The 1,153,433-nt window shown below is 44.5% G+C and overlaps 5 protein-coding genes and 6 pseudogenes across 14 annotated transcripts in view; 6 read left to right on the forward strand and 5 right to left on the reverse strand.

Annotated features, from left to right (window-relative positions):
• Positions 1-255,174: 255,174 nt before the first annotated feature.
• On the reverse strand, positions 255,175-312,795 carry LOC134966285 (myb-related transcription factor, partner of profilin-like). 4 transcript variants are annotated; one of them, XR_010188615.1, is made up of 7 exons: positions 312,729-312,795; positions 312,222-312,353; positions 258,690-258,876; positions 258,003-258,521; positions 257,241-257,920; positions 256,074-257,166; positions 255,175-255,212 (listed from the first exon to the last, which is right to left on the reverse strand). XR_010188615.1 is itself a non-coding variant. In XM_063942900.1 (5 exons), exons 3-5 carry the CDS (start codon positions 258,723-258,725, stop codon positions 257,684-257,686), a joined length of 792 nt encoding a protein of 263 aa, XP_063798970.1. In that variant the 5' UTR covers positions 258,726-258,876; positions 312,222-312,353; positions 312,702-312,776; the 3' UTR covers positions 257,185-257,683. The 4 variants fall into 4 exon arrangements, 1 of the variants encoding a protein (XP_063798970.1); XR_010188613.1 differs by having other exon boundaries at positions 312,702-312,776; XR_010188614.1 differs by lacking the exon at positions 312,729-312,795 and having other exon boundaries at positions 312,222-312,660.
• On the reverse strand, positions 267,048-267,166 carry LOC134967054 (5S ribosomal RNA; annotated as a pseudogene).
• On the reverse strand, positions 272,906-273,024 carry LOC134967082 (5S ribosomal RNA; annotated as a pseudogene).
• Positions 273,133-273,251, reverse strand: LOC134967065 (5S ribosomal RNA; annotated as a pseudogene).
• Positions 292,611-294,032, forward strand: LOC134965243 (paraneoplastic antigen Ma1 homolog). Its single transcript, XM_063941741.1, has one exon. It carries the CDS (start codon positions 292,611-292,613, stop codon positions 294,030-294,032), a length of 1,422 nt encoding a protein of 473 aa, XP_063797811.1.
• A 6-nt stretch (positions 312,796-312,801) lies between the features above and the next one.
• On the forward strand, positions 312,802-347,108 carry LOC134966287 (uncharacterized). Of its 5 annotated transcripts, none has more exons than XM_063942901.1 (4): positions 312,802-312,889; positions 317,716-317,983; positions 318,524-318,628; positions 345,852-347,108. In XM_063942901.1, the coding sequence occupies exons 3-4, from the start codon at positions 318,617-318,619 to the stop codon at positions 346,620-346,622; spliced, it is 783 nt and encodes a 260-aa protein (XP_063798971.1). In that variant the 5' UTR covers positions 312,802-312,889; positions 317,716-317,983; positions 318,524-318,616; the 3' UTR covers positions 346,623-347,108. The 5 variants fall into 5 exon arrangements, 2 of the variants coding, with proteins under 2 accessions (XP_063798971.1, XP_063798972.1); XR_010188616.1 differs by lacking the exons at positions 312,802-312,889; positions 317,716-317,983 and adding exons at positions 321,719-321,792; positions 323,674-323,785 and having other exon boundaries at positions 317,995-318,628; XM_063942902.1 differs by lacking the exon at positions 317,716-317,983 and having other exon boundaries at positions 312,807-312,889.
• A 74,819-nt stretch (positions 347,109-421,927) lies between these two features.
• On the forward strand, positions 421,928-899,628 carry NLRX1 (NLR family member X1). 3 transcript variants are annotated; one of them, XM_063942903.1, is made up of 8 exons: positions 422,386-422,472; positions 519,001-519,175; positions 524,910-524,998; positions 565,682-566,298; positions 597,841-599,228; positions 761,492-761,578; positions 802,176-802,427; positions 899,111-899,628. In XM_063942903.1, the coding sequence occupies exons 2-8, from the start codon at positions 519,042-519,044 to the stop codon at positions 899,415-899,417; spliced, it is 2,874 nt and encodes a 957-aa protein (XP_063798973.1). In that variant the 5' UTR covers positions 422,386-422,472; positions 519,001-519,041; the 3' UTR covers positions 899,418-899,628. The 3 variants fall into 3 exon arrangements, with proteins under 3 accessions (XP_063798974.1, XP_063798973.1, XP_063798975.1); XM_063942904.1 differs by lacking the exons at positions 519,001-519,175; positions 524,910-524,998 and having other exon boundaries at positions 421,928-422,472; XM_063942905.1 differs by lacking the exons at positions 422,386-422,472; positions 519,001-519,175; positions 524,910-524,998 and adding an exon at positions 564,881-564,990.
• Positions 819,329-819,447, forward strand: LOC134968148 (5S ribosomal RNA; annotated as a pseudogene).
• On the forward strand, positions 837,146-837,264 carry LOC134967142 (5S ribosomal RNA; annotated as a pseudogene).
• Positions 899,629-1,011,083: 111,455 nt separating the features above from the next.
• Positions 1,011,084-1,011,202, reverse strand: LOC134968085 (5S ribosomal RNA; annotated as a pseudogene).
• A 117,826-nt stretch (positions 1,011,203-1,129,028) lies between these two features.
• NHERF4 (NHERF family PDZ scaffold protein 4) overlaps positions 1,129,029-1,153,433 on the forward strand; it is a 564,596-nt gene continuing 540,191 nt past the window's right edge. Inside the window, exon 1 of the mRNA XM_063941742.1 lies at positions 1,129,029-1,129,393. Within this exon, the coding sequence (XP_063797812.1) occupies positions 1,129,029-1,129,393 (365 nt within the window). The remainder of the gene's footprint in view (positions 1,129,394-1,153,433) is intronic.

The following is a 1,153,433-nucleotide window of genomic DNA, read 5'->3' on the forward strand; positions in this document are numbered from 1 at the left end:
TATAAAGCAGTACGGTACAGTAGTCCACTGCTCTACCTCTGTGTCATCTAGTATACTATGCATCCATACCTGTGCTGCATTTTAGTTGTGCGCAGTATACAGTAGGAGGACAGTGCAGAATTTTGCTGACCACCAGTATATATATATATATATATATATAACAGTACGGTACAGTAGTCCACTGCTCTACCTCTGTGTCATCAAGTATACTGTGCATCCATACCTGTGCTGCATTTTAGTTGTGCACAGTATATAGTAGGAGGACAGAGCAGAATTTTTTCTGACCACCAGTATTTATATATATATATATATATATATATATATATGTATATATATATACCAGAACGGTACAGAAGTCCACTGCTCTACCTCTTTGTCGTCAAGTATACTATGCTTCCATACCTGTGCTGCATTTTAGTTGTGTGCAGTATATACTAGGAGGAGAGTGCAGAATGTTGCTGACCACCAGTATATATATATATATATATATAGCAGTACGGTACAGAAGTCTACTGCTCTACCTCTTTGTCATCAAGTATACTATGCATCCATACCTGTGCTGCATTTTAGTTGTGCGCAGTATATAGTAGGAGGACAGTGCAGAATTTTGCGGACCATCAGTATATATATAGCAGTACAGTACAGTAGTCCACTGCTCTACCTCTGTGTCATCAAGTATACTGGGCATCCATACCTGTGCTGCATTTTAGTTGTGCACAGTTTATAGTAGGAGGACAGAGCAGAATTTTGCTGACCACCAGTATATATATAGCAGTATGGTACAGTAGTCCACTGCTCTACCTCTGTGTCGTCAAGTATACTACGCATCCATACCTGTGCTGCATTTTAGTCGTGCGCAGTATATAGTAGGAGGACAGTGCAGAATTTTGCGGACCACCAGTATATATATAGCAGTACAGTACAGTAGTCCACTGCTCTACCTCTGTGTCATCAAGTATACTGTGCATCCATACCTGTGCTGCATTTTAGTTGTGCACAGTTTATAGTAGGAGGACAGTGCAGAATTTTGCTGACCATCAGTATATATATAGCAGAATGGTACAGTAGTCCACTGCTCTACCTCTGTGTCGTCAAGTATATTATGCATCCATACCTGTGCTGCATTTTAGCTGTGCGCAGTATAAAGTAGGAGGACAGTGCAGAATTTTGCTGACCACCAGTGTATATATAGCAGTATGGTACAGTAGTCCACTGCTCTACCTCTGAGTCGTCAAGTATATTATGCATCCATACCTGAGCAGCATTTTAGTTGTGCGCAGTATATAGTAGGAGAACAGTGCAGAATTTTGCTGACCACCAGTATATATATACATAGCAGTACGGTACAGCAGTCCACTGCTGTACCTCTGTGTCGTCAAGTATACTATGCATCCATACCTGTGCTGCATTTTAGCTGTTTGCAGTATAAATTAGGAGGACAGTGCAGAATTTTGCTGACCACCAGTGTATATATAGCAGTATCGTATAGTAGTCCACTGCTCTACCTCTGTGTCGTCAAGTATACTATGCATTTATACCTGTGTTGCATTTTAGTTGTGCGCAGTATATTGTAGGAGGACAGTGCAGAATTTTGCTGACCACCAGTATATATATATATATATATATATATATATAGCAGTACGGTACAGTAGTCCACTACTCTTCCTCTGTGTCATCAAGTATACTATGCATCCATACCTGTGCTGCATTTTAATTGTGCGCAGTATATAGTAGGAGGACAGTGCAGAATTTTGCTGACCACCAGTGTATATATAGCAGTACGGTACAGTAGTCCACTGCTCTACCTCTGTGTCGTCAAGTATACTATGCATCCATACCTGTGCTACATTTTAGTTGTGCGCAGTATATAGTAGCAGTACAGTGAAGAATTTTGCTGACCACTAGTTTATATAAAGCAGTACGGTACAGTAGTCCACTGCTCTACCTCTGTGTCATCTAGTATACTATGCATCCATACCTGTGCTGCATTTTAGTTGTGCGCAGTATACAGTAGGAGGACAGTGCAGAATTTTGCTGACCACCAGTATATATATATATAGCAGTACGGTACAGTAGTCCACTGCTCTACCTCTGTGTCATCAAGTATACTGTGCATCCATACCTGTGCTGCATTTTAGTTGTGCACAGTATATAGTAGGAGGACAGAGCAGAATTTTTTCTGACCACCAGTATTTATATATATATATATATATATATATATATATATATATACCAGTACGGTACAGAAGTCCACTGCTGTACCTCTGTGTCGTCAAGTATACTATGCTTCCATACCTGTGCTGCATTTTAGTTGTGTGCAGTATATACTAGGAGGAGAGTGCAGAATATTGCTGACCACCAGTATATATATATATATATATATATAGCAGTACGGTACAGAAGTCTACTGCTCTACCTCTTTGTCGTCAAGTATACTATGCATCCATACCTGTGCTGCATTTTAGTTGTGCGCAGTATATAGTAGGAGGACAGTGCAGAATTTTGCGGACCACCAGTATATATATAGCAGTACAGTACAGTAGTCCACTGCTCTACCTCTGTGTCATCAAGTATACTGTGCATCCATACCTGTGCTGCATTTTAGTTGTGCACAGATTATAGTAGGAGGACAGAGCAGAATTTTGCTGACCACCAGTATATATATAGCAGTATGGTACAGTAGTCCACTGCTCTACCTCTGTGTCATCAAGTATACTACGCATCCATACCTGTGCTGCATTTTAGTTGTGCACAGTATATAGTAGGAGGACAGTGCAGAATTTTGCGGACCACCAGTATATATATAGCAGTATAGTACAGTAGTCCACTGCTCTACCTCTGTGTCATCAAGTATACTGTGCATCCATACCTGTGCTGCATTTTAGTTGTGCACAGTTTATAGTAGGAGGACAGTGCAGAATTTTGCTGACCATCAGTATATATATAGCAGAATGGTACAGTAGTCCACTGCTCTACCTCTGTGTCGTCAAGTTTATTATGCATCCATACCTGTGCTGCATTTTAGCTGTGCGCAGTATACAGTAGGAGGAAAGTGCAGAATTTTGCTGACCACCAGTGTATATATAGCAGTATGGTACAGTGTTCCACTGCTCTACCTCTGTGTCGTCAAGTATATTATGCATCCATACCTGTGCTGCATTTTAGTTGTGCGCAGTATATAGAAGGAGGACACTGCAGAATTTTGCTGACCACCAGTATATATATATATATATATATATATATATAGCAGTACGGTACAGTAGTCCACTACTCTTCCTCTGTGTCGTCAAGTATACTATGCATCCATACCTGAGCAGCATTTTAGTTGTGCGCAGCATATAGTAGGAGAACAGTGCAGAATTTTGCTGACCACCAGTATATATATACATAGCAGTACGGTACAGCAGTCCACTGCTGTACCTCTGTGTCGTCAAGTATACTATGCATCCATACCTGTGCTGCATTTTAGCTGTTTGCAGTATAAATTAGGAGGACAGTGCAGAATTTTGCTGACCACCAGTGTATATATAGCAGTATCGTACAGTAGTCCACTGCTCTACCTCTGTGTCGTCAAGTATACTATGCATTTATACCTGTGTTGCATTTTAGTTGTGCGCAGTATATAGTAGGATGACAGTGCAGAATTTTGCTGACAACCAGTATATATATAGCAGTATGGTACAGTAGTCCACTGCTCTACCTCTGTGTCGTCAAGTATACTATGCATCCATACCTGTGCTGCATTTTAGTTGTGCACAGTATATAGAAGGAGGACAGTGCAAAATTTTGCTGACCACCAGTATATATATATATATATATATATATATATATATAGCAGTACGGTACAGTAGTCCACTACTCTTCCTCTGTGTCATCAAGTATACTATGCATCCATACCTGTGCTGCATTTTAATTGTGCGCAGTATATAGTAGGAGGACAGTGCAGAATTTTGCTGACCAAAAGTTTATATATAGCAGTACGGTACAGTAGTCCACTGCTCTACCTCTGTGTCGTCAAGTATACTATGCATCCATACCTGTGCTACATTTTAGTTGTGCGCAGTATATAGTAGCAGTACAGTGAAGAATTTTGCTGACCACCAGTATATATATAGCAGTACGGTACAGTAATCCACTGCTCTACCTCTGTGTCGTCAAGTATACTATGCATCTTTACCTGTGCTGCATTTTAGTTGTGCGCAGTATATAGTAGGAGGACAGTGCAGAATTTTCCTGACCACCGGTATATATATACATAGCAGTACGGTACAGTAGTCCACTACTCTACCTCTGTATCTTCAAGTATACTATGCATCCATACCTGTGCTGCATTTTAATTGTGCGCATTATATAGTAGGAGGACAGTGCAGAATTTTGCTGACCACCAGTATATATATATAGCAGTACGGTACAGTAGTCCACTGCTCTACCCCTGTGTCATCAAGTATACTGTGCATCCATACCTGTGCTGCATTTTAGTTGTGCACAGTATATAGTAGGAGGACAGAGCAGAATTTTTTTTGACCACCAGTATATATAAATATATATATATATATATGTATATATATATATAGCAGTACGGTACAGATGTCCACTGCTGTACCTCTTTGTCGTCAAGTATACTATGCTTCCATACCTGTGCTGCATTTTAGTTGTGTGCAGTATATACTAGGAGGAGAGTGCAGAATTTTGCTGACCACCAGTATGTATATATATATATATATATATATATATATATATAGCAGTACGGTACAGTAGTCCACTACTCTTCCTCTGTGTCATCAAGTACACTATGCATCCATACCTGTGCTGCATTTTAATTGTGCGCAGTATATAGTAGGAGGACAGTGCAGAATTTTGCTGACCACCAGTTTATATATAGCAGTACAGTACAGTAGTCCACTGCTCTACCTCTGTGTCGTCAAGTATACTATGCATAGATACCTGTGCTGCATTTTAGTTGTGCGCAGTATATAGTAGGAGGACAGTGCAGAATTTTGCTGACCACCAGTATATATATAGCAGTACGGTACAGTAGTCCACTGCTCTACCTCTGTGTCGTCAAGTATACTATGCATACATACCTGTGCTGCATTTTAATTGTGCGCATTATATAGTAGGAGGACAGTGCAGAATTTTGCTGACCACCAGTATATATATATATATAGCAGTACGGTACAGTAGTCCACTGCTCTACCTCTGTGTCATCAAGTATACTGTGCATCCATACCTGTGCTGCATTTAAGTTGTGCACAGTATATAGTAGGAGGACAGAGCAGAATTTTTTTTGACCACCAGTATATATAAATATATATATATATATATGTATATATATATAGCAGTACGGTACAGAAGTCCACTGCTGTACCTCTTTGTCGTCAAGTATACTATGCTTCCATACCTGTGCTGCATTTTAGTTGTGTGCAGTATATACTAGGAGGAGAGTGCAGAATTTTGCTGACCACCAGTATGTATATATATATATATATATATATAGCAGTACGGTACAGTAGTCCACTACTCTTCCTCTGTGTCATCAAGTATACTATGCATCCATACCTGTGCTGCATTTTAATTGTGCGCAGTATATAGTAGGAGGACAGTGCAGAATTTTGCTGACCACCAGTTTATATAAAGCAGTACGGTACAGTAGTCCACTGCTCTACCTCTGTGTCGTCAAGTATACTATGCATCCATACCTGTGCTGCATTTTAATTGTGCGCAGTATATAGTAGCAGTACAGTGAAGAATTTTGCTGACCACCAGTATATATATAGCAGTACGGTACAGTAGTCCACTGCTCTACCTCTGTGTCATCAAGTATACTGTGCATCCATACCTGTGCTGCATTTTAGTTGTGCACAGTTTATAGTAGGAGGACAGAGCAGAATTTTGCTGACCACCAGTATATATATATATATATATATATATCTGTATATATATATAGCAGTACGGTACAGCAGTCCACTGCTGTACCTCTGTGTCGTCAAGTATACTATGCATCCATACCTGTGCTGCATTTTAGTTGTGTGCAGTATATACTAGGAGGAGAGTGCAGAATTTTGCAGACCACCAGTATATATATATATATATATATATATATATATAGCAGTACGGTACAGTAGTCCACTGCTCTACCTCTGTGTCGTCAAGTATACTATGCATACATACCTGTGCTGCATTTTAATTGTGCGCAGTATATAGTTGGAGGACAGTGCAGAATTTTGCTGACCATCAGTTTATATATAGCAGTACGGTACAGTAGTCAACTGTTCTACCTCTGTGTCATCAAGTATACTATGCATCCATACCTGTACTGCATTTTAGTTGTGCGTAGTATGTAGCAGGAGGACAGTGAAGAATTTTGCTGACCACCAGTATATATATAGCAGTACGGTACTGTAGTCCACTGCTCTACCTCTGTGTCGTCAAGTATACTATGCACCAATACCTGTGCTGCATTTTAGTTGTGCGCAGTAAACAGTAGGAGGACAGTGCAGAATTTTGCTGACCACCAGTATATATATATATAGCAGTACGGTACAGTAGTCCACTGCTCTACCTCTGTGTCGTCAAGTATACTATGCATCCATACCTGTGCTGCATTTTAGTTGTGCGCAGTATATAGTAGGAGGACAGTGCAGAATTTTGCTGACCACCAGTATATATATAGCAGTACGGTATAGTAGTCCACTGCTCTACCTCTGTGTCGTCAAGTATACTATGCATCCATACCTGTGCTGCATTTTAGTTGTGCGCAGTATATAGTTGGAGGATAGTGCAGAATTTTGCTGACCACCAGTGTATATATACATAGCCGTACGGTACAGTAGTCCACTGCTTTACCTCTGTGTCGTCAAGTGTACTGTGCATCCATACCTGTGCTGCATTTTAGTTGTGCACAGTATATAGTAGGAGAACAGAGCAGAATTTTGCTGACCACCAGTATATATATAGCAGTATGGTACAGTAGTCCACTGCTCTACCTCTGTGTCGTCAAGTATACTACGCATCCATACCTGTGCTGCATTTTAGTTGTGTGCAGTATATAGTAGGAGGAGAGTGCAGAATTTTGCTGACCACCAGTATATATATATTTATATATATATATATATATAGCAGTACGGTACAGATGTCCACTGCTCTACCTCTTTGTCGTAAAGTATACTATGCATCCATAACTGTGCTGCATTTTAATTGTGCGCAGTATATAGTAGGAGAACAGTGCAGAATTTTGCTGACCACCAGTGTATATATACATAGCAGTACGGTACAGCAGTCCACTGCTGTACCTCTGTGTCGTCAAGTATACTATGCATCCTTACCTGTGCTGCATTTTAGCTGTTTGCAGTATAAATTAGGAGGACAGTGCAGAATTTTGCTGACCACCAGTGTATATATAGCAGTATGGTACAGTAGTCCACTGCTCTACCTCTGTGTCGTCAAGTATGCTATGCATTTATACCTGTGTTGCATTTTAGTTGTGCGCAGTATATAGTAGGAGGACAGTGCAGAATTTTGCTGACAACCAGCATTTATATAGCAGTATGGTACAGTAGTCCACTGCTCTACCTCTGTGTCGTCAAGTATACTATGCATCTATACCTGTGCTGCATTTTAGCTGTTTGCAGTATAAATTAGGAGGACAGTGCAGAATTTTGCTGACCACCAGTGTATATATAGCAGTATGATACAGTAGTCCACTGCTCTACCTCTGTGTCGTCAAGTATACTATGCATCCATACCTGTGCTGCATTTTAGTTGTGCGCAGTATATAGAAGGAGGACAGTGCAGAATTTTGCTGACCACCAGTATATATATATATATATATATATAGCAGTACGGTACAGTAGTCCACTACTCTTCCTCTGTGTCATCAAGTATACTATGCATCCATACCTGTGCTGCATTTTAATTGTGCGCAGTATATAGTAGGAGGACAGTGCAGAATTTTGCTGACCACCAGTTTATATATAGCAGTACGGTACAATAGTCCACTGCTCTACCTCTGTGTCGTCAAGTATACTATGCATCCATACCTGTGCTGCATTTTAGTAGTGCGCAGTATATAGTAGCAGTACAGTGAAGAATTTTGCTGACCACTAGTTTATATAAAGCAGTACGGTACAGTAGTCCACTGCTCTACCTCTGTGTCATCTAGTATACTATGCATCCATACCTGTGCTGCATTTTAGTTGTGCGCAGTATACAGTAGGAGGACAGTGCAGAATTTTTCTGACCACCAGTATATATATATAGCAGTACGGTACAGTAGTCCACTGCTCTACCTCTGTGTCATCAAGTATACTGTGCATCCATACCTGTGCTGCATTTTAGTTGTGCACAGTATATAGTAGGAGGACAGAGCAGAATTTTTTCTGACCACCAGTATTTATATATATATATATATATAAATATATATATATATATGTATATATATATACCAGTACAGTACAGAAGTCCACTGCTGTACCTCTGTGTCGTCAAGTATACTATGCTTCCATACCTGTGCTGCATTTTAGTTGTGTGCAGTATATACTAGGAGGAGAGTGCAGAATGTTGCTGACCACCAGTATATATATATATATATATATATATATCAGTACGGTACAGAAGTCTACTGCTCTTCTTCTTTGTCGTCAAGTATACTATGCATCCATACCTGTGCTGCATTTTAGTTGTGCGCAGTATATAGTAGGAGGACAGTGCAGAATTTTGCGGACCACCAGTATATATATAGCAGTACAGTACAGTAGTCCACTGCTCTACCTCTGTGTCATCAAGTATACTGTGCATCCATACCTGTGCTGCATTTTAGTTGTGCACAGTTTATAGTAGGAGGACAGAGCAGAATTTTGCTGACCACCAGTATATATATAGCAGTTTGGTACAGTAGTCCACTGCTCTACCTCTGTGTCGTCAAGTATACTACGCATCCATACCTGTGCTGCATTTTAGTTGTGCGCAGTATATAGTAGGAGGACAGTGCAGAATTTTGCGGACCACCAGTATATATATAGCAGTACAGTACAGTACTCCACTGCTCTACCTGTGTCATCAAGTATACTGTGCATCCATACCTGTGCTGCATTTTAGTTGTGCACAGTTTATAGTAGGAGGACAGTGCAGAATTTTGCTGACCATCAGTATATATATAGCAGAATGGTACAGTAGTCCACTGCTCTACCTCTGTGTCGTCAAGTATATTATGCATCCATACCTGTGCTGCATTTTAGCTGTGCGCAGTATAAAGTAGGAGGACAGTGCAGAATTTTGCTGACCACCAGTGTATATATAGCAGTATGGTACAGTAGTCCACTGCTCTACCTCTGTGTCGTCAAGTATATTATGCATCCATACCTGTGCTGCATTTTAGTTGTGCACAGTATATAGAAGGAGGACACTGCAGAATTTTGCTGACCACCAGTATATATATATATATATATATATATATATATAGCAGCACGGTACAGTAGTCCACTACTCTTCCTCTGTGTCGTCAAGTATACTATGCATCCATACCTGAGCAGCATTTTAGTTGTGCGCATTATATAGTAGGAGAAAAGTGCAGAATTTTGCTGACCACCAGTATATATATACATAGCAGTACGGTACAGCAGTCCACTGCTGTACCTCTGTGTCGTCAAGTATACTATGCATCCATACCTGTGCTGCATTTTAGCTGTTTGCAGTATAAATTAGGAGGACAGTGCAGAATTTTGCTGACCACCAGTGTATATATAGCAGTATGGTACAGTAGTCCACTGCTCTACCTCTGTGTCGTCAAGTATGCTATGCATTTATACCTGTGTTGCATTTTAGTTGTGCGCAGTATATAGTAGGAGGACAGTGCAGAATTTTGCTGACAACCAGCATTTATATAGCAGTATGGTACAGTAGTCCACTGCTCTACCTCTGTGTCGTCAAGTATACTATGCATCTATACCTGTGCTGCATTTTAGCTGTTTGCAGTATAAATTAGGAGGACAGTGCAGAATTTTGCTGACCACCAGTGTATATATAGCAGTATGATACAGTAGTCCACTGCTCTACCTCTGTGTCGTCAAGTATACTATGCATCCATAACTGTGCTGCATTTTAGCTGTGCGCAGTATATAGAAGGAGGACAGTGCAGAATTTTGCTGACCACCAGTATATATATATATATATATATATATATATATAGCAGTACGGTACAGTAGTCCACTACTCTTCCTCTGTGTCATCAAGTATACTATGCATCCATACCTGTGCTGCATTTTAATTGTGCGCAGTATATAGTAGGAGGACAGTGCAGAATTTTGCTGACCACCAGTTTATATATAGCAGTACGGTACAATAGTCCACTGCTCTACCTCTGTGTCGTCAAGTATACTATGCATCCATACCTGTGCTGCATTTTAGTTGTGCGCAGTATATAGTAGCAGTACAGTGAAGAATTTTGCTGACCACTAGTTTATATAAAGCAGTACGGTACAGTAGTCCACTGCTCTACCTCTGTGTCATCTAGTATACTATGCATCCATACCTGTGCTGCATTTTAGTTGTGCGCAGTATACAGTAGGAGGACAGTGCAGAATTTTGCTGACCACCAGTATATATATATAGCAGTACGGTACAGTAGTCCACTGCTCTACCTCTGTGTCATCAAGTATACTGTGCATCCATACCTGTGCTGCATTTTAGTTGTGCACAGTATATAGTAGGAGGACAGAGTAGAATTTTTTCTGACCACCAGTATTTATATATATATATATATATATATATATATATATGTATATATATATACCAGTACAGTACAGAAGTCCACTGCTGTACCTCTGTGTCGTCAAGTATACTATGCTTCCATACCTGTGCTGCATTTTAGTTGTGTGCAGTATATACTAGGAGGAGAGTGCAGAATGTTGCTGACCACCAGTATATATATATATATATATATATATATATAGCAGTACGGTACAGAAGTCTACTGCTCTACCTCTTTGTCGTCAAGTATACTATGCATCCATACCTGTGCTGCATTTTAGTTATGCGCAGTATATAGTAGGAGGACAGTGCAGAATTTTGCGGACCACCAGTATATATATAGCAGTACAGTACAGTAGTCCACTGCTCTACCTCTGTGTCATCAAGTATACTGTGCATCCATACCTGTGCTGCATTTTAGTTGTGCACAGTTTATAGTAGGAGGACAGAGCAGAATTTTGCTGACCACCAGTATATATATAGCAGTATGGTACAGTAGTCCACTGCTCTACATCTGTGTCGTCAAGTATACTACGCATCCATACCTGTGCTGCATTTTAGTTGTGCGCAGTATATAGTAGGAGGACAGTGCAGAATTTTGCGGACCACCAGTATATATATAGCAGTACAGTACAGTACTCCACTGCTCTACCTCTGTGTCATCAAGTATACTGTGCATCGATACCTGTGCTGCATTTTAGTTGTGCACAGTTTATAGTAGGAGGACAGTGCAGAATTTTGCTAACCATCAGTATATATATAGCAGAATGGTACAGTAGTACACTGCTCTACCTCTGTGTCGTCAAGTATATTATGCATCCATACCTGTGCTGCATTTTAGCTGTGCGCAGTATAAAGTAGGAGGACAGTGCAGAATTTTGCTGACCACCAGTGTATATATAGCAGTATGGTACAGTAGTCCACTGCTCTACCTCTGTGTCGTCAAGTATATTATGCATCCATACCTGTGCTGCATTTTAGTTGTGCACAGTATATAGAAGGAGGACACTGCAGAATTTTGCTGACCACCAGTATATATATATATATATATATATATATAGCAGTACGGTACAGTAGTCCACTACTCTTCCTCTGTGTCGTCAAGTATACTATGCATCCATACCTGAGCAGCATTTTAGTTGTGCGCAATATATAGTAGGAGAACAGTGCTGAATTTTGCTGACCACCAGTATATATATACATAGCAGTACGGTACAGTAGTCCACTACTCTTCCTCTGTGTCATCAAGTATACTATGCATCCATACCTGTGCTGCATTTTAATTGTGCGCAGTATATAGTAGGAGGACAGTGCAGAATTTTGCTGACCACCAGTTTATATATAGCAGTACGGTACAGTAGTCCACTGCTCTACCTCTGTGTCGTCAAGTATACTATGCATCCATACCTGTGCTACATTTTAGTTGTGCGCAGTATATAGTAGCAGTACAGTGAAGAATTTTGCTGACCACCAGTATATATATAGCAGTATGGTACAGTAGTCCACTGCTCTACCTCTGTGTCGTCAAGTATACTATGCATCCTTACCTGTGCTGCATTTTAGTTGTGCGCAGTATATAGTAGGAGGACAGTGCAGAATTTTCCTGACCACCGGTATATATATACATAGCAGTACGGTACAGTAGTCCACTGCTCTACCTCTGTATCTTCAAGTATACTATGCATCCATACCTGTGCTGCATTTTAATTGTGCGCATTATATAGTAGGAGGACAGTGCAGAATTTTGCTGACCACCAGTATATATATATAGCAGTACGGTACAGTAGTCCACTGCTCTACCTCTGTGTCATCAAGTATACTGTGCATCCATACCTGTGCTGCATTTTAGTTGTGCACAGTATATAGTAGGAGGACAGAGCAGAATTTTGCTGACCACCAGTATATATATAGCAGTACGGTACAGTAGTCCACTGCTCTACCTCTGTGTCGTCAAGTATACTATGCATCCTTACCTGTGCTGCATTTTAGTTGTGCGCAGTATATAGTAGGAGGACAGTGCAGAATTTTGCTGACCACCAGTATATATATACATAGCAGTACGGTACAGTAGTCCACTACTCTACCTCTGTATCTTCAAGTATACTATGCATCCATACCTGTGCTGCATTTTAATTGTGCGCATTATATAGTAGGAGGACAGTGCAGAATTTTGCTGACCACCAGTTTATATAAAGCAGTACGGTACAGTAGTCCACTGCTCTACCTCTGTGTCATCTAGTATACTATGCATCCATACCTGTGCTGCATTTTAGATGTGTGCAGTATACAGTAGGAGGACAGTGCAGAATTTTGCTGACCACCAGTATATATATATATATATATATAGCAGTACGGTACAGTAGTCCACTGCTCTACCTCTGTGTCATCAAGTATACTGTGCATCCATACCTGTGCTGCATTTTAGTTGTGCACAGTATATAGTAGGAGGACAGAGCAGAATTTTTTTTGACCACCAGTATATATAAATATATATATATATGTATATATATATAGCAGTACGGTACAGAAGTCCACTGCTGTACCTCTTTGTCGTCAAGTATACTATGCTTCTATACCTGTGCTGCATTTTAGTTGTGTGCAGTATATACTAGGAGGAGAGTGCAGAATTTTGCTGACCACCAGTATGTGTGTATATATATATATATATATATATATATATATATATAGCAGTATGGAACAGAAGTCCACTGCTCTACCTCTTTGTCGTCAAGTATACTATGTTTCCATACCTGTGCTGCATTTTAGTTGTGTGCAGTATATACTAGGAGGAGAGTGCAGAATTTTGCTGACCACCAGTATGTATATATATATATATATATATAGCAGTATGGAACAGAAGTCCACTGCTCTACCTCTTTGTCGTCAAGTATACTATGCATCCTTACCTGTGCTGCATTTTAGTTGTGCGCAGTATATAGTAGGAGGACAGTGCAGAATTTTGCTGACCACCAGTATATATATACATAGCAGTACGGTACAGTAGTCCACTACTCTACCTCTGTATCTTCAAGTATACTATGCATCCATACCTGTGCTGCATTTTAATTGTGCGCATTATATAGTAGGAGGACAGTGCAGAATTTTGCTGACCACCAGTTTATATAAAGCAGTACGGTACAGTAGTCCACTGCTCTACCTCTGTGTCATCTAGTATACTATGCATCCATACCTGTGCTGCATTTTAGATGTGTGCAGTATACAGTAGGAGGACAGTGCAGATTTTTGCTGACCACCAGTTTATATATAGCAGTACGGTACAGTAGTCCACTGCTCTACCTCTGTGTCGTCAAGTATACTATGCATCCATACCTGTGCTGCATTTTAGTTGTGCGCAGTATATAGTAGTAGTACAGTGAAGAATTTTGCTGACCACCAGTATATATATAGCAGTACGGTACAGTAGTCCACTGCTCTACCTCTGTGTCGTCAAGTATACTATGCATCCTTACCTGTGCTGCATTTTAGTTGTGCACAGTATATAGTAGGAGGACAGAGCAGAATTTTTTTTGACCACCAGTATATATAAATATATATATATATATATGTATATATATATAGCAGTACGGTACAGAAGTCCACTGCTGTACCTCTTTGTTGTCAAGTATACTATGCTTCTATACCTGTGCTGCATTTTAGTTGTGTGCAGTATATACTAGGAGGAGAGTGCAGAATTTTGCTGACCACCAGTATGTATATATATATATATATATATATATAGCAGTATGGAACAGAAGTCCACTGCTCTACCTCTTTGTCGTCAAGTATACTATGCTTCCATACCTGTGCTGCATTTTAGTTGTGTGCAGTATATACTAGGAGGAGAGTGCAGAATTTTGCTGACCACCAGTATGTATATATATATATATATATATATATATATATAGCAGTATGGAACAGAAGTCCACTGCTCTACCTCTTTGTCGTCAAGTATACTATGCATCCTTACCTGTGCTGCATTTTAGTTGTGCGCAGTATATAGTAGGAGGACAGTGCAGAATTTTGCTGACCACCAGTATATATATACATAGCAGTACGGTACAGTAGTCCACTACTCTACCTCTGTCTGTATCTTCAAGTATACTATGCATCCATACCTGTGCTGCATTTTAATTGTGCGCATTATATAGTAGGAGGACAGTGCAGAATTTTGCTGACCACCAGTTTATATAAAGCAGTACGGTACAGTAGTCCACTGCTCTACCTCTGTGTCATCTAGTATACTATGCATCCATACCTGTGCTGCATTTTAGATGTGTGCAGTATACAGTAGGAGGACAGTGCAGAATTTTGCTGACCACCAGTATATATATATAGCAGTACGGTACAGTAGTCCACTGCTCTACCTCTGTGTCATCAAGTATACTGTGCATCCATACCTGTGCTGCATTTTAGTTGTGCACAGTATATAGTAGGAGGACAGAGCAGAATTTTTTTTGACCACCAGTATATATAAATATATATATATATGTATATATATATATAGCAGTACGGTACAGAAGTCCACTGCTGTACCTCTTTGTCGTCAAGTATACTATGCTTCCATACCTGTGCTGCATTTTAGTTGTGTGCAGTATATACTAGGAGGAGAGTGCAGAATTTTGTGGACCACCAGTATATATATAGCAGTACAGTACAGTAGTCCACTGCTCTACCTCTGTGTCATCAAGTATACTGTGCATCCATACCTGTGCTGCATTTTAGTTGTGCACAGTTTATAGTAGGAGGACAGAGCAGAATTTTGCTGACCACCAGTATATATATAGCAGTATGGTACAGTAGTCCACTGCTCTACCTCTGTGTCGTCAAGTATACTACGCATCCATACCTGTGCTGCATTTAGTTGTGCACAGTATATAGTAGGAGGACAGTGCAGATTTTTTTCTTTCCACCAGTATATATATATATATATATATCTGTATATATATATATAGCAGTACGGTACAGCAGTCCACTGCTGTACCTCTGTGTCGTCAAGTATACTATGCATCCATACCTGTGCTGCATTTTAGTTGTGTGCAGTATATACTAGGAGGAGAGTGCAGAATTTTGCGGACCACCAGTATATATATATATATATATATATAGCAGTACAGTACAGTAGTCTACTGCTCTACCTCTGTGTCATCAAGTATACTATGCATACATACCTGTGCTGCATTTTGGTTGTGCGCAGTATATAGTAGGAGGACAGTGCAGAATTTTGCTGACCACCAGTATATATATACATAGCCGTACGGTACAGTAGTCCACTACTCTACATCTGTGTCGTCAAGTATACTATGCATCCATACCTGTGCTGCATTTTAATTGTGCGCAGTATATAGTAGGAGGACAGTGCAGAATTTTGCTGACCATCAGTTTATATATAGCAGTACGGTACAGTATTCAACTGTTCTACCTCTGTGTCATCAAGTATACTATGCATCCATACCTGTACTGCATTTTAGTTGTGCGCAGTATGTAGCAGGAGGACAGTGAAGAATATTGCTGACCACCAGTATATATATAGCAGTACGTTACTGTAGTCCACTGCTCTACCTCTGTGTCGTCAAGTATACTATGCACCCATACCTGTGCTGCATTTTAGTTGTGCGCAGTAAACAGTAGGAGGACAGTGCAGAATTTTGCTGACCACCAGTATATATATATAGCAGTACGGTACAGTAGTCCACTGCTCTACCTCTGTGTCGTCAAGTATACTATGCACCCATACCTGTGCTGCATTTTAGTTGTGCGCATTATATAGTAGGAGGAGAGTGCAGAATTTTGCTGACCACCAGTATATATATAGTTTTATATATATATATATATATATACATATAGCAGTACGGTACAGATGTCCACTGCTCTACCTCTTTGTCGTAAAGTATACTATGCATCCATAACTGTGCTGCATTTTAATTGTGCGCAGTATATAGTAGGAGGACAGTGCAGAATTTTTCTGACCACCAGTATATATATATATATATATATAGCAGTACGGTACAGCAGTCCACTGCTGTACCTCTGTGTTGTCAAGTATACTATGCATCCATACCTGTGCTGCATTTTAGTTCTGTGCAGTATATAGTAGGAGGAGAGTGCAGAATTTTGCTGACCACCAGTATATATATATATATATATATATATATATATAGCAGTACGGTACAGAAGTCCACTGCTCTACCTCTTTGTCGTAAAGTATACTATGCATCCATACCTGTGCTGCATTTTAATTGTGCGCAGTATATAGTAGGAGGACAGTGCAGAATTTTTCTGACCACCAGTATATATATAGCAGTACGGTACAGTATTTCACTGCTGTACCTCTGTGTCATCAAGTATACTATGCATCCTTACATGCGCTGCATTTTAGTTGTGCGCAGTATATAGTAGGAGGACAGTGCAGAATTTTGCTGACCACCAGTATATATATATAGCAGTATGGTGCAGTAGTCCAGTGCTCTACCTCTGTGTCGTCTAGTATACTATGCATCTATACCTGTGCTGCATTTTAGTTATGCGCAGTATATAGTAGGAGGACAGTGCAGAATTTTGCTGACAACCAGTATATATATAGCAGTATGGTACAGTAGTCCACTGCTCTACCTCTGTGTCGTCAAGTATACTATGCATTCATACCTGTGCTGCATTTTAGTTGTGCGCAGTATATAGAAGGAGGACAGCGCCGAATTTCACTGACCATCAGTATATATATAGCAGAATGGTACAGTAGTCCACTGCTCTACCTCTGTGTCGTCAAGTATACTATGCATCCATACCTGTGCTGCATTTTAGTTGTGCACAGTATATAGTAGGAGGACAGTGCAGAATTTTGCTGACCTCCAGTATATATATATATATATATATATATATATATAGCAGTACAGTACAGTAGTCCACTGCTCTACCTCTGTGTCTTCAAGTATACTACGCATCCATACCTGTACTGCATTTTATTTGTGCGCAGTATATAGTAGGAGGACAGTGCAGAATTTTGCTGTCCACCAGTATATATATACATAGCAGTACGGTACAGCAGTCAACTGCTGTACCTCTGTGTCGTCAAGTATAGTACGCATCCATACCTGTGCTGCATTTTAGTTGTGCGCTGTATATAGTAGGAGGACAGTGCAGAATTTTGCTGACCACCAGTATATATATACATAGCAGTACGGTACAGTAGTCCACTGCTCTACCTCTGTGTCATCAAGTATACTGTGCATCCATACCTGTGCTGCATTTTAGTTGTGCACAGTGTATAGTAGGACAGAGCAGAATTTTTTTTGACCACCAGTATATATAAATATATATATGTATATATATATATATAGCAGTACGGTACAGAAGTCCACTGCTGTACCTCTTTGTCATCAAGTATACTATGCTTCCATACCTGTGCTGCATTTTAGTTGTGTGCAGTATATACTAGGAGGAGAGTGCAGAATTTTGCTGACCACCAGTATGTATATATATATATATATATATATAGCAGTACGGTACAGTAGTCCACTACTCTTCCTCTGTGTCATCAAGTATACTATGCATCCATACCTGTGCTGCATTTTAATTGTGCGCAGTATATAGTAGGAGGACAGTGCAGAATTTTGCTGACCACCAGTTTATATATAGCAGTACGGTACAGTAGTCCACTGCTCTACCTCTGTGTCGTCAAGTATACTATGCATCCATTCCTGTGCTGCATTTTAATTGTGCGCATTATATAGTAGGAGGACAGTGCAGAATTTTGCTGACCACCAGTTTATATAAAGCAGTACGGTACAGTAGTCCACTGCTCTACCTCTGTGTCATCTAGTATACTATGCATCCATACCTGTGCTGCATTTTAGATGTGTGCAGTATACAGTAGGAGGACAGTGCAGAATTTTGCTGACCACCAGTATATATATATAGCAGTACGGTACAGTAGTCCACTGCTCTACCTCTGTGTCATCAAGTATACTGTGCATCCATACCTGTGCTGCATTTTAGTTGTGCACAGTATATAGTAGGAGGACAGAGCAGAATTTTTTTTGACCACCAGTATATATAAATATATATATATATATATATATATATATATGTGTGTATATATATATAGCAGTACGGTACAGAAGTCCACTGCTGTACCTCTTTGTCGTCAAGTATACTATGCTTCCATACCTCTGCTGCATTTTAGTTGTGTGCAGTATATACTAGGAAGAGAGTGCAGAATTTTGCTGACCACCAGTATGTATATATATATATATATATATATATATATATAGCAGTATGGAACAGAAGTCCACTGCTCTACCTCTTTGTCGTTAAGTATACTATGCATCCATACCTGTGCTGCATTTTAGTTGTGTGCAGTATATAGTAGGAGGACAGTGCAGAATTTTGCGGACCACCATTATATATATAGCAGTACAGTACAGTAGTCCACTGCTCTACCTCTGTGTCATCAAGTATACTGTGCATCCATACCTGTGCTGCATTTTAGTTGTGCACAGTTTATAGTAGGAGGACAGAGCAGAATTTTGCTGACCACCAGTATATATATAGCAGTATGGTACAGTAGTCCACTGCTCTACCTCTGTGTCGTCAAGTATACTACGCATCCATACCTGTGCTGCATTTAGTTGTGCACAGTATATAGTAGGAGGACAGTGCAGATTTTTTTCTGACCACCAGTATATATATATATATATATATATATATATCTGTATATATATATAGCAGTACGGTACAGTAGTCCACTGCTGTACCTCTGTGTCATCAAGTATACTATGCATCCATACCTGTGCTGCATTTTGGTTGTGCGCAGTATATAGTAGGAGGACAGTGCAGAATTTTGCTGACCACCAGTATATATATACATAGCCGTACGGTACAGTAGTCCACTACTCTACATCTGTGTCGTCAAGTATACTATGCATCCATACCTGTGCTGCATTTTAATTGTGCGCAGTATATAGTTGGAGGACAGTGCAGAATTTTGCTGACCATCAGTTTATATATAGCAGTACGGTACAGCAGTCCACTGCTCTACCTCTGTGTCATCTAGTATACTATGCATCCATACCTGTGCTGCATTTTAGATGTGTGCAGTATACAGTAGGAGGACAGTGCAGAATTTTGCTGACCACCAGTATATATATATAGCAGTACGGTACAGTAGTCCACTGCTCTACCTCTGTGTCATCAAGTATACTGTGCATCCATACCTGTGCTGCATTTTAGTTGTGCACAGTATATAGTAGGAGGACAGAGCAGAATTTTTTTTGACCACCAGTATATATAAATATATATATATATATGTGTATATATATATAGCAGTACGGTACAGAAGTCCACTGCTGTACCTCTTTGTCGTCAAGTATACTATGCTTCCATACCTCTGCTGCATTTTAGTTGTGTGCAGTATATACTAGGAAGAGAGTGCAGAATTTTGCTGACCACCAGTATGTATATATATATATATATATATATATAGCAGTATGGAACAGAAGTCCACTGCTCTACCTCTTTGTCGTTAAGTATACTATGCATCCATACCTGTGCTGCATTTTAGTTGTGCGCAGTATATAGTAGGAGGACAGTGCAGAATTTTGCGGACCACCATTATATATATAGCAGTACAGTACAGTAGTCCACTGCTCTACCTCTGTGTCATCAAGTATACTGTGCATCCATACCTGTGCTGCATTTTAGTTGTGCACAGTATATAGTAGGAGGACAGAGCAGAATTTTGCTGACCACCAGTATATATATAGCAGTATGGTACAGTAGTCCACTGCTCTACCTCTGTGTCGTCAAGTATACTACGCATTCATACCTGTGCTGCATTTAGTTGTGCACAGTATATAGTAGGAGGACAGTGCAGATTTTTTTCTGACCACCTGTATATATATATATATATCTGTATATATATATAGCAGTACGGTACAGCAGTCCACTGCTGTACCTCTGTGTCGTCAAGTATACTATGCATCCATACCTGTGCTGCAATTTAGTTGTGTGCAGTATATACTAGGAGGAGAGTGCAGAATTTTGCGGACCACCAGTATATATATATATATATATATATATATAGCAGTACGGTACAGTAGTCCACTGCTCTACCTCTGTGTCGTCAAGTATACTATGCATACATACCTGTGCTGCATTTTGGTTGTGCGCAGTATATAGTAGGAGGACAGTGCAGAATTTTGCTGACCACCAGTATATATATACATAGCCGTACGGTACAGTAGTCCACTACTCTACATCTGTGTCGTCAAGTATACTATGCATCCATACCTGTGCTGCATTTTAATTGTGCGCAGTATATAGTTGGAGGACAGTGCAGAATTTTGCTGACCATCAGTTTATATATAGCAGTACGGTACAGCAGTCAACTGTTCTACCTCTGTGTCATCAAGTATACTATGCATCCATACCTGTACTGCATTTTAGTTGTGCGCAGTATGTAGCAGGAGGACAGTGAAGAATTTTGCTGACCACCGGTATATATATAGCAGTACGGTACTGTAGTCCACTGCTCTACCTCTGTGTCGTCAAGTATACTATGCACCCATACCTGTGCTGCATTTTAGTTGTGCGCAGTAAACAGTAGGAGGACAGTGCAGAATTTCCCTGACCACCAGTTTATATATATAGCAGTACGGTACAGTAGTCCACTGCTCTACCTCTGTGTCGTCAAGTATACTATGCATCCATACCTGTGCTGCATTTTAGTTGTGCGCAGTATATAGTAGGAGGACAGTGCAGAATTTTGCTGACCACCAGTATATATATAGCAGTACGGTATAGTAGTCCACTGCTCTACCTCTGTGTCGTCAAGTATACTATGCATCCATACCTGTGCTGCATTTTAGTTGTGCGCGGTATATAGTTGGAGGATAGTGCAGAATTTTGCTGACCACCAGTATATATATACATAGCCGTACGGTACAGTAGTCCACTGCTCTACCTCTGTGTCGTCAAGTATACTGTGCATCCATACCTGTGCTGCATTTTAGTTGTGCACAGTATATAGTAGGAGGACAGAGCAGAATTTTGCTGACCACCAGTATATATATAGCAGTATGGTACAGTAGTCCACTGCTCTACCTCTGTGTCGTCAAGTATACTACGCATCCATACCTGTGCTGCATTTTAGTTGTGTGCAGTATATAGTAGGAGGAGAGTGCAGAATTTTGCTGACCACCAGTACATATATATTTATATATATATATATATATATATATATATATATAGCAGTACGGTACAGATGTCCACTGCTCTACCTCTTTGTCGTAAAGTATACTATGCATCCATAACTGTGCTGCATTTTAATTGTGCGCAGTATATAGTAGGAGAACAGTGCAGATTTTTTTCTGACCACCAGTATATATATATATATATATATATATATATATGTATATGTATATATATATATATAGCAGTACGGTACAGCAGTCCACTGCTGTACCTCTGTGTCATCAAGTATACTATGCATCCATACCTGTGCTGCATTTTGGTTGTGCGCAGTATATAGTAGGAGGACAGTGCAGAATTTTGCTGACCACCAGTATATGTATACATAGCCGTACGGTACAGTAGTCCACTACTCTACATCTGTGTCGTCAAGTATACTATGCATCCATACCTGTGCTGCATTTTAATTGTGCGCAGTATATAGTAGGAGGACAGTGCAGAATTTTGCTGACCACCAGTTTATATAAAGCAGTACGGTACAGTAGTCCACTGCTCTACCTCTGTGTCATCTAGTATACTATGCATCCATACCTGTGCTGCATTTTAGATGTGTGCAGTATACAGTAGGAGGACAGTGCAGAATTTTGCTGACCACCAGTATATATATATAGCAGTACGGTACAGTAGTCCACTGCTCTACCTCTGTGTCATCAAGTATACTGTGCATCCATACCTGTGCTGCATTTTAGTTGTGCACAGTATATAGTAGGAGGACAGAGCAGAATTTTTTTTGACCACCAGTATATATAAATATATATATATATATATGTGTATATATATATAGCAGTACGGTACAGAAGTCCACTGCTGTACCTCTTTGTCGTCAAGTATACTATGCTTCCATACCTCTGCTGCATTTTAGTTGTGTGCAGTATATACTAGGAAGAGAGTGCAGAATTTTGCTGACCACCAGTATGTATATATATATATATATATATATATATATAGCAGTATGGAACAGAAGTCCACTGCTCTACCTCTTTGTCGTTAAGTATACTATGCATCCATACCTGTGCTGCATTTTAGTTGTGCGCAGTATATAGTAGGAGGACAGTGCAGAATTTTGCGGACCACCATTATATATATAGCAGTACAGTACAGTAGTCCACTGCTCTACCTCTGTGTCATCAAGTATACTGTGCATCCATACCTGTGCTGCATTTTAGTTGTGCACAGTATATAGTAGGAGGACAGAGCAGAATTTTGCTGACCACCAGTATATATATAGCAGTATGGTACAGTAGTCCACTGCTCTACCTCTGTGTCGTCAAGTATACTACGCATTCATACCTGTGCTGCATTTAGTTGTGCACAGTATATAGTAGGAGGACAGTGCAGATTTTTTTCTGACCACCTGTATATATATATATATATATCTGTATATATATATATAGCAGTACGGTACAGCAGTCCACTGCTGTACCTCTGTGTCGTCAAGTATACTATGCATCCATACCTGTGCTGCAATTTAGTTGTGTGCAGTATATACTAGGAGGAGAGTGCAGAATTTTGCGGACCACCAGTATATATATATATATATATATATATATAGCAGTACGGTACAGTAGTCCACTGCTCTACCTCTGTGTCGTCAAGTATACTATGCATACATACCTGTGCTGCATTTTGGTTGTGCGCAGTATATAGTAGGAGGACAGTGCAGAATTTTGCTGACCACCAGTATATATATACATAGCCGTACGGTACAGTAGTCCACTACTCTACATCTGTGTCGTCAAGTATACTATGCATCCATACCTGTGCTGCATTTTAATTGTGCGCAGTATATAGTTGGAGGACAGTGCAGAATTTTGCTGACCATCAGTTTATATATAGCAGTACGGTACAGCAGTCAACTGTTCTACCTCTGTGTCATCAAGTATACTATGCATCCATACCTGTACTGCATTTTAGTTGTGCGCAGTATGTAGCAGGAGGACAGTGAAGAATTTTGCTGACCACCAGTATATATATAGCAGTACGGTACTGTAGTCCACTGCTCTACCTCTGTGTCGTCAAGTATACTATGCACCCATACCTGTGCTGCATTTTAGTTGTGCGCAGTAAACAGTAGGAGGACAGTGCAGAATTTCCCTGACCACCAGTTTATATATATAGCAGTACGGTACAGTAGTCCACTGCTCTACCTCTGTGTCGTCAAGTATACTATGCATCCATACCTGTGCTGCATTTTAGATGTGTGCAGTATACAGTAGGAGGACAGTGCAGAATTTTGCTGACCACCAGTATATATATATAGCAGTACGGTACAGTAGTCCACTGCTCTACCTCTGTGTCATCAAGTATACTGTGCATCCATACCTGTGCTGCATTTTAGTTGTGCACAGTATATAGTAGGAGGACAGAGCAGAATTTTTTTTGACCACCAGTATATATAAATATATATATATATATATGTGTATATATATATAGCAGTACGGTACAGAAGTCCACTGCTGTACCTCTTTGTCGTCAAGTATACTATGCTTCCATACCTCTGCTGCATTTTAGTTGTGTGCAGTATATACTAGGAAGAGAGTGCAGAATTTTGCTGACCACCAGTATGTATATATATATATATATATATATATAGCAGTATGGAACAGAAGTCCACTGCTCTACCTCTTTGTCGTTAAGTATACTATGCATCCATACCTGTGCTGCATTTTAGTTGTGCGCAGTATATAGTAGGAGGACAGTGCAGAATTTTGCGGACCACCATTATATATATAGCAGTACAGTACAGTAGTCCACTGCTCTACCTCTGTGTCATCAAGTATACTGTGCATCCATACCTGTGCTGCATTTTAGTTGTGCACAGTATATAGTAGGAGGACAGAGCAGAATTTTGCTGACCACCAGTATATATATAGCAGTATGGTACAGTAGTCCACTGCTCTACCTCTGTGTCGTCAAGTATACTACGCATTCATACCTGTGCTGCATTTAGTTGTGCACAGTATATAGTAGGAGGACAGTGCAGATTTTTTTCTGACCACCTGTATATATATATATATATCTGTATATATATATAGCAGTACGGTACAGCAGTCCACTGCTGTACCTCTGTGTCGTCAAGTATACTATGCATCCATACCTGTGCTGCAATTTAGTTGTGTGCAGTATATACTAGGAGGAGAGTGCAGAATTTTGCGGACCACCAGTATATATATATATATATATATATATATATATAGCAGTACGGTACAGTAGTCCACTGCTCTACCTCTGTGTCGTCAAGTATACTATGCATACATACCTGTGCTGCATTTTGGTTGTGCGCAGTATATAGTAGGAGGACAGTGCAGAATTTTGCTGACCACCAGTATATATATACATAGCCGTACGGTACAGTAGTCCACTACTCTACATCTGTGTCGTCAAGTATACTATGCATCCATACCTGTGCTGCATTTTAATTGTGCGCAGTATATAGTTGGAGGACAGTGCAGAATTTTGCTGACCATCAGTTTATATATAGCAGTACGGTACAGCAGTCAACTGTTCTACCTCTGTGTCATCAAGTATACTATGCATCCATACCTGTACTGCATTTTAGTTGTGCGCAGTATGTAGCAGGAGGACAGTGAAGAATTTTGCTGACCACCAGTATATATATAGCAGTACGGTACTGTAGTCCACTGCTCTACCTCTGTGTCGTCAAGTATACTATGCACCCATACCTGTGCTGCATTTTAGTTGTGCGCAGTAAACAGTAGGAGGACAGTGCAGAATTTCCCTGACCACCAGTTTATATATATAGCAGTACGGTACAGTAGTCCACTGCTCTACCTCTGTGTCGTCAAGTATACTATGCATCCATACCTGTGCTGCATTTTAGTTGTGCGCAGTATATAGTAGGAGGACAGTGCAGAATTTTGCTGACCACCAGTATATATATAGCAGTACGGTATAGTAGTCCACTGCTCTACCTCTGTGTCGTCAAGTATACTATGCATCCATACCTGTGCTGCATTTTAGTTGTGCGCGGTATATAGTTGGAGGATAGTGCAGAATTTTGCTGACCACCAGTATATATATACATAGCCGTACGGTACAGTAGTCCACTGCTCTACCTCTGTGTCGTCAAGTATACTGTGCATCCATACCTGTGCTGCATTTTAGTTGTGCACAGTATATAGTAGGAGGACAGAGCAGAATTTTGCTGACCACCAGTATATATATAGCAGTATGGTACAGTAGTCCACTGCTCTACCTCTGTGTCGTCAAGTATACTACGCATCCATACCTGTGCTGCATTTTAGTTGTGTGCAGTATATAGTAGGAGGAGAGTGCAGAATTTTGCTGACCACCAGTACATATATATTTATATATATATATATATATATATATATATATATATATATATATATATATATAGCAGTACGGTACAGATGTCCACTGCTCTACCTCTTTGTCGTAAAGTATACTATGCATCCATAACTGTGCTGCATTTTAATTGTGCGCAGTATATAGTAGGAGGACAGTGCAGAATTTTTCTGACCACCAGTATATATATATATATATATATATATATATATATATAGCAGTACCGTCCAGCAGTCCACTGCTGTACCTCAGTGTTGTCAAGTATACTATGCATCCATACCTGTGCTGCATTTTAGTTGTGTGCAGTATATAGTAAGAGGAGAGTGCAGAATTTTGCTGACCATCAGTATATATATATTTATATATATATATATATATATATATAGCAGTACGGTACAGAAGTCCACTGCTCTACCTCTTTGTAGTGAAGTATACTATGCATCCATACCTGTGCTGCATTTTAATTGTGCGCAGTATATAGTAGGAGGACAGTGCAGAATTTTTCTGACCACCAGTATATATATAGCAGTACGGTACAGTAGTCCACTGCTCTACCTCTGTGTCGTCAAGTATACTATGCATCCATACCAGAGCTGCATTTTAGTTGTGCGCAGTATATAGTAGGAGGACAGTGCAGAATTTTGCTGACCACCAGTATATATATATTTATATAGCAGTATGGTGCAGTAGTCCACTGCTCTACCTCTGTGTCGTCTAGTATACTATGCATCTATACCTGTGCTGCATTTTAGTTATGCGCAGTATATAGTAGGAGGACAGTGCAGAACAACCTGAGGACGAAGAATAAACTTCGAAACGTTGTTGCTGCAATCTGCTGTTTTGTACCTTTTGTGACCAGTGTGCCGCCTACAGTGGACTGTTATATGTATATATATATATATATATATATATATATATAGCAGTATGGTACAGAAGTCCACTGCTCTACCTCTTTGTCGTCAAGTATACTATGCATCCATACCTGTGCTGCATTTTAGTTGTGCGCAGTATATAGTAGGAGGACAGTGCAGAATTTTGCGGACCACCAGTAAATATATAGCAGTACAGTACAGTAGTCCACTGCTCTACCTCTGTGTCATCAAGTATACTGTGCATCCATACCTGTGCTGCATTTTAGTTGTGCACAGTATATAGTAGGAGGACAGAGCAGAATTTTGCTGACCACCAGTATATATATAGCAGTATGGTACAGTAGTCCACTGCTCTACCTCTGTGTCATCAAGTATACTACGCATCCATACCTGTGCTGCATTTTAGTTGTGCACAGTATATAGTAGGAGAACAGTGCAGATTTTTTTCTGACCACCAGTATATATATATATATATATATATATATGTATGTATATGTATATATATATATATAGCAGTACGGTACAGCAGTCCACTGCTGTACCTCTGTGTCATCAAGTATACTATGCATCCATACCTGTGCTGCATTTTGGTTGTGCGCAGTATATAGTAGGAGGACAGTGCAGAATTTTGCTGACCACCAGTATATGTATACATAGCCGTACGGTACAGTAGTCCACTACTCTACATCTGTGTCGTCAAGTATACTATGCATCCATACCTGTGCTGCATTTTAATTGTGCGCAGTATATAGTAGGAGGACAGTGCAGAATTTTGCTGACCATCAGTTTATATATAGCAGTACGGTACAGTAGTCAACTGTTCTACCTCTGTGTCATCAAGTATACTATGCATCCATACCTGTACTGCATTTTAGTTGTGCGCAGTATGTAGCAGGAGGACAGTGAAGAATTTTGCTGACCACCAGTATATATATAGCAGTACAGTACTGTAGTCCACTGCTCTACCTCTGTGTCGTCAAGTATACTATGCACCCATACCTGTGCTGCATTTTAGTTGTGCGCAGTAAACAGTAGGAGGACAGTGCAGAATTTTGCTGACCACCAGTATATATATATAGCAGTACGGTACAGTGGTCCACTGCTCTACCTCTGTGTCGTCAAGTATACTATGCACCCATACCTGTGCTGCATTTTAGTTGTGCGCAGTATATAGTAGGAGGACAGTGCAGAATTTTGCTGACCACCAGCATATATATAGCAGTACGGTACAGTAGTCCACTGCTCTACCTCTGTGTCGTCAAGTATACTATGCATCCATACCTGTGCTGCATTTTAGTTGTGCGCAGTGTATAGTAGGAGGAGAGTGCAGAATTTTGCTGACTACCTGTATATATATATTTATATATATATATATATATGTATATATAGCAGTACGGTACAGATGTCCACTGCTCTACCTCTTTGTCGTAAAGTATACTATGCATCCATAACTGTGCTGCATTTTAATTGTGCGCAGTATATAGTAGGAGGACAGTGCAGAATTTTTCTGACCACCAGTATATATATATTTATATATATATATATATATATATATATATATAGCAGTACGGTACAGAAGTCCACTGCTCTACCTCTTTGTCGTGAAGTATACTATGCATCCATACCTGTGCTGCATTTTAATTGTGCGCAGTATATAGTAGGAGGACAGTGCAGAATTTTTCTGACCACCAGTATATATATAGCAGTACGGTACAGTAGTCCACTGCTCTACCTCTGTGTCGTCAAGTATACTATGCATCCATACCTGAGCTGCATTTTAGTTGTGCGCAGTATATAGCAGGAGGACAGTGCAGAATTTTGCTGACAACCAGTATATATATAGCAGTATGGTACAGTAGTCCACTGCTCTACCTCTGTGTCATCAAGTATACTGTGCATCCATACCTGTGCTGCATTTTAGTTGTGCACAGTATATAGTAGGAGGACAGAGCAGAATTTTGCTGACCATAAGTATATATATAGCAGTATGGTACAGTAGTCCACTGCTCTACCTCTGTGTCGTCAAGTATACTACGCATCCATACCTGTGCTGCATTTTAGTTGTGTGCAGTATATAGTAGGAGGAGAGTGCAGAATTTTGCTGACCACCAGTATATATATATATTTATATATATATATATATATATATATATATATAGCAGTACGGTACAGATGTCCACTGCTCTACCTCTTTGTCGTAAAGTATACTATGCATCCATAACTGTGCTGCATTTTAATTGTGCGCAGTATATAGTAGGAGGACAGTGCAGAATTTTTCTGACCACCAGTATATATATATATATATATATAAATATATAGCAGTACGGTACAGCAGTCCACTGCTGTACCTCTGTGTTGTCAAGTATACTATGCATCCATACCTGTGCTGCATTTTAGTTGTGTGCAGTATATAGTAGGAGGAGAGTGCAGAATTTTACTGACCATCAGTATATATATAGCAGAATGGTACTGTAGTCCACTGCTCTACCTCTGTGTCGTCAAGTATACTATGCATCCATACCTGTACTGCATTTTATTTGTGCGCAATATATAGTAGGAGGACAGTGCAGAATTTTGCTGACCACCAGTATATATATACATAGCAGTACGGTACAGCAGTCAACTGCTGTACCTCTGTGTCGTCAAGTATACTACGCATCCATACCTGTGCTGCATTTTAGTTGTGCGCAGTATATAGTAGGAGGACAGTGCAGAATTTTGCTGACCACCAGTATATATATACATAGCAGTACGGTACAGCAGTCCACTGCTGTACCTATGTGTCGTCAATTATACTACGCATCCATACCTGTGCTGCATTTTAGTTGTGCGCAGTATATAGTAGGAGGACAGTGCAGAATTTTGCTGACCACCAGTATTTATATAGCAGTACGGTACAGTAGTCCACTGCTCTACCTCTGTGTCATCAAGTATACTATGCATCCTTACATGCGCTGCATTTTAGTTGTGCGCAGTATATAGTAGGAGGACAGTGCAGAATTTTGCTGACCACCAGTATATATATATAGCAGTATGATGCAGTAGTCCACTGCTCTACCTCTGTGTCGTCTAGTATACTATGCATCTATACCTGTGCTGCATTTTAGTTATGCGCAGTATATAGTAGGAGGACAGTGCAGAATTTTGCTGACAACCAGTATATATATAGCAGTATGGTACAGTAGTCCACTGCTCTACCTCTGTGTCGTCAAGTATACTATGCATTCATACCTGTGCTGCATTTTAGTTGTGCACAGTATATAGTAGGAGGACAGAGCAGAATTTTGCTGACCACCAGTATATATATAGCAGTATGGTACAGTAGTCCACTGCTCTACCTCTGTGTCATCAAGTATACTATGCATCCTTACATGCGCTGCATTTTAGTTGTGCGCAGTATAAAGTAGGAGGACAGTGCAGAATTTTGCGGACCACCAGTATATATATATATAGCCGTACGGTACAGTAGTCCACTGCTCTACCTCTGTGTCATCAAGTATACTGTGCATCCATACCTGTGCTGCATTTTAGTTGTGCACAGTATATAGTAGGAGGACAGAGCAGAATTTTGCTGACCACCAGTATATATATAGCAGTATGGTACAGTAGTCCACTGCTCTACCTCTGTGTCGTCAAGTATACTACGCATCCATACCTGTGCTGCATTTTAGTTGTGTGCAGTATATAGTAGGAGGAGAGTGCAGAATTTTGCTGACCACCAGTATATATATATTTATATATATATATATATATATATATATATATATAGCAGTACGGTACAGATGTCCACTGCTCTACCTCTTTGTCGTAAAGTATACTATGCATCCATAACTGTGCTGCATTTTAATTGTGCGCAGTATACAGTAGGAGGACAGTGCAGAATTTTTCTGACCACCAGTATATATATATATATATATATATATATATAGCAGTACGGTACAGCAGTCCACTGCTGTACCTCAGTGTTGTCAAGTATACTATGCATCCATACCTGTGCTGCATTTTAGTTGTGTGCAGTATATAGTAAGAGGAGAGTGCAGAATTTTGCTGACCACCAGTATATATATATATATATATATATATATATATAGCAGTACGGTACAGAAGTCCACTGCTCTACCTCTTTGTCGTGAAGTATACTATGCATCCATACCTGTGCTGCATTTTAATTGTGCGCAGTATATAGTAGGAGGACAGTGCAGAATTTTTCTGACCACCAGTATATATATAGCAGTACGGTACAGTAGTCCACTGCTCTACCTCTGTGTCGTCAAGTATACTATGCATCCATACCTGAGCTGCATTTTAGTTGTGCGCAGTATATAGTAGGAGGACAGTGCAGAATTTTGCTGACCACCAGTATATATATATATTTATATAGCAGTATGGTGCAGTAGTCCACTGCTCTACCTCTGTGTCGTCTAGTATACTATGCATCTATACCTGTGCTGCATTTTAGTTATGCGCAGTATATAGTAGGAGGACAGTGCAGAATAACATGAGGACGAAGAATAAACTTCGAAACGTTGTTGCTGCAATCTGCTGTTTTGTACCTTTTGTGACCAGTGTGCTTCCTACAGTGGACTGTTATATGTATATATATATATATATATATATAGCAGTATGGTACAGAAGTCCACTGCTCTACCTCTTTGTCGTCAAGTATACTATGCATCCATACCTGTGCTGCATTTTAGTTGTGCGCAGTATATAGTAGGAGGACAGTGCAGAATTTTGCGGACCACCAGTAAATATATAGCAGTACAGTACAGTAGTCCACTGCTCTACCTCTGTGTCGTCAAGTATACTACGCATCCATACCTGTGCTGCATTTTAGTTGTGCACAGTATATAGTAGGAGAACAGTGCAGATTTTTTTCTGACCACCAGTATATATATATATATATATATATATCTCTCTATATGTATATGTATATATATATAGCAGTACGGTACAGCAGTCCACTGCTGTACCTCTGTGTCGTCAAGTATACTATGCATCCATACCTGTGCTGCATTTTAATTATGCGCAGTATATAGTAGGAGGACAGTGCAGAATTTTTCTGACCACCAGTATATATATATATATATATATATATAGCAGTACCGTCCAGCAGTCCACTGCTGTACCTCAGTGTTGTCAAGTATACTGTGCATCCATACCTGTGCTGCATTTTAGTTGTGTGCAGTATATAGTAAGAGGAGAGTGCAGAATTTTGCTGACCATCAGTATATATATATTTATATATATATATATATATATATATATATAGCAGTACGGTACAGAAGTCCACTGCTCTACCTCTTTGTAGTGAAGTATACTATGCATCCATACCTGTGCTGCATTTTAATTGTGCGCAGTATATAGTAGGAGGACAGTGCAGAATTTTTCTGACCACCAGTATATATATAGCAGTACGGTACAGTAGTCCACTGCTCTACCTCTGTGTCGTCAAGTATACTATGCATCCATACCTGAGCTGCATTTTAGTTGTGCGCAGTATATAGTAGGAGGACAGTGCAGAATTTTGCTGACCACCAGTATATATATATATAGCCGTACGGTACAGTAGTCCACTGCTCTACCTCTGTGTCATCAAGTATACTGTGCATCCATACCTGTGCTGCATTTTAGTTGTGCACAGTATATAGTAGGAGGACAGAGCAGAATTTTGCTGACCACCAGTATATATATAGCAGTATGGTACAGTAGTCCACTGCTCTACCTCTGTGTCGTCAAGTATACTACGCATCCATACCTGTGCTGCATTTTAGTTGTGTGCAGTATATAGTAGGAGGAGAGTGCAGAATTTTGCTGACCACCAGTATATATATATTTATATATATATATATATATATATATATATAGCAGTACGGTACAGATGTCCACTGCTCTACCTCTTTGTCGTAAAGTATACTATGCATCCATAACTGTGCTGCATTTTAATTGTGCGCAGTATACAGTAGGAGGACAGTGCAGAATTTTTCTGACCACCAGTATATATATATATATATAGCAGTACGGTACAGCAGTCCACTGCTGTACCTCAGTGTTGTCAAGTATACTATGCATCCATACCTGTGCTGCATTTTAGTTGTGTGCAGTATATAGTAAGAGGAGAGTGCAGAATTTTGCTGACCACCAGTATATATATATATATATATATATATATATATAGCAGTACGGTACAGAAGTCCACTGCTCTACCTCTTTGTCGTGAAGTATACTATGCATCCATACCTGTGCTGCATTTTAATTGTGCGCAGTATATAGTAGGAGGACAGTGCAGAATTTTTCTGACCACCAGTATATATATAGCAGTACGGTACAGTAGTCCACTGCTCTACCTCTGTGTCGTCAAGTATACTATGCATCCATACCTGAGCTGCATTTTAGTTGTGCGCAGTATATAGTAGGAGGACAGTGCAGAATTTTGCTGACCACCAGTATATATATATATTTATATAGCAGTATGGTGCAGTAGTCCACTGCTCTACCTCTGTGTCGTCTAGTATACTATGCATCTATACCTGTGCTGCATTTTAGTTATGCGCAGTATATAGTAGGAGGACAGTGCAGAATAACATGAGGACGAAGAATAAACTTCGAAACGTTGTTGCTGCAATCTGCTGTTTTGTACCTTTTGTGACCAGTGTGCTTCCTACAGTGGACTGTTATATGTATATATATATATATATATATATAGCAGTATGGTACAGAAGTCCACTGCTCTACCTCTTTGTCGTCAAGTATACTATGCATCCATACCTGTGCTGCATTTTAGTTGTGCGCAGTATATAGTAGGAGGACAGTGCAGAATTTTGCGGACCACCAGTAAATATATAGCAGTACAGTACAGTAGTCCACTGCTCTACCTCTGTGTCGTCAAGTATACTACGCATCCATACCTGTGCTGCATTTTAGTTGTGCACAGTATATAGTAGGAGAACAGTGCAGATTTTTTTCTGACCACCAGTATATATATATATATATATATATATATCTCTCTATATGTATATGTATATATATATAGCAGTACGGTACAGCAGTCCACTGCTGTACCTCTGTGTCGTCAAGTATACTATGCATCCATACCTGTGCTGCATTTTAATTATGCGCAGTATATAGTAGGAGGACAGTGCAGAATTTTTCTGACCACCAGTATATATATATATATATATATATATAGCAGTACCGTCCAGCAGTCCACTGCTGTACCTCAGTGTTGTCAAGTATACTGTGCATCCATACCTGTGCTGCATTTTAGTTGTGTGCAGTATATAGTAAGAGGAGAGTGCAGAATTTTGCTGACCATCAGTATATATATATTTATATATATATATATATATATATATATATATAGCAGTACGGTACAGAAGTCCACTGCTCTACCTCTTTGTAGTGAAGTATACTATGCATCCATACCTGTGCTGCATTTTAATTGTGCGCAGTATATAGTAGGAGGACAGTGCAGAATTTTTCTGACCACCAGTATATATATAGCAGTACGGTACAGTAGTCCACTGCTCTACCTCTGTGTCGTCAAGTATACTATGCATCCATACCTGAGCTGCATTTTAGTTGTGCGCAGTATATAGTAGGAGGACAGTGCAGAATTTTGCTGACCACCAGTATATATATATTTATATAGCAGTATGGTGCAGTAGTCCACTGCTCTACCTCTGTGTCGTCTAGTATACTATGCATCTATACCTGTGCTGCATTTTAGTTATGCGCAGTATATAGTAGGAGGACAGTGCAGAACAACCTGAGGACGAAGAATAAACTTCGAAACGTTGTTGCTGCAATCTGCTGTTTTGTACCTTTTGTGACCAGTGTGCCGCCTACAGTGGACTGTTATATGTATATATATATATATATATATATATATATATAGCAGTATGGTACAGAAGTCCACTGCTCTACCTCTTTGTCGTCAAGTATACTATGCATCCATACCTGTGCTGCATTTTAGTTGTGCGCAGTATATAGTAGGAGGACAGTGCAGAATTTTGCGGACCACCAGTAAATATATAGCAGTACAGTACAGTAGTCCACTGCTCTACCTCTGTGTCATCAAGTATACTGTGCATCCATACCTGTGCTGCATTTTAGTTGTGCACAGTATATAGTAGGAGGACAGAGCAGAATTTTGCTGACCACCAGTATATATATAGCAGTATGGTACAGTAGTCCACTGCTCTACCTCTGTGTCGTCAAGTATACTACGCATCCATACCTGTGCTGCATTTTAGTTGTGCACAGTATATAGTAGGAGAACAGTGCAGATTTTTTTCTGACCACCAGTATATATATATATATATATATATATATATATATGTATGTATATGTATATATATATATATAGCAGTACGGTACAGCAGTCCACTGCTGTACCTCTGTGTCATCAAGTATACTATGCATCCATACCTGTGCTGCATTTTGGTTGTGCGCAGTATATAGTAGGAGGACAGTGCAGAATTTTGCTGACCACCAGTATATGTATACATAGCCGTACGGTACAGTAGTCCACTACTCTACATCTGTGTCGTCAAGTATACTATGCATCCATACCTGTGCTGCATTTTAATTGTGCGCAGTATATAGTAGGAGGACAGTGCAGAATTTTGCTGACCATCAGTTTATATATAGCAGTACGGTACAGTAGTCAACTGTTCTACCTCTGTGTCATCAAGTATACTATGCATCCATACCTGTACTGCATTTTAGTTGTGCGCAGTATGTAGCAGGAGGACAGTGAAGAATTTTGCTGACCACCAGTATATATATAGCAGTACAGTACTGTAGTCCACTGCTCTACCTCTGTGTCGTCAAGTATACTATGCACCCATACCTGTGCTGCATTTTAGTTGTGCGCAGTAAACAGTAGGAGGACAGTGCAGAATTTTGCTGACCACCAGTATATATATATAGCAGTACGGTACAGTGGTCCACTGCTCTACCTCTGTGTCGTCAAGTATACTATGCACCCATACCTGTGCTGCATTTTAGTTGTGCGCAGTATATAGTAGGAGGACAGTGCAGAATTTTGCTGACCACCAGCATATATATAGCAGTACGGTACAGTAGTCCACTGCTCTACCTCTGTGTCGTCAAGTATACTATGCATCCATACCTGTGCTGCATTTTAGTTGTGCGCAGTGTATAGTAGGAGGAGAGTGCAGAATTTTGCTGACTACCTGTATATATATATTTATATATATATATATATATATATGTATATATAGCAGTACGGTACAGATGTCCACTGCTCTACCTCTTTGTCGTAAAGTATACTATGCATCCATAACTGTGCTGCATTTTAATTGTGCGCAGTATATAGTAGGAGGACAGTGCAGAATTTTTCTGACCACCAGTATATATATATATTTATATATATATATATATATATATAGCAGTACGGTACAGAAGTCCACTGCTCTACCTCTTTGTCGTGAAGTATACTATGCATCCATACCTGTGCTGCATTTTAATTGTGCGCAGTATATAGTAGGAGGACAGTGCAGAATTTTTCTGACCACCAGTATATATATAGCAGTACGGTACAGTAGTCCACTGCTCTACCTCTGTGTCGTCAAGTATACTATGCATCCATACCTGAGCTGCATTTTAGTTGTGCGCAGTATATAGCAGGAGGACAGTGCAGAATTTTGCTGACAACCAGTATATATATAGCAGTATGGTACAGTAGTCCACTGCTCTACCTCTGTGTCATCAAGTATACTGTGCATCCATACCTGTGCTGCATTTTAGTTGTGCACAGTATATAGTCGGAGGACAGAGCAGAATTTTGCTGACCATAAGTATATATATAGCAGTATGGTACAGTAGTCCACTGCTCTACCTCTGTGTCGTCAAGTATACTACGCATCCATACCTGTGCTGCATTTTAGTTGTGTGCAGTATATAGTAGGAGGAGAGTGCAGAATTTTGCTGACCACCAGTATATATATATATTTATATATATATATATATATATATATATATATATATAGCAGTACGGTACAGATGTCCACTGCTCTACCTCTTTGTCGTAAAGTATACTATGCATCCATAACTGTGCTGCATTTTAATTGTGCGCAGTATATAGTAGGAGGACAGTGCAGAATTTTTCTGACCACCAGTATATATATATATATATATATATATATATATATAAATATATAGCAGTACGGTACAGCAGTCCACTGCTGTACCTCTGTGTTGTCAAGTATACTATGCATCCATACCTGTGCTGCATTTTAGTTGTGTGCAGTATATAGTAGGAGGAGAGTGCAGAATTTTACTGACCATCAGTATATATATAGCAGAATGGTACTGTAGTCCACTGCTCTACCTCTGTGTCGTCAAGTATACTATGCATCCATACCTGTACTGCATTTTATTTGTGCGCAATATATAGTAGGAGGACAGTGCAGAATTTTGCTGACCACCAGTATATATATACATAGCAGTACGGTACAGCAGTCAACTGCTGTACCTCTGTGTCGTCAAGTATACTACGCATCCATACCTGTGCTGCATTTTAGTTGTGCGCAGTATATAGTAGGAGGACAGTGCAGAATTTTGCTGACCACCAGTATATATATACATAGCAGTACGGTACAGCAGTCCACTGCTGTACCTATGTGTCGTCAATTATACTACGCATCCATACCTGTGCTGCATTTTAGTTGTGCGCAGTATATAGTAGGAGGACAGTGCAGAATTTTGCTGACCACCAGTATTTATATAGCAGTACGGTACAGTAGTCCACTGCTCTACCTCTGTGTCATCAAGTATACTATGCATCCTTACATGCGCTGCATTTTAGTTGTGCGCAGTATATAGTAGGAGGACAGTGCAGAATTTTGCTGACCACCAGTATATATATATAGCAGTATGATGCAGTAGTCCACTGCTCTACCTCTGTGTCGTCTAGTATACTATGCATCTATACCTGTGCTGCATTTTAGTTATGCGCAGTATATAGTAGGAGGACAGTGCAGAATTTTGCTGACAACCAGTATATATATAGCAGTATGGTACAGTAGTCCACTGCTCTACCTCTGTGTCGTCAAGTATACTATGCATTCATACCTGTGCTGCATTTTAGTTGTGCACAGTATATAGTAGGAGGACAGAGCAGAATTTTGCTGACCACCAGTATATATATAGCAGTATGGTACAGTAGTCCACTGCTCTACCTCTGTGTCATCAAGTATACTATGCATCCTTACATGCGCTGCATTTTAGTTGTGCGCAGTATAAAGTAGGAGGACAGTGCAGAATTTTGCGGACCACCAGTATATATATATATAGCCGTACGGTACAGTAGTCCACTGCTCTACCTCTGTGTCATCAAGTATACTGTGCATCCATACCTGTGCTGCATTTTAGTTGTGCACAGTATATAGTAGGAGGACAGAGCAGAATTTTGCTGACCACCAGTATATATATAGCAGTATGGTACAGTAGTCCACTGCTCTACCTCTGTGTCGTCAAGTATACTACGCATCCATACCTGTGCTGCATTTTAGTTGTGTGCAGTATATAGTAGGAGGAGAGTGCAGAATTTTGCTGACCACCAGTATATATATATTTATATATATATATATATATATATAGCAGTACGGTACAGATGTCCACTGCTCTACCTCTTTGTCGTAAAGTATACTATGCATCCATAACTGTGCTGCATTTTAATTGTGCGCAGTATATAGTAGGAGGACAGTGCAGAATTTTTCTGACCACCAGTATATATATATATATATATATATATATATAGCAGTACGGTACAGCAGTCCACTGCTGTACCTCAGTGTTGTCAAGTATACTATGCATCCATACCTGTGCTGCATTTTAGTTGTGTGCAGTATATAGTAAGAGGAGAGTGCAGAATTTTGCTGACCACCAGTATATATATATATATATATATATATATATATAGCAGTACGGTACAGAAGTCCACTGCTCTACCTCTTTGTCGTGAAGTATACTATGCATCCATACCTGTGCTGCATTTTAATTGTGCGCAGTATATAGTAGGAGGACAGTGCAGAATTTTTCTGACCACCAGTATATATATAGCAGTACGGTACAGTAGTCCACTGCTCTACCTCTGTGTCGTCAAGTATACTATGCATCCATACCTGAGCTGCATTTTAGTTGTGCGCAGTATATAGTAGGAGGACAGTGCAGAATTTTGCTGACCACCAGTATATATATATATTTATATAGCAGTATGGTGCAGTAGTCCACTGCTCTACCTCTGTGTCGTCTAGTATACTATGCATCTATACCTGTGCTGCATTTTAGTTATGCGCAGTATATAGTAGGAGGACAGTGCAGAATAACATGAGGACGAAGAATAAACTTCGAAACGTTGTTGCTGCAATCTGCTGTTTTGTACCTTTTGTGACCAGTGTGCTTCCTACAGTGGACTGTTATATGTATATATATATATATATATATATATAGCAGTATGGTACAGAAGTCCACTGCTCTACCTCTTTGTCGTCAAGTATACTATGCATCCATACCTGTGCTGCATTTTAGTTGTGCGCAGTATATAGTAGGAGGACAGTGCAGAATTTTGCGGACCACCAGTAAATATATAGCAGTACAGTACAGTAGTCCACTGCTCTACCTCTGTGTCATCAAGTATACTGTGCATCCATACCTGTGCTGCATTTTAGTTGTGCACAGTATATAGTAGGAGGACAGAGCAGAATTTTGCTGACCACCAGTATATATATAGCAGTATGGTACAGTAGTCCACTGCTCTACCTCTGTGTCGTCAAGTATACTACGCATCCATACCTGTGCTGCATTTTAGTTGTGCACAGTATATAGTAGGAGAACAGTGCAGATTTTTTTCTGACCACCAGTATATATATATATATATATATATCTCTCTATATGTATATGTATATATATATAGCAGTACGGTACAGCAGTCCACTGCTGTACCTCTGTGTCGTCAAGTATACTATGCATCCATACCTGTGCTGCATTTTAATTATGCGCAGTATATAGTAGGAGGACAGTGCAGATTTTTTCTGACCACCAGTATATATATATATATATATATATATATAGCAGTACCGTCCAGCAGTCCACTGCTGTACCTCAGTGTTGTCAAGTATACTGTGCATCCATACCTGTGCTGCATTTTAGTTGTGTGCAGTATATAGTAAGAGGAGAGTGCAGAATTTTGCTGACCATCAGTATATATATATTTATATATATATATATAGCAGTACGGTACAGAAGTCCACTGCTCTACCTCTTTGTAGTGAAGTATACTATGCATCCATACCTGTGCTGCATTTTAATTGTGCGCAGTATATAGTAGGAGGACAGTGCAGAATTTTTCTGACCACCAGTATATATATAGCAGTACGGTACAGTAGTCCACTGCTCTACCTCTGTGTCGTCAAGTATACTATGCATCCATACCTGAGCTGCATTTTAGTTGTGCGCAGTATATAGTAGGAGGACAGTGCAGAATTTTGCTGACCACCAGTATATATATATTTATATAGCAGTATGGTGCAGTAGTCCACTGCTCTACCTCAGTGTCGTCTAGTATACTATGCATCTATACCTGTGCTGCATTTTAGTTATGCGCAGTATATAGTAGGAGGACAGTGCAGAATAACCTGAGGACGAAGAATAAACTTCGAAACGTTGTTGCTGCAATCTGCTGTTTTGTACCTTTTGTGACCAGTGTGCCGCCTACAGTGGACTGTTATATGTATATATATATATATATATATATATATATAGCAGTATGGTACAGAAGTCCACTGCTCTACCTCTTTGTCGTCAAGTATACTATGCATCCATACCTGTGCTGCATTTTAGTTGTGCGCAGTATATAGTAGGAGGACAGTGCAGAATTTTGCGGACCACCAGTAAATATATAGCAGTACAGTACAGTAGTCCACTGCTCTACCTCTGTGTCATCAAGTATACTGTGCATCCATACCTGTGCTGCATTTTAGTTGTGCACAGTATATAGTAGGAGGACAGAGCAGAATTTTGCTGACCACCAGTATATATATAGCAGTATGGTACAGTAGTCCACTGCTCTACCTCTGTGTCGTCAAGTATACTACGCATCCATACCTGTGCTGCATTTTAGTTGTGCACAATATATAGTAGGAGAACAGTGCAGATTTTTTTCTGACCACCAGTATATATATATATATATATATATATGTATATGTATATATATATAGCAGTACGGTACAGCAGTCCACTGCTGTACCTCTGTGTCATCAAGTATACTATGCATCCATACCTGTGCTGCATTTTGGTTGTGCGCAGTATATAGTAGGAGGACAGTGCAGAATTTTGCTGACCACCAGTATATGTATACATAGCCGTACGGTACAGTAGTCCACTACTCTACATCTGTGTCGTCAAGTATACTATGCATCCATACCTGTGCTGCATTTTAATTGTGCGCAGTATATAGTAGGAGGACAGTGCAGAATTTTGCTGACCATCAGTTTCTATATAGCAGTACGGTACAGTAGTCAACTGTTCTACCTCTGTGTCATCAAGTATACTATGCATCCATACCTGTACTGCATTTTAGTTGTGCGCAGTATGTAGCAGGAGGACAGTGAAGAATTTTGCTGACCACCAGTATATATATAGCAGTACAGTACTGTAGTCCACTGCTCTACCTCTGTGTCGTCAAGTATACTATGCACCCATACCTGTGCTGCATTTTAGTTGTGCGCAGTAAACAGTAGGAGGACAGTGCAGAATTTTGCTGACCACCAGTATATATATATAGCAGTACGGTACAGTGGTCCACTGCTCTACCTCTGTGTCGTCAAGTATACTATGCACCCATACCTGTGCTGCATTTTAGTTGTGCGCAGTATATAGTAGGAGGACAGTGCAGAATTTTGCTGACCACCAGCATATATATAGCAGTACGGTACAGTAGTCCACTGCTCTACCTCTGTGTCGTCAAGTATACTATGCATCCATACCTGTGCTGCATTTTAGTTGTGCGCAGTGTATAGTAGGAGGAGAGTGCAGAATTTTGCTGACTACCTGTATATATATATTTATATATATATATATATATATATATGTATATATAGCAGTACGATACAGATGTCCACTGCTCTACCTCTTTGTCGTAAAGTATACTATGCATCCATAACTGTGCTGCATTTTAATTGTGCGCAGTATATAGTAGGAGGACAGTGCAGAATTTTTCTGACCACCAGTATATATATATATATATTTATATATATATATATAAAAATATATATATATAGCAGTACGGTACAGAAGTCCACTGCTCTACCTCTTTGTCGTGAAGTATACTATGCATCCATACCTGTGCTGCATTTTAATTGTGCGCAGTATATAGTAGGAGGACAGTGCAGAATTTTTCTGACCACCAGTATATATATAGCAGTACGGTACAGTAGTCCACTGCTCTACCTCTGTGTCGTCAAGTATACTATGCATCCATACCTGAGCTGCATTTTAGTTGTGCGCAGTATATAGCAGGAGGACAGTGCAGAATTTTGCTGACAACCAGTATATATATAGCAGTATGGTACAGTAGTCCACTGCTCTACCTCTGTGTCATCAAGTATACTGTGCATCCATACCTGTGCTGCATTTTAGTTGTGCACAGTATATAGTAGGAGGACAGAGCAGAATTTTGCTGACCATAAGTATATATATAGCAGTATGGTACAGTAGTCCACTGCTCTACCTCTGTGTCGTCAAGTATACTACGCATCCATACCTGTGCTGCATTTTAGTTGTGTGCAGTATATAGTAGGAGGAGAGTGCAGAATTTTGCTGACCACCAGTATATATATATATTTATATATATATATATATATATATATATAGCAGTACGGTACAGATGTCCACTGCTCTACCTCTTTGTCGTAAAGTATACTATGCATCCATAACTGTGCTGCATTTTAATTGTGCGCAGTATATAGTAGGAGGACAGTGCAGAATTTTTCTGACCACCAGTATATATATATATATATATATATATATATATATATATATAAATATATAGCAGTATGGTACAGCAGTCCACTGCTGTACCTCTGTGTTGTCAAGTATACTATGCATCCATACCTGTGCTGCATTTTAGTTGTGTGCAGTATATAGTAGGAGGAGAGTGCAGAATTTTACTGACCATCAGTATATATATAGCAGAATGGTACTGTAGTCCACTGCTCTACCTCTGTGTCGTCAAGTATACTATGCATCCATACCTGTACTGCATTTTATTTGTGCGCAATATATAGTAGGAGGACAGTGCAGAATTTTGCTGACCACCAGTATATATATACATAGCAGTACGGTACAGCAGTCAACTGCTGTACCTCTGTGTCGTCAAGTATACTACGCATCCATACCTGTGCTGCATTTTAGTTGTGCGCAGTATATAGTAGGAGGACAGTGCAGAATTTTGCTGACCACCAGTATATATATACATAGCAGTACGGTACAGCAGTCCACTGCTGTACCTATGTGTCGTCAATTATACTACGCATCCATACCTGTGCTGCATTTTAGTTGTGCGCAGTATATAGTAGGAGGACAGTGCAGAATTTTGCTGACCACCAGTATTTATATAGCAGTACGGTACAGTAGTCCACTGCTCTACCTCTGTGTCATCAAGTATACTATGCATCCTTACATGCGCTGCATTTTAGTTGTGCGCAGTATATAGTAGGAGGACAGTGCAGAATTTTGCTAACCACCAGTATATATATATAGCAGTATGATGCAGTAGTCCACTGCTCTACCTCTGTGTCGTCTAGTATACTATGCATCTATACCTGTGCTGCATTTTAGTTATGCGCAGTATATAGTAGGAGGACAGTGCAGAATTTTGCAGACAACCAGTATATATATAGCAGTATGGTACAGTAGTCCACTGCTCTACCTCTGTGTCGTCAAGTATACTATGTATTCATACCTGTGCTGCATTTTAGTTGTGCACAGTATATAGTAGGAGGACAGAGCAGAATTTTGCTGACCACCAGTATATATATAGCAGTATGGTACAGTAGTCCACTGCTCTACCTCTGTGTCATCAAGTATACTATGCATCCTTACATGCGCTGCATTTTAGTTGTGCGCAGTATAAAGTAGGAGGACAGTGCAGAATTTTGCTGACCACCAGTATATATATATATAGCCGTACGGTACAGTAGTCCACTGCTCTACCTCTGTGTCATCAAGTATACTGTGCATCCATACCTGTGCTGCATTTTAGTTGTGCACAGTATATAGTAGGAGGACAGAGCAGAATTTTGCTGACCACCAGTATATATATAGCAGTATGGTACAGTAGTCCACTGCTCTACCTCTGTGTCGTCAAGTATACTACGCATCCATACCTGTGCTGCATTTTAGTTGTGTGCAGTATATAGTAGGAGGAGAGTGCAGAATTTTGCTGACCACCAGTATATATATATTTATATATATATATATAGCAGTACGGTACAGATGTCCACTGCTCTACCTCTTTGTCGTAAAGTATACTATGCATCCATAACTGTGCTGCATTTTAATTGTGCGCAGTATATAGTAGGAGGACAGTGCAGAATTTTTTCTGACCACCAGTATATATATATATATATATATATATATATATATACAGTATATATAGCAGTACGGTACAGCAGTCCACTGCTGTACCTCAGTGTTGTCAAGTATACTATGCATCCATACCTGTGCTGCATTTTAGTTGTGTGCAGTATATAGTAAGAGGAGAGTGCAGAATTTTGCTGACCACCAGTATATATATATATATATATATATATATAGCAGTACGGTACAGAAGTCCACTGCTCTACCTCTTTGTCGTGAAGTATACTATGCATCCATACCTGTGCTGCATTTTAATTGTGCGCAGTATATAGTAGGAGGACAGTGCAGAATTTTTCTGACCACCAGTATATATATAGCAGTACGGTACAGTAGTCCACTGCTCTACCTCTGTGTCGTCAAGTATACTATGCATCCATACCTGAGCTGCATTTTAGTTGTGCGCAGTATATAGTAGGAGGACAGTGCAGAATTTTGCTGACCACCAGTATATATATATTTATATAGCAGTATGGTGCAGTAGTCCACTGCTCTACCTCTTTGTCGTAAAGCATACTATGCATCCATACCTGTGCTGCATTTTAATTGTGCGCAGTATATAGTAGGAGGACAGTGCAGAATTTTTCTGACCACCAGTATATATATATATAGCAGTACGGTACAGTAGTCCTCTGCTCTACCTCTGTGTCATCAAGTATACTATGCATCCTTACATGCGCTGCATTTTAGTTGTGCGCAGTATATAGTAGGAGGACAGTGCAGAATTTTGCTGACCACCAGTATATATATATAGCAGTATGGTGCAGTAGTCCACTGCTCTACCTCTGTGTCGTCTAGTATACTATGCATCTATACCTGTGCTGCATTTTAGTTATGCGCAGTATATAGTAGGAGGACAGTGCAGAATTTTGCTGACAACCAGTATATATATAGCAGTATGGTACAGTAGTCCACTGCTCTACCTCTGTGTCGTCAAGTATACTATGCATTCATACCTGTGCTGCATTTTAGTTGTGCGCAGTATATAGAAGGAGGACAGCGCAGAATTTCACTGACCATCAGTATATATATAGCAGAATAGTACAGTAGTCCACTGCTCTACCTCTGTGTCGTCAAGTATACTATGCATCCATACCTGTGCTGCATTTTAGTTGTGCGCAGTATATAGTAGGAGGACAGTGCAGAATTTTGCTGACCACCAGTATATATATATAGCAGTACACACTGCTCTACCTCTGTGTCATCAAGTATACTATGCATCCATACCTGTGCTGCATTTTAGTTGTGCGCAGTATATAGTAGGAGGACAGTGCAGAATTTTGCTGACTACCAGCATATATATAGCAGTATGGTACAGTAGTCCACTGTTCTACCTCTGTGTCATCAAGTATACTATGCATCCATACCTATGCTGCATTTTAGTTGTGCGCAGTATATAGTAGGAGGACAGTGCAGAATTTTGCTGACCACCAGTGTATATATAGCACTACGGTACAGTAGTCCACTGCTCTACCCCTGTGTCGTAAAGTATACTATGCATCCATACCTGTGCTGCATTTTAGTTGTGCGCAGTATATAGTGGGAGGACATTGCAGATTTTTGCTGACCACCAGTATATATATAGCACATTGCAGATTTTTGCTGACCACCAGTATATATATAGCAGTACGGTACAGTAGTCCACTGCTCTACCTCTGTGTCGTCAAGTATACTACGCATCTATACCTGTGCTGCATTTTAGTTGTGCGCAGTATATAGTAGGAGGACAGTGCAGAATTTTGCTGACCACCAGTATATATATATATAGCAGTACGGTACAGTAGTCCACTACTCTACCTCTGTGTCATCAAGTATACTATTCATCCATACCTGTGCTGCATTTTAGTTGTGCGCAGTATATAGTAGGATGACAGTGCAGAATTTTGCTGACCACCAGTATATATATAGCAGTACGGTACAGTAGTCCACTGCTCTACCTCTGTGTCATCAAGTATACTATGCATCCATACCTGTGCTGCATTTTAGTTGTGCGCAGTATATAGTAGGAGGACAGTGCAGAATTTGCTGACCACCAGTATATATAAATAGCAGTACGGTACAGTAGTCCACTACTCTACCTCTGTGTCATTAAGTATACTATGAATCCATACCTGTGCTGCATTTTAGTTGTGTGCAGTATATAGTAGGAGAACAGTGCAGAATTTTGCTGACCACCAGCATATATATAGCAGTACGGTACAGTAGTCCACTATTCTACCTCTGTGTCATCAAGTATACTATGCATCCATACCTGTGCTGCATTTTAGTTGTGTGCAGTATATAGTAGGAGGACAGTGCAGAATTTTCCTGACCACCAGCATATATATAGCAGTACGGTACAGTAGTCCACTGTTCTACCTCTGTGTCATCAAGTATACTATGCATCCATACCTGTGCTGCATTTTAGTTGTGCGCAGTATATAGTAGGAGGACAGTGCAGAATTTTGCTGACCACCAGTATATATATAGCAGTACTGTACAGTAGTCCACTGCTCTACCTCTGTGTCGTCAAGTATACTATGAATCCATACATGTGCTGCATTTTTGTTGTGCGCAGTATATAGTAGGAGGACAGTGAATAATTTTGCTGACCACCAGTATATATATAGCAGTATGGTACAGTAGTCCACTGCTCTACCTCTGTGTCGTCAAGTATACTATGCATCCATACCTGTGCTGCATTTTAGTTGTGCGCAGTATATAGTAGGAGGACAGTGCAGAATTTTGCTGACCACCAGTATATATATAGCAGTACGGTACAGTAGTCCACTGCTCTACCTCTGTGTCATCAAGTATACTACGCATCCATACCTGTGCTGCATTTTAGTTGTGCGCAGTATATAGTAGGAGGACAGTGCAGAATTTTGCTGACCACCAGTATATATATATAGCAGTACAGTACTGTAGTCCACTGCTCTACCTCTGTGTCATCAAGTATACTATGCATCCATACCTGTGCTGCATTTTAGTTGTGCGCAGTATATAGTAGGAGGACAGTGCAGAATTTTGCTGACCACCAGCATATATATAGCAGTACGGTACAGTAGTCCACTGTTCTACCTCTGTGTCATCAAGTATACTATGCATCCATACCTATGCTGCATTTTAGTTGTGCGCAGTATATAGTAGGAGGACAGTGCAGAATTGTGCTGACCACCAGTGTATATATAGCACTACGGTACAGTAGTCCACTGCTCTACCCCTGTGCCGTCAAATATACTATGCATCCATACCTGTGCTGCATTTTTGTTGTGCGCAATATATAGTGGGAGGACATTGCAGATTTTTGCTGACCACCAGTATATATATAGTACATTGCAGATTTTTGCTGACCACCAGTATATATATAGCAGTACGGTACAGTAGTCCACTGCTCTACCTCTGTGTCGTCAAGTATACTACGCATCCATACCTGTGCTGCATTTTAGTTGTGCGCAGTATATAGTAGGAGGACAGTGCAGAATTTTGCTGACCACCAGTATATATATATATATAGCAGTACGGTACAGTAGTCCACTGCTCTACCTCTGTGTCGTCAAGTATACTATGCATCCATACCTGTGCTGCATTTTAGTTGTGCGCAATATATAGTAGGAGGACAGTGCAGAATTTTGCTGACCACCAGTATATATATATATAGCAGTACAGTACTGTAGTCCACTGCTCTACCTCTGTATCATCAAGTATACTATGCATCCATACCTGTGCTGCATTTTAGTTGTGCGCAGTATATAGTAGGAGGACAGTGCAGAATTTTTCTGACCACCAGCATATATATAGCAGTACGGTACAGTAGTCCACTGTTCTACCTCTGTGTCATCAAGTATACTATGCATCCATACCTATGCTGCATTTTAGTTGTGTGCAGTATATAGTAGGAGGACAGTGCAGAATTTTGCTGACCACCAGTGTATATATAGCACTACGGTACAGTAGTCCACTGCTCTACCCCTGTGTCGTCAAGTATACTATGCATCCATACCTGTGCTGCATTTTAGTTGTGCGCAGTATATAGTGGGAGGACATTGCAGATTTTTGCTGACCACCAGTATATATATAGCACATTGCAGATTTTTGCTGACCACCAGTATATATATAGCAGTACGGTACAGTAGTTCACTACTCTACCTCTGTGTCATCAAGTATACTATTCATCCATACCTGTGCTGCATTTTAGTTGTGCGCAGTATATAGTAGGAGGACAGTGCAGAATTTTGCTGACCACCAGTATATATATAGCAGTACGGTACAGTAGTCCACTGCTCTACCTCTGTGTCATCAAGTATACTATGCATCCATACCTGTGCTGCATTTTAGTTGTGCGCAGTATATAGTAGGAGGACAGTGCAGAATTTTGCTGACCACCAGTATATATAAATAGCAGTACGGTACAGTAGTCCACTACTCTACCTCTGTGTCATTAAGTATACTATGCATCCATACCTGTGCTGCATTTTAGTGGTGTGCAGTATATAGTAGGAGAACAGTGCAGAATTTTGCTGACCACCAGCATATATATAGCAGTACGGTACAGTAGTCCACTATTCTACCTCTGTGTCATCAAGTATACTATGCATCCATACCTGTGCTGCATTTTAGTTGTGCGCAGTATATAGTAGGAGGACAGTGCAGAATTTTGCTGACCACCAGCATATATATAGCAGTACGGTACAGTAGTCCACTGTTCTACCTCTGTGTCATCTAGTATACTATGCATCCATACCTGTGCTGCATTTTAGTTGTGCGCAGTATATAGTAGGAGGACAGTGCAGAATTTTGCTGACCACCAGTATATATATAGCAGTACGGTACAGTAGTCCACTGCTCTACCTCTGTGTCGTCAAGTATACTATGAATCCATACATGTGCTGCATTTTTGTTGTGCGCAGTATATAGTTGGAGGACAGTGAATAATTTTGCTGACCACCAGTATATATATATAGCAGTACGGTGCAGTAGTCCACTGCTCTACCTCTGTGTCGTCAAGTATACTATGCATCCATACCTATGCGGCATTTTAGTTGTGCGCAGTATATAGTAGGAGGACAGTGCAGAATTTTGCTGACCACCAGTGTATATATATATAGCAGTACGGTACATTAGTCCACTGCTTTACCTCTGTGCCGTCAAGTGTACTATGTGTAACGACACAGCCAACGCGCGTGTCGCACAGTCGTAAAATACATGCGGTTACTTTCCTAGCCCTGGTCCTACCCATGGACTCCACTAATTGCTAATATGTTATTCATTATATGCTAGGCAATATTGTATCGTGTTATTATATTGTACAGTTATATTTTATCTGTTATATTGGAAACATGTATTTTATTTGGTTATACTGTGTTCAATGTGTGTAATTATTAACAGGAATAAGTCTATGCCAGAGTGTTATTTAACATGGTAAACAATTCATTGTAATGTAGTCCCCTAGCTGTACAATCAGATGTGATTAGGATGAGTAGGTTCAGTAGTAAACAGGTTATGTATGGAGCCTGCAGGTAATCTGATCACATACACCCCATTGTGTACAGGAGCCCAGACACCTCGTCTCCTCTGTGACCTCCTGACTGACTAGCTTGTGTGATGAATAGACAGGGGAGGGTATAACAAGAGTGAGCTCTTCTGGTGAGGGGGAGATCTACACAGAAGGTCAGAGAGAGTGGATGTACCTCTGGAGTGGAGACACTGACTAGGCATTGCGGTGCCGTCAGTGGCAAAGGGCACTGTGTGAGCTGGTATCCCAGACCAGGGGACTCAGAACTACTGCTGGCATGTGACATCAGGAGACTGTAATTCTAAACTACTGTGGGGACTTAGTAAGTAAGATACCATCCTGGCATGGAATAGTTACTGTTTTGTGTACTGTGTGTGTATTTTTACAATAAAGGGCATTTGCCACTTTACTAAACTGTTTACCTGAGTGATCTGAGAATCCGTATCCTCACAATTGGTGGCAGCAGTGGGATCACTCAATCCCAGTTTACCCTGGGTAAGGCTGCGAGAGGTGTCAGCGGAGGGCACCTAAGAGCCTTGTAAACAGTTTGGCACACAGTAGCCAGGTATCTTGCTGAAAAGTTGTTGGTACGTTTGGAAAGTCAGCAGTATGGAGGCAGAAACAGAGGTGTACAAAAACCTCAACAAGAGATTCCTACATATGGTCTGTCGAGCGCGCGGTATTAAGGTGACCGTAACTAATGTAAAGGAATCCCTAATTGCAAGATTGGTTCTATGGGATCGAGAACACCCTGATAATGAGGAGGAGGACTCTGAGGAGTCGGACGACGAGGAACAAATGACGGAATGGTTGAGACCTTCAGCCGGGACATTCGATGCCAGTAACCGCAGGGAGAGCGGAGGATCGGAGGTGGTATCCCGAGGGTTAGTACAACCCCGTCTGAAAGCCCTTGGAGAGGGGAAGGTTGGAAAAACGTTTGAAAGGACACCGGAGGTATTACAGGCCCATCTAGAAGCGCTGGGAGATGGCACGACACCCGAAGATCGGATGTGGGTAATAAAGGAGGTGCTGGGATTACCAGACGACAGTCCTACAGTGCGGACTCTTGCACCAGAAGCCACCATTCTACAGACTGCCCTGTCCCATCAGGATGTGCCCCTGAGAAGTTGTCAGCGACGCAACCTGGCGCCTGAAGTTTCATAAAGAGGAGATTCGCAGAGCCAGCGACTGGGTCAGAGGATTGATAGCTCCAGCAGTCAGCTGATGGAATCCACACTGAGATGGTGTGAGCAGACCAGCAAGCAGGTCATGCTGGACTACCCCAGGAGACAGTGGTGTCTGGGTCATACCGAGCAGGTAAGTGTAGTGAATGCTACCCTGCACTACCATATACCAGGAAATTCTGAGGAAATTATGAGTTGTGTATCTGTTGGGCTTTTAGCTGTCCCATGTGCTATACTGGGGGAGGCTACTGAAAATGAGAAGAAAGTGGGGTCTGTCATTCAGACACCCCAGGAGAAGATGCACTATGCCTTCCCATTTGCAGAGGTGGAAGATGGGGATCTAATAACCAGCTGTGAAGAGAGTTACAAGGACTGTGTGGAAGAGGAGATCTCTGTGAGGGCAGCAATAGTTGATAATGTCCCAGCTATAAGCATGGCTAGTGTAGACAGTGTCTCACTTCAGGCTGATCAGCATATTCAGCTGAGGGAGGCCTATTGTGAAGCAATGTCCATGGCTGCCCCAGTTATTTTATCAGGAAAGGATGTTCAGGAAGTGCCCAGTGTATCCTCAGCTACTGTATCTTTCCCAGAAGATTCTGGAGGTCTGTTCCCATTCAGTGAACTTGATGATAAGGAGCTGCAGTCTGAATGCCAGAACCTGTCCTGTGACTCAGAGAGAATCCAGGTATCAGAGATGGTGAAAATAACATCAGCACAAGAGCTGGAAGGGAACATGTTGCTGTACTCTAAGGCACCTAAATGTGTTTTGGACTGGCATTGTGTGCAAGGTGAAATGACTGACTCTAACCAGGACAATGATGTTCAGCCAGGACATGTAACAGTGAATGCAGTGAATGCAGAAGATAATGCCACTGTCCCTGTGAACCTACAGCCATGTTCCAGTACAACCGTGGTCAAGTTGGTGGGTACACACAAGGGAGCTGAGCAGATTGTACTCCAGGTCAAAGCATACAAGACTCAGAGAGGAATCCCACAAGTTATCCAGCCAGCAAGGCTGGAGGAGGCATTTACCCAGGATAGCACAGATGAAATTTCTGGCATGGAGGAATCCCCATTGTGCCTTGACAATAACCATACCTGTGGTTCATATTTGGGGGAGGTAAGCCACAGTCCTGATGCACCAGAGGTGATGGAAGTGTGGTTCCCAGGGAATACTTTGGGGAGGGAGAGTGAGGGCCCCAGATATCTGATTTTGTTTATGGAGGAAAACTGCGTCGATCTGAAATATGAGGTTACTCAGTTGGGTGTAGGGGAATTATTAAGTCCCCAGGTGCAGTTATTGGACCTGCTGAAATACACTGTTGCACAGGCTGTTAGCCCTACCCAGCGGCTGTCTCCAAATAAGACTTTGATTAATGTATTTGGATGGGGCACCGGGGGGAAATACAAGAACTATGGACTGCTGATCACTTTTCCACCGGACCCTGGTAAGACTCTATTGATTTATGTACTGTGGCCCACGCACCTGCCAGACCGGGGAAAGAAATCCTTACACCAGCCTTGTGACAATGGCTATGGGTTTTATACATGGAACGCTTGTGGGCTCTATACCAACAGTAAAATGCCAGCCCAAAACCACCAGACCCACAAGATAATCTAGTCAAACAGTACAGTTTCAGCCATCACTTTGCTCAGCTTGTTCTTAATAGTGCTGTTCATTCTCTCTACCTTCGTGCTGGCCTGTCACCGGTATGGACTATGCAGCTTACTATTAATACCCATCAGTTTGCACATGACCTGAAAGACTTCACCTGTAAAATGGGTACCCCTATCACTTTCAATCATTCTAGGGATACCATAGCTACACACAAATATCCTGCACAATTTTCTGTGCAGTGAACACGGCAGTATTTGTGGCAGCGGGGAATGCTTCTGCCCAGTTTGAAAAGACATCGGTTCTTACTAATACATTGCAATAATTCCTACAGGGTGGTAACTGTATGAAGTTGATTTGTATTACCTGGAAAGGTCCATCTGTAGGAGGGATATGTGATGGCTCCGTTGGTATTGTCTTACCAATATTCTTCCTCAAGCAAGTAAGACATGTCATTGCTTTCTTACCAGCATGAGTAGTAAACCCTGGAGCACTCCAGTAGGCTCTTACCAATTTGCACATACATTCCTTGCCCAGATGAGTCAGACCGATGCCTCCTCAGCTAGGCTTGGGAGATATGCCCTGGGGCCCACTGGCTTACCGTGTCCATCTCTCCAAAGTCCTGAGGAGTCCTGACCATATCCCTTCACCTTCCAGACTGCCTTCTCCTGTAGGGAACACAAATTTTGCATTTCGATTTAATTGTTGTGTATTTGTTGTGTGTGGTAAAAACATCTCTAGAGGAGAGAGAAGAGAAAAAAAAAAGAACTGTAATCGGGTCCATGTATTGTACCCTCCTGTAGGTGAACATAAAAGGTGAAGAAACTGTGAAGAAAAACAGAATAGAGGTTGGTAACACATAAGTTTTGTAGAGGTGAAGAGGATTTTATTAAAATGACTTTATTAAAATGACAGCTGGATTGGGCACTACAGGGAATTGATTCTCTACTTGGTCTACTCCCATTTAAAGTTTGTGTTTGTTGTATCACTACTGGGACTATCCCAGCCTTCAATCCAGTGTCCTGTCCATCCTAAGTTCATAGGGAACCCGGTATTTTGCAAGATAATTTCATTTAACTGTGATGGATATGAATCTAGAACAGTGGAATGCAACATTTGTCTTTGAGGGTATCTAACATACCTTGTACTTCCTGAGCGGGAGCACAATATATGTATTTCACATTTAACAAAATCTCTGTAGATTAAGTTAGTCAGGGGCCACTGCTGCTAGGAAAAAAAGAAAAGGGTTAGCATAATAGATGCCCAATCGTAACTTCAGCAGGTTTTGTCAAAGGGTAATGTTGCACTTGTCTTGTTCTTCCCTTTTGCCGAATTAGAGTTTTCTATATGACTTTAAAGTCTTACTATATGTCCCATGGTCCCATCTATGTGTTTGATAACGTGGCTCGTGTTCTTCGTCTAGGGGGTCTATATTTACTATGTGTCCCATTACTCCTACAATCCCTAGCAAGATGCCCCTCCTTTCTACAAACATATTCATGCTCATTTACAGTCTTTAGGGGCCTCGGACCTTGGTTGATTGGACATCCCTTTAAGTGCCTGTAAGTTTACCGTCCTCTACCACTCCTCCTGCTGTTCTCTGCGTCTGGAGATATTCCTGTCATGCTCAATAGCAGACTCCCTGAGAGTATCTACTGTGACCCCTCTCCAATTAGGCAAAGAAGTCTGTACCCTGACTTTCAATGCTTTATTGAGCCCGTCCATTAGCACAGAGACAGCCACCTCCATGTAATTTGCATCGTTCCTTATATCCGATACCCCAGTGTACTTGGCCATAGTTTGTAAAGCTCTACGGAAATACTTAATGCAGTCTCATTTTCCCTCTGTTTGATTGAGAAAACTTTGCTCCATTTTTCGATTGTGGGGAAATGTAATTCTAGTTGTTCATTGATTAGTTTCATGTTTTCCTGATTGTATTCGTCAGTCAAAGTATCGTCTGAAAGTATCTTACAATCCGTGATAAATTTTTGAGTGTCAATATTAGGGGGTAGGCACGCTTTCAAAAGTGTCCGCCAATCTTTGTTTGTAGGTTCATGGGCATTACCCAGATCCTTAATAAACTTCTGACATCTGGCTAAATGTCTCCGGGGATCAGGGAATTCTGAAATGATTGACCGCAGTTCTGATCTGGTCCACAGGCAATACATTACAGTATTCCTGATGACGGTACCTCCCTGGTTATCGGTTTTCCCATTGGGAGTTGCTATTACCATGCAGGATGTAACCCAACCATCCTGTTTCTAATTGGCTCACTGTGAGGTATTACCGTCTCTGCGTAATGAACAGTCTCACACTTACCGGTGGCTGTGATCTCACCCGTCCCTTTAGTGGGAGACACCGTCACTGTTCCTACTGGTTGGGCCGTGCCCACCTTAGTTTCCTGCAAGATGGCTGCTTCGATGAGGGCTGAGATTAAGCTGGATCCATCATCTTCCTCCGACCTATAACCTTGGAGAGAACTTAAGACAGGGTGCAATATGCATGGGTTAGGGTTAATACAAGTTACATGAATGTACCTATCATTTATCGATGTACCATTGGTTGTAGCTGTTTTCTCCCCATTGACATGTGTCATGATGGTGTGCTTGCAATCACATTCCTGTGAGGTTTGGAACTTGCTGTGCAAGCCAGCTCCCTTTGCACATCTCCCTCTTGTTGCCATATATTTAAACAGTTGTTATGTCTGATCCTTTGTTCATTAGACTAGATCAGACATATTGTATGCCTTACGTTCTGCAGTACCTCTGGTTTAAAACTACCCATCCTAGGAAATGATGCCTTATCCCCCACAGTCATACATCTCCATTCATCACAAAAAGCCTCTACGTGTGGACCATACTTACCACACATTACTAACCTTGCTAACCCTTTAGGGCCTACTTCCTCTTCAGCCTGAACCCTGACTGCTGAATGCCTCTCACTTGTCCACTTGGCTCCCATTGTGGGCCTTTTTTCACAAACACCAAATGAACAATGCAAGCAGACGGTGAAAGTTCTTATTGATTGCTTTCACTCACTCCAGTCTCTGCTGGCCTGTACTCTGACCGACTCCAACAGTGGAAACCCCGGTGTACCCAAATTTCGGACTGCTATCAGACCCTTCAGCACCGTAATTTCTTTCGGTGGAGGTTCTGTTGGAATATTTTCCTGAGAGGGCCAGCGAACAATTCCTTTTCGGTATCTTTCCACTGGAATTTTTGTAGGGTGAGAAACATACTATCGATCACCCTTTCCAGTGAATGTCTACCAGTGTGATTTCCTGAAAAACATCAGTGAAAAACCCCATGTTTACACAATCACATCTGTGTATGCTTTACAAAGCGCCTATGACACACCTGCATAAAATAACGCAAATAGTATCACATTGTGCTGTGCATAACACATGGACATGCGGTGCAATCACACGGCCTATAGATACTAGTTATCTATATGCCCAACGATCATGGGAGTTGATTTTAAGCCATGCTCCTCACCCGGAGCGTAACACTAAAACACTTCACAAATCACAAACTGTTACACTCCTCCAACACGTTGTAGTATGTGCCAAACTTCGTTAAATGCGCTAGGTTGCGACCCTTTCTCACAGCTGAGCCCCTTCTAGCTCAGGCGTTTTGTACATGGAATCCAGTTTTTCGAGGTTCAATACGTCCACTCCTACTTTCTGCCCACACAAATACACAATGTTTTTCTGTACAGAAAAATATCACTCCCTTTAATTGATAGCCTGTTCCAGAGGTAGTACACTTTAAACAAAATTTGATAGTTATGTGCTATAGTATGAATGTATTCTATCCCATCTTTAATTGAATTGCTATTGTGTGGTTATAACTTGCACTCGCAACTCTATGCAACCTTGCGTAAATACGCGACCGTGCATGTTCCTACGCACGTGCGCGCTCCTGTACGCTGTCCTAGCGTACCGCACCACGTGTACAAACGTGCGTTCACAACTCACTAATCCACACTATATCATGATAAATGTGAGCAACAAAATACTATTGCTCACTAACACAACACACAATTGTTCCTTACATTCGCCGGAAGTCACCCACAAAGATGATCCTCTTTTGAATGTATACCTAAACGTTTAGGCTGGAACTGCATTTCATGTTTTTATAATTACTCCCTTAACACACTAATTCAAATATGTATATATATATATATATATAGAGAGAGAGAGAGAGCAAATAAATGTATCTGATTTCACACAGATCTATAATGACTATTATAACACATGGCAACAATATGTGAGAATGTATGCAAAGTATTGGTACGCTTTGTGTATACTTTGTGTACGCTTTCACGCCAAAAGTTACACAAAAATAATAAACAGCTTTTTTTTCCTGTTTGTCCCTTGGTTCACACCAGCACCTCTAAGACTATACAGCACAGACTTGGTCTAACAACACAAAATAGTTTTGAACACAATGCAAGGTTACTTAAGATGCGTCTCCACCCTTTGTTGCTAGATCAAAGTCTGTGTGGCTTGCAAGTCTATAAGCATGTGGTGAACTGGACAGAGCCCCCAATTGTTAAGTTCGTTTAACATACAGGAAGACAAAGCAATACCTTAAATACAGAAATGTTCAGGATGCTGCAACCTCTAAGCGTGTGTGGGTTAAACCTCTATGAAATGCGTACACGTTGTGTAAGCACACCATCACGCTGTAAGCACAAAATAGCTACACGTGCGGCCTATACACTTTAACCCCTAACAGGAAAGGAAATGCGACACCAATTGTATATGCAATGTTGTGGTCCAACGCAGCAACAAATATTTACTTAAAAAGGGGTACAAAAGAAATACAATTACACAAGAGAAAAGCTACAACCAATGGATACATACGTTTGTTCTAAAAGATCAGAAGAAAAAAAATCCATGTAGTGGGCACACACGGACTGATATACTTTCTTAAAGCCAAATATCTTTCTGAGAGATGACCACAAATTCTAAAATATAGCTTTTATTGAAATCGTTAAAACATAAGCGAAATATGGTGCATGTGAAATTAATCGTGAAAAAAAATAAATAAAGTGAATTAAAAAGCTTAGCCACTGTGGTTATATATTTCTTGCCTGTCTCCAGTATCTTTAAATGATGTTTCAATATTTTGTAGCAATGCTAGTTACCAGGTGTCTTGTAATGATACATATGTATCCAGGTGTAAATAGCTCCTGAGTGTGATTTTATTATACCACCACTAATAAAATGTACTATCATGTTTGCAGTGTGCGCATCACTGACTAATAATACACTTCTGTTATAAATACTTATGTGGTTTTTCGTGACACATTCATCAAACAGCTTTTATTCACTATTAATATTAGGACAGTTGTTTACTCAATATGGTGTTTAGCACACATTTTTGGATGTGTGTGATAGCACAGTGTGTTTTAGCTGTGAAACTGCATTTATAATGCAGTTCACACACCCACAATATAACTGGGACCTTTATGTATCCTCTCAGTATGGTGCTACTCGCACACTGTGTACCCGTTTCTCAGGGCCCCCACGTTTTAATATAACACAATAGTGATGCCCTGGAGCGGCATTAACCTCGGCTCTCTCACGCCACGAGTATCAGCGGAAAGCCGTTGACCATGGCTCTCGTGTGTGAGACCACCCGCATGGCTAGGTGTACTAAATAGAGGCCGTCTCCAATGGTGTATGTGGGCAATAGCACCCACAGTGGCTGCAGCTTGTATTATGAGCAGAGCACTTATAATAAAAGACACTATTACTAGACAAACAATACAATTAAACAGTGGCTAAGCTGGATAATAGATAGGGCACATGGTATCTGCGTCCGATCTCCTAACAATTGTTTCACATCTGCTTAATCATAGGAAACCTGATTTCTGGGTTTGAGGGAACTATATCCCCTATCTCAGTCCCTCATTCGTCATTCATTTGGATTGACAGGTCCAGTCACCTATCAACATATTTATGTGTAAAAATCCAATATTCTATTTATATTTTAATTGCTGATTGCAATATTAAAGTTGCAGAGACATAATATCCTCAGGAAAATGTTCTCTCTGTTGTAGCAGTTATCATCTATGTTTTATAATGACCTGCCAGATATTAGTTCATTATACAATTTTCAATATTTAAATATTATTATTAAAATTAATATTAAATAATGCCAGTATTTTAGAGTGTAATCAGGAGGTCTAATAGTTTTCCATAATTTTTTTAAAGATTTTAGTCTTCTTGCCAAGGAGTTTGATAGATTATGAATTATAATCTTTTTATCTTATATTTTAATTTGTGTCTTTATGTATGGACAGTGATGGACTATTCTTAATTTATATTTATATTTTTGTGTAAATTTCATTAACTAAGTCATTGTACAAAAATCATAATTTTTCATTAATACAGATTATCCCAAATTTTGTGGGGAACCGTATTATTCTAGAAATGGTTTGGTATTGTATGGGTTTGGCATAGCCTAATCTCAAGGAAGACCATGATTTATAACCATAATGTTCTTCTATATACTACTCTATATTCGTTATTCCAAACTTTCCCCTTGGAGTTAGTTTTATACCAGGGATATTTGTAATGACGCATAGCCTTACATGTCTCTACTCAGGATATTACACCTCTCTTTTCATCGTAATTGTCTCTTTTTCTCTATCTAAAATTGCTTCAATATCTTGTCCAGATATCTCTTAAGCCTTTTGCTTTTATTCTATCTCTTTTCTGTTGTGATGGTGGACTCATAGGGAAATTGTTTCTATTAAAGTTATTATTGGTGAATTTACATCTTGTGGTTCCTGGGCTATGAATATCTAATGTTGGAAGTGTGTCCCTGGCAGAATCCTTATTTTTCTTACATTTGGGTTTGTGTTACTAAATAATGTGGTAATGGAATTTGTGAATAATCTAAATCATACATAAATTGGTGCTATGTGTGTACCCCTGTGAGGTAAATAATGTGTTAGTTATGCAAAATGCATATCCTGTGACATATCTCAGGTGATATGGTGATTCTTATAATAGTTATATGAATTTGTAACCAATATATGTCATATTTTTTCCAAATGTGTTCTGATATATATATATTGTTATACTTCAAGACTGTGATACAGTGTGACAGTGAAATCCAAACCAACCTGAAGTGAAAGTGCAATCTAAACAAAAATTAAAATAAAATTAAAATTAAAGTATCAATGTGTAAATATCTTTTACAGTGGAGACCGATTTAAAGTGATCATCCCTGCCAGATTCTTTTCTTTTCGATCTAGAAGTCTTTTCTCCTGCACATTAACCATCCACATGATTTTCTCAATGATTGTTCCCTATAGTCCTATCCATCCAAAAATGCTGCAAAATTGATATGTTCATTGAGTCCATTAGGTTGAAGTCCACCGGCTTTCCCTTTTCAGCAGTTCTTGGGTCAGGCTGCCTCCCCTTATCCTCAATTGGACTCATTCAATTCCGAAAGCTTTTAAGTCTGTTGTATTGCCCGCATGTCTCTCATAGAAGTCCTTGGCCACTGTTGTTAATTGTTTAAATATATTGTGGTCTTTCTTACAGTTTCTAATGGAACCTACATGTTCCAGCACTCTCTGTTTTAGGGGTCTGGTCGTCATTCCGACGTACCTTTTCCCGCAGGTGCAGGTGAGGCAGTATATTACTACTGATGTCTTGCAATTTATGTAATCCTTGATTTTGTGTGTTTTACAGTATTTATCCCTGAATTCAGTGTTTTTTTCCATGAATTCACATGCCTTACACTCCTCACACCTGTATGACCCTGTGACAGCTTTCGCTTTTCTTGTCATTTAATTCTTTGGGCTATAATGACTGTGAACTACTTTATCTCTTAGATTATTTGCCCTCCTCCAACTCATGGATGGTTTGGGTCCCAGTTCTTTGGCCAGATCCGGATCTAATTTCAAAATTGACCAATGTTTATTCAGGATTCCCTGTATTTTTTCCCACTCTGAGCAAAAATCCCCCACAAATCTGATCACTTCAGGTTTTTTGATCTCATTCTTATTTGGATACAGGAGTTGGTTCCTATTCAGCTGTTTCGCTTGGTATCTTGCTTTTTTTATTGCTCTTTTTGAATATCCCCTTTTGAGGAGTCTCTCGCTGAGTTCCATCGCTTTCTGATCGAATTCCCCTGTCCCGGGGCAATTTCTTCTCATCCTCGGAAATTCCCCTTTGGGGATTCCTTTAAGTACCAGGGGAAAATGTGCGCTGGATATATGTAAGACACTGTTGGTCACTGTGTGTTTTCTGTATAAGTCTGTGCCAATTCGACCATCCTCCATCTTCTTCACTCTTAGGTCTAAAAAGGTTACCTCCGAGTCACTGATCTCATACGTAAGTTTAAGATTAAGTGTGTTATTGTTTAGTATGTTAATAAACTCTTTAAACTTATCCTTGGGACCATTCCACAGTATCAGCAGGTCATCTATGTATCTTAACCAGATCAAGACGTATTGGGTGTAATTATGCATTGTTTCATGAAATACATGGGTCTCTTCCCACCATCCCAGATAAATATTTGCATAGGTGGGGGCACAAGCCGCCCCCATAGCTGTGCCCCAGACCTGCAAATAATATCTGTCATCAAAAACAAAAACGTTTTTCTGAAGGACAAATGTCAATAATTGCAATAGACACTCCCCAAATTGAGTGTTTCCTTCTTTCTGAAGAAAATAGTTGACCGAAGATATGCCCTCCTTATGTTGTATGCTCGTGTATATTGATTCTACGTCACAAGTTGCGAGGAAGGTTTGTTCATCCACATGTATTTCATTCAATTTACATAAGACATCTGTTGTGTCTTTGGTGTATGATGGAAGTGTAGTCACAAATTTTCATAAATGAGTGTCCAAATATCTACTGGCTTGTTCTGTCAGTCCATCAATCCCTGACACTATAGGATGGCCTGGTGGTGTCTGTTCATACTTATGGACTTTTGGAAGTAGATAGAATGTGGGGGTCTTAGGTTCCTTCACCTCAAGAAATTCTAATTCAGTTTTATTTATGATGCCTGTATCATATGCTGTTGTTATCATACGGTCATATTGTTTTTTATATGTCTCCATAGGGTTTGATGGTAAACATTTATAACACAGTGCATCATTAAGTTGTTTTTTAGCATCTTTAAGGTACAGATCTTTGTCCCAAAGAACTATATTGCCTCCTTTGTCAGAAGGTTTAATTTGGACGGTGTCCCAAGTTTCAATTTCATGGAGGGCTTTCCTTTCCTCTTTGGTCATATTGTCATTCACATGGCACCCTGACTTCTTTGTTTTCCACAGTATATCCAAATCTTTTGATACCAACTCCATAAAGGTACCTACTTTGGGACAAATATTCCCTTCTGGGAAGAAAGTTCCTTTTCTCTTGCATATGGGTCTGGCCATTTATCTATGACTTCCATCCTGATCCATAAGTTCTTGCAAGATCTGAATGGCATCAGAAACCTCTGCTGTTAATTCTAGATCACTATGTATATCATTTAAATCTCAGTCTTGTTCAATGTTACATTTTTTTATTTTTTTAAGGAGCAGAACTTCTTCAGTAACAATTTCCTTCCAAACAAATAGAGATCTTTCTCCCATTTAAATCTGTCGAAATTCCTCCTTGGGGAGAAGGTTAGGCCTTTTCTTAATACGGAAATATGTGATTCATTCAGAACAATATCTGAGCCTATCCTCCTCCATTGTGTTGTCCCCTATTTTTTCCTCTGTGTCTTTTTCTAATAACGAGGTGGGCCTTGATTGTTCCATCGTCCTCGGATCCGGGTGTTTTTTGCTTCTCCTAATCTTCCTCCTGTGTTGTCCCCTGATGTTCCTGGGCCTGAATCTAAAAAAATCCCTATTTGAATGTAAGGGTAAATTTTCTTTCAGTTGGAAGGATTGATTACCATCCTCTGCCTCTGAAGAATCTAAATCCGTAGACGTATAACTATGTGACGGTCTTCTTTTGGAATTTTGATATAAGGAACCCTTTTTCCAATTCCATTTAAATACCTGGTTCTGGGCATAATCCTGCCTATCCCTTGCAAATGAAGTTTTTTTGCGTTCAATTATCTCAGTTTCCAACTTACTGAGTTCTACCTTGTATTTCTCAAATGTTTGCTGAATTTGAGCTTCCTGCTCATAAGATTTTAATTTATCGGTCAGGGTTTCAATTTCTTTACTATAATGTTCCAAAAGCAGGTTATCATGCTTTACTAATGTCAACATTAAGGCATGTGAACATTTCTTTAAAATTTCTTCCCATTCTGATTTTAGATTCTCAGTAACCAGTTCATATGCTGGGAATAGTCTCGATAGTAAGCCCCTAGGGGTAATTTTATGTTTGATGTAGTTATCAAAGGTGGTCATCTCCTACCATGTCTTCATTTGTTTAGTCAGCAGGTATTTAAGAGACTGGAGATCTTCATTCCAGTCACAACTATGTCTGGAGGAACTGTCCCCCTTATCAGAGAAGACCGTGTCGACTTCACTATGCCACTTCTCCCTTCTACTGAGTAATTCAGCTGTGAGACTGAAACTGGACATATTTAAGTTCCCTCTCTTTCTCTTACATTTTCTATACACAAATGTATTGATGTTATATTGGTCGTACTGACCAGTTGGTCGTGCTGACTCTGAATCTGAGGTTAGACCTCAGTGAACTATATTTACAGGGTAGGTGAAGAGTCGCACAGACACCTATTTTCGTTTTTATATTTTCATGTATAGTATGTGTCCTTTCCCTTATATTTAATAGTACAGGTATGTACCTTATGCATGTTGGGAGGTGCTCCAAGGAATGAAATAGATATAAAAGATCAGAAGAAAAAAGATTCCCTATAGTGGGCACACAAGGACTGATATACTTTCTTAAAGTCAAATATCTTTCTGATAGATATTTGACTTTAAGAAAGTATATCAGTCCGTGTGCGCCCACTACAGGGAATCTTTTTTCTTCTGATCTTTTATATCTATTTAATTCCTTGGAGCACCTCCCAACATGCATAAGGTACATACCTGTACTATTGAATCTAAGGGAAAGTACACATACTATACATGAGAATATAAAACGAAAAATAGGTGTCTGTGTGACTCTTCACCTACCCTGTACACATACGTTTGTTCGCCTGCACCACCCGGTTCCGGTCCTCAGTCAATCTGGAAAGGTGACCTTCAGAGAAAAGACTGAGGCCGGCCAGGAGGCTTGGTTTTTTTATACAATGGTCCAAAGTATGAAACAAAGGAAACTTTAATCTCTTCATCCATAGGTCAAAGAGCTTGTCATTCACAGTATGTGAGGGGTCATAGGTTGGTTTGAACAGGTGGGCGATGCTTAGTCCAGGTGTACTTGCAGATGTCTTCCACTAGGTTCCTGACAAATATCAGGAGTACAGTACATACAGTGAGATATGAATATTGTATTCCTGCGCATAACTATGCGCAGGAGCATGCTACTTTCTGCAAACTGCCATCAGAATATTGCCCTTGAAATACTACACAGCTGGATACCAAACACTATGTTCTGACCTACTTCTGTCCCCTCACATCCTGTAAAGTTGAATATCTTTATTGTTTTACTTCCAAAGTAAATGTAACTTGCTGGTGTGGTGCGTGTAGGCTATGTGTAAATTATGCACTATGTGGATTAAATATCAGATATGTCTTTGTGGCTTTTCCATGCAAATGCGTATGCTACCGTATTTACTCATACCACGCATTAATACACAGGACTTCGTGAGCCAATGTACGCAGCGTGCGGGCATGTGCACGCACGGCAGAACAAGCACACGCACGGAGGCCACTCTGTGTGGTGTTTGTACTTGATGCATGTGGGTATAATATTTTCGACTTCGACAATATTTACAAGGGTGATTACATGTTTTTTCTATGCATTTTAATAAGTGAAAACGTATGGTAACAGATTATGGCGGAACTTTCTATTTCTACTTTTATTCTATATATTAAGGTGTGCTGTCACCTCTAACTTGTCTCTCTTATACGATCGCATGGTGTGTACGCTCCTGCGAACCAGACAAAGCTTGCCGCAGCTAGTCACTGATGCGATGCGGCTGCTTGCGGGTAGGATGAATGCAGCCACGTGTATTTGTAGCAGGGCACCGAACACCCTAGCATTGGGCCTGGTCGGTGGTATGAAGAGATGTGCTGCAGAAATTTAATTGCCATGCGCCGTCCACCCGCCCAGGAAAACCACACTATTACAGCTCTGAGTACTTTCTCCGAGTACCAAACCTCCTCTGTGGGCTCACTCTAAAACAAAGGGATAGCTGCAGCACACAGACAGTATCTAGCGTGTGACAGGCTGCCGCCTTTTCCTAAATAAGAGAGGAGGCACTACTTATACTCCAAATATATGGTAAATGACAGTCGGGGAGGATGGCTCTCCGTAGCTTATAGTCGGTATATGAATGTTTAATCCACACTTGGATTTAGAGTATTTTATTTATTCTAGCAAAGCTATTTTTTAGGCCTCTTCTCTCACCCTCCCTGTAACTCCCCCCTCAGTGCCTCTGCTGTCACCGTCCCTCTAACACTTCATCAGCGTCCATGCCCTCACCCTCCCTGTAACTCCCCGTTAGCGTCCCTGCTCTCACCCTCCATGTAGCTCCCCGTCAGCGTCCCTGCCCTCACCCTCCATGTAGCTCCCCCTCAGTGTGCACTCACCCTCCTTCTATCTCCCCCATCAGCATCACTACTCTCACCCTTCCTCTAACTCCCCTCTCAGCGTCACAGACCTCACCCTCCCTGTAACTCCCCATGCAGTGCCCCTGTCCTCACCCTCCCTGTAGCTCCCCCCTCAGTGTGCCCTCACCCTCCCTCTTACTCCCCCCTCAGCGTCCCAGCACTTACCCTCCCTCTAACTCTGCTGTCAGCATCCCTGCCATCACCCTCCTTGTAACTTCCCCCTCAGCATCCCTGCACTTACCCTCCCTGTAACTCCCCATCAGCATCCCTGCCCTCACCCTCCCTGTAACTCCCCCTCAGCATCCCTGTCTTCACCCTCCCTGTAACTCCCCCTCAGCATCCCTGCCCTCACCCTCCCTTTAACTCCCCCTCAGCGTGCACTCACCCTCCTTCTAACTCCCCCCTCAGCATCCCTACTATCACCCTCCCTGTATCTCCCCACTCAGGGTCCCAGCCCTTACCCTCCCTCTAACTCCCCTGTCAGCATCCCTGGCCTCACCCTCCCTGTATCTCCCTTCTCAGTGCCCCTCACACTCCATCTAGCTCCCTGTCAGCATCCATGTCCTCACTCTCCCTGTAACTCCCCCCTCAGTGCTCCTCACACTCCATCTAGCTCCCTGTCAGCATCTATGCCCTTACTCTCCCTGTAACTCCTCCTCAGCATCCCTGTCATCGCCCTCCCTATAACTCCCATGGCCACTACAATCAGTCACCTCGGCGCCAGCACTGCACTGGTCACTCTAGTGCTTATCTACTCTCCCTGATACATGGGGCACGTGGTGGGAAACTAGAGTGACATGGGAGAGCTGAAGTGACATCATACAATCAGACATTCTGGTCTCTAATTACAGATGTTGCCATGATGCAGATGCATGGTCATATGCATCGCGGCAAGCTGCAGTGTATGCCGTGCTGCAACTAGTCACAGCTGGTGATTGCACCATTGAAGTCTATGGTGTGCATGCCATAGATGCAGAAACTCTAGCCACGCCATCCATGTCGTGATGATGAGCGTGGTTACATCTGTACATGAGGCAGCCAAAAAAATAGTATGCTTTCTGGTGTGGGAATTTAGTGTGGATCTGGCCTTCTCGATGTATATTATGTGTATCTGGCCTTTAGCAATTCAGCAATTTAGGGGTGCCAAAATGAGATTATATCTTGCCCCCCAACCTAAAAACATTCTGACGCCCCTGCTGCCAGGCACTAAGCGGCATCTCATTGGGGCCCCTCTGATCCTTGGGGCCTGGAACAGATGTCCCCTTTGACCCCCCCTGTAGCCGACCCTGGTGCTGAGGATGCTGTGGTCTGCGGTGCGGTGGATGAGGAGGCTGTGGTTGGCATGGTGCGGAGGAGGCAGACGTGCAGATAAGGACTGAGGGCGGCGGCAGAGCGGCTGAGGGCCACGGCACGGATAAGGGTAGTGGCGGTATAGCGAGGAAGAGGCAGAGGGTGGCGGCAGTGCAAGGAGGAGGAGGCTGTGATCGGCGGCACTGCGGCTCCTATGACCGAAGCGCTACTATTTCTTATCTGCTGTGGACTAGCAGCCAATCAAGAGTGGCCGCGTGGCAGATTTGAAATGTGTGTGCTAAATGTGTGTGCTTTAATCTGCGGCAGATTTGAATTGTGTGTGCTAAATGTGTGTGCTATAATCTGCCGCGGACCGCAGTGGACAGTGTATGCTACACTGATCCTTTGTTGTGAGGAGTGAGCTACAGCTTGTCGTGTCCCTCCATGCCCGCACAATGTCTCAGTGCAGCCAGGCCCCTACAGTGTAACTCCATGTTGCCACACTTACTTGTCTTCTGCTGCAGCTCCTCTGCTACATTGGGTGTGGGCAGTGTGGCACTCAGTGACGTCATGCGCCACAATAAAAACATTATTGCACCGGCCACTGCCGCTGCCTGTGCAATAAGTACATCGGCTCCGGCTCTCGGAACGGACCCCGTAGCTGCCGTGCTGATTATACTGCAGTCCACGCAGCAGTCTCAGCTAGGTTTGCCCGCCGCCGAGGCCCCCTATAACCTTGGGGCCCATCACATCTGTACCCTTAGTCTGCCCCTGTCGCCCGGCATGGATGGGAAAGGGGACTTCACCAGATCCCTGCCGGCAGCTGTCAGTTGACTTCTATGACAGCCTGCTGTCAAGGAAGTATGCACACATGCACCAGCTAACCGCTTTGGCCCCATAGTGGTGGTAAATCCACTAAGAAACACCGCCCCCGCCACTAATTCCCATTAGACTGCCGCTGCCAATGCACAAGAAGTCAGGGGAGCAGAGGCCACCAGGGTCTCACCAGCAGAAGTGCAGAGGGTCTGGCCGGAGGAATGGAAGTGGGACTGAGAGGTGTGGCGTGTAGTCACGGCGACCGGAGCATATGCATTTTATACCCCCCTCCCCAGTGTGCATGTGGTGTTAAATTAAAGGAGTGTCTACCCATGGCTGCCTCCCCCTGTATCTCCCCAATACTGCCTCCCCCCTGTATTGCCCCAAGATTGCTTCCCATTGTATCTCCCTAAGACTACCTCCACTGTGTATCGCCCCAAGACTGCCTCCCCCCTGTGTATCCCCATGCCTGCCTCCCCACTTTATGTCCCCATGTCTGCCTCCCCCTTAAGGTCCCCAAGGTTGCCTCCCCCCTGTGTATTCCCAAGGTTGCCCCCTCCCCACTGTGTGTCCGTATGGCTGACCCCCCTGAGTCCCCGCATGGCTGCCTCTCTCCCCTGTGTCCCCATGACTGATTTCCCCGTCCCGCCCATGTCTGGTCTCCGGCCCTCCTTTTATGTCTGTGATCTCTGCTGGGGTCACCGGGGAAAACATTCATCATGCCTCCCGTCCCACAGCGTGGCTGCCGAACTTAGTGAGATGCGCAGCGTGTAGCTACTAGTGATGAGCGGGTTCGGATCCTCGGAATCCGACCCGCCCGAACTTCACCTTTTTTTTACACGGGTCCGAGCGACTCGGATCCTCCCGCCTTGCTCGGTTAACCCGAGCGCGCCCGAACGTCATCATCCCGCTGTCGGATTCTCGCGAGACTCGGATTCTATATAAGGAGCCGCGCGTCGCCGCCATTTTCACACGTGCATTGAGATTGATAGGGAGAGGACGTGGCTGGCGTCCTCTCCGTTATAGTAGAACACAGAGTGACTTAGTTAGTTATAATTGTGGGGAGGATTGGGGACGGGGAGCAGCTGTTAGGGAGTACAGTGCAGGGTTTTGATTATACCACCAGTGAGTTTAATCCTTTGTTTCTCTGCCTGAAAAAAACGCTCCGACCACCATATCTGTGCTCACTCAGTGTGCTGCACTGCTGCATGATATATCTGTGCTGAGTGCACTGCTCTGCTCACACTGCCTAATTGTGGGGACTGGGGAGCAGTTATAGCAGGAGTACAGTGCACAGTTTTGCTGACAGTGACCACCAGTCCAGTATACGTTTGTCTGCCTGAAAAACACTCCTGTGTTTTTTTTTTTCTTCATACTAGTTTAGCAGTCTGCTGACAGTGTCCACCAGGTCCGTTATACAGTATATTATATATATAAGCAGCAGTACGGTAGGCCACGGCTGTACCTACCTCTGTGTCGTCAGTGCACTCGTCGTCCATAAGTAATATAATACTATACTATCCATCCATCTACATTGTATACCTACCTGTGTTGTTTTTTTTTCTTCATACTAGTTTAGCAGTCTGCTGACAGTGTCCACCAGGTCCGTTATACAGTATATTATATATATAAGCAGCAGTACGGTAGGCCACGGCTGTACCTACCTCTGTGTCGTCAGTGCACTCGTCGTCCATAAGTAATATAATACTATACTATCCATCCATCTACATTGTATACCTGTGTTGTTGTTTTTTTCTTCATACTAGTTTAGCAGTCTGCTGACAGTGTCCACCAGGTCCGTTATACAGTATATTATATATATAAGCAGCAGTACGGTAGGCCACGGCTGTACCTACCTCTGTGTCGTCAGTGCACTCGTCGTCCATAAGTAATATAAAACTATACTATCCATCCATCTACATTGTATACCTGTGGTTTTTTTTTTTCTTCATACTAGTTTAGCAGTCTGCTGACAGTGTCCACCAGGTCCGTTATACAGTATATTATATATATAAGCAGCAGTACGGTAGGCCACGGCTGTACCTACCTCTGTGTCATCAGTGCACTCGTCGTCCATAAGTAATATAATACTATACTTTCCATCCATCTACATTATATACCTGTGTTGTTGTTTTTTTCTTCATACTAGTTTAGCAGTCTGCTGACAGTGTCCACCAGGTCTGTTATACAGTATATTATATATATAAGCAGCAGTACGGTAGGCCACGGCTGTACCTACCTCTGTGTCATCAGTGCACTCGTCGTCCATAAGTAATATAATACTATACTATCCATCCATCTACATTGTATACCTGTGGTGGTTTTTTTTTTCTTCATACTAGTTTAGCAGTCTGCTGACAGTGTCCACCAGGTCCGTTATTATTATTCTGTATATATTATATATATAGCAGTACGGTAGGCAACGGATGTACCTACCTTTGTGTCATCACTCGTCGTCCATAAGTATAAGTAATAATAGTATACTATCCACCCATCTACATTGTATACCTGTGGTGGCTTTTAGTTGTGCGCAAAATATGGAGAACAAAATGTGGAGGTTTAAAAAAATAGGGAAAGATCAAGATCCACTTCCACCTCGTGCTGAAGCTGCTGCCACTAGTCATGGCCGAGACGATGAAATGCCATCAACGTCGTCTGCCAAGGCCGATGCCCAATGTCATAGTACAGAGCATGTAAAATCCAAAACACAAAAGATCAGTAAAAAAATGACCCAAAAATCAAAATTAAAAGCGTCTGAGGAGAAGCGTAAACTTGCCAATATGCCATTTACGACACGGAGTGGCAAGGAACGGCTGAGGCCCTGGCCTATGTTCATGGCTAGTGGTTCAGCTTCACATGAGGATGGAAGCACTCATTCTCTCGCTAGAAAAAAGAAAAGACTTGCGGCAAAAGCACAGCAAAGAAACTGTGCGTTCTTCGAAATCACAAATCCCAAAGGAGAGTCCAATTGTGTCGGTTGCGATGCCTGACCTTCCCAACACTGGACGGGAAGAGCTTGCGCCTTACAGCATTTGCACGCCCCCTGCAAGTGTTGAAAGGAGCACCCGCAGTCCAGTTCCTGATAGTGAAATTGAAGATAAAACAAAATATGTATGGTCACCAATGCGCTAATCACACATGTTCTTTAACAAGATCAAAATATCTTACATCAAACGATGTATCAGAAATAATCAGTCTCTATTCCAATGTTCCTCCCAGAATGGTCAGGGCACCGTGCGGAAGAGGACCTTGATTTAGAAAATATCCTCTTATCCTCACATATGTAGCTCCACCAGGGGATAGATGTTACCTTTAAATTTTCAAAGATAAACACAAATAGTGCAAGTACAGTCAAATGCAAAAGTTAAATTGATGTTTTAATAAATTGCACTCACAATAAACAAATTGATAAAAAACATGTAACCACTATTGTGGGTTAGGACATTTGCCAGGCATTCGTGAAGTTACCCTCCCAGGTCTCAAATGGGATGATGTGGATCAGTGGTCCGGATACACTGAACCCACTTGCAGGAAACTGTCACCGCCGGTGATAGTCCAAAAAACACCAGTCACCACGCCTGGCCAGTAAATCCCTTCCTCTTGTAACCAAGCTCGCGTAAACCACACCACCAACTCCCTCAGTGTCAATTTCCTCCTTACCCAGGAAAGCCAATAGTCCTGCAGGCCATGTCACTGGCAAGTCTGACGAGTCCTCTCCTGCCTGGGATTCCTCCGATGCATCCTTGAGTGTAACGCCTACTGCTGCTGGCGCTGCTGTTGTTGCTGCTGGGAGTCGATCGTCATCCCAGAGGGGAAGTCGGAAGACCACTTGTACTACTTCCAGTAAGCAATTGACTGTCCAACAGTCCTTTGCGAGGAAGATGAAATATCACAGCAGTCATCCTGTTGCAAAGCGGATAACTGAGGCCTTGACAACTATGTTGGTGTTAGACGTGCGTCCAGCATCCGCCGCTAGTTCACGGGGAACTAGACAATTGCTTGAGGTAGTGTGCCCCCGTTACCAAATACCATCTAGGTTCCACTTCTCTAGGCAGGCGATACCGAGAATGTACACGGACGTCAGAAAAAGAGTCACCAGTGTCCTAAAAAATGCAGTTGTACCCAATGTCCACTTAACCACGGACATGTGGACAAGTGGAGCAGGCAGACTCAGGACTACATGACTTTGACAGCCCACTGGGTAGATGTATTGCCTCCCGCTGCAAGAACAGCAGCGGCGGCACCAGTGGCAGCATCTCGCAAACGCCAACTCGTTCCTAGGCAGGCTACGCTTTGTATCACAGCTTTCCAGAATACGCACACAGCTGAAAACCTCTTACGGCAACTGAGGAAGATCATCGCAGAATGGCTTACCCCAATTGGACTCTCCTGGGGATTTGTGGCATCGGACAACACCAGCAATATTGTGCGTGCATTACATCTGTGCAAATTCCAGCACGTCCCATGTTTTGCACATACCTTGAATTTGGTGGTGCAGAATTATTTAAAAAACGACAGGGGCGTGCAAGAGATGCTGTCGGTGGCCAGAAGAATTGCGGGACACTTTCGGTGTACAGGCACCGCGTACAGAAGACTGGAGCACCACCAAAAACACCTGAACCTGCCCTGCCATCATCTGAAGCAAGAGGTGGTAACGAGGTGGAATTCAACCCTCTATATGCTTCAGAGGATGGAGGAGCAGCAAAAGGCCATTCAAGCCTATACATCTGGCCACGATATAGGCAAAGGAGGTGGAATGCACCTGTCTCAAGCGCAGTGGAGAATGATTTCAACGTTGTGCAAGGTTCTGCAACCTTTTGAACTTGCCACACGTGAAGTCAGTTCAGACACTGCCAGCCTGAGTCAGGTCATTCCCCTCATCAGGCTTTTGCAGAAGAAGCTGGAGGGATTGAAGGAGGAGCTAAAACAGAGCGATTCCGCTAGGCATGTGGGACTTGTGGATGGAGCCCTTCATTCGCTTAACCAGGATTCACGGGTGGTCAATCTGTTGAAATCAGAGCACTACATTTTGGCCACCGTGCTCGATCCTAGATTTAAAACCTACGTTGGATCTCTCTTTCCGGCAGACACAAGTCTGCAGAGGTCCAAAGAACTGCTGGTGAGAAAATTGTCACGTCAAGCGACACGCGACCGGTCAACATCTCCTCCATCACATTCTCCCGCAACTGGGGGTGCGAGGAAAATGCTACGAATTCCGAGCCCACCCGCTGGCGGTGATGCAGGGCAGTCTGGAGCGACTGCTGATGCTGACATCTGGTCCGGACTGAAGGACCTGCCAACGATTACTGACATGTCGTCTACTGTCACTGCATATGATTCTCTCACCATTGAAAGAATGGTGGAGGATTATATGAGTGACCGCATCCAAGTAGGCACGTCAGACAGTCCGTACGTATACTGGCAGGAAAAAGAGGCAATTTGGAGGCCCTTGCACAAACTGGCTTTTGTCACGAACCGGTCTCTTACCTCTGCGGGTTCTGGGGTTCATCCGTTGCCAGTGCGGTTGCTCGCGGTGCTGTGCGCCCGTGTGGGGACACGGCGTGATCAATGGCACAGGTAATGCAGAGTCTGGGAACTGTGAGTGCGGGGACCAAATGGCCTAAGGCATTGCGGTGTGTCTGCTGTATAGGAGGTGGCCATGTTGGAGACCAAATAGCTAATACAGAGCACTTGTGAAAACACCTGTGGGCAGGTGTAAGCCAATCCCGTGCTTGTGCTGCCTTTAAGTAGGCTGGGATTATGTTACTCTGGGCCAGTGCTTTGTTGTATAAAAGCTGTGCTCTAGCTCTGAGCTCTCTCCGTGCATTCCTGTGTGATTCCCGTGGTCCAGATATCGCCTCCGTTCCCAGAGGTCCGTCTGCAGCCTTCACTGCTGAAAGATCCACCGGCTCTCTGCTGTGCTGTCAGTTAATTGCACTCCTATTGGAAATAGTTGGATTCCCAGTGTCCTGCATGAGGTTACCTTGTCAGTCTGCCTATCATTCAAAGTCTGGAGGATTCTGTTTCTCTCAGCTGTTCGTTTGTTCAACTCTGCATTTAACCCATTCATCACCTTGTCTTCTACTACAGTTTCACAGTGATCTCCGGAACCCGCAAGTAACCCAATTCAGTACTTTTATTTGCTATGTTGTCATTACAAGGATAATTCATCACAGTCTCTCAGTTAACTCTCAAAGCTCCATTGCCAATTCTTACAGTTAATTCTCCATGTCTGCATTAACCAGTTAAACACAATCTGCAGTTCAGCATCAAAGCTTGTTTATATTTGCTATGTTGTCATAACAAGGATAATTCTTCACAGTCTCTCAGTTAACTCTCAAAACTCCATTGCAAATCCTTACAGTTATCTCTTCATGTCTGCATTATCCAGTTAATCATATTCTGCAGTTCAGCATCAAAGCTCGTTTATATTTGGACAATCCAACATTTATTCATCAGCTTGTTTTGCATATGTTTCCATGAACATTTCTTTTATGTATTTTTGAGTTTTCTTTTGCATATTATTCCTGCAATACTTCAGTATAATATGATGATTAACAACTTGTCAGTTAACTCTTTACTGAATTGTTATTTTGAATAAATATATGAATCGGAACTTTCTTCGTCCTCCCTGCTTTCTTCATAGCCCAGCACCTACACTTGTGGTTGGTCCCGGGTTAACGGATTCACAAAAACACCCGGACCTGACAGCTTTATTCTACCTAAGTTGCCCTCGCTCCAGTGTGTACTCCGAAAGAGTGTTTAGTGCCGCCGCTCATCTTGTCAGCAATCGGCATACGAGGTTACTTCCAGAAAATGTGGAGAAGATGATGTTCATTAAAATGAATTATAATCAATTCCTCCTTGGAGACATTCACCAGCAGCAATTGCCTCCAGAAAGTACACAGGGACCTGAGATGGTGGATTCCGGTGGGGACGAATTAATAATCTGTGAGGAGGGGGATGTACACAGTGAAAGGGGTGATGAATCGGACGATGATGATGAGGTGGACATCTTGCCTCTGTAGAGCCAGTTTGTGCAAGGAGAGATTGATTGCTTCTTTTTTAGTGGGGGCCCAAACCAACCAGTCATTTCAGTCACAATCGTGTGGCAGACCCTGTCGCTGAAATGATGGGTTCGTTAAAGTGTGCATGTCCTGTTTTTACAACATAAGGGTGGGTGGGAGGTCCCAGTTTTTACAACATAAGGGTGGGTGGGAGGTCCCAAGGACAATTCCATCTCGCACCTCTTTTTTCTTTCTTTTTTCTTTGCGTCATGTGCTGTTTGGGGAGTATTTTTTGGAAGGGCCATCCTGCGTGACACTGCAGTGCCACTCCTAGATGGGCCAGGTGTTTGTGTCGGCCACTAGGGTCGCTTAGCTTAGTCGTCACACAGCTACCTCATTGCGCCTCTTTTTTTTTTTGCGTCATGTGCTGGTTGGGGAGTATTTTTTGGAAGGGCCATCCTGCATGACACTGCAGTGCCACTCCTAGATGGGCCAGGTGTTTGTGTCGGCCACTTGGGTCGCTTAGCTTAGTCACACAACGACTTTGGTGCAGCTCTTTTTTTCTTTGCATCATGTGCTGTTTGGGGACTATTTTTTTAAGTGCCATCCTGTCTGACACTGCAGTGCCACTCCTAGATGGGCCAGGTGTTTGTGTCGGCCACTTGTGTCGCTTAGCTTAGTCACACAGCGACCTTGGTGCGCCTCTTTTTTTCTTTGCATCATGTGCTGTTTGGGGACTATTTATTTGAAGTGCCATCCTGCCTGACACTGCAGTGCCACTCCTAGATGGGCCAGGTGTTTGTGTCGGCCACTTGTGTCGCTTAGCTTAGCCATCCAGTGACCTCGGTGCAAATTTTAGGACTAAAAATAATATTGTGAGGTGTGAGGTGTTCAGAATAGACTGAAAATGAGTGGAAATTATGGTTATTGAGGTTAATAATACTATGGGATCAAAATGACCCCCAAATTCTATGATTTAAGCTGTTTTTTAGGGTTTTTTGTAAAAAACACCCGAATCCAAAACACACCCGTATCCGACAAAAAAAATTCGGTGAGGTTTTGCCAAAACGCGTTCGAACCCAAAACACGGCCACGGAACCGAACCCAAAACCAAAACACAAAACCCGAAAAATTTCAGGTGCACATCACTAGTAGCTACTGACCGGCGGGACTGCGGCACCCTTGCCAGAGACAAGCATGTGGAGCATGAGCTCCACTGACGCCACTGGCGGGACTCAAATATGGAGTAAAGCTGCAGGCTGGTGATCAGACAGCAAAAGTGGGCTGGACCCCAGGGTGATCTCAGGATCTGGTGTCCAATCATATTTGCACCAGTTACAGGTGCGTGCTTTCATATGTGCTGAAAGCACGCCCCTGTCACTGAGGCACTTATACTAGTGCTGATTATACTTCTTTTTCTACTGCGGGGTACACTGGGCTCCACAAGGATTAACATCGGGGTGTAGAGTAGGATCTTGATCCGAGGCACCAACAGGCTCAAAGCTTTGACTGTTCCCAAGATGCACAGCGCTGCCTCCTCTATAACCCCACCTCCGTGCACAGGAGCTCAGTTTGTAAGTTGGTGCCATGCAGTAAGCAGGCAATCAACAGGAGGGCTGTTCCTGCAGCCCATTTTATAAGCTAATATCACAAGAAATTTGAAGACTTCAAGGGCTGCAGCTTTAATGAATGTCAGTCAGAAATCCTTTGCTGCAGCTTCATCACTCCCCCCGTGGCGCTGTACATTCCCGCGCCCTGGTTGCCGGGTAACTACAGCGGAGGCTCCAGTGTACTTCTGGTCAATAACACACACTCGCCGCTATCCTCCGGGATCGTGTGGCCGCAGGTACAAGTGGAGGTAAGGGGTCTCTTTGGCGCGCTGCAAATCGCGATCCGGCGCGGCCGTGGGAGGGTGGGCCGCACGCGCTGGCATGGACACTGTAAAGGGCAGCCATTCCACTAGCCATCGGGACACAGGGCACAGGTAGGGGTTTTTCTCTATAAAACCCTGTTTTTATTACAGCCCCCAGTGCCCAGTGGGGAAGCCAGCAGGGGAATAAGGCCTGATCTGTAGCCCCTCCCCCAGGGCGCCATTTGGGTAAATGTTCCCACCCTGGAGCTGCATATCTCTCCCTCACTCCCTGTCAGCCGCCATCACACGGAGCTGCGCTGTTCCTGGAACTGCTGGGGCAAATCCTCCTCTGTAAAGCCGCCTGGTCGCCAGCGCTGTGCATTTTACAGGATACTTAAGTATTCTACCTATCGAGGGACAGTGTTAGTTAAGAAAAAGTGCATACAGTCAGGGTTGTGTGGTACTAACACCCCGTGATATACATCCAATATTTACTGTGTTTAGTTCTATCTACCATTTACATATATAGCTATAATGAGTTTTACTTTGTATTGCTAGTCCAGTGCAGTTTTATGGTTTAGTATAAATTCTGCATTGTGTGTGTGTGTGTGTGTGTGTGTGTGTGTGTGTGTGTGTGTGTGTGTGTGTGTGTGTGTGTGTGTGTGTGTGTCTGCCATCTCGAGTATTTCACTCAGCTTGCTACTCCTATATTCTGTAACCTGAGGGAGCTAAGTGCATCAGGTTTATTAACTGATATAGGTATTTCACAAGATATACTTGCTGTGTATGTTTCTTTGTGATTTATAGTCACCATACAGTATATCTCTTGGATTCCCGGTTTGTGCTGACAGGAAAGTCACACTACACTGGGAGTTCTTGTTACGGTATATCGCTGCTAAGATTGTACTTGGTTGCAGGGACGGTGCAAGGTTTCACAGCACCCAAGGCAAATCTTCAGTAGCCAGCCCCCCTTCAATAGCCAGTCCCTCAGGTGAAAAGGTGTGGAGGCTGCGCCTGATAAGCTCCACTGCAACTGCCTGATAAATGAGTTAGTGCCGCGCCAAAGAATATTTTCCTCACATAGAAGTTGACGGCAGATAAGAGCCATATGGCTTATCCAATGTGCCCCATAGACTAGAGTATTTGGGATAGGTTAGAGGTCAGGGTTAGTTACTGGATTGGGTTAGGCTATAAGGGTTATTTTAGCGGTTTGAGTTAGGATATTAGGGTATGTATGGGGGATGGGGTTATGGTATTATGGTTGGTATTATGGTTGGTTAATCAGTTTGGGTTAAGGTATTAGGGGTTATGATTAGGGAGACATTAATAGATAGATACTGTATACTCCTGTACTAATTGGCGGCACTCCGCCGATTTAAAAAAAAGTATGCACATACGCAGAAAAAGCTTACAATGTTTCAGATGCTTTAATATTGCATCTTTAATATTGCGTCTTTTGTCCCAAGATACAATATTAAAGCATTTGAAATGTTAAAAAGCTATCTCTGTATAAGTGAATATTTCTGTGAAATCCGTGGAGTGCGCCCATAAGTACAGGAGAATGTTTGGAATTGACAATTCCAGGGAGGGCACCCATGTACATGCAAAAGCTTATGTGTCAGTTGTTTCTACTTTATTATACAGCACAGACTATACAGCATTATATATATATATATATATATATATGTGTACCAAAGAAGCCGTCAGCGCCACAGATGCAGTATCTCTAATAATGACACTAGTATCAGGACCAAAGAATGAAATAAAAAAAGATCCTAGCATGTCCACATACTATTAGTGTTGGGCATCCAGCTAAGTGTTATATATTAAGGAATTCAATTAGTAAACATGTGGTGCCCCTATATTTATTTATCCATCTTATATCCATTCTATATATTTGCCCCCCTTTTTTAACTATTGTGTCATATCTGCTGATTCTACCTTCTATTATATTTTTTATGTATCCATGCTTGAATATGGAGCTGTGATAATCCGAGAGCCGAGGACTAAAATCAAAGAATAAACTTTACTCGGGGAATAGTCTCAGGCATTTAATCCTGACTCCAATAACATGGCCGCGGTGAATTTAGAACACATAGGAACTGTAATAGCAGGAACTAACAGACGGAGGATCTTGTTTCCTGCTTCATAAATGAAAGAAAAGGGTCCGCCGCAATAAAGATCCCTATCACGAGAACGGACGTGTCCCGCTGTACGGAGCACGCGCATGCGCACTCTGCAGAATCCCACCGTAACCAAGACTACCAATACTAGAACAGACGCGTCCCGCTACGAAGAGCGCGCGCATGCGCACTCTGCAGAAACGGATACCGGATGTGGGGCGGATGTGAGGTCATACAATGCCCGGACCGGAAGTCGCGGCTACACGATACGCTTCATGCCTTTACACATGCTTTTATTATATTTCTTAAACATTATCTTTTAATATATGATGCCCAGATATGTATAAGTTTTTGTTGATGTCCTAGAATGCTTTATGGCCGTTTTTTGAATAATCTAAGTAATTAACCACAGGAAGTGATGTAAGCACCATTTCCTGTACAGGATGAGTATATATAGTAGTGCTGTCTCTAGTCTCAAATCACCCCTTGATGAAGTCCACACAGGACGAAACGCGTTGGGTGCTACCTTGATCTAACCTCAAACACTAAGTTAAGATTTTTACTCCTCTTTTCTTTGAAATTTGACTGCTTTTATTCCTATAGATTTTATGTCCTATTTTTTATGTTCCTTTTCCATTGAAGTTTTTTATGAGCATTATATGCGTTTTTATGTGTGTATTTTTCCTATATTGATTCCCACCTTTTTAAGACCTGGGTTTGTTTTAGTGCTTCATAAATAAATGTTGTTCCTTTTTTAAAAAAACTGCCTAACTTTTATAATACTATTTGGCACCAGTGGTCGCCTTCAGTACCTCATTCCCTGTCCACACATATATATATATATATATATATATATATATAAAGTTCCAACAAAGAATGGCACTCAGAGACAAAATTGCAACAAAAGGCTATTCATTTCCAAAGTCAACGTTTTGAGGCTCAAAGCCTCGTCGTCAGGACATACAGCAACAGTACAGACATATATATTCACACATTACTGTTTAGGCATGCCAGTCAAATGGATGATGATCAGCTGAGGTGCGAGGCACTGACCGTGGTTGTCCTGGCTGTTGGTCTGTATAAAGGAGGAAAGCGGATGCTACCATTGAAGATGTAATCCTGCATGGTGTAGTGACTGCTGGACTTGGACTCCCCGTCGCAGCCGCCGGTCACTGCTAGCTGGGAGATCAGCTTGTGGTTGAGGATGTCCTTGCCGCCCGGCTAAAGGTGCCACCCCCAGGTCATGACCTCCTCTTCGGCAACAACTTGCGTGGCTTGCGGTCCAGACATAGGCGGCTCTTAACCTCAGTCATCGGGTCGGGGGAAGGAAGGGGTGGAGCGCAGGGGGGGGGGGGAGGTGGGGGGGGACCCAGACATGCGGCTCCACTCCAGCACCCGCTCATTAGATCCGACATCGGATGAGAATGGAGCAACAAGCGCAACACAGTCCTAGCGGTCATACCCACCCGGCGAGTGCAATATAGTCCTGGCTGTCATACCCTACCAGCGAGCGCAACACAGTCCTAGCTTTCATACCCTCCTGGCGAGCGCAACACAGGCCTGGCTGTCATATCCTTCATTATTTTGTTCCACTCAGCGTCGCCGCCCCTCAAGTGCTGCCGCCCATAGGCAGCTGCCTAAAGCTGCCTAGTGGTGGCACCGGCCCTGCTTGGTTGCCTGATATTGTGCTTATCATTATGTCAGCTACACGAGGCAACAGAACTGGGGCTTCTCCCACACTGCGTGGTGGTGATGCTGCAGTCACTTTTGTGGATAACATGGCAGCAGAGAGTTCAGGTTCCGGGGGTTCCTTACCCTCCAGTGGGTCTGTAGCACCGGGGATAACTAATGACCCACTTTGGGCTACCTTCTCCATGTTGTTGAATACGCTGGTAGCTAAACTTACGCCCCCCTGTGGGACCTCCCATGCCACTGCAGCAATTTATGGTCCCTACAGTCAATCCGCCGTGGGCTGATCAAATCTCAACACAGTTACAGCACTTGAACCGATCACTGACAAAAAATAAGTCTCACTCTCGCCCACCTAAGACTAAGACGTCTTCTAAACGGGCCGCTACATCCTCACAATCCACTGCTTTCCCGGACACATACTCTGAGGAGGATGGTGCATATACTGACCCCTCAGACACTGACTCTGATACTTCTAGTGGGTAAGGGAAGTCACTGGTGTATGTCCCTGATTTGATTGAGGCTATCAGGCTCATTCTTTAGGTCTCTGATGAACCTGAGCCTGCGGCTGTTTCTAAAAATCCGGACAGATTTAAACGTAAGAAGGTGGTTAAACAAGTTTTACCTCATTCTCAACACCTGGCTGACATACGTCAGGAATCCTGGGAAAAAGCGGGAACCAAATTCACACCGCATAAGAGACTGTTGGCTCGCTATCCTCTCTCTGTGGATCTATGTAAAAATTGGGAAACTCCTCCGCCTGTAGATTCTTATGTGGCACGCATGGTAGTTTCCTTAGCTCTGCCAGTAACTTTCGTCACCTCTGAAGGAACCGACGGATAGACGTGTGGAGGGTTGTTTGAAAGCAATTTACACCCTAACGGGGGCTGTGCATAGACCAATCATTGCTGCTGAAGCTGTTGAAGCATAGGCTCAGGAGCTGGAGGCGGAGCCGCCTTCCAACACTGCTGATCATGCTAGACAATGTCTCTCATATATTGACACGGCTTCTCTGTACCTTAAGGAGGCAGCTTAAGATGCCGGGGTGCTGGCGGCCAAGGCTGCCACTTCGTCGATCTTGGCTCGCCATATCCTTTGGTTGAGATCCTGGTCGGTGGATATGGATTCTAAGAAAACCCTGGAGGTGCTTCCTTTTAAAGAAGACATTCTTTTTGGCGAAGACCTAAATAAGATTGTGGTGATCTGGCTACTGCTAAAACAGCTTGCCTACCTAGTACGTCTCCTTCCGCAAAGAAGACTAAACGTACTTTCCCTCGGCCCTTTCATCCTCCAGGTAAAGCAAAAGGTCAGGCGTACCCGAGGCAAGCTCGTGTTTCCAAATCTGCCAAGCCCAGCCCTAAGCGGGCCTGGGCTGCCCGTCAGCCTACTTCCAAAACTGACAAGCCTGCCGCATGACGGGGCGGGCCTCCCTCTGGAGGATTCCAGGGTGGGGGGCCGACTTCTAGGTTTTGCTTAGGAATGGTTGAAGACCACTTCAGATACCTGGGTAAGGGAAGTCGTCACTCGAGGTTACGCTGTACCCTTCCCTTCAAGAACCGCCCCCCTCATTGAATTTGCCTGACAGATGTCCCTTTGGACCCAATGAAGGCAACCACTCTTCATTCGGTGGTACATTCCCTCCTGACCATGGGAGTGGTATTATGGGTGCCTCTGGCTCAATGAGGCAAAGGGTTCTATTCGCCGCTGTTTCTAGTCCCGAAAACGAACGGGTCCACGCGGCCCATTGTCAATCTCAAGTCTTTGAACAAGTCTGTGAGGGTCTCCAAGTTTTGTATGGAAACTGTATGCTCTATTGTTCTGGCCTTGGAGCCTGGGGACTATATGGTCTCCCTGGACATGCAGGATGCCTACCTGCATATTCCTATTGCAGTGTCTCATCACCAGATCCTGAGGTTTGCGGTGGGCAACCTTTATTACCAATTTTGGGCATTACCCTTTAGTTTGACAATGGCTTCCCAAGTTTTCACCAAAGTAATGGCAGTCATGACGGCTACAATCCGCCGTCAAGGGGTCAGGATCCTACCTACCTAGATGATTTGTTGATCCTGGCAAATTCCCCAGAAATTCTCCTGTGTCATCTAGATCTGACTGTCCAGGTCATGACAGCCCACAGGTGGCTTGTCAAGTGGAAGAAATCATCCCTGGTTCCTGCTCGGAGCATGGTACACCGGGGAGCGTTATTGGACACTCACAACCAGTGGTTGTTTTTGTCTCAGGAGAAGGTCCTGAAGCTTCAGGACAGGATTCGATGCTTCCTATCTCGTCCACAAGTGTCGATTCATTCGTCAATGCAAGTGCTAGGTCTCATGGTGTCGGCTTTCGACATGGTGGAGTATGCTCAATTCCATTCTCGCCCTCTGCAGAAGTTAATTCTGACCAAGTGGTACGGCCTGCCTCACCGGATCAGATCTCACATGATCTCCTTGTCTCTGGAGGTGTTATGCACACCAGTGCCTGCAGGAAAGTACTAGTGTCAGAACTGTTATGCACTCCAGTGTCTGCAGGAATGTACTGGTGTTTGAACTGTTATGCAAAAACAAATGGACTCACAGACAAACTGGGGAATATGACATAACGTACACAGAAGGTGATAGGGTAACAAAATACACACACAGTGAACAGAGAAGCCCAGAGGCTAAGGAACTGGGCATCTCCCTTGTATTAGAACTGCTCAGATGTAAAAAGCAAGATGTTGTGTTTTAATACGTAGAGAACCCGAAATGCTGTTGCTAAGGGCAACAGCAAAACCCTAAAGGGTTACCAACGGGTGTGGCAGTAAACTCCTTGGTCAGAGATGGAATGATAGACACAAGGAGAGCCTCCACAATCCTGATTCTCACTTGCAGTGCACAGGTTTAAGCTTACTGCCACTAAACTGACCCCTGACACCTAGCACAGTGAGACAGGATTAGACAGGCAAGTGTTAGAATACAGCCGCAAACTTGCTAAGTTCACAGAGTAATAACAGAACCCCAGCAAGCTAAACGACTGACTCCAGTCTTACTGCTAGGTCTGGATTGGCAGAGTGTAATACCAAATCCCCAGGCCTATTTGCAGTAAGCAACAAACAAATACAAAGCTACACAGTACTGGCTAACTTTCATGAACTGACTAACCAACAGAGATTCAGCAGCATCTGCTTACCCTGAAAAGAGGCCTTATAAAGCAGGTGCTGTCCACGCCCCACTCAGACCTCACAGACTGTGAGCACAAAAACCAGCACCGGATCCCCTGCCGTGCACAGAGCCTATAACCACTGCACAGCAAAAGACCCGAACCGGAGTATCAGCTGCGCTCAGGTTACTCCACTAGCACTTGTCTCCCGGTTGCCATGACGACGTGGCAGCACAGGGCAGGAGACCCTAACAGGAGGTCAGTATGTCACTGAGCTGCTGGCTTCAGGACCATCAATTGAGCAGGGGCCATCCCTTCTGGATATCCAACTGGGTCCTGCTGACAACAGATGCCAGTCTGAGAGGTTGGGGTGCGGTGTTGGAACAACACTCCATTCAGGGTTGGTGGACTGAGGAGGAGTCCCTACTCCCGATAAATATTCTGGAACTACGGGCAGTTGACAATGGCCCTGAATTTGATACAGAACAGACCTGTTCAAGTACAATCGGACAACGCCACCACGGTGGTGTACATCAATCATCATGGTGGCACTCAAAACTGCATGGCAATGAGGGAAGTATCAAGGATTCTTCAGTGGGCAGAGCGCCATCTGCCAGCCATATCCGCAGTGTTCATTCTGGGGGTCCTAAACTGGGAAGCGGACTTTCTCAGTCGTCAGGATGTACAAGCCGGAGTATGGAGCCTTCATCCAGCGGTGTTTCAACTTCTCATGGACAAGTGGGGCCTTCCAGATGTAGACCTGATGGCATCTCGACACAATCACAAGGTTCCGGTCTTCAGAGCAAGGACAAGGGATCCTCAAGCAGCCTTCGTGCATGCTCTGGCAATTCCATTGAACTTTCGGCTGCCATACGTGTTCCCTCCAGTGTCACTCTGGCCCAGAGTAAAACGGAAGTTCAAGCAAGAAGGAGGATACCTACTTCTGGTAGCTTTAGCTTGGCCCAGGCGGCACTGGTTCTCCGATCTACATAGCCTCTCGTTGGATCGTCCCCTTCTACTGTTCAGGGCCCTTGTGTTTACCAGGACTTGGACCATCTGGATTTGACGGAGTGGCTCTTGAAGCTTCCGTCTTGAGGGCCAAGGGGCGGTCGTTCAAACTATGTTGAAGGCCCGTGAGCCGGCTTCTGCTCAGATTTATCATAGGGTCTGGAATGCTTACTTTACTTGGTGTGCATCTCAGAATCAGAAAGTTTTTAAGTTTAGTACGGCCAAACTGTTCCTACAACAGGGCCTTGTAAATGCCAAATTGCTTTCTAACAAATATTTAAAATGCCCGCTCTAATATATACTGCGGACGCCAGGCGCATCTTATTGCCATATACGATAAATGTGCGCTGTACGTCGCAAAACACTACATCCCTTAAGAGAAAACAATACACCCACACATTGTCTGAGTTCCAAAGCTCATTGATGTATATATTTGTTATTAAAAGGATATGTATTCAATATATCACAATGTACAGTATCTATATAGTTACATGGTTACAATGTATACAGTAAGCAGTTAATACAAACTAAATCAAATACATACAGTTACAGGCCAGCGATACAATTACATATTTGCTCAATGCTTTCTACGCTCTAGTTCCTCCATCTTTAGCTCTCAACTCTAGCTAACAGAAGCAAAATATTGCCAACACTCCGTCTCGCTAAGGACCCAGGGGAAAAAGGACTTCTGTGTGTCTCATCAGCAATGTACTATGTAGTTTGGGGGAGTGCACAGACTAGTCTAAAGGAGGGAACTTTCTCATTCATGATGAGTCACTGGTCAATTCATATGCAAATGAGGTTCAGCCTTGATGGACAAATTACAGGAGATAGCCACTGGTCAAGTATGCTGTCTTCCAGGAAATCCATTGTTCTAACAAGAGTGACTTTAGCTTTCATACATTTAATCATATCTACTTGTTGCAATGTGCTACAACTTAATAACAGGCATACACATTAATCTGGTTGCTTTAATACCAAACACGACATGTCTATCTTGCTTCGTTCCAATAATACACATACATGACGTTACTCCAGTAAATACATTTAAAACATTATGATGTCTGGCACTTGATATGTTCAAATTATGTGCTGTATGAATATGTGTCGAATCTATCTCTGTGGCATGTCTGTGTAAATGCGTATGGTACCGTATATTGCTGTGCTCGCTGCACGTATTTGCAAGCTTAGCGACTCATGTGTGTGGAGTCTGTATGTTCTCTCTATGTAATATTTTTGACTTCGACAGTCCACCCTTTGGCAGTAAACAATAACTGCCATCAATTATTAACATAAGAAAAAAAATATTTCAGACAATAATCGGTGACCTAGACACACGTATGTATTCATTTCGCAAATCAGACACTTGACTATATTTGGGGAAGACAGGGAGGAGGACGAGACATCCTCTATATAAACTCTGTTGTCACGGCACCACTGGTTGGGTGTGGGACAACATTCAACCTATAGAGTATGCTGGGACAGAGCTTTGGACTATAATGTATGATTTGGACGAACATTTCACACATACATGTACCTACGTCTTTGTACACTGATGTTCGGATTCGATTGAGGTTCTGCTGGGTAGATGAAGAAGACACAAACAAATCGTGAAAGTGACATATAAAAATCTCATGATTTACATATTCCTATCATTTTCTGAACATTGTTTCCATTTCTGGAACGTATGCTAGGTCTGTTTAATCATTGAACAAGGGTTATAAGTAGTGTCCTTCCTAAATAACATAAACCTTCGGAGTTCGGGGAGAGCCACTCATCAATGTGTGAAAAGCCATTGTCTGATTGTTCCTGATTACCTCCCAATTTCCAGAAATTGGTGATATTTAAACATACCAAGGATTTATCTATGGTACTGGTGGATCTTAAGGCTAGGGGGTTTAGTTATATTATATTCTTTGTCCACCGGTCCCCTCCCCCTTCCCATGTAATTCAAGTACCTCAGCTAACTCTAAAAAAAATATGGCACTAATCCTGCAACTTTTCATCTTAGAGGTACCTGTGAGCACATACAACATTCCGTTTGGTTTAGGACCTTTACCCACTAGTGAGTGGTAATCACTCAAGGGATGTCTGTCACCTTATTGCTAGACTAACATCTCTGGATGCTCTCATCTTCAAATATGGGGTCACAATAAATACAAAATACAGTATTCCTCAGACAATAGCCTATCACGTTACCTCCGAACTCCATAACTACTAGAACTTTGATTTTTCTCTGGCTTTAACAAACTGATCGGCTAATCCTGGGATCCTATAAGCAAATCACTCCTTCCTCCAGAACCAGTTCCAGTCCCACACTCAATACCTCATGAAAAACCTCGCAAACATAGAATGTCCTGAAAAAAAATGTCAGCGGGAAAGAGAGAAAAGAGAAATAGAACAAAACAACTCTTGTTCATAGCAAATCAATTACAACGACTGGTCTTTCTGTTATCCTTTAGCACGCTCAGGTAGTGTTCAACAGTGCCACCTCTCAGTCTTCACGGAACAGACTCTCTGGTGATACTTTTGTGATCTCACTCCATTTACGAGTTCCTTCCGGACTACCGACTTTCCTGCAATGGGAATCGTGGACCCAAGTCTCTCGGCTACTTTCACTGGGATAGTGCTATCAACAAAACTTGGTATGGTCCTTCCCACCTATTAGGCAACCTGAACGTAAGAACAATCACACAGTCTCAAGTTCACAATCAAGACAGTTAGTATTTGGCATACCAGAATTCAACAGTTTCAAGTTTTTTTGTCAAGTTCTCAAATGCTGGCTCATCTCGATAAGGTACTGTACTGTCTCCTCATTGGTGTATTTCTGATCATTGTGCGGATCAATCATGACCTGAGGTTGTCTTCCAAAAATAACAAAAAACAAAACAAAAACAAAAACAAATTTTGAAGAGGGTGATTCATTAAGTGAAGATCTGGGAGTGGTTCCGATGCTACAAAATACTAGTGGCAGTATCTATGATCACAATAGTCCATTTCAAAGCTTTACTCCTACTTCTAGGGGTACCATTATCTACACACAAATTTCTGCGCAATTTTTATTTGCGGTAAACACAGCAGCATCCGTGGTGGCAGGAAATGCCTCTACCCAGTTTGAGAAAACATCAGTGCACACCAATACATAACAATAATTCCTAAAGGGTGTTAACTGTACAAAACTGTTGTGTGTTTGCAATGTAGAGTATCATGAGAATAACTCAAAAAAAAAAGAAAGAAAAAAAAACATCTCTAAAGGGGAGAAAGAAGAAGAAAATTAAAAAGAAAATGTCAGGTTTGCCATTCACCAACAGGCATATCAGTGGCACACTGCATTAATACTGGTGTTATCGTGCTGGTGAGATATACTAGGTTCGGGCAGAACTCTGAAGGACCAATTAGGCATGTAGTGTTTGAACTGTAATTGGGTCCATGTATTGTACCACCCTGTGTGACCGCAAAAGATGAAGAGGAAGCTGTGGAGAAACAGAATAGAGGTTGGTGACAGATGAGTTTGTAGGGTAAAGAAGATGTTATAAAAATTTGACAACTGGATTGGGCACTACGGGGAAGGGATTCTCTACTTGGTCTACTCCCCTTAAAAAAATTCTGTGTTTGTTGTATCGCTATTGGGACTATCCCAGCCATCAATCCAGTGTCCTGTCCATCCTAAGTTCATAGGGAACCCGGTATCTGTGAGATAATTTCCTCTACCTGTGATGGACATGCATCTAGAACAGTGAAATGTAATATTAGTCTTTGAGGGTGTCTAACATACTTTGTACTTCCTGAGCGGGAGCACATTATATGTATATCATATCTAACAAGGCTCCTGTTAAGTTAATCAGGGGCCATTTCTGCTAGGAAAAAGAAGCAAAAGTTTATAGGCCCTATCTTAACCACAGCAAGTTTTGTCAAAGGGTAATGTTGCATTTATGTTGTTCTTCCCATTAGCCGAATCTGTGTTTTCTATATGGCTTGTGATTCCTTACTATATGTCCCTTGGTCCCATCTATGTGTTTAATAATGTTGCTTATGTTTTCTGTCTAGGGGGCATATATTGACTATGTGGCCTACTACTCCTACAATCTCTGGCAAAATACCCTTCCTTCCTACAAGTGTAACATATTATTGACCTTGACTTACCATTAGGGATCTGGGGTTTGGACTGATGGGTCTTTCCTGTATGTGCCTGTATACTTACCGTCCCCAACCTTTCCACCTGTTGTTCTCTGCGCCTAGCAATATTCTTGTGATGTTCAATAGCGCACTCTCTAAGATTAGCTACTGTGGGCCCTTTCCAATTTGGCAAAGAAGTCTGCACCCTGACCCTCAATGCCTTATTGAGCATGTCCATTAGCACAGAGACAGCCACCTCCCATTTGCAGAATTAGTGTTTTCAAGTGATCTTATCCAGACGGAGAGTTTTCTATTACAGTTCCACTGGTCTCAGCCACTTCCCCCGCAGGCTACTGCTCTTCTTTTACCAGTTGGATACTCCTCTAAGTGCATGAGAAATGGCTGAAACCAATCAGGTCTCCTTCTCCTCCTAAGTAAAACTTCAACATTCATTAGTACATATATAGGTTACAGTCATATTTTTCATATTTTTATTATTTTCTATAATTTGTATGCTGGCCATAACTGCTTCCACATCTACATATGGCGGTGTACTTGCTTTCTCTTTTTCTTCTGACTTGTTTATTGTTGCTACAAGTTCAAACAGTTCTTATATTTCTATTCTTGTCTTATATGACTTTGGTTAGACATACCATCTGCAATACCTTAGGCTCAAACTCACTAACCCCTCTTGCTGCCACAGGTTTAAACAATTTGTATGTCTGACCCTTTGTTTTCTAGATTTGATCAGGCATATTCTACTACCTACATTCTGCAGTACCTCTGGTTCAAAGCTGCCCATCCTAGGGAATGATGCCCTGTCATTAGCAGTCATACGTACCCATTCATTGCAAAAAGCCTCCGTGTGTGAGCCATATAACTCACACATAATAAACCTTGCTGACCCTCTCGGCCACAATTCTGAACTTTTCGGTCTCAACTCTTCAGCCTGAACCCTAGCTACCAAACGCCTACTGCTTGTGCAATTGGATCCCATCGTGGACTTTTTGCCTATAAACACAATGCGTATGCTCTACAAAGCGCTAATGATACCGCAATTTTATGCAAAAGCTCGTAAAGGGGTATCAAGTTGCGCTATGTATCATACCAACAAATATGCGGTCCAATCGCACAGCGTATAGGTACTTGTTACCTATCCGCCCTACGACCACTGGAATCGAATCACAAGCTGCAAAATCTCAGCCGGAGCGTAATACAAAACCTTTAAACTTCAATTCACAATTTCTATACTTCTGCACAATGCACAATTCTATATTATGCTCCTCTACAAATCTCCTCACGATTTGCATATTATCTCTATCTATATTAACGTGAGTCAGCCGCCTCACGCCACCAAGCCTCCCCTTACTTGGTGTACCAATGATGGGATCCCGAATTCCGGGGTTCAAATCCACTCACTCCTATTTTCACTCACTCAAATACACCTTGTTTTTCTTTTCTGTACAGAAAATTTTTACTCCCTTAGGTCGGCCGCTTTACCCCAGAGGTACTTACAGTTTTTAAACTAAATTTTTAAGGTAACCTGTTTTTGAAATCAGATAGTTATGTGCTATTGTATTAAATGTATACTATCCCGCCTTTAATTGAACAAATATCGTGTAATTTGTACTTAGCGTCCGTATTCTTATGCAACCTTGCATAAACACGCGACCATGCATGCCTTTTACACTGTGTGCGTGGTACTGTACTTTGTCCGAGCCACGTGTACAAAATGTGCGTCTGCAATAACACAAATCACACAACCTCTATAAATGTGAGCAATACAAACTATAATCGCTCACTAGCAAAACCCACACTTGTTCTGTGTAACCCTTTATGACTGTGCCAGAACTGCATTTTGTGTTTTTATAATTATTCCCTTAACACACTAATTCAAATTTATCTATATAGCAACAAATGTATCCGATTTCATACAGATCTAAAATGACTAATAACCTATAATTTAAATGCCATGATTCAGATTGGATAGCTATCTTGCAGAACATACACTGATATAAATATACACATAATTATAATAATATTATATATATGTATAATTTACTGGCCTCCTATGAGACACCTTACCTCTTCACTTTCTCTAATTTGCATATCAAAGATATTTGCTGTTCACTACTAAAAAAAAGTAGTTACACAGGTCAATTTGCATTTCAATGGCTATACTCCACAAGTCTTGGAAGAAAAGAAAGAAAAAAAACTATTTTTTTTTTCTTTTTCACAGACAAGAAGGAAAAGAAATTCACTTATCTCACCATTTACTCTTACTAGGCCCAATTGAAACTATTTGTAATTGACTATGGCATGGGTTAAATAAATTCATTGGTAACTCATAAATGGTGCTGGATGTGACATAGGAAACTGATTGTTCTGAGCACACTGAAAATCAGCTATTTAGAAAGTGATCTTCCTAAAATGGCAACTGCTCCTCCCCCTTCCACATCCATGAGGTTTACACAAGATGGTGGACAGGCCATGTGGTTAGTCAAAAATGGAGGACAGACCATGTGGCTTCCTTGTTACAAAGAAATCACACTCCACACTGGCACCAAAGTTACTAGAGGCCTGAGTTAAAAAAAAAAAGCTATATCAAGGCAATGCAGCAACTTTTAAATGTACTTTTAAATCTACTTAACAGATAAACAATCCAATCTGAATCAAACACAATATGACTTATTTGAACTTTGTGTTGCAACAATAAAAATACTCTGTAGCATCTTAAATATTATGAGATACACATTGTCCCTTGAATTTCATATCATCGGCTTACTGGTAACACAACAATACACGCGGATGTGATTTGTCAGCATCACGATGCGTCCACCGTTAGCTGTTCGACCACAGCGTCGCGTTTGTAATGTCAAGTGTATCATTAAGACCGTGATATCGCGGACGCGGCCCCCATTTGTAAATTCCAAATTGCTTTCTAACAAATATTTAAAATGCCCGCTCTAATATATACTACGGACGCAGGCGCATCTTATTACCATATACGATAAAAGTGATAAAAGTGCGCTGTACGTCACAAAACACTACATCCCTTAAGAGAAAACAATGCACCCACACATTGTCTGAGTTCCAAAGCTCATTGATGTATATATTTTTTTATTAAAAGGATATGTATTCAATATATCACAATGTACAGTATATATATAGTAACATAGTAACATAGTATCTGAGGTTGAAAAAAGACATTTGTCCATCGAGTTCAACCTATTTGTGGTCTCCTATGCATGGTGATTTGTCTAAAAATTTTTGACTGATGCTGATGTCAGCCATTGCATCTTATCCCTTTTTGTAGTAACTATAATGCGTGACTATGCACCATATCCCTGGATATCCTTATCCATTTGGAATTTATCTAACCCATTCTTAAAGGTGTTGACAGATTCCGCCATTACAACTCCCTCAGGCAGGGAATTCCAAACACGTATTGTCCTTACCGTGAAAAAGCCTTTACAACGTATTGTGTGGAATCTCCTCTCCTCTAACCTGAGCGAGTGTCCACGAGTCCTATGTGTTGATCTGGCCAAAAACAGGTCCCGCGCAATCTCTGTGTATTGTCCCCTTATATATTTGTATATGTTGATCATATCCCCTCTTAGTCTGTCCTCTTTTCCAATGTAAACATGCCTAGTCTTTCAAGCCTTTCCTTGTATTCCATAGTCTCCATGCCCTTAATTAGTTTAGTCGCCCTCCTCTGAACCTTTTCTAGCTCCAGGATATCCTTTTTGTAGTACGGTGCCCTGAATTGTACACAGTATTCAAGGTGCGGCCTCACTAGTGATTTATAGGGAGTATAACACCCTCGTCCCTTGCATCAATTCCCCGTTTTATGCATGCTAGTATCTTATTAGCCATTTTTGCTGCCATCCTACTTTGGGAACTGCTGCTTAGTTTGCTATCAATGAGAACACCTAGGTATTTTTCCAGTACAGTTTCCCCTAATGTTTCCCCATTCAGTTTGTAAGTGTTATTTTTTTTTTTCTTGCTACCACAGTGCATTACCTTACACTTGTCTGTGTTGAAGTGCTTTCTCCATTTGGCTGCCCATGCTTCTAATTTAATTAAGTCGTTCTGAAGAGACTCAGCATCCTCCTCTGTATTTATAGCCTTACACAATTTGGTATCATCTGCAAAAAAAGACACCATGCTCTCTAGACCTTCTGTTAGGTCGTTAATGAAAATTTTGAACAATAGCGGTTCTAATACCGAGCCTTCTGGCACACCACTTAACACTTTAGTCCAATTTGTAAGAGATCCATTAACCAAAACTCGCTGCTCTCTGTTATCTAACCAATTCTTGACCCAAGTGCATATATTGACCTATTTCTTGTAGCTTATAGATAAGTCGCATGTGTGGTACTGTGTCGAAAGCTTTGGCAAAGTCTAAAAATATTACATCCACGATTTTACCCTGATCGAGGTTTGCACTTACTGTTTCGTAAAAACCAAGTAAGTTGGTTTGACAGGATCTGTCCTTCACGAATCCATGTTGATTCCTTTTAATGATTTTATTGGCTTCAAGGAACTTCTGAATACTATCCCTTAGAATACCTTCCAGTACTTTCCCCACAGTAGATGTAAGACTATCTGGTCTATAGTTACCCAGTTCAGCTTTACTTCCCTTTTTGAATATAGGCACTACTTCCGCTATACGCCAGTCTTTGGGAACCATACCTGATATAACTGAATCCTTAAAGATCAAAAATAGCGGTTTTGCCAGTTCAGAGTGAAGCTCCATTAGAACCCTTGGGTGAATTCCATCAGGAACCGGTGACTTATTAATCTTTAAATGTTTTAATCAGTCACAGACTACCTCCTCACTTAAATAAGTACCTATCAGTGGGATATTCTCATTATTGAGATTGTGTGTCAGTCCCTGAATTGGGTCCTCTCTAGTAAATACTGTTGAAAAAAATTCATTAAGTATGTCTGCTATGTCATTATCATTTTTTATTTAGACTCCCGACTTGTCTTTTACAATACTCTCCTTCTTTAATCTCTTGCTATTAATGTATTTAAATATTTTTTGGGGATTTGATTTGCTTTCCTTAGCTACTCGTTTTTCTGTTTCTGCTTTAGCTGCTCTTATTTCTTTTTTGCCTATTTTGTTATAGTCTTTATAGTGCTGGAACGATTCCGCATTCCCATCAGATTTGCATTTTTTAAATGCTCGCCTTTTCTTTCCGATAACTTCCTTTATTTTTTTATTAAGCCACATCGGTTTATTATTATTAATCCTTTTTTACTATGACATAGTAACATGGTTACAATTTATACAGTAAGCAGTTAATGCAAACTAAATCAAATACATACAGTTACAGGCCAGTGATACAATTACCATATTTGCTCAATGCTTTCTACGCTCCAGTTCCTCCATATTTAGCTCTCAACTTCAGCTAACAGAAGCAAAATATTACCACACTCCATCTCACTCAGGACCCAGGGGAAAAAGGACAGAGACTTCTGTGTGTCTCATCAGCAATGTACTATGTAGTTTGGGGGAGTGCACAGACTAGGCTAAGGGAGGGAACTTTCTCATTCATGATGAGCTATTGGTCAATTCATATGCAAACGAGGTTCAGCCTTGATGGACAAATTACAGGAGATAGCCACTGGTCAAGCATGCTGTCTTCCAGGAAATCCATTGTTCTAATAAGAGTGACTTTAGCGTTCATACATTTAATCAAATCTACTTGTTGAAATGAGCTACAACTTAATATCAGGCATCCAATTGATATACACATTAATCTGGTTGCTTTAATACCAAACACGACATGTCTACCTTGCTTCGTTCCAATAATACACATACATGACGTTACTCCATTAAATACATTTAAAACATTATGATGTGATATGTTCAAATTATGTGCTGTATGAAATATATGTCAAATCTATCTCTGTGGCATGTCTTTGTAAATGCATATGGTACCGTATATTGCTGTGCTCGCTGCGCGTATTTGCAAGCTTAGCGACTCATATGTGTGGAGTCTGTATGTTCTCTATATGTAATATTTTTTACTTCGACTGTCTGGACTTAGGCCTTCGTCTGGACTCCCTCAAGGTTCACATTTCTGCCTTGTCGGTTTGGTTTCAGAGAAAGATTGCTGCCCTACCTGATGTTCCTAAATTCACTCAGGGCGTATTGCGGATTCAGCATCCTTTTGTACCATCTGTGGCCCCTTGGGATCTGTCGGTGGTTCTGGAGGCCTTGCAAGAGTCTCCATTTGAGCCTCTTGCATCTGCGGACCTTAAGTGGCTTTCCCTTAAGGTTTTATTTTTGCTGGCTATGGCTTCACCGTGACCGGGCGGTTCTTAGAACGCGTCCGGGTTATTTACCCAAGGTGGTGTCTTCCTTCCACCTCAACCAGGAGATTGTGGTACCGGCCTTTAATTCTCCTAAATTGTCATCTAATGAGTGGTCTTTGTTGTCGTACGGGCTCTCCGTATCTATGTGAAGAGAACCTCCTCCATTAGGAAATCTAATTCTCTTTTTGTACTGTTTGGTTTTCACAAACGTGTCTGGCCTGCTCACAAGCAGACCTTGGCCAGATGGATTAGAATGGTGATTGCACATGCTTATGTGCATGCTGGGCTTCCAGCTCCTGTTACCATTAAAACCCATTCTACTCAGTCTGTAGGACCTTCTTGGGTGGCCCGCTGTTTTGCGACCCTTGAACAATAGTGCAAGGCGGCTACGTGGTCCTCAGTGAACACGTTCATAAGGTTCAATGCCTTCGATATTCTGTCTCCCAGGATGATTCCTTTGGATGCCGGGTTCTTGTGCCCACTGCAGTGCATCACCTCCCATAAGGAACTGCTTTAGGACATCCCCAATGTTAATCCTTGTGGAGCCCAGTGTACCCCACAGCAGAAAATTAGATTTATGGTAAGAACTTACCGTTGTTAAATCTCTTTCTGCAAGGTACACTGGGCTCCACAAGGTGCCCACCCTGACGCACTTAGCTTCTTTGGGTTGGTATGGCATTAGCTGCTGACACCCTCCCCTGTGGTGAGTGTGTGGTTTATGTGTCTACTCATGTTTGTCGTCTCTGGTACCTGCTACTGCATTGGGCTGTTTAATGAAACTGAGCTCCTGTGCACGGAGGCAGAGTTATAGAGGAGGCGGCGCTGTGCATCTTGGGAACAGTCAAACTTTTAAGCCTGTTGGCGCCTTGGAGCAAGATCCTACTCTACACTCCGATGTTAATCCTCGTGGAGCCCAGTGTACCTCGCAGAAAGAAATTTAACAACGGTAAGTTCTTACCATAAATCTCATTTTTTAATGGGCTTTTCCAGCCCTCTCCTTGGTCCCTTTGACCTTTGACAAAGTCACGTGGAGCGTGACGAAACGCGTTAGGACTCCGCCTCCAGCTCACCTCTACTCCGGTGTCATTACCAACACACCATCTGCATTGCTCCGGTGTGAGTGAGCTCAAGCTCCTCCATTACCGCTGGCCGCGGCTCTACAATACAACGCTGGCACCATCCTGAACATTCGGGTGATCATCTTTATCTCCATCGCGCTGCATAGCGCAAGTGGGCACTGCAGGACATCAGGCCGAGGACGCTCGGCCCATCGCCAGCCCACATGAGAAGTAAAACAGTCACCTTGAACCAGGTGATTTGAAACAATTATAACTCTGGGATCACAGCCCTTTATTCATTTGCCAGCTGTTTTATTTTCACAAACGTAGCTTGCTACACTCCGGGACTGCATCTATATCTTCATTGCCGGCTACTTGCCCAGCATTCATCAGTGTTATATAAATTATGGACATCTTCTTCATCCATTATAATATGAATTTATGCTCAACTGATGTTTAGAAACGGAGTATCTAGAGGTGTTTTTTAATCCATTCTTTCTAGGTTTTACATGTAGTTTTTATCATCAATAAATTTGCATTAATTCTTATTGGTTGGCTCTCATCGTTTTACTCATCTCCTGGAATTCAGCGCTTCCGTATTTTTTTTCTTTTTTTTTTCTTTTCTTTTCTCTCCTTAGTCCCGCCCCCCGATTCCGTCCTTTTGTCATTAGCCACAGGAGGCAGCGCTCTCGGTGCCTCTAACACAAATTTAAACTTGTTTTATCATGTAAAAATGATTACAATAATATAAAGAAGATACTTATGACATAATATGTGTCATAAGTATCTTCTTTATATTATTGTAATCATTAATGACAGGGACTGCCTTCCCTGACTGCACGTCCCTGGTGCAGATACAACATCTGCAGAGAGAGTTAGATTTGGGTAAGTTATATTGTTTCTGTGCAGGGTAAATACTGGCTGCTTTATTTTTACACTGCAATTTAGATTTCAGTTTGAACGCACCCCATCTAAATCTAACTCTCTCTGCACATGTTATATCTGCCCCCCTGCAGTGCACATGGTTTTGCCCATTTGCTAATAAATTTGCTGCTGTGATCAGATCTGAATTAGGCTTCCATGTGAAATGAAGCTGTTGCACATTGCCTATCGATAAGTGACGTATGTTTCAGCTTTGACATGAATGTACATTATATAGGCAGACAACGATGCATGCTTGGTTTCAGCTACTAAATTTCCCGAGGACCCTAGTAACCTTTAGGTTCCAAATATACATCTCAAATGAAGCAATTAGTCAAAATGCTTCTTATATTATGAGCAGAAGTGGCTGATAAAAATGTGGGGACTCGGTGCAGGAGCCATTGAAAAGGCTGGATACATGGCTCCTGCAATTAAGCAATTATATAGTACTCAGTAAGCAAATTCATTTTTAGCAGATGACAATCCTATCGAAAGCATGGGGTGTGAGTGTGTATAGCGGTTGGTTATACAGTTGTGCTCATAAGTTTACATACCCTAGCAGAATTTGTGATTTTCTGGCCATTTGTCAGAGAATATGAATGATAACTCACAACTGTGTTTACTCTTTTTAAATCATAATGACAACAGAAACTGCCTAAATGACCCTGATCAAAAGTTTGCATACCCTGAAGATTTTGGCCTGATAACATGCACACAAGTTGACACAAATGGGTTTGAATGGCTACTAAAGGTAACCATCCTCACCTGTGATCTGTTGGCTTGTAATCAGTGTGTGTGTATAAAAGGTTAGTGAGTTTCTGGACTCCTGAAAGACACTTGCATCTTTCATCCAGTGCTGCACTGATGTGTCTGGATTCTGAGTCATGGGGAAAGCAAAATAATTGTCAAAGGATCTGCGGGAACTGTATAAAACAGGAAAGGGATATAAATAGAGATGAGTGGGTTCAATTCGTAGAGATCCGAACCCCCCCGAACGTCACCTATTTTACACGGGTTCAGGGCAGCCTTGAATCTTCCCGCCTTGCTCGGTTAACCCTAATGAGGCCAAATGTCATCATCCCGCTGTCGGATTCTTGCGAGATTCGTATTCCATATAAAGAGCTGTGCGTCACCGCCATTTTCACTCGTGCATTGGAGATTGAACGGAGAGAACATGGCTATGTTCTCTGCCTGAAAAGCTCCATATCTGTGCTCAGTGTGCTGCAAATATCTGTGCTCAGTGTGCTGCAAATATCTACGTTATCTGCCCGAAAAGCTCCATATCTGTGCTCAGTGTGCTGCCAATATCTGTGCTCAGTGTGCTGCATTGTTGGGACCACCAGTATATAATTATAGTAGTACAGTACAGTAGGCCATTGCTGTATCTTGCAGCTCCGTGTCAGACTCAGTTCTAGACAGTATCCTGATCATCAGTGCTCAATATCGGCTGCATTGTTGTGTGACAAGTATATACTATATATATATATATATATATATATATATATATATATATATAGTAGTACAGTACAGCATTTTGGTGACCACCAGTATAGTAGTACAGTACAGTAGGCCATTGCTGTATCTTGCAGCTCCGTGTCACTTCAAGTATCCATATCTGTGCTGCATTGTTGTGAGCAGTATATATAGTAGTAAGTAGTACAGTGCAGCATTTTGGTGACCAACAGTATATAGTTGTACAGTACAGTAGGCCATTGCTGTATCTTGCATCTCCGCTGAGTCACTTCAAGTATCCATATCTGTGCTTTATTGTTGTGAGCAGTATATATATATATATATATATATATATATAGTAGTACAGTGCAGCATTGTGGTGACCAGTATACTACAGTACAATAGTCCAGTGCTGTTCTCGCTGCTCAGTGTCAGTTCTCCGTACTATCATCAGTGCTCAGTATAATCAGTGATTGATCAGTATAATCAGTTTTCAGTATAATCAGTGTGCTGTTCGATATGCACCCGCTTTCCGCCATCAGTGCATTGGGATTTAGACAATTGATGAAGTTATTGTGTCCCTGGTACAAAATCCCATCTAGATTCCATTTCACTAGGCAGGCGATAGCAAGATTTTACCAATTAATATCAGTGATTTATAATTAATTATTAATCACAGTGATCTTGCCAAATGATTCCAGTGATTTTGTAATTTTCTTCCAGTGATTTGGACCAATAATACCATTGATTAGAATGAATAATTTCTGTGATTTTGTCATTTTCTTCCAGTGATTTGGACCAATAATACCATTGATTAGAACAAATAATTCCTGTGATTTTGTCATTATCTTCCAGTGATTTGGACCAATAATACCATTGATTAGAACGAATAATTACTGTGATTTTGTCATTTTCTTCCAGCGATTTGGACCAATAATACCATTGATTAGAACGAATAATTCCTGTGATATTGAGGTGTTTGTGTCGCTTAGCTTAGCCCTCCAGCGACCACACTGCACCTCTTTTTCTCTTTTCTTTGCATCATGTGCTGTTTGGGGACAATTTTTTTAAGTGCCATCCTGTCTGACACTGCAGTGCCACTCCTAGATGGGCCAGGTGTTTGTGCCGCCCTGTTGGGTCGCTTAGCTTAGTCATCCAGCGACCTCGGTGGAAATTTTAGGACTAAAAATAGTATTGTGAGGTGTTCAGAATACACTGGAAATGAGTGGAAATTATGGTTATTGACGTTAATAATACTATAGGATCAAAATTACCCCCAAAATCTATGATTTAAGCTGTTTTTGAGGGGTCTTTGGAAAAAACACCTGAATCCAAAACACACCCGAATATGACAAAAAAATTTAAGGGAGGTTTTGCCAAAACAAGGCCGCGGAACCAAATCCAAAACCAAAACACAAAACCCGAAAAAATTTCCGGTGCACATCTCTAGATATAAAAAAATATCCAAGCAATTGAAAATGCCAATCAGCAGTGTTCAAACTCTAATTAAGAAGTAGAAATGAGGGATTCTGTGGAAACCAAATCACGGTCAAATATACCAACAAATATTTCAGCCACAACTGCCAGGAAAATTGTTTGGGATGTAAAGAAATATCCACAAATAACTTCAGCTGAAATACAGGACTCTCTGAAAAAAAGTGGTGTGGTTGTTTTAAGATGCACAATAAGGAGGCATTTGAAAAAAAATGGGCTGCATGGTCGAGTCACCAGAAGAAAGCCATTACTAAGCAAATGCCAAAAAGCATCCTGCTTACAATACTCCAAACAGCACAGAGACAAGCCTCAAAGCTTCTGGAACAAAGTCATTGGAATGATGAGACCAAAATTTAACTTTTTGTCCACAACCATAAACGTTACATTTGGAGAGGAGTCAACAAGGAATATGATGAAAGGAACACCATTCCCATTGCCAAATTAAGCCATTGGGGTGCCCGGGGAACTTAAGACAGGAAGGCCATGGCGGAGAGAAAATGTGAAAGCATTCTGTTAGGCCTTAATCTACACTGCATAGCCCTGAATTTACCAATGTGTATGTCCTTGCAAAAGAAAGATATTGGCAAGGAAAAGCTGTCCTGTACATTTGCATTTTTCTCCCAAACTAAGGACACTAGAGAGAAAATGTGAAAGTATTCAGTTAGGCCTTACTCTACACTGCATAGCCCTGAATTTACCAATGTGTATGTCCTTGCACAAGAAAGATATTGGCAACGAAAAGCTGTCCTGGTCATTTGCATTTTTCTCCCAAACTAAGGACATTAGAAAGAAAATTTTAAAGTCAACTGTTAGTCCTTAATCTACACTGCATAGCCCTGAATTACCAATGTGTATGTCATTGCAAAAGAAAGATATTCACAATGAAAAGCTGTCCTGTACATTTGCATTTTTCTCCCAAACTAAGGACACTAGAGAGAAAATGTTAAAGCGTACTGTTAGGCCATCATCTACTCTGCATAGCCCTCAATTTACCAATGTGTATATCCTAACAAAAGAAAGATATTGGCAAGGAAAAGCTGTCTTGTACATTTGCATTTTTCTCCCAAACTAAGGACACTAGAGAGAAAACTTTAAAGCCTACTGTTAGGCCTTATTCTACACTGCATAGCCCTGAATTTACCAATGTGTATATCCTTGCAAAAGAAAGATATTATCAAGGAAAAGCTGTCTTGTACATTTGCATTTTTCTCCCAAACTAAGGACACTAGAGAGAAAATTTTAAAGCATACTGTTAGGCCTTAGTCTACACTGCATAGCCCTGAATTAACTAATTTGTATATCCTTGCAAAAGAAAGATATTGGCAAGGAAAAAATTTATTGTACATTTGCATTTTTCTCCCAAACTAAGGACACTAGAGAGAAAATTTGAAAGCCTACTGTTAGGTCTTAATCTACTCTGCATAGCCCTGAATTTACCAGTGTGTATATCATTGCAAAAGAAAGATATTGGCAAGGAAAAGCTGTTTGAACATTTGCATTTTTCTCCCAAACTAAGGACACTAGAGAGAACATTTTAAAGCATACTGTTAGGCCTTAATCTACACTGCATAGCCCTGAATTTACCAATGTGTATATCCTTGCAAAAGAAAGATATTGGAAAGGGAAAGATGTCTTGTACATTTGGATTTTTCTCCCAAACTAAGGACACTAGAGAGAAAATTTTAAAGCATACTGTTAGGCCTTAGTCTACACTGCATAGCCCTGAATTTACCAGTATGTATATCATTGCAAAAGAAATATATTGGCAAGGAAAAGCTGTCTTGAACATTTGCATTTTTCTCCCAAACTAAGGAAACTAGAGAGAAAATATTAAAGCATACTTTTAGGCCTTAATCTACACTGCATAGCCCTGAATTTACTAATGTGTATATCCTTGCAAAAGAAAAATATTGGCAAGGTAAAGCTGTCTTGTACATTTGCATTTTTCTCCCAAACTAAGGACACTAGAGAGAACATTTTTAAACCGAATGTTAGGTCTTAATCTACACTGCATAGCCCTGAATTTACCAATGTGTATGTCCTTGCAAAAGAAAGATATTGGCAAGGAAAAGCTGTCTTGAACATTTGCATTTTTCTCCCAAACTAAGGACACTAGAGAGAAAATTTTAAAGCCTACTGTTAGGCCTTAATCTACACTGCATAGCCCTGAATTTACCAATGTATATATCCTTGCATAAGAAAGATATTGGCAAGGAAAAGCTGTCTTGTACATTTGAATTTTACTCCCAAACTAAGGACACTAGAGAGAAAATTTTAAAGCCTACTGTTAGGCCTTATTCTACACTGCATAGCCCTGAATTTACCAATGTGTATATCCTTGCAAAAGAAAGATATTATCAAGGAAAAGCTGTCTTGTACATTTGGATTTTTCTCCCAAACTAAGGACACTAGAGAGAAAATTTTAAAGCATACTGTTAGGCCTTAGTCTACACTGCATAGCCCTGAATTTACCAGTATGTATATCATTGCAAAAGAAATATATTGGCAAGGAAAAGCTGTGTTGAACATTTGCATTTTTCTCCCAAACTAAGGACACTAGAGAGAAAATTTTAAAGCATACTGTTAGGCCTTAGTCTACACTGCATAGCCCTGAATTTACCAGTATGTATATCATTGCAAAAGAAATATATTGGCAAGGAAAAGCTGTCTTGAACATTTGCATTTTTCTCCCAAACTAAGGAAACTAGAGAGAAAATATTAAAGCATACTTTTAGGCCTTAATCTACACTGCATAGCCCTGAATTTACTAATGTGTATATCCTTGCAAAAGAAAAATATTGGCAAGGAAAAGCTGTCTTGTACATTTGCATTTTTCTCCCAAACTAAGGACACTAGAGAGAACATTTTTAAACCGAATATTAGGTCTTAATCTACACTGCATAGCCCTGAATTTACCAATGTGTATGTCCTTGCAAAAGAAAGATATTGGCAAGGAAAAGCTGTCTTGAACATTTGCATTTTTCTCCCAAACTAAGGACACTAGAGAGAAAATTTTAAAGCCTACTGTTAGGCCTTAATCTACACTGCATAGCCCTGAATTTAGCAATGTATATATCCTTGCAAAAGAAAGATATTGGCAAGGAAAAGCTGTCTTGAACATTTGCATTTTTCTCCCAAACTAAGGAAACTAGAGAGAAAATATTAAAGCATACTGTTAGGCCTTAATCTACACTGCATAGCCCTGAATTAACTAATTTGTATATCCTTGCAAAAGAAAAATATTGGCATGGAAAAGCTGTCTTGTACATTTGCATTTTTCATCCAAACTAAGGACACTAGAGAGAAAATTTTAAAGCATACTGTTAAGCCTTAGTCTACACTGCATAGCCCTGAATTAACTAATTTGTATATCCTTGCAAAAGAAAGATATTGACAAGGAAAAGCTGTCTTGTACATTTGCATTTTTTTCCCAAACTAAGGACACTAGAGAGAAAATTTTAAAGCCTACTGTTAGGCCTTAATCTACTCTGCATAGCCCTGAATTTACCAGTGTGTATATCATTGCAAAAGAAAGATATTGGCAAGGAAAAGCTGTCTTGAACATTTGCATTTTTCTCCCAAACTAAGGACACTAGAGAGAAAATTTTAAAGCATACTGTTAGGCCTTAATCTACACTGCAAACCCTGAATTTACCAATGTATATATCCTTGCATAAGAAAGATATTGGCAAGGAAAAGCTGTCTTGTACATTTGCATTTTTCTCCCAAACTAAGGACACTAGAGAGAAAATTTTAAAGCCTACTGTTAGGCCTTAATCTACTCTGCATAGCCCTGAATTTACCAATGTATATATCCTTGCAAAAGAAAGATATTATCAAGGAAAAGCTGTCTTGTACATTTGCATTTTTCTCCCAAACTAAGGACACTAGAGAGAAAATTTTAAAGCCTACTGTTAGGCCTTAATCTACTCTGCATAGCCCTGAATTTACCAGAGTGTATATCATTGCAAAAGAAAGATATTGGCAAGGAAAAGCTGTCTTGAACATTTGCATTTTTTTCCCAAACTAAGGACACTAGAGAGAAAATTTTAAAGCCTACTGTTAGGCCTTAATCTACTCTGCATAGCCCTGAATTTACCAGTGTGTATATCATTGCAAAAGAAAGATATTGGCAAGGAAAAGCTGTCTTGAACATTTGTATTTTTCTCCCAAACTAAGGACACTAGAGAGAACATTTTAAAGCCTACTGTTAGGCCTTAATCTACACCGCATAGCCCTGAATTTACCAATGTGTATATCCTTGCAAAAGAAAGATATTGGAAAGGAAAAGATGTCTTGTACATTTGGATTTTTCTCCCAAACTAAGGACACTAGAGAAAAATTTTTAATGCATACTGTTAGGCCTTAGTCTATACTGCATAGCCCTGAATTTACCAGTGTGTATATCATTGCAAAAGAAAGATATTGGCAAGGAAAAGCTGTCTTGAACATTTGCATTTTTCTCCTAAACTAAGGAAACTAGAGAGAAAATATTAAAGCATACTGTTAGGCCTTAATCTACACTGCATAGCCCTGAATTAACTAATTTGTATATCCTTGCAAAAGAAAAATATTGGCATGGAAAAGCTGTCTTGTACATTTGCATTTTTCTTCCAAACTAAGGACACTAGAGAGAAAATTTTAAAGCATAAGCATACTGTTAGGCCTTAGTCTACACTGCATAGCCCTGAATTAACTAATTTGTATATCCTTGCAAAAGAAAGATATTGGCAAGGAAAAGCTGTCTTGTACATTTGCATTTTTTTCCCAAACTAAGGACACTAGAGAGAAAATTTTAAAGCCTACTGTTAGGTCTTAATCTACTCTGCATAGCCCTGAATTTACCAGTGTGTATATCATTGCAAAAGAAAGATATTGGCAAGGAAAAGCTGTCTTGAACATTTGCATTTTTCTCCCAAACTAAGGACACTAGAGAGAAAATTTTAAAGCCTACTGTTAGGCCTTAATCTACACTGCATAGCCCTGAATTTACCAATGTGTATATCCTTGCAAAAGAAAGATATTGGAAAGGAAAAGATGTCTTGTACATTTGGATTTTTCTCCCAAACTAAGGACACTAGAGAGAAAATTTTAAAGCATACTGTTAGGCCTTAGTCTACACTGCATAGCCCTGAATTTACCAGTGTGTATATCATTGCAAAAGAAAGATATTGGCAAGAAAAAGATATCCTGAACATTTGCATTTTTCTCCCAAACTAAGGAAACTAGAGAGAAAATATTAAAGCATACTTTTAGGCCTTAATCTACACTGCATAGCCCTGAATTTACTAATTTGTATATCCTTGCAAAAGAAACATATTGGCATGGAAAAGCTGTCTTGTACATTTGCATTTTTCTCCCAAACTAAGGACACTAGAGAGAACATTTTAAAGCCTACTGTTAGGCCTTAATCTACACTGCATATCCCTGAATTTACCAATGTGTATATCCTTGCAAAAGAAAGATATTGGAAAGGAAAAAATGTCTTGTACATTTGCATTTTTCTCCCAAACTAAGGACACTAGAGAGAAAATTTTAAAGCCTACTGTTAGGCCTTATTCTACACTGCATAGCCCTGAATTTACCAATTTGTATATCCTTGCAAAAGAAAGATATTGGCAAGGAAATGCTGTCTTGAACATTTGCATTTTTCTCCCAAACTAAGGACACTAGAGAGAAATTTTTAAAGCATACTGTTAGGCCTTAATCTACACTGCATAGCCCTGAATTTACCAATTTGTATATCCTTGCAAAAGAAAGATATTGGCAAGGAAAAGCTGTTTTGTACATTTGCATTTATCTTCCAAACTAAGGACACTAGAGAGAAAATTTTAAAGCCTACTGTTAGGCCTTATTCTACACTGCATAGCCCTGAATTTACCAATGTGTATATCCTTGCAAAAGAAAGATATTGGCAAGTAAAAGCTGTCTTGTACATTTGCATTTTTCTCCCAAACTAAGGACACTAGAGAGATCATATTGAAGCCTCCTGTTAGGCCATAATCTTATCTGCATAGCCCTGAATTTACCAATGTGTATGTCCTTGCAAAAGAAAGATATTGGCAAGGAAAAGCTGTCTTGTACATTTGCAATTTTCTCCCAAACTAAGGACACTAGAGAGAAAATTATTTTAAAGCCTACTGTTAGGCCTTAATCTACACTGCATAGCCCTGAATTAACTAATTTGTATATCCTTGCAAAAGAAAAATATTGGCAAGGAAAAGCTGTCTTGTACATTTGCATTTTTCTCCCAAACTAAGGACACTAGAGAGAAAATTTTAAAGCATACTGTTAGGCCTTAGTCTACACTGCATAGCCCTGAATTAACTAATTTGTATATCCTTGCAAAAGAAAGATATTGGCAAGGAAAAGCTATCTTGTACATTTGCATTTTTTCTCCCAAACTAAGGACACTAGAGAGAAAATTTTAAAGCCTACTGTTAGGCCTTAATCTACTCTGCATAGCCCTGAATTTACCAGTGTGTATATCATTGCAAAAGAAAGATATTGGCAAGGAAAAGCTGTCTTGAACATTTGCATTTTTCTCCCAAACTAAGGACACTATAGAGAAAATTTTAAAGCATACTGTTAGGCCTTAGTCTACACTGCATAGCCCTGAATTAACTAATTTGTATATCCTTGCAAAAGAAAGATATTGGCAAGGAAAAGCTGTCTTGTACATTTGCATTTTTTTCCCAAACTAAGGACACTAGAGAGAAAATTTTAAAGCCTACTGTTAGGCCTTAATCTACTCTGCATAGCCCTGAATTTACCAGTGTGTATATCATTGCAAAAGAAAGATATTGGCAAGAAAAAGCTGTCTTGAACATTTGCATTTTTCTCCCAAACTAAGGACACTAGAGAGAAAATTTTAAAGCCTACTGTTAGGCCTTAATCTACACTGCATAGGCCTGAATTTACCAATGTGTATATCCTTGCAAAAGAAAGATATTGGAAAGGAAAAGATGTATTGTACATTTGGATTTTTCTCCCAAACTAAGGACACTAGAGAGAAAATTTTAAAGCATACTGTTAGGCCTTAGTCTACACTGCATAGCCCTGAATTTACCAGTGTGTATATCATTGCAAAAGAAAGATATTGGCAAGGAAAAGCTATCTTAAACATTTGCATTTTTCTCCCAAACTAAGGAAACTAGAGAGAAAATATTAAAGCATACTTTTAGGCCTTAATCTACACTGCATAGCCCTGAATTTACTAATTTGTATATCCTTGCAAAAGAAACATATTGGCATGGAAAAGCTGTCTTGTACATTTGCATTTTTCTCCCAAACTAAGGACACTAGAGAGAACATTTTAAAGCCTACTGTTAGGCCTTAATCTACACTGCATATCCCTGAATTTACCAATGTGTATATCCTTGCAAAAGAAAGATATTGGAAAGGAAAAAATGTCTTGTACATTTGCATTTTTCTCCCAAACTAAGGACACTAGAGAGAAAATTTTAAAGCCTACTGTTAGGCCTTATTCTACACTGCATAGCCCTGAATTTACCAATTTGTATATCCTTGCAAAAGAAAGATATTGGCAAGGAAATGCTGTCTTGAACATTTGCATTTTTCTCCCAAACTAAGGACACTAGAGAGAAAATTTTAAAGCCTACTGTTAGGCCTTAATCTACTCTGCATAGCCCTGAATTTACCAGTGTGTATATCATTGCAAAAGAAAGATATTGGCAAGGAAAAGCTGTCTTGAACATTTGCATTTTTCTCCCAAACTAAGGAAACTAGAGAGAACATTTTAAAGCCTACTGTTAGGCCTTAATCTACACCGCATAGCCCTGAATTTACCAATGTGTATATCCTTGCAAAAGAAAGATATTGGAAAGGAAAAGATGTCTTGTACATTTGGATTTTTCTCCCAAACTAAGGACACTAGAGAGAAAATTTTAAAGCATACTGTTAGGCCTTAGTCTATACTGCATAGCCCTGAATTTACCAGTGTGTATATCATTGCAAAAGAAAGATATTGGCAAGGAAAAGCTGTCTTGAACATTTGCATTTTTCTCCTAAACTAAGGAAACTAGAGAGAAAATATTAAAGCATACTGTTAGGCCTTAATCTACTCTGCATAGCCCTGAATTAACTAATTTGTATATCCTTGCAAAAGAAAAATATTGGCATGGAAAAGCTGTCTTGTACATTTGCATTTTTCTTCCAAACTAAGGACACTAGAGAGAAAATTTTAAAGCATAAGCATACTGTTAGGCCTTAGTCTACACTGCATAGCCCTGAATTAACTAATTTGTATATCCTTGCAAAAGAAAGATATTGGCAAGGAAAAGCTGTCTTGTACATTTGCATTTTTTCCCCAAACTAAGGACACTAGAGAGAAAATTTTAAAGCCTACTGTTAGGCCTTAATCTACTCTGCATAGCCCTGAATTTACCAGTGTGTATATCATTGCAAAAGAAAGATATTGGCAAGGAAAAGCTGTCTTGAACATTTGCATTTTTCTCCCAAACTAAGGACACTAGAGAGAAAATTATTTTAAAGCCTACTGTTAGGCCTTAATCTACACTGCATAGCCCTGAATTAACTAATTTGTATATCCTTGCAAAAGAAAAATATTGGCAAGGAAAAGCTGTCTTGTACATTTGCATTTTTCTCCGAAACTAAGGACACTAGAGAGAAAATTTTAAAGCATACTGTTAGGCCTTATTCTACACTGCATAGCCCTGAATTAACTAATTTGTATATCCTTGCAAAAGAAAGATATTGGCAAGGAAAAGCTATCTTGTACATTTGCATTTTTTCTCCCAAACTAAGGACACTAGAGAGAAAATTTTAAAGCCTACTGTTAGGCCTTAATCTACTCTGCATAGCCCTGAATTTACCAGTGTGTATATCATTGCAAAAGAAAGATATTGGCAAGGAAAAGCTGTCTTGAACATTTGCATTTTTCTCCCAAACTAAGGACACTAGAGAGAAAATTTTAAAGCATACTGTTAGGCCTTAGTCTACACTGCATAGCCCTGAATTAACTAATTTGTATATCCTTGCAAAAGAAAGATATTGGCAAGGAAAAGCTGTCTTGTACATTTGCATTTTTCTCCCAAACTAAGGACACTAGAGAGAAAATTTTAAAGCCTACTGTTAGGCCTTAATCTACACTGCATAGCCCTAAATTTACCAATGTATATATCCTTGCATAAGAAAGATATTGGCAAGGAAAAGCTGTCTTGTACATTTGCATTTTTCTCCCAAACTAAGGACACTAGAGAGAAAATTTTAAAGCCTACTGTTAGGCCTTAATCTATTCTGCATTGCCCTGAATTTACCAATGTATATATCCTTGCAAAAGAAAGATATTATCAAGGAAAAGCTGTCTTGTACATTTGCATTTTTCTCCCAAACTAAGGACACTAGAGAGAAAATTTTAAAGCATACTGTTAGGCCTTAGTCTACACTGCATAGCCCTGAATTAACTAATTTGTATATCATTGCAAAAGAAAGATATTGACAAGGAAAAGCTGTCTTGAACATTTGCATTTTTCTCCCAAACTAAGGACACTAGAGAGAAAATTTTAAAGCCTACTGTTAGGCCTTACTCTACTCTGCATAGCCCTGAATTTACCAGTGTGTATATCATTGCAAAAGAAAGATATTGGCAAGGAAAAGCTGTCTTGAACATTTGCATTTTTCTCCCAAACTAAGGAAACTAGAGAGAAAATATTAAAGCCTACTGTTAGGCCTTAATCTACAACGCATAGCCCTGAATTTACCAATGTGTATATCCTTGCAAAAGAAACATATTGGCATGGAAAAGCTGTCTTGTACATTTGCATTTTTCTCCCAAACTAAGGACACTAGAGATAAAATTTTAAAGCCTACTGTTAGGCCTTATTCTACACTGCATAGCCCTGAATTTACCAATTTGTATATCCTTGCAAAAGAAAGATATTGACAAGGAAATGCTGTCTTGTACATTTGCATTTTTCTCCCAAACTAAGGACACTAGAGAGAACATTTTAAAGCCTACTGTTAGGCCTTAATCTAATCTGCATAGCCCTGAATTTACCAATGTATATATCCTTGCAAAAAAAAGATATTGGCAAGGAAAAGCTGTCTTGTACATTTGCATTTTTCTCCCAAACTAAGGACACTAGAGAGAAAATTTTAAAGCCTACTATTAGGCCTTATTAAACACTGCATAGCCCTAAATTTACCAATGTGTATATCCTTGCAAAAGATAGATATTGGCAAGGAAAAGCTGTCTTGTACATTTGTATTTTTCTCCCAAACTAAGGACACTAGAGAGAAAATTTTAAAGCCTACTGTTAGGCCTTAGTCTACACTGCATAGCCCTGAATTTACCAGTGTGTATATCATTGCAAAAGAAAGATATTGGCAAGGAAAAGCTGTCTTGTACATTTGCATTTTTCTCCCAAACTAAGGACACTAGAGAGAACATTTTAAAGCCTTCTGTTAGGCCTTAATCTACTCTGCATAGCCCTGAATTTACCAATGTGTATATCCTTGCAAAAGAAAGATATTGACAAGGAAATGCTGTCTTGTACATTTGCATTTTTCTCCCAAACTAAGGACACTAGAGAGAACATTTTAAAGCCTTCTGTTAGGCCTTAATCTACTCTGCATAGCCCTGAATTTACCAATGTGTATATCCTTGCAAAAGAAAGATATTGGAAAGGAAAAGCTGTCTTGTACATTTGGATTTTTCTCCCAAACTAAGGACACTAGAGAGAAAATTTTAAAGCATACTGTTAGGCCTTAGTCTACACTGCATAGCCCTGAATTTACCAGTATGTATATAATTGCAAAAGAAATATATTGGCAAGGAAAAGCTGTCTTGAACATTTGCATTTTTCTCCCAAACTAAGGAAACTAGAGAGAAAATTTTAAAGCCTACTATTAGGCCTTATTATACACTGCATAGCCCTGAATTTACCAATGTGTATATCCTTGCAAAAGATAGATATTGGCAAGGAAAAGCTGTCTTGTACATTTGCATTTTTCTCCCAAACTAAGGACACTAGAGAGAAAATTTTAAAGCCTACTGTTAGGCCTTATTCTACACTGCATAGCCCTGAATTTACCAATGTGTAAGAAAGATATTGGCAAGGAAAAGTTGTCTTGTACATTTGCATTTTTCTCCCAAACTAAGGACACTAGAGAAAAAATTTTGAAGCCTACTGTTAGGCCATAATTTTATCTGCATAGCCCTGATATTTACCAATGTGTATGTCCTTGCAAAAGAAAGATATTGGCAAGGAAAAGCTGTCTTGTACATTTGCATTTTTCTCCCAAACTAAGGACACTAGAGATAAAATTTTAAAGCCTACTGTTAGGCCTTAATCTACTCTGCATAGCCATGAAATAACTAATTTGTATATCCTTGCAAAAGAAAGATATTGGCTAGGAAAAGCTGTCTTGTACATTTGCATTTTTCTCCCAAACTAAGGACACTAGAGAGAAAATTTTAAAGCCTACTGTTAGGCCTTAATCTACTCTGCATAGCCCTGAATTTACCAGTGTGTATATCATTGCAAAAGAAAGATATTGGCAAGGAAAAGCTGTCTTGAACATTTGCATTTTTCTCCCAAACTAAGGACACTAGAGAGAACATTTTAAAGCCTACTGTTAGGCCTTAATCTACACAGCATAGCCCTGAATTTACCAATGTGTATATCCTTGCAAAAGAAAGATATTGGAAAGGAAAAGCTGTCTTGTACATTTGGATTTTTCTCCCAAACTAAGGACACTAGAGAGAAAATTTTAAAGCATACTGTTAGGCCTTAGTCTACACTGCATAGCCCTGAATTTACCAATGTGTATATCCTTGCAAAAGAAAGATATTGGAAAGGAAAAGCTGTCTTGTACATTTGGATTTTTCTCCCAAACTAAGGACACTAGAGAGAAAATTTTAAAGCCTACTGTTAGGCCTTAGTCTACACTGCATAGCCCTGAATTTACCAGTGTGTATATCATTGCAAAAGAAAGATATTGGCAAGGAAAAGCTGTCTTGAACATTTGCATTTTTCTCCCAAACTAAGGAAACTAGAGAGAAAATATTAAAGCATACTGTTAGGCCTTAATCTACACTGCATAGCCCTGAATTAACTAATTTGTATATCCTTGCAAAAGAAAAATATTGGCATGGAAAAGCTGTCTTGTACATTTGCATTTTTCTTCCAAACTAAGGACACTAGAGAGAAATTTTTAAAGCCTACTGTTAGGCCTTATTCTACACTGCATAGCCCTGAATTTACCAATTTGTATATCCTTGCAAAAGAAAGATATTGACAAGGAAATGCTGTCTTGTACATTTGCATTTTTCTCCCAAACTAAGGACACTAGAAAGAACATTTTAAAGCCTACTGTTAGGCCTTAATCTACTCTGCATAGCCCTGAATTTACCAGTGTGTATATCATTGCAAAAGAAAGATATTGGCAAGGAAAAGCTGTCTTGAACATTTGCATTTTTCTCCCAAACTAAGGAAACTAGAGAGAAAATATTAAAGCATACTGTTAGGCCTTAATCTACACTGCATAGCCCTGAATTAACTAATTTGTATATCCTTGCAAAAGAAAAATATTGGCATGGAAAAGCTGTCTTGTACATTTGCATTTTTCTTCCAAACTAAGGACACTAGAGAGAAATTTTTAAAGCCTACTGTTAGGCCTTATTCTACACTGCATAGCCCTGAATTTACCAATTTGTATATCCTTGCAAAAGAAAGATATTGACAAGGAAATGCTGTCTTGTACATTTGCATTTTTCTCCCAAACTAAAGACACTAGAGAGAACATTTTAAAGCCTACTGTTAGGCCTTAATCTACTCTGCATAGCCCTGAATTTACCAATGTATATATCCTTGCAAAAAAAAGATATTGGCAAGGAAAAGCTGTCTTGTACATTTGCATTTTTCTCCCAAACTAAGGACACTAGAGAGAAAATTTTAAAGCCTACTATTAGGCCTTATTATACACTGCATAGCCCTGAATTTACCAATGTGTATATCCTTGCAAAAGATAGACATTGGCAAGGAAAAGCTGTCTTGTACATTTGCATTTTTCTCCCAAACTAAGGACACTAGAGAGAAAATTTTAAAGCCTACTGTTAGGCCTTATTCTACACTGCATAGCCCTGAATTTACCAATGTGTATATCCTTGCAAAAGAAAGATATTATCAAGGAAAAGTTGTCTTGTACATTTGCATTTTTCTCCCAAACTAAGGACACTAGAGAGAAAATTTTGAAGCCTACTGTTAGGCCATAATTTTATCTGCATAGCCCTGATATTTACCAATGTGTATGTCCTTGCAAAAGAAAGATATTGGCAAGGAAAAGCTGTCTTGTACATTTGCATTTTTCTCCCAAACTAAGGACACTAGAGATAAAATTTTAAAGCCTACTGTTAGGCCTTAATCTACTCAGCATAGCCATGAATTAACTAATTTGTATATCCTTGCAAAAGAAAGATATTGGCAAGGAAAAGCTATCTTGTACATTTGCATTTTTCTCCCAAACTAAGGACACTAGAGAGAAAATTTTAAAGCCTACTGTTAGGCCTTAATCTACTCTGCATAGCCCTGAATTTACCAGTGTGTATATCATTGCAAAAGAAAGATATTGGCAAGGAAAAGCTGTCTTGAACATTTGCATTTTTCTCCCAAACTAAGGACACTAGAGAGAACATTTTAAAGCCTACTGTTAGGCCTTAATCTACACTGCATAGCCCTGAATTTACCAATGTGTATATCCTTGCAAAAGAAAGATATTGGAAAGGAAAAGCTGTCTTGTACATTTGGATTTTTCTCCCAAACTAAGGACACTAGAGAGAAAATTTTAAAGCATACTGTTAGGCCTTAGTCTACACTGCATAGCCCTGAATTTACCAGTGTGTATATCATTGCAAAAGAAAGATATTGGCAAGGAAAAGCTGTCTTGAACATTTGCATTTTTCTCCCAAACTAAGGAAACTAGAGAGAAAATATTAAAGCATACTGTTAGGCCTTAATCTACACTGCATAGCCCTGAATTAACTAATTTGTATATCCTTGCAAAAGAAAAATATTGGCATGGAAAAGCTGTCTTGCACATTTGCATTTTTCTTCCAAACTAAGGACACTAGAGAGAAAAGTTTAAAGCATACTGTTAGGCCTTAGTCTACACTGCAAAGCCCTGAATTAACTAATTTGTATATCCTTGCAAAAGAAAGATATTGGCAAGGAAAAGCTGTCTTGTACATTTGCATTTTTTTCCCAAACTAAGGACACTAGAGAGAAAATTTTAAAGCCTACTGTTAGGCCTTAATCTACTCTGCATAGCCCTGAATTTACCAGTGTGTATATCATTGCAAAAGAAAGATATTGGCAAGGAAAAGCTGTCTTGAACATTTGCATTTTTCTCCCAAACTAAGGACACTAGAGAGAAAATTTTAAAGCCTACTGTTAGGCCTTAATCTACACTGCATAGCCCTGAATTTACCAATGTGAATATCCTTGCAAAAGAAAGATATTGGAAAGGAAAAGCTGTCTTGTACATTTGGATTTTTCTCCCAAACTAAGGACACTAGAGAGAAAATTTTAAAGCATACTGTTAGGCCTTAGTCTACACTGCATAGCCCTGAATTTACCAGTAGGTATATCATTGCAAAAGAAATATATTGGCAATGAAAAGCTGTCTTGAACATTTGCATTTTTCTCCCAAACTAAGGAAACTAGAGAGAAAATATTAAAGCATACTTTTAGGCCTTAATCTACACTGCATAGCCCTGAATTTACTAATTTGTATATCCTTGCAAAAGAAACATATTGGCATGGAAAAGCTGTCTTGTACATTTGCATTTTTCTCCCAAACTAAGGACACTAGAGATAAAATTTTAAAGCCTACTGTTAGGCCTTATTCTACACTGCATAGCCCTGAATTTACCAATTTGTATATCCTTGCAAAAGAAAGATATTAACAAGGAAATGCTGTCTTGTACATTTGCATTTTTCTCCCAAACTAAGGACACTAGAGAGAACATTTTAAAGCCTTCTGTTAGGCCTTAATCTACTCTGCATAGCCCTGAATTTACCAATGTGTATATCCTTGCAAAAGAAAGATATTGGAAAGGAAAAGCTGTCTTGTACATTTGGATTTTTCTCCCAAACTAAGGACACTAGAGAGAAAATTTTAAAGCATACTGTTAGGCCTTAGTCTACACTGCATAGCCCTGAATTTACCAGTAGGTATATCATTGCAAAAGAAATATATTGGCAATGAAAAGCTGTCTTGAACATTTGCATTTTTCTCCCAAACTAAGGAAACTAGAGAGAAAATATTAAAGCATACTTTTAGGCCTTAATCTACACTGCATAGCCCTGAATTTACTAATTTGTATATCCTTGCAAAAGAAACATATTGGCATGGAAAAGCTGTCTTGTACATTTGCATTTTTCTCCCAAACTAAGGACACTAGAGATAAAATTTTAAAGCCTACTGTTAGGCCTTATTCTACACTGCATAGCCCTGAATTTACCAATTTGTATATCCTTGCAAAAGAAAGATATTAACAAGGAAATGCTGTCTTGTACATTTGCATTTTTCTCCCAAACTAAGGACACTAGAGAGAACATTTTAAAGCCTTCTGTTAGGCCTTAATCTACTCTGCATAGCCCTGAATTTACCAATGTGTATATCCTTGCAAAAGAAAGATATTGGAAAGGAAAAGCTGTCTTGTACATTTGGATTTTTCTCCCAAACTAAGGACACTAGAGAGAAAATTTTAAAGCATACTGTTAGGCCTTAGTCTACACTGCATAGCCCTGAATTTACCAGTATGTATATCATTGCAAAAGAAATATATTGGCAAGGAAAAGCTGTCTTGAACATTTGCATTTTTCTCCCAAACTAAGGAAACTAGAGAGAAAATATTAAAGCATACTTTTAGGCCTTAATCTACACTGCATAGCCCTGAATTTACTAATTTGTATATCCTTGCAAAAGAAACATATTGGCATTGAAAAGCTGTCTTGTACATTTGCATTTTTCTCCCAAACTAAGGACACTAGAGAGAAAATTTTAAAGCCTACTGTTAGGCCTTATTCTACACTGCATAGCCCTGAATTTACCAATTTGTATATCCTTGCAAAAGAAAGATATTGACAAGAAAATGCTGTCTTGTACATTTGCATTTTTCTCCCAAACTAAGGACACTAGAGAGAACATTTTAAAGCCTACTGTTAGGCCTTAATCTACTCTGCATAGCCCTGAATTTACCAATGTATATATCCTTGCAAAAAAAAAGATATTGGCAAGGAAAAGCTGTCTTGTACATTTGGATTTTTCTCCCAAACTAAGGACACTAGAGAGAAAATATTAAAGCATACTGTTAGGCCTTAATCTACACTGCATAGCCCTGAATTAACTAATGTGTATATCCATGCAAAAGAAAAATATTGGCATGGAAAAGCTGTCTTGTACATTTGCATTTTTCTTCAATACTAAGGACACTAGAGAGAAAATTTTAAAGCATACTGTTAGGCCTTAGTCTACACTGCAAAGCCCTGAATTAACTAATTTGTATATCCTTGCAAAAGAAAGATATTGGCAAGGAAAAGCTGTCTTGTACATTTGCATTTTTCTCCCAAACTAAGGACACTAGAGATAAAATTTTAAAGCCTACTGTTAGGCCTTAATCTACTCTGCATAGCCATGAATTAAATAATTTGTATATCCTTGCAAAAGAAAGATATTGGCAAGGAAAAGCTGTCTTGTACATTTGCATTTTTCTCCCAAACTAAGGACACTAGAGAGAAAATGTTAAAGCCTACTGTTAGGCCTTAATCTACTCTGCATAGCCCTGAATTTACCAGTGTGTATATCATTGCAAAAGAAAGATATTGGCAAGGAAAAGCTGTCTTGAACATTTGCATTTTTCTCCCAAACTAAGGACACTAGAGAGAACATTTTAAAGCCTACTGTTAGGCCTTAATCTACACTGCATAGCCCTGAATTTACCAATGTGTATATCCTTGCAAAAGAAAGATATTGGAAAGGAAAAGCTGTCTTGTACATTTGGATTTTTCTCCCAAACTAAGGACACTAGAGAGAAAATTTTAAAGCATACTGTTAGGCCTTAGTCTACACTGCATAGCCCTGAATTTACCAGTGTGTATATCATTGCAAAAGAAAGATATTGGCAAGGAAAAGCTGTCTTGAACATTTGCATTTTTCTCCAAAACTAAGGACACTAGAGAGAAAATTTTAAAGCCTACTGTTAGGCCTTATTCTACACTGCATAGCCCTGAATTTACCAATGTGTATATCCTTGCAAAAGAAAGATATTATCAAGGAAAAGCTGTCTTGTACATTTGCATTTTTCTCCCAAACTAAGGACACTAGAGAGAAAATTTTAAAGCCTACTGTTAGGCCTTAATCTTCTCTGCATAGCCCTGAATTTACCAATGTATATATCCTTGCAAAAGAAAGATATTATCAAGGAAAAGCTGTCTTGTACATTTGCATTTTTCTCCCAAACTAAGGACACTAGAGAGAAAATTTTAAAGCATACTGTTAGGCCTTAGTCTACACTGCATAGCCCTGAACTAACTAATTTGTATATCCTTGCAAAAGAAAGATATTGACAAGGAAAAGCTGTCTTGTACATTTGCATTTTTCTCCCAAACTAAGGACACTAGAGAGAAAATTTTAAAGCCTACTGTTAGGCCTTAATCTACTCTGCATAGCCCTGAATTTACCAGTGTGTATATCATTGCAAAAGAAAGATATTGGCAAGGAAAAGCTGTCTTGAACATTTGCATTTTTCTCCCAAACTAAGGAAACTAGAGAGAAAATATTAAAGCCTACTGTTAGGCCTTAATCTACACCGCATAGCCCTGAATTTACCAATGTGTATATCCTTGCAAAAGAAACATATTGGCATGGAAAAGCTGTCTTGTACATTTGCATTTTTCTCCCAAACTAAGGACACTAGAGATAAAATTTTAAAGCCTACTGTTAGGCCTTATTCTACACTGCATAGCCCTGAATTTACCAATTTGTATATCCTTGCAAAAGAAAGATATTGACAAGGAAATGCTGTCTTGTACATTTGCATTTTTCTCCCAAACTAAGGACACTAGAGAGAACATTTTAAAGCCTTCTGTTAGGCCTTAATCTACTCTGCATAGCCCTGAATTTACCAATGTGTATATCCTTGCAAAAGAAAGATATTGGAAAGGAAAAGCTGTCTTGTACATTTGGATTTTTCTCCCAAACTAAGGACACTAGAGAGAAAATTTTAAAGCATACTGTTAGGCCTTAGTCTACACTGCATAGCCCTGAATTTACCAGTATGTATATCATTGCAAAAGAAATATATTGGCAAGGAAAAGCTGTCTTGAACATTTGCATTTTTCTCCCAAACTAAGGAAACTAGAGAGAAAATATTAAAGCATACTTTTAGGCCTTAATCTACACTGCATAGCCCTGAATTTACTAATTTGTATATCCTTGCAAAAGAAACATATTGGCATGGAAAAGCTGTCTTGTACATTTGCATTTTACTCCCAAACTAAGGACACTAGAGATACAATTTTAAAGCCTACTGTTAGGCCTTATTCTACACTGCATAGCCCTGAATTTACCAATTTGTATATCCTTGCAAAAGAAAGATATTGACAAGGAAATGCTGTCTTGTACATTTGCATTTTTCTCCCAAACTAAGGACACTAGAGAGAACATTTTAAAGCCTACTGTTAGGCCTTAATCTACTCTGCATAGCCCTGAATTTACCAATGTATATATCCTTGCAAAAAAAAGATATTGGCAAGGAAAAGCTTTCTTGTACATTTGCATTTTTCTCCCAAACTAAGGACACTAGAGAGAAAATTTTAAAGCCTACTATTAGGCCTTATTATACACTGCATAGCCCTTAATTTACCAATGTGTATATCCTTGCAAAAGATAGATATTGGCAAGGAAAAGCTGTCTTGTACATTTGCATTTTTCTCCCAAACTAAGGACACTAGAGAGAAAATTTTAAAGCCTACTGTTAGGCCTTATTCTACACTGCATAGCCCTGAATTTACCAATGTGTATATCCTTGCAAAAGAAAGATATTGGCAAGGAAAAGTTGTCTTGTACATTTGCATTTTTCTCCCAAACTAAGGACACTAGAGAGAAAATTTTGAAGCCTACTGTTAGGCCATAATTTTATCTGCATAGCCCTTAATTTACCAATGTGTATGTCCTTGCAAAAGAAAGATATTGACAAGGAAAAGCTGTCTTGTACATTTGCATTTTTCTCCCAAACTAAGGACACTAGAGATAAAATTTTAAAGCCTACTGTTAGGCCTTAATCTACTCTGCATAGCCATGAATTAACTAATTTGTATATCCTTGCAAAAGAAAGATATTGGCTAGGAAAAGCTGTCTTGTACATTTGCATTTTTCTCCCAAACTAAGGACACTAGAGAGAAAATTTTAAAGCCTACTGTTAGGCCTTAATCTACACAGCATAGCCCTGAATTTACCAATGTGTATATCCTTGCAAAAGAAAGATATTGGAAAGGAAAAGCTGTCTTGTACATTTGGATTTTTCTCCCAAACTAAGGACACTAGAGAGAAAATTTTAAAGCATACTGTTAGGCCTTAGTCTACACTGCATAGCCCTGAATTTACCAATGTGTATATCCTTGCAAAAGAAAGATATTGGAAAGGAAAAGCTGTCTTGTACATTTGGATTTTTCTCCCAAACTAAGGACACTAGAGAGAAAATTTTAAAGCCTACTGTTAGGCCTTAGTCTACACTGCATAGCCCTGAATTTACCAGTGTGTATATCATTGCAAAAGAAAGATATTGGCAAGGAAAAGCTGTCTTGAACATTTGCATTTTTCTCCCAAACTAAGGAAACTAGAGAGAAAATATTAAAGCATACTGTTAGGCCTTAATCTACACTGCATAGCCCTGAATTAACTAATTTGTATATCCTTGCAAAAGAAAAATATTGGCATGGAAAAGCTGTCTTGTACATTTGCATTTTTCTTCCAAACTAAGGACACTAGAGAGAAATTTTTAAAGCCTACTGTTAGGCCTTATTCTACACTGCATAGCCCTGAATTTACCAATTTGTATATCCTTGCAAAAGAAAGATATTGACAAGGAAATGCTGTCTTGTACATTTGCATTTTTCTCCCAAACTAAAGACACTAGAGAGAACATTTTAAAGCCTACTGTTAGGCCTTAATCTACTCTGCATAGCCCTGAATTTACCAATGTATATATCCTTGCAAAAAAAAGATATTGGCAAGGAAAAGCTGTCTTGTACATTTGCATTTTTCTCCCAAACTAAGGACACTAGAGAGAAAATTTTAAAGCCTACTGTTAGGCCTTATTCTACACTGCATAGCCCTGAATTTACCAATGTGTATATCCTTGCAAAAGAAAGATATTGGCAAGGAAAAGTTCTCTTGTACATTTGCATTTTTCTCCCAAACTAAGGACACTAGAGAGAAAATTTTGAAGCCTACTGTTAGGATATAATTTTATCTGCATAGCCCTGATATTTACCAATGTGTATGTCCTTGCAAAAGAAAGATATTGGCAAGGAAAAGCTGTCTTGTACATTTGCATTTTTCTCCCAAACTAAGGACACTAGAGATAAAATTTTAAAGCCTACTGTTAGGCCTTAATCTACTCTGCATAGCCATGAATTAACTAATTTGTATATCCTTGCAAAAGAAAGATATTGGCAAGGAAAAGCTGTCATGTACATTTGCATTTTTCTCCCAAACTAAGGACACTAGAGAGAAAATTTTAAAGCCTACTGTTAGGCCTTAATCTACTCTGCATAGCCCTGAATTTACCAGTGTGTATATCATTGCAAAAGAAAGATATTGGCAAGGAAAAGCTGTCTTGAACATTTGCATTTTTCTCCCAAACTAAGGACACTAGAGAGAACATTTTAAAGCCTACTGTTAGGCCTTAATCTACACTGCATAGCCCTGAATTTACCAATGTGTATATCCTTGCAAAAGAAAGATATTGGAAAGGAAAAGCTGTCTTGTACATTTGGATTTTTCTCCCAAACTAAGGACACTAGAGAGAAAATTTTAAAGCATACTGTTAGGCCTTAGTCTACACTGCATAGCCCTGAATTTACCAGTGTGTATATCATTGCAAAAGAAAGATATTGGCAAGGAAAAGCTGTCTTGAACATTTGCATTTTTCTCCCAAACTAAGGAAACTAGAGAGAAAATATTAAAGCATACTGTTAGGCCTTAATCTACACTGCATAGCCCTGAATTAACTAATTTGTATATCCTTGCAAAAGAAAAATATTGGCATGGAAAAGCTGTCTTGCACATTTGCATTTTTCTTCCAAACTAAGGACACTAGAGAGAAAAGTTTAAAGCATACTGTTAGGCCTTAGTCTACACTGCAAAGCCCTGAATTAACTAATTTGTATATCATTGCAAAAGAAAGATATTGGCAAGGAAAAGCTGTCTTGAACATTTGCATTTTTCTCCCAAACTAAGGACACTAGAGAGAAAATTTTAAAGCCTACTGTTAGGCCTTAATCTACACTGCATAGCCCTGAATTTACCAATGTGAATATCCTTGCAAAAGAAAGATATTGGAAAGGAAAAGCTGTCTTGTACATTTGGATTTTTCTCCCAAACTAAGGACACTAGAGAGAAAATTTTAAAGCATACTGTTAGGCCTTAGTCTACACTGCATAGCCCTGAATTTACCAGTAGGTATATCATTGCAAAAGAAATATATTGGCAATGAAAAGCTGTCTTGAACATTTGCATTTTTCTCCCAAACTAAGGAAACTAGAGAGAAAATATTAAAGCATACTTTTAGGCCTTAATCTACACTGCATAGCCCTGAGTTTACTAATTTGTATATCCTTGCAAAAGAAAGATATTAACAAGGAAATGCTGTCTTGTACATTTGCATTTTTCTCCCAAACTAAGGACACTAGAGAGAACATTTTAAAGCCTTCTGTTAGGCCTTAATCTACTCTGCATAGCCCTGAATTTACCAATGTGTATATCCTTGCAAAAGAAAGATATTGGAAAGGAAAAGCTGTCTTGTACATTTGGATTTTTCTCCCAAACTAAGGACACTAGAGAGAAAATTTTAAAGCATACTGTTAGGCCTTAGTCTACACTGCATAGCCCTGAATTTACCAGTAGGTATATCATTGCAAAAGAAATATATTGGCAATGAAAAGCTGTCTTGAACATTTGCATTTTTCTCCCAAACTAAGGAAACTAGAGAGAAAATATTAAAGCATACTTTTAGGCCTTAATCTACACTGCATAGCCCTGAATTTACTAATTTGTATATCCTTGCAAAAGAAACATATTGGCATGGAAAAGCTGTCTTGTACATTTGCATTTTTCTTCCAAACTAAGGACACTAGAGATAAAATTTTAAAGCCTACTGTTAGGCCTTATTCTACACTGCATAGCCCTGAATTTACCAATTTGTATATCCTTGCAAAAGAAAGATATTAACAAGGAAATGCTGTCTTGTACATTTGCATTTTTCTCCCAAACTAAGGACACTAGAGAGAACATTTTAAAGCCTTCTGTTAGGCCTTAATCTACTCTGCATAGCCCTGAATTTACCAATGTGTATATCCTTGCAAAAGAAAGATATTGGAAAGGAAAAGCTGTCTTGTACATTTGGATTTTTCTCCCAAACTAAGGACACTAGAGAGAAAATTTTAAAGCATACTGTTAGGCCTTAGTCTACACTGCATAGCCCTGAATTTACCAGTATGTATATCATTGCAAAAGAAATATATTGGCAAGGAAAAGCTGTCTTGAACATTTGCATTTTTCTCCCAAACTAAGGAAACTAGAGAGAAAATATTAAAGCATACTTTTAGGCCTTAATCTACACTGCATAGCCCTGAATTTACTAATTTGTATATCCTTGCAAAAGAAACATATTGGCATTGAAAAGCTGTCTTGTACATTTGCATTTTTCTCCCAAACTAAGGACACTAGAGAGAAAATTTTAAAGCCTACTGTTAGGCCTTATTCTACACTGCATAGCCCTGAATTTACCAATTTGTATATCCTTGCAAAAGAAAGATATTGACAAGGAAATGCTGTCTTGTACATTTGCATTTTTCTCCCAAACTAAGGACACTAGAGAGAACATTTTAAAGCCTACTGTTAGGCCTTAATCTACTCTGCATAGCCCTGAATTTACCAATGTATATATCCTTGCAAAAAAAAGATATTGGCAAGGAAAAGCTGTCTTGTACATTTGGATTTTTCTCCCAAACTAAGGACACTAGAGAGAAAATATTAAAGCATACTGTTAGGCCTTAATCTACACTGCATAGCCCTGAATTAACTAATGTGTATATCCATGCAAAAGAAAAATATTGGCATGGAAAAGCTGTCTTGTACATTTGCATTTTTCTTCCAAACTAAGGACACTAGAGAGAAAATTTTAAAGCATACTGTTAGGCCTTAGTCTACACTGCAAAGCCCTGAATTAACTAATTTGTATATCCTTGCAAAAGAAAGATATTGGCAAGGAAAAGCTGTCTTGTACATTTGCATTTTTTTCCCAAACTAAGGACACTAGAGAGAAAATTTTAAAGCCTACTGTTAGGCCTTAATCTACTCTGCATAGCCCTGAATTTACCAGTGTGTATATCATTGCAAAAGATAGATATTGGCAAGGAAAAGCTGTCTTGAACAATTGCATTTTTCTCCCAAACTAAGGACACTAGAGAGAAAATTTTAAAGCCTACTGTTAGGTCTTAATCTACACTGCATAGCCCTGAATTTACCAATGTGAATATCCTTGCAAAAGAAAGATATTGGAAAGGAAAAGCTGTCTTGTACATTTGGATTTTTCTCCCAAACTAAGGACACTAGAGAGAAAATTTTAAAGCATACTGTTAGGCCTTAGTCTACACTGCATAGCCCTGAATTTGCCAGTATGTATATCATTGCAAAAGAAATATATTGGCAAGGAAAAGCTGTCTTGAACATTTGCATTTTTCTCCCAAACTAAGGAAACTAGAGAGAAAATATTAAAGCATACTTTTAGGCCTTAATCTACACTGCATAGCCCTGAATTTACTAATTTGTATATCCTTGCAAAAGAAACATATTGGCATGGAAAAGCTGTCTTGTACATTTGCATTTTTCTCCCAAACTAAGGACACTAGAGAGAAAATTTTAAAGCCTACTGTTAGGCCTTATTCTACACTGCATAGCCCTGAATTTACCAATGTGTATATCCTTGCAAAAGAAAGATATTGGCAAGGAAAAGTTGTCTTGTACATTTGCATTTTTCTCCCAAACTAAGGACACTAGAGAGAAAATTTTGAAGCCTACTGTTAGGCCATAATTTTATCTGCATAGCCCTGATATTTACCAATGTGTATGTCCTTGCAAAAGAAAGATATTGGCAAGGAAAAGCTGTCTTGTACATTTGCATTTTTCTCCCAAACTAAGGACACTAGAGATAAAATTTTAAAGCCTACTGTTAGGCCTTAATCTACTCTGCATAGCCATGAATTAACTAATTTGTATATCCTTGCAAAAGAAAGATATTGGCTAGGAAAAGCTGTCTTGTACATTTGCATTTTTCTCCCAAACTAAGGACACTAGAGAGAAAATTTTAAAGCCTACTGTTAGGCCTTAATCTACACAGCATAGCCCTGAATTTACCAATGTGTATATCCTTGCAAAAGAAAGATATTGGAAAGGAAAAGCTGTCTTGTACATTTGGATTTTTCTCCCAAACTAAGGACACTAGAGAGAAAATTTTAAAGCCTACTGTTAGGCCTTAGTCTACACTGCATAGCCCTGAATTTACCAGTGTGTATATCATTGCAAAAGAAAGATATTGGCAAGGAAAAGCTGTCTTGAACATTTGCATTTTTCTCCCAAACTAAGGAAACTAGAGAGAAAATATTAAAGCATACTGTTAGGCCTTAATCTACACTGCATAGCCCTGAATTAACTAATTTGTATATCCTTGCAAAAGAAAAATATTGGCATGGAAAAGCTGTCTTGTACATTTGCATTTTTCTTCCAAACTAAGGACACTAGAGAGAAAATTTTAAAGCCTACTATTAGGCCTTATTATACACTGCATAGCCCTGAATTTACCAATGTGTATATCCTTGCAAAAGATAGACATTGGCAAGGAAAAGCTGTCTTGTACATTTGCATTTTTCTCCCAAACTAAGGACACTAGAGAGAAAATTTTAAAGCCTACTGTTAGGCCTTATTCTACACTGCATAGCCCTGAATTTACCAATGTGTATATCCTTGCAAAAGAAAGATATTGGCAAGGAAAAGTTGTCTTGTACGTTTGCATTTTTCTCCCAAACTAAGGACACTAGAGAGAAAATTTTGAAGCCTACTGTTAGGCCATAATTTTATCTGCATAGCCCTGATATTTACCAATGTGTATGTCCTTGCAAAAGAAAGATATTGGCAAGGAAAAGCTGTCTTGTACATTTGCATTTTTCTCCCAAACTAAGGACACTAGAGATAAAATTTTAAAGCCTACTGTTAGGCCTTAATCTACTCTGCATAGCCATGAATTAACTAATTTGTATATCCTTGCAAAAGAAAGATATTGGCAAGGAAAAGCTGTCTTGTACATTTGCATTTTTCTCCCAAACTAAGGACACTAGAGAGAAAATTTTAAAGCCTACTCTTAGGCCTTAATCTACTCTGCATAGCCCTGAATTTACCAGTGTGTATATCATTGCAAAAGAAAGATATTGGCAAGGAAAAGCTGTCTTGAACATTTGCATTTTTCTCCCAAACTAAGGACACTAGAGAGAACATTTTAAAGCCTACTGTTAGGCCTTAATCTACACTGCATAGCCCTGAATTTACCAATGTGTATATCCTTGCAAAAGAAAGATATTGGAAAGGAAAAGCTGTCTTGTACATTTGGATTTTTCTCCCAAACTAAGGACACTAGAGAGAAAATTTTAAAGCATACTGTTAGGCCTTAGTCTACACTGCATAGCCCTGAATTTACCAGTGTGTATATCATTGCAAAAGAAAGATATTGGCAAGGAAAAGCTGTCTTGAACATTTGCATTTTTCTCCCAAACTAAGGAAACTAGAGAGAAAATATTAAAGCATACTGTTAGGCCTTAATCTACACTGCATAGCCCTGAATTAACTAATTTGTATATCCTTGCAAAAGAAAAATATTGGCATGGAAAAGCTGTCTTGCACATTTGCATTTTTCTTCCAAACTAAGGACACTAGAGAGAAAAGTTTAAAGCATACTGTTAGGCCTTAGTCTACACTGCAAAGCCCTGAATTAACTAATTTGTATATCCTTGCAAAAGAAAGATATTGGCAAGGAAAAGCTGTCTTGTACATTTGCATTTTTTTCCCAAACTAAGGACACTAGAGAGAAAATTTTAAAGCCTACTGTTAGGCCTTAATCTACTCTGCATAGCCCTGAATTTACCAGTGTGTATATCATTGCAAAAGAAAGATATTGGCAAGGAAAAGCTGTCTTGAACATTTGCATTTTTCTCCCAAACTAAGGACACTAGAGAGAAAATTTTAAAGCCTACTGTTAGGCCTTAATCTACACTGCATAGCCCTGAATTTACCAATGTGAATATCCTTGCAAAAGAAAGATATTGGAAAGGAAAAGCTGTCTTGTACATTTGGATTTTTCTCCCAAACTAAGGACACTAGAGAGAAAATTTTAAAGCATACTGTTAGGCCTTAGTCTACACTGCATAGCCCTGAATTTGCCAGTATGTATATCATTGCAAAAGAAATATATTGGCAAGGAAAAGCTGTCTTGAACATTTGCATTTTTCTCCCAAACTAAGGAAACTAGAGAGAAAATATTAAAGCATACTTTTAGGCCTTAATCTACACTGCATAGCCCTGAATTTACTAATTTGTATATCCTTGCAAAAGAAACATATTGGCATGGAAAAGCTGTCTTGTACATTTGCATTTTTCTCCCAAACTAAGGACACTAGAGAGAAAATTTTAAAGCCTACTGTTAGGCCTTATTCTACACTGCATAGCCCTGAATTTACCAATGTGTATATCCTTGCAAAAGAAAGATATTGGCAAGGAAAAGTTGTCTTGTACATTTGCATTTTTCTCCCAAACTAAGGACACTAGAGAGAAAATTTTGAAGCCTACTGTTAGGCCATAATTTTATCTGCATAGCCCTGATATTTACCAATGTGTATGTCCTTGCAAAAGAAAGATATTGGCAAGGAAAAGCTGTCTTGTACATTTGCATTTTTCTCCCAAACTAAGGACACTAGAGATAAAATTTTAAAGCCTACTGTTAGGCCTTAATCTACTCTGCATAGCCATGAATTAACTAATTTGTATATCCTTGCAAAAGAAAGATATTGGCTAGGAAAAGCTGTCTTGTACATTTGCATTTTTCTCCCAAACTAAGGAAACTAGAGAGAAAATTTTAAAGCCTACTGTTAGGCCTTAATCTACACAGCATAGCCCTGAATTTACCAATGTGTATATCCTTGCAAAAGAAAGATATTGGAAAGGAAAAGCTGTCTTGTACATTTGGATTTTTCTCCCAAACTAAGGACACTAGAGAGAAAATTTTAAAGCCTGCTGTTAGGCCTTAGTCTACACTGCATAGCCCTGAATTTACCAGTGTGTATATCATTGCAAAAGAAAGATATTGGCAAGGAAAAGCTGTCTTGAACATTTGCATTTTTCTCCCAAACTAAGGAAACTAGAGAGAAAATATTAAAGCATACTGTTAGGCCTTAATCTACACTGCATAGCCCTGAATTAACTAATTTGTATATCCTTGCAAAAGAAAAATATTGGCATGGAAAAGCTGTCTTGTACATTTGCATTTTTCTTCCAAACTAAGGACACTAGAGAGAAAATTTTAAAGCCTACTATTAGGCCTTATTATACACTGCATAGCCCTGAATTTACCAATGTGTATATCCTTGCAAAAGATAGACATTGGCAAGGAAAAGCTGTCTTGTACATTTGCATTTTTCTCCCAAACTAAGGACACTAGAGAGAAAATTTTAAAGCCTACTGTTAGGCCTTATTCTACACTGCATAGCCCTGAATTTACCAATGTGTATATCCTTGCAAAAGAAAGATATTGGCAAGGAAAAGTTGTCTTGTACGTTTGCATTTTTCTCCCAAACTAAGGACACTAGAGAGAAAATTTTGAAGCCTACTGTTAGGCCATAATTTTATCTGCATAGCCCTGATATTTACCAATGTGTATGTCCTTGCAAAAGAAAGATATTGGCAAGGAAAAGCTGTCTTGTACATTTGCATTTTTCTCCCAAACTAAGGACACTAGAGATAAAATTTTAAAGCCTACTGTTAGGCCTTAATCTACTCTGCATAGCCATGAATTAACTAATTTGTATATCCTTGCAAAAGAAAGATATTGGCAAGGAAAAGCTGTCTTGTACATTTGCATTTTTCTCCCAAACTAAGGACACTAGAGAGAAAATTTTAAAGCCTACTGTTAGGCCTTAATCTACTCTGCATAGCCCTGAATTTACCAGTGTGTATATCATTGCAAAAGAAAGATATTGGCAAGGAAAAGCTGTCTTGAACATTTGCATTTTTCTCCCAAACTAAGGACACTAGAGAGAACATTTTAAAGCCTACTGTTAGGCCTTAATCTACACTGCATAGCCCTGAATTTACCAATGTGTATATCCTTGCAAAAGAAAGATATTGGAAAGGAAAAGCTGTCTTGTACATTTGGATTTTTCTCCCAAACTAAGGACACTAGAGAGAAAATTTTAAAGCATACTGTTAGGCCTTAGTCTACACTGCATAGCCCTGAATTTACCAGTGTGTATATCATTGCAAAAGAAAGATATTGGCAAGGAAAAGCTGTCTTGAACATTTGCATTTTTCTCCCAAACTAAGGAAACTAGAGAGAAAATATTAAAGCATACTGTTAGGCCTTAATCTACACTGCATAGCCCTGAATTAACTAATTTGTATATCCTTGCAAAAGAAAAATATTGGCATGGAAAAGCTGTCTTGCACATTTGCATTTTTCTTCCAAACTAAGGACACTAGAGAGAAAAGTTTAAAGCATACTGTTAGGCCTTAGTCTACACTGCAAAGCCCTGAATTAACTAATTTGTATATCCTTGCAAAAGAAAGATATTGGCAAGGAAAAGCTGTCTTGTACATTTGCATTTTTTTCCCAAACTAAGGACACTAGAGAGAAAATTTTAAAGCCTACTGTTAGGCCTTAATCTACTCTGCATAGCCCTGAATTTACCAGTGTGTATATCATTGCAAAAGAAAGATATTGGCAAGGAAAAGCTGTCTTGAACATTTGCATTTTTCTCCCAAACTAAGGACACTAGAGAGAAAATTTTAAAGCCTACTGTTAGGCCTTAATCTACACTGCATAGCCCTGAATTTACCAATGTGAATATCCTTGCAAAAGAAAGATATTGGAAAGGAAAAGCTGTCTTGTACATTTGGATTTTTCTCCCAAACTAAGGACACTAGAGAGAAAATTTTAAAGCATACTGTTAGGCCTTAGTCTACACTGCATAGCCCTGAATTTACCAGTAGGTATATCATTGCAAAAGAAATATATTGGCAATGAAAAGCTGTCTTGAACATTTGCATTTTTCTCCCAAACTAAGGAAACTAGAGAGAAAATATTAAAGCATACTTTTAGGCCTTAATCTACACTGCATAGCCCTGAATTTACTAATTTGTATATCCTTGCAAAAGAAACATATTGGCATGGAAAAGCTGTCTTGTACATTTGCATTTTTCTCCCAAACTAAGGACACTAGAGATAAAATTTTAAAGCCTACTGTTAGGCCTTATTCTACACTGCATAGCCCTGAATTTACCAATTTGTATATCCTTGCAAAAGAAAGATATTAACAAGGAAATGCTGTCTTGTACATTTGCATTTTTCTCCCAAACTAAGGACACTAGAGAGAACATTTTAAAGCCTTCTGTTAGGCCTTAATCTACTCTGCATAGCCCTGAATTTACCAATGTGTATATCCTTGCAAAAGAAAGATATTGGAAAGGAAAAGCTGTCTTGTACATTTGGATTTTTCTCCCAAACTAAGGACACTAGAGAGAAAATTTTAAAGCATACTGTTAGGCCTTAGTCTACACTGCATAGCCCTGAATTTACCAGTAGGTATATCATTGCAAAAGAAATATATTGGCAATGAAAAGCTGTCTTGAACATTTGCATTTTTCTCCCAAACTAAGGAAACTAGAGAGAAAATATTAAAGCATACTTTTAGGCCTTAATCTACACTGCATAGCCCTGAATTTACTAATTTGTATATCCTTGCAAAAGAAACATATTGGCATGGAAAAGCTGTCTTGTACATTTGCATTTTTCTCCCAAACTAAGGACACTAGAGATAAAATTTTAAAGCCTACTGTTAGGCCTTATTCTACACTGCATAGCCCTGAATTTACCAATTTGTATATCCTTGCAAAAGAAAGATATTAACAAGGAAATGCTGTCTTGTACATTTGCATTTTTCTCCCAAACTAAGGACACTAGAGAGAACATTTTAAAGCCTTCTGTTAGGCCTTAATCTACTCTGCATAGCCCTGAATTTACCAATGTGTATATCCTTGCAAAAGAAAGATATTGGAAAGGAAAAGCTGTCTTGTACATTTGGATTTTTCTCCCAAACTAAGGACACTAGAGAGAAAATTTTAAAGCATACTGTTAGGCCTTAGTCTACACTGCATAGCCCTGAATTTACCAGTATGTATATCATTGCAAAAGAAATATATTGGCAAGGAAAAGCTGTCTTGAACATTTGCATTTTTCTCCCAAACTAAGGAAACTAGAGAGAAAATATTAAAGCATACTTTTAGGCCTTAATCTACACTGCATAGCCCTGAATTTACTAATTTGTATATCCTTGCAAAAGAAACATATTGGCATTGAAAAGCTGTCTTGTACATTTGCATTTTTCTCCCAAACTAAGGACACTAGAGAGAAAATTTTAAAGCCTACTGTTAGGCCTTATTCTACACTGCATAGCCCTGAATTTACCAATTTGTATATCCTTGCAAAAGAAAGATATTGACAAGGAAATGCTGTCTTGTACATTTGCATTTTTCTCCCAAACTAAGGACACTAGAGAGAACATTTTAAAGCCTACTGTTAGGCCTTAATCTACTCTGCATAGCCCTGAATTTACCAATGTATATATCCTTGCAAAAAAAAGATATTGGCAAGGAAAAGCTGTCTTGTACATTTGGATTTTTCTCCCAAACTAAGGACACTAGAGAGAAAATATTAAAGCATACTGTTAGGCCTTAATCTACACTGCATAGCCCTGAATTAACTAATGTGTATATCCATGCAAAAGAAAAATATTGGCATGGAAAAGCTGTCTTGTACATTTGCATTTTTCTTCCAAACTAAGGACACTAGAGAGAAAATTTTAAAGCATACTGTTAGGCCTTAGTCTACACTGCAAAGCCCTGAATTAACTAATTTGTATATCCTTGCAAAAGAAAGATATTGGCAAGGAAAAGCTGTCTTGTACATTTGCATTTTTTTCCCAAACTAAGGACACTAGAGAGAAAATTTTAAAGCCTACTGTTAGGCCTTAATCTACTCTGCATAGCCCTGAATTTACCAGTGTGTATATCATTGCAAAAGATAGATATTGGCAAGGAAAAGCTGTCTTGAACAATTGCATTTTTCTCCCAAACTAAGGACACTAGAGAGAAAATTTTAAAGCCTACTGTTAGGCCTTAATCTACACTGCATAGCCCTGAATTTACCAATGTGAATATCCTTGCAAAAGAAAGATATTGGAAAGGAAAAGCTGTCTTGTACATTTGGATTTTTCTCCCAAACTAAGGACACTAGAGAGAAAATTTTAAAGCATACTGTTAGGCCTTAGTCTACACTGCATAGCCCTGAATTTGCCAGTATGTATATCATTGCAAAAGAAATATATTGGCAAGGAAAAGCTGTCTTGAACATTTGCATTTTTCTCCCAAACTAAGGAAACTAGAGAGAAAATATTAAAGCATACTTTTAGGCCTTAATCTACACTGCATAGCCCTGAATTTACCAATGTGTATATCCTTGCAAAAGAAAGATATTGGAAAGGAAAAGCTGTCTTGTACATTTGGATTTTTCTCCCAAACTAAGGACACTAGAGAGAAAATTTTAAAGCATACTGTTAGGCCTTAGTCTACACTGCATAGCCCTGAATTTACCAGTAGGTATATCATTGCAAAAGAAATATATTGGCAATGAAAAGCTGTCTTGAACATTTGCATTTTTCTCCCAAACTAAGGAAACTAGAGAGAAAATATTAAAGCATACTTTTAGGCCTTAATCTACACTGCATAGCCCTGAATTTACTAATTTGTATATCCTTGCAAAAGAAACATATTGGCATGGAAAAGCTGTCTTGTACATTTGCATTTTTCTCCCAAACTAAGACACTAGAGATAAAATTTTAAAGCCTACTGTTAGGCCTTATTCTACACTGCATAGCCCTGAATTTACCAATTTGTATATCCTTGCAAAAGAAAGATATTAACAAGGAAATGCTGTCTTGTACATTTGCATTTTTCTCCCAAACTAAGGACACTAGAGAGAACATTTTAAAGCCTTCTGTTAGGCCTTAATCTACTCTGCATAGCCCTGAATTTACCAATGTGTATATCCTTGCAAAAGAAAGATATTGGAAAGGAAAAGCTGTCTTGTACATTTGGATTTTTCTCCCAAACTAAGGACACTAGAGAGAAAATTTTAAAGCATACTGTTAGGCCTTAGTCTACACTGCATAGCCCTGAATTTACCAGTATGTATATCATTGCAAAAGAAATATATTGGCAAGGAAAAGCTGTCTTGAACATTTGCATTTTTCTCCCAAACTAAGGAAACTAGAGAGAAAATATTAAAGCATACTTTTAGGCCTTAATCTACACTGCATAGCCCTGAATTTACTAATTTGTATATCCTTGCAAAAGAAACATATTGGCATTGAAAAGCTGTCTTGTACATTTGCATTTTTCTCCCAAACTAAGGACACTAGAGATAAAATTTTAAAGCCTACTGTTAGGCCTTATTCTACACTGCATAGCCCTGAATTTACCAATTTGTATATCCTTGCAAAAGAAAGATATTGACAAGGAAATGCTGTCTTGTACATTTGCATTTTTCTCCCAAACTAAGGACACTAGAGAGAACATTTTAAAGCCTACTGTTAGGCCTTAATCTACTCTGCATAGCCCTGAATTTACCAATGTATATATCCTTGCAAAAAAAAGATATTGGCAAGGAAAAGCTGTCTTGTACATTTGGATTTTTCTCCCAAACTAAGGACACTAGAGAGAAAATATTAAAGCATACTGTTAGGCCTTAATCTACACTGCATAGCCCTGAATTAACTAATGTGTATATCCATGCAAAAGAAAAATATTGGCATGGAAAAGCTGTCTTGTACATTTGCATTTTTCTTCCAAACTAAGGACACTAGAGAGAAAATTTTAAAGCATACTGTTAGGCCTTAGTCTACACTGCAAAGCCCTGAATTAACTAATTTGTATATCCTTGCAAAAGAAAGATATTGGCAAGGAAAAGCTGTCTTGTACATTTGCATTTTTTTCCCAAACTAAGGACACTAGAGAGAAAATTTTAAAGCCTACTGTTAGGCCTTAATCTACTCTGCATAGCCCTGAATTTACCAGTGTGTATATCATTGCAAAAGATAGATATTGGCAAGGAAAAGCTGTCTTGAACAATTGCATTTTTCTCCCAAACTAAGGACACTAGAGAGAAAATTTTAAAGCCTACTGTTAGGCCTTAATCTACACTGCATAGCCCTGAATTTACCAATGTGAATATCCTTGCAAAAGAAAGATATTGGAAAGGAAAAGCTGTCTTGTACATTTGGATTTTTCTCCCAAACTAAGGACACTAGAGAGAAAATTTTAAAGCATACTGTTAGGCCTTAGTCTACACTGCATAGCCCTGAATTTGCCAGTATGTATATCATTGCAAAAGAAATATATTGGCAAGGAAAAGCTGTCTTGAACATTTGCATTTTTCTCCCAAACTAAGGAAACTAGAGAGAAAATATTAAAGCATACTTTTAGGCCTTAATCTACACTGCATAGCCCTGAATTTACTAATTTGTATATCCTTGCAAAAGAAACATATTGGCATGGAAAAGCTGTCTTGTACATTTGCATTTTTCTCCCAAACTAAGGAAACTAGAGAGAAAATATTAAAGCATACTTTTAGGCCTTAATCTACACTGCATAGCCCTGAATTTACTAATTTGTATATCCTTGCAAAAGAAACATATTGGCATGGAAAAGCTGTCTTGTACATTTGCATTTTTCTCCCAAACTAAGGACACTAGAGATAAAATTTTAAAGCCTACTGTTAGGCCTTATTCTACACTGCATAGCCCTGAATTTACCAATTTGTATATCCTTGCAAAAGAAAGATATTGACAAGGAAATGCTGTCTTGTACATTTGCATTTTTCTCCCAAACTAAGGACACTAGAGAGAACATTTTAAAGCCTACTGTTAGGCCTTAATCTACTCTGCATAGCCCTGAATTTACCAATGTATATATCCTTGCAAAAAAAAGATATTGGCAAGGAAAAGCTGTCTTGTACATTTGCATTTTTCTCCCAAACTAAGGACACTAGAGAGAAAATTTGAAAGCCTACTATTAGGCCTTATTATACACTGCATAGCCCTGAATTTACCAATGTGTATATCCTTGCAAAAGAAAGATATTGGCAAGGAAAAGCTGTCTTGTACATTTGCATTTTTCTCCCAAACTAAGGACACTAGAGAGAAAATTTTGAAGCCTACTGTTAGGCCATAATTTTATCTGCATAGCCCTGATATTTACCAATGTGTATGTCCTTGCAAAAGAAAGATATTGGCAAGGAAAAGCTGTCTTGTACATTTGCATTTTTCTCCCAAACTAAGGACACTAGAGATAAAATTTTAAAGCCTACTGTTAGGCCTTAATCTACTCTACATAGCCATGAATTAACTAATTTGTATATCCTTGCAAAAAAAAGATATTGGCAAGGAAAAGCTGTCTTGTACATTTGCATTTTTCTCCCAAACTAAGGACACTAGAGAGAAAATTTTAAAGCCTACTGTTAGGCCTTAATCTACTCTGCATAGCCCTGAATTTACCAGTGTGTATATCATTGCAAAAGAAAGATATTGGCAAGGAAAAGCTGTCTTGAACATTTGCATTTTTCTCCCAAACTAAGGACACTAGAGAGAACATTTTAAAGCCTACTGTTAGGCCTTAATCTACACTGCATAGCCCTGAATTTACCAATGTATATATCCTTGCAAAAGAAAGATATTGGAAAGGAAAAGCTGTCTTGTACATTTGGATTTTTCTCCCAAACTAAGGACACTAGAGAGAAAATTTGAAAGCATACTGTTAGGCCTTAGTCAACACTGCATAGCCCTGAATTTACCAATGTGTATATCCTTGCAAAAGAAAGATATTGGAAAGGAAAAGCTGTCTTGTACATTTGGATTTTTCTCCCAAACTAAGGACACTAGAGAGAAAATTTTAAAGCCTACTGTTAGGCCTTAGTCTACACTGCATAGCCCTGAATTTACCAGTGTGTATATCATTGCAAAAGAAAGATATTGGCAAGGAAAAGCTGTCTTGAACATTTGCATTTTTCTCCCAAACTAAGGAAACTAGAGAGAAAATATTAAAGCATACTGTTAGGCCTTAATCTACGCTGCATAGCCCTGAATTAACTAATTTGTATATCCTTGCAAAAGAAAAATATTGGCATAGAAAAGCTGTCTTGTACATTTGCATTTTTCTTCCAAACTAAGGACACTAGAGAGAAAATTTTAAAGCCTACTGTTAGGCCTTATTCTACACTGCATAGCCCTGAATTTACCAATTTGTATATCCTTGCAAAAGAAAGATATTGACAAGGAAATGCTGTCTTGTACATTTGCATTTTTCTCCCAAACTAAGGACACTAGAGAGAACATTTTAAAGCCTACTGTTAGGCCTTAATCTACTCTGCATAGCCCTGAATTTACCAATGTATATATCCTAGCAAAAAAAAGATATTGGCAAGGAAAAGCTGTCTTGTACATTTGCATTTTTCTCCCAAACTAAGGACACTAGAGAGAAAATTTTAAAGCCTACTATTAGGCCTTATTATACACTGCATAGCCCTGAATTTACCAATGTGTATATCCTTGCAAAAGATAGATATTGGCAAGGAAAAGCTGTCTTGTACATTTGCATTTTTCTCCCAAACTAAGGACACTAGAGAGAAAATTTTAAAGCCTACTGTTAGGCCTTATTCTACACTGCATAGCCCTGAATTTACCAATGTGTATATCCTTGCAAAAGAAAGATATTGGCAAGGAAAAGTTGTCTTGTACATTTGCATTTTTCTCCCAAACTAAGGACACTAGAGAGAAAATTTTGAAGCCTACTGTTAGGCCATAATTTTATCTGCATAGCCCTGATATTTACCAATGTGTATGTCCTTGCAAAAGAAAGATATTGGCAAGGAAAAGCTGTCTTGTACATTTGCATTTTTCTCCCAAACTAAGGACACTAGAGATAAAATTTTAAAGCCTACTGTTAGGCCTTAATCTACTCTGCATAGCCATGAATTAACTAATTTGTATATCCTTGCAAAAGAAAGATATTGGCAAGGAAAAGCTGTCTTGTACATTTGCATTTTTCTCCCAAACTAAGGACACTAGAGAGAAAATTTTAAAGCCTACTGTTAGGCCTTAATCTACTCTGCATAGCCCTGAATTTACCAGTGTGTATATCATTGCAAAAGAAAGATATTGGCAAGGAAAAGCTGTCTTGAACATTTGCATTTTTCTCCCAAACTAAGGACACTAGAGAGAAAATTTTAAAGCCTACTGTTAGGCCTTATTCTACACTGCATAGCCCTGAATTTACCAATGTGTATATCCTTGCAAAAGAAAGATATTGGCAAGGAAAAGTTGTCTTGTACATTTGCATTTTTCTCCCAAACTAAGGACACTAGAGAGGAAATTTTGAAGCCTACTGTTAGGCCATAATTTTATCTGCATAGCCCTGATATTTACCAATGTGTATGTCCTTGCAAAAGAAAGATATTGGCAAGGAAAAGCTGTCTTGTACATTTGCATTTTTCTCCCAAACTAAGGACACTAGAGATACAATTTTAAAGCTTACTGTTAGGCCTTAATCTACTCTGCATAGCCATGAATTAACTAATTTGTATATCCTTGCAAAAGAAAGATATTGGCAAGGAAAAGCTGTCTTGTACATTTGCATTTTTCTCCCAAACTAAGGACACTAGAGAGAAAATTTTAAAGCCTACTGTTAGGCCTTAATCTACTCTGCATAGCCCTGAATTTACCAGTGTGTATATCATTGCAAAAGAAAGATATTGGCAAGGAAAAGCTGTCTTGAACATTTGCATTTTTCTCCCAAACTAAGGACACTAGAGAGAACATTTTAAAGCCTACTGTTAGGCCTTAATCTACACTGCATAGCCCTGAATTTACCAATGTGTATATCCTTGCAAAAGAAAGATATTGGAAAGGAAAAGCTGTCTTGTACATTTGGATTTTTCTCCCAAACTAAGGACACTAGAGAGAAAATTTTAAAGCATACTGTTAGGCCTTAGTCTACACTGCATAGCCCTGAATTTACCAGTGTGTATATCATTGCAAAAGAAAGATATTGGCAAGGAAAAGCTGTCTTGAACATTTGCATTTTTCTCCCAAACTAAGGACACTAGAGAGAAAATATTAAAGCATACTGTTAGGCCTTAATCTACACTGCATAGCCCCGAATTAACTAATTTGTATATCCTTGCAAAAGAAAAATATTGGCATGGAAAAGCTGTCTTGTACATTTGCATTTTTCTTCCAAACTAAGGACACTAGAGAGAAAATTTTAAAGCATACTGTTAGGCCTTAGTCTACACTGCAAAGCCCTGAATTAACTAATTTGTATATCCTTGCAAAAGAAAGATATTGGCAAGGAAAAGCTGTCTTGTACATTTGCATTTTTTTTCCCAAACTAAGGACACTAGAGAGAAAATTTTAAAGCCTACTGTTAGGCCTTAATCTACTCTGCATAGCCCTGAATTTACCAGTGTGTATATCATTGCAAAAGAAAGATATTGGCAAGGAAAAGCTGTCTTGAACATTTGCATTTTTCTCCCAAACTAAGGACACTAGAGAGAAAATTTTAAAGCCTACTGTTAGGCCTTATTATACACTGCATAGCCCTGAATTTACCAATGTGTATATCCTTGCAAAAGAAAGATATTGGAAAGGAAAAGCTGTCTTGTACATTTGGATTTTTCTCCCAAACTAAGGACACTAGAGAGAAAATTTTAAAGCATACTGTTAGGCCTTAGTCTACACTGCATAGCTCTGAATTTACCAGTATGTATATCATTGCAAAAGAAATACATTGGCAAGGAAAAGCTGTCTTGAACATTTGCATTTTTCTTCCAAACTAAGGAAACTAGAGAGAAAATTTTAAAGCATACTGCTAGGCCTTAGTCTACACTGCAAAGCCCTGAATTAACTAATTTATATATCCTTGCAAAAGAAAGATATTGGCAAGGAAAAGCTGTCTTGTACATTTGCATTTTTTTCCCAAACTAAGGACACTAGAGAGAACATTTTAAAGCCTACTGTTAGGCCTTAATCTACTCTGCATAGCCCTGAATTTACCAATGTATATATCCTTGCAAAAAAAAGATATTGGCATGGAAAAGCTGTCTTGTACATTTGCATTTTTCTCCCAAACTAAGGACACTAGAGAGAAAATTTTAAAGCCTGCTATTAGGCCTTATTATACACTGCATAGCCCTGAATTTACCAATGTGTATATCCTTGCAAAAGATAGATATTGGCAAGGAAAAGCTGTCTTGTACATTTGCATTTTTCTCCCAAACTAAGGATACTAGAGAGAAAATTTTAAAGCCTGCTGTTAGGCCTTATTCTACACTGCATAGCCCTGAATTTACCAATGTGTATATCCTTGCAAAAGAAAGATATTGGCAAGGAAAAGTTGTCTTGTACATTTGCATTTTTCTCCCAAACTAAGGACACTAGAGAGAAAATTTTAAAGCCTACTGTTAGGCCTTAATCTACTCTGCATAGCCTTGAATTTACCAATGTGTATATCCTTGCAAAAGAAAGATATTGGCAAGGAAAAGTTGTCTTGTACATTTGCATTTTTCTCCCAAACTAAGGACACTAGAGAGAAAATTTTAAAGCCTACTGTTAGGCCTTATTCTACACTGCATAGCCCTGAATTTACCAATGTGTATATCCTTGCAAAAGAAAGATATTGGCAAGGAAAAGCTGTCTTGAACATTTGCATTTTTCTCCCAAACTAAGGACACTAGAGAGAACATTTTAAAGCCTACTATTAGGCCTTATTATACACTGCATAGCCCTGAATTTACCAATGTGTATATCCTTGCAAAAGATAGATATTGGCAAGGAAAAGCTGTCTTGTACATTTGCATTTTTCTCCCAAACTAAGGACACTAGAGAGAAAATATTAAAGCATACTGTTCGGCCTTAATCTACACTGCATAGCCCTGAATTTACTAATTTGTATATCCTTGCAAAAGAAACATATTGGCATGGAAAAGCTGTCTTGTACATTTGCATTTTTCTCCCAAACTAAGGAAACTAGAGAGAAAATATTAAAGCATACTTTTAGGCCTTAATCTACACTGCATAGCCCTGAATTTACTAATTTGTATATCCTTGCAAAAGAAACATATTGGCATGGAAAAGCTGTCTTGTACATTTGCATTTTTCTCCCAAACTAAGGAAACTAGAGAGAAAATATTAAAGCATACTTTTAGGCCTTAATCTACACTGCATAGCCCTGAATTTACTAATTTGTATATCCTTGCAAAAGAAACATATTGGCATGGAAAAGCTGTCTTGTACATTTGCATTTTTCTCCCAAACTAAGGACACTAGAGATAAAATTTTAAAGCCTACTGTTAGGCCTTATTCTACACTGCATAGCCCTGAATTTACCAATTTGTATATCCTTGCAAAAGAAAGATATTGACAAGGAAATGCTGTCTTGTACATTTGCATTTTTCTCCCAAACTAAGGACACTAGAGAGAACATTTTAAAGCCTACTGTTAGGCCTTAATCTACTCTGCATAGCCCTGAATTTACCAATGTATATATCCTTGCAAAAAAAAGATATTGGCAAGGAAAAGCTGTCTTGTACATTTGCATTTTTCTCCCAAACTAAGGACACTAGAGAGAAAATTTGAAAGCTTACTATTAGGCCTTATTATACACTGCATAGCCCTGAATTTACCAATGTGTATATCCTTGCAAAAGATAGATATTGGCAAGGAAAAGCTGTCTTGTACATTTGCATTTTTCTCCCAAACTAAGGACACTAGAGAGAAAATTTTGAAGCCTACTGTTAGGCCATAATTTTATCTGCATAGCCCTGATATTTACCAATGTGTATGTCCTTGCAAAAGAAAGATATTGGCAAGGAAAAGCTGTCTTGTACATTTGCATTTTTCTCCCAAACTAAGGACACTAGAGATAAAATTTTAAAGCCTACTGTTAGGCCTTAATCTACTCTACATAGCCATGAATTAACTAATTTGTATATCCTTGCAAAAAAAAGATATTGGCAAGGAAAAGCTGTCTTGTACATTTGCATTTTTCTCCCAAACTAAGGACACTAGAGAGAAAATTTTAAAGCCTACTGTTAGGCCTTAATCTACTCTGCATAGCCCTGAATTTACCAGTGTGTATATCATTGCAAAAGAAAGATATTGGCAAGGAAAAGCTGTCTTGAACATTTGCATTTTTCTCCCAAACTAAGGACACTAGAGAGAACATTTTAAAGCCTACTGTTAGGCCTTAATCTACACTGCATAGCCCTGAATTTACCAATGTGTATATCCTTGCAAAAGAAAGATATTGGAAAGGAAAAGCTGTCTTGTACATTTGGATTTTTCTCCCAAACTAAGGACACTAGAGAGAAAATTTTAAAGCATACTGTTAGGCCTTAGTCTACACTGCATAGCCCTGAATTTACCAATGTGTATATCCTTGCAAAAGAAAGATATTGGAAAGGAAAAGCTGTCTTGTACATTTGGATTTTTCTCCCAAACTAAGGACACTAGAGAGAAAATTTTAAAGCCTACTGTTAGGCCTTAGTCTACACTGCATAGCCCTGAATTTACCAGTGTGTATATCATTGCAAAAGAAAGATATTGGCATGGAAAAGCTGTCTTGAACATTTGCATTTTTCTCCCAAACTAAGGAAACTAGAGAGAAAATATTAAAGCATACTGTTCGGCCTTAATCTACGCTGCATAGCCCTGAATTAACTAATTTGTATATCCTTGCAAAAGAAAAATATTGGCATGGAAAAGCTGTCTTGTACATTTGCATTTTTCTTCCAAACTAAGGACACTAGAGAGAAAATTTTAAAGCCTACTGTTAGGCCTTATTCTACACTGCATAGCCCTGAATTTACCAATGTGTATATCCTTGCAAAAGAAAGATATTGGCAAGGAAAAGTTGTCTTGTACATTTGCATTTTTCTCCCAAACTAAGGACACTAGAGAGAAAATTTTGAAGCCTACTGTTAGGCCATAATTTTATCTGCATAGCCCTGATATTTACCAATGTGTATGTCCTTGCAAAAGAAAGATATTGGCAAGGAAAAGCTGTCTTGTACATTTGCATTTTTCTCCCAAACTAAGGACACTAGAGATAAAATTTTAAAGCCTACTGTTAGGCCTTAATCTACTCTACATAGCCATGAATTAACTAATTTGTATATCCTTGCAAAAAAAAGATATTGGCAAGGAAAAGCTGTCTTGTACATTTGCATTTTTCTCCCAAACTAAGGACACTAGAGAGAAAATTTTAAAGCCTACTGTTAGGCCTTAATCTACTCTGGATAGCCCTGAATTTACCAGTGTGTATATCATTGCAAAAGAAAGATATTGGCAAGGAAAAGCTGTCTTGAACATTTGCATTTTTCTCCCAAACTAAGGACACTAGAGAGAACATTTTAAAGCCTACTGTTAGGCCTTAATCTACACTGCATAGCCCTGAATTTACCAATGTATATATCCTTGCAAAAGAAAGATATTGGAAAGGAAAAGCTGTCTTGTACATTTGGATTTTTCTCCCAAACTAAGGACACTAGAGAGAAAATTTTAAAGCATACTGTTAGGCCTTAGTCAACACTGCATAGCCCTGAATTTACCAATGTGTATATCCTTGCAAAAGAAAGATATTGGAAAGGAAAAGCTGTCTTGTACATTTGGATTTTTCTCCCAAACTAAGGACACTAGAGAGAAAATTTTAAAGCCTACTGTTAGGCCTTAGTCTACACTGCATAGCCCTGAATTTACCAGTGTGTATATCATTGCAAAAGAAAGATATTGGCAAGGAAAAGCTGTCTTGAACATTTGCATTTTTCTCCCAAACTAAGGAAACTAGAGAGAAAATATTAAAGCATACTGTTAGGCCTTAATCTACTCTGCATAGCCCTGAATTTACCAATGTATATATCCTTGCAAAAAAAAGATATTGGCAAGGAAAAGCTGTCTTGTACATTTGCATTTTTCTCCCAAACTAAGGACACTAGAGAGAAAATTTTAAAGCCTACTATTAGGCCTTATTATACACTGCATAGCCCTGAATTTACCAATGTGTATATCCTTGCAAAAGATAGATATTGGCAAGGAAAAGCTGTCTTGTACATTTGCATTTTTCTCCCAAACTAAGGACACTAGAGAGAAAATTTTAAAGCCTACTGTTAGGCCTTATTCTACACTGCATAGCCCTGAATTTACCAATGTGTATATCCTTGCAAAAGAAAGATATTGGCAAGGAAAAGTTGTCTTGTACATTTGCATTTTTCTCCCAAACTAAGGACACTAGAGAGAAAATTTTGAAGCCTACTGTTAGGCCATAATTTTATCTGCATAGCCCTGATATTTACCAATGTGTATGTCCTTGCAAAAGAAAGATATTGGCAAGGAAAAGCTGTCTTGAACATTTGCATTTTTCTCCCAAACTAAGGACACTAGAGATAAAATTTTAAAGCCTACTGTTAGGCCTTAATCTACTCTGCATAGCCATGAATTAACTAATTTGTATATCCTTGCAAAAGAAAGATATTGGCAAGGAAAAGCTGTCTTGTACATTTGCATTTTTCTCCCAAACTAAGGACACTAGAGAGAAAATTTTAAAGCCTACTGTTAGGCCTTAATCTACTCTGCATAGCCCTGAATTTACCAGTGTGTATATTATTGCAAAAGAAAGATATTGGCAAGGAAAAGCTGTCTTGAACATTTGCATTTTTCTCCCAAACTAAGGACACTAGAGAGAACATTTTAAAGCCTACTGTTAGGCCTTAATCTACACTGCATAGCCCTGAATTTACCAATGTGTATATCCTTGCAAAAGAAAGATATTGGAAAGGAAAAGCTGTCTTGTACATTTGGATTTTTCTCCCAAACTAAGGACACTAGAGAGAAAATTTTAAAGCATACTGTTAGGCCTTAGTCTACACTGCATAGCCCTGAATTTACCAGTGTGTATATCATTGCAAAAGAAAGATATTGGCAAGGAAAAGCTGTCTTGAACATTTGCATTTTTCTCCCAAACTAAGGACACTAGAGAGAACATTTTAAAGCCTACTGTTAGGCCTTAATCTACACTGCATAGCCCTGAATTTACCAATGTGTATATCCTTGCAAAAGAAAGATATTGGAAAGGAAAAGCTGTCTTGTACATTTGCATTTTTCTTCCAAACTAAGGACACTAGAGAGAAAATTTTAAAGCATACTGTTAGGCCTTAGTCTACACTGCAAAGCCCTGAATTAACTAATTTGTATATCCTTGCAAAAGAAAGATATTGGCAAGGAAAAGCTGTCTTGTACATTTGCATTTTTTTTCCCAAACTAAGGACACTAGAGAGAAAATTTTAAAGCCTACTGTTAGGCCTTAATCTACTCTGCATAGCCCTGAATTTACCAGTGTGTATATCATTGCAAAAGAAAGATATTGGCAAGGAAAAGCTGTCTTGAACATTTGCATTTTTCTCCCAAACTAAGGACACTAGAGAGAAAATTTTAAAGCCTACTGTTAGGCCTTATTCTACACTGCATAGCCCTGAATTTACCAATGTGTATATCCTTGCAAAAGAAAGATATTGGCAAGGAAAAGTTGTCTTGTACATTTGCATTTTTCTCCCAAACTAAGGACACTAGAGAGAAAATTTTGAAGCCTACTGTTAGGCCATAATTTTATCTGCATAGCCCTGATATTTACCAATGTGTATGTCCTTGCAAAAGAAAGATATTGGCAAGGAAAAGCTGTCTTGTACATTTGCATTTTTCTCCCAAACTAAGGACACTAGAGATAAAATTTTAAAGCTTACTGTTAGGCCTTAATCTACTCTGCATAGCCATGAATTAACTAATTTGTATATCCTTGCAAAAGAAAGATATTGGCAAGGAAAAGCTGTCTTGTACATTTGCATTTTTCTCCCAAACTAAGGACACTAGAGAGAAAATTTTAAAGCCTACTGTTAGGCCTTAATCTACTCTGCATAGCCCTGAATTTACCAGTGTGTATATCATTGCAAAAGAAAGATATTGGCAAGGAAAAGCTGTCTTGAACATTTGCATTTTTCTCCCAAACTAAGGACACTAGAGAGAACATTTTAAAGCCTACTGTTAGGCCTTAATCTACACTGCATAGCCCTGAATTTACCAATGTGTATATCCTTGCAAAAGAAAGATATTGGAAAGGAAAAGCTGTCTTGTACATTTGGATTTTTCTCCCAAACTAAGGACACTAGAGAGAAAATTTTAAAGCATACTGTTAGGCCTTAGTCTACACTGCATAGCCCTGAATTTACCAGTGTGTATATCATTGCAAAAGAAAGATATTGGCAAGGAAAAGCTGTCTTGAACATTTGCATTTTTCTCCCAAACTAAGGACACTAGAGAGAAAATATTAAAGCATACTGTTAGGCCTTAATCTACACTGCATAGCCCCGAATTAACTAATTTGTATATCCTTGCAAAAGAAAAATATTGGCATGGAAAAGCTGTCTTGTACATTTGCATTTTTCTTCCAAACTAAGGACACTAGAGAGAAAATTTTAAAGCATACTGTTAGGCCTTAGTCTACACTGCAAAGCCCTGAATTAACTAATTTGTATATCCTTGCAAAAGAAAGATATTGGCAAGGAAAAGCTGTCTTGTACATTTGCATTTTTTTTCCCAAACTAAGGACACTAGAGAGAAAATTTTAAAGCCTACTGTTAGGCCTTAATCTACTCTGCATAGCCCTGAATTTACCAGTGTGTATATCATTGCAAAAGAAAGATATTGGCAAGGAAAAGCTGTCTTGAACATTTGCATTTTTCTCCCAAACTAAGGACACTAGAGAGAAAATTTTAAAGCCTACTGTTAGGCCTTATTATACACTGCATAGCCCTGAATTTACCAATGTGTATATCCTTGCAAAAGAAAGATATTGGAAAGGAAAAGCTGTCTTGTACATTTGGATTTTTCTCCCAAACTAAGGACACTAGAGAGAAAATTTTAAAGCATACTGTTAGGCCTTAGTCTACACTGCATAGCTCTGAATTTACCAGTATGTATATCATTGCAAAAGAAATACATTGGCAAGGAAAAGCTGTCTTGAACATTTGCATTTTTCTCCCAAACTAAGGAAACTAGAGAGAAAATTTTAAAGCATACTGCTAGGCCTTAGTCTACACTGCAAAGCCCTGAATTAACTAATTTATATATCCTTGCAAAAGAAAGATATTGGCAAGGAAAAGCTGTCTTGTACATTTGCATTTTTTTCCCAAACTAAGGACACTAGAGAGAACATTTTAAAGCCTACTGTTAGGCCTTAATCTACTCTGCATAGCCCTGAATTTACCAATGTATATATCCTTGCAAAAAAAAGATATTGGCATGGAAAAGCTGTCTTGTACATTTGCATTTTTCTCCCAAACTAAGGACACTAGAGAGAAAATTTTAAAGCCTGCTATTAGGCCTTATTATACACTGCATAGCCCTGAATTTACCAATGTGTATATCCTTGCAAAAGATAGATATTGGCAAGGAAAAGCTGTCTTGTACATTTGCATTTTTCTCCCAAACTAAGGATACTAGAGAGAAAATTTTAAAGCCTGCTGTTAGGCCTTATTCTACACTGCATAGCCCTGAATTTACCAATGTGTATATCCTTGCAAAAGAAAGATATTGGCAAGGAAAAGTTGTCTTGTACATTTGCATTTTTCTCCCAAACTAAGGACACTAGAGAGAAAATTTTAAAGCCTACTGTTAGGCCTTAATCTACTCTGCATAGCCTTGAATTTACCAATGTGTATATCCTTGCAAAAGAAAGATATTGGCAAGGAAAAGTTGTCTTGTACATTTGCATTTTTCTCCCAAACTAAGGACACTAGAGAGAAAATTTTAAAGCCTACTGTTAGGCCTTATTCTACACTGCATAGCCCTGAATTTACCAATGTGTATATCCTTGCAAAAGAAAGATATTGGCAAGGAAAAGCTGTCTTGTACATTTGCATTTTTTTCCCAAACTAAGGACACTAGAGAGAACATTTTAAAGCCTACTGTTAGGCCTTAATCTACTCTGCATAGCCCTGAATTTACCAATGTATATATCCTTGCAAAAAAAAGATATTGGCATGGAAAAGCTGTCTTGTACATTTGCATTTTTCTCCCAAACTAAGGACACTAGAGAGAAAATTTTAAAGCCTACTATTAGGCCTTATTATACACTGCATAGCCCTGAATTTACCAATGTGTATATCCTTGCAAAAGATAGATATTGGCAAGGAAAAGCTGTCTTGTACATTTGCATTTTTCTCCCAAACTAAGGATACTAGAGAGAAAATTTTAAAGCCTACTGTTAGGCCTTATTCTACACTGCATAGCCCTGAATTTACCAATGTGTATATCCTTGCAAAAGAAAGATATTGGCAAGGAAAAGTTGTCTTGTACATTTGCATTTTTCTCCCAAACTAAGGACACTAGAGAGAAAATTTTAAAGCCTACTGTTAGGCCTTAATCTACTCTGCATAGCCTTGAATTTACCAATGTGTATATCCTTGCAAAAGAAAGATATTGGCAAGGAAAAGTTGTCTTGTACATTTGCATTTTTCTCCCAAACTAAGGACACTAGAGAGAAAATTTTAAAGCCTACTGTTAGGCCTTATTCTACACTGCATAGCCCTGAATTTACCAATGTGTATATCCTTGCAAAAGATAGATATTGGCAAGGAAAAGCTGTCTTGTACATTTGCATTTTTCTCCCAAACTAAGGATACTAGAGAGAAAATTTTAAAGCCTACTGTTAGGCCTTATTCTACACTGCATAGCCATGAATTTACCAATGTGTATATCCTTGCAAAAGAAAGATATTGGCAAGGAAAAGTTGTCTTGTACATTTGCATTTTTCTCCCAAACTAAGGACACTAGAGAGAGAATTTTGAAGCCTACTGTTAGGCCATAATTTTATCTGCATAGCCCTGATATTTACCAATGGGTATGTCCTTGCAAAAGAAAGATATTGGCAAGGAAAAGCTGTCTTGTACATTTGCATTTTTCTCCCAAACTAAGGACACTAGAGATAAAATTTTAAAGCCTACTGTTAGGCCTTAATCTACTCTGCATAGCCATGAATTGACTAATTTGTATATCCTTGCAAAAGAAAGATATTGGCAAGGAAAAGCTGTCTTGTACATTTGCATTTTTCTCCCAAACTAAGGACACTAGAGAGAAAATTTTAAAGCCTACAGTTAGGCCTTAATCTACTCTGCATAGCCCTGAATTTACCAGTGTGTATATCATTGCAAAAGAAAGATATTGGCAAGGAAAAGCTGTCTTGAACATTTGCATTTTTCTCCCAAACTAAGGACACTAGAGAGAACATTTTAAAGCCTACTGTTAGGCCTTAATCTACACTGCATAGCCCTGAATTTACCAATGTGTATATCCTTGCAAAAGAAAGATATTGGAAAGGAAAAGCTGTCTTGTACATTTGGATTTTTCTCCCAAACTAAGGACACTAGAGAAAATTTTTTAAAGCATACTGTTAGGCCTTAGTCTACACTGCATAGCCCTGAATTTACCAGTGTGTATATCATTGCAAAAGAAAGATATTGGCAAGGAAAAGCTGTCTTGAACATTTGCATTTTTCTCCCAAACTAAGGAAACTAGAGAGAAAATATTAAAGCATACTGTTAGGCCTTAATCTACACTGCATAGCCCTGAATTAACTAATTTGTATATCCTTGCAAAAGAAAAATATTGCCATGGAAAAGCTGTCTTGTACATTTGATTTTTCTTCCAAACTAAGGACACTAGAGAGAAAATTTTAAAGCATACTGTTAGGCCTTAGTCTACACTGCAAAGCCCTGAATTAACTAATTTGTATATCCTTGCAAAAGAAAGATATTGGCAAGGAAAAGCTGTCTTGTACATTTGAATTTTTTTTCCCAAACTAAGGACACTAGAGAGAAAATTTTAAAGCCTACTGTTAGGCCTTAATCTACTCTGCATAGCCCTGAATTTACCAGTGTGTATATCATTGCAAAAGAAAGATATTGGCAAGGAAAAGCTGTCTTGAACATTTGCATTTTTCTCCCAAACTAAGGACACTAGAGAGAAAATTTTAAATCCTACTGTTAGGCCTTAATCTACACTGCATAGCCCTGAATTTACCAATGTGTATATCCTTGCAAAAGAAAGATATTGGAAAGGAAAAGCTGTCTTGTACATTTGGATTTTTCTCCCAAACTAAGGACACTAGAGAGAAAATTTTAAAGCATACTGTTAGGCCTTAGTCTACACTGCATAGCCCTGAATTTACCAGTATGTATATCATTGCAAAAGAAATACATTGGCAAGGAAAAGCTGTCTTGAACATTTGCATTTTTCTCCCAAACTAAGGAAACTAGAGAGACAATTTTAAAGCTTACTGTTAGGCCTTAGTCTACACTGCAAAGCCCTGAATTAACTAATTTGTATATCCTTGCAAAAGAAAGATATTGGCAAGGAAAAGCTGTCTTGTACATTTGCATTTTTTTCCCAAACTAAGGACACTAGAGAGAACATTTTAAAGCCTACTGTTAGACCTTAATCTACTCTGCATAGCCCTGCATTTACCAATGTATATATCCTTGCAAAAAAAAGATATTGGCAAGGAAAAGCTGTCTTGTACATTTGCATTTTTCTCCCAAACTAAGGACACTAGAGAGAAAATTTTAAAGCCTACTATTAGGCCTTATTATACACTGCATAGCCCTGAATTTACCAATGTGTATATCCTTGCAAAAGATAGATATTGGCAAGGAAAAGCTGTCTTGTACATTTGCATTTTTCTCCCAAACTAAGGACACTAGAGAGAAAATTTTAAAGCCTACTGTTAGGCCTTATTCTACACTGCATAGCCCTGAATTTACCAATGTGTATATCCTTGCAAAAGAAAGATATTGGCAAGGAAAAGTTGTCTTGTACATTTGCATTTTTCTCCCAAACTAAGGACAGTAGAGAGAAAATTTTAAAGCCTACTGTTAGGCCTTAATCTACTCTGCATAGCCCTGAATTTACCAGTGTGTATATCATTGCAAAAGAAAGATATTGGCAAGGAAAAGCTGTCTTGAACATTTGCATTTTTCTCCCAAACTAAGGACACTAGAGAGAACATTTTAAAGCCTACTGTTAGGCCTTAATCTACACTGCATAGCCCTGAATTTACCAATGTGTATATCCTTGCAAAAGAAAGATATTGGAAAGGAAAAGCTGTCTTGTACATTTGGATTTTTCTCCCAAACTAAGGACACTAGAGAGAAAATTTTAAAGCATACTGTGAGGCCTTAGTCTACACTGCATAGCCCTGAATTTACCAGTATGTATATCATTGCAAAAGAAATACATTGGCAAGGAAAAGCTGCCTTGAACATTTGCATTTTTCTCCCAAACTAAGGAAACTAGAGAGAAAATTTTAAAGCATACTGTTAGGCCTAAGTCTACACTGCAAAGCCCTGAATTAACTAATTTGTATATCCTTGCAAAAGAAAGATATTGGCAAGGAAAAGCTGTCTTGTACATTTGCATTTTTTTCCCAAACTAAGGACACTAGAGAGAACATTTTAAAGCCTACTGTTAGGCCTTAATCTACTCTGCATAGCCCTGAATTTACCAATGTATATATCCTTGCAAAAAAAAAGATATTGGCAAGGAAAAGCTGTCTTGTACATTTGCATTTTTCTCCCAAACTAAGGACACTAGAGAGAAAATTTTAAAGCCTACTATTAGGCCTTATTATACACTGCATTGCCCTGAATATACCAATGTGGATATCCTTGCAAAAGATAGATATTGGCAAGGAAAAGCTGTCTTGTACATTTGCATTTTTCTCCCAAACTAAGGACACTAGAGAGAAAAATTTAAAGCCTACTGTTAGGCCTTATTCTACACTGCATAGCCCTGAATTTACCAGTGTGTATATCATTGCAAAAGAAAGATATTGGCAAGGAAAAGCTGTCTTGAACATTTGCATTTTTCTCCCAAACTAAGGAAACTAGAGAGAAAATATTAAAGCATACTGTTAGGCCTTAATCTACACTGCATAGCCCTGAATTAACTAATTTGTATATCCTTGCAAAAGAAAAATATTGGCATGGAAAAGCTGTATTGTACATTTGCATTTTTCTTCCAAACTAAGGACACTAGAGAGAAAATTTTAAAGCATACTGTTAGGCCTTAGTCTACACTGCAAATCCCTGAATTAACTAATTTGTATATCCTTGCAAAAGAAAGATATTGGCAAGGAAAAGCTGTCTTGTACATTTGCATTTTTTTCCCAAACTAAGGACACTAGAGAGAAAATTTTAAAGCCTACTGTTAGGCCTTAATCTACTCTGCATAGCCCTGAATTTACCAGTGTGTATATCATTGCAAAAGAAAGATATTGGCAAGGAAAAGCTGTCTTGAACATTTGCATTTTTCTCCCAAACTAAGGACACTAGAGAGAACATTTTAAAGCCTACTGTTAGGCCTTAATCTACACTGCATAGCCCTGAATTTACCAATGTGTATATCCTTGCAAAAGAAAGATATTGGAAAGGAAAAGCTGTCTTGTACATTTGGATTTTTCTCCCAAACTAAGGACACTAGAGAGAAAATTTTAAAGCATACTGTTAGGCCTTAGTCTACACTGCATAGCCCTGAATTTACCAGTATGTATATCATTGCAAAAGAAATACATTGGCAAGGAAAAGCTGTCTTGAACATTTGCATTTTTCTCCCAAACTAAGGAAACTAGAGAGAAAATTTTAAAGCATACTGTTAGGCCTTAGTCTACACTGCATAGCCCTGAATTAACTAATTTGTATATCCTTGCAAAAGAAAGATATTGGCAAGGAAAAGCTGTCTTGTACATTTGCATTTTTTTCCCAAACTAAGGACACTAGAGAGAACATTTTAAAGCCTACTGTTAGGCCTTAATCTACTCTGCATAGCCCTGAATTTACCAATGTATATATCCTTGCAAAAAAAAGATATTGGCAAGGAAAAGCTGTCTTGTACATTTGCATTTTTCTCCCAAACTAAGGACACTAGAGAGAAAATTTTAAAGCCTACTATTAGGCCTTATTATACACTGCATAGCCCTGAATTTACCAATGTGTATATCCTTGCAAAAGATAGATATTGGCAAGGAAAAGCTGTCTTGTACATTTGCATTTTTCTCCCAAACTAAGGACACTAGAGAGAAAATTTTAAAGCCTACTGTTAGGCCTTATTCTACACTGCATAGCCCTGAATTTACCAATGTGTATATCCTTGCAAAAAAAAGATATTGGCAAGGAAAAGTTGTCTTGTACATTTGCATTTTTCTCCCAAACTAAGGACACTAGAGAGAAAATTTTGAAGCCTACAGTTAGGCCATAATTTTATCTGCATAGCCCTGATATTTACCAATGTGTATGTCCTTGCAAAAGAAAGATATTGTCAAGGAAAAGCTGTCTTGTACATTTGCATTTTTCTCCCAAACTAAGGACACTAGAGAGAAAATTTTAAAGCCTACTGTTAGGCCTTAATCTACTCTGCATAGCCCTGAATTTACCAGTGTGTATATCATTGCAAAAGAAAGATATTGGCAAGGAAAAGCTGTCTTGAACATTTGCATTTTTCTCCCAAACTAAGGACACTAGAGAGAAAATTTTAAAGCCTACTGTTAGGCCTTAATCTACACTGCATAGCCCTGAATTTACCAATGTGTATATCCTTGCAAAAGAAAGATATTGGAAAGGAAAAGCTGTCTTGTACGTTTGGATTTTTCTCCCAAACTAAGGACACTAGAGAGAAAATTTTAAAGCATACTGTTAGGCCTTAGTCTACACTGCATAGCCCTGAATTTACCAGTATGTATATCATTGCAAAATAAATACATTGGCAAGGAAAAGCTGTCTTGAACATTTGCATTTTTCTCCCAAACTAAGGAAACTAGAGAGAAAATATTAAAGCATACTTTTAGGCCTTAATCTACACTGCATAGCCCTGAATTTACTAATTTGTATATCCTTGCAAAAGAAACATATTGGCATGGAAAAGCTGTCTTGTACATTTGCATTTTTCTCCCAAACTAAGGACACTAGAGATAAAATTTTAAAGCCTACTGTTAGGCCTTATTCTACACTGCATAGCCCTGAATTTACCAATTTGTATATCCTTGCAAAAGAAAGATATTGACAAGGAAATGCTGTCTTGTACATTTGCATTTTTCTCCCAAACTAAGGACACTAGAGAGAACATTTTAAAGCCTACTGTTAGGCCTTAATCTACTCTGCATAGCCCTAAATTTACCAATGTATATATCCTTGCAAAAAAAAGATATTGGCAAGGAAAAGCTGTCTTGTACATTTGCATTTTTCTCCCAAACTAAGGACACTAGAGAGAAAATTTTAAAGCCTACTATTAGGCCTTATTATACACTGCATAGCCTTGAATTTACCAATGTGAATATCCTTGCAAAAGATAGATATTGGCAAGGAAAAGCTGTCTTGTACATTTGCATTTTTCTCCCAAACTAAGGACACTAGAGAGAAAATTTTAAGCCTACTGTTAGGCCTTATTCTACACTGCATAGCCCTGAATTTACCAATGTGTATATCCTTGCAAAAGAAAGATATTGGCAAGGAAAAGTTGTCTTGAACATTTGCATTTTTCTCCCAAACTAAGGACACTAGAGAGAAAATTTTGAAGCCTACTGTTAGGCCATAATTTTATCTGCATAGCCCTGATATTTACCAATGTGTATGTCCTTGCAAAAGAAAGATATTGGCAAGGAAAAGCTGTCTTGTACATTTGCATTTTTCTCCCAAACTAAGGACACTAGAGATAAAATTTTAAAGCCTACTGTTAGGCCTTAATCTACTCTGCATAGCCCTGAATTAACTAATTTGTATATCCTTGCAAAAGAAAGATATTGGCAAGGAAAAGCTGTCTTGTACATTTGCATTTTTCTCCCAAACTAAGGACACTAGAGAGAAAATTTTAAAGCCTACTTTTAGGCCTTAATCTACTCTGCATAGCCCTGAATTTACCAGTGTGTATATCATTGCAAAAGAAAGATATTGGCAAGGAAAAGCTGTCTTGAACATTTGCATTTTTCTCCCAAACTAAGGACACTAGAGAGAAAATTTTAAAGCCTACTGTTAGGCCTTAATCTACACTGCATAGCCCTGAATTTACCAATGTGTATATCCTTGCAAAAGAAAGATATTGGAAAGGAAAAGCTGTCTTGTACATTTGGATTTTTCTCCCAAACTAAGGACACTAGAGAGAAAATTTTAAAGCATACTGTTAGGCCTTAGTCTACACTGCATAGCCCTGAATTTACCAGTGTGTATATCATTGCAAAAGAAAGATATTGGCAAGGAAAAGCTGTCTTGAACATTTGCATTTTTCTCCCAAACTAAGGAAACTAGAGAGAAAATATTAAAGCATACTGTTAGGCCTTAATCTACACTGCATAGCCCTGAATTAACTAATTTGTATATCCTTGCAAAAGAAAAATATTGGCATGGAAAAGCTGTCTTGTACATTTGCATTTTTCTTCCAAACTAAGGACACTAGAGAGAAAATTTTAAAGCATACTGTTAGGCCTTAGTCTACACTGCAAACCCCTGAATTAACTAATTTGTATATCCTTGCAAAAGAAAGATATTGGCAAGGAAAAGCTGTCTTGTACATTTGCTTTTTTTTCCCAAACTAAGGACACTAGAGAGAAAATTTTAAAGCCTACTGTTAGGCCTTAATCTACTCTGCATAGCCCTGAATTTACCAGTGTGTATATCATTGCAAAAGAAAGATATTGGCAAGGAAAAGCTGTCTTGAACATTTGCATTTTTCTCCCAAACTAAGGACACTAGAGAGAAAATTTTAAAGCCTACTGTTAGGCCTTAATCTACACTGCATAGCCCTGAATTTACCAATGTGTATATCCTTGCAAAAGAAAGATATTGGAAAGGAAAAGCTGTCTTGTACATTTGGATTTTTCTCCCAAACTAAGGACACTAGAGAGAAAATTTTAAAGCATACTGTTAGGCCTTAGTCTACACTGCATAGCCCTGAATTTACCAGTATGTATATCATTGCAAAAGAAATACATTGGCAAGGAAAAGCTATCTTGAACATTTGCATTTTTCTCCCAAACTAAGGACACTAGAGAGAAAATTTTAAAGCCTACTGTTAGGCCTTAATCTACACTGCATAGCCCTGAATTTACCAATGTGTATATCCTTGCAAAAGAAAGATATTGGAAAGGAAAAGCTGTCTTGTACATTTGGATTTTTCTCCCAAACTAAGGACACTAGAGAGAAAATTTTAAAGCATACTGTTAGGCCTTAGTCTACACTGCATAGCCCTGAATTTACCAGTATGTATATCATTGCAAAAGAAATACATTGGCAAGGAAAAGCTATCTTGAACATTTGCATTTTTCTCCCAAACTAAGGAAACTAGAGAGAAAATATTAAAGCATACTTTTAGGCCTTAATCTACACTGCATAGCCCAGAATTTACTAATTTTTATATCCTTGAAAAAGAAACATATTGGCATGGAAAAGCTGTCTTGTACATTTGCATTTTTCTCCCAAACTAAGGACACTAGAGATAAAATTTTAAAGCCTACTGTTAGGCCTTGTTCTACACTGCATAGCCCTGAATTTACCAATTTGTATATCCTTGCAAAAGTAAGATATTGACAAGGAAATGCTGTCTTGTACATTTGCATTTTTCTCCCAAACTAAGGACACTAGAGAGAACATTTTAAAGCCTACTGTTAGGCCTTAATCTACTCTGCATAGCCCTGAATTTACCAATGTATATATCCTTGCAAAAAAAAGATATTGGCAAGGAAAAGCTGTCTTGTACATTTGCATTTTTCTCCCAAACTAAGGACACTAGAGAGAAAATTTTAAAGCCTACTATTAGGCCTTATTATACACTGCATAGCCCTGAATTTACCAATGTGTATATCCTTGCAAAAGATAGATATTGGCAAGGAAAAGCTGTCTTGTACATTTGCATTTTTCTCCCAAACTAAGGACACTAGAGAGAACATTTTAAAGCCTACTGTTAGGCCTTATTCTACACTGCATAGCCCTGAATTTACCAATGTGTATATCCTTGCAAAAGAAAGATATTGGCAAGGAAAAGCTGTCTTGAACATTTGCATTTTTCTCCCAAACTAAGGACACTAGAGAGAAAATTTTAAAGCATACTGTTAGGCCTTAGTCTACACTGCATAGCCCTGAATTAACTAATTTGTATATCCTTGCAAAAGAAAGATATTGGCAAGGAAAAGCTGTCTTGTACATTTGCATTTTTTTCCCAAACTAAGGACACTAGAGAGAAAATTTTAAAGCCTACTGTTAGGCCTTAATCTACTCTGCATAGCCCTGAATTTACCAGTGTGTATATCCTTGCAAAAGAAAGATATTGGAAAGGAAAAGCTGTCTTGTACATTTTGATTTTTCTCCCAAACTAAGGACACTAGAGAGAAAATTTTAAAGCCTACTGTTAGGCCTTAATCTACTCTGCATAGCCCTGAATTTACCAGTGTGTATATCATTGCAAAAGAAAGATATTGGCAAGGAAAAGCTGTCTTGAACATTTGCATTTTTCTCCCAAACTAAGGACACTAGAGAGAAAATTTTAAAGCCTACTGTTAGGCCTTAATCTACACTGCATAGCCCTGAATTTACCAATGTGTATATCCTTGCAAAAGAAAGATATTGGAAAGGAAAAGCTGTCTTGTACATTTGGATTTTTCTCCCAAACTAAGGACACTAGAGAGAAAATTTTAAAGCATACTGTTAGGCCTTAGTCTACACTGCATAGCCCTGAATTTACCAGTATGTATATCATTGCAAAAGAAATACATTGGCAAGGAAAAGCTATCTTGAACATTTGCATTTTTCTCCCAAACTAAGGACACTAGAGAGAAAATTTTAAAGCCTACTGTTAGGCCTTAATCTACACTGCATAGCCCTGAATTTACCAATGTGTATATCCTTGCAAAAGAAAGATATTGGAAAGGAAAAGCTGTCTTGTACATTTGGATTTTTCTCCCAAACTAAGGACACTAGAGAGAAAATTTTAAAGCATACTGTTAGGCCTTAGTCTACACTGCATAGCCCTGAATTTACCAGTATGTATATCATTGCAAAAGAAATACATTGGCAAGGAAAAGCTATCTTGAACATTTGCATTTTTCTCCCAAACTAAGGAAACAAGAGAGAAAATATTAAAGCATACTTTTAGGCCTTAATCTACACTGCATAGCCCAGAATTTACTAATTTTTATATCCTTGAAAAAGAAACATATTGGCATGGAAAAGCTGTCTTGTACATTTGCATTTTTCTCCCAAACTAAGGACACTAGAGATAAAATTTTAAAGCCTACTGTTAGGCCTTGTTCTACACTGCATAGCCCTGAATTTACCAATTTGTATATCCTTGCAAAAGTAAGATATTGACAAGGAAATGCTGTCTTGTACATTTGCATTTTTCTCCCAAACTAAGGACACTAGAGAGAACATTTTAAAGCCTACTGTTAGGCCTTAATCTACTCTGCATAGCCCTGAATTTACCAATGTATATATCCTTGCAAAAAAAAGATATTGGCAAGGAAAAGCTGTCTTGTACATTTGCATTTTTCTCCCAAACTAAGGACACTAGAGAGAACATTTTAAAGCCTACTGTTAGGCCTTATTCTACACTGCATAGCCCTGAATTTACCAATGTGTATATCCTTGCAAAAGAAAGATATTGGCAAGGAAAAGCTGTCTTGAACATTTGCATTTTTCTCCCAAACTAAGGACACTAGAGAGAAAATTTTAAAGCCTACTATTAGGCCTTATTATACACTGCATAGCCCTGAATTTACCAATGTGTATATCCTTGCAAAAGATAGATATTGGCAAGGAAAAGCTGTCTTGTACATTTGCATTTTTCTCCCAAACTAAGGACACTAGAGAGAACATTTTAAAGCCTACTGTTAGGCCTTATTCTACACTGCATAGCCCTGAATTTACCAATGTGTATATCCTTGCAAAAGAAAGATATTGGCAAGGAAAAGCTGTCTTGAACATTTGCATTTTTCTCCCAAACTAAGGACACTAGAGAGAAAATTTTAAAGCATACTGTTAGGCCTTAGTCTACACTGCATAGCCCTGAATTAACTAATTTGTATATCCTTGCAAAAGAAAGATATTGGCAAGGAAAAGCTGTCTTGTACATTTGCATTTTTTTCCCAAACTAAGGACACTAGAGAGAAAATTTTAAAGCCTACTGTTAGGCCTTAATCTACTCTGCATAGCCCTGAATTTACCAGTGTGTATATCCTTGCAAAAGAAAGATATTGGAAAGGAAAAGCTGTCTTGTACATTTTGATTTTTCTCCCAAACTAAGGACACTAGAGAGAAAATTTTAAAGCATACTGTTAGGCCTTAGTCTACACTGCATAGCCCTGAATTTACCAGTATGTATATCATTGCAAAAGAAATATATTGGCAAGGAAAAGCTGTCTTGAACATTTGCATTTTTCTCCCAAACTAAGGAAACTAGAGAGAAAATATTAAAGCATACTTTTAGGCCTTAATCTACACTGCATAGCCCTGAATTTACTAATTTGTATATCCTTGCAAAAGAAACATATTGGCATGGAAAAGCTGTCTTGTACATTTGCATTTTTCTCCCAAACTAAGGACACTAGAGATAAAATTTTAAAGCCTACTGTTAGGCCTTATTCTACACTGCATAGCCCGGAATTTACCAATTTGTATATCCTTGCAAAAGAAAGATATTGACAAGGAAATGCTGTCTTGTACATTTGCATTTTTCTCCCAAACTAAGGACACTAGAGAGAACATTTTAAAGCTTACTGTTAGGCCTTAATCTACTCTGCATAGCCCTGAATTTACCAATGTATATATCCTTGCAAAAAAAAGATATTGGCAAGGAAAAGCTGTCTTGTACATTTGCATTTTTCTCCCAAACTAAGGACACTAGAGAGAAAATTTTAAAGCCTACTATTAGGCCTTATTATACACTGCATAGCCTTGAATTTACCAATGTGTATATCCTTGCAAAAGATAGATATTGGCAAGGAAAAGCTGTCTTGTACATTTGCATTTTTCTCCCAAACTAAGGACACTAGAGAGAAAATTTTAAAGCCTACTGTTAGGCCTTATTCTACACTGCATAGCCCTGAATTTACCAATGTGTATATCCTTGCAAAAGAAAGATATTGGCAAGGAAAAGTTGTCTTGAACATTTGCATTTTTCTCCCAAACTAAGGACACTAGAGAGAAAATTTTGAAGCCTACTGTTAGGCCATAATTTTATCTGCATAGCCCTGATATTTACCAATGTGTATGTCCTTGCAAAAGAAAGATATTGGCAAGGAAAAGCTGTCTTGTACATTTGCATTTTTCTCCCAAACTAAGGACACTAGAGAGAAAATTTTAAAGCCTACTATTAGGCCTTATTATACACTGCATAGCCTTGAATTTACCAATGTGAATATCCTTGCAAAAGATAGATATTGGCAAGGAAAAGCTGTCTTGTACATTTGCATTTTTCTCCCAAACTAAGGACACTAGAGAGAAAATTTTAAAGCCTACTGTTAGGCCTTATTCTACACTGCATAGCCCTGAATTTACCAATGTGTATATCCTTGCAAAAGAAAGATATTGGCAAGGAAAAGTTGTCTTGAACATTTGCATTTTTCTCCCAAACTAAGGACACTAGAGAGAAAATTTTGAAGCCTACTGTTAGGCCATAATTTTATCTGCATAGCCCTGATATTTACCAATGTGTATGTCCTTGCAAAAGAAAGATATTGGCAAGGAAAAGCTGTCTTGTACATTTGCATTTTTCTCCCAAACTAAGGACACTAGAGATAAAATTTTAAAGCCTACTGTTAGGCCTTAATCTACTCTGCATAGCCCTGAATTAACTAATTTGTATATCCTTGCAAAAGAAAGATATTGGCAAGGAAAAGCTGTCTTGTACATTTGCATTTTTCTCCCAAACTAAGGACACTAGAGAGAAAATTTTAAAGCCTACTGTTAGGCCTTAATCTACTCTGCATAGCCCTGAATTTACCAGTGTGTATATCATTGCAAAAGAAAGATATTGGCAAGGAAAAGCTGTCTTGAACATTTGCATTTTTCTCCCAAACTAAGGACACTAGAGAGAAAATTTTAAAGCATACTGTTAGGCCTTAATCTACACTGCATAGCCCTGAATTTACCAATGTGTATATCCTTGCAAAAAAAAGATATTGGAAAGGAAAAGCTGTCTTGTACATTTGGATTTTTCTCCCAAACTAAGGACACTAGAGAGAAAATTTTAAAGCATACTGTTAGGCCTTAGTCTACACTGCATAGCCCTGAATTTACCAGTGTGTATATCATTGCAAAAGAAAGATATTGGCAAGGAAAAGCTGTCTTGAACATTTGCATTTTTCTCCCAAACTAAGGAAACTAGAGAGAAAATAGTAAAGCATACTGTTAGGCCTTAATCTACACTGCATAGCCCTGAATTAACTAATTTGTATATCCTTGCAAAAGAAAGACATTGGAAAGGAAAAGCTGTCTTGTACATTTGGATTTTTCTCCCAAACTAAGGACACTAGAGAGAAAATTTTAAAGCATACTGTTAGGCCTTAGTCTACACTGCATAGCCCTGAATTTACCAGTATGTATTTCATTGCAAAAGAAATACATTGGCAAGGAAAAGCTATCTTGAACATTTGCATTTTTCTCCCAAACTAAGGAAACTAGAGAGAAAATATTAAAGCATACTTTTAGGCCTTAATCTACACTGCATAGCCCTGAATTTACTAATTTGTATATCCTTGCAAAAGAAACATATTGGCATGGAAAAGCTGTCTTGTACATTTGCATTTTTCTCCCAAACTAAGGACACTAGAGATAAAATTTTAAAGCCTACTGTTAGGCCTTATTCTACACTGCATAGCCCTGAATTTACCAATTTGTATATCCTTGCAAAAGAAAGATATTGACAAGGAAATGCTGTCTTGTACATTTGCATTTTTCTCCCAAACTAAGGACACTAGAGAGAACATTTTAAAGCCTACTGTTAGGCCTTAATCTACTCTGCATAGCCCTGAATTTACCAATGTATATATCCTTGCAAAAAAAAGATATTGGCAAGGAAAAGCTGTCTTGTACATTTGCATTTTTCTCCCAAACTAAGGACACTAGAGAGAAAATTTTAAAGCCTACTATTAGGCCTTATTATACACTGCATAGCCTTGAATTTACCAATGTGTATATCCTTGCAAAAGATAGATATTGGCAAGGAAAAGCTGTCTTGTACATTTGCATTTTTCTCCCAAACTAAGGACACTAGAGAGAAAATTTTAAAGCCTACTGTTAGGCCTTATTCTACACTGCATAGCCCTGAATTTACCAATGTGTATATCCTTGCAAAAGAAAGATATTGGCAAGGAAAAGTTGTCTTGAACATTTGCATTTTTCTCCCAAACTAAGGACACTAGAGAGAAAATTTTGAAGCCTACTGTTAGGCCATAATTTTATCTGCATAGCCCTGATATTTACCAATGTGTATGTCCTTGCAAAAGAAAGATATTGGCAAGGAAAAGCTGTCTTGTACATTTGCATTTTTCTCCCAAACTAAGGACACTAGAGATAAAATTTTAAAGCCTACTGTTAGGCCTTAATCTACTCTGCATAGCCCTGAATTAACTAATTTGTATATCCTTGCAAAAGAAAGATATTGGCAAGGAAAAGCTGTCTTGTACATTTGTATTTTTCTCCCAAACTAAGGACACTAGAGAGAAAATTTTAAAGCCTACTGTTAGGCCTTAATCTACTCTGCATAGCCCTGAATTTACCAGTGTGTATATCATTGCAAAAGAAAGATATTGGCAAGGAAAAGCTGTCTTGAACATTTGCATTTTTCTCCCAAACTAAGGACACTAGAGAGAACATTTTAAAGCCTACTGTTAGGCCTTAATCTACACTGCATAGCCCTGAATTTACCAATGTGTATATCCTTGCAAAAGAAAGATATTGGAAAGGAAAAGCTGTCTTGTACATTTGGATTTTTCTCCCAAACTAAGGACACTAGAGAGAAAATTTTAAAGCATACTGTTAGGCCTTAGTCTACACTGCATAGCCCTGAATTTACCAGTGTGTATATCATTGCAAAAGAAAGATATTGGCAAGGAAAAGCTGTCTTGAACATTTGCATTTTTCTCCCAAACTAAGGAAACTAGAGAGAAAATATTAAAGCATACTGTTAGGCCTTAATCTACACTGCATAGCCCTGAATTAACTAATTTGTATATCCTTGCAAAAGAAAAATATTGGCATGGAAAAGCTGTCTTGTACATTTGCATTTTTCTTCCAAACTAAGGACACTAGAGAGAAAATTTTAAAGCATACTGTTAGGCCTTAGTCTACACTGCAAAGCCCTGAATTAACTAATTTGTATATCCTTGCAAAAGAAAGATATTGGCAAGGAAAAGCTGTCTTGTACATTTGCATTTTTTTCCCAAACTAAGGACACTAGAGAGAAAATTTTAAAGCCTACTGTTAGGCCTTAATCTACTCTGCATAGCCCTGAATTTACCAGTGTGTATATCATTGCAAAAGAAAGATATTGGCAAGGAAAAGCTGTCTTGAACATTTGCATTTTTCTCCCAAACTAAGGACACTAGAGAGAACATTTTAAAGCCTACTGTTAGGCCTTAATCTACACTGCATAGCCCTGAATTTACCAATGTGTATATCCTTGCAAAAGAAAGATATTGGAAAGGAAAAGCTGTCTTGTACATTTGGATTTTTCTCCCAAACTAAGGACACTAGAGAGAAAATTTTAAAGCATACTGTTAGGCCTTAGTCTACACTGCATAGCCCTGAATTTACCAGTGTGTATATCATTGCAAAAGAAAGATATTGGCAAGGAAAAGCTGTCTTGAACATTTGCATTTTTCTCCCAAACTAAGGAAACTAGAGAGAAAATATTAAAGCATACTGTTAGGCCTTAATCTACACTGCATAGCCCTGAATTAACTAATTTGTATATCCTTGCAAAAGAAAAATATTGGCATGGAAAAGCTGTCTTGTACATTTGCATTTTTCTTCCAAACTAAGGACACTAGAGAGAAAATTTTAAAGCATACTGTTAGGCCTTAGTCTACACTGCAAAGCCCTGAATTAACTAATTTGTATATCCTTGCAAAAGAAAGATATTGGCAAGGAAAAGCTGTCTTGTACATTTGCATTTTTTTCCCAAACTAAGGACACTAGAGAGAAAATTTTAAAGCCTACTGTTAGGCCTTAATCTACTCTGCATAGCCCTGAATTTACCAGTGTGTATATCATTGCAAAAGAAAGATATTGGCAAGGAAAAGCTGTCTTGAACATTTGCATTTTTCTCCCAAACTAAGGACACTAGAGAGAAAATTTTAAAGCCTACTGTTAGGCCTTAATCTACACTGCATAGCCCTGAATTTACCAATGTGTATATCCTTGCAAAAGAAAGATATTGGAAAGGAAAAGCTGTCTTGTACATTTGGATTTTTCTCCCAAACTAAGGACACTAGAGAGAAAATTTTAAAGCATACTGTTAGGCCTTAGTCTACACTGCATAGCCCTGAATTTACCAGTATGTATATCATTGCAAAAGAAATACATTGGCAAGGAAAAGCTATCTTGAACATTTGCATTTTTCTCCCAAACTAAGGAAACTAGAGAGAAAATATTAAAGCATACTTTTAGGCCTTAATCTACACTGCATAGCCCAGAATTTACTAATTTTTATATCCTTGAAAAAGAAACATATTGGCATGGAAAAGCTGTCTTGTACATTTGCATTTTTCTCCCAAACTAAGGACACTAGAGATAAAATTTTAAAGCCTACTGTTAGGCCTTGTTCTACACTGCATAGCCCTGAATTTACCAATTTGTATATCCTTGCAAAAGTAAGATATTGACAAGGAAATGCTGTCTTGTACATTTGCATTTTTCTCCCAAACTAAGGACACTAGAGAGAACATTTTAAAGCCTACTGTTAGGCCTTAATCTACTCTGCATAGCCCTGAATTTACCAATGTATATATCCTTGCAAAAAAAAGATATTGGCAAGGAAAAGCTGTCTTGTACATTTGCATTTTTCTCCCAAACTAAGGACACTAGAGAGAAAATTTTAAAGCCTACTATTAGGCCTTATTATACACTGCATAGCCCTGAATTTACCAATGTGTATATCCTTGCAAAAGATAGATATTGGCAAGGAAAAGCTGTCTTGTACATTTGCATTTTTCTCCCAAACTAAGGACACTAGAGAGAACATTTTAAAGCCTACTGTTAGGCCTTATTCTACACTGCATAGCCCTGAATTTACCAATGTGTATATCCTTGCAAAAGAAAGATATTGGCAAGGAAAAGCTGTCTTGAACATTTGCATTTTTCTCCCAAACTAAGGACACTAGAGAGAAAATTTTAAAGCATACTGTTAGGCCTTAGTCTACACTGCATAGCCCTGAATTAACTAATTTGTATATCCTTGCAAAAGAAAGATATTGGCAAGGAAAAGCTGTCTTGTACATTTGCATTTTTTCCCCAAACTAAGGACACTAGAGAGAAAATTTTAAAGCCTACTGTTAGGCCTTAATCTACTCTGCATAGCCCTGAATTTACCAGTGTGTATATCCTTGCAAAAGAAAGATATTGGAAAGGAAAAGCTGTCTTGTACATTTGGATTTTTCTCCCAAACTAAGGACACTAGAGAGAAAATTTTAAAGCATACTGTTAGGCCTTAGTCTACACTGCATAGCCCTGAATTTACCAGTATGTATATCATTGCAAAAGAAATATATTGGCAAGGAAAAGCTGTCTTGAACATTTGCATTTTTCTCCCAAACTAAGGAAACTAGAGAGAAAATATTAAAGCATACTTTTAGGCCTTAATCTACACTGCATAGCCCTGAATTTACTAATTTGTATATCCTTGCAAAAGAAACATATTGGCATGGAAAAGCTGTCTTGTACATTTGCATTTTTCTCCCAAACTAAGGACACTAGAGATAAAATTTTAAAGCCTACTGTTAGGCCTTATTCTACACTGCATAGCCCTGAATTTACCAATTTGTATATCCTTGCAAAAGAAAGATATTGACAAGGAAATGCTGTCTTGTACATTTGCATTTTTCTCCCAAACTAAGGACACTAGAGAGAACATTTTAAAGCCTACTGTTAGGCCTTAATCTACTCTGCATAGCCCTGAATTTACCAATGTATATATCCTTGCAAAAAAAAGATATTGGCAAGGAAAAGCTGTCTTGTACATTTGCATTTTTCTCCCAAACTAAGGACACTAGAGAGAAAATTTTAAAGCCTACTATTAGGCCTTATTATACACTGCATAGCCTTGAATTTACCAATGTGTATATCCTTGCAAAAGATAGATATTGGCAAGGAAAAGCTGTCTTGTACATTTGCATTTTTCTCCCAAACTAAGGACACTAGAGAGAAAATTTTAAAGCCTACTGTTAGGCCTTATTCTACACTGCATAGCCCTGAATTTACCAATGTGTATATCCTTGCAAAAGAAAGATATTGGCAAGGAAAAGTTGTCTTGAACATTTGCATTTTTCTCCCAAACTAAGGACACTAGAGAGAAAATTTTGAAGCCTACTGTTAGGCCATAATTTTATCTGCATAGCCCTGATATTTACCAATGTGTATGTCCTTGCAAAAGAAAGATATTGGCAAGGAAAAGCTGTCTTGTACATTTGCATTTTTCTCCCAAACTAAGGACACTAGAGAGAAAATTTTAAAGCCTACTGTTAGGCCTTAATCTACTCTGCATAGCCCTAAATTTACCAATGTATATATCCTTGCAAAAAAAAGATATTGGCAAGGAAAAGCTGTCTTGTACATTTGCATTTTTCTCCCAAACTAAGGACACTAGAGAGAAAATTTTAAAGCCTACTATTAGGCCTTATTATACACTGCATAGCCTTGAATTTACCAATGTGAATATCCTTGCAAAAGATAGATATTGGCAAGGAAAAGCTGTCTTGTACATTTGCATTTTTCTCCCAAACTAAGGACACTAGAGAGAAAATTTTAAAGCCTACTGTTAGGCCTTATTCTACACTGCATAGCCCTGAATTTACCAATGTGTATATCCTTGCAAAAGAAAGATATTGGCAAGGAAAAGTTGTCTTGAACATTTGCATTTTTCTCCCAAACTAAGGACACTAGAGAGAAAATTTTGAAGCCTACTGTTAGGCCATAATTTTATCTGCATAGCCCTGATATTTACCAATGTGTATGTCCTTGCAAAAGAAAGATATTGGCAAGGAAAAGCTGTCTTGTACATTTGCATTTTTCTCCCAAACTAAGGACACTAGAGATAAAATTTTAAAGCCTACTGTTAGGCCTTAATCTACTCTGCATAGCCCTGAATTAACTAATTTGTATATCCTTGCAAAAGAAAGATATTGGCAAGGAAAAGCTGTCTTGTACATTTGCATTTTTCTCCCAAACTAAGGACACTAGAGAGAAAATTTTAAAGCCTACTGTTAGGCCTTAATCTACTCTGCATAGCCCTGAATTTACCAGTGTGTATATCATTGCAAAAGAAAGATATTGGCAAGGAAAAGCTGTCTTGAACATTTGCATTTTTCTCCCAAACTAAGGACACTAGAGAGAAAATTTTAAAGCATACTGTTAGGCCTTAATCTACACTGCATAGCCCTGAATTTACCAATGTGTATATCCTTGCAAAAAAAAGATATTGGAAAGGAAAAGCTGTCTTGTACATTTGGATTTTTCTCCCAAACTAAGGACACTAGAGAGAAAATTTTAAAGCATACTGTTAGGCCTTAGTCTACACTGCATAGCCCTGAATTTACCAGTGTGTATATCATTGCAAAAGAAAGATATTGGCAAGGAAAAGCTGTCTTGAACATTTGCATTTTTCTCCCAAACTAAGGAAACTAGAAAGAAAATATTAAAGCATACTGTTAGGCCTTAATCTACACTGCATAGCCCTGAATTAACTAATTTGTATATCCTTGCAAAAGAAAAATATTGGCATGGAAAAGCTGTCTTGTACATTTGCATTTTTCTTCCAAACTAAGGACACTAGAGAGAAAATTTTAAAGCATACTGTTAGGCCTTAGTCTACACTGCAAAGCCCTGAATTAACTAATTTGTATATCCTTGCAAAAGAAAGATATTGGCAAGGAAAAGCTGTCTTGTACATTTGCATTTTTCCCCCCAAACTAAGGACACTAGAGAGAACATTTTAAAGCCTACTGTTAGGCCTTAATCTACACTGCATAGCCCTGAATTTACCAATGTGTATATCCTTGCAAAAGAAAGATATTGGAAAGGAAAAGCTGTCTTGTACATTTGCATTTTTCTCCCAAACTAAGGACACTAGAGAGAAAATTTTAAAGCCTACTGTTAGGCCTTATTCTACACTGCATAGCCCTGAATTTACCAATGTGTATATCCTTGCAAAAGAAAGATATTGGCAAGGAAAAGTTGTCTTGAACATTTGCATTTTTCTCCCAAACTAAGGACACTAGAGAGAAAATTTTGAAGCCTACTGTTAGGCCATAATTTTATCTGCATAGCCCTGATATTTACCAATGTGTATGTCCTTGCAAAAGAAAGATATTGGCAAGGAAAAGCTGTCTTGTACATTTGCATTTTTCTCCCAAACTAAGGACACTAGAGATAAAATTTTAAAGCCTACTGTTAGGCCTTAATCTACTCTGCATAGCCCTGAATTAACTAATTTGTATATCCTTGCAAAAGAAAGATATTGGCAAGGAAAAGCTGTCTTGTACATTTGCATTTTTCTCCCAAACTAAGGACACTAGAGAGAAAATTTTAAAGCCTACTGTTAGGCCTTAATCTACTCTGCATAGCCCTGAATTTACCAGTGTGTATATCATTGCAAAAGAAAGATATTGGCAAGGAAAAGCTGTCTTGAACATTTGCATTTTTCTCCCAAACTAAGGACACTAGAGAGAACATTTTAAAGCCTACTGTTAGGCCTTAATCTACACTGCATAGCCCTGAATTTACCAATGTGTATATCCTTGCAAAAGAAAGATATTGGAAAGGAAAAGCTGTCTTGTACATTTGGATTTTTCTCCCAAACTAAGGACACTAGAGAGAAAATTTTAAAGCATACTGTTAGGCCTTAGTCTACACTGCACAGCCCTGAATTTACCAGTGTGTATATCATTGCAAAAGAAAGATATTGGCAAGGAAAAGCTGTCTTGAACATTTGCATTTTTCTCCCAAACTAAGGAAACTAGAGAGAAAATATTAAAGCATACTGTTAGGCCTTAATCTACACTGCATAGCCCTGAATTAACTAATTTGTATATCCTTGCAAAAGAAAAAATATTGGCATGGAAAAGCTGTCTTGTACATTTGCATTTTTCTTCCAAACTAAGGACACTAGAGAGAAAATTTTAAAGCATACTGTTAGGCCTTAGTCTACACTGCAAAGCCCTGAATTAACTAATTTGTATATCCTTGCAAAAGAAAGATATTGGCAAGGAAAAGCTGTCTTGTACATGTGCATTTTTTTTCCCAAACTAAGGACACTAGAGAGAAAATTTTAAAGCCTACTGTTAGGCCTTAATCTACTCTGCATAGCCCTGAATTTACCAGTGTGTATATCATTGCAAAAGAAAGATATTGGCAAGGAAAAGCTGTCTTGAACATTTGCATTTTTCTCCCAAACTAAGGACACTAGAGAGAAAATTTTAAAGCCTACTGTTAGGCCTTAATCTACACTGCATAGCCCTGAATTTACCAATGTGTATATCCTTGCAAAAGAAAGATATTGGAAAGGAAAAGCTGTCTTGTACATTTGGATTTTTCTCCCAAACTAAGGACACTAGAGAGAAAATTTTAAAGCATACTGTTAGGCCTTAGTCTACACTGCATAGCCCTGAATTTACCAGTATGTATATCATTGCAAAAGAAATACATTGGCAAGGAAAAGCTATCTTGAACATTTGCATTTTTCTCACAAACTAAGGAAACTAGAGAGAAAATATTAAAGCATACTTTTAGGCCTTAATCTACACTGCATAGCCCTGAATTTACTAATTTTTATATCCTTGAAAAAGAAACATATTGGCATGGAAAAGCTGTCTTGTACATTTGCATTTTTCTCCCAAACTAAGGACACTAGAGATAAAATTTTAAAGCCTACTGTTAGGCCTTGTTCTACACTGCATAGCCCTGAATTTACCAATTTGTATATCCTTGCAAAAGTAAGATATTGACAAGGAAATGCTGTCTTGTACATTTGCATTTTTCTCCCAAACTAAGGACACTAGAGAGAACATTTTAAAGCCTACTGTTAGGCCTTAATCTACTCTGCATAGCCCTGAATTTACCAATGTATATATCCTTGCAAAAAAAAGATATTGGCAAGGAAAAGCTGTCTTGTACATTTGCATTTTTCTCCCAAACTAAGGACACTAGAGAGAAAATTTTAAAGCCTACTATTAGGCCTTATTATACACTGCATAGCCCTGAATTTACCAATGTGTATATCCTTGCAAAAGATAGATATTGGCAAGGAAAAGCTGTCTTGTACATTTGCATTTTTCTCCCAAACTAAGGACACTAGAGAGAACATTTTAAAGCCTAATGTTAGGCCTTATTCTACACTGCATAGCCCTGAATTTACCAATGTGTATATCCTTGCAAAAGAAAGATATTGGCAAGGAAAAGCTGTCTTGAACATTTGCATTTTTCTCCCAAACTAAGGACACTAGAGAGAAAATGTTAAAGCATACTGTTAGGCCTTAGTCTACACTGCATAGCCCTGAATTAACTAATTTGTATATCCTTGCAAAAGAAAGATATTGGCAAGGAAAAGCTGTCTTGTACATTTGCATTTTTTTCCCAAACTAAGGACACTAGAGAGAAAATTTTAAAGCCTACTGTTAGGCCTTAATCTACTCTGCATAGCCCTGAATTTACCAGTGTGTATATCCTTGCAAAAGAAAGATATTGGAAAGGAAAAGCTGTCTTGTACATTTGGATTTTTCTCCCAAACTAAGGACACTAGAGAGAAAATTTTAAAGCATACTGTTAGGCCTTAGTCTACACTGCATAGCCCTGAATTTACCAGTATGTATATCATTGCAAAAGAAATATATTGGCAAGGAAAAGCTGTCTTGAACATTTGCATTTTTCTCCCAAACTAAGGAAACTAGAGAGAAAATATTAAAGCATACTTTTAGGCCTTAATCTACACTGCATAGCCCTGAATTTACTAATTTGTATATCCTTGAAAAAGAAACATATTGGCATGGAAAAGCTGTCTTGTACATTTGCATTTTTCTCCCAAACTAAGGACACTAGAGATAAAATTTTAAAGCCTACTGTTAGGCCTTATTCTACACTGCATAGCCCTGAATTTACCAATTTGTATATCCTTGCAAAAGAAAGATATTGACAAGGAAATGCTGTCTTGTACATTTGCATTTTTCTCCCAAACTAAGGACACTAGAGAGAACATTTTAAAGCCTACTGTTAGGCCTTAATCTACTCTGCATAGCCCTGAATTTACCAATGTATATATCCTTGCAAAAAAAAGATATTGGCAAGGAAAAGCTGTCTTGTACATTTGCATTTTTCTCCCAAACTAAGGACACTAGAGAGAAAATTTTAAAGCCTACTATTAGGCCTTATTATACACTGCATAGCCTTGAATTTACCAATGTGTATATCCTTGCAAAAGATAGATATTGGCAAGGAAAAGCTGTCTTGTACATTTGCATTTTTCTCCCAAACTAAGGACACTAGAGAGAAAATTTTAAAGCCTACTGTTAGGCCTTATTCTACACTGCATAGCCCTGAATTTACCAATGTGTATATCCTTGCAAAAGAAAGATATTGGCAAGGAAAAGTTGTCTTGAACATTTGCATTTTTCTCCCAAACTAAGGACACTAGAGAGAAAATTTTGAAGCCTACTGTTAGGCCATAATTTTATCTGCATAGCCCTGATATTTACCAATGTGTATGTCCTTGCAAAAGAAAGATATTGGCAAGGAAAAGCTGTCTTGTACATTTGCATTTTTCTCCCAAACTAAGGACACTAGAGATAAAATTTTAAAGCCTACTGTTAGGCCTTAATCTACTCTGCATAGCCCTGAATTAACTAATTTGTATATCCTTGCAAAAGAAAGATATTGGCAAGGAAAAGCTGTCTTGTACATTTGCATTTTTCTCCCAAACTAAGGACACTAGAGAGAAAATTTTAAAGCCTACTGTTAGGCCTTAATCTACTCTGCATAGCCCTGAATTTACCAGTGTGTATATCATTGCAAAAGAAAGATATTGGCAAGGAAAAGCTGTCTTGAACATTTGCATTTTTCTCCCAAACTAAGGACACTAGAGAGAACATTTTAAAGCCTACTGTTAGGCCTTAATCTACACTGCATAGCCCTGAATTTACCAATGTGTATATCCTTGCAAAAGAAAGATATTGGAAACGAAAAGCTGTCTTGTACATTTGGATTTTTCTCCCAAACTAAGGACACTAGAGAGAAAATTTTAAAGCCTACTGTTAGGCCTTGTTCTACACTGCATAGCCCTGAATTTACCAATTTGTATATCCTTGCAAAAGAAAGATATTGACAAGGAAATGCTGTCTTGTACATTTGCATTTTTCTCCCAAACTAAGGACACTAGAGAGAACATTTTAAAGCCTACTGTTAGGCCTTAATCTACTCTGCATAGCCCTGAATTTACCAATGTATATATCCTTGCAAAAGAAAGATATTGGCAAGGAAAAGCTGTCTTGTACATTTGCATTTTTCTCCCAAACTAAGGACACTAGAGAGAAAATTTTAAAGCCTACTATTAGGCCTTATTATACACTGCATAGCCCTGAATTTACCAATGTGTACATCCTTGCAAAAGATAGATATTGGCAAGGAAAAGCTGTCTTGTACATTTGCATTTTTCTCCCAAACTAAGGACACTAGAGAGAACATTTTAAAGCCTACTGTTAGGCCTTATTCTACACTGCATAGCCCTGAATTTACCAATGTGTATATCCTTGCAAAAGAAAGATATTGGCAAGGAAAAGCTGTCTTGAACATTTGCATTTTTCTCCCAAACTAAGGACACTAGAGAGAAAATTTTAAAGCATACTGTTAGGCCTTAGTCTACACTGCATAGCCCTGAATTAACTAATTTGTATATCCTTGCAAAAGAAAGATATTGGCAAGGAAAAGCTGTCTTGTACATTTGCATTTTTTTCCCAAACTAAGGACACTAGAGAGAAAATTTTAAAGCCTACTGTTAGGCCTTAATCTACTCTGCATAGCCCTGAATTTACCAGTGTATATATCCTTGCAAAAGAAAGATATTGGAAAGGAAAAGCTGTCTTGTACATTTGGATTTTTCTCCCAAACTAAGGACACTAGAGAGAAAATTTTAAAGCATACTGTTAGGCCTTAGTCTACACTGCATAGCCCTGAATTTACCAGTATGTATATCATTGCAAAAGAAATATATTGGCAAGGAAAAGCTGTCTTGAACATTTGCATTTTTCTCCCAAACTAAGGAAACTAGAGAGAAAATATTAAAGCATACTTTTAGGCCTTAATCTACACTGCATAGCCCTGAATTTACTAATTTGTATATCCTTGCAAAAGAAACATATTGGCATGGAAAAGCTGTCTTGTACATTTGCATTTTTCTCCCAAACTAAGGACACTAGAGATACAATTTTAAAGCCTACTGTTAGGGCTTATTCTACACTGCATAGCCCTGAATTTACCAATTTGTATATCCTTGCAAAAGAAAGATATTGACAAGGAAATGCTGTCTTGTACATTTGCATTTTTCTCCCAAACTAAGGACACTAGAGAGAACATTTTAAAGCCTACTGTTAGGCCTTAATCTACTCTGCATAGCCCTGAATTTACCAATGTATATATCCTTGCAAAAAAAAGATATTGGCAAGGAAAAGCTGTCTTGTACATTTGCATTTTTCTCCCAAACTAAGGACACTAGAGAGAAAATTTTAAAGCCTACTATTAGGCCTTATTATACACTGCATAGCCTTGAATTTACCAATGTGTATATCCTTGCAAAAGATAGATATTGGCAAGGAAAAGCTGTCTTGTACATTTGCATTTTTCTCCCAAACTAAGGACACTAGAGAGAAAATTTTAAAGCCTACTGTTAGGCCTTATTCTACACTGCATAGCCCTGAATTTACCAATGTGTATATCCTTGCAAAAGAAAGATATTGGCAAGGAAAAGTTGTCTTGAACATTTGCATTTTTCTCCCAAACTAAGGACACTAGAGAGAAAATTTTAAAGCCTACTGTTAGGCCATAATTTTATCTGCATAGCCCTGATATTTACCAATGTGTATGTCCTTGCAAAAGAAAGATATTGGCAAGGAAAAGCTGTCTTGTACATTTGCATTTTTCTCCCAAACTAAGGACACTAGAGATAAAATTTTAAAGCCTACTGTTAGGCCTTAATCTACTCTGCATAGCCCTGAATTAACTAATTTGTATATCCTTGCAAAAGAAAGATATTGGCAAGGAAAAGCTGTCTTGTACATTTGCATTTTTCTCCCAAACTAAGGACACTAGAGAGAAAATTTTAAAGCCTACTGTTAGGCCTTAATCTACTCTGCATAGCCCTGAATTTACCAGTGTGTATATCATTGCAAAAGAAAGATATTGGCAAGGAAAAGCTGTCTTGAACATTTGCATTTTTCTCCCAAACTAAGGACACTAGAGAGAACATTTTAAAGCCTACTGTTAGGCCTTAATCTACACTGCATAGCCCTGAATTTACCAATGTGTATATCCTTGCAAAAGAAAGATATTGGAAAGGAAAAGCTGTCTTGTACATTTGGATTTTTCTCCCAAACTAAGGACACTAGAGAGAAAATTTTAAAGCATACTGTTAGGCCTTAGTCTACACTGCATAGCCCTGAATTTACCAGTGTGTATATCATTGCAAAAGAAAGATATTGGCAAGGAAAAGCTGTCTTGAACATTTGCATTTTTCTCCCAAACTAAGGAAACTAGAGAGAAAATATTAAAGCATACTGTTAGGCCTTAATCTACACTGCATAGCCCTGAATTAACTAATTTGTATATCCTTGCAAAAGAAAAATATTGGCATGGAAAAGCTGTCTTGTACATTTGCATTTTTCTTCCAAACTAAGGACACTAGAGAGAAAATTTTAAAGCATACTGTTAGGCCTTAGTCTACACTGCATAGCCCTGAATTTACCAGTGTGTATATCATTGCAAAAGAAAGATATTGGCAAGTAAAAGCTATCTTGAACATTTGCATTTTTCTCCCAAACTAAGGAAACTAGAGAGAAAATATTAAAGCATACTTTTAGGCCTTAATCTACACTGCATAGCCCTGAATTTACTAATTTGTATATCCTTGCAAAAGAAACATATTGGCATGGAAAAGCTGTCTTGTACATTTGCATTTTTCTCCCAAACTAAGGACACTAGAGAGAACATTTTAAAGCCTACTGTTAGGCCTTATTCTACACTGCATATCCCTGAATTTACCAATGTGTATATCCTTGCAAAAGAAAGATATTGGAAAGGAAAAAATGTCTTGTACATTTGCATTTTTCTCCCAAACTAAGGACACTAGAGAGAAAATTTTAAAGCCTACTGTTAGGCCTTATTCTACACTGCATAGCCCTGAATTTACCAATTTGTATATCCTTGCAAAAGAAAGATATTGGCAAGGAAATGCTGTCTTGAACATTTGCATTTTTCTCCCAAACTAAGGACACTAGAGAGAAAATTTTAAAGCCTACTGTTAGGCCTTAATCTACTCTGCATAGCCCTGAATTTACCAGTGTGTATATCATTGCAAAAGAAAGATATTGGCAAGGAAAAGCTGTCTTGAACATTTGCATTTTTCTCCCAAACTAAGGACACTAGAGAGAACATTTTAAAGCCTACTGTTAGGCCTTAATCTACACCGCATAGCCCTGAATTTACCAATGTGTATATCCTTGCAAAAGAAAGATATTGGAAAGGAAAAGATGTCTTGTACATTTGGATTTTTCTCCCAAACTAAGGACACTAGAGAGAAAATTTTAAAGCATACTGTTAGGCCTTAGTCTATACTGCATAGCCCTGAATTTACCAGTGTGTATATCATTGCAAAAGAAAGATATTGGCAAGGAAAAGCTGTCTTGAACATTTGCATTTTTCTCCTAAACTAAGGAAACTAGAGAGAAAATATTAAAGCATACTGTTAGGCCTTAATCTACACTGCATAGCCCTGAATTAACTAATTTGTATATCCTTGCAAAAGAAAAATATTGGCATGGAAAAGCTGTCTTGTACATTTGCATTTTTCTTCCAAACTAAGGACACTAGAGAGAAAATTTTAAAGCATAAGCATACTGTTAGGCCTTAGTCTACACTGCATAGCCCTGAATTAACTAATTTGTATATCCTTGCAAAAGAAAGATATTGGCAAGGAAAAGCTGTCTTGTACATTTGCATTTTTTTCCCAAACTAAGGACACTAGAGAGAAAATTTTAAAGCCTACTGTTAGGCCTTAATCTACTCTGCATAGCCCTGAATTTACCAGTGTGTATATCATTGCAAAAGAAAGATATTGGCAAGGAAAAGCTGTCTTAAACATTTGCATTTTTCTCCCAAACTAAGGACACTAGAGAGAAAATTATTTTAAAGCCTACTGTTAGGCCTTAATCTACACTGCATAGCCCTGAATTAACTAATTTGTATATCCTTGCAAAAGAAAAATATTGGCAAGGAAAAGCTGTCTTGTACATTTGCATTTTTCTCCGAAACTAAGGACACTAGAGAGAAAATTTTAAAGCATACTGTTAGGCCTTATTCTACACTGCATAGCCCTGAATTGACTAATTTGTATATCCTTGCAAAAGAAAGATATTGGCAAGGAAAAGCTATCTTGTACATTTGCATTTTTTCTCCCAAACTAAGGACACTAGAGAGAAAATTTTAAAGCCTACTGTTAGGCCTTAATCTACTCTGCATAGCCCTGAATTTACCAGTGTGTATATCATTGCAAAAGAAAGATATTGGCAAGGAAAAGCTGTCTTGAACATTTGCATTTTTCTCCCAAACTAAGGACACTAGAGAGAAAATTTTAAAGCATACTGTTAGGCCTTAGTCTACACTGCATAGCCCTGAATTAACTAATTTGTATATCCTTGCAAAAGAAAGATATTGGCAAGGAAAAGCTGTCTTGTACATTTGCATTTTTCTCCCAAACTAAGGACACTAGAGAGAAAATTTTAAAGCCTACTGTTAGGCCTTAATCTACACTGCATAGCCCTGAATTTACCAATGTATATATCCTTGCATAAGAAAGATATTGGCAAGGAAAAGCTGTCTTGTACATTTGCATTTTACTCCCAAACTTAGGACACTAGAGAGAAAATTTTAAAGCCTACTGTTAGGCCTTAGTCTACACTGCATAGCCCTGAATTTACCAATGTGTATATCCTTGCAAAAGAAAGATATTATCAAGGAAAAGCTGTCTTGTACATTTGCATTTTTCTCCCAAACTAAGGACACTAGAGAGAAAATTTGAAAGCCTACTGTTAGGCCTTAATCTACTCTGCATAGCCCTGAATTTACCAATGTATATATCCTTGCAAAAGAAAGATATTATCAAGGAAAAGCTGTCTTGTACATTTGCATTTTTCTCCCAAACTAAGGACACTAGAGAGAAAATTTTAAAGCATACTGTTAGGCCTTAGTCTACACTGCATAGCCCTGAATTAACTAATTTGTATATCCTTGCAAAAGAAAGATATTGACAAGGAAAAGCTGTCTTGTACATTTGCATTTTTCTCCCAAACTAAGGACACTAGAGAGAAAATTTTAAAGCCTACTGTTAGGCCTTAATCTACTCTGCATAGCCCTGAATTTACCAGTGTGTATATCATTGCAAAAGAAAGATATTGGCAAGGAAAAGCTGTCTTGAACATTTGCATTTTTCTCCCAAACTAAGGAAACTAGAGAGAAAATATTAAAGCCTACTGTTAGGCCTTAATCTACACCGCATAGCCCTGAATTTACCAATGTGTATATCCTTGCAAAAGAAACATATTGGCATGGAAAAGCTGTCTTGTACATTTGCATTTTTCTCCCAAACTAAGGACACTAGAGATAAAATTTTAAAGCCTACTGTTAGGCCTTATTCTACACTGCATAGCCCTGAATTTACCAATTTGTATATCCTTGAAAAAGAAAGATATTGACAAGGAAATGCTGTCTTCTACATTTGCATTTTTCTCCCAAACTAAGGACACTAGAGAGAACATTTTAAAGCCTACTGTTAGGCCTTAATCTAATCTGCATAGCCCTGAATTTACCAATGTATATATCCTTGCAAAAAAAAGATATTGGCAAGGAAAAGCTGTCTTGTACATTTGCATTTTTCTCCCAAACTAAGGACACTAGAGAGAAAATTTTAAAGCCTACTATTAGGCCTTATTAAACACTGCATAGCCCTAAATTTACCAATGTGTATATCCTTGCAAAAGATAGATATTGGCAAGGAAAAGCTGTCTTGTACATTTGCATTTTTCTCCCAAACTAAGGACACTAGAGAGAAAATTTTAAAGCCTACTGTTAGGCCTTATTCTTCACTGCATAGCCCTGAATTAACTAATTTGTATATCCTTGCAAAAGAAAGATATTGGCAAGGAAAAGCTGTCTTGTACATTTGTATTTTTCTCCCAAACTAAGGACACTAGAGAGAAAATTTTAAAGCCTACTGTTAGGCCTTAATCTACTCTGCATAGCCCTGAATTTACCAGTGTGTATATCATTGCAAAAATAAGATATTGGCAAGGAAAAGCTGTATTGAACATTTGCATTTTTCTCCCAAACTAAGGACACTAGAGAGAACATTTTAAAGCCTACTGTTAGGCCTTAATCTACACTGCATAGCCCTGAATTTACCAATGTGTATATCCTTGCAAAAGAAAGATATTGGCAAGGAAAAGCTGTCTTGTACATTTGTATTTTTCTCCCAAACTAAGGACACTAGAGAGAAAATTTTAAAGCCTACTGTTAGGCCTTAGTCTACACTGCATAGCCCTGAATTTACCAGTGTGTATATCATTGCAAAAGAAAGATATTGGCAAGGAAAAGCTGTCTTGAACATTTGCATTTTTCTCCCAAACTAAGGAAACTAGAGAGAAAATATTAAAGCATACTTTTAGGCCTTAATCTACACTGCATAGCCCTGAATTTACTAATTTGTATATCCTTGCAAAAGAAACATATTGGCATTGAAAAGCTGTCTTGTACATTTGCATTTTTCTCCCAAACTAAGGACACTAGAGAGAAAATTTTAAAGCCTACTGTTAGGCCTTATTCTACACTGCATAGTCCTGAATTTACCAATTTGTATATCCTTGCAAAAGAAAGATATTGACAAGGAAATGCTGTCTTGTACATTTGCATTTTTCTCCCAAACTAAGGACACTAGAGAGAACATTTTAAAGCCTACTGTTAGGCCTTAATCTACTCTGCATAGCCCTGAATTTACCAATGTATATATCCTTGCAAAAAAAAGATATTGGCAAGGAAAAGCTGTCTTGTACATTTGCATTTTTCTCCCAAACTAAGGACACTAGAGAGAAAATATTAAAGCATACTGTTAGGCCTTAATCTACACTGCATAGCCCTGAATTAACTAATGTGTATATCCTTGCAAAAGAAAAATATTGGCATGGAAAAGCTGTCTTGTACATTTGCATTTTTCTTCCAAACTAAGGACACTAAAGAGAAAATTTTAAAGCATACTGTTAGGCCTTAGTCTACACTGCAAAGCCCTGAATTAACTAATTTGTATATCCTTGCAAAAGAAAGATATTGGCAAGGAAAAGCTGTCTTGTACATTTGCATTTTTTTCCCAAACTAAGGACACTAGAGAGAACATTTTAAAGCCTACTGTTAGGCCTTAATCTACTCTGCATAGCCCTGAATTTACCAGTGTGTATATCATTGCAAAAGAAAGATATTGGCAAGGAAAAGCTGTCTTGAACATTTGCATTTTTCTCCCAAACTAAGGACACTAGAGAGAAAATTTTAAAGCCTACTGTTAGGCCTTAATCTACACTGCATAGCCCTGAATTTACCAATGTGAATATCCTTGCAAAAGAAAGATATTGGAAAGGAAAAGCTGTCTTGTACATTTGGATTTTTCTCCCAAACTAAGGACACTAGAGAGAAAATTTTAAAGCATACTGTTAGGCCTTAGTCTACACTGCATAGCCCTGAATTTACCAGTATGTATATCATTGCAAAAGAAATATATTGGCAAGGAAAAGCTGTCTTGAACATTTGCATTTTTCTCCCAAACTAAGGAAACTAGAGAGAAAATATTAAAGCATACTTTTAGGCCTTAATCTACACTGCATAGCCCTGAATTTACTAATTTGTATATCCTTGCAAAAGAAACATATTGGCATGGAAAAGCTGTCTTGTACATTTGCATTTTTCTCCCAAACTAAGGAAACTAGAGAGAAAATATTAAAGCATACTTTTAGGCCTTAATCTACACTGCATAGCCCTGAATTTACTAATTTGTATATCCTTGCAAAAGAAACATATTGGCATGGAAAAGCTGTCTTGTACATTTGCATTTTTCTCCCAAACTAAGGACACTAGAGATAAAATTTTAAAGCCTACTGTTAGGCCTTATTCTACACTGCATAGCCCTGAATTTACCAATTTGTATATCCTTGCAAAAGAAAGATATTGACAAGGAAATGCTGTCTTGTACATTTGCATTTTTCTCCCAAACTAAGGACACTAGAGAGAACATTTTAAAGCCTACTGTTAGGCCTTAATCTACTCTGCATAGCCCTGAATTTACCAATGTATATATCCTTGCAAAAAAAAGATATTGGCAAGGAAAAGCTGTCTTGTACATTTGCATTTTTCTCCCAAACTAAGGACACTAGAGAGAAAATTTTAAAGCCTACTATTAGGCCTTATTATACACTGCATAGCCCTGAATTTACCAATGTGTATATCCTTGCAAAAGATAGATATTGGCAAGGAAAAGCTGTCTTGTACATTTGCATTTTTCTCCCAAACTAAGGACACTAGAGAGAAAATTTTAAAGCCTACTGTTAGGCCTTATTCTACACTGCATAGCCCTGAATTTACCAATGTGTATATCCTTGCAAAAGAAAGATATTGGCAAGGAAAAGTTGTCTTGTACATTTGCATTTTTCTCCCAAACTAAGGACACTAGAGAGAAAATTTTGAAGCCTACTGTTAGGCCATAATTTTATCTGCATAGCCCTGATATTTACCAATGTGTATGTCCTTGCAAAAGAAAGATATTGGCAAGGAAAAGCTGTCTTGTACATTTGCATTTTTCTCCCAAACTAAGGACACTAGAGAGAAAATTTTAAAGCCTACTGTTAGGCCTTAATCTACTCTGCATAGCCCTGAATTTACCAGTGTGTATATCATTGCAAAAGAAAGATATTGGCAAGGAAAAGCTGTCTTGAACATTTGCATTTTTCTCCCAAACTAAGGACACTAGAGAGAACATTTTAAAGCCTACTGTTAGGCCTTAATCTACACTGCATAGCCCTGAATTTACCAATGTGTATATCCTTGCAAAAGAAAGATATTGGAAAGGAAAAGCTGTCTTGTACATTTGGATTTTTCTCCCAAACTAAGGACACTAGAGAGAAAATTTTAAAGCATACTGTTAGGCCTTAGTCTACACTGCATAGCCCTGAATTTACCAATGTGTATATCCTTGCAAAAGAAAGATATTGGAAAGGAAAAGCTGTCTTGTACATTTGGATTTTTCTCCCAAACTAAGGACACTAGAGAGAAAATTTTAAAGCCTACTGTTAGGCCTTAGTCTACACTGCATAGCCCTGAATTTACCAGTGTGTATATCATTGCAAAAGAAAGATATTGGCAAGGAAAAGCTGTCTTGAACATTTGCATTTTTCTCCCAAACTAAGGAAACTAGAGAGAAAATATTAAAGCATACTGTTAGGCCTTAATCTACGCTGCATAGCCCTGAATTAACTAATTTGTATATCCTTGCAAAAGAAAAATATTGGCATGGAAAAGCTGTCTTGTACATTTGCATTTTTCTTCCAAACTAAGGACACTAGAGAGAAAATTTTAAAGCCTACTGTTAGGCCTTATTCTACACTGCATAGCCCTGAATTTACCAATTTGTATATCCTTGCAAAAGAAAGATATTGACAAGGAAATGCTGTCTTGTACATTTGCATTTTTCTCCCAAACTAAGGACACTAGAGAGAACATTTTAAAGCCTACTGTTAGGCCTTAATCTACTCTGCATAGCCCTGAATTTACCAATGTATATATCCTTGCAAAAAAAAGATATTGGCAAGGAAAAGCTGTCTTGTACATTTGCATTTTTCTCCCAAACTAAGGACACTAGAGAGAAAATTTTAAAGCCTACTATTAGGCCTTATTATACACTGCATAGCCCTGAATTTACCAATGTGTATATCCTTGCAAAAGATAGATATTGGCAAGGAAAAGCTGTCTTGTACATTTGCATTTTTCTCCCAAACTAAGGACACTAGAGAGAAAATTTTAAAGCCTACTGTTAGGCCTTATTCTACACTGCATAGCCCTGAATTTACCAATGTGTATATCCTTGCAAAAGAAAGATATTGGCAAGGAAAAGTTGTCTTGTACATTTGCATTTTTCTCCCAAACTAAGGACACTAGAGAGAAAATTTTGAAGCCTACTGTTAGGCCATAATTTTATCTGCGTAGCCCTGATATTTACCAATGTGTATGTCCTTGCAAAAGAAAGATATTGGCATGGAAAAGCTGTCTTGTACATTTGCATTTTTCTCCCAAACTAAGGACACTAGAGATAAAATTTTAAAGCATACTGTTAGGCCTTAATCTACTCTGCATAGCCATGAATTAACTAATTTGTATATCCTTGCAAAAGAAAGATATTGGCAAGGAAAAGCTGTCTTGTACATTTGCATTTTTCTCCCAAACTAAGGACACTAGAGAGAAAATTTTAAAGCCTACTGTTAGGCCTTAATCTACTCTGCATAGCCCTGAATTTACCAGTGTGTATATCATTGCAAAAGAAAGATATTGGCAAGGAAAAGCTGTCTTGAACATTTGCATTTTTCTCCCAAACTAAGGACACTAGAGAGAACATTTTAAAGCCTACTGTTAGGCCTTAATCTACACTGCATAGCCCTGAATTTACCAATGTGTATATCCTTGCAAAAGAAAGATATTGGAAAGGAAAAGCTGTCTTGTACATTTGGATTTTTCTCCCAAACTAAGGACACTAGAGAGAAAATTTTAAAGCATACTGTTAGGCCTTAGTCTACACTGCATAGCCCTGAATTTACCAGTGTGTATATCATTGCAAAAGAAAGATATTGGCAAGGAAAAGCTGTCTTGAACATTTGCATTTTTCTCCCAAACTAAGGAAACTAGAGAGAAAATATTAAAGCATACTGTTAGGCCTTAATCTACACTGCATAGCCCTGAATTAACTAATTTGTATATCCTTGCAAAAGAAAAATATTGGCATGGAAAAGCTGTCTTGTACATTTGCATTTTTCTTCCAAACTAAGGACACTGGAGAGAAAATTTTAAAGCATACTGTTAGACCTTAGTCTACACTGCAAAGCCCTGAATTAACTAATTTGTATATCCTTGCAAAAGAAAGATATTGGCAAGGAAAAGCTGTCTTGTACATTTGCATTTTTTTCCCCAAACTAAGGACACTAGAGAGAAAATTTTAAAGCCTACTGTTAGGCCTTAATCTACTCTGCATAGCCCTGAATTTACCAGTGTGTATATCATTGCAAAAGAAAGATATTGGCAAGGAAAAGCTGTCTTGAACATTTGCATTTTTCTCCCAAACTAAGGACACTAGAGAGAAAATTTTAAAGCCTACTGTTAGGCCTTATTATACACTGCATAGCCCTGAATTTACCAATGTGTATATCCTTGCAAAAGAAAGATATTGGAAAGGAAAAGCTGTCTTGTACATTTGGATTTTTCTCCCAAACTAAGGACACTAGAGAGAAAATTTTAAAGCATACTGTTAGGCCTTAGTCTACACTGCATAGCCCTGAATTTACCAGTATGTATATCATTGCAAAAGAAATACATTGGCAAGGAAAAGCTGTCTTGAACATTTGCATTTTTCTCCCAAACTAAGGAAACTAGAGAGAAAATTTTAAAGCATACTGCTAGGCCTTAGTCTACACTGCAAAGCCCTGAATTAACTAATTTGTATATCCTTGCAAAAGAAAGATATTGGCAAGGAAAAGCTGTCTTCTACATTTGCATTTTTTTCCCAAACTAAGGACACTAGAGAGAACATTTTAAAGCCTACTGTTAGGCCTTAATCTACTCTGCATAGCCCTGAATTTACCAATGTATATATCCTTGCAAAAAAAAGATATTGGCATGGAAAAGCTGTCTTGTACATTTGCATTTTTCTCCCAAACTAAGGACACTAGAGAGAAAATTTTAAAGCCTACTATTAGGCCTTATTATACACTGCATAGCCCTGAATTTACCAATGTGTATATCCTTGCAAAAGATAGATATTGGCAAGGAAAAGCTGTCTTGTACATTTGCATTTTTCTCCCAAACTAAGGATACTAGAGAGAAAATTTTAAAGCCTACTGTTAGGCCTTATTCTACACTGCATAGCCCTGAATTTACCAATGTGTATATCCTTGCAAAAGAAAGATATTGGCAAGGAAAAGTTGTCTTGTACATTTGCATTTTTCTCCCAAACTAAGGACACTAGAGAGAAAATTTTAAAGCCTACTGTTAGGCCTTAATCTACTCTGCATAGCCCTGAATTTACCAATGTGTATATCCTTGCAAAAGAAAGATATTGGCAAGGAAAAGTTGTCTTGTACATTTGCATTTTTCTCCCAAACTAAGGACACTAGAGAGAAAATTTTAAAGCCTACTGTTAGGCCTTATTCTACACTGCATAGCCCTGAATTTACCAATGTGTATATCCTTGCAAAAGATAGATATTGGCAAGGAAAAGCTGTCTTGTACATTTGCATTTTTCTCCCAAACTAAGGATACTAGAGAGAAAATTTTAAAGCCTACTGTTAGGTCTTATTCTACACTGCATAGCCATGAATTTACCAATGTGTATATCCTTGCAAAAGAAAGATATTGGCAAGGAAAAGTTGTCTTGTACATTTGCATTTTTCTCCCAAACTAAGGACACTAGAGAGAAAATTTTGAAGCCTACTGTTAAGCCATAATTTTATCTGCATAGCCCTGATATTTACCAATGTGTATGTCCTTGCAAAAGAAAGATATTGGCAAGGAAAAGCTGTCTTGTACATTTGCATTTTTCTCCCAAACTAAGGACACTAGAGATAAAATTTTAAAGCCTACTGTTAGGCCTTAATCTACTCTGCATAGCCATGAATTAACTAATTTGTATATCCTTGCAAAAGAAAGATATTGGCAATGAAAAGCTGTCTTGTACATTTGCATTTTTCTCCCAAACTAAGGACACTAGAGAGAAAAGTTTAAAGCCTACTATTAGGCCTTAATCTACTCTGCATAGCCCTGAATTTACCAGTGTGTATATCATTGCAAAAGAAAGATATTGGCAAGGAAAAGCTGTCTTGAACATTTGCATTTTTCTCCCAAACTAAGGACACTAGAGAGAACATTTTAAAGCCTACTGTTAGGCCTTAATCTACACTGCATAGCCCTGAATTTACCAATGTGTATATCCTTGCAAAAGAAAGATATTGGAAAGGAAAAGCTGTCTTGTACATTTGCATTTTTCTCCCAAACTAAGGACACTAGAGAGAAAATTTTAAAGCATACTGTTAGGCCTTAGTCTACACTGCATAGCCCTGAATTTACCAGTGTGTATATCATTGCAAAAGAAAGATATTGGCAAGGAAAAGCTGTCTTGAACATTTGCATTTTTCTCCCAAACTAAGGAAACTAGAGAGAAAATATTAAAGCATACTGTTAGGCCTTAATCTACACTGCATAGCCCTGAATTAACTAATTTGTATATCCTTGCAAAAGAAAAATATTGGCATGGAAAAGCTGTCTTGTACATTTGCATTTTTCTTCCAAACTAAGGACACTAGAGAGAAAATTTTAAAGCATACTGTTAGGCCTTAGTCTACACTGCAAAGCCCTGAATTAACTAATTTGTATATCCTTGCAAAAGAAAGATATTGGCAAGGAAAAGCTGTCTTGTACATTTGCATTTTTTTTCCCAAACTAAGGACACTAGAGAGAAAATTTTAAAGCCTACTGTTAGGCCTTAATCTACTCTGCATAGCCCTGAATTTACCAGTGTGTATATCATTGCAAACGAAAGATATTGGCAAGGAAAAGCTGTCTTGAACATTTGCATTTTTCTCCCAAACTAAGGACACTAGAGATAAAATTTTAAAGCCTACTGTTAGGCCTTATTCTACACTGCATAGCCCTGAATTTACCAATTTGTATATCCTTGCAAAAGAAAGATATTGACAAGGAAATGCTGTCTTGTACATTTGCATTTTTCTCCCAAACTAAGGACACTAGAGAGAACATTTTAAAGCCTACTGTTAGGCCTTAATCTACTCTGCATAGCCCTGAATTTACCAATGTATATATCCTTGCAAAAAAAAGATATTGGCAAGGAAAAGCTGTCTTGTACATTTGCATTTTTCTCCCAAACTAAGGACACTAGAGAGAAAATTTTAAAGCCTACTATTAGGCCTTATTATACACTGCATAGCCCTGAATTTACCAATGTGTATATCCTTGCAAAAGATAGATATTGGCAAGGAAAAGCTGTCTTGTACATTTGCATTTTTCTCCCAAACTAAGGACACTAGAGAGAAAATTTTAAAGCCTACTGTTAGGCCTTATTCTACACTGCATAGCCCTGAATTTACCAATGTGTATATCCTTGCAAAAGAAAGATATTGGCAAGGAAAAGTTGTCTTGTACATTTGCATTTTTCTCCCAAACTAAGGACACTAGAGAGAAAATTTTGAAGCCTACTGTTAGGCCATAATTTTATCTGCATAGCCCTGATATTTACCAATGTGTATGTCCTTGCAAAAGAAAGATATTGGCAAGGAAAAGCTGTCTTGTACATTTGCATTTTTCTCCCAAACTAAGGACACTAGAGATAAAATTTTAAAGCCTACTGTTAGGCCTTAATCTACTCTACATAGCCATGAATTAACTAATTTGTATATCATTGCAAAAAAAAGATATTGGCAAGGAAAAGCTGTCTTGTACATTTGCATTTTTCTCCCAAACTAAGGACACTAGAGAGAAAATTTTAAAGCCTACTGCTAGGCCTTAATCTACTCTGCATAGCCCTGAATTTACCAGTGTGTATATCATTGCAAAAGAAAGATATTGGCAAGGAAAAGCTGTCTTGAACATTTGCATTTTTCTCCCAAACTAAGGACACTAGAGAGAACATTTTAAAGCCTACTGTTAGGCCTTAATCTACACTGCATAGCCCTGAATTTACCAATGTGTATATCCTTGCAAAAGAAAGATATTGGAAAGGAAAAGCTGTCTTGTACATTTGGATTTTTCTCCCAAACTAAGGACACTAGAGAGAAAATTTTAAAGCATACTGTTAGGCCTTAGTCTACACTGCATAGCCCTGAATTTACCAATGTGTATATCCTTGCAAAAGAAAGATATTGGAAAGGAAAAGCTGTCTTGTACATTTGGATTTTTCTCCCAAACTAAGGACACTAGAGAGAAAATTTTAAAGCCTACTGTTAGGCCTTAGTCTACACTGCATAGCCCTGAATTTACCAGTGTGTATATCATTGCAAAAGAAAGATATTGGCAAGGAAAAGCTGTCTTGAACATTTGCATTTTTCTCCCAAACTAAGGAAACTAGAGAGAAAATATTAAAGCATACTGTTAGGCCTTAATCTACGCTGCATAGCCCTGAATTAACTAATTTGTATATCCTTGCAAAAGAAAAATATTGGCATGGAAAAGCTGTCTTGTACATTTGCATTTTTCTTCCAAACTAAGGACACTAGAGAGAAAATTTTAAAGCCTACTGTTAGGCCTTATTCTACACTGCATAGCCCTGAATTTACCAATTTGTATATCCTTGCAAAAGAAAGATATTGACAAGGAAATGCTGTCTTGTACATTTGCATTTTTCTCCCAAACTAAGGACACTAGAGAGAAAATTTTGAAGCCTACTGTTAGGCCATAATTTTATCTGCATAGCCCTGATATTTACCAATGTGTATGTCCTTGCAAAAGAAAGATATTGGCATGGAAAAGCTGTCTTGTACATTTGCATTTTTCTCCCAAACTAAGGACACTAGAGATAAAATTTTAAAGCCTACTGTTAGGCCTTAATCTACTCTGCAAAGCCATGAATTAACTAATTTGTATATCCTTGCAAAAGAAAGATATTGGCAAGGAAAAGCTGTCTTGTACATTTGCATTTTTCTCCCAAACTAAGGACACTAGAGAGAAAATTTTAAAGCCTACTGTTAGGCCTTAATCTACTCTGCATAGCCCTGAATTTACCAGTGTGTATATCATTGCAAAAGAAAGATATTGGCAAGGAAAAGCTGTCTTGAACATTTGCATTTTTCTCCCAAACTAAGGACACTAGAGAGAACATTTTAAAGCCTACTGTTAGGCCTTAATCTACACTGCATAGCCCTGAATTTACCAATGTGTATATCCTTGCAAAAGAAAGATATTGGAAAGGAAAAGCTGTCTTGTACATTTGGATTTTTCTCCCAAACTAAGGACACTAGAGAGAAAATTTTAAAGCATACTGTTAGGCCTTAGTCTACACTGCATAGCCCTGAATTTACCAGTGTGTATATCATTGCAAAAGAAAGATATTGGCAAGGAAAAGCTGTCTTGAACATTTGCATTTTTCTCCCAAACTAAGGAAACTAGAGAGAAAATATTAAAGCATACTGTTAGGCCTTAATCTACACTGCATAGCCCTGAATTAACTAATTTGTATATCCTTGCAAAAGAAAAATATTGGCATGGAAAAGCTGTCTTGTACATTTTACATTTTTCTTCCAAACTAAGGACACTAGAGAGAAAATTTTAAAGCATACTGTTAGGCCTTAGTCTACACTGCAAAGCCCTGAATTAACTAATTTGTATATCCTTGCAAAAGAAAGATATTGGCAAGGAAAAGCTGTCTTGTACATTTGCATTTTTTTCCCCAAACTAAGGACACTAGAGAGAAAATTTTAAAGCCTACTGTTAGGCCTTAATTTACTCTGCATAGCCCTGAATTTACCAGTGTGTATATCATTGCAAAAGAAAGATATTGGCAAGGAAAAGCTGTCTTGAACATTTGCATTTTTCTCCCAAACTAAGGACACTAGAGAGAAAATTTTAAAGCCTACTGTTAGGCCTTATTGTACACTGCATAGCCCTGAATTTACCAATGTGTATATCCTTGCAAAAGAAAGATATTGGAAAGGAAAAGCTGTCTTGTACATTTGGATTTTTCTCCCAAACTAAGGACACTAGAGAGAAAATTTTAAAGCATACTGTTAGGCCTTAGTCTACACTGCATAGCCCTGAATTTACCAATGTGTATATCCTTGCAAAAGAAAGATATTGGAAAGGAAAAGCTGTCTTGTACATTTGGATTTTTCTCCCAAACTAAGGACACTAGAGAGAAAATTTTAAAGCCTACTGTTAGGCCTTAGTCTACACTGCATAGCCCTGAATTTACCAGTGTGTATATCATTGCAAAAGAAAGATATTGGCAAGGAAAAGCTGTCTTGAACATTTGCATTTTTCTCCCAAACTAAGGAAACTAGAGAGAAAATATTAAAGCATACTGTTAGGCCTTAATCTACGCTGCATAGCCCTGAATTAACTAATTTGTATATCCTTGCAAAAGAAAAATATTGGCATGGAAAAGCTGTCTTGTACATTTGCATTTTTCTTCCAAACTAAGGACACTAGAGAGAAAATTTTAAAGCCTACTGTTAGGCCTTATTCTACACTGCATAGCCCTGAATTTACCAATTTGTATATCCTTGCAAAAGAAAGATATTGACAAGGAAATGCTGTCTTGTACATTTGCATTTTTCTCCCAAACTAAGGACACTAGAGAGAACATTTTAAAGCCTACTGTTAGGCCTTAATCTACTCTGCATAGCCCTGAATTTACCAATGTATATATCCTTGCAAAAAAAAGATATTGGCAAGGAAAAGCTGTCTTGTACATTTGCATTTTTCTCCCAAACTAAGGACACTAGAGAGAAAATTTTAAAGCCTACTATTAGGCCTTATTATACACTGCATAGCCCTGAATTTACCAATGTGTATATCCTTGCAAAAGATAGATATTTGCAAGGAAAAGCTGTCTTGTACATTTGCATTTTTCTCCCAAACTAAGGACACTAGAGAGAAAATTTTAAAGCCTACTGTTAGGCCTTATTCTACACTGCATAGCCCTGAATTTACCAATGTGTATATCCTTGCAAAAGAAAGATATTGGCAAGGAAAAGTTGTCTTGTACATTTGCATTTTTCTCCCAAACTAAGGACACTAGAGAGAAAATTTTGAAGCCTACTGTTAGGCCATAATTTTATCTGCGTAGCCCTGATATTTACCAATGTGTATGTCCTTGCAAAAGAAAGATATTGGCATGGAAAAGCTGTCTTGTACATTTGCATTTTTCTCCCAAACTAAGGACACTAGAGATAAAATTTTAAAGCATACTGTTAGGCCTTAATCTACTCTGCATAGCCATGAATTAACTAATTTGTATATCCTTGCAAAAGAAAGATATTGGCAAGGAAAAGCTGTCTTGTACATTTGCATTTTTCTCCCAAACTAAGGACACTAGAGAGAAAATTTTAAAGCCTACTGTTAGGCCTTAATCTACTCTGCATAGCCCTGAATTTACCAGTGTGTATATCATTGCAAAAGAAAGATATTGGCAAGGAAAAGCTGTCTTGAACATTTGCATTTTTCTCCCAAACTAAGGACACTAGAGAGAACATTTTAAAGCCTACTGTTAGGCCTTAATCTACACTGCATAGCCCTGAATTTACCAATGTGTATATCCTTGCAAAAGAAAGATATTGGAAAGGAAAAGCTGTCTTGTACATTTGGATTTTTCTCCCAAACTAAGGACACTAGAGAGAAAATTTTAAAGCATACTGTTAGGCCTTAGTCTACACTGCATAGCCCTGAATTTACCAGTGTGTATATCATTGCAAAAGAAAGATATTGGCAAGGAAAAGCTGTCTTGAACATTTGCATTTTTCTCCCAAACTAAGGAAACTAGAGAGAAAATATTAAAGCATACTGTTAGGCCTTAATCTACACTGCATAGCCCTGAATTAACTAATTTGTATATCCTTGCAAAAGAAAAATATTGGCATGGAAAAGCTGTCTTGTACATTTGCATTTTTCTTCCAAACTAAGGACACTGGAGAGAAAATTTTAAAGCATACTGTTAGGCCTTAGTCTACACTGCAAAGCCCTGAATTAACTAATTTGTATATCCTTGCAAAAGAAAGATATTGGCAAGGAAAAGCTGTCTTGTACATTTGCATTTTTTTCCCCAAACTAAGGACACTAGAGAGAAAATTTTAAAGCCTACTGTTAGGCCTTAATCTACTCTGCATAGCCCTGAATTTACCAGTGTGTATATCATTGCAAAAGAAAGATATTGGCAAGGAAAAGCTGTCTTGAACATTTGCATTTTTCTCCCAAACTAAGGACACTAGAGAGAAAATTTTAAAGCCTACTGTTAGGCCTTATTATACACTGCATAGCCCTGAATTTACCAATGTGTATATCCTTGCAAAAGAAAGATATTGGAAAGGAAAAGCTGTCTTGTACATTTGGATTTTTCTCCCAAACAAAGGACACTAGAGAGAAAATTTTAAAGCATACTGTTAGGCCTTAGTCTACACTGCATAGCCCTGAATTTACCAGTATGTATATCATTGCAAAAGAAATACATTGGCAAGGAAAAGCTGTCTTGAACATTTGCATTTTTCTCCCAAACTAAGGAAACTAGAGAGAAAATTTTAAAGCATACTGCTAGGCCTTAGTCTACACTGCAAAGCCCTGAATTAACTAATTTGTATATCCTTGCAAAAGAAAGATATTGGCAAGGAAAAGCTGTCTTCTACATTTGCATTTTTTTCCCAAACTAAGGACACTAGAGAGAACATTTTAAAGCCTACTGTTAGGCCTTAATCTACTCTGCATAGCACTGAATTTACCAATGTATATATCCTTGCAAAAAAAAGATATTGGCATGGAAAAGCTGTCTTGTACATTTGCATTTTTCTCCCAAACTAAGGACACTAGAGAGAAAATTTTAAAGCCTACTATTAGGCCTTATTATACACTGCATAGCCCTGAATTTACCAATGTGTATATCCTTGCAATAGATAGATATTGGCAAGGAAAAGCTGTCTTGTACATTTGCATTTTTCTCCCAAACTAAGGATACTAGAGAGAAAATTTTAAAGCCTACTGTTAGGCCTTATTCTACACTGCATAGCCCTGAATTTACCAATGTGTATATCCTTGCAAAAGAAAGATATTGGCAAGGAAAAGTTGTCTTGTACATTTGCATTTTTCTCCCAAACTAAGGACACTAGAGAGAAAATTTTAAAGCCTACTGTTAGGCCTTAATCTACTCTGCATAGCCCTGAATTTACCAATGTGTATATCCTTGCAAAAGAAAGATATTGGCAAGGAAAAGTTGTCTTGTACATTTGCATTTTTCTCCCAAACTAAGGACACTAGAGAGAAAATTTTAAAGCCTACTGTTAGGCCTTATTCTACACTGCATAGCCCTGAATTTACCAATGTGTATATCCTTGCAAAAGATAGATATTGGCAAGGAAAAGCTGTCTTGTACATTTGCATTTTTCTCCCAAACTAAGGATACTAGAGAGAAAATTTTAAAGCCTACTGTTAGGTCTTATTCTACACTGCATAGCCATGAATTTACCAATGTGTATATCCTTGCAAAAGAAAGATATTGGCAAGGAAAAGTTGTCTTGTACATTTGCATTTTTCTCCCAAACTAAGGACACTAGAGAGAAAATTTTGAAGCCTACTGTTAGGCCATAATTTTATCTGCATAGCCCTGATATTTACCAATGTGTATGTCCTTGCAAAAGAAAGATATTGGCAAGGAAAAGCTGTCTTGTACATTTGCATTTTTCTCCCAAACTAAGGACACTAGAGATAAAATTTTAAAGCCTACTGTTAGGCCTTAATCTACTCTGCATAGCCATGAATTAACTAATTTGTATATCCTTGCAAAAGAAAGATATTGGCAATGAAAAGCTGTCTTGTACATTTGCATTTTTCTCCCAAACTAAGGACACTAGAGAGAAAAGTTTAAAGCCTACTATTAGGCCTTAATCTACTCTGCATAGCCCTGAATTTACCAGTGTGTATATCATTGCAAAAGAAAGATATTGGCAAGGAAAAGCTGTCTTGAACATTTGCATTTTTCTCCCAAACTAAGGACACTAGAGAGAACATTTTAAAGCCTACTGTTAGGCCTTAATCTACACTGCATAGCCCTGAATTTACCAATGTGTATATCCTTGCAAAAGAAAGATATTGGAAAGGAAAAGCTGTCTTGTACATTTGCATTTTTCTCCCAAACTAAGGACACTAGAGAGAAAATTTTAAAGCATACTGTTAGGCCTTAGTCTACACTGCATAGCCCTGAATTTACCAGTGTGTATATCATTGCAAAAGAAAGATATTGGCAAGGAAAAGCTGTCTTGAACATTTGCATTTTTCTCCCAAACTAAGGAAACTAGAGAGAAAATATTAAAGCATACTGTTAGGCCTTAATCTACACTGCATAGCCCTGAATTAACTAATTTGTATATCCTTGCAAAAGAAAAATATTGGCATGGAAAAGCTGTCTTGTACATTTGCATTTTTCTTCCAAACTAAGGACACTAGAGAGAAAATTTTAAAGCATACTGTTAGGCCTTAGTCTACACTGCAAAGCCCTGAATTAACTAATTTGTATATCCTTGCAAAAGAAAGATATTGGCAAGGAAAAGCTGTCTTGTACATTTGCATTTTTTTTCCCAAACTAAGGACACTAGAGAGAAAATTTTAAAGCCTACTGTTAGGCCTTAATCTACTCTGCATAGCCCTGAATTTACCAGTGTGTATATCATTGCAAACGAAAGATATTGGCAAGGAAAAGCTGTCTTGAACATTTGCATTTTTCTCCCAAACTAAGGACACTAGAGATAAAATTTTAAAGCCTACTGTTAGGCCTTATTCTACACTGCATAGCCCTGAATTTACCAATTTGTATATCCTTGCAAAAGAAAGATATTGACAAGGAAATGCTGTCTTGTACATTTGCATTTTTCTCCCAAACTAAGGACACTAGAGAGAACATTTTAAAGCCTACTGTTAGGCCTTAATCTACTCTGCATAGCCCTGAATTTACCAATGTATATATCCTTGCAAAAAAAAGATATTGGCAAGGAAAAGCTGTCTTGTACATTTGCATTTTTCTCCCAAACTAAGGACACTAGAGAGAAAATTTTAAAGCCTACTATTAGGCCTTATTATACACTGCATAGCCCTGAATTTACCAATGTGTATATCCTTGCAAAAGATAGATATTGGCAAGGAAAAGCTGTCTTGTACATTTGCATTTTTCTCCCAAACTAAGGACACTAGAGAGAAAATTTTAAAGCCTACTGTTAGGCCTTATTCTACACTGCATAGCCCTGAATTTACCAATGTGTATATCCTTGCAAAAGAAAGATATTGGCAAGGAAAAGTTGTCTTGTACATTTGCATTTTTCTCCCAAACTAAGGACACTAGAGAGAAAATTTTGAAGCCTACTGTTAGGCCATAATTTTATCTGCATAGCCCTGATATTTACCAATGTGTATGTCCTTGCAAAAGAAAGATATTGGCAAGGAAAAGCTGTCTTGTACATTTGCATTTTTCTCCCAAACTAAGGACACTAGAGAGAAAATTTTAAAGCCTACTGCTAGGCCTTAATCTACTCTGCATAGCCCTGAATTTACCAGTGTGTATATCATTGCAAAAGAAAGATATTGGCAAGGAAAAGCTGTCTTGAACATTTGCATTTTTCTCCCAAACTAAGGACACTAGAGAGAACATTTTAAAGCCTACTGTTAGGCCTTAATCTACACTGCATAGCCCTGAATTTACCAATGTGTATATCCTTGCAAAAGAAAGATATTGGAAAGGAAAAGCTGTCTTGTACATTTGGATTTTTCTCCCAAACTAAGGACACTAGAGAGAAAATTTTAAAGCATACTGTTAGGCCTTAGTCTACACTGCATAGCCCTGAATTTACCAATGTGTATATCCTTGCAAAAGAAAGATATTGGAAAGGAAAAGCTGTCTTGTACATTTGGATTTTTCTCCCAAACTAAGGACACTAGAGAGAAAATTTTAAAGCCTACTGTTAGGCCTTAGTCTACACTGCATAGCCCTGAATTTACCAGTGTGTATATCATTGCAAAAGAAAGATATTGGCAAGGAAAAGCTGTCTTGAACATTTGCATTTTTCTCCCAAACTAAGGAAACTAGAGAGAAAATATTAAAGCATACTGTTAGGCCTTAATCTACGCTGCATAGCCCTGAATTAACTAATTTGTATATCCTTGCAAAAGAAAAATATTGGCATGGAAAAGCTGTCTTGTACATTTGCATTTTTCTTCCAAACTAAGGACACTAGAGAGAAAATTTTAAAGCCTACTGTTAGGCCTTATTCTACACTGCATAGCCCTGAATTTACCAATTTGTATATCCTTGCAAAAGAAAGATATTGACAAGGAAATGCTGTCTTGTACATTTGCATTTTTCTCCCAAACTAAGGACACTAGAGAGAACATTTTAAAGCCTACTGTTAGGCCTTAATCTACTCTGCATAGCCCTGAATTTACCAATGTATATATCCTTGCAAAAAAAAGATATTGGCAAGGAAAAGCTGTCTTGTACATTTGCATTTTTCTCCCAAACTAAGGACACTAGAGAGAAAATTTTAAAGCCTACTGTTAGGCCTTATTCTACACTGCATAGCCCTGAATTTACCAATGTGTATATCCTTGCAAAAGAAAGATATTGGCAAGGAAAAGTTGTCTTGTACATTTGCATTTTTCTCCCAAACTAAGGACACTAGAGAGAAAATTTTGAAGCCTACTGTTAGGCCATAATTTTATCTGCATAGCCCTGATATTTACCAATGTGTATGTCCTTGCAAAAGAAAGATATTGGCATGGAAAAGCTGTCTTGTACATTTGCATTTTTCTCCCAAACTAAGGACACTAGAGATAAAATTTTAAAGCCTACTGTTAGGCCTTAATCTACTCTGCAAAGCCATGAATTAACTAATTTGTATATCATTGCAAAAGAAAGATATTGGCAAGGAAAAGCTGTCTTGTACATTTGCATTTTTCTCCCAAACTAAGGACACTAGAGAGAAAATTTTAAAGCCTACTGTTAGGCCTTAATCTACTCTGCATAGCCCTGAATTTACCAGTGTGTATATCATTGCAAAAGAAAGATATTGGCAAGGAAAAGCTGTCTTGAACATTTGCATTTTTCTCCCAAACTAAGGACACTAGAGAGAACATTTTAAAGCCTACTGTTAGGCCTTAATCTACACTGCATAGCCCTGAATTTACCAATGTGTATATCCTTGCAAAAGAAAGATATTGGAAAGGAAAAGCTGTCTTGTACATTTGGATTTTTCTCCCAAACTAAGGACACTAGAGAGAAAATTTTAAAGCATACTGTTAGGCCTTAGTCTACACTGCATAGCCCTGAATTTACCAGTGTGTATATCATTGCAAAAGAAAGATATTGGCAAGGAAAAGCTGTCTTGAACATTTGCATTTTTCTCCCAAACTAAGGAAACTAGAGAGAAAATATTAAAGCATACTGTTAGGCCTTAATCTACACTGCATAGCCCTGAATTAACTAATTTGTATATCCTTGCAAAAGAAAAATATTGGCATGGAAAAGCTGTCTTGTACATTTGCATTTTTCTTCCAAACTAAGGACACTAGAGAGAAAATTTAAAGCCTACTGTTAGGCCTTATTGTACACTGCATAGCCCTGAATTTACCAATGTGTATATCCTTGCAAAAGAAAGATATTGGAAAGGAAAAGCTGTCTTGTACATTTGGATTTTTCTCCCAAACTAAGGACACTAGAGAGAAAATTTTAAAGCATACTGTTAGGCCTTAGTCTACACTGCATAGCCCTGAATTTACCAATGTGTATATCCTTGCAAAAGAAAGATATTGGAAAGGAAAAGCTGTCTTGTACATTTGGATTTTTCTCCCAAACTAAGGACACTAGAGAGAAAATTTTAAAGCCTACTGTTAGGCCTTAGTTTACACTGCATAGCCCTGAATTTACCAGTGTGTATATCATTGCAAAAGAAAGATATTGGCAAGGAAAAGCTGTCTTGAACATTTGCATTTTTCTCCCAAACTAAGGAAACTAGAGAGAAAATATTAAAGCATACTGTTAGGCCTTAATCTACGCTGCATAGCCCTGAATTAACTAATTTGTATATCCTTGCAAAAGAAAAATATTGGCATGGAAAAGCTGTCTTGTACATTTGCATTTTTCTTCCAAACTAAGGACACTAGAGAGAAAATTTTAAAGCCTACTGTTAGGCCTTATTCTACACTGCATAGCCCTGAATTTACCAATTTGTATATCCTTGCAAAAGAAAGATATTGACAAGGAAATGCTGTCTTGTACATTTGCATTTTTCTCCCAAACTAAGGACACTAGAGAGAACATTTTAAAGCCTACTGTTAGGCCTTAATCTACTCTGCATAGCCCTGAATTTACCAATGTATATATCCTTGCAAAAAAAAGATATTGGCAAGGAAAAGCTGTCTTGTACATTTGCATTTTTCTCCCAAACTAAGGACACTAGAGAGAAAATTTTAAAGCCTACTATTAGGCCTTATTATACACTGCATAGCCCTGAATTTACCAATGTGTATATCCTTGCAAAAGATAGATATTGGCAAGGAAAAGCTGTCTTGTACATTTGCATTTTTCTCCCAAACTAAGGACACTAGAGAGAAAATTTTAAAGCCTACTGTTAGGCCTTATTCTACACTGCATAGCCCTGAATTTACCAATGTGTATATCCTTGCAAAAGAAAGATATTGGCAAGGAAAAGTTGTCTTGTACATTTGCATTTTTCTCCCAAACTAAGGACACTAGAGAGAAAATTTTGAAGCCTACTGTTAGGCCATAATTTTATCTGCGTAGCCCTGATATTTACCAATGTGTATGTCCTTGCAAAAGAAAGATATTGGCATGGAAAAGCTGTCTTGTACATTTGCATTTTTCTCCCAAACTAAGGACACTAGAGATAACATTTTAAAGCATACTGTTAGGCCTTAATCTACTCTGCATAGCCATGAATTAACTAATTTGTATATCCTTGCAAAAGAAAGATATTGGCAAGGAAAAGCTGTCTTGTACATTTGCATTTTTCTCCCAAACTAAGGACACTAGAGAGAAAATTTTAAAGCCTACTGTTAGGCCTTAATCTACTCTGCATAGCCCTGAATTTACCAGTGTGTATATCATTGCAAAAGAAAGATATTGGCAAGGAAAAGCTGTCTTGAACATTTGCATTTTTCTCCCAAACTAAGGACACTAGAGAGAACATTTTAAAGCCTACTGTTAGGCCTTAATCTACACTGCATAGCCCTGAATTTACCAATGTGTATATCCTTGCAAAAGAAAGATATTGGAAAGGAAAAGCTGTCTTGTACATTTGGATTTTTCTCCCAAACTAAGGACACTAGAGAGAAAATTTTAAAGCATACTGTTAGGCCTTAGTCTACACTGCATAGCCCTGAATTTACCAGTGTGTATATCATTGCAAAAGAAAGATATTGGCAAGGAAAAGCTGTCTTGAACATTTGCATTTTTCTCCCAAACTAAGGAAACTAGAGAGAAAATATTAAAGCATACTGTTAGGCCTTAATCTACACTGCATAGCCCTGAATTAACTAATTTGTATATCCTTGCAAAAGAAAAATATTGGCATGGAAAAGCTGTCTTGTACATTTGCATTTTTCTTCCAAACTAAGGACACTGGAGAGAAAATTTTAAAGCATACTGTTAGGCCTTAGTCTACACTGCAAAGCCCTGAATTAACTAATTTGTATATCCTTGCAAAAGAAAGATATTGGCAAGGAAAAGCTGTCTTGTACATTTGCATTTTTTTCCCCAAACTAAGGACACTAGAGAGAAAATTTTAAAGCCTACTGTTAGGCCTTAATCTACTCTGCATAGCCCTGAATTTACCAGTGTGTATATCATTGCAAAAGAAAGATATTGGCAAGGAAAAGCTGTCTTGAACATTTGCATTTTTCTCCCAAACTAAGGACACTAGAGAGAAAATTTTAAAGCCTACTGTTAGGCCTTATTATACACTGCATAGCCCTGAATTTACCAATGTGTATATCCTTGCAAAAGAAAGATATTGGAAAGGAAAAGCTGTCTTGTACATTTGGATTTTTCTCCCAAACTAAGGACACTAGAGAGAAAATTTTAAAGCATACTGTTAGGCCTTAGTCTACACTGCATAGCCCTGAATTTACCAGTATGTATATCATTGCAAAAGAAATACATTGGCAAGGAAAAGCTGTCTTGAACATTTGCATTTTTCTCCCAAACTAAGGAAACTAGAGAGAAAATTTTAAAGCATACTACTAGGCCTTAGTCTACACTGCAAAGCCCTGAATTAACTAATTTGTATATCCTTGCAAAAGAAAGATATTGGCAAGGAAAAGCTGTCTTCTACATTTGCATTTTTTTCCCAAACTAAGGACACTAGAGAGAACATTTTAAAGCCTACTGTTAGGCCTTAATCTACTCTGCATAGCCCTGAATTTACCAATGTATATATCCTTGCAAAAAAAAGATATTGGCATGGAAAAGCTGTCTTGTACATTTGCATTTTTCTCCCAAACTAAGGACACTAGAGAGAAAATTTTAAAGCCTACTATTAGGCCTTATTATACACTGCATAGCCCTGAATTTACCAATGTGTATATCCTTGCAAAAGATAGATATTGGCAAGGAAAAGCTGTCTTGTACATTTGCATTTTTCTCCCAAACTAAGGATACTAGAGAGAAAATTTTAAAGCCTACTGTTAGGCCTTATTCTACACTGCATAGCCCTGAATTTACCAATGTGTATATCCTTGCAAAAGAAAGATATTGGCAAGGAAAAGTTGTCTTGTACATTTGCATTTTTCTCCCAAACTAAGGACACTAGAGAGAAAATTTTAAAGCCTACTGTTAGGCCTTAATCTACTCTGCATAGCCCTGAATTTACCAATGTGTATATCCTTGCAAAAGAAAGATATTGGCAAGGAAAAGTTGTCTTGTACATTTGCATTTTTCTCCCAAACTAAGGACACTAGAGAGAAAATTTTAAAGCCTACTGTTAGGCCTTATTCTACACTGCATAGCCCTGAATTTACCAATGTGTATATCCTTGCAAAAGATAGATATTGGCAAGGAAAAGCTGTCTTGTACATTTGCATTTTTCTCCCAAACTAAGGATACTAGAGAGAAAATTTTAAAGCCTACTGTTAGGTCTTATTCTACACTGCATAGCCATGAATTTACCAATGTGTATATCCTTGCAAAAGAAAGATATTGGCAAGGAAAAGTTGTCTTGTACATTTGCATTTTTCTCCCAAACTAAGGACACTAGAGAGAAAATTTTGAAGCCTACTGTTAGGCCATAATTTTATCTGCATAGCCCTGATATTTACCAATGTGTATGTCCTTGCAAAAGAAAGATATTGGCAAGGAAAAGCTGTCTTGTACATTTGCATTTTTCTCCCAAACTAAGGACACTAGAGATAAAATTTTAAAGCCTACTGTTAGGCCTTAATCTACTCTGCATAGCCATGAATTAACTAATTTGTATATCCTTGCAAAAGAAAGATATTGGCAATGAAAAGCTGTCTTGTACATTTGCATTTTTCTCCCAAACTAAGGACACTAGAGAGAAAAGTTTAAAGCCTACTATTAGGCCTTAATCTACTCTGCATAGCCCTGAATTTACCAGTGTGTATATCATTGCAAAAGAAAGATATTGGCAATGAAAAGCTGTCTTGAACATTTGCATTTTTCTCCCAAACTAAGGACACTAGAGAGAACATTTTAAAGCCTACTGTTAGGCCTTAATCTACACTGCATAGCCCTGAATTTACCAATGTGTATATCCTTGCAAAAGAAAGATATTGGAAAGGAAAAGCTGTCTTGTACATTTGCATTTTTCTCCCAAACTAAGGACACTAGAGAGAAAATTTTAAAGCATACTGTTAGGCCTTAGTCTTCACTGCATAGCCCTGAATTTACCAGTGTGTATATCATTGCAAAAGAAAGATATTGGCAAGGAAAAGCTGTCTTGAACATTTGCATTTTTCTCCCAAACTAAGGAAACTAGAGAGAAAATATTAAAGCATACTGTTAGGCCTTAATCTACACTGCATAGCCCTGAATTAACTAATTTGTATATCCTTGCAAAAGAAAAATATTGGCATGGAAAAGCTGTCTTGTACATTTGCATTTTTCTTCCAAACTAAGGACACTAGAGAGAAAATTTTAAAGCATACTGTTAGGCCTTAGTCTACACTGCAAAGCCCTGAATTAACTAATTTGTATATCCTTGCAAAAGAAAGATATTGGCAAGGAAAAGCTGTCTTGTACATTTGCATTTTTTTTCCCAAACTAAGGACACTAGAGAGAAAATTTTAAAGCCTACTGTTAGGCCTTAATCTACTCTGCATAGCCCTGAATTTACCAGTGTGTATATCATTGCAAACGAAAGATATTGGCAAGGAAAAGCTGTCTTGAACATTTGCATTTTTCTCCCAAACTAAGGACACTAGAGATAAAATTTTAAAGCCTACTGTTAGGCCTTATTCTACACTGCATAGCCCTGAATTTACCAATTTGTATATCCTTGCAAAAGAAAGATATTGACAAGGAAATGCTGTCTTGTACATTTGCATTTTTCTCCCAAACTAAGGACACTAGAGAGAACATTTTAAAGCCTACTGTTAGGCCTTAATCTACTCTGCATAGCCCTGAATTTACCAATGTATATATCCTTGCAAAAAAAAGATATTGGCAAGGAAAAGCTGTCTTGTACATTTGCATTTTTCTCCCAAACTAAGGACACTAGAGAGAAAATTTTAAAGCCTACTATTAGGCCTTATTATACACTGCATAGCCCTGAATTTACCAATGTGTATATCCTTGCAAAAGATAGATATTGGCAAGGAAAAGCTGTCTTGTACATTTGCATTTTTCTCCCAAACTAACGACACTAGAGAGAAAATTTTAAAGCCTACTGTTAGGCCTTATTCTACACTGCATAGCCCTGAATTTACCAATGTGTATATCCTTGCAAAAGAAAGATATTGGCAAGGAAAAGTTGTCTTGTACATTTGCATTTTTCTCCCAAACTAAGGACACTAGAGAGAAAATTTTGAAGCCTACTGTTAGGCCATAATTTTATCTGCATAGCCCTGATATTTACCAATGTGTATGTCCTTGCAAAAGAAAGATATTGGCAAGGAAAAGCTGTCTTGTACATTTGCATTTTTCTCCCAAACTAAGGACACTAGAGATAAAATTTTAAAGCCTACTGTTAGGCCTTAATCTACTCTACATAGCCATGAATTAACTAATTTGTATATCATTGTAAAAAAAAGATATTGGCAAGGAAAAGCTGTCTTGTACATTTGCATTTTTCTCCCAAACTAAGGACACTAGAGAGAAAATTTTAAAGCCTACTGCTAGGCCTTAATCTACTCTGCATAGCCCTGAATTTACCAGTGTGTATATCATTGCAAAAGAAAGATATTGGCAAGGAAAAGCTGTCTTGAACATTTGCATTTTTCTCCCAAACTAAGGACACTAGAGAGAACATTTTAAAGCCTACTGTTAGGCCTTAATCTACACTGCATAGCCCTGAATTTACCAATGTGTATATCCTTGCAAAAGAAAGATATTGGAAAGGAAAAGCTGTCTTGTACATTTGGATTTTTCTCCCAAACTAAGGACACTAGAGAGAAAATTTTAAAGCATACTGTTAGGCCTTAGTCTACACTGCATAGCCTTGAATTTACCAATGTGTATATCCTTGCAAAAGAAAGATATTGGAAAGGAAAAGCTGTCTTGTACATTTGGATTTTTCTCCCAAACTAAGGACACTAGAGAGAAAATTTTAAAGCCTACTGTTAGGCCTTAGTCTACACTGCATAGCCCTGAATTTACCAGTGTGTATATCATTGCAAAAGAAAGATATTGGCAAGGAAAAGCTGTCTTGAACATTTGCATTTTTCTCCCAAACTAAGGAAACTAGAGAGAAAATATTAAAGCATACTGTTAGGCCTTAATCTACGCTGCATAGCCCTGAATTAACTAATTTGTATATCCTTGCAAAAGAAAAATATTGGCATGGAAAAGCTGTCTTGTACATTTGCATTTTTCTTCCAAACTAAGGACACTAGAGAGAAAATTTTAAAGCCTACTGTTAGGCCTTATTCTACACTGCATAGCCCTGAATTTACCAATTTGTATATCCTTGCAAAAGAAAGATATTGACAAGGAAATGCTGTCTTGTACATTTGCATTTTTCTCCCAAACTAAGGACACTAGAGAGAACATTTTAAAGCCTACTGTTAGGCCTTAATCTACTCTGCATAGCCCTGAATTTACCAATGTATATATCCTTGCAAAAAAAAGATATTGGCAAGGAAAAGCTGTCTTGTACATTTGCATTTTTCTCCCAAACTAAGGACACTAGAGAGAAAATTTTAAAGCCTACTGTTAGGCCTTATTCTACACTGCATAGCCCTGAATTTACCAATGTGTATATCCTTGCAAAAGAAAGATATTGGCAAGGAAAAGTTGTCTTGTACATTTGCATTTTTCTCCCAAACTAAGGACACTAGAGAGAAAATTTTGAAGCCTACTGTTAGGCCATAATTTTATCTGCATAGCCCTGATATTTACCAATGTGTATGTCCTTGCAAAAGAAAGATATTGGCATGGAAAAGCTGTCTTGTACATTTGCATTTTTCTCCCAAACTAAGGACACTAGAGATAAAATTTTAAAGCCTACTGTTAGGCCTTAATCTACTCTGCAAAGCCATGAATTAACTAATTTGTATATCCTTGCAAAAGAAAGATATTGGCAAGGAAAAGCTGTCTTGTACATTTGCATTTTTCTCCCAAACTAAGGACACTAGAGAGAAAATTTTAAAGCCTACTGTTAGGCCTTAATCTACTCTGCATAGCCCTGAATTTACCAGTGTGTATATCATTGCAAAAGAAAGATATTGGCAAGGAAAAGCTGTCTTGAACATTTGCATTTTTCTCCCAAACTAAGGACACTAGAGAGAACATTTTAAAGCCTACTGTTAGGCCTTAATCTACACTGCATAGCCCTGAATTTACCAATGTGTATATCCTTGCAAAAGAAAGATATTGGAAAGGAAAAGCTGTCTTGTACATTTGGATTTTTCTCCCAAACTAAGGACACTAGAGAGAAAATTTTAAAGCATACTGTTAGGCCTTAGTCTACACTGCATAGCCCTGAATTTACCAGTGTGTATATCATTGCAAAAGAAAGATATTGGCAAGGAAAAGCTGTCTTGAACATTTGCATTTTTCTCCCAAACTAAGGAAACTAGAGAGAAAATATTAAAGCATACTGTTAGGCCTTAATCTACACTGCATAGCCCTGAATTAACTAATTTGTATATCCTTGCAAAAGAAAAATATTGGCATGGAAAAGCTGTCTTGTACATTTGCATTTTTCTTCCAAACTAAGGACACTAGAGAGAAAATTTTAAAGCATACTGTTAGGCCTTAGTCTACACTGCAAAGCCCTGAATTAACTAATTTGTATATCCTTGCAAAAGAAAGATATTGGCAAGGAAAAGCTGTCTTGTACATTTGCATTTTTTTCCCCAAACTAAGGACACTAGAGAGAAAATTTTAAAGCCTACTGTTAGGCCTTAATCTACTCTGCATAGCCCTGAATTTACCAGTGTGTATATCATTGCAAAAGAAAGATATTGGCAAGGAAAAGCTGTCTTGAACATTTGCATTTTTCTCCCAAACTAAGGACACTAGAGAGAAAATTTTAAAGCCTACTGTTAGGCCTTATTGTACACTGCATAGCCCTGAATTTACCAATGTGTATATCCTTGCAAAAGAAAGATATTGGAAAGGAAAAGCTGTCTTGTACATTTGGATTTTTCTCCCAAACTAAGGACACTAGAGAGAAAATTTTAAAGCATACTGTTAGGCCTTAGTCTACACTGCATAGCCCTGAATTTACCAGTATGTATATCATTGCAAAAGAAATACATTGGCAAGGAAAAGCTGTCTTGAACATTTGCATTTTTCTCCCAAATTAAGGAAACTAGAGAGAACATTTTAAAGCCTACTGTTAGGCCTTAATCTACTCTGCATAGCCCTGAATTTACCAATGTATATATCCTTGCAAAAAAAAGATATTGGCATGGAAAAGCTGTCTTGTACATTTGCATTTTTCTCCCAAACTAAGGACACTAGAGAGAAAATTGTAAAGCCTACTATTAGGCCTTATTATACACTGCATAGCCCTGAATTTACCAATGTGTATATCCTTGCAAAAGATAGATATTGGCAAGGAAAAGCTGTCTTGTACATTTGCATTTTTCTCCCAAACTAAGGATACTAGAGAGAAAATTTTAAAGCCTACTGTTAGGCCTTATTCTACACTGCATAGCCCTGAATTTACCAATGTGTATATCCTTGCAAAAGAAAGATATTGGCAAGGAAAAGTTGTCTTGTACATTTGCATTTTTCTCCCAAACTAAGGACACTAGAGAGAAAATTTTAAAGCCTACTGTTAGGCCTTAATCTACTCTGCATAGCCCTGAATTTACCAATGTGTATATCCTTGCAAAAGAAAGATATTGGCAAGGAAAAGTTGTCTTGTACATTTGCATTTTTCTCCCAAACTAAGGACACTAGAGAGAAAATTTTAAAGCCTACTGTTAGGCCTTATTCTACACTGCATAGCCCTGAATTTACCAATGTGTATATCCTTGCAAAAGATAGATATTGGCAAGGAAAAGCTGTCTTGTACATTTGCATTTTTCTCCCAAACTAAGGATACTAGAGAGAAAATTTTAAAGCCTACTGTTAGGTCTTATTCTACACTGCATAGCCATGAATTTACCAATGTGTATATCCTTGCAAAAGAAAGATATTGGCAAGGAAAAGTTGTCTTGTACATTTGCATTTTTCTCCCAAACTAAGGACACTAGAGAGAAAATTTTGAAGCCTACTGTTAGGCCATAATTTTATCTGCATAGCCCTGATATTTACCAATGTGTATGTCCTTGCAAAAGAAAGATATTGGCAAGGAAAAGCTGTCTTGTACATTTGCATTTTTCTCCCAAACTAAGGACACTAGAGATAAAATTTTAAAGCCTACTGTTAGGCCTTAATCTACTCTGCATAGCCATGAATTAACTAATTTGTATATCCTTGCAAAAGAAAGATATTGGCAAGGAAAAGCTGTCTTGTACATTTGCATTTTTCTCCCAAACTAAGGACACTAGAGAGAAAAGTTTAAAGCCTACTATTAGGCCTTAATCTACTCTGCATAGCCCTGAATTTACCAGTGTGTATATCATTGCAAAAGAAAGATATTGGCAAGGAAAAGCTGTCTTGAACATTTGCATTTTTCTCCCAAACTAAGGACACTAGAGAGAACATTTTAAAGCCTACTGTTAGGCCTTAATCTACACTGCATAGCCCTGAATTTACCAATGTGTATATCCTTGCAAAAGAAAGATATTGGAAAGGAAAAGCTGTCTTGTACATTTGGATTTTTCTCCCAAACTAAGGACACTAGAGAGAAAATTTTAAAGCATACTGTTAGGCCTTAGTCTACACTGCATAGCCCTGAATTTACCAGTGTGTATATCATTGCAAAAGAAAGATATTGGCAAGGAAAAGCTGTCTTGAGCATTTGCATTTTTCTCCCAAACTAAGGACACTAGAGAGAACATTTTAAAGCCTACTGTTAGGCCTTAATCTACACTGCATAGCCCTGAATTTACCAATGTGTATATCCTTGCAAAAGAAAGATATTGGAAAGGAAAAGCTGTCTTGTACATTTGGATTTTTCTCCCAAACTAAGGACACTAGAGAGAAAATTTTAAAGCATACTGTTAGGCCTTAGTCTACACTGCATAGCCCTGAATTTACCAGTGTGTATATCATTGCAAAAGAAAGATATTGGCAAGGAAAAGCTGTCTTGAGCATTTGCATTTTTCTCCCAAACTAAGGACACTAGAGAGAACATTTTAAAGCCTACTGTTAGGCCTTAATCTACACTGCATAGCCCTGAATTTACCAATGTGTATATCCTTGCAAAAGAAAGATATTGGAAAGGAAAAGCTGTCTTGTACATTTGGATTTTTCTCCCAAACTAAGGACACTAGAGAGAAAATTTTAAAGCATACTGTTAGGCCTTAGTCTACACTGCATAGCCCTGAATTTACCAGTATGTATATCATTGCAAAAGAAATACATTGGCAAGGAAAAGCTGTCTTGAACATTTGCATTTTTCTCCCAAACTAAGGAAACTAGAGAGAAAATTTTAAAGCATACTGTTAGGCCTTAGTCTACACTGCATAGCCCTGAATTTACCAGTGTGTATATCATTGCAAAAGAAAGATATTGGCAAGGAAAAGCTGTCTTGAGCATTTGCATTTTTCTCCCAAACTAAGGACACTAGAGAGAACATTTTAAAGCCTACTGTTAGGCCTTAATCTACACTGCATAGCCCTGAATTTACCAATGTGTATATCCTTGCAAAAGAAAGATATTGGCAAGGAAAAGCTGTCTTGTACATTTGCATTTTTTTCCCAAACTAAGGACACTAGAGAGAACATTTTAAAGCCTACTGTTAGGCCTTAATCTACTCTGCATAGCCCTGAATTTACCAATGTATATATCCTTGCAAAAAAAAGATATTGGCAAGGAAAAGCTGTCTTGTACATTTGCATTTTTCTCCCAAACTAAGGACACTAGAGAGAAAATTTTAAAGCCTACTATTAGGCCTTATTATACACTGCATAGCCCTGAATTTACCAATGTGTATATCCTTGCAAAAGATAGATATTGGCAAGGAAAAGCTGTCTTGTACATTTGCATTTTTCTCCCAAACTAAGGACACTAGAGAGAAAATTTTAAAGCCTACTGTTAGGCCTTATTCTACACTGCATAGCCCTGAATTTACCAATGTGTATATCCTTGCAAAAGAAAGATATTGGCAAGGAAAAGTTGTCTTGTACATTTGCATTTTTCTCCCAAACTAAGGACAGTAGAGAGAAAATTTTAAAGCCTACTGTTAGGCCTTAATCTACTCTGCATAGCCCTGAATTTACCAGTGTGTATATCATTGCAAAAGAAAGATATTGGCAAGGAAAAGCTGTCTTGAACATTTGCATTTTTCTCCCAAACTAAGGACACTAGAGAGAACATTTTAAAGCCTACTGTTAGGCCTTAATCTACACTGCATAGCCCTGAATTTACCAATGTGTATATCCTTGCAAAAGAAAGATATTGGAAAGGAAAAGCTGTCTTGTACATTTGGATTTTTCTCCCAAACTAAGGACACTAGAGAGAAAATTTTAAAGCATACTGTTAGGCCTTAGTCTACACTGCATAGCCCTGAATTTACCAGTGTGTATATCATTGCAAAAGAAAGATATTGGCAAGGAAAAGCTGTCTTGAACATTTGCATTTTTCTCCCAAACTAAGGAAACTAGAGAGAAAATATTAAAGCATACTGTTAGGCCTTAATCTACACTGCATAGCCCTGAATTAACTAATTTGTATATCCTTGCAAAAGAAAAATATTGGCAAGGAAAAGCTGTCTTGTACATTTGCATTTTTCTTCCAAACTAAGGACACTAGAGAGAAAATTTTAAAGCATACTGTTAGGCCTTAGTCTACACTGCAAAGCCCTGAATTAACTAATTTGTATATTCTTGCAAAAGAAAGATATTGGCAAGGAAAAGCTGTCTTGTACATTTGCATTTTTTTCCCAAACTAAGGACACTAGAGAGAAAATTTTAAAGCCTACTGTTAGGCCTTAATCTACTCTGCATAGCCCTGAATTTACCAGTGTGTATTTCATTGCAAAAGAAAGATATTGGCAAGGAAAAGCTGTCTTGAACATTTGCATTTTTCTCCCAAACTAAGGACACTAGAGAGAAAATTTTAAAGCCTACTGTTAGGCCTTAATCTACACTGCATAGCCCTGAATTTACCAATGTGTATATCCTTGCAAAAGAAAGATATTGGAAAGGAAAAGCTGTCTTGTACATTTGGATTTTTCTCCCAAACTAAGGAAACTAGAGAGAAAATGTTAAAGCATACTGTTAGGCCTTAGTCTACACTGCATAGCCCTGAATTTACCAGTATGTATATCATTGCAAAAGAAATACATTGGCAAGGAAAAGCTGTCTTGAACATTTGCATTTTTCTCCCAAACTAAGGAAACTAGAGAGACAATTTTAAAGCATACTGTTAGGCCTTAGTCTACACTGCAAAGCCCTGAATTAACTAATTTGTATATCCTTGCAAAAGAAAGATATTGGCAAGGAAAAGCTGTCTTGTACATTTGCATTTTTTTCCCAAACTAAGGACACTAGAGAGAACATTTTAAAGCCTACTGTTATGCCTTAATCTACTCTGCATAGCCCTGAATTTACCAATGTATATATCCTTGCAAAAAAAAGATATTGGCAAGGAAAAGCTGTCTTGTACATTTGCATTTTTCTCCCAAACTAAGGACACTAGAGAGAAAATTTTAAAGCCTACTATTAGGCCTTATTATACACTGCATAGCCCTGAATTTACCAATGTGTATATCCTTGCAAAAGATAGATATTGGCAAGGAAAAGCTGTCTTGTACATTTGCATTTTTCTCCCAAACTAAGGACACTAGAGAGAAAATTTTAAAGCCTACTGTTAGGCCTTATTCTACACTGCATAGCCCTGAATTTACCAATGTGTATATCCTTGCAAAAGAAAGATATTGGCAAGGAAAAGTTGTCTTGTACATTTGCATTTTTCTCCCAAACTAAGGACAGTAGAGAGAAAATTTTAAAGCCTACTGTTAGGCCTTAATCTACTCTGCATAGCCCTGAATTTACCAGTGTGTATATCATTGCAAAAGAAAGATATTGGCAAGGAAAAGCTGTCTTGAACATTTGCATTTTTCTCCCAAACTAAGGACACTAGAGAGAACATTTTAAAGCCTACTGTTAGGCCTTAATCTACACTGCATAGCCCTGAATTTACCCATGTGTATATCCTTGCAAAAGAAAGATATTGGCAAGGAAAAGTTGTCTTGTACATTTGCATTTTTCTCCCAAACTAAGGACACTAGAGAGAAAATTTTGAAGCCTACTGTTAGGCCATAATTTTATCTGCATAGCCCTGATATTTACCAATGTGTATGTCCTTGCAAAAGAAAGATATTGGCAAGGAAAAGCTGTCTTGTACATTTGCATTTTTCTCCCAAACTAAGGACACTAGAGAGAAAATTTTAAAGCCTACTATTAGGCCTTATTATACACTGCATAGCCCTGAATTTACCAATGTGTATATCCTTGCAAAAGATAGATATTGGCAAGGAAAAGCTGTCTTGTACATTTGCATTTTTCTCCCAAACTAAGGACACTAGAGAGAAAATTTTAAAGCCTACTGTTAGGCCTTATTCTACACTGCATAGCCCTGAATTTACCAATGTGTATATCCTTGCAAAAAAAAGATATTGGCAAGGAAAAGTTGTCTTGTACATTTGCATTTTTCTCCCAAACTAAGGACACTAGAGAGAAAATGTTGAAGCCTACAGTTAGGCCATAATTTTATCTGCATAGCCCTGATATTTACCAATGTGTATGTCCTTGCAAAAGAAAGATATTGGCAAGGAAAAGCTGTCTTGTACATTTGCATTTTTCTCCCAAACTAAGGACACTAGAGAGAAAATTTTAAAGCCTACTGTTAGGCCTTAATCTACTCTGCATAGCCCTGAATTTACCAGTGTGTATATCATTGCAAAAGAAAGATATTGGCAAGGAAAAGCTGTCTTGAACATTTGCATTTTTCTCCCAAACTAAGGACACTAGAGAGAAAATTTTAAAGCCTACTGTTAGGCCTTAATCTACACTGCATAGCCCTGAATTTACCAATGTGTATATCCTTGCAAAAGAAAGATATTGGAAAGGAAAAGCTGTCTTGTACATTTGGATTTTTCTCCCAAACTAAGGACACTAGAGAGAAAATTTTAAAGCATACTGTTAGGCCTTAGTCTACACTGCATAGCCCTGAATTTACCAGTATGTATATCATTGCAAAATAAATACATTGGCAAGGAAAAGCTGTCTTGAACATTTGCATTTTTCTCCCAAACTAAGGAAACTAGAGAGAAAATATTAAAGCATACTTTTAGGCCTTATTCTACACTGCATAGCCCTGAATTTACCAATTTGTATATCCTTGCAAAAGAAAGATATTGACAAGGAAATGCTGTCTTGTACATTTGCATTTTTCTTCCAAACTAAGGACACTAGAGAGAAAATTTTAAAGCATACTGTTAGGCCTTAGTCTACACTGCATAGCCCTGAATTAACTAATTTGTATATCCTTGCAAAAGAAAGATATTGGCAAGGAAAAGCTGTCTTGTACATTTGCATTTTTTTCCCAAACTAAGGACACTAGAGAGAAAATTTTAAAGCCTACTGTTAGGCCTTAATCTACTCTGCATAGCCCTGAATTTACCAGTGTGTATATCCTTGCAAAAGAAAGATATTGGAAAGGAAAAGCTGTCTTGTACATTTGGATTTTTCTCCCAAACTAAGGACACTAGAGAGAAAATTTTAAAGCCTACTGTTAGGCCTTAATCTACTCTGCATAGCCCTGAATTTACCAGTATGTATATCATTGCAAAAGAAATATATTGGCAAGGAAAAGCTGTCTTGAACATTTGCATTTTTCTCCCAAACTAAGGAAACTAGAGAGAAAATATTAAAGCATACTTTTAGGCCTTAATCTACACTGCATAGCCCTGAATTTACTAATTTGTATATCCTTGCAAAAGAAAGATATTGACAAGGAAATGCTGTCTTGTACATTTGCATTTTTCTCCCAAACTAAGGACACTAGAGAGAACATTTTAAAGCCTACTGTTAGGCCTTAATCTACTCTGCATAGCCCTGAATTTACCAATGTATATATCCTTGCAAAAAAAAGATATTGGCAAGGAAAAGCTGTCTTGTACATTTGCATTTTTCTCCCAAACTAAGGACACTAGAGAGAAAATTTTAAAGCCTACTATTAGGCCTTATTATACACTGCATAGCCTTGAATTTACCAATGTGTATATCCTTGCAAAAGATAGATATTGGCAAGGAAAAGCTGTCTTGTACATTTGCATTTTTCTCCCAAACTAAGGACACTAGAGAGAAAATTTTAAAGCCTACTGTTAGGCCTTATTCTACACTGCATAGCCCTGAATTTACCAATGTGTATATCCTTGCAAAAGAAAGATATTGGCAAGGAAAAGTTGTCTTGAACATTTGCATTTTTCTCCCAAACTAAGGACACTAGAGAGAAAATTTTGAAGCCTACTGTTAGGCCATAATTTTATCTGCATAGCCCTGATATTTACCAATGTGTATGTCCTTGCAAAAGAAAGATATTGGCAAGGAAAAGCTGTCTTGTACATTTGCATTTTTCTCCCAAACTAAGGACACTAGAGAGAAAATTTTAAAGCCTACTGTTAGGCCTTAATCTACTCTGCATAGCCCTGAATTTACCAGTGTGTATATCATTGCAAAAGAAAGATATTGGCAAGGAAAAGCTGTCTTGAACATTTGCATTTTTCTCCCAAACTAAGGACACTAGAGAGAAAATTTTAAAGCCTACTGTTAGGCCTTAATCTACACTGCATAGCCCTGAATTTACCAATGTGTATATCCTTGCAAAAGAAAGATATTGGAAAGGAAAAGCTGTCTTGTACATTTGGATTTTTCTCCCAAACTAAGGACACTAGAGAGAAAATTTTAAAGCATACTGTTAGGCCTTAGTCTACACTGCATAGCCCTGAATTTACCAGTGTGTATATCATTGCAAAAGAAAGATATTGGCAAGGAAAAGCTGTCTTGAACATTTGCATTTTTCTCCCAAACTAAGGAAACTAGAGAGAAAATATTAAAGCATACTGTTAGGCCTTAATCTACACTGCATAGCCCTGAATTAACTAATTTGTATATCCTTGCAAAAGAAAAATATTGGCATGGAAAAGCTGTCTTGTACATTTGCATTTTTCTTCCAAACTAAGGACACTAGAGAGAAAATTTTAAAGCATACTGTTAGGCCTTAGTCTACACTGCAAAGCCCTGAATTAACTAATTTGTATATCCTTGCAAAAGAAAGATATTGGCAAGGAAAAGCTGTCTTGTACATTTGCATTTTTTTCCCAAACTAAGGACACTAGAGAGAAAATTTTAAAGCCTACTGTTAGGCCTTAATCTACTCTGCATAGCCCTGAATTTACCAGTGTGTATATCATTGCAAAAGAAAGATATTGGCAAGGAAAAGCTGTCTTGAACATTTGCATTTTTCTCCCAAACTAAGGACACTAGAGAGAAAATTTTAAAGCCTACTGTTAGGCCTTAATCTACACTGCATAGCCCTGAATTTACCAATGTGTATATCCTTGCAAAAGAAAGATATTGGAAAGGAAAAGCTGTCTTGTACATTTGGATTTTTCTCCCAAACTAAGGACACTAGAGAGAAAATTTTAAAGCATACTGTTAGGCCTTAGTCTACACTGCATAGCCCTGAATTTACCAGTATGTATATCATTGCAAAAGAAATACATTGGCAAGGAAAAGCTATCTTGAATATTTGCATTTTTCTCCCAAACTAAGGAAACTAGAGAGAAAATATTAAAGCATACTTTTTGGCCTTAATCTACACTGCATAGCCCTGAATTTACTAATTTTTATATCCTTGAAAAAGAAACATATTGGCATGGAAAAGCTGTCTTGTACATTTGCATTTTTCTCCCAAACTAAGGACACTAGAGATAAAATTTTAAAGCCTACTGTTAGGCCTTGTTCTACACTGCATAGCCCTGAATTTACCAATTTGTATATCCTTGCAAAAGAAAGATATTGACAAGGAAATGCTGTCTTGTACATTTGCATTTTTCTCCCACACTAAGGACACTAGAGAGAACATTTTAAAGCCTACTGTTAGGCCTTAATCTACTCTGCATAGCCCTGAATTTACCAATGTATATATCCTTGCAAAAAAAAGATATTGGCAAGGAAAAGCTGTCTTGTACATTTGCATTTTTCTCCCAAACTAAGGACACTAGAGAGAAAATTTTAAAGCCTACTATTAGGCCTTATTATACACTGCATAGCCCTGAATTTACCAATTTGTATATCCTTGCAAAAGAAAGATATTGACAAGGAAAAGCTGTCTGGTACATTTGCATTTTTCTCCCAAACTAAGGACACTAGAGAGAACATTTTAAAGCCTACTGTTAGGCCTTATTCTACACTGCATAGCCCTGAATTTACCAATGTGTATATCCTTGCAAAAGAAAGATATTGGCAAGGAAAAGTTGTCTTGTACATTTGCATTTTTCTCCCAAACTAAGGACACTAGAGAGAAAATTTTGAAGCCTACTGTTAGGCCATAATTTTATCTGCATAGCCCTGAATTTACCAATGTGTATGTCCTTGCAAAAGAAAGATATTGGCAAGGAAAAGCTGTCTTGTACATTTGCATTTTTCTCCCAAACTAAGGACACTAGAGATAAAATTTTAAAGCCTACTGTTAGGCCTTAATCTACTCTGCATAGCCCTGAATTAACTAATTTGTATATCCTTGCAAAAGAAAGATATTGGCAAGAAAAAGCTGTCTTGAACATTTGCATTTTTCTCCCAAACTAAGGACACTAGAGAGAAAATATTAAAGCATACTGTTAGGCCTTAATCTACACTGCATAGCCCTGAATAAACTAATTTGTATATCCTTGCAAAAGAAAAATATTGGCATGGAAAAGCTGTCTTGTACATTTGCATTTTTCTTCCAAACTAAGGACACTAGAGAGAAAATTTTAAAGCATACTGTTAGGCCTTAGTCTACACTGCAAAGCCCTGAATTAACTAATTTGTATATCCTTGCAAAAGAAAGATATTGGCAAGGAAAAGCTGTCTTGAACATTTGCATTTTTCTCCCAAACTAAGGACACTAGAGAGAAAATTTTAAAGTCTACTGTTAGGCCTTAATCTACACTGCATAGCCCTGAATTTACCAATGTGTATATCCTTGCAAAAGAAAGATATTGGCAAGGAAAAGCTGTCTTGTACATTTGCATTTTTTTCCCAAACTAAGGACACTAGAGAGAAAATTTTAAAGCCTACTGTTAGGCCTTAATCTACTCTGCATAGCCCTGAATTTACCAGTGTGTATATCATTGCAAAAGAAAGATATTGGCAAGGAAAAGCTGTCTTGAACATTTGCATTTTTCTCCCAAACTAAGGACACTAGAGAGAAAATTTTAAAGCCTACTGTTAGGCCTTAATCTACACTGCATAGCCCTGAATTTACCAATGTGTATATCCTTGCAAAAGAAAGATATTGGAAAGGAAAAGCTGTCTTGTACATTTGGATTTTTCTCCCAAACTAAGGACACTAGAAAGAAAATTTTAAAGCATACTGTTAGGCCTTAGTCTACACTGCATAGCCCTGAATTTACCAGTATGTATATCATTGCAAAAGAAATACATTGGCAAGGAAAAGCTGTCTTGAACATTTGCATTTTTCTCCCAAACTAAGGAAACTAGAGAGACAATTTTAAAGCATACTGTTAGGCCTTAGTCTACACTGCAAAGCCCTGAATTAACTAATTTGTATATCCTTGCAAAAGAAAGATATTGGCAAGGAAAAGCTGTCTTGTACATTTGCATTTTTTTCCCAAACTAAGGACACTAGAGAGAACATTTTAAAGCCTACTGTTAGGCCTTAATCTACTCTGCATAGCCCTGAATTTACCAATGTATATATCCTTGCAAAAAAAAGATATTGGCAAGGAAAAGCTGTCTTGTACATTTGCATTTTTCTCCCAAACTAAGGACACTAGAGAGAAAATTTTAAAGCCTACTATTAGGCCTTATTATACACTGCATAGCCCTGAATTTACCAATGTGTATATCCTTGCAAAAGATAGATATTGGCAAGGAAAAGCTGTCTTGTACATTTGCATTTCTCTCCCAAACTAAGGACACTAGAGAGAAAATTTTAAAGCCTACTGTTAGGCCTTATTCTACACTGCATAGCCCTGAATTTACCAATGTGTATATCCTTGCAAAAGAAAGATATTGGCAAGGAAAAGTTGTCTTGTACATTTGCATTTTTCTCCCAAACTAAGGACAGTAGAGAGAAAATTTTAAAGCCTACTGTTAGGCCTTAATCTACTCTGCATAGCCCTGAATTTACCAGTGTGTATATCATTGCAAAAGAAAGATATTGGCAAGGAAAAGCTGTCTTGAACATTTGCATTTTTCTCCCAAACTAAGGACACTAGAGAGAACATTTTAAAGCCTACTGTTAGGCCTTAATCTACACTGCATAGCCCTGAATTTACCAATGTGTATATCCTTGCAAAAGAAAGATATTGGAAAGGAAAAGCTGTCTTGTACATTTGGATTTTTCTCCCAAACTAAGGACACTAGAGAGAAAATTTTAAAGCATACTGTTAGGCCTTAGTCTACACTGCATAGCCCTGAATTTACCAGTGTGTATATCATTGCAAAAGAAAGATATTGGCAAGGAAAAGCTGTCTTGAACATTTGCATTTTTCTCCCAAACTAAGGAAACTAGAGAGAAAATATTAAAGCATACTGTTAGGCCTTAATCTACACTGCATAGCCCTGAATTAACTAATTTGTATATCCTTGCAAAAGAAAAATATTGGCAAGGAAAAGCTGTCTTGTACATTTGCATTTTTCTTCCAAACTAAGGACACTAGAGAGAAAATTTTAAAGCATACTGTTAGGCCTTAGTCTACACTGCAAAGCCCTGAATTAACTAATTTGTATATTCTTGCAAAAGAAAGATATTGGCAAGGAAAAGCTGTCTTGTACATTTGCATTTTTTTCCCAAACTAAGGACACTAGAGAGAAAATTTTAAAGCCTACTGTTAGGCCTTAATCTACTCTGCATAGCCCTGAATTTACCAGTGTGTATATCATTGCAAAAGAAAGATATTGGCAAGGAAAAGCTGTCTTGAACATTTGCATTTTTCTCCCAAACTAAGGACACTAGAGAGAAAATTTTAAAGCCTACTGTTAGGCCTTAATCTACACTGCATAGCCCTGAATTTACCAATGTGTATATCCTTGCAAAAGAAAGATATTGGAAAGGAAAAGCTGTCTTGTACATTTGGATTTTTCTCCCAAACTAAGGAAACTAGAGAGAAAATGTTAAAGCATACTGTTAGGCCTTAGTCTACACTGCATAGCCCTGAATTTACCAGTATGTATATCATTGCAAAAGAAATACATTGGCAAGGAAAAGCTGTCTTGAACATTTGCATTTTTCTCCCAAACTAAGGAAACTAGAGAGACAATTTTAAAGCATACTGTTAGGCCTTAGTCTACACTGCAAAGCCCTGAATTAACTAATTTGTATATCCTTGCAAAAGAAAGATATTGGCAAGGAAAAGCTGTCTTGTACATTTGCATTTTTTTCCCAAACTAAGGACACTAGAGAGAACATTTTAAAGCCTACTGTTAGGCCTTAATCTACTCTGCATAGCCCTGAATTTACCAATGTATATATCCTTGCAAAAAAAAGATATTGGCAAGGAAAAGCTGTCTTGTACATTTGCATTTTTCTCCCAAACTAAGGACACTAGAGAGAAAATTTTAAAGCCTACTATTAGGCCTTATTATACACTGCATAGCCCTGAATTTACCAATGTGTATATCCTTGCAAAAGATAGATATTGGCAAGGAAAAGCTGTCTTGTACATTTGCATTTTTCTCCCAAACTAAGGACACTAGAGAGAAAATTTTAAAGCCTACTGTTAGGCCTTATTCTACACTGCATAGCCCTGAATTTACCAATGTGTATATCCTTGCAAAAGAAAGATATTGGCAAGGAAAAGTTGTCTTGTACATTTGCATTTTTCTCCCAAACTAAGGACAGTAGAGAGAAAATTTTAAAGCCTACTGTTAGGCCTTAATCTACTCTGCATAGCCCTGAATTTACCAGTGTGTATATCATTGCAAAAGAAAGATATTGGCAAGGAAAAGCTGTCTTGAACATTTGCATTTTTCTCCCAAACTAAGGACACTAGAGAGAACATTTTAAAGCCTACTGTTAGGCCTTAATCTACACTGCATAGCCCTGAATTTACCCATGTGTATATCCTTGCAAAAGAAAGATATTGGCAAGGAAAAGTTGTCTTGTACATTTGCATTTTTCTCCCAAACTAAGGACACTAGAGAGAAAATTTTGAAGCCTACTGTTAGGCCATAATTTTATCTGCATAGCCCTGATATTTACCAATGTGTATGTCCTTGCAAAAGAAAGATATTGGCAAGGAAAAGCTGTCTTGTACATTTGCATTTTTCTCCCAAACTAAGGACACTAGAGAGAAAATTTTAAAGCCTACTGTTAGGCCTTAATCAACTCTGCATAGCCCTGAATTTACCAGTGTGTATATCATTGCAAAAGAAAGATATTGGCAAGGAAAAGCTGTCTTGAACATTTGCATTTTTCTCCAAAACTAAGGACACTAGAGAGAACATTTTAAAGCCTACTGTTAGGCCTTAATCTACACTGCATAGCCCTGAATTTACCAATGTGTATATCCTTGCAAAAGAAAGATATTGGAAAGGAAAAGCTGTCTTGTACATTTGGATTTTTCTCCCAAACTAAGGACACTAGAGATAAAATTTTAAAGCATACTGTTAGGCCTTAGTCTACACTGCATAGCCCTGAATTTACCAGTATGTATATCATTGCAAAAGAAAGATATTGGCAAGGAAAAGCTGTCTTGAACATTTGCATTTTTCTCCCAAACTAAGGAAACTAGAGAGAAAATATTAAAGCATACTGTTAGGCCTTAATCTACACTGCATAGCCCTGAATTAACTAATTTGTATATCCTTGCAAAAGAAAAATATTGGCATGGAAAAGCTGTCTTGTACATTTGCATTTTTCTTCCAAACTAAGGACACTAGAGAGAAAATTTTAAAGCCTACTGTTAGGCCTTAGTCTACACTGCAAAGCCCTGAATTAACTAATTTGTATATCCTTGCAAAAGAAAGATATTGGCAAGGAAAAGCTGTCTTGTACATTTGCATTTTTTTCCCAAACTAAGGACACTAGAGAGAAAATTTTAAAGCCTACTGTTAGGCCTTAATCTACTCTGCATAGCCCTGAATTTACCAGTGTGTATATCATTGCAAAAGAAAGATATTGGCAAGGAAAAGCTGTCTTGAACATTTGCATTTTTCTCCCAAACTAAGGACACTAGAGAGAAAATTTTAAAGCCTACTGTTAGGCCTTAATCTACACTGCATAGCCCTGAATTTACCAATGTGTATATCCTTGCAAAAGAAAGATATTGGAAAGGAAAAGCTGTCTTGTACATTTAGATTAGATTTTTCTCCCAAACTAAGGACACTAGAGAGAAAATTTTAAAGCATACTGTTAGGCCTTAGTCTACACTGCATAGCCCTGAATTTACCAGTATGTATATCATTGCAAAAGAAATACATTGGCAAGGAAAAGCTGTCTTGAACATTTGCATTTTTCTCCCAAACTAAGGAAACTAGAGAGAAAATTTTAAAGCATACTGTTAGGCCTTAGTCTACACTGCAAAGCCCTGAATTAACTAATTTGTATATCCTTGCAAAAGAAAGATATTGGCAAGGAAAAGCTGTCTTGTACATTTGCATTTTTTTCCCAAACTAAGGACACTAGAGAGAACATTTTAAAGCCTACTGTTAGGCCTTAATCTACTCTGCATAGCCCTGAATTTACCAATGTATATATCCTTGCAAAAAAAAGATATTGGCAAGGAAAAGCTGTCTTGTACATTTGCATTTTTCTCCCAAACTAAGGACACTAGAGAGAAAATTTTAAAGCCTACTATTAGGCCTTATTATACACTGCATAGCCCTGAATTTACCAATGTGTATATCCTTGCAAAAGATAGATATTGGCAAGGAAAAGCTGTCTTGTACATTTGCATTTTTCTCCCAAACTAAGGACACTAGAGAGAAAATTTTAAAGCCTACTGTTAGGCCTTATTCTACACTGCATAGCCCTGAATTTACCAATGTGTATATCCTTGCAAAAAAAAGATATTGGCAAGGAAAAGTTGTCTTGTACATTTGCATTTTTCTCCCAAACTAAGGACACTAGAGAGAAAATTTTGAAGCCTACAGTTAGGCCATAATTTTATCTGCATAGCCCTGATATTTACCAATGTGTATGTCCTTGCAAAAGAAAGATATTGGCAAGGAAAAGCTGTCTTGTACATTTGCATTTTTCTCCCAAACTAAGGACACTAGAGAGAAAATTTTAAAGCCTACTGTTAGGCCTTAATCTACTCTGCATAGCCCTGAATTTACCAGTGTGTATATCATTGCAAAAGAAAGATATTGGCAAGGAAAAGCTGTCTTGAACATTTGCATTTTTCTCCCAAACTAAGGACACTAGAGAGAAAATTTTAAAGCCTACTGTTAGGCCTTAATCTACACTGCATAGCCCTGAATTTACCAATGTGTATATCCTTGCAAAAGAAAGATATTGGAAAGGAAAAGCTGTCTTGTACATTTGGATTTTTCTCCCAAACTAAGGACACTAGAGAGAAAATTTTAAAGCATACTGTTAGGCCTTAGTCTACACTGCATAGCCCTGAATTTACCAGTATGTATATCATTGCAAAAGAAATACATTGGCAAGGAAAAGCTATCTTGAACATTTGCATTTTTCTCCCAAACTAAGGAAACTAGAGAGAAAATATTAAAGCATACTTTTTGGCCTTAATCTACACTGCATAGCCCTGAATTTACTAATTTTTATATCCTTGAAAAAGAAACATATTGGCATGGAAAAGCTGTCTTGTACATTTGCATTTTTCTCCCAAACTAAGGACACTAGAGATAAAATTTTAAAGCCTACTGTTAGGCCTTGTTCTACACTGCATAGCCCTGAATTTACCAATTTGTATATCCTTGCAAAAGAAAGATATTGAAAAGGAAATGCTGTCTTGTACATTTGCATTTTTCTCCCACACTAAGGACACTAGAGAGAACATTTTAAAGCCTACTGTTAGGCCTTAATCTACTCTGCATAGCCCTGAATTTACCAATGTATATATCCTTGCAAAAAAAAGATATTGGCAAGGAAAAGCTGTCTTGTACATTTGCATTTTTCTCCCAAACTAAGGACACTAGAGAGAAAATTTTAAAGCCTACTATTAGGCCTTATTATACACTGCATAGCCCTGAATTTACCAATTTGTATATCCTTGCAAAAGAAAGATATTGACAAGGAAAAGCTGTCTGGTACATTTGCATTTTTCTCCCAAACTAAGGACACTAGAGAGAACATTTTAAAGCCTACTGTTAGGCCTTATTCTACACTGCATAGCCCTGAATTTACCAATGTGTATATCCTTGCAAAAGAAAGATATTGGCAAGGAAAAGTTGTCTTGTACATTTGCATTTTTCTCCCAAACTAAGGACACTAGAGAGAAAATTTTGAAGCCTACTGTTAGGCCATAATTTTATCTGCATAGCCCTGAATTTACCAATGTGTATGTCCTTGCAAAAGAAAGATATTGGCAAGGAAAAGCTGTCTTGTACATTTGCATTTTTCTCCCAAACTAAGGACACTAGAGATAAAATTTTAAAGCCTACTGTTAGGCCTTAATCTACTCTGCATAGCCCTGAATTAACTAATTTGTATATCCTTGCAAAAGAAAGATATTGGCAAGAAAAAGCTGTCTTGAACATTTGCATTTTTCTCCCAAACTAAGGACACTAGAGAGAAAATATTAAAGCATACTGTTAGGCCTTAATCTACACTGCATAGCCCTGAATTAACTAATTTGTATATCCTTGCAAAAGAAAAATATTGGCATGGAAAAGCTGTCTTGTACATTTGCATTTTTCTTCCAAACTAAGGACACTAGAGAGAAAATTTTAAAGCATACTGTTAGGCCTTAGTCTACACTGCAAAGCCCTGAATTAACTAATTTGTATATCCTTGCAAAAGAAAGATATTGGCAAGGAAAAGCTGTCTTGAACATTTGCATTTTTCTCCCAAACTAAGGACACTAGAGAGAAAATTTTAAAGTCTACTGTTAGGCCTTAATCTACACTGCATAGCCCTGAATTTACCAATGTGTATATCCTTGCAAAAGAAAGATATTGGCAAGGAAAAGCTGTCTTGTACATTTGCATTTTTTTCCCAAACTAAGGACACTAGAGAGAAAATTTTAAAGCCTACTGTTAGGCCTTAATCTACTCTGCATAGCCCTGAATTTACCAGTGTGTATATCATTGCAAAAGAAAGATATTGGCAAGGAAAAGCTGTCTTGAACATTTGCATTTTTCTCCCAAACTAAGGACACTAGAGAGAAAATTTTAAAGCCTACTGTTAGGCCTTAATCTACACTGCATAGCCCTGAATTTACCAATGTGTATATCCTTGCAAAAGAAAGATATTGGAAAGGAAAAGCTGTCTTGTACATTTGGATTTTTCTCCCAAACTAAGGACACTAGAAAGAAAATTTTAAAGCATACTGTTAGGCCTTAGTCTACACTGCATAGCCCTGAATTTACCAGTATGTATATCATTGCAAAAGAAATACATTGGCAAAGAAAAGCTGTCTTGAACATTTGCATTTTTCTCCCAAACTAAGGAAACTAGAGAGAAAATATTAAAGCATACTTTTAGGCCTTAATCTACACTGCATAGCCCTGAATTTACTAATTTGTATATCCTTGCAAAAGAAACATATTGGCATGGAAAAGCTGTCTTGTACATTTGCATTTTTCTCCCAAACTAAGGACACTAGAGATAAAATTTTAAAGCCTACTGTTAGGCCTTATTCTACACTGCATAGCCCTGAATTTACCAATTTGTATATCCTTGCAAAAGAAAGATATTGACAAGGAAATGCTGTCTTGTACATTTGCATTTTTCTCCCAAACTAAGGACACTAGAGAGAACATTTTAAAGCCTACTGTTAGGCCTTAATCTACTCTGCATAGCCCTGAATTTACCAATGTATATATCCTTGCAAAAAAAAGATATTGGCAAGGAAAAGCTGTATTGTACATTTGCATTTTTCTCCCAAACTAAGGACACTAGAGAGAAAATTTTAAAGCCTACTATTAGGCCTTATTATACACTGCATAGCCCTGAATTTACCAATGTGTATATCCTTGCAAAAGATAGATATTGGCAAGGAAAAGCTGTCTTGTACATTTGCATTTTTCTCCCAAACTAAGGACACTAGAGAGAACATTTTAAAGCCTACTGTTAGGCCTTATTCTACACTGCATAGCCCTGAATTTACCAATGTGTATCCTTGCAAAAGAAAGATATTGGCAAGGAAAAGTTGTCTTGTACATTTGCATTTTTCTCCCAAACTAAGGACACTAGAGAGAAAATTTTGAAGCCTACTGTTAGGCCTTAATCTACTCTGCATAGCCCTGAATTAACTAATTTGTATATCCTTGCAAAAGAAAGATATTGGCAAGAAAAAGCTGTCTTGAACATTTGCATTTTTCTCCCAAACTAAGGACACTAGAGAGAAAATATTAAAGCATACTGTTAGGCCTTAATCTACACTGCATAGCCCTGAATTAACTAATTTGTATATCCTTGCAAAAGAAAAATATTGGCATGGAAAAGCTGTCTTGTACATTTGCATTTTTCTTCCAAACTAAGGACACTAGAGAGAAAATTTTAAAGCATACTGTTAGGCCTTAGTCTACACTGCAAAGCCCTGAATTAACTAATTTGTATATCCTTGCAAAAGAAAGATATTTGCAAGGAAAAGCTGTCTTGTACATTTGCATTTTTTTCCCAAACTAAGGACACTAGAGAGAAAATTTTAAAGAATACTGTTAGGCCTTAATGTACTCTGCATAGCCCTGAATTTACCAGTGTGTATATCATTGCAAAATAAAGATATTGGCAAGGAAAAGCTGTCTTGAACATTTGCATTTTTCTCCCAAACTAAGGACACTAGAGAGAAAATTTTAAAGCCTACTGTTAGGCTTTAATCTACACTGCATAGCCCTGAATTTACCAATGTGTATATCCTTGCAAAAGAAAGATATTGGAAAGGAAAAGCTGTCTTGTACATTTGGATTTTTCTCCCAAACTAAGGACACTAGAGAGAAAATTTTAAAGCATACTGTTAGGCCTTAGTCTACACTGCATAGCCCTGAATTTACCAGTATGTATATCATTGCAAAAGAAATACATTGGCAAGGAAAAGCTGTCTTGAACATTTGCATTTTTCTCCCAAACTAAGGTAACTAGAGAGAAAATATTAAAGCATACTATTAGGCCTTAATCTACACTGCATAGCCCTGAATTTACTAATTTGTATATCCTTGCAAAAGAAACATATTGGCATGGAAAAGCTGTCTTGTACATTTGCATTTTTCTCCCAAACTAAGGACACTAGAGATAAAATTTTAAAGCCTACTGTTAGGCCTTATTCTACACTGCATAGCCCTGAATTTACCAATTTGTATATCCTTGCAAAAGAAAGATATTGACAAGGAAATGCTGTCTTGTACATTTGCATTTTTCTCCCAAACTAAGGACACTAGAGAGAACATTTTAAAGCCTATTGTTAGGCCTTAATCTACTCTGCATAGCCCTGAATTTACCAATGTGTATATCCTTGCAAAAGAAAGATATTGGAAAGGAAAAGCTGTCTTGTACATTTGGATTTTTCTCCCAAACTAAGGACACTAGAGAGAAAATTTTAAAGCATACTGTTAGGCCTTAGTCTACACTGCATAGCCCTGAATTTACCAGTGTGTATATCATTGCAAAAGAAAGATATTGGCAAGGAAAAGCTGTCTTGAACATTTGCATTTTTCTCCCAAACTAAGGAAACTAGAGAGAAAATATTAAAGCATACTGTTAGGCCTTAATCTACACTGCATAGCCCTGAATTAACTAATTTGTATATCCTTGCAAAAGAAAAATATTGGCATGGAAAAGCTGTCTTGTACATTTGCATTTTTCTTCCAAACTAAGGACACTAGAGAGAAAATTTTAAAGCATACTGTTAGGCCTTAGTCTACACTGCAAAGCCCTGAATTAACTAATTTGTATATCCTTGCAAAAGAAAGATATTGGCAAGGAAAAGCTGTCTTGTACATTTGCATTTTTTCCCCAAACTAAGGACACTAGAGAGAAAATTTTAAAGCCTACTGTTAGGCCTTAATCTACTCTGCATAGCCCTGAATTTACCAGTGTGTATATCATTGCAAAAGAAAGATATTGGCAAGGAAAAGCTGTCTTGAACATTTGCATTTTTCTCCCAAACTAAGGACACTAGAGAGAAAATTTTAAAGCCTACTGTTAGGCCTTAATCTACACTGCATAGCCCTGAATTTACCAATGTGTATATCCTTGCAAAAGAAAGATATTGGAAAGGAAAAGCTGTCTTGTACATTTGGATTTTTCTCCCAAACTAAGGACACTAGAGAGAAAATTTTAAAGCATACTGTTAGGCCTTAGTCTACACTGCATAGCCCTGAATTTACCAGTATGTATATCATTGCAAAAGAAATACATTGGCAAGGAAAAGCTATCTTGAACATTTGCATTTTTCTCCCAAACTAAGCAAACTAGAGAGAAAATATTAAAGCATACTTTTAGGCCTTAATCTACACTGCATAGCCCTGAATTTACTAATTTTTATATCCTTGAAAAAGAAACATATTGGCATGGAAAAGCTGTCTTGTACATTTGCATTTTTCTCCCAAACTAAGGACACTAGAGATAAAATTTTAAAGCCTACTGTTAGGCCTTGTTCTACACTGCATAGCCCTGAATTTACCAATTTGTATATCCTTGCAAAAGAAAGATATTGACAAGGAAATGCTGTCTTGTACATTTGCATTTTTCTCCCACACTAAGGACACTAGAGAGAACATTTTAAAGCCTACTGTTAGGCCTTAATCTACTCTGCATAGCCCTGAATTTACCAATGTATATATCCTTGCAAAAAAAAGATATTGGCAAGGAAAAGCTGTCTTGTACATTTGCATTTTTCTCCCAAACTAAGGACACTAGAGAGAAAATTTTAAAGCCTACTATTAGGCCTTATTATACACTGCATAGCCCTGAATTTACCAATTTGTATATCCTTGCAAAAGAAAGATATTGACAAGGAAAAGCTGTCTTGTACATTTGCATTTTTCTCCCAAACTAAGGACACTAGAGAGAACATTTTAAAGCCTACTGTTAGGCCTTATTCTACACTGCATAGCCCTGAATTTACCAATGTGTATATCCTTGCAAAAGAAAGATATTGGCAAGGAAAAGTTGTCTTGTACATTTGCATTTTTCTCCCAAACTAAGGACACTAGAGAGAAAATTTTGAAGCCTACTGTTAGGCCATAATTTTATCTGCATAGCCCTGAATTTACCAATGTGTATGTCCTTGCAAAAGAAAGATATTGGCAAGGAAAAGCTGTCTTGTACATTTGCATTTTTCTCCCAAACTAAGGACACTAGAGATAAAATTTTAAAGCCTACTGTTAGGCCTTAATCTACTCTGCATAGCCCTGAATTAACTAATTTGTATATCCTTGCAAAAGAAAGATATTGGCAAGAAAAAGCTGTCTTGAACATTTGCATTTTTCTCCCAAACTAAGGACACTAGAGAGAAAATATTAAAGCATACTGTTAGGCCTTAATCTACACTGCATAGCCCTGAATTAACTAATTTGTATATCCTTGCAAAAGAAAAATATTGGCATGGAAAAGCTGTCTTGTACATTTGCATTTTTCTTCCAAACTAAGGACACTAGAGAGAAAATTTTAAAGCATACTGTTAGGCCTTAGTCTACACTGCAAAGCCCTGAATTAACTAATTTGTATATCCTTGCAAAAGAAAGATATTGGCAAGGAAAAGCTGTCTTGTACATTAGCATTTTTTTCCCAAACTAAGGACACTAGAGAGAAAATTTTAAAGCCTACTGTTAGGCCTTAATCTACTCTGCATAGCCCTGAATTTACCAGTGTGTATATCATTGCAAAAGAAAGATATTGGCAAGGAAAAGCTGTCTTGAACATTTGCATTTTTCTCCCAAACTAAGGACACTAGAGAGAAAATTTTAAAGCCTACTGTTAGGCCTTAATCTACACTGCATAGCCCTGAATTTACCAATGTGTATATCCTTGCAAAAGAAAGATATTGGCAAGGAAAAGCTGTCTTGTACATTTGCATTTTTTTCCCAAACTAAGGACACTAGAGAGAAAATTTTAAAGCCTACTGTTAGGCCTTAATCTACTCTGCATAGCCCTGAATTTACCAGTGTGTATATCATTGCAAAAGAAAGATATTGGCAAGGAAAAGCTGTCTTGAACATTTGCATTTTTCTCCCAAACTAAGGACACTAGAGAGAAAATTTTAAAGCCTACTGTTAGGCCTTAATCTACACTGCATAGCCCTGAATTTACCAATGTGTATATCCTTGCAAAAGAAAGATATTGGAAAGGAAAAGCTGTCTTGTACATTTGGATTTTTCTCCCAAACTAAGGACACTAGAGAGAAAATTTTAAAGCATACTGTTAGGCCTTAGTCTACACTGCATAGCCCTGAATTTACCAGTATGTATATCATTGCAAAAGAAATACATTGGCAAAGAAAAGCTGTCTTGAACATTTGCATTTTTCTCCCAAACTAAGGAAACTAGAGAGAAAATATTAAAGCATACTTTTAGGCCTTAATCTACACTGCATAGCCCTGAATTTACTAATTTGTATATCCTTGCAAAAGAAACATATTGGCATGGAAAAGCTGTCTTGTACATTTGCATTTTTCTCCCAAACTAAGGACACTAGAGATAAAATTTTAAAGCCTACTGTTAGGCCTTATTCTACACTGCATAGCCCTGAATTTACCAATTTGTATATCCTTGCAAAAGAAAGATATTGACAAGGAAATGCTGTCTTGTACATTTGCATTTTTCTCCCAAACTAAGGACACTAGAGAGAACATTTTAAAGCCTACTGTTAGGCCTTAATCTACTCTGCATAGCCCTGAATTTACCAATGTGTATATCCTTGCAAAAGAAAGATATTGGAAAGGAAAAGCTGTTTTGTACATTTGGATTTTTCTCCCAAACTAAGGACACTAGAGAGAAAATTTTAAAGCATACTGTTAGGCCTTAGTCTACACTGCATAGCCCTGAATTTACCAGTATGTATATCATTGCAAAAGAAATACATTGGCAAAGAAAAGCTGTCTTGAACATTTGCATTTTTCTCCCAAACTAAGGAAACTAGAGAGAAAATATTAAAGCATACTTTTAGGCCTTAATCTACACTGCATAGCCCTGAATTTACTAATTTGTATATCCTTGCAAAAGAAACATATTGGCATGGAAAAGCTGTCTTGAACATTTGCATTTTTCTCCCAAACTAAGGAAACTAGAGAGAAAATTTTAAAGCATACTGTTAGGCCTTATTCTACACTGCATAGCCCTGAATTTACCAATTTGTATATCCTTGCAAAAGAAAGATATTGACAAGGAAATACTGTCTTGTACATTTGCATTTTTCTCCCAAACTAAGGACACTAGAGAGAACATTTTAAAGCCTACTGTAGGCCTTAATCTACTCTGCATAGCCCTGAATTTACCAATGTATATATCCTTGCAAAAAAAAGATATTGGCAAGGAAAAGCTGTCTTGTACATTTGCATTTTTCTCCCAAACTAAGGACACTAGAGAGAAAATTTTAAAGCCTACTATTAGGCCTTATTATACACTGCATAGCCCTGAATTTACCAATGTGTATATCCTTGCAAAAGATAGATATTGGCAAGGAAAAGCTGTCTTGTACATTTGGATTTTTCTCCCAAACTAAGGACACTAGAGAGAAAATTTTAAAACATACTGTTAGGCCTTAGTCTACACTGCATAGCCCTGAATTTACCAGTATGTATATCATTGCAAAAGAAATACATTGGCAAAGAAAAGCTGTCTTGAACATTTGCATTTTTCTCCCAAACTAAGGAAACTAGAGAGAAAATATTAAAGCATACTTTTAGGCCTTAATCTACACTGCATAGCCCTGAATTTACTAATTTGTATATCCTTGCAAAAGAAACATATTGGCATGGAAAAGCTGTCTTGTACATTTGCATTTTTCTCCCAAACTAAGGACACTAGAGATAAAATTTTAAAGCCTACTGTTAGGCCTTATTCTACGCTGCATAGCCCTGAATTTACCAATTTGTATATCCTTGCAAAAGAAAGATATTGACAAGGAAATGCTGTCTTGTACATTTGCATTTTTCTCCCAAACTAAGGACACTAGAGAGAACATTTTAAAGCCTACTGTTAGGCCTTAATCTACTCTGCATAGCCCTGAATTTACCAATGTATATATCCTTGCAAAAAAAAGATATTGGCAAGGAAAAGCTGTCTTGTACATTTGCATTTTTCTCCCAAACTAAGGACACTAGAGAGAAAATTTTAAAGCCTACTATTAGGCCTTATTATACACTGCATAGCCCTGAATTTACCAATGTGTATATCCTTGCAAAAGATAGATATTGGCAAGGAAAAGCTGTCTTGTACATTTGCATTTTTCTCCCAAACTAAGGACACTAGAGAGAACATTTTAAAGCCTACTGTTAGGCCTTATTCTACACTGCATAGCCCTGAATTTACCAATGTGTATGTCCTTGCAAAAGAAAGATATTGGCAAGGAAAAGCTGTCTTGTACATTTGCATTTTTCTCCCAAACTAAGGAAACTAGAGAGAAAATTTTAAAGCATACTGTTAGGCCTTATTCTACACTGCATAGCCCTGAATTTACCAATTTGTATATCCTTGCAAAAGAAAGATATTGACAAGGAAATGCTGTCTTGTACATTTGCATTTTTCTCCCAAACTAAGGACACTAGAGAGAACATTTTAAAGCCTACTGTTAGGCCTTAATCTACTCTGCATAGCCCTGAATTTACCAATGTATATATCCTTGCAAAAAAAAGATATTGGCAAGGAAAAGCTGTCTTGTACATTTGCATTTTTCTCCCAAACTAAGGACACTAGAGAGAAAATTTTAAAGCCTACTATTAGGCCTTATTATACACTGCATAGCCCTGAATTTACCAATGTGTATATCCTTGCAAAAGATAGATATTGGCAAGGAAAAGCTGTCTTGTACATTTGGATTTTTCTCCCAAACTAAGGACACTAGAGAGAAAATTTTAAAACATACTGTTAGGCCTTAGTCTACACTGCATAGCCCTGAATTTACCAGTATGTATATCATTGCAAAAGAAATACATTGGCAAAGAAAAGCTGTCTTGAACATTTGCATTTTTCTCCCAAACTAAGGAAACTAGAGAGAAAATATTAAAGCATACTTTTAGGCCTTAATCTACACTGCATAGCCCTGAATTAACTAATTTGTATATCCTTGCAAAAGAAAAATATTGGCATGGAAAAGCTGTCTTGTACATTTGCATTTTTCTTCCAAACTAAGGACACTAGAGAGAAAATTTTAAAGTATACTGTTAGGCCTTAGTCTACACTGCAAAGCCCAGAATTAACTAATTTGTATATCCTTGCAAAAGAAAGATATTGGCAAGGAAAAGCTGTCTTGTACATTTGCATTTTTTTCCCAAACTAAGGACACTAGAGAGAAAATTTTAAAGCCTACTGTTAGGCCTTAATCTACTCTGCATAGCCCTGAATTTACCAGTGTGTATATCATTGCAAAAGAAAGATATTGGCAAGGAAAAGCTGTCTTGAACATTTGCATTTTTCTCCCAAACTAAGGACACTAGAGAGAAAATTTTAAAGCCTACTGTTAGGCCTTAATCTACACTGCATAGCCCTGAATTTACCAATGTGTATATCCTTGCAAAAGAAAGATATTGGCAAGGAAAAGCTGTCTTGTACATTTGCATTTTTTTCCCAAACTAAGGACACTAGAGAGAAAATTTTAAAGCCTACTGTTAGGCCTTAATCTACTCTGCATAGCCCTGAATTTACCAGTGTGTATATCATTGCAAAAGAAAGATATTGGCAAGGAAAAGCTGTCTTGAACATTTGCATTTTTCTCCCAAACTAAGGACACTAGAGAGAAAATTTTAAAGCCTACTGTTAGGCCTTAATCTACACTGCATAGCCCTGAATTTACCAATGTGTATATCCTTGCAAAAGAAAGATATTGGAAAGGAAAAGCTGTCTTGTACATTTGGATTTTTCTCCCAAACTAAGGACACTAGAGAGAAAATTTTAAAGCATACTTTTAGGCCTTAATCTACACTGCATAGCCCTGAATTTACTAATTTGTATATCCTTGCAAAAGAAACATATTGGCATGGAAAAGCTGTCTTGTACATTTGCATTTTTCTCCCAAACTAAGGACACTAGAGATAAAATTTTAAAGCCTACTGTTAGGCCTTATTCTACACTGCATAGCCCTGAATTTACCAATTTGTATATCCTTGCAAAAGAAAGATATTGACAAGGAAATGCTGTCTTGTACATTTGCATTTTTCTCCCAAACTAAGGACACTAGAGAGAACATTTTAAAGCCTACTGTTAGGCCTTAATCTACTCTGCATAGCCCTGAATTTACCAATGTGTATATCCTTGCAAAAGAAAGATATTGGAAAGGAAAAGCTGTCTTGAACATTTGCATTTTTCTCCCAAACTAAGGACACTAGAGAGAAAATTTTAAAGCCTACTGTTAGGCTTTAATCTACACTGCATAGCCCTGAATTTACCAATGTGTATATCCTTGCAAAAGAAAGATATTGGAAAGGAAAAGCTGTCTTGTACATTTGGATTTTTCTCCCAAACTAAGGACACTAGAGAGAAAATTTTAAAGCATACTGTTAGGCCTTAGTCTACACTGCATAGCCCTGAATTTACCAGTATGTATATCATTGCAAAAGAAATACATTGGCAAGGAAAAGCTGTCTTGAACATTTGCATTTTTCTCCCAAACTAAGGAAACTAGAGAGAAAATATTAAAGCATACTTTTAGGCCTTAATCTACACTGCATAGCCCTGAATTTACTAATTTGTATATCCTTGCAAAAGAAACATATTGGCATGGAAAAGCTGTCTTGTACATTTGCATTTTTCTCCCAAACTAAGGACACTAGAGATAAAATTTTAAAGCCTACTGTTAGGCCTTATTCTACACTGCATAGCCCTGAATTTACCAATTTGTATATCCTTGCAAAAGAAAGATATTGACAAGGAAATGCTGTCTTGTACATTTGCATTTTTCTCCCAAACTAAGGACACTAGAGAGAACATTTTAAAGCCTACTGTTAGGCCTTAATCTACACTGCATAGCCCTGAATTTACCAATGTGTATATCCTTGCAAAAGAAAGATATTGGAAAGGAAAAGCTGTCTTGTACATTTGGATTTTTCTCCCAAACTAAGGACACTAGAGAGAAAATTTTAAAGCATACTGTTAGGCCTTAGTCTACACTGCATAGCCCTGAATTTACCAGTATGTATATCATTGCAAAAGAAATACATTGGCAAAGAAAAGCTGTCTTGAACATTTGCATTTTTCTCCCAAACTAAGGAAACTAGAGAGAAAATATTAAAGCATACTTTTAGGCCTTAATCTACACTGCATAGCCCTGAATTTACTAATTTGTATATCCTTGCAAAAGAAACATATTGGCATGGAAAAGCTGTCTTGAACATTTGCATTTTTCTCCCAAACTAAGGAAACTAGAGAGAAAATTTTAAAGCATACTGTTAGGCCTTATTCTACACTGCATAGCCCTGAATTTACCAATTTGTATATCCTTGCAAAAGAAAGATATTGACAAGGAAATGCTGTCTTGTACATTTGCATTTTTCTCCCAAACTAAGGACACTAGAGAGAACATTTTAAAGCCTACTGTTAGGCCTTAATCTACTCTGCATAGCCCTGAATTTACCAATGTATATATCCTTGCAAAAAAAAGATATTGGCAAGGAAAAGCTGTCTTGTACATTTGCATTTTTCTCCCAAACTAAGGACACTAGAGAGAAAATTTTAAAGCCTACTATTAGGCCTTATTATACACTGCATAGCCCTGAATTTACCAATGTGTATATCCTTGCAAAAGATAGATATTGGCAAGGAAAAGCTGTCTTGTACATTTGGATTTTTCTCCCAAACTAAGGACACTAGAGAGAAAATTTTAAAACATACTGTTAGGCCTTAGTCTACACTGCATAGCCCTGAATTTACCAGTATGTATATCATTGCAAAAGAAATACATTGGCAAAGAAAAGCTGTCTTGAACATTTGCATTTTTCTCCCAAACTAAGGAAACTAGAGAGAAAATATTAAAGCATACTTTTAGGCCTTAATCTACACTGCATAGCCCTGAATTTACTAATTTGTATATCCTTGCAAAAGAAACATATTGGCATGGAAAAGCTGTCTTGTACATTTGCATTTTTCTCCCAAACTAAGGACACTAGAGATAAAATTTTAAAGCCTACTGTTAGGCCTTATTCTACACTGCATAGCCCTGAATTTACCAATTTGTATATCCTTGCAAAAGAAAGATATTGACAAGGAAATGCTGTCTTGTACATTTGCATTTTTCTCCCAAACTAAGGACACTAGAGAGAACATTTTAAAGCCTACTGTTAGGCCTTAATCTACTCTGCATAGCCCTGAATTTACCAATGTATATATCCTTGCAAAAAAAAGATATTGGCAAGGAAAAGCTGTCTTGTACATTTGCATTTTTCTCCCAAACTAAGGACACTAGAGAGAAAATTTTAAAGCCTACTATTAGGCCTTATTATACACTGCATAGCCCTGAATTTACCAATGTGTATATCCTTGCAAAAGATAGATATTGGCAAGGAAAAGCTGTCTTGTACATTTGCATTTTTCTCCCAAACTAAGGACACTAGAGAGAACATTTTAAAGCCTACTGTTAGGCCTTATTCTACACTGCATAGCCCTGAATTTACCAATGTGTATGTCCTTGCAAAAGAAAGATATTGGCAAGGAAAAGCTGTCTTGTACATTTGCATTTTTCTCCCAAACTAAGGACACTAGAGATAAAATTTTAAAGCCTACTGTTAGGCCTTAATCTACTCTGCATAGCCCTGAATTAACTAATTTGTATATCCTTGCAAAAGAAAGATATTGGCAAGAAAAAGCTGTCTTGAACATTTGCATTTTTCTCCCAAACTAAGGACACTAGAGAGAAAATATTAAAGCATACTGTTAGGCCTTAATCTACACTGCATAGCCCTGAATTAACTAATTTGTATATCCTTGCAAAAGAAAAATATTGGCATGGAAAAGCTGTCTTGTACATTTGCATTTTTCTTCCAAACTAAGGACACTAGAGAGAAAATTTTAAAGCATACTGTTAGGCCTTAGTCTACACTGCAAAGCCCTGAATTAACTAATTTGTATATCCTTGCAAAAGAAAGATATTGGCAAGGAAAAGCTGTCTTGTACATTTGCATTTTTTTCCCAAACTAAGGACACTAGAGAGAAAATTTTAAAGAATACTGTTAGGCCTTAATCTACTCTGCATAGCCCTGAATTTACCAGTGTGTATATCATTGCAAAAGAAAGATATTGGCAAGGAAAAGCTGTCTTGAACATTTGCATTTTTCTCCCAAACTAAGGACACTAGAGAGAAAATTTTAAAGCCTACTGTTAGGCTTTAATCTACACTGCATAGCCCTGAATTTACCAATGTGTATATCCTTGCAAAAGAAAGATATTGGAAAGGAAAAGCTGTCTTGTACATTTGGATTTTTCTCCCAAACTAAGGACACTAGAGAGAAAATTTTAAAGCATACTGTTAGGCCTTAGTCTACACTGCATAGCCCTGAATTTACCAGTATGTATATCATTGCAAAAGAAATACATTGGCAAGGAAAAGCTGTCTTGAACATTTGCATTTTTCTCCCAAACTAAGGAAACTAGAGAGAAAATATTAAAGCATACTTTTAGGCCTTAATCTACACTGCATAGCCCTGAATTTACTAATTTGTATATCCTTGCAAAAGAAACATATTGGCATGGAAAAGCTGTCTTGTACATTTGCATTTTTCTCCCAAACTAAGGACACTAGAGATAAAATTTTAAAGCCTACTGTTAGGCCTTATTCTACACTGCATAGCCCTGAATTTACCAATTTGTATATCCTTGCAAAAGAAAGATATTGACAAGGAAATGCTGTCTTGTACATTTGCATTTTTCTCCCAAACTAAGGACACTAGAGAGAACATTTTAAAGCCTACTGTTAGGCCTTAATCTACTCTGCATAGCCCTGAATTTACCAATGTGTTTATCCTTGCAAAAGAAAGATATTGGAAAGGAAAAGCTGTCTTGTACATTTGGATTTTTCTCCCAAACTAAGGACACTAGAGAGAAAATTTTAAAGCATACTGTTAGGCCTTAGTCTACACTGCATAGCCCTGAATTTACCAGTATGTATATCATTGCAAAAGAAATACATTGGCAAGGAAAAGCTGTCTTGAACATTTGCATTTTTCTCCCAAACTAAGGAAACTAGAGAGAAAATATTAAAGCATACTTTTAGGCCTTAATCTACACTGCATAGCCCTGAATTTACTAATTTGTATATCCTTGCAAAAGAAACATATTGGCATGGAAAAGCTGTCTTGTACATTTGCATTTTTCTCCCAAACTAAGGACACTAGAGATAAAATTTTAAAGCCTACTGTTAGGCCTTATTCTACACTGCATAGCCCTGAATTTACCAATTTGTATATCCTTGCAAAAGAAAGATATTGACAAGGAAATGCTGTCTTGTACATTTGCATTTTTCTCCCAAACTAAGGACACTAGAGAGAACATTTTAAAGCCTACTGTTAGGCCTTAATCTACTCTGCATAGCCCTGAATTTACCAATGTGTTTATCCTTGCAAAAGAAAGATATTGGAAAGGAAAAGCTGTCTTGTACATTTGGATTTTTCTCCCAAACTAAGGACACTAGAGAGAAAATTTTAAAGCATACTGTTAGGCCTTAGTCTACACTGCATAGCCCTGAATTTACCAGTATGTATATCATTGCAAAAGAAATACATTGGCAAAGAAAAGCTGTCTTGAACATTTGCATTTTTCTCCCAAACTAAGGAAACTAGAGAGAAAATATTAAAGCATACTTTTAGGCCTTAATCTACACTGCATAGCCCTGAATTTACTAATTTGTATATCCTTGCAAAAGAAACATATTGGCATGGAAAAGCTGTCTTGAACATTTGCATTTTTCTCCCAAACTAAGGAAACTAGAGAGAAAATTTTAAAGCATACTGTTAGGCCTTATTCTACACTGCATAGCCCTGAATTTACCAATTTGTATATCCTTGCAAAAGAAAGATATTGACAAGGAAATGCTGTCTTGTACATTTGCATTTTTCTCCCAAACTAAGGACACTAGAGAGAACATTTTAAAGCCTACTGTTAGGTCTTAATCTACTCTGCATAGCCCTGAATTTACCAATGTATATATCAATGCAAAAAAAAAGATATTGGCAAGGAAAAGCTGTCTTGTACATTTGCATTTTTCTCCCAAACTAAGGACACTAGAGAGAAAATTTTAAAGCCTACTATTAGGCCTTATTATACACTGCATAGCCCTGAATTTACCAATGTGTATATCCTTGCAAAAGATAGATATTGGCAAGGAAAAGCTGTCTTGTACATTTGCATTTTTCTCCCAAACTAAGGACACTAGAGAGAACATTATAAAGCCTACTGTTAGGCCTTATTCTACACTGCATAGCCCTGAATTTACCAATGTGTATATCCTTGCAAAAGAAAGATATTGGCAAGGAAAAGTTGTCTTGTACATTTGCATTTTTCTCCCAAACTAAGGACACTAGAGAGAAAATTTTGAAGCCTACTGTTAGGCCATAATTTTATCTGCATAGCCCTGAATTTACCAATGTGTATGTCCTTGCAAAAGAAAGATATTGGCAAGGAAAAGCTGTCTTGTACATTTGCATTTTTCTCCCAAACTAAGGACACTAGAGATAAAATTTTAAAGCCTACTGTTAGGCCTTAATCTACTCTGCATAGCCCTGAATTAACTAATTTGTATATCCTTGCAAAAGAAAGATATTGGCAAGAAAAAGCTGTCTTGAACATTTGCATTTTTCTCCCAAACTAAGGACACTAGAGAGAAAATATTAAAGCATACTGTTAGGCCTTAATCTACACCGCATAGCCCTGAATTAACTAATTTGTATATCCTTGCAAAAGAAAAATATTGGCATGGAAAAGCTGTCTTGTACATTTGCATTTTTCTTCCAAACTAAGGACACTAGAGAGAAAATTTTAAAGCATACTGTTAGGCCTTAGTCTACACTGCAAAGCCCTGAATTAACTAATTTGTATATCCTTGCAAAAGAAAGATATTGGCAAGGAAAAGCTGTCTTGTACATTTGCAATTTTTTCCCAAACTAAGGACACTAGAGAGAAAATTTTAAAGAATACTGTTAGGCCTTAATCTACTCTGCATAGCCCTGAATTTACCAGTGTGTATATCATTGCAAAAGAAAGATATTGGCAAGGAAAAGCTGTCTTGAACATTTGCATTTTTCTCCCAAACTAAGGACACTAGAGAGAAAATTTTAAAGCCTACTGTTAGGCTTTAATCTACACTGCATAGCCCTGAATTTACCAATGTGTATATCCTTGCAAAAGAAAGATATTGGAAAGGAAAAGCTGTCTTGTACATTTGGATTTTTCTCCCAAACTAAGGACACTAGAGAGAAAATTTTAAAGCATACTGTTAGGCCTTAGTCTACACTGCATAGCCCTGAATTTACCAGTATGTATATCATTGCAAAAGAAATACATTGGCAAGGAAAAGCTGTCTTGAACATTTGCATTTTTCTCCCAAACTAAGGAAACTAGAGAGAAAATATTAAAGCATACTTTTAGGCCTTAATCTACACTGCATAGCCCTGAATTTACTAATTTGTATATCCTTGCAAAAGAAACATATTGGCATGGAAAAGCTGTCTTGTACATTTGCATTTTTCTCCCAAACTAAGGACACTAGAGATAAAATTTTAAAGCCTACTGTTAGGCCTTATTCTACACTGCATAGCCCTGAATTTACCAATTTGTATATCCTTGCAAAAGAAAGATATTGACAAGGAAATGCTGTCTTGTACATTTGCATTTTTCTCCCAAACTAAGGACACTAGAGAGAACATTTTAAAGCCTACTGTTAGGCCTTAATCTACTCTGCATAGCCCTGAATTTACCAATGTGTATATCCTTGCAAAAGAAAGATATTGGAAAGGAAAAGCTGTCTTGTACATTTGGATTTTTCTCCCAAACTAAGGACACTAGAGAGAAAATTTTAAAGCATACTGTTAGGCCTTAGTCTACACTGCATAGCCCTGAATTTATCAGTATGTATATCATTGCAAAAGAAATACATTGGCAAGAAAAAGCTGTCTTGAACATTTGCATTTTTCTCCCAAACTAAGGAAACTAGAGAGAAAATATTAAAGCATACTTTTAGGCCTTAATCTACACTGCATAGCCCTGAATTTACTAATTTGTATATCCTTGCAAAAGAAACATATTGGCATGGAAAAGCTGTCTTGTACATTTGCATTTTTCTCCCAAACTAAGGACACTAGAGATAAAATTTTAAAGCCTACTGTTAGGCCTTATTCTACACTGCATAGCCCTGAATTTACCAATTTGTATATCCTTGCAAAAGAAAGATGCACTTGAAAAAGGATAACAATCCGAAACGCGTTGTGCTTGGAGTGGGACCCACAACCTTTCTTGGACTCCTACTGCTGTTTTTGCTGTCTCCATCTGCAATTGGGCTAAACGTGTGGTGTGGTGCTGGGCTGCTCAGCTGGAACCCTTTTACATCAAGGCACACACCACATACCCTGAACGGTATGAGTCAGAAGTCTCACCTTGCTAACTAATTTGCACAAAGACTGTCCTTTAATGTTTTACTGCTAACGTTTACAAAATAAGGGTCTGTGCAATACATCTTTTATAATCAGCTTTTAATTATATGTTTTTGTATGTTTGTACCATGATATATGCACTGTGTCACTTTAATATCATGGATGTTTTAGAATAAAACAATTGTCCTATTTGTCATAAACCAGACTGTTTTATGATTATTGTCACTTCCTTGGGAAAACCAGCGCACATCATAGATACCATTCTTCTTTTTTCAAAATTTGGTACCCGACATATGGTGTTTGTATGTCCTCTGGCATTCTAAGTGTGCAGCTTTTTTTTCCCTGAGTGCGCAAAAGTCCACCTTACCCATTTTTTCTCAAAAGAAAGATATTGACAAGGAAATGCTGTCTTGTACATTTGCATTTTTCTCCCAAACTAAGGACACTAGAGAGAACATTTTTAAAGCCTACTGTTAGGCCTTAATCTACTCTGCATAGCCCTGAATTTACCAATGTATATATCCTTGCAAAAAAAAGATATTGGCAAGGAAAAGCTGTCTTGTACATTTGCATTTTTCTCCCAAACTAAGGACACTAGAGAGAAAATTTTAAAGCCTACTATTAGGCCTTATTATACACTGCATAGCCCTGAATTTACCAATGTGTATATCCTTGCAAAAGATAGATATTGGCAAGGAAAAGCTGTCTTGTACATTTGCATTTTTCTCCCAAACTAAGGACACTAGAGAGAAAATTTTAAAGCCTACTGTTAGGCCTTATTCTACACTGCATAGCCCTGAATTTACCAATGTGTATATCCTTGCAAAAGAAAGATATTGGCAAGGAAAAGTTGTCTTGTACATTTGCATTTTTCTCCCAAACTAAGGACACTAGAGAGAAAATTTTGAAGCCTACTGTTAGGCCATAATTTTATCTGCATAGCCCTGAATTTACCAATGTGTATGTCCTTGCAAAAGAAAGATATTGGCAAGGAAAAGCTGTCTTGTACATTTGCATTTTTCTCCCAAACTAAGGACACTAGAGATAAAATTTTAAAGCCTACTGTTAGGCCTTAATCTACTCTGCATAGCCCTGAATTAACTAATTTGTATATCCTTGCAAAAGAAAGATATTGGCAAGAAAAAGCTGTCTTGAACATTTGCATTTTTCTCCCAAACTAAGGACACTAGAGAGAAAATATTAAAGCATACTGTTAGGCCTTAATCTACACTGCATAGCCCTGAATTAACTAATTTGTATATCCTTGCAAAAGAAAAATATTGGCATGGAAAAGCTGTCTTGTACATTTGCATTTTTCTTCCAAACTAAGGACACTAGAGAGAAAATTTTAAAGCATACTGTTAGGCCTTAGTCTACACTGCAAAGCCCTGAATTAACTAATTTGTATATCCTTGCAAAAGAAAGATATTGGCAAGGAAAAGCTGTCTTGTACATTTGCAATTTTTTCCCAAACTAAGGACACTAGAGAGAAAATTTTAAAGAATACTGTTAGGCCTTAATCTACTCTGCATAGCCCTGAATTTACCAGTGTGTATATCATTGCAAAAGAAAGATATTGGCAAGGAAAAGCTGTCTTGAACATTTGCATTTTTCTCCCAAACTAAGGACACTAGAGAGAAAATTTTAAAGCCTACTGTTAGGCTTTAATCTACACTGCGTAGCCCTGAATTTACCAATGTGTATATCCTTGCAAAAGAAAGATATTGGAAAGGAAAAGCTGTCTTGTACATTTGGATTTTTCTCCCAAACTAAGGACACTAGAGAGAAAATTTTAAAGCATACTGTTAGGCCTTAGTCTACACTGCATAGCCCTGAATTTACCAGTATGTATATCATTGCAAAAGAAATACATTGGCAAGGAAAAGCTGTCTTGAACATTTGCATTTTTCTCCCAAACTAAGGAAACTAGAGAGAAAATATTAAAGCATACTTTTAGGCCTTAATCTACACTGCATAGCCCTGAATTTACTAATTTGTATATCCTTGCAAAAGAAACATATTGGCATGGAAAAGCTGTCTTGTACATTTGCATTTTTCTCCCAAACTAAGGACACTAGAGATAAAATTTTAAAGCCTACTGTTAGGCCTTATTCTACACTGCATAGCCCTGAATTTACCAATTTGTATATCCTTGCAAAAGAAAGATATTGACAAGGAAATGCTGTCTTGTACATTTGCATTTTTCTCCCAAACTAAGGACACTAGAGAGAACATTTTAAAGCCTACTGTTAGGCCTTAATCTACTCTGCATAGCCCTGAATTTACCAATGTGTATATCCTTGCAAAAGAAAGATATTGGAAAGGAAAAGCTGTCTTGTACATTTGGATTTTTCTCCCAAACTAAGGACACTAGAGAGAAAATTTTAAAGCATACTGTTAGGCCTTAGTCTACACTGCATAGCCCTGAATTTATCAGTATGTATATCATTGCAAAAGAAATACATTGGCAAGAAAAAGCTGTCTTGAACATTTGCATTTTTCTCCCAAACTAAGGAAACTAGAGAGAAAATATTAAAGCATACTTTTAGGCCTTAATCTACACTGCATAGCCCTGAATTTACTAATTTGTATATCCTTGCAAAAGAAACATATTGGCATGGAAAAGCTGTCTTGTACATTTGCATTTTTCTCCCAAACTAAGGACACTAGAGATAAAATTTTAAAGCCTACTGTTAGGCCTTATTCTACACTGCATAGCCCTGAATTTACCAATTTGTATATCCTTGCAAAAGAAAGATGCACTTGAAAAAGGATAACAATCCGAAACGCGTTGTGCTTGGAGTGGGACCCACAACCTTTCTTGGACTCCTACTGCTGTTTTTGCTGTCTCCATCTGCAATTGGGCTAAACGTGTGGTGTGGTGCTGGGCTGCTCAGCTGGAACCCTTTTACATCAAGGCACACACCACATACCCTGAACGGTATGAGTCAGAAGTCTCACCTTGCTAACTAATTTGCACAAAGACTGTCCTTTAATGTTTTACTGCTAACGTTTACAAAATAAGGGTCTGTGCAATACATCTTTTATAATCAGCTTTTAATTATATGTTTTTGTATGTTTGTACCATGATATATGCACTGTGTCACTTTAATATCATGGATGTTTTAGAATAAAACAATTGTCCTATTTGTCATAAACCAGACTGTTTTATGATTATTGTCACTTCCTTGGGAAAACCAGCGCACATCATAGATACCATTCTTCTTTTTTCAAAATTTGGTACCCGACATATGGTGTTTGTATGTCCTCTGGCATTCTAAGTGTGCAGCTTTTTTTTCCCTGAGTGCGCAAAAGTCCACCTTACCCATTTTTTCTCAAAAGAAAGATATTGACAAGGAAATGCTGTCTTGTACATTTGCATTTTTCTCCCAAACTAAGGACACTAGAGAGAACATTTTTAAAGCCTACTGTTAGGCCTTAATCTACTCTGCATAGCCCTGAATTTACCAATGTATATATCCTTGCAAAAAAAAGATATTGGCAAGGAAAAGCTGTCTTGTACATTTGCATTTTTCTCCCAAACTAAGGACACTAGAGAGAAAATTTTAAAGCCTACTATTAGGCCTTATTATACACTGCATAGCCCTGAATTTACCAATGTGTATATCCTTGCAAAAGATAGATATTGGCAAGGAAAAGCTGTCTTGTACATTTGCATTTTTCTCCCAAACTAAGGACACTAGAGAGAACATTTTAAAGCCTACTGCTAGGCCTTATTCTACACTGCATAGCCCTGAATTTACCAATGTGTATATCCTTGCAAAAGAAAGATATTGGCAAGGAAAAGTTGTCTTGTACATTTGCATTTTTCTCCCAAACTAAGGACACTAGAGAGAAAATTTTGAAGCCTACTGTTAGGCCATAATTTTATCTGCATAGCCCTGAATTTACCAATGTGTATGTCCTTGCAAAAGAAAGATATTGGCAAGGAAAAGCTGTCTTGTACATTTGCATTTTTCTCCCAAACTAAGGACACTAGAGATAAAATTTTAAAGCCTACTGTTAGGCCTTAATCTACTCTGCATAGCCCTGAATTAACTAATTTGTATATCCTTGCAAAAGAAAGATATTGGCAAGAAAAAGCTGTCTTGAACATTTGCATTTTTCTCCCAAACTAAGGACACTAGAGAGAAAATTATTTTAAAGCCTACTGTTAGGCCTTAATCTACACTGCATAGCCCTGAATGAACTAATTTGTATATCCTTGCAAAAGAAACCACTAGTACCAGCATGCGGGGGGAAACAGGCACGCTGGTACCTGTAGTTCTACTGTAAAAAAATTACAAAAACACAATACCTGGCGCTGTGATTGATTACAGATGGATGCAGCGATCCCAAAAGGGTTTTTGGTTTTAACCCTTAATGCAAAAGACTATAAAAACAAAAAGGCTGGGACTGCGCAAATCAATCTGATGTGGATATTTATTTTTACATAAAATTACTTTCTACACATATACATATACATACTTGATACCGGCCAGCATCACATAAAAAACTACTACATAAAATATAATTAGTATAATACTAAAAAAAAATTATATATTTCCACTCCAAATCAAGTGGCTAATATAATCTCCGTTCATACACTTTTAAATGAGCTTCTTTAGAAACCTCTCCGACGATATTAGCAATATCACTAAGATAAATACAATCAGAATTTAAAATGTCCAGTATTCTTTGATTAATTTCATACCACCATGTGGAATTCTTTTTCCCTTAAGGTGTTAATATTTCATCCAAGTATACGTAATTTTAATTCCTTGGTCCCAGACGAAACTTTTTCACCCGCACTTGATTAATCACTTAGGCTTGCTTTGTGTAAAATAAGGCTTCTGCTGTTTAACTGTGCAGATTATGCGTGATTAAAGACCTTTTATAATGCAATTTTGTAACATTCACTCTTTCAAGATGTGATACATTGCCTGTATAATGTCCTGAACGCCACCCCTCCCGGCTATTGATAGCCTTATCTGGAGCCTCCGGGTTCTTTCTACGGCGTATCCTCCCCCGACAGCAGTGGGGTTTCTTATGCCTGTCTTGAACATTTGCATTTTTCTCCCAAACTAAGGACACTAGAGAGAAAATTATTTTAAAGCCTACTGTTAGGCCTTAATCTACACTGCATAGCCCTGAATGAACTAATTTGTATATCCTTGCAAAAGAAACCACTAGTACCAGCATGCGGGGGGAAACAGGCCCGCTGGTACCTGTAGTTCTACTGTAAAAAAAATACCCATGAGCTTGTGTACAGTATCTGTCATGAGGTGTTTTTTTCACTGACACTATTATTTTTTTCTATTGTAATATACAGAGGCGGCAAACTAGCCAAACGGGAATAATCAGCTTCTGCTGAATAAAATGAGATGCTACAGTACATGCCTATATTCTGTGTGTGACTGCGGCTCTATGAAATGAAATCTGAAAATTTAAATATGAAATGCATTACTAATGTGCGGCATTATGTGTATAAGGTGTGTTACAATATTTTCTGGCGTAACATAAGGAAATGGCACTACTGCATGGTCTAATGCAGTGGTTCTAAAACTCGGTCCTCAGGACCCCACACAGTGCATGTTTTGCAGGTAAACCAGCAAGTGCACAGGTGTACTGTATTCATTACTCACTGACACATTTAAAAGGTCCATACAGTAGGTGGAGCTAATTATTTCACTTGTGACTCTGTGAGACCTGCAAAACATGCACTGTGTGGGGTCCTGAGGACTGAGTTTGAGAACCTGTGGTCTAATGTAAATAAAGATCAATGTGGTGGGGTGTAATGTGAATAAGGGGCAATACTGTTAGGAGTAATGTGGTACTATCATATGATGTAACGAGAATAAGAGACACTACTGCATGATATAATGTGAATAAAGTTGCAGTACTGTGTTGTGTCATTTCATCTGGGTATATTATTGTTTTACCATGCCCCTTCCCAGCAAGAACATGCACTGTTTTGGGCTGGCACTAAATGTGCACATTGTTCCTATTTAAATTATAGGGGGTTGGAGCGCCAAAATGGGTGATGGTGCTGGGAAAGGGGTGCAGGGTTAGAGGCGGAACTAGCATCTGTGCAAGAGGGCATCAGCCAAACTCTAGTCTAGGGCATCATGTTGGTCAGGTATGGCTCTGATAATACTGTATACTGTACTCTTACTGTACTTTGCATTCAATAGAGATACTGTTTGCACACAGGTTTTACATGAATCATTGGCAATGCTGCAGGAGTGTCTCATTAGGCAATCTAAAATATAATACGACTATGGGTGGGGATACAGTAGGTAAGTTCTGTCACCATAAACTGTCTGCTGTTTATAGCCGATTTCCATCTTGGATGCATTTGTGTGTTTGTAATAAGAAAAAAACATTTTACTGTACATTTAGTGTATACAGTATTTCTCCTCCATAACGGCACATCATACTGTACAGTTACCCCCATGTACTGTACCGTACCATACTGTATAATGGAATATTTCTTGGAAAAAAATCAATATTAATGTAAAAAAAGTATTTATTACAACATCCGATAGCATGTAATGTACTGATCAAAATGTACAGTACTCTTATTCAGGACTTATAAAACAGAAAATAACTGTTCATACACATCAATAACATTACTACTGTATAATATTCTACATTAGTTTATGCAATAATCAGACAAAGGCAATTTTCTAAACATGTATAATAATGCACCAATTTTAAATTTTAAACAGAAAATACAGTACAGAACTACATATTTGTGGCTTGACTATTTCTTTTGACTATAACAGGTAATACTTTATACAGGTGATTTATATAATTATTACAATGCTCAGGTGTGATTACTTCTAGCCAAAATTTCTTTATCCCATCCAACAGCTGCTGTTTTGTTGTTGGCTTCGCAACACTCCTAATGTACCTCTTCAATTGAGCCCACACTAATTCAATTGGATTCATGTCTGGTGATCTATAATTAAAAAAAAAAAAGAGTATAGAAAAAAGTTAGTCAATTAATGACATTAAATAGAGAAAATTAAACATACGGTATTGTACTGTTTATTAAACAAAAAAATATATTTACAGTACTAGAGTGCTATCCAAAATTTTACTTGTACACTGTTGAAAGAATACTCACTCTGGTGGTGTGCGTTCCCAATTCATACCTTTTTCTTTCATTAATTTGGCTGAGGCGGAGTGTTTAGGATCATTGTCTTGGAATATCCTATGGTGAGTTGGGTAATATTTATTCACAAATGGCACCATACATCCCTCTACTATTGTTTCTTGGAAAAATTTACACCTTATACACATAATGCCGCACATTAGTAATGCATTTCATATTTAACTTTTCAGATTTCATTTCATAGAGCCGCAGTCACACACAGAATATAGGCATGTACTGTAGCATCTCATTTTATTCAGCAGAAGCTGATTATTCCCATTTGGCTAGTTTGCCGCCTCTGTATATTACAATAGAAAAAAATATTAGTGTCAGTGAAAAAAATACCTCATGACAGATACTGTACACAAGCTCATGGGTATTTTTTTTGCAGTAGAACTACAGGTACCAGCGGGCCCGTTTCCCCCCGCATGCTGGTACTTGTGGTTCTCCAAGTACCAGCTTGCGGGGAGGCTTGCTGGGACTTGTAGTTGTGCTGCAAAAAACAATATATTTTTTTTTTTACACAAGGCTATCAGCCCCCCATCCGCAGCCCATGGATGGGGGCGACAGCCTCGGGCTTCACCCCTGGCCCTTGGGTGGCTGGAGGGGGGGGGACCCCTTGATTTAAGGGTTCCCCACTCCTCCAGGGTACCCCGGCCAGGGGTGACTAGTTGGGGATTTAATGCCAGGGCCGCAGGGACCAGTATAAAAGTGTCCCCCGGCTGTGGCATTATCTCTCCAGGTAGTGGAGCCCGGTGCTGGTGTTAAAAATACGGGGGACCCCTACATCTTTTGTCCCCCATATTTTTTGCACCAGGACCGGACGCAGAGCCCGGTGATGGTTCTAAAAATACGGGGGATCCCCTGTCAATTTTTTCCCCTTATTTTTACTACCAGGACCGACTCAAAGAGCCGAGGCTGGTTATGCTTAGGAGGGGGGACCCCACGCAATTTTTTTTTCATGATTTTAACCCATTCCCACCCCTTCCCACTGAAAACCATGCTCTCTCTATTTTAGTCAGTTCAAAAAAAAATATTCTTTTAAAAAATATATAAATAATACTTGTGTCTCCTAATAGACAAACCAAGTACATATCCCTTCTAATATAAATAGATATGCTATTAGCAATAAAAAAAACACAAAAAAACATTTTTTTTACATTTTTTATTAGATTCCGCCAGCAAAGTGAGGCGAAATGAAATTGACGAAATTACTGTCGAAAAGCACTGTTGTCGAATCGACATCCTTCAATTGAATTGTCAAAAAGCCGCATTTTTACCACTGCAAACACGTCGAATTTTAAAAATGTGGAATTTTATAAATGTCGAATTGCAAAAAAGTTGAATCTGAAACGTCCGTTGTTTGGTCGAAAAGTACTGTATTGCATTGTCGAATCCAATTCAACATGGTTTTTTTTGTTGAAAATGCCCCGTTTTTCGACTTTTGCGGCAATTCGACCGCAATTGCATATACTCACTACCTAGGGGACTTGGCCGCTGACTTACTGTACTGTACCACATCCCTGACTTTAATGAACCACACTGTTGCTTAAGCTCCTTGTTTTGGGTCTGTATACTGTACATTACACAGCATTTATTATTTGATCATTCTTCGGGACCTCATTGCCTCTGTGTACTGTTATTTTAGCGAGGGGATTGTGACGCTCCTTCAGCATTGCCCCGTAGCCTTCAAGACTACTGCTATCACTCACTCCATCTCCGAGCGCTGCCTGCCACGTGGTGGGGGTTCAGGGGCGACGGCCATTTTGACAGTGTGCTATGCGATCGAGTCTGGTGTACCGTAATGATAGACCTCGCTTATCCCTATCGCTTCTATGTATTTTAGCGAGGGGATTGTGACGCTCCTTCAGCATTGCCCCGTAGCCTTCAAGACTACTGCTATCTCTCACTCCATCTCCGAGCGCTGCCTGCCACGTGGTGGGGGTTCAGGGGCAACGGCCATTTTGACAGTGTGCTATGCGATCAAGTCCGGTGTACCTTAATGTGCATAGACCTTGCTTATTCCTATCACCCCTATGTATTTTAGCAAAGGGATTGTGACGCACCTTCAGCACTGCCCCGTTGTCCGCAAAATCTATGTCATCACTCGCTCCATAGCTGAGGGCCTCCATGGGGCAAGGAGTCACAGGCAGTAGCCATTTCGATTGAGTCTGCCCTGCTACAGAATTGTATGTGTACCGTATGGTGCATAGAACTTTAACAGTACATCTGCTCCTGCAGCTTTGCCCTGGTTTATGTGAATAAAAAAAATTATAAAGTGTCTGGAAAAAACTAACATGCGTTCATACTGTACAGTACTTTAGGAATCGAACACGGGACTCTGAGTATAGGAACACTTCACCACTTCGCCGCAGACAGATGAATAAATCCATTAGTTTTGATTAAGCCATAATGGCTACGGGATTAGGATGCTAGCCTACTGTACAATATTCCTAATATCATTAGGCAATCATGAACTTCTAACACGTTCATTTGCGTCAGTGTACACTACTGGTTTTGTGTTGCTTTGTCTGCGGGATTCAGCGTAACGAGACACACTAGTTAAGTAGTCCTTACTATACAGTATACAGTACAGTATTTCAGTATTTTATGGGAGCCCACACGCATGCGCAGTGGTGATTGTAAAAAGCGACATCTGGTGGATGATCGCAGGTATTACACGTAAAGGTAACGCCAAACGCCTGTCTCCGTGCGATTAAATAGCCTCTCTGTGACTAGGCGCGCCTCCCTACGCACCAGTATGCTGCGTATGCTCGATCGGGACAAACGCCTCAGCCACTCAAGATAAAGGTCGCTACATCTGTACTAAGCAGTGATAAAAGTGGAGAAGCGAGGCAGTGGAGAAGTTGCCCAAGGCAACCAATCAGCACTGATGTAACATTTCTAATTTGCATATTTTGAAAGTATACAGAGCAGCTGATTGGTTGCTATGGGTAACTTCTTTTTGTGGGCATTGTTTTGTGTCCAGACCGGTGGCAGGTGGTGTGCATTTGCTGGGAAGGCAGGGAAGACCTCAGATATGCTGCATCCCCTGATATGTGTCTCCCTCAAGTGGCTGTCAGCAAGCAAATGCATGCTAGACACCCCATTCCAAGCTGATTGTGACATCAAAGAACACGCATCGTAGAACAGGTGTGCTAGACCATGTGTCTTCAACCTGCGGCCCTCCAGCTGCTGTGGAACTACACTTCCCAGCATGCCCTGCCTCAGTTTTAGCATGGTCTCCATGGAGGAATTTATTATAATTCATTTTGATGAACATCATTTTCTCCACATTTTCTGGAAGTAACCTCTTACGCCGATCACTGACAAGGTGACCGGCTGCACTAAACACTCTTTCGTAGTACACACTGGAGGTGGGGCAACTTATGTAAAATAAAGCCAGTTTGTGCAAGGGCCTCCAAATTGTCTTTTTTTTCCTGCCAGTATACGTATGTACTGTCTGACATGCCTACTTGGATGCGGTCACTAATATAATCCTCCACCATTCTCTCAATGGTGACAGAATCATATGCAGTGACAGTAGACGACATGTCAGTAATCGTTGGCAGGTTCTTCAGTCCAGACCAGATGTCAGCAGTTGCTCCTGACTGCCCTGCATCACCGCCAGTGGGTGGTTTTAGAAATTTTAGCCTTTTATTGGCAGCTCCGGTGGTGGTAGAAAATGAAGGAGGAGCTGTTGGCAGGTCACGTTCCGCTTGACTTGACAATTGTCTTACCAGCAGGTCTTTGAACATCTGCAGACTTGTGTCTGCCGGAAAGAGAGATCCAACGTAGGCTTTAAACCTAGGAATGAGCACGGTGGCCAAAATGTAGTGCTCTGATTTTAACAGATTGACCACCCGTGAATCCTGGTTAATCAAATGAAGGGCTCCATCCACAAGTCCCTCATGCCTAGTGGAATCACTCCATTTTAGCTACTCCTCCATCCTCTGAAGCATATAGAGGGTTAAATTCCACCTCGTTACCACCTCTTGCTTCAGCTGATGGCAGGGTATGTTTATGAGTGTTTGCTGGCGCTCCAGTCTTCGGCACACGGTGGCTGAATGCCTAAAGTGGCCTGCAATTTTTCGGGCCACCGACAGCATCTCCTGCATGCCCCTGTCGTTTTTCAGAAAATTATGCACCACCAAATTAATTGTATGTCCAAAACATGGGACATGCTGGAATTTGCCGACATGTAATGCACGCACAATATTGGTGGCGTTGTCCGATATCACAAATCCCTAGGAGAGTCCAATTGGGGTAAGCCAATCTGCGATGATGTTTCCGTAAGAGGTTGTCAGCTGTGTGCCTCTTATGGAAAGCGGTGATACAAAGCGTAGCCTGCCTAGGAACGAGTTGGCATTTGCAAGATGCTGCTACTGGTGCCGCTGCTGTTGTTGCTGCGGGAGGCAATACATCTACCCAGTGGGCTGTCACAGTCATATAATCCTTAGTCTGCCCTGCTCCACTTGTCCACATGTCCGTGGTTAAGTGGACAGTGGGTACAACTGCATATTTTTAGGACAGTGAGGACACTTTTTCTGATGTCTGTGTACATTCTCGGTATTGCCTGCCTAGAGAACTGGAACTAAGATGGGATTTGGCACCAGGGACACACTACCTCAAGCAATTCTCTAAGTCCCTTTGAACTAATGGTGGATACCGGACGCACGTCTGTCACCAACATAGCTGTCAAGGCCTCAGTTATCCGTTTTGCATCAGGATGACTGCTGTGATATTTCATCTTCCTCGCAAAGGACTGTTGGACAGTCAATTGCTTACTGGAAGTAGTACAAGTGGTCTTCCGAGTTCCCCTCTGAGATGACGATCGACTCCCAGCAGCAACAACAGCAGCAACAGCAGCAGTAGGCGTTACACTCAAGGATCCATTGGAGGAATCCCAGTTAGGAGAGGACTCGTCAGACTGGCCAATGACATGGCCTGCAGGACTATTGGCATTCCTGTTTAAGGAGGAAATTGACATTGAGGGAGTTGGTGGTGTGGTTTGCAGGAGCTTGGGTACAAGAGAAAGAAGGGATTTAGTTGTCAGTGGACTGCTTCTGCTGTCACCCAAAAATTTTTAACTTGTCAATGACTTCTGATGAATGCGCTGCAGGTGACGTATAAGGGAGGATGTTCCTAGGTGGTTAACGTCCTTACCCCATCTTATTACAGCTTGACAAAGGCAACACGGTTTGACACCAGTTGTCCACATTTCTGTTAAAATAATTCCACACCAAAGAGGTGATTTTTTTTCATATTTTGACCAGGCATGTCAATGGTCTTATTCATCCCACAGACAACAGGTGTCTCCCCAGGTGCCTGACTTAAACAAACCACCTCACCATCAGAATCCTCATCAATTTACTCCTCAGTACTAGCAACACCACAAACCTGAGGTACTGCTGATGAGAGACTGCAATAGGAATATGCAGGTAGGCATCCTGTATGTCCAGGGAGACCATATAGTTCCCAGGCTCCAAGGACAGAACAATAGAGTGCAGAGTTTCCATATGAAACTTGGAGACCCACACATACTTGTTCAAGGACTTCAGATTGAGAATGGGCCACGAGGACCCGTCCAGTTTTGGGACTAGAAACAGCGGTGAATAGTACCCCTTGCCTCTCTGAGCCAGAGGCACCTGTACTACCAATCCTGTGGTCAGGAGGGAATGTACCACCGAATGCAGAGTGTTTGCCTTTGCCGGGTCCAGAGGAACATCTGTAAGGCAAAATTGATGAGGGTGACGATTCTTGAAGGGCGTAACCTCAAGTGACGACTTCCCTTACCCAGGCATCCGAAGTGGTCTTCAACCACTCCTGGGCCAAACCTAGAAGTCGGACCCCCACCCTGGGATCCCCCAGAGGGAGGCCCACCCCATCATGTGGCATGCTTGTCAGTTTTGGAAGCAGGCTGATGGGCAGCCCAGGCTCGCTTCGGTCTGGGCTAGGCAGGTCTGGAAGCAAGAGCTTGCTTTGGGTATGCCTGACCTTTTGCTTTACCTGGAGGATGAAAGGGCCAAGGGAAAGTACTTTTAGCCTTCTGCGTAGTAGGAGCCATACTAGGTAGGCAAGCAGTTTTAGCAGTAGCCAGATCAGCTACAATCTTATTGAGGTCTTCTCCAAAGAGAATGTCTACCTTGAAAAAAAGTACCTCCAGGGTTTTCTTGGAATCCATATCCACCGACCAGGATTTCAACCAGCTGTATAAAGTATTACCTTGGAACTGTTTCTCCACTCCCCATTATCCTGGCTTTCCTCCACCAGTGTCCAGACTCGCTTGCTGACGCTCGGCCACTTCTTCCTTGCTTCCTAGCAGCCGGCTCCTGGATCACTGGGCAGCAGAGGTGCTTGGGAGCCGGGAAGGTGCGGAGCAATCAGGCAGGCAGCTGCAGTGCTGCCCGGCTATCTGCGGTGTGAGAAGAAGCTAGGGGCACCCCACCTCAGGCAGTGCTGCAGCTAGCGGTGGTGGCGGTGAGGCTGCCCGGCTGGGTTTTGAAAATGGTGGAAAGAAGGGTGTTACAGCATGGAATGTACAAACTGCCAGCCTCCGCTGGCAGCCCCTTTGTCTATTTAGTAGGAAGGGCACAGAACGGGCGGGGGGGGGGGGGGGGCGATGGAGGAAGACCCTTTAGGGCTGGAGCCCGGCGGCAAGTGACTCCGGGGTATATGCAATTGAGGTCGAATTGACACGAAAGTCAAAAAACAAGACATTTTCGACAAAAAAAACATGTCGAATTGGATTCGTCAATGCAATACAGTACTTTTCGACAAAATACCTGCCGTTTCAGATTCGACTTTTTGCAAATCGACATTTTCAAAATTCGACATGTCTGCAATGGTCAAAATGCGGCTTTTCGACAAAAGTATATTCAATTGAAGAATGTCGATTCGACATCAGTGCTTTTCGACAGCAATATCATCATTATCAGTCCGCCTCACTTTGCTGGCGGGATATAATAATTTTTTTTTTTTTTTTTTTTGCTTTTTGGATTGCTAATAGCATATCTATTTATATTTGAAGGGATTATCTACTTGGTTTGTCTTTTTTTTACTCACAAGCATTATGTAATGATTTTTTAAAATAATATTGTTTTCTTCACTCTGCTGAGGGAAATGTACCCATGATTAAACAGTTTTACCCAGGATACACTTCTGCAAAGCCCCTCCTCTATCCTCACTCCCGGGTTTGAGACTTCAGGGAGACGAGCAGCCATTACACAGTCAGCTCTCTTGTGGAATCGTTTTTTTAGGACAATCCCTGCGTTTTAACTCATTTATATCCTATTTTTGTACTGACTACAAAAATGGAGCCTTTTTCTGACCAGATTGTGATGTTCATGCTGGCTGCAAGCATGGAGGAAGAAAGGTCTGGTGAACATCAGGATCAAAGTCAGCAAATGTCTGCATTGGGTTAGTCAGTATTGCGTGTTTCATTTCCACGTCCACGCCAGTATCGCACTAGGCGTGAACTGGAGGATCTCAGCGAGTTCGAGGTGATTCAAAATTATCGCTTATCGACTCGCGACATATATTCGCTGTACGCTCTGTTGGAGGCCGACCTGGAACCTCGGGCACTGACCAATCACGCAGTCAGCGGTTTCCAGAAACTGCTGGCTACGTTACATTTTTTGGGGTCAGGCACATTCCAGCCTACTTTGTATCAAACATGCGGTTTTTCACAGTCGACACTGTCGCGCTGTATAACCCAGGTCATTAGGGCTTTCCGCAAATTGACGATCCAGTTTATCACATTTCCAGATACGGACAGCGGATGTCGTGAGATCAAATAGCGTTTTTTTACGAAATACAATTTTTCCAATGTTCTGGGCGCGTTTGACTGTACCCACGTGCAGATCAGACCGCCACGGAATTCGGAAGAATGTTTTCGGAACCGAAAACATTTCCATTCCATGAATGTACTGTGATGTCAACATGAAATTTTTGAATATTTTTGTGGGATTTTCTGGTTCGAAACAGGAAACATGCCGGGTGGCTGGTTGTTAGGTATTTATTTTAATTGTTTTTATTTTATTTTTATTTTTTTTTATTATTTTTTTTATTTTTTTTTATATTACCCACCATTTTTTTCATTTCCATAGGCGATGCGGGTTATCCCAACAAATCGTGGCTCTTGACCCCATTGTCTAATCCTGTTGGTAGAGCAGAAAAACGTTACCAAGAGACACACAAAGCATCGAGGCAAATAATTGAGCGTGCCTTGTGTGTGTACTTAAAAGCCGGTTTAGATGTTTAGACACTTCCGGTGGTGCTATTTTGTACTCACCAGCAAAGGTTTGAGGCATGGTAAATGCATGTTGTATTTTACACAACACATGCATTGCAAACCGTTTGCCGGTGACTCTTCGTTGCAGTGCTTTCCGACATGGGAACCGTTCTTCTGCTCTACCAGTGGGTGGGAAGGAGATGATTCCTGATGGACATTGATCCAAAGCTTTTTTTCCACTGCCTGTGAGTATACTTGTAACATTTGTATTATCGTGTAAACTGAGATTGTAATATTCTAAAAAAAATCTTTATTTATGTATTTCAGAGTTTTACGTCCTGTTGACTCACCTTCCCAGGCCTGTTTTACAAGTTTCGTCCTGTTGATGACCTGTTACCCCCTGTTTTTTCCTGTTGTTGGGTTGTTGCAAATATTGGACCCGTTTATCCAACTCTACCATGGGCGACCTACTTGTGAAGTTGACCTGAACCTCCGCCATGTAGCAGACAACCCCCCGCAGGTGAGATGCATTGCCAAAAACTCCCTCTTGTCCAAGTCACCCCGGCATGTCCAAAGTGCAGCACTCCGGCATTTGCAAAACTGCACATCCAATCATGCCCTGACAGCAATGCTTACGCTGCGTCAGGGAATGTTTGGATGTGTAGTTACTCAAGTGCCGGAGGGCTGCATTTGGGATAAAGGCCGCTGTAACCTGCTTGTGTCAAAAAGTGTTGCTTGTACCTTTTCTTTTCCATACAAGGGTGACACGATTACCAATAGTTGGAACCTCATACTATTCTCTTCCACAGGTATTGCGGAGTATCCTTCCCAAGTGGTGTGGATGTGAAGAGACACGACAGTTCTTCTGATGTACCATGGCATGGGCAAACTACTTGTGATGTTGACCTGAACCTCCGCCATGTAGCAGACAACCCCCCTCAGGTGAGATGCATTGCCCAAAACTCCCTCTTGTCCAAGTCACCCTGGCATGTCCAAAGTGCAGCCTTCCGGCATTTGCAAAACTGCACATCCAATCATGCCCTGACAGCAATGCTTGCACTGCGTCAGGGAATGTTTGGATGTGTGCCGGAGGGCTGCATTTGGGACAAAGGCTGCTGTAACCTGCTTGTGTCAAAAAGTGTTGCTTGTACCTTTTCTTTTCCATACAAGTGTGACACTATTACCAATAGCTGGAACCTCATACTATTCTCTTCCACTGGTCTTGCGGAGTATCCTTCCCAAGTTGCTTGAATCATCATGGATGAAAAGGGACACGACCTAACACAATACCACTGCATCTCATATTTTACATTTTATTTACTAATAATTTAAAGAAAAACCACACAAAACTTCTCATTTTTTAAATTTATTGAAGAAATATATAATTGTATTTTATTTTGGAATAAAAAATAAAATGTAATAAAACAAAAAAAGTAGTGTTTGTTCTTCTTTACATTCTTTTCTTGTGTAGATATCTGTGTGAAAAAAACCATATTAAGTAAAGACACTAATGATGTCATGTTCATTCCTTTCCCAAGAACATTTGTGGAACCACACAGCCCAGCATGACCCATTGCTGGGCTGTGTGGTTCCACAAGGGCAGGCTGTCCAAAGTGGAATAGTGGTGTCAGTGGTCAGCACTTTGACACGCCTGCACTCGTGGAGCCACACAGCCCAGCATGACCCATTGCTGGGCTGTGTGGTTCCACAAGAGCAGGCGGTCCAAAGTGGAATAGTGGGGTCAGTGGTCAGCACTTTGACACGCCTGCACTCGTGGAACCACACAGCTCAGCATGACCCATTGCTGGGCTGTGTGGTTCCACAAGGGCAGGCGGTCCAAAGTGGAATAGTGGGGTCAGTGGTCAGCACTTTGACACACCTGCACTCGTGGAACCACACAGCCCAGCATGACCCATTGCTGGGCTGTGTGGTTCCACAAGGGTAGGCGGTCCAAAGTGGAATAGTGGTGTCAGTGGTCAGCACTTTGACACGCCTGCACTCGTGGAACCACACAGCTCAACATGACCCATTGCTGGGCTGTGTGATTCCACAAGGGCAGGCGGTCCAAAGTGGAATAGTGGTGTCAGTGGTCAGCACTTTGACACGCCTGCACTCGTGGAACCACACAGCTCAGCATGACCCATTGCTGGGCTGTGTGGTTCCACAAGGGCAGGCGGTCAAAAGTGGAACAGTGGTGTTAGTGGTCAGCACTTTGACACGCCTGCACTCGTGAAACCACACAGCCCAGAATGACCTATTGCTGGGCTGTGTGGTTCCACAAGGGCAGGCGGTCCAAAGTGGATTGAATATATACATTGAAACATGGCTTTACTCACCTTGGTACGCACAACACGAACTACGCCGTCCACTTCAATTTTCCACCCAATCCTATGAATAAGCCAAAAATAAACACTAGTGAATAGTAAAATCACACAACAGTGAAAGCCTATTGTACACCAATACAAAAAGGAGTTTTTTTGGTAAAAAAAAAAGTGGTATCAGAATAGCTCTTTGGCCCATCATACATGTAGCCACAAGGAGCTTTCATCCGTTACCACACGCGCCCGCATACATGCCTGCGCATGTATGCCCAGACATAAAGCTCCTTGGTAGTATCCGGTCGAGAGTGGGGGAGCCCAACACAAACATATTATTAAGAAAAATAAAAACTAATGGGAGGGGGAGAAAGGGAAACATGAAAAACATAAGAGTAAATAATAAAACAATACGACCGGGCTTATGGTGGTTGTCCGTCTGGATCCTCTTCTTCCTCCTGATGGGGCGTCAATGCCCTGGGCTGCTGTGGAGTGCGTTGACTTGGCATCGGTGGCCGTGCGGGTGTAGATGATGCGGCCGGTGTTGGTGGTGGAGGCAACTGGTGGGTGTGGTACATTCCTGTATATCCTTGGTACAGCTGTGACCGTCCATACCAGGATGGTGGTGGAGGAAGGGAAGGAGGCGTCCGTGTGGCTTGTGATGGCGGAAGTGGTGGTTCACCAGAGTGTTGATGAGCTGGCTCTGGGAGCTTATCATACATCATCTGCAGTGTGGTTGCGATGATCTGTTGGCTGGATGCCGAATGTCGTTGGCTCTTTGACATGTTGTCAACGCTGTGTGCCAGGCATGATGTGTTCTCCACCAGCCGGTTGATGGATGTGGCCAGAATGTGAAGGATGTCCATAGTCTCCCTGTGATCTTCTCGTCTGGTCTTTTGCATTTCGGCCGTGCTGTCGGCATGAGCCTTTTGCATTTCAACCAGACCGTTTGCCATCTTCTCCATTGTCTTCTCAATGGCGTCCAGTCTGGTTCCAACGACATTCGTGTAAGTATCCTGGAGGGAAGTCATCTCGGCTGCCAGGGTGTGTACCCTCTGAAGATTTGAGGGATCCTGCCCTTCCTGTACGTCTGCCACCAATTGCATTTGTGCAGCTGAAAAGAAAATTAGAACTTAGTATACACATTCATACATTTGTTTGAAGGCTCACAATTCGATATTTACTCACACATGGATGTAGAAACAGCAGGCTGCTGCACTTCCACCTCGTCGTCCGACGAATCCTGTAGGAGATCCGGCCTGAAGCAGGGACCAATCCCCGATGCAAGTCCGCTGCTGGTCCGTGGCACCTCTGTTTGCAAAAGAAAACAAAAAATTAAACTTAATAAACTATACAAAATGGCGCCCCCCCCCAAAAAATAAAAAAAATAAAATCCTTCTCCATCCGGTGGTGCCGCTGCTCCAGGAGCTTCACTTGTCCTCAATTCTGGAGACTTTTCAAGGGTCTGGCTGGATACTTCTGCACGGCTGTCTTCAAACCCAAGAAAAGTTTTGTCCGTTAACCCTGTAGACTCAAACAGTTCGGGTGATGGGTCCACAAGGGTAGTGTCTTGTTGAGGCTCTTTGGTCACAGTCCCAGAGCTCCTGGAGAGATGACGAGCTGGTGATGGCCTACGCGCAGGAGATGTAGTTTGGCGCCCAGCTGGTGGTGTGGTCGCCGACGTGATGTTCTGTGCGCTGATGTCTGGCGCGCAGGTGATGGTCTGCGTGCTGACGATGTCTGGCGCGCAGGTGACTTTCTGCGCGCTGACGATGTGTGGCGTGCAGGTGATGATTGCTGCACAGGTGATGGTCCGCGCGCTGCTGCCTATCTCCTGCGCGCAGGTGATGTCCTCTGGGCAGGCGTGTCTGGGGAAAAAGAACAAACACATTAGCAAATAAAAAATAAAAAAAAAAAAGATTAGTGCAGCTCATCTGAATGTTTTCTTACCATCAGGCCTCCTTTTGGACTGCTTGTCTCCCGCTGTCTTCCGTCTTCTGGGCGGTTCTTCTTCCTCGGGAAAGCCAGCAGACGGCTAGAGTCCACACCTCCGCGAACTCCTTGGACCATGGCAGGGTTCATGCGCCTTTTGATAACTTCCACCCAGGGTAGCCACTTCAGATTGAGAGCCGGACCACCTCCCGTAGCTGTCTCATGTCGGCGCTGAATCCCCATCTTCTTCTTGGTCTGTCTGCGGCAATCACTGTACCGCTTCATGCAGTTTCTGATGCTCCGGCGGTTTCCAGATACTGCAGTGACTTGTCTCGCGATGGCATCCCAGATGTTTTGCTTGGTCTTAGCTGCTGTGGTCTGTGCCCTTGGTCCATACAGAATGTCGTAGGACCTGTCGATGCCATCCACTAGGGCACAGTTTTCTGCCTCAGTGTATCTGGGTCCACGTGGCTTCTTCGGTCCTGCGTCTTCACCAGAGGCTTCCTCCTCCGACTGCTCCTCTGGCTGGCTTCTTGCCTTTAGGGATTAAAAAAAAAAACATGCATTTAATAAGATCGGTATGTACCTGTGAGTGTCAGTATCCCTGGCAGTGCGCAAAGATACCTGTAGGTGTGCATGGCAGTGCGCAAACTAGGGTGTGTCAAGTTGGATGCTATTGTGTCTGCAGGTGTTGTCAGTTTTTACCTTTCTAGGCTTTGTCTTTTTCTTTGACTTCTCCATTTGGTCCCTTGACGACCGCGGCTGGTCACTGCATGCCTGGTCGGTCGTATCCTCCTCCTGGGTCGGCTCCCACTCCTCATTGCTATGCAGGGAAAGTTCTTCTGAGGGGTGGGGGGAAGGGGGGATCGGGGCCGCTTGTCCCTGGACATCTCTGTTGTAAAAAGAAAAAATATATATTTTTACAAATTTAACACACATTACAAAATTACATGCAACCACACGTCATGCTGCTGGGACCCCAGTGCTCAAGCAGGACCAAACAAGAAAAAAAAAATGAAAATTAAAAAAAACCCACAGCCAAACAAGCCAAAACCCCAGTACAAGCATCCCTGCACATGCTGGAGGTCAACCAGTGCTAAAGTAGGAGCAAAAAACATGTTTTGGAAACAAACGACAACACATGTCGACCACATGTCGGATACCAACACACTCTAAAATCACCCCAAACAAGCCAAAAAGCATCCCTGCACTTGCTGGAGGTCTACCAGTGCTAAAGCAGGAGCAAAAAACATGTTTTGGAAACAATCTACACCACATGTTGGCCACATGGCAGATACCGACACGGTCAAAGTCAGCCCAAACAAGCCAAAAAGTACCTCCAGCATGTGCAGGCATGCACCAGTGCTAAAATATGAGCAAAAAAACATGTTTTGGGAACAAACGACAACACATGTCGACCACATGTCGGATACCAACACACTCTAAAATCACCCCAAACAAGCCAAAAAGCATCCCTGCACTTGCTGGAGGTCTACCAGTGCTAAAGCAGGAGCAAAAAACATGTTTTGGAAACAATCTACACCACATGTTGGCCACATGGCAGATACCGACACGGTCAAAGTCAGCCCAAACAAGCCAAAAAGTACCTCCAGCATGTGCAGGCATGCACCAGTGCTAAAATATGAGCAAAAAAACATGTTTTGGGAACAAACGACATCACATGTCGACCACATGTTAGATACCAACACGGTCAAAGTCAGCCCAAACAAGCCAAAAAGTACCTCCAGCATGTGCAGGCATGCACCAGTGCTAAAATTATGGTACTTTTTGGCATGTTTGGGCTGACTTTGACCGTGTCGGTATCTGCCATGTGGCCAACATGTGGTGTAGATTGTTTCCAAAACATGTTTTTTGCTCCTGCTTTAGCACTGGTAGACCTCCAGAAAGTGCAGGGATGCTTTTTGGCTTGTTTGGGGTGATTTTAGAGTGCGTTGGTATCTGACATGTGGTCGACATGTGATGTCGTTTGTTCCCAAAACATGTTTTTTGCTCTTATTTTAGTAAAAGATGAGCAAAAAAACATGTTTTGGGAACAAACAACATCACATGTCGACCACATGTCGGATACCAACACACTTTAAAATCACCCCAAACAAGCCAAAAAGCATTCCTGCACATGCTGAAGGTACACCAATGCAAAAGCACGACCCAAAAACCACTTTCTGAAAAAAAAAACGTGAAACACTTAGAGATGAGCGGGTTCGGTTTCTTTGAATCCGAACCCGCACGAACTTCACTTTTTTTTCCACGGGTCCGAGCGACTCGGATCTTCCCGCCTTGCTCGGTTAACCCGAGCGCGCCCGAACGTCATCATGACGCTGTCGGATTCTCGCGAGGCTCGGATTCTATCGCGAGACTCGGATTCTATATAAGGAGCCGCGCGTCGCCGCCATTTTCACTCGTGCATTGAGATTGATAGGGAGAGGACGTGTCTGGCGTCCTCTCCATTAGAATAGAGATAGATAGATTAGATAGAGAGAGATTGTGCAGAGTCGCAGACAGAGTTAGTTTACCACAGTCAGTGACCAGTGCAGTTGCTAGTTAACTTTTATTTAATATAATATATCCGTTCACTTCTCTCTGCTATATCCGTTCTCTGCCTGAAAAAAAAAACGATACACAGCACAGTCAGTCACACAGTGTGACTCAGTCTGTGTGCACTCAGCTCAGCCCAGTGTGCTGCACAGTCATCAATGTATAAATTAAAAGCTTATAATTAATTGTGGGGGAGACTGGGGAGCACTGCAGGTTGTTAGCAGGAGCCAGGAGTACAATTATATTAATTAACAGTGCACACTTTTGCTGCAGGAGTGGTGACCAGTGCCTGACCACCAGTATAGTATTGTTGTATACTACTAATATCTCTTTAAATATCAACCAGTCTATATTAGCAGCAGACACAGTACAGTGCGGTAGTTCACGGCTGTGGCTACCTCTGTGTCGGCACACGGCAGGCAGTCCGTCCGACCAGAATTGTATTATTTATTATTATATACCTACCACCTAACCGTGGTTTTTTTTTCATTCTTTATACCGTCATAGTGTCATCCTAATTGTTACGAGTATACTACTATCTCTTTATCAACCAGTGTACAGTGCGGTAGTTCACGGCTGTGGCTACCTCTGTGTCGGCACACGGCAGGCAGTCCGTCCGACCAGAATTGTATTATTTATTATTATATACCTACCACCTAACCGTGGTTTTTTTTTCATTCTTTATACCGTCATAGTGTCATCCTAATTGTTACGAGTATACTACTATCTCTTTATCAACCAGTGTACAGTGCGGTAGTTCACGGCTGTGGCTACCTCTGTGTCGGCACTCGGCAGCCCGTCCATAATTGTATATACCAGTGACCTAACCGTGGTTTTTTTTTCTTTCTTTATACATACATACTAGTTACGAGTATACTATCTCTTTATCAACCAGTCTATATATTAGCAGCAGACACAGTACAGTGCGGTAGTTCATGGCTGTGGCTACCTCTGTGTCGGCACTCGGCAGCCCGTCCATAATTGTATATACCACCTAACCGTGGTTTTTTTTTCTTTCTTTATACATACATACTAGTTACGAGTATACTATCTCTTTATCAACCAGTCTATATATTAGCAGCAGACACAGTACAGTGCGGTAGTTCACGGCTGTGGCTACCTCTGTGTCGGCACTCGGCAGCCCGTCCATAATTGTATATACCACCTAACCGTGGTTTTTTTTTCTTTCTTTATACATACATACTAGTTACGAGTATACTATCTCTTTATCAACCAGTCTATATATTAGCAGCAGACACAGTACAGTGCGGTAGTTCACGGCTGTGGCTACCTCTGTGTCGGCACTCGGCAGCCCGTCCATAATTGTATATACCACCTAACCGTGGTTTTTTTTTCTTTCTTTATACATACATACTAGTTACGAGTATACTATCTCTTTATCAACCAGTCTATATATTAGCAGCAGACACAGTACAGTGCGGTAGTTCACGGCTGTGGCTACCTCTGTGTCGGCACTCGGCAGCCCGTCCATAATTGTATATACCAGTGACCTAACCGTGGTTTTTTTTTCTTTCTTTATACATACATACTAGTTACGAGTATACTATCTCTTTATCAACCAGTCTATATATTAGCAGCAGACACAGTACAGTGCGGTAGTTCACGGCTGTGGCTACCTCTGTGTCGGCACTCGGCAGCCCGTCCATAATTGTATACTAGTATCCAATCCATCCATCTCCATTGTTTACCTGAGGTGCCTTTTAGTTGTGCCTATTAAAATATGGAGAACAAAAATGTTGAGGTTCCAAAATTAGGGAAAGATCAAGATCCACTTCCACCTCGTGCTGAAGCTGCTGCCACTAGTCATGGCCGAGACGATGAAATGCCAGCAACGTCGTCTGCCAAGGCCGATGCCCAATGTCATAGTACAGAGCATGTCAAATCCAAAACACCAAATATCAGTAAAAAAAGGACTCCAAAACCTAAAATAAAATTGTCGGAGGAGAAGCGTAAACTTGCCAATATGCCATTTACCACACGGAGTGGCAAGGAACGGCTGAGGCCCTGGCCTATGTTCATGGCTAGTGGTTCAGGTTTTTTGGAAGGGACATCCTGCGTGACACTGCAGTGCCACTCCTAGATGGGCCCGGTGTTTGTGTCGGCCACTAGGGTCGCTAATCTTACTCACACAGCTACCTCATTGCGCCTCTTTTTTTCTTTGCGTCATGTGCTGTTTGGGGAGGGTTTTTTGGAAGGGACATCCTGCGTGACACTGCAGTGCCACTCCTAGATGGGCCCGGTGTTTGTGTCGGCCACTAGGGTCGCTTATCTTACTCACACAGCGACCTCGGTGCAAATTTTAGGACTAAAAATAATATTGTGAGGTGTGAGGTATTCAGAATAGACTGAAAATGAGTGTAAATTATGGTTTTTGAGGTTAATAATACTTTGGGATCAAAATGACCCCCAAATTCTATGATTTAAGCTGTTTTTTAGTGTTTTTTGAAAAAAACACCCGAATCCAAAACACACCCGAATCCGACAAAAAAAATTCGGTGAGGTTTTGCCAAAACGCGTTCGAACCCAAAACACGGCCGAGGAACCGAACCCAAAACCAAAACACAAAACCCGAAAAATTTCAGGCAACAAACAAACAAACAACTCCCAAAAAAACATGCAGCAATACAAGCAGGAGCTAGATACACATACCTGCACACATATACATACCCCAAACACCCCAAAGCAACGCCACATGTACACCTCATGGCCCCCCCCCCCCCTCCCGCCACTACACAAACACATACATGCAACGCCATACCACATGTACTTACCTACAAATGTAGAAATCGCTCCTAAAATGACTCTCCTCCGGGGTAACAGGTCTCCTGTCCGTCCTGGATTAAAGCCTGCTGGGTGTCCAAATGAAAACCACAGCAAACAACACCAATTTTCTAGCTCTGTAGCACCTCCACACACCTCTCTGCAGGTTCACAAAATGGCTGCTGAGCACGCAGCAAACAAGCCCTATAAAGGGATCAAAACGTCGGAAAGTCGAATCCAGGATGCCCACTACTCGACGATTGGTCCGTTATTCGACAAGGGGAGTGTCGAATGCATTTTGTATTGCATATGTCGAATTCATGGTCCCGGGCGGAGGGTTTCGCTGTCGAGTACAGTCGAATCCTAAAACGGACGAAAAAAAGACGCAATTCGCCCTGAATTGCATATACCCCTCCGTAGTCTCTGGCAGTTCCGCCCCTGGACTAGAGGAATGGTCAAGAACATGGCAACATTTAATGCCAAAAAATGCAAAATCATACACGTCTCAAAAATGCAAAGGCTAACTATAATATTAGGGGTATTATAATGGCAAGTACTGAGGAGGAAAGCGATCTAAGTATTACTATTTCAGGTGAGCAATGTAACAAAGCTATAGGAAAGGCAAGTCAGATGCTTGTTTGCATAGAGAAAGGAACCAGTAGCAGAAAGAAGTAATAATGCCACTGTATAGGTTCTTGGTACTGCCACATTTAGAATCCTGTGTTCAGTTCCGGAAGCCACATCTCCAGAAGGCTATAAATACATTAGGGCAACTAAAATGGTGCATGGCCTACATCACAAAACTTACCTGGAAATACTAAAAGATGTTGATGTGCATAGTTTGGAGCAGAGAAGGGAAGAGGGAACATACAGCAATAGAAACATTGAAATATATAGGGAGGAATGTAATACGGTGTGAGAATAAGAAAGTGAGAGATTTTGTGAGAGTTTTCCTGTTTTTTTTTTACTCTGGCAATCATTTACATGGCAAAACCAGGTTGATTTTGCCATGTACAGGATTGCCACTTTAAAAAATCAGGAAAAATCTAACTTTCTGATTGTCACACCTATTACATTCCCCCATCCAGTTTTTAACAAGGTACAGGAAGGTGCAAATGTGCTTTAAGAGGGGATGGGGCCCGTGTACAGGCTCCAATTGGGCCCCCTCCTCTCTGGAGATGCAGTAAACTCTGTCATTGCACCACAGTCTACCATGCATCTGCAGGTCTCCAGAAACAGGGACACCATATTGCGTTCCCGGGGACATTTCTATTGTGTATGCTCAAATCACCAGAAAATGGCCATGGAGGCCATTTTCCCAGTGATTTATGCAACTCTGCAAATGGCGTCAGGCCAATGGAGCAGTAAGTATACTTAAATGGGTGAAGGGTGTGCAGTGGGTGTACCCAGGGGCCTGTGTGCACCACACACTTTTCACCTGTTATAGATACACCAGTGGGAGGGTGACATTTTCAAAGGAAGAGAAGTATTACACAGTTAAGTGACTTTATTGACTAACCGCTTCAGAGCCCCTTACTCAGTATGGTTCGCTGAGCTGTCCTTTTAGACAGGTCTGGTATCTCGCAGGTTCATTTTGGCGGTGATCTGCTCAACTGTAGCATGTCAGTTGGCCCTCATGCACCTTTGTAGCCGACATTCACCTCTCACATCAATGGCAAATAGTGCTCAGCAGTTTCCATATTGGTTATTTGCAATTGTGCCATTTGTCCAGTCACAAAACACCTTCACCACAGCAGCACATGAATAGTTCCCAACTGCGCTGTTTCAGAAATACTGCCACCCTTGGCCCGAAAGCCATAATAAATTCCTTCTTGCAACTCTGATAAATCGCCCCTTTTAACATGACAACAACGAGTGATATATGTGCAGATGGCCTATCATCACACCCCTTATATACCTACCAAGCCAGAGCACCACACGTGACATACATCATGGGCTACACGCTGCCGACTTCAAATATAGGTAGTGGTCATAATAATGTGACTCAACTGTGTAATACACAAGGACATGCACTGAGCCTGGAGGCAGAGGCGTCACTCATCTCTGTAACACCCGGTGTGGCAGCAAGAGAAAAGGTGCAGGGCTTCACGGAGATGTGCAATTCTTAAATAGAGGGGCAGGGCTTCACAGCAGCACCCGTTTTTAGCTCATTGAAGGCACGAAAAGGGGGCAGGGATTTGCGGGAGGGGCAGAGCTGCGTGTCCCGACACCTCATTTTTTTTTGTCACTGAGAGGTGAGGGCTGACTCCCAGGGGTGCTGTCCCTGCAGTACTGGCTCCTACACAGTGACAGGAGCTGAGTGTTGCACATAATATAAGTGCTGTACTCGGCTCCTGTCACTATGCAGGAGCAGGCATTTTGGTGTCACCCCTCGGTGGGTGACACCCGGGAGTGGGCCGCACCCCCCGCTCCCCCCTTGTGACACCACTGCCTGGAGGGATATAGGGAGAAAGTGAGGAAAAATTACTTCACAGAAAGTGTAGTGGATAAGTGGAATAGCTTTCCTAAGAGGTGGTAGAAGCTGATACAATAAAGCAATCTAAACATGCCTGGGGTAGACATAAGGATATCCTAACAAAGAACCAAGTATCAGATAGGGTTTGATGTTATAATTTTACCCAGAGCCAGCGCTACCTGCTCAGCAGAGTCTGCAAAGCAGGGAGGTGCTGGGTTAGAGAGGCGCTCTCCGTGCTCTGTGACTCTGCTGCTGTGCGCTGCTGCTGGCTCCGCTGCACCTGTCAGACTCTGTGACAGTCAGCGCTTAAGCGGTGCAGGCAGAATGAAGCTCCAGTCAAGACCACCCACTGATCTCCCCTCCATTCCTCCCTCCCAGTAGAATAGAGCACTCAGCGGCAGGAGCGGTTACATAACAGTCTGAAACTCTGTCCCTCTGCACTTGGGTTTTTGAGCCCTTCCCCCTCTAAATGCTGATGTACGAAGCTTGTCTGTGTTAAGGCCAGCCCAACACAGCAGTGAGTTTAACTCTTTGAAACCTTGTTCTCTACAGGAATTTTATGAATTCTTATGTTGCAAGTGTGTGCTTCCAATTTTTTCAGAATAATTTTTTGAAGTGGCACTGCTACCGGGGCACGTTTTTTCTGCCACGCCTGCATTTTTTCCAAGCACTCCCTGAAAACGGTCAGTTGACACCCAGAAACGCCCTCTTTCTGTCAATCTCCTTGTGGCCGGCTGTGCGATTGGAATCATCTCTAGAATCAGTGCAAAACCACAATGGACTTTGTACACGTACGATGCGCGTGCGCATTACGGAGCATACGCATGCGCAGATTAGCTGTTTTTTTCCACTGATCACTACACAGCGAACAACGGGAGCTAGCGATCAACTCGGAATGACCCCCTATATACATAGAAACATTGATTTTTACTGCAGGCATTAGGGTTAGTTAAGGTTATGGGTTAGAGTCAGGGCCAGCAACAGAAATCTTGGGGCCCAGTACACTGATATCTCTGAGGCCCCCTCAACCCCCCTTAACTTGGCAGAGGGATCTTTAAAAAAAAATGGAGCCTTTGACTCAGACAGTCAGTGAGCCCGGCAGGTGGTTTTCATATTGTGCTATCCAGCTCTTCGGTGGAGGTGGCAGGGACATACATAAAAGCGCCAGCGCAGCGACATGCCTAATGATGGCAATACAGTATGGAGTTTAAAAATGTAATGTATCAAGAAAACGGTGCTGGGTGTTAAAACACCTACAGCATCTGGTATTCCCAAGCGGTCTACCATCCATGTATTAACCAAGCCCAATACTGCTTTGCTTCCTAGATCAGATGAGATTGGGCATATCCAGTGTGGTGTGGCTGTAGATTTGCTTGGTAGTTTCTGTTAGAGCTCTTCTACTTCTAACTACTGGTTACATAAATGAATAAGTTTAAAAATGGAATGTATCAAGAAAACGGTACTGGTGGTATAAAAACACATACAGCACCTGGTATTCCCAGGTGGTTTCCCATCCAAGAACTAACCAGGTCCAAAACTACTTAGCTTCCAACATCAGACGAGATTGGACATATCCAGTGTGATGCTGCCGTAGATAATTATTGCTCTTTCTGTTAGAGATATTCTACTTCTAACTACTGGTACATAAATTAAAAAGTATCAAAATGGAATGCATAAAAAGAACGGTGTTGGTAGTATAAAACTACCTACAGCACCTGGTATTCCCAGGTGGTCTCAGATGCAAGAACTAACCAGGCCCAACACTGCTTCGCTTCTAACATAGATGAGATTGGGCATATCCAGTGTGGTGTGGCTGTAGATGAGCTGGTGATTTCTGTTAGGAGTTCTTATACTTCTAACTACTGGTACATAAATGAATAGGTTTAAAAATGGAATGTATCAAGAAAACAGTGTTGGTAGCATAAAAAAAGGAAAAGCTGTCCTGTTCAAGTGCATTTTACTCCCAAACTAAAGAGACTAGAAAGATATTTTAAAGTATTCTGTTAGGCCTTAATCTACAAAGCATTGCCCTGAGTTTACCACTGTGTATGTCATTGCAGAGGCAAGATATTGGAAAGGAAAAGATGTCCTGTTCAAGTACATTTTTCTCCCAAGGAAAAGCTGTCCTGTTCAAGTGCATTACTGTTTAAGCACCCAAAAGCATCAGGTTTAGACATGAAAGAGGTTAAATCCACTAAAATACCACCCACAACACTTAAAGTACTGTTTTGGTGCAGAAGAGATAGTGGGTGACTGAGGCAGGGGTGCCAGCAATAGTGGGTGACTGAGGCAGGGGGTGGCAGAGATAGTGGGTGACTGAGGCAGGGGGTGACAGGGAGATAGTGGGTTAATGAGGGAGAGGTGATAGGAAGGGGTTGGGGAAGTAAGTGGGTGACTGAGGTAGGGATGAAAGGGATAGTAAATGACTGGGGCAGGGGTGATAAGGAGATAGTGGGTGAGTGTGGCAGGGGTGACAGGGACAGTGGGTGACTGAGGCAGGGGTGACAGGGATAGTGGGTGACTGAGGCAGGGGTGACAGGGAGGTAGTGGGTGACTGAGGCAGCGGTGATAGAGATAGTGGGTGACTGAGGCAGGGGTAATAGGGAGATGGTAGGTGACTAAGGAAGGGGTAACAGGGATAGTGGGTGACTGAGAAAGGAGTGATAGGGAGACTGTATGTGACTGAGGCAGGGGTGAAAGGGATAGTGGGTGTTTGTGGCAGGGGTGACAGATATAGTGGGTGACTAAGGCAGGGGTGATATGGAGATAGTGGTTGACTGAGGCAGGGGTGACAGAAATCCTGGTTGACTGAAGCAGGGGTGACTGGTATAGTGGGTGACTGAGGCAGGGGTGACTGGTATAGTGGTTGACAGAGGCAGCGGTGACTGGGAGATAGTGGGTAACTGAGGCCGGGGGACAGGGAAAGTGGATGACTCAGGCAGGGGTGATAGGGAGATAGTGGGCAGCACATACCCACCTCACTGACAGCAGAACATCCCCACCTCACTGACAGCAGCACATCCCTGCCTCACTCACAGCAGCACATCCCTGCCTCACTGGCAGCAGCACATCCCTGCCTCACTCACAGCAGCAGATCACTGCTTCACTACCAGCAGCACATCCCTGCTTCACTACCAACAGCACATCCCTGCCTCAGTGGCAGCAGCACATCCCTGCCTCACTGGCAGCAGCACATCCCTGCCTTACTGACAGCTGTATGTAGGTCCTAATTCAGACCTGATCTCTGCTGTGCATATTCACACAACGTGCGATAAGGTCTGAACTGCGCATGCGCTGGTGCCGCAGTGCGCTGGTGTATGCAAGAGATGCGATCGGCATCTCTGCCCAGTGATCGCCTCTGCCTGATTGACAGGCAGAGGCAGTCACTGGGTGGGAGGGGTAGGGCCGGCGGCATTGTGCCGCAGTTTTGGGGTGCGGTCCGTGCAACACAGACGAGCCCGGACCATGTGGGGGCGGGCCGCGGCGGCTGCATGACCCGGACAGCAGTAGCTGCTCTGGTAGGGAGCTACTCATCAAGTACAAAAGCACTGCCGCTGTGCGATGCTTTTGTACTTGTGCCAGTGGGGAGGGGGGCTAGGGCCTGATATGCTGGGCATCCCCCCACTTGTTTGAGTAACTGATCGTAGCCGTGCAAAATTTTGCATGGCTACGATCAGGTCTGAATTAGGCCCATAGATAGATATATAAAATAGTAAAGTAAAGTGCACACTACTGAGTATATATAAAAACTTTACTCCACAATAAATGCTCACTTACATCATAGATTCAAATAACTTGGAGCGGTGTCTGATGTTACCACGTCACCTTTGGAAGCTGCACCCAACATGTTTTGTTGTTAACCTGACTTCGTTGCCAGGTTGTTTAATCTGTCAGAACATACAGAGTATAAATAGCATAACAACTCATACTGTACAGGTTCTATATGGTCACCCACTGGAACACTAATGGAACACGGTGAGATATTTTCTTATGATTTTGACTATATAGTCAAAATCGTAAGAAAAGTTAGTGCAGATCGCAAGGTGAAAGTCACCTTGCCATCCCGATTCGATGCCAATGCGCGGTCCCGGCATCACAAGCCTAGATAGACTGTGCAGGCAAGACAATTTTGACTATCTCAATAGAAGAGATAGTCAAAATTGACACTTAGCCAAAATCGCACATAGGGGGTAATTCCAAATTGATCGCAGCAGGAAATTTTTTAGCAGTTGGGCAAAACCATGTGCACTTCAGGGGGAGAGATAGATTTGGGTGTGGTGAATTCAATCTGCAATCTAAATTGCAGTGTAAAAATAAAGCAGCCAGTATTTACCCTGCACAGAAACAAAATGACCCACCCAAATCTAACTCTCTCTGCAAATGTTATATCTGCCCCCCCTGCAGTGCACATGGTTTTGCCCAACTGCTAAAAAATTTCCTGCTGCAATCATCTTGGAATTACCCCCATAGTCAGTATTGCAAGCACACTCATTATGTGCTTGCGATGCCGACCTAGCCCCTGTCACATAGTGAGAATCGGGCATAGCCCAAATCTCACTGTGTGTCTTTAGTTCAACAACAGCATGGGACCAGTTAGTGTGTTTTGACCACTGCACAGCACCTGGTGTTATATAGTAAGCACCACTATGGCATAGTATACAGCATTATGGGCCTGATATGAGTGTGACCAGCGGTGATGTTGGACGCAGTAGAAGGTGCTGTTTAGTAAGCAACACTTCTATATTCACCATGCAGTATATTGTGTGAATATAGAAGTGATAGCTGTGTTATGTATTAGAGTAATTATTGCAGCTCCCAGCTAAATTGCAACAATGTAATTTAGTGACAGGCTGCAGACATTAACCCTTTCCTTTAGCCTTGACAACTATGTTAGTGATAGACGTGCGTCCGGTTTCCACCATTAGTTCACAAGGACTTAGAGAATTGCTTGAGGTAGTGTGTCCCCGGTACCAAATCCCATCTAGGTTCCACTTCTCTAGGCAGGCGATACCGAGAATGTACACAGACGTCAGAAAAAGTGTCCTCAGTGTCCTAAAAAATGCAGTTGTACCCACTATCCACTTAACCACGGACATGTGGACAAGTGGAGCAGGGCAGACTCGGGACTATATGACTGTGACAGCCCACTGGGTAGATGTATTGCCTCCCGCAGCAACAACAGCAGCGGCACCAGTAGCAGCATCTCACAAATGCCAACTCGTTCCTAGAAGGCTACGCTTTGTATCACCACTTTCCATAAGAGGCACACAGCTGACAACCCCTTACGGAAACTGAGGAACATCATCGCAGATTGACTTACCCCAATTGGACTCTCCTAGGGATTTGAGATATCGGACAATGCCACCAATATTGTGCGTGCATTACATGTGGGCAAATTCCAGCACGTCAGATGTTTTGCACATACAATTAATTTGGTGGTACATAATTTTCTGAAAAACAACAGGGGCGCGTAGAAGATGCTGTTGGTGGCCCGAAAATTTGCGGGACACTTTTGGCATTCAGCCACCACGTGCCGAAGACTGGAGCGCCAGCAAACACTCATGAACTTGCCCTGCCATCAACTGAAGCAAGAGGTGGTAACGAGGATGGAGGAGTAGCAAAAGGCCATTCAAGCCTATACATCTGCCTAAGATATAGGCAAATGAGAGAGGGAATGCACCTGACTCAAGCACAGTGGAGAATGATTTCCATGTTGTGCAATGTTCTCCAACACTTTGAACTTGCCACAGGTGAAGTCAGTTTAGACACTGCCAGCCTAAGTCAGGTCATTCCCCTCATCAGGCTTTTGCAGAAGCAGCTGGAGAGATTGAAGGAGGAACTAAAACGGAGCAATTCTGCTAGGCATGTGGGACATGTGGATGGAGCCCTTCATTCGCTTAACCAGGATTCACTTGTGGTCAATCTGTTAAAATCAGAGCACTACATTTTCGCCACCGTGCTCGATCCTAGGTTTAAAGCCTATGTTGTATCTCTCTTTCCAGCAGACACAAGTGCAGATGTTCAAAGACCTGCTGGTAAGACAATTGTCAAGTCAAGCGGAACGTGACCTGCCAAAAGGCTAAAATTTCCAAAACCACCTGCTGGCGGTGATGCAGGGCAGTCAGGAGCAAGTGCTGACATCTGGTCCAGACTTAAGAACCTGCCAACGAATACTGACATGTCGTCTACTGTCACTGCATGTGATTCCATCACCATTAAAAGAATGGTGGAGGATTATATGAGTGACAGCATCCAAGTAGGTATGTCAGACAGTCCGTACGTATACTGGCAGGAAAAAGAGTCAATTTGGAGGCCCTTGCACAAACTGGCTTTATTTTACATAAGTTGCCCCCCCTCCAGTGTGTACTCCGAAAGAGTGTTTAGTGCAGCCGGTCACTTTGTCAGCGATCAGCGTAGGAGGTTACTTACAGAAAATGTGGAGTAGATGATGAGCATCAAAATTAATTATAATAAATTCATCCATGGAGACAATGCTAAAACTGAGGCAGGGCATGCTGGGAAGTGTAGTTCCACAGCAGCTGGATGTCCGCAGGTTGAAGACCCAATCTCTAGCATGCCTGTTCTATGATGGGTGTTGTGTGATGTCACAATCAGCTTGGAATGGGGTGTCTAGCATGCATTTGCTTGCTGACAGCCCCTTGAGGGAGACACACATCAGGAGATGCAGCATATCTGAGGTCTTCCCTGCCTTCCCAGCAAATGCACTCCACCTGCCACCGGTCTGGACACAAAACAATGCCCACAAAACGAAGTTACCCATGGCAACCAATCAGCTGCTCTGTATACTTCTAAAGTATGCAAATTAGAAATGTTACATCATTGCTGATTGGTTGCCTTGGGCAACTTCTCCACTGCCTCGCTTCTCCACTTTTATCACTGCTTAGTACATGTACCCCACAGTTAGTTTGCAAGAACATTCAAATTCAGACCTGAGGCCTGGGTAGGCCTCACTTCATGGCAGGCCCCTCATTTAAAAATGCCTTGATTAGAGGTAGGGAATTAAATGTAGATAAGAAGTAGACAAAATAAGACTCCACAGAGTTTAAACATGGAATGTATCAAGAAAACGGTGTTGGTAGTATAAAAACACCTACAGCATCTGGTATTCCCAAGTGGTCTACCATCCATGTATTAACCAAGCCCAATACTGCTTTTCTTCCTAGATCAGATGAGATTGGGCATATCCAGTGTGGTGTGGCTGTAGATTTGCTTGGTAGTTTCTGTTAGAGCTCTTCTACTTCTAACTACTGGATACATAAATGAATAAGTTTAAAAATGGAATGTATCAAGAAAACGGTACTGGTAGTATAAAAACACATACAGCACCTGGTATTCCCAGGTGGTTTTCCATCCAAGAACTAACCAGGCCCAACACTGCTTAGCTTCCAACATCAGATGAGATTGGACATATCCAGTGTGATGCTGCCATAGATGATTTTGCTCTGTTAGAGTTATTCTACTTCTAACTACTGGTACATAAATGAATACGTTTAAAAATGGAATGTATCAAGAAAACGGTGTTGGTAGCATAAAAAAGGAAAAGCTGTCCTGTTCAAGTGCATTTTTCTCCCAAACTAAAGAGACTAAAAAGATAATTTAAAGTATTCTGTTAGGCCTTAATCTACAGAGCATTGCTTTGAGTTTACCACTGTGTATGTCATTGAAGAGACAAGATATTGGAAAGGAAAAGATGTCCTGTTTAAGTACATTTTTCTTTCAAGGAAAAGCTGTCCTGTTCAAGTGCATTACTGTTTAAGCACCCAAAAGCATCAGGTTTAGACATGAAAGAGGTTAAATCCAACTAAAATACCACCCACAACACTTAAAGTACTGTTTTGGTGCTGAAATAGGACACTGCACATTTCTGCTTACCACCTCAGGAGGCCGCCAGCAGAAATGTCTGCTCCGGTGTCAGTAGGTGACTGAGGCAGGTATGACTGGGAGATAGTGGGTGACTGAGGCCGGGGTGACTGGGAGATAGTCGATGACTGAGGCAGGGGTGACTGGGAGATAGTGGGTGACGGAGGCAGGGGTGACATTGATAGTGTGCGACTGAGGCAGGGGGTGACTGAGGCTGGGGGTGACAGGGAGATAGTGGGTTACTGAGGGAGGGGTGATAGGAAGGGGTTGGGTAAGTATGGGAAGAAAGTGGTTGACTGAGGCAGAGATGACAGGGATAGTAAATGACTGAGGCAGGGGTGATAGGGAGATAGTGGGTGACTGAGGCAGGGGTAATAGGGAGATGGTTGGTGACTGTGGCAGGGGTGACTGGTATAGTGGTTGACTGAGACAGGGGTGACAGGGAAAGTGGGTGACTCAGACAGGGGTGTTCGGGAGATAGTGGGCAGCACATCCCCACCTCACTGACAGCAGCACATCCCTGCCTCATTGACAGCAGCACATCCCTGCCTCACTGACAGCAGCACATCCCTGCCTCACTGGCAGCAGCACATCACTGCCTCACTGGCAGCAGCACATCCCTGCCTCACTGGCAGCAGCACATCCCTGCCTCACTGGCAGCAGCACATCCCTGCCTCACTGGCAGCAGCACATCCCTGCCTCACTGGCAGCAGCACATCCCTGCCTCACTGGCAGCAGCACATCCCTGCTTCACTGACAGCAGCACATCCCTGCCTCACTGGCAGCAGCACATCCCTGCCTCACTGGCAGCTGTATATAGGGCCTAATTCAGACCTGATCTCTGCTGTGAATATTCACAAAACAGGCGATAAGGTCTGAACTGCGCATGCGCTGGTGCTGCAGTGCTGATTGACAGGCAGAGGCGGTCACTGGGTGGTAGGGATTGGGCCAGCGGCATTGTGCCATCATTTTGGGGGCGCGGTCCATGCAACACAGACATGCCTGGACCATGTGGGGGCGGGCCGCGGTGGCTGCGTGACCCGGACCGTAGTAGATGCGCTAGTAGGGAGCTACTCGTCAAGTACAAAAGCATTGCCGCTGTGCGATGCTTTTGTACTTATGCCGGGATGGAGAGGGGTGCTAGGGCCTGACATGCTGGGTATCCCCCCGCTTGTTTGAGTAACTGATCGTAGCCGTGCAAAATTTTGCATGGCAACGATCATGTCTGAATTAGTTTCATAGATAGATATATAAAAGAGTAAAATGAAGTGCACACTACTGAGTATATATAAAAGCTTTACTCCACAATAAATGCTCACTTACATCATAGATTCTAATCAATCGGATTAGTGTCTGATGTTACCACGTCACCTTCGGCAAGCCGCACCCAACATGATTTGTTGTTAATCCGACTTCGTTGCAGGGGTGTTTAATCTGTCAGAACATACAGAGTATAAATAGTATAACAACCCATACTGTACAGTTGCCCCCCACACATTCTATATGGTCACCCACTGGAACACTCAGTTCCCCACTGGAACAATAATGGTGTGTACACACGGTGAGATATTTTCTTATGATTTTTACTATATAGTCAAAATCGTAAGAAAAGTTAGTGCAGATCGCAAGGTGAAAGTCACCTTGCCATCCCGATTCAATGCTGATGCGCGGTCCCGGCATCACAAGCCTAGATACAGGTTGAGTCTCCCTTATCCAAAATGCTTGGGACCAGAGGTATTTTGGATATGGGATTTTTCCGTATTTTTGAATAATTGCATACCATAATGAGATATCATGGTGATGGGACCTAAATCTAAGCACAGAATGCATTTATGTTACATATACACCTTATACACACAGCCTGAATGTAATTTTAGCCAATATTTTTTATAACTTTGTGCATTAAACAAAGTGTGTGTACATTCACACAATTCATTTATGTTTCATATACACCTTATACACACAGCCTGAGGGTCATTCAATACAATATTTTTAATAACTTTGTGTATTAAACAAAGTTTGTGTACATTGAGCCATCAAAAAACAAAGGTTTCACTATCTCACTCTCACTCAAAAAAGTCCGTATTTCGGAATATTCCGTATTTCGGAATATTTGGATATGGGATACTCAACCTGTAGTCAAAATTGTCTTGTCTGCACAGTCTATCTCTATAGAAGAGATAGTCAAAATTGACACTTAGCCAAAATCGCACATAGTCAGTATCGCAAGCACACTCATTATGTGCTTGCGATGCCGACCTAGCCCATGTCGCATATTGAGAATCGGGCATAGCCCGAATCTCACCATGTGTATAGGCCTTTAGTTCAACAACAGCATGGGACCAGTTAGTGTGTTTTGACCACCGCACAGCACCTGGTGTTATATAGTAAGCACCACTATGACATAGTATACAGCATTATGGGCCTGATATGAGTGTGACCAGCGGTGATTTGGAATGCAGTAGGAGGTGCTGTTTAGTAAGCACCACTTCTATATTCACCATGCAGTATATTGTGTGAATATAGAAGTGTTGGCTGTGTTATGTATTAGAGTAATTATTGCAGCTCCCAGCTAAAATTGCAACAATGTAACTTAGTGACAAGCTGCAGAGATTAACCCTTTCTGTGGCTGCTACACAACCTCTATTCATATCGCTGAATTCAATTAGGGAGATATTCTCACCCCGCGAGCAAGCGCAGGTATATGCCACACTTATGGTAACGTTGGATTTGCAGATATTTTCTTGCAGGGCTGTTTCTAAACAATTTGGCTTCAAATGCGAGATTTAAAAATGCGTGCCCCCCGCCACCATTGACATTAAAAATTGTGCCCCTCCCCCATAGATATAAAAAAAACGATATTTGCGTGAGCGCTCCCAACGGGATGGGGGGGCGTGACCTCGCAAAAATGGGCATGGTCTGCATAAAATGGGCGTAGCCTTACAGGAAAAGACTACCTTACACCCCAGTTTTTGACCCTGCACCAACAGACCTTGGCCACCACAGGGAAAAAAGTACAGTAATTTCCACCATGTTAATCCCCACACATTAATGCCCTTTGGAACATATTATGTCACACACCACACTATCTGTGATACACTATGCCCTACAGTAAAGCTTCTAATAACTTTTACAATAACTGTTAGATGCCAAGAGTATCACGTGCTGGGTGTCATGCTCATTGCCAGGGGTTTCACCCTCTGGGTGTCATGCTCATTGCCAGGGGGAACGCAGTAGGAGGTGTTATATAGTAAGCACCACTATGGCATAGTATATAGCATTATATCCTGATCTGATTGTGAGCACTGGTGATGTTGAGTGCAGTAGAGGTTGTTTTCCATTTGAGTTGCGTGGCTGATACATCCCAATGGGGATCATACAGAGGCGCAGTACAGATTCTGACAGTGGGTGCCTCAGTCCTTGGACATTAGGACGCACAGATGTACACCAGGGAAGGGCTGTGCAGTGCTGGATTTCCCATTAGGAACGTGAAGCACCTCCTGGGGGCAGCACACCAGGCCGTTGTCCGTACCACCTTACAAAAGCGGACTTCCCACCAAGCACAAGTGGGTGCTTAGGGCCCAATGGGTCTTTGTAGGTACACAGAAAGGCTACCGCTGATATAGAGTCTCTGCACACCAAATATTGTTGCACCGCCAGTTAGTTTAGTACCTGATTTATAGGGACAGCATCGGCTCTCCTCTCCAGCCTGCACGTGCCGCTCTGTCTCACGAGTGCTGAGTGCTGCATGTGACTTGCTATGTCAAATGCAGAGAGAGGAGCTGTGGAGAAAGGGGGATGCCAATGTGTGCACAGTGCTGCCATTGAAGGTAAGCAGAGCACACTGGAAGGGAGTGTCCATCACTTGCATCCATGTCATGTGACCTCTGTACAGCACAGGGAGATCACAAGGCCCATGCAATCAGGAAAGTAGAAGTAAGAGGAATGTGTTGCAAAGGTCCTCAGAAGGTTCATGTAGGTGTGTGTGTGTGTGTGTGTGTGTGTGTGTGTGTGTGTGTGTGTGTGTGTTGGGGGGGGGGGGGAGAGACGGACAATATTGTTGTGCCCAGGGGCGGCAAGACCCATAAATCCACCACTGGGGCTGTTTGGTGACATTAGCATGTTGTTGCAGGCCCAACTGCAGCAAAAGACCCTGGCCCATTAGGTTCCAGATATTTCTCCAGTTGGTTTTCCATCCTAATCCACTCCTATACCTGTGACTAGGCCCTCCTTTACTCCCACATATAGAAAGAGTAAATATGTTTTAGGAAGGGCCAAAGAGTTGCCTCAGATGGCTTACATACTATTTACCAGCGGGTGGGATGCTGGCTGTCAAGATCCCGACAGCGGCATTCCACACACCAGAATGCCTGCAGTAAGGGCAAGTGCTAAGAGTTCCCTTGCAGGATCGCTGTACCCGCTACAGGTTCTATTCTCACTCTATGGGTGTCATGGACACTCACGAGTGGGAATAGCCCCTGTATGCTAGGAATACGGCTGTCGGCATTGTTGGCAGTCAGGATTCCAGCATTAGTATCCTGACCGCCGGGATCCTGACAGCCAACAAATTGATTGCATCCCCCTCAGATATATAACATGGGATTAAAATCTTAAAATCATTAACCAAATAGGTTTAAAAAGGTTACATAAAAGCTACTTCATGTATTTATTCATTAAAGTTTTTAAGTTGTATTTTACAACCATACAATTGTAGCATAGACATTATCTACTTATCTCACACATTTGTGGAGGAATATTAGGTACGTCTCATTGCTAGGAATTTGGCATATGAGTGAAATGTGTTAGGTGCCGCGGTCCATGGCGCCGCTCGGTCTGTTTCCGAGCGACAACCGCGGCCGCTGCACCTTCCTCCCTGCCCGCCCGGCGCCTAGCAACTGGGGACACCGTGCGCGCTGAGCCGCCGGGTCCCTAGCAACGCTAGGACACCGTGCGCGCCAAGCCGCCGGGTCCATAGCAACGGGGACGCCACAGGCGGACCGCGTTCCCCGTTGCAGTAATAAATTATGCACACATGTTTTCTCTGATCGTGCAGCAAGGCAGCTGCGCAACATTTTGTGTAATTAGGCTCTGTACTCTGATTGGAGGGTTCCCTGTTATATGCCTCCTCAGTGCCTCACACAAACGCCGGTGATAGCTTCCTGTTTGCTGTTCCTGCCTTGCAGAACTCTGTTCCTGTCAGCTGTATTTAGTGGATCTTGTTCCATGGCCTTTTGAACCTAGGAGATCCGAAGCCGGTGCTGGGAATCCTTCTAGTCCTTGAGAACCTGTTGCTGTCATCTGGGGTTCTCGCCCGGTTTCGTGAGTAGCGGCATCTGCCGCGTGTTGCGGCCTATGCCGCTTAGGATTTACTTCTTTGAATTGGTGCATTTGCGGAGGTTTCCGCTTTCACTGTCCTCCCCGGAACTCGGCGGTGCCGTGTGGGGGAGTGGACGGTGGTTTTCTTTGTAGTTCTCTTCCTTTGGCGGCGTGCCGCGCATACTTTAGTTTTAGGTTTGCCAGTAGCCCCTGGCCTTGTTGTTTCAGTTAGAGGGCCCCTTGTTATTACCCTGTCTCAGTTCACTCTTTGTCTCTCCTTAAGACCTGAGGGGGCATCGGAGTTGGGCAGACTTAATCCGCCATTCAAACGCGGCTGCCATGGGCCCAAGAAACCATAGTCTCGCAAGAGTGAATTGACAGCACGGTTAAAACAACGGAGGTAGGGTGCCAGGGGCTATTCTCATTCCGTTTCCCTTTCCCAGCATTACGTCCTGGTACTCAGGTCTCACCGTATAAGACCTCCCTTGACCTGAGTATCAGGATCATAACATTATCACCGGCCCAAAACATAAAAAAAAAAGGGGTTTAATTTTTTCCATTTCGTTTTGGTGAGTCTAAAAATTCGGCTTCATGAATCCGGCAGGTTTAGGGCCAAATCCCAGTCAGCTTTTGGTTAACCAAATTCAAGAACTAACTCAGATGGTTCAGGACCTTACTCTTCGGGTGAGATCGCAGGAAAATCTTTTGCGAGCCTCCCCGAGTATGGTCCCAGAACCAAAAATCCATTTACCTGACCGTTTTTTGGGTAACCGAAAAGATTTTTTTAATTTTAAGGAAGCTTGTAAGCTTTATTTTCGTTTAAGGCCCCGTTCCTCTGGTACTGAGTCTCAGCGGGTTGGGATTGTTATGTCGTTGCTCCAGGGTGATCCACAGACCTGGGCGTTTGGGTTAAGAACAGATGATCCTGCCTTGTTATCAGTAGACGCCTTTTTTAAATCTTTAGGCCTGCTATATGATGACCCAGATAGAGAGGCGTCAGCTGAGAGTCACCTGCGTGCCCTTAAACAAGGTAAAAATCCAGCAGAGGTGTATTGTACCGAATTTCGCTGTTGGTCGAACGACTGTGGCTGGAATGACCCGGCCCTGCGCAGTCAGTTTCGCCTCGGTTTGTCTGAACTTATTAAAGACAGTCTCCTTCAGTACCCCGCTCCTGAGACTCTCGACAAACTCATGGAGCTTGCTATTAAACTAGATCGTCGTCTCCGAGAGCGGAGGGCTGAAAGAGGAACAACTTTTAGGCCTAATCCTTGTGTTTATACCTTTCCTGAGGACGTCGAGGAGCCTATGCAAATGGGTCTCTCCCGGCTGTCCCCAGAGGAAAGAACCAGAAGATTAAGTTCTGGTCTTTGTTTGTATTGTGGTGGTAAGGGACATATTGCTCGCAACTGCCCGAACAAGTCGGGAAACGCTCTGACCAAGTGAATTGTGAGGGGGTTCACTTGGGTCTGCAGCTAATCTCCTCTAATGATTCTCTATTAGTTCCTGTTAAGATTTCCTTTGGCAGCCTCAGTTTGTTGGTGTCGGCCTTCGTCGACAGTGGAGCTGCAGGAAATTTTATGGACTTAGCTTGGGCTAAGGCTTTAGGCATTCCACAGATACCCTTAGATAAACGTATCACCATGCACGGCTTGGATGGGGGTCCGCTTTCCAATGGGATAATTACTCACCGCACACCTCCAGTATTGCTGACAGTGGGGGCCCTACATTCAGAAGACATAAAATTTTACCTTACACATTCTCCGGCAGTTCCAGTAGTTTTGGGTCACCCCTGGCTTGCCTTTCATAATCCCACCATTGATTGGCGGTCTGGGGAGATTTCCCAATGGGGTCCTTTTTGCGTTAAGGAATGTATTTCCCATCCAGTCCGGGTTGCGGCAGTCGTCCCAGAACTTATTCCCGTGGAATATCAGGATTTTGCCGATGTTTTCTCAAAAGGCAATGCGGACGTTCTGCCTCCCCATCGGTCCTATGACTGTGCGATAGGTAAAGTGGCACCTGGAGCTAAATCTAAGGGGAGATTATATGCCCTGTCTGGGCCAGAAACCACGGCCATGGATAATTACATTCAGGAGAGCTTGAAAAAAGGCTTTATTAGGCCTTCGGAATCTCCATTGAGTGCAGGTTTTTTCTTTGTTGAGAAAAAAGATGGGTCGCTCAGACCATGTATTGATTTTCGGGCTCTGAATAAAATTTCTGTTAAGAACACTTACCCTTTGCCATTGATTTCAGTACTTTTTGATCAGTAACGCTCCACCGTGATCTTCTCAAAAATCGATCTTAGGGGAGCTTACAACCTCATCCGAATAAGATCTGGGGATGAGTGGAAGACGGCTTTCAGCACTCAGTCGGGTCACTATGTATACCTGGTGATGCCGTTTGGGCTGTCAAATGCTCCTGCGGTATTTCAAGACCTCATCAATGATGTTCTCCGTGACTTCCTTGGGAAGTTCGTAGTCGTTTAGTTAGACGACATTTTGATATACTCTGAGTCTATGGAACAACATATTACCCAGGTGCGTCTGGTTCTTCAAAAACTACGGGAGAATCATTTATACGCTAAGCTTGAGAAATGTGATTTTCACATCACAGAAGTGTCCTTCTTGGGGTACATTATTTCTCCCCAGGGATTTTTCATGGAACCGAAAAAACTCCAGGCCATCCTTAATTGGGCACAACCCACTAATTTAAAAGCAATTCAGCGCTTTTTAGGGTTTGCAAATTATTATAGGCGGTTCATTCATACCTTTTCTGATCTGGTCGCTCCTATAGTAGCATTGACTAAAAAAGGTGCGGATCCTTAAAATTGGTCGCCTGAAGCTGAGTCTGCCTTTCGGGCCTTGAAGCAGGCCTTTGTCTCGGCTCCTGTCCTCAGACACCCTAATCCGGAGCTCCCCTTTATTGTTGAGGTTGATGCCTCAGAGGTTGCAGTGGGGGCTATCCTTTCTCAGGAAGATCCGGAGTCTCAGGAATTACATCCTTGTGCCTTCATGTCCAGGAAATTCTCCTCCGCAGAATCCAACTATGACGTTGGTAATCGAGAATTAGTGGCAGTAAAATGGGCTTTTGAGGAGTGGAGGCATTGGCTGGAGGGAGCTAGGCATACTATTACAGTATTTACTGACCATAAGAACCTGCAATATATTGAGTCAGCTAAACGGCTTAATGCTCGGCAGGCACGTTGGGCATTGTTTTTTACTCGTTTCAGGTTTATTATCACCTTCAGGCCTGGTTCCAAGAATACGAAAGCTGATGCCCTGTCACGTTGCTTTCTTCCGGTTCACAATAGCAATCCTGTTACTACCCCCATAGTTCCATCATCAGTCATCCGGGCAGGCCTCACACAGGATTTGTTTACTCAGTTAAACCAGCTTCAACAGCAGGCTCCTAGACTTACTCCTGCTGGTCGTCTTTTTGTCCCTGAATTTTTGAGAGGCACTGTTTTAGCTGAGTTTTATGACAACAAAGTCTCTGGTCATCCAGGTATCACTAAAACCTTGGAGTTAGTCTCTCGCTCGGTGTGGTGGCCTAGTCTTTCTAAAGACGTAAGGGAATTTGTCCATTTCTGTCAGGTTTGTGCACAGCATAAGGTCCCTCGTTCGTTGCCGATCGGGCAACTCATACCTTTAGCCGTTCCTCTCAGGCCATGGTCTCATATATCCATGGATTTCGTGGTGGACCTTCCCCTTTCAGCCGGATTTCGAGTCATTTGGGTGGTAGTGGACCGTTTTAGTAAGATGGCTCATTTCATTGCTCTTCCCCGATTGCCCTCTGCTCAAGGGTTGGCAGTCTTGTTTCTTCGTCATGTGTTCAGGCTCCAGGGGTTGCCCAGGGATATTGTCTCTGATCGGGGTCCGCAATTCATTGCCCGTTTCTGGAAACGTTTTTGTGCCTCTTTAAATATGAAACTCTCTTTAACATCTGGGTACCATCCACAATCTAACGGGCAAACCGAACGAGTCAACCAGTCATTAAAACAATATTTACGCCTGTATTCGGCTAAACTCCAGAATGATAGCTCTGAATTTCTTCCTTTAGCCGAATTTGCTTATAATAACTCTTGTCATTCTTCCACCAAGGAGTCCCCATTCTTTTCAGTCTTTGGTTTTCATCCTAGAGCCAACTCTTTTTTCCATCATTCTTCAGTCTCCTCGTTGACCTTAACCTCCCATCTCAGAACAATTTGGAGAAAAGTGCACCTTGCCCTGAGAAAAGCTGCCTTCCGAGAAAATAAATTTTCTGACAGGCTCCGACGTCCTTGCACTTTTAAGGTGGGAGATAAGGTATGGTTGTCAACTCGCAACATCAAGCTCCGACAACCCTCGGCTAGATTGGGACCCAAATTTATTGGACCATTCCTTATCATTAAGAAGGTCAACCCAGTTGCTTTTCGGCTACGCTTGCCGAGATCTCTCAGAATTGGCAATACATTTCACTGTTCCCTTTTGAAACAGTATTTTTCTTCCAGGAGATTTCCTCGGAGGACTTCCCAGGGTAGATCTCCGGTGGATGTTCAGGGGCAACAAGAGTTCTTGGTGGAAAAGGTTTTAGATTCAAAAGTTTCCCGGGGCCGGCTTTATTTTTTGGTTCACTGGAAAGGCTATGGTCCGGAGGAAAGGTCTTGGGTCCTGGATAAGGATCTACATGCCCCTAAACTCAAGAGATTATTCTTTCAGGAATTTCCTCAGAAACCTGGCTTTAGGGGTTCTTTAACCCCTCCTCAAGGGGGGGGTACTGTTAGGTGCCGCGGTCCATGGCGCCGCTCGGTCTGTTTCCGAGCGACAACCGCGGCCGCTGCACCTTCCTCCCTGCCTGCCCGGCGCCTAGCAACTGGGGATGTCGTGCGCGCTGAGCCGCCGGGTCCCTAGCAACGCTAGGACGCCGTGCGCACCGAGCCGCCGGGTCCATAGCAACGGGGACGCCACAGGCGGACCGCGTTCCCCGTTGCAGTAATAAATTATGCACACATGTTTTCTCTGATCGTGCAGCAAGGCAGCTGCACGACATTTTCTGTAATTAGGCTCTGTACTCTGATTGGAGGGTTCCCTGTTATATGCCTCCTCAGTGCCTCACACAAATGCCGGTGATAGCTTCCTGTTTGCTGTTCCTGCCTTGCAGAACTCTGTTCCTGTCAGCTGTATTTAGTGGATCTTGTTCCATGCCCTTTTGAACCTAGGAGATCCGAAGCCGGTGCTGAGAATCCTTCTAGTCCTTGAGAACCTGTTGCTATCATCTGGGGTTCTCGCCCGGTTTCGTGAGTAGCGGCATCTGCCACGTGTTGCGGCCTATGCCGCTTAGGATTTACTTCTTTGAATTGGTGTATTTTCGGAGGTTTCCGCTTTCACTGTCCTTCCCGGAACTCGGCGGTGCCGTGTAGGGGAGTGGACGGTGGTTTTCTTTGTAGTTCTCTTCCTTTGGCGGCGTGCCGCGCATACTTTAGTTTTAGGTTTGCCAGTAGCCCCTGGCCTTGTTGTTTCAGTTAGAGGGCCCCTTGTTATTACCCTGTCTCAGTTCACTCTTTGTCTCTCCTTAAGACCTGAGGGGGCATCGGAGTTGGGCAGACTTAATCCGCCATTCAAACGCGGCTGCCATGGGCCCAAGAAACCATAGTCTCGCAAGAGTGAATTGACAGCACGGGTAAAACAACGGAGGTAGGGTGCCAGGGGCTATTCTCATTCCCTTTCCCTTTCCCAGCATTACGTCCTGATACTCAGGTCTCACCGTATAAGACCTCCCCTGACCTGAGTATCAGGATCATAACAAAATGATTAATGTGCCTATGTGTATAGTTAATCTAAATCTGTACTCAGTTATTTATATTTATTTAAAACCAGTGAATATAGTTGAATAAGTATACTTTGGAGGTATATAGCTGTGTAATATACATGGTGTGGTATAGAGGTGCAAACTTATTGAGGTACTATGGAACTTTGTGTGGGTATTCCCATATGCATCATAAATGTAAGGTGACCATGTTCCATTGAACTAGATTGAAAGCGCTTCTCACCTGATTGGAGGACAGGTGCCCTGAGGTGAAGCTGGGCACATGTATATGCAGGTGACTCGCGCGACCTCGGCGGGAAGGACCCGCGTCGCGCGACTAGACCCTGGAATATAAATAAGGGAGCCTTCGGCTGAGAGGGGGTCTTTCTCGAGTGCGCAGCCTCTGGAGCTGTTTCCCCTTCTCCAGCGCCGCTATTTGAGCTGTAAACTCTTGGCGGTTGCTGGGGTTGAGGGGGAGGCAACAGCGGGCGGTAGTGCACTGTTCTAGGAGCCGCTGGCCAAGCCTATGAGAGAGGTGCGGTCAGCTGAAGAGGCGGTGCCCGAGGTGGAGTGGCGGCTTGGGGGAGTGACGGAGAAGCGGCTCAGGTGCCGGGCTGCAGCGAGAAGTGACCCGGTGAAGTGCCAGTGCAGCCTCCTCCATTATTTCAAGGTGTCAGATGAACATACTCATCCCCTCAGATGAACATACTTACCATCTATAACGGGTCGCTATAGCGAAGCATAGCCGGGATGCCGACGCTGCTACCTGTATGATCCTAAAGATTGAAGGTCTGCCAATCAGAGCGCCCGGGGGGCGTGGCTCCTACGGATAACCTCGCGCAATTGGCTGGAGCTGATTGAGAAGCCATCAGAGGTCTGTGAAACTCTGCACACAATCACTATAGGTCAGCACTTATTAATACTAATACAGCTGCAGCACACAGGATTCCTACACCTATTATATTAGAAAAAACCCACCTCTAATGAGACTAGAGTTTTACAAGGCTGCTGAGCTTATCCCCCATATTGACTGTTCGTAAGGAGAGAGATACATATACTATCTATTAAATCCAGTATCTGCCAAATGACTCATAACAGAGAGGGGTATTATCAGCAATAAATTGTTTATTGACACTTGATAATAGCGTACATAATAGTCAAGGAGAGCTATTATTAACAGTGGTAAGAGCAGACAGTAATTAACAGTTTCCACATTATGGTAGAGACTATGCTGCTACTTCTATAAGCTCCATCTGGAAAGTTTACTTGTAGTGACATCTAGTGGATAGACTTGGTATTCTCAGTTATTATTCATTCACCTCAGGATTTCAACAGTGGATACCAGTTGGATACAATAATACTTATGTATCATTAAGAGGATACGTTTCTTAGTACAAGTAACTAATTTGTCTCAACAACTCTAATAGGCAGGAAAAAGGATACTTTTTGAGTCAATTCTGGATTAACAGACAGATAGATCCCATTCTTAACTGAGGATCAGCTTCTCCACTAATATAGGAGTAAAGCAAATATAGAAACATATATATGCATATATATATCTCCCATAAAGACTACTATACTAATAAGTTGTAAATATTATGACTTATTATAATACAGCTAGAGAATATAAGTTAATAAAATTGCTATAGTAATGATTGTAAATGCAATACAGTTTACCGTTAAAATATTATTATAATAGTAATTGAAATACTATTTGTGGGGTAGTAACTGGTCAATAATATTTACCTTGTATAGGATTGTTATACCTTACCGTTAATAGTGACATGATGTAAATTATAGGCCGTGTCATATCGAAGGTTGAAGCCATGTGTAATATGATGCTAATGAGCAAATCTTTGAAACAGTAAATACTTTAATATACACAGGCATTGTGGTACTGTGTTTCACTTACCTGGAAGTCAAGAAAAGTGACAGGAATCCAGAGAATACAGGTAAACCTTTATAGGTACAGCAGTAATTGTATGACATATATATATGGGTTTTCCCAAACGTACCCAAATACTATACATATATATATATATATATATATATATATATATTGTGACAAGAACACTGGGATAGTGTTTGAGGGCAGGTATATTTGTCCCAGGTTCTTGTCTTACATGTTTTAGAAAATGTTAACTTCTAGGAAAAATGCTTTTTGTTTTGTCTGAACCTTTTCAGTTTGCTGTAAAAGCTGGGTAAAGGCTCTGAGAGAGAGATAAGGCGAGTTCTAGACATTGGGCCCAGTTCGGGTCTTTGGCCTCACAGAGGGCTAATCAGGGTTTCAGCTGTGTAAGAGTGATATAGTGCTTCTAACCTGATTAGTATGGGCAGACTGCCTGGGAAGGCTGCAGGATCTGTGTGTGAGAGACACGCTTTCTGATGCAAGTAAGCTATACAGTATGTACTGAAGAACTCTGTGTTTTGTTTAGTGACAGTTAGGAACATCTTATGTTTAGTTAGTGCCGGACAGGCAAGGTATTTTTATTTTGGGGTTTGTTTTATTTTCTGTTTCAATAAAACTGGCCGGGGTCAGTTGTACCAGAAACTGGACTTGTGTTGTTCCTCAGCTGCTGCGTGCTGCCATATTCCCCAGGAAAAGGCACCTTGCACCCCTACAGTGTTACAACTTGGTGGAGAATGCGAGCAGGCCGTTCTGCGCATAAGTGAAAGCAGCAGCTTTGTGATGCCTGCAGAAAACGGTGGTTTATGCAGATACAGCCCAGTGTGAAGTTACTGAGACTCACCCCTGAGGGTTTGATATATGTCCTGGGTGAAAGCAGCTGCAAAGCCGCCTGAAAAATCTGTTGACATGGAGGATCTGCTTAAAGCCTTGCTGCAAGCTACAGCGGCTCAGCAGGAGGCCAACCGACAGCAGCAGGTGGCAATGGAGGAAAATTGGAGACTACAGCGTCAGGATAGAGAGGCCTTAGCAGAAGTGGTGCAGAGACTTGCAGCTCGGGTTGGAGATGTGGCCGTCAGTGCTCCAACCAGCTCTAGTTCTATACGAGCCAGTCACTTCCTGCAGAAAATGACAGAGGCTGATGATGTGGAGGCCTATCTGACCACGTTTGAAAGGACTGCCGAGCGTGAGAACTGGCCGAAAGCACAGTGGGCCAGTCTGCTGGCACCTTTCCTGTCAGGTGAGCCCCAAAAAGCTTACTTTGATTTAAGCCCTGCTGAGGCTCGGGACTATGATAAACTAAAGACTGAGATCCTGACCCGCCTGGGAGTCACGCTGTCAGTACGAGCACAATGGGTGCACCGTTGGCTGTACGCCATGGAGAAGCCTCCGCGCTCCCAGATGCACGACCTTATTCAGCTAACAAAAAAATGGCTGCAGCCAGAGACATTAACTGGTCCCCAGATGGTGGAAAGAGTCGTCATGGACCGCTACTTGAGATCTTTGCCCATGGTCCTGCGCAAGTGGGTGAGCCATGGAAACCCGGGTACTGCTGACCAATTAGTGGACATGGTAGAGAGGTATTTGGCAGCAGAGGAACTACTGATGACCACCCAGCAACCCATAGATCCTCGACAGCGCCCTTCAGTAAAGACTGGTAAGACTGTTCCGTGGGAAAACGTTGCTGGGCGGTTAAGAGAACGCAAGGCTGGAGAGACTGTAAACACTGGCCCTGGAAACAGGCCAATGGGGCTAGAACGGTCTATGCTGCCCAAATGGGTTGATAATCGTGTGGTTAAATGTTTTAGGTGTGGTATGCCAGGTCATGTTATTGCCAATTGCCCAGTCACGCAAGAACCCATGCAATGTGATGCTGCCTTTGAATGTCGCAGAATGTCTTTCTTTGCTAGGTTAGCCTGTACTGTGGTACCTTCACCTGAGCTGGAAAAACAAATGTGTGATGTGTTCTTAGAAGGTAACCGGGTAGAGGCCTTGCTAGATTCAGGAAGTTTAGTTACCCTCGTGAAAGCTGGGTTAGTGAACCCCTTAAAGGTCCAGCAAATACCTATTGGGGTAACTTGCATACATGGGGATACCCAATATTATGCCACTGCTGAGGTGAATATAGAAACTTGTTGTGGGTCAGCAATGGTTAAAGTGGGACTGGTCCCTACCTTGGTGCATGAGGCCATAATAGGGAGGGATTTTCCTCATTTTTGGAAACTGTGGGAATCACGGTTATCAACAGATGTGAGAAGTAAAAAGCCAGTTGATAATACCGGTGATTTTTTGGATGTACGTGGGTCTTCGGAACTTTCTGGCCCTTTGCCTTTTGCTAGTTTGGCTGGGGAAGTGACAGATGGGGAGTCCAGTGAGGACCCTCTTGCCGGGAACAGAGACATAGTAGTTAGAACTGAAAGCGTGCCTGACCTGGAGGTAAAGAAGGATCTGTTTGCGTCTGAACAGTTAAAGGATCCTACCTTAATAAAGGCTAGAGAGAATGTTAAGATTGTTAATGGGGAACCTGTGGTACCAGGTGACAGGGTTACGTATCCCCACATGGCCATCTGTAATGAGCTCTTGTACCACATTGTCAAAAGGGGTGAGGATGTGGTGGAACAGCTGGTAGTTCCCCAGCCTTATCGGAGAACGGTACTAGATTTAGCTCATAGTCACGTTACCGCAGGACATTTAGGGGCAGAAAAAACCACTGAAAGAGTTTTACAAAGGTTCTTTTGGCCAGGGGTTTATAAAGAAGTGTCTGAATATTGTTCTTCCTGTCCTGAATGCCAGTATCATGCCCCTAGACCCCATTTCAGGAGCCCACTAGTTCCCATGCCTATTATAGAGGTCCCGTTTGACAGAATAGCCATGGATCTCGTGGGGCCCTTGTTAAAGTCTGCTCGGGGCCATCAGTATATCCTGGTAATTATGGACTATGCCACTCGATATCCTGAGGCTGTCCCTTTACGCACTATCACAACCAAGGCGATAGCTAGGGAGCTGGTGCAGGTATTTAGTAGAGTGGGAATACCAAAAGAAATTTTGACTGACCAAGGTACTCCATTTATGTCAAGGATCATGAAAGAATTATGCAAGTTATTTAAGGTCACTCACCTCAGGACGTCCATCTACCATCCCCAAACTGACGGGTTGGTGGAAAGGTTTAATAAAACATTAAAAAGTATGTTAAAAAAGGTTGTTGAGAGAGATGGGAAAAACTGGGATTGTTTGTTGCCCTACTTGTTAATGGCCATCAGAGAAGTTCCTCAGTCCTCTACGGGGTTTTCTCCATTTGATTTGTTGTATGGTAGACACCCCAGAGGGCTGTTGGATGTTGCCAAAGAGACGTGGGAAGGACAGCCCACTCCTTATAGAAGCGTTATTGAGCATGTAACACAAATGCAGGATAGGATTGCAGCCGTGGTACCTGTTGTCAGAGAGCACATGGAACAGGCCCAAAGTGCTCAACAGAGGGTCTATAACCGGAGTGCCAAGATACGGGAATTTGCTCCTGGAGATAGAGTTCTTGTTTTGGTACCCACTGTGGAAAGCAAATTCCTAGCTAAATGGCAGGGTCCATTTGAGATTAGGGAAAAAGTGAATGAGGTTAATTACAAAGTATACCAGCCGGGAAAGAGAAAACCCGAACAGATCTACCATGTTAACTTAATCAAACCCTGGAAAGATAGGTTGTCTCTGTCAGCGGAGCCTTGCCCTTCGGTGTCTTCACCCCGGTTGCTTCCCGCAGTGAAGGTGTCAGAGACATTATCAGCTGATCAGAACAATCAGGTTAAAGAATTTCTCATCCAAAATAGGGAGGTATTTTCAGAGCTGCCTGGCCGAACGACCATAATAAAACATGACATTGTCACAGAACCAGGGGTCAGGGTTCATTTAAAGCCATATAGGATTCCTGAAGCTCAGCGAGAAGCTATTTCTAAGGAAGTTAAAACCATGTTAGAACTTGGAGTCATAGAGGAGTCTAACAGTGAGTGGTCCAGTCCCATAGTGCTCATCCCGAAGCCCGACGGTAGCATACGCTTCTGTAATGACTTTCGTAAGTTAAATGAGGTGTCCAAGTTTGACGCATACCCCATGCCCCGTGTGGATGAGCTTGTAGAAAGGCTGGGAACAGCCAGGTTTCTCACCACATTGGACCTGACCAAAGGTTACTGGCAAATACCTTTATCTGATAGCGCCAAAGAAAAAACAGCCTTTTCGGTTCCGGAGGGGCTGTACCAGTATAAGATGTTACCCTTTGGGTTGCATGGGGCTCCAGCAACCTTTCAACGGGCGATGGATAAAATTTTGAGGCCCCATAGAAAATATGCAGCTGCCTATTTGGATGATGTGGTAATTCACAGTACAGACTGGGGGTCACATTTGGTTAAAGTACAAGCAGTACTGGACTCAATCAGAGAGGCAGGGTTAACTGCTAACCCAAAGAAGTGCTGCCTCGCAATGGAGGAGGTCAAATACTTGGGCTTCACCATAGGCAGAGGTCTGATTAGGCCCCAATTGAATAAAGTTGATGCTATTCAAAACTGGCCTCGTCCAGTGAATAAAAAACAGGTAAGGGCTTTTTTGGGAATTACTGGGTACTATAGACGGTTTATTCCTAATTTTGCGACCACAGCGGTGCCGTTGTCAGACCTTACCAAAGGGAAGCAGTCAAATGTGGTGAAATGGAACCCTGATGCAGAAAAGGCGTTCCAAGCGTTAAAAGTGGCTTTGTGTTCACAACCGGTGTTGATAACACCAGATTTTTCAAAAGAATTTGTGGTACAGACAGATGCCTCAGAGGTAGGGATAGGTGCTGTGCTGTCCCAAACCAGAGATGGGGACGAACACCCTATCATTTATTTGAGTAGGAAACTCAATGAGCATGAAAAAAGGTATGCCATTGTGGAAAAGGAGGCTTTGGCCATTAAGTGGGCACTAGATACCTTGAGATATTACCTCTTGGGTAGACAATTCAGACTAGTGACAGACCATGCCCCTTTAAAATGGATGTATGTAAATAGAGGCAAGAATGCTCGTGTAACTAGATGGTTTCTAGCGTTGCAGGACTTTAAGTTTACTGTCGAACATAGACCGGGAACACAATTGGCCAACGCAGATGCATTGTCTCGCATCTTCTGTTTGGGGGCTACAAGTGTTCCGGCCCCTAGGTCGAAACAGGGGAGGGGGATATGTGACAAGAACACTGGGATAGTGTTTGAGGGCAGGTATATTTGTCCCAGGTTCTTGTCTTACATGTTTTAGAAAATGTTAACTTCTAGGAAAAATGCTTTTTGTTTTGTCTGAACCTTTTCAGTTTGCTGTAAAAGCTGGGTAAAGGCTCTGAGAGAGAGATAAGGCGAGTTCTAGACATTGGGCCCAGTTCGGGTCTTTGGCCTCACAGAGGGCTAATCAGGGTTTCAGCTGTGTAAGAGTGATATAGTGCTTCTAACCTGATTAGTATGGGCAGACTGCCTGGGAAGGCTGCAGGATCTGTGTGTGAGAGACACGCTTTCTGATGCAAGTAAGCTATACAGTATGTACTGAAGAACTCTGTGTTTTGTTTAGTGACAGTTAGGAACATCTTATGTTTAGTTAGTGCCGGACAGGCAAGGTATTTTTATTTTGGGGTTTGTTTTATTTTCTGTTTCAATAAAACTGGCCGGGGTCAGTTGTACCAGAAACTGGACTTGTGTTGTTCCTCAGCTGCTGCGTGCTGCCATATTCCCCAGGAAAAGGCACCTTGCACCCCTACAGTGTTACAATATATATATATATTATATTACAGTCAATAAATTTGGGTGGAGGCACTTAACTTACCTGAAACGTTAGTTCTCTGAAGAAAGGTAAACAGGGGTTACATTTGGAGGCACCGCATGAGATCATTTTGTAAGTTACTCAGGGATAGGTGAAGCACAGTAGCAGAATGACCCAATATACAAGGAGTGACGCCTTTGATTGGTGTATAAGGAAGGGAGTAATTCCTGAAAGGAGTTTTGTATTGATAGGGGATCTCACAGACACCACGGATGGTACTATTATGACAGAGATGTTATTTCTTTTTGGGATAAAGCAACCACGGATTGCTGATAAACAGTTTAGAGAAAGTGGAGAGATGAGTGCTGTATTAATAACTACTAGTCATGATTTAGAGTCTGAGTTGCTTCCAAAAGTGGTGGCTGTGAGGTCTAACCCTGAGCGCAGGTGGAACATTTTATGGCCTGAAAAGGACAGCAGTGAAAGGGCTGCTGAACCATTAAGGGTGGGTGACATGTCTTATCCAGCTAGTGGAGATCCCTCTGCAGCTGTGGGAGAAGGTAGTCAATTGCAGGGCCTTGAGGAAAAGCTAGGAAATCAGTTAGAGGTTATAGCTAATAAAGTAGTACATCAATTAGAATGGTGGCACTATGAGGGTAGCTATAGGCGATTGAGGCTTTTTTCGGGAATACTTCCTGTGCCTGTAGGCGAGGAATCTTATGAGGCGTGGAGAGAGGCAGCCATACAACAGTCTGAGGAGTGGCATTGTCCTGATCATATAAAGAAACAAAGAATAGTGGAAAGTCTACGGGGACCCGCTATGGGAATTATTCAGGCTACTAGAAAAAGTAATCCCGAAACTGCGGTAGCTGACTACTTCCAGGCCTTAGATTACACATATGGGACATTGGAGGATGTAGGTGATTTGGTTGCCAGATTTCACCATACCTATCAGGAGACAGGGGAAAAGTTATCGCAGTATGTGTATAGACTAAATAAATTAATCCATAAAATTATAGATAAAGGAGGGTTAGCTCCTGCTGAAGTTAATAGCAGCCGATTGAAACAGTTAATTAGGGGAGCGTTAACAACTGACCCTGTAGCTCAACGGTTGCGTTGTACAGCTTTATTATTAGGAAGTCCTACCCTTAATGATTTAATTAAGGAGATTACTCAGGAGGAAGCTTTAATTGCTACTAGAGAAAAGACTCATGCCAAGGCTGTAAAAGTGGTGGTACCCTCCCCTGAGGGCCAAGGGTCACGGGAGGATAAGTTAGTTTCCGTGGTAATGGAACAAAACAAGAAAATAGACCAGCTTATTCTTGCCCTAAATCAAAGGGTGGTACCCTCCAACGTTACCTCCAGTAATTCCCCTCGGGGAAGTAACAGTGGTAGAAGAAATTTTAGGAGAGGTGGAAGCTTTATAAATAGAGGGTGTTTCCGATGCGGGCAGCTAGGACATAGAGCAATGGAATGTTCCTTAGGATGGGAAATAACTGAAGAAGGAACTAATGTTCAGTTAGATAATTCTCTTCATCAGGGAAACGATGGTGGGAGATCGGCGGGCCCCTCGCCGTCTCCCAGAAATTAGATGTAGATTCAATGGGGAGCACCCAGTGGAGTAGTTCTATTCCGGATGGTATGATAGGACCTGCTCCATGGGTGGTCGTTAAATTAAATGGACATCCATGCCCTGTTTTGTTGGACAGTGGGTCCCAGGTGTCCATTATATTCAAGCATTGGTATAAACATTATCTATCTGATGTCCCTATCATGCCCCTGGAAGGACTGGTAATATGGGGATTAAGTGAACAGAAATACCCTTATTTAGGTTATGTGGTAGTTAATATAGAGATTCCGGAGGGATTCATGGGTGTGTCAGAGCCATTACCTCTAATTGCTCTGGTATGCCCAGAATCCCCAGGTGATGAAACTGTAATGCCAGTGATCATCGGGACTAATGCTCATTTATTCAGGGTCCTCAGTGATTGGTGTTTAAAAATGTGTAGGGAAGCCACCGTTATTACTATGTCGACTTGCCATGAGAAATACAGGGAAGGGGAGTCTGAGCACAGATAGTCCTCTCTGGTTCGGGGTCTGTCCCTGGAAGATTTAACTCCATGTTTCCAGGGGAGTGACATTGGGTTGGCAGAACGAAATACTTTATGTGAGGAATTGATGGAACGAGAGCATGTCTTCTCTCTTGGCGAATGGGATCTGGGAAAAGCAGAAGGAGTGGAACACTGTATAAAACTGACTGATGAGACTCCTTTCAGTGAGAGGTCACGCAGACTTGCTCCTGCAGATTACGATGATGTCAGACAGCATCTTCAAACTCTCTTGGAAACAGAAGTTATTCAACACTCTGAAAGTCCATATGCATCCCCTATCGTAGTGGCCCGTAAAAAAAATGGCAAAATTCGAATGTGTATTGATTATCGCACACTTAACCAACGCACTGTGCCTGATCAGTACACTGTTCCTAGGATAGAGGAGGCATTGGACTGTTTGCAGGGGAGTCAGTGGTTCACTGTGTTGGACCTGCGGAGTGGGTATTACCAAATACCTATGAGTCACCAGGATAGAGAGAAGACTGCTTTCATTTGTCCTTTGGGTTTCTTTGAATTTTTAAAGATGCCTCAGGGAATCAAGGGTGCCCCGGCCACCTTTCAGAGAACCATGGAGCAGACGGTGGGTGATATGAATTATCGTGAGGTATTAGTTTACCTTGATGATATTATCGTTTTTGGGTCCTCACTGCAGGAACATAACCACCGTCTGCTCAAGGTACTGGATAGATTATTGAAGAAAGGCTTTAAACTTTCTGTGGACAAATGTAAGTTCTGCCTGCCCTCTGTGACTTACTTGGGACATGTGGTCAGTTGACAGGGTATTTCTACCGATCCAACTAAAGTTGAAGCTGTGAACGGGTGGCCTAGACCCACGAAATTAAAGGAGTTAAGATCATTCCTTGGGTTTTGTGGGTACTATCGCCGCTTTGTGCCCTATTATTCTGTAATATGTCGCCCTCTCACTGATTTGACCAAGGGGTATCCGCCAGTTGGTAAAACCACAAAGGTCTCATCATGTAAAAAGGAGAGATATTTTAAACCATCTGAAGAGTTTGGAGATAGATGGACACATGAGTGTGAAGAGGCCTTCCTTAAATTAAAATGGAGTCTTACCAATGCTCCTGTATTGGCCTATGTTGACCCCACTCTGCCTTATACATTACATGTGGATGCATCCCTTGATGGTCTAGGGGCAGTGTTGTACCAAACTCATGAAGGAAAGTTACAACCGGTATCTTATATCAGCCGGGGATTGTCCAGTAGTGAGAGGAGATATCCTGTACACAAATTGGAGTTCCTTGCTCTTAAATGGGCTGTTGCTGATAGATTTCATGAGTACCTGTATGGGGCAAGTTTTGAGGTGTTCACTGACAATAAACCCCTGACCTATGTGCTTACCACCGCTAAATTAGATGCCACAGGGCACAGGTGGTTAGCTGCTTTGTCTATCTATGATTTCAAGATTAAATATCGCCCAGGCATCAACAACATAGATGCAGATTCTTTGTCTAGATTATCTAGAATCGAGAGTGAAATAGATGGATCTGAGTGCATTGAAGTTCCTGCAACCACCATTAAGGGATTGTGTTTTAACATCCCATGTGTAATGGCAGAAAGTGGGGAATGCATTAGTGCCCTTGGAGCCTCTGACAATGCTTTACCTCTGGCCTATTGTTGGTTAAGCCAACTAGAATTAGGGGGCTTGCCACATATAGGTCAGGGAAAGATCCGTATGGAACAACGGAGTGATCCTGATATCTCCATTGCTATACTCTGTCTTGAGTCTGGTCGTGCTGAACGTGATATGAGTTCTCTAACACATGCCTCCAAGTTACTGATGCGGCAAATAAAGCAATTAACTCTAAAGAATGGAATACTGTACCGTGAATTAGTTAAATCCAATGGGAAATTCAAATTACAATTAGTTACTCCACGGTGTTATAGAAAAACTATTTTGAAAGCATTACATGATCAGCACGGCCATCTCGGGGTAGAAAAGACAAAGGGACTGATAACTGATTGGTTTTACTGGCCCTTGATGGAACAGGATATTGAAAACTACTGTAGGACCTGTGGTAGCTGTATTTTGAGGAAGACTCTCCCCACCAAGTCCGCTTCTCTTGTTAATCTTCAGAGCCATGGTCCCATGGATCTAGTATGCATTGATTATTTATCATTGGAAACGTCACCTGGGAAGGAATGTAACATACTTGTAGTAACGGATCACTTCACCCGTTATGCCCAGGCTTATGTTACTTCTGATCAAAGGGCCGTTACCGTAGCCAAAACTTTATGGGAAAGGTTCTTTGTTCACTATGGTTTACCAGCCCGATTGCACTCCGACCAGGGGCGGGATTTTGAAGGAAGAGTTATTCGGGAGCTCTGTCTGTGCTGTGGGATTAAGAAATCCCGGACTACTCCTTACCACCCACAGGGTAATCCTCAGCCAGAGCGGTTTAACCGCACCCTGCTTGATATGATGGGCACCTTGGACCCCATGTGCCAAACACAGTGGAGTAGAAGGATATGTCACCTAGTGCATGCCTATAATTGCACTAGGAATGAATCCACTGGGTACTCCCCATATGAATTAATGTTTGGGCGGGAAGCCCGACTGCCCATAGATGTCTCATTAGGACTTCCCTCCCGGGATGCTGATGGACAAACTCATTCTCAATATATAATTAAATTACGAAAAGAGCTTAAATATGCATATAAAATAGCTCAGGAAGTTTCCAGAAAAGCGGGGGCCAAAACAGAGATCAAACATGACTTACGCGTAAAGGAAAATGTATTAAGGGTAGGAGATCGAGTACTAGTACAGCAACTGGGACTCCCCAGATGACGAAAATTAGCATATTGATGGAGGCCTGATCCATATGTGGTGATAGATCAATTACCCAACATACCCGTTTATAAACTACGGCCAGAGTCGGGGGAGGGAACAGTTCTCACATACCACTGACAGCATCTCTTGCCTATATCACAAAATCTTCATCTTCCTGAGGTTGTTGAAGCAACACCAGTGAGACGATCTAATTGGAAAAATAGTGGAAAAATGAGATCTACAGATAGCCAAAAACAAATAGAAGAAAGACCTGGTGAAAATAATGATGAGACCAATTACACTGATGAAGGTGCGGGATATTTTTATTATGATAATAATAAGTCAAGCAATGTCTCCCAGCATAACAAGTGTGACCCACACCAGGTTTTAGAGGAGAGTCCTTTGGGAAAGGAATATGTTATGTCCTCCAGAAATAGTAAAGGGAGTGGTATAGAGTTAGAAAGGGAACTGGTCTCAGAATGTGAGTCTAATGACTCAGTGGGTATTCCAATAAGTGACCTTTACGATGAGCCAGTAACTCTAGATGCAGGTGAGGAGATAGGGGGTAGGTATAGGATATCCAGAGAACGAAGGCCTCCATTAATTTTAATTTATCCGGAATTAGGTAATCCTGTATACTTACCTCAAGTAATACACTCAAGTATAGTATTCACCTGGCCATACTTTGAGTATAAACCATTGAAAGGAGAGCATATGTGGTGATCTGAGTAAAGGGGTATGAAGAATTATGCAGATCACCAGGGGGAGAATGTAGCATAGACATTATCTACTTATCTCACACATTTGTGGACGTATATTAGGTACGTCTCATTGCTAGGAATTTGGCATATAAGTGAAATGATTAATGTGCCTATGTGTATAGTTAATCTAAATCTGTACTTAGTTATTTATATTTATTTAAAACCAGTGAATATAGTTGAATAAGTATACATTGGAGGTATATAGCTGTGTAATATACATGGTGTGGTATAGAGGTGCAAACTTATTGAGGTACTATGGAACTTTGTGTGGGTATTCCCATATGCATCATAAATGTGAGGTGACCATGTTCCATTGAACTAGATTGAAAGCGCTTCTCACCTGATTGGAGGACAGGTGCCCTGAGGTGAAGCTGGGCACATGTATATGCAGGTGACTCGCGCGACCTAGGCGGGAAGGAACCGCGTCGCGCGACTAGACCCTGGAATATAAATAAGGGAGCCTTCGGCTGAGAGGGGGTCTTTCTCGAGTGCGCAGCCTCTGGAGCTGTTTCCCCTTCTCCAGCGCCGCTATTTGAGCTGTAAACTCTTGGCGGTTGCTGGGGTTGAGGGGGAGGCAACAGCGGGCGGTAGTGCACTGTTCTAGGAGCCGCTGGCCATGCCTATGAGAGAGGTGCGGTCAGCTGAAGAGGCGGTGCCCGAGGTGGAGTGGCGGCTTGGGGGAGTGACGGAGAAGCGGCTCAGGTGCCGGGCTGCAGCGAGAAGTGACCCGGTGAAGTGCCAGCGCAGACTCCTCCATTATTTCAAGGTGTCAGAGAGAGCCGGCCATCCCCTCAGATGAACATACTTACCATCTATAATGGGTCGCTATAGCGAAGCATAGCCGGGATGCCGACGCTGCTACCTGTATGATCCTAAAGATTGAAGGTCTGCCAATCAGAGCGCCCGGGGGGCGTGGCTACTACGAATAACCTCGCGCAATTGCCTGGAGCTGATTGAGAAGCCATCAGAGGTCTGTGAAACTCTGCACACAATCACTATAGGTCAGCACTTATTAATACTAATACAGCTGCAGCACACAGGATTCCTACACCTATTATATTAGAAAAAAACCACCTCTAATGAGACTAGAGTTTTACAAGGCTGCTGAGCTTATCCCCCATATTGACTATTCGTAAGGAGAGAGATATATATATATATATATATACTATCTATTAAATCCAGTATCTGCCAAATGACTCATAACAGAGAGGGGTATTATCAGCAATAAATTGTTTATTGACACTTGATAATAGCGTACATAATAGTCAAGGAGAGCTATTATTAACAGTGGTAAGAGCAGACAGTAATTAACAGTTTCCACATTACGGTAGAGACTATGCTGCTACTTCTATAAGCTCCATTTGGAAAGTTTACTTGTAGTGACATCTAGTGGATAGACTTGGTATTCTCAGTTATTATTCATTCACCTCAGGATTTCAACAGTGGATACCAGTTGGATACAATAACACTTATGTATCATTAAGAGGATACGTTTCTTAGTACAAGTAACTAATTTGTCTCAACAACTCTAATAGGCAGGAAAAAGGATACTTTTTGAGTCAATTCTGGATTAACAGACAGATAGATCCCATTCTTAACTGAGGATCAGCTTCTCCACTAATATAGGAGTAAAGCAAATATAGAAACATATATATGCATATATATATATCTCCCATAAAGACTACTATACTAATAAGTTGTAAATATTATGAATTATTATAATACAGCTAGAGAATATAAGTTAATAAAATTGCTATAGTAATGATTGTAAATGCAATACAGTTTACCGTTAAAATATTATTATAATAGTAATTGAAATACTATTTGTGGGGTAGTAACTGGTCAATAATATTTACCTTGTATAGGATTGTTATACCTTACCGTTAATAGTGACATGATGTAAATTATAGGCCGTGTCATATCGAAGGTTGAAGCCATGTGTAATATGATGCTAATGAGCAAATCTTTGAAACAGTAAATACTTTAAAATATACAGGCATTGTGGTACTGTGTTTCACTTACCTGGAAGTCAAGAAAAGTGACAGGAATCCAGAGAATACAGGTAAACCTTTATAGGTACAGCAGTAATTGTATGACATATATATGGGTTTTCCCAAACTTACCCAAGTACTATATATATATATATATATATATATATATATATATATATATATATAAATATTATATTACAGTCAATAAGTTTGGGTGGAGGCACTTAACTTACCTGAAACGTTAGTTCCCTGAAGAAAGGTAAACAGGGGTTACACAATGATATGATATATAATGTATCATATAATGCATTACATAATGTTGATGGCATTGAATTGTCTCTGCCTTGACTAGTGGCAGCATCTTCAGCACTAGGTGGAAGTGGATCTTGATCTTTTCCTATTTTACCCTCTACCTTTTTGATCTCCATTTTTTAATGTGTGGAATTATATGCCAGTAATATATCTGGAATTAGACGGTGGTAATGTCTGGAATTAGATACCACTAGATAGATACCAGATACCACTGTGACTGGAATGATGATGACCTATGCACAGTGACAGGACACTACCACAGCACCCTACAGCAGCCATATGCGGCACAAGACACTGGACTATTAGTAATGTACTGTAGTATACTGAGCACCACAATGCAGCACAAGACAATGGCCCTCATACCGAGTTGTTTGCTCGCTAGCTGCTTTTAGCAGCATTGCACACGCTAAGCCGCCGCCCTCTGGGAGTGTATCTTAGCATAGCAGAATTGCGAATGAAAGATTCGCAAAAATGCGAATAGAAATTTCTTAGCAGTTTCTGAGTAGCTCGACACTTACTCTGCCACTGCGATCAGTTCAGTCAGTTTCGTTCCTGGTTTGACGTCACAAACACACCCAGCGTTTGCCCAGGCACTCCCCCGTTTCTCCAGCCACTCCCATTTTCCCCAGAAACGGCAGCGTTTTTTCACACACACCCATAAAACGGCCAGTTTCCGCCCAGAAACACCCACTTCCTGTCAATCACACTCCGAACACCAGAACGAAGAAACTTCCTCGTAATTCCGTGAGTAAAATACCTAACTTTTGAGTAACATAACTAACCGCATGCGCTATGCGAACCTTGCGCATGTGCAGTAAGCGACTAATCGCAATATAGCGAAACTCAGCAACGAGCGAACAACTCGGAATGAGGGCCAATGAGCAGTGATACGGAGCACTGATGAAGATACTAGAACTGACACTGAGCAGCAAGATGCAGCACTGGACTATTAGTAATGTACTGTAGTATACTGAGCACCACAATGCAGCACAAGACAAAGAGCAGTGATACTGAGCACTGATGAGGATACTACTGAGAACTGACACTGAGCAGGAGAGACACACTACAATTTCATCTTGCACCTCTTTTTTAATTTATCTTTGCATCATGTGCTGTTTGGGGACTATGTTTTTAAGTGCCATCTTGTCTGACACTGCAGTGCCACTCCTAGATGGGCCAGGTGTTTGTGCCGCCCACTTGGGTCGCTTAGCTTAGTCATACAGCCACCTCGGTGCAAATTTTAGGACTAAAAATAATATTGTGAGGTGTGAGGTATTCAGAATAGACTGGATAGGAGTAGAAATTATGGTTATTGAGCTTAATAATACTATAGGATCAAAATTACCCCAAAATTCTATGATTTTAGTTGTTTGAGGTTTTTAAAAAAAATCACCCGAATCCAGAACCTGAAAGGGTGGTTTTGCCAAAATGCGTCCGTATCCAAAACACGACTGTGGATCCGAATCCAAAACCAAAACACGAAAAATGCCAGCTGCACATCTCTAGTTAGGGGAGAGGCATGTAGCCTTGTAGACTATGCACAGGTATATCTAGAAAAATATACGATCTAGTCTTTAACCAACCAATGCAAGAAAGTATTCAATGTGAAAATACGAAACACTAGACTAATTGGAGGTGCGCCCTAAAGCAAATTACAATGTTAGGATTAGGGGGTTCGGAAAGACCTATAGTGTATACACCAGGGACGTGCAGTCAGGGGAGGCAGGGGAGGCAGTGCCTCCCCTGTCTTCAATGATTAATATAATATAAAGAAAATACTTATGACACATAGTCTGTGTCATAAGTAATTTCTTTATATTAAGCTATACATTTCAGAGCTTAAAAGTGCTTTGGGAGGCACTGATAGCAGTGCCTCCCGTTTACAATAGGAACAGGCTAAAGCGGGGGGGCGGGGCAAAGCACAGGGCTGTAAAAGCCCATTAAAACCAGAGGGGAAAGCGGCACTTCTGCAAGTGCCTCGTTGACAGGGGAAACCGCCCCTGTCAGCGAGGCAGATGTGATTGGACAGCGGATCCAGTGCTGGATCCGCTAGTCCAATCACCCATATGCTGCGGGGAGCTGCTCTGTCTGTCAGAAAAAAAGAGACATTCTTCTACTATATGATACAGAAGGCGCCCCTTTCTGCACTGCACATACCGTGGTGTGTATCGTAACAGCAGCGCTGGCCACCCGCTTGTAATGATTACGGAAGTTCCCCCACACTCACACTGAAGCAGCACAGGAGGAGCTTTGGCGTCCACGGCAACAAACTACAAGCCAGATGCCAGCTAGAAGCTCCGGGAGTTATTGCAGCAGTAACGAATGTCAAAAGGTCACTCTCCTCTGCGTTTCCCTACCCTACAGTATAAGATAGCATCCCAGCACACAGCACCACAGTGTGAGTACTAACGACAGCCAGCAGACACTTGTTAACTATTTCCTGCCTTGCTGAATCCACATACAGTACTGCTGCAATTCCCTGCAGTCTGTAGCAATACTGCATCACAGACTGTTTATATTGAATGGGAGCTTGATCTGAATTGCTCTGGTGATCAACTTATGGGAGACCTTGGGGTAGATGTATTATACCCGAACATATCGTGTTGGTATAGCAATTCCTGCTTCGCCTCTTTACTGAGGCGAAGCAGAAAGAGGTAGCGACAACATGTATGAACATCTCGGCTGCCGCAGACCCCAGACCCCCCAGCACTAGGCTGATGCGCTGTGTCTCACCCCAGCCGGTTCACTGGACATGCACGAGATCTCGCTATTATCACGAGATCTCACATGCAGCCCAGAGCCGGCAACCACCACAGCCAGGGACAGAGCTGTCCCTGCTGTGGTGATGGGACAACAACACCTGCAGCTGTCAAATTCGATTGCTGCAGGTATCGGAACGGTCAGTGCCACTGACCATTTATACGTTGCTGTTATGCACACCAGTGCCAGCAGGAATGTACTGGTGTCTGAACGGAGAGGGATGCAAAACAAATGAACTCACAGACAGACTGGGGAATATGACATTACATACACAGAAGGTGATAGGGTAACAAAATAAACACAAAGTGAACAGAGAAGCCCAAAGGCTAAGAAACTGGGTGTCTCCCTAGTATTAGGAATGCTCAGATGGAAAGAAGCGAGATGTTGTGATTTAATACGTAGAGAACCCGAAATGCTGTTGCTAAGGGCAACAGCAAAACCCTAAAGGGTTACCAACGGGTGTGGCAGTAAACTCCATGGTCAGAGATGGAATAATAGACACAAGGAGAGTCTCCACAATCCTAGTCCTCACTTGCAGTGCACTGGTTCAGTTTACTGCCACTAAACTGACACCTGAACACCTTGCACAGTGAGAAAGGATTTTGGCAGGCAAGTCTGAGAATACAGCCGCAAACTTGCTGGGTTCACAGAGTAGCAAAAGAATCCCAGCAGGTTAAACGACTGACTCCAGTCTTACTGCTAGGTCTGGATTGGCAGAGTGTAATACCAAATCCCAAGGCCTATTTGCAGTAAGCAACAAACAAATACAAAGTTTACACAGTACTAGCTAGCTTTCAGGAACTGACTAACCAACAAAGATTCAGCAGCATCTGCCTAACCTGAGAAGAGGGTTTATATAGCAGGTGCTGTCCACGCCCCACTCAGACCTCACAGACTGTGAGCACAAAAACCAGCACCGGATCCCCTGCCGTGCACAGAGCCTGTAACCACTGCACAGCAAAAGACCCGAACCGGAGTATCAGCTACGCTCAGGTTACTCCGCTAGCACTTGTCTCCCAGTTGCCATGACGACGTGGCAGCACAGAGCAGGAGACCCTAACAGTACCCCCCCTCTGACGAGGGGTCAAAGAACCCCTACCACCGGGTTTATCGGGGAACTGCGAGAAGAAAGAGCGTAACAGTCTGGGGGCATGAAGATCACAACTGCGCACCCACGACCGGTCCTCCGGGCCATACCCCTTCCAGTGCACCAAAAATGACAGCCGACCCCGAACCATCTTGGAGTCAAGAATCCTTTCAACAACAAACTCCCTCTGGCCACGTATCAGAAGAGGGGAAGGTCTTCCACCGGAAGAAGGATTACTAATCGCCCGTTTTAAAAGGGAACAATGAAATGTTTTATTGATACCCAAAGAACGGAGTAGATCTAACTGAAATGCCACCGGATTGATAACCCTAGTGATCTTATAAGGACCGATGAACCGGGGGCCTAACTTATGAGATGGCTGTCTCAACTTCAAATTCTTGGTAGACAACCAGACGAAGTCTCCTAATTTGAAGCTGCAGGGTCTTTTCCGCTTATCAAAAACCCTTTTGGTCCCTAATGACACAGACACAAGGGCTTTCTTCACTTTCCTCCAAATACCTCTAAGGACCGAAACCATAGAGGAACCACCAGGCGTGGAGTCCAGGGGGTCAAAAGAATTGGCCTTAGGATGATGCCCATACACACAAAGGAAGGGAGAGATCCCTGTAGCAGAGTGAGCCGCGTTGTTATAGGCAAACTCCGCCATGGACAGATGAGCAACCCAGTCAGTCTGACACTTGGAGACATAACACCTGAGGAACTGCTCCAAGGACTGGTTCACCCTTTCAGTCTGCCCATTAGACTGCGGATGGTAGCCTGACGACAAGCTGACAGAAATCTGGAGATCGGAACAAAATGCCCTCCAGAATTTGGCCACAAACTGGGATCCGCGGTCAGAGACCACATCAAGTGGCAACCCGTGGAGGCGCACAACATGCAGCATAAATAATTCAGACAGGCGTCTTGCCGATGGAGGCCCAACCAATGGAACGAAGTGCGACATCTTCGAAAACCTGTCAGCGACAACCCAGATGGCTGTCATCCCCGAGGATTTGGGCAAGTCCACCACAAAATCCATTGAAATGTGGGTCCATGGCTTAGATGGAATAGAGAGTGGATGTAATGGGCCAACAGGAACCCCTCTAGGAGTCTTATTTCGGGCACAGATGTCACATGCCCAAACCCACTGATCCACATCCCTAGCCACCGAGGGCCACCACACCGCCCTAGATAGCAACTCCCGAGTTCTGGCAATACCCGGGTGACCTGCCGACTTCTTGGCATGGAATTCCAGGAACACTCACTGTCTTAACCTAGGAGGCACAAACAAAAGACCTACCGGAAGGTCTGGAGGAGCCTGCTCCTGTGCTCTATGGACTAATGACAAGAGGTCCTGGGTAATGCCCACTTTAATACATGATGGGGACACAATGGGCAATGGCTCCTCGGTGGTCTCCTGGATTGGAGCAAAACTCTGCGAGAGTGCATCAGCCTTGATGTTTTTTGACCAAGGGCGATATGTTATCAAAAAATTAAAGCGAGCAAAAAACAAAGCCCATCGTGCCTGCCTGGCATTGAGGCGCTTCGCTGACTCTAAATATGCCAAATTCTTATGGTCGGTGAGAATTGAGACCACAAACTTAGCCCCCTCAAGCCACTCCTCGAGTGCATCCTTAATAGCCAACAATTCCCGGTTACCCACGTCATAATTCATCTCGGCAGGCGAAAATTTACGGGAAAAGTAAGCACAGGGATGAAGGCGATTATCAGACACCCCCATCTGAGAGAGCACTGCCCCAATACCCATCTCAGAGGCATCCACCTCCACCACAAAAGGACACTCTGGATCTGGGTGTCGCAGCACCTTGGCCGAGACAAATGCCCTTTTGAGACTGGCAAAAGCCGCTTTGGCCTCACAAGACCAGTGAGCAACATCCGCCCCTTTCTTAGTGAGTGCCACCAAGGGCGCCACTATAGACGAAAATCCAGCGATAAATCGTCTATAAAAATTCGCAAAGCCCAGAAAACGCTGAAGCGCCTTCAAACTAGTGGGCTGCACCCAATCCAGGACTGCCTGTACCTTGGAACCCTCCATTTGGAAACCTTCTGGGGAGATAATATATCCTAGAAATGCGATTTGCTGAACTTCAAATTCGCACTTCTCCAGCTTCGCCCCAAGCCGGTGGTCTCTGAGTTTCTGGAGGACTAAGCGTACATGCTTCCGATGTTCCTCCAGGGAATGGGAGAAGATTAGGATGTCATCTAAGTATACAACTAAGAATCTATCCAAATATTCCCTGAGCACATCGTTCATGAAGTCCTGGAAGACTGCCGGGGCATTACAGAGCCCAAAAGGCATCACCAAATATTCATAATGCCCTGAGTGGGTATTAAAGGCAGTCTTCCATTCATCCCCCTCTCTTATTCGGATTAGATTGTACGCACCGCGTAGGTCAATCTTAGAAAAAATGGTGGCAGTACGAAGCTGGTCAAACAAGACCGAAATGAGAGGCAGTGGGTATGAGTTTTTAATCGTGATACGGTTCAATTCCCTGAAGTCGATGCAGGGTCGCAACGAACCGTCCTTTTTACCCACGAAGAAGAACCCCGACCCAACTGGAGACTGTGAAGGTCTGATAAATCCCTTAGCCAAGTTCTCCTGAATGTACTCTGCCATAGCCTGAGTCTCAGGACGTGACAGGGAGTACAACCTGCTCTTGGGAAGCTTAGCATTCGGCAACAAATCAATGGCACAGTCATAGGGGCGATGGGGAGGTAGTACCTCTGCAACTCTTTTGGAGAACACGTCCGCAAAATCTGCATAACATCCTGGCAATCCTGGCAAACTTAGCTGCGAAAGCCTGACTGGAAGGCTCAAGCAACTCCTGAAACAATCAGTACCCCAACTAAGAATCTCCCCAGAGACCCAGTCAAATTGAGGATTGTGGGCCCTTAACCAGGGTAACCCCAACACCAATGGGGCAAAAGTACAGACAGTTACATAAAAGGACAATTTTTCAGAGTGTGTGGCTCCAATAAACAAAGAAATCAGGCTAGTGCAAGAGGTAATTTTACCCTGGGATAATGGTTCCCCGTTTAACCCACAAATCTCAATTTCCGATGCCAAGGGTACTAAGGGAACAGAGTGTTTCAGGGCGAATTGGCGGTCCATAAAAACCCCGTCGGCCCCACTGTCCACAAAGGCCTCAGTCTTGACAGTTTGACCGAGGATCTTCAAGGTCACCGGAATGATAAAAGTCTTCTTGGGAAAATCTGACTTCTGGCCTGACAGGATATTTCCCATCACCCTCAGGCCCTGAAGTTTTCCGGCTTTTCTGGGCATGATACTACCACATGACCTTTATTCCCACAGTACAAACATAACCCCTGCTGTCTCCTCCGCGTCTTCTCACGCGAGGAGAGGCGGGTAGCCCCAATCTGCATAGGCTCCTCGGAAAATTCCTCAGAGTCTGAGGTTCCCTTGGGAAAGAAGGAAACCTCGGTCTCCCTTTCAAGCCTGCGCTCTCTCAGCCGTCTATCCACCCGAATGGATAACTGCATGAGCTGATCCAAGCTATCAGGCAAGGGATATTGTACCAGTTGGTCTTTTAACTGGTTAGAAAGACCTCTTCGGTACTGGTGTCTCAGGGCTGGGTCATTACACTGGGTATCATGGGCCAACCTCCGAAACTCCGTACAATAAACCTCAACTGGCCTACGCCCTTGCTTAAGGATCGAAATCTGAGCCTCGGCTGAGGCCGTCTTGTCAGGGTCATCATACAACATGCCCAGTGCCGTAAAAAAAGCATCAACACTTTTAAGCGACGGACAGTCAGGCTGCAACCCATATGCCCAGACCTGTGGGTCTCCTTGTAGCAAGGAAATCACTATGCCCACCCGCTGAATCTCCGACCCAGAAGACTGAGGCCTAAGTTGGAAATATAGCTTGCAGCTCTCCTTGAAACAAAAGAACTGCGAGCGATCTCCAGAAAAACGATCCGGGAGATTTACTTTCGGCTCCTTAACCCCTGAAAGTACTGCTGCTGCGGGAGCTCCGGCAGCGGCCTGCGAGGTGTGCATTTTAATGGACAAATCATTAAATTGTCGAGTCAGGACCTGCACCTGATCGACCACCTGTTGCAAAGTATTTTGAGGGGTATGCTCCATATTCCCACAAAATTTCAACAGGAGTATTTGGCTGCTGAATATGTTATGCACACCAGTGCCAGCAGGAATGTACTGGTGTCTGAGCGGAGAGGGATGCAAAACAAATGAACTCACAGACAGACTGGGGAATATGACATTACATACACAGAAGGTGATAGGGTAACAAAATAAACACAAAGTGAACAGAGAAGCCCAAAGGCTAAGAAACTGGGTGTCTCCCTAGTATTAGGAATGCTCAGATGGAAAGAAGCGAGATGTTGTGATTTAATACGTAGAGAACCCGAAATGCTGTTGCTAAGGGCAACAGCAAAACCCTAAAGGGTTACCAACGGGTGTGGCAGTAAACTCCTTGGTCAGAGATGGAATAATAGACACAAGGAGAGTCTCCAAAATCCTAGTCCTCACTTGCAGTGCACTGGTTCAGTTTACTGCCACTAAACTGACACCTGAACACCTTGCACAGTGAGAAAGGATTTTGGCAGGCAAGTCTGAGAATACAGCCGCAAACTTGCTAGGTTCACAGAGTAGCAAAAGAACCCCAGCAGGTTAAATGACTGACTCCAGTCTTACTGCTAGGTCTGGATTGGCAGAGTGTAATACCAAATCCCAAGGCCTATTTGCAGTAAGCAACAAACAAATACAAAGTTTACACAGTACTAGCTAGCTTTCAGGAACTGACTAACCAACAAAGATTCAGCAGCATCTGCCTAACCTGAGAAGAGGGTTTATATAGCAGGTGCTGTCCACGCCCCACTCAGACCTCACAGACTGTGAGCACAAAAACCAGCACCGGATCCCCTGCCGTGCACAGAGCCTGTAACCACTGCACAGCAAAAGACCCGAACCGGAGTATCAGCTACGCTCAGGTTACTCCGCTAGCACTTGTCTCCCGGTTGCCATGACGACGTGGCAGCACAGAGCAGGAGACCCTAACAGTTGCCTTGCATATTGGCGTGCTATCTTGTAGATAGCAGTGCTGATAATGAGTGCCACTGTCATTTACCACACTTTCCCACAGACCAGTTTGATCCCAAGGGGCATTGCTTGTACAGATCACACACTAGGGACACTATAAGAGCTACTTCTGTATGGTGTAACGTGAATAAGGGGTACTTATGTGTGGTGTAACGCGAACTGGGCAGGCGCCAAATTACTGCCTTGCCCAGGGTGATGGAAATACTAGTTTCGGCCCTGCTGTGGAGCTGTCACTACAGCAGCGGCAGCCCAGGAGCCAGGGGGACCTGGCGTTACTGATGTGGACCTGTCACTACAGCAGCGGCAGCCCCGGAGCCAGCGGGACCCGGCGTTACTGAAGTGAAGATGTCACTACAGCAGTGGCAGCCCCGGAGCCAATGGGAAACCCAGAGATGGAGAGCGTGCAGTGGCGACCTCTCCCTCCTCCTCATCTTCCCTCCTATGCAGCAGCATCACTGCCGGTGATTCACCGGCACCTACACTCTCCCTTGACCTTGGGCCCAGGACCACCCAGGTCAGAAAGGTGTGGTGGGGGCAGTTGGACTGGGTGGGAAGTGACTAGGCAGCTCACCCCCAGAACACTTGGGCTGCAGGGACAGGGAGGTGCAATATATATATATATATATATATATATATAAAAAGAAGCAAAGTGGCCGGCACTCCCCTTGCTGGTGCAGCATCTGCTTCGGTGCCCTCCATGAGATGTAGACATCCAATCATAAAGAAGAAGATCTGGCGGCACTCAGGAGACTTTATCAACCAATGTAGATTTTTATTGGAACAACATCCAATGTTGTTCCAATAAAAATCTACATTGGTTGATAAAGTCTCCTGAGTGCCGCCAGATCTTCTTCTTTATATATATATATATATATATATATATATATATATATATATATATCTCAGTGCCTCCCCAGCCAATTACCTCACCGCACGCCACTGGTATACACTGTATATACATTTTAAGATAGGAAGTTACAAATTACATATTCACATTGCATCTATGGGCTGGATTCAAATGCCCCCCCCCCCCCCTTTCCTCCCTCAATCGTGCCCATCAGCAGCTATTCTAATGTTGCTGCCAATGGGTGCGACACATTTATTTCAGCTCGCTACCCCCAGGGGTAACAAGCTGAAATGTGCGCAAAGAGACCCATTTGGGCACCCAAACGGTGTCTTTTCACGATCGCGCCCATTACTTTATTCAGGTTTAGGTGCTTTGTGCACCTAAACACGAGTGTAATGTGCGCTATAATTGGGGGCATTTGAATTTCCCTTATATGTGTGTGTGTGATATACACACACACATACTGTATTTCTTTATATAATGGACACCTCAGTTTCCATCCATTCATGTTCTGCCCCCTACTCTGTCAGACCCCTTCCCCTCTACTTTTCTGACCCCAAACGCCACTCATTCTTGTTGAGTGCTGGTGGGCCCATTCAGAATTTTGCTATGGGGCCCACAAAGGTCTAGTTACACCCCTGGGCAGGGTTATAGAGGAGGCAGTGCAAGGCATCCTGGGAACAGTCAAAGCTTTAGCCTGTTGGTGCCTTGGATCAAGATCCAACTCTACACCCCGATGTTAGTGTAGTGCCTTTTGGGGTTAAGGTTTTTCAGAAAGTTACAGGTTTTTTTAATTTAGAAAAATATGCCCCATTTTAAAGATAGGGCATTTAAATGTGTTGCACCTGTGCAGTACATAGCAGCCTGCAGGGCATGTACAGTGGCTTCATTTGGGTGCACATACATTGCCGGCTCCTGGTCGCAAACTGAAATTATTGTGTGTAAGTGGAATTAGCGGTGTTTATGTCATACAGGGGGGTGGGGGAGTTTTGTGGTTGGTGGGGGGCACGCTGTGTGATTATTAGCCTGCATCTATACATACATGCTCTGACACCTGGACATACACTGATGTACCCACACCTAACATCTATACATACACATGCTGACACCTGGACGTCTACAGACGTACCCACATTAGCATCCATACATACACGCGCTGACACCTGGACATACACCAACATTCCCACACCTGCATCTATACATATACATGCTGAAACCTGGACATACACCGACGTACAAGCACCTGCATCTATACATACACGCAGTGGCGTAAGTTCGTCCCAGTCGCCCGGAGGCATGATAAATGTTGGTGCCCCCCTACATATACACACACATACCATATGTTACTATCCGGCACTAAGGTTGAACAGTAGCAGCGTGCTCAGGTACCTTTCCCAATAGTAATATAGATACACATACAAAGGGGACGCACTCCAAGTCAGTCATTACAATAAAATAGACACCAGCATACCTTTATAGTACACCTACACAAAGCAGTTTAACACCTGGAGGTGGGCGGAAACGGGGCGTCAACGCAAACGCAGCGGCCCAAAACACGGTGGGTAGCTGTCTGCCTTTGCAGGCTGCATAGGCAGAGGACTACTCAAACCATGCAAAAGCACCACCGCTGTGTGATGCTTTCGCATGTCTGCGTGCGGGGAAGGGCCGGAGGGGGGGTGGCAGGACCCGGCATGCGGGGTAGACTTGCCCTGTGCTTGGCGTCCTTCCGCATGTCAGAGAAAATGATCGCAGATGTGTGTTTTTTCGCACATCTACTATCAGGTCTGAATTACCCCCTTGATTACATATTGCCAACGTAATGAGCAACTGTATTGGCCATCAATAACAAAATAAAAATAAAAACTAATTGCAGCCAATACTTACTAATAAAAATGGATGCTGCCAATGTAATTGCTATTAATTGCCCATGAAGGCATGTATGCAATAGTGATCCTTTTTACCATGCCCCCTGCCCCCCCCCCCCCCCCCCTCCCCCTCCCTCCCCTCTGTGTCCTCTTACCTTCCTGGATGGGACTTTTCCTGCTGCACTTGCAGACAGTGTTCAGCAAGGCACAGTACACCTTCCACCTGCCCCCATACTATCCAATCAGATCGTCTTCCATCTTCAGATCCTCATCTCCCAGCACACTGTCTGAAGCAGATGAAGGGGGAAGTTAACCCTGCAGTGCCAGGCCCAGCTACAGCAGCCCTTTAATTACTGTGTGTGTATGCAGAACATGCGGGGGTCTGGTGTGTTACATAAATAAATCAGGTGCACTGACACAATCCCTAGGGCTGATGACTCCCACCACATACAGTATCAGTTCCTGTGCTCCCACCCTGGGCCCTGGCTATAGGAATGGCAGTAAACAAACAGTTAACAGCAGAAGCTGCAGGAGGGGGAGTTGAATAGGCAGTGGGCTGCACACAACACGGATCGACTGTGGCCTCGCAGATCAGATGTCAGTGAGTGTGCAGATGTCCCGAGACAGTGAATTACCTTATGCTGGTGATTAAGCAGCTTCACCTCTGACCACCCTGGCAGCTCTGTCCGGCCCCTACACAGGAAATGGCAGTGGAAACAGGTGTGCCTGTCACATCGTTTCCACTAACACACAGCTCGAGCCCAGCAGCCGCACACACTGCTCCCGGCTAACGGCACCCGGAAGTGGCAGCAGGACGGAGCAGGTAATAGGTTCTGTGTTGTGTTCCAGCTGCTGGAACGCAAACCCGAAAGCGTGGAGGCCAGCAGCAAGCTGCAGGGACTCGCATGGTGTCCTGCTGGACCAATCCGCCGGCCCCCTCCGTCTGCAAGAATGATTTACACGAAAAAAAAAAAGTAGCAGCGGGAGACAGTGGAGAAGCGCCCCCTTGAGGCCAGGAGCCCGGCGGCAGCCGACTCCACTGCCTCCCACAGTTCCGCCCCTGCATACACGCACTGACAAATGGACATACACCGACGTACCCACACTTGCATCTATACATACATGCACTGACATCTGGACATACAAGCACCTGCATCTATACATACACGCGCTGACACCTGGACCTACATTGACATTCCCACACCTGCATCTATACATACACATTCTGACACCTGGACATACACAGACGTACCCACACCTGCATCTATACATACACGCGTTGACACCTGGACGTACACTGACATACACACACCTACATCTAGACATGCATGGATGCAAATGTGGGTACGTCTGTATACGTCCAGGTGTTAGCATGTGTATGTATAGATGTTAGGTGTGGGTACATCAGTGTATGTCCAGGTGTCAGCGCGTGTATGTATAGATGCACATGTGGGTAAGCCGGTGTACGTCCAGGTGTCAGCATGTGTAGGTATAGATGCAGGTGTGGGTACGTTGGTGTACGTTTAGGGGTCAGCGTGTTTATGTATAGATGTTGGTGTGTGTATGTCAGTGTACGTACAGATATAGATGTATGTATGTATGTATATGTATAGAGGAAGGTGTGATACATACATATAACACATACATGATAGATACATACATATATCACATACACGATAGATAGATAGATAGATAGAACACATACATACAAGATAGATACATACATACATACATACATACATAATAGATAGATATATACACACACACACGATAGATAGATAGATAGATAGATAGATAGATAGATACATACAGTATATATATCACAAACATATATGATTCATACATATATCACACACACATACATTATACATACATGAGACAGACCTGGGACGGTGATGAGGACCGGGCCCCCTACTGATGTTGCGTTGAGGAAGGCAGTGTTCCAGGGTGGAGGCCAGTCGGGGAGAGTGCCGCGCAGCCTGGGAGAAATACTGCTGAGGAGCTAAATCTGGAAGAGCCCCAGGGAGGGAGAGCGCCACATGCCCCATCCTGCGCGGCACACTCTGCAGGCCTGCACATGGGGAGGGAGGTCTCTGGCCACACATACTCACCCTGCTGCTGAAGCCCCGCTGCTGTCCCCATCAGCGCTCTCCAGCGGGGCCGGGATGTGTATGGACGGCACCCCAGCCCTGCTGCTTGTGCGGTCAGAGTGTGGTCTATAATAGGCTTTGAGGCAGCAGTGGGAGCAGAAATGAATGGGCGGACACGACGGTATACTGCCGCCGCGTCCGCCCATTCATTCCCGCTTCTGCCTTAGAGCCTATTATAGACCACACTCAGACTACACAAGCAGCGGAAGCTAAGCAGTGTTGGGCCTGGTTATTTCTTAGATAGGAGACCACCTGGGAATACTAGGTGCTGTAGGTGTTTTTATACTACCAATACCGTTCTCTTGATGCATTCCATTTTTAAACGTACTCATTTATGTACCAGTAGTTAGTAGTAGAAGAGCTCTAACAGTAATCACCAGCTCATGTACGGTGGGTGGGATGCTATATATATAAATATAAAATAGTCCAGTCAGCAGCACTCCTCTCTCAACAAAAGAACATATTTGAAAATAGCTAGTGCCCTCCAATAACAAAAGCTATGCAGATGTCATTAGATACCATTACCCATTTGGCGGCAGTCATAGCCTCATGATGAAAAATAGACCACACAGCATCTTTAAATCTTAAAGATGCTGTGAGTACAGCTGAATGGGTAATTGTGTGTGTGTGTGTGTGTGTGTGTGTGTGTGTGTGTGTGTGTGTGTGTGTGTGTGTGTGTGTGTGTGTATAAATCCATCATTATTCAGACAGGCTGTAGCATGTGGGCGCCTGTAACCCTATAAAAGTGATGGATTGGATGACTATTACAATACCCACTGTTGCTGTCTGAAAAATTATGGATTTATAGATTGCTCTGCTGAGACATGGTTTTTTATGAATTGTGCTGGCTACCCGTGCATCATAACCGTTAGGTTTTGGAGAGCATGGACTATATGTTGTATTATTAATAAGCACTGGCACCCACATTATGGATCAGAGAAGGCGTGTGTGGTTCTATCAAGCTATCTTTATATATATATATATATATATATATATATATATATTTATGGCTTGGTGCATGGATTGGCACTCCCTCTCCATCTCACAATTGGCTCTTGTAGTACGGCAACAAAAAAAAACACAGCGGCACTCAGAGATTTAAAGAATATAGATAAGAAGTAGACACAAAATAAGACTCCACAGAGCAGTTTTCTGGTGTCTTTATCAATTGTTGCATTTAAAAAAGTCAAGCAATTTGGGAACACATTGTTGCGAAAATGTAACCCTATTTGCAAAATAGTACTAAATAAGTTTGTCAATGTAAGACGTTTGCAAAGGCACATCCAAAACACACTGAAAAATGCAACTGAATCTATTTTGGGAGGATAGACTAGCAAAAGTGCACCGGTCCTGCAGGTACTGAAAGCTCTTCTTCCATCTCCCTTTTTTAAAAAGCCATTTAATATATGGCCCCCAGATAGGTGACATATCAGATTTTGGCTTTCAAAAGCAGCAAATATAATACCACTACTATTGCCATCAAAGATGAACATTGATTGTTTTCAGATCTTAACTACACTTGATTTTAACCAAAAAGCCTAAACCTTAGCCATAGGCCAAAATGCGGTGGAGGAAAGCACAGTCCACCAAAAAATTAGCTGCCACAATCAGGGAGAATGCACCACCATACGTGCTCTTCTATCTAGATTTTGCAATCCTACTCTTGTCCCCTCCAGCTGTTCCATATAGATTTGATGTCTGCAATGGAGCATAACCCACTGACAAGCAGGCACACTCCTGCATGAGTTTTCTCTCTCGCTGGCTGGATGATGCACAATCATTTGCATGTGCTCCACCTCCAACACACCATCCACCCAAACACCCAGTCACCAGAGCCACCCACAAGCCAACTGGCTCCGTGATTTAATTTACACAGTGCAGTCAACCAGGCAGCATGTCCTTCTCAATGGAAGGATCTCTGGTTCCATGGATCCTTCCGCATGGGAATACTGCGGAAAAAAAAAGAAATTAAACTGGCAGCTACTGTAGATAGCATTCGATGTACCTGTGGCTTGGCTATAGCACATGGGTCTTCAACCTGTGGCCCTCCAGCCCTGACACAGTTATGCTATTAAGGTATGATAAAACTGAGGCAGGGCATGCTGGGAAGTGTAGTTCCACAGCAGCTGGAGGGCCGCAGGTTGAAGACCCATGCTCTAGCATGCCTGTTCTATGATGCGTGTTGTGTGATGTCACAATCAGCTTGGAATGGGGTGACTAGCATGCATTTGCATGCTGACTGCCACTTGAGGGAGACACACATCAGGAGATGCAGCATATCTGAGGTCTTCCCTGCCTTCCCAGCAAATGCACTCCACCTGCCACCGGTCTGGACACAAAACAATAACCACAAAAAGAAGTTACCCATGGCAACCAATCAGCTGCTCTGTATACTTCTAAAGTATGCAAATTAGAAATGTTACATCATTGCTGATTGGTTGCCTTGGGCAACTTATCCACTGCCTTGCTTCTCCACTTGTATCCCTGCTTAGTACATGTACCCCACAGTTAGTTCGCAAGAACATTCAAATTCAGACCTGAGTCCTGGGTAGGCCTCGCATCATGGCAGGCCCCCAGTATTTAAAAATGCCTTGATTAGAGGTAGGGAATTAAATGTAGATAAGAAGTAGTCAAAATAAGACTCCACAGAGTTTAAACATGGAATGTATCAAGAAAACGGTGTTGGTAGTATAAAAACACCTACAGCATCTGGTATTCCCAAGCGGTTACCATCCATGTATTAACCAAGCCCAATACTGCTTTGCTTCCTAGATCAGATGAGATTGGGCATATCCAGTGTGGTGTGGCTGTAGATGAACTTGGTAGTTCCTGTTAGAGCTCTTCTACTTCTAACTACTGGTTACATAAATGAATAAGTTTAAACATGGAATGTATCAAGAAAACGGTACTGGTGGTATAAAAACACATACAGCACCTGGTATTCCTTGGTGGTTTCCCATCCAAGAACTAACCAGGCCCAACACTGCTTAGCTTCCAACATCAGATGAGATAGAATTTATCCAGTGTGATGCCACCGTAGATGATTTCTGCTCTTTCTGTTAGAGTTATTCTACTTCTAACTAATGGTACATAAATTAAAAAGTTTCAAAATGGAATGCATAAAGAGAACGGTGTTGGTAGTATAAAACTACCTACAGCATCTGGTATTCACAGGTGGTCTCACATGCAAGAACTAACCAGGCCCAACACTGCTCAGCTTCTAACATCAGATTAGATTGGGCATATCCAGTGTGGTGTGGCTGTAGATGAGCTGGTGATTTCTGTTAGAGTGCTTCTAACTACTGGTACATAAATGAATACGTTTAAAAATGGAATGTATTAAGAAAACAGTGTTGGTAGCATAAAAAAGTAAAAGCTGTCCTATTCGAGTGCATTTTTCTCCCAAACTAGAGAGACTAGAAAGATAATTTAAAGTATTCTGTTAGGCCTTAATCTACAAAGCATTGCCCTGAGTTTACCACTGTGTATGTCATTGCAGAGGCAAGATATTGGAAAGGAAAAGATGTCCTGTTCAAGTACATTTTTCTTTCAAGGAAAAGCTGTCCTGTTCAACTGTATTACTGTTTAAGCACCCAAAAGCATCAGGTTTACACATGAAAGAGGTTAAATCCAACTAAAATACCATCCACAACACTTAAAGTATTGTTTTGGTTCTGGAACAGGACACTTGAAAGGATTTGCCCTTATACCTTAACCCTCGATGTGATGGCCTCTTAGACGTCTGGAGTGTAAACTTTAACCACAAGGTACATGCACAACACAAGCAGTAAAAATTCACACTGTTTATTATGAAGTTAACAAAAGTATATATGACAATGCATATGGGTGTAACTGACATGTCGTTACACTCCCATTGGTTCGTTAATAGTTACCAGGCAGAACAGAAAAAGGCGGATGTCCATATATGGGTTTTCTACAAGTTTCTCAAACATTTAACAAAGTTTTTGTAACACAGTATATTTGGGTAGAAAGAACGAGTTTCATCTGGTATGGAACTGACCTTGGATGCCAGACCCACACAGGCCTGGTATCTGTATGAGAGACAAAGGCACCTAGCACAGGGCAGCACGCATCCATGCAAACACATAAGAGTTCATATAGCATGTTTTAACCCTTCACTAGGGAAATAGAAATATTCACTTTTACACTGTAACTATTATAAGGAAATTGATCATATAAAAAGTAATATTTACAAAGACAGAAGAGGTAACCCTTCAATCCCCTCTTAGAATCATGATTATTATATGACATGATTCTTGAGTGAGGCTCCTTTCTTGTTCCTCCAGTTCTTGAGATATTGGACATAATCGTCGGGTCCCTTACTATCAGAGGAGGTGACAGGACTGGTGGTTATATCATAGTACATCAGGGCCTTATCAATGCCTTTGGAGGTAAGTTTCTTTCCACAGGGGATTACACAATAAACTATAATGCCTACAAGAATTAAAGTTACAAGTATGAATATGCTTATTTGCACAATACCCTGGTGGGAAGGTTTTTAAATTTCTCCCTGTGGTGGTGTTAGATGTATAACAAGTGTAGTTTCCAGGATATATAGTTATGGTGCTTCCTGGGTTGGGATTTTTTGACAATATGGGATATTCCCTTTTCCACATTTCGCACTGACTGTCATTTGTTTTGGTGTCATTAAAAAGGCTGAAAAAAAAACAATTTTCCTGTTCTAGGGGTATATTAAGGGGCACTGTACCTAGGTGGGGCCTAGATTTGCCACAGACATAACAGTTGCTTTTATTGTGTTTGTTAGCACTATACTTCATCCATTCCAACCAAAAATTAATGTCAGGGAAACCAGTTTCAATAGCTAGGGTGTCTTCAAAGGTAGGGTTAGTAATAGCCACCATATCTTTAGAAGTGGCAATATGGGGCTTTAAAGGTTTGTTTTGGGTTTTTATACATGTCCCACAAATAAAACATTTGCCTTGCACTATAGTACCCTGCTTGCCACCATATACCAAGTACATAAGTCTCATTGTCGCTTCTGCTAGGGTTCACTATGTTTAGTCTAAACCTGTATGAATTTGGGCCTTCATCCATCTTATGAATGGATAGTCTAGAAAGTAGGGGTACTCCATATTTGCTCCATCTATTTTTTTTGCAAATGATGGGCCATATTTCCAATCTACTCCTGTATTCCACCCCACATATTCCCAGGAATTACAATTAGATCCATAATATCTAATGTCATAGTACCATTCGTCAGTAACACAAATATATACTGTCTCAGACATTCCTGATTTCCTTCTTTGTTGTATATAACATAAAATAGTCAAGGATATATGTGGCTACGTGTGTGTTAGAGGAATTATACCACAAGGTGGGGATCCCATTAGTGTGTGTAATATCAACCTCACATATTGTGTGGTGAGTGAGGGCCAGTAGGGCTATCAAGGTAGTCCCCAGGATAAAGATAGGGGACAGGTTCCTCATCTTCTTCTGTTCTTCTTTCTTCGCTAGGTGGGAGGTCAGGGCTGTCTGCCCCGGTTCGTACCTCACTGGAATCACTTGCTTCCCTCTCTAGGTCTGGTCTAGGAACCTTTTTTACTCGGGATGCATGGATCCAGGCAGGACTTTCCTCTGTCAGGACTGCTGTTCGGGTAACTGCTACGACCTCTGTCTCTGGACCATAGGTGAAGTCTCCTGGGCTCTTGTTCCTGGGGAGCACCTTCACCACGACTCTGTCTCTGACTTTAAAGGGGTGTGTAGGTTCCTGTGGATTCAAAGGGTTTTTACAAACAACCTCATGTTCAATTTCATTCAGTTTTGTTATCAGGGACCTGACATACTCTTCTCTGATGAGTTCTAGATCTCCTTCCTGTATTACTAGTGGTTTCTTAGCCCAGGGTGTAGGAAAAGGGTCTGCCCATTAGTATTTCAAATGGGGAGTAACCTAGAGTCTTTTGTGGGGTATTCAAGATGCTGGTGTTTAGCTTTATTAGGGTTGTTCCTGAGGCAAGTGATGCATCTGCTAACATACTGGTCCACAAGTGATTTGGCATTAGTAACATAAAAATCATTGGTTAGTAGGAGGAGTGTTGTGGCTTCACCACGGTGACCAACACCACGGCACTGGGCAACGAGCAAAGGGGCACTGGACTGGGGTATACAGGGTTTCCCCTCTTTGCAGATTAATCCTGATTTAGGATTTTTTTCTGCAGAATTGGGTAAGTCCAGTCGGAGAGATCAGCATTAGTCGCAGCAGCTTGAAGTTGAGTGAGCAGATGGACGTTGTCAAGGGAGGGACATGCTCTAGTGAGTGCAACGAGTTCTGCAGCTTGCGCGGACTGATAAGGTATTGGTAGGGTTTCCAACACAGTATCAGGGAGGGTGACAATGGCATAGCCAGCCTGGTATGTATTGTCATTGGGCCTACTACATGAGCCGTCAACAAAAACTACGTCTGCGCCTGGTATGGGAACGGGAGACATGTCAAGTCTGGGAGAAGTTTCAGCTTCAATGGAAGCAGCACAGTCATGTAGGTCGGGTGGTTCATCCTCGGGACCTTTCAAGCCTAAAAGGGCATTGAGAATGGGTGCAGGGCCAGAAGAACTAGCAGTGTACTTAATGGTAAGGGTAGGGTTACTCAAAAGGAGTACTTCATATCCACTAAGGCGTTGTGCTGACATGTACTGTGTGTGTAAGCCTTTAAGTATTGCCAGGACATCATGTGTGGTGTGGAGTACTGTGATGTGGCCTAAAGTGAGGGTAGTGGCCATTTCTGCAACCATTGCACAGGCTGCCAAAGCCCTGAGGCAGGCAGGCATACCTTGCACAGACACTGGCATGACTTTGGAAAAAAAATGCACGGGGCGCAACTTCCCTCCATGAAACTGTGTGAGCACCCCCGCCATGGTTTTACAATTGTCCCTTGCATATAGATGGAAAGGTAGTACATAATTGGGGAGGCCAAGTGCCGGACTTTTCATCAACATACATTTTAAACTTTCATATGCAGTTAACATTTCTTGTGACCATTGTACAGTTTTAGGTTTGTCCTTCAGTGTGGCTTGTCTCAAAATGTTATCATAATAAGAGCAATCAGATATCCACTGTCTGCAGTAATTTACCATACCCAGGAAGGACAGTAGTTCCTTCTGGGTAGTTGGGGTGACCAGGCCCAATACAGACTGTATGCGCTGTGGACTGACTTTCCTCTCTCCCTGAGTGAGCACAAAACCTAAGTAATCAACATGCTTTTTACACCATTGCATTTTTATTTTGGACACCTTGTGTCCACATTCACAAAGCCAGTTTAGTAATGAAACACCATCCTCTCGGCAGGCCTCCTCAGTTTTACTACAGAGCAGCAGATCATCTGCATACTGTAGCAGGACTGAACCATGGTGAGGTTGCCAGGGCCTCAATGTGGCCTGGAGACAACAGGTGCGTCAATAATCTGCACCAGGTAAGTTGTTTACCCTCAAAAGAAAAGGCAAAAAGTAATTGTGTCTGTGAATCTACAGGTATGCTGAAAAAAAGGCATTCTTCAAATCAATTACAGAGAAGAACGCAGCATCTGCAGGGATTGCAGAAATGAGTGAGTTTACATCTGGAACAATTGGTGCAATTGGGACAATTAACTGATTGATCGCTCTGTGATCCTGTACAAATCTTATACTACCATCAGCTTTGGCAACAGGGTTCACAGGAGTACAGTATGGTGATACAATATGTCTGAGAATACCCTGTTGTAAGAATTGCTGTATCATGGGGCGGAGACCTTCTATCTTTTCTGGTGAGAGGGGATACTGCATAAGTCAGAACACAAAACACTGGTTGTTGCACCGCTGTCCACTAAAAAGGGAATTTTACTTCCATTTATAATAAGTGGCAGCAGAGGTGAATCTTTACTATGACGGGAGAGTTGAATAAAGGCTGGGATACCCTCCTCCGGGCCCCGTCAGTGCGCGGGGTCTTTGGAATCTTCCCTGACTGCGGGGTTGGCTCTGTCTGTCAAAGCGTCCGGAGCTCTGATAGGCATGAGTGGGTGGGGAAATGAGTAAGCTTTCTGAGTTAAGCAAAGGTAAGCCAGCGTCATCTGTCCAGCAGTCCTTAAACCTTTTCCAAAACGCAGTAACAGACTATGAAGGTTTCTGTTTACAAGCCACAGCGACAGGCAAAAAAAAAAAAAGCACAGGCAAAGGAGCACGGGTTTTAAAGACCTCCTTCATATGTGTATAGCTGCGTCCTTTGCAAGCTTTGCGCAAATAAGATATACAGCCATCGAGGGTAATGGTGGGCTTGGGACAGTGTTTTACTATTATCTAAACTCTGGGTTATTGGTGCTAGGGATAGAGCTAGTGGACGCACCCTCCAGCAGTGAAGTTGGAGGCGATCCCATCTAGTGTGAAAGGGTTACTGCTGCCAAGAGATTTGTGTCTCTGAGCGCAGGATACATTGGAATGCAAGGGGGGGAGGCGAGAGGGATTTTAAAAGATTTACAGTTCTCTGCAGTTTCGCTTCTGTGCTAAACTGACATTTTTTCTTAAATCTCCATATAGAAAGGGTAATTACTGCCTTCCCGTAGGAATGGGTCCTGTCCTGCTTTCTCTGTCCATCCCGCTAAATTATCCACCCATGGGTTAACTAAGTAATACTCTGAGGTAGAGTTGCGGGCGACATACATCTTGCATGTCTCACCAGGGAGGGGCGGGGGATAAATGACTGTCTTACTCTGACCCCCTCCCATAGTAAATGCAATCTACACCAGCTTTCTACGCAATTTCCACAACAACTTACAACAACTGTCTATGCAATATCACAACAAAAATGCAGTTTACAAAAAAAAAAAAACCTTCTATGCAATTTCACAACAAAAAATGCAATTTACAAAAACTTTCTATGCATGCATTAGCTAACACCAGTTAATTAGTCATTGACAATATCACAATATTATCTGTATAATGAGAACATGAAATCTTTTGACGGGTACGCTTACCATTCGTACAAGATGTCAGAAAAATACAGCGTTTTAAACAGGAAGCAAGAAAAGTGTTTGAGTAAAGATATCTGGCAGACGAAAACTTACCAGCCGTCTGAACCAAATATAAGAACTTATCTCACTACAACATACAAGAATATATATATAGACGATCAGATCGAGGTATAATCTACGTTATGTATAGACCCCAGGTCTATTTTTTTTTTTAAGTATCCCAGATACTAACGTCTTTGGAGAATTGCGCTTGGACGCCTGGTCCTTTCTCAGACGTATCTTTAAGTCCCAGACATTAAAGATTCTATGGTATCCCTGATACCTGTTTTATGCTTTTACATAAAACTTCGTAATATTAAGTCCCGGACTTAAATATTACCTTGTCACGTGTTCCCGGAACACTGACACGGATTCAGCTTCAGTGTATGACCGCAATCCTGTATGGCAAAGACAGACAATAAATTCTCTATTTTTACCATTCAGGGACGATCACTGAATTCCGGACATAGCCCCCAGCTGAAAGGATTTGCCCTTATACCTTAACCCTCGATGTGATGGCCTCTTAGACGTCTGGAGTGTAAACTTTAACCACAAGGTACATGCACAACACAAGCAGTAAAAATTCACACTGTTTATTATGAAGTTAACAAAAGTATATATGACAATGCATATGGGTGTAACTGACATGTCGTTACACTCCCATTGGTTCGTTAATAGTTACCAGGCAGAACAGAAAAAGGCGGATGTCCATATATGGGTTTTCTACAAGTTTCTCAAACATTTAACAAAGTTTTTGTAACACAGTATATTTGGGTAGAAAGAACGAGTTTCATCTGGTATGGAACTGACCTTGGATGCCAGACCCACACAGGCCTGGTATCTGTATGAGAGACAAAGGCACCTAGCACAGGGCAGCACGCATCCATGCAAACACATAAGAGTTCATATAGCATGTTTTAACCCTTCACTAGGGAAATAGAAATATTCACTTTTACACTGTAACTATTATAAGGAAATTGATCATATAAAAAGTAATATTTACAAAGACAGAAGAGGTAACCCTTCAACACTGCACATTTCAGCTTACCCCGTCAGGAGGCCGCAAGCAGAAATGTGTGCACCAGTGTCAGTAGGTGACTGAGGCAGGGATGACTGGGAGATAGTGGGTGACTGAAGCATGTATGAGTGGGAAATAGTGGGTGACTGAGGCCGCGGTGACTGGAAGATAGTGGGTTAATGAGGGAGGGGTGATAGGAAGGGGTTGGGTAAGTATGGGAAGAAAGTGGGTGACTGAGGCAAGGATGACAGGGATAGTAAATGACTGAGGCAGGGGTGATAGAGAGATAGTGGGTGAGTGTGGCGGGGGTGACAGGGACAGTGGGTAACTGAGGCAGGGGTTATAGGGAGATAGAGGGTGACTGAGGCAGGGGCAATAGGGAGATGGTTGGTGACTAAGGCAGTGGTGACAGGGACAGTGGGTGACTGGTATGGGGGGTGACTGAGGCAGGGGTGACAGGTATAATGGCTTACTGAGGCAGCGGTGACTGGGAGATACTGGGTTACTGAGGCAGGGGTGACAGGGAATGTGGGAGACTCAGGCAGGGGTGGTAGGGAGATAGTGGGCAGCACATCCCTGCCTCACCGACAGCAGCAGATCACTGCCTTGCTGACAGCAGCACATCCCTGCCTCACTGACAGCAGCACATCCCTGCCTCACTGACAGCAGCACATCCCTGCCTCACTGGCAGCTGTATATAGGGCCTAATTCAGACCTAATCTCTGCTGTGCATATTCACACAACGGGCGATCAGGTCTGAACTGCACATGTGCTGGTGCCGCAGTGCGCCTGCACATGCCAGAGATGCGATCGGCATCTCTGCCCAGTGATCGCCTCTGCCTGATTGGGCCGGCGGCGTTGTGCCGCTGTTTTGGGGGTGCGGTCCGTGCAACGCAGACGTGCCCGGACCGTGTGGGGGCGGGCCGTGACGGCTGCGTGACCCGGACAGCAGGAGCTGCGCTGGTAGGAAGCTACTTGTCAAGTACAAAAGCATTGCCTCTGTGCGATGTTTTTGTACTTGTGCTGGGGAAGGAAAGGGGGTAGGGCCAGACAATCTGGCATCCCCCTACTTGTTTGAGTAACTGATCGTAGCCATGCAAAATTTTGCATGGCTACGATCAGGTCTGAATTAGGCCCATAGATAGATATATAAAAGAGTAAAGTGAAGTGTGCACTACTGAGTATATTTAAAAGCTTTACTCCACAATAAATGCTCACTTACATCATAGATTGAAATCACTCGGAGCGGTGTCTGATGTTACCACGTCACCTTCGGAAGCTGCACCCAACATGTTTGGCTGTTAATCCGACTTTGTTGCAGTGGTGTTTAATCTGGCAGAACATACAGAGTATAAATAGCATAACAACACATACTGTACAGGTGCCCCCCACACATTCTATATGGTCACCCACTGGAACACTAATAGTGTGTACACACGGTTAGATATTTTCTAACGATTTTGACTATATAGTCAAAATCGTAAGAAAAGTTAGTGCAAATCGCAAGATAGTCAAAATTGACACTTAGCCAAAATCGCACATAGTCAGTATCGCAAGCACACTCATTGGGGGAGATTCAAATGTTTGAAAAGTCGGTTGGGTGTCTGTTTTTTCCTGTCTATTAGATATGAAAAACAGGCTCCCAACTGACTTTTCAAACATTTGAATCTCCCCCGTTATGTGCTTGCGATGCCGACCTAGCCCCTGTTGCATATTGAGAATCGAGCATAGCCTGAATCTCACCGTGTGTATAGGCCTTTAGTTCAACAACAGCATGGGACCAGTTAGTGTGTTTTGACCACTGCACAGCACCTGGTGTTATATAGTAAGTACCACTATGGTATAGTATACAGTATTTTGGGCCTGATATGAGTGTGACCAGCGGTGATGTGGTACGCAGTAAGAGGTGCTGTTTAGTAAGCACCACTTCTATATTCACCATGCAGTATATTGTGTGAATATAGAAGTGTTGGCTGTGTTATGTATTAGAGTAATTATTGCAGCTCCCAGCTAAAATTGCAACAATGTAACTTAGTGACAAGCTGCAGAGATTAACCCTTTCTGTGGCTGCTGCACAACCTCTATTCATATCGCTGAATTCAATTAGGGAGATGTTCTCACCCCGCGAGCAAGCGCAGGTATATGCCACACTTATGGTAACGTTGGACTTGCAGATATTTTCTTGCAGGGCTGTTTCTAAACAATTTGGCTTCAAATGCGAAATTTAAAAATGCGTGCACCCCGCCATCATTGGCATTAAAAATTGTGCCCCTCCCCATAGATATAAAAAAAACTATATTTGTGTGAGCGCTCCCGACGGGATGAGGGGGCGTGACCTACCAAAAATGGGCATGGTCTCTATGAAATGGGCGTAGCCTTGCAGGAAAAAACTACCTTACACCCCAGTTTTTGACCCTGCACCAACAGACCTCGGCCACCACAGGAAAAAATAAGAATTTACTTACCGATAATTCTATTTCTCGTAGTCCGTAGTGGATGCTGGGGACTCCGTCAGGACCATGGGGAATAGCGGCTCCGCAGGAGACAGGGCACAAAAGTAAAAGCTTTAGGATCAGGTGGTGTGCACTGGCTCCTCCCCCTATGACCCTCCTCCAAGCCTCAGTTAGGATACTGTGCCCGGACGAGCGTACACAATAAGGAAGTATTTGAATCCCGGGTAAGACTCATACCAGCTACACCAATCACACTGTACAACCTGTGATCTGAACCCAGTTAACAGCATGATAACAGCGGAGCCTCTGAAAAGATGGCTCACAACAATAATAACCCGATTTTTGTAACAATAACTATGTACAAGTATTGCAGACAATCCGCACTTGGGATGGGCGCCCAGCATCCACTACGGACTACGAGAAATAGAATTATCGTAAGTAAATTCTTATTTTCTCTGACGTCCTAAGTGGATGCTGGGGACTCCGTCAGGACCATGGGGATTATACCAAAGCTCCCAAACGGGCGGGAGAGTGCGGATGACTCTGCAGCACCGAGTGAGAGAACTCCAGGTCCTCCTCAGCCAGGGTGTGCCCCTGACCAAGTAGCAGCTCGGCAAAGTTGTAAAGCCGAGACCCCTCGGGCAGCCGCCCAAGATGAGCCCACCTTCCTTGTGGAATGGGCATTTACATATTTTGGCTGTGGCAGGCCTGCCACAGAATGTGCAAGCTGAATTGTACTACACATCCAACTAGCAATCGTCTGCTTAGAAGCAAGAGCACCCAGTTTGTTGGGTGCATACATGATAACAGCAAGTCAGTTTTCCTGACTCCAGCCGTCCTGGAAACCTATATTTTCAGGGCCCTGACAACATCTAGCAACTTGGAGTCCTCCAAGTCCCTAGTAGCCGCAGGTACCACAATAAGCTGGTTCAGGTGAAACGCTGACACCACTTTAGGGAGAAACTGGGGACGAGTCCGCAGCTCTGCCCTGTCCGAATGGACAATCAGATATGGGCTTTTGTGAGACAAAGCCGCCAATTCTGACACGCGCCTGGCCGAGGCCAGGGCCAACATCATGGTCACTTTCCATGTGAGATATTTCAAAACCACAGATTTGAGCGGTTTAAACCAATGTGATTTGAGGAATCCCAGAACTACGTTGAGATCCCACAGTGCCACTGGAGGCACAAAAGGGGGTTGTATATGCAGTACTCCCTTGACAACTTCTGGACTTCAGGAACTGAAGCCAATTCTTTCTGGAAGAAAATCGACAGGGCCGAAATTTGAACCTTAATGGACCCCAATTTGAGGCCCATAGACACTCCTGTTTGCAGGAAATGCAGGAATCGACCGAGTTGAAATTTCTTCGTGGGGCCTCCCTGGCCTTACACCACGCAACATATTTTCGCCACATGTGGTGATAATGTTGTGCGGTCACCTCCTTCCTGGCTTTGACCAGGGTAGGAATGACCTCTTCCGGAATGCCTTTTTCCCTTAGGATCCGGCGTTCAACCGCCATGCCGTCAAACGCAGCCGCGGTAAGTCTTGGAACAGACATGGTACTTGCTGAAGCAAGTCCCTTCTTAGCGGCAGAGGCCATGAGTCCTCTGTGAGCATCTCTTGAAGTTCCGGGTACCAAGTCCTTCTTGGCCAATCCGGAGCCACGAGTATAGTTCTTACTCCTCTACGTCTTATAATTCTCAGTACCTTAGGTATGAGAAGCAGAGGAGGGAACACATACACCGACTGGTACACCCACGGTGTTACCAGAACGTCCACAGCTATTGCCTGAGGGTCTCTTGACCTGGCGCAATACCTGTCCAGTTTTTTGTTCAGGCGGGACGCCATCATGTCCACCTTTGGTCTTACCCAACGGTTCACAATCATGTGGAAGACTTCCCGATGAAGTCCCCACTCTCCCGGGTGGAGGTCGTGCTGAGGAAGTCTGCTTCCCAGTTGTCCACTCCCGGAATGAACACTGCTGACAGTGCTATCACATGATTTTCCGCCCAGCGAAGAATCCTTGCAGTTTCTGCCATTGTCCTCCTGCTTCTTGTGCCGCCCTGTCTGTTTACGTGGGCGACTGCCGTGATGTTGTCCCACTGGATCAATACCGGCTGACCTTGAAGCAGAGGTCTTGCTAAGCTTAGAGCATTGTAAATTGCTCTTAGCTCCAGTATATTTATGTGGAGAGAAGTCTCCAAACTTGATCACACTCCCTGGAAATTTTTTCCTTGTGTGACTGCTCCCCAGCCTTTTAGGCTGGCATCCGTGGTCACCAGGACCCAGTCCTGAATGCCGAATCTGTGGCCCTTTAGTAGATGAGCACTCTGCAGCCACCACAGAAGAGACCCCCTTGTCCTTGGAGACAGGGTTATCCGCTGATGCATCTGAAGATGCGATCCGGACCATTTTCCCAGCAGATCCCACTGAAAAGTTCTTGCGTGAAATCTGCCGAATGGAATCGCTTCGTAAGAAGCCACCATTTTTCCCAGGACCCTTGTGCACTGACACTTTTCCTGGTTTTAGGAGGTTCCTGACTAGCTCGGATAACTCCCTGGCTTTCTCCTCCGGGAGAAACACCTTTTTCTGGACTGTGTCCAGAATCATCCCTAGGAACAGCAGACGTGTCGTCGGAGACAGCTGCGGTTTTGGAATATTTAGAATCCACCCGTGCTGTCATAGAAACTACTTGAGATAGTGCTACTCCGACCTCCAACTGTTCTCTGGACCTTGCCCTTATCAGGAGATCGTCCAAGTAAGGGATAATTAAGACGCCTTTTCTTTGAAGAAGAATCATCATTTCGGCCATTACCTTGGTAAAGACCCGGAGTGCCGTGGACAATCCAAACGGCAGCGTCTGAAACTGATAGTGACAGTTTTGTACCACGAACCTGAGGTACCCTTGGTGAGAAGGGCAAATTGGGACATGGAGGTAAGCATCCTTGATGTCCAGGGACACCATATAGTCCCCTTCTTCCTGGTTCGCTATCACTGCTCTGAGTGACTCCATCTTGATTTGAACCTTTGTATGTAAGTGTTCAAATATTTCAGATTTAGAATAGGTCTCACCGAGCCGTCTGGCTTCAGTACCACAACATAGTGTGGAATAATACCCCTTTCCTTGTTGTAGGAGGGGTACTTTGAATATCACCTGCTGGGAATACAGCTTGTGAATTGTTTCCAATACTGCCTCCCTGTCGGAGGGAGACGTTGGTAAAGCAAACTTCAGGAACCTGCGAGGGGGAGACGTCTCGAATTTCCAATCTGTACCCCTGGGATACTACTTGTAGGATCCAGGGGTCCACTTGCGAGTAAGCCCACTGCGTGCTGAAACTCTTGAGACGACCCCCCACCGCACCTGTTTGTACGGCCCCAGCGTCATGCTGAGGACTTGGCAGAAGCGGTGGAAGGCTTCTGTTCCTGGGAATGGGCTGCCTGCTGCAGTCTTCTTCCCTTATGGGGACGAAAGGACTGAGGCTGAAAAGACGATGTCTTTTTCTGCTGAGATGTGACTTGGGGTAAAAAAGGTGGATTTTCCAGCTGTTGCCGTGGCCACCAGATCCGATGGACCGACCCCAAATAACTCCTCCCCTTTATACGGCAATACTTCCATGTGCCGTTTGGAATCTGCATCACCTGACCACTGTCGTGTCCATAAACATCTTCTGGCAGATATGGACATCGCACTTACTCTTGATGCCAGAGTGCAAATATCCCTCTGTGCATCTCGCATATATAGAAATGCATCCTTTAAATGCTCTATAGTCAATAAAATACTGTCCCTGTCAAGGGTATCAATATTTCCAGTCAGGGAATCCGACCAAGCCACCCCAGCGCTGCCCATCCAGGCTGAGGCGATCGCTGGTCGCAGTATAACACCAGTATGTGTGTATATACTTTTTAGGATATTTTCCAGCCTCCTATCAGTTGGCTCCTTGAGGGCGGCCGTATCTGGAGACGGTAACGCCACTTGTTTTGATAAGCGTGTGAGCGCCTTATCCACCCTAAGGGGTGTTTCCCAACGCGCCATAACTTCTGGCGGGAAAGGGTATACCGCCAATAATTTTCTATCGGGGGAAACCCACGCATCATCACACACTTCCTTTAATTTATCTGATTCAGGAAAAACCACATGTAGTTTTTTCACACTCCACATAATACCCTTTTTTGTGGTACTTGTAGTATCAGAAATATGTAACATCTCCTTCATTGCCCTTAACAAGTAACGTGTGGCCCTAAAGGAAAATACGTTTGTTTCTTCACCGTCGACACTGGAGTCAGTGTCCGTGTCTGTGTCTGTGTCGACCGACTGAGGTAAAAGGACGTTTTAACGCCCCTGACGGTGTTTGAGACGCCTGGACAGGTACTAATTGGTTTGCCGGCCGTCTCATGTCGTCAACCGACCTTGCAGCGTGTTGACATTATCACGTAATTCCTTAAATAAGCCATCCATTCCGGTGTCGACTCCCTAGAGAGTGACATCACCATTACAGGCAATTGCTCCGCCTCCTCACCAACATCGTCCTCATACATGTCGACACACACGTACCGACACACAGCACACACACAGGGAATGCTCTGATAGAGGACAGGACCCCACTAGCCCTTTGGGGAGACAGAGGGAGAGTTTGCCAGCACACACCAAAAACGCTATAATTATACAGGGACAACCTTTATATAAGTGTTTTTCCCTTATAGCATTTTAATATATGTAGTCATATCGCCAAATAAGTGCCCCCCCTCTCTGTTTTAACCCTGTTTCTGTAGTGCAGTGCAGGGGAGAGCCTGGGAGCCTTCCCACCAGCATTTCTGTGAGGGAAAATGGCGCTGTGTGCTGAGGAGAATAGGCCCCGCCCCCTTTTCGGCGGGCTTCTTCTCCCGTTTTTCTGAGACCTGGCAGGGGTTAAATACATCCATATAGCCCCCAGGGGCTATATGTGATGTATTTTTAGCCAGAATAAGGTACTATCATTGCTGCCCAGGGCGCCCCCCCCAACGCCCTGCACCCTCAGTGACCGTTGCTATGAAGTGTGCTGACAACAATGGCGCACAGCTGCAGTGCTGTGCGCTACCTTATGAAGACTGAAAAGTCTTCTGCCGCCGGTTTCTGGACCTCTTCACTTTTCGGCATCTGCAAGGGGGTCGGCGGCGCGGCTCCGGGACGAACCCCAGGGTGAGACCTGTGTTCCGACTCCCTCTGGAGCTAATGGTGTCCAGTAGCCTAAGAAGCCAATCCATCCTGCACGCAGGTGAGTTCACTTCTCTCCCCTAAGTCCCTCGATGCAGTGAGCCTGTTGCCAGCAGGACTCACTGAAAATAAAAAAACCTAACAAAACTTTTACTCTAAGCAGCTCTTTAGGAGAGCCACCTAGATTGCACCCTTCTCGGCCGGGCACAAAAATCTAACTGAGGCTTGGAGGAGGGTCATAGGGGGAGGAGCCAGTGCACACCACCTGATCCTAAAGCTTTTACTTTTGTGCCCTGTCTCCTGCGGAGCCGCTATTCCCCATGGTCCTGACGGAGTCCCCAGCATCCACTTAGGACGTCAGAGAAATAGTAATTCCACCATGTTAAACCCCACACATTAATGTCCTTTGGAACATATTATGCCACACACCACAATATCTGTGATACATTATGCCCTACAGTTAAGCTTCTAATTACTTTTACAATAACTGCTCAATGCCTAGAGTTTCACGTGGTGGGTGTCATGCTCGTTGCTAGGGGTTTCACCCTCTGGGTGTCATGCTCATTGCCAGTGGGAATGCAGTAGGAGGTGTTATATAGTAAGCACCACTATGGCATAGTATACAGCATTATGGCCTGATCTGATTGTGAGCACTGGTGATGTTGAGTGCAGTAGAGGTTGTTTTCCATTTGAGTTGCGTCGCAGATACATCCCAATGTGGATCATACAGAGGCGCAGTACAGATTCTGACAGTTGGTGCAGTAAAGATTCTGACAGTGGGTGCATCAGTCCTTGAACATTAGGACGCACAGATGTTCACCAGGGAAGGGCTGTGCAGTGCTCGATTTCCCATTAGGAACGTGAGGCACCTCCTGGGGGCGGCACACCAGGCCATTGTCCATACCACCTTACAGAAGCGGACTTCCCACCAAGCAGCACAAGTGTGTGCTTAGGGCCCAATGGGTCTTCGTAGGCACACAGAAAGGCTGCCGCTGAAATAGAGTCTCTGCACACCAAATATTGTTGCACCGCCAGTTAGTTCAGTACCTGATTTATGGGGACAGCATCGGCTCTCCTCTCCAGCTTGCGCGTGCCGCTCTGTCTCACAAGTGCTGAATGCTGCGTGTGACTTGCTATGTCAAACGCAGTGAGAGGAGCGGTGGAGAAAGGGGGATGCCGATGTGTGCACAGTGCTGCCATTGAAGGTAAGCAAAGCACACTGGAATGGTGGAAGGGAGTAATCATCACTTGCATCCATGTCATGTGACCACAGGGAGATCACAAGGCCCAAACAATCAGGAAAGTAGAAGTAAGAGGAATGTGTTGCAAAGGTCCCCAGAAGGTGCATGTAGGTGTGTGTGTGTGTGTGTGTGGGTGTGTGTGTGTGTGTGTGTGTGTGTGGGGGGGGGGGGAAGAGATGGCCAATAATGTTGTGCCTAGGGGTGGCCAGACCCCTAAATCTGCCACTGGGGCTGCGTGGTGATATTAGCATGTTGTTACAGGTCCAACTGCAGCAAAAGACCCCGGCCCATTAGGGCTGCTTCCAGACATTTCTCGAGCTGGTTTTCCATCCTAATCCACCCCTATATCTGCTGTGACTAGGGCCGCCTTTACTCCCACATATAGAAAGAGTAAATAGGTTTTAGGAAGGGCCAAAGAGTTGCCTCAAATGGCTTATACACCTTTCACACTGCAAACCCGGGCCCGACCCAGTATTTTGAACCCAGGTCAGACCATTTCACACTACACTTTCAACCCGGGTTATTGCAGGGTTGGCTCCTTTTAACTCAACCCAGGTCAGCAATTACAATACCATGGATTTCATTAAACATAGCTACTGTATGTTTTTATATACAATTGCATCTTTAACTGCTCCAGTAACATACCTCCCAACTGTCCCGATTTTCGCGGGACTGTCCCACCCGCGACCCACATTTTCCCGCGGTGGTGGTGGTGGGGGGCTAGTGTCACTGCTGCACTGCTTAGCAGGTGACAGAGGGAGAGGGGGCATGCCAGAAGCTCAGAGAGCACTGGGCATGCCCCCTCAGTGATGGTACAAGGGGGGCATGACTCGCGATCGCAGCTCTGCCACAAGACCATGCCTCTTTCATATAGGCTGTGCCCCCTTTTTGGGCATGCCCCAAAGTCCCTCTTTGTACTTTTAATAAGTTGGGAGGTATGCAGTAAGCTGCCTAGCAATCTCTGCCTCACCCCTAATTCTTAACAGCTCTAATTCTTAATGCTCTCTGTTCTTTCCTGTGTAGCAGGGGTCAGGCTGCTGACATCATCAAGGCACACAAAGAACAGCCAATCAGCACTTTTACATGAATGCAGGGTTGAATAACCCGGGTTGGACACATTAGAGTTAAATTCACCTGGGACCAACCCGTGTATAACACTGCTTTTATACCGGGTTGAAATGCAGGGTTACTCGAACCGGTATATTTAAAAATGGTGCTTTTAGACTGCACCTTGACCCAGGTTGAGCTAGCTCAACCCGGAAATATCCCAGATTATACTTGCGGTGTGAAAGGAGTATTACATACTATTTACCAGCGGGTGGGATGCTGGCTGTCAAAATCCCAACAGCGGCATTCCGCCCGCCAGAATGATGGCAGTAAGGGCAAGCGCTAAGAATTCCCATGCGTGATCGCTGCACCCACTACAGGTTCTATTTTCACTCTATGGGTGTCGTGGACACTCACGAGTGGGAATAACCCCTGACATAACAGTCTGAAACTCAGTCCCTCCGCACTTGGGTTTTTGAGCCCTTCCCCCTCTACATGCTAATGCACTAAGCTTGTCTGTGTTCAGGGCAGCCCAACACAACAGTGAGTTTAACTCTTTGAAAAGTTGTTGCAAGAGTGTGCTTCCAATTTTTTCAGACTAATTTTTTTTAAGCGGCACTTCTACCGTGTGCATGTGTATAAGTGGCACTGCTACTGTGGGCATGTATATAAGCGGCACAGATACCATGGGTATGTGTATAAGTGTCACTGCTACTGTGGGTATTTATATAAGCAGTACAGATACTATGGGCATGTAAATAAGTGGCACTGCTATCGTGGGCATGCATATAAGTGGCACTGCTGCCATGGGTATGTATATAACCGGCACTGCTACCGTGGGCATGTATGTAAGCAGCACTGCTACCGTGGGCATGAATATAAGTGGCACTGCTACCATGGGCATGTATATAAGCGGCAGAGATAAAGCGGCACTGCTACTGTGGGCATATGTATAAGCGGCACTGCTACCGTGGGCATGTATATAAGTGGCACTGCTACCGTGAGCATGTATATAAGGGGCACTGCTACCGTGGGCATGTGTATAAATGGAACTGCTACCGTGGGCATGTATATCAGGCGGAAATGCTAACGTGGGCATGTGTATAAGTGGCACTGCTACCATGGGCATGTGTATAAGCGGCACTGCTACTGTTGGCATTAGTATGTGTATAAGCGGCACTGATATGGTGGGTATGTGTATAAAGGGCACTTCTACTGTGGGCATTATTATTATTATTATTACATGCAGTGTACTGACAAGACAGTGCTACTGTGTGGCGTACTTTGAATTGGGGTGCTATTGTGTGGGGGTGTAGTACGGTTTGCCGGCGGTCGGGCTCCCGGCGACCAGCATACCGGCGCCAGGAGCCTGACCGCCAGCTTACCGACAGTGTGGCGAGCGCAAATGAGCCCCTTGTGGGCTCGCTGCGCTCGCTACGCTACAGGCACGATGGCGTTCTACGCGCGCCACACTATTTTATTCTCCCTCCAGAGGGGTTGTGGGAGAATAAGTGTCGGTATGCCAGCTGTCGGGATCCCGGCGCCGGTATACTGTGCGCAGGGATCCCGACAGCCGGCATACTGAAGACCACCCATTGTGTGTCCATGCCCCTTCCTTGTGATACCACACCTTTTTTAAGGCACGCACTGTCCCTTTTTTAAGTATTGGAGAGAGGGCGCAAATTTATAGTTTGCAGGGAGGTGCCAAACACCCTAGCACCGGCCCTGTGGTAGGGGACAGGATTTGCTTCTGTTTGTGCACATATGTTATGATTGCCAGCCAACAGCACTGGTTTTGCCTATAACACTAACTATAAATATTCTGAATTGGTCCTGGACCACCAATCCAAGGCACCCCTGCAAGTGTCCTGAAGCACCCCAGGGTGCAGTTTGAGAGCCACTGGTCTAGTGTGTACCCAGCATAATTATTGCAGCTGGTCTGTGGGTAACAGCTCCCAGATCCACTTCTGGAAAAAATGCAACAAAGTAATTTGAGTGACAAACTGCAGAGATTAACACTTTCTGTGACTGCTGCACAGGGATCACACAACCTCTATTCATAGGGCTGACTTCACTTAGGGGAGACGTTCTCACCCCGAAAAGAAGTGCAAGTATATACCGCACTTAGGGTACCATTGGAATCGCAGATATTTTCTTGCAATACACCATGGGGGTCGTTCCGAGTTGGTCACTCGCTAGCAGTTTTTAGCAGCCACGCAAACATTAATAGCAAGAGATTAAAGAAGGAGAGTATAGGCCCTTTAAAAGACAAGTTGGGAGTCTTAAGCAAAAATTATAATGACATAGCGGACACACTAAATTAGTTTTTTTCAACAGTATTTACTAGAGAGGACCCAATTCAGGGACTAACACATAATCTCAATAATGAGAATATCCCACTGATAGATACTTATTTAAGCGAGGAAGTAGTCTGTGACCGATTAAAACATTTAAAGATTAATAGGTCACCAGGTCCCGATGGTATTCACCCAAGGGCTCTAATGGAGCTTCACTCTGAACTTGCAAAACTGCTATTTTTGATCTTTAAGGATTCAGTAATATCAGGTATGGTTCCCAAAGACTGGCGTATAGCGGAAGTAGTGCCTATATTCAAAAAGGGAAGTAAAGCTGAACCAGGTAATTATAGACCAGTTAGTCTTACATCTATAGTGGGGAAAGTATTGGAAGGTATTCTAAGAGATAGTATTCAGAAGTTCCTTGAAGTCAATAAGGTCATTAAAAGGAATCAACATGGGTTTATGAAGGACAGATCCTGTCAAACCAACTTACTTGGCTTTTATGAAACAGTAAGCACAAACCTAGATCAGGGTAAAGAGGTGGATATAATCTTTTTAGATTTTGCGAAAGCGTTCGACACTGTACCACACATGAGACTTATCTACAAGCTACAAGAATCAGGGCTAGGAAGCACAATATGCACTTGGGTCAAAAACTGGTTAGATAATAGGGAGCAGCGCGTTGTAGTTAATGGATCTTTTTCAACTTGGACTGAAGTGCTAAGTGGTGTGCCGCAAGGCTCAGTATTAGGACCGCTATTGTTCAATATTTTCATTAACGACCTAACAGAAGGTCTAGAGAGCATGGTGTAAATTTTTGCAGATGATACCAAATTGTGTAAAGTTATAAATGCGGAGAGGGATGCTGAGTTGCTTCAGAATTACTTAGTTAAATTAGAAGCTTGGGCAGCTAAATGGAGAATGTGTTACAATACAGTGTAAGGTAATGCACTGTGGTAACAAGAACAAAAATAACACCTACCTACTAAATGGGGTAAAATTAGGGGATTCTGTACTGGAAAAGGACTTAGATGTCCTCATAGATAGCAAACTAAGCAGTAGTACCCAAAGTAGGACTGCAGCAAAGAAGGCTAATAAGATATTAGCATGCATAAAACGGGGAATTGATGCTAGGGACGAGAGTATTATACTCCCGTTATATAAATCACTTGTGAGGCCACACCTTGAATACTGTGTACAATTCTGTGCACCTTACTACAAAAAGGATATCCTGGAGCTAGAAAAGGTTCAAAGGCGGGCGACCAAACTAACTAAGGGTATGGAGACGCTGGAATACGAGGAAAGGCTTGCAAGACTAGGCATGTTTACACTGGAAAAGAGGAGATTAAGAGGGGACATGATCAACATTTACAAATATATAAGGGGACAATATACAGATCTTGCGCAGGACCTGTTTTAGGTTAGATCAACACAGAGAACTCGTGGACACTCGCTCAGGTTAGAGGAGGAGATTCCATACAATACGGCGTAAAGGCTTTTTTACGGTAAGGACGATACGTGTTTGGAATTCCCTGCCTGAGGGAGTTGTAATGGCCAACTCAGTCAACACCTTTAAGAATGGGTTAGATAAATTCCTAATGGATAAGGGTATCCAGGGTTACGGGGCATAGTCACGCACTATGGTTATTATAAAAAAGAGGGGTTAATCGGAATGGCAGTCAGCAACTTCAGTCAAAATTTTATACAAAATAATCGTGCATAGGAGAACACAAATAGGTTGAACCCGATGGACAATTGTCTTTTTTCAACCTTAGATACTATGTTACTATGTAATATGGGTCCCCGGTTCCATCAACCTGCACCAAGTTGCATGTGTGAATTTTGCCCCTGCCTGCGGTGCCACTCCACGTTGTAGTATCAAAATGCACCACATCTGTTGCTATATATATATCAAGGTCAGCATTCCCATTTGAGAAACGTCTAAAAATGACTATACCTTTTTTTAAATATGTAGCAAACATGGCTGAACTTTTGCAAACAGTATAAATTTTTCATGATGCACATGAAATTGCTTTGAAAAAATATGTTCTTTTTATTTCAAGAAATATGTGGCCGACATGGCTAGATGTCAGCAAATAGTATTAAGTTTTCACGATGCACCACATGTGCATCTGTTAGGGTCTCCTGCTCTGTGCTGCCACGTCGTCATGGCAACCGGGAGACAAGTGCTAGCGGAGTAACCTGAGCGTAGCTGATACTCCGGTTCGGGTCTTTTGCTGTGCAGTGGTTACAGGCTCTGTGCACGGCAGGGGATCCGGTGCTGGTTTTTGTGCTCACAGTCTGTGAGGTCTGAGTGGGGCGTGGACAGCACCTGCTATATAAACCCTCTTCTCAGGTTAGGCAGATGCTGCTGAATCTTTGTTGGTTAGTCAGTTCCTGAAAGCTAGCTAGTACTGTGTAAACTTTGTATTTATTTGTTGCTTACTGCAAATAGGCCTTGGGATTTGGTATTACACTCTGCCAATCCAGACCTAGCAGTAAGACTGGAGTCAGTCGTTTAACCTGCTGGGGTTCTTTTGCTACTCTGTGAACCTAGCAAGTTTGCGGCTGTATTCTCAGACTTGCCTGCCAAAATCCTTTCTCACTGTGCAAGGTGTTCAGGTGTCAGTTTAGTGGCAGTAAGCTGAACCAGTGCACTGCAAGTGAGGACTAGGATTGTGGAGACTCTCCTTGTGTCTATTATTCCATCTCTGACCAAGGAGTTTACTGCCACACCCGTTGGTAACCCTTTAGGGTTTTGCTGTTGCCCTTAGCAACAGCATTTCGGGTTCTCTACGTATTAAATCACTACATCTCGCTTCTTTCCATATGAGCATTCCTAATACTAGGGAGACACCCAGTTTCTTAGCCTTTGGGCTTCTCTGTTCACTTTGTGTTTATTTTGTTACCCTATCACCTTCTGTGTATGTAATGTCATATTCCCCAGTCTGTCTGTGAGTTCATTTGTTTTGCATCCCTCTCCGTTCAGACACCAGTACATTCCTGCTGGCACTGGTGTGCATAACATATTCAGCAGCCCAATACTCCTGTTGAAATCTTGTGGGAATATGGAGCATACCCCCTCAAAATACTTTGCAACAGGTGGTCGATCAGGTGCAGGTCCTGACTCGACAATTTAATGATTTGTCCATTAAAATGCACACCTCACAGGCCGCTGGCGGAGCTCCCGCAGCAGCAGTACCTTCAGGGGTTAAGGAGCCGAAAGTAAATTTCCCGGATCGTTTTTCTGGAGATCGCTCGCAGTTCTTTTGTTTCAAGGAGAGCTGCAAGCTATATTTCCAGCTTAGGCCTCAGTCTTCTGGGTCGGAGATTCAGCGGGTGGGCATAGTGATTTCCTTGCTTCAAGGAGACCCACAGGTCTGGGCATATGGGTTGCAGCCTGACTGTCCGTCGCTTAAAAGTGTTGATGCTTTTTTTACGGCACTGGGCATGTTGTATGATGACCCTGACAAGACGGCCTCAGCCGAAGCTCAGATTTCGATCCTTAAGCAAGGACGAAGGCCAGTTGAGGTTTATTGTACGGAGTTTCGGAGGTTGGCCCATGATACCCAGTGGAATGACCCAGCCCTGAGACACCAGTACCGAAGAGGTCTTTCTAACCAGTTAAAAGACCAACTGGTACAATATCCCTTGCCTGATAGCTTGGATCAGCTCATGCAGTTATCCATTCAGGTGGATAGACGGCTGAGAGAGCGCAGGCTTGAAAGGGAGACCGAGGTTTCCTTCTTTCCCAAGGGAACCTCAGACTCTGAGGAATTTTCCGAGGAGCCTATGCAGATTGGGGCTACCCGCCTCTCCTCGCGTGAGAAGACGCGGAGGAGACAGCAGGGGTTATGTTTGTACTGTGGGAATAAAGGTCATGTGGTAGTATCATGCCCAGAAAAGCCAGAAAACTTCAGGGCCTGAGGGTGATGGGAAATATCCTGTCAGGCCAGAAGTCAGAATTTCCCAAGAAGACTTTTATCATTCCGGTGACCTTGAAGATCCTCGGTCAAACTGTCAAGACTGAGGCCTTTGTGGACAGTGGGGCCGACGGGGTTTTTATGGACCGCCAATTCGCCCTGAAACACTCTGTTCCCTTAGTACCCTTGGCATCGGAAATTGAGATTTGTGGGTTAAACGGGGAACCATTATCCCAGGGTAAAATTACCTCTTGCACTAGCCTGATTTCTTTGTTTATTGGAGCCACACACTCTGAAAAATTGTCCTTTTATGTGACTGTCTGTACTTTTGCCCCATTGGTGTTGGGGTTACCCTGGTTAAGGGCCCACAATCCTCAATTTGACTGTATCTCTGGGGAGATTCTTAGTTGGGGTACTGATTGTTGCAGGAGTTGCTTGAGCCTTCCAGTCAGGCTTTCGCAGCTAAGTTTGCCAGGATTGCCAGGATGTTATGCAGATTTTGCGGACGTGTTCTCCAAAAGAGTTGCAGAGGTACTACCTCCCCATCGCCCCTATGACTGTGCCATTGATTTGTTGCCGAATGCTAAGCTTCCCAAGAGCAGGTTGTACTCCCTGTCACGTCCTGAGACTCAGGCTATGGCAGAGTACATTCAGGAGAACTTGGCTAAGGGATTTATCAGACCTTCACAGTCTCCAGTTGGGTCGGGGTTCTTCTTCGTGGGTAAAAAGGACGGTTCGTTGCGACCCTGCATCGACTTCAGGGAATTGAACCGTATCACGATTAAAAACTCATACCCACTGCCTCTCATTTCGGTCTTGTTTGACCAGCTTCGTACTGCCACCATTTTTTCTAAGATTGACCTACGCGGTGCGTACAATCTAATCCGAATAAGAGAGGGGGATGAATGGAAGACTGCCTTTAATATCCACTCAGGGCATTATGAATATTTGGTGATGCCTTTTGGGCTCTGTAATGCCCCGGCAGTCTTCCAGGACTTCATGAACGATGTGCTCAGGGAATATTTGGATAGATTCTTAGTTGTATACTTAGATGACATCCTAATCTTCTCCCATTCCCTGGAGGAACATCGGAAGCATGTACGCTTAGTCCTCCAGAAACTCAGAGACCACCGGCTTGGGGCGAAGCTGGAGAAGTGCGAATTTGAAGTTCAGCAAATCGCATTTCTAGGATATATTATCTCCCCAGAAGGTTTCCAAATGGAGGGTTCCAAGGTACAGGCAGTCCTGGATTGGGTGCAGCCCACTAGTTTGAAGGCGCTTCAGCGTTTTCTGGGCTTTGCGAATTTTTATAGACGATTTATCGCTGGATTTTCCTCTATAGTGGCGCCCTTGGTGGCACTCACTAAGAAAGGGGCGGATGTTGCTCACTGGTCTTGTGAGGCCAAAGCGGCTTCTGCCAGTCTCAAAAGGGCATTTGTCTCGGCCAAGGTGCTGCGACACCCAGATCCAGAGCGTCCTTTTGTGGTGGAGGTGGATGCCTCTGAGATGGGTATTGGGGCAGTGCTCTCTCAGATGGGGGTGTCTGATAATCGCCTTCATCCCTGTGCTTACTTTTCCCCTAAATTTTCGCCTGCCGAGATGAATTATGACGTGGGTAACCGGGAATTGTTGGCTATTAAGGATGCACTCGAGGAGTGGAGACACTGGCTTGAGGGGGCTAAGTTTGTGGTCTCAATTCTCACCGACCATAAGAATTTGGCATATTTAGAGTCAGCGAAGCGCCTCAATGCCAGGCAGGCACGATGGGCTTTGTTTTTTGCTCGCTTTAATTTTTTGATAACATATCGCCCTGGGTCAAAAAACATCAAGGCTGATGCACTCTCGCGGAGTTTTGCTCCAATCCAGGAGACCACCGAGGAGCCATTGCCCATTGTGTCCCCATCATGTATTAAAGTTGGCATTACCCAGGACCTCTTGTCATTAGTCCTTAGAGCACAGGAGCAGGCTCCTCCAGACCTTCCGGTAGGTCTTTTGTTTGTGCCTCCTAGGTTAAGACAGCGAGTGTTCCTGGAATTCCATGCCAAGAAGTCGGCAGGTCACCCGGGTATTGCCAGAACTCGGGAGTTGCTATCTAGGGCGGTGTGGTGGCCCTCGGTGGCTAGGGATGTGGATCAGTGGGTTCGGGCATGTGACATCTGTGCCTGAAATAAGACTCCTAGAGGGGTTCCTGTTGGCCCATTACATCCACTCTCTATTCCATCTAAGCCATGGACCCACATTTCAATGGATTTTGTGGTGGACTTGCCCAAATCCTCGGTGTGACAGCCATCTGGGTTGTCGTTGACAGGTTTTCGAAGATGGCGCACTTCGTTCCATTGGTTGGGCTGCCATCGGCCAGACGCCTGTCTGAATTATTTATGCTGCATGTTGTGCGCCTCCACGGGTTGCCACTTGATGTGGTCTCTGACCGCGGATCCCAGTTTGTGGCCAAATTCTGGAGGGCATTTTGTTCCGATCTCCAGATTTCTGTCAGCTTGTCATCAGGCTACCATCCGCAGTTTAATGGGCAGACTGAAAGGGTGAACCAGTCCTTGGAGCAGTTCCTCAGGTGTTATGTCTCCAAGTGTCAGACTGACTGGGTTGCTCATCTGTCCATGGCGGAGTTTGCCTATAACAACGCGGCTCACTCTGCTACAGGGATCTCTCCCTTCCTTTGTGTGTATGGGCATCATCCTAAGGCCAATTCTTTTGACCCCCTGGACTCCACGCCTGGTGGTTCCTCTGTGGTTTCGGTCCTTAGAGGTATTTGGAGGAAAGTGAAGAAAGCCCTTGTGTCTGTGTCATTAGTGACCAAAAGGGTTTTTGATAAGCGGAAAAGACCCTGCAGCTTCAAATTAGGAGACTTCGTCTGGTTGTCTACCAAGAATTTGAAGTTGAGACAGCCATCTCATAAGTTAGGCCCCCGGTTCATCGGTCCTTATAAGATCACTAGGGTTATCAATCCGGTGGCATTTCAGTTAGATCTACCCCGTTCTTTGGGTATCAATAAAACATTTCATTGTTCCCTTTTAAAACGGGCGATTAGTAATCCTTCTTCCAGTGGAAGACCTTCCCCTCTTCTGATACGTGGCCAGAGGGAGTTTGTTGTTGAAAGGATTCTTGACTCCAAGATGGTTCGGGGTCGGCTGTCATTTTTGGTGCACTGGAAGGGGTATGGCCCGGAGGAGCGGTCGTGGGTGCGCAGTTGTGATCTTCATGCCCCCAGACTGTTACGCTCTTTCTTCTCGCAGTTCCCCGATAAACCCGGTGGTAGGGGTTCTTTGACCCCTCGTCAGAGGGGGGGTACTGTTAGGGTCTCCCGCTCTGTGCTGCCACGTCGTCATGGCAACCGGGAGACAAGTGCTAGCGGAGTAACCTGAGCGTAGCTGATACTCCGGTTCGGGTCTTTTGCTGTGCAGTGGTTACAGGCTCTGTGCACGGCAGGGGATCCGGTGCTGGTTTTTGTGCTCACGGTCTGTGAGGTCTGAGTGGGGCGTGGACAGCACCTGCTATATAAACCCTCTTCTCAGGTTAGGCAGATGCTGCTGAATCTTTGTTGGTTAGTCAGTTCCTGAAAGCTAGCTAGTACTGTGTAAACTTTGTATTTGTTTGTTGCTTACTGCAAATAGGCCTTGGGATTTGGTATTACACTCTGCCAATCCAGACCTAGCAGTAAGACTGGAGTCAGTCGTTTAACCTGCTGGGGTTCTTTTGCTACTCTGTGAACCTTGCAAGTTTGCGGCTGTATTATCAGACTTGCCTGCCAAAATCCTTTCTCACTGTGCAAGGTGTTCAGGTGTCAGTTTAGTGGCAGTAAGCTGAACCAGTGCACTGCAAGTGAGGACTAGGATTGTGGAGACTCTCCTTGTGTCTATTATTCCATCTCTGACCAAGGAGTTTACTGCCACACCCGTTGGTAACCCTTTAGGGTGTTGCTGTTGCCCTTAGCAACAGCATTTCGGGTTCTCTACGTATTAAATCACTACATCTCGCTTCTTTCCATCTGAGCATTCCTAATACTAGGGAGACACCCAGTTTCTTAGCCTTTGGGCTTCTCTGTTCACTTTGTGTTTATTTTGTTACCCTATCACCTTCTGTGTATGTAATGTCATATTCCCCAGTCTGTCTTTGAGTTAATTTGTTTTGCATCCCTCACCGTTCAGACACCAGTACATTCCTGCTGGCACTGGTGTGCATAACAGCATCATTACGTGTATTAAATGAAAAAAAAATGCTATATATATTGCAACAGATGTGGTGCATTTTTATACTACAATGTTGAGTGACACTGCAGGCAGGCGCACAATGCACACATGCATCTTGGGGTAGGAAGATTGGTCCCTGGTTCCATCAACCTGCACCAAGTTGCATGTGTGCATTGTGCACCTGCCTGCAGTGCCACTCAACGCCATATTATCAAAATGCAGCACATCTGTTGCAATATATAAGTGCTGTATGATATACATTGTTTTTTTTGAGTGGCAGCGCTTTCAGGGGCATAATGCACACACGCAGGTAGGCCCGGCTTCTGGCTTCCCGGCACCATCAACCGGACCCAAGCTGCATGTGTGCATTGTCCACCTGAAAGCGGAACCACTAAAACGCTGTATATCATAGTGCAAAAGATCTATCACAGTATATACCAGGGCAGCAGGAATGTTATATACAGATGTGGTGCATTCTGATACTGCGGTGTTGAGTGGCACCGCAGCCAGGGGTTTTGAAAGAGACTTGTCTCCTCCTCCTCGTCCACTTGTCCCCCGTGACATCAAGGAGGTCATAATTGGGGAGGAGACAGTGGATGTGTGGCTGGTTTGGGAAGGGTAGCTTGTTTGAGGAGGAGATTGGAAAGTGGGGGAAGGATGCGTGGATGGGGTTGGGGTTTGACGAAAATGGGAAGGGTGGATGGTTTGATGAGGAGGGGTTTGAGGAGGATGGAAAGTGGAGGAAGAGTAGTTGGATTGGGCCTGCGGTTGCGGATAACCGGAATGATAGCTGGGATGGGGAGTAGTAGATGTAGGGTAGGTGGGTGGTGGTGAACAAAAGGACAATGGGAGATGAGGAGCAGGTGCTTTAGGTTCTGGGCCATGGACGCTCCACTCTGGTGTCAGATGCCCTGATAGTGTTTTGTACAACACCTGCGACACCAGGCGCTGGCACTCTACCTGCTGCTGCGCAGAAACCTTCCGCATTGTTTTGCTGACATATGCAGCAAAGTCGTCAAACTCATCAGGTTTACGTAGCAGCTATGAACGTGCCTCCGCTAGGAGAGGGTCCTCTACAAATTTTGTTTTCCGTGACTTCCTCTTCCCAGTACATCGCGGCGGAGAGGTAGGTTCTTCAGGGGAGGTGTTGATGAGGGCAGTGGTCCGACTGAGGTCTTCTTCAGGTGTCTGTAGGGTAAAGAGAAACATATTTAGTGGATAGTCTAACTATTTTTTTTTTTTTACAGTTCCCTACAAGCGTGACAGAATGGCAAGCTATTGCAGAGGACTTTGAGAGGCGTTGGAATTACCCAAACTGTGGTGGTGCAATAGACGGGAAACATGTGCGCATCTCCAAACCCACCAACAGCGGGTCGGACTACTACAATTACAAGGGCTACTTTAGCATTGTTCTCATGGCGGTGGTCAATGCAAACTGTGAGTTTAATTTCCTGGATGTTGGGAAAAATGGTCATTGCTCGGATGGTGGATCTTTGAAAAATATGCGCTTCTATGATAGGCTCACCACCAATTCCATTCATCTGCCGCCTGTGGAGCAAACAAAGAGTGGCCTGGGATTTGTGTTCGTGTTCTTTGCACTGCACAAACACATAATGAAGCCCAACCCGCAAAGAGTTCTGAACCACGATAGGCGCATTTTCAACTACCGCCTTTCTAGGGACCACAGGGTTGTTGAGAATGCATTTGGCATTCTCAGGAACCGGTTCCGGATCTTTCACAAACCCATTAACATGAGGCTGGACAAAATTGACTGTGTAGTAACAGCATGTTGTATACTACACAACATGCTCCGTCGCAAGGCCATGAGGCAAATGCCTTTGCTCCCAGCCGGACCGGAAGATCCCAACCAGCCTGTGGTGACAGCGGCAATTTCCTCCTTGGGACCACCTGCAGCAACTATACGCGGCACTGCAAGGGCAAAAGAGGTTAGGGAAAAATATAATGCATTCTTCAATGGGGAGGGAGCTGTGGCATGGCAGGAGGAATGTATTAGGTAAAAGAATTTAAAAGGCAACTTACCCATTCGGCCTCCTCCATGTCTAGACTTCCCTCCTCGAACTCCACCATGGACTCCTTAGCAGACCTTTTCTCCAGGAGGAAGTTGAGATCTTTAAAGTACCACAGCTGTGGCACATACACCTTGTTTGCACCGGCCCCAGACCTCTTGGACTCCTCCACCTTGCGATTTTCTTTGACAAAGACTGTCCGTAGATTGGCGATCTTCTTTCGGACCCAGGCCACCGAGGCAGCAGAGAAGGTGAGCTTGGAGTACTCCACCGTGTATAAGCAGCCTCCCTCTTCTGCTTGTTGCTGTAGTCCAGTGAGGACGTCAGCCATAGACACTCCTCCTCGCAGTACAGGCTGATGAAGCCAGAAAGAAAGTCACAGTTCTCATAGGACATCTGCAGAATGCAAAAAAAGGAAAATTAAAAAATATGAAAAAAGTAAACTATTCCGGTTAAATAAAGTTTGTTTTCCAGTTACTGGTGTGAGTTATCTGAAATATGTAGTGAGAATACATTGATGTGCAGTCTGCAGCAACATAACGGTGGGATGTGGGTTGCAGTGGCGCAGTATAATGACGTTTAGGGCGCGGCCACATGGGGCTTGCAGAAGTGCAGCATTTTGGGCAGGGGACCTGTATAATTGTGAGTAGAGCAGCAGAAACAGTGGCCAGTGTTGTTAAAAAAAAGAATAATAATCATTGGTGGTCAGTGGCGCTGTATAATGGCGTTTAGGGCGCGGCCACATGGGGCTTGCAGAAGTGCAGCATTTTGGGCAGGGGGCCTGTATAATCATGGGTAGAGCAGCAGAAACAGTGGGCAGTGTTGTTAAAAAAGAATAATAATCATTGGTGGTCAGTGGCGCTGTATAATGGCGTTTAAGGCATGGCTGGCTGGGGCTTGCAGTGGCGCAGCATTTTGGGCAGGGGTCTATATAAATGTGGGTAGAGCAGCATAGAGGGTGGGCAGTGTTGGTAAAAAGGAATAATCATTGGTGGCCAGTGGTATAGCCTACCTTGTGCGGTGTTTTTCGGAGCTCAGCAGCGTGCTTGCAGCCTCCTCTCCAGTCATGTGCGCAGTGAGGGGAAGAGGAGTGGCCAGGAAGTCGTCTCCTGTCTTCACATATCGCACATCGCAATGTGATAAATCGAAAGTGGTAGAAAACAGCATGCGATCACTATTAAGTGCAGCACATATCTTGAGACGCGAGATTCGACCGGCGTGCCCGCGCATCGCGTTGAAAGGTACCTTATATGTGCATACAATCCCCCGATTTCTCTCACAGATGTGGTCCAAATCGAAGGCTAGTACCGATAATCTCACAACTGTATGGGCACCATAAAGCTGAGCATACACAATACAATTATCTGGCAGATCATCTGCCAGATCAGGCTGGTTGGAATGAAAATCTGGTAATGGATGAGAGCAAATGACAATCAACCATTTGATCCCAAACACTGGAAGATTAAAAAAAACTCCTTCAGACAAACTGGTGAAATCACGGATTTAACTAGTTTGTATGAACAATGGTTTTTGTCCATTTTCCGGTTTAGGAGTAAATGGTAGATTGTCATTTGCTCTCATCCAGCTCTGCCAGATAATTGTATAGTGTATGCCCTGCTTAATTCAGACCTGATCGCAGCAGCAAATTTGTTAGCTAATGGGCAAAACCATGTGAACTGCAGGTGAGGCAGATATAACATGTACAGAGAGAGTTAGATTTGGGTGGGTTATATTTTTACCGTGCAGGGTAATTACTGGCTGCTTTATTTTTACACTGCAATTTAGATTTGTTTGAACACACCCCACCCAAATCTAATACCCCTTTTCCTCCACTGTAGCACGGGTCGCAGCCGTGTCGCCTGACACGGCTGCGACCCGTGCTACAGCCCCCTTCAGACAGCACTCACCAACCCGGGAAGTGCCGGGTTTGTGACGTGGCTAGTGACGCGGCAGGGGCGGCGCTGGGAGATCACATGATCTCCTAGCGCCGCCCTCCCATACACTGTGAACGGGAGCCGTGTCGCCTCAACACGGCTCCTGTTCACACTACACAGCTTACCGGGTTGAACACGTGTTCAACCCGGCAAGCTACCCGGGTAGGATTCCCGGATCACTTGATTCTGGAATTTGCCGGAGGACCCTTTTCCACTAGGAAAAAACACGGGTAAATGCGCGCCCCCGCGCATATTCCCATATTTTAAAAAGCTATTGGAAAAGGGGTATAACTCTCTGCACATGTTATATCTGCCCCTCCCCCTGCACTGCAAATGGTTATGCCCATTAGCTAACACATTTGCTGCCGAGATCAGGTCTGAATTAGGACCAATCCTGTGGTTTACCATTATCATTGGTCCTGCATATGTCTGAAGCACTGTATTACATAAACTTCACTTTGGGGCAGACTATAGCTTTTTACATGTTAACTATGCATCCTTCATGGGCTGGTAACAATTGCTTTAAAATAAACATTTGGAAACCCCCCCTCCAGAAATCCTGCTTTTGCCCATTTCCAGAACCAAATGTAAGTTATCTCCCGTGGTGCTTCCATATGTGTCTTAATGCATGCAGTTTACCCTGCCTTCTATACATGCTGCCAGCATCATCTCATATATACAGAAAAATAATGTACAGTATGCACAGAAAATCATAATGGTTTTGGCACAGTGTAATAGAGTTTTGATCTCGTGGGCTTGTGCTACCTAGCTGAATATATTCTATACATGAAAAATGGTTAATGGAAGCAGAAACAGGGATGTTGCCTGCTGTTTGGCCCACACAGTGAGGTATGTTGTGGGGGGTGTGGTTCGTTTTATCGACAGTATCTAGGTCGACAATGTTTAGGTCGACCACTATAGGTCGACAGTCACTAGGTCGACATGGATGGAAGGTCGACAGGGTTTCTAGGTCGACATGTGCTAGGTCGACAGGCCTAAAGGTCGACATGAGGATATTTTTTTTGTGTCGTTTTCTTCGTAGAGTGACCGGGATCCCAAATTAGTGCACCGCGTCCCCTTGCATGGCTCGCTTCGCTCGCCATGCTTCGGGCATGGTGCCTTCACTCCGCTGCCGCTTCGCTCGGCACACTTTACCGTTCCAATCGTAGTCCACGTGGATCGTTAAGTATGAAAAAATCCACACAAAAAAAAAAATGTGAAAAACTCATGTCGACCTTTACACCTGTCGATCTAGCACATGTCGACCTAGAAACCCTGTCAACCTTCCATCCATGTCGACCTAGTGACTGTCGACCTATAGTGGTCGACCTAGACACTGTCGATCTTCAGACCAGATCCCGTTGTGGGCCAGGGGTGTACAGCTTAGGGTCCAAGGCCAGCATGCACTGTACACTTTGCAACCATAGTAGATATGCCAGTCTTCTTTCAAATCCCTTCTCTACTCTTTGGCCTCCCATACCTCTCCACTACCTTCCATCTTATGTCCTCCACCTCCACATCTCACCCCCCACCACACCTCTATCTCTACACTTGACATTTCCATTTCTGATAACATTAAGTTCATCTATCAGGACATCACCTCCCACCAGGCTTCCCTCATACAACCCCCTCTCCTTTCTGTTGTCTACCCCTCTATCCTCCCCAACAATCCTCACAACATTCATTTAATTATCTCTAGTTTCTGGAAAATAAGTTTTGGCCCTTAGCCTTCCCCCACTTGATACTGTATATTCAGGCTCGGACTGGCCCACAGGGGTACAGGGGGAAACACCGGTAGGCCCCACTGCCTGGGGGGCCCTCCTTCCCTAATGATCAGGTTCTAGACTGTGCACTTGAATTATATATTATACATATGTTACCTTATACTGCACAGGATTATGATGTATTCTCTACAGTACATTGCTTTCATTAATCTGGCACATTATCATGCATTCACTAACATTAATTACTATATAAATTATCAAGGAGTCCAGACCAGGTACTCTATAATGGTTAGCCAAACCTCTGTGGTGGCTGGCCACATCCCTTTGGAGGCTGGCCACACCTCTAATCATGGGCCCCTACCACTGCATACCCCCGGTGGGCCCTTCATGCTCCAGTCCGACACTGTGTATATTCCCCTCCCACTTCCCACTCTTCCTGTGCCTATTGCAATCTTGCCATTTCTTCATTCTATATCTCTCAACATTTTAATGTTTCCTCTGCATTCAAGCATGCCCTTGACTCGCTCATCCTTTAAAAGACACACTCTTGACACCAAGTCTCTCTTTCATTATCAACATCTATTTTTATCCTTTTGCCTCCAAGTTCCTTGGGAGTATTGCCTACAGCCACCTTACCGTCTATTTTTTCTCCCACATTCCTCTTGACCCATTTCTGTCTGACATTTAATCCTGAGAGCTATAACGCTAAGGGCCTTTTCCTGGGTGCCAGATCCACACTTACCAGGTGTCATTTTGATAGCAGGACCTTTAATATATCCCAGAAAAGAAAAACTACTCTACTGTGCCAGGAGCAGAGAGCGTTTTATTATCTGGTTGAAGTAGTGATATTGATGGGTAATGATCACCCAAATAATATGCAATGACATATTCAAATAACTTGGGATGGGGAATAATTTGGTTGCCTCGATCCCTGTGGTTCAGTGTGACTTCTTTCCTACATGGCCAGCGTGCAAATGAAGAACATCCTCATTGCGTGCATTCACTTGGTCTGTGGACATGTCCGTTTCTCACTGTGGTCATGCTGGGCAACCTTTTTGTCAATACAGTAAATCACAGCCAGTCACAAGAGGAGAAGTAGTGGTCAATCAATGATTGGCTGGGCCAATATCAGAAAGGCTTGACAGATTGACAAATCCTTGGAACACCTGCGTTGATCTGTGGTCCAGACTTGGAAACATTTTTCTGCTGTAGGGTACACTGGGCTCCACAAGGATTAACAGCGGGGTGTAGAGTAGGATCTTGATCCGAGGCACCAACAGGCTCAAAGCTTTGACTGTTCCCAAGATGCACAGCGCCGCCTCCTCTATAACCCCGCCTCCGTGCACAGGAGCTCAGTTTGTAAGTTGGTGCCATGCAGTAAGCAGGCAATCAACAGGGGGGCTGCCATTGCAGCCCATATTATAGCTTAATCAGAAGAAAGAAGGACTTTTGAAGACTTCAAGGGCTGCAGAATTTATGCATGTCACATAAGACGTCCTTTGCTGTGGCTCCATCACTCACCCAGCGGCGCTGTATACCCCCGTGCCCTGGTTGCTGGGTAACTACAGTGGAGGCTCCGGTGTCCTTCTTTTAGTCACACACACCCACCGCTGCCCTCCAGGATCGCATGTCCGCAGGTACAAGGGGAGGTAAGGGGTCTCTTTGGCCCGCTGTCAACCATGATCCGGCATGGCCGTGGGAGGTGGGCCGCACACGCTGGGGCAGCCGCTCCACTTGTCATTGGGACACAGGTGGGGGTTTTTCTCTCAAAAACCCAATTTTAATCAAAGCCTGCAGCGCCTGGTGGGGAAGCCAGCAGGGGGATAAGGCCTAACCTGTAGCCCCTCCCCCAGCCCCAGGGTGCCATTTCAGTGAATGTTCCCGCCCTGGAGCTGCATATCTCTCCCTCACTCACTGTCAGCCACCATCACAATAGAGCTACACTGTTCTTGGGACTGCTGGGGCAAATCCTCCTCTGTAAAGCCGCCTGCTCGCCAGCACTGTGCATTTTACAGGACACTTAAGTATTCTACCTGTAAAGGGACAGTGTTAGTTAAGAAAGAGTGCATACATTCAGGGCTGTGTGGTACAAAACACCCTGTGATATACAGTACATCCAGTATCTACTGTGCTTTGTTATATTTACTGTTTACATATATAGCTATACAGAGTATTACTTTGTATTGCTAGTCCAGTGTTCTTTGGTGTATAATTTCTGCATGGTATGCTTGTGACTATATACTGTATGTGTGTGTGCACATAGCTGCTGCGTGGCTGCCATGTCGGGTATTTCACTTAGCGTGCAACTCCTATATTCTGTAACCTGAGGGGCTAAGTGTGTCAGGTTTTCTAAATAACATAGGTATTTCACAAGATATTCTTGCTGTGTATTTTTCTTTGTGATTTATAGTCACCACATATCTCTTGGATTCCCAGTTTGTGCTCACAGGAAAGTCACACTACACTGGGAGTTCTTGCTAGGTATATCACTGCTAAGAATTGTACCAGGTTGCCCAATATTGTGCTTCTTATTATGTCAGCTACACAAGGCAACGGAGCTGGGGCTTCTCCCACATTGCGTGGTGGTGATGCTGCAGACATTTTGGAGGAAAATTTGGCAGCAGGGAGTTCAGGTTCAGGGGGTTCCTTACCCCCCAGTGGGTCTGTAGCACCGGGGGCAACAAATGATCCACCTTGGGCTACCTTTTCCACGCTGTTAAACAGGCTTGTAACTAAACTGGTGCCCACTGTGGGACCACCTGTGCCAATGCAGCAGTTTATGGTCCCTGCAATTAATCCGCCATGGGCAGATCAAATCTCCACTCAGTTACAGCAATTGAACCGGTCACTGACTAAATCTAAATCTCACTCTCACCCATCTAAGACTAGGACGTCTTCTAAACGGGCCATTACCTCTTCACAATCCACTGCTATCCCGGACACATCCTCTGAGGAGGATGGTGCATATACCGACCCCACAGACACTGACTCAGATGGTTCTTATGGGGAAGGTAAGTCAATGGTGGATGTCCCTGATTTGATTGAGGCTATCAGGCTCATTCTTCAGGTCTCTGATGAACCTGTGCCTGCAGCTGTCTCTTAAAATCCGGACAGATTTAAATGAAAGAAGGTGGTTAAACAAGTTTTACCTCATTCTCAACACCTGGCTGACATACGTCAGGAATCCTGGGAAAATCCAGGGACGAAATTCACACCGCGTAAGAGACTGTTGGCTCGCTATCCTCTCTCTGCGGAGGTATGTAAAAACTGGGAAACTCCTCCGCCTGTAGCTTCTCATGTGGCACACATGATAGTTTCCTCAGCTCTTCCAGTAACTACCGTCACCTCTCTGAAAGAACTGACGGATAGACGTGTAGAGGGTTGTTTATAAGCAATTTACATCCTAACGGGGGCTGTGCATAGGCCGACCATTGCAGCAACATGGGCTGCTGAAGCTGTTGAGGCGTGGGCTTAGGAGCTAGAGGCAGAGCTGCCTTCCAACGCATCTGAGCATACTTGACAATGTCTCTTATATATTGCCACGGGTTCTCTATACCTTAAAGAGGTGGCCTCCAATGCCGGGGTGCTCGTGGCCAAGGCTGCTACTATATCCGTCTTGGCCAGACATATACTTTGGTTGAGATCCTGGTCGGTGGATATGGATTCCAAGAAAACCCTGGATGTGCTTCCTTTCAAGGGAGACATTCTCTTTGGAGAAGACCTCAATAAGATTGTGGCTGATCTGGCTACTGCTAAAACAGCTTGCCTACCTAGTACGGCTCCTTCCACGCAGAAGGCTAAAAGTACTTTCCCTCGGCCCTTTCGTCCTCCAGGTAAAGCAAAAGGTCAGGTGTATGCTAAGCAAGCTCGTGCTTCCAGACCCACCAAGCCCAGACCGAAGCAGGCCTGGGCTGCCCGTCAGCCTGCTTCCAAATCTGACAAGCCTGCTGCATGACGGGGTGGGCCTCCCTCTGGGGGATCCCAGGGTGGGTGGCTGACTTCTAGGTTTTGCTCAGGAATGGTTGAAGACCACTTCTTATGCCTGGGTAAGGAAAGTCGTAACTCGAGGATACATCGTACCCTTCAAGAATCGTCCCCCTCATCGATTTTGCCTGACAAATGTTCCTCTGGACCCGACATTGGCAAACACTCTGCATTCGGTGGAACATTCCCTCCTGACCACAGGAGTGGTAGTACAGGTGCCTCTGGCTCAGAGAGGCAAGGGGTACTATTCACCGCTGTTCCTAGTCCCTAAACCGAATGGGTCCTCGCGGTCCATTCTCAATCTAAAGTCCTTGAACAAGTTTGTGCGGGTCTCCAAGTTTCGGATGGAAACTCTGCACTCTATTGTTCTGGCCTTGGAGCCTGGGGACTATATGGTCTCCCTGGACATACAGGATGCCTACCTGCATATTCCTATTGCAGTGTCTCATCAGCAGTACCTGAGGTTTGCGGTGGGCAACCTTCATTACCAATTTCGGGCGTTACCCTTTGGTTTGACAGCGGCTCCCCGAGTTTTCACCAAAGTAATGACGGTCATGACGGCTACACTCCGTCATCAAGGGGTCAGGATCCTACCATACTTGGACGATTTATTGATCCTAGCAAATTCCCCAGAACTTCTCCTGTGTCATCTAGATCTGACAGTCCAGTTCATGAAAGCCCACGGGTGGCTCATCAACTGGAAGAAATCCTCCCTGGTTCTTGCTCGGAGCATGGTACACCTGGGAGCGTTATTGGACACTCACAAACAACGGTTGTTCTTGTCTCAGGAGAAAGTCTTAAAGCTTCAGAACAGGACTCAATGCTTCCTATCTAATCCGCAAGTGTCGATACATTCGGCAATGCAAGTGCTAGGTCTCATGGCTTTCGACATGGTGGAGTACGCTCAATTCGATTCTCACCCTCTGCAGAAGTTCATTCTGACCAAGTGGGACGACCTGCCTCTCCGGATCAGATCTCACATGATCTCATTGTCTCCAGAGGTCCGCCTGTCACTGAGCAGGTGGCTTCAGGACCAACGATTGAGCAGGGGCAGTCCCTTCTGGATATCCAACTGGGTCCTGCTGACCACGGATTCCAGTATGAGAGGTTGTAGCGCGGTGTTGGAACAACACTCTCTTCAGGGTCGGTGGACCAAGGAGGAGTCTCTACCTGCGATTGACACTCCTGCGTTTTTCCAACCACTCCCAGAAAACAGTCAGTTGACACCCACAAACGCCCTCTTTCTGTCAATCTCCTTGCAAACGGCTGTGCGAATGGACTCTTCGTAAAATCCATTGCTCAGCAATGATTCGCTTTGTACCCATACGCGGTGCCTGCACATTGCGCTGCACACGTATGCGCAGTTCTGACCTGATTGCAGCGCATGATTTGGATGCTACAGAGTGTAATAAATTTTGATATTTTTTACTTTATTTGTTTTATCTGAAGTAGGTTTTTGAACAAGAAAGAAAAGATTGGTCTTAGGTGGCGCACTAATACAAATGATTTTACATTTAAAATATAACTTTTATTTCATATACTTAAAAAGCCTGTAACTGTGAAATATTAAAATAAATTAAAGGACAAGTGAAAGACAAAGTGCAACCTGTGATTATTAAAAAAAAACACACACTACACCCACTATGCTGTGCAATCTCTATATAAAATACTTCAAATGTTGTGTACAATGACCTCGATTATGAGTATGCGTACTTATCAGAGTAACAAAAGTTCCACCTACTGTAAGTGAACCACAATTCTGTCAGTCAATTTAATATGATATGGGCTCCTTAAGTGTACTGTAACATGTATGTTATTAGACGTCAAATCTGATAGGGTAGACCGGATAAACTCAATATGTCCTAATTAGCTCCTTGCCTGTCAAAATTGTGACTACATCATCTGATGTTCCCACAATATTCGCTATACCACTATACTTCTTGATACTAATTGATCTCTTTATATTAACACATAATGCTGTATCACCACTGATGAGCATCAATCAAATTTGTACTGACAATTATATAAAAGTACAATGTTGGTCAGCATTTCCAGACTCTGCTGTCAGTGCTGTCCCATATGGTACATTGTACTGTATTCTAGAGTGCTGTTCTTGTAATTTCCTTCTACAAATAACTATTGGCAGCTTGCCCAATCATATAGCTAATCTGGGGACAGAACTATTGTGCCTGGCTAGCGTTCTCAGTCTCTGTTGTCAACACTGCCTCATGCAACTGTACTGGTATAGCACACAATACGTAACTTTCAGTGCCCTCTTGTTAGTTGCTGTTGGCAAATTGCCTATTCAAACAGCGTGAATGTAAAAAAAATTCCTCATGTGGCTAGCGTTCTCAATCTCGGTTGTCGACGCTGCCTCGTATAGCGCTATGTATCCATCTGGGCACAATAATTCTGATTAAATCCCCTCTTGTTAATTACTGTTGGCAAGTAACCTGTTAATACAACTTTATCTTGGAATACAGATCAATAATTAATAAATTGTCAGTATTCTGCTCGATTTCTTATTAACAGTGAAAGTAGTCCTAGAATTAGTAATGTGGGAGAAAAGGGTGTTTTAGTATCAGCGTGTTTTAGATCAGGTTCAGGAGCTAGTTAGGATATTCCATACACAAGAGATGCACTAAAAAATAATATTGTGAAATAAGCTTAAATAAGCTTTATGTGCTAAATACCCCTCCTGTATATTCTATATGATTTCAATCATCATAGTTTACAGAGTCCAGACCAGCAGCTTACCGCAGTATTTATCATGCAGGTTTATGTATACACTCTATCCCTAAATGTATCAGAAGATGTTGTGACAGGCTTTAATTATGTGCAATATGTTTCACAGCTTTTAGTCTGCGGTTGCAGGCTGATACACTGGGATTTCAGACTGTTATATATTATCAGCCTGTAAGTGTCATATATATACATACTTTATCCCTAAATGTATCAGAGAATGTTGTAACAAGCTTTAATTATGTACAATGTGTTTCACAGCTTTTAGTCGGGTGTAGTACGGCTGACCGGCGGTCAGGAGACCGCCGGTCAGCTTACAGACGCCGGGATCCCGGCGGGGAGGGGCGAGTGCAGCAAGCCCCTTGCGGGCTCGCTGCGCTCGCCATGCTGTGGGCTCGGTGGCGACCTGTGGTCGCCACGGGTTCTATTCCCACTCTATGGGTGTCGTGGACATCCACGAGTGGAAATAGTCCCTGTTGGTCGGCATGCCGACCATCGGGATAGTGAGCCGTCGGGATGGTGGAGGAGGTTATGTGACTGTCGGTCAGCTAACCGCCGGTCACTTAAATACCACCCCTTTTAGTCTGCAACTGCAAGCTGATATACTGGGATTTCAAGCTGTTACATATTATCAGACTGTCAGTGTTATATATACAGTACACACTTTATCCCTAAATGTATCAGAGAATGTTGTAACGAGCTTTATGTACAATGTGTTTCACAGCTTTTAGTCTGCAGCTGCAAGCTGATACACTGGGATTTCAAGCTGTTACATATTATCAGACTGTTAGTGTTATATATACACACTTTATCCCTAAATGTATCAGAGAATGTTGTAACAAGCTTTAATTATATACAATGTGTTTCACAGCTTTTAGTCTGCAGCTGCAAGATGATACACTGGGATTTCAAGCTGTTACATATTATCAGGCCGTCGGTGTTGCACAGTCCTACATATGCAAATGAATATGCAGTGTGTTAAAGTTCTCTGCTGCTGCGTGATAGCTTAATGGCCCTTAATCATGGGTGCAGTGTTCAGCTTAAGTTGTTATTAATTCTATGGTTTGTAATCACACTTTGCACCTATAATATAAGCCTAATCATGATCCCTTATTGTCTAATGTTCATATTCCTCAAATCATATTCTGAATAAAGCACATATCATTGACAAGCACATTTTAGAAAAGCATGTGGGTGAGGTGTGAATCGCCAACACGTGTTTCACAGTTAGTTTCCTCAGGGCTAACCAGAATGTCTCCGGAAACCAGATTATCACAAAGTAGCCGCTCCAATCATGGGGCATCTCCCCGGTCACATGATTACAGCATCCAATAGCAGCGCAGGTCCCTTCATTTGGGATCTAGTGTTTTTTCTGGTCCGATCACATGATTCTGAGGACCAATCACTATCAGGATAAACCTTGCACTATAGTAAAAGATAATAATAATTATATGTCTATTGTTCTGGACTTCGCTTTATCAGTTCTGTGAACAGTTTAAGTCAGGCATGTCCAAACTGCGGCCCTCCAGCTGTTGTGAAACTACATATCCCAGCATGCCCTGACAGTTTTGCTGTCAGAGAATGCTAAAGCTGTGTCGGGGCATGCTGGGACGTGTAGTTTCTCAACAGCTGGAGGGCCGCAGTTTGGACATGCCTGGTTAAAGTTAATAGTGCTCATATTGGAGTTCATATTCCATACACTGCAGTGAGTTACGTGGAAATTCGTTCAACCTTCCACCAGGGGTTCATTATAAATAATATTTATGTGTATCTCTGTTAATCTTGTGTATTTTAATCACATACACAGTATCTTGTATGAATCTGATGAAGAGTATAGGTGTCCATAAGGGTCGTGACATCAGATTTGTGAAAAGATAATAAGAAAAATTATACTGTGCAAAAAACAAAGTCAAAAAGTGTAAACAATATGTGAAAACCGTGCCCTTGTGAATAATTATATATAATTAAAATAAACTCAATTGAAAAGTGATTGTTAAATTTCAGGGTGTGTAAGTTAAAATGTCATGAATAGTTATTATTAAAATGTATGATAGTGCATTTAATTTTGTGCAATTATTCTTTAGATGCGTGATATATGAATGAATAAATAAACGTGAAGTGTGTACAGTGAAACATATAGATATGATTCAATTGTGAGATACGATATTGCATATTCCTTTATTAGCAGATTTATGATCCTCAATAAAGAATTCTAACCCACTGCCTATTCACTGTGCATCGGTCCTGGTTGATCTTATTCATATCATCATATTGTGTCTCAAGAGACTTGGACTGAGTATAGATATAGATATGATTTCACAGATTAATCTGTCATGATGTGGATAGTTCTATATTATATACCACCTCTTAAGCAAAATTTTGCAGGGCTACGATCATGTCCATAGACATGCGGGGGTACGCACAGCACAGGGCTATCCCGCCCCGCATGTAAGTGCCGGCCCCCCCAGCAGAAGTGCAAAAGCATCGCACAGCGGCGATGCTTTTGCACTTTAGGAGTAGCTCCCAGCCAGCGCAGCTTTAGCATGCTGGCCAGAAGCTACTTGTCGCTCCCCGGCCCACAGCGGCTGCGTGACGTCACGCAGCTGCTGCAGCCCACCCCCTGCACGGTCTGGCCACGCCTGCGGTGGCCAGACCGCGCTCATCAAATGCCGCCATTTCGTCCCCCCCACCCAGCAACTGCCTCTGCCTGTCAATCAGGCAGACGTGACCGTACTGCAGTGCCGGCGCAGTTCTAACCCGATCGCACCGCTGCGATGAACTGCAGCATGCGATTGGGTCAGAATGACCCCCTATATCCCTTATGGACTATAAGAAATGGATTTAGTGGTAGGTAATTAAAATCCTATTTTCTCTAGCATCCATAAGGGATATTGGGGATTTAGTACGATGGGGATATCCCAAAGCTTCCAGAATGGGCAGGAATGTGCGGAGACGTCTGCAGCATTGCCTGCCCAAATTGGGAATCCTCTTTGGCCAGGGTATCAAACCTGCAGTACTTCACAAAGGTGTTCATCCCTGATCAGGTAACAGTTCGGCATAGTTTCAAGGCTGAGACTCCACGGGCAGCCACCCAGGAAGGCCCCACTGATCTTGCAGAGTGGGCCTTCAGAGATTGTGGAACAGGCAAGGCTGCTGACACATTGCCTGTTGGATAGTAAGCCTAATCAAACAAGCAAAGGACTGCTTAGAAGCAGAGTAACCCTTTTTCTGCGCATCATATAGCACAAACAAGGAATCCGTCTTTCTGATCCGAGCCGTCCTCTTGATATAGATCTTCAAGGCTCGCACAGCATCCAATGCGTCCAGAGGGGCAGAAGTGCCAGAACCACAATAGGTTGATTCAAGTGAAATGCACAGACAACCTTCGGCAGGAACTGCTGCCTAGTCCTGAGCTTTACTCTGTCCTCATAAAAGACCAAGTAGGGACATTTACACAATAGGGCCCCCAATTCTGAAACATGCCTATCAGAAGCCAGGGCCAACAACATCACTGACTGCAACGTGAGGTACTTGTCTTCTATTGTCATCAGAGGTTCAAACCAGGAGGACTGAAATGTTCTGACACGGTACCATCCATACTGGAGTGCCTCGTACGAGGCTACCATTCTTATACAAAGATGTATACTCGAGTAGGACGTTAAGTTTGTTTAATTTACAGGAAAAAGCAGTACCTTATTACACTGAAGTTCGGGCCGCTGCGGCCGCTGAATGCAATCCGTAACCCCTGTACTGTGTACGCACTTTGCGTACACATGCCAAACGCAGCATAATATGTACACTTTGCGTACACACGCCGACATGTTGTGAGCACAATGCAGCTACACGTGTGAGTGATACACACTTTAAACCCTTAACAGAAATGGAATGCGACACCAGTAGTATATGTCATGTTGTGGTCCAACGCAGCAACAATTATTTACTAAAAGGGATATACAATGAAATACAACACTATTACAGAGAAGAAGCTACAACCAATGGATACATACGTTTGTTCGCCTGCGCTACCCGGATCCGGTCCTCAATCAATTTGGAAATATGACCTTCAGAGAATAGACTGAGGCCAGCCAGGAGGCTTAGCTTTTATACAATAGTCCAAAGCATGAAACAAAGGGAACTGTAAGCTCTTCATCCATAGGTCAAGGGGCAAGTCATTTACAGTATGTGAGGGGTCATAGGTTGGTTTGAACAGGTGGGCGATGCTTAGTCCAGGTGTACTTGCAGATGTCTTCCACTGAGTTCCCGACGATTAGGAGTACAGTACATACAGTGATGTATGAATATTGTATTCCTGTGCATAATTATGCGCAGGAGCATGCTATAATCTGCAAACTGCGATCGGAGTGTAGCCCTTGAAATACACGTGGATACCAAACACTACGTTCTGACCTATTTCTGTCCCCTCACATCCTGTAAAGTTGAATATCTCTATTGTTCCATTTCTAAAGTAAATGTAACTTGCTGGTGTGGTGTATGTGGACTATGTGTACATTATGCACTATGTGGATGAAATATCAGTTATGTCTTTGTTGCTTTTTCCATGTGAATGTGTTTGCTACCGTAATTACTCATACCACGCGCTAATATGCAGGGCTTCCCGAGCCAATGTACGCAGCATGCGGGCATGTGCACGCACGGCAGAACAAGTACACGCACGGAGGCCACTCTTTGTGGTGTTTGTACATGATGGATGTGAGTATAATATTTTCGACTTCGACAGTCCAACCTTTGGCGGTGAACAAAAACTGCCACACATTACTAATAATACTGAAAATATTACATTTACAATATGTATAATATTCGGGTAGTTGTAGGTGGGAAATGTATAGCCTAGTGGGACAGGAAAAAGCATGTATGTATGAGTAAGAGTCTTAGGGGGATGTATCATCGTGCCGTATAAGTTCTAAAGTAAGCTTCGAGGTATTGTGAAGTATACATTTAATCCTTCTCATCCCGTATTAAGGGTCTGTACATGGGCACAAACATTACCGAGCTCTTTCTTGGCAAGGGCCATTAGCCCTCAATCTGTCTGGCTTCTTATAATAACAAATGAGGAGCACATTTATCTGATGATACATGTGGGGAGGTGTATGTGTATGCCATTATGTGTGGATAAAATTTATTGACTATGTGTGTTATTAACTGAAGATTGCAGAGACGAGGGGGAAGACAAATAAAAATACATTTGCATATATCTGGTTATATCCGAATTGTAGATCTCTGGGTAGAGGAGAAAACAGAGAGATGGTGAAAGAAACAGGCCATGAAATTAATTTGCATTCCTTATCACAACATTGTTTCTACGGTTGGGTCGTATATCAAATCTGTTGCTGTTACAACGCCCTCGCTCCTTACATTCATCAAATTTGTCCTATGTTTGCGCCGCGTCAAAATTAGAACACATCTATCAAACCGATAATTATGACGACACCCAGGATACAGAGGAGAAACTTTCCCACACTTGAAATTACACTTTGTGCCCACTTTCCTAACCCATAGAACCATTGGAGAGGGTTCAACCATGAGGCCCAGCCGATCAATTCATTACCCACAGCCGCTAAGGTAAGGTTGTGCTTCCTTCTGAACTCCCACTTCAACTGCAAGATATCGTCCATCTTTTGATCGATAATCTCCGTTGGGTCTTCAGTACTGTTGGTAATGTAAGTACAGCACTTCACACCATATTGAGTTGCCAGAGTAACACAATACCCACCTGTCACGGCTGTGACGTAATTTAAGACCATCCTGTGCTGGACCAGCTTCTTCTTGTAGGCCTGTAGCTCCCTACCCGTATACCTGAAAGTGTCAATATACATCTCAGTGATATTATCTATCAAGTTCGCCAGCGCATGAATGTACCTATAATTTATAATTCCTCTGGCAGTACGGGTGATATCTAATGTGAGAAGAATTTGAATCCCGATGGATTCATAGATCAAATCAGAGGCTGCGTGCTCTGTCCTATCTATGAGGTGTCTCTTGACAATGTGTTCATAATGTGTATGAGTATACAGAGTCTGAGCATTTCGATTAATATCCTTAATTTTGCCATGTGTAATGGTCATGACCTCTGGTAGTACTCTGCCTATGTAACACAACCCTTCAGCGCTCGGAGTAAGCCACTTGTACGCTTTCCTTCCACATATGAAATAGGCGTCATCTGGAAGAACATAGTGGACAAAATGTAACAACACCATATCAGATTTTTCTCACGAAGAAACCAGTCCCCAGTTCTCCCATTTGTTCAGTACATGTATCGGGCTGGATGATGTGGGCACAATATCCCTGTGTCACTTTTCCAACCCACGTGGTTTTGATCCCACGTGTATACCTGTACCGGTAGTACTTCCCACTTGTAGCTATCTTACGTACAAGTTCGGAGTTGATGGGTACTTTATCAGCCCTATGTCAGAAGGTCATTGTCTGATTGTTCCATGTCACTTCCCAATTTCCTTGTTTCCGGAAATTTGACACGTTAAAACACAGCAGTGATTTATCTACGTGGTACTGGTGGAGCTTCAAGCTAGGGGGCCTAGATATATTAAATTTCCTGTCCACCGGTCTCCCTCCATGTAATTTGAGTACTTCATTTACTGTTAAAGGGTATGGCACTAATCCCGACTTACTCTATCCTTGAGGTACTTGCGAGCACACCCAGCATTCCGTTTGGTTTAAGACCGTACCCACACTAATGAGTGGTAATCACTCAACGGATGTCCGCCAATATTGGTATTAGTGTTTGACTGACATCTCTGGATGCAACCATTTTCGACTATGTTTTCGCAGTACTTACATATGCAATATTCATCAGACAATAACCCTTCACATTGCCTCCGAGCTCCGTGACTACCAGATCTCTTAATGATACCAGCTTTGACCAAAGTGATGGACTGATCCTGGGGTACTACGAATCCATCCTCTCCATCAGAACCCATTCCAGATCCTTGCTTGACCTCTCGAGGGCCCTCAAAAAAAAAACATTGTCCTGATCAAAAATAGTCACCAGAAAAAGCCGTAACACAGTCCCTTGGTGCGGATCCATTTCGTTAAAGAGAAAAATAAAAAAAGGGAGAAAAAAATAAAAATGCAGTGGGGGGTGATTGGAGGAGAAAAAGAAAAAATGTTACGACAACCGTCCTTGATTTTGCTGTTCACCACGCTCAGGTGCCGTCAAACAGTCCTGCCTCTCAGCTTTCCCGGAACAGATTCTCTAGTGCATAGGTTCTCAAACTCGGTCCTCAGGACCCCACACAGGGCATGTTTTGCAGGTCTCCTCACAGAATTACAAGTGAAATAATTAATTCCACCTGTGGACCTTTTAAATGTCAGTGAGTAATTAATACACCTGTGCACCTGCTGGGTGACCTGCAAAACATGCACTGTGTGGGGTCCTGAGGACCGAGTTTGAGAACCTATGGCCTATGTCAGTGGTTCTCAAACTCGGTCCTCAGGACCCCACACAGTGCATGTTTTGCAGGTAACCCATAACCCAGCAAGTGCACAGGTGCATTAATTACTCACTGAAACATTTTAAAAGGTCCACAGGTGGAGCTAATTATTTCACTTGTGATTCTGTGAGGAGACCTGCAAAACATGCACTGTGTGGGGTCCTGAGGACCGAGTTTGAGAACCTGTGCTCTAGTGATACGAGGTTCTCTTCACCTTTCTCTTTGTCACAAGTTTTTTCAGGGTCAGCGACCTTCTTGCAGTGGGACGAATGGACCCAAGTCTTTCTCTCTGCGACTTTCAATGCTGTCGTGCTGATAAACAAAACTTGATATGGTCCTTCCCACCTGTAAATGAGGCAACCTGAGCGTAGAAAATTTCTAATCATCACATAGTCCCCAGGTTCAATGTCATGACAATTACTGTTTGGTAGGCCAGTTTCAGATTCCTTTGCTGGTTTCTCAGTTGCTGGCTCATCCTAACCAAATATTTCACAGTCATTTCATTATTCCACTTCAGATCATCCTGGGGGTCTATCATTACATGGGGCTGTCGACCAAAAATAATTTTGAAGGGTGATAAGTTAAGTGGTGACCGGGGAGTGGTTCTGATGCTGTACAACACTAGTGGCAGTGCTTCTGGCCACAACAGTCCAGTTTCAGCCATCACTTTGCTCAGCTTGTTCTTAATAGTGGTATTCATTCTCTCCACCTTCGCGCTGGCCTGTGGCCGGTATGGAGTATGTAGCTCACTATTAATACCCACATGACCTGAAAGACTTCACCTGTAAAATGGGTACCCCTATCACTTTCAATCATTTTAGGGATACCATATCTACACACAAATGCCTGCATGATATTCTTTGCAGTGAATACGGCAGTATTCGTGGCAGCGGGGGATGCTTCTACCCAGTTTGAAAAGACATCGGTACATACCAAAACATACTTTAAATTCCTACAGGGTGGTAACTGTATGAAGTCAATTTGTATTACCTGGAAAGGTTCGTCTGTAGGAGGGATATGGGATGGCTCCGTTGGTATCGTCTTACCAATATTCTTCCTCACGCAAGTAAGACATGTCATTGCTTTCTTGCCTGCATGAGAAGAGAACCCTGGTGCACTCCAGTAGGCTCTTACCAATTTGCACATACCTTCCTTGCCCAGATGAGTCAGACCTTCTGCTGCTTCAGCTAGGCTTGGGAGATATGCCCTGGGGGCCACTGGCTTACCTTGTCCATCTCTCAAAAGTCCTGAGGACTCCTGACCATATCCCTTCGCCTTCCAGACACCCTTCTCCTGTAGGGAACACAAATCTTGCATTTCAATTAATTGTTGCATGCTTATTGTGTTGAATGTCATCAGTTGTGTGGTGTTAATTTGGGTGATCTTGCTCGCTGCTGATTTTGCAGCTTAGTCCGTTCGGCTGTTACCAAGTGAGATTGGTTCTTGGTTGTAAGTGTGTGCTTTACACTTGATAAAAGACACTCTGTCAGGTTCCTGTATGGCTGTCAGAAGCCTCTTAATGTGTGACGCATGTGCCACAGGTGTGCCAGCTGCTGTCATGAAATTTATGGGGCGCCACAGGGCCCCAAAATCATGCACCTCTTCGAAGGCGTACCTAGAGTCCGTGTATATATTAGCTGACTTACCCTTTGCTAACTCACATGCTCTGATCGGTGCTGCCAGCTCAGCGGCTTGTGCTGAGTGAGGTGGACCAAGGGGTTCAGCTTCTATGATACCCTCGTCATCTACAACTGCGTATCCAGTGCATAGGTCTCCCGAGTCCGTCTGTCTGTGGAATCTGCCATCAGTGTAGAAGGTAAAGTCTATGCCTTCCAGTGGGTTGTCACTGATGTAAGGTCTCGCAATGAAAGTCTGGTTCAGGTATTCCATACAATCATGCGTATCAGTGTCTGCACTAAATCCTCCACCATCATTCTCATCCTCCACCCTTTGTGCCTGACAAGGCACACTTGGCAAGTAAGTTGCAGGATTTAGTGTGCTGCACCTCTTTTTTTGGTGATGTTTACAGGGGCCATCAGTGATAGTTACAACTTTGTAAACCGAGCAGATGAGATGTCTGGTTTGGGCGGAGTTTCGCAAGGCTGATACTGCATGTGGTGTATGGATGGTCAGGTCGTGTCCTAACACTACATCTTTGCTTTTACTTACCAACAAAGCAATGGCTGCAACACTTCGTAGGCAAGTGGGGAGAGACCGTGCCCACAGTGTCCAGCTGTGCACTGTAGTAGGCTACCGGTCTGCTGGCATCACCATGTTTCTGTGTGAAGACTCCTGCCGCGCACCCAGCACTTTCAGTACCGTACAATTCGAAGGGCTTCTCGTAATCTGGCATCCCCAATGCTGGTGCTTGTGGCAAACACTCTTTTAGTCTCTCAAACGCCAGTTCGGACTCTTCTGTATGAGAGACCCATTCTGGTTTGTTCGAAGAGACCATTTCTTGCAGTGATAGTGCCAGAATATAAAACCCCGGAATCCAATTCCGACAGTACCCACACATTCCTAGAAAAGTGTGGATTTGTTGCCGAGTTTGCGGCAGAGTCATGTCGCGGATGTTCTGTGTTGGTCAGTGGTCAGGTGTCTGAGTCCTTGCATCAAGCAGTGACCCAAGTATTTAACCTTAGCCCAGCACAACTGCAACTTATCCTTAGAAACCTTGTGTCCTGTCTGGGAGAGATGAAACAGAAGCTGTTTAGTGTCTGCCAGGGACTACTCGAATGAGTCAGAGCACAAGTCATCAACATATTGTATCAGCACCGACCCATTCTCAGGTTGAAAGGATTGCAAACAGTCAGGCAGGGCCTGGGAGAAAATACTTGGGCTGTCAATGAAACCTTGGGGAAGACGGGTTCAGTAGTACTGTACTCCCCTGAGGTGAAAGCGAAAAGGTGCTGTCGGGGTGAAGGGGGACAGAAAAGAAAGCAGAACAGAGGTCAATGACAGTGAAGTACTTAGAGGTGGAGGGAATCTGCATGAGGATAACTGCTGGATTGGGCACTACGGGGAATTGGCTCTCGAATACCTTGTTTTTCCCCCTTAGATCCTGCACTAGCCTGTAACCCCTCCCCCCCACTCTTTTTCACAGGGAAGATGGGACTGTTGGCTGTGCTGGACATCCTGACTAGGATGCCCTGCTGTAGCAGCCGTTCTATGACAGGGTATACTCCTAATTCAACCTCTGGTTTCAGAGGGTACTGGGGGATTTTTGGAGCTATTCTGCCATCTTTTATTTGCACTACTACTGGGGCTACATTCGCCATCGTCTTGTCCATCTTTGGTCCAAAGGGAACCCGGTATTTGTGAGATAATTTCCTCTACCTGCTATGGACATGTGTCTAATGGTGGAGGGTAACATTAGCCTTTGAGAGGTGTCTAATATCTTGTACTTCCTGTGCATGATTCTCAGGGATATCTGAAAACACACCCTCAGGGGTACAATATATGACACACCGCATTTTACACAACAAATCTCTGCCAAGTAGATTAGTCGGAGCCGATGCAGCCAACAGAAAAGAATGTTTGGTATGCAAGGGCCTTATCGTAACCTCTGCAGGTCTACTCAAAGGGTACTGCTGCATCTTTCCCGTTACTCCCATAGCCTAAATCGTTTTTCCCGTTGTCATTATACCTTCTGTGGAGTTAAGTACTGATCTGGCCGCCCCTGTATCTACAAGAAAAGGTTGTGGTATGCCAGCTACATTGCCCATTACCTCAGGTTCATCTCCAAGGCCAGCAATCAGTTTCACCGGCTGCAGACTACAGGTATGACCTGACCTCTATTGTGGGTGTTGGCCTTCCTGTATGGCGTTGGCAGCTACTATATGTGAGGGGGGTAGCTGTGAGTTTTTGGAGGCCTGCAAGTCCCTCCTTGGTGGGTACCTCCGTGTTTCCCCTTTATGTGGTTCATAAACTCTCCTATATGTTCTCTGATCCCATCTATGTGTTTGGTAGCGTGGCTCATAATCTTGTCTAGGGGGCCTATACTGGCTATGTGTCCCTGCAAACCTAAATTCTCTGGCAATGTGTCTCTCCTTTTTACAATTAAAACATGTTGTTGACCTTCTCCAGTATTCAGCGGTCTGGGGTTTTTGTTGGTCAGACCTCCCTTCAAGAGCCTGTATACTTACCACCATTAACCTATCCCCTTGCGACTCCTTGTGTTTGAGGATATTACGGTCATGATCGATGGCAAACTCTCTCAGGGCATCTACCGTGATCCCCCTCCAATTTGGCAAAGAGGTTTGTACTCTGACCCTTAATGCCTCTTTGAGCCGGTCCATTAGTACAGAGACAGCTACCTCCCTGTGGATGGCAATTTCCTTAATATCCTCTATCCCAGTATATCTAGCCATTTCCTGTAAAGCTCTATGGAAATACTCAGATGCCGTTTCACTTTCTTTCTGTCTTAAGGAGAAAATTTTATTCCACTTGACAACGGTGGGGAAATACAATCCTAGTTGTATGTTAATTTGCCTAACATTCTCCTGATTGTATTCATCAGTGAGTGGCACTTCTGCATCTAGTTTGCAGTCTGTTATACATTTTGGGATGTCAATATTAGAGGGTAGACTTGCTCTTAACACTATCCGCCAATCTATGTGGGCTTATGGGCATTGCCCATCTTTAATAAATTTCTGGCATCCGACTAGATCTTTTCTGGGATCGGGGAATTCTGACATAAATGGACCTCAGTTCAGACCGAGACCATGGACAATGCACTGCAATGTTCCTGATGGGGGTTATTCCCCGATTATCAGATCTCCCTTTGGGGACTGCAATCACCCTGACAGGGTTTAACTCAACCACTTCATTTTTGTTTCTCTATAATACGGGGGGTTACTATCTCTGCATAATGAACGGTTCCATACTTACCGGTGGATATGATCTCACCCGCCCCTCCACTGGGGTGCATCGCCACTGCTCTTACTGGTTGAGCCGTGCCCATCTGAGTGTCCCATATGGTAGCTGCTAGGGAGAGAGCTGAGATCATGCTGGGCTCATCGTCTTCCTCATAACTATAACCTTGGGGAGAATTCAAAAAAGGTTTCAACTTGCAGGGATTAGGGTTAATACAAGTATTATGCATGTTAAATCGTTTACCAATGTACCATTAGCTGTAGCTGCCTTATATACCATACCATATGGCGGTGGTGGTGCACTCGCATTCACATTTCTGTCTGGTTTGGAACTTGCTGTGCGAGCAAGTTCCCTTTGCATATCTCCCTCTTGTTGCCACATGTTTAAACAGTCGTTATGTCTGACCCTTTGTTTCTTAGATTTGATCAGACATATTCTATTCCTAACATTGTGTAGCATCTCTGGATCAAAACTACCAACTCTAGGAAATGATCTATCATTCGCTGTCATTCATCACAGAAAGCCTCTGCGTGTGGACTATATTTTCCACACATTATCACCTGAGCGGACCCCCTTGGTCTCAGCTCGTCAGCCTGAACCCTGGCCATTGAACACCTCTCGCTTGTGCACCTGGCTCCCATCGTGGGCTTTCTTTTACATGAGCACCAAATGAACAATGTGAGCAAACGGTGAAAGACCTCTGAGTCCTCTCACTAACTCCTTCTCCGTTGGCAGTACCACGACTCACTCCAATAGTGACCACCGCGTTCCCAGTGAGGACCCCTACCAGGGCCCTCTTCACTGTAAGTATTGACGTATTGACAGCAATAAATCAATACGCCACCTTTTTCAGTGGAGGTTAAAAATAAGCCTTATCTTTGTGGTTTCTTTCCACAGGAATTGCACCTGGGAAACATCACCAAGCCATCCTATGGACTTCCACCCAGAATATTTCCTGAGTCAGCGAAAATTCCATCTACTTTACACAAATCACGTCTGCATATGCTCCACACAGCGCGTATGATGATGCAATTTGTGCAAAAAACGCAAATGGTATCACGTTGCACTGCGTACTGCACACACAGACGTGCAGTCCAATCGCACAGCCTATAGATACTTGTTATCTATATGCCCTACGATCACGGGAGTCGAATTGAACTAGCTGCGCTCCAAAGCCTGAGCGTAATACCCAAAAAAACTAACTTCAAATACTTCACAATCTATACTCTATCACGCTCCTCCGCAAGTTTCCTCACTACTTGCGTATTTCTCTTATAATGTAAGGTCGCTAGCCTTCACGCCACTGAGCCTCTGCTAACTCAATGTCTACCACGGGAATACGATTTGGTCATGGAGTTCAATGCATTCACACTTGCTTTCAACCCACATTAATACACAGGTTTTCTGTACAGAAAAATATCACTTCCTTTGATTGATAGCCTGTTCCAGAGGTAGTACACTTTAAACAAATAGTATATTAATCTGTTTTTAAAATAGGATAGTTACTTGCTATTGTATAACCATGTCATATATTCCGCATTTAAATTTATTTCTATTGTGTGGTTACACTTACGCTCGCTATTTCACCGCAACCTTGCGTGCTTACGCAATCGTGTGCGTTCTCGTACTTTTTCCTCATGTACCGTACCACGTGTACACCGTGCGTTCGCAATTCAATATACCACACGTATAACTATCAATGTAAGCAATAATCCTACTGCTCACTTACACAATACACCTTTGTTCCTTACACCCGCCGGAAACCGCCCACAAGGGTGATCTTCCTTTGAGTGTTTACCTAAACGTTTTAGGCCACAACTGTGTTTTGTGTTATTTATAATTACTCCCATTACAAACTATGTCAAATATATAACAAATAAACGTATCTGATTTTATACAGATCTATAATGACTATTACAACCTATGGCAACAATATTTGAGAATGTATGCAAACTATCAGCATGCTTTAAATTACACACACAAAGAAATAATAAAAGGCTTTTTTTTCCTGTTTGTCCCTCGGTTCGCACCAGCACCTCTAAGACTGTACAGAACAGACGTGGTCTAACAACACAAGTTGTTTTAAATACAAGATTACTTAAGACGCGTCTCCACCCTTTGTTGGTAGACCAAAGTCTGTTAGGCCCTGCAAATCCGTGAGTATGTGGTGAACTGGGTGAGGTCCCAACTGTTAAGTTAGTTTAACTTACAGGAAAAAGCAGTACCTTATTACACTGAAGTTCAGGCCGCTGCAATGCAATCCGTAACTCCTGTACTGTGTACGCACTTTGCGTACACACGGCGAACGTGGTGTAATATGTACACACTTTAAACCCTTAACAGAAATGGAATGCGACACCAGTAGTATATGTTATGTTGTGGTGTGGTCCAACGCAGCAACAATCATTTACTTAAAGGGGATATACAATGAAATACAACAATATTACAGAGAAGAAGCTACAACCAATGGATACATACGTTTGTTTGCCTGCGCCACCTGGATCCGGTCCTCAGTCAATCTGGAAAGATGACCTTCAGAGAATAGACTAAGGCCGGCCAGGAGACTTGGCTTTTATACAATAGTCCAAAGCATGAAACAAAGGGAACTGTAAGCTCTTCATCCATAGGTCAAGGGGCAAGTCATTTACAGTATGTGAGGGGTCATAGGTTGGTTTGAACAGGTGGGCGATGCTTAATCCAGGTGTACTTGCAGATGTCTTCTACTGGGTTCCCGCCGAATATCAGGAGTACAGTACATACAGTGAGATATGAATATTTTATTCCTGCACATAACTATGCGCAGGAGCATGCTATAATCTGCAAACTGCGATCGGCGTGTAGCCCTTAAAATACTGTACATGTGGATACCAAACACTTTGTTCTGACCTATTTCTGTATAGTTGAATATCTCTATTGTTCAATTTCTAAAGTAAATGTAACTTGCTGGTGTGGTGTATGTGGACTATGTGTACATTATGCACTATGTGGATGAAATATCAGTTGTCTTTGTGGCTTTTTCCATGCGAATGCGTATGCTACCGTAATTACTCATACCATGCGCTAATACGCAGGGCTTCGCGAGCCAATGTACGCAGCGTGCGGGCATGTGCACGCACAGCAGAACAAGTACACGGACAGAGGCCACTCTGTGTGGTGTTTGTACATGTTGGATGTGAGTATAATATTTTCGACTTCAACAACGTAGAACCACGTGGACCATCTCCTGAAGTGTTCTCGCTTTGTTCTCTGGGAGGAACACTTTCTGAGCCACAGTATCCAGCAACATTCCTAGGAACAGGAGCCGCTGAGTTGGCTCCAGGTATGACTTCTGTAAATAGAGGCTCCACCCATGGTGTGACAGATAGTGTGGTCTATATGGAGCAATAAAAGCTCACTAGATCTTACCTTTATCAAGAGATCGTCCAGGTAAGGGACAATATTGACCCCCTGAACCCAGAGTTGGAACATCATCTTCGCCATCACCTTTGTGAACACCCTCGGAACTGTGGACAGGCTGAAGGGTAGCACCTGGAACTAGTACTGATAGTCCAGCAGGGCAAACCTCAGGTAAGCCTGGTGATGTGGCCACATCGTGATATGGAGACAGACATCCTTTATATCCAGGGAGACCATGAACTCATGTTCTCCCAGGCCCGCAATCACTGCTCGCAAGGATTCCATCTTGAACGTGAAAACCTTTAAGTAAGGGTTCAAGGATTTGAGATTCAAAATGGGCCTTACCGAACCGTCCGGTTTCGGTACCACGAACAGGTTGTAGTAGTAACCCTGTTGTTGCAGTGGCACTGGAATAATGACTTGGAACCGGACCAATTTTAGGATTGACTTAGTGGAAGCTGAACTGGTGCTCTGGTCCTGAGAACCTGCGGTTGCTGGTGTTCTTTTCTTACCTCTGGTACCTCTAGCCACATTGGAGGCACCTCTGACACTGGATCTAAATCTGTTAGACCGAAAGGAGTGGGCATACGGCCCCGGGTAGGAACGCCTGGCCGGCAGGGCCCCAGACGGGAGAAGCATGGATTTCCCCACAGTAACTTCAGAAATCCACATATATAATTCCACCCCGAAGAGCCAATCCCCTGAAAAAGGAAGAGACTCTATGTCCACTATCCACCGACACAACCACAAAGCTCTGCGGTCTGACACTGCCATAGCAGTGGTCCTAGCATTAATATTGCCTATCTCCTTGAGAGCGTCAAACAGGACACGTGCAGTGTCTTGAATGTGTTTTGGGAGTCACCGTAGTGACCAGGAACATAAATTCAAGAGGGCATCTTGGGGGTTAAGTAGCCCACGTATGAATGGCATGAGTCATCTAGCAACCCACTATGACCGGTCTTTGTGATATACCAGCCGCAGTGTAGATAGACTTCAGTGTAGTCTCTGTTTTTCTATCCCCAGGGTACTTTGTGGTAAAGGAGCCAGGAGCTGGCAGAACCAACTTTTTAGAGGCAGGAGACTGAAACGTCTACAGCCGGGGGTTCTTCCCAGATTTTCCTGCCTTCAGGAGCAAATGGGAAAGTGTGCAAAAACCATTTTGTCACTTGATATTTCTTAACTGGATTTTTGGTTCAATCATTTTTATTGAAACAGAATTTTGTACATTTCAAATATTAAGATACAGTAAACAATATCATGTAACAGTAAGATTACACAGAAGAATCCTTCCATGAAGGAAACCAGTTGTATTCACCAGGTCTCGTAGTGAAATGTAATTCAATTTTAAGTTAAGTATATGGTAGTTAGTCGACCTTCTATATTTCTAGGAAATTAAACCTCAGATAATAGCAAGGAGGGGGGGGGGGGAGACAAACAAAGACGAGACAGGGTACTGGGGGGATGTACATATAGGGGAAGCTCAAACGAGAAATCTTACATTATGTGCTAAAATATAGTATATGAGAAAACCAGCTATCAATGTATATTGTTGAGAGGGTTTTAATCCCCCCCCCAAAAAAGGAAACAATGAGACATTAGCTTGGTATTAAATAACAAACAGAAAGAGACAATGAATGAAGGAGGACATCTAAATCAAGACAGAGGACGGGGTAAGCTAGTATAACAATATATCATCATGTATTCAATGGCTTCAAAGTGGGTGGCATTCGTGTTAAACGAACAGGGAAAGTTTTCGCTTCAGTGATGAAGGTAGAAATCTATCATAATACCTCCTGAGAAAAAAAAGATATTAATATGTTGCTCTAGTGGGAAGGGGTCTAGACCAGAAGGGGCTGTTGTGTCAAGTCAAGAGTGTTTAAATAATATTTCCATTTCAAGGCAAATTTATCATAGGAGAGAGATGGATCTAGAGCCAAAGAGCGTTTGTCGAAGAGGAGTAATTGCAGCATTCTATTCTTCAGTTCGCATAGGGTCGGAGCTGAGTGTACTGTCCAATGTGTTAAAATCAGTTTTTTGGACATGGTTAGTATGATTGTGAGTAGGGGAATAATAGATGGTGTGTCTACAGGGAGTGTCCAGTTTCTAAAATTAATGCAGAGGCATGCAAGTGGATCAGGGGTTAATGAGGTAGAAAGCAGTGTGTTAATGAAGACTAGTACCTTCCTCCAGAATTTGAGTATTTTTGAGCATGACCAGAAACAATGGAAAAATTTGGCATTCATCATTTTACATTTGCAGCATTCGCCCGACTCAGAGGAAAGCATATATTTTCTCTGGGCTGGTGTGATATAAAGTCTATGGATGGTCTTAAAGTGGACTTCTTGGAGATAGGCTGACTGGAGAATTTTCATGGTGGTATGATGATGAGAGATCAATACTTGGGTATTAGTAATTTCTGGGCAGTCCATGGACCAAGATGTAAGGAGAGGGGTAAGCGGGTCCTTATCAGTGGAGTCAAGAAGTAGTTTGTATAGGAAGGCTGTTTTATATGCTCCATTATGTAAAGTCAAGAAGAGTGGAAGTAAAGGGTCTGGGTGAGAGAGTGAAAGGATAGGTGATTTAATGGTGTCAACATAATGTCGAGCTTGTAGGTACATGTAGAAGTTGGAGTGTGGGATATCGTAGGTCTCATGTATGGAGGTAAAGGGGAGTATTCGCCCTCCAGGATCAAATAATTTGGTGGCAAGGTCTAGTCCTTTAGTGCTCCAGTTTGAGAAGGAAGAGTTGTGCAATGAAGGGGGAAAGTTAGGGTTACCCCAGAGAGGGATGTAAGGTGAGATTGCATGATTTCTATTCAGGGGTTTATTTATATGTATCCAGGCATCATAAGATCCTCTAAATAAAATGTGATTGAGAATGTGGCGTGGGAGGAGTCGCAGGGGGGTATGCAATAGAGCGCTAGGTGAGAATGGGGAGAAAATAGCGTCATCTAGAGAGCGATCTGTGTATGTAGATTTATTAAAAAGCCAGTCCGAGATGTACCTGAAATGAATTGACAAGTGATAGAGGGTGAAATCCGGGATGCCCAGTCCTCCTAGTCTAGTCGGATGCGTTAGCTTGGATAGTCTCATCCTGGGTCTTTTACCGGTCCACAGAAATGAGGAGATCACTGAATTTAACATTTTTACATCCGACTTTGGCAGGGGGGAAGGTATCATTTGAAGACAATAAAAGATTTTAGGAAAAATTATAGTTTTAATTACAGCAGCTCTACCTAGTAGAGATAAGGGGAGTTTAGTCCATGAATTTAGTTGGGTTTTAATTTTGGAGTATAAGGGTAAGAAGTTCGCTTTATAGATCTGAAGGGGATCACGTGTGATAAGGATACCCAAATATTTGATATGGGAGGACTGGATTGTGAATTGTGGTAGAGTGGGGTCAGCGGCCAAGGACGGTGCTAGAGGTGTGATAGGGAGGATTTCAGATTTGTGGACATTAATCTTGTACCCGGAAGTTGGACCAAAGGAGGATATAATGTCTATGATTACCGGTATAGAAATTAAAGGGTTGGACACGAAAAGCAACATGTCATCTGCGTAGAGAGCAAGTTTCAATTCAGTATTTGCGAGAGGGATACCTGTGAAATCAGTAGATGCCCGAAGAGCAAGTGCTAGAGGTTGTAGGGCGATGGCAAAGAGGAGAGGGGAAAGAGGACAACCTTGTCGTGTACCTTTTTTGATTGGGAAGGGAGGAGATAAGTAGCCATTACAGGCAATTTGGGATGAGGAATTGGTATATAAAGTCCGAATGAAGGATATATACTGGTCAGGGATTTTAAATTTGGTCATGGTGTCAAATAGATGTGGCCAATGGACTAGATCGAAGGCCTTTTCGGCGTCAATCGATAGAATGAGATTGGGGGAGTCAGTAGACGTCACAGGGGATAGCTTTTGGGTAGCCGCCATAACTTTGCGGACATTTCGTACTGAGTGTCTGCCTTTAATGAAGCCGGTCTGGTCCTGATGGATTATATGGGGGAAAAGGGGGATGAGACGCTCTGCCAAAATCTTGGTAAGGATTTTATAATCACAATTCAGTAGTGAAATGGGGCGATAAGAGTCAGGATTGGAGAGGTCCCTGCCCGATTTAGGAATCACTTTGATGATGGCAGAATTAAAGTATGCAGGGATTCTTTGGTTAATCAAAATATGATTAAAAACCGATTCAAGAACCGGGGTTAATGTATCAGTAAAAAATCTATAGAATTCCCCAGAAAATCCATCAGGACCAGGAGCCCTGGCAGGTTTGAGTGACTTAATAGCGTTACTTATTTCAAGAGTGGAAATGGGGGCGGTGAGGGAGTCCACGAATTCCGTCGGTAGTTGTGGGTAAGTAAGTTGTGTCCAGGTACTGGTGAGTTTACGTTCATCCATTACAGGAGAAGTTATAGGAGGGGAGGTAGTAGTAGGGATTGGGGGGGCGTAGATGTCTGTATAGAAGTCTGTCATAACCTGAGAGATTTGTGCAGTGGTATTAGTAACGGAACCATCTTGTAGTTTGAGGGGGTGGACAATCATCGGTGCTCTAGTGCCATTGAGGATGTTAGTGAGTAATTTACTCGTCTTATTACCGAATTTATGAAAGCGATAATGAGAGGAGAAGTTCATCTTATCAGACATGGACTGAAGTAATTCTTCAAGAAGGGATTTGGCAGTGAGATATTTGGAGCGTGTGGTAGTGGTAGGTGTCTGGACATAAGAAGCATAGGCATCAGTCAATGATTCTTGGAGAGTTGTATAAGAGTGAGAGAGTCGTTTTCTTAAGGAAGCCTCAAAGGCCAGAATGGAACCTCGCAGTACCGATTTGGCAGTCATCCAATAGAGAGAGGGGTCTGTAGCTAAAGTGGTCTTATTATGGGTATAGAAATCAGCCCATGCCTGATCTAAGTGTTCTCGAAACTTCAGGGAGCTAAGGAGATAGGCTGGGAATCTCCATGTTCTATATGGGGATAGTTCTCTTTTTGTGTAGAATGAGAAAGTGACCAGTGCATGATCAGAGAGAATGATAGGATGTATGTTTGCATCTTGGACTAAGGGAAAAAGAGTGGAAGAGGGAAAAATAAAATCTATGCGAGATAGAGTGTGGTGCGCTGCCGACAGGCAGGTATATTCTCTCTGGGTTGGGTGAAGGGTTTTCCATACGTCTATTAATTGGAGTGTTTTTAACAGTGAAGGTATCCCCAGGGAGGGGGATGGGGTACGGAGTCTTCGCGTGGAGGATCTATCAAGAGTAGGGTGAGCTGTCAGGTTGAAGTCGCCACAAAGAATAATGGGGGCGGACATATGTGGGAGAAGTAATGTAATGAGCTTCTGGAGGAAGGATCTAGAATAGATATTGGGTGCGTAAATGGAGCAAAGAGTGTATGTCGTATTGAATAGTGAGAAAGAGACTATCAATATCCTGCCGTCAGGGTCAGAGTAAGTGGAGAGTATTTCTACAGGTAATGATTTGGAACATAAAACCACTATTCCTCTGGATTTGGAGTTATAGGGGGCAGAGGCCAGAATTTTCCATTTAAGCATCTGGAGTTTCAAGATCTCTGGGGGTAAAAGGTGTATTTCTTGGAGGCAAGCAATGTCTATAGATTGTTTGTGTAAATATAATAAAAGCTTACGGCGTTTAGCAAGGGAGTGGATGCCACCGACATTGAAGGAGCCTATCTTCAGTTCAGTCATATGTGTCTGGATGAGAGTTGAATTCGTTCCTCTGAACATGAGCTTTTTGGAGTAAGATGTCGGTGAACCTAAATGGAGAGAAACATGAGGAAAGAAGGGGGGGGGGGGGGGTGAGGGGGGGAAACATGCAAAGACAAGACATGGGGAATACAAGAAAACATAACAATAGCACGATCAACATGCCAAGCGTCCAAAGGACAAAAATGACATTCCGCAAATGTAACAATAAATATAACTGTGGGCGTATCCCGTGTAAGGGGATAGCAATAGATAACTGTAGGTACCGGGGCATAACAGGTGCTTAGGGACCCTGTAAAAAAAAGAAACTGACGTAATGGACCTAAATAACAATAATGGAGGGAAACCATAGGTTCTGGGACATATTAAATGAATAGCTGGGATGAAGCGGTGTTTTAGACCGAGAGGGAGGTAGTTCCAGGGGTGGTAAGAGTTCAAGCAGGGGTGTCAGTGATGTCAGCAGTGGATTCCTCACGGTCATCAGATAGGAAGGCATGTGCATCTTCAGGTGTCGTGAAGTCATAGTGGGTGTCATTTATGAAGATCCTTAGCTTGGCCGGATAAATGAGGGCAAATCGTCGATTCATGGAGATTAGCTTCGAGCAGATAGGGGAAAAGGATTTACGCATACGTGAAAGTTCCACAGAGAAGTCCTGAAAAAGGCGTAGTTGTTTTCCTTCCCACATAAGATTTTGGATCTTTCGTGATGCTCTCCAGAATGACACTTTGTGGAGATAGTTTAAACATCTAAATAATGTGACCCTAGGGCGTGAGTCATTCGGGCAGGGAGGCGGGCCGACTCGATGAACTCTCTCCACCACTAGATCTTTACATTCATCTTCAATGCCTAGTAGCTTGGGTAGGGTTACAGAAACAAAAGAAGCCAGTGCTGGGCCTTTAATATTTTCAGGGAGCCCCACCACCCTGATATTATTAATACGACGGGAACGATTTTCAGCGTCATCGATTTTATTCCATAATTGATTGTTTTCTTTCTGCAGCTTAATAATATCACCTTGTGCCAAATGCATATCATGACACAGCGCTCCTATACGGTTTTCAGAGTCAGAGACTCTAGTAGTAAGGTGCTGCAGCTGCTGAGATATGTCCGCCACAGCCTTAGATAATAAGGGTGACATTGTGGATTTAATAGCTTCCACAATGTCTCCGTACGTAACGGGTGTGTCCGGGTTGCGGCGTACCTGCGGGAAGTCTGTCAGCTCCTGGGGTGAAGCCACTTTCTTGGAGGCTGGCGTGGACGGGGCCGAGGACACGTCTGGCGCCATGTTGGGATCGGCGCGGCGCTTCTCCTGGCGAGGTGGCTGCGGTTTCTGCGAGGCGCCCTGAACCAGGTATTTATCCATCTGGGGAGCGTGGGTGATGAGTCGAGTAGCGGTCACTGTGTTAAACCGATAACGGTTGTTTATTTGCGGGTGAGCGGGTCCCTAAGCGGAGCAGCGTTTTCAAGCTGCACTCCGCATGCAGCCGGAAGCGGAAGTCCTTCTTATCTGGATTTTTACAGGCTAACTTAAAAAGGTCATTCAGCTCTGCAGAATCAGGGAAAGTGACAATGAGTTTGTTCTGTGTTAAGAAACACGACTGCTGTGCTGCAACGTCCTCTAGAGGGAGTTTTAATACGTCCCGTATAGCAAGAATGAGGGTCTCAATACCCTGTGTAGAAGGGGAACAAGATCCCCAGTAACAAGATCCAAGTCCTCCCCCTCCTCCTGTACCTCCTCATCAGAGTCTGAGCGTAAAGCAGGTAAACCATGTTTTTGTGGTCCTGATATAGAGAGGGGGGGGCTGTGGAGCATCTGCCCTTGCAGCTATGTCTGCAACAGCCTGCTGCAGTTGCTGAGTTCTTTGAGTATTAGCAGTAAGCTGAGATGACATATCTGACATCATGGATTTTATGGCACCTAGCCAGGAAGGCTCTTGACCCTCCACCCCCAGCCCCCTCACAGAATTTTGTGAGGACTGCAGTGTTCACATGATATGGAACCATATGTAGAGGGAGAGAATCTGGTGTGACATACACTGCATAATTGGTGTTTTACCATGTTTACCAAAAACAACACTTATACACACATACAAGTAATATAATAGCAAGCCTGCCCTTACTTTATGTGAGAGGGAGAAAGAGAGAAGGGAACAGCACAGCCAAGCTAAATAGCCTCAGTGAGACTGCAAGCTGTTATATCACAGTTTCAGTCCTTTTCAGGACACAGATTGTGTACAATAGCGGCTCTCCCCCTTTGCTACACCAATGTACCAGTTTCCCAGCATATCCTGAGTGTCTGGAGTAGCTGTGTGTGCCTGCTGCTGCAGCTGTAAGCAGAGGAAGGTGCCAAAACGCCGCTGGTCCCGCTCTGAGGAAACTCCACCCCCTGTAATGGCGCCAGAGCTTCACAGATATTTATACTGGCAAAGTCTCCATAAAAGTGTAAAAACATCACAGAAGTGTAAGTTTCCACTACCGCTGCAACTGTACACAGGGGGGCTATAGCGGGTCCCCCCCGGGAGGGTCCCGTATGCTGCCCCTGCATTTTGCCACACCAAGAACCAGGGGACCACCCTAGCGGGGATCCCGGTTTGTACTCACCACTCCTCTCATCTTCAGGCTATTGTTAGGGGTGTGCGGCGTGCTGTGATTGTGACTGTTAGGGCGCATTGTTCCGCTGTAAAACAACCTCTCAGGACGGTGGTCCTTCAGCAGGGACATGGCTCTAACACCTGTAGAGGACGGTAACCACCCACACCCTCCAACTCCCAAGGTGCAGGTATACTGTTTCCCAAACAGCATACTGAAAACAATAAAGTTTTAAAAGAAACTGAAGAAAACTCTCTGGAGCTCCAGAGTGTGCATCCTCTCCTGAGGGCACTTTTTCCTAAACTGCCTGGGTGGAGGAAAGGGGGGTGAGGGGGGTGTGAGGGGCATAGAAGGGACGAGCTAGCACACCCAGTTGAAGAAATTTAAAGTGCTTAAAAGTGCACCGGCTCCTTTGGAACCCGTCTATACCCCTTTGTACTAATTCTCCAATGTCCCTTATGGATGCTAGAGAAATACACAGTATCAGGGACCGAGAGAGAGCTTGTCAGGGAGAGAAAGCGGGAGAGATAGAGAGAGACAGTATCAGGGAGAGAGAGAGAGAGAGAGAGAGTCACAGAGAGTGAGAGTCAGTCAGGGAGAGAGATAGAAAGAGGGAGAGACTGTCAGGGAGAGATAGTGTCAGGGAGATTGTGACAGTAAGAGAGACTGTCAGGGAGAGAGAAAGAGGGAGAGACCGTGTCAGGGAGAGGAGGGTGAGAGAGAGGCAGGGTCAAGGAGAGTCAGAGAGTGAGACAATGTGAGGTAGAGTGTGAGAGACACCATCAGGGAGAGAGTGACCAAGTGTCAGGGAGAGAGGGGGATAGAGTATATCGAAGAGATAGAGAGAGAGAGAGAGAGAGAGAGAGACAGTATCGGGGCTGTAGAGAGAGCGAGCGTGTCAGAGACAGTGTGTCAGGGACGGATTGAGTCAGGGAGAGAGGAAAGTGTGTTAGGCGGAGAGAGAGGAGGAGAGGGAGAGCAAGCTGGAGACATTGGGGGTCATTCCGAGTTGATCGCTAGCTGCCGTTGTTCGCAGCGCAGCGATCAGGCTGAATATCTGCACTTCTGCGCATGGTGTGCACTGCGCACGCGTTACGTACTTTCACAAAAGCCGATGCAGTTTTACACAAGCTCTAGCGACGCTTTTCATTCGCATTGCTGATCATTCAGTGATTGACAGGAAGTGGGTGTTTGTGGGTGGTAACTGACCGTTTTTCGGGGAGTGTGTGTAAAAACGCAGGCGTGCCAGATAAAAACGCAGGAGTGGCTGGGGAGACGGGGGAGTGGCTGGCTGAACGCAGGGCGTGTTTGTGACGTCAAAACAGGAATTAAATAGTCTGAAGTGATCGCAAGGTAGGAGTAGGTCTGCAGCTACTCTGAAACTGCACAATTTTTTTTTGTAGCAGCGCTGCGATCCTTTCGTTCGCACTTCTGCTAAGCTAAGATACACTCCCAGAGGGCGGTGGCTTAGTGTTTGCACTGCTGATAAAAGTAGCTAGCGAGCGAGCGAGCAACTCGGAATGACGGCCATTACCTGAATACAGAACACAGCTCTCATGGGGGCGGGCTCTTCTCTGAATAAGGCCCCGCCCCCTAAACAACCCTGACGTCAGGGGAGGAGGTAGGCCGGTGGGATAGTACTTTCACCGTCCAAGCCACCAACTGCTCCCTTTAGTAACCTGGTGGCGAGCGAAACGATCGGGTACTTTGTTCGAAGCTTGCTTCCCCCCTTGGTGATGTCAGAGATCCTTTACCCAACTTGGTTTTAGCCATTACTGAGACGGCGCCGGTAATCGGGAAGGGGGTGGGGTTGTTCTTGTGAACCTTGGGGCCCTCAGGACATCGAGGCCCAGGACAGGGTTACTCTTTGTACCCCCCTGTCGCCGAGCTTGAGTGCTGGAGCAAAGCCCAGGATGAGCCCACCTTCCTAGTGGAGTGGGCCTTTACCGACGTCGGTAACAGCAATCCAGCCGTAGTATGAGCTTGCTGAATCGAATTTCTGATCCAACGTGCAATAGTCTGCTTGGAAGCAGGATACCCAATTTTGTTGTGAGCATACAGGACAAACAGGGCCTCTGTTTTCCGTATACGAGTCATTTTAGCAACATAGATTTTAAAAGCTCTAACCACATCTAGAGACTTTGATTCAGTGAATGTGTCAGTAACTACTGGCACTACAATAGGTTGGTTTATGTGGAAAGATGAAACCACCTTAGGAAGAAAATGTTGTCGAGTTCTCAACTCTGTCCTATCTTCATGGAAGATCAGGTAAGGGCTCTTGTAAGACAAGGCCCCCAATTCAGACACCCATCTTGCCGATGCCAAAGCCAAAAGCATCACCACTTTCCAAGTGAGAAACTTCAACTCTAGCTCTTGTAGAGGCTCAAACCAATCCAACTGAAGAAACTGCAACACCACGTTAAGGTCCCATGGTGCCACTGGAGGCACGAATGGAGGCTGGATGTGCAGAATGCCTTTCACGAAGGTCTGAACCTCTGGAAGAGAGGCCAATTGTTTTTGGAAGAACACTGACAATGCAGAAATCTGGACCTTGATTGATCCCAATCGGAGGCCCGCTTCCACACCAGCCTGTAGAAAATGGAGGAAACGTCCTAGGTGAAACTCTTCCGTAGGAGCTTTCTTGGATTCACAACAAGACACTCTTTTTCTCCAAAACGGTGGTAATGTTTCGACGTTACTCCCTTTCTGGCCTGAATAAGAGTGGGGATGACTTCCTTGGGAATACCCTTCCTGGCTAGGATCCGGCGCTCAACAGGCATGCCATCAAACGTAGCCGCGGTAAGTCTTGATACACGCACTGTCCCTGCTGCAGCAGGTCCTCGCGAGGAGGAAGAGGCCGAGGATCTTCTATGAGCAACTGCTGAAGATCTGGGTGCCAAGCCCTCCTTGGCCAGTCTGGAGCAATGAAGATTGCTCGAACCCTTGTTTTTCTTATGATCCTGAGTACCTTTGGGATCAGCGGAAGTGGAGGGAAGACATACACTGACGGGAAAAACCCACTGGGTCACTAGCACATCAACTGCTACTGCTTGAGGGTTTCTCGACCTGTAACAGTATCTCTGAAGCTTCTTTTTGAGGCGAGATGCCATCACATCTACTTGAGGAACTCCCCAAAGACTTGTCACCTCTGTGAAGTCTTCTTGGTGGAGGCCACATTCTCCTGGATGGAGATCGTGTCTGCTGAGGAAGTCTGCTTCCTAGTCGTCTACTCCCGGAATGAATATTGCCGACAGAGCTTGTAGATGTTTTTCTGCCCAGCGGAGGATTTTTGTCGCCTCTGCCATTGCCGATCTGCTTTTCGTTTCGCCCTGCCTATTTATGTACGCGACTGCTGTTACATTGTCTGCCTGGATCTGCACGGGACGGTCTTGAAGAAGATGTACCGCTTGTTGAAGGCCGTTGTAAATGGCTCTTAGCTTCAGCACGTTTATGTGTGGGCAGGCTTCCTGACGTGACCAACGTCCTTGGAAGTTTTTTCCCTGAGTGACTGCTCCTCAGCCTCGGAGACTTGCATCCGTGGTTACCTGGAGCCTGTCCTGAATCCCGAACCTGCGTCCCTCTAGTAGGTGAGAGCTGTGTAACCACCACTGGAGCAAAATCCTGGTTTTTGACGACAGGATTATCTTTCGGTGCATGTGCAGGTGTGACCCCGACCACTTGTCCAACAGGTCCTACTGGAATACTCTGGCATGGAACCTGCCAAACTGTATGGCCTCGTAGGCCGCCACCATCTGCCCCAACAACCGCATGCACTGATGGATCGACACACAGGATGGTTTCAGTATCTGTTTTACCATTTTCTGTATTTCCAATGCCTTTTCCAACGGCAAAAATACTCTCTGAACTTCTGTGTCCAGAATCAGCCAGAGGAAAGACAACCTTGTCGACGGTTCCAACTGTGACGTTGGATAATTTATGATCCACCCGTGTTGTTGGAGTATTCACAGAGAGAGTGAGATGTTTTGTAAGAACTGCTCGCTGGATCTCGCCTTTATCAGGAGATCGTATATATAAGGAATTATATTGACTCCTTTCTGACCAGGGAGGATCATCTCCGCCATCACCTTGGTGAATACCCTCGGCGCTGTGGAGAGGCCAAAAGGTAACGTCTGGAATTGGTAATGGAAATCCTGAACTGCGAATCTCAGATAAGCCTGGTGAGGAGGATAAATGGGAACATGCAGGTAAGCATCCTTTATGTCCGCCGACACCAAGTAGTCCCCCTCTTCCAGACTGGAAATCACCGCCCGAAGTGATTTCATCTTGAACTTGAACCTTTTCAGGTAGCAATTCAGATCTTTTAGGTTTAGGATCGGTCTGACCGAGCCGCCCGGCTTCGGAACAACAAAGAGGCTTGAATAAAAACTCCGCCCTTGTTGTGACAACGGTACCAGGACTATGACCTGGTCCTGACATAATTTTTGGATTGCCACTGTTACTGCTTCTCTCTCTGAAACTCCAGCTTGTATCCCTGGGATACTATTTGCAATACCCAGGGATCCAGGCCAGACAGAATCCAACCTTGGCTGAACAGTTTTAGACATGCCCCCACCCAAGCTCCAGCGTCATGCTGAAGATTTGGCAGAAGTAGGGGTAGACTTCTGCACTTGGGAACCGGAAGCCACTGCAGACTTCTTTCCCTTTCCCCTTCTTGCAAAGAAGGGGGAACCTCTTGTCTTTTTGTATTTATTGGGCCGAAAGGACTGCATGTGTGGGTGATAGATCTTTTTTGCCGGTGCAGGCGCAGAGGGCAAAAATGTCGACTTACATGCGGTAGCCGCTGAGACTAACGCATCCAGGCCATCGCCAAATAAGGCCTCACCTTTATATGAGAGAGCCTCCATGTTTCTTTTGGAATCTGCATCCGCGTTCCACTGGCGAATCCACAACGCCCGCCTAGCTGATACTGCCATGGTAGCGGCTTGTGAACTCAAGAGTCCAATATCCTTCATTGCTTCCAGCATGTAGGCGGCAGCGTCATTGATATTCCTTAACTTAAGGAGTATCTCATCTTTAGCAATCGTGTCAATTTCTGATTACATGCTTTCTGACCATTTTTCAATAGCACCACTCACCCACGCGCAGGCAATAGTGGTCCTGAGCAGTGTACCATTGGCTACATAAATGGATTTCAATGTCGTTTGCATTTTATGGTCTGCTGGCTACTTAAGTGAAGCCATGCCAGGTGCAGGGAGAATTACCTTCTTTGTCAACCTGGAAAGTGCACTGTCTAACACAGGGGGTGATTCCCATTTTTTCTGTCCTCAGCCGGAAAAGGGTAAGCTATCTGAATCCTTTTGGGAATACAAAATTTCTTATCAGGATTCACCCACCTCCCTTCAAAGAGAGCATTTTGTTCGTGGGAAGGAGGGAACGTGACTTTGGATTTCTTTTCCTTATAAAAATAAGCCTTCTCCTGAGGTACAGGAGTGGTTTCTGTAGCCTCCAACACGTCCCCTATAGCCACAATCATATATTGTATACATTTCGCCAATTTATGATCTATCTCTCTGGAGTCACTATCGTCGACACAAGAATCAGAGTCTGTGTCGGTATCAGTGTGTACAACATTCGCAAATGGTCTCTTATGTGACCCAGAGGGGCCGTCTGCATAAGGAATAACAGAATCCTGAAAAATCACATCTTCCACAGATTTTCTCCACCATGCAGCCTTAGATTCAGACTTATCTAATCTTTGGTAAATCAGATGCATACTGGGGGTAATTCCAAGTTGATCGCAGCAGGATTTTTGTTAGCAGTTGGTCAAAACCATGTGCACTGCAGGGGAGGCAGATTTAACATGTGCAGAGAAAGTTAGATTTGGGTGGGGTGTGTTCAATCTGCAATCTAATTTGCAGTGTAAAAATAAAGCAGCCAGTATTTACACTGCACAGAAATAAAATAACCCACCCAAATCTAACTCTTTCTGCACGTTATATCTGCCTCCCCTGCAGTGCACATGGTTTTGCCCAACTGCTAACAAAAATCCTGCTGCGATCAACTTGGAATTACCCCCACTGTCACGTATCACTTTCACCCATGCAGGCTCTAGGTGTGCCGGCAGCGCCACCACATTACAACTCTGTGTCCCTAAAATGGCCTCCTCCGGGGAGGACCTCCCTGCCTCAGACATGCCTCACACGTGTACAGCACAGTCACAGACACACTGGGACTTATTTGGAGACAGACCAACAGTAAAATCTGTCATCGGGACACAGTATAGGAGCAGCCAGTTCACAATCCCAGCGCCAGTATGTAATGAGTGTGAACACAGAATGCCCACAGCCAAATAGCGTTTTTACACAGATAATCACACTATAAAATGCACCACAATGCCTAGTGCCCCCCCCAAATATCACCCTGTACTTGTCAGAAGTGGAGGAGAGGACCAGCGTGTTCTCTGCAGCCCGAGGAGAGAAAATGGCGCTGAGCAGTGTGCTGGCTGCCTGAGGAAGAAGCTCCGCCCCCTCAATGGCGCGTCCTTACACTCGGTAATCATTGTAATATTTATACTGGCGGGGGTAGGGCTGTGCCAGCGGCACCTTATGCCCCCTTTTAGCCAGTTTTGAGGTATATCTTTGCTGCCCAGGGCCCCCCCCCCCCCGCACCCTGCAGTACCTGTGTGTGTGGGCAGCAATGGCGCGCTGCGCTCCCACCAGCCGCGCCGTACCTCAGCCGTCACTTACTTGATAGAAGTTCATTCTTCTTATACTTACCTGTCTTCTTACATCTGGCTCTGCGAGGGGGGTGACGGCGTGCTGTGGGAGTGAGCATCTAGACACGGCTAGCGTTCAGTACCCTTCAGGAGCTAATGGTGTCCTGTCAGCAAGAAGCAGAGCCATGAAACTCTTTAGGAAGTTGGTTCTGCTTCTGCCCCCTCAGTCCCACGAAGCAGGGAGTCTGTTGCCAGCAGATCTCCCTGAAAATAAAAAACCTAACATAAGTCTTTTCAGAGAAACTCAGTAGAGCTCCTCAGAGTGCACCCAGTCTGCCTGGGCACATTTCTAAAACTGAGGTCTGGAGGAGGGGCATAGGGGTAGGAGCCAGTTCCCACCCATTGAAAAGTCTTAAGAGTGCCCATGGCTCCGGCGGAACCGCCTATACCCCATGGTCTTGATGTGGTCCCCAGCATCCTCTAGGACGTATGAGAAAAATCCGATGGAGATAAAGTCCCAGCCAACCGGCTCCTAACTGTCATTTTTCAAACCCAGCCTGTGAAATGGCAGTTAGGAGCCAATTGGCTGGGACTTTATCTCCGTCGGCTTTATCTCCATCCAAGGCTTTGTAAATAGACTCCATAGTGAGTGTTTTTGCAGAAAGATGTCTCCCACAGCGTGAAACCCTGTCCCAGTGCTTTCCCTCCCTGGCTCCCCATTCACCTCACCTCACCCCACGAAGCAGGAATATGAGCACATCTCGGAAGGAGGCAACGGGGAAGCAGTTGGGATGGAGAAAGTAGGGCCGGCAACAGACATCTTAAGGCCCGGCACACTGATACCTATGGGGCCCCCTCGACCTCACCTACCTTTGTCACCTGCATGTAGCAAGGATAAGGTGGCACGCTGTCAATGTTTCGGAGACCACCTCCCTGTCTTCAGGACACGTGCATGTGAATAAACATAACAAATAAATCTTACTTACACCTCAAAATGATTCCCCCCACCGGTGTTCACCGCGGCCACGCCGTCCAGACTTCCTGCGTATGGGGGCGCTGGGCAGGAAGTCTGTGGTCGAGGTGAACGCCGGTGGGGGGAATCATTTTGGGGGGTAAGTTTATTTATTTGTTATGTTCATAGTAGGTCCCCGAAATGTTGACAGCACGAAATACACGTGCATGTGATGATGTGATCACAAGCCTCTGGGTGCCGCCTCATCCTTCCTACATTTTGTGTGTGTATAATATATAAGTGAAATCACACTATCACTTGACTTACCATACCATGCAGCCTTTGGTGATGGCTCAGGCTGTCACTAAGAGTGTCTGTAGAGGGAGCGGAGTCAGACAGTGGCAGCCTACAGATTGCTGCTTGAAGTCGACTGTGCTCGGCAGATGGCGGCTCCAGCTCCCATTACGTGGCCCAGGCCGCGTCAGCAGGTGCAGAACATGGAAGGGAAGGCAGTGCAGGATAAAGTATAATGATGTTGCTTTATTTATCTGCGCAACGCAGCAGATGAGCAGGACCTGGTGGCTTGGGGACATGGGTAACTGGGGGGGGGGGGGGGGGGGGATGTCTTGATAGTTTGCTTTTTTTTGCCATTGTGCACTGCTTTGGACGAGTGGCGGCGCAGTTTCTAAATCGACCGATAGGGTAGATACTAGAGAGGGAGGGGACAACAACTTTGGAACAAGGGGGAGGTGACAACTAGGGAGCAAATGGGATGGCACTAGGAAACAGAAGAGGGGTGGACCACTGAACAGAAGAGTGGGGGGGGGGGATGGGACGGGACTAGAGAACAGAAGGGAAGGATGGGACTAGGGACAAGAGAACTTTCCCAAAACGATAGGAGACACTGCAGACTGTGCAAGTTGTGTGGCCTTCCAGACCCCAACCCAGTGATCCTAATCCTCCCTCCTGCCCAGGACTGAGCAGCCTGCCCACAGCTTCTGCTGCTGTGAAACCCTAAATCGCTGCAATCCCTAGCCTTAGCACCAAAATGCTTAAGCGGAGACCGAGCACCTCTACTTTCCTGGCTTCCGCCTCTACAGAGCGATGCTGCTGGTACGCGAATTCTCCCCATCTTATACCCTTTTCTCCAGGAGGCAGTGGCGGTGCACTTCACATGATGCGCTATATGTAGTCAGCGAGGCAGCGTAACGGGCAGGCAGCAGCCGGCCCTGCTCACATCTTCTCCTGCACCTTCATGGAACCATCGGCAGCTGCACACCGCAAACTACACATATCTTGATATCACCGCCGACCGTATAATGCCACTAGCACTCTGCACCCCCTTCCCCAGTCCGAGGGGGGAGGAGGGGATGCTTGCTAGTGGCAGCCAATGATTGTGGAATGTGGTAGGCAGCACCTGCTTAAATTAAGTTGCTGTAAATCTGTTACTTGCGCGGCCCTGTGTTTGTGTCAGCGGATGCGCCCACAGTACAGATGCGCTGTGTGCAACACACCGCTGGCACACACCTAGTTATGGTCCTGATGTGCTCTATTAATATTCTGGGTCTGGAGACTCACAAGCAGGTGCCTACTGTAAATAAGTCTTGTTTGGGAGATACACTGGTTCATTATGCATGTGGACTACTAAAGTGAATATTGCTAATACCCCTTTCACACCGGACAAATAACCTGGTATCAACCCGGCATATTGCTGGGTCGACATGGGTCGGTGTGCGGTGTGAAAGCACCAAGTCCGAATTCAACCCGGGTTATAAGCAGTGTTATTCCCGTGTTGAATACTGGGTCAGTGGCTGCATAAACGGATTCACCCGTTTACTAGATAGAGAGAAGCAGTGCGGAGATGAGCTCATCTCTCAGCGACGCCTCCACCTCTGCCCCCGCACCGGCTCCGCCCCCCCCGCCGCTATGGCAACCGACCCGGCACATTGCCGGGTCTGGAAGCAAGCGATAGGGCTGAAAAACACTACCCGGCCGGCTTTTAACCACTGCCGTGATGCAAAGACACATTGAGCGCAATGTGTCCTTACACACGGCACGGTCCCGGTCCGGCTGCCGGGTTGCAGCCGGGAATAAGCACTAAATAGTCCGGCTGCCGGCCTGTGCCGTCTGTGAAAGCCAGTGTAGAAGCACTTTCAATGAGTGCTTACACACACACACACACACACACACACACACACACACACACACACACACACACACACACACACACACACACACACACCAGGATTAAGCCGGAAACTATGAGCTTCTCCCGGCCCATACATCACATGGTTTATTGACAGATACAGTACTCCCCGCCCCCATTTCTTCACACATCAGTGCCTGTGTAGTTTGGAGAAAATGGCAGAGCTTAACATTGATAGAGAGAGACTGATATCATTTGTAGAAATCAGACAAGTTTTGTGGGATAAAACTCTTGAAATTTATAAAGACAGACATGCCACCAGAAAGGCTTGGCTTGTGATTTGAAAGCCGATTTCAATGAGCTTGCTGAGAACGATAAAGAGCTGTTTGGTTAGTATTTTATTTATTCTATAGATTTATAATACAGTTGTGTCATATATATATATATATATATATATGTGTGTGTGTGTGTGTGTGTGTTACGGACTCAGTACATTTTTAAAATCAACTTTGTATCGGGTCAAACTGGGAATATGTTGTTAAATCACTTTGCAGGGATCAAGGTTGTTTCTGCTAGTCCTCCCCATACTTTTTTGGTGTCACCAGTGCACCAGTGCCGTAACCGTAACCGTGCACCAGAGCCGTAACTAGACATTTTAGCAATGTGTGCAAAAATCGGCATCAGCACCCCCCCCCCCCCCCCATTTATGTCATGTAAGGGCAGTGTGCGCCGCAGGCGTGCCAAAAAGTATAGGAGCATGGCTTCATGGGGAAGGGGTGTGGCCACAAAATAATACCAATTCATACTATGGTGCACAGTAGTCTCCATTATTCAAATTACGCCACACAGTGGCGCCACTACACCGTCCCCTTTTTAAACATTACGGCAGACTGAGTGAAGTGATCGCAAGGTAGGAGTAGGTTTGGAGCTGCTCAGAAACTGCATGAAAACTTTTACGAGCAGTTCTGCTAACCTTTCGTTCGCACTTCTGCTAAGCTAAGATACACTCCAAGAGGGCGGCGGCTTAGCGTTTGCACTGCTGCTAAAAGCAGCTAGCGAGCGATCAACTCGGAATGAGGGCCATTAGGTAGACAGGAGAGATAGATATATAGATAGACAGAATAGAGGATACTTACCATCTCTCCGCTGGCTCAGGCAGTCAGGCTCCTCGGTGCTGGCAGCTCCGGAGACAGGGGAGGAGGAGGAGGAGTCAAACTGACTCACTACAAGCCGCCTGTGTGCGTTTGCTGTCGCCGGAGAGGAGCAGCTCCGTGGGCACAGGAGGAGGAGGAGGGAGGGGGACTCGGGAGCAGCAGCAGCGCTATGTAATTGGTGGCAGCGTCACATGCAGCTGTCCCTCTCCTTCCGCATTGGCTGGCCGCCGCCGCTGCGAATGCTGGGATGAGGGAGGCGCATCCCACCATTCACAGCAGCGGCGTCCAACCAATGCAGAAGGAGAGGGACAGCTGCAGCAGCGCCACCACCAATTACATAGCTCTGCTGCAGCTCCAGAGTCCCCCTCCCTCCTCCTCCTCCTGTGCCCACGGAGCTGCTCCTCTCCGGCGACAGCAAACGCACACAGGCGGCTTGTAGTGAGTCAGTTTGACTCATTACAATGCCGCTGATGACTTCAGGGAATGTGGGCAGTTGCGCCCTCAGGGCGACTGCGCTGTGTGCCAGGCACACCTGGCACACACGTAGTTACGGCTCTGCCATGCACCACATCCCCTTGCATGGCTCGTTTTGCTCACCATGCTTTGGGCAAGGTACCTTGACCCACCTCTGCAGCGGGCGCCACAGGTTACTATTCGCAATCATAGTCCACATGTATCGCAAACTATGCCATAGTTCAAAGACTGATTAAAAATTAGCTCCCCTCTTGTCTCTGCTCAAAGTAAATGAGTCCATAATGTACACCATAACATACCGTATGTGTGTGTGATAGATTATATATATATATATATATATATATATATATATATATATATTTATTGTGACAAGAACACTGGGATAGTGTTTGAGGGCAGGTATATTTGTCCCAGGTTCTTGTCTTACATGTTTTAGAAAATGTTAACTTCTAGGAAAAATGCTTTTTGTTTTGTCTGAACCTTTTCAGTTTGCTGTAAAAGCTGGGTAAAGGCTCTGAGAGAGAGATAAGGCGAGTTCTAGACATTGGGCCCAGTTCGGGTCTTTGGCCTCACAGAGGGCTAATCAGGGTTTCAGCTGTGTAAGAGTGTTATAGTGCTTCTAACCTGATTAGTATGGGCAGACTGCCTGGGAAGGCTGCAGGATCTGTGTGTGAGAGACACGCTTTCTGATGCAAGTGAGCTATACAGTATGTACTGAAGAACTCTGTGTTTTGTTTAGTGACAGTTAGGAATATCTTATGTTTAGTTAGTGCCGGACAGGCAAGGTATTTTTATTTTGGGGTTTGTTTTATTTTCTGTTTCAATAAAACTGGCCGGGGTCAGTTGTACCAGAAACTGGACTTGTGTTGTTCCTCAGCTGCTGCGTGCTGCCATATTCCCCAGGAAAAGGCGCCTTGCACCCCTACAGTGTTACAACTTGGTGGAGAATGCGAGCACACCGTTCTGCGCATAAGTGAAAGCAGCAGCTTTGTGAGGCCTGCAGAAAACGGTGGTTTATGCAGATACAGCCCAGTGTGAAGTTACTGAGACTCACCCTGAGGGTTTGATATATGTCCTGGGTGAAAGCAGCTACAAAGCCGCCTGTAAAATCTGTCGACATGGAGGATCTGCTTAAAGCCTTGCTGCAAGCTACAGCGGCTCAGCAGGAGGCCAACCGACAGCAGAAGGTGGCAATGGAGGAAAATAGGAGACAACAGCAGGTGGCAATGGAGGAAAGTAGGAGACAGCAGCAGGTGGCTATTGACGAACTTTACAGGCAACAGCGTCAGGATAGAGAGGCCTTAACAGAAGTGGTGCAGAGCATTGCAGCCCGGATTGGAGATGTGGCCGTCAGTGCTCTGACCAGCTCTAGTTCTATACGGGCCAGTCACTTCCTGCAGAAAATGACAGAGGCTGATGATGTGGAGGCCTACTTGACCACGTTTGAAAGGACTGCAGAGCGTGAGAACTGGCCAAAAGCACAGTGGGCCAGTCTGCTGGCACCTTTTCTGTCAGGTGAGCCCCAAAAAGCGTACTTTGATTTAAGCCCTGCTGAGGCTCGGGACTATGATAAACTAAAGACTGAGATCCTGACCCGCCTCGGAGTCACGCTGTCAGTACGAGCACAACGGGTGCACCGTTGGGTGTACGCCATGGAGAAGCCTCCGCGCTCTCAGATGCACGACCTTATTCAGCTAACAAAAAAATGGCTACAGCCAGAGACATTAACTGGTCCCCAGATGGTTGAAAGAGTCGTCATGGACCGCTACTTGAGATCTTTGCCCATGGTCCTGCGCAAGTGGGTGAGCCATGGAAACCCGGGTACTGCTGACCAATTAGTGGACATGGTAGAGCGGTATTTGGCAGCAGAGGAACTACTGATGACCACCCAGCAACCCATAGATCCTCGACAGCGCCCTTCAGTAAAGACTGGTAAGACTGTTCCGTGGGAAAACGTTGCTGGGCGGTTAAGAGAACGCAAGGCTGGAGAGACTGTAAACACTGGCCCTGGAGACAGGCCAATGGGGCTAGAACGGTCTATGTTGCCCAAACGGGTTGATAATCGTGTGGTTAAATGTTTTAGATGTGGTATGCCAGGTCATGTTGTTGCCAATTGCCCAGTCATGCAAGAACCCATGCAATGTGATGCTGCCTTTGAATGTCGCAGAATGTCTTTCTTTGCTAGGTTAGCCTGTACTGTGGTACCTTCACCTGAGCTGGAAAAACAAATGTGTGATGTGTTCTTAGAGGGTAACCGGGTAGAGGCCTTGCTAGATTCAGGAAGTTTAGTTACCCTCGTGAAAACTGGGTTAGTGAACCCCTTAAAGGTCCAGCAAATACCTATTGGGGTAACTTGCATACATGGGGATACCCAGTATTATGTCACTGCTGAAGTGAATATAGAAACTTGTTGTGGGTCAGCAATGGTTAAAGTAGGACTGGTCCCCACCTTGGTGCATAAGGCCATAATAGGGAGGGATTTTCCTCATTTCTGGAAACTGTGGGAATCACGTTTATCAGCAGATGTGAGAAGTGAAGAGCCAGTTGGTAATACCGGTGATTGTATGGATGTAGGTGTGTCTTCGGAACTTTCTGACCCTTTGCCTTTTGCCAGTTTGGCTGGGGAAGTGACAGATGGGGAGTCCAGTGAGGACCCTCTTGCTGGGAACAGAGACATAGTGGTTAGAAACAAAAGCGTGCCTGACCTGGAAGTAAAAAAGGATCTGTTTGCATCTGAACAGTTAAAGGATCCTACCTTGATAAAGGCTAGAGAGAATGTTAAGATTGTTAATGGGGAGCCTGTGGTACCAGGTGACAGGGTTACGTATCCCCACATGGCCATCTGTAATGAGCTCTTGTACCACATTGTCAAAAAGGGTGAGGATGTGGTAGAACAGCTGGTAGTACCCCAGCCTTATCGGAGAACGGTGCTAGATTTAGCTCATAGTCACGTTACAGCAGGACATTTAGGGGCAGAAAAAACCACTGAAAGAGTTTTACAAAGGTTCTTTTGGCCAGGGGTTTATAAAGAAGTGTCTGAATATTGTTCTTCCTGTCCTGAATGCCAGTATCATGCCCCTAGACCCCATTTCAGGAGCCCACTAGTTCCCATGCCTATTATAGAGGTCCCGTTTGACAGAATAGCCATGGATCTCGTGGGGCCCTTGTTAAAGTCCGCTCGGGGCCATCAGTATATCCTGGTAATAATGGACTATGCCACTCGATATCCTGAGGCTGTCCCTTTACGCACTATCACAACCAAGGCGATAGCTAGGGAGCTGGTGCAGGTTTTTAGTAGAGTGGGAATACCAAAAGAAATTTTGACTGACCAAGGTACTCCATTTATGTCAAAGGTCATGAAAGAATTGTGCAAATTATTTAAGGTCACTCACCTCAGGACGTCCATTTACCATCCCCAAACTGATGGGTTGGTGGAAAGGTTTAATAAAACATTAAAAAGTATGTTGAAAAAGGTGGTTGATAAAGATGGGAAAAATTGGGATTGTTTGTTGCCCTACTTGTTAATGGCCGTCAGAGAAGTTCCTCAGTCCTCTACGGGGTTTTCTCCATTTGATTTGTTGTATGGTAGACACCCCAGAGGGCTGTTGGACGTTGCCAAAGAGACGTGGGAAGGACAGCCCACTCCTTATAGAAGCGTTATTGAACATGTATCACAAATGCAGGATAGGATTGCAGCTGTGGTACCTATTGTCAGAGAGCACATGGAACAGGCCCAAAGTGCTCAACAGAGGGTATACAACCGGAGTGCCAAGATACGGGAATTTGCTCCTGGAGATAGAGTTCTTGTTTTGGTACCCACTGTGGAAAGCAAATTCCTAGCTAAATGGCAGGGTCCATTTGAGATTAGGGAAAAAGTGAATGAGGTTAATTACAAAGTATACCAGCCGGGAAAGAGAAAACCCGAACAGATCTACCATGTTAACTTAATCAAACCCTGGAAAGATAGGTTGTCTCTGTCAGCGGAGCCTTGCCCTTCGGTGTCTTCACCCCGGTTGCTTCCCGCAGTGAAGGTGTCAGAGACATTATCAGCTGATCAGAACAATCAGGTTAAAGAATTTCTCATCCAAAATAGGGAGGTATTTTCAGAGCTGCCTGGCCGAACGACCATAATAAAACATGACATTGTCACAGAACCAGGGGTCAGGGTTCATTTAAAGCCATATAGGATTCCTGAAGCTCAGCGAGAAGCTATTTCTAAAGAAGTTAAAACAATGTTAGAACTTGGAGTCATAGAGGAGTCTAACAGTGAGTGGTCCAGTCCCATAGTGCTCATCCCGAAGCCCGACGGTAGCATACGCTTCTGTAATGACTTTCGTAAGTTAAATGAGGTGTCCAAGTTTGACGCATACCCCATGCCCCGTGTGGATGAGCTTGTAGAAAGGCTGGGAACAGCCAGGTTTCTCACCACATTGGACCTGACCAAAGGTTACTGGCAAATACCTTTATCTGATAGCGCCAAAGAAAAAACAGCCTTTTCGGTTCCGGAGGGGCTGTACCAGTATAAGATGTTACCCTTTGGGTTGCATGGGGCTCCAGCAACCTTTCAACGGGCGATGGATAAAATTTTGAGGCCCCATAGAAAATATGCAGCTGCCTATTTGGATGATGTGGTAATTCACAGTACAGACTGGGGGTCCCATTTGGTTAAAGTACAAGCAGTACTGGACTCAATCAGAGAGGCAGGGTTAACTGCTAACCCAAAGAAGTGCTGCCTCGCAATGGAGGAGGTCAAATACTTGGGCTTCACCATAGGCAGAGGTCTGATTAGGCCCCAATTGAATAAAGTTGATGCTATTCAAAACTGGCCTCGTCCAGTGAATAAAAAACAGGTAAGGGCTTTTTTGGGAATTACTGGGTACTATAGACGGTTTATTCCCAATTTTGCGACCACAGCGGTGCCGTTGTCAGACCTTACCAAAGGGAAGCAGTCAAATATGGTGAAATGGAACCCTGATGCAGAAAAAGCGTTCCAAGCGTTAAAAGTGGCTTTGTGTTCACAACCGGTATTGATAACACCAGATTTTTCAAAAGAATTTGTGGTACAGACAGATGCCTCAGAGGTAGGGATAGGGGCTGTGCTGTCCCAAACCAGAGATGGGGACGAACACCCTATCATTTATTTGAGTAGGAAACTCAATGAGCATGAAAAAAGGTATGCCATTGTGGAAAAGGAGGCTTTGGCCATTAAGTGGGCACTAGATACCTTGAGATATTACCTCTTGGGTAGACAATTCAGACTAGTGACAGACCATGCCCCTTTAAAATGGATGTATGTAAATAGAGGCAAGAATGCTCGTGTAACTAGATGGTTTCTAGCGTTGCAGGACTTTAAGTTTACTGTCGAACATAGACCGGGAACACAATTGGCCAACGCAGATGCATTGTCTCGCATCTTCTGTTTGGGGGCTACAAGTGTTCCGGCCCCTAGGTCGAAACAGGGGAGGGGGATATGTGACAAGAACACTGGGATAGTGTTTGAGGGCAGGTATATTTGTCCCAGGTTCTTGTCTTACATGTTTTAGAAAATGTTAACTTCTAGGAAAAATGCTTTTTGTTTTGTCTGAACCTTTTCAGTTTGCTGTAAAAGCTGGGTAAAGGCTCTGAGAGAGAGATAAGGCGAGTTCTAGACATTGGGCCCAGTTCGGGTCTTTGGCCTCACAGAGGGCTAATCAGGGTTTCAGCTGTGTAAGAGTGTTATAGTGCTTCTAACCTGATTAGTATGGGCAGACTGCCTGGGAAGTGCCGAAACACACTACCCGGCATTTGCCGGCCGGGAAAAAGCCGGACGGCTTTTTCCCTTGCCGGCATTGTAGTTAACAGTGTGAGGGCTAGGATCCCTTCACACTGCACGGCCCCGGCCCGGCTGCCGGGTTGCAGCCGGGTCTCACCACTGGAAGGTCCGGCGGCCGGGCGGCCGCCGGGCCGTCTTTGGAGCCAGTAAACCATGTGTGTGAAGGGGAGCTTTCACACACAACGGTTTTTTCTGAAGCCGTGTCTGATGCAGCGCATGCGCACAGCATCACACACGGCTCAAAGCTGTCCTGTGTGACAGACTCTGCCGGTTTCTCCCGGATGGCAAAAAGCCGGACAAAGTTTGTCCGGCTTTTTGCCATCCGGGAGAAACCGGAGTGTGTGTTACAGCCCGAAGGCTGCAGGATCTGTGTGTGAGAGACACGCTTTCTGATGCAAGTGAGCTATACAGTATGTACTGAAGAACTCTGTGTTTTGTTTAGTGACAGTTAGGAATATCTTATGTTTAGTTAGTGCCGGACAGGCAAGGTATTTTTATTTTGGGGTTTGTTTTATTTTCTGTTTCAATAAAACTGGCCGGGGTCAGTTGTACCAGAAACTGGACTTGTGTTGTTCCTCAGCTGCTGCGTGCTGCCATATTCCCCAGGAAAAGGCGCCTTGCACCCCTACAGTGTTACAATATATATATATATATATATATATATATAGACACACACACACACACACACACACACACACACACACACACACTAACATGTATTTTGGGACTCAAATGCACGCAAGTTACCCTGTTGTCCTGTCCTGGGCCAGCATGTGCTAGGCAAGAAAAGCAAACAATTGTAGAAGTGATGGCACTCATAGGCTTTTGGGAACACAAAGTAATTTATTCACAAAAGTGTAAAGCCGAGACGCCTCGGGCAGCCGCCCAAGAAGAGCCCACCTTCCTAGTGGAATGAGCCTTTACAGAATTTGGTAATGGCAATCCTGCCGTAGAATGAGCCTGCTGAATCGTGTTACAGATCCAGGGAGCAATAGTCTGCTTCGAAGCAGGAGCGCCAACTTTGTTGGTCGCATACAGGACAAACAGTGCCTCTGTTTTCCTAATCCGAGCCGTCCTGGCTACATAGATTTTTAAGGCCCTGACTACATCCAGGGACTTGGAGTCCTCCAAGTCACCCGTAGCTACAGGCACCACAATAGATTGATTCATATGAAACGATGAAACCACCTTGGGCAAAAATTGAGGACGAGTCCTCAACTCCGCTCTATCCACATGGAAAATCAGATAGGGGCTCTTGTGAGACAAGGCCGCCAATTCGGACACCCGCCTCTCAGATACCAAGGCCAACAACATGACCACCTTCCAAGTGAGAAACTTTAATTCAACCGTCTGAAGCGGTTCAAACCAGTGAGAGTTTAGGAACCGTAATACCACGTTAAGGTCCCATGGTGCCACTGGGGGCACAAAAGGAGGCTGGATGTGCAGCACTCCCTTTACAAAAGTCTGGACTTCTGGGAGAGAAGCCAATTCCTTCTGAAAGAATATAGATAAGGCCGAAATCGGTACCTTAATGGAGCCTAACTTCAGGCCCATATCCACTCCTGTCTGTAGAAAGTGGAGAAAACGGCCCAGATGGAAATCCTCCGTAGGAGCATGTTTGGCTTCACACCAAGAAACATATTTCCTCCAGATACGGTGATAATGTTTTGCCGTCACTTCCTTTCTAGCCTTTATCAGCGTAAGGGATGACTTTTTCCGGAATACCTTTCCCAGCTAGGATTCGGTGTTCAACCGCCATGCCGTCAAACGTAACCGCGGTAAGTCTTGGAACACACAGGGCCCCTGCTGTAACAGGTCCTCCCTGAGAGGAAGAGGCCACAAATCTTCTGTGAGCATTTCCTGAAGATCTGAGTACCAGGCCCTTCAAGACCAATCTGGAACAATGAGTATTGTCCGCACTCTTTTTCGTCTTACGATTTTCAATATTTTTGAGATGAGAGGAAGAGGAGGGAACACATAGACCGACCGAAACACCCATGGTGTCACCAGGGCGTCCACCGCTACTGCCTGAGGGTCCCTTGACCTGGCACAATACCTCCGAAGATTCTTGTTGAGGCATGACGCCATCATGTCTATTTGAGGAATTCCCCAAAGACTTGTTATTTCTGCAAAAACTTCTTGATGAAGTCCCCACTCTCCTGGATGGAGATCGTGCCTGCTGAGGAAGTCTGCTTCCCAGCTGTCCACTCCTGGAATGAAAACTGCTGACAGAGCGCTTACGTGATTTTCCGCCCAGCGAAGAATCCTGGTGGCTTCCGCCATTGCCACTCTGCTCCTTGTCCAGCCTTGGCAGTTTACATGAGCCACTGCTGTGATGTTGTTGTCTGATTGAACCAGAACCGGTAGGTTGCGAAGAAGATTCTCCGCTTGTCGTAGGCCGTTGTTTATGGCCCTCAATTCCAGTACGTTGATGTGCAGACAAGCCTGCTGGCTTGACCATAGTCCCTGAAAATTTCTTCCTTGTGTGACTGCTCCCCATCCTCGGAGGCTCGCGTTCGTGGTCATCAGAACCCAGTCTTGCATGCCGAACCTGCGACCCTCTAGAAGGTGAGCACTCTGCAGCCACCACAGGAGAGACACCCTGGGGGACAGGCTTATCTTCTGATGTATTTGTAGATGGGACCCGGACCACTTGTCCAGAAGGTCCCACTGAAATGTCCTCACATGAAACCTGCCAAAAGGGATGGCCTCGTAGGTTGCCACCATTTTCCCCAGAACTCGAGTGCACTGATGAACAGACACTCTTTTTGGTTTTAGCAGGTCTCTGACCATGTTCTGGAGGTCCTGGGCTTTTCCATTGGGAGAAAAACCCTCTTCCGTTCCGTGTCCAGAATCATGCCTAGGAATGATAGTCGAGTCGTTGGAATCAACTGTGACTTTGGCAGATTTAGAATCCAACCGTGCTGTTGTAGCACTCTCAGGGAGAGCGATACGCTCTTCAGCAATTGTTCTCTCAATCTCGCTTTTATCAGGAGATCGTCCAAGTACGGGATAATTGTGACTCCCTGCCTGCGCAGGAGCACCATCATCTCCGCCATCACCTTGGTGAAAATTCTCGGGGCCGTGGAAAGCCCAAACGGCAACGTCTGAAACTGGTAATGACAGTCCTGTATAGCGAATCTGAGGTACTCCTGATGAGGAGGATATATGGGGACATGAAGGTATGCATCCTTTATGTCTAGTGACACCATAAAATCCCCCCCTTCCAGACTGGAGATCACTGCCCGGAGCGATTCCATCTTGAATTTTAACTTTTTCAAGTACAGGTTTAGGGATTTTAGATTTAAAATGGGTCTGTCCGAGCCATCCGGCTTCGGGATCACAAACAGGGTCGAATAGTACCAATTTCCCTGTTGGACTAGGGGAACCTTGATAATCACCTGCTGTTGACACAGCTTTTGAATCGCAGCTGACACTACTGCCCTCTCTGGGGGAGAAGCTGGAAAGGCCGACTTGAAAAATCGGCGAGGGGACACCTTCAAATTCCAGTTTGTAGCCTTGGGATACAATTTCCATCGCCCAAGGATCCACATCTCACCGAACCCAGACCTGGCTGAAGAGTCGAAGACGTGCCCCCACCAGCGCGGACTCCCTCAGTGGAGCCCCAGCGTCATGCAGTGGATTTAGTAGAAGCCGGGGAGGACTTCTGTTCCTGGGAACTAGCCATAGCAGGCGTTCTTTTTCCTATACCCTTACCTCTGGCGAGGAAGGATGAGCCTCGACCTCTTCTGGACTTATGCGACCGAAAGGACTGCATCTGATATTGCAGAGTTTTCTTTTGCTGCGGGGGAACAAAAGGCAAAAAGGTATATTTACCCGCGGTAGCTGTTGAAACCAGGTCCGCAAGACCTTCCCCGAATAAAACTTCACCCTTGTAAGGTAAAACCTCCATATGCTTCTTTGAGTCGGCATCACCCGTCCATTGGCGGGTCCACAGGGCATGCCTAGCAGAAATTGCCATGGCGTTGGCTCTCGAACCTAGCAGCCCAACGTCTCTTTGAGCGTCTCTCATATATAAGACTGCGTCTTTAATATGACCTAACGTCAATAAAATGGAATCCCTATCTAGGGTATCAAAGTCAGCTGACAAGCTATATGTCCAAGCTGCAACTGCGCTACATACTCAGACCGGCAATCGGCATGGGTAAAGCACCCGTATGCGTATAAATAGATTTTAAGGTAGTTTCCTGTCTGCGATCAGCAGGATCCTTGAGGGCTGCCGTGTCAGGAGACGGTAGCGCCACCTTCTTGGACAAGCGCGTTAAAGCCTTGTCTACCCTGGGCGAGGATTCCCACTGTACCCTGTCCTGTGCAGGGAAAGGATACGCCATAAGAATCCTCTTGGGAATCTGCAGTTTTTTGTCTGGAGTTTCCCAAGCTTTTTCAAATAACTCGTTCAGCTCATGAGATGGGGGGAAAGGTTACCTCAGGTTTCTTTTCCATATACATGCGCACCCTCGTGTCAGGGACAGAGGGGTCATCAGTGATATGCAAAACATCTTTTATTGCAATGATTATACAATGAATACTTTTGGCCACCCTTGGGGGTAACCTTGCATCATCGTAGTCGACAGTGGAGTCAGAATCCGTGTCGGTATCAGTGTCTGCTATTTGGGATAGAGAACGTTTTTGAGACCCTGAAAGGCCCTATGACACAGTCAAAGCCATGGATTGACTCCCTGCTTTTTCCCTGGACTCTGCTTTGTCCATCCTCTTATGTAAAAAGGTCACATTTGCATTTAAAACATATCAAATGTCCATCCAATCCGGAGACAACACAATCATCTGCTCCACCTCCTCCTTAGATGAGCCTTCCGCTTCAGACATGTCAACACACTCGTACCGACACCCCCACACACACACAGGGATATATTTATATGGAGACAGTTCCCCACTAAGGCCCTTTGGAGAGACAGAGAGAGAGTATGCCAGCACACACCCAGCGCCAACTTACACTGGTAACAAATTCCCAGATAATATAGCGCTTTTTTATATATAATTACCTGTGTAATACACTCACTGCGCCTTACAAGTGCCCCCCCCCCCTCTTTTCAGCCCTGTGTCACCGTGTTCAGCAGGGGAGAGTCCGGGGAGTCAGCTTCTCTTCAGTACACTGTGGAGACAATGGCGCTGGTTAGTGTTGTGGGACCAAGTTCCGCCCCCTCCAGCAGCGGGCTTCGGTCTCGCTCAATTTTGTATAACTGGCGGGGGATTTTTATAACTACTGCCTCCGCAGCCTATATATACTTATATGCCAGTCCTAGAGGTTTATATTGCTGCCCAGGGCGCCCCCCCGCGCGCCCTGCACCCATCAGTGCCTGCTCGTGTGTGCTGTGTGTGGGAACAATGGCGCGCAGCGGTAACGCTGCGCGCTTACCTCAGGGAAGATCAGAAGTCTTCTGGCGCCTTTGAAGTCTTCTTTCTTCTTATACTCACCTGGCTTCTATCTTCCGGCTCTGTGAGGAGGACGGCGGCGCGGCTCTGGGACGAACGGCGAGGGGAGACCTGCGTTCCGACTCCCTCTGGAGCTAATGGTGTCCAGTAGCCTAAGAAGCCGAGCCTATCACTTAAGTAGGTCTGCTTCTCTCTCCTCAGTCCCACGATGCAGGGAGCCTGTTGCCAGCAGTGCTCCCTGAAAATAAAAAACCTGACAATTTTTTTTTTTTTTTTCCAGAGAAATTTAGGAGAGCTCCCTGTAATGCACCCAGTCTCCTCTGGGCACAGGAATCAACTGAGGTCTGGAGGAGGGGCATAGAAGGAGGAGCCCGTGCACACCCATTATAAAGTTTTTTATAGTGCCCATGTCTCCTGTGGAGCCTGTCTACACCCCCCCCCCCCCATGGTCCTTACGGAGTCCCCAGCATCCTCTAGGACGTAAAAGAAATAACATGGTGCAGCACATCAACGTTTAGGTGCACAATGCAACATCTTTGTGATTTATTTTACAAAAGCACAACATATAAACTACACAGGTGAGCGACATTATTATGTCAATGTCCCCAATTTTAAGTTGCCAACACATTGCGCATAAAGTACCGCACATGTTGTACAGTGGCTTGGCGGGTATATATGCGACACTCCGTTTGCACACATATCACTTGTTGCTGACATTGTGCATAACCAAAACCAAAACTGGGGAGCACCACGGGTCATTGATGTAAGAGGTGAACATCGGCAATGAAGGTGTGGGAGGACTGTGCGAAACACGATGGTGGACCAGCTGACCGTAAATCTCCTGTGGTGTTTACATTTTTAGCACAGTTTAATGAATGTACCTACAATCAGATTTTGGACATTTGCCAGGACACAGCTCCAATGTCTGTTACAAAGTAATTGGCAAATATTTGTCTGATGTGGTTTGCCGTCATGCCTCCTCGTGCTGTGGGTTCACGTTGGAAATCTTCCAAGCCTGTTATTGATGTTGTATCCTCAATCTGAAAACCATCTCTAGCCCTAACAAAATTATGGAGAATTATACAAGCCTTGACAATGTCAACTGCAAAATCGGGATTGACATTAATTGGTCTATGGAAAATTCTCCACTTATTAGTTAGAATTCCAAACGAACATTCCACATATCTACGGGCTCTACTCAGGCGGTAGTTAAAAATTATTTTTTCTTGCGTCAGGTTTGGCCACCATAAGGTCGGAGTAGATGCTTATGAAGTGCAAATGCTTCGTCACCCACAAACACATATGGCACTTTAGGACTTTCTGTTCCTGGTAGACGTTTCTCGTCTGGCAGTTGGTGTGTGTTTGTTACATCTGACCTCCACAGACTAGATCTTTTCCAGATAGAAGAGTCGCAGTCTTTACCAAAACGTCCTATATTTACGTAGACAAAGCGGTATTTGGAGTCTGCAATAGCCATTAACACTACAGAATAGTAATCTTTGTAATTGAAGTACATTGAGCTGCTACTGGATGGACAAATTAGTCGGATATGTTTGCCATCTAATGCCCCTATGCAATGTGGGAAGTTTGCGTTTTTCTCAAAATCAGTTGCTATCGATTGCCAGTGTTCTTTCGTAGGTGTAGGTAGACATTCCGATTGCATGACTGACCAAATTGCTCGGCAAACTTCTTTAATTATCTGATTTGCAGTTGAAATTCCAATTCAATAAGTATAGTGAAGATCAGTAAAAGAGCACCCACTTGCAAGATATCTGAAAAGAACAAATCCAAACTATGAGTAATTGTTCAGTAGGTCTTTGTTAAACATTACAAAACGTTATAAATTTTTATGCTTATTGAATCATATTGTTCTAGGTAAAGAAGTCATGAGAAGATGGAGCAATATCCGAGACTCCTTTGGAAAGTCGTTCAAAAAAATAGAAGCAAGAGATCTGGAGCTGGGGCAGTGAAGCACAGGAAATATGTGTTTCATGAGCAGATGCAATTCTTAAAAAAATTGTATGTGTCTAGGGATACTGAAGAAAATTTCCCGCAGGATGTCATACAAGATAACCCAGTTGAAGACGCTGTTAGGGAAAACTCAGTTCCTGAAAATGAGGCCGAAAACACAACAGAGACTCCACCAACACCAGCAGCCAGTGCCACACATGGGGGTTTTTCGGCCACAAACATGCCGCCGTATGCCAGATGAAATAGAATTAAAGATGCTAAAGGCTCTGGAACAAGAAAAACCAAATCGACATTTATCGTTCTTTCAGGGGATCATGCCTGCTTTAGAGAAATTAGATGAAGATGAAATCTTACAATTTCAAATGGGGGTTCTTCCACTTATTTCAAATATAAATCAGAAAAAGCGGAGATCCTTGCAGCCTTCACCCCTGCCTTATCAGTCTATGACAATGCACCAAACACTGTCGCAAGCAATGCCTCTACAACAACCTTATGGTCAAAATCCAATGCAACAAACCAAACCTCCACTAACATCTCAATTGTACCCACATTTTGGAAACATGCCTCCAATAAATAGCTCTCAAAGTTGTCCTTCTCAGACTCCATCCCCTGCACCTTCTACTGGTTCATACAGTTCCGTGGACTTTTCATCACTGCACCCATTATAAACAGCAATCCAGGCCTGATTCTTTCAAATTCTTAAAAAAATCCCACACATGGTGCATAACACATGCAATTTAATTACAACCATTGCCTGTTTCTTAGGGGCCCTACACACTCGGCGATGCGCCGCCGAGGTGCCCGACGGCCGATACGGCCGACGAGCAACCCGGCGGCGGGGGGGCAGTGACGGGGGGAGTGAAGTTTCTTCACTCCCCCCGTCACCCGGCTGCATTGAAGTGCAGGCAAATATGGACGAGATCGTCCATATTGGCCTGCATGCACAGCCGACGGGAGATCAGCGATGAACGAGCGCGGGGCCGCGCATCGTTCATCGCTGGAGTCTCCACACTGAGAGATATGAACGAGTTCTCGTTCATTTATGAACGAGATCGTTCATATCTTTCAGAATATCGGCATGTGTGTAGGGCCTATTACATTTGTTACCTAATGTTTTGGTTATAACTTGAGTGCAAATATTGTTCATACTTAAAATATGTCCATTTTCAATGTGAAATAAAAACATTGGGGCAGATGTATTAACCTGGAGACAGCATAAGGAAGTGATAAACCAGTGAGAAATGCAAGGTGACAAACACACCAGCCAATCCAGCTCTCATATGTAAATTAACAGTTAGGATCTGATTGGCTGCTGCCTTTATCACCTTGTACATATCACTGATTTATCACTTCCTCATGCCTTCTCCAGGTTAATACATCTGCCCCATTGTACTTTCAAATGTCTCCGACTTACCTCAGTGCAACTGCTAACATCTGAACAGGTTGAATACAATTTCGCATTTTAGTGTTGTCATGCTGAATATGGTCTCTCAGCCGCATATGCAATTCGTCAAAGGATGACAAGGACATGCGGAAATAATTGAAGAATTTATTCTCATCTGCTCGTAGGTCTTCAAATAGTGAGTTGAGTGTATTCAATTCATCTCTTCGTAAGTTTATTGGGTGAACCCAATAAAGCCGCTTAGGCCTCTGTGCTCGTCGGCGACGATATAACAACCACATTGCAATAATACGTTTGCGATCCATGTGATAATGGTGCTCAGTCACACACACACTGTGAAATGCAGCTGCTGCTGCACATACCTACTTCATCCAAATTTATAGCCACAGCATTAAAACCGGCTAAAAGCTGTTGCATATGAAAGGCTCTGCCGTCCGGCCAAAACCGGGTAGTGTGTTACAGCCCAAAGGGGTAGGAGAGTCTCGAATGCCGGATCACCCTTGGAAAGGACCCGTTTCCAATTCCCACATGGGATCTGGCATTGGAGATGTGAAAGCGGTATATGTAGTCCACATGCATAGTGAACCAGTGTATCACCCAAACAAGACTTATTCACAGTAAGCACCTGCTTGTGAGTCTCCAGACCCATGATGTGTCTCAATGCTGGGTGGATGTCTGTAGTTTTGTGAACTGTAAGGGAACCACTCCTCTGCACTTCACTACTGTGGTCAATGCAGGGTTAACACTACATCACCCATAAGGTAGCTCACCATAAACCAGGGGAGTATGTCTGCAGGCAGTGCTGTCTGGAGCCGAGTGTCTGGCACGAGGCTGAAGTTAGCTTCTTATTCGGCCAGCTTCTTATTCACTTCTTATTCGGCTCCAGCTTCTTATTCAGAAATTATTATATTAAAATAAATTAAATAAGGATAGATCACTAAGTTAACATTGCATAAACTTCAAATAGTGTCCCTTACACCAATTTACATGACATTTTGCAATAAACAAAAATGATTTAGGCATGAAAATGGTGGTAAAGCGGGCACAGACACCAGATTTCATCATTTTGAATAAGAAGCTGTAGCTGTGCAAGGGTTAAACAGCGTTGGTCAAAAGATTTGATACTTGAAACTCACACAGGGTGGTCACTTACATATCACACACTTGCAGTTTGTCTTGACCAACAAGCATTTGGGCATGAAAATGGTGGTAAAGCGGGCACAGACACCAGATTTCATCATTTTGAATAAGAACCTGTAGTTGTGCAAGGGGTAAACAGCGTTGGTCAAAAGATTTGACACTTGAACCTCACACAGGGTGGTCACTTACATATCACCCACTTGCAGTTTGTCTTGACCAACAAGCATTTGGGCATGAAAATGGTGGTAAAGCGGGCACAGACACCAGATTTCATCATTTTGAATAAGAAGCTGTAGCTGTGCAAGGGTTAAACAGCGTTGGTCAAAAGATTTGACACTTGAACCTCACACAGGGTGGTCACTTACATATCACCCACTTGCAGTTTGACTTGACCAACAAGCATTTGGGCATGAAAATGGTGGTAAAGCGGGCACAGACACCAGATTTCATCATTTTGAATAAGAAGCTGTAGCTGTGCAAGGATTAAACAGCGTTGGTCAAAAGATTTGACACTTGAAACTCACACAGGGTGGTCACTTACATATCACCCACTTGCAGTTTGTCTTGACCAACAAGCATTTGGGCATGAAAATGGTGGTAAAGCGGGCACAGACACCAGATTTCATCATTTTGAATAAGAAGCTGTAGCTGTGCAAGGGTTAAACAGCGTTGGTCAAAATATTTGATACTTGAAACTCACACAGGGTGGTCACTTACATATCACCCACTTGCAATTTGCCTTGACCAACAAGCATTTGGGCATGAAAATGGTGGCAAGGCGGGCACAGACACCAGATTTCATCATTTTGAATAAGAAGCTGTAGTTGTGCAAGGGTTAAACAGCGTCGGTCAACAGATTTGACACTTGAAACTCACACAGGGTGGTCATTTACATATCACCCACTTGCAGTTTGTCTTGACCAACAAGCATTTGGGCATGAAAATGGTGGTAAAGCGGGCACAGACACCAGATTTCATAATTTTGAATAAGAAGCTGTAGCTGTGCAAGGGTTAAACAGCGTTGGTCAAAAGATTTGACACTTGAACCTCACACAGGGTGGTCACTTACATATCACCCACTTGCAAGTTGCCTTGACCAACAAGCATTTGGGCATGAAAATGGTGGTAAAGCGGGCACAGACACCAGATTTCATCATTTTGAATAAGAAGCTGTAGCTGTGCAAGGGTTAAACAGCGTTGGTCAAAAGATTTGACACTTGAAACTCACACAGGGTGGTCACTTACATATCACCCACTTGCAATTTGCCTTGACCAACAAGCATTTGGGCATGAAAATGGTGGCAAGGCGGGCACAGACACCAGATTTCATCATTTTGAATAAGAAGCTGTAGCTGTGCAAGGGTTAAACAGCGTTGGTCAAAAGATTTGACACTTGAACCTCACACAGGGTGGTCACTTACATATCACCCACTTGCAGTTTGTCTTGACCAACAAGCATTTGGGCATGAAAATGGTGGTAAAGCGGGCACAGACACCAGATTTCATCATTTTGAATAAGAAGCTGTAGCTGTGCAAGGGTTAAACAGCGTTGGTAAACAGATTTGACACTTGAAACTAACACAGGGTGGTCACTTACATATCACCCACTTGCAATTTGCTTTGACCAACAAGCATTTGGGCATGAAAATGGTGGTAAATTGGCACAGACACCAGATTTCATCATTTTGAATAAGAAGCTGTAGCTGTGCAAGGGTTAAACAGCATTGGTCAACAGATTTGACACTTGAATCTCACACAGGGTGGTCACTTACATATCACACACTTGCAAGTTGCCTTGACCAACAAGCATTTGGGCATGAAAATGGTGGTAAAGCGGGCACAGACACCAGATTTCATCATTTTGAATAAGAAGCTGTAGCTGTGCAAGGGTTAAACAGCGTTGGTCAAAAGATTTGACACTTGAAACTCACACAGGGTGGTCACTTACATATCAACCACTTGCAATTTGCCTTGACCAACAAGCATTTGGGCATGAAAATGGTGGCAAGGCGGGCACAGACACCAGATTTCATCATTTTGAATAAGAAGCTGTAGCTGTGCAAGGGTTAAACAGCGTTGGTCAAAAGATTTGACACTTGAACCTCACACAGGGTGGTCACTTACATATCACCCACTTGCAGTTTGTCTTGACCAACAAGCATTTGGGCATGAAAATGGTGGTAAAGCGGGCACAGACACCAGATTTCATCATTTTGAATAAGAAGCTGTAGCTGTGCAAGGGTTAAACAGCGTTGGTCAACAGATTTGACACTTGAAACTAACACAGGGTGGTCACTTACATATCACCCACTTGCAATTTGCTTTGACCAACAAGCATTTGGGCATGAAAATGGTGGTAAATTGGCACAGACACCAGATTTCATCATTTTGAATAAGAAGCTGTAGCTGTGCAAGGGTTAAACAGCGTTGGTCAACAGATTTGACACTTGAATCTCACACAGGGTGGTCACTTACATATCACACACTTGCAAGTTGCCTTGACCAACAAGCATTTGGGCATGAAAATGGTGGTAAAGCGGGCACAGACACCAGATTTAATCATTTTGAATAAGAAGCTGTAGTTGTGCAAGGGTTAAACAGCGTTGGTCAACAGATTTGACACTTGAAACTTACACAGGGTGGTCACTTACATATCACCCACTTGCAATTTGCCTTGACCAACAGGCATTTGGGCATGAAAATGGTGGTAAAGCGGGCACAGACACCAGATTTCATCATTATGAATAAGAAGCTGTAGCTGTGCAAGGGTTAAACAGCGTTGGTCAAAAGATTTGACACTTGAACCTCACACAGGGTGGTCACTTACATATCACCCACTTGCAGTTTGTCTTGACCAACAAGCATTTGGGCATGAAAATGGTGGTAAAGCGGGCACAGACACCAGATTTCATCATTTTGAATAAGAAGCTGTAGCTGTGCAAGGGTTAAACAGCGTTGGTCAACAGATTTGACACTTGAAACTCACACAGGGTGGTCACTTACATATCACCCACTTGCAATTTGCCTTGACCAACAAGCATTTGGGCATGAAAATGGTGCTAAAGCGGGCACAGACACCAGATTTCATCATTTTGAACAAGAAGCTGTAGCTGTGCAAGGGTTAAACAGCGTTGGTCAAAAGATTTGACACTTGAAACTCACACAGGGTGGTCACTTACATATCATTCACTTGCAGTTTGTCTTGACCAACAAGCATTTGGGCATGAAAATGGTGGTAAAGCGGGCACAGACACCAGATTTCATCATTTTGAATAAGAAGCTGTAGCTGTGCAAGGGTTAAACAGCGTTGGTCAAAAGATTTGACACTTGAACCTCACACAGGGTGGTCACTTACATATCACCCACTTGCAAGTTGCCTTGACCAACAAGCATTTGGGCATGAAAATGGTGGTAAAGCGGGCACAGACACCAGATTTCATCATTTTGAATAAGAAGCTGTAGCTGTGCAAGGGTTAAACAGCGTTGGTCAAAAGATTTGACACTTGAAACTCACACAGGGTGGTCACTTACATATCACCCACTTGCAATTTGCCTTGACCAACAAGCATTTGGGCATGAAAATGGTGGCAAGGCGGGCACAGACACCAGATTTCATCATTTTGAATAAGAAGCTGTAGCTGTGCAAGGGTTAAACAGCGTTGGTCAAAAGATTTGACACTTGAACCTCACACAGGGTGGTCACTTACATATCACCCACTTGCAGTTTGTCTTGACCAACAAGCATTTGGGCATGAAAATGGTGGTAAAGCGGGCACAGACACCAGATTTCATCATTTTGAATAAGAAGCTGTAGCTGTGCAAGGGTTAAACAGCGTTGGTAAACAGATTTGACACTTGAAACTAACACAGGGTGGTCACTTACATATCACCCACTTGCAATTTGCTTTGACCAACAAGCATTTGGGCATGAAAATGGTGGTAAATTGGCACAGACACCAGATTTCATCATTTTGAATAAGAAGCTGTAGCTGTGCAAGGGTTAAACAGCATTGGTCAACAGATTTGACACTTGAATCTCACACAGGGTGGTCACTTACATATCACACACTTGCAAGTTGCCTTGACCAACAAGCATTTGGGCATGAAAATGGTGGTAAAGCGGGCACAGACACCAGATTTCATCATTTTGAATAAGAAGCTGTAGCTGTGCAAGGGTTAAACAGCGTTGGTCAAAAGATTTGACACTTGAAACTCACACAGGGTGGTCACTTACATATCAACCACTTGCAATTTGCCTTGACCAACAAGCATTTGGGCATGAAAATGGTGGCAAGGCGGGCACAGACACCAGATTTCATCATTTTGAATAAGAAGCTGTAGCTGTGCAAGGGTTAAACAGCGTTGGTCAAAAGATTTGACACTTGAACCTCACACAGGGTGGTCACTTACATATCACCCACTTGCAGTTTGTCTTGACCAACAAGCATTTGGGCATGAAAATGGTGGTAAAGCGGGCACAGACACCAGATTTCATCATTTTGAATAAGAAGCTGTAGCTGTGCAAGGGTTAAACAGCGTTGGTCAACAGATTTGACACTTGAAACTAACACAGGGTGGTCACTTACATATCACCCACTTGCAATTTGCTTTGACCAACAAGCATTTGGGCATGAAAATGGTGGTAAATTGGCACAGACACCAGATTTCATCATTTTGAATAAGAAGCTGTAGCTGTGCAAGGGTTAAACAGCGTTGGTCAACAGATTTGACACTTGAATCTCACACAGGGTGGTCACTTACATATCACACACTTGCAAGTTGCCTTGACCAACAAGCATTTGGGCATGAAAATGGTGGTAAAGCGGGCACAGACACCAGATTTCATCATTTTGAATAAGAAGCTGTAGTTGTGCAAGGGTTAAACAGCGTTGGTCAACAGATTTGACACTTGAAACTTACACAGGGTGGTCACTTACATATCACCCACTTGCAATTTGCCTTGACCAACAGGCATTTGGGCATGAAAATGGTGGTAAAGCGGGCACAGACACCAGATTTCATCATTTTGAATAAGAAGCTGTAGCTGTGCAAGGGTTAAACAGCGTTGGTCAAAAGATTTGACACTTGAACCTCACACAGGGTGGTCACTTACATATCACCCACTTGCAGTTTGTCTTGACCAACAAGCATTTGGGCATGAAAATGGTGGTAAAGCGGGCACAGACACCAGATTTCATCATTTTGAATAAGAAGCTGTAGCTGTGCAAGGGTTAAACAGCGTTGGTCAACAGATTTGACACTTGAAACTCACACAGGGTGGTCACTTACATATCACCCACTTGCAATTTGCCTTGACCAACAAGCATTTGGGCATGAAAATGGTGCTAAAGCGGGCACAGACACCAGATTTCATCATTTTGAACAAGAAGCTGTAGCTGTGCAAGGGTTAAACAGCGTTGGTCAAAAGATTTGACACTTGAAACTCACACAGGGTGGTCACTTACATATCATTCACTTGCAGTTTGTCTTGACCAACAAGCATTTGGGCATGAAAATGGTGGTAAAGCGGGCACAGACACCAGATTTCATCATTTTGAATAAGAAGCTGTAGCTGTGCAAGGGTTAAACAGCGTTGGTCAACAGATTTGACACTTGAATCTCACACAGGGTGGTCACTTACATATCACCCACTTGCAATTTGCCTTGACCAACAAGCATCTGGGCATGAAAATGGTGGTAAAGCGGGCACAGATACCAGATTTCATCATTTTGAATAAGAAGCTGTAGCTGTGCAAGGGTTAAACAGCGTTGGTCAAAAGATTTGACACTTGAAACTCACACAGGGTGGACACTTACATATCACCCACTTGCAATTTGCCTTGACCAATAAGCATTTGGGCATGAAAATGGTGGTAAAGCTGGCACAGACACCAGATTTCATCATTTTGAATAAGAAGCTGTAGTTGTGCAAGGGTTAAACAGCGTTGGTCAACAGATTTGACACTTGAAACTCACACAGGGTGGTCACTTACATATCACCCACTTGCAATTTGCCTTGACCAACAAGCATTTGGGCATGAAAATGGTGGTAAAGCGGGCACAGATACCAGATTTAATCATTTTGAATAAGAAGCTGTAGCTGTGCAAGGGTTAAACAGCGTTGGTCAAAAGATTTGACACTTGAAACTCACACAGGGTGGTCACTTACATATCACCCACTTGCAATTTGCCTTGACCAACAAGCATTTGGGCATGAAAAATAAGATTTTACTTACCGATAAATCTATTTCTCGTAGTCCGTAGTGGATGCTGGGACTCCGTAAGGACCATGGGGAATAGCGGCTCCGCAGGAGACAGGGCACAAAATAAAAGCTTAAGGATCAGGTGGTGTGCACTGGCTCCTCCCCCTATGACCCTCCTCCAAGCCTCAGTTAGGATACTGTGCCCGGACGAGCGTACATAATAAGGAAGGATATTGAATCCCGGGTAAGACTCATACCAGCCACACCAATCACACCGTACAACTTGTGATCTGAACCCAGTTAACAGTATGATAAACGCAAAGGAGCCTCTGAAAAGATGGCTCACAACAATAATAACCCGAATCTTTGTAACAATAACTATATACAAGTATTGCAGACAATCCGCACTAGGGATGGGCGCCCAGCATCCACTACGGACTACGAGAAATAGATTTATCGGTAAGTAAAATCTTATTTTCTCTGACGTCCTAGTGGATGCTGGGACTCCGTAAGGACCATGGGGATTATACCAAAGCTCCCAAACGGGCGGGAGAGTGCGGATGACTCTGCAGCACCGAATGAGAGAACTCCAGGTCCTCCTCAGCCAGGGTATCAAATTTGTAGAATTTAGCAAACGTGTTTGCCCCTGACCAAGTAGCTGCTCGGCAAAGTTGTAAAGCCGAGACCCCTCGGGCAGCCGCCCAAGATGAGCCCACTTTCCTTGTGGAATGGGCTTTTACTGATTTTGGCTGTGGCAATCCTGCCACAGAATGTGCAAGCTGAATTGTACTACAAATCCAACGAGCAATCGTCTGCTTAGAAGCAGGAGCACCCAGCTTGTTGGGTGCATACAGGATAAACAGCGAGTCAGATTTTCTGACTCCAGCCGTCCTGGAAACATATATTTTCAAGGCCCTGACAACGTCAAGCAACTTAGAGTCCTCTAAGTCCCTGGTAGCCGCAGGTACCACAATAGGTTGGTTCATGTGAAATGCAGAAACCACCTTAGGTAGAAATTGAGGACGAGTCCTCAATTCCGCCCTGTCAGAATGAAAAATTAAGTAAGGGCTTTTATATGATAAAGCCGCCAATTCTGACACACGCCTGGCTGAAGCCAAGGCTAACAGCATCGACACCTTCCATGTGAGATATTTTAAGTCCACAGTGGAAAGTGGTTCAAACCAATGTGACTTTAGAAAATTCAACACCACATTGAGATCCCAAGGTGCCACTGGAGGCACAAAAGGAGGCTGTATGTGCAGCACCCCTTTTACAAATGTCTGAACTTCAGGTACTGAAGCCAGTTCTTTCTGGAAGAAAATCGACAGGGCCGAAATTTGAACCTTAATGGACCCTAATTTTAGGCCCATAGACAGTCCTGTTTGCAGGAAATGAAGGAAACGACCCAGTTGAAATTCCTCTGTAGGGGCCTTCTTGGCCTCACACCACGCAACATATTTACGCCAAATGCGGTGATAATGTTTTGCGGTTACGTCCTTCCTGGCTTTGACCAGAGTAGGGATGACTTCTTCTGGAATGCCTTTTTCCCTCAGGATCCGGCGTTCAACCGCCATGCCGTCAAACGCAGCCGCGGTAAGTGTCTGCTGAGGAAGTCTGCTTCCCAGTTGTCCACTCCCGGAATGAATACTGCTGACAGTGCTATCACATGATTTTCCGCCCAGCGAAGAATCCTTGCAGCTTCTGCCATTGCCCTCCTGCTTCTCGTGCCGCCCTGTCTGTTTACGTGGGCGACTGACGTGATGTTGTCCGATTGGATCAACACCGCCTGACCCTGAAGCAGAGGTTTTGCTTGACTTAGGGCATTGTAAATGGCCCTTAGTTCCAGAATGTTTATATGAAGAGACGTTTCCAAGCTTGACCACAGGCCCTGGAAATTCCTTCCCTGTGTGACTGCTCCCCAGCCTCTCAGGCTGGCATCCGTGGTTACCAGGATCCAATCCTGAATGCCAAATCTGCGGCCCTCTAGTAGATGAGCACTCTGCAGCCACCACAGGAGAGACACCCTTGTCCTTGGCGACAGGGTTATCCGCTGATGCATCTGCAGATGCGATCCGGACCATTTGTCCAGTAGATCCCACTGAAATGTTCTTGCGTGGAATCTTCCGAATGGAATCGCTTCGTAAGAAGCCACCATTTTCCCCAGGACCCTCGTGCACTGATGCACTGAGACCTGTCCTGGTTTTAGGAGGTTCCTGACTAGCTCGGATAACTCCCTGGCCTTCTCCTCCGGGAGAAACACCTTCTTCTGGACTGTGTCCAGAATCATTCCTAGGAACAGTAGACGTGTCGTTGGAATCAGCTGCGATTTTGGAGTATTTAGAATCCACCCGTGCTGACGTAACACTACCTGAGATAGTGCTACTCCGACTTCTAACTGTTCCCTGGATCTTGCCCTTATCAGGAGATCGTCCAAGTAAGGGATAATTAAAATGCCTTTTCTTCTTAGAAGAATCATCATTTCGGCCATTACCTTGGTAAAGACCCGAGGTGCCGTGGACAATCCAAACGGCAGCGTCTGAAACTGATAATGACAGTTTTGTACTACAAACCTGAGGTACCCTTGGTGAGAAGGGTATATCGGGACGTGGAGATAAGCATCTTTGATGTCCAGAGACACCATATAGTCCCCTTCTTCCAGGTTTGCTATCACTGCTCTGAGTGACTCCATCTTGAATTTGAACCTTTTTATGTAAGTGTTCAAGGATTTCAGATTTAAAATTGGTCTCACCGAGCCGTCCGGCTTCGGTACCACAAACAGCGTGGAATAATACCCCTTTCCTTGTTGCAGGAGGGGTACCTTGATTATCACCTGCTGGGAATACAGCTTGTGAATGGCTTCCAAAACTGCCTCCCTGTCGGAGGGAGACTTTGGTAAAGCAGACTTCAGGAAACGACGAGGGGGAAACGCCTCGAATTCCAGTTTGTACCCCTGCGATACTACCTGTAGAATCCAGGGATCCACTTGCGAGTGAGCCCACTGCGCGTTGAAATTCTTGAGACGGGCCCCCACCATATCTGAGTCTGCTTGTAAAGCCCCAGCGTCATGCTGAAGACTTGGCAGAAGCAGGGGAGGGCTTCTGCTCCTGTGAAGCGGCTGCATGGTGCAGTCTTTTTCCTCTTCCTCTGCCCCGGGGCAGAAAAGAGTGGCCTTTTGCTCGCTTGTACTTATGGGAACGAAAGGACTGAGTTTGAAAAGACGGTGTCTTTTTCTGCTGATGTGGAGTGACCTGGGGTAAAAAGGTGGATTTTCCAGCCGTTGCCGTGGCCACCAGGTCCGATAGACCAGCCCCAAATAACTCCTCCCCTTTATACGGCAATACTTCCATGTGCCATTTGGAATCCGCATCCCCTGACCACTGTCGCGTCCATAACGCTCTTCTGGCAGAGATGGACATAGCACTTACTCTTGATGCCAGGGTGCAAATATCCCTCTGTGCATCACGCATATATAGTAATGCATCCTTTAAATGTTCTATAGTTAACAAAATATTGTCCCTATCCAGGGTATCAATATTCTCGGTCAGGGACTCCGACCATGCGACTCCAGCACTGCACATCCAGGCTGAGGCGATTGCTGGTCGCAGTATAACACCAGTATGTGTGTATATACTTTTTAGGATATTTTCCAGCCTTCTATCAGCTGGTTCTTTTAGGGTAGCCGTATCAGGAGACGGTAACGCTACTTGTTTTGATAAACGTGTGAGCGCCTTATCTACCCTAGGGGGTGTTTCCCAACGCGCCCTAACCTCTGGCGGGAAAGGATATAATGCTAATAATTTTTTAGAAATTAGCTGTTTTTTATCGGGGGAAACCCACGCTTTTTCACACACCTCATTTATTTCCTCTGACTCAGGAAAAAATATTGGTAGTTTTTTCTCACCCCACATAATACCCTTCTTTGTGGTACTTGTAGTGTCAGAAAAGTTCAATGCCTCTTTCATTACCGTGATCATGTAACGTGTGGCCCTACTGGACATTACGTTTGTCTCGTCACCGTCGACACTAGACTCAGTATCTGTGTCAGGGTCTGTGTCGACCCACTGAGGTAACGGGCGTTTTAGCGCCCCAGACGGTGTCTGAGACGCCTGGACAGGCACTAATTGATTTGCCGGCTGTCTCATGTCGTCAACAGTTTTTTGCAAATTGCTGACATTATCACTTAATTGTTTAAATACAATCATCCAGTCAGGTGTCGACTCCCTAGGGGGTGACATCACCAACACAGGCAACTGCTCCGCCTCCACATAATTTTCCTCCTCATACATGTCGACACACGCGTACCGACACACAGCACACACACCGGGAATGCTCTGATAGAGGACAGGACCCCACTTAGCCCTTTGGAGAGACAGAGGGAGAGTCTGCCAGCACACACCCAGCGCTATATATATATATACAGGGATAACCTTATATAAGTGTTATTCCCTTATAGCTGCTGTTATTATCGTTATTTGCTGCCAAAAATGCCCCCCCTTCTCTTTTTTACCCTGATTCTGAAGCAGGACTGCAGGGGAGAGTCAGGGAGCCGTCCTTCCAGCGGAGCTGTGAGGGAAAATGGCGCTTGTGTGCTGAGGAGATAGGCTCCGCCCCTTCACGACGTCCTTATCTCCCGCTTTTTTGTGTAAAATGGCAGGGGATTAAAATACATCCATATAGCCCAGGAGCTATATGTGATGTATTCTGTTTTGCCACCTAAGGTATTCTGTTATATTGCGTCTCAGGGCGCTCCCCCCCCAGCGCCCTGCACCCTCAGTGACCGGAGTGTGAAGTGTGCTGAGAGCAATGGCGCACAGCTGCGGTGCTGTGCGCTACCTTAGTCTGAAGACAGGATGTCTTCTGCCGCCGATTTCACCGGACCTCTTCGTCTCTTCTGGCTCTGTAAGGGGGACGGCGGCGCGGCTCCGGTGACCCATCCAGGCTGAACCTGTGATCATCCCTCTGGAGCTAGTGTCCAGTAGCCTAAGAAACCCGATCCACTCTGCACTCAGGTGAGTCCGTTTCTTCTCCCCTTAGTCCCACGATGCAGTGAGCCTGTTGCCAGCAGGACTCACTGAAAATAAAAAAAAACCTAACTAAACTTTTATTCTAAGCAGCTCAGGAGAGCCACCTAGATTGCACCCTTCTCGGCCGGGCACAAAAATCTAACTGAGGCTTGGAGGAGGGTCATAGGGGGAGGAGCCAGTGCACACCACCTGATCCTTAAGCTTTTATTTTGTGCCCTGTCTCCTGCGGAGCCGCTATTCCCCATGGTCCTTACGGAGTCCCAGCATCCACTAGGACGTCAGAGAAATGGTGGTAAAGCGGGCACAGACACCAGATTTCATCATTTTGAATAAGAAGCTGTAGTTCTGCAAGGGTTAAACAGCGTTGGTCAACAGATTTGACACTTGAATCTCACACAGGGTGGTCACTTACATATCACACACTTGTAAGTTGCCTTGACCAACAAGCATTTGGGCATGAAAATGGTGGTAAAGCGGGCATAGGCACCAGATTTCATGATTTTGAATAAGAAGCTGTAGTTGTGCAAGGGTTAAACAGCGTTGGTCAACAGATTTGACACTTGAAACTCACACAGGGTGGTCACTTACATATCACCCACTTCCAATTTGCCTTGACCAACAAGCTTCTTATTCAAAATGATGAAATCTGGTATCTGTGCCCGCTTTACCACCATTTTCATGCCCAAATGCTTGTTGGTCAAGGCAAATTGCAAGTGGTTGATATGTAAGTGACCACCCTGTGTGAGTTTCAAGTGTTAAATCTGTTGACCAATGCTGTTTAACCCTTGCACAACTACAGCTTCTTATTCAAAATGATGAAATCTGGTGCCTGTGCCCGCTTTACCACCATTTTCATGCCCAAATGCTTGTTGGTCAAGGCAAATTGGAAGTGGGTGATATGTAAGTGACCACCCTGTGTGAGTTTCAAGTGTCAAATCTTTTGACCAACGCTGTTTAACCCTTGCACAGCTACAGCTTCTTATTCAAAATGATGAAATCTGGTGTCTGTGCCCGCTTTACCACCATTTTCATGCCCAAATGCCTGTTGGTCAAGGCAAATTGCAAGTGGGTGATATGTAAGTGACCACCCTGTGTAAGTTTCAAGTGTCAAATCTGTTGACCAACGCTGTTTAACCCTTGCACAGCTACAGCTTCTTATTCAAAATGATGAAATCTGGTGTCTGTGCCCGCTTTACCACCATTTTCATGCCCAAATACTTGTTGGTCAAGACAAACTGCAAGTGGGTGATATGTAAGTGACCACCCTGTGTAAGTTTCAAGTGTCAAATCTGTTGACCAACGCTGTTTAACCCTTGCACAACTACAGCTTCTTATTCAAAATTATGAAATCTGGTGTCTGTGCCCGCTTTACCACCATTTTCATGCCCAAATGCTTGTTGGTCAAGGCAACTTGCAAGTGGTTGATATGTAAGTGACCACCCTGTGTGAGTTTCAAGTGTCAAATCTTTGACCAACGCTGTTTAACCCTTGCACAACTACAGCTTCTTATTCAAAATTATGAAATCTGGTGTCTGTGCCCGCTTTACCACCATTTTCATGCCCAAATGCTTGTTGATCAAGGCAACTTGCAAGTGGGTGATATGTAAGTGACCACCCTGTGTGAGTTTCAAGTGTCAAATGTTTTGACCAACGCTGTTTAACCCTTGCACAGCTACAGCTTCTTATTCAAAATGATGAAATCTGGTTTCTGTGCCCGCTTTACCATTATTTTCATGCCCAAATGCTTGTTGGTCAAGGCAAATTGCAAGTGGGTGATATGTAAGTGACCACCCTGTGAGAGATTCAAGTGTCAAATCTGTTGACCAACGCTGTTTAACCCTTGCACAGCTACAGCTTCTTATTCAAAATGATGAAATCTGGTGTCTGTGCCCGCCTTGCCACCATTTTCATGCCTAAATAATTATTGTTTATTGCAAAATGTCATGTAAATTGGTGTAAGGGACACTATTTGAAGTTTATGCAATGTTAACTTCGTGATCTATCCTTATTTAATTTATTTTAATATAATAATTTCTGAATAAGAAGCTGGAGCCGAATAAGAAGTGAATAAGAAGCTGGAGCCGAATAAGAAGTGAATAAGAAGCTGGCCGAATAAGAAGCTAACTTCAGCCTCGTGTGTCTGGCTTCTGTGCTGTTCTCGTGGATGTCAGCTGCACTGCTGCTCCTTCTCCCAGTCAGTGTAACTGGGTGTACGGCTGCATTACCAGACCTCCTGCCATACAGGCATTTGGTCTCTTCTTAATTCCCCAGCCTCGTTGGTCTTGAATCAATGGTAGGAATGCGTGCGTGGAGATACTATGCAGCTGGTAGCGTCTAGATTCTCTTCGTGCAGACGTCCAGGTCCTTTTGCACGAAGGCAACATAGATACAACCCTATGCAGCTCTCCACTTCCTGGTTACTGGGTAAGCGATTCCTGATAGGGCGCTGCTGCTGTCTCTACTGTGACGTAATAAAAGGGGGTGTACCTACTCGTCGTCTCTCCCGTCCCTGGCTTGGAGGGGAGGGGTAGAAGGACCTGCTGTAACACACTTGCAACCTGGGAACCAACTCTGAGCTCAGTGTTCCGGATTCCGTTTTTTTCACTTTTTCAACAAAACTCTGCAGCACTTGTCCATGGTATACATGTAGTTCTAGATAGAATCTTTCGAAACAACATCACCAAGGGCTGTGCCTCAAATTATAGGCTCAACCCCAATAACTATATTGTAAATTTAAATACAATAAAACTATATAAAAAAGCCTGCTCCTCCTGCACCGTTTTCCTTCTCATTGTTCCAGACTGCTACCCGGCGTCCGCTGCAGCTCTTCCATGCAGTTCCAGCGTGTAAGCCACACCTATAAGTGCCTGGCCTGTACGCATCTCGTTATGTTTGTATGCTCACGTCCCTTTTTTACTCTGTCTGCGTGCTGGCAAGGAAACATCACTCCGTAACTGGGCCGGCCTCAGGAAGCTTCAGACGCCCATTATTTGGTTGGTTCTGTCCTTGTAGGAAGAGAACAGGGAACTGGTTACATGCACAGAAGGGTAAGGAAATAGTAATGTGTTTTACACTGTGTAACATAAGTTAGTAATACAGTATTCTTTTAGGTAGTTGCTGCATTGCTCGTTGTCAGCGCATACCGTAGATGTCATTCCTGTTGGTGACAATAAGTTTTCTATTTGTCAGGTTGTTAGCACTATTAATGATATCCTGTAATGAACAACTGCACTTGCCATGTTTTCCATTATACATTTTTTCTGACGTTTTCTAATAAGTGTTCTGGAGAGACCTGTTGTTATTTCTCAGGTCGGAGACAAGAATGGTGACAGCTGTCTGTTCCTACAGTAACTTTTCTTTTTAAACATGAGACTAAATTTATTTATAGATTCCAAAAATAATCAACCCCTAATATGTCTTTTGTCAGTCAGGGTGTGTTTGGAGGGGGAACAGCACATAGCGCTGCAGGGTAGGTGGTGCTGTTGGCGGCACTTGTCAATTATCTGTTTTATTTACTTTCACTTGCAGTCCCCCCCCCCCCCCCCCCCCCCCTTTTTTTTTTGTTGAAGCCCAGCATCTCCTGACTGTCCCTGTCTCCTACCCTGACCCCTTCTGTCGCTAATACCTATAAAACATCAATGAACTCAACTTGTTATTTCTTTGATATTCAGTCACACTGTCCTTTTATTACATTTCAAGATGCTGACAAACTCGGGATTTGAACCCATTGCCTGTGGCATTGCAGATAGACAATCTGTTCATTGAGCTATGTGCTTTTGAATAAAACCTAGAGAACTCGAAGATAGATAATTCTAAGTATTTGAAGCATAGCATGTACTTTGTGAAAAATTATCAGCATTGCGACTGAGTAGATCTATGTAGTATGTGGCTGCAAGAGATTGGATGTGTGGCTGCACACTACATAGATCTGCTCAATTGCAATGCTGATTATTTTTTTGCAAATTACCAGTAACTTCATATAGTGTTCATAGTTTTTATACAGGGTCAAATAGCTCAAAGAGTAGGGTGTTTGAGTAGAATTCAACAGGTAAGTTTGTATCCTGGGTATGGCAGTATATTGAAATGTGTTATTTAATAAGGGTGGTGTTACTGAACAACATTGAGCTCTCATGTTAATTCTTAAATGCACAAATGTGGTATAAGGTGGATTTGTCAAAATCCATTCTCTCTCTCTCTCTCTCTCGTCCTAGAGGATGCTGGGGTCCACATTAGTACCATGGGGTATAGACGGGTCCAATAGGAGCCATGGGCACTTGAAGAGTTTAACAGTGTGGGATGCTCCTCCCTCTATGCCCCACCTACCAGACTCCGTTTAGAGAATGTGCCCGGAGGAGCCGGTCACAGCTAGGTGAGTTCCATAGGAGTTTTTCTAGTTTTTCTTTTTTTAATTAGAGTTTAGGCACAGGGAGGCTGCTGGCAATAGCCTCCCTGCTTCGAGGGACTTAGGGGGGGATTAGTGTCCAACCCTCAGAGGTTAATGGCCACTGTCTCCGCTGACAGGACACTGAGCTCCTGAGGGTGATGATCGTTAGACGCCCCAGGCGAACCGCTCACTCCTGCAGCATGCCACCACCCCCTAACAGAGCCAGAAGATTTCAGTGGTGAGTGAGTCACCGGCCCTTACAGCAAGCGGGGAGCCGGTGTGAAGATGGTGGCAACAGGGTGGAAGCGCAGTACTAACTGCGCTCCGGAGGCTCAGCTGTACACAGTGTGGCACTATGAGGGGCGCCCTGAGCCAGCGCCTATGACCTACACTGGTCACCAAGGCTGTCAGGGACCTCGGTAACAATGCCAGCACATTTCCTCAGGCCAGAATAAACAAGTGAAGAGCGGGAAACAGTGCCATGTTCAGGGGGCGGAGCTTCTTCTCAGAGCGGACCCAGCAACGTTCAGCGCCATTTTCCTGCCTGCAGATCCAGTACAGAGATACTGACAGGGAAAGCTGTCCCTCCAAGCAACTCCAGCTATCCTGTGTGGTACCTGGGGGTTTTAGAAGGAGGGGGGGGGGGGGGGGGGGGGGGGGGGGTCTGTAAAATTACTGTGTAGTCTAATAAGGTACACAGTCAGCACCAGGTAGTTGTATATATCTACCTTTTGGAAGCGCTGTGTGTGTGTGTGCTGGCTCCAAGCTCTGTGTTTCTCTGTGGCATACTTGGAGTGAAACTGTGTCTAACATTTGCCTGTGTGTGTGTGTGTGGGTGTTTGTTTCTCACATAGCCATTTCAAGCGACTCTCGGGTCTATTTACAATCTACTCTTCTCTTAACTGTCATTTCTCTATCGTCCTAAGTGGATGCTGGGGACTCCGTCAGGACCATGGGGAATAGCGGCTCCGCAGGAGACAGGGCACAAAAATAAAGCTTTAGGATTAGGTGGTGTGTACTGGCTCCTCCCCCTATGACCCTCCTCCAAGCCTCAGTTAGGTTTTTGTGCCCGTCCGAGCAGGGTGCAATCTAGGTGGCTCTCCTAAAGAGCTGCTTAGAAAAAGTTTTTAGGTTTTTCTATTTTCAGTGAGTCCTGCTGGCAACAGGCTCACTGCATCGAGGGACTTAGGGGAGAGAATTTCAACTCACTTGCGTGCAGGATGGATTGGATTCTTAGGCTACTGGACACCATTAGCTCCAGAGGGAGTCGGAACACAGGTCTCACCCTGGGGTTCGTCCCGGAGCCGCGCCGCCGACCCCCCTTACAGATGCTGAAGATTGAAGGTCCGGAAACAGGCGGCAGAAGGCTCTTCAGTCTTCATGAAGGTAGCGCACAGCACTGCAGCTGTGCGCCATTGTTGTCACACACTTCACACCAAGCGGTCACGGAGGGTGCAGGGCGCTGCTGGGGGCGCCCTGGGCAGCAATATTTAATACCTTTATGGCAAAAGAATACATCACATATAGCCATTGAGGCTATATGTATGTATTTAACCCATGCCAGATATCTAAAACTCCGGGAGAAAAGCCCGCCGGAATAGGGGGCGGGGCTTATTCTCCTCAGCACACAGCGCCATTTTCCTGCTCAGCTCCGCTGTGAGGAAGGCTCCCAGGACTCTCCCCTGCACTGCACTACAGAAACAGGGTAAAACAGAGAGGGGGGGGCATTTTTTGGCGATATTTTGATATATTTAAGCTGCTATAAGGAACAACACTTATATAAGGTTGTTCCCATATATATTATAGCGCTTGGGTGTGTGCTGGCAAACTCTCCCTCTGTCTCCCCAAAGGGCTAGTGGGGTCCTGTCTTCGATAAGAGCATTCCCTGTGTGTCTGCTGTGTGTCGGTACGTGTGTGTCGACATGTATGAGGACGATGTTGGTGTGGAGGCAGAGCAATTGCCGATAATGGTGATGTCACCCCCCAGGGAGTCGACACCGGAATGGATGGCTTTGTTTATGGAATTACGTGATAATGTCAGCACATTACAAAAATCAGTTGACGACATGAGACGGCCGGCAAACCAGTTAGTACCTGCCCAGGCGTCTCAGACACCGTCAGGGGCTGTAAAGCGCCCTTTACCTCAGTCGGTCGACACAGACTCAGACACAGACACTGAATCTAGTGTCGACGGTGATGAAACAAACGTATTTTCAAGTAGGGCCACACGTTATATGATCACGGCAATGAAGGAGGCTTTGCATATCTCTGATACTGCAAGTACCACAAAAAGGGGTATTATGTGGGGGGTGAAAAAACTACCTGTAGTTTCTCTATCGTCCTAGTGGATGCTGGGGTTCCTGAAAGGACCATGGGGAATAGCGGCTCCGCAGGAGACAGGGCACAAAAAGTAAAGCTTTTAACCATGTGGTGTGTACTGGCTCCTCCCCCTATGACCCTCCTCCAAGCCTCAGTTAGGTTTTTGTGCCCGGCCGAGAAGGGTGCAATCTAGGTGGCTCTCCTAAAGAGCTGCTTAGAAAAAGTTTAGCTAGGTTTTTTATTTTACAGTGATTCCTGCTGGCAACAGGATCACTGCAGCGAGGGACTTAGGGGAGAAGGAGTCAACTCACCTGCGTGCAGGATGGATTGGCTTCTTGGCTACTGGACATCAAGCTCCAGAGGGACGATCACAGGTACAGCCTGGATGGGTCACCGGAGCCGCGCCGCCGGCCCCCTTGCAGATGCTGAAGACAGAAGATGGTCCAGAATCGGCGGCAGAAGACTCCTCAGTCTTCTTAAGGTAGCGCACAGCACTGCAGCTGTGCGCCATTGCTCTCAGCACACTTCACACGGCAGTCACTGAGGGTGCAGGGCGCTGGGGGGGGGGCGCCCTGGGCAGCAATGAGAAACCTTTTTTAGGCATAAAATACCTCACATATAGCCTCCGGGGGCTATATGGAGATATTTAACCCCTGCCTGAATCCATTGAAGAGCGGGAGACGAGCCCGCCGAAAAAGGGGCGGGGCCTATCTCCTCAGCACACGGCGCCATTTTCCTCTCGCAGCTCCGCTGGTCAGGAAGGCTCCCAGTCTCTCCCCTGCACTGCACTACAGAAACAGGGTAAAACAAGAGAGGGGGGGCAAAATTGTGGCATTATATATATTTAAAGCAGCTATATAGGGAGCACTTATTATAAGGCTATCCCTGTCATATATAGCGCTTTTGGTGTGTGCTGGCAGACTCTCCCTCTGTCTCCCCAAAGGGCTAGTGGGGTCCTGTCTTCGTTTAGAGCATTCCCTGTGTGTCTGCTGTGTGTCGGTACGCGTGTGTCGACATGTATGAGGACGATATTGGTGTGGAGGCGGAGCAATTGCCAAATATGGGTATGTCACCTCCTAGGGGGTCGACACCAGAATGGATGCCTTTATTTATGGAATTACGGGATAGTGTCAACACGCTAAAGCAGTCGTTTGACGACATGAGACGGCCGGACAATCAATTAGTGCCTGTCCAGGCGCCTCAAACACCGTCAGGGGCTGTAAAACGCCCTTTGCCTCAGTCGGTCGACACAGACCCAGACACAGGCACTGATTCCAGTGGTGACGGTGACGAATCAACCGTATTTTCCAGTAGGGCCACACGTTATATGATTTTGGCAATGAAGGAGGCGTTACATATAGCTGATACTACAGGTACGACTAAACAGGGTATTATGTGGGGTGTGAAAAAACTACCTATAGTTTTTCCTGAATCAGAAGAATTAAATGAGGTGTGTGATGAAGCGTGGGTTGCCCCCGATAAAAAAATGCTAATTTCAAAGAAGTTATTGGCTTTATACCCTTTCCCGCCAGAGGTTAGGGCGCGCTGGGAAACACCTCCTAGGGTGGACAAGGCGCTCACACGCTTATCAAAACAAGTGGCGTTACCCTCTCCTGAGACGGCCGCACTTAAAGATCCAGCAGATAGGAGGATGGAAAATATCCAAAAAAGTATATACACACATACAGGTGTTATACTACGACCAGCTATAGCGACAGCCTGGATGTGCAGTGCTGGAGTAGCTTGGTCAGAGTCCCTGATTGAAAATATTGATACCCTGGATAGGGACAATGTTTTACTGTCTTTGGAGCAAATAAAGGATGCATTTCTTTATATGCGTGATGCACAGAGGGATATCTGCACGCTGGCATCACGGGTAAGTGCTATGTCCATTTCGGCCAGAAGAAGTTTATGGACGCGACAGTGGTCAGGCGATGCGGACTCAAAACGGCATATGGAAGTTTTGCCGTATAAAGGGGAGGAGTTATTTGGAGTCGGTCTATCGGATTTGGTGGCCACGGCTACAGCCGGGAAATCCACCTTTTTACCTCAAGTCACTCCCCAACAGAAAAAGACACCGACTTTTCAACCGCAGCCCTTTCGTTCCTTTAAAAACAAGAGAGCAAAGGGATATTCATATCTGCCACGAGGCAGAGGAAAGGGGAAGAGACAGCAACAGGCAGCTCCTTCCCAGGAACAGAAGCCCTCCCCCGCTTCTACAAAAGCCTCAGCATGACGCTGGGGCTTCTCAAGCGGACTCGGGGGCGGTGGGGGGTCGTCTCAAGAATTTCAGCACGCAGTGGGCTCACTCGCAGGTAGATCCCTGGATCCTGCAGATAATATCTCAGGGGTACAGGTTAGAACTAGAGACGTCTCCACCTCGCCGTTTCCTGAAGTCTGCTTTACCAACGTCCCCCTCCGACAGGGTGACGGTCTTGGAAGCCATTCACAAGCTGTACTCTCAGCAGGTGATAGTCAAAGTACCCCTTTTACAACAGGGAAAGGGGTATTATTCCACTCTATTTGTGGTACCGAAGCCGGACGGCTCGGTAAGACCTATTCTAAATCTGAAATCCCTGAACCTGTACATAAAAAAGTTCAAGTTCAAGATGGAGTCACTCAGAGCGGTGATAGCGAACCTGGAAGAAGGGGACTTTATGGTATCCTTGGACATCAAGGATGCGTATCTCCACGTCCCAATTTACCCCTCACACCAGGGGTACCTCAGGTTCGTCGTACAAAACTGTCACTATCAGTTTCAGACGCTGCCGTTTGGATTGTCCACGGCACCTCGGGTCTTTACCAGAGTAATGGCCGAGATGATGATTCTTCTTCGAAGAAAAGGCGTGTTAATTATCCCATACTTGGACGATCTCCTGATAAGGGCAAGGTCAAGAGAACAGCTAGAGATGGGAGTAGCACTGTCTCAAGAAGTGCTAAAACAGCACGGGTGGATTTTGAATATTCCAAAATCCCAGTTAATTCCGACAACACGTCTGCTGTTCCTAGGGATGATTCTGGACACGGTTCAGAAAAAGGTATTTCTCCCGGAGGAAAAAGCCAAGGAGTTATCCGAACTTGTCAGGAACCTCCTAAAGCCAGGAAAGGTGTCTGTACATCAATGCACAAGAGTCCTGGGAAAAATGGTGGCTTCTTACGAAGCAATTCCATTCGGCAGATTCCACGCAAGAATTTTCCAGAGGGATCTGCTCGACAAATGGTCAGGGTCGCATCTTCAGATGCACCGGCGGATAACCTTGTCTCCAAGGACAAGGGTATCTCTTCTGTGGTGGTTGCAGAGCGCTCATCTATTGGAGGGCCGCTGATTCGGCATACAGGATTGGATCCTGGTGACCACGGACGCCAGCCTGAGAGTGTGGGGAGCAGTCACACAAGGAAGGAACTTCCAGGGCGTGTGGTCGAGCCTGGAGATGTCTCTTCACATAAACATTCTGGAACTAAGAGCAATCTACAATGCTCTAAGTCAGGCAGAACCTCTGCTTCTAGGAAAACCGGTGTTGATCCAGTCGGACAACATCACGGCAGTCGCCCATGTAAACAGACAGGGCGGTACAAGAAGCAGGAGTGCAATGGCAGAAGCTGCGAGGATTCTTCGCTGGGCGGAGAATCATGTGATGGCACTGTCAGCAGTGTTCATCCCGGGAGTGGACAACTGGGAAGCAGACTTCCTCAGCAGACACGACCTTCACCCGGGAGAGTGGGGACTTCATCCAGAAGTTTTCCACATGCTTGTAACCCGTTGGGAAAGACCAATGGTGGACATGATGGCGTCTCGCCTCAACAAAAAACTGGACAGGTATTGCGCCAGGTCAAGAGACCCGCAGGCAATAGCTGTGGACGCGCTGGTAACGCCTTGGGTGTACCAGTCGGTGTATGTGTTTCCTCCTCTGCCTCTCATACCAAAGGTATTGAGAATTATAAGGAAAAGAGGAGTAAGAACGATACTAGTGGCTCCGGATTGGCCAAGAAGGACTTGGTACCCGGAACTTCAAGAGATGATCACGGACGATCCGTGGCCTCTACCTCTGAGAAGGGACCTGCTTCAGCAAGGTCCCTGTCTGTTTCAAGACTTACCGCGGCTGCGTTTGACGGCATGGCGGTTGAACGCCGGATCCTAAAGGGAAAAGGCATTCCGGAAGAAGTCATTCCTACTTTGATTAAAGCAAGGAAGGAAGTAACCGCGAAACATTATCACCGCATTTGGCGAAAATATGTTGCGTGGTGCGAGGATCGGAGTGCTCCGACGGAGGAATTTCAACTGGGTCGATTCCTGCATTTCCTGCAATCAGGATTGTCTATGGGTCTCAAGTTGGGATCTATTAAGGTTCAAATTTCGGCCCTGTCAATATTCTTCCAAAAAGAATTGGCCTCAGTTCCTGAGGTCCAGACTTTTGTTAAGGGTGTACTGCGTATACAGCCCCCTGTAGTGCCTCCGGTGGCACCGTGGGATCTAAACGTAGTTTTAGATTTCCTCAAATCCCATTGGTTTGAACCACTAAAAAAGGTGGATTTGAAATATCTCACATGGAAAGTGTCCATGCTACTAGCCCTGGCTTCAGCCAGGAGAGTGTCAGAACTGGCGGCTTTATCTTACAAAAGCCCATATCTAATTTTCCATTCGGATAGGGCAGAACTGCGGACGCGTCCGCATTTTCTCCCTAAGGTGGTATCAGCGTTTCACCTGAACCAGCCTATTGTTGTGCCTGCGGCTACAAGCGACTTGGAGGACTCCAAGTTGTTGGACGTTGTTAGAGCTTTAAAAATATACATTTCAAGGACGGCTGGAGTCAGAAAATCTGACTCGCTGTTTATACTGTATGCACCCAACAAGCTGGGTGCTCCTGCTTCTAAGCAGTCGATTGCTCGTTGGATTTGTAGCACAATTCAACTTGCACATTCTGTGGCAGGCCTGCCACAGCCTAAATCTGTTAAGGCCCATTCCACAAGGAAGGTGGGCTCATCTTGGGCGGCTGCCCGAGGGGTCTCGGCATTACAACTCTGCCGAGCAGCTATGTGGTCGGGGGAGAACACGTTTGTAAAATTCTACAAATTTGATACCCTGGCAAAAGAGGACCTGGAGTTCTCTCATTCGGTGTTCCAGAGTCATCCGCACTCTCCCGCCCGTTTGGGAGCTTTGGTATAATCCCCATGGTCCTTTCAGGAACCCCAGCATCCACTAGGACGATAGAGAAAATAAGAATTTACTTACCGATAATTCTATTTCTCGTAGTCCGTAGTGGATGCTGGGCGCCCATCCCAAGTGCGGATTATCTGCAATAATTGTACATAGTTATTGTTGCCTTCATCGGGTTATTGTTGTAGGAAGCCATCTTTCAGAGGCTCCTCTGTTATCATACTGTTAACTGGGTTTTAGATCACAAGTTGTACGGTGTGATTGGTGTGGCTGGTATGAGTCTTACCCGGGATTCAAGATCCTTCCTTATTGTGTACGCTCGTCCGGGCACAGTACCTAACTGAGGCTTGGAGGAGGGTCATAGGGGGAGGAGCCAGTACACACCACATGGTTAAAAGCTTTACTTTTTGTGCCCTGTCTCCTGCGGAGCCACTATTCCCCATGGTCCTTTCAGGAACCCCAGCATCCACTACGGACTCCGAGAAATAGAATTATCGGTAAGTAAATTCTTATTTTTTCCTGAATCAGAGGAATTAAATGATGTATGTGATGAAGCGTGGGTTAACCCAGATAGAAAAATGCTAATTTCAAAAAAGTTATTAGCATTATACCCTTTCCCGCCAGAGGTTAGGGCGCGCTGGGAAACACCCCCTAGGGTGGATAAGGCGCTCACACGCTTATCAAAACAAGTGGCGTTACCGTCTCCTGATACGGCCGCCCTCAGGGATCCAGCTGATAGGAGACTGGAAACTACCCTAAAAAGTATATACACACATACTGGTGTTATACTGCGACCAGCCATCGCCTCAGCCTGGATGTGCAGTGCTGGGGTCGTCTGGTTGGATTCCCTGACTGAAAATATTGATACCCTGGATAGGGACAGTATTTTATTGACTATAGAGCAATTAAAGGATGCTTTCCTTTATATGCGAGATGCTCAGAGATATTTGCACTCTGGCATCGAGAGTAAATGCGATGTCCATATCTGCCAGAAGGAGTTTATGGACGCGACAGTGGTCAGGTGATGCGGATTCCAAACGACATATGGAAGTATTGCCGTATAAAGGGGAGGAATTATTTGGCGCCGGTCTATCGGATCTGGTGGCCACGGCAACTGCCGGAAAATCCACCTTTTTACCTCAGACCCCCTCCCAACAGAAAAAGACACCGTCTTTTCAGCCGCAGTCCTTTCGGTCCTATAAGAACAAGCGGACAAAAGGACAGTCATATCTGCCTCGGGGCAGAGGAAGGGGTAAGAGAGGGCAGCAAGCAGCCCCTGCCCAGGAACAGAAGCCCTCCCAGGGTTCTGCAAAGCCCTCAGCATGACGCTGGGGCCTTACAAGCGGACTCAGGAGCGGTGGGGGGTCGACTCAAGAATTTCAGCGCACAGTGGGCTTGCTCACAGGTGGACCCCTGGATTCTGCAGGTAGTATCTCAGGGTTACAGGTTGGAATTCGAGAAGTCTCCCCCTCGCCGGTTCCTAAAGTCTGCTTTGCCAACGTCTCCCTCAGACAGGGCGACGGTATTGGAAGCCATTCACAAGCTGTTTTCTCAGCAGGTGATAGTCAAGGTACCCCTCCTACAACAGAGAAAGGGGTATTATTCCACGCTATTTGTGGTACCGAAGCCGGACGGCTCGGTAAGACCTATTCTAAATCTGAAATCTTTGAACCTGTACATACAAAAATTCAAGTTCAAGATGGAGTCACTCAGAGAAGTGATAGCGAATCTGGAAGAAGGGGACTTTATGGTGTCCCTGGACATAAAGGATGCTTACCTGCATGTCCCAATTTGCCCTTCACATCAAGGGTACCTCAGGTTCGTGGTGCAAAACTGTCATTATCAGTTTCAGACGCTGCCGTTTGGATTGTCCACGGCACCTCGGGTCTTTACCAAGGTAATGGCCGAAATGATGATTCTTCTGCGAAGAAGAGGCGTATTAATTATCCCTTACTTGGACGATCTCCTAATAAGGGCAAGGTCCAGAGAACAGCTGGAGGACGGAGTAGCACTAACCCAACTAGTGCTGCAACAACACGGGTGGATTCTGAATTTTCCAAAATCTCAGTTGACCCCGACGACACGTCTGCTGTTCCTGGGAATGATTCTGGACACGGTTCAGAAAAAGGTGTTTCTTCCGGAGGAGAAAGCCAGGGAGTTATCCGAACTTGTCAGGAACCTCCTAAAACCAGGGAAAGTGTCTGTGCATCAATGCACAAGAGTCCTGGGAAAGATGGTGGCTTCTTACGAAGCGATTCCATTCGGCAGATTCCACGCACGAACTTTTCAGTGGGATCTGCTGGACAAATGGTCCGGATCACATCTGCAGATGCATCAGCGGATAACCTTATCGCCACGGACAAGGGTGTCTCTTCTGTGGTGGTTGCAGAGTGCTCATCTGTTAGAGGGCCACAGATTCGGCATACAGGACTGGGTCCTGGTGACCACGGATGCCAGTCTGAGAGGCTGGGGAGCGGTCACACAGGGAAGAAACTTCCAGGGAGTATGGTCAAGCCTGGAGATGTCTCTTCACATAAATATACTGGAGCTAAGAGCGATTTACAATGCTCTAAGTCTGGCAAAACCCCTGCTTCAGGGTCAGCCGGTGTTGATCCAGTCGGACAACATCACGGCAGTCGCCCACGTAAACAGACAGGGCGGCACAAGAAGCAGGACAGCAATGGCAGAAGCTGCAAGGATTCTTCGCTGGGCGGAAGATCATGTGATAGCACTGTCAGCAGTATTCATTCCGGGAGTGGACAACTGGGAAGCAGACTTCCTCAGCAGACACGATCTACACCCGGGAGAGTGGGGACTTCATCCAGAAGTCTTCCACATGATTGTGAACCGTTGGGAAAAACCAATGGTGGATATGATGGCGTCCCGCCTCAACAAAAAACTGGACCGGTATTGCGCCAGGTCAAGAGACCCTCAGGCAATAGCTGTGGATGCTCTGGTAACACCGTGGGTGTTCCAGTCAGTGTATATGTTCCCTCCTCTGCCTCTCATACCAAAAGTACTGAGAATTATACGGCAAAAGGGAGTAAGAACGATACTAGTGGCTCCGGATTGGCCAAGAAGAACTTGGTACCCGGAACTTCAAGAGATGCTCACGGAGGATCCGTGGCCTCTACCTCTAAGACGGGACCTGCTTCAGCAGGGACCGTGTCTATTCCAAGACTTACCGCGGCTGCGTTTGACGGCATGGCGGTTGAACGCCGAATTCTAAGGGAAAAAGGCATTCCGGAAGAGGTCATTCCTACACTGGTAAAAGCCAGGAAGGAGGTGACTGCACAACATTATCACCGCATTTGGAGAAAATATGTTGCGTGGTGTGAGGCCAGGAAGGCCCCCACGGAGGAATTTCAACTGGGTCGATTCCTACATTTCCTGCAAACAGGATTGTCTATGGGCCTCAAATTGGGGTCCATTAAGGTTCAAATTTCGGCCCTGTCGATTTTCTTCCAGAAAGAATTGGCTTCAGTTCCTGAAGTCCAGACTTTTGTAAAAGGAGTACTACATATACAGCCCCCGGTTGTGCCCCCAGTGGCACCGTGGGATCTTAATGTAGTCTTGGATTTTCTCAAATCCCATTGGTTTGAGCCGCTCAAATCGGTGGAGTTGAAGTATCTTACATGGAAAGTAACCATGCTACTGGCCCTGGCTTCAGCCAGGAGAGTATCAGAATTGGCGGCTTTATCATATAAGAGCCCATATCTGATTTTCCATACAGACAGGGCAGAACTGCGGACGCGTCCTCATTTTCTGCCTAAGGTGGTGTCAGCGTTTCACCTGAACCAGCCTATTGTGGTGCCTGCGGCTACTAACGATTTGGAGGATTCCAAGTTGTTGGACGTGGTCCGGGCATTGAAAATATATATTTCAAGAACGGCGGGAGTCAGAAAGTCTGACTCACTGTTTATATTGTATGCACCCAACAAGATGGGTGTTCCTGCTTCTAAGCAGACGATTGCTCGTTGGATTTGTAGCACAATTCAACTTGCACATTCTGTGGCAGGCCTGCCACAGCCAAAATCTGTCAAGGCCCATTCCACAAGGAAAGTGGGCTCATCCTGGGCGGCTGCCCGGGGGGTTTCGGCATTACAACTCTGCCGAGCTGCTACTTGGTCAGGGGCAAACACGTTTGCAAAATTCTACAAATTTGATACCCTGGCTGAGGAGGACCTTGAGTTCTCTCATTCGGTGCTGCAGAGTCATCCGCACTCTCCCGCCCGTTTGGGAGCTTTGGTATAATCCCCATGGTCCTGACGGAGTCCCCAGCATCCACTTAGGACGTTAGAGAAAATAAGAATTTACTTACCGATAATTCTATTTCTCGTAGTCCGTAGTGGATGCTGGGCGCCCATCCCAAGTGCGGATTGTCTGCAATACTTGTACATAGTTATTGTTACAAACAAATTCGGGTTGTTATTGTTGTGAGCCGTCTGTTCAGAGGCTCCTACGTTTGTCATACTGTTAACTGGGTTCAGATCACAAGTTATACGGTGTGATTGGTGTGGCTGGTATGAGTCTTACCCAGGATTCAATATCCTTCCTTATTGTGTACGCTCGTCCGGGCACAGTATCCTAACTGAGGCTTGGAGGAGGGTCATAGGGGGAGGAGCCAGTACACACCACCTAATCCTAAAGCTTTATTTTTGTGCCCTGTCTCCTGCGGAGCCGCTATTCCCCATGGTCCTGACGGAGTCCCCAGCATCCACTACGGACTACGAGAAATAGAATTATCGGTAAGTAAATTCTTATTTTTTCAAACTCAGCCTTTGGCATGGCAGTTAGAAGCCGATTGGCTGGTGCTTTATCTCCAGCGACTTTATCTCCATTCAAGGCTTAGTAAATAGACCCCTCTGTGTCTTATGCTGCAGAGGACATTTCCTCTCAGGAGGAATCCATTCCATGTACACAGGAATGTAATGTTTTGTCTCAGATCCCTATTACTTAGCCTGAGTTGTTGACCTCTATATTAAGGGAATGATCTCTCAGATCTCTACTAGGGTAGCTCGCCTCATACTGAGACTGAAACTCGGGCATTAAAGAAGTCTATGGCAGTTTGGTCAGGTTCTGTTCCTATTCTTTCAAAATCCCCTAGCATATACCCACAAAAACTTGCACTTGCCCAGATTATGCAATATGACACGGATACTGACTCTGACACGGCTGACTGTGATGGGGATATACTGAGGGGTGCAGCTCATGATTGAGGTTATTAGAGATATGTTAAACATTTCTGACACAACTCCTGAGCAGGTTGAGGAGGCTTACTTCACAGATAATATGAAAGCCTCGCTAACCTTCCCTCCGTCTAAAGAATTAAACGCTTTATTTGAAAAACCCCGGAGAAAAAATTCCAGATCACCAAACGAGTTTTAGTTGCCTTTCCCTTCCCTGAGGAGTATAGGAAAAAATGGGAAGACCCACCCATAGTTGACGCAACTGTTTCCAGACTGTCAAAGAAGGTGGTTTTATCTGTCCCTGGATCTACCGCGTTAAAAGAACCGGATGATCGGAAGATTGGCACTACGCTCAAATACATATACACTGCTTCAGGGGTGGTGTTGCGGCCCACTATTGCTTGTGCATGGATTTCTAAAGCTATAGTAAAGTGGTCAGGCACATTACTTGAGGATTTGGATTCAATGGATAGAAGTGACATTGAATTGTTTTTCCGTAACATACAGGATTCTGCGGGGTTCATGGTGGAATCCATGAAGTACCAGGGTACGCTGACTGCAAGGGTGTCTTCCATGTCTGTCTCCGCTCGCAGGGGTCTCTGGCTACGCCAATGGACTGCAGATGCGGAATCCAGAAGTGTGGAGAACCTACCCTACACAGGTCAGGATCTATTTGGGGAAGCATTGGATGCGTGGATTTCCACAGCAACCGCGGGTAAGTCACCTTTTCTTCCCTCAGCTATGCCTTCTACGAAGAAATCCTTTTCTTTCATCTGCATCGCAGTCCTTTCGGACCAATAAGACAAAAAAAGTCCAAGCCTCCTACCACCTTCTTTAGAGGTGGTCATGCAAAATTCAAAAATCCTGCATCCACAGGCTACCAGACCAAAAACCGGCTTCTGGTTCCTCAAAATCCTCAGCATGATGGTGGTCCGCGAAGCCTGGAAGATGGGCTGGTGGGTGCGAGGCTCAGACGTTTCAGCCACGTCTGGGTGTCGTCCGGCTTGGATCCCTGGCTTGCCAGTTTTGCTGGCAGACAGGGCTATCCTACAGGACGCCATCCAAAAATTGGAAAAGTCACAGGTCATTGTCCCTGTTCCACCTTATATGCAAACCAAGGGATATTATTTAAACCTTTTCGTGGTACCGAAACCGGATAGTTCGGTCAGACCGATTTTTAACTTGAAATCTTTAAACCCTTATCTGAGGGAGTTCAAATTCAAAATGGAGTCTGTGAGAGCGGTGATCTCAGGTCTGGAGGAGGAGGAATTTCTAATATCCCTGGATATCAAGGATGCGTACCTCCACATTCCGATTTGGCTGCCACATCAGGCTTATCTCAGATTTGCACTGTTGGACTGTCTCTATCAGTTCCAGGTGCTGCCATTCGGCCTCTCCACTGCACTGAGGGTGTTCACAAAGGTGATGGCAGAGATGATGGTTCTCCTCCGCAGACAGGTAGTGAACATAATTCCATATCTGGTCGACCTGCTGATAAATGCATCGTCCTGGGAGAAGTTGTTACAGTCCATTGCTCTCACGACTCATCTGCTCAGGGAGCACGGTTGGATCCTGAACCTTCCGAAGTCACATTTGGAGCCGACGAGGAGATTGTCGTTCCTGGGAATGATCCTCGACACAGGTGCCGAGGGTGTTCCTACCGGAGAAGAAAGCGTTGGTGATTCAAACAATGGTCTGGAATGTCCTAAAGCCAACCCGGGTGTCGTTTCATCAGTGCATTCGCCTTCTGGGGAAGATGGTTGCCTCTTACGAGGCTCTACAGTATGGAAGATTTCATGCTCTGTCATTCCAACTGGATCTCCTAGACAAGTGGTCGGGATCTCGCCTACATATGCACCAGAGGATACGTCTGTCGTTAAAAGCAAGGATTTCACTCCTCTGGTGTCTGCAACTGCCTCACCTTCTGGAGGGCCGCATGTTTGGGATTCCGAACTGGATTCTTATAACCACGGATGCAAGTCTCTGGGGCTGGGGCGCAGTCACTCAAGGGGTAACCTTCCAAGGAAGGTGGTCAAGTCTGGAAGTCGGCCTTTCGATAAACATTCTGGAACTAAGAGCCGTCTACAACGGTCTTCTACAAGCAGCACAACTTCTGCAAGATCAGGCCATTCAAGTGCAGTCGGACAATGTAACGACGGTGGCCTACATAAACCGACAGGGCAGAACGAAGAGCAGAGCTGAAATGTCAGAGGTACCAAGAATCGTCCTCTGTGCAGAAAGGCACGCAGTGGCACTGTCAGCAATCTTCATTCCGGGAGTGGACAACTGGGAAGCGGACTTCCTCAGCAGGCACGATCTCCATCCGGGAGAATGGGGCCTCCATCCGTAGGTGTTCACGGAGGTGACCAGTCGTTGGGGCGTACCTCAAATAGACATGATGGCCTCATGTCTCAACAAGATACTTCAGAGGTACTATTCTAGGTCGAGAGACCCACAAGCATTGGCGGTGGATGCCCTGTAACACCGTGGGTGGTCAAGTCAGTGTGTGTGTTCCCTTCACTTCCTCTCATTCCAAGAATTCTAAAGCTTGTAAAAAGGACAAGAGGTCAGGCGATCCTCATTGCTCCGGACTGGCCAAGGAGGGCTTGGTACGCGGATCTGCTGCTGGAAGATCCGAGGCCTCTTCCTCTTCGAGAGGAACAGGTGCCGTTCGCTTATCAAGACTTACCATGGCTACGTTTGACGGCATGGAGGTTGAACGCCAGATATTAGCTCGGAAGGGTATTCCGTTCAAGGTTATTCCTACCCTGATACAGGCTAGGAAAGGAGTAACGTCTAAACATTACAATCGTATTTGGAAAAAGTATGTGTCTTGGTGTGAATCCAAGAAGTTTCCTACGGTGGAGTTTCAACTGGGACAGTTTCTCCTCTTCCTGCAAGCAGGTGTGGATATGGGCATGCGTTTGGGATCTGAGTTTCAGACTTTTTTTGAAAGGGGTTCTGCACATCCAGCCTCCCTTTGTGCCACCTACTGCACCGTGGGATCTTAACATGGTGTTGCAGTTCCTCCAATCGGATTGGTTCGAGCCTCTACAGGAGATTGAGGTCAAGTTTCTCACGTGGAAGGCTGTCACTTTGTTGGCCTTGGCTTCTGCTAGACTTGTGTCGGAGTTGGGGGCTTTGTCTTGTAAAAGTCCCTACTTGATCTTCCATGAAGATAGAGCTGAGCTCCGGACATATCAGCAGTTCCTTCCAAAGGTTGTGTCTGCTTCTTATATTAACCAACCTATTGTTGTGCCAGTGGCTATTGACTCCTTAATTCTGTCAAAGTCTTTGGATGTTGTAAGGGCTCTAAAAATCTATGTGAAGAGGACTGCTCGTCACAAAAACTCGGACTCTGTTTGACCTGTATGATCCCAAGAAACTTTGGTGTCCTGCTTCTAAGCAGACGATCCATGGCAGGATCAGGTTCACTATCCAGCATGCGTATTCTACGGCAGGATTGCAGTGTCCAAAATCTGTTAAGGCCCACTCTACTCGTAAGGTGGGTTCTTCCTGGGCGGCTGCCCGGGTTGTCTCTGCTTTACAGTTTTGCCGAGCGGCTACTTGATCTGTGTCGAACACGTTTGCAAAATTCTACAGGTTCAATACGTTGGCCTCTGAGGACTTGAAGTTTGGTCAATCAGTTCTGCAGGAGCCTTCGCGCTCTCCCTCCCGTTCTGGGAGCTTTGGTGCATCCCAATGGTACTAATGTGGACCGCAGCATCCTCTAGGACGTAACAGAAAATAGGGTTTGAAATACCTACCAGTAAATCCTTTTCTCGTAGTCCGTAGAGGATGCTGGGCACCCGCCTTCGTTATCCTGCAGTGGTTACTTGATTCAGTACTGCTTTGATCTTAAGTACTGCGTTGTTCCTGGGTTCAGTAATGTTATTTAGCTGTTGTGAAGCTTGTTAGCTTTGCTTGCATTGTTTGTGTGAGCTGGTGTGAATCTCGCCACTATCTGCAGTGATCGCGCTGAGCACAAAAAAAGGTGGGTCCCAGGGACCCCTCACTTTTAAAAATTGGGGTCCTACAGGTTCTTTTCTGGGTTCTATCGGAATTAAGGTTTTTATTAATATTAATCTTATTTGGACACTACAGAAGTGTTGCAAGGTGGGGGAATGGGGTGACAATGCTGCTGGGCTGTGTAGCATGCAGGACACTCTGCCCCAGAGCTTTAACTAGATATTTTGGTGCCCTTTGGCAGAAAGTGAATTGGAGCTCCACCTCCCAGAGCCGAAACTACAGGCTGTGCGCGCCGCAGGCGCGCCGCAAAAATTTAGGGGCATGGCTTCATGGGGAAGGGGAATGGCCACATAAAAGTGCCAATCACATTGCACCATGTAGAACCTCCTATAGACACTGCGCCAGGTAGAGCACGCAGTTATACACACTGCGCCTGGTAGAGCACACCGTTATACACACTGCGCCAGGTAGAGCACGCAGTTATACACACTGCGCCTGGTAGAGCACACCGTTATACACACTGCGCCAGGTAGAGCACGCAGTTATACACACTGCGCCAGGTAGAGCCATTATACACACTGCGCCAGGTAGAGCCCGCCATTATACACACTGCGCCAGGTAGAGCACACCGTTATACACACTGCGCCAGGTAGAGCACGCCGTTATACACACTGCGCCAGGTAGAGCACGCCGTTATACACATTGCTCCAGGTGGAGCACGTTATACACGCTGCACCAGGTGGAGCACATTATACACGCTGCGCCAGGTAGAGCACGTTATACACACTGCGCCTGGTAGAGCACACCGTTATACACACTGCGCCAGGTAGAGCCATTATACACACTGCGCCAGGTAGAGCACGCCGTTATACACACTGCGCCAGGTAGAGCACGCCGTTATACACACTGCGCCAGGTAGAGCACACCGTTATACACACTGCGCCAGGTAGAGCACGCCGTTATACACACTGCGCCAGGTAGAGCACACCGTTATACACACTGCGCCAGCTAGAGCACTCCGTTATACACACTGCGCCAGCTAGAGCACTCCGTTATACACACTGCGCCAGGTAGAGCACGCCGTTATACACACTGCGTCAGGTAGAGCACACCGTTATACACAATGCGCCAGGTAGAGCACGCCGTTATACACATTGCACCAGGTAGAGCACGCCGCAGCACAGTAAAGAAGGCCATATACCTTAATGCTATATATACTAAAGACTCTGTACATGGGGCACACTTACTACAAAGCTACTCTAGAGAGCACAGATTACTCAAGGTGATCAACTCCGTTACATACCCATGGACATGAAAGCTAGGACTCCGTGCCGTGCATGCACCTCACTCCCACTCTGCCGCCTGCTATATGGCAATGTACCTTCCGCACCAGGGCCCTGTGCTGCTTCCGTCAGGTAAAAGTGGTGAGAAGAAGTTTGTGGGGGGGGGGGGGTGTACCCAATGCGGCCACCTCGGGAACTGGCTCCCGTGTCACAGGCCCGCTAGCTGGGCGTCCGTAGGGATGCTGAGGACACCTGATGTAATGGTGCAGCCCTCTCTTCTCACGGCAGCAGTGTGGTGGCAGAGCACGGCAGGGGCTGGAGGTGAGGTTCCTGGCCGATCACCGCTGCTCTCCTTCACACAGATCGTGGGAGAGCACACTGGAGGCAGCAGAGAGGGAGGCAGATATCTGGTTGGGAGGGAGCTGCAGTTCACAGTCTTGGTGAGTCACCTCCCGCCCGCAGCACAGCGTACAGCAGCCGCAGAGCCGTCTTCTCTCTCTGCCCGGCCCCCGTGTGAAGCCGCTGCACGTGACCAGGAGGGGGAGGGGGCACCGCCAGACTGCCAGTTGTAAGGCTCCACCTCCGCTCTGTACGGGCAAGAAGCGCCGTCGCTGTCAGTTTACAAGGAGTTGGCTGCAGCGGAGTGCGTCCCCGGGGACCCTCACATTTTTGAAAAGTGAGTCCCCGCCTTCAGATCCGGGTAAAATACGCGCTATAGCGCGTATTTGCGAACACTGATCTGTGTAAAATCCTTCTCTCAAAGTTGTCCGTCTCCTCAGGCACAGTTTCTAGACTGAGTCTGGTAAGAGGGGCATAGAGGGAGGAGCCAGCCCACACTATTAAACTCTTAAAGTGCCCATGGCTCCTAGCGGACCCGTCTATACCCCATGGCAGTAATTTGGACCCCAGCATCCTCTATGGACTACGAGAAAAGGATTTACCGGTAGGTAATTAAAATCCTAATATATGTATATATGTGTGTATATATTGATAATGCTGATGTATCCTTAGGAATGAAAGCTATACCTTAAAACACACCTTAAATACACTTTACCATGGAGCCGCTACGGCCTCTGTACTTAATACACACTCTACGTACTTTGTACGCTATTAGCGTACAAAGTCCCGTTCTGTGTACGGACTTAGCGTACAAACACCGCGCTGACGGTACAAAGTACTCACAGCGCGTACACACCCAGATATACACTTTAAACCTTTTACAGCAATGCAATGCAATGATAATGCACTTTAAACCTTAGCTTGGCAATGAAGACACGACACCAATTGTGATTTTACCGCTGGGTTCCGACACCACAGTGGATTATTGCTGAAAGGGGGTTACAATACAATATAACAGAGTAAATGGCTAAATTCAATGGCACCTGATGTAATGTAATGTGAGTGGACAAGCTTGCGCAACCCGGCCGGTCCATCTGATAGATAACGTTGTGAGTCTTGTGTCTGACCAGGCCTGCAGCAGCTCTCTTTTATACAATTCTTCCAAAAAGCAATACAATAGATACTGTAATCTCTTTGTCCATTGGACACAGGAATGCACATTTACAGTACAGGAGAGGTCATAGGTCGGTTTGAATAGGTAGGCAATGTCTTTCCCAACTGCTCTTGTGTGTGGTCTCCTCTGGATTCCCGCCGCATAGATAATGTACAGTAAATACAGTTTATATCTATATTCTGCTCCTGCACATAACTATTCGCAGGAACATGCGATCTTTCTCAAACCAACACTGGAATGTTACCCTTAAAATACCCTTCAGCTGGATACCAAACACCACCTTATAACCTTGTTCTGTCCCCTCCTAGTCTGTAAAGGTGAATCCCTTTGTTCTGAAACCATTTAAATGCTGCTGTGGTGCAGGGGGACTATGTGTACATTGTGCACTATCTGGATTAAATATGTAATGTGTTTTGATAGCCTTCCGTGCGTTCACAAACTCTACCGTAAATACTCATACCACGCGCTAATACGCGAGACAGCAGGAGCAACCATACGCAGGCTGCAGATATGCGCACGCACGACAGAACAAGTGCACGCAGGGAGGCCATCTGTGTGTATTTTGTAAGTGATGTGTGTACTGCAATAGTTTTCGACTTTGACAGAGTGTGTGTGTATATGTGTGTGTGTATGTATATGTGTGTGTGTATGTATATGTGTGTGTGTATGTATATGTGTGTATATATATATATATATATATATATATATATATATATATATATATATATATATATATATATATATATATATATATACACATACACATACACATATACATATACATATACACACACTCACTCACACAATATTGGGAAAGGGCATCATAGCATGGGCTTTCTCTGGGATTAGTCTTATCATGCCCCTTCCCTACTAGGCATGCGCCTAATGTCCATCTTGTAAAAATGAGGGGAGGGGGGGGGAGGCCAATTCTCTCTCTGGCATAGGGCACCAAAAAGTCTAGTTACAGCTGATGCCAGTGTCCCTATTTTACTTAGTCCTAGAGGATGTTGGGGTCCACATTAGTACCATGGGGGTATAGACTGGTCCATCAGGAGCCATTGGCACTTCAAGAGTTTGAGAGTATGGGCTGGCTCCTCCCCCCCTATGCTCCTCCTACCAAACTCAGTTTAGCAAATGTGCCCGGAGGAGCCGGTCACAGTTAGGGGAGCTCTCCATAGATTCTCTAGTAATGTTTATTTTTAGTTTATTATTTTACAGGGAGGCTGCTGGCAACAGCCTCCTTGCTTCGTGGGACTAAGGGGGGGGGAGGGGGAGTAGTGTCCGCCCTGCGGGGTCTGAGCCACTATCTCCGCTGACAGGACACTGAACTCCTGAGGGGATAGATCGTTCCCCGCCACAGGAAATCGCTCATCCCAGCAGCATGCCGCCACCCCCTTACAGAGCTGAAGATCAGTGGCGAGTGAGTCACCGACCTCCCTGGAAAGCGGGGGGCCGGTGTGAAGATGGCTGCATCGGGGTAGGAGCGCAGTATTAACTGCACTCCGGAGGCTCAGCATTAACTGCACTCCGGAGGCTCAGCGGTACATAGTGCGGCGCTGTGAGGGGCACCCTGAGCCAGCGCCTACACCCTGCACTGGTCACACAGCCTGTCGGGGTCCCGGGATCTCAGCCAGCCTAAATCCTTAGTCCTGTGTAATCCTATGAAGAGTGGGAAGACAGCGCCATTTTGGGGGAGGGGCTTCTCAGAGCGGACCCAGCAGCGTTCAGCGCCATTTTCCCTGCCTGCACAGCGCTGTACAGGAAGAGCAAGTCCCTCCACAGCAACTCCAGCTAGCAGAGGATATGTCCTCTCAGGATGATCCCATTCCATGTAATCAGGATTGCACTGGTTTAGCACAGATTTCAGCAAGGGAGCCTGAGTGGTTATCCTCTATCAAATCTATGATTTCTCAGATTTCAAATAGGGTTGCACAAAATAAATCTGCAACTCAGGCTTTACAGAACTCTATGGCAGTCTGGCCCAGTTCTGGTACATCAGGGCTCCTCGCTGTAGATTCACAGAAATGTGCTCTTGAACAAATCATACAGGATGATACCAATACCGATTCTGATACTGCAGAAATGTGATGTTGAATTGTTTTTACGTAACATGCAGGATTTCTGGTAGAATCCATGAAAGACCTGGGTTCCATGGCTGCAGGAATTTCTTCCATGTCCGTATCAACTCGTTGAGGACTGTGGTTGTGCCAGTGGACTGCCGACGGCTGCAGGTTCCCAGGAACAGAAACCTGTTTCAGGTACACCAAAGTCCTCCGCAGGACGGTAGGGCCGGTGGGAACGAGACTCAAACATTTCAGTCACGTCTGGGGGTCCTCCGGCCTGGACCCCTGGATGCAAGATTTTGTGTCCCAGGTGGAGGTACATGCTGGAATTTCAAAATCTCCCTCACCGATTTTTTTTTTTTTTGTTTTTTTTTTGTTTTTATTTTTTTTCAGATCAGGCCTGCCAGCTCTGCTGGCAGACAGGACTGTCCTGCAAGAAGCCATCCTGAAGTTGGTGGAGGCACAGGTCATTGTGCCAGTACCGCCTCATATGCTAAACAAAGGTTCCTATTCAAACCTTTTTGTGGTACCGAAACCAGATGGTTCGGTCAGGCCCATTCTGAACTTAAAATCACTAAACCCCTTTCTGAGGGAGTTCAAGTTCAAGATGGAGTCTCTAAGGGCAGTGATATCAGGTCTGGAGGAGGGGGAATTCCTAGTATCCCTGGATATCAAAGATGCGTACCTCCACATTCCGATTTGGCTGCTGCATCAAGATTATGTTCGATTTGCACTATTGGATTGTCTTTCAGTTCCAGGCCCTCCCATTCGGCCTCTCCACAGCACCGAGGGTATTCACCAAGGTGATTGGGGAAATGATGATTCTCCTCTGCAGACGGGTGACCATAATTCTGTATCTGGACGACCTGTTGATAAAGGCATCATCCAAGGAGAATCTGTTATGGTCCATAGCACTCACGATCCAGCTTCCCGTGGAACGTGGTTGGATCCTGAATCTTCTAAAATCACATTTGGAACCAACCAGGAGGTTGTCCTTTCTGAGAATGGGTGGTATTCATGTGACCGACGGTCGGGAGAGAAATCAATTCATGGACTCATCACTGTTTATAACACTAATAAAATTAATTCATTTAATAAACACACATTGTGTGTGTGTGTGAGAGTTCAATTGAATGGACACTCATGAAATTTGCTCTTGGCATATAATTGCATATTAAATATATGGTTTAAATATATCCGGATAAAAATAATATATATATGCTCTGTTTAAGGGGTGTTGTCCGGACAATGCAAGCGTGTCGGGACTGTTATTGGGGCAGGTTGCGGCGGCTGTGTGACATCGTACACCGTTAGGCTGCGTAGGCAGAGAGCTACTCGAACGATGTGAAAGCATTGCCACCGTGCAATGCTTTCACATGTCTGCAGGGTGGGGGGCTGGACCCGGCATGCAGGCCGGTCTTGCCCTGTGCTGGGCGTCCCCTCGCATGTCAGAGAAAATGATCGTAGATGTTTTTTTTTTCCCGCACATCTACGATCAGGTGTGAATTACCTCCTATGGACCTTATTATAAATCACTGGTACGGCCACATCTTGAATATTGTGTACAATTTTGGGCACCACAATATAAAAAAGATATCTTAGAGCTCGAAAGGGTTGAGAGACCAGCAAAAATATGTTCTCACTTGAAAAAGGCATCTAAGAGGAGACATTCTCTTAGGGAGGGGGAGGGGGAGTGCCCTGGGCAGCAGTTACTGAGGTCTTTGGGACTGGCTAAAGGCATATTCGGTGCCCGGGCACCGTATATAATAACCCCTCCCACCAGTATAAATAATTGAAGCGCGCTGGGAAGGGGCGGGGCTTAGCCGCACAGCTCACCAGCGCCGTTTTCTTCTCTCCACAGCCGCTGCAGAGAACGCTGACCCAGGACATCCATGCTCCTCACAAGTAAAAGGGAGCAAAATGGGGGGGGGGCACAGAGAATTTGGTGCTTTTCTTGTTTTTTCAGCGCTACTGATAGATATTGTACTTGTGTAGTATATAGGCGCTGGGGTGTGAGCTGGCATACTCCCTCTGTGTCTCTCTCTCCGGGCTTCCCTGTAGGCTGTCCCCTTTTATTTGGCCAGTGTGAGTGTGGGGGTGTCTGTACTTCGTGTAGGCATGTCTGAGGCTGAGTATTCCTCCCCGGAGGAAGTTACTGGGGGCGCAGAAAAGGAGCTGGAAATGGCTCTGTCGGCACAGCCGACTACTGATTGGGTTGCTATGTTAAGTACACTTAATGCTAATGTGGCAATGCTAATGTGGCTTTGTTGTCTAAGAGGCTTGATTCTCAGACACAAACTTGGAGAAAGTCCATGGAAGATGCTTTAGCTCATGTGCAGACCCCCACAGGATCCCAAAAACGTTCATTTACCCAGATGGTAGACACAGATGCCGACAAGGACTCTGATTCCAATGTCGATTTTAATGAGGCTACTTTACACCCAAGGGTAGTTAAGAGTATTCAGTACATGATTGTGGCTATTAAAGAATTAAAGATGTTTTATGTTTCTCTGATGAACCTGCTGTTCAGGAAACATGGATTTTCCTATTTAAAGGGAAAAAAACCTGAGGTGACGTCCCCCCTCTCATGAAATGAATGCTCTTTGTGAAAAAGCTTGGGAGTCGCCGGACAAAAGGTGGCAGATTCCCAAGAGAATTTTTATGGCATATCCTTTCCCCTCTGACATGGAAAAATGGGAGTCGTCTCCGAATGTCGACAAGGCTCTATCCCATTTGTCCAAGAAGGTGGCGCTTCCGTCCCCTGACGGCTGCTCTTAAGGATCCGGCGGATTGCTAACTGGAGACATCTTTGAAGGCCATTTTCGTTAGTACTGGTGCTCAGACCTGCTGTGGCGTCTGTATGGGTGAGTAGTGCTATTGCTAAATTGGCTGATAATTTAGCTTCTGATATGGATACCCTTGATAAAGATAATATTCTTTTGACTCTTGGTTATATCAGGGACGCTGCAGATTAACTAAAGGATGCGGCGAGAGATGTTGGCCTCTTGGGATCAAGAGCCAATGCCATGGCGGTCTAGGCCAGGAGGGCGCTGTGGATCCATCAATGGAATGCTGATGCCGACTCCAAGAAAAATATGGAAGCTCTCCCCTTCAAAGGTAGTGTCTTGTTTGGTGACGGCCTGGCTGACGTGGTGTTGACCGCTACTGCGGGTGAGTCATCTTTTCTTCCTTATGTTCCCGCTCAACAGAAGAAGGGGCATCATCAGCAGATGCAGTCCTTTCGACCTAAAATACAAGCGAGGTAAGGGCTCGTCCTTCCTCGCTTCAAATGGTAGAGGAAGGGGAAAGAAGTCGCCTGCAGGGTCTGGCACCCAGGACCAAAAGTCCTCCCCCGCCTCTACCAAGTCCACTGCATGACGCTGGGGCTCCCCTGCCGGAGTCCGTGCTGGTGGGTGGGCCGTCTCCGAATCTTCAGTCAGGTCTGGTTTCAATCTGCCCTGGATCCTTGGGTCTTTGACATAGTGTCCCAAGGGTACAAGCTGGAGTCTCAGATGACCCCCCTGCCGCTTTTTCAAATCGGCATTGCCAGTTTCTCTTCCGGAAAGAGCAGTAGTAAATGCTGCAATACAAAAGTTGTGTCATTGTCCCCATTCCCCCGTCCCAACGGGGGGGGAAGGGTTCTATTCGAGCCTCTTTGTCGTACCGAAGCCGGACGGTTCGGTCAGACCGATTCTGAACCAAAAATCCCTCAATCCATACTTGAAAACGTTCAAGATGGAATCTCTTTGAGCTGTGATCTCCAGCCTAGAAGGGGGAGATTTTATGGCGTCAGTCGACATTAAGGATGCCTACTTACACGTCCCGATATATCCTCCGCATCAGGCCTTCCTGAGATTTGCGGTGCAGGATTGTCATTACCAATTTCAGACGTTGCCGTTTGGTCTTTCCACGGCCCCGAGGGTTTTCACCAAGGTTATGGCAGAAATGATGCTACTCCTTCGCAAGCGAGGGGTCACAATTATCCCGTACTTGGACAATCTCCTGATAAAGGCGAGGTCAGAGGAGCAATTGTCAAAGAATGTGGAACTCTCCCTGACTGTTCTCCGAAATCACGGTTGGATTTTAAATTTGCCAAAGTCTCAGTTGATTCCGACGACTCGGCTGCCCTTCCTGGCCATGATCCTAGACCCGAAGCTTCAGGGAGTGTTTCTTCTGGAGGACAAAGCTCTAGAAATTCAGACCATGGTCAAGGAGCTTTTGAGACCGACAAGTGTGTCGATTCATCAATGCACTCGAGTACTAGGGAAGATGGTGGCGGCGTACAAGGCCATTCCGTTTGGCAGGTTTCATGCCAGGGTGTTTCAGTGGGACCTGCTGGACAAATGGTCTGGGTCTCACCTACAAATGCACTGGAAAATAAGTCTATCTTCCAGGGCCAGGATCTCTCTCCTGTGGTGGCTGCAAGGCTCTCGCCTTCTAGAGGGATGCCGTTTTGGAATCCAGGACTGGGTCCTGCTGTCCACAGATGCAAGTCTCCGAAGCTGGGGCGCAGTCGTGCAGGGAAGAAGTTTTCAGGGAAAATGGTCAAGCCAGGAATCTACTCTCCACATAAATGTTCTTCTTCAGGGTCTCACTGTCCTGATCCAGTCGGACATCACAGCGGTGGCGTACGTAAACCGCCAAGGCAGAACAAGGAGCAGGGCGGCAATGGCGGAAGCCACAAGAATTCTCCGCTAGGCGGAACAGCACGTGAGCGCTCTGTCAGCAGTCTTTCTCCCGGGCGTGGACAACTGGGAAGCAGACTTCCTCAGCAGACACGATCTCCATCCAGGCGAGTGTGCTCTTCGTCAAGAGGTATTTGCAGAAGTGACAAGGCGTTGGGGAATTCCTCTGGTAGACATGATGGCGTCTCGCCTCAACAAGAAGCTTCCGAGGTATTGTTCCAGGTCAAGGGACCCCCAAGCCTGTGCAGTGGACGCCCTGGTAACTCCGTGGGTGTTTCAGTTGGTGTATGTGTTCCCTCCACTTCCTTTCATTCCAAAGGTGTTGAGGATCATAAGACGAACAAGGGTTCAGGCAATACTCGTTGTTCCAGATTGGCTGCGGAGGGCCTGGTATCCGTATCTTCAGGAATTATTAGTGGAAGATCCCTGGCCGCTTCCTCTAAGAGAGGACTTGTTACTGCAGGGGCCCTGCCTATTTCCGGACTTACAGCGGCTGCGTTTGACGACGTGGAAGTTGAACGCCAGATTTTAGCTCTGAAGGGTATTCCCGGGGAAGTCATCCCCACTCTACTTAAAGCTAGGAAGGAGGTCACGGCGAAACATTATCACCGTATTTGGAGAAAATATGTGTCGTGGTGTGAAACCAAAGCAGCTCCTGCGAAGGAGTTTCACTTGGGTCGTTTCCTCCATTTTTTGCAGGCAGGCGTGGATGCGGACCTGAAATTGGGTTCCATCAAAGTGCAGATTTCTGCTTTATCTATTTTCTTTCAAAAGGAATTGGCCGTCCTTCCTGAGGTTCAGACTTTTCGTAAAGGGAGTGCTGCATATCCATCCTCCATTTGTGCCACCCGTGGCGCCGTGGGATCTTGAAGTGGTGTTGCAGTTTTTTATGTCTCGCTGGTTTGAGCCTTTGCGTAAGGTTGAGTTGAAGTTTCTCACTTGGAAAGTGGTCATGCTTTTGGCTCTGGCGTCTGCCAGATGAGTGTCCGAGTTAGCAGCCTTGTCTCGCAAAAGCCCATATTTGATCTTTCATTCGGATAGAGCGGAATTGAGGACTCGTCAACAATTTCTGCCGAAGGTGGCTTCTTCATTTCACATAAACCAACCTATTGTGGTACCTGTGGCTATGGATGCTGTGGCTGTCCCAAGATCTCTTGATGTTGTAAGAGCTTTGAAAATTTATGTCGCCAGAACTGCTCTTACTAGAAAAACTGAGGCTCTGTTTGTCCTGTATGCTTCCAACAAGATTGGAAATCCTGCTTCAAAGCAAACTATTGCACGCTGGATTTGTAATACGATTCAGCAAGCTCATTCTTCGGCTGGGCTACCGTTGCCGAAGTCGGTGAAGGCCCATTCTACCAGGAAGGTGGGCTCATCTTGGGCGGCTGCCCGAGGAGTCTTGGCACTACAGCTTTGCCGAGCAGCTACGTGGTCGGGTTCAAACACTTTTGCGAAGTTCTACATGTTTGATACCCTGGCTGATGAGGACCTCATGTTTGCTCAATCGGTGCTGCAGAGTCGTCCGCACTCTCCCTCCCGTTCTGGAGCTTTGGTATAGACCCCATGGTCCTTTGGGAGTCCCCAGCATCCTCTAGGACGTAAGATAAAATAGGCTTTTAATACCTACCGGTAAATCCTTTTCTCCTAGTCCGTAGAGGATGCTGGGCGCCCATCCCAGTGCGGGCTGTTCCTTGCAGTTGTATTGTACTGGTTAATTATGGTTACACGTGGTTTGTGTATCAGTTATGTTCAGCTTGTTGCTGTTGTTAGTTCATACTGTTATCTTGTTTCATGCTACTCCAGTTGTATGGTATGTTTGTGGTGTGGGCTGGTATGTTTATCGCCCTTCGTTAACAAAATTCCTTTCCTCGAAGTGTCCGTCTCTCCTGGGCACAGTTCCTATGACTGAGGTCTGGGGGAGGGACATAGAGGGAGGAGCCAGTTCACACCCAGTCAAAGTCTTTTTAGTGTGCCCAAGCTCCTACGGATCCCGTCTATACCCCATGGTCCTTTTTGAGTCCCAAGCATCCTCTACGGACTAGGAGAAAAGGATTTACCGGTAGGTATTAAAATCCTATTTTTTACACCACAGTTTAGATTTCAGATTTAACACCCCTCACCCAAATCTAACTCTCTCTGCACTGTTATATCTGCCCCCTCTGCAGTGCACATGGATGGTCATTCCGAGTTGATCGCTCGCTAGCAGTTTTTAGCAGCCATGCAAACGCTACGCCGCATTCCACTGGGAGTGTATTTTAGCTTAGCAGAAGTGCGAACGAAAGGATCGCAGAGCGGCTACAAAGTTGTTTTTTTGTGCAGTTTCAGAGTAGCTCAAAACCTACTCGGCGCTTGCGATCACTTCAGACCATTCAGTTCCTGATTTGACATCACAAACACGCCCTGCTTTCGCCCAGCCACTCCTGCGTTTTCTGCTGCGGGGTACACTGTGCTCCACAAGGAATTGCATCGGGGTGTAGAGTAGGATCTTGATCCAAGGCACCAACAGGCTCAAAGCTTTTGACTGTTCCCAAGATGCACAGCGCCTCCTCTATAACCCCGCCTCCATGCCAGTGAGCTCAGTTTGTAAGTTGGTGCTTTGCAGTATGCAGGCACTTTACAGGTGGCTGCCTTAAGCAGCATTTTTCAAAATAATTATAATAGACTGCACTGGATTCTGTTTGAAGACTTCAAGGGCTGCTGCTGGTAAAGTCTTAGAGACTTTTCAGCATGCAGCTCCATTACCCCCAGTGGCGCTGTATACTTCCGCGCCAGAGTTGCCGGGTCACTGCAGCGTAGACGGAGCTTCTTCTAACTGTGAGTCAAACACACGCCGCCGTCTCCGGGATTGCAGTGCCGCAGACAAAGGGGGAGGTAAGGGGCTCCTGTGCCGCACTTTACCGCGATCCACTAGCCACTAGGGTATTATTCAGGGGGATTTAGTATAATTCCCCCCGTTTTATATTCTGCCCGCACACCTGGTGGGGATGCCAGCAGGGGGAGCAGGTCGGTCCTGATGCCCCTCCCCCCAGCCTCAGGGTACCATTTCTACAATGTTCCCGCCCTGAACCTTCCTCCTTCTCCTTCACTCCCGGTCAGCGGCCATTTCAGCTTGAGCCTTGCTGTTCCTGGGATTGCTGGGGCAAATCCTCCTCTGTGGAACCGCCTGACTGCCAGTGCTGTGCTTCCTACAGGACACTTGAGTATTCTACCTGTCACTGCGACTGTGTTAGTTAAGAGAGTGCATACTTTCAGGGTTGTGTGGTACAAACACCGTGATATACATCCAGTGCTTACTGTGTTTGTTGTATCTATTGTTATCACATATAGCCAGAGTATTACTTTGTATTGCTAGTCCAGTGCAGTTTATGGTACATAATATCTGCATGGTACATTTGTGACTATATATATGTGTGTGTGCAGGTAGCTGCTGCGTGGTTGCCTTATTGCAGGGTATTTCACTCAGCGTGCTATTCCTATATTACTATATCTGTGGGGGCCAAGTGTTTCAGGTTTTTGCTATTTTCAATGTAGGATTATATCACAAAATATACTGTTGGGCTATTTTTGCTTGTGATTTATAGTCACCATATATTCTATATCTATTGAACCTCCGGTCTGTGCCGTCTGAGTGTTCTTGCTAGGTATAGTGCTGCTACACCTTGTACCGGGTTGCCCATTATTGTGCACATAGTTATGTCTGCTACACGTGGCAACGACGTTGGGGCCTCTCCCACACTGCGTGGTAGTGAGGCCGCTGACGCTACCAAGGGTAATTTAGCAGCTGAGAGTTTAGGTTCAGGGGATTCATTACCCCCCAGTAGGTCAGTAGCGCTTGGGGCATCACAGGATCCGCCTTGGGCTACATTCTCCACATTGCTAAGCACGCTTGTGACTAAATTGATGCTCCCTGTGGGACCACCTGTGCCACTGCAGCAGTTTATGGTCCCTGCTGTGAACCCGCCATGGGCGGATCAGCTTTCCACTCAGCTGCAGCATTTGAACCGATCTATGACTAAATCTAAGTCTCACTCTCGCCCGCCTAAGACTAAGTCGTCTTCTAAACGGGCCATTACCTCCTCCCAATCCACGGCTTTAACCAACACGTCCTCGGAGGAGGAGGGTGTATATACTGACCCCGATGACGCTGACGTTTCAGATGGGGAAGGAAAGTCATCCGTGGATGTCCCGGATTTGATTGAGGTGATTTGGCTCATTCTTCAAGTGTCTGATTCTGAGCCTGAAACTGTCTCCAAGATACCGGATAGGTTTAAACCCTTCTCTAAACACCTGGTTGACATACGTCAGGAATCCTGGGAAAATCCGGGGACAAAGTTTACACCGAATGTTGGCTCGCTATCCTGTCTCCACGGAGTTGTGTAAAAATTGGGGAAACCCCTCTGCCTGTTGATTCTCATGTGGCGCGTATGGTTGTTTCCTCTGCTCTGCCGGTAACTACAGTCACATCTCTGAAGGAACCGACGGATAGACGTGTGGAGGGCTGTTTAAAAGTGATTTATACCCTAATGGGGGCTGTGCATAGGCCAACAATTACAGCGACTCGGGCTGCTGAGGCCTGGGCTCAGTAACTCGAGGTGGAACTGTCTGCATCAAGGCGGCACTCGAAGCTGCATGGCAATGATGGAAGGATCAAGGATTCTTCAGTGGGCAGAACGCCATCTGCCGGCCATATCAGCAGTGCTTATTCCGGGCGTTCTAAACTGTGAGGCGGACTATCTGAGTTTTCAGGACGTGCACGCCGGAGAATGGATCATACATCCAGAGGTGTTTCAACTTCTTGTGGACAAGTGGGGCCTCCCAGATGTGGACCTGATGGCGTCTCGACATAATCACAAGGTTTCTGTCTTCGAAGCAAGGACAGGGGGTCCTCAAGCAGCGTTCGTGGACGCTCTGTCAATCCCATGGAACTTTCGGCTGCCGTACGTGTTCCCTCCGGTGTCAGTCCTGCCCAGAGTAATACGGAAGTTCAAGCAAGAAGGAGGAAAACTACTTCTGCTAGCTCCAGCGTGGCCCAGATGGCACGGGTTCTCCGATCTACAGGGCCTCTCGCTAGATTGTCCCCTTCTACTTCCACAATGACCAGACCTCCTCGTTCAGGGCCCTTGTGTTTACCAGGACTTTGCCCGTCTGGCTTTGACTGCATGACACTTGAGGCTTCCGTCTTGAGGGCCAAGGGTTTTTCTGAGGCGGTCGTTCAAACTATGTTGAAGGTCCGTAAGCTGGCTTCTGCTCGGATATACCATAGGGTCTGGAATGCTTACTTGGTGTGCGTCTCACAATCATGACGTTCTCAAGTTTAGCACGGCCAAACTCTTGGCCTTCCTACAACAGGGCCTGGACTTAGGCCTGCGTCTGGCCTCCCTCAAGGTTCACATTTCTGCCTTGTCTGTTTGGTTTCAGAGAAAGATTGCCACCCTACCTGATGTCCATACATTCACTCAGGGTGTGTGGCGGATTCAGCCTCCTTATGTGCCGCCTGTGGCCCCTTGGGACTTGTCTGACGTTTTGGAGGCCTTGCAAGTGTCTCCGTTTGAGCCTCTTTCCTCTGCTGACCTTAAGTGGCTTTCCCTTTAAGGTCCTTTTCTTGCTGGCTATTGCTTCGGCTAGAAGGATCTCGGACTTGGGTGCCTTGTCCTGCATGTCTCCCTATTTGATTTTTCACTGTGACCGGGCGGGTTTTAGAAAACGGCCAGGTTATTTGCCTAAGTTGGTGTCTTCTTTCCACCTTAACCAGGAGATTGTAGTTCCGGCCTTTAATTCTCCTGAGTTGTCTCCCAAAGAACGGTCTTAGGATGTGGTACGGGCTCTCCGTATCTATGTAAAGAGAACTTCCTCCGTAAGGAGTTCTGATTCTCTTTTTGTATTGTTTGGTTTTCACAAACGTGGCTGGCCTGCTTCCAAGCAGACTCTGGCTAGATGGATTAGAATGGTGATTGCACATGCTTATGTACAGGCTGGTCGTCCAGCTCCTGCTACCATTAAGGCCCATTCTACTCGGTCGATTGGACCTTCTTGGGTGGCCCACCGTGGTGCGGCCCTTGAACAATTGTGCAAGGCGGCTACGTGGTCCTCGGGGAACTCTTTTATAAGGTTCTATGCCTTTTGATACCGCCGCTTCCCAGGATGCTTCCTTTGGACGCCGGGTTCTTGTGCCCGCTACAGTGCGTCCCCTCCCGTGAGGAACTGCTTTGGGACATCCCCGATGTAATTCCTTATGGAGCCCAGTGTACCCCCCAGCAGAAAACGAGATTTATGGTAAGCACTTACCATTGTTAAATCTCTTTCTGTGAGGTACACTGGACTCCACAAGGTGCCCACCCTGACGTACTTAGCTTTTTTGGGTTGGTATTGGCATAGCCGCTGACACCCTCTCCTGTGGTGATTGTGTGGTGTATTTGGCTACGGTCGGTTGTCGTCTTTGGCACCTGCTACGGCATTGGGCTGGTTAACAAAACTGAGCTCACTGGCATGGTGGCGGGGTTATAGAGGAGACGGCGCTGTGCATCTTGGGAACAGTCAAAAGCTTTGCTCCTGTTGGTGCCTCAGATCAAGATCCTACTCTACACCCCAATGTAATTCCTTGTGGAGCCCAGTGTACCTCGCAGAAAGATTTAACAACGGTAAGTTCTTACCATAAAAAATAATTTCTGGCACGCCTGCGTTTTTCCCGAACACTCCCTGAAAACGGTCAATTGACACCCAGAAATGCTTCCTTCCTGTCAATCACTGTGCGTCAGCCAGTGCGACTGAAAAGCATCGCTAGACCCTGTGTGAGACTACATTGTTCGTTATAATAGTACGACGCGTGTGCGCATTGCGCTGCATGCGCAGAAGTGCCGTTTTTTTGCTTTGTCGCTGCATAGCAAACGAATGCAGCTAGCGATCAACTCGGAATGACCACCATGGTTTTGCCCAACTGCTAACACATTTGCTGCTGCTATCAGATCTGAATTAGGCTCCATGTTAATATGGGGGTAATTCAGAGTTGATTGTAGATGTGCTAAATTTAGCACGTCTACTATTATTTATTCTGACAAGCTGGGGGGTGTTGGTTCCCCCCGCAGAGGTATAAAAGCTTTGCACGGCAGCAATGCTTTTTGTTCCTGATGAGAAGCTCCCTGCCAGCACAGCTCCTGCACGCTGGCAGGGGTCTACTAGCCGTGTCCCGGGTTGCCTCCGTTGTCCGAACTGCGCCCTGCCAATGGCGCCTTTACACCGTTGGCACACCCCCTCCCGCCCCACAGCCGCTGCCTCTGCCTTTCAGATAGCATCTCACTGGGCTCCCGGGGTGTGCACGCACAGTGCGGCTGCTGCGCATGCGCACTCCACACAGTAAGTCAGTCCAGTTTGAATTACCCCCTATAGTGTTTAGTAAGGATTGCAGTTTCTGCTAAAAAGCTGCTGCTGCGATCAAATAGTTGTCGCACAGAAATAGAGAAAAAAACATCTATTGCAGAAATTGCAATATGTGGGCTGATCGCAAAATCATACGCAATTACCGGTACATCGAAGATTCTTCCTATCCGCGCCAGGCAAGATCATCCACACAAGAGACTGGAAGTGGTCATTGCTGATGTCAGAAACCCTCCTTAAATACACCTGGGCACGCCTGCGTTGTATCAGCAAACGGCAGGTTTCTACCCAGAAATGCCAGCTTCCTGTCAGTCAAACAGCGTCTGCATTGTGATGACAATGTGTACAAATTTTCTGTCGCTATTACTCGCACGTGCGCAATGCGAACACTGCACAGTCATTCGATAATCCGCCAGATTGCGAATCGCCCATTTTGCAATCCTTACTTAATAAGGTCCTATATCACACTACTTGCTAAGTTGATAATATATTACATGCGGGATGAAGGCTGCTTACTATGGAATGACAGCTGTTTAATACTGCTTTCACATCGCAATAAGCAGGTCTTACCCAGGACTTGCAGATGGGTCCTTCCCAAGTGTGACTCGCTTGAGACCCCTTTCAGATTGGTGTCACCAATCCGGCATACACCCCATTTTTGTGCGCGCACCTATCGGTATGACATTTGTAGGCGTATGACCTTGTGTCATAACCCCGTTTTTAGTCATGTTGTACAGTGCCACATACAAATAATGCCCCAGTACAGTGCCACATACATATAAAAATGCCAAAAAATGGGTGCCTCCACAGTGCCAGATACATATACCCCCCTCCACAGTGCTAGATACACCTATGTCCACACAGTGGCAGATAAATATTTGTCCCCAGTGCCAGATACACATGTCCCCACAGTGCCAGCTATGCCCCCAGTGCCAGATACACATGTCCCCATAGTGCCAGCTATGCCCCCAGTGCCAGATACACATGTCCCCACAGTGCCAGCTATGCCCCCAGTGCCAGATACATATGTCCCCACAGTGCCAGCTATGCCCCCAGTGCCAGATACACATGCCCCCACAGTGCCAGCTATGCCCCCAGTACCAGATACACATGCCTCCACAGTGCCAGCTATGCATGTCCCTACAGTGCCAGCTATGCCCCCAGTGCAGATACACATGCCCCCACAGTGCCAGAGATGCCCCCAGTGCAGCTACACATGTCCTTACAGTGTCAGAGATGCCCCCAGTGCCAGCTACACATGTCCTTACAGTGCCAGATATGCCCTCAGTGCCAGCTACACATGTCCTTACAGTGCCAGGTATACCCCTAGTGCAGATACACATGCCCCCACAGTGCCAGGTATACCCCAAGTGCACATACACATGCCCCCACATTGCCTGATATGCACTCAGTGCCAGCTACACATGTCCCCACAGTGCCAGCTATGCCCCCAGTGCAGATACACATGCTTCCACAGTGCCAGCTATTCCTCCAGTTGAGATACACATGTCCCCACAGTGGCTCCCCCCAAGTGCTGCTCACCGTGCTGCTGCTGTGAGGGGAGGAGAGCGCAGCGTGTGCCTCTCTTGCCCCTCTGACTCTTGCGGCGGTGTCTATCTTCAATTCGGTGCCGACCCGTGATCCAATCAGGAGCCTTAGCTGCCGGACCGCGAGCTCTGATTGGCTCATGGGAGAGGAAGTTGCATTCGGTGAATTCCATTGATAATTATATCTGCCTAAGAGGAGAAGCACTGATAATCTGTCATCCCATAAAAGGGAAGTATCATTGTCTAAGCGCTTAAGATCTATGTATATGCTCCTTTTTTTTTCTAAATTGTTGTTGTATGAAGTAAGGTGGAACTTCTGGGAGTAGTATTTGGTCCAGCAGCTTTAGCGCCTGAGCGTGGTTTAATCAACTGTATTTTCTGCTGCGGGGTACACTGGGCTCTACAGGGAATGATATTGGGGTGTAGCGTAGGATCTTGATCCGAGGCACCAACGGGCTCAAAGCTTTGACCTTCTTGCTAAAATGCATAGCGCCACCTCCTCTATAACCCCGCCTCCGTGCACAGGAACTCAGTTTTGTATTTGGTACCATGCAGTAAGCAGGCATACAACAGGGGGGCTGCTCCGGCAGCCCTGAGAAGAAGCTTTTAATGAAAAATGAAGACTTCAAAGGCTGCAGCAGAGACATGGACTGTGTTAGATGTCAGGCAGACATCTCTTGCTGCAGCTCCATCACCTCCCCCAGCGGCGCTGTATACTCCCGCGCCCTGGTTGCTGGGTACTTACAGCGGAGGCTCCGGTTTATTCCAGTTAGTCTCACACACACTACCGCTGTTCTCCTGGATTCAGGGAGGAGTTAAGTGGATCCCCTCAGCGGGACCTGCTGTAAATTGCGATACCATGCCGCCGCGCGTGCTGGCGTGGACGCTGTGGCAGTACAGGGACCCCACTAGACCACCAGGGCAAGGGCACAGGTCGGTTTCCTCTCAAACCGTTTTCTCTAACGTCCTAGTGGATGCTGGGGACTCCGTAAGGACCATGGGGAATAGATGGGCTCCGCAGGAGACAGGGCACTTTAAGAAAGAATTTGGATACTGGTGTGCTCTGGCTCCTCCCTCTATGTCCCTCCTCCAGACCTCAGTTTGAATCTGTGCCCGGACGAGCTGGGTGCCACTTAGTGAGCTCTCCTGAGCTTGCTAAAAAAGTATTTTGTTAGGTTTTTTTTATTTTCAGAGAGATCTGCTGGCAACAGACTCTGCTACGTGGGACTGAGGGGAGAGAAGCAGCCCTACTCACTGAAGATAGGTCCTGCTTCTTAGGCTACTGGATACCATTAGCTCCAGAGAGATCGTACACCGGATCGCACCCTTGGTCGTCCGATCCCGGAGCCGCGCCGCCGTCCCCCTCGCAGAGCCGGAAGACAGAAGCCGGTGACAGAAGCAAGAAGACTTCGAAATCGGCGGCAGAAGACTCCAGTCTTCATATGAGGTAGCGTACAGCACTGCAGCTGTGCGCCATTGCTCCCACACCAAACCCACACACTCCAGTCACTGTAGGGTGCAGGGCGCAGGGCGGGGGGGCCCTGGGCAGCAATTGGAGACCTCTTGGCAAAAGTGGGCATATATACAGTTGGGCATTGTATATATGCATGGGCCCCCGCCATATTTTTACACAGAATCACGGAACAGAAGCCCGCCGCTGAGGGGGTGGGGCTTCTTCCTCAGCACTCACCAGCGCCATTTTCTCTCCACAGCTCCGCTGAGAGGAAGCTCCCCAGGCTCTCCCCTGCAGAATCACGGTAGAAGAGGGTAAAAAGAGAGGGGGGGCACATAAATTTGGCGCAAAAACAGTATATACAGCAGCTACTGGGTTAACACTAAGTTACTGTGTGATTCCTGGGACATAAAGCGCTGGGGTGTGTGCTGGCATACTCTCTCTCTGTCTCTCCAAAGGGCCTTGTGGGGGAACTGTCTTCAAATAGAGCATCCCCTGTGTGTGTGGTGTGTCGGTACGCTTGTGTTGGCATGTTTGAAGAGGAAGGCTATGTGGAAGCAGAGCGGGAACAAATGAATGTGGGGTCGCCGCCGACACCCGATTGGATGGATATGTGGAAGGTTTTAAATGATAATGTTACTTCCTTGCATAAAAGGTTGGATAAAGCTGAAGCCTTGGGACAGCCGGGGTCTCAGCCCATGCCTGATCCTATGTCGCAGAGGCCGTCAGGGTCTCAGAAGCGCCCACTATCCCAAATTGTTGACACAGATATCGACACGGATTCTGACTCGAGTGTCGATGGCGATGATGCAAAGTTACAGCCTAAAATGGCAAAAGCCATCCGTTACATGATTATAGCAATGAAAGATGTGTTGCACATCACAGAGGAAACCCCAGTCCCTGACAAGAGGGTTTATATGTATGGGGAAAAAAGGCAAGAGGTGACCTTTCCCCCTTCACATGAGTTAAATGAGTTATGTGAAAAGGCTTGGGAATCTCCAGATAGAAAACTGCAGATTTCCAAACGGATGCTTATGGCGTATCCTTTCCCGCCAACGGACAGGTTACGCTGGGAATCCTTCCCTAGGGTAGACAAAGCTTTAACACGCTTATCCAAGAGGGTAGCCCTGCCGTCACAGGATACGGCCACCCTAAAAGATGCTGCCGAAGTCCGTTTATACACATTCAGGTACCTTACTAAGGCCGGCGATTGCGTCTGCCTGGTTGTGTAGTGCTGTAGCAGCATGGACAGATACCTTATCTGAGGAACTTGATTTCTTGGACAAGGATACTATATTACTGACCCTGGGGCATAACAAAGACGCTGTCCTTTATATGAGAGATGCTCAAGGAGACATTCGCCTACTTGGCTCTAGAATAAATGCAATGTCGATTTCTGACAGAATGGTCCTGTGGACTCGGCAATGGACAGGAGATGCCGACTCAAAAAGGCACATGAAGGTTTTACCTTACAAGGGTGAGGAGTTGTTTGGGGAGGGTCTCTCTGACCTGGTCTCCACAGCTACGGCTGGAAAGTCAAATTTTTTGCCATATGTTCCCTCACAACCTAAGAAAGCACCGTATTACCAAATGCAGTCCTTTCGATCACAAAAAGGCAAGAAAGTCCGAGGTGCGTCCTTTCTTGCCAGAGGCAGGGGTAGAGGAAAGAAGCTGCACAATACATCTAGTTCCCAGGAACAGAAGTCCTCCCCGGCTTTCACTAAATCCACCGCATGACGCTGGGGCGGTGGGGGCGCATCTCCGAAATTTCAGCCACAAGTGGGTTCACTCCCAGGTGGATCCCTGGGCTATAGAGATTGTGTCTCAGGGATACAAGCTGGAATTCGAAGAGATGCCCCCTCACCGTTACCTCAAATCGGCCCTGCCAGCTTCCCCCTTAGAGAGGGAAATAGTGTTAGCTGCAATTCACAAATTGTATCTTCAGCAGGTGGTGGTAAAGGTTCCCCTCCAACAGGGAAGGGGTTACTATTCGACCATGTTTGTGGTACCGAAACCGGACGGTTCGGTCAGACCCATATTGAATTTAAAATCCCTGAACATATACCTGAAAAGGTTCAAGTTCAAGAGGGAATCGCTCAGAGCGGTCATCACAAGCCTGGAAGGGGGGGATTTTATGGTGTCTCTGGACATAAAGGATGCTTACCTTCATGTCCCCATTTATCCACCTCATCAGGAGTACCTCAGATTTGTGGTACAGGATTGTCATTACCAATTCCAGACGTTGCCGTTTGGTCTGTCCACGGCACCGAGAATATTTACAAAGGTAATGGCGGAAATGATGGTGCTCCTGCGACGGCAAGGTGTCACAATTATCCCATACTTGGACGATCTCCTCATAAAGGCGAGGTCCAGAGAGCAGTTGCTGATCAGCGTGGCACGCTCTCGGGAAGTGTTACAACAGCACGGCTGGATTCTAAATATTCCAAAGTCGCAGTTGATTCCTACGACTCGTCTGCCCTTCCTGGGCATGATTCTGGACACAGGCCAGAAGAGGGTTTATCTCCCGATGGAGAAGGCTCAGGAGCTCATGACACTGGTCAGAGACCTATTAAAACCAAAACAGGTGTCGGTGCATCACTGCATGCGAGTCCTGGGAAAGATGGTGGCATCATACGAGGCCATTCCCTTCGGCAGGTTCCATGCGAGAACCTTTCAATGGGATCTGTTGGACAAGTGGTCCGGATCACCTCTACAAATGCATCGGCTGATCACCCTATCCCCCAGGGCCAGGGTGTCTCTCCTGTGGTGGCTGCAGAGTGCTTACCTTCTCGAGGGCCGCAGATTCGGCATTCAGGACTGGGTCCTGGTGACCACGGACGCAAGCCTCCGAGGGTGGGGAGCAGTCACACAGGGAAGAAATTTCCAAGGTCTGTGGTCAAGTCAGGAGACTTGCCTTCACATCAACATCCTGGAACTAAGGGCAATAAACAACGCCCTACGTCAGGCGGAGACCCTGCTTCGCGACCGATCGGTGCTGATTCAGTCAGACAACATCACCGCAGTGGCTCATGTAAACCGCCAAGGCGGCACAAGGAGCAGGGTGGCGATGGCGGAAGAGTGGGGACTTCATCAAGAAGTCTTCACGCAGATTGCAAGTCGGTGGGAACTGCCACAAGTAGACATGATGGCATCCCGCCTCAACAAAAAGCTACAGAGGTATTGCGCCAGGTCAAGAGACCCTCAGGCGATAGCTGTAGACGCACTAGTGACACGGTGGGTGTTCCAGTCGGTCTATGTATTTCCTCTTCCTCTCATACCAAAGGTGCTGAGAATCATAAGAAGAGGAGGAGTGAGAACAATATTCATTGTTCCGGATTGGCCAAGAAGGACTTAGTATCCAGAGCTGCAAGAAATGCTCACACAGGACCCATGGCCTCTACCTCTAAGACAGGACTTGTTGCAACAGGGGCCCTGTCTGTTCCAAGACTTACCGCGGCTGCGTTTGGCGGCATGGCGGTTGAACGCCGGATCCTAGCAGAAAAAGGCATTCCGGATGAGGTTATTCCTACGCTGATAAAGGCTAGGAAGGACGTGACGGCTAAACATTATCAACGTATATGGCGAAAATATGTCGCTTGGTGTGAGGCCAGGAATGCCCCTACGGAGGAATTCCAGCTGGGCCGATTCCTTCACTTCCTACAGTCGGGAGTGACTTTGGGCCTAAAATTGGATTCCATTAAGGTCCAGATTTCGGCCCTATCCATTTTCTTTCAAAAAGAACTGGCTTCTCTTCCTGAAGTTCAGACGTTTGTAAAGGGAGTGCTGCATATTCAGCCCCCTTTTGTGCCTCCAGTGGCACCTTGGGATCTTAACGTGGTGTTGAGTTTCCTGAAGTCACACTGGTTTGAGCCACTTAAAACCGTGGAGTTAAAATTTCTCACGTGGAAGGTGGTCATGCTATTAGCCTTGGCTTCAGCTAGGCGTGTGTCAGAATTAGCGGCTTTGTCACATAAAAGCCCCTATCTGGTTTTCCATATGTACAGGGCGGAATTGCGGACCCGTCCGCAATTTCTGCCAAAAGTGGTGTCATCTTTTCATATGAACCAACCTATTGTGGTGCCTGTGGCTACTCGTGACTTGGAGGATTCCGAGTTACTAGATGTGGTCAGGGCTTTGAAGATTTATGTAGCCAGAACGGCTGGAGTCAGAAAAACTGAGTCTCTGTTTATCCTGTATGCATCCAACAAGCTGGGTGCTCCTGCTTCAAAGCAAACTATTGCTCGCTGGATCTGTAACACGATTCAGCAGGCTCATTCATTCTGCGGCTGGGTTGCCGCTGCCAAATTCAGTAAAAGCCCATTCCACAAGGAAGGTGGGCTCTTCTTGGGCGGCTGCCCGAGGGGTCTCGGCATTACAGCTTTGCCGAGCAGCTACTTGGTCGGGTTCAAACACTTTTGCAAAGTTCTACAAGTTTGATACCCTGGCTGAGGAGGACCTTGTGTTTGCTCATTCGGTGCTGCAGAGTCATCCGCGCACTCCCGCCCGTTTGGGAGCTTTGGTATAATCCCCATGGTCCTTACGGAGTCCCCAGCATCCACTAGGACGTTAGAGAAAATAAGATTTTACTTACCGGTAAATCTATTTCTCGTAGTCCGTAGTGGATGCTGGGCGCCCGTCCCAAGTGCGGACTTCTTCTGCAATGCTTGTATATAGTTATTGCTTACATAAGGGTTATGTTATAGTTGCATCAGGGTTGATCTGATGCTCTATTGTTGTTCATACTGTTAACTGGGTAAGTTTATCACAAGTTATACGGTGTGATTGGTGTGGCTGGTATGAGTCTTGCCCTGGATTCCAAAATCCTTTCCTTGTACTGTCAGCTCTTCCGGGCACAGTTTCTTTAACTAAGGTCTGGAGGAGGGACATAAAGGGAGGAGCCAGAGCACACCAGTATCCTAATTTTTTCTTAAAGTGCCCTGTCACCTGCGGAGCCCGTCTATTCCCCATGGTCCTTACGGAGTCCCCAGCATCCACTACAGACTACGAGAAATAGATTTACCAGTAAGTAAAATCTTATTTTTATAAGCCCACAGTACCCGGTGGTGAAGTACAGCAGGGGGATAAGGCTTTGACCTGTAGCCCCTCCCCCGGGGCGCCATTTAGAGTAAATGTTCCCGCCCTGGAGCTGCATATCTCTCTCTCTCCCTCACTCCCTGTCGGCGTTTGTGCGCCATTAGGGCAAGCTGAGCTGATCGTGAGACTGTTTGGGCAAATCCTCTTCTGTAAAGCCACTTGCATGTCAGCGCTGTGCATTTTACAGGACACTTAAGTATTGTACATGTCTACTGACAAGTGTTAGTTAAGAGAGAGTGCATTTAGTCAGGGTTATCTAGTACAAGTACCCTGTGATAAACATCCAGTCTTTACTGTGCATTATTATATCTATTGAGTGTATAGCTAAACTTAATACTACTTTGTATTGCTGGTCCAGTGCAGTTTTATTGCATGTCAGAATTTCTGCATTGTATAATGTGACACTGTGGGGTAAATTTACTAAGATTCGTAATTTCCGAAAAAAGGTCAAAGTTCAATCACGAATGACATCGACAGTGTAAAACTGCAACTTTTTGAATTGATTACGATGGATTTACTAAGCTGTCGTATTCGGGTTTTTCTTTTCTTCCGATGTCGATGTCATTCGTTTTTTTTTACCTATTTTTACGGCAGTGATTAGCAAAACACTGCCGTTTTTTTTTACAATCAATCTCGGCCGGATCTGTGTGATCCGTGCTGGGGTTCTTATTTTTTTTTTTTTTAATTAAACAATGTAAAATCCCCAAAAAAAATGCGTGGGGTCCCCCCTCCTAAGCATAACCAGCCTCGGGCTCTTTGAGCCGATCCTGGTTGCAGAAATATGGGGAAAAAAATGACAGGGGTTCCCCCATATTTAAGCAACCAGCATCGGGCTCTGCACCTGGTCCTGGTCCCAAAAATCCGGGGGACAAAAAGAGTAGGGGTCCCCCGTATTTTTAAAACCAGCACCGGGCTCCACTAGCTGGACAGATAATGCCACAGCCGGGGGTCACTTTTATATAGTGCCCTGCGGCCGTGGCATCAAAAATCCAACTAGTCACCCCTGGCCGGGGTACCCTGGGGGAGTGGGGACCCCTTCAATCAAGGGGTCCCCCCCCCCCCCAGCCACCCAAGGGCCAGGGGTGAAGCCCGAGGCTGTCCCCCCCCCCATCCAATGGGCTGCGGATGGGAGGGCTGATAGCCTTTGTTGTAAAATAAAAGATATTGTTTTTAGTAGCAGTACTACAAGTCCCAGCAAGCCTCCCCCGCATGCTGGTACTTGGAGAACCACAAGTACCAGCATGCGGCGGAAAAACGGGCCCGCTGGTACCTGTAGTACTACCACTAAAAAAATACCCAAAAAAAGACAAGACACACACACCGTGAAAGTATAATTTTATTACTTACATACACACATACATACATACTTACCTATGGCCCCACGCAGGTCGGTCCTCTTGTCCAGTAGAATCCAAGGGTACCTGTTGAATAAATTATACTCACGAGATCCAGGGGTCTAGGCTCCTCGGCAAATCCAGGGTTAATCCACGTACTTGCCAAAAATAAAAAAACGGTGTCCCGACCACGAACTGAAAGGGGACCCATGTTTGCACATGGGTCACCTTTCCCCGAATGCAAGAAACCCACTTTGCCTTCTGGCTAAGTGGGTTTCTTCAGCCAATCAGGGAGCGCCACGTTGTAGCACTCTCCTGATCAGCTGTGTGCTCCTGTCTTCACTGACAGGCAGCACACGGCAGTGTTACAATGTAGCGCCTATGCGCTACATTGTAACCAATGATGGGAACTTTCTGCCCTGCGGTTGACCTAAAGTGACGTCACCGCTGAGCAGAAAGTTCCCATCATTGGTTACAATGTAGCGCATAGGCGCTACATTGTAACACTGCCGTGTGCTGCCTGTCAGTGAAGACAGGAGCACACAGCTGATCAGGAGAGTGCTACAACGTGGCGCTCCCTGATTGGCTGAAGAAACCCACTTAGCCAGAAGGCAAAGTGGGTTTCTTGCATTCGGGGAAAGGTGACCCATGTGCAAACATGGGTCCCCTTTCAGTTCGTGGTCGGGACACCGTTTTTTTATTTTTGGCAAGTACGTGGATTAACCCTGGATTTGCCGAGGAGCCTGGACCCCTGGATCTCGTGAGTATAATTTATTCAACAGGTACCCTTGGATTCTACTGGACAAGAGGACCGACCTGCGTGGGGCCATAGGTAAGTATGTATGTATGTGTGTATGTAAGTAATAAAATTATACTTTCACGGTGTGTGTGTCTTGTCTTTTTTTGGGTATTTTTTTAGTGGTAGTACTACAGGTACCAGCGGGCCCGTTTTTCCGCCGCATGCTGGTACTTGTGGTTCTCCAAGTACCAGCATGCGGGGGAGGCTTGCTGGGACTTGTAGTACTGCTACTAAAAACAATATCTTTTATTTTACAACAAAGGCTATCGGCCCTCCCATCCGCAGCCCATTGGATGGGGGGGGACAGCCTCGGGCTTCACCCCTGGCCCTTGGGTGGCTGGGGGGGGGGGACCCCTTGATTGAAGGGGTCCCCACTCCCCCAGGGTACCCCGGCCAGGGGTGACTAGTTGGATTTTTGATGCCACGGCCGCAGGGCGCTGTATAAAAGTGACCCCCGGCTGTGGCATTATCTGTCCAGCTAGTGGAGCCCGGTGCTGGTTTTAAAAATACGGGGGACCCCTACTCTTTTTGTCCCCCGTATTTTTGGGACCAGGACCAGGCGCAGAGCCCGATGCTGGTTGCTTAAATATGGGGGAACCCCTGTCATTTTTTTTCCCATATTTCTGCAACCAGGATCGGCTCAAAGAGCCCGAGGCTGGTTATGCTTAGGAGGGGGGACCCCACGCAATTTTTTTAGCAAAAATAAGCACTTTCACACCCCTTCCCACTGATATACATGCACGGATCTCATGGATCCCTGCATGCATCTCAAATCACGGATAAAAAAAGCAGGTCTGTTTTTTTTTTAGGACTTTTTTACGAGTTGTAATTTTTCACGGCAGTGTTTTGTGTTTTTTTGCTTTGCACTTCTTAGTAAATGACCGAGATTCATACTTAAACAGCCGCGTTTTGACCGATGGTGTATTCATTCGTAATTTTTTACCTGAACTAGCAAAAAATTACGAATGCCCTCATCACTGCCGTGATTAGTGTTTAGTAAATGACCGAGATTTACAGAGATGACACTTTGATGAAAAAACGGCATCTCGGTCAAAATCGGGAGCTTAGTAAATATACCCCTGTGTGTGTGCATATAGCTGCTGTGTGACCTCCATTCGTGTATCTCACTCAGACTGCTATCCCTATATTCTGTAACCTGAGGGGCTAAGGGGTTTATCATTTTAATATAGGTGTTTCACAAGATATACTCAGTGTGTATTTCTCTTATGTCCTTGAGGATGCTGGGGTCCATATTAGTACCATGGGGTATAGACGGGTCCACCAGGAGCCATTGGCACTTTAAGAGTTTGAGAGTGTGGGCTGGCTCCCTCTATGCCCCTCCTACCAGACTCGGTTTAGAAAATGTGCCTGAGGAGCCGGTCACAACTAGGGGAGCTCTACAGAGCTTTCCCTGTAAAAGTTTTTCTTAGAGTTTTTTTTTTCTTTACAGGAGGCTGCTGGCAACAGCCTGCCTGCATCGAGGGACTGAGGGGGGAGCAGTGTCCGCCCTGCGGGGTCTTGAGCCACTGACTCTGCTGACTGGACATTGAGCTCCATAGGGGACAGATCGCGTCCCGGCGCAGGGGAACGCTCACCCCGGCAGCCAGCCGCCACCCCTTTACAGAGCTGAAAGTAGTGAGTGAGTCACTGTCCCCCCTTACAAGCGGGGGGTCAGTGTGAAGAGGGTGGCTTTGAGGGTAGGCTCCTGGGCGGCTCAGTGGTACTGCGGTGCGGCGCTGTGAGGTGCGCCCTGAGCCAGCACATAACCCTACACTGACCGTTTCCAGCCTGTTGGGGTCCGTGGATCTCAGCCAGCAAACAAATCCTCAGGCCAGTATAATCTTCAAGAGCGGGAAGACTGCGCCATTGAAGGGGCGGTGCTTCTCCTCAGAGCGGAACCAGCAGCGTTCAGCTCCATTTTCCTGCCTACAGCTCACTGCCAGTGGATGAACAGGTGCCTCCAGAGCACCTCCAGCTAACGGTATGGTACCAGGGGGTTGTAAAAGGGAGGGGAGACTGTGTACAGGCTGTGTCGCCTATTAAGGGACACAGTCAGCGCTGGTTGGGGTCTCCCTATATCTATAATAGCGCTGTGTGTCGTTTGGCTCCAATCTCTGTGTCTCTCTGCCATTCTTGGGGGGGAAACTCTGTCTACTCAGTAGCCTGTGTGTTTCTGGGGTGTTTATGTATGTGACAACATTTCTAGGGACAGTGTTTCATATGCTGCAGAGGATTTATCTTCTCAGGAAGACTGCATACCATGTAATCAGGATTGCACTGTTGTAGCGCAGATCCCAGCTAGAGAGCCAGAATGGTTAGTCTCTCTCAGGGGGACTATTTCTCAGCTTTCTGATGGGGTTGCTAGAACTGAGCATGCCACTCAAGTTCTGCAATCCTTTATGGTTGTATGGTCTGATACTGCTTCCTCGGGGTCCCCTGCGGTACAATCTCACAAACGTGCACTTGCCAACCTTATGCAGGATGACACGGACACCGATTCTGACACTGCAGACGGTGACGGGGATGTGTCGAGGGGGACGGCATCATTTGCTAAGGGGTTGCAGTTGATGATTGAAGCTGTGAGGGATGTTACACATTGCTGACACAGCCCCTGAGCAGGTGGAGGAGGCCTTTTTCACAGACAGTAAAAAGCCCCCCCTCACCTTCCCGGCATCCAAAGAATTGAATGCTATCTTTGAAAAAGCCTGGGAAAATCCGGAAAATAAATTCCAGATTCCTAAGAGGGTCTTTGTGGCTTTTCCCTTCCCAGAAAAAGATAGAAAAAAGTGGGAGTCTTCGCCGATAGTCGACGCCTCTGTCTCTAGGCTGTCCAAACAGGTGGTATTACCAGTCCCTGGATCTACCACGTTGAAAGACTCAGCATATCGCAAGGTGGATGCTACGCTAAAATCCATTTACACGGCTTCAGGGGCCATACTGCGGCCTACTATAGCCTGTGCTTGGATTGCAAAAGCTATTGCCAGGTGGTCAATCTCTCTGCAGGAGGAATTGACTACGATGGATAATGGTGACGTTGATTTATTTTTACTCCATATTCAGGATTCTGCAGGGTTCCTGGTAGATTCCATGAAGGACCTGGGTTCCGTGACTGCGGGGATTTCCTCCATGTCCGTCTCGGCTCGCAAAGGTCTCTGGCTGCGCCAGTGGCCTGTGGACGCGGAATCCAGAAAGAGTGTGTAGGGTCTACCTTATACAGGTCAGGCTCTCTTTGGGGAGGCGCTAGATGCGTGGATTGCCACGTCTACAGTGGGTAAGTATCCTTTTCTCCCCTCGGCTGCACTGGCTACGAAGAAACCTTTTACACCAGCCACGTCACAGTTTCTCTGACGTCCTAGTGGATGCTGGGAACTCCGTAAGGACCATGGGGAATAGCGGCTCCGCAGGAGACTGGGCACAAAAGTAAAGCTTTAGGACTACCTGGTGTGCACTGGCTCCTCCCCCTATGACCCTCCTCCTCCTCCAAGCCTCAGTTAGATTTTTGTGCCCGGCCGAGAAGGGTGCACACTAGGGGCTCTCCTGAGCTTCTTAGTGAAAGTTTAGTTTTAGGTTTTTTATTTTCAGTGAGACCTGCTGGCAACAGGCTCACTGCATCGAGGGACTAAGGGGAGAAGAAGCGAACCTACCTAAGTGGTGGTAGCTTGGGCTTCTTAGGCTACTGGACACCATTAGCTCCAGAGGGACCGAACACAGGCCCAGCCTCGGAGCTCGGTCCCAGAGCCGCGCCGCCGGCCCCCTTACAGAGCCAGAAGCAAGAAGAGGTCCGGAAAAATCGGCGGCAGAAGACATCAGTCTTCAACAAGGTAGCGCACAGCACTGCAGCTGTGCGCCATTGTTACTCAGGCACACTTCACACTCCGGTCACTGAGGGTGCAGGGCTCTAGGGGGGGGGCGCCCTGAGCAGCAATGTAAACACCTTGGCTGGCATAAATACACCACATATAACCCCCAGGGCTATATGGATGTATTTTAACCCCTGCCAGAACTCACCAAAAAGCGGGAGAAAAGGCCGCCGATAAGGGGGCGGAGCCTATCTCCTCAGCACACAGGCGCCATTTTCCATCACAGCTCCGCTGGAAGGACGTCTCCCTGACTCTCTCCTGCAGTCCTGCACTACAGAAAAGGGTAAAAAAGAGAGGGGGGCACTAATTTGGCGCAGTTTTGATACTAACAGCAGCTATAAAGGGAAAAGCACATTTTATAGTGGTATTCCTGTCTATATATAGCGCTCTGGTGTGTGTTGGCATACTCTCCCTCTGTCTCCCCAAAGGGCTAGTGGGGTCCTGTCCTCTATCAGAACATTCCCTGTGTGTGTGCGGTGTGTCGGTACGATTGTCGACATGTTTGAGGAGGAAAATGAGATGGAGGCGGAGCAATTGCCTATTATAGAGTTGTCACCCCCTAGGGAGTCGACACCTGAGTGGATGAGCTTATGGAAGGAATTGCGTGACAGTGTCAGCTCTTTACGACAGACAGTTGACGACATGAGACAGCCGGCTACTCAGCTTGTGCCTGTCCAGGGGTCTCAAACGCCATCAGGGGCTTTAAAACGCCCGTTACCTCAAATGGCAGACACAGACACGGATACTGACTCCAGTGTCGATGATGAGGTGACAAACGTGACTTCCACTAGGGCCACACGTTACATGATTGAAGCAATGAAAAATGTATTGCATATCTCTGATAATACAAGTACCACTAAAAAGGGTATTATGTTTGGTGAGAAAAAACTGCCTGTAGTTTTTCCTGTATCCGAGGAATTAAATGAAGTGTGTGATGAGGCGTGGGTTTCCCCCGATAAAAAAACTGATAATTCCTAAAAGGTTATTGGCATCGTACCCTTTCCCGCCAGAGGATAGGACACGTTGGGAAACACCCCCTAGGGTGGATAAAGCGCTCACACGCTTGTCTAAACAGGTAGCACTACCCTCTCCTGATACGGCCGCCCTAAAGGAACCTGCCGATAGAAAGCTGGAGAATATCCTAAAATGTATATACACTCACACGGGTGTTATACTGCGACCAGCAATCGCCTCAGCCTGGATGTGCAGTGCGGGCCTGGCGTGGTCGGATTCCCTGACTGAAAATATTGATACCCTAGATAGGGACAGTATATTACTGACTATAGAGCATTTGAAGGATGCATTTCTATATATGCGTGATGCACAGAGGGATATTTGCCGACTGGCATCAAGAGTTAGCGCGCTGTCCATTTCTGCAAGAAGAGGTTTATGGACGCGGCAGTGGTCAGGTGATGCGGATTCTAAAAGGCACATGGAAGTATTGCCTTATAAGGGGGAGGAGTTATTTGGGGTAGGTCTATCAGACCTGGTAGCCACGGCAACTGCTGGAAAATCCACATTTTTACCCCAGGTAGCTTCTCAACCTAAGAAGACGCCGTATTATCAGGCGCAGTCCTTTCGGCCCCATAAGGGCAAGCGGGCAAAAGGCGCCTCATTTCTGCCCCGTGGCAGAGGGAGAGGAAAAAGGCTGCAACAAACAGCCAGTTCCCAGGAACAAAAGCCCTCTCCCGCCTCCGCAAAGTCCTCAGCATGACGCTGGGGCTTTACAAGCGGACTCAGGCACGGTGGGGGCCCGTCTCAAGAAGTTCAGTGCGCAGTGGGCCCACTCGCAAGTGGACCCCTGGATCCTTCAGGTGGTATCTCAGGGGTACAAATTGGAATTCGAGACGTCTCCCCCTCGCCGTTTTCTAAAGTCTGCTTTACCGACGTCTCCCTCAGACAGGGAGGCAGTATTGGAAGCCATTCACAAGCTGTATTCCCAGCAGGTGATAATCAAGGTACCCCTCCTACAACAGGGAAAGGGGTACTATTCCACACTATTTGTGGTACCGAAGCCGGACGGCTCGGTGAGACCAATTTTAAACCTAAAATCCTTGAACACTTACATACAAAGGTTCAAATTCAAGATGGAGTCACTCAGAGCAGTGATTGCAAACCTGGAAGAAGGGGACTATATGGTATCTCTGGACATCAAAGATGCTTACCTACATGTCCCAATTTACCCTTCTCACCAAGGGTACCTCAGGTTTGTGGTACAGAACTGTCACTATCAGTTTCAGACGCTGCCGTTTGGATTGTCCACGGCACCCCGGGTCTTTACCAAGGTAATGGCCGAAATGATGATACTCCTTCGAAGGAAGGGAGTTTTAGTTATCCCTTACTTGGACGATCTCCTGATAAGGGCAAGATCCAGGGAACAGTTGGAAGTCGGAGGAGCACTATCTCAAATAGTGCTGCGCCAGCACGGTTGGATTCTCAATATTCCAAAATCGCAGCTGATCCCGACGACACGACTTCTATTCCTAGGGATGATCCTGGACACAGTCCAGAAAAAGGTGTTTCTCCCGGAGGAGAAAGCCAGGGAGTTATCCGAACTAGTCAGAAATCTCCTAAAACCAGGTTAAGTCTCAGTGCATCAATGCACAAGGGTCCTGGGAAAGATGGTGGCTTCTTACGAAGCAATCCCATTCGGCAGATTCCACGCAAGAACCTTCCAGTGGGATCTGCTAGACAAATGGTCCGGGTCGCATCTTCAGATGCATCAGCGGATAATCTTGTCACCAAGGACAAGGGTGTCTCTCCTGTGGTGGTTGCAGAGTGCTCATCTTCTAGAGGGCCGCAGATTCGGCATTCAGGACTAGGTCCTGGTGACCACGGATGCCAGCCTGAGAGGCTGGGGAGCAGTCACACAAGGAAGGAATTTCCAGGGCTTGTGGTCAAGCCTGGAGACATCACTTCACATAAATATCCTGGAGCTAAGGGCCATCTACAATGCTCTAAGCCTAGCAAGACCTCTGCTTCAAGGTCAGCCGGTGCTGATCCAGTCAGACAACATCACGGCAGTCGCCCACGTAAACAGACAGGGCGGCACAAGAAGCAGGAGGGCAATGGCAGAAGTTGCAAGGATTCTTCGCTGGGCGGAAAATCATGTGATAGCACTGTCAGCAGTGTTCATTCCGGGAGTGGACAACTGGGAAGCAGACTTCCTCAGCAGACACGACCTCCACCCAGGGAGAGTGGGGACTTCACCCAGAAGTCTTCCACATGATTGTGAACCGTTGGGAAAAACCAAAGGTGGACATGATGGCGTCCCGCCTCAACAAAAAACTAGACGGGTATTGCGCCAGGTCAAGGGACCCTCAGGCAATAGCTGTGGACGCTCTGGTAACACCGTGGGTGTACCAGTCAGTGTATGTGTTCCCTCCTCTGCCTCTCATACCCAAGGTACTGAGAATCATAAGAAGGAGAGGAGTAAGGATTATACTCCGTGGCTCCGGATTGGCCAAGAAGGACTTGGTACCCGGAACTTCAAGAGATGCTCACAGAGGACCCGTGGCCTCTACCTCTAAGAAGGGACCTGCTCCAGCAGGGACCCTGTCTGTTCCAAGACTTACCGCGGCTGCGTTTGACGGCATGGCGGTTGAACGCCGGATCCTGAAGGAAAAAGGCATTCCGGGTGAAGTCATCCCTACCCTGATCAAAGCCAGGAAGGATGTAACCGTACAGCATTATCACCGTATTTGGCGTAAATATGTTGCGTGGTGCGAGGCCAGGAAGGCCCCTACAGAGGAATTTCAACTGGGTCGTTTCCTGCATTTCCTGCAAACAGGACTGTCTATGGGCCTAAAATTAGGGTCCATTAAGGTTCAAATTTCGGCCCTGTCGATTTTCTTCCAGAAAGAACTGGCTTCAGTTCCTGAAGTTCAGACGTTTGTCAAGGGGGTACTGCATATACAGCATCCTTTTGTGCCTCCAGTGGCACCTTGGGATCTCAATGTAGTTTTGGGGTTCCTAAAATCACATTGGTTTGAACCACTCACCACTGTGGACTTAAAATATCTCACATGGAAAGTGGTAATGCTGTTGGCCCTGGCTTCAGCCAGGCGTGTCTCAGAATTGGCGGCTTTATCCTATAAAAGCCCTTACCTAATTTTTCATACGGACAGGGCAGAATTGAGGACTCGTCCTCAATTTCTCCCTAAGGTGGTTTCACTTGAACCAGCCTCTTGTGGTACCTGCGGCTACTAGGGACTTGGAGGACTCCAAGTTGCTGGACGTAGTCAGGGCCCTGAAAATATGTTTCCAGGACGGCTGGAGTCTGAAAATCTGACTCGCTGTTTATCCTGTATGCACCCAACAAGCTGGGTGCTCCTGCTTCTAAGCAGACTATTGCTCGTTGGATTTGTAGTACAATTCAGCTTGCACATTCTGTGGCTGGCCTGCCACAGCCAAAATCTGTAAATGCCCATTCCACAAGGAAGGTGGGCTCATCTTGGGCGGCTGCCCGAGGGGTCTCGGCTTCACAACGTTGCCGAGCAGCTACTTGGTCAGGGGCAAACACGTTTGCTAAATTCTACAAATTTGATACCCTGGCTGAGGAGGACCTGGAGTTCTCTCATTCGGTGCTGCAGAGTCATCCGCACTCTCCCGCCCGTTTGGGAGCTTTGGTATAATCCCCATGGTCATTACGGAGTTCCCAGCATCCACTAGGACGTCAGAGAAAATAAGAATTTACTTACCGATAATTCTATTTCTCGTAGTCCGTAGTGGATGCTGGGCGCCCATCCCAAGTGCGGATTGTCTGCAATACTTGTACATAGTTATTGTTACAAAAATCGGGTTATTATTGTTGTGAGCCATCTTTTCAGAGGCTCCTCTGTTATCATGCTGTTAACTGGGTTCAGATCACAGGTTGTACGGTGTGATTGGTGTGGCTGGTATGAGTCTTACCCGGGATTCAAAATCCTTCCTTATTGTGTACGCTCGTCCGGGCACAGTATCCTAACTGAGGCTTGGAGGAGGGTCATAGGGGGAGGAGCCAGTGCACACCAGGTAGTCCTAAAGCTTTACTTTTGTGCCCAGTCTCCTGCGGAGCCGCTATTCCCCATGGTCCTTACGGAGTTCCCAGCATCCACTACGGACTACGAGAAATAGAATTATCGGTAAGTAAATTCTTATTTTTTGGCCTACGAGGTCTAGAAAGAACAAGCCTTCAAACACCTTCAGAGGGGGTTGTGCTAAAGGAAAGAAGCCTGCTCCCGCTGGCTCCCAGAATCAGAAGCTGGCTTCTGATACCCCAAAGTCCTCCGCATGACGGTGGACAGCTAGGCCTGGAGAAAGGTCAGGTGGGGGCAAGACTCCGACATTTCAGCCATTTCTGGGTGTCTTAGGGCCTGGACCCCTGGGTACTGGATATTGTATCCAGAGGGTACAGGCTGGAGTTTCAAGATGTCCCGCCTCACCGTTTCTTCAAGTCAGGCTTGCCAGCTCTGCTGGCAGACAGAACAATTCTTCTGGACGCTATCCAAAAATTAGTGGTTTCCAGGGTCATTGTTCCAGTTCCACCTCATCAGTGCAACAAAGGTTACTATTCGAACCTTGTCATGGTACCGAAGCCGGATGGTTCGGTACGGCTAATTCTGAACTTAAAATCTTTGAACCCCTACCTCAGGGAGTTCAAATTCAAAATGGAGTCGCTGAGAGCTGTCATCTCAGGTCTGACGAAGGGGGAGTTCCTAGTGTCCCTGGACATCAAGGATGTGTACCTCCATATTCCCATCTGGTCTCCGCATCAGGCATATCTCCGGTTTGCACTGTTGGACGATCACTATGAGTTTCAGGCGCTGCTGTTTGGTCTCTCCACAGCACCAATGGTCTTCACCAAGGTGATGGCGGAAATGATGGTTCTCCTGCGCAAGCAAGGGATGAACATAATTCCGTATCTGGACGATCTCCTGATCAAGGCGTCGTCCAGGGAGAAGTTGTTTCGATCCATTGCTCTCACGACACACTTCTGCTCAAAGATCATGGTTGGATCCTGAACCTTCAGAAGTCTCATCTGGAGCCGGCTGTCACGATCCAGACTACTGGACATTATTTTTTACCTTTCAGGTGTCTTCTGAGGCTGGCTCAGTCATGTTGTTAATGTCCTTACTTCATATTTCCTTCCTATTAGTCTGCAGGTGCTGTCACAAGGAACTCTTAAATGGAATGGCGTTTCTAGCTTATTGCGGCCTCCGCTGCCATTACCGGACTCTCAGATTTTGGATGGCTCTGCATCGCATCTCCCGAAGGTTGCGGCCTCTGCCGCCTTTGCTGCACTTCCAGCGTGTGGATGGATCTGTGTGACCTCTCCTGTCAGCTGCGGCCTCTTGCCACGATTACTATATTAAAGCACTACGGGTCTGTGCGGCGCCTCTCACCCGCCGTAGCGTCTGTTGCTGGCGCTGGGGGGATGCTGTGCAGTTTTGACATTCTCTGGGTCCTGCGGCCGCTGCCGCCATTGCTGTGAAAGTTCCGTATAGAATAACAAGCCAGGTTTCCCTCCAAGAATCAGTATGGGTGCAGCCATGTTGGTTCTGATCATGTGATACTGTTTCTACCAATCCACAGTCCTGCTGAGCTCAGCGTGATTGCTGATCCAATCCCTGCACTGATCTTAGACCAGCAAATCGTCAGTTTGGTTGTCATCACCAAGTGTATCCTGTCTCTGCTCTCTGTGATTCTAACTGTGTTCCAGGTATTCCAGCTCCTGAAGTCTCCAGTTCTATAGAGACCTGCACCAATCACCACCCTGCGGTGCCCGCCTGACTTCATAGCATCCTCAGTGTATTCTGCTAGTGGCAGTGCTCTAAAAAACACCAGCTTCCAGCATTGGGCTTCCAGTGGTGTTCAGCTACCTATCTTCATCGGTACTCCGTCATCGGTGTTCCTGATATCTACAGTATCAAGTCATCTGATTCTCAATTCATCGATCTCTAGCATCAGTAGTGTTATTCAACCTCATTATCTGCACTTCATTCACAGTTCTTCAACATCCGTTTCATCTGGCAAAACCGGCAGTTTACAAATACCATTCTTTCTGCAGTACGCTCAGCCTCTGTATTACGTCTGCTGACCAGTTCCAGCTTTCATCTATTCTACAGCACCTAGGTGTTGGTAAGGACTGACCATCTCCTTAACTCCCAAGCTAGTCTTGTACGGATACCACACCTAAGGGAACACTGCAGTTGCTACTGTTTGTGGATCTATGTACTGTTTCTAATCATTTCTCATTTCATCTTGTGCAAACTGCCGGTGTACCACCAGAACTGTGTTTACTAAACAAACAAACAATCAATCATTTTATCTTTGTTGTCGTGGTCTCATCTTTGGACATTGGTAGTAGAAGTCCTCTGTCTTGGAGACTTATTCAGCCACCCAGATTCATCTTTACACCAGCCCCTACAACTGAGGTGGCCTCACACCAACACCAGCCCTCAGTTGTGACACCGACAAGGAGGCTGTCTTTCCTGGGAATGATCCTAGACACGGAAAGTGCAGAGGATGTTTCTGGCGGTGGAGAAAGCACTGGTGATTCAATCAATGGTCCGGGATGTCTTAAAGCCTGCCCAGGTCTCGGTTCATCAGTGCATCTGCCTGCTGGGAAAGATGGTTGCCTCTTACGAGGCTCTTCAATACGGAAGGTTTCATGCTCTATCTTTTCAGCTGGATCTCTTGGACCAGTGGTCGGGATCTCACCTACACATGCACCAGAGAAGAATTTGAGGTACCTCTGTGCGCTAATGTGTTGCAGCCTGAACAATAATTGTATATGGAATCACAACAGTTCCACACACACAAATATACCAAAAGACAATAACCAAATATTGCGCCCAGGCGCTCACAAAACACATATGCACTTCCCTCAGTTTTTTGATGCAGTAGATCTGGGGGTTTCTTCCTTTCAATTTTCAAGATGTTTTCATATACATGAAAAAGAACACAGGACATACACCCGGATCCTCGTGTATTACTGTGAGGTTATATTGGAATTCACTCTATACAATTTCCCATGGAACAAATAGGAAAGTAGCGGGGAATCCCCCCTTCCAAAACACTTACAGTAGTGCAGAGGGAACGTGCATGTAAACAAGATCTTTGTGGTTAATCGTCCATCACCATGTGAATAAAAGATATCGGGGTTGCCCCCTATATATGGCACTCGCGATTTCGCTGATGCACAATATGCATGTAAGGTGGGTCTTTCTTTTCCACTTCTTATTTAAAAGGCCACGCACATTTTCTCCAAAAGAAATAAATCTGAGAAGATGTTGAAGTAAAAGAAGTTCTTTCTTTATTTTAACAAACAAACCTCAAGTAAAAGCAATGGTGATCATACCCAAGTGGATAGAGGTGATGAGCTGTTATACAGAAAAAATGGGGCCCCGTTAGTCTGATCTCCTTCAATTTCCACAAGGGTGCGTATGTCCGTCCAGTGCAGGCCTCCCCACCAGCGCGTTTCGACCCGTGCCAGGGTCTTTGTCAAGGTGTGTGTGAAATTGAAGGAGATCAGACTAACGGGGCCCCGTTTATTTCTTTTGGAGAAAATGTGCGTGGCCTTTTAAATAAGGAGTGGAAAAGAAAGACCCACCTTACATGCATATTGTGTATGAGCGAAATCGTGAGTGCCATATATAGGGGGCAACCCCGATATCTTTTATACACATGGTGATGGACGATTAACCACAAAGATCTTGTTTACATGCACATTCCCTCTGCACTCTTGTAAGTGGTTTCGAAGGGGGGATTCCCCGCTACTTTCCTATTTGTTCCATGGGAAATTGTATAGAGTGAATTCCAATATCGCCTTACAGTAATACACGAGGATCTGGGTGTATGTCCTGTGTTCTTTTTCATGTATATGAAAACATCTTGAAAATTGAAAGGAAGAAACCCTCAGATCTACTGCATCAAAAACCTGAGGGAAGTGCATATGTGTTTTGTGAGCGCCTGGGCGCAATATTTGGTTGTCTTTTCTCTTACGTCCTAGAGGATGCTGGGGACTCCGTAAGGACCATGGGGTATAGACGGGCTCCGCAGGAGATAGGGCACCTAAAAAGAACTTTGACTATGGGTGTGCACTGGCTCCTCCCTCTATGCCCCTCCTCCAGACCTCAGTTAGATCTTGTGCCCAGAGGAGAATGTGTGCACTGCAGAGAGCTCTCCAGAGTTTTCTGTGGAAAAAGAATTTTGTTAGGTTTTTTTATATTTTCAGGGAGTCCTGTTGGCAACAGGCTCCCTGCATCGTGGGACCGAGGAGAGAGAAGCAGAGCTGGCTTTGTAAAGTTGGGCACTGCTTCTAGGCTACTGGACACCATTAGCTCCAGAGGGAGTCGGAACACAGGTCTCACCTGGGGTTCGTCCCGGAGCCGCGCCGCCACCGTCCTTCTCACAGATGTCGAAGATAGAAGCTGGGTGAGTATTGCGGAAAAGACTTCAGGCGGCAGAAGACATCAGATCTTCATGAGGTAAATGCGCAGCGGTAAGCTGCTCGCCATTGCTCCCAGTCACACACAAAGCAGGCACTGAAGGGTGCAGGGCGGGGGGGGGGGGGGGCGCCCTGGGCAGCAATAAACCTTGTTTTGGCCATAAATAAAGCGGATTAAGCTGGGGGACAGTAAATCCGCAGACCCCCGCCATTTTATTAATATATGATGAAGGGACCGAAGCCCGCCATCGGGTGGGCGGGGCTTGATCCTCAGCACTAACCAGCGCCATTTTCTCCACAGAGGCTGCATGAGAAAACGCTGGCTCCCTGTTCTCTCCCCTGCTGAGCTTCACAGGTTGGAAAAAGGAGGAGGGGGGCACTTTGGCGACGCAGTGAGTGGAGATTACGATTATAAACATATAAAAGCGCTATCTGGTTGTATATTCCAGTGTTTTTTTAAGCGCTGGGTGTGTGCTGGCATACTCTAGCTCTCTGTCTCTCCTAAGGGCCTGGTTGGGGTTTTGTCCCCTTATAGGTAAATCCCTGTGTGTGTGGGGTGTCGGTACGTGTGTGTCGACATGTCTGAGGCGGAAGGCTTCTCCAAGGAGGAGGTGGAGCAAATGAGTGGTGTGTCCCCGTCGGTTGTGCCGACTCCTGATTGGATGGACATGTGGCATACGTTGCATGCAAGTGTGGCATCTTTACATAAAAGGCTTGATAAGGCTGGTTTAGGGGGGACATCAGGCGGTCAATCCTCAGATTGGACCGACTCACAGGGCCCGTCGGGGTCTCAAAAGCGTCCCTTAACACAAGACACTACTACCGACACGGATTCTGATTCCAGTGTCGACTATGACGAAGTAAAATTGCACCCTAGGGTGACTAAAACTATTCAGTGTATGATTGTGGCAATAAGGGATGTGTTGCATATTGTGGATGAACCCTCAGTCCCCGACACAAGGGGGTACACATGTTTAAGGAAAAGAAACAGATTATTAATTTTCCCACATCTCATTAATTAAATGAGTTCTTTGGAAAAGCTTGGGAGACTCCGGATAAGAGACCGCAGATCCCCAAAAGAATTTTTATGGCATACCCTTTCCCTAAGCAGGACAGGGAGATTTGGGAATTACCCCCCACTGTGGACAAGGCTCTGACGCGCTTATCCAAGAAAGTGGCGCTACCGTCTCCTGACACAGCGGCCCTTAAAGACCCAGCAGATCGCAGACCAGAAACTACCTTAAAGGGTATTTATTCTCATACGGGTGCTGTGCTAAGACCGACGATTGCGTCGGCATGGGTGTGTAGCGCAATTGCAGCTTGGACAGATGAGCTGACAGATCAATTTGATACTATGGATAAGGATACTATATTCCTAACTCTAGCCCACATAAAAGACGCAGCCTTATTTATGAGGGATGCTCAAAGGGACATTGGATTGCTAGCTTCTAGGGCCAATGCCATGGCTATCTCAGCGAGAAGATCCTTATGGACTCGCCAATGGACGGGTGATGCGGATTCCAAGAAACATATGGAAGTACTACCCTATAAGGGGGATGTATTGTTTGGGGATGGGCTGACGGACCTGGTTTCCACAGCTACAGCAGGTAAATCAAATTTTTTACCATATATTCCCCAACAGCAAAAGAAATTAACACCCTATCAGATGCAGTCCTTTCGGTCGCACAAGTTTAAAAGAGGTCGGGGATCCTCTTTCCTCGCCAGAGGTAAGGGCAGAGGCAAGAGTGCACCTGCTGCGGCAGGTGCCCAGGAACAAAAGTCATCCCCGGCTGCTCCAAAACCCACAGCATGACGCTGGGACTCCCCTGAGGGAGTCCGCACCGGTGGGGGCACGTCTTCGACTTTCCAGTCAGGCCTGGGTCAGTTCGGACCTGAATCCCTGGGTGTTGGAAATAGTTTCCCAGGGTTACAAACTGGAATTCGAGGAGGTGCCCCAGCGCCGATTTTTAAAATCGGCCCTACCAGCTTCCACATCAGAAAGGGATATAGTGTTAGCTGCAATTCAAACGCTGTGTATACAGCAAGTGATAATCAAGGTTCCCCTGCACCAGCAGGGAAGAGGTTACTACTCAACCCTATTTGTGGTCCCGAAACCGGACGGTTCGGTCAGACCGATTTTGCATCTGAAATCCCTGTGCATAAAAAGATTCAAATTCAAAATGGAATCACTCAGAGCGATAATAGCCAACATGGAGGAGGGGGAGTTTATGGTGTCTCTGGACATAAAGGATGCGTACCTTCATGTCCCCATATATGCCCCCCATTAGGAATACCTGAGATTTGCTGTACAGGATTGTCATTACCAATTTCAGACGTTGCCGTTTGGACTTTGCACGGCCCCGAGGATTTTCACCAAAATAATGGCGGAAATGATGGTGGTTCTGCGCAAGCATGGAGTCACAATTATCCCATACTTGGACGATCTCCTGATAAAAGCGAGATCAAGGGAGAAATTGCTGAGCAGTGTGGCGCTCTCTCTGAGAGTGCTCCAGCAACACGGTTGGATTCTAAATCTACCAAAGTCACAGTTGATTCCGACAACTCGACTACCGTTCCTAGGTATGATACTGGATACGGAACAAATGAAGGTCTTTCTCCCAATAGAGAAGGCCCAAGACATCCAGAACATGGTCAGAGAACTGCTAAAACCGAAAAGGGTGTCAGTTCACCAATGCACTCGAGTTCTGGGAAAAATGGTGGCGGCCTACGAGGCCATTCCCTTCGGAAAGTTCCATGCACGGACTTTTCAATGGGACCTTCTGGCCAAGTGGTCAGGGTCCCATCTGCACTTACATCGGAAAATAACTCTGTCCCCAGGAACCAGAGTGTCCCTCCTGTGGTGGTTGCAAAGTGCTCACCTACTGGAGGGTCGCCGGCTCGGGATTCAGGACTGGATCCTGGTTACCACGGACGCGATCCTCCGAGGATGGGGAGCGGTCACACAGGGAAAGACTTCTCAGGGTCTTGTGTAGACAGGACTCCTGGTCTGACCAATCAATGTGTTGGAACTCAGGGCCATTTACAACGGCCTTCGACAAGCGGAGAGTTTTCTTCGAAACCTAGCGGTTCTGATTCAATCAGACAATGTCACAGCAGTGGCTCATGTGAACCGCCAAGGCGGGACAAGAAGCAGAGTCGCGATGGTGGAAGCCACAAGGATTCTTTGCTGGGCGGAAAATCATGTAAGCGCTCTGTCGACTGTCTTCATTCCGGGAGTAGACAACTGGGAAGCAGACTTCGTCAGCAGACACTATCTCCATCCAGGAGAGTGGGGTCTTCATCAAGAAGTCTTTGCAGACGTAACACGTCTTTGGGGAACCCCTCAAATAGACATGATGGCGTCACTCCTCAACAAAAAACTTCGGAGGTATTGCGCAAGGTCTCGGGACCCTCAGGCAGTAGCAGTAGACGCACTGGTAACACCGTGGGTGTTCGAATCGGTCTACGTGTTTCCTCCTCTTCCTCTCATCACGAAAGTGTTGAGGAGCATAAGACGAAGAAGAGTACAGACGATACTCGTTGTCCCAGACTGGCCTCGAAGGGCCTGGTACTCGGATCTACAAGAGATGCTCACAGGAGACCCCTGGCCTCTTCCTCTGAGGGAAGACCTGTTGCAGCAGGGGCCATGTGTATTTCAAGACTTACCGCGGTTACGTTTGATGGCATGGCGGTTGAACGCCGAATCCTAGAAAAAAAGGGGATTCCGGAAGAGGTCATCCCTACTTTAATAAATGCTAGGAAGGAGGTGACTATTAAACATTATCACCGTATCTGGTGAAAGTATGTGTCTTGGTGCGAGACCAAGAATGCACCTACGGAAGATTTTCATCTGGGTCGTTTTCTCCACTTCCTACAGACAGGAGTGGATATGGGCCTGAAATTAGGCTCGGTTAAGGTACAGATTTCGGCCCTCTCGATTTTCTTTCAGAAGGAATTGGCTTCTCTTCCAGAAGTCCAGACGTTTGTAAAGGGAGTGCTGCACATCCAGCCCCTTTTTGTGCCTCCAGTGGCACCATGGGACCTGAACGTGGTGTTGCAGTTCCTAAAATCACACTGGTTTGAACCGCTTAACAAGGTTGAGTTGAAATTTCTTACTTGGAAGGTGGTCATGTTGTTGGCCTTAGCATCAGCAAGGCGAGTGTCAGAATTGGCGGCTCTCTCACACAAGAGCCCCTACTTGATTTTTCATGTGGATCGAGCTGAATTGAGGACACGTCCGCAATTTTTGCCTAAAGTGGTTTCTTCGTTCCATATGAATCAACCTATTGTGGTGCCTGTGGCTACCCGTGACCTGGAGGATTCCAGATCCCTAGACGTAGGCAGGGCCTTAAAGATTTGTGTAGCCAGGATGGCTAGAATTAGGAAAACAGAGGCTCTGTTTGTCCTGTATGCGGCCAATAAGATTGGCGCTCCTGCTTCAAAGCAGACTATTGCTCGCTGGATCTGTAATACGATTCAGCAGGCTCACTCTACGGCTGGATTGCCGGTACCAAATTCGGTTAAGGCCCATTCCACTAGGAAGGTGGGCTCTTCTTGGGCGGCTGCCCGAGGCGTCTCGGCTTTACAACTTTGCCCGAGCGGCGACTTGGTCGGGGTCAAACACTTTTGCTAAATTCTACAAGTTTGATACCCTGGCTGATGAGGACTTAGCGTTTGCTCAGTCGGTGCTGCAGAGTCATACGCCCTCTCCCGCCCGATTGGATGCTTTGGTATAAACCCCATGGCCCTTACGGAGTCCCCAGCATCCTCTAGGACGTAAGAGAAAATAAGATTTTAAACCTACCGGTAAATCTATTTCTCCTAGTCCGTAGAGGATGCTGGGCGCCCGTCCCAGTGCGGAAACTCTGCAAGACTTGTATATAGTTGTTGCTTACATAAGGGTTATGTTACAGTTGACATCGGTCTAGGACCGTTACTGTTGGTGTTGTTCATACTGTTAACTGGTTATGTGTGTTCCAGGTTACATGGTATGATTGGTGTGGGCTGGTATGAATCTTGCCCTTGTATTGCTAAATCCTGCCTTGTATTGTCCATCTCCTCTGGGCACAGTTCTCTAACTGAGGTCTGGAGGAGGGGCATAGAGGGAGGAGCCAGAGCACACCCATAGTCAAAGTTCTTTTTAGGTGCCCTATCTCCTGCGGAGCCCGTCTATACCCCATGGTCCTTACGGAGTCCCCAGCATCCTCTACGGACTAGGAGAAATAGATTTACCGGTTGGTTTAAAATCTTATTTTGGTATACATGCACCAGAGGATCCGTCTGTCTCCGAAAGCCAGGATTTCGCTCCTCTGGTGGATACAACTGCCTCACCTTCTTGACGGCCGAAGGTTCGGAGTGGAGGATTGGATCCTTCTAAACACAGATGGAAGGCTAAGAGGTTGGGGAGCAGTCGCTCAGGGGGAAACCTTCCAAGGATGGTGGTCGGATCAAGAATACCTTCTTCCGATAAACATTCTGGAGCTAAGAGCCATGTACAACGGCCTTCTGCAAGCAGCACACCTTTTACAGGATCGGGCTGTTCAGGAGCAGTCTGACAATGTGACCACAGTGGCCTACATAAACCGACAAGGCGGAACGAAGAGCAGGGCTGCCATGTCAGAGGCACGCGGTGGCGACGTCGGCAATCTTCATTCCGTGTAGACAACTGGGACGCAGACTTCCTCAGCAGACACTATCTCCATCCAGGAGAGTGGGGCCTCCATCCGGAGGTGTTTGACGAGGTAACCGGTTGGTGGGGGGTTCCTCACATAGACATGATGGCCTCCCGCCTCAACAAGAAGCTGCTGAGGTACTGTTCCAGGTCGAGAGACCCACAGGCAGTGGCGGTGGACGCACTGGTAACACCGTGGGTGTTCATGTCAGTGTATGTGTTCCCTCCACTTCCTCTGATACCAAAGGTTCTTCAACTGGTAAGAAGAACAAAGGTTCTGGCAATCCTCATTGCTCCGCACTGGTCAAGGATGGCTTGGTACGCAGATCTACTGGATCTTCTGCTGGAAGATCCAAGGCCCTTACCTCTTCAGGAGGATCTGCTGCTGCAGGGTCTGTTCGTTTATCATGACTTACCACGGCTACGTTTGACGGCATGGCGGTTGAATGCCAGATCTTAGCTCGGAAGGGTATCCCGAGTGAGGTCATTCCTACCCTGATACAGGCCAGGAAGGGGGTAACGTCTAAACATTACCATCGCATTTGGAAAAAATATGTTTCTTGGTGTGACTCCAATAAGTTTCCTGTGGTGGAGTTTCAACTTGGACGTCTTCTCCTTTTCCTGCAATCAGGGGTGGATTTGGGGCTGAAATTGGGCTCCATCAAGGTCCAGATCTCTGCTTTGTCCATCTTCTTCCAAAAACAATTGGCTATCCTCCATTGAGGTCCAGACCTTTTTGAAAGGGGTTCTGCACATCCAGCCTCCCTTTGTGGCGCCAACGGCACCCTGGGATCTTGATGTGGTGTTGCAGTTCCTGTAATCTGCTTGGTTTGAGCCTCTACAGGAGGCTGATCTCAAGTTTCTCACGTGGAAGGCGGTCACTTTGTTGGCCTTGGCTTCTGCACGACGCGTGTCGGAATTGTGGGCTTTATCTTGTACAAGCCCCTATCTGATTTTCCATGAAGACAGGGTGGAGCTTATGACTCGTCCACAGTTCCTGCCTAAGGTTGTATTGGCTTTCCATATCAACCAACCTATTGTGGTGCCAGTGGCTACTGACTCCTCAATTGCTTCAAAGGCCTTGGATGTAGTGAGGACTTTGAAGATTTATGTGAAGAGGACGGCTCGTCATAGGAAAAGTGATTCTCTGTTTGTCCTCTATGATCCCAAGAAACTTGGGTGTCTTCCTTTTGAGCAGTCGATTTCGAGCTGGATCAGGTTCACTATCCAGCATGCTTATTCCACGGCAGGATTGCCGCATCCAAAATCTGTGAAGGCCCACTCTACTCGGAAAGTGGGCTCTTCCTAGGTGGCTGCCTGGCGTGTCTCGGCTGTACAACTCTGCCGAGCAGCTACTTGGTCTGAGTCAAACATGTTTGCCAAGTTTTACAAGCTCGATTCTTTGGCCTATGATGACCTCAAGTTTGGTCAAGCAGTGTTGCAGGAGCCTCTGCGTTCTCCCTCCCGTACTGGGAGCTTTGTTACATCCCCATGGTACTAATATGGACCCCAGCATCCTCTAGGACTTAAGAGAAAATAGGATTTTGGTTACCTACCGGTAAATCCTTTTCTCGTAGTCCGTAGAGGACGCTGGGCGCCCGCCCAGCGCTGCGTTTTCCTGCATTGGTTTTGTAGTTCAGTACCAGTACTGCCTAGTTCCTAGGTAAGTTCTGCGTTATTTACTATTTCAACTGTTGCTGAGTTGTTCCGGCATGTTAGCCGGTTTGCCTGTTGTGTGAGCTGGTATGATTCTCGCCACTATCTGTAATTCCTTCTCTCGAAGTATGTCGTCTCCTCGGGCACAGTTTCTAGACTAAGTCTGGTAGGAGGGGCATAGAGGGAGGAGCCAGCCCACACTGTTAAACTCTTAAAGTGCCAGTGGCTCCTGGTGGACCCGTCTTTACCCCATGGTACAAATATGGACCCCAGCATCCTCTACGGACTACGAGAAAAGGATTTACCGTTGGATAACCAAAATCCTATTTTTTTTTTTTTTTTTTCTCTGTGATTTTTAGTCACCATCAGTGTTCGCAAAAATGCGCTATAGCGCGTTTTTTACCCGGTATTGATGTTCAGGGACTCACTTTTCCAACATGCGCGAGTCCTCTGGGACGCGCTCCGCTGCAGCCAATCCCTAGCCTGGCAGATTGATTGGCGTGACGGCACGGCGCCGGCGGCAGGCTTTAAAAACAGGAGGTGGAGCCTTACCGCCAGTCAGGACATGTTAGAGCAGCTCCGTGGCAGCGATCCTGTGACAGTGGGTAACAGTCGGCTGGGGAGGGGGTTTGGCTTCTGAGTGCTGCCAGTGGTCCGTGGCCAGGGAGAGAGGGGTCGGGTGCTCCGCGATCTCATGGTAGAGATTAGCTTTAAGCGGTTACAAGTGGCGTGGGGAGAGGGGGGCTGTCTGTTCCCGCGGTGGGGGCTGGTTCAGGGACGGCATTACAATGAGTCTCACTGACTCATTAAATGCCACGACCAGCGCTGCGCCTGTTCGCCCGCCCACCACCAGTGCCCCAGAGCCCGTGTGTTAAGACGGCCACTGCACAGCCAGTCACTCGTGTCCTGTCTCCCGACCAGTGAAAGGTCCGCTCTCCTCCTCCCACTCAAATGCTGCCTGTGTCTTACTGTACTTATTTTACTAATCTAAACTCCCCCTCTATTGTGCTGACACGGACACCGGGCTGGAAGGGGAGGACAGGGGCCGCTCTCTCAGCCCTTGCCTACTTCTATTACACCCCTGCATGCCTCCCAACTTTCAAGGATTGCCAAGAGGGACTTCGGCGGCCAGCGCCGAAAAGGGGGCGTGTCTACATAAAATAAGCGTGGCTTTGCATAAAGGGGCGTGGCCTCGCGGCAATTCCGCGATCGCGAGCCACGGCCCCCGTTCTGGTTACTATGGCCCATGGGGGCATGGCCAGCGCTCAGTGAGCTGCTGGCATGCCCCCAGTACCTCTGTCTCCATGAATAGACGCTGTGTGCACATGCGCACAGCGTCTATTCACTCTGCTCTGCTGTGAGTGCAAGAGCCTCCCAACTGTCCCTCCCCTCCCCCCCCCCCCCCCCCCACCGTGGGACACTGCTGCCCACAGGTGGGACAGCGGGACCATCTCGCGAAAATCGGGACAGTTGGGAGATGCCCCTGTCCTGACCGTCCCCAGCGCCAAAAGTCCGTCGGAGGAATGTGCAGAGGCACTGGCAGCCATGTCCATGTACATTAACAGCCCCAGATTATATACACCACTGACTTCAAGCAATGTGACAGTAGTAGAAGCCCCTCTCTCAATCACTCCCTTTCCTCTGCCTCCATCTATCCCCTCTCTCGATCTCCCCCCTTTCTCTCTGTCCGTCTCGTTCTCTCTCTGTCCGTCTCGTTCTCTCTCTGTCCGTCTCGTTCTCTCTCTGTCCGTCTCGTTCTCTCTCTGTCCGTCTCGTTCTCTCTCTGCTCGTCTCGTTCTCTCTCTGCTCGTCTCGTTCTCTCTCTGCTCGTCTCCTCGTTCCCTCTCTCTCTCTGTCCGTCTCCTCGTTCCCTCTCTCTCTCTCTGTCCGTCTCCTCGTTCCCTCTCTCTCTCTCTCTGTCTCCTCGTTCCCTCTCTCTCTCTCTGTCCGTCTCCTCGTTCCCTCTCTCTCTCTCTGTCCGTCTCCTCGTTCCCTCTCTCTCTCTCTGTCCGTCTCCTCGTTCCCCCTCTCTCTCTCTCTCTCTCTCTCTCTCTCTCTCTGTCTGTCCGTCTCCTCGTTCCCTCTCTCTCTCTGTCCGTCTCCTCGTTCCCTCTCTCTCTCTCTCTCTCTCTCTCTCTGTCCGTCTCCTCGTTCCCTCTCTCTCTCTCTCTCTCTCTCTCTCTGTCCGTCTCCTCGTTCCCCCCTCTCTCTCTCTCTCTCTCTCTCTCCGTCTCCTCGTTCCCTCTCTCTCTCTCTCTCTCTCTGTCCGTCTCCTCGTTCCCTCTCTCTCTCTCTCTCTCTGTCCGTCTCCTCGTTCCCTCTCTCTCTCTCTCTCTCTGTCCGTCTCCTCGTTCCCTCTCTCTCTCTCTCTATCCGTCTCCTCGTTCCCTCTCTCTCTCTATCCGTCTCCTCGTTCCCTCTCTCTGTCTGTCTGGTTCCCTCTCTCTCCCTCTGTCCGTCTCGTTCCCTCTCTCTCTCTGTCCGTCTCGTTCCCTCTGTCTCCCCACCTCTCTCTCTCTGTCCCGCCCCCTCTCTCTGTCCGTCTCTCTTCTCTGTCACCACACTGTCAGTCTCCCCCCTCTCAGTCAGTTTCTCTCTTCCCCCTACACCCACCTCACTCTCTTCCCACTACACCCACTGATTGCAAAATATGCGCTATAGCACGTTTTACGCACTACAAGCGGAAAGGTCTCTAAGTGACCAGTGCGTCTCTGCTAATAATACTGTTTCAATGCCTCTCTTGCCATCAAATCACCACTGGTAGCTTCTCCCCATTCAATCGCGCTGCCCGCATCTTCTCCCCATTTAAAGTGTATAACGTGCTCTGCCTGGCTCAGTGTGTGTATAGGTGGTTCTACCTGGTGAAATGTATATAACGTGCTCTGCCTGGCACAATGTATATAACGTGCTCTGCCAGGCGCAATGTATATAACGTGCTCTGCCAGGCGCAATGTGTATAGCTGGTTATACCTGGCGCAAAGTGTATTATGTGCTTTGCCTGGCGCAAAGTGTATAACGTGCTCTGCCTGGCACAATGTGTATAGGTGGTTCTGCTTGGTGCAATGTGTATAATGTGCTCTACCTGGTGCAATGTGTATAATGTGCTCTGCCTGGCACAATGTGTATAACGTGCTCTGCCTGGCACAATGTGTATAACGTGCTCTGCCTGGCACAATGTGTGTAACGTGCTCTGCCTGGCACAATGTGTGTAGGTGGTTCTGCTTGGTGCAATGTGTATAATGTGCTCTACCTGGTGCAATGTGTATAATGTGCTCTGCCTGGCGCAGTGTGTGTATAGGAGGTTCTACCTGGTGCAATGTGTATAAGCGGCACTACTGTGTGGTGTAATGTAAATTGGCACTATTATGTGGCCAAGCCCCTTCCCCACAAAGCCAGACGCCTAAGTTTTTGTTTTGTTGTTGTGTTTTTATATTTGAATCATTAATAAGATTAATAAGAACCTTCATTCCGATGGGACCCACAAAAGGACAGTTAGGACCCCAATTTTTAAAGGTGAGGGGTCCCTGGGACCCACTTTTTTTTCAGCTCAGCGCGATCACTGACCATATACCTCTTGAATTCCCTGTTTGTGCTGTTACACTGCATAGGGGGTTCTTGTCGGGTATTGTGCTGCTGATATTGTACTGGGTTGCCTTGCATTGAGCTTTCGGATATGTCCGCTACAAGGGGCAACGGAGCTGTGGCTGATCCCACATTGTGTGGTGGTGACGCTGCAGACGCATTTGAGGAAAATATAGCAGCTGAGGGTTCAGGTTCTGGGAGCTCCTTACCCCCCAGTGGGATCGTAGCTACTGGGGTTCAAAATTACTCGCCTTGGGCTACTTTCTCCACGCTTTTGAATATGCTGGTAACTAGATTAATGCCCCCTATGGGACCTCCTGTGCCGGTATAACCGCTTATGGTCCCCGCGTTTAACTTGCCTTGGCAGATCAACTGTCTGCTCAGTTACAGCAATTGAACCAATCACTAACTACTCAGAAGTCTAACCCTCACCCACCTAAGACCAAGGAGTCCTCTAAGCGGGCCATTACTTCCTCACAATCCACAAACGTCCCAGACACCTCGTCTGATGAGGATGGCGTTTATACTAGTGATGAGCGAGGTTCGGTTTTACTCGGTTTTACTCGGTTCTCAAAACGGCATCTTATTGGCTATCCAAAACACGTGACATCCGTGAGCCAATAAGATGCCGTTTTGAGAACCGAGTAAAACCGAGTAAAACCGAATCCGCTCATCACTAGTTTATACTGACCCCACAGATTCTGATCCTGACGCTTCTGATAGGGAATCTGTTCACAGGTGGATGTTCCTGACTTGTTGGAGGCTATCATTCTTTCTTCAGATTACTGATGACCCGGAGCCTGATGCTGCCCCTAAGAAACCGGACAGATTTAAACGTCAGAAAGTGGTTAAACAAGTTTTACCTCATTCTGATCATTTAGTTGACATATGTCAGGAGTCCTGGGAAAATCCAGGAAAGAAATTCACGCTTCACTAGAAGATGCTGGCTCGCTATCCCCTTGCTGCGGAGCTAAGTAAAAATTTGGGAAACGCCCCCGCCAGTGGATTCGCAGGTGGCGCGGCTAGTGGTATCCTCAGCTCTGCCAGTAACTACCATCACGTTTTTGAAAGAACCGACGGATAAGCGTGTGGAGGGTTGTTTTAAAAGCGATTTACACCTTAGCAGGTGCTGCGCATCGGCCCACCCTTGCAGCGACATGGGCTGCAGAGGCTATTGAAGTGTGGGCTCAGGAGTTGGAATCTGAGATGTCTTCCAACGCTTCTGATCATGCTGGACAATGCTTATTGTATATTGTCACAGCTTCTCATTACATTAAAGAGGAGGCTTCTTATGCCGGTATCCTGGCGGCCAAGGCTTCTACTACATCCTTACTTGCTCGCTGGATTCTATGGTTGCGGTCCTGGTCCGTGGATCTGGACTCAAGAAAACCCTGGAGGTACTCCCTTTTAAGGGAGACATCCTTTTTTGAGAAGACCTCAATAAGATTGTGGCTGACTTAGCTTCTAAAACTGCTTGTCTACCTAGTACTGCTCCTTCGGTACCGAAGGCTAAGAGTACTTACTTTCATCCTTCAGGGAAAGCAAAGGGTCAGGCGTACCCAAAACAGGCTCGAACTTCCAAACCCAATAAGCCCAAAACCAAACGGGTCTGGGCTGCCTCCAAGACTTATAAGCCTGCCGCATGAAGGGGTGGGCCTCCCCCTGGGGGATCCCAGGGCGGGGGACTGACTGCTATGGTATACCCAGGAATGGTTGAAGACCACTTCCGATGCCTGGGTACGGGAAGTTGTCACTCGAGGTAAAGCCGTATCTTTCAAAAATCATCCCCTTCACCGGTTTTTCCTGACAGACGTCCCTTCGTATCAGGTGAAGGCAAAAACGATTTTCTCATACGTCCTAGAGGATGATGGGGTCCACATCATGACCATGAGGTATAGACTGTTCCGCAGGAGCCATGGGCACTCTTAAGACTTTTCAATGGTTGTGATCTGGCTCCTCCCTCTATGCCCCTCCTCCAGACCTCCGTTTTAGAAATGTGCCCAGGCAGACTGGATGCACTCTGAGGAGCTCTACTGAGTTTCTCTGAAAGACTTATGTTAGGTTTTTTATTTTCAGGGAGAACTGCTGGCAAGTCTCCCTGCTTCGTGGAACTGAGGGGGCAGAAGTAGGAACTAACTTCCTGAAGAGTTTCATGGCTCTGCTTCTGGCTGACAGGACACCATTAGCTCCTGAAGGGAACTGAATGCTAGCCGTGTCTAGATGCTCCCTCCCACAGCACGCCGTCACCCCCCTCACAGAGCCAGAAGTCAGAAGACAGGTGAGTGTAAGAAGACAGATCTTCTTATGCTGAGACGCACGTCGGTAATGTCTTCATCATTTCCTATACCTCATATTTGGTTAAGATTGTTTGTTTATCCTTTACCTCTTACTCAAGCCTACAGTTACCTACTATGTATCTGTTTTCTCACTGATGTGGCTTAAAAGCACCTTACGATGGATTACTGTACCTATACCGGTTTCTTTCCGGTTTTTGGTATGTCTGTAACATGAAGGTCTTCCCTGTTCTTGTATTTCTATAAAAAATCTAATAAAAATTGTTGAATAAAAAAAAAAAAGAAGACAGATCTTCAATCAAGTAAAGTGACGGTTGAGGTACCGCGCGGGTGGCGGGAGCGCAGCGTGCCATTGCTGTCCACACATACACAGGCACTACAGGGTGCAGGGCGCTGGGGGGCGCCCTGGGCAGCAAATAACCTCGTAAACTGGGAAAAAGGGGGCATAAGATGCCAAGTCACAGCCCTACCCCCGCCAATATAAATATTTTGTGAAAAATGTCTGAGGAGAAGCGCGCCATTGCTGGGGCGGAGCTTCTTCCTCAGTCAGCCAGCACACTGTTCAGCGCCATTTTCTCTTATTCAGACTGCAGAGAAGAAGCTGGTCCTCCTCCACTTCTAAACAAGTATCAGGATGAAAAAAGGGGTGGGGGGCCTGGGTGCTAAAACATATTATTCATAATATAATAGCGCTTAAAGGTTTCTGTGTACGGAGTACCCGACACAGGGATTTTGTCTCTGTGTACAAAGTATGCGGCGCAGGGATTTTTTCTTTGGCGCTGGGTTGTGTACTGGCTGCTCCTAAACTGTGCCCCTCTGACAGATTTTACTGTGGGTCTGTCCCCTATAAGTCCCAGTGTGTCTGAGTGTGTGTTGTACACGTATGTGACGTGTCTGAGGCAGGGAGTTCCTCTCCGGAGGAAGGCCTTTAAGGGACACAGAGTTGCAATGTGGTGGCACTGCCGGCACACAAGAGCTTGCATGGGTGAAAGAAATACGTGATAGTATGCATCATATCAATAGGGTTTTGTTCTTCTATCTGCAGGCAACCCCTCTGGTCACATAAGAGACCATTTGCGAATATTGTGAATACTGATACCGACACGGACACTGATTCCTGTGTCGACGATAGTGACTCCAGGGAAATAGGTCATAAATTGGCAAAAAATATACAATATATGATTGTAGCTATAAGGGAAGTCATGGAAGCCACTCCTGTACCTCAGGAGAAGGCTTATTTCTATAAAGAAAAGAAATCCAAGGTCACTTTCCCTCCTTCCCACAAGCTTAATACTCTTTTTGAAGGGATGTGGGTGTTGCAGATAAGCCTCCTCTTATCAATCTCCTTCAATTGTCTGTTACCCTTTGTTTACCAATCGTTTGGGAATCCCAGGAAGCCGACACCACACGTCGGGTATGTCCAGCAAAATGAGACTGCCTTCACTTTATTTAGCATGACATTATATAGAGAAAAAGCTACTTGCATGAACACTTGATACACGTCATATTTCAAAACAATAATGCATCTCTTCTCATAACTCCTCTCAGGGTGACATCCCCCTATGTGTCCTTCAGAGAAGTCTAAACACACAGACTGTCAAATAACATGTTTTCAAGAATTATAGCTACGACCTTGGTTCGCACAGAATGTACTAACTATGAAATGTCAGCATTTATTATAATTAACTCCGCAAAGCACACTTCTACTTCACTACATCATTGCTGCCACTTAGCTTAAGCATGTCAGCCATTTTGTTATCTATCATCTATCTAGCATCTATCTTCCTCAGTCCCTCCTTTCATAATAATATGACATTACCGCTGATAACAATATGACATTACAGTTGAGCTACAAGGCATCACATAAACTCTGCCTAAAAAGACTAAGCAAACAGTCTAGCTATAATGGTGCTAAAGGCTATCTTCCCATAGGATCGTGCTTGCCACTCTATCCCACGGAAGGTAAAGAACCGTTCGCTTCATATCCATTAAGGTAGACTGCTCACGGCTCCTTCTTGCCAAGCTCTTCTGTAGTTTTGTTAAACTCCAGAGGATTCACATCTTTGAGTTTACATATTTCTTTCAAGCTGAAAGGAAAGGAAACAAAATAGCATCTTAAAACACAGATATATGCAAATTGCTAAGCCAACAATTTTTTATAAAAACCCCCCCAAAACATCACTCTTTCAACAATCTACTCTTTGATCCCGCTAAACCAATTAGCTGGGTTTGAGCAGAACATTTCTCTAAACCACTTCTTGCGCACTATTTGTTTCATTAGTAATAAATATACAACACATTCTTGAAGTTCTCTTCATACATATTCTAAAAAAATATCACACTATTTCTCTTACATCCTAGAGGATGCTGTGGAATCCGTAAGGACCATGGGGATAGACGGGCTCCGCAGGAGACATGGGCACTAAAAAGAACTTTAGATATGGGTGTGCACTGGCTCCTCCCTCTATGCCTCTCCTCCAGACCTCAGTTAGATCTTGTGCCCAGAGGAGAATGGGTGCACTGCAGAGAGCTCTCCAGAGTTTTCTGTGGAAAAAGAATTTTGTTAGGTTTTTTTATATTTTCAGGGAGTCCTGTTGGCAACAGGCTCCCTGCATCGTGGGACCGAGGAGAGAGAAGCAGAGCTGGCTTGTAAAGTTGGGCACTGCTTCTAGGCTACTGGACACCATTAGCTCCAGAGGGAGTCGGAACATCAGGACTCTTACATCCTAGAGGATGCTGTAGACTCCGTAAGGACCATGGGGATAGACGGGCTCCGCAGGAGACATGGGCACTAAAAAGAACTTTAGATATGGGTGTGCACTGGCTCCTCCCTCTATGCCCCTCCTCCAGACCTCAGTTTGATACTGTGCCCAGAGGAGACTGGGTGCATTACAGGGAGCTCTCCTGAGTTCTCTGAAAGAAAGAATTTTGTTAGGTTTTTTATTTTCAGGGAGCACTGCTGGCAACAGGCTCCCTGCATCGTGGGACTGAGGAGAGAGAAGCAGGCCTACTTAAATGCTAGGCTCTGCTTCTTAGGCTACTGGACACCATTAGCTCCAGAGGGAGTCGGAACGCAGGTCTCCCCTCGCAGTTCGTCCCGGAGCCGCGCCGCCGTCCTTTTCACAGAGCCGGAAGATAGAAGACTTCAGAGGCGGCAGAAGACTTCATTGCTCCCACACACAACACACATGGCAGGCACTGATGGGTGCAGGGTGCAGGGCGCAGGGGGGGGGGGGGGGCGCCCTGGGCAGCTATTTTAAACCTCTGGGACTGGCCAAAAATATATATATATATAGGCTCTGCGAGCTGTATATAGGAAACCCCTGCCAGATTTAAAGAAATCGAGCGGGACCGAAGCCTGCCGCTGAGGGGGCGGAGCTTGATCCCTCAGCACTCACCAGCGCCATTTTCTCCACAGCACACCGCTGAGAAGCTGGCTCCCCGGACTCTCCCCTGCTGAACACGGTGACAGGGAGGTTTAAAGAAGGGGGGGGGGGGCACATAATTTGGCGCAGTGAATATATATAATAAAAGCGCTATATCTATCTGGGAATTTTTTCCAGGGTCATTGGCGCTGGGTGTGTGCTGGCATACTCTCTCTCTGTCTCTTCAAAGGGCCTTGTTGGGGACCTGTCTCCAGATTAGAGATTTCCCTGAGTGTGTGGGGTGTCGGTACGCGTGTGTCGGCATGTCTGAAGCGGAATGCTCTTCTAGGGAGGAGGTGGAGCAAATGAGTGTGGTGTCTCCGTTGGCAATGCCGACACCTGACTGGTTGGGTATGTGGAATGTTTTAAATGCAAATGTGAATCTATTACACAAAAGGTTGGACAAAGCTGGAGTCCAGGGAATGTACAGGGGGTCAAGCCCTGCCTTTCACTATGTCGCAGGGACCTTCTGGGTCTCAAAAGCGTCCACTATCCCAAGTAGTAGACACTGATACCGACACGGATTCTGACTCCAGTGTCGACTACGATGATGCGAAGTTGCAGCCAAAATCGGCTAAAAGTGTTCATTATATGATTATTGCAATAAAAGATGTATTGCATATCACTGATGACTCCTCTGTACCAGACACGAGGGTCCCCATGTTTAAAGAAAAGAAGCCTGAGGTTACTTTTCCCCCTTCACATGAGCTAAATGAGTTGTTTGAAAGGGCTTGGGAAACTCCAGACAAGAAACTGCAGATTCCCAAAAGGATTCTTATGGCGTATCCTTTCCCGACTATGGATAGGATACGGTCGGAATCCTCCCCAAGGGTGGACAAAGCGTTGACCCGCTTATCCAAAAAGGTAGCGCTGCCATCTCAAGATACTGCAACCCTCAAGGATCCTGCTGATCGCAGGCAGGAGACTACCTTGAAGTCAATTTACACACATACTGGTACATTACTCAGACTGGCGATAGCGTCGGCTTGGGTTTGTAGCGCTGTAGCAGCGTGGACAGATACCTTATCTACTGATATTGATACGCTGGATAAGGAAACCATTTTATTGACCCTGGGTCATATTAAGGATGCGGTCCTATATATGAGGGATGCTCAGAGAGATGTGGGCCTACTGGGTTCCAGAGCCAACGCGATGGCGATTTCCGCTAGGCGCGCCCTATGGACCCGACAATGGACGGGTGATGCCGACTCGAAGAGGCATATGGAGGTTTTGCCTTACAAGGGTGAGGAATTGTTTGGTGAAGGTCTCACGGACCTGGTTTCCACAGCTACTGCAGGTAAATCAACTTTTTTGCCTTATGTTTCCTCAGCCTAAGAAAACGCCACATTATCAGATGCAGTCCTTTCGGTCGCATAAATCCAAGAGAGTACGGGGATCTTCCTTTCTTGCCAGAGGTAAGGGCAAGGGGAAAAAGCTGCCAACTACAGCTAGTTCCCAGGAGCAGAAGTCCTCCCCGGCTTCTACAAAATCCACCGCATGACGCTGGGGCTCCGCTGAGGGAGTCCGCCCCGGTGGGGGCACGTCTTCGACTTTTCAGCCATGTCTGGGTTCAATCACAGGTGGATCCCTGGGCAATAGACATTGTTTACCAGGGTTACAGGCTGGAATTTGAAGAGGTGCCTCCTCGCCGTTTTTCAAATCTGCCCTACCGGCTTCTTCCCCAGAGAGGGAGGTAGTTTTAAATGCGATTCAAAAATTGTGTCTTCAACAAGTGGTGGTCAAGGTTCCCCGGCTACAGCAGGGGATGGGGTATTACTCAACCCTGTTTGTGGTCCCGAAACCGGACGGTTCGGTCAGACCCATTCTGAATTTAAAATTCTTAAACCTATACTTAAAAAGGTTCAAGTTCAAGATGGAATCGCTCAGAGCGGTCATCGCCTGCCTGGAGGGGGGGGGGGATTATATGGTGTCCCTGGACATAAAGGATGCATACCTTCATGTCCCCATATATCCTCCTCATCAGGCGTTCCTGAGATTTGCTGTACAGGATTGTCATTACCAATTTCAGACGTTGCTGTTTGGGCTTTCCACGGCCCGAGGGTTTTCACCAAGGTAGTGGCGGAAATGATGGTGCTCCTGGCAGGCAGGGAGTCACAATTATCCCGTACTTGGGCGATCTCCTAATAAAAGCGAGATCAAGAGAGCAGTTGCTGAACAGCGTATCACTCTCCCTGAGGGTGTTGCAGCAGCACGGCTGGATTCTCAATCTACCAAAGTCAGAGTTGGTTCCAACGAACCGATTGCCTTTCTTAGGCATGATTCTGGACACAGAACAGAAAAGGGTTTTTCTCCTGATGGAAAAGGCCCAGGAACTCCAGAGCTTGGTCAGGGACCTGTTGAAGCCGAAAAGGGTATCGGTGCATCAATGCACTCGAGTTCTGGGAAAGATGGTGATGTCTTACGAGGCCATTCCATTCGGCAGGTTCCATGCGAGGACTTTTCAGTGGGACCTTCTGGACAAGTGGTCCGGGTCACATCTACATATACATCAGATGATCAGCCTGTCCCCAAGGGCCAGGGTATCTCTCCTGTGGTGGGTGCAGAGCGCTCACCTTCTGGAGGGTCGCAGGTTCGCCATTCAGGACTGGGTACTGGTAACCATGGACGCGAGTCTCCGAGGATGGGGAGCAGTCACACAAGGAAGAAACTTCCAAGGTCTGTGGTCAAGCCAGGAGGCTTGTCTACACATCAACGTACTGGAATTAAGGGCCATATACAATGGCCTTCGTCAAGCGGAGAATTTCCTTCACGACCTACCGGTTCTGATTCAGTCAGACAACATCACCGCAGTGGCTCATGTAAACCGCCAAGGTGGAACAAAGAGCAGAGTGGCAATGGCAGAAGCCACCAGGATTCTTCGCTGGGCGGAAAATCATGTAAGCGCTCTGACAGCAGTCTTCATTCCGGGAGTGGACAACTGGGAAGCAGACTTCCTCAGCAGACACAATCTACATCCCGGAGAGTGGGGACTTCATCTTGAAGTCTTTGCAGAGATTACAAGTCAGTGGGGGCTGCCTCAAATAGACATCATGATGTCACGCCTCAACAAGAAGCTTCCGAGATATTGCGCCAGATCAAGGGACCCTCAGGCGATAGCAGTGGTCGCCCTGGTGACACCGTGGGTGTTCCAGTCGGTCTATGTGTTCCCTCCTCTTCCTCTCATCTCCAAAGATATTGAGAATCATAAGACGAAGAGGAGTACAGACAATTCTCATTGTTCCAGATTGGCCTCGAAGGGCCTGGTATCCGGATCTGCAGGAAATGCTCACAGAAGATCTGTGGCCTCTTCCTCTCAGAGAGGACCTGTTGCAACAGGGGCCCTGTCTATTCCAAGACTTACCGCGGCTGCGTTTGACGGCTTGGCGGTTGAACGCCGGATTTTAGTTGAAAAGGGCATTCCGGATGAGGTCATTCCTACTCTGTTAAAGGCTAGGAAGGAGGTGACCGCGAAACATTATCACCGTATTTGGAGGAAGTATGTGTCTTGGTGTGAGTCCAAGAATGCTCCTCCAGGAGAATTCCATCTGGGCCGTTTTCTTCACTTCCTCAAGACTGGAGTGAATTTGGGCCTAAAATTAGGCTCCATTAAAGTTCAGATTTTGGCCCTATCCATTTTCTTTCAGAAGGAATTGGCTTCTCTCCCAGAAGTCCAGACTTTTTTGAAGGGAGTGCTGCATATCCAGCCTCCTTTTGTGCCTCCAGTGGCACCATGGGACCTTAACGTGGTGTTACGGTTCCTTAAGTCTCACTGGTTTCGAGCCGCTTCAAACTGTGTAATTAAAGTATCTCACTTGGAAGGTGGTCATGTTGTTGGCCTTGGCATCTGCTAGGAGAGTATCTGAGTTTAGCGGCTTTGTCTCACAAAAGCCCCTATCTGATCTTCCATGTGGATAGAGCTGAGTTGCGGACTCGTCCTCAATTTTTGCCTAAGGTGGTTTCCTCTTTTCATATGAACTAACCTATTGTGGTGCCTGTGGCTACGCGGGACTTGGAGGATTCCGAGTCCCTTGATGTGGTCAGGGCATTGAAAATTTATGTAGCCAGGAAGGCTCGGGTTAGGAAAACAGAGGTACTGTTTGTCCTGTATGCAGCCAACAAGGTTGGCGCTCCTGCTTCTAAGCAGACTATTGCCCGCTGGATCTGTAACACGATTCGGCAGGCTCATTCTACGGCTGGATTGCCGTTACCAAATTAATTAAAAGCCCATTCCACTAGGAAGGTGGGCTCTTCTTGGGCGGCTGCCCGAGGTGTCTCGGCATTACAGCTTTGCCGAGCGGCGACTTGGTAGCGTTCAAACACCTTTGCAAAGTTCTACAAGTTTGATACCCTGGCTGATGAGGACCTCATGTTTGCTCAATCGGTGCTGCAGAGTCATCTGCACTCTCCCACCCGTTTTGGAGCTTTGGTATAATCCCCATGATCCTTACGGAGTCCCCAGCATCCTCTAGGACGTAAGAGAAAATAAAATTTTAAACCTACCGGTAAATCTTTTTCTCCTAGTCCGTAGAGGATGCTGGGCGCCCGTCCCAGTGCGGACTAAATTCTGCAAGACTTGTATATAGTTTTGGCTTACATAAGGGTTATGTTACAGTTTTGATCAGTCTCTGGATGATGCTGTTTTGTTTCATACTGTTAACTGGTTCGTATATTCCATGTTATACGGTGTGGATGGTGTGGGCTGGTATGAATCTTGCCCTTGGATTAACAAAAATCCTTTCCTTGTATTGTCCGTCTCCTCTGGGCACAGTTTTCTAACTGAGGTCTGGAGGAGGGGCATAGAGGGAGGAGCCAGTGCACACCCATATCTAAAGTTCTTTTTAGTGCCCATGTCTCCTGCGGAGCCTTTATATCCCCATGGTCCTTACGGAGTCCCCAGCATCCTCTACGGACTAGGAGAAAAATTTACCGGTAGGTTTAAAATCTTATTTTTAGTAGTATGTATTTGCTTTAAACAAATTAAAACCTTTTATACGCTTATATGTAGTGGGGACAGATGTCCATTCCCCTCCTTTTACAGATGTGAGCCCAGCATTTCTTAATTAACTGGTATCTTTGAACTTCTAGAGATTTCATGATCTTTAACTTGACTAACACAAGCTCTAGTGTGAACACACTTCTTATAAAATAAATATATATATATATATATATATATATATATATATATATATATATATATATATATATATATATATATATATATATATATAAATACATGCAACATATACTACATGTCATCTCCGTAGGGGACACAAAGATGTGGGATTTTGGATAATGGATACTCAACCTGTGTATATATGTGTGTGTGTGTGTATATATATACACATACATACATACATACATACATACATACATACATACATACATACATACATACATACATACATACATACATACTGAGTATCCCATATCCAAATATTCCGAAATACGGACTTTTTGGAATGAGATAGTGAAACCTTTGTTTTTTGATGGCTCAATGTACACAAACTTTGTTTAATACACAAAGTTATTAAAAATATTGTATTAAATGTCCTTCAGGCTGTGTGTATAAGGTGTATATGAAACATAAATGAATTGTGTGAATGTAGACACACTTTGTTTAATGCACAAAGTTATAAAAAATATTGGATAAAATTGCCTTCAGGCTGTGTGTATAAGGTGTATATAAAACATAAATGCATTCTGTGCTTAGACCTGGGTCCCATCACCATGATATCTCATTATGGTATGCAATTATTCCAAAATACGGAAAAATCCCATATCCAAAATACCTCTGGTCCCAAGCATTTTGGATAAGGGATACTCAACCTGTATGTATGTGTATGTATATGTATGTATGTATATGTATATATATATATATATATATATATATATATATATATATATATATATATATATATATATATATATATATATATATATATATATATATATATATATATATATATATATATTTTTGGATTGGCGGACATGCCAGTCCCTGCCCTAATCTGTGAGAGATATAGAGTGTATTATGACAATGAGTACTGAAGTTCCCAATATAATGACCCATAGTGGTCATTCTAGTTTAAGCCCAATCAGCCTTTGCATGTTTGTGTATTTCATTGGTAGCAAGTTTGTTAGCAATTGGACAAAACCATGTGCACTGCAGGGGAGACAGATATAACATGTGCAGAGAGAGAGAGATTTGGGTGTGGTGTGTTCAATCTACAATCTAAATTGCAGTGTAAAAATAAAGTAGCCAGTATTTACCCTGCACAGAAACAAAATAACCCACCCAAATCTTACTCTCTCTGCAAATGGTATATCTGCCCCCCCCTGCAGTGCACATGGTTTTGCCCAACTGCTTTAAAATTTCCTGCTGCAATCAGCTTGGAATTACCCCCATTGTTCAAACTTAATTTGAGCAAAATTGCAGTGGAACCCAAGTTTCTTTTTCCTTAATTGACACAGAAGTGTGTGTGGTCAGCAACACTCGATATGGACCATCAAATCTGGGCTCATATGATTCTTTCACGTGTCTTTCCAGTTACACCCGATCTCCTGGTTAAAGCTTGTGGGGATTCAGATTTGCTCCTGAATCTGGGAGAAAGGCAAAAACTAGAAAATACAGAAGTGTCAGTTTCTTCAGTAAGACTTTTTTAACATATGCAGTCAAATTACCATATTTATACTGTAACTCTTACGGATAATAACATTCTATCTTAGGTATGCTATCAAACAATATTTCATAAGGTGAATAACCTATGATTTTACGGACTATGGGGGGTAATTCTGAGTTGATCGCAGCAGCAAGTTTGTTAGCAATTGGGCAAAACCATGGGGGTAATTCCAAGTTGATCGCAGCAGGATTTTTGATAGCAATTGGGCAAAACCATGTGCACTGCAGGGGAGGCAGATATAACATATGCAGAAAGAGTTAGATTTGGGTGGGTTATTTTATTTCTGTGCAGGGTATATACTGGCTGTTTTATTTTTACACTGAAAATTAGATTGCAGATTGAACACACCACACCCAAATCTAACTCTCTCTGCACATGTTATATCTGCCTCCCCTGCAGTGCAAATGGTTTTGCCCAACTGCTAACAAATTCTTGCTGCGATCAACTTGGAATTACCCCCTTTGTCTCTAATAGCTTTCAATTGTCCTTCAACTGTAACTATAATGCATCTTAATGTAACATTATTTGTAATACAGGTTGAGTATCCCTTATCCAAAATGCTTGGGACCAGAGGTATTTTGGATATGGGATTTTTCCGTATTTTGGAATAATTGCATACCATAATGGGATATCATGGTGATGGGACCTAAGTCTAAGCACAGAATGCATTTATGTTTCATATATACCTTATACACACAGCCTGAATGTCATTTTAGCCAATATTTTTAATAACTTTGTGCATTAAACAAAGTGTGTGTACATTCACACAATTAATTTATGTTTCTTATACACACAGCCTGAAGGTCATTTAATACAATATTTTTAATAACTTTGTGTATTAAACAAGGTTTGTGTACATTGAGCCATCAAAAAACAAAAGTTTCACCATCTCACTCTCGCTCCAAAAAGTGTATTTTGGAATATTCCGTATTTTGGATATTTGGATATGGAATACTCAACCTGTAGTATAGATCTGTATTTCTATCTTGCTGCATACATGAATTGTTGTGCTTTTAACTGTTTTTGTTTGGGGACGTGGCACAGCTCATATTAAGGATGTTGCTGTATATCCATTATGCCAGTCTGTGCTGCAGTAATAGCTCAGCACCTATACCTATGCCCGGCAGTGTCTTGGCAAACACGGCGGGTTTCCATGGTAACGCTAGCGGCGTCTGTAGTTTTGAGCGTGGTCGCGTCTCCATAGCAATCTCCCCGGCGTTCATTGTGGTGAGCCGCATCACTTCCGATTCCGGCAGGAGCCGTGAGGGGGGAGTGGCGGCGGGTCCCCAGGACGTGGGCGGGAACGTCTGAAAGTCTTGATTGGTGGGGGTAATGTATATATTCTTTGTCTGGTTTGTATGCTATTATCCTGATGAAGGGGGAAAACCCCCGAAACGTTGATGCGATGACACTTTAAAGCCTTGCTGCTTTGTTTTGCACGACTTACAAAGTCTCTGAATGCCACTTCCTGCTGTTTGGTGTGTGTGTGTGTGTGTGTATATATATATATATGTATATATATATATGTATATATATATATATATATATATATATATATAATACAGAAGCATATCACTAAAAAACAGAGTAATACATAAAAACACAAATATAATAAAAATGACCTACATAAGGTAATATATAAAAAAACACAACAAGAAAAATAAATAGAGAATAAGTCATAAAAAATAGGACATAAAATATAGAGGACTAAAAAATGTAATAGAGGAGAGAATTAGCTTAACTTCAATGGTTGAGATAAGATCAAAGTGGCACTTTGATTTTACCTGAAGAATTGAAGTTAAGCTAATTCTCACCTCTATTATGTATATTTTATGTCCTATTTTTTTATATATTTTTCTTGTGTTTTTTATACTGTATATTACCTTGTGTGTGTCATTTTTATTATATTTGTTTTTTTATGTATTACTTTGTTTTTTTAGTGCTATGCTTCTGTAATAAATTTTATATATAATTTTTATCTATAAATACCTAGTCCTACAACTATTTGACAGTGTGGTCGCTTTTCAATACCTCATTCTCTGTTTCAATCCTAATCCTAGGCATGTATACCGGTACCTTAATATACCTGAGGTAATAAACTGACGCCCTGATAAATCTAGTGGACACTCCCTGTAGTCTATTTTACATTTTTCATATTACATGGTTCCGATACTAGTGTTGTGATTATAGATACTGTATCTGTGGCGCTGATGGCTTCTTTAGTGTGTGTGTGTGTGTGTGTATGTATGTGTGTATGTATATATGTATGTATATATGTGTATATGTATATGTATATATATATATATATATATATATATATATATATATATATATATATATATATATATATATATATAAACATTTATTTTCACTTAGCATAACAACACCATCTCATGAGGCAGTAATAGAGGTATACTTAGCATATGATGACAGGCATAAGCAACTTTGGGCATGGCAACCCCCACCCTTGGCGGTATTGTTCAATGTCGAGGGACCTGCAAGCGGTGGCGGTGGACGCACTAGTGACTCGTTGGGTGTTCCAGTCGGTGTACGTGTTTCCTCCACTTCCACTCATCCCAAGAGTTCTAACGCTCATAAGGAGAACAAGGGTTCAAGCGATCCTCAATTGTTCCAGACTGGCCAAGAAGGGCTTGGTACGCAAATCTTCTGGATGTACTGCAAGAAGTACCGAGGCCTCTTCCTCTTCGGGAGGACCTGCTGCAGCAGGGGCCGTTCGCCTATCAAGACTTACCGCGGCTACGTTTGACGGCATGGAGGTTGAAAGCCTGGAATTACTCAAAAGGGCATTCTGAACAAGGTTATTCCTATCCTGATAGAGGCTAGGAAAGGAGTAACGTCTAAACATTACCATCGTATTTGGAAGAAATATGTCTCTTGGTGTGAATCCAAGAAGTTTCCTGCGGTGGAGTTTCAACTCGGACGTTTCCTCCTCTTCCTGCAAGCAGGTGTGGATATGGGCCTGAGGTTAGGATCTGTGAAGGTCCAGATTTCTTCCCTATCCATTTTCTTTCAGAAACAATTGGTTGCGCTCCCTGAGGTTCAGAACTTTTTGAAGGGAGTTCTGCATATCCAACCTCCCTTTGTACCGCCTTGGGACCTTAACGTGGTGTTGCAGTTCCTCCAGTCGGATTGGTTTGAGCCTCTACAGGAGGTAGAGGTCAAATTTCTTACATTGAAGGTGGTCACTTTGTTGGTCTTAGCTTCTGCTGGACGTGTGTCCGAGCTGGGGGCTTTATCCTGTAAAAGCCCTTACTTGATCTTCCACGAAGATAGAGCTGAGCTCTGGACACGTCAGCAGTTTCTTCCGAAGGTTGTGTTGGCATTTCATATCAACCAACCTATTGTGGGGCCAGTGGCTTCTGACTCCTCAATTACAGCAAAGTCCTTGGATGTTGTAAGGGCTCTGAAGATATGTGTGAAGAGATCTTCTCGTCACAGAAAGTCGGACTCTCTGTTTATCCTATATGATCCCAAGAAAATTGGGTGTCCTGCTTCTAAGCAGACGATCTCTTGCTGGATCAGGTTCACTATCCAGCACGCTTATTCTATGGCAGGACTGCTGTGTCCAAAATCTGTTAAGGCCCACTCTACTCGTAAGTTGGGGTCTTCTTGGGCGGCTGCCCGGGGTGTCTCTGCAGTGCAATTTTGCCGATCTGCAACTTGGTCTGGGTCGAACACGTTTGCAAAGTTTTACAAGTTCGATACTTTGGCCTCTGATGACCTGAAGTTTAGTCAGTCAGTTCTGCAGGAGCTTCCATGCTCTCCCTCCCCATGGTACTAATGTGGAACCCAGCATCCTCTAGGACATAAGAGAAAATAGGATTTTGGTACCTACCGGTAAATCCTTTTTTTAGTAGTCCATAGAGGATGCTGGGCACCCGCCCAGCGCTTTGTTTTCCTGCAAATGTTATTTGGTTCAGTACCACTTCGTTTTAGTTGAGTAATGCATTGTTACTTGGTAAGTAATGTTTCAGCTGTTGCTGAGTGGTTCAAGCTAGTTGGCTTGACGTGCCTTGTATGTGTGAGCTGGTATGAATCTCACCACTATCTGTGTATAATACTTCTCTCGAAGTATGTCGTCTCCTCTGGCACTGTTTCTAGACTGAGTCTGGTAGGACGGACATAGAGGGATGAGACAGCCCACACTCTCAAACTCTTAAAGTGCCCATGGATCCTGGTGGACCCGTCTATACCCTATGGTACTTTTGGACCCATCATCCTCTACGGACTACGAGAAAAGGATTCACCGGTAAATAATTCAAATCCTATTTTTGCACAAACTCGGCACGCCTAAACTTGGCACTGCAGAGCACAATCAGCTTGTTAAAAAACAAACAGTTGATTTCCTGTCACTTTAACTGAATTGCTGAGTCACTCTAATTAGTATTTTACCAACATAAATACCGAATGGCCACTCCAACAAGAGAGTTTGTATTTTGATGTTTCTTTGTCAAAGATAATTAAATGCAAAGTCTTGTGGTATTGCTTTTCTAGGCCGTGATGACACAGTTAGCACCACGCTGACCATCTGTACAAAGTAAGCTTTTATTGGCAAGTCAATTTCCAATGTATTTAATCATGGGATAACTTTGGCTCTGAGATTCACACCTGTGTGATGTTTGTATATTCCCCCTGTGCTGGTTTTCTCCAGGTACTCTGTTTTACTCCCACAATCCAAAAACATTTTGGTAGGTTGATTGGTTTCCCTAAAAAACAAAACAAAAACAAAAAAAAACCCTAGTTTGTGTTTGCAATTACATGTATTTAGGGCAGATTAGCTGGACCAAGTAGTACTTATCTGCCGTCAAATTCTATGTTTCTTTGTAAGTTTCCTTCTAAAAACACTGTGTGTTTATTACATTTAGATTTGGAGCGTATCATTAAATGAAAAAGTCAGAAAGTTGATCTTGTAAGGTTATGTGGTATCCGAATATAATAACACTTAACACCTCTTACTATACGTGCACCTCACCCTCGTTTTTGAACTTGACTGCAGTGTTTACATTCCTTAGAAATCCTGGGCGGGGATGGACACAAATATAATTACTGTAATTACATATTCTTACTCCTGTATGATAATCATGTTTCCCCATGTATCCCAAAACTTGTTTGTTCACTATGCTAATTATACAAGCTCACATTTTTACACAGACCCAGAGCAGAGACTGTGAACTACCAGAGTATGTGATTTAGAGAAAAAAAGGCATTGAAAATACTGCATAGGACAGAACAGTACACATAGTATCAGGTTTATTGGTCCCTGGCTCACGCGCTACACGGAAAGGAAGCACAAGTTGATTGTTTTTTTTTTAATAACATTATAATTTAATAATTTTGAAGATTATGGTGCTCTTTTATGTTTCATGTTAAACAGTTTTGAGAAAGTTCCTAATATCAGGACCTAAATGTCATCTTATACCCCTTTCAGACAGAGAATTGAACCCGGTAATTTCCTTGCTCGGGAAGGGTAGACCCAAGATTTTGTTCTGTCTGAAAGGGTCAACACGGGACTGAATTCCCGGGACTTGAACCTAGGTTTCTACCTGGGGTTTTTCCCGGATCGTACACAGGTTGCCGGCTGTCTGAAAGGGTCTGACCCGGTATTTTAGAAACTGGTCGCGGTTAGCAGCGCTTATTGGCTGAAATGGCGGGGCACTGGCGATTGGCTGAGCAGCAGGGTCTCTCTGATTGGCTGAGTGGACGTGGCATCTGAGGTCACAGTTGTGCTGCAGGGGAGACTGCTGAGGGAGACAACATGGCGCACTGGAAGGAGGAAGAGATCAGGGAGCTGCTTTCTATTAGAGGGGAGGAGGAGATTCGGAAGCAGATCACTGGGACAGCGAAGGACGCCACAGTGTACACCAACATTGCCAAGATACTTACCTCAAAGGGCATTGTGCGGACACAGCAGCAGGTAGTGAATAAACTGAAAGCTCTCAGAAAATACTACAACAAAGTTCACGACCACAACAGGAGGAAAAGTGGTGCTGCTATAATGGAGTGGGCTTACTATGATCAGTGCAATGACGTTTTTGGCAATTCTGCACTGGTTCATCCCATTGCCATTTCATTGTCCAGTTGTGCATCCTCACGAAGCGCTACCGCAGAGAACAGCCAATTTACTCCACCGACACCACCAATGTTCTGTGATGACATCACTGAGATAAGCGACACCGATCCGATGCCTGCTGTGGGGGACCCAGTCACAAATACTATTGACGTCGATGCCAGTGGATGCAGCACAGGGACTCCGGCTGGGACACCGACTTCTGCACAGAGTGAGACCCTAAAGTTGCATAGGAACAGTAAGTTGTTTTTGTTTTACTTTACACACACTTTAAGATTTTAGTATTATTTAAAATCCAGATTATAGTATGGGCCATATTCCACAATGATGTTGTTTGCACTAGTTATTATTTTTAAATGCTACGTCACACATTCAGTTCCTGACTGTTAAGTATTTCGTCAATATCAGAAGGCCACATTAGCTGTTGGACCATTTATGAATAATAACGACTGCTAACAATCATAGGCCTGTACACACCTGCACGAATAGCACAAATGATCCTTTAGAAAGGATAAATTGTGCATAGCATGCAGTGTTTATTTAATTGCGAACTTCCATCACACGTGATATCTTTGTCTTGACCGATACTCAAAATTTATATGTTGCAGTGTGTAGCTAGTGCACAAGAGGTAGGCGTCCTCAAGCACATATATGCTGACATCACTGCTATTTGATTTTTAAGTAGTTTCTCTTATGTCCTAGAGGATGCTGCGGTTCCATTTAGTACCATGGGGTATAGACAGGTTTACTAGGAGCCACTGCCACTTTAAGAGTTTAATAGTGTGGGCTGGCCCCTCCCTCTATGCCCCTCCTACCAGACTCCGTTTAGAAAATGTGCCCAGAGGAGCCGGTCACAGCTAGGGGAGCTCCAAGGAATTTTCCTAGTTTTATTATTTTCTAGAGTTTGTTATTTTACAGGGAGGCTGCTGGCAACAGTCTCCCTGCTTCGTGGGACTTAGGGGGGGGGAATAGTAGGAACCAACTTAATAGAGAGTTAATGGTTCTCTACTCCGCTGACAGGACACTGAGCTCCTGAGGGTGCTGATCGCTAGCATACGAGGCGACCGCTCACTCCCGCAGCATGGCCGCCACCCCCTAACAGAGCCAAAAGATAGAAGGTGGTGAGTACAGCGCCGGCGTCCCGGTTAGCGGGTCGCCGGCAGGTATGACAGGCGGCACAAGGGTGGGAGCGCAGCTCTGACTGCTGCGCTCCGTGAAGGCTCAGCAACATGCACTGTATGTAGGCGCTATTGAGGGGCGTCCTGAGCCAGCGCGATTAAACCCTACACTGGTCACACAGTTAACAGTGGGATTAGCCCCTGTTAACAGTAATACCTCAGGGCAGTATAAACAAAAAAATGTGCGGGAAACCGCGCGCCATTGCAGGGGGTGGGGCTTCCTCAGCGCTGATCCAGCGGCTCACCAGCGCCATTTTCTCCCTGCACATCTCCATACAAGATGCTGACAGGGAAGCGCTGTCCCTCCACATAACTCCAGCACCTCTGTGGTACCAGGGGGTTATAGATTAAGGGGGGAGTGTAATAAGTATTCTAGCTACCCAATTAAGGATAGTTAGTCAGCGCTGGATTGTTATCTTAATAACAGCCTGAAAGGGCGCGGTGTGGCTGGTTCCTCATTCTCTGTGAGTCTCTGAATGTACTCTGGGGGAAACTGTTTCTGACATTATCCTCTGTGTGTGTGTGTGCATATCTTACATTAGTATCAAATCAATCTCTGTGGCATGTCCGTGTAAATGCGTGTGTTACCATATATTGCTGTGCTCGCTGCGCGTATTTGTGAGTATAGCGACTCATATGTGTGTAGAGTTTGTATGTTCTTTTTATGTAATATTTTTGACTTCGACAGAACTCCGGCAATTGCCCGTTTTGTGCACATACTAGCGCATCATACAGTATACAATGCTTCAGAAACGCTTTCGCTGGAGGGTTCCAGCGACTGCATTTCACAGGCAATATTCATCCCGAAAATCATTTGTTCATCTGGGGGGCCTATGAAGATTCTCCTCCGCACGGTTCAGAAATTGATGTGTGCGTGCCTCTCCAGAAATGGAACTCCGTAGTCCCACCCGATGTCTCCTGGTTGGTGGCTGAGACGGCTGAGGTGGTACGAGTTCAACCTCAGTGACTTCCAGCTCTGCATGCTCAGTGATGGAGCATTGCCTTCAGTCGCCAAAGGTGCAAGGTGTAATTGAACCAAAGAATTTGTGCCATTAGCAGTTTTCTTTAAAAGAAAGGGGAAAAAAATAAAGAAAAACAGGGGCAATGGACAGAAAAAAGCAGTGAAAAGAAATTAAATAAAAAATAGAAACCAAAAGTGGTGTAGGGTGTGTTTACAATATATACTGTATATCTACTTACCAGCTCCTGACTGCCCACTTGCTCCTCCTCAACTCCCTCAGGCGACTTTGGCCTAGCTGAGCACATTGATTCCGTCCTGGGCTCTTGTTCCAGGGTGAACATGAACAGGCTTTAGTACCAAAGTGATGGTCTATGAACTTCATAAGAACCTACACCGGAACGTATAGACTCGATAACTCTATTGTGTTCTTTGAGGAACACTGTCCGGAATTTTTTATTCTTTTCTTGACCCATTGGATGTCCGCTTGACTGTTTTGGCCTTTTACTGTAATCAATCAGCTCCTGGTATGCCTTCAACTTCTTCTACCTATTGACGTATTCTTTTGACTTAACTCTCCAGAGGTACTCATGACTGCGGTATAGCTCAATAAATCCAGTCCAGAAATCTTGGTCTGCCATTTCAGTAGACATAGCTGTAAATAAAAAATAAAATAAAAAAAAGATAAAGAAATACAAATAAAAAAAGGGAAAAAATTGCTTAAAATCTAAAAAATTGGGCCTAAACAGTTGACTTTCTACATTGCCTAAAGTAGGCCATAACACATTCCATCAGGTCCAGGGAGTGGCTTGGTCGTTGAGAGCATACACATTGTGTGACGTCTATGGTCTGTAACGACCATAGTGAAAACTGAGCATACATTCTCCTCGGATAATGAGGGTCGTTAACGACCCGCGGGCCCGCGCATCGGTGGTCGTCTGATGCATACACACTTGCCGAGATAATGGCCAACATCGTTCATTTGGGCTGAAAATGAACGTCGCTTATTTTATCGGCAAGTGTGTATGGACCTTAAGCCTCTCCAGTAAACCACTCCTCAAAAGTAAGTGAGACGAAGATGGCTCCTCATAGTGTTTAAAAGTAAAAAACAAAACAAAACATTTATTTGTGATATACAGAAGTCAATGCATCTGTGTATATAAAATTCTACAAGTAAAAATACAGCACAAGATGTTAGAAATTACTGCGTACTGCATGTGACCTTTTGAGAAAGGCACACTTTAAGGTGTGAGGGTAATAGGTGATATTCCCGGGTATACAACCTCTTCCTTCACATGTGTAACCTTCTATGGTTCCCTGGGGTAGCAGCAGGCTGTCTCCTCCACCAACGTGTTTTGGACAGAGTTCTTTTTCAAGGTGTGCCGGAGTATTGTCCAGCTTTCATATTTATACCCTAGAGTGGGTCATGTGGTACAGACCCTCTCAGGTCCTGCCCACCTACTAATTAACTAGAAAAAGTGACCTTATACCCCACAAGGGGCACTGAAGATAAAGCTACTGTGACCGTACGGTCCTGTACGAAAGCCCTCACCGCTTTTGCGTCCTGTCCCCAGTACACAGAATGAATGTCTAGGTTACGCCGGACCTGGCCACATGGGGATTACGGCTTACCGTCAGTAACCGCCTGTTACTGACTCCACCCACTGCGCAGTGGGCAGGTTTACGCTGCCACCACCAAACTCCTCCTGTGGCATTTGGAACCACGGTCCTGCTCTGTATGCGTCGACACGCCGCCTTACCACACCTGTGTTATGTTGACTAATCCCCAAACGTTGTTTGCCCAAGCACAGCATGGTAGCAGGCCGAAGGCGGAGCTTGGAGACGCTGGTTACACCCTGGACAGGAGGAAAACGGAACTAGGTTTCGCCTAGCCCTGCTGGTCACAAGATGAAGTGGTCTTCTTTAGGCAGATGATGTTTATTTGCCAAATACAGCCTTCAAAAAGGCTCAGCAATACAGCAAGATGTTACAGCAGAATGAAACTGGTATAATACATGGTGAAGCTCACAGGCCTCCTCTTTTTATACAGTAAAACTACAATGCATCTCAGGGTGTAGTCGCCCCTGAGTCCTTTCCATCCAATCAGGATAACTTACAAAATACAAATAAATTACATTTTAAAAGGATATAAGTGCATGCAGCAATTTCCTCCTTCCTGTCACACGCAAACAGTCCTCATAATTTAAACCTAAATCTGCACCCTACATAATGCAGCCTAGGAAATGTTAGATCAAACTGTTGTTAAACGACACTCACTAGTTTGCATTCATAAAACACAATCTGATTAATATGTTCCGGTCTCATTTACATCTCCATGCAAACCCAGTTTTTGGGCTTACAACAGGAAAGTCTGGAAACACAAACAGTCTTCCTTTCAAATCTTCGTTTGTATTTCAAAGAAGATGTCCATAAAGTCTACAAGGACACCTCTTACCCAAAGAAATATTAATGCTATTAATTTTCAACAACTATCTACCTTTCTGCAACCACTTCTCTCACCAATTTCTACATTCACCTCTCCAGAGACTGCTGTGTCACACCTTAACCAAACTCTAGAAACAGCACTTGATGAAGTGGGTCCAGCTACCCATCACACTCCACGTAGACTTAGATGTCAACCGTGGCACTCTAAATACACTAGACACTTACAAAAACTCTCACGTAAAGTTGAACGCCAGTGGCGTAAATCTCGTAGTTCAAGTGACTTTCTCACATATAAGACCACCTACCACTCTTATCGTAATGCTCTGGACACTGCCAAACAAACATATTTTCAATCTCTCATCTCTGCTCAAGCCTCTAACCCCAAGCGCCTTTTTAATACATTTAAATCACTTCTTGTCCCTCCCTCACCTAACCCACCAGCCACTGTCAGTGCGCAAGATCTTGCTTCCTATTTCAAGGACAAGATTGACAAGATCCGAAATGAAATGGTATGCTCTTCCACAGCAAGTGACCTGCTCAATTCCCAGCCTGAACCCTCTAACACCTTCTCTTCCTTTGATCCTACAAATAAAGATGAAGTATCTGCACTTTTTTCATCTGCCTACTTTAATACCTCTCCCCTTGACTCTATACCCTCACAAATTAGTAAAGCTCTGTCTACTGTGCTCATCCCAGCCTTAACGAAAATCTGTAATCTCTCCCTGTCTACTGGTATCTTTCCTTCTCTATGCAAGCATGCAGTGATTACTCCCTTTCTGAAAAAACAAAACTGACCCGAACTCTCTCTCTAACTATCGTCCCATCTCTCAGCTCCCATGCCCCTCCAAGCTACTTGAGAGACTAGCCTACACTCGCCTCACACAATTTCTCAACTCACACAGCCTTCTGGACCCACTTCAGTCAGGATTTCGTGCCCAACACTCCACAGAGACAGCACTGACTAAGGTAGTGAATGATTTTGTCACTGCTAAATCTAAAGAACATTACTCTCCACTTATTCTCCTTGATCTCTCTGCTGCTTTTGACACTGTTGACCACTCTCTTCTTATACAAACACTACAATCCCTAGGTATTCAGGACACAGCGCTTTCTTAGTTCTCATCCTACCTATCTTATCGCTCCTTCAGTGTTCGTTTCTCTGATTCCACCTCTCCTTCGCTACTTCTCAGTTGGAGTACCGCAAGGCTCAGTCCTAGGTCCTCTGCTTTTCTCTATCTATACCACATCTCTTGGCAAACTAATCAACTCTTTCGAATTTCAGTACCATCTGTATGCGGATGATACTCAAATCTACCTATCCTCCCCTGATTTGACACCATCTGTATTGGGCCGTGTCACTAAATGCCTTTCTGCCATTTCATCTTTGATGACATCTCGCCACCTCAAACTTAATATTTCCAAAACAGAATTAATTATATTTCCACCAGCCAATAGTAGTTTCCAACCTGATATCTCTATAACTGTTGAGAACTCGGCAACCATCCCTACCCCACAAGCTCGCTGCCTAGGTGTCATTCTTGACTCTGATCTGTCCTTTGTTACCCACAATCAATCTGTCTCAAGATCATGTTACATACATCGAAGAAACATATCCAAAATACGACCATATCTTACACAAGACACAGCAAAAACTGTAATCCATGCTCTCATTATCTCCCGCATTGATTATTGTTTCAGTTTCCTGACCGGTCTTCCCAAACATAGGCTCTCACCACTACAATCCATTTTGAATGCAGCTGCGAGGCTAATCTTCCTTGCCAGACGTTCATCGTCTGCAGATCCGCTCTGTCAGTCCCTCCATTGGTTACCGGTATTCTACCGTATTAAATATAAAATACTGTTACTCCCATACAAGGCTATTAACCAAACTGCACCAACATACATCTCTTCACTCATCTCAAAATATCTCCCTACCCGACCTCTCCGCTCTGCATAAGATCTACGTCTCTCATCCACACACATTACTTGTTCACACTCAAAATCACAGGACTTTATCCGGGCTTCACCCACTCTGTGGAATGCCCTCCCATGCACAGTAAGAATCGCCTCTAGTCTCCAAACCTTTAAATGTTCCCTGAAAACTCACCTCTTCAGACAATTCTATCAAATTCCAGACCCACCCACATAACCTTCAGTGCTTCCCTATCTAATTACATCCACTGTAGAGTATTCATAACATCACATATCTTGTCTTTCTTTAGTCTCGCACCCTCCTGACACTTGGCCAACTTTGTGGGGTATCATCATACAACCCATTAAGAACCTAGCAATCTGGTGGACCATTATGCAATAGGTAGCATCAATCCTTGTGTATCTATGCCTATTTCCCTATAGATTGTAAGCTTGCGAGCAGGGCCTTCCTACCTTTATATGTTTGTTTTTACCCAGTTTTGTTCTATTACTGTTGTTCTAATTGTAAAGCGCAACGGAATATGCTGCGCTGTATAAGAAACTGTTAATAAATAAATAAATAATAAATAAAAATAATGTTTGGCCACTAAAAGGCCTGCTTATTGACACGTACTTGTACATAGCAAGTCTGGAGCTCGGACAATTACCATACGACTTTCTATGCAAAAGTATTTCAAGAACTATTGTCAAGGCCTTTTTAGAACAAAATACCTTGTACTTTTCTCATAAGTGCCCTGTCAATGCAGTTCTATTACTGTGCAGTCCATCATTCTCCAACTACGCACTGCGCAGCGATATAACATATGACACATTATTAAACATAGTTTAAATACCCGGTACCTAGCACCCACAATACATTTAAAGATGGTGCTAAGTGCCCATTGTACGCATAGTGGTACTGGGCACTTAAGGATTAACCCCTTCAGTGCCCCGACCGCCATTAACCATGTGGCTGGGTGGGCTACCTTTTAAAGTGTTAAAATACACCTGGTCAAGGTGAGCATAAGTATAAAGAATCCCTCCTTAGTTCATGATCTTTATAAAGCTGTTCATTTGTTAAATATATTTTGGAATCAATGAAATAAGCCAGCACTGGGCGATCCCCCATTTTGGGTATTTTGTTGGTATAGCAGATTGGTTATCCTTGGGAAGACTCCAGCTGCTGGACTATTATCGAAAGGATATATTTGTAATTTTTTCTTAATGATTAAAGGTTCATATGTTTTAACAGATATGTTTTGATTGCCCTGTGCTATATTTAATATTGTTGTCTTTATGGACAGCCTTGTTTGGATTGATGGAAAGCATTTGATACTAACAGTTTAGTTCCACCTCAATCATGGAGGTTTCTGCACCGCAAGCAGTTTTCTTTGGTGATGGTGGACACAGGTTCCCCGCAGAGCTCGTAGTTTTCCAGGGACCGTCTGCCACGCCGAAATTCGGTCAACCAGTCAAACAGTGGTTTGAGATGGTGCTTCCTCCCCAAAAGTAGCTTGTGGTCTGTCAGAACACTCCTACTGTCACAAGACCACTCTTGTATGCGTATATGATCATAGCTATCTAGTGGCCTCTGTTAAGCTCCTGCTGACTTCTTCAGTGTGCAGTGCTGCTTAAATACGGTTCTGTGCCTTGACATTTCACAAAAACTTTAGTCAGAGATTACAGTTCACAACCATACATTCAGATTGTGTCTACTCTACCTATACGCTCTGCACATCTGGAAACTTTTTACAGACCAGTCATATAAAAACTGGATAGGTTGTATTTTGCACCTTGACAAATTCATGTTGGAATGCTGGGAGTCAAAATTTAATATGTGTGGACAGGGTCCAAGTTGCGAAGGTACTAGTCTAAATTCCATTTAGAAAAAAAATAAGAAAAGTTACTTAGTCAAGTAAATCAGAGGGCACTTGTTGGTTGAGTTTGTTTATATATTGACTTTACATGTTAAACGAAAGTATGATTCCCTTTATAATCTATTGTGAATTTTTTATCTATAGTGCTCAGTTAAATCAACTACACATTGAGTAGGTGTAGAGAAACATGCCATGTTGCTGCTATATAGTAGATTATTTGCCTCACTTTACTAAAAATTGTTTTTATGTCAACATTGCAAAACTGACTGTAAAATTTGTTGGTTTATCAATTTTGTACATGTTTATGTATAGAGTACTGTATGCTGAATTGGATAGTAATGTTAGATTCCTTGCTTTCCTAGGTGTAATGCATTGCTAGCATTTCCTGGCTTGTGAAGGAAATATGCAGTGTCGTTGCTCTTTTTTTCGGTTGGGAATATTTGGACCAATGAAGAGTCTTTTCATAAAGAAAGTAAATGGAACCCAAATTTGTCAACACCATATGTGTCAATATGTACTGGGTAGAGACCCTTGCAGGTAAGAAGACTCCCATACAGAATTATATGTAAAGAAATGTGGGGTCAGAGGCTGATCGAGTGAGCAGCATTTATTTCTCTAACGTCCTAAGTGGATGCTGGGGACTCCGTAAGGACCATGGGGAATAGCGGCTCAGCAGGAGACTGGGCACATCTAAAGAAAGCTTTAGGACTAACTGGTGTGCACTGGCTCCTCCCCCTATGACCCTCCTCCAAGCCTCAGTTAGATTTCTGTGCCCGACGAGAAGGGTGCACACTAGGGGCTCTCCTGAGCTTCTTAGTGAAAGTTTTAGTTTAGGTTTGTTATTTTCAGTGAGACCTGCTGGCAACAGGCTCACTGCATCGAGGGACTAAGGGGAGAAGAAGCGAACTCACCTGCGTGCAGAGTGGATTGGGCTTCTTGGCTACTGGATATTAGCTCCAGAGGGACGATCACAGGTTCAGCCTGGATGGGTCCCGGAGCCGCGCCGCCGGCCCCCTTACAGAGCCAGAAGAGCGAAGAGGTCCGGAGAAAGCGGCGGCAGAAGACGTTCCTGTCTTCAAATAAGGTAGCGCACAGCACTGCAGCTGTGCGCCATTGCTCTCAGCACACTTCACACTCCGGTCACTGAGGGTGCAGGGCGCTGGGGGGGGGGCGCCCTGAGACGCAATGAAACATGACAGAAATACCTTACATGGCAAAAAATGCATCACATATAGCTCCTGGGCTATATGGATGCATTTAACCCCTGCCAGAATATACAAAAAACTGGGAGATAGGCTCCGCCCCCTTTTCGGCGGCCTTATCTCCTCAGCACACTGGCGCCATTTTCCCTCACAGCTCAGTTGGAGGGAAGCTCCCTGGCTCTTCCCTGCACTACAGAAAGGGTTAAAAAAAGAGAGGGGGGCACTATTTAGGCGCAGTATTAAAAATACAGCAGCTATAAGGGGAAAAACACTTATATAAGGTTATCCCTGTGTGTGTATATATATATATATATATATATATATATATATATATATATATATATATATATATATATATATATATATATATATATATATAGCGCTCTGGTGTGTGCTGGCATACTCTCCCTCTGTCTCCCCAAAGGGCTAGTGGGGTCCTGTCCTCTATCAGAGCATTCCCTGTGTGTGTGCTGTGTGTCGGTACGTTTGTGTCGACATGTATGAGGAGAAAAATGATGTGGAGACGGAGCAGAGTGTCTGTAACAGTGATGTCACCCCCTAGGGGTTCGACACCTGAGTGGATGTACTGTTGAAAATTACGTGACAGTGTCAGCTCTATATAAAAAAACAGTGGTTGACATGAGACAGCCGGCTACTCAGCTTGTGCCTGTCCAGACGTCTTATAGGCCGTCAGGGGCTCTAAAGCGGCCGTTACCTCAGATGGCAGATACAGACGCCGACACGGATACTGACTCCTGTGTCGACGGTGAAGAGACAACCGTGATTTCCAGTAGGGCCACACGTTACATGATTGAGACAATGGCAAATGTTTTTATACATTTTTGATAATACGAGTACCACCAAAAAGGGGTATTATGTTCGGTGAGGGAAAAACTACCTGTAGTTTTCCTGAATCTGAGAAATAAAATGAGGTGTGTGTGATGATGCGTGGGTTTCCCCCCGATAACAATTGATAATTTCTTAAAAAGTATTGGCTGCATACCCTTTCCCGCCAGAGGTTAGGGTGCGTTGGGAAACACCCCCTAGGGGGGATAAGGCGCTCACACGCTTGTAAGAACAAGGGCTCTACCCTCTCATGAGATGGCCGCCCTTAAGGATCCTGCTGATAGAAAGCAGGAGGGTATCCAAAAAGGTATTTACACACATACTGGTGTTATACTGCGACCAGCTATCGCCTCAGCCTGGAGGTGCAGTGCTGGGTGGGCATGGTCGGATTCCCTGACTGGAAATATTAGGATAGTATATTATTGCCTATAGAGCATTTAAAAGATGCATTTCTATATATGCATGATGCACAGCGGAATAATTGCCGACTGGCATCAAGTATAAGTGCGTTGTCCAATTCTACCAGTAAAATGGTCAGGTGATGCGGATTCCAAACGGCATTTGGAAGTATTGCCTTTGAAAGGGGACATTTGGGGTCGGTCTTTTAGACCTGGTGGCCACGGCAACAGCTGGGAAATCCACGTTTGTACCCCAGGTCGCCTCTCAAAATAAGACGCCGTATTATCAGGCGCAGTCCTTTGTTGGCAAGCGGACAAAAGGTTCCTCTTTTCTGCTCGTGACAGAGGGAGAGGAAAAAGGCTGCAGAGATCAGCCAGTTCCCATGAACAGAAACCCTTTCCCGCCTCTGCCAAGCCCTCAGTATGACGCTAGGGCTTTACAAGCTCAGGCACGGTGGGGGCCCGTTCTCAATGAATTTCAGTGCGCAGTGGGCTCACTCGCAAGTAGACCCCTGGATCCTTCAGGTAATATCTCAGGGGTACATATTGGAATTCGAGACGTCTCCCCCTCGCCGTTTCCAAAAGTCTGCTTTAACGACGTCTCCCTCTGACAGGGAGGCAGTTTTGGAAGCCATTCACAAGCTGTATTCCCAGCAGGTGATAATCAAGGTACCCCTCCTGCAACAGGGAACGGGGTATTATTCCACACTATTGTGGTACCGAAGCCAGATGGCTCGGTGAGACCGATTCTAAATCTAAAATCTTTGAACACTTACATACAGAGGTTCAAATTCAAGATTGAGTCACTCAGAGCAGTGATTGCGAACCTGGAAGAAGGGGACTACATGATGTCTCGGGACATCAAGGATGCTTACCTTCATGTCAAAATTTACCCTTCTCACCAAGGGTACCTCAGGTTATGGTACAGAACTGTCACTATCAGTTCAGACGCTGCCGTAGGGATGGTCCACGGCACCCCGGGTCTTTACCAAGGTAATGGCCGAAATGATATCCCTTCGAAGGAAGGGAATTTTAGTTATCCCTTACTTGGACGATTCCCTGATAAGGGTAAGATCCAGGGAACAGTTGGAGGTCGGTGTAGCACTATCTCAGGTAGTGTTGCGGCAGCACGATTAGATTCTCAATATTCCAAAATCGCAGCTGGTTCCGACGACTTGTCTTCTGTTTCCTAGGGATGATCCTGGACACAGTCCAGAAAAAAGGTGTTTCTCCCGGAAGAGAAAGCCAGGGAGTTATCCGAGCTAATCAGTAACCTCCTAAAACCGAACCAAGTCTCAGTGCATCAATGCACAAGGGTTCTGGGTAAAAATGGTGGCTTCCTACGAAGCAATCCCATTCGTTAGATTCCACGCAAGAACTTTCCAGTGGAACCTACTGGACAAATGGTCCGGGTCGCATTTTCAGATGCATCAGCGGATAACCCTGTCACCAAGGACAAGGGTATCCATCCTGTGGTGGTTGCAGAGTGCTCATCTTCTAGAGGGCCGCAGATTCGGCATTCAGGACTGGGTCCTGGTGACCACGGATGCCAGCCTGCGAGGCTGGGGAGCAGTCACACAGGGAAGGAATATCCAGGGCTTAGGGTCAAGCCTGGATACATCACTTCACATAAATATCCTGAAGCTAAGGGCCATTTACAATGCTCTAAGCTTAGCAAGACCTCTGCTTCAAGGTCAGCCGGTGTTGATCCAGTCGGACAACATCATGGCAGTCACCCACGTAAACAGACAGGGTGGCACAAGAAGCAGGAGGGCAATGGCAGAAGCTGCAGGGATTCTTCGCTGGGCGGAAAATCATGTGATAGCACTGTCAACAGTATTCATTCCGGGAGTGGACAACTGGGAAGCAGACTTCCTCAGCACGACCTCCACCCGGGAGAGTGGGGACTTCACCCAGAAGTCGTCCACATGATTAAAAAAACTCGACAGGTATTGCGCCAGGTCAAGAGACCCTCAGGCAATAGTTGTAGACGCTCTGGTAACACCGTGGGTGTACCAGTCAGTGTATGTGTTCCCTCCTCTGCCTCTCATACCCAAGGTACTGAGATTGATAAGATGGAGAGGAGAAAGCACTATATTCGTGGCTCCGGATTGGCCAAGAAGGACTTGGTAACCGGAACTTCAAGAGATGCTCACGGAGGATCCGTGGCCTCTACCTCTAAGAAGGGACCTGCTCCAGCAAGGACCCTGTCTGTTCCAAGACTTACCGCGGCTGCGTTTGACGGCATGCCGGTTGAACACCGGATCCTGAAGGAAAAAAGGCATTCCGGATGAAGTCATCCATATCCTGATCTAAAGCCAGGAAGGATGTAACCGCAAAAACATTATCACCGCAATTGGCGAAAATATGTTGCGTAGTGCGAGGCCAGTAAGGCCCGACGGAGGAAATTCAACTGGGTCGATTCCTACATTTCCTGCAAACAGGAGTGTCTATGGGCCTGAAATTGGGGTCCATTAAGGTTCAGATTTCGGCCCTGTCAATTTTCTTCCAAAAAAGAACTAGCTTCAGTCCCTGAAGTTTAGACGTTTGTAAAAGGGGTACTGCATATACAGCCTCCTTTTGTGCCTCCAGTGGCAATTTGGGATCTCAATGTAGTTTGGGTTCCAAAAGTCACATTGGTTTGAACCACTTAAATCTGTGGAGTTAAAATATCTCACATGGAAAGTGGTCATGCTGTTGGCCCTGGCCTGGGCCAGGCGCGTGTCAGAATTGGCGGCTTTATCCTGTAAAAGCCCTTATCTGATTTTCCATTCGGACAGGGCGGAATTGAGGACTCGTCCTCAGTTTCTCCCTAAGGTGGTTCCAGCGTTTTCACCTGAACCAACCTATTGTGGTGCCTGCGGCTACTAGGGACTTGGAGGAATCCAAGTTGCTGGATGTTGTCAGGGCCCTGAAAATATTTCCAGGACGGCTGGAGTCAGGAAATCTGACTCGCTGTTTATCCTGTATGCACCCAACAAGCTGGGTGCTCCTGCTTCTAAGCAGACTATTGCTCGTTGGATTTGTGGTACAATTCAGCTTGCACATTCTGTGGCAGGCCTGCCACAGCTAAAATCTGTAAAAGCCCGTTCCACAAGGAAAGTGGGCTCATCTTGGGCGGCTGCCCGAGGGGTCTCGGCTTTACAACTTTGCCGAGCAGCTACTTGGTCAGGGGCAAACACGTTTGCTAAATTCTACAAATTTGATACCCTGGCTGAGGAGGACCTGGAGTTCTCTCATTCGGTGCTGCAGAGTCATCCGCACTCTCCCGCCCGTTTGGGAGCTTTGGTATAATCCCCATGGTCCTTACGGAGTCCCCAGCATCCACTTAGGACGTTAGAGAAAATAAGAATTTACTTACAGATAATTCTATTTCTCATAGTCCGTAGTGGATGCTGGGCGCCCATCCCAAGTGCGGATTGTCTGCAATACTTGTACATAGTTATTGTTACAAAAATCGGGTTATTATTGTTGGGAGCCATCTTTTCAGAGGCTCCTCTGTTATCATACTGTTAACTGGGTTCAGATCACAAGTTATACGGTGTGATTGGTGTGGCTGGTATGAGTCTTACCCGGGATTCAAAATCCTTCCTTATTGTGTACACTCGTCCGGGCACAGTATCCTAACTGAGGCTTGGAGGAGGGTCATAGGGGGAGGAGCCAGTGCACACCAGTTAGTCCTAAAGCTTTCTTTAGATGTGCCCAGTCTCCTGCGGAGCCGCTATTCCCCATGGTCCTTACGGAGTCCCCAGCATCCACTACGGACTATGAGAAATAGAATTATCGGTAAGTAAATTCTTATTTTTTTAATGTCTCTATCTCTAGGACTTCCTGCCATAGGTTCCTACTACACAGGCCCCATGAGTTAATCTGTAGCTCTACAATTTGGAGGAGTCTGAGCAGGTCAGTAGAAGGTAAGAAACTGTCCAATTTTACATCAGTTAATTTCTTCCACTTCTTTGCACCTGAAATCACCATTGAGTACGTAGCCACTAGGGAAGCCAATTCAGGGATTGTCGGGATCCTGGGATTTAGTAGGAAAAATGTTGGGATTTTCCCTATTAAGCTGCCCGGTGGCAGCGCTGAGCACTATTTCTGTCGGCTCAGACGCTGCCCCCGGGTCTCCTACTGCTGTGCGCTGTGTGTGACATCACGGGTTGTGCTGCACATTTTCATGCCAGCCCACTCCTTATTCAGCCGTGCACCGGAGTCTGACATCTGCGGAGGCATGGCTTTGGCTGAGTTGACTCACTTCTTGGAGTCTGGAGTGGACCCTGCCAGAGGCAAGTGGTACCAGTACAGCCTGAGCAATCCTAAATGAGGACTGGGAGTTGCAACTGCCTGCCAGTGCCTGGGCCCTGGGCTGGCCCTGCCTCCACTCTGCAAAAGTTGAAGAGCAAAACAAGCCTGAAGCCTCCTGTTCTTCAGGGTGAGCTGAGTCATGTGAATGTGTGACAGCATCACACACACACACACACACACACACACACACACACACACACACACACACACACACACACACACACACACACACACACACACACACACACACACACACACACACTGTCTGTGTCATAGAGGCCAGTGGGGGCTTGCCTGGCTGGGGGTCCATGAAAGTTTTCTTTTCCTGTGGGGGCAAAGTGAGTTTTGTTTTCTCTTGCGTCCTAGAGGATGCTGTGGTCCACATTAGTACCATGGGATATAGATCGGTCCACTAGGAGCCACTGGCACTTTAAGAGTTTAACAGTGTGGGCTGGCTCCTCCCTCTATGCCCCTCCTACCAGACTCGGTTTACAAAATGTTCCCGGAGGAGCCGGTCACAACTAGGGTAGCTCCATAGGAGTTTTTCTAGTTTTCTTTTTTTTCATTAGAGTTTAGGCACAGGAAGGCTGCTGGCAACAGCCTCCCTGCTTCAAGGGACTTAGGGAGGGAGTAGTGTCCAACACTGAGAGGTTAATGGCCACTATCTCCGCTGACAGGACACTGATCTCCTGAGGGTGATGATCGCTAGCTGCCCGGGACGACTGCTCACTTTTGCAGCATGCTGCCACCCCCTAACAGAGCCAGAAGATTCCGGTGGCGAGCGAGTCACCGGCAACCCGACAAGCGGGGAGCCGGTGTGAAGATGGTGGCAACAGAGTAGGAGCGCAGTACTAACTGTGTTCCGGAAAGCTCAGCGGTACACAGTGCGGCGCTATGAGGGGCGCCCTGTGCCAGATCAGATACCCTACACTGGTCACTCAAGGCTATCAGGGACCTTGGTAACGCTGCTAGCAAAATTCTCAGGCCAGTATAATCTTTTGAAAATGCAGGAAGAGGCGCCATTTCCAGTGGGCGGAGCTTCTCAGAGTGGACCCAGCAGGATTCAGCGCCATTTTCTCCCTGTAGATACAGCACCAGAGACGCTGACAGGGAGTGCTGTCCCTCCACACGACTCCAGCTATCCTGTGCGGTACCAGGGGGTTGTAGAAGCTGGGGGAGGCTGTGTATTATCTGTGTAGTCTATTAAGGTACACTATCAGCGCTAGGTTAGTTATACTACCTAATTGAGCGCTGTGTGTGTATGTTTGTGTGTATGCTGGCTCCAAGCTCTGTGTTTCTCATAAGGTACTTGGGGGGGCGGGGGGAAACTGTGTCTGACGTTTTCCTGTCTGAGTGTGGTGTATGTTTTCTCCCATAGCCATGTCCAGGCACTCTGTGTCTTATGCTACAGAGGACGTTTCATCCCCGGAGGAATCCATTCCTTGTACCCAGGAATGTAATGTTTCTCTGGCTGGGTCCACAGGATTATCCACAGGATAACATTGGGATATTGTCGAGCGACAGCGAAAATGGCACCAACACGGTCACGAGCTTTCTGGCCTCCCAGGATGCATTGGGGCCTCCACTATATAGTCCCGCCCACTGACTCAGTCGGATCAGTTTTTTGCTTGGTGCGGCAGGAAGCCGCATGGTCACAGGGCTGCTGTGAAAGCAGCCTCAAGTTTTCATTACTTTATTTTTATAGACTTACTGTTTTGGTTTGAGCGACTTCTCTTAACAGCGTCTTAAACGTGTATTAGAAAGAGTCGCTCCAACAACTCCCCACCGGGTCGCAACAACGCTTACCTTCGCGGTACAGTGCTGTCTCGACGGGCGTCTGTGTCAGATGTTCTAGCAGGTCCAGCAGACGTTACCAGGCTGTGGCCGGAGCATGGGGAGACAGTGAGTATATGGACTTCCTCTTACTAGAGGGGTCAGGACACAGCTACGCTGATTTGGTGGAGACTACAAACAGCGTCTTGATGTGCAGAACATCTCGAGTGTGACAGCGCTACGCTCCGGGGATCATAGGCGCCAGGACTAGGTGAGGCCGCGATCCTGGGAGTTTAAGTCAACAGGGGGTTTCAGACGCTCTCCTGGCCGTCCCTCCTCCGAGTTCATGGCCAGTTCCCGCGGGTCTCTCGTTTCATGAACTGAATGACCTCACTTCCGGCTCAGACGCTACCACAAGGGTACTCGGTCGCAGCTTAGACGCTGCGGTTGTGTACACTGGATATAAACCCGCCCAGACCGAGTCGCAGGCCTTTAGTGTCTGCATGCACGTGGAGTCGCTCAGCGTCCGTGTCCGTTGGTGAGCATCCGTGTCCGTTATCAGTTACCAAGAGCGGCAGTGTACACCAGTAGCGTCTGAATCCACTCAGCGTCTTTCGAGCGTCTTTGCTTGGATATGGAAGTGTGGTGAGTCTCCCTGTATCCCGCTCCCTGGAGGCAGGGTATACAGTACTAAAAATTCCTTCTACTTCTTAGTGTGCACTGTTAATTTTTAGTACCTATTGCATATGAGACCTGTATATTACTGTGTTTTCTGCATGTTATGTTGAAAAAGAACCAGTTAAACAGAAGTACAATTTTCCTACTTATGTATAAGTTATTATGGAGGTTGTATTCTCATATGACAATGTCTAATGCTTTAACATGTGACTGACTGCTAGTATGTGTGCTGACTTTTCTGTGTAATGTCAGTCCTGTTCTGACCCTCAAATCAGGTGCACTGTGGTCAAATTGATTTCACCTCTATATACTGATTATAGGGTGTGGTTCAGTCACAAAATTGTGTAGTCAATAGCAGAAAAAATGTCTGTGAGCGGCAAAAGTGATGAGGAGAATTTGTCAAGCACTCCTACAGCCCTAACATGCTTATCTTGTAAGTCAGGGGTAATTGATATGATTCAATTGGTCACTTATGAGGGTTTGTGTGCAAACTGTTTCGCTTTTCAGCGAAGTAAAAAACAGGAGTTAGTTCAACCTCCAGTAGAGCCACCATGGAATATGTTCGCAAAGACTCTGTCTTCAATAGCGGACAGGTTAGCTCCAGTAGCACCACCTCAAGGGTTAGGTTACACTATGAACCCATACATGCAGCTCCCTTCCTATGGTTTGGTTCCAGTAGCCTCTACAAGCAACCAAGGGGTAGGTAAGACTAAGACAGATACGTCTGTATGGCAGACTACACAAGAGGATACATCAGATGATGATGCGGAAACAATAGATTCAACTCCGTATGATGATCAGTCGCAGAGCTTTAGTTCAGATGATGTAGCTGAACTCATTAATGCAGTAAAGGCTGTGCTTTCTCTGGAAGAACCAGCCAAGACAGCGTTAAAAGCAAAAGCACCTGTATTCAAACGAACAAAGTCAGTGAAAGCTGAATTTCCAGCGTCAGAGGAGTTGACGGAAATGATGGATGAGTCTTGGGCAGCGCCCGGTAAAAAGTATAAGATTCCTAGGAGATGGGATTCTTATTATCCATTTCCTGCTGGAGATTGTTCGAAGAGAGAAGTTCCTCCAAAAGTAGATGCACATGTTCTGCGACTAGTGCACAAATCTGCTTTGCCACTGTCATCTACCTCTTTGAATGATGTCACAGACAGGAGGGTAGAGAGCCTATTGAAAAATATTTTTTCTCTTGTGGGTGCAGTGGTAAGACCTGCTATGGCTTCGGCCTGGGTAGCAAAGGCAATGGGCTAATGGATAGAGGAACTAGAGAATGACATCCCCTCTCCTACTAGGGAGCAAGAGGATCGTCTTTGCCGTTTAAGACAATCTGCCCAGTATTTAGAAGAAGCAGCCATTGATGTAGGCACTGTTGCTTCTAAAGCTTCAGCCCTGGCAGTAGTCGCTCGCAGAGCAGTCTGGCTACAGACCTGGAAGGCAGATGCGGAGTCCAAGAAGGAATTGGAAGCATTGCCTTTCGTGGGTAATATATTATTTGGAAAACCTTTATCGGATATCCTAGAGTCAGAGGCTGAATCGAAGAAGGTCAGATTTCCGGCTACCTACAACCCTAAGTCCAAGGGTTTAAAATTTCGCTCATTTCGCTGGCAAAGCAAAGCGAAAGGTAAAGAGGAGCCTAAACAACCCTAGTTTAAATCCAGGGGTAGGAAGCAGTGGGCTAGCAAAAAGCCAGCTTCCAAACCTGAACAAAAGCCCTCAGCCTGAAGAGACGGGCCTCCGCCTGGAGGATTCCAGGGTTGGGGGCCGACTCCTGCAATTTGCACCCACATGGCAACAGTCAACAACAGATGCCTGGGTGCAGAAGGTAGTATCTCAGGGGTATGGGTTCCCATTCAGGAGGCAGCCTCCTCAAAGATTTTTTTGCACCAGCCCGTCTCGTATAGAGTCGAAGGCCAATGCCCTGCAAGAAGCAGTCCAAAAATTACTGCAGTCAGGTGTGATTGTCCCAGTACCTCCATCACAAAAGGGACAGGGGTATTACTCCAATCTGTTTCTAATCCAGAAACCAAATGGGTCATATCGACCAATTCTAAATCTGAAGAGGTTGAACAATTACATATGGATCCCGAAGTTCCACATGGAGACGTTACGCTCCATAATGTTGGCTATGGAACCGGGAGACTATATGGTATCTCTGGATGTGCGGGATGCTTACCTACATGTGCCTATAGCACTATCACATCAGTGTTACCTCAGGTTTGCCATCCTCAAGGAACACTTCCAGTTCCAAGCTCTGCCCTTCGGGCTAGCTACAGCACCCAGGGTGTTTACCAAGATCATGGTGGTTATGGCAGCTTGTCTGCGCAAACAAGGGATAAGGATATTCCCATACCTAGACGACCTATTAATCTTAGCACAGTCGCAAGATTTACTGTTGAGCCATCTCCAACAGACGATAGTTTGTTTACAGAGACACGGGTGGCTCATAAATTGGGAGAAGTCGTCCCTGAATCCATCACAGCGGATGGTTCATTTGGGAGCCATATTGGATTCAGACCTACAGAGAGTTCTCTTACCAGAGAAGAAAATAGTCAAGGTGCAGGTCATGGCTCAGGAAGCGTTGCAAGCCCAGACAATGTCAGTCCATGCAGCAATGCGACTATTGGGTCTGATGGTATCAACGTTCGACATGGTGGAATATGCGCAATTCCACTCCAGACCATTGCAGCATCTCATTTTGACAAAATGGAACGGAAATCATCAAACAATAAAGAAGCAGATGATAAAGATTCCAGTAAATGTAAAAAGGTCTCTAGCATGGTGGCTACAGACAGACCATTTAAACAAGGGGAGACCCTTTTGGATAAAAGAGTGGCAAGTCCTGACGACAGATGCCAGCCTGCAAGGTTGGGGGGCGGTACTCGGAAGCCTATGGTTCCAGGGAAAATGGACCGCAAGGGAAAGTCGCCTGCCGATAAATCTGTTAGAAATAAGAGCCATTTACTTGGCCCTAGTTCAGGCAAAGGACAATTTACAAGGAAGACCAGTCCAGATCCGCTCAGACAATGCGACGGCAGTAGCATACCTAAATCATCAAGGAGGGACTCACGGCAAGAATCTGATGGAGGAAGTAACTCCCATTCTAAAGTGGGCAGAACCCCATCTCCCAGCATTGTCAGCAGTATTTGTCCCGGGTGTACTAAATTGGGAAGCGGATTTTCTCAGTCTGCACACCATTCAGGAAACCGAATGGGCACTACACCTAGAAGTGTTTCAGACACTGGTGAACAGATGGGGTCTACCGGAGATAGACCTTATGGCGTCTCGTCTAAACAACAAAGTTCCGAGGTACGGATCAAGAACAAGGGACCCAGGAGCAGTCCTGGTAGACGCACTGTCAGTAGAATGGAGGTTTCAGCTGGCATATCTGTTCCCACCAATATCTCTGTTACCCAGAGTAGTGAGAAAGATAAAACAGGCAAAAGGAGCAATCATTCTAATAGCTCCAGCTTGGCCAAGAAGGCATTGGTACACAGATCTGTGGAGAATGTCCGTGGAAGCACCGATACTGCTCCCTCAACGTCCAGATCTGTTAATGCAGGGTCCTTGTTGTCAGTCATCTGGATCGCCTGTCTTTGACGGCGTGGCTGTTGAAACCTCTATCTTAGAGGCTAAAGGATTTTCAAAGCAAGTAATCCAAACCATGCTTAGAGCAAGAAAGCCTTCTTCGGCCCGTGTATATCATAGAATATGGCAAGCCTATATTCATTGGTGTTCTGGAAAAAATTACAATCCAAGAGCCTTTAAAGTAGCTAGAATTTTGAATTTTCTGCAGGCAGGATTGGATAAGGGGTTGAAGGTTGCTTCCTTGAGGGTGCAAGTCTCAGCGTTGACTGTATGGTTTCAGCAGAAGATTGCTGACCTACAGGATGTACGTACGTTTTTCCAAGGAGTAGTACATATTCAACCTCCATTTGATCCTCCTGCAGCTCCCTGGGATTTGAATTTAGTTCTTAAATTTCTCCAGGGTCCTTTGTTTGAACCACTTGAGAGAGCGGATCTTAAGTGGTTAACGATTAAAGTTCTTTTTTTTACTGGCAATGGCGTCAGCCAAAAGAGTGTCAGATTTAGGAGCATTATCATGTAAGTCTCCTTTCCTAAGTTTTTTTCCAGACAGAGCAGTTCTCAGAACGAGATCTAGTTATCTTCCAAAGGTGGTGTCAAAGTTTCACCTGAATGAAGAGATTGTAGTCCCAGCTTTTCAGGTATCGGGACTTTCTGCGGGAGAAGCGTCACTGGACGTGGTCCGGTCTTTAAAAATCTATATAGATCGTACTAGTGCCATCAGGAAAACAGATTCCCTCTTCATCCTCTACGGATTCCATAGGAGAGGTTGGCCTGCTAGTAAACAGACGCTGGCGAGATGGCTCCGAGTGGTAATATCTGAAGCTTATTCTCATGCAGATCTCTCTATTCCGGCTAATGTCTCTGCACACTCTACACGTAAGGTAGGTCCTTCTTGGGCAGCACAACAGGGTGCATCAGCAGAACAGATATGTAAGGCAGCCACATGGTCTTCCATAAACACATTCATCAGACATTATGCCTTGGATACTTTTGCCTCTCATGACGCAGACTTCGGGCGAAAGGTCCTCCTGTGCAATCAGGAGCGTCCCCACCACTAAAATGGCTTTGGGAATCCCAATGTTATCCTGTGGATAATCCTGTGGACCCAGCCAGAGAAATAAACGTTATGGTAAGAACTTACCGTTGATAACGTGATTTCTCTTATGTCCACAGGTATCCACAGGGATCCCACCCGGACGCATCTGATTTGAGGATCTAGACAAACACTAAAAACCTCTTCCTTCTTGTATGGAAAGGTGTGCATGTGTGTTCTTATCGCCTGTACAGGTCTCTACCTAATGTTCCTGCCTATAATCGCTGTGGAAAGAACTGATCTGACTGAGTCAGTGGGCGGGACTATATAGTGGAGGCCCCAATGCATCCTGGGAGGCCAGAAAGCTCGTGACCGTGTTGGTGCCATTTTCGCTGTCGTTCGACAATATCCCAATGTTATCCTGTGGATACCTGTGGACATAAGAGAAATCACGTTATAAATGGTAAGTTCTTACCATAACGTTTATATTGTCTCAGATTCCTATTACTGAGCCAGAATGGCTGACTTGTATTAAGGGAATGATCTCTCAGATCTCTACTGGGGTAACTCGTACTGAGACTGAAACTCGAATTTTAAAGAATTCTATGGCAGTTTGGTCAGGTTGTGTTCCTATTCCTTCTAAACCTCCTAGCATATACCCGAAGAAACGTGCACTTACCCAGATTATGCAAGATGACACGGATACCGACTCTGACACGGCAGACAGTGACGGGTATGTGCTGAGGGGGGCGGCATCCCTAGCTAAGGGGGTGCAGCTCATGATTGAGGCCATTAGAGATGTGTTAAACATTATTGACACACCACCTGAGCAGGTTGAGGAGGCTTACTTCACAGACAATCAGAAAGCCTCACCAAACTTCCCTGCATCTAAAGAATTAAATGCTTTATTTGAAAAATCCTGGGAAACCCTGGAGAAAAAATGTCAGATCCGCAAGAGGGTTCTGGTTGCTTTTCCCTTCCCTGGGGAGGATAGAGAAAGGGAAAACCCACCCATAGTTGACGCATCTGTCTCCAGACTGTCAAAAAAGGTGGTTTTAACTGTCCCTGGAACTAACTCGTTAAAAGAACCGGCTGATTGTAAGATTGACACTACGCTCAAATCCATATACACTGCTTCAGGGATGGTGGTAAGTCCTACTATTGCCTGTGCATGGATTTCTAAAGCTATAGTAAAGTGGTCAGGTACGTAACTAGAAGACTTGGATACAATGGATAGAAGTGACATTGAATTGTTTTTCCGTAACATACAGGATTCTGCGGGATTCATGGTGGAATCCATGAGGTACCTGGGTACGCTGAATGCAAGGATATCTTCCATATCTGTCTCAGCTCGCAGGAGACTCTAACTACGCCAATGGTCAGCAGACGCGGAATCCAAGAGAAGTGTGGAGAACCTACCCTACACAGGTCAGGCTCTATTTGGGGAAGCGTTGGATGCGTGGATTTCCATGGCAACCGCGGGTAAGTCACCTTTTCTTCCCTCAGCTACGCCTTCTACGAAGAATTCCTTTTCTTAATCTGCATCGCAGTCCTTTTGGACCGCTAAGACAAAATCCAAGCCTCCTACCACCTTCTTTAGAGGTGTTCATGCAAAATCCAAAAAGCCTGTGCCTGCATGCTCCCAGGACCAGAAGCCTGCTTCGGGTTCTTCAAAATCCTAAGCATGACAGTGGACAGCACAGCCTGAAGGACAGACTGGTGGGTGCGAGGCTCACACGTCTCGGCCACGTCTGGGTGTCGTCCGGCCTGGACCCCTGAGTACAGGATATTGTGTCCCGGGGGTACAGACTGGAATTTCAAGAACCCCCGCCTCACCGGTTCTTCAAATCAGGCTTGCCAGCTCTACTGACAGACAGGGCTATCCTACAGGAAGCATTCAAAAATTGGAAAAGTTAGAGGTCATTGTTCCAGTTCCACCTCATATGCAATATATGGGTTTCCATTCAAACCCTTTTGTGGTACCGAAACCGCATGGTTCGGTCAGACCAATTTTGAACTTCAAATCATTACACCCTTACCTGAGGGAGTTCAAGTTCAAAATGGAGTCTCTGAGAGCGGTGATCACAGGTCTGGAGGAGGGAGAGTTTCTGGTATCCCTCGATATCAAGGATGCGTACCTCCACATTCCTATTTGGCCACCGCACCATGCTTATCTCAGATTTGCACTGTTAGACAGTCACTATTGTCACGCCTAGCAAGGTTTGAGGAGACTTGCCCAAGGAATTAGTTGTCTGCGGATGAATATGACGAGGGGGTTGGGACAAGGGGCAATGAAGAAGGCAGGTGGAGCTAAGAGTTAGTGAGTTGTAGTTCTTGAGAATGAGGCTGAGGTAGAGAACTGTGGCTTGTGAATGATGACTTAAAGACGTAGTTGTAGACAAAGAACTGTGGGTTGTGGCTTGAAAGGCAAGGCTGTAGATAATGAACTGCAGAACTGTGAATGGTGGTTAAATACGTGGCTGGAGACAAAGAACTGTGGACTGTGACTTGAAATATGAGGCTGTAGATAATGAACTGCGGGCTGTGGACGGTGGTTCAGAGACGTGGCTGGAGACAAAGATATGCGGACTGTGTCTTAAAAGACGAGGCAGAAAGCCCGGGGCCATCCGTGCCCAAAGGGTCTTGCCGGGCCGGGGTTTTCAGGAGCACTTCCACAGGCAGCAGCAGGTTAGTAATGGCAGGACTGCAGCAGCAACTGAGAACCGGCTAAGCAGGGTTAGGAGTAACCAGAATACAGCAAGAATCCTGGGAGCACAGGGCTTAAGCACCTACAACAGGGTTGTAACTTGAAGCACTGGCCTCCCTGTCATAAACCAGCCCCCTTTTATAAGGAGAACTCTCCCTGGATTGGCTGGAAGGGACAGGAAGCCAAAACTAGGTTTCAAACTTTGGTCTCCAACATGGCGGCGCCCAGTAATGCAGACCTCCCTGTATGGCCACACAGTGCACTGCCCCTGGTCTCCTAGCAACCGCCCTGGCAAGGAGAGTCCCGCTGCAGCGGCGTCCCGCCGCCACGAGCGGACCCCCTCACCGCCGCTACCTCTGCCCACAGACCCGGTGCGGCAGCCCTCCTCCGCCCCTGCCCACAAGCCGCCTGCAAATCCAGCCCCGCGGCCCCAGCATACCGGACGCTGACAACTATCCGTTTCAGGCACTGCCATTTGGTCTCTCCACGGCACCGAGAGTATTCGCCAAGGTGATGGCAGAGATGATGGTTCTACTCCGCAGACAGGGAGTGAACATAATTTCATATCTGGACGATCTGCAGATAAAGGCATCGACCAGGGAGACGTTGTTGCAGTCCATTGCTCTCACAATTCGTTTGCTTAGGGAACATGGATGGAGCCTGAACTTCCCAAATTCGCATTTGGAGCCGACAAGGAGATTCTTTCCTGTGGATGATCCTCGACACACAAGTGCAGAGGGTGTTTCTACCAGAGGAGAAAGCATTGGTGATACAAACAATGGTACGGGATGCCCTGAAGCCAGCCCAGGTTATCGTTTATCAGTACATTCGCTTTCTGGGGAAGATGGTTGCCCCTTACGAGGCTCTACAATACGGAAGATTTCATGCTCGATCCTTCCAACTGGATCTCCTAGACAAGTGGTCGGGTTCTCATCTACATATGCACCTGAGGATACATCTGTCACCAAAAGTAATGATTTCACTCCTGAGGTGGCTGAAAATACCTTACCTTCTGGAGGGCCACAGGTCCGGGATTCAGGACTGGATCCTTCTAACCATGGATGCAAGTCTCCGTGGATGGGGCGCAGTCACTCAAAGGGAAACCTTCCAAGGAAGGTGGTCAAGTCTGGAATCCTGTCTTCCAATAAACATTCTGGAACTAAGAGCAGTGTGCAAAGGTCTTCTCCAAGCGGCACATCTTCTGCGAGATCGAGCCATTCAAGTACAGTTGGACAATGTAACGACAGTAATGTTTAACACATCTCTAATGGCCTACATAAACCGACTGGATGGAACGAAGAGCAGAGGTAAAAAGAATCATCCTCTGGGCAGAAAGACGCTCTGGTGCTGTCAGCAATTTTAATTCCGGGAGTGGACAACTGGGAAGCGGACTTCCTCAGCAGACACGATCTCCATCCAGGAGAGTGGGGCCTCCATCTGGAGGTGTACACGGAGGTGACAAATCTTTGGGGGTTTCTGCAAATAGACATGATGGCCTCCCGCCTCAACAAAAAGCTTTGGAGGTATTGTTCCAGGTCAAGAGACCCGCAAGCAAGGGCGGTGGACGCCCTGGTGACTCCGTGGGTGTTCCAGTTGGTGTACGTATTTTCTCCACTTCCAATCATTTCAAGGATTCTCAAGCTCATAGGGCGAAAAAGAGTTCAGGCAATCCTCATTGCTCCGCATTGTCCAAGAAGGGCTTGGTACGCGGATCTTCTGGGTCTACTGCTGAAAGATCCGAGGCATCTTCCTCTTCGAGAAAACCTGCTACAACAGGTGCCGTTCGCTTATCAAGATTTACCGCGGCTACGTTTGACGGTATGGAGGTTGAATGCCAGATATTATCTCGAAAGGGCATTCCAAACAAGGTTATTCCTACCCTGATACAGGCTAGGAAAGGAGTAACGTCTTACCATTACCATCGCATTTGGAAGATGTATATATCTGTATGAATCCAAGAGGTTTCCTACGGTGGAGTTTCAACTGGGACGGTTTCTCCTCTTCCTGCAAGCAGGTGTGGATATGGGCCTTAGGTTGGGATCCGTAAAGGTCCAGTTTTTGTCCTTAACCATTTTCTTCCAGAAACAGCTGGCTTCCCTCCCTGAGGTTCAGACTTTTTTGAAGGGGGTTCTGCACATCCAGACTTCCTTTGTGCCGCCTACGGCACCCTAGGATCTTAACGTGGTGTTACAGTTCCTCCAATCGGATTGGTTCGAACCTCTACAGGAGGTTGAGGTCAAGTTTCTCACGTGGAAGGCTGTCACTCTGTTGGCCTTAGCTTCTGCTTAGACATATGTCGTAGCTGGGGGCTTTTTCTTGTAAAAGCCCCTACTTGATCTTCCATGAAGATAGAGCTGAGCTCTGGACACGTCAGCAGTTCCTTCCAAAGGTTATGTCGGCTTTTCATATTAACCAACTTATTGTGGTGCCAGTTGCTCCTGACTCCTCAATTCCATCAAATTCCTTAGATGTTGTAAGTGCGCTAAAAATATATGTGAAGAGGACTGCTCGTCACAGGAAATCGGACTCTCTGTCCTGTATAATCCCGAGAAACTTGGGTGTCCTTCGAAGAAGACGATCTCTCGCTGGATTAGCTTTACTATCCAGCATGTGTATTCTACGGCAGGTTTAGCGTGTCCAAAATCGATTAAGGCGCACTCTACTCGTAAGGTGGGTTCTTCCTGGTCGGCTTTACAGTTTTGACGAGCGGCTACTTGATCTGGGTGGAACACGTTTGCAAAATTCTACATAGATACTTTGGCCTCTGAGGACCTTAAGTTTGGTCAATCAGTTCTGCAGGAGCCTCCTCGCTCTCCCTCCCGTTCTGGGAGCTTTGGTACATCCCCATGGTACTAATGTGGACCCCAGCATCCTCAAGGACGTAAGAGAAAATAGTATTTTAATTACCTACCGGTAAATCCTTTTCTTGTAGTCAGTAGACTATGCTGGGCGCCTGTCCAGTGCTTTGTTATCCTGCAGTGGTTACTTGATTCAGAACTGTTTTGTTCTTAGTTAAGTACTGCGTTATTACTTGGTTCAGTAATGTTATTCAGCTGTTGCTGAGTTTTCAAGCTAGTTAGCTTGGTATGCCTTGTTTGTGTGAGCAGGTGTGAATCTCGCCACTATCTGTTTATTTCCTTCTCTCGAAGTTGTCCGTCTCGGGCACAGTTTCTAGACTGAGTCTGGTAGGAGGGGCATAGAGGGAGGAGCCTGCCCACACTGTTAAACTCTTAAAGTGCCAGTGGCTCCTAGTGGACCAGTCTATACCCCATGGTACTAATGTGGACCCCAGCATCCTCTACGGCAGGGATGGGGAACCTTCGGCCCTCCAGCTGTTTAACTACACATCCCAGCATGCCCTCCAACAGTTTTAGCATCGCCAATTAGCAAAACTGTAGCAAGGCATGCTGGTATGGCGTAGTTCAACAACAGCTGGAGGGCCGAAGGTTCCCCATCCCTGCTCTGTGGACTACGAGAAAAGGATTTACCGGCAGGTAATTAAAATCCTTTTTTATTTTGCAAGGGGGGGTGGGGGATTCAATCATTGGAAACCCGTAAATATCGGGTGTTTCGAGATTTTTTTTTCAATCCCGAATCCCGGGATTACAAAAATTGTCCGGAATTAACATTACTAGTGGCCATATGAAAGCAGGCCTGGTGCTTTTGCACAAATTAAAGAATGCCTGAAGTTGCTACTATTATCCCAGTATTTCTCAACAGACTAGAGGTGCATTTTTTTCTTATAGTGCATGAGTAGTATTTTGTGAAAGTTGCTCTACTATCATTATTCTTTTTAACATTGTACACCCCAGCATGCATTGACACAGTTTTGTTATTAGGGTATGCTAAAACTGTGACAGGGCATACTGGAATGTATAGTTCCACAACAGCTGGAGGGCCGCATGTTGGATACCCCTGAATTAGAGGCAATATCTCTAGTGGCACAGATGTACAATTTGCAAATTACCTTTTTGTCATTCAAAGTTTAATAATCCCTTTTGGTGAGATCAGAATTTGGTGCAAGGAAAGCTGGGATGCCTGCAGTAAATAGAAGTTCTTGGAGCACTGTGTCTTTTTTATAAAACAAATTTCTCATACGTCCTAGAGGATGCTGGGGACAACATCAAGACCATGGGGTATAGACGGGATCCGCAGGAGACATGGGCACACTTAAGACTTTTCATTGGGTGTGAACTGGCTCCTCCCTCTATGCCCCTCCTCCAGACCTCAGTTTTTAGAAATGTGCCCAGGTCGACTGGATGCACTCTGAGGAGCTCTACTGAGTTTCTTTAAAAAGACTTATGTTAGGTTTTTTATTTTCTGGGAGATCTGCTGGTATCAGACTCCCTGCTTCGTGGGACTGATGAGGCAGAAGCAGAACCAACTTCCTCAGAGTTTCATGGCTCTGCTTCTGGCTGACAGGACACCATTAGCTCCGGAAGGGAACTGAACGCTAGCCGTGTCTAGATGCTCACTCCCACAGCACGCCGTCACCCCCCTCACAGCCAGAAGTCAGAAGACAGGTGAGTATAAGAAGAATGATCTTCTATCAAGTAAGTGATGGCTGAGGTGCGGCGCGGCTGGCGGGAGCGCAGCGCGCCAGTGCTGCCCACACACACAGGCACTACAGGGCCCTGGGCAGCAAGAAAAAATTCTCAAAACTGGCTAAAAGGGGGCATAAGTTGCCGCTGGCACAGCCCTACCCCCGCCAGTATAAATATTAGTGTTTATATGAGTGTAAGGACGAGCCATTGCGGGGGCGGAGCTTCTTCCTCAAGCAGCCAGCACACTACTCAGCACCATTTTCTCTCTCTCCTCAGGCTGCAGAGAACACGCTGGTCCTCTCTTCCACTTCTGACAAGTACAGAGTGCTAGTAAGGGGGAGCTCAAAGTGATTGTGGTGCTTTTAATAGTGTGAATTACTGTTTAAAGGCGCTATTTGGCTGTGGACATTCTGTGTTCACAGGGAATATTGGCGCTGGGGTTGTGAACTGGCTGCTCCTATCCTGTGTCCCTCTGACAGATTTTACTGTGGGTCTGTCCCCAAAATAAATCCCAGTGTGTCTGTTGGTGTGCTGGACACGTGTGAGGCATGTCTGAGGCAGGGAGTTCCTCCCCGGAGTAAGCCATTTTAGGGACACAGAGTTGTAATGTGGTGGCGCTACCGGCACACCAAGAGCCTGCATGGGTGAAAGAGATACGTGACAGTATGCATCTGATTAAACGTAGATTAGATAAGTTTGAATCTAAGGCTGCATGCTGGAGAAAATCTGTGGAAGATATGATTTTTCAGGATGCTATTATTCCTTATGCTGGCGGCCCCTTTAGTCACATAAGAGACCATTTGCAAATGTTTAAACACTGATGCCGACACGGATTCTGACTCTTGTGTCGACGATAGTGAATCCAGAGAGAGAGAGATCATAAATTGGCAAAAAATATACAATATATGATTGTGGCTGTAAGGGATGTGTTGGAGGCTACAGAAACCACTCCTGTACCTCAAAAGAAGGCATATTTATGAAGGGATGTGGGTGAATCCTGATAAAAGATTTCGTATTCCAAAAAGGATTCACATAGCTTACCCTTTTCTGGCTGAGGACAGGAAAAAGTGGGAGTCACCCCCTGTGTTAGACAGTGCACTTTCCAGGTTGACAAAGAAAATAATTCTCCCTGCTCCTGGCACGGCTTCTCTTAAAGAGCCGGCAGACCGCAAAATGGAAACAACATTGAAATCCATTTATATTTCCAATGGTACACTGATTAGGCCCACTATTGCCTGCGCATGGGTGAGTTGCGCTATTGAAAAATGGTCAGAAAGCGTGTCATTAGAAATTGAGACGATTGATAAAGATGAGATACTCCTTAAGTTAGGGAACATCAAGGACGCTGCCGCCTACATGCTGGAAGCAATGAAGGATATTGGACTCTTGAGTTCACAGGCTACCATGGCAGTATCGGCTAGGCGGGCGTTGTGGATTTGCCAGTGGAATGCGGATGCAGATTTAAAAAAAAACATGGAGGCTCTCCCATATAAAGGTGAGGCCTTATTTGGCGATGGCCTGGATGCGTTTGTCTCGGCGGCTACCGCAGGTAAGTCGAAATTTTTGCCCTCTGCGCCTGCACCAGCAAAAAAGACCTATCACCCGCAAATGCAGTCCTTTCCCTGGGTGTTGCAAATAGTATCCCAGGGGTACAAGCTGGAGTTTCAAGACGTTCCCCCATGCCGATTTTTCAAATCGACCTTGCCAGTTTCTCCGTCAGAAAGAGAAGCAGTAACAGCGGCAATCCAAAACCTATGTCAAGACCAGGTCATAGTCCTGGTACCGTTGTCACAACAAGGGAGGGGTTTTTTCTTCAAGCCTCTTTGTGGTTCCGAAGCCAGATGGCTCGGTCAGACCGATCCTAAATCTTAAGGATCTGAATTGTTACCTAAAAAGGTTCAAATTCAAGATGGAATCACTTCGGCCAGTGATTGCCAGTCTGGAGGACGGGGACTACTTGGTATCGGTGGACATAAAGGATGCTTACCTGCATGTTCCCATTTATCCTCCTCACCAGGCTTATCTGAGATTCGCGGGTCAGGATTGCCATTACCAATTTCAAACGTTACCTTTCGGTCTCTCCACGGCGCCGAGGGTATTCACCAAGGTGATGGCGGAGATGATGGTTCTCGTGCGTCAGAAAGGAGTAAATATAATTCCTTATCTGGACGGCTTCCTGATAAAGGCGAGATCCAGGGAGCAGTTGTTACAAAACATATCACTCTCTCTCTGTCAATACTCCAACAACACGGGTGGATCATAAATTATCCAAAGTCACAGTTTGAACCAACGAGAGGGTTTTCTTTCCTCTGGATGATTCTGGACACAGAAGTTCAGAGTATTTCTTCCGCTGGAAAAGGGTCTGGAAATCCAGAAAATGGTAAAACAGATATTGAAACCATCCAGTGTGTCGAACCATCAGTGTATTCGGTTGTTGGGAAAGATGGTGGCGGCGTACGACGCCATACAGTTTGGCAGGTTCCATGCCAGAGTATTCCAGTGGGACTGTTGGACAAGTGGTCGGGGTCACACCTACACATGCACAGAAAGATAATCCTGTCATCAAAAACCAGGATTTCACTCCTGTGGTGGTTACACAGCTATCACCTACTAGAGGGATGCAAGTTCGGGATTCAGGACTGGGTCCTGGTAACCACGGATGCAAGTCTCTGAGGCTGGAGAGCAGTCTCTCAGGGTGAAAACTTCCAGGGACGTTGGTCACAACAGGAAGCCTGCCTTCACATAAACATTCTGGAGCTAAGAGCCATTTACAACGGCCTTCAACAAGCGGTACATCTTCTTCAAGACCGTCCCGTGCAGATCCTGGCGGACAATGTAACAGCAGTCGCATGCATAAACAGGCAGGATGGAACGAAAAGCAGATCTGCAATGGCAGAGGCGACAAAAATCCTCCGCTGGGCAGAAAAACATCTACAAGCTCTGTCGGCAATATTCATTCCGGGAGTAGACAACTGGGAAGTAGACTTCCTCAGCAGACACGATCTCCATCCAGGAGAGTGGGGCCTCCACCAAGAAGTCTTCGCAGAGAGTCTTTGGGGGGTTCCTCAAATAGACACAATGGCGTCTAGTCTCAACAAGAAGCTTCGGAGATACTGTACCAGGTCGAGAGACCCTCAAGCTGTAGCAGTGGATGCACTGGTGACCCAGTGGGTGTTTCCGTCAGTGTATGTCTTCCCTCCACTTCCGCTGATCCCAAAAGTACTCAGGATCATAAAAAAAACAAGGGTTCGAACAATCTTCATTGCCCCAGACTGGCCAAGGAGGGCTTTGTTACTCAGATCTTCAGCAGTTACTCGTAGGAGATTCTCGGCCTCTTCCTCCTCGAGAGGACCTGCTGCAGCAGGGGCCGTGGGTGTACCAAGACTTACCGCGACAACTGTTGAGCGCGGTATCCTAGCCAGGAAGGGTATTCCCACCCTTATTCGGGCCAGAAAGGGAGTAACGTAGAAACATTACCACCGTATTTGGAGAAAATATGTATCTTGGTTTGAATCCAAGAAAGCTCCTACGGAAGAGTTTCACTTAGGATGTTCTCTCCATTTTTTGCAGGATGGTGTGGAGGCGGGCCTCCGATTGGTATCAATCAAGGTCCAGATTTCGGCCTTGTCAGTGTTCTTCCAAAAACAATTGGCCTCTCTTCTAGAGGTTCAGACCTTTTGTGGAAGGGGTTTTGCACATCCAGCCTCCAGTGGCACCATGGGACCTTAACGTGGTATTGCGGTTCCTTCAATCGGATTTGTTTGAGCCTCTACAAAAGAGAGCTGAAATTTCTCACTTGGAAAGCGGTGATGCCCTTGGCTTTGGCATCCGCAAGGCGGGTGTCTGAATTGGTGGCCTTGTCTCACAAGAGCCCTTATCTGATCTTCCATGAAGATATGGCAGAGTTGAGGACTCGTCAACATTTTCTTCCGAAGGTGGTTTCATCTTTCCACATAAACCAACCTATTGTAGTGCCAGTAGTTACTGACACATTCACTGATTCAAAATCTCTAGATGTGGTTAGAGCTTTGAAAATCTATGTTGCTAGAACGGCTCGAATACGGAAAACAGAGACTCTATTTGTCCTGTATGATCACAACAAGATTGGCTGTCCTGCTTCCAAGCAGACTATTGCACGTTGGATTAGAAATACGATTCAGCAAGCTCATACTACGGCTGGATTGCCGTTACCGATGTCGGTAAAGGCCCACTCCACTAGGAAGGTGGGCTCATCCTGGGCGGCTGCCCGGGGGGTCTCGGCATTAAAACTTTGCCGAGCAGCTACTTGGTCAGGGTCAAACACATTTACCAAGTTCTACAAGTTTGACACCTTGGCTGATGAGGACCTCAAGTTTGGTCAATCGGTGCTGCAGGGTCATCCGCACTCTCCCGCCCGTACTGGAGCTTTGGTATAGACCCCATGGTCTTGATGTCATTCCCAGCATCCTCTAGGACATATGAGAAAATAGGATTTTGATAACCTACCGGTAAATCCTTTTCTCCTAGTCCGTAGAGGATGCTGGGCGCCCGTCCCAGTGCGTACTTTACCTGCAGTTTAGTTATTACAGTTACACAAGTTGTGTTATCTTGGTTTCAGCATGTTGCTGCAATTAGTTCATGCCTGTTGGCGTGTGTTATGTTCAATGCCATGTGTGCGGCATGGTTGAGGGTGTGAGTTGGTAGATATCTCACCACTAGTTAAGTAATTCATATCCTTGAAATGTCAGTCTCCCTGGGCACAGTTCCTACAATTGAGGTCTGGAGGAGGGGCATAGAGGGAGGAGCCAGTTCACATCCAATGAAAAGTCTTTAGAGTGCCCATGTCTCCTACGGATCCCGTCTATACCCCATGGTCTTGATGTCGGCCCCAGCATCCTCTACGGACTAGGAGAAAAGGATTTGCCGGTAGGTTATCAAAATCCTATTTTCTCTAACGCCCTAGAGGATGCTGGGGTCCACATTAGTACCATGGGGAATAGACGGGTCCACCAGGAGCCATTGGCACTTAAGAGTGTAAAAGTGTGGGCTGGCTCCTCCCTCTATGCCCCTCCTACCAGATTTAGTTTAGAAAATGTGCCTGGAGGAGCCGGTCACAGCTAGGGGATCTTTCCTGAGCGTTCCTAATAAAGTTTAGTTTTAGAGTTTTTTTGTTTTACAGGGAGGCTGCTGGCAACAGCCTCCCTGCAGCGTGGGACTAAGGGGGGGGGAGTAGTGTCCACCCTGCAGGGTCTGAGCCACTGACTCCGCTGACTAGACACTGAGCTCCAGAGGAGTGATCGGTCTCCGACGAAGGGGAACCGCTCACCCCAGCAGTATGCCGCCGACCCCTTACAGAGCTGAAGAAAGTGGTGAGTTCGTCACCGAGTCCACTAGCAAGCGGGGGGCCGGTGTGAAGATGGCGGGAACAGGGGAGGGAGCACGTTATTAACCGCGCTCCCGGACAGTACCAGAGGCACACTGTGCGGCGCTATGAGGGACGCCCTGGGCCAGCGCTTACCCCTCATTTTTGGTCAGCAAGCCTGTTGGGCCCCTGGGATCCCAGCCAGCACAACTCCTCAGACCAAATTTAAACTCAGAAGAGCGGAAAGACAGTACCGGGAAGGGGGCGGAGCTTCTCCTCAGAGTGGACCTGCAGCGTTCCAGCGTCATTTTCCTGCATGCTACAAGCTGAAGGAAGATCCTGATCCCTCCACAGCAGCTCCAGTTTACTGTAATGGTACCAGGGGGTTGTAGCAGGGAGGGGAGGCTAATTACTTGAGTGTGTGTCCTATTAAGGTGCACAAGTCAGCAATCAGGGTAGCACTGGTTTAGCACAGATTCCGGCAAGGGAACCAGAGCGGTTATCCTCTATCAGGACTTGGATTTCTCAGATTTCTGACAGGGTTGCCAGTAGTGAGTCTGCAAACCAGGCATTCCTCAGTGGCTGTGTGGCCCTTGTCGGGTACTTCGGGTCACCTCACAATATACCCCCACAAACGTGCGCTTGTGCAGGTAACACAGGATGACACTGATACCGATTCTGACACTACAGATGGTGATGGGGAAGTATTGCGGGGGTCCACATCTCTCGCAAGGGGGGTACAGTTGTTGATAGAGGCTATCAGGGATGTGTTAAATGTTAATGGTAACACCTGAGCAGGTTGAGGAGGCTTTCTTCACTGAAAACAAGAAAGCCTCGCTAACTTTCCCTGCGTCAAGAGCTGAATGCTATATTTGAAAAGGCCTGGGTGAACCCTGAAAAGAAGTTTCAGATTCCTAAAAGGATTCTGGTAGCTTTTCCTTTCACTGAGGAGGATAGGAAAAAGTGGGAAAACCCACCTATTGTTGACGCATCTGTATCCAGATTCTCAAAGAAGGTGGTTTTACCGGTACCGGGATCTACCGCCTTAAAGGAGCCCGCAGACAGGAACATTGATAATACTCTTAAATCAGTGTACACTGCTTCAGGGGCCATATTACGTCCCACTTTTGCTAGTGCATGGATTGCAAAGGCAACAGTGAAGTGGTCGGCTGCCTTGCTTGAGGATTTGGATACGATTGATAGGGATGAGGTTGCATTGTATTTACGCAACAATCATAATTCTGCAGGTTTCGTGGTAGAGTACATGAAAGACCTGGGTTCCATAGCTGAGGGAATTTCTTCCATATCTGTTTCAGCTCGCCAGTGGTTGGCCGACGCGGAATCCAGAAGAAGTGTGGAGTCGCTACCCTATACAGGCCAGGCTCTCTTTGGGGAATCCCTAGACACGTGGCTTTCTACCGCTACAGCGGGCAAGTCTCCGTATCTTCCCTCAGCAGCTCCTGCTCCGAAGAGATCATTCTCCTCAGCTACACAGCAGTCCTTTCGGCCCAACAAGACCAGAAAGGCCAAGTCATCCAATACATTTTTCAGGGAAGGTAAGGTTAAGTCCAAGAAACCTGCCGCTGCAGGTTCCCAAGAACAAAAGCCTGCTTCGGGTACCCCTAAGTCGGAGGGTCTTAGGGGTACCTGAAGCAGGCTTTTGTTCTTGGGAACCTGCAGCGGCAGGTTTCTTGGACAATATCTACCACCCAGGGATCCAGGCCGGATGAGACCCAGACCTGACTGAGGCCCCACCTCCAGGCCCTCCCGTCCACTGTCATGCGGAGGCATGACGGTGGACGGGAGGGCCTGGAGGTGGGGCCTCAGTCAGGTCAGGATCTTGTCCGGCCTGGATCCCTGAGTGGTAGATATTGTCTCTCAGGGATACAGGCTGGAATTTCAAAGTCTACCTCCTCGTTTTTTCAAATCGGGCTTACCAACTCTGTTGCACGACAGCACAGTGCTACAGAACACTGTCCAAAAGCTGGTGGAGGCACAAGTTATTGTGCCGGTACCACCGCACATGTTGACAAAGGGTTACTATTCGAACCTTTTCGTGGTACCGAAACCGGATGGTTCGGTCAGGCCTATCCTGAATCTGAAATCGTTGAACCCCTTTCTAAAAGAGTTCAAGTTCAAGATGAAGTCTCTCAGGGCGGTGATAGCAGGTCTGGAAGAGGGGGAATTCCTGGTATCCCTGGATATCAAGGATGCGTAACTTCACATTCCGATCGGGCTGCCGCATCAGGCTTATCTCCGATTCGCATTGCTGGACTGTCATTTTCAGTTCCAGGCTCTGCCGTTCGGCCTCTCCACAGCACCGAGGGTGTTTACCAAGGTGATGGCGGAGATGATGATGCTACTTCGAAAACAGGGTATAAACATCATTCCTTATCTGGACGATCTCCTGATAAAGGCATCGTCCAGGGAAAGGTTGCTCCAATCCATGGTTCTCACAACACGGCTGCTTCAGAGTCATGGGTGGATTCTGAATTTTCCAAAGTCACATTTGAAACCGACCCGGAGATTGACGTTTCTTGGAATGATCCTGGATACGGAAGTACAGCGGGTGTTCCTTCCGCGGGACAAGGCGTTAGTGATCCAATCCATGGTCCGGGATGTCTTGAAGCCACCTCGGGTGTCGGTTCATCAATGCATTCGCCTGTTGGGGAAAATGGTGGCCTCCTACGAGGCTCTCTGGTACTGGAGGTTTCATGCTCGGACCTTCTAACTGGACCTCCTGGACAAGTGGTCGGGATCTCGCCTCCACATGCATCAAAGAATTCGTCTGTTGCCAAGAGCGAGGATTTCTCTCCGATGTTGTCTCCAATTGCCTCACCTGCTGGAGGGTCGCAGGTTCGGGATTCAGGACTGGGTCCTGCTAACGACGGATGCGAGCCTCCGGGGCTGGGGAGCAGTCACTCAAGCGGTGACCTTCTAGGGAAGATGGTCAAGCCTGAAATCCTGCTTGCCCATCAACATTCTGGAACTAAGAGCAGTCTACAACGGTCTTCTTCTGGCGGCCCCTCTTCTAAGAAACAGGGCCATTCAAGTACAGTCGGACAACGTAACCGTGGCTTACATAAACCAACACGGCAGAATGAAGAGCAGGGCGGCGATGTCAGAGGTCACAAGAATACTCCTCTGGACGGAAAAGTACGCATTGGTGCTGTCAGCCATCTTCATTCCGGGAGTAGACAACTGGGAAGCAGAATTCCTCAGCAAACACGATCTCCATCCGGGAGAGTGGGGCCTCCATCCGGAGGTGTTCAGGGAGGTAACAGATCTTTGGGGTCTACCCCAAATAGACATGATGGCCTCTCGTCTCAACAAGAAGCTTTGGCGTTATTGTTCCAGGTCGAGGGACCTTCAGGCAGTGGTTGTGGATGCCCTGGTGTCTCCGTGGGTGTTACAGTCAGTGTACGTGTTTCCACCACTCCCACTCATCCCAAGAATCCTAAAGCTCATAAGGAGAACAAGGGTTCAAGCGATCCTCATTGCCCCAGACTGGCCAAGACGGGCTTGGTATGCGGACCTTCGTGATCTACTGCAAGAAGAGCTTAGGCCTCTTCCTCTTCGGAAGGACCTGCTGCAGCAGGGTCCGTTCGCCTTAGGAATACTTACCGCAGCTGCGTTTCACGGCATGGAAGTTGAGTGCCTGATTCTAGCTCGAAAGAGTATTCAGAAAGAAGTGATTCCTACTCTCATACAGGCTAGGAAAGGGGTTACGTCTAAACATTACCATCGTATTTGGAAGAAATATGTCTCCTGGTGTGAATCCAAGACCGGAGGTGGAATTTCAACTGAGACGTTTCCTCTTCCTGCAAGCAGGAGTGGATATGGGGCTGATAAAGGTTCAGACCTTTTTAAATGGAGTTCTGCATATCCAACTTCCCTTTTTACCGGCTACAGCGCCTTGAGACCTTCACGTGGTGTTGTAGTTTCTCCAGTTGGATTGGTTTGAGCCTCTACAGGAGGTGGAACTCAAATTTCTTACATGGAAGGTGGTCACTTTGTTGGCCTTAGCTTCTGCTAGGCGTGTCTCTGAGCTGCGGTCTTTGTCATGCAAAATCCCTTACTTGATCTTCCATGAGGATAGAGCTGAGCTCCGGACTCGTCAGCAGTTCCTTCCAAAGGTTGTGTCGGCATTTCATATCAACCAACCTATTGTGGTGCCAGTGGCTACTGACCCCTCGATTACTTCAAAGTCCTTGGATGTCATGAGGGCTCTGAAGATTGATGTGAAGGGTACTTCTCGTCACAGGAAATCAGACTCTTTATTTGTCCTATATGATCCCAAGTAAACTTGGTGTCCTGCTTCTAAGCAGTTTATTTCTCGCTGGATTAGGTTCACTATCCAGCATGCCTTTTCTACTGCAGGACTGCCCTGTCCAAAATCTGTTAAGGTCCACTCTACTCGTAAGGTGGGGTCCTCCTGGGTGGCTGCCCGGAGTGTCTCAGCAATGCAGCTTTTCCGAGAGGCAACTTGGTCTGGGTCGAACATGTTTGCAAGGTTCTACAAGTTCGATACTTTGGCCTCTGATGATCTGAAGTTCGGTCAATCATTTCTGCAGGAGCCTCCGCGCTCTCCCTCTCGTTATGGGAACTTTGGTACATCCCCATGGTACTAATGTGGACCCCAGCATCCTCTAGGATGTTGGAGAAAATAGGATTTTGGTACCTACCGATAAATCCTTTTCTCGTAGTCTGTAGAGGATGCTGGGCGCCCGCCCAGCGCTTCGTTTTCCTGCATATGTCATTTGGTTCAGTATCACTTTGTTTAGTTGCGTACTGCATAGTTACTGGGTAAGTAATGTTTCAGCAGTTTGCTGATTAGTTCAAGCTAGTTGACTTGATGTGCCTTGTATGTGTGAGCTGTTATGAATCTGACCACTATCTGTGTTAAGTCCTTCTCTCGAAGTATGTCGACTCCTCGGGCACAGCTTCTAGACTGAGTCTGGTAGGAGGGGCATAGAGGGAGGAGCCAGCCCACACTTTTAAACTCTTAAAGTGCCAATGGCTCCTGGTGGACCCGTCTATACCCCATGGTACTAATGAGGACCCCAGCATCCTCTACGGACTACGAGAAAAGTATTTACCGGTAAGTACCAAAATCCTATTTTTCTCCAGCAGCAATATTACAACACTCATTAATTTTGTAATCAAGAGCCAGTAGAACCAACTTTGCAAAACAGCAGTAATAAAAAAAAAAAAAAAAGAATCTATTCATGCAGGAGGAGGGAGGTCATCGGCAAGTTATCAATCTATCTAAATCTATATGCACTTTCACTTAAGTTGGGTACACACTAGGCGATGTGCTCGGTGAGCAACATCGCTTGTGTTTCCACTGCCGGTCCAAGCCACCCGACGGTGGGCATACACGCTGTGTGATGTCACTAATGATATTGCACAGTGATGTCATGCCACGTCCAGCCGAAGCATGCAGCTTTGGACGATGAGTCCAAGCATGCATGTCAGAGACTCGTTAATAATCACAGCACTGTTTCCTGACATTTATACCTTTAGAACAGTAGTTCTCAAACTGTGTGCCGTCTAACCCCAGGGTGCATTAAGGCACTTGCAGAGGTGGCTTGAATTGGTGGTCTAGGACCAATTCAAATTATTTATGGTCAATGTAGTATGCAAAAGCAGTGCTGATGGCTGCCAATCATAAAATACTTGGACTAACAGTAGCAAAGCTAGTCCCTCACCACACAATTGAACCTAAGGAGGACATATAAACACAATTTATGTAATATTTCTTTCTAAATTTCTCAATGTGAAACTTTTGGCACAAAATAATGTCCATTTGCTGGCATAAAACAATGCAAGTTTGGAATTGAATCGCAAATGCAAATCATTCCTAAATGAATTGACCCCATAGAGTGTCGCTATTAAAGTCTGTATGACTAACTGCAGAACATAAAGGCAAATATTAGGTTAGGGTAATGCTTACATTGCATAATTACAGTAGGACAGGGCTTTTACTTTAGCTCACACAAAGATATAAGATGTGACAGAAAATTTTGTGCTTCAGTCTGTATTTTCAGTTTGACAAGTCACAGGATGAATGCAACACAGTAATATACTGTAAGCAGAAGGACACATCAAGAAACACAAATTGAGTATAATTATAATTAAGTATATGAACATATCTCTCTCTTGCTTAAGGGACCTGGCTGAATAGCATTAATGGCAAGAAAGCTGATGCTCTCTAGGCCAGAGCAGGGCTTCCCCACTGTGAAAGCAAACACTGGGGTAGATGTATTAACCTGGAAAAGGCATAAGGAAGTGATAAACCAGTGATAAAGCAGTGTTAAGTGCAAGGTGATAATGCACCAGCCAATCAGCTTCTAACTGTTAATTTACATATGGGAGCTGATTGGCTGGTGTGTTTATCACCTTGCATTTTTCACTGGTTTATCACTTCCTCATGCCTTCTCCAGGTTAATACATCTGCCCCACTGTCCCAGGAAGCAAAATCTTCAAAAGGATACTAGTTCACATCTAGGTACAGTTCACCAAGGGGCATATACAAGACAGAAACCGTTCTGAACCTAGCAGTTCATACCAAACAGACATTTATAAAATATACATTGTGGGGGCACTATAATAGTTCCCCTACTGAGCCAGATTATAATTCATAGGACTTGTGAGCACAGTTTACCCAGGGCACACAGAATGTATACGTGAGGAATCACTGTTACCCTTGGCAGCGCCACACCATCCCCCTAATAATGGCACAGGGAGATGGTGATCATCCATCACATATGTCTCTGCTCCACGGTGACTACCTTAGTGGGAGAGTCGGCCTTCCTGTGCTTGGTCCCTTTCTTGTATTGAATAGTGAATGTGTGTTTTGCTGCAGAATTATACTCCATGTTAGCAATTTACCATTACCCTCAGATACCTTGTTCAACCAGCTGAGCGGGCTGTGGTCAGAAATTACCATGAAACCTGTCTCACAGAGGTTCAGCTGCAGCTTTTGCAATGCTCACACAAAAGCAAGATATTCCTTCTGAGTAGTGGCATATTTTACCTCCCGGGGGAGTAGTTTTCTACTCAAGTAGAGGACTGGGTGCTCATTTCCCTGCCCAACCACTTGACTGAGGACAGCTCTCCGACCATAGTTAGAAGTGTTAGTCTACATTTGAAATCTGGGGCTGGCAGCACAGGAGACTGAGCTAGGGCGGACTTCAGAGGGTCAGGTCGGTTAGGGGCTTGGTGGGGGCATCGTAATTGGGTACAGATTTACAGTAGTACGCTACAGTCCCCAAGAATGACCTGACCTGTTTGTTATTCTGAGGGGTAGGACATGCTGTGATGGCGTCCATTTTTCTAAATTCTGGGCGTAGAGTACCTTCTTCTACGCTGTGTCCCAGATACTGCGCCTCACTAATTATTTTCTGCAACGGGCTACACTGTGTTCCACAGGGAATACATTGGGGTGTAGAGTGGGATTTTGGATCCAGAGGCACAATCTGGTAAAGCTTTGACTGTCCCAGGACGCAATGTGGCCTCCTCTATAACCCCGCTTCCAGGCATTGAGAGCTCAGTTTTGAGTGGTGCCTGCAAGCAGCAGGTCACCAAACAGGCGGGCTGCACTGGGCAACCCCGAAAAAGCTATAGAGACATCAAGGGAAACAGCACGGTTATGTCAGGGTGACATTCAGTGCTGCGTCTCCGTCACCTCCCAAGCGGCGGCGTATACTCCTGCGGCTCAGATCCCTTGTACTTGCGGCAAAGACGCTCCGGCTTAGGTAGACGGTCGCAGATGCTCTTGTGGCTGCTATGAAGGGAGGAGATAAGAGGGTCCCCCAGACGGGACACGTCACTAAATCGTGTTCCTGACGCAGTCTAGGGAGATGGACTGTGATGTTGACGTGGACCCTGTTACCAAGAAGGGACCCCACTACATCCGCCAGGGCATAGGAGCATAGGTCGAGTGTACTAACGCCCCTATTGGTAAGTCTCCGTAGTACCGCCAGTGAGGCCCAGCATAGGGGAGTTGGCGCTTGACCTGTAGCACCGGCCCAGAATGCCATCTCCTCGCAGATTTCCCACCCTGTAGCTGCCTCAGACTCTCCTTCTTCAGTTCCTGACAGAGACGCTGGGTGCCATCTTCTGAGCATAGCTGGTACTGGTCTCTGGGATTGCAGGGCAAGGTCTCCCCTGTAAAGCTGCCTGTCCACAGCGCTGAGACTTTAGAGACACTTGAGTATTCTATATGTCTTCTTACAGACAGCGTTAGTTAAGAAAGAGTGTACCTATTACAGAATATAGTATTCTGATATATACCTCCAGTCTAGGACCGCGCTGTATTTATATATATGTGTGTGTGTGTGTATATATATATGTGTGTGTATATGTATGTGTATATATATATATATATATATATATTTTAGTCCAGAGCAGTTTTATTGTGTTTAAAATAATCTCTGCATTGCCTGTGACTGTGTGTTCCAGTACCTGCTGTATGGTTTCACTCTCATGTGTATACCATCTAAGGTAGCAATCACTATATTCTGTATCCGAAAGGACTAGGTTGGTCATTCTGAGTTGATCACACGGTGCATAGGTAGTCACCGTCTATGGGGGAGTGTATTTTAGCATCGCAAGTGTGCTAAGGCATGTGCATGGGAGCTGGGCTAAAAAGTTTTGTGCAGTTTCTGAGTAGGTCTGAACTTACTCAGCCACTGCGATCTCTTCAGCCTGTTAGGTCCCGGCATTGACGTCGGACACCCGCCCTGCAAATGCCTGGACATGCCTGCGTTTTACTCACCACTCCCAGAAAACGGTCAGTTGCCACCCTGATCCGCCTCCCTGCTGTCAGTCTTCTTGCGATCACCGCTGCGACCGCTTCCTTCATTGTTCTTGTCGCTGCGTCGCCGGGCAACGATGCGCCTGTACACTGCCTCCCTCCCGCCTGTGCAGTTCAGACCCCTTCGCGCGGCTGCAAAAAAAAAAGTAGCGTGCGAGCGGTCGGAATGGCCCACTAGGTGCGTTAGGGTCCTCTAATATATAGTGTACACAGTACCTATCGCTATACGGATATTTTACTGTGCTACAGTCACGTACACCGGGATTTAGTTGACAAGTTTGTGTATTCTGATGCTGTTTGTATACTTTATCCGCAGGTTGCAACTCTATCTGGCTTCATCGTACTAATAGCCTAATTGTTGCTTTATAGCAATGTCTAACAATAAGGACGGTAAAACTCTGGAAGCTCCTGTAAGTTGCAAGGTATGCTCCAGAGGTTTAAATGAGGTGTAAGTATTGTATGATAGTCTGTATGATAAATGTCATACACCTCCCAGTCAGCCTGCCGGTTCTGTAACTTATAATGGAGCCATCCTGGGCTATGTTCACCACCCTCCTGGGGACTCTGGTGGAACGTTTATCCCATTCTGTGGGACCTCCGGTGTCACTGCCACCACAAGTTGTCCCTGTAGTAAATCCGCCTTGGGCAGAAAATTTGTCTACCCAGCTGCAACAGTTAAATCAGTCTTTGGTTAGACATAAATCTACTCCAGGTCACTCCCGTGTCTCTGGGTCCTCTAAGTGGGCTGCTTCCTCCTCACAATCTACTAACCTCTCTGATGGTCCATCTGACGAGGAGGGGGAGCATACAGTCCTGTCAGACTCTGAATTATGTGTTACTGACGAGGATTCTACCTTACAGGTTGATGTCCCTGCCCTGGTGGCTGCTATTAAGCAGATCCTTCAAAACACTGAGGATGAGGATTACACTACAGTGACCAAGAAAACTGATATGTTTAAACAACAGAAGGTGGTTAAAACTGTATTACCCCATTCTGATCATCTTGTGGACATTAGGAAGGAACCCTGGTCTACCCCAGGTAAGAAATTCCCGCTCCCCAAACGGGCTATGGCTTGCTATCCTCTCCCTGCAAAGTTATGTAGTAATGGGAAAATCCACTGCCGGTGGATTCTCATGTCACCCGTCTCGTGGTGTTGTCTACTCTTCCTGTCACTACTGCCACCTCCCTGAAGGAATTGACAGATAAGCATGTGGAGGGATGCTTGAAGTCTATATATTCCCTCACAAGGGCCATTCATAGGCACACCATAGCTGCCTCTGGGGCGGCAAAAGGTATTGAGGCGTGGGTTCAGGCGTTAGAGGATGAGCTGCCCGAGGATATTTCTGACAAGTCCAGACAATATCTGTCTCGCATATGCCCTACCGCCTATTACATTCAGGAGGCGTCCTCTGAGTCGGGGGTACTGGCAGCCAAAGCGTCATCCATGTCTGTTCTGGCTCGCTGCGTACTGTGGTTAAGGTCATATAATGTGGTTTTGGACTTCAAGAAGATCATGGAGGTGCTCCCCTTTACTGGGGACATTTTATTTGGAGAGGACCTAAATAAAAGTGTCTGAATTAGCAGCTGCTAAGACTGCTTTTCTTCCTCCTACTAATTCTTCTGTGCAGAAGGAGAAGACTATCACTTTCTCTTACGTCCTAGAGGATGCTGGGTGTCCACATTGGTACCATGGGGTATAGACAGGTCCACCAGGAGCCATGGGCACTGTAAGAGTTTAATAGTGTGGGCTGGCTCCTCCCTCTATGCCCCTCCTACCAGACTCAGTCTAGAAAATGTGCTCGGTGGAGCCGGTCACAGCTAGGGGAGCTCCATAGGAGTTTTTCTAGTTTTATTATTTTTGTTAGAGTTAGGCACAGGGAGGCTGCTGGCAACAGCCTCCCTACTTCGTGGGACTTAGGGGGGAGTAGTGTCCAACCCTCTTCTGAGGTTAATGGCCACTATCTCCGCTGACAGGATATTACGCTCCTGAGGGTGTTGATCGTTGGCCCCCGAGACGACTGCTCACTCTCAGAATGCCGCCACCCCCTAACAGAGCCAGAAAATCGCGGTGGAGAGTAGGACACCGGCGACCCGCAAGCAGGGAGCCGTTGTGAATGGCGTCAACAGGGTGGGAGCGCTCTTGGAGGCTCATCGGTGCGGCGCTTTGAGGGGCGCCCTGGCCCAGCGCAATACACTTATACTGGTCACTGCATCTATCAGGGTCACTGCACTGCTGCTAGAAATGATAGCTCAGGCCAGTATAAAGTATGTAAAGTGCGGGAAGATGCGCCATTTTTTGGGGCGGAGCTTCTCCACAGAGCGGATCCAGCAGCTCTCCAGCGCCATTTTCTCCCCGCAGAACATCACACAGACGCTGACAGTGAGCGCTGACTCTCCATATAACTCCAGTCATCCTGTGCGGTACCAGGGGGGGGGAGAGTGCATTTATAAATGTGTAGTCTATTAAGGGTGCACAGTCAGCACCTGACAATTATTCCATAAACTGGGGCGCTGTGTGTGCTGGCTCCATTAACTCTGTCTCTCTGAAGGTACTTGGGGGAAACTGTCTGACATTTTCCTGTGTGTGTGTGTGTGTGTGTGTGTGCGTGCATGTGTGCAAATCTCACATTACTATGTCCAGGGACTCTGTATCTTGTGCTGCAGATTATGTATCTTCACCAGAGGAATCCATTCCATGTACTCAGGAATGTAATATTACGTCTCAGCCTTCCGAATCAGAACCCCAGTGGGCGGCTTCTATTCAGGGCATGATATTTGCAGATTTCTACTAGGATAGCGCATAATGAGACTGAAACACAGGTTTTAAAGAAATCTGTGGAGGTTTTGTCTGGTTCTATCCCAACTACCTCAAAATCCCCTAGTATATATCCAAAGAAACGTGCACTTGCCCAGATTATACCGACTCTGACACGTCAGACGGTGATGTAGATATGCGGGGGTGGGGGGGTGGGTGAGGCTTCCCTTGCAAAGGGTGTGCAGCTCATGATTGAGGCCATTAGGGATGTGTTACACATTACTGACAAAGCACCTGAGCAGGTCGAGGAGGCTTACTTTACAGACAATAAGAAAGCCTACCTGACCTTCCCTGCGTCTAAAGAATTAAACGCATTATTTGAGAAATCCCGGTAAAGCCCAGAGAAAAAATTCCAGATCCCGAAAAGGGTTCTCGTTGCCTTTCCTTTCCCTGAGGACGATAGGAAATAGTGGGAAAACCCACCTACAGTTGACGCTTCTGTATGTAGATTGTCTAAGAAGGTGGTTTTACCGGTTTCTGGGTATACCGCTTTGAAAGAGCCGGCAGACCGCAAGATTGAGACTATGCTCAAATCCATATACACTGCTTCTGGCGTGGCGTTAAGACCCACTATTGCCTGTGCGTGGATTTCTAAAGCCATAGTAAAGTGTTCTGGCACATTACTAGAGGAATTAGATTCTATGGATAGAAGTGACATTGAATTGTTCTTACGTAACATACAGGATTCTGCAGGTTTCATGGTGGAGGCCATGAAGGACCTGGGTCATCTGAATGCAAGGACGTCTTCCATGGATGTCTCAGCACGCAGGGGACTCTGGGTGCATCAATGGTCGGCAGACGCGGAATCCAGAAGAAGTGTGGAGAACCTACCCTTCACAGGTCAGGCTCTATTTGGGGAAGCATTGGATGCGTGGATCTCTACGGCATCTCTACCTTTCTTCCCTCAGCCATTCAGACAACAAAGAAACCTTTTTCTACGTCAACACGTCCTGCCACTTTCTTCAGAGGTGGTCATGCAAAATCCAAAAGACCTGCACATGCAGGTTCCCAGGAACAGAAGCCTGCCTCTGTTTCCTCAAAATCCTCAGCATGACAGTGGACCTCACAGCCTGGAGAATGAGCAGGTGGGAACGAGACTCAGACGTTTGAGTCACGTCTGGGTGCCATCCTGCCTGGATCCCTGGGTACAGGATATTGTGTCCCAGAGGTACAGACTAAAGTTTCAAGAGCTCCCACCTCACAGATTCTTCAAATCAGGCTTACCAGCTTTGCTGACGGAAAGGGCTATCCTACAGGAAGCCATTCAAAAATTGGAAAGGTCAGCTGTCATTGTTCCAATTCCACCTCATCTGGAAAACAAGGGTTACTATTCAAACCTATTTGTTGTACCGAAACCGGATGGTTCGGTCAGATCGATTTTAAACCTGAAGTTGTTAAACCCTTATCTGAGGGACTTCAAGTTGAAAATAGAGGTGGTCATTCCGAGTTGTTCGCTCGCAAGCTGCTTTTAGCAGCTTTGCACACGCTAAGCCGCCGCCTACTGGGAGTGAATCTTAGCATAGTAAAATTGTGAACGAAAGATTAGCAGAATTGCGAATAGACACTTCTAAGCAGTTTCTGAGTAGCACCAGACTTACTCGGCAACTGCGATCAGTTCAGTCAATTTCGTTCCTGGTTTGACGTCACAAACACTCCCAGCATTCGCCCAGACACTCCCCCGTTTCTTCAGACACTCCCGCGTTTTTCCCAGGAACGGCAGCGTTTTTTCGCACACACCCATAAAACGGCCTGTTTCTGCCCAGAAATACCCACTTCCTGTCAATCACATTACGATCACCAGAACGAAGAAAAAACCTCGTAATGCCGTGAGTAAAATACCTAACTGCATAGCAAATTTACTTGGCACAGTCGCACTGCGGACATTGCGCATGCGCATTAGCGACTAATCGCTCCGTTGCTAAAAAAAAATGACGAGCGAACAACTCGGAATGACCACCAGAGTCTCTGAGAGTGGTGATCTCAGGTCTGGATTAGGGCGAGTTTCTGGTATCCCTGGATATCAAGGATGCGTACCTCCACATTAATATTTGGCCGCCACACCAGGCTTATCTCAGATTTGCACTGTTGGACTGTCACACTCAGTTCCAGGCACTGCCCTTCGGCCTCTCCACGGCACCGAGGGTGCTCACCAAGGTAATGGCAGAGATGATGATTCTCCTCCGCAGGTAAGGAGTGAATATAATTCCATACCTGGACGATCTGCTTGTAAAAGCGTCCTCCAGGTAGAAGTTGTTGCAGAGCATTGCTCTCATGACTCGACTGCTCAGGGATCATGGATGCATCCTGAATCTTCCAAAGTCACATTTGGAGCCAACAAGGCGATTGTCTTTCCTAGGAATTATTCTCTACACGCAAGTGCAGAGGGTGTTTCTACCGGTGGAGAAAGCGTTGGTGATACAGTCAATGGTCTGGGATGTCTTGAAACCTGCCCGGGTATTGGTCCATCAGTGCATTCGCCTTCTGGGGAAGATGGTTGCCTCCTACGAGGCTCTACAGTACGGAAGATTTTATGCACAGTCCTTCCAACTGGATCTCCTGGACAAATTGTCGGGATAACACCTACACATGCACCAGAGGATACGTCTGTCGCCGAAGACCAGGATCTCACACCTATGGTGGCTACAACTGCCTCACCTTCTAGAGGGCCGCAGGTCCGGGGTTAAGAACTGGATCCTTCTAACCATGGATGCAAGTCTCAGAGGTTGGGGCGCAGTCACCCAAGGGGAAACCTTCCAAGGAAGGTGGTCAAGTCTGGAATCCATTCATCCTGGAACTAACAGCCGTGTACAACTGTCTTCTAGAAGCGGCACGCCTTCTGCAAAATCAGGCCATTCAGGTGCAGTCGGACAATGTAACGAATGTGGCCTACATAGACTGACAGGGCGGAAGGAAGAGCAGAGCTGCAAAGACAGAGGTGACAAGAATCCTCCTCTGGGCAGAAAAGCACGCAGTGGCGCTGTCAGCAATCTTCATTCTGGGAGTGGACAACTGGGAAGCGGACTTCCTCAACAGGCACGATCTCCATCCAGGAGAGTGGGGCCTCCATCTGGAGGTGTTCACAGAGGTGACAAGTCTTTGGGGCGTACCTCAAATAGACATGATGTCCTCCCATCTCAACAAGAGGCTTCAGAGGTTCTGTTCCAGGTCGAGAGACCCACAAGCAGTGGCAGTGGACGCTCTGGTAACTCCGTGGGTGTTCAAGTCAATGTATGTGTTCCCTCCACTTCCACTCATTCCAAGGATTCTAAATCTCAAAGAGAACAAGAGATCAGGCGATTCTCATTGCTCCAGACTGGCCAAGAAGGGCTTGGTACGCGGATCTTCTGGAATTACTACTGAAAGATCGAGAGGACCTTCTGCAACAGGGGTCGTTCGCTTATCAAGACTTACCACGGCTACATTTGACGGCATGGAGGTTGAACGCCAGATCTTAGCTCGGAAAGGCATTCCAAACAAGGTTATTCCCACCCTAATACAGGCTCGGAAAGGGATAACGTCTAAACACTACCATCGCATTTGGAAAAAGTATGTGTCTTGGTGTGAATCCAAGAAGTTTCCTATGGTGGAATTTCAACTTGGATGGTTTCTTCTCTTCCTGCAAGCAGGTGTGGATATGGGTCTGCGTTTGGGATCCATAAAGGTCCATATTTTGGCTTTATCCATTTTCTTTCAGAAACAACTGGCTTCCCTACCTGAGGATCAGACTTTCTTAAGGGGGTTGTGCACATCCATACTCTCTTTATGCCTCCTACGGCACCCTGAGGTCTTAACGTGTTGTTTCAGTTCGTGCAATCTGATTGGTTTCAGTCTCTACAGGAGGTTGAAGTCAAGTTTCTCACGTGGAAGGCTGTCACATTGTTGGCCTTAGCTCCTGCATGACGTGTGTCGGAATTGGGGGCTTTATCTTGTAAAGCCCCTAATTAATTTTCCATGAAGATAGAGCTGAGCTCAGGACACGTCAGCAGTTCCTTCCAATGGTTGTGTTGGTTTTCATATCAACCAACCTGTTGTGGTGCTAGTGGCTACTTACTCCTCAATTCCATGAAAGTCCTTGGATGTTGTAAGGGCTCTGAAAATCTATGTGACGAAGACTGCTCGTCACAGAAAGTCGGACTCTCTGTTTATCCTTAATGATCCCAAGAAACTTGGGTGTCCTGCTTCTAAGCAGACGATTTCTCGCTGGATCAGGTTCACTATCCAGCATGCGTAATCTACGGCAGGATTGCCGTGTCCAAAATCGGTTAAGGCCCACTCTACTCATAAAGGGGGTTCCTCCTGGGCAGATGCCGGGGTGTCTCGGCTTTACAACTTTGCTGAGCGGCTTCTTGGTCGGGGTCGAACACTTTTGCTAAGTTCTACAAGTTCGATACTTTGACGTCTGAGGACATAAAGTTTGGTCAATCCATTCTGCAGTAGCCTCCGCGCTCTCCCTCCCAATCTGGGAGCTTTGGTACATCCCCATGGTACTAATGTGGACCCCAGCACCCTCTAGGACGTAAAAGAAAATAAGGTTTTAGTTACCTACCAGTAAATCCTTTTCTCTCAGTCCATAGAGGATGCTGGGCGCCCGCCCAGCGCTTCGTTATCCTGCCGTGGTTACTTGGTTCAGTACTGATTTGTTCTTGGTTTAGTACTGTGTTATTACTTGGTTAAGTACTGTTCAGCTTTTGCTGAGTGTTCAAGCTGATTAGCTTGTATTGCCTTGTATGTGTGAGCTGGTGTGAATCTCGCCACTATCTGTGTAAATTCCTTCTCTCGAAGTTATCCGTCTCCTCTGGCACAGTTTCTATACTGAGTCTGGTGGTAGTAGCATAGATTGAGGAGCCAGCCCACACTATCAAACTCTTAAAGTGCCCATGGTTCCTGGTGGACCCGTCTATACCCCATGGTACTAAAGTGGACCCCAGCATCCTCTATGGACTACGAGAAAAGGATTTTTTTTTCCTTTTGACCTCAAGGGAAAGCCAAAGGTCAGTCTTGCCCCAGACAGTCTAGTGCTTCCAAGACCACCAAGCCCAAGACAAAACAGTCCTGGGTAGCCTGTCAGCCTGCTTTGAAACAAGACAAGCCTGCTGCATGACGGGGTGAGCCTCCCCCAGGGTGGGGGGCCGACTTCTACAGTTCTCCCAGGTCTGGGTAAAGACCACTTCAGATGCTTGGGTACTGGAAGTTGTTTCTCACGGGTCTCCTTCAATAGACGTCCCTCTCACCAGTTCTGCACTATGGTACTCCCTTCGGACCAGTTGAAGGCGCATGCTCTACAAACTGTGGTAGGTTCCCTCCTGAGTACAGGAGTGGTTGTGCCGGTACCTCAGTCCCAGCGTGGCAGAAGCTATTATTCGACCATGTTTCTGGTGCAGAAACACAATGGGTCTTTTCGGCCTATACTCAACCTCGAGTCACTAAATAAATTTGTGAGGGTAGCCAAGTTTCGGATGGAAACATTGCTCTCTATTGTGCTGGCGATGGAACCCGGAGATTACATGGTATACCTGGATATACAGGATGCTTATCTGCATATTCCTGTTGCCATATTGTATCAGCAGAGCCTGCGGTTTGCTATCGGCTACAGTCACTACCAATTCCAGGCTCTGCCGTTCGGACTGGCCACGGCTCCTCAGATCTTCACCAAGGTTATGGCCGTAATGATTGTGCACCTCCGTCAATGGGAGTCAGTATCCTGCCGTACTTGGACAACCTGCTGATTCTGGCGAGTTCCCACGATGTCCTCCTCAGTCATCTACAATTGACGGTGAGTTGCTTACAAGCCAACGGATGGCTGATCAGTTGGAAGAAGTCATCGCTGGTCCCAGCTCAGAGCAGGCTGCACCTAGGGGCGCTTCTGAACACACACAGTCAGAGACTGTTCCGGTCTCCAGACAAAGTCCTGAAAATCCAGGACAGGATAAGACACTTCATCCGTCACCCCAGAGTGTCGATTCACTCAGCAATGCAAGTACTTGGCCAGATGGTGTCGACGTTTGACATGGTGGAGTACGCTCAATTTCATTCCTGCCCTTTGCAACAATTAATTCTTGCCAAGTGGGACAACCTGCCTCATTGGATCAGATCCCAAATGATCTTGTTGACTCAGGAGGTGTTGCTGACCTGGTGGCTCCAGGACTAGCAATTGAGCAGGGGCTGTCCCTTCTGGATCCCCCGACTGGGTCCTCCTTACGATGGATGCCAGTCTGAGGGGATGAGGAGTGGTGTTGGAGCAACACTCTTTTCACGGTCGGTGGACCAAGGAAGGATTGGTGTTCAGTGCATTATCACTTGCCTCTGGTACGGAACAGACTGATTTTAAGTACGGTCAGACAACGCCACAACAGTGACATACATAAACCATACAAGGCAGCACTCAAAGCCGCATGGCTATGAAGGAAGTGTCAAAAATCCTTTGTTGGGCAGAACGCCATCTGGCAAGTATATCGACCGTGTTCATTCCGGGTGCCCTGAACTGGGAAGCAGATAACCTTAGTCGCCAGGACGTACACGCCGGAGAGTGGAGTCTTCATCCGGAAGTCTTTCAACTCTTAGTGTACAGATGGTGTCTACAAGGACGTACAGTAGACCTAATGGCATCTCGACACAATCACAAGGTTTTGATCTTCAGGTCAAAGACAAGGGATCCTCGAGCAGCATTCGTGGACACACTAGCAATTTCGTGGAACTTTCTTACATGTACCCTCCAGTGTCACTCCTGCCCAGGGTTCTACGGAAGTTCAAATTGGAAGGAGGAATGCTGCTTCTAGTCGCTCCGGCGTGGCCCAGAAGTCACTGGTTCTCAGACCTGCAGGGTCTCTCGACGGGACATCCCATTCTACTTCCTCAATGACCAGACCTCTTCGTACAGTGTCCTTGTCTCTACCCAGACCTGACCAGACTGGCTTTGACTGCGTGGTTCTTGAAGCATCACTCCTGAGAGCCAAAGGATTTTCAGAGGCGGTTATTCAAACAATGTTGAAAGCCCGTAAACCGGCCTCTGCCCGGATTTATTACAGGGTTTGGAATTCTTAGTTCACCTGGTGTGCTGGGAATAATTATGATGTCCATGGTTTCAGAACTTACAGAATACTGGCTTTTCTGCAAAGAGTCCTGGACTTAGGTCTTCGTCTGGCCTCCCTCAAAGTTCATATCTCTGCCTTGTCGGTTTGGTTTCAGAGAAAATTGCCTCTATACCTGATGATCAGACATTCATTAAGGGCGTTATTCGGATTCAGCCTCCCTATGTCCCTCCTGTGTCTCCATGGGATTTGTCTGTTGTGCTGAATGCTCTGCAAGAGTCTCCATTTGACCCTCTTGAATCGGTGGACCTTAAATGGCTCACATCCAAGGTCCTGTTCTTGCAGGCCATTGCCTCTGCAAGACGGGTGTCGGACTTAGGCGCTTTGTCCTGTCGTCCAGCCTTTCTCATATTCCACCGGGACTGGGCGGTTCTACAAACTAGCCCCGGTTATTTGCCTAAGGTGGCATCTTCTTTTCACCTTAACAAAGAGATTATGGTTCCGGCCATGGTTTGGAGATTATTTCTCCAAAAGAACGCTCTTTCGATGTGATTAGGGCTCTCGTGTCTATGTGGAGAGGACTGCATCCATCAGGAGGTCAGATTCCCTTTTTTGTACTGTTTTGACTTTCACAAACGTGGCTGCTCTGCGAATAAGCAAACCTTGGCCAGATGGATTAGAATGGTGATTGCACAAGCCTATACGCAGGCTGAACTCCCAGCTCCTGCTGCCCGTTCTACTCTGTCTTTTGGAACTTCTTGGGGCGGCCAGCTGTGGTGCATCCCCAGAACAATTGTGCAAGGCGGCTACGTGGTCCTCAGTGAACACATTCATTAAGTTCTATGCCTTAGATACTTCCACCTCCCAGGATGCTTCCTTTGGACGCTGGGTTCTCTAACATGCTAGGGCGCGTCCCCTTCCTTGAGGAACTGCTTTAGGACAACCCCAATGTATTCCCTGTGGAACACACTTTACCCTGCTGCAGAAAAGCACCTAGCTTCTTTTGGTTGTATGGCATTAGCCGCTGGTACCCTCTCCTGTCATGATATTGTGGTTCTATGCGACTAACATCTGCCTTCTCTTTTACCTGCTCCTGCATTGGATTGGTTAATGAAACTGAGCTCTCAGTGCCTTGATGTTATAGAGGAGGCCCCAATGCATCCTGGGACAGTGAAAGCTTTGCCTGATGGTGCCTCTGAATTAAGATCCTGCTCTACACCCCAATGATTTTCCTGTGGAACCCAGTGTACCTCGCAGGAAGAGTTAATCATGGTAAGTCTACCATAACTCTCCTTTGTCTTTTTGGTGTAATAGTCTGAGTCACACGGATCTCTGTTCAAGGACGCAAATGGTGTATTCTTAGTCAGATGTAACTTGGCCGTATCATTCTTTCCGTTAAATACCACGCCTCAGACATGAACTAGGCGGTGACAGTTTGATCCCATGTAACCAGTCTGACTTTCGTGGGCGTTTCATGGGCATTTATCAAAAGTGATTTAGTGTTGTGCATATGGGGAAAGGAAACCTGTTTCTGATGGATCTTTTGCACCTAATGCAAGTGCAAATACAAATGATGTTGTGTTGGCCGGTGTAAGATCAGTGGGCGATATAAGTCTCCGCTTGCATACAAACTCTGTATTAGTTGGATGGATACTTGCAACTACAACCATTTTGTGTGTGACTCATATTCAGCCCCAGTATCTGCTATTCCATGGTTGCGTAGTGCCAACTATGATGGATGTGAATCAGTGCTGTGAGAGTGTTACATTTATAAGCTTCACTACAGCCGTCAGAGACAACTTAAACATGTTTGCAACACAAAAAAAAATTCCAATAGTCCTAGTTTTCTGTAGGGAATAGGTTTAGGAGAGGGATATGAAAGGCCAGAATGCTATCTTTTAAAATTCACTAAGTACATGTCAACTAAAGTTCATAGAGTATTATTTTTTTTAACCTTTTCTAGATCCTATTCAGCAGCACCGTCAGCGCTTGTCTGCGTGGTTCAGCTGTTTGCCTATGGAAGAACGACACTTTGGACCTTCCTTTGCTCTGGACTCCATGCATGTGGATCCTGTTATTCGGGAACGTTCACTGGAAGATATTCTGCGTCCAGTGTCTGAATTTAATTTGCAGACTCAACTGCAAAGTACACTGTGTCCAAAGAGTATGACGGTCTTTCAGTTGTTTCAGCCACAAAAATCTGGCAACCCTGTTCGGAATGTAGTCCTATATGGCACCGTTGGCACTGGAAAGAGCACACTCATTCGGAAATTTGTGTTGGATTGGTGTCATGGGCGTAATAGTGAGTTTCAACTGATAATTCCTCTTTCTTGTGAAGATCTGTCCCACGTTACTGCCCCAGTGTCACTGACACGGCTCATTAGCAGGAAGTATCTTCATTTGCGGGACATGTTCCCCACACTGTCCGATTATTCTGGTGTGCTCTTCATACTCAACAGTCTAGAGTGGATGAATCTAGATTTCAGGATGGCCAACACAGAGTTGTGCAGTGATCCGAACGAACCCATGCATCCTGCAGCTCTCCTTGTAAACCTATTGAGAGGATACCTGCTGCCTGAGGTAAGACTAAGGAGAGGAATGTGTTTAGGGTATTGTTAATGGAGATTCTGTCAACGACAATTGGTACAGTTTAACAAAAAACTAAATATTATTCACACACAAATTATACCACCACTTCCAGTGCTGTTTTAAATGAAGTTTGACGTGACATTGAGAAATAAAAATTGACTGGATTTGGCATTAGTTGACAGCGCTGGATTTATGAATGCCTCTCTAATTCCCTCCTTTCACAACACATTCCAGGCATACAAAACAACACAATGGGGTGCTCATACTTATTTTACAGGCCGCTAGAAGCCTACTAGCATTGGAAAAAAATCCTATACCCTGAAAAATGAAGTAAACTTAACCTCATCTGTGCGCAATGGAACTCACACTTTAAAACTATATAGACATTAACTTATTATTGACATATAACTGAAATGAGCTCTTGTGCAGGATTTTGTTTTTGTACCTTGGGAATCCTACCCCCCCTCCCCCCCCCCCCCATATTGTCCCCTCTCTCCCTTTAACCATTACTACCCCTCTTGCCCTTTGTCCTTCAACATGTAAAAAAAGCATCCATTGAAAGCAACATTAGTGTCTTTCAGATTAAACAATCTAAATTTTTTTTTTTCCTTAATGTCTGAAATATTAATGTTTTTGAATGTTTATTTGTGTGTAGCCAGTTGTAAAAGTTTATAATTTGTATTTCGTTTCCCCATAGCTTTCCCTTTCCCTAATTTAATCTCCATTAAAAAAGTATTTGAATGGTTTCTCTTCACCTAAAAGGGTTATACTGAAATGAGCATTCCAAAATAGCATTCCAGTTGGGCAAGTCAATACCATTCTTAGCGAAGGGCAGTGCCAGATTAAGGTCCACATGGGCCTTGAGCTGAAATTTAGGAAGGGCCTATTGTGTGCTTCGGCAGGAGGTGTGACAAGCGCTGCAGTGGTGTGGGTGTGGTCTAAATAGGGGGTGTTGCTTATGCCACGTGAGTGACACAGTCACTACTTACTGATACACACACACAACACAAAGTTTACGGACAGAGACACCACTTACTGATAGACACTACTTACTAACACACACACGCACAACACAAAATATACTGACACAGACACCACTTACTGATAGATATTACTGACACACACACACACACACACACACACACACACACACACACACACACACACACACACACACACACAACACCAATAAACTTACTGACACAGACACTACTTACTGACATACACATACTTATACCGCTTTCACATCACAAAGCTGGCTCCTGCCTGGGAATTGGAAGCGGGTCCTTCCCGGGTGGGACCCAGCATTGGACCCTACACACTGCCATCCGGGGTGGGAATGGAGCCAGCATCAGCAGTGGGTGTGGAGACAATGCTGTGAGATGATCATCTCCGCGGCGCCTCTCCCTATGCAGTGAGCGGGTCCCGTGTTGCATCGATCTGGGTAACCCGTTCACACTGCATCTGACCCAGGAATAACCCATCTTTATTCCCGGGTTGAGTTACTGGGTCAGGCAACTCTGGAATTCGTCCATGACCCCTTTCACAACGCACAGCGACCCGTGTCAACCCGACAATATACCCGGTCTATAACGGGTTATTTTTGCGGTGTGAAAGGGGTATTAACTGACACAGACACCACTTACTTGCAGACACTACTTACACACAGCGCAAAACCTACTGACATAGACACCACTTACTGACAGACAATACATACTGACACAAACGGCACAACACAAAACTTACTGACACAGACACCACTTACTGATGCACACACACACAATGCAAAACATACTGTGAAAGACACCACTTACTGACACACGCATGCACAACACAAAACTTACTGACCCAGACACCACGCAAAATGTGCTGACCGAGACACTACTTACTGACCTTCTTACTGACACCAGTGGTGCAAGTAGAATTTTTTACTCAGTGGTACTGTGTCTGTGCACTGTGGGCATGGTCGCATGTCAGTAAGGGGTGTGACCATGTGACAATAGGTGAAGTGGTTATATATTATGTGAATCCGTGGCACAGACACCCCCTGACCCTGCGGACTACAGAGACAAGAACAGCAGTATGTGACACTGGTTATAGAATTTAAAAAAAAGAATTGTGCGTGTGTGTATATGTATGTATGTGTATGTATATGTATGTATGTATATATATATATATATATATATATATATATATAGTCATTTGTAAAGGAGGGCACTCGCCAGTTTTTTTGTAAAATAGCTGTAGTTTTAATATTGAATCATCAAGTCGACGTTTCGATCACATCCCAGTGATCTTTGTCAAGACACCAAACAATGTTCCAGGCAACAGGACACCACAAGTAGCATGTCCAACCAATTCACATACAGAGCTATTTATACCCCTGCTAATTGAGCACACCTAGGACACACCCACCGTCACTCAAGGTATAGAGCAAACTACAAATCTGTAATATATCATATCAGAAAGTGAAAAACACTGGCCAGCTCCGTATATTAACATCTATCATAGAACCCATAGGGAAAAAAACCGCCAGCCACATAGACCTACAGGTCTTAAAAATAAACTAAATAAAGAACCAGGAAGTGCTTGTGCGTTCCACTCAGCCGTGGAACGCACGCGCCGGGCGGAAGTGACTCGCAAAGGCGGAAGTGACGTCACGTTACTATGGAAACCATACAGAGCCCGGAAATAGCGGAAGGCACACTAGTCGCCCTGTCTGTCAGCGGCGGTCCCGCCCCTAGGTGAAAAAGCATAGCAGTTGCCATAGAGACTACACTCTAACAACGCAAACGCAGACATATAAAATATATGATCTATAATTAATGCTGTCAATCAAAGACCAATAATAGACTATTCGACAGAGTGTCAGGGAGGTGCCTGGTGACTCAAAACGCAGGGGAGAGACAGCAGCTACATATAAATATGATGTTATAAACTACATACAGTAGTATGGAAATATAGCTTCCAATATTAAAAACATAACCTTTAATACTAAAAATAATAGAACCCGGGTAATCTAAAGCGCACCTGCGGCCGACCGGAAGAGATGGCACACCCAAAGAATTTTGGAGGTGCCACCAACACCAGCCCCGCCCCAAGCGTGCGACACCACCCGGTCAGACATAGGTAGAACAACAGTACCCACAAAAAAAGGAGAGATAACAGAAAAAAAGGAAAAAACTGAGAAAAGGCTTTGCTGTTGGTACTTAATAATCAAATAATAATCTCTATGGCAACTGCTATGCTTTTTCACCTAGGGGCGGGACCGCCGCTAACAGACAGGGCGACTAGTGTGCCTTCCGCTATGTCCGGGCTCTGTATGGTTTCCATAGTAACGTGACGTAACTTCCGCTTTTGCGAGTCACTTCCGCCCGGCGCGTGCGTTCCACGGCTGAGTGGAACGCACAAGCACTTCCTGGTTCTTTATTTAGTTTATTTTTAAGACCTGTAGGTCTATGTGGCTGGCGGTTTTTGTCCCTATGGGTTCTCTGATAGATGTTAATATACGGAGCTGGCCAGTGTTTTTCACTTTCTGATATGATATATTACAGATTTGTAGTTTGCTCTATACCTTGAGTGACGGTGGGTGTGTCCTAGGTGTGCTCAATTAGCAGGGGTATAAATAGATCTGTATGTGAATTGGTTGGACATGCTACTTGTGGTGTCCTGTTGCCTGGAACATTGTTTGGTGTCTTGAAAAAGATCACTGGGATGTGATCGAAACGTCGACTTGATGATTCAATATTAAAACTACAGCTATTATTTTACAAAAAAACTGGTGAGTGTCCTCCTTTACAAATTACTGTTTATTGGAATTAACTGTTCCGTGGAGTTGAGCACCATCTTATGTGGACTCTGATGGGCAGCACAGTGCGGATATTCTCTTCTATATATATATCTATATATATATCTATATCTATCTCTATATATATATATATATATATCTATATATATATATATATATATATATATATATATATCTATATCTATCTCTATATATATATCTATCTCTATATATATATATATATATATATATATATATATATATATAGCAAACAAACGTTCTTGTTGGAGGTGGGTATGTATCCATCCAATCCCTCTATCAAAAGAACAGGCGGCACTCCAGGGTCTGGGTGAGATATTCAGTGTATTGAAAAAAATCAGTAAGAAATATGGCACATTGCGCCAACGTTTCAGCGCCGCGCAGGGCGCTTTTCTCAAGGCTGTGTCAAGTGTTGCAGAACAAAACCCAAATAGTGTGCTGTCTTACCTTATAAACGCTGTGGTGAGAAAGACCGAATTGCGGTGCTGCGGGAGCTGGCGTTCAGCGGGGCTTCCGGTAGGCGTTCCCTTCGCATAACCAGGAAGTGACGTTGCTGGTTGCTTGGTAACCCGCGGGCGTCCCCGCTGCCGCAGTTAACCCGCTGCTCCTGTCGGAAGAAATGTAGAGTGACACAAACTAAAAAAGTGTAATCATGTAGACACATTCTGTAGAAAACCTTTCTAATGTGCATATGTATGTTCTAATTGTGTAAACTGCTTGTTGCATAGGGTGACCAAAACGTGATTAAAAAATGATTAAAAAGCAGGTAATTGCTGACCAGCAAATGAAGCCAAAATTAGCACCTGTATTAATGCTTCAATATATTTTTTTGTTTTGCTTATATATACTGTATGTTGTCTTTTTGTCTACTACACTGGTGCTAAAAAATGAATATGTCAATGAGGCATAAGATGATGATGCAAGATCTATATGAAAGAAGTGTATGAAAAATCTGAAATTACATGAATGTTCTAATATGTGTGTGTTGTATATTCGGAGAGACATCTATCACAGTGCCGTGGGTGCTATGTCACACTCTGATGTTTATTGACCACCGTGCCACCCAAGTGCTACCAGTTGTGTTCTTTGGTATGTGTCTCCTATATGAAACCTCCAAGGGTGCCGTGTACTGAGATCTGTTGTTATATTTTTATATTACTATAAATGCACCAACGGTACCAATTCATTGCCAAAAAACACTCCAAGCTACATGTTCATTGAGACCTTGTGGGGTCAATGTGGACAAGCGATATATCCATTCAATCTCCCTTTGAGCTAGGATTTTGGCTCGATCTCCTCCTCTTGCGCTTGCTGGTATGTGATCCACTATCATGTGTCTCAAATGGTGTAGTTGGTGATGAGCTTGCTTAAAATGCCGTGCTACCGGTTGGTCATTTGGTTTACCCTCCAATGCTGTCTTGATAGCCGATCTGTGTAAAGCCATTCGCTCTCTAAAAGTGCGAATGGTTTGACCCACGTATAGTAAGCCACATGGGCATGAGATGACATATACCACAAATTGTGATAAACACGTGACGTGATGGCGGATCTTGAACGACTTCTTACTTATGGGATGGATAAACTTTGGGCCTGTATCCATATGTCTACATGTGGTACATGTCAGACATCTTTGGCATCCCATTTTAAATGCTGTTTGTTTCCTTTGAGTGACGTCCGTTTTTACCAATATGTCTCTAAGGTTACGTCCTCTTTTAAAGCATGGCATTATGGCGGTATTTTTAAATACTGGTAGTGACGGATCCGTGCTTACTATGGGCCACAATGCTCGTGTGGCTCTTGTGGTGACTGAGCTAGCCGTGGTGTACTCTGTAATGAATGGTACTTTTTTTGTAGGTTGTTGCCTCTTAGAGACTAGTAACTGGTCCCGCGGGATGCATAGGACCTCTTGTTTGATGCAAGTCAACTGACGTCTGTCGTATCCCCTCTGTATGAACTTGAACATTACTTGGTCAAGAGCACTGTCCAATTGTTCTCTGTTACTTGTGATTCGGGCTACTCGTAACATCTGGGACCTTGGTAAGCCCTTTTTCAAGGCTGGAGGATGAAAACTGTTGTTTCTCAATAATGTATTTCGTCCAACTTACGGGATGCTCAATGGGATCGAATGTATCCCCCAGTTATGCCAACGTGTACATGTATGCATTTGAGCAGCAATACTTAAGCTCAGAAGACACACTATGCAAGACCCTATTGTACAAACGTTACATAGATGATCTTCTACTTTTTTGGACGGGCACAGAAAGGGAACTATCAACCATAGTGATACGCCAATTAAACTTACCATCGAAACCAGTTCAAAGTCCATACATTTTTTGGACGTTCAAATTAATATTTGTGATGATATATCATCACAACCTCTGTGTATCACAAACCGACGGATCGAAATAAATTATTGAGAAACAACAGTTTTCATCCGCCAGCCTTGAAAAAGGGCTTACCAAGGTCCCAGATGTTACGAGTAGCCCGAATCACAAGTAACAGAGAACAATTGGACAGTGCTCTTGACCAAGTAATGTTCAAGTTCATACAGAGGGGATACGACAGACGTCAGTTGACTTGCATCAAACAAGAGGTCCTATGCATCCCGCGGGACCAGTTACTAGTCTCTAAGAGGCAACAACCTACAAAAAAAGTACCATTCATTACAGAGTACACCACGGCTAGCTCAGTCACCACAAGAGCCACACGAGCATTGTGGCCCATAGTAAGCACGGATCCGTCACTACCAGTATTTAAAAATACCGCCATAATGCCATGCTTTAAAAGAGGACGTAACCTTAGAGACATATTGGTAAAAACGGACGTCACTCAAAGGAAACAAACAGCATTTAAAATGGGATGCCAAAGATGTCTGACATGTACCACATGTAGACATATGGATACAGGCCCAAAGTTTATCCATCCCATAAGTAAGAAGTCGTTCAAGATCCGCCATCACGTCACGTGTTTATCACAATTTGTGGTATATGTAATCTCATGCCCATGTGGCTTACTATACGTGGGTCAAACCATTCGCACTTTTAGAGAGCGAATGGCTTTACACAGATCGGCTATCAAGGCAGCATTGGAGGGTAAACCAAATGACCAACCGGTAGCACGGCATTTTAAGCAAGCTCATCACCAACTACACCATTTGAGACACATGATAGTGGATCACATACCAGCAAGCGCAAGAGGAGGAGATCGAGCCAAAATCCTAGCTCAAAGGGAGATTGAATGGATATATCGCTTGTCCACATTGACCCCACAAGGTCTCAATGAACATGTAGCTTGGAGTGTTTTTTGGCAATGAATTGGTACCGTTGGTGCATTTATAGTAATATAAAAATATAACAACAGATCTCAGTACACGGCACCCTTGGAGGTTTCATATAGGAGACACATACCAAAGAACACAACTGGTAGCACTTGGGTGGCACGGTGGTCAATAAACATCAGAGTGTGACATAGCACCCACGGCACTGTGATAGATGTCTCTCCAAATATACAACACACACATATTAGAACATTCATGTAATTTCAGATTTTTCATACACTTCTTTCATATAGATCTTGCATCATCATCTTATGCCTCATTGACATATTCATTTTTTAGCACCAGTGTAGTAGACAAAAAGACAACATACAGTATATATAAGCAAAACAAAAAAATATATTGAAGCATTAATACAGGTGCTAATTTTGGCTTCATTTGCTGGTCAGCAATTACCTGCTTTTTAATCATTTTTTAATCACGTTTTGGTCACCCTATGCAACAAGCAGTTTACACAATTAGAACATACATAGGCACATTAGAAAGGTTTTCTACAGAATGTGTCTACATGATTACACTTTTTTAGTTTGTGTCACTCTACATTTCTTCCGACAGGAGCAGCGGGTTAACTGCGGCAGCGGGGACGCCCGCGGGTTACCAAGCAACCAGCAACGTCACTTCCTGGTTATGCGAAGGGAACGCCTACCAGAAGCCCCGCTGAACGCCAGCTCCCGCAGCACCGCAATTTGGTCTTTCTCACCACAGCGTTTATAAGGTAAGACAGCACACTATTTGGGTTTTGTTCTGCAACACTTGCACACAGCCTTGAAAAAAGCGCCCTGCGCGGCGCTGAAACGTTGGCGCAATGTGCCATATTTCTTACTGATTTTTTTCAATACACTGAATATCTCACCCAGACCCTGGAGTGCCGCCTGTTCTTTTGATAGAGGGATTGGATGGATACATACCCACCTCCAACAAGAACGTTTGTTTGCTATACATTGATTTCTTGGAGGGCACCAGGGCAGCTGTGGACTTTACAGAGTGCCAACCTGACCAGTTCTATCTATCTATCTATCTATCTATCTATCTATCTATCTATCTATCTATCTATCTATCTATCTATCTATCTATCTATCTATATATATATATATATATCTATATATATATATATCTATATATATATATATATATATATATAAAACTGTGAAGAAAGGACTGCGGCACTCGGAGGCTTAACGGTGCAAATTGTGTATTCACATCAGCATAATTAACCAACGTTTCGGGGCTCGCACGCCCCTTTGTCAAGGTGAACAGGAATAAAACCGTGTAAACACTACTTACCTAAATACCTAAAGCCCGCCGTGAAGGAGAACCGCCCGCGGTTGCGCCCCTGGGACCCGGAACTGGCGCACATCAGACGCGGCTTGATGACGCGGTGCCGTGTTGCCACGGGGACCGGGAAGCCAGAGTTCGCGTCAACGCGAGCAGTAACTAAACAAAAACAAAACAGTGACAATTGATTACCGGGTCCCGTATTACCAAACACCAGTCAGCACAGGCAATTGATGGTTCTTATGGTAAATGCTAGGTAATGGATTTAAAAAAAATAAGATTAATTACCGTTTAACAAGGGAGGCACGATCGGGGCTGGGCTGTGTATATTCTAGTGTAATCCAATAGATGGGATATGCGTTTGATGAGAACAATATGTGAAAGGAATGTGTAGAAAACATGTGTGACATAGTAACTCTGCCACTGAAAGCTGTCCTAAAGTGGAGCGATGGGAAATGAGTGAAAGAAAGGACTGGAGTGTGAAAAACAGGGAATGGAAAAAAATCCAGCAGGGGAGAAAAAAAAAGTCCAGCTGGGAAGAAAAACAGGAAAAAGAAGAGGGAGCAGAAAAAGAGCGTGGGGGGAAAGGAGAAGGGAGACTGAAAGAATCCAGGGACACAGAAGAAAGGGGAGAGTGTCCCATTGTATGTAAGGATCTCAAGGTGACCCTGCGGTCACCACCTGTGATAGTGCTGAACCCAGCTCAAAGTATGGTGAATAGAACTAGTGTTGAGGGAAATGAGTGAACAAATGGATATGAATTAATCAACCCACATGTTCCCTCCGATCGGCCAACCATGAAACGGAATTGCCAAAAGGGAGCTCTTAAATACTATTAATGTCAGTTATACATTCATATAGACAAACAACGTAATTTACAGGAAAACGTTCCAGGGCATTATTTCGTTGAGGCCGTTGGGGCTTATGGTTCCCAACTGGAAAATCCATTTGGCCTCTAATTTCAGAAGTGCACCATTCCTATCTCCCCCTCTTTTGTTCAAGGGAACGTGGTCGATGGCCATCTGTCTAAGGTCGTTCAGCTCATGTCCCATATCTGCGAAGTGCTTGGCCACCAGCTGGTCGGAGCCCTTCCCACTAATGGCCTGCTTGATGGCCGACCTGTGGAGGGCCATTCTTTCTCTCAGTGTCCTTACAGTTTTGCCCACGTAATATAAATGACAGGGGCATTTAATGAAGTAAAAGATGTGTGTCGAGGTGCATGACAGGGTATATCTGATCTGCAAGGGTCGTGGAAGATGTGGATGTTGAAAGGATGAGCCGGTCAGCATGTGGGGCACTTATAGCACCCGGGGGGTCTCTTTAGAAAAGAGGGCTTATCCGTTGGTGCAGTGCGGTATTCGGTGATATCCGTGCAACCTACTTGATCTTTTTTTTTTTTTTTGAAAATACGTTTTATTAAGATTTTAACATGTAATGGTAAATACAAGCCATAAGTGTGTGACACAATGTATATATCCAGAAACAAGGCTGCTGAAATTTAAGCTTTAAAAGCACTGCAACATTTCACCTTGAATGTAGCTTCATCTTTGTATAATCTCAAACCTGACAGACCCAACAAGACAGACACAAAATGGGGAAGGTGAAGAGGTGGTGAAGGAGGTAGAAGTGTGCAAATTAGATGAAAAGGGGAGGGGGGAGAAGAAAGAAAAGAGGGTAAAGAAGAGATACCTAAGGAAAATAGGATAGGCTTGGGCCTATTATTTCAATGAGGATAATGGAAAGGGATTTCGATTCACCACTAAAACACAGAAAACATTCTGTCCTGTATGGGGAAGGTAAAAGCAAGCAATGCATAATACATATAATGCAACAAACATCAATGATAATATACAGAAATCACACAGAGGGCGTTAGCATCATTCGAGCCCTCGCCCATTGTTGAGAGCTGAAAAATGATGATATAATGGATTTGCTTTCATCACCCAGTGAGTTTATGTAACAGTCCCATTTTTTATAAATATTAGAAGGAGGAAGAGCCTCGGTGAGTAGGACAGATCTCATATCAAAGTACAGTAGGTAAAAGAGGCGTGATTTAAGGTCATGTATGGAAGGTGCCGTTTTCTTGATCCAATGAATTAATATCAGCTTTTTAGCCAAAGTTAATACCGTGACAACAAATGTGATATAAAGAGAGGCGACAGCACCAAAGGACCATTCCCTGAAGTCCAAAAGTAGACAAGCCTCCGGGGAGGGTGATAAGGAAAGTCTTAGAGTAGCATTAAGAAAGCATATTATTTTCATCCAAAACCTGCGCACCTTGGAGCAGTCCCAAAAGCAATGAAATAGTTTCACATTAGACATGTTACATTTAACACAATTCCAAGAGTCACCAGATATCATATATTTTCTCTGAGCTGGGGAGACATAAGCTCTATGCAGAAGGCGTAGATGAGTTTCCTGTAAATATGCGGACTGTAGATATTTAGTGTATTTGCAATAATTTTGCAGCAATACCACTTCTGACCCACATAGCCTTGGCATATCTGCAACCCAACCTGAGAAAACTTTTTGAGGGTGCTGCGGTGTCTTAACCTTAGATTCAATGTGTAGAGGATAAAGATGTCTTATTCTGTAGTGAATAACGGGTCTAGTGCGTAGTAATCTGAGCAGTACATGGGATTCACTGAGTAACGGGAAAACAATTGGGAGAGACTGTATGTAGTGTCTGACCTGGAGATATAAGTAGAACAGAGTATTAGGTAGAGAGTATTGTTGCTGTAAGTCTGCAAAAGAGAGGATATTGCCTCCCGGGTCAAAGACCCTGTTCACTAGAGCAATCCCTTTATGTTTCCACACCTGAAAAGAAGGGTTGTGAAGGGAGGGAGGAAAGTTGGGGTTACCCCATAGAGGAAGGTAAGGGGAGAACCTATAATCCCTATGAAGTTTTTTATGTAAGCTTAACCAGGAAATGTAAGTGTCATGAAAAATCACATGGGTGTATAAATTTTTAGGAATGTCACTAAATTTAAGGTGAAGCAACGCTGAGGGGGAATAGGGGTAGAACAGAGCCTTATCCAACCCAACGTCTGTAAATGTGGAAGTATCAAGCAGCCAGTCGCTGGCGTATCGAAAGAATACCGCTAAAGTGTAAGCAGCAAAATCTGGGATGCGAAGTCCCCCTTGGGGTTTAGATAATATAAGTTTGGAGAGAGAAATCCTGGGTCTTTTGCCATTCCATAGAAAATTTGACACTGAGGCATTCACCGTAAGAATGTCTCTGTTTCTCAGAGCAATAGGGAGCATTTGAATTGCGTAGAATAATTTAGGAAAAATAACAGTCTTGACCGCAGCAGCCCTACCCAACAGCGAGAGAGGGAGAGATATCCAAGAAGTCATTAACATAGTGATTTAGTTTACGAGGGGGGAGAAGTTTGCTTGGTATAGTTTATCTATTGTATTAGAGATATAAATTCCCAGGTATTTCAATCGGGTGGAATTAATTTTAAATTCGGAGAATACTGGGGAAGAGGAGAGGTCATGGGAATATGAGCCTAAGGGCAAAATTTCTGATTTGTCAACATTTACCTTGTAACCTGAAATCTTACCAAACTAGTAATTATAGACATGATTACAGGAATGGAGTTCAAAGTGTCTGAAATGAAGAGGGGCATGTCATCTGCGAAAAGAGACACTTTTAGCTCGTAATCGGAGATGCGTATACCTCGAAAGCCTGGGGAGTTTCGTAACATGATAGCCAGGGGCTCTATAGCTATTGCAAAGAGGAGGGGAGACAGGGGGCATCCCTGTCTCGTCCCTCCATGCAAAGTGAACCAGTCAGAGAATTGGCCGTTACACATGATTTGGGAAATTGGATTTGTGTATAACATCTTAATATATGTGATGAACGTGGGGGGAAATCCAAAACGTTCCATTGTGTGAAATAAATGGGGCCAGAGAACAAGGTCAAAGGCCTTTTCTGCATCTAATGACATAACTACTCCCGGGGGGGGGGGGGGGGGTTAATGCCTGAGGATAGTTGGAGATGTTAAACCGCTGATACAACTTTTTTGACATTAAGGACCGACTGTCTTCCAGCTATAAATCCAGTTTGGTCAGGGTGAATAATTAGAGGCAAAACTTTCTTGAGTCTATCCGCCAGAATTTTAGCCAGTATCTTGTAATCTGAATCAAGTAAGGAGATAGGCCTATAAGAATTAGGTAGACATAGGTCTCTGTTTGGTTTAGGCAAAATTCGAATATACGCTGCGTTAAAGTATAAAGGTACAGACCCGGATTTCAGCATGTGATTAAAAGCAGATACAAGTGAATCCAAAATGTCAAAATGCATCAGTTTGTAAAAGCTCCCGCCAAATCCATCGGGACCCGGGGCTTTTGACGTCTGCATAGATTTAATAACAGCAGAAACTTCTTCGAGCGTGACAGGCAAAGCTAGATTAGTTTGCATGTCAGCTGTAAGAAGGGGAAAAGGTATATCGTGCCAGGGGGGTGTCTCTGAGGTAGGATGGTCTTGGGTAATTGATTCCTCCCTAATCGGAGGGGAGTAAAGGGTGGAGTAAAAATCTTTCATAAGCTGAGCTATTTGTTTATTGGTGGACGTGTAGGATCCGTCCGGATATCGTAAGGGTTGGACTGCTGCGGAAGATCTTGCGCCCTTCAAAATATTTGTAAGCAATTTTCCAGACTTGTTCCCAAATCTATATTTAAAATTAATACTATAAAAATATTTATTACCTTGTCTAGTGAGATATTCATCAAAATGCGTTTTGGTTATATCATATTTCAATTTGTTATCTGTAGTTGGGGTTCTACTAAGTTCTACGTAGGCCGCAGACAGGCTCTGCTGAAGTTGGAGATAAGAAGCGGTATAGGACTTATTAAGTTTAGCCACATAGGAGATTATATCACCTCTTAATACTGCTTTGGCTGTTTGCCAGAAAAGGGGTGGGTCTGAAGCCGCTTGTGCTTCGTTAGTACTTGAAAATTTTTTCCAGCTGTCTGTCAACATCTCTTTAAAATCAGGGAAGCGTGGAGGTGAGAGGGAAAGCGCCAGGAGAACTGAGTTGACCTCTCCGAAGAGATGTGCAACTCAAATCTCAGTAGGGAATGATCAGACACCGAAATCTGTTCTATATGGACTGAGGAAGCTCTAGTAAACAGGGACTGTGAGAGCAGTAAATAATCTATCCTGGACAGGGAGTGGTGAGCGGCTGATAGACACGTGTATTCTTTTACAGTAGGATTCATAGCCCGCCAAATATCTACCAACATCAATCGGGAAATCAAGTAGGGTACTCCAAATTTGGGTAGAGAGCAGGAGTGATTGGGAGTAGAGGATCTATCTAGGTGTCTATCCGAAATGAGGTTAAAATCCCCACACACCATAAGGGGTTCATGGAGAAAAGGTGTAAGTGTGGAAATCACCTGCAAGAAAAATTGTTTGCTATAGACTGTGGGTGGGTATACATTACGGAGGACATACGGGGAAGTATGTAATGAGACATGAGCTATAACAAATCTTCCCTCAGGATCTGTAATAATCTTGGATATTGTAAGGGGTATACTACGTTTAATTAAAATCACCACTCCCCTGGCCTTAGAGGTATACGGGGAAGATGCTACCAGTTTCCAGCCTAACATTTGAAGTTTCAACATTTCCGAATTAATTAAATGTGCTTCCTGAATAAAAACCAGGCCTAATTTCAGTTTGTTACAATATACCAGTATTTTCCTGCGTTTTGCAGGGGAATTGAAACCACCCACATTCAGGGATCCTACCTTAAGTGAGGTCATCGAGATTACGGAGTGACAGCATATAATCTACCCCGGTATCAAATTGCGAGTTTACTGTGAGAGAAAGAAGAGAACAGGGGGGAGTGGGAAGAACACAGGGGGAAGTGGGAGACACATATACATATAACAAGAAAAAATAAACGTGACATGCTGTGCACGTCAAATGCAAATACGGGAGTAACATCCCACTTCCAGACAATTTCAAAATTTTTCTGAACAATCAATGTGGACACAAAACTATAACCACTATAACCCAGAGCATAACTCCCAACATCCCCGGTTATAGATCCAGATAATCTCCCCAGTGTTGGTCAGGGATGGAATTTATATTCCATAAACCTATACATAAACTTCCCCGAATAAGAGGGATAGCACCCTGAGGTAACCTGTATGTGGATAAAGGATTAAGCTGTTAAGGCCGATCAGAAATATCATCCTCAGAGACTTTTGTTTTGTCACAAAGGAAATCAGCTGCATCGTCGGGGGACAGGAAGTCAAAGTGCTTGTCTTTATCGAAAATGCGCAATTTGGCTGGATAAATCAGGGCGAACTTCTGCTTGTCAGCGATTAGGCGTGTACATATCGGAGACAAGGCTCTTCTTGCTTTGGTTAATTCTACTGAGAAGTCTTGGAAAAGATGCAGCGTTTTACCTTCCCATTTAATAACAGGCTGTTTCCTGGAGGCTCTCCAGATTTCCAGTTTGTGCGTGTAGCTTAGGCACTTGAATATGGTGACCCTGGGTCGGGTATCAGTAGATCGAGGGGGTGGGCCTATGTGGTGAACTCTTTCAATAACCATATCTTTACATAGATCATTAATCCCCAAGAGTTGAGGGAGAGTAGATTTCACAAAGGGTTCCAGGGACGGGCCCTTGAATGACTCAGGAAGACCCACCACCCTGATATTATTACGCCTAGAGCGATTTTCAATTTCTTCCAGGCGATTAGTAATAGCATAGTTTTCCTTTTCCAGCCGTTTAACAGCGCCTTGGTAATCAGCCAAGTTATGGGCAATTGATCCTATCCTGTTCTCAGCGGTGGAAACCCTGATATTTAGCTAATGTATTTGAGTAGAAATGTCACTTACCGCTTTAGAGAGAAGCGGACCTACAGTTGAGGAAATTGCGTCCACTAGATCCCCATAACAAAGGGGGGAGTCATGGTTTCTCTGTGGGGGAGCTTTGTCAACATCCAGGGATTCAGTTGTTTGTTTCTTTGATAGTGGAGAAGCCTCATGCGTCTCCGTGCCCGGCGCCATTACAGGGTCTGGGCTCCGTTTCACTTGGCGCAGCGTTTGCTGCTGCGAGCGCGCTGGCTGGATGTGACGAATTTGTCCATCCCGAGGTGTAGGCAGTACAAGTAGAGGCGTAGGGGAGATTGGAGGCTAATTAGCCTTGTAAAAGCAATAAAATAGCCGGGGACGGAGGAGAGCTGTGAGACGCGCTGCTCACTCCATGCACCCGGAACCGGAAGTGAACTACTTGATCTTTAATGCTTCTCCCCCTAACAAAGCACATGAGGGGACGTTTATCCGCTAAGATGTGAAGTTGTTTGTACGTGGAGACAATCGGCCACAGCGCCCTCGTTGCCCTCGGTAAAACCGTGCTCGCTGTATTATGCTTGCTAACAAATGGTATAATTGATTTATGGACCTTATCTTTAGTGTTTATGTATGTCAATTTCCCAGGATAATTCGTCAAATCTCTTTGTGGGGACGAATGAAAGGCCTTTTTCTAAGACCCTCAGTTCAGTCTGTCAATGTTCTCTGGGAAAGATTGAACACTAGCGAGTCTTTTTGACTTGCTGCCCTCTGGATCCTGACATTCTGTTTGGATCTGCGGGTGGGCGTCCTCGCCTGCCTTTTGTTGGAGTTGGGGTGGCCGAGGCCAGATCTCGGTCCCCTAAAGGGACACTACCAGTGGAAGAAGGGCCATCGGTGTCCTGTGCCATGATCTCCATGTCACTGTTGGAAGTGGCCGATGTGTCATGGAGGCGTTCTCTCCTTCTATGCCATCCTTGCTTTGGTCTGCTGGGGTGGGGACCCGTTTGGTTTGGGGTGCCCCCCATGAGCCATCGGTACACACGGTTAGTTTCGTAGTCCTACCGAACCAACTGGAGTTTTTTGCGCTTAAATCTGATGAGATCTCTCCGAAGAATATCGCACTGGTTCTTAAGTTTAGAAAACCAGTCCTGGTGTATGTCTGCTGCCAGGGAGTCCCGGTGTTCTGTTTCCATCTTAGAAATTTTGTCACGGGTAACCGTTAATTCCTTCCCGGCCTCCTCCACCACTAATAACATCAGGTCTAGGCTACACTTGTGTAATATGCCTATCCACTTTTTACAAAAATCCGGGTTGAACCGGCCGATAGTGGGTAGGTTGCAGATCCTGAAGCCTCTGGGAACCATCTTATCCCTATGATAGTCGGATAGGGTGATACCGTGCAGGAGAAAGTCAATTTCATGTTTTTTCAATTTGAGCAATTTATGATAAATATCCTCGTTAGTGCCTGCTTTTTCCTCAAGGCCAAGTTGCTCCTTGAAGCGAAGGCGTTCTGCGTCATCAGTGAAGCTGAATTGCTCAGATAAGTCAACTTGCATTCCTCTGCAGCCTGGTTCACCATCCGTCAGCGAGCTCGTCATTATTAAATCACTGGTGGTGGTTTTCTTGGGGGGAACCTCAGGTGCAAAGAATAAAAAGAAAAAACCTGCACTATAGCAGGAAAAGTGAGTGAAACAGGACCTTAGTCCTTGTGCAGTGCCGCTCTGTCACCTTTAGGCAAAAAGGGAAAGAGTGTCTCGTGCAATACGTACACTTTTAAGGAAAAGATTTTTTTCAAGCTGGGGTGCCTTGTCCCTCCTGGGGTCGAGCCGGAAACCTCACGGTAACTATCCCTTTAGTATAAGAGCTTGAATCATGGACTTACACTACTCATTAATATAGTAACTTGCTCCGGTGCCCCCAGTAAGAAAAGCTATTATCAAACTGTGAAGAAAGGACTGCGGCACTCAGAGGCTTAACGGTGCAAATCGTGTATTCACATCAGCATAACCAACCAACGTTTCGGGGCTCGCACGCCCCTTTGTCAAGGTGAACAGGAATAAAACAGTGTAAACACTACTTACCTAAATACCTAAAAGAAGCCTGCCGTGAAGGAGAACCGCCCGCGGTTGCGCCCCTGGGACCCGGAACTGGCGCACATCAGACACGGCTTGATGATGCGGCGCCGTGTTGCCTTGGGGACTGGGAAGCCAGAGTTCGCGTCAACGCGAGCAGTAACTAAACAAAAACAAAACAGTGACAATTGATTACAGGGTCCCGTATTACCAAACATCAGTCAGCACAGGCATGATGGTTCTTATGGTAAATGCTAGATAATAATGCTGGATCCTTTTGAAGTCTTTTGATGAAGCTAGGTGACCGAGCCTAGGGAAACGCGTTAAGTGTTGAAGCTGCTGCCACCACAAGTGTCCTACCCTTTAAAAGGATCCAGATATGGACTTTTAAAATCTGCTTTTGGAACTTTCTCTGAGAGACTTCACCTTTACAGCACCGATTGGAGAGACCCAGTTTCTATACAAACGGCACAGCTTGCTTGCTGGCAATTTTCAAGCCTCTGGAAGTCTCCGTCGCTATAGGTAACACCAGCTGTATTTAATTTATTTTCACCAGGGAACTTTGCACACTGTTTCAGTCCGGGATCCTTTGTGGACACTTATAAGCAGCCATTACTAATTCATTCTCCGCTCCATTTATGCCCTAAACTTCATGTTTACATTTGAATTTTATGTTTTTTGCTTTTAGCATGTGATGTTTAGCTAATAAACTATGTTATTTTATTGAAATTCATCCACAGTTATAAATTATTATTGGAGAAACATATAGCGCCAGTTCATATTCTCTTTTTACATTATTTCCTTGTGACTGACCATCCCTACTGGCAGCTGTGACAGCGCGTCTGGGCTCATTTTCTTGTTCTATGTGGAGAGAACATCCTCCATTAGGAAATCTGATTCTCTTTTTGTACTATTTGGTTTTCACGAACGTAGCTGGTCTGTCTGCTTCCAAGCAGACCCTGACTAGATGGATTAGAATGGTGATTACACATGCTTATGTACAGGCTGGTCGTCCAGCTCCTGCTACCATTAAAGCCCATTCTACTCGGTCGATTGGATCTTCTTGGGCGGCCCACCGTGGTGTGACCCTTGAACAATTGTGCATGGCGGCTACGAGGTCCTTAGTGAACACGTTCATAAGGTTCTATGCCTTCGATACTTCCGCTTCCCAGGATGCTTCCTTTGGACGTCGTGTTCATGTGGCCGCTACTGTGCGTCCCCTCCCATAAGGAACTGCTTTAGGACATCCCCGATGTTAATTCTTGTGGATCCCAGTGTACCCCGCAGCAGAAAACAATATTTATGGTAAGAACTTCCTGTTGTTATATCTCTTTCTGCGAGGTACACTGGGCTCCACAAGGCGCCTACCCTGATGCACTTTGCTTCTTTGTCATGGTATGGCATTAGCCGCTGACACCCTCCCCTGTGATGACTGTGTGGTCTATGTGGCTACTCATGTTTTTGTCATCTCTGGTACCTGCTACTGCATTGGCCTGGTTAACGATACTGAGCTCCTGTGCACGGAGGCGGGGTGATATAGGAGGCAGTGCTATGCATCTTGGAAAGAAGGTCAAAGCTTTGAGCCTGTTGGTGCCTCGGATCAAGATCCTACTCTACACCCCCTATGTTAATCCTTGTGGAGCCCAGTGTACCTCTCAGAAAGAGATTTAACAACGGTAAGTTCTTACCATAAATCTCGTTGTTATTGTAATCATTTACTACTCACCCCTATAAGTTGCATATCCATACCTTTATTTCATTGTATCAGGTGTTTTTTGTGCTTTTTGAAGCACTTCCTGCTCTAGTTAATTGGTGGGCGTGGCTTGTATATGCTCTGGCTAGAGGGGAACCTGTTGGCATTTTGTGAATGGTGATGCACTGGACAGTTGTCTTCTTGCTGCTCTTCTGTGATGTCTTGAAAAAGGTTTGAGGTGACCGAAACGTTGACACACCATTTCTATGTATCTGTGAGTTATCTTTACATTTTGCTTGTTTACTAGTGAGTGCCTTTATTTTAAATTTACTATATACTGGCCTTTGTGGTTCTTGTGGAGCACCGCTCTGTTGGCCCTGTGAAATCTGGAGTGTGGACTATGTATGTATGTATGTATGTATATATATTTATATATATATATATATATATATATATATATATATATATATATATATATATTGCTCAAAAAAATAAAGGGAACACTTAAACAGCACAATTTAACTCCAAGTCAATCACGCTTCTGTGAAATCAAACTGTCCACTTAGGAAGCAACACTGATTGACAATCAATTTCACATGCTGTTGTGCAAATGGAATAGACAACAGGTGGAAAATATAGGCAATTAGCAAGACACCCTCAATAAAGGAGTTGTTCTGCAGGTGGTGACCACAGACCACTTCTCAGCTCCTATGCTTTCTGGCTGATGTTTTGGTCACTTTTGAAAGCTGGCGGTGCTTTCACTCTAGTGGTAGCATGAGACGGAGTCTACAACCCACACAAGTGGCTCAGGTAGTGTAGCTCATCCAGGATGGCACATCAATGCGAGCTGTGGCAAGAAGGTTTGCTGTGTCTGTCAGCGTAGTGTCCAGAGTATGGAGGCGCTACCAGGAGACAGGCCAGTACATCAGGAGACGTGGAGGAGACCGTAGGAGGACAACAACCCAGCAGCAGGACCGCTACCTCCACCTTTGTGCAAGGAGGAACAGGAGGAGCACTGCCAGAGCCCTGCAAAATGACCTCCAGCAAGCCACAAATGTGCATGTGTCTACTCAAACCGACTCCAGGAAGGTGGTATGAGGGCCCGACGTCCACTGGTGGGGGGTTGTGCTTACAGCCCAACACCGTGCAGGACGTTTGGCATTTGCCAGAGAACACCAAGATTGGCAAATTCGCCACTGGCGCCCTATGCTCTTCACAGATGAAAGCAGGTTCTCACTGAGCACATGTGACAGAGTTTAGAGACGCAAAGGAGAACGTTCTGCTGCCTGCAACATCCCCCAGCATGACCGGTTTGGCAGTGGGTCAGTAATGGTGTGGGGTGGCATTTCTTTGGGGGCTGCACAGCCCTCCATGTGCTCGCCAGAGGTAGCCTGACTGCCATTAGGTACCGAGATGAGATCCTCAGACCCCTTGTGAGACCATATGCTGGTGCGGTTGGCCCTGGGTTCCTCCTAATGCAAGACAATGCTAGATCTCATGTGGCTGGAGTGTGTCAGCAGTTCCTGCAAGATGAAGGCATTGATGCTATGGACTGGCCCGCCCGTTCCCCAGACCTGAATCCAGTTGAGCACATCTGGGACATCATGTCTCGCTCCATCCACCAACGCCACGTTGCACCACAGACTGTCCAGGAGTTGGCAGATGCTTTAGTCCAGGTCTGGGAGGAGATCCCTCAGGAGACCATCCGCCACCTCATCAGGAGCATTCCCAGGCATTGTAGGGAGGTCATACAGGCACGTGGAGGCCACACACACTACTGAGCCTCATTTTGACTTGTTTTAAGGACATTACATCAAAGTTGGATCAGCCTGTAGTGTGTTTTTCCACTTTAATTTTGAGTCCAGACCTCCATGGGTTAATAAATTTGATTTCCATTGATACTTTGTGTGTGATTTTGTTGTCAGCACATTCAACTATGTAAAGAACAAAGTATTTAAAAAGAATATTTCATTCATTCAGACTTAGGTTGTGTTATTTTAGTGTTCCATTTATTTTTTTGAGCAGTGTATATTTATGAGCTGTGTACTCAATTGTGTACTTGGGTGTGCCGCCTCATTGTACTTGTGGGGAGGGGTCCCGACCGTTAGAATTACCGCTGGGCCGGAACCCCGCCGTCACTTTTTTTCTGCCAGTCTGTATGCCCTGCAGCCATAAGGAAGGCGAATGTGCAGCATGCGCCCATGCCGCCCAGCCCCCAAGGTACCCTTTGCGTCAGGTGCTGGAGGGTTATGACATCACCTTCACACTCCCAACAGCCATGGTCCTGGAAAAGTAGAATGTGCCGGCGGCGCCTCCGTGCAAGACCTAGGAGCTTGGTGGTGGTGTTTTACAGTGTACTGGAGGACACATTCCTAACTGTACGATGTACCATGTATCGGAGCATACTGCCACACTTGCAGGACTGACTGACACACATACAACGCAAAACATACTTACACAGACACTACTTACTGACACACATTGCACAACACAACACTTACTGACACAGACACCACTTACTGACAGACACTACTTACTGACACACAACACAAAACTTACTGACATAGACACCACTTACATAGGAGACCTCGGGGCCCGCTCAGCTCTGACATCCAGGGACCCAGCTCTCCTAAAAGACAGCAGCCTCCTGCCAAGACCCTTCACTTCTTTCATGAGGCATTTTATTGTTGGGAAGCTACAGCAGGAATGGTATGCTACAGCATAAGCATTTATGTTTTGATGGGCAAAGGGGCAGGACCTTGGGTTGCAAGGGGGCTGGGCTTCGGACAGGCACGGGGGCGGAGCTTTGGAGACATGGAAGGCAGTTGCATCATTCCGTGGTGGGGTGCCGGTGGTCAGGACACAAGCTAACCAGTTTGGGGTGAGAGTGAATGAGCAGCCGGAGATGAGTGAGCTGCTGTATGCGGTGAATAGAAACATTTTTTTTTTCCTGTCAGCACTGGTTGCCTGCACTACAGGGAACTCTGGACCTATTTTGAATGGGGGGCTTGAAGCTGCAGCTCCATCTGCCCCATTGTTAATCCGGCCATGGCTGAGGGTAATTACCATGAAAATTATATTAATTGCAGCTATGGCATTTTTTTATTAAATTGGACTATGAACCTCATTCAGGTTCAATAGCAGATTCTGCAAGCGTATGCTGTGGGCCGTCTAGCATGCTAATCACCAACAGCGATGCGACTGCAATTCAATTGTGATCACATAGCAGAACAGGAAACTAAGGTTGACCCCCTGCATACACAGCATGTCTGCATATGCAGGCGCACCGCGGCCATATTTTTCTCCTCACCGGCTGTGTCTGACATCACTCAGCCACCCCAAAAACCGTCCAGACACGCCTGCATTGTCCAGACCATTCCTCCCCAATGCTGTGTCGCCAGATACCCCCACCCCCCGACGGCCACCGCTGTCAATCACATAGTGATCGCATCCTTCCAGGATGCGATTGCTATGAGAATGGCTGTGGCAGCTGCACATGCGCAAATGCTCGAAAATCGCTCGTTTGCGATTTTTGGACATTTGCATGCCTTACTGAATAAGGCCCAATGTCAATGTTAATGAACCCCTTTAACAGTATATTTTTTGGATAAAGAAATAAACTCGCAGTGCCAACTCTCATATTCAAAAGTAGAAATATACATTTAAAAGGTGGCTACATTACAGCAATAACAGCAGCTGCCGGACAGCCTGTTTCTACTGCTCAATGGCAGTTTTCGTCAGGGTATATATATATATATATATATATATATATATATATATATATATATATATATATATATATATATATATATATATATTTCTCTGACGTCCTAGTGGATGCTGGGAACTCCGTAAGGACCATGGGGAATAGCGGCTCCGCAGGAGACTGGGCACAAAAGTAAAGCTTTAGGACTACCTGGTGTGCACTGGCTCCTCCCCCTATGACCCTCCTCCAAGCCTCAGTTAGATTTTTGTGCCCGGCCGAGAAGGGTGCACACTAGGGGCTCTCCTGAGCTTCTTAGTGAAAGTTTAGTTTTAGGTTTTTGATTTTCAGTGAGACCTGCTGGCAACAGGCTCACTGCATCGAGGGACTAAGGGGAGAAGAAGCGAACTCACCTGCGTGCAGAGTGGATTGGGCTTTTTAGGCTACTGGACACCATTAGCTCCAGAGGGACCGAACACAGGCCCAGCCTCGGAGCTCGGTCCCAGAGCCGCGCCGCCGGCCCCCTTACAGAGCCAGAAGCAAGAAGAGGTCCGGAAAAATCGGCGGCAGAAGACATCAGTCTTCAACAAGGTAGCGCACAGCACTGCAGCTGTGCGCCATTGTTACTCAGGCACACTTCACACTTCGGTCACTGAGGGTGCAGGGCGCTAGGGGGGGGCGCCCTGAGCAGCAATGTAAACACCTTGGCTGGCATAAATACACCACATATAACCCCCAGGGCTATATGGATGTATTTTAACCCCTGCCAGAACTCACCAAAAAGCGGGAGAAAAGGCCGCCGAGAAGGGGGCGGAGCCTATCTCCTCAGCACACAGGCGTCATTTTCCATCACAGCTCCGCTGGAAGGACGTCTCCCTGACTCTCCCCTGCAGTCCTGCACTACAGAAAAGGGTAAAAAAGAGAGGGGGGCACTAATTTGGCGCAGTTTTGATACTAACAGCAGCTATAAAGGGAAAAGCACATTTTATAGTGGTATTCCTGTCTATATATAGCGCTCTGGTGTGTGCTGGCATACTCTCCCTCTGTCTCCCCAAAGGGCTAGTGGGGTCCTGTCCTCTATCAGAGCATTCCCTGTGTGTGTGCGGTGTGTCGGTACGATTGTGTCGACATGTTTGAGGAGAAAAATGAGATGGAGGCGGAGCAATTGCCTATTATAGAGTTGTCACCCCCTAGGGAGTCGACACCTGAGTGGATGAGCTTATGGAAGGAATTGCGTGACAGGGTCAGCTCTTTACGACAGACAGTTGACGACATGAGACAGCCGGCTACTCAGCTTGTGCCTGTCCAGGGGTCTCAAACGCCATCAGGGGCTTTAAAACGGCCGTTACCTCAAATGGCAGACACAGACACGGATACTGACTCCAGTGTCGATGATGAGGAGACAAACGTGACTTCCACTAGGGCCACACGTTACATGATTGAAGCAATGAAAAATGTATTGCTTATCTCTGATAATACAAGTACCACTAAAAAGGGTATTATGTTTGGTGAGAAAAAACTGCCTGTAGTTTTTCCTGTATCCGAGGAATTAAATGAAGTGTGTGATGAGGCGTGGGTTTCCCCCGATAAAAAACTGATAATTCCTAAAAGGTTATTGGCATCGTACCCTTTCCCGCCAGAGGATAGGGCACGTTGGGAAACACCCCCTAGGGTGGATAAAGCGCTCACACGCTTGTCTAAACAGGTAGCACTACCCTCTCCTGATACGGCCGCCCTAAAGGAACCTGCCGATAGAAAGCTGGAGAATATCCTAAAATGTATATACACTCACACGGGTGTTATACTGCGACCAGCAATCGCCTCAGCCTGGATGTGCAGTGCGGGCCTGGCGTGGTCGGATTCCCTGACTGAAAATATTGATACCCTAGATAGGGACAGTATATTACTGACTATAGAACATTTGAAGGATGCATTTCTATATATGCGTGATGCACAGAGGGATATTTGCCGACTGGCATCAAGAGTTAGCGCGCTGTCCATTTCTGCAAGAAGAGGTTTATGGACGCGGCAGTGGTCAGGTGATGCGGATTCTAAAAGGCACATGGAAGTATTGCCTTATAAGGGGGAGGAGTTATTTGGGGTAGGTCTATCAGACCTGGTAGCCACGGCAACTGCTGGAAAATCCACATTTTTACCCCAGGTAGCTTCTCAACCTAAGAAGACGCCATATTATCAGGCGCAGTCCTTTCGGCCCCATAAGGGCAAGCGGGCAAAAGGCGCCTCATTTCTGCCCCGTGGCAGAGGGAGAGGAAAAAGGCTGCAACAAACAGCCAGTTCCCAGGACCAAAAGCCCTCTCCCGCCTCCGCAAAGTCCTCAGCATGACGCTGGGGCTTTACAAGCGGACTCAGGCACGGTGGGGGCCCGTCTCAAGAAGTTCAGTGCGCAGTGGGCCCAGAAAGGGGTACCAGTGATCGCGCTAATCCAAAAAAAAAGTGGGTCCCAGGGACCCCTCACTTTCAAAAATTGGGGTTTTACCGGTCCTTTTCTGGGTCCCATCGAAATGAAGGTTCTTATTAATCTTAATCTTATTTGGACACTACAAAAGTGTTGCAAGGTGGAGGGATGGGGTGATAGTGCTGCTGGGCTGTGTAGCATGCAGGACACCCTGCACCAGAGCTGTATCTAGACATTTTGGTGCCCTTAGGTAGAAAGTGAATTGGTGTTACACCTTACCAGATCGTAAAGTAGAGGCAGTGCGCGCGCCGAAGGCGCGCCGCAAAATTTGAGGGGCGTGGCTTCATGGGGAAGGGGCGTGACCACACAATAGTGCCAATTAACATTACATCACACAGTAGTGCCGCTTATACAGATTGCACCAGGTAGAACCTCCTATACACACTGCGCCAGGTAGAGCACGTTATACATATTGCACCAGGTACAGCTCGCTATACACTTTGCTCCAAGTAGAGCACATTATACACATTGCACCAGGTAGAGCCCTTTATACACATTGCGCCAGGCAGAGCCCGTTATACACATTACGCCAGGTAGAGCACTTTATACACATTGTGCACGTTAGAGCGCATTATTATACACATTGCACCCAGTAGAGCACGTTATATACATTGCACCAGGTAGAGCACGTTATATACATTGCACCAGGTACAGCACATATAAACATTGCACCAGGTAGAACAGTTAAGACACATTGCACCAAGTAAATCAAATATAAACATTGCACCAGGTAGAGCACGTTATACACAATGCGACCGGTAGAGCACGTTATACACAATGCACCAGGTAGAGCACGTTACACACACTGCACCAGGTAGAGCACGTTACACACACTGCACCAGGTAGAGCACGTTACACACACTGCACCAGGTAGAGCTCGTTACACACATTGCGCCAGGTAGAGCTCGTTACACACATTGCGCCAGGTAGAGCACGTTACACATTGCGCCAGGCAGAGCACGTTACACACATTGCGCCAGGAAGATCACGTTACACACATTGCGCCAGGCAGAGCACGTTACACACATTGTGCCAGGCAGAGCACGTTACACACATTGTGCCAGGCAGAGCACGTTACACACATTGCGCCAGGCAGAGCAAGTTATACACATTGCGCCAGGTAGAGCGCCGAGACACATTGCACCAGGTAGAGCGCCGAGACACATTGCACCAGGTAGAGCGCCGAGACACATTGCACCAGGTAGAGCGCCAAGACACATTGCACCATACCCCGGGCACACACACAGCAGCTACCCACCACACACACACACACAGCATCTGTCCACCTTATACCCCGGACGCACACACAGCATCTGCCCACCTTATACCCCGGACGCACACACACAGCATCTACCCACCTTATACCCCGGACGCGCGCGCACACACACACACAGCATCTGCCCACCTTATACTCCGGACGCACACACACACACACACACACACACACAGCATCTTCCCACCTTATACTCCGGACGCGCACACACACAGCATCTGCCCACCTTACACCCCGGACGCACACACACACACACAGCATCTGTCCACCTTATACCCCGGACACACACACACAGCATCTGCCCACCTTATACTCCGGACGCACACGCACACACACACACACACACACACACACACACACACACACACACACCATCTGCCCACCTTTTACCCCGGACGCACACAGCATCTGCCCACCTTATACCCCGGACGCACACACACACACACACACACAGCATCTGCCCACCTTATACCCCGGACGCGCACACACACACAGCATCTGCCCACCTTATACTCCGGACGCACGCGCACACACACACACAGCATCTGCCCACCTTATACCCCGGACGCACACACAGCATCTGCCCACCTTTTACCCCGGACGCATACGGACGCACACACACAGCATCTGCCCACCTTATACTCCGGACGCACACACACACACACACCATCTGCCCACCTTTTACCCCGGACGCACACACAGCATCTGCCCACCTTATACCCCGGACGCACACACACAGCATCTGCCCACCTTATACCGCGGACGCACACACACACTCAGCAGCTGACCACCTCATACTCCAGGCGCGCACACACACACACACACACACACATCTGCCCACCTCATAATCCACCCCCCTTTTATACCCCGTGCACACACCCATTTTCCCCCCAACCCCCATACAACCAGGACACACAAGCAGTAATTTAACCTTCTCTCCTTATACCCCGTGCACACCCCCAGCAATTGCACCCCCCCCCCCCCCCCCCCCCCAGACAACTCGGACACACAAGCAGTGATTGACCATCTCCCCTTGTACCCCAGGCACACACACACTAACTGGCCCCCTGCAACAGTGCAAGCACCTCCTCGCTGGCAGAGCCCACATGGCAGGCACGGTGAGAGAAGTCCGTTTACAGCAGCGCACACACACACGCTGGCCGGCGCTCAGAGCGGCTGTCAGGAGCGGCACACACACACTAACTGGCCCCCTGCAACAGTGCAAGCACCTCCTCGCTGGCAGAGCCCACATGGCAGGCACGGTGAAAGAAGTCCGTTTACAGCAGCGCACACACACACGCTGGCCGGCGCTCAGAGCGGCTGTCAGGAGCGGCGGGGAAACTGACCTGCAGTGAAGCGGTGCGCTCAGTCCATGAGCACGGGCGCAGGAGCGGAGGGTTCAGGCAACAACAAGTCTATGATGAATGGGCGCCTCCGCGGTGCTCACCTTCTCCCGCCACAGGCATCAATCACTGACTTAACAGGAAGTGATTGGCTGCTGCAGCAGAGCGCGTCCCCGGGGACCCGCCCATTTCAGAAAAGTGAGTCACCTTCCCTCAAAATCGGGTAAAATACACGCTATAGCGCGTTTTTGCGATCACTGGGTACTATTCCACACTATTTGTGGTACCGAAGCCGGACGGCTCGGTGAGACCAATTTTAAACCTAAAATCCTTGAACACTTACATACAAAGGTTCAAATTCAAAATGGAGTGACTCAGAGCAGTGATTGCAAACCTGGAAGAAGGGGACTATATGGTGTCTCTGGACATCAAAGATGCTTACCTACATGTCCCAATTTACCCTTCTCACCAAGGGTACCTCAGGTTTGTGGTACAGAACTGTCACTATCGGTTTCAGACGCTGCCGTTTGGATTGTCCACGGCACCCCGGGTCTTTACCAAGGTAATGGCCGAAATGATGATTCTCCTTCGAAGGAAGGGAGTTTTAGTTATCCCTTACTTGGACGATCTCCTGATAAGGGCAAGATCCAGGGAACAGTTGGAAGTCGGAGTAGCACTATCTCAGATAGTGCTGCGCCAGCACGGTTGGATTCTCAATTTTCCAAAATCGCAGCTGATCCCGACGACACGACTTCTATTCCTAGGGATGATCCTGGACACAGTCCAGAAAAAGGTGTTTCTCCCGGAGGAGAAAGCCAGGGAGTTATCCGAACTAGTCAGAAATCTCCTAAAACCAGGCCAAGTCTCAGTGCATCAATGCACAAGGGTCCTGGGAAAGATGGTGGCTTCTTACAAAGCAATCCCATTCAGCAGATTCCACGCAAGAACCTTCCAGTGGGATCTGCTAGACAAATGGTCCGGGTCGCATCTTCAGATGCATCAGCGGATAATCTTGTCACCAAGGACAAGGGTGTCTCTCCTGTGGTGGTTGCAGAGTGCTCATCTTCTAGAGGGCCGCAGATTCGGCATTCAGGACTGGGTCCCGGTGACCACGGATGCCAGCCTGAGAGGCTGGGGAGCAGTCACACAGGGAAGAAATTTCCAGGGCTTGTGGTCAAGCCTGGAGACATCATTTCACATAAATATCCTGGAGCTAAGGGCCATCTACAATGCTCTAAGCCTAGCAAGACCTCTGCTTCAAGGTCAGCCGGTGCTGATCCAGTCAGACAACCTCACGGCAGTCGCCCACGTAAACAGACAGGGCGGCACAAGAAGCAGGAGGGCAATGGCAGAAGTTGCAAGGATTCTTCGCTGGGCGGAAAATCATGTGATAGCACTGTCAGCAGTGTTCATTCCGGGAGTGGACAACTGGGAAGCAGACTTCCTCAGCAGACACGACCTCCACCCGGGAGAGTGGGGACTTCACCCAGAAGTCTTCCACATGATTGTGAACCGTTGGGAAAAACCAAAGGTGGACATGATGGCGTCCCGCCTCAACAAAAAACTAGACGGGTATTGCGCCAGGTCAAGGGACCCTCAGGCAATAGCTGTGGACGCTCTGGTAACACCGTGGGTGTACCAGTCAGTGTATGTGTTCCCTCCTCTGCCTCTCATACCCAAGGTACTGAGAATCATAAGAAGGAGAGGAGTAAGGACTATACTCGTGGCTCCGGATTGGCCAAGAAGGACTTTGTACCCGGAACTTCAAGAGATGCTCACAGAGGACCCGTGGCCTCTACCTCTAAGAAAGGACCTGCTCCAGCAGGGACCCTGTCTGTTCCAAGACTTACCGCGGCTGCGTTTGACGGCATGGCGGTTGAACGCCGGATCCTGAAGGAAAAAGGCATTCCGGATGAAGTCATCCCTACCCTGATCAAAGCCAGGAAGGATGTAACCGTACAGCATTATCACCGTATTTGGCGTAAATATGTTGCGTGGTGCGAGGCCAGGAAGGCCCCTACAGAGGAATTTCAACTGGGTCGTTTCCTGCATTTCCTGCAAACAGGACTGTCTATGGGCCTAAAATTAGGGTCCATTAAGGTTCAAATTTCGGCCCTGTCGATTTTCTTCCAGAAAGAACTGGCTTCAGTTCCTGAAGTTCAGACGTTTGTCAAGGGGGTACTGCATATACAGCCTCCTTTTGTGCCTCCAGTGGCACCTTGGGATCTCAATGTAGTTTTGGGGTTCCTAAAATCACATTGGTTTGAACCACTAACCACTGTGGACTTAAAATATCTCACATGGAAAGTGGTAATGCTGTTGGCCCTGGCTTCAGCCAGGCGTGTCTCAGAATTGGCGGCTTTATCCTATAAAAGCCCTTACCTAATTTTTCATACGGACAGGGCAGAATTGAGGACTCGTCCTCAATTTCTCCCTAAGGTGGTTTCAGCGTTTCACTTGAACCAGCCTATTGTGGTACCTGCGGCTACTAGGGACTTGGAGGACTCCAAGTTGCTGGACGTAGTCAGGGCCCTGAAAATATTTGTTTCCAGGACGGCTGGAGTCAGAAAATCTGACTCGCTGTTTATCCTGTATGCACCCAACAAGCTGGGTGCTCCTGCTTCTAAGCAGACTATTGCTCGTTGGATTTGTAGTACAATTCAGCTTGCACATTCTGTGGCAGGCCTGCCACAGCCAAAATCTGTAAAAGCCCATTCCACAAGGAAGGTGGGCTCATCTTGGGCGGTTGCCCGAGGGGTCTCGGCTTTACAACTTTGCCGAGCAGCTACTTGGTCAGGGGCAAACACGTTTGCTAAATTCTACAAATTTGATACCCTGGCTGAGGAGGACCTGGAGTTCTCTCATTCGGTGCTGCAGAGTCATCCGCACTCTCCCGCCCATTTGGGAGCTTTGGTATAATCCCCATGGTCCTTACGGAGTTCCCAGCATCCACTAGGACGTCAGAGAAAATAAGAATTTACTTACCGATAATTCTATTTCTCGTAGTCCGTAGTGGATGCTGGGCGCCCATCCCAAGTGCGGATTGTCTGCAATACTTGTACATAGTTATTGTTACAAAAATCGGGTTATTATTGTTGTGAGCCATCTTTTCAGAGGCTCCTCTGTTATCATGCTGTTAACTGGGTTCAGATCACAGGTTGTACGGTGTGATTGGTGTGGCTGGTATGAGTCTTACCCGGGATTCAAAATCCTTCCTTATTGTGTACGCTCGTCCGGGCACAGTATCCTAACTGAGGCTTGGAGGAGGGTCATAGGGGGAGGAGCCAGTGCACACCAGGTAGTCCTAAAGCTTTACTTTTGTGCCCAGTCTCCTGCGGAGCCGCTATTCCCCATGGTCCTTACGGAGTTCCCAGCATCCACTACGGACTACGAGAAATAGAATTATCGGTAAGTAAATTCTTATATTATATATATATATATATATATAAATTATATTATAATATAATATAGTGCTCGAAGTGGGCTGGTAGACACTGGTATGGCATACTGGCACTTTGAGCACTGACCCCCGCCGCAGACTTTCAAATTCTGCGCTGTCAAGTGCTGGAACCGGCAGCCAATCAGGTGCAGCTTTTTAATAAGTTAGGATAAAAGTATAACCAAAACAATTCCTAGTCTGTAATTTAATAACTTCTGTTTCTAAATATTATATTGGATGATAACAGTGAGGTAATTGTTCTATGCACCTTATTTTACCTTTCAGGCAAATGTCTTGGTCACCACTCGTCCTTCTGCACTGAAACGAATCCCTAGGAAGTATATAGGCCGGTATGCAGAGATCTGTGGTTTTTCAGACATGGAGCTGCAGAAGATGTATTTCCACTTGCGTTTGGTCCACAAAGATGCCGATCCTCGGGAAACTGAGAATTTGGCAGAGATGTTAAGCCGAAATTTAGAACACCACAGCCAGTTGTCCGCTGCCTGTTTCTTGCCTTCATATTGCTGGTTAACCTGTGCCACATTGCACTTACTGTACTATACAAAATCTGATGGCCCTCCTATGACATTGACTGGCATTTACACCAGCTTCCTGCGACTTAACTTTGCTGGTGAAATATTAGACATAACACATCCCTCTAAGATTTCTCTCATGCGATATGTTGCACGTACTGTAGGCAAGCTGGCTTATGATGGCTGTCATTCCCGACGTACACGATTTACTGAAGAAGATATTAAACAGTGCTTTCAGGTGGAATTGAACAGTGAGGAGGAGCTCAACCTTCTGACTGTCTTCCGATCTGATGCCTTTCGTTTCTTTCTGACACCTTGTGTCCAGCCAGACCGAGCCAACCTCTTTGTCTTCACCATACCTGCTATGCAGGAGTACCTTGCTGCACTATATGTCGTGTTGGGAGAAAATAAAACTGCTCTGCAACGCCTGGGCAAAGAAGTGTCTGAAATTATCAGCAAAGCTGGGGAGGATGTGGTTGCAGTAGTCAATGTACTGTCCAAATTTCTTCCTCTACGCATCTTTGCACTTTTTAACCTGTTACGTGTGGTGCCACGGCTTTATGGCAGGGTCAGTGGACAGAGCCGTGATAACATAGCTCAAACAATGACTGCAGAAATGTTTAGAGAGGAGGATTCTTATAATGATGATGTTTTAGACCAGATAAACTCCAGTATACTGGGTGTTGAAGGACCATCTCAGCTAGCAGAGGAAGACGATCGACCAGAAGCATTTGAATTATTTCCCATTTTCATGGGGGGGCTTTTATCCCATCAGAATCGAGTAATGCTTGACCAACTAGGCTGTTCCATCATGAACATGGAAGCACTCAAAATCACAAGTGCTCTAAAAAAGCATTTGCTGAACTGCAGCCTTCGCAGGTTGCCGCCTTCTGAGCTAATGGACTTTCTTTTCTTTTTATATGAGTTTCAAAATGATGTGTTTACAGCTGGATTGGTGAACTCACTACGTGATCTAGACCTTTCCAATGTGCGTATGACACCTCTGAAATGTACTGTGGTGGCTGCTGTAATTGGCAACACAGGGAAACTGCTGACTGACGCCAATCTCAGTTCCTGTCACCTAGATCCCGATGCCATCCGTACACTGGCACCAGTACTACGAAGATGCCAGAATGTAAAGTAAGAAACATATTGGAATAAGGGTGCAGTATTAAACTACTGGTGGAGTCAGATGTTTTATATTGTGTTTTGAAATTGGGGGCTTTACATCAAAACCAATATCTATTAAGGTAGATACATTTACTAATATCAAGAAAACTTAGAGATCATAATGTGTCAGACCTGCCAAGACAATAGATAGTGGGGAGGGGGCCTAGATACCCATGCTCATTATATTGGGATGTGCTACCTATCTGATAACTAGTACTACAATATAGAAACAATAAAGCAGGAGCGCCATACAACCATTATCTGAGGTTTTTGGCATAAAATTAATGCCTTTTACCTGCCATTTGCTGACTGCACAATCTTGATAGTAAAGCCACAAGGAAGATCTTTATAATTGTATATCAAGAGTAAGAATTTGTTTGGGGGATAGATTAGTGAAATGGGTATGGCTGAAAGTGATAATATATAACCGGTATGTAAGGAGATTAATAAATCAAAATTGAATACTTACCACTTTTAAAAGTGGGACAAAATATGCTAATATAGTATTGCAAGTAGTGCTCCCTAGAGTTGTAGTAGTAGATCAATAGAAATTCAAAGAGGAAAGACAACTCTTTCTGCTGTGAGGTACACTGGGCTCCACAAGGAATAACATTGGGGTGTAGAGTAGGATCTTGATCCGAGGCACCAACATGCTCAAAGCTTTAGACTGTTCCTTAGATGCACAGTGCCGCCTCCTCTATAACCTCACCTATATGCCAGTGGGCTCAGTTTGTAGTTGGTGCCTGCAGTAGTAGGTCACTTAACAAAGGGCTGCAGCAGGCTCTGTCTGATAGACGTCTCTGCTGCAGCTCCATCACCCCCAGTGGCGCTGTATACTCCCGTGCCGCGGTTGCCGGGTCACTACAGCAGAGGCGCCGGCTTCTTCCTCTCTCCACGTGAGACGCACGCCGCCGTCTCCCGGATCGCGGGGCCGCTGGCGAGGGGGAGGTAAGGGGCTTCTGTGCCGCACTTTGCACCGCGATCCAGCGCAGCCGTAGGAGGTGGCCCGCGCGCGCGCTGGCGTGGACACATTACTGGGCTGATGTTCCACTAGCCACCAGGATGATTCTGTAGGTCAGGGGGGACGTTGTACCATTCTCTCCCCCCCCCCCCCCCCCCCCCCCATTTTCTTTACTGCCGGCACGCCTGGTTGGGATGCCAGCAGGGGGAGCAGGCCAGACCTGACGCCCCTCCCCCCAGCCCAAGGGCGCCATTTCTGCAATGTTCACGCCCTGGAGCTGCTTGTTTCTCCGTCACTCCCGGTTAGAAGCCATTTCAGATAGAGCCTTGCTGTTCCTGGGATTGCTGGGGCAAATCCTCCTCTGTGGATCCGCCTGACTGCCAGTGCTGTGCTTCCTACCTGTCACTGCGACTGTGTTAGTTAAGAGAGAGTGCATACTGTCAGGGTTGTGTGGTACAAACACCCTGTAATATACGGGTGTGGTTCATCAAATCGACAGTATCTAGGTCGACAATGTTTAGGTCGACCACTATAGGTCGACAGTCACTAGGTCGACATGGATGGAAGGTCGACAGGGTTTCCAGGTCGACATGTGCTAGGTCGTCAGGTCTAAAGGTCGACATGAGTTTTTTTTGTTTGTTTTTTGGTGTCGTTTTCTTCGTAGAGTGACCGGGATCCCAAATTAGTGCACCGCGTCCCCTCGCATGGCTCACTTCGCTCGCCATGCTTCGGGCATGGTGCCTTTGCTTCGCTCGGCACACTTTACCGTTCCAATCGTAGTCCACGTGGATCGTTAAGTATGAAAAAATACTAAAAAAGAAAAAAAAAATGTGAAAAACTCATGTCGACCTTTAGACCTGTCGACCTAGAAACCCTGTCGACCTTCCATCCATGTCGACCTAGTGACTGTCGACCTATAGTGGTCGACCTAAACATTGTCGACCTAGATACTGTCGATCTTCAGACCGGATCCCGTAATATACATCCAGTGCTTACTGCGTTTGTTATTTCTCTGACGTCCTAGTGGATGCTGGGAACTCCGTAAGGACCATGGGGAATAGCGGCTCCGCAAGAGACTGGGCACAATTAAGAAAGCTTTAGTACTACCTGGTGTGCACTGGCTTCTCCCACTATGACCCTCCTCCAGACCTCAGTTAGAATCTTGTGCCCGGCCGAGCTGGATGCACACTAGGGGCTCTCCTGAGCTCCTAGAAAGAAAGTATATTTAGGTTTTTTATTTTACATTGAGATCTGCTGGCAACAGACTCACTGCAGCGAGGGACTAAGGGGAGAAGAAGCGAACCTACCTAACTGGTGGTAGTTTGGGCTTCTTAGGCTACTGGACACCATTAGCTCCAGAGGGATCGACCGCAGGACCCGACCTTGGTGTTCGTTCCCGGAGCCGCGCCGCCGTCCCCCTTACAGAGCCAGAAGCATGAAGATGGTCCAGAAAAGCGGCGGCAGAAGACTTCAGTCTTCACCAAGGTAGCGCACAGCACTGCAGCTGTGCGCCATTGCTCCTCTTGTACACCTCACACTGCGGTCACTGATGGGTGCAGGGCGCTGGGGGGGGGCGCCCTGAGGGCAATATAAACACCTTGGCTGGCAAAATCTACACCATATATAGTCCCAGAGGCTATATAGGTGTAAATTAATACCCCTGCCAGAATTTTAAAAACGCGGGAGAAGTCCGACGAAAAAGGGGCTGGGCTAACTCCCTCAGCACACTGGCGCCATTTCTCCCTCACAGCTCCGCTGGAAGGAAGCTCCCTGACTCTCCCCTGCAGTCTACAGCTACAGAAGGGTAAAAAAGAGAGGGGGGGCACTAAATTTAGGCGCAGTATATCTATTATATATATATATATATATATATATATATATATATATATATATATATATATATATAGCAGCTATAAGGGGATATAATTCAGTTAGTCCCTGTATTATATAGCGCTCTGGTGTGTGCTGGCATACTCTCTCTCTGTCTCTCCAAAGGGCTTTGTGGAGTCCTGTCCTCTGTCAGAGCACTCCCTGTGTGTGTGTGGTGTGTCGGTACGGCTGTGTCGACATGTTTGATGAGGAGACTTATGTGGAGGCGGAGCAGATGCCTATAAATGTGATGTCACCCCCTGAGGGGCGGACACCTGAGTGGATGGACTTATGGAAGGAATTACGTGAAAGTGTCGACTCCTTACATAAAAAATTTGACGACATGCCAAATGCGGGACAGCCGGCTTCTCAGCTCGTGCCTGCCCAGGCGTCTCAAAGGCCATCAGGGGCTCTAAAACGCCCGCTACCTCAGATGGCAGACACAGATGTCGACACGGATACTGATACCAGTGTCGACGACGAAGAGACTAATGTAATGTCCAATAGGGCCACTCGTTACATGATTGAGGCAATGAAAAATGTTTTACACATTTCTGATATTACCCCAGGTACCACAAAAAAGGGTATTATGTTTGGGGAGAAAAAACTACCTGTGGTTTTTCCCCCTTCTGAAAAATTGAATGAAGTGTGTGAAGTAGCGTGGGCTTCCCCTGATAAAAAATTGGTAATTTCTAAAAGGTTACTAATGACGTACCCTTTCCCGCCAGAGGATAGGTCACGTTGGGAGACTAGGGTGGATAAAGCGCTCACACGCTTGTCAAAGAAGGTGGCACTACCGTCTCCGGATACGGCCGCCCTAAAGGAGCCTGCTGATAGAAAGCAGGAGGCTATCCTGAAGTCTGTATATACACACTCAGGCATTATACTGAGACCAGCTATTGCTTCAGCATGGATGTGCAGTGCTGCAGCTGCGTGGTCAGATTCCCTGTCGGAAAATATTGACAGCCTAGACAGGGACACTATATTGCTAACCATAGAGCATATAAAAGACGCAGTCTTATACATGAGAGATGCACAGAGGGATATTTGCCGTCTGGCATCTAAAATAAGTGCAATGTCCATTTCTGCCAGGAGAGGCTTGTGGACTCGGCAGTGGACAGGGGATGCAGATTCTAAAAGGCACATGGAAGTTTTGCCTTATAAGGGTGAGGAGTTATTCGGGGATGGTCTCTCAGACCTGGTTTCCACAGCAACAGCTGGGAAGTCAGCATTATTGCCCCATGTTCCCTCACAGCCTAAGAAAGCACCGTATTATCAGGTACAGTCCTTTCGGCCCCAGAAAAGCAGGCGGGGAAGAGGCGCGTCCTTTCTGCCCAGAGGCAGAGGTAGGGGGAAAAAGCTGCAACAAACAGCCGGTTCCCAGGAGCAAAAGTCCTCCCCCGTTTCCTCTAAGTCCGCCGCATGACGGTGGGGCTCCACAGGCGGAGCCAGGTACGGTGGGGGCCCGTCTCAAAAATTTAAGCGATCAGTGGGCTCGCTCACAGGTGGTTCCCTGGATCTTTCAAGTAGTATCTCAGGGGTACAAGCTGGAATTTGAGGTGTCTTCCCCCCGCCGTTTCCTCAAATCTGCCTTGCCGACAACTACCTCAGGCAGGGAGGCTGTGCTAGAGGCAATTCACAAGCTGTATTCCCAGCAGGTGATAGTCAAGGTGCCCCTACTTCAACAAGGACAGGGTTACTATTCCACAATGTTTGTGGTACCGAAACCGGACGGTTCGGTGAGACCCATTTTAAATTTGAAATCCTTGAACACATATATAAAAAAATTCAAGTTCAAGATGGAATCGCTCAGGGCGGTTATTGCAAGCCTGGACGAGGGGGATTACATGGTATCCCTGGACATCAGGGATGCTTACCTGCATGTCCCCATTAACTATCCTCACCAGGAGTATCTCAGATTTGTGGTACAGGATTGTCATTACCAATTCCAGACGCTGCCGTTTGGCCTGTCCACGGCACCGAGGGTGTTTACCAAGGTAATGGCCGAAATGATGATACTCCTTCGAAAAAAGGGAGTTTTAATTATCCCGTACTTGGACGATCTCCTGATAAAGGTGAGGTCCAAGGAGCAGTTGTTGGTGGGAGTAGCACTATCTCGGGAAGTGCTACAACAGCACGGTTGGATTCTAAACATTCCAAAGTCACAGCTGGTTCCTACGACGCGTCTACTGTTCCTGGGGTTGGTTCTGGACACAGACCAGGAAAAAGTGTTTCTCCCGGAGGAGAAAGCCAAGGAGCTGTCCTCTCTAGTCAGAGGCCTCCTGAAACCAAAACAGGTCTCGGTGCATCACTGCACGCGAGTCCTGGGAAAAATGGTAGCTTCCTACGAAGCAATTCCATTCGGCAGGTTCCATGCAAGAACTTTTCAGTGGGACCTGTTGGACAAGTGGTCCGGATCGCATCTTCAGATGCATCGGTTGATAACCCTGTCTCCAAGGACCAGGGTGTCTCTACTGTGGTGGCGGCAGAGTGCTCATCTTCTAGAAGACCGCAGATTCGGCATACAGGACTGGGTCCTGGTGACCACGGATGCCAGCCTTCGAGGCTGGGGGGCAGTCACACAGGGAAAAAACTTCCAGGGCCTATGGTCAAATCAGGAGATTTCCCTACACATAAATATTCTGGAACTAAGGGCCATTTACAATGCCCTAAGTCATGCAAGACCCCTGCTTCAAAACCAGCCGGTACTGATTCAATCAGACAACATCACGGCAGTCGCCCATGTAAATCGACAGGGCGGCACAAGAAGCAGGATGGCGATGGCAGAAGCCACAAAGATTCTCCGATGGGCGGAAAATCACGTGATAGCACTGTCAGCAGTGTTCATTCCGGGAGTGGACAACTGGGAAGCAGACTTCCTCAGCAGGCACGACCTCCACCCGGGAGAGTGGGGACTTCATCCAGAAGTCTTCCAACTGATTGTAAACCGTTGGGAAAGGCCACAGGTGGACATGATGGCGTCCCGCCTCAACAAAAAGCTAAAAAGATATTGCGCCAGGTCAAGGGACCCTCAGGCGATAGCTGTGGACGCTCTAGTGACACCGTGGGTGTACCAGTCGGTTTATGTGTTCCCTCCTCTACCTCTCATACCAAAGGTACTGAGAATAATAAGAAGGCGAGGAGTAAGGACGATTCTCGTGGTTCCGGATTGGCAAAGAAGAGCTTGGTACCCAGAACTTCAAGAAATGCTATCAGAGGACCCTTGGCCTCTGCCGCTCAGACAGGATCTGCTACAACAAGGGCCCTGTCTGTTCCAAGACTTACCGCGGCTGTGTTTGACGGCATGGCATTTGAACACCGGATCCTAAAGGAAAAGGGCATTCCGGAGGAAGTCATTCCTACGCTGATTAAAGCTAGGAAAGAAGTAACCGCAAACCATTATCACCGCATATGGCGAAAATATGTTGCGTGGTGTGAGGCCAGGAAAGCCCCAACGGAGGAATTTCAGCTGGGTCGATTTCTGCACTTCCTACAGTCAGGAGTGACTATGGGCCTAAAATTGGGTTCCATAAAGGTCCTGATTTCGGCTCTGTCTATTTTCTTCCAAAAAGAACTGGCTTCACTGCCTGAAGTTCAGACTTTTGTAAAGGGAGTGCTGCATATTCAGCCACCTTTTGTGCCTCCAGTGGCACCTTGGGATCTCAATGTGGTGTTGGATTTTCTAAAATCACATTGGTTTGAACTACTTAAAACCGTGGATTTAAAATATCTCACGTGGAAGGTGGTCATGCTATTGGCCTTGGCTTCGGCCAGGCGTGTGTCAGAATTGGCGGCTTTGTCGTGTAGAAGCCCTTATCTGATTTTCCATATGGATAGGGCAGAATTGAGGACTCGTCCCCAGTTTCTCCCTAAGGTGGTATCAGCTTTTCATTTGGACCAACCTATTGTGGTGCCTGCGGCTGCTGGGGACTTGGAGGATTCCAAGTTGCTGGACGTAGTCGGGGCCCTGAAAATTTATGTTTCCAGGACGGCTAGAGTCAGGAAAACTGATTCGCTATTTATCCTGTATGCACCCAACAAGCTGGGTGCTCCTGCTTCTAAGCAGACTATTGCTCGCTGGATTTGTAGCACAATTCAGCTGGCGCATTCTGCGGCTGGACTGCCGCATCCTAAATCTGTAAAAGCCCATTCCACAAGGAAGGTGGGCTCTTCTTGGGCGGCTGCCCGAGGGGTCTCGGCTTTACAACTTTGCCGAGCTGCTACTTGGTCGGGGGCAAACACGTTTGCTAAATTCTACAAATTTGATACCCTGGCTGAGGAGGACCTTGAGTTCTCTCATTCGGTGCTGCAGAGTCATCCGCACTCTCCCGCCCGTTTGGGAGCTTTGGTATAATCCCCATGGTCCTTACGGAGTTCCCAGCATCCACTAGGACGTCAGAGAAAATAAGATTTTACTCACCGGTAAATCTATTTCTCGTAGTCCGTAGTGGATGCTGGGCGCCCATCCCAAGTGCGGATTGTCTGCAATACTTGTATGTAGTTATTGTTACACTAACGGGTTATTGTTATGAGCCATCTGTTGAGAGGCTCAGTTATAGTTCATACTGTTAACTGGGTATAGTATCACGAGTTATACGGTGTGATTGGTGTGGCTGGTATGAGTCTTACCCGGGATTCAAAATCCTTCCTTATTGTGTCAGCTCTTCCGGGCACAGTATCCTAACTGAGGTCTGGAGGAGGCTCATAGTGGGAGGAGCCAGTGCACACCAGGTAGTACTAAAGCTTTCTTAATTGTGCCCAGTCTCCTGCGGAGCCGCTATTCCCCATGGTCCTTACGGAGTTCCCAGCATCCACTACGGACTACGAGAAATAGATTTACCGGTGAGTAAAATCTTATTTTCTATTGTTATCACATATAGCCATACTGAGTATTACATACCCTCCAACATTGTACACACAAAAATCGGTACAAATTAGAAAAAGGGGTGTGTCCACGGGTAAAGCTATACTTTCAATGAAAGTTTGGAGAGCCAAAAATCGGTACAGACCATAAAAAAAAGGTACTGTACCTATTAAAAAGGTACAGTTGGAGGGTATGGCATTACTTTATATTGCTAGTCCAGTGCAGGTTATGGTACATAATTTCTGCATGGTACGTTTGTGACTATATACATGTGTGTGCATGTAGCTGCTGCGTGGTTGCCTTATTGTAGGGTATTTCACTCAGCGTGCTATTCCTATATTACTATACCTGTGGGGGCCAAGTGTTTCAGGTTTTCTCTGATGATAATATAGGATTGTTTCACAAGATATGCTACTGGAGTATTTTTTACTTGTGAATTATAGTCACCATATGTTCTATTCCTATTGAACCCTCGGTCTGTGCCAGCTTAGGCTGTTTCTCTAACGTTCTAGAGGATTCTGGGGTCCATATTAGTACCATGGGGTATAGACGGGTCCACCAGGAGCCATTGGCACTTTAAGAGTTTAGTAGTGTGGGCTGGCTCCTCCCTCTATGCTCCTCCTACCAGACTCAGTTTAGAAAATGTGCCCGGAGGAGCCGGTCACAGCTAGGGGAGCTCTACAGAGTTCTCTTAGTAAAAGGTTTTTTTATTTTACAGGGAGGCTGTTGGCGACAGCCTCCCTGCAGCGTGGGACTGAGGGGGGGGAGCAGTGTCCGCCCCGCAGGGTCTTGAGCCGCTGCTCCCGCTGACTGGGCACTAGCTCCAGGGGGGTCCAATCGCGCCCCGCCGCAGGGGAACCCTCGCCCCGGCAACCGGCCGCCACCCCCTCAGGAGCTGAAGATGGCGAGTGAGTCACTGTACCCGCTTGCAAGCGGGGGGACAGTGTAAACGGGGCGGCTAGAGGGTTAGGAGCGCGGTCTTAACCGCGCTCCTGGAAGGCTCAGCTGTACCTTGGTGCAGCGCTGTGAGGGAGCGCCCTGGGTCAGCGCCGGACCCTGCACTGGTCGTTTCCTGCATGTCGGGGTCTGCGGATCCAGGTCAGACAAATCCTCCAGGCCAGTATAATCTTCTTGAGAGCGGAAGCCAGCGCCATTGAAGGGGGCGGAGCTTCTCAGAGCGGACCCAGCAGCATTCAGCGCAATTTTTCCTGCCTGCAGTGGCTATCCACTGGATCCAGGTCCCTCCAGAGTTTTCTCCAGCAGTCTGTACGGTACCAGGGGGCTGTAGAAGGGAGGGAGGGGAGGCTTCATAATAGGCTGTGTCACCTATTAAGGGACACAGTCAGCACTGGGAAGGGACGTGCTGTGTGTGGGTTGACTCCAATCTCTGTGTCTCTCTGCCTTTCTTGGGGGGGGGGACTCTGCCTACATAGTACCCTGTGTGTTTGTGGGGTGTTGTGTGTGTGTGTGTGTGTGTGGTAACATGTCTAGGGACAGTGTGTCATATGCTGCAGAGGATTTGTTCTCCCGGGAGGACTCCATACCATGTAATCAGGATTGCACAGTTTTAGCACATATCCCAGCTAGAGAGCCAGAGTGGTTAGTGTCTCTGAGGGGGATTATTTCACAGATTTCTGATAGTGGCTTGGACTGAGCACGCCACTCAGGTCCTCCTGCCCTCTATGGTGGTATGGTCTGATTCTGCCTCCTCGGGGTCCCCGGCGGTACATTCTCATAAATGTGCGCTTGCAATTATGCAGGATGACATGGACACCGACTCTGACACTGCAGACGGTGATGGGGATGTGTTGCAGGAGACGGCATCACTTACCAAGGGGGTGCAGTTGATGACTGAGACTGTTAGAGATGTGTTACACATTTCAGACACCGCTCCGGAACAGGTGGAGGAGCCCTTCTTCACAGATAAAAAGAGCCCCCCCCCCCTCACTTTCCCAGCATCCAAAGAATTGAATGCTATCTTTGAAAAGGCATGGGAAACTCCGGAAAAGAAATTCCAGATTCCCAAGAGGGTATTGGTGGCTTTTCCCTTCCCAGAGGAAGATATGAAGAGGTGGGAGTCCCCGCTGATAGTTGACGCCTCTGTATCCAGGCTATCCAAGCAGTTAGTTTTACCGGTCCCGGGATCTACCGCGTTAAAGGACCCGGCAGATCGCAAGGTAGATGCTTCGCTGAAATCCATTTACACGGCTTCAGGGGCTATATTGTGGCCTACTATAGCCTGTGCTTGGATTGCTAAAGCTATTGCCAGGTGGTCGATCACTCTGCAGGAGGAATCGTCTACGCTGGACAAAGGTGACGTTGATTTGTTTTTGCGTAATATTCAGGATTGTGCAAGTTTCCTGGTGGATTCCATGAAGGACCAGGGTTCCATGGCTGCGGGGATCTCCTCCATGTCAGTCTCGGCTCACAGAGGTCTCTGGCTGCGCAACTGGTCTGCGGATGCGGAATCCAGGAAATGTGTGGAAGGCCTACCGTACAAAAGTCAGGGTCTATTTGGGGAGGCGCTGGATGCGTGGATTGCCACGGCTACCACGTGTAAGTTTTCACCCTTCAGCTGCGCCGGCTATGAAGAAGCCCGTTTCATCTAACACGTCACAGTCCTTTCGGGTCGCGAGGCCTAAAAAGAATAAGCCTTCGAACACCTTTTAGAGGTGGTCGTGCCAAAGTAAAGACCCAGACACCCTCTTCTGATACCCCTAAGTCCATGACGGTGTACAGCTAGGCCTGGAAGAAGGTCAGGTGGGGGCGAGACTCAGGCAGTTCAGCCACGTCTGGGTGTCGTCGGGTCTGGACATAGTGTCCAGGGGGTACAGACTGGAGTTTCAAGAGCCCCCGCCTCACCGTTTCTTCAAGTCAGGCTTACTAGCTCTGCTGGCGGACAGGACAATTCTTCTGGAGGCCATCAGGAAATTGGTGGTGTCAGAGGTCATTGTTCAAGTCTCTCTTCAGCAACGGAACAAGGGTTATTATTCAAACCTTTTTGTGGTACCGAAACCGAATGGTTCGGTACGGCCTATTCTAAATTTCAAATCTTTGAACCCTTATCTCTAGGATTTCAAATTCAAGATGGAATCTCTTGAGAACTGTCAATTCAGGGCTGTCGGAGGGGGAGTTCCTGGTGACCCTGGACATCAAGGATGCTTACCTCCACATTCTAATTTGGGCGCCGCATCAGGCTTATCTCAGGTTTGCGCTGATGGACGATCACTATCAGTTCCAGGCGCTGCCGTTTGGCTTCTCAACAGCACCAAGGATCTTCACCAAGGTGATGGAGGAGATAATGGTTCTCCTCTGCAAACAGAGGGTGAACATAATTCCATATCTGGATGATCTCCTGATATGGAGAGGTTGTTGCGGTCCATCGCACTCACGACACAGCTGCTTAGGAAACACAGTTGGATTCTGAATCTTTCGAAATCTCATCTGGAGCCGACAAGGCGGCTGTCTTTCCTGGGAGTGATCCTCGACACGGAAGTGCAGAGGGTATTTCTCCCGGCAGAGAAAGCGTTGGTGATTCAAACAATGGTCCGGTATGTCCTACGGCCTACCCGGGTATTGGTTCATCAATGCATGCGCCTTTAGGGAAGATGGTTGCCGCCCACGAGGCTCTGCAGTTCGGTAGGTTTCATGCTCGACCTTTTCAGCTGGACCTCTTGGACCAGTGGTCGGGCTATCACCTACACATGCACAAGAGGATACGCCTGTCTCCGAAAGCCAGGCTTTCACTTCTCTGGTGGCTGCAACTTCCACACCTTCTGGAAGGGCAAAGGTTCGGAATTCAAAACTGGATCCTTTTGACCACAAATGCAAGTCTAAGAGGTTGGGGAGCGGTTGCTCTGGGGGAAACCTTTCAAGGACGATGGTCGGATCAAGAGTCACTACTCACAATAAATATCCTGGAACTCAGGGCCGTTTACAACGCCCTTCTGCAAGCAGCACACCTTCTACAGAATCGCGCTGTTCAGGTGCAGTCGGACAACGTGATTACGGTGACCTACATAAACTGACAAGGCGGAACGAAGAGCAGAGATGCCATGGCAGAGGTGTCAAAGATCCTCATCTGGGCAGAAAGGCATGTGGTGGCGATGTCGACAATCTTCATTCAGGGCGTAGACAACTGGGAAGCAGACTTCCTCAGCAGACACGATCTCCATCCAGGGGAGTGGGGCCTCCATCCGGAGGTGTTCGAGGAGGTAACCGGTTGGTGGGGGGTTCCTCGCATAGACATGATGGCCTCCCGACTCAACAAGAAGCTTCGGAGGTACTGTTCCAGGTCAAAAGACCCACAGGTAACACCTTGGATGTTCAAGTCAGTGTATGTGTTCCCTCCACTTCCTCTGATACCAAGGGTTCTTCAACTCGTGAGAAGAACGAAGGTTCTGGCAATCCTCATTGCTCCGGACTGGCCAAGGTGGGCTTCATACGCGGATCTGCTGGATTTTCTGCTAGAAGATCCACGGTCTTTACCTCTTCGGGAGGATCTGCTTCTGCAGGGGCCGTTCACTTATCAAGACTTACCGCGGCTTCGTTTGACGGAATGGCGGTTGAACGCCAGTTCTTAGCTCAGAAGGGTATCCCGAGTGAGGGCATTCCTACCCTGATACAGGTCAGGAAGGGGATAATGTCTAAGCATTACGATCGCATTTGGAAGAAATATGTTTCTTAGTGTGAGACCAAGAAGTTTCCTGCGGTGGAGTTTCAACTTGTTTGTTTTCTCCTTTTTCTGCAGGCAGGGGTGGATATGGGGCTGAGACTGGGCTCCATTGAGGTCCAGATCTCTGCTTTGTCCATCTTCTTCCAAAAACAATTGTCTGTTCTTCCTGAGGTTCAGACCTTTTTGAAAGGGGTTCTGCACATCCAACCTCCCTTTGTGGCGCCTACGGCTCCATGGGATCTTGATGTGGTGTTGCAGTTCCTACAATCTGCTTGGTTTGAGCCTCTACAGGAGACTGATCTCAAGTTTCTCACGTGGAAGGCAGTCACCTTGTTGGCCTTGGCTTCTGCACAACGCGTGTCGGAATAGGGGGCTTTATTGTGTAAAAGCCCCTATCTGATCTTCCATGAAGTCATGGTAGAACTTAGGATTCGTCCACAGTTCCTACCTAAGGTTGTGTCGGCTTTCCACATCAACCAACCTATTGTGGAGCCAGTGGCTACTGACTCCTCAATTACTTCAAAGGCCGTGGATGTAGTGAGAATTTTGAAGATTTACGTGAAAAGGACGGCTCGTCATAGGAAGACTGACTCTCTGTTTGTCCTCTATAATCCAAAGAAAGTTGTCTCCCAAATAATGGTATTTGGATGTAGTACGGGCTCTCCCTATCTATGTGAAGAGAACTTCCTCTGTAAGGAAATCTGAATCTCTTTTTGTATTATTTGGTTTTCACAAACGTGGCTGGCCTGCTTCCAAGCAGACTGGCCAGATGAATTAGAATGGTGATTGCATATGCTTATGTACAGGCTGGTCGTCTGGTTCTTGCTACCATCAAAGACCATTCTACTCCATCGGTTGGACCTTCTTGGGCGGCCCATCGTGGTGTGACCCTTGAACAATTGTGCAAGGCGGCTACATGGTCCTCGAGGAATACGTTTATTAGGTTATATGCCTTTGATACTGCCGCTTCCCAGGATGCTTCCTATGGACGCCGGGTTCTTGTGCCCGCTACAGGGCATCCCCTCCCATAAGGAACTGCTTTAGGACATCCCCAATGTTATTCCTTGTGGAGCCCAGTGCACCTCGCAGCAGAAAACAAGATTTATGGTAAGAACTTACCGTTGTTAAATCTCTTTCTGCGATGTACACTGGGCTCCACAAGGCGCCCACCCTGACGCACTTAGTTTCTTTGGGTTGGTATTGGCATAGCCGCTGACACCCTCTCCTGCGGTGAGTGTGTGGTGTACTTGGCTACGAGCGGTTGTCGTCTCTGGTACCTGCTACTGCATTGGTCTGGTTAACAAAATTGAGCTCACTGGCATAGAGGCGTGGTTATAGAGGAGGCGGCGCTGTGCATCTTAGGAACAGTCTAAAGTTTTGAGCCTGTTGGTGCCTCGGATCAAGATCCTACTCTACACCCTGATGTGAATCCTTGTGGAGCTCAGTGTACCTCGCAGAAAGAGATTTAACAACGGTCAGTTCTTACCATAAATCTTGTTTTTTAATGGGGCACTCTTGAATAATAAAACTTAATTTTTAATAAATTACAAGACTCACACTAACATACATACATAAAACATATCATTTTAAAAGATAGTTTAAAATGTTATTAATAGGACCTCTCAATATATTCCTGTGTTGGAACAGATAGTCTTGTGACCTATTTAGAATCTATAGGCGGTATTCAAATGATATATCACGCCCAATCTCCTTTCTAAAGTGATCCCTGTTATCACTCATATTGCGCCCATAGTAATCAGGTTTAGCTGCGTAAAGAGGTGGGTGCCATCATTACCTGGGGGGAATCGAGCTGAAATGATTGCACCATGCCCGTCAACAGAAACAGAATGGGTGTAGAAGAGGGTGAAAAGATTTGAATACCTCCCTATATTGTGATTCAGTTGGTATAAATAGTCCTCATATCAGCACATTGTAACAATGTGCTTCTTTCTTCACATGGACACATGGTATCAATCATTTTCAAAGGACATCTTAACAGTAACCAAAAGAGATATATATATATATATATATGTATGTATGTATATGTATATATATATATATATATATATATATATATATATTTTGTCGAAGTCAAAAATATTATGGTACACACATCACGTACAAACACCACACAGATGGCCTCCGTGCGCGTACTTGTTCTGCCGTGCGTGCGCATATTCGCAAGTTGCGTATGGCCGCTCACGCGGCCCTGCGTATTAGCTCGTGGTATAAGTAATTACGGTAGCATTTGTATTTGCACAGAAAAGCCACAAATACATATATCATATTTATTCCACATAGGGGGTAATTCCAAATTGATCGCAGCAGGAATTTTGTTAGCAGTTGGGCAAAACCATGTGCACTGCAGGGAAGGCATATTTAACATGTGCAGAGAGAGTTAGATGTGGGTGTGGTGTGTTCAATCTGCAATCTAATTTGCAGTGTAAAAATAAAGCAGCTAGTGTTTACCCTGCACAGAAACAAAATAACCCACCCAAATCTAACTCTTTCTGCACATGTTATATCTGCCTCCCCTGCAGTGCACATTGTTTTACCCAACTGCTAACAAAATTCCTGCTGCAATCAACTTGGAATTACCCCCATAGTGCACAATGTACACATAGCCCACATGCACAACACCAGCGAGTTATACTTGTTTAAAAGGTACAACAACAAAAGGATTCACCTTTACAGGATATGAGGGGACAGCATTAGGTTAGGAGGTGGTGTTTGGTATCCAGCTGTAGGGTATTTTAAGGGCAACATTTTGGTAGCAGTTTGCAGAAGATAGCACGCTCCTGTGTATAATTATGCGCAGGAACAGGATATTAATATTATACTGTATTTACTGTACTCTGATATTCGGCGGGAACCCAGTGGAGACCAACAGCAAGTGCACCTGGAACAGGCATCGCCCACCTATTCAAGCCAACCTATGACCCCTCCTATACTGTAAATGACAAGCCCTTTGACCTATAGGTGTAGAGATTACAGTTTCTATTGTATTATGTTTTGGCCAAATGTATAAAAGCCAAGCTGCCTAGCCGGTCATTCACTCTCTCTGAAGGTCCTCTAACTTGATTGACTGAGCACCTGGGCCGTGTGGTGCTGGCAAAAAAAAATGTATGTATCATTGATTGTAGCCTTTTCTCATATTGTGTCTGTATTACTGTTGTAACCCCCTTTTAGCAAATATATGTTGGGTCGGATCCCAGCATCTTAAATACAATTGGTGTTGTGTCTCTTTCATGCTAAGGTTATAAGTGTATTTTCAGCCACACGTGTAGCTGCATAGTGCTTACAGAGTGTCGGTGTGTGTGTGTATGCACAGCGTGTACTTTATACGTCCGTTGCGGCGTGTGTACGCAAAATGCTTACGCGGTATGGGCCTTTGTACGCTGAGTAAAAAGTACGTAGGTTAAGGATTACATACAGCGGCCGCAGCGGCTTGAATTTCAGTGTAAAAGGTATTGCTTTTAGTCCTGTAAGTTAACCAGCTTTAAAAATTGTGGGTTCGATCCGTTTTTTCACACGTTTAGACTTGCAGACCATAGCAGACTTTGATATATCAGCAAAGGGTGGAAACGCATCTTTAAGTAAAACCTTTCCCTGGTTGCTTGGATGTTTTAATACCATCTTTGTGTGCTGTTAGATCGCATCTGCTCTGTCTAGTCTACAGGGGTGCTGATAAAACCGGAAAAAAGCTATTTAAAATCTGTGGGGGAAAAAAGCGTACACAAAACGTACCGATATTTTGCATACTCTCCCACATATTGTTGCCATAGGTTATTAGTTATTTTAGACCTGTGTAAAATCGGATACATTTGTTTGCTATATAGATACATTTGAAATAAGTGTATTAAGGGTGTAATTATAGAACACAAAACGCAGTTCTGGCCTGGTCGTTAAGGTTTATACAGAACAAGTGTGGGTTGTGTTAGTGAGCGATAGTTGTTTGTATTGCTCACATTTATAGAAATTGTGGTTTTATTGTGGACGCACGTTTTTACACGTGGTACGGACAAAGTACAGGAGCGCGCACGTGGCGCAGGGTCGCACATGTGGCGTAAAAGGCAAGCATGGTCGCGTGTTTACACAAGGTTGTGTAGGATTGCGGACGCTAAGTACAAATCACACGATAGTTGTTCAAGTAAAGGCGGGGTAATGTACTTTAATACTATAGCACATAACTATCTGATTTCAACAGCAGGTTACCTCAATATTTTGTTTAAACTGTAGTACCTCTGGGGCAAGGTAGCCAACCTAATAGAGTTGTATTTTCTGTACAGAAAAGAAAAACTGTGTATTTGAGTGAGTGAAAGCAGGAGTGAATGGTTAACGAACCCCGGAATTCGGGATCCCATAGGTGACACTAAGTAAGCGGAGGCTTGGTGGCGTGAGGCGGCTGACTTACGTTAATACAAATAGAGAAATATGCAATTTGTGAGGAGATTTGCAGAGGAACATGATATAGAATTGTGCAATGAGAAGTATAGAAATTGTGAATTGAAGTAAAGGTTTTGTGTTACGCTCCGGCTGAGGAGCACAGCTTGTGTATTCGACTCCAGTGGTCGTAGGGCGGATAGGTAACAAGTACCTATACACTGTGCGATTGGACCACATGTTTGTGGGTGTGATACGTGGCGCAACTTGATACCCCTTTGCGAGCTTTTGCGTAAACCGCAGTATCATTAGCGCCGTGTAGAGCATATACAAGCATGATTTTTGTCTAACATTAAGGTAAGTTTTCGCTGGTCTCTCAGGAAAATCTTCAACGGTAGATATTCACTGGAAAAGGTAAGTTACTCCTAAAAATTTCCAGTGAATAGAAGCCAGGTAGGGTCCTCACTGGGTACATGGTGGTCACTATTGGAGTAAGTCGTGTTACGTCAGCGGAGAAGGAGCAGCGAGTGAAAGCGCTAGGTGTCTTTCACCGTCTATTTAGTTGTGCATTGGGGATTGCGTTAACAAAGCAAAAAGTCTGCGATGGGATCCAATTGCACAAGCAGTGGACGTTTGGTAGCCAGGGTTCAGGCTGATGAGCCGCGGCCCAGGGGGTCAGTGAGGTTTATTATGTGTGAGAAATATGGTCCACACACGGAGGCTTTTTGCAATGAATGGGTGCGTATGACTGCTGAAGAAAGGGCATCATTCCCTAGGGTGGGCAGCTTTGAATCAGAGGTGTTACAGAACATAAGGATTAGAATATGTCTGATCAAATCTAGAAAACAAAGGATCAGACATACCGATTGTTTAAATCTGTGGCAACAAGAGGGGGAGGTGCAAAAGGAACTGGCTTGCACAGCAGGTTCCAAACCTGGCGGGAAAGCGATTGTGAGCGCACCACCACCACCATATGTCGATGAGAAGAAATTGGCCACAACCAATGGTGCATTGGTAAAGGATAAGAAAGTGATTAATTAATATGTTAACCCTAACCCTTGCCAGTTGTATCCCATTTTAAATTTTCCCCAGGATTGTGAGGAGGATGATGAGCCCAGCACGATATCGGCACTCTCTCTAGCAGCCACCATACAGAACACCCAGATGGGCACGGCCCAACCACCAAGAGTAGTAGCAATACCCCCCAGCGGAGGGGAGAGTGAGGTTGTGTCCACTGGTAAGTACGGTATCATACACTATGCAGAGACGATAGCTCCCCGTATTGTAGAATCAAACCAAAAATTATATAGTTGAACTAAATCCTGTCAGGGTGATTGCAGTTCCCAATGGGAAAACTGACAGTCAGGGAGTCACTCCTATCAGGAACATTGCCATGCATTGTCCTTGGTCCCGAGCAGAGTTAAGGTCAATTATGTCAGAATTCCCCGATCCCAGAAGAGATCTAGTCAGATGCCAGAAATTCATTAAAGAATTAGGTAACGCCCATGAGCCCACAAACAAGGACTGGCGGACAGTGCTCAGAGCGAGTTTACCCTCAAATATTAACATCCCAAAATTCATTACTGATTGTAAGTTATATGTAGAAGTGCCTCTCACCGATGCGTACAACCAGGAGAATGTAAGCCAAATCGACATACAACTAGGATTGTATTTCCCTACTGTTGTTAAATGGAATAACATTTTCTCCATAAGACAAAAGGAAGGTGAAATGGCATCCGAACATTTCCATAGAGCACTGCAGAAAATAGCTATATACACTGGGATCGAGCTTATTAAAGAGAATGCACACCACAGGGAGGTAGCTATCTCTGTGTTAACGGACGGATTAAAGGAGGCACTGAGGACAAGAGTGCAAACCTCTACCTAATTGGAGAGGTATCTCGGTGGCTGCGTTGAGAGAGTCCGCTGTCGAGCACGATCGTAACATCAGTATACACAGGGAGTCGCAAGGGGAGAAGCTGATGACAGTAAGTATACAGGCACTTACAGGAAAAAACCCCACTTATCAGCCAAAACCCCAGACCCCTGATGGTAAGTCACTGTCAATAGTGTGTTTCTATTGCCAGAAGGGAGGACATTTTGCAAGGGATTGTAGGAGTAAAGGGACACATAACGTATACAGACCCACTAGACCTGATTATGAACCACACTACAATTCACATAATTGGGATCAGGGACCACATAGAAGAGATTACGAGCCACATAGAGGGGAAACAAAGAGGTACCCACCCAGGAGAGACTGGCAGGCCTCTGAAAATTCACAGCCCCCCCCCCCCCCCCAAACATATTGTATCTTAAAATGCGCTGTGGGAGGGTCCCACTACACAATAGGGGTTGGGCCACACCTGTAGTCTGCAGCCAGTGAAGTTGATTGCTAGTGAACCTGAGGTCATGGTTGATGTAGCTGGTGTACCATTACCTTTTCTTGTAGTTACAGGGGCAGCCGGGTCAGTGTTGAATTCCACAGTAGGTGTAAAAACCACGGGTAAAACGATTTCGGCAATAGGAGTAACAGGAAAGGTGCAACAATACCCTGTGAGTAGACCTGCAGAGATTACGATAGGGCCCTTGCAGACAAAACATTCCTTTCTGCTGGCTGCATTGGCTCCGACTAATCTACTTGGCAGAGACTTATTGTGTAAAATGTGGTGTGTCATATACTGTACTCCTGAGGGTGTGTTCTTAGATATACCTGAGAACCATACACAAGAAGTGCAAGATATATTAGATACCCCTCAAAGACTAATGTTGCATTCTACTGTTATAGACGCGTGTCCATCGCAGGTAGAGGAAATGATCTCACAAATACCGGGTTCCCTATGGACCAAAGATGGACAAGACACTGGATTGATGGTGAATGTAGCCCCAGTAGCAGTACAAGTAAAAGATGGCAGGATAGCTCCAAAAATCCCTCAGTATCCTCTGAAGCCAGAGGTAGAATTAGGAGTGTACCCCGTCATAGAGTGGCTGCTACAGCAGGGCATCCTAGTCGAGATGTCCAGCACCGCCAATAGTCCCATCTTCCCTGTGAAAAAGAGTGGGGGGAGGGGTTACAGGCTAGTGCAGGATCTAAGAGGGATAACAAAATAGTTGAGAGCCAATTCCCCGTAGTGCCCAATCCAGCTGTCATCCTCATGCAGATTCCCGCTACCGCTAAATTCTTCACCGTCATTGATCTCTGTTCTGCTTTCTTTTCTGTCCCTCTTCACCCTGACAGCCAATACCTCTTTGCCTTCACATACAGGGGAGTACAGTACACCTGGACTCGTCTTCCCCAAGGTTTCATTGACAGCCCGAGTATTTTCTCCGAGGCCTTGCATGACTGTTTACAATCCTTACAACCTGAGAATAGATCAGTGCTAATACAATATGTTGATGACTTGTTGTGTTCTGACTCACTTGAGTCGTCCTTGGCACATACTAAACAGCTTCTGTTTCATCTCTCCCAGACAGGACAGAAGGTTTCAAAGGAAAAGCTGCAGTTGTGCCGGACCAGGGTTAAATACTTGGGACACTGCATGACACAAGGACTTAGGCACTTGACCGCTATTAGAATACAGGTGATTCGCGACATGACTCTGCCACAAACTCAGCAACAGATCCGCACGTTCCTCGGAATGTGTGGGTACTGTCGGAACTGGATTCCAGGGCTCTACATACTGGCACTACCTTTGCAAGAAATGGTCTCTTCGAACAAACCGGAACAGGTCTCTCACACAGATGAGTCCGATCTGGCGTTTGAGAGACTAATAAAGTGCTTATCACAAGCACCTGCATTAGGTATGCCAGATTATGAGAAGCCCTTTGAATTGTACGGTACTGAAAGTGCTGGTTGCACTGCAGGAGTCTTAACACAGAAACATGGTGATGCCAGCAGACCGGTAGCCTACTACAGCGCACAGTTGGACACTAGCATGGTCTTTCCCCAATTGCTTGCGAAGTGTTGCAGCGATAGCTTTACTGGTAAGTAAAAGCGAGGATGTAGTGTTAGGGCACGACTTGACCATCCATACACCTCATGAAGTATCAGCCTTGCTAAACTCCACCCAAACCAGACATGTCTCATCCGCTCAGTTTACAAAGTGGGAATTATCACTGATGGCCCCTGTAAACATCACCATTAAGAGATGCAGCTCACTAAATCATGCAACTTACTTGCCAAGTGTGCCTGGTCATGCACAAAGGGTGGAGGATGAGAACGATGGTGAAGGAGGATTTAGTGCAGATACTGATACTCATGATTGTATGGAATACCAGAACCAAACTTTCACTGGGAGACCTGACATTAGTGACAACCCTATGGAAGGAGTAGCCTTTACCTTCTACGCTGACGGTAGTTGCCACAGTCAGACGGAATCGGGAGACCTATACACCGGATATGCAGTTGTAGATGACGAAGGTATAATAGAAGCTGAACCCCTTGGCCCACCACACTTGGCACAAGTCGCTGAGTTGGTCTCCCTGACCAGAGCATGTGAGCTGGCCAAAGGTAAGTCAGCTAATATATACACGGACTCTAGGTATGCCTTTGGGGTGGTGCATAATTTTGGGGCCCTGTGGCACCTCAGAAATTTAATTTTGGTCGCTGGCACACCTGTAGCGCATGCGTCCCACATCCGAAAGCTCCTGACAGCAATACAGGAACCGGACAGAGTGGCTGTTATCAAGTGTAAAGCACACACAACCAAGACCCAATCTCGCTTGTTAACAGCCGGGCAGACGAAGCTGCTAAATCAGCAGCCAGCACAACCATACAAACTAACATCACATCACTGATGACATTTGAAACCATTAACATGCAACAGTTAATTGAAATGCAAAATTTGTGTTCCCTACAGGAAAAGGCAGTCTGGTAGGCAAAGGGATATGGTCAGGAGTCTTCAGGACTTTGGACAGATGGACATGGTAAGCCAGTGGCCCCTAGAGCATATCTCCCAAGCCTAGCTGAGGTGGCACATGATCTGAGTCATCTAGGTAAAGAAGGTATGTGTAAGCTGGTAAGAGCCTACTGGAGTGCACCAGGGTTCTCTTCTCATGCAGGTAAGAAAGCAAAGACATGTCTTACTTGCTTGAGGAAGAATATTGGTAAAGCAATACCAACGGAGACATCCCATATCCTTCCTACAGACGGACCTTTTCAGGTAATACAAATCGACTTCATACAGTTACCACCCTGTAGGAATTTGAAATATGTGTTAGTATGTACTGATGTGTTTTCCAACTGGGTAGAAGCATTCCCTGCTGCCACAAATACTGCTGTGTTCACTGCAAAGAAAATCTTGCAGGAATTTGTGTGCAGATATGGTATCCCTAGAATGATTAAAAGTGATAGGGGTACTCATTTTACAAGTGAAGTCTTTCAGGTCATGTGCAAACTGATGGGTATTAATAGCAAGCTGCACACTCCGTACTGACCACAGGCGAGTGCGAAGGTAGAGAGAATGAACAGCACTATTAAGAACAAGCTGAGCAAAGTGATGGCTGAAACTGGATTGTTGTGGCCAGAGGCCTTACCGTTAGTGTTGTACAGCATCAGAACCACTCCCAGGTCACCGCTTAACTTATCACCCTTCAAAGTTATTTTTGGTCGACAACCCCATGTAATGATAGACCCCCAGGATGATTTGAAATGCAATAACGAAATAACTGTGAAATATTTGGTTAGGATGAGCCAGCAGCTGAGAAATCAACAATGAAATCTAAAGCTGGTGATTCCTGACCTACCAAACAGCAATTGTCATGACATTGAGCCTGGGGATTATGTGATGATTCAAAAATTTTTACGGTCAGGTTGCCTCATAGACAGGTGTGAAGGACCGCATCAAGTTTTGTTGACCAGCACGACAGCACTAAAGGTCGCAGAGAAAGAGACTTGGGTCCACTCGTCCCACTGCAAGAAGGTTGCTGACACGGAGAAAACTCGTGACAAAGAGCAAGGAGAAGAGAACCTTGTATCACTAGAGTGTTTGTTCTGGGAAAGCTGAGAGGCAGGACTGTTGAACGGCACCTGAGCGTGGAGAACAACAACAACAAAATCAAAAGATGGTTGTCGTACCATTTTTCTTGTTTCACCTCACCCCCACTGCATTTTTCTTTTATTTTGTTTCTTCTCTTATTTTTTTTTATTTTTTCCTTAACAAAATGGATCTACCTCAAGAGACTGTGTTTAGGGTTTTTCTGGTAACTCTGTTTTTGATCAGGACAATCTGTTTTGGTGAGGGTCCCAGAGACGTCGAGCAAGGATTTGGAATGGGTTCTGATGGCGAGTACGGATTTGTATGATCTCAGGAGCAGCACATCACTCTAGTTAAGGCTGGTATCAGTAAGGGCTCTGGTAGTCATGGAGCTCGGAGGCAATGTGAGGGGTTATTGTCTGATGAATATTGTATTTGTAGATATTGTGAGAACATAGTCGAAGATGGGTGCATCCAGAGATGTCAGTCCAACATTAATATCGACATGGACTGACATCCGTTGAGTGATTACCACTCAGTGGGTAAGGTCTTAAACCAGACAGAATGTGGGGTGTGCTCACAGGTACCTCAAGGACAGAGTAAGTCAGGATTAGTGCCATACCCTTTAGCAATATATGAGCTACTTGAATTACGGGGTGGGAGACCGGTGGACAAGAAATTCAATATATCTAGGCCCCCTAGCTTGAAGCTCCACCAGTATCCTGTAGATAGGTCACTGTTGTGTTTTAATATTTCCAATTTCCAAAAATCCGGAAATTGGTAAGTGACGTGGAATAACCAGACAATGACCTTTTCACACAGAGCTGATAGGCTACCTATCGACTCTGAACTTGTACGCAAGATAGCCAACAGTGGGAAGTATTTTCGGTACCGGTATACACGTGGAAGCAAAACCATGTGGGTTGGAAAGGTATCGCAGGGGTATTGTGCCCATGGCATCCAGCCCGATACTTGTACTGAACAAATGAGAGAACTAGGGATTGGTTTCTTTACATGGAAGATTTGCAATATGGTGTTACATTTTGTCCCCTATGTTCTCCCAGATGATGCCTATTTTATATGTGGGAGGAAAGCGAACAAGTGGCTTACTCCAAGCTCTGTGGGATTGTGTTATATCGGGAGAGTACTACCAGAGGTAATGACCATAACCCACGACAAAATGAAAGATGTTCACCGCAAAGCTCAGACTCCTTATACTCATACCCATTATTAACACATCATCAAGAGACACCTCATAGATAGGGCAGAGCACGCAGCCTCTGATTTGATCCATGAATCCACCGGGTTTCAGTTCCTTCTCGCATTAGATATCACCCGTACTGCCAGAGGAACTATAAATTATAGGTTCATCCATGCGCTAGCGAACTTGATAGATAATGTCACCGAGATGTATAATAATAATAATAATGTCACCTTCAGGTATGCGGGAAGGGAGTTACAAGCCTACAAGAAGGAGCTGATCCAGCACAGGATGGTCCTTAATTACGTTACAGCTGTGACAGGTGGGTACTGTTACCCTGGCAACTCAATATGGTGTGAAGTGCTGTACGTATATTACGAATAGCACTGACGACCCCACGGAGATCGTCGATCAAAAGATGGACGAAATCTTGCAGTTGAAGTAGGAGTTCAGGAGGAAGCACAACCTTACCTTGACGGCTGTGGGTAATGAACTGACCGGCTGGGTCTCATGGTTGAACCCACGCAAATGGTTCTCAGGGTTAGGAGAGTGGGCACAGAATGTTATGAGTGTGGGAAAGTTTCTTCTTTGTATCCTGGGAGTCATCATAATTATTGGTCTGATATTCAGGTGTGTTCGAATTCTAACGCGGCGCAAGCACGGCACAAATTTGATGAGTCTATGGAGCGAGGGCGTTGTTACCGCAGCAGATTTGATTTATGACCCATCTGTAGAAACAGTGTTATGATAAGGATTGCAAATGAATTTCATGGCCTGTTTCTTTCACCATTTTTCTCTGTTTCCCCCTTTACCCAGAAACATCCAACCGGAAAAGACGTCAACCCTACCCAATGTTTGTGAATGTATTTTTATATATGTGCCTTATCTTCATCTCTGCAACCCTCAATTAATGGCACACATAGTCAACAGGTGTTATCCACATATAGTAGCATTCACATATGTTCCCCCGCCATGTATCATCAGATAAATGTATCATCAGATAAATGTTCTCCCCATTTGTTGGAAAAAGGAAACCGACAAGGGGGAGGGGTAAAAGCCCTTGCCCGAAAAGAGCTTGGTAGTGTTTGTTTGCCCATGTACAGACCCTTAATACAGGATGAGAAGGATTTAATGTATACTTCGCAATACATTGAAGCTTACATAGAACATATACGGCACGATGATACATACCCCTCAGACATTGTTTTACACATACATACTTTTTACTATCCCACTAGGCTATACATTTCCCACCTACAACTCTCCCCCAGTCATCCAAACTTTGTATATATTATATAGATATTTTCAGTTTATTAGTTAAGAGTGGCAGTTATTGATGACTGCCAAAGGGTGAACTGTTGAAGTCGAAAATAATATGGTACACCAATCATGTACAATCACCACACAGATGGCCTCCGTGCGCGTATTTGTTCTGCCGTGCATGTGCATATTCGCAAGTTGCGTATGACCGGTCACGCGGTCCTGCATATTAGCGCGTGGTGTGAGTAATTACGGTAGCATTTGTATTCGCACGGAAAAGCCACAGACATATCTCATATTTAATCCAAATAGTGCACAATGTACACATAGCCCACATGCACCAGACCAGCGAGTTATACATGTTGAAAAGGTTCAACAACAAAGGGATTCACCTTTACAGGATATGAGGGGACAGCATTAGGTTAGGAGGTGGTGTTTGGTATCCAGCCGTAGGGTATTTTAAGGGCAACATTCCGGTAGCAGTTTGCAGAAGATAGCACGCTCCTGCGCATAATTATGCACAGCAACAGGATATTAATTTTATACTGTATTTACTGTACTCTGATATTTGGCGGGAACCCAGTGGAGAACAACTGCAAGTGCACCTGGACCTGGCATCGCCCACCTATTCAAACCAACTTATGACCCCTTCTGTACTGTAAATGACCAGCCCTTTGACCTATAGGTGAAGAGATTACAGTTTCTATTGTATTATGTTTTGGCCAAATGTATAAAAGCCAAGCTGCATAGGCGGTCATTCACTCTCTCTGAAGGTCCTCTAACTTAATTGACTGAGCACCGGGACCGTGTGGCGCTGGCGAAACAAAACGTATGCATCATTGATTGTAGCCTTTTCTCATATTGTGTCTGTATTACTGTTGTAACCCCCTTTTAGCAAATATATGTTGGTGGGTCGGATCCCAGCATTTTAAATACAATTGGTGTCGTGTCTCTTTCCTGCTAAGGTTATAAGTGTATTTTCAGCCACACGTGTAGCTGCATAGTGCCTACAGCGTGTACTTTGTATGTCCGTTGCGGCGTGTGTACGCAAAGTGCGTACGCAGTACGGGCCTTTGTACGCTGAGTAAAAAGTACGTAGATTAAGGATTACATACAGCGGCCGCAGCGGCTTGAATTTCAGTGTAAAAGGTATTGCTTTTAGTCCTGTAAGTTAACCAGCTTTAACAATATAATGTTGCCAAATGTATCTTAACTGTCCTGTGCACTAAAAAATATATGTAGTTTTCAATCCACAAAGCTTGGTAGATGACTATAATGATATTTGGCTATGAACAGATATGGATAACTGTATATAATAATTCTGCATAAGAGTGAAGAAATTGTGATCTGATTGTAATTTTTGGAGAAAGAAAATGAGAAGGAAAAGGTCAGAAGGAAGTGGGACAGAAAAATGACATGTGCCAGGTTTCTGCTTTTTAAAATTTGCTACATGAGCATCAAATTTTCAATAAGAGAACCTCATGGAACATATGCACCAGTCCCAAGACCTGCATCTGCTGTTAACTCATATTTTGCCCTAGTGGGCATGAGTTAATGAGAGTACAGGGGAGAGGACCCTAGCTACAAGTTGTAGATCACCTTTGTTTGCTCAATGTTAATAAACCCAAAATGAAAAATAATACGTTACTGTGAGATAAATATCACAATAATACCCCTTTCACATCGCACAAATAACCCGGTATCGACACGGCATATTGCTGTGTCGACACGGGTCAGTGCGATATGAAAGCACTTTCTGAGAATTAGCGGGTCGCCTGACCCGGTAATTCAACCCGGTATAAAAGAAGGGTTATACCTGGGTTGAATACCGGATCAGGTGCAGTGTGAATGGGAGCCGCGTCGATGCGACACGGTTCCCATTCACAGCATAGGGAGAGGCGGCGCAGGAGATGAGCTCATCTCCCAGCGCCGCCTCCAACCCCGCCCTGCTGCTGCTGCGCCCCCCCCGCTGCTATGGCAACCGACCCGGTATATTGCCATGTCAGAAAGCCAGCAGAGGGGAGCAAATGCCGGATCCCACCCGTAAAGGACACGTTTCTTTTACCGGGTGGGATCCGGCATTTGCGATCTGAAAGCGGTATTAGAATAGTGGTATCCATTGACAGTAACAGTGATAATCCCTCAGTATTGCTTATGATATATATCACAGATACACAGTGTCAGAAAAGAAAGTCTAGGAAAAATAGATTTCACTTGCGTTGGCATCCAGGATTTCTACTGTCCTCAATCTTATCTTACGACATCGAATTGAAGATGAGAGGGCCCTCAGATGCCTATGCAAAAGTTAAAACGTGTGCTTCTGCTGTCTGTATTTTAGTAAAAATATCCCGATGAGAGAGCACAGAAATTTGAGAGGAAAGATAATTGTATTTGTCCTGATGTCTGTCACTTTCTTTTACATAATTGTATTAATTCATATACTGCATGATTCCACTGTATATACTGTGAATGATAAATCTTTGTATTGAACATTAAACCAAGGATCCAAAAAATAATATTAACAATAATGCACCTTATGCAAACAAATATATCCACTTGTAATCCCAAATATGTTGATACTTTTAGCGATATTGAGACCAGTAAATTTGAAAAGAGTATGGGATTCAAAGAGCTTCAAAAATTGAACAAGATCCATATGTAGATATATATAAATGTATCCAATGTGCTACAAGCGTCCTATGTGCATGCCACCATTAAACACGCATATACAGAGACCATGTTTACCAATCAATATTATACATAAATACGTAACCACTATCTCACAATTAGAAAGAGAAATCTATTAATAAATGTGTGAGTATGCTGCTATCATGAAATAAGAACGTATCTGATATGATAGTATATGATCCCCATATAGCATAGATCACTTAGGTACTCGTTGTTGCTCATGCTCAGCGGGTATGGAAGGTGCGGCTTTATGTTCCCCATCTGCCCGTCAATGGAGGTGAATGGCATTGATTTTCCAGATGCACTCACTGTTGTATGTGCCCGGCAGGCGCGACAGCCGTGGCTACCTGCCTACCCATCACTGGGATGATCTTCTATTCAGATGCTGGTGATATGCGGTTTCCCCGCTGACGGTCCGGGTCTATGCATGGGGGCAGCAAAGGTGGCATGCACGTGCACTGTGTATCCTACGTGCACATTTCACCTGGGTGGCTTCGTCGGGGACTGTGATCCCCCACCTCCCAGCCATGGTACTTACCTATCCAGGTGTAATCCTGTTAGCCAATCGTGGCATGCATCAGGTTTCCTCTAATCAGGTTAAACTGGATGCAGCACAATTATTCATGGGATATGTAGTTTATTATATCCAAAAGAAAATAAATTACAACACAAGATAAAGGTGAATAGAAAGAAAAATGCATGAATCTCTAAAAAAGGGTGGAAACAACATAATTCATATGCAGCAATCAGTCGTGCTGATGTATTGAAATCTCAATAAAACTAAAAATATTATTAAAACTATATATAAAATAACAAATAATTATATTATATTAAATGAATATAATAATTCTCCTGTTGAATGAATATAATAATTGAATATAATGGGGTATATTCAATAACTGTCTGAAGCTGCCGTCGTGTCTGAAAGACGGCAGCTTCCGTCAGTTTTAGTTCGGAAGGGGTTCCGACCTATTCATTACGGCCCCATTTTTTCCGACAAGTCGGGAAACCAGACTTGACAGAATGCACGCTGATCGGCGGCTTCAGCCGCCGATCAACGTGCATTGTCGGAAGCGGGGCCAAACCCGACAGGTTTTAGCCCCATTTCCGACAACCTCAATCCGACGTTAAAAAAAGTCGGATTGAGATGAGGGAGCTGGGATCAGGAGACTGGGAGAGCAGGAACCCAGCGGCAGCTTCCACCCGGCTCCAGCAAGCGTGGTCCCGCTTTCTGGAGTAGGGTGAACGCTGCCGTGAGCCTCCAGTTACTCTGCTGCAGCCACTGCTCCCCCGTCTCCTTCTCTCTTCCCCCACGTCCACTCCGTCTCCTCCGCTGCTCCCCCCACCGCTGCAGACATCTCCCCACCCGACGCCGCTGACAGCTCCCTCCGATGCCGCTGTCAGCGCACCCGCAGCAGGTCAGGAAACCGGGAACGGCCAAATCAGACAGTCGGATTTGGCCGCTCTTGCAATAGGGGTTGTCGGGTCCATTCCGACAACTGCACGTCGGAATGGACCCGACTCTTATTGAATATACCCCATAAAGTGAATATAAAAATATATAATCTCCAGTTTTTAGGGCTTTTATGTATGCCTTCTGGAAATAATTATTTAGTTTAGTATTGCGAATATATAGAAAAACTGAACTACTTCATATACAACTTATGTAAGAATAAATGTAGTTATAAAAATAATATAAGTGATCAATAAAGTTTAGTTGGAGATTCGCAATAAGTAGTAAAAGGAGTAACTTGAGATTTGTATGTATTATTAATTTTCCCAATGACAATTTGTAATACAGCCAATATTATGTACTGTAGATATCAGTGTTATTGCCCATGTTGGTTGTAAAGAATATATTATTTCTCTGACGTCCTAGTGGATGCTGGGTACTCCATAAGGACCATGGGGTATAGACGGGCTCCGCAGGAGACTGGGCACTCTTAAAAGAAAGATTAGGTACTATATCTGGGGTGCACTGGCTCCTTCCTCTATGCCCCTCCTCCAGACCTCAGTTAGTATCTGTGCCCGGCCAGAGCTGGATGCACTCCTAGGGGCTCTCCTGAGCTTCCTAGAAAGCAAGTATTTGTTAGGTTTTTTATTTTCAATGAGATCTGCTGGCAACAGACTCACTGCTACGAGGGACTGAGGGGAGAGAAGCGAACCTACCTGCGTGCAGCTAGTTCGGGCTTCTTAGGCTACTGGACACCATTAGCTCCAGAGGGATCGAACACAGGCCCAGCCTCGGTCGTCTGGTCCCGGAGCCGCGCCGCCGTCCCCCTTGCAGAGCCAGAAGAACGAAGACGAAGTTGAAAATTGGCGGTTGAAGACTCCGGTCTTCATTAAGGTAGCGCACAGCTGCACACCACACACTCCGGTCACTGATGGGTGCAGGGCGCTGGGGGGGGGGGCGCCCTGGGCAGCAATTAGAGTACCTTACATGGCAAACAGCACATGAAGGGGCGGGGCTATCTTCCTCAGCACACCAGCGCCATTTTCTCTTCACAGCTCCGCTGGAAGGACGCTCCCCAGGCTCTCCCCTGCAGTTCCAGACTTCTAGGGTAAAAAAGAGAGGGGGGGCACATAAATTTAGGCGCATAACTGTGTATATAAGCTGCTATAGGGGAAAAATCACTCTGTATAGTGTGCATCCCTGCATTATATAGCGCTGTGGTGTGTGCTGGCATACTCTCTCTCTGTCTCCCCAAAGGACTTGGTGGGGTCCTGTCCTCAGTCAGAGCATTCCCTGTGTGTGTGCGGTGTGTCGGTACGGCTGTGTCGACATGTTTGATGAGGAAACTTATGTGGAGGCGGAACTGGTGCCGATAAGTGTGATGTCACACCAGAGTGGGTGGATATGTGGAAGGTATTAAACGACAGTGTCAACTCCTTGCATAAAAGGTTCGATGACATAACAGCTGTGGGACAGCCGGCTTCTCAGCCCTTGCCTGCCCAGGCGTCTCAAAGGCCATCAGGGGCTCAAAAACGCCCGCTACCTCAGATGGCAGACACAAATGTCGACACAGAGTCTGACTCCAGTGTCGACGAGGACGAGACTAATGTACAAGCCACAAGGGCCATCCGTTGCATGATTACGGCAATGAAAAATGTGTTGCACATTACTGACATTAACCCAGGTACCACTAAAAAGGGTATTATGTTTGGGGAGAAAAAGCAACCAGTGGTTTTTCCCCCAACAGATGAGTTGAATGAAGTGTGTGAAACGTGGGGTTACCCCGATAAGAAACTAGTGATTTCTAAAAAGTTACTGATGGCGTACCCTTTCCCGCCAGAGGACAGGCTACGTTGGGAGACATCCCCTAGGGTGGATAAGGCGCTCACATGCTTGTCAAAAAAGGTGGCACTGCCGTCTCAGGATACGGCCGCCTTAAAGGAGCCTGCTGATAGAAAGCAGGAGGCTATCCTGAAGTCTGTATATACACACTCAGGTACTATCCTGAGACCTGCAATTGCTTCATCATGGATGTGTAGTGCTGCAGCAGCTTGGTCCGATACCCTGTCAGATAATATTGATACCCTAGACAGGGATACTATTTTGCTAACCATAGAGCATATTAAAGACTTAGTCTTATATATGAGAGATGCACAGAGGGATATTTGCCGGCTGGCATCTAGAAGTAATGCAATGTCCATTTCTGCCAGAAGAGTATTATGGACTCGGCAGTGGACAGGTGATGCTGATTCTAAAAGGCACATGGAGGTTTTGCCTTATAAGGGTGAGGAATTGTTTGGGGATGGTCTCTCGGACCTCGTGTTTACAGCAACAGGTTTCCTCACAGCCTAAGAAAGCACCGTATTATCAGGTACAGTCCTTTCGGCCCCAAAAAGGCAAGCGGGTCAGAGGCGCTTCCTTTCTGCCCAGAGGCAGGGGAAGAGGGAAAAAGCTGCACCAGACAGCCAGTTCCCAGGAACAAAAATCCTCCCCTGCTTCCTCTAAGTCCACCGCATGACGCTGGGGCTCCACAGGCGGAGCCAGGTGCGGTGGGGGCGCGTCTCCGGAACTTCAGCGACCAGTGGGTTCGCTCACAGGTGGATCTCTGGGTTCTGCAAGTGGTATCTCAGGGATACAAGCTGGAGTTCGAGGCCACTCCCCCTCGCCGTTACCTTAAATCTGCCTTGCCAGCTGCTCCCAAAGAAAGGGAGGTAGTACTGGAAGCTATTCACAAGCTGTACCTCCAGCAGGTGATAATCAAGGTACCCCCCCCCCCCTTCAACAGGGGCGGGGTTACAATTCCACAATGTTTGTGGTACCGAAACCAGACGGTTCGGTGAGACCCATCCTAAATTTAAAATCCTTGAACACATATAAGGAAGTTCAAGTTCAAGATGGAATCGCTCAGGGCGGTTATTGCAAGCCTGGAAGAGGGGGATTTTATGGTGTCCTTGGACATCAAGGATGCATACCTACATGTCCCCATTTACCCACCTCACCAGGAGTACCTCAGGTTTGTGGTACAGGACTGTCATTACCAATTCCAGACGTTGCCGTTTGGTCTGTCCACGGCACCGAGGGTATTTACCAAGGTAATGGCCGAAATTATGATACTCCTTCGGAAGAAGGCAGTTATAATTATCCCGTACTTGGACGATCTCCTGATAAAGGCGAGGTCCAAGGAGCAGTTGCTAATCAGTGTAGCACTATCTCAGGAAGTGCTGCATCAGCACGGCTGTATTCTGAATATCCCAAAGTCGCAGCTGATTCCTGCGACGCGTCTGCTGTTCCTGGGTATGATTCTAGACACAGAACAGAAGAAGGTGTTTCTCCCGGAGGAGAAGGCCCAGGAATTATCATCTCTGGTCAGGGACCTCCTGAAACCAAAACAGGTGTCGGTGCATCACTGCACGCGAATCCTGGGAAAGATGGTAGCTTCTTACGAAGCGATTCCCTTCGGCAGGTTCCATGTAAGGATCTTCCAGTGGAATCTATTGGACAAGTGGTCCGGATCGCATCTTCAGATGCATCGGTTGATCACCCTGTCCCCGAGGGCTAGGGTGTCTCTGCTGTGGTGGCTGCAGAGTGCTCATCTTTTCGAAGGCCGCAGATTCGGCATACAGGACTGGGTCCTGGTGACCACGGATGCAAGCCTCCGAGGTTGGGGGGCAGTCACTCAGGGAAGAAACTTCCAAGGACAATGGTCGAGTCAGGAAACTTCCCTACACATAAATATTCTGGAACTACGGGCCATTTACAATGCCCTGAGTCAAGCAGAATCCCTGCTTCAAAACCAACCGGTGCTGATTCAGTCAGACAACATCACGGCAGTCGCCCATGTAAATCGACAGGGCGGCACAAGAAGCAGGATGGCAATGGCAGAAGCCACAAGGATTCTTCGATGGGCGGAGAATCACGTGCTAGCACTGTCAGCAGTGTTCATTCCGGGAGTGGACAACTGGGAAGCAGACTTCCTCAGCAGACACGACCTCCACCCGGGAGAGTAGGGACTTCATCCAGAAGTCTTCAAGCTGATTGTAAACCGTTGGGAACGACCACAGGTGGACATGATGGCGTCCCGCCTCAACAAAAAGCTAAAAAGATATTGCGCCAGGTCAAGGGACCCTCAGGCGATAGCTGTGGACGCTCTAGTGACACCGTGGGTGTACCAGTCGGTTTATGTGTTCCCTCCTCTTCCTCTCATACCCAAGGTACTGAGGATAGTAAGAAAGAGAGGAGTATGGACAATACTCATCGTTCCGGATTGGCCAAGAAGAACTTGGTACCCAGAACTACAAGAAATGATCTCGGAGGACCCATGGCCTCTGCCCCTCAGACAGGACCTGCTACAGCAGGGGCCCTGTCTGTTCCAAGACTTACCGCGGCTGCGTTTGACGGCATGGCGGTTGAACGCCGGATCCTAGCGGAGAAGGGCATTCCAGATGAAGTCATTCCTACGCTGATAAAAGCTAGGAAGGATGTGACAGCAAAACATTATCACCGCATATGGCGAAAATATGTTGCTTGGTGTGAGACCAGGAAGGCCCCAACGGAGGAATTCCAGCTCGGTCGATTTCTGCACTTCCTACAGGCATGAGTGACTATGGGCCTAAAATTGGGATCCATAAAAGTCCAGATTTCGGCCCTGTCTATTTTCTTTCAGAAAGAACTGGCTTCACTGCCTGAAGTTCAGACGTTTGTTAAGGGAGTGCTGCATATTCAGCCTCCTTTTGTGCCTCCAGTGGCACCTTGGGATCTCAACGTGGTGTTGGATTTCCTAAAATCACATTGGTTTGAGCCACTTAAGACCGTGGAGTTAAAATATCTCACGTGGAAGGTGGTCATGCTGTTGGCCTTGGCTTCGGCCAGGCGGGTGTCAGAATTGGCGGCTTTGTTGTGTAAAAGCCCATATCTGATTTTCCATATGGACAGGGCAGAACTGAGGACTCGTCCCCATTTTCTCCCTAAGGTGGTATCAGCATTTCATTTGAACCAACCTTTTGTGGTGCCTGCGGCTACTCGGGACTTGGAGGATTCCAAGTTACTGGACGTAGTCAGGGCCCTGAAAATCTGTTTCCAGGACGGCTGGTGTCAGAAAAACTGACTCGCTATTTATCCTGCATGCACCCAACAAAATGGGTGCTCCTGCTTCAAAGCAGACTATTGCTCGCTGGATCTGTAGCACGATTCAGCTTGCACATTCTGCGGCTGGACTGCCGCATCCTAAATCAGTAAAAGCCCATTCCATGAGGAAGGTGGGCTCTTCTTGGGCGGCTGCCCGAGGGGTCTCGGCTTTACAACTTTGTCGAGCTGCTACTTGGTCGGGTTCAAACACTTTTGCAAAATTCTACAAGTTTGATACCCTGGCTGAGGAGGACCTTGAGTTTGCTCATTCGGTGCTGCAGAGTCATCCGCACTCTCCCGCCCGTTTGGGAGCTTTGGTATAATCCCCATGGTCCTTACGGAGTACCCAGCATCCACTAGGACGTCAGAGAAAATAAGAATTTTCTCACCGGTAATTCTATTTCTCTTAGTCCGTAGTGGATGCTGGGAGCCCGTCCCAAGTGCGGACTCTGCAATACATGTATATAGTTATTGCATAACTAAAGGGTTATTGTTTTGAGCCATCTGTTACTTAGGCTCATTATTGTTTTCATACTGTTAACTGGGTATAGTTATCACAAGTTGTACGGTGTGATTGGTGTGGCTGGTATGAGTCTTACCCTGGATTCCAAATCCTTTCCTAGTAATGTCAGCTCTTCCGGGCACAGTTTCCCTAACTGAGGTCTGGAGGATGGGCATAGAGGGAGGAGCCAGTGCACACCAGATATAGTACCTAATCTTTCTTTTAAGAGTGCCCATGTCTCCTGCGGAGCCCGTCTATACCCCATGGTCCTTACGGAGTACCCAGCATCCACTACGGACTACGAGAAATAGAATTACCGGTGAGTAAATTCTTATTATCTGTACCAAAATAAGTTCAGTTAAAGATTTTTTTTTTTGTGTGTAAGTGATAATACACTAACATAAGTAAAGATGAAGATACACAAATTGCACATAATAATTATTATTGATTGAATGTTAAAAAAAAAGTGAAAGGGGGTGTGGGACAAAAATAATTAAGAAGTGAGGTGAGGGTGAAGAATTGGGTGATATAAATAGAGAAGGTGCATGGAATATAATGTAATGAGGTAAGGTTCTCAATATTAGGAGAACTATATTGTAAAATTAAGGTATAGATTCTGTAATTATAATATATAATATCAAATGTGAACTATCTAGGTTAAAAGAGATTTTGTATTATTGCACAAAGGAAAAGTGAGGAATGTGTCGAGTGTGTCTAAGTTTGATAATAAACGTATTTATTTTCTTTCATTCATTCATTCAATCAATAATAATTATTATGTGCAAATTTTTGTATCTACATCTTTACTTTTGTTAGTGTATTATCACTTACACACAAAAAAAATCTTTAACTGAACTTATTTTGGTACAGATATAATATATTCTTTACACCCAACATGGGCAATAACGCTATGATATCTATATAATATTGGCTATATTACAACTTGTCATCGGGAAAATTAATGATATATACAAATTTCCATTTACTCCTTTTACTACTTATTGCGAATCTCCAACTAAACTTGATTGATCAATTATATTTTTATTATTATTTTTTATTATTATTAATAATATTATTACTTGTATAACTACATTTATTCTTACATTTGTATATGAAATGGTTCAGTTTTTCTATATATCCTCAATACTAAAATAAATATTTTTTTTTCCTGAAGGCATACATAAAAGCCCTAAAAACTGGAGAATTATTATATTCACTTTATATTCAATTATAATATTCATTCCACTGGATAATTATTATATTCATTTAATATAATATAATTTGTTATTTTATATATAGTTTTAGTATTATTTTTATTGACATTTCAATACATCAGCACGTCTGATTGCTGCATATGAATTATGTTGTTTACACCCTTTTTTAAGGGAATCATGCCTTTTTCTTTCTATTCACTTTATCTTGTATCGTGTTGTATTTTATTTTATTTTGGATATAATAAACTACATATCCCATGAATCATTGTGCTGCATCCAGTTTAACCTGATTGGAGGACACCTGATGCATGCCGCAATTGGCTAATAGTATAACACCTGGATAGGTAAGTATCATGGCTGGGAGGTGGGGGATCACAGTCCCTGACGAAGCCGCCCAGGTGAAACGTGCACGCCACCATTGCTGCCCCCATACACAGACCCGGACCATCAGCAGTGAAACCGCATATCACCAGCATCTGAATAGAAGAATCATCCCCAGTGACGGGGAGCGGGGAACCGCGCCTGTCGCGTACGCTGGGCACAAACAGTGAGTTCCTCTGGCGAATCCACGCCATTCATCTCCATTGACGGGCAGACGGGGAATGTAAAGCCGCACCCTCCACACCCGCTGGGCATGTGTAACAACGAGTACCTCAGTGATCTATGCCATATGGGGATCATATACTATCATATCAGATAAGTTCTTATTTCATGATAGCAGCATACTCACACATTTATTTATAGAGTTCTCTTTCTAATTGTGAGATGGTGGTTACATATTTATGTATATTATTGATTGGTAAACATTGCCTCTATATATACGTGTTTAATGGTGGCATGCACATAGGACGCTTGTAGCACATTGGATGCTTTTATATATATATATATATCTATCTACATATGTATTTTGTTAAATTTTTGAAGCTCCTTGAATCCCAAACTCTTCAAATTTACTGGTCTGCAATATTGCTAAAAGTATCAACATATTTGTGATTACAAGTATCAGAAAAGTTATTTTCTCTTACGTCCTAGAGGATGCTGGGGTTCACATTAGTACCATGGGGTATAGACGGGTCCCTTGGGAGCCATGGGCACTTTAAGAGTTTAATAGTGTGGGCCGGCTCCTCCCTCTATGCCCCTCCTACCAGACTCACATTTATAAAATGTGCCCGGTGGAGTCGGTCACAGCTAGGCGAGCTCCTAGGAATTCTTTTAGTTTTATTGTTTTTTTTAAAGAGTTCGGTACTGGGAGACTGCTGGCAACATCCTCCCTGCATCGTGGGGATTGAGGGGGGGGGGGGAGTAGGATCCAACCCTAGAGGTTAACGGCTCCTATCTCCGCTGACAGGACACTGAGCTCTTGAGGGTGATGATCGCAAACCCCCGAGGTGACTGTTCACTCCCGCAGCACTGCCGCCACCCCCTAACAGAGCCAGAAGATGGAGTGGTGAAATATGACGCCGGCGCCCTGGTAAGCGGGTCGCCGGCGGGAATGGCGACATAAGAATGGGAGCACAGCTCTGAGAGGCTGTGTTCCTGAGGGCTCAGAGGTACATGTTGTGCGGCGCTATGAGGGGTGCCCTGAGCCAGCGCAATACCCTAACACTGGTCAATTATGCTAACAGGGGCTAATTCCACTGTTAGCAGCAAGGAAACCTCAGGCCAATATAATATAATAAGTGCGGGAAGACGCGCCATTACAGGGGGCAAGGCTTCTCCTCCGAGCGGATCCAGCACTCAGCAGCGCCATTTTCTCCCTGTAGATCACACTACAGAGACGCTGACAGGGAGCACTGCCCTCCACATAACTCCAGCTATCCTCAGCGGTACCAGGGTGTTATAGAAAGGGGGGGAGAGTGTTATTAACTGTTTAATCTGTTACTCAGTCAGCACCAGGCATTTAGCATAATAACTGCCTACTGGGGCGCTGTGTGTGCTATCTCCTTATACTCTGTGTCTCTCTGAAGGTACTCTGGGGGAAACTGTCTAACATTTTCCTGTGTATGTGTATATTTCTCACATTACCATGTCTAGGGACTCTGTGTCTTGTGCTGCAGAGTGTGTAACTTCTACAGAAGAGTCTATTCCATGTACTCAGGAATGTAATATACTGTCTCAGCCTTCTGAATCCGAACCCCCATGGGTGGCTTCTATTAAGGGACTGATATCCCAGATTTCATCTAGGATAGCTCATAATGAGACTGAAACACAGGTTTTGAAAAAAATCTGTTGAGGTTGTCGTATTCTGCTCCCACTACCTTATCCAAAACCCCTGGTATATACCCAAAAAAGCATGCTCTTGCCCAAATAATGCAAGCCGATACGAATACCGACTTTGATTTGGGAGACGGTGAGGGGGATATACTGGGGGTGGGGTGTGGTATAAAAGATAGATAGTGTCTAGTTAGACAGTCAATAGATAAACACCAAATGTTATTACAAACGGGGTCAAATGGTTGACATGAAAAAGGTAGACAATACAAAAGGTCGACAGGGTCAAAAAGTCGACAGGGTCAAAAGGTCGACATGCAAATGGTCGACATTAAAAAGGTAGACACCATGTTTTTTGTGGTTTGTGTGGATAGTTTTGTCATCTAGGACCCCCAATTGTAGAAAGGCATACCCTCTCGGGGCTCACTTCACTCGCCACGCTTCGGGCTCGGTGGCTCGCTGCGCATGCCACAAGGTTTATAACCAACTCTATGCCGACATGGATAGAGAAGGTATGAAATAGTCCAAAAACATGTTAAATAAAAAAAGTCTTTCTCTGACGTCCTAAGTGGATGCTGGGGACTCCGTCAGGACCATGGGGAATAGCGGCTCCGCAGGAGACAGGGCACAAAAGTAAAAGCTTTAGGATCAGGTGGTGTGCACTGGCTCCTCCCCCTATGACCCTCCTCCAAGCCTCAGTTAGGTTTTTGTGCCCGGCCGAGAAGGGTGCAATCTAGGTGGCTCTCCTAAAGAGCTGCTTAGAGTAAAAGTTTTCTTAGGTTTTTTATTTTCAGTGAGTCCTGCTGGCAACAGGCTCACTGCATCGAGGGACTTAGGGGAGAAGAAGTGAACTCACCTGCGTGCAGGATGGATTGGCTTCTTAGGCTACTGGACACTAGCTCCAGAGGGACGATCACAGGTACAGCCTGGATGGGTCACCGGAGCCGCGCCGCCGACCCCCTTGCAGATGCTGAAGAGAGAAGAGGTCCAGAAATCGGCGGCTGAAGACTTCCCAGTCTTCTTAAGGTAGCGCACAGCACTGCAGCTGTGCGCCATTGCTCTCAGCACACTTCACACCAACGGTCACTGAGGGTGCAGGGCGCTTGGGGGGGCGCCCTGGGCAGCAATGAAAGTACCTATGCTGGCTAAAAATACATCACATATAGCCCCTGGGGCTATATGGATGTATTTAACCCCTGCCAGGTTGTCAGAAAAACGGGAGAAGAAGCCCGCCAAAAAGGGGGCGGGGCCTATTCTCCTCAGCACACAGCGCCATTTTCCCTCACAGAACTGCTGGTGGGAAGGCTCCCAGGCTCTCCCCTGCACTGCACTACAGAAACAGGGTTAAAACAGAGAGGGGGGGCATTTTTTGTGGCGATATTATTACATATTAAGATGCTATAAGGGAAAACACTTATATAAGGTTGTCCCTGTAAAATTATAGCGTTTTGGTGTGTGCTGGCAAACTCTCCCTCTGTCTCCCCAAAGGGCTAGTGGGGTCCTGTCCTCTATCAGAGCATTCCCTGTGTGGGTGCTGTGTGTCGGTACGTGTGTGTCGACATGTATGAGGACGATGTTGGTGAGGAGGCGGAGCAATTGCCTGTAATGGTGATGTCACTCTCTAGGGAGTCGACACCGGAATGGATGGCTTATTTAGGGAATTACGTGATAATGTCAACAAGCTGCAAGGTCGGTTGACGACATGAGACGGCCGGCAAACCAATTAGTACCTGTCCAGGCGTCTCAAACACCGTCAGGGGCTTTAAAACGCCCATTACCTCAGTCGGTCGACACAGACACGGACACTGACTCCAGTGTCGACGGTGAAGAAACAAACGTATTTTCCATTAGGGCCACACATGTTAAGGGCAATGAAGGAGGTGTTACATATTTCTGATACTACAAGTACCACAAAAAAGGGTATTATGTGGGGTGTGAAAAAACTGCCTGTAGTTTTTCCTGAATCAGATAAATTAAATGAAGTGTGTGATGATGCGTGGGTTTTCCCCGATAGAAAATTAAAGACGCTCACACGCTTATCAAAACAAGTGGCGTTACCGTCTCCAGATACGGCCGCCCTCAAGGAGCCAGCTAATAGGAGGCTGGAAAATATCCTAAAAAGTATATACACACATACTGGTGTTATACTGCGACCAGCGATCGCCTCAGCCTGGATGTGCAGCGCTGGGGTGGCTTGGTCGGATTCCCTGACTGAAAATATTGATACCCTTGACAGGGACAGTATTTTATTGACTATAGAGCATTTAAAGGATGCATTTCTATATATACGAGATGCACAGAGGGATATTTGCACTCTGGCATCAAGAGTAAGTGCGATGTCCATGTCTGCCAGAAGATGTTTATGGACACGACAGTGGTCAGGTGATGCAGATTCCAAACGGCACATGGAAGTATTGCCGTATAAAGGGGAGGAGTTATTTGGGGTCGGTCCATCGGACCTGGTGGCCACGGCAACAGCTGGAAAATCCACTTTTTTTACCCCAAGTCACATCTCAGCAGAAAAAGACACTGTCTTTTCAGCCTCAGTCCTTTCGTCCCCATAAGGGCAAGCGGGCAAAAGGCCAGTCATATCTGCCCAGGGGTAGAGGAACGGAAGAAGACTGCAGCAGGCAGCCCCTTCCCAGGAACAGAAGCCCTCCACCGCTTCTGCCAAGTCCTCAGCATGATGCTGGGGCCGTACAAGCGGACTCAGGTGCGGTGGGGGGGGTCGTCTCAAGAGTTTCAGCGCGCAGTGGGCTCACTCGCAAGTGGACCCCTGGATCCTACAAGTAGTATCCCAGGGGTACAGATTGGAAATTCGAGACGTCTCCCCCTCGCAGGTTCCTGAAATCTGCTTTACCAACGTCTCCCTCCGACAGGGAGGCATTATTGGAAACAATTCACAAGCTGTATTCCCAGCAGGTGATAATCAAAGTACCCCTCCTACAACAAGGAAAGGGGTATTATTCCACACTATTTGTGGTACTGAAGCCAGACGGCTCGGTGAGATCTATTCTAAATCTGAAATCTTTGAACACTTACATACAAAGGTTCAAATCAAGATGGAGTCACTCAGAGCAGTGATAGCGAACCAGGAAGAAGGGGACTATATGGTGTCCCTGGACATCAAGGATGCTTACCTTCATGTCCCAAATTGCCCTTCTCACCAAGGGTACCTCAGGTTCGTGGTACAGAACTGTCACTATCAGTTTCAGACGCTGCCGTTTGGATTGTCCACGGCACCCCGGGTCTTTACCAAGGTAATGGCCGAAATGATGATTCTTCTTCAAAGAAAAGGCGTCTTAATTATCCCTTTCTTGGACGATCTCCTGATAAGGGCAAGGTCCAGAGAACAGTTGGAGGTCGGAGTAGCACTATCTCAAGTAGTTCTACGACAGCACGGGTGGATTCTAAATATTCCAAAATCGCAGCTGATTCCGACGACACGTCTGCTGTTACTAGGGATGATTCTGGACACAGTCCAGAAAAAGGTGTTTCTCCCGGAGGAGAAAGCCTGGGAGTTATCCGAGCTAGTTTGGAACCTCCTAGAACCAGGCCAAGTGTCAGTGCATCAATGCGCAAGAGTCCTGGGAAAAATGGTGGCTTCTTACGAAGCGATTCCATTCGGCAGATTTCACGAAAGAATTTTTCAGTGGGATCTGCTGGACGAATGGTCCGGATCGCATCTTCAGATGCATCAGCGGATAATCCTGTCTCCAAGGACAAGGGTGTCTCTTCTGTGGTGGTTGCAGAGTGCTCATCTACTAGAGGGCAGCAGATTCGGCATTCAGGACTGGGTCCTGGTGACCACGGATGCCAGCCTGAGAGGCTGGGGAGCAGTCACACAGGGAAGAAATTTCCAAGGAGTGTGGTCAAGTCTGGAGACTTCTCTCCACATAAATATACTGGAGCTAAGGGCAATTTACAATGCTCTGAGCCTAGGAAGACCTCTGCTTCAAAGTCAACCGGTGCTGATCCAGTCGGACAACATCACGGCAGTCGCCCACGTAAACAGACAGGGCGGCACAAGAAGCAGGAGGGCAATGGCAGCAAGGATTCTTCGCTGGGCGAAAAATCATGTGATAACACTGTTAGCGGTGTTCATTCCTTGAGTGGACAACTGGGAAGCAGACTTCCTCAGCAGGCACGACCTCCACCCGGGAGAGTGGAGACTTCATCTGGAAGTCTTCCACATGATTGTGAACCGTTGGGAAAGACCAAAGGTGGACATGATGGCGTCCCGTCTGAACAAAAAACTGGACAGGTATTGCGCCAGGTCAAGAGACCCTCAGGCAATAGCTGGGACGCTCTGGTAACACCGTGGGTGTACCAGTCGGTGTATGTGTTCCCTCCTCTGCCTCTCATACCCAATGGTACTGAGAATTATAAGAAGGAGAGGAGTAAGAACTATACTCGTGGCTCCGGATTGGCCAAGAAGGACTTGGTACCTGGAACTTCAAGAGATACTAAGAAGGGACTTGCTTCAGCAAGGATCATGTCTGTTCCAAGACTTACCGCGGCTGCGTTTGACGGCATGGCGGTTGAACGCCGGATCCTAAGGAAAAAAGGCATTCCGGAAGAGGTCATCCCTACCCTGGTCAGAGCCAGGAAGGAGGTGACCACACAACATTATCACCGCATTTGGCGAAAATATGTTGCATGGTGTGAGGCCAGGAAGGCCCCACGGAGGAATTTCAACTCGGTCGATTCCTACATTTCCTGCAATCAGGAGTGTCTATGTGCCTCAAATTGGGGTCCATTAAGGTTCAAATTTCGGCCCTGTCGATTTTCTTCCAGAAAGAATTGGCTTCAGTTCCTGAAGTCCAGAAGTTTGTCAAGGGAGTACTGCATATACAACCCCCTTTTGTGCCTCCAGTGGCACTGTGGGATCTCAACGTAGTTCTGGGATTCCTCAAATCACATTTGTTTAAACCGCTCAAATCTGTGGATTTGAAATATCTCACATGGAAAGTGACCATGCTGTTGGCCCTGGCCTCGGCCAGGCGAGTGTCAGAATTGGCGGCTTTGTCTCACTAAAGCCCATATCTGATTGTCCATTCGGACAGGGCAGAGCTGCGGACTCGTCCCCAGTTTCTCCCTAAGGTGGTTTCAGCGTTTCACCTGAACCAGCTTATTGTGGTACCTGCGGATACTAGGGACTTGGAGGACTCCAAGTTGCTAGATGTTGTCAGGGCCCTGAAAATATATGTTTCCAGGACGGCTGGAGTCGGGAAAACTGACTTGCTGTTATCCTGTATGCACCCAACAAGCTGGGTGCTCTTGCTTCTAAGCAGACGATTGCTAGTTGGATGTGTAGTACAATTCAGCTTGCACATTCTGTGGCAGGCCTGCCACAGCCAAAATATGTAAATGCCCATTCCACAAGGAAGGTGGGCTCATCTTGGGCGGCTGCCCGAGGGGTCTCGGCTTTACAACTTTGCCGAGCTGCTACTTGGTCAGGGGCATACCCTGGCTGAGGAGGACCTGGAGTTCTCTCACTCGGTGCTGCAGAGTCATCCGCACTCTCCCGCCCGTTTGGGAGCTTTGGTATAATCCCCATGGTCCTGACGGAGTCCCCAGCATCCACTTAGGACGTCAGAGAAAATAAGAATTTACTTACCGATAATTCTATTTCTCGTAGTCCGTAGTGGATGCTGGGCGCCCATCCCAAGTGCGGATTGTCTGCAATACTTGTACATAGTTATTGTTACAAAAATCGGGTTATTATTGTTGTGAGCCATCTTTTCAGAGGCTCCGCTGTTATCATGCTGTTAACTGGGTTCAGATCACAGGTTGTACAGTGTGATTGGTGTGGCTGGTATGAGTCTTACCCGGGATTCAAAATCCTTCCTTATTGTGTACGCTCGTCCGGGCACAGTATCCTAACTGAGGCTTGGAGGAGGGTCATAGGGGGAGGAGCCAGTGCACACCACCTGATCCTAAAGCTTTTACTTTTGTGCCCTGTCTCCTGCGGAGCCGCTATTCCCCATGGTCCTGACGGAGTCCCCAGCATCCACTACGGACTACGAGAAATAGAATTATCGGTAAGTAAATTCTTATTTTTTTATGTTGACCATTTTCATGTCGACCATTTGACCCTATCGACCTTTTGACCCTGTTGACCTAATGTCTGTCTAACATATGGTGTCTATCTGTTGATTGTCTAACTAGACACTGTCTATCAACCGGATACCCTGGGGGTGGAGGCATCCCTTGCAAAGGGGGTGCAACTCATGATTGAGACTATTAGGGATGTTTTACACATTACTGATAAGGTACCTGAACAGGTAGAGGAGGATTACTTTACAGACAATAAGAAATCCTCTCTTACCTTCCCTGCGTCTCTAAGGAACTAAGCACATTATTTGAAAAATCCTGGGAAAACCTGGAGAAAAAATTCCAGACCCCAAAGAGGGTTCTCATTGCTTTTCCTTTCCCCGAGGAGGACAGGAAAAAGTGGGAAAATCACCCTATAGTAGACGCTTCTGTATCTAGATTGTCTGTCTAAAAAGGTGGTTTTACCTGTCCTTGGGTCCACCGCTTTGAAAGAACTGGCAGACCGCAATATTGAGACTACGCTCAAATATAAATAATAATTAATGTATAATTAAATACAAAATTTAAGTAAGGATTAAAAATAATCTGTACTTGCTATGGTTATGAAATATGTATTGCCACTAGAGGGCATAGTGATAGCAAATTGATATAGGCTATACAACACCAGTGTGCATATGAATTTATAGGTGATTGACTTATTTATCTTTATTTATAATTGTTATAGATTTATTTTGAATGCTAAGTGTTAATGGAGGCTAATATATTTGAGTATTCAGTCCGGGAAGCCTAGGCAAATGAATAAGAATGAGATTGAGGCTTGGAATACAAGGTCCCAGGCTGTGTGTGCCTAAGCAGTGTGATTATAAATGAGGCTTGATCCACAAACGGAGTGCACATGTGCGGACCGGGAAAAGAGTATTTAAAAGCCAGAACGCCTACCTTGACACTTCTACCACTGAGGAAGCTGCCGACACCCACTTGGAGGTAGAGAAACGCGTTTGGGACAGGACAGGACACTACTGCAGACACTGCAGCATTCTCTGCCTGTGTCAAAAACTCCGGGGCCGGCCAGCCACAGCTATCATTAGCAGACCCTAATGCTTGGGGGAAGGAGCTAGCAGAAATACCTACCAGTGAAACAAGCTTAGGATAAACACAACTAATGCATATGGAAAGAGAGAGCGCATAAAGTTTTATAAGAGTTTATTACAATTTAAAAATCATAAAAGGATTTTTTCTTAGTTTATAATATTAATACATGCATATAATACTAAAATGCTAATTAAACCACTTAATCTGTATTGGTTATACTGCTAACACATGTAAATCATTAATCATCCATCAATATTAAATCCACATAGTCCATAGATTTGAATTCGGTGACCGCTGTCACTCAGTATCAAACTCAAGTTCCAGAGTCCCTTTTGTGTTTAATCGAGTTGATATTTTATAATTATGTCCCACACATAAGAGGATCTCTTATAAGATTGAACCGTGTTATTTATAATGAATACATGCTGCAGCATTAATTAAATTGTGCTCTGAACGGCCATTCATCTGTAGATATTCACTTATGCTGATTATTTTTGATGTGCATAAATTGCCTTAGCCAGGTATTGCATCGAAATTTGCAGAAAAACTTTATATGATTTATCACAAGCAATGTTTCTCACCTCACTGCAGACCGGGTATCAGTTCTCCCCGTTAATTATGAGCCACTCAGAGCCGTAACATGCCACCGCTGTCAGCTCTATTTTTCCTGTATCGCTCCGTCTGCAGGAGTCAGGTGAAGCGAACCGTGATGAATGCTCCCAGCTACGGCCACGTATTGCTCACACTCCCCGTCTGTTTCCCCAGTGTGCGACCAACCTCTCTCAGCCGGAGATCATATGATGTAGTTGGTAGGGGGGGGGGGAAGGTTTGGATAGACGTGCCGCCGGACTTTAAACCTGCTGGGGCCGCGATGCTTCTCACCTCCGGTTTGCAGGTAACAGAAAGATATCTGCTGGACCTCGCAAATTGCCAGCTTCTACGACAGTGCGGTCTGTATCAGAGTCTCAAGTGGATTTTAATGAGCACAAGAGTATGGCACTCTTAACGCGTTTCTCCGTTATAGTATTCTAACGGTTTCCTCATCCTCCATCTTCTGAGGAAACCGTTAGAATACTATAACGGAGAAACGCGTCCCCAGCAGGTTTAAAGTCCGGCGGCACGTCTATCCAAACCTTCCCCCCCCCCCTACCAACTACATCATATGATCTCCGGCTGAGAGAGGTTGGTCGCACACTGGGGAAACAGACGGGGAGTGTGAGCAATACGTGGCCGTAGCTGGGAGCATTCATCACGGTTCGCTTCACCTGACTCCTGCAGACGGAGCGATACAGGAAAAATAGAGCTGACAGCGGTGGCATGTTACGGCTCTGAGTGGCTCATAATTAACGGGGAGAACTGATACCCGGTCTGCAGTGAGGTGAGAAACATTGCTTGTGATAAATCATATAAAGTTTTTCTGCAAATTTCGATGCAATACCTGGCTAAGGCAATTTATGCACATCAAAAATAATCAGCATAAGTGAATATCTACAGATGAATGGCCGTTCAGAGCACAATTTAATTAATGCTGCAGCATGTATTCATTATAAATAACACGGTTCAATCTTATAAGAGATCCTCTTATGTGTGGGACATAATTATAAAATATCAACTCGATTAAACACAAAAGGGACTCTGGAACTTGAGTTTGATACTGAGTGACAGCGGTCACCGAATTCAAATCTATGGACTATGTGGATTTAATATTGATGGATGATTAATGATTTACATGTGTTAGCAGTATAACCAATACAGATTAAGTGGTTTAATTAGCATTTTAGTATTATATGCATGTATTAATATTATAAACTAAGAAAAAATCCTTTTATGATTTTTAAATTGTAATAAACTCTTATAAAACTTTATGCGCTCTCTCTTTCCATATGCATTAGTTGTGTTTAATCTTTGGTAATAATTCAGATTACCAAGTGGGAGCTGCTTGTAGTTTTATATTTCTTTTTTGTTTGTTTTTTGACTAGTCCAAAATAGTAGGAAAGTACTTTGCGCCCGAATTAATATAGACACGCAGTAGTGATAAAAAATCCTTGGTTCACGTCTGTGTGTCTATATATAATTTTAGTAAAAGCTTAGGATAAAAGCTGCTTGCTGAAAGATAACACTGGGAGAGGTATTGTTAATGGATACACTGCAAAATGTTTTCTAATATATCTGCTGGCGTCTGACCCTGTCTACTGGAGTCTCTGCATGTGCATATTGCATGAATTTTGAGCTTTTAAATACAGCTGTTTGATTATTACATCACTGGGAGAGTTATTGTCAGTGACTACAGTGCAGGGTGCTTTCTATAAATCTCTGCTGGTTATTAACCCTACATTGGAGTGTATGCATGTGCGTATTGTAGGAACTTTGAGCTCTCAATACAGCTGCTTGTCTACATCATCATTTGGAGAGACATTGTCAGTGACTGCATGGCAGGGTGCTTTTAACTATATCTGCTGGGTACTGACCCCTTATATGGAAGTTCATACATGTGCTTATTGCATGAATCTTTAAGCTCTCAATACTAACCATTGGAAAAAGCATTAACACTGTAGGAAAAGCTTTGGTGTGGTACAAAGTGTGCTCATTTATTTTTTTGAGGCTAAGTCCAGCTATACTTTTTAATTGAAATCTCTTTCGGTACTGCTACTAATATATTATCCTATTATAGGACGATTTGGAATATATTGCTGTAGTGGTGTTATACTATATAAAATTTTTATATGTAATATATGTGTATTAGGATACTGGCCGGTATCTATGTATTGTAGTGCATGTATTAATATATAAATATATTTTTAAGTCTAAGCGCAGTCTCATATTTCTTTGTTCATTTCTATATATTTGGGGATATTGGGATCAAATCCCCGAGATTAGCTGCTCTGACTTAATCAGTGACGAAACCAGGTGTATAAATTCTGTTTGTGACTATTAGGGATGTTTTACACATTACTGATAAGGTACCTGAACAGGTAGAGGAGGCTTACTTTACAGACAATAAGAAATCCTGTCTTCCCTTCCTTGCTTCTAAGGAACTAAACGCATTATTTGAAAAATCCTGGGAAAACCCGGAGAAAAAATTCCAGATCCCAAAGAGGGTTCTCATTGCTTTTCCTTTCCCCGAGGAGGACAGGAAAAAGTGGGAAGACCCCCCTATAGTAGACGCTTCTGTATTTAGATTATCTAAAAAAGTGGTTTTAACTGTCCTTGGGTCCACCGCTTTGAAAGAACCGCAGACCGCAAGATTGAGACTATGCTCAAATCAATATACACTGCTTCAGGCATGGTGCTAAGGCCCACTATTGCCTCTGCATGGAATTCTAAAGCCATAGTAAAGTGGTCAGGCACATTACTAGAGGAATTAGATTCTATGGATAGAAGTGACATTGAATTGGTTTTACGTCACATACAGGATTCTGCAGGCTTCATAGTGGAGGCCATGAAGGACCTTGGTCATCTTAATGCAAGGACGTCTTCCATGGCTGTTTCGGCCCGCAAGGGACTCTGGCTGCTCTAATGGTCTACGGATGCGGAATCCAAGAAGAGTGTGGAGAACCTACCCTTCACAGGTCATGCTCTGTTTGGGGAAGCATTGGATGCGTGGTCAACCTTCTTCCCTTAGCCACTCCGCCGACAAGGACATCTTATCCTCCGTCTACAATGCAGTCCTTTCGGACCGCAAAGGTTAAAAAGTTCAAGCCCCCTTCCACCTTCTTCAGAGGTGGTCGGGGGAAATCCAGAAAACCTGCAACAGGTTCCCAGGAAAAGAAGCCCAGTCCTGCTTCCTCAAAATCCTCAGCATGACGGCGGACCTCCCAGCCTGGAGATCGGGCAGGTGGGAGCGAGACTTAAGAAATTTCCGTCACGTCTGGGCGTTATCAGGCCTGGACCCCTGAGTACAAGATATTGTGTCCCAGGGGTACAGACTGGAGTTTCAAGAACTCCCACCTCACAGATTCATCAAATCAGGCTTACCAGCTTCGCTGACAGACAGTGCTATCCTACAGGAAGCCATTCAAAAATTGCTAAAGTCAACTGTCATTGTCCCAGTTCCACCTCACTTAGCAAACAAAGGTTATTACTCAAACCTGTTTGTGGTACCGAAACCAGATGGTTCGGTCAGGCTAATGTTAAATGTAAAGTCATTGAACCCTTACTTGAGGGAATTCAAATTCAAGATGGAGTCTCTGTGAGCTGTGATCTCAGATCTGGAGGAGGGGGGATTTCTGGTATCCCTAGATATCAAGGATGCGTACCTTCACATTCCGAACTGGCTACCTCACCAGACTTATCTCAGATTTGCACTGCTGGACTGTCACTATCAGTTCCAGCCTCTACCGTTTGGCTTCTCCACGGCACCAAGGATGTTCACCAAGGTCATGGCGGAGATGATGCTACTCCTTTGAAAGCAGGGTGTGAACATAATTCCTTATGTTGACAAATCTGCTGATAAAAGCATCTTCCAGGGAGAAGCTGTTACAGAGCATTGCTCTCTCAACTCAACTACTCCAGGTTCATGGATGGACCCTGAATCTTCCGAAGTCGCATTTGGAACCAGCAAGGAAACTGTCCTTCCTGGGGATGATCCTCGACACGGAAGTACAGAGGGTGTTTCTGTCGGAGGTGAAAGCGTTGGTGATACAAACAATGGTCCGGGATGTCCTGAAGCCAGCCCGGGTATCCATTCATCAGTGCATTCGCCTTCTGGGGAAGATTTCATGCACGGTCTTTCCAACTGGATCTCCTGGACAAATGGTCGGGATCTCATCTTCACATGCACCAGAGGATACGTCTGTCAACAAAAGCCAGAATCTCGCTCCTCTGGTAGCTGCAAACCTATCATCTCCGTGACGCGCGCAGGTTCGGGATTCGGAATTGGATCCTCCTAACCACGGATGGCAGTCTCAGGTTAGGGAGCAGCCGCCCAAGGGGAAACCTTCCAAGGAAGGTGGTCCATTCAGGAGTCTCTCCTTCCAGTAAACATTCTGGAACTAAGGGCTGTGTACAATGGTCTTCTACAAACGGCACATCTTCTCAAAGATCAGGCCATTCAGGTTCAGTCGGACAATGTAACGATGGTAGCCTACATAAACAGACATGGCAGAACGAAGAGCAGAGCTGCAATGTCAGAGGTAACAATCCTCCTCTGGGCAGAAAAGCACGCGGTGGTGCTGTCAGCAATCTTCATTCTAGGAGTGGACAACTGGGAAGCAGACTTCCTCAGCAGACACGATCTACATCCAGGAGAGTGGGGCCTCCACCCGGAGGTGTTCGAGGAGGTGACATGTCTTTGGGGCATATCTCAAATAGACATGATGGCCTCCCGCCTCAACAAGAAGCTTCGGAGGTACTGTTGCAGGTCGAGAGACCCACAAGCAGTGGTGGTGGTTGTCCCGGTGACTCCGTGGGTGTTCATGTCAGTGTATGTTTTCCCTCCATTTCCACTAATCCCAAGGGTTCTCAAGCTAATAAAAAGAACAAGGGTTAAGGTGATCCTTATTGGTCCGGACTGACCAAGAAGGACTTGGTACGCGGATGTTCTGGAGTTACTGCTGGAAGATCCAAGGCCTCTTCCTCTTCGAGAGGACCTTCTGCAACACGGCCATTCACTTATCAAGACTTACCACGGCTACGTTTGACGGCATGGAGGTTGAACACCAGATCTTAGCTCGGAAGGGCATTCCGAACAAAGTTATTCCTACTCTGATACAGGCAAGGAAGGGAGTAACGTCTAAACATTACCATCGCATTTGGAAAAAGTATGTGTCTTGGTGTGAATCCAAGAAATTTCCTACGGTGGAGTTTCATCTAGGACGGTTTCTCTTCTTTCTGCAGGCAGGTGTGGATGTGGGCCTGCATTTGGGCTCCATAAAAGTCCAGATTGCGGCCTTGTCCATTTTCTTCCAGAAACAATTTGCTGCCCTCCCTGAGGTTCAGATTTTATTGAAAGGGGTTCTGCACATCCAACATCCCTTTGTTCCTCCTACGGCACCTTGGTATCTTAACGAGGTGCTGCAGTTCCTGCAGTCGGATTGGTTTGAGCCTTTACAGGAGGTTGATGTCAAGCTTCTCACTTGGAAGGCGGTCACACTGTTGGCATTAGCATCTGCTAGACGTGTTACTGAATTTGGGGGCATTGTCCTGCAAAATCCCCTACTTGGTTTTCCATGAAGATAGAGCTGAGCTCAGGGTGCGTCAGCAATTTCTTCCAAAGGTTGTGTTAGCTTTTCATATGAACCAACCTATTGTGGTGCTAGTGGCTATTGACTCCCCAATTACTTCAAAGTCCTTTGATATTATGAGGGTTTTTAAGATATATGTGAAGAGAACTACTCGTCACAGAAAGTCGGACACTCTGTTTGTCCTTTATGATCCCCACAAGTTAGGGGGTGTCCTGCTTCTAAGCAGACGATTTCTCGCTGGATCAGGCTTACTATCCAGTATGCAGGTTTGCCGTGTCCAAAATCCATTAAGGCCCACTCTACTCGTAAGGTGCGTTCTTCCTGGGTGGATGCCCGGGGTGTCTCTGCTTCACAGCTTTGCCGAGCAGCTAATTGGTCAGGATCGAACACGTTTGCGAAGTTTTACAAGTTCGATACTTTGGACTCTGAGGACCTAAAGTTTGGTCAATCTGTTCTGCAGGAGCCTCTGCAATCTCCCTCCTGTACTGGGAGCTTTGATACATCCCCATGGTACTAATGTGGACCCCAGCATCATCTAGGACGTAAGAGAAAATAGGATTTTAATTACCTACCGGTAAATCCTTTTCTCGTAGTCCGTAGAGGATGCTGGTCACCCGCCCAGCGCATTCGTTTTCCTGCAGTTGTTACTTGGTTCAGTACTGCCTTGTTGCTTGGTTAAGTACTGCATTGTTACTTGTTAAGTAATGTTGTTCAGCCGTTGCTGACTTGTTTCAAGCTGGTTAGCTTGGTTTTCTGTTGTTCTGTGTGAGCTGGTGTGAATCTCACCACTATCTGTATATTTCCTTCTCTCGAAGTATGTCCGTCTCCTCGGGCACAGTTTCTAGACTGAGTCTGGTAGGAGGGGCATAGAGGGAGGAGCCAGCCCACACTATTAAACTCTTAAAGTGCCCATGGCTCCCAAGGGACCCCTCTATACCCCATGGTACTAATGTGGACCACAGCATCCTCTACGGACTACGAGAAAGGGATTTACCAGTAGGTAATTAAAATCCTATTATTTAATGATAGCAGCATACTCACACATTTATTAATAGTTTTATTTCTAATTGTGAGATAGTGGTTACATATTTCTGTATATTGTTTGATAAACACTGTCTCTAGATATGCATGTTTAATGGTGGCATGCACATAGGACGCTTGTAGCACATTGGATACATTTATATATATCTACATATGCATATTGTTCAATTCTTGAAGCTCTTTGAATCCCATACTCTTTTCAAATTTACTGGTCTGCAATATTGCTAAAAGTATCAACATATTTGGGATTACAAGTGGATATATTTATTTGCATAAGGTGCATTATTGTTAATATTATTTTTTGGATCCTTGTTTTAATGTTCAATACAAAGATTTATCATTCACAGTATATACAGTGAAATCATGCAGTATATGAATTAATACAATGATGTAAAAGAAAGTGACAGACATCAGGACAAATACAATTATCTTTCCTCTCAAATTTCTGTGCTCTCTCATCGGGATATTTTTACTAAAATACAGACAGCAGAAGCACACGTTTTAACTTTTGCATAGGCATCTGAGGGTCCTCTCATCTTCAATTTTAATGTTGTAAGTTAAGATTGAGTACTGTAGAAATCCTGGATGCCAACGCACGTGAAATCTATCTTTCCTAGACATTCTTTTCTGACACTATCTGTTATATATATCACCAGCAATACTCAGGGGTTATCCTTGTTACTGTCCATAGTTACCACTGTTCTAATTGTGATATTTATCTCACAGTAACGTATTATTTCTCTAACGTCCTAAGTGGATGCTGGGGACTCCGTCAGGACCATGGGGAATAGCGGCTCCGCAGGAGACAGGGCACAAAAATAAAGCTTTAGGATTAGGTGGTGTGTACTGGCTCCTCCCCCTATGACCCTCCTCCAAGCCTCAGTTAGGTTTTTGTGCCCGTCCGAGCAGGGTGCAATCTAGGTGGCTCTCCTAAAGAGCTGCTTAGAAAAAGTTTTTAGGTTTTTTTATTTTCAGTGAGTCCTGCTGGCAACAGGCTCACTGCATCGAGGGACTTAGGGGAGAGAATTTCAACTCACCTGCGTGCAGGATGGATTGGATTCTTAGGCTACTGGACACCATTAGCTCCAGAGGGAGTCGGAACACAGGTCTCACCCTGGGGTTCGTCCCGGAGCCGCGCCGCCGACCCCCCTTACAGATGCTGAAGATTGAAGGTCCGGAAACAGGCGGCAGAAGGCTCTTCAGTCTTCATGAAGGTAGCGCACAGCACTGCAGCTGTGCGCCATTGTTGTCACACACTTCACACCAAGCGGTCACGGAGGGTGCAGGGCGCTGCTGGGGGCGCCCTGGGCAGCAATATTTAATACCTTTATGGCAAAAGAATACATCACATATAGCCATTGAGGCTATATGTATGTATTTAACCCATGCCAGATATCTAAAACTCCGGGAGAAAAGCCCGCCGGAATAGGGGGCGGGGCTTATTCTCCTCAGCACACAGCGCCATTTTCCTGCTCAGCTCCGCTGTGAGGAAGGCTCCCAGGACTCTCCCCTGCACTGCACTACAGAAACAGGGTAAAACAGAGAGGGGGGGCATTTTTTGGCGATATTTTGATATATTTAAGCTGCTATAAGGAACAACACTTATATAAGGTTGTTCCCATATATATTATAGCGCTTGGGTGTGTGCTGGCAAACTCTCCCTCTGTCTCCCCAAAGGGCTAGTGGGGTCCTGTCTTCGATAAGAGCATTCCCTGTGTGTCTGCTGTGTGTCGGTACGTGTGTGTCGACATGTATGAGGACGATGTTGGTGTGGAGGCAGAGCAATTGCCGATAATGGTGATGTCACCCCCCAGGGAGTCGACACCGGAATGGATGGCTTTGTTTATGGAATTACGTGATAATGTCAGCACATTACAAAAATCAGTTGACGACATGAGACGGCCGGCAAACCAATTAGTACCTGCCCAGGCGTCTCAGACACCGTCAGGGGCTGTAAAGCGCCCTTTACCTCAGTCGGTCGACACAGACACAGACACAGACACTGAATCTAGTGTCGACGGTGATGAAACAAACGTATTTTCAAGTAGGGCCACACGTTATATGATCACGGCAATGAAGGAGGCTTTGCATATCTCTGATACTGCAAGTACCACAAAAAGGGGTATTATGTGGGGGGTGAAAAAACTACCTGTAGTTTTTCCTGAATCAGAGGAATTAAATGATGTATGTGATGAAGCGTGGGTTAACCCAGATAGAAAAATGCTAATTTCAAAAAAGTTATTAGCATTATACCCTTTCCCGCCAGAGGTTAGGGCGCGCTGGGAAACACCCCCTAGGGTGGATAAGGCGCTCACACGCTTATCAAAACAAGTGGCGTTACCGTCTCCTGATACGGCCGCCCTCAGGGATCCAGCTGATAGGAGACTGGAAACTACCCTAAAAAGTATATACACACATACTGGTGTTATACTGCGACCAGCCATCGCCTCAGCCTGGATGTGCAGTGCTGGGGTCGTCTGGTTGGATTCCCTGACTGAAAATATTGATACCCTGGATAGGGACAGTATTTTATTGACTATAGAGCAATTAAAGGATGCTTTCCTTTATATGCGAGATGCTCAGAGAGATATTTGCACTCTGGCATCGAGAGTAAATGCGATGTCCATATCTGCCAGAAGGAGTTTATGGACGCGACAGTGGTCAGGTGATGCGGATTCCAAACGACATATGGAAGTATTGCCGTATAAAGGGGAGGAATTATTTGGCGTCGGTCTATCGGATCTGGTGGCCACGGCAACTGCCGGAAAATCCACCTTTTTTACCTCAGACCCCCTCCCAACAGAAAAAGACACCGTCTTTTCAGCCGCAATCCTTTCGGTCCTATAAGAACAAGCGGACAAAAGGACAGTCATATCTGCCTCGGGGCAGAGGAAGGGGTAAGAGAGGGCAGCAAGCAGCCCCTGCCCAGGAACAGAAGCCCTCCCAGGGTTCTGCAAAGCCCTCAGCATGACGCTGGGGCCTTACAAGCGGACTCAGGAGCGGTGGGGGGTCGACTCAAGAATTTCAGCGCACAGTGGGCTTGCTCACAGGTGGACCCCTGGATTCTGCAGGTAGTATCTCAGGGTTACAGGTTGGAATTCGAGAAGTCTCCCCCTCGCCGGTTCCTAAAGTCTGCTTTGCCAACGTCTCCCTCAGACAGGGCGACGGTATTGGAAGCCATTCACAAGCTGTTTTCTCAGCAGGTGATAGTCAAGGTACCCCTCCTACAACAGGGAAAGGGGTATTACTCCACGCTATTTGTGGTACCGAAGCCGGACGGCTCGGTAAGACCTATTCTAAATCTGAAATCTTTGAACCTGTACATACAAAAATTCAAGTTCAAGATGGAGTCACTCAGAGCAGTGATAGCGAATCTGGAAGAAGGGGACTTTATGGTGTCCCTGGACATAAAGGATGCTTACCTGCATGTCCCAATTTGCCCTTCACATCAAGGGTACCTCAGGTTCGTGGTGCAAAACTGTCATTATCAGTTTCTGACGCTGCCGTTTGGATTGTCCACGGCACCTCGGGTCTTTACCAAGGTAATGGCAGAAATGATGATTCTTCTGCGAAGAAGAGGCGTATTAATTATCCCTTACTTGGACGATCTCCTGATAAGGGCAAGGTCCAGAGAACAGCTGGAGGACGGAGTAGCACTAACCCAACTAGTGCTGCAACAACACGGGTGGATTCTGAATTTTCCAAAATCTCAGTTGACCCCGACGACACGTCTGCTGTTCCTGGGAATGATTCTGGACACGGTTCAGAAAAAGGTGTTTCTTCCGGAGGAGAAAGCCAGGGAGTTATCCGAACTTGTCAGGAACCTCCTAAAACCAGGGAAAGTGTCTGTGCATCAATGCACAAGAGTCCTGGGAAAGATGGTGGCTTCTTACGAAGCGATTCCATTCGGCAGATTCCACGCACAAACTTTTCAGTGGGATCTGCTGGACAAATGGTCCGGATCACATCTGCAGATGCATCAGCGGATAACCTTATCGCCACGGACAAGGGTGTCTCTTCTGTGGTGGTTGCAGAGTGCTCATCTGTTAGAGGGCCGCAGATTCGGCATACAGGACTGGGTCCTGGTGACCACGGATGCCAGTCTGAGAGGCTGGGGAGCGGTCACACAGGGAAGAAACTTCCAGGGAGTATGGTCAAGCCTGGAGATGTCTCTTCACATAAATATACTGGAGCTAAGAGCGATTTACAATGCTCTAAGTCTGGCAAAACCCCTGCTTCAGGGTCAGCCGGTGTTGATCCAGTCGGACAACATCACGGCAGTCGCCCACGTAAACAGACAGGGCGGCACAAGAAGCAGGACAGCAATGGCAGAAGCTGCAAGGATTCTTCGCTGGGCGGAAGATCATGTGATAGCACTGTCAGCAGTATTCATTCCGGGAGTGGACAACTGGGAAGCAGACTTCCTCAGCAGACACGATCTACACCCGGGAGAGTGGGGACTTCATCCAGAAGTCTTCCACATGATTGTGAACCGTTGGGAAAAACCAATGGTGGATATGATGGCGTCCCGCCTCAACAAAAAACTGGACAGGTATTGCGCCAGGTCAAGAGACCCTCAGGCAATAGCTGTGGACGCTCTGGTAACACCGTGGGTGTTCCAGTCAGTGTATGTGTTCCCTCCTCTGCCTCTCATACCAAAAGTACTGAGAATTATACGGCAAAAGGGAGTAAGAACGATACTAGTGGCTCCGGATTGGCCAAGAAGAACTCGGTACCCGGAACTTCAAGAGATGCTCACGGAGGATCCGTGGCCTCTACCTCTAAGACGGGACCTGCTTCAGCAGGGACCGTGTCTATTCCAAGACTTACCGCGGCTGCGTTTGACGGCATGGCGGTTGAACGCCGAATTCTAAGGGAAAAAGGCATTCCGGAAGAGGTCATTCCTACACTGGTAAAAGCCAGGAAGGAGGTGACTGCACAACATTATCACCGCATTTGGAGAAAATATGTTGCGTGGTGTGAGGCCAGGAAGGCCCCCACGGAGGAATTTCAACTGGGTCGATTCCTACATTTCCTGCAAACAGGATTGTCTATGGGCCTCAAATTGGGGTCCATTAAGGTTCAAATTTCGGCCCTGTCGATTTTCTTCCAGAAAGAATTGGCTTCAGTTCCTGAAGTCCAGACTTTTGTAAAAGGAGTACTACATATACAGCCCCCGGTTGTGCCCCCAGTGGCACCGTGGGATCTTAATGTAGTCTTGGATTTTCTCAAATCCCATTTGGTTTGAGCCGCTCAAATCGGTGGAGTTGAAGTATCTTACATGGAAAGTAACCATGGTACTGGCCCTGGCTTCAGCCAGGAGAGTATCAGAATTGGCGGCTTTATCATATAAGAGCCCATATCTGATTTTCCATACGGACAGGGCAGAACTGCGGACGCGTCCTCATTTTCTGCCTAAGGTGGTGTCAGCGTTTCACCTGAACCAGCCTATTGTGGTGCCTGCGGCTACTAACGATTTGGAGGATTCCAAGTTGTTGGACGTGGTCCGGGCATTGAAAATATATATTTCAAGAACGGCGGGAGTCAGAAAGTCTGACTCACTGTTTATATTGTATGCACCCAACAAGATGGGTGCTCCTGCTTCTAAGCAGACGATTGCTCGTTGGATTTGTAGCACAATTCAACTTGCACATTCTGTGGATGGCTTGCCACAACCTAAATCTGTCAAGGCCCATTCCACAAGGAAAGTGGGCTCATCCTGGGCGGCTGCCCGGGGGGTCTCGGCATTACAACTCTGCCGAGCTGCTACTTGGTCAGGGGCAAACACGTTTGCAAAATTCTACAAATTTGATACCCTGGCTGAGGAGGACCTTGAGTTCTCTCATTCGGTGCTGCAGAGTCATCCGCACTCTCCCGCCCGTTTGGGAGCTTTGGTATAATCCCCATGGTCCTGACTGAGTCCCCAGCATCCACTTAGGACGTTAGAGAAAATAAGAATTTACTTACCGATAATTCTATTTCTCGTAGTCCGTAGTGGATGCTGGGCGCCCATCCCAAGTGCGGATTGTCTGCAATACTTGTACATAGTTATTGTTACAAACAAATTCGGGTTGTTATTGTTGTGAGCCGTCTGTTCAGAGGCTCCTACGTTTGTCATACTGTTAACTGGGTTCAGATCACAAGTTATACGGTGTGATTGGTGTGGCTGGTATGAGTCTTACCCGGGATTCAATATCCTTCCTTATTGTGTACGCTCGTCCGGGCACAGTATCCTAACTGAGGCTTGGAGGAGGGTCATAGGGGGAGGAGCCAGTACACACCACCTAATCCTAAAGCTTTATTTTTGTGCCCTGTCTCCTGCGGAGCCGCTATTCCCCATGGTCCTGACGGAGTCCCCAGCATCCACTACGGACTACGAGAAATAGAATTATCGGTAAGTAAATTCTTATTTTTTCTTTTTCTTATTATTTTCATTTTGGGCTTATTAACATTGAGCAAACAAAGGTGATCTACAACTAGTAGCTATGGACCTCTCCCCTGTCTCATTAACTCATGCCCACTAGGGCAAAATATGAGTTAACAGCAGATGCAGGTCTTGGGACTGGTGCATATGTTCCCATGAGGTTCTCTTATTGAAAATTTGATGCTCATGTAGCAAATTTTAAAAAGCAGAAACCTGGCACATGTCATTTTTCTGTCCCACTTCTTTCTGACCTTTTCCTTCTCATTTTCTTTCTCCAAAAGTTACAATCAGATCAGAATTTCTTCACTCTTATGCAGAAGAATTATATACAGTTATCCATACATGTTCATAGCCAAATAGCATTTTAATCATCTATCAAACTTTGTAGATTGAAAACTACATATATTTCTCCGGCAGGGTCCACAGGTTATCCACAGGATAACAATGGGATATGATGGAGCGACAGCGGATTTGCACCAATCAGTCAAAGCTTTCCGGCCTCCCAGCATGCAACGTGCCCGTCTATATATCCCCGCCCCCTGGCTCAGGCAAATCAGTTTTTTGTTTGGTGCGGCAGGAGCCCGGACCATGGTCAGGGGGTTGCTGTTTCTTTAGCAGCCCCAAGCTTTCTTATTTTATTTTTATAGTCTTACTATTTTTTTTTGAGTGATCTTTCTAAACAGCGTCTTATGCGCATATTGGAAAGAGTCGCTCCAACAACTCTCCGCTGGGTCACGACAACGCTTATCCACGAGTATAGTGCTGTTTCGGCTGGCGACTGTGTCGGATATACTAGCAGGTCCATCAGACATTACCAGGCTGTGGCCGGAGCACGGAGAGAAGGTAAGGCATTGGTTCCGTGTAGCATGATGGAATACGGACACATCTGCACAGTTTTGGGAGGAGACTACCAAACAACTGACACGCCGCCACCACGGGTGCTCCAGCGCTAGGCCTTAGGGATCTTAGGCACCAGGAATAGCATGAGGCCGCGATCCCTAGGTTTGATGTCAGCAGTGGGGAGTCAGACGCTCTTCTGGTCGCCCCTCCTCCCGGTTCAGGACCAGTTTCCGCCGAGTCTCCCACCATGAACTGTTTCCTTGCTTCTGTTTCAGACGCTACTAGCTACACTAGGAGATGAGGGGACCTGATCGCAGCATCTGCGGCTGTGTGACCAGGGCGTCTGTGTTCACTGATTGCTACCACGAGGGGACCCGGTCGCAGCATAGGCGGCTGTGTGACCAGTGCGTCTGTGTTCACTGAGGGATACCTTGAGTAGACCCGGTCACAGCATAGGTGGCTGTGTGACTGGTACATCTGTGTTTGCTGAGCACTACCACGAGGGGACCCGGTCGCAGCATAGGTGGCTGCGTGACCGGTGCGTCGGTGTTCACTAAGCGCTACCCCGAGGAGACCCGGTCGCAGCATAGGCAGCTGTGTGACCAGAGCCTCTATATTCACTAAGCGCTATCACAAGGGGATTCGGTTGCAGCATAGGCGGCTGTGTGACTGGAGCGTCTGTGATCACTGGGTCAGGAAGCGGCAGTGTACACTACTAGCGTCTGGATCTACTCGGCGTTCGGTAACGTATGATCGATCATGAAAGCGGGGTGAGTCTCCCTGTATCCCACTCTACTGAGTACGGGCAATACAGCACTAAGGGGGTTATCGCAGTGCAACGATCGGGTCAGAACTGTGTCGGCGCCGCAGTGTGCCAGCGCATGCCAGCCGCCGTTGCCTAGCGATCGCCTCTGAGGCAGAGGCAGCCGCTGGGTGGGAGGGGGTTGGACGGCGGCATTAAGCCGCCGTTTAGAGGGCGCTGTCCGGCCAACGCAGGCGTGGCCGGACCGTTGGGGGGGACGGGCCACAGTGGCTGATTGACGTCACACGCAGCCGATGCGGGCCGGGAAGCGCCGAGTAGCTACTGGCCAACACGCTAAAACTGCGCTGGTCAGAAGCTACTCTTGAAGTGCAAAGGGGGGAGGTCGGCTCTGACATACGGGGCAGACTAGCCCTGTGCTGGGTGTTCCCCCGCATGTCAGTGTGAATGATCGTAACTGTGCTAAATCTAGCACAGCTACGATCAGCTCGGAATGAGGGCCTAAGTCTCTATCTACCTTTTGAGTACGGATAGTTAGATAGTGTCTATTGCATATGAGTCTGTACTATTACTGTTGTTTCTTTCTCATTGTTTCTGAATACATTAGATCTGTTTTAAACATGATTCAGTAAATGTGTGCTCCTACATAAATATGTTATTTGTAGTTGATAATATATTCATATTGCTTATTATACTAATGTGACTGTCTGCTAGTATTTAGGCTGAGTTTACTATATGTCTGTTTAGTATGTCTTGCAGATCCTTAGTGCTGATGCATGGAGGGTCGGATGAATATCATTTAAAGATTACAGTCACACAATTGTGTAGTATACTGTGAAAGTGCTGATTATTTATCATGTATAAGAGCGGCAAAGGTGAGGACACTCATATTATGTTTGTTTCTCTAACGTTCTAGTGGATGCTGGGGACTCCGTAAGGACCGACTGGGCACTCTAAGAAAGATTTAGTACTACTGGTGTGCACTGGCTCCTCCCTCTATGCCCCTCCTCCAGACCTCAGTTAGAATATGTGCCCGGACAGAGCTGGGTGCATTTTAGTGAGCTCTCCTGAGCTTGCTAATAAGAAAGTATTTTAGGTAGGTTTTTTATTTTCAGAGCGCTTCTGCTGGCAACAGACTCTGCTACGTGGAACTGAGGGGAGAGAAGCAAACCTACTAACTGCGGCTAGGTTGCGCTTCTTAGGCTACTGGACACCATTAGCTCCAGAGGGATCGTACACAGGAACCTAACCTTGTCGTCCGTTCCCGGAGCCGCGCCGCCGTCCCCCTCTCAGAGCCAGAATACAGAAGCCGGCGGGTTGAAGCAAGAAGACGTCAAAATCGGCGGCAGAAGACTCCTGTCTTCATATGAGGTAGCGCACAGCACTGCAGCTGTGCGCCATTGCTCCCACACTAACTCACACACTCCGGACACTGTAGGGTGCAGGGGGGGGGGGCGCCCTGGCAGCAATTAAGTACCTCCTGGCAAAAGCAGCATATATACAGTTGGACACTGTTATATGCATGAGCCCCCGCCATTAATTTTACACAAAATCGCGGGACAGAAGCCCGCCACTGAGGGGGCGGGGCCTTCTTCCTCAGCACTCACCAGCGCCATTTTCTCTCCACAGCTCCGCTGAGAGGAAGCTCCCCAGGCTCTCACCTGCAGAAGCACGATAGAGAGGATGAAAAAGAGAGGGGGGGGCATATAAAATTGGCGTAAAAACAATATATACAGCAGATACTGGGTTAACACTAAGTTACTGTGTGATTCCTGGGTCATATAGCGCTAGGATGTGTGCTGGCATACTCTCTCTCTGTCTCTCCAAAGGGCCTTGTGGGGGAACTGTCTTCAAATAGAGCATCCCCTGTGTGTGTGGTGTGTCGGTACGTGTGTGTCGACATGTCTGAGGTAAAAGGCTCCCCTAAGGAGGAGATAGAGCAAATATGTGTGTGAGAGGGTGTCTCCGTCGACAACGCCGACACCTGTTTGGATATGTGTAAGTGCTAAGGTGAATTTATTGCACAAAAGATTAGAGAACAGACAGGAAATCTACCCATGTCTGTCCCTATGGCACAGAGACCTTCAGAGTCTCACAATGCTCACTATCCAAAATAATAAACACTGATATCGACACGGAGTTTGACTCCAGTGTCGATTACGATAATGCAAAGTTACAGCCAAAATGGCAGAAAAGTATTCAATATATGATTACTGTAATAAAAGATGATTTGCATATCACTGATACTCATTTGTCCCTGACACAAGGGTACACATGTTAAGCGGAAGAAAGTTGAGGTAAATTTCCCTCCTCTCATGAGAAAAAAGAGCGGGAATCTCCAGACAAGAGACTGCAGCTTTCCACAAAGAATTATCAGGCAGTATCCTTTCCCCCCTAGGGCCAGGATGTGATGGGAATCTTCCCCTAGGGTGTCACGTTTTCCCAGAAGGTAGCCCTAGCTATTCTCAGGGATCCTGCAGATAGCGTGCACATTCTGGTACACTACTCAGACCGGCGATTGTGTCGGCATGGGTTTATAGCGCTGTGGCAGCGTGGACAGGTACCTTATCAGCAGAGATCGAGACCCTAGTATACATATAGATATATATATATATATATGTATATATAGATATATTTATATATATTAAAGATGCTGTCTTAAGAGATATGTATATATAAAACATGCCCAAAGAGACATGAGTATACTGGGTCCTAGAGTCAAAGCTATGTCGATTTCTGCTTGACGTGTCCTTTAGAATATGCAATGGACAGATGATGCCGACTTAAGAGGCATGTGGAAGGCTGAGGATTGTATGGAGAAGGGTTCTCTGACCTGGTCTCCACAGCTATAGCTGGTAATTCTGATATTTTGCCTTATATTCCTGCACAGCCTAGGAAAGCACGACATTATCAAATGCAGCCTTTCGAATAAAGAAACAAGAAAGTCTGAGTTGCATCCTTTCTTGTCAGAGGCGGGGGCATAGGAAAGAAGCTGCACAACACAGCTAGTTCCCAGGAACAGAAGTCCTCCCCGGCCTCTACAAAAATCCACTGCATGTCGCTGGGGCTCCACAGGCGGAGCTAGGCCTGGTGGGGACACTTCGTAAGTTCAGCCACAAGTGGGTTCACTCCCTGTTAGATCCCTGTGCAATAGATATTGTGTCTCAGGGATACAAGCTGGACTTTGAGAAGATGCCCCCTCACCGACGGCCCGGCCGGTTTCCCCCCACGAGAGGGAAACAGTGTTAACTGCAATTCACAAATTGTATCTTCAACAGGTGGTGGTCAAGGTTCCCCTCCTTCAACAAGGAGGGGGTTATTATTCGACCATGTTGTAGTCCCGAAACCAGGTGGTTCGCTCCGACCCATATTGAATTTAAAATCCCTGAACATATACCTGAATAGGTTCAAGTTCAAGATGGAATCGCTAAGAGCGGTCATTGCAAGCCTGAAAGGGGGAGATTTTATGGTGACTTGGGACATAAAGGATGCATACCTTCATGTCCCCATTTATCCACCTCATCAGGCGCTCCTCAGAATTGCGGTACGGGATTTTTCATTACCAATTTCAGAGAACAGCGTATCACTTTCTCTGGAAGTGTAACGGCAACACGGCTGGATTCTATATATTCCAAAGTCTCAGTGGGTTCTTACAGCTCATCTGCCTCTCCTAGGCATGATCCTAGACACAGACCAGAAAAGGGTTTATCTCCCGATAGAGGGAGCTCAGGAGCTCGTGACACTGGTCAGGAATCTATTAAAACCAAAACAGGTGTCAGTGCATCACTGCACTCGAGTCCTGGGAAGGAGGGTGGCATCATACGAGGCCATTCCCTTTGGCAGGTTCCATACGAGGACCTTCCAATGGGACTTACTGGACAAGTGGCCCGGATCACATCTTCAGATGCATTGGTTAATCACCCTATCACCCAGAGCCAGGGTGTCTCTCCTGTGGTGGCTGCAGAGTGCTCACCTTCTCGAAGGTCGCAGTTTCGGCATTCAGGACTGGGTCCTGGTGTCCACGGATGCAAGCCTCCGAGGGTGGGGGGCAGTCACACAGAAAATAAATTTCCAAGGGCTGTGGTCAAGGCAGGAGACTTGCCTTAACATCAATATCCTGGAACTAAGGGCCATATACAACACCCTAAGTCAAGCGGAGACCCTGCTTCGCGACCAACCGGTTTTGATTCAGTCAGAAAATATCACCGCAGTGGCTCATGTAAACCGCCAAGGCGGCTCAAGGAGCAGGGTGGCGATGGTAGAAGCCACCAGAGTTATTCACTGGGCGGAGAATCACGTAAGCGCACTGTCAGCAGTGTTCATTCCGGGAGTGGACAACTGGGAAGCAGACTTCCTCAGCAGGCACAACCTCCACCCGGGAGAGTGGGGACTTCATCAAGAAGTCTTCGCGCAGATTGTAGGTCAGTGGGAACTGCCACAGGTGGACATGATGGCATACCGCCTCAACAAAAAGCTACAGAGGTATTGCGGCAGGTCAAGAGACTTTCAGGCGATAGCTGTAGACGCACTGGTGACACCGTGGATGTTCCAGTCGGTTTATGTGTTTCCTCCTCTTCCTCTCTTACCCAAGGTGCTGAGAATCATAAGGAAAAGAGGAGTGAGAACAATACTCATTGTTCCGGATTAGCCAAGAAGGACTTGGTATCCAGAGCTGCAAGAAATGCTCACAGAGGACCCATGGCCTCTGCCTCTAGGGCAGGATCTGTTGCAGCAGGAACCTTGTATGTTCCAAGACTTACCGCAGCTGCGTTTGACGGCATGGCGGTTGGACGCCGGAACCTAGTAGAAAAAAAAAAGGGATTCCGGATGAGGTTATTCCTACGCTGATAAAGGCTGGGAAGGACGTGACGGCTAAACATTATCACCGTATACGGCGAGAATATGTTGCTGGGTGTGAGGCCAGGAATGCCTCTACACAGTAATTCCAGCTTGGCCGTTTCCTTCACTCCCTACAGTCGGGAGTGACTTTGGGCCTAGAATTGGGGTCCATTAAGGTCCAGATTTCGGCCCTATCCATTTTCTTTCATAAAAAAAAACTAGCTTCTCTATCTGAAGTTCAGACGTTTGTAAAGGGAGTGCTGCATATTCAGCCCCCTTTTGTGCCACCAGTGGCACCTTGGGATCTTAACGTGGTGTTGAGTTTCCTGAAATCGCACTGGTTTGAGCCGCTTAAGACTGTGGAGTTAAAATATCTCAGTTGGAAAGTGGTCATGCTATTGGCCTTAGCTTCGGCTAGGCGTGTGTCAGAATTGGTGGCTTTTGTCATGTAAAAGCCCCTATCTGCTTTTCCATATGGACAGGGCAGAATTACGGACTCGTCCGCAATTTCTGCCAAAGGTGGTGTCATATTTTCATTTGAACCAACCTATTGTGGTGCCTGCGGCTACTCGTGACTTGGAGGATTCCAAGTTACTAGATGTAGTCAGGGCTTTGAAGATTTATGTAGCCAGAACGGCTGGAGTCAGGAAAACTGACTCGCTGTTTATCCTGTATGCATCCAACAAGCTGGGTGCTCCTGCTTCAAAGCAAACTATTGCTCGCTGGATCTGTAACACGATTCAGCAGGCTCATTCTGCGGCTAGCTTGTCGCCTCCAAAATCAGTAAAAGCCCATTCCACAAAGAAGGTGGGCTCTTCTTCGGCGGCTGCCCGAGGGGTCCCGGCATTACAGCTTTGCCGAGCAGCTACTTGGTCGGGTTCAAACACTTTTGCAGAGTTCTGCAGGTTTAATACCCTGGCTAAGGAGGACCTTGTGTTTGCTTATTCGGTGCTGCAGAGTCATCCGCACTCTCCCGCCCGTTTGGGAGCTTTGGTATAATCCCCATGGTCCTTACGGAGTCCCCAGCATCCACTAGGACGTTAGAGAAAATAAGATTTTACTCACCAGTAAATCTATTTCTCGTAGTCCGTAGTGGATGCTGGGCGCCCATCCCAAGTGCGGATTTTCTGCAATACTTGTATACAGTTATTGCTTAAATAAGGGTTATGTTATGGTTGCATCAGGTTTGTCTGATGCTCTGTTGTTGTTCATACTGTTGACTGGGTATGTTATCACAAGTTATACGGTGTGGCTGGTATGAGTCTTACCCTGGATTCCAAAATCATTTCCTTGTAATGTCAGCTCTTCTGGGCACAGTTTCCTTAACTGAGATCTAGAGGAGGGGCATAGAGGGAGGAGCCAGTGCACACCAGTAGTACTAAATCTTTCTTAGAGTGCCCAGTCTCCTGCGGAGCCCGTCTATTCCCCATGGTCCTTACGGAGTCCCCAGCATCCACTACGGACTACGAGAAATAGATTTACCGGTGAGTAAAATCTTATTTTTTACAAAAGCTGTATTGTCCTCTAATGATTTGGTTCAGGATGGTTCATGTGCATAGTGTTTAGCTTCAGCAAAAATACAAGGCAGATTCAGTTACAAATGTATCTTCCTTGGGCTATCGTTGCACACATTTTATCCAATAAGGTGAATGGATAATCTCTTCCGATTCACATTCACAGGCTACACATTGTTGAATTCATCAGAAGATGAAAGTCCAATTTATTCAGCTTCATTATACAAAGAAGAGGTAGGTCTCAGCTGGAATATAGGTGAGCTAAATAAGGCATTGAGGGAGCCTGGTTTAAAGCCTAGGCACCTGTATTTGAACATCCTAAAAACCTGAGTTTCCTGAGTCAGATCAGCTGACAGAAATCAGGGAAGAGGTTGCGGTCATGCCCAAATAAAAGTTAGAATCCTAAGAAATTGAATTCTAATTACATTCTTCCAGTTGGGGATGTTTAAAAAGAGGTGGCTCCTAAAGTAGTTATGCAAGTGATCTACTTTATCTTTGCTTTCCCTGTCTAGGGCAGTCAGAGGGCCAAGCCTTGGTTCTGGCTTAAATGGCAAAGACTGTGTTTGTCAGGGTTAATGCAATTGAAGGAGAATCTTTTCATTAATGGCAAAGTTCTCATATATTGCAATGATTCTGAAGAAACACTAATATATTGGATTTGTTCCTACAGAGCATTAGCCTTAATCATATCTGCACGCAGAGCAGTTTTGGCTGGAAGGTGGAAGCCAATTCAGAATTTAGGAAAGGTTTGGAATCGTTGTCCTTTCTAGAAAGTTTTTCTTTAGTAAAGAATTAACAGAGATTCTAAAATCAGGAGCAGACTCCAAAAAGGTCAACTTTCTTCCACATTCTGTTTTAATCTTAAAGTTCTGCTTTTCAGCCACTGGGTTTGATTCCTAGGAGGACTAATAAGACAGGGGGCTGCCAAAAGTCCGGTTGGATCTACAGCTACACCACACAGGATAGGTCCAATCTCATCTGAATTTGAGCCTGGTTGATACTCGGATGCGAGACCATCTGGTCAAGTGCTGTAGGAAGATAAGTCATCAGTAGCATGGTATGGGTCTCTGGCTGGGGGAGGCCGATTTCTTCAGGCATACAGTTCTGACACAGTGCTAGGTATGTTTTCGCCTTCACAGCCATCTCGGGTAGAGACGAAGGACAAGGCTTGCAAGAAGCAATTCAGAAATTGCTTCAGCAGACATAGTCATTCCAATTCCTCTTGCAAAGGAGGACAATGTTTTTACCCCAACCTGGTAAATTCAGAAGCCAAACGGGTCATTTCGGCCTATGCTCAATCTCAAAATGCTGAACAAATACATTTGGAACATTTGTTATGTTCCTTATGCCTGGCATAGAGCCAGGAGATTAAGGCTACCCCTGGATCTACAGGATGCTTACCTTCAGGTGCTGTATCACTGTCCATTAGTGTTATTTAAGGGTTTGCTATCTTCCAACAACACTTTTTAGTTTTAGGACTTACCTTTTCGGTTAGCCTGACTATTTAACAAACATATGAAGGTGAGCATATTTTATATCCGCTAGCAGTGGTTAAGAATTTTCTCAGACCTACACTATCTTTAATCCTGGCACGCAGGGATTACCCTTTTGTCCTCTGCAGCAGACAATAACATGAATGCAGAGGCACAAGTGAATCAATAATGAACCATTAAGTGTCTCCAGTTTCGTCACATCAGATGATTCACTTGGGGGCTGTACTGGATCAGGTCTGCAAGAAGTAATTTTTACCTTGCAACAAAATATCCAGGGTGTAGTCTAGGATTCAAGTTTTTGTTACACAGTCAGACTGATCCATTCACGCAACAAAGTGGGTGATGGGTTTGATGGTATCTACATCAACAGAGTGAAAAATGCACAATTCCACTCGACGTCTCTGCAGCGCCTGAAGTTTACCAAATAGAATCTACAGTCACACTACACTAAATGTGCCCAATTTCATTGGATTGTGGAAGATGGGCAGTGTTGTCCGGGTTGGCACTTGGAGGAACCTAAAAGGGCTTAAGAAGGACTGCCGCGCCCCAGAGAGCAGCAGTGGTGATATCTGGTGGTGAGACTTGGAGGAACCACCTGGGAATACAAAGTGCTGTAGGTAATTATGGAAGGCTTCACATAATGAAAATGGAATGGTACTTACTATAAAAGTAAAAGGTAGTCAGCCTGGTGAAAACAGGCATCCCAGCTGGACAAAGGGAAATCCTTTTGGATATCAGATTGAAAAAATTATTACACTGAGGAACACTGTCAGGAAGGTTGTGTTCCCAAATAAGTAGGTTGTATGCCAATTAAAGGTGGAACCTTGGGCCACATATAGGACACTGGTTTAGGCACAGGAGAGTCTTCAAGGAAAACCAGTCCAGTGCCGTGCGGACTATGCGCGTATCTCAACATCAGGAAGGAACTCGTAGCCGAAAAGCGATGAAAAAGGTAAAGCACATACTAAGATGGGCAGAACTTCATCGTTCAACCGGGTCCGCTATTTTAATTCCGGGAATCCTAAATGGGGAAGCAGACTTTCTCAAGTTGATACACCATCCAGGAAAATTAATGGGCTCTACACCCGGAGGGTTCCGGATTTCGGTGAATTAGAGGTGTTTGCCAGAGATACATCTCACGGAGTTTTTGTCGGAACAACAAAGTGCTCACATAGGGGTCAAAAACAATGGATCCCAGAGTGATCTTTGTGGATGTCTTATCGGTGAGATGAGACTTTCTTCTGGTTTTTATGTTTCTCCAATCGCCCTATTACCCAGGGTGGTGAGAAAGTTAAACACGAAAACCAGCAGTGAATGGCTATGGATACTTCATTTCTGCTCTCCCAGGGTCCAGAACTATTGACGCAGGGTCCTGGTTATCACAGACATCTGGATCTACAGTGCTTGATGGCATGGCCTTGATACATTTTGATACATTTATCCTGAAGGTAACAGGATGTTTGCAGCAGGTGATTTAAACAAGAGGTCAGAACAAGGAACCTTTCCTTAGGCTTGCCATATTTGGTAATAAAGGTGAGCTATGTTCAGGCTTGCATGAGGTTGGATCTTAGATCTTTCAGAGTTCTGGGGTCTTAGTATACTTTCGGGCACGAATGGATAAAGCTTTGAAGGTGGCTCCCTTGGAAAAGCAAGGGTCGGCATTGACTGTAGGGTTCCAAAACTAAATAACTTACAGAATGTGCGTGTCACAACTGAGGGCCTGAGCTGACGGGAGGCAGCCTCAGTTGTAGGGGCTGAGATGTACCGGAACCTGGGAGGTTGTATCAGACCCCTGGACATGTAAGTAACATGAATAATAACTGCCCGAAGGCGTGACCACGACAACTTGGATAAAAGTCAATGATGTTTATTATGACAACTCCGCAACACAGCAGCAGTAAAAGAAAACGTAAAAGTCAGCAAAGAATAAATACAGTTCCTGGGTACTACAGGATGGCAGGAGCCACAGGGCACTGGTAGTGTGAGATAGTTCTTATGATCTTCTAGATGGAAAGTCCTTACCAGGCCCGACTGTAGCAATGGAGATAACCCAGGATTGTGCCAGCTGGTGTTCCAGGAAAAGCTGGGTTGCTGAAGATAAAACAGCTGCTGTGGATACTGGCTGGAACCAGACTGTTGTTAGCACGGAGTGGATACTGGCTGGAACCAGTTAAATAATAAATGAACTTGGGAGCGATGAAATATGAACTGAAATGTAGAACTTGAGAGCGGAGAAATAATAATACCGGTGGAGAGTGGTAAAGTGTAGAAAGGACACCGGCCCTTTAAGGGAAGCTGTACTCTGCTGGAAGCTGAGCTGGAAGCAGGTAATGTTGTAGCTGGAAACAGATGAATCCACAATGGATTGGAGAGTCAGGCTACACCGCAGGTGGAATGCTGGTGCGGGTCTCTATGGTGGAAGTCTTGAGACAGGAGCTGGAACCTGGAAGACAATCACAGGAGAGAGACAAACAGGAACTAGGTTTGACAACCAAAGCACTGACGCCTTCCTTGCTCAGGCACAGTGTAATTTATACCTGCAGCAAGGAAGGGATTGGCTAGGCAATTATGCAGATTATCAATACTGAGAACAGATTGGTGGAAATGATCAGCTGACAGAATCCAAGATGTCTGCGCCCATGCAGACACTTGGAGGGAAGTTTGGTTTGTAATCCATGTGGTAATGAAAACAGTAATGGCGGCGCCGGCCACCGGAGACAGGAGGCGCCAGGCTGACAGATGCACATCCAACCACGCGGACACAGCGGAGGCCGCGGCTGACGTAATCGCCACTCAGACACTCTGCATGCAGAAGTTCAGGGACGGCGGCGGAGGCCGCGGGAGACGCCATGCCAGGTGTAATATGGCGTTTACTGTGACAGCGTCCCAGAGTGACAGGAGAGGATACAGGAATGTACACATCAGGATAACAGATGGGATCCGGTCCTGGAGCGCTGAGCCAGCCTTAGGAGGCATCTGATGGGTAAGAAATGGCGTCCAGATACCCGGATCGTGACAGCACCCCCCCCTTTAGGAGTGGCCCCAGGACACTTCTTTGGCTTTTGAGGAAACTTGGAATGGAATCTCCGGACCAAGGCAGGAGCATGGACATCAGAAGCATTGGTCCATGAACGTTCCTCAGGACCATAACCCTTCCAGTCAATAAGATATTGTAGTTGACCGTAACGGTGACGTGAGTCCAGGATCTTGGCCACTTCATACTCAACGCCTCGTTGAGTTTGGACTTTCGAAGTTGGAGGAAGTGAGGAATGAAACCGATTCAAGATCAGCGGTTTCAACAGGGAAACATGGAATGTCCTGGGTATTTTTAAGAAGGGAGGCAACTGGAGTCTGTAAGCAACAGGATTGATGACTTGTTCAATCTTGAAAGGACCGATATAGCGAGGTGCAAACTTCATACTGGGAACTCTTAACCTCAAATTCTTTGTGGATAACCATACCAGATCACCCACCTTGAGAGCAGGAACTGCTCGACGCTTCTTATCCGCAAACTTCTTGTACCTGAACGATGCCTTGAGCAGAGCTGATCGTACGCTCTTCCAGATATTGGCAAACTGATGCAAGGTGATATCCACTGCGGGAACAGAAGTTGCTGGAAGCGGTTGGAACTCAGGAACTTTAGGGTGGAATCCAAAGTTAGTGAAGAATGGTGTTGAAGCAGATGAAGAATGATACTGGTTGTTATGACAGAACTCGGCCCAGGGAAGTAATTGAACCCAGTCATCTTGAGAGGAGGACACATAGATGCGGAGGAAGGCCTCCAAGTCCTGATTCACCCTCTCGGTTTGACCATTGGTCTGAGGATGGTAAGCCGTGGAAAACTTTAGCTTGACTTGGAGGACTTGACATAAACTTCGCCAGAATTTGGCTGTGAATTGAACTCCTCGATCTGAGATAATTTCTTCAGGAAGACCGTGGAGTCGGAAGATCTCTTGTATGAATACTTGAGCCAACTTGGAAGCTGACGGAAGACCGGTGAGAGGAATGAAGTGTGCCATCTTGGTGAACCGGTCAACTACCACCCAGATGGTATTGAACTTGTTGCACATGGGTAAGTCTGTAATGAAATCCATCGACAAGTGGGTCCATGGTCGACGGGGAACGGATAGTGGAACCAGTTGCCCCGCAGGCGACTGGCGGGATACTTTATGTTGGGCACACTTTGGGCAAGATGCAATAAACTCCAAGACGTCCTTTTTCAGAGTTGGCCACCAATAGGACCTAGAGATAAACTCCAGGGTTTTTTGGATACCTGTATGTCTGGCAAAACGGGAAGCATGGGCCCAATGCATGAGCTTCTTCCTTAGCATCGGCTTCACAAAACTTTTCCCTGATGGGGGCGTAGAGTCCATCCCTACCGTGGAGAATGCCAACGGATTTATAATAGGATGCTTGTCTGAAGACTCTGACTCATTCTCTTGCTCCCATGAGCGGGAAAGGGCATCGGCCTTGCGATTCTGAGAGCCCGGACAGAACTGGAGTTTAAAGTCGAACCTGGAAAAGAAAAGTGCCCATCTGGCCTGACGAGGGTTGAGACATTGTGCGCCCTTCAGGTATAAAAGGTTCTTGTGGTCTGTAAGTATGGTGATTGAATGAGAAGCTCCCTCCAACAGATACCTCCACTCTTCTAGAGCGAGCTTGATGGCTAGCAACTCCTGGTCGCCAATGGCATAGTTGCGCTCAGCTGGGGAGAACTTCCGGGAGAAGAAACTGCAAGGGTGTAAATGGCCATCTTTAGCCCTCTGAGATAACACCGCTCCTACTCCAACGGAGGAGGCATCCACCTCTAGGATGAAAGGAGAGTCGATGTCAGGCTGTTTCAGAACAGGCGCAGAGATGAACCTTTGTTTTAAAAGATGAAATGCTTGCATGGCTTCTTCAGACCACTTGGACGGGTTAGCACCCTTCTTAGTGAAAGCAGTAATAGGCGCCACAATGGTGGAAAAGTCTCGTATAAACTTTCGGTAATAGTTGGCGAACCCTAAGAACCTCTGGACCCCTTTGAGGGTTAAGGGTACCGGACAATTTTGGATTGCTTGTAGTTTCTCAGGATCCATCTCTAGTCCGGAACCGGACACAATGTACCCTAGAAACGGAATGGACTTGACTTCAAAGACGCATTTTTCTAATTTGCAATAGAGATGATTGACACGGAGACGGGACAGAACCTCTTTAACCCAAAAACGATGTTCCTCTAAATCGTTGGCAAAAATGAGGATATCGTCTAGATAGACCACGACATGACGGTATAGAATGTCTCTGAAGATCTCATTGACAAAATGCTGGAAGACAGCTGGAGCATTGCTCAATCCGAAGGGCATGATGAGGTACTCATAATGTCCGTCACGGGTGTTAAAGGCGGTCTTCCACTCGTCACCCTCACGGATCCGGATGAGATTGTATGCACCTCGCAAGTCCAGCTTTGTAAAGATGGTAGCTCCGCTAACTCTGTCAAAGAGCTCAGTAATCAGGGGTAAAGGATAACGGTTCTTGATGGTAATGTCGTTCAAACCTCTGTAGTCGATGCACGGCCGCAGACCACCATCTTTCTTTTTTACAAAAAAGAAGCCTGCGCCGGCTGGAGAAGAAGAAGATCGAATGAACCCCTTTGCTAGGTTCTCTTTAATATATTCCTCCATAGAATGCGTCTCAGGCAGAGACAACGGATAAGTTCGGCCTCGAGGTGGAACCTTCCCTGGAACGAGATCAATCGGACAGTCCCATTCTCTATGAGGAGGAAGGATATCAGCAGAAGCTTTACTGAACACATCCGTGAAATCTTGATATGGAGGAGGTGGAACATCAGACGACCTGGGGGAGGAAGAACAGACAGGCAATACTTTAAACAAACATGTCTCAGCACAGGAGGAACCCCATGCCAGGATTTGCGTAGTCGTCCAATCAATTGTAGGATTGTGAAGACGGAGCCATGGAAGGCCCAGGACCACAGGATGTGTGGCTCTTGGAATCACTAAAAAAGAAATAAGTTCTGAATGAAGAACTCCCACTCTCAGACGAACTGGTAGAGTCCTTAAAGAAATAACTGCATCAAAAATTTTGCTGCAATCCACGGCAGTTAAAGAAATGGACGAAGGAAGTCTCTCGGTGGGTAGGGACCACCGTTTAACATAGGCTTCGGTAATAAAGTTCCCAGCTGCTCCGGAATCAAGGAGGGCAATGACGTTCCGATAACGTTGAGCAACTTGAAGCGAGACTGGGAGATTACAATCTTGAGGAGATCATTACTCCTAGCCGGCCCTCTCCTTGGCGAGCTAGGATTTGGAGTTTCCCGGACGTTTGGGACAGGCATTAATGGTGTGAGACGGAGCTGCACAATAGAGACAGAGAAACTCGGAGAGACGTCTTCGGCGCTCAGCAGGAGTTAAACGGGAACGGCCAAGTTGCATGGGCTCATCTTTAGATGGTGACAGTTGACGAGGAGGAGGAGCAGAAGATTTTGGAGCAGATGATCTTCCACGCTCAGTTGCTCTCTCTCTAAAACGTAAATCAACTTTCGTGCAGAGTGAGATTAGCTCATCTAACTTAGAAGGTAAGTCTCTGGTAGCTAACTCATCTTTAATACGCTCAGATAAGCCATGCCAGAATGCAGCATACAGGGCCTCGTCGTTCCATGCCAGTTCGGATGCCAGGATCTGGAACTGTATCAGATATTGTCCTACAGTACGTGACCCCTGGCGTAAACGGAGAATCTCGGATGAAGCTGAGGTTACCCGGCCTGGCTCGTCGAAGATGCGCCTGAATGTTGACACGAAGGCAGTGTAGGAAGATAGCAGGGTGTCGGACCTCTCCCATAACGGTGATGCCCAATCAAGGGCTGAGCCACTGAGAAGAGAAATAATGTAGGCAATTTTTGTACGGTCACTGGGAAAATTGCCAGGTTGTAGCTCAAACTGAATCTCACACTGGTTGAGAAATCCCCTGCAGAATCTTGGAGATCCATCAAATTTTGCTGGCGTTGGAAGATGAAGACGTGGAGCAGAAATGGGTAAGATGGGTGGGGTTATAGCTGGAGTCACTGTGGTTGACGCACCAGACGCGCCTGATCCACGGAGAGTTGTCTGAATCCCATCCAGCCGAGTAGAGAGATCCTGGAGACAGCGGATGATGTGGCCCTGTACAGCCTCCTGATGTTCTAGTCGGGCTGCCAGTTCTTGCATCGGCCTGGCCGCTTGATCCTGGTCTCCGGCTGGATTCATTAGGTCAGTGCTTACTGTCACAACTGAGGGCCTGAGCTGACGGGAGGCAGCCTCAGTTGTAGGGGCTGAGATGTACCGGAACCTGGGAGGTTGTATCAGACCCCTGGACATGTAAGTAACATGAATAATAACTGCCCGAAGGCGTGACCACGACAACTTGGATAAAAGTCAATGATGTTTATTATGACAACTCCGCAACACAGCAGCAGTAAAAGAAAACGTAAAAGTCAGCAAAGAATAAATACAGTTCCTGGGTACTACAGGATGGCAGGAGCCACAGGGCACTGGTAGTGTGAGATAGTTCTTATGATCTTCTAGATGGAAAGTCCTTACCAGGCCCGACTGTAGCAATGGAGATAACCCAAGATTGTGCCAGCTGGTGTTCCAGGAAAAGCTGGGTTGCTGAAGATAAAACAGCTGCTGTGGATACTGGCTGGAACCAGACTGTTGTTAGCACGGAGTGGATACTGGCTGGAACCAGTTAAATAATAAATGAACTTGGGAGCGATGAAATATGAACTGAAATGTAGAACTTGAGAGCGGAGAAATAATAATACCGGTGGAGAGTGGTAAAGTGTAGAAAGGACACCGGCCCTTTAAGGGAAGCTGTACTCTGCTGGAAGCTGAGCTGGAAGCAGGTAATGTTGTAGCTGGAAACAGATGAATCCACAATGGATTGGAGAGTCAGGCTACACCGCAGGTGGAATGCTGGTGCGGGTCTCTATGGTGGAAGTCTTGAGACAGGAGCTGGAACCTGGAAGACAATCACAGGAGAGAGACAAACAGGAACTAGGTTTGACAACCAAAGCACTGACTCCTTCCTTGCTCAGGCACAGTGTATTTATACCTGCAGCAAGGAAGGGATTGGCTAGGCAATTATGCAGATTATCAATACTGAGAACAGATTGGTGGAAATGATCAGCTGACAGAATCCAAGATGTCTGCGCCCATGCAGACACTTGGAGGGAAGTTTGGTTTGTAATCCATGTGGTAATGAAAACAGTAATGGCGGCGCCGGCCACCGGAGACAGGAGGCGCCAGGCTGACAGATGCACATCCAACCACGCGGACACAGCGGAGGCCGCGGCTGACGTAATCGCCACTCAGACACTCTGCATGCAGAAGTTCAGGGACGGCGGCGGAGGCCGCGGGAGACGCCATGCCAGGTGTAATATGGCGTTTACTGTGACAGCGTCCCAGAGTGACAGGAGAGGATACAGGAATGTACACATCAGGATAACAGATGGGATCCGGTCCTGGAGCGCTGAGCCAGCCTTAGGAGGCATCTGATGGGTAAGAAATGGCGTCCAGATACCCGGATCGTGACAGTGCGTACTTTTTTTCCAGGTTATGCAGTGCATTCAGCCTCTAGTTGTTCCTACAGTGCTGTTAGTGGTGTTAGTCCTTAAAGCCCCTCAAGTTGGCCAATTTGAACCACTTGTTAAAATGGATCATGAATGTGTTTTCTACTGACTAAGGTGTCAGCTAGAGGAATATCAGACTTAGGGGCATGGTAATGTTGTTCCCCATTTCTGATCTTTTATCCACATAAACCAGTTCTCAGAACTAGGTTTGGGTATATTTCTAAGGTGATGACTAAGTTCCAACTTGGCGAGGAAAATGTTATCCCGGTTTTTCAGGTTCCGGGCCTCACTGCGGGAGATACATCACTAGACGTGATCCGTGCATAAGGGATCTACGTGTAATATACCAGTGCCATCAGGAAAAAGGTTCCCTCTTCATTCGCTATGGATTTCACAAGAGAGGATGGCAGGCTGGTAAGCAGATGCTGGCAAGATAGCTTCAGAGGACGAATTCAGAAGCATATTCTCTAAGCTGATCTCCCTATTCTGGCTATTGTCTCTGTTCATTCTACCCATAAGGTAGGTCCTTTTTGAGCAGCACAATGTGGTGCCTAAACAGAACAGGGTTGTAAGGCAGCCATATGGTCTACCGTTTACGCATTCAATAGACATTATGCCTTGGATACCTTTGCCCAGGGGCGAACGCAGGATTTGGGAGGAGGGCTTTCCGTGTGTGTGGGTATGTAAAATATATATATATATATATATATATATATATATAAAATCAGCAAATAGAAAACCACAGCACTCGATACCCCAGAAGTGGGGTGCAGTATCCGCACTCGCCCCTAATAGGGTGGGGTGCGTGTAGCCCATGGCCACCTACTCAAAAATATAGAAACAAAAAGTTTACCACTCACCAAAATGAGCTCACTTATCCTCACAACATCAATGAATAAATGATGGGGGTTTAGTTAGTGAATTGGCCAATGCGCGGAAGCCTGCATACACCTTACACCAAGTGGGCATATTTGCAGTTATGTTATATGATACAGTTGCCAGGTTTTCATTTTTATGATTTTGTGATAGTGTAGGACCTGCATGAAGGTGGGGTACCTTGGCGAGCGGTATGCAGGCTTTCGTGCATTGGCCAATTCACTAACTAAACCCCCATCATTTATTCATTGATGTTGTGAGGATAAGTGAGCTCATTTTGGTGAGTGCTGAACTTTTTGTTTCTATATATATATATATATATATATATATATATATATATATATATATATATATATAGCAATAGTTTCACGGGCGGCACTCGAGCAGACTCAGCAACAATATTAGTTCAAGTCATTTTATTGTAGCCAACATGTTTCGGGGACAGTGCCCCGTCCTCAGGGCCAGACATGCCAAATGAATCAGACAGACAGCATTTTATAGAACACAAAACAGAGACATTAAAGCAGATCATACTCGCCTGCTCCACGGCGCGACTGTCCGTCAGTCCGAGTGGCCCCACTTCCGCGTTGCTTCCGCTGACGTCACGGCGCGCCGCGTCGCAGAGAGGTAACCATAGTGACTGTACACAAAGATCAGTGTGTCAACTATGGGAAAAACAATTACACATAAATCAATGACATAATGGTTAAAAAACATTTAGAATGTGCAAAGAATGCTAAAAAAACTCCTAGTACGCCTAACAGTGTGGACAGCGGGAACCAATACATTACTGATCGCAGTATTAATATACTTGGTCAGATTATAGGTAACTAAGTATTATGCATATAGAGGAACTAGGTCATAACGAACATATATTAGAACCTATACATAAGTCTAGAGAAAACACTGCAATCCCAGGTTCTCATTGAGCCCCCTGGGCGACAGTGTTCCCAATTTAAAGATCCATCTGGATTCTAACTGTAACAGGGCCCTATCCCTATTACCCCCCCTAAGATTACGGGGGACATGGTCAATTAGGATGGGCCTAATACTAGCTACCCCATGACCATTAAGCATACAAGGCCGTGCAAACGGTTGTTCACTTTCCCTCTTTTCAAGCAGGTGAGTATGATCTGCTTTAATGTCTCTGTTTTGTGTTCTATAAAATGCTGTCTGTCTGATTCATTTGGCTTGTCTGGCCCTGAGGACGGGGCACTGTCCCCGAAACATGTTGGCTACAATAAAATGACTTGATCTAATATTGTTGCTGAGTCTGCTCGAGTGCCGCCCGTGAAACTATTGCTGTCTATCTGGGATCCAGTATCTCCTATTGGGAAGGCACTGCAGCAAGTTGCTATTGATATCGAGTGGAGTGCCGGGCTATCTACACATATATATATATATATATATATATATATATATATATTATATATATATATTATATATATATATTATATATATAGAAAGTTCCAAGAATAACCACCAGAGGGATCAAACTCAGATAAATCAGCACACTGCTTGAATGCAAAAAACTGATTTTACTGATTATAGAATGAAAAGTGCTGTTTTTATGGCAGCAAGCATATGGCACACATGATAATAGCAGCATATGAAATGAAATAGTAGGTACTTAACATCCTGACAGCTGTTTTGAATATCTTCAGGGGAATGAATAAAGTGTCATAGTGCTGACCACTGCGCACACCGCAGTGTCAATTTCCAAAGTGTCTTGTGCCTAATGAGCTTGTCATGCAAGTGCAATTTATAGTGTGTAGTGTACTTACATGGGAGCCATCTCTCCCGCCCGGTCACACGTGGACGCAGCCGACGTCATTCACAGGCGCCACCTTCGGACGCTAACAGGATATGACGTCAGGGGAAGAATATGTCTGCAACACCTCCCGTGTATAACACATGAAGGAGCCGGACAACAACTCCCCTTCAAGGAGGAAAAATTCCTCCGAGAGTGCGGACACGTGACACAGGTCGCCTGGTCCCGCGCGTCATGTCCAGCGCGCAGTATGTGACAACCCGTGGGAGGCGCTCAGTCAGTTCCGACAGAAAAACTCTCCGGAACTCAAAGAGCACCATACCTGTTCCCGGGGAGGGAGAAAAAGGCTCCCAGGAATAAACATAAATAAAACAAATAATAAATCACATTGTAAATACTGGATTAATGGAGCATATTAATGGTCAATCATAAACCTATCAGATAACTTAAAGTAAGTATCGGTTTACACAAACAATTAGACTATCAATGACCCTGTACTCGACTAATGTGGTCTCATTTAATAATGGATCCACGGCTCCAAAATATGGCCCTTAATCTAGACATGGTGACCAGTACCAATGTATGAGAACATAACCTAAATACAAATATAAAAACTAATAAATCTCGGATAATGGATCCAGATGTGACATCATAAACTTGGTCAGGCACCAGCATCAAATATAATAGAAAGTGTGAAGCGGCTTCTTTTGTGGATTTTTCTATATATATGTGTGTGTGTGTGTGTGTGTGTGTGTGTGTGTGTGTGTGTGTGTGTGTGTGTGTGTGTGTGTATGTATGTATGTATGTGTGTATATGTATGTATGTGTGTGTGTGTGTGTGTGTGTGTGTGTATATATATATATATATATATATATATATAAATATATATAAAATGTATTTGTATATGTGTGTGTATATGTATGTATGTGTATATGTATGTATATATATATATATATATATATATACTGCTCAAAAAAATAAAGGGAACACTAAAATAACACATCCTAGATCTGAATGAATGAAATATTCTTATTAAATACTTTGTTCTTTACATAGTTGAATGTGCTGACAACAAAATCACACAAAAATTATCAGTGGAAATCAAATTTATTAACCCATGGAGGTCTGGATTTGGAGTCACACTCAAAATTAAAGTGGAAAAACACACTACAGGCTGATCCAACTTTGATGTAATGTCCGTAAAACAAGTCAAAATGAGGCTCAGTAGTGTGTGTGGCCTCCACGTGCCTGTATGACCTCCCTACAACCCACACAAGTGGCTCAGGTAGTGCAGCTCATCCAGGAGGGCACATCAATGCGAGCTGTGGCAAGAAGGTTTGCTGTGTCTGTCAGCATAGTGTCCAGAGCATGGAGGCGCTACCAGGAGACAGACCAGTACATCAGGAGATATGGAGGAGGCCGTAGGAGGGCAACAACCCAGCAACAGGACCGCTACCTCCGCCTTTGTGTAAGGAGGAACAGGAGGAGCACTGCCAGAACCCTGCAAAATGACCTCCAGCAAGCCACAGAAACTATCAGAAACAGACTCCATGAGGGTGGTATGAGAGCCCGACGTCCACAGGTGGGGGTTGTGCTTACAGCCCAACACCGTGCAGGATGTTTAGCATTTGCCAGAGAACACCAAGATTGGCAACTTCGCCACTGGTGCCCTGTGCTCTTCACAGATGAAAGCAGGTTCTCACTGAGCACATGTGACAGACGTGACAGAGTCTGGAGACGCCAAGGAGAACGTTCTGCTGCCTGCAACATCCTCCGGCATGACCGGTTTGGCAGTGGGTCAGTAATGGTGTGGGGTGGCATTTCTTTGGGGGGTCGCACAGCCCTCCATGTGCTCGCCAGAGATAGCCTGACTGCCATTAGGTACCGAGATGAGATCCTCAGACCCCTTGCGAGACCATATGTGTCACAATCCATGCAGTTTCTCCTCCATGCCTGGGGTGGCGCTCTCTGCTCTGGTGCTCAGCACTCTGCTCTGTATCTGCAGCTTGATTATTAGCTGTCACCACAGCTGTGAGCAGCACCTGAACTCACTACTTAGGCCAGCCACACAGGCTCCCTGTTGCCAGTTCATCGTGTCAAGGTTGTCTCAGGTCCTGGTTATGCTGGTCTCTGCTGCTGAATCATCCATAGAGCTGCCGGGTTCCACAGTGCTATCCTGTGATCCAGCTACAGTGCAATCCTGTCATCCTGCTACAGTGCATACTCTACCAGTGCTATCCTGTGATCCAGCTACAGTGCAATCCTGTCATCCTGCTACAGTGCATACTGTACCAGTGCTATCCTGTGATCCAGCTACAGTGCAATCCTGTTATCCTGGTATGTGCATACTCTACCACAGTGCAATCCTGTCATCTTGCTACAGTGCATACTCTACCAGTTCTATCCTGTGATCCAGCTACAGTGCAATCCTGTTATCCTGGTACGTGCATACTCTACCACAGTGCAATCCTGTTATCCTGCTACAGTGCATACTCTACCAGTGCTATCCTGTGATCCAGTTACAATGCAATCCTGTTACCTTGCTACAGTACATACTCTACCACAGTGCTATCTTGTGTTCCTGCTATGGTGCAATATCCACTACTGAACAATCCTATTGCAAAGTGCCTTCACAGTCCACAGTGTCTCTAGTATTTCCACAGTCTATACCGGTTTCATGTACTCACAGTCTCCTGGCATCCCGTGTATTCAGTTTCCTGGCATCCCATGTCCCCTCAGTTTTACCTTTCTCTTTGTGTTCTCTAGTTATTCCTGGTTTATATTTATTGTTTACAGTTGTGCACTGCTTTAATAAACTTGCTATTATACCGTGAACATCAGTCCGTGCTAATATGTTCTTACAATGGGAGATCCAAACGGATTCTGACAATATGCTGGTGCGGTTGGCCCTGGGTTCCTCCTAATGCAAGACAATGCTAGACCTCATGTGGCTGGAGTGTGTCAGCAGTTCCTGCAAGACGAAGGCATTGATGCTATGGACTGGCCCGCCCATTCCCCAGACCTGAATCCAATTGAGCACATCTGGGACATCATGTCTCGCTCCATCCACCAACGCCACCTTGCACCACAGACTGTCCAGGAGTTGGCGGATGCTTTAGTCCAGGTCTGGGAGGAGATCCCTCAGGAGACCATCCGCCACCTCATCAGGAGCATGCCCAGGTGTTGTAGGGAGGTCATACAGGCACGTGGAGGCCACACACACTACTGAGCCTCATTTTGGGGTATATGCAATTAGCGGCGAATCGCTGCAATTTTTTGCTTGTTTTTTCATTCGACACAATTCGCCCGTCGAATTTCGGCAAGTGGGTGCCGAAATTCACCATATTCAATGAAAAACGGATTCGACAGTCCCGCTGTCGAAAAACGGCTGATTTGACGGTTTTTGATCCGATTTTTAAAAAACGTGAAAAAACTGTAAAAAAACCCCGAAAAAAATGGCGTGGGGTCCCCCCTCCAAAGCATAACCAGCCTCGGGCTCTTCGAGCTGGTCCTGGTTCTAAAAATCCGGTGGAAAAATGGACAGGGGATCCCCCGTATTTTTAAAACCAGCACCGGGCTCTGCGCCTGGTGCTGGTGCAAAAAATACGGGGGACAAAAAGAGTAGAGGGCCCCCCGTATTTTTAACACCAGCATCGGGCTCCACTAGCTGGACAGATAATGCCACAGCCGGGGGTCACTTTTATACAGCGCCCTGCGGCCATGGCATTAAATATCCAACTAGTCACCCCTGGCCGGGGTACCCTGGGGGAGTGGGGACCCCTTCAATCAAGGGGTCCCCCCCCCCAGCCACCCAAGGGCCAGGGGGGTGAAGCCCGAGGCTGTCCTCCCCCCCTCATCCAAGGGCTGCGGATGGGGGGCTGATAGCCTTGAGAAAATGTCAAGAATATTGTTTTTCCAGTAGTACTACAAGTCCCAGCAAGCCTCCCCCGCAAGCTGGTACTTGGAGAACCACAAGTACCAGCATGCGGGAGAAAAACGGGCCCGCTGGTACCTGTAGTACTACTGGGGAAAAATACCCAAATAAAAACAGGAGACACACACCTTGAGAGTAAAACTTTATTTCACACCTGCCGACACACACATACTTACCTATGTTGACACGCCGACTGGCACGTCTCGTCTCCGACGATCCGGGGTACCTGTGAAAAAAAATTATACTCTCCTCAATCCAGTGTCCAGAGATAAATCCTCGTACTTGGCAAAAAAACAAAACGAACACCCGGGCCAGCGGACTGAAAGGGGTCCCATGTCCCGAATCCTGGGACCCCACGTGACTCCTGTCACAGAGGTCCCTTCAGCCAATCAGGAAGCGCTACTTCGTAGCGCTCACCTGATTGGCTGTATGCGCGTCTGAGCTCAGACAGCGCATCGCACAGCTCCCTCCATTACTTTCAATGGTGGGAACTTTGCCGTCAGCGGTGGGGTTACCCGCGGTCAGCCGCTGACCGCGGGTGACCTCACCGCTAACCGCAAAGTTCCCACCATTGAATATAATGGAGAGGCTTTGCGATGCGCTGTTTGACAACTTAGACGCGCAGCCAATCAGCACAGTGCAAGGACGTTGCACTCGCTGATTGGCTTAAGAGACCTTTCTGTGACAGCAGTCACGGGGGGGGGTCTCTGCATTCGGGGAAAGGGGTCCCATGTGTAATCATGGGACCCCTTTCAGTCCGCTGGTCCGGGTGTTCGTTTTGTTTTTTTGCCAAGTACGAGGATTTATCTCTGGACACTGGATTGAGGTGAGTATAATTTTATTCACAGGTACCCCGGATCATCGGAGACGAGGCGTGCCAGTCGGCGTGTCAACATAGGTAAGTATGTGTGTGTCGGCAGGTGTGAAATAAAGTTTTACTCTCAAGGTGTGTGTCTCCTGTTTTTATTTGGGTATTTTTTTCCCCAGTAGTACTACAGGTACCAGCGGGCCCGTTTTTCTCCCGCATGCTGGTACTTGTGGTTCTCCAAGTACCAGCTTGCGGGGGAGGCTTGCTGGGACTTGTAGTACTACTGGAAAAAACAATATTCTTGACATTTTCTCAAGGCTATCAGCCCCCCATCCGCAGCCCTTGGATGGGGGGGGACAGCCTCGGGCTTCACCCCTGGCCCTTGGGTGGCTGGGGGGGACCCCTTGATTGAAGGGGTCCCCACTCCCCCAGGGTACCCCGGCCAGGGGTGACTAGTTGGATATTTAATGCCACGGCCGCAGGGCACTGTATAAAAGTGACCCCCGGCTGTGGCATTATCTGTCCAGCTAGTGGAGCCCGATGCTGGTGTAAAAAATACGTGGGACCCCTACTCTTTTTGTCCTCCGTATTTTTTGCACCAGGCGCAGAGCCCGGTGCTGGTTTTAAAAATACGGGGGATCCCCTGTCCATTTCCCCCCCGGATTTTTAGAACCAGGACCAGCTCGAAGAGCCCGAGGCTGGTTATGCTTTGGAGGGGGGACCCCACGCCATTTTTTTCCGGGATTTTACCATTCCATCTATTAAAAAAAATAAAAAATTAAAAAAAATATAAAAATAATACTTGTGCCTCCAAAAAAGACAAACCAGGTACCTAATCCCTTCTAATATAAATAGATATGCTATTACCAATAAAAAAAACACCAAAAAAAAATGTTTTACATTTTTTTTATTAGTTTCACCCACCAAAGTGTGGCGGATTGAAAATTACGAATTTACGGTCTAAAAGCACTGTTGTCGAATTTCCAAACTTCAATTGAATATACTTTTGTCGAATTGCAGCATTTGTATCATTGCACAAAAGTCGAATTTGACAAAAGTCGATTTTTGAAAGTCTGTTTTTTTGACGGAATGTACTGAATTGCATTGTCAATTTTTTTTATTTATTTTTTGGCAAAAAGTCCAGTTTTTCGACAATTTCGGGAATTCGACCGCAATTGCATATGTTTGACTTGTTTTACGGACATTACATCAAAGTTGGATCAGCCTGTAGTGTGTTTTTCCACTTTAATTTTGAGTGTGACTCCAAATCCAGACCTCCATGGGTTAATAAATTTTGATTTCATTGATAATTTTTGTGTGATTTTGTTGTCAGCGCATTCAACTATGTAAAGAACAAAGTATTTAATAAGAATATTTCATTCATTCAGATCTAGAATCTGTTATTTTAGTGTTCCCTTTATTTTTTCTAGCTGTGTGTGTGTATATATATATATATATATATATATATATATATATATATATATAATATAATATATATATATATATATATATATATATATATATATATATATATATATATATATATATATATATATATAGTATTGGGAAAGAAGAACAAGCGCCATATGGTGCAGTAATTTTAAATAATGTATTGCATATATAATAAATATTGCACACATACTGTATGCTGCATTACCGCCCAATTGCCTTGTGTAGGCAACATGGTGGAATATACCTACTGAATCAGGATTTGCTATATCACAATACAAGGTGATATTTGGTGGAAAACTCCTACTGGATAAAGGAGTGATAGGCACGAACACAAGTGGTTATCTGGTACGGACCTTTTCATTTATTATATATGCAATACATTATTTAAAAATACTGCACCATATGGCGCTTGTTCTTCTTCTTCACATAAATAAACAATAATCTGTACACTGCGATGCAGGGGGACTGCCAGGCAGACCCATCGCAGTGCACCAATTATAGTTTATTTATGTGTGTGAGAGAAGCCTCAAGCTCGAACTGTGATCTGTGCTGCCGCTGCACAGCTTCATGCAGCCCATTCATTTTCCAAGCAGTGCAGGGGACCAGGAAGCTCCCAAGAGCCTTTGCATGTCACTCACTGCACTACTCATCGGCAGGAACTCCGTCCTCCTCGGCTCCAGTCCACAGCTGCCAGTGCCTCCATTACCACACATATCAGATGTGTGTGAGCAGGGGGGGGGGGGGGGGGGGGGGGTCATGTACTCTGAAACCTCCCCTGTGTGCGCCACTGTTTGCCTCTCAATATGCTGAGCTTGGGCAAAGGATTCTCCTATGCATCAGAAGCGTCCCCACCACTAAACTGCTTTGGGAAATCCCATTGTTATTCTGTGGATACGAAATGGATGAGGTGGTTAGCGCATCCCTAGCTAGAGCAAGGAAATCAATATTATATTCTATAAAAAATGTCCACAATAAGACAGTATTTGTGAATAAATAAACAATTTATTAGCATAAAATCTTCATTAAAATACTATATCAATTTAATACATTTGTGCAGCGGTAGGTGTGTGCTGTTCCTATATTCCCTCCCTAGTACCGGTACACAAAACAAACAAATGACACACAGACAAACATGTATATACCCTGTGGGCACACTGTAAAGGCGTTTTACCCCACTGGTGTATGCTCTTATGAATGACCTAATATCTCTGTGGTCTTTCTAGTAAGGGCTCTGTAGTCTGCGATTTACGCATATAAGCAGTCTCTGCAATGTTGTGACTCGTCCCGTCGCTGTAAACAAATGTCCATGTAAATAGGGCAATGCTGGTAATTGAGTTCTGTATATAATGTCCCCACTGGCAATAGGAGCAATAGCTAAAGGATTTGCCCTTAGCCTACCTCAATTTCAGTTGCTGCTGTGTGGGGGTCCTCGTTGGTGGTATAGTGGATGAATCTGTAGTCTGCCGGCAGACCTCCGTAGCTCCAAGTTCCCGTCTGTGCAGTCTCCGGAGCCGGGTCGATTACTCCGCAATCAACGCGTTTCGCCTGTCAAGGCTTCCTCGGGACGGCAGCGTAATCGATCTACAGTCGTCCACGGTATTTATTGCGGCTGCTGCGCTCTCTAACTTCCGCCCTTATGAAAAATGGTTCAGCTAACTTCTTTGCCCTCATACGCTCGTATTCTTTACTATGGTATTTTTTATATTCATAATACTGTACACATATCACGCTGGACAACATAAAGACAAGTTAATTTACATATGTGAAATCTATTCCTTACATTAATATGGTTAATACACAAATTTATAAAAGTACATGGAGATGTTGTGCGATTCCATATATAGGCTATATAAGAGTATTATTTATGCTGGTGCTCCTATAAAATTATAATTATAAAAGGCTATAAATTTCATATATATATATATATATATATATATATACACATATATATATATATATATATATATACACATATATATATATATATATATATATACACATATACACACACACACACACACACACACACACACACACACACACACACACACACACACACACACACACACACACACCAAAGAATGGGTTGTTAGGTTTATCCAAAACCCATAATACAGCATACACAATGTTAAATAAACTTTATTTCATCCCTTATATACTATAATCATTAATTGAACCCTACTTGTTTAAAATCTTTTGATTATTTATATCTGTAATATTCATACACGATGTTAACTTTCCTTACTCCTTTCCCTATTTTTGGTGGTCCTATAGTTTAATTAGTAATTATATTAATAATTTCCACTGCTCTGTTTTTTGCTTTTATTTATGTTTTCAAAAATGGGATGATCTCCATATCTATATTTAAACCTCTTGGGGATAGGGTACCCAGGTCATATATTATTTTGGTTTCTTCTCAAGCCAAAATGTTTTCCATATCTCCTCCTCTCCAGGGTTTGGTGATTTGTCTTAATCCTATAAATTGTAAGAGGCTGGGGTCAGAATTATGCTTTTCTTTGAAGTGCAAAGGTATACTATGGTTATCACGACCATTTTTTATTTTGCAGAGATGTTCTTGTACTCGGACGTGCAACTTCCTTTTTGTCTTGCCCACATACTGTAAGCCGCACGGACACCAGAGCATATATATTACTCCTGTCGTGTGGCAACTGATTCTTCCTTTTACTTTAACAGTTTTTTTTATTGGAGAAGGAAGTCACTTCTTTTATGGATTTAACTGAATTCCATCTAGTTTTCTTGCAGGCAGTGCAAATTCCACATCGGGAGAATCCCTCATTTTTTCGTTGTTGTTCTAATGGTTTCTTTGAGAAAAGGCTTTTGATAAGTGATGTTTTAATGGTTGGTGCCCTCCTATAGACTATCTGTGGATGTGCTGTTTTGTGTGTCTCTCAGTTCTTCATCTGCTTGGAGTACATGCCAGTGTTGTTTAATACTCTTCTCTAATAATTTGCTTTGTGCGGAATAGTCTGAGATGCTAATAAATTGTTTATTTATTCACAAATACTGTCTTATTGTGGACATTTTTTATAGAATATAATATTGATTTCTCTGACGTCCTAGTGGATGCTGGGAACTCCGTAAGGACCATGGGGAATAGCGGGCTCCGAAGGAGGCTGGGCACTCTAGAAAGATCTTAGACTACCTGGTGTGCACTGGCTCCTCCCACTATGACCCTCCTCCAAGCCTCGGTTAGATTTCGTGCCCGGCCGAGGTTGGATGCACACTAGGGGCTCTCCTGAGCTCTTAGAAAGTTTATAGTCTTAGAATTTGTTATTTTCAGTGAGACCTGCTGGCAACAGGCTCACTGCAGCGAGGGACTAAGGGGAGAAGAAGCGAACTCGCCTGCTTGCAGCCGGATTGGGCTTCTTAGGCTACTGGACACCATTAGCTCCAGAGGGATCGACCGCAGGCCCAGCCTTGATGTTCGGTCCCGGAGCCGCGCCGCCGTCCCCCTTACAGAGCCAGAAGCAAGAAGATGGTCCGGAAAATCGGCGGCATGAAGACATCCTGTCTTCACCAAGGTAGCGCACAGCACTGCAGCTGTGCGCCATTGCTCCTCATACACACTTCACACTCCGGTCACTGAGGGTGCAGGGCGCTGGGGGGGGGGCGCCCTGAGGCAGCAATAAAAACACCTTGGCTGGCTAAAATACCTCAATATATAGCCCCTGGGGCTATATATGAGGTAAATACCCCTGCCAGAATCCCATAAAAAGCGGGAGAATACGCCGCGAAAAAGGGGCGGAGCCTATCTCCTCAGCACACTGGCGCCATTTTTCCCTCACAGCTCGGCAGGAAGGAAGCTCCCTGGCTCTTCCCTGCAATTCTACAGTACAGTAAGAGGGAAAAGAGAGGGGGGGCATTAAAATTGGCACTGTATACAGTATATTATATTGAAAAGCAGCTATTAGGGACATAACTCAGTTAGTCCCTGTATATATATATAGCGCTCTGGTGTGTGCTGGCATACTCTTACTCTGTCCCCCCAAAGGGCTTTTGTGGGTCCTGTCCTCTGTTGGAGCATTCCCTGTGTGTGTGGAGTGTGTCGGTACGGCTGTGTCGACATGTTTGAGGAGGATAATGATGTGGAGGGGGAGCAGATGCCTTTAGCAGGGATGTCACCCCCTGGGGGTCAGACACCTGAGTGGATGGTATTATGGCAGGAAATGAGTGCACGTATAGACTCCTTACATAAAAAATTTGACGACATGCCGACTGTGGGACAGCCGAGTCTTCAGCTCGTGCCTGTCCAGGTGTCTCAAAAGTCATCAGGGGCTCTGAAACGCCCGCTATCTCAGGTGGCACAAGTAGATGTCGACACGAATACTGACACCAGTGTCGACGACGATGAGTCAAATTTAATGCCCGTTAAGGCCATTCACTGCATGATTGAGGCAATGAAAGAGGTGTTAAATATTTCTGATTTACATCCAGGTACCACAAAAAAGGGTATTATGTTTGGGGAGAAAAAACTACCTGTAGTTTTTCCCCCGTCAGATGAATTAAATGAAGTGTGTGAAGAAGCGTGGGCTTCCCCTGATAAGAAATTGGTAATTCCTAAGAAGCTACTAATGGCGTTCCCTTTCCCGCCAGAGGATAGGTTACGTTGGGAAACACCACCGAAGGTGGATAAAGCGCTCACACGTTCACACGTTTGTCTAAAAAGGTGGCACTACCGTCCCAGGATACGGCCGCCCTTAAGGAACCTGTTGATAGAAAGCAGGAGGCGATCCTGAAGTCTGTATATACACACTCAGGCATTATACTCAGACCAGCTATTGCGTCAGCATGGATGTGCAGTGCTGCCGCTGCGTGGTCAGATAAACTGTCAGAAGATATTGACACGTTAGACAGAGACACGATCCTGCTAACAATTGACCATATCAAAGACTCAGTCTTATACATGGGAGATGCACAGAGGGAAATCTGCCGGCTGGCATCTAAAGTAAGTGCATTATCCATCTCTGCTAGGAGATGCTTATGGACTCGCCAGTGGACTGGAGATGCAGATTCCAAAAGGCACATGGAAGTTTTGCCTTATAAGGGGGAGGAATTATTTGGGGATGGTCTCTCCGACCTAGTTTCCACAGCAACGTCTGGGAAGTCAGCATTTTTACCCCATGTCCCCTCACAGCCTAAGAAGGCGCCATTTTATCAGGTTCAGTCCTTTCGGTCCCAGAAAAATAAGCGGGGAAAAGGAGGGTCTTTTCTGTCAAGAGGCAGAGGAAAAAGGCTGCAGCAAACAGCAGTTTCCCAGGAACAAAAGTCCTCCCCCGCTTCCTCTTCCAAGTCCGCCGCATGACGGTGGGGCTTCACAGGCGGAGCCAGGTACGGTGGGGGCCCGCCTCAGGAATTTCAGCGATCAGTGGGCTCGCTCACAGGTGGATCCCTGGATCCTTCAAATAGTATCTCAGGGAATTCGAGGCGACTCCACCCCACCGTTTCCTAAAATCCGCCTTGCCGATTGCTCCCTCAGACAGGGAGGCGGTGCTAGCAGCGATTCACAAGCTGTATTCCCAGCAGGTGATAATCAAGGTACCCCTACTTCAACAAGGCCGGGGTTACTATTCCACACTATTTGTGGTGCCGAAACCGGACGGTTTGAAATCCTTGAACACATACATAAAAAAATTCAAGTTCAAGATGGAATCGCTCAGGGCGGTTATTGCAAGCCTAGACGAGGGGGATTACATGGTATCCCTGGACATCAAGGATGCTTACCTGCATGTCCCCATTTACAATTCTCACCAGGAGTACCTCAGATTTGTGGTACAGGATTGCCATTACCAATTCCAGACGCTGCCGTTTGGACTCTCCACGGCACCGAGGGTATTTACCAAGGTTATGGCGGAAATGATGATACTCCTTCGAAAAAAGGGAGTTTTAATTATCCCATACTTGGACGATCTCCTAATAAAGGCACGATCCAAGGAACAGTTGTTAGTGGGAGTAGCACTCTCAGGAAGTGCTGAGCCAGCACGGTTGGATTCTGAATATCCCAAAGTCACAGCTGGTCCCCAAGACACGTCTAATGTTCCTGGGAATGATTCTGGACACGGCCCAGAAAAAAGTGTTTCTCCCGGAGGAGAAAGCCAGGGAGTTGTCTTCTCTAGTCAGAGACCTCCTAAAACCAAAACAGGTATCGGTGCATCACTGCACGCGGGTCCTGGGAAAGATGGTAGCTTCTTACGAAGCAATTCCATTCGGCAGGTTCCATGCACAAATTTTTCAGTGGGACCTGTTGGACAAGTGGTCCGGATCGCATCTTCAGATGCATCGTTTAATAACCCTGTCTCCACGAACCAGGGTGTCTCTTCTGTGGTGGCTGCACAGTGCTCATCTTCTGGAGGGCCGCAGATTCGGCATACAGGACTGGGTCCTGGTGACCACGGATGCCAGCCTACGAGGCTGGGGGGCAGTCACAAAGGGAAGAAATTTCCAAGGACTATGGTCAAGTCAGGAGACTGCCCTTCACATAAATATTCTGGAACTAAGGGCCATTTACAATGCCCTAAGTCAAGCAAAATCCCTGCTCCTACACCAGCCGGTGCTGATCCAGTCAGACAACATCACGGCAGTCGCCCACGTGAATCGACAGGGCGGCACAAGAAGCAGGACGGCGATGGCAGAAGCCACAAAAATTCTCCGATGGGCGGAGAATCATGTACTAGCACTGTCAGCAGTGTTCATCCCGGGAGTGGACAACTGGGAAGCAGACTTTCTCAGCAGGCACGACCTCCACCCGGGAGAGTGGGGACTTCATCCAGAAGTCTTCCAAATGATTGTAAATCAATGGGGTCGTCCACAGGTGGACATGATGGCGTCCCGCCTAAACAAAAAACTAGAGAAGTATTGCGCCAGGTCAAGAGACCCTCAGGCGATAGCTGTGGACGCTCTAGTGACACCGTGGGTGTACCGGTCAGTTTGTGTTCCCTCCTCTACCTCTCATACCAAAGGTATTGAGAATAATAAGAAAGCGAGGAGTAAACACAATTCTCGTGGTTCCGGATTGGCCGAGAAGAGCGTGGTACCCGGAACTTCAAGAGATGATCTCAGAGGACCCGTGGTCTCTGCCGCTCAGACAGGACCTGCTGCAGCAGGGCCCCTGTCTGTTCCAAGACTTACCGCGGCTGCGTTTGACGGCATGGCGGTTGAACGCCGGATCCTGAAGGAAAAGGGCATTCCGGAGGAAGTCATTCCTACGCTTATTAAAGCCAGGAAAGATGTTACGGCAAAGCATTATCACCGCATATGGCGGAAATATGTTGCATGGTGCGAGGCCAAAAAGGCCCCAACAGAGGAATTTCAACTAGGTCGATTTCTGCATTTCCTGCAAGCAGGAGTGAATATGGGCCTAAAACTGGGCTCCATTAAGGTACAGATCTCGGCTCTGTCAATTTTCTTTCAAAAAGAACTAGCTTCAGTACCTGAAGTTCAGACATTTGTGAAAGGAGTGCTGCATATTCAGCCCCCATTTGTGCCTCCTGTGGCACCTTGGGATCTCAACGTGATGTTGAGTTTCTTAAAATCACATTGGTTTGAGCCACTAAAAACCGTGGATCTGAAATATCTCACGTGGAAAGTGGTCATGTTATTGGCCTTGGCTTCAGCCAGGCCTGTGTCTGAGTTGGCGGCTTTATCATGTAAAAGCCCTTATCTGATTTTCCATATGGATAGGGCAGAATTGAGGACTCGTCCCCAGTTTCTCCCTAAGGTGGTGTCAGCGTTTCACCTGAACCAGCCTATTGTGGTGCCTGCGGCTACTAAGGATTTGGAGGACTCCAAGTTGCTAGACGTTGTCAGGGCCCTGAAAATATATGTTTCCAGGACGGCTGGAGTCAGAAAATCTGACTCGCTGTTTATCCTGTATGCACCCAACAAGCTGGGTGCTCCTGCTTCTAAGCAGACTATTGCTCGTTGGATTTGTAGTACAATTCAGCTTGCACATACTGTGGCAGGCCTGCCACAGCCAAAATCTGTCAATGCCCATTCCACAAGGAAGGTGGGCTCATTTTGGGCGGCTGCCCGAGGGGTCTCGGCTTTACAACTTTGCCGAGCTGCTACTTGGTCAGAGGCAAACACCTTTGCAAAATTCTATAAATTTGATACCCTGGCTGAGGAGGACCTGGAGTTCTCTCATTCGGTGCTGCAGAGTCATCCGCACTCTCCCGCCCGTTTGGGAGCTTTGGTATAATCCCCATGGTCCTTACGGAGTTCCCAGCATCCACTAGGACGTCAGAGAAAATAAGAATTTACTTACCGGTAATTCTATTTCTCGTAGTCCGTAGTGGATGCTGGGCGCCCATCCCAAGTGCGGTTTATCTGCAATACTTGTACATAGTTATTGTTAACTAAATCGGGTTATTGTTGAGCCATCTGTTGAGAGGCTCTATTGTTTTCATACTGTAAACTGTGTTTCATATCACGAGTTGTACGGTGTGATTGGTGTAGCTGGTATGAGTCTTACCCGGGATTCAAAATCTTTCCTTATTGTGTACGCTCGTCCGGGCACGGTACCTAACTGAGGCTTGGAGGAGGGTCATAGTGGGAGGAGCCAGTGCACACCAGGTAGTCTAAGATCTTTCTAGAGTGCCCAGCCTCCTTCGGAGCCCGCTATTCCCCATGGTCCTTACGGAGTTCCCAGCATCCACTACGGACTACGAGAAATAGAATTACCGGTGAGTAAATTCTTATTTTCCTTGCTCTAGCTAGGGATGCACTAAACACCTCATCCATTTCGTATTACATGCCTAGTGGGATTTTGTAGTGTACCCACACGGTGTTATACAGCAGCAACCAGCCAGCCAGAGGGATTTGTGTATAGAAATAGTGCAGTTCCTCACCCTCTTTCTTTTTTAAATTATCCTGTGGATAACCTGTGGACCCTGCCGGAGAAATATACGCTATGGTAAGAACTTACCATTGATAACAGTATTTCTCCTAAGTCCGCAGGTTCCACAGGGATCCCACCCTGATGCACCTGATTTGAGGATCCTTTTTACTCACTAACCTCTTCCTTCTTGTACGGAAGGGTGTGCATGTGAGTTCTTCTCGCCTGATTAGGGTTCTACATGATGCTCCTGCCTTCTGCTTTGGAATACAACTGATTTGCCTGAGCCAGGGGGCGGGGATATATGGACGGGACGGTGCATGATGGGAGGCCGGAAAGCTTTGACTGATTGGTGCAAATCCACTGTCACTCCATCATATCCCATTGTTATCCTGTGGAACCTGTGGACTTAGGAGAAATACCGTTATCAACGGTAAGTTCTTACCATAACGTATATGTTTTACTGCACAGACAATTAAGATGCATTTGGCAACTTTATACAGTATATATATTTTGGTAACTGTTAAGATGTCCTTTGAAAATGATTGATACCATGTGTTCATATGGAGAAAGAAGCACAATGGGGCAGATGTATTAACCTAGAGAAGGCATAAGGAAGTGATAAACCGTGATAAATGCAAGGTGATAAACACACCAGCCAATCAGTTCCCATATGTAATTTAACAGTTCGGAGCTGATTGGCTGGTATATTATCACCTTGCACTTAACACTGCTTTATCACTGGTTTATCACTTCCATATGCCTTCTGCAGGTTAATACATCTACCCCATTGTCACTATGTGCTGATATGAGGACTATTTATACCAACTGAATCACAATATAGATTCTAAATAGGTCACAAGGCTATCTGTTCCAACACAGGAATATATTGAGAAGTCCTATTAATAACATTTGAAACTATCTTTTAAAATTGTATGTTTTATGTTTGTATGTTAGTGTGAGTCTTGTCATTTATTAAAAGTTAAGTTTTATTATTCAACATTGCGCCATAAAAAAGAGTTGTCTTTCCTCTTTGTATTTCAATTACAGTATTTGCTGGCGTATAAGACTACTTTTTTGCCCTGAAAAACATGCCTCCAAGTGGGGGGGTCGTCTTATACGCCGGGTGCACTTCGGTTGGGATAGACATAGCTGCCATAGTGGCCTTCCGATACTCGCCCGGTGCCCATAGTGGCCTCCCGATGCCCGCCCACCTCATTCTACATACCATCCAGTATCGTGCGGTATCCAGTGCGGCCGCGGCGGGTCACTAGTGCCAATTACAGGGAGATACAGGGACTGGCTGGAGGCGCTGCAGTCGCGTTGTGGCCGTACAATGGTGACAATGACAGGTACTGTAATGGCACTAATACTAATACTAATGGCACTCATGTGAAACCGGTAACAATAAATGCACACAGGGGTATACTTTTATACATTTTACAACTTTCTCCTCGCCCCCTCCCCCCTTCTTATGCATACCTTGATAAATACTCCCTATCCAAATCTCTTATCAGGTCATAATATACAGTATGTCACAAATCTGATGTTCTTTTAAGTTTTATTTGGTGTGTGGAAGGGGGTAGTCTTATACGGCGAGTATATAACAAACTCTATATTTTGAGTAGAAATGTTGGGGGTCGTCTTATACGCCCAGTCGTCTTATACGCCGGCAAATACGGTAATTATATATCAAGTCAGTTGTAGGGTGAACTTTTGGGAAGTGGGGCTCCTTGGATTACTTTAGCTGCACCACTTTGGGGCAATACCATGTCACATTTATTTTTAACACTTATATCACTGTTTGTTTGTTTTGTATTTATGTAATATTTTCACACATCTGTCACTTTTTGAACTCTTAACACTGATCATCTAACCTTACTTTTTTAACATTTTAACACTCTGATACAACACTGCCCCCCCCCCCCCCCTTGCAAGATAGGGGCAGTGCGCGCCGTAGGCGCTTGAAAACTATATAGGGGCATGACTTCATGGGGAAGGGGCGTGGCCACAGAATAATCTCCATTATTCAAATTACGCCGCACAGTAGCGCTACTACACCAGGTAGAGCCCCTTTTACACATTACGGCAGGCAGCGCGCCCTTTTTTACACATTACGGCAGACACTGTCCCCCTTTTTACACATTACGGCAGACAGCGCGCCCTTTTTCTCTGACGTCCTAGTGGATGCTGGGAACTCCGTAAGGACCATGGGGAATAGACGGGCTCCGCAGGAGACTGGGCACTCTAAAAGAAAGATTAGGTACTATCTGGTGTGCACTGGCTCCTCCCTCTATGCCCCTCCTCCAGACCTGGGCAGCAATTATAATACCTTTTGGCACTAAATACACATAATACAGTCTGAAAACTGTATATGTGTAAAAAAAAAACCGCCATTAAGTTATATAAAACGCGGAACAGAAGTCCGCCGCTGAGGGGGCGGGGCCTTCTTCCTCAGCACACCAGCGCCATTTTCCCTTCACAGCTCCGCTGGAAGCAGCTCCCCAGGATCTGCCCTGCAGTATCCTGATACAAGAAGTGTAAAAAAGAGAGGGTGGGGCACATAAATTTAGGCGCAAATAAGATTATTAAGCAGCTATTGGGAAAAATCACTTATTATAGTGTAAATCCCTGTTATATAGCGCTGTGGTGTGTGCTGGCATACTCTCTCTCTGTCTCCCCAAAGGACTTTGTCGGGTCCTGTCCTCAGTCAGAGCATTCCCTGTGTGTGTGCGGTGTGTCGGTACGGCTGTGTCGACATGTTTGAGGAGGATTACGTGGAGGCGGAGCAGGGGCAGATAAGTGTGGTGTCGCCTCCGACTGGGCCGACACCGGATTGGATGGATATGTGGAAGGTCTTAACCGACAGTGTCAACTCCTTACATAAAAGGTTAGATGACGCAGCAGCCTTGGGACAGCCGGGGTCTCAGCCCGCGCCTGCCCAGACGACTCAGAGGCCATCAGGGGCTCATAAACGCCCGCTAGCTCAGATGGTAGACACAGATGTCGACACGGAGTCTGACTCCAGTGTAGATGAGGATGAGACAAATGTACAGTCTACAAAGGCCATCCGATGCATGATTACTGCAATGAAAGATGTATTGCACATTTCTGACGTTAACCCGGTTACTACCAAGAAGGGTATTATGTTTGTGGAGAAAAAGCAGCCAGTGACTTTTCCCCCATCTGATGAATTAAATGAATTGTGTGAAGAAGCGTGGAGTTCCCCTGATAAAAAACTAGTGATTTCTAAGAGGTTACTGATGGCGTACCCTTTCCCGCTAACGGACAGGTTACGTTGGGAAACATCCCCTAGGGTGGACAAGGCGCTCACACGCTTATCAAAAAGGGTGGCACTGCCGTCTCAGGATACGGCTGCCCTAAAGGAGCCTGCGGATAGAAAGCAGGAAGCTATCCTGAAGTCTGTGTATACACACTCGGGTACTATACTGAGACCTGCTATTGCTTCAGCATGGATGTGTAGTGCAGCAGCAGGATGGACTGATACCCTGTCAGACAACATTGATTCCCTCGACAGGGATATTTTTTTGCTAACCATAGAACATATAAAAGACGTAGTCTTATATATGCGGGATGCACAGAGGGACATTTGCCTGCTGGCATCTAGAATTAATGCAATGTCCATTTCTGCCAGGAGAGTATTATGGACTCGGCAGTGGACAGGTGATGCTGATTCTAAAAAAACACATGGAGGTTTTGCCTTATAAGGGTGAGGAATTGTTTGGGGACGGTCTCTCGGACCTCGTATCCACAGCAACAGCTGGGAAGTCGACTTTTTTTTACCTCAGGTTCCCTCACAGCCTAAGAAAGCACCGTATTATCAAATGCAGTCCTTTCGGCCTCAGAAAGGCAAGCGGGTCAGAGGCGCATCCTTTCTGGCCAGAGGCAGGGGTAGAGGAAAGAAGCTGCACCAGGCAGCCAGTTCCCAGGAACAAAAATTCTCCCCCGCTTCCACTAAGTCCACCGCATGACGCTGGGGCTCCACAGGCGGAGCCAGGTGCGGTGGGGGCGCGTCTCCGAAACTTCAGCAACCAGTGGGTTCGCTCACAGGTGGATCTCTGGGCTGTACAAATTGTATCTCAGGGATACAAGCTGGAGTTCGAGGCGACTCCCCCTCGCCGTTACCTCAAATCAGCCTTGCAGCTGCTCCCAGGGAAAGGGAGGTAGTACTGGCGGCAATTCACAAGCTGTACCTCCAGCAGGTGATAATCAAGGTTCCCCTCCTTCAACAGGGACGGGGTTAATATTCCACAATGTTTGTGATACCGAAACCAGACGGTTCGGTGAGACCCATTCTGAATTTAAAATCCTTGAACACTTATATAAGGAAATAAAATCTATTAACTGCTAAAACAGCGCCTCTGTAGATGTAGTATCATATGCAATATAAATGATATTTAATAGAATAATAATTTTCTGAATTACTGCGCTTGCCGACCAACTATGTGTAGTTGAATTACAAGAACAAAAAAAGCATGAAAAACGGCTGCGCTGTATGTCAGAAATATATCAAGGGAAAAGAGCCAACGTAGATAAAAAGATATTTATTGTAAAACTATTGTTGTCAGATTCATTGGTACCAATGACTAAGGGTAAAATAATTAAAATAGTAAACACACAACTTTTCTCACAGGGTGTCTGATAGCCGGTAATCTTCCGATATGTGGGTATTGAAAATCAAGGAGACAGTCTATATCCACAGCTGCTGATGTTAGCTGCTGTACAAACACTGGAAAGTCCGTGTCATTGATGCAGTTCCAGATATAGTGAATAATAAAGCACCCGTATAAAGTGGTTACCTCTCTGGTGGGCTGGTCAATGAACCGGGCGTCCCCGGTCAGATGTCCTGCGTTGCCCACAATCGCTATGCAGCGGAGAGAAACAGCCGCGCCGTGTGCAGTGGGCTGGCTGAGAGTGTCGGGATCCGTTGGTGCCGCTGTTAGTAGTGGAGCATCAGGGATATGACCGTCCAAGAAATCTGATGGATGTGCTGTCAAAGACACCTGTGCGAGGTGTGTGAAGAGGCAGGTCCTAACGCGTTTCGTCACGCTCCACGTGACTTTTTCAAAGGTGATTTCCTGCATCCAAAGTGTGCGGTATTTAAGCTCTGAACTGTTCAGAGTACAGCTGTCAGAAATCAGTATTTGATTACTAACTACTCAGTAACGTTGGCTCTTTTAACAATGCTGCAATATTTGTATTTGTTAATAAAACATGGCATACTCGACTTGCTTCACAGTCCCTATTGATTTATAATAAATCGACCACTCTTATTAGCTTTATGTGATTTAAATGTAATTAATGTGACATAAGATACTCAGATCAGACAATCATCTCAGGAATTGGATTAAATATCCCTCTCTTTCTGATCCAATCAATATATAATTAAATCAGTAAATATAGCACAATCTAAGTCACATTAATAAGATAATAAAAAAGTATCAGCATTATAAATATATCTGATCAAAGAAATATATTAAAAATACGCTCATAAAAAATAAAAAAGGTATATAATATTGTCTGTATCATCCTAAGTTGGATGCGAACCTGGGAACTCAAATCTTCCGAGTTCAACAGTTAAACCAAATGCGCCACTGTGTCATACATATTAGCACTGTGCGCATTCACCTCTTATGTTGTGTTCACATATTGTTATTTACATAAACTCAACCAACCACTAGGTGAGTGACCGAACAAAATATATATGAAAAATAATAAATGAAAAAATCAATAAAAAAATGAATAAAAAAATAAAAAAATAAAAATAAAAAATTAAAAAATTATAAAAAAAAAAAAATATATATAAATGAAAAAATCTGAAAAAACTGACAAATAATTGAATAACCTCAAGATGTCTAAATATAGCTGCCCTCCTTTTATATATATATATAAATCAGTATATCAGACCAATGATATTCACTAACCATTGATTAAACAGGACCGACACAGACAATGGTCAGATGTATGTAAATTTGAACAATGTTATCTAATAGAAACAGATAGCTAAGAAGGTAAAAGAATTGGACAGGTGATAGCATGAAAGAATCAGGGTAGGTCGAATTCAATACACTCATTTAATCCTTCAGGCATGAGAGTTCTTAGTTTGTGAATCCAATAATTCTCTCTCAGACATAATTTCCTGTATCGATCCCCTCCCCGTATTGTCGGTTTAATGGTTTCAATACCTATTAATCTCACGTCTTCCGGATTTTTCTGATGTTTGTCAAGAAAATGTCTCGAGACACTGTGGAACAAAAGACCTTTCTGAATATTGCGTCTATGTTCCAGAAATCTGATCTTTAGTTTTCGTGTCGTTCTGCCGACATATATTAAATTACATTTACAGACCAACAAATAGATAACAAAGGTGCTGTTACAGTTGATGAATGAACGTATCTCAAATTGCAGAGAGTCCGTAGAGAAAAAATGTTTTATGTTATTCTGAATGTAGGAGCAGGTTAAGCATTGATTCGCACCACATTTATAGCATCCTGAGGTTTTGGATAGCCATAAATTACATTTAGCCTGAGCTTCATTAGTATCGGTATTTCTCTTGTCTATGAATAGACTGGGAGCAAGATGTTGTTGCAAACTGTTAGATTTCTTGAAAATAACTGATGGAGTGTCTTTTAATTGAATTTTAAGAACTGGATCTGTAAGGAGAATTGGGTAATTATTCCGAATGATGTTCCTGATCTTAACCGAAGAGCAATTGTATTGGGACATAAAGTGTGGTTGATCTGGGTCAAAATTAGAGCAGTGGTTTTTAGAGACTAACAGGTCCCTTCTATCCAAAGCATCTACCCTCTCCCGTGCATTTTTTATTAATTCTGCTGGGTAACCCCTATTCTGAAAGGATGATGAGAGCTCGTCCGCTTGTGACTGATAATCTAGTTGATCACTGCAATTACGCTTAATGCGTCTCAACTGACCAAAAGGGATATTATTAAGCCACGGTTTATGATGTGAACTCTGATAGTGAATAAAGTTCAGAGTGTCTACCTCCTTACGGAAAGTTTTGGTAGTGATTCTATCCTCTGCTATATTTAGAGAAATATCAAGAAAAGAAATGGAAGATAAGTGCGCAGTGCCAGTGAACCGTAAATTAAAATTATTGTCATTAAATGTATTAATAATGTGAGGAGATAAGGAAATGTCACCATCAAAAATAAAAAACAGGTCATCTATGTAACGGCCATAGTAGACGAGGCTCGCGCCGAGGTCCCGCCCCCAAACATGGCGGGCCTCAAAGGCACCCATGTAAAGGTTGGCGAAGCTCGGCGCAAACCTCGTCCCCATGGCCGTCCCGAGGACCTGTAAATAATACGATTTGTTAAAGACAAAATAATTATGTGAGAGTATGAATACAATTGAATCCAGTATAAATTTCTGTAGTGCTGGATCAATGTAATCTGTTTTCAAAAGGAATTCAGCTATAATAGCAACACCTTTATGGTGTGGGATATTAGAGTACAATGCCTGTACATCACAGGTCATGAAAAAAAATGAACTTTTCCATTTAATATCTGAAATAGCATTTAGAAAAAAAGTAGTATCTTTAATGTGAGAACGGAGTGAAGTGGCTAGTGGCTGTAAAAAATAATCAACAAAGTGAGATAAATTAGATGTGAGGGACCCAACACCAGAAATAATGGGACGTCCAGGAGGTGCAGTGAGTGATTTGTGAATCTTGGGTAAGTGATAATATGTGGGAGTAATAGGATGGGTAGGAACTAAATATCTGGATTCTTCCTTGGTGATAACATCACCATCTAAGGCTCCCTTAACCAGTGTAGTTAGCAATTTCTGAAAGTCTAACGTGGGGTTGGAAGACAGCTTGACATAGGTAATACCATCATCAAGTTGCCTATAAGCTTCAGATAGGTAATCCTCAGTGTTCTGAATGACAATTCCCCCTCCCTTGTCTGCCGGCTTAATGACAAGGGAGGGGTCATTTGCCAGTTTCTGCAGAGCTAGTCTCTCTTGAACAGACAAATTCTGTCTATACTTGAGTTTCTTCATCTCCCTCTTACATAATTTATTAAAGTCGTCAATTGTCTTTTTGTAAAATATATCTATAGGTGGACTCCTATGGTGAAGTGGAAAAAATTGGGATTTGTTCCTAAAAATATGGGTGCGCTTATTAATACGATCTTGGTTATAAATTTGTGCCGGAGAAGTAGATGAATTATTCTCAAGAAGGAGAGATTCCAACATATTGAGACTCGTTCTATCCTGATCATCCAATAGAATGGGTGACCCATCCTGTTTGCATCTTGTAAGATTTTTGGTAGCAAAGTATCTCTTACGTGCTAGAGTACGTATGTAAGTGTTGAGTTCCACAAATAGATTAAAAAAGGCAGGTGGTCTGGAGGGGGCAAATTTGAGACCTTTCGCTAATAGTTGGGACAATAAATAGTTTTACAATAAATATCTTTTTATCTACGTTGGCTCTTTTCCCTTGATATATTTCTGACATACAGCGCAGCCGTTTTTCATGCTTTTTTTGTTCTTGTAATTCAACTACACATAGTTGGTCGGCAAGCGCAGTAATTCAGAAAATTATTATTCTATTAAATATCATTTATATTGCATATGATACTACATCTACAGAGGCGCTGTTTTAGCAGTTAATAGATTTTATTTTTGGCAACCTTTCTGTGTTTTTTCTGCTAGCTGCCTCTGTACTGATATAATTAGTTTATTATTCTCATTTTTTATTCATTGATTGTATTTTGTTTTGTGAACATGGCAGACTTGACTTGCATATCAGAATGCGCCAAGAGAAGGCGTTGTTATGAGGCTGATTTCAATGGAGATCCTGAGACCACTACCCCCACTTTAACTCAGAGTAATCATGAAAAAGAGTTTAATGCTCTTTTCTATAAATTAGAGGATTTAATGAAGACCGAAACCCGCCATTGGTGGGATATGGTCACCTTACAAAAATATATTAAAAACAGAAAAATCCCCAGGGGTCTCAGGATCTTCAAGACTTTAGCCTTTATTGATGACCCTGTGTTAAAGTCTAAATGGGATTCAACTTTGGATGATTGTTCCTTTGCACTAATGGAATTACTGGTTAAGTTTCGTAGAGAGAAAACTTTATCACTCTCTCAGGAAATAGAAGAAACGAATAAATGCCTCAGCACCTATGTAGACCACCCACAATTTCAGCATAATGATGCTAAATTGAATCACAAAATAGAACTATATGAAAAAGAAGTGATTGATGGTAAAAATAGGAAGTTTAATAGAGACACTGAGGATTATAATCAGGATAGAGTTCGCAGTTATAACAAACTATTTCATACATCCAACAGAGGGAGATCTAGGAGTATCTCAAATCGGAGACCATTTAAGAACAAGAGTCCCTATAATAATAGAATGGTACAGAGAGAACAGAAATATAAGTTTGAAAGACGTCCTAACTCATCTAACGCACAGAGACAGGAGTCTAGACAAATAAATTCACAGGGAGAACCCCTGACAGATTTATCGGTCAGACCCAAAACCCTTTTGAAAAAACTATCTCCCTTGAAAAATGGGGAGATAGTCGCCAACTCCAATCTTTTTTTAGAGAAAGAACAGAGGTCTTCGAAATACAGACTACCTTACCACATACAAAATCGGTACGAAGCCCTCAGAGTAGATTCCCCAAAAAGAGCAAGGGAAGAAGATTTAGAGGATGCAGAGGAGGCAGTAGGATACAAAGAAAGAGAAAAAAAGCGAGATTTAAGAACGTGAGCCCAACTAATATATATAACCTGTCCTCCACACAAATTAATGAGTCTGAGTCCCAACTATTAGCGAAAGGTCTCAAATTTGCCCCCTCCAGACCACCTGCCTTTTTTAATCTATTTGTGGAACTCAACACCTACATACGTACTCTAGCACGTAAGAGATACTTTGCTACCAAAAATCTTACAAGATGCAAACAGGATGGGTCACCCATTCTATTGGATGATCAGGATAGAACGAGTCTCAATATGTTGGAATCTCTCCTTCTTGAGAATAATTCATCTACTTCTCCGGCACAAATTTATAACCAAGATCGTATTAATAAGCGCACCCATATTTTTAGGAACAAATCCCAATTTTTTCCACTTCACCATAGGAGTCCACCTATAGATATATTTTACAAAAAGACAATTGACGACTTTAATAAATTATGTAAGAGGGAGATGAAGAAACTCAAGTATAGACAGAATTTGTCTGTTCAAGAGAGACTAGCTCTGCAGAAACTGGCAAATGACCCCTCCCTTGTCATTAAGCCGGCAGACAAGGGAGGGGGAATTGTCATTCAGAACACTGAGGATTACCTATCTGAAGCTTATAGGCAACTTGATGATGGTATTACCTATGTCAAGCTGTCTTCCAACCCCACGTTAGACTTTCAGAAATTGCTAACTACACTGGTTAAGGGAGCCTTAGATGGTGATGTTATCACCAAGGAAGAATCCAGATATTTAGTTCCTACCCATCCTATTACTCCCACATATTATCACTTACCCAAGATTCACAAATCACTCACTGCACCTCCTGGACGTCCCATTATTTCTGGTGTTGGGTCCCTCACATCTAATTTATCTCACTTTGTTGATTATTTTTTACAGCCACTAGCCACTTCACTCCGTTCTCACATTAAAGATACTACTTTTTTTCTAAATGCTATTTCAGATATTAAATGGAAAAGTTCATTTTTTTTCATGACCTGTGATGTACAGGCATTGTACTCTAATATCCCACACCATAAAGGTGTTGCTATTATAGCTGAATTCCTTTTGAAAACAGATTACATTGATCCAGCACTACAGAAATTTATACTGGATTCAATTGTATTCATACTCTCACATAATTATTTTGTCTTTAACAAATCGTATTATTTACAGGTCCTCGGGACGGCCATGGGGACGAGGTTTGCGCCGAGCTTCGCCAACCTTTACATGGGTGCCTTTGAGGCCCGCCATGTTTGGGGGCGGGACCTCGGCGCGAGCCTCGTCTACTATGGCCGTTACATAGATGACCTGTTTTTTATTTTTGATGGTGACATTTCCTTATCTCCTCACATTATTAATACATTTAATGACAATAATTTTAATTTACGGTTCACTGGCACTGCGCACTTATCTTCCATTTCTTTTCTTGATATTTCTCTAAATATAGCAGAGGATAGAATCACTACCAAAACTTTCCGTAAGGAGGTAGACACTGAACTTTATTCACTATCAGAGTTCACATCATAAACCGTGGCTTAATAATATCCCTTTTGGTCAGTTGAGACGCATTAAGCGTAATTGCAGTGATCAACTAGATTATCAGTCACAAGCGGACGAGCTCTCATCATCCTTTCAGAATAGGGGTTACCCAGCAGAATTAATAAAAAATGCACGGGAGAGGGTAGATGCTTTGGATAGAAGGGACCTGTTAGTCTCTAAAAACCACTGCTCTAATTTTGACCCAGATCAACCACACTTTATGTCCCAATACAATTGCTCTTCGGTTAAGATCAGGAACATCATTCGGAATAATTACCCAATTCTCCTTACAGATCCAGTTCTTAAAATTCAATTAAAAGACACTCCATCAGTTATTTTCAAGAAATCTAACAGTTTGCAACAACATCTTGCTCCCAGTCTATTCATAGACAAGAGAAATACCGATACTAATGAAGCTCAGGCTAAATGTAATTTATGGCTATCCAAAACCTCAGGATGCTATAAATGTGGTGCGAATCAATGCTTAACCTGCTCCTACATTCAGAATAACATAAAACATTTTTTCTCTACGGACTCTCTGCAATTTGAGATACGTTCATTCATCAACTGTAACAGCACCTTTGTTATCTATTTGTTGGTCTGTAAATGTAATTTAATATATGTCGGCAGAACGACACGAAAACTAAAGATCAGATTTCTGGAACATAGACGCAATATTCAGAAAGGTCTTTTGTTCCACAGTGTCTCGAGACATTTTCTTGACAAACATCAGAAAAATCCGGAAGACGTGAGATTAATAGGTATTGAAACCATTAAACCGACAATACGGGGAGGGGATCGATACAGGAAATTATGTCTGAGAGAGAATTATTGGATTCACAAACTAAGAACTCTCATGCCTGAAGGATTAAATGAGTGTATTGAATTCGACCTACCCTGATTCTTTCATGCTATCACCTGTCCAATTCTTTTACCTTCTTAGCTATCTGTTTCTATTAGATAACATTGTTCAAATTTACATACATCTGACCATTGTCTGTGTCGGTCCTGTTTAATCAATGGTTAGTGAATATCATTGGTCTGATATACTGATTTATATATATATATAAAAGGAGGGCAGCTATATTTAGACATCTTGAGGTTATTCAATTATTTGTCAGTTTTTTCAGATTTTTTCATTTATATATATTTTTTTATTTTTATAATTTTTTAATTTTTTATTTTTATTTTTTTATTTTTTTATTCATTTTTTTATTGATTTTTTCATTTATTATTTTTCATATATATTTTGTTCGGTCACTCACCTAGTGGTTGGTTGAGTTTATGTAAATAACAATATGTGAACACAACATAAGAGGTGAATGCGCACAGTGCTAATATGTATGACACAGTGGCGCATTTGGTTTAACTGTTGAACTCGGAAGATTTGAGTTCCCAGGTTCGCATCCAACTTAGGATGATACAGACAATATTATATACCTTTTTTATTTTTTATGAGCGTATTTTTAATATATTTCTTTGATCAGATATATTTATAATGCTGATACTTTTTTATTATCTTATTAATGTGACTTAGATTGTGCTATATTTACTGATTTAATTATATATTGATTGGATCAGAAAGAGAGGGATATTTAATCCAATTCCTGAGATGATTGTCTGATCTGAGTATCTTATGTCACATTAATTACATTTAAATCACATAAAGCTAATAAGAGTGGTCGATTTATTATAAATCAATAGGGACTGTGAAGCAAGTCGAGTATGCCATGTTTTATTAACAAATACAAATATTGCAGCATTGTTAAAAGAGCCAACGTTACTGAGTAGTTAGTAATCAAATACTGATTTCTGACAGCTGTACTCTGAACAGTTCAGAGCTTAAATACCGCACACTTTGGATGCAGGAAATCACCTTTGAAAAAGTCACGTGGAGCGTGACGAAACGCGTTAGGACCTGCCTCTTCACACACCTCGCACAGGTGTCTTTGACAGCACATCCATCAGATTTCTTGGACGGTCATATCCCTGATGCTCCACTACTAACAGCGGCACCAACGGATCCCGACACTCTCAGCCAGCCCACTGCACACGGCGCGGCTGTTTCTCTCCGCTGCATAGCGATTGTGGGCAACGCAGGACATCTGACCGGGGACGCCCGGTTCATTGACCAGCCCACCAGAGAGGTAACCACTTTATACGGGTGCTTTATTATTCACTATATCTGGAACTGCATCAATGACACGGACTTTCCAGTGTTTGTACAGCAGCTAACATCAGCAGCTGTGGATATAGACTGTCTCCTTGATTTTCAATACCCACATATCGGAAGATTACCGGCTATCAGACACCCTGTGAGAAAAGTTGTGTGTTTACTATTTTAATTATTTTACCCTTAGTCATTGGTACCAATGAATCTGACAACAATAGTTTTACAATAAATATCTTTTTATCTACGTTGGCTCTTTTCCCTTGATATATTTCTGACTTATATAAGGAAGTTCAAGTTCAAAATGTAATCGCTCAGGGCAGTTATTGCAAGCCTGGAAGAGGGAGATTTTATGGTGTCGCTGGACATCAAGGATGCTTACTTGCATGTCCCCATTTACCCACCTCACCAGGAGTACCTCAGGTTTGTGGTACAGGACGGTCATTACCAATTCCAGACGTTGCCGTTTGGTCTGTCCACGGCACCGAGAGTATTTACCAAGGTAATGGCCGAAATTATGATACTCCTTCGGAAGAAGGGAGTTATAATTATCCCGTACTTGGACGATCTCCTTATAAAGGCGAGGTCCAGAGAGCAGTTGTTGGTCAGCGTAGCACTCTCTCAGGAGGTGTTGCAACAGCACGGCTGGATTCTGAATATCCCAAAGTCGCAGCTGATTCCTGCGACGCGTCTGCTTTTCCTGGGCATGATTCTGGACACAGAACAGAAGAAGGTGTTTCTCCCGGTGGAGAAGGCCCAGGAATTGTCATCTCTGGTCAGGGACCTCCTGAAACCAAAACAGGTGTCGGTGCATCACTGCACGCGAGTCCTGGGAAAGATGGTGGCTTCTTACGAAGCAATTCCCTTCGGCAGGTTCCATGCAAGGATCTTTCAGTGGGATCTGTTAGACAAATGGTCCGGATTGCATCTTCAGATGCATCGGTTGATCACCCTGTCCCCGAGGGCCAGGGTGTCTCTGCTGTGGTGGCTGCAGAGTGCTCATCTTCTCGAGGGCCGCAGATTCGGCATACAGGACTGGGTCCTGGTGACCACGGATGCAAGCCTCCGAGGATGGGGGGCAGTCACTCAGGGAAGAAACTTCCAAGGTCAGTGGCCAAGTCAGGAGACTTCACTACACATAAATATACTAGAACTAAGGGCCATTTACAATGCCCTGAGTCAAGCAGAGCCCCTGCTTCAAAACCAACCAGTGCTGATTCAGTCAGACAACATCACGACGGTCGCCCATTTAAACAGCCAGGGCGGCACAAGAAGCAGGATGGCGATGGCAGAAGCCACAAGGATTCTTCGATGGGCGGAGAATCACGTGCTAGCACTGTCAGCAGTGTTCATTCCGGGAGTGGACAACTGGGAAGCAGATTTCCTCAGCAGGCACGACCTCCACCCGGGAGAGTGGGGACTTCATCCAGAAATCTTCACACAGATTGTAAATTGTTGGGAACTGCCACAGGTGGACATGATGGCGTCCCGACTCAACAAAAAGTTAAAAAAATATTGCGCCAGGTCAAGGGTCCCTCAGGCGATAGCTGTGGACGCACTAGTGACACCGTGGGTGTACCAGTCGGTTTATGTGTTCCCTCCTCTTTCTCTCATACCCAAGGTACTGAGGATAGTAAGAAAGAGAGGAGTAAAAACAATATCATCTTTCCGGATTGGCCAAGAATAACTTGGTATCCAGAACTACAATAAATGATCTCAGAGGACCCCCACGGCCTCTGCCTCTCAGACAGGACCTGTTACAGCAAGGGCCCTGTCTGTTCCAAGACTTACCGCGGCTGCGTTTGACGGCATGGCGGTTGAACGCCGGATCCTAACGGAAAAGGGCATTTCAGATGAAGTGATTCCTACGCTGATAAAAGCTAGGAAGGATGTGACAGCAAAACATTATCACCGCATATGGCGGAAATATGTTGCTTGGTGTGAGGCCAGGAAGGCCCCAACAGAGGAATTCCAGCTGGGTCGATTTCTGAACTTCCTACAGTCAGGGGTGACTATGGGCCTAAAATTGGGGTCCATAAAGGTCCAGATTTCGGCCCTATCTATTTTCTTTCAAAAAGAACTGGCTTCACTGCCTGAAGTTCAGACGTTTGTTAAGGGAGTGCTGCATATTCAGCCCCCTTTTGTGCCTCCAGTGGCACCTTGGGATCTTAACGTTGTGTTGGATTTCCTGAAATCCCACTGGTTTGAGCCACTTAAGACCGTGGAGCTAAAATATCTCACGTGGAAAGTGGTCATGCTATTGGCCTTAGCTTCGGCTAGGCGTGTGTCAGAATTGGCGGCTTTGTCATGTAAAAGCCCTTATCTGATCTTCCATATGGACAGGGCAGAATTGAGGACTCGTCCCCAATTTCTCCCAAAGGTGGTATCAGCGTTTCATTTGAACCAACCTATTGTGGTGCCTGCGGCTACTCGGGACTTGGAGGATTCCAAGTTGCTGGACGTAGTCAGGGCCCTGAAAATCTATGTATCCAGGACAGCTAGTGTCAGGAAAACTGACTCGCTATTTATCCTGCATGCACCCAACAAGCTGGGTGCTCCTGCTTCAAAGCAGACTATTGCTCGCTGGATCTGTAGCACGATTCAATTTGCACATTCTGCGGCTGGACTGCCGCATCCTAAATCTGTAATAGCCCATTCCACGAGGAAGGTGGGCTCTTCTTGGGCGGCTGCCCGAGGGGTCTCGGCTTTACAACTTTGCCGAGCTGCTACTTGGTCGGGTTCAAACACTTTTGCAAAATTCTACAAGTTTGATACCCTGGCTGAGGAGGACCTTGAGTTTGCTCATTCGGTGCTGCAGAGTCATCCTGCAATACAACTTTTACTCTGACCCTGCAAATACCTGGAAAACAAATGTTTTATTGAGAAGCATATTTGATGAAGTAACACTGACTTGTGGTTTGCCAACACTGTGTAATTTTCCATCTAACATCAACAAATATTTGATTTACTGGTAATCTGTAGATATTAACATCATTTTAAATACTTGCAAATCGTATTTCTTTCTGCAAACTTCACTGCTCTCTCATACAGCCACCACTCCTCCTCCTATTCTCATTTTACTACCAGTTTACACACCATCCACCCTATGGCCAGGCTGGCATCCCCCATTACTCATTGTCCTTCTAATCCTTTATTCTGTCCCCTGTTACCACCTCTATCCCTCTCTCCCAGTCTCCTACATCTCATCCTCTCTCCTCTCCTCTGTCTGCCTCCCTACCCCTCTTCTGTTTCCCCATTGCAATTCACTTCTGCCCCTTCACACCATTTATACCCCACCACTCAACCCTGCTCTCTCCCTCCTCTGCCTGTCTCCTCACCTCTCCTCCACCAGTATCAAACTGCACTCCCTCCCTGTCTCACACATGCAGTATCCCTTCCTAGCCAAGGCCCCAGCACCATCATCACACCCTCTTTATCCTCTCCTTCCAAATTACTCCTACCTCAACGCTACAGCAATCCTGATAATCTCATTCACATCTCTCCCACAAACTCATACCCCCTATCTTGTGCACTCTGGAATGCCAGATCTATTTGCAACAAACTGGCCCCCACTCATGACCTTTTCATTTCCAACTCCCTGCACCTCCTGGCCATTACAGAAACCTGGATTACTCCTCATGACACCACTTCTCCTGCTGCTCTCTCTGCTGGGGGCCTCACATTCTCACACACACCCCGACCCGGGGGTCGCCATGGGGGTGGTGTTGGGATCCTTTTACCCTCAAGCTACACATACCAATTTATACCTCCAGAACCTTCTCTTACATTCTCTACATTTGAGGTCCATGCATTACGCCTCTACCAACCTACTAATCTTCGAGTTGCTGTAATTTACCGTCCACCTGGCATTTCCTCCAAATTCCTCGACAACTTTGCTTCCTGGCTACCTCACTTCCTCTCTTCTGACATTCCCTCCATTATTCTAGGTGATTTCAACATCCCTATCAATAACCCCACAAAATCACCTGCCTCTACACTCCCTAACCTCACCTCTTCACTTGGTCTCTCCCAGTGGACCACCTCACCCTCCCATGTGAACGGGAGCTCACTGGATCTGGTTTTCACTCACCGCTGTGATATTTCTGATTTCTCCAATTCCCCTTTTCCCCTCTCTGACCACCACTTGCTCTCTTTCAACTTATCTATCTCTGCTTCCCCATCTCTCCCTCCTAAGGCTACCATCACGAAGCGTAACATTGAGGCTATTGACACCTCATCCCTGTCCTCCCTGTTTGACTCCCTTCTCTCTCTCACATGCCCTGAACAAGCCACATCCCTATACAATGCATCTCTTACTTCTGCCCTTGACTCTGTTGCTCCGCCAACCACTATTCACCCTCGCAGATCAACACCTCAACCCTGGCACACCAAATGCACCAGATACCTACAAAAATGCTCACGTACTGCCGAGCGACAGTGGAGGAAATCACGCTCTAAAGCAGACTTCCTCCATTTCAAAATCATGCTCTCATCCTTCAGTACTGCCCTTTCCCTTGCTAAACAATCATACTTCAAAATCCTCATTTCTACACAGTCTTCCAACCCCCGGCGCCTCTTTGCCACTGTTAACTCCCTCCTCTGCCCACCACCACCTCCTCTCCCTTCCTCATTGTCTGCTCTTCACTTTGCCACTTATTTCACATCCAAGATTGACTCCATACGTCAGGATATCACTTCCCACCAGACCAGCAACCAGCCACCACCCATCCCTTGCCACTCCTCCCCTTCCCTCTTACCAACTCTGACATCTTTCTCCCATGTATCTGGCGAGGAAGTCATGGCCCTCATCCGTTCCTCCCCCCCCCCCCCACAACCTCCCTGCTCGACCCTATCCCCTCCCACCTCCTCCATTACCTCTCTCCTTCTGCCTGTTCCCATCTTGCCCACCTTCTCAATCTCTCCCTCTCATCAGGCACTGTCCCCTCTGCCTTCAAGCATGCTCTTGTCTCCCCTATTCTTAAAAAACCTACCCTTGATCCTAACACTCTCTCCAACTATCGACCCATCTCTCTCCTCCCCTTTGCCTCCAAACTTCTTGAGCGTATTGTCTATAATCGCCTCACTGCCTTTCTTTCCTCTCACTCACTGCTTGACCCATTCCAGTCTGGTTTCCGTTCTCTCCACTCCACTGAAACTGCCCTCACAAAAGTCTGCAATGACCTCCATGCAGCCAAATCTAAGGGCCACTACTCTCTGCTTATTCTTCTTGACCTCTCTGCTGCTTTTGACACTGTGGACCACCCTCTCCTTCTGCAAATCCTTCACTCTCTTGGTCTGCGTGATACTGCCCTCTCCTGGCTGTCCTCCTACCTCTCTGATCGTTCCTTCTCTGTCTTCTCTCATGATGCTACCTCCCCCCCACTTCCACTAACTGTTGGTGTCCCCCAAGGCTCTGTTCTTGGTCCTCTCCTTTTCTCTCTCTATACGTCCTCTTTAGGTGAACTCATTAGTTCTTTTAACTTCCAATACCACCTCTATGCTGATGACACTCAAATCTACCTCTCCTCCCCTGATCTCTCCACGGCTCTCCTCACTCGTACCTCAAACTGTCTTTCTGCTATCTCTTCCTGGATGTCTCAGCGCTTTCTTAAACTCAACATGTCTAAGACTGAGCTGATCATCTTCCCACCCTCCCGCACAGCCTCACCTCCCACAATCTCATTATCCATTGATGGCACGACTATCTCCCCTAGCCCCCAAGTACGCTGTCTTGGCATAATCCTTGACTCCTCCCTCTCCTTCAAACCACACATTCAGCACCTCTCACAAACCTGTCATTTTCATCTCAAAAACATTTCTAGAATCAGACCTTTTCTCACCCAGGATGCCACTAAGATCATTATTCACTCACTTATTATTTCCAGACTGGACTACTGTAATCTCCTCTTAACTGGCCTCCCTGACAATTACCTCTCTCCACTCCAATCTATCCTCAATGCTGCTGCCCGGCTCATCTTCCTCACCAAACGCACTACGTCTACCTCCCCTCTCCTACAGGCCCTCCACTGGCTTCCCTTCCCTTTCAGAATCCAATTCAAACTTCTCACACTCACTTACAAAGCCCTCACCCACTCCTCTCCCATCTACATCTCTGACCTTATCTCCCTTTACTCTCCCACCCGTCCTCTTCGCTCTGCTAATGCACGCCGACTCTCCTGTCTTCTGATTACTTCCTCCCACTCCCATCTCCAAGATTTTTCACGTGCTGCTCCCTTTCTCTGGAATTCTTTACCTCTCCCCCTCAGACTCTCCACCTCTCTACAAAACTTCAAACGGGCTCTTAAGACCCATTTCTTTACCAAACCTAGCCAAATCTCAACATAACCCTCTGTTCCACGCTCTCTATGTACCCCATCTGTGTCATCCCTGTCTGTGTACCCCTCCCCTTAGAATGTAAGCTCTCACGAGTAGGGCCCTCTTCCCTTATGTGCTTATACTTTTCTTACTTTAATAATCCTCAACTGCCCAGATCCCACAGTTTTTTGACCACCTGGAACTTATCTCTATGTTTACTGGTGTAGTTATGCTTAGTTGCCCTGTACTTGTCCTATATTGTATTCAACTGTAAGTCACTGTTTTCCTATTTCTCTGACGTCCTAGTGGATACTGGGAGCTCCGTAAGGACCATGGGGAATAGCGGCTCCGCAGGAGACTGGGCACAAAAGAAAAGCTTTAGGACTACCTGGTGTGCACTGGCTCCTCCCCCTATGACCCTCCTCCAAGCTTCAGTTAGATTTTTGTGCCCGACCGAGCTGGGTGCAATCAAGGGGGCTCTCCTGAGCTTCTTAGGAAAAGTTAGTTTTAGGTTTTTTATTTTCAGTGAGACCTGCTGGCAACAGGCTCACTGCATCGAGGGACTAAGGGGAGAAGAAGCGAACCTGCCTGCTTGCAGCCAGCTTGGGCTTCTTAGGCTACTGGACACCATTAGCTCCAGAGGGACCGAACACAGGCCCAGCCTCGGAGTCCGGTCCCAGAGCCGCGCCGCCGGCCCCCTTACAGAGCCAGAAGCAAGAAGAAGTCCGGAAAATCGGCGGCAGAAGACATCAGTCTTCACCAAGGTAGCGCACAGCACTGCAGCTGTGCGCCACTGCTCCTCATGCACACCACACGCTCTGGTCACTGATGGGTGCAGGGCGCTGGGGGGGGGCGCCCTGAGCAGCAATATGAACACCTTGGCTGGCTAAAATACATCACATATAACCCCCAGGGCTATATGGATGTATATTAACCCCTGCCAGATTCCTGAAAAAAGCGGGATAAAAGTCCGCCGAGAAGGGGGCGGAGCCTATCTCCTCAGCACACTGGCGCCATTTTCCCTCACAGCTCCGCTGGAAGGACGTCTCCCTGACTCTCCCCTGCAGTCCTGCACTACAGAAAAGGGTAAAACAAGAGGGGGGGGCACTAATTAGGCGCAGTATAATATAAACAGCAGCTATAAGGGGAAAAACACTCTGTATAGTGTTATCCCAACATATATATAGCGCTCTGGTGTGTGCTGGCATACTCTCCCTCTGTCTCCCCAAAGGGCTAGTGGGGTCCTGTCCTCTATCAGAGCATTCCCTGTGTGTGTGCTGTGTGTCGGTACGACTGTGTCGACATGTATGAGGAGGAAAATGATGTGGAGGCGGAGCAATTGCCTATAATAGAGATGTCACCCCCTAGGGAGTCGACACCTGAGTGGATGGGCTTATGGAAGGAATTACGTGAAAGTGTCAGCTCTTTACAAAAGACGGTTGATGACATGAGACAGCCGGCTACTCAGCTTGTGCCTGTCCAGGCGTCTCAAAGACCATCAGGGGCTCTAAAACGCCCGCTACCTCAGATGGCAGATACAGACGCCGACACGGATACTGACTCCAGTGTCGACAATGAAGAGACGAATGTGACTTCCAGTAGGGCCACACGTTACATGATTGAGGCAATGAAAAATGTTTTACACATTTCTGATAGTACAAGTGCCACTAAAAAGGGTATTATGTTTGGTGAGAAAAAACTACCTGTAGTTTTTCCTGCATCTGAGGAATTAAATGAAGTGTGTGATGAAGCGTGGGTTTCTCCCGATAAAAAACTGATAATTCCTAAAAGGTTATTGGCATCATACCCCTTCCCGCCAGAGGATAGGGCACGTTGGGAAACACCCCCTAGGGTGGATAAAGCGCTCACACGCTTGTCTAAACAGGTGGCACTACCGTCTCCTGATACGGCCGCCCTTAAGGAACCTGCTGACAGAAAGCAGGAGAATATCCTAAAATGTATATACACTCACATGGGTGTTATACTGCGACCAGCAATCGCCTCAGCCTGGATGTGCAGTGCTGGGGTGGCTTGGTCGGATTCCCTGACTGAAAATATTGATACCCTGGATAGGGACAGTATATTACTGACTATAGAGCATTTAAAAGATGCATTTTTATATATGCGTGATGCACAGAGGGATATTTGCCGACTGGCATCAAGAGTAAGTGCGCTGTCCATATCTGCCAGAAGAGGGTTATGGACGCGGCAGTGGTCAGGTGATGCTGATTCCAAAAGGCATATGGAAGTATTGCCTTATAAAGGGGAGGAGTTATTTGGGGTAGGTCTATCGGACCTAGTGTCCACGGCAACTGCTGGGAAATCCACATTTTTACCCCAGGTAGCCTCTCAACATAAGAAGACGCCGTATTATCAGGCGCAGTCCTTTCGGCCCCATAAGGGCAAGCGGGCAAAAGGCTCCTCATTTCTGCCCCGTGGCAGAGGGAGAGGAAAAAGGCTGCAGCAAACAGCCAGTTCCCAGGAACAGAAGCCCTCTCCCGCTTCTGCCAAGTCCTCAGCATGACGCTGGGGCTCTACAAGCGGACTCGGGCACGGTGGGGGCCCGTCTCAAGAATTTCAGCGCGCAGTGGGCTCACTCACAAGTGGACCCCTGGATCCTTCAGGTGGTATCTCAGGGGTACAAATTGGAATTCGAGACGTCTCCCCCCCCGCCGTTTCCTAAAGTCTGCCTTACCGACGTCTCCCTCCGACAGGGAGGCGGTATTGGAAGCCATTCACAAGCTGTATTCTCAGCAGGTGATAATCAAGGTACCCCTCCTGCAACAGGGAAAGGGGTATTATTCCACGCTGTTTGTGGTACCGAAGCCGGATGGCTCGGTGAGACCTATTTTAAATCTAAAATCTTTGAACACTTACATACAGAGGTTCAAATTCAAGATGGAGTCACTCAGAGCGGTGATCGCGAACCTGGAAGAAGGGGATTATATGGTGTCTCTGGACATCAAGGATGCTTACCTCCATGTCCCAATTTACCCTTCTCACCAAGGGTACCTCAGGTTTGTGGTACAGAACTGCCACTATCAGTTTCAGACGCTGCCGTTTGGATTGTCCACGGCGCCCCGGGTCATTACCAAAGTAATGGCCGAAATGATGATACTCCTTCGAAGGAAAGGAGTTTTAATTATCCCTTACTTGGACGATCTCCTGATAAGGGCAAGATCCGAGGAACAGTTGGTAGTCGGAGTAGCACTATCTCAAGTAGTGCTGCGGCAGCACGGTTGGATTCTCAATATCCCAAAATCGCAGCTGATCCCGACGACACGTCTTCTATTCCTAGGGATGATCCTGGACACAGTCCAGAAAAAGGTGTTTCTCCCGGAAGAGAAAGCCAGAGAGTTATCCGAGCTAGTCAGAAACCTCCTAAAACCAGGCCAAGTATCAGTGCATCAATGCACATGGGTCCTGGGAAAAATGGTGGCTTCCTACGAAGCAATCCCATTCGTCAGATTCCACGCAAGAACATTCCAGTGGGACCTGCTGGACAAATGGTCCGGATCGCATCTTCAGATGCATCGGCGGATAACCCTGTCCCCAAGGACAAGGGTGTCTCTCCTGTGGTGGTTGCAGAGTGCTCATCTTCTAGAGGGCCGCAGATTCGGCATTCAGGACTGGGTCCTGGTGACCACAGATGCCAGCCTGCGAGGCTGGGGAGCAGTCACACAGGGAAGAAACTTCCAGGGCTTGTGGTCAAGCCTGGAGACATCACTTCACATAAATATCCTGGAGTTAAGAGCCATTTCCAATGCTCTGAGCCAAGCAAGACCTCTGCTTCAAGGTCAGCCGGTGCTGATCCAGTCGGACAACATCACGGCAGTCGCCCACGTAAACAGACAGGGCGGCACAAGAAGCAGGGGGGCAATGGCAGAAGCTGCAAGGATTCTTCGCTGGGCGGAAAATCATGTGATAGCACTGTCAGCAGTGTTCAATCCGGGAGTGGACAACTGGGAAGCAGACTTCCTCAGCAGGCACGACCTCCACCCGGGAGAGTGGGGACTTCACCCAGAAGTCTTCCACATGATTGTAAACCGTTGGGAAAAACCAAAGGTGGACATGATGGCGTCCCGCCTCAACAAAAAACTGGACAGGTATTGCGCCAGGTCAAGGGACCCTCAAGCAATAGCTGTGGACGCTCTGGTAACACCGTGGGTGTACCAGTCAGTGTATGTGTTCCCTCCTCTGCCTCTCATACCCAAGGTGCTGAGGATTATACGGCGGGGAGGAGTAAGAACTATTCTCGTGGCTCCGGATTGGCCAAGAAGGACTTGGTACCCGGAACTTCAAGAAATGCTCACAGAGGACCCGTGGCCTCTACCTCTGAGAAGGGACCTGCTCCAGCAGGGACCCTGTCTGTTCCAAGACTTACCGCGGCTGCGTTTGACGGCATGGCGGTTGAACGCCGGATCCTAAAGGGAAAAGGCATTCCAGACAAAGTCATCCCTACTTTGATAAAAGCCAGAAAGGATGTAACCGCAAAGCATTATCACCGCATCTGGCTGAAATATGTTGCGTGGTGCGAGGCCAAAAAGGCCCCGACGGAGGAATTTCAACTGGGTCGATTCCTGCATTTCCTGCAAGCAGGAGTGTCTATGGGCCTAAAATTAGGATTCATTAAGGTCCAGATTTCGGCCCTGTCGATTTTCTTTCAGAGAGAACTGGCTTCAGTGCCTGAAGTCCAGACGTTTGTTAAGGGAGTGCTACATATACAGCCTCCTTTTGTGCCTCCAGTGGCACCCTGGGATCTGAATGTTGTTTTGGGTTTCCTAAAATCACATTGGTTTGAACCACTCAACACTGTGGACTTAAAATATCTCACATGGAAAGTGGTCATGCTGTTGGCCCTGGCTTCAGCCAGGCGTGTGTCAGAATTGGCGGCTTTATCCTGTAAAAGCCCTTACCTGATTTTTCATACGGACAGGGCAGAATTGAGGACTCGTCCTCAATTTCTCCCAAAGGTGGTTTCAGCGTTTCATCTGAACCAGCCTATTGTGGTACCTGCGGCTACTAAGGACTTGGAGGACTCCAAGTTGCTGGACGTTGTCAGGGCCCTGAAAATATGTTTCCAGGACGGCTGGAGTCAGAAAATCCGACTCGCTATTTATCCTGTACGCACCCAACAAGCTGGGTGCTCCTGCTTCTAAGCAGACTATTGCTCGCTGGATTTGTAGTACAATTCAGCTTGCGCATTCTGTGGCAGGCCTGCCACAGCCAAAATCTGTAAAAGCCCACTCCACAAGGAAGGTGGGCTCATCTTGGGCGGCTGCCCGAGGGGTCTCGGCTTTACAACTTTGCCGAGCTGCTACTTGGTCAGGGTCAAATACTTTTGTGAAATTTTACAAATTTGACACTCTGGCTGAGGAGGACCTGGAGTTTTCTCACTCGGTGCTGCAGAGTCATCCGCACTCTCCCGCCCGTTTGGGAGCTTTGGTATAATCCCCATGGTCCTTACGGAGTTCCCAGCATCCACTAGGACGTCAGAGAAAATAAGAATTTACTTACCGATAATTCTATTTCTCGTAGTCCGTAGTGGATGCTGGGCGCCCATCCCAAGTGCGGATTATCTGCAATACTTGTACATAGTTATTGTTAACAAATCGGGTTATTGTTGTTGTGAGCCATCTATCCAGAGGCTCCTCTGTTATCATGCTGTTAACTGGGTTCATATCACAAGTTGTACGGTGTGATTGGTGTGGCTGGTATGAGTCTTACCCAGGATTCAAAATCCTTCCATATTGTGTACGCTCGTCCGGGCACAGTATCCTAACTGAGGCTTGGAGGAGGGTCATAGGGGGAGGATCCAGTGCACACCAGGTAGACCTAAAGCTTTTCTTTTGTGCCCAGTCTCCTGCGGAGCCGCTATTCCCCATGGTCCTTACGGAGTTCCCAGCATCCACTACGGACTACGAGAAATAGAATTATCGGTAAGTAAATTCTTATTTTTTTTATGTGCATTTGTACTCTGTAATTGGGCGCTGCGGAACCCTTGTGGCGCCATATAAATAAAGGATAATAATAATAATCCGCACTCTCCCGCCCGTTTGGAGGCTTTGGTATAATCCCCATGGTCCTTACGGAGTTCCCAGCATCCACTAGGACGTCCGAGAAAATAAGAATTTGCTCACCGGTAATTCTATTTCTCGTAGTCCGTAGTGGATGCTGGGCGCCCGTCCCAAGTGCGGACTCTCTGCAATACATGTATATAGTTATTGCTTAACTTAAGAGTTATTGTTAGGAGCCATCCGTTGAATGAGGCTCAGTTATTGTTCATACTGTTAACTGGGTATAGTTATCACAAGTTGTACGGTGTGATTGGTGTGGCTGGTATGAGTCTTACCCTGGATTCCAAATCCTTTCCTTGTAATGTCAGCTCTTCCGGGCACAGTTTCCCTAACTGAGGTCTGGAGGAGGGGCATAGAGGGAGGGGCCAGTGCACACCAGATAGTACCTAATCTTTCTTTTAGAGTGCCCTGTCTCCTGCGGAGCCCGTCTGTTCCCCATGGTCCTTACGGAGTTCCCAGCATCCACTACGGACTATGAGAAATAGAATTACCGGTGAGTAAATTCTTATTTTTACACATTGCGGCAGACACCGTCCCCCTTTTTACACATTACGGCAGACAGTGCGCCCTTTTTCACACGTTACGGCAGACACCGTCCCCCTTTTTACACATTACAGCAGACAGCGTTCCCTTTTTACACATTACGGCAGACAGTCCGCCCTTTTTTACACATTACGGCAGACAGCGTTCCCTTTTTACACATTACGGCAGACAGCATTCCCTTTTTACACATTACGGCAGACAACGTCCCCCTTCTTACACATTACAGCAGGCAGCGTCCCCATTTTTACACATTACGGCAGACAGCGTTCCCTTTTTACACATTACTGCAGACAGCGTCCCCTTTTTTCACATTACGGCAGACAGCGTCCCCCATTTTACACATTACGGCAGACAGCTTCCCTTTTTTTACACATAATGGCAGCCAGTCCCCCTTGTTACACATAACGGCAGACAACAGAGAGATACTTACCATCTCTCCCGCTGGCAGTCAGGATCCTCGTGCTGGCAGGGTAGCGTCTAGTTTCTCTTTGTGCAACTCCGGAGGCAGGGGAGAAGGAGAAGGAGAGAGGGGACTGGAGCCGCAGCAGTGCTATATCATTGGTAGTAGCACTGCTGCAGCTGTCCCCTCTCCTTCTGTATTGACTGCCCGGCGCTGCTGTGAATGCTGGGATGAAGGAACCGCATCCCAGCATTCACAGCAGCGCCGGTCAGCCAATATGGAAGGAGAGGGGACAACTGCAGCAGCGCTTTTTACCAATGACATAGCGGCTCCAGTCCCCCTCCCTCCTCCGCTGCCTCCGGCGCTGCTCTCTTCTTCTCCTGCACGGCGCACACAGCAGAGGCGGCATGTAGTGAGTCAATTTGACTCATTACATGCCGCTGGCCGTTGCGCCCTCAGGGCAACTGCGCTGTGTGCCAGGCACACTTGGCACACACGTAGTTACGGCCCTGCTTGGGGGTGCCCCAGAGGAGAACCCCTTTAATGTTAGGGACCTGCCCGATGAGGTTACCTTGATGATTGGTGGGCAGTCTCTTATATTTTATGCCAAAAATCTCAGAAAATGGTTGTACTGTGCACCTGCTCTCTTGTTTCTCTTTTGACACAATAGATAGCCACTTATCTATTCTATTCTCCTACACATACAGTATACATACTCCTAGGGGTGGTCGTCAGTATGCCGACTGTCGGGATCCCGACAGCCGGCATACCGACAGATATTCTCCCTCGTGGGGGTCCACGACCCCCCTGGAGGGAGAATAAATAGCGCGCAAGGGGCTCATTTCCACTCACCACGCTGTCGGTATGCCGGCAGTCGAGCTCCCGGCGCCGTTATGCTGGTCGCTGGGAGCCCGGCCACCGGCATACCATACTACACCCACTCCTAGACCAATTTGAACCCAAGTTTCAGAACCAAAAAGTGCAAGTGTTGTAGTCCAGAGCAGTCTAGAGATGTTCAAGGCAAAATTTACACTGCATTACAACCTAATAATCATAGTTAAAAGGACGAGGAAGTACTTATAGTTTCAAGGAAACACGGATACAGTACTTCAGCTAGTAGTATATTATTAGTCAGTATTGCTTGTTGCTGCATGTTATACTAAAAGACTTTTGGGTGTTGTTCTTTTAAGAAATGTCTCACTTTTTGTCTTTTTTATTTTATGTCGTACACAATATTAATTAGATTTGTTAATATACTGTATAAGATGCTTTTTGACTATGGAATATAAGTTAAAATAGCATGTCCTAAACCTCAGCATAATACTTCTGAAAAGTTTTCCAGCTCTGCATATTGTTTTCATGAGTGAGATGTGAAATTCATTTCTCTAAACGAGAGTGGTATTTTATCTTTAGACTTCATGGTAGCCTTGATTTATGGGTTTGTGAGTAAAAATAGGCAGTTATATACTGACTGTATTGACTCCTTGGCGGCAATGCTATTACATTTTTCCCCCTTATCTTTTTACGTCTTTTCTGCTAAGTACAAGAAAAAAAATGTATGCAAATTTAGCAAGGGTTTTTGCTACCTACAGCCTACCGTAAGGAACTGGAAAATGGCATCAAAATGCCTAGGGATTAGGTTAAGCCCCTGCTTAGGGGTGTTTGCTTGTTAGTTACTGTAACAGATTGGTTTGACTTTTTTTTTTTTTTTTTATATTTTCCTTTCTCCGTTTTAAGGTACTCTTACTGGGCCTAATGGAGAGTGTTACGTAAATTGGGCATAAAGTAAACTACTCAAGGAGGCATACACTGAAAAAAAAAAATGTAATTTGTACATATCACGGGATGCAATGACCTCTGCATCTGTAGCATGTGCATTTTGTTTGTTACTAGTCATCAGCATGCACTTACTCCTATCCTCAGGGCCAGCGACGGGGGGCTCAAAGGGGACACCTGTACAGGGCACCAAGGGTCAGAGGGGCTCCAAAGATATGCTACTTAGTGCCTGGCAAGGATGTGAGACGTCTTGTCCAAATAGGGTAGCAAGCTGTAGGCGGTGTGGCCGCAGCCTCAGAGTGACAGGAGCCTCTCACACGCAGTGACTGTGTAGCATGAGTGTGTGTCGGCTCTTCCAGCTTGGTTGCAGGCAGTTACGGGACATGGCAGCTGCTCCGCTGGCCAGGATTCCCATGTTCTGCGACAACCTCTTCTAATGGGGTGTGAGGGCTTTATGGTAAGTGCTGTCCAGTGTTCGGGTCTGAATACTGGGGAGTGCAGTGCAGGTGAGACTCTCCCCAGAGTAAGACTTGATTGGTGAGGGGATACAGGGCTTTGGGATGAGGTTGGGAGGGCTGGAGAATGCAGCATGAAGTCACTGGAGAGAGAAAAACTGTGTGGTGTGTGGGAGGAAGGAGAAGGAGACACAGACTGTGGTGTGTGGTGGAAGGGGAAGAAGGAGAAATATACATATTTCTGCTGCGGGTTTCACTGGGATCCACAAGGAATTACATCTGGGTGTAGAGTAGGATCTTGATCCGAGGCACCAAAAGGCTCAAAGCTTGACTGTTCCCAAGATGCACAGCGTCGCCTCCTCTATAACCCCACCTCCATGCCAGGGAGCTCAGTTTGTAAGTCGGTTCCTTGCAGTATGCAGGCACTTAACAGGAGGCTGCCATAAGCAGCCTTTTCAGAGCTTCATTTTACAGACTGAAAACAATGGAATGGAAATGTAAAAAGAAGACTTCCAGGGCTGCTGCAGGCACAGTCTAATAGACCTTCCTGCATGCAGCTCCATCACCCCCAGCGGCGCTTCTTACATCCTAACGCGCGTCACACGCACGCCGCCGTCTCCCGGATCGCGGGGCCGCAGACCAGGGGGAGGTAAGGGGCTTCTGTGCCGCACTTTACCTCTATCCAGCGCGGCCATAGGAGGCGGCCTGCGCGCGTACTGGCGTGGACACGGATTACTGGGCTGATGTTCCACTAGTCACCAGGGTTATATTATGGGCACAGGTCATGGGGGATGTTGTACCAAGTTCTCCCCGCGTTAGTTTTACTGCCCGCACACCCGGTGGGGATGCCAGCAGGGGGAGCAGGTTGGACCTGAGGCCCCTCCCCTTAGCCCTTGGGCGCCATTTCAGCAATGTTCACGCCCTGGAGCTGCTTCCCTCTCCCTCATTCCCGATCAGCAGCCATTACAAACAGATCCTTACTGTTTCCTGGGATTGCTGGCCAAATCCTCCTCTGTGGAACCGCCTGATTGCCAGTGCTGTGCTTCCTACAGGACACTTGAGTATTCTACCTGTCACTGGGACTGTGTTATCTAAGAAAGAGTGCATACTTTCAGGGTTGTGTGGTACAAACACCCTGTGATATACATCCAGTGCTGACTGTGTTTGTTATATTTGTATTTATTACATATAGCCATACTGAGTATTACTTTGTATTGCTAGTCCAGTGCAGTTTTTGGTACATAATTTCTGTATGGTACACTTGTGACTATATATATGAGCTTGAATCATGGACTGGCACTCCTCATTAATATAGTAACTTTTATATATATATATGTGTGTGTGTGTGTGTGTGTGTGTGTGTGTGTGTGTGTGTGTGTGTGTGTGCGTGTGTGTGCGTGCATGTAGCTGCTGCGTGGTTGCCTTATTGCAGGGTATTTCACTCAGCGTGCTATTCCTATATTGCTATACCTGAGGGAGCCAAGTGTTTCAGGTTTTTCTATTTTCAATATAGGATTATATCACAAAATATACTGTTGGGGTATTTTTGTTTGTGATTTATAATCGCCTTATATTCTATATCTATTGAACCTCCGGTCTGTGCCGTCTGAGAGTTCTTGCTAGGTGGTTGCCCATTATTGTGCACATTGGTATGTCTGCTACACGTGGCAACGACGTTAGGGCCTCTCCCACACTGCGTGGTAGTGAGACCGCTGACGCAACGGAGAATGATTTAGCAGGTGAGAGTCCAGGTTCAGGGGGTTCGTTACCCTCTGTGTGTCCGTAGTTCTTCTGGCATCACAGGATCCGCCTTGGGCTACATTCTCCACATTGCTAAGCACGCTTGTGACTAAATTGACGCCCCCTGTGGGACCACCTGTGCCACTGCAGCAGTTTATGGTCCCTGCTGTGAACCCGCCATGGGCGGATCAGCTTTCCACTCAGCTGCAGCATTTGAACCGATCTATGACTAAATCTAAGTCTCACTCTTGCCCGCCTAAGACTAAGTTGTCTTCTAAACGGGCCATTACCTCCTCCCAATCCACGGCTTTAACCGACACGTCCTCGGAGGAGAAAGGTGCATATACTGACCCCGATGACACTGACGTTTCAGATGGGGAAGGAAAGTCATCTGGGGATGTCCCGGATTTGATTGAGGCGATTTGGCTAATTCTTCAAGTGTCTGATGATTCTGAGCCTGAAACTGTCTCCAAGATACCGGATAGGTTTAAACGTAAGAAGGTGGTTAAACAGGTTTTCTCATACGTCCTAGAGGATGCTGGGGTCACTTCAAGAACCATGGGGTATAGACTAGATCCGCAGGATACATGGGCACTTTAAGACTTTCAAATGGTGTGACCTGGCTCCTCCCTCTATGCCCCTCCTCCAGACTCCAGTTTAGAATTGTGCCCAGGCAGACTGGATGCACTCTGAGGAGCTCTACTGAGTTTCTCGGAAAAATACTTTTGTTAGTTTTTTTATTTTCAGGGAGACTGCTGGCAACAGTCTCCCTGCTTCGTGGGACTTAGGAGAGAGAAGTCAGACTTACTTCTAGTGAGTTTAAAGGCTCTGCTTCTTTGGCTACAGGACACCATTAGCTCCTGAGGGTTTGGAACACTAGGTACGCCTAGGGGTTCATTTCCAGAGCCCACCGTCACCCCCCTTGCAGAGCCAGAAGTCAGAAGACAGGTGAGTAGATAAAGAAACGAAGACTTCAGTGACGGCTTCTGAGGTACTGCACAGCGATCGCACTGCGCGCCATGCTCCCACACACAGCTGCACTGTAGGTTGCGGGGAGGGGAGGGGGGGGGGGCGCGCCCTGGGCAGCATAAAATCCTCTTATGTGACTGGAAAACAAGGGTATGAGTGCCTAGGCACTAAATCCTGACCCCCGCCAGTATAAATATAATAAAAAATAGCGGTGCTGAAGTGCGCCATTAAGGAGGCGGGGCTTAGCCCTCTAAGCTCTCATCAGCGCCATTTTTCTCTTGTAGAGACGCTGGTCCTTCCTCACACTACTGAACAACATAAGAGTCTAAAGGTTTCAGAACCAGGATTGAGCGCTGGGTTGTGAGCTGGGAAACTCCTGTGGGTCTATCCCCTATATGTCTGGAGTGTCGGTAGGTGTTTGGTACACGTGTGTCGGCATGTCTGAGGCTGAGTGCTCGTCCCACAAACGGCTGTGGGAGTGACCCTGTCGACATCGCCAGCTCTTGATGCTACTTGGTACATGTGTGTCGACACGTCGGTGGCTGAATGTTTTTCCCAAGAGAAAACGATATTAGGGACACAGACGGGTGTGGGCACTACCATTGTCTGACTGGGTAGAAAATATGCACAGAAAGGGTATGTGTGTGTGTGTGTATATATATATATATATATATATATATATATATATATATATATATATTTCTCTGACGTCCTAAGTGGATGCTGGGACTCCGTAAGGACCATGGGGAATAGCGGCTCCGCAGGAGACTGGGCACAACTAAAGAAAGCTTTAGGACTACCTGGTGTGCACTGGCTCCTCCCTCTATGACCCTCCTCCAGACCTCAGTTGGAATCTTGTTCCCGGCTGAGCTGGATGCACACTAGGGGCTCTCCTGAGCTCCTAGAAAAAGAACGTTTATTTTAGGTTTTTTATTTTCAGTGAGATCTGCTGGCAACAGACTCACTGCTACGAGGGACTAAGGGGAGAGAAGCGAACCTACCTGCTTGCAGCTAGCTTGGGCTTCTAGGCTACTTGACACCATTAGCTCCAGAGGGATCGGACACAGGGCCCGACTTCGATCGGCCGGTCCCGGAGCCGCGCCGCCGTCCCCCTTACAGAGCCAGAAGCAAGAAGACGGTCCTGGAAATTGGCGGCAGAAGACTTCGGTCTTCATCAAGGTAGCGCACAGCACTGCAGCTGTGCGCCATTGCTTCCCATGCACACCTCACACTCCGGTCACTGATGGGTGCAGGGCGCTGGGGGGGGGCGCCCTGGGCTGCAATATTAAGTACCTTGGCTGGCAAAACTACACATAATATAGTCAGAGACTATATATATGTGTAAAATCCCCTGCCAGATATACCTACAAAAAAGCGGGAGAAGTCCGCCGAAAAAGGGGCGGGGCTATCTCCCTCAGCACACTGGCGCCATTTTCCCTCACAGCTCCGCTGGAAGGATCACTCCCAGGCTCTCCCCTGCAGTTTCCAGACTACATAGGGTAAAAAAGAGAGGGGGGCACTAAATTTAGGCGCAATATTGTGTATACTAGCAGCTATTGGGAAAATCACTCAGTTACAGTGTTAATCCCTGTGTTATATAGCGCTCTGGTGTGTGCTGGCATACTCTCTCTCTGTCTCCCCAAAGGGCTTTGTGGGGTCCTGTCCTCAGTCAGAGCATTCCCTGTGTGTGTGCGGTGTGTCGGTACGGCTGTGTCGACATGTTTGATGAGGAGGCTTATGTGGAGGCAGAGCAGATGCCGATAAATGTGATGTCGCCCCCTGCGGGGCCGACACCTGAGTGGATGGACTTGTGGAAGGAATTACGTGAAAGTGTCAACTCCTTACATAAAAGGTTTGACGACATAGCAGATGTGGGACAGCCTGCTTCTCAGCTCGTGCCTGCCCAACTGTCTCAAAAGCCATCAGGGGCTCTAAAACGCCCGCTACCTCAGATGGCAGACACAGATGTCGACACGGATACTGAATCCAGTGTCGACGACGATGAGACTAATGTAACTTCCAATAGGGCCACACGTTACATGATTGAGGCAATGAAAAATGTGTTGCACATTTCTGATGTTACCCCAGGTACCACAAAAAAGGGTATTATGTTTGGGGAGAAAAAACTACCAGTGGTTTTTCCCCCATCTGAGGAATTAAATGAAGTGTGTGAAGAAGCGTGGGCTTCCCCCGATAAGAAACTGGTAATTTCTAAAAGGTTACTAATGGCGTACCCTTTCCCGCCAGAGGATAGGTCACGTTGGGAAACATCCACTAGGGTGGATAAAGCGCTCACACGCCTGTCAAAGAAGGTGGCACTACCGTCTCCGGATACGGCCGCCCTAAAGGAGCCTGCTGATAGGAAGCAGGAGGCTATCCTGAAGTCTGTGTATACACACTCGGGTATTATATTGAGACCGGCTATTGCTTCAGCATGGATGTGCAGTGCTGCAGCTGCGTGGTCAGATTCCCTGTCGGAAAATATTGATACCCTTGACAGGGACACTGTATTGCTAACCATAGAGCATATAAAAGGCGCAGTCTTATACATGAGAGATGCACAGAGGGATATTTGCCGGCTGGCTTCTAAAATAAGTGCAATGTCCATTTCTGCCAGGAGAGGCTTATGGACTCGGCAGTGGACAGGGGATGCAGATTCTAAAAGGCACATGGAAGTTTTGCCTTATAAAGGTGAGGAGTTGTTTGGGGATGGTCTCTCGGACCTCGTTTCCACAGCGACAGCTGGGAAGTCAGCTTTTCTACCCCATGTTCCCTCACAGCCAAAGAAAGCACCGTATTATCAGGTACAGTCCTTTCGGCCCCAAAAAGGCAAGCGGGTTAAAGGCGCGTCCTTTCTGCCCAGAGGCAGAGGTAGAGGGAAAAAGCTGCAACATACAGCCAGTTCCCAGGAACAAAAGTCCTCCCCCGCTTCCTCTAAGTCCACCGCATGACGCTGGGGCTCCACAGGCGGAGCCAGGTACGGTGGGGGCCCGTCTAAAGAACTTCAGCAATCAGTGGGCTCGCTCACGGGTAGATCCCTGGATTCTTCAAGTGGTATCTCAGGGGTACAAGCTGGAATTCGAGACGTCTCCCCCTCGCCGTTTCCTCAAATCTGCCTTGCCAACAACTCCCTCAGACAGGGAGGCTGTGCTAGAGGCAATTCACAAGCTGTATTCCCAGCAGGTGATAGTCAAGGTGCCCCTCCTTCAACAAGGACGGGGTTACTATTCCACAATGTTTGTGGTACCGAAACCGGACGGTTCGGTGAGACCCATTTTAAATTTGAAATCCTTGAACACTTATATAAAAAAATTCAAGTTCAAGATGGAATCGCTCAGGGCGGTTATTTCAAGCCTGGACGAGGGGGATTACATGGTATCACTGGACATCAAGGATGCTTACCTGCATGTCCCCATTTACCATCCTCACCAGGAGTACCTCAGATTTGTGGTACAGGATTGTCATTACCAATTCCAGACGTTGCCGTTTGGTCTGTCCACGGCACTGAGGGTATTTACCAAGGTAATGGCCGAAATGATGATACTCCTTCGAAAAAAGGGAGTTTTAATTATCCCGTACTTGGACGATCTCCTGATAAAGGCGAGGTCCAGGGAGCAGTTGTTGGTCGGGGTAGCACTATCTCGGGAGGTGCTACAACAGCACGGTTGGATTCTAAATATTCCAAAGTCACAGCTGGTCCCTACGACACGTCTACTGTTCCTGGGGATGGTTCTGGACACAGAACAGAAAAAAGTGTTTCTCCCGGAGGAGAAAGCCAAGGAGCTGTCATCTCTAGTCAGAGGCCTCCTGAAACCAAAACAGGTGTCGGTGCATCACTGCACGCGAGTCCTGGGAAAAATGGTAGCTTCCTACGAAGCAATTCCATTCGGCAGGTTCCATGCAAGGACCTTTCAGTGGGACCTGTTGGACAAGTGGTCCGGATCGCATCTTCAGATGCATCGGCTGATGACCCTGTCTCCAAGGACCAGGGTGTGTCTGCTGTGGTGGCTGCAGAGTGCTCATCTTCAAGAGGGCCGCAGATTCGGCATACAGGACTGGGTCCTGGTGACCACGGATGCCAGCCTTCGAGGCTGGGGGGCAGTCACACAGGGAAGAAACTTCCAGGGACTATGGTCAAGCCAGGAGACTTCCCTACACATAAATATTCTGGAACTGAGGGCCATTTACAATGCCCTTAGTCAGGCAAGACCCCTGCTTCAAAACCAGCCGGTACTGATTCAGTCAGACAACATCACGGCAGTCGCCCATGTAAACCGACAGGGCGGCACAAGAAGCAGGATGGCGATGGCAGAAGCCACAAGGATTCTCCGATGGGCGGAAAATCACGTGTTAGCACTGTCAGCAGTGTTCATTCCGGGAGTGGACAACTGGGAAGCAGACTTCCTCAGCAGGCACGACCTCCACCCGGGAGAGTGGGGACTTCATCCAGAAGTCTTCCAGCTGATTGTAAACCGTTGGGAACGGCCACAGGTGGACATGATGGCGTCCCGCCTAAACAAAAAGCTAGAAAGATATTGTGCCAGGTCGAGAGACCCTCAGGCAATAGCTGTGGACGCTCTAGTGACACCGTGGGTGTACCAGTCGGTTTATGTGTTCCCTCCTCTTCCTCTCATACCCAAGGTACTGAGGATAATAAGAAAAAGAGGAGTAAGAACTATACTCATTGTTCTGGATTGGCCAAGAAGAGCTTGGTACCCGGAACTTCAAGAACTGATCTCAGAGGACCCATGGCCTCTGCCGCTCAGACAGGACCTGCTGCAGCAGGGGCCCTGTCTGTTCCAAGACTTAACGCGGCTGCGTTTGACGGCATGGCGGTTGAACGCCGGATCCTGAAGGAAAAGGGCATTCCGGAGGAAGTCATCCCTACGCTGATTAAAGCTAGGAAAGAAGTGACCACAAACCATTATCACCGCATATGGCGAAAATATGTTGCGTGGTGTGAGGCCAGGAAGGCCCCAACGGAGGAATTTCAGCTGGGCCGTTTTCTGCACTTCCTACAGTCCAGATTTCGGCTCTGTCGATTTTCTTCCAGAAAGAACTGGCTTCACTGCCTGAAGTTCAGACATTTGTTAAGGGAGTGCTGCATATTCAGCCCCCTTTTGTGCCTCCAGTGGCACCTTGGGATCTCAACGTGGTGTTGGATTTCCTAAAGGCACATTGGTTTGAGCCACTTAAAACCGTGGATTTGAAATATCTCACGTGGAAAGTGGTCATGCTGTTGGCCTTGACTTCGGCCAGGCGTGTGTCAGAATTGGCGGCTTTGTCATGTAAAAGCCCTTATCTGATTTTCCATATGGATAGGGCAGAATTGATGACTCGTCCCCAGTTTCTCCCTAAGGTGGTATCGGCTTTTCATTTGAACCAACCTATTGTAGTGCCTGCGGCTACTAAAGACTTGGAGGATTCCAAGTTGTTGGACGTAGTCAGGGCCCTGAAAATTTATGTTTCCAGGACAGCTAGTGTCAGGAAAACTGACTCGCTATTTATCCTGTATGCACCCAACAAGTTGGGTGCTCCTGCTTCAAAGCAGACTATTGCTCGCTGGATCTGTAGTATGATTCAGCTTGCACATTCTGCGGCTGGACTGCCGCATCCTAGATCAGTGAAAGCCCATTCCACGAGGAAGGTGGGCTCTTCTTGGGCGGCTGCCCGAGGGGTCTCGGCTTTACAACTTTGCCGAGCAGCTACTTGGTCGGGGTGAAACACATTTGCTAAATTTTACAAGTTTGATACCCTGGCTGAGGAGGACCTAGAGTTTGCTCATTCGGTGCTGCAGAGTCATCCGCACTCTCCCACCCGTTTGGGAGCTTTGGTATAATCCCCATGGTCCTTACGGAGTCCCAGCATCCACTTAGGACGTCAGAGAAAATAAGATTTTACTCACCGGTAAATCTATTTCTCGTAGTCCGTAGTGGATGCTGGGCGCCCGTCCCAAGTGCGGATTTTCTGCAATACTTGTATATAGTTATTGTTTAACTAAAGGGTTATTGTTGAGCCATCTGTTGAGAGGCTCAGTTATATTTCCTACTGTTAACTGGGTATAGTATCACGAGTTATACGGTGTGATTGGTGTGGCTGGTATGAGTCTTACCCGGGATTCAAAATCCTTCCTTATTGTGTCAGCTCTTCCGGGCACAGTATCCTGTCTGAGGTCTGGAGGAGGGTCATAGAGGGAGGAGCCAGTGCACACCAGGTAGTCCTAAAGCTTTCTTTAGTTGTGCCCAGTCTCCTGCGGAGCTGCTATTCCCCATGGTCCTTACGGAGTCCCAGCATCCACTACGGACTTCGAGAAATAGATTTACCGGTGAGTAAAATCTTATTATAGTAAGGTTGCATAACTGTGTGTCCCAAGACCCCTCGGGGTCGCAAAAAAAAAATTTTTTTTTTGCCCAGTTACTACTCCCTGATATCGACACGGATACGGTTTCCTATGTCGACCATAATTTTTCCTGATTAGATCCGGAAAAAAAAGAGCATTCAGTACATGAGTAGTGCACAGTAAAGACGTCACTGAGAACTCTCGCTGTTCCTGACTGAAGGGTCTATATGTATATATAGGTATATAAAATTGTGTGTGTGTGTGTGTATGTATGTGTATATATATATATATATATATGTGTATATATATATAGTTATAATGAAAGCTGAGGTATCGGTCCTCCTTCTCATGTGCAGAGAGCTCTGTGTGGGAAAGTCTGGGTCAGCCCTGACAAGATGGTTTCAAATTATAATGAGGATTCTGATTGTTTGTTCTTTTCCCGCCGTGGACAGAATAAAGTTTGAGTCACCCCCTGTTCTTCAGGGGGCTCTGTCACAAATCCAGCATATCGTATGCAGGAAAATACGTTAATTTCTAGTTATGTGTTCACGCGTAAGTTAGACCTGCCATTATATGTGCAAGGGGGAGTAGTAGTATTCAAAAATGGTTGGGTGCCTTGTCATCTCATATAGATATCTTGGAGAGAGATGGGATACTCCTTACGTTGGGTCATATCAAATACTGCAGCGTACTTTCGTGCAACTGCAAGGGATATAGGACTATTGGGTTCTCAGGCCAATTCCATGGCGGTCTCGGTTAGGAGGGCGTTTTGAATTCACCAATGCAATGCTGATGCGGACTCCGAAAAGAAATGGAGTCTCGGCCCTATGAAGGTGAAGCCTGGTTTGGTGACGGCCTAGTTAATTTGATCTCGACAGCTGCCACTGATAAGTCTGCCTTCTTGCCCTATGTTCCCTCACAGCGGATGATGATGCATCATTGTCGGATGCAGTCATTTCGCCCAATAGATACTGATTCCCCTTTCTTTGCAGGTAGATGAAGGAGAAAAGTGAAGAGGTCCGGAACCTCTTCAAGATCAGAGTAGCAGACATCATCCTCTGTTCTGCCACATCCACCGCATGATGCTGGGACTCTCTTGCGGGAGTCCACACCGGTGGGGACACGTCTAAAAGCTCTTACGTCAGTCCTGGAACGGACCTGGACCCGTGGGTTTAACAAATAGTGTCCCAAGGGTACATACTGGAGTTTCCATACTTTTTCCCTCACCAATTTTTCAAATTACTGATTCTCCTCTGGACGGGGAGGTAGTATGCGACACAAGACGAAGGTTGTATCAGGATCAGGTCATTGACCTGTTTTTTCCCCCGTCACAACAGGGAGAATGTTTTTATTCAAGCCTCTTTGTGGGCCCGAAACAAGATGGCTCGGTCAGACCAATCCTAAATCTGAAATCCCTCATTTTCTACTTAAAGAAATTAAAATCCAATATGGAATCTCTCAGGGCAGTGATCTCCAATCTGGAAAAATAAGTTTTTTCCATGGTCTCAGTAGACATAACCTCCGTATTAGGCTTGCCTGAGGTTTGCAATTCAGGGGTGTCATTACCAATTTCAGACATTGCCATTGGTCTATCCACGGCTCCAAGGGTGATGGTGGTAATGATGATTCTCCGTCGCTAGTAAGGAGTCAGTGATCCCGTACTGGGACGGTCCCCTGATAACAGTGAGTTCTAGGAACCAGTTGGGGCAAAACATTGCTCTCTCCCTGAAATAGGGTTAGCTCCTGAACTTGTCAGAATCACTGTTGGTCCCATCGATGCGGTTGTCTGTTTTGGGAATAATACTAGAACTACAAAGAGTTTTTTTTCCTTCCAGTGGAAAAGGCTCTGGAGATCCAGAGTCTGGTCAAACAAATTCCGAGACCAGCAAGAGTGTCATTTCATCAATACATTCGGTTGCTGGAAAAGATGGTTGCGGCCTACGAGGCCAATCAATTTGGCAGGTTCCATGCCAGGGTGTTCCAGAGGGACCTGTTGGACAAGTGGTCCGGTTCCCACCTGCACATACACCGGAGGATAATCCTATCTTCCAAGACCAGAATCTCACTCCTGTGGTGGCTGCGCAGTTGTCACCTCATAGAGGGGCGCAGGTTTGGTATCCAGGATTGGATCCTAGTGACCACAGATGCAAGCCTCTGATGCGGGGGGTTGGGCAGTCACTCATGGGGAAAGTTTCCAAGGAAGATGGTCAAGTTAGGAAACTTGTCACCACATAAATGGTCTAGAGTTTATTTCAGTTACAACGATTTTATACAACGAAAAGCAGAACAGCAATGGCAGAAGCCACAAGGAATTTCCGCTGGGCGGGAGAACATACAAGCGCTTTGTCAGAGATGTTCGTTCCAGGAGTGGACGACTGGGAAGCAGACTTCCTCAGCAGGCGATCTCCATCCAGGAGAGGGGAGACCTCCTCCAAGTAGCCTTCGAATGGGTGATATGTCATTGGGAATTCCTCAAATAGGAATGATGGCATCTCGTCTCAAAAAGAAGCTTCAGAGTTCCAGGTCAAGGGACCCTCAAACAGGAACAGTGAATGGAATTGGTGACACCGTGGGTGTTCTCAGTCGCCATATGTATACCCTACATTTTCTCTCGTTCCAAAAGTTTTGGGTTCACAAAAGGAAATGCGGGTGAGCCTCATGGTCCCAGACTGGCCAAGGAGAGCTTGGTATCCAGATCTCAGTAATTGCTCATAGGAGATCCCTGGCCTTTTTTCATTTGCACAAGGACCTGTTGCGGCAGGAGCCATGTGTGTATTAGGACTTACCGCGGCTACATTTGAAGACATGGCGGTTGAACCCAGATCTTAGTCCGTAAGGGTATTCCCACGGAAGTAGTTCCCACACTTATTCGGATTAAAAAAGGGGTAACGTCTAAACATTACTTCAGGTTTTGGAGAAAATAAGTTTCTTGGTGTGAATCCAAGAAGACTCCTACGGCAGAGTTTTCAGTAATTAAAATCGACCTTATCGGTTTTCTTTCAGAATCAATTGGACTCCCTTTCAGAAGTTCAGACTGTTGTGAAGGGAAAGTTGCCCATCCAACCTCCTTTTGTGCCCTCTTTGGTACCAGGGGATCTTAATGGGGTGTTTCAGTTCCTTCAATCACATTGGTTTAAACCTTTACGTAAGGCGGAGTGAAATTCCACACTTGTAAAGTGGTCGTCAGGTTGGCCTTGGCATACGCAGGGCGAGTGTCTGAGTTAGCGGTCTGGTCTCACAAGAGACCTTATTTGATCTTCCATGAAGATAGAGCAGAGTTGGAAACTCGTCTACATTTTCTACCAAAGGGGGTTTCTTCTTTCCACATGTACCAACATTTTGTTGTGGTGCCCGTGCCTACGGACGCCTTCGTTGAATCGAAGTCTCTGCATGTGGTCAGAGTTTTGAAAATTTAAGTCGCCAGGACGGCTCCGTTTAGGAACACAGGCTCTGTCCTGTTTGCTCCCAGCAAGATTGGATGTCCTGCTTCCAAGCGGACTGTTGCGCGCTGGATCTGTGGTACGATTCAGCATGTTCATCTTACGGCAGGATTGCCGTTACCGAAATAGGTGAAGGCCCATTCTACTAGAATGGGGGGCTCGTCCGGGGTGGTTGACCGGGAAGTCTCGGCATTGCAACTTTGCCGAGCAGCTTTTGAACGAACAATTAGGCTAAGTTTTACACTTTTAATGCCTTGGCCGAGGTGGACCTCACGTTTGGTAATTTGGTACTGCAGAGTCGTCCGCACTCTCCCACCCATTCTAGAGGTTTGGTATATCCCCATGGTTCTTGAAGTGACCCCAGCATCCTCTAGGATGTATGAGAAAATAGGATTTTAATACCTACCGGTAAATCATTTTCTCTTAGTCCGTAGAGGATGCTGGGCGCCCGTACCAGTACGTACTGTATCTGCAGTTATTGGTTGTGGTTACACACAGGTTGAGTTATGTTTTTTGTCAGCATATTGCTGCAAATTCTTCATGCCATTGGCTTGTGTTCTGTTGAATGCCACGTTGTGCGGCATGCTTGAGGCGTGAGCTGGTAAGATGCTCACCGTGGTTTAACAATAAATCCTTTCCTTGAAATGTCCGTCTCCCTGGGCACAGTTCCTTAAACTGGAGTCTGGAGGAGGGGCATAGAGGGAGGAGCCAGGTCACACCATTTGAAAGTCTTAAAGTGCCCATGTCTCCTGCGGATCCCGTCAATACCCCATGGTTCATGAAGTGACCCCAGCATCCTCTACGGACTAAGAGAAAAGGATTTACCGGTAGGTATTAAAATCATATTTTACCCTTCTCTAAACACCTGGTTGACATACGTCAGGAATCCTGGGAAAATCCGGGGACAAAATTTACACCGAATAAGAGACTGTTGGCTCGCTATTCTCTCTCTATGGAGGTGTGTAAAAATTGGGAAACCCCACCGCCTGTAGATTCTCATGTGGCACGTATGGTTGTTTCCTCAGCTCTGCCAGTAACTACCGTCACCTCTCTCAAGGAACCGACGGATAGACGTGTCAAGGGCTGTTTAAAAACGATTTATACCCTAACGGGGGCTGTACATAAGCCAACAATTGCAGCGTCTTGGGCTGCTGAAGCTGTTGAGGCGTGGGCTCAGGAACTCGAGGCGGAACTGTCTGCCGACGCGTCTGAGCATGCTCGACAATGTCCCTCATATATTGCTACGGCTTCTCTGTACCTTAAGGAGGCGGTCTCCGATGCCGGGGTGCTCACGGCCAAGGCTGCTACTGCATCCGTCTTGGCCAGACGTATCCTTTGGTTGAGGTCCTGGTCGGTGGATTTGGATTCCAAGAAAACCCTGGAGGTGCTTCCTTTCAAAGGAGACATTCTCTTTGGAGAATACCTACATAAGATTGCGGCTGATCTGGCTACCGCTAAAACAGCTTGCCTACCTAGTATGGCTCCTTCCGCTCAGAAGGCTAAAAGTACTTTCCCTCGTCCCTTTCGTACTCCAGATAAAGCAAAAGGTCAGGCGTACCCAAAGCAAGCTCGTGCTTCCAGACCACACAAGCCCAGACCAAAGCGTGCCTGGGCTGCCCGTCAGCCAGCTTCCAAAACTGAAAAGCCTGCCGCATGACGGGGCGGGCCTCCCTCTGGGGGATCCCAGGGTAGGGGGCCGACTTCTAGGTTTTGCCCAGGCATGGTTGAAGACCACTTCAGATGCCTGGGCGAGAGAAGTCATCGCTCGAGGTTACGTCATACCCTTCAAGAATCGTCCCCCGCAGCGGTTTTGCCTGACATATGTGCATCTGGATCCAGCAAAAGCAGACACGTTGCACTCAGTGGTACATTCCCTCCTGGTCACAGGAGTGGTGGTACAGGTGCCTCTGGCTCAGAGAGGCAAGCGATACTATTCCACGCTGTTTCTAGTCACGAAACTGAACTGGTTCTCGCGGACCATTCTCAATCTGATGTCCTTGAACAAACATGTGCGGGTCTCCAAGTTTCGTATGAAAACTCTACGCTGTATTGTTCATGGAGCTTGGGGACTATATGGTCTCCCTGGGCATACAGGATGCCTACTTGCATATTCCTATTGCGGTATCTCATCAACAGTACCTGCGGTTTGCGGTGGGCAACCTGCATTACCAATTTTGGACGTTACCCCTTGGTTTGACAACGGCTCCCCGAGTCTTCACCAAAGTAATGGCGGTCATGACGGCTACTCTCCGCTGTCAACGGGTCAGGATCCTACCGTACTTGGATGATTTGTTGATCCTTGCAAATTCCCCAGAACTTCTCCCGTGTAATCTCGATCTGACGGTCCAGTGCATGAAAACCCACGGGCTGCTGATCAACTGGAAGAAATCCTCTTTGGTTCCTGCTTGGAGCATGTTACACTTGGGAGCGTTATTGGACACTCACAACCAATAGTTGTCCCTGTCTCAGGAGAAAGTCCTGAAGCTTCAGGACAGGATTTGATGCTTCCTATCTCGTCTGCAAGTGTCGGTACATTCGGCAATGCAAGTGCTGGGTCTCATGGTGTCGGCTTTCGACATGGTGAAGTATGCTCAGTTCCACTCTCGTCCTCTGCAGAAGTTAATTCTGACCAAGTGGGATGGCCTGCCTCACCGGATCAGATCTCACATGATCTCATTGTCTCCGGAGGTCTGCCTGTCACTGAGTTGGTGGCTGCAGGACCAGCGATTGAGCAGGGGCCGTCCCTTCTGGATATCCAACTGGGTCCTTCTGGCGACTGATGCCAGTCTGAGAGATTGGGGCGCGGTGTTGGAGCAACACTCTCTTCAGGGTCGATTGACCAAGGAGGAGTCTCTGCTCCCAATCTATATTCTGGAACTGCAGGCAGTGTTTAACGCGTTGACAATGGCCCAGCATCTAATTCAGAACAGACTTGTTCAAGTACAGTCGGACGATGCCACCACGGTGGCGTACATAAATTATCAAGGATTCTTCAGTGGGCAGAACGCCATCTGACGGCCATATCAGCAGTGTTCATTCAGGGCGTTCTGAACTGGGAGGCAGACTATCTCAGTCGTCAGGACGTGCACACCGGAGAATGGAGCCTACATCCAGAGGTGTTTCAACTTCTCGTGGACAAGTGGGTCCTCCCAGATGTGGACCTGATGGCGTCTCGACACAATCACAAGGTTCCAGTCTTCAGAGCAAGGACAAGGGATCCTCAAGCAGTGTTCGTGGATGCTCTGTCAATCCCATATAACTTTCGGCTGCTGTACGTGTTCCCTCCGGTGTCAATCCTGCCCAGAGTAATACGGAAGTTCAAGCAAGAAGGAGGAAAACTACTTCTGCTAGCTCCAGCGTGGCCCAGACAGAACTGGTTCTCCAAACTACAGGGCTTCTCACTAGATTGTCCCCTTCTACTTCCACAACGTCCAGACCTCCTCGTACAGGGCCCATGTGTTTACCAGGACTTGGCCCGTCTGGCTTTGACGGCATGACTCTTGAGACTTCCGTCCTGAGGGCCAAGGGTTTTTCTGAGGCGGTTGTTCAAACTATGTTGAAGGCCCATAAGCCGGCTTCTGCTCGGATTTACCATAGGGTCTGGAATGCTTACTTTACTTGGTGTGCGTCTCACAATCATGACGTTTTCAAGTTTAGCACGGCCAAACTGTTGGCCTTCCTACAACAGGGCCTAGACTTAGGCTTGCGTCTGACCTACCTCAAGATTCACATCTCTGCCTTGTCGGTTTGGTTTCAGAGAAAGATTGCCACCCTACCTGATGTCCATACATTCACTCAGGGTGTGTTGCGGATTCAGCCTCCTTATGTGCTGCCTGTGGCCCCTTGGGACTTGTCGGTGGTATTGGAGGCCTTGCAAGTGTCTCCGTTTCAGCCTCTTGCCTCTGCTTACCTTAAGTGGCTTTCCCTTAAGGTCCTATTCTTGCTTGCTATTGCTTCGGCTAGAAGGGTTTTGTACTTGGGTGCCTTATCCTGCAAGTCTCTATTTGATTTTTCACCATGACCAGGCAGTTCTTAGAATGCGGCCAGGTTATTTGCCTAAGTTGGTGTCTTCTTTCCACCTTAACCAGGAGATTGTGGTTCCGGCCTTTAATTCTCCTGAGTTGTCTCCCAAAGAACAGTCTTTGGATGTGGTACATGCTCTCCGTATCTATGTGAATTGAACTTCCTCCGTAAGGAAATCTGATTCTGTTTTTGTATTGTTTGGTATTCACAAACGTGGCTGGCCTGCTTCCAAGCAGACTCTGGCCAGATGGATTAGAATGGTGATTGCACATGCTTATGTTCAGGCTGGTCGTCCAGCTCCTGCTACCATTAAGGCCCATTCTACTCGGTCGGTTGGACCTTCTTGGGCAGCCCACCGTGGTGCGACCCTTGAAACAATTGTGCAAGGTGGCTACGTGGTCCTCAGGGAACACTTTTATAAAGTTCTATGCCTTCGATACCGCCGCTTCCCAGGATGCTTCCTTTGGACGCCGGGTTCTTGTGCCCGCTACAGTGCGTCCCCTCTTGTGAGGAACTGCTTTGGGACATTCCCGATGTTATTCCTTGTGGAGCCCAGTGTACCCCGCAGCAAAAAACGAGATTTATGGTAAGAACTTACCATTGTTAAATCTCGTTCTGCAAGGTACACTGGGCTCCACAAGGCGCCCACCCAGACGCACTTAGCTTTTTTGGGTTGGTATTGGTATAGCCGCTGACACCCTCTCCCACGGTGAGTGTGTGGTGTAATTGGCTACAATTGGTTGTCGTCTCTGGTACCTGCTACTGCATTGGGCTGGTTAACAAAACTGAGCTCCCTGGCATGGAGGCAGGGTTACAGAGGAGGTGGCACTGTGCATCTTGGGAACAGTCAAAAGCTTTGAGCCTGTTGGTGCCTCGGATCAAGATCCTACTCTATACGCCGATGTAATTCCTTGTGGAGGCCAGTGTACCTCGCAGAAAGAGATTTAACAACGGTAAATTCTTGCCATAAATCTTGGTTTATATATATATATGTGTGTGTGTGTGTGTGTGTGTGTGTGTGTGTGTGTGTGTGTGTGTGTATATATATATATATATATATATATATATATATATATATATATATATATAATTTATTTATTAACCGTTTCTTATATAGCGCACCAAATTCCGTTGCATTTTAATATAATCTGAGGGGGCCCCAGAGATATCACTGTACCAGGCCCAAAGATTTCTGTTGCCAGCCCTGCCTATCCTGTATAATGTGCGAAAGGAACACCACTAAATAAGTGTATTTTTGTTTATGTTCAGGTCTTTGTAGACTGTATTTGGGCGAACACACCCTCACTGATCTTTGCCTACATGAAAATATCCCACCTCCGTTTCTCCGGTTGTAAGTGTAGATTGAAATCAATATATGTAACTGTATGACTGCACTAGTGCTGATTTCTCTTACATCCTACATGATGCTGGGGTCCACATTAGTACCATGGGGTATAGACGGGTCCACTTGGAGCCATGAGCACTTTAAGAGTTTAATAGTATCGGCTGGCTCCTCCCTCTATGCCCCTCTTTACCAGATTCTGTTTAGAAAATGTGCCCAGAGGAGCCGGTCACAGCTAGGGGAGCTCCTATGAGTTTTTCTAGTTTTATTGTTTTTTTTTAGATTGTTAGGTACAGGAAGGTACAGTCGTGGGACTTAGGTGGGGAGATGGAACCAACTCTCGAGGTTAATGGTTCTCTATCTCCGTTGACAGGACACTGAGCTCCTGTTGGTGCTGTTCGCAAGCCCGCGAGGCGAACGCTCACTCCTGCAGCACGGCCGCCACCCCCTAACAGTGCCAGAAGATAGAAGAGTGGTGAGTTTAGCTCCAGCTGCCCGGATAGCGGGTCGCGGGTGGGAATAGTGGCACAAGGGTGGGAGAGCAGCTTTGCCTGGCTGTGCTCCAAGAAGGCTCAGCAAAATGATTATGAAGACGCAGCTGAGGGGCATCCTGGGCCAGCGCGATCACCCTACACTGGCAAGGCAGCGGCTAATCCCACTGTTAGTAATAAGGACCTCCGGCCAGTATAATCATATTATGTGCGGGAAGCCGTGCGCCATTACAGGGGGCTGGGATCCAGCACTGGCCAGCACCATTTTCTCCCTGCAGAACGCTGAAGCACGCTGACGGGGAGCGCTGACCCTCCACCTGCCTCCAGTTACTGCGGTACCAGGGTATTATAGACAGGGGGGGAGAGTGTAACTAATACTATTCAACCTATTAAGGTTGAATAGTCAGCGCTGGGCTTTTAGCATAATAACTGCTCCAAGGGCGCTGTGTGGCTGGCTCCTTAGACTCTGTGACTCTCTGAAGGTACTCTGGGGGAAACTGTGTCTGACATTTTCCTTTATGTGTGTGTATGTGTATTTACCCACATTACCATGTCTAAGTGCTCTGTATCATGTGCTGCAGAGTGTGTATCTTCTCCTGAGGAGTCTATACCATGTACTCAGGACTGCAATATGCTTTCCCAAACTTCTGAATATGAATCCCCATGGGTGAATTTTTTAAGGGGAATGATATCCCAGATTTCATCAAGGATATCACATAATGAGAAAGGAAGGCAGTTTTTGAGAAAGTCTGTAGAGGGTTTGCAGCATTCAGCTCCCACTCCCTCTTATATCCCACCTACATACCCTAAAAAACGTACACTTGCCCATGTAATGAAGGTTGACACTAATACCAACTCTGATACAGGGGACGGTGATGGGCATGTGCAGGGGGTGGATGCATCCCTTGCAAAGGGGGTGCAGCTGATGATTGAAGCCATTAGGGATGTTTTGCATATTACTGAGAAGGTATCTGAGCCGGAAGGGGAATCTTATTTCTCTGACCCTAGTGGATGCTGGGACTTCCGTAAGGACCATGGGGAATAGCGGCTCCGCAGGAGACTGGGCACAAAAAGTAAAAGCTTTAGACTAGCTGGTGTGCACTGGCTCCTCCCCCTATGACCCTCCTCCAAGCCTCAGTTAGATTTTTGTGCCCGGCCGAGAAGGGTGCATGCTAGGTAGCTCTCCTGAGCTGCTTAGAGTAAAAGTTTAAATAGGTTTTTTATTTTCAGTGAGACCTGCTGGCAACAGGCTCACTGCATCGTGGGACTAAGGGGAGAAGAAGCGAACTCACCTGCATGCAGAGTGGATTGGGCTTCTTGGCTACTGGACATTAGCTCCAGAGGGACGATCACAGGTTCAGCCTGGATGGGTCCCGGAGCCGCGCCGCCGGCCCCCTTACAGAGCCAGAAGAGCGAAGAGGTCCGGAGAAATCGGCGGCAGAAGACGTTCCTGTCTTCAGATAAGGTAGCGCACAGCACTGCAGCTGTGCGCCATTGCTCTCAGCACACTTCACACTCCGGTCACTGAGGGTGCAGGGCGCTGGGGGGGAGCGCCCTGAGACGCAATAAAACACTATAAAAACCTTATATGGCTAAAAAAATGCATCACATATAGCTCCTGGGCTATATGGATGCATTTAACCCCTGCCAGTTTTCCAAAAAAAAAGCGGGAGAAAAGGCCGCCGTGAAGGGGGCGGAGCCTTTCTCCTCAGCACACAAGCGCCATTTTCTTTCACAGCTCCGCTGGAAGGACGGCTCCCTGACTCTCCCCTGCAGTCCTGCTACAAGAATCAGGGTAAAACAAGAGAGGGGGGGCACTATTGGCAGCTAATATAAAACAGCAGCTATAAAGGGAGAAACACTTACATAAGGTTATCCCTGTATATATATAGCGCTCTGGTGTGTGCTGGCAAACTCTCCCTCTGTCTCCCCAAAGGGCTCGTGGGGTCCTGTCCTCTTTCAGAGCATTCCCTGTGTGTGTGCTGGGTGTCGGTACGATTGTGTCGACATGTATGAGGAGGAAAATGATGTGGAAGCAGAGCAATTGCCTGTGTTAGTGATGTCACCCCCTAGGGAGTCGACACCTGACTGGATGGTCGTATTTAAAGAATTACGTGACAATGTCAGCACTTTGCAAAAAACTGTTGACGACATGAGACAGCCGGCAAATCAATTAGTGCCTGTTCAGGCGTCTCAGACACCGTCAGGGGCGCTAAAACGCCCGTTACCTCAGATGGTCGACACAGACCCAGACACGGATACTGAATCCAGTGTCGACGGTGAGGAGACAAACGTAATGTCCGGTAGGGCCACACGTTACATGATCACGGCAATGAAGGAGGCATTGAATATTTCTGACACTACAAGTACCACAAAAAAGGGTATTATGTGGGGTGTGAAAAAACTACCAGTAGTTTTTCCTGAATCAGATGAATTAAATGAGGTGTGTGATAAAGCGTGGCTTTCCCCCGATAAAAAACTGCTGATTTCTAATAAATTATTGGCACTATACCCTTTCCCGCCAGAGGTTAGGGCACGTTGGGAAACACCTCCTAGGGTAGATAAGGCGCTCACACGCTTATCAAAACAAGTGGCGTTACCGTCTCCCGATACGGCCGCCCTCAAGGAACCAGCTGATAGGAGGCTGGAAAATATCCTAAAAGGTATATACACACATACTGGTGTTATACTGCGACCAGCAATCGCCTCAGCCTGGATGTGCAGCGCTGGAGTGGCTTGGTCGGATTCCCTGACTGAAAATATTGATACCCTGGATAGGGACAGTATATTATTAACTATAGAGCATTTAAAGGATGCATTACTATATATGCGAGATGCACAGAGGGATATTTGCACCCTGGCATCTAGAGTGAGTGCGATGTCCATTTCTGCCAGAAGAGCGTTATGGACGCGACAGTGGTCAGGTGATGCGGATTCCAAACGACATATGGAAGTATTGCCGTATAAAGGGGAGGAGTTATTTGGGGTCGGTCTATCGGACCTGGTGGCCACGGCAACGGCTGGAAAATCCACCTTTTTACCCCAGGTCACCTCTCAGCAGAAAAAGACACCGTCTTTTCAAACTCAGTCCTTTCGTCCCCATAAGGGCAAGCGGGCAAAAGGCCACTCATTTCTGCCCCAGGGCAGAGGAAGGGGAAAAAGACTGCACCAGGCAGCCTCTTCCCAGGAACAGAAGCCTTCCCCCGCTTCTGCCAAGTCTTCAGCATGGCGCTGGGGCTCTACAAGCGGACTCAGGCACGGTGGGGGGGCCGTCTCAAGAATTTCAGCGCGCAGTGGGCTCACTCGCAAGTGGACCCCTGGATCCTGCAGGTAGTATCACAGGGGTACAAATTGGAATTCGAGACGTCTCCCCCTCGCCGGTTCCTGAAGTCTGCTCTACCAACGTCTCCCTCCGACAGGGAGGCGGTAGTGGACGCTATTCACAAGCTGTATTCCCAGCAGGTGATAATCAAGGTACCCCTCCTACAACAGGGAAAGGGGTATTATTCCACGCTGTTTGTGGTACCGAAGCCGGACGGCTCGGTGAGACCAATTTTAAATCTAAAATCCTTGAACACTTACATAAAAAGGTTCAAATTCAAGATGGAGTCACTCAGAGCAGTGATAGCGAACCTGGAAGAAGGGGACTATATGGTATCTCTAGACATCAAAGATGCTTATCTCCATGTCCCAATCTACCCTTCTCACCAAGGGTACCTCAGGTTTGTGGTACAAAACTGTCATTATCAGTTTCAGACGCTGCCGTTTGGATTGTCCACGGCACCACGGGTCTTTACCAAGGTAATGGCCGAAATGATGATTCTTCTTCGAAGAAAAGGCGTCTTAATTATCCCTTACTTGGACGATCTCCTGATAAGGGCAAGGTCCAGGGAACAGTTAGAGGTCGGAGTAGCACTATCTCAGGTAGTGCTACGTCAGCACGGGTGGATCCTAAATATCCCAAAATCACAGCTGATTCCAACAACACGTCTACTGTTCCTGGGGATGATTCTGGACACCGTCCAGAAAAAGGTGTTTCTCCCGGAAGAGAAGGCCAGGGAGTTATCCGAGCTAGTCAGGAAACTCCTAAAACCAGGCCAAGTGTCTGTGCATCAATGCACGAGAGTCCTGGGAAAAATGGTGGCTTCTTACGAAGCGATTCCATTCGGAAGATTCCATGCAAGAACTTTTCAGTGGGATCTGCTAGACAAATGGCCCGGATCGCATCTTCAGATGCATCAGCGGATAACCCTATCTCCAAGGACAGGGGTGTCTCTCCTGTGGTGGTTACAGAGTGCTCATCTTCTAGAGGGCCGCAGATTCGGCATTCAGGATTGGATGCTGGTGACCACCGATGCCAGCCTGAGAGGCTGGGGAGCAATCACACAGGGAAGAAATTTCCAGGGCTTGTGGTCAAGCATGGAAACGTCTCTTCACATAAATATCCTGGAACTAGGGGACATTTACAATGCCCTAAGTCAAGCAAGGCCTCTGCTTCAGGGTCAGTCGGTATTGATCCAATCGGACAACATCACGGCAGTCGCCCACGTCAACAGACAGGGCGGCACAAGAAGCAGGAGGGCAATGGCAGAAGCTGCAAGGATTCTTCGCTGGGCGGAAAATCATGTGGTGGCACTGTCAGCAGTGTTCATTCCGGGAGTGGACAACTGGGAAGCAGACTTCCTCAGCAGACACGACCTCCACCCGGGGGAGTGGGGACTTCACCCAGAAGTCTTTCAAGTGATTGTAAACCGTTGGGAAAAACCAAAGGTGGACATGATGGCGTCCCGTCTCAACAAAAAACTGGACAGATATTGCGCCAGGTCAAGGGACCCTCAGGCAATAGCGGTGGACGCTCTGGTAACACCGTGGGTGTACCAGTCGGTGTATGTGTTCCCTCCTCTGCCTCTCATACCCAAAGTACTGAGAATCATAAGAAGGAGAGGAGTAAGAACTATACTCGTGGCTCCGGATTGGCCAAGAAGAACTTGGTACCCGGAACTGCAAGAGATGCTCACGGAGGACCCGTGGCCTCTACCTCTAAGAAAGGACCTGCTCCAGCAGGGACCTTGTCTGTTCCAAGACTTACCGCGGCTGCGTTTGACGGCATGGCGGTTGAACGCCGGATCCTGATGGAAAAAGGCATTCCAGATGAAGTCATCCCTACCCTGATCAAAGCCAGGAAGGATGTAACTGCGAAACATTATCACCGCATTTGGCGAAAATATGTTGCGTGGTGTGAGGCCAAGAAGGCCCCCACAGAGGAATTTCAACTGGGTCGTTTCCTGCATTTCCTGCAAGCAGGACTGTCTATGGGCCTAAAATTAGGATCCATTAAGGTTCAAATTTCGGCCCTGTCGATCTTCTTCCAAAAAGAACTGGCTTCAGTGCCTGAAGTTCAGACGTTTGTCAAGGGGGTACTGCATATACAGCCTCCTTTTGTGCCACCAGTGGCACCTTGGGATCTCAATGTAGTTTTAGGGTTCCTAAAATCACATTGGTTTGAACTACTCACCACTGTGGAATTAAAATATCTCACATGGAAGGTGGTCATGCTGTTAGCTCTGGCGTCAGCCAGGCGTGTCTCAGAATTGGCGGCTTTGTCATATAAAAGCCCTTACCTAATTTTTCATTCAGACAGGGCAGAATTGAGGACTCGTCCTCAATTTCTCCCTAAGGTGGTTTCAGCGTTTCACATGAACCAACCTATTGTGGTGCCTGCGGCTACTAGGGACTTGGAGGACTCCAAGTTGTTGGACGTAGTCAGGGCCCTGAAAATATATGTTTCCAGGACGGCTGGAGTCAGAAAATCTGACTCGCTGTTTATCCTGTATGCACCCAACAAGCTGGGTGCTCCTGCTTCTAAGCAGACGTTTGCTCGTTGGATTTGTAGTACAATTCAGCTTGCACATTCTGTGGCAGGACTGCCACAGCCAAAATCTGTTAAAGCCCATTCCACAAGGAAAGTGGGCTCATCTTGGGCGGCTGCCCGAGGGGTCTCGGCTTTACAACTTTGCCGAGCAGCTACTTGGTCAGGGGCAAACACGTTTGCAAAATTTTACAAATTCGATACCCTGGCTGAGGAGGACCTGGAGTTCTCTCATTCGGTGCTGCAGAGTCATCCGCACTCTCCCGCCCGTTTGGGAGCTTTGGTATAATCCCCATGGTCCTTACGGAAGTCCCAGCATCCACTAGGACGTCAGAGAAAAAAAGAATTTACTTACCGATAATTCTATTTCTCATAGTCCGTAGTGGATGCTGGGCGCCCATCCCAAGTGCGGATTGTCTGCAATACTTGTATATAGTTATTGTTACAATAAAATCGGGTTGTTTATTGTTGTGAGCCATCTTTTTAGAGGCTCCTACGTTTATCATACTGTTAACTGGGTTCAGATCACAGGTTGTACAGTGTGATTGGTGTGGCTGGTATGAGTCTTACCCGGGATTCAAAATCCTTCCTTATTATGTACGCTCGTCCGGGCACAGTATCCTAACTGAGGCTTGGAGGAGGGTCATAGGGGGAGGAGCCAGTGCACACCAGCTAGTCTAAAGCTTTTACTTTTTGTGCCCAGTCTCCTGCGGAGCCGCTATTCCCCATGGTCCTTACGGAAGTCCCAGCATCCACTACGGACTATGAGAAATAGAATTATCGGTAAGTAAATTCTTATTTTTACAGAAATTGAGAAATCCTCTCTCACTTTCCCTGCTTCTAAAGAGCTGAACTCTTTATTTGAAAAATCCTGGGAAAACCCAGAGAAAAAATTCCAGATCCCTTAAAGAATTCTCATTGCTTTCCCTTTCCCTGAGGAAGCTAGAAAGAAATGGGAAAACTCACCTATAATAGACACTTCTGTATCCAGGTTGTCTAAAAAGGTGGTTTTACCTGTCCCTGGTTCAACCGCCCTAAAAGAGCCGGATGCCCGTAAGATTGAGACTATGCTCAAATCTCTATACACTGCTACACGCGTGGCTTTAAGGCCCACTATTGCTTGTGCGTGGATTTCTAAAGCCATAGTAAAGTGGTCAGGCACATTACTAGAGGACTTGGATACTATGGATAGGCGTGACATTGAATTGTTTTTGCGTCACATACAGGATTCGGCTGGGTTCATGGTGGAGGCCATGAAGGACCATGTATTGCTGAATGCAAGGGCTACTTCTATGGCAGTCTCGGCACGCAGGGGACTCTGGCTACGTCAATGAACTGTGGATGCAGAATCTAACTAAAGTGTGGAGAACCTACCCTTCACAGGTCAGGCTTTGTTTGGGGACGCATTAGATGTGTGGATTTCCATGGCAACTGTGGGTAAGCCAAACTTTCTCCCCTCAGCAACTCCACCGACTAGGAAATCTTATCCTTTTGGACCGCAATAATTACAAAAATGCTTCTTTAGAGGTGGTAAAGGAAAATCAAAAAAACCTCACCTACACCACAAGGGTTATTACTCAAAACTGTTTGTGGTGCCGAAACGGATGGTTCGGTAAGGCCGATATTAAACCTAAAGTAATTGAACCCCTACTTAAGGGAATTCAAATTCAAAATGGAGTCTGAGAGTGGGGATCTCATGTCTGGAAGAGGGGGAATTCCTGGCATCCCTGCATATCAAGGATGCATACCTTCACATTCCGATCTGGCCACCCCACCAGGCTTATCTCAGATTTGCGCTGCTGGATTGTCGCTGTCAGTTCCAGGCACTGCCTTTTGGTCGATCCACAGCACCGAGGGTGTTCACCAAGGTCATGGCAGAGATGATGCTACTCCTCCACAAGCAAGGAGTGAACATAATTCCGTATCTGGACGATCTGCTGATAAAAGCATCATCCAGGGAGAGGTTGTTGCAGAGTATTGCTCTTTCAACTCTACAACTCCAGGATCATGGGTGGATCCTGAAACTTCCAAAGTCACATTTGGAACCACCAAGGAGACTACACTTCCTGGGGATGATACTCGACATGGAAGTGCAGAGGGTGTTTCTACCGGTGGAGAAAGCGTTGGTGATCCAATCAATGGTACGGGATGTCCTGAAGTCAGCCCGGGCTTCGGTTCATCAGTGCATTCACCTTCTGGGGAAGATGGTCGCCTCCTACGAGTCTCTTCATTACGGAAGGTTCCATGCACGGTCCTTCCAGCTGGATCTCCTAGACAAATGGTCGGGATCACATCTTCACATGCACCAGCGGATACGCCTGTCGCCGAAAGCCAGAATTTCTCTCCTCTGGTAGCTGCAAACTTCTCACCTACTCGAAGGCTGCAGGTCCGAGATTCAGAATTGGATCCTTCTAATCACAGATGCAAGTCTCAGAGGTTGGGGAGCGGTCACCCAAGGCGCAAAGTTCCAAGGAAGTGGTCAAGTCTGGAATCCATTCTTCCGATAAAAATTCTGGAACTAGGGCCATATACAACAGCCTTCTACAAGCGTCACATCTTCTACAAGATCAAGTCATTCAGGTTCAGTTGGACAACGTCACAGCGGTGTTCTACGTAAACAGGCAGAGCGGAATGAAGAGTAGAGCTGAAATGTCAGAGGTAACAAGAATCCTCCTCTGGGCAGAAAAGCACGCGGTGGCGCTGTCGGCAATCTTCATTCCAGGGAGTGGACAACTGGGAAGCGGACTTCCTCAGCAGACATGACCTCCATCCAGGAAAATGGGTCCTACACCCGGAGGTGTTCGCAGAGGTGACAAGCCGATGGGTTGTACCTCAGATAGACATGATGGCCTCTCACCTCAACAAGAAGCTTCGGAGGTACTGTTCCAGGTTGAGAGACCCTCAAGCAGTGGCGGTGGATGCACTGGTAACTCAGTGGGTGTTTCAGTCAGTGTATGTGTTCTCTCCACTTCCACTCATCCCAAGGATTCTAAAATTAATAAAAAGAACAAAAGTTCAGGTGATCCTCATTGCTCCAGACTGGCCAAGGAGTACTTGGTACACGGATCTTCTAGAATTACTACTGGAAGATCCGAGGTCTCTTCCTCTTCGCGAGGACCTTCTGCAACAGTGGCCGTTCGCCTATCAAGACTTACCGCGGCTACGTTTGATGGCATGGAGGTTGAACGCCAGATCTTGGCACGGAAGGTCATTCCTACCCTGATTCAAGCTAGGAAGGGAGTTACGTCTAAACATTACCATTAGATTTGGAAAAAATGTGTCTTGGTGTGAATCCAAGAAGTTTCCAACAGTGAAGTTTCAACTGGGACGTTTTCTCTTTCTGCAAGCAGGTGTGGATGTCGGCCTGCGATTGGGCTCCATAAAGGTCCAGATTTTGGCCTTGTCCATTTTCTTACAAGAAACAATTGGCTGCCTTCCCTGAGGTTTAGACTTTCTTGAAAGTGGTTCTGCACATCCAGCCTCCCTTTGTGCCTCCTACAGCACCTTGGGACCTTAATGTGGTGCTGCAGTTCCTGCAATCAGATTGGTTCAAACCTTTACAGGAGGTGGACGTCAAGTTTCTTACTTGGAATGCGGTCACACTGTTGGCATTGGCTTCTGCTAGACGTGTGTCAGAATTGGGGACTTTGTCATGCAAGAGCCTATATTTGATTTTCCATGAAGATAGAGCTGAGCTCAGAACACGTCAGCAATTTCTTCCAAAGGTTGTGTCAACTTTTCATATCAACCAACCTACTGTGGTGCCCGTGGCTAATGACTGCCCTTTTATCTCACAATCCTTGGATGTGGTGAGGGCTTTGAAAATTTATGTGAAGTGAACTTCTCGTCACATGAGGGTAGGGGGAGGGTAAGAGCAGGCGGTAAGGTTACTAACATGGGTACTAAAAGAGATTTTACCAAAGCACTAACCAATGACGATTACATGTCATCATTGCTACATAAGGTGAAAGATGTCCCTAACGCAAGGGAAAATACTTATCTTAGTTGTATGTATGTAAACGGTAGAAGCATTACTGGTAAAAAGGGCAAACTAGAAATACTTGCAGCAAGCAAACCGTATGATATTATAGGCATTACTGAAACTTGGTGGGACTAGTCAATCTAGAGGGCTATACACTGCTTAGGAGAGACAGACTAAATAAAAAGGGTGGAGGGGTGTGTCTTTACGTAAAGCCGTTTTTAAAACCTGATATACGGGAAGATATTCAGGAGGGGACTGTAGACACTGTCGAGACATTATGGGTAGAAATTGCATGCAGGGAAAAAGGAATAAAAAAGTTAGTATTGGTTGTATTCTATATGCCGCCTGGTATCAACGTATCTGATGAGGAATTGTTACTAAAGCAAACTGAAAGAGCAGCAGGAGTAGGAGACATATTAGTGATGGGAGATTTTAGCTATCCAGAGATAAACTGGAAAAACGATTCATGTGATACTGCTAGGGGCAATATGTTTTTAAACACACTTAGGGGTATATGCAATTGCGGGCGAATCGCGGCAAATTATCGCCGTTTTTTTTAATTCGACACAATTCGACAGGTGAATTCCGGCAGGTGGCTGCCGGAATTCACCATATTCAATGAAAAACGGATTCGACATTCCCGCGGGCGAAAAACGGCCGATTTGCCGGATTGTGCCGCGAATTAAAAAAACGGGGAAAAACGGGAAAATCCCGGAAAAAAATGGCATGGGGTCCCCCCTCCAAAGCATAACCAGCCTCGGGCTCTTCGAGCTGGTCCTGGTTCTAAAAATGCGGGGAAAAATTTGACAGGGGATCCCCCGTATTTTTAAAACCAGCACCGGGCTCTGCACCTGGTGCTGGTGCAAAAAATACGGGGGACAAAAAGAGTAGGGGTCCCCCGTATTTTTTACACCAGCATCGGGCTCCACTAGCTGGACAGATAATGCCATCCGGGGGTCACTTTTATACAGTGCCCTGCGGCCGTGGCATTAAATATCCAACTAGTCACCCCTGGCCGGGGTACCCTGGGGGAGTGGGGAACCCTTCAATCAAGGGGTCCCCCCCCCCAGCCACCCAAGGGCCAGGGGTGAAGCCCGAGGCTGTCCCCCCCCATCCAAGGGCTGCGGATAGGAGGCTGATAGCCTTGAGAAAAATTTCAGAATATTGTTTTTTCCAGTAGTACTACAAGTCCCAGCAAGCCTCCCCCGCAAGCTGGTACTTGGAGAACCACAAGTACCAGCATGCGGGAGAAAAACGGGCCCGCTGGTACCTGTAGTACTACTGGAAAAAAAATACCCAAATAAAAACAGGACACGCACACCGTGACAAGTACAACTTTATTACATACTGCCGACACACACATACTTACCTATGTTGACACGCCGACTGCCACAGTCTCCGACGATCCGAGGGTACCTGTGAAAAAATTATACTCACCTTCCAGCGTCCAGAGATAAATCCACGTCCAGAGTATAATCCACGTACTTGTTAAAAAAAACAAACCGCATACCCGACCATGCCGGACTGAAAGGGGTCCCATATTGACACATGAGACCCCTTTCCCCGAATGTGCCGGGACCCCACGTGACTCCTGTCACTGAGGTCCCTTCAGCCAATCAGGAAGCGCTACTACGTGGCGCTCACCTGATTGGCTGTGCGCTGTCTGTGCTGTGACAGCGCATCGCACAGCTCTCTCCATTACTTGCAATGGTGGGAACTTTGCCCCCAGCGGGGGGGTTACCCGCGGTCAGCCGCTGACCGGCGGGTGACCCCACCGCTAGCTGCAAAGTTCCCACCATTGAATATAATGGAGAGGCTTTACGATGCGCTGTCTGAGCTCAGACGCGCAGAGCCAATCAGCAGAGTGCAAGGACGTTGCACTCGCTGATTGGCTGAAGAGACCTTTCAGTGACAGCTGTCACGGAGAGGTCTCTGCATTCGGGGAAAGGGGTCTCATGTGTCAATATGGGACCCCTTTCAGTCCGCTGGCACGGGTTTTTGCGTTTTGTTATTTTGCCAAGTACCTGGATTATACTCTGGACGTGGATGTATCTCTGGACGCTGGAAGGTGAGTATAATTTTTTTCACAGGTACCATCGGATCGTCGGAGACTGTGGCAGTCGGCGTGTCAACATAGGTTAGTATGTGTGTGTCGGCAGTATGTAATAAAGTTGTACTTGTCACGGTGTGTGTGTCCTGTATTTATTTGGGTATTTTTTTTCCAGTAGTACTACAGGTAACAGCGGGCCCGTTTTTCTCCCGCATGCTGGTACTTGTGGTTCTCCAAGTACCAGCTTGCGGGGGAGGCTTGCTTGGACTTGTAGTACTACTGAAAAAAACAATATTCTGACATTTTTCTCAAGGCTATCAGCCTCCCATCCGCAGCCCTTGGATGGGGGGGACAGCCTCGGGCTTCACCCCTGGCCCTTGGGTGGCTGGGGGGGGACCCCTTGATTGAAGGGGTCCCCACTCCCCCAGGGTACCCCGGCCAGGGGTGACTAGTTGGATATTTAATGCCACGGCCGCAGGGCACTGTATAAAAGTGACCCCCGGCTGTGGCATTATCTGTCCAGCTAGTGGAGCCCGATGCTGGTGTAAAAAATACGGGGGACCCCTACTCTTTTTGTCCCCCGTATTTTTTGCACCAGCACCAGGCGCAGAGCCCGGTGCTGGTTTTAAAAATACGGGGGATCCCCTGTCAAATTTTTCCCCGCATTTTTAGAACCAGGACCAGCTCGAAGAGCCCGAGGCTGGTTATGCTTTGGAGGGGGGACCCCACGCCATTTTTTTCCTTGATTTTACCGTTCCAGCTATTAAAAAAATAAAAAATAAAATATTTTTAAAAATATATAAATAATACTTGTGCAACCAAAAAAGACAAACCAAGTACCTAATCCCTTCTAATATAAATAGATATGCTATTCCCCCCCAAAAAAACACCAAAAAAACATGTTTTAAATTTTTTTTATTGGTTTCACCCTGATTGAAAATGACGAATTTACTGTCTAAAAGCACTGTTGTCAAATTTCCAAACTTGAATTGAATACACTTTGGTCGAATTGCAGCACTTGTATCATTGCAGAAAAGTCGAATTTGACAAAAATCGAATTTCAAAAAGTCGAATTTTGAAAGTCCGTTTTTTTGACGGAAAGCACTGAATTGCATTGACGATTTTTTTCTTTTTGGGCGAAAAAATCCCGAAATTCGACAACTTCGGGAATTCGACCGCAATTGCATATACCCCTTAATGATAACTACTTAGTTCAACTAATTGAGGAACCAACTAGGTACAATGCAATCTTAGACCTGGTATTAACAAACAATGGGGATTTGGAATCAGGTATTATAGTAGGGGAACCCATAGGGAACAGCGACCACAATATGGTCACATTCAATATCCGTTTTCATAAACAGCCCTATACTGGCTCAACTAGGACTCTAAACTTTAGCAAAGCCAACTTTGACATTATGAAGGAAGCGTTAAGGGACATTGAATGGGAAATTCTGTTTCAAGGAAAAAATACTTACAAAGCAAATTTTGAGAAGATGGGGGTATTTTTCAGGGATATTGAATGGGAAGGTTTGTTTTTAGGAAAAAATACTACGGAGAAATGGGAGGTACTAAAATTCCTGCTAGCTAAAAATACACTAATGTATTCCTACGAGCAGCAAAAAAAGGAATAAAAATCATAAACCGATGTGGCTTAACAAAAAGATAAAGGAATTTATGGGCAAGAAAAGGCGAGCATTTAAAAAATACAAATCTGATCGGGAAGCAGAGTCATTTCAGCACTATAAGGAATGTAACAAAATATGCAAAAAGGAAATAAGAGCGGCTAAAGTAGAAACTGAAAAACTAGTAGGAAAGCAAAGCAAATCCCAAAAAATTATTTAAATACATTAATAACAAGAGATTAAAGAAGGAGAGTATAGGCCCTTTAAAAGACAAGTTGGGAGTCTTAAGCAAAAATTATAATGACATAGCGGACACACTAAATGAGTTTTCAACCGTATTTACTAGAGAGGACCCAATTCAGGGACTACCACATAATCTCAATAATGAGAATATCCCACTGATAGGTACTTATTTAAGCGAGGAAGTAGTCTGTGACCGATTAAAACATGTAAAGATTAATAAGTCACCAGGTCCCGATGGTATTCACCCAAGGGTTCTAATGGAGCTTCACTCTGAACTTGCAAAACCGCTATTTTTGATCTTTAAGGATTCAGTAATATCAGGTATGGTTCCCAAAGACTGGCGTATAGCGTAAGTAGTGCCTATATTCAAAAAGGGAAGTAAAGCTGAACCAGGTAATTATAGACCAGTTAGTCTTACATCTATAGTGGGGAAAGTATTGGAAGGTATTCTAAGAGATAGTATTCAGAAGTTCCTTGAAGTCAATAAGGTCATTAATAGGAATCAACATGGGTTTATGAAGGACAGATCCTGTCAAACCAACTTACTTGGCTTTTATGAAACAGTAAGCGCAAACCTAGATCAAGGTAAAGAGGTGGATGTAATCTTTTTAGATTTTTCCAAAGCATTCGACACTGTACCACACATGAGACTCATCTACAAGCTACAAGAATCAGGGCTAGGAAGCACAATATGCACTTGCGTCAAAAACTGGTTAGATAATAGGGAGCAGCGCGTTGTGGTTAATGGATCTTTTTCCAATTGGACTGAAGTGCTAAGTGGTGTGCCGCAAGGCTCAGTATTTGGACCGCTATTGTTCAATATTTTCATTAACGACCTAACAGAAGGTCTAGAGAGCATGGTGTCAATTTTTGCAGATGATACCAAATTGTGTAAAGTTATAAATGCGGAGGGGGATGCTGAGTTGCTTCAGAACGACTTAGTTAAATTAGAAGCTTGGGCAGCGAAATGGAGAATGCGCTTCAATACAGACAAGTGTAAGGTAATGCACTGTGGTAACAAGAACAAAAATAACACCTACCTACTAAATGGGGCAAAATTAGGGGATTCTGTACTGGAAAAGGACTTAGATGTCCTCATAGATAGCAAACTAAGCAGTAATACCCAAAGTAGGACTGCAGCAAAGAAGGCTAATAAGATATTAGCATGCATAAAATGGGGAATGGATGCTAGGGACGAGAGTATTATACTCCCGTTATATAAATCACTTGTGAGGCAACACCTTGAATGTTGTGTACAATTCTGGGCACCTTACTACAAAAAGGATATCCTGGAGCTAGAAAAGGTTCAAAAGCGGGCAATTAAACTAATTAAGGGTATGGAGACGCTGGAATACGAGGAAAGGCTTGCAAGACTAGGCATGTTTACACTAGAAAAGAGGAGATTAAGAGGGGACATGATCAACATTTACAAATATATGTGGGGACAATATACAGATCTTGCGCAGGTCTTAAAGGGACGTAACAGCCTTAATACAATAGGTTGGTAAGGCAAAGAAGCAAAGGCAACCACAGGTCAGCTTCCAAACCAGAGGCCATCAGTATGATGGTGCAGGTCTCCTGGCGGATCCCAGAAGGATGGGGGGCCTTCTTCAGTTTGCACAGATTGGATAGCAGTCTACAAATAGATGCCTGGGTGCAAGAAGCAGTATCTCTAGAGTTATACTTTCCCTTCTGAAACCATTTTCTTAAAAGGTATTCGGTTTCAGACCGTCTCAGAGAAGAGATGTAGGCAAGGGATTTGCATGAAGCATTTCAGAAAATGTTTTATCAGGAATTGTCATTCCAGTAACCCATGCACAATGGAGGGTTTATTCCCACCTGGGTCAAAAATCCCTCGCCCCATTATCAATTTCAAAAACGGAGAAATTTTGGTAATACAGTTCACATGGAGGCAATTCCAGAGTTGGGTGAGGAGCCAATATAATACATGGTATTCCTGGATAAATCAGGAATTTTACCTTCAGGCTCCTATAACACTGTCATTCAGTGTTATCTCAAGGTTACCATCCTTCAGCAAAAATTTAGTTAGGCCTTACCCTTTGGGTTAGCCGCAGCCCCAGAGTACCAAAATGATTATGGCAATTTATCTGTTAGTAGAGATAAGAAAAATTGACCTACCTTGACCACCTTCCTATCCTGCCACAAATACAGGAAAAGGTGCTGTGTCATATACAACATACAAATAACTTGTCTGCAGAGGCACGGGTGGTTCGTAAATAGGGTCATCTCTGGTTCCGTAACATAACTCACGGTGGGGCTATACTGAATTCGAGTTTGCAGAAAGTAGTTACCTCGGAACAAGATATCCAGGGCAAAACTAGGAGAATGGTTACAATGTCAAACCATAATGATTCACGCAGCAATGCGAATGATGGGTTTGATGGTGTTAACAATACACATGATGGAGTGGGCATAATTCCACTCAAGACTTTTTCAGCATCTCTTCCATCTAAGGCCGCATCACACTGGATATGTCCAATCTCAGTGAGGTTGGAAGTTAAGCAGTGTTGTACCTGGTTAAAATCGCAGAGCGCAAGACTGTCGGTGAATACCAGGTGGTGTAGACGGGCCAGATGGACAGTATACAAACAAGTATGTGATACTGGCAAAAAAAGGTAAGAAGTAGCCTGGGGGCTACAGACATTTCATCTAGATGAGAAGTTGCCTTTTTCTTTTTGGATATTAGGTGGAGAAATCCTGACAACAAATATGATTCCGGGGATTATGGACCACTGAAAAAAACGTGCCTACTAATAATTCTGTTAGCACTTCAGGCCATATGCTGGGTCCTGATTCAGGCACGAGACATTCCTAAAGGAAGATTGGTCCACATCCGCAAGGACAAGGAAAGGACAGTAGTGTACCTTAACTTTCAGACAGGAACACGCAGATAAATAGCGAGGAAGGAGGTAAATCACATACTAAAATGTGCAGAACTCCATCTTCCAGCCTTGTCCTCAGGGTTTGTTCCGGGAGTCCTAAACTGATGAGCTGATTTATCAGTCTACACGCCATTCAGGTAAATGAATGGGCTTGCACCCTAAAGTCATTTCAGACTCGGGAAGACAAATGGGCTTGGCCTGAGATAATTCTCATGAAGTCCCATCTGAACAATAAAAGCCATAATGGGGTCAGGAATAAAAGAAATGATCTTTGTGGATATCTTTTTAATGGGAATTTTATTTCTCTTATATGTTTCTCAAATAATTCTTTTACTCAGGATAGGGAGGAAAACACAATAAAGATGCCGGGATCCTAATAAGCCCCGGCTTGGCCCAGAAGGGGTTGGTACACAGATCCGCAGAAAATGTTGAATACTTTTTCTGTTTCCTGTACGCCCAGACTAAGATAGGGTCCTTGATTATCACAGATATCTGGATCAACTGTTTTAAAGACGTGGCTTTTGAAATCTATATACTGAGGTCCAGAGGATTCTCACAAAGGCTCAGAGCAAGGAAAAACTTCCTTTACTCGTATTTATCACCAAATATGGCAAGCTTATATGCATTGGTGCAATAAAAGAGGTATGGACCCGAAATCTTGCAGAGTTTCCAGGGTTTTTGCTATTCCTTTAAACAGGAATAAATAAAGGTTTAGCGGTGGCTTCATTGGAAATACAAGTGTCCGCATTGGACTGTATGGTTCCAAAAGAAAAATGCCAAATATGCAGAATGTGTGCATTTTTTCCCAGGAAATTCTGCGCACTTAACCTTCCCTTTTTCCTACTACAGGGTCAGGGAATCTAAAATCTAGTCCTCAAAAGCCTGTCAAGTTGCTCTGTTTAAACCACTAAGGAAGTGGATTTTAAAGGTTTGACAGCTAAAGTTCTTGTTCGGTTGACTATGGCATCAGTTAGAAGATTTAGGAGCACTCTCATGCTAACCTCCTTTTCTGATATTATCCAGATAAAGTAGTTCTCAGAACTAGGTCTGGGTATCTTCCTAAGGGGTGATCTAGATTCCACTTTAAGGAAGAGATTATAGTCCCGGTTTGTCAAGAATCAGGATTCTCTGTGGGAGATGCGACTTTGGATGTAGTCCAGGCATTAAGTACCTACACGGATTGTACCAGTGCCATTAGAAAGACAAATTCTCTTTTCATCCTCTACGGTTTTCACAAGAGGAGATGGCCTGTTACTAAACAGACGTTAGCAAGATGGCTTCGAATGACGATTTCAGAAGCATATTCTTAAACTGATCTCCCTGTCCCGGCTAATGTCTCTGCTTGCTTTACATGCAAGGAAAGTCTTTCATGGGTAGCACAATATTGTGCTTTAGCAGAACAGATAGGTAAGGTAGCCACATGGCTTCCAATAAACACCTTCAATCAGACATTATGCCCGGGATATCTTTGCCTCTCATGATGCTCAATTCAGGCGTAAGGTTCTCCTATTAATCAGAAGCGTCCCTACCACTAAAAATTGCTTTGGGAAATCCCAGTGTTATCCTGTGGATAACCTGTGGACCCTGCCGGAGAAATATACGTTCTGGTAAGAACTTACCGTTGATAACGGTATTTCTCCTAAGTCCACAGGGATCCCACCCTGACGCACCTGATTTGAGAATCTGTATACTCACTAGACTCTTTCCTCTTGCATGGAAGAGTGTGCATGTGGGTTTTTCGCCTGAATAGGGTTCAACATAATGCTCCTGCCTATATGCTTTGGAAACAATTGATTTGACTGAGTCAGTGGGTGGGATTATATGGACGAGCCCGGTGCATTCTGGGAGGCCTGAAAGCTTGTGATCATTTGGTGCCAATCCGCTGTCGCTTAATCATATCCCAATGTTATCCTGTGGAAACCTGTGGACTTAAAGAAATACCGTTATCAACGGTAAATTCTTACCATAACGTATATGTCTTTCTAAGGAATCTGCTTTTTCTTGTCCCTTATCATGTGACTAAGGTTTAAATAATAAGTCAGGGCTACCATGGAGAGCTTAAAAAAAAAAAAACACTTTATAAGGTAAATGTAATTTGATTATTTATCACCTAACTTTTATTGCTTTAAGTTTATATGTGAACTCACTAGATCTTAAATGTGGTATTTAAAGTCAATAAATCTAAAAAGAAAACCCCAACAATATCAGAGTATGAGGACTTAATCAAGGTGTCAATCATAACAGGAGTTGGTGGTGTAGAAGAATAGAAGACTTCTTTGTGTGGCATGAATTATTATGTATGTGTCTAATTATGTTATTGTATTAAAATATAACTTTATTACATTAATAATGTGAATTTAAGTACTACTAATGAAAATAACACTCATTGAAAAGTTTAAAAACTTAAAATTGCAACCTTATATAATTCTGGTCTATACAGTGTATCATGGGCAGGGAACTATCCTCCAATGGTATGTATGGTACAGATTTAAAGCAATCAAAAGAAAATAATCCTTAAACCCTATATCCCTTATGATCTTTATGATGGTTGTTGAGGCAATTTTTTTTTGGCATTACAGTAATCGTGATCTATTATCAATATATAGTCTTACCACAGTGGGTTTCTATTATAATTGCTGATGGAGCTCCTGGTAGTTAAAGTACCTAATAGTGGCATATTTTTGAACTGCACTAGAATACGGGTGATTTAAATTATTTTTCAAGTAGGGAAAAGAGTTTTTAAAAACATGTCAGGAATGCTTAAGAGATGCAGAGTGAGCTCAGGCAAGGGGAGTACTCCAATACAGCCATAGTCCTCCTTATTGTTCAGATTTCTTGTAAAATACAGTACCTAAGAAACCTTGAGAATAAGTGTAACTCCAAGATCAAAAAATCACAAGGTGACCCGTTCTGTACATAAGAGGTAGATTAGCATAAATTACAGTTACTGTATATATCTCAACATATTTCCATAACAAATACAGTAAATTAGTTATTTCCCAAAGTGTCATAAAATCAGTACATTATCTGTATACAGTATGATTGTCATCACTATGAATAGTACAATAAGAGGGTTGAAGATCGAAGTGAGACAGTACAATGGGAATATCGTTTGCCAAAATGTAGAAATGAGTAACAGCATGTACTTATAATAGTTGAAACAGTAAACTCTTGTCAGGAAGTAAAAATAGGTCACTGTCACATACCCAGGTAGAGCTTATATTGTAAAACAGATATAATGCATTCCTTTAGTGCAAATATTTCACCTAACCTTATTGTTTTCAGTTTACAGATGAACTCACTAGGTCCTGATTCCTGCAGAGAAATAAAAGACCTTCTGCTGCATGGAGACTGTGCAATCGCCAGCCTACGGTAAGCAAAACTGAAGAATCCATAAATTCAACTAGACTATCCTTAGCTTGTTAAATAAATCTGTGAAGCAAGCACATCCTGTATTAAACAGGTGAAGCGTTAAAACAGGATGTAGTTATGTGACCAGCGGTCAGGAGACCGCCGGTCACAGTACCTCCCCCTACATCCCGCACACTTGCAATCTCGACAGTCTGCATGCCGACTAGTAGGGACTATTTCCACATGTGGGTGTCCATAGAGTGGGAATAGAAACTGTGCTCGCCACCGAGCCCGCAAGGGGCTTGTTACGCTCGCCCCCCCCCCCCATGCCAGCATACCGCCGCTGGGATCCTGCCATTGATATACTGACCGCCGGTCACGCATTCCCAACATGTTAAACAACCTCCTAATTCTTTATCTTGTCATGCCATATCTGCCATGAGGTAATGGGGTACTCTCTTCTTTAATGTAGAACTAAGGGCCTAATTCAGACCGGATCTCAGCAGCAAAATCTTTCTCTAACGGGCAAAACCATGTGCAGTGCAGGTGTGGCAGATATATAATTTGCAGAGAGACTTAGATTTGGGTGGGTTATTTTGTTTCTGTGCAGGGTAAATGCTGGCTGCTTTATTTTTACACTGCAATTTAGATTTCAGTTTGAATGCACCCCACCCAAATCTAACTCTCTCTGCACATGTTATATCTGCCCCCCCTGCAGTGCACATGGTTGCGCCCAACTGCTAACAAATTTGCTGCTGCGATCAACTCTAAATTACCCCCATGGCTTTGCCCATTAGAGAAAAAGATTGTTGCTGCGATCAGATCTGAAGTAGGCCCTAAGACCATTGCCTGTTTCTGTGACCTCTCCATCTCCCTTGACGCAAAGAATTTTCAAACATAGTACCGGATATAATGATTCCCCCTTTAAAGAAACATCTGAGTTTCGGCCGTCATCCCGCACGACTTGGGCATCATTACATCTGGCCCATAGTCTAGCAATTTAAAACAAGTAATTATCCAAAACCAAAAAGGATGCAACTGTACACCTTTGAAATAAATAAAGCTTTGGTAATCTGAAAATAAAACAAATAGCAATAAGCCTAATTGATGGACAGGTATCACACTTCAAACAAATCAGGATCCCTCCAAATGTAGAGCATAAGAGCAAACATTAGGCCCAAATGTAATTATTCTTCATTTGCAGTCAGTGGAGCATATTGTAGTTGGGAGATTTTAGGTGGTATAAGTTTAAAGGCTAAACCAGGTTAGTTTTCAAATTTATTGCTACTAGCTCGCCGGAATTGTGCCGGCAGCCGCAAAAAATTGGGCCATAGTGTATTATTATGAGAAATTAACGGGCTATAAGTTAACACTCAAACATTTAACACTTTATCGCTCCTAATCGAATTCACTCCTAATTTTTTTTTATTTTTTTGCAGATTGCTATTTGATATAACAGACTTTAATCAAGTTTTTCAGTTAGTTTTTAAACCTAATCACTAAGTTAACCTGTTAATTAGTGATTTGTTTACTGACCTTGGTCTTAGTGTTGGTCTTTCATCTAAGAAATATTTAAACCAACAGCAATATATTATTATATATTTATAAGGCATATTTTATTCTTACGTCCTAGAGGATGCTGTGGTCCACATTAGTACCATATAGACGGGTCCCTTGGGAGCCATGGGCACTTTAAGAGTTTAATAGTGTGGGCTGGCTCTTCCCTCTATGCCCTCCTACCAGACTCAGTTTAGAAAATGTGCCCGGTGGAGCCGATCACAGCTAGGGGAGCTCCTAGGAGTTTTTTTATTTTTTTATTAATTAAAGAGTTAGGTACAGGGAGGCTGCTGGCAACAGCCTCCCTGCTTCGTGGGACTAAGGGGGTGTAGGAATCAACCCTAGAGGTTAATGGTTCTCTATCTCCGCTGACAGTACACTGAGCTCCTGAGGGTGATGATCGCAAGCCCCCGAGGCAGCCTCTCACTCCCGCAGCACAGCCGCCACCCCCTAACAGAGCCAGAAGATAGGTGAGCATGACACCGGTGACCTGGTAAGCGGGTCACCGGTGGGAATGGCGGCACAAGGGTTGGAGCACAGCTCTAACAGGCTGCGCTCCGGGAGGCTCAGCGGTACATGATGTGCGGTGTTGTGAAGGGCGCCCTGGGCCAGCGCAGTATCCTACCACTGGTCACAGGGGCTAATCCCACTGTTAGCTGCTAAATCACTTCAGGCCAGTATAATCACTAACAGCGGGAAGATGCGCAATTACAGGGGGTGGGGCTTCTCCTCAGAGCGGATCCAGCACTCACCAGCGCCATTTACTCCCTGCAGATCACACTACGGAGACGCTGACAGGGAGCGCTGCCCTCCTCTTCACCCCAGATATCCTCTGCGGTACCAGGGTGTAATAGACAGGGGAAGAGAGTGTTATTTTAACAGTTAAATATATTAAGGTTATTCAGTCAGTGCCAGGCATTTATCATAATACCTGCCTATTGGGGCACTGTGTGGATGGCTCCTTATACTCTGTGTCTCTCTGAAGGTACTCTGGGGGAAACTGTCTGCATTTTCCTGTGTGTGTGTTGATATATCCCACATTACCATGTCTAGGGACTCTGTGTCTGTTGCTGCAGAGTGTGCATCTTCTCCTTGGGAGTCTATTCCATAAACTCAGGAATGCAATATACTGTCTCAGCCTTCTGAATCCGAACCCCAGTGGGTGGATTCTATTAGGGGAATGATATCCCTGATTTCATGTAGGATAGCTCATAATGAGACTGAAACACAGGTTTTAAGAAAATCTGTAGAGGTTTTGTTGTGTTCATCTCCTACTCCCTCATCAAAAGCCTGTGATATATACCCAAAAAAGCGTGCTCTTGCCCAGATAATGCAAGCCGACATGGATACCGACTCTTATACAGGGGACGGTGATGGGGATATACTGGGGGGTGGGGGGGGGGGGGCAACCCTTGCTAAAGGGGTGTAACTCATGATTGAGGTCATTAGGGACGTTTACACATTACTGATAAGGTTCCTGAGCAGGTTGAGGAGGCTTACTTTACAGACAATACCTCCCAGCCTGGAGATCGGGCAGAAGGGAGCAAGACTAAGAAATTTCAGTCCTGTCTGGGCGTCCTCATGCCTGGATCCCTGGGTAGATGATATTGTCACCCGGGGTACTGTGGCCGAAGAGACCCCCCCCCCCCCCCCCAAGCTGCATGTGTAATGTCAGCCGCGGCATTGAAGGAGTTAAGCCTCAGCTTCCAGGCGCCATTTGGACAATGGGCAGTGCACAGCAGGTAAATGCTGGTAGTGTGAGTTTCTCAGTGAAAGATGTTAATCAAGGGGGATTTCCTTATTACATATGTAAAGTGGTATGGGGTTGGAACCTGTATTTATTTATGTAGCTGGTTTAAATTGATATACAAATCCTGAATGGTATATGCAGGAAGGATGAGAAACATTTGTATTTTTAAGCTATGTGTTAAATGTCTCAAAGTGGAAGTGTAAACTACCAGGTGGTAAGGAACGGAGTGTAAATTACAAGAACTTTGTCTGTGTGACAGAAAGGAGGAAATTGCTTCATGCACTTATATCCTTTTAAAATGTAATTTTATATTTTCTAAGATATCCTGATTGGATAGAAAGGACTCAGGGGTGGGGCTACCCCCTGAGAGGTATTGTGGTTTTACTTGATAAAAAGAGGAGGCCTGTGAGCTTCAGGGTGTATTTTACCAGTTGCATTCTGCTGTAACATCTGCTGAGGTTCTTTTCAAAACTATTTGTTGCCAAAAAAATATCTTCTGCCTCAAGACAACCGCTTCATCTTGTGACCTGCAGGGTTAGGCGAAACCTAGCTCCGTTCTCCGGCTGTCCAGGGTGTAACCAGCATCTCCAAGCTCCGCCTTCGGCCTGCTACCGTGCTGTGCTTAGGCAAGCAACGTTTGGGGATTCGCCAACACACAGGGTTGGTAGGTCGACGTGTCGATGCATACAGAGCAGAACCGTGGTTCCAAACACCACGGCAGGTTAGGAGTTTGGTAGCAGCGTAAACCCGCCCACTGCGCAGTGGGTGGAGTCAGTAACAGGCGGTCACTGACAGTAAGTGGTAATCCCCTGTGTGGCCAGGTCTCGTGTGACCTAAACATCCATTCTGTGTACTGGGGTCGGGACGCGAAAGCGGTGAGGGCTTTCGTACGGAATCGTCCGTTCGCAGGTACAGACTGGAGTTTAAAGAACTTCCACCTCACAGATTCTTCAAATCGGACTTTCCAGCTTTGCTGACAGAAAGTGCTATCCTACAGGAAGCCATTCAAAAATTGCTAAAGTCAAATGTCATAGTTCCAATACCACCGCACCTAACAAACAGGTGTTATTACTCCAGCCTGTTTGTGGTACAGAAACCAGATGGTTCGGTCAGGCCAATATTGAACCTAAAGTCACTGAACCCTTATTTGATGGAATTCAAATTCAAGATGGAGTCTCTGAGAGCGGTGATCTCAGGTCTGGAGGAGGGAGAGTTTCTGGTATCCCTAGATAACGACAAGACAAGGATGCGTACCTTCACATTCCGATCTGGCCTCCTCACCAGGCTTATCTAAGATTTGTGCTACTGGACTGTCACTATCAGTTGCAAGCACTACCGTTTGGCCTCTTCATGGCGCCGAGGGTGTTCACCAAGGTCATGGCGGAAATTATGCTACTCCTCCGCAGGAAGGGTTTGAACATAATTCCTTATCTGGACGATCTGCTGATAAAAGCGTCTTCCAGGGAGAAGTTGTTAGAGCATTGCACTCTCAACTCAACTACTCCAGGATCATGGATGGATCCTGAATTTTCCAAAGTTGCATTTGGAGCCGACAAGGAGACTGTCATTCCTGGGGATGATCCTCGACACGGAAGTACAGAGGTTGTTTCTACCAGAGGAGAAAGCGTTGGTGATTCAAACAATAGTCTGGGATGTCCTGAAGCCAGCCCAGGTGTCGGATCATCAGTGCATTCGCCTTCTGGGGAAGATGGCGGCCTCCTACGAGGCTCTACAATATGGAAGATGTAATGCACGACCCTCCAACTGGATCTCCTGGACAAATGGTCGGGATCTCAGCTTCACATGCACCAGAGGATACGTCTGTCACCGAAAGCCAGAATCTCACTCCTCTGGTGGCTGCAAACTTCTCACCTACTGGAGGGCCGCAGGTTCGGGATTCAGAATTGGATCCTTCTAACCACTGATGTGAGTCTTCGAGGTTGGGAAGCAGTCACCCAAGGGGAAAACTTCCAAGGAATATGGTCGAGTTTAGAATCTATCTTTCCGATAAACATTCTGGAACTAAGGGCCATGTACAATGGTCTTCTGCAAGCGGCTCATCTTCTAACAGATCAGGCCATTCAAGTTCAGTCGGACAATGTAACAACGGTGGCCTACATAAACCGACAGGGCGGAACGAAGAGCAGAGCTGCAATGTCAGAGTTTACAAGAATCCTCCTGGGCAGAAAAGCAGGTGGTGGCGCTGTCAGAAATCTTCATTCCGGAAGTGGACAACTGGGAACCGGACTTCCTCAGCAGACATGATCTCCATCCAGGAGAGTGGGGCCTCCACCCGGAGGTGTTCGCGCAGGTGACAGTTCTTTGGGGTGTACCTCAAATAGATATGATGGCCTCAACAAGAAGCTTCGGAGGTACTGTTCCAGGTCAAGAGAACCACAGGCAGTGGCAGTGCTCTGGTGACTCCGTGGTTGTTCAAGTCAGTGTATGTGTTCTCTCCACTTTCACTCATCCCAATGGTTCTCAAACTATTAAAATGAACAAGAGTTCAGGCGATCCTCATTGCCCCGGACTGGCCAAGAAGGGCTTGGTACGCGGATCTTCTGGAGTTACTGCTGGAAGATCCGAGGCATCAGTACCTTCTGCAACAGGGGCCATTTGCTTAACAAGACTTACCACCGCTACGTTTGACGGCATGGAGGTTGAACGTCAGATCTTAGCTCGGAAGGACATGCCAAACAAAGTTAGTCCTACCCTGATACAGGCTAGGAAAGGAGTAATGTCAAAACATTACCGTCTGATTTGGAAAAAGTATGTGTCTTGGTGTGAATCCAAGAAGTTTCCTACGGTGGAGTTTCAACTAGGGCGTTTTCTCCTCTTTCTGCAAGCAGGTGTGGATGTGGGCCTGCGCTTGGGTTCCATAAAAGTCCAGATTTCGGCCTTGTCCATTTTCTTCCAGTAACAATTGGCTGCCCTCCCTGAGATTCAGACTTTCTTAAAAGGGTTTCTGCACATCCAGCCTCCCTTTGTGCCTCCTACGGCACCTTGGGATCTTTACATGGTGCTGCAGTTCCTGCAGTCGGATTGGTTTGAACCTTTACAGGAGGTTGATGTCAAGTTTCTCACTTGGAAGGTGATCATGCTGTTGGCATTAGCATCTGCTAGGCGTGTGTCGGAATTGGGGACATTGTCTTGCAAGAGCCCCTACTTGATTTTCCATAAAGACAGAGCTGAGCTCAGGAAGCATCAGAAATTTCTTGCGAAGGTTGTGTCGGCTTTTCATATCAACCAATCTATTGTGGTGCCAGTGGCTACTGACTCCTCAATTACCTCAAAGTCCTTGGATGTTGTGTTGGCTTTGAAGATATATGTGAAGAGAACTTCTCGTCACAGAAGGGCTGCCCGGGGCTATACCTCATGGTACTAATGTAGAACCCAGCATCCTCTACAGACTACGAGAAAAGGATTTACCGGTAGGTAATTAAAATCCTATTATTGCTATTTAATGAAAAAAAAATTATTACTTATCATTTAAGAGATGAAAACATTTAATAGACACCTCTTCTCAATAGTAAAAATTTAATTTTGTTCATAGGTATGTATTCCAGTTACTAATGCTGGGCATAGACAGCCAGATAAAATGCCTGTCAGACTGACATACATTTTATCTGGCAGCCTTGGACAGTTACGATATTACATGCATACACTGTGAGATCTCTCAGTTTATTTGACATGATATTGTTGCTCTTTCCCAGGGAGGAGACATTTCCGCATTTCTTCCCATGTGAAGCAGAAGGAACAGGGTAATTGTGTGTCAGTCGGCCATAGTAGGGCATAAACTACCCGTTGCGGCCGACCGGACACTTATAAAATATTGCATTTGATGGACATGCTGGATGATCTGGCATGCACTGATTCGTTGGCACAAGCCATGGCTTATCAGGGATTTTGTTTCACCTGCTTTAGGCAGGTGAAACCAAATCCCCAAAAGCAGACATGTTTTCCTACGAAAACACATAGGTTTCCCTTACCCTGTGTGTTTTCGTGAGAAAATGTATTTTATTATGGGCAATCCTAACTTGATAGCCTGTAAAAGAACATATCTATTTCTCTGGCTGGATCCACAGGATAACATTGGGATATTGTCGAGCGACAGCGAAGATGGCACCAACACGGTCACAAGCTTTCTGGCCTCCCAGGATGCATTGGGGCCTCCACTATATAGTCCCGCCCACTGACTCAGTCAGATCAGTTTTTTGCTTGGTGCGGCAGGAAGCCGCATGGTCACAGGGCTGCTGTGAAAGCAGCCTCAAGCTTTTTATTTTTTAATTTTTATAGACTTACTATATTGTTTTTTTTGAGCGACTTCTCTTAACAGCGTCTTACACGCATACTAGAAAGAGTCGCTCCAACAACTCCCCACCTGGTCGCAACAACGCTTGCCTTCGGGTATCAGTGCTGTCTCAACGGGCGTCTGTGTCGGATGTTCTAGCAGGTCCAGCAGACGTAACCAGGCTGTGGCCGGAGCATGGGGAGACGGTGAGTCTATGGACTTCCTCTTACTAGAGGGGTCAGGACACAGTTACACTGATTTGGTGGAGACTACAAACAGTGTGTTGATGCGCCGAACATCTCGAGTGTGACAGCGCTACGCTCCGGGGATCATAGGCGCCAGGACTAGGTAGAGGCCGCAATCCTGGGAGTTTAAGTCAACAGGGGGATTCAGACGCTCTCCTGGCCGCCCCTCCTCCGAGTTCATGGCCAGTTCCCGCGTGTCTCTCGTTTCATGAACTAAATGACCTCACTTCCGGCTCAGACGCTACCACGAGGGTACTTGGTCGCAGTTTAGACGCTGCGGTTGTGTACACTGGATATAAACCCGCCCAGACCGAGTCGCAGGCCTTAGCGTCTGCATACATGTGGAAGTCGCTCAGCGTCCGTGTCCGTTATCAGTTATCAAGAGCGGCAGTGTACACCAGTAGCGTCTGAATCCACTCAGCGTCTTACGAGCGTATTTGCTTGGATATGGAAGTGTGGGGAGTCTCCCTGTATCCCGCTCTACGGAGGCAGGGTATACAGTACTAAAAATTACATTGGGATATGCCGGAGCGACAGCGGAAATGGCACCAAACGGTCACAAGCTTTCTGGCCTCCCAGGATGCATCGGGGCTTCACCATATAATCCCGCCTACTGACTCAGTCAAATCAGTTTTTTGTTTGGTGCGGCAGGAGCCGGATCATGGTCACAGGGCTGCTGTTAATAAAGCAGCCTGAAGCTTATATTATTTTATTTTTATAGTCTTACTATGTTTTTTTGAGTGACTTTTCTTAATAGCGTCTTAAACGCATACTAGAAAGAGTCGCTCCAACAACTTCCCACCGGGTCGCAACAACGCTTACCTTCGCGGTACAGTGCTGTCTCAACGGGCGTCTGTGTTGGATGTTCTAGCAGGTCCAGCAGACGTAATCAAGCTGTGGCCGGAGCATGGGGAGAAGGCAAGTCAATGGATTTCCAGAACACAGTTACACTGTATTGGTGGAGACTACAAACAGTGTGTTGATGCGCCGAACACTCTCTGGTGCGACAGCGCTATGCTCTAGGGATCATAGGCGCCAGGGCTAGGTAGAGGCCGCGATCCTTAGAGTTTAAGTCAACAGGGGGAATCAGACGCTCTCCTGGCCGCCCCTCCCCCAAGTTCATGACCCGTTTCCCCCGCGTCTCCCGTCCATGAACTGAATGACCTCACTTCCGTCTCAGATGCTACCACGAGGGTACTCGGTCGCAGCTTAGACGTTGCAGTTGTGTACACTAGAGATCCCGCCTAGACCAAGTCGCAGGCCTTAGCATCTGCATACACGTGGAAGTCACTGTGCTTCCGTGTCCGTCAGTGAGTGACTGTGTCTTTCATCAGTTATCAGGAGCGGTAGTGTACAGCAGTAGCGTCTGAATTCACTCAGCATCTTGCGAGCGTATTTGGGGATATGGAAGTGTGGTGAGTCTCCCTGTATCCCACTCTATGGAGAAATGGGTTATACAGTACTAAAAATTATCTCTACTTGTTAGTATGAATTGTTAATGTTGGTACATATTGCATATGAGACCTGTGTAGTACTGTGTTCTGCATGTTATGTTTGAAAAAAAAAAAAAAACAGTTTAAAACAGAAATTCAATTATCCCACTTGTAAGTTATTATGCTGGGGATTGTATTCTCATATGACAATGTTTAATGCTTTAACATGTGACTGACTGCTAGTATGTGTACTGACTCTTTTATGTTGTCAGTCCTGTTCTGAACCTCAATTCAGGTGCACGGTTGTGGTCAGATTGATCTCACTTCTATATATTTATATATAGATGATTTTCAGTCACAAATTGTGTAGTCATAAACAGAATATTGCCATGTCTGTGAGCGTCAAAAGTGACGAGGAGAATTTATCAGGCACTCCTACATCCCTAACATGTTTATCTTGTAAAACAGGGTTAATTGACCAATTGGTCACATATGAGGGGTTATGTGCGAACTGTTTTACTTTTTAGCAAAGTAAAAAACAGGATTTGGTTCAATAACCAACAGAGCCACCGTGGAGTATGTTCGCACAGACTTTGTCTTCAATAGCAGACAGGTTAACTCTGGCAGCACCACCCCTGGGGATAAGTTACAATATTAACCCATACATGCAGCTCCCTTCCTACAGTTTGGTTCCAGTAGCCTCTACAAGTAACCAAGGGACAGGTAAGACTAAGACAGATGCGTCTGTGTTGCAGACTACACAAGATGATACAACAGACGATGATACAGTATATTCAAATACTCCGTATGATGATCAGTCGCTGAGTTTTAGTTCAGAGGATGTAGCTGAACTTATTGATGCTGTGAAGGCTGTTCTCTCTTAAGAGCAGGGCTGGCCAAACCAGTCCTCGAGATCTACCAACAGTTCACATTTTCCAGACCACCTAGCTGGTGCACAGGTGTAGTCATTACTAATTAAGATGTGCTGCATTCATTCCTAACTGACAATTCTACAGATCTCCAGGAGGCCTGGAAAACATGACCTGTTGGTAGATCTCGAGGACCGGTTTGGCCAGCCCTGCTTTAGAGGAATCAGCCAAAACAGTGTCAAAATCTAAAGCACCTGTGTTTATGCGAACAAAGACAGTTAAAACTGAGTTCCCAGTGTCAGATGATCTGACGGAAATGATGGAAGAATCCTGGGCGACGCCCAGTAAAAGGTATAATATTCTGGAAAAATGGGGTTCTTATTATCCATTTCCAGCTGTGGATTGTTCAAAAAGAGAAGTTCCCCTGAAAGTAGATGCACATGTGCTGAGACTTGTGCATAAATCTGCTTTACCACTGTCATTTACCTCACTAAATGATGTCACAGACAAAAGGGTAGATAGCTTCTTGAAAAATATATTTTCTCTCTCAGGAGCAGTGGTAAGACCTGCTATGGCTTTGGCCTGGATAGCAAAGGCAATGGGCGAATGGATAGAGGAACTAGAGAATGGTCTCTCTCCACCTAATAGGGAGCAAGAGTATCATTTAAGCCAATCTGCCCAATACTTGGAAGAAGCGGCAATTGATATGGGTACAATGGCTTCTAAAGCATCAGCCTTGACGGCAGCCGTACGTAGAGCAATTTGGCTACGCACTTGGAAAGCGGATGTAGAATCCAAGAAGGAATTGGAAGCATTACCTTTAATTTGTCAGAATCCGTTTGGATCTCCCATTGTGAGAACATGTTAGCAGGGACTGATGTTCATGGTATAATAGCAAGTTTATTAAGCACTGTACAACTGTAAACAATAAATATAAACCAGGAGTTACTAGAGAACTCAAAAAGAAAGGGAAAACTGAGGGGACATAGGATACCAGGAGACTGAATACACGGGATGCCAGGATTGCACTGAGGTAGCTGGATCACAGGATAGCAACAAGCTGAGGAAATACAGGTTACCTGAGTAATGGGAGAATGCAGGCCAGCTACTCCGTTCCTTAACAACAAGCTGAGGGAATACAGGTTACCTGAGTACTGGGAGAATGCAGGCCAGCTACTCAGTTCTTTAACCATAGGCTGAGAGAATACAGATTACCTGAGTACTAGGCGAATGCAGGCCAGCTACTCAGTTCTTTAACAACAAGCTGAGGGAATACAGGTTACCTGAGTACTGGGAGAATGCAGGCCAGCTACTCAGTTCTTTAACAACAAGCTGAGGGAATACAGGTTACCTGAGTACTGGGAGAATGCAGGCCAGCTACTCAGTTCTTTAACCATAGGCTGAGAGAATACAGATTACCTGAGTACTGGGAGAATGCAGGCCAGCTACTCAGTTCTTTAACAACAAGCTGAGGGAATACAGGTTACCTAAGTACTGGGAGAATGCAGGCCAGCTACTCAGTTCTTTAACAACAAGCTGAGGGAATACAGGTTACCTGAGTACTGGGAGAATGCAGGCCAGCTACTCAGTACTCCATTAACAATGAGCTGAGATATTGCAGCCTCAAAGATAGACTTGATGAACTGGCACAGGAGTGCTTGTGAACAGAGGATAAATAGCTTCCCAGGTGCAAACCACAGCTGCACATAACTAGATAATCAATGCTGCCAGGTCACAGAATGGGAACTGCTAGACAGACCAGGAGGCAGAGAGTGACACCTAGAGGCAGAAAGGATATATGGCACGGATCATGACAGTACCCCCCTCCTCAAGGGCGGATTCCAGACGCTCCACGAATTATTTATTCTTCTTTCTCCTCTTTGTGGATTTCCCAGTAGGAACAGTGGACTAAAGCTGAAGAAAACCAACAGGTAAGCTGATTGCTGGAGTCTCTAAGTTAGCAACAGGATTCTCGGATTAACCAAGATAGATAGGAACCTAAGATGACCCCAGCTGGGCAGGAACCTCAATTGGGACTGAAGACTGGTAAAACCATAAATTGAATTTCTTAATTACCACTTCACTGAAGGTCACAAGATTGAGAAGAACTGGGTCATTGGTTTCAATTAGTGGACTAACCCATGCCAAGGCTTCTCCTCTGAAAGTCAGCAATAAGAATTTAACTATGTTGGATGGAGTAATTCCGAGGGAAGGATCTGTCTCCATCATGGAAAGATATCGATTAACTAGTGCGAAGTATTGCGTTAAATCTCCATCAAAGTAATCCAAAGATGGAGCGTTGGATGAATTCTGTGCAGTGGAAGTTTGATTTTCTGGAAACATTGGAGATGGATCATCAGGACACTGAGGAGGGGACAGACTTTCAGGAGACTGGTCAGAAATATATGATGATCCTAGCCGAACTTTGACTAGAGACTTGGATGGCACTTTTTTGATTTGGTCCTTCCTGGAAGTCCTGGGGGACTGGGCTGTACCCAAATCGTGAGCCAACAAGTTAGTAGTAGGATTAGAACCCAGGACTACAGCAGTGCCTACGTGCCTAGATATATGGCCTGTGTTGTGAAAAGCAAGGGTGCTAGATTCCTCTTCTGAGATTGGCATAATGCTCAGAGCCCCCTCCTGGGGCTGGACTAAGGCAGACGCCCCCACTTCACGGGGCTGGAATAAGGCAGACGCCCCCACTTCACGGTGCTGGGCTGAGGAAAGAGCCCCCTCTTCACGGGGCTGGACTGAGGCAAGAGCCCCCTCTTCACGGGGCTGGACTGAGGCAAGAGCCCTCTCTTCACGGGGCTGGGCTGAGGCAAGAGCCCCCTCTTCACGGGGCTGGGCTGAGGCAAGAGCCCCCTCTTCACGGGGCTGGGCTGAGGCAAGAGCCCCCTCTTCACGGGGCTGGGCTGAGGCAAGAGCCCCCTCTTCACGGGGCTGGGCAGCGCTCTGTAGACTCTGGCTGGGCAGCGCTCTGAATACTCTCTGGCGCTGGACCCTCTGAACCCCTCTGGGGCTGGACACTCTGAGGAACCCCCTCCTGGGGCTGGACACTCTGAGGAACCCCCTCCTGGGGCTGGACACTCTGAGGAACCCCCTCCTGGGGCTGGACACTCTGAGGAACCCCCTCCTGGGGCTGGACACTCTGAGGAACCCCCTCCTGGGGCGACAGGCTTGGAAACTCCTCCTGAGGCAACAGACTCGGAAACTTTAGGTAGAAGACCAGTTTTGTGACAGATGGTATTTAAAGATTGGAGATGCACTCTGCCCCCATTCCTTGGTTTTCGAATGGGACAAGTTAGAACAAAATGTCCTTGACCCCCACAATACAGGCAAAGTTTATTGTCTCTACGATACTGGCGTTCTGTTTCTGAGAGGCTAGGTCGAGAGAAACTTTGGAACCTGCCTCTTGTCTGTGGAGGAGAGGTGCCCCTAGCATGCGTAGTCCATGGGTCAGAAGAAAACCCCTTTTCTGGAGCTATTTTACTGGGGTCCACCAGTCTCCCCAGGAATTCAGATAGAATGCATTGAATACTGGATACTAAAGTCTGTAGCTGGTCTAACTTTCCCTTTAAAATCCCCAGTTGTAAGAAATCTAGAGAAGGTGATGTCCTGGGAGCTGAGGGGTTAACGAGCTGTGAGAAAACTCCCTCAGGCAGACTGCAATTATCTCCCCTGCTGTTTGTTTTGGGCCAGTTCATACTGTCAGAATCCGTTTGGATCTCCCATTGTGAGAACATGTTAGCAGGGACTGATGTTCATGGTATAATAGCAAGTTTATTAAGCACTGTACAACTGTAAACAATAAATATAAACCAGGAGTAACTAGAGAACTCAAAAAGAAAGGGAAAACTGAGGGGACATAGGATACCAGGAGACTGAATACACGGGATGCCAGGATTGCACTGTGGTAGCTGGATCACAGGATAGCAACAAGCTGAGGAAATACAGGTTACCTGAGTACTGGGAGAATGCAGGCCAGCTACTCAGTTCCTTAACAATGGGCTGAGAGAATACAGGTTACCTGAGTACTGGGAGAATGCAGGCCAGCTACTCAGTTCCTTAACAACAAGCTGAGGGAATACAGGTTACCTGAGTACTGGGAGAATGCAGGCCAGCTACTCAGTTCCTTAACAACAAGCTGAGGGAATACAGGTTACCTGAGTACTGGGAGAATGCAGGCCAGCTACTCAGTTCCTTAATAATGGGCTGAGAGAATACAGGTTACCTGAGTACTGGGAGAATGCAGGCCAGATACTCAGTTCTTTAACCATAGGCTGAGAGAATACAGATTACCTGAGTACTGGGAGAATGCAGGCCAGCTACTCAGTTCTTTAACCATAGGCTGAGAGAATACAGATTACCTGAGTACTGGGAGAATGCAGGCCAGCTACTCAGTTCTTTAACCATAGGCTGAGAGAATACAGATTACCTGAGTACTGGTTGAATGCAGGCCAGCTAATCAGTTATTTAACCATAGGCTGAGAGAATACAGATTACCTGAGTACTGGGAGAATTCAGGCCAGCTACTCAGTTCTTTAACCATAGGCTGAGAGAATACAGATTACCTGAGTACTGGGAGAATGCAGGCCAGCTATTCAGTTCTTTAACAACAAGCTGAGGGAATACAGGTTACCCGAGTACTGGGAGAATGCAGGCCAGCTACTCAGTTCTTTAACAACAAGCTGAGGGAATACAGGTTACCTGAGTACTGGGAGAATGCAGGCCAGCTACTCAGTACTCCATTAACAATGAGCTGAGATATTGCAGCCTCAAAGATAGACTTGATGAACTGGCACAGGAGTGCTTGTGAACAGAGGATAAATAGCAGCTTCCCAGGTGCCAACCACAGCTGCACATAACTAGATAATCAATGCTGCCAGGACACCTAGAGGCAGAAAGGATATATGGCACGGATCATGACATCATTGGTAATATATTGTTTGGGAAGCGATTGTCAGATATTGTAGAATTGGAAGCTGAGTTGAAGAAGGTCAGATTTCCGACTAGTTATAACCCTAAGTCTAGGGGTTCAAAGTTTCGGCCATTTCAATGGCAAAGCAAAGACTAAGGAGGAGTCTAAGCAACCCCAGTTCAAAGCCAGGGGTAGGAAGCAGTGGGCTTGCAGAAAGCCAGCTTCCAAGCCCGAACAGAAACCATCAGCCTGAAGAGACGGGCCTCCGCCTAGAGGATTCCAGGGTTGGGGGCCGACTCCTTCGTTTTGCACACATATCGCAACAGTTGACGACAGATGCTTGGGTGCGGAAGGTGGTATCTCGCGGGTATGGGTTCCAATTCAGAAGGCAGCCTCCTCAGATTTTTTTTGCACCAGCCCGTCCCGTATAGAGTCGAAGGCCAATGTCCTGCAAGAAGCAGTCCAAAAATTACTGCAGTCAGGTGTGATTGTCCCAGTACCTCCATCACAAAGGGGTCAGGGTTTTTACTCCAATCTATTTTTGATTCAGAAGCCAAATGGGTCATTCCGACCAATTCTCAATCTGAAAATGTTAAACAAGTACATTTGGATTCCAAGGTTCCACATGGAGACATTGCGCTCCATAATGTTGGCTATGGAACCAGGAGATTACATGGTATCTCTGGATATACAGGTTGCTTACCTACATGTGCCTATAGCACGGTCTCATCAGTGTTACTTCAGGTTTGGCATCCTCCAGGAACATTTTCAGTTTCAAGCCTTGCCCTTCGGGCTAGCAACGAATATTCCCATACCTTGACGACCTGTTAATCCTAGCACATTTGCAGGGATTACTTTTGCGCTATCTTCAACAGACAGTAGTTTGTTTACAGAGACACGGGTGGCTCATAAACTGGGAGAAGTTGTCTCTGAATCAGTCACAGCAGATGGTTCATTTGGGGGCCATATTGGATTCAGGTCTGCAGAGAGTTTTCTTACCAGAGAAAAAGATAGTCAAGGTGCAGGTCATGACTCAGGAAGCGTTGCGCACTCAGACAATGTCAGTCCATGCAGCACTGCGACTGTTGGGTCTGATGGTATCAAACTTCAATATGGTGGAATATGTGCAATTCCACTCCAGACCACTGCAGCACCTTATTCTGACCAAATGGAACGGAAATCATCAGACAATACAAAAACAGATGATAAAGTTTCCAGTAAACGTAAAAAAGTCTCTAGCGTGGTGGCTACAGACAGACCATTTAAACTAGGGGAGACCCTTTTGGATTAAAGAATGGCAAGTCCTGACAACAGATGCCAATCTTCAAGGCTCGGGAGCGGTACTCGAAAGCCTTTGGTTCCAGGGAAAATGGACCTTAAGTGAAAGTTGCCTGCCGATAAATCTGTTGGAAATAAGGGCCATTTATATGGCTCTAGTTCAGGCAAAGGACAGTCTGCAAGGAAGACCGGTCCAGATTCGCTCAGACAATGCAACAGCAGTAGCGTACCTCAATCATCAGGGAGGAACTCACAGCAAAAGATTGATGGACGAAGTAACTCCCATACTAAGGTGGGCAGAACTCCATCTCCCAGCATTGTCAGCACTGTTTGTTCCAGGTGTACTGAACTGGGAAGCAGATTTTCTCACTTGACACACCATTCAGAAAACCGAATGGGCATTACAGCCAGAAGTGTTTCAGACCATAGTGAACAGATGGGGTCTGCCGGAGATAGATCTCATGGCGTCTCATCTAAACAACAAAGTTCTGAGGTACGGATCAAGAACAAAGGATCCTGGAGCGGTCCTTGTAGACACACTGTCAGTGAATTGAAAATTTCATCTGGCGTATCTGTTCCCTCCAATATCTCTGTTACCCAGAGTAGTGAGAAAAATAAAGCAAGCAAAGGGAGCCATAATTCTAATAGCTCCAGCTTGGCCAAGAAGGCATTGGTACACAGATCTACTGAAAATGTCCGTGGAAGCACCGATACTGCTCCCTCAACGTCCAGATCTGCTAATGCAGGGTCCTTGTCACAGCCACCTGGATCGTCTGTCTTTGACGGCGTGGCTGTTGAAACCTCTATCTTAGAAGCTAGAGGATTTTCAAAACAAGTAATTCAAACAATGCTTAGAGCAAGAAAGCCTTCTTCAGCTCGTATTTATCACCGAATATGGCAAGCCTATATTCATTGGTGTAGTGGAAAAAGTTTGAATCCAAGATCTTTTAAGGTATCCAGGATTTTAGATTTCCTTCAAGCAGGATTGGATAAGGGTTTGAAAGTAGCTTCCTTGAGAGTTCAAGTATCAGCGTTAACTGGTTTCAGCGAAAGATTGCTGATTTACAGGATGTGCGTACTTTCTTTCAGGGAGTTGTACATATTCAACCTCCATTTGTTCCTCCTGCAGCTCCCTGGGATTTGAATCTAGTTCTTAAATTCCTTCAGGGAACTCCATTTGAACCACTTAAGAGAGCAGATCTTAAATGATTAACGGCTAAAGTACTCTATCTACTGGCAATGGCCTCATCTAGAAGAGTATCAGATTTAGGAGCGCTGTCGTGTAAGTCTCCTTTTCTAAGTTTTTTTTCTAGATAAAGCAGTTCTCAGAACTAGATCTGGTTATCTTCCAAAGGTGGTTTCAAAGTTTCACCTTATTGAAGATATTGTAGTCCCAGCTTTTCAGGTATCGGGACTGTCTGCGGGAGAAGCGTCGCTGGACTAGTCCAAGCATTAAGAATCTACATAGATCGTACTAGTGCCATCAGAAAAACAGATTCTCTCTTCATCCTCTACGGATTTCATAGAAGAGGATGACCTGCTAGTAAACGGACGCTGGCAAGATGGCTCCGAATGGTAATGTCAGAAGCTTATTCTCATGCAGATCTCCCTACTCCGGCTAATGTCTCTGCTCACTCTACACATAAGGTAGGTCCTTCATGGGCAGCACAACAGGGTGCTCCAGCAGAACAGATATGTAAGGCCACATGGTCTTCCATAAACACATTCATCAGACATTATGCCTTGGATACTTTTGCCCCTCATGATGCAGAATTCAGACAAAAGGTCCTCCTGTGTAATCAGGGGCGTGCTCATCCTTAAAACTGGCTTTGGGAATCCCAATGTTATCCTGTGGATAACCTGTCGACCCAGCCAGAGAAATTTCCTGTTATGGTAAGAACTTACCGTTGATAACGGGATTTCTCTTATGTCCACAGGTATTCACAGGGGTCCCACCCTGACGCACCTGATTTGAGGATCTTGACAATCGGTAAACCTCTTCCCTCTTGTATGGAAGGGTGTGCATGTGTGTTCTTATCGCCTGAATAGGTTTCTAACTGATGCTCCTGCCTAATCGCTGTGGAAAGAACTGATTTGACTGAGTCAGTAGGCGGGATTATATGGTGAAGCCCCGATGCATCCTTGGAGGCCAGAAAGCTTTTGACCATTTGGTGCCATTTCCACTATCGCCCCGGCATATCCCAATGTTATCCTGTGGATACCTGTGGACATAAGAGAAATCCCATTATTAAGTTCTTACCATAATGGTAATTTTTTTTATGAATTCTATGCTTTCCCGGCAGTGTTTGGCTATTGTCGAGAGTGATTGAGAATACAAATTCTTAGTAAATTACCGAGTTGTATAAAGTACAACAGATATTCTCTAACGCCGACAATTTACAGTACTGTGTTGCTCGAACAGTTAGTTGCATCAGAATACACTAATTTATATTCACTGGTATGTCTGCAGCTGCTCATTACCGCTGTTACATAGCAAAATGAGTCACTTCTGCAGATTTACCCTGATTTATGTGAAACCTGTGTGCACCCTTCCATTGAATGTTTTACAATGTATTACACAGAAAAAAAAATAATAAAGTGAATGTCAGGGGGGAAAAAATATATAGATTGGCACTGTGAGAATTGAACCCGGGACCCTCAGCGTGGGAGGTGGGAGCCTTCACCACTAGCCTACTGTACGTCGCTGCATATAAGATATACAAGTTCATGTGTAAAAGTAATGCAACAGGGATCCCTGCCCATTGGTGTTCCTTTATGCCATTAGGGGACTCAATGCACCTGTCCATGATTAAACTCAGCAACCTAAGCTTTCGCCTAGGCGTGACTAAACCTCCGCCTAGGCGCAGAAACAGTTAAGATAACGGAGGACCCATCTGTATCTCCGTTTCTCATTGTTGGACTGTCATTTCCAGTTCCAGGCCCTGCCATTCGGCCTATCCACAGCACCGAGGGCGTTTACCAAGGTGATGGCAGAAATGATTGTTCTCCTCCGCAAACAAGGGGTGAACATCATTACATATCTTGACGATCTGCTGAAGAAGGCATCGTCCAAGGAGAAGCTGCTGCAGTCCATTGTTCTCCTAACACGCCTCCTCAAGAGTCATGGTTGGATTCTGAACCTTCCAAAGTCACATTTGGAACCAACCAAGAGGTTGTCCTTTCTGGGAATGATCCTGGACACAGAAGTGCAGAAGGTGTTCCAGGTCGAGGGACCCACAAGCAGTGGCAGTGTCTCCGTGGGTGTTCCAGTCAGTGTACGTGTGTTTCCACCACTCCCACTCATCCCAAGAATCCTAAAGCTCATAAGGAGAACAAGGGTTCAAGCGATCCTCATTGCTCCAGACATGCCAAGAAGGGCTTGGTACGCGGACCTTCTGAATCTACTGCAAGAAGAATCGAGGCCTCTTCCTCTTCGGGAGGACCTGCTGCAGCAGGGGCCATTCGCCTATCAAGACTTACCGCGGCTGCGTTTGTCGGCATGGAAGTTGAGCGCCTGATACTTGATCGGAAGGGCATTCCGAAGAAGGTCATTCCTACCCTCATCCTGGCTAGGAAAGGGGTAACGTCTAAACATTACCATCGTATTTGTAAGAAATATGTCTCTTGGTGTGAATCCAAGAAGTTTACTATGGTGGAGTTTCAACTCGGACGTTTTCTCCTCTTTCTGCAAGCAGATGTGGATATGGGCCTGAGGTTAGGATCTGTGAAGGTCCAGATTTTGGACCTATCCATTTTATTTCAGAATCGGTTGGCTGCCCTCCCTGAGATTTAGACTTTTTTGAAGGGAGTTCAGCACATCCAGCCTCCCTTTAAACAGCCTACGGCGCCTTGGGACCTTAACGTGGTGTTGCAGTTCCTCGAGTCGGATTGGTCTACAGGAGGTTGAGGTCAAATTTCTTACATGGAAGGCGGTCACGTTGTTGGCCTTAGCTTCTGTTAGACGCGTGTCTGAATTGGGGGCTTTATCCTGTAAAAGTCCTTACTTGATCTTCCACGAAGATAGAGCTGAGCTCCGGACACGTCAGCAGCTTCTTCCGAAGGTTGTGAAGGCATTTCACATCAACCAACCTATTGTGATGCCAGTGGCTACTGACTCCTCAATGACATCAAAGTCCTTGGATGTTGTAAGGGCTCTGAAGATATATGTGAAGAGAACTTCTCGTCACAGAAAGTCAGACTCTCTGTTTGTCCTATATGATCCCAGGAAAATTGGGTGTCCTGCTTCTAAACGGACTATTTATCGCTGGATTCGATTCACAATCCAGCACGCTTATTCTACGGCAGAACTGCCATGTCCAAAATCTGTTAAGGCCCACTCTGATCGTAAGGTGGGGTCTTCTGAGGCGGCTGCCCGGGGTGTCTCGGCAGTGCAACTTTGCAGAGCTGCAACTTGGTCTGGGTCGAACACTTTTGCAAAGTTTTAAAAGTTCGATACTTTGGCCTCTGATGATCTGAAGTTGACTGAACTTCAGATCATCAGAGGCCAAAGTATCGAAATTGTAAAACTTTGCAGGATCCTCCGCGCACTCCCTCCCGTTCTGGGAGCTTTGGTACATCCCCATGTTACTAATGTGGACCCCAGCATCCTTTAGGACATAAGAGAAAATAGGATTTTGGTTACCTACCGGTAAATCATTTTCTCGTAGTCCGTAGAGGATGCTGGGCGCCCGCGCAGCACTTCGTTTCTCAGCAAATGTTATTTGGTTCAATACAACTTTGTTTTAGTTGAGTACTGCATTGTTACTTGCTAAGTAATGTTTCAGCGGTTGCTGAGTTGTTTAAGCTAAATTGGCTTGACGTGCCTTGTATGTGTGAGTTGGTATGAATCTTACCGCTATCTGTGTATAATCCTTCTCTCGAAGATGTCCGTCTCCTCGGGCACAGTTTCTAGACTGAGTCTGGTAGGAGGGGCATAGAGGGAGGAGCCAGCCCACACTCTTAAACTCTTAAAGTGCCAATTGCTCCTGGTGGACCCGTCTATACCCCATGGTACTAATGTGAACCCCAGCATCCTCTACGGACTACGAGAAAAGGATTTACCGGTAGGTAACCAAAATCCTATTTTAACACTGTCTTGTGTTTCTAAGGTTTAAACCCAATTATGAACTCGGTGGTACACAGTATCTCTGGCTCCGAACCATTTCTTAGCTGGGAAAATTCTATAATACAGTACATGGGAATTCATATTTCATGAAAGGGTATGCCACAGCTATTGGTTGTGAATAGGGAATTATCTCTTTTTATTGACTTGCTTCTGCATAGACCTGAATGCAGGGTGTGAGGATATGGATTCTCTGATCACTCGGGTAAACCGTTTAGTAAAGTGGCAAATGCCCTTTATTGTAAATATACACACACAGTACACAATAACATTAACAATTGTAAGCCAGGATGGTATCTTACTTACTAAGTCCCCACAGTAGTTTAGAATTACAGATGCCTGCGATCTCCTGCTGTTACACACTGGCTATGGTTGTGTCCCCTGGTCTAGGATACCAGCTCACACAGCATCCTGCGCCATGGATTCTCACCACTGACGGCACCGCAATGCCTAGTCAGCGCCTGTACTTCAGAGGTACATCCACTATCTGACCCTTCTGTCCAGATCTCTCCCCATCACCAGAAGAGCTCACTCTTGTTATACCCTCCCCTGTCTGTTCATCACACAAGCTGGTCAGTAAGGTCACAGATGAGTGGAGACGAGGTGTCTGGGCTCCTGCACACAGTGGGGTGTATAGGATCAGATTACCTGCAGCTCCATACATAACCTGTCTACTACATAACCTACTCATCCTAATCACATCTGATTGTACAGCTAGGGGACTTGCATTACAATGAATTGTTTACCATGTTAAATAACACTCTGGCATAGACTTATTCCTGTTAATAATTACACACATTGAACACAGTATAACCAAATAAAATACATGTTCCTATTATAACAGATAAAACATAACTGTACAATATAATAACAACATAATACAATACAATATTGCCTAGCCTATAACTAATAACATATTGCCAATTAGTGGAGTCCATGGGTAGGACCAGGGCTTGGAAAGTAACCGCATGTATTTTACGACTGTGCGACATGACGCGCCGGCTGTGTCGTCACACAGGGTATTTTACATTAAGGTATTTGAACAGGTGTTATAGTTGTAGGGTTGCAGAGTCTGTCCAGTTTCACTTGTTGAAATTTAGTATTGTATTAAAGAGAGTATCCTCAGTGTCTTTGTAACATTAAACATTGGCATCTGGTGGTTTCTGTAACAATCAGTCTTTATTATGGTCTGTATGGGGAGATACTGAGGCCAACTCTCTGTACTTGTTGATATAAATATGTGGTGGTGTTTTTGTTTTCCAACCTCCCTCCATTAACTGCTGGGTCAACTTTGATGCAGCCGACTCCAAACTGTCCCTTCAGGCTAGTCTCAGACTCTCAGCAGTCATTCTACGCAGTTGCAGCCTGTCAACGTCTGCCTAGCTCCAACAGCAGCATCTCCCAACAGCTCCGTCTCTGGGCCACCTCTCCACACTTCTCTGCCGCCTGTCACCTAAAGTCAGTGCCTCCCTAATCAGGACTGAATCTGATTGCCAGGATTAGTCACCTCCAGCGCTGGCCAGCCACATATTCTGCCCACCAGTCAGTTCATTTGGAGAGAAAAAAATGTTTAATTGCTGCTGGCTGCCACCTTCCATACACATGCCGCAGTAGCAGACCCTCCTGTCTAACTGTCCCCTTCACATACGCAGTACATGTGCTTTTGCAAAATTGAGGAGCTGTGGGATTATCCCTAATGGGCAGCTCCTACCTTGTTGGAGGAGGAGGGCTGGCGATGCTGCCTGTCCCCGCAGCCGCCCAGGTCCCGGCACCCGAGTCCCGGTGTCTGTGCTATGTGCAGTTCACAGACGCCGGGACCTAGCGCATGTGCAGTAGCGGCCACGGTACAGTGCATGCGCAAAACCATAGCTCCTATTGACTGCATCGGCTGCATCCCATAGAAGCCTTTTGGGGCTGACAAAGCAGGGAGCTGGCCAGTCACAGGAATAGGAAGTCACTGCCAGTCACAGGAATAGGAAGTCACTGCCCAGTGCCGTAATTAGTGTGCAAGAAACGGCATTGGCGCCCCCCCCCATGCAAGATAGGGGCAGTGCACGCCGCAGGTGCACGAAAAATATATAGGGGCATGGCTTCATGGGAAGGGGCGTGGCCACAAAATAATACCAATTCATACCACGGTGCACAGTAGTCTCCATTATTCAAATTACACTGCACAGTAGCGTCACTACACCAGGTAGAGCCCCTTTTTACACATTACAGCAGACAGCGCCCCCCATTTTACACATTACGGGAGACAGCGTCCCCCATATCTCTGACGTCCTAGTGGATGCTGGGGACTCCGTAAGGACCATGGGGAATAGACGGGCTCCGCAGGAGACTGGGCACACTATAAGAAAGATTTGGTACTACCTGGTGTGCACTGGCTCCTCCCGACCTCAGTTAGATTTCTGTGCCCGGTCGAGCTGGATGCACACTAGGGGCTCTCCTGAGCTCCTAGAAAGAAAGTATATATTAGGTTTTTTATTTTACAGTGAGACCTGCTGGCAACAGGCTCACTGCAACGAGGGACTAAGGGGAGAAGAAGCGAACCTACCTGCTTGCAGCTAGCTTGGGCTTCTTAGGCTACTGGACACCATTAGCTCCAGAGGGATCGACCGCAGGACCCGTCCTTGGTGTTCGTTCCCGGAGCCGCGCCGCCGTCCCCCTTACAGAGCCAGAAGCAAGAAGATGGTCCGGAAAATCGGCGGCAGAAGACTTCAGTCTTCACCAAGGTAGCGCACAGCACTGCAGCTGTGCGCCATTGCTCCTCATACACACTTAACACTCTGGTCACTGAGGGTGCAGGGCGCTGGGGGGGGGGCGCCCTGAGCAGCAATAAAATCACCTTGGCTGGCAAAATAACCACAATATATAGCCCCAGAGGCTATATATGTGGTAATTACCCCTGCCAGAATACAGAAAAAGGCGGGAGAAAAGTCCGCCGAAAAAGGGGCGGAGCCATCTCCCTCAGCACACTGGCGCCATTTCTCCCTCACAGTTCCGCTGGAAGGAAGCTCCCTGGCTCTCCCCTGCAGTCTACACTACAGAAAAGGGTAAAAAAGAGAGGGGGGGCACAAATTTGAGGCGCAGTAAATATTATAGCAGCTATAGGGGACATAATTCAGTTAGTCCCTGCATTATATAGCGCTCTGGTGTGTGCTGGCATACTCTCTCTCTGTCTCCCCAACCCCAAAGGGCTTTTGTGGGGTCCTGTCTCCTTTAAGAGCATTCCCTGTGTGTGTGTGCGGTGTGTCGGTACGGCTGTGTCGACATATTTGATGAGGAGACTTATGTGGAGGCGGAGCAGATGCCTATAAATGTGATGTCACCCCCTGCGGGGCAGACACCTGAGTGGATGGATTTATGGAAGGAATTACGTGCAAGTGTCGACTCCTTACATAAAAAATTTGACGACATGCCAAATGCGGGACAGCCGGCTTCTCAGCTCGTGCCTGCCCAGGCAATTCAAAGGCCATCAGGGGCTCTAAAACGCCCACTACCTCAGATGGCAGACACAGATGTCGACACGGATACTGATACCAGTGTCGACGACGATGAGTCAAATTTAATGTCCACTAGGGCCATTCGTTGCATGATTGAGGCAATGAAAGAGGTTTTACACCTTTCTGATATAAACCCAGGTACCTCAAAAAAGGGTATTATGTTTGGGGAGAAAAAACTACCAATAGTTTTTCCCCCATCTGAAGAATTAAATGAAGTGTGTGAAGAAGCGTGGGCTTTCCCTGATAAAAAATTGGTGATTTCAAAAAAATTACTAATGGCGTTCCCTTTCTCGCCAGAGGATAGGTCACGTTGGGAAACTCCCCCTAGGGTGGATAAAGCGCTCACACGTTTGTCTAAAAAGGTGGCACTACCGTCTCCGGATACGGCCGCCCTAAAGGAACCTGCTGATAGAAAGCAGGAGGCTATCCTAAAGTCTATATATACACACACTGGTGTTATACTGAGACCAGCTATTGCTTCAGCGTGGATGTGCAGTGCTGCTGCTGCTTGGTCAGATTCCCTGTCAGAAAATATTGACACCCTGGACAGGGACACTATATTGCTAACCGTAGAGCATATAAAAGACTAAGTCTTGTACATGAGAGATGCACAGAGGGAGATCTGCCGGCTGGCATCTAGAATAAGTGCATTGTCCATTTCTGCTAGGAGAGGCTTATGGACTCGGCAGTGGACAGGGGATGCAGATTCTAAAAGGCACATGGAAGTTTTGCCTTATAAGGGTGAGGAGTTATTCGGGGATGGTCTCTCAGACCTTGTTTCCACAGCAACAGCTGGGAAGTCAGCATTTTTGCCCCATGTCCCCTCACAGCCTAAGAAAGCGCCGTATTATCAGGTACAGTCCTTTCGACCCCAGAAAAACAGGCGGGGAAAAGGCGGGTTCTTTCTGTCTAGAGGCAGAGGAAGGGGAAAAAAGCTGCACCACGCAGCAGGTTCCCAGGAACAAAAGTCCTCCCCCGCTTCTTCCAAATCCGCCGCATGACGGTGGGGCTCCACAGGCGGAGCCAGGTACGGTGGGGGGCCGCCTCAAAAATTTCAGCGATCAGTGGGTTCGCTCACGGGTGGATCCCTGGATCCTTCAAGTAGTATCTCAGGGGTACAAGCTGGAATTCGAGGCACCTTCCCCCCGCCGTTTCCTCAAATCGGCCTTACCGACAACTCCCTCGGGCAGGGAGGCTGTGCTAGAGCCAATTCAGAAGCTGTATTCCCAGCAGGTGATAGTCAGGGTACCCCTACTTCAACAAGGACGGGGTTACTATTCCACACTCTTTGTGGTACCGAAACCGGACGGTTCGGTGAGACTCATTTTAAATTTGAAATCCTTGAACACATACATAAAAAGATTCAAGTTCAAGATGGAATCGCTCAGGGCGGTTATTGCAAGCCTGGACGAGGGGGATTACATGGTATCCCTGGACATCAAGGATGCTTACCTGCATGTCCCAATTTACCTTCCTCACCAGGAGTACCTCAGATTTGTGGTACAGGATTGCCATTACCAATTCCAGACACTACCGTTTGGACTGTCCACGGCACCGAGGGTGTTTACCAAGGTAATGGCAGAAATGATGATACTCCTTCGAAAAAAGGGAGTTTTAATTATCCCGTACTTGGACGATCTCCTAATAAAGGCGAGGTCCAGGGAGCAGTTACTGGTCGGAGTAGCACTATCTCGGGAAGTGCTACAACAGCATGGCTGGATTCTAAACATTCCAAAGTCACAACTGGTTCCTTCCACACGCTTACTGTTCCTGGGGATGATTCTGGACACAGAACAGAAAAAAGTGTTTTTCCCGCAGGAGAAAGCCAAGGAGCTGTCATCTCTAGTCAGAGACCTCCTAAAACCAAAACGGGTATCGGTGCATCACTGCACACGAGTCCTGGGAAAAATGGTGGCTTCGTACGAAGCAATTCCATTCGGCAGGTTCCATGCAAGGACCTTCCAGTGGGACCTCTTGCACAAGTGGTCGGGATCGCATCTTCAGATGCATCAACTGATAACCCTGTCTCCAAGGACCAGGGTGTCTCTACTGTGGTGGCTGCAGAGTGCTCATCTTCTAGTGGGCCGCAGATTCGGCATACAGGACTGGGTCCTGGTGACCACGGATGCCAGCCTTCGGGGCTGGGGCGCAGTCACACAGGGAAGAAATTTCCAGGGACTTTGGTCAAGTCAGGAGTCGTCCCTACACATAAACATTCTGGGACTGAGGGCCATTTACAATGCCCTAAGTCAGGCAAGGCCCCTGCTTCAAAACCAGCCGGTTCTGATCCAATCAGACAACATCACGGCAGTCGCCCATGTAAACCGACAGGGCGGCACAAGAAGCAGGGTGGCCATGGCAGAAGCCACAAGGATTCTCCGATGGGCGGAAAATCACGTACTAGCACTGTCAGCAGTGTTCATTCCGGGAGTGGACAACTGGGAAGCAGACTTCCTCAGCAGACACGACCTACACCCGGGAGAGTGGGGACTTCATCCAGAAGTCTTCCTACTGTTGGTAAACCGCTGGGAAAGGCCACAGGTGGACATGATGGCGTCCCGCCTCAACAAGAAGCTAAAGAGATATTGCGCCAGGTCAAGGGACCCTCAGGCGATAGCTGTGGACGCTCTAGTGACACCGTGGGTGTACCAGTCGGTCTATGTGTTCCCTCCTCTGCCCCTCATACCAAAGGTACTGAGAATAATAAGAAGGCGAGGAGTAAGAACGATACTCGTGGTTCCGGATTGGCCAAGAAGAGCTTGGTACCCGGAACTTCAAGAAATGTTATCAGAGGACCCATGGCCTCTACCGCTCAGACAGGATCTGCTACAGCAGGGGCCCTGTCTGTTCCAAGACTTACCGCGGCTGCGTTTGACGGCATGGCGGTTGAATTCCAGATCCTAAAGGAAAAGGGCATTCCGGAGGAAGTCATTCCTACGCTGATAAAAGCCAGGAAAGAAGTAACCGCAAACCATTATCACCGCATTTAGCGAAAATATGTTGCGTGGTGTGAGGCCAGGAAGGCCCCTACAGAGGAATTTCAGCTGGGTCGTTTTCTGCACTTCCTACAGTCAGGAGTGACTATGGGCCTAAAATTGGGTTCCATTAAGGTCCAGATTTCGGCTCTGTCGATTTTCTTCCAGAAAGAACTGGCTTCACTGCCTGAAGTTCAGACTTTTGTAAAGGGAGTGCTTCATATTCAGCCCCCTTTTGTGCCTCCTGTGGCACCTTGGGATCTCAATGTGGTGTTGAGTTTCCTAAAATCACATTGGTTTGAACCACTTAAAACCGTGGATCTCAAATATCTCACGTGGAAAGTGGTCATGTTATTGGCCTTGGCTTCGGCCAGGCGTGTGTCAGAATTGGCGGCTTTGTCATGTAAAAGCCCTTATCTGATTTTCCATATGGATAGGGCAGAATTGAGGACTCGTCCCCAGTTTCTCCCTAAGGTGGTATCAGCTTTTCACTTGAACCAACCTATTGTGGTGCCTGCGGCTACTAGGGACTTGGAGGATTCCAAGTTACTGGACGTAGTCAGGGCCTTGAAAATTTATGTTTCCAGGACGGCTGGAGTCAGGAAAACTGACTCGCTTTTTATCCTGTATGCACCCAACAAAATAGGTGCTCCTGCTTCTAAGCAGACTATTGCTCGCTGGATTTGTAGCACAATTCAGCTGGCGCATTCTGCGGCTGGATTGCCGCATCCTAAATCAGTGAAAGCCCATTCCACGAGGAAGGTGGGCTCATCTTGGGCGGCTGCCCGAGGGGTCTCGGCTTTACAACTTTGCCGAGCTGCTACTTGGTCAGGGGCAAACACTTTTGCTAAATTCTACAAATTTGATACCCTGGCTGAGGAGGACCTTGAGTTCTCTCATTCGGTGCTGCAGAGTCATCCGCACTCTCCCGCCCGTTTGGGAGCTTTGGTATAATCCCCATGGTCCTTACGGAGTCCCCAGCATCCACTAGGACGTCAGAGAAAATAAGAATTTACTCACCGGTAATTCTATTTCTCGTAGTCCGTAGTGGATGCTGGGCGCCCATCCCAAGTGCGGATTGTCTGCAATACTTGTATATAGTTATTGCCTAACTAAAGGGTTATTGTTGAGCCATCTGTTGAGAGGCTCAGTTGTATTTCATACTGTTAACTGGGTTTAATATCACGAGTTATACGGTGTGATTGGTGTGGCTGGTATGAGTCTTACCCGGGATTCAAAATCCTTCCTTATTGTGTAAGCTCTTCCGGGCACAGTATCCTAACTGAGGTCTGGAGGAGGGGCATAGAGGGAGGAGCCAGTGCACACCAGGTAGTACCAAATCTTTCTTATAGTGTGCCCAGTCAACTTTGCCGAGCTGCTACTTGGTCAGGGGCAAACACTTTTGCTAAATTCTACAAATTTGATACCCTGGCTGAGGAGGACCTTGAGTTCTCTCATTCGGTGCTGCAGAGTCATCCGCACTCTCCCGCCCGTTTGGGAGCTTTGGTATAATCCCCATGGTCCTTACGGAGTCCCCAGCATCCACTACAGACTACGAGAAATAGAATTACCGGTGAGTAAATTCTTATTTTTACACATTACAGCAGACAGCGTCCTCTTTTCTCATACGTCCTAGAGGATGCTGGGGACTCCAAAAGGACCATGGGGTATAGACGGTATCCGCAGGAGACATGGGCACTTTAAGACTTTAAATGGGCGTGAACTGGCTCCTCCCTCTATGCCCCTCCTCCAGACCTCAGTTAGATTCTGTGCCCAGAGGAGACTGGTTGCACACTAGGGGAGCTCTACAGAGTTTCTCTAGAAAAGACTTTTGTTAAGTTTATTATTTTCAGGGAGCACTGATGGCAACAGGCTCCCTGCTTCGTGGGACTGAGGGGAGAGAAGCAGACTTACTTCTGTGAGTTCAAAGGCTCTGCTTCTTAGGCTACTGGACACCATTAGCTCCAGAGGGTCTGATCACTTGGTGCGCCTAGCTGTTCGTTCTCGGAGCCGCGCCGCCGTCCCCCTCACAGAGCCTGAAGAGAGAAGCCGGGTGAGTAAAGAATAAAAGAAAACTTCAAAGGCGGCAGAAGACTTCAGATCTTCCGGAGGTACCGCGCAGCGGTCGCGCTGCGCGCCATTGCTCCCTTACACCAGCAGCACTACATGGGTGCAGGGCACAGGGGGGGGGGGGGTGCCCTGGGCAGCAAAAACCTCTTGTTTTAACCTGGCTATATATATATATATATATATATATATATATATATATACATACATTGCCTAGGCAATGTATAGGGACCCCCGCCAGTATAATAAAACGCGGGACCGAAGTGCGCCATATCGGGGGCGGGGCTTCCTCCTCAGCTCAAACCAGCGCCATTTTCTCCACAGCACGACTGCAGAGACGCTGTTCCTGGCCCTTCACTGCTACCACAAGTAACAGGGTGCACAAAACAAGGGGGGGGGGGGGGGGGCACGTCAATTTGGTGTTGATTACTATTATATAAAAGCGCTTGCAGGTCTGGGGCATTGGTTAATTCCTTCAGACCGGTGGGACGCTGGGTGTGAGCTGGCAAACTCCCTTTCTGTCTCTCTGAGGGACCTGAGGGTGAGGGTCTCGTGGACCTGGTTTTCACAGCTACTGCGGGTAAGTCTTCCTTTTTGCCGTTTGTCCCTCTGCAGCAAAAGAAAACACCTCAATACCAGATGCAGTCCTTTCGGTCACAGAAGTTCAGAAAAGGAAATGTTTCTTCCTTCCTCGCAGCCAGAGGTAAGGGAAGAGGTAAAAGATCCCCGGCTGGGGCAAGATCCCCGGTACAGAAGTCCTCCCCGGCTTCAACCAAGTTCACCGCATGACGCTTGGGCTCCGCTGCGGGAGTTCGCACCAGTGGGGGCACGTCTTCAACTCTTCAGTCAGGTCTGGGTTCGCTCGGGCCTGGACCCTTGGGTACTGGATATTGTGACCCAAGGATACAAGCTGGATTTCCAAGATGTGCCTCCACACCGATTTTTCGAATCGGCCTTACCAGTTTCTCTTCCAGAGAGAGAGGTAGTATGTGCTGCAATTCAAAAACTGTGTCAACAGCAAGTCGTTGTCACGGTACCCCCGTCACAACTGGGAGACGGGTTTTATTCAACCCTGTTTGTAGTCCCGAAGCCGGATGGCTCGGTCAGGCCGATTCTAAGTTTAAAATCCCTCAACCTTTATTTAAAAAAATTCAAATTCAAGATGGAATCTCTCCAAGCAGTGATCTCCAGTCTGGAAGGGGGAGGGGGAGGGCGTACCTGAGGTTCGCTGTTCAGGATTGTCACTACCAATTTCTCTATCGTCCTAGTGGATGCTGGGGTTCCTGAAAGGACCATGGGGAATAGCGGCTCCGCAGGAGACAGGGCACAAAAAGTAAAGCTTTTCCAGATCAGGTGGTGTGCACTGGCTCCTCCCCCTATGACCCTCCTCCAGACTCCAGTTAGATTTTTGTGCCCGGCCGAGAAGGGTGCAATCTAGGTGGCTCTCCTAAAGAGCTGCTTAGAGAAAGTTTAGCTTAGGTTTTTTATTTTACAGTGAGTCCTGCTGGCAACAGGATCACTGCAACGAGGGACTGAGGGGAGAAGAAGTGAACTCACCTGCGTGCAGGATGGATTGGCTTCTTGGCTACTGGACATTAGCTCCAGAGGGACGATCACAGGTACAGCCTGGATGGTCACCGGAGCCGCGCCGCCGGCCCCCTTGCAGATGCTGAAGTTAGAAGAGGTCCAGAATCGGCGGCTGAAGACTCTGACAGTCTTCTAAAGGTAGCGCACAGCACTGCAGCTGTGCGCCATTTTCCTCTCAGCACACTTCACACGCTGTCACTGAGGGTGCAGGGCGCTGGGGGGGGGCGCCCTGGGAGGCAAATGTAAACCTATATACTGGCTAAAAATACCTCACATATAGCCCCCAGAGGCTATATGGAGATATTTAACCCCTGCCAAACTTCACTAAAGAGCGGGAGACGAGCCCGCCGTAAAAGGGGCGGGGCCTATCTCCTCAGCACACAGCGCCATTTTTTCTCTCACAGAAAGGCTGGAGAGAAGGCTCCCAGGCTCTCCCCTGCACTGCACTACAGAAACAGGGTTTAAACAGAGAGGGGGGGGCACAAATTGGCGATATAAATATATATATAAAGATGCTATTAGGGAGTAACACTTATATAAGGTTGTCCCTATGTAATTATAGCGTTTTTTGGTGTGTGCTGGCAAACTCTCCCTCTGTCTCTCCAAAGGGCTAGTGGGGTCCTGTCCTCTGTCAGAGCATTCCAGGTGTGTGTGCTGTGTGTCGGTACGTGTGTGTCGACATGTATGAGGACGATGCTGGAGGAGGCGGAGAAATTGCCTGTAATGGTGATGTCACTCTCTAGGGAGTCGACACCGGAATGGATGGCTTATTTAGGGAATTACGTGAGAATGTCAACACGCTGCAAGGTCGGTTGACGACATGAGACGGCCGACAAACAATTAGTAACGGTCCAGGCGTCTCAGAAACACCGTCAGGGTTTTTTTATAAAAAACGCCCATTTACCTCAGTCGGTCGACACAGACACAGACACGGACACTGAATCCAGTGTCGACGGTGAATAAACAAACGTATTCCTCATTAGGGCCACACGTTAAGGGCAATGAAGGAGCTGTTACATATTTCTGATACTACAAGTACCACAAAAAAGGGTATTATGTGGAAGTGAAAAAACTACCTGTAGTTTTTCCTGAATCAGATAAAATAAAATGAAGTGTGTGATGATGCGTGGGTTTACCCCGATAGCAAATATTGGCGTTATACCCTTTCCAGCCAGAAGTTAGGGCGCGTTGGGAAACACCCCTTAGGGTGGATAAGGCGCTCACACGCTTATCAAGTGGCGTTACCGTCTCCAAATACGGCCGCCCTCAAGGAGCCAGCTGATAGGCAGCTGGAAAAATATCCTAAAAAGTATATACACACAGACGGTGGCTATACTGCGACCAGCGATCGCCATCAGCCTGGAGATGCAGTGCTGGGTTGGCTTGGTCGAATTCCCTGACTAAAAATATTTTATTGATATAGAGCATTTAATAGGATGCATTCTATATATATGTATGCGAGATGCACAGAGGGATATTTGCACTCTGGCATCAAGATAAGTGCGTTGTCCATATCTCCCAGAAGATGTCATGGACACGACAGTGGTCAGGTGATACAGATCCCATACGGCACATGGAAGTATTGCCGTATAAAGGGAAGGAGTTATTTGGGGTCGGTCCGTCGGACCTGGGGGCCACGGCCACAGCTGGGAAATCCAACCTTTTTACCCCAAGTTACATCTCAGCAGAAAAAGACACTGTCTTTTCAGCCTCAATCCTTCCGTTCCCATGTGGGCAAGCGGGCAAAAGGCCAGTCATATCTGCCCAGACATAGAGGAAAGGGAAGTAGACTGCAGCAGGCAGCCCCTTCCCAGGAAAAGAAGCCCTCCACCAGTGGGGGGGTAGTCTCAAGAGTCTCAGCGCGCAGTGGGATCACTCGCAAGTTGACCCCTAGATCATACAAGTATTATCCCAGGGGTACAGATTGGAGAGTCGAGACATTTTTTCCTCGCAGGTTCCTGAAGCCTGCTTTACCAACGGCTCCCTCCGACAAGGAGGCAGTATTGGGAAAAAATTCACAAGCTGTATTTCCAGCAGGTGATAATCAAAGTACCCCTCCTACAACAAGGAAAAGGGTATTGGTCCTCCACACTATATTGTGGTACTGAAGCCAGACGGCTTGGTGAGACATAGTCTAAATCTGAAATCTTTGAACACTTACATAAAAAGGTTCAAATCAAGATGGAGTCACTCAGAGCAGTGATAGAGAACCGGAAAAAAGGGGACTATATGGTGTCCCTGGACATCAAGGATTACCTCCATGTCCAAATTTGCCCTTCTCAACAAGGGTACCTCTGGTTCGTGATACAGAACTGTCAATATCAGTTTCAGACGCTGCCGTTGAATTATCCACGGCACCCCGGGCCTTTACCAAGGTAATGGCCGAAAAGATGATTCTTAAAAGAAGAAAGGCATCTAAATTATCCCTTACTTGGACGATATCCTGAAAGGGACAAGTTTCCAGAGAACAGTTGGAGGTCGGAAAAGAACTATCTAAAGTAGTTCTACGACAGCACGAGTGGATTCTAAATATTCCAAAAATCGCAGCTGTTTTCCGATGATACGTCTGCTGTTCCTAGGAATGATTCTGGGCATAGTCCAGAAAGAGGTATTTCTCCTGGAGGGGAAAGCCAGGGAGTTATCCGACCTAGTCAGAAACCTCCTAAATCCAGGCCAAGTATCAGTGCATCAATGCACAGGAGTCCTGGGAAAAATGGTGGCTTCTTACGAAGCGATTCCATTCGGTAGATCTCATGCAAAAACTTTTCAGGGGGATTTGCTGGACGAATGGTCCGGATCGCATCTTCAGATGCATCAGCGGATAACCCTGTCTCCAAGGACAAGGGTGTCTCTTCTGTGGGGGCTGCAGAGTGCTCATCTTCTAGAGGGCAGCACATTCAGCATTCAGGACTGTGTTCTGGTGACCACGGATGCCAGCCTGAGAGGCTGGGAAACAGTCACACAAGGAAGAAATTTCCAAGGAAGTGTGGTCAAGTCTGGAGATTTCTCTCCACATGAATATACTGGAGCTAAGGGCAATTTACGATGCTCTGAGCCTAGGAAGACCTCTGCTTCAAAGTCAACCGGTGCTGATCCAGTAGGACATCATCATGGCAGTCGCCCACGTAAACAGACGGGGCGGCACAAGAAGCAGGAGGACAATGACAGCAAGGATTCTTCGCTGGGCGAAAGATCATGTGATAACACTGTCAGCAGTGTTCATTCCGGGAGTGGACAACTAGGAAGATTTCCTCAGCATAAATGAATTCCACCCGGAAAAGTGGGAACTTCATCTGGAAGTTTCCACATGTTTGTAAACCGTTGGGAAAGACCAAAGGTGGTTATGATGGCGTCCCACATGAAGCGCCAGGTCTAGAGACCCTCAGGCAATAGCTGGGACGCTCTGGTAACACCGTGGGTGTACCAGTCGGTGTATGTGTTCCCTCCTCTGCCTTTCATACCCAGTGTATGGAGAATGATAGGAAGGAGAGGAGTAAGAACTATACTCGTGGTTCCGGTTTGGGCCAAGAAGAACTTGGTACCCGGAACTTCAAGAGATACTAGAAAGGATCTTGATTCAGCAAGAATCATGTCTGTTCCATGACTTACCGCAGCTGCGTTGACGCCAGGGCGGGTGAACGCCGGATCCTAAGGGAAAAAGGCATTCCGGAAGAGGTCATCCCTACCCTGGTCAGAGCCAGGAAGGAGGTGACCGCACAACATTATCACCGCTTAGGTGAAAATATGTTCCATGGTGTGAGGCCAGGAAGGCTCCACGGAAGAATTTCAACTAGGTTAATTCCTACATTTCCTGCAAGCAGGAGTGTATATGGGTCTCAAATTGGGGTCCATTAAGGTTCAAATTTCGACCGGTCGATTTTCTTCCAGAAAGAAATTGGCTTCAGTTCCTGAAGTCCAGAAGTTGTTAAGGGAGTACTGCATATACAACCCCTTTTTGATGTCTCCAGTGGCACTGGGCGATCTCAACGTAGTTTGGGATTCCTAAAATCACATTGTTTTAAACAACTCAAATCTGTGGATTTGATATATCTCACATGGAAAGTGACCATGCTGTTGGTCCTGGCCTCGGCCAGGCGAGTGTCAGAATTGGCGGCTTTATCTCACAAAGCCATATCTGATTGTCCATTCGGACAGAGCAAAGCTGTGGACTCGTCCCCAGTTTCTCCCTGAGGTGGTGTCAGCGTTTCACCTGAACCAGCTTATTGTGGTGCCTGCGGCTACTGGGGACTTGGAGGACTCCAAGTTGCTGGATGTTGTCAGGGCCCTGAAAATATAGTTTCCAGGTCGGCTGGAGTCAGGAAATCTGACTTGCTGTTTATCCTGTATGCACCCAACAAGCTGGGTGCTCCTGCTTCTAAGCAGACTATTGCTCGTTGGATTTGTAGTACAATTCAGCTTGCACATTCTGTGGCAGGCTTGCCACAGCAAAAAATATGTAAATGCCCATTCCACAAGGAAGGTGGGCTCATCTTGGGCGGCTGCCCGAGGGGTCTCGGCATTACAACTCTGCCGAGCAGCTACGTGGTCGGGGGAGAACACGTTTGTAAAATTTTACAATTTTGATACCCTGGCAAAAAGAGGACCTGGAGTTCTCTCATTCGGTGCTGCAGAGTCATCCGCACTCTCCCGCCCGTTTGGGAGCTTTGGTATAATCCCCATGGTCCTTTCAGGAACCCCAGCATCCACTAGGACGATAGAGAAAATAAGAATTTACTTACCGATAATTCTATTTCTCGGAGTCCGTAGTGGATGCTGGGCGCCCATCCCAAGTGCGGATTATTCTGCAATACTTGTACATAGTTATTGTTACAAAAATCGGGTTATTGTTGTAGGAAGCCGTCTTTCAGAGGCTCCTTTTGTTATCATACTGTTAACTGGGTTTAGATCACAAGTTGTACGGTGTGATTGGTGTGGCTGGTATGAGTCTTACCCGGGATTCAAAATCCTCCCTTATTGTGTACGCTCGTCCGGGCACAGTACCTAACTGGAGTCTAGAGGAGGGTCATAGGGGGAGGAGCCAGTGCACACCACCTGATCTGGAAAAGCTTTACTTTTTGTGCCCTGTCTCCTGCGGAGCCGCTATTCCCCATGGTCCTTTCAGGAACCCCAGCATCCACTACGGACTCCGAGAAATAGAATTATCGGTAAGTAAATTCTTATTTTCAGACATTGCCGTTTTGTCTTTCCACAGCCCCGAGGATCTTCACCAAGGTAACGGCGGAAATGATGGTGCTCCTGCGCAAGCAAGGGATCACAATTATCCCGTACTTGGACGATCTCCTGATAAAGGCGAGATCACAGGAGCAGTTACTGAAAAGCGTTGCGGTCTCCCTGCAGGTGCTACAACAGCATGGCTGGCTCCTAAATTTACGGAAGTCGCAGTTGATTCCGACAACTCGGCTACCGTTTTTGGGCATGATTCTGGACACCGACCTGCAGAGGATCTTTCTCCCTATGAAAAAAACTCAGGAAATCCAGAACATGGTCAAGGAACTTCTGAAACCGCCAAGAGTGTCGATTCATAACTGCACTCGAGTGCTGGGGAAAATGGTGGCGGCCTACGAGGCCATCCCGTTTGGCAGGTTCCATGCAAGAACGTTTCAGTGGGACCTGTTGGATAAGTGGTCCGGGTCCCATCTGCAGATGCACCGGAAGATAAGCCTGTCCCCCAGGGCCAGGGTTTCTCTTTTGTGGTGGCTCCAAAGTTCTCACCTTCTAGAGGGTTGCAGGTTTGGAATCCAAGATTGGGTTCTCGTGACCACGGATGCGAGTCTCCGAGGTTGGGGAGCAGTCACACAGGAACAAAATTTCCAAGGGAAATGGTCAAGCCAGGAAGCTTGTCTGCACATAAACGTGCTGGAGTTAAGGTCCATCTACAACGGCCTGCGGCAAGGGGAACATCTTCGCGACCTGCCCGTCCTGATTCAGTCGGACAACATCACAGCCATGGCACACGTAAACCGCCAGGGCGGAACGAAGAGCAGAGCAGCGATGGCAGAGGCCACCAAGATTCTTCGCTGGGCGGAAAAACATGCAAGCGCTCTGTCAGCGGTCTTCATTCCAGGAGTGGACAACTGGGAAGCAGACTTCCCCAGCAGACACGATCTCCATCCAGGAGAGTGGAGTCTTCATCAAGAGGTCTTTGCAGAAGTGACAAGATGTTGGGGACTTCCTCAAATAGGCATGATGGCATCTCGCTTCAACAAGAAGCTTTGGACATATTGTTCCAGGTCGAGGGACTCTCAAGCAATAGCAGTGGATGCACTAGTGACACCGTGGGTGTTTCAGTCGGTCTATGTGTTCCCTCCTCTGCCACTCATCCCAAAGGTATTAAGGATCGTAAGAAGAACAAGGGTTCGGACGATACCCGTTGTTCCAGATTGGCCACGAAGGGCCTGGTATCCGGATCTTCAGGAATTACTCACAGGAGATCCTTGGCCTCTTCCTCTCAGAGAGGATCTGTTACAGCAGGGACCATGTGTGTTCCAGGACTTACCGCAGTTGCGTTTGACGGCATGGCGGTTGAAAGCCAAATCCTAGCTAGAAAGCGTATTCCCAGGGAAGTCATCCCCACTCTTCTTAAAGCTAGAAAGGAGGTAACGGCGAAGCATTATCACCGTATTTAGAGGAAATATGTGTCTTGGTGTGAATCCAAGATGGCTCCTACAGAAGAATTTTAGCTGGGTTGTTTTCTCCACTTTTTGCAAGAGGGTGTGAATGCGGGCCTGAAGTTATGCTCCATTAAAGTGCAGATTTCGGCCTTATCAATTTTCTTTCAAAGGGAATTGGCCTCACTTCCAGAAGATCAGACTTCCGTAAAGGGGGTGCTGCACATCCAACCTCCCTTTGTGCCCCCAGTGGGACCTTAACGTGGTGTTACAGTTCCTTACGTCACATTGGTTTGAACCTTTACAAAAGGTTGAGTTGAAATTTCTCACTTGGAAAGTGGTCTTGTTATTGGCCTTGGCGTCCACTAGGCGGGTGTCCGAATTGGCGGCTTTATCCCACAAAAGCCCCTATCTGATTTTCCATGTGGATAGAGCAGAATTGAGAACTCGTCAACAATTTCTGCCTAAGGTGGTTTCGTCGTTTCACATGAACCAACCTATTGTGGTGCCTGTGGCTACTGAAGCCTTGGCGGATTCCAAGTCTCTGGATGTGGTCATAGCTTTGAAGATTTATGTATCCAGAATGGCTCGAGTTAGGAAAACAGAGGCGCTGTTTGTCCTGTATGCGGCCAACAAGGTTGGCGCTCCTGCTTCTAAGCAGACTATTGCACGCTGGATCTGTAATACGATTCAGCAGGCTCATTCTACGGCTGGATTGCCGTTACCAAAAATCGGTGAAAGCCCATTCCACTAAGAAGGTGGGCTCATCTCGGGCAGCTGCCCGAGCCGCCTCGGCACTGCAACTTTGCCGGACAGCTACTTGGTCGGGTTCAAACACTTTTGCAAAATTCTACAAGTTTGATACCCTGGCTAAGGTGGACCTCATGTTTGCTCAATCGGTGCTGCAGAGTCATCTGCACTCTCCCGCCCGGTCTGGAGCTTTGGTATAAACCCCATGGTCCTTTTGGAGTCCCCAGCATCCTCTAGGACGTATGAGAAAATAGGATTTTAATACCTACCGGTAAATCCTTTTCTCTTAGTCCGTAGAGGATGCTGGGCGCCCGTCCCAGTGCGGACTCTATCTGCAGTAATTGTAAATAGTTATTGCTTATGTTACACAAAGGTTGTGTTTTGGTAAAGGTCAGCCTGTTGCTGATCTCTTTGGTTCACGCTGTTAACTGGTTTTAGTTAAATGCCATGTTGTACGGTGTGTTGTGGTGTGAGCTGGTATGTGTCTCACCCTTTTTCCTCAAAATGTCCGTCTCCTCTTGGGCACAGCACAGTTCCTATAACTGAGGTCTGGAGGAGGGGCATAGAGGGAGGAGCCAGTTCACGCCCATTTTAAGTCTTAAAGTGCCCATGTTTCCTGCGGATCCCGTCTATACCCCATGGTCCTTTTGGAGTCCCCAGCATCCTCTACGGACTAAGAGAAAAGGATTTAACGGTAGGTATTAAAATCCTTTTATTACACATTACGGCAGACAGCATCCCCCTTGTACACATTACGGAAGACAGCGTCCCCCTTTTTACACATTACGGCAGCCAGCATTCCTCTTTTTACACATTATGTCAGCTAGTCCCCCTTTTTACACATTGGGGCAGAAGAGAGAGAGATATACTTGCCATCTCTCCCCGCTGGCAGTCAGGCGCCTCGTGCTGGCAGAGATCCCGGGCAGCCGCAGGGGAGGAAGAGGAGGAGGGAGGGGGACTGGAGCCGCATGAACGCTATGTCATTGGTAGTAGCGCCGCGGCAGCAGTCCACTCTCCTTCCGCATTGGCTGCCCGCCGCTGTGAATGGTGGGATGAGGGAACCGCTTCACAGCAGCGCCGGGCAGCCAATACGGATGGAGAGGGGAGTGATGCAGCGGCGCTACTACCAATGATATAGCACTGCTGCGGCTTCATCCCTCCTCCTCCTTCTCTGACTGCTCTCTCCTCCAGTGCGGCGCACGGCAAAAAACTGGCAGCTTGTAATGAGTCAATTTGACTCATTACAAGCCGCTGGCTGTGTGCCAGTCACACCTGGCACTGAGGTAGTTACGGCGCTGTCACTGCCAATCACAGTGAAGTCAGTGCAGTCTCATGGACTGCATCTGGCTTCTCTGACAGTGAGCTGGGTGGCGGATTTTACCTGGGAGGCTGCAGTCCTGCAGTCCTGCAGCCCATAGTTAAAAACCACCACTGCTAATGGGCTATTTATAGTGATACCTTCACTGTCCAGATATCACACAAGCCTGTAATATGTCAGCTATGAGCTGATTGCCTGGTACTTTATCTCTCTCCACTATATCACTCTGCAATCTTACTGCCCCATGTGTTTAATATTTTAACTGAGAAACACAAGTATGTAGCACAGAGGTGCAATATGTAATCGTCATTTCTTCCCCATAGATTATGCAATAACCCATTGGCACCAGAGGGTGCACGTTTCGTTGTGGATGGACTAGCTGGTAATAGCTCACTGAAGAACCTTTCACTCCTGCACACGGATCTTGGAGATGATGGAGCTGAGATACTAGCAGCTCAGCTGGGAAGAAATAAGCACTTGCAAGAATTGAATCTGGCATACAATGGAATCCACGATGATGCTGGTCTCAAGCTGGTGGAAGAAGCTGCACGTCACCCAACACTGGGCAGAGTACAGTGAGTACAACCTACATATGGCGGACATTTATAAAACTATTGCAAAGGGAAAATTAGGTTTTGCAGAGGGAAACGGTTATAATACCGCCAGTCGGGATCCCGACGGCCACAATACAAACACAGGAATCCCGACGGGGTGAAATGCCGCCGCCGGAATACTGGTAAGACAGACTATTCTCTCTCTATAGGTGTCCACGACACCCATATAGGGAGAATATAACCTGTGGCGATCGCAGCGAGCCACCGTGGCCGCAGCGTGGTGAGAGCCGCAAGCCTGCAAGGGGCTTTTTAGCGCTCGCCCCGCTGCCGGCATTCTGGCGGATGAGATCCCACTGTCAGGGTCATGACAGCCGGGATCCCGTCCGCCAGCAATTAGTACGTATCCCCTTATACAAGCAGTAACTTCCAGTTGACATTGCATGATTGTGGATTTGCAGGGTTTGCTGGCTGTGATTGGTGTACAGTAGGTCTCGTTTCTCTGTTTGCAGTTTGGAAAGCAGTATAGTATGGGATACAGTATATATTCTGCTTGTGATGGATATTTAATTGGAGAATGTGGTGATTAATTAAAAAAAAGGATGTATATTTATAAGGAGTGAATGTAGGTATAGGGATAATGAATGTGTTAAGGAATATTGGCCCTCATTCTGAGTTGTTCGCTCGCTAGCTGCTTTTAGCAGCATTGCACACGCTAGGCCGCCGCCCTCTGGGAGTGTAACTTAGCGTAGCAGAATTGCGAATGAAAAATTAGCAAAACTGCTACTAAATAATTCTTAGCAGTTTCTGAGTAGCTCCGGACCTACTCACAGATTGCGATCAGCTCAGTCCGTTTAGTTCCTGGTTTGACATCACAAACACGCCCTGTGTTCGGCCAGCCACTCCCCCGTTTCTCTAGACACTCCCGCGTTTTTCCCTGACACGCCTGCGTTTTTTAGCAAACGCCAGGAAAATGCTGAGTTGCCGCCCAGGAACGCCCCCTTTCCTGTCAATCATTTACCGAACAGCAGTGCAACTGAAAAGCGCTGCAGAAGCCACAGGAAAACTGCTAAGTTTTGTGTTAAATAACTAAGCGCATGCGCCCTGCGTACCATGCGCATGCGCAATTTGCAACAAATCGCAGCATAGCGAAAAACGTCAACGAGCTAACAACTCGGAATGACCCCCATTATGTATTGTAATTAGGTTGCGATTTATGTAAGAGTAGCTGGCGATGCTGGGTCCAGGTTCTATATGTAGTCCTCTGACCTGCAGCAGTGATGCGGAACTGGATTCTATTTTTAATTTATCTTACGTTCTAGAGGATGCTGGGGCCCACATTAGTACCATGGGGTATAGACAGGTCCACTAGGAGCCACTGGCACTTTAAGAGTTTGAGAGTGTGGGCTCGCTCCTCCCTCTATGCCCCTCCTACCAGACTCAGTTTAGAAAATGTGGCCGGAGGAGGCGGTCACAGCTAGGGGAGCTCCTAGAGCTTCTTTAGTTTTATTATTTTTCTAAGAGTGAAGTTAGGCACAGGGAGGCTGCAGGCAACAGCCTCCCTGCTTCGTGGGACTAAGGGGGGGGAGTAGTGTCCGCCCTCAGGGGTTTTGAGCCACTATCTTCGCTGACAGGACATTAGCTCCTGAGGGTGATGATCGTTAGCCGCCCCAGGTGACCGCTCACTCCCGCAGCATGCCACCACCCCCTAACAGAGCCAGAAGAATTCCGGTGGCGAGTGAGTCACCGGCCCCTTTAACAAGCGGAGAGCCGGTGTGAAGATGGTGGCAACAGGGTGGGAGCGCAGTATTGTGAGGGGCACACTGAGCCAGCGCTGATGCCCTACACTGGTCAGCAAGTTTGTCAGGGACCTCTGTTACACTTTAATGTAGAGGGAGAAAGGGGATATGGGAAACTTGAGCACAGGTGGTGAAATATGATATGACACTGAATGAATTGGAAAAAACCACAGTAGTTTAGAATTTAATCCTTCATTGAAGGATACTATAGCAGTAACTCATGTGGAGGTGCACCCCTGAGAGTGAACACTAGTATACCAAAAAAGAAGAGGAAAAGACTCTCGTTTTTTGGGGGGCACTCATTGAAAAATATTGCATATAATCTAACTTTTATTAATTACCATTTAAAGCTGTTGCCACCAACCAGGACTGGGACAAAAACATACACACATAAATACAAAAATGACAAAACAATAGAAAACAACAAAAAAATGACAAAAAAACCACACCTAGGTTTGCGTGTGGTATGAACACGCCATGGGGAGATATGCCTGACGCAGTCAGGGCCAATATGGTATATACTGACACTAGTTCCTGCAACAGTTAGCCTTAACAGTCCCCTAACAGAAGGAGACAAATAGTGGGCTGGTATAGTCGGCTAACACAGGAAACAGAGACACTGTAGATAGATTTACCAACAATACTTCAGTCTCTCATAATAAATGATACTGGCGTAGAGTAAATAAGTAACAATGATGGTTTAGTGTGTGTTCAAACTTCATAGTAAGTGCAGTCTCCCCATAGATTGCATGTCATTGGTTCCTATAAAGAGGTAGTAGCGAAATAATCATAGTATTTATTCAGGATCTAGGATATAAATATCCATAATATAAACAAAAAATAATAATAATAATAATAATCTTGTAAATGTTACAGTGCAAATACTGTTAATTTTCTCAGTGCAGTAAACCGGTAAGCCTTATATTAGTAAATAATTTCTTGGTATCGAGTATCCACTATAAATATAGTGGATACTCGATACCAAGAAATTATTTACTAATACAGGTTGAGTATCCCTTATCCAAAATGCTTGGGACCAGAGGAATTTTGGATATCGGATTTTTCTGTATTTTGGAATAATTGCATACCATAACGAGATATTATGGTGATGGGACCTAAATCTAAGCACAGAATGCATTTATGTTTCATATACACCTTATACACACAGCCTGAAGGTCATTTTAGCCAATATTTTTTATAACTTTGTGCATTAAACAAAGTGTGTGTACATTCACAGAATTCATTTATGTGTCATATACACCTTATACACACAGTCTGAAGTTCATTTAATACAATATTTTTAATAACTTTGAGTATTAAACAAAGTATGTGTACACTGAGCCATCAAAAAACAAAGGTTTCACTATCTCAGTCTCACTCAAAAAAGTCCGTATTTCGGAATATTCCGTATTTCGGAATATTTGGATATGGGATACTCAACCTGTATAAGGCTTACCGGTTTACTGCACTGAGAAAATTAACAGTATTTGCACTGTAACATTTACAAGATTATTATTATTATTATTATTATTATTATTTTTTGTTTATATTATGGATATTTATATCCTAGATCCTGAATAAATACTATGATTATTTCGCTACTACCTCTTTATAGGAACCAATGACATGCAATCTATGGGGAGACTGCACTTACTATGAAGTTTGAACACACACTAAACCATCATTGTTACTTATTTACTCTACGCCAGTAGCATTTATTACAAGAGACCTAAGTATTGTTGGTAAATCTATCTACAGTGTTTCTGTTTCCTGTGTTAGCCGACTATACCAGCCCACTATTTGTCTCCTTCTGTTAGGGGACTGTTCAGGCTAACTGTTGCAGGAACTAGTGTCAGTATTTACCATATTGGCCCTGACTGCGTCAGGCATATCTCCCCATGGCGTGTTCATACCACACGCAAACCTAGGTGTGTTTTTTTTTGTCATTTTTTTGTTGTTTTCTATTGTTTTGTCATTTTTGTATTTATGTGTGTATGTTTTTGTCCCAGTCCTGGTTGGTGGCAACAGCTTTTAATGGTAATTAATAAAAGTTAGATTTTATGCAATATTTTTCAATGAGTGCCCCCAAAAAAACGAGAGTCTTTTCCTCTTCTTTTTTGGTATACCTCTGTTACACTGCCAGCAGAAATACTCGCGGCCAGTATAAAGAATTGAAGAGCGGGAAGCAACGCCATGTTCAGGGGTCGTAGCATCTCAGTGCGGACCCAGCAGCATTCAGCACCATTTTCCTGCCTGCAGATCCTCTACAGAGATGCTGACAGGGAGAGCTGTCCCTCCAAGCAACTCCAGCTATCCTGTGCGGTACCAGGGGGTTATAGAAGGGGGGAGACTGTCAATACTGTGTAGTCTATTAAGGTACACAGTAAGCGCCAGGTAGTGGTATTGTATCTACCTAGAAAAGCACTTTGTGTGGGTTGGCTCCAATCTCTGTGTTTCTATTTGGAATACTTGGGGGGAAACTGTGTGTCTGACATTTCCCTGTGTGGGTGTTTGTCTCACATAGCCATGTCTAGGGACTTTGTCTCTTATGCTGCGGAGAAAATTTCCTATCAGGAGGAATCCATTCCATGTGCACAGGAATTTAATGTATTATCTCAGATCCCTATTGAGCCTGAGTGGTTGACCTCTTTTAAGGGTATGATCTCTCAGATCTCTACTAGGGTAGCTCATACTGAGACTGAAACTCAGGTTTTAAAGAAATCTGTGGCGGATTGGTCAGGTTCTGTCTCTATTCCTTCAAAATCCCCTAGCATATACCCACAAAAAGGTGCACTTGCCCAGATTATGTAAAATGACACAGATACAGACTCTGACACGGCATACGGTGACGGGGATGTGCTGAGGCGGGTGGCATCCCTGGCTAAGGGGGTGCAGCTAATGAATGAGGCCATTAGAGATGTGTTAAATATTACTGACACAACACCTGAGCAGGTTGAGGAGGCTTACTTCACAGACAGTAAGAAAGCCTCGCTAACCTTCCCTGCGTCTAAAGAATTAAACGATTTAGTTGAAAAATCCTGGGAAAACCCGGAGAAAAAATTCCAGATCCCAAAAAGGGTACTGGTTGCATTTCCCTTCCCTGAGGAAGATAGTAAAAAATGGGAAAACCCACCCATAGTTGACGCGTCTGTATCCAGGATGTCGAAAAATTTGTTTTTTTCCTGTCCCTGGATCTACCGCGTTAAAAGAACCGGCGGATCGTAAGATGGACACTACTATTGCCTGCGCATGGATCTCTAAAGCTATAGTAAAGTGGTAAGGCACATTACTAGATTATTTGGATTCACTGGATAGAAGTGACATTTAATTATTTTTACAAAACATACAGGATTCTGCGGGATTCATGGTGGAATCCATGAGGGACCTGGGTACGCTGACTGCAAGGATGTCTCAGCTCGCAATGTTCTGCAGACGCAGAATCCAGGAGAAGTGTGGAGAACTTACCCTACACAGGTCAGGCTCTCTTTGGGGAAGCATTGGATGCGTGGATTTCCATGGCAACCACGGGTAAGTCACCTTTTCTTCCCTCAGTTGCACCTTCTACGAAGAAACCTTTTTCTTCATCAGCATCGCAGTCTTTTTTGACCGCTAAGACAAAAAAGTCCAAGCCTCCTACCATTCTTTAGAGGTGTGCAGGCAAAATCCAAAAAGCCTGCACCCGCAGGCTCCCAGGACCAGAATCCTGCTTTTGGTACCTCAAAATCCTCAGCATGACGGTGGACCGTCTGGGTGTCGTCCAGCCTGGATCCCTGGGTACAGGATATTGTGTCCCAGTGGTACAGACTGGAGCTTCAAGAGCTTTACTGACCGACAGAACTGTCCTACTGGAAGCTATCTAGAAATTGGAACGGTCAGAGGTCATTGTCCCAGTTCCACCTCATATGCACAACGTGGGTTACTATTCAAACCTTTTTGTGGTACCGAAACCGGATGCTTCAGTCAGACCAATTTTGAACTTAAAATAGTTAAACCCTTATCTAAGGGAGTTAAAATTAAAAATGGAGTCTCTGAGAGTGGTGATCTCAGGTCTGGAGGAGGGGGAGTTTCTGGTATCCTTAGATCTCAATGATGCGTATCTCCACATTCCGATTTGGCCTGTGCACCAGGCTTATCTCAGATTTGCACTGTTAGACAGTCACTATCAGTTTCAGGCGCTGCCATTCAGTCTCTCCACGGCAGAGATGATGGTTCTTCTCCGCAGACGGGGAGTGAACATAATTCCATATCTGGACTATCTACTGATAAAGGCGTCATCCAGGGAGAAGCTGTTACAGTCCATTGCTCTCACAACTCATCTGCTCAGGTTCCATGGTTGGATCCTGAACCTTCCAAAGTCACATTTGGAGCCGACAAGGAGATTGTCCTTACTAGGGATGATCCACAATACAAAAGTGCAGAGGGTGTTTCTACCGGTGGAGAAAGCATTGGTAATACAATCAATGGTCCGGGATGTCCTGAAGCCAGCCCGGGTATCGATTCATCAGTGCATTTGTCTTTTGGGGAAGATGGTTGCCTCTTATGAGGCTCTGCAGTTCGGAAGGATCCATGATCGATTCTTCCAATTGGATCTCTAGAAAAGTGGTCGGGTTCTCATCTACACATGCACCTGAGGATACGTCTGTCACCGAAAGAAAGGATTTCACTCCTCTGGTGGCTACAAATGCCTCACCTTCTGGAAGGCCGCAGGTTCGGGATTCAGTACTGGATCCTTCCAACCACGGATGCAAGTCTCTGGGGCTGGGGCGCAGTCACTCAAGGAAAAACCTTCTAAGGAAGGTGGTCAAGCTTTGAATCCGGTCTTCCAATCAACATTCTGGAACTAAGAGCCGTATACAACCGTCTTCTAAAAGCGGCACATCTTCTGGAAGATCAGGCCATTCAGGTTCAGTTGGACAATGTGACGACAGTGGCTTATATAAACCAACAAGGCGGAATGAAGAGCAGAGCTGCAATGTCAGAGGTAGCAATAATCATCCTTTGGACGGAAAAGCATGCAGTGGTGCTGTCAGCAATCTTCATTCCAGGAGTGGACAACTGGGAAGCTGACTTCCTCAGCAGACACGATCTACATCCAGGAGAGTGGGGTCTCCATCCAGAGGTGTTCACGGAGGTTACAAATCTTTGGGGGGTTCCTCAAATAGACATGATGGCATCCCGCCTCAACAAAAAACTTCAGAGGTATTGCTCCAGGTCAAGAGACCCACAGGCAGTGGCGTTGGACTCCCTGGTAACTCCATGGGCGTTCCAGCCAGTGTACGTGTTTCCTCCACTTCCACTAATTCCAAGAATCCTAAAGCTCATAAGGAGAACAGGCGTTCATGCAATCCTCATTGCTCCGGACTGGCCAAGAAGGGCTTGGTACGTGGATCTTCTGGATCTACTGCTGGAAGAGCTGAGGCCTTTTCCTCTTCGGGAGGACCTGCTGCAGCAGGGGCCTATCGCTTATCAAGACTTACCGTTCCTACGTTTGACGGCTTGGAAGTTGAACACCAGATCTTAGCTCGGAAGTGCATTCCGAACCAGGTTAGTCCTACTCTGATTCAGGCTAGGAAAGGAGTAATGTCTAAACATTACCATCACATTTGGTAAAAGTATGTATCTTGGTGTTAATCCAAGAAGTTTCCTATGGAGGAGTTTCAACTTGGTCATTTTCTCCTCTTCCTGCAAGCGGGTGTGGATATGGGCCTTCTGTTGGGATCCGTAAAGGTCCAGATTTCGGCCCTATCCATTTTGTTTCAGAAACAGTTGGCTTCCCTCCCTGAGGTTCAGACCTTTTTGAAAGGGGTTCTGCACATCCAGCCTCTCTTTGTGCCACCTATTGCGCCCTAAGATCTTAACGTGGTGTTACAGTTCCTCCAATCGGATTGGTTCGCACCTCTACCGGAGGTTGAGGTCAAGTTTCTCACGTGGAAGGCTGTCACTTTGTTGGCCTTAGCTTCTGCTAGACTTGTGTCGGAGTTGGGGGCTTTGTCTTGTGAGAGCCCCTACTTGATCTTCCATGAAGATAGAGCTGAGCTCTGGACACATCAGCAATTCCTTCCGCAGGTTGTCGTCATTACATATCAACCAACCTATTGTGGTGCCAGTTGCTACTGACTCCTCAATTCCATCAAAGTCCTTGGATGTTGTAAGGGCTCTGAAAATCTATGTGATTCTTGGGGATACTGACCCCAAGTTTCTGTGACCCCCTCAAGGCTAACACAAGCGTCAGAACCCATGGTGGGTCTGAATTAACAAGTCCATTATATATGGCCTGGAGTGAGTTGTCGCTGCCGCTGTCCGCAGCGGCTGTGTGAGACGTCACCAGCCGCCGTGGCCCGCCCCCCCCCGAACGGTCCGACCACGCCTGTGTTGGCCGGACCGCTCCCCCTAAACGGCAGCTTAACGCCGCCGTTCAGCCCCCTCCCGCCTAGTGACCGACTCTGTCTCAGAGTTGATTGCTAGGCAAAGAAAGCTGCCATGTGCCTGCGCACTGCGGCGCCGGCGCATGCGCAGTTCCGACCCGATCGTTGCGCTGCCACAAACTGCAGCGAGCAGGACGGAATGACCCCCATTGTACAGAGATGCTAAGTACTGTGTTTTTGTATCCATAAACTTTTGGAGGAGCTTTTATCGCTCCCCATTATACTTAGAAAGATAACACTTGCCGCTGTAGCCTATGCAGCAGAGTACGTTACAAGCTGTTCGTGCTATTTAGTACTCAAATAGAAATTACTGTACAGAGATGCTAAGCACGGTGATTTGGCATACAGGAATTTAGGAAGGAGCTTTTATCTTTCCCCTTTATACTTAATACTTTGTGATTTGGACGCTCGCATATCCCTAACAGCAATAGACCATTCCTGTCACACATTCGTTTGCGTCTATATACACTACTATTTTTATTTGTTGATTTTTCTTCGGGACTTGGATGCTCACATATTCCTAACGTCAATGGACTATACTGTGGCTTTATCACGCTTGTTTGCACCTATATATACTGTACTGTTTGCGTCTGTACTGTATGACATACTGTAGTACGTTGTATCTTAATGAGATGCACCAGTAAAGTAGTTCTTACGCTGTAGTTCAGTATTGTATTTTAATGAAGACCACACGCATGCGCAATGGTGATTTTTAAAAAGCAACATCTGGTGGATGATCGCAAGTAATACACTCAAAGGTAATGCCAAACACTCTGTCCCTATGACTAGGCAAGCCTCCTTGCGCCCAGGCACGCTGCGTATGCCTGATTGCGACTAACGCCTCTGCCAGCAAAGATAATGGAGGCTCCATCAGTATGTCAATGGTGTTACCAGCTCTTTCTTCTTCGGGGTCCATGGTCTCTACAGGGATTATGTATGGCTGGCGGAGACCAGGACTGGCGCTGAACATCTTAAGCTTGTGAGCTTCCCAGGATGCACTGGGCTCCTTTTCCCTCATACCCAGCCCCCATGCTCAGGCATCTGTTGTTGTTTTTTCGGTGCCAGCAAGAGCTGGTCAACACTGAACAGGGGCTGCAGTAATGCAGCCCAAACTTCTTTTATTTTTTTTTATTTTTTTTGATCATTCAGCACCTGGCAGTCCACGGGAAGCCAACACTGATGCATCCTACACCCCCTCCAGGCTGCGACACCATGAGTGGGTTGATGATTTCAGCGAGACCCTCTGACACACTTTTACTATCAGGAGGCACAGGGGACACTCAAGGGACTCCACCGAATGGATAGTAGTACAGGTAAGGCAGTTTCCCGTTTGCGGGACGCACACATTGCACAGTCCTTATGCCACCATTTACGGGAAGTGGACCAGCGACGCTAATGTGCTCCCAGACCATTATGTGCCCCCACGGCTGCACTAGACCACCAGTGCTTAATGTGCACTGGTGCTGGGGACCTTATACAGGCCAGGAGAACCAGTGTTGGAGGTCAGCTCTTCCCCAGCAGCCACTCCCCCAGCCCAGGGCGCCATTCCACTGTGGTCATCCTGCCCTGGGCTACTCCTCCCTTATCCTCCTTCATAGAGATGCTTCCCAGCCATAGCCGAAAGCTCTGCAGGTCTCCAGGAGTGTTGGGCTGAGTCGAGTTTCCCTGTTTACCTCCCTTCACTGCAGGGTGTATACAGTTCTGCATCCTATCAGCCCTCTCCACATGGCTGATTAGTTGATATCAGTGCCCGTTGCAGTTAAGACTTGTATTTCTGCATTGTATGTGACTTATGCTACTGCTGCTGCTTGAACTTTTATGTTTCTTGCTGTACATTATAATTGCTTTTCCTGTACTTTCACTCATATTCAGTGACCTTTGAATACTGATGTGTTTTGGGTTTACTCTGCCACACATTACATTATATTTGTGAAGGCTCTTTATCACATACTGCTCCAGTTGCACTCTGCATATTACCATATTATGTGTGTACACTCCTCACAGACATGTCTAGCAAATTGCATATCTAAACAGACTGGGGCTCCCGCTCTGGTAGCATGTGCTACCTGTAACTTGGAGGTTTTACCTCAGAATTTATCACAGGATGGTCCATGCACAGCTTGTCTGATGTCTCCGAGCACCTCAGCTCTACCAGTGCCAGCACAAGAGCCTCCATGGGCTTCTTTTTCTACTTTACTGGTAAAGATTGCTGACCATATTGTTACCACGGGCCCCCCCGGACCTGAACCCCTATAGTTAGTGTTAGGGACTTACCCAATGAGAGGCTACCTTGATGCGGTGGGTAAGCTCATAGCCCTGGCCAGGAATATGCTAAGTGCCTCTGGTTACTACAGGTTGAGCTAGTGTGAGACAGTGCACCTGCTACCTTTTCCCTCTGTACATATTGTTACCACACCTGTGGCTCTCCCTGTGGGTCTACCACAGCCAGTACATCCCACCATGGCTACCCATTGCAGCCTGTTTATCAGACTATTGCAGCCCCACCCGCCCCTCCTCCATGGTTGTACTTATTCTTTAACTCTGTACAGAATCCGCTTTATTGGCCAGGTATACTTGTGTATACTAGAAATTTGTCTTCAGTTTGCTATACAACAGCCAAGTAGGTAACAGATAAGCAGGTGGGGATGGGGTGGCAAGTAAAGTCATACAGATAGGCATACCATAGGGACACAAGTTAGTTACATGCTGATACATTGGGTTGTCCGCAATATGGTCGTCCATCCACGTCTCCATAAAGCAGAGGACGAACGACCCTGTAATGCCTGACCCTGCGCTGCCCAGAAGGAGGGACAATACGTCGAACTTGTTTGCCGGTGAGCACACATTCGAAAGCAGGATTGCGAGACGTGCAGACCGGTGCCCTTGCCGCCGCCACCTCAATAGGGCACCTTTGCGACAGCCTCTCCTCTGAGCCCAGGTCCAACATGAGGGCCTCCATCATTCTCTTTCCAAGGCTGGCGATCCACTCGCCAGTCACTGCCCGGGCTGCGCGGGAGGGGCGCGGGTGCTCGGTCATCCACTTCGGCGTCCACGACGTCTGCATCCCTGCCACACAGGGCAGCAGATCTTCATGCTGATGGGTCCATATGTGGGGGGAGCACCACGTGAGCGCTCCAACTTAAAAAGGCTTCCCTGCTGTATTTGGTCACCGGTGGTGCAGGGGAGAACAAGGTGAAACAGGTATTTTGGCTCAGCTGCGTAGCTCTGAAGCAGCCATCTGTGGCGCCATCTTAGATTGTAGTCGCTATAATCGTTGCTGTAACCTATTGCTGCTCCTTAATATAATGGGTATATTTGAAATAAGTGATACTGTAAATAAAATAACTTTGCTTTTTCTGTTGCTGATTTAGTCAATTATTCCAGTACAAAAGCAGGTTTGTGGAAAGGTGTTAGAATCCAATTCCTGTTGTGTAGGTGAGAAATATCTGTGTGAGAGGCCTTTGAAGTAGATTTCTTGTGGGGGTAGTGATAATGTGTCCTGTGGAATGGCTCCTGCAATTTGAATTGAGCAGTGACCCTTCAGTGATTCAGAGCCTGCATATGCTGTATATTAGTTGATTAATGCAAGAAGTCAGTTATTTCTGCTGCGGGGTTCACTGGGCTCCACAAGGATTAACATCGGGGTGTAGAGTAGGATCTTGATCCGAGGCCCAACAAGCTCAAAGCTTTGACTGTTCCCAAGATGCACAGCACCGCCACCTCTATAACCCCGCCTCCGTGCGCAGGAGCTCAGTTTGTAAGTTGGTGCCATGCAGTAAGCAGGCAATCAACATGGGGGCTGCTCCTGCAACCCATATTATAGCTTATCTCAGAAGAAAAGAAGAACTTTTGAAGACATCAAGGGATGCAGATTTTATGTATTTCAAATAGACATCGTTTGCTGCAGCTCCATATACTCCCACACCCTGGTTGCCGGGTAACTATAGCGGAGGCTCCGGTGTTCTTCCGTTAGTCACACACACACTTGCCGCTGACCTCTGGTATCGCGTGGCCGCAGATACAAGGGGAGGTAAGGGGGCTCTTTGGCCTGCTGTTAACTGCGATCCAGCTCGGCCGTGGGAGACGGGCCGCGCACGCTGGCGTGGACACTGTAAAGGGCAGCCGCTCCACTAGTCACTGGGACACGGCACAGGTGAGGGTTTTTCTCTTATAAAAACCTGTTTTTGTCTTACGTCCTAGAGGATGCTGGGGTCCATATTAGTACCATGGGGTATAGACGGGTCCACCAGGAGCCATTGGCACTCTAAGAGTTTAATCGTGTGGGCTGGCTCTTCCCTCTATGCCCCTCCTACCAGACTCAGTTTACAAAATGTGCCCAGAGGAGCCGGTCACAGCTAGGGGAGATCTACAGAGCTTTTCTAGTAAAGTTTATTTTAGAGTTTATTTTTTTACAGGAGGCTGTTGGCAACAGACTGTCTGCAGCGAGGGAATGAGGGGGGGAGCAGTGTTTGCCCTGCGGGGTCTGAGCCACTGTCTCCACTGACTGGACATTGAGCTCCAGAGGGGATAGATCACGCCCCAACGCAGGGGAACGCTCACCCCAGCAGCACGCCGCCACACCCTTGCAGAGCTGAAGAAGTGGCGAGTGAGTCACCGTCCCCCCTAGCAAGTGGGGGGTCGGTGTGAAGATGGCGGCTTCGGGGTAGGAGCGCAGTATTAACTGCGCTCCCGGACGGCTCAGCGGTACATAGGTGCGATACTGTGAGGGGCGCCCTGAGCCAGCGCCTGACCCTACACTGACCAATCCAGCCTGTCGGGGTCTGCGGATCTCAGCCAGCACACAAATACCTCACGTCAGTATAAACTTGAAGATAGGGAAGACCGCACCATTAAGGGGGCGTAGCTTCTCAGCAGACCCAGCAGCATTTCTACGCCATTTTCCTGCATGCAGTCAGATGCACGTGGAAGATCAGTCCCTCCAGTGCAACTCCAGCTATCTGTACGGTACCAGGGGTTTGTAGAAGGGAGGGGAGGTGCTACACTGCGGCCTACTATTGCCTGTGCATGGATTTCTAAAGCTATTTTCAGGTGGTCAATCACTCTGCAGGAGGACTTGCCTACGATGGATAAAGGTGACGTTGATTTATTTTTATGTAATATTCAGGATTCTGCAGGGTTCCTGGTAGATTCCATGGAGGACCTGGGTTCCATGGCTGCGGGGATCTCCTCCATGTCGGTCTCGGCTCGCATGGGTAAAGGCTGTGTCACCTATTAAGGGACACAGTCAGCACTGGTTTACAGCACTGGTTTAGGGTCTCCCTATACCTGTAATAGCGCTGTGTGTGGGTTGGCTCCAATCTCTGTGTCTCTCTGGGGGGGGACTCGGTTTGCCCAGTACCCTGTGTGTATGTGGGGTGAGTGGTGTCTATTAGCAAACAGAGACTCTGTTTCCTAGGCTGCAGAGGATCTATCTTCTCAGGAAGATCCCATCCCATGTAATCAGGATTGCACTGTTGTAGCACAGATCCCAGCTAGAGAACCAGAGTGGTTAGCCTCTCTTAGGGGGACTATTTCTCAGCTTTCTGAAAGGGTTGCAGGAACTGAGCATGCAACTCAGGTATTGCAATCCTCTATAGTTGTATGGTCTGATACTGCTCCCTCAGGGTCCCCTGCGGTACATTCTCACAATCGTGCACCTGCCAAAATTATGCAGGATGGCACGGACACCGATTCTGACACTGCAGACGGTGACGGGGATGTGTCGAGGGGGACGGCATCACTTGCTAAGGGGGTGCAGTTGATGATTGAGGCCATACGGGATGTGTTGCACAAGGTGGATGCTACGCTCAAATCCATTTACACGGCTTCAGGTGCTACACTGCGGCCTACTATTGCCTGTGCATGGATTTCTAAAGCTATTTTCAGGTGGTCAATCACTCTGCAGGAGGACTTGCCTACGATGGATAAAGGTGACGTTGATTTATTTTTATGTAATATTCAGGATTCTGCAGGGTTCCTGGTAGATTCCATGGAGGACCTGGGTTCCATGGCTGCGGGGATCTCCTCCATGTCGGTCTCGGCTCGCATGGGTCTCTGGCTGCGCCAATGGTCTGCGGATGCGGAATTTAGAAAAATGTGGAGGGACTACCATATACAGGTCAGGCTCTCTTTGGGGAGGCGCTAGATGCATGGATTGCCACGGCTACCGCGGGTAAGTCTCCTTTTCTCCCCTCAGCTGCATTGGCTACAAAGAAGCCTTCTACACCAGCCACGTCACAGTCCTTTAGACCCGCGAGGCCTAGAAACATCAAGCCTTCTCACACATTCTTCAGAGGTGGTCATGCTAAAGGAAAGAAGCCTGCTCCCGCAGGTTCCCAAGACCAGAAGCCTTCTTCTGGTACCCCAAAGTCCTCCGCATGACGGTGGACATCTCAGCCTGGAGGAAGGTCAGGTGGGGGCAAGACTCTGGCATTTCAGCCACGTCTGGATGTCGACTGGACCCTTGGGTACAGGATATTGTATCCAGGGGGTACAGGCTGGAGTTTCAAACTCTCCCACCTCACCGTTTCTTCAAATCAGGCTTGCTAGCTCTGCCGGCAGACAGAACAATTTTTCTGGAAGCTGTCCAAAAATTGGTAGTGTCCAGGGTCATTGTTCCAGTTCCGCCTCATCAGTGGAACAAAGGTTACTATTCGAACCTTTTTGTGGTACCGAAGCCGGATGGTGCGGTACGGCCAATTCTGAACTTAAAATCTTTGAACCATAATCTCAGGGAGTTCAAATTCAAGATGGAGTCTCTGAGAGCTGTCATCTCAGTACTGACGGAGGGGGAGTTCCTGGTGTCCCTGGACATCAAGAATGCGTACCTCCATATTCCCATTTGGTCGCCGCATCAGGCATATCTCAGGTTTGCACTATTAGACGATCACTATCAGTTTCAAGCGCTGCCGTTTGGCCTCTCCACAGCACCGAGGGTCTTCACCAAGGTGATGGCAGAGATGATGGTTCTCCTCCGCAAGCAAGGGGTGAACATAATTCCATATCTGGACAATCTCCTGATGAAGGCGTCATCCAGAGAGAAGTTATTAAGATCCATTGCTCTCACGACACAACTGCTCAAGGAGCACGGTTGGATCCTGAACCTTCTAAAGTCTCATCTGGAGCCGACAAGGAGGCTGTCTTTCCTGGGGATGATTGTTGGCCTTAGCTTCTGCTCAACGCGTGTCGGAATTGGGGGCTTTGTCTTGTAAAAGTCCCTATCTGATCTTCCATGAAGAGAGGGCGGAACTCAGGACTCATCTGCAGTTCCTGCCTAAGGTTGTATCAGCTTTTCATAGCAAACAACCTATTGTGGTGCCAGTGGCTACTGATTCCTCAATTGCTTCAAAGGCATTGGACGTGTTTCTCCCCGCTCGCTGTATGACGCTGACCGCCGGACTTTGCGCTATGGGGAGGTGGAGCGCGCTCACGTGACCACAGACCGGCAGGAGAGGAGACCAGGCGAGCCGCATAGATGCAAAACGCATGAAGTCCGGCGGTCAGCGTCATACAGCGAGCGGGGAGAAACACACCATTTGTCAATAAGTATTCTCTCCTATCTTGCTCTTTATTTGTCTCCCGTTCTCCAGCTACGCATATATGTAATTTCAACACTAAGTGTACCGGTCTTTTTGGCAAAGTTATGCCATTTACTACAGGCATTATTTATCATATATGGGAATTATTGTTTTTCAGGTGCTTTAAATACATATGGTGATATTAGACATTTTGTGTCTTCATGTGTTTGACATGATATAATCAGGAGCAATCAGCAATTCATTAGGGCTCTGGCAATTATAGCACAGGTATTGCCCTTGTTTTATTCCTGATATTCCAGCACCGTTCTTCATGCAGGTTTCAACAGGCAATACGCTATTATGCATATCCTGGCTATTACAGCGTAAATGATATCTGGCATGGTTTTATGAAACAAACTAGACAGATATACTGTTGATACACTGTGGATACATGCAAAATCTTTCTCATTGCAAGCATATATTGGCTTAACGATGTTGTTACAAAGACAGTACTTGCTATTTCAGGCACTATTGTGTTAGTCAGCCTTTTTGTGGATAATAGAGATTGAGTCTCCCAATATATAATTCTTATCTACCTTATCCACTCTCCAAGCCTGTCTTTTTCCCTTTTTTTCACAAGCTGAAAAATCGGTATTTTGGTCCATTTCCATTCCCTGCCCTATACTGTTTGTGGTGACGAGGAGGGAGAAAAGTGGAAAGGTTTAGATCATTTCAGTCTCAGCTTTAATTACATTATATAACTTCAAACAGATTCATGCTTTGATGTTAACCAACGTGATTGTCACAATAACCTTTTTCTCACTCAATATCTAACAGGGAGATCCAGTAAGCAACAGAGACCATTTTCTCCTGGATCCCATAAAGATAATTTGGCATGTCCTCAGTACAACAAGGGTTTTCATATCTGCCTTACCCATAAAAAAACCCATTCTCAATGGTGCTGCACAGCACACAAAGAAATATACAGGCAGTTTCTGCTGGCAAATTTTATTGACCACATGATTTAAACCTCCGTATACCTATAAACTTGGGTTACAATTTGGTGCAATGACGGTCAAACATATGTATCTCTATTAAGAGATAATTTTTTCATTACAGCAACCAGGTTTAGTGTTTACCTATTGGCTGCATACCAGCTGTAGTTTTCTGCCTTATCAATTACAATCTACTACCATACCACACCGCGCATGCCCAATCTCGTCTGATCTTGGAAGCAATACGGTGTTGGGCCTGGTCAGTACTTAGGTGGTTGACCACTAAGGAATACCAGGTGTTGTAGGTTTTGTGACGGCGCTACATCGGTTATTGCACTAACCTCGTAGATTAATGCCTGGTGGGCCTGTTATTAATGCCTTATTTATTAATCAATATATTCACAGTCTTAGCTTAAATTGGTGGTTTATACTGTATAGCCACATTTTAGACAAAAATCTATTTTTGTTTACCTATATCTTATTTAAATATCATTAAAGGTTACGTTTTAACTAATTCATTCTTACATTATTGTTTACAATTAAAATCATAACTGTTTCCAAGAGTGAGTGCTCCCAACAAAGGTCACTTTTTCTTTGTTTTTCTTCTTCCTATTACCCAGGGAATATAGATTGTAAGCTCCACTGGGGCAGGGACTGATGTGAATGGCCAAGTATTCTCTGTAAAGCGCTGCGGAATATGTGTGGGCTATATAAATAACTGGTAATAATAATAATAATAACCTGTAGCCCCTCCCCCAGCCTCAGGGCGCCATTTGGGTAAATCTTCCCGGCCCGGAGCTGCATATCTTCCTGTCACTCCCTGTCATCTGCCATTACACGGAGCTGTGCTGTTCCTGGAACTGCTGGGGCATAACCTCCTCTGTAAAGCCGCCTGCTCGCCAGCGCTGTGCATTTTACAGGACACTTAAGTATTCTACCTGTCAAGGGACAGTGTTAGTTAAGAAAGAGTGCATACATTCAGGGCTTTGTGGTATAAACACCCTGTGATATACATACAGTATCTACTGTGTTTTGTTATATGTACTGTTTACATATATAGCTATACTGAGTATTACTTTGTATTGCTAGTCCAGTGCAGTTTTATGGTGTATAATTTCTGCATGGTACATTTGTGACTATATATGTGTGTGTGCATGTAGCTGCTGCGCGGCTGCCCTATCGGGTAGGTCACTCAGTGTGCTACTCCTATATTCTGTAACCTGAGGCTAAGTGTGTCAGGTTTTCTAAATAATATAGGTATTTCAAAAAATATACTTGCTGTGTATTTTTCTATGTGATTTATAGTCACCATATATCTCTTGGATTCCCGGTTTGTGCTGAACACATAAGTCAGGCACACTACACTGGGAGTTCTTGCTAGGTATATTGCTGCTAAGAATTGTACCAGGTTGCCTGATATTGTGCTTCTTGTTATGTCAGCTACACCAGGCAATGTAGCTGGGGCTTCTCCCACATTGCGTGGTGGTGATGCTGCAGACATTTTGGAAGAAAATTTGGCAGATGAGAGTTCAGGTTCAGGGGGTTCCTTACCCCCCAGTGGATCTGTGGCATCGGGGGCAACAAATGACCCACCTTGGGCTCACTTTTCCACGCTGTTAAACACGCTTGTAACTAAACTGGCGCACCCTGTGGGATCACCTGTGCCAATGCAGCAGTTTATGGTCCCTGCAGTTAATCAACCATGGGCGGATCACATTTCAACTCAGTTACAGCAATTGAACCGGTCACTGACTAAATCTAAATCTCACTCTCGCCCGTCTAAGACTAAGTCGTCTTCTAAACGGGCCATTAGCTCCCCACAATCCACTGCTATCCCGGACACATCCTCTGAGGAGGATGGTGCATATACTGACCCCACAGACACTGACTCAGATGCTTCTGATGGGGAAGGGAAGTTATTGGAGGCTATCAGGCTCATTCATCAGGTCTCTGATGAACCTGAGCCTGCGGCTGTCTCTAAAACTCCGGACAGATTTAAACGTAAGAAGGTGGTTAAACAAGTTTTACCTCATTCTCAACACCTGGCTGACATATATCAGGAATCCTGGGAAAATCCGGGAACGACATTCACACTGCATAAGAGACTGTTGGCTCTTTATCCTCTCTCTGCGGAGCTATGTAAAAATTGGGAAACTCCTCTGCCTTTAGATTCTCATGTGGCACGCATGGTAGTTTCCTCAGCTCTGCCAGTAACTACCGTCACCTCTCTGAAGGACCCGAAGGATAGATGTGTGGAGGGTTGTTTGAAAGTGATTTACACCCTAACAGGGGCTGTGCATAGGTCAACCATTGCAGCAACTTGGGCTGCTGAAGCTGTTGAGGCGTGGGCTCAGGAGCTAGAGGCAGAACTGCCTTCCAACGCATATGAGCATGCTCGACAATGTCTTGCATATATTGCCACAGCTTCTCTGTACCTTAAGGAGGCGGTCTCAGGGTGCTGGCGGCCAAGGCTGCTACTACGTCTGTCTTGACCAGACGTATCCTTTGGTTGAGATCCTGGTCGGTGGTTATGGATTCCAAGAAAATCCTGGAGGTGCTTCCTTTCAAGGGAGACATTCTCTTTGGAGAAGACCTTAATAAGATTGTGGCTGATCTGGCTACTGCTAAAACAGCTTGCCTACCTAGTACGGCTCCTTCCACGCAGAAGGCTAAAAGTGCTTTCCCTCCGCCCTTTTGTCCTCCAGGTAAAGCAAAAGGTCAGGCGTACCCAAAGCAAGCTCATGCTTCCAGACCTGCCAAGCCCAGACCGAAGCGACCCTGGGCTGCCCGTCGGCCTGCTTCCAAAACTGACAAGCCTACTGCATGACGGGGCGGGCCTCCCTCTAGGGGATCCCATGGTGGGGGGCCAACTTCTAGGTTTTGCCCAGGAATGGTTGCAGACCACTTCCGATGCCTGGGTAAGGGAAGTCCTCACTCGAGGTTACGCAGTACCGTACAAGAATCGTCCCCCTCATCGATTTTGCCTAACAGATGTTCCTCTGGACCCGGCAAAGGCAAACACTCTGCATTCGGTGCTACTTTTCCTCCTGACCACAGGAGTGGTAGTACAGGTGCCTCTGGCTCAGAGAGGCAAGGGGTACTATTCACCGCTGTTCCTAGTCCCAAAACCGAACGGGTCCTCGTGGCCCATTCTCAATCTGAATTCCTTGAACAAGTATGTGCGGGTCTGTTGAGCCTGTTGGTGCCTCGGATCAAGATCCTACTCTACACCCCGATGTTAATCCTTGTGGAACCCAGTGTACCTTGCAGAAAGATTTAACAATGGTAAGTTCTTACCATTAATCTCGTTTTGTTGCTCAGAGAACAGAGGTGAATGATGTCTAACCTGAGGGGCTGGATGGAGCCAAAGATAGGCTGTAGTCCACAGTACCTTGTCTGGGGTGTCCAATGCAGAGTACAGTAGATTCCAAACTGAAGAACTTGTCACAATTCCTAGTATTTTTAAATAACAACAACCTAAATCTCCGATTCACTTGTGAACAAAGTAGGGAAAGCATTTCTTTCCTAGACCTGAGGATTTATAGGGGAAGTGACAATTTACTAGCTACAGAATTATATAGGAAGAAAACCGCCACCAATACTCTCCTACACCAACAAAGCTCTCATTTTCCGCCCACTATTCAAAACATTCCTAAAGGGGAATTCCTTCGTTTAAAAAGGAACTGTTCAAGCAAAGAAGTCTATCTCGAAAGATGCAAAGACCTCACCAAGAGACTTAAGGAACGGGGATACAGTTCAAGACTTATCAAAAGATCAAAAAACTCTGTTCAAGAAATTCAGAGAGTCACTTATTTTCCATCACAAGTCCCCGGATAAAGAAGACAAACTCCTTAGATTTGTAGGTACATTTTGTGAGGAATGGAGAGACATTAAAGGGATCCTTCAACAACACTGGCCGGTATTACTATCAGATAGTGACTTAGCAACAAGACTCAATGATACGATCGACATGAGCTGGAAACGCTCGCCCAATCTGGCAGATCAGTTGGTCCAGAGTCACTATACATCAAAACCGGTGAGCAACCCAATCATCTCAGGCACTTACCCATGTGGAGAACGCAAAGCCTGCTCCTATATCTCTAGAACCTCAGAGGTAGTTGATAAATTCAACAATAAGATACAAATTCTGAATTACTTTAATTGTAAAAGTACCAACATGGTCTATTGTCTCACTTGCCCTTGTGACAAAAAATATGTGGGCATGACTACCCGCATGCTCAAACAAAGGGCTCTTGAGCATATTGGGTCTGTCAGAAACGCTAGAACAGATCAACAAAAATTTAAACAATTGTCCACAGTGGCAAAACACTTTCTGCAACATCATGCAGGCTCACCCAAGGATCTCAAAGTTTTTGGCCTTCAACAGATTAAATTAGGCATCAGGGGCGGCAACATAACAAGAGCCCTACTAAAGAAAGAAAGTGTGTGGACATTTAAACTTGGAACAGTAGCCCCCAATGGTCTCAATGAATACATCAACTACAGCATCTTTCTTGAATAATTTAAGCAAGGACATGTAATTTACAGCATAACCACCCTTTCCCCCCCCCCTTTCTCCCCTCCCACCCCTCTCCTCACCTTCCTTCCCACCTCCCCAAACCCCCCCTCCCCCCTAGCCCCCCTTTCCTTCCCCCCATTTCCCCCACCTCACCTATTATTTTACAGTTCATCACAGTCACCTATCACTTTTTAGTTAGTACTTTTTTCCAGCACTTTAGTCATTCTAATCACCACACTTCCCCCTTTAACACCCCCTTTTCCCATCCCCCCCCCTTTCCCCACCCCCCTCATTCTTTCCTCCCCTTCACTCAATTCTCTCTTCCTCTCTTAATCTAACATCACCACACATCCTTCACCTCCTTCATTTTCATCTGCAATCAACTCTTCTTCACTTTAAATCACCCAACTCTACCCCCCAACAAGCCCCCATCCTCCTTTTCATTACACACCACAGCACCATTTTCCAACAGGCCATCCGGCTAGGTTTTCTCATGCGCATTATCGCACTCAGTCACCCAGCAACACCACATTAAGACTACACACCACCACTTCAGCAATGTCACATCCTCATCTCACAACATGCATATCTTCCTCCCCTTCGCCCACTTCCATAATTTCTTTTTCTCTGACGTCCTAGTGGATGCTGGGGACTCCGTAAGGACCATGGGGAATAGACGGGCTCCACAGGAGACTGGGCACTCTAAAAGAAAGATTAGGTACTATCTGGTGTGCACTGGCTCCTCCCACTATGCCCCTCCTCCAGACCTCAGTTAGAATCTGTGCCCGGCCAGAGCTGGGTGCTCCTAGTGGGCTCTCCTGAGCCTGCTAGTTAAAGAAAGTATTTGTTAGGTTTTTTATTTTCAGTGAGCTTCTGCTGGCAACAGACTCACTGCTACGTGGGACCGAGGGGAGAGAAGCAAACGTACCTGTTCACAGCTAGGTTGCGCTTCTAAGGCTACTGGACACCATTAGCTCCAGAGGGTTCGAACACAGGCAGCTGTCCTCGATCGTCCGTTCCCGGAGCCGCGCCGCCGTCCCCCTCGCAGAGCCAGAAGATCAGAAGCTGGAAGACGGTCAAATCGGCGGCTGAAGACTCCTGTCTTCATTTAAGGTAGCGCACAGCTCCGCAGCTGTGCGCCATTGCTCCCACTGCACACCACACACTCCGGTCACTGTAGGGTGCAGGGCGCTGGGGGGGGCTCCCTGGGCAGCAATTAGAGTACCTTTGGCAAAATCTACACATAATACAGTCTGGTACTGTATATGTGAAAAATCCCCCCGCCATTTTCCTGTCAGCACACCAGCGCCATTTTTCTTCACAGCTCCGCTGGAAGGACGTTCCCCAGGCTCTCCCCTGCAGTCTCCTGGAAGCTAGAAGGGTAAAAAGAGAGGGGGGGGCACATAAATTTAGGCACAAAAGGTGTTTATTAAGCAGCTATTGGGAAATCACTTCTTGTGGTGTATATCCCTGAGTTATATAGCGCTGTGGTGTGTGCTGGCATACTCTTTCTCTGTCTCCCCAAAGACCTTGTGGGGTCCTGTCCTCAGTCTGAGCATTCCCTGTGTGTGTGCTGTGTGTCAGTACGGCTGTGTCGACATGTTTGATGAGGAGGGTTACGTGGAGGCGGAGCAAGGGCAGATAGATGTGGTGTCGCCGCCGTCGGTGCCGACTCCTGATTGGATGGTTATGTGGAAGGTCTTAAATGACAATGTAAACTCATTACACAAAAGGTTTGATGATGTTGCTGCTGGGGGACAGCCGGGCACTCAACCCGGGCCTGCCCAGGCGCCTCAGAGGCGGGCAGGGTCTCAAAAACGCCCGCTATCTCAGTTGGTTGACACGGATCCCGACACGGAGTCCGACTCCAGTGTCGACGATGATAAGGCACAATTACAGCCTAAAATGACCAAGGCCATCCGATACATGATTATTGCAATGAAAAATGTATTACACATTTCAGAGGTTCACCCTGTCCCTGACAAGAGGGTAAATATGTTTGGGGAGAAAAAGCAGCCAGTGACTTTTCCCCCGTCACATGAATTAAATGAGTTATGTGAAGAAGCGTGGTCTTCCCCTGATAAGAAAGTGGTGATTCCCAAAAGAATACTAATGGCGTACCCTTTCCCGCCAACGGATAGGTTACGTTGGGAATCCCCCCCTAGGGTAGACAAGGCCCTGACGCGCTTATCTAAGAGGGTGGCCTTGCCGTCTCAGGATACGGCCGCCTTAAAAGAGCCTGCGGATAGGAAGCAGGAAGGTATCCTGAAGTCAGTGTATACACACTCTGGTACTCTACTGAGACCGGCTATTGCTTCAGACTGGATGTGCAATGCTGTAGCAGCATGGACAGATACTCTGTCGGAGGGGTTAGATACCCTGGACAGGGATACCGTATTGCTAACCCTTGGCCATATTAAAGACGTTGTCTTGTATATGCGGGATGCCCAGAGGGACATTTGCCTGCTGGGCTCTAGAATAAATGCAATGTCCATTTCTGCCAGGCGGGTCTTATGGACTCTGCAATGGACAGGGGATGCCGACTCTAAAAAAACACATGGAGGTTTTGCCTTATAAGGGTGAGGAGTTGTTTGGGGACGGTCTCTCGGACCTCGTATCCACAGCAACAGCTGGAAAGTCAACTTTCTTGCCACAGGTTTCCTCACAGCCTAAGAAAGCACCGTATTACCAAATGCAGTCCTTTCGTTCTCAAAAAAGCAAGAAAGTCAGAGGGGCGTCCTTTCTTGCTAGAGGCAGGGGTAGAGGAAAGAAGCTGCACCATGCAGCCAGTTCCCAGGAACAAAAGTCCTCCCCGGCTTCTACTAAGTCCACCGCATGACGCTGGGGCTCCACAGGCGGAGCCAGGAGCGGTGGGGGCGTGTCTCCGACACTTCAGCATTCAGTGGGTTCGCTCACAAGTGGATCCTTGGGCTATACAGATTGTATCTCAGGGATACAAGCTGGAGTTCGAGGTGACCACGGATGCAAGCCTCCGTGGATGGGGGGCAGTCACTCAAGGAAGAAACTTCCAGGACCGGTGGTCAAGTCAGGAGACATGTCTGCACATAAACATACTGGAATTAAGGACCATATACAATGCCCTGAGTCAAGCGGAGCCCCTGCTTCGAGACCAACCAATGCTGATTCAGTCAGACAACATCACGGCAGTCGCCCATGTAAACTGCTAGGGCGGCACAAGAAGCAGGGTGGCAATGGCGGAAGCCACAAGGATTCTGCGTTGGGCGGAGAATCACGTGCAAGCACTGTCAGCGGTGTTCATTCCGGGAGTGGACAACTGGGAAGCAGACTTCCTCAGCAGGCACGACCTCCACCCGGGAGAGTGGGGACTTCATCAAGAAGTCTTCGAGCAGATTGTAAATCGGTGGGAACGGCCACAGGTGGACATGATGGCGTCCCGCCTAAACAAAAAGCTAAAAAAATATTGTGCCAGGTCAAGGGACCCTCAGGCGATAGCTGTGGACGCACTAGTGACACCGTGGGTGTTCCAGTCGGTATATGTGTTTCCTCCTCTTCCTCTCATACCCAAGGTGCTGAGAATAGTAAGAAAAAGAGGAGTGAGAACAATACTCATCGTTCCGGATTGGCCAAGACGGACTTGGTACCCAGAGCTACAAGAGTTGATCACAGAGGACCCATGGCCTCTGCCTCTCAGACGGGACCTGTTGCAACAGGGACCCTGTCTGTTTCAAGACTTACCGCGGCTGCGTTTGACGGCATGGCGGTTGAACGCCGGATCCTAGCGGAAAAGGGTATACCGGATGAAGTAATTCCTACGCTGATAAGAGCTAGGAAGGATGTGACAGCAAAGCATTATCACCGCATATGGCGGAAATATGTTGCTTGGTGTGAGGCCAGGAAAGCCCCTACAGAGGAATTCCAGTTGGGTCGTTTTCTGCATTTCCTACAGTCAGGTGTGACTATGGGCCTCAAATTAGGGTCCATAAAGGTTCAGATCTCGGCCCTATCCATTTCTTTCAAAAAGAATTGGCTTCACTGCCTGAGGTTCAGACGTTTGTAAAGGGAGTGCTGCATATTCAGCCTCCTTTTGTGCCACCACTGGCACCATGGGATCTTAACGTTGTGTTGGATTTCCTGAAATCCCACTGGTTTGAGCCACTTAGGACCGTAGAGCTAAAATATCTCACGTGGAAAGTGGTCATGCTATTGGCCTTCGCTTCAGCTAGGCGTGTGTCAGAATTGGCGGCTTTGTCATGTAAAAGCCCTTATCTGATCTTCCATATGGACAGGGCAGAATTGAGGACTCGTCCACAATTTCTCCCTAAGGTGGTATCATCGTTTCATTTGAACCAACCTATTGTGGTGCCTGCGGCTACTAGGGGCTTGGAGGATTCCAAGTTGCTGGACGTAGTCTGGGCTTTGAAAATTTATGTTTCCAGAACGTCGGGAGTCAGAAAGTCTGACTCGCTGTTTATTCTGTATGCAGCCAACAAGGTTGGCGCTCCTGCTTCGAAGCAGACTATTGCTCGCTGGATCTGTAGCACGATTCAGCTGGCTCACTCTGCGGCTGGATTGCCGCATCCAAAATCAGTAAAAGCCCATTCCACAAGGAAGGTGGGCTCTTCTTGGGCGGCTGCCCGAGGGGTCTCGGCTTTACAGCTTTGCCGAGCTGCTACTTGGTCGGGTTCAAACACATTTGCTAAGTTCTACAAGTTTGATACCCTGGCTGAGGAGGACCTTGAGTTTGCTCATTCGGTGCTGCAGAGTCATCCGCACTCTCCCGCCCGTTTGGGAGCTTTGGTATAATCCCCATGGTCCTTACGGAGTCCCCAGCATCCACTAGGACGTCAGAGAAAATAAGAATTTACTCACCGGTAATTCTATTTCACGTAGTCCGTAGTGGATGCTGGGCGCCCGTCCCAAGTGCGGACTTCTTCTGCAATACGTGTATATAGTTATTGCTTACTAAAGTTGTACGGTGTGATTGGTGTGGCTGGTATGAGTCTTACCCTGGATTCCAAATCCTTTCGTTGTAGTGTCAGCTCTTCCGGGCACAGTTTCCCTAACTGAGGTCTGGAGGAGGGGCATAGAGGGAGGAGCCAGTGCACACCAGATAGTACCTAATCTTTCTTTTAGAGTGCCCAGTCTCCTGCGGAGCCCGTCTATTCCCCATGGTCCTTACGGAGTCCCCAGCATCCACTACGGACTACGAGAAATAGAATTACCGGTGAGTAAATTCTTATTTTCCACATCAACGGTTCTTCCCACAAGTCCTTCATTCCTTTCCACACCACTACATTCCCCATCCTCAATAATAATTAATCCCGTCACATCCCCCTCCTTTCCCAACTCACTCTCCTCAAAAAATTTAAAAAATCTAAAATGATTTATTTAATGATTATCCAAGCTCAATTATTCAATTATTCCCCAAAACATTCTCCTCTCACCTATACACTACAACCTTACCAGTTCCAATCATTAGTAACGTATTAATAAACTTTTATACAAGTCAATACTTGCTTCACAACGATCTGCAATTATCTCCACTATTACAGTGGACTAACCTACAGCCCAGCTGAGACATGCTACAGCAATATGGCATCCAATATTATTTAAATATTCTAAACTATCCCAGCGATCGTTGACTGTCATATTTGTATTTTATATTTATTTTTATATTTATTTTTATTCATATCACTATTCATCATTATTTCATTTTATTAATTCATATTCATATTCATTTTTACTTATATTTATATTTATTTTTATTATTATTACCATTATTATTACTATTATTATTTTCTTCATTATCCCCGGCATTTCTAGTCATTGGTCCCCCACCTGTCAATCACATTCCCCCAGTACCTCCCACCCAATCTGTCACAATACCCGCCAATCACATCAATTGAGTGGCAGGTTACTTCACATTTATATGCAATTATCTATTCCCAATATCATAGTGGTCCTTTAGCTCAGTTCAGATAAGCTGGCCTATAATAAGACAAAGTATCCTAATCATTCTCATTTTTATAACCTTATTTATTATTTTTTGTTCAATCAAGCATTCAAGTAATTTATTATTATTTTTGTAGTGATTCCCGGCATCTATCACTTATTGGTCACTGGACCTGTCAATCACATTCCCCGGGCATCCCTCACATAACTATATCAGCACTTGCTGATCACGCCCCGCTACAACATGATAGGCTCAAGCATCAGTTAAAAGGCACGCATGGAGGGCTCACTGATCAGACGATCAGGTGAACAAGCTTCTCCCAGCGAAATGTGCGTCTCTTCCGGTCCGGCGCTCGACTTCCGGGATCTCCGTCACGGAGCTCCGGCGGGCGGACTCCTCCACAGCACACCGCAAGTACCACACATCACCCCCTGTAGTTTTTGTCCGGCTCTCCGACAGGCACCTCATCCCTCTGTGCCTTTCCAAATCACAGGGGATGAGCATTCTCCACTCCGTGCATACAGCACGGACAGGAGAGGTTGCCATAGCAACAAGCCCTGACCTAACAGCAATTGTTGGCTGTCTCTCTAGTTTTCCTCTATACAGACCAGGTATTTAACCAAGACAGAGAAACTATCAATCAGATGGCAATTTGTGCACCATTCTTATAACCCTCTGATTAATAGCCAAGTCAGGACATTGTTCAGGAGAATCTGAACAAATCTACAGAGGATCTATACATATAGTCTGTTGTGAACAAATTATGACAAATAAGGTCTTATACAGTATGTGTAAAATAATTTTTCTTTGCAACAGATAGACCAATGATCACACTGTGGTTTTGTGCTTTTGTGCTGGATTTTATGTGAAACATTATGCTTTTCATGTGACAACATATGGTGTTCCTGCAAAGTATTTAGTAATTCATTTATCTATCTAACTTTGAATTTGTCTAAATTCAGACTGACCTATTATTTCAATTACCAGAATATTATTCCACCAAGCATTTTGCTTGGATTATGCAGATATTTATATCTACCTTGTAATTGTCTAATGCAGACTGATATATTGTTTGAATTACCTGGATGTGCATATATACATATGTATACCTTTTTGCTCTATTGGCACACTTCATTCTGCCAGTAGGGAAACTGTCACATATTCACAGATATCACCACAACTAAGTTGTGGGAGACAGTGAGTATGTAGAAATTGTTTTGCCCTTCTTGAGGATTCTTTTTTCATGTTTTTCTCATGGTTCCTTATAAAACTCACATTACTAATATAACTATATTTGAACGCTACACTTTGGGTAAACAATTGGGTATCTGACAACGATAATACACTCAGCACCAGTGTTAATATCAGAATACGGGCTGCCCTATGCATAATTTCGATATCGTATACAGGTTGAGTCTCCCTTATCCAAAATGCTTGGGACCAGAGGTATTTTGGATATGGGATTTTCCCGTATTTCGGAATAATTGCATACCATAATGAGATATCATGGTGATGGGACCTAAATCTAAGCACAGAATGCATTTATGTTACATATACACCTTATACACACAGCCTGAAGGTCATTTTAGCCAATATTTTTTCTCTATCGTCCTAGTGGATGCTGGGGTTCCTGAAAGGACCATGGGGAATAGCGGCTCCGCAGGAGACAGGGCACAAAAAGTAAAGCTTTAGGATCAGGTGGTGTGCACTGGCTCCTCCCCCTATGACCCTCCTCCAAGCCTCAGTTAGATTTTTGTGCCCGGCCGAGAAGGGTGCAATCTAGGTGGCTCTCCTAAAGAGCTGCTTAGAAAAGTTTAGCTTAGGTTTTTTATTTTACAGTGAGTCCTGCTGGCAACAGGATCACTGCAACGAGGGACTTAGGGGAGAAGAAGTGAACTCGCCTGCGTGCAGGATGGATTGGCTTCTTTGGCTACTGGACATTAGCTCCAGAGGGACGATCACAGGTACAGCCTGGATGGTCACCGGAGCCTCGCCGCCGGCCCCCTTGCAGATGCTGAAACGAGAAGAGGTCCAGAATCGGCGGCAGAAGACTCCTCAGTCTTCTTAAGGTAGCGCACAGCACTGCAGCTGTGCGCCATTTCCTCTCAGCACACTTCACACGGCAGTCACTGAGGGTGCAGGGCGCTGGGAGGGGGGCGCCCTGGGAGGCAAATGAAAACCTTTTTTGGCTAAAAAATACCTCACATATAGCCTCCGGGGGCTATATGGAGATATTTAACCCCTGCCAGAATCCATTAAAGAGCGGGAGACGAGCCCGCCGAAAAAGGGGCGGGGCCTATCTCCTCAGCACACAGCGCCATTTTCCCTCACAGAAAGGCTGGAGGGAAGGCTCCCAGGCTCTCCCCTGCACTGCACTACAGAAACAGGGTTAAACAGAGAGGGGGGGCACTAATTTGGCGTTAGAAATATATAAAAGATGCTATAAGGGAAAACACTTATATAAGGTTGTCCCTATATAATTATAGCGTTTTTGGTGTGTGCTGGCAAACTCTCCCTCTGTCTCTCCAAAGGGCTAGTGGGTCCTGTCCTCTATCAGAGCATTCCCTGTGTGTGTGCTGTGTGTCGGTACGTGTGTGTCGACATGTATGAGGACGATGTTGGTGAGGAGGCGGAACAATTGCCTGTAATGGTGATGTCACTCTCTAGGGAGTCGACACCGGAATGGATGGCTTATTTAGGGAATTACGTGATAATGTCAACACGCTGCAAGGTCGGTTGACGACATGAGACGGCCGACAAACAATTAGTACCGGTCCAGACGTCTCAGAAACACCGTCAGGGGTTTTAAAACGCCCGTTTACTTTAGTCGGTCGACACAGACACGGACACTGAATCCAGTGTCGACGGTGAATAAACAAACGTATTCCTTATTAGGGCCACACGTTAAGGGCAATGAAGGAGGTGTTACATATTTCTGATACTACAAGTACCACAAAAGAGGGTATTATGTGGGATGTGAAAAAACTACCGTAGTTTTTCCTGAATCAGATAAATTAAATGAAGTGTGTGATGATGCGTGGGTTCCCCCCGATAGAAAATTATGGGCGGTATACCCTTTCCCGCCAGAAGTTAGGGCGCGTTGGGAAACACCCCTTAGGGTGGATAAGGCGCTCACACGCTTATCAAAACAAGTGGCGGTACCGTCTATAGATAGGGCCGTCCTCAAGGAGCCAGCTGACAGGAGGCTGGAAAATATCATAAAAAGTATATACACACATACTGGTGTTATACTGCGACCAGCGATCGCCTCAGCCTGGATGTGCAGAGCTGGGGTGGCTTGGTCGGATTCCCTGACTAAAAATATTGATACCCTTGACAGGGACAGTATTTTATTGACTATAGAGCATTTAAAGGATGCATTTTCTATATATGTGAGATGCACAGAGGGATATTTGCACTCTGGCATCAAGAGTAAGTGCGATGTCCGTATCTGCCAGAAGATGTTTATGGGCACGACAGTGGTCAGGTGATGCAGATTCCAAACGGCACAAAGGTGTATTGCCGTATAAAGGAAGAGGAGTTATTTGGGGTCGGTCCATCGGACCTGGTGGCCACGGCAACTGCTGGAAAATCCACCGTTTTTACCCTAAGTCACATCTCTGCAGAAAAAGACACCGTCTTTTCAGCCTCAGTCCTTTCGTCCCTATAAGAGTCATATCTGCCCAGGGATAGAGGAAAGGGAAGAAGACTGCAGCAGGCAGTCCATTCCCAGGAACAGAAGCGTTCCACCGCTTCTGCCAAGCTCTCAGCATGACGCTGGGACCGTACAGGACCCCTGGATCCTACATGTAGTATCCCAGGGGTACAGATTGGAATGTCGAGACGTTTCCCCTTCGCAGGCTCCTGAAGTCTGGTTTACCAAGGTCTCCCTCCGACAAGGAGGCAGTATGGGAAACAATTCACAAGCTGTATTCCCAGCAGGTGATAATCAAATTACCCCTCCTACAACAAGAAAAGGGGTATTATTCCACATTATATTGTGGTACTGAAGCCAGAAGGCTAGGTGAGACCTATTCTAAATCTAAAAAAATTTGAACACTTACAAAGGTTCAAATCAAGATGGAGTCACTCAGAGCAGTGATAACGAACCAGGAAGAAGGGGACTATATAGTGTCCCGAGACATCAGGGATGCTTACCTCCATGTCCAAAATTTGCCCTTCTCACTAAGGGTACCTCAGGTTCGTGGTACAGAACTGTCACTATCAGTTTCAGACGCTGCCGTTTGGATTGTCCACGGCACCCCGGGTCTTTACCAAGGTAATGGCCGAAATGATGATTCTTCTTCGAAGAAAAGGCGTCTTAATTATCCCTTACTTGGACGATCTCCTGATAAGGGCAAAGTCCAGGGAACAGTTGGAGGTCGGAGTAGCACTATCTCGGATACTGCTACAACAGCACGGGTGGATTCTAAATACTCCAAAATCGCAGCTGATCCCGACGACAAGTCTGCTGTGCCTAGGGATGATTCTGGACACAGTCCAGAAAAAGGTGTTTCTCCCGGAAGAGAAAGCCAGGGAGTTATCCGAGCTAGTCAGGAACCTCCTAAAATCAGTGCATCATTGCACAAGGGTCCTGGTAAAGATGGTGACTTCCTACGAAGCAATTCCATTCGGCAGATTTCACGCAAAAATTTTTCAGTGGGATCTGCTGGACAAATGGTCCGGATCGCATCTTCAGATGCATCAGCGGATAACCCTATATCCAAGGACAAGGGTGTCTCTCCTGTGGTGGTTACAGAGTGCTCATCTTCTAGAGGGCCGCAGATTCGGCATTCAGGATTGGATGCTGGTGACCACGGAGGCCAGCCCGAGAGGCTGGGGAGCAGTCACACAAGGAAAAAATTTCCAGGGAGTGTGATCAAGTCTGGAGACTTTTCTCCACATAAATATACTGGAGCTAAGGGTAAATTTATAATACTCTAAACTTAGCAAGACCTCTGCTTCAAGGTCAGCCGGTATTGATCCAGTGGGAAAAACATCACGGCAGTCGCCCACGTAAATAGACAGGGCGACACAAGAAGCAGGAGGGCAATGGCAAAAACTGCAAGGACTTTTCGCTGGGCGGAAAATCATGTGATAGCACTGTCAGCAGTGTTTCATTCCGGGAATGGAAACTGGGAAGCAGACTTCCTCAGCAGGCACGACCTCCACCCGGCAGAGTGGAAACTTCATCGGGAAGTTTTCCACATGATTGTAAACCGTTGGGAAATACCAAAGGTGGACATGATGGCGTCCCGTCTGAACAAAAAACGGGACAGGTATTGCGCCAGGTTAAGAGACCCTCAGGCAATAGCTGTGGACGTTCTGGTAACACCATGGATGTACCAGTCGGTGTATGTGTTCCATCCTCTGCTTCTCATACCTAAGGTACTGAGACTTATAAGACGTAGAGGAGTAAGAACTATACTCATGGCTCCGGATTGGCCAAGAAGGACTTGGTACCCGGAACTTCAAGAGATGCTCACAGAGGACTTATGGCCTCTGCCGCTAAGAAGGGACTTGTTTCAGCAAGTACCATGTCTGTTCCAAGACTTACCGCAGCTGCGTTTGACGGCATGGCGGTGGAACGCCGGATCCTAAGGGAAAAAGGCATTCCGGAAGAGGTCATTCCTACCCTGGTCAAAGCCAGAAAGGAGGTGACCGCACAACATTATCACCACATGTGGCAAAAATATGTTGCGTGGTGTGAGGCCAGAAAGGCCCCACGAAGAAATTTCAACTCGGTCGATTCCTGCATTTCCTGCAAACAGGAGTGTCTATGGGCCTCAAATTGGGGTCCATTAAGGTTCAAATTTCGGCCCTGTCGATTTTCTTCCAGAAAGAAGTGGCTTCAGTTCCTGAAGTCCAGAAGTTTGTCAAGGGAGTATTGCATATACAACCCCCTTTTGTGCCTCCAGTGGCACTGTGGGATCTCAACGTAGTTCTGGGATTCCTCAAATCACATTGGTTTAAAACCAGTCAAATCTGTGGATTTGAAGCATCTCACATGAAAAGTGACCATGCTCTTGGCCCTGGCCTGGACCAGGCGAGTGTCAAATTGGTGGTTTTTTTCTCAAAAAAGCCCATATCTGGTTGTCCATTTGGACAGGGCAGAGCTGCGGACTCGTCCCCAGTTCTCTCCCTAAGGTGGTGTCAGTGTTTCACCTGAACCAGCTTATTTTGGTGCCTTGCGCCTACTAGGGACTTGGAGGACTCCAGGTTGCTAGATGTTGTCAGGGCCCTGTAAATATAGGTTCCAGGACGGCTGGAGTCAGGAAAACTGACTTGCTGTTATCCTGTATGCACCCAACAAACTGGGTGCTCTTGCTTCTAAGCAGACTATTGCTAGTTGGATGTGTAATACAATTCAGCTTGCACATTCTGTGGCAGGCCTGCCACAGCCAAAATATGTAAATGCCCATTCCACAAGGAAGGTGGGCTTATCTGGGGCGGCTGCCCGAGGGGTCTCGGCTTTACAACTTTGCCGAGCGGCTATTTAGTCAGGGGCAAACACGTTGGTAAAATCCTACAAATTTGATACCCTGGCTAAGGAGGACCTGGAGTTCTCTCATTCGGTGCTGCAGAGTCATCCGCACTCTCCCGCCCGTTTGGGAGCTTTGGTATTATCCCCATGGTCCTTTCAGGAACCCCAGCATCCACTAGGACGATAGAGAAAATAAGAATTTACTTACCGATAATTCTATTTCTCGGAGTCCGTAGTGGATGCTGGGCGCCCATCCCAAGTGCGGATTATCTGCAATACTTGTACATCGTTACAAAAATCGGGTTATTATTGTCGTGAGCCATCTTTTCAGAGGCTCCGCTGTTATCATACTGTTAACTGGGTTCAGATCACAGGTTGTACAGTGTGATTGGTGTGGCTGGTATGAGTCTTACCCGGGATTCAAAATCCTTCCTTATTGTGTACGCTCGTCCGGGCACAGTATCCTAACTGAGGCTTGGAGGAGGGTCATAGGGGGAGGAGCCAGTGCACACCACCTGATCCTAAAGCTTTACTTTTTGTGCCCTGTCTCCTGCGGAGCCGCTATTCCCCATGGTCCTTTCAGGAACCCCAGCATCCACTACGGACTCCGAGAAATAGAATTATCGGTAAGTAAATTCTTATTTTATAACTTTGTGCATTAAACAAAGTGTGTCTACATTCACACAATTCATTTATGTTTCATATACACCTTATACACACAGCCTGAAGGTCATTTAATACAATATATTTAATAACTTTGTGTATTAAACAAAGTTTGTGTACATTGAGCGATCAAAACATAAAGGTTTCACTATCTCACTCTCACTCAAAAGAGTCCGTATTTCGGAATATTCCGTATTTCGGAATATTTGGATATGGGATACTCAACCTGTATATGTGAATAAATCCCTTTGCACCCGGCTTCATAATTTTTTCACCCAAATTACTGGGACACAGTGCAGAGATACTTTGAAGTAACTGGGTTAAATTTTCCCCATACTTTTCCAGACCAGCCCAAACCTATTAAGCAATTGGTTTCTCCATACGCATATAGGTATGTACTTGACTATCTACAGTCATACCATGCTGGACATGCCCGATCTCGTCTGATCTTGGAAGCCAAGCAGCATTGGGCCAGGTCAGTACCAGAAAGGGTGACCCTCTGGGAATACTGGGTACTGTAGTATCAAGGAATACACCTTCCGTGTATATATCCTTCACTCACCAGTAATCTTACCTCTATGAGTCCTTGCAGCACTATTATCTGTGTTACCTATTAGAAGGAGTTCGGAGTCGTCAAAGCCGTTTTTTCCTGTTTCTCTCACATGAATATACTTAGGTATAAAAATTCATAAATCTATAGAGAATACAGGAGATACCAAATTTTCGCTCTGATTAAATTCAAACATCAATACTCGCTTTTTCCCAGTGGGTGTGCGGACAAACCATCTGCCACCTACTTTACACTAAGTGAGTCACATATCGTCACATTGTGATTTAATACTTTTTTATTCACCTTGCTGATATATACAGCATTATTTGTCTATTTTGTTCGTCTTCCCCTTTTTTATCATCTGATATGAAATAAAAGTTACGTTTTATCTTTATAATTATACTTCACACCATTCTTTCTTCATCTACAAGTTAATTTATCAAAAGTGTGCCCCAGAGAGACACCAAAACAGTCCTTTTTTTGCCTCTACGCAAAAAAAAACCACACAAGTTTGTTCTGAACTTATGTCCGGGAGCACCGCCAACCCTACACTACCCACAAAAGCCAGTCAGGCGAAGTGGTAGTTTTATGTTGGTTACTATTATGATCTCTGCCTTTTACGGCATATAAAAATTGTGTAAAAATTGCTATCACTCATTTACAATCTGATCCAGTGCGGATTCCAAAACCCCAACCCAATACTGGAGCCAAAGATAGGCTGTAGTCCACAGTACCTTGTCTGGGGTGTCCAATGCAGAGTACAGTAGATTCCAAACTGAAGAACTTCAGTGGAGAGTTGCAGAGGATTCAATCAGCGCAGGAATGTTTTGATGAGATGTCCGCGTAGAGTAGTACAAGTTAAAGGTAAGTCCTTGGATATTTATTATGGTTCATATGTCATTTGTGGTGCATTTAAGCTGTTTTATGGAGATGATCAGGAGCATGCAAAAGGTGAGGCAGCCATCTTGGTGTCTATTCCAGCCATCTTGGAAGAGTCTGGCTGCTTCCTCTACTGCATTTCAGCAATTAGTACAGGGCCAATGAGCGTTACCTGCACTTACTGCAACTATGGGCCAAATGTAATAGAGTGAGAGTTTCAGAAAGTGAGAGATTTGGTAAGGTTTTTTTTAAGTGACAATCATTTACACTGCAAAACCAGGTTGATCTTGCAGTGTAAATGATTGCCACTTTAGAAAAACTGCAAAACCTTACCAAATCTCTCACTTTTTGAAACTCTCACTCCATTACATTTGGCCCTAAGTGTATTGTGCCTTCCTCACAGCCTGCGCCACTCTCTGATTTGGAAGAATCATCTGCTCCAGCAGATAAAGCTGAGATTTCTGATGCAGAATTCCCCTCAGGGGTGAGGAGGTAAACCCCAAATTTCATGTGGCTGCATTAATTAGGGTGGTTAAATTCTCACTTCAATTAGAAGATGCTGAACCAGCCCCTCTGTCTAAGTATCCTGTGCGCAAGCAGGAGAAGGTAGTGGTAGTGTAGTTTCCACACTCTGATTTGTTCTCAGAAGCTAGGAATGACGCTCGGAAAACTAATACTAAGAAATTTACGATACCTAAAAGGCTCAGCTCCTTTTACCCATTACCTGAAACTGATTGTGCAAAATGGGAAAAAATCCACCTCCGGTAGATGCTCACATGACGCATTTAATTAAAAGTTCCATCCTTGCAATCCCGACTTCATCCTCTCTTAAGGAACTGCCGGATAGACAACTGGATGCATGTCTTAAATCTTTGTACTCACTTACACAGTTTCGCATCTGAGCCTACCACAGAACAATTGTCTCTTATTTCCGATATCAGGAATGTGGTCTATTACATTGGTGAATCTGCTTGGATTCTGTTCTGTTATCCACCAAAGCTTCCACTGTTTCCATTGCAGCATGTCGCATAATGTGGCTTAGTTCATGGAAGGCGGATTCAGATGCCAAGAAGGCCCTGGAAACTCTGCCATACATGGGCAATTTCCAATTTGGACCGGAACTGGACAAAATTGTTGAGAAACTGGCAACCTCCAAGAGAGTTTGCATACCTTCGGCATTTTTAGTGCGGCCTAGGACTTAATAATTTTGGTCCTTTCGTCCACAGGAAAAAGCCAAGGGTCAGACATTTCCACGACTGTTTCAGACAGTCAAGGCCTCCAAATCCAAGCAGGCCTAGGTGATTAGATTTCCAACTACCAAGTCAGAGGATAAACCCTCAGCTTAATGGGACAGGCCTCCCCCCGAGGGACCGCAGGGTGGGAGGCAGACTTCTTCATTTCGCCCATGCGTGACGTCAAATCACAACAGATGCCTTGGTCCAAGAGGTGATCTTTCACATGTATGCTCTCTCCTTCCTGAAGCACCTCCCCCAGACAATATTTTCCCACCACTCCACTGACAGACTCTGGAAGAGCTCAGGCACGGAAAGGAGTAGTTCACGCCTTACTATATTCTGGTTTCATTATCCCTGTCCTACTGTCTCAACAAGGCCAGGGATTCTATTCAACACTCATTTTGGTTCAGAAACTAAATGGGTCCTATTGTCCCATTCTGGTGATATGCAACCTGGCTATGTGACCTGGGGATTATATGGTCTCCCTGGATATGAAGGATGCATACCTGCAAGTACCTATTGCACCCTGTCATCAGCAATATCTCTGATTTGCTGTCCTGTGTCAGCATTTCCAATTCCAGGCCATGCCTTTCAGGCTGTCTACAGCTCCCAGGGTGTTCACCAAGCTCATGGTCGTGATGTTGGCTCATCTCCGGGGACAGGGAATTTGAATACTCCCTTACCTAGATGACCTCCTCCTGGCGCAATCCCAGGAGGTACTGTACTGTCACTTAGAGGTGACAATGTCATTCTTGCAGAATCACAGATGTTTGCTCAATTGGGCCAAATCCTCGCTCATCCCATTCCAACAGATGCTCCACCTCGATGCACTACTGGATGCCCACGTACAGCGCATCTTCCTTTCTCAGGGCAAGGTGGCAGCGGTTGAATTGCGTATCCGCAATCTACTTCACCAGCAATGGGTCTCAATCTCTTCTGCAATGCAGACCCTAGGTTCAATGGTATCCACCTTTGACATGGTAGAATACACCCAGTTTTACTCCAGGCCTCTACAGCACCTGATACTCTCCAAATGTAATGACCTACCACAACAGACCAAATTTCAAAACTTGATACTGCCTCAGGATGTTCGGACTTCCCACTCATGGTGGCTTCACACATCCAGCCTGGACAAGGGGCGTCCATTCTGCATCCCTCACTGGACGCTTCTCACCACGGATGCCAGTCTTTGAGGGGTTGAGAGCTGCCATGGGCAGTTATTCCCTACAAGGGCTCTGGTCTTTGGTGGAAAAAGATCTCCTGATCAACATTCTAGGACTTCAAGCAGTGTACCGGACCCTTTACATGGCTCAGGACCTTCTACAGGGTTCTCCGGTACAAATTCAGTCTGACAACGCAATGGCAGTGGCTTATATAAATCGACAGGGTGGCACTTGCAGTGCAGCACTGGAGCAGGAAGTAACGTATATTCTCGCCTGGGCAGAACTCCATCTTCCCGGCCATCTCCACAATATTTATTCTGGGAATCCTCAACTGGGAAGCAGACTTTCTCAGTCGAAAGGATATTCACGCCGGAGAGCGGTCTCTACATCCAGACGTCTTTCATTTACTGATACACAAATGGGTCTTCCAGACGTGCATCTGATGGCCTTCAGACACAACCATAAAGTCCCAGTGTATGGGGCCGGGACATAAGATCCAGAAAGGTTTGTGGATGCACTCACCGTCCCGTGACCTTTCACCTGGCCTATCTCTCATACCTAGAGTAATTCACAAGTTCAAGGAGGATGGCAGCATGCTCATCCTCATGGCTTCTGCATAGCCCATATGCCACTGGTTAACGGATTTTCAATGTCTCTCCATAGACTAGCCATTTTCTCTGCCTCTCCATCTGGACCTGCTCTCTCAGAGGCCCTGCCTACATCCGGACTTGCCTCGCTTGTCTTTGATGGCGTGGCTCTTGAGACATCCCTCCTAAAGGGCAAAGGCTTTTCCAGTGCGGTTGTTCAAACTATGCTTCTGGCTCGGAAACCAGCCACAGCACGTATCTATTACCTTATATGACACTACTACTTACAGTGGTGTGCTCATGGTAGCTACATTCCTAAAGTTCTCTGGATCCCTCAGCTGTTAGCTTCCTTACAGGCGGGCCTAACCTTGTCCATCTGGTTCCAGCAGAGACTGGCTCCCTTACCAGATGTGCGTACCTTCCTCCAGGAGGTACTCCAAATTCAGCCTCCATTTGTCCATCCGGTAGCTCCATGGGATCTGTACTTGGTTCTTTGGGCCTTGCAAAGGACTCCTTTTGAACCCTTGGAGACGATGAACCTTAAGTGGCTCACTGCTAAGACTATTTCTCCTAGCTATAGCTCAAGAAACAACAAAACCAAAGTGTCTGGCGGTGATTAATATGTACTTAATCTCTTAAAAAAGAGAGAGGACAACCTATAATCGGCTGCCTTCCCAATGTGGACCTGGGGATCCACCCAACATGCAATATGCAACCAAGAAAAAATAGGTGAAGGCGCACAGATAAATAGAAAAACCGACTGCTGTTTTGATACAAATTATAAATTTATTGCTAATTAGATATAAAATCTTAAAATACACACAATAAAACAAAATTGGTATATTTACCATAAGACCAACAAGTAATAAGTGTTAATCCCGCATGATGTTAAAGAATCCACACAGACTAATGATTAATTAGTAAATTACTCCTTCAAAAAATCACTTGACCACATGCACCTAATCTAAAAAGTGGTAATTCTCCTCCAACAGATAGAGCCAGATTCCATGCACATATGTATAGAATTGAAATGATTTTTAGTCCCAAGCAAAAACTGTTAGTTGTGCAGAGATTAGAGCATAAAGAGAGTTTAGTTGCATGCACCTATGTAATTGAAAAATAGCAGGATAGTTCTCCTTCAGCTAAATTAGTTTGATTTCATGCGCACATATAAACATTGGCTCAAACACCAGCTTAACACTGATTCAAGCTGGAATGATCACAGAATTTAGAGTGTGCATACACCACTTAGAGAAGGGTGTTACTGGTTATGAAGGTGTTTGGGATACTTCACCCATATGTGAATTTCAGGAGCGCTCCTGTAGTACAGATACCCGTGAGTCCTCCTAGTAGTTCCTCCTGCCTGGTTCCCAATGACCGGGGTCCTGATGTCTGATGCAGGGGATGGAGGAGTTGTAGCTGTATCCACGGAATCGTGTATAACCACGGCAGCTGTGGGATAGTGGAAACGCCAGTAAGTGTCGCGTGCTGCGGCTTCCGGTTTCGGGCTTCCGGATCTGCGTTCCACTTGCGGTTCACTTGCAAATGAGTCACCGCCCACAAAGATAGCTTCAGCCCGAAGAGTCATTGACCTGGAAGCTCTATCCTGTCACTCCCCCTTTTTGATTTATCACCAGGACCGGGCAGTACTTCGGACTAAATGTGGATACCAAGGTAGTGTCTAAATTCCATATCAACTAACCAATTGTGGTACCAGTCTTCCAGGAACCTGGTCTTTCACAAGAGGAAGCCTCATTGGATGTGGTCCGTGCTCTTAGGATCTACGTGGACCATACTGCTTCTGTTCGGGAAAACATTGCTTATTTATCCTACAGTATTTGGATTCTACAAGTGGAGCTAGCCCACCAATAAGCAAACATTGGCACGTTGGCTTCGCATGACCATCTCAGAGGCTTACATGCATGGTGATCTTTCTGTACCAAGTACAGTCTCTGCTCACTCTACTTGCTCTGTGGGTCCTTCGTGGGCAGCACCCTGTAGAGCATCTGCGGAACAGTTGTGCAAGGCTGCTACATGGTCTTCTGCCCGCATGTTTCTAAGGTTCTATGTCTTTGACCGCAATTTCCTCCTTTCAGCTTAGGAGCGTACCCTACTTATTACAACTTCTTTGGGAAATCCCAAGGTATTCCCTGTGGAGACCATGAAAGAAAAGAAAGCGTTATGGTAAAACTTACCATTGTTAACTCTTTTTTTCTTTGAGTTCTATGGGATCCAGAGGGGCCCACCCTGATGCACCTAGTTTCAATAGGTTGCCTTCACAGTCACCAGTTACCTTCTCTTCTCTATGAGAGTGTAATTTACTCTATGTACCATTCTTCCCTCTCTCCCCTCTCTCCAGCTCCTGCTGTGGGCTTGTTAACTTAAACTGAGATGCCTGAGCATGGAAACGTAGTATGAGCGGAGAGGAGCCCAGTGCATTCTGGGAGGCTCACAATCTTAAGCTGTTCGGTGCCAGTCCTGGTCTCCACCAGTCATACCCAAGGTATTCCCTGTGTATCCCATGGACCTCAAAGAAAAAGTTATCAAAGGTAAGTTTTACCTTAACTCTTTCTTTTTAGTATCTCTGGATCAAGGAGAGGAGCAGGCCCATGTGTAGTCTCCATCCTCTCTAAACGGCAGCACTCTAGCGAGTACAAATAGACACTGGCTTTGCACCTGCCATGCCATTTATTTGGCGACTTTCCTATTCACATGAGATGCCAGGAAAATGGATGCCATGCCATTTTCCTTGTGATTTTTGCACCACTGCCTTGCGTGTATCCTGTCTGGCCCGATTGATTTATCCAACTTCAGTCTTTCATATGTATAAAGGGAAACAAAATGCATGACACAAAGGGGGTTTTACAGGTTTGTTAGCAAACCAAAAATGTAAGCAATTGGGGAAAACCATGTTGCACTGTAGGTGGGGCAGATGTAACATGTGCAAAGATATTTAGATTTGGGTAGGGTGTGTTGACACTGAAATCTAAAGTGCAGTGTAGAAATTAAGCAGCCAGTATTTACCATGCACAGAAACAATATAACCCACCCGAATCTAAATCTCTGCACATGTTACATCTGCCCCACCTGCAATGCAACATGGTTTTGACCAGTTGCTAACTTTTTTGGTTTGCTAACTGATAAAGTCAAATATTTACCTTTTAACATAAGCTATTTACTAATACCGTGAAGCCGTAATGGCCGCTAAACCACGTGCACGTGCTACGCACTTTGTACGCTATTTGCGTACAAAGACCTCGCACGTGGTACGCAAGTTACGTACACACGCTGCGCTGGGTGTACGGAATACACACAGCGAGCGTACACACAGTCAATAACCTTTTAAACCTTAAACACAGAATATGCTTATACTGTAAACCTTAGTACTGATATACTGCAATGGTGTAACACTGGTTAACCTTGTTATTAAGCAAGCTGTTTGAGCGATTGAGATGCTCAGAAACCCTTAGTAATAAATGGTGAAACACACAACACTTGGTAAGGTTCCAACACCTTCTTAGAAGATTTTAGTATGTAAAAGGGGAAAAACAGTTACAGCTTATACACTACAAACCTAACATTAATAACTAAACAGAATAACATGAAACAAATATAAAACAATGGCGAACGATCGCAAACACAAGTACACAGAATTGAGAATGAATGGCATACACAAAAGGTAACAAAGTGGCTACAGAGAACATACCAAACGTGGGAACACTCGCTTGCGCAACTCGGATCCAGTCCTCCAGTTATCAGCTAGATAAATGTTGATGAGAGAGAGTACTGGCCGGTCAGGGAACAGTGGCCTTTATATACACACCCTACAGTACAATACAATGGTCCCTACAATCTCATTGTCCATTGGACACAGGAATGTGTCTCTGCATTATAACAAAAGGTCATAGGTGGATTCGAACAGGTGGGCTGTGACTATTTCAAACTGCTCAGGTGGGAGGTATCCTCAGGATTCCCGCCGCATGGATAATGAACTGCAAATACAGTAAATGTCTGTAAACTACTTTTAAACATAACTATACGCAGAAGCGAACAATCTCTCCTAACCAACACCGGAATGTTTCTAATAAAATACTCTATATCTGGGTACTAAACACCACTGTTCAGCCTTTGCCTGACCCTTCGTATCATGCAAAGAGGAATCCCCATGTCCACGAACCATTTACACTAAACATACTTGCAGACATTATTAAGGGGAATATAATCTACAAAACACACTATATGAGTTAACTATACTATAAACGAGTCGCCCGCTACAAGCTCACAAACTCTACCGTAAATACGCATATCACGTGCGTAATCGCCGGAGCGAGTTTACGCAATTTGCGGACATGTGCACGCACGGCAGACTGAATGCACGAGCAGCGGGCATGTGCATTGGGGTTAGTACAAGGCATTGTGAACTACGATATTTTTCGACTTTGACATAACAAACCTTAATAACCCCCAATGTTTCTCAGTACTTTTAAATACAACCATATTAATAATAAAATTGCACTTAAAGGGGCAGATGTATTAAGCCTGGAGAAGTGATAAAGCAGTGATATGTGAAAGGATATAACGCACCAGCCAATCAACTCCTAACTGTCATTTTTCAAACCTGTAATGTTTGGCTGTTGCATTATCACCTTCCACTTATAACTGCTTTATCACTTCTCCGGGCTTAATACATCTCCCCAAAAATACTGTATCAAGACCTAAATCATCAAGACATCAATCATCACATACACAGACAATTATAGATCTAATTTAGGTTTTTCTGGGGCAGATGTATTAAGCCTGGTGAAGTGATAAATTGGAAGGTGATAATGCTCCAGCCAGTCAGCTCCTAACTGTCATTTTTCAAACCCAGCCTGTAACATGGAAGTTAGGATCTGATTGGCACCTCTGTGTTATATTGCTTGCAGTTCTTCTTACCAAAATTTGCATTTTCAGTATGTAATGTATAATGGTCCCTGAGATGCCTCCCAGCAACTTTTTCTCTCTGGGAGATGGTGAAATGTGTCTCTGGCAATGAAGTCTGATCACCAATCCTTTATTTTCAAGGCATTTGTAGTGTGCGAGTTCTGAATGGATTTTTGCTGGTGTGGTATAGAAGATCTACAATGTCTAGGTCAACAGTCATTAGGTCAACCCCACATGGTCGACAGGAATTCGGGTGACACTGTCAAAAAGTCGACATGCTTTAGGTCGACACAGTCATAACGTTGACACATCATTTTACATTTCTCTGACGTCCTAGTGGATGCTGGGGACTCCGTAAGGACCATGGGGAATAGCGGCTCCGCAGGAGACTGGGCACAAAAGTAAAGCTTTAGAACTACCTGGTGTGCACTGGCTCCTCCCCCTATGACCCTCCTCCAAGCCTCAGTTAGATTTTTGTGCCCGAACGAGAAGGGTGCACACTAGGTGGCTCTCCTGAGCTGCTTAGTGAAAAGTTTAGTTTTAGGTTTTTTTATGTTCAGTGAGACCTGCTGGCAACAGGCTCACTGCATCGAGGGACTAAGGGGAGAAGAAGCGAACTCACCTGCGTGCAGAGTGGATTGGGCTTCTTAGGCTACTGGACATTAGCTCCAGAGGGACCGATCACAGGCCCAGCCATGGATAGGTCCCAGAGCCGCGCCGCCGGCCCCCTTACAGAGCCAGAAGACAGAAGAGGTCCGGAAAATCGGCGGCAGAAGACGTCCTGTCTTCAACAAGGTAGCGGACAGCACTGCAGCTGTGCGCCATTGCTCTCAGCACACTTCACACTCCGGTCATTGAGGGTGCAGGGCGCTGGGGGGGGGCGCCCTGAGACGCAATAAAAACACCTTGGATGGCAAAAAAATGCATCACATATAGCTCCTGGGCTATATGGATGAATTTAACCCCTGCCAGAATACACAGAAAAACGGGAGATAAGGCCGTCGAGAAGGGGGCGGAGCCTATCTCCTCAGCACACTGGCGCCATTTTCCCTCACAGCTCCGTTGGAGGGAAGCTCCCTGGCTCTCCCCTGCAGTCACTACACTACAGAAAGGGTTAAAAAAGAGAGGGGGGCACTAATTACGCGCAGTATTAAAAATACAGCAGCTATAAGGGGATAAACACTTATATAAGGTTATCCCTGTGTATATATATAGCGCTCTGGTGTGTGCTGGCAAACTCTCCCTCTGTCTCCCCAAAGGGCTAGTGGGGTCCTGTCCTCTATCAGAGCATTCCCTGTGTGTGTGTTGTGTGTCGGTACGTTTGTGTCGACATGTATGAGGAGAAAAATGATGTGGAGACGGAGCAGATTGCCTGTAATAGTGATGTCACCCCCTAGGGGGTCGACACCTGAGTGGATGAACTGTTGGAAGGAATTACGTGACAGTGTCAGCTCTGTATAAAAGACAGTAGTTGACATGAGACAGCCGGCTACTCAGCTTGTGCCTGTCCAGACGTCTCATAGGCCGTCAGGGGCTCTAAAGCGCCCGTTACCTCAGATGGCAGATATAGACGCCGACACGGATACTGACTCCAGTGTCGACGGTGAAGAGACAAATGTGACTTCCAGTAGGGCCACACGTTACATGATTGAGGCAATGAAAAATGTTTTACACATTTCTGATAATACGAGTACCACCAAAAAGGGGTATTATGTTCGGTGAGGAAAAACTACCTGTAGTTTTCCTGAATCTGAGAAATTAAATGAGGTGTGTGATGATGCGTGGGTTTCCCCCGATAACAACTGATAATTTCTAAAATGTTATTGGCATTATATCCTTTCCCGCCAGAGGTTAGGGTGCGTTGGGAAACACCCCCTAGGGTGGATAAAGCGCTCACGCTTGTAAGAACAACGGCTCTACCCTCTCCTGAGATGGCCGCCCTTAAGGATCCTGCTGATAGAAAGCAGGAGGGTATCCTAAAATGTATTTACACACATACTGGTGTTATACTGCGACCAGCAATCGCCTCAGCCTGGATGTGCAGTGCTGGGTTGGCGTGGTCGGATTCCCTGACTGAAAATATTGATACCCTAGATAGGGACAGTATATTATTGCCTATAGAGCATTTAAAAGATGCATTTCTATATATGCGTGATGCACAGCGGAATATTTGCCGACTGGCATCAAGTCTAAGTGCGTTATCCATTTCTGCCAGTAGAGGGTTATGGACACGACAGTGGTCAGGTGATGCGAATTCCAAACGGCATTTGGAAGTATTGCCTTATTAAGGGGAGGAGTTATTTGGGGTCGGTCTTTCAGACCTGGTGGCCACGGCAACAGCTGGGAAATCCACGTTTGTACCCCAGGTCGCCTCTCAACATAAGAAGACGCCGTATTATCAGGCGCAGTCTTTTCGTGGGCAAGCGGGCAAAAGGTTCCTCATTTCTGCCCCGTGACAGAGGGAGAGGAAAAAGGCTGCAGAAATCAGCCAGTTCCCAGGAACAGAAGCTCTCTCCCGCCTCTGCCAAGCCCTCAGTATGACGCTGGGGCTTTACAAGCAGAATCAGGCACGGTGGGGGCCCGTCTCAATGAATTTCAGCGCGCAGTGGGCTCACTCGCAAGTAGACCCCTGGATCCTTCAGGTGATATCTCAGGGGTACATATTGGAATTCGAGACGTCTCCCCCTCGCCGTTTCCTAAAGTCGGCTTTACCGATGTCTCCTTCTGACAGGGAGGCAGTTTTGGAAGCCATTCACAAGCTGTATTCCCAGCAGGTGATAATCAAGGTACCCCTCCTGCAACAGGGAACAGGGTATTATTCCACACTGTTGTGGTACCGAAGCCGGACGGCTCGGTGAGACCGATTCTAAATCTAAAATCTTGAACACTTACATACGGAGGTTCAAATTCAAGATTGAGTCACTCAGAGCAGTGATTGCGAACCTGGAAGAAGGGGACTACATGATGTCTCGGGACATCAAGGATGCTTACCTTCATGTCCCAATTTTACCCTTCTCACCAAGGGTACCTCAGGTTTATGGTACAGAACTGTCACTATCGGTTTCAGACGCTGCCGTATGGATGGTCCACGGCACCCAGGGTCTTTACCAAGGTAATGGCCGAAATGATGATACTCCTTCGAAGGAAGGGAATTTTAGTTATCCCTTATTTGGACGATTCCCTGATAAGGGTAAGATCCAGGGAACAGTTGGAGGTCGGTGTAGCACTATCTCAGGTAGTGTTGCGGCAGCACGATTGGATTCTCAATATTCCAAAATCTCAGCTGATTCCGACGACTCGTCTTCTGTTCCTAGGGATGATCCTGGACACAGTCCAGAAAAAGGTGTTTCTCCCGGAGGAGAAAGTCAGGGAGTTATCCGAGCTAGTCGGGAACCTCCTATAACCGAGCCAAGTCTCAGTACATCAATGAAATGGTTCTGGGAAAAATGGTGGCTTCCTATGAAGCAATCCCATTCGGCAGATTCCACGTAAGAACTTTCCAGTGGGACCTGCTGGACAAATGGTCCGGGTCGCATCTTCAGATGCATCAGCGGATAACCCTGTCACCAAGCACAAGGGTGTATCTCCTGTGGTGGTTGCAGAGTGCTCATCTTCTAGAGGGCCGCACATTCAGGACTGGGTCCTGGTGACCACGGATGCCAGCCTGCGAGGCTGGGGAGCAGTCACACAGGGAAGGAATTTCCAGAGCTTATGGTCAAGCCTGGAGACATCACTTCACATAAATATCCTGAAGCTAAGGGCCATTTACAATGCTCTAAGCTCAGCAAGACCTCTGCTTCAAGGTCACCCGGAGTTGATCCATTCAGACAACATCACGGCAGTCACCCACGTAAACAGACAGGGTGACACAAGAAGCAGGAGGGCAATGGCAGAAGCTGCAAGGATTCTTCGCTGGGCGGAAAATCATGTGATAGCACTGTCAGCAGTATTCATTCCGGGAGTGGACAACTGGGAAGCAGACTTCCTCAGCAGACACGACCTCCACCCGGGAGAGTGGGGACTTCACCCAGAAGTCTTCCACATGTTTATAAAACTCGACAAGTATTGCGCCAGGTCAAGGGACCCTCAGGCAATAGCTGTAGACGCTCTGGTAACACAGTGGGTGTACCAGTCAGTGTATGTGTTCCCTCCACTGCCTCTCATACCCAAGGTACTGAGAATTATAAGATGGAGAGGAGTAAGCACTATATTCGTGGCTCCGGATTGGCCAAGAAGGACTTGGTAACCGGAACTTCAAGAGATGCTCACGGAGGATCCGTGGCCTCTACCTCTAAGAAGGGACCTGCTCCAGCAAGGACCCTGTCTGTTCCAAGACTTACCGCGGCTGCGTTTGACGGCATGGCGATTGAACGCCGGATCCTGAAGGAGAAAGGCATTCCGGATGAAGTCATTCCTATCCTGATCAAAGCCAGGAAAGATATAACCGCAAGACATTATCACCGCATTTGGCGAAAATATGTTGCGTGGTGCGAGGCCAGTAAGGCCCCGACGGAGGAATTTTCAACTAGGTCGATTCCTACATTTCCTGCAAACAGGAGTGTCTATGGGCCTGAAATGGGGGTCCATTAAGGTTCAAATTTCGGCCCTGTCAATTCTCTTCCAAAAAGAACTAGCTTCAGTCCCTGAAGTTCAGACGTTTGTGAAAGGGGTACTGTATATACAGCCTCCTTTTGTGCCTCCAGTGGCACCTTGGGATCTAAATGTAGTTTTTGGGTTCCAAAAGTCACATTGGTTTGAACCACTTAAATATGTGGAGTTAAAATATCTCACATGGAAAGTGGTCATGCTGTTGGCCCTGGCCTGGGCCAGGTGCGTGTCAGAATTGGCGGCTTTATCCTGTAAAAGCCCTCATCTGATTTTCCATTCGGACAGGGCGAAATTGAGGACTTGTCCTCAGTTTCTCCCTAAGGTGGTTTTCAGCGTTTCACCTGAATCAACCTATTGTGGTGCCTGCGGCTACTAGGGACTTGGAGGACTCCAAGTTGCTAGACGTTGTCAGAGCCCTGGAAATATAGGTTTCCAGGACGGCTGGAGTCAGAAAATCTGACTCGTTGTTTATTCTGTATGCACCCAACAAGCTGGGTGCTCCTGCTTCTAAGCAGACTATTGCTCGTTGGATTTGTAGTACAATTCAGCTTGCACATTCTGTGGCAGGCCTGCCACAGCCAAAATCTGTAAAAGCCCATTCCACAAGGAAGGTGGGCTCATCTTGGGCGGCTGCCCGAGGGGTCTCGGCTTTACAACTTTGCCGAGCAGCTACTTGGTCAGGAGCAAATACGTTTGTAAAATTCTACAAATTTGATACCCTGGCTGAGGAGGACCTGGAGTTCTCTCATTTGGTGCTGCAGAGTCATCCGCACTCTCCCGCCCGTTTGGGAGCTTTGGTATAATCCCCATGGTCCTTACGGAGTCCCCAGCATCCACTAGGACGTCAGAGAAAATAAGAATTTACTTACCGATAATTCTATTTCTCGTAGTCCGTAGTGGATGCTGGGCGCCCATCCCAAGTGCGGATTGTCTGCAATACTGGTACATAGTTATTGTTACCAAAAAATCGGGTTATTGCTGTAGTGAGCCATCTTTTCTAGAGGCTCCTCTGTTATCATGCTGTTAACTGGGTTTAGATCACAAGTTATATGGTGTGATTGGTGTGGCTGGTATGAGTCTTACCCGGGATTCAAAATCCTTCCTTATTGTGTACGCTCGTCCGGGCACAGTATCCTAACTGAGGCTTGGAGGAGGGTCATAGGGGGAGGAGCCAGTGCACACCAGGTAGTTCTAAAGCTTTACTTTTGTGCCCAGTCTCCTGCGGAGCCGCTATTCCCCATGGTCCTTACGGAGTCCCCAGCATCCACTACGGACTACGAGAAATAGAATTATCGGTAAGTAAATTCTTATTTTTTCTATTACGTCCTAGGGGATACTGGCTATCCCTTTAGTACCATGGGGTATAGACGGGTCCACTTGGAGCCATGGGCACTATAGAAATTTGTTAACGTGTGCTGGCTCTTCCCTCTATGCCCCTCCTACCAGATTTTGTTTAGAAAATATTCCGAAGGTGCCGGTCACATCTCTGGAAGCTCCTGAAGAGTTTTCTGCATTTATTTTTAAAGTTTGTTTTTTTCAGGCAGGATTGGATGGCACCAGCATGCCGGCTTTGTGGGACTTAGGGAGGTTGGGCCACCCCCCCTCCCCCTAAGGGCAAATGGTCCAGTTCCGCGCTGACTGGACGCTAGCTCCTGAGGGAACCATTTGCAAGCCCCATCACGGCGAGCGTACATTCCCGTAGCATGCCGCCACCTTTAACAGAGCCAGAAGAAAGAAGAGTGGTGAGTACTAAACCGGCGTCCCAGTTAGTGGGTCACCGGCCATTATGGCGGCATAAGGGTACGGAGATGCACGGCTTCTACACGGGGCGGAATGAGTCTCCAGACTTAGTACACTGTAGTGCACACAGTACCCAGACTGGCAATACATGCTTAAAAGGAGGCTTACTCAACTTAATGCACACAGACACATAATGCCAGTATAAAGAAGAGCGGGAAGACTGCGCGCCTTTGAAGGGGCATGGCTTCACTATGAGCGTATCCAGCAGCTCACAGGCGCCATTTTACCCTACTGCAGCTACACAGACGCTGACTACAGAGACGCGCTACTCCTCTGGAGAGCCTCCAGATTACATCAGCGGTACCATGGGGTCATAGCAGGGGGGAGGGTTATACTAGTGTACTCAGTCCGTAATCTAGGTACTTAGTCTGCAACCCAGCTAAGCTTGGCTTTAGCAATAAGGGCACCGTGCTGGTTCTAGCCTCTCTGTCTCTCTTGAGAAAGGCTCTTTGTGGGTTAATTGTGCTTCTGTGCTGGCACTGCTGCAGTATGTCAGGCAAAGATTGTGTTTCATGTAAGGCACAGTGTTCCTCTTCTCTAAGGGGTTCCCTAGTATGTACTCAATGTAGTATTCCTTCTCAGGTTAGTGGGGCAGAGCCAGCATGGCTGGACTCCATTAGGAGGAAGATTTCCACCATCTCTACTAAATTATCTCGTAATGAGAAAGAGACACAATACTTAAGACAGTGTATGGCTGAGTTTATGCAAAAAGACCCAGTACTCAGACCAGCGTCTCAGTCCTCTACCGTTTGTCTGCAAAAATGTACTTTGGCCCATATTCTGTATTCTGACTCTGATAATAAAGGGTCAGGAATGGAGGACGGTGAGGTGGACATAGAGGTAGGGGAGGGTACTCTGTCGCAGGGTGTAGAGGCTGTCATAGATTCTGTCAGAGAGGTCATAAATATCCCTGATAAGGTGACAGAGGAGTGTGAGGAATCTTACTTTAATATAAAGAAAAAATCCTCAGCCACTTTTCCTGTATCAAAGGAACCAAATACCCTGTTTGAAGAACTGTGGGTTAATCCAGATAAGAAATTTCAAATTCCTAGGCGGTTATTATCTTTTCCTTTTCCTCCAAAGGATAGGAAATAATGGGAAACTCCACCGATAGTGGATACATCAGTCTCCAGGCTCTCACATAAAATAGTATTACCTGTTCCTGGTGCAGCCACCCTAAAGGATACAGCTGATCGTAAGATTGAGACTACACTCAAATCTTTGTATACAGCTGCAGGGGTGGCCCAGAGACCCACTATAGCATGTGGGTGGATTACTCAAGCCATTGCTAAATGGTCTGGTAATTTATTTGAGGGGTTAGACACCTTGCCTCAAGAGGAAATTGTGTTACTCCTGCAGCGCATACAAGACTCTGTGAACTTTGTGGTGGAAGCAATTAAAGGGAGAGGTTTGCTTAATGCACGCACTACAGCTATGGCAGTGTCTGCACGCAGGGGATTATGGCTACATTAGTGGACTGCTGACGTGGACTTCAAGAATGGTGTGGAAGGCCTGCCTTTCACAGATGAGGCCTTATTTGGCAGTGAACTCGACAAATGCATCTCACGAGCTACTTGTGGGTAAGTAAACTTATCTACCTTCTACAGCTCCGCCAGCCAGGAAGGGCTACTCAGGACCCAACTTACAGTCCTTTCTGACTGCCAAGTTTAGGGGCAAGGCCAGTAGTTCTTCTACCGCCGTCAGAGGTGCTAGAGGTAAACCACGCAAACCAGCATCTGCTGGTTCACAGGAACAGAGCTCAGGCTCTGCCTCCTCAAAACATTCCTCATGACGGTGGACCGCGAAGCCTGGGAGACAGGCAGGTGGGAGGCTGACTACAATTCTACAGTTACACCTTGACAAGATCTTGCTAGGATCCCTGGGTCATATCCCAGGGCTACAGGCTGGAGTTCCAGGATCTCCCACCTCACAGATTCTTCAAATAAGGCTTACCAGTTTCACAAGAAGCAAGAGTAACCTTACAAGAAGCCATTCAAAAACTGTTACAGATCCAGGTCATTGTTCTAGTTCCACCTCATCTACAAAACAAGGTATACTATTCCAGCTTATTTGTAGTTCGAATCCGGACGGTTTGGTAAGACCGATTCTGTTACAAACCCAGGTCATTGTTCCAGTTCCACCTCATCTACAAAACAAAGGATCCTTTTCCAGCTTGTTTGTAGTTCCGATACCGGATGGTTCGGTAAGACCGATTCTGAATCTCAAGTTCAATATGGAGTCTCTGAGAGTGGTGATCTCGGGTCAGGAGAACGGGGAATTTCTAGCGTCTCTGGATGTCAAGGATGCGTACCTTCACATTCCGATCTGTCCGCCTCATCAGGCTTATCTATGGTTTGCACTGCAGGACTGTCACTACCAGTTCCAGGCCCTGCCATTTGGTCTCTCCACGGCACTGAGGGTGTTCATCAAAGTGATGGAAGAGATGATATTACTCCGCAGACAGTGGGTGAACGTAATTCCTTACCTGGACGATCTTTTGATAAAGGTTGCGTCCAGGGAGCAGTTGTTGGAGAACATTGGTCTCACGGCCAGATTACTTCTCACCTACAACCAACGCAGAAGCTTCATTTCCTGGGAATGATACTGGACACAGAATCTTAGAGAGTGTTCCTTCCCTTGGAAAAGGCAATGGTGAGCCAGGCAATGGTTCGGGCTGTCTTGAAAGCGACCCGAATCTCGGTACATCTGTGCATCCGCCCTCTGGGGAAAATGGTGGCTTTTTACAAAGCAATTCATTATGGAAGGTGTGACAACACAGCCGGTGCGTTGTGTTGCACAGTGGTAAAAGACACGCAGTTACTTTACTAGCCCTAGTCCTACCCATGGACTACACTAATTGCTGATCTGTATTTGGCTATATACTAGGCAATATTGTATTATATTGTATGATGTTATTGTTACAAGTGTACAGTTATGTTTATCTGTTATATTAGGAATATGCCGTTTATTTGGTTATACTGTGTTCAATGTGTGTGATTGTATGCCAGAGTGTTAGTAACATACTTAAATCAGTTCATTGTAATGTTAGTCCCCTAGCTGTACAATCAGATGTGATTAGAATGAGTAGGTTATGTAGTAAACCATTTCTGTATGGAGCTGTAGGTAATCTGATCCTATGCACCCCATTGTGTACAGGAGCCCAGACACCTCGTCTCCACTCCTGTGACCTCCTCACTGACCAGCTTGTGTGATGAATAGACAGGGGAGGGTATAACAACAGTAGTGAGCTCTACTGGTGAGGGAGAGATCTAGACAGAAGGTCATTGAGTGTCAGGAGACTGGCTAAGAAGTAATGTTCTGTCAGGAGTTCCAGGAGGGAATTGTCGTGTAGAATTGGATCACAGAAGTGTGCTGAACTGTGTTATAACCTATTCTGTCAATAAACCATGTTGATTTTTCATCTACCACCATGCTTGAGTGATTTTGAACCCGGTATCCTCACATTTGGCGGCAGTAGTGGGATCACTCAAGACACCAGCAGAAAGGAAGAAAACACAGCAGGCAATGGATTCCACCGCGCTATGCTACCGATAAAGCAAGAAGGATCAACTACAGGACCATTAAAAATGCTTTTATTTTGGAGCAGTTGCTAAACAACATGCCTCCAGAGATCAGGGAGTGAGTGGCAGACCAGAACCCTACCACTCCGGAAAAAGCAGCACACATAGCAGATGAGTTCACAGCTAACGGGCCTCGGTGGAGAGGTGCCAACACGGAGAGGATAACCCTCCGACGGCCCCAGCAGGATCGTGATCTACCATTGGTCCCTCACCAGCCGGCCCGAATACATACCCCAGCTTCCCTAGCCAAAAATTCAAGGCCTCGGGGACCAGCGTCACCTGGAAGCCGACGCTGCTACAACTGTGACCAGGTGGGGCATTTACTCAGAGACTACACGGGTAAGATGGCCATACCCAGGTGCCCAACCTGCCGTGTCGTGGGTGTCTGTGTGCCATGAATCATTTGGATAGGGGGAGGGGTACTACTTTCCTGATGCGCCAAGGGGTGGAGGAAGTAGCATACCAAGTAGAGGTGGAAGCAGCTATTGGAAAAGCCACCCCGGATCATATGAAGACCCACCTACAACCTGTAAAAGTTAATGGGAAGGAGCTGCAAGGGTTGAGAGACTCTGGAGCTTCTATCACCCTTATCCGGCCAGAATTAATTCCCCCCTGACAACTACTGAAGAAACGGAAAGTTAAAATTTCTCTATCGTCCTAAGTGGATGCTGGGGTTCCTGAAAGGACCATGGGGAATAGCGGCTCCGCAGGAGACAGGGCACAAAAGTAAAGCTTTTACAGGTCAGGTGGTGTGTACTGGCTCCTCCCCCTATGACCCTCCTCCAGACTCCAGTTAGATTTTTGTGCCCGGCCGAGAAGGGTGCAATTCTAGGTGGCTCTCATAAAGAGCTGCTTAGAGAGTTTAGCTTAGGTTTTTTATTTTACAGTGATTCCTGCTGGCAACAGGATCACTGCAACGAGGGACAGAGGGGAGAAGAAGTGAACTCACCTGCGTGCAGGATGGATTGGCTTCTTGGCTACTGGACATGAAGCTCCAGAGGGACGATCACAGGTACAGCCTGGATGGTCACCGGAGCCACGCCGCCGGCCCCCTCACAGATGCTGAAGCAAGAAGAGGTCCAGAATCGGCGGCTGAAGACTCCTGCAGTCTTCTTAAGGTAGCGCACAGCACTGCAGCTGTGCGCCATTTTCCTCTCAGCACACTTCACACGGCAGTCACTGAGGGTGCAGGGCGCTGGGGGGGGGCGCCCTGGGAGGCAAATGAAAACCTTTAAAAAGGCTAAAAATACCTCACATATAGCCCCAGAGGCTATATGGAGATATTTACCCCTGCCTAAATGTACTAAATAGCGGGAGACGAGCCCGCCGAAAAAGGGGCGGGGCCTATCTCCTCAGCACACGGCGCCATTTTCTGTCACAGCTCCGCTGGTCAGGAAGGCTCCCAGGTCTCTCCCCTGCACTGCACTACAGAAACAGGGTATAACAGAGAGGGGGGGCAGAATAAATGGCAATATATTAATATAAAAGCAGCTATAAGGGAGCACTTAATCATAAGGCTATCCCTGTCATATATAGCGCTTTTTGGTGTGTGCTGGCAGACTCTCCCTCTGTCTCCCCAAAGGGCTAGTGGGTCCTGTCTTCGTATAGAGCATTCCCTGTGTGTCTGCTGTGTGTCGGTACGTGTGTGTCGACATGTATGAGGACGTTATTGGTGTGGAGGCGGAGCAATTGCCAAATATGAGGATGTCACCTCCTAGGGGGTCGACACCAGAATGGATGCCTTTATTTGTGGAATTACGGGATAGCGTCAACTCGCTTAAGCAGTCGTTTGCCGACATGAGGCGGCCGGACACTCAATTAGTGTCTGTCCAGGCGCCTCAAACACCGTCAGGGGCTGTAAAACGTCCCTTGCCTCAGTCGGTCGACACAGACCCAGACACAGGCACTGATTCCGGTGGTGAAGGTGACGAATCAACCGTATTTTCCAGTAGGGCCACACGTTATATGATTTTGGCAATAAAGGAGATGTTACATTTAGCTGATACTACAGGTACCACTAAACAGGGTATTATGTGGGGTGTGAAAAAACTACCAGTAGTTTTTACCGAATCAGAAGAATTAAATGACGTGTGTGATGAAGCGTGGGGTGCCCCGATAAAAAACTGCTAATTTCAAAGAAGTTATTGGCTTTATACCCTTTCCCGCCAGAGGTTAGGGAGCGCTGGGAAACACCTCCTAGGGTGGACAAAGCGCTAACACGCTTATCAAAACAAGTGGCGTTACCCTCTCCTGAGACGGACGCACTTAAAGATCCATCAGATAGGAGGATGGAAAATATCCAAAAAGGTATATACACACATGCAGGTGTTATACTACGACCAGCTATTGCGACTGCCTGGATGTGCAGTGCTGGGGTAGTTTGGTCAGAGTCCCTGATCGAAAATATTGATACCCTGGACAGGGACAATATTTTACTGTCGTTAGAACAAATAAAGGATGCATTTCTTTATATGCGTGATGCACAGAGAGATATCTGCACACTGGCATCACGGGTAAGTGCTATGTCCATTTCGGCCAGAAGAGCTTTATGGACACGACAGTGGACAGGCGATGCGTAGAGGAGTTATTTGAGGTCGGTCTATCGGATTTGGTGGCCACGGCTACGGCCGGGAAATCCACCTTTCTACCTCAAGTCACTCCCCAACAGAAAAAGGCACCGACCTTTCAACCGCAGCCCTTTCGTTCCTTTAAAAATAAGAGAGCAAAGGGCTATTCATATCTGCCACGAGGCAGAGGACGAGGGAAGAGACAGCAACAGGCAGCTCCTTCCCAGGAACAGAAGCCCTCCCCGGCTTCTACAAAAGCCTCAGCATGACGCTGGGGCTTCGCAAGCGGACTCGGGGGCGGTAGGCGGTCGTCTCAAAAATTACAGCGCGCAGTGGGCTCACTCGCAGGTAAATCCCTGGATCCTGCAGATAATATCTCAGGGGTACAGGTTGAAATTAGAGACAGAGCCACCTCGCCGTTTCCTGAAGTCTGCTTTACCAACGTCCCCCTCAGAAAGGGAGACGGTTTTGGAAGCCATTCACAAGCTGTATTCTCAGCAGGTGATAGTCAAGGTACCTCTTCTACAACAAGGGAAGGGGTATTATTCCACTCTATTTGTGGTACCGAAGCCGGATGGCTCGGTAAGGCCTATTCTAAATCTGAAGTCCTTGAACCTATACATAAAGAAGTTCAAGTTCAAGATGGAGTCACTCAGAGCAGTGATAGCGAACCTGGAAGAAGGGGACTTTATGGTATCCTTGGACATCAAGGATGCGTATCTCCACGTTCCAATTACCCCTCACACCAGGGGTACCTCAGGTTCGTTGTACAAAACTGTCACTATCAGTTTCAGACGCTGCCGTTTGGTTTGTCCACGGCACCTCGGGTCTTTACAAAGGTAATGGCCGAGATAATATTTCTTCTTCGAAGAAAAGGCGTATTAATTATCCCATACTTGGACGATCTCCTAATAAGGGCAAGGTCCAGAGAACAGCTAGAGATGGGTTTAGCACTATCTCAAGAGGTGCTAAAGCAGCACGGATGGATTCTGAATATTCCAAAATCCCAATTAATGCCGACAACTCGTCTGCTGTTCCTGGGGATGATTCTGGACACAGTTCAGAAAAAGGTTTTTCTTCCCGAAGAAAAAGCCAAGGAGTTATCTGACCTGGCCAGGAACCTCCTAAAACCAGGAAAGGTGTCTGTACATCAATGCACAAGAGTCCTGGGAAAAAATGGTAGCTTCTTACGAAGCAATCCCTTTCGGCAGATTCCATGCAAAGGGATCTGTTGGACAAATGGTCAGGGTCGCATCTTCAGATGCACCTGCGGATAACCCTGTCGCCGAGGACAAGGGTATCCCTTCTGTGGTGGTTGCAGGAGGCTCATCTATTGGAGGGCCGCAGATTCGGCATACAGGATTGGATCCTGGTGACCACGGATGCCAGCCTGAGAGGCTGGGGAGCAGTCACACAGGGAAGAAATTTCCAGGGAGTGTGGTCGAGCCTGAAAAAGTCTCTTCACATAAGCATTCTGGAACTAAGAGCAATCTACAATGCTCTAAGCCAGGCGGAACCTCTGCTTCAAGGAAGACCGGTGTTGATCCAGTCGGACAACATCACGGCAGTCGCCCATGTAAACAGACAGGGCGGCACAAGAAGCAGGAGGGCAATGGCAGAAGCTGCCAGGATCCTTCGCTGGGCGGAGAATCACGTGATAGCACTGTCAGCAGTATTCATCCCGGGCGTGGACAACTGGGAAGCAGACTTCCTCAGCAGACACGACCTTCACCCGGGAGAGTGGGGACTTCATCCAGAAGTTTTCCACATGCTATTAAACCGTTGGGTAAAACCAATGGTGGACATGATGGCGTCTCGCCTCAACAAAACACTGGACAGGTATTGCGCCAGGTCAAGAGATCCGCAGGCAATAGCTGTGGACGCGCTGGTAACACCTTGGGTGTACCAGTCGGTATATGTGTTTCCTCCTCTGCCTCTCATACCAAAGGTATTGAGGATTATACGGCAAAGAGGAGTAAGACTAGTGGCTCCGGATTGGCCAAGAAGGACTTGGTACCCGGAACTTCAAGAGATGGTCACGGACGATCCGTGGCCTCTACTTCTGAGAAGGGACCTGCTTCAGCAGGGTCCTTGTCTTTTTCAAGACTTACCGCGGCTGCGTTTGACGGCATGGCGTTGAATGCCAGATCCTAAAAGGAAAAGGCATTCCAGAAGAAGTCATTCCTACCTTGATAAAGGCAAGGAAGGAAGTCACCGCGAAGCATTATCGCCGTATTTGGCGAAAATATGTTGCGTGGTGCGAGCAGCGGAGTGCTCCGATGGAGGAATTTCAACTGGGTCGTTTTCCTACATTTCCTGCAATCAGGATTGTCTATGGGTCTCAAATTGGGATCTATTAAGGTTCAAATTTCGGCCCTATCAATATTCTTCCACAAAGAATTGGCCTCAGTCCCTGAGGTCCAGATTTTTATCAAAGGAGTACTGCATATACAGCCTCCTGTGGTGCCTAAGGTGGCACCGTGGGATCTAAATGTAGTTTTAGATTTCCTCAAATCCAATTGGTTTGAACCACTAAAGAATGTGGATTTGAAATATCTCACATGGAAAGTGACTATGTTACTGGCCCTGGCTTCGGCCGGGAGAGTATCTGAACTGGCGGCTTTGTCTTATAAAAGCCCTTATTTAATTTTCCATTCGACATAGGGCAGAGCTGCGGACGCGTCCGCATTTTCTCCCTAAGGTGGTATCAGCGTTTCACCTGAACCAGCCTATTGTAGTGCCTGCGGCTACAGACGACTTGAAGGACTCCAAGTTGTTGGACGTTGTCAGAGCCTTAAAAATATACATTTAAAGGACGGCTGGAGTCAGAAAATCTGACTCGCTGTTTATACTGTATGCACCCAACAAGTTGGGTGCACCTGCTTCTAAGCAGTCGATTGCTCGTTGGTTTTGTAACAAAATTCAACTTGTACATTCTGTGGCAGGCCTGCCACAGCCTAAATCTGTTAAGGCCCATTCCGCAAGGAAGGTGGGCTCATCTTGGGCGGCTGCCCGAGGGGTCTCGGCATTACAACTCTGCCGAGCAGCTACGTGGTCAGGGGAGAACACGTTTGTAAATTTTTACAAATTTGATACCCTGGCAAAGGAGGACCTGGAGTTCTCTCATTCGGTGCTGCAGAGTCATCCGCACTCTCCCGCCCGTTTGGGAGCTTTGGTATAATCCCCATGGTCCTTTCAGGAACCCCAGCATCCACTTAGGACGATAGAGAAAATAAGAATTTACTTACCGATAATTCTATTTCTCGGAGTCCGTAGTGGATGCTGGGCGCCCATCCCAAGTGCGTATTATCTGCAATACTTGTACATAGTTATTGTTAACTAATTCGGGTTATTGTTTAGGAAGCCATCTTTCAGAGGCTCCTCTGTTATCATACTGTTAACTGGGTTTAGATCACAAGTTGTACGGTGTGATTGGTGTGGCTGGTATGAGTCTTACCCGGGATTCAAAATCCTCCCTTATTGTGTACGCTCGTCCGGGCACAGTACCTAACTGGAGTCTGGAGGAGGGTCATAGGGGGAGGAGCCAGTACACACCACCTGACCTGTAAAAGCTTTACTTTTGTGCCCTGTCTCCTGCGGAGCCGCTATTCCCCATGGTCCTTTCAGGAACCCCAGCATCCACTACGGACTCCGAGAAATAGAATTATCGGTAAGTAAATTCTTATTTTCCATGGCAGGAGGGCAGATCACTGTAATACCTATGGCAAGGGTACACCTGGACTAGGGGCCTGGACTCTGGAGAGGTAAATGTGGGACTTTTGGATGGATTACCCACTCATGTCATTCTGGGCAGCAATCTGGGTGCTGGATTGGCTAGTTACTTTGTGGGAGCTATCCCCCGTAGCCAAGCACAGGCTTTGGAGACATGAGGACCCTCATGCCAACACCAGGAGTCTTGGTGGCCACAAATCCTGAACCGTTGGTGGTGAGTAACCCTGTACCAGACTTGCCTGACTGTGATGAGAATCAGGGGAAGTAGATAGGGTAGCCCAACGGACTGACCCTTCCCTAGCTAGCCTCTGCAGGGCAGCGGGACAAACAGATTGGGGGCCTCAGGAGTATCGCATTATGTGGGAGGAGGGGAGACTATACCGGCTGCTGCGACATTTCTTCTGGCCTTGGGTTAACCAGAAGGTAAAACAGTACAGAGAGTCATGTGAGGTCTGCCAACGCCTCGGGGGACCCCCACACCGGGTTCCCCTACAACCCATGCCTGTCATAAGTGAGCCATTAAAGAGAGTGGCCATGGACATTGTGGGGCCTTTTAAGAAATCGAGCCAAACAGGAAAGAAATACATACTGACTGTAGTTGATTACGCGACTAGATACCCTGAGGCAGTGGCACTGGCATCCATAGATGCTGAACATATCGCCCAGGCTCTTATGGATATTTTTAGTCGCGTAGGATTTCCACAAGAAGTAGTTACTGATCAGGGTACGCAATTTCAAGGGGAATTGCTGCAGACAGTATGGGACAACTTTGGGGTCCATCCCTTACGCACCACCCCTTATCACCCCCAGACTAATGGTCTCTGGAGAGATTCAATTTGACCCTAAAGCAGTTCCTGCTGGCATTTGCTGAATCGGAGGGGGGAGACTGGGAGAAGTCCTTGCAGCAGCTATTATTCGCATACCACGAAGTGCCGCAGGATTCAACTGGATTTTCTCCTTTCGAGTTACTATAAGGGTACGGGAACCACTTGACCTAGTCAGGGAAATCTGGGAAGGGACATTCCAGGAACCTGAGGTTCCCATCTTGGAATATGTAGTCCAAATGAAGGAGAAACTGCACAGGCTGATGCAGCTTGTGCATGACCACACCCTGGGCGCGCAGGAAAGACAGTGCCGGTACTATAACCAACGAGCACAGGAAAGGGATCTAGAGGTTGGACATAAAGTGATGGTGCTAGTACCTGCCCGAAAGCATAAGTTTCAGGCGACCTGGGCAGAGCCTTATACTGTAGTGGATCGGCAGGGCAAGGTAGATTACATTATTGCCCTAGACCAAACAGGGAAGCGGGTGGGTACCTAACACATAAATAGGTTCAAGAAATATGTCACCAGGGAGATAGGGGCGGTGGCAATCTGCTGCCCACCTATGGATGACCCAGAGACTGACCCCATCCTGACATTCTAGCAGCAACCAAGAGGGACATAGAAGTGGAGGTGTTGCCCATAAGCTCGCAGTTAACCGAAGTCCAGGCCCAACAGACGAGGGAGGTATTGGAGGTAGAGAGACCACAATTCACAAGCAGGCCAGGGCACACTCGTGTAGTGACCCATCATGTCAACACCGGACAGGCTCGGCCCACTAGGCAACCCGCTTATCGGGGGAACCCCGGCATGATTGATATGATCAAAAGGGAGGTAGATGAAATACTGGCGCTTGGTGTTATTGTACCGTCCCATAGTCCTTGGCCGCCAGCGTAGTCCATGTGCCCAGGAAGGATGGCAGTACTCGCTTCTGCTTGGACTATAGGAGGCTGAACGAGGTGATAGTGACAGACGCATTCCCCATGCCCCGGGTAGATAAGCTGTTAGACAGGTTGGGGATGGCACGCTATGTATCCACTCTGGATCTTAGCAAAGGATACTGGCAGATACCCCTTACCAGTGAGGCACAGGAGAGGTCTACATTCAGCACCCCATTTGGGCTCTTTGAATGTACTGCCATGCCCTTTGGGATGAAGAATGCCCCAGCCAGCTTTCAGCTTAACATAGATCACCTACTGACAGGGTGTCAGGACTTTTTCCAGGCATACCTGACGACATAGCCATTTTCAGTCAGACATGGGAGGAGCAAGGCAGGGTTAACAATTAAACCTGACAAATGTCAGATGGGGATGGCAGAGGTGTTGTACCTCGGGCATAGGGTTGGTGGAGGCCATAATCGTCCAGAGCCAGCGAAAATTGAGGCCATCCTGAAATGGCCTCGCCCCACTAACCAAAAACAGGTATGTGCCTTCCGTGGAACAGCCGGGTACTACCGTAAATTTGTGCCCCAGTACAGCACCATTGCCAAACCCCTGACTGACCTAATGACAAAAAAGTACACCCGACAATTTGACAGGAGCCCGGAGTGTTAGCAGGCTTTTTACCAGCAGAAGGACATTTTGTCCCAATCCCCAGTGTTAGCAGCTTCCGACTTCCACCGGCGATTCATTGTGCAGACAGATGCCTCGGGTTATGGACTAGGAGTGGTGTTGAGCCAAGTAGGGGAGGATGGTTGTGAACACCCAGTTGCCTTTCTCTCCCGAAAACTTGTGGACCGTGAGATAGCCTATGCCACTATTGAAAAGGAGTGCCTGGTCATAGTCTGGGCACTCAAGAAATTGCAGGCATATGTGTATGGGCGCGAGTTCTCAGTGGTAACAGACCACAGTCCCCTTAGTTGGTTACAGCATACTGCCGCAGACAATGGACGACTGCTGAGATGGAGCTTAGCCCTACAACTATACAATTTCTCTATCTCTCACAAAAAGGGTAGAGATCATGGGAACGCAGATGGCCTGTCCCGTCAGCAAGAACCAGCCCCAACGCCAAGCAAGCCCAGGAGATCCCTCGCTACCCTGACCCAGGGTACAGGAGAGTACCATTACTCTGAGCAAGCTTAAGCCATCCAGGACACAGGGCTTGGAAGTAGAGAGAGGAAATGTGACTACACAGCCGGCGCATTGTGTCGCACAGTGGTAAAAGACACGCAGTTACTTTACGAGCCCTAGTCCTACCCATGGACTACACTAATTGCTGATCTGTATTTGGCTATATACTAGGCAATATTGTATTATATTGTATGATGTTATTGTTACAAGTGTACAGTTATGTTTATCTGTCATTATGCAGTTTATTTGGTTATACTGTGTTCAATGTGTGTGATTGTATGCCAGAGTGTTAGTAACATAGTTAAATCAGTTCATTGTAATGTAAGTCCCCTAGCTGTACAATCAGATGTGATTAGAATGAGTAGGTTATGTAGTAAACCATTTTTGTATGGAGCTGTAGGTAATCTGATCCTATGCACCCCATTGTTTACAGGAGCCGAGACACCTCGTCTCCACTCCTGTGACCTCCTCACTGACCAGCTTGTGTGATGAATAGACAGGGGAGGGTATAAAAACAGGAGTGAGCTCTACTGGTGAGGGAGTGAACTAGACAGAAGGTCAGAGAGTGTCAGGAGACTGGCTAAGAAGTAATGTTCTGTCAGGAGTTCCAGGAGGGAATTGTCGTGTAGAATTGGATCACAGAAGTGTGCTGAACTGTGTTATAACTAGTGATGAGCAGGTTCGGTTTCCGAGAAACCAAACCCCCCCAAACTTTACCCTTTTTACACAGGTCCGAGCCATACTCGGATTCTCCCGTATGGCTCGGCTAACCCGAGCGCGCCCGAACGTCATCATCCCGCTGTCGGATTCTCGCGAGATTCGGATTCTATATAAGCAGCCGCGCGTCGCCGCCATTTTCACACGTGCATTGAGATTGATAGGGAGAGGACGTGGCTGGCGTCCTCTCCGTTTATATAGTTATAGTTAGTTGATCTGATTGCTACTGCTTAGCTTATTGTGGGGAGGATTGGGAAGCAGCTGTTAGGAGGAGTACAGTGCAGAGTTTTGCTAGTTTTTTTTTATCCGTTCTCTGCCTGAAAAAAACGCTCCATACCATATCTGTGCTCAGCCTCAGTGTGCTGCATGATATATCTGACTGTGCTGAGTGCTCACACTGCTTAATTGTGGGGGAGACTGGGGAGCAGCTATAGCAGGAGTACAGTGCACAGTTTTGCTGACAGTGACCACCAGTATACGTTTGTCTGCCTGAAAAACACTCCTGTGGTGTCTTTTTTTCTTTATACTATAAGTATAAACGCAGTCTGCTGACCGTGTCCACCAGGTCCATTATACTGTATATAGCAGTACGGTAGGCCACTGCTATACCTACCTCTGTGTCTTCAGTCACTCGTCGTCATACATAAAGTATACTATCCATCCATCTACATTGTATACCTGTGGTGTCTTTTTTTCTTTATACTAGAAACGCAGTCTGCTGACAGTGTCCACCAGGTCCATTATACTGTATATAGCAGTACGGTAGGCCACTGCTGTACCTACCTCTGTGTCTTCAGTCACTCGTCGTCATACATAAAGTATACTATCCATCCATCTACATTGTATACCTGTGGTGCCTTTTAGTTGTGCGCATTAAAATATGGAGAACAAAAATGTGGAGGTTAAAAAAAATAGGGAAAGATCAAGATCCACTTCCACCTCATGCTGAAGCTGCTGCCACTAGTCATGGCCGAGACGATGAAATGCCATCAACGTCGTCTGCCAAGGCCAATGCCCAATGTCATAGTACAGAGCATGTAAAATCCAAAACACAAAAGATCAGTAAAAAAATGACCCAAAAATCAAAATTAAAAGTGTCTGACGAGAAGTGTAAACTTGCCAATATGCCATTTGCGACACGGAGTGGCAAGGAACGGCTGGGGCCCTGGCCTATGTTCATGGCTAGTGGTTCAGCTTCACATGAGGATGGAAGCACTCATCCTCTCGCTAGAAAAAAGAAAAGACTTAAGCTGGCAAAAGCACAGCAAAGAACTGCGTTCTTCGAAATCACAAATCCCCAAGAAGAGTCCAATTGTGTCGGTTGCGATGCCTGACCTTCCCAACACTGGACGGGAAGAGCTTGCACCTTCCACCATTTGCACGCCCCCTGCAAGTGCTGGAAGGAGCACCCGCAGTCCAGTTCCTGATAGTCAAATTGAAGATGTCACTGTTGAAGTACACCAGGATGAGGATATGGGTGTTGCTGGCGCTGGGGAGGAAATTGACAAGGAGGATTCTGATGGTGAGGTGGTTTGTTTAAGTCAGGCACCCGGGGAGACACCTGTTGTCCGTGGGACGAATATGGCCATTGACATGCCTGGTCAAAATACAAAAAAAATCAGCTCTTCGGTGTGGAATTATTTCAACAGAAATGCGGACAACAGGTGTCAAGCCGTGTGTTGCCTTTGTCAAGCTGTAATAAGTAGGGGTAAGGACGTTAACCACCTCGGAACATCCTCCCTTATACGTCACCTGCAGCGCATTCATCATAAGTCAGTGACAAGTTCAAAAACTTTGGGTGACAGCGGAAGCAGTCCACTGACCACTAAATCCCTTCCTCTTGTAACCAAGCTCCTGCAAACCACACCACCAACTCCCTCAGTGTCAATTTCCTCCTTACCCAGGAATGCCAATAGTCCTGCAGGCTATGTCACTGGCAAGTCTGACGAGTCCTCTCCTGCCTGGGATTCCTCCGATGCATCCTTGAGTGTAACGCCTACTGCTGCAGGCGCTGCTGTTGTTGCTGCTGGGAGTCGATCGTCATCCCAGAGGGGAAGTCGGAAGACCACTTGTACTACTTCCAGTAAGCAATTGACTGTCCAACAGTCCTTTGCGAGGAAGATGAAATATCACAGCAGTCATCCTGCTGCAAAGCGGATAACTGAGGCCTTGGCAGCCTGGGCGGTGAGAAACGTGGTTCCGGTATCCATTGTTAATTCAGAGCCAACTAGAGACTTGATTGAGGTACTGTGTCCCCGGTACCAAATACCATCTAGGTTCCATTTCTCTAGGCAGGCGATACCGAAAACGTACACAGACCTCAGAAAAAGAGTCACCAGTGTCCTAAAAAATGCAGTTGTACCCAATGTCCACTTAACCACGGACATGTGGACAAGTGGAGCTGGGCAGACTCAGGACTACATGACTGTGACAGCCCACTGGGTAGATGTATTGCCTCCCGCTGCAAGAACAGCAGCGGCGGCACCAGTAGCAGCATCTCGCAAACGCCAACTCATTCCTAGGCAGGCTACGCTTTGTATCACCGCTTTCCAGAATACGCACACAGCTGAAAACCTCTTACGGCAACTGAGGAAGATCATCGCAGAATGGCTTACCCCAATTGGACTCTCCTGGGGATTTGTGGCATCGGACAACGCCAGCAATATTGTGCGTGCATTACATCTGGGCAAATTCCAGCACGTCCCATGTTTTGCACATACCTTGAATTTGGTGGTGCAGAATTATTTAAAAAACGACAGGGGCGTGCAAGAGATGCTGTCGGTGGCCAGAAGAATTGCGGGCCACTTTCGGCGTACAGGCACCGCGTACAGAAGACTGGAGCACCACCAAAAACACCTGAACCTGCCCTGCCATCATCTGAAGCAAGAGGTGGTAACGAGGTGGAATTCAACCCTCTATATGCTTCAGAGGATGGAGGAGCAGCAAAAGGCCATTCAAGCCTATACATCTGGCCACGATATAGGCAAAGGAGGTGGAATGCACCTGACTCAAGCGCAGTGGAGAATGATTTCAACGTTGTGCAAGGTTCTGCAACCCTTTGAACTTGCCACACGTGAAGTCAGTTCAGACACTGCCAGCCTGAGTCAGGTCAGTCCCCTCATCAGGCTTTTGCAGAAGAAGCTGGAGACATTGAAGGAGGAGCTAAAACAGAGCGATTCCGCTAGGCATGTGGGACTTGTGGATGGAGCCCTTCATTCGCTTAACAAGGATTCACGGGTGGTCAATCTGTTGAAATCAGAGCACTACATTTTGGCCACCGTGCTCGATCCTAGATTTAAAACCTACGTTGTATCTCTCTTTCCGGCAGACACAAGTCTGCAGAGGTTCAAAGATCTGCTGGTGAGAAAATTGTCAAGTCAAGCGGAACGTGACCCGTCAACATCTCCTCCTTCACATTCTCCCGCAACTGGGGGTGCGAGGAAAAGGCTACAAATTTCGAGCCCACCCGCTGGCGGTGATGCAGGGCAGTCTGGAGCGAGTGCTGACATCTGGTCCGGACTGAAGGACCTGCCAACGATTACTGATATGTCGTCTACTGTCACTGCATATGATTCTCTCACCATTGAAAGAATGGTGGAGGATTATATGAGTGACCGCATCCAAGTAGGCACGTCAGACAGTCCGTACGTATACTGGCAGGAAAAAGAGGCAATTTGGAGGCCCTTGCACAAACTGGCTTTATTCTACCTAAGTTGCCCTCCCTCCAGTGTGTACTCCGAAAGAGTGTTTAGTGCCGCCGCTCACCTTGTCAGCAATCGGCGTACGAGGTTACTTCCAGAAAATGTGGAGAAGATGATGTTCATTAAAATGAATTATAATCAATTCCTCCGTGGAGACATTCACCAGCAGCAATTGCCTCCAGAAAGTACACGGGAACTGAGATGGTGGATTCCAGTGGGGACGAATTAATAATCTGTGAGGAGGGGGATGTACACAGTGAAGGGGGTGATGAATCGGACGATGATGATGAGGTGGACATCTTGCCTCTGTAGACCCAGTTTGTGCAAGGAGAGATTGATTGCTTCTTTTTTGGTGGGGGCCCAAACCAACCAGTCATTTCAGTCACAGTCGTGTGGCAGACCATGTCGCTGAAATGATGGGTTCGTTAAAGTGTGCATGTCCTGTTTACACAACATAAGGGTGGGTGGGAGGGCCCAAGGACAATTCCATCTTGCACCTCTTTTTTCTTTCATTTTTCTTTGCGTCATGTGCTGTTTGGGGAGTATTTTTTTGAAGGGCCATCCTGCGTGACACTGCAGTGCCACTCCTAGATGGGCCAGGTGTTTGTGTCAGCCACTTGGGTCGCTTATCTTAGTCACACAGCTACCTCATTGCGCCTCTTTTTTTCTTTGCGTCATGTGCTGTTTGGAGAGTATTTTTTTCAAGTGCCATCCTGTCTGACACTGCAGTGCCACTCCTAGATGGGCCAGGTGTTTGTGTCGGACACTTGGGTCGCTTAGCTTAGTCACACAGCTACCTCATTGCGCCTCTTTTTTTTTTTTTTTTTGCGTCATGTGCTGTTTGTGGAGTATTTTTTTGAAGGGCCATCCTGCGTGACACTGCAGTGACACTCCTAGATGGGCCAGGTGTTTGTGTCGGCCACTTGGGTCGCTTATCTTAGTCACACAGCTACCTCATTGCGCCTCTTTTTTTCTTTACGTCATGTGCTGTTTGGGGAGTATTTTTTTTAAAGGGCCATCCTGCGTGACACTGCAGTGCCACTCCTAGATGGGCCAGGTGTTTGTGTCGGCCACTTGGGTCGCTTATCTTAGTCACACAGCTACCTCATTGCGCCTCTTTTTTTCTTTGCGTCATGTGCTGTTTGGGGAGTATTTTTTTCAAGTGCCATCCTGTCTGACACTGCAGTGCCACTCCTAGATGGGCCAGGTGTTTGTGTCGGCCACTTGGGTCGCTTATCTTTGTCACACAGCTGCCTCATTGCGCCTCTTTTTTTCTTTGCTTCATGTGCTGTTTGGGGAGTATTCTTTTGAAGGGCCATCCTGCGTGACACTGCAGTGACACTCCTAGATGGGCCAGGTGTTTGTGTCGGCCACTTGGGTCGCTTAGCTTAGTCACACAGCTACCTCGGTGCAAATTTTAGGACTAAAAATAATATTGTGAGGTGTGAGGTGTTCAGAATAGACTGAAAATGAGTGGAAATTATGGTTATTGAGGTTAATAATACTATGGGATCAAAATGACCCCCAAATTCTATGATTTAAGCTGTTTTTTAAGGTTTTTTGAAAAAAACACCCGAATACAAAACACACCCGAATCCGACAAAAAAATTTCGGTGAGGTTTTGCCAAAACGCGTTCGAACTCAAAACAGGGCCGCGGAACCGAACCCAAAACCAAAACACAAAACCCGAAAAATGTCCGGTGCACTTCACTAGTTATAACGTGTTCTGTCAATAAACCACATTGGTTTTTCATCTACCACCAAGCTTGAGTGATTTTGAACCCGGTATCCTCACAGAAGGTGTCATGCGAGGGCCTTCGAGCTGGATCTGTTACACAATGGTCCAGATCGCATCTTCACGTGCATCAGTGGATTCGTGTTTCACCAAAAGCCAGGATATCCCTCCTGTGGTGGCTAGAAACTTCTCACCTAGTGGAGGGTCGAAGGTTTGGGATTCAGAATTGGATCTGCTAACCACAGATGCAAGGTTGGGGTGCAGTCACCTAGGGGGTACAGTTTCAAGGAAGATGGTCAAGTCGGGAAATCATTCTACCAATAAATATCCTGGAGCTCAGGGCTATCTACAGCACCCTTTTCCAGGCCTCATCTCTTCTTCAGAATCAGGCCATTCAAGTTCAGTCGGACAATATGACAGCGGTGTCTTACATCAACCGACAGGGCGGAATGAAAAGCAGGGCCGCAATGTCAGGTGTCAAGAATTCTCCTCTGTGCGGAAAAACACGCCATGGCATTGTCAGTAATCTTCATTCCAGGAGTAGACAACTGGGAAGCAGACTTCCTCAGCAGACACAACCTGCATCCGGGGGAATGGGGCCTCCACCCGGAGGTGTTCCAGGGGCTGACACATCGGTGTGGTTATCCACAAATCGACATGATGGCCTCTCGACTGAACAAGAAGCTCAAGCGTTATTGTTCCAGGTACCCACAAACTGTAGTGGTCGATGCCATGCCAACTCCATGGGTCTACCAGCTGGTGTACGTGTTTCCTTCCATTCCTCTGATCCCAAGAGTTCTCAATAGAATAAAAAAAGGAAATGGTTCAAGCAAACCTGATTGCTCCGGAGTGGCCACGAAGGGCCTGGTATGCGGGTCTTCTCGAAATGCTAATAAAGATCTGTGGCCTCTGCCTCTTCGAGAGGATCTTCTGCAACAGGGCCTGTTCGTCTATCAAGACTTACCACGGCTATGTTTGATGGCATGGAAGTTGAATGGCTGATTCTAGCCAGAAAAGGTATTCCCGACAAGGTTATCCCAACTATGATCCAAGCCAGGAAGGGGGTAACATCAAAACATTACCATCGTATCTAGAAAAAAAATGTCTCTTGGTGTGAGAGCAGACAATATTCTACAGTGCACTTTTATCTGGGACGTTTCCTGCTTTTTCTGCAGTCAGGAGTTGACGTGGTCCTACGCCTAGGCTCCATAAAAGTTCAGATTTCGGCCTAGTCTATTTTCTTTCAGAAACAATTGGCTTCTCTCCCTGAGGTTCAGATGTTCTTGAAAGGTGTCCTTCACATCCCACCTCCCTTTGTGCCTCCAACGGCACTTTGGGATCTCAATTTGGTTCTGACTTTCCTCCAATCGGACTGGATTGAACCGTTACAGGAGGTAAACGTAAAATGTCTTACGTGGAAGACAGTCACACGGTTGACCTTGGCTTCAGCAAGGCGCGTGTCGGAGCTGGAGGCGTTGTCCCACAAGAGCCCCTACTTGATTTTCCATGAGGACAGGTCTGAACTCTGGACTCGTCAGCAATTCCTTCCTAAGGTGGTGTCGGCGTTTCACATCAACCAGCCAATTGTGGTCCCGGTTGTTACTGACACCTCTGCTACTTCAAAGTCCTTGGACGTTGTAAGGGCTTTGAAGGTATATGTAAAGCGAACTGCTCGTTACAGGAAATCAGACTCGCTGTTCATTTTATATGATGCCAACAAGATTGGGTGTCCTGCTTCAAAGCAGCCAATTGCTCACTGGATCAGGCTTATTATCCAGCATGCTTATTCCATGGCAGGCCTGCCGATTCCAAAATCTGTACAGGCCCACTACTAGGTTGGTGGATTCCTCTTGGGTGGCTGCCCGGTGTGTCTAGTCATTACTGCTCTGCCAAGCAGCTACTTGGTCAGGTTCAAACACGTTTGCCAAGTTTTACAAGTTCGATACCTTGGACTCTTAGGACCTTCAAGGTGGTAAGTCAGTTCTGTAGAAACCTCAGCACTCTCCCATCCGGTTTGGGAGCTTTGGTACTTCTCCATGGTACTAAATGGATTCCCAGTATCCCCTAGGAGGTAATAGAAAATAGTATTTGTATTACCTACCAGTAAATTCCTTTTCACGTAGTCCATAGGGGATACTGGGTGCCCGCCCGGTGCTTCATTCTTCCTGCAAGGTTATTTGTTTAACTACTGTTGTTTGGTTCAGCTGTTGCTGTTCCAGTTTTCAAGTTTGGTTAGCATGGCTTTCCTTTTGTTCTGGTTGTGCTGGTTCGAAATCTCACCACTTTCCTTATCAATAGCCTTCTCTCAAAGTATGTCCGTCTCCTCGGCACAGTTTCCTAGACTGCGTCTGTTAGGAGGGGCATAGAGGGAGAAGCCAGCACACGTTAACAAACTTCTATAGTGCCCAGGGCTCAAGAGTGGACCCATCTATACCGCATGGTACTAAATAGATTCCCAGTGTCCCCTACGGACTACGAGAAAAGGATTTACCGGTAGGTAATTAAAATCCTATTATTGTGACGTTTCCACTGTCAGAGCACAGGGAACCCCAATAAATGTACCACGTCCGTCCGCATAGCTCGCTTCATGGTTACTATTCTCAGTTGTAGTCCAAGTGGGTGGTAAAGTATTAAAAAGGTGTAAAAAAAAATTGCTTAAAAAGTTGTGTCGACATGTGTTGACCATATGTGTGTTGCCGATTACCCTGTCAAGCATTTGAACCTGTCAACCTTTTGTCAGTGTTGACCTAATGCATGTCAACCTTTTGTCATTGTCGACATAATGCCTGCCTTCCATATGGGGTTGACCTAATGACTGTCTACCTAGACATTGTCTATCTAAACATTGGAACCCAGATTTTTGTTTCCGGTGGTGGAGCCACTCGTAGTATACATTCTACATTGTTAAACTGGAAATTATTTTTCCGTACGTGTCACTGGTTTCGTCTTGGGTTCTATTAGATAATATTGGATTCTATATAGATAATCTTTTACCAGATATAAAACCTTTGCGTTCCATCTTAGTCAAGAGACTACATATGCTTCTGACTATATTCTACCTTTCATGTTTCTAATTAAATATATAACTGGTGGAAATCAATTGCTTTTGGAACTGTTTTAATGCAATGTCACAAGGAGATCTGAAGCAGTGGAATCCATTTTACTTTCATTACAATAATTGAATGTCATTTCATTTATGTATATCTTTCATGGTAGTTGTTAGACATGATTGTTATTGGTTGCATTAAAACAGTTTCTAAATGAATTCATATCCACATATTATATATTTATTAATAGGTAAGGTAGAATGCAAACTAGTATATTCTGATCACCGATCTTATGGTGTGTACACATGGTGAGATTTTTTTTCTTACGATTTTGACTATATAGTCAAAATCGTAACAAAAGTTAGTGCAGATCGCAATTCCCGATGCGCGGTCGGCATCGCAAGAATAGATAGACTGTGCAGGCAAGTCAATTTTGACTCTCTTTATAGAAGAGATAGTAAAAATTGACACTTAGCCAAAATCGCACATAGTCATTATCGCAAGCACAGTCATTATGTGCTTGCGATACTGACTATGTGGCGACCTAGCCCCTGTCTCATAGTGAGAATCGGGCATAGCCCGAATCTCACCGTGTGTATGGGCCATAAGATGGATGCAAAGATTCCGTTTTGGGTATGAACACATCCTAGATGGGACACAATCCAAAACTATTGTCACTTCCAGGATTTTTATTTCTGGTTTAACCCCTTCAGTGGCAAGTTTTTAAGTTAATGTGAGAGAGGGGAGGACGATGCAGTCGGGGTGACTGATGGGGCAGGGCGAGTTAATCGCCTGGCGATCGCCCACAGGGATCGCCAGCCCCAGCGCTGATTCCCGGCCGACTTACGGCACCTGGGAATCAGCACAAGGCATTTTACTGCTAAGACCGCCCCCAATCCAATAAGAGTCCAGGGGGCAGGCTAAACTCCATAATGGAGTATACTGTTTCTCTGGCGCCGTGCATGCAGTAGTATGCCCGGAAATCTTCTGGGGTTGCCATCGCTGGCAAGCCCGGAAGATTTCCGGGCATGCCACTGAAGAGGACATAAGGTGGAACGCACACTAAAACAAAGTGGCTCCTCTTCCAGAACTGAAAATCCAATCAGAATTTTTAGACTTGGTGAGGATTTAAGCACTGATAAAAGAAATCAATTTTATTAATGTAATCAACCTCCAAATTAGGCTATTTCACAAAAGTTCAGAAATACAAGTCCTTCAAAAATGTCAAAAGTAAGAACCTACAGTAAATACCCATTTTCAGGTGGCTGCCATTTCTCTGAAACCTGTTTCATCAGTTACAATATACTGTAGATCAGGGACGTAGCCAGTACCTTGTGGGCCCCTTAGCAAAATTTCGGAGGGGCCCTGTCTCAATACTTCTACAGAAACACCTATCCACAGCAGTTGTTCATTTTTTGCCCCATAGTAGTGTCCTAGTTCACATTATGTCACATTTTATGGCTAGTATACAACACAGTGCCCCCAATTCATATTATGACATACAGTATCTTCAGTTCATATTGTTCCACATTGCAGTGCCCATAGTACTCTGGGCCCCATAGCAGCTGCACTCCCTGCACCTATGGTAGCTACACACTTGCTGTAGATCTACAGTACAAATGTAATGAAAAAGAGCACCCTGTAGTGTAGTAATTACAGTACATATGCAATGCAGATGTATGTATCCCAATGAAGTACAAAACATTTCAATTCAATGAAGGTTAGTAATTTCGTTCTTTTAGTTCTCCAATTTCAGTACAGTTTCCCAACCACCTTAAGATATCTGAGAATAATGAGAAACAAACATACTGTACAGTATAATGTAATTCTGGCACAAAAAAATTGAATTATTGGATATTGCAGCCATGTACCGTAGCATGGCCGCAACTAGGGGGGGCCTAAGGAGGCATGCGCCCCGGGTGCAGAATCTGAGAGGGCGCAGAGATGGGTACCTTGCCTCCCCTCCTTACTCTCAGCCCTAAGAGGCTACCTTCTGCAGGTCCAAGATCCCTCGCTGCAGGTACCCGCTCCCCAGCACCACCAATGTGAACTCCTGGGAAACTTCCCCCTCCCTTGGCAACTAGAACGCTAATGAATGGGGCAGGGGGGTGACCATGGACTCTTCAGCTACACCCTTTCATTTCCCGAGCGCTGGTCCATGGCCGCTCACACACTCCTGTGCCTGTGTAAGCGATGTCTGCCCCCAGGCCTGTTACCCAGTGCCTCCACCTTCCTGCAGCTCCACCAGAGGAGGACAGGGCCTTAAGGGGCTACCTACTGCCAGGTCCCAGACAGAACCCTTGCTGCAGGTCTCTGCTCCTCAGTACCACCAATGGAGACTCTTGGGGATTCTACCCCCGGCAACTCTATACGCCAGGACAGCTGCTGCCTCCCAAAGAGTGGTCCTAGGTCCAACTAGCATGCAGGGCTTTGTAGTCCTACAGCAGTTGGCCAGTCTGAGTCAAACCCTGCCCCCCTTCCCCCGTGTGTCTGATACAGTGACTGCATGGCTTATATCACGTATATATCACAAGCCAGTCCTAGGGACTCCTCCCTGCAGCCATTATACCCCACATTGTGTATCCCCCATCCCCAGAAAGTTGGTACTTCTCTTTAATTGGCCAGTCAGAGTCCCCAATAATACTGTATCTGAGGGGCATGTTAGTCTTCTTGTGTTCATATCCATTTTCCCATGGAATGTATGCTGGTTGCACCCTGAAGTGCTGTCTGTCACTTTTCCAACTGTTTACTGTGTTTTTGACACGGTTCCAAAGAGTGTGTGTGCACGTGCATGGGGGGCGCCAAATTACTGCCTTGCCCCGGGTGCCAAAAATCCTAGTTTCAGCCCTGACTGTAGACACATGAAACTTGTCATATGGGCGAATATCTCTATGAAGTTTCATACACGCAGTGCGAGTGCATACAACTTGCATGTACAAATAGCTCTGAATTAGACCCTATGATTTATGTTTGCAAGTAAAAAACTAAAAAAAACACTGCAGTGAGCCCTGTGATATCATGCTATCTTCAGATAGCATAACCACTGGGTTCACTGCGATATTCTGCCTCCTGCACAGATTCCTCTGCCCGCTGGCTGACCCAGCCAGTGTGATCAGCTATGTATTTCTGATGAACACAAAACTGATCACTGTGGGGAAAAAATAAAGATATACAGTATACTAACTGTACCTGCACCCAGGGATCGGTAATCCGGTGAGGGCTGCAGGTCATCAGGTCCTCCTGCGCTGCTGTGTGACCCCCGATGTATTAAAGTGATGCTGCAAAGCAGCAGCTTACTTTACTGCACTGGGTGTCACAGCAGGATAAGTATTTGATGACCGGCAGCCCTCCTGGAGCACCGATCACCTATCCCTGGGTGTAAGCGAATATGAGCAGCTGTGGGTGGGTTGCAACATGGGGGTGCATGGCAGAGGTGGCGATGTTTGGCATGGTGTATGCGCAGCACATACTCTGGGTATTTTTCATGATAAATACCCCATTAAGGCTGCGTAGTGCATTCGCAGGGACAGAGCTGTCTCACAACCTCCTGTCCCTACATTCGATAATTGATACATCTGTGGGATGTAATCAATTATTACATTACAGATTGTGACAATTTTATCACATCCACATCCTGAGATGCGGATGGTGATAAATCGCCCCTATGAAAGAATACTTTATTTAGAAAAGTATACGAAGCTTGTGAAAAAATGTGTTACAAAGAACAGTTAAAAAGGTAACACATGGGTTTGATATTTAAAATGAAAAGGAAATTATTCACAGATAACAGGCAGTAGTCAATGCTGGGAGACAGAGCAGAAAATCATGAAACAGCCTTTCAATTCGATTAACCCCCCATAACCCCCCAGAGTTAAACACTGGTTGAAGGTGTTCAGGCCTTTTATTAGCAGGGCATCACACCTTGGATGTCACTTGAGTCCTTGCTGACTGGCTGCTTAGTTTATTAGGTCTAGGTCTCTCCCTGAACTGCTCAAATAACTTTTAACTTAAATTCAAATAATTGTGCATAACTACCCTTGCAAAATGATAGCCTAGCCCTAGAATATAGGGGGCCACATTACTTTCTGCTAATTGAAACTACAATATGACTGTAAATATAATACATTGTGAAGTGGGATTAGCTAGATACTTTATATCTCGGAAGTCGCCATGATGTACAAATTGCACTGGACCTGCACTTCGACCTCCATTATTTCTCTATATAGGATTTTCTTCTAGCTTTCAGCTATCATTTAAATATCCATTTTTTCATAATAAACCACATGAAAGATTATTTTTCAATCTACCTTGTGTCTGAGTACCTTTCAGACTAAATACACTGGTGGGTTTGATTAGCATTTTCCGCACCAATTCATGCAAATGGGGCGCGTGTGCATCCCAGACATGCACGCAGTCATGCCTAACAAGGCGCAATTGCAGTAAAATGTAGCCACGATGAGCATTGTTACATCTGTATTTTTGTGTGTATAGACTTAAAGATGTAGCCTCTCTCATCGTTGCTGCAGTCACGTTAAACAGCCCTTCTAGTCACGCCTAGTCTTGATCACATTTATTAACACATGGTATCTTTTTGTGCATTTTTCCCCCCCAAAAAATGTCTTATTCACATCTCAATGTGAATAATACCCCTTTTCCACTAGCTCCTTAAAACACGGGTAAATGCACGGGGGCGCGCATTTATCTGTGTTTTTCCCTAGTGGAAACGGGTCTCCCGGCAAATTCCCGGATCAAGTGATCCGGGAATCCTACCCTGGTAGCTAGCCGGGTTGAACGCATGTTCAACCGGGCTAGCTGTCTAGTGTGAACGGGAGCCGCGTCGAGGTGACACGGCTCCCATTCACAGTGCATAGGGAGGGCGGCGCTGGGAGATCATGTGATCTACTAGCGCTGCCGCGTCACTAGCGCGTCACCAACCCGGCAATTGCCGGGTTGTGAGCGCTGACTGCCGGGGTCTGTAGCACGGGTCGCAGCCGTGTCAGGCGACACGGCTGCGACCTGTGCAGCTCTAGCGGAAAAGGGGTATAAGACGCACAAGCAGACTCTGCTAATTAAATTTATATATGCATACAAAATGCTACGTTACAGTGGTTTCCTGGAAAACACTGTAATGTAGCATTTTGTATGCAAAGTGGTACTGCGGTATAATTCCAGTGATACTGCCGTATAATTCCAGTGGTACTGGCGTATAAATCCAGTGACCCTGCCGTATAATTCCAGTGATACTGCCATATATAGTGTTCACGCTAGGATTTTTTTAGGGCAGGGTGCTGGCCTTGGGGAGGGCACATTTTAATTTAGTAGGGCAAAATGATGTACATACTGTAATATGTATGCAGGTGTCTTAAACTGGCAGCACATTGTATCTTATAAACCATCCTGGGACACCTTTGCTTCAATCTGACAGCACATTTTAAGTTTAAATGTGTTGTCAGCATGAAGCGAAGGTGTCCCAGAATGGTTTACATAGCATTCATGTTTATTTCTGAAGTATCTCAATAGGGTTTATATAGTTTATTAAACTATATAAACCCTATTGAGACACTACAGAATTAAACTGGCAGCACATGTTGCTATATAAACCCTATTGAGACACTTCAGAAAAAAACTGGAAAATCATTTTGCTATATAAACCCTATGGAGACACTTCAGAATTAAACTGGCAGCATGTGTTGCTATATAAAACCTATGGAGACACTTCAGAAATAAACTGGCAGTACGTGTTGCTATATAAACCATATTGAGATGCTTCAGAAATAAACTGGCAGCACCTCATATCTTAAGTTTAAATGTGCTGTCAGACTGAAGCGAAGGTGTCCCAGGATGGTTTATATAGATTCATGTGCTGCCAGTTTATTTCTGAAGTGTCTCAATAGGGTTTATATAGTTTGATAAAATATATAAACCCTATTGAGACACTTCAGAATATATCAGGGCTGTTTAGAAACTGGGGGCTCTCCAGGGTAAACAAGCAGGGGATATCCTCTTGCATCTAAAGCCTAATAGGTTACATCAGTTATTAGATTGTATAAAGCATGTAGGATTTCCCAATGCTATTAGAATGTTTTCTGCAGCTACAAATACATTGCCAAAAACTGTTGGCCATTTGTAAAAAAAAAAAAAAAGTCACCATTGTCTCCAGTGGAAGAAACCAGCAGTTTGTTAGGACTGGGCTTAGGTCTCTTACACATTCATTTGTAATTCATAGGTAATGTGTCACAATAAGATTAGAGTTTAATGCTGCCAGATTAAAACTAAAGCGGCACCAGGCGATCTATACAGGATAAATAGCTTAGTCTGCAGCACTATTCTTAGATGATGTTTATGTGTCAATTCAACTTACTGGAGGCTGATGCTGCGGGAGTAAGCGTACGCGCTGGTTCCCCCTCACACACCGCGGAGCTGGATGAAAATGGCTGCCACAATGATCCTCCCTGGCGTCCTCTTTTATAGGGTCATGTACACAGAGGAAGGCTGGGTTTGCATCAGGGGGAGAGGCAAACCCAGCCCTTCTCATCTCACCAGATCCCCAGCAGCCTACAGTGTTGCCTTCAGCTGAGAGCTGTCAGCGCATCAGCGAGACAAGCCTAAGGCAGTGGTGGGGAGGAGTGACAGCACGGCAGGGAGGAGTGACAGCGCGGCCCGGCACGGCAGTGAGTAAGGCAGTCCTTTGGTAATCAGCAGGGCGGGCACAAACGGGCAGGGCGCATTCTGTCACTCAGAAAAGGGGCAGGGCGCAGGCCCTGCAAAAGAAGGCTAGCGTGAACACTACATATAATTCCAGTGATACTGCCGTGTATAATTCCAGTGGTACTGGCATATAAATCCATTGATCCTGCCATATAAATCCAGTCCAGTGGTACGGCTGTATAATTCCAGTGGTACTTTCGTATAAGTCCATTGATCCTGCCGTATAAATCCAGTCAAGTGGTACTGCTGTATAATTCCAGTGATACTGCCATAAATCCAGTCCGGTGGTACTGCAGTATAAATCCAGTGGTTACTGCCGTATAATTCCAGTGATACTGCCGTATAAATCCAGTCCAGTGGTACTGCCATATAATTCCAATGATACTGCCGTATAATTTCAGTGGTACTGGCGTATAAGTCCAGTTATCCTGCCATATAAATCCAGTCCAGTGGTACTGCTGTATAATTCCAGTGATACTGCCATATAAATCCAGTCCACTGGTACTGCTGTATAATTCCAGTGATACTGCCATATAATTCCAGTGATACTGCCGTATAATTCCAGTGGTACTGGAGTATAAATCCAGTGATACTGCCGTATAAATCCAGTCCAGTGGTACTGCAATATAATTCCAGAGATACTGCTGTATAATTCCAGTGGTACTGCCGTATAAGTCCAGTTATCCTGCAGTATAAATCCAGTCCGGTGGTACTGCCGTATAAGTCCATTGGTACTGCCGTATAATTCCATTGATACTGCCGTATAAGTCCAGTCCAGTGGTGCTGCTATATAAGTTCAATGGTGCTGTCCCGTGCTTTATATTATTTACTCCAAATAAAGCGGTTATTAATATTTAATCCAAATAATTTTCACAGGGTTTGCCCTGTTGTAGCGGTACGCTCTCCTGTACCGCATATTGATATATAACTCCAGAAAACTAACGGAGAACAAAAATTTGGAGGATAAAATAGGGAAAGATCAAGAACCACTTCCTCCTAGTGCTGAAGCTACTGCCACCAGTCATGACATAGATGATGAAATGCCATCAACATCGTCTGCCAAGGCCGATGCACAATGCGATAGTAGAGGGCACATAAAATCCAAAAAGCCAAAGGTCAATAAAAAGACCCCGAAAAAATAATTTAAATGGTCTGAGGAGAAACGTAAACTTGCCAATATGCCATTTACGACACGTAGTGACATGGAACGCCTAAGGCCCTGGCCTATGTTCATGACGATGGAAGCCCTCATTCTCCCGCTAGAAAAATTATAAGAGTTAAGCTGGCAAAAGCACAGAAAAGAACTGTGCTTTCTAAGATGGTATCACAAATCCCCAAGGAGAGTCCAAGTGTGTCGGCGGTTGCGATGCCTGACCTTCCCAACACTAGACGGGAAGAGGTGGCTCCTCCCACCATTTGCATGCCCTCTGCAAGTGCTGGAAGTAGCACCCACAGTCCAGTTTCTGATATTTAAATTGAAGATGTCACTGTTGAAGTACACCAGGATGAGGATGTGGGTGTTGCTGGCGCTGTGGAGGAAGTTGGCGATGAGGATTCTGATGGTGATGTGGTTTGTATAAATCAGGCACTGGGGGAGACAACTGTTGTCCGTGGGATGAATAAGCCCATTGTGATGCCTGGGCAAAATACCAAAAAAGCCACCTCTTCGGTTTGAAATTATTTCTCCATAAATCCAGACAACAGGTGTCAAGCCGTGTGTTGCTTCTAGCAATCTGTAATAAGTAGGGGTAAGGACATTAACTACCTAGGAACAACCTCCTTTATTCGTCACCTGCTGCGCAACCATCAGAAGTCAGTGTCAAGTTGTGAAACTTTGGGTAAGCGTGTAAGCAGTCCACTGACACCTAAATCTCTTCTTCCTCTTGTACCCAAGCTCCTGCAAGCCACAACACCAACTCCCTCAATGTCAACTTCCTCCTCAGTCAGTAACGTCAATAGTCCTGCAGGCCATGTCACTGGCAAGACTGAGGAGTACTCTCCTAACCGGGATTCCTCTGGAGGATCCTTGAGTGGTACGTCTACTGCTGCTGTTGCTGCTGGGAGTCAACCGTCATCCCAGAGGGGAAGTTGGAAGACCATTTGTACTACTTCAAGTAAGCAGTTGACTGTCCAACAGTCCTTTGTGAGGAAGATGAAATATGACAGCAGTCATCCTGTTGCAAAGCGGTTAACTGAGGCCTTGACAGCTATGTTGGTGTTAGACGTGCGTCCGGTATCCGCCATTAGTTCAGTGGGACTTAGAGAATTGATGGAGGTATTGTCCCCCGTTACCAAATCCCATCTAGGTTCCACTTCACTAGGCAGGCGATGCCGAGAATGTACAGAGACATCACAAAAAGTGTCCTCAGTGTCCTAAAAAATGCAGTTGTACCCACTATCCACTTAACCATGGACATGTGGAAAAGTGGAACAGGGCAGACTAAGAACTATCTGACTGTGACAGCCCTCTGGGTAGATGTATTGCCCGCAGCAACAACAGCAGCGGCACCAGTAGCAGCATCTTGTAAACGCCAACTCGTTCCTAGGCAGGCTATGCTATGTATCACCGCTTTACGTAAGAGGCACACCGCTGACCACCTCTTTTGGAAACTGAAGGACATCATCGCACAATGGCTTTGCCCACTTAGACTCTCCTGGGGATTTTTGATATCGGACAACGGCAGCAATATTGTGCGTGCATTACATCTGGGCAAATTCTAGCACGTCCCATGTTTTGCATGTACAATTAATTTGGTGGTGCAGAATTTTTTTTTAAATGACAGGGGCTTGCAGGAGATGCTGTTGGTGGCCCGAAAATTGCGGGCCACTTTCGACATCCAGCCACTGCGTGCCAAAGACTGAAGCGCCCGCAAACATTCCTGAACCTGCCCTGCCATCACCTGAAGCAAGAGGTGGTAATGAGATTGAATTCAACACTCCATATGCTTCAGAGGATGGAGGAGCAACAAAAGGCCATTCAAGCCTATACATCCACCTACGATATCGGCAAAGGAGGGGGAATGCACCTGACTCAAGCGCAGTGGAGAATGATTTCCATCTTGTGCAAGGTTCTCCAACCCCTTGAACTTGCCACACGTGAAGTCCGTTCTGACACTGCCAGCTTGAGTCAGGTCATTCCCCTTATCAGGCTTTTGCAGAAGCAGCTGGAGAAATTGAAGAAGGAGCTAAGACGAAGCGTTTCCGCAGAGTATGTGGGACTTGTGGATGGAGCCCTTCATTCGCTTTGCCAGGATTCAAGGGTGGTCAATCTGTTGAAATCAGAGCACTACATTTTGGCCACCATGCCAGATCTTAGGTTTAAAGCCTACGTTGTATCTCTCTTTCCGGCAGACACAAATCTGCAGAGGTTCAAAGACCTGCTGGTGAGAAAATTGTCAACTCAAGCGGAACGTGACACGTCAACAGCTCCTCCTTCAATTCTCCCGCAACTGGGGCTGCGAGGAAAAGGAAAAGATTTCCTAGCCCACCCACTGGCGGTGATGTAAGGCAGTCAGGAGCGAGTGCCGACATCTGGTCCGGACTGAATGACCTGCCAACGATTACTGACATGTCTACTATCACTGCATATGATTCTGTCACCATTGAAAGAATGGTGGACGATTATTTGAGTGACAGCATCCAAGTAGGCATGTCAGACAGTCCGTACATATACTGGCAGGAAAAAGAGGCAATTTGGATGCCCTTGCACAAACTGGCATTATTTTACCCAATTTGCCCCTCCTCCAGTGTGTACTCTGAAAGAGTGTTTAGTGCAGCCGGTAACCTTGTCAGCGATCGGCGTAGGAGCTTACTTCCACAAAATGTGGAGAAGATGATGCTCATCAAAATTAATTATTTATAATTATAAATTCCTCCAGGAAGACCTTTACCAGCAATTGCCTCCAGAAAGTACACAGGGACCTGTGATGGTGGATTCCAATGGGGACAAATTAATACTCTGTGAGGAGGAGGATGTACACACTGAAAGGGGTGATGAATCGGAGGATGAGGTTGTCATCTTTTCTCTGTAGAGCCAGTTTGTGCAAGGAGAGATTATTGCTTCTTTCTCTATCGTCCTAGTGGATGCTGGGGTTCCTGAAAGGACCATGGGGAATAGCGGCTCCGCAGGAGACAGGGCACAAAAAGTAAAGCTTTTTCCGATCAGGTGGTGTGCACTGGCTCCTCCCCCTATGACCCTCCTCCAGACTCCAGTTAGATTTTTGTGCCCGGCCGAGAAGGGTGCAATCTAGGTGGCTCTCCTAAAGAGCTGCTTAGAAAAAGTTTAGCTAGGTTTTTTATTTTACAGTGATTCCTGCTGGCAACAGGATCACTGCAGCGAGGGACTGAGGGGAGAAGGAGTCAACTCACCTGCGTGCAGGATGGATTGGCTTCTTGGCTACTGGACATCAAGCTCCAGAGGGACGATCACGGGTACAGCCTGGATGGTCACCGGAGCCACGCCGCCGGCCCCCTTGCAGATGCTGAAGACAGAAGAGGTCCAGAATCGGCGGCTGAAGACTCCTGCAGTCTTCAAAAGGTAGCGCACAGCACTGCAGCTGTGCGCCATTTTCCTCTCAGCACACTTCACACGGCAGTCACTGAGGGTGCAGGGCGCTGGGAGGGGGGCGCCCTGGGAGGCAAAATGATTACCTATAAAGGCTAAAAATACCTCACATATAGCCCTAGAGGCTATATGGAGATATTTAACCCCTGCCTAATTTCTCTAAATAGCGGGAGACGAGCCCGCCAGAAAAGGGGCGGGGCCTGTCTCCTCAGCACACGGCGCCATTTCCTCTCACAGTTCCGCTGGTCAGGACGGCTCCCAAGTCTCTCCCCTGCACTGCACTACAGAAACAGGGTAAAACAGAGAGGGGGGGGCACATTTATGGCGATAATTTGATATAACAAAGCAGCTATAAGGGAGCACTTATTATAAGGCTATCCCTGATATATATATATAGCGCTTTTGGTGTGTGCTGGCAAACTCTCCCTCTGTCTCCCCAAAGGGCTAGTGGGTCCTGTCTTCGTTAGGAGCATTCCCTGTGTGTCTGCTGTGTGTCGGTACGTGTGTGTCGACATGTATGAGGACGATATTGGTGTGGAGGCGGAGCAATTGCCAAATATGAGGATGTCACCCCCTAGGGAGTCGACACCGGAATGGATGCCTTTATTTATGGAACTACGGGATAGTGTCAACACGCTAAAGCAGTCGTTTGACGACATGAGGCGGCCGGACAATCAATTAGTGCCTGTCCAGGCGACTCAAACACCGTCAGGGGCTGTGAAACGCCCTTTGCCTCAGTCGGTCGACACAGACCCAGACACAGGCGATGACTCCAGTGGTGACGGTGACGAATCAACCGTATTTTCCAGTAGGGCCACACGTTATATGATTTTGGCAATGAAGGAGGCGTTACATTTAGCTGATACTACAGGTACCACTAAACAGGGTATTATGTGGGGTATGAAAAAACTACCTATAGTTTTTCCTGAATCAGAAGAATTAAATGACGTGTGTAATGAAGCGTGGGTTGCCCCTGATAAAAAACTGATAATTTCAAAGAAATTATTGGCATTATACCCTTTCCCGCCAGAGGTTAGGGAGCGCTGGGAAACACCTCCTAGGGTGGACAAGGCGCTAACACGCTTATCTAAACAAGTGGCGTTACCCTCTCCTGAGACGGCCGCACTTAAAGATCCATCAGATAGGAGGATGGAAAATATCCAAAAAAGTATATACACACATGCAGGTGTTATACTACGACCAGCTGTAGCGACTGCCTGGATGGGCAGTGCTGGGGTAGTTTGGTCAGAGTCCCTGATTGAAAATATTGATACCCTGGACAGGGACAATATTTTACTGTCGTTAGAACAAATAAAGGATGCATTTCTTTATATGCGTGATGCACAGAGGGATATCTGCACACTGGCATCACGGGTAAGTGCTATGTCCATTTCGGCCAGAAGAGCTTTATGGACGCGACAGTGGTCAGGTGATGCGGATTCAAAACGGCATATGGAAGTTTTGCCGTATAAAGGGGAGGAGTTATTTGGAGTCGGTCTATCAGATTTGGTGGCCACGGCTACAGCCGGGAAATCCACCTTTCTACCTCAAGTCACTCCCCCACAGAAAAAGGCACCGACTTTTCAACCGCAGCCCTTTCGTTCCTTTAAAAATAAGAGAGCAAAGGGCTATTCATATCTGCCACGAGGCAAAGGTCGAGGGAAGAGACAGCAACACGCAGCTCCTTCCCAGGAACAGAAGCCCTCCCCGGCTTCTACAAAAGCCTCAGCATGACGCTGGGGCTCCTCAAGCGGACTCGGGGATGGTGGGCGGTCGTCTCAAAAATTACAGCGCGCAGTGGGCTCACTCGCAGGTAGATCCCTGGATCCTGCAGATAATATCTCAAGGGTACAGGTTGGAATTAGAGACGGATCCACCTCGCCGTTTCCTGAAGTCTGCTTTACCAACGTCCCCCTCCGAAAGGGAGACGGTTTTGGAAGCCATTCACAAGCTGTACTCTCAGCAGGTGATAGTCAAGGTACCTCTTCTACAACAAGGGAAGGGGTATTATTCCACTCTTTTTGTGGTACCGAAGCCGGATGGCTCGGTAAGGCCTATTCTAAATCTGAAGTCCTTGAACCTGTACATAAAGAAGTTCAAGTTCAAAATGGAGTCACTCAGAGCAGTGATAGCGAACCTGGAAGAGGGGGACTTTATGGTATCCTTGGACATCAAGGATGCGTATCTCCACGTTCCAATTTACCCCTCACACCAGGGGTACCTCAGGTTCGTTGTACAAAACTGTCACTATCAGTTTCAGACGCTGCCGTTCGGATTGTCCACGGCACCTCGGATCTTTACAAAGGTAATGGCCGAGATGATGATTCTTCTTCGAAGAAAAGGCGTATTAATTATCCCATACTTGGACGATCTCCTAATAAGGGCGAGGTCCAGAGAACAGCTAGAGATGGGATTAGCACTGTCTCAAGAAGTGCTAAAACAGCACGGGTGGATTCTGAATATTCCAAAATCCCAGTTAATGCCGACAACTCGTCTGCTGTTCCTGGGGATGATTCTGGACACGGTTCAGAAAAAGGTTTTTCTCCCGGAGGAAAAAGCCAAGGAGTTATCCGAGCTTGTCAGGAACCTCCTAAAACCAGGAAAGGTGTCTGTACATCAATGCACAAGAGTCCTGGGAAAAATGGTAGCTTCTTACGAAGCAATTCCATTCGGCAGATTCCACGCAAGAATTTTCCAAAGGGATCTGTTGGACAAATGGTCAGGGTCGCATCTTCAGATGCACCTACGGATAACCCTGTCTCCAAGGACAAGGGTGTCTCTTCTGTGGTGGTTGCAGAGTCCTCATCTATTGGAGGGCCGCAGATTCGGCATACAGGATTGGATCCTGGTGACCACGGACGCCAGCCTGAGAGGCTGGGGAGCAGTCACACAAGGAAGAAACTTCCAGGGAGTATGGACGAGCCTGGAAACGTCTCTTCACATAAACATTCTGGAACTAAGAGCAATATACAATGCTCTAAGCCAGGCAGAACCTCTGCTTCAGGGAAAACCGGTGTTGATCCAGTCGGACAACATCACGGCAGTCGCCCATGTGAACAGACAGGGCGGCACAAGAAGCAGGAGTGCAATGGCAGAAGCTGCAAGGATTCTTCGCTGGGCAGAGAATCATGTGATAGCGCTATCAGCAGTGTTCATCCCGGGAGTGGACAACTGGGAAGCAGACTTCCTCAGCAGACACGATCTTCACCCGGGAGAGCGGGGACTTCATCCAGAAGTCTTCCACATGCTGGTAACCCGTTGGGAAAGACCAATGGTGGACATGATGGCGTCTCGCCTCAACAAAAAACTGGACAGGTATTGCGCCAGGTCAAGAGATCCGCAGGCAATAGCTGTGGACGCGCTGGTAACGCCTTGGGTGTACCAGTCGGTGTATGTGTTTCCTCCTCTGCCTCTCATACCAAAAGTATTGAGAATTATACGGCAAAGAGGCGTAAGAACGATACTAGTGGTTCCGGATTGGCCAAGAAGGACTTGGTACCCGGAACTTCAAGAGATGATCACGGAAGATCCGTGGCCTCTACCTCTAAGGAGGGACTTGCTTCAGCAGGGTCCCTGTCTGTTTCAAGACTTACCGCGGCTGCGTTTGACGGCATGGCGGTTGAACGCCGGATCCTAATGGAAAAAGGCATGCCGGAAGAAGTCATTCCTACTTTGATTAAAGCAAGGAAAGAAGTAACCGTGCAACATTATCACCGAATTTGGCGAAAATATGTTGCGTGGTGCGAAGATCGGAGTGCTCCGACGGAGGAATTTCAACTGGGTCGATTCCTACATTTCCTGCAATCAGGATTGTCTATGGGTCTCAAATTGGGATCTATTAAGGTTCAAATTTCGGCCCTGTCGATTTTCTTTCAAAAAGAATTGGCTTCAGTCCCTGAAGTCCAGACCTTTGTGAAGGGAGTGCTGCATATACAGCCTCCTGTGGTGCCTCCAGTGGCACCGTGGGATCTCAATGTAGTTTTGGATTTTCTAAAATCTCATTGGTTTGAACCACTAAATAAGGTGGATTTGAAATATCTCACTTGGAAAGTGACCATGCTTCTAGCCCTGGCTTCTGCCAGGAGAGTGTCAGAATTGGCAGCTTTATCTTACAAAAGCCCATATCTGATTTTCCATTCGGACAGGGCAGAACTGCGGACTCGTCCGCATTTTCTCCCTAAGGTGGTGTCAGCATTTCATCTGAACCAGCCTATTGTAGTGCCTGCGGCTACAAGTGACTTGGAGGACTCCAAGTTACTGGACGTTGTCAGAGCATTAAAAATATATATTGCAAGAACAGCTGGAGTCAGAAAATCTGACTCGTTGTTTATATTGTATGCACCCAACAAGATGGGTGCTCCTGCGTCTAAGCAGACGATTGCTCGTTGGATCTGTAGCACAATCCAACTGGCACATTCTGTGGCAGGCCTGCCACAGCCTAAATCTGTAAAGGCCCACTCCACAAGGAAGGTGGGCTCATCTTGGGCGGCTGCCCGAGGGGTCTCGGCATTACAACTTTGCCGAGCAGCTACGTGGTCAGGGGAGAACACGTTTGTAAAATTTTACAAATTTGATACTCTGGCTAAGGAGGACCTGGAGTTCTCTCATTCGGTGCTGCAGAGTCATCCACACTCTCCCGCCCGTTTGGGAGCTTTGGTATAATCCCCATGGTCCTTTCAGGAACCCCAGCATCCACTAGGACGATAGAGAAAATAAGATTTTACTTACCGATAAATCTATTTCTCGGAGTCCGTAGTGGATGCTGGGCGCCCATCCCAAGTGCGGATTATCTGCATAAATTGTACATAGTTATTGTTAACTTATTCGGGTTATTGTTGTAGGAAGCCATCTTTCAGAGGCTCCGCTGTTATCATACTGTTAACTGGGTTTAGATCACAAGTTGTACGGTGTGATTGGTGTGGCTGGTATGAGTCTTACCCGGGATTCAAAATCCTCCCTTATTGTGTACGCTCGTCCGGGCACAGTACCTAACTGGAGTCTGGAGGAGGGTCATAGGGGGAGGAGCCAGTGCACACCACCTGATCGGAAAAAGCTTTACTTTTTGTGCCCTGTCTCCTGCGGAGCCGCTATTCCCCATGGTCCTTTCAGGAACCCCAGCATCCACTACGGACTCCGAGAAATAGATTTATCGGTAAGTAAAATCTTATTTTTTTGGTGGGGGCTCAAACAAACCAGTCATTTCAGCCACAGTCGTGTGGCAGACCCTGTCGCTGAAATTATTGGTTTGTTAAAGTGTGCATGTCCTGTTTATACAACATAAGGGTGGGTGGGAGTGCCCAAGGACAATTCCATCTTGCACCTCTTTTTCTTCTTTGCATCATGTGCTGTTTGGTGGCTAGTTTTTTAAAGTGCTATCCTGTCTGACACTGCCATACAACTCCAGGGGTACTGACGTATAAGTCCAGTCCAGTGTTGCTGTCTTGTGCTGCATCAGTCCAGTGGTGGTGTCTTGTGCTGCCATAAGTCCAGTGGTGGTGTCCTGTGCTGTATATTATTTACTTCAAATAAAAGGGTTATATACATTACTTATATTATTATCCAAATCATTTTCTTTTTCACCAACTATGGGTCACTGGAGTACTTTTGGGATATGGACGGCTTCCACTGGAACAGGGCACTGAATATTTAAATTTAGAACTCTCCACCCCTCCATATCCCAGAGTATCTCAGTGTTTTTCTGTGCTCGAAGTAGCAACAAGGCTTGTGTGGAGCTCAACCATACTTCTTTTGAATATTTTTGATTTTTAATTTTTACTTTTTACACTCTTCAGCACATCCCTTCCCAGTTTATAAAAAAAACGTGGGTCCGGGATAGTGCCGCTGCACGGAGGCAGCGCATGGCATGTCGGTCCTCACAAAGAGCACCCTCACAGCCACACGCAGCCTACTGACTGCTGCAAGAGCTGGACGGAGCTTACAGACAGAAGCCCCGTCACAGCCATTGCTACTGGAGTCAAGGTTATGCTGGGGGGACGGGGCGGTCAGCGCACGCTGCCGCCCCGCTGTGTGGGGAAAATGTTCTAACAAGCCGCCCGCACCCGCCGCTCCTAACAAGCCCCAGCCGCTACTACCATCACGCTGTACGGGGCTCAGCGCCCGACACAGCCGCTCCAACTAGCGATACACCGCCGCTCCGACTGCCGCATGCGCTCACACCCGCCGTCCACACTTATGCAGCACGGCTGCTCTCCCTGCTAGAAGACTCCCCGGCTCACTGCAAAAGCTCCGGACCCGCTCACCGGCATCCACTCGCAGTGGTGCACGGGGGGGGGGGGGGAGAGAAGGCTGCTCACAGAGCATAGGCTGCATGCCGTGCTGCAGGGGTTATAATAGGCTGCATGGGTTTAATATTGAATATGCGGCATCCATTATGGTAATAGGTTGTTAAGCCTATATTGATTCCACAGTTAGATACAGGTTATAAAGACATGTGTTGTAACCTGACCTGTGATTTCACTGTAAGCATGGCATGGGGGGCCATTTTAACCATGCTTCCTGTGTCTTCCTATGATTCCAGAACGTTCCTGTCCTACATCTCTACTCCACCGGATGGCGCAGGGTTGTTAGTGGGAATTTTGGATCAGGTTTCATATAGTACTGGCCACGTGCACTGCACTGCAGCCATATATATATATATATATATTTATATATATATATATATATATATATTATACACTCCTTAGTACAATTTTACTGAGTCGTGCAAGTGTCTGTCTTTTGTATATTGTATTGTCTATCTGCATAATGAGTAAGGCACCAGCAAAATCTAAAAAGCAGTTTCAGTGCAATGTCTGTAAGAGTGTGTTACCGGATGGATCCACCACATGTACAGTATGTTTTGTGAATTCAGCTACGAATACAATTTTGCCTCCGGTTTCAAAGCCGGTTTCATCCCTGGACCCTCCTTGGGAAATGCTAGTCAATGTAATGGCTGGGTTGCAATCAGAATTGGCCGCCGCTCGACAAGAGCGGGAAGTGGCAAGATCTGAGTCTCGGGTGAGACCGCTGGAACTACCGTAGGGATTTCAGCCTTGCCATAAGTCCAAGTCCATTTTGGGTAGTAGGGATAAATTTCATTTGTCTTATGATTTACCCGTTTCTGCTCTGTTGCATTCTGATGATTCTATGCCAGACCTCACTGCGCAAGATGAGGGTGAGGAGGGCGAAGTAGACCAGCAGTCAGATAGTGAAGATTTTGACAGCCCAGGCATTGATAATCTCATCAGAGCGGTGCGTCAGTCTCTGAAGTTTACAGAAACTGAGGAGCCTCTGACAAATGATTAAGTCGTCTTTACTAAACGAAAGAGATCTCCAATGTGTTTTCCTGTTTTGGAATCTCTTAATAAGATGTTAGTAGAAACACGAAAAAATCCAGATAAACGGTTTTCGATACCTCGCAGATTTAAGTCTAGTTACCAGTTTCCAGAATCTGTGACATGTACATGGGAGAATCCGCCAATGGTGGATTCGTCTGTGTCAAAACTTACAAAGAAATTAACCATACCAGTGCCAACGGCTACTATGCTTAAAGACCCTTCAGACCGTAAAATAGAAGCTATGCTAAAGTCCATGTACTGTATATAGCAGCAGGAGTGTTGCTTAGACCTGGGTTGGTTGGCAATTGGGTCACTAAGGCGCTAATTGTATGGATAACAGAACTCAAGTCTGCCCTACATGACGATCACCTTATACTTCTTGCTGATCAAATCTGTGAGGCTGCGGAGTATCTATGTTCAGCTTCTACTGACATCTGTCAGCTCACTTCTCGCATTTCATTGTCGCTAGTTACAGTATGACGAGCACTCTGACTGCGTTCTTGGCAAGCGGAGGTAGAGGTCAAAAGAGGTATAGAGGCGTTGCCTTACGGTGGAGAGAAGTTGTTTGGTCCTTAATTGGACAAATGGATTTCTGAGGCTACGGGAGGAAAGTCTGTTTTCTTACCATTGCCTCCAACGGTACCAAGACGGAAATACTCTGGTCCGGCGTTCAAATCCTTTAGACCTCAGCCCTTTCGAGGCCGTGGTAGAGGAACAGCCACGCCTGGTAGACGAGGTCGAGGACGTGGTTTCCAACAAACCAACACCAGTCGTCAGGACGCTAAGGTCACCGACAAGCCAGTGGCAGCACGGGCTCCCAGCCCATCTCGGATCTCCAATTGTGGGAGCACGCCTTCAGATGTTCCATTTGGCGTGGTTCCTGACATCCACAGATGGGTGGATCCGCAATTTAGTGTTAAAAGGTTACAAAATAGAGTTCGACTGTCTCACGCCACTGCGGTTTTTCAAGACTGGATTGCCTCTGTCGGACGACAAGAGGGCAGTTCTGCAAATTGCCATTTAGTCCCTGCTGGATTCAGCAGTTTTGATTCCGGTCCCTGTACAACAACAAGGTCAGGGTTGTTATTCCAGTCTGTTTGTGGTACCAAAGCCGGATGGCTCCGTCAGGCCAATATTGAACTTAAAGGGTCTCAATCAGTACGTCACTTACTACAGATTTAAGATGGAATCTCTGCTGTTAGTAATTGCAGGTTTAGAGCCACAGGAATTCATGATTGCGCTAGATCTCAAGGATGCGTACTTACACATTCCGATTTGGCCACTTCATCAGAGGTTCTTGTGTTTTGCAATGCGGCAGAACCATTACCAGTTTCAGCCTCTACCGTTTGGCCTCTCGTCAGCGCCTCGGGTATTCACCAAAATGATGTCTGTGCTGATAGCTCATCTCAGATCCCTGGGAGTGACAATAGTTCCGTACTTGGACGATCTGCTCATCAAAGCGCTGTCTCAACAGATGCTCCTCCAACATGCGTTGTTAACGTACAATGTACTTGTTCACCACGGTTGGATTGTCAACTTCAAGAAATCACATCTAATTCCGTCTCAAAGACTTCAATTTTTAGGTATGATTCTCGATACGGTAAATCAAAGAATTTACGTACCAGAACAGAATGTACAGATTATTCGTCATCTGGTACAATTAGTGCTCAAGCCACGCACAGTTTCGGTCCATTTGTGCATTCGCCTCTTAGGCACAATGGTGGCGGCTTTCGAAGCGCTTCAGTTCTAAAGATTTCACTCACGTCCTTTTCAACTGGATGTGCTCGTACAGTGGTCAGGCTCGCATCTGCAGATTCACCACTGGGTGAGGTTGTCGCCACGGGCCAGGATATCTCTACTCTGGTGGCTCAAAGTACACAATTAGCCGCAGGGAAACGGTTCAGCGCCTGGAATTGGATAATTATAACGACGGAAGCAAGTCTCAGAGGTTGGGGAGCTGTAGTTCAAAATTGTCAGCTCCAGGGTCTCTGGGCGGATCACAAAAGATTGCTGTCTATAAATGTCCTGGAACTCCGGGCAATTTATAATGCGCTACGACAAGCAGTACACATGCTTCGGTCTCAGACTGTCCAGGTGCAGTCAGACAACGCGACGGCAGTCGCATACATCAACAAACAAGGAGGAACGAGAAGCCACATGGCAATGCGGGAAGTAGCTTGAATCCTCAATTTGGCCGTGCATCACCAAGTGATATTGTCGGCAGTGTTCATTCTGGGAGTGGACAACTGGGAGGCGGATTATCTCAGCCGTCGGGATTTTCATCCAGGAGAATGGGCATTAAATCCGGAAGTGTTTCACATGTTGGTCCAGAGGTGGGGTTACCCTCAAGTGGACCTGATGGCATCTCGCCACAATCACCAAACGCCCCAGTATGTGTCCAGAACGCGAGATCCAAAGGCAGTGGCGGTGGATGCTCTCACAATCGCGTGGCCGTACAGCCTCGTGTATCTGTTTCCACCGTTTCCGCTGCTCCCTCTGTTGCTAAAACAGATCAAAAGAGAGTCCGCCACAGTCATACTAGTGGCGCCTCATTGGCCTCGGAGAGCTTGGTTCTCGGATTTCCGCGGACTACTCGCAGACGATCCTTGCCCGCTCCCACTACGTCCGGACCTGTTACAACAGGGCCCGTTCCTTTACCCCGATTTAGCGCGGCTGCGTTTGACGGGGTGGCTGTTGAGACCGCCCTCTTAAGAAGAGAGGGCATTCCAAAATCTGTTATACCAACCATGTAACAAGCTAGGAAACCAGTTACAGCAGCTCATTATTACAGAATTCGGCGTGCCTATATAGGTTGGTGTGAAGCTCGGAAGTTTCCGACATCATATTTCAAGTTATCCCGTCTTTTGTTATTTCTACAGATGGGGTTAGATGGAGGACTGCGTTTATCTACACTAAAGGTGCAGGTATCTGCTTTGTCAATTTACTTTCAAAGACGATTGGCTCTATTGCCGTCTGTACACACCTTTCTGCAAGGTGTCCTCAGAGTACAGCCTCCATTCATTCCACCTACAGCGCCATGGGACTTGAATCTGGTTTTAGGTTTCTTACAGTCTTCATATTTTGAACCCTTACAACAAGTGGATATTAAGTTTCTCACTTGGAAAACAATTTTTCTCCTAGCCTTAGCTTCAGCAAGGCGTGTTCCAGATTTGGGTGCCTTGTCATGCAAGCCACCGTATTTGGTGTTTCATGATGACAGAGCGGAACTTCGGACGAATCCCGCTTTCTTACCAAAGGTAGTGTCATCTTTTCACATCAATCAACCAATAGTAGTTCCTATGTTAACAGGAGATTCTGAAACTTTGGATGTGGTACGCGCACTACGCGTTTATGTATCCCGAACGTCTACAGTTCGTAAGACGGATACGTTGTTTGTTCTCTATGATGCTGCCAAAATGGGTTGGCCAGCTTCTAAGCAGACCTTATCCAGATGGATTAAACGGACTATACATCAGGCTTACCTTTATGCTAGGTTACACTCATTCCACATGTTCTGTGGGAACTTCATGGGCAGCTGGTTGTGGGGCTTCTACGACGCAGCTTTGCCGTGCGGCTACATGGTCATCAGTGCACACGTTTGTGCGCTTTTACAAGTTTGATACGTTTGCGGCATCAGCATCTAGCTTTGGCCGCCTAGTGTTACAGGTGCCAAACAGCTCTCCCGCCCACGGGGGAAGCTTTGGTACGTCCCAAGAGTACTCCAGTGACCCCTAGTGGATGAAAAAAAAAAATAGGATTTTGGTACTTACCAGGTAAATCCTTTTCTTTGAATCCATAGGGGGCACTGGACGCCCACCCAGAGCAGTTTTACCTGGTTTGTGGTAAGTTCAGGGGATCTTATGGTAACACATTCTCACAGACTGGTTCAAAGTTTCAAGTTCTATCGGTTATGGTGTCAACTGTTTAGTTGTCAGTAACGTTATGTGTCAACTTTATTGTCCGTTATGTTATATGTAATTCTCCATTGTCAACCTCTCTATAGCTCCTGTTCGGCTCAGTAAAAAACACTGAGGTACTCTGGGATATGGAGGGGTGGAGAGTTCTAAATTTAAATATTCAGTGCCCTGTTCCTGCGGAAGCCGCCCGTATCCCAAGAGTACTCCAGTGCCCCCTATGGATTCAAAGAAAAGGATTTACCTGGTAAGTACCAAAATCCTATTTTTACAGGGTTTGCCCTGTGTGATGTAGGGGTACGCTTGCCTGTGCTGCATATTATTATAATAGCTCCAAATAAAAGGGTTATTATTATCCAAATTAATTTTGTAGGCTTTGCCGTGTGTGTGTGTGGTTTAGGGGTACTCTCTCCTGTGCCACCAATATTGTGCGTGTATTACATCTGGGCAATTTCCAGCACGTCCAATGTTGTTTGTGCCGCACACTTGTGTCGCTTAGCTTAGTCATACAGCTATGTACCTCATTGCATCTCTTTTACTTCTTTGCATCATGTGCTGTTTGGGGCCTATTTTTTTAAATCTGCCATCCTGTCTGACACTGCAGTGCCACTCCTAGATGGTCCAGGTGTTTGTGCCGCTCACTTGTGTCGCTTAGCTTAGTCATACAGCCACCTCAGTGCAACCTTTTGGCCTAAAAACAATATTGTGAGGTGTTCAGAATAGACTGGAAATGAATGTTATTGAGGTTAGTAATACCATAGGACTGCCGCTTTGAAAAACTGTCCGAGATCGACTGGCACCCCGCACCTCCGACAATCTCGGATGCAATTGCATTTTATGTACAGATGTGTCCTCATACATCTAGCCTTTATATGCCATGCAGCGCAAGATGCTTGGTGTGAGTGAGCCGCAAAGTCCTGTGAGACTCTGCTAGTGTTGGGTGTCTTTTTTTGCCGAAAATGCATCTTAGTCGCAACGCAACTAGGACTTACTAGTAGTCTGTGCTGATTGTTTTCATATTCGGCAGTTGTATTTCTGTGTGCAACTGAGTTGGTGTACGACGCACAATGGAATTTGCATGGAAAGAAGCCATGGGCGCTGCATCATAGCACTTCGTATACAGATTTAGATACTCAATCGTACACAAATCTACAAGTATTGCATATTAAATTCATCAGCTCAGTCTCCTAGTGCATCCTAGTTGCATTGCATTGTGACTGAGATGCCCCGTTGTTGTCAACTCTAAATACAGTCAAAGATCTGCGATGGTTTCCGTGCATGCAATGCAGCCGCACTTGTGGAATTCTTTATAGATGCTTAATGGATATTCCTATTCTTTGGGTCCTTCATGACCACTTGCAATCCATAATAGTTTCTATGTAATCTGCACTGGCTCCCCATCCCCTACAGAATCCTCTTCAAACTACTCACTCTTACATACAAGGTCTGCTCCAACTTCACTGCTCCCTACATCTCCACCAACCTCATCTCCCTACGCACTCTTTCCCACCCTATCCGGTCATCCAATGACCATCGCCTCTCTGCTACCCTGGTTACTGCATTTCACAGACAAATCCTGACGTCTCAATCTCATTTGCCCTCAATTCTCCATTGACTTGCTCTAGCCTTTACTAACCTGGGTATACAGAATTGATATGGTACAAAAGATCTGAAGTTGAGACTGATTCAATTACATCTCACAGTAGCCCACCCTATTAGTGAACATTACGTTTTTAATTTTTCTGATATTGTAATTTCACTGTTGTTTTATGTATGTAACATTAATACATTATGTATTTATGCTAATTTATATGTCTTGTTTTATTGGATTATCTCTGTAAAAGTGTCCCAGCTTTGTTAATATTCATCTTATATTACTCAATTGCATGTGTACATTTAAACTGCTAATATTGACATATTGCTCTATGGCTAAATACATTTCACAGCACCAGATTTCTGGGGGAATTAAAATAGATGGGGGTAAATGTAATAGGGTGCGAGAAGGCGGACGTGTGAGAGTTTTGCCTTCTCGCACCCTATTACATTTACCCCTTAGTGTTGTAGTCTTTTATGCAATGTGTACAAATGAGATTACAGAAAGTAATACACAGATGATCTTGTTTTTTTGCAGTCTCTACTTTAATGAACTGTCGGACAGTGGACTCCGAGCCATGCAGACTCTGGGAGACGTCCGAGTCCTTGTGTCTCTCACAGAAGGAAGAGATGCATCACGTCATTGGGCTCTGATATTAAGGGAGGTGAAGGCCAATGCTGGAGGCTGGGATCATGCACGAATGAGTGCTCACCTTACTCTGCTTTTACGAGATCTGCAAAGTAGCCGGGCACTGACCCAAAATCTATGGCGCAAAGTGCGAATTCTCCGTGTGGAGACTGAGGTCAAACGTATGCTGAGCAGCATTCAACAGGGAAAGCTCTGACAGTATGTTGTCACCCATTAATTTCAGTAGTTTTCTATCTATTTTGCTGAAAATATACTGTAAATTACATAGATCAGTAGTCAACTGTAAGTAAATGTCAGAAGCGTTTATTGAATGTTTAAGCTGTACGTGCAATTTTGTTATCCATACGTATTTGCTTTATAAATAATAATAAACCTAAGTAATAAAACTGCTATATATTATAACTTGACACTCTTCTCAGTGGTCCAGTGTTTACCATTTTGGGATTTCAGTAGCGAGGGGAAAAAAAACTTTTATGTGAAGTACTATACTATTTTCTTGTCATTTTTTTCTGTATAATTCCCAAGCATTTTTTGTTTTCTTAATGTGTTACGCCATAGTTGCCACCACTTGGGGGTCCTTTTTTTCTCTCATAGCTATCACCCCATTAAGGTCACTACAGGTTTCAGTGTTGGGCTGGCTATTGTGTATGGACTTTTTTCCATGTTACAGGGATTCTGGGAAGTTGGAGTAGTAGCTACATCTTCTGAGGCATCCTTTTTTGGATACAGAGTTATTTGGCAAGAAAGATAACTACTGTAGCAATTTTCATTGGTAGGCCAGTTAGGTTGTGTTTTGTTACCTGGCCATGTCAAATGAAAAACAATGAGCCCTGATCTGAGAAGCCTTGAGCTTGTTGCCTCTAAAAAAGGTTTGTGTGTGTGTGTGTGTGTGTGTGTGTGTGTGTGTGTGTGTGTGTGTGTGTGTGTTGGGAAGCCAGTGGTATTCTGGACCGCTTTGTGGTAAAAGCAACCAGCCCCACAGACTTTCCTTGACAATACCAGTTATAAATTTGTTGTGGCCCAGGTGGTATAATTGCAACCTTAGAATAAGGGCCTAGTGCAGTAGAGATTGCAATTTATGCACATTGTAAATCACATTTTGCTTGAATAGATGAATAACCGATTTCCCTGGATATTTTGGAATATTGAACACTGCCCTCGTAAATATTTGATTTCTGCAGCGGGGTACACTGGGGTTCCACAGGGAATAATATTGGGGTGTAGAGTAGGATCTTGATCCGAGGCACCAACAGTCAAAGCTTTGACTGTTCCCAAGATGCTCAGCACCGCCTCCTCTATAACCCCGCCTCCATGCACAGAAGCTCCGTTTGTAAGTTGGTGCCCTGCAGACAGGACATTAACAGGCAGGGCTGCTCCAGCAGACCTGAAAAGAGCTTTTTTAAAAGAAGATAGAATACTTCAAGGGCTGCAGCAGAGGCACTCTTAGTGCTAGATGTCATTCTGACATCTGCTGCAGCTCCATCACCTCCCCCGGCAGCGCTGTATACTCCCGCATCCCTGGTTGCCGGGTACTTACAGCGGAGGTTCCGGTACTTCACCTAGGGCACACACACTTGCCGCAGCTCTCCAGGATCGCATGGCCGCATCAAGGGAGGAGGTAAGAGGGTCCCCCAAGCAGGCCCCGCCGAAAATCGCGGTCTGGCGCGGCCATTAGGAGGCGGGCCGCGCACGCTAAAGAGAAGAATGTCTCCCAGCGCTAGTGTTATCGGGTGTATGTTCTATAATTTTAGTAATATCTATTCGTAGAAATAAGAGTAACTCTAACAACAATATATATTAAAAATAAAAATAATATTTTATTTCCAAGCATAGAACAAAGACGTTAAAAAATGGACCATAGAAAGGAGATCCTCCTTAGTTCTAATAAAATCAGGTGTTCAAAAGAAACAATTGCTATTGAATCCTAATACCGGTGTACTGAATACAAACAACCACGTACAACATAAAACATAAAAACCAGTGATACACTGAATAGCGAATTATTCACTGGATGGATATTTGTAATCCTCAGGTAAGTATAAATGAGGGTATAGAAGTAGGTGCTATTGTGTAGTCACCTATCAAACAGAAAGTTTGCCCATCATGTGTCCTGGTTCATACCAGTAAAAGCGTAGTCCTTCCGGTGTAGGTATGTACAAGTCACTCCAAACGGGATAGCCAGATCCCCAGTCTATAAACTCATAACGCTCAAAACACTTACTTGAATGTCCCAGGAAGTAAATGAACGGGTGTCTGCCGGCAGACTGTAACTGATTTCTCCGCGATCAACTAGTTTCGCCTGTCACCGCAGGCTTCCTCGGGATGGTCGAGCAAGATCAATCCCCCCGTTCTTTATACTTCCTTAGCGTGTCAGTAGTCATGGTGACCAGTTCTCCTGGCGCGCTTTGTACGCATTCGTTACCATAGCAGCCTGTCCTCCGTCTACGTCCTCCACGTCTCATATTGGTAGTCATGGTAACCAAAAAGTGTTTAAATGAGCCGCTCTGTCGCATTGGTTACCATACTAACCGGACCTCCGTCTACGTCCTCAGCTTGTCATAGCGGTTGTCATGGTAACTGAAAATGCTTGAATGAGCCGCTCATGACTCGTAGCACTTCCCTCCTCTCCTCCACAATATCCATCGTAGTTTTCACTCTCTGTAGTAGATAGGATTAGTGAGATAGCACTCCCACCTATCCCGACCAATGTCCTCATCAGTCATAAAGCGGGATTGTTAATCAAACTTTCCCTCTATGTTGTTCCTGATTGTTTATCTCTATATCAGTTTCATCCCCTAACTAAAAGTCTCTCAGGGGATGGATATAGAGGTCATAATATCCGGTTAATAAGACAATTCTAAACGGCCATCTTCCAAAATATCCACATGATGTAAGACAACAACACATAACAGCAACACAAAAGACAGTGTCTCTCTATCCTAGGGGTAACATTATAATAAAAATGTTTCTGATAACCTCCAATTTCCTCAAACTAGATCCCATAATATTTACTTCATTCTTTAAGGAAAGGAAAGAGGTCCCAATCTATATTAAGGCCCTTAGGCACCAAGGTTTCCAACTCAAATCATTTTTGCTTCTTCTTTCAATAATGCATTATCCCAATCCCCTCCTCTCCATGATTTTTGTACTAGTTTTATCCCAATAAATTCTAGGCCCATATGGTCACTATTGTGCATTTTAGTAAAATGTTCCGCGCACGCTGGTGTGGACACTGTGTTGGTACAGGGACCCCACTAGACCACCAGGGTAGGGGCACAGGTCGGTTTTGTATATAAACCATTTTATTATGGCCCACAGTACCCGGTGGTGAAGTCCAGCAAGGGGATAAGGCTCGGACCTGTAGCCCCTCCTTCAGCCCCTGGGCGCCATTTAGAGTAAATGTTCCCACCCTGGAGCTGCATCTCTCTATCTCCCTCACTCCCTGTCAGCGTTTGGGCACCATTACGCACATATGTTAAGGAAATTAAGCAATTTATAGCATCTATTCTGTCTTTTTAATACCATGTAATACTTAAAAAGGCATTATTAGGTAACACTTGTTTTTGACAAAGAATGTATGTTCGTGACCCGAACTTGCCTAGTTTGCTAAGTCATTCTAGCCTTGTTTACTTGTGTCATGTGCCCAAGCCAGGACCAGATGGTGTTCGATAAGGAGGAACGGGCCTCATGGCCTGTTCTGATTGGTCCAAGCCTGGGTGGAGGAAATTTTGTAATATGCAATATTAAGAGCTTTCTCTGCCATGTTCGGGGCAGACTGAGCGCTCTTGTAATTTTACTTGTAAGTGCATGCTGACTGTCACTTTATTGTAATCTTGCTCTGCCATTATCAATATATAAACTCTGAATTTGATAACAGCTGTTCACGTTGTTTTTTTATCCACAACAATTTGGTGCCGAAACTCGGGATCTGAAAGCGACTGGAATGGAATCAGGACAAGGAACGGAGGACTGGAGACCAGAATGGCGCCATTTAAAAAGGTGAGAACATTTGTGTCTCTGTCAGCTCTCCCCTCCTCCGCTCCTAAGTCCCTCCATCCCACTATCGTGAGTGCAGATCCCAAGAACCTGAACAGTTGTTTTGTGTGTTAACATCTTTTTGGATATGCATGTGTGAGTGTATGTAGATGCTGGCACATTGCCACATCAGCATGATAGAGGCCCTTTACGGCTGAATGATTGTGCTGCCCCAAGCATGCTGGTGGCAGGGAAGTAAAAAGTAAGTGGACCCTATTGTCCTCAGACACGAATGTTTCCTATCTTCTCAGTCTGTCACGTAAACTCATTAACATTGTCTGCATAGTGGAAGGACAAATGTAAGGATAAGTGTTGGTGAAGAGTAACTTCTCTGCTGGTCTACCTTTGCTTGTCAATACCGGTCTGTGGGCAACCGATTGTGGCTCTCCCCCAGAACAGGAACGATCTAATCTCTGATTACCTCCTGGCCTGCAATCTGACAGCTCTGTGTACACTGGTTTGAGTCTGCTTCTCGCTACACTGAAGGGCATGACCCGAAGCTGCAGACTTGTGTCTCATGAAAAATCATACTTCTGGCTTAGATAATCCCTTACTTGCATGGTTTGACATAGATGATATTAGAGGGCAAATATTGTTTGGCATCTTCGCCATGCTGATTTTTATTTGGCTCTGTTGGAAAATTTGGAGGGACCAAAAGCAGGGATTCGCTGTGTGGGACTTCCCCTAACAGCCAATAGCCATAGAATATAGTGCTGTGAAACACTGAGAGAGGGGTGTAAGAGTCCCCTCCACCATAGCCGGGCTATGGGAAACAGTCACAAATCAGAATCACCAAATCAGAGTAATGGATGTCCTGAGACTCCTCATACTCCACAGGAGATGAGTAAGAAATATGTCAAATGGGTCAGCCGGCATTTACCTAAGTGGGGCAGGCTGACTAGGGGGATGGATTGTGGGATCCCAAAAGAGGGAACCTTTGAATTATCCTGCTGGGCAACCCTCTACAAAAATGAAAAAAAATTCACTGAGCCAAATGAACAGGCAGCTTGGAGTAGATAGACGGTAGAATCTCATAAAAGACAGCAAAAAGCCCAAGGCATTTATAGAAACAACAACAGGAAGGGCAAATCAGCAAGGAGGGGAGGTACAGGCAGATGAGAAAGAGGGGGAGGAATTGTTTTGTGTGGAGTGGAGGGTGAGCTATTCATCACTCCCAGAATAACCCAAGGTGAAATAGATGGAATGGCTGAGGAATATTGCTTGCCACAAGCCTCAGCCTACCCAGTCAGAGAGCAATTCATTCCTGGTACAAATGAGTCTAGCCAGCTCAATCCAGAGAAATATACAGGAGGTGCAAGAGAAAAAGGTCAAGAGGGTGATGGTAGTTGACACACGCGGCAACCCCCAGAGGGGTAATTTCAGGTGGAGAAACAATTGGGAGCCCAGAAATGTGAAGTGCTACAATTGTGGGAAACAGGGCCACATTGCAAGAAATTGGCCAGCTCCAAAAAAGGGGGGCAGGATAGCGCCTGACAGGGAGGGTTTCCAGTGTTACCAGTCATCTCGGTGTTATGAGCCACAGCAGTGGTTAATTTTCTGTTTGCATTCGGTTCATGTATTTTGTGTTATATTTCTATTTGCATGCCAGAATTTCTTATGTACTTGTTTAGAGTGCTATACTTTTGTTTACTAGTCTGGTAACTACAGTGTCGTATTTTGTGGGTCTTCCCGTTAGCCTTATTTTCGGGCTTTTGTACTGGACGGCAGCGGCGCACATAACTTGTTTGTTTAGTTCTAATTTTGTAGTCTCCTTAGCTGTAGCTAGTTTTCCCCTTACTCACTCGCAGTCTCAGGTAGTGCCTTGTAAAACCGGGGGGCATCGGAGTCTGGGCGGACCTAATTCGCCCATTCAAACGCGGCTGTCGTGGGCAGAAGACTAGCACTGCAGGCACTATCCGACCACTGGGAGGAGTAACGGAGTTAGGGTTAGAAAAGGTCTTGCTGCAGCCATTCATACTGGACGCAGCTTCACTCATGAGTACTGGAACTCCCCAGTTGTCATACATTCCACAGAGTTCCAGGTACTCAATTTGTAACATTGTACTTATTTCCTAAGACTCGGAGAGTAGGAGGGTGAAGCCTTTGTCCACTTGACCCTCTCTGAAATGCCTTTTTACTCAGTGGAGTATCTGGTGGACAGTAGAGCAGCCCGTGTTCTCAAGAGATATAGAGAGTATATCAATAGATACTCTAATGACCCTGCAAAATCAGGCAGGTCCCCAAACACTTGGCAAGTGGCGGAAGGCCGGTTGCCAACAGATAAATGATGTTTGGAAACATGAGGATGGTCGATTGTGTGCACATCTCCCTTCACGTGTTTCCAAAGGGGCAATGATTGCTAGTGTCAATAAATTTTGGTTTGAAACAATTTGCAACAGAATGGTTATGTTCTGCTTATAGATAGAGGCGTGGCCAGTTGCCAAGGCAATGGCTACAGTAACAGCAAATACATTGATAGCTCAAATTGTGTGCAGGTATGGCCTACATGAAACGGTTGAGAGAGCAAATAGCGTATTAAAAAACAAAATGGCTAAGATCTGTGAGCAAACAAAACTTACATGGGTACAAGCTTTGCCAGTTGCTCTTTTGCAATGAGGCATACCCCAAAGGGATTACATGGACTTTCATCATTTGAAATACTGTTTGGCAGGCTGCCACTCAAATTACATGAACAGTACACTTTTGTTACTGACTACGTTGTTCAGCTTCATAAGCAACTGACTAATTTGCATGGCAAAGTATTTTCTTCTTTACCAAATCCACAAGACATATCTGGAACCCCGATTTGATGGCCCATGCCAGGTGCCACTGACCACAGCTACCTCCATCAAGGTGGAGGGGAAAGCACGCTTCTCACTGTAAGAAAATTAACTTTCAGGTCAATGATGCAAACTGGTTCCAAAAGCGTGGGGCCCCCGGGGAGAAGAGAACTGAATGGACTGTTAAGACACACTTGTTTTTCTGCCTGCTTGTTTGTGCTTTATATCAGTGTGTGCAGGTGAAAGGAAAAAAGCAAAAGAACTCTATATGGCTTCTACATCAGCAGACAGCTAAGTAGTTGAACGCCACTGACTGTTGGATCTGTTCTTATGTTCCTGCTAACCTCAAGGAATCCCTTTGATTGGTATTCCAATCTCAATGAACGATTTTAACCTCACAGATTATAGCTATAATGTTGAAATAGATATAAATCACACTGCTCACAATGCTCTTTCAGACCTAGGAATATATTTAGAAATTGCTGGTATAATCTCTCCGCACACTATGTGTATAGGGCCTATGTTTATTAACCACGTGGCCGAACTAAAAGGTCACCTAGTCAACTTACCTAAGATATACATTGGAGAAACAAATTGTAAAAATGCTGCCTTAGTGTTTAACATGGAATACAATGAAACGTCATGTGACAAGGTGAATGGTAACTGTTACAATCAATGTTGGTGAGCAAATATGGAAGCTCTTTGTGCCCCTAGGTGTGCCTGTCCTAACCAGATGGATGAGGATGATTGGGATTGTAAAACCCAAGTGAACAATAATATGGTATGGTTTCAGAGAAGGTTGGGAAACCATGGTAAGATAATCCCTAGGGTGCTGAAGCAAGGGCTATACTATATTTGTGGCAATAGAGCCTACTCATGGCTTCCTATGGGAGCTTGGGGGAACTGCACTATAGGAAGAGTTGTGCCAGCCATAAGACAGCGTGAAAACATCTCTTTTACCAATATGATAGAAACAGGCCCTAGAGAGACTAGATACAAGAGAGAATTGTTTACTGCAGCAGATAAAGCCTGGATGTGGTTCATGTCTGTACAGGCTAGGGAATTGAATTAGCAAACAAGTGAAATAAATCTGCAAATATTATGGATGGTATAATTAATGAGACCACAAGTGCCATCCATGCTATCAGTGAGGAAATGGCTCAAATTAGGAAGGTGACCCTACAAAATAGGATGGCTCTCGATTACTTGTTAGCCATGGAGGCTCAACTTGTGCTGTTATAAGGGAGGAATGTTGTACCTGGATTGAGGACTCACATGACCCCATAGAAGTGCACATGAATAAAGTAAAGGAATTACAGAAAAAAAGCTAGAGACATATCCAAGGAGGGATGGAATCCCTTCTCCTGGATGGGGTCAAGTGGTGTATGGTTTAACAATCTGTTATCAGATTTAATAAAACCTATAGTGGTAGTGATAGGATTGATTTGTATTTCTTTTGATCGCTTGGAAATTATTAATGTGCTGTATTTCTCATTTCAGGAAAAATGTAGATCTGCTTGCTTAATAGGAAGAATGATAACAGCCACAGGGATGACCATCTGACGGCCTAGCTCAACTGCCCATCTCTTCTGAGAGACCCTTCAGTTGTTGTAAGAGTTGGGTGGAAGACATCATCTCTGAAAGAGGGTCCCGCAGGTGCACTTCAACAGTTTGGACACCACCCCAGAGGGAGTTTATCCCGAGAAGTGATTTTGACGAGTCAGTCATTCCGATTCCAGCGAATTCACTGAGTGGTCTCGGTGTTCTAGTGCACCTCCGGCTGCTGTTATTATTCTTACAGCTAGATAGATAGGTGTCTATCTATGCTTCAATAAAGGTGTGTGAATGCTTAGCAGAATAGCAACCCTCACGGCAGTACTTAGTTCTTCCTTTTGCTTATATCCTGTCTCAATTGATACTTTGTCATTCAATAAAACCTGGGCTCATCAAAGTACTGGGGGGACCTAATTCGCCCGGGAAAAGCAGCTGTTATAGTACAAGACTTTGACCTGCAGGTACCAATTGACTGCGGGATGTGGCAACAGAGTCAGGGTAGGCCCAGGTGCGTCTGTGGCTATATCATCCCACAGTCACAGCCACATTACCTTTTTAACATTACTAGTACTGCCATTGTTACCTTTTAGGTGATATTTTTATATATGTGTTATAATAAAATTATCAAAAGGGTGAGAATTGTTAAGGAAATTAAGCAATTTATAGCATCTATTCTGTCTTTTTAATATCATGTAATACTTAAAAAGGCATTATTAGGTAACACTTGTTTTTGACAAAGGATGTATGTTCGTGACCAGAACCTGCCTAGTTTGCTAAGTCATTCTAGCCTTGTTTACTTGTGTCATGTGCCCAAGCCAGGACCAGATGGTGTTCGATAAGGAGGAATGGGCCTCAAGGCCTGTTCTGAATGGTACAAGCCTGGGTGGAGGAATTTTTGTAATATGCAATATTAAGAGCTTTCTCTGCCATGTTTGGGGCAGACTGAGCGCTCTTGTAATTTTACTTGTAAGTGCATGCTGACTGTCACTTTATTGTAATCTTGCTCTGCCGTTATCAATATATAAACTCTGAATTTGATAACAGCTGTTCATGTTGTTTTTTTTATCCACAACACATGCTACGCTGACTTTGGGACTGGTGGGCAATGCCTCCTCTGTAATGCCGCCTGCTTCATCAGTGCTGTGCATTTACAGGACACTTAAGTATTCTACATGTCGTTTAGACAGTGGTAGTTAAGAACAAGTGCATACATTTAGGGTTATTTAGTATAAGTACCCTGTGATATACATCCATTGCATTGTGTATGTGATTGAGTGTATGCCAATGGCTGCTGTGTGGACTCTTTCGTGTATCTCACACATATGGCTATCTGTATATTCTGTACCCTGAGGGGTGCTAAGTGCATCAGGGTTATCATATAATATAGTGTTTCACAGGATATACTATTTTGGTATTTTTCTCTGTGTTTTTTCAGTCACCACATACCTCTTAAATCCTCAGTTTGTGCTCTGCCTTACAGTCACGCCATACAGGGGATTTTTGTCAGGTATTTTGCTTATCTTGTACTATTACACCGTAGGGTTACGCTGTGTCAAAGTCGAAAAATATTGCAGTACACACAGATGGCCTCCGTGCGTGTACTTGTTCTGCCGTGCGTGCGCATATTTGCAATTTGCATAGGGTTGCTCCCGCGGTCCTGCGCATTAGCGCGTGGTATGAGTATTTATGGTAGAGTTTGTGAACGCATGGAAAAGCCATCAAAACACATTACATATTTAATCCAAATAGTGCACAATGTACACATAGTCTCCCTGCACCACACCAGCAAGTTACAACAGTTTAAATGGTATCAGAACAAAGGGATTCACACTTACAGGATAGGAGGGGACAGAACAAGATTATAAGGTGGTGTTTGGTATCCAGCTGTAGGGTATTTTAAGGGCAATATTCCGGTGTTGGTTTGCAGAAGATCGCACGTTCCTGTGAATAGTTATGCACAGGAGCAGAATATAAATATAAACTGTATTTACTGTACAATTAGTATGCGGCGGGAACCCAGAGGAGACCACCCACAAGTGCATCTGGAACAGACATCGCCCACCTATTCAACCTATGACCTCTCCTGTACTGTAAATGACCATCCCTGTGTCCAATGGACAAAGAGATTACAGTATCCACTGTGTTAAGTTTTGGAAGATTGTATAAAAGAGCCAGCTGCATCCCTGGTCATACACAGACTCTAAAGGTTATCTACCCAGATGACTGAGGACCAGACTGGGAAGCGCAGGCCAAAAACCAAACACGTATGTACCATTGACTGTAGCCATTATTCTATTGTATTGTATTGCTTTGTTATTGTAACCCCCTTTCAGTAATAATATGTTGTGGTGTCGGAACCCGGCATTTTAAATACAAATTGGTGTCATGTTTTCCTTTCCCTGCTAAGGTTTTAAGTGTATTACAATCACATGTATAGCTGTTAAGGGCTCACGGAGTATCTTTGGGTGTGTACGCACTGAGTGTACTTTATACAGCCAGCGAGGCATTTGTATGCAAAGTACGTACACTGTACGGGGCTCTGTACGCTAATGGTGTAATAAGTACGTAGGTTGAGGATTAAGTACATCGGCCGTAGCAGCTCAATTTAAAGTGTAGGAAATGTCTTTTTAAAGTGTTGCTTTTAGTCCTGTAAGTAAACCAGTGTTTACAATTGGGGCATCGTCCGGTTTCCACATACTCACAGACTAACAGGTCATAGCAGACTTAATCTATCAGCAAAGGGGCGGAAAAGTTATCCTACGTAACCTTTTCTTGGTCAATGGATACGCTGAAAACCCTACTTGCGTGCTGATTAGATGGCGTCTGCTCTGTCTAGTCTGCAGAGGTGCTGGTAGAACCCGTAAAACACAAAGGGCACCGATACTTTGCATACCCTCTCACATTGTTGCCGCAAAACTCAGATTGCTATATTCATTTAGATCTGTGTGAGATCGGATACATTTGTTACTATATAGTTAAAACTAAAATAAAAGTGTTTAAAGAAGTAAATATAAAGTACAACATGCAGGTCTGGCCCCGTCGTTAAAGGTTACACAGAACAAGCATGGTTTGTGCTTGTGAGTGATTATAGTTAGCATTGCTCACATTTATAGAGGTTGTGGGATTTATTTTATTGCGGACGCACTGTTTTGTACACGTGTCTTGGACAAAGTACAGGACTACGCACGCAGCGTAAAAGACGCACGGACACGTGTTTACGCAAAGTGCGTAAGAGTGCTGGCGCTAAGTACAAATTACACAATAGTGTCGTTTAGTTAAAAGGTGGGACAGTAGCCATGCTACAATAGCACAAAACTACCCGGTTTCTAAAGCAGATTAGTATAAAACTTTTGTTTAAACTGTATTGCCTCTGAGGGTAAAGCTGCCAATCAGTACTAGTGAAAATTTTCTGTACAGAAAAACAAAGTATATCTGAGTGAGCGAAAGCGGAGTGAGTGGATTTGAACCCCGGAAAATTGGGTCCCGTGGTACACCAAGTAAGTGGAGGCTTGGTGGAGTGAGGAGGCTGACTCACATTAATATAGATTGAAATACGCAAATCGTGAGGAGATTTGCAGAGGAGCGTAATAGGGAATTGTGCATTGTGTAGTATTGAAGTAAAAAGGTTTTTTTGTTGCGCTCCAGCTGAGGGTCGCAGTTTGTACATCGACACGTGGTCGTATGGTAGATAGGTAACAAGTACCTATATACTGTGCAATTGGACCACGCGTTTGTGGGTGCGATATACAGCGCAACTTGATACCTCTTTACGAGCTTTTGCGTAAAATCACGGTATCATTAGCGCTGTGTACAGCATACGCAAGCGTGATTTGTGTATAAAAAGTGCATAGGGAGTTTTCGCTGGTCTCTCTCAGGAAAATCTCCAGCGGTGGATATTTGCTGGAAAAGGTAAGTCACTCCTAACACTTCCAGTAAATAGAAACCAATAAGGCCTCACTAGGTATGCGGTGTTCACTATTGGAGTGAGTCGTGGTACTCAGCGGAAAAGGAGCGAGTGAAAGCGCTAGGTGTCTTTCACCGTCTATTTGCGGTGTGCATTGGGGATTGCGTTTATTGGTAAAAAGTCCACGATGGGATCCAATTGCACAAGCAGTGGGCGTTTGGTAGCTAGGGTTCAGGCTGAAGAAGTGGGACTGAGAAGGTCAAAATTGCGGCCGAGAGGGTCAGCAAGGTTTATTATGTGTGAGAAATATGGTTCACACACGGAGGCTTTTTGCAATGAATGGTTACGTATGACTGACAAAGATAGAGTACCATTCCCTAGGGTGGGCAACTTTGAACCAGAGGTATTGCAGAACTTAAGCATAAGGATATGTCTGATAAAATCCAGAAAACAAAGGATTAGACACACAGATTGTTTAAATTTATGGCAGCAAGAAGGGGATGTGCAAAGGGAATTAGCTCGCACAGCAGGTTCCAAACCTAGCGCAAAACAATGGCGACTGCACCACCACCATCATATATTGTGGGGGAAAAAGTGGCTACAAGCAATGGTGCATTAGTACAGGATAGGAATGTGATTGATAAATGTACGAACGCTAACTCTTGCCAGCTGTATCCCATTTTAAATTTTCCCCAGGATTGTGAGCAGGAAGATGAGCCCAGCACGATATCGGCACTCTCTCTAGCAGCCACCATATAGGACACCCAGGTGGGCACGGCCTAACCACCAAGAGTTGTAGCAAGGCCCCTTAGCTTAGGGATAAGTGAGGTCGTGTCCACAGGTGAGTACGGTACCATACACTACGCAGAAACAATAGCCCCTCACATTAGAGAGTCAAACCAGAATGACATAATTGAATTAAATCCGGTCAGGGTGATTGCAGTTCCCAAAGGGAGAACTGACAATCAAGGAGTAACTCCCATCAGGAACATTGCCATGCATTGTCCTTGGTCCCGAGCAGAGTTAAGGTCAATTATGTCTGAATTTCCCGATCCCAGAAAAGATCTAGTCGGGTGCCAGAGGTTCATTAAAGCGTTAGATAACGCCCATGAGCCCACAAATAAAGATTGGCAAACAGTGCTCGAGTGTGTTTACCCTCAAATATGGACACCACGAAATTCATAGCAGACAGTAAGTTAGATGCAGAAGTACCCCTCACTGATGAATACAATCAGGAGAACGTAAAGCAAATCAATCTGCAACTAGGAGTGTATTTCCCTACTGTTGTCAAATGGAATAAAATTCTCTCCATAAGACAAAAGGAAGGTGAAATGGCATCCGAATATTTCCATCGAGCACTGCAGGAAATGGCTAGATACACTGGGATCGAGGACATTAAAGATAATGCACATCACAGGGAAGTAGCTGTTACTGTATTAATGGACGGGTTAAAGGAGGCATTAAGAACAAGAGTACAAACCTCTCTACCTAACTGGAGAGGTATCTCGGTGGCTGCATTGAGAGAGTCCGCTTTCGAGCACGACCGGAACATCAGTAAGCACAGGAAGTCTCACGGGGATAAGCTGATGACAGTAAGTATAAATGCTCTTACAACAAAACCACATCAGCCAAAACTCCAGACCCCTGATGGTAAGTCACGGTCAATATTATGCTTGTATTGTAAAAAGGAAGGACATTTTGCAAGGGACTGTAGGAATAAAGGTACACATAATGTTTCACTGACCCCCTAGACCAGAATACGAACCACACTACAATTCACATAATTGGGATCAGGGACCATATAGAAGAGATTATGAGCCACATAGAGGGAAAACAAGGAGGTACCCACCAAGGAGGGACTGGCAGGCCTCCGAAAAACCACAGCTACCCCCTCACATATTGTAGCTGCCAATGCGCTGCGGGAGGGTACCAATACACAATAGGGGTTGGGCCACACCTGTAGTCTGCAGCCAGTGAAGTTGATTGCTAGCCTTGGTAGTGAACCTGAGGTCACGGTTTATGTAGCTGGTGTACCATTACCATTTCTTATAGATACAGAGGCGGCCAGGTCAGAGTTGAATTCCACATCAGGTAAAAAGACCACGGGAGAAATGATTTTGGCAATGTGAGTAACAGGAACGGTGCAACAATACCCTTTGAGTAGACCTGCAGAGATTACGATAGGGCCCTTGCAAACCAAACATTCTTTTCTGCTGGCTGCATTGGCTCCGACTAATCTACTTGGCAGAAACTTATTGTGTAAAATGCGGTGTGTCATATATTGTACTCCTGAGGATGTCTTCTTGGATATACCTGAAAACCACGCTCAAGAAGTGCAAGATATATTAGACACCCCTCAAAGGCTAATGTCGCATTCTACTGTTATAGACAAGTGTCCATCAAAGGTAGAGGAAATGATCTCACAAATACCGGGTTCCCTTTGGACTAAAGCTGGACAAGACACTAGATTGATGGTGAATGTAGCTCCAGTAGTAGTACAAGTAAAAGATGGTAGGATAGCTCCAACAATCCCTCAGTATCCTCTGAAGCCAGAGGTAGAGTTCGGAGTGTACCCCGTCATAGAGCGGCTGCTACAGCAGAGCATCCTAGTCAGGACGTCCAGCACCGCCAATAGTCCCATCTTCCCTGTGAAAAAGAGTGGGGGGAGGGGTTACATGCTAGTGCAGGATCTAAGGGGGATAAACAAAATAGTTGAAAGCCAATTCCCCATAGTGCCAAATCCAGCTGTCATCCTCATGCAAATTCCCTCTACTGCTAAATTCTTCAGTGTCATTGACCTCTGTTCTGCTTTCTTTTCTGTCCATCTTCACCCTGACAGCCAGTACCTTTTTGCCTTTACATACAGGGGAGTACAGTACACCTGGACTCATCTCCCACAAGGTTTTGTTGACAGCCCGAGTATTTTCTCCCAGGCCTTGCATGACTGTTTACAATCCTTTCAACCTGAGAGTGGATCAGTACTAATACAGTATGTTGATGACTTATTGTTGTGTTCTGACTCACTCGAATCGTCCTTGAAAGACACGAAACAGCTTCTGTTTCATCTTTCCCAAATGGGACACAAGGTTTCAAAGGATAAGTTGCAGTTGTGCGGACCAGGGTCAAATATTTGGGACATTGCTTTACTCAAGGACTTAGACACCTCACTGCTGATAGAATACAGGCGATTCGAGACATGACTGCCACAAGCTCAGCAACAGATCCGCACTTTCCTTGGAATTTGTGGGTACTGTTGAAACTGGATTCCAGGGTTCTCTATACTGGCTTTACCTTTGCAAGAAATAGTCTCTTTGAACAAACCAGAATGGATCTCTCACACAGAGGCGTCCGAACTGGCGTTTGAGAGACTCAAACAGTGCCTATCACAGGCACCTGCATTAGGTATGCCAGATTATGAGAAGCCCTTTGAATTGTACGGTACAGAAAATGCTGGGTGCGCGGCAGGGGTCTTAACTCAGACATGGTGATGCCAGCAGACCGGTAGCTTACTACAGTGCACAGTTGGACACGGTAGCACGGTCTCTCCCCACTTGCTTGCGAAGTGTTGCAGCGATAGCTTTGCTGGTAAGTAAAAGCGAGGATGTAGTGTTGGGACATGACCTGACCATTCATACACCTCATGCAGTATCAGCCTAACTAAACTCAGCCCAAACCAGACATGTCTCATCTGCTCGGTTTACAAAGTGGGAATTATCACTGATGGCCCCGGTAAACATCACCATTAAGAGATGCAGCTCACTAAATCCTGCAACGTACTTGCCAAGTGTGCCTGGACAGGCACAAAGGGTGGAGGATGAGAATGATGGTGAAGGAGGATTTAGTGCAGACACTGATATGCATGATTGTATGGAATACCTGAATCAGACTTTCACAGCGAGACCTGACATCAGTGACAACCCACTGGAAGGAATCGACTTTACCTTCTACACTGACGGTAGTTGCCACAGACAGACATAATCGGGAGACTTGTGCACTGGATATGCAGTTGTAGATGATGAAGGTATCAGAAGCTGAACCCCTGGGCCCACCGCACTCAGCACAAGTTGCTGAGTTGGTCGCCCTAACCAGAGCGTATGGATTGGCCAAGTATAAGTCAGCCAATATATACACAGATTCTAGGTGTGCCTTTGGAGTGGTGCATGATTTTGGGGCCCTATGGTGCCTCAGAAATTTCATGACTGCAGCTGGCACACCTATAGCGCATGCACCCCACATCAAAAGGCTTTTGACAGTAATACAGGAACCAGACAGAGTGGCTGTTATCAAGTGCAAAGCACACACTTACAACCAAGACCCAATTTCACTTGGTAACAGCCGGGCAGACGAAGCTGCTAAATCAGCAGCAAGCACCCCCATACAAACGAACATCACATCACTGATGACATTTAACACGATCAACACAACAATTAATCTAAATGCAAAATTTGTGTTCCCTACAGGAAAATGCAGTCTGGAGGGCAAAGGGGTAGGGCCAGGAGTCCTCAGGACTGTGGACAGGTGAACACGTTAAGCCGGTGGCCCCCAGAGCATATCTTCCAAGTCTAGCTGAGGCGGCACATGGTCTGACTCATCTGGGCAAAGAGGGTATGTGCAAATTGGTAAGAGCCTACTGATGTGCGCCAGGATTCTCCTCTCATGCAGGTAAGAGAGCAATTACATGTTTTACTTGCTTGAGGAAGAATATTGGAAAGACAATACCAACAGAGCCATCCCATATCCCTCCTACAGACGGACCTTTTCAGGTAATACAAATCGATTTCATACAGTTACCACCCTGTAGGAATTTGAAATATGTGTTAGTTTGTATCAATGTATTTTCCAACTGGGTAGAAGCGTTCCCTGCTGCCAAAAATACTGCTACGTTCACTGCAAAGAAAATTGTGCAGGAATTTGTGTGTAGATATGGTATCCCTAGAATGAAAGTGACAGGGGTACCCATTTTACAGGTGAAGTCTTTCAGGTCATGTGCAAACTGATAGGAATTAATAGCAAGCTGCATACTCTGTACCGTCCACTGGCGAGAGCAAAGGTAGAGAGAGTAAACTGCACTATAAAGAACAAGCTGAGCAAAGTAATGGCTGAAACTGGATTGTTGTTGCCAGAAGCTTTGCCACTAGTGTTGTACAGCATCAGAACCACTCCCAGGTCTCCACTTAACTTATCACCCTTTGAAATTCTTTTTGGTCGACAACCTCATGTAATGATAGACCCGCAGGATGATTTGAAATGTAATAATGAAGTGACTGTGAAATATTTGGTTGGGATGAGCCAGTAGCTGAGAAATCAACAAAGAAATTTAAAGCTGGTGATTCCTGACCTACAGAACAGTAATTGTCATGACATTGAGCGTGGGGATTATGTGATGATTCGAAATTTCTTACGCTGAGGTTGCCTCATAGACAGATGGGAAGGACCATATCAAGTCTTGTTAACCAGCATGACAGCATTGAAAGTCACCGAAAGAGAGACTTGGGTCCACTCGTCCCACTGCAAGAAGGTTGCTGACCCGGAGAGAACTCGTGACAAAGAGCAGAGTGTAGAGAATCTCGTATAACTGGAGTGTTTGTTCCGGGAAAGTTGAGAGGCAGGACTGTTGAAGGGCACAGAGAGCAACAAGATCTAGAACGGTTGTCACACCATTTTCTTTATTCACCTCCCCCTGCATTTTCCTTTCTTTTCTCCTTCTTACTTTCCTTCTTTCCCCTAACGAAATGGATCGATCACAAGAGACTGCGTTTTGGGTTCTGTTGGTAATTCTGTTTTTGATCAGGACAATTTGTTTTGGTGAGGGTCCCAGAGAGGTCGAGCAGGGATCTGGAATGGGTTCTGATGGCGAGTACGAATTTGTAGGATCTCAGGAGCAGCACGTCACTCAAGTAAAGGCTGGTATCAGTAAGCGCTCTGGTAGTCATGGAGCTCGGAGGCACTGTGAAGTGTTATTGTCTGATGAATATTGTATTTGTAGGAATTGTGAGAACATAGTAGAGGATGGGTGCATCCAGAGATGTCAGTCCAACCTTAATATCAACATGGACCGCCATCCGTTGAGTGATTACAACTCAATAGTGGGTAAGGTCTTAAACCAGACAGAGTGCTGGGTGTTCTCACAGGTACCTCAAGGTCAGAGTAAGTCAGGATTAGTACCATACCCTTTAGCAATAGATGAGGTACTCGAATTACGGGGTGGGAGACCGGTAGACAAGAAGTTCAATATCTAGGCCCCCTAGTTTGAAGCTCCACCAGTATCATATAGACAAGTCTTTACTGTGTTTTAATATTTACAATTACCGAAAATCGGAAAATTGGGAAGTGACGTGGAATAACCAATGACCTTTTCACACGGAGCTGATAGGATACCCATAGACTCTGAACTTGTACACCAAATAGCCAACAGTGTTTTCGGTATAGGAATACCCGTGGAAGCAAGCCATGTGGGTTGGTATTGTTAGGGTATTGTGCCCATATCAACCAGCCCGACACTTGTACTGAGCAGATGGGAGAACTAGGGATTGGTTTCTTTACTTGGAAAGTTTTCAATATGGTGATGTTACATGTTGTCCCCTATGTTCTCCCAGATGATGCCAATTTCATATGTGGGAGGAAGGCGTACAAGTGGCTTGCCCCGAGCTCAGAGGGATTGTGTTATATTGGGAGAGTACTACCGGAGGTCATGACCATAACCCATGATAAAATGAAAGACATTCACCGCAGTGCTCAGGCTCCTTATACTCATACTCACTATGAACACATCATCAATAGACACCTCATAGATAGGGCAGAGCACGCAGCCACTGATTTGATCCACAAATCCACCGGGATTCAGTTCCTTCTCGCATTAGACATTACCCGTACTGGCAGAGGAACTATAAATTATAGGTATATCCATGCGCTAGCAAGCTTGATAGATAATATCACTGAGATGGATGATGACACCTTCAGGTACACAGGAAGGGAGTTACAAGCCTACAAGAAGGAACTGATTCAGCACAGGATGGTCCTTAATTATGTCACAGCTGTGACAGGTGGGTACTGTTTTACTCTGGCAACTCAATATGGTTTGAAGTGCTGTACATATATTACAAACATCACTGACGACCCAACGGAGATCATCGATCAAAAGATGGACGATATCTTGCAGTTGAAGTGGGAGATCAGGAGGAAGCACAACCTTACCTTAGCGACTGAGTAATGAACTGACCGGCTGGGTCTCCTGGTTGAACCCACGCAAATGGTTCTCAGGTCTAGGAGAGTAGGCTCAAAATGTCATTATGAGTGTGGGGAAGTTTCTCCTTTGTATCCTGGGAGTCATCATAATTATTGGTTTGATATTTAGGTGTGTTCAAATTCTAACGTGGCGCAAGCACGGCACAAATTTGATGAGTCTAAAGAGTGAGGGCGCTGTTATAGCAGCGGATTAAATTTACGACCCATCCATAGAGACAATCTTATGATAAGGATTGCCAATGAATTTCATGGCCTGTTTCTTTCACCCGTTTTTCTTTGTCTCCCCCTCTGCCCAGATACATCCAACCGGAAAAGACGTCAGCCCTACCCAAAATGTTTGTGACTGTATTTTTATATATGTGTCTTATCTTCATCTCTGCAAACCTCCAGCTAATGGCACACACAGTCTACAGGTGATATCCACATCCGGCATTTTAAATACAAACTGGTGTCGCGTTTTCTTTCCCTGCTAAGGTTATAAGTGTATTACTATCACATGTATAGCTGTTAAGGGCTATACGCACTGAGTGTACTTTATACAGCCAGCGAGGCATTTGTATGCAAAGTACGTACACGGTACGGGGCTCTGTACGCTAATGGTGTAATAAGTACGTACGTTGAGGATTAAGTACAGCGGCCGTAGTGGCTCCATTTAAAGTGTAGGAAATGTCTTTTTAAAGTGTTGCTTTTAGTCCTGTAAGTAAACCAGTGTTTACAGCTTACATATCATGCCTGGTACACAGGGTGGTAAATCCACTGCTGATCCTGCTCTATGCAGTGTTGATGCCACGGATTTCTCAGACGAAAACGTCGCAGCTGAGGGTTCAGATACTGGGGGTTCTATACCCCATGGTCAGTCTGCAGCAATGGGGGAAAATCAAGACCCACCTTAGGCTGTTTTCTCTAATTTACCGAGTACGCTAGTAATTCGATTTGCGCCTCCTGTGGGACCCCCTGTGCTATTACAGTCACATATTGTCCCTGCAGTTAATCCGCCATGGGCAGATACTCTTTTCTCTCGGTTACAGCAATGACATCGGTCACTAGCAAAGCAAAATCCTGACTTTCGCCTGCCTAAGACCAGGGGGTCATCTAAATGGGCCATTACTTCCTCACAATCCACTCATGTTTCGGATACCTCATCCGATGTAGGTGGCGCATTCACTGACCCTTCAGACTCTGATGCAGATGCTTCTGATGGGGAATTTCTGACACAGGTGGATGTTTCTGACCTCTTGGAGGCTATCAGGCTGATACTTTAAATCAATGATGATGAAGGGCTTCCTACTACCTCTTTGAAACCAGATAAGTTTAAACGTCAGAAGGTTACTAAGTTGGTTTTACCTCATTCTGACCACTTGGTCGTTATTCGTCAGGAATCCTGATAAAACCGGGTAAGAAGTTTTCCTTGTCTATGAAGATGCTAGCTCGTTATCCTCTTGCTGCAGAGTTAAGTAACAATTGGGAAACACTGCTGCCTGTGGTCTCATCTGCTCTGCCTGTCACTACCGTCACCTCCCTGAGGGGACCGATGAATAAGCGCATGGAGGGTTGCTCGAAGTCTATTTACACTCTTGCCTGAGCTGTGCATAGGCCTACTATTGCGGCCTCTTGGGCTGCTAAAGCTATAGAGGCCCTGGGTTCTGGAAGTTGTGGTCGGAACTACCGTCCAATTTTCCTATTAATGCTAGACAGTGTATTTCATATATTATTACGGCCTCCCATTATATTTAGGAGGCGCATCTGATGCAGGTATCCTGGCGGCCAAAGCATCAACTATGTCCATTCTGGCCGGATCCTCTGGTTGCGGTCCTGGTCTGTAGAGCTGGACTCTAGAAAGACCTTGGAGGTGATCCCTTTTGAGGGAAACATACTTTTTGGGGAAGATCTCAACAAGATCGTTGCTGACTTAGCATCTGCTAAGACTGCATGTCTGCCTAGTGCTACTCCTTCTGCTCTGAAGGCTAAGAGTACTTCCTTTTGACCTCCAGGTTAAGCAACTGGTCAGGCGTACCTGATACAGGCTCGCACTTCCAAATCCACTAAGCCCAAACCTAAACGTGCCTAAGCTGCCCATCAGCCTACTTTCAAAACAGGCAAGTCTGGGGCATGATGGGACGGGCCTTTCTCTGGGCGATTTCAGTTTAGGAGGCCGACTTCTACAGTTTACCCACGTATGGTTGAAGACAACTTCAGACGCCTGTCGTCACGCACGGATATGCCATATCCTTCAAGAAATGTCCCCCTCATCACTTTTGCCTGACAGACATCCCTTCGGATCAGGTAAAGGAAAAGACTTTGTTTGGTGGTTCAGTCCCTCCTGGACACAGGAGTGGTAGTGCCAGTGCCTCTGGCTCAGAGAGGCAGGAGGTACTATTCAACGCTGTTCCTAGTCCCGAAAAGGAATGGTTCCTCTCGGCCCATTCTCAACCTCTAGTCTTTGAACAAGTTTGTGAGGGTCTCCAAGATTTGTATGGAAACCCTTTGCTCTATTGTCCTGGCTTTGAAGCCAGGGGACTATATGGTATCCCTGGACATACAGGATGCTTACCTGCATATACCTATTGCTGTGTCGCATCAGCTATACCTGCGCTTTGCTATTAGCAACCTCCATTATCAATTCCGGGCCTTAACCTTTGTACTGACTACGGCTCTGCAAATCTTCACCAAGGTCATGGAGGTGATGACGGCCCTGCTCCGCCATCAAGGTATCAGGCTCCTACCGTATCTGGGCATCTTGCTGATCACCAGACGTTCTCAGTCATCTAGATCTGACGATCCAGTTTCTGCAAGCCCGCGGGTGGCTCCTCAACTGGAAGAAATCATTCCTGGTCTCTGCTCAGAGCATGGTGCACCTGGGGGCGTTGTTGGACACACAAAACCAGCGGTGGTTGTTGTCTCAGGAGTGTCGATACACTCGGTGATGCAAGTACTAGGCCTCATGGTGTCTGCCTTCGACATGGTAGAGTATGCTCAATTTCATTCCCGCTCTCTGCAGAAGCTGATTCTTGCCAAGTGGGACGACCTGGCTAACTGTATCAGGTCTCACATGATCTCCTTGTCTCCAGAGGTTTGTCTGTCACTGAGCTGGTGGCTACAAGACCAACAATTGTGCAGGGGTCGTCCCTTCTGGATCTCCAACTGGGTCGTCCTGACACCAGTCTGAGGGGTTGGGGTGCGGTGTTGGAGCAACACTCTCTTCAGGGTCGGTGGACCAGGGAGGAGTTTCACCTCCCGATAAACATCCTGGAATTGCGGGCAGTGTTCCATGCTCTGAAACTGCCCCAGCATCTGGTACAGAACAGGCCTGTTCATGTACAGTCGGACGCCACCACGGTAGCGTACATAAATCATCAAGGCGGCACTCGAAGCCGCATAGCAATGATGGAGGTGTCAAAGATTCTTCAATGGGCGGAACGCCATCTGCCAGCCATCTCAGCAGTGTTTATTCCGAGGGTACTCAACTGGGAAGCAGACTTCCTCAGTCGTCAGGACATACATGCCGGAGAGTGGAGCCTTCATCCCGAAGTATTTCAACTCCTAGTGGACAAGTGGGGCCTCCCAGATGTGGACCTGATGGCGTCTCGACACAATCACAAGGTTCCTGTCTTTGGAGCAAGAACAAAGGAAACTCAAGAGGCGTTCGTGGACACACTGGCAATTCCATGGAACTTTCGGCTGCCGTACGTGTTCCCTCCGGTGTCACTCCTGCCCAGAATAGTGAGAAAGTTCAAGCAAGGAGGAGGAATCCTATTTCTGATAGTTCCAGCGTGGCCCAGACGGCATTGGTTCTCAGACCTACAGGGTCTCTCGCCAGAGTGTCCTCTTCTGCTTCCACAATGACCAGTCCTCCTCGTTCATGGCCCTTGTGTCTACCAGGATTTGGCCTGGCTGGCTTTGACGGCATGGCTCTTGAAGCTTCTGTACTGAGGGCCAAAGGATTTTCTGAGGCAGTCATTCAAACTATGTTGAAGGCCCGTAAGCCGGCTTCTGCTCGTATTTACCATAGGGTCTGGAATTCTTACTTTGCTTGGTGCGCATCTAACAATCATGATGTTTACAAGTTTAGTGCGACCTAATTTTTGGCCTTCATACAACAGGGTCTGGACTTGGGCCTCCCTCCACGTTCATATTTCTGCCTTGTCAGTAAGGTTTCAGAGAAAAATTGTGACTCTGCCTGATGTTCATACATTCACTCGGGGTGTTTTTTGGATTCAACCTCCCTATGTCCCTCTGGTGGCTCCTTGAAATTTGTCTGTGGTTCTGGGGGTTTTGCAAGAGTCTCTGTTTGAACCTCTTGAATCTACGGACCTTAAGTGACTTTCTCTTAAGGTCTTATTTCTGCTGGCTATTGCCTCTGCTAGATGGGTATCAGATTTGGGTGCCTTGTCTTGTAGGTCCCCCTATCTGATTTTTAAACTGACCGGGCGGTTCTTAGACTGTGCCCTGCTTATCTACCTAAGGTGGTGTCTTCTTTCCGCCTTAACCAGGAGATTTTGGTTCCGACTTTTGTCTCTCCTGAATTGTCTTCCAAAGAGAGGTCTTTTGGATGTGGTATGGGCTCTCCGTATCTATGTGAAGAGGACAACCTCGTAAGGAAGTCTGGTTCTCTCTTCGTACTGTTTGATTTTCACAAATGTGGATGGCCTGCTAACAAGCAGACCTTGGCCAGATGGATTAGAATGGTGATTGCACATGCTTATGTACATGCTGTCCTTCCAGCTCCTGCTACCATCAAAGCCCATTCTACTCAGTCTGATGGACCTTCTTGGGCGGCCCGCCTTGGTGCGACCCTTGAGCAATTGTGCAAGGTGGCTACGTGGTCCTCAGTGAACACGTTCATAAGGTTCTATGCCTTCGATACTTCCACCTCCCAGGATGCTTCCTTTGGATGCCGGGTTCTTGTGCCCGCTACAGTGCATCCCCTCCCATGGGGAACTGCTTTAGGACATCCCGATGTTATTCCCTGTGGAACCCCAGTGTATCCCGCTGCAGAAAAGGAGATTTATGGTAAGAACTTACCTTTGTTAAATCTCTTTCTGCAAGGTACACTGGGTTGCACAGGGTGCTCACCCTAATGCATTTAACCTATTTGGCATTAGCTGCTGATACCTTCTCCTGTCATGAGAATGTGGATTATGTGGCTACTAACGGTTGTCGTTTCTTTTTCCTGCTAGTGCATTGGACTGGTTAACAAAACTGAGCTCCTGTGCACGGAGTCGGGGTTATAGAGGAGGCAGTGCTGAGCATCTTGGGAACAGTCAAAGCTTTTAGCCTGTTGGTGCCTCAGGTGGAACCCAGTGTACCTTGCAGAAAGAGATTTAATAAAGGTAAGTTCTTACAACAAATATCCTTTTCTGCAGTGGAGTACACTGGGATTCCACAGGGAATAACATCAGGGTGTAGAGTTGGACCTTGATTTGAGGCACAAACAGTCTAAAAAGCTTTGAGATCAGTTTTAAAGTTGGTGCCTAACAGGGGGACTGCGCCAGGCAGCCCTGAAAAGAGCTTTTATGAAGACCTCAAGGGCCGCGGCACTGGGGACATGCTGTGCTGCAGCTCTATCACCTCCCTCCTGCGGCGCTGTATACTCCCACGGCCTAGTTCCCGGGTACTTTCATTGGCACACCGGGGCTGCTGCTCTCCAGGGTCGTGTGGCTGCAAAACATCAGGAAGGAGGTAAGAGGGTCCTCCTGGTGGTACCCTCTGGGTAAATTGCGATCCTTGGGAGATGCATCGCGCAGCAGGCGTGGACATTGTTTCGCACAGGGACCCCACTATATCCACCAGGGGCAGGGAGCACAAGTATGTTTTACTAAAAACCATTTATCACAAGCTCCATAGTACCCGGTGGTAAAGTCCAGCAGAGGGGATAAGGCGCTGACCTGTAGCCCCTCCCCCAGCTCCGGGCGCCATCTAATGCAGGTGTTCCCACCCTGGAGCTTCATCTCCCTCACTCCCTGAAGAGATCTGGTGCCATTTCCTTAGCTGGGCTGCTCTCAACGGGATTGCTAGGTTCTGTCTCCTTTGTAAAGCCGCTTGTTGCAGCGCTGTGCTATTACAGACACTTAAGTATTCTACATGTCATTTTAGACAGTGTTAGTTAAGAACAAGTGTGCTTACTTCAGAATAGGGTGTACAATTCTGTGATATACATCCAGTATCTACTGTGAATTGTTATATCTCTCTGCATATACATATCTACTGTTATATGTAAATTTGATGGTCCAGTCCAGTATTATTGTTTTGTACCTTATGTCTGCATTGTACTTGTGACTGAAGTGTGCCTGTAGCTGCTGTGTGATTTTTCATTTAGTGTATCGTACCCTTGCTATCACTGTATTCTGTGCCCTGAGAGTGTAAATGTGTTGTGGTCTATATATATATATATATATATATATATATATATACACACACACACACATACATATTATATATATATATATATATATATATATATATATATAGCGCTCCGCAGCATATACAGCTCTGTATTTTACTGTGTGTCACAACTGAGGGCTGAGACTGACGTGAGGAAGCCTCAGTTGTAGGGGCTGAAATGTACTTAAACTTTGAGGGCTGTATCAGACCCTTAGATATGCAGGTGAATTGTACCAAATGCCCGAAGGCATGACCACGACAACAGGAGTAAAAAGTCAATGGGTTTTATTAAACACAGTTCTGAAGATACATCAGCAATACTATTCAGATATGAAATGAATAAATGAACACAGTAAACAGTTCCTTGGAGTGCTGCAGAGTAGAGGATGCCTCTGGGTGTGGTAATATCAGGTACAGTTCTAATTGACCAGGAGATGGAATGTCCTTAACCAAGACCAGTCTGCAGAATAATGGAATAAGAACTGGCCAGCAGGTGTTCACTGGAAGCTGGCAATACTGTACAATATGGTAGACTGCTGAGTATGCCGGATGGAACCAGCCAGGTTATGAACCATAGAATACTGTGCTTGAATGATGCTAGAGTTCGATGAGTATGGAGATCAATGGTTTGTAGATAATCGATGGCGGAGCACCGATAATGCTTAGAAACAATACACCACTGGAAGCTAGGCGCTGGAAGCTGGTGAAATAATTGCCAGGAGTGAGAGGCAATGGCAGAGCACTGCGGAGTCAGGCTGCACCGCAAGGTGGGTAGGCTGGTGCGCGTCTCTAGTGGAGTTTGGAAGCAGAAGCTGGAAACTTGAAGCAGGAATGACCACAGGAAGGAGAGACTGGTAACACAAGGTTTGACAACCAAAGCACTGACAATTTCCTGGATCAGGCACAGGATATTTATACCTGCAGGGAGGCAGGCATTGGCCAAGCAATTAAGCAGATTCTAGTGGAGCAGCGGATTGGTGCAAACTAAGATATGTGACTGAAACCAACATGCCTGCGCCTATGTAGCACTTGGAGGGAAAGTTAGTTTGAGAAAACCATGTGGAAATTCAGTGGTAATGGCGGCGGATGCCGCAGAGGGCAGGAGACGCCACACAGACAACCTGCACACTGGAAACACATGAATGACATCAAAAGCCGCAGCAGGCAGGAGACGTTACCCTGAAGAATATGTGAACTGGAAACAGGAGCGGAGGCCGCTGCAGGCAAGAGACGCCAATCTGGAATTAACATGAGGCCGCTGTGATAGCGCTGCGGGATGACAGGAGGGAGATGTAGAGTGTGGATCTCAGCAACACCACTGAGATCCGGCCCTGGAACGCTGAGCCAGCCTCAGGAGACATCTTGATGGTAAGTAATGGCATCCAGTTACCCGGATCGTGACACTGTGTTTTTCAGTCACCCCATACAAATTTGATTCTCTTTTTGTGTCCTACTTTTCACAGCACATAAACCAGGGGGTTATCCACGGTATTATTTTGTCTGACTATATTGTACTATTGTGCCCCACGACTACATTCCTCATAATGTCTGCCATGCAGGGTGGGAATTTCATGGACGCTCTTGCCTTAGGCAGTGCTGTTCCCACAGATTTTCCAGGGGGGAAAACTGCTACTGGGGACGTGGGTGCTGGGTCCCATTCCTCTCCCAGTCAGCCTGCAGTTCCTGTGGTCAATCAAGAGCTACTACCCTGGGCTGCTTTCTCTAGTATGCTGAATACACTTGTGACACGTCTTACGACCCCTGTGGAACTCCCTGTGCCATTACAGCCACAAATTGTCCCTGTAGCGAATTCGCCTTGAGGGAATACCCTGTCTACTTAGATTCAAAATTTAAATAAATCCTTAAGTAAACAGAAGTCTACACCTCAGCTCTCTGGGGCTAAGGGGTCCTTCATCCGTGTAGTTTCCTCCTCTTAGTCCACACATATTTCGGATACTTCTTCGGATGAGGATGTGGCTTAAACTGATCTGACTCACTCTGATTCAGTGGCCTCTGACAGGGAGCCTGCAACTCAGATTGATGTCCCTGACTTAGTGGAAGCTATCAAAATGGTTCCTGAAAGGATTTGACCTTATTTTCTTTAACCCTCGATGTGATGGCCTTACAGACGTCTGGAGTGTAAACTTTTAACCACAAGGTACATGCACAGACAAGCAGTTAAAATTCACACTGTTTATTATAAAGTTAACAAGAGTATATAAGACAATGCATATGGGTGGAACTGACAAGTGTAAAAGGGCTCATTGGCTTAGGGGTAGGTGCCTGGGTGGGGTACGTAGGGGTGGTTAATACTTGACATAACATAATTGGATATAGCAGTTGCCAGGCAGATGTTATATATGTTGCATCAGACGAAACTTAACAAAGGATCTTTTAGTAACACACAGAAGTAGAAAAAGCAGGTTTCATCTAGTAGAGAGCTGACCTTGGATGCCAGACCCACACAAGCCTGGTATCTGTATGAGAGACAAAGGCATCTAACACAGGGCAGCAGCATCCATTGCAAACACATAAGAGTTCATAAAGCATGTTTTAACCCTTCACTAGGGAAATAGAAATATTCACTTTTACACTGTAATTATTATAAGGAAACTGATCATATAAAAAGTAATATGTACAAAGACAGAAGAGGTAACCCTTCAATCCCCTCTTAGAATCATGATTATTATATGACATGATTCTTGAGTGAGGCTCCTTTCTTGTTTCTCCAGTTCTTGAGATATTGGACATAATCGTCGGGTCCCTTACTATCAGAGGAGGTGACAGGACTGGTGGTTATGTCATAATACATCAGGGCCTTATCAATGCCTTTGGAGGTAAGTTTCTTTCCACAGGGAATTACACAATAAACTATAATGCCTACAAGAATTAAAGTTACAAGTATGAATATGCTTATTTGCACAAGAGCCAGTTTCCAATTTTCAAACCATCCAAAATATTGGCTCCATGGGTTATCAATACCTGAATTTTTCTTAAGTTCTATGGATAAGGTTTCTAACTTGTTTATGGCTAAAGTAACCTTACCATTGGGACCAGTGTTGTCAGGAATATATGTACAACAGCCTTCCACCTTACTAATGTAAACACATGTACCGCCTTTTTCTGCTAGGATCATGTCAAGGGCCATTCTATTTTGGAATGTCATTTGGGAAGTGGCTTCTAGCTGTTCAGCTATACCTTTAAGAGCATCTTTGGTATCATTAACAAATCTTTGTTGATTATAATATATATAATTAATCCAGGCTACGTTTTTATTTACAGTTTCCCACATATGTAATAAATGTCGCCTAATGATCTAGTTTGGTTGACTAAAACAGTTGTTCTTTTATTTGCACAATACCCTGGTGGGAAGGTTTTTAAATTTCTCCCTGTTGTGGTGTTAGATGTATAACAAGTGTAGTTTCCAGGATATATGGTTATGGTGCTTCCTGGGTTGGGATTTTTTGACAATATGGGATATTCCCTTTTCCACATTTCGCACTGACTGTCATTTGTTTTGGTGTCATTAAAAAGGCTGAAAAAAACAATTTTCTTGTTCTAGGGGTATATTAAGGGGCACTGTACCTAGGTGGGGCCTAGATTTGCCACAGACATAACAGTTGCTTTTATTGTGTTTGTTAGCACTATACTTCATCCATTCCAACCAAAAATTAATGTCAGAGAAACCAGTTTCAATAGCTAGGGTGTCTTCAAAGGTAGGGTTAGTAATAGCCACCATATCTTTAAAAGTGGCAATATGGGGCTTTAAAGGTTTGTTTTGGGGAGCAATTTTAGGCTGGTATTTTGGGTTTTTATACATATCCCATAAATAAAACATTTGCCTTGCACTATAATACCCTGCTTGCCACCATATACCAAGTACATAAGTCTCATTGTCGCTTCTGCTAGGGTTCACTATGTTTAGTCTAAACCTGTATGAATTTGGGCCTTCATCCATCTTATGAATGGATAGTCTAGAAAGTAGGGGTACTCCATATTTGCTCCATCTATTCTTTGCAAACGATGGGCCATATTTCCAATCTACTCCTGTATTCCACCCCACAGCTTCCCAGGAATTACAATTAGATCCATAATATCTATTGTCATAGTACCATTCGTCAGTAACACAAATATATACTGTCTCAGACATTCCTGATTTCCTCCTTTGTTGTATATAATATTTGTCATCAGCAATTTTGGGGAACATAAAATAGTCAAGGATATATGTGGCTACGTGTGTATTGGAGGAATTGTACCACAAGGTGGGGATCCCATTAGTCTGTGTAATATCAACCTCACATATTGTGTGGTGAGTGAGGGCCAGTAGGGCTATCAAGGTAGTCCCCAGGATAAAGATAGGGGACAGGTTCCTCATCTTCTTCTGTTCTTCTTTCTTCGCTAGGTGGGAGGTCAGGGCTGTCTGCCCCGGTTCGTACCTCACTGGAATCACTTGCTTCCCTCTCTAGGTCTGGTCTAGGAACCTTTTTTTTTTACTCGGGATGCATGGACCCAGGTAGGACTTTCCTCTGTCAGGACTGCTGTTCGGGTAACTGCTACGACCTCTGTCTCTGGACCATAGGTGAAGTCTCCTGGGCTCTTGTTCCTGGGGAGCACCTTCACCACGACTCTGTCTCCGACTTTAAAGGGGTGTGTAGGTTCCTGTGGATTCAAAAGGGTTTTTACAAACAACCTCATGTTCAATTTCATTCAGTTTTGTTATCAGGGACCTGACATACTCTTCTCTGATAAGTTCTAGATCTCCCTCCTGTATTACTAATGGTTTCTTAGCCCAAGGTGTGGGAAAAGGCCTGCCCATTAGTATTTTAAATGGGGAGTAACCTAGAGTTTTCTGTGGGGTATTCAAGATGCTGGTGTTTAGCTTTATTAGGGTTGTTCCTGAGGCAAGTGATGCATCTGCTAACATACTGGTCCACAAGTGATTTGGCATTAGTAACATAAAAATCATTGGTTAGTAGGAGGAGTGTTGTGGCTTCACCACGGTGACCAACACCACGGCACTGGGCAACGAGCAAAGGGGCACTGGACTGGGGTATACAGGGTTTCCCCTCTTTGCAGATTAATCCTGATTTAGGATTTTTTCTGCAGAATTGGGTAAGTCCAGTCGGAGAGATCAGCATTAGTTGCAGCAGCTTGAAGCTGAGTGAGCAGATGGACGCTGTAAAGGGAGGGACATGCTCCAGTGAGTGCAATGAGTTCTGCAGCTTGCGCAGACTGATAAGGTATTGGTAGGGTTTCCAACACAGTATCAGGGAGGGTGACAATGGCATAGCCAGCCTGGTATGTATTGTCATTGGGCCTACTACATGAGCCGTCAACAAAAACTACGTCTGCGCCTGGTATGGGAACGGGAGACATGTCAAGTCTGGGAGAAGTTTCAGCTTCAATAGAAGCAGCACAGTCATGTAGGTCGGGTGGTTCATCCTCGGGACCTTTCAAGCCTAAAAGGGCATTGAGAATGGGTGCAGGGCCAGAAGAACTAGCAGTGTACTTGATGGTAAGGGTAGGGTTACTCAAAAGGAGTACTTCATATCCACTAAGGCGTTGTGCTGACATGTGCTGTGTGTAAGCCTTTAAGTATTGCCAGGACATCATGTGTGGTGTGGAGTACTGTGATGTGGCCTAAAGTGAGGGTAGTGGCCATTTCTGCAACCATTGCACAGGCTGCCAAAGCCCTGAGGCAGGCAGGCATACCTTGCACAGACACTGGCATGATTTTGGGAAAAAAAAAAAAAAATGCCACGGGGCGCAACTTCCCTCCATGAAACTGTGTGAGCACCCCCGCCATGGTTTTACAATTGTCCCTTGCATATAGATGGAAAGGTAGTACATAATTGGGGAGGCCAAGTGCCGGACTTTTCATCAACATACATTTTAAACTTTCATATGCAGTTAACATTTCTTGTGACCATTGTACAGTTTTAGGTTTGTCCTTCAGTGTGGCTTGTCTCAAAATGTTATCACAATAAGAGCAATCAGATATCCACTGTCTGCAGTAATTTACCATACCCAGGAAGGACAGTAGTTCCCTCTGGGTAGTTGGGGTGACCAGGCCCAATACAGACTGTATGCGTTGTGGACTGACTTTTCCTCTCTCCCTGAGTGAGCACAAAACCTAAGTAATCAACATGCTTTTTACACCATTGCATTTTTATTTTGGACACCTTGTGTCCACATTCACAAAGCCAGTTTAGTAATGAAACACCATCCTCTCGGCAGGCCTCCTCAGTTTGACTACAGAGCAGCAGATCATCTGCATACTGTAGCAGGACTGAACCATGGTGAGGTTGCCAGGGCCTCAATGTGGCCTGGAGACAACAGGTGCGTCAATAATCTGCACCAGGTAAGTTGTTTACCCTCAAAAGAAAAGGCAAAAGTAATTGTGTCTGTGAATCTACAGGTATGCTGAAAAAAAAAGGCATTCTTCAAATCAATTACAGAGAACGCAGCATCTGCAGGGATTGCAGAAATGAGTGAGTTTACATCTGGAACAATTGGTGCAATTGGGACAATTAACTGATTGATCGCTCTGAGATCCTGTACAAATCCCATACTACCATCAGCTTTGGCAACAGGGTTCACAGGAGTACAGTATGGTGATACAATATGTCTGAGATACCCTGTTGTAAGAATTGCTGTATCATGGGGCGGAGACCTTCTATCTTTTCTGGTGAGAGGGGGTATTGCATAAGTCAGAACACAAAACACTGGCTGCTGCACCGCTGTCCACTAAAAAGGGAATTTTACTTCCATTTATAATAAGTGGCAGCAGAGGTGAATCTCACTATGACGGGAGAGTTGAATAAAGGCTGGGATACCCTCCTCCGGGCCCCGTCAGTGCGCGGGGTCTTTGGAATGTTCCCTGACTGCGGGGTTGGTTCTGTCTGTCAAAGCGTCTGGAGCTCTGATAGTTATGAGTGGGCGCAGGTTTCTTTTTACAAGCTACAGCGCCAGGCAAAAAAACACAGGCAAAAAAAACTTCCTTCATATGTGTATAGCTGCGTCCTTTGCAAGTTTTGCGTAAATAAGATATACAGCCATCGAGGGTAATAGTGGGCTTGGGACAGTGTTTTACTATTATCTAAACTCTGGGTTATTGATGCGTTAGGGATAGAGCTAGTGGACGCACCCTCCAGCAGTGAAGTTGGAAGCGATCCCATTTAGTGTGAAAGGGTTACTGCTGCCAAGAGATTTGTGTCTCTGAGCGCAGGATACATTGGAATGCAAAAGGGGGGGGGGGGGGCGAGAGGGATTTCAAAGACTTACAATTCCTCTGCAGCTTCGCTTCTGTGCTATTGGAAACTGACATTTTTTCTTAAATCTCCATATAGAAAAGGTAATTACTGCCTTCCCGTAGGAATGGGTCCCGTCCTGCTTTCTCTGTCCATCCCGCTAAATTATCCACCCATGGGTTAACTAAATAATACTCTGAGGTAGAGTTACGGGCAACATACATCCTGCATGTCTCACCAGGGAGGGGCGGGGGATATGCAGTTTTTTTACTCTGACTAGAGCCCATTGTCAGACAGTAATATAAATCAACAGTACAACTTTTAAAAGAAAATTATCTAAAATATACGACACTCTACTTATACATAGGTCCCTCCCATAGTAAAAATGCAATCTACACCAGCTTTCTACGCAATTTCCACAACAACCCACAACAACTGTCTATGCAATATCACAACAAAAATGCAGTTTACAAAAAAAACCTTCTATGCAATTTCACAACAAAAAGACTTTCTATGAAATTTCACAACAAAAAAAATGCAATTTACAAAAACTTTCTATGCATGCATTAGCTAACACCAGTTAATTAGTCATTGACAATATCACAATATTATCTGTATAATGAGAACATGAAATCTTTTGACGGGTACGCTTACCTTCGTACAAGATGTCAGAAAAAATACAGCGTTTTAGACAGGAAGCAAGAAAAGTGTTTGAGTAAAGATATCTGGCAGACGAAAACTTACCAGCCGTCTGGACCAAATATAAGAACTTATCTCACTACAAACATACAAAAATATATAGGCGATCAAATTGGGGTATTCTCTACGTTACGTATAGACCCCAGGTCTATGTTTTTTTTTTTTTAAGTATCCCAGATACTGACGTCTTTGGAGAATTGCGCTTGGACCCCGGGTCCTTTCTCAGACGTATTCTTTAAGTCCCAGACATTAAAGATTCTATGGTATCCCTGATACCTGTTTTATGTTTTACATAAAACTTCGTAATATTAAGTCCCGGACTTAAATATTACCTTGTCACGTGTTCCCGGAACACTGACACGGATTCAGCTTCAGTGTATGACCGCAATCCTGTATGGCAAAGACAGACAATAAATCCTCTATCTTTATCATTCAGGGACGATCACTGAATCGCGGACGTAGCCCCCAGCTGAAAGGATTTGACCTTATTTTCTTTAACCCTCGATGTGATGGCCTTACAGACGTCTGGAGTGTAAACTTTTAACCACAAGGTACATGCACAGACAAGCAGTTAAAATTCACACTGTTTATTATAAAGTTAACAAGAGTATATAAGACAATGCATATGGGTGGAACTGACAAGTGTAAAAGGGCTCATTGGCTTAGGGGTAGGTGCCTGGGTGGGGTACGTAGGGGTGGTTAATACTTGACATAACATAATTGGATATAGCAGTTGCCAGGCAGATGTTATATATGTTGCATCAGACGAAACTTAACAAAGGATCTTTTAGTAACACACAGAAGTAGAAAAAGCAGGTTTCATCTAGTAGAGAGCTGACCTTGGATGCCAGACCCACACAAGCCTGGTATCTGTATGAGAGACAAAGGCATCTAACACAGGGCAGCAGCATCCATTGCAAACACATAAGAGTTCATAAAGCATGTTTTAACCCTTCACTAGGGAAATAGAAATATTCACTTTTACACTGTAATTATTATAAGGAAACTGATCATATAAAAAGTAATATGTACAAAGACAGAAGAGGTAACCCTTCAGTTCCCCAGATTGATGATGAAATATATTCCACTACTGTGTCAAAAAAGGCTGATAAATTCAAGCGTCAGAAGGTGGTTACATTTGTTTACCCTCTGACAGTTTAATTGACATACGTTAGGAGGCATGGGTTTCACCAGGAAAGAATTCTCCCTCTCTAAGAAGATGTTAGCTTGCTATTCTATTCCAGTGGAGTTGAGTTACAAGTGGGAAACTCCACCTCCGGTTGACTCTCATGTCACCCGGATTGTGGTGTCCACTTCTCTGCCTGTCACCACTGTCACCTCCTTGAAGGAACCGACAGATAAGCGTGTGGAGGGATGCCTGAAGTGTATTTATTCCCTAAATGGAGCAAAACATAGGCCTACTATTGCAGCCTCCTGGGCTGCTAAAGGTATTGAAACAGGGGTCCAGGTATTGGAGGATGAGCTACCTTCGGATATTTCTGACATTGCCAGACAGTACCTGTCTCACATTACCACCGCCTCCCAATATATTCAGGAGGCGTCCTCTGAGGCAGGCGTCATCTATTTTGGCTCGCCGTATTCTATGGTTGCGGTCCTGGAAGGTGGATCTGGATTCCAAGAAAACTCGGGAGGTGCTTCCTTTTAAGGGTGACATCCTTTTTGGAGAATATCTAAACAAGATCGTGACTGACTTAGCCTCTTTTAAGACAACGTGCCTGCCTAATATTACTCCTTCTGCTCCGAAGGCCAAGAATACAACTTTTCGTTCCTTTCAGACCTCAGGTAAATCAAAGGGTCAGGTGTACTCGAGAAAGCCTCGTACTACCAAGACCAGTAAGCACAAATCTAAATCCTGGGCTCCACATCGGCCTGCTTCCAAACAGGACAAGCCTGCAGCATGACAGGGCGGTCCTCCCCCTGGGGAACCCCAGGGTAGGAGGCCAACTCCTACAGTTCACCCAGGTCTGGATAAAAACCACTTCAGACGCATGGGTGTAGGAAGTTGTCTCTCACGGGTCTGCCATCTCATTCAGGAGATGTCCCCCTCGCCAGTTCTGCACAATGTTCATCCACTCGGATCCGTTGAAGGCGCAAGCTCTATCCCTGGTTGTTCAATCCCTCCTGGAGACAGGAGTGGTGGTGCCGGTGCCTACCTCTCAGAAAGGCAGAGGTTACTACTCAACACTGTTTCTAGTACTGAAAGCCAATGGGTCTTTCCGGCCCATTCTCAACCTAAAATCATTGAACAAGTTTGTGAGAGTTTCCAAGTTCTGTATGGAAACACTGCGCTCCATTGTACTGGCCATGGAACCTGGGGACTACATGGTATCCCTGGATATACAGCATGCTTACCTGCATATACTTATTGCCATTTCACATCAACAATATCTTCTGTTTGCTATTGGCAACCTCTATTATCAATTCAGGGCTCTGCCGTCTGGACTGACCATGGCTACTCGTATATTTACCAAGGTCATGGCCGTGATGACAGCTCATCTTCGTCAACAGGGAATCAGGATCCTGCCTTATCTGGACGACTTGCTGATCCTGGCAAGCTCCCAAGATGTCCTCCTGAGTCATCTCCAGCTATTTCTACAAGCCCATGGGTGTCTGATAAATTGGAAAAAGTCCTCCCTGGTTCCTGCTCGGCACATTGTGCACCTGGGGGCTCTACTGTATACGCCCAGCCAGAGACTGTTTCTTTCTCCAGAGAAGGTCCTGAAAATTCAGGACAGGATCAGATACTTCCTCTCTCGCCAAAAGTGTCCAAACACTTGGCAATGCAACTACTAGGCCTGATGGTGTTGGCCTTCGACATGGTAGAGTATGCTCAATTCTATTCTCGCCCTCTCCAATGGTTAATCCTATCCAAGTGGGACAGTATGCCTCATCGGATCAGGTCTCAAATTATATCCCTGACTCCGGAGGTCCGCTTGTCTCTAGCCTGGTGGCTCCAGGATCAACAGTTGAGCAGGGGCCATCCCTTCTGGATTCCCCACTGGTCCTCTTGACTACCGATGCCAGTCTGAGGGGCTGGGATGCGGTGTTCGAGCAACACTCTCTCCAGGGTCGCTGGACCGAGGAGGAGTCTCTCCTCCCCATCAACATTCTAGAACTGCGGGCAGTGTTCAATGCATTGACACGGGCCCCTCCTCTGATAAGGAACAGGCCTGTTCAAGTACAATCAGACAACGCAACCACGGCAGCTTACATAAATCATCAAGGCGGCACTCAAAGCCACGCAGCAATGTTGGAAGTGTCAAGAATTCTTTGTTGGGCGGAACGCCATCTGCCAGCGATATCGGCAGTGTTCATTCCGGGTGTCCCCAACTGGGAAGCGGATTTCCTCAGTAGTCAGGACGTACACGCAGGAGAATGGAGCCTTTATACGGACATCTTTCAACTCCTAGAGGACAGGTGAGGCCTACCAGATGTGGACCTGATGGCGTCTTGACACAATCACAAGGTTCCGTTCTTCGGATCCAGGACAAGAGATCCACAAGCAGCGTTCGTGGATACACTGGCAATTCCACAGGACTTTCAGCTGCCGTACGTGTTCTCTTTGGTGTCACTCCTGCCCAGGGTACTGCGGAGGTTCAAGCAAGAAGGAGGAGTCCTACTTCTGGTTGCTCCAGTGTGGCCCAGATGGCATTGGTTCTCAGACCTGCAGGGTCTATCGATGGAGGGTTCTCTACTTCTTCCTCAATGCCCATACCTCCTCATTCAGGGCCCTTGTGTCTACCCAGACCTGGCCAGACTGGCTTTGACGGCATGGCTCTTGAAGCATCACTCCTGAGGGCCAAAGGTTTCTCTGAGGTGGTCATCCAAACTATGCTGAAGGCCCGTACACCTGTTTCCTTTCGGATTTACTACAGGTTCTGGAACTCTTACTTCACCTGGTGTGCTGCTAAGAACTACGATGTCTACAAGTTCACAACTTCATGGCTTCTGGCTTTTCTGCAACAATGCCTGGACTTAGGCTTTCGTCTGGCCTCCCTCAAGATTCATATATCTGCCTTGTCAGTGTGGTTTCAGAGAAAGATTGCATCTATTCCTGATGTTCATACCTCCACTCAGGGTGTTTTGCGGTTACAACCTCCCTATGTCCCTCCTGTGGCTTCATGGGATCTGTCTGTTGTTGTCCTTGACGCCCTACGAGAATCTCCCTTTGAACCTCTTGAGTCGGTTTACCTGAAATGGCTTACGCTTAAGGTCCTGTTCCTGCTGGCTATTGCCTCTGCTAGGAAGGTGTCAGACTTAGGCGCCTTGTCCTGTCGTCCGCCCTTCCTAATATTTCACCGTGACTGGGCAGTTCTCCGAACTCGCCCTGGTTATCTGCCTAAGGTGGTGTCCTCTTTCCACGTTAACCAAGAGATTGTGGTTCCGGTCTTTATCTCTTCTGGTCTGTCCTCCAGAGAGCGGTTGTTGTATGTAGTACGGGCTCTCCGTATATATGTGGAGAGGACTGCCTCCATCAGTAGGTCTAATTCCATTCTCGTACGGTTTGGTTTTCACAAACGTGGCTGGCCTGTGAAAAAGCAAACCTTGACCAGATGGATTAGAATGGTGATTGCAGAAGCTTATGTGCAGGCTGGTCTCCCAGCTCCTGCTGCTATCAAGGCCCATTCTACTCAGTCTGTTGGACCTTTATTGGGCGACCCGCCATGGCGCGTCCACTGAACAATTGTGCAAGGCACCTTCTTGGTCCTCTCTGAACACGTTCATCAGGTCTTATGCCTTTGATACTTCTGCCTCCTAGGATTCATCCTTTCAATGCCAGGTTCTTGTGTCCACTACAGTGCGTCCCCTCCCATGAGGAACTGCTTTAGGACATCCCCGATGTTACTCCCTGTGGAATCCCAGTGTACCCCGCTGCAGAAAAGGAAATTTATGGTAAAACTTACCTTGGTTAAATCTCTTTTCTCTGACGTCCTAGTGGATGCTGGGGACTCCGTAAGGACCAAGGGGATAGCGGCTCCGCAGGAGACTGGGCACATCTAAAGAAAGATTTAGGACTATCTGGTGTGCACTGGCTCCTCCCCCTATGACCCTCCTCCAGACCTCAGTTAGATTTCTGTGCCTGGCCGAGCTGGATGCACACTAGGGGCTCTCCTGAGCTCCTAGAAAGAAAGTATAGTTTAGGTTTTTTATTTTACAGTGAGACCTGCTGGCAACAGGCTCACTGCAACGAGGGACTAAGGGGAGAAGAAGCGAACCTACCTAACTGGTGGTAGCTTGGGCTTCTTAGGCTACTGGACACCATTAGCTCCAGAGGGATCGCACACAGGACCCGACCTCGTCGTCCGGTCCCGGAGCCGCGCCGCAGTCCCCCTTACAGAGCCAGAAGCAAAGAAGTGTCCGGAAAATCGGCGGCTGAAGACTTCTGTCTTCTCCAAGGTAGCGCACAGCACTGCAGCTGTGCGCCATTGCTCCTCATGCACACCACACACTCCGGTCACTGATGGGTGCAGGGGGGGGGGGGCGCCCTGAGCAGCAATATTAACACCTTGGCTGGCAAAACTGACACCATATATAGCCCTAGAGGTTATATAGGTGTAAATTACCCCTGCCAGATTTACACATACAGCGGGAGAAAGCCCGCCGAAAAAGGGGCGGAGCCATCTCCCTCAGCACACTGGCGCCATTTTCCCTCACAGCTCCGCTGGAAGGATCGCTCCCTGGCTCTCCCCTGCAGTCCTGCACTACAGAAAGGGTAAAAAAGAGAGGGGGGGCAATAAATTTAGGCGCAGTATAGATAATACAAGCAGCTATAGGGGAAAACACTCTGTATAGTGATATCCCTCTGATATATAGCGCTCTGGTGTGTGCTGGCATACTCTCCCTCTGTCTCCCCAAAGGGCTTTGTGGGGTCCTGTCCTCTGTTAGAGCATTCCCTGTGTGTGTGCTGTGTGTCGGTACTGCTGTGTCGACATGTATGATGAGGATAATGATGTGGAGGCAGAGCAAATGCCTGTGAATGTGATGTCACCCCCTGCGGGGTCGACACCTGTGTGGATGGACTTATGGAAGGAATTACGTGACAGTGTCAGCTCCTTACATAAAAGGTTTGACGACATAGGACAGCCGGCTACTCAGCTTGTGCCTGTCCAAGCGTCTCAAATGTCATCAGGGGCTCTAAAACGCCCGCTACCTCAGATGGCAGACACAGATGTTGACACAGATACCGACTCCAGTGTCGACGACGATGAGACTAGTGTACCTTCCAATAGGACCACCCGTTACATGATTGAGGCAATGAAAAATGTATTACACATTTCTGATAGTACCCCAGGTACCACAAAAAAGGGTATTATGTTTGGTGAGAAAAAACTACCAGTAGTTTTTCCTGCATCTGAGGAATTAAATGAGGTGTGTGAGGAAGCGTGGGCTTCCGCCGATAAGAAATTGATAATTTCTAAACGGTTATTGGCAGCGTACCCTTTCCCGCCAGAGGATAGGTCACGTTGGGAAATACCCCCTAGGGTAGATAAAGCGCTTACACGTTTATCAAAAAAGGTGGCACTACCGTCTCCGGATACGGCCGCCCTGAAGGAACCTGCTGATAGAAAGCAGGAGGCTACCCTTAAAGCTATATATACACACACGGGCATTATATTGCGACCAGCGATTGCATCGGCATGGATGTGCAGTGCTGCTGCTGCGTGGTCAGATTCCCTGTCGGATAATATTGATACTATGGATAGGGACAATATTTTGCTGACAATAGAGCATATAAAAGACGCTGTCTTATACATGCGTGATGCACAGAGGGATATTTGCCGGCTGGCATCAAAAATAAGCGCAATGTCCATTGCCGCCAGAAGGGGGTTATGGACTCGGCAGTGGTCAGGTGATGCCGATTCAAAAAGGCACATGGAAGTTTTGCCTTATAAGGGAGTGGAACTGTTTGGGGATGGTCTTTCAGACCTCGTTTCCACAGCTACGGCTGGGAAATCGACATTTTTGGCACAGGCTACCCCACAGCAAAAGAAAGCACCGTATTATCAAGTACAGTCCTTTCGGCCCCATAAACACAAGAGGGCTCAAGGCGCATCCTTTCTGCCGAGAGGCAAAGGTAGAGGGAAAAAACTGCAGCATACAGCCAGTTCCCAAGAGCAGAAGTCCTCCCCCGCGTCCGGTAAGTCCACAGCATGACGCTGGGGCTTCACAGGCGGACCCGGGGACGGTAGGGGCCCGTCTCAAAAATGTCAGCGCACAGTGGGCTCTCTCACAGGTGGATCCCTGGATCCTTCAAGTAGTATCTCAGTGGTACAGACTGGAATTCGTTTCCTAAAATCTGCCTTACCAGCAACTCGCTCTGCCAGGGAGGCAGTGTTGGTGGCTATCCAAAAACTATATTCACAGCAAGTGATTGTCAAGGTACCCCTCCTTCAACAAGGAAAGGGTTACTATTCCACAATGTTTGTGGTACCGAAACCGGACGGTTCGGTGAGACCCATCTTAAATTTAAAATCCTTGAACACTTATATCAAAAGATTCAAGTTCAAGATGGAATCGCTCAGGGCGGTTATTGCGAGCCTGGACGAGGGGGATTACATGTTCTCCCTGGACATCAAGGATGCCTACCTGCATGTCCCCATTTACCCTCCCCACCATGAGTACCTCAGGTTTGTGGTACAGGACTGTCACTATCCGTTCCAGACGCTGCCGTTTGGGTTATCCACGGCACCGAGGGTCTTTACCAAGGTAATGGCCGAAATGATGATACTCCTTCGGAAGAAGGGGGTTTTAATTATCCCGTACTTGGACGATCTCCTGATAAAGGCGAGATCCAAGGAACAGTTGTTAGTGGGGGTAGCACTTTCTCGGGAAGTGCTGCAGCAGCACGGCTGGATTCTCAATATCCCAAAGTCACAGCTGGTCCCGACAACACGTCTTCTGTTCCTGGGAATGATTCTGGACACAACTACTGTGGTGGCTGCAGAGGGCTCATCTCCTAGAGGGCCGCAGATTCGGAATACAGGACTGGGTCCTGGTGACCACGGATGCCAGCCTTCGGGGCTGGGGAGCGGTCACATGAGGAAGAAATTTCCAGGGACTGTGGTCAAATCAGGAGATTTCACTTCACATAAATATTCTGGAGCTAAGAGCCATTTACAATGCCCTAAGCCAAGCAAGACCCCTGCTTCAAAACCAGCCGGTACTGATCCAATCAGACAACATCACGGCGGTCGCCCATGTAAACAGACAGGGCGGCACAAGAAGCAGGAGGGCAATGGCAGAAGCCACAAGGATTCTCCGATGGGCGGAAAATCACGTGTTAGCACTGTCAGCAGTGTTCATTCCGGGAGTGGACAACTGGGAAGCAGACTTCCTCAGCAGGCACGACCTCCACCCGGGAGAATGGGGACTTCATCCAGAAGTCTTCCAAATGCTTGTAAACCGTTGGGAAAGACCACAGGTGGACATGATGGCGTCCCGCCTCAACAAAAAGCTAAAAAGATATTGCGCCAGGTCAAGGGACCCTCAGGCGATCGCTGTGGACGCTCTAGTAACACCGTGGGTGTACCAGTCGGTTTATGTGTTTCCTCCTCTGCCTCTCATTCCCAAGGTACTGAGAATAATACGAAGGGGAGGAGTGAGAACTATACTCGTGGTTCCGGATTGGCCAAGAAGGGCTTGGTACCCGGAACTTCAAGAGATGCTTTCAGAGGACCCATGGCCTCTACCGCTAAGGCGGGACCTGCTGCAGCAGGGGCCCTGCCTGTTCCAAGACTTACCGCGGCTGCGTTTGACGGCATGGCGGTTGAACACCGGATCCTGAAGGAAAAAGGCATTCCGGAGGAAGTCATCCCTACCCTGATCAAAGCCAGGAAGGATGTCGCTGCAAAACATTATCACCGCATTTGGCGGAAATATGTTGCTTGGTGTGAGGCCAGGAAGGCCCCAACGGAGGAATTTCAACTGGGTCGATTCCTGCATTTCCTGCAAGCAGGGGTGACATTGGGCCTCAAATTGGGGTCCATTAAGGTCCAGATTTCGGCTCTGTCGATTTTCTTCCAGAAAGAACTGGCTTCACTGCCTGAAGTTCAGACATTTGTCAAAGGAGTTCTGCATATTCCAGCCTCCTTTTGTGCCCCCAGTGGCACCTTGGGATCTCAATGTGGTTTTGGAGTTCCTGAAGTCACATTGGTTTGAGCCACTTAAAACCGTGGATTTGAAGTATCTCACGTGGAAAGTGGTCATGCTGTTGGCCCTGGCTTCGGCCAGGCGTGTATCAGAATTGGCGGCTTTGTCTTCTAAAAGCCCTTATCTGAGTTTCCATATGGATAGGGCAGAGTTGAGGACTCGTCCTCAGTTTCTCCCGAAGGTGGTATCAGCTTTTCACTTGAACCAACCTATTGTGGTGCCTGCGGCTACTAGGGACTTGGAGGATTCCAAGTTACTGGACGTAGTCAGGGCCCTGAAAATGTATGTTTCCAGGATGGCTAGTGTCAGGAAAACTGACTCGCTGTTTATCCTGTATGCACCCAACAAGCTGGGTGCTCCTGCTTCTAAGCAGACTATTGCGCGCTGGATTTGTAGCACTATTCAGCTTGCGCATTCTGCGGTAGGACTACCGCAGCCTAAATCTGTAAAAGTCCATTCCACAAGGAAGGTGGGCTCATCTTGGGCGGCTGCCCGAGGGGTCTCGGCACTGCAACTTTGCCGAGCGGCTACTTGGTCAGGGTCTAACACTTTTGCTAAGTTTTACAAATTTGACACCCTGGCTGAGGAGGACCTTGAGTTTGCTCATTCGGTGCTGCAGAGTCATCCGCACTCTCCCGCCCGTTTGGGAGCTTTGGTATAATCCCATGGTCCTTACGGAGTCCCCAGCATCCACTAGGACGTCAGAGAAAATAAGAATTTACTCACCGGTAATTCTATTTCTCGTAGTCCGTAGTGGATGCTGGGCGCCCATCCCAAGTGCAGATTGTCTGCAATACTTGTAAATAGTTATTGTTAACTAATCGGGTTATTGTTGGGAGCCATCTGTTCAGAGGCTCCATTGTTATCATACTGTTAACTGGGTTATTATCACGAGTTGTACGGTGTGGCTGGTATGAGTCTTACCCGGGATTCAAAATCCTTCCTTATTGTGTCAGCTCTTCCGGGCACAGTATCTTAACTGAGGTCTGGAGGAGGGTCATATGGGGAGGAGCCAGTGCACATCAGATAGTCCTAAATCTTTCTTTAGATGTGCCCAGTCTCCTGCGGAGCCGCTATCCCCTTGGTCCTTACGGAGTCCCCAGCATCCACTACGGACTACGAGAAATAGAATTACCGGTGAGTAAATTCTTATTTATGCAAGGTACACTGGATTCCACAGGGTGCCAACCCTGACGCACATAGCTTCTTTAAGTTTTTAAGGCATTAGCCGCTGGTCCCTTCTCCTGTCGTGATAACGTGGTTCTATGTGACTAACATCTACCGTCTCTTATACCTGCTACTGCATTGGACTGGTTAGCAAATCTGAGCTCCTGTGCACGGAGGCGGGGTTATAGAGGAGGCGGTGTGGTGCATCCTGGGAACAGCCAAAGCTTTTAGACTGTTGAGCTCGGGTCTAGATCCAACTCTACACCCCGATGTTATTCCTTGTGGAATCCAGTGTACCTCGCAGAAAGATTTAACCATGGTAAGTTTTAACATAAATCTCAGTTTTATATATATATATAGATCCTCACCCTCTAGACAGAAAAAAAATATTCTAGCCAAAAAGAAATTCGCACACCACAAATTAAAAGTTCATAAAGTGATTATATTGATAATAGCAGCAGCACGATGCATCAGAATACAAGATTCAGCTAGGATTAACACGAATCTGGCATGATACTTAACGTGTCCTTCTGGATGGTGTTCAGAGAGCCTGAGTCCCCTCTGCCCAACAGCCCTTTCAGTGGCACTCCACCTTCCTCAAGGGCATCTGATAAACTAACATACATTGCCACCTTATAAGTGGCAGGACGCCCGCCCTTCACATTGCCTGCCCCCACACCTGTGCTACACACAACTCATCTGTCACAAAACCTGCTTCAGGTCACGTCTGCAGCTCATACCCGGAAGCGTCCATAGTGGAATGCATCTGGCCCGCGGTGGAATGCGTATCCGGTCTCGGCATGCACCACGGAATAACGTAATTTTCGGGACCAATTGGGTCTTGGATAAAGCGGTTACCTTGATAATAAGAAAACAACAACCGCATCCTACAGTTAACCTGTTGCTGTAAAGCCGCTCATTATAATAAGTGTAACTACAGGTTATGTGGGCACACGCACACCTGACAAGCACCCTATATATATATATTTTTTTTTAATATATATATATATATATATATATATATAGTGAGAATTATACTGTGTGTGTGTGTGTGTGGATATATATATATATATATATATATATATACACACACACACAATAGGTGACTCATCAAGCCCTAAGGGTTCTTTTCACATTGTCGGAAGGGGCTACACACCTTAACCCTTGCACGCCCTTGGTGCGTGCAACATTTTTATTATATGGAGTATTACCGCCAATCATAATTTTGTGAGTGGTCAAATATTGCACGGACAAAGGGCATGTGATGGTTAAGGTGCTATAGCCCCTAGCAGTGGCGTGAACAGCGCACGATGAATCACCTTATGGGTGTTGTGGTGTGGGGGAGACGCGGATAGGGGAGAAGGTCCAGGGATGCTGCAGGTGAGGGAGGGGCTGTTGAGGGGGTGCCGTTGGTGGGGTGCTATGGTTGGGGGGTGCGCGGATGGAGGAGGTAGTCGGGAGGTGCTGCGGGCAGGATAGGGATGGGGGAGTGGGGGCCGTGAATGGGGGAGGGGTCCAATGGGGTGAGCATGATGTGGGTGGGGGAGGGGCAGGTATGGTGCTGCCACGTATGGGGGAGGGGATCCAGTGGTGTTGCCGGCAGTGAAGGGGTGGGTGCGGTGATGCCATGGGTGGGGGAGGGGCACTTTATATACATCATGCCATTCACACATGATACACTGTACACATACCCTATGCACACACTGTATACAGTACACCACACACATTCTGCTGGAGCAGCAGCTGTGCTATAGTGAACCGAATGCACGTTCCCTCACACTTGCTGCTGGCACTGCTCCTGCTGTCCGGGTATCGGCGGCGGGCGCTCGGAGTCAGAGTTGCTCCTATGCTGCAGCAGGTGATGGGCCGTGACACGCACAGGGCGTGCCTCCGGCGGCTGACAGACTCGGGAGAGGGGATCCTCAGTGCCAGCAGCAATGGTTGGAGGCGGCCTCATCCTCCGCCTCATGGCATCCTGTGGCCGGGCTCCACCACCCTCCTAACCCAATCACAGGAGCCGGGAACCACAGGGAGTACGACGCGTCTGTCCGGGAAGATGGTGGAGAGGTATTTGGCCAGATTTGTGACTCTGCCCAGCGTTATACACAGAGTCTACAGATCTGGGCTAATATATAGGAGACATATGGAAAAGACAGCACTCAGTGAAAGCTATAACCAACAAAACAAATAGTAGTTCAAGGTCAAAAAAGGGTTAATATTGAAACTCACTTTTCCCAGGTAATGAAAAAAATAATATACCAACACTCACTTTTAAAGAATGAAAAACAATTATTTATTTTTCGTAAAGATTTCCGGCATTGCACATAGACCAACAGCTGCTGCCCGACAGCTTTTTCAACCAGCACAGAGTAGTTTTGTTCAGGGGCTGCTTACACATGGCTCAGAGGAAGTTTAAATAGCAAATATGGGTGGAGTAATCAGACTAATTCAGTACATGCTGTTGCAGGGAGGCAGAGCTCATTACAAGCTCATTGGAAGTCTCCTGCAGCATGGGTGGTGTTGTCAAGTACACAAAGCCGACCCCCTTACTAACAACGGCTCTGGCCATGTGTGTATGCTGCACTGTCAGCAATCCACACAGCGTGGTTTAGTTAACAATGGCAGCAGCAGCAGCGATCAAAATCAGTTACAATATAACACTCTGTTAACTCAATCTAGGGACATAGCTAAAATAAGAGATATTGTAACACACTGACATGAATGCAAATAAACAAAACAGAGGCAGGTGATGAGGTGAGCAAATGTTGCAATACCTCATGCAGGGAGTTCATTAATAACACAAATAAAAATAAAAGTCTTAAACATCAGCATGAGAATCACATGTTAAACACAAAAACCATCCACTGTAGTCAGAAATCATTGAAGCAATGATGGCCATGACGGGCATCTGTCCGTTAAAGCAGCACAAGAAGCCATAGAAAATCAGTCCGCATGTATATTTATGCATGCCATCATATCATGATAGCTCCTAGACTAATATCAGTCATGACAAGATGAGGTGTTAGAAAGAGCCACGGCAGGCGAAAAAGTTAATTTCATTAACCAACAGATCTAGCAGATAAGTAGGTCTCCCATCCAAGTTTAAATCTGGCCAGTTTCTGGTTAGCTTCCCGGTGCAGCATTGGCCACATACTCGTGCTGTTGCACCGGCTCCGACGGTCTCCTTATTGTAAAAACTGTTCTAGACACTTGGGCACAGCGGGCATCTGGCACTTAACATCAGTAAGACTCTAAACCATAAGCACTGAAATCAAAATCACGTGCACATCTATCATTGTGAACGGGTCGCATAGAGACAGAATGGGCCACGGCGGGTAATAAATACTCTTACAGATCACAGTGGTCGGAGCCAGAATGGCATCTGCTTGGGTTCCTGGAGCACCAGAGGAAGCGTGCCAGTGGTATAAATTGGGCACAAGTGGTTTATCTTCCCAAAAGTATCATGATGTCTTGTAGCCATATGCGATTGAAAAATGGTAAGAAGCACAGTGATGGTTAACTGATAACAAACCAAGATGGAGTAATCCGACTTACGTACAGCACCCAGTATTCCCAAGCAGTCTCCTTGCGTGGTACTGACTGTGCCCAACAATGCTTAGTTACCAAGATTGGACTGGATTGGCTGTAATGATCTTGTTTGTCCAGTTCTAGATGTTTATATCCAGAAAGTTTTGTGCATTCCAACCTCATGAATAGTGATTATGTTCAGCTATGTGAATAAGATTCAAAAATAAACCCGTGTGAAAGGGACAAAAACCTTAAATAATTAACAAGAAAAGATAATCCTTAAATAAACAAGCTGTCATGTCAAGTAGGAAAAAGTCAAGAAAATTAGAAAAAGGGCATAGAGTAAAGGAACTTATACCACAAGCACGGTTCAGATAGTCAAATAATCAATAATCATTGTTATACTCCAGCACAGTGGATGAAATCAGCAAGAGGATTTGATAACTACATGGTAGTAGAAATTTCAGAGATCTCAGTTGCACACATTTGCAAAGGTATGGGAAGCCCCCAGGCTGCTTCGAGGCATCTCTGAGGGGTGGTCTTCTGTATGCCGAATGTTGGGATCCCGGCGCACAGTATACCGGCGCCGGAATCCCGACACCCGGCATACCGACAACTATTCTCCCTCGTGGGGGTCCTCGACCCCCCTGGAGGGAGAATAAAATAGTGTGGTGCGCGTAGCGAGCGCAGCTAGCCCGCAAGGGACTACTTTGCGCTCGCCATGCTGTCAGTATGCCGGCGGTCAGGCTCCTGGCGCCGGTATGCTGGTTGCCGTGATAATGTCAATATTACCTTTCAACACAAAGCTATAACTTTAAACACACATTTACCATGGAGCTGCTGCGGTCGCTAGCTCACGCTATGTACTTTGTATGCTATTTGCCCACAGAGTCCCGTACCGTGTACGCACTTAGCGTACAAACGCCGCACTGCCGGTACAAAGTTCACGCAGTGCGTTCGCACCCAATTAATACACCTCAAAACCTTATACAGTTATACATTGCAATGATATTATTACACTATAAACCTTATGCAGCAAAGCTCCGCAATGATGTTACACCTTAAACCTTATGCAGCAAAGCACTGAAATTATGTTACACCTTAAACCTTAAGTAGCGCTGACGGTATAAAGTACTCGCAGTGCGTACACCTTATCAATACTTATAAACCTTATACAGTTAAATACGCTTTAAACCCTTGCAGGAAAGTGAGGACACAACACCGTTCTGTAGTTGAAACCACAGGGTTCTAAGGCCACCGTGGATTATTTCAAAAAAAGGTAAAACAGTACAAATTATACACTACAGGCTAACAAGATAAATCTAAACAGAATAATGGCTACAGTCAATGTACATACGTGAGAATGTTCGCAAGCGCAACCCGGCCGGTCCTCCGCTTGTCAGGTAGAAAGCGTTAAGAGTCTGTGATAGTGACCTGGCCTGCAGCTCGCTCTTTATTCAGTAGATCAAGACATAATACAATAGACACTGTGTGCTCTTCCATTGGTTAGGGGGTGGGACATGTCCTGTGCACCGGGGACCATAGGTCAGTTCAAGAAGTGGGCGATGGCTAGGACTTGAGATGTGGTTTCTGTTGTTTACATCTGAGTTCCCGTCCCATGATCAGTTAAACCCATCACATTAATCCTAAATCTGGTATTATTAATAACTTAATGAGGTAAATTTCAATAATGTTCTTATTCCCACCAGATTAATGTTCATGTGACTCTGAACAATATGATCCCACACATGATATGATTATCTATTTCAACCTTCAAGCTATACATATATCCACATATTCATATATATATATATATATATATACATACGTACACACATACTCCTGCTATTACAATTTGTTAGGAATTATATATTCATTTTTATATATATATATATATATATATATATATATATATATATTCCAAAATAACCGGCACTCTCTTTATATCCATCTACCTCGGTGCCTTCCCTGGCTGCATGCCAATATAATTCATTCGCAAATGGGTGGCACTCACGAGGAATTTTCACAACGAAAAGAAATCACGAGAGACCAAGCTCTGGTAACGTTTCAGCTATATTCTAGCTTTCGTCAGACCAAACATATACATACTGTTAGGCGCCGAGGGTCCGCCCGTCAGTGCGGCCCGGCGCCTAGCAACTAGGGACGCCGCAGGCAGACAGCCGCCGGCTCCCTAGCAACGCTAGACGCCGGGCGCACGGAGCCGCTCAGACCCTAGCAACGGGGACGCCACGGTCGGACCGCGTTCCCCGTTGCTGGGTCTTAATTAATCAGTTCAATTGTATCCTGGCCGTGCAGCATGCAGCTGCACGGCATGATTATGTGATTACCCTGTCTGGATCTTGATTGGAGGGCTCCCAAATTTAAGCACTCTCAGGACTTCTCACAGACGCCGGTGATAGCTTCCTGTTTGCTGTGTCAGTTACAGAGAGTTTCCAGTCCTGCTCAATCCGGTTGTTCCTGTCCTCAGTGGTCCTGTACTCGGAAGTTGTCATCTATTCCTGGAGTCCGACCGAGCACCTTTAACATCCTGTGGTGTTCGTGAGTCGCGGCGTAGCCGTGTGTTGCGGCTTGACCACTTACTGTTTATGATTTAGTTTCATTGTGTTCCGGAGCTTTTGCGGAGGATTCCGCTCCCACAAATCCACTCTGGTATCCAGCGGTGCTGGATAGGAGTAACGGATCAGTGGATCTTTGGTTGTCCTTTTCCCTGGCGGTTTGTCCGCACATACTTTTGGTTTAAGTTAGTTAGCTTGTAGCCCCTGGCCTGGTTGCTTAGTCAGAGGGCCCCTTGTTATCACCCTGTCTCGGATTTCCCTTTGTCTCCCATTAAGACCTGAGGGGGCATCGAAGTTGGGCAGACATAATCCGCCCTTCAAACGCGGCTGCCATGGGCTCAAGCAACCATAGTCTCGCAGGGGATTTCTGATAACACGGGCGAGACAACGGAGTTAGGGCGCCAGGGGTTACTAGGCTTTCCTGCTCCCGTAACCAGCATATCTTTCCAGTACTCAGACCTCTGCCATAAGATCTCCTCTGGTCTGGAGTACGGGAATCATAACATTATCACCGGCCAGACTAAAATTTAAAATTAACAGGATTTAATTTTTTCCCTTATTCAGTTGGAAGATTTGTCGGCCTCATGAATCCCACCGGTGTTGGGCCAAATCCTGGCCAGCTTCTAGTTAGCCAGATTCAAGAACTTACTCAGATGGTTCAGGATCTGTCCCTTCGGGTGAGGTCACAGGAAGATCTGTTACGGACTTCCCCGAGGGTCATTCCTGAACCAAAAATGCATTTGCCTGACCGTTTTTCTGGGGATAGAAAGCAGTTTTTTAATTTTAAAGAGTCTTGTAAACTTTATTTTCGTTTAAGACCAGTCTCCTCAGGTACGGAATCTCAGCGGGTTGGAATTATTATTTCCTTACTTCAGGGGGATCCTCAGTTTCGCCTCGGCTTATCCGAGTCTATAAAAGACAGTCTCCTTCAGTATCCGGCTCCTGAGACTCTCGATAAACTCATGGAGCTCTCTATTAAGATTGATCGTCGTCTCAGAGAGCGGAGGGCTGAAAAAGGAGCATCTGTCGGGTCTACTCCTTGTGTTTTTTCCATTCCTGTGGACATAGAGGAGCCCATGCAGATAGGCCTCTCCAAACTGTCTCCTGAAGAAAGAACCAGAAGGCAAAATTCTGGTCTTTGTTTATACTGTGGAGGTAAGGGACATTTTGCCCGTAGTTGTCCGAACAAGTCGGGAAACGCCTCGACCAAGTGATTTGTGAGGGGGTTCACTTTGGTCTGCAGCTTATCTCCTCAAATAATTCACTGTTAGTTCCAGCTAAAGTTTCCTTTGGCAGCCTCTGTTCCTCGGTCTCGGCTTTTGTGGACAGTGGAGCTGCAGGGAACTTTATGGATTTAACATGGGCCAAGGCCTTAGGTATTCCTCAGTTAGCCTTGGGTAGGTGTGTCACCATGCATGGTTTAGATGGGAGTCCCTTGTCCAATGGGGTTATTTCTCTCTGTACACCTCCTGTTCTACTTTCGGTAGGAGCTCTGCATTCTGAAAAAATTGAGTTTTTCCTTACCCATTGCCCAGCAGTTCCAGTGGTTCTGGGTCACCCTTGGCTGGCCTTTCATAATCCCATCATTGATTGGCAGTCGGGGGAGATCTCACAATGGGGTACCATCTGTAATAAGGAATGTATTACGCTTCCCATCAGAATAGCTGCTGTCATTCCCGCACCCATTCCTGTGGAATACCAGGATTTTGTTGATGTATTTTCCAAGGGCAATGCGGACATTCTGCCTCCCCATAGGCCTTATGATTGTGCTATTGAGCTAATTCCTGGTGCCACTTTGCCTAAGGGAAGGTTATATGCATTGTCCGGACCTGAAACTGTGGCCATGAATGAGTATGTTAAAGAAAGCCTAGGGAAAGGATTTATCAGGCCATCTAAATCCCCTTTAAGTGCAGGCTTCTTCTTCGTGGAGAAGAAGGATGGATCACTCAGACCTTGCATTGACTTTAGAGCCTTGAATAAGATCTCAGTAAAAAATACTTACCCTTTGCCGCTGATTTCTGTCCTCTTTGATCAGCTACGTTCGGCTGTGATTTTTTCTAAGATTGACCTGAGAGGAGCATATAACCTCATCCGGATCAAGTCAGGGGATGAGTGGAAAACGGCATTCAGTACTCAGTCGGGTCACTATGAGTATCTGGTTATGCCATTCGGCCTGTCTAACGCTCCGGCAGTTTTCCAGGATCTCATTAACGATGTGCTCCGTGAATTTCTTGGAAGATTCGTTGTAGTCTACTTAGACGATATTTTGATATATTCTGACTCTATAGAACAACATGTTACCCAGGTGCGTCAGGTTCTAAAAAAATTACGTGAAAATCACCTATATGCCAAGCTGGAGAAGTGTGAATTTCATGTCACGGAGGTATCCTTTTTAGGGTACATCATTTCCCCTCGGGGATTCTGTATGGAACCAAAGAAGCTCCAAGCCATCCTTAGTTGGGCGCAACCCACCAACTTAAAAGCAATTCAGCGCTTTTTAGGGTTTGCGAATTACTATAGAAGATTTATTCACTCTTTCTCCGACCTAGTTGCTCCCATTGTGGCACTGACTAAGAAGGGAGCAGATCCTACCAACTGGTCACGTGAAGCTGAGTTATCTTTTCAGGCCTTGAAACAAGCCTTTGTCTCAGCCCCAGTCCTCAGACATCCCAACCCAGAATTGCCTTTCATTGTTGAGGTTGATGCCTCGGAGGTTGGAGTAGGGGCTATCCTATCTCAGAAGGATCCGGATTCTCTAGAATTACATCCTTGTGCCTTTATGTCCAGGAAATTCTCATCTGCTGAATCCAACTACGATGTTGGTAACCGGGAATTACTGGCTATTAAATGGGCTTTCGAGGAGTGGAGGCATTGGCTTGAAGGAGCCACTCATACCATTTCAGTTTTGACTGATCACAAAAATCTTCAATACATTGAATCAGCTAAACGGCTGAATGCCCGGCAAGCTCGTTGGGCTTTATTTTTTACTCGTTTCAAGTTCATTATCACCTTCAGGCCAGGTTCCAAGAATACCAAGGCAGATGCCCTGTCACGCAGTTTTCTTCCAGTTCAAGACAATAGTCCTGTTACTCCCATACTTCCGTCTTCAGTCATTCGGGCAGGCCTCACACAAGATTTATTTACCCAGTTAAAGCAGCTTCAACATCAAGCTCCTGGAAATACTCCTGCTGGTCGTCTTTATGTCCCCGAGTTTTTGAGAGCAACTGTTTTGACGGAGTTTCATGATAGCAAAGTTGCCGGGCATCCGGGGATCGCCAAAACTTTTGAATTAGTTTCCCGCTCGGTATGGTGGCCTGGTCTTTCCAAAGACATTAAGGAGTTTGTTTTTTCTTGTCAGGTCTGTGCACAGCATAAGGTTCCCCGTTCCTTGCCTATCGGTCAACTTATGCCCTTGAATGTTCCTCTTAGGCCATGGTCTCATATTTCCATGGATTTTGTGGTGGACCTCCCTCTGTCAGCCGGATGCCGAGTCATATGGGTGGTAGTGGACCGTTTTAGCAAAATGGCCCATTTCATTGCTCTTCCCCGAATGCCATCTGCCCAGGGATTGGCAGTCTTGTTCCTCCGCCATGTTTTCAGACTCCATGGGTTACCCACTGATATTGTTTCTGATCGGGGTCCACAATTCATTGCACAATTTTGGAAGTCTTTTTGTGCCTCATTAAAGATGAAATTATCTTTAACGTCTGGCTACCATCCCCAATCCAACGGGCAGACTGAGCGAGTTAATCAATCATTAAAACAATATTTGCGTTTGTACTCGGCCAAACTCCAAAATGACTGGTCTGAGTTTCTTCCGTTGGCGGAGTTTGCTTACAACAATGCCTGTCATTCCTCCACCAATGTGTCTCCATTTTTTACAGTTTTTGGTTTTCACCCCAGAGCTAATTCCTTTTTTCAACATTCCTCTGTCTCCTCACTGACCTTGACCTCTCATCTCAAACTCATTTGGAGAAAAGTGCACCTGGCTCTCAGAAAAGCGGCATTTCGGGAGAAAAAATTTTCTGACAGGCTCCGGCGGCCGTGCACTTTTAAAGTAGGAGATAGGGTATGGTTGTCGACTCGCAACATTAAACTTCGACAAACCTCAGCCAGATTGGGTCCTAAATTTATTGGACCATTTCATATTATCAAAAAAGTCAATCCAGTTGCTTTCCGGTTACGTTTACCAAAAACTTTACGGATCGGAAATACCTTCCATTGCTCCTTGTTAAAACCATATGTTTCGTCCAGTAGATTTCCTCGTAAGATCTCTCAGGGGAAATCACCAATAGATGTACAGGGTCAGCAGGAGTTCTTGGTGGAGAAGGTTCTCGATTCCAAGTTGTCCCGGGGTCGGCTTTATTTTTTGGTACATTGGAGAGGTTATGGTCCAGAAGAAAGGTCTTGGGTCCTGGATGAGGATCTCCATGCCCCGAGGCTCAAAAGGGCATTTTTTCGAGAATTTCCTCAGAAACCTGGCCTTAGGGGTTCCTTGACCCCTCCTCAAGGGGGGGGTACTGTTAGGCGCCGAGGGTCCGCCCGTCAGTGCTGCCCGGCGCCTAGCAACTAGGGACGCCGCAGGCAGACAGCCGCCGGCTCCCTAGCAACGCTAGACGCCGGGCGCACGGAGCCGCTCAGACCCTAGCAACGGGGACGCCACGGTCGGACCGCGTTCCCCGTTGCTGGGTCTTAATTAATCAGTTCAATTGTATCCTGGCCGTGCAGCATGCAGCTGCACGGCATGATTATGTGATTACCCTGTCTGGATCTTGATTGGAGGGCTCCCAAATTTAAGCACTCTCAGGACTTCTCACAGACGCCGGTGATAGCTTCCTGTTTGCTGTGTCAGTTACAGAGAGTTTCCAGTCCTGCTCAATCCGGTTGTTCCTGTCCTCAGTGGTCCTGTACTCGGAAGTTGTCATCTATTCCTGGAGTCCGACCGAGCACCTTTAACATCCTGTGGTGTTCGTGAGTCGCGGCGTAGCCGTGTGTTGCGGCTTGACCGCTTACTGTTTATGATTTAGTTTCATTGTGTTCCGGAGCTTTTGCGGAGGATTCCGCTCCCACAAATCCACTCTGGTATCCAGCGGTGCTGGATAGGAGTAACGGATCAGTGGATCTTTGGTTGTCCTTTTCCCTGGCGGTTTGTCCGCACATACTTTTGGTTTAAGTTAGTTAGCTTGTAGCCCCTGGCCTGGTTGCTTAGTCAGAGGGCCCCTTGTTATCACCCTGTCTCGGATTTCCCTTTGTCTCCCATTAAGACCTGAGGGGGCATCGAAGTTGGGCAGACATAATCCGCCCTTCAAACGCGGCTGCCATGGGCTCAAGCAACCATAGTCTCGCAGGGGATTTCTGATAACACGGGCGAGACAACGGAGTTAGGGCGCCAGGGGTTACTAGGCTTTCCTGCTCCCGTAACCAGCATATCTTTCCAGTACTCAGACCTCTGCCATAAGATCTCCTCTGGTCTGGAGTACGGGAATCATAACACATACATTGAACAAACATTTATACCTTACCCCACACCTAATGAGCACTCCTCCCTGGTCTGGTGCGCTGGCGGGGAAAGATGACGCTGTCCCACCTCAGCCGCGCGTCTTTGTCCCACCTACTGCCTCGCGTTGTTCACTACCCACAATCCTACGCGCCAGCAGCGGCCAAATGACGTCACCACGTCCTGGCTGAGGGACACGTTCACTCCTCCTGCCCGGACCCGGTCACCTAGGGAACAGATAAACAAATAAAGTAGCGTGTATTATGTGAACATAAGCAGAATCCCACATAGAAGCCACCACTATACTGGTATCTTAAGCAATATTAATGACCATAGTGCTGATTCTAGTACTATACAGCAACGGTATCTACCAAAAATCATTGCACAAACAGTAACATTGGCCTTACCATATCATTGTATCAATCCTATATGAAGCACCACTCTAATCAATATACATATTCTTATTGACATTAACTAACTGGTCTGGTCTGGCCTTACACCTTTATCTCCATGGGTTTTAGACTAGGAATGTTAATATCTTAAATTCCTATCTGTCTGATTTTGTGTTGTGGTTAGCTATTGTTTCTGATCTTCCAAACAGCCTCGGCTCCAGGGCATTGTCACCCTGTTTGTCCCTTTCTTTCAGGTGAGACAATGACAACTCAGCACTCATTGTTTCAAATAGAAACCTGGCCATCTTAGTAAACAAAGGTGTTTGCCCTCTTCATAGAATCTCAAAGCTTAGTGTAAATAAGGCCATTGTATTCTAGTCTCTGGGAGATTTAATTTATGTGTGACTGAGTTTCATTCTCTTTCCCTCCACATACATAACATACAGTAAACACAGTTCATATCTATATTCCACTTCTGCATCTAACTATCCTCAGGAACATGCGATCTTCCTCAAACCAACACCAGAATGTTTCCCTTAAAATACCCTACAGCTGGATACCAAACATCACCTTATAGCCTTAGTCTGTCCCCTCTTATCATGCAAAGGTGAATCCCTTTGTTCTGGAATCATTTAAACTGTTGATACTTGCTGATGTGGTACAAGGGAGCTATATCTAAAATGTACACTATTTGGGTTAGATATGTAATGTTCTAATAACCGTCTATGCATTCACAAACTCTACCGTAAATGCGCATACCACGCGCTAAGGCGCATGGCCGTGGGGAGCTACTTTATGCAAATTGCGGATATGCACCCTCACGGCGGAATAAGTGCACGCGCAGCGGACATGTGTGTGGGGTTAGTACATGGGGTATGCATTACAATATTTTTCGACTTTGACAGTCAACAATAACTGCCACTATCTAAACATTAAACAGAAAAATATACAATATCTACAGATGATTGGATAAAAACATACAATACAAATTATCTACAGATAATTGGACGGTAGGAGGAGAGGTGTAGGTGGGAAATGTATGACCTAGTGGGATAGTAAAAGCATGTATGTATGAATCAGTGTTTGAGGGGCATGTATCATTGTGCCGTATATGTTCTAAATAAGCTTCGAGGTATTGCAAAGTATTCATTAAATCCTTCTTATCCCGTATTAAGGGTCTGTAAGTGGGCCAACAAACACTACCGAGCTCTTTTCGGCTTTTTGTTCCAACAAATGGGGTGCACATTTAGTTGATGATACATAAAGGGGTGACACATGTGAGTGCTAATATATGTATATATATCACCTGTCGACTATGTGTGTCACTACCTGAAGGTTGTAGAGATGAAGATAAGACATGTATCACAAATACAATCACATAACATTTGTGCAATCGTTCTTGGGTGTTGATCGAAGTCTTGTCCGGATGGGTGTATTTTTGCTGAGAGTGTTCATCAAAGTCCCTTTGCTAAGGGAAAACAGAGGAAAAATGGGTGAAAAAAATGGACCGTGGAATCACGTCTTATCACAACATTGTCTCTGTTGATGGGTCATAAGTTAAATCAGTTGTAACAATGCCCCCGCTCCTTAAACTCATCACTTTGGTACCGTGCTTGCGCCACCTTAAAACTTGAACACACCTAAATATCAAGCCAATCATTATGACAACTCCCAGGATACAAAGGAGAAACTTTCCTACACTCATGATAACATTTTGAGCCCATTCTCCTAAACCTGAGAACCAATTGCGTGGGTTCAACCATGAGACCCAGCCGGTCAGTTCATTACTCACAGCAGTAAGGGTAAGGTTGTGTCTCCTTCGGAACTCCCACTTCAACTGTAAGATATCGTCCATCTTTTGATCAATGACCTCAGTTGGGTCATCAGTGCTGTTTGTAATATACGTGCAACACTTCACACCATACTGAGTTGCCAAAGTGACGCAGTACCCGCCTGTCACCGCTGTGATATAATTGAGGACCATCCTGTGCTGGATCAGTTCCGTTTTGTAAGCTTGCAATTCCCTTCCTGTATACCTGAAGGTGTCATCATACATCTCGGTGATATTATCTATCAGGTTCGCTAGCGCATGGATATACCTATAATTTATAATTCCTCTGGCGGTACGGGTGATGTCTAACACGAGTAGGAATTGAATCCTGGTGGATTCATGGATCATATCAGAGGCTGCGTGCTCTGTCCTATCTATGAGGTGTCTCTTAACGATGTGTTCATAGTGAGTATGAGTATAAGGAGCTTGAGCACTGCGGTGAACGTCTTTCATCTTATCATGAGTTATGGTCATTACTTCTGGCAACACTCTTCCAATGTAACACAATCCCTCTGAGTTTGGGGCAAGCCACTTATAAGCCTTCCTCCCGCATATGAAATAGGCATCATCGGGGAGAACATATGGGACAGAATATGACATTATCATATTGCAAACTTTCCAAGTGAAAAATCCTATCCCTATCTCTCATCTGTTCAGTACACGTATCAGGCTGTATGATATGCGCACAGTACCCTGGTGATACTTCTCCAACCCGCATGACCTTACTTCCTAGAGTATACCTATACCGAAAATACCTTCCACCGTCGGCTATTTGGCGTATAAGTTCAGGGTCTACAGGCATTCTGTCAGCTCTGTGTGAAAATGCCATGGTTTGGTTATTCCATGTCACTTACCAATTTCCCGGCTTTCGGGAATTGGAAATGTTGAAACATACTAAGGACCTATCCACATGATATTGGTGGAGCTTCAGACTAGGGGGCTTAGAAATATTAAATTTCTTGTCCACCGGTCTCCCACCCCGTAATTCAAGTACCTCATCTATTGTTAAAGGATACGGTACTAGTCCTGACTTGCTCTGACCTTGAGGTACTTGTGAGCACACCCAGCATTCTGTTTGGTTTAAAACCTTACCGACTAATGAGTGATAGTCACTCAATGGATGACGGTCCATGTTGATATTAAGGCTGGACTGACATCTCTGGATGCACCCGTCCTCAGCTATGTTTTCACAATTTCTACAGATACAATTTTCCTCGGCCAATAACCCTTTACAGTGTCTCCTAGTTTCTTGACTATCAGATCGTTTTCTGATACTCGCCTTTGCTCGATGGATGTGTTGCACTTGGAATTCTACAAATCCGTCCTTGTCATCAGAACCCATTCCAGGTCCTTTCTCGACCTCTCTGGTACTCTCACCGAAACAGACTGCTCTGGTCAACAACCGGGTCAACAGCAAAATCCGGAATGCAGTCTCTTGGGGTAAGTCCATCTTGTTAAGGGGAGAGAAAACGGGAGCAATAAGGGGGGGGGGGGGAGGGGAAGGAGGGTAATGGGAGATGGAGAAAATAATAAAAAGGAAAAAAAAGAAAACTGGTACGACAACCGCCTCTAGTCTTGTTGTTCTCCGTGCTCAGGTGCCGTCTCAACAGTGCTGCCTCTCAGTCTTCCCGGAACAGACACTCCAGTGACACGATATTCTTTCTGAGTCAGCGACCTTTCTGTAGGGAACATAAATCCTGCATTACAATGTGTTTAACTGTTGTGTGAAATAAACCATCCATGGAAAATGAAAAAAAAAGAGAGAGAGAGAAAATAATAAAAAAGAAAATTTGTCAGATTTGCGTTCACCATCAGGCTGTCACACCAACATGTCTATCGGTATCTCTGCACAGTCTCCCTTCACCAGTATTTCCACTCTCCACCCTTTGTGCATGGCCAGGCACAGTGATGCTGATGAGATATACCTGGGTTGGGCAGACCTCTGAAAAGACCGAGTAGACATGTGACGTTTGAGCTGTAGTTCTGTCAGTGAACGTCAGAGATGAAAAGGAAACTTTGAAGGCAACTCACAGAGTTTGGTAACAAAGAAGATTTTACAAAGTTTGACACCTGGGTTGGGCACTACGGGGAATGATTCCCTAATCAGGCTGTTCCCTTAAAAGAAATTCTATGTGTGTTATATCTTTACTGGGACTATCCCAGCCATCAATCCAGTGTCTTGTCCACTCTAAGTTCATAGGGAACCCGGTATCTTTGAGATAATTTCCTCTACCTGTTATGGACATGCTTCTAAAACAGTGAAATGCAATATTAGTCTCCGTGGGTATTTAACATATTTTGTGCTTCCTGGGTGGGAGCACTCTAAATGTATACCATCTCTAACAAAACTCCTGTTAAATTACTTAGAGGTCACTTCTGCTAGAGAGAGAGAAGCAGAAGTTTAGAAGCCTCCTCCTAATTTCCGTAAATTCTGTCAAAAGGGTAAAGTTGCATTTATTCTGTTCTTCCCATTAACCGAATCTGTGTTTTTCTATACTGCTCGTGATTCCTTACTATATGTCCCTTGATCCTGTCTATGTGTTTAATACCGTGGCTTGTTTATTCTGTCTAGGGGTCTATATTGGCTATGTTCTCTACTACTCCTACAATTTCTAGCAAAATGTCCTTTATTTTTACAAATGTAACATATCTTAGGTCTTTTGTTACAACTAGGGTTTTGGGGTTTGGGCTGATGAGACTTTGGTGTTAGAGCTTGCATACTTTCAATCCTCAGCCTCTCCTCTCGCAGTTTTCTATGCCTAGCAATATTCCTATTGTGTTCAATTGCGCACTCTCTAAGGCAAGCTACTGTCACCCCTCTCCAACCAGGCAAAGAGGTTTGTACTTTGTCCCTCACTGTCTGATCGAGTCCCTCCATTAGCACAGACACAGCTACCTTTCTGTAATTTTCATCGTTCCCTGCATCTAATACCCCCATGTATCTGTCCATTTCCTTCAGTGCTCGGTGGAAATAATCAGATGTCATTTAATTTTTCCTCTGTTTTATGGAGAAAATTCTTCTCCACTCAGTTGGAAAACACAACTCTAGTTGCTTATTAATTTGTTCTATATTTTCCTGATTGTTTCTGTCAGTCATAGGAATATCTGACTCTAATCTACAATCAGTGATTAATTTTTGGGTGTCAATATTAGGGGGTAGGCATGCTTTCAAAAATGTCTGCCAATGTTGGTTTGTTGGTTCCTACACATTACCCAGATCTCTGATAAATTTCTGACATCTGGCTAAATGCTTCCGAGGGTCGGGGAATCCTGAAATGATTGATCGCAGCTCATCTCTGGGCCACGGGCAATACCTTGCATTATTCCTGGTGAGGACTACTTCCTGTCTATCGGTTCCCCCATTGGGAGTTACTATTCCCAATACAGGGTGTAATCCTACCATTCCGTTCCTAATATGTTTAGTGTGTGGTGGTTTTTCTGTGCAATGAACTGTCTCATACTTACCGGTAGCTGTGACCTCACCCGTTCTTTCATTGGGGAATACTGTTACTGCACTACCTGGATGGACAGGTCCCACCTGAGTTTCCTGCAACATGACTGCTTGGAGGAGAGCTGCGATTTGGCTGACTCCTTCATCTTTCTGTGACCTAAAACCTTGGAGAGACTTCAAAACAGGATACATTTTGCAAAAGTTAGGGTTAATACATTGCTCTTTCATATTACTATCATTTACGGATGTATCATTGACTGTAGCCTTCTGTACCCCTTCGACCTGTGTCGACAATGGTGTGTTTGTGTTCTCATTCCCGCTAGGTTTGGAACTGATTGCATATGTTAATTTCTCTTGCATATCGCCCTCTTGCTGCCATAAATTTAAACAGTTTGTGTGTCTGACCCTTTGCTTTTGGGATTTTATCAGACATATCCTAACACTTAACCTCTTGTTCAAAACTACCTATCCCAGGAAATGATGCTTTATCCCCCACAGTCATTCGTCTCCATTCATCACAAAAGGTCTCAGTGTGGGGACCATACTTCCCCCACATTACTAACCGAGCTGACCCCCTGGGTCTGAACTCTGCAGTCTGAACCCTGACTGAGGAACGTCCCTGTGTTGTGCACTTGGCTTCTATTGTGGACCTTTTTAACACGGGAAAACTTCCTAAAATGCACCAAACACAGTAGTATACCGGTGGAAGTCCTCAAAGTTCTTCCACTAACTTCTTCTGCTCCAAGTATCACGAATCCGCCTTTTTTTTAGCAGACACGTGTAGCCGTTGCAGTCCCTACTTCGGCCTATATCCCCTGGGCCTTTAGGAGTAACTTACCGTACCCAGTGAATATCTGCCTCTGGAGATTTTTCTGAGAGACCAGCGAAAACTCCCTAAACCTTTACTTTACACAAATCACGCTTGCATGTGGTTCATACAACGCGTATGATGACGAGATTTACGCACAAATATGCAAAACTTCATATCACATTGCGTCACGTATTGCCCATACATCCGCGCGGTCCAATCGTACCGCTCATAGACACTTGCTATCTATAAGTGGTAGCATCACTGGAGTCTCCAACCTGTGCTCCAAAACAGCTGGAGTGTAATACCACGAAAACTTTATCACACTCCGTTGCACGTATTCACCTAGACCGTGCTCACCATGTTTTCACCTAGACCGTGCTTCACCGAGTTTTACCAAGTCTCACCGAGTTCACCATGCGGGGTTCAATACATTCATACCTTTTTCAGCCCACACTAACACTATAGTTTTCTGATCATAAAAATATCTTTTCCTGTTAACTGATAGCTTTCCCCAGAGATAATACAGTAAAAAGGTTTTTAAACTAAATATTGGAAACTGAACAATTTTGTGCTATTATCGCATGGCTACCGTCTCCCGCCTAAATTAAACAATGCTATTGTGTAATTTGTACTTAGCGGCTGTATCCTTTCGCACGTTGCGTAAGCACGCGATCGTGCGTACGTCTTTACGTTGCGTACGCAGTCCCGTACTTTGTCCAAGACTTGTACAAAAGACTACGTCCGCAATAGTACAAATCCCACACTTCTATCAATGTGAGCAATGTTAACTATAATCGCTCACTTAACACAGCACACAGTTCCTTCTGTATAAACCTTTACAACTAGGCCAGGCTGCATGTGCGTCTTACACTTATTTCTTAAATATTAACTCTATTTCTCTAACGTTCTAGTGGATGCTGGGGACTCCGAAAGGACCATGGGGAATAGCGGCTCCGCAGGAGACTGGGCACAAAGTAAAAGCTTTAGGACTAGCTGGTGTGCACTGGCTCCTCCCCCTATGACCCTCCTCCAAGCCTCAGTTAAGATTTTGTGCCCGAACGAGAAGGGTGCAATCTAGGTGGCTCTCCTGAGCTGCTTAGAGTAAAAGTTTAAATAGGTTTTTTATTTTCAGTGAGACCTGCTGGCAACAGGCTCACTGCATCGAGGGACTAAGGGGAGAAGAAGCGAACTCACCTGCGTGCAGAGTGGATTGGGCTTCTTAGGCTACTGGACATTAGCTCCAGAGGGACGATCACAGGCCCAGCCATGGATGGGTCCCGGAGCCGCGCCGCCGGCCCCCTTACAGATGCTGAAGCAAGAAGAGGTCCATAAATCGGCGGCAGAAGACTTTCCTGTCTTCATAAGGTAGCACACAGCACTGCAGCTGTGCGCCATTGCTCTCAGCACACTTCGGTCACTGAGGGTGCAAGGCGCTGGGGGGGGGGGCGCCCTGGGAAGCAATGAATTTACCTTATTTGGCAAAAAATACATCACATATAGCTCCTGGGCTATGTGGATGTATTTAACCCCTGCCAGTTTTCCAGAAAAAAGCGGGAGAAGAGCCCGCCGTGAAGGGGGCGGGGCCTATCTCCTCAGCACACAGCGTCACTTTTCCCACACAGCTCCGCTGGTAGGAAGGCTCCCAGAATCTCCCCTGCATCCTGCAACTACAGAAACAGGGTAAAAAAGAGAGGGGGGCACTTATTTGGCAAAATAACAGATATAAGCAGCTATAAGGGATAGACACTTATTGTAAGGTTGTCCCTATACATATATAGCGCTCTGGTGTGTGCTGGCAAACTCTCCCTCTGTCTCCCCAAGGGGCTAAGTGGGTCCTGTCCTCTATCAGAGCATTCCCTGTGTGTGTGCTGGGTGTCGGTACGTGTGTGTCGACATGTATGAGGAGGAAAATGATGTGGAGGCGGAGCAATTGCCTATAATGGTGATGTCACCCCCTAGGGAGTCGACACCTGAATGGATGGCCGTAATTAAGGAATTACGTGACAGTGTCGGCACGTTACAGAAAACTGTTGACGACATGAGACAGCCGGCAGCTCAGTTAGTGCCTGTCCAGGCGTCTCAAACACCGTCAGGGGCTATTAAACGCCCGTTACCTCAGTGGGTCGACACGGACACAGACACTGACTCCAGTGTCGACGGTGAAGAAACAAACGTATTTTCCAGTAGGGCCACACGTTACATGATCACGGCAATGAAGGAGGTTTTGCACATCTCTGATACTGCAAGTACCACAAAAAGGGGTATTATGTGGGGTGTGAAAAAACTACCCGTAGTTTTTCCTGAATCAGATGAATTGAATGAAGTGTGTGATGAAGCGTGGGTTACCCCCGACAAAAAACTGCTAATTTCTAAAAACTTATTGGCACTATATCCCTTCCCACCAGAGGTTAGGGCTCGTTGGGAAACACCCCCTAGGGTGGATAAGGCGCTCACACGCTTATCAAAACAAGTGGCGTTACCGTCTCCAGAAACGGCCGCCCTTAAGGAGCCAGCAGATAGGAGGCTGGAAAATATCCTTAAAAGTATATACACACATACTGGTGTTATACTGCGACCAGCAATCGCCTCAGCCTGGATGTGCAGTGCTGGGGTGGCGTGGTCGGATTCCCTGACTGAAAATATTGATACCCTGGACAGGGACAATATATTATTGACTATAGAGCATTTAAAGGATGCATTCCTATATATGCGAGATGCACAGAGAGACATTTGCACTCTGGCATCAAGAGTAAGTGCGATGTCCATTTCTGCCAGAAGAGGATTATGGACGCGACAGTGGTCAGGGGATGCGGATTCCAAACGGCATATGGAAGTATTGCCGTATAAAGGGGAGGAGTTATTTGGGGGCGGTCTATCGGACCTGGTGGCCACGGCAACGGCTGGGAAATCCACCTTTTTACCCCAAGTCACCTCGCAGCAGAAAAAGATACCGTCTTTTCAGGCTCAGTCCTTTCGTCCCCATAAGGGCAAGCGGGCAAAAGGCCACTCATATCTGCCCTGGGGCAGAGGAAGGGGAAAAAGACTGCAACAGACAGCTTCTTCCCACGAACAGAAGCCTTCCCCCGCTTCTGCCAAGTCCTCAGCATGACGCTGGGGCCTTACAAGCGGACTCAGGCACGGTGGGGGCCCGTCTCAAGAATTTCAGCGCACAGTGGGCTCACTCGCAAGTGGACCCCTGGATCCTGCAGGTAGTATCTCAGGGGTACAAATTGGAATTCGAGACGTCTCCCCCTCGCCGGTTCCTGAAGTCTGCTTTACCAACGTCTACCCCCGACAGGGAGGCGGTATTGGAAGCCATTCACAAGCTGTATTCCCAGCAAGTGATAATCAAGGTACCCCTCCTACAACAGGGAAAGGGGTATTACTCCACGCTGTTTGTGGTACCGAAGCCGGACGGCTCGGTGAGACCCATTTTAAATCTGAAAGCCTTGAACACTTACATAAAAAGGTTCAAGTTCAAGATGGAGTCACTCAGAGCAGTGATAGCGAACCTGGAAGAAGGGGACTACATGGTGTCTCTGGACATCAAGGATGCTTACCTCCATGTCCCAATTTGCCCTTCTCACCAAGGGTACCTCAGGTTTGTGGTACAGAACTGTCACTATCAGTTTCAGACGCTGCCGTTTGGTTTGTCCACGGCACCCCGGGTCTTTACCAAGGTAATGGCCGAAATGATGATTCTTCTTCGAAGAAAAGGCGTCTTAATTATCCCTTACTTGGACGATCTCCTGATAAGGGCACGGTCCAGAGAACAGTTAGAGGTCGGAGTAGCACTATCTCAAATAGTACTACGACAGCACGGATGGATTCTAAATATTCCAAAATCGCAGCTGATTCCGACGACACGTCTGCTGTTCCTAGGGATGATTCTGGACACAGTACAGAAAAAGGTGTTTCTCCCGGAAGAGAAAGCCAGGGAGTTATCCGACCTAGTCAGGAAACTCCTAAGACCAGGCCAGGTGTCAGTGCATCAGTGCACAAGGGTCCTGGGAAAGATGGTGGCTTCTTACGAAGCGATTCCATTTGGCAGATTCCACGCAAGAACTTTTCAGTTGGATCTGCTAGACAAATGGTCCGGATCGCATCTTCAAATGCATCAGCGGATAACCCTGTCTCCAAGGACAAGGGTGTCTCTCCTGTGGTGGTTACAGAGTGCTCATCTCCTAGAGGGCCGCAGATTCGGCATTCAGGATTGGGTCCTGGTGACCACGGATGCCAGCCTGAGAGGCTGGGGAGCAGTCACACAGGGAAAAAATTTCCAGGGCTTGTGGTCAAGCATGGAAACGTCACTTCACATAAATATCCTGGAACTAAGGGCCATTTACAATGCCCTAAGTCAGGCAAGGCCTCTGCTTCAGGGTCAGCCTGTATTGATCCAGTCGGACAACATCACGGCAGTCGCCCACGTAAACAGACAGGGCGGCACAAGAAGCAGGAGGGCAATGACGGAAGTGGCAAGGATTCTTCGCTGGGCGGAAAATCATGTGATAGCACTGTCAGCAGTGTTCATTCCGGGAGTGGACAACTGGGAAGCAGACTTCCTCAGCTGACACGATCTTCACCCGGGGGAGTGGGGACTTCACCCAGAAGTCTTCCACATGATTGTAAACCGTTGGGAAAAACCAAAGGTGGACATGATGGCGTCTCGCCTCAACAAAAAACTGGACAGATATTGCTCCAGGTCAAGGGACCCTCAGGCAATAGCTGTGGACGCTCTGGTAACACCGTGGGTGTACCGGTCAGTGTATGTGTTCCCTCCTCTTCCTCTCATACCAAAAGTACTGAGAATCATAAGAAGGAGAGGAGTAAAGACTATACTCGTGGCTCCGGATTGGCCAAGAAGGACTTGGTACCCGGAAATTCAAGAGATGCTCACGGAAGACCCGTGGCCTCTACCTCTAAGACAGGACCTGCTCCAGCAGGGACCATGTCTGTTCCAAGACTTACCGCGGCTGCGTTTGACGGCATGGCGGTTGAACGCCGGATCCTGAAGGAAAAAGGCATTCCGGATGAAGTCATCCCTACCCTGATCAAAGCCAGGAAGGATGTAACCGTACAACATTATCACCGTGTTTGGCGTAAATATGTTGCGTGGTGCGAGGCCAGGAAGGCCCCTACGGAGGAATTTCAACTGGGTCGATTCCTGCATTTCCTGCAAACAGGACTGTCTATGGGCCTCAAATTAGGGTCCATTAAGGTTCAAATTTCGGCCCTGTCGATATTCTTCCAAAAAGAACTAGCTTTTGTTCCTGAAGTTCAGACGTTTGTCAAGGGAGTACTGCATATACAGCCTCATTTTGTGCCTCCAGTGGCACCTTGGGATCTCAATGTAGTGTTGGGATTCCTAAAATCACATTGGTTTGAACCACTCACCACTGTGGACTTGAAATATCTCACATGGAAAGTGGTAATGCTGTTAGCCCTGGCTTCAGCCAGGCGTGTATCAGAATTGGCGGCTTTATCCTATAAAAGCCCTTACCTAATTTTTCATACGGACAGGGCAGAATTGAGGACTCGTCCTCAATTTCTCCCTAAGGTGGTTTCAGCATTTCACTTAAACCAACCTATTGTGCTGCCTGCGGCTACTAGGGACTTGGAGGATTCCAAGTTGCTGGACGTAGTCAGGGCCCTGGAAATATATGTTTCCAGGACGGCTGGAGTCAGAAAATCTGACTCGCTGTTTATCCTGTATGCACCCAACAAGCTGGGTGCTCCTGCTTCTAAGCAGACGATTGCTCGTTGGATTTGTAGTACAATTCAGCTTGCACATTCTGTGGCAGGCCTGCCACAGCCAAAATCTGTAAAAGCCCATTCCACGCGGAAAGTGGGCTCATCTTGGGCGGCTGCCCGAGGGGTCTCGGCTTTACAACTTTGCCGAGCAGCTACTTGGTCAGGGGCAAACACGTTTGCTAAATTCTACAAATTTGATACCCTGGCTGAGGAGGACCTGGAGTTCTCTCATTCGGTGCTGCAGAGTCATCCGCACTCTCCCGCCCGTTTGGGAGCTTTGGTATAATCCCCATGGTCCTTTCGGAGTCCCCAGCATCCACTAGGACGTTAGAGAAAATAAGAATTTACTTACCGATAATTCTATTTCTCATAGTCCGTAGTGGATGCTGGGCGCCCATCCCAAGTGCGGATTGTCTGCATTACTTGTACATAGTTATTGTTACAAAAATCGGGTTATTGTTGTTGTGAGCCATCTTTTCAGAGGCTCCTTCTGTTATCATGCTGTTAACTGGGTTCAGATCACAAGTTGTACGGTGTGATTGGTGTGGCTGGTATGAGTCTTACCCGGGATTCAAAATCCTTCCTTATTGTGTACGCTCGTCCGGGCACAGTATCCTAACTGAGGCTTGGAGGAGGGTCATAGGGGGAGGAGCCAGTGCACACCAGCTAGTCCTAAAGCTTTTACTTTGTGCCCAGTCTCCTGCGGAGCCGCTATTCCCCATGGTCCTTTCGGAGTCCCCAGCATCCACTACGGACTATGAGAAATAGAATTATCGGTAAGTAAATTCTTATTATTTAAACTAAATAGCAACAAATTTTTCAGTACAGGTCAAAATGAATCTAATGATCATCAATAATTCAAATGGTATGATTCAGATTGGATAGCTATCTTGCAGAACATACACTGATATAAATATACACATAATAATAATATTATATATATGTACCATTCACTGGTCTCCTGAGACTCATTTACCCATTAAGTGCTTCTAATTTGCATATGAATGCTATGTGCTATTGGCTGCTTGTAAAGGTGTTTTTTTTTCACTGTTAGGAAAAAGCAGTTACACAGGTTAATTTGCATTTCAGTGGCTATCTTATAGCAAGCAGAGTTAACTGAATCTTAGAAGGGAAAAAAACTTATTTTTTTATATCTGTGTGTACTTCTTACATCAAGTATTCATCTTACTATTAACTTTCATTAAGCCCCATCTGAAACTATTTGTAATTGACTATGGCAGGCCTGGCCAACCTGTGGCTCTCCAGCTGTTGTAAAACTACAAGTCCCATCATGCCTTGCCACAGGTTTGCTATTAGGGAATGCTAAAACTGTGGCAGGGCATGCTGGGATCTATAGTTTCACAACATCTGGAGAGCCACAGGTTGGCCAGGCCTGGACTATGGCATGGGTTAAATAAATGCATTGGTAACTCATAAATGGTGATTTATTTTTGACCAAGGATGGCTGATTATTCCGGGCAGTGAAAATCAGCCATTTAGAAAAAATGACCTTCCCAACATGGCCGCTGCTCCTCCCCCTTCCACATCCCTGAGGGTTACACAAAATGGTGGACAAGTCATGTGGTTAGTCCAAAATGGAGGTCAGACCATGCGGCTTCCTTTGTCACAAAGAAATCACACCATGCAAGCCCCTGAAGTTATTTTAGGCCTGAGTTAAAAAAAACACTATATCAAGGCTTTTGCAGCAACTTTTAAATGTACTTTTACCATATTTAACAGATAAGCAATCCAATCTTCAAACACAATATGACTCATTTGAACCTTGTTTTGCAACAATATGATCAGATATGCAGAGTACAGGTGTATGCTTGTATTGTGTGCGCATTTGGCGCCAAACAGAAATTCTCAGACTATAAAAATAGCTTTGCGTTCTTACCTTACGGATCCCACCAGCATCCCTACAAACCATGCAGAGCAGACGCTTATCTTATCAGCACTTGAGAAAGAGTTTACCAGAGTATCCACCAACCAGGAGAAGGCTTACATGGATACCTGTCCGCCCTTTGATGATAGATAAAGTCTGCTGTACCCTGCTAGGCTGTGGGTATGAGGAAAAACAGGACGATGTCCCCAATTGATAATGTAAATATTACCTTTCAACACAAAGCTATACCTTTAAACACACCTTTACCAAGGAGCTGCTGTGGTCGCTAGCTCATGCTACGTACTTGGTACGCTATTTGCCCACAGAGTCTCATACCGTGTACGCACTTAGCGTACAAACGCCGCACTGCCGGTACAAAGTACACGCAGTGCGTTCACACCCAATTAATACACCTTAAAACCTTATACAGTTATACAATGCAATGATATTATTACACTTTAAACCTTATGCAGCAAAGCACTGAAATGATGTTACACCATAAACCTTAAGTAGCGCTGACGGTATAAAGTACCCGCAGTGCGTACACCTTATCAATACTTAGAAACCTTATACAGTTAAATACGCTTTAAACCCTTGCAGGAAAGTGAGGACAAACACCGTTCTGTCATTGAAACCACAGGGTTCTAAGGCCACCATGGATTATTAAAAAAAAAGGTAAAACAGTACAAATTATACAGTACAGGCTAACAAGATAAATCTAAACAGAATAATGGCTACAGTCAATGTACATACGTGAGAATGTTCGCAAGTGCAACCCGGCCGGTCCTCCGCTTGTCAGGTAGAAAGCGTTAAGAGTCTGTGATAGTGACCTGGCCTGCAGCTTGCTCTTTATTCAGTAGATCAAGACATAATACAATAGACACTCTGTGCTCTTCTTCCATTGGTTAGGCGGTGGGACATGTCCTGTGCACCTTGGACCATTGGTCAGTTCAAGAAGTGGGCGATGGCTAGGACTTGAGATGTGGTTTCTGTTTACATCCGCGTTCCCGCCCCATGATCAGTTAAACCCATCACATTAATCATAAATCTGGTATTATTAATAACTTAATGAGGTAAGATTTAATAATGTTCTTATTCCCACCAGATTAATGTTCACGTGACTCTGAACAATATGATCCCACACATGATATGATTATCTATTTCAATCTTCAAGATATACATATATCCACATATTCATATATATATATATATAAATAAATATATATATATATATATATATATATATATACACGTACACACATACTCCTGCTATTACCATTTGTTAGGAATTATATATATATTTATTAATTTATATATATATATATATATTACATATATATTACATATATATATAAATGAACACCTTTATCTCCATGGGTTTTAGACTAGGAATGCTAATATCTTACATTCCTATCTGTCTGGTTTTGTGTTGTGGTTAGCTATTGTTTCTGATCTTCCAAACAGCCTCGGCTCCTTGGCATTGTTACCCTGTTTGTCCCTTCCTTTCAGGTGAGACAATGACAACTCAGCACTCATTGTTTCAAATAGAAACCTGGCCATCTTAGTAAACAAAGGTGTTTGACCTCTTCATAGAATCTCAAAGCTTAGTGTAAATAAGGCCATTGTATTCTAGTCTCTGGGAGATTTAATTTATGTGTGACTGAGTTTCATTCTCTTTCCCTCCACAAACATAACATACAGTAAACACAGTTCATATCTATATTCCACTTCTGCATCTAACTATCCTCAGGAACATGCGATCTTCCTCAAACCAACACCAGAATGTTTCCCTTAAAATACCCTACAGCTGGATACCAAACATCACCTTATAGCCTTAGTCTGTCCCCTCTTATCCTGCAAAGGTGAATCCCTTTGTTCTGGAATCATTTAAACTGTTGATACTTGCTGATGTGGTACAAGGGAGCTATATATAAAATGTACACTATTTGGGTTAAATATGTAATGTTCTAATAACCCTCTATGCGTTCACAAACTCTACCGTAAATGCGCATACCACGTGCTAAGGCGCATGGCCGTGGGGAGCTACTTTACGCAAATTTCGGATATGCGCCCTCACGGCAGAATAAGTGCATGTGCAGCGGGCATGTGTGTGGGGTTAGTACATGGGGTATGCATTACAATATTTTTCGACTTTGACAGTCGGGAGCCCGACCGCCGGCATACCGTACTACACCCATCTCTGAGTACTGGGGGTACCTAAAATGAAGTCTAAGTTCAGGGCGCAACACCCCATAATCTGGCAAGGGCCAGACACCCAAGGGCAGCACACCAGTGTAAGGTAAAGTGTAAGTGAAAATTAGGAAGCTGCAGCTATATAGAAAAGAAGATACACATGAAAGGTAATTAAAAAAAAGTGAAATTAGTAGAAAATCATATGAAAATGATTAAAGTGCTAAATTACATGTTACAGTGTGCTACCCCAAAGCAGCTCAGCCCCACCAGTCCATGGAGTGCCACGCCCCAACTTATCCTCAAACTAATAAAAGCATATATTTGCTTAGTACATGGCCACATGATAATGGCACATACAGAAATGCAACTAATTGGGAGCAATATTACCTGGAGATACCCCAAATTTCTCCTGTGGCACTACAGGAGCCAGCATGCCCTCCTAATTCTGATCCCAACTGCTCCTCTCAGAACAGCAACAAGAAGTTTGGTGACTGCTCTTATCCAATTAGAAATGTCATCCAGGTGCATGAAAGTGAGGGGTTATTCTGAACAAGAAGCATTGGTATCCACGAGCACACTGGATGACATCAGCAACAGGATTTGATATCTACATGGTAGTAGAAATTTCAGCAATCTCAGTTGCACACATTTGCAAAGGTATGGTAAGCCCCCAGGCCGCTTCAAGGCATCTGAGTACTGGAGGTATCTAACATTAAGTCTAAATTCAGGGCGCGACACCCCACAAACCGGCAAGGGCCAGACACCCCAGGGCAGCACACCAGTGTAAGGTAAAGTATAAGTGAAAATTAGGAAGCTGCAGCTATATACAAAAGAAGATACACATGAAAGGTGTAATTAAAAAAGTGAAATTAGTAGAAAATCATATGAAAGTGATATAAAGTGCTAAATTAAATGTTACAGTGTGCTACCCCAAAGCAGCCCCACCAGTCTAGGGAGTGCCAAGCCCCAACTCATCCTCAAACTAATAAAAGCATATATTTTCTTTGTACATGGCCACATGATAATGGCACATACACAAATGCAACTAATTGGGAGCAAGATTACCTGGAGATACCCCAATATTCTCCTGTGGCACTACAGGAGCCAGCATGCCCTCCTAATGCTAATCACATCTGTGCCTCTCAGAACAGCAATAAGAAGTTAGGTAACTGCACTTATACAATTAGTAATGTCATCCAGGTGCATGAAAGAGGGGTTATTCTGAACAAGAAAACAAGTTTTATGGTAAGAACTTACCCTTGTTAAAACTTTCTGCGAGGTACACTGGGCTCCACAAGTCTGGACACTGGGGTGTAGAGTAAGATCTTGATCCGAGGCACCAACAGGCTTAAAGCTTTGACTGTTCCCAGAATGCACAGCGCCGCCTCCTGTATCACCCCGCCTCCCATCACAGGAGCTCAGTTTAGTTAACCAGCCCAATGCAGTAGCAGGAAAAGAGACGACAACGGTTAGTAGCCACATACACCACACTCTCATGACAAGAGAAGTGTCAGCGGCTAATGCCATATCAACCCAAAGAAGCTAAGTGCGTCAGGGTGGGCACCTTGTGGAGCCCAGTGTACCTTGCAGAAAGAGTTTTAACAAGGGTAAGTTCTTACCATAAAACTCATTTTCTGCTTTGGGGTACACTGAGCTCCACGCTTCTGGACAATGGGGATGTCCTAAAGCAGTTCCTTATGGGAGGGGACGCACTGTAGCGGGCACAAGAACCCAGCGTCCAAAGGAAGCATCCTGGGAAGCGGCAGTATCGAAGGCATAGAACCTTATAAACATGTTCCCAGGGGACCACGTAGCCGTCTTGCACAATTGATCAAGGGTCGCACCACGTTGGGCCGCCCAAGAAGGTACAACAGACCGAGTAGAATGGCCCGTAATATGAACAGGAGCTGACACACCAGCCTTCACTTAAGCACGCACAATCACCATTATAATCCACCTGGCCAGGGTCTTCTTGTGAGCAGGCCAGCCCCGTTTGTGAAATCAAAACAAAGAGAGAATCAGACTTTCGAATAGAAACAGTTCTCTTCATATAAATACGGAGAGCCCGTACCACATCCAAAGACCGCTCTTTGGGAGACAAATCATGAGAACAAACAAAGGGATGCTCTGCGCTCTGAAATCTCTTGTGTTTAGTTAATCAATTAATTAGTTAATTAGGTGCAGTCTAGCAGGGTGAATAATTGACTCAATGCAGTTCAATTTAAATAGCAGATACTTTTATCACAAAATGTATACACAGTTTAAAAAAAAAAACCAATAGATACATAGAAACAATTAAAAAAAGAAAAAAACAAATGTTGCAACTTCTTATAAGCACACTGATTAATGATATTATACCTATCTCAGAGATATAGTATTAAAAGCAGTATGCAATACAAGTAAATATTAATTTGAATAAGAACAAAGCTCTCACTGGAATTAATTAAATAATTGACAGACACTGACGTCCCAGTGTGTCTTTAATTAATGTTGGTCCGCAAAAATATTATTTGTAGTAAATGGGCCGTAATAGTTACCACCGTGCTGGTTCCTGAGAATTATTGCAGGGTCCTGTGTAATTGCACGTGGTAAATATAATGTAATGTTGCCACTTTTCAATGAATGTGGAGCAGTCCCACTGATGTTATTAGGATTGCTGGTATGGAAAGCCGTCAGTCACATGCAAGGTGTTTAAATGAGGATCCTCACAGCGGAGGACGTAATCCGTATAACTGGCGGTGTAGCTGCGGCCAGCCGGCACTGTCTTACCTATCCTCGCGACGGAGGGCCGTGACCGTCTAGTTCACGGAGATGTTTCCCAGAGACAGTGATGTTGTATAATTGCAGCAATCTTACCGCACTGTATAGAACAAGCTGGGTATGATCTGACGGCTGTAGTTTGGGTATTAGCGGAGTACGGCACTAATATGCTGGAGACCAAGTCCGTGCTGTATAGTATTCCTTCAGGAGAACTTTGAATGAGAGAAAGGGGCGCCCCTTTCTCTCATTCAAAGTTCTCCTGAAGGATTACGTCCTCCGCTGTGAGGATCCTCATTTAAACACCTTGCATGTGACTGACGGCTTTCCATACCAGCAATCCTAATAACATCAGTGGGACTGCTCCACATTCATTGAAAAGTGGCAACATTACATTATATTTACCACGTGCAATTACACAGGACCCTGCAATAATTCTCAGGAACCAGCACGGTGGTAACTATTACGGCCCATTTACTACAAATAATATTTTTGCGGACCAACATTAATTAAAGACACACTGTCCATTATTTAATTAATTCCAGTGAGAGCTTTGTTCTTATTCAAATTAATATTTACTTGTATTGCATACTGCTTTTATTACTATGTCTCTGAGATAGGTATAATAGCATTAATCAGTGTGCTTATAAGAAGTTGCAACATTTGTTTTTTTCTTTTTTTAATTGTTTCTATGTATCTATTGGTTTTTTTTTAAAACTGTGTATACATTTTGTGATAAAAGTATCTGCTATTTAAATTGAACTGCATTGAGTCAATTATTCACCCTGCTAGACTGCACCTAATTAACTAATTAATTGATTAACTAAACACAAGAGATTTCAGAGCGCAGAGCATCCCTTTGTTTTTAATCCAATTTATTTCAGTCTAACCAACTGCTTTTGCTCAGCAGCTCTATAGTGCAATATTTATGTTTTGTGATTATTTTTGCTTAATACATATATTATTCATAGCGCCGTGGTTTACAGTTTGAGCCTAGTCTCTAACTGTATTCATAGATTTTTACAGACAAATCATGAGAGACAAAAGCTGGAACCACAATCTCCTGATTAAGGTGGAACGAAGAAACCACCTTAGGTAAATATCCGGGACGAGTCCTAAGAACCACCCGGTCATGGTGAAAAATCAGATATGGGGAACTACAAGACAAGGCACCAAAATCCGACACTCTTCTAGCAGAGGCAATTTCCAGCAAGAGGTTCAAATGGAGGCTCCTGCAACGCCTCTAAAACCACCGACCAGTCCCAAGGAGCCACAGGCGGGACATAGGGAGGTTGGATACGCAACACACCCTCACTGAAAGTATGAACATCAGGTAAAGTCGCAATTTTTCTCTGAAACCACACCGACAAGGCAGAAATATGAACCTTGAGGGAGGCCAGACGCAGGCCTAAATCTAGGCCCTGCTGTAAAAAAGCCAAAAGTTTGGCTGTATTAAACTTGGAAGCATAATAATGGTTAGATGCGCACCAAACAAAGTAGGAATGCCAGACCCAATGGAAAATCCGAGCAGAGGGCCCGCAACATAGTTTTAATGACCTCTTCAGAAAAACCCTTAGCTCTTAAGACGGAAGCTTCAAGAGCCACGCCGTCAAAGACAGCCGGGCTAGGCCCTGTTAGACACAGGGGCCCTGAACGAGGAGGTCTGGGCGTTGTGGAAGTAGAAGTGGGCGCTCTGACGATAGGCCTTGCAGGTCTGAGAACCAGTGCCATCTTGGCCACGCCAGAGCTATGAGAAGCAGATTTCCTTTTTCTTGCTTGAACTTCCGAATTACCCTGGGCAGGAGTGACACTGAGGGAACACGTACGGTAGCCGAAACCTCCACGGCACTGCCAGCGCATCCACGAATGTGGCTTGAGGATCCCTTGTCCTTGCTCCGAAGACCAGAACCTTGTGATTGTGTCGAGACACCATCAGATCCACATCTGGAAGACCCCACCTTTCCACGAGGAGTTGAAACACTTCTGGATGGAGGCCCCACTCGCCGGCATGCACGTCCTGACGACTGAGAAAGTCCGCTTTCCAATTCAGGACTTCCGGAATGAATATTGCCGATATTGCCGGTAGATGGTGTTCTGCCCAACGTAGAATCCGTGAGGCTTCCTTCATTGCCAAACGGCTTCGAGTGCCGCCTTAATGATTTATGTAAGCCACTGTGGTGGCGTTGTCAGACTGTACTTGAACAGGACGGTTCTGAATCAAATGCTGGGCTAGGTTCAACGCATTGAAGACCGCCCGCAATTCCAGAATGTTGATCGAGAGGAGAGATTCCTCCTTGGTCCACCGACCCTGCAAGGAGTGCTCCTCCAGCACCACACCACAACCTCTTTAGACTGGCATCTGTCGTCCACAGGACCCAGTTGGATATCCAGAAGGGATGGCCTCTGCACAATTGTCGGTCCTGTAGCCACCAGAGCAGCGACAGACGGACCTCCGGAGTCAAAGAGATCATTTGAGACCTGATCCGGTGAGGCAGGCCGTCCCATTTGGCTAGAATCAGCTTCTGGAGGGGGCGAGAATGGAATTGAGCATACTCCACCATGTTGAATGCTGATACCATGAGGCCCAGCACCTGCATTGCCGAATGTATCGACACTTGCGGACGAGAAAGGAAGCAATGAATCCTGTCCTGAAGTTTCAGGACTTTCTCCTGAGACAAGAACAACCTCTGGTTGTGAGTGTCCAACAGCGCTCCCAGATGCCCCGTGTTCTGAGCAGGGACCAGGGAGGATTTCTTCCAGTTGATGAGCCACCCGTGTGCTTGTAGAAACCGGACCGTCATATCCAGATGACACAGGAGAAGATCTGGGGAATTTGCCAGGATTAAAAAGTCGTCCTGATACGGCAGTATCCTGACCCCTTGACGGTGGAGTACCACCGTCATAACCGCCATAACTTTGGTGAAGACTCGTGGAGCCTCTGTTAAACCAAAAGGTAACGCCCGAAACTGGTAATGGAGGTTGCCAATAGCAAACCTCAGGTATTGTTGATGTGACACTGCTATAGGAATATGCAGGTAAGCATCCTGTATGTCCAGGGAGACCATGTAGTCCCCAGGTTCCAAGGCCAGAACTATAGAGCGAAGGGTTTCCATACGGAACTTGGAAACCTTCACAAACTTGTTCAGTGCCTTGAGGTTGCGAATTAGCCAGGAGGACCCATTCGGTTTCGGGACTAGAAACAGCGGAGAATAGTACCCTCAGCCCCTCTGTGCAAGAGGCACCTGTACTACGACTCCTGTATCCAGGAGGGTCTGTACCACCGAATGCAGAGTGTTTGCCTTTGTCTGGTCCGACGGGACGTCTGTCTGGCAAAATCGATGAGGGGGTCGGTTTTTGAAGGCTATGGCGTAACCTCGAGTGACGACTTTCCCGTACCCAGGCATCTGAAGTGGTCTTCAACCATTCCTGGGTATACCCTAGAAGCCGGCCCCCAAACCTGGGATCCCCCAGATGGAGGCACGCCCCGTCATGCGGCAAGCTTATCGGTCTTGGCTGATGGTGTCAAAGTCAGAAAAATATCCCCATGCACGTTGCCATATTTGCACCGCACACTGGTCCGTGCTGCGCATGCGTACGCTCTCCCGTGAAGGCGCATACCCGCAATAGCGTGCACTCGCAGGCGCGGTATGCGTATTTACGGTAGAGTTTATGTAGTCGTAGCGTGCGACTCATTCGTTACATATTTTCACAAGTAATGTAGTTTATAGATCATGATCCCTTTGATAGTTTCTGAAAGTTTGGTTAATATAGAAGGTCCCTGTTTAAAGTAATCCCTCTTTGTATTGTACGAAGGGTCTAACAGGAATCATACAGCAGTGTTTGGTACCCATCGGAAGAGTATTTAATTAGCAATATTCCGGTGTTGGTTTGGAGCGTATTAATCGCTCGTGCGAATAGTTATGGACATAAGAAGTTTATGTCCATTTCTATTATTTACTCATACTCAGGTATGCGGCGGGAAACCTAGTTCCCCACCCACCTGAGCTGTTTGAAATCGTCACAGCCCACCTGTATGAATCAACCTATGACCTTTTGTTGTGATACAGGGTCGAATTCCTTCATCCAATGGACAATGGGATTGTAGGGACTATGAGATTGCATTGTGTGTGGGGCATAAATAGGCAGGCCGACCACATCCAGCTCTCACTCTTCAACGGTTCTCATTGCTGAAAATCGGGTGCTGGATGTCCAGGCGCATGCGATCGTTTACCCTGTGCGTAAGTTTTCTCTCCGTAATCATTGTCTCTCTGTGAGCCAATTTCTCTCATCTCTCTCCGTCTCTCTCTCTCTCTTTCCCTTCTCTCTCTCTCTCGTATCTCCCCTAGACTAGTATTGTATTGTATTAGATAGTATTGTATTTTGGTTAGGAAGTCTCTGTTATATTGTAGTGTATCATTTGTACTGTTATCCCCTTTTACAAGTATATTAGATATAATACAGTTAATAGGCTTTGGACCCTAAACCAGTATCTGTGTATTTCCTATAGTGTTAAGTGTTCACTTGAGCGTCGGTGACGCTCAAGCAGCTTTGTAGTTAGTCAGGTTACACAAGGTTGCACTTACACCCTGTATTCACATTAAGGTATTCTGTGTATTTCATTGGTATAAGGTTTAGACATAAAGGTATAGCGTTGTGAGCGTCTGCGCCGCTGGTGATCTCCTCGTGGTCTCGAGCGTCCGCTACGCCATAGCGAATCATTACTCTAGTCATAGCCAATAACGTGTCCTGTGATCACTGGGCCGTGAGCGAACGTGACGCTTGAGCGTCTCGCCTACGGCTGAGCGATCGTTACGCAACTAGCGTACCATTACGGTACTTCTTAAGTAAACAGCGTACAGTGTTCTTAGACTTCATAAAGGGTTGTTTATACGACAAAAGAATTTAGCATTGTCAATTGGGGACTCGTCCTATCCTTCTCATATCTGCACTAGGTAGATCAGCAGACATTATCCCCCCAGCAAAGGGTGGGAGGTTGTCTCGCAGTGCTGACGGGATAAGCGTCTGCTTCGCTTAGATAAAGAGTGCTGAAGGAATCCGGGAACCGGAAGTAAGAACAAAACGCTTGTGTCTTTTAAAACTGTTTTATTTCTCTTCTGTCTTCGCATACATTTATCTGCATTTCTTTTTCAAATTTCGTATATCACTATTCCTGTTTGCCAAGTTTTATAGTTGATAGAAAGTGCTAAAAGAGATTTGCTGTTATTTCATAGTAGAGGTAATAGTTAAAGTATAGACCAACACACGGCTTGTCTGGGAGATAAGGCAGTCAGTGTGGTGTGCGGTAGATGATCAGGGATCATCTACATTGATAAAGGTAGAAATTGTGCTACGGTGGATCTTTGTTTTGCGTACACGTGTCCCTAACAAAAGACTTGCGTACGCAATCCAAACGGCAGACGCACGCAGCGTACATTACGCAACGTAGCGTCTGGTTACGCAACGTAGCTCAAGTCACGAAAAGTTGAATTAGCGCAAAGCGATAATTAGCGCAAAGGCGGTAAATAACGCGACGCGGTAAATAACGCAAATCTATTTTTGGAAAAATCTGAAATTTAGTTTAACAGATCCTGCTCCTAATTGGTAACACAGTTGGACTGAAGACAATTTCTGCGCAGAAATAGATATAGAAACAAAGTGTACATGTGTTGAGTGAGTGTGTTTTTATCACATAAGTTTATATAACTTAGAGGTTGAACCAAAAGGAAAGTCGGGTACTCGTCAAGGGACACACGTGTAAGTGACATATACGGTGGCTGGGGAGGCATCCCTGGTTAAATAATATTTGAGCATTAGAGTATAGCGGACCATAAGGTAACAGACCAGGAGGTCATAAGGTAACAGACCAGGAGGTCATTAACAGACGGTAACAGACCAGGAGGTCATAAGGTAACAGGTAAAATAGACAAAGAGGTCCGCTATAAAGGTACAAGAGGCACAACGCCTGGGGTGTTGGTGCAGAACCCATATAGGCCATAAGCTCTTGCTGAAGGAATCGCGGCCGGAAACATCGATTCCATTGATCTTTCAGTACATGACAAGTAGTGCTTATGTACTGAACGATTGGACCGCACGTAATTGTGTGCAGTAGTTAGTAATCTGACCTAATACCATTAGAGTAAAGTGGTCACAAACGCTATCTGTACATTCTGACGTGATTTGTGTAATTTTTTATTTTTAAAGGGAAGTTCGCTGGTCACTCAGGAACTATCTAACAACCCCAACTTTACTGGAAAGAGTAAGTGTCCTTCGGGTAACCCTCATATGTTCCAGTAAACAGAAGGTTCACAGGGGCCCTGGGTTGGGTACAGCAGCTCTGGTTACAGTTATTGCAGTACTGGCCAACGTGGGCGAGAAGTAAGTGGGGTACTTGGTAAACCGCCACCGCCGGCCTGCCCAGGACATCTTGGTTTGTTTGTAAGGGTTCGCTGAAAACCTTGAGATAAAAATCCAAGGAGGAATAAGCAACACCTGCAGAATTATGGGGGCCAGTTGTTCAGGTAGGGGGCGATCAACCTCGGTTCGGGTTGATTCAGAGAACCGACCCGTTGGGTCGGCAAGGTACATCATGTGTGAAAAATACGGAAGTCACACAGAATCTTTATGTGATGAATGGGAGAGAATGACTGTACAAGACAGGGACAAATTCCCAAGAATAGGTAGCTTCAGTCCAGACGTGTTACAAAATTTAAGGAGGAGGATATGTCTCGTAAAATCAACAAAGAGACGAATTCAGCATCATGATTATTTACAGTTATGGCACCAGGAAGGTGAGATACAGAGAGGTTTGGCTCTGGCGGCAGGATCTGGGGCAGTCAGTAAGCTGATAGCCACAGCCCCTCCTCCACCATACATTGCAGGAGAGAAGTTGATTGCGGAGAGAAACGCACTGGGTTGTAAAACACAAACACTTAGTAACCCTGTAAATATAAATGATGTTAACCAAGTAACTCATGCTATTATTAACCCGTGCAAGTTGTACCCTGTTTTGAACCTTCCTCAGGAGTGTGATCAAGAAGAAGATTCGGCAACAATTTCAGCTCTCTCTCTTGCGGCCACCATAGCAGAGACCACAGTAGGCACAGCGACACCCACGAGATTAGTGAAAGCCCCTAGCGGAGGGATAGGTGAGGTCGTGTCAACGGGTAAGTACGGCACCATGCACTACACTGAAACAATTGTACCACAAGTTGTAGAATCTACGCAGAATGAGGCTGTTAGAATTGCTCCTGTAAGGGTAATAGCAGTTCCCAATGGAAAAACAGATGTGTCTGGAGCCACTCCCATAAGGAACATTGCCATGTACACTCCATTTTCCCGAATGGAATTAAGAACAATAGTGTCCGAATTTCCTGACCCCAGGAAAGACTTAGTTGCTAGCCAAAAATACATCAGGGATCTAGGTAACACTGTAGAACCCAACAACAAGGATTGGCAGATACTGCTAAGAGCTTGTTTACCTTCCAATGTCGACGCAACTCAATTCTTAGTTGACTGCGCATTGGATAAAGATGTACCGCTTACAGACGTGTACAACAAGGATAATGTAAAAAGGATAAATTTACAGCTAAAGGAGTATTTCCCAGCCGTTGTTAAATGGAACAAGATATTCTCCATTAAGCAAAAGGAGTCCGAAACGGCAACAGAATATTTTCACCGGGCACTATTAGAAATGGCAAAGTACACTGGTATAGAAGACATTAAGACCAACCCAAACCATCGAGAAGTAGCAGTATCTGTACTGATGGATGGTTTGAAAGAAACATTAAAAGCTAGGGTACAGACCACACAACCATGTTGGCGAGGTCTGTCAGTGTCCACATTGAGAGAGGCTGCTATTGATCACGACAGAAACATCACTAGGCACAGGGAGTCGCAAAGTGATAAGTTGATGTCCGTAAGTATACAGGCGCTGACCACAAGGCAGCCTGCGTATGTACCACCGAATCCTGTGGGTAAGGCAAGTGTAATAACATGTTTTTCTTGTAACAGACCGGGACACTATGCACGAGAATGTAGAACAAAGAGTGTACAAAGATCTTTTCAACCCCCTAGACAACGACACGACACACGACATTGGGAGCAGGGTCCACAGAGGCGGAGTTTCGAGCCACATACAGGGGAAACAAAAAGATATCCCCCGAACAGAGATTGGCATGCCTCTGGTAGTTCCCAGCTAACCCCCTCACAAGTAGTCGCTGCCAGCGGGATACAGGGAGGTCAGCATACCCACTAGGGGTGTGGCCATACCTGTAATCTGCAGCCAGTTAAGTTGATTGCCAGTCTTGGAAGTGAACCAGAGATTGCAATCAATGTAGCTGGTAAAACTTTAAACTTTCTTGTAGACACAGGGGCGGCCAAGTCAGTGATAAATTCGACAGTGGGCATGAGAACCACTGGTAGGACAATTCCAGCCATGGGAGTAACAGGAGTAGTCCAGCACTACCCTGTTAGCAAACCAGCCGAGATTACAATAGGGCCTTTTTGCTGGCTGCATCGGCACCAACTAATCTCCTGGGTAGAGACTTACTATGTAAAATGGGTTGCGTCATTTATTGTACTCCTGAAGGTGTATTCTTGGACATTCCTGAGAATCACGTCCAGGAGGTACGAGACATGTTAGACTCCCCATCAAAATTAATGTCACATTCCATTATGACAAATAGGAATCCATCCCAAGTAGAAGAGATGACATCTCAGATACCAGAGTCACTTTGGACAAAAGATGGACAGGACACTGGATTAATGGCAAACGTAGCTCCAGTAATTGTACAAGTAAAAGATGGTAGGATAGCTCCAAAAATCCCACAGTATCCTCTGAAGCCAGAGGTGGAGTTAGGAGTTTTTCCCGTAATAGAGCGCTTGCTACAACAGGGCATTCTAGTAAGAACGTCCAGCACAGCAAATAGTCCCATCTTCCCTGTTAAAAAGAGTGGGGGGAGGGGTTACAGGCTAGTGCAGGATCTAAGGGGGATTAACAAAATAGTTGAAAGTCAGTTCCCCGTAGTGCCTAATCCAGCTGTCATCCTAATGCAAATTCCTCCCACTGCCAAATTTTTCACTGTTATTGACCTCTGCTCCGCTTTCTTTTCGGTACCTCTGCACCCTGACAGCCAATATTTGTTTGCATTCACATACAGAGGAGTCCAATACACGTGGACTCGGTTACCCCAAGGTTTCATAGATAGTCCAAGTATATTTTCTCAGGCTTTGCATGATTGTTTACAGTCTTTCCAACCAGACAGTGGATCAGTATTGATACAGTATGTGGACGATTTATTACTGTGTTCAGATTCACTGGAAGCATCTCTGAAGGATACGAAACAGCTCCTGTTTCATCTTTCAGACACCGGACACAAGGTTTCCAAAGACAAGTTACAATTATGCCAAACTAAGGTAAAATATTTGGGACACTGTCTAACACAAGGACTGAGACACCTGACCGCTGATAGAATCCAAGCCATTAGAGACATGACACTGCCACAAACCCAGCAACAGATCAGGACGTTTTTAGGAATGTGTGGGTATTGCCGTAATTGGATCCCAGGGTTTTCCATATTGGCGTTACCTTTGCAGGAAATGGTCTCTTCAAACAAACCTGATCGGATTTCGCATACAGACGAATCCGAAACAGCATTTGAGAGACTCAAACAGTGCCTAACGCAGGCACCAGCACTAGGTATGCCAGACTATGGGAAACCCTTTGAACTATACGGAACAGAAAGTACTGGGTGCGCAGCAGGTGTACTAACCCAAAAACACGGTGACGCCAGCAGGCCAGTCGCATACTACAGCGCCCAGCTAGACACGGTAGCGCGATCCCTCCCCACATGCTTGCGTAGCGTTGCGGCGATAGCATTGCTAGTGACAAAAAGCGAAGATGTCGTGCTAGGCCACAACCTCACAATCCATACACCACATGCGGTATCTGCCTTATTGAATTCTGCCCAAACCAGACACGTCTCATCTGCAAGGTTTACAAGATGGGAATTGGCATTAATGGCCCCAGTAAACATCACCATAAGGAGATGCAGCGCATTAAATCCTGCAACTTTTCTCCCAGGTGTGCCTGGTCAGGCACAAAGGGTGGAAGGTGAGAGTGATGGGGAAGGAGGATTTAATGCAAAGGAAGATACACATGATTGTATGGAATATTTGACCCAAAATTTCACCGCAAGGCCTGACATCAATGACAATCCACTGGAAGATGCAGAACTCACGTTCTACACTGACGGTAGTTGTCATAGACAGTCAGACTCGGGAGACTTGTGTACTGGATACGCAGTCGTAGATGACCAAGACACCATAGAAGCGGAACCGCTAGGTCCACCTCACTCAGCCCAGGTTGCTGAACTGGTCGCCCTAACCAGAGCATGTGAATTGGCTAAGGGTAAGTCAGCCAATATCTACACCGACTCTAGATACGCCTTCGGGGTAGTACATGATTTCGGAGCCCTATGGCGCCTCAGAAATTTCATGACGGCAGCTGGTACACCGATAGCGCATGCAGCATATATAAAAAGGCTTCTAACAGCGATACAGGAACCCGACAGAGTGGCTGTTATCAAATGTAAAGCACATACATATAGCCAAGACCCAGTATCCCTTGGTAACAGCCGAGCAGACGAAGCCGCAAAGCTTGCAGCTGCTACCCCCATACAGACAGACACCACACAACTGATGGTATTTAATACCATCAACACACAAAAGTTGTGTGAGATGCAGAATTTGTGTTCCACACAGGAAAGAGCAGTCTGGAAGGCAAAGGGATATGGCCAGGAGTCCTCAGGGCTCTGGACGGATGGACATGGTAAACCAGTGGCCCCCAGGGCATACCTTCCATGTCTGGCTGAAGCAGCTCACGGGCTGACTCATCTAGGCAAGGAGGGGATGTGCAAATTGGTAAGAGCATACTGGTGCGCCCCAGGATTCTCCGCTCATGCGAGTAAAAGAGCAATGTCATGCCTTACCTGTCTGAGAAAGAATATTGGAAAGGCAATACCTACAGAACCATCCCATATCCCACCTGCCGGCGGCCCTTTCCAGGTAATACAAATCGACTTCATTCAATTACCCCCATGTCGAAATTTGAAATATGTACTTGTTTGTATAGATGTTTTCTCGAATTGGGTCGAAGCTTTCCCAGCAGCTACAAATACCGCTATGTTTACAGCTAAGAAAATTGTGCAGGAATTTGTATGTAGATATGGTATCCCTAGAATCATTGAAAGTGATAGGGGTACCCATTTTACAGGTGATGTCTTTCAAGGAATGTGTAAGTTGATGGGAATTGATAGCAAGCTGCACACTCCGTACCGTCCACAGGCGAGCGCGAAGGTCGAAAGAGTGAACAGCACTATTAAAAATAAATTGAGTAAAGTAATGGCAGAGACAGGATTGACGTGGCCAGAAGCTTTACCCATTGTTTTGTATAGCATCAGAACCACTCCCAGGTCCCCTCTTAATCTGTCTCCTTTTGAAATCTTGTTTGGTCGACAACCGCATGTCATGATTAACCCTCAGGATGATTTGAAATGTAACAATGAAGTAACTGTAAAGTACTTGATTAACATGAGTAAGCAGTTGAGGAATCAAAATGATAATCTGAAGTTGGTGATTCCTGATTTACCAGATAGTAATTGTCATAACATTGAACCTGGGGATTATGTAATGATACGAAATTTTCTACGCTCAGGTTGTCTTATTGATAGATGGGAAGGACCATACCAGGTCTTATTGACTAGCACCACAGCATTGAAGGTGGCTGAGAGAGAGACTTGGGTCCATTCATCCCACTGCAAAAAGGTTGCTGATCCAGAGAAGTCCCGTGATAAGGAACAGACGGTAGAGGTTGTATCACTGGAGTGTCTGTTCCAGGAGGACTGAGGCGGCACCTGAGCCTTGAAGACCGAAAGCAGTTGTCGACTCCCCTCTCCCTTTTATTGTTTTTCTCCACTTCCCATCCCCTCTTCCTTGAAATTTCTTTTTTTTCCCCTTCTCATTCTTCTCTATTTCCTCCTCAAAGATGGACTTGCCCCAAGAGACTGTGATCCGGATTTTGATGTTAACCGTGATGTTGACCAGAGCAGTCTGTTTCGGCGAGAGTACCATAGAGGTCGAGAGAGGATCTGGAATGGGTTCCGATTATGATGATGGAGGCGTAGTTTTCCAAGATCAACCAAACCAACAAGCAAAGGCGAGTATCAGAAAACGATCCGATAGAAGAAATTGTGATGTATTGTTAGCTGAAGAAAATTGTATCTGTAGGCTCTGTGATAATCTGGTTGAAGATGGATGCATAAAGAAATGCCAATCCAGTTTTAATATCCATATAGACCGGCATCCATTGAGTGACTATCACTCTTTAGTGGGTAACGTGTTAAACCAAACAGATTGTTGGGTATGCTCTCAAGTACCTCAGGGTCATAGCAAATCAGGGCTAGTACCATTTCCTTTAACGTTAGGGGAGGTACTTGAGCTAAGTGGTGGGAGACCGGTGGACCGGAGGTTTAACATCTCCAGCCCTCCTAGTTTGAAGCTCCACCAATACCATGTGGATAGGTCCCTCTTATGTTTTAATATCTCCAACCCCCGTAAGCCGGGAAATTGGGAAGTGTCATGGAGCAACCAAACCATGACCTTTTCACACAGAGCAGATAGAATGCCTACAGATACAGAGCTCGTACGCCACATAGCCAGTAGAGGAAAATCTTTCCGGTATCGATATACCTTAGGAAATAGGATTACTAGAGTTGGAGAGGTATCACCAGGATACTGTGCACATATCGTACAAACTGATACGTGCATTAAGCAGATGGAAGAATTAGGGTCAGGAGATTTCACCTTGAAAGTTTGCAACATGGTAATGTCCTTCTCTGTCCCTTATGTTCTCCCCGATGATGCATATTTCATATGCGGGAGAAAGGCGTACAAGTGGCTTGCCCCAAACTCTGAAGGATTGTGTTATATTGGAAAAGTATTGCCTGAAGTGATGACTGTTACACATGACAAAATGAAGGACATTCACCGTGGTGCCCAAGCTCCTTATACTCACACTCATTACGAGCACCGAGTTAAAAGACAACTGTCAGAAAGGTTAGAGCATCCGGCCTCTGATCTTATCCATGAATCCACCGGGATTCAGGTTCTGGTAGCGTTAGATTTCACTCGCACCGCTCGAGGAGTGATGAATTATAGATACATTTCCGCACTCGCCAATTTGTTAGATAATATCACTGAAATGTATGATGACACGTTTAGATACACTGGAAGAGAACTTCAAGCTTACAAAACGGAACTAGTTCAGCATAGGATGGTTCTTAATTATCTTACAGCAGTAACAGGCGGATATTGTGTTACATTGGCAACACAGTACGGCATAAAGTGTTGCACTTATATCACGAATAGCACCGAGGATCCGGTAGAGGTCATAGACCAAAAGATGGATGATATTCTCCAATTGAAGTGGGAATTTCGTCGAAAACACAATCTCACCCTTGCTGCTGTAGGTAATGAGCTGGCTGGTTGGGTGTCATGGTTGAACCCGCGAAATTGGTTCTCCGGTTTAGGAGACTGGGCTCAAGGAGTCATAATGGATGTTGGAAAGTTTCTACTATGTATCTTAGGTGTTGTTATATTTATTGGATTGATATTTAGATGCGGGCAGGCTTTAATGAGGTACAAACAAAGTACAAAAGTGATGAGTTTGAGGAGTGAGGAAACTGTAATTAACCTGGATTTGATTTATGACCCAATGATAGAAACCAGAATGTAATGAAAATGCGATTTCTACGGTCCGTTTCTTTCACCTGTTTTTCTGGTTTTTCTCCAAGATACAAAGACCCCCTTGGACGAGGAAGTTGACGAGACGCTATACAGACAACAGACAAGCACCAAAGATGAAGTTTTGACCACTTGAGAAATGGACATTTGATGAACTTTGCCATGGATCCCCAGTTTCCCTAGTACATTTAAACTCACGCTAGCCCAACATTTTTTTTGTAAATCCGATGGCTCTGACAAAGCTATTTGCTCATGCCCAAGGAGCAATACAGCGCAAAGAAGACGACTCTCAACAGATACCGAACACAACTTCGACGACAGATGTACATTTCCCTGACATAGAATATCATTGCATTTTCCATAAGTGTTCTTTATCTTCATCTCTACAACCCTCAGGTAATGACACACTTAGACGATAGGGAATACAGGCACAGATATCAGCAACCACATACCTCCCCCATTCATGTATCATCAACTAAAATGTGCTCCCCATTTTGTTCAAAATCCGAAAAGAGCTCGGTAAAGTTTGACAGCCCATCCACAGACCTGTACCACAGGATAAGAAGGAATTCAAATGTATACTTCGCAATACCTCGAAGCTTGATTTACAACACGTACGGCACGATGATACATGACCCTCCAAACATGGACTCATACACACATGCTTCTGCTATCACACTAGGTCACACCCTCTTCACACCTACTCCTCTCTCCTCCCTCACCCAACCATGGAAATGAATTAACCCCTGACATATATTTTTCTCCTTTTGAAATGTTTTAGACGGTGGCAGTTATTATTGACTGCCAAAGGGTGGACTGTCAAAGTCAGAAAAATATCCCCATGCACGTTGCCATATTTGCACCGCACACTGGTCCGTGCTGCGCATGCGTACGCTCTCCCGTGAAGGCGCATACCCGCAATAGCGTGCACTCGCAGGCGCGGTATGCGTATTTACGGTAGAGTTTATGTAGTCGTAGCGTGCGACTCATTCGTTACATATTTTCACAAGTAATGTAGTTTATAGATCATGATCCCTTTGATAGTTTCTGAAAGTTTGGTTAATATAGAAGGTCCCTGTTTAAAGTAATCCCTCTTTGTATTGTACGAAGGGTCTAACAGGAATCATACAGCAGTGTTTGGTACCCATCGGAAGAGTATTTAATTAGCAATATTCCGGTGTTGGTTTGGAGCGTATTAATCGCTCGTGCGAATAGTTATGGACATAAGAAGTTTATGTCCATTTCTATTATTTACTCATACTCAGGTATGCGGCGGGAAACCTAGTTCCCCACCCACCTGAGCTGTTTGAAATCGTCACAGCCCACCTGTATGAATCAACCTATGACCTTTTGTTGTGATACAGGGTCGAATTCCTTCATCCAATGGACAATGGGATTGTAGGGACTATGAGATTGCATTGTGTGTGGGGCATAAATAGGCAGGCCGACCACATCCAGCTCTCACTCTTCAACGGTTCTCATTGCTGAAAATCGGGTGCTGGATGTCCAGGCGCATGCGATCGTTTACCCTGTGCGTAAGTTTTCTCTCCGTAATCATTGTCTCTCTGTGAGCCAATTTCTCTCATCTCTCTCCGTCTCTCTCTCTCTCTTTCCCTTCTCTCTCTCTCTCGTATCTCCCCTAGACTAGTATTGTATTGTATTAGATAGTATTGTATTTTGGTTAGGAAGTCTCTGTTATATTGTAGTGTATCATTTGTACTGTTATCCCCTTTTACAAGTATATTAGATATAATACAGTTAATAGGCTTTGGACCCTAAACCAGTATCTGTGTATTTCCTATAGTGTTAAGTGTTCACTTGAGCGTCGGTGACGCTCAAGCAGCTTTGTAGTTAGTCAGGTTACACAAGGTTGCACTTACACCCTGTATTCACATTAAGGTATTCTGTGTATTTCATTGGTATAAGGTTTAGACATAAAGGTATAGCGTTGTGAGCGTCTGCGCCGCTGGTGATCTCCTCGTGGTCTCGAGCGTCCGCTACGCCATAGCGAATCATTACTCTAGTCATAGCCAATAACGTGTCCTGTGATCACTGGGCCGTGAGCGAACGTGACGCTTGAGCGTCTTGCCTACGGCTGAGCGATCGTTACGCAACTAGCGTACCATTACGGTACTTCTTAAGTAAACAGCGTACAGTGTTCTTAGACTTCATAAAGGGTTGTTTATACGACAAAAGAATTTAGCATTGTCAATGGGCAGCCCAGGCTCTTTTGGGCTTTGGCTTACCAGGTTTGGAAGTGCGGGCCTGCTTATGGTACACCTGACCTTTTGTTTTACCTGAAGGACGAAAAGGGCGAAAGGGTGTGCCTTTTGCCTTCGACACAGAAGGAGCTGTATTAGGCAGTTTTGGCAGTAGCCAAGTCAGCCACTATCTTATTTAAGTCCTCCCCAAACAGAATATCCCCCTTGAAAAGGAGTACCTCCAGGGTTTTTCTAGAGTCCAGATCCACAGACCAGGATCTCAGCCACAATATCCTGCGAGCCAGGACTGACGTAGTAGAGGCCTTGGCTGCTGGGATACCGGCATCATAAGCCGCCTCTTTAATATAGCGAGAAGCTGTGACAATGTATAACAAGTATTGTCTAGCATGGTCAGAGGAGATTTCAGCTTCTAACTCCGAGGCCCATGCATCAATAGCCTCTGCCACCCATGTAGCTGCAATAGTGGGCTTTTGTGCAGCTCCCGTGAGGGTGTAAATCACTTTTAGACAACCCTCCACACGTTTATCCGTAGGCTGTTACGATCCTCATGCTCAGGACAGGGGAGATCTTATGTAGTGAGTCCTGAGCACCAAGACGGAATGCTGGGATTGGGAAATGGGAAGGAAATAGCCCCTAGCACCCTACCTCCATTGCCTTACCCGTGTTATCAATTCACGCCTGAACAACTATGGTTTCTTGGGCCCATGGCAGCCGAGTTTGAAGGGCGGATTAGGTCTGCCCAACTCCGATGCCCCCTCAGGTCTTAAAGAGAGACAAGGCGTGGACTGAGACAGGTAATAACAAGGGGACCTCTAACTGAAACAACCACTCTAGGGGCTATAAACTACCTAAAAACTAAATGTATGTGCGGCACGCCGCCAAAGGAAAAGAACTACAAAGAAACCACTGTCCACTCCCCCACACGACACCGCCAAGTTCCGGGGAGGACAGTGAAAGCGGAAACCTCCGCAAATGCACCAATTCACAGTGAAGTAAACACTAAGCGGCAGAAGCCGCTACTCACGAAACCAGGCGAGAACCCCAGATGACAGAAACAGGTTCGCAAGGACTAGAAGGATACCCAGGACCGGCTTCGGACCTCCAAAGTACCAGAGGGCAGGGAGCAAGATCCACCAAACACGGCTGACAGGAACAGAGTTCTGCAAGGCAGGAACAGCATACAAGAAGCTATCACCGGCGGGGCTGCAGTGTGCTGGCTCACATAAAAGGCCCTGCTGGCCAATAACAGGAGGGCCAGCAGGACCAGCCACCAGACCCTAATTACTAGTTGCCGTGCAGCTGCCCTGCTGCACGAGCAACCTAATTAACTATTCTTAGCAACGGGGAACGCGGTCCACCTGTAGCGTCCCCGTTGCTATGCACCCGGCGGCCCTGCACGCACGGCGTCCTGCGTTGCCAGGGACCCGGCGGCTATAGTGCGCATGGCGTCCTGGCGTTGCTAGGCGCCGTGCGGGGAACAAGGAAGGTGTTAGGCGCGGCGGTCTTTGGCCGTGCCCTGACTGTGCAGCGGTCACGGCCGAAGACTACCGCGCCTAACAAAAGGAGGTTCTGTCCCGTCTCCGTGTCAATCATCTCTATTGCAAATTGGAGAAATGTGTTTTTGAAGTTAAATCCATTCCGTTTCTAGGTTACATTGTGTCCGGTTCCGGACTAGAGATGGATCCTGAGGAACTACAAGCAATCCAGAATTGGCCGATACCCTTAACCCTCAAAGGGGTCCAGAGGTTCTTAGGGTTCGCCAATTACTACAGAAAGTTTATACGAGACTTTTCCACCATTGTGGCGCCTATCACTGCGTTGACCAAGAAGGGTGCTAATCCGTCCAAGTGGTCTGAAGAAGCTACGCAAGCTTTTCATCTTCTAAAGCAACGGTTCATCTCTGCACCAGTTCTGAAACAGCCCGACATCGACTCTCCTTTCATCCTTGAGGTGGATGCCTCCTCCGTTGGAGTAGGAGCGGTGCTATCCCAGAGGGCTAAAGATGGTCATCTACATCCTTGCAGTTTCTTCTCCCGGAAGTTCTCCCCAGCTGAGCGCAACTATGCCATTGGCGACCAGGAGTTGCTAGCCATCAAGCTCGCTCTAGAAGAGTGGAGATATCTGTTGGAGGGAGCTTCTCATTTAATTTCTATACTTACCGACCACAAGAATCTTTTATATCTGAAAAGCGCACAATGTCTTAATCCTCATCAGGCCAGATGGGCACTTTTCTTTTCCAGGTTCGACTTTAAACTCGAGTTCTATCCGGGCTCTCAGAATCGCAAGGCCGATGCCCTTTCCCGCTCATGGGAGCAAGAAAATGAGTCGGAGTCTGCGGACAAGCATCCTATTATTAATCCGTTGGCATTCTCCATGGTAGGGAAGGACTCTACGCCCCCACCAGGGAAAAGTTTTGTGAAGCCGGTGTTAAGGAAGAAGCTCATGCATTGGACCCATGCTTCCCGTTTTGTCGGACATACGGGCATTCAGAAAACCCTTGAGTTTATCTCTAGGTCCTATTGGTGGCCAACTCTGAAGAAGGACGTCATGGAGTTTATTGCTTCTTGCCCAAAGTGTGCCCAACACAAAGTCTCCCGCCAGTCGCCTGCGGGGCAACTGGTTCCATCATCTGTTCCCCGTCGACCGTGGACCCATTTGTCGATGGACTTTGTTAAAAACCTGCCTATGTGCAACAAGTTTAATACCATCTGGGTGGTAGTTGACCGGTTCACCAAAATGGCACATTTCATACCTCTCACCTGTCTTCCGTCAGCTTTCAAGTTGGCTCAAGTGTTTATGCAAGAGATCTTCCGACTTCACGGTCTTCCTGAAGAGATCATCTCTGATCGTGGAGTACAATTTGTAGCCAAATTTTGGCGAAGTTTGTGTCAAGCCCTCCAAGTCAAGTTAAAGTTTTCTACAGCTTACCATCCTCAGACCAATGGTCAAACCGAGAGGGTGAATCAGGACTTGGAGGCCTTCCTCCGCATTTATGTGTCTTCCTCCCAAGATGACTGGGTTCAACTCCTTCCTTGGGCCGAGTTCAGCCACAACAATCAATACAATTCATCATCTTCTTCAACACCATTCTTCATCAACTATAGATTCCACCCTAAAGTTCCAGAATTCCAACCACTTCCAGCAACTTCTGTTTCAGCAGTGGATGTCACCTTGCGTCAGTTTTCAAATAACTGGAAGAATGTGCGTACGGCCCTGCTTAAAGCCTCATTCAGGTACAAGAAGTTTGCAGATAGGAAGCGTAGAGCGGTTCCTGCTCTCAAAGTGGGTGATCGTGTGTGGTTGTCCACGAAGAATTTGAGGTTGAGAGTTCCCAGCATGAAGTTTGCACCTCGTTACATTGGTCCTTTTAAGATTGAACAAGTCATCAATCCCGTTGCTTACAGACTCCAGTTACCTCGCTTCTTGAAAATACCCAGGACCTTCCATGTTTCCCTGTTGAAACCATTGATCCTGAATCAGTTTCATTCTGCACTTCCTCCGGCTCCTAAAGTCCAGACTCAACGGGGAGTTGAGTATGAGGTGGCTAAGATTCTGGATTCATGTTTCCGTTACGGTCAGTTGCAGTATCTTATTGACTGGAAGGGCTATGGTCCTGAAGAACGCTTTTGGACCAATGCGTCAGACGTCCATGCTCCTTCCTTGGTCCGGAATTTCCACTCGAAGTTTCCTCTAAAGCCTAAGAAGTGTCCTGGGGCCACTCCTAGAGGGGGGGGGGCTGTCACGATCCGGGTATCTGGACACCATTACTTGCCTTTTAGATGTCTACTGAGGCTGGCTCAGCGTTCCAAGGCCGGATCTCATCTGTGTCTACACTCTGCATATCCCTCCTGTCACGCTGAGACGCTGTCACAGCGACGCCATGTTTGAATCCTGCATGGCGCCTCCACGGCCTCCGCCGCCGCTCCTGTGTTATAGTTTGCAGGTTGACAGAGTGGTGCTTTGTGCCTGCCGCGGCCTCCGCTGTCGTCCACGTGTCTCAGTGTGCAGTTGTCGGTCTGGCGTCTCCTGTCCTCTGCGGCCGGCGCCGCCATTACTGCTATGTTTCCACATGGTTTTCCAAACCAGCTTTCCCTCCAAGTACTAACATGGGCGCAGCCATGTTGGATCCAATCACATGCCTCCGTTCCACCAATCCGCTGCCTCTGGAAATCTGCATAATTGCCCAGCCAATGCCTTCCTTGCTGCAGGTATAAGTATCCTGTGCCTGGGGCAGGAAATCGTCAGTGCTTTGTTTGTCAAACCTTGTTCCAGTCTCTCTCTCCTGTGGTTGTTTCTCCAGGTTCCAGCTCCTGTCTCCAGCATCCACTAAGAGACCCGCACCTGCCTTCCATCCTACGATGCAGCCTGACTCTGCAGTCCTCCGTGGCTGTTCCAGCTTCCAGCTATTTACCCATCTGCTTCCAGCAGTCCACTTCCAGCAGATTCCAGCCTCTTTAAAGTGCCGGTGTTGTTCCAGCGGATTCCTACTTACCAGCAGTATCCACTAACCACCGGTAACCACTTTTCAACACTTCTGTTTCCACGCTCCCTAGCATCTTACAGTATCCACTCCGTGTCTTCATCACTTGGCTGGTTCCATCCAGCATCCACTCCGTGACTTCACCACCTGACTGATTCCATTCAGCATCCACTCCGTGTCTCCACCATCTGGCTGGTTCCATCCAGTAACTACAACAGTTTATTCCAGTTATCAGTTTCATCTAATACACCTACTGACGTGTTCCTCGGCTATCTCCACTACTACAGCCAGGCCTGGTAAGGTTATTCCATCAAAGGACTTTAACAACTGTTCTTTAACCTACCAGTGCTCTGTGATACCTTTCACGGTTAAAGTGATCCAGGAACTGTATTATCTGCCACTGCTAATTATCAACTGTGAATGCTGTTATTATTACACGGAGTCTGTTAATAAACCTTTTATTGACTTTTAACCTGGTTGTCATGGTCACACATTCGGGTAATCCTTTCACACTTACATGTCCAGGGGTCTGATTAAACCTCCCAAGTTTAAATTAATTTCAGCCCCTACAACTGAGGCTTCCTCCTGTCAGCCAAAACCCTCAGTTGTGACACCAAAATTCTGATTGATATTTTGAGAAATAGTGACAAGATTGTGTAACTACGTTATTCTGCATGTCACCAGGGGGAGAAATGTAGGGATTAATACTGTATATGTATATATTTAGTATACAAGGGTTTGCAATGTCAAGGTACTAATACATGGCACGAATAGTGCTTGTTGCTGTATTTAATATGGATTTTCTTGTACTGGCATGAATGGGATCGGAGGAGACAGGCTGGAGGATCGGGTCCCTGTTGGGCTCCAGGACATTGGAGGCACGCTGGTGGACCGTGAGGAGTGGTGTGTTGGTTAGAAAAATGGTAGTGCGTCACGGAGAGAGACAGAGAGAAGCAGGTGGTGTGAGACGGACGGGAACGGCTGCCGGGAGTGCACAAGGAAAGCAACAAACAAGAGGGAGAGAGAGACGCCAAGCCGTCCACCGCTTACTCGGAGGTAGCTCCACACTCGACCGTGGTAGAAGGAACACAGATACCACAGAGCTGGGTGAACGGAACTTGCCTGAGGCCGCAGCACCTGGGAGGGTACTGTACCAGGCTGATACCACGATTGTCGATCCGCAGGTCGGGAGGAGCATCCGGCTAGCAGTGCAGCACCATATCTGGACTGGAGCTGTAAGCACCACCCCAGAGTCGCCCTCTAGGAGGAACAATGGCTGAGTAATGCCTCCCCTAACACCCTGGCTGCACTGGGCTAGTATGGGAGCCTGGCAGAAATAGTGATTGACCGGGGCATTATAACAATGCTATATTATTGGCACCCACATCCACATTGTATGACAGCATCAGTGACAAGGATCACAGAGAATTAAACCATTCCTGAACACTCACATGGTCTAGAGGGGAAGACTGTACTACATAACATGGAACATAGTATTTAATACTAATTAGAGACACTAAATACTTACCGTCCTTGTGTATGCCAGGCTCGTGTCTGAATGGAAGAGTGAAGAGTAGTGTATGTATGTGTATGTATGTATATATATATATATATATATATTCCTTTTCAAAACATCCGGCACTCATAAAACTCACAATGCAGCTGCTCTGGTGCCTCCCCTGGAGACAGGTGTCCATACAGATGAGCAAACACAGGCGGCACTCAGGAGACTTAGTTGCAGATACTTTTATTGGAGACAGATCATCCAACAATTGTTTCGGGCGTCCTTGACGACGGGCTGACGCCCGAAACAATTTTTGGATATTCTGTCTCCAATAAAAGTATCTGCAACTAAGTCTCCTGAGTGCCGCCCGTATTTGCTCATCTATATATATCTATATATAGAGTCCAAGTAGGCAGCACTCCCAATGTTAAACTCACAAGATGATGGTGCCTTCCGTAGGAGTCCCCAGCACGGGGTATTCCAATTTGTAGTGGAAAGTCGGCGGCACTCAAAGAAATATGGCAAACACACATAAGTGCTGTTCAACGTTTCGAGGAATTTATTACCTCGTCATCAGGATACAAAAACACAGACATAAACTTACATTTATAGACCTGCACCTCACCACGTGTAGTCGGCCGGCTCCGGAAGCTGGAAGACGACGCCCACCGATGACGACATCATTCTAACCCCCGTTGCCATAGCAGCCGCAATAAACAAAAAACTGTGACACATAAAAATGACATCATACGGTTACATTCCCATAACAGAGACAGGTGTGCTCTAACAGTTCCATTTCATAAATAACCTTAAATCTTAGCATAAATTATAACCAAGACTAACAAGGTAAAGCTGATAAAAAGGATAAAAATTCCTTAATTCAATAACCTGAATATGTATCAACTGGAATTAATCCGTTACATATAACATCCCAATGTTTATACATTCTAAAAAATATCAAAAGAATATTAAATCGACTAATTAAAGGAAACAGTGCAATCCCAAGCTTTCATTAAGTCCCTTAGGAGATAAAGTATTCAATCTATGTATCCACATAGATTCACAGCGTAGCAGGGCTAGTGATCTATCCCCGCCACGGTTTCTAGAGGGAACGTGATCAATAATCATGTATCTAAGAGTCGACAAGTTGTGTCCTGCTTTCACAAAATGTCTAGATACAGGTTGATCACTGTATCCCTTCTCAAGGGCATTCCTAATAGATAATCTATGGGTGGCCATACGTTCTCGCAGGGTTCTATCAGTTTTCCCTACGTAACTGAGACCACATGGACATGTAATCATATACACTATGAACTTAGTAGTACATGTTAATCGGTGCTTAATGAGGTATTTTTTGCCACTATATGGGTGTCTAAAACTGTCACCAGCTACCATATATCGACAGGTGGTGCAGTTTAAACATTTAAAGCACCCATTTTTTCGTGACAAAAAATGTGTTTCCGGGGTTACCTCTCTAGTTATATCAGTTCTGACAACCCAATCATGAATATTCTTACCCCTGGTATAGCAAGGCATTATTCTTTTATCTGCAAGATTAAGATTTTTATCTGTACCCACTATGGGCCATAGTTTTTTTGTTATTAATCTGATGTCATTACTTTTATCATTATAATGATTAACCCAGGGTAGATACGTAGTATTGGCCTTTTTATTCCTAGGGTTTAACAATTGTTCTCTCGGAATAGCCATTACCTTGTCTTTAGACACTGATAATGATTGCTCGTCATACCCCCTAGTGATGAATTTTTGAATCATCAGGTCAATGTTGTTATTAGCCATCTCATCATCACTACAAATGCGTCTAGCACGTAAAAACTGGGAATACGGTAATCCGTATTTAAGGGGTTTAGGGTGAAAGCTTGCTGCATGAAGCAGGGTGTTGCGGTCTGTCTGTTTGCTGAAAAGATTAGTTGAAATTACCCCATCCTTTAATTCAATAAGAACATCCAAGAAATGTATTGTTTTATAATCAATGGAGTATGTAAATTTAATGGGACTGTCTGACAGATTGTGTTCCGATATGAGGGTAGTTAAAGCTTCATCTGATCCCGTCCATATCAGAAACACATCATCTATGTATCTAGCATAGAATAATATCTTCTCCTTGATGTTAATTCTATTGAAAAAAATATCTTGTTCAGCTTTAAACATATACGCATTGGCGTACGACGGGGCCACATTCGACCCCATCGCACACCCAGACGTCTGGAGAAAAAAATTGCCATCATGAAAAAAATAATTTTTTGTTAGAACCAATTCAAGTAGTTCCAAAACAAAATTAATGTCGGGGCCAACATATAGCGGATTAGATGTAATTAAATCCCTTACTGCTTTGATGCCCTCAGTGTTGGGGATAACAGTGTAAAGATTGGAGACATCAATACTGCATAAGACACAATTACTTGGAATGTCCCCCACAGCATGTAATTTTTTCAAAAAAGCCGTCGTATCCTGGATATATAATGGGTGACCCATAACGCAAGGCTGTAATAAGCAGTCCAGATACACTGAAATGGGTTGGAACAGGGACCCCCTCGCAGATATAATAGGTCTGCCAGGAGGGTCCCTGTGCCCCTTGTGTATCTTGGGCAGCGTATATAACAGTGGTACAACCGGTTTTTTACACAGTAATGCTTTTCCAAGTTCAGAAGAAATAATCTCCCTGTCTACCGCTTCATGTAAGCAATTCTCCAGAGCCTGACTAAAAATCTCTGTCGGATCATGTGATAGACGCCTATACACAGCACTGTTAGCTAACTGTCGATCAATTTCATTTCTATATGCCTCAATATTCTGTATAACTATAGCCCCGCCTTTATCTGCGGGGCGTATAGTTATATCCCTATATGAGGATAAATCTTTTAGTGCTTGGAATTCAATTCTTTGAGTGCCGCCGACTTTCCACTACAAATTGGAATACCCCGTGCTGGGGACTCCTACGGAAGGCACCATCATCTTGTGAGTTTAACATTGGGAGTGCTGCCTACTTGGACTCTGCATTGGAAGGTACTGTGAATAAGTACGTACGCACCAGACGTCTGGGTGTGCGATGGGGTCGAATGTGGCCCCGTCGTACGCCAATGCGTATATGTTTAAAGCTGAACAAGATATTTTTTTCAATAGAATTAACATCAAGGAGAAGATATTATTCTATGCTAGATACATAGATGATGTGTTTCTGATATGGACGGGATCAGATGAAGCTTTAACTACCCTCATATCGGAACACAATCTGTCAGACAGTCCCATTAAATTTACATACTCCATTGATTATAAAACAATACATTTCTTGGATGTTCTTATTGAATTAAAGGATGGGGTAATTTCAACTAATCTTTTCAGCAAACAGACAGACCGCAACACCCTGCTTCATGCAGCAAGCTTTCACCCTAAACCCCTTAAATACGGATTACCGTATTCCCAGTTTTTACGTGCTAGACGCATTTGTAGTGATGATGAGATGGCTAATAACAACATTGACCTGATGATTCAAAAATTCATCACTAGGGGGTATGACGAGCAATCATTATCAGTGTCTAAAGACAAGGTAATGGCTATTCCGAGAGAACAATTGTTAAACCCTAGGAATAAAAAGGCCAATACTACGTATCTACCCTGGGTTAATCATTATAATGATAAAAGTAATGACATCAGATTAATAACAAAAAAACTATGGCCCATAGTGGGTACAGATAAAAATCTTAATCTTGCAGATAAAAGAATAATGCCTTGCTATACCAGGGGTAAGAATATTCATGATTGGGTTGTCAGAACTGATATAACTAGAGAGGTAACCCCGGAAACACATTTTTTGTCACGAAAAAATGGGTGCTTTAAATGTTTAAACTGCACCACCTGTCGATATATGGTAGCTGGTGACAGTTTTAGACACCCATATAGTGGCAAAAAATACCTCATTAAGCACCGATTAACATGTACTACTAAGTTCATAGTGTATATGATTACATGTCCATGTGGTCTCAGTTACGTAGGGAAAACTGATAGAACCCTGCGAGAACGTATGGCCACCCATAGATTATCTATTAGGAATGCCCTTGAGAAGGGATACAGTGATCAACCTGTATCTAGACATTTTGTGAAAGCAGGACACAACTTGTCGACTCTTAGATACATGATTATTGATCACGTTCCCTCTAGAAACCGTGGCGGGGATAGATCACTAGCCCTGCTACGCTGTGAATCTATGTGGATACATAGATTGAATACTTTATCTCCTAAGGGACTTAATGAAAGCTTGGGATTGCACTGTTTCCTTTAATTAGTCGATTTAATATTCTTTTGATATTTTTTTAGAATGTATAAACATTGGGATGTTATATGTAACGGATTAATTCCAGTTGATACATATTCAGGTTATTGAATTAAGGAATTTTTATCCTTTTTATCAGCTTTACCTTGTTAGTCTTGGTTATAATTTATGCTAAGATTTAAGGTTATTTATGAAATGGAACTGTTAGAGCACACCTGTCTCTGTTATGGGAATGTAACCGTATGATGTCATTTTTATGTGTCACAGTTTTTTGTTTATTGCGGCTGCTATGGCAACGGGGGTTAGAATGATGTCGTCATCGGTGGGCGTCGTCTTCCAGCTTCCGGAGCCGGCCGACTACACGTGGTGAGGTGCAGGTCTATAAATGTAAGTTTATGTCTGTGTTTTTGTATCCTGATGACGAGGTAATAAATTCCTCGAAACGTTGAACAGCACTTATGTGTGTTTGCCATATTTCTTTGAGTGCCGCCGACTTTCCACTATATATCTATATATATATATATATATATATATATATATATATATATATGTGTGTGTGTAGCGGATGGCACTCCAGCATGTAGATTAAATCAAACAAGGAATCGAAGTTGTAGTCAACATTTTGGAGCTTGCGCTCCTTTATCAAGACTTGAAAATTGCAAATACAAAACACATTTATATACATATCTGCATACTCACCAGCGTGCACAGGGGAAACCGCTGCAGCCGCCCGCTCCGGAGTTCGGGTGATGTCATTGGCAGCTGCCGGCGCCCAGGACCCGTCGCAGGGGCGTGGGGAGTGACCAATAACCATGGTAATATAAACAAACAAGCTGCAGAATGAACGGATGAAACAGACATAATACTAAGCATTAATGCAAGGGTTAGAGCAATCCAATACAGCCCTATCTAGAAAGCTGCAAGGCATATATGTAGAGCAGATAAAGTAGCTACAATCTGTGCATAGCTAACGTTGCTGCAAATAAATGCTAAATGCAATTACTAGCGGGCTGTAAATTCTATAAAATAAGGGAATACTATCCCAAAGATGTACTTGTATCCCTGCTTCTGAACTACAAATCCGGAAAACTAAACCCCATGATACTGATAATATAGAGACAGGGGCAAAGATATAATGGAGCATACAATACCGACTAGATAGCTCTGTGTCTATATACCTATAGACTGAAGAATCTACATGCTGACATACAAGCAATCAACTATAGATTCATAAAAAACAGGTAAGTGAAAGCGATTCATTGAGTCCCAATGGCTGGACAGTTTGTAACAGATGTATCTATCTGGCCTCTTTTTGTAATATAATACGACCTCTATGATTAGGAGGGACCCAGTCAATGATGCGGTACCTGATGGAGGATAAATTGTGGTGCGAGCCTCTGAAATGATGAGCCACTGGCTGATCACATTCTTTACCTTCAATGGCTGCATGTATACTGGACCTGTGTTGGGTCATGCGTTCCTTCATTTTTCTGGTGGTTTTGCCCACATATAATAAACTGCATGGGCATTTGATTTAATACACCACATATCTCGAGGTGCAGGTAACCGGATGTTGTATCTTAAATATTTTGCCAGACCTAGGATGTGCAAAAGTATTCCCCGTCTCCAGAAAGCTACAGATCGTACAACCCAAACAACGGTAGTTGCCACCTTTCCTACTCAAGAAATGGGTGGCTGTAGTTGTCATATGCTGACTGATGTCATTGTGAACCACCGTGTCTTTAATATTTTTTCCTCGTGAAAATGATGGTAAAATTGTCGTACCCTGAAGAGCTGGGAGGTTACGGTCTTGTGATACGATGGGCCATATACCCTTGGCAGTTTTCATCAATGTGTTGCTCGCAGTCGTATACTGCTGAGTCCATACCACACGGCCCTCTTGTTCAGTAGGCTTAGTTCTATGCAGTGTCGGATGTCTGGAAATGGATAGAGCCTCCTGATTTGCTGCTTTCAATGCTCTTGGATGGTAACCGCGTGCCAGGAACTTGATAAGCATCATGTCTATTTGGTCCATAGTATCAATTGGATCACTGCATATCCGAATAATTCTCATAACTGAGAGAATGGAAGGCCTCTGATTAATGAGGGTGGGTGGTAGCTGGCTGCATGTAGCACAGTATTGCGATCCATTTTCTTAAAGTACATTGAGGTGTGTAATGTACCATTCTCTATTTGTTTAATCGTCACGTCCAAATAATGGATGCACTCAAAACTGACATCAGAGGTAAATTTAATAGAACTATCTTGGCCATTGATATCACTCATCATATCGAGAAAGGCTTCTTGTGTGCCATTCCAGAATAAACAGATATCATCAATATATCTAGTGTATCCGGTAATCTGTTGACGTCGGATATCATCCGAAAAGAAGAGATCTTTTTCCACCGCGAACATATAAATATTCGCGAAGCTTGGTGCTATGCAGGAGCCCATAGTGCAGCCTGAGCGTTGGATGAAGAACTTGCCGTCAAAGATAAAATAATTCCTCATTAATGTCAGCCGTAACAATTGAATAAAAAATTCCACATCAGGCCCAGCATACAACGGATGATTCATGATGTAGCGTTTGACCGTCTCAATGCCTTGTTCTTGGGGATGGATGTATAAAAGCTCACAACGTCAATAGTGCACATGAGTTGTTTCTCTGACAATGGAGAAAGCTGCTGCAGCCATAGAATAAATGTGATCGTATCTTTAAGAAAGGTAGCTTCCTGACTAATCAATGGCTGTAAAAAATGATCCAAATACCCAGAGATGTTATAATAGAGGGATTCCCTGGCCGCAATGATGGAGCATCCAGGAGGCTTTTTAGGATTTTTATGAAGCTTAGGTATGGTGTATAATACTGGCACTTTGGGCCAGTCAACTGTGAGCGCATCTTTGATCTTGGAATCGATGATATGAATGTTCATGCCCCTCAGTAAAATTTCAATCACTTCTTTTTTAAACAGTTGAGTGGGATCAGAGGGAAGCTGTTCATAAACACGGGGATTCAGCAACATTCATTTGCCACAAGGTGAGCAGCTTTTTCTCACCGACACGGAAGCAGAGAGCATCCTATTTAAAGCCAAATTACTGGAATCTGCAGGCACAGAGCCTATTGAACAACTAGTGGCACAGCTACTGCAATTAAAGAAACGTGAGATAGACTACTATCTTCACGGTGTCTCTCTTTCAGACTACTACCGTGATAAACGGATCCCACATGGATTTTGAATTAGAAACATCCCGACTATCGGCAGATACAATGCGGACTTTTGCCGCCGGTGGGCGGCAGTGTTAAACAAATGTTCCTATGATTTAATTCTACTTGTCATAGAGGAGTCTCGTAAAGAATTGAAGATTGCTGCTCACAAAATTCAAGTATTTGAAGATGCCCACTTGAACACTTTTAAAGCTGACACTACACAAGATTGGTTAAATAAACTTACTACTCAAGTTGAGAAATATCAACTGACCTCGTCAATTTTAAGAAATCTAAACTAGCTACGGTGGTACGGAACTATGCCAAATTTAAAGTATACAGTTGGGCGTATAATCGGGGTCCTAACCGTGAGCAAAGACCCAAGTTTCGCAGAACCCAAAGGTTTCCATTGGAGACAGACCAATCTAGCGGGGCCGCATCCTCGAGCGAGACAGATGGTGCAGCGTGAGGTGCACAATCCAATAGCCAGAAGCTCCCTTTAGGGGTGGCCACACGTACCACCCTAGATTTAACAAAGGAGCCCCCACCAGGCGTGGGGGGCAGTGGGCGCGCCAAGCAAAAGCACAAACACAACCAGAAGAGATAATCTTCAACTTATCATCTCGTACTTTCTCCACAGAGGAACTTTCAGTTTTACAAAAAGGTTTATCCTTTGTTACAACACTTAAGCCGGATGGCTTCCAAAATAAAGTGGATCTCTTCAAATTTGACCGACGTCTGAAACTTAGAGAATTTTTTGGCAAAACCACTACACCGCTGACGAGTTTACCAGTTCATAAACCCTCTATCTTCATTCCACAATCTTTTAACAGTAACATCAAAAGTTTTACGGGACATATGGAGACTGTCATGGAACAACAGGTTCTGCAGAAATGCAAGATAGATCACAATTAAACTTCTTCAGAAAGGGTTGCCCTGAAGAATCTGGGATCATATCAGGACATTGTCATCCACCCTACAGATAAGGGCGGGGTCATTGTGATCCAAAATTTAAGTGACTATACTGAAGAAATATACCAGCAATTGTCGGATACCCGTGTTTATGAACAGCTTCCCTCTGATCCCACTGAACTGTTTAAAAAAGAAGTGGATGAAATTTTACTGAGGGGCATGGACATGCATATCATCGATTCCAAGATCAAAGATGCGCTCACAGTTGACTGGCCCAAAGTGCCAGTATTATACACCATACCTAAGCTTCATAAAAATCCTAATAAGCCTCCTGGACGCCCCATCATTGCGGCCAGGGAATCCCTCTATTATAACATCTCTAGGTATTTGGTTCATTTTTTACAGCCAATGATTAGTCAGGAATCTACCTTTCTTAAAGATACGACCACGTTTATTCTATGGCTGCAGAAACCACTCATGTGCACTATTGACGTTGTGAGCTTTTATACATCCATCCCACAAGAACAAGGCATTGAGACGGTCAAACGCTACATCATGAATCATCCGTTGTATGCTGGGCCTGATGTGAATTTTTTTATTCAATTGTTACGGCTGACATTAATGAGGAATTATTTTATCTTTGACGGCAAGTTCTTCATCCAACGCTCAGGCTGCGCTATGGGCTCCTGCATAGCACCAAGCTTCGCAAATATTTATATGTTCGCGGTGGAAAAAGATCTCTTCTTTTCGGATGATATCCGACGTCAACAGATTACCGGATACACTAGATATATTGATGATATCTGTTTATTCTGGGATGGCACACAAGAAGCCTTTCTCGATATGATGAGTGATATCAATGGCCAAGATAGTTCTATTAAATTTACCTCTGATGTCAGTTTTGAGTGCATCCATTATTTGGATGTGACGATTAAACAAATAGAGGATGATACATTACACACCTCAATGTACTTTAAGCAAACGGATCGCAATACTGTGCTACATGCAGCCAGCCACCACCCACCCTCATTAATCAGAGGCCTTCCATTCTCTCAGTTTATGAGAATTATTCGGATATGCAGTGATCCAATTGATACTATGGACCAAATAGAGAAGATGCTTATCAAGTTCCTGGCACGCGGTTACCATCCAAGAGCGTTGAAAGCAGCAAAACAGAAGGATCTATCCATTTCCAGACATCTGGCACTGCATAGAACTAAGCCTACTGAACAAGAGGACCGTGTGGTATGGACTCAGCAGTATACGACTGCGAGCAACACATTGATGAAAACTGCCGAGGGTATATGGCCCATCGTATCACATGACCGTAGCCTCCCAGCTCTTCAGGGTACGACAATTTTACCATCATTTTCACGAGGAAAAAATATTAAAGACACGGTGGTTCACAATGACATCAGTCAGCATATGACAACTACAGCCACCCATTTCTTGAGTAGGAAAGGTGGCAACTACCATTGTTTGGGTTGTACGATCTGTAGCTTTCTGGAGACGGGGAATACTTTTGCACATCCTATGTCTGGCAAAATATTTAAGATACAACATCTGGTTACCTGCACCATGAGATACGTGGTGTATTATATCAAATGCCCATGCAGTTTATTATATGTGGGCAAAACCACCAGACAAATGAAGGAACGCATGACCCAACACAGGTCCAGTATACATGCAGCCATTGAAGGTAAAGAATGTGATCAGCCAGTGGCTCATCATTTCAGAGGCTCGCACCACAATTTATCCTCCATCAGGTACCGCATCATTGACTGGGTCCCTCCTAATCCTAGAAGTGGCAATAGAGGTCGTATTGTATTACAAAAAGAGGCCAGATGGATACATCTATTACAAACTGTCCAGCCATTGGGACTCAATGAATCGTTTTCACTTACCTGTTTTTTTATGAATCTATAGTTGTTTGCTTGTATGTCAGCATGTAGATTCTTCAGTCTATAGGTATATAGACACAGAGCTATCTAGTCAGTATTGTATGCTCCATTATATCTTTGCCCCTGTCTCTATATTATCAGTATCATGGGGTTTAGTAATCCGGATTTGTAGTTCAGAAGCAGTGATACAAGTACATCTTTGGGACAGTTTTCCCTAATTGTATAGAATTTACAGCCCGCTAGTAATTGCATTTAGCATTTATTTGCAGCAACGTTAGCTATGCACAGATTGTAGCTACCTTATCTGCTCTACATATGCCTTGCAGCTTTCTAGATAGGACTGTATTGGATTTCTCTGGTGATCTGCCTAACCCTTGCATTAATGCTTAGTATTATGTCTGTTTCCTCTATTCATTCTGCAGCTTGTTTGTTTTTGTTACGATGGTGATTGGTCACTCCCCACGCCTGCGACGGGTCCTGGGCACCAGCGGCTGCCGATGACATCACCCGGACTCCGGAGCGGGCGGCTGCGGCAGTTTCCCCTGTGCATGCTGGTGATTATGCAGTTATGTATATAAATGTGTTTTGTATTTGCAATTTTCAAGTCTTGATAAAGGAGCGCAAGCTCCGAAACGTTGACTACAACTTTGATTCCTTGTTTGATTTAATCTACATGCTGGAGTGCCATCCGCTACACTGTATTCCTACATTGCCTCTGGAAGGGCACCCAGACTGGTTGCTATATTTATATGAGAGTGCCGGATGCCACCCTTGTCTATATATATATATATATATATATATATATATATATATATACATATGGATGGTGATTCTCCTGTAATAAAGCAGAAACATTGATGTAAATCGCTCAAGCCTCCCACCCATATAGATATCTCTAGAGAATTACAATGCACTCCAAAACACAAGGAAAAGACAGGGAACTGTCAAATTATACAGATTACTAGAATCAACAGGGCCACTTATCTGTCAGCCCGGTAAAAAATCAAAGTGTGACCCAGGCAGATTGAACACTGACCGTCAATTTGACACTTTCTCCTATTCCTCATTGTGTTATGGCCAAACCACCATTGTGTGTTAACCTACGGCTAGCCAAGGATCGTCGCCAGTTGGGCTGGGAAGAGAGAGTGAGATGGTACCAGTGCACTGACTTACATATATATTTGAAAATATATAATTTATATTGGGGTAAAGTGTTTGGCATGGAAATCTTAGGTATAGTTATATTGATATATTGGTATGCAGTTGTAATCGTTTAGATTAGAATGTTATAAGTTAAAGGTTGTGTCTATAACTGAACTAAAGTAAAGCTATAATTTATTGTATCGTCACTACATTTATTGGTAACTGTCCCACCGACTTTGAAAGTGAAGGCGAAGGCACCAGGTGAGATCACCCTTTTCTCCTACTACAGTCTGACACTGTGAATACCGTTTTATGCATGAGGTCGGGAGTTGGTACACAAGTAGTGATAAAATATGAGTTTTACCTAGGGTTTTCTCAAACTTCCCTTAAACTATGTTCAAACCTCGTAGTTCAAAGGTTTGAGTGGAGGCACTGACATATACCGGAGACACTTTCAGCGAAAGGGAGGGCCACAACTGTATTATGTTTTGTGTGTACTTAACATTACAAAAGATTTCAGTAAGTAAAACAAAATGGGAACATGTTTGCCCTTATATAGCTTTTACCAGTTTAATTCAAAATAAAAGAAATACTGTACTATAATAATTTTAATTATATTAAATCAAAATCTTGTAATAAATTTACCCAAAACACCTGTACATAGAAACTGTGAAGAAAATAATGTATTGCTTTTGAAAAGGAAAATATTTGCTATGTATTTTCTTGCTTTTCTGATACAGTATATTGCACAGGAACATTCAATATGAAAGCCTTGTATTGGAGTGGTATTCCTATAGTCACACACGGAAAAGATGTCAGAAGCTTACCTTATCCTCTTACCTGGCACTGCTGAAAGAGGGGGGACATTGTGTGCACATAAAGAATGAAGACAATCTTACAGGTTTAAACATTAATTGCAGGGTCTTGATGTAAGGGGTGAGGCAGGAGCATGAGTGTAGCTTATAGTTGCCTACCCTCCCTCGTTCTGCAGGAGACTCCCTGAAATAGCAGCAATCTCCCTCACTCCCTGAAAAGTCCAGCAATCTCCCTGATTGCACCTTACCCCCATTATGCAGCTATTACATTCTTGGGGGGAAAATAAATCAGAGATACATACATTCAAATGGGATCATTAGTGCCATTTCCTTGCATTGGTTATAAGGCACAATGATCCCTATGGCCACTTATAGTATATGGAACCTCTTGTAAAACACAATACACAAACAAATCAAGCAAAATATCAGTGTCTTTTCTTCAACAAATAGATCTTACTAACTTTGGGGCTCATTTACATTTGGATGTAAGTCATTTTCATGACACGCCTCTCAGATGTAGCAGTACATGCCCGCACTGATAGGTGTTACTTTCACAAGCTCCCTGAAATGCTTTTTCAAAAGTAGGCAAGTATGGTGTAGCTATAATGGGTGTAAAGTGTACCATTACTATATGGCCTAGAAATTTAGGAGGCCCCGCATCCAGGTTATATACTGTAGTTGCATACCAATTTCCTGGATGTGCCTGTTAAGCAATTGAATCTGACCCGTTGCCCAGCTTGAAATGGGAGAAATTCTATTTTCAGTGAGAGGTGTCTGTAGTGGATGGTAGAAAGATAAGAGGACACTGTAATGTGAACGTACAGAATATTAAGTTACTTACAGGTTTGTTACACCAGGAGATAGCCATGGGATTTCTCCTGATCTTCCCGATTAACCTCTTCCTCAAAGCTCTATGGCAGAGAGGCAAGTTCCCATAACTTCTACTATATAGAAGCGAACATTTGTCCTTCTGTCTTTCTATACAAATCCACAGTTTAAAAGCGAAGAATTCACTCTGGAAACAAACACTGTGGGGGTCATTCACCCCTAGGGGTGGGATAGCAGCACAGAATATGTCAGCAGACAGCAAAACTGTGGAAGGACTGGAGCAATTTACACCACACTTGGTACACATCTGAATTACAATCTGGGAACAAACTCTGTGGGGGTTTGACACCCCTAGCATCACTAGGAGTGGGACAGCAGCACAGAATATTTCAGGATACAACATTACTCCCGAATGACTGGACCAATTTACAACAAACTTGGCACACATACTGTATGACTTACAAGCTGGGAACAAACACTGCGGGGGTAACACACCACTAGCACCCCTAGGGGTGGGCCAGCAGCACAGACTATATCAGGACATGCATGATATGTCAGTGATGACAGGGCTGCATGTGACAGGGGCAATGACATGATCTGAGGAGGGGAATGGAGGTAGCACGAACCCACACACTGAGAGTTATATAGTGGAAGTAGCACGGTCCCCCAGCAGCACAGAGTATATCGAGATACATAATGTGCTATGCTATATAAGAAACTAAAAAAAATTCTATAATTTCACAGGGGCACTGACATGAGGTCAGGAGGGGAATGGAGGCAGCAGGAAACCACAAACTGAGAGTTGTATAGTGGGAAGAGCAGGGTCCCTTGGGGGACCAAAAAGGGGTCCGGCCACTACACAAAGTGCATCAGGGAAGCAAGATATGCCTATATACTAGATCTCCAAACAACATAAATTGACAAACAACTATCATTCTAATTTACCATCCTCATCCCGTAGCGAACCACGGCTATTCAGCTATCTACAATGTTATATATACTGTGTGTTTAATATTTAAACTTTTTTATGTAAACAGACATTCTTAAAATCCCGGGCAATGTTGGGTACTCCAGCTAGTGTATGTATAAATACATTTCTTCTTCATTTACTAGGGGACACTGGAGAATACACTAAGTATGGATGGGTGGATGAGTGAAGTCTGGAATTAAAGCTGGCTCCTCCCTTTATCTATACAAAGAAAGTGACACCGCACCAGTCATGGGATAAATACTATAGAAGTAAGGAGACCAAAATTTGTCAGTATTAGGAGAATCCTCTGGATATTATCTAGTTGATGGTGCACCCAAAGTCAGTGGCTATATCAGAAATACACATTAAAAGGAGAAAAGAAAAAGACTCCTGTTTGGGTGCACTCTTATTTGCAAGGAAATTTATAATGTGGATAGGACTTAAAAATTTACTTTTATTCATCATTTAATAAAATAATGTCAAGGTGTATCCAGGACAGACAAACACAATGCGACATACAGTATAAGGCACATGTATTTTTAAAGGATGATATACAGTCCAAAATCGTACAAGATTAAGGGAGTATGCAACCGACCCAATAGGTGTGGTCTATTTGGCGTGGACACTTTGCCATAAATTTGGTAAAAAAAAGGGGGTTATTAGACCTGTAAATAAGCCAATTCAACAAAGACTCTTGGGTAATATTGAAAGATCAATGTCATGATAAGGTTGGCTAATACTGAAACTGCGTGGATCCAAATTAATTTTGGTGTACGTTGCCTATGTAACAAAATATCATTTGGTCTAATCACTGTACAGATGAGATGTAATCAGATATACTGAGTGATAGAGTTTAGATGAATTCAGGGAGGAAAGACAGGAAAGTGGTGATTGTGCTATCAGTGTTAGGCACAGAGTGTGATATTCAATATGATTTTACTACACTTGGTATTCCCAGGTGGTCTTCCATCCAAGTACTGACCAAGCCCAACATTGCTTAGCTTCCAAGATTGGATGGTATTGGGCATATACAGTGTGGTGTGATAATAGATAATGATGACTTGCAGCTCTGGGATCACTGATGAAAGTGCACCTATTGAGTAGCATAAGGTGGAAAGTCACATAAAAAATGGAGAAGGGATAGCCGTAAAAGAGGATCTGCTGCCGGAGTTAGACAGAGGGAAGGTGACGTGCGGTCCCAACCTGGATGATCGCCTCACACCCCCTGAATGGTCATTAATAGTGTGTATATAAAAAAGGTAAGAAATGAATAAGAGCTGTGGATTTTTAATGGACTAGCTGGAGTATCCGGGGTTGCCCGGGATTTTAAGAATGTCTGTTTATATAAATAAGTTTAAATATTAAACACAGTATAAATAAAATTGTAGATAGCTGAATAACCGTGCTTCGCTACGGTATGAGGATGGTAAATAAGAATGATAGTTGTTTGTTTATTTACGTTGGTTGGAGATCTAGTATATAGGCATATCTTGCTTCCCTGATGCACTTTGTGTAGAGCCCGGACCCCTTTTTGGTCCCCCAAGGGACCCTGCTCTTCCCACTATACAACTCTTAGTCTGTGGTTTCCTGCTGCCTCCATTTCCCTCCTGACTTCATGTCAGTGCCCCTGTGAAATTATAGATTTTTTTTACAGTTTCTTATATAGCACATCACATTATGAATCTCCTGATATACTCTGTGCTGCTGGGGGACCATGCTACTTCCACTATATAACTCTCAGTGTGTGGGTTTGTGGTACCTGCATTCTCCTCCTCACATCATGTAACTGGCTCTGTTACATACAGCCCTGTCATCACTAACATATCATGCATGTCCTGATATAGTCTGTGCTGCTGGCCCACCCCTAGGTGTGCTAGTGGTATGTTACCCCCACAGTGTTTGTTCCCAGAGTGTTAGTCATACGTGTAGCAAGTTTGGTGTAAATTGCTGCAGGAATTCCAGAGTTATGCTGTCTGCTGTAAAACTCTATGCTGCTGCCTCACCGATAGGGGTGTCTTACCCCCACAGTGTTTTTTTTCCCAGCTTGTAAGTCATATGTGCCCAAAGTTAGCTGTAAATTGGTCCAGGCATTCAGGAGTTATGTTGTATCCTGAAATCCTTTGTGCTGCTGTCCCACCGCTAGGGATGTCAAACCCCCACAAAGTTTGTTCCCAGATTGTAAGTCAGATGTGTCTCAAGGGTGGTGTAAATTGCTCCAGTCCTTCCACAGTTATGCTGTCTGCTGACATACTCTGTGCTGCTGTCATAACCCTAGGGGTGAGTGACCCCCCACAGTGTTTATTTCCAGAGTGAAAGTCATGTGTACCAAGTTTGATGTAATTTGCTGCAAGCATTCCAGAGTTATGCTGTCTGCTGGAATACTCAGTGCTGCTGCCTCACCGCTAGGGGTGTCTTCCCCCCACAGTGTTTGTTCCCAGATTGTATAATAATAATAATAATAATAATAATATACTTTATTTGTCATTAACAAGACAGCAACGTAATGTCAATGAAATACAGATAGGAACAATTCGTGTGAAGAGAATAAACAAAAAACCATGCTCTAGTTATATAAAGTCTAACACTGACTTGTAAGGCATATGTGTACCAATTTTTGAGTACATTGCTCCAGAAATTCCGTAGTTATGCTGTCTCCTGATATACTCTGTGCTGCTGTCTCCCCCCTAGGGGTGCTAGGGATTTCTAATTGTTTTAGTTGCCTCCGCCATGTTTTAATATGCTCGTATGTAAAATTTCACGATCTTCGCTTGTAAACTGTGTATTTGTATAGAAAGAGAAAAGGACAAATTTTTGCTTTTATATAGTAGATAATACAGGGAGAATTGACCAAGTGCAATTCAGTAATGGTTTCAACCTGAATTATGATAAATCAGTGCATATTACCTAATTGTGCTGTTCATTAGACCAGTGGAGTGCTATCATATCTTCTTGCTATTCTCCCCTGGTTGTGCACCCCCAGCATACTGTGCTGAATTGGTGGCGTGCCTCACATGTGGTACCATACAGTGCCGTAACTAGACTGTTTGGTGCCCTGTGCCAGAAAGAGAATTGGTGCCCCTCCATTTCAATAGGGACATAAGGTGCATGCTTTGGGGGGAAGGAGCATGACAAAATTGACCCCAGAGAAAGCCCATGCTATGATGCGCCGTTCCCCCCCACCACACACACACACACACACACACACACATAAATAAATATATATATTTGAATCCACCAGATCCATGCAGTGTGCAACTACACATCCAATCCCTTGCAGCTACACACTACATAGATCTGCCCAGCCACAACGCTGATCACCCCTTCACAAAATACAAGGTAAGCTTAAAATAGTTAAACATATATTTATCTAAGCTTCAAATAGTTAAAGAATGGTCTGTCACGGGGGCGTGGCTTGGCCGAGCATGGAGTAGGAAGCTAGGAGTTAGAGCTCCATCTATCCTGCCTTATATATCCTGCTTTCCCCGCTCGTGGCTACTAATGACCCGGCTCAAGCATTGTGGCTTTTGACCCTGCTCATATTAAGGGGTCTGTGGGACTGTGTTTCTGCCCTGGGAAGCCGCTGGCCGTATTGCGGCCTACACCGCTCGGCCTCACTCCTTCCGCCCGGCGCCATCTTGGGAATCAACGGCGGAGTCCGGAGCCGCGCTGGGACGGAGCTCCCTCCACTCGCACCCTCTGCTGTTTTCTGCTGAACCGGAGGTCGTTGTGTGTCCCTGTCTCCTTCCACCTTGCGTCTGGCGGACTGCAGGCCCCTCTGTGGAGGTGATAGCTGCTGACGGCGCGGGGGTGCATCTGCCTACACGGACCGTCTCTCCTCACATCCCCTGCCTCTCTGCACTGCTGGTCGGAGCCTCCCAGCCTGCACTACTCTGCCTGCGGGGCTGCCTTGATACCTGCAACTACCCTGCTCTACCCACACTGCTGGGTGACGTTTCCATATCTACACTACTCTCTGAGAGGGTCCACTCAAAAGCCTGCTGTTGATTATACTGCCTGACTGCTGACATTACAGATTTCCTTTTCCTTGCCTGGGTTTATTCAACTGCGTGAGACTCTGGAGTCCTGGGGATTTTACAACCTGTGGTGAGCACGTATTGTTTGAATCAGTCCGTCTCCCATCATGGTACGTGGGGGCAGTGCTGCTGCAGCTACCGCTGCTGCTAAACTTGAGAAATATGCTAGAGGCTCTCAATCCTCCTCCCAACCCACCAGGGCTGCTGCTCCCCCATCCCCCTCTTCCCCCTCGGGATCACCACCTCGTGAAGATGACACGTCTCAGTCGACGCAGCAAATTCTCTTAGCCATATCCACGTCCGAGCACAGAGTCATGGATAAAATTGGCCAAGTACAGGTGGATATCACTTTAATCAGGCATGACATGCAAAAGATTCGTGAACGGGTGGGGGAGGCGGAGCACCGTATCTCCGACCTAGAAGACGTCACCAATCCTCATAAAGACACAGTTTCCAGCCTCACAACCCAGATGTCGGCAGTTAAGGCGAAGCTCTCCGATATTGAAGGAAGACTGCGTCGTAATAACGTTCGCTTTGTGGGCCTCCCGGAGAGAGTGGAGGGCTTCTCCCCAGAATCCTTCCTCGAAACATGGCTTCTCCGTCTATTTCAACGCAATGACTTTGGTCCTCAGTTCTCTGTGGAGAGGGCCCATCGATTGCCTGCCAGGGCTCCTCCCCCGGGCGCACCTGCACGCACTTTCATAGCCCGTTTTCTACATTACAGGGACCGGGATGCAGTCCTACGGCTGGCCCGCACACAGGGTCCTTTAAAATTTGACAACCATGATATTTCTGTTTACCCAGACTTTGCCGTGGAAGTCCAGAAGTCGCGTACGCAGTTCCTACTGTCAAAAGAAAGCTTTGTGACCATCAAATTCAATATGCCATGTTGTTTCCGACACGTTTGAGGGTGGTGTATGATGGCTCCACACACTTCTTCAATACCCCTCAAGAGGCGGAGGCCTGGCTGGAGCGCAGACCCAGGCCCCCTATTTAGGGACTGTTTCTCCCTCAGAGGTCGCATTGACTGCTGGGTTCTGTACTCCTCCTAACCATGTAGCGGGAATGATCTTTATTTCTAGGAGCTGAATGCTAGGATATAGCCTTTTTGTAGAGGCATTAGTTGTCTCTACTCCCTAGGGTTGTTATAGGCTCTCAGCCTTAGTTTAGTTAGAGTTTTTTTGGGATCCAGGCGTGTCTAGTTTGGGATGGATATGCAGGGAGGGGGAGGTTTGGGATGTTCTCGGTTTGTTCTTCTTTTTGTACATGTATTGCTTTATGTGTCACTGTGCTATTTTTTTTCTCGAACTGTAATGTGTCCATGATTTCGTCTATGTACGCCTTCTGCTCTCCGTATGCTCTGCCTGTGTGCTGGCGGGGGGTCGTAGTGATCCCTTTGCTTCTTTCCCCTCTACGTTATGGGTTCCTCTCTTTTGCGCGCCTTGCTTGCCTTGGATTTCCTTCTTCTCCTGCCTCTCCGTATTTGCCCCTTGCCCTTTTTCTCCTTCTGTCCTTTCTCTTTTGTATCCATGGCTGCAGGGGTTGACGGACTCCGCATACTCGGCTGGAATGTGAGGGGCCTGAATGACCGCATTAAGCAGGCTCTGGTTTTGTCTCAGGTGAGAAAGTATAGAGCAGATATCATATGCCTTTCCGAGACGCACCTAGTTGGTACTAAAACCTTGGCTCTCAGGAAGCCCTGGGTGGGTCTCTCCTATCACTCCACCTTCTCTACTAACTCCAGGGGGGTTTCAGTTTTGGTGCGGAAGTCGGTTAATTTCCACTTAGTTCATAGCCAAATTGACCAATATGGCAGATATGTATTTCTTAGGGCCTATGTTAACCGTACACTTTTACACATACTTGCTGTCTACGTCCCTCCCCCCTACAATAATGAGGTACTCAGGCAGGCAATGTCGTTTCTTGCTACTTCTCCCTCAGCTCCGGTCCTTTGCATCGGTGACTTCAATAATGTTTTGGATAAAGTCTTAGATAGATGGGCTGAGCTTCCCCCTTCTCTACCCTCTGCCTCCCCGTCCCCCACTCCGTTCGCGAGGTTGGTTTCCGAGCTTGGACTCCTGGATATTTGGAGGTTGAGACACCCTAAACAACTCCAATACTCCTGCCACTCGGCCAGCTTTCACTCGTTCTCGAGAATAGACTTGGCCCTCGTCTCCCCTGATCTCACTGCTAGAATACTGGATGTCCAGTACCTTCAGAGGGGAATCTCGGATCACTCACCTGTACTGGTGGTCCTGGATTCTGTTCCTCCCTGTGGGGCTAAGCTCTGGAAATTGAATCCCTTCTGGTTGACCTTGCTGACTGACCACGAGGCCTTGCTTAGCGAATGGAGTGATTTTGGGGTTCATAATGCGTCCTGTTCTGATCCACTGGTTAAACATGACGCATTTAAAGCTTCACTACGGGGCTCCTTCATACGACAAATAGCTAATGTCAAGAAATCTAGTAGGGAGGAAGAGATGCGCCTGGAGCTTGCCTGTTCCCAATCCGAATCTGCTTACCTCACTATTAGGACCCTTGATGATCGGGCAAGTTGGGATTTGGCCAGGAAAGCCTGGTCTGACCACTTGCTTGATAAATCAAAGCGCAAATTACTTTTCTCCCAGCACGCCCTCTATTCACAATCGGACACGGGGGGTAGTTACTTGGCCTTTCTGGCTAGGGGAGAGAGAACGGGGGTTCCATTCAGCAGGTCTGTGATACTCAGGGCGAAATGGTATATGCCACTCCTGAAATAGCCCAGGTTTTCCAGTCCTTTTATTCTTCGTTGTATGCCTCTAGAGTCACCTATACCCCCACTCAACTACAGCAATATCTTTCAGACATTGCCCTGCCACAGCTGTCCCAACAATCTGTAGATATTTTGGATGCTAATATCACCCCAGAGGAAGTTGAGGCTGCTATTGCCTCCTTCCCTAATAAAAAGGCCCCGGGTAGCGACGGTATACCGGTTGAAGTTTATAAACAATATCGTGCATACTTTGTCCCCTATCTTTTGACTCTCTTTAATACATTGCTGGAGGGCGCTCGTCTACCTCCCTCTATGTCCGAAGCTATTATTGTGGTGATCCTTAAACCGGGTAAAGACCCTACGGCCCCGGAATCCTACCGCCCGATCTCATTGCTACCTACTGATGTCAAGATTTTGGCCAAAATTCTGGCACTTAGACTCAATAGTGTTATCACCTCGATCATTCATGATGACCAGACAGGATTTATGCCAGGCAAGTCCACCCTCCAAAATTTGAGGCGACTGTTTTGTCACCTGCAGATGGAGGACCGCCCCGAGTCGGGGGCTGTGGTAGTTTCCTTGGATGCTGCCAAGGCCTTCGACTCTGTAGAATGGGAGTATTTGTGGGAAGTCCTTAGACGGTTTACTTTTGGCCCCAAATTCATACGCTGGGTACAATTACTCTATTCCTCCCCCGTGGCTCGGATATCTGTCAATGGCTATGTGACGTCCCCGTTTGCTTTGTCCCGTGGTACCAGACAGGGCTGCCCACTCTCCCCTGCCCTTTTTGCCCTGGCTGTAGAGCCATTGGCATGTTTCATCAGAGCGTCCCCTGATGTTAGGGGCATCACCATTGACGGACATGAGGATGTCATTGCATTATATGCCGATGACATGCTCTTGTTCCTCAGAGACCCTGATGCTTCCCTGACCTCCCTTCTGGGTATTGTTGATACATTTGGTCTCTACTCCGGCCTGACTATCAACTGGAATAAATCTAATGTCTTTCCCATCTCTGGTATTCTTCCTGACCCGTTGCCAGATGTGTCCTCCTTGGCCTGGACCCTTCGCTTTCAGTATCTTGGTGTCTGGATCACTCCTAATGTTAAGTCTTTTGTACATCAAAACATTGACCAGGTCACGGTGGATCTGAAGCGACGGGTTCATGTATGGAAGAAGCTTCCCCTTACTGTCACGGGTCGCATTAACCTTATTAAGATGGTGATGCAACCAAAGTATCTTTATCTATTGCAGCACTCTCCTACTTATATCCCCAAGAAAATATTCACTAATATTGATAGTGTGCTTTCCTCCTTTGTTTGGGGCGACAAAACGCCTAGGGTTGCCCTGAGAGCTCTGGTTAGGGCTAAATCGGATGGAGGTTTGGGCTTTCCCAATCTCCGGGCCTATTTTATAGCTGCTCAGCTTGGACACCTGTCTAATTGGATTCTCAGTAGGGATAGTCTCACATTTGAGAGATTCTTTGCCGAGTGTGTGGGGTCTCATTTCTCCCCTCTCCAGTTTCTTCTTTCTGCCTCTTCTACTGCTGGTCTTCCTCCTTTGCTCCGACAATCGCTACTTGTGTGGCGTCAGGCTCACTCCTATTATTCATGGCAAGGCACAGACTCTGACACGCCACTTTGGTTCAATCCAAGATATAGGGAGTTGTTGCAACTCTCACAGGACAACATATGGATTGGGGCGGGCCTTACCACAGTCTTGCAACTGTTTGATAATGGTGTTTTCAAATCCTTCGCACAACTGAAGGAGGAGCTTGAAATATCCAATAAATCCTTTTATCGCTATCTACAGCTCCGCCACGCGGTGCAGGCACAGTTTGGGGCCTCGCCCCCGCCCATTTCTGACTCCCCGATTAAAGATATGGTTAGGAATTTAGGTGCAAGACACCAAGTTTCCATTTTATATAGTAGTCTGAATGCCCACATCTGTCCGACTATATTTGACCAACTTAAACTCAAATGGGAACAAGACATTGGCCCAATTGCAGACGACCAGTGGCTACAGGTGTTGAGCTCACTTAAATACTCCACTCAGTGTATCAAATATCAGCAGGTTTATTTCTTTGTTCTGCATAGGACATACAGAACTCCAGTTTCTTTGTATAAAGCAGGCCTACGGCCTGATAGTACCTGCCCCAGATGTGGTGCCCTTGAATCTACTTTTTGGCACCTATTATGGCTGTGCCCCACTGTGCATGCCTTTTGGGAAGCAGTTTGGGCGGACATTCTGCTCACTGAACCTACGCTGCCCCCCCTCTCTTCTACTATATGTATGTTTGCGCTAGACTTAGAGGAATCCTACTGCCCTGCACTATACAAATATGTTCTTTGCCTGACTACCTTAGCTAAGGTGATTATAGCGCGTAACTGGTTTGCTACTTCTTCCCCCAATGTGTACAACTGGCGAGCCCTAGTAAATGAGGTGTCAGGACACGAGAGGTTTACACATAGATCTAGAGGGACCCTACCCCATTACTTTAGCAAGTGGGATAGGTGGAATACCTCCCGTCTGGCTACAGCTGGAGCACTATTCTCTGACTGTTGAGGCTTCATATTTGAATTTGCGATGTTGCCGTGACACTTATTCCATGTGACACTGTGACACAGATGGTATTAATTACTGTATTTTTCCTGCAATGTGTGTTTTTTTTTTTTTCCCCTCTTTCTCCCTCTGTTTTGTTTGTTGTTCTGGTTTTGTTCTGTATTTAATGTTGTTGTTTTTTTTACCTTGTCCCTGTGAAAAACTCTAATAAAAAAATTACACAGGTTAAAAAAAAAAAAAAAGAATGGTCTGTCACACCTTGATAAAAAGGCAGTTTGGGCCTTGAAATTTCGTTTTTTAAGGAATAAATATAAACCTTATTTAAAGTCCATTCATGTGGACCCCTGTTGTTATAGGTATGAAACCTACCTGAGTGTTTAGTGTTCTCATTTCCTAAGTGCCATTGGCTACTGCTGCTGTGTATGTATATATATATATATATATATATATATACTAGGTACTTCATCGCGCCTTACGGGCGCTCTTCACACCGTCGCAAGGGACTACGCCCCCTTAACCCTTGCATGCCTTTCTGGGGTTCAATATTTGTATTATATGGAGTATTACCTGCATTCCTTTGTTAGTGGTTAAATATTGCTCAATGAAAGGGCGTGCGATGGTGAAGGAGGCACAGCCCCTTGTGACAAAGTGAACAGTAGGGGGTCTGAAGGCGCCGTGGGTAGGGGAGGGGCAGGTACGGGTGGTGCGGCGGATGGGGAAGGGGGTCTGGAGGTGCTGCAGGTGGTGGAGAGGTAGGTGCGGGGGTGCCATGGGTGGGGGAGGGGTGCGAGAGGGGGGGGACCGCAGATGGAGGAGGGTGTCTGCAGATGCTGCAGGTTGAGGGGGGCAGGTGTGGGGGGAGACATATATGGGGGGTGGATGGTGGAGGGGGTCTGGAGGTGCTGTGGGTGGTGGAGGAGCGGAGGATTGGGAGCCACGGGTGGTGTAGGGGGTCTGGAGGCACAGCGTGTGGGGGAGGGGTGGAGTGCCACATGTGGTGGAGGGGAAGGTGCGGAGGTGTGGTGCATTGAGGAGGGGTCTAGAGGCGCTGCGGGTACTGTACCAGCCAAAAAGGTAGTTGGAGGGCATGCAGTAACAGGGCCAGGACAGGAGTGACAGGGTCAGAACAAGGGTGACAGGGCCAGGCCCGTGGGCACTGTGGTAAGGGGAGACTGGGAGTGACTGGTAAGCTCCAAGCAGACGCTGCGGCTTGAGGGAGGAGGGGGTCGGAGCCTGCAAGCAGCTCGGACTTCTGCAGCGCTACCCACTAGCTAAAGTACGGAACCTGCACAGCAGCAGGTGCCCCACAAAACTGCAGCTAAGAAGCGTGAAGTGTGCTAGAAAGTGACGCTCCTCCGCGCCAGAGAGACCCTGCTGAGTATGCTGATGTGGGGGGTCAAGCACACAGTGAGCCGGTGCCTGTCTGTCTGTACGGCATACTCCCTCACACACCTGTGGAGATGTGCCTTGTATCCCAGGGCACATCACCACAACAGTGTGCAGGGGATCTGTGTCCCCTGCAGAGCGTGAGGGTGGACAGCGCTGGGGCAGCTTGTCTGTCCCCAGCGCTGGGTGTGCGGCGGGTGTCCGGTACGGGGATCGGACGTTTCCCTGCACCGGGCTGCCGGCGGCGGCGGGTAGCGGCGCGGCGGCACTTTAAACTTGGCGCCATTCTGGCCGCCAATCAGAAGCGCCGACCGCGGCTTTTCAAACCCGGCGCCGTCCGCGAGCCAATCGCGGTTCGCGGAGCGCCGGCCAATCGGAGGTGGGCGCGGCGAGCCAATCGGCGCTCGGCGCGTCACCGCCCCCGCCCCCGGCGTCTGATGTCAGACGCCGGGCGGGAGCCGAAGAGTAAGGAGGCCGCGCTGAAGAGCGGCGAAGATCCCGGCGGCGCGAGGAAGAAGAGGACGTCGCTGTGGAAGGTCCTGAGGCCGCGGGAGAGGCGAGGAGATGACCGGCTGCGGGAAGAAGATGTCCAGCGGCGGCTGGACGCGTCAAGGCGACGGCGGCGCCGCTGGCCAGGACGGGCCAGCGGCCGAAGATTGAAGAAGAGAGCGCCGGAGAGGTCACCAGGGGTGGAAAGTAAGAGAGCTGACGAAGCTCCCCCCTGGTGCCTCTCCCAGCGGGTCAGGTAGGCCCTTCTCAGGTGCCCCTGTACCCGCTCCTCCCCTAGACCACCGGGTGTTCTGGCATTAGGCCCGTGGGCACAGTCAGGCCCTTCCGACCTGTGGGCATGTAGTCGGGCCATCCCGGCCCGTGGGCACTTTTTCAGACTCGTGGCCCTGTTAGCCGGACCCTATGCCCGCGGCCACATTTAGTCGCCCTTCCCCTGGCTCGTGGCGCACGATAGGCAGGCATTAGGCCCGAGGGACAAACACAGGCAATAGGCCTGGGGGACAGTAGAGGGCATTAGGCCCTAGTCCAGTTGGCGGCCGCTAGGGATATTATAAGGTGACCCTGGGCACTAGGCCCAGGTCACCCAACGGGCAACAAGTTAGGCGGGCGCTAGGCCCGTGGGTGAAGTCAGGCCTCCGGCCTGTGTGCAGTCAGGGGGCGCTAGGCCCAGTGAATAAGTGCCCCCCCCCCAAGGTGAATAAAGGTGGCACTGGGCACTTGGCCCAGGCCACCCTGGGGTGTTTAGGTAGGCAGGTCCACTTGACCTGAGCCCCATAGAAGGAAGTGTACAGGAGGTGGGCAGGCTGTGTGGCGCCCACCCCCTTCCAGCGGTAGGTAGGGATTTAAAGGGACAGCACCGTGGGATCTTGTAATCCGATATTGTGATGTATGTTGTTACCGTGCAGGGCAAAATGTCTGTTTGTTTTAAGTTTGTGCATAGTTGTGTTGCACCACCCACACGAGCTAGTTTGAGGGCTCTGTTTATGTAGCTAGTGTAGCGGACGCACACTAGGGTAGTTCTTGGCCCTGCACGGCTGTTTTCTCTTTACCTCCTTACAGGGACCTGTAAGTGGAGAAGATCGGAGTGCAAGACTTGTAACGGTGAGTAGCATCTGTGTACGTCTGTCCCTTGTCTGTCCCCAAGCGCCGGAATAGGGATTGCTCACGGACGTGAGAATCCCCTTCATCACACTACGCGCGAGAGTGCGAGTGTGTGAAATCTGGGTGGCTGAGGCTTTGTGCCAGTGATGACCTTTCACCCAACCGGTGAAGGTCGCCGTCACACCTGGGGTATCCCCTTTTCCGGTGGTAGAAGGGTTGATACCCCGCCTTAAGGTAGACTATTTTCTCCTCAGCTCGGTCGTCGGTCAGCTTCGAGAGGGAATCGCCGTGTCCGAATCTGACTGAAGATTGCCAGGTCCGTTGAAGGTTCCGGTACCTGAAGGTGAGAGAGAGCGGCGCCTGGTGAGTACTGAAACTACACCTGCACGGCAGCAGGCACCACCACACGCACCGCCGCCCTCTTACACACCCCCATACCTCCTAACTGTTTCGGGGGTTCGTCAGCAGAGCCGAATTAAGGGGGGGGGGTACGTACCGTGGGCCCCACAGTTTTAGGGGGCCCCCCGGCTGGAGTAGCTCTGTCCCAGCTCAGAAGCTCCCCTGTCCTGTCAGCAACAGCGGCAGCATTGTGCTACAGTCAGCACACGCTGCTGCGTGTTGGTAGGTCTGTGGTGTTGCCTGCTTTCTTCAGCCTGTGCGGGTGTGTAGGGGGGAGCGACCACCTCCTCTGGATTTAGCCCTAGCTGAGGGGCCAAAATTCCATATAAGGGGGCGTGGCCATGCATCCCGTGATTAGGCCACGCCCCCAGCCCCACAGCAGACACAGCCAAGAGATAGGGCTCCCCTGTCTCAAGTGCCCTGGGCCCCCCGGACTCATAATCCGCCCCTGGAGGCATGCCAGCAGCTTACAGAGTGCTGGGCATGCCCCCTCACTGACGAAAATGGGGGCCTCCCGTGAAGCCACGCCCCCTTTTCGTTGGTCACGCCCACTTTCCGCCGAGTATGTGTGCCATAGTTGCCGACTTCTGGGCTGCTCTCTCCGGGAGAGAGCAGCCCGTCGGCTCAGCAGGGGGGGCGGGCAGGGAGGTGACGTGACAGGGGGGCGGGCCAGAGGCAGAACAAAGGTGGGCCAGAGGCAGAAATGGGCATGGCTTCTGGACCGCATCATTTAAGCCATGCCCCCCGCTGTGTAATGCCGTGATTACCGGCATTATACAGCAGGGGGCGTGGTTACGATGACGCGATTCAACAAGAATCGCATCATCGCCTGCCCGGACCGCCCACTTTACTCGGGTGACCCGCGGATATCGGGAGACTTGCCTGCTCTTCCGGGGGGCCGGGAGGGTCACCCATTTTTTCGGGAGCCTCCCGGCCATTCCGGGAGGGTAGGCAAGTATGATGTGTGCCCTCCTTCTGCCTGAAGAAAGCTGGGAGGTATGCACCCCTGCCTGTGCCATGCCCATACTATCTGCTTCTGCTCCTAGTCTCCTATAGATTTGCCCAGATCTGTGACTCATTTGACTAACTCCGCCCAGTGTTGTGACTCCGCCCAGCGTTAGCAAATGAGTCACAAAGTCACAGATCTGGGCTTTTATATAGGATATATATATATATATATATATATATATATAATGTTCAAGGAGACAGAAAAGTATGTGGCTGTGTGTGTGTGTGTGTCTCTCTCTCTCTCTCTCTCTCTATATATATATATATATATATATATATATAAAATAGAGAAGAGAAGGGATCAGTGTGCTAGTCCACGTCAGAGGAGATATATATATATATATATATATATGAGTTCAAAGTCTGCACATACAGTTCTTGATCCTGTTTCCTATTCGGTGCGGATGGGTTTATATGAGTCACCAAATAGGCTCAATAGCCTGATATTCACACCTTCCCTGTATTACGGGTGGCTGCTCAGTTCCTCAAAAACTGACACTTGGTAAAATGGCTCAAAGAGAAAATCTGGAAGAACAACAGGAAGCACAAGCGCCTATGGTGTAGAATTTCTTTTCGACGCATGTCACACGCAAAACAAAAAATTGCGTACCGGATGATTACTTGATATAAGGCTCATCAAATTCCCCTTCTTTTAATTCTGGTCACTCAGGATCTAAAAGAAGCAGGAGGACATACACATTCGCTGCATAGTGTAGTAAATTTTTGGTCAATTAGAATAAATAAATTATTAAAAAGGGCGTGCGTACATGAATAAAATAAAAAAATGGTAAGAATAGGCTTAGCTCAATAGTGAGTGTGAGGTCAGTTTTGTCATCAAATAGGTCTCTCAACGCGTTTTACCTTCAAAAGGCTTCATCAGGAGATAACGATACAGTCTCTGGGGTCCTATTTATACCCCTCTTAATTACTAATTAATTATTCAAATTACTTCTGGTCTGCATCATAGGTGGAACCGGAAGTGATGAAAACAGGCTTTCATAATAAACATAAAACATTTCAATATACATGTATATAAAGAAAGATCCCCTAGTCTTTAAAGTTTAGGGGCCAGTGTGTGGTTAATTTAAGCTGCCCGGGCGCAACATATAAAAGCCGTGCCCGGTCGTTTCCATGGTAACCGTCAGGAGCAGGTTCCTGGCGAAAGTACGTCAGACCGGAAGTAGTGGTACGTCACCACTCCCAGTCACACAGAGATACTGGCAGCTCGTAAAGAAGAGCTGAGGGGGCAAATTAACATATATAAACAGGAGATTAACTCCTGGCGGAAGTATGACGGACCGGATGCAACGGTACCTCATTACTCCCGGTCACATGGAGGTGCTTACAGCTCGTGACTAGAGAGTTGAGGAGGCAAAGTTAGCATATGTAAACAAACATAAATTCATTTTTTGTATAAGACAACCAATTTCCATATATCACGCCATTGATCCTAATGGAGTACATACATTATAAAGATTATATAGAAAATTATTAAAAAATAATAATAAATAATAAATATAATAAAATACATATCGGATAATAAAAAATACATGCATATAGAAATAAGGAGTGTACGGCCAATACCTAAAATAACGTACTATTCTCAGAGACAAATATGGACTACATAAATTAAATATGATTATTCTTAAAAACTATAAAAAGATAAAGGAAATATTAAATCTATAATTCATATAATCAAGGATGTTATGTATATTTTATATTATACATCAGGTTACCATAAGGGATTTCTTATTTTTTCCTTACGGACATGTGTATTTTATTAGTCGTATATCTAATAGTACCTGGACCTAAAAGGGGATCTCTATACAGGTCTGATGAACAAAAAGGTATAAATAAATAAAACACTAATATGTCATATAAAATTAGGATGCTCAAGAATGATGACAAATTACAAAGTTAGCAGATAAAAAATGGGGTCAGGCAGATTTTAAAGAAAGGGGGCTATTTCATACCCATCATTGTGTCCCTTTGGGGACAATGTACCTAATGTAAAAACCCAGTACATCTCACGTTTGGACAATTTCTTCAATAAGTCACTTCCCCTTGGAACCAGTTTAACATGCTCAAGTGCCCTGAATGTTAATGTATCTGAGCTAGAGCCATACACGAGAGAAAAGTGTCTTGATAACGGATGACTCTCCACTTTGTTTTTAACATTTAGCACATGTTCCTGGATCCAAAGTTTCAATGGTCTCTTAGTCTTCCCGATGTATTTCAAATTGCATCCACATTCAATCATATATATTACTGAAGTCGTGTTGCAGTTGACAAAGTCTTTCATCTTAAATTCCTTTTGTGTTGTCACTCTTCTGTGTCAGTGGACAAATTGACACATATTACAATGGCCACATTTGTACATCCCAGTGCATTTAGGGAAATTTTGTGTTACGGTTCGAGTATTCTTGATCATACTTGAAGCCATTATTTCTTGAAGATTCTGGGCCTTCTTAAAAATGATTTCAGGGTGTTCTGGAAGAAGTTCTTTCAAAACTGGGTCCATTTTCAAAATATGCCAGTGTTTAGAGAAAACCTTTTTAATTTTAGTCTCTTCACAGTTAAATTTTGTGACAAAGGGGGGCACCATCTTCTTATTCCTTTCATTAAATTTTGTTCTTGGCCTGAGTAGTGTGTCTCTGTCAAGTTTCTTACCTCATTCCATTGCTCCTTTTACAATGTGTTCTGGGTATCCTCTTTCTTTGAATCTTTCAGCATAAATCTGTGATTGATCCCTGAATGCATCGGAATCACTGCAGTTTCTTCTAATCCTGTACATTTGGGAAAAAGGTATATTATTCTTCCAATTGTGGGTGTGTTCACTTCCATAATGTAGATAGCTGTTGGTGTCAACAGTCTTGATTAAATTCTTTGTTGATATTTTGTCACCATTCTGAGATAATATCAGGTCCAGAAATATGATGCTCATTTTGCTTGTAGTACAAGTGAATTTCAGATTGAAATCATTGTTGTGGATAAAATCCATAAAACCATTAAAACCAGACACTTCGCCATCCCAAATTAAAATAATGTCGTCAATATAGCATTTGTAAAATCAAATATTCCTCCCAAAGTAGTCAGAATTAAAAACTAAACTCCTTTCCCACATCCCCATTAGAATGTTAGCGTAACTTGGCGCGAAAACCACACCCATTGCTGTTCCACAGGTCTGTAGGTAAAAGGTATCCATAAATTTAATTTTAAAATAATTATGTGTTAAAATGAATTCAATCAGAGTACAGATAAAATCACAGTGCAAATTTGTTATATTTGGGTCGGTTTCTAAAATTTCACAACATGCCTTGATTCTTTTTTCTTGAGTTTTGCTGGTATAAAGTGATTGTACATCAATTGTCCATAGGAAGCTTTCTTCCCATTTAAAATCATTGAGGTGATTCGAAACACTCGTAGTATCCTATAAAAAGGAGGGGAGATTTTGGACACGCGGTTTAAAAAAAATGTCAACATTCTCAGATAAATGTGATGTTAGTGAATTGATACCTGCTATAATTGGCCTTCCTGGTAGTAGAAATAGGTTCTTATGAATTTTCGAAAGATGATACATGATTGGGATGATTGGGTTACTGTTCATAAGGTACTGGTACTCATCTTTTGTGATGATGTTCTTATATAATCCTTGCACAGGTACATTGTCCCCAAAGGGACACAATGAGGGATATGAAATAGCCCCTTTCTTTAAAATCTGCCTGACCCCATTTTTTATCTGCTAACTTTGTAATTTGTCATAATTCTTGAGCATCCCAATTTTATATGACATAATAGTGTTTTATTTATTTATACCTTTTTATTCATCAGACCTGTATAGATATACCATTATAGGTCCAGGTACTATTAGATATGAGGGTATAGGCTGTGGGACTCCTGCCTTTTCCACGGACACATACATTTACGGCTCTGCATTGCATTGCACTGCTCTCTTCAATTTTGGAGCCACCAGCAGTGGTCCTGCTGCAAACGGGGACTGTGGCTAACAACCATTTCAACCACAAGTGATCGGTGTAACCAGCCAGCGTGAGGAGACTCCCAGTGCCGCCGGTCCGAATCACCCTGGAAGCGGTAAGCCGTAACCACTCCAAACATCTCTCTCATTGCCATCTGTAGAGAGCGTGTGACGGAGCCGCTGCATTTAGATTAACTTCTTGAAAGACGTACAAACAGCAGTGCACTTGTTATTAGAGACTTGAAAACTTTTCACTCCAATGAATTGCAACTATATATCAAAGAGTGAAGTATTGCACTAGCTATTTGAACTATTCTGTGGATTACGAAGCTAAAGGAAAAAAACGGTTATATTTATTTATATTATCGGATACATTTTATTGCCGTATCAAAAGGAGAACGTTGTGTCCAGTCATTTTTTTGTGAATTTTAGGTTGGAGGATCCCATTTATTAAATTTATTTTAATGTATGTACACATATGCAATATAATTTGTGATTTTATTGATTCAATACCCAGTGGTTATGGGTTTCTATAGATCAGTATAATAAATACTATTAATTAAGTCTGTTTGCACTCTCTATTTTTTATCTTTTTCCACTATTAGATATACGACTAATAAAATACACATGTCCATAAGGAAAAAAAAAAGAAATCCCTCATGGTAACCTGATGTATAATATAAAATATACATAATATCCTTGATTATATGAATTATAGATCTAATATTTGCTTTATCTTTTTATAGTTTTTTTTATAAATAATCATATTTCATTTATGTAGTCCATATATGTGTCTGAGTATAGTACGTTATTTTAGGTATTGGCTGTACTCTCCTTATTTCTATATGCATGTATTTTTTATTATCCGATATGTATTTTATTATATTTATTATTTATTATTATGTTTTTATAATTTTCTGTATAATCTTTATAATGTATGTACTCCGTTGGGACCAATGGCGTGATATATGGAAATTGGTTGTCTTATACAAAAAATGAATTTATTTTTGTTTACATATGCTAATTTTGCCCCCTTAGCTCTCTAGTCACGAGCTGTAAGCGCCCCCATGTGACCGGAAGTAATGAGGCACCGTTGCATCCGGTCCATCATACTTCCGCTGGGAGTTAATCTCCTGTTTAGATATGTTAATTTGCCCCCTCAGCTCTTCTTTACGAGCTGCCAGTATCTCTGTGTGACCGGGAGTAGTGATGTACCACTACTTCCGGTCTAACGTACTTCTGCCAGGAACCTGCTCCTGGCGGTTACCATGGAAACGACCGGGCGCGGCTTTTATATGTTGCGCCCGGGTAGCTTAAACTAACCACACACTGACCACTAAACTTTAAAGACTAGTGGATCTTTCTTTATATACATGTATATTGAAATGTTTTATGTTTATTGTGAAAGCCTGTTTTCGCCACTTCCGGTTCCGCCGAAGACGCGGACCGGAAGTAATTTGAATAATTAATTAGTAATTAAGAGGGGTATAAATAGGACCCCAGAGACTGTATCTTTATCTCCAGATGAAGCCTTTTGGAGGCGAAATGCGCTGAGAGACCTATTTGATGACAAAACTGACCTCACACTCACTATTGAGCTAAGCCTATTCTTACTATTTTTTATTTTATTCATGTATCAATTAATAAATGTTTTATATACTTTTTATAAACAATGAGAGGAATCTGTGTCTAAACTGAGCTTCCAGACGCCTGAGTAAAAGGTCAATATTGATATGCATGACTAAATTATATCTGTGGTATGCACGCCATTTTTTATAATTAATTTATTGTAATTGACCCAAAATTTACTACACTATGCAGCGAATGTGTATGTCCCCCTGCTTCTTTTAGATCCTGAGTGACCAGAACTAAAAGAAGGGGAATTTGATGTGCCTTATATCAAGTAATCATCCGGTACACAATTTTTTGTTTTGCGTGTGACATGCGTCAAAAATAAATACTACACCATAGGTGCTTGTTCTTGTTGTTGTTATATATATATATATATATTTAGACAGAAATGCCGGCACTCAAATGCTAGAATGCCTTACTTGCCCAGGTGCCATTCCGGGTCAGAATTCCCCAATATAGACGATGTTTGAAGGGTGGCACTCACAGGACTTCATACAGATGAAGGAAAGACTGACCAAGTCGGTTCACATTAGTTTAGCGTTTTGGTGTTCACCACCTTTATCAAGAACTCCATAACAGTGATACAAAAACATACCTTATATACACCAAAAATTACCGTTTCCCATGCTCACAATCCCGCTTCTGCCAGCCACCATGTGGTGACATCAACCGGCTATGCCAGTTTTCATGGCAACCGTCGGCATCCCGCAACGCGCACCCGTGTCTAGCATGATGACATCAGCGCCAGACCCAGCACGCCTCGTCACTCACCAGCTGTATTGCCAGAAGCATCTGCACAATGCAGGGACATTGTTGCTAAGTTACGAAGCATTAACAACAATGACATTGCATGTCTATAGTAAAATATACATAACGCATTAACACAGAGCTGTTGTGGACAATCAAACCCAGCATAATGAATGCTTGCTGAATACACAATGATAAAATAAAATAAAAAATACTAAAAAATAACTACTAAAAAGAAAAGCTATAGAAAAAGAGAGACAGAGCCTGCAACCAAATTGCAAAATCAACAAAAGTACACTATATATTATAAATAATCTGTGCACAGTAGAGAAAAATAGTGAAAAGAACACAGACATAAAGCATAATATATATATATATATATATATATATATATATATATATATACCACACCCCAACCCCTGGGAATGGCGAGGGCAGTGGTTCCTCGTGTTTGTTTGTATAACAGGGTTCATTTTTAATTGGCCCATTTGTGACCATATATCTCTCTCTCATGCACCCCTAAGCTCATTTACCTTTAACCTGGAACAGCTGCTATTTAGGTGTGTTGGTGACTGTCTCACTTTGAAAGCCAGTAGTCTGTTGGCAGGTGAGCTGTAAACCAGGTAAGCACACTTGTGTAGTTGTGTTATTTGTGTTGGTGACTATCTTACCTTTTAAAAGCCATAAGTGTGGCAGGTAAGCTTTAAACAAGATAAGCACATTTTCCCCTATGAGACAGCAGTTGCCAGGATTCTATAAAATCTATGTGAAAGTTTGTGATAGAGTAGGACTTGCGGTGAAATGGTGTCCCGTGGAGTGGGCTGCACGCTTACATGCATTGTGCAATTCATAAACCAAAACCCCATTGTTTATTTAGATGCATATTAAAGCATTAAGGTGAATGAAGTTGCTTAGGAGAGTGCTGGGCTTTTTGTTTGGTATATTTGAGTTTGGTGGTCACAGCCCACCACACCCCAACCCCTGGGAATGGCGAGTGCAGTGGTTCCTCGTGTTTGTTTATATATATGTATATATATATATATTAGAAATGTGCGGCTGGCACTTTTCGTTTTTTGTGGTTTGGTTTTGGTTTTAATTCCACTTTCGTGTTTTGGTTTTGCCAAAACCACCCTTTCTTGTTTTGGTTTTGGATCTGGATGATTTTTGAAAAAAAACATAAAAACAGCTAAAATCACAGAATTTGGGGGTACTTTTGCCCCACCTGTATTATTAATCTCAATAACAATCATTTCCACTCATTTCCAGTCTATTCTGAACACCTCACAATATTGTTTTTAGGCCTAAAAGTTGCACCGAGGTGACTAAGCTAAGCGACACAAATGTGCGGCACAAACACCTGGCCCATCTGGGAGTGGTACTGCAGTTACAGACAGGATTACACTATTCAAAAACTAGTCCCCAAACAGCACATGATGCAAAGAAGAAAAAGAGGTGCAAGATGGAATTGTCCTTGGGCCCTCCCACCCACCCTTATTTTGTATAAAGAGGACATGCACACTTTAACAAACCAATCATTTCAGTGACAGGGTTTGCCACACGACTGTGGCTGAAATGACTGGTTTGTTTGGGCCCCCACCAAAAAAGAAGCAACCAATCTCTCCTTGCACAAAAACTGGCTCTACAGAGGCAAGATGTCAACCTCATCCTCATCCTCCGATTCCTCACCCCTTTCACTGTGTACATCCTCCTCACTGAGTATTAATTTGTCCCCACTGGAATCCCACCATCACAGGTCCCTGTGTACTTTCTGGAGGCAATTGCTGGTAAAGGTCTTCCTGGAGGAATTTATAATTAATTTTGATGAACATCATCTTCTCCACATTTAGTGGAAATAACCTCCTACGCTGATCGCTGACAAGGTTACCGACTGCACTAAACACTCTTTCGGAGTACACACTGGATTGGGAAGCAACTTAGGTAAAATAAAGCCAGTTTGTACAAGGGCCTCCAAATTGCCTCTTTTTCCTGCCACCAGTATACATACGGATTGTCTGACATGCCTACTTGGATGCTGTCACTCATATAATCCTCCACCATTCTTTCAATGGTGACAGAATCATATGCAGTGACAGTAGACATGTCAGTAATCGTTGGTAGGTCCTTCAGTCTGGACCAGATGTCAGCTTTCGCTCCTGACTTCCCTGCATCACCGCCAGTGGGTGGGCTAGGAAATGTTATCATTTTCCTTGCAGCCCCAGTGGCGGGAAAATTGAAAGAGGAGCTGTTGACGGGTCATGTTCTGCTTGAGTTGACAATTTACTAACCAGCAGGTCTTTGCACCTCTGCACACTTGTGTCTGCCGGAAAGAGAGATACAACGTAGGCTTTAAACCTAGGATTAAGCACGGTGGCCAAAATGTAGTGCTCTGATTTCAACAGATTGACCACCCTTGAATCCTGGCAAGTCCCACATACTTTGCGGAATTGCTCCGTCTTAGCTCCTCCTTCAATTTATCCAGCTTCTTCTGCAAAAGCCTTACGAGGGGAATGACCTGACTCAAGCTGACAGTGTCTGAACTGACTTCACGTGTGGCAAGTTCGAAGGGTTGGAGAACCTTGCACAAGACGGAAATCATTCTCCACCGCGCTTGAGTCAGGTGCATTATCCCTCCTTTGCCAATATTGTAGGTGGATGTATAGGCTTGAATGGCCTTTTGCTGCTCCTGCATCCTCTGAAGCATATAGAGTGTTGAATTCCACCTCGTTACCACCTCTTGCTTTAGTTGATGGCGGGGCAGGTTCAGGAGTGTTTGCTGGTGCTCCAGTCTTCGGCACGCAGTGGCAGAATGCCGAAAGTGGACCATAATTTTTCAGTCCACTGACAGCATCTCCTGCACACCCCTGTCATTTTTCAAAAAATTCTGCACCACCAAATTAATTGTATGTGCAAAACATGGGACATTCTGGAATTTGCCCAGATGTAATGCACGCACAATATTGGTGGCGTTGTCCGATATCACAAATCCCCAGGAGAGTCCAATTGGGGTAAGCCATTCTGTGATGATGTTCCTCAGTTTCCGTAAGAGGTTGTCAGCTGTGTGCCTCTTATGGAAAGCGTGATACATAGCGTAGCCTGCCTAGGAATGAGTTAGCGTTTGCAAGATGCTGCTACTGGTGCCACTGCTGTTGTTGCTGTGGGAGGCCATACATGTACCCAGTGGGCTGTTACATTCATATAGTCATTAGTTTGCCCTGTTCTACTTGTCCACATGTCTGTGGTTAAGTGGACACTGGATACAACCGCATTTTGTAGGACACTGGTGAGTCTTTTTCTGACGTCTGTGTGCATTCTCGGTATCGCCTGCCTAGAGAAGTGGAACCTAGATGGTATTTGATACTGAGGACACACTATCTCTATCAAATCTCTAAGTGCCACTGAACTAATGGTGGATACCGGACACACCTCTAACACCAACATAGCTGTCAAGGTCTCAGTTATACTCTTTACAAAAGGATGACTGCTGTTATATTTCATCTTCCTCACAAAGGACTGCTGGACAGTCAATTGCTTACTGGAAGTAGTACAAGTGGTCTTCGGACTTCCCCTCTGGAATGACAATCGACTCCCAGCAGCAACAACAGCAGCAGCAGCAACAGCAGGCGTACCACTCCAGGATCCTCTGGAGGAATCCCGGTTAGGAGAGGACTCCTCAGTCTTGACAGTGACATAGCCTGCAGGACTACGGACATTCCTGACTGAGAAGGAATTTGACATTGAGGGAGTTGGTGGTGTGGCTTGTAGGAGCTTGGGTACTGGAGGAAGAAAGGATTTAGGTGTCAGTGGACTGCTTACGCTCTTACCCAAAGTTTCACAACTTGACACTGACTTCTGATGAATGCGCAGCAGGTCACGTATAAGGGAGGATGTTCCTAGGTGGTTAACATCCATACCCCTACTTATTACAGGTTGACAGAGGTCTCGTTAAAGCTGCCCGTACAGCGAAACGTGCACGTCGGCGTTTCAGTGGGCACACCAAACTCCTAATAATTCATGCAATAACATATGTTGTGATTAATATAATAGTCAATTGTCTGCCAGTACTATTATTACATCTGTAAGAGCCATATCAGTCAGGAACCAGTGGCAGTAGAGGTGCGAATATCACAGTACAGGGAACCAGCAGGGGTCACTGAAGTAAAGTCTAGGGGGAATTAGATATGATACTAATGAGACATTGACTATCTGCAGTAGAATCCATTGTCAGTTCGAACGCTGCTGGTAGCCAATCCCCCATTAAATCTGTGACTGCTGTTTACAGCATGTTGAATTAAAATCACTATTTCCTCATTCAATATACCCACATGGCATAGAGCCTAATATAAATGGAAACACATGTATGGGATATATCTTATTCATTAGTGTATATAGTAGCTGTCTACCAATGTTACAACTGCCAAGCTATCTAAGGGCAGAGACAGTAGTGGAGCTAACATAAGAACAGAAGGAATCAGCAGGGGTTAATCAGCTGCTAGGGGAATTAGTTACCCCACTAGTGAGATACCATTTATCGGCAGCGGGATTAACCTTTAATGGGAACCTCGATTACAGTTAAACTTGTTCAGTCTGAGATTCCAATACATCTCAAGTGGAATTTAAATAACCATCTCTTCACCCTGTGTATCGTCACACAGCATGGAGATAATTATAAAATAAAGACACTTACATGAGACACACTTTCTGAAAACCGCTGTAGTAGAGATTGTGTACTCTATTTCAAGAGCGTTTATTGCAACAACTGTTGCCTTGCATACAATGTATCACAGGGATAAGTAGCAATATTTATGTGTCACTAACCACAGACTGAACAGACAGCAACTGGTATATGAATACTGTCCCAATCCATAATATATAGGGTATAGCTCCGACCTATTCAGGCCACAATGATATATAATATTTGATAATACACCAAATAACTGGCACACTGCTGTTTGTAAAACAAACAACTTCAGACATTGGTATGAGCACTTTGTGTTGAAATATTAAAACTGACCCAAGTGATTCAGATGAATTATAGGAACTGAGTGCATGATCTACCAACTCTTCCAGAAGTGGATATATACCCTCTATTGTTCTATATCTGTATGTGGATTAAGATTTTTCAGAAATATAGTAAGAGATTTACTCAGGATATGGGTTATGTAATATAATTCAATCTTTCACAACAAAGTGCATTATCTAAGCATAGACTTAGCAACATACTAGCTGAATTTAGACTATATCATATATCACCATATTTGCATAAGTGTGCTGTGGTATGAATCAATAAGACTCAGATTAATGTGCTGTAGTAAGAAATAATATCAATAAAATGTAAGTGTCTCTTTCTGGCTCCAATGACACACATTATAAACATATGGTTGCAGGAGTTACTGTGGTGAGCCCACCTTTTTAAATAAACTAAGTTCACTATTTCTTCAATCTTTTTCACTTATATGTTTGTATGTTTTATTTTTTAACCTCTATAATTTGCTGTATGCGTCCTATAGTAGGAACTGTGTTAATATTAACAAAAAGCAATAAAAGCTACGCTTTATTATAATAATTCTACAAATTTGAACTGTGCACCCGACTTATCAACCGCTTCTCTAGTTCTTTAACCTATGCCAGGTTGACAGAGGCAACAGATGGCTTGACACCTGTTGTCCGGATTTGTGGAGAAATAATTCCACACCGAAAAGGTGGATTTTTTGGTAGTTTGCCCAGGCATCACAATGGGCTTCTTCATCCCAAGGACAACAGGTGTCTCCTCCGGTGCCTGACTTAAACAAACCACATCACCATCAAAATCCTCATCGACAACTTCCTCCTCAGCGTCAGCAACACCCATATCCTCATCCTGGTGTACTTCAACAGTGACATCTTATATTTGAATATCAGAAACTGGACTGTGGGTATTCCTTCCAGTACTTGCAGGGGTCGTGTAAATGGTGGAAGGAGCCACCTCTTCCCGTCCAGTGTTGGGAAGGTCAGGCATCGCAACCACTGACACACTTGGACTCTCCTTGGGAATCTGTGATACCATTTCAGAGCACACATTTCTTTTCTGTGCTCTTTCCAGCTTAACTCCTTTAATTTTTCAAGCGGAGGATGAGGGCGTCCATCGTCATGTGAAGCTGAACCACTAGCCATGAACATAGGCCAGGGCCTCTGCCGTTCCTTGCCACTCTGTGTCGTAAATGGCATATTGCAAGTTTACGTTTCTCCTCAGACAATTTAAATTTATTTTTTTGGTTCTTTTTACTGAACTTTGGCTTTTTGGATTTTACATGCCCTCTACTATCACATTGGGCATCGGCCTTGGCAGACGACGTTGATGGCATTTCATCGTCTATGTCATGGTTAGTGGCAGCAGCTTCAGCACTAGGAGGAAGTGGTTCTTCTTGATCTTTCCCTATTTTATCCTCAAAATATTTGTTCTCCATTATGTTTTGGGAGTTATATGAGACAATGGTGGTCATTCCGAGTTGTTCGCTCGCAAGCTGCTTTTAGCAGCTTTGCACACGCTAAGCCACCGCCTACTGGGAGTGAATCTTAGCATAGTAGAATTGCGAACGAAAGATTAGCAGAATTGCGAATAGATACTTCTTAGCAGTTTCTAAGTAGCTTGAGACTTACTCTGCCACTGCGATCAGTTCAGTCAGTTTCGTTCCTGGTTTGACGTCACAAACACTCCCAGCGTTCACCCAGACACTCCCCCGTTTCTTCAGACACTCCCATGTTTTTCCCAGAAACGGCTGCGTTTTTTCGCACACACCCAAAAATGTCCAGTTTCCGCCCAGAAACACCCACTTCCTGTCAATCACATTACGATCACCAGAACGAAGAAAAAACCTTGTAATGCCGTGAGTAAAATACCTAACTTAATAGCAAATTTACTTGGCGCAGTCGCACTGCGAACATTGCGCATGCGCATTAGCGACTAATCGCTCCGTTGCGAAAAAAAGTAACGAGCGATCAACTCGGAATGACCACCAATATGCGGCACAGGAATGACTGGAATGACTGATGAGACAGGACACTACCAATGGTCTGATGGAACACAACAGGATGTTGTTATAATTATTACACTGCAGCAGTGGACATATAGCAGCAGCGTATATCATCACTGGAATTACTGATGAGACAGGAAACTACCACTGGTCTGATGCAGCACAACAGGTTGTTGGTATAATTATTATTATACTGCAGCAGTGGACATTTAGCAGCAGCGTATATCGTCACTGGAATGACTGATGAGAAATGACACTACCACTGGTCTGATGCAGCACAACAGGTTGTTGTTGTTATAATTATTATTATACTGCAGCAGTGGACATATAGCAGCAGCGTATATCGTCACTGGAATGACTGATGAGACAGGACACTACCACTAGTCTGCACAAAACAGCACCACTATATACAGCTACACTGGATATATGGCAGCAGAGAACACCAACACTGTGACTGGCTGGACTGATGCAGCACAATACACTGACTACACTGGACTGGTCTGCACAACACAGCACCACTTTATACAGCTACACTGGATATATGGCAGCAGAGAACACCAACACTGTGACTGGCTGGACTGATGCAGCACAATACACTGACTACAGTGGACTGGTCTGCACAACGCAGCACCACTTTATACAGCTACACTGGATATATGGCAGCAGAGAACACCAACACTGTGACTGGCTGGACTGATGCAGCACAATACACTGAGTGGCTACACTGGACTGGACTGAGCAGCACCACACTTGCCACCCAACTTTCCCACCCCCACACAGACACTGAGCACTGAGGACACATCCTCTCTATACACTCTCCGAGACTGGAGTGAAAATGACTGCGACGTGCGGCTCCTTATATGAAATCCAAATCCCGCGAGAATCTGACAGCGGGATGATGACGTTTTGTCGCGTTCGGGTTTCCAAGTCAGGCGGGAAAACCCGAGCCTGACTCGGATCCGGGCTCGAGACGTGAAGTTCGGTAGGGTTCAGTTCTCTGAGAACCGAACCCGCTCACCTCTAATATATATATATATATATATATATATATATATATATATATATATATATATACATATATATATAAAGAGCAATAGATGCGAGGGCGCACAGGTGACTCTAGGACAATGCACTGCACGTGGTAAAAAATATTATAGATATTTGTAATATTAGAATTAAAATTGAAATTGACACTCCTCTAAGAACGAGTGGCTGCAGTCTTAAGTAGTGTAATATGTGCTTGGAGAACACATAAATAGTGAAATCTGAGTAAGTGGAGAAAAGGGCGCCTTCTAGTGTCTAAGAAAATTTGTATATGGTGTATACCCAGTGTGAGTAGGAAAGGGACACTACTTATCTGGTGCATAAATATTTCTTCGGTCATGAGACCAATATTGGAGCATAAAAAAGATAAGAGAAATATATCATAGCGCGTACAGTTTTCATGCTGCTGTACCTGAACCTCTTTTGTGGACAGATAAGCCTTTTAATATTTATCTCTTGTAAGTTTGCATTTTAACCATTTCTTCGGATACTTATGGAAAGCTAGATGTACCGGTTTTCCTATATGGATAGATAAGCTTGATTTACTTTTTATCCTGTACGCTTGCATTTTTGCCATTTGTTTTTATGTGTTGTATTAAAATTTGTGAAAAACCTTTTAAATGTCCCTGGCTGTGGATTTTAAATTGTGGGATTTGCTTATCCTTACAAGGTTTTTTTTTATATCACTGAGACAAATTGTTCCTAGAAAGAGATCAGGGAACAAAGAAGTAAACCTCTTTGTGGGGGCACTCTTTATATATTAATGTTATTATTATTTAAAATGTAACTTTTATTCTTATCAAATAAAATATAGTGTTTATCCTTTCCTTAGCAGGGTTTTTTTTTTTTTTAGATTTTTTTAGATTTTTGTATATTTTTATTTTTATTTGTTTAAAAATACTAAAGAGAATAAATCCAAAAATAAAAAGTTAGATATTTTAAATCCCTAAGGTAGAGGTTTTATATCTTAATAATTCAGACCGCTATATGCGGGTTACCCACGGGTGAAAATATAAGAGACTGTATAATGAATAGAAAATTCACAGCCAATCAAAAAAGATAATAGAAGAATTTATATTTGTAAAAAAAGTGGTCAGAAAATAATATTTTGACCACAATGGCACTTTAGTAATCCAAACGGGGCAGCCTGCCTACAGCAGATTTCCCAAAGTATGAACAGAAAGAATTATATTGTTTGTATCTAAGCAGTGGGAGAGCTAGGTACACCAATTGATATTAATGTCGGATTATCAATCACGTCTTAGTTTCCAACATACTCATAAAGTACCCTATTGTTCAATTTCATTAAAGACATAGGGCCTGAATGCCGCTAGCAATAATCATGTATTACCCAGAGTAGGACAACTAATACTTTCTGTTTAAAGGAGAAAAAAGGAAGGAGAAAAGGACCCCACAAGAGTATACAATATTCAAACATATTGCAAACAATTATTTATAATTCCCTGTAAATAAAACAGGCCTGACGAGGATGTATAATCAATCGGTATTAAGCTAGAGATAAAGCAAACAGGAAGAAAGCTGATGGATATAACCTTCCAATAAACAGTAGATCTTATTATGTGGGCATTTTGCAAGTAATTATCTGTTTCCTATTGGGAAGAGAAGAAAAGAGAAAAGCTCCACGTAGATTATTGCACTTATTTTGTGGCCACAGATGTATCAAGGTTGTTTCTTCTGTAACCTAAAAAATTTTTTTTGTTCATTGGAAACATGACATTTGTTACAAAATCAAATCAAGTGCCTGAGTGAGCTTAATCCCCCTGTAAATGAAAATAACCTGTAGCACAAAACGTATCGCTAGTAGCTGGGAAATTTGGTTCATTGGAAATGTAACATAGTTGTTGCAAAATCAAAAGTCAGGGTGAGCTTGATCCTCCTGTAAATGAAATCACCTATAACACAAACATATTGCTGGTGGCTGAGAAATTCTCATGCTGGAAGTCCATGATAATTGAGGGCAACAGTGACCATAGAGTTATGTTTAACATATATAATTTTAAAGAATACTCTGTAGACAGTAAGTAGCCCGTCCCATGTGTCTGGCTAACTTCTGCTGCCTTCCCATGTGCGTGCTAGCACAAGGTGAATGGTAGGTGAGAGGGTTAACCAGACGGCAGCGGGCTGAAGAAAGAAAGAAGTGTTTCTGCTGTCGTCTGCTATGGGACCCTGCAGCCCTGTTAACAGAGTGTCATCGCAGGGCTTGGCAGGTACCGCCGTGCGGACGATGAGAGCACACAGAATACCTAGCGGGGAGAGAGTGTCCCCGTGTGAAGCAGCCGCGGCAAGCGTCTCCGTCAGTGCCGATGGTCCGGTCCCAGTGACGTGTTGCGGGATTTCCGGAAGTAGCGTCACATGACGCTCAAGAACAGGTGCTGGACGTATGTTTCACCCTCTACAGGGGCTTGATCACCATCTGCCTGTCTGGTATTCCCCTTCAAGGTTTTTTTTATATACAACTGGATTTATGTTGAACAATGGTATGAAAATTGTATGAAAACTGTACGCGCTATGATATATTTCTCTTATCTTTTTTATGCTCCATTATTGGTCTCATGACCGAAGAAATATTTACGCACCAGATAAGTAGTGTCCTACGCACACTGGATATACACCATATACAAATTTTCTTAGACACTAGAAGGCGCCCTTTTCTCCACTTACTCAGATATATATATATATATATATATATATATATATATAAAAACAAGGATCAGAGATATTAGTAAACAATGGAGAAGTGCTGTTTCAGGACGGTTCCTTTTATTACAAACTTCAACACCTCCAGCAACTTTGTCAGTACAACCACCAGGAAATTATGGCCTATTGTAAATGCGGATCAGCAAATTCCATCTTTGGTGGGAGCAAAAACGATGATGTGCTATAAGAGAGGCAAGAATTTTAAAGACTAGCTGGTGCACAATGACATCAGTGGCAGTTCAGTAACAAGTGAGCAACATTTTCTAAGAAGGAAGCCAGAGTGCTATCGCTGCACTGGCTGCTCTATTTGAAGACCGGGAGCTACATCATGCATCCTAAATTGGGCAAAAAAATGCCCATTCGTCACACATTGTCTCGCATGAGCAAATACGTGGTGTACTATATAAAATGCCCATGCAGTCTCCTTTAGGTCAGAAAAACTGTGTGTACTTTCCGAGAACGCATGACCCAGCACCGTTCTGCCGTTAGGAAATCTCTGCAGGGGCAAGATATTGACAAACTGTTTGTCTGCCATTTTAGAGAGAAAAAACATTTCTTAGCAGCACTCTCCTACAAGATTATCAACCATGTTCCAGCAATGAAGCCGAGGTAGTGACTGCAAGAAGAAACTACTTCATATTGAGTCCTTTTGGATACACACGTTTAACTCCCTGTTGCCCTTGGAACTTTACGAAACTGTATCTCTATCATGCTTTTTAAAGTAATGCCAGTTGCTCAGTTCCATATAGTTTTAGTCCAGCACACTAGTCAGGGTATTGTAGATATGTTTTTGGTGTATATCCTACATTGTCGCAGCTTGATTAGTGACAGTATCACGTTATTAATATTCTTTCCAGCAAGTACATTGGTTGATTTAAGAAAATTGTCCAAAAATGCTGAAACAGCACTTCTGCATTGTTTACTAATATCTTTGAGCCTTGTTTTTTTATTTTTTTTATTTTTTATTTTATATATATTTTTTTATTCTTTATGTCTATGTTCTTTTCACTATTTTTCTCTACTGTGCACATATTATTTATAATATATAGTGCACTTTTGTTGATTTTGCAATTTGGTTGCGGGATCTGTCTCTCTTTTTCTATAGCTTTTCTTTTTAGTAGGTCTTTTTCAGTATTTGTTTTTTATTTTATCATTGTGTATTCAGCAAGCATTGATTATGCTGGGCTTAATTATCCACAACAGCACTGTGTTAATGCATTATGTGTATTTTACTATAGACATGCAATGCCATTGTTGTTAATGCCTGGTAACTTAGTAACAATGTCCCTGCATTGTGCAGACGCTTCCAGCAATACAGCCGGTGAGTGATGAGGCGCGCTGGGTCCAGTGCCGCTGATGTCATCACGCTACACATGGGTGCGCATCGCGGGATGCCACAGGTAGCCATGGAAACCGGCACAGCCAGATGATGTCACCACATGGTGGCTGGCGGAGGTGGGCTTGTGAGCGTGGAAACTGTGATTTTTGGTGTATATAAAGTATGTCTTTGTATCACTGTTATGGAGTTCTTGATAAAGGTGGTGAACACCAAAACGTTGAACAAATGTGAACCGACTCGGTCAGTCTTTCATTCATCTGTATGAAGTCCTGTGAGTGCCGCCTGTCAAACATCATCTATGTATATATATATATATATATATCAGTGCCGTAACTAGACATTTTAGCGCTGTGTGCAAGAAATGGCATTGGCGCCCCCCCCTTAACATAAACTGGCATGGCTTCATGGGAAAGGGGTGTGGCCACAAAATAATACTAATTCATATAATGGTGCACAGTAGTCTCCATTATTCAAATTACGCCGCACAGTAGCGCCACTACACCAGGTAGAGCCCCTTTTTACACATTACAGCAGACAGCGTCCCCTTTTTACACATTATGGCAGACAGCGTCCCCTTTTTACACATTATGGCAAACAGGGTCCCCTTTTTTACACATTACGGCAGACAGCGTCCCTTTTTTATACATTACGGCAGACAGCGTCCCCTTTTTACACATTACAGCAGAGTCCACCCCCCACCATAGATAAATCCTATAATATTGCAAATCCTCAGGTGAGGCCACACCACTACTGCCTATGCTGCAGATATTATATTTAGGTGTGTTCTATGACTAATCAGGCATATAGCTCCCTGCCTCTAACCATAGGTAAATGTAAATGGTTGTACATTGCACACTGCGATACAGCGCAGACTATGAGCTCTTGCAATGATGGTTATATATCAGTAGGCCTCAGTCATCCCCGGCCTCTCCTGCAGGGTAAGGCGGCAGCGTGGCCTCCACGTACGGTTCTCGCCATCTATGCTGAGGCGATCAGTGCCCGCAGCGGGTGTCCCCCCTGAGCAAGGTGACCTACCAAGAACACAAGTCGGTGCCGGGAGCTGTGGCAGGCGGACGGTATACATGGCCGCTCACATGTGCAGGTTACACACAGGCTTCGGATGTATGACACAGGTGGGCGGGCAGCAGCGGCTTGGCTGGGAGAGGAGGCGGGTGGGTGGAGGACGGACATTGATTGCAGCTTCACGCACTGCACTATAAGCTCCAGTTTGCTAGGAGAGGAGGTGGAGACCATTGCGGCTCTGTGTTGGCGGGGGGGGCGGGCATTACTCGCGGAGCTGACAGTTACTCATTGTGAGGCCGGCTGATTGCGCCCCAGGTCATCCTGCGCTGTGTGCAAGGCACACAGCGCACATACCTAGTTACGGCACTGATATATATATATATATATATATATATTTCCTTAGAATGGCTTTCACTTGCGGTAGATGCAAAGTGTGCCCTCATGGTATGAAAGGGATGAAAACATTTACAAGTACTAATAATCTGGAGCAGGAGTTTAAAATCAAGAGTTTTATTAATTGTAATACACCTTATGTAGTATATTTTTTAATATGTGGCTGCGGCAATAGATACATAGGTAACATTTAGAGATGAGTGGGTTCGGTTCGTTGAGATCCACCTATTTTACACGGGTCCGAGGCCGCCTCGGATCTTCCCACCTTGCTCGGTTAACCCGAACGTGCCCGAGCATCATCATCCCTCTGTCGGATTCTCGCGAGATTCGTATTCTATATAAAGAGCAGCGCGTCGCCACCATTTTCAATCGTGCATTGGAGATTGAACGGAGAAGACGTGGCTGCATTCTCTCCCTGAAAAGCTCCATATCTGTGCTCAGTGTGCTGCAAATATCTGTGCTCAGTGTGCTGCAAATATCTGTGCTCAGTGTGCAGCAATTGTCTACGTTCTCTGCCCAAAAAAGCTCCATATCTGTGCTCAGTGTGCTGCAAATATCTGTGCTCTGTGTGCTGCATTGTGGGGACCACCAGTATATAATTATAGTAGTACAGTACAATAGGCCATTGCTGTATCTTGCAGCTCTGTGTCACTTCTAGTAGCCTGATCAGTGCTCAATATCTGCTGCATTGTTGTGACCAGTATGTATACTGTACTGTGCGATGTGTGTTATACACCTGGTGATTTTATACATTCTGTAATCTGTACTGAGCGTTGTTGAGATACAACTAGGGATTATACATCATGTATACTGTACTGTGCAACGTTTGTGATACACCTGGTGATTATACACCCTGTATACTGTACTGAGTGATGTGTGAGATACACCTGGGGATTATGCACCCCATATACTGTACTGTGTGATGTGTGAGATACACCTGGGGATTATACACCCTATATACTGTACTGTGCGATGTGTGTGATACACCTGGTAATTAAATTACACTCTGTATACTGTACTGTGCGACTGTGTTATACACCTGGTTATTATACATCCTGTAATCTGTACTGTGTGATGTGTGAGACACACCTGGGGATTATACACCCTATATACTGTACTGTGCGATGTGTGTGATACACCTGATAATTAATTATACACCCTGTATACTGTACTGTGCGACGTGTGTTATACACCTGGTGATTATAAATCCTGTAATCTGTACTGAGCGATGTGTGAGATACACCTGGTAATATCTGTGCTTAGTGTGCTGCATTGTGGGGACCACCAGTATATAATTATAGTAGTATAGTAGGCCATTGCTGTATCTTACAGCTCTGTGTCACTGCAAGTATCCATTGCATATCTGTGCTGCATTGTTGTGAGCAGTATATAGTAGGACAGTGTAGCATTTTGGTGACCAGCAGTATACATATAGTACAGTACAGTAGGCCATTGCTGTGTCAGACTCAGTTCTAGTATCCTGATCAGTGCTCAATATCTTCTGCATTGTTGTGACCAGTATATAGTAGTACAGTGCAGCATTGTGGTGACCACCAGTATATAGTAGTACAGTAGGCCATTGCTGTATCGTGCAGCTCTGTGTCACTTCTAGTATCCTGATCAGTGCTTAATATCTGTGCTCAGTGTCAGTGCTGCATTGTGGTGACCAGTATACTACAGTACAATAGTCCAGTGCTGTTCTTGCTGCTCAGTGTCAGTTCTCCGTAGTATCATTAGTGATTAGTATAATCAGTTCTCAGTATAATCAGTACGCTGTTAGACGTGTGCCCGTTTTCCGCCATTAGTGCATTGGGATTTAGACAATTGATGAAGTTATTGTGTCCCCGGTACAAAATCCCATCTAGATTCCACTTCACTAGGCAGGCGATAGCGAGATTTTACCAATTAATATCAGTGATTTATAATTATTAATTACAGTGATCTTGCCAAATAATTCCAGTGATTTTGTCATTTTCTTCCAGTGATTTGGACCAATAATACCATTGATTAGAACGAATAATTCCAGTGATTTTGTCATATTCTTCCAGTGATTTGGACCAATAATACCATTGATTAGAATTAATAATTCCTGTGATATTGACGTGTTTGTGTCGCTTAGCTTAGCAGTCCAGCGACCACAGTGCACCTCTTTTTCTCTTTTCTTTGCATCATGTGCTGTTTGTGGCCAATTTTTTTAAGTGCCATCCTGTCTGACACTGCAGTGCCACTCCTAGATGGGCCAGGTGTTTGTGCCGGCCACTTGGGTTGCTTAGCTTAGTCATCCAGCGACCTCGGTGCAAATTTTAGGACTAAAAATAATATTGTGAGGTGTTCAGAATAGACTGGAAATTAGTGTAAATTATGGTTATTGAGGTTAATAATACTATAGGATCAAAATTACCTCCAAATTCTATGATTTAAGCTGTTTTTGAGGGTTTTTTTGCAAAAAAACACCCGAAACCGACAAAAAAAATTCAGGGAGGTTTTGCCAAAACGCGTCGGAATCCAAAACACGGCCGCTGAACCGAATCCAAAACCAAAACACAAAACCCGTAAAATTTCATGTGCACAACTCTAGTAAAATTAAAAGGGTTTTGAAGCTACGCATCTTAGAACATCTTAGAAATATAAAGAATAATGTTGAGAATCACAGTGTCCCTCGGCACTTAAATAAGTGTCAGGGATTTGATCCTGTGAATCTGAAATTTGTGGGATTAGAACACATACCCATAGATAAATGGGCTGGTTATAGGTTTAATAAATTAAGTATAAGAGAAACCTTCTGGATTCTGACTTTAAATACGTTACACTCAAAAGGGTTAAATGAGGGCTATGAACTCACTACATTCTTGTCTTAGTTATGTCATGATCCGGACTACTGGACATTATTTTTTACCTTTCAGGTGTCTTCTGAGGCTGGCTCAGTGTTCCAGGGCCGGGTCTCAGTCATGTTGTTAATGTCCTTACTTCATATTTCCTTCTATTAGTTTGCAGGTGCTGTCACAAGGAACTCTTAAATGGAATGGCGTTTCTACTTTATCGCGGCCTCCGCCACCATTACTCTCAGCTTTTGGACGGCTCTGCATTGCATCTCCTGACGGTTGCGGCCTCTGCCACCTTTGCTGCGCTTCCAGCATGTGGATGGATCTGTGTGACGTCTCCTGTCAGCCGCGTCCTCTTGCTGGGATTACTATGTTAAAGCACTATGGGTCTGTGCGGCGTCTCTCACCCGCAGTAGCATCTGTTTCTGGCACTGGGGGGATGCTGTGCAGTTTTGACAGTCTCTGGGTCCTGCGGCCGCTGCCGTCATTGCTGTGAAAGTTCCATATAGAATAACAAGCAAGGTTTCCCTCCAAGAATCAGTATGGGCGCAGCCATGTTGGTTCTGATCATGTGATACTGTTTCTACCAATCCACAGTTTTGCTGAGCTCAGCCTGATTGCTGATCCAATCCCTGCACTGCTGAGGGTATAAAGGGACTGATCTTAGACCAGGAAATCATCAGTGCTTTGGTTGTCATCACCAAGTGTATCCTGTCTCTGCTCTCTGTGATTCTAACTGTGTTCCAGGTATTCCAGCTCCTGAAGTCTCCAGTTCTATAAAGACCTGCACCAATCACCACCCTGTGGTGCCTGCCTGACTTCATAGCATCCTCAGTGTATTCTGCTAGTGGCAGTGCTCTAAAAAACACCAGCTTCCACATTGGGCTTCCAGTGGTGTTCAGCTACCTATCTTCATCGGTGCTCCGTCATCGGTGTTCCTGATATCTACAGTATCAAGTCATCTGATTCTCAATTCATCGATCTCTAGCATCAGCAGTGTTATTCAACATCATTATCCGTTTCACCTGGATCTGCACTTCATTCACAGTTCTTCAACATCCGTTTCATCCGGAAAAACCGTCAGTTTACAAATACCATTCTTTCTGCAGAACGCTCAGCCTCTGTATTACAACTCCCAAGCTAGTCTTGTGTGGATACCACACCTAAGGGAACATTGCAGCTGCTACTGTTTGTGGAACTATGTACTGTTTCTAATCATTTCTTATTTCATCTTGTGCAAACTGCCGGTGTACCACCAGAACTGTGTTTAATAAACAAACAATCATTTTATCTTTGTTGTCGTGGTCACATCTTTGGGCATTGGTGGTAGAAGTCCTCTATGTCTAGGAGACCTATTCAGCAACCCAGATTCACCTTTACACCAGCCCCTACAACTGAGGCAGCCTCACACCAACACCAGCCCTCAGTTGTGACAGTAAGCACTGACCTAATGAATCCGGCTGGAGACCAAGACCAAGCGGCTAGGACACTGCAAGAACTGGCAGCCCGACTTGAACATCAGGAGGCTGCACAAGGTCACGTTATACGCTGTCTCCAGGACTTTTCCTCTCGGCTGGATGGAATCCAAACGACCCTTCGTGGTTCCGGGGCATCTGGTGTATCGATGGCAGTTCCGACAGTGGTAACCCCACCCACCATACCCACTTCTGCTCCACGTCTTCATTTACCTACTCCAGCAAAATTTGATGGGTCCCCAAAAGCCTGCATGGTATTCCTCAATCAGTGCGAAATTAATTTCGAGTTACAGCCTGGCAGTTTTCCAACTGATCCCTCAAAGGTTGCCTATATTATTTCCCTCCTTAGTGGCTCTGCTCTGGATTGGGCATCAGCGTTGTGGGAGAGATCTGATCCTTTGCTGTCTTCATATACAGATTTTGTGGCAACATTCAGGCGTACCTTCGACGAGCCAGGTCAAGTAACTTCAGCTTCTTCTGAGATTCTCCGTATCCGCCAGGCGACACGAACTGTTGGACAGTATCTAATACAGTTTCAGATATTAGTATCAGAACTGGTATGGAACGATGATGCTTTACGTGCAGCCTTCTGGCATGGCTTATCTGAGCGTATCAAGGATGAACTGGCTACCAGGTATTTGTCTTCAAAGTTGGATGAACTTATATCTCTGTGTACCAAAGTCGATCAACGGTTTCGGAAAGGGCAATTGAGCGAGGAAGATCATCAATTTCCAAGTCTACTCCTTCTCCCCGTCAGCCATCTCCATTCAAGGACGAACCCATGCAGATAGGTAATTCTCGTCTATCTCTGGCAGAGCGTAGGAGACATTTCTCTGAGCATCTCTGTCTCTATTGTGCTGCACCATCTCACGTTGTTAATGCCTGTCCCAAGCGTCCGGCAAACTCCAAGTCCTAGCCCACCAAGGAGAGGGTCGGCTAGGAGCAATGCATTCCCCTCCACCTCCAAGTGATTGTAATCCCCCAGTTTCGCTCCAAGTGGCTCAGCGTACTAGGAACATTATTGCTCTGTTAGATTCAGGAGCAGCTGGGAATTTTATGACTGAGGAATACGTCAAGCGGTGGTCTCTACCCACCGAGAGACTTTCGTCTTCTATATCATTGACTGTCGTGTATGGCAGCAAGATTTCTGATGCAGTCATTTCTTCCAGGACTCCACCAGTTCGTCTGAAAGTAGGAGTTCTTCATTCAGAATTAATTTTCTTTTTGGTGATTCCAAAGGCCACCCATCTGGTGGTACTGGGCCTTCCATGGCTTCATTTGCATAACCCTCTGATTGACTGGAGGACAACCCATATCCTGGTATGGGGTTTGTCCTGTTCCGGGACTTGTCTTTCCAAAGTACTTCCTGTATGTTCTTCATCCTCCAAGTCTTCTGATGTTCCACCTCCTCAGTATCAAGACTATACAGATGTGCTTAGTAAAGCTTCTGCTGATATCCTGCCCCTGTCACGGCGCCGCGGTCTCCATACTTACCTCTCCGGGTGCGCTGGGTCTCCGTGCGGCCGTCCTCGCTGGCGGGTCCCGGCGTCAGGCGCTCCGTCCAGCCGGCGTGTGCGTCCGACGTCCTCGGTAGGTGCGGGTGACGTCATCGGCCCGTCCTCCAATCAGGTCCTGGCGGGAAGTTCAAATTCAGACGCCGGGCAGTGCTCCGGCGCCTGAGTATCATCGTTGCTACTGTACCTGTGATCTCCAGTGCTCCGTGCCTCCAGCACCTCCGTGCCTCCAAGCACCTTCGTGCCTCCAAGCACCTTCGTGCCTCCAAGCACCTCCGTGCCTCCAGCACCTCCGTGCCTCCAGCACCTCCGTGCCTCCAAGCACCTCCGTGCCTCCAGCACCTCCGTGCCTCCAGCACCTCCAGGCACCTCAGTATCTCCATGCGCTTCAGCGCCTACAAACACTTCTGTGTCTCCAAGTCCAGTGCACGTTAGTGCAGTTGTGTCTCCAGCACCTAGTATTCTTCTGTGATTCACCAGCACCTTTCAAGTTCTCTCTTTCAGGAGACCTTCAGCGTCCACACGTGCCTCCTGTCCGCCGACCTGATCCTGCATGAGGAAAACTTACATCCGGCCATCTCTGCTGCGACCCAGTTGCGGTTCCACTTCCCGGTCACCGGAAGAAACCCCGAGTCCACAACCCTCCCAAACCAGGTCAGTGATAGTATACTCAGGCCACATGGACCCAGGGAATTGGAACACGGACTCAAGTGCCATCCAGAACCTGGCTTCCCAAGTACAAAGTCAGGAAGCGGCACAAGGTCAGGTGATGCAGTACCTCCAGGAGTTGTCCGGGCGTCTGGATCAGATTCTGGCATCTCTAGCCTCAGTAATTCCGGCACCAGTTCCAGTAGCTGCACCAGTTGCCACCTCCAGCAATGTCCAACCATCGGCCGGTGCCACTCCGCGCCTTCAGCTGCCTACGCCGTCCCGTTATAATGGGAATCCTAAAAATTGCCGTGGTTTCTTAAACCAATGCGAGGTACATTTCGAGCTACTAGCACACAACTTTCCTACAGACCGGTCCAAGGTAGCATATATTATTTCTCTGCTGGAAGGATCTGCCTTGGATTGGGTGTCTCCATTATGGGAACGTTCTGATTCACTGGTTTCCAATTACTCCGAATTCATCACGTCTTTTCGACAAATTTTTGACGAGCCCGGCAGGATGACCTCGGCCTCTTCTGACTTACTCCGCATCCGTCAAGGCTCCCGATCCGTGGGTCAGTATGTGGTTCATTTCCAAACCATTGCCTCTGAACTTCGTTGGAATAATGAGGCTCTGAGAGCTGCTTTCTGGAACGGTCTTTCTGATCACCTGAAGGATGAGTTGGTCACTTGAGAGCTTCCGGATTCTTTAGAGGAATTGATCTCTCTGTGTCAAGGTAGATCTCCGGATGCGGGAACGTGGAGGTGAATGTAGTCGATCGGATCGTTCCAGGTTCCGGCTTCCTCCTGCAAGGCAAGCAGTGGCCCCAAGTCCGGACGAACCCATGCAGATTAACCGATCCCGATTGTCCCCGGAGGAGCGGCAGCGTCGTCATGAGGGTAAGCTCTGCCTGTACTGCGGAGCTGCGGGTCACTTCATCAAGTCCTGCAAATCCTGTCCGGGAAACGAGAAGGCCTAGCTTGTTCCGGAGGAGTCAAGTTGGGGGTTACGACCAAATCTTCTCCCACTTCGGACTGTTTGCTTCCTGTAACGTTAATCACCAAGGCTACTTCCAAGTCTTTTGAAGCCCTGTTGGACTCCGGGGCTGCGGGGAATTTCGTTTCTTCTCTCTGTGTCCAAAGCCTGAATTTGGAAGTATGGTCCATCGAACGGCCTATTTCCTTGACAGCCATCAATGGTACTAGGATATCCAAGGGTATCATAACAAAACGCACGGTTCCAGTTAAACTACAGGTCGGGGCTCTACATCAAGAATATTTGGAGTTCTTGGTGATCCCAGAAATGCATCACGATCTGGTTCTCGGAATACCTTGGCTCAAAAGTCACAATCCCCATATCGATTGGAAGACCGCACAGATTCGGTCTTGGGGTTCTTTTTGTCACGCCAACTGTCTCACCCCTGTCTGTCCGCTTCGTATTTCTTCTAAGGTGGAGGAAGAACCTATCCTAGAGGCGTACCAAGAATTTAGAGATGTGTTTTCGGAACAAGCAGCTGACCAGTTACCACCCCACAGGGCTTGGGACTGCCCCATTGACCTTATCCCTGGGAAAATGCCGCCTCGGGGTCGCATTTATCCTTTCTCCCTTTTAGAGACACAAGCTATGTCTGACTATATCAAATCCAATCTTCACAAGGGATTCATCCGTCCCTCTACCTCCCCGACTGGAGCGGGCTTCTTCTTCGTGAAAAAAAAGGACGGAGGGTTAAGACCATGTATCGACTACCGCGGCCTAAATGATATTACTGTTATGATTCCCGTACTCCAGACCAGAGGAGATCTTATGGCAGAGGTCTGAGTACAGGAAAGATATACTGGTTTGTGGGAGCAGGAGAGCCTAGTAACCCCTGGCGCCCTAACTCCGTTGTCTCGCCCGTGTTATCAGAAATCCCCTGCGAGACTATGGTTGCTTGAGCCCATGGCAGCCGCGTTCGAAGGGCGGATTATGTCTGCCCAACCCCGATGCCCCCTCAGGTCTTAATGGGAGACAAAGGGAAATCCGAGACAGGGTGATAACAAGGGGCCCTCTGACTAAGCAACCAGGCCAGGGGTTACAAGCTAACTAACTTAACCAAAGAAGTATGTGCGGACTAGCCGCCAGGGAAAAGGACAACCAAAGATCCACTGATCCGTCACTCCTATCCAGCACCGCTGGACACCAGAGTGGACCAGGGAGAGCGGAATCCTCCGCAAAAGCTCCAGAACACAAAGATACAAAATAATAAACAGTAAGCGGTCAAGCCGCAACACACGGCTATGCCGCGACTCACGAACACCACAGGATGTTAAAGGTGCTCGGTCAGACTCCAGGAATAGATGACAAACTTCCGAGTACAGGATCACTGAGGACAGGAACAACCGGATTGAGCAGGACTGGAAACTCTCTGTAACTGACACAGGCAAACAGGAAGCTATCACCGGCGTCTGTGAGAAGTCCAAAGGGTGCTTATAACTGTGAGCTCCCCAATCAGGAGCCAGACTGGGTAATCACAAGTAATGCCGTGCAGCTTGCATGCTGCACGGCCAGCACACCATTAATACAAATTAGAAAAGACCCAGCAACGGGGAACGCGGCCCGAACGTGGCGTCCCCGTTGCTAGGGTCTGAGCGGCTCCGTGCGCCCGGCGTCCAGCGTTGCCAGGGAGCCGGCGGCTGTACGCGCACGGCGTCCCTGGTTGCTAGGCGCCGGGCCGCACCGACGAGCGGACCCCGGCGCCTAACAGTACCCCCCCCTTGAGGAGGGGTCAAGGAACCCCTAAAGCCAGGCTTCTGGGGAAATTCTCGAAAAAATGCCCTCTTGAGCCTCGGGGCATGGAGATCCTTATCCAGGACCCAAGACCTTTCCTCCGGACCATAACCTCTCCAATGCACCAAAAAATAAAGCCGACCCCGGGACAACTTGGAATCGAGAACCTTCTCCACCAAGAACTCCTGCTGACCCTGTACATCTATTGGTGATCTCCCCTGAGATATCTTACGAGGAAATCTACTGGACGAGACAAATGGTTTCAGCAAAGAGCAATGGAAAGTATTTCCGATCCGTAAAGTTTTTGGTAAACGTAACCGGAAGGCAACTGGATTGACTTTTTTGATAATGTGAAATGGTCCAATAAATTTAGGACCCAATCTGGCTGAGGTTTGTCGAAGTTTAATGTTGCGAGTCGACAACCATACCCTATCTCCTACTTTAAAAGTGCACGGCCGCCGGAGCTTGTCAGAAAATCTCTTTTCCTGAAATGCCGCTTTTCTGAGAGCCAGGTGCACTTTTCTCCAAATGAGCCTAAGATGAGAGGTCAAGGTCAGTGAGGAGACAGAGGAATGTTGAAAAAAGGAATTTGCTCTGGGGTGAAAACCAAAAACTGCAAAAAATGGAGACACATTGGTGGAGGAATGACAGGCATTATTGTAAGCGAACTCCGCCAATGGAAGAAACTCAGACCAGTCATTTTGGAGTTTGGCCGAGTACAAACGCAAATATTGTTTTAGTGATTGATTAACTCGCTCAGTCTGCCCGTTGGATTGGGGATGGTAGCCTGACGTTAAAGATAATTTCATCTTCAATGAGACACAAAAAGATTTCCAAAACTGTGCAATGAATTGTGGACCCCGATCAGAAACAATATCAGTGGGTAACCCATGGAGTCTGAAAACATGGCGGAGGAACAAGACTGCCAATCCCTGGGCAGATGGCAATCGGGGAAGAGCAATGAAATGGGCCATTTTGCTAAAACGGTCCACTACCACCCATATGACTCGGCATCCGGCTGACAGAGGGAGGTCCACCACAAAATCCATGGAGATATGAGACCATGGCCTAAGAGGAACATTCAAGGGCATAAGCTGACCGATAGGCAAAGAACGGGGAACTTTATGCTGTGCACAGACCTGACACGAAAAAACAAACTCTTTAATGTCTTTGGAAAGACCAGGCCACCATACTGAGCGGGAGACTAATTCCAAAGTCTTAGCGATTCCCGGATGCCCGGCAACTTTGCTATCATGAAACTCCGTCAAAACAGTTGCTCTCAAAAACTCAGGGACAAAAAGACGACCAGCAGGAGTATTTCCAGGAGCTTGATGTTGAAGCAGCTTTAACTGGGTAAATAAATCCTGTGTGAGGCCTGCCCGAATGACTGAAGACGGAAGTATGGGAGTAACAGGACTGTCTTGAACTGGAAGAAAACTGCGTGACAGGGCATCTGCCTTGGTATTCTTGGAACCTGGCCTGAAGGTGATAATGAATTTGAAACGAGTAAAAAATAAAGCCCAACGAGCCTGCCGGGCATTCAGTCGTTTAGCTGATTCAATGTATTGAAGATTTTTGTGATCAGTCAAAACTGAAATGATATGAGTCGCTCCCTCAAGCCAATGCCTCCACTCCTCGAAAGCCCATTTAATAGCCAGCAATTCCCGGTTACCAACATCGTAGTTGGATTCAGCAGAAGAGAATTTCCTGGACATAAAGGCACAAGGATGTAATTCAAGGGAATCCGGATCCTTCTGAGACAGGATAGCCCCTACTCCAACCTCTGAGGCATCAACCTCAACAATGAAAGGCAATTCTGGGTTGGGGTGTCTGAGGACAGGGGCTGAGACAAAGGCTTGTTTCAAGGCCTGAAAAGATAACTCAGCTTCACGTGACCAATTGGTAGGATCTGCTCCCTTTTTAGTCAGTGCCACAATGGGAGCAACTAGGTCAGAGAAAGAGTGAATAAATCTTCTATAGTAGTTCGCAAACCCTAAAAAGCGCTGAATTGCTTTTAAGTTGGTGGGTTGCGCCCAACTGAGGATGGCTTGGAGCTTTTTTGGTTCCATACGGAATCCCCGAGGGGAAATAATGTATCCTAAAAAGGATACCTCCGTGACATGAAATTCACACTTCTCCAGCTTGGCATATAGGTGATTTTCACGTAATTTTTTTAGAACCTGACGCACCTGGGTAACATGTTGTTCTACCGAGTCAGAATAAATCAAAATATCGTCTAAGTAGACTACAACGAATTTTCCAAGAAATTCACGGAGCACATCGTTAATGAGATCCTGGAAAACTGCCGGAGCGTTAGACAGGCCGAATGGCATAACCAGATACTCATAGTGGCCTGACTGAGTACTGAATGCCGTTTTCCACTCATCCCCTGACTTGATTCTGATGAGGTTATATGCTCCTCTCAGGTCAATCTTAGAAAAAATCACAGCCGAACGTAGCTGATCAAAGAGGACAGAGATCAGTGGCAGAGGGTAAGTATTTTTTACTGAGATTTTATTCAAGGCTCTAAAGTCAATGCAGGGTCTGAGTGAACCATCCTTCTTCTCTACGAAAAAGAAGCCTGCACTTAAAGGGGATTTAGATGGCCTGATAAATCCTTTCCCTAGGCTTTCTTTAACATACTCATTCATGGCCACGGTTTCAGGTCCGGACAATGCATATAACCTTCCCTTAGGCAAAGTGGCACCAGGAATTAGCTCAATAGCACAATCATAAGGCCTATGGGGAGGCAGAATATCCGCATTGCCCTTGGAAAAAACATCAACAAAATCCTGGTATTCCACAGGAATGGGTGCGGGAATGGCAGCAGCTATTCTGATGGGAAGCGTAATACATTCTTTATTACAGATGGTACCCCATTGTGAGATCTCCCCCGACTGCCAATCAATGATGGGATTATGAAAGGCCAGCCAAGGGTGACCCAGAACCACTGGAACTGCTGGGCAATGGGTGAGGAAAAACTAAATTTTTTCAGAATGCAGAGCTCCTACCGAGAGTAGAACAGGAGGTGTACAGAGAGAAATAACCCCATTGGACAAGGGACTCCCATCTAAACCATGCATGGTGATACACCTACCCAAGGCTAACTGAGGAATACCTAAGGTCTTGGCCCATGTTAAATCCATAAAGTTCCCTGCAGCTCCACTGTCCACAAAAACAGAGACCGAGGAACAGAGGCTGCCAAAGGAAACTTTAGCTGGGACTAACAGTGAATTATTTGAGGAGATAAGCTGCAGACCAAAGTGAACCCCCTCACAATTCACTTGGTCGAGACGTTTCCCGACTTGTTCGGACAACTACGGGCAAAATGTCCCTTACCTCCACAGTATAAACAAAGACCAGAATTTTGCCTTCTGGTTCTTTCTTCAGGAGACAGTTTGGAGAGACCTATCTGCATAGGCTCCTCTATGTCTACAGGGATGGAAAAAACACAAGGAGTTGACCCGACAGATGCTCCTTTTTCAGCCCTCCGCTCTCTGAGCCGACGATCAATCTTAATAGAGAGCTCCATGAGTTTATCGAGAGTCTCAGGAGCGGGATACTGAAGGAGACTGTCTTTTATAGACTCAGATAAGCCGAGGCGAAACTGACTGCGCAGGGCTGGGTCATTCCATCCACAGTCATTCGACCAACGGCAAAACTCCGTACAATAATTCTCTGCGGGATTCCTACCCTGTCTGAGAGCACACAACTGAATCTCGGCGGATGCCTCTCTATCAGGGTCATCATATAACAGTCCTAAAGACTTCAGAAAGGTGTCTACAGAAAATAAAGCCGGATCGTCTGTCTTTAAACCAAAAGCCCAGGTCTGAGGATCCCCCTGAAGCAGAGAAATAATAATTCCAACCCGCTGAGCCTCCGTACCTGAGGAGACTGGTCTCAAACGAAAATAAAGTTTACAAGACTCTTTAAAATTAAAAAACTGTTTTCTATCCCCAGAAAAACGGTCAGGCAGATGCATTTTTGGTTCAGGAATGACCCTTGGGGAAGTCCGTAACAGATCTTCCTGTGACCTCACCCGAAGGGACAGATCCTGAACCATCTGAGTAAGTTCTTGAATCTGGCTAACTAGAAGCTGGCCAGGATTTGGCCCGACACCGGTGGGATTCATGAGGCCGACAAATCTCCCAACTGAACAAGGGAAAAATTAACTCCTGTTAATTTTAATTTTTTAGTCTGGCCGGTGATAATGTTATGATTCCCGTACTCCAGACCAGAGGAGATCTTATGGCAGAGGTCTGAGTACAGGAAAGATATACTGGTTTGTGGGAGCAGGAGAGCCTAGTAACCCCTGGCGCCCTAACTCCGTTGTCTCGCCCGTGTTATCAGAAATCCCCTGCGAGACTATGGTTGCTTGAGCCCATGGCAGCCGCGTTCGAAGGGCGGATTATGTCTGCCCAACCCCGATGCCCCCTCAGGTCTTAATGGGAGACAAAGGGAAATCCGAGACAGGGTGATAACAAGGGGCCCTCTGACTAAGCAACCAGGCCAGGGGTTACAAGCTAACTAACTTAACCAAAGAAGTATGTGCGGACTAGCCGCCAGGGAAAAGGACAACCAAAGATCCACTGATCCGTCACTCCTATCCAGCACCGCTGGACACCAGAGTGGACCAGGGAGAGCGGAATCCTCCGCAAAAGCTCCAGAACACAAAGATACAAAATAATAAACAGTAAGCGGTCAAGCCGCAACACACGGCTATGCCGCGACTCACGAACACCACAGGATGTTAAAGGTGCTCGGTCAGACTCCAGGAATAGATGACAAACTTCCGAGTACAGGATCACTGAGGACAGGAACAACCGGATTGAGCAGGACTGGAAACTCTCTGTAACTGACACAGACAAACAGGAAGCTATCACCGGCGTCTGTGAGAAGTCCAAAGGGTGCTTATAACTGTGAGCTCCCCAATCAGGAGCCAGACTGGGTAATCACAAGTAATGCCGTGCAGCTTGCATGCTGCACGGGCAGCACACCATTAATACAAATTAGAAAAGACCCAGCAACGGGGAACGCGGCCCGAACGTGGCGTCCCCGTTGCTAGGGTCTGAGCGGCTCCGTGCGCCCGGCGTCCAGCGTTGCCAGGGATCCGGCGGCTGTACGCGCACGGCGTCCCTGGTTGCTAGGCGCCGGGCCGCACCGACGAGCGGACCCCGGCGCCTAACAATTACCATCAAAAATAAATACCCCTTGCCTCTAATCACAGAGCTATTTGATAGAGTTCGCGGTGCCTACGTTTTTTCCAAGCTCGATTTGAGGGGGTCCTATAACCTTATACGCATCAGAGAGGGAGATGAATGGAAGACCGCCTTCAATACCCGGGATGGGCATTATGAGTATCTGGTGATGCCGTTCGGTCTTAGCAATGCTCCTGCTGTCTTCCAGGGATTCGTCAACGAAATCTTCCGAGACATGTTATACCTAAGTGTCGTGGTGTATTTGGATGACATCCTGATTTTTTCAAAAGACCTTGCTGAACACAGGATACAAGTCAAAGAGGTACTCCGTCGTCTACGTGAGAATCATCTCTATGCCAAGATGTCCAAGTGTACCTTCGAAGTAACATCAATACCGTTCCTCGGTTATATCATCTCGGGGATGGAGCTTCGCATGGATCCGGAGAAACTCTCTGCTATTCGGGACTGGGCACAGCCACTCTCCTTGAAAGCAATACAAAGATTCCTGGGTTTTGCGAACTATTATAGAAAGTTCATTAGAGGTTTCTCCACCATTGTTGCACCCATTACCGCCCTAACGAGAAAGGGTTCCAACCCGGGGTTGTGGCCTCACGAAGCCATAGAGGCCTTTTCCCACTTGAAATCAGCTTTTATGTCCACCCCAGTACTCCACCAACCAAATTTCGAGGAACCTTTCTTCCTAGAAGTCAACGCATCCTCGGTCGGAGTTGGGGCCGTTCTCTCTCAGTACGCCTCAGATAAGAAATTACATCCGTGCGGCTTTCACTCTCATAAATTCTCTCCGGCTGAACGGAATTACACTATTGGAGACCAGGAACTCTTGGCGATTAAATCTGCCTTGGAAGAGTGGAGATATCTCTTAGAAGGGGCCAAACATGTGACTACCATTTACACTGATCACAAAAATTTGTTGTATATCAAAACCGCACAGTGCTTGAATCCTCGCCAAGCTAGATGGGCACTCTTCTTCACTCGATTTTCTTTTGTTATCAAATACCGAGCCGGGACTTTCAATACCAAAGCGGATGCACTGTCCCGTTCACAAACTCCCACAGATGATGAGGATTCCTTTGAACGGAGTTTAATTCTGAATCCAATTTCTGTCTCTGCTGCCTCGACTACTCCAGGTCCTCTTCCCGGAAGAATGTCCGTACCAGTTAAATTCCGGTCGAGGATACTACAGTGGGCCCATATCTCCAAATTCTCCGGTCATCCCGGCACCCAGAAGATGTACAAGTTTCTGCAAAGATCTTACTGGTGGAACTCCATGAGGAAGGATGTACAGGATTACGTTAATTCCTGTCCCCAGTGTACACAGCATAAATCTCCCCGTTTACCTCCTGCTGGGTTACTTCGTCCTCTGTCCATTCCTATAAAACCCTGGACTCATATTTCCATGGACTTCATCACTGACTTGCCCCGTTCCAAGGGTTGCAACACCGTTTGGGTAATCGTCGACCGTTTTTCGAAGATGGCACACTTCGTTCCTTTGACTGGTCTACCGACAGCTCCGAAACTAGCTCTACTGTTCATCCAAGAACATTTTCGGTTGCATGGGTTGCCACAGGAAATAGTCTCTGATCGTGGGGTACAGTTCACCGCAGGGTTTTGGAAAGCCCTCTGTTCGACTCTGCAGATTAAACTTAAGTTTTCATCCGCTTATCATCCCCAAACGAATGGACAAACTGAACGAGTCAATCAAGATCTAGAGACTTTCCTCCGTCTTTATCTCTCCCCTTCACAAGACAACTGGGTGGAGTTGTTACCTTGGGCGGAGTTTGCCCATAATCATTCGTTTCATTCTTCCACTAGTGAATCTCCATTTTTCATCAACTATGGGTTCCATCCACGTGTTCCAGAATTACCAAGCCTTCCGATAGAAGAGGTTCCAGCTGTAACGTCCACTCTACAACACTTCGGACAAATTTGGAGTAAGATTCATGCTAATCTTAAGAAGGTTTCAGTCCTGTACAAGTTCTTTGCAGATAAGAAATGGCGAGCCGCTCCACAATACAAGGTTGGTGACAGGGTGTGGCTGTCCACACGTAATCTCCGGTTGAAGGTGCCCACCAAGAAGTTTGCTCCAAGATTCATCGGTCCTTACCCTGTGCTACAAGTCCTGAATCCTGTGGTCTGCAAGCTGGGTTTACCTTCGCACCTACGTATACCCAATGCCTTCCGTGTTTCTCATCTTCGTCCTCTCGTCCTTAATCGTTTTCATTCAAAGACCTCTAGCCCCACCTCAGTGGAGACTGAAACAGGGACAGACTTCGAGATCAAAAATATTCTAGACTCTCGTTACCTTCACAAGAATCTGCAATATCTGGTGGAATGGAAAGGATATGGTCCTGAGGAGAGAAGTTGGATAAAGGCTTCTGAGGTCTCGGCTCCTCGACTAATCCGGATTTTCCATGCTAGACATCCTACGAAGCCGGGAAAGTGTCCAGGGGCTACTCCTAGAGGAGGGGGTACTGTCACGGCGCCGCGGTCTCCATACTTACCTCTCCTGGCGCGCTGGGTCTCCGTGCGGCCGTCCTCGCTGGCGGGTCCCGGCGTCCGGCGCTCTGTCCAGCCGGCGTGTGCGTCAGACGTCCTCGGGAGGTGCGGGTGACGTCATCGGCCTGTCCTCCAATCAGGTCCTGGCGGGAAGTTTAAATTCAGACGCCGGGCAGTGCTCCGGCGCCTGAGTATCATCGTTGCTACTGTACCTGTGATCTCCAGTGCTCCGTGCCTCCAAGCACCTCCGTGCCTCCAGCACCTCCGTGCCTCCAAGCACCTCCATGCCTCCAAGCACCTCCGTGCCTCCAAGCACCCCCGTGCCTCCAAGCACCTCCGTGCCTCCAAGCACCTCCGTGCCTCCAGCACCTCCGTGCCTCCAGCACCTCCGTGCCTCCAGCACCTCTGTGCCTCCAAGCACCTCCGTGCCTCTAAGCACCTCCGTGCCTCCAGCACCTCCGTGCCTCCAGGCACCTCAGTGTCTCCACGCGCTTCAGCGCCTACAAACACTTCTGTGTCTCCAAGTCCAGTGCACGTTAGTGCAGTTGTGTCTCCAGCACCTAGTATTCTTCTGTGATTCACCAGCACCTTTCAAGTTCTCTCTTTCAGGAGACCTTCAGCGTCCACACGTGCCTCCTGTCCGCCGACCTGATCCTGCATGAGGAAAACTTATATCCGGCCATCTCTGCTGCGGCCCTGTTGCAGTTCCACTTCCCGGTCACCGGAAGAAACCCCGAGTCCACAACCCTCCCAAACCAGGTCAGTGATAGCCCCCACATAGGGAGTGGGATTGTCCTATCGACCTCATCCCAGGAAAGGTTCCACCTCGAGGCCGATGTATCTGTTGTATGTACCAGAGACTCATTCCATGGAGGAGTACATTAAAGAAAATTTGGCAAAGGGTTTTATCCAGCCTTCTTCTTCTCCAGCTGGCGCAGGTTTCTTCTTCGTTAAGAAGAAATATGGTGGCCTGCGGCCATGCATCGACTATAGAGGTTTGAACGACATCACAATAAAAAAACAGTATCCTCTGATTTGATTACCAAACTCTTTGACCGGGTTAGCAGAGCAACAATCTTCATGAAATAAGATTTGAGGGGTGCCTATAACCTCATTCGGATCCAGAAGGGTGACGAGTGGAAGACCTCATTTAACACCGGTGATTGACATTATGAGTACCTCGTCGTGCCTTTCGGACTTAGTAACGCTCCAGCTGTGTTCCAACATTTTGTGAATGAGATCTTTAGAGATATCCTCTATTGTCATGTCGTGGTATACCTCGATGACATCCTCATCTTTGCCAATGATCTGTAGGAACATCGTTTTTGGGTGAAGGAAGTCCTGTCCCATCTTCGTGTCAATCATCTCTACTGCAAGTTGGAAAAATGCATCTTTGAAGTCAAATCCATTCCGTTTCTAGGCTACATTGTGTCCGGTTCCGGACTAGAGATGTCCTGAGAAACTCCAAGCTATTCAGGATTGGCCAATACCTACCACTCTCAAGGGCGTCCAGAGATTTTTAGGATTCGCCAACTATTACAGAAAATTTGAGACTTTTCCACCATTGTGGTGCCTATTACTGCTTTTACCAAGAAGGGTTCCAATTCCTCCAAGTGGTCCAAAGAAGCCGTGCAAGCCTTCCATCTATTAAAGCAAAGATTTACCTCAGCTCCGGTGTTGAAACAGCCAGATACCAACTTACCATTCACCCTTGAGGTGGATGCCTCCTCCATAGGAGTGGGTGTGGTCCTGTCTCAAAGAGCCAAAGATGGTCGTCTGCATCCTTGTGGCTTTTCCTCTCTGAAGTTTTCCCCTGCTGAGCGCAATTATGCTATTGGCAATCAAGAAATGTTGGCTATCAAGCTTGCTCTGGAAGAGTGGAGGTATTTGCTAGAAGGCGCTTCCCATACATTCACGATTCTTCCAGATCACAACAATCTTCTGTATTTGAAGAGTGCACAATGTCTCAACCCCCGTCAAGCCATATGGGCACTTTTTTTTCTAGGTTCGACTTTAAACTCCAGTTCTGTCCAGGGTCACAGAATCGCAAGGCTGATGCCCTTTTCAGCTCCTGGGAGCAATAAAATGAGTCTGAGTCTACGGACAAGCATCCTATTATTAATCCAGTGGCATTCTCCACGGTAAGGATGGACTCTATGCCTCCATCAGGGAAAAGTTTTGTTAAGCCGGCTCTAAGGAAGAAGCTCATGCATTGGGCACATGCTTCCCGTTTTTTTGGGCATGCTGGCATCCATAAAACCCTTGAATTTATCTCCAGATCATACTGGTGGCCGAACCTGAAAAAAGATGTCATGGAGTTTATTGCTTCCTGTCCAAAATGTGCCCAACACAAAGTACCTCGCCAGTCACCCGCTGGGCAACTGGTTCCTCTAGCTGTTCCTCATCGTCCATGGACCCATCTATCAATGGACTTCATTATGGATCTTCCTATGTGTAACAAGTTTAATACCATCTGGGTAGTAGTTGACCGGTTCACCAAGATGGCTCATTTCATTCCCCTCACCTGTCTTCCGTCAACTTCCAAGTTGGCCCAAGTGTTTATTCAAGAGATTTTTAGACTACATGGCCTTCCTGAGGAGATAATTTCTGACAGAGGAGTACAGTTCATAGTCAAGTTTTGGCGAAGTCTATGTCTGGCCCTCCAAGTCAAATTAAAATTCTCCACAGCGTATCACCCCCAAACTAATGGTCAAACTGAGAGGGTGAATCAGGACTTGGAGGCCTTCCTCCGAATGTATGTATCTTCATCCCAAGATGGCTGGGTTCAACTTCTTCCTTAGGCCGAGTTCTGTCATAACAACGAATATCACTCATCATCCTCTTCCACACCATTTTTCACTAATTATGGATTCCACCCCAAAGTTCCAGAATTTCAACCGCTTCCAGCAACCTCAGTGCCAGCAGCTGATATCACTCTTCGTCAGTTTTCAAATAACTGGAAGAACGTTCGAGCGGCTCTACTCAAGGCATCTTTTAGATATAAGAAGTTTGCAGATAGGAAGCGTAGGGCAATTCCTGCCCTTAAAGTGGGTGATCGTGTTTGGCTATCTATGAAGAATTTGAGGTTAAGAGTTCCAAGCATGAAATTTGCTTCTCAATATATGGGTCCTTTTCGAATTGAGTAAGTCATCAATCCTGTAGCCTTCAAACTTCATCTTCCTCCATTCTTAAAAATTCCCAGGACATCTCATGTTTCCCTTCTAAAACCGCTGATCCTGAATCGGTTCCATTCAGCACTTCCTTCGGCTCCCAAGGTCCAGACTCAACAGGGTGTTGAATATGAAGTTGCCAAGATTCTGGATTCACGCTTCCGTTATGGTCAACTTCAATATCTGATCGATTGGAAGGGCTATGGCCCTGAAGAACATTCCTGGACCAATGCTTCTGATGTCCATGCTCCTACATTGATTCAGAATTTCCATTCAAAGTTTCCTCTAAAGCCAAAGAAGTGTCCTGGGGCCACTCCTAAAGGGGGATGGGGGTGCTGTCACGATCCGGACTACTGGACATTATTTTTACCTTTCAGGTGTCATCTGAGGCTGGCTCAATGTTCCAGGGCCGGGTCTCAGTCATGTTGTTAATGTCCTTACTTCATATTTCCTTCCTATTAGTTTGCTGGTGCTGTCACAAGGAACTCTTAAATGGAATGGTGTTTCTAGCTTATCGCGGCCTCCGACGCCATTACCAGACCCTCAGGCACTGGAGGGATGCTGTGCAGTTTTGACAGTCTCTGGGTCCTGCGGCCGCTGCCGTCATTGCTGTGAAAGTTCTATATAGAATAACAAGCCAGGTTTCCCTCCAAGAATCAGTATGGGCGCAGCCATGTTGGTTCTGATCATGTGAAACTGTTTCTACCAATTCACAGTCCTGCTGAGCTCAGCCTGATTGCTGATCCAATCCCTGCACTGCTGAGGGTATAAAGGGACTGATCTTAAACCAGGAAATCGTCAGTGCTTTAGTTGTCATCACCAAGTGTATCCTGTCTCTGCTCTCTGTGATTCTAACTGTGTTCCAGGGTTTCCAGCTCCTGAAGTCTCCAGTTCTACAGAGACCTGCCCCAATCACCACCCTGCGGTGCCTGCCTGACTTCATAGCATCCTCAGTGTATTCTGCTAGTGGCAGTGCTCTAAAAAACACCAGCTTCCACATTGGGCTTCCAGTGGTGTTCAGCTACCTATCTTTATCGGTGCTCCGTCATCGGTGTTCCTGATATCTACAGTATCAAGTCATCTGATTCCCAATTCATCGATCTCTAGCATCAGTAGTGTTATTCAACATTATTATCCGTTTCATCCGGATCTGCACTTCATTCACAGTTCTTCAACATCCGTTTCATCCGGCAAAACCGTCAGTTTACAAATACCATTCTTTCTGCAGTACGCTTAGCCTCTGTATTACATCTGCTGACCAGTTCCAGCTTTCATCTATTCTACAGCACCTAGGTGTTGGTATGGACTGACCATCTCCTTAACTACCAAGCTAGTCTTGTGCGGATACCACACCTAAGGGAACATTGCAGCTGCTACTGCTTGTGGAACTATGTACTGTTTCTAATCATTTCTCATTTCATCTTGTGCAAACTGCCGGTGTACCACCAGAACTGTATTTAATAAACAAACAATCATTTTATCTTTGTTGTCGTGGTCACATCTTCGGGCATTGGTGGTAGAAGTCCTCAATGTCTAGGAGACCTATTCAGCCACCAAGATTCACCTTTACACCAGCCCCTACAACTGAGGCGGCCTCACACCAACACCAGCCCTTAGTTGTGACAAGTTAATTTAAATCATGTCTTTACTGTGTTGTTTAAAATCTGTGTATAATGTTTATGATGCTTGAAATGTATGTAATATATGTATCCTTGTAATATATGTATCCTGATCATTTTAGGATGTACAAAACTGTTTTTTTTGAATATTACTATGTATCATGTTCACTGTTCCTTGTAAGCATCAGCGGTTTGTCATAATAAATTGGGAACGCAGGTGTTATCTTTGTATAAAAAGAAGGTATAGGAAATGTCAAGTCAGGCCCTATGACGAAGTCCGAGTGATGAAACGCGTAAGGGCGTGGCATGATACAGACGGTGATCTCGGTCTGAGGACGTGGTGGTGTGTTTGCCCCTTGGGGATCGTTGGTATTTTATACACTAGCGATGGTCTTACCGCCACCTCTGGTATACATTTTAAATAATTTTACTCTGCAAGAAATGTTTTAATAAATTGATATCCATTTATTGCACTATTGATGCCTCTATTCATTTTCATCTTGTAGTTTAATTTGTTCCCGACTGGAGTCGGGTAATTGGGAGGATGACAGCTGGTGGTTACAGTGTGCTGCAGACCAAGGAAGGTTTTATTTCAGTGCTGGGAGAGAAATGAACGACTCAACATTGGACTTGTAGTTCTACAAAGAGTCTGTATAGTTTGTTGTGCACTCACACTAAATTGTATTCTTTGTTCTGTATATAATATATAGATTTTTTTATACTAATATATTACTTTGATAATTTTATTGACAGTTGCCCCCACATATTTGTTGCCCAGGGGCTCCCACAGTTAATCCTGCCCTGAGGGTAAAGCACACCAAAAAGAACAATTTACAGCAAAGTACAGCACAGCATACAGCAGCATGCCCCTATACACAATCACTATACAGAGCACAGACACCTGTGAGTCTGGAGTCTCTGGACACAGCACAGCCAATACAGTAGCATGCCCCCTTATACACAGTCACTTATACAGCACACCCAGTACAGAAGGATATAGCACAGCATACAGTACAGCAGTGTGCCCCTATATACATTCATTTACACAGCACAGCCAGTAGAGAAGAGTATAGCTGAGCATACAGCAATGTGTCCCCTATACACAGTCACTTATACATCACAGCCAGTACAGCAGAGTATAGTGCAGCATACAGCAGTGTCCCCCCTGTACACAGTCACTTATACAGCACAACCAGTAGAGCAGAGTATAGATCAGCGTGCCCCCTATACACAGTCACTTATACAGCGCAGTCAGTACAGCAGAGTATTGTTGGATACCTTTTAGGGTTAATTAAATTAACCCTCATGTTGCTGTTTGAGTTGTTATATAAAAGAATTAATTGAAAATAGATTTAGCAAAATCAATAATTATTTATTAAAAAGGCCACGACCGTATACAGGTTGAGAGGGAACATCCTCTCAAGCCTGGGTCAAAATGCTTCAACAACAGATACACGTAAAAACAATGATTTTTATAACATACCAGTTACGCCCCATTCTTATAACCCTCCCATATGAGTCCATTCATCTGGAATACAGTGTTATGCAATATTAGAACAATTGGCAATGGCAACCAAGGGATATCTAGCCAATACATTCTCGTGATAGGATGACTCGTGCTGTCTCCTTATTAGGAATTTAAACTGGACTTCGGATGTGCGTATGTGGAATTAATACTTAGCCAACAAAGTTGTTATTGTACTTTATATAGAGTTCAAATGAAATACAAATGAATCTGCTGTATCATCTAGCTAGAAACAAAATGGATTCTCTTATGCTTTTATACTATACTAGTGAATGTAGATCACCTTTGATATTGTGATTATTAGGTGTATGCATAATATACGTACTATCCCGTAGTACATATATATAACTGTTAGGCCTTCAGCAGGTTGTCTCTGTCACAGTATTCGACAGCTCCACCCTTTGATCAGGGATATTATCCATGTGCCCTGTCATCTCAGGAGAATTTCTGGGAACGTATAGTTCGCTAATAATCATTTCATGTAGTATTGCTATTCTGCGTCTGACAGCAGCCTTCTAAATACAACATAGGCCGCACCTGTAGGCAGTGAACATCAAATGAATGGCTATAATCACATCGGGGTCACCAAAGAATAACCCTCATCACAGAATACATCATCACATACAATCACATACAATATACTTAAAAACATTTTCCTTATCCTGAAAATTGAATACTAGGATTTAAACATTTATCTTTTCCAGTCCATATCATAATGCCTTGGTTAAAGTTCTTCTTTTATATCATGGGCCTCCTTTATATACTTGGCAATACACGTATCAGGATCCGTAATGTTTTTGGTCAAATAAGCACAGCAGTGAGCTCAAATTGCTGTTTCCGGAAATCAACAATATCCTCCAATTTGTGGTATTAAAGAATGTAGAACAATGTGGTATCGTAATAGTTCATGTCCAATGTCCTGGAATCATCATAAAGTTCAATCATGTTATCAATAACTTAAATGAAATAAAACGTCAACTCCCAGTTGATTAATCACACGACTTCATTAGCCATAGGAGAACTTATTAACCACCTTTACCAATTCGAGGTTTTATTGATGCTCTGGTGGCAGGAACATGTTTCCTGATTACTGAGTCAATTACTCTTTTTAGGAATAGTTCATTCTGCAAGAAAACTTTTCTCAAGTTATTATGTGTTTTTGTATAAAATTGCTAAATCAATCTTCTTAAATAACAAACATCTTTAGAATTAATAGGTAACCAATTATATATCATATCCTAAGGACATAGTGACAACTAATATTCTCCGTTATGTATGATATCTTCTTTAGCTTTTGAATCTACTCCTGATAAAATACATTTACTAAATCATAAACTTCAATGAACATCATATGTAACCATTACTATTTATACCTAACTCATTATATCTAGCACATCTAGAAACATTAGGTTAGTATATTGTAACAATCCTTTCACATTCCCTTAAATCAACCTTTCCTATCTGCATAAGATAATTATTATTTTTTTCTCTGATATTATCACCAGTGGTTCTTTCTTGAGATACTATTGTATCTATACACATGTACCTGTTTCACTATTATCACAACTCTATAAAGTTTTGGTAATCACATAACATGTAACTTACATAGAGAACTTTGGCCTGTTACTATACAATGCTAGTGTTTATGTATACATATCTAACAATTATAATAATAATAATAATAATAATTATTATTATTAATACAATTTATATAGCAGCAGTACCCAAAATCTTTCCAACAATTAATGGTATTGCTGGACTGGATACTCCTCAGAATAATATCCTAAATTATTTAAATTATAAATACATTAATCTATACATCTCTCTTCAAGTGGAGTATAATACTCACAATCACGTTTTTCAAAGTGTGTTCGTTACACCGGTCATAAATCTCTCTGGATTTCCTGCTTGGAAAAGAAAAGAGGAAGGAAGGGTCTTATTGAAATAATTCCCATCCACAATAATGGATGAGTACTCATACCTACACCACACGTTTGCTCGCTCTCTCTTCAAAGAAAAATAAATTAAGTCCTAATGCTATTATAAATAACGTCGCTCCCGTATACTTTCAGAAATGTTAAAAGTTCTGTAGGATATTAGCTTATAAGCACATAGTCTATTATCAATGATCATAATCATCTCCATCTCGATTGAAGGGTTCATTCAAATATAACTCTGTGGTAGTAACAGTAGTAACAGTCTCTGTATCTCCATACAATTGTTTTTTGTTTTAGGTTCCTTTAAGCTCTGGTCTCTGACCTTTTCATTTCATTGCAAGCTCATGGATCTAGGTTTCCTTCTTCTGCAGCCTTTGCAACGGCTGTATCAGTAGTCAGCGGTACTTGCCCAGGACCATCCTATGCGATCTGTAATGGAACCGAAACATAAGCAACTTCTCACCATAACACCGTCTTCACTCTCTCAGTGATTTGTCCTGTGCCGGACTGTGTGTTTTCGTGTTGGTTAAATATCTTTCCAAGGTTCTTGCAGCTTTTGATATTCTTGTAACTGTTTAAATAATTTGTGTGACACATTTGAACCGTCAAATCATTTTGTAGTTTTGAATCAGTCTCTGGATAATATATCTTTGCTCTAGATAATATATCTTTGCTCAGGATAATATATCTTTGCTGGATTCAAAAAAGAATAACAAAAAAAAAGAATAACAAAAAAAATTATATAGAAGAGAGACTAAGCAGAGGCTTAGGTGTAATTCTACCACTATTGAACCAACGATTGGACCATGCCATGATTCAAATTCTGCCTTTCCTGTCTCTTTTGTAGATTAATAATGCTTGATTCTTTAAACCTTCCTTGTCAAATTATGACTTTATTTTTTCCCCCTCAACATTACACATTAAACACAAAATATTTTTCAAACTCCTATAACTCTTTCTATCAGTAAAGAAACTTTACTGTCTTTGAAACAATAGATCACACATAGAACACCGTTGCTATAGAAGTGCATAACTCATGACATTTCCCCTTAATGAAAGTTGGCAGCAACACTTTATTATTAATAATACTAATTCACATACTAATTTCAGTTAACACACTCTAATTCACCATCCCATTATCCCCTATGGATGCTAGAGAAATTATTCTCCTGTCACTGTCAGTTTTTTTTTCTTTAAATGCAATGCAATTCTTTATAATTGTCTTACTTATCCACATTATATTCCTTATACTCCCCACTTTTGGGGGTGAGGAAGACAGGTATGCAGCTGTATCTAAGTTGTATCTAAGGTAAAATGTACACATCATACAAAATCTACTGCTTAACTACAGTCTTAAACATATTTTTTTTTCTTTTGTTCTTGCTTATACATAAGTTGATGGTTTGGCTCTGACTGTGTATCCATAATGTCTTATTCATGATAAAGTGTAATATTGTATTACCTTCTATAATTTCTTTGGTTATGAACTTGAATGCATGCACATAGCATTTACAAAAAAAGATTACTGTATCTAGAGATTTATCATCTGGTCATACATATATCTATTAATAAATGTGTACCAAGGCTCCACCCTCTGAGGGTTTCTGAGGGCCTAGTGCCAAATAATGACCTAGGTAGTTAACTATGTCAGCACACCGTTGACTTTTGTCTTGCGACACCTTGTGTCCTGTTCTGCAAGAAAACACAACTGTTTAGTATCTGACACCAACACTTCAGGTAATTTATAGCACCACAGTAGATCATCCACATACTGGGTACATCAGGTACATCTTCTGTAGGTACAAAAGAATGTAGGTTATTTTTGCAAGTACAAAGAAAGATTGTCTATAAATCTTTAGCATAATCTAGTCCAATACAGTGTAATTTATTCCATCAACATTACATTTTTCTCACTGGGTAGTCTGTATTCTACCATTACTTACACACAAGGTTAGTAATCATACTACACCAACATACTATACATTTCTTTGCTTATCTCAAAATATCTTTCAGACTGGCCAGTCCACTCAATCCACTTTTCACAAGATCTACTTCTCTCATCCACACTCCTTACTTGCTTCCATGCACAACTTCAAACTTTCCTTGGACTGCATCCATTCCCTGGAATGCCTTGCCACATACACGGATTCCCTGAAAACTTACAAACTTATCAATTTACAAACTTAACAACACCGCTCACATTATCTGTATAACTTTTTTTATACAATCATATCCCCACACTTTCTGGCTACGGAACCTGGTTCATCACTGCATATTGTGCAGTCCACTAAGAACCTCTGCAATCTATATCTATAATATCAATGCCTATACTTTGTTATGGATTTTAGCAAGCATATCCTTTACCTCTATTCATAGAAACACAGGGTAAGTGATATATATATATATATATGCTATGTATCCAACTGAATCTGTCCCTACTTTAAACTTCCTGGAATCTATAGAAATACCTAATTAGTGATGTAATATATTTTACACTGTAACTTACAAATTAGGTTTCTTCCAAATAACTTTGAAGAATTGCCTAAAAGTATATTAATACTGGAATCGTAGTGATTAATTGCTTGTAGCAATCTGTGATTTACAGCATATACTTTACAGAATGATACCTTTATCTTTCCCTATGATTCTAGCTGCAGCTTTGAAAAACTCTTCCCCCGTATAGCCCACATCTGAGAGGGAGAAATCGGTATCGTGTGCAGCAATAGGGCGTTGTCTTCTTGACTGTCTGCCAGATGCAGATCTGTTAGCTTTAACGCTGTTAGCGCTGACATTTCTAGCCTGTATATGTTGCTGGGATTTTTCCTGATTACAGTTATGCTCCCATAACCACACTTTTTTTTATTATTGGCAGATTTCTCTACAGACTATCTGTTTAAGATATTAGTTCTTATATTCAAACTAGAGTAGATCGTTTGTATAACAAACATTTAAAATTGCAAATTATTATTATTTTTTCAACAGCATTTGTAGCACAAAATATATTTAGAGTGCTGCTTATTATGATCCATCTTATTAGATGAAAAAAAGTCAAAACTTACTGAACACTTTTTTTTTCTCTCTCTCATGGCTTATGCTGCTGCTGGAAGGGGGGTTAGGCACACGAGTAGGGCTGTCACAGCTCCCTAACTCTCCGTGATACACAGCATTGGAAACTGAAGGCTTTTTACTTATTTTACAGGGAAGAAAAAAACTTTTTTTTTCCCTTCTTTATATTGTAATACAACACACGGCATCCAGCCATTAATTTGCTGGCAGACCTCACAATATATTGCATTAAAGAAGATTTACGTATTAAACCCATATGGGAAACTTTGCTTCATAGTTAAATACTAACATCAGATAAACATCAGATAAACACATTTTTAACTACAGATCTTCCAAAAGCCATTTGAACACGGACATTAACTCTTTTGTTTCCTCAGTTCACCACATATATATATATATAAACCTTATTTACAAAACTTGTAACCATGCCAAACAGTCACAGACAGAAGGTTTCTATTAGACACAGATCTGAGAATATACTTAACGGAACAAACACTGAACTCTTATGTCCCACACACAAGACACCAAAAAACACAAAACATATAATATATTCGCCAGCGCAAGGGCGTGTTCTTTTGGTACCATAGTTTTATAGTTTCATAAGTTGGACGCCCATAATTTAAATAGAAAATCAGTTTGCAAATTTTAACCGTTTGCAGACTTTAATATCTTGCAGATTTCAACAGTTTTGCCGATTTCAAAATACGCTTAGTATTGGTTGATCAGGCCAATATTATACAGCATAATTGAAATGCACAACATTAGTCACAGTACTGTACAAACTCTATGCATATATGGAATATTTCTTCCATAACATGATATGCACACTTAGGGTTAATCCTCCCTGCCCTTCCCATACGCTGAAAAATTTGCAATCCCTGCAATCTTTCACACACGCGACACGTCTGTCAACTGGGAAACTGCAGTAGTCCCTCTTATCACAAACTACAATCACAAAGCAACATGCCAAGTTAAAAAGTTGCTAGTCTCTTCATGCACTACAATGTTAGCAAACAGAGTTAGGTTATGGTTAGAACAACACCTCTTTAGAGTTGCTCAGTTCTTTTGTGCACAATAAACATTGTTAATAAACAGACTCAGAATATGCTTGGGACGTTAGTCCGTAGATTCCGTTATTTACCAGAATCCATATATGATAAAATCAATCAGCAGCTGCACAGTATTACAGTATAAACTTTCAATCAAATTACTTATAATCAACTATAACCTCGGGTAATCACCTTATTTATTTAATTTACCCTTCTTGCACATGTGTAGCTGACTAAAAGGGGAAGGTGGTCTATGTGCTTTTACTTAATTTGGCCCCTATCTTATCTGACACTCACAGCGTTAACGAGGGCACGTAATACTGCAAATTCAGATTGGAACTCATTCAGACCTCGTGAAGATGGTCCACAGCACTTACTCACACAATTACTCAAATTACTCATGAGTGAAAAACCCAGGTCACTATTTCTCTGCCCAAATACAAACTTTGAATTAATTAATTAATTTTAGTATTCTTATTTATTCTATTTTCATGCAACAGCATCTGTCAATCATCATTCCTGAGTTACTATTCCTCGCTACTTGGTCCTTCAACCGACTTGAGCACAACTAATCAGTAATGCAATTACTAAGTACATCACACAGGTAACCAGTAAGTATAAAAGCACCATGCATAACATATTAGCATGTCATATTTTATACTTACCAGTGCCCGTAGTAGTGATGTTAGGATTAGTGCCGTCCTCCGCTCGTCTGGCTGGTCGTCTCCACCCTTTGTGAGAAGTCGATGAAAGGACCAATTCGAGGTCGCACGGATAGAGCCCCCACCTGTTGGATACCTTTTAGGGTTAATTAAATTAACCCTCATGTTGCTGTTTGAGTTGTTATGTAAAAGAATGAATTGAAAATAGATTTAGCAAAATCAATAATTATTTATTAAAAAGGCCACGCCCGTATACAGGTTGAGAGGGAACATCCTCTCAAGCCTGGGTCAAAATGCTTCAACAACAGATACAGATGCAGCATACAGCAACGTGCCCATGTGGAAGGAGCGCGATGAGAGTCGGGGGGCTGGTACACTTACTGAGGGCGTTCCTTCTGCTCCACTTCGGATGCTCTGGGTTCCGCTCGGGGTGGCTTTGGTTCACTAGATGGGAGTCCTGGATGATTCCTGTAAAGGAGACAACAACCTACATATGCACGGACAGAGAGGAGGGAAGGAGGGACACCCCCAGATGAGCTCAATGATGGGTCATCGTCGGCACTTGTGGCCTCAGACTGGGTGCCCGTGAGGTGCGAAAGCACCCGGTGCGACCCTGGATGGAAACGCCCACAAACAGGAGGAGGGGTGGAGAATGTGGTGACGCACTTACGTAACACATACAGAACACCGAATGGCTCACCTGACTCGACCTTGTCCACTTGCATGACGAGCGATCACTCTTCCGGTACCTAGGACAGAAATGCGCAAGAGAAAGTGCCATGGGTGGAAGCGCACGGCGGTGGACAGGAGTGAGTGGCTCTCCGCCCTGACCGGACTTCGCACAGCTAACAGCCTACCTGAGAGGGGAGCCTGACCGGGAAGTAATGCGCGAAGGCAGGCCTAGACTGGGTACCTGCAGCCTTGCGCCTAAGCGAGGCCTGCGGCCTTGACCAATGTACCGCTCCATAACCACTATGGGGTGGAATACCGCAGAACGCTACGCGCACCGAAAGTACCACACAGAAACATACAGTGACACAATAACTACAGTCTATGAAACTGCAGAGAACCACAATACCTACTCTAGGAGAATACAGCAAAACACAATAACTACACTAGGAGCATACAGTGAAACACAATACCTACCCTAGGAGAATACATAAAACACAATACCTACACTAGGAGCATACAGTAAAACACAATACCTACCCTAGAATACAGCAAAACACAATACCTACACTAGGAGTATACAGTGGAACACAATAGCCACACCGAGAGGGAGCCTCACTGAGGGCTTACCTGGACCACTGGACTTTAGCCTCAGGAGTAGTGGCAAATGCAGCTGACAAACTCCGGACTGCAGGGATCCCAGTGCAGACCACAGCAGCAACCTGAGGAGAAGAAGGAGCAGCAACCACCAACAACAGCAGCAGCAGCAGCAGACGTCCTCCTCCAGCTGGGCTCCACGTGCAGCACTCCCTTTCCTCTCCCATGCCATCCTCTATATACCCCCTGCAGGGGCTTCTGGGACGGGTGACGTAGCGGCTCCCTATTTGTCGCCAGCGTCGCCCCGTGATTCCGTGCCACACCACGTGGCTTCTGGCCGGGCAGCCGGGAGAAGGGGATCCGTGGCAGCTTGGGGCCAGGAGGGGTTTTGGTACCCATAGCGTCCCACACTCCCGCCTTCCTTTTCCTTTGTGGTCCCCACAAACATTTGATTGGTGGTCCAGTCGAAAGCTGGGTCTGCAAATCTCGGGGCTGACACTGCCAGTGTGCTGCGGCTTGACCTTCGGGGCGGCACAGCCTGTACAGGGGTGGCCATCCCGATGCCGACGATGTCCTCTGTGGGCGGTGTTGGGGGTGTCCCCTCTTCCGGAGTCATGGCAAGGGGATTTCCGGGGGTGGATCCACGTTCCACAGAGCTCCTTCCATGGGGGGCAGCCTCGGGGCGATGGGGGTCCACCAGTACAGTGCGGCGGTGGTGGCAGCTGGTTCGACAGAGGTGGGCCTCAAGGGCCATGGGCAGCACAGGGCCGCAGCATGTTCCAGTGTACGTCACGATCACTTCTGCTGCCATTCTCGGTGTGTATCTCGTATACTAGGTTCCCGGGCAATGAAGGGCGGGGTCTCCCATCGCTCACTCAGCTTGTTGTGGGGGCGATGGTTACGGATGCGGACACGCTGTCCCTCCACGAGGGGCCCGCCTAGGGATTATCTTGGTTGCGGGTGGGTGGTGGCTTCCACATTCCGCTTGGCAACCTCTCCGGCGGCCCTCAGGCGGCGTCTCAGCTCCTCGACCCACTGGCTCTGGGTTCGTTGCCCTTCTTCTGTCGTCAGGGAAAGGTCAAGGTCCTGTAGTTCCCTTCCGGATCTACCGAACATCATGAGGTAGGGAGAAAACCCTGTGGTGCGTTGGACTCTGTTGTTGTATACCCACACCAACTCCTGGACGAAATCTGGCCACCGCCTCTCCTGGTCGGCCTCTAAGGTCCTGAGCATCTGAAGGAGGGTCCGGTTAAATCGTTCACAGGCCCCATTCCCTGCCGGCTGGTAAAGTGTTGTCCGGGATCTTTGCATGCCGTAGGTTTGGCAGAGGCGCTCCATCACTCGGCCTTGGAAGCATGCGCCTTGATCCGAATGGATGCGTTCCGGGCGGTATCCATTCACATGGTCGACCATGTTATGGTCGACAGTCATTAGGTCAACCACTATTGGTTGACATTGACATGGTCGACATGGACACATGGTCGACACATGAAAAGGTCGACATGAGTTTTTTTACTTTTTTTTCTTTTGGGGAACTTTTCCATACTTTCCGATCCACGTGGACTACGATTGGAACGGTAATCTGTGCCGAGCAAAGCGGTAGCGGAGCGAAGGCACCATGCCCGAAGCATGGCGAGCGAAGCGAGCCATGCGAGGGGACGCGGTGCACTAATTGGGGTTCCCAGTCACTTTACGCAAAAAACGACACCAAAATAAAGTAAAAAAACTCATGTCGACCTTTTCATGTGTCGACCATTTTCATGTGTCGACCATGTGTCCATGTCGACCATGTCAATGTCGACCAATAGTGGTCGACCTAATGACTGTCGACTATAACATGGTCGACCATTCATACCGGAACCGTTCCGGGCATCCATACCTGCGGATGAACTGTTCGATGGTGGCCTTGGCGGCCGCGTAGGCGGTCTGGTCCAGGATGGGGGTGACCACCGGGAACTTGGTGTGGTGGTCGGTCAATACCAGGGCGTACTGGTATCCTTGTGCTGACTCGAGGATGAGCAAGAAGTCGATCATCAGAAGCTCCAGGGGCCGGGTGGTAACGATGGTTTGTACGTGCACCCTCTGCTGTGTGGGTTTGGTGGCCTCACACCGACCGCACACTCGACACACCTCTTTCACCACCTGCTGGAGTTCTTGCTCGAGGAAGGTGCGTCAACACAACACACCTTCTTGGAAGGCTAGCTGGTTCCAGTGGTGCAACACCCCCTGACCTACTTCCCCAAGTTGGTCTCTATCGCAGCGGGATGGCCAGTGTCCTTGTTCCTTCCAGTGGCGGATGTTTCTCAAGTCTGGGTCCCGTCGTTGTTTTATGGCCCAATCCTGGGGGGATTTCTGTAATTGGAGGCCACAACTGGCGACCTGCCAGATCTCTGGATGGGGCCTAAACTGGGCAAAATATGGTATTTCCCACCTCTCTTACTCTTCATCAGTAGGGCCGGTAGGGGCGTCAACTGGAAAGTGGGACAGGACATCTGCATTGGCATTGTCCTTCCCACACCAATAGTGTATTTTTAGGGGGAACTTGGCTACTCGGGCATTCCAGCGCTGTTCCAATGATCCCAGTTTGGCGGTGTCCAGGTGAGCCAGCGGGTTGTTATCTGTGACTACTTCGACCTCACATGCCGTCAGATACTCCAGGAATTTCTCCATCATGGCCCACACCAAGGCCAGTAGCTCCAACTTAAATGAGCTGTAGCTCTCGGGGTTTCGTTCAGACTCCCGAAGGCCCCAGCTCCCATAGCGATGCCCCTCTCCTGGCCTCCCTGGACTTGGGACAGCATGGCCCCCAGGCCCTTGTGGGTTCCATCAGTGTAGAGTATGAATGGCTTGTTGAAGTCCGCATAGGCCAACACTGGGGCTTGGGTGAGGGCCTCCTTGAGCTGGAGGAATGCATCTTCCTGCGCTTGGTCCCACTTGATCGCTCTCTTCCGTGAGTCCGTTGCTCTGCCCCTTAGCAGCTCGTGAAGGGTCCAGCGATTTTGGCAAAATCCTTTATAAATCTTCTGTAGTAACCTACTAGACCCAATAAAGCCTGCACTTCCGTCACTGTGGCTGGCGTCTTCCACCCTTGTATCGCGGCCAGCTTGCTAGGGGCGGGTGGCACCCCCTCTGTGGAGACCACGTGGCCTAAGTATTCTAGGCTTGGTTTCAGGAGGTGACATTTCCGGGGCTTCAGCTTGAGGCCGAAATTTTCCAAATGCTGCAACACCAAATCCAGCCTCCGCAGGTGTTCGTCAAGGGTAGGGGTGAACACAATGATGTTGTCCAAATAAATCGAGATGGCCTCAAAGTTTAGGTCCCCCAGGCAACATTCCACGAGGCATTGAAAGGTGGCAGGCACATTGGAGAGTCCGAAGGGCATCCTGCAGAAGTTAAAAAGCCCCATGGGGGTGATGAAGGCCGTCTTTGCCTGGTCCCGTTCCGCCACTGGTACCTGCCAGTAACCGCTGGCCAAATCCAACATCGAAAAGTACTGTGACTTCCCTAGGGAAGCAAACGACTCCTCAGTGCGGGGAAGGGGGTACGCATCTCTCACCGTGCAGCTGTTCATCTACCGGTAATCCACACAGAAGCGTAGCGCTCCATCTTTCTTCTTGAGTAAGACAATTGGGGCCTCCCAGGGGCTCTTGCTTTCCTTAATGACCTGGCTGTCTAGCATCTGGCGGATCATGGTTTTTACCTCCTGATATAACAGGGGCGGGATGGGGCGGTAGCGCTCACGGATGGGGAGACTGGCGCCAGTGTTGATCTCGTGTTCTAGCTCCCGGGTGTAGCCAAAGTCCTCTTCACTGTGTGAAAACACCTTCTGCCTTTTCCACAGCATGCACTCTAACCATTTGACATCCGCTGGGTAGATTTGAGTCACGTCTGTCTGTTCCAGTATGGCCCGGCCATTCCAGCCATCAGTGGGCATTTCTTTTCCCTCAACCATCACCACCAAAGTCCACGGGGTCTCGGCAGCTGGCTGGAGTGTCAAGCCTCACTCCGGTTGGATGCGGTCTGCCGGGATGGAGTGTAACTGGGCCATGGTCGTCCTTGCACAGGGTGGTCCCCAAGATTACAGATCCGGACAGGTACCGTGCCACCTCAGACCACGGCGAGGGCGAGGGCCACCACCAGTCTGCCTCTGTCTGTCAGAACCAACATGGCTTGATGAGGACATCCATCCCCTTTAGTTATTGTTGCGACCATACTGGCAAGTCCAGGATCACCTCCTGTCGGGTGGGAATCTTCACTCTCTGCTTGTATTGGGTTCTGATTTGGCCAACAGGTCCTCCTTTTTCAGTGGATTTTAGCTCCTCACACAGTTGTACCACCCTCTGGAGGGCTTGTTGCATGGGCTTCTGCACCTTTAGGTGCCTCCAGTATCGGGGGCCTTTCTCTTGGACCATGGCCTGGTCCAGGCAGCGCAAGATAATCATGCCAAGGATGACGGGTCCGTGGGTCAATTCCTCCCCTGCGACTACCATGACACCCTTTTTCCCCAGGGGCTGGTCATACAGTTCCACCTTGATCCACACCACCCCCACAATGGGGATGGGTAGGTTGATGGTGGCCTTGAGGGTCACTCAGCTCCCTACGCTGGCCTTCGTCAGGTGGGCGTAGTGCTTCTGGAAACATTGTTTGGACATGGTCGATACTTGTGAGCCCTTACCTAGGAGGCATCGTTGGTCCTTACCTGCCAGCCAGGCTATTACAGTAGGACACTCTCCAATTTTGGTCCGAGGAGTAGTTGATGTCCACACGCTCTGTTTTTTTCCTCGTGGTTTGGTCCACAACCACGAGGAAAGTTAGTTTTAAAGGTCTCCGACGATAGTCCCCGGTACGCCTTGCTCCCGGGCATTCCCGGGCGAAGTGCCCCAGTTGGTTGCACTCCCAGCACCTAGGCGCTTGGGTATTCCTCCCTCGAGCCCCGGCCGTCCCTTGGCTGGTGGGTGCTCCCCACCTCCAGTGATGCCATGGGAAGCTGGCCCCTGATCGACGGTCGGCATGGTCAGTCTCGATCTGGTGCTGTTTCTCTGTGTCTCTGTTTGCTCTACCTGCAGTATTTAGGAGTAGCATACTCAGTGTTTCCACACCACTGTCCGGCGGGCTGCCTTCTGGCATGGTTGGGGAGACCGGAAGGGCCTGCTGCAAGGCCACAGTGCAGATGATTCCCTTTAATTCCTGGTCTTTGGCCAGAACTTGGGTCAACACTAGTGTGGCATTATCCTCAATCCGGGCCCGGAGGTGAGTTTGCAGGCGTTGATTCTGGAGTCTGGACACGAACAGTCCTCGCAAAGTGAAGTCGGGGTTGCCCGTTAGCAGGAACTCATCTTCTCTGGCCTGTAAATCTTCCATATATTCTTGGAGAGCATTGGCAAACTCGGAGCTGCTCTCATCCTCCCACTGCTTGCGGGTGAAAATGCATCGCTAGAGTTCCGTGACAGTGAATTGCTCTCGGTAGACCATCTTGAGTGCCTCAAACACCCTCTTGACGTCCATTTTTTTTTACATTTTTTATTATTGTAATCTTTATTGTTTTGTAATACTTATTACAGACATTACTTTATTCTTCACATAAATCCATACATGGGAGTCGCATACTGATAAAATATACATATCCAATTAATTTTTAAAAAGGCATGCATTTTAAAAACATTTCTTACACTTTTTAACTTGTTATTTATTATTTATTTAGGTGCTCCTGTGCATCGTTCTCTTCCTCTTTACCTTCCCCAGTTTATTTTACCTTAATCTACATTATCTTATATTTACCCTTATATATATTTTTTTTTGTAGTTCCTTGAACCCTTACTTCCAATGGCCCTTACTATCTATCCTACATTCCAGCTTATTTATGTGCTTCTACACTGTGTTTACTAATTTTTTCAAATACTTTTACTCCTATCCTTGTAGCGTGTCATGTGTCGAGATTTTAAATATATTGGGGTAAATTTACTAAATTGGGAGTTCTATTTAAGATGTAATGTTGCCCATAGCAACCAACCAGATTCTAGGTATTATCTTTAGAAGGTGCTAGATAAATGAGAAGCAGAATCTGATTGGTTGCTATGGGCAACATCCCATCTTAAATAGAACTCCCATCTTAGTAAATTTACCCCATTGAGTTCATTATCCGGTGTATTAATGTATCTATTACGGTGCATAATTTGCTAATTTTATATATATATATATATATATATATATATATATATATATATATTGTATATATATATTTTTTCTTCCCTTCCTTCTGTGACAGACTATATAAAAAAAATTAGATGAAAAAAAGAAAAAAAATTGAAAAAAAGGATTAAGTTTCCTTTTTCTTTCATCCCTCCTCTCTCTATATAAGTAAATTTATATATATATATATATATATATAAGTGCCTGTGCATCTGTGCTATCAAGCATCGTGTTCCCCTCACTATTCTCTTATTTATTCCACCCATCTATTAAATTTCATTTGCTCATCTCGGGGGGAGTCTTGGACTTAAATTTCTGCAATTTTTGCACAGGAGCACCCAGTTCAAGTATACAAACTTTTTAATATCTCAGCAGCTGTAGCCCTTTTATTTCAGTTCCTTACATACAGTACATATGCGATCTCTCCTTGTACAAACAACCTGACAAACATTCACATACATCTTACTATTACTGTGCTCTCACTGATTTCCCCCTCTCCCTACATTAACCCAACAGTGCTTCCATCTACGGTATAGCACCCATATTAAAATACATAGATTCCGTCCATTTCAATCAGATTTTGTTAAATTTATTTCTGGTATTTCTGCTTGTATCTCTCATGCTTAACTGTAGAATTAATAAGTGCCAGGGATGAAGAAAATTCTGGACCTTCAGGTGCCATCCATGTACGTGCTATGATTGTTTTAGCTACTGCACATACATTTTTAACATAGAGTGCATCCGATCTGGTGCAAGCTCCCCCTGCTTCGGCTTCTAGCATGCACATTTTAAGTGTCAATAATATGGGTGCTATTCCTGTAGATACTAGTGCCTGTTTTACCTGAGTCCAGAATTTCTGAACTTTCCCACAGTCCCACATTAAGGGGGTAATTCCAAGTTGATCGCAGCAGGATATTTTTTAGCAGTTGGGCAAAACCATTTGCACTGCAGGGGTGGGGGGGCAGATATAACATTTGCAGAGAGAGTTAGATTTGGGTGGGTTATTTTGTTTCTGTGCAGGGTAAATACTGGCTGCTTTATTTTTACACTGCAATTTAGATTGCAGATTGAACTCACCACACCCAAATCTATCTCTTTCTGCACATGTTATATCTGCCCCCCTGCAGTGCACATGGTTTTGCCCAACTGCTAAAAAATTTCCTGCTGCGATCAACTTGGAATTACCCCGTAAGTGCAGAAAAGTGCTCACTCCTTGGGGTATATTTACTAAAATCCGTATTTTTCCGAATGAGGTTAAAGTTCAAACACGAATGACATTGAAAGTGTAAATTTGCAACTTTTTGAATTTATTACGACTAATTTACCAAGCTGTCGTATTCTGCATTTTCGTATTTACCGATGTTGATGTCATTCGTATTTTTTGGCAGTGTTTTACGGGAGTGAATTGTAAAACTGCTGACTTTAACACAATGAATCTCGGCCGGATCTGTGAGATCCGTTCTGGGCTTCATTGTGCACCTTTCGTAAAAAATAAAACATTGTTAAAAAATTTTTTTTTAAATGCGTGGGGTCCCCCCTCCTAAGCAAAACATGGGGCCCCTTTCAGTGCGTGGTCGGGAATCCGTTTTTTTATTTTGCAAAGTACGTGGATTACAAATAGAACAGAAGAGGACCGATCTACACTGGATTATGTGAGTATAATTTTTCCAACAGGTACCCCATGGATTCTACATGGAGAAGAGGACCGACCCTTGTGTGAACATAGGTAAGTATGTATGTTTGGTGGTGTGCATGTATGTAATAAATTTGTACTTTCACGGTGTGTGAGTCCTGTTTTTTGGGGGGTATTTTTTTAGTAGTAGTACTCCAGGTACCAACGGGCCCGGTTTTCCTCCGCATGCTGGTACTTGTGGTTCTCCAAGTACCAGCTTGCGGGGGAGGCTTGCTGGGACTTGTAGTACTGCTACTAAAAACAATATTCTAAATTTTTCAAAAGGCTATCAGCCCCCCATCCGCCGCCCTTGGATGAGGAGGACAGCCTCGGGCTTCACCCCTGGCCCTTGGGTGGCTGGAGGGGGGGACCCCTTGATTTAAGGGGTTCCCACTCCTCCAGGGTACCCCGGCCAGTGGTGACTAGTTGGGTATGTAATGCCAGGGCCGCAGGGACCTAGATAAAAGTGTCCCCCGGCTGTGGCATTATGTACCTGGCTAGTGTAGCCCGGTGCTGGTTTCAAAAATATGGGGGACCCCTACGCTTTTTGTCCCCCGTATTTTTGGAACCAGGACCAGGCGCAGAGCCCGGTGCTGGTTTATGAAATATGGGGGAACCCCTGTAATTTTTCCCCCCATATTTTGTGAACCAGGACCGGCACAAAGAGCCCGAGGCTGGTTTTGCTTAGGAGGGGGGACCCCACGCATTTTTTTCCTAAAAATTTAGCACTTTCCCACACCTTCCCACTGATAGGCATGCACGGATCCATGAGATCCGTGAATGTTTATCAGAACACGGCCTATCAGGTCTGGGGGTTTTTTTAGCTTTTTTTTTTACACTTTGTATTTTTTCACGGCAGTGTTTGCCTATTGTCGGCAGTGTTTGTGAATTACACTTTTTAGTAAATTACAGAGTTCTACCAAATAACAGGCGTATTTGACCGATGGTGTATTCATTCGTATTTTTTTTCTTTGACTTCCAAAAAAATACGAATGCCCTCATCACTGCCGTGATTTGAGTTTAGTAAATTCCCGAGATGACACTTTGAAGAAAAAAACCATCTCGGTCAAAATCGGGACCTTAGTAAATATACCCCCATGTATACACTTAGGGCATGCATTCGTGGTTCTTCCTCTATACCTAACCATCTGTACCGGGGTCAAATATGTTCTATGGAGAATAAATAGTTGGATTTGTTGAAGTCTAATACAAGTAGTAGCCACATAGGGGAGAGCTCTGGCCACAGACCATTCATCAGCATTTATGGACCCTATGTATTTCTCCTACTTAGCACAGAGATTTAATAAAGGATCCATATGTTGCTTATCTATCAAGAATAAATATATTCGTGAAACAGCCTTCTGATGTCCGAGACTGGACAAAAAATGTGGATAGGGGACGGAACCAATTTCAAAGAAAAATCCTCAAATTGAGCCTGGAGAGCATGTCTCCTTTGTAAATAACGATAGAAGTATGATTGTGATAAGTTATATTCATCTTTTAATTGCTGAAAAGACTTCATTACCCCATTAGAATATACTTGACCCACCGCATGTATACCCCTAGCACGCCATGCCTTGTTTCCCTCCATAACTCGCAATTCTTTTAACTGGCTGGAATACCAAGGGAAGTCTCTGGGTTGATTTCTGCAAAGCCCATTATATCTTGTACTTTATGCCATATTTTTGACACCTGAATTAAAATGGGAGGGTACCCATGGGGTGGTCTATCGCTCAATAAAAATTGTACCAGTGTACAATCTGGCAGCAGTTGTTTTAACAAGGCGGCCTGCGGGGAGTCAGTCCTATTGTCCTGGACCCACATTCTAACATGTGCAAGCTGCGCAGCATAATAATATAATTTAAAATCAGGCAGGGCTAGTCCTCTATCAGCTCTTGGTCTAGTTAGAGTACCTAACTTAATACGTGGTCGCTTATTGGCCCAGATAAATGAACTAACCATGCTGTTCAATTTCCTAAAAAGAGAAAAAGGAAGATACACCGGCGACTGCTGAAAAATATAAAGTAATTTTGGAAGTACCACCATTTTAATCAAATTTACTCGTCCTGTTACTGTCAGTGGGAGCTTAACCCCTGTTTTGAAATGTTCCTTGATATATAGCATTATTGGTGATAAATTAAGATCATAGTAATCATAAGGGCTATTATTAATCATAATGCCTAGATATTTAAATTGGGGCACCCAGCTCATTGGCGGAGAGCCCATAGATAATGCAGGGGAAGGCCCTCTTAATGCCATAATGGCCGATTTACTCCAATTGATAGTTAACCCCAAATAAATACTATATTTCTCAAAGATTAATAGCACCAGTGGCATCAAAGTCCTATAATCCTTAAGAAAAATTAAAATATCATCTGCATATAAGCTTATGGTGTCCTCTCTGGACCCTATTTCTAGGCCCCTGATGCCTTGATGATTTCTAATGAAGCATGCCAGTGGTTCGATAGCTAAAGCAAACAGTGTAGGGGACAAAGGGCATCCCTGATTAGTGCCTTTAGCTAGGGGGAACGAATGGGACGTATACCCATTTACTGCTATTCTAGCACTGGGTTGATGATAAAGTAACTGTGCCCATTTCAAAAATATAGGGCCAAATCCCATGTATCTCATTACCTCCCATAAAAAGGGCCATTCATTTGAATCGAATGCCTTGTTGGCATCCAGAGCCACCAAGGCAGAGTTATGGTCTGCCCCTTGTAGCGCCTGAAGTTGTATATGAGCCCGTTGTATATTAAAACATGTAGACTTTCCAGGCATAAAGCCTGTTTGATCCGTATGTATAGCCGAAGGAATTACTGAATTTAAACGGTTAGCCAATACTTTGGCTAAAATTTTTGCATCTGTGGGAATCAAAGATATGGGCCTATATGATTCTGGCATTTTAGGGTCCTTACCGGGTTTAGGTAACATGACAATGATAGCCTCCGCCATTGATGTTGGAAGAGTGCCCTCTTCAAGAATGTCCTTAAATAAATCAAGTAACCTGGGGATCATTACCGTCGAGTACTTTTTATAGAACTCGACTGGTATGCCATCATTGCCGGGTGCCTTTTCCCCCGGAAGGGTTGCCAAAGCAGCCTGAACCTCCTCCACTGTAAATGGGGCATCCAGTAGATCTTTCTTACAAGGCGCCAACTTCTTTAACTGTGCAGAGGACACAAACAACTGTATCTCCTCTAAAGTGCATTTTAAATGAGTTTTATACAGATCACTATAAAAAGTAAAAAAAACTTCTGCTATATCTGGAGTGGTAAAAACTGAATTCCCTGTTTGATTTACCAATTCTTTAAAACTATCGTAGCCTGCCCCTCCATCTGGGCAAGGTACAACAGAAATCCACCTACTCTATGAGATTGCATAAGATTTGTGAGCATTAAACATCAAACTGCGCATATTGCAATCGGTCTGAAACTCCAACCAATCTGCCTGGGCCATCATCTATCTATCCCTAGAAATATTAGTTCCATCTAGTATATAACTTGCCTCTAATCCACGATACTCTGCCTCTAGCTCCTCCCCTTTCTTACTGCTATTTAATTTTAAGGCAACAATGCTCTTTATCATGGTACCACGTAGAAAAGCCTTAAATGCATTCCATACTATTGCTTTAGTAGTAGTTCCCACATTATCCCTGAAATACCCCTCCCATTGAGACTCTGCTACCTGTTCTGGACCCAACTACAGGAGCCACGTTGGATGAAGTTTCCAAAATCTCTGGCCTCTCTGACTTTCCATATTAACCTTCATAAATAAAGGTGAGTGATCCGAGACTCCTCTGGATTCATTGTGCACCTCTTGCACAAGAGGAACCAGCTCAGTAGATACCAATGCAAGATCAATTCTAGAGAAGGAATTATACGTTTTTGAAAAGCAGGAGAATTGCTTAACCTGCGGATTTACACTCCTCCATACATCTATAAGTCCTAGACTATGTACGAATGCGGAAAAAGCTGATGTGCCCTTTTGATCCTCCAATTCTAGAGGCCCCCTCCATTTATCCAGGGAGTAATCCATCAAATTATTAAAATCCCCCATACATATAACAGGAGTACCTGGTAGTAGGGCCATAAATGCTGCTGCTTTTTTGAGAATTTCATAAGAAAAGGGGGGAGGAACATACATAGCCATGATATAAAATGGACCAGAGTACAATCTGCAGGAAATAAATACATATCTTCTATAGGTATCTATCTCAAAAAAGGTACTGACTTTTTAATCAAGATGGAGACTCCCCTAGAGTGTGTAGAAAAAGCAGCATGGTATGCCCACCCCACCCAAGGTTTCTTCAAAGATAGTAATCGGCTGCCTATTAAATGTGTTTCCATAAGGCAGACCACATCTGCTTTATATTGATGTAGCATTTTAAATACCAGCGAGCGCTTAATTCTGTCATTCATGCCGCGGACATTCCACGTCAAAAAATGTAACTGCAGCATAACATGGCATGAAGAACAGAGAACCGAGATGACACATTAAACAACCTTTCTTCATCTTGGATATACACCTCTACCATACTTATTTGAGGGGAATCAGCGACAGCACAGCAAACATACAACAATAAAACATTACCCCCAGGGCCGACTCTACCATTAGGCAGCTTTAGGCGACTGCCTAGGGGCGCCGGCCTCTGGGGGGCACCACTGAATTCATCTAGCAAAAATCTGAAGGATGTCTCTGTATGCAGCCTCCTTCTTTAACACTGCGCTGGCTGCTGCTGCAGGTCTAATCGTATGCATAATGATGCAATTCACCCCAGCCCACCTGCATCTCCCCTCCGAGAGGTGGTTGTGGGGATTGCAGGTTAGGAGGCGCTAGGCTGAAGCTTTGCCTAGGGTGCAGAGAGACCTTACACCGGCCCTGATTACCGCTCCCTTCCCTCCCCGAATACCTCACCCAGCCTAGGTACGCTCATTCCCTTACCAACCCGACCTTACACTTACACTAGTCACAAGGACAATCTATGTTCCAACCACCATAACGAGGGAGCCCCCCGGTCCCAAACCAAGATAATAGATCTTGTTTCACTAAGTGGTCCTTACTTATTAAGTTAATTAATTCAATTACTTATCCCCCCCCCCCCGCCCCTTTTTTTCCACATACTGGATCTTAACCATCTTAAGCCATCTGCTTATCTCCTGGAGCAAATTGATCTAACCACACAGCTGCTTCCTTTGGTGTGTTAAAAAATTTAGACTCTCCTTTTACCACCACCCGTAATCTGGAAGGGAACATCATTGCATATGACAAATTTAAGTCTTGCAACCTTCATTTTACAGAATTAAATTGCGCGCAGTCCCTTTGGACCTTAGCAGCTAAGTCCGGAAAAGTTGCAACCCGCATCCCATTCTGCATCAGAGGACCTTTGGTTCGTGCAAGGCTTAATATGGCATCTCTATCTTTGTAATGTAGCAGCTTTGCAATCATAGTGCGTGGTGGGGCTCCTGGTGGAGGGGAGCATGTTGGGACCCAATGGGCTCTTTCTACTGCAAACTGTGTTGTAAAGGAGTCTCTACCAAATGACTCAACCATTTTTCCAGAAAAGCTTCTGGAGATGTACCTTCCTCCTTTTCTGGGAGGCCAACAAATCTAATATTATTTCTACGCATGTGTCCTTCCATATCCAAAACCTTGCGCTGTAAAGAAGCAACTTGAAGATTTAATGTGGACACATTTTCCTTATGCGGGACCATGGTGTCATCGATATTAGATATATGTGTCTCAACCTCGCCCACTCTTTCCTGGATGCGCTGAACATCTTGGTGTAGTATAGATAACTCCCTTTGCACCTGATCTATTTTTTCTGAAAGGCGTTTTTCACTTCCAGTTATCGCCTCCATCACTTGTTGTAAAGAAATAGTAGGTGGTGATACAGAGTCAGTGGTAGAAAAAGATGTAGAATCCCCTTGAGTGGGTGTCTTAGGCTCAGAGATTGGTGCCTTGTTCTGCGCTGTTGAGCCGCGACGCAAGAGAATCTCTCCAGTTTAGCAGCTGCTGTTGCAGCTTGTTGCTGGTTTTTACCCATGATGCCCAAATCAGAGAGAATACTGTTACTGCTTTATCTCCTACCACAGTTATTATAATCACTAATTAAACCGGCTTCAATTTTGGAGAGGAAGATTCTTTTTTGCTTATTCTCCTCCAGTTATCTACCAGTAGTGTAGGAGATGAGGGAGCGACTTAAGAGGCTTTACTGAATTGTCAGAAGTTCAAACACCCTCAGCCATCCAGCACACTAAATCTTACTCTCAGCAACCTCCAACCAGCATAACAAACAAAATCCTAGCATCAGCTCGTGCCAGCCTGCTCCCCACAATGGGGCTTATTACCAGCATGCAGGCATCATCATATACAGTTTTACTGTCTTTGGCTGCACAGCACAGTCTCATAAGATGCAGGGCTTTACTATGGCAGAAAACAGGAAAGCACACACCTGATTCTGCACCCAAGACCAGTTGGTGGATAGCAGAGGGGTCGCTGGAACGGATCCTTTCCACAGGTGCCGTCATGCATCTCCTCAAGCCTTCCTCTCCTTGCTTCTGGCAGCTCGCCTCCACACGCCAGCAGGGGCTAACTTACGAGCTTCAGCCGTGCGGGAGGATGTATCTGGCACCCACGCTCCGATTCAGTGGCGTTATAGCTCCGGCAGAAGCAGGGCCCCAGGGCACTGCACAACCCTGAGCAGGGTGCAGGATGCAGCTTGATCAGCCATGGGGAGAGTGTCTAACCCCCAAGCTCCGGTCATACAAGGCTTCAGCTCCTGGCTCTCCAGGTGCTGTAAGCTGGTCGGGGTAAGGTGCGTGAGGGGATCCGGGGGAAGCTATTGCTCAGGATATGGGTCCGGGGAGCTCATCCACCCACGTCCTCGCCACTATGGCCATCCCCCCCACCACAGATTCTGACGTCCTTCTTTTTAGCAGTGGACCACCGCAGTAGGGTCTTCTTGGCGTCCCCTTGGGGGATGTCCAAGGCTAGGTTCACCTGTTCGGAGTCGGGTACGCCATGTTGCCGAATTGTGGTATCCAGTTGGTCCTTCGAGTCGTCAAAGTCCATGTTCTGGCCATCGAATTTGTTCAAAAATTGCCTAGCCGTCCCGATGGGCAGTCCGGACCGCAGGGTTGCCATCACTGCAGTGGTCAGGTCGGACACCGCAGACTCTGGGTCCATAGAGGCCATGAGGACCGGGGCTGGAATATCCTGCTCCATGGCGCTGGTTCTTTTGGATCCTGCCAACTACACCAAATGTGGAAGGAGCCCAATGAGAGTCGGGGGCTAGTACACTTACCGAGGGCGGTCCTTCTGCTCCACTTCGGATGCTTCGGGTTCCCCTCGGGGTGGCTCTGGCTCACTAGACGGGAGTGGCTGGGAGTCCTGGATGATTCCTGTAAAGGAGACAACAACCTACATACGCACGGACAGAGAGGCGGGAAGGAGGGACACCCCCAGGCAAGCTCAATGATGGGTCATCCTAGGCACTTGTGGCCTCAGACTTGGTGCCTGCGAGGTGCTATGGGGTGGAATACCGCAGAATGCTATGCGCACTGAAAGTACCACACAGAAACATACAGTGTCACAATAACTACAGTCTATGAAACTACAGAGAACCACAATACCTACTTTAGGAGAATACAGCAAAACACAATACCTACACTAGGAGCATACAGTGGAACCCAATACCTACCCTAGAATACAGCAAAACACAATACCTACACTAGGAACATACACTGGAACACAATAGCTACACCGAAAGGTAGCCTCACTGAGGGCTTACCTGGACCACTGGACTTTAGCATCAGGAGTAGTGGCAAATGCAGCTGACAAACTCCGGACAGCAGGGATCCCAGTGCAGACCACAGCAGCAACCTGAGGAGAAGAAGGAGCAGCAACACCAACAACAGCAGCAGCAGCAGCAGAAGTCCTCCTCCAGCTGGGCTCCACGTACAGCGCGCTCCTACCTCTCCCGCGCCGTCCCCTATATACCGCCCTGCAGGGGCTTCTGGGGCGGGTGACGTGGCGGCTCCCTATTTGTCATCCACGTCGCCCCGTGATGACGCGCCATACCACGTGGGCGCGTCTGGTGACGCGGGGACCAGTGCTGGCTTCCGGCTGGGTGTCCGGGAGAAGGGCAACCGTGGCGGCTTCCAGCCGGGTGGCCAGGGGGGGTTTTGGCACCCATAGTGTCCCACACACCCCTATACACTTATAGTCACTTATAAGTACAGCAGAGTACAGCGCAGCGTGCATCATGGTGAGATGGCGCAAAGTCCTGCTGCAGTGCCTCATATAGAATCCAAGTTCTGCAAGATTCCTATGCTGGGAGGATGACATTCGGTCTCTACATGTGATCCGAGTCTGGCGGGAACACCTGAGTCACAGCTCGGATGGATTTGGATCCCCAATGTTTGGAGTGGTGGAATCTTAACAAAATATAAATGATTTTCCTGAAATTATCTATGTACCATTTAACATCTTAGTACATTACAGTTACACAAAAATCATGTTACTGCAATTTGAAAATAAAACAGTATTTTGCCATTGAAAAATAAAAAAATTGCGTTGCATTTTAATGACTACTTTCTGCAGTGTTACAGTAATATACTTCTAGGTATTGCATGCGTATGAGATTTTACACATTTCATTTGTACTGACTGGACTAATTTACAATGTGAGCATCATTTTACAGTGTTATTCTGACACTCCAGTTACATACTGTGTACAGGTGTCCTGCTCCTGGATTAACTATTACTCCCCAAGTGAGTGTGACATTGTGTGCATAAGCAGGGAAGAAACGCCTCTCCGATTGAACATTAACTCCAGTGTCTTCATGAAGGGGAGGGGGGGCGGCAGCGGGGTAATAGGTGTTCAGCAAGAACGTACTTTGACCCTTCAAGAGAACATCATTGAAGGAGAAATGAAGAAACGCTCAGGTACAGACCATATAAAATCTGCCATTTAGTTACATATCTATGGGCCAAAACTGACTATTTTTGATTTAGAGCTTTATTTGCACTGTTTATTTCAATCAATTATTGCGTTGAGGTAAAGTGTGTTCTTTTAGAATTATAAGGGAAGAGTGTAGCAGGTGTTTTGCTGTAGCAAAGTATTGTTGCTACAGGATAATAAGATTTAAATACTGTACAGTAAGTCATTGAGTAATTGTACTAATTAGTGGGATCTAGAAAATTAAGCAATTGCAGTTAATAGCAAATACTGACTGCCAGCAAAAATAATCTAATTTCTCTTATACCTATTTACTTTTGCTTGTGAGATATGTTTTAAGTTAAATTCATGGAGCAAGTGAAAAAAATAACTGCTCTATTGTTATAATATGAAAACAGACACTGGGGATGATTTACCTGCAGTGCAAATGGTTCTGGTATGAATGCAGAGGCGGAACTGTGGGAGGCAATGGAGTCGGCTGCCGCCGGGCTCCTGACCTGCAGGGGGCACTTCTCCATGGCCTCCCACTGCCCGACAATCCATCCCCGCATCAGACTGGATGGAGGAGTGTGTCAGTGTCATGACACGGCAGCAGCAGCAGCTGCCTCCTCGATGTATGCTGAGAGATGAGCTGGCAGCTGGTTGCAGCTAGGGGGAGCTCCAGCACACTGCTGCACACAGAGACTTCCAATTGAGCTGGGCCATCTGAAGCTCTCTCTTCCTCCGTCCTGGTGATAGCAACAGGTAGGCACTGGCACCACCTGCCTCCAGCTGCTGCATTGTGTGTGTGTGTGTGTGTGTGTGTGGTGTATGTCTGTGTATGTGGGGAGGGGGGGCGATTACCATGGGTATCTTTAATAAATGTTGGCAGCACTGTGTTTATGTGTGTGAATGGTTTTAAGTGAGGTGTGTAAGTCTGTGTTTTTTAAAGGAAAGTTGTGTGTTTAAGTAAAAGAGGCGTGTGTGTGTAATTGTGTGTATGTGAAAGTGGCATGTGTGTGTGTGTGTGTGTGTGTAATTGTGTGTGTGTAAGTGAAAGTGTCGTGTGTGTGTGTAATTGTGTGTGTATAAATGAAATAGGCATGTGTGTGTATTTGTGTGTGTGAAAGTGATGTGTGTGTGTGTGTAATTGTGCATGTGTAAGTGAAAGTGACTGTGTGTAATTGTGTGTAAGTGAAAGTGGCATGTGTGTTTGTGTGCAAGTGAAAGTGACGTGTGTGTAATTGTGTGTAAGTGAAAGTGGCATGTGTGTGTGTAACTGAAAGTGGCGTGTGTGTGTGTAATTGTGTGTGTAAGTGAAAGTGATGTGTGTGTGTAATTGTGTGTAAGTGAAAGTGTTGTGTGTGTAAGGGAAAAAGGTGTGTGTGTGTGTGTGTGTAAGTGAAACAGGCACGTGTGTGTAAGTGAAAAAGGTGTGTGTAAGTGAAAAAGCAGTGAAAAAGGCATGTGTGTAAGTGAAAAAGGCATGTGTGTGTGTAAGTAGAAGTGTGTGTGCAAGTGAAAGAGGCTTGTGAGTTAGTGAAAAAGGCATGTGTGTGCAAGGAAAAGAGGCATGTGTGTGTGTAAGTGAAAGATGTGTGTGTGTTTATGTCTATACTACTATTGTGAAAGGCATCTGAGTACGCCGCTACTGTTCACCCTGAGTACCAGATATCTACATATGGCATATATGTGTGAGGGGGAAGAAAGGGGGACACCAACATTTTATCATGCCACCGGGCGACTGGGGCGAACTTACGCCACTGTATGAATGGTCTACCATGTTAAGGTTGACAGTCATTAGGTCGAACACTGTTGGTCGACATTGACGTGGTCGACATGGACTAATAGTAGACACATTAAAATGGTCAACACGGGACGGGTCGACACATGGAAAGGTCGACATGGATGTTTGAACTGTTTTTGGTGTCATTTTTTCCGTAACATGACCAGGAACCCCAATTAGTGTACCAATAGTGGTCGACCTAGGGACTGTCGATCTAAGTTGGGTCGACCTGCCAAATGGATACCAGTGCAAATATACCTTACAAATGTGATATTACTCCAACAAAAATCTTCTTGGACCCACTGTGCGCCTCAGTTTGTGCATTGGATGTTTTTTTGTTTTGGGTCCCTTGCTGCCCAGAAGTGCATATAACCATTTCTAGTCTGCAAAATGCTTAAATTGAGCATCCAGCTCATAGCTTGCAAAGATTTCATCCATCCTAGGAGCCAATGCAGAGTTGGTAGCATAATGGGCACAACAGAAAAGGTGAATGCAAATTTAGCATAAATTCAGACATACTGTATGCAGACCAGTTTGCATCTCTCATGCGTAACTCACTCTTCCTGTGCAGCAAAAACAACACATTTATACCAAGTACACATAAAGGCTTATATACAGGCATAAACAGGCATATATACAGAGGAGTGCACACAGCTGAAAGCCAGCACTGTCAGGCGATGCTCTAGTTTAACAACTGGCATATTTGCATCTTAATTGGAGAAGTTGGTTTCCCTTGTCAAGTATCAATGTATGGCTATTTTGGATCAGAATCTTTCTTTGTATTGTCTCAGTTGGAAGCCAAAAATGACAATAAGAGAATACAAATCCACAAAATTATCTGTGTAATAATTACATTTTGAGAAAAATCACAGTTACAGTACCTAATGGTATAAGGCAGTGGTTCCCAATTTTTTTTTAATCGCCCTAGAGCAGGCATGTCCAAACTGCGGCCCTCCAGCTGTTGAGAAATTACACATCCCAGCATGCCCTGACACAGCTATAGCATTCTCTGACAGCAAAACTGTGCTAGGGCATGCTGGGATATGTAGTTTCACAACAGCTGGAGGGCTGCAATTTGGATATGCCTGCCCTAGAGTATCAGAATTTTTTAGCGCCCTAGAGTATCAGAATTTTTAGCGCCCTAGAGTATCAGAATTTTTAGCGCCCTAGAGTATCAGAATTTTTTTCACGGCAGCCCTAGGCCCTAAGTTTCTTATTGAGAAATTGAGAAAATATAACATTGAGTAAATACATTTATATGTAAATATACTTATATGTACAGTATATATGTATTTATATGTAATCGTTAGGTACTGTTATGTGGTAAGAGACAACATTCTCGCCTGTATCTCCATATATATTATGATTGGCAGCCACAAGCACTGGATTTTCTTATTACATTGACCATAAATTATTTGAATTGGTCCTGGACCACCAATCCAAGGCACTCCTGCAAGTGCCCTGAGGCACACCAGGGTGCCACGGCACACAGTTTGAGACCCACTGGTATAAGGTATAATGTCAACCATCTGTCTTCCAGATTATTAATTTTTAGTGCCGTTCATGGTAATTACAAACAGAAAAAGATAAAGAATAGTGCAACCTGATATTGCCAAATGAGTACATCTTTATGTATTAATAATAATTGCACTAACCTTATTTGGATATTTAATGAACTTTGGACATTAATTTATCACCCCAACGTCCATCAATGTGTTGTAATAAGAAGAACAGTAAAGACTTTGCAACAGAATATACTGTATACTGCTGGTATAATAGTGGAAAATAGATAATAGACTGCTCTCTTAACACCTAAGGCTAGATTTAAGCAGTGGCGGCTGCTGGCCCACGGCTGAAGCTCTGCAGGGAAGCTCTGCTCTGAACACATTGCAGGGAGGAGTCGGTCAACACATATAAACATGCATGTGATGTTGTATGTAATACAGTATATATGCTGGTTGCCTTACTCAGGGATCAGCGTACTGTTCCTTCTCTTCAAGTTACATGATTCTCAGATACTTTGCTTCCTCAGACTATTGTAGAATACTGTGAGAAGTGCAGCATTTATATAGCAATAATTGTTGATTGTAGACAGATGTTCAAATACTGTATCCAACCTTGTAATATAACAAACTTACATTTAGAAGTATAAGAATAGAAAATGTTCCATAAACGCTTTCACTAAAACTTACAGAAGATATAATTAGCAACAAGTCCTGTTGTGTATAAAATGGATAATAATGAATCATAATTTCATTTTAATGGGGTAGATTTTACTAATGGATAATTTAAATTTATTTAAATCGATTTCAAAATGTTCTAAATCGATCAACATCAATGTTGTGTTTCAGGGGCTAAGTCACACATTTACTAATGCTTTAAAAAAATTTTTTTTATAAAACATAGTAATAATGTCTGTTAGTAAATGTATGATTTAGCCCCTGAAATACAACAACGTTGAAAATCAATTTAGATACATGTGGGATCATTTAGAATCAATTAAATTCAACATTTATCAAATTTACCCTATTGTGTAATGATAACATGTTAGTAATTGGGGTGAGGCTACATTGTGAAGAATTTAGAATAAGTGTGTATGGGGAGAATTGAATTGTGCCTGATAATTTTACAGGCGAAAAAAGCAGGCTGTTTTTGCAAGTTTTACCCAATGTTGTTTTTCGGGCAATTCAATTTATAATTTATTGATGCTAATTGAATTCCCCCCTATAGGAGAGAGCAGCCACATTGTCCCCTGCAATGAGGGGGGGGGGGGGGCTTGGGCCCCGCCCTAGGCTGTGCAATGCCTATCTTACCAGCGAGGGGCTGGCTACGATGATGTGGCTCACCGCAAATCACGTCATAACCCCACCCACTGTTCCTTTCAGTGCAGACAGGTGTTGGTGGCTGTGGGGGTAAGCATGGGGGTGCATCTGCGTGCCGGCAAGTTGTGGGAGACTTGCCCACTCTTTTTTTTCTTCAATTTACTTTTATTGAAGCATGACATTTTAGAACTGTATAAATTTACAGAATAAAGCATATCCATTTGTACATACATTACAAATGATGTATAAAGAATACTTTGTTACACAATACATGCATTGACATGGTATAGTTGCAGTAGTACACATCAAAAAGCATGTGAAGCAAAACATAATTACACAATGTGATTTGACAAGAACCCCCCCCCCCCCCCATAAAAAAAACAAACCCTGCCAACACTCGGCTCAAGGTTATAAGTTAAGCAAAGAAATGGGGGGATCTTGCTCATAGACACGCATCTCGTACCATAGCGTATTTTTGAAACATTTCCAGAGCTGTTCTTTAATGAACTGGGACAGAGTTTCTATATAGCTCTCCCATGTTTCAAAAAAATTTTGGGTAAACTTTCCTTTTTGTAATGAGGCTTCCAGCCATTCCATTTGGAAAACCAAAAACTATTCTTTTAAAAACAGTGAAAGGGGGGGGAGGGGCATTGGTTGTATCCATATTTGGAGGATGCATTTTTTAGCTACGGCCGATACAGCTATCAGTAATTTTCTGACACCTCGTGACACACGGGAGCTCTCTGGCATGATACCAAATATCGCCCATTCAGGAGTGAAATATATACTATTCACTAGATGGTGATTCACAAAGCCCCAAACCTGAAGCCACAATCTCTTTATTATCAGACAGCTCCACAGGCAGTGCATTAGGTCTGCATTCGGATATCCATGTCTAAGACATGAGTGATCATCAATCAGTCCCATGAGGAATCTACGGTGAGGTGAAAGGTAAATTCTGTGAAGAATATTCAAAAATAATTCAACATAAGATGCTGCAGGGATCAGTTTTATAGAGAGCTCAGATGTCTGCATGAGGTTTTTAATACTAAGGGATGGAAATTGGTCTTTCCATAGTGCTAACCCTGTCAGTTGGACATCATATTGTAAAGGAGTCCGTAAAAATAAGCAGTGTGTCGAAATAGCCTTAAAGGAAGGGTTCTGAGTGATTAGTAGTGTATCTAGGGGGTTATCATAGTCAGCCAGGGAAAGCACCCTAAGGAGACCGGCCACGTAATGTTGGGCTTGTAGGTATGCCAAAGGAAAAGGTTTAAGTACCGTGAATAGTTCCACTACCTGCGTAAATGTTACTGGTCTTTTAGTAGTACAATTCACAAGTTGTCGTATGGAGGTAATACCGTGTCGTTTCCATAACAGGAAAGGGTGGCTAGCAGTCCCCTCATGAAAATTTGGATTGTGTACCAAGAATAGAAATAACAATATATATGGGTTCAAAACTCCATTATGATGCAGAATGTGCCACACTTTTTGGGTTGACATTAGCAATGGATTAGATTGTATGGAAAGTGGCACCTCTCCGTCATGCATGTGTAAGAATGAGGTCAAATTTACTCCATCCAGGAAAGCCGTTTCCAGGATAGTGTTAGAATAAATATCTGTTTCGACTTGCCCACTCTTTCAGGTGGCTGCAGATGGCAACCTCAACTGCCAGGGATCACAGCAGTCATTAAGGCTAGTAGGCATTGCTTTACCTATGGGCCTACTCTTCTGTAGAGATGCCCTGATAGATATAGGAGGCGGGATGCATAAGGAAGAAGAAAAACAAAAGTTAAGTATGTTCTGGCTGTAGGCGTACATGGGCCTAGCTGCAAAATCACACAAGGGGAGCGGGCTGTAGTTGCACATGAGGGTGGGCTGGAGTAACTCATGATGGGTGGCTGGCTGAAGAAGCCCATTGGGGTGGGCAGGTTGAGGGACTGGAGGGCACAGGGGCTGGCTTAAATGACAAATGAAGGGAGCTGACTGTAGAGGAACACATTATGCAGAACTGCCTATTGTCTTTGTATTACATGTGGATCTGTCTTTTTAATGTATTTTATGCTGATGTATGCTTTTAATTGTTTTTTATGTGGCTGTATTAGGGTGCATATATAGAAGTGGGTGAGGGTCCTGACTATTTTGGCATCCATAAGTCTTGTGATCCACACATTTCGATCTGAGCTGCAAGTTTAAAATCAGAAAAAAAAAAAAAATATATATATATATATATATATATATATATATATTGGTTTAGTACTGGTTGGTTAATGCGCCTTACTTAGATGTGCTTTGTTCACGTGCATCTAGAAGCCCCATAATCCATGCATTTCAAACCAAGTTGCAAATGAAAAATGTGAAAAATAAAATATATATACTGTATATCTATTGCTTTTGTAGTGGCTGTTTGGTGCAATTTACTCAAGTGCGCTTTGTTCACGTGCATCTATAAGCTCTGTAATCCATGCAGTTTGAATGTAGCTGCAAGTTTAAAAACAGAAAATATATATATATATTAGAGATGAGCGGGTTCGGTTCCTCGGGATCCTAACCCCCCCCAAACTTCACCTATTTTACACGGTTCCGTGGCAGCCTTGGATCTTCCCGCCTTGCTCGGTTAACCAGAACGTGCCCGGACATCATCATCCCGCTGTCGGATTCTCGCAAGATTCGTATTCTATATAAGGAGCCGCACGTCGCCGCCATTTTCACTCGTGCTTTGGAGATTGAACGGAGAGGACGTGGCTGCGTTCTCTCCCTGAAAAGCTCCGTAATCTGTGTTCAGTGTGCTGAAAATAATCTGTGCTCAGTGTGCTGAAAATATCTACGTTCTCTGCCTGAAAACGCTCCATATCTGTGCTCAGTGTGCTGCAAATATCTGATCAGTGTGCTGCATTGTGGGGACTGGGGACCACCAGTATATAATATATACTTTTCTATAGCTTCTATACTGCTTGTCAGGACACATGGTCACAGTTACACCGCTCTGCACTGATATATACAATAATATATATACTTTTCTATAGCTTCTATACTGCTTGTCAGGACACATGTGTCACAGTTACACCGCTCTGCACTGATATATACAATAATATATATACTTTTCTATAGCTTCTATACTGCTTGTCAGGACACATGTGTCACAGTTACACCGCTCTGTACTGATATACAGTAATATATATACTTTTCTATAGCTTCTATACTGCTTGTCAGGACGCATGGTCACAGATACACCACTCTGTACTGATATATACAATAATATATATACTTTTCTTATTTTCTATAGCTTCTATACTGCTTGTCAGGACACATGTGTCACAGTTACACCGCTCTGCACTGATATATACAATAATATATATACTTTTCTATAGCTTCTATACTGCTTGTCAGGACACATGTGTCACAGTTACACCGCTCTGCACTGATATATACAATAATATATATACTTTTCTATAGCTTCTATACTGCTTGTCAGGACACATGGTCACAGTTACACCGCTCTGCACTGATATATACAATAATATATATACTTTTCTATAGCTTCTATACTGCTTGTCAGGACACATGTGTCACAGTTACACCGCTCTGTACTGATATACAGTAATATATATACTTTTCTATAGCTTCTATACTGCTTGTCAGGACGCATGGTCACAGATACACCACTCTGTACTGATATATACAATAATATATATACTTTTATATAGCCTCTATACTGCTTGTCAGGACACATGGTCACAGTTACACTGCTCTGTACTGATATATACAACAATTTTAAATACTTTTCTATAGCTTCTATACTGCTTGTCAGGACACACATGGGTCACAGTTACACCGCTCTGTACTGATATATACAATAATATATATACTTTTCTATAGCTTCTGTACTGCTTGTCAGGACACATGGTCACAGTTACACTGCTCTGTACTGATATATACAATAATATATACACTTTTCTATAGCTTTCATACTGCTTTTCAGGACACATGGGTCACAGCTACACTGCTCTGTACTGATATATACAATAATATATATACTTTTCTATAGCTTCTATACTGCTTGTCAGGACACATGTGTCACAGTTACACCGCTCTGTACTGATATATACAATAATATATATACTTTTCTATAGCTTCTATACTGCTTGTCAGGACACATTGGTCACAGTTACACCGCTCTATACTGATATATACAATAATATATATACTTTTCTTATTTTCTTTAGCTTCTATACTGCTTGTCAGGACACATGTGTCACAGTTAAACTGCTCTTTACTGATATATACAATAATATATATACTTTTCTTATTTTCTATAGCTTCTATACTGCTTGTCAGGACACATGGGTCACAGTTACACCACTCTGTACTGATATATACAATAATATATATACTTTTCTATAGCTTCTAGTATTACAGTGCAGCATTTTGGTGAACAACAGTATACATATATAGTACAGTACAGTAGGCCATTGCTATTGATATATTACTGGCATATAATTCCACACATTAAAAAATGGAGAACAAAAATGTGGAGGGTAAAATAGGGAAAGATCAAAATCCACTTCCACCTCGTGCTGAAGCTGCTGCCACTAGTCATGGCCGAGACGATGAAATGCCATCAACGTCGTCTGCCAAGGCCGATGCCCAAGGTCATAGTAGAGAGCATGTAAAATCCAAAAAACAAAAGTTCAGTAAAATGACCCAAAAATCAAAATTAAAAGCGTCTGATGAGAAGCGTAAACTTGCCAATATGCCATTTACAACATGGAGTGGCAAGGAACGGCTGAGGCCCTGGCCTATGTTCATGGCTAGTGGTTCAGCTTCACATGAGGATGGAAGCACTCTTCCTCCCGCTAGAAAAATGAAAAGACTTTAGCTGGCAAAAGCACGGCAAAGAACTGTATGTTCTTCTAAATCACAAATCCCCAAGGAGAGTCCAATTGTGTCGGTTGCAATGCCTGACCTTCCCAAGACTGGATGGGAAGAGGTGGCGCCTTCCACCATTTGCATGCCCCCTGCAAGTGCTAAAAGGAGCACCCGCAGTCCAATTCCTGATATTCAAATTGAAGATGTCACTGTTGAAGTACACCAGGATGAGGATATGGGTGTTGCTGGCACTGAGGAGGCAATTGACAAGGAGGATTCTGATGGTGAGGTGGTTTGTTTAAGTCAGGCACCCGGGGAGACACCTGTGGGGCGAATATGGCCATTGACATGCCTGGTCAAATTACAAAGAAAAAAATCACCTCTTCGGTGTGGAATTATTTTAACAGAAATGCAAACAACAGGTGTCAAGCTGTGTGTTGCTTTGTCAAGCTGTAATAAGTAGGGTTAAGGACGTTAACCACCTAGGAACATCCTCCTTTATACATCACCTGGAGTGCATTCATCAGAAGTCATTGACAAGTTCAAAAACTGTGGGTGACAGCAGAAGCAGTCCACTGACAACTTAATCCCTTCCTCTTGTACCCAAGTTCATGCAAACCACACCACCAACTCCCTCAGTGTCAATTTCCTCCTTAGACAGGAATGCCAATAGTCCTGCAGGCCATGTCACTGGCAAGTCTGACGAGTCCTCTCCTAACTGGGATTCCTCCGATGGATCCTTGAGTGTAATGCCTACTGCTGCTGGCGCTGCTGTTGTTGCTGCTGGGAGTCGATCGTCATCCCAGAGGGGAAGTCGGAAGAACACTTGTACTACTTCCAGTAAGCAATTGACTGTCCAACAGTCCTTTGCGAGTAAGATAAAATATCACAGCAGTCATCCTGCTGCAAAGCGGATAACTCAGGTCTTGGCAGCTGCGGTGGTGTTAAACGTGTGTCCGGTATCCACCGTTAATTCACAGGGAATTAGAGAATTAATTGAGGTACTGTGTCCCCGGTACCAAATACAATCTAGGTTCCATTTCTCTAGGCAGGTGATACCGAGAATGTACACAGACGTCAGAAAAAGAGTCACCAGTGTCCTAAAAAATGCAGTTGTACCCAATGTCCACTTAACCACGGACATGTGGACAAGTGGAGCAGGGCAGACTCAGGACTATATGACTGTGACAGCCCACTGGGTAGATGTATTGCATCCCGCAGCAAGAACAGCAGCGGCGGCACCAGTAGCAGCATCTTGCAAACGCCAACTCGTTCCTAGGCAGGCTACGCTTTGTATCACCGCTTTCCATAAGAGGCACATAGCTGACAACCACTTACGGAAACTGAGGAACATCATCGCAGAATGGCTTACCCCAATTGGACTCTCCTGGGGATTTGTGACATCAAACAACGCCACCAATATTGTGCGTGCATTACATGTGGGCAAATTCCAGCACGTCCCATGTTTTGCACATTCATTGAATTTGATGGTGCAGAATTTAAAACAAAATGACAGGGGTGTGCAAGAGATGCTGTTGGTGGCCCGAGGATTTGCGGGCCACTTTTGGCATTCAGCCACCGCATGCCGAAGACTGGAGTACCAGCAAACACTTCCCGCCGTCATCTGAAGCAAGAGGTGGTAACGAGGTGGAATTCAACCCTCTATATGCTTTAGAGGATGGAGGAGCGGCAAAAGGCCATTGAAACCTATACATCTGCCTATGATATAGGCAAAGGAGGGGGAATGCACCTGACTCAAGCGCAGTGGAGAATGATTTCAATGTTGTGCAAGGTTCTGCAACCCTTTGAACTTGCCACACGTGAAGTCAGTTCAGACACTGCCAGCCTGAGTCAAGTCATTCCCCTCATCAGGCTTTTGCAGAAGAAGCTGGAGAGACTGAAGGAGAAGCTAAAATGGAGCGATTCCGCTAGGCATGTGGGACTTGTGGATGGAGCCCTTAATTTGCTTAACCAGGATTCACGGGTGGTCAATCTGTTGAAATCAGAGCACTACATTTTGGCCACCGTAATCGATCCTAGGTTTAAAGCCTACGTTGTATCACTCTTTCCGGCTGACACAAGTGTGCAGAGGTGCAAAGACCTGCTGGTGAGACACTTGTCAAGTCAAGCGGAACGTGACCCTTCAACAGCTCCTCCACATTCTTCCGCAACTGGGGCTGCGAGGAAGAGGCTAAGAATTCCGAGCCCACCCGCTGGTGGTGATGCAGAGCAGTCTGGAGCGAGTGCTGACATCTGGTCTGGACTGAAGGACCTGCCAACGATTACTGACATGTCGTCTGCTGTCACTGCATATGATTCTGTCACCATTGAAAGAATGGTGGAGGATTATATGAGTGACCGCATCCAAGTAGGCACGTCAGACAGTCCGTACGTTTACTTGCAGGAAAAAGAGGCAATTTGGAGGCCCTTGCACAAACTGGCTTTATTTTACCTAAGTTGCCCCCCCTCCAGTGTGTACTCCGAAAAAGAGTGTTTAGTGCAGCCGCTCACCTTGTCAGCAATCGGCGTACGAGGTTACTTCCAGAAAATGTGGAGAAGATGATGTTCATCAAAATGAATTACAATCAATTCCTCCGTGGAGACATTCACCAGCAATTGCCTCCAGAAAGTACACAGCGACCTGAGATGATGGATTCCAGTAGGGACGAATTAATAATCTGTGAAGAGGGGGATGTACACAGTGAAAGGGGTGAGGAATCGGATGATGAGGAGGAGGTGGACATCTTGCCTCTGTAGAGCCAGTTTGTGCAAGGAGAGACTGATTGCTTCTTTTTTGGTGGGGGCCCAAACCAACCAGTCATTTCAGCCACAGTCGTGTGGCAGACCCTGTCACTGAAATGATGGGTTTGTTAAAGTGCGCATGTCCTGTTTATACAACATAAGGGTGGGTGGGAGGGCCCAAGGACATTCCATCTTGCACCTCTCTTTTTTTTATTTATCTCTGCATCATGTGATGTTTGGGGCTAATTTTTTTAAGTGCCATCCTGTCTGACACTGCAGTGCCACTCCTAGATGTGCCAGGTGTTTGTGCCGGCCACTTGGGTCGCTTAGCTTAGTCATCCAGCGACCTTGGTGCAAATTTTAGGACTAAAAATAATATTGTAAGGTGTGAGGTGTTCAGAATAGACTGGAAATGAGTGTAAATAATGGTTATTGAGGTTAATAATACTATGGGATCAAAATGACCCCCAAATTCTATGATTTAAGCTGTTTTTGAGGTGTTTTTTTTTTAAAAACCCACCCGAATCTGACAAAAAAATTTCAGGGAGGTTTTGCCAAAACGCTTCCGAATCCAAAACACAGCCGCGGAACCAAATCCAAAACCAAAACACAAAACCCGTAAAATGTCCGGTGCACATCTCTAACATATTGTCACGATCCGGGTATCTGGACGCCGTTACTTGCCTTTTAGATGTCTCCTGAGGCTGGCTCAGCGTTCCAAGGCCGGATCTCATCTGTGTCTACATTCTGCATATCCCTCCTGTCACTCTGAGACTCTGTCATAGCGGCGCCATGTTTGAATCCTGCATGGCGTCTCCCGTCCTCCGCGGCCTCCGCCCCGCCGCTCCTGTGTTATAGTTTGCAGGTTGTCAGAGTGGTGCTTCATGTCTGCCGTGGCCTCCGCTGTCATCCACGTGTCTCAGTATGCAGTTGTCAATCATGCGTCTCCTGTCCTCTGCGGCCGGCGCCGCCATTGCTGCTATGTTTCCACATGGTTTTCCAAGCCAGCTTCCCTCCAAGTACTAACATGGGCGCAGCCATGTTGGTTCCAGTCACATGTTCTTCCTCCACCAATCTGCTGCTGTGGAATCTGCATGATTGGTCAGCCAATGCCTGCCCTGCAGCAGGTATAAGTATCCTGTGCCTGAACCAGGAAATGGTCAGTGCTTTGTTTGTCAAACCTTGTTCCAGTCTCTCTCTCCTGTGGTTGTTTCTCCAGGTTCCAGCTCCTGTCTCCAGCATCCACTAAGAGACCCGCACCTGTCTTCCATCCTGCAGTGCAGCCTGACTCTGCAGTCCTCCATGGCTGTTCCAGCTTCCAGCTTCCAGCTATTAACCCATCTGCTTCCAACAGCCAGCTTTCAGCAGATTCCAGCTTCCTTAAAGTGCCGGTGTTGTTCCAGCGGATTCCTACTTACCAGCAGTATCCACTAACCACTGGTAACCACTTTTCAACTCTTCTGTTTCCACGCCCCCTAGCATCTTAAAGTATCCACTCCGTGTCTTCATCACCTGGCTGGTTCCATCCAGCATCCACTCCGTGTCTTCATCACCTGGCTGATTCCATTCAGCATCCACTCCGTGTCTCTACCACCTGGCTGGTTCCATCCAGTAACCACAACAGTTTATTCCAGTTACCATCTTCATCTATTACACCTACTGGCGTGTTCCTCGGCTATCTCCACTACTACAGCCAGGCCTGGTAAGGTTATTCCAGTAAAGGACTGTTCCATCTGTTCTTCAACCTACCAGTGCTCTGTGATATCTTTCACGGTTAAAGTGATCCAGGAACTGTATTATCTGCCACTGCTAATTATCAACTGTGAATGCTGTTATTATTACACGGAGTCTGTTAATAAACCTTTTATTGACTTTTAACCTGGTTGTCATGGTCACACCTTCGGGTAATCCTTTCACACTTACATGTCCAGGGGTCTGATTAAACCTCCCAAGTTTAAGTTAATTTCAGCCCCTACAGCTGAGGCTTCCTCCTGTCAGCCAAAACCCTCAGTTATGACAGTAAGCACTGACCATATGAATCCAGCCGGAGACCAGGATCAAGCGGCCAGGCCGATGCAAGAACTGGCAGCCAGACTCGAACATCAGGAGGCTGCACAAGGACACATCATCCGCTGTCTCCAGGATCTCTCTACGCGGCTGGATAGGATTCAAACGACCCTCCGTGGACCTGGCACGTCCGGTGCGTCCACCACAGTGACACCAGCTGTAACCCCACCCACCTTACCCATTTCCATTCGACGTCTTCATCTTCCAACGCCAGCAAAATTTGACGGATCTCCAAGGTTCTGCAGGGGATTTCTCAACCAATGTGAAATCCATTTTGAGCTTCAACCTGGCAATTTCCCCAGTGACCGTACTAAAATTGCCTATATCATTTCCCTTCTCAGTGGCTCAGCCCTTGACTGGGCATCACCTTTATGGGAGAAGTCTGATCCCCTGCTGTCCTCCTATACTGACTTTGTAGCAACATTCAGGCGCATCTTCGACGAGCCAGGCCGGGTAACCTCTGCTTCATCTGAGATTCCCCGTTTACGCCAGGGAACACGTACTGTGGGACAGTATCTTATACAGTTCAAAATCCTGGCATCCGAACTGGCATGGAACGACGAGGCCCTGTATGCTGCATTCTGGCATGGCTTATCTGAACGCATCAAGGATGAGTTAGCTACCAGAGACTTACCCTCTAAGTTGGATGAGCTAATTTCACTATGCACGAAAGTTGATCTACAGTTCAGAGAAAGAGCAACCGAGCGAGGAAGATCATCTATTCCTAAATCTACTGCTCCTCCTCCTCGTCAACCATCTCCATCCAAGGATGAGCCCATGCAAATTGGTCGTTCCCGTCTATCTCCCGCTGAGCGCCGAAGACGTCTCTCTGAGTCTCTCTGTCTCTACTGTGCAGCTCCGTCTCACGCTATCAATGCCTGTCCCAAACGTCCGGGAAACTTCAAATCCTAGCTCGCCAAGGAGAGTAATGATCTCCTCTCCATCTCCTCATGATTGTAATCTCCCAGTCTTGCTTCAAATTGCTCAACGTTACAGGAACGTCATTGCCCTCCTTGATTCCGTAGCAGCTGGGAATTTCATAACCGAAGCTTATGTTAAACGGTGGTCCCTACCCACCGAGAGACTTTCCTCGTCCATTTCCTTGACTGCCGTGGATGGCAGTAAGATTTTTGACGCAGTTATTTCTCTAAGGACTCTACCAGTTCGTCTGAGAGTAGGAGTTCTTCATTCAGAATTTATTTCCTTTCTAGTGATTCCAAGAGCCACACATCCAGTGGTTTTGGGCCTTCCATGGCTCCGTCTCCACAATCCATCGATTGATTGGACGACTACGCAAATACTAGCATGGGGTCCCTCCTGTGCTGAGACCTGTTTGTCCAAAGTGCTTCCTGTTTGTTCTTCCTTCCCCAGGTCGTCTGATGTTCCACCTCCTCCATATCAAGACTACACGGACGTGTTCAGTAAAGCTTCTGCTGATATCCTTCCTCCTCATAGAGAATGGGACTGCCCAATTGATCTCATTCCAGGGAAGGTTCCACCTCGAGGCCGAACTTATCCGTTGTCTCTGCCTGAGACGCACTCCATGGAGGAGTACATCAAGGAGAACCTGGCGAAGGGTTTTATCCGATCTTCTTCTTCTCCAGCTGGCGCAGGCTTCTTCTTCGTTAAGAAGAAAGACGGTGGTCTGCGGCCGTGCATCGACTACAGAGGTCTGAACGACATTACCGTTAAGAACCGATATCCTTTACCCTTGATTACAGAGCTCTTCGATAGAGTTAGCAGAGCAACCATCTTTACAAAGTTGGATTTGAGGGGTGCCTACAATCTCATCTGGATCCGTGAGGGTGACGAGTGGAAGACCGCCTTTAACACCCGTGATGGACATTATGAGTACCTTCTCATGCTCTTCGGATTGAGCAATGCTCCAGCTGTCTTCCAGCATTTTGTGAATGAGATCTTCAGAGACATCTTATACCGCCATGTCGTGGTTTATCTAGATGATATCCTCATCTTTGCCAATAATCTAGAGGAACATCGTTTCTGGGTAAAGGAGGTTCTGTCCCGTCTCCGTGTCAATCATCTCTATTGCAAATTGGAGAAATGTGTTTTTGAAGTTAAATCCATTCCGTTTCTAGGTTACATTGTGTCCGGTTCCGGACTAGAGATGGATCCTGAGAAACTACAAGCAATCCAGAATTGGCCGATACCCTTAACCCTCAAAGGGGTCCAGAGGTTCTTAGGGTTCGCCAATTACTACAGAAAGTTTATACGAGACTTTTCCACCATTGTGGCGCCTATCACTGCGTTGACCAAGAAGGGTGCTAATCCGTCCAAGTGGTCTGAAGAAGCTACGCAAGCTTTTCATCTTCTAAAGCAACGGTTCATCTTTGCACCAGTTCTGAAACAGCCCGAAATCGACTCTCCTTTCATCCTTGAGGTGGATGCCTCCTCCATTGGAGTAGGAGCGGTGCTATCCCAGAGGGCTAAAGATGATCATCTACATCCTTGCAGTTTCTTCTCCTGGAAGTTCTCTAATCCACGCTCTCATTATCTCCCACATTGATTATTGCAATAGTCTCCTAACTGGTCTTCCCAAAACGAGACTCTCACCACTACAATCCATTCTGAATGCAGCGGCGAGGCTTATCTTCCTCGCTAGACGTTCATCGTCTGCAGATCCACTCTGTCAGTCCCTCCATTGGTTACCTGTACTCTACCGCATTCAATATAAAATACTTTTACTCACACACAAGGCCATTAACCAAACTACACCAACGTACATCACTTCGCTTATCACAAAATATCTCCCAACCCGACCTCTTCGCTCTTCACAAGACCTGCGTCTCTCATCCACACTCATTACTCGCTCCCACTCACGACTGCAGGACTTTCATCGGGCTGCACCCACTCTGTGGAATGCCCTACCACGCACAATAAGACTCTCCTCTAGTCTCCAAACCTTCAAGCGTTCCCTCAAAACTCACCTCTTTAGGCAAGCGTATCAAATTCCTGAACCGCCCACATAACTTTCATAAACCTTCCTATCAAATTACATCCACTCTGTACAGTCCACACATATCCTCACATGTCTGTTCATTCTATGCAATAGATAGCACCTTTCCTTGTGTACATATGCCTATTTCCCTATAGATTGTAAGCTTGCGAACAGGGCCTTCCTACCTCTATGACTGTTATCACCCAGTTTGTTATTGTTATTTCAAATTGTAAAGCGCAACGGAATTTGCTGCGCTATATAAGAAACTGTTAATAAATAAATAAATAAATAAGTTCTCTCCTGCTGAGCGCAACTATGCCATTGGTGACCAGGAGTTGCTAGCCATCAAGCTCGCTCTAGAAGAGTGGAGATATCTGTTGGAGGGAGCTTCTCATTCAATCTCTATACTTACCGACCACAAGAATCTTTTATATCTGAAAAGCGCACAATGTCTTAATCCTCGTCAGGCCAGATGGGCACTTTTCTTTTCCAGGTTCGACTTTAAACTCCAGTTCTGTCCGGGTTCTCAGTATCGCAAGGCCGATGCCCTTTCCCACTCATGGGAGCAAGAAAATGAGTCGGAGTCTGCGGACAAGCATCCTATTATTAATCCATTGGCATTCTCCACGGTAGGGATGGACTCTACGCCCCCACCAGGGAAAAGTTTTGTGAAGCCGGTGTTAAGGAAGAAGCTCATGCATTGGGCCCATGCTTCCCGTTTTGCCGGACATACAGGCATTCAGAAAACCCTTGAGTTTATCTCTAGGTCCTACTGGTGGCCAACTCTGAAGAAGGACGTCATGGAGTTTATCGCTTCTTGCCCAAAGTGTGCCCAACACAAAGTCTCCCGCCAGTCGCCTGCGGGGCAACTGGTACCATTATCTGTTCCCCGTCGACCGTGGACCCATTTGTCGATGGACTTTGTTACAGACCTGCCTATGTGCAACAAGTTTAATACCATCTGGGTGGTAGTTGACCGGTTCACCAAGATGAGTATGAGGTGGCCAAGATTCTGGATTCACGTTTCCGTTACGGTCAGTTGCAGTATCTTATTGACTAGAAGGGCTATGGTCCTGAGGAACGCTCTTGGTCCATGCTCCTGCCTTGGTTCGGAATTTCCACTTGAAATTTCCTCTAAAGCCTAAGAAGTGTCCTGAGGGGGGTGCTGTCACGATCCGGGTATCTGGACGCCATTGAGTCACACTCAAAATTAAAGTGTAAAAACACACTACAGGCTGATCCAATTTTGATGTAATGTCCTTAAAACAAGTAAAAATGAGGCTCAGTAGTGTGTGTGGCCTCCACGTGCCTGTAGTGAGTTTTTCCACTTTAATTTTGAGTGTGACTCCAAATCCAGACCTCCATGGGATAATAAATTTGATTTCCATTGATCATTTTTGTGTGATTTTGTTGTCAGCACATTCAACTATGTAAAGAACAAAGTATTTAATAAGAATATTTCATACATTCAGATCTAGGATGTGTTATTTTAGTGTTCCCTTTATTTTTTGGAGCAGTATATATATATATATATATATATATATATATAAACACCAAATGAATCGGCACTCACTGTAACTTGTATAAAATGCTCAGGTGCCCTCCGGAAAATTTTGGATATTTACCACCCCTAGCTGGCGACGGCACTCAGAGTCTGGTCTTAGCAATAAGGTGCAAACAGTGCTTTAATGGATCACTCCATGTGTGACGTTTCAACGCCCCTTTATCAAGGTGAAGTGAACAAATAATAAAATCTGACATACCTTTATACAGTGAAAGACCCGCGAACGGGACGAGCTCCCGGCCTCATTGCAGGCACACTCCCCCGGCCTGGCTCACCAATGCTGTGACGTACTTCCGTCCCCCGGACCGGGCAACGACGACTTCCTGGAAACTGGGAGCAGTAAGGTAACCATAGCAACCCGTGCTTCCCCTCAACAAGAAGCGCGGTGCCAGTAAACCAAGGGGCTGAAATACACCACAGCATATGCAAATGTTTTACAACAATACAGTGTGTACAAACAATATAGTGAAAACATCAGTGTTACAGAACATTAAACCGGTATAAAACTATTAGAGCAATACGACTATCTTTACCTAAAGCAATATACTTATGACTAAGATATTTGACATACTGTATAAAAAATACAATGTTTTTTACATTAACTCATATATTGCCAACTATTAGTACAGTGACTTCCAGTGCCACACACCTAATGCCAGACTAAGGAACTGCATAGGCTAGATGACCATATGGATGCTACAAACCCTTTAAAACATATTCCATAATATCTTGTCATTTAATCCTGCTGGCCTGATAGTACCAAGAGTGAACATCCATCTAGCCTCCTTGTGCAACAATTGCCCTCCCCTGTCGCCTCCTCTTAGCGATTTCGGGACGTGATCAATGATTTGAAACTTCAGATCATTCAATGTATGTCTGCTTTCAGCATAGTGCCTTGCCACCGGCTGGTCAGACACCTTGCCCATAAGGGCACCCTTGACGGCTGACCTGTGCATCACAAATCTTAGCGTTGCGAATGGTCTTACCTGTTTTTCAATAACGCTGAAATGAGCCAATATATCTTTAATTTTTCTAGATACATAGACAACATTTTTATTTTATGGACAGGGGGGCAAGACAGGTTTGATGCATTAGTAACGGCCATTAATGGTAGATCCTCACCTATTAAGATTATGGCGCAAAGTGACTTTAGGACTATTAACTATTTAGACGTTAGGGTATGTTTGAATAATAATGAAATCAGCACTGAGGTTTATTATAAACCAACGGAGAAAAATACTCTTTTACGCCATAATAGTCACCATCCTAGGGCCCTGAGGAAGGGACTGCCTCGTTCCCAGCTGATCAGGACGGCCAGAATCTCTAGTGATGGTGGTAAGCTAGATGAGGTGGTACCACAGTGGTAGAGCGGTTTGTAGCACGAGGGTACAACCGTGCGGAATTACTGCAATGCAAGCAGGAGGTACTATCTATGCCCAGACAGGCCATGTTGGAGCCTAAGAATAAAGTAGATCAAAAAATGTTGCCATTCATTACGAACTACAATAACTCCAGTCCAGTTGTTCCTCGAGCCCTTAAGGCCCTATGGCCCATAGTGTCTTCAGATACCAGCATACCCACCTTTAAGAACAGACATCCCCTCACATGTTTTACTAGAGGAAAAAATATAAAAGATTATGTGGTACATGCTGATATAACAGGGTTCAATACAAGTACAGCCACCAATTTCCTGTCCCGCCCGCCAGGCTGTTATCGTTGCCTGGGGTGTAAGACATGCGAGCATTTGCAGGCAGGGTCCAGTTTTGTTTCTAGTACTACAGGTAGGACGTTCAAAATCAATCACGTCCTTTCCTGTACCATGTCACACATTATATATGTGATTACTTGTCCCTGCCAGTTGCAATATGTAGGTAAGACCATTCGCAACGCTAGGGAAAGATTTGCAATGCACAGGTCAGCCGTCAAGGGTGCCCTCATGGGCAAGGTGTCTGACCAGCCGGTGGCCAGGCACTATGCTGAAAGCAGACATACATTGAATGATCTGAAGTATCAAATCATTGATCACGTCCCGAAATCGCTAAGAGGAGGCGACAGGGGAGGGCAATTGTTGCACAAAGAGGCTAGATGGATGTTCACTCTTGGTACTATCAGGCCAGCAGGATTAAATGACAAGATATTATGGAATATGTTTTAAAGGGTTTGCAGCATCCATATGGTCATCTAGCCTATGCAGTTCCTTAGTCTGGCATTAGGTGTGTGGCACTGGAAGTCACTGTACTAATAGTTGGCAATATATGAGTTAATGTAAAAAACATTGTATTTTTTATACAGTTAATCAAATATCTTAGTCATAAGTATATTGCTTTAGGTAAAGACAGTCGTATTGCTCTAATGGTTTTATACCGGTTTAATGTTCTGTAACACTGATGTTTTCACTATATTGTTTGTACACACTGTATTGTTGTAAAACATTTGCATATGCTGTGGTGTATTTCAGCCCCGTGGTTTACTGGCGCCGCGCTCCTTGTTGCAGGGAAGCACGGGTTGCTATGGTTACCTTACTGCTCCCAGTTTCCGGGAAGTTGTCGTTGCCGGGTCCGGGGGGCAGAAGTACATCACAGCATTGGTGAGCCGGGCCGGGGGCGTTTGCCTGCCCTGAGGCCAGGAGCTCGTCCCGTTTGTGGGTCTTACACTGTATAAAGGTATGTCAGTTTTTGTTATTTGTTCACTTCACCTTGATAAAGGGGCGTTGTAGCCCCGAAACGTCGCACATGGAGTGATCCATTAAAGCACTGTTTGCACCTTATTGCGAAGACCAGACTCTGAGTGCCGCCGCCTGCTAGGAGTGGTAATTATATATATATATATATATGTGTGTGTGTTTTTGTACTGGTTGGTTGGTGCGCTCTTCTCAAGTGCATTTTCTTCATAAGTCCTGTGATCCATGCAGCTTGAACCGAATCCGACAGTCGGATTTGTCATCTCATTGAATAGGGCTACTTTTATTGAATACACCCCCTAACTAAGTCTATAGTTAGTTTAAAATATACAAAGGTAGTAAATAGTAAAGAATGCTTTTGGGAGGCAAATGACACATGCCCCGATTCATGTTTGCAAACAAAAATAAAAAATTCACAATACACCAAGTGCTCCTAAAAGATAGTCAACAGAAAATAATTTATTATTATTATTTTTAACCTTTATTTATATGGCGCCACAAGGGATCCGCAGTGCACAAATATAGAGAAAATAAACAAGTAAGCAAAACAAGAAAATAGTGATTTAAGGTTCATTACAATATAGGACAAGTACAGGGTATATAAACATTGCTGCATCAGCAGATGATACAGAAATAAGTATCAGGGTGGCAGAAAACCAAGGGATGTGATGACATCAAAGGAAGTATGGAATTGAAGATATTGTAAGTAAGAGAAGAAAAAGCACTTGAGGGAAGAGGGCCCTGCTCATTAGATTTTAAATCTATAACCCAAAATGCAGCTCACCTAGAGTGGGAAGGCTAACCCCATGGGGTAGGTGTCATGCGATAAGCTCTTACCGCCGCAGGTCTCGGGATTCGGGTGCTTCCGGTGCAGTGGTCTGTGGTGCTTGGTGGCTGCGTGGGGATGCAGTGCGGTCGGCAGCGGGAGTGATGGCTTCCTGTAGCCAGAGGGGAGGACCTAATGGCCGCAGCTTCCGAGTGTGTCTGTAATGCAGGGGGCGGCCATGTTGGAGACTAGGAGCAGCACCAATGAGCAAGATGGGTGAGTACAGCCAATCCTGTGTCCCTGCTGCCTATAAATAGTCTGTGACTGTTGCATTCTGTGCCAGTGATTTGTTGCAGTTTCTCAGTACCCTAGCTCTGTGCTTCTGCAGATTTGTCTGTGCATCATATTATTGGTCCTTCCCATGGCGGATCGCCAGCTGCAGCGTGTACCTTTCATTCACTGCTTCGCATCATCCAGCAAACAGTCTTCACAGTTCTTCATTCACGTCTTCGCATCATCCAGCAAACAGTCTTCACAGTTCTTTATTCACGTCTTCGCATCATCCAGCAGTCTTCAAAGTTCTTCATTCACGTCTTCACATGATCTAGCAAGCAGTCTTCCTAGCCCTTCTGCCATATCTTCGTACCATCTAAAGCTTATTCTTCACAATACTCCTGCTTTGGCCTTGTATTACCCAGTGGACATTCTCTACAGTTTCCAACCCAGAACTAGTCCTTCTCAGTATCCCTACAGTCTAATTCTGCTCTGTTACCGTTAATAAATATATGAAAAAGGAACTACCTTCGTCCTCCTTGTTACCTGCATTCTGGAGCTCTTGCTCCTTCGGTTGGTCTGAGTCCAACAGATTCACAAAAACAGCTTTGTGTGACGGTAGGTATAGTAAAACAACAAATTCAATGATGCTTAAATATAATTCACTAAAAATACATATATGCTAAAATACATAAATTGAGACAGAACCTACAACATATAATATCTATAACATACTAAAAAAATAGAAAATAGCATGTCCACTGACAGTAAGGAGTGGTTATCAGACTCCCAGCGGCATGCTTGAAAAGTGTCAATATGTATCACTTGGATAATAAAAGATCATCATGTTAAAAACTGATTATTTCAAAGTGATCAGTAGAAGACATATAACATCTGTTCAACAGATAATTAGGACAGAGGAGTAGGAGCTCCAAAGCCCAGCTATATAGTTATATGGATATATGATTTTCTACTGTGAGTGCATGTGCCAGCTAGGAATGCTCACAAATTAGTAGGGAGTGACTCGTCTGCTGGTGTGTACAGGTGTGTGTTTTTAGATTCTTATATCAATACCTAGAAGTTTTTAAAGAAAGATTGTTGCCGTGAACCTTGGCTGCTGTTGGCTAGTTGCTGTGAACACTGAGTCTGCCCCTGTAACTACCATAAGGCAGTGACGTGCGGTGGGGTGAGGCAGAGCCTGTCCTGTCATACTAATGTTTGTACCAGAGTTTTGACTGAATAATGTATATGAAAAATACAAAGAATTTGTTGGAAATATCTTCTTTGTATTATTCTAATAATTTTTATAGCCAAAACTCTGGAGTAAAAAGTCTATGACAGGTGACGTGGCAGTGCCTCACCTGGCTATCTTTTCCACACATCTCTCTTCAAAACTCACCACATTTCCAGCAGTATATACTGCTGTACATGTGTGTAATGCCCAGATGTACCCTTTGGCTCATATATTGCATGTAAATCTGGCTCTGGTGCTAGACAGTGCCCTCTGAGTAATTTTGCTCACCGCACTTCCCTGCCATAAGGAGTCTGAGCCCATCAGAGGTCTCAAAACCCACAGCCCCCAGTACTTGACCACTTAGATACAAATGTAACATCATGCGGGCTAAAAAACATTTTAAACATTTTTCTTTTCTATTTTCTGTAAAATTTTCCCAAATACTTGTATATTCCTGGGATCATTTCTTTTTTGGAATATGCGGCATTTGCAGATTTTTTTTTTTAACAAAAACAACTAACCTATTAAAGCATTTTTTTGTGTACTAAAAGATGAATGGACTTAAGAGTGATTAGTAATTGCACCAATAAAATACAGTTTTCTCTTTAAGATGATATGTGATTGTGACAAATTTGTCTCCAAACATTGAGCATACGTACTGTACATGCAGGTTTTGTCAACAGATCCTTCCAATGTTACAAGAGGACATTGGGCCTAATTCAGGCCTGATCGCTGTGCTGCAAATTTGCAGAGGTCTGCGATTAGATAGTCGTCGCCCAGGGAGAGTGAAAACCCGCCCCGTGCAAGTGTGCGAAAATTCCGCCAGACAGCGGACAGCTGCAAATCCATTCGCAACTCACTTACCATCAAATGATTTGTCCAGACTGTGATAGCCCAAGACTTACTCCTACAGTGCGATACAAACAGGCTGATGTCACACACCCGCCGAGAAAAGCTTGGGCGCTCTGCGTTTTTCCTGACCCACATCTGTAGTGGCAAAAAGTGATGTCAGTGATTATAGTGATTTTGTTATCAATATCCCAACTGTGCATTTACTGTATGTACTTTTCAGTTTTAATTGCTGTGTGTGCGCAACTTTCAGTGTTTGCGGTTATATAAAGTTATTGGTGCTAGTTTACAGCAGAAGACCACAGTCGGTGTTTAATCCAAGGAGACTTTCTTTTGTGTAGTTGAGTGGTTATTTCATAGAGTGCCCCTGGACCCCTCCACCCCCACTGTTCATTTATAAACTGTGTGAGTGCTACACATCACTGCTTAAATTGCCGCTAGCCCCTTAGATATTGTCTCGATCCATTCATTGCCTTCATTTTCAATATTTCACTTGCAGATTTAAAAAAATACATATCCAGCATAAAATAAGCTTGATAAAGAGTAGAATTATAAATTGATTTTCAAAACTGCACACCTCTGTCCTTAACAGAAATCTAGAAATGAAGCATTGACCATACCACTAGCCCAAGGTAGCCATCTAGTCAGCTGCTGAACACCTGTGGTGACAAAAAGTTATGTGATTTTTTTTAATGTTTGGTTTGTTTCCCAAGCCAGCATTTACTGTATGTACTTTTCAGCATCATCTGCGCTTGTACATAGATAATGCTGCTAGTTTGCTACAGTAGAAGTAGTCAGTGCTTAAGCCAAACACTCCTTCTTCTGTGCTGAGACTTGTTAGTTGAGTGGTGATTTCATAGAGAGCAGCTCAACCACACCAAGCCCACCATTCATTTGTAAGGAATATCAGCTCTAGGTGAGTGTTGCACATCACTGCCAGTATTGCCGCTTGCCACTTACAGAACAATGTTTACAGCAAAATTTGTCATAAAATTGCATGGGCAATATGCAATAAAATGAGGTGTTATTGTGCTGAGAATTGGTATTGACTGCTGCTCTGGTGATTTCCTAGCCTGCTGTGCAGTATTTCTGTATTTAAAAATACTATTTACACTGTACAGCTGTATATGCCCCGTCAGGGCTTGTTATTGTATTTTTTAGTGCCATATCCATCCACTGATATTGTATTCAGTTTTCATTATTATAGCAATCACCACCCAGTGGGGAAGCTGTGTATTGCATGGATCCTTTTGCGCCTTACCATGCCAACCCACGCTATTTTCATGCTGCAACTAAGATGCATTTATGGCATAAAGACAGCAAGGAAGAGGGTGGCTTTATCTGTATGCAAATACTATCATTCCTACTCATAATCTCTTCATCCTCCCGATCAACAACTCCAGCCTCTTCCTCTAAAGAAACCCCTCGGTAAAGATACCTGGTAGAAACATGCATGACATTTTATGCATATTCTTGGTCTGTGGAAGGATGCAGTATAGGTGGGAGGAGCTAAAGGTTAGGTGCAATCTCCCAAGAGTTAAAAAAAAATGCTTATAAATCTGTGTTTCTAAATTGACAGACAACAAAGACAACTGTCAATGTCATAGATGAGGAAATGTAACTGTTACATAAAAAATTATTTTGTATTCCAGTTTTCTTGCTTACAGTATTTGTCAAATTGTACATATGTAGATAGAATAGAAATGTTTTATATTTCTTTCAAGTCTTTACATATCAATATGGGTACCATCTACTGTCCCTATGTTGTGTTGAAAATTCCGCAATACTGTATGTTGACACTTCAGCCTAATTAAAGGGATTAAAATGACATAAGGGATTAAAATGATGTAAATAAAATAGTTTACATGAATTCTGGCAGTATCCACTTAATTATTTAAGCACTGAAACAGTCTGGAACATTCCTGCAGCGACAGCCACTGTAGTTTCTGTAGCAACTGTAGTCTGGAAAGATTAGTAAAATAGTCCTTGCAGACTACAAAAAATAGTACAGTCTATTAAGTAATGGCATTGCTATGCGGATGCAGATAGTTTTTCTGTAAATCAATCTGCACATTGTGCATAGAGTCTTTGATGACCTGGTAGAAAAAAACCTATGCCAGAGGTTCTCAAATGCAGTCCTCAAGGCACCCCAACAGTCCATGTTTAAAGTATATCCATGGCTCAGCACAGATGGCTGATAATTAAGTCACCTGGTGCCGAACATGAAACTTAAAACCTGGACCGCTGAGGTGCCCTGAGGACAGCGTTCGAGAACCTCTGACCTTTGCACAATTTCTGCTTCTCCCAAGGTTAGATATAGAGATGAGCGGGTTCGGTTCGTCGAGTTCCGAACCCCCCGAACTTCACCTATTTTACACGGTTCCGAGGCAGCCTCGGATCTTCCCGCCTTGCTCGGTTAACCCGAACGCGGCCGCACGTCATCATCCCGCTGTCGGATTCTCGCGAGTTTCGTATTCTACATAAAGAGCTGCGCATCGCCACCATTTTCACTCGTGCATTGGAGATTGAACGGAGAGGACGTGGCTACGTTCTCTGCCTGAAAAGCTCCGTAATCTGTGCTCAGTGTGCTGCAAATAATCTGCGCTCAGTGTGCTGCAAATATCTGTGCTCAGTGTGCTGAAAATATCTACATTCTCTGCCTGAAAAGCTCCATATCTGTGCTCAGTGTGCTGCAAATATCTGTGCTCAGTGTGCTGCAAATATCTGTGCTCAGTGTGCTGCAAATATCTGTGCTCAGTGTGCTGCAAATATCTACGTTCTCTGCCTGAAAAGCTCCATATCTGTGCTCATTGTGCTGCATTTTGGTGACCAACAGTATATAGTTGTACAGTACAGTACAGTAGGCCATTGCTGTATCTTGCAGCTCTGTGTCACTGCAAGTGTCCATTCCATATCTGTGCAGCATTTTTGTGAGCAATATATATAGTAGTACAGTGCAGCATTTTGGTGACCAACAGTATATAGTTGTACAGTACAGTAGGCCATTGCTGTATCTTGCAGCTCTGTGTCACTGCAAGTATCCATTCCAAATCTGTGCAGCATTTTTGTGAGCAATATATATAGTAGTACAGTGCAGCATTTTGGTGACCAACAGTATATAGTTGTACAGTACAGTAGGCCATTGCTGTATCTTGCAGCTCTGTGTCACTGCAAGTATCCATTCCATATCTGTGCTGCATTTTTGTGAGCAATATATATAGTAGTACAGTGCAGCATTTTGGTGATCAACAGTATATAGTTGTACAGTACAGTAGGCCATTGCTGTATCTTGCAGCTCTGTGTCACTGTAAGTATCCATTCCATATCTGTGCTGCATTTTTGTGAGCAATATATATAGTAGTACAGTGCAGCATTTTGGTGACCAACAGTATATAGTTGTACAGTACAGTACAGTAGGCCATTGCTGTAGCTTGCAGCTCTGTGTCACTTCAAGTATTCATATCTGTGCTACATTGTTGTGAGCAGTATATAGTAGTACAGTGCAGCATTGTGGTGACCAGTATACTACAGTACAATAGTCCAGTGCTGTTTTCGCTGCTCAGTGTCAGTTCTCCGTAGTATCATCAGTGCTCAGTAAAATCAGTACTCAGTATAATCAGTGATTGATCAGTATAATCAGTTCTCAGTATAATCAGTGCGCTGTTAGACGTGCGCCCATTTTCCGCCATTAGTGCATTGGGATTTAGACAATTGATGAAGTTATTGTGTCCCCTGTACAAAATCCCATCTAGATTCCACTTCACTAGGCAGGCGATAGCGAGATTTTACCAATTAATATCAGTGATTTATAATTAATTATTAATTTCAGTGATCTTGCCAAATGATTCCAGTGATTTTGTCATTTTCTTCCAGTGATTTGGCCCAATAATACCATTGATTAGAACGCATAATTCCTGTGATTTTGTCATTTTCTTCCAGTGATTTGGACCAATAATACCATTGATTAGAACAAATAATTCCTGTGATATTGAGGTGTTTGTGTCCCTTAGCTTAGCCATCCAGCGACCACCTCTTTTCTTTGCATCATGTGCTGTTTGGGGACTATTTTTTTAAGTGCCATCCTGTCTGACACTGCAGTGCCACTCCTAGATGGGCCAGGTGTTTGTGCTGCCCTCTTGGATCGCTTAGCTTAGTCATCCAGCGACCTCGGTCCAAATTTTTGGACTAAAAATAGTATTGTGAGGTGTGAGGTGTTCAGAATAGATTGGAAATGAGTGGAAATTATGGGTATTGAGGTTGATAATACTGTAGGATCAAAATTACCCCCAAATTCTATGATTTAAGCTGTTTTTGAGGGGTTTTTGAAAAAAAACACCCGAATCCGACAAAAAAATCTCGGGGAGGTTTTGCCAAAACGCATCCGAATCCAAAACACGGCCGTGGAACCGAATCCAAAACCAAAACACGAAACCCGAAAAAATTCCGGTGCACATCTCTAGTTAGATACATGTGACCTGGAGATAGTCTGTAGGCTGGCAATGTTGATGTAGATGCTGGCTCAGATTTAACAACATACTGTATCTGGCTGTGACCACAGCATCCTATAAGAACAAAAGAAAAAAAAAATCAGGTAAAAAGACCTTGACTGAAAGTTTTTTTTTTTTTTTTTATTTATTAAAATGGGAGAGAAGCAATATATTGAGCTGAAAACATGGCTTGATAGGCTGGGATAGTTGGGGACATCTATGGGCTGGGATCATGGGCTGGGATAGTTGGGGACATCTAGGCTTGGGCATATGTGCCATGCATTGCTAACATGACACCAGGACTTTGCAGTGTCAATTATGGTTTGATCTGGTGCCAGTCCAAGTGCTGCACAGAATTACTGAGTGTGTAATTCCTCCAAAATACATATTATTATTATTATTATTATTATTATTATTAAAGGCAACACATAATATTGTTGTTATTATTATTATTATTATTATTATTATTTTTTATTTATATATATTTTTTTTAGGGGGGGGGTGGCAATAATGTCCCTAGGGGCTGCTTCACTCTTAAATCTGCCTTGGCCAGATGATAATTATGACACACTAATAGTGGTGATTGCAGATGTGGGGTTACAGTACAATCCAAAGATGAAATAGGGAGCCACACCAACTGACCACCCAAACATTGCAACATCGCCAGCCGGGACTCAGTGTCAGAGTGAAGCCACCGGAAAACAGGTGCAGCATATAGGATTAAAGAAGGAGAGTATAGGCCCTTTTAAAGGACTAGGTGGGCATCTTAATAAAAACTGATAATGACATAGTGGAAAAAATAAATTAGTTCTTCTCATCTGTATTCACAAGATAGGACCAGATGCGGGGATTAACACTTAACCTCAGCAGCGATAATGTCCCACTGCTAAGTGCTTATTTAATCGAGGAAGTAGTCTGTGAACGATTAAAAAAAATTAAGATTAATATGTCACACGGTCCTGATGGAATTCACCCAAGGGTTCTCAGGGAGCTGCACTCCGAACTAGCAAGACTGCTATTTTTGATCTTCAATGACTCACTTACATCAGCCATGGTTCCCAAAGACTGGCGTATAGTGAAAGTTGTGCAAATATTCAAAAAGGGAAGTAAATCTGATTAATTATAGACTGGTAAGTCTTACATCTATAGTGAGTACTGGAAGGTATTTTAAGGGGTGGTCTTCAGTATGCCGAATGTTGGGATCCCGGTGCACAGTATACCGGCGCCGGAATCCCGACACCCGGCATACCCACACATATTTTCTCTCATGGGGGTCCACAACCCCCCTGATGGGAGAATAAATAGCGTGGCGTGCGTAGCGCGCCACCGTGCCCACAGTGTGGTGAGCGCAGCGAGCCCGAAAGGGGCTCCTCTGCGATCGCCACGCTGTCGCTATGCCGGGCGGTCGGACTCCCGGCGCTGGTATGCTGGTCGCCGGGAGCCGGCCGCCGGCATACCATACTACACCCATTTTAAGGGATAGTATACAGAAGTTCTTTGAAGCCAATAAGGTTATTAATAGGAACCAACATGGATTTGTGAAGGATAGATCATGTCAAACTTGTAACTTAATAGGCTTCCATGAAACAGTTAGTGCAAACCTAAATTAGGGTAAGGAGGTGTCTGTAATCTTTTTAGACTTTGCTAAAGCTTTTAACACAGTACCGCACATGAGACTTATCTATAAGGTATAAGAACTGGGACTAGGAAGCACAATATGCACTTGGGTTAGAAATTGGTTAGATAATAGGGAGCGACGAGTTGTGGTAAATTGAACTTTTTCTGATTGGACTGAAGTACTAGTGGTGTGCCACAAGGGTCTGTACTTGGACCACTATTGTTCAACATTTTCATTAGTACAACTGCAGGGAGACACACTGCGTACGGGAGCACTGGCATCCACTTCAGAAAAGAGATGATACTCAGGCGCCGGACACAGACCGGCGTCTGCTTTTGAATTCCTCACCTTACCTTGATTGGCGGGGGAAATAAAGTGATGTCACACGCCCACTACACCCACGTGGACGCCGGGTGTAATGGCGGCGCCCACGCTCCGAAAGACCACCGGGAGCAGCGCCAGCCAGACGCTGGGACCTGGAGCCCGCCGGAGGTTGGAACCGCCAACAGGACCAGCGAGCACGCAGGGGTAATCACGGTGGCCGCAACCCCTGGCGTGTGACAGTACCCTCACCTCCAGGACTGGCCACCGGACACTTCCCTGGCTTTGTTGGATGCTTGGAGTGGAAAATCCGAACTAGTCGAAGAGCAGTGACTTCAGAAGCTTTTACCCAACTTCTTTCTTTAGGACCATAGCCTTTCCACTCTACTAGATATTGAAGATTCTTGTGGCAGTAACGAGAGTCAAGAATTGTTTTGATCTCAAATTCTGTACAAACTTCGGCCTCCACCGAGACTGGACTAGTGGACTCTGAATGAAAACTATTTAGAATGAGAGGTCGGAGGAGTGAAACATGGAAAGAATTTGGTACACGAAAGTGTGAGGGCAAACCCAATTTGCAAACCACAGGATTTAGGACTTGCAAAACTGGGTAAGGACCGATGAACCTCAGAGCAAATTTCATAGTTGGCACTTTGAGACGAAGGTTGCGGGTGGAGAGCCACACCCTGTCACCAACCTTGTATTGAGGAGCTGCCCGTCGTTTTCTGTCCGCAAAGAACTTGTATCGAACAGAGACTTTCTTGAGGTTAGCATGAACCTTACTCCAGCCTTGACTGAAGTGCCGTAGGGTGGAAGTTACAGCAGGAACATCCTCTGAAGGAAGGAGTGGTAACTTTGGAACTCGTGGATGGAATCCATAATTGATGAAGAATGGGGACTCGCCAGTGGAGGAGTGATACAGATGATTATGGGCAAACTCGGCCCAGGGTAACAGTTCTACCCAGTCGTCCAGTGAGGGAGAGAGATAAACGTGGAGAAAAGTCTCTAAATCCTGGTTGACTCGTTCGGTTTGTCCATTGGTTTGTGGATGGTAAGCAGATGAGAACTTGAGTTTATTCTGTAAGGCTGAGCAGAAAGCCCTCCAAAACCTGGCAGTGAACTGTACCCCTCGATCAGAGACTATTTCCTGTGGTAACTCATGCAAGCAAAAGTGTTCTCGAATAAATAGTAGAGCCAATTTGGGCGCCGTTGGAAGACCTGTCAACGGAACAAAATGTGCCATTTTTGAAAAACGATCCACAATTACCCAAATGGTATTGCAACCCTTGGAAAGGGGTAACTCGGTGATGAAGTCCATGGAAATATGGGTCCAGGGTTTACTAGGAATGGACAAAGGACAAAGCAATCCGGCTGGAGGCAAATTAGGATTTTTGTGTTGGGTACATTGTGGACAAGAATTAACATAGTCTTGTATATCTTTCTTCATAGTGACCCACCAATAAGACCTTTGCAGGAATTCGAACATCTTTTGGACACCTGGGTGACCAGAGAACTTGGAGATATGGGCCCATTGAAGCAATCTTGGTCGAAATTCAACTGGCACGGACATTCTCCCGGGAGGAGGATCTAAGGTTATTGGGGCTGCGGAAATGGAGACTGGACTGAGAATTAAACTTTTCTCTAAAGAATTTTCTAAATCCGAAGCAGACAAAGAATGAGACAGAGCATCAGCTTTAGCATTGAGAGACCCAGCCCGGTACTTAATAATGAATGAGAACCGAGTGAAGAAGAGCGCCCATCTGGCCTGATGGGGATTCACGCATTGGGTGATTTTGATGTATAACAAGTTCTTGTGATCGGTGTAGATAGTAATTAGATGTTTAGCACCTTCCAATAAATATGTCCATTCCTCCAAGGCGGATTTTATTGCCAATAGCTCTTGATCTCCTATTGTGTAGTTCCGTTCAGCAGGAGAAAACTTTCAAGAGTGGAAACCGCATGGAAGCAATTTCCCATCAGAAGAATACTGAGAAAGGACGGCCCCAACTCCGACCGAAGAGGCATCGACTTCCAGGAAGAACGGTTCCTTGAAATCTGGCTGTTGGAGTACCAGAGCTGACATGAAAGCTGATTTTAGCTGGGCAAATGCTTCTATAGCTTCGGGAGACCATAAACTTGGATCGGAACCCTTTTTAGTCAATGCGGTAATGGGAGCAACAATGGTGGAAAATCCCTTAATGAACTTCCTATAATAGTTCGCAAAGCCCAGGAATCTTGGTACCGCTTTCAAAGAGAGAGGCCGAGTCCAATCCCAGATGTCTGTGAGTTTCTCCGGATCCATACGAAGCTCCATGCCCGAGATGACATAACCGAGGAATGGAATTGAAGGTACCTCAAAGGTACATTTGGAAATTTTGCCATAAAGATGATTCCTATGTAGTTGATGAAGAACCTCCTTAACCTGCATCCTGTGCACCGCAAGATTCTTGGAAAATATTAGAATGTCATCCAAGTATACTACTACACTTTGGTATAGCATATCAAGAAAGATTTCGTTAACAAATCCTTGGAAAACAGCAGGAGCATTGCTGAGACCGAACGGCATTACCAGATATTCGTAATGCCCGTCCCTGGTATTAAAGGTGGTCTTCCAATCGTCCCCCTGCCAGATGCGAATAAGGTTATAGGCTCCCCTCAAGTCGAGCTTCGTAAAGATGTGGGCTCCCCGTACTTTATCGAATAGCTCCGTGATGAGCAGCAAGGGGTATCTATTCTTGATAGTGATATCCTTTAATCCACGGTAGTCTATGCATGGTTTTAGCCCCCGTCCTTTTTTTTAACGAAAAATAAACCTGCTCCAGCCGGGGAGATAGAGGGGCGAATGAACCCTTTTAGAAGATTTGACTTGATATAATCTGACATTGCCTGGGTCTCTGGTAATGACAGGGGATACATGCGTCCTCGGGGTGGCATCCTCCCAGGGATAAGCTCAATGGGACAGTCCCAGGGTCTATGGGGAGGTAACCGGTCGGCTGCCTGCTCGAAGAACACATCCGTGAACTCGCGATAGGCCTCTGGAATGAGCTCTTTGTCCTATCTGGAAGATGCACGGAGTGGGTAAACAGGTGTGAGACAACTAGTGTGAAAATAAGAACTCCAAGACAGTATTTGTGAAGATTTCCAATCAATTTGGGAATTATGTGTTTTGAGCCAAGGCAATCCGAGGACGAGATCATGTGGCATCTCCGGAATCACTAGAAACTCCAAAAATTCTTGGTGTAGAGCCCCGACTTGCAACTTGATTGACTCCGTGTGACTTGTAATAAGACCACCGGATATTTTGGTACCGTTTATAGCAGTCAACATAATTGGCCGGTTGACAGACTGCAGCTTCAAACCCAGACTCCGAACACAAGAAAGAGAAATAGTTTCCCGCAGCCCCAGAGTCTAGTAGGGCATACAGGGGTTTGGAAATCGACTCGGAGAACAGAGACACAGAGAGTAGACAATCCAGAGTCGGAGAAGATTTGGACCTGACTCCCAACTTGACTCCTCCGGAACAAGCTAGGCCTGCCCGTTTCCCGGACGAGATTTACAAAACTTGATGAAATGATCTGCGGCTCCACAGTAAAGGCAGAGTTTACCCTCACGTCTGCGTTGTCATTCCTCCGTTACAGTCAGGAACGGTTAATTTGCATGGGTTCATCCGGAGGAAGCCGAAGCCTGGACCGATCCGACCGAGTATGTTCTCCGCCACGCTCCTGCATGTGAAGGTCCACCTTGACGCAGAGCGAGATCAACTCTTCCAGTGGATCCGGCAGATCCCTAGTGAGCAGCTCATCCTTCAGGCGGTCAGAGAGCTTGTTCCAGAAGGCGGCCCTGAAAGCATCGTTATTCTAGCGTAATTCAGAGGCAATGGTCTGGAATTGAACAACGTACTGTCCCACGGAGCGGGAGCCTTGTCGAACTCGGAGCAAATCAGATGAAGCAGCGGTAGCCCTACCTGGCTCATTAAAGATTCTTCAGAAAGACGCAATGAAGTTGGTGTAATTAGAGACCAACGGATCCGATCGTTCCCATAATGGAGACACCCAATCCAATGCTGAACCTTCGAGCAACGAAATGATGTAGGCCACTTTGAACCGATCCATAGGAAAATTGTGTGAGAGAAGTTCAAAGTGCACCTCGCACTGATTTAGAAAACTGCGGCAATTCTTAGGATTCCCATTATAGCGGGAGGGAGTAGGAAGCTGAAGACGCGGCCTGATTGCAGCCGAGGGTTGAACATTACTAGAAACGGCTACCGGAGCGGATACCGGAGCAGGAGCCGGAACTACAGAAGCCAGAGTAGCTTGAATTTGGTCCAGACGGCCAGACAATTCCTGAAGATACTGCATCACTTGGCCCTGTGCTGCCTCCTGACTCGGGAGGCCAAGTTTTGAAAAGCGCTTGACTCTGCGTTGCGATCCCCCGGGTCCATTAGGCCTGAGTATACTGTCACTGACCTGGGTTGAAGGAGTTGAGAACTTGGGGGTTCTTCCGATGGTCGGGGAGAGGAACCGCAGCTGTGCCGGAGTAGGGACAGCCGGATATAGGTCTTCCTCATGCAGAACTAATTGGCAACTGAAGTTCGTGTATGATGCTGAAGATCCACTAATTAAGAGCGATGAGAAGGAACTCGGAGTGACAAAGAATAGTGAGCGATGCTGAAGAACTCGGTGTGACAAAGGTTTGGGAGCGATGCTGAAGCACACAGAGTGATGAAAGACTTGTGAGTGATGCTGAAGAACTCAGTGTGACAAAGGATTGAGAGCGATGCTGAAGCACACTGAGTGATGCAAGACTTGTGAGCGATGCTGAAGAACACGGTGTTATGAAAGACTTGTGAGCGATGCTGAAGAACACGATGTGATGAAAGACTTGTGAGCGATGCTGAAGCACACTGAACACTGGAAACACTAAAGTTTGTTCAGCCCACAGGTTATGCTGAATCCAGAGAGCAATGGCGACTGCACTGCAGAGGAACACACTGGTTGCTGGGAACACCGGAGACTGTGCTCCAGAAAGGCACCCTGAATGCTGGAAGCACTGGAGTACAACTGCAGGGAGACACACTGCGTACGGGAGCACTGGCATCCACTTCAGAAAAGAGACGATACTCAGGCGCCGGACACAGACCGGTGTCTGCTTTTGAATTCCCCGCCTCATCCTGATTGGCGGGGGGGAAGCGAGTGACGTCACCCGCCCACTACACCCACGTGGACGCCGGGTGTAATGGTGGCACCCACGCTCCGAAAGACTGCCTGGTGCAGCGCCAGCCAGACGCCGGGACCCATAGCCCGCCGGAGGTTGGAGCCGCCAAGAGGACCAGCGAGCACGCAGGGGTAAGCGCGGTGGCCGCAACCCCTGGCGTGTGACAGTCCCCAGAAATGGCATTGTACTCACTGCCCACTTAACCACAGATACTGTATGTGGACAAGCGGAACAAGGCAAACTAAAGATTACATGACTGTGACCACTAGGTAGGTGTACTGCCTTCAACAGCACCGACAACAGCAGCATTTAACAAATACCTGCTCATTCATAGGCAGGCTACTCTGTGTATCACCGGTTTCACTAAGAGGCGTACCACTGACAACCTCTTAGAAAAACTCATGGAAATCATTGCAAAATGGCTTACCCTGCTTGGACTCTCTTGAGGATTTGTGATTTTGAACAATGTCACCAATATCATGAGCGCATTACAGCTGGGTGAATTTCAACACATACTCTGTTTTTCTCACACAATGAATTTTATTTTTTTTCGTTTTTAATGACAGGGGTATGCAGGAGATGCTATCTGTGGCCCGAAAAATTTCAGGTCATTTTTTACATTCAGCAAGTGCAAGTCAAAGATTGCAGCACCTGCAATTACTGTTGAATTTGCCTTGCCATCAGCTGAAGCAAGAGGTAGTAACTAGGTGGAATTCTACTCTTTATATGTTTCAATAGATGGAGGAGCAGCAAAAAGCCATCCAAGGCTAAACAACGACCTATGACATAGGGAAAGGAGGGAGAATGTACCTTACTCAAGCGCACTGGAGAACCCTGTGTTGTGCAGGGTTCTCAAACCCTTTGAAGTTGCCATATGTGAAGTTAGTTCAGACACTGCCAGCTTGACTCTGGTAATTCCTCTTATTAGACTCCTTGAAAAGCATCTGTAGGATCTGTGTGCTAAGCATGTCGGACTTGCAAATCAAGCCCTTCATTCGCTTCGCCAGGATCCAAGGGTCATCAATCTTAGAAAGAGATTTCAGCACAGCCGGGAACCTTGTCAGTGATCAGCATAGGAGGTTACTTCCCCAAAATGTGGAAAAGATGATGTTCATCAAAATGAATTACCAGTTCCTTGAGGAAGACCTTTCCTGGCAATTACATCCAAAAAATACAGAGGCACCTGCAATGGTAGATTCCAGGGGTGACAATTTAATATTGTGTGAAGTAGAGGATGTGCATACTGATGGGGGTGTGGAACTGGATGATGATGATGATGATGATGATGATGATGACAATGGCTACATCTTGTCTATGTGGAGCCAGTTTATGTATGTAGAGACCATTGGCAGCTTGTTTTGTGGGGGCCCAAACAAACCAATCATTTCAGACACAAGTTGCAGTCCCTGTTTCTGAACTGATTGGTTTGTTAAACTGTGCATATCCTGTTTAATATATACAACATAAGGGTGGGTATTATTGCCCATGGACAATTCTAACATGCACCTCTTTTCTTTGCATTATGCTCTGTTAGGAGCATTGCTGGCTGTCTTCTTGTGTAGACGATAAACATTTTCATAGTTTAATTAACTGCCACCCTGTCTGCCACTGCAGTGCCATTCTGTTTCCTAGATGTGCCATGTTGGAATTTTAAGGGCCACATGTGTGTGTGCACCGCCCACTGTTGTTGCTTAGCTTTGTCATCCAGCTACCTTTTGGCCTAAACTGGGTGAAAACAATAATAGAATTATGGAAAATTAATCTTGCACCAGTATATTATCTTTTTTGAATATTATTAGGAGAGTCCTTCTCTCGGAATTATCTGTGTTCTGGATTAGGCATCCCCACCATACATTCTCCCTCTTCTCTGAAGTGCTACCCACTACTTACTTTTAACATAAATCAAAACAAATAAGAGAAAGATAAGTGGTCTATAGGGTGCACTGGGACCATTATATTAATGAAAAGTTTGAAACTTTTTTGATATATATTAAAATGCAGGTTATTACCCCTTTCACACTGCACAAATAACCCAGTATCAACCCGACATTTTGCCGGGTTGACACGGGTCAATGTGCGGTATGAAAGCGCCATGTTAGATTTCCCGGGTTGTCTGACCCGGTAATTCAACCCGGGTCATAAGCAGTGTTATTCCCGGTTGAATACCGGGTCAGTGGCTCTGTAAACGTATTCCCGGGTCGAGTCGATCCGAGACCCGTTTACAAGATAGGAAAAGGTGGCGCTGAGATGAGCTCATCCCCCGGAGCCGCCTCCACCTCTGCCCCCGCTGCCAGCTCCATCCCCCCGCTGCTATGGCAACCGACCCGGCATATTGGCGGGTCTGGAAGTGATCAGAAAGAGGTAGAAGAGTCTCCAATATCGGATCCCACCCAGGAGAAAACCCGTTTCTAATTCCCGGGTGGGATCCGGCATTGGAGATGTGAAAGGGGTATTATAAAGACAAGTTCTCTGAACTATAAAACTGAAAGATGTGCAAAAAGATAGAAATTTGTGTAAGATATTAAAATATATTTTCAACAATAATAATCATGGTCTGTCTCATTCATTTCTGGTATGTTTTAATCACTGTATGAATACGTATTATATACTGATACACTCTAATGGTTTGTGTCAGTGACTAATGGTCAGTGACTCAAGTAAAATACCCTCCCCTCTCACAGTGAGGAGTCTTATTATACAATGTAGCTAATACAGGCTACTAATGAATACATACATACATAGTAACATAGTTTCTGATGCTGAAAAAAGACAATTTGTTAATTGAGTTCAACCTGTTAGTGATTTCCTACATTGTAATACTTTACAACTACAGATGGAACCACACTAATCATGGCTCTGTCTGTGATCACAGCATCTGGGGTGCGCATGTCCGTGACACGCACATGCCCCATTCACTAGAATGGGAGCATCTCTGTGCACTCCCATTGTGGGGCTAGGCATCAGATCGCCTAGTCCTGTTGGGAGTGCACATATGCGATCTAGTGCGGCTCCATCTGTAATTTTTACTGTGGTGATTGTTTAGCTGTTATGTCTATTCGTCTTTTTATTTTTTAATTTTTTTTTTACTTTAGTGCCTGATTTACCCCCCATAAACCTGTATATCCTTATCTGTTAGGAATTTATCTAGCCCATTCTTAAAAGTAATGATCGAGTCCACCATAGTAGATAAAGACAACCTTTCTGTCAAACTTGACAGGTGGTAACACCCCTTTCTCCTAGGCTCCACCCCCTTTAATATTAAATGATAGTGTTTTATATCGCTTTAATATAAAATTTTATATAAAATTTTATATAAATTTATAGTGTTCGATATTAAACCGTATTAAAAATTGTCACGTAACACCAGTCACAGAGTGTCACGCAACACCAGTCGCAGAATGTCACGCAACGCAGCGCGTCAAATCAGGCGGATGAAAGATGCATATTACACAGTGTTAAAACCAGGTAGTTTTAGCGGCATTGATAAATATTATGGGTCGGTTAAAAATAAATTTAAAAGATCCGACGTAAGAAAGTGGTTACAAGAACAAGACGCATACACGCTGCACAAGCCAGCAAGAAAAAACTATAAAAGGAACATGATTTGTGTATCGGGTATAAATCAACAGTGGCAATGCGATTTGGTCTCGCTGATAGATTTGTCAAAATACAACGATGGCGTTAAATACATATTAACAATCATCGATATATTCAGTAAGAGGGTGTGGGGTGAAAGTCTGAATGCTAAGAATGCAGCAACGGTCGCTAATGCTTTTGAAAAAATATTCCAGCGCGGTGATGTGCCGATGAAGCTACAAACCGATAATGGTAAAGAGTTTCTAAACAGAAACCTAAAAAAGGTGTTAGAAAAATACGGTATAAATCATTTCACGACCAATAACGATGTGAAAGCGGCTGTTATAGAGCGCTTCAATAGGACTTTAAAAACACGCATGTGGCGCTATTTCACGGCAAAGAATACCTACAGATATATAGACGTTTTACAAGACTTCATACGCAGCTATAATAACACATACCATAGAACGATTAAGTGCGCTCCAAACGATGTGAATGACTCTAACGCATTGAGTGTCTTCAAAACGACCTACGGTGATTACTTTAGAAGTAAGAAAGCCCCAGTTTGTTTAGGAATCGGTGACCACGTCCGTATTTCTAAATATAAGGACATATTTCAGAAAGGTTACGAACAGAGCTTTTCTGAGGAGATTTTTGTTGTACATAGTGTGAACACTAAAGGGATTAAACCGCTTTATAAGTTGGCAGATCTGTATGGTGAAGTTATAACAGGTAGTTTTTACCCCGAAGAGCTTCAAAGCATACCAAAAAACTATAACAGAGTTTACAAAGTGGAAAAGATTTTAAAAAATAAGACGGTCAGAGGCCGTAAATACGCGTTAGTCAAGTGGCGCGGGTACCCCGCAAAATTTAACAGTTGGGTCGCAGCATCGGTGATAAAAGACATATAAAGATCATCAGTATCTAAACAAGATGTGCGATGGATGACAAGTCGTTCTACATAACCTTACCCAGCAACGCATCGGCTGTTACCTTCCCGCAAAATAAGATTTCTAACTATACGACAAAGTTGGCTAAACCGATAGACTTAAATGGCGAATGGGAAGTGGCACTTACTGAGATACAATACCCGCATACGTGGAATACATTGGATTTACAAGATTGTAGACTGCAATTATCATGGGATGGAACGGCGGAACAGCCGGTGGCGAGAGTCGCGAGTTTGTGCATTAAACCCGGTTTTTATGAAACAATCGAAGCGCTACTGAACGTAATCAACGCTGAAATTGTACAACTGAAACTGGACGTTGGATTAAGACTAACGTATGATCAATTTGCACGCGTTGTAACATGTGACAGTAAACTGTTGTATCAAATCCACGCCGGTTCTAAGCTGACATGGATACTGGGTTTACAGCCTAAAACTAATATTTCTAAACCATGCGCCGACATCAAAGGCGGCCAATATACGATGTACGTGTACACAGACATTATCGAACACCAACGGGTCGGGGATAGTTATGTACCGCTACTTCGCACTGTTGAAATGAAGGGTTATAACAATGAGGTTGTCACAATACGATACGAGAAACCCGATTACGTACCATTGTGCAAAACACATTTTGACACGATAGCCATAGAGATAAAGAACGACCAAAACGAGAACATGGCATTTAAGTTTGGGAAAGCGATCGTGAAGCTACACTTCAGACGCAGCAAAACTGAATTTTATTAACTAAGCAGAATGGTCGCTGTTAAAAATTATGGCGACCCGGGCCTCTATGCGCAATATTATAAATCTCAAGCCGGTAATGGATTACCAGGTTTTCACGGCAGCGCATACATGTACGGCTGCGGTTTAGGCGGAATTTTTCGAAGTCTTTTCAGAAAAGCTGTTCCTTTTTTCCGGAGAGGTTTAGAGTTGGCTAAACCGCATATGAAGACAGCGGTTCGTAATATAGCGAAAGATGTTATCGGGCAAGCCACAACGGCCGTTGTGAATAAGATACACGAGGCGAATCAAGCAAAGCAAGACGGTTCAGGACTAATATATACAAGAAAAGGCGTGTCTAAAAGAAAACGGAAGCGTATGATAACGCTTCCGCCTTGGGACATACCCTTTTTAAATAAAAAACAGAGACGACGCAACTCAAAGAAGAAGAGAAAGCCGAAGAGTGCCGTTGGTGATATTTTTTAAACATGTCTTTCATACACCACGAATCCGTTGAATGTGCAAAAACAGAGCTGGATCTTTTTGACGTGCCCCCGACACAAACTAGCATAGAGAAAAGTCTATACGTCGAAGTTCAACCTTTAGCGGCGTTATCCGACACAGCTCCGCTTGAATTTTATATAGCAGCCAGCGGTGAACACTACTACGATCTGAACAACACGCTGTTGTACGTGACATGCAAGATCGTACGAACCAATAACACGCCGATACCGCAAGGTGCGCGGGTCGCACTTATTAATTACCCAATAGCGACTTTATTCAACCAAGTGGATGTAACTTTGGGCGACAGGCTCATATCACAATCCAACAATCTTTACGCATACCGCGCGTACATTGAGACTATATTGAATTACAGCTCGGATGCATTGTCAACAAAACACACAACAGGATTATTTTACAAAGATGCGGATGGTGAATTTAACAACACGGCGCTGGACGGGCCGAATACGGGTTTAAAAAAACGAGCAGGCGCAACAGCGCAGAGTCGCACTGTTGAACTGCTAGGCCCGCTTCACTGCGACCTTTTCCATCAACATAAACTAATTTTAAACGCCGTTGATCTGAAGATTAAACTAACCAGAAACAAAGACGCATTCTGCTTAATGTCGTCTGAGGCGGATGCCTTTAAAATACAGATCACAGCTGCATCCCTGTTCGTGAAAAGAGTTCAGGTCTCACCGGCCGTGCGGATTGGGCACGCGCAGGCTCTGTTAAACGGTAACGCGAAATACGCGATTGACCGCGTTGGGATGAAAATCTACAGCGTACCAACAGGCAGTAGAGTATTTAATCTAGAAAATTTATTTTTAGGACAAGTGCCGAAAACAGTTATAGCCGGTTTTGTGGATAACGAATCATTTTCAGGAATCCATAACCGGAACCCCCTTTGCTTTGAACATAAAAATGTAAGTTTTGCGTCCCTTTATCTGGATGGAACGCCACACCCCGCCAAGCCATTTCAACCCGACTTTGAAAGCGGTAATGCTGTAAGAGAGTATATGTCACTCATACAGATCACAAATAAGCAGAAATCTGACAATGGTATACTGATTGACCGCGAAGAGTACCTCAGGGGCTACACGCTATTTGCTTTTGACCTTTCACCAGAACAGGAGTGTGGAGAACACCTTTCCCTGATAAGAACAGGCAATCTACGTGCAGAATTCCGCTTTGCAGAAGCGTTGGACCGGACAGTCAATGTGATAATATACGCACTATTTGATAACATCATCGAGATTAATCAAAGGCGCGATGTGCTGTACGATTATCTATAAATGAAATAAACTAACACTACGCGGCTGAAAAAATGAACACATTACAGATAAACTGTATTCTGTACGCCGTGCAAAGCACAAGGCATATTTTTAAAGGAACGTATCCGTGCGATATGTTACCGGTCAGTAAACTGTCGCAATATCCCTGCGCGTTTGTAATCAATACGCATAGCAGCGGGCAGCCAGGTGAGCACTGGTTGGCCGTTTATTTTAACGAACAGCGTGAATGTTACTTTTTTGATTATTACGGGTTAGCCCCTGACAGCCCCCTATTCCCAAAAGCAATAATACAAACTTGAATTCAAAAAGTGTTTATCACCAAAATAAGCAGTTGCAAAATTTTAACAGTACCGTTTGCGGTCAATATTGCATATACTTTATATTTTACATGTGTAAAAAATACAAATATGTGGATGTACTGGACCGTTTTTGTGATGACACAAAACGTAATGATTGTTTTGTTTCAAATTTTGTAAGACGACTCCCAAGAAGCCATTGTCTGAGTCATTATGCATATAGATATATACAGAATTGTGTAACTTGTAACCAACGCTGTGCGTGAAGCGTTTTATGTACAACGTGTCATAACTATGACTTGGGACCGGCTGAGACAAATTCTGTTATATGGGTGCCTGTGGGTAGTTCGCTGGTCAACTCGCCTAAATAATCACCCAATGGCGGGCACCAGTCACCGGTTCTACTGACAAAAATTACAGAATCTGTGTCGTGATAAAGACATCTATCTTGTAATCTATACAGTAGTTTGTACAGTTCAACACGTGCATAAGCCGTTGTAAAGATGGCTATAGTTACATTTGAAATTGCGCCCCTGGTGTAATGATCTTTGGCATACTTCCAATTTACCATAACTGTATCATCGTCAACAAAGTCCAAAGCGGACACGTCATAGTACGGTAAGAACGCGTATTCAAAAAGTTTGTCGGGATCGGTCACTAGACACGTATTGGGCATGTTGCTACGTTGACCAAATTTACCCCATAAGGAATTTAAAAACAATTTTGAAATTTGTCTTTTAGCGGGATTGATTTCTATGTGATCGGGTCGTAAAGACACGCCTTAATTTTTTTGATAGGCGTCTATATACTCTTGGCGTTTCTCGGCGTCTGTACACCATTCGGGATAACCAGAGGCCTCTTGTTTATCCCTGAGGTGCGTTTTAATGTAGCCTGAAAACAATTTGTCAGAGCTCTCATCAAAATGCCACACCTCATAGATTTTACACACCATGTACCCCATTTCTACAGCCAAGTTTAGTTCCACGGTACACCATGTACCGATGAGTGCACGTTTTTCTGAATCATGAACGCACGGCTCAGTCTGTCCAGACTCAGCGCATGTGCGACATAATGGAAACATTAACTTGCCACCCATTTTAACCGGCAGAACCGGAAAAAATAGGCCACGAGGCGGGTAAACTTTAACCCTGGCAAAACCAAAATACTTTGTGACATCACCAAAGTCCTTATAAATAATGCGTGGGTGCTGTATAGGATACGTTTTGGTTTTGTTAACATATGGGTACAAGCTGGTGAAATCAAAATAGTGAATTTTTTCATCACAGCCTGTTTTGTGATACAGCTTTATGGCGTTTGTGCGCCCGCCATAAAGAGCATCACGCGGCTCCAAGGGTTCGGGTAATTCTTTGCCCTTCAGAAAAGCCTGTAGATTCGCATCAGAATCTAGCATAGACTTCCATTCACAACCCCAGATTTCACGTATCTGAAATCCACAACGTTTAAGGTAGTGCAACTTTACCTGCGTCTTGTGGTGTAATTGACCGTAGGTCGTTTTAGTCAGTTTGTTTTTATCATCGGCGTTGTAACAAGCACCACAGCCGTGATAAAAACAACCTTGGAATTCAAATGCAGTGGGTGTTCCGTTAATCACGGCGTAACCATCCAGGCTGTATTTACCAACTTTCTTCTCGCCCCCTTGTAAAGCGTGTCTTATACTCACACCTTCTTTGTGTTCTATGTACATTAACCACTGTATGGCTGGCGTTGAGTAACTCTTCTGAGTCTTGTGATAGTTATCACCCGGTACAAGGGCCAGTGTCTTTTCCTGTAAAAATTTACAATGGTACATGGCCATGCATACGGAAGCCAACGTGACTAATTGAAAAGTTTCGATGTGACGTTTAACCACAACTTTTTTTTTTCTTTGTTATTAGAAATTCCTGTTCTGTCATGGCTATAACAGCCGATCTGAAAGCATCACAAGCTTTTTGTAATATTTTCACATCTTCTTTACAATATCGTACGATCTCTTTTTGAAAGTTAAACGGTTTGTGTACATGCTGTTTATACCAGGCTGTAAACTCAGATAATTCATCAGGCATCATGTATTGTGGACCAAAATACTCTATTGATGGCATAGCGCCTATGTAATTTTGGTTATCAGCTGTGTTAAAAAAATGTGGGAAATAACCTTTGGTACCGTCAAACCCCATCGCCATTGGTAACTTGCTAAGCCGCATGGGTAAAAAATTTAAAGAGTCGATAAATCTTATCTTCAAATCTTTTACCGTGATGCACATTATGTTGCCGCCTCTAGATAATAATTCCATCTTTAATTTCTCCTTAATCAGCTGGCGCAGCACAAAATACGCATCATAGCGACCTGCATTATGGGCTATGAATGTGTAATGCTCAAATTTTGGTTTCATGAATGTCTTTACAAAGTCTTCGATACACGCAACACCCTTAAACTCCCAGTCTTTCTCCCCCGTTAATGTTAGAGCGTAACAGTAGTTTGGTATGTGCACACCTGTCTCCTGCATACACTCAAAATCATAAAAGATGTATTTCTTTGTGGGCTCTTCCGGCTTGATGGTTTGTATATAGCACAAATGGTTCGAAAACCCATCAACGAACACTTTAGGCCTCGGCAGTTATGATCTGTTCGCCTGTAGAGACAACACTTGTCACAATATACATGTTCAAGACAGGATATTTTGCGATCAAGAGCTAAAGCTTTGTGTAGCTCTAAACACTCGTTTGATCGACAAAATACCCTACACACCGAACACCTTAAAGCCGTCACACCATCGTCAAAACAATCCGGCCTGTGACCAGCCTTACAAAAGAAAAGACAATCGTGATTATTTCTATGATGGTAAGCGCTATGACAACGGATGCAATAATATCGGGCTCCAAGAAACGCTTTGATATCGAGTATCCCATAAAAGTGACAATCGTGATATAGCACAAACAGCGTGTCTTTGTAACGGCTGTCCGTACAGTAGTATTTCCAAGCCCCTTGACTGTAATAGAGGAGATTGATCGAAACATTCAAATAATTTTCGAAAATTGCAACATCGCTAAAGCTGACCGCTTTATCAAGCGGCAGATTCAAAGCTTTATGTAGTTGGATCGCTCTCTCCTGTATTACATGATCATTGGCATTGTTACCTTTATCCAGAAGTTTACAGACGCTAGCGGCCAAACACAGGTTATTACCTATGCGTCTGAAGTCATAGAGATATCTCTTTCTTTTATTTATTATTAAACTTTGGGGCAGGCGTTGTAAACTCCTACCAGTCAAACCACTTCCGGCACTGTTTCTAAAAATACTGATCACAAATCTTAAGCCTGTGGATAATAAGAATTCAGCGTTACTTTGAAGCGTGTTTGTAATCTGATTAAAAAAACTGGCAGCGTCTAATGTTTCTTGCGGCTTACGATGCGAATAGATGGCGTTGTGTAACCCACCCCCCTCCAATCTAAGCTGAACGCGGTCGGCAGGATCCACGCCCGCAAGGACACCATCGAGCATGGCCTGTATAGCCGTATGAATGGCTCGAACCCCCTCTACAAATGATGTAACCCTGTCCAAATTAACAAACCGATAGTGATTGTGGTACTCAACGGCTCTGAAATACGGTCGTTGTCGTTCATAACAGTTATTCGCCTCCAAGTATACATGTTGCCGACCTTCGTCATTACCGGGTGACTCAACACTGCCTGCATCATCATATATGGGGCTTGCAATGCGCTCAATATTGTCAGTCTGTGATTCGTCATTTGGTAATGCTTGGGGTGGCGATTGATCTAAATCTACATACATCGCACTCTGCTTCCCGCCTACCACATGTTCCCTGTGCCGCTTGCGCTTTCTCAATCTGGTTAATGTTGTTACAGCCTGTTTCACCTTTGCACGTCGGAATAACTGTGAGATCTTGTATGTTAAACAAGGTTTAATTCGTGGGTTTTTTTTTACAGGCATTTAAATTTAAAACACGTTTCAAACCATTGCCTAGCATGCCTAGTCACAGCTCAGTTTCATTTATTTCTGCAAAATGATGTATGTTGGCTTTAATAAATTCAGTTGTCTTAACCGACCGATCTATGTATTTTGACATGACATTCATATACGTCTCAACAACTTCTTTAACAATGTCTTGTTTACATTTACTACAGTGGATCACACCTTTAATGTGTTTTAACAAATATCCGGCTTTTACGCCCATGTTCTCAACATCTTCCTGTATCTTACCCAACAACGCGTAAAATTGTATTTCAGCGTCTTGGCCTAATTGTTCTGAATTTTGACATTCATCAACTATGTCGGGCTCTATCCCTCGCGCCGGTGCACAAGCATCAGCCGATGCGTGTACCATGGCTGTCGTTGTAAAAATATTGGGCATTGATGTTACACAATTAACCGTTGTAGTATTACCAGGTATTCCTGCAACGGCTGATAATACTTCATCAGAACTATTCTGCGGTTCTTGTGTCGTTGACTCTACACAGTTTGTAATAAGCTCTTGCCCATTTATGTCATCAATATCTGATATCACAGGATTACCAGCTATGTGTCTTGTTTCAGAGCAATCCTGTGTATCGGGAATAGTGATGACATCGGATTGTGACAACTGCTTAACATTACTTCTTGAGTTAATATTTGATAACAAACCAATGCCTGCTATGTGCCTTGTTTCTGTTTCAGAACAAACCTGTGTATCTGGAATTGTGATTACCGCTGATTGCTGCAATTGCTTAACATTACTTCTTGAGAGACGCGATGCCCTCTTAACCTTTACAGTCTTTGTATTACCAGCGACATCCCGGTCTGCAGTGTTAAACGCTGTGTGTTTTGATGTTACAGCAACATCATTACTTACTCATGATACAGTTTGTAACGCGATCCTTCTCCGTTGCGGCTTATCATTTTCGGAATATGACAATTTTCTTTTCAGATCTGTAAATGCTGAATTATGACTTCTCTCATTCGTTCTTGGTCGAGCAGGCCTTCGTTTGTTCGGGTTGATACAACCGTTATGCTCCACCATAACCGATGACCTAGCAACGTCCTTTAGGCTGTTATGTACAATTGACGGCGTTACGAATTGATGGTTCTCCGTTTCAGCGGCGGCTGTGCGTTTTGATGTTTTCCCGCTTGTACTAGGCCTGTGTATTTGCGCGCCGGTATCACGACCTGTTAGTATCGTAGGATCATAGCGCCTTGCTACAGCATCATCTGTAATACATATATTATAAAATAAATATAAACGTCGATGAACGTAAATCAGCATTTAAATCACAGCATAACAATATACCATATAACAGTGTTTGATTACACACCTGCTGTTGCAAAATGATGGTTCCCCGTTTCAGCGGCGGTTGTGCGTTTTGATGTTTTCCCGCTTGTACTGGGCCTGTGTATTTGCGCGATGGTATCACGGCCTGCTGGTATCGTAGGATCATATCGCCTTGCTACAGCATCATCTGTAATACATATATTATAAAATAAATATAAGCGCTGATGCACGTAAATCAGCATTTAAATCACAGCATAACAATATACCATATAACAGTGTTTGATTACACACCTGCTGTTGCGAAATGATGGTTCCCCGTTTCAGCGGCGGTTGTGCGTTTTGATGTTTTCCCGCTTGTACTTGGCCTGTGTATTTGCGCGACGGTATCACGGCCTGCTGGTATCGTAGGATCATATCGCCTTGCTACAGCATCATCTGTAATACATATATTATAAAATAAATATAAGCGCCGATGCACGTAAATCAGCATTTAAATCACAGCATAACAATATACCATATAACAGTGTTTGATTACACACCTGCTTTATATTCGAATGTTTTAGCCCGACCCCCTGTCGCGTGGGGGGAAAACGGTCGCTCATCAACAACATTGCTGGTCTGTATAGCGGCGTTGTGACAATATTCAGGTTTGTTCAATATGTCCCGTAGAATACCGTCAGCCGTCGCATCATCCATTTTTGTGGAATCTTTAGCCGGTGAAAAATGAAAAAATAAATATTACATACGGTATAAAATTAGAATAACATGAAAAAGAGATGCATTATTGAGAATATAAAGTGTGTACAGTTGACAACAAATCAGCACAACTGCACAAGGTTTATTTTTAATTCTTTAGCCGTGGAAAAATAAATAAATAAATAAAACTAATAATAAAAAATAAATAAATAAAAAATAAATAAAAATATCATGTTACTCACAGGCTGGAGCCAATTCCAAAATATTAGTAAAATCGGGTATAATGCTGAAATCTAAACCAAATGGGCTATCTTCAACCGAATCGAAATTCTCTGTATTTGTGATTACTGTCAAATCGGGGGAAATAAAAATGAGAAAATAATAATTATTTAATAATTACTATTTAATAATTACTTATCAATGTATCCAGACTGTTGTACGTTCATACTATTTAAACTTTTAAAAATAAGTAAAAATGAACAAATTGTAGCCCTTGACTATAATTTCATACTATTTAAACTTTAAATATAAATAAAAACGTGTCAATGGCATTTATAGACATAGCTTACCATGGGGCGTTTGATAACTTGGCAAATCATCATCATCAGAACCGGATCTACACATGAAAGCATCTTTGCTGTTGATGTTCTGCATTGTCTGTCTCTGAACCAATAATGAAAATGAGATACGATTAATATCTGTCAAACGATTTAGATGAAATACTGTGTCGGTGCATTCCCAAAATTAACCACTAGATGGCGCTATTACCACATATTTAAATAACCTTCAGGCAGTCACATTAATTAAAAACCAAAAGAAATGCCTGGTGCTCGACACATATTTAAACAACATTCAGGCAATCATATTAATTAAAAACCAAAATAAATGACTGTTGTTCGTGTGATCAACTAGCCTGCGCGTTTTATCATACACAATATTAATTAATTTAATCAATACTAAACGGCTCCCAATGGTACTTACTAACAATACTAAACGGCTCCCGATGGTACTTACTAAATACCAATTGTAGATTAAAGTGCAGAAATTATATATGAAATGTTAGGAAGCGCTTCCTAACATTTCATATATCATTTCTGCACTTTACACACATTGATTCACAGCTATATTTGTAAAATAAAAAAAAATAAAAAATAAAAAATGTCGGTGCATTCCTAAAATGAACCACTAGATGTCGCTATTACAACATATTTAAACAACCTTCAGTGGGTGACAATTATACTTATTTCACAGCCATATTTGTAAAATAAAAAAAATATAACATGCTAGATCCATAATGATAATAATAATAATAATAATAATAATAACACTTACCATAATGTCTTCACGTGTGTATAGCGATGCAAGTTCGTTTGAAATTTCTTCTCAGTGCTCTGTCCCAATTCAGTGCTGTGTCCTATTCTTATAGCCATGGCTGTGAGCTATATGGCCCCCACCAACCTGTGGTATGCCGTCCCACATTTCCAAGATGCTGGGGCAGGGTTTTTAAACATATAATCTTTGGTTTATACATTAGTAAATGTAATCATGCTTTTCAGTTACAATAAAGATATAATCTGTTAGCGGTACCTTACATACCATACTCAGCACTTCAAGCACATACCAAATACTTATATATGCATATATATAAGTATTTGGTATGTGTTTGAAGTGCTTGTATAGATTGAATGGCTGTCCTCCCAATTTAGAATAAAATTATTTAATAACAAAAATAATTCATAAAAAGCATTATACAGAAGTACTTATGAACTAATGTACATGAATACAAATTATTTTATGATTCCATAAATATCCATGTGTGTATAATGTGTACATGTAACATAAATGCATTCTGTGCTTAGATTTAGGTCTCATCACCATGATATCTCATTATGATATCTAATTAATCCAAAATACGGAAAATGGGTTTTTAAACATATAATCTTTGGTTTATACATTAGTAAATGTAATCATGCTTTTCAGTTACAATAAAGATATAATCTGTTAGCGGTACCGTACATGCCATACTCAGCTCTTCAAGCACATACCAAATACTTATATATGCATATATATAAGTATTTGGTATGTGTTTGAAGTGCTTGTATAGATTGAATGGCTGTCCTCCCAATTTAGAATAAAATTATTTAATAACAAAAATAATTCATAAAAAGCATTATACAGAAGTACTTATGAACTAATGTACATGAATACAAATTATTTTATGATTCCATAAATATCCATGTGTGTATAATGTGTACATGTAACATAAATGCATTCTGTGCTTAGATTTAGGACTCATCACCATGATATCTCATTATGATATCTAATTAATCCAAAATACGGAAAAATCCGATTTGAGTCAACACATAAACCTGTAGGTGGCGCTAATGTTCTTCTACAGAGATAACAAACTGCTTTTTTTTTTTTTTAAATGTGCTGTCATCATTTATCACTCACGGCCATTAAAAGCAATATGTTTTTAAATTAGTGCCATGTGTGATGCTTCCGTACATCTAAGAAAATGGACATGGTCAGATCATCATTCATCACTCATGGCCATTAAAAGATGTCAGATCATCATTCATCACTCATGGCCATTAAAAGCAATATGTTTTTAAATTAGTGCCATGTTTGATGCTTCCGTACATCTAAGAAAATGGACATGGTCATTAGTCATTATGACTTTTAAAACTGCGCCATGTGTACCAAGCGTGATGTTTAAATTGTTGGAATGTGTGAACTATAACAAAGTGTACAGACTAGTCAAAATAGTGAATTTTTTCATCACAAACTGGCTTGTGATCTTTATTGCGCATTCTGCGCCTGGTGTTGCGTGACACTCTGCGACTGGTGTTGCGTGACACTCTGTGACTGGTGTTACGTGACAATTTTTAATACGGTTTAATATCGAACACTATAAATTTATATAAAATTTTATATAAAATTTTATATTAAAGCGATATAAAACACTATCATTTAATATTAAAGGGGGTGTAGCCTAGGAGAAAGGGATGTTACCACCTGTCAAGTTTGACAGAAAGGTTGTCTTTATCTACTCACCATTACTACACAGGCGAGAATTCCAAATACGTATTGTCCTTACTGTAAAGAAACTTTTCCATCTCAGGGTGTGAAATCTCCTCTCCTCTGACCTAAGCGAGTGTCCGTGTGTCCTTTGTGTTGATCTTACCAAAAACAAATCCCCCGATAGCTCTGTGTATTGTCCCCTTATATATTTGTAAATGTTAATCATGTCCCCTCTCAATCTCCTTTTTTCCAGTGTAAACATGCCTAGCCTAGCAAGCCTTTCCTTGTATTCTAGCGTCTTCATCCCCTTAATAAATTTGGTTGCCCATCTCTGAACCTTTTCTAGTTTCAGGATATTCTTTTTATAGTATGGTGCCCATAATTGTGCACAGGTTTGGAGATGTGGCCTCACTAGTGATTCATATATTGGGAGTATAACACTCTCATCCCTTGCATCAATTCCGCCCTTTATTCATGCTTGTTTGCATTTTTTGCTGCATTCCTACTTTGGGTACCACTGCTAAGTTTGTTATCTATGTGAATACCTAGATCTTTTTCCAATACAGAATTCGCTAGTTTTTCCCCATTTAGTGTGTAGGTAGTATGTTTGTTCTTGCTACCAAAGTGCATTACCTTAAATTTGTCTATACTGAACTTCATTCTCAATTTTGCTGCCCATGCTTCCAGTTAGGAATTTATCTAGCCCATTCTTAAAAGTAATGATCGAGTCCGCCATTACTACACTCTTGTCACAACTGAGGGCTGGAGACCGTGACTAGGAGCCTCAGTTGTAGGGGCTGACGGGTATTTGAACTTAGGAGGAGCTATGTGACTCCTGGAGATGCGTAATGACAGTAGCAATGAATGCCTGAGGGCGTGACCACGACAACTGCAAATGCCTTAAGTGCTTTTATTAAATAAAAAGTCAAATAACGTGCAAAAGAATAATAGAAAGTCACAAGTGATAATTAGGTGCACAATTGGTAAAGACCAGTAACCTGGAATATGGAGGAAAGTTATGTAAACAATAAGAGAAGCTGGGGTTCGCTGGAAGATGAGTAATGAAGCTGGGGTTCGTAGGTAAATGAGAAAAGAAGCTGGAGTGCGCTGGTAACTGAGGAATGAAGGATGGTTCTGGAAAGCAAAAGTTCAAACACAGGAATCAAAAGTATACTGTAGAGGGTTAATCACTGGAGAATCGGGTTACACTGCAGAGTGTAATCACCAGGGAAGTCAGGCTGAACTGCAGAATGGAATTGCAGGAGAAAGTCTGTAGTGAAGCTTGTAGGCTGGAATCACAGATGACAATGAAAGCACTGACGATTTCCTGGTTCAGGCACAGGATATTTATACCTGCAGCAAGGCAGGCATTGGCTGGGCAATTATGCAGATTCCAGAAGCAGCGGATTGGTGGAGACTGAGGCATGTGACTGAGACCAACATGACTGCGCCCATGTTAGCACTTGGAGGGAAAGTTAGTTTGAGAAACCATGTGGAGATTCAGCAGTAATGGCGGCGCAGACCGCGGAGGGCAGGAGACGCCACACTGGCAACTTGCATACTGGAACCACATGGATGACAGCGGAAGCAGCGGCAGACATGAGACGCCACACTGACAATCTGTAATCTGGAAACACAGGAGCGGCGGCGGAGGCCGCAGAGGGCTGTAGTAGGTGAGGTGACATATGAATGCTAGCAACATAGCTGGGAACCGGGCCTAGGACGTGCATCCAGAAGGGAAAATGGTGTCTCAGTACCCGGATCGTGACAACTCTCAGGCAGGGAATTCCAAATACGTATTGTCCTTACTGTAAAGAAACTTTTCCATCTCAGGGTGCGAAATCTCCTCTTCTCTGACCTAAGCGAGTGTCCGCATGTTCTTTGTGTTGATCTTACCAAAAACAAATCCCCCGCTAGCTCTGTGTATTGTCCCCTTATGTATTTGTAAATGTTAATCATGTCCCCTCTCAATCTCCTTTTTTCCAGTGTAAACATGCCTAGCCTAGCAAGCCTTTCCTTGTATTCTAGCGTCTTCATCCCCTTAATCAATTTGGTTGCCCATCTCTGAACCTTTTCTAGTTTCAGGATATCCTTTTTACAGTATGGTGCCCATAATTGTGCACAGGTTTGGAGATGTGGCCTCACTAGTGATTTATATATTGGGAGTATAACACTCTCATCCATTGCATCAATTCCGCCCTTTATTCATGCTAATACCTTGTTTGCATTTTTTGCTGCATTCCTACTTTGGGTACCACTGCTAAGTTTGTTATCTATGTGAACACCTAGATCTTTTTCCAATACAGAATTTGCTAGTTTTCCCCATTTCCCCATGTGTAGGTAGTATGTTTGTTCTTGCTACCAAAGTGCATTACCTTACATTTGTCTATACTGAACTTCATTCTCCATTTTGCTGCCCATGCTTCCAGTTTAAATAAGTCGTTCTGAAGAGACTCAGCATCCCTCTGCAAATGTATAACCTTACACAGTTTAGTATCATCTGCAAAAATTGAAACCATGCTCTCTAGACCTACCTCTAGATCATTTATGAAAATGTTGAACAGTAGGAGTCCAAGTACAGACCCTTGTGGCACACCACTTAGTACTTCAGTGCATATTTAAAAAAGTTCCGTTTACCACCACTCGTTGTTCCCTTTTATCCAACCAATTTCTAACCCAAATGCATATTGTGCTCCCTGGCCCAAATTCTCTTAATTTATAGATAACTCTTATGTGAGGTACTGTATCGAAAGCTTTAGCAAAGTCTAAAATGATTACATCCACCTCTTTACCCTGATCTAGGTTTGCACTAACTGTTTCATAAACGCCTATTAAGTTAGTTTGACATGATCTATCCTTCATAAATCCATGTTGGTTCCTATTAATAACCTTATTGGCTCCAAGGAACTCCTGTATATTATCCCTTAAAATACCCTCCAGTACTTTCCCCACTATAGATGTAAGACTTAATGGTCTATAATTACCCAGTTCAGATTTACTTCCATTTTTAAATATTGGCACTACTTCCGCTATACGCCAGTCTTGGGGTATCATGCCTGATGTAAGTGAATCCATGAAAATCAAATATAGGGGTCTTGCTAGTTCAGAGTGTAGCTCCATGAGAACCCTTGGGTGAATTCCGTCGGGGCCAGATGATTTATTAATCTTAATATTTTTTAATCTGTCACAGCCTACTTCCTCACTTAAATAAGCATTTAGCAATGGGACATTATCATTGCTGAGGTTATGCATCAATCCCGCCATCTGCTCCTCTCTTGTGAATACAGATGAGAAAAACCTGTTTCATTTTTCCGCTATGTCAATGTTGTCTTTGTTTAGGATGCCCAACTTGACTTTTAAGGGGCCTATAATCTCCTTCTTTAATATTTTGCTGTTAATGTATTTAAAAAAAAATTTGGGGTTTGATTTACTTTCTTTTACTATTAGTTTTTCCGTTTCTATTTAAGATGCTCTGATTTATTTTTTGCATATTTTGTTACAAAACTTATATGACTGGAATGACTCCCCCTTCCCATCCGATTTATACTTTATGAAAGCTTGCCTCTTTTTGGCCATTAATACCTTAATCTTTTTGTTAAGCCACATTGGTTTGGAATTATTACTCCTTCGATTGCTACCTTTGGGAATGAATTTACGAGTATAACTAGCGAGCAACATTTTTAATACAACCCACTTTTCTTTGGTATTCTTTCCTTGAAACAAAATTTCCCAGTCAATGTGCCTTAGAGCTTCCTTCATCATGTCAAAGTTGGCTTTGCTGAAGTTTGGAGTCTTAGTTAAGCCTATATAGGGCTGCTTGTGAAAACTGATAATGAATGTGACCATATTGTGGTCACTGTTACCCATGGGCTCCCCTACTATAATATTTGATATCAATTCCCCATTGTTTGTTAATACCAGATATAAGATTGCATTGTACCTAATTGGTTCCTCGATTAGTTGAAGTAAGTAGTGATCATTTAGTGTGTTTAAAAACCTATTACCCCTAGCAGTATTACATGAATTATTTGTTCAAATAATCTCTGGATAGATAAAATATCCCATTATTATTACGTCACCTAATCTTGCTGTTTTTACAATTTGAATTTAGTAACAATTCATCATCAGATACATTAATATCAGGTGGCTAGTAGCATATCCCTATTAGTAGTTTTAGTTTCCTTACCCCTGCATGCAATTTCTGCCCATAAAGTCTCCATAATATTTCCTGTTCCATCGCAAATGTTTCCCTTTATATCAGGTTTTAGAAAAGGCTTTACATAAAGACATACCCCTCCACCCCTTGTATTTAATCTGTCTCTCCTGAACAGTGTATAACCCTCCAGATTAACTGTCCAATCATGAGATTCGTCCCACCAAGTTTCAGTAATACCTTTAATATCATACTGTTTGCTGCAAGGAATTATAGCTCCCCCTTTTTCCCTGTAATGCTTGAAGCATTAACATACAAACAATTAAGATTAGTATTCCCTCTTATGCTAGGAAAATAATTTTCTGTAAGCATTGTTGGCAATCCATATTCATTGTTAATTTGCCTTTTGGTAATACCCTTGCCAGCTGCTCTTTCCCTCCTTTTCCACCCGCATTCAGCTCACTGCCTCCATCCTTACTATTCTCACTGCTTGACTATAAGCAGTAAGAATAGTAAGGGTACTCTGTTATTCACTGAATAGTAACACCTGTCTATGTCTATCCTGTTATTTGGTTTATTGCACCAGTTTCCTGGTTAGAGTGTGTTATCTCTCTTAATTAATCTGCAGATACATTTGGATATTAACCTGGAGACACACAGACACACAGATATTTCCCAATAGTTTTTACAGATATCAATCTCTATGACAATGGCATGTGGGTGCTTTTTCAGCACATGGGTAAGTATATTAGGCTATCTTCGTGGTACCACATGTTTCAGTGGCTCCCTATCTAGGTAATGTATACCGCATAGTGGTAAGATCCCACTAATTTAGAATGGGGCTTTGTCCAATAGTGGCTCTATTGCTCCCTCCTTGCCTATTCTCACCCCGCTGCTCTGTCAGCAGCCGTTGTACTCAGAGATGCTCACATATGAGCGTCTTATGTGAGCCTCTGTGTCTCTCCTTAATTACTGTGCATGCCTCCCGTATGTGTGCTACACTGCTCCCAGCATCAGCTCCGCCACTCGGTTAGCTCAGCTTACAATATTATGACATTAACAGTTATATTCTGACATTCACATTGTATACATATACTGTATTAAGAACAATAGGCCACAATATCACCATAAGGCTTTGTCAAGGCATTTATTGTGAGCTGTGCGGTGGTCAAAGTTGACTGGAAATGAATGTTATTGAGGTTAATAATACTGTAGGAACAAAAAGGCCCACATTCTGTGATTTTAATTGTTTTTATGATATTTTATTTTAAATAAATACGGATCCAAAGCTCGAAGGAGTCACAGATCCAACACCAAAACCAAAACACGGGGGTCGGCGCTCATCTCTAATTATATCCTATTGGCACTTTATTGTACATCTGCCAAATCAGATTCCTGGAATAATGACATCTCTAGTACAGTCAGGTAACAGAGGAGCTCCACAAGTTTGCCATAGAAGCTTTGATATTTGAGGGTGGGGGGAATTCAATTATTTTGCGATCCCTGAAATATCTTCCCCCTACTGAGCAGAACTTTGCACCTTTCAGTTGTGAAGAAGCAAATTTCTTTATGCACACTATAATATTAGATAAAAAAAACGTTAAACACACAAATATGGAATACTGTACGGTACTCTCGTGATTAATGATTTATACCGTGACTAATAACCAGAAGTAATAGAAAGCGGGATTCTGAAACTGCCGAGACTTGGTAAATTAGCAGTCAAGATTAAGGTAGTATTGTTGACAAAGTAAATACCATGCACAAAGCCCATGCTTTGTTATTAATGATATGCAATCATAATATCATTTACAATGTTTGCATTCATAATGTCAATATCACAATGTCAACACATGAAATTATGACATTCTGCACGTTCCAGCAGCAGAGGGTTAGGGAGAGGCTATGGGAGGGGTAGGTTACAGTTAGGCAATAGGAGGAGGTTGGGGTTAGGGGATAGGATTAGCAATACTCACCACTGGAAGTCACATGGGATGTACAGGAAGTCATTAGGATGCATACCTCCTAACTTTCTAAAGTTGGACACAGGCACACACAAGGTGCACAGCTGAAATTAGGGGCGTGGCCTCACTGGAAGTGCTGCGATCATGAACCATGCCCCTATTTTTGCTGCTGTTGGGGGCAGGGCCGGATTGACGCATACGTGCGCTACGCAGCCGCGTTGAGCGCCAGGCAGTAGAGGGCGCTGCTGCAGACAGTGAGTCACAGTGACTCACTCTCCACAGCAGCGGTGGCCAGCAAGTGGGGTCGGTTCCCTTCCTAGCCACCGCTGCCCGGCGCGCACTGGCGTCTCTGGCGGCAGTGACTATCTTAAATTCGGCGCCGGCCGTGAGCCAATCAGAGCTCGTGGACCGGCAGCTGAGACTCCTGATTGGCTGCCGGACCGCGAGCTCTGATTGGCTCACGGGCCGGCGGCGATTTGAAGATAGACACCGCCGCTGGAGACGGAGGGGTAGAGGTAGGAGAGGCGCATGCTGCGCTCTCTTCCCCTCACAGAACAGTGAGCAGCACTTTTTTTTCAGTGGGGGAGGCACTGTGGGGGCATGTACAGCAGCACTGGGGGCATATCTGGCACTGTAGGAGGCACTGTGGGGGCATGTGTAGCAGCACAGGGGGCATATCTGGCACTGTAGGAGGCACTGTGGGGGCATGTGTAGCAGCACTGGGGGGCATATCGGGCACTGTGGGAGCATGTGTATAAGCACTGGGGGCATATCTGGCACTGTGGGGGGCATGTGTAGCAGCACTGGGGGCATATCTGGCACTGTAGGAGGCACTGTGGGGGCATGTGTAGCAGGACTGGGGGCATATCTGGCACTGTGGGGGCATGTGTATCTGCACTGGGGGCATATCTGGCACTGTGGGGATATATTTATCTGCACTGGGGGCATATCTGGCACTGTGGGGGTATGTGTATCTGCACTGGGGGCATATCTGGCACTGTGGGGATATATGTATCTGCACTGGGGGCATATCTGGCACTGTGGGGGCATGTGTATCTGCACTGGGGGCATATCTGGCACTGTGGGGATATATGTATCTGCACTGGGGGCATATCTGGCACTGTGGGGGCATGTGTATCTGCACTGGGGGCATATCTGGCACTGTGGGGATATATGTATCTGCACTGGGGGCATATCTGGCACTGTGGGGATATATGTATCTGCACTGGGAGCATATCTGGCACTGTGGGGATATATGTATCTGCACTGGGAGCATATCTGGCACTGTGGGGATATATGTATCTGCACTGGGAGCATATCTGGCACTGTGGGGATATATGTATCTGCACTGGGAGCATATCTGGCACTGTGGGGATATATGTATCTGCACTGGGAGCATATCTGGCACTGTGGGGATATGTGTATCTGCACTGGGAGCATATCTGGCACTGTGGGGATATATGTATCTGCACTGGGAGCATATCTGGCACTGTGGGGATATATGTATCTGCACTGGGAGCATATCTGGCACTGTGGGGATATATGTATCTGCACTGGGAGCATATCTGGCACTGTGGGAATATATGTATCTGCACTGGGGGCATATCTGGCACTGTGGGGATATATGTATCTGCACTGGGGGCATATCTGGCACTGTGGGGGCATGTGTATCTGCACTGGGGGCATATCTGGCACTGTGGGGATATATGTATCTGCACTGGGGGCATATCTGGCACTGTGGGGATATGTGTATCTGCACTGGGAGCATATCTGGCACTGTGGGGATATATGTATCTGCACTGGGAGCATATCTGGCACTGTGGGGATATATGTATCTGCACTGGGAGCATATCTGGCACTGTGGGGATATATGTATCTGCACTGGGAGCATATCTGGCACTGTGGGGATATATGTATCTGCACTGGGGGCATATCTGGCACTGTGGGGGTATGTGTATCTGCACTGGGGGCATATCTGGCACTGTGGGGATATATGTATCTGCACTGGGGGCATATCTGGCACTGTGGGGGCATGTGTATCTGCACTGGGGGCATATCTGGCACTGTGGGGATATATGTATCTGCACTGGTGGCATATCTGGCACTGTGGGGGCATGTGTATCTGCACTGGGGGCATATCTGGCACTGTGGGGATATATTTATCTGCACTGGGGGCATATCTGGCACTGTGGGGGTATGTGTATCTGCACTGGGGGCATATCTGGCACTGTGGGGATATATGTATCTGCACTGGGGGCATATCTGGCACTGTGGGGGCATGTGTATCTGCACTGGGGGCATATCTGGCACTGTGGGGATATATGTATCTGCACTGGGGGCATATCTGGCACTGTGGGGATATATGTATCTGCACTGGGAGCATATCTGGCACTGTGGGGATATATGTATCTGCACTGGGAGCATATCTGGCACTGTGGGGATATATGTATCTGCACTGGGAGCATATCTGGCACTGTGCGGATATATGTATCTGCACTGGGAGCATATCTGGCACTGTGGGGATATGTGTATCTGCACTGGGAGCATATCTGGGACTGTGGGGATATATGTATCTGCACTGGGAGCATATCTGGCACTGTGGGGATATATGTATCTGCACTGGGGGCATATCTGGCACTGTGGGGATATATGTATCTGCACTGGGAGCATATCTGGCACTGTGGGGATATATGTATCTGCACTGGGGGCATATCTGGCACTGTGGGGGCATGTGTATCTACACTGGGGGCATATCTGGCACGGTGGGGATATATGTATCTGCACTGGGGGCATATCTGGCACTGTGGGGATATATGTATCTGCATTGGGAGCATATCTGGCACTGTGGGGATATATGTATCTGCACTGGGAGCATATCTGGCACTGTGGGGATATATGTATCTGCACTGGGAGCATATCTGGCACTGTGG

This window comes from Pseudophryne corroboree, chromosome 10, assembly GCF_028390025.1.
Source record: "Pseudophryne corroboree isolate aPseCor3 chromosome 10, aPseCor3.hap2, whole genome shotgun sequence".
Taxonomy (NCBI): Eukaryota; Metazoa; Chordata; class Amphibia; order Anura; family Myobatrachidae; genus Pseudophryne; species Pseudophryne corroboree.

Bases quoted from the DNA above. Each gene is read 5' to 3' on its own strand.
- LOC134966285 (XM_063942900.1), bottom strand. From the start codon at position 258,725: ATGGAGAAGTCAAAGAAAAAGACAAAGCCTAGAAAG. The intron at 258,522-258,689 runs GTAAAAACTGAC...TAATCCCTAAAG, and splicing joins AAAAGACAAAGCCTAGAAAG to GCAAGAAGCCAGCCAGAGGA. The intron at 257,921-258,002 runs GTAAGAAAACAT...CTTTTTCCCCAG, and splicing joins GTCCAAAAGGAGGCCTGATG to ACACGCCTGCCCAGAGGACA.
- NLRX1 (XM_063942903.1), top strand. From the start codon at position 519,042: ATGCAGTGTCGTTGCTCTTTTTTTCGGTTGGGAATATTTGGACCAATG. The intron at 524,999-565,681 runs GTAAGAAACTGT...AACCTTTTCTAG, and splicing joins TCTGAGCAGGTCAGTAGAAG to ATCCTATTCAGCAGCACCGT. The intron at 566,299-597,840 runs GTAAGACTAAGG...TTTACCTTTCAG, and splicing joins GAGGATACCTGCTGCCTGAG to GCAAATGTCTTGGTCACCAC.
- LOC134965243 (XM_063941741.1), top strand. From the start codon at position 292,611: ATGACCCAATATACAAGGAGTGACGCCTTTGATTGGTGTATAAGGAAG.